Source organism: Camelus ferus, chromosome 6, assembly GCF_009834535.1.
Source record: "Camelus ferus isolate YT-003-E chromosome 6, BCGSAC_Cfer_1.0, whole genome shotgun sequence".
Taxonomy (NCBI): Eukaryota; Metazoa; Chordata; class Mammalia; order Artiodactyla; family Camelidae; genus Camelus; species Camelus ferus.
The window spans coordinates 48986168-49933435 of NC_045701.1; the positions used below are offsets into that span (position 1 = coordinate 48986168).

General features: G+C 35.1%; 1 protein-coding gene, 4 long non-coding RNA genes and 1 other non-coding gene across 7 annotated transcripts; 4 read left to right on the top strand and 2 right to left on the bottom strand.

Moving 5' to 3' along the window:
- The first annotated feature begins 25403 nt into the window (after positions 1-25403).
- On the top strand, positions 25404-25475 carry TRNAD-AUC. The gene has a single exon. It is a non-coding gene; the product is annotated as a tRNA-Asp (tRNA).
- Positions 25476-51666: 26191 nt separating this feature from the next.
- On the bottom strand, positions 51667-742625 carry MDGA2 (MAM domain containing glycosylphosphatidylinositol anchor 2). Of its 2 annotated transcripts, XM_006189475.3 has the most exons (17): positions 742029-742625; positions 445811-445950; positions 369498-369672; positions 310744-310940; positions 295766-295898; positions 268882-269151; positions 234090-234419; positions 209444-209737; positions 156973-157242; positions 122573-122721; positions 92669-92846; positions 88741-88761; positions 83516-83671; positions 82881-83039; positions 65149-65279; positions 54897-55002; positions 51667-52117 (listed from the first exon to the last, which is right to left on the bottom strand). In XM_006189475.3, exons 1-17 carry the CDS (start codon positions 742306-742308, stop codon positions 52029-52031), a joined length of 3078 nt encoding a protein of 1025 aa, XP_006189537.2. In that variant the 5' UTR covers positions 742309-742625; the 3' UTR covers positions 51667-52028. The 2 variants fall into 2 exon arrangements, with proteins under 2 accessions (XP_006189537.2, XP_014418826.1); XM_014563340.2 differs by lacking the exons at positions 445811-445950; positions 742029-742625 and adding an exon at positions 378982-379078.
- Positions 337565-339758, top strand: LOC116664266. Its single transcript, XR_004320687.1, has 3 exons — positions 337565-337748; positions 337803-337805; positions 339748-339758. It is a non-coding gene; the product is annotated as an uncharacterized LOC116664266 (long non-coding RNA).
- LOC116664264 lies at positions 364257-386652 on the top strand. The gene is made up of 4 exons (XR_004320685.1): positions 364257-364963; positions 365241-365248; positions 378543-378548; positions 386642-386652. It is a non-coding gene; the product is annotated as an uncharacterized LOC116664264 (long non-coding RNA).
- Positions 599025-610159, bottom strand: LOC116664262. Its single transcript, XR_004320683.1, has 3 exons — positions 610149-610159; positions 602220-602224; positions 599025-599784 (listed from the first exon to the last, which is right to left on the bottom strand). It is a non-coding gene; the product is annotated as an uncharacterized LOC116664262 (long non-coding RNA).
- A 41479-nt stretch (positions 742626-784104) lies between the features above and the next one.
- LOC116664268 lies at positions 784105-827374 on the top strand. Its single transcript, XR_004320689.1, has 3 exons — positions 784105-784227; positions 795193-795382; positions 827248-827374. It is a non-coding gene; the product is annotated as an uncharacterized LOC116664268 (long non-coding RNA).
- Positions 827375-947268: the final 119894 nt, after the last annotated feature.

Here is a 947268-nt window from a genome sequence, read left to right on the forward strand (position 1 = left end):
TTCAACTCATACATTCACGACATGAGTGCAGTCTTCAGTCATATATGCCCTATTGCAATAGGGGATCGGTACTTCTTTAAAACTACTTCCAGAGTTTCTGATTTTCCATTTGTATTCTGTGTTAGATATTTACAGCTTTTAATGTCTCTTTCTTCCCCTGTATGTTCTTGAGGGCCATCAGAGGAAGACATAATATTTATAGTCATTCTGTCACCATGGTGACTAACTGCCATAGCTACTTTACCTCCCAATACGTTGCCCTCTGTCTATATGCCATCTCACACACCATCATGATGATTTGAGCAATAATGATCTCACTATGTGGCATTGTTTACAAACAGATCAGTTACCCGGCTGAAAGGAGGCTCTCAATGTGCTTCTCAAAGAGCACTCTAGAATCTCCTTCTGAAAGGTTATCTTGGAGCCACTCTTGCTTCCCATCACTCTGTCAGTCAGGGCCCTGGCAGAAGTCCCGTGAACTTGATGCAGTATTAGTAAATCTCAAGAACTCACTCGTCTCCTGCCAGTCAGTCTTTTGCTGTGCTTCCTAATTGCCAAACCCAAGTGGGTATCAGGTAGTAGAGAGCTAGCTGATGCAGGTCGTCAGTGCCTCTGAGACACAAAGTGGAGGATGAATCTGGAGAAGAAAGAGGAAGACATCTAGCACACCCATATCTGAGCTCTAAATGCAGTATTTGGCTTTTGATGTTTCTCCTTGATAAGAAAATCATAACAATATTCCTTAGATGTTTAATATAGATGCTGACATCTGCTTTTTCTATTTCATCCAAGTACAGAAAACAACATAGCAGGACAGAGACTGCTATCCTTAGAAAGGTCTGCTAGTCAGTTTGGTTCTTGGCTGTAGTCTGGAAACTTGGCTGGGAAACAGTTTCTCACAATGATACAAAATCCTGCTAAATGTTAAGTGGCTCATCATGCCTAGCCTGTGCAGTGAGGTTCACGTTAAGCATTTGCTTTCCCTTGGAAGTGTGGAATTTCAGTGCTTATGGTCAGTCATGTGACCAACCACAGTAAAATTCCTGGACTCAAAAGCTCAAAAGAGCTACTCTCGTAGACTACACTTCACATGTGCTGTCACAGCTGATTGCTGGAGGAATTAGGCTCCACCTGTGTGAATCCCCTGGGAGAAGACTCTTGTAAGCTTGTGCCTGGTTTCCTCTGGACTTCACCCCATGCACCTTTTCCTTTTGCTGACTTAGCTTTGAATGCTTTCACTGTAATAACCCATAGCCATGAGTACTGCTCCACCACTCCAGGCCAAGTCCTGTGAGTCCTCTGAGTGAATCACTGAACTTGGGAGTAGTCTTGGGGATCCCCAACATAATACCGTGCGCTAATATTAGAAAATCATAGGCAGAATTTTTACTCATTCATTCAAACATTTTGACTGCCTTCTGTAAAGTAGGTACTCCGTGTGTTTAAAAATGCCTTTAAAAATCAAGCAATTTTCAAAACCTTTAGCTATTTTAATGAAGTCAAAAGTCATTTTCAAGTAAACATAAAACATTCGTGTTTTATCTTGCTATTATCCTACATTGCTATCCCAAACAGTCAAACAATATAAACCAAAATTCAAGCATTTGAATAAGATGCCATTGTCTATCAGTAGCATTACTTCTCTGGAAGACATGGAGCCTGAGATCAGAGAATGGCATTTATCTTATATTGAAATTTCTCCAGGTACTGAAACAAATATTAAGTTTTAAAGATTAAACTCAAATACCTTTCTTTCTTATTCATGATTATCAAGTGTCCTACTTAAACTTTTCTCCCTTTAACTTATTTTTAAATCTTTACACATTAACTGAAGAATTTAAAAATAATAGTTATAGATTTTGAGGTCTGTGCTTTGTTTTTATCTCAGCAACAGCTGTTTAACATAATAGAAATTTGAAAAATCTCAATGCTTTTTAATCAACTTTTTTGTATATTTAAAAGTTTATAACTGAGAGTTTTCCACCTCTTGTAACAATAAGATGGACAAAATTTTTTGAAGGGAGGGGATAATTTTAAAATTTATTTCTAGAGGAGGTACCAGGGACTGAACCCAGGACTTTGTGCATGCTGAGCATGCACTCTACCTCTTTAGCTATACCCTCCCCCAAAAAATGTTCTTAAAGTAAGAGAACAAAAATGAACTAAATTAACTGTGATCTTTTTAAAACTCAAAGTAGCCTTACAATTATTTTTATACTATAATTCTGTCAACTAAATCATTTTATTTATAAAACAGAAACAAATGTTTAGATATGTTAAAAGCTATCTATTTTATCATTTGGGGAATGGATATATTTATTTTGAACTGACCAAAAAACCAAACAATAATGGAACCTGTATGAGAGAGATGTGTATGTATTTTAGGGGAGGAAAAGTTTTTCCTCTATCCTCCTAGATTCTTCTGGGTGGTCTAATAATTAAGTTGGGATAAAGCAAACTAATTGGAGAAAAACAGATTTAATTAAGTAGATCTGGGGGCCCCATAGGATATGAAACCCCTAGGCAGTCAAGACTGAGACTTACATGCCTTTCAGAGCTAAGAAGGGGATAGGAATCTTATGTTTCCAAGGGGAGTGAAACCATTCACAGGAAGATAGAACAAATGTTTGATAAATAAATGGTTGCCATGCCATGCAGAGGCAGTGGAAGACAGAGGGGAATTTGAACCAACAGGCCCTACCCAGTTCCCTGCCCTCCCCACCCGTTCCCCAGTTCACCACATCTAGCCCAGATTCTTTGTAGTTATCTCTGGTGATAGCTCTCTTCCTGGACTAGGCCCTCTACCTGAATCTTTTAGGTCATTAAAGGGGAGGTAAAAGCTCTGCCTGAGTCTTTTAGGCCTTGATTGTCTTCAGCTCAAAATAGCCTGCATGCCAAGGTGACATGTTCTGGGGAGACGTGTTCTGAATCCCATCAGTATGTACATCTTTCTGCCAATGAGATTGCTGAGAGAGTCTTTCATCTTTTACCCCTTTTATCTTTAAAAATAATACAGTTTTTGTAAAACAAGAACAACATTTGTGGAAGAAATTATTTTTTCACTATGGAGTAAGGACAGTGGTATTTTAGTATGAAAACACTGGTGAGGGGAAAGGAAGAGATGTTAAGGTTATGGCAGTTTATTCATAGTTCAGTCTACTGTTTTTCAATGATATCTTTTCTCCTGAAATTTCATTTAAAGCAAAATGGAAGAAACTTGCTTTTTAAAAAATTCTGTTTATTTAGTGTCAGTTAAGGGACAAAAAAAATCTCTCATGTGAGAATAGTAGAGAAAGTTCATGCCAAGGGTTATCAATAGATATTCACTTTCTGTAAGGAGAGCATAGCCCAGTGGATTAGGTCTAGCTGTGACCACAGGAGTTTTCTAGATGGTTAGTTGTAACTAGAACATACATAAAACAGCTCCCCTCTCTAAAACCTCAGCAGTAATCCCATTTTATTTTCAGACTAGTTTTTATAAGCAATGTGTATCTAAAATATAAAGCAACACATATATACATAAAAAAACTAATTAAAAGAAAAATTGCTGCCTTTTTATCTAGGAGAAGCGAGGTCGTGCCTTACCCTGCAGCTGTCTTTTGGTGAGAATATTACAACTTAGCTGGATGACTTGGCTTACGCACTAAAATATCAAAACAAACCAACAACAGAGTTATTTAAACTCAAACATCTGAGGTAGTCTGTTGGTAAAATTTATACTTGAGGCATTTTTTTAAGTCAAAATGAATATATTCATAAGGAAACAAATACAAATTAGCTGCCTTAGTATAGAAATGGCTATCTGGTTGGCTATTGAGTGAAAACTGGAATGCATGTAACTAGAGTAGGCCATCATGAATTATTATCATAGTTTATTTTCTAGTGAATCATTTTACTTATAATAGATGCAGTCAAATTTCAGATGCATCACAGCTTTTCTTGGATTACTTCTTAATATAGAATTCAATGAGTCACTTGCTTATGTGGAAAGAAAATCAATACTGCAAATGAATTCATTTTTTCCATAGAAATCCCCAAGAGAAAGCATTCTTTGATCCAGTAAATTTCTTAGAAAAAATATATTCTATTACTGTAATAAATATGTACTTAGTCATTTTACCCTGTAATAATTATATTACAACTCTGTTTTAACAGTGTAAACCATTTTCTTTCCTCTTTATAGAGCGTAATTGTAAGTTATCATGCATTTGCAATTCTTAGGTATAAACTATAAAATCCAACACATAAAGAAGTACTCTCAAGATTTGCAGCATTATCACAGTCTAAGAGACAATCTTGAGATCGACTCTTACTGAGAATTTTTTGTCATCTCTGTTGAATCTGTAGATTTTCTGAAAACACCGTAAGCAGTAGAACTGCTGGCCACATAAGTTGTTATTTTGACAAAGCAAAGGACTACTAATCTGCATAAGGAGAATCTAGTTAGTTAGAGGTGTTATTATTTCTCCAGCAACACTCGAGGGAGAAAATACCTTGTCCAACTTACAAAGATTCTTATCCTCCTGACAAATTTAACCAGAGAGTTTATCAGACTTCTAGTATGATGACCTGTCATTATAACCTTGGTTATACCTCTTCGTAATACCCATGCTTGGCAAACAACATCTGGCCGTAATTTTATCTCATTTCTAGAGAGCTATAAAAGTGAAGAACATGGAGTGCGAAAAATGGAAAAGGATGTAAGATGGGGATAGGAACAGAATAGAATTGAAATGAATTGAAATAGGATTGAGAATATTTATTGTGTTACAGAAGAAAAGAAATCAAAAGCAATGTAAGATAGAAAAATTGGAGGAAATAGTAAGGAAAAACAGGAGAGAGAAGTGTTACATTGTCCTTCTCCTTGGATTCATAATTTGTTTTATTGCCACACCAATTATTTGTAATTGAGATGACAATACTTACAATCACTATACCTTTTTGATATCTGGAACTGTGCTCAGTGACCATTCATCTCCCCACGCACATATATACTGCAAATATGTTATTCATGAATTCTATGTAGACAGCCAATTGTATTGACTTTGTATTTAGCATGATGTTTCTAGCAGCCTGAGATATGTTGTATTATTTACTCATTATTTATTTGGCAGTTCTGTTCTTAAGGATTTGCACTGGAGGGCTTTTGCTCAGTTGTCTTCAATCCCTAAAAGTCAGAAGATACCGTTTGTAAAAGGTTTCAGCAATTACCTGGGGTTGCCTGTCACTTTTCTCCCATTCCCCTTATTTTGGAAGTACACTCAATCCACCATCCACAGAAGTGGACAAATTACTTCAGTTATTCTCCTCCTCCAGGGACAACACAGAGTGTTGTCGAAGAAATAATCAGAATCTTACCTTGAGATGCACCACACATGTAGGCATGAAAGCACTCGCGTGTGCACACACACACACAGAAAAATAATGTTTTCTACTGATATTGACTGATACTGTTTAACACCAATATTAACGGCCATTTTCCCATGCTAAATGAAGGAAAGAATGAGTCTAGAATCTTGGACAACCTTATACGTTTTTGTAGGTTGTGTACTTCACGACTTTAGGGATGAGCATTCGTATTATAGCCCATGTGAACTGTATCATCTAGAACTGGGCAGTGCCTATCCTGGGGGGACTTGCCTGTGTATCCAGGGAAAAAGAATCACAGAGAGTGAAAGCAAGCCCTGATCATCTTGTTTCAATTGGATCCAACTGTGCTGGAAAGGAGCGCCATCTTTTGACTTTCCACTAATAAATATCATCACATTCCTATGTCTTCTTAGCTTGGGCTAGTGAACTTTGTTGCATCGGCAAAGAATTCATTCAGAAAATGTATTTACCAAATATTTATTGAATAATTATTATGTGTAAGACTCTGTTCTTGGTGCAGGTTATAGAGCAGTAAACAAATATTCAAAACCCTTAACCTCTCATAGAGATCATTTTAGTTTTCCCAGTGCATCAAAACAGAAATAGCAAGCAAATTTCTAGCCTCCTAACTGAAGGCTAGAAACTGGGAATTCAGACATTATCTAGATTGATATGAAACCAATGGAGGAAGCATGCTACTGAGTCAAACTATTCTGGATATCAAGAGAGGATGTAAAATGATGAAAATCCAATTCTTCGGGAAAAGTTAGGAGATAATCTGGTGTAGACAGGGTTTTACCTGTATATGTTTTCACTTAAGGTGGGTTTCTTCTTGTTGATCTTAAAATATCCATTTTAAATGGAATGGTTTTGCAAAACTCAGTGACATGTATGTTTTGAAATATGGTAATATCAAGAATTCTTTCATTTTCCCATGCAAACTTATATACTCATTTTGCTACAATGCACATTCTTATCATATTGGTGACAGAAATATGTGTGTCTATCAGTCATAGGATATGGTTTAAAAAAATTCAAGGGGGAGAGTATAGCACAGTGGTAAACAAACAAACCTAATTATCCCCCCCCCCCAAAAAGGATTAAAAGAAAAAAAGAAAAAAATTCAATGCTATCTGAATACCTAAATGTTTAAATTTAAAATAAATAATAAATACTTAAATGAAAAAAGTGTTTTTTGAGACATGCAGTTCACATGCTTAACGTTTGCTTCAATTTTTAACATAGCTATCACTTTGTTAGAAATGTGAAATTGCTTAAGAATGCAGTAGCTCATTGATTATGTACCTTACTACCTTACTGTATAAATTTTCTCACCGTCTCATAAGAAGGGCAATAAAATTTAACTAGTAATAAAAACAGCAATGCCTCACAAGAAATTCTGCTAGCTTTCCCTTTAATTTTCATGTACAATTAACATGTGCTGTTAATTTACCATTTCATATCTTTTTTCAACTACAGATGATTCTTCTTAAGCAGTAAAAGCACTACTTTTTTTTCTTCTTTTTTGTTTGTTTGTTCAGGCACAAAATGTATCATATATTTGTGAATATCTAAGTGTCATGCTCATATTTCTAGTTTATTGTAAGAAAAGTTTTAAGTACATTGTAATATTATTGTACATGCACTATAGATAAGAATATTTCTAAGTTTCATTCTTTCAGAAACATAGTCAGGTAAGTGGATTTTGTATTAATGAAAGAGATCTACCTAGAGACATGTAGTCACTGAGCTGTAAATTTATACACAATGCATTTGAGCTACTCTTTTTTCACTGATAAAGCTACTTTCTTAGCTTGAAATAAACTATTGATAATCTGAACTAAAGCTCCAATCTCATTCAAATTTAGTAACCCCTACATGACTATGAGTGAGAAATTATTTTCCAGAAGAAACTTGTATGCATTGGTATTAGCTATGGCATTAAAGCTTAGCAGGATGAGTGAAGGAGTTCTGGCAAGAGCATAATTCAAATGTGATGGATGATTGCAGAGTTTTTGCCAGCCTTATACTACGTCATAGTATAAGAAATTTTACCAGAAATTTTACCATTTGCCATTGATATATATGAGATATTAGCCAATGTTGTTTATCCTATGGTCAAAGGTCACTAAGTAATGCTGCAAACCTTTTTCTTATCCTAGAGAAATTGATCAGTTTATCTTGAAGCCTCATCTGGCAGTCTTCATTCATTCATTCATTCATTTATTCATTCAGAAAACTCTTAGGAAACAAGATGCCAGTTATGCAGAAATGACTAAGAGAAGTGTCCTGATCTCAAGTAGTTCATTGTCTAGGAGAAAGGATAGATGTAAACAAATAACTGAAAAACAGTACATAAAGTATCATTAAGAAAATTAAGCTGGCACACTGCAAAAGGAGAAGGTCATGTGCAAAGCTAACTATCGAGGTGACATGCTTCCTTTTCATAGTGTCCAGCACAGAGAGGGGTGCCAGCAACAGCAACATTTCTTCACCTGCCCTGGTAGGAGTGACAGCATTGCTCTTCCTGAAGATAGTGCCTTTGGGAAAAGAAAGACCTTTCCTCCTCACAGAACAAGTGGGAGTCCTTGATCTACTGCTTATTCAGTATTAGGTGAGGCCTTGCCACCTCGGACAATAGATTTTCAATATACGAATTAGGGGGGAACACAAACTCAGACCACAGAATTCTGACCCTGGCCCCCCCAAATTCATGTCCTTCTCAAGTTATCAACTCAGAAATCTAAGTTGGAAGTCTTATCTAAATATTATCTAAATTACATATGGATGAGATTCAAACTGTGAACCCATGAAATAAAACATATTATGTGCTTCCAAAACATAATGGTAGAGCAGGCGTAAGATAGATATTCTCATTCCAAAAGAAGAAATAGGAAAAAAAAAAAAAAAAAAAGAGTAACAGAGCCAAGATAAGTTCCACACCTTACAGGGCAAACCACAGTAAACCCCAAGGCTTGAGAACGGTCTTCCTTAGCTGTGTGTCCCACTTTCCAAACCCACTGGGGCTGCAGTCACGCCTTCTAGATACACTGAGGCAAGAGGTGGGCCCTATAAGCTCCCGGTGCCCTGCCCAGCTGGAGTCTTCCCAACTGGAACTGCACTCTGGTGTGTGCAGGTGGGGCTACCTATCTGGGTTGCAGGAGTGGCCCCACCCCCCATGGTTCTGCTGGGCATTGCCCTGGTGAGGACATTATCGTGGCCTCTCCTGGAGTGGCCTCCTGCCCAGGTTACATGCCCGTGCCTCCAGGCTGCTCCATCCTTCAATATCTAGGTGGAGGCAGCTGGGCTGCTGGCGCTTTGCTGGATACCACAAAAGCTGCACCAGGGCCCACTGGGATGGTCCAGGAGCCTGGCACTGGAGTTCAGAGTGGAGCCCACAATTGAAGTGCTCAGGCACTGTAGGCCCTTGCACTCTCCACCTGTGATAGGAAGGGCAGCTCTGAGGATTCCAAAATGCCCTTGGGGTCCAGATAGCACCTAGCTTCTGTTGAGATGGCTAACCCAAGCTAATGCTCCTATCAGATTTGGCTGCCCTACTCATGTCTTCTCCCAAACGAGCTTTTTTACTTCTTTCAATGTGGGAGTCTGAGAATTTTTCAAAAGTTTAAGTTTTGCTTCCTTTTTAATTAATAATTCTACCTTTAAATCATTTTTCTCTTTTCCTAAATCTTGCTCTAAGCAGTCAGGAGGAACTGGGCTGCCCCTTCAACACTTTGTTTAGATATCTCTTCAGCCATATATCTAATTTCATTGTTCAATGTTCTGCCCCTTACAAAACACTGAACACATTTCAGTGAACACAATTCAGCAAAGCTCTTTGACACTTTATAGCAAGATCACCTTCCTTTCCTCCAGTTTCCAACAACTTGTTCCCCATCTCTACCTAAGACCTCATCAGAATGGCCTTTACCATCCATAGTGATACCAACATTCTGTTCACAACCATTTAGGTATTCTCTACGGTTCAGGCTTTCTCTACAGCTCTCTTCTCCTTCTGAGCCCACACCAGAACTGCTTTTAATTGTCCACTCACAGCAATGTGGGCTTTTTCTAGCATGCACCTCCAAACTCTTCCAACCTTTGCCTACTACCCAGTTCCCACACTGCTGTCACCGGTGTAGGTCTTTGTTACTGCAGCACCACCACCTCTTGGTACCAGTTTTCTGTCTCAGTCCATTGGGACACTATAACAAAATGCCTCAGACTGGTGGCTTCATAACAAAACTTTATTTCTTATAGTCTGGAGGCTGGAAGTGTGAGATCCAGGCGCCGGTACCATCAGATGAGGGCCCTCTTCCCAGTTGCATACTTCTGTTTGTATCCTCCCGTGGTAGAAGGGAGGCGCCAGCTCTCTGTGGCCTGTTTTTCGTTTTGTTTTGTTTTGTTTTCTTAATTTTACTGAAGTATAGTTGATTTGCAATGTTGTGTCTGTTCATAAGGGCTGTGTATGACCTAATGGTCTCCCATTGGCTCTACTTCCTGGTGCCAACGTTATTGGCCTTAGGTTTTCAACATAATTGTTGGTGCACACAGACATTCAGACCATAGCAGGCCTTGTGGTGTCTTGCCCCTGAAAAAAATAATACAAGTTTCAAATTCGCAAAATGGTCAAACATATAAAAGCAGATGATGACATAACCTGGAGCATTGTATTATTTTTTTTAAAAGTGATCTTACATAATTCAACCATTCAATAAATTATTGTGCATCCACCATAAATCACCAACAAGAAGAAAACAGTGAGCAAAGGCAGGGATGGCACCACCCTCACAGGTCTTTCAGCCTATTCTCTAAATGAGCCGAAGGTGGTCGCTGTGTATCGGCCCTTAGCTTATTTCTTCAAAGCAGGTGGAGACCCCTTAGCTCAAAACCCCGCTGACTCTAAACTCATATTCTTACACATTAAAAGAAAACTATTTCTCTACACACAGAGCACTTCTGACACTGAATGTGTGTGGTTTTTCTTCAGACAGACAACCAATCCTCCAGCTCCTCAGACACCAGCTGGGTCTCCTCTGATTTAATTCTGACAGTGACCGGAGTTAACGCTGAACCCACGAGTGAAGGGCTCAGTCTGACAAGTGTGCTCCCATTGCAGATGCGAGTCCTCAGTTTCAGGCTGTCGTCTATGTTTCTGACCAATCAGTTATGAATTGAGAGTTCCCATACACCTCTCCTCAGGTCTGACAATTTGCTATAATAGCTTGCAGGGAAACACTTTACTTTTGTTTACTGGCTTATACAGAGAATATTATAAAGAATACAAATGTCAGATGAAGAGTTGTGTAGGGCAAGAGCCCCAAGGCTCTCAAGCTCTCATCTTCTGTCCTCGTGGAGTTGGGGTGCGTGACCTCCTGATGCTGTATTTCTCCTGAAAATGTGTGTTAGTTTTATAACTACCCCGAAATTTCAAAGTGCCATATTTACATGGTATGAGAAGTAATTTTTTTTAAATATCCATGGGGGTTGCATACATTTTGTCTTATCGCTAGAAGCTAATACCCTACTAAATGATTCCTCTTTAGCATAGATCAAATTGAATACAGAATAGAAATTATATTTCCATTCCTTTAGGAAATATAACCACTTTCATTTTAAAATTTCAATCTTTTCAAGAGTATCAGCCGAAATCATCAAAAAACAGTTAGTATTTATGTCCTGTGGGATTTTATTACTATCCACCTAACCAATATAGAAAAGACTAATGGATTTTTCTGAGAAAGATTTATGCAGAGTCAACTGCTTTAAGAGGCACAGTACAATTATAGCTACTACAGGTCTCTTTTGAATATGTGTTACATATCTTGGGGAAAAACAACTTCAAATGTAAGTGTTCACATAAAATAAGATTATTGATTCACTCAGCAGCCAATCTACTAGTTCATAATTGCACTTCATGAAAACCATTGTGCTAAATATTTAAAGTCGTTCATGCCAATCTAAAACTATCAAAATGCACCTTGAAAGAATGACCAATTTAGAATCAATGGCAGGAATTGAAAACTTGGATATATTTGCAGTCCTTTTTGGAAAGCCCTGATCGTTTCTATTGCCATTGAGGATAAAGAGGTTCAGTAATCACCTAATTAATTCTGTGCAATAACAGTTGCCCAGCTTCCTGAAACTGAACTGCAAACACTTTAGGCTGATTTAAATGCATATGATTTTCCCCTTTAAATTAGAGTTAGTTCCCCTATTTTGTACGCAAATCAACAAAATCAGGTCAGATACATATCAGTTGTTAATCTGTTAGAAACTCCTGCTTTCAGCATTTCTCCTCTATGAAAACCTGTGTAGACCATTGCAATGAATGAGCTACTTTATCATTCTAATTCTCTGCATTTTTAAAAATTGGTAGTAATTATGGTTAAATATAACCACTATCTCAAGCATTTCCCTTCATACAACAGAAACAATTCCAGAGAGCACTATGCTGTTTTGCAACACAATAAAACTTTTCCTTCAGTTTTACTACATAACTAGGCTCCAAGTCAGTTCTGAAACCAACAGATTAGATCCATGTGCAGATATGAAAATATAGGGGACAGTGATGGTAACTTACCATTGTGTTACTTCTAGATAGTCTTTGGATGATGTATTTTTAATAAATACCTTGATGGGTGCTAACTGATAAAACCAATAGGAAATAGAGATCTAGCTATGATATCTACTAATGCATACATAAATACACAAATAATAAATGAAACAAACATAATTTCTTAAAACAGTTTTTCCTAACATACAAAAATTAATGAAAGAAATAGCTAATATTTTATATATGTGTTACTTATGCAAGCTGAATCTACACATTCATTCTAAAACACCTGGGAGAAAAATGGTTGAGTTGGTTATTTGAAGAGTCAGTATCGACCTACAGTAAAGCCTTCTTATTGGTTTGACCAGTTTTTATACTCAGATCTGAACTTCGCCATTGCCTAAGAATTGAAATCAATGAGAAGTTCTTTGAATCACACTGAAGTAGCTCTCCAAAAAAAAAAAAAAAAAGATAAATATAACACTTCATCTTTTTATTACCTTCCTTAAAAACAAAATACTTATTCAAATCCAAAAATATTACAGGTTCTTTGTGTCCAAGTCAAACAAGGCTAAAATACATAAAAATAAAAATGAAAAAAATACCACTTAATTCCCCTTCCAAGTTAATCAGTATTACATAATTTGCTGATTAATTTTTAGAACCTAAACTACATGTTCTGAATTAAGTACACTGAGATATCTTACTGAAACCCCACAGCCCCATTTAAGATACTTGGGAATAGAATCATTAATGAATATTAATCAACAAGGTCTGAGTTCTCATAGTAACTTCAAGATTAAAAAAAAGTTATAAAAACTTGTACTTTAAGTCTGTCTTAAGATAGTTGTGGCCTTGAACTAGGTGATCTTTAAATCTCTTTCAACTCTAAACTATTGATTCCACAGTAATTCCACAATAATCCCTATTCCTATAGGGATTACATTGAATCTATAAATCACTTTGGATGTTATAAACATTTTAAAATAATTCTTCCAATCTGTGAACACAGAATATCTTTTGAGTTTTTTGCATCTTTTTCAATTTCTTTGATCAATATCATATAGTTTCCATCTCCTTGGTTAAATTTATTCCTAACTATTTTATTCTTTTTAATGGTATCGTAAATTGGATTGTTTCCTTCATTTCTCTCTTGGATAATTTATTGTTAGTATATAGAAATGCAACTGATTTCTACATTGATTTTGTATCTTACAACTTTACCAAATTTGTGAATTAAATCTAACTTTTTTTGGTAGAGTGTTTACTGTTTTCTATATGTAAGATTATGTAATCTATGGAGATAGTTTTACTTCCTTCTTTCTGACATGTATAACTTTCATATCTTTTTCTTGTCTAATTTCTCCGGCTAAAACTTCTAGTACTATGTTAAATAGAAGTGGTGAGAGTGGGCATCTTTGTCTTATTCCTGATCTAAGAGGTAAAGCTTTCAATGTTTTGCTATTGAGTATGATGATAGCTGTAGACTTCTCATATTCGGTCTTTGTTACATTGAGGTACATTCTCTATACCTAATTTTCAAAATAAAAGGATGTCAAGTGCTTTTTTCTGCATTTTCTGAGATGATCATATGGTTTTTATGCTTTATTCTGTTAATGTGGTACATCACATTTATTGATTTGCATATGCTGAACCACTCTTGCATCTCAGCATTAAATTCCACCTGCTCATGGTGTGAGTTCCTTTTAGTGCATTGAATTCAGTTTGCAAATATTTTGTTGAGGAAATTTCCCTCTATGTTCATCAGGCATATTGGTCTATAATTTTCTTTTCTTATAGCCAATCATCACTTTATGAATAACAATTTGATTAGAATTAGGGAAGATATAAAAGCATTATTTCTTCCCACTAAGAATTTAGAATATGTAGGTAAATCGAAACATGCTATTAGTAAATTAAAATGATATATTCTGATAAAATGATGACTTATAATTATAAACAGCACAAATAATTAGAGTATTAGCTCAATTAATTCAGAAAAAACACTTGAAAAAAATCCCACATTCCTTCATGATAAGAATTCTAAGTAAATTAGGAATACAAGGAAATTTCCTCAAACCAAAAAAGAATATCCAGAATAAAACCCAAAGCTAATGTTATACTTAATTGTTAAAGACTGAATGTTTATACTCTCATCACTTCTATTCAACAGTGTTCTGGAGTTTCTAGTCAGTGCAATAAGTCAAAACAAACAAACAAAATTACCATGTCCAGATTAGAAAAAAAGTAAAATTATCTTTATTTTCAGATGACATGATTTGGTATGTTGAAAAATCCCAAAGAATCTCTCAAAGTCAACTAATAAGCAAGTTTAGATAGGTTTTTTTGACACAAGATCAACATACAAAAATCAGTTGTATTTTTATATGTTAGCAACAAATAATCTATCAGTGAAGTTAAGAAAGCAATTCCATTCATAATAGCATATAAAAATAAATTAGACATCAGTTCAACCAAAAAATTAAGTTTTAAGATTTGTACACTGAATACACATAACATTGCTGAGAAAAATTAAGATCTAAATAAAATGACATTTCATGTTTATAATTCAGAAATTCAGTATTGTCAAAATTGCAATCTCCCCAATTTATTTATAGATTCAGTGAAATTCCTGTCAAAATCCAGCAGAAATTAAAAATAGGGAAGCCTAAATGCAATAGCTAAAATATAAGACTTCCTGAAGAAAATATAGGAGAAAGTCCCCATGACTTTGGATTAGGAAAAGAGTTCTCAAATATGACAAAAATCACAAGTCATAAAAGAAAAAAAATTGCAAATTGGATTTTGCCATTTTTTAAATTGAATTTCAAAATTTAAATTACATTATGAAAATACTTGGGGGAATTTTTTTTAAATTATATATTCAGGATATGTAAAGACAAGCAACCATTAAAATGTGGACAAATATTTGAAAAGACATTGCACCAAAGAAGCTATATGAATGGCTAATAAGCATATTTAAAGATACTCAACATCAAGGGAAATATAAATTAAAACCCTCATAAGATACCACTGTGCATGCAATAGAATGGTTGTAATGAAAAAGGCAGGCAATACCAATTGTTGGCAAGAACATGTTGAAACTGGAACTCTCTTACATTGCTGAGGGATGTAAAATATTACAGTCACTTTAAAAAATAATTGTCAGATTCTTATAAAGTTAAACATGAATATAGCATACAAATCAGAAGTTCTGCTCCTAGGAATGTACCTGAGAGAAATAAAAACATACTTCTGTACAAAGACATGTATGTGGATGTTCATAGGAGCATTATTCTTAATAGCCAAATATCCACAACTGGTAAAGGGATGAGGAAAATGTGTGTCTCTAAAATGGAACATTAACCAGCAACAAAAAGATAAACTACTGATACGTACTACAACATGAATTAACCTCAAAATCATTGTGCTAAATGCACAAAGCCAAATGCAAAAAGAAGTACTTGTTATTCTCTTCATTTTATATGATACATCCAGAGGCCAACCCAGACAGAAAGCAGAAAGCAGATCAATGGTTGCCTAGGGTTGAGGGCGGGAGTAGAATTACTGCAAATGGACATGAAGGATATTCTGAGAGCAGTGGAAATATCCTTAACCTGGAACGTGGTACAGTACACAACTCTATAAATTCACTAACATTTATTGAATTGTACATTCACAGCCAGTGAATTTTACTGTGTTTGTTATCTCAATAAAGTTGTTTAAAAACTGCAACTAAAATAATATAGGATGGCAAGAAGTGATGGGAGGTATAGATGAAACAGATTTGTGATTAGCTTGGTAATTGTTAAAGCCATAAATGTACAGGATTTTATTTCACTCTTTTTATGGTTATCTAAAATTTCACAGTGCATTCTTGATTTAGTTCTATTTTAATTCATTTTCCTGAATCCTAGTTCTTTCGATCTGGATTGTGAAAAAAATTCACCTGTATTTACTTCTTTAATATGTCTCAATTCCTTTCCTTTGTTTCCCATTTCTGGAAACCCTATCATTGGATAGTTGGCCTCCTAGATTGGGGCTCTAATTGCCTTTTTGTTCTTTTCTATGTTTAATGTCTTTTTTTTTCTACTTTGGAAGAAACTTTATTAATTTACTCTGACCTTTCTATGGTCTATTTTCTGACTTTTTTAAACTCTCAATGGCTGTTTCCTATTCTCTGAAAATCTCTCTTCTCGTAGCATCCATTATTTTATCTCCCTAAGAACAATGACAAAAGTCTTGTGATTTTTGTCTGCTTCTTGCATTGTTGTTTGTCTCCTTGTCTTCTTTAAGCTGGCTTCTGTATTGGATGCTTTCTTTTAATATCTGGTGTTACTTGACATTCCTTCATATTTAGAGTGAGATTCTGAAAAAGATGATTGAAATAGAAGACTGTGTGTGTGTGTGTGTGTGTGTGTGCATGTGTGTGAGAGAGAGTGACAGCATGCTCATGGTGACTTGCTAGGGTTTCACTGGAACACCATGTTTCACTATACGCAGTTTTTTTTTTTCCTCTCCTAGGACCCTTCAGTTTTTCTAAAGATGACTCCTGTAATCTATTAGCTGAAGAAATACCTACCTAACTGCTATGTTGCATGGAACTTAGCCAGAGACAGTGCCAGAGGGAAGATGTCAACATTTAGTATATACTGTCTTTCATTTACTACCATTATTTGTGTAAAGTACCTCAACATTTCATGCTGTTGACTCTCAGCCTCAATATCTCCCGCGGAAGTGGGAGGTTGGTTGTTTCCACCTGCACAGAGTTGCAGAGAAACTGGAAGCTCCAGTTTTTTCTAACGTCTTAAACCATCATCCCAGGTTTTAGGTCCACTCTCACACTCATTTACTTTGACTCCTTTTGTATCAATTTCTAAGTCAAAGTTTCTATAGGATGAAGCAGCTGGCTACTCACTGACTTCTCTTCTGTAGGCATTTCCCCTTCACTGTTCTTTTCTCTGCTGTGTCAGTCATTATGACCACTCTCTGCTTTCCGTCTTCAAAAAAGTATTTTGAAATCTCTTGTTCTTGTCTACTTTTCTGTTCTCTTTGTGTCTGTAGATTAATAACTTTAAAAGAAATGCTCCTTTTGCTGTTACTGTAGCAATTTTTAGAAAGAACAAGTATGCCCATATATTTAGGTCTATGATGACTGAATAGAAATCTAAATGATATTTCAAAAATCGTCATTAAAAGAACCCCACAGATTCAGCTAAGAAATGGTAACTGTAGATGGGAGGAAGTAAGAGTTAACTCTTCTGAACCATTTAATGTTAATGGCTAGATACCTGTAAGAGATGACTGCTAGTGAGACCAGTGATTGACACTCAAGGTACATGCTCTACGCTTATAAAAAAAAAAATTATAGTATTAGTATTATCACAAAGATGTTAATTGCTTCACTGTTAAGTTAAAAAGTTACTGCAGCACTTTATTAGCTTTAAAAATAAGATAAAAATATCTGGAAATGCAGCCAAACAGCAAATATCATAAGCAGGCCTCCTTTGCACCAATAGCATCTCCCTGTTGATTTTACATGTTCTGTATAGACCCTTATCAAAACAAAAACAAAAACAAAAACAGTGAGCCAATACTTGAAAATAAAATTACAAAGAAATACATTTTTCTACTCTCTTAAAATATCAAAAGATCTGGCAAATTCCAGTTAATAATTAGCTGAATCTGAGAATTACATGCCTCTTCAGTTTGAACAAAGGCTCTCTTCTCTGCTCTTTCTGTTGCTGGAGAATAGGTTCTTCCCCCCACCCCACCAAATTATTTAAGTAAAGTCAGTTTATAATGTTGTGTCAATAAGATTTCAATCGTACGTATACATACTTGTCTCACGCAGGAAAAAATTCAAGAGAGAGGCATAGTAAAGTGAAAGTAAGTTTATTCAGGGAGATACACACTCCATAGACAGAGTGGGGTCTGTCTCACTCAGAAGAGAGAGTGGTTTAGGAGACAGACATCCCATGGGCAGAATCCAGGCCATCTCAAAGGCGAGAGGGAGAGAGGCCAAGAGGTGTGGGGTGTTTAGTTTAAAAGTAGATACACACTCCATAGACAGAGTCCAGGCTGTCTCAGAAGGCAAGAGAGAGTGACCCGGAGGTACTGAGTTGTTAGTTTTTATGGGCTTGACAATTTCATATGCTGATAAGTAGGAGGATTATTCCAACTACTTTGGGGAAGGGGCAGGGACTTCCAGGAACTGGGCCCCCCTGCACACTTACTGCCCTTTTATGGTCAGCCTAGGAACTGTCATGATGCCTGCTGTGATTGTGCCATGAGGCTCAAAGTCTACTAGCATTTGAATCTCCCAACATCTTGGGTCTAACCAGTTTGTCCTGTCCTCAACTGCTGTGTCATTCCCTCAGTGGTTGTGCCCTGCCCCTTTCCTCCTGTCTCATTTCTTCGCAATTCATGTGTTGATACTAGCAAGCTGAAATAGATCTACCCTGGGGCCAAGGGCAATAAGCATAAGAAACAATGTCTTGGCTCACAGGACTATGGTGGAAGATAATGCCCCTGCCCTCATGCTTGGGTAAGAAGGGGGAAAGGGTAAGAAACTTTCAAATGAATATTTAATAAAAATTGACTAAATTATAAATTTCAAATTGCTGAGTTTACTTAAGTCCAAAGTTCAGTTTTCTTTCAGTTGGCAGAAATAGGGCTTCACAGGCAAAGAGGAGTTTGGTTATAGACAAATTAAGAAAGTTACACCTTTTCTCCTCAGATCTGGATTGTAGATTTTATACTTAGTATAATTATATACAGTTACAATCATATTATCCTTATATTTGCTTCATTTATAAAGTTTTTCAAAGTAGCATTATTTACTTTCCTTTTATTTATTACAGTCTTTATTTTTCAAATTAACTTGCCCATATGGACCCAACTTCATATTCGGAAATCCTGTTTGAAAAAATAAAAAGATTGGACAACATAATTCCAGTAAAGATGCTTTTCCCCCATAAAAAAGTGTATAAATTTTAGGACAAAGAGTACTGTTTTCTTGGTTTTGAATCCTAGATCTACTAGGCTACAAGCAGACTGGACAAGTTACTCTGGGAGTTTTGAAGCCTGTCTATCCCCGTACGTACATGTTACAGTGACTATTCCAAATTGTGTAAGTGTGTATATAGTAAAGAACACAGGTTACAATTAGATGAAGGCACTTGAAAATGATAAAGTAACATGTAAGATATTACAATAGGAGTAATTATTTTTATTTTGAAGGAACCCCTGAAAGTTCTCAACAAAACTCTGTAATTTAATTTTTTCAAGGTTTTTTCACTGAAGATAGTGAGGTTATTTGAAATTGGAATGCAAGATATAACTAATGTTTATTTTCTTATTATTAAATTAGTTCATAGATATATAGATATAGACATAGATATTGTACATAAATTGACTTACTCAATATTCCATTTTAGAATGGAGACCCTGTTAGCTGGAAAACTAAAACATTGTATTTGCTCAGTGCCCTCTTGAGCATTAAATTATGGTCCTGGCCTGCAGATTAGGTGCATCTATGAGAGATTTTGGGTATAGAACACAGTCAGATGGGGAAAAAGGTAGACTTTATACAACTCCATCTGTAAATATTTTAATATCTAAATCTAAATTCTAAAAAAAAAATTAACACAATTTTAATATCTTTCTCACAGCTACCAAAATTAATAATTTCATCAGAGAGCCTGCTAGGGTTCAGATTTCCAAATATTGCACAAATGTCATATTATTTACAGTTTGTACATTTGAATCTTGGTCAATATAAAGCACATGGAATCTTTCTTTAATCTATTATTTCTATCCTCCTCTTTCTTTTATTCTGGCAAATTATTTGATGAAGAAACCCAGTTTTTGCCCAGGATCTTTTTCACAGTATGAGTTCTGTTGATTGCATCCCTGTGGTGTTATTCAGTAGACTTCCCTGTCTCTGTGTTTTCTATAAATCAATATTTTGGCAAAATTACTTCACAGGCAGTGTTGTTCTTCTATCAAGTAGTATATGATATCGAGTTGAATCTAATTTGCCTGTTTTAATTAAATAAAATGGAAAAATGTAATTAATATTCCATTATTTGAAAGCTTTCTAACTTTTGAGAGCCACAGGATGAGTTATTTTCCATGTGTTTAATTGTTTAAGAAACTTTGCAAATGCTACCTTTTTGGAGGACTCGTCATTTCTTTAAGCATATCAAGCATGAGAAAAACAAACAATATGTTGCATTTATGTGAACTAACTTCAGTTTGTAGATTCAAGGAAAATTACAATCAGTAAATCTATTTTCAAATGTATAGAAATTCTCTAGTATTTAATTTTAGAACACTCAATATACTATAAATGAACCTATAGAATTTTACAGAGATGCATAACTGAGAGTAAGAGAATAGAGTTTCATTCAAACTAGACTTTTAATGCCAATTTTCACTAGCAGAACTCCAAAGGAGTAAAAATTTATGCAAAAAATTTAATGCTTCTTCAAGTTTTATTTATAATTACCTTTAATAACTAAAACCAGAAACATAGGAGGAAATAAATGCACTAGTGTTATAGAGTTTCTAAATTACTGAACAAATAGTGGAATGTTTTTAATAATATATATTCCCTTTAAAATTACCACTTGAACTTGCTAAGCAGTTTAATGTATGCGATGGAGCATGATGGATTTGCAAGCAGTGCCCACTACTGTTCAGTTTGAAAAGGGGAATTCATAACAGATTGCTTCCTCAGAATGCGACTGTGAATACATTTTAAATCAAAAACAGATTTCTACTAAGACTTCCACAACACAGTTTCACAGAAAACAACAGTTTCCATTGAAACAAGGAAAGCATTGCTTGTTCTATACATTTTTTGCCTTAAAATATATAGAAAAGTTTTGAAGTTTTTATTATAATCACACCATTTTCAAGTATATTATCCACAAATATACCTTTCTTTTATTTTGTCCCTCTGTAAATTTTAAAGAACTTAAAAGGTATTACACTGCATTCCAGATGCAGAGTTAAAAAAGCAAAACAATAAACCGTGTTACTTGGATATAGACCTGTCTCTCATATAAACATCAAGGAGATAACAAAGACCCAGACAAGTAAAGTCCTAAACCGAACTACTACTTGATAAATATACCCCATAATGTACTTTCTTCAAATTTTGCTTAAAAATTATTCTTAGTCTTTCCCTCATCTTCTCTGCTTAAAATTGCAACCCTACCACCATTCCATCTCCCATCTCAATTCCTTCTTATTCTTTTTTTTTTCTAGAGCACTTATCACCTTATAAGCTAGTATATAATTTATTTACTATTTTTAATCTCCTTCTTCTCCCACTGAGGTGTCAGTTCCTGTGGACAGGGATTTCTTTCTTTCTGTTTTCTTTTCTTTTGTTTTTTAGTTGATTTATGCCCAGCACTAAAAGCAATGACTGATTCTTAGAATCTTTCAATAAATATAAATGAATATGTGAGTCCAATAAACAAAAGTTAGAACAATTCATGGTAACAATTTTTTACTTTCTGTATCTTGATCCTCTGACTGGTTTGGTCTAGTGACAAGTTTGGTGTCAATGTAGCTGATGCCAATATAGGACAGAACTTACCTATTATTAAAATAATTGCTTGTTAATAACCAGTATAGAAGTAATACCAGAATGGAGTCATTACTACAAATTCTATAGAAATTAAAAAGATCATACAAATATTTAAAATCTGTTTAATTCATCAATGAAAGAAACTTCAAAAAGTTTGATGGGAATGTGCCAACAAAGTGTTAAAAGCATTGTTTCATACCTGTAACTTACTAAGTAATGACAATCTTGTATATGTACTTGTATTTAAAAGTGGGCCCAGCATACAGTTTCCTTACAAAAGAAGATATTAAAATTCCAGTAAAAATAGAAATTTAGAAGTATTCATTAAATAATATTAAATTTCAAATACTTGATTGACAAAGATTAAAGGGACTTACCCAGTATCGTAAGAGATTTTGGAAAATGGCTACTTTAACTTTCTATTAATATATATTGGCATCTTTTGGGAGGAAAACCCAAAAATGTGTAAAAGTTTTCAATATGACTATCCTTCCACTCAGCAAGGCTACTTGTAGAAATGTATTCAAAGGAAGCAATAGGATGTGAGTACAAAGATGTATGTTCAAATATGTATGGTGAGCATGGTTCATAACAGAGGGGTTCATATTTATTTAGAAGCAATTTTAAAAATAAATCATATTAAAATGAACTACTTTAAAATCATCAAAAGTGATGCAAGATTATATTTATTATATATGATTAGAGGAAAAGCAGATTACACCACATATCTGCCGTAGTCTTAGTATAAGAGGTACTAAGGATTGTTGCTTTGCACAGTCCCAGAGTCACAATTTACGTACAGTCCAGTGTGAACAGTGTCCTGGTGCACATCTACAGTACAGGGTTGAGGGTCAGGGGCCTGGGCCACGCCTTCTTGGGCTCATTTATTTTCTATGCCTTGTCTCCATGTCTGAGTTGTGTAAACTTAGGCAAGTTATTTTTACTTCATGGGGTCGATGTGGAGATTCAATGAGCTAATTCAAGCAAAGGCACATCAAGTCTCATGCTTGACGCCCGTATGTGTAAGGCTTATTTTTACTCTTCATTGTAAGCCCCATGTAAATTCTGTTATGCTCTCTACTATATCCCTGTATGTAACTGATTCTTAATAACATTTTTGATAACTTTAATTAAAAATTAATTCAATTATCAGTGTTCATATATATTTAGAGAAGAAATTCTGAAAGACATACGTCAAAATGTTAACACTGGTTATGACTGTTACATATTTTATTTTTCTCTACCTGCATTTTATGAAGTTTTTTTCTTGAGCACATATTACACAAAATGCTCAGTAAAACAGTGAGATACCACTACACACCATCCAGCACATACATGCCCTTTAGCTCAGCAATTCTTCACAGGTGTCTGCCCAAAAGAAATGAAAACAGATAGTTATAAAACACTTGTAAAGCAGTATTCATAGCAGCCTGATTCACAACAGGCAAATGCTGGATATGGGCCAGTTGCTCATCAGTAAGACAATGAATGAACAAACTATGGTGTTTTATCCATACAATGAAGTTCTACTACTCAGCAATGAAAAGGAATGAACCACTCCATCTATTCATCCAACTGCTGAGCCAGACAAGTTATACATCCATATATGGTATGATATCCTTTATATCAAGATTTATAACAAAAGAAAAATCAGTGGCGAAAAAAAACAAAAAACAATGGTGGTTTCATGGAAAGTAGGGTAAGGATTCACTGGGAAGGGCAGGAGGGAATTTTCTGGAGTTATGATAAAGTTTTATACCTTGAATGGCTTCTGGATTACACAAGCATATAAATTCTTTAATTGTCACATGAGCAAATGCACATTTATGATTGTGTTTTTCATTTTATGTAAATGTTACCGCAAAAGAAAAAAACAGACTGTTAATGAGTATTGAATACAGGTTGATAGGCCTGCTGAAGTAATTATCAGAATGTACACTGATGAATTGATGGATGGATAGATATATGGTAGAGTTTTGAAAAAGCAAATACAGCAAATAAAGTAAAATGTTAAAGATAGAATCTAGGTAAGGTATAGGGGTAGTCTCTCTCAATTTCAATCTTGTATGTTTAAAAATATTACCATAATATAATGTTGTTTATAAACGTGCAGTAAATTCACAAAAAGAGACATGTGGATCCCTAATTCTAGACCCAAATTAAGTGTGTCCAAGTGGTTATAGTATTAGAGACATACATAGCCCTTTGCCCTAGAGGAAGTGTCTTAACGTAGAATTGGGGTGGTGGCAGACAGGGACCATCTCAGAGGAGGTGTAATGTTTAGAGGTATGGTTTTAATTTTTTGTTCTTTGACTGACATAACATAACTTTTAGTCAGCATAGTATATGAGCAACGTTAACAGCAGTTTACTCTTACAAATTTAGTTTTATGTAAAATTATACACATTTATTTTTCTTTTGCTTCAAATGAAATTCTGTTTGTCTGCATTATTTGGTGCTGTTCACCTCAGTCATATTAATACAATTTTATCATTTATTCACATGTAAGTGCTTAGAATTTGAGGGTTAATTCATTTCTAAGTAAGTGTAAGCTGCTTCTGTTTTCATTTAGAATTTGTGGTCTTCAAGGGCATTGAAGTGCTGGCTAGTCAGCTTTGGAGAAGACTGACGTGTTCTTTCAAGGGCAATTGATATTTAATAGCAAATATAAATTTGACCTTCACTAACATTACTTATTTCTAGGGTTATTAACTAGTGAATGGTTCGTCAGATAATAATGTAAACTGACGTTGTCATCTTTACAACTGCAGCGAGTAAATTAAATAATGTTTAGCTTTCTATATTAATTAGAATAAAGGAATGTCAGTTTTTTCCCCCTAAGTGGGGTTTTATTAGTATAAGCCTTTTTTTTGTTAATGAATTTTTTCACAGGTAATAGAGATATGTGATCACAGACCTGGAATATACTTTTGAAGATGATTAGACAAACAATATCTTATAATCATTTTTAATGGGTTACTTTTACATTTGGAATTCAGTTGACACTTTTTCTTTTCATTACTCACAAAGAGAAATTTAGTACTTCTCAGCACCAAGTGGTGTTTGGCAGAGAAAAGAAGTGATAGAGAAACTCACTCTCACAGTTCCCCAGTAGAGAGAATGGCAAAACTCTAACACATTTAGGACGTTGTGTTACACAGTTAAGGTAGGTTTAGTTGATACCTAATCCCAACCACCTTCTTCCTTTCCTTCTTTTACTACAAAGGTTGTATAACTAAACACTAGTCTCTTGACCAAGTGACTATTCTGGATAAATAGTAAAAGTGCTTTTACTTTTGGAAAGGGGCTTCTGGAGAAGCTATTCTTTGCTCATATATAGGGGTGTTTCTCTGTTCTGCTATCTGAGAAACCAACACAAACATTTTGGCTTAAAACAGGAATCTGCAAACTAAGACCTTACGATCTGTTGTAAATCAAGTTTACTGGTACACAACATATTGTTAACATTAAACTTTTAAAATCAAGCTGTTACATTGATTTTAAATATATTCAATGCATTTAATGCAATCTTAGTATAATAGCAATTTTATATCTGTTATCATTTATGTTTGGAAATCACAAAAAAGCATTTTTTAATAATTGGAATTTTACATGATTTTTTTTCTATACTTGTATTTCAATTGCATTTCTCCAGAGTACTTTATTTAAATATATTTTTATGCCTGAATATCTTTAACTGTTTATTTTATTATATATCTCTGACATAAAACTTTAGAAAAGAAAAGTATTTCTTATGACCGTATGGTTCTAGGAGTCACAAATATTTTTCTGGGTTATGTTAGCATTGCAGTTATAAATAAATTATGATCCAAGCAACAGAAGCATATTAAATTGTTTGAAAAATAATTACTGGGGGAGGGTATAGCTCAACGGTAGAGTGCATGCTTATCATACATGAAGTCCTGGGTTCAAGCCCCAGTACCTCCATTAAAAAATATAAACAAATGAATAAATAAACCTACTTACCACCCCCTAAAAAAGAAAAATAATTGCCAAACATAAAAAATACAGTAATATTTTAAATACATATTTTAATAAAATGAACGAGACTGTGCTATTTTTCCCCAAATAATTCATTATGTTGTTATATTACTTGTTGCTAGTATGCATTATGAGAAGTTTCTCACTACTTATAATTGGGCAAAAGCGATTACCAGGTGTAGTTTCAGTGGAAATCCACAGATCATTTGATTCTATAGTGGTGCACAGATTTGCATAGCTTCCTATTAACTAGGCTATTTCATAACTCTGTAGGGTCAAAAGTAAAATTACAGAAGACTAATTTCAATCCAAACAATTCCCATTCATGGCAACGAAAAAGACTTTTATCTGGTGAAGAATACAAATCTTAAGTCAAATTCTCACGTGAACACTGTTACTGAGTTCCTTATAAATTGATGAATTGGAAAAATCTTTGGCAGGTGTCCATTTTATGTTTGAGAGTAATGATTTTATGTTTTAAAAATTATAATTGAGCAAATGAGACAACACTCATCATCAATTCTACTTACTTTTATAGATGTAAGAACTGAGAAAACTCATTAACGTTAAAAAGAGAGATTTGCTTTTAACAGCTTCTGTTTTTTAACTCCTTCAGACTTACATGTCAGGTATCACATAGCAACTTATTAATATACTCATAAAATTAATAAATTTCATTTCTTATTAAATTATTGTTAGTGGTTGACTAGCCAACAAAATTGGTTCTTCCATATTGCTAAAAGCAAAGATTGAGAAACTGCCACACTTGAAAAAAGGTTTGTCACCCAGTCATTTGGCCATCACAGAAGTTTCTACACGTGGAGACAATTTACTACAGTAAGAATAGGAGAATATGGGCTCATTCCTCTTTTGCCTTACCCTTACTTTGTAGGCATATAATTCCAGAAAATGGTATTTACACAATCTGAGAATCTGAAAACTAATTCCCTTTCTATCATTAAGAAAAATTTCTTGCAAATTTAGTTATCAGCATGTATTTTGTTTTTCAATTTTACATTCAAGGGATAGAGTCCCTACAAGGACAATTCAAAAATCTATTTAATTTCTTCCTCTGTGTATTTCATGTTTTGACTTTTGATATAGGAAAAATAGTTTTCTTTTACTCTTTAGAATGATTTTGAAATAAATGTTATATTTTAAGCATCTCATGACTAAAGTTCTGCAAAGAGTATTAAAATGTGTCCCTAGAAAGGCCACAAATTAAGTATACATAAAGCATAGCGGGTTTTTTTAAGCATGGGTATTTGTGTGTGTGTGTGTGCTTGTGCTGATTCTAATTTCTAATTTACTCACCAAAAGAAGCATGAGGACATTTAGATCAAGCACCCACCATGCAGTGTTTTAAATACAAGCTATTTTATAGGAACAAAGCCATTCATAACAGGGCGTGGTCCTCAAGGTGTTTGATAGTCAACCTTATACAAATTTTGACTTTTAACTCATGACTGTTTTAAAGGGAACTCTCTTTTATAATACATAGCATTTTGACTTAATAATTCTTTTTTTTTATTCATGATGAATTTGAAAGTGAGACTTTAATAGATGTGGTGTTCTTTGGGACTGAAAAAGTTGCTCACATGCAGGAGTGAGTGAAATTTCTTTTCCTGATGCCGGCTTCATAAGGAAGCGACTTGTGGGGTGACCATGAAGGTCTTAGAATCTCTACAAATGGGGACCTTTAGCAATAAAACTGCTTATAACTTGGAAAAAAAACACCTCTAAGTTCATATATGACTGGAGCACAAAACTGACCCATTTGAAACTATCCTGATTTCTGATGTCTCGGACAAAGAAAAGACCGACAATATTTTCCATGTAGTTAGTGCTTACTAGATGTTTGCTAACATGAATTGAATTTTATCTAGATGGTATCCCAGTGTTGTTTTCTCATAGTTACTTTACCCAAGATAATTAGGAAGGTGAAGGACCTAAAGTTGTAGATTTTAACACAAACAGAGGATGGTTTGATAATTTTAGAAAGAGGTTTGGCTTTAAAGAAAGTCAAGATAATAGGAGAAGCAGCTTCTGCTAAGAGGCAGCAGGTGAGTTCCCAGATGCCATTAAGAAAATCATTGAGGGGAAAGAATATCTGCCTGAACAGGTTTTTAATGCAGATGAAGGTGCCCTATTCTGGAAGCAAATGCCACAAAGGAAGAGAAGCAAGCACCAGGATTTAAGGCAGGATGGAATAGGCTAACTCTACTGTTTTGTGCAAATGCAGGTGGGTTTGTGAGCAGGACTGCCCTATCTATAAAGCTGTTTGTTAACCCCTGAGACTTAAAAGGAGAAGATAAACACTAACTGCCAATCTTTTGGACAACAAGAATGCTTTTCTGAGTTAGTTCCATCAATGTTTTGTCCCTGAAATCTGGAAGTACCTTGCCAGTAAGTGATTGCATTTTAAAGTTCTTTTGATATTAATAACGCCCCTGGCCACCCAGAACCCCCTGAATGTGTTGAAGTGATCTACTTGCCCCCAAACACATCTCTAATTCAACCTCTAGGTCAGGGGGTTATAAAGGACCTGTCAATCTCATTACACGTGGTTCTATATTGAAAGGATTGTCAACACTATGGAAGAGAACCCCTTTAGAAAGAATATTATGGAAATCTGGCACCATGGAAAATGTCATTGTTGTTACAGAAAAATTCATGAAAGCCATCGAGCCCAGAACAACAGATTCCTACTGGAGAAAACTGTGTTCAGACGTGCATGACCTTACAGGATTTACAACAGATCCAATCAAGAAAACCATGAGAGATTATGGATGTGGCAAAAAAAAGGTGGCGGGTAAAGGGTTTCAAGATATCGATCTTGGAGAAATTCAAGAGTCAACAGACACCACATGAGAGGAATTAACAGAAGACGAGTGCTTCCAAATCAGTGCTAGACAATAAGGAGGAAGACGTAGAGGAAGCTGTGCCAACAAACCAAATTGGTCCTGGACACTCTAGCAGAGAGATTATGATTGTTCAAGATCACTTAGACTTCTTTTACAACATGGACTTTCTATGATATGGGCACTGACACGAAAGTAAAAGGTGGAAGGGTTTGTAAGGTATAGAAGTATTTTTAGAAAAATGAAAAAGCAAAACGTCAGACAGAAATTACAAAGTATTTCTGTAAAGTTACACCGCATGTGGCTGCCTTTCCTGCCTCTCCTCTGCCTCCTGCACCTCTTCTGCCGCTGCCACCCTTCAAAAAGCAGGACCGCCCCGCCTCTTCCAGCTCCTCCTCAGCCTGCTCAACGTGAAGATGACGAGGGTGAAGACTTTTATGATAACTTACTTCCACTTAATGAATGCTAAATAATCATCATGATGTATGCAGTTAATAAACTTGTCCATTGTGTGTGTCTTTGTGTGAAAATCTAATAACTGTACGGCAAGAGCTGCATGAGATGTTTTATGTCATCATCATCATCATCACCTAAACATTCATTGGGTAGGACATCCTGTGCAAGACTTGTGGCTAGCCTCTCCTTACATAGGCATAATGTGATTGATGTTTAATATAAAATTAATAATGTGTTATTTTTCTTACTGTTTTATATTGCTTTCAAAGAATTACATTACCATACAGTATGCCTTTATCTCTCTCATAACTGGAGAACTGTAGCACAGGAACTTTATGACTAACCTGTTTAAGGTAACATGACTGATAACAAACCAGAACTAAAATCAGGGTCTTTTGACATTTGTCTCAAACCTATTAAGGCCAAATAATATCACAGCCTGGTACAATCCCAACACTGCATTCTCCCCTGCTGAATTTTCTTCCATAGCACTGTCACCGTTCAACATTTAACAGAGTTTATTTATTTAGTTGTGGTTATATTCCTTGTTTGTGGTAGTAGTGATGATGCTTGTAGTTCTACTTCCACTGGAATATAAGCTCTATAAGAGTGGTTATTTTTATCTGTTTACATAGTTGTGTTATTAGTAACAGTCTATCATAGGTAAGTGGCTTTTTTTAAACGTATAACAGGGTTTCTAATACTTTCTTATGAATACAGCTGTAATACTGTATACCACAAAAATGTATAACAGTTTATTCGCTAGTGTCCAGGCTAGGCTACCATAGAGCAATCATAGGGCTGCTGCTTTGTTATCATGCATGAGTTGTTATATTGTAAATAAGTATGAATTTCTTTTCACATTATCTTTTCACTTTTGATGTCTAGTGTTAGTAATATGTATAGCATCCATAGTGCTTTGTATCACATAAGACAGTATTTATGCAGGTACTGACAGACAGACAATTCATCTTGTAAGCCAACAATGTAAACTTGCAGTAATGATACACTGCAGTACTGTAAATGTGTTTTCTCTTCCTTGTGATTTTCTTAGTATTTTCTTTTTTCTAGCTTGGTTTATTGTAAGCATACAGTATATGATACATATAACACATAAGATATGTGTGAATTGACTATTTATTGGTAAGTAAGTTATTTGTACTGACAGTTTGGTAGAATCAAAAGTTATGTGTGGATTTTTGACTACACAGGGATTCAGTGCTGCTAACCCCCGTGTTGTTCAAGGCTCAAGTTGGGAGCAGTTTCCACTGCCGGTTCTCCATTGTTTAGCACACTCTGCAGTCCTCTCTAAAGAAGTTGGTTTGATAACATTATCAAATATAATCTGAGGTGGTTCAAAGAGTAGAAGATAGCTTCTACCAGGATATAGTGCTGTTGTAAAATGTAATCAAAGTGATGTCCCAATCATGTTCAGTGGTCTAGAGGAAATGCTACAGTCACAGATATCCAGATAAAGACAGACACACAGAGAACCACTGAGCTACTGTAAACGGAGAGCACTACCACACACATCCTTGCAGTCCTGCACTCAGGTGCTTAGCAAAGTCTTGGATCTAGAAAGAATTCTAATCTCTAGACACATAAAATTTCCTCTTAAATGTATGTGACATTCAGGGTCTCTTAGACCCTTAATCTTACTCTTCACTACCTGAAATATCCTATGTGGGTCTTTATTTCCTGTGATCAACCGTGGATAGCAAAAACATAAGGAAATTTCCTAGACTATGAAATAAAGTATTTATAGAATCTACTTCAAAAGAATTTTGGATCTCACTTAATATTTGATGAACTTATAAAACTATAACTGAGGAATATTCATGCAAGAGACTTGATTATTAAATGTATTCATTGATATTCATCAATTATAACCACATTTCAAAATAGATTTGCATAATGATAGCTAGCTGCAAGATTCTGTATCAATAATTCTTAAGGTAAACTTATTTTCAGTTAGAAAGGCAAACTCAGGGGAGATTGTATGTGGTGCACTTTGAAGCCTGGATGGAAATATGAAATTACAACAAACCACATTAATCAAAGTATCTTTAAATATTCAATACATATAGTATATTTATACTCTTGTGCACATCTTTACAGAAGGTAACATTAGGTTTATAAGGAAGGTCAAGTGTATCTCTTGCTTGTTAACTGAATGACCTTGAATGTTCAGCTCTCTGCTCAGCAGTGGTTTATTTTCCCTTTTCTGTTGAGGAACATCACATTCCTCTGTTTATCAAGATCGTTCTTACTTTGGATCTTTATTATTCTAAAAAGCCTCACTTTGTGGACTACAATTTGTCACATCAAACTTAATGAATTTAATATTCTCAAAATAGGCCTTTTAAAATTTCTGACTTCTCAAAAAAAAGTAACTCCCGAATTGCTTATGTAATGGTGTATTTTTGTCTTTTTGTTTCACAATTATCATTTTTAACTCCCAGAATTCCGTTCTCCTTGAATATACAGATGAGATCCAGATGGAAATGAAGTGACTGAGTGCTTATCTTTGTGGGGTGCATTAGATCTTTCTGGCCACTTGAGTCCATTTAGTAAATTGCTACTTCAGTGCATTAAGTGGAACTCCAATAGCCTAAAATCATTAATGCACTTAATAATTTGGCACTTGCAAATGCATGGTAGTACATTTGCTTTCAGAGTCTCATAGTAATGATTATGAAGAAAAAATCTGTGCCCAAAGAATTACATGGTTACATATCAGAATTACATAGGCCCTCAAATTTATAATAAACCCCTTTGTCACCCAATATTAAATAAAAGATATTTCATGAGATGTTGGCCAAAGATTTTGTTTCTTCTCAAAATGCAAGGTTTCATCCTCTCTGCAGTAAGAGAAACCACGTACATGTATGGTAGTATTCCAATGCTTTACTTTCATTCCCTTCTCAGATTTAACCAAATTGCATTTTAAAAACCTCATGCAGTTTCCTCGAGCACTGGCACAGTGAGCTATTTAACAGTTCTGGTTAGCACGGGGCTGAGTTACTGTTCAATCCACGATGGCAAAGTAGGTATCAATTTTTTTTTTTAATAGAAAAACAATGGTTAGGTTTTTACCTACATGGAAGGCATAATCACATAATTCTAATTTTCTACGGTGTACTAAACGAGTACTCTGTTATCATAGTCAACCACTAGTGCAAAGTAATTAGTTTTAGTCAATAGACTGGCTTTACGGCTCATTTAAAGCCTCCCATTATCTCTCCCTCTAGCGTGACTCACCTTTGTTAATGTAACAGTCAAAGAAAAAGCATCTTTAAGATCTGCACTTCCCTATGCATCAGCGAATGGTATATAAAATCTAATTCATCCTCCAAGTTCCAGTTCTAAAAGCTCAGCAAAGTTCAGCTTGTATCTTTAGGCATCCTAATTTCCTGGTATTCACTTCTTAATTAGTCAGTGAGAGGGAAACTGAGCTCCATAATCCAAAGGGGAATTGATGTGAGGCCTGTGTTTAATTGGTGGCTTAGAATCGCTTGGAAATGGCCATTATCCTTAGAGATATGGTGTCGATCTATCTTACTGGTGTCATTAAGGGTAGCCTTTATGGATCATGAGTCATTAAGAAACACAAAAGTCTACTTTCAGGAGTTCACCTACCTTCCTAGGATGGCTTCTATACATTTAGACCACTGATTTTCCAGAATTGTTATATTTTATTTACTTTTGTGAACCAAGACTCAGTAAAGTCAAAATCAATAAAAAAAATAATCAGGAAGATGCACTAAGAAGGAGTCTGAGCTGATTGTCAGGTCATAAGTATGCAGAAGAGAAGATGGAAAAGCAGACATGGAGTTATGTGTTGTTCTTATATTCCTTTACTCCAATCACCCACTTTGAAGGTAGGAATGCTTGTCAGTAATGATAAGTCCTTGCTAATGTTTTCCTTTCATACAACCCCCATCACGAACTAGCACCAAAAATGATATCATGTAGTAAGAAAGGAAATTATATATTACACTATGTCAAGCCAGTTCTAGGGCCCAGGGTTTATTTCTAATTTATACACATGAAGAAACTGTATGAAATTGATTCAATATATATTGTGCTCTTTTTATTTTTATTTATTTTTTTCTAACGTTTGTGCTCTTTTTAATTTGTTGATTTTTTTCTATCAGAATATTACATCCTGAATCCATTTTCTTAAAGGTGATTGCACAACAATGTAACAAAGGCACAAGCATCTAAAACTGATGAAGTCTCAAATAATCATTTCAAAATTTAAAAAGCAAAAGATGAGAAAAATTCCAAGTAAAATTACATTTTGAAATACTTTTAAAATACAGATCTTTCTGATGACACACACACACATGTGATTTTTTTTTTCTGCATCTGAAGAAACAACTTTTCAATTATTCAAGCTGTAAAAGATCACATAGAATTATGGAAAGATACAAGATTTGAAGGTCAGAGGCTTGATTTTGTTCTTTTACTCAATTGTTTTCTATTTATCTCAGTTGTTTTCCAGTTACATCATATTAGCTTCTTTAAGCTTTAGATCCTACCTATGACACTACTACCACCACAGCAGTTAATGTACACTGGATGATAAATCTGTGACTACATTATTCTGAGAAATTTACGTTTTAGTTCATTTAATTCTCATATTAGTCTGTGAGTGGATACTATAATAATCCCCATTTTACAGATGGGAAAATTGAGGCATATAGAAGAGTAAATAAATAAGATGAAATAGCTTGTAAATGGTGGAGCTAAGACTCATACCCAGGGTGTTTGCCCTTACTTAACATAACAAATTTATTTTACATTGAGCATAGTAATAATATTTAGTTCATAGTGTTATCTTGTATGTCATATAAGGTAAAGTGTGTAAAATATTCATCATTTGCAAGAGGTTTCTTAAATATGTGTTACATTTATTAAAAATATTTGCACAAAAGATTGTCCAAATGAAATCTAATTTAAAGATTTATACATATTTGCATAAAGATTGTAAAAATCATCATATACTTAAATATGTGTTCCATTTCTGCCCATATGCAAAATTGTGACATGTCCTGCTCATTATAGGACAGTATAAAGTCATTAGACACCCAGTTGTGAATTGGTCTGCAATATGTAGTTAAGGCAACTAATTGAACTATAGTTGCAAGTAACTAACGCAGATTTGCCGACATCCAAACATTCTAAATGTGAGCTAACAATATAAATGTCAAATACAATATAAATACCAAATATTTTCATAAGTAGGCAGTAATTTGATTTTTGTATTTCTGATTTTCTTCTTTTTAAATGTATTTGACACAACAGAAGTTCCATATGGCTTAAATGTGTCTCTGAATTTTCTGTGGTCAAAAAGTGAGAGCTTATGTAAAAACGGTCACTTTCATCTATCTCCTAAAGAAAAATGTGACACCCAGCAGAAGGAAGATATGGACAACAATCATAAATGCACACATAATTTTCAATATCAAGATTTCCTATTTGAAATATGAATTTTAATATTTTATATTTTAAAATTCTATTTATTAACAATAAACTCCAGCTTTCTTTAATCATTTGAGAGCTACTTTGTTTCTAATCAGTTCTAGATAATATGCCATTCTTGGTTTTCATTTTTTTCTGCCCCATAACCCCTATTATGGGAAAAGGATAAAAAGATAAATTTTTAGGTAATTTTTATCATTTGGCAATTTGATAGAGAATGAATGTTTTCTCTTTATTGCTTTATCATGAATGGTTGTCAATTTATTTCCTAAATCATTCTCAAACCTCTTAAGGGCAAAAGATATCACAACACTGTACAATTCCCAGCACTGCCTTCTCCCCTGCTGTATTTTTTTCCATAGCACTGTCACAGTTTAACACATAATACAATTTATTTATTATGGTTATACTCCTTGTTTGTGGTGATAGTGGTGGTGCTTGTATTTCTACTTCCACTGGAATATAAGCTCTATAAGAGTAGTTATTTTTGTCTGTTTACATAGTTGCATTATTAGTACGTAAGACTTATGCCTAGCTCCTAGAAATCACTCATTTGTAGTTGTTGAATGAATGGATGGATAAATGGGTATATGAATAGAGGCATGAATGCATCCATCACCTGAAAGAAGCCCTTCCCATTAGTTGTGAATAGAAACATTCTATTGCAATTTAGTAATTGGTTAAATAAAAGTTAAATAACTTTAACAACTTTGACTATAATATCACCATGAAAACCGTTGCTTCACAAAGTCATTGAATTTGACAGCAATTTTTACAGTTTGGGGGCAGAATATAGTTAAAATAAAATGTGGCTTGTCCTCCAAATCCCATGATTTTATTTCTAGGTTACTCTTCCTTTATAGTTGCAACTCAATTTTGGAAGGTTTGCTTGCGATATCTAATGAGATAAGCATTACTTTACTTAAGGATAAGGAAAGTCAGGCTTGTAATAGCTTCTTTAGAAATGGGCGTATTTAACCACAGACTTTTTCAATATAGCTTCTTTCTCAATTGACTGCACAGCATCACAGATTTCTTTAAGCTCCTGGTAAGTATATTTCTTTTTTTTTTTTTTAATTAAATTTAAGTTGCAGTTCAGAGCTAACCTCACACACAAAAAATGGTTTGCTTATATTACATCTTCAGAATTTTTAATACATTTGCTTTATTACTTTTTACTAATAAGTTTGCAGAGTATCAGAACTGAGAAAAGAGAGGGCCCTTTGAGTAAGTATCCTTTGCAGAGCCTTTCAGTATCCTTTTGGCAGAGCTACTGCCTTGCTTCCATTTGTGATAACCGCGTGTTGGTGGTTGTAACAATTTCACATGATAAAGGGATGCTGGATTAATGAGCTAAATTCTTTGAGACTTTCTAAGAATGTTCTGTAGGAATAGACGCTATCCTGTTTTCAATATGATCCCTATGTAGGTTTTGCCATCAAAACGGGAGCGGAATCAACATGCAGAAATACTAAGGTGGGATATATTTAAGATGTACTAACTGAACATGGAATAGAGCTACTGAGAGGCACACACATAGATCTTTCACTCAAGGTTTGGTACTGTTTATTTCCCACCCAGAAGACTTAGACTAGATCACCTTAAAAATCAAAAAGTAAAAGCCCATTTAAACAGTTGATGCTAACTTGATAAGGGGCAGTGTTGTCCATCTTGTTCACATCACATTCCCAGTTCTTAGCACTTTGCCTGGCTCATAACAGCATGTTACATAGCTATGTTAAATTAATGCACTTGAAGGAATGAATTCCAAAGTGAAAAGGAAGCAGAAGCACAGTTGCAAACTCAGCATGACTGACTGGGGAAGCCTACATTCTCGTTAACAAAGGCACTCCGCCTGCATGACTCTCAACAGTAAAGACTCAACCAAATCAGAGCAATAGAGATATCCAAATGTAAAAAAAAAAATTCTGAAACGTGACAAATAAAATTGTATTAGTAAAACTATTTTAAAAGACTGAAATGTTCCCCTTGTCAACAATTTTTAAAACAAAACTTTCCCTTTTAACAGGAGAGATTACATTTCATATAGGGCACTGCTCTTAGCTTACCAAGTTGCAAAATCAATATTTTTCTAATCTAAAAGATAGAGATAAATTCATTTATAGAGATAGCAGTAGAAATAATAGGAAATCTTTTGCAAAGAGACATTACATTCTCCTTAGTCTATTCATCATAAATATAAACAGTAATCTCCTCTACATCTTTGACTTACTTAAATTCTACCTTTATGAAACCTTTTTCTGTCCATTTCAACACATAATTAACATTCTAGGAATTCACTCTGATATTTTTAGCCAGATGGAAATAGTCATGGAACTTCTCAACAAACTGTTTTTTGGAGATGTTGCATAGCTTTTCTTTCCAACTAAGCTCTGTCATTTCTTTGGCAACATCAGTACACTTGCCTGCACTTAAACCTCTTAGTCACACCAGGTTCTCAGTGTGAGTGTGTCAGAAAAAAATTTTTTAGATATTTTTTCAGTATCAGAACGTTTCATGTTACCACCATGGCATTTTCAATTCTTCTTTTGCACTTACATTCAGTGCTAAGGATGAATGGAGTTGACTGTTGAAGTTTAAACACTGTATCTTCCATGTGTAATTTCCAGTATGACTCTAGGTCCAAATTGCAAAGTGTCACAAAGAATATGAATCTGGCTTATTCATGTGCAGGCAGCTGTGTACAAACACTAGAATAATTGAACTGGTTGTAGTTACATGAGCTTTATTTTATGCTGATATGTTACATATAATTTCAAACTAACATAAGTGATTAATTTTTGAGGAGAACATAAATCTTTTTCAATGTTGTCTCCTTTGAGTTACTATATGATACAGGGATTAATGATTTATTGTCAAGAAAAGAGTATGGCCTTGGAGAGCGTCACTAAAAACCCTTATTCTAAAATCACCAAAAGGTTGGGAGAGACAGTTATGTGCCTAGAATTTTTATTCAGATGTATATACGTACACATGATGATATCCACCTATATACATATATACACAACTGATTATGCATGTGTATATATATAATTGCAAATAACTGATACATTCTAATTATTGGCATTTCTTCTTTTCGTATTAAAGAGTTCTTCCAATCTTCCATCATCTTTCAGAATATCCAGCAGAATACATTTAACATATAACTTTAGATAAAATAGAACTTATATCATTAAATTCCATTAATATATTAATTCACTGTATATCTCCAAACAAGCAATACTGGGACTAGGAGATAGTTTGTTATGGTGACAAATGTCAGAAGACCCTGATTTTAGTTCTGGTTTGTCATCAGTCATGTTACCTTAAGCAGGTTGGTTATCAAATCCCTGTGCTACAGTTTCTTAGTCTATGGAATGAGGATGCTATCATCTGTTCTGACCAACTCACAGAGCATTTGGGAACATCACATTAATGTTTTGTTATAAAATTTGAAGAAATTCTCTAAAAATAAATATTATTATTGAGTCTTGTAATAAAACAAACGATACAGCAGGAACAATGGATTCTTTATTCTATACATTCTGATGTACAGGCATCAGTGATTTATTGAATATTTTTTCTATATAGGTGTGTATACATTTTTATTAGTTTGGTTTCCTACATATTTACTGTAATTCGACAAACAGTAATTGAGCACCGAGTGTATGCCTCTCCCTGAAATTGGTATCTCAGGGAACATAAAATGAATAAGAAATAATGCCTGTTCTTAAGGAGTTTACAGTCCCTATTGAAGAAACAATACCAGGGCCCAATAGTTTTACATTATAAAGTAAAATATCTATTCCATAAAAGAGGTGCCAAAAGATGTTATGCATTTCAAGAAGGGTACCAGGTAAAAAGGTAGCATTTGACGTGAATATTCAAGAACTTGGACTTACCCCCCTCTACTCCACTACCCCTAGGACCGTAAGCTAGAAGTCACTTTAGTGAAGTGGAACAGTAAGATAAAGCTCAAAGAATCAAGGCAGGGTGAGTATGCTCTAGGAAAGGTCTGTTTTCCGTAAAAATGCAATGTATGGTAATCTGGCAAGATGTATTAGAAACCTTTAAGAAAAGTTGTGGGTATACACTTAGGCATTTGTACCTTAGTCAGTTTATAAAAGGAAGACACTAAGAATCCCTGAGCGGGGGACCAGTACGTTGAGGTTTCTAGGAGTTACTGATTTGGACTATAGAGAGTAGTAGTCAGCGTAAATCTTGAATCCACGTAAAAGATGCAGGCCTGGAGAATGAGGTCAGTTTAGATGTCACCCATTGAAGGGTTGTTCTGATTGTGGATGGGATGGGACTAAGAAACACAAACTTAGACCACTGGACGGTATTTACAGTTAAGCAAAGAAGAAGGAATGAGTGCCATGCAGGTGCTAGATGGTATCCAAAGCAATCAGGAAAAGCCAGCAAATACAATAACACACACCAATGTTGGTAATGTTAGAAAGTTGGTAATTTCAAAAAAGTGTGATGAATATTTATTGAAAATAATTTATCAAAAAGTAACTGAAGAGAATGAGCTTTGAACCTGGCTTATAAAGGATCAAAGTCGGGGGAAAGCAGTTATTCACTGTTGCTTCACAAATATTTGACATCCTACTCTCAATTTTAAAAAGATGGCAAGCAAAATAAGCATGTTTCTTCTGGCTTCATAGTGCTTACAGTGTAGTAAGGGGAACTCATAATCAAATACACAAATATTCAATTAAACATTTAAGAATGTTTTAAAAAGAAAATAAAAAGAATATATAATAGAAGAAACTGATTTGGTCTACATAATGAAGAAAGTATTCCCAGGGGAACACTTGTATAAGCTGAGATGAGGAATTAACTGGGCAAAGGAGAAGGCAGGCTTAGAGTGGTTGAGACATGGGAAAATCAGACAAAAGGCCCTGAGTATGGAGGCAACACTAGAGAAACTGAAGAAAAGCTCTGTGTCGAAGCAACAAGAGCAAAAATGAGAGTGAAGAATAATCATTTGTTCCCTCATATTAATTTGATAAGCACCAACTATAGATTACATAACATGATAGGTACGAGGAATACCCGTATCCAGCAGACAAGGGAGTGAGGCTGGATTGGCGAAAAGAAGCCAGATCATGCAGGTTTTCTCATGCTACTTCAAGAAGTTCTGTTTTTAATTGGCAAGCAATGGGAAGCCGTTAAAAGACTTTAAGGTGAGAGTGAACTTATATTTGTATTTTAAGACACAAAAAGGCGAAGAATGAGTGAGGGTGGCCATGTCAGATGTAGAAGTCTATGAGGAGAAGCTAACGCAGCACCCTAGCAAGAGTTCATGGTGACTTTGTCTAGGGTAGTGACATCAGAGACAGTGGCAAGAAGATAATTCAGAACCTAGTCAGAAGGCAAAAATCAATGGTGATGGATTGGATGTAAAGGATGAAGCATGGGGAGGCATCAAGGATGACTCCCAGGTTTCTGGCTTCCATTATAATGGCTGTTAGTGCTGTTCTAGACATAAAAAGTACTGGAGAAGTGGTAGCTATTAATACCCCAATGTAAAACAAGATTTTGAAAGTTTTATTCAGTTGTGATAATGAAAACCCATTAATTTAGCCACACAATCATAGCCCCATTTCTGACCAATAACCAAACCAGGCATTGGTTTGACTGGGACTGTCAGTGTGTGTGCATCCATACAGCTCATTTCTCTATGCACAGCTAATTAGGATGAGGTTGGAATCTTCAGGACTGGCCTCATTAGCACATGCCCAAATCAACAGAGCTAACCAGGCCAGGGAGATAAAAAGAAACGCCTTCTTTGTGATGAAGATTACTTTCATGTGCAGTGGACTGTTTTCCAGAGCACATAAATACAGTTGAGAGACTATAATTGAGATCAACAAATAATTAGCGTACAGGAAGGAAGAGATGAAAGTGGAAAAGTAGTCTTGAGGAGCATGCACATTCTATTCTAACACAGAGATTTTGCATATTTCTCTGGCAAGGAAACTCTTCATTGTTATTCATAATTAATGAACATGTTATTATTTTCATTCACTTACAAACAAGGTTTTCACTTTTTTTTTCAATTAGTATTTTCAATTTAAACTTTGAACTAAGTATGCCTCATTAAGTAGAGCATATTTTGACTCAGCAGTGTTACCTGAGTTTCTCTGCCAATGTGCAGCAACATTCAGTGATATTTTGCCTTGGTAACTGTCCTGTTTTCACTATCCCAGCACATCCCTAAGGCCTCAGCTCGCAGACATGCTGGTTCTCCACACTGTCTGTGCCTCCATGTACAATGCTTTAAGCTGTATTTTCTAGGCCACCTAAGTCTAGAAAAGATCCACTTCTGAACAAGGGGAAAAAAACAAAGAAAATCCTTCCCTACACTGACCGTTTCTTCCTTGTCTCTCCCCAAGATTTTTGGTTACATTTTGTTTTGTTTCTTCTGACTATAAAATTAATATATTTTTAATGTGAAAAAAAATTAAGAATCCAGGAATTAAATAGAAAGTCAAACTTACCTACCAGACAGGAAGAATGTTAGCAGTTTGGGGCGTATGTATTTTTATAAATGTATTAGGCTACATGTACTGTTATGTATGTTTTTAACCTAATAAGATATGGTAGACATATTTATGTGTTACATGAAGTTCAAGCTGATTTTTAAATAGAGATTCCCGGTTCCCTCTGCTATAAATAAACCATTGTCTTAGTTTGGTTCTCTCAGATGCAGTCTTTTAAGGCAAGATTTCAGTGCAGTATTGCATCTGGATGGTGAGTCCAGGAAATTCTAGTAGGAATATGAGGAAGTGATAAAAGGAAGGGCAGGTAACTAATAAAAATTTTCTCCTAATCCAAAGACCATCGTGGATAATGAACTCGGTCCCACTGGGGGAACTCTGGGAGTCTAGAGAACAGGCTTCTTGGAGTTACTCTCCCTCAGGGCTGGAAAGCTGGGGCGTTATGCACTGGTTGAGGACTACTGGTGCAGAGCGATGAAGGGGCTGGTTGCGGTGCTGTTAATTTCTGGCACTTCTGAACCATGGTGAGCAGGTAAGCTCCTGAAGAAATCTCACACAATTGGCAGGTTTCAGGCTACACTGTGACGTTAAAGCTGAAGTTGATATGGGAAGAATACAATCATGCTTTATTTAATCATTCCCTTACTGATGGGCATTTATATTTGTCTCCAGTTTTCTTACTATTATAAATGACCACAATATCCTTATCCAAGACTATTTGTATGGCTGGGTGATTTTCATTACACAATTCTTATAAGTAAAATTAAAGAAAAATTTAATTTAAGACTACTCTGCAATAGAAAGATACAAACTCCTGACACATGCCACAATTTGGATAAATCTCCAGGAAATTATGCTGGATGCAAAAAGCCAACTTCCAAATTTATGTAATGTATGATAGCATTTATATAACATTGTTGAAATGACAAAGTTGTAAAAATGGAGAATAGATTAGTTGTTGCCAAGATTATAGGTGGGTTTGGAGGAGGGGAGGCAGGAGGGAAGTCAATATGGTTATAAAAGTGGTTCCTTTGGTGACTGAACTATGTGTCTTGACTGTGGTGGTGAATACATGAGCCTACAGAAGTGATAATAAAACATACACAGAACTAAATACACACACGTATAAATACATGATATTATCATTGGGGGAACTGGGGAAAGTGTACACAGGATCTTTCTATATCATCTCTTACAATTGCACATGAATCTACAATTTTCTCAAAATAAAAGTTTATTTTAAAAAAGCAGCATTTCTGTCTAGAATATAAAACACATATGCAAATATCAATGGTAATTTTTGACGGCTATTTGTGGTTATTTACTAACAATTATCTCATTTTTCTAACAATTTTTTATATCCTAAAATAATCACGATGATTCAAAAAACCATTTACATTATAAGTAGTGCCAACGGGTTACTTCATTGGTGGGTGTTGCTAATGTATTTCATGCCAAATAAATAAGAACGTTAAAATACTATAGAAAGTTCTTCCTTATACATCTTCAGGATAAAACAAGGAAAAGGAAATGAGGGTCAGCCATGAAAAGAAGTTTTAAAGAAATTATTTTGAAAGATGTTACTTTATTAAGTCAGTAGCTAAACAAAACAAAACAAAAACATTTCTCTTTGCCAAATACTCAACATGCATTGCCTCATTGACTCATCATGGCGCTATGAGATCAGTACTTTTATTACTATCACATTTTTGCTGCCAAGCAAAAAATTCCGTGGTGCTTGTTACAGACCAGAGATGTTCGACGTGTTTTACATGTATTCGCACATTAATTAGATAGCCCCCTTTTACAGATAGGGAACTGAGGAAGATTCTGTAATGAAGAACCCTGCGATCTGACTCCAGAGTGCTCTGCAGTATCTCCGGGAGCCCTAAGGCATAGAGCTTTTCAACCATCTACGCAAGGGCACACAGCTACCAGTGGTAAAAACCAGAGTTTGAACTCATATTCTTTCCTCTACACCAATCTTTATCAAATTGTGGCTGTTTGGATCACAAATATCTGAATTAATTTAAGTGACCTGCTTAGAAACCTGTGTCTTCTCCCTTCTTCTCAGCTCTATTGGACAAAACCCTTAGGTACCAAGACTTTAGAATCTGTATTTTCAGCAACCATTCTAGATTTTGATTCACATTAAAGTCAGAGTCCAATGGCATTACAGTACACAAAACTGGTTTCCTGTAAGTTTCAAATGAAATTTCTAGTATATTATGAGGTCATATATCATTATTCTTAAGATTCAATTTTTTTTCACAATTTAATATCTCTGAAATGGGACCACTTGTTATAACTGATGGTATCTTGCAATCACAGTAAAAATGTATTTATTTTTCCTTCTCAGTTGTATATAAAATAATGTTGTTTAGATTTGATAGAGTACGGAGGTTCATTGGATAATAAAATACCAAAGACATTGCTTATTAAGCACAGTTCTTTTCAGTCCTGGGTGACTGAGAAAAGGTGCCTGCCTCCATGTTACAAAAGAGAGGGCTGGACAGCATCCATCATACTTCTATTCACACACACTGTGGGGAATTTGCTCATCACTGTGGCTTAGAACAGATGAAACAGTGTGTGTGAAAACACTTTGAAAATAAATCATCATATCAATGGTGTGTATGTATGAATGTGTGTATATGCATAAGCTTGAAGTAAGATTATTGGAGAAAGCGAAGATAATTTGAGAATGCTCATTTCCAAAATTGGTACATGAGCAATGTGATAGGTATTATGATTCTCAATGTTACTCTTCTTCTTTCTCTAATAGCAAATATATCAATAAAAAGTGCTCATTAATGTCTGCTGTGTTCTAGGAAATTATTTAAGTGTTTATGTAGTTTATGTCATTTGAGCATCTGAGCAATCCTATGAAGTACTGTATTATTACTGTTGCTATTACCCCTATTTTACGGGAGAAGAAACTGAGTTGTTACAGAGATTAAACAAGATAACAAACGATATAATGAGAAAGTGGTAGACAGAGTATGAACAGAGGCAATCTGAAACAGGAACTTGCTTGCTGAAGTACATCTCATATGAAAATTTACTCTAGACTAACCTACATACCGTGACTCCTCATAACCAGGAAGGAGAAAGAGAGCAGAGAAGCCATGTTGCAACCAGTCACTGCAAAGGAAAGAAAAGGCGAGAGGACCATGTGGTCAGTATTTGTGTATGTATTTATTGTAGGTCCTTTACAAAATTACTTGATCTAAATATCTTCTTTTTTCAATTATGTGACTCTTCAAAATGCATTTGGTTATGTAATTTTCCTTTTCTCTCCTTTCTCCTAATGTGAACGATCTAGTTTGATCAGTTTCATTTTAAAATGTGTTATTCGTATCTATTCGTATCACCCCCCACCACTGTGACCTCATTGTTTATGTTTCTGTCTTAGACACTCCATCACCCTGTTCTTTGAGCCTCAGCCTGCATCTGACAGCCTGACACACCTCTTATTCTATCTGCATCTTGTGTACTGGATATAGAATCTGGACCTGTCCTCAGAACTGTGACATGAATGCAGGATTTGCAGTCCCATATCTCTCCTCTCCGCGTGCCTCTCCTTGCTGTTCCTTAGCCCCTTCCGGTAGGTCCAGGGTTGCTCAGTCTATTTTGCTAGGTCTTTGAAGACTGTGAGCTGGTAAAATGTTACCCCCAACTGTTAGAGACTAGTATGTTTTCCCTATAAGAGTTTTCATAGTTTGAAAGAAGACTAAATCGAGAAAGCAACATGGAGCTGAAGGAACGGACTGCTGAGTGAGGAACCGCAGGCCCTGGTGTGTGTGCCGATTCGAATGGATACCCCTGTCCAGGACCCTCAGATCCTCCTGAATTGGAAAGGCCTCTTGAGTACAGGCAAAAATCCCAGTCTCGTACAAGATATTGTCAAAAACTAAATGCAAAAGACAAGATGCATGTTTATTTTATTTAAAAATTATAACTGACACTGTGCTACTTATCTTTTCATTTACTTAATAATTGTTGTGTGTTTGTCACATACTAGCACTGTACCATATTTCATTTTGGGCTCATTAGCCCATTGTATTAATTTTGGAAATTAAGACATACAATTCAAAGCAGAAACAAAATAAGATAATAAAAATCAATAGTCCTCTCTGTTCAACACTGTTTCCAATTTTGAAAATGAATTTTTTCTCATTATTTTGTTCCATGTGTAAGAAGATAGTTTTTGCTGCCTAAAGTATTACCCAGAACTAAATAAGTTGTTTTTTATTTTTATAATTGTGTTTTATAATTCAGATCATGGGACTCTTTTAAGAATTAGCTTATTTAAGTGTACTCCATTCATGTATAGTAGATGGTTGGATCCCCCAAAATATTTACTACAACAAACTCTAGAAAGGAGTTAAAGCTTTGAATTTAGCTAGAGCTCATGTGATCTCCCTAGTGTAAAATTAAGCATAGTTCTCTAAATTAATACAATGTGGCTTAAAGACGAGATCCTATGCAGAACTATTCTCATGTATAATGATGACAGCTACCACAAAACAGGCAGAATTAGTCTCCTTTTCCTTAGTTTAACCATATAATGATTTTGTTGGCAGAAACATTAACGTTTGCCCTTTTATTTGAGAGAATAATCATTTTCTGTTAAACTAAGAACTACCAGAAAATTCTGTTGCAAATGCTTAAACTGATGTTTCATTTGCCTCAACTCCTCTTTTTTCTCAGCACATAGGAGATACTGTCTGTCAGTGAAATGTCATTGGTTTTATAACTGAAAGGTGGCATGGCTGCTTATTTGCTATATGTTCATTGAGTAAGGTCCATGGTAAATAGAGCTCTAAATCATGGGTTAATTCAGTAATCATTAATTCAGTAATCTCTGTAGAACATAGGTGAGCTGGAAGTTCTTCAATTTGTAAAAAGACAGTCTTTGCCATGGAGGAGGTTACAATATCGGCTGGGAAACAGACATGCAGACACCTAACTAAGCAGTTTAAAGGAATGTAAGTAATACAGGAAATCAAATATGAGCAAAGTCCTTAATTCGACTATTAAACTAAACAGCTTATGAAGAATAAACAGTACTTTAATATGCAGTTCAGGAGCAGTCCAGGGAGTTGATTTGTAAGCACAGTTAATGGTTCTTTAATGGTAATTGTATCTGCATTTCCAAAATTCCAAGGATATATTTAGTGATATAATACCAAAGATGAAGAGAAAACTAAGCTAAATAGGCAATAGGGAAACAATAATAAGCAAGTTAAGTTTTAGGATTCCATTTATATTTTGGTTCACTCAAATTGTTGTCAAGCAGAATTATTTGTTTCTCTCAGAAGACCCACATTTAGCCTACAGCACCCCCGTGAAACAGGTGATTAAAACGTTCATCCTGGATAACAGTAGTGCTATTAATCTGCAATCATCAATTATTTCACATACCGTACAGAAGCCCACAGTTACTAAACTGAGCCATAATTCTTAAATCACAATTCATTCAGGAAGATTTTGGTGCCTACTTTTTTAACACAATCTTATAAATGATCTTTCACAAAGGATGTAAAAATCAACACATATCTTTAATGGGCTAATTGTGCCTCACTGTGGTATTGAGTCTTTAAAAGCTTTTTAATAGTGAGAGAAATGATGACATTTTCATCTTAATTTGCAAATATAATTTCCATTCTAAATATTTTTGTTTCTAGCTTAAGTGCTTATTGACAGCAGAAATGTCCCCAAAACACTAATAGAGTATTTAACATAACTTCATTTATTGAAAGAAAATCCAAGGGAAAATAACATACAGCTATCTGAAGCTATTTAGCAGAAGGAAAATATCAAAAGGAAAAGTACGTTAAATCTAAACTTTGAGATCTAATATGTAACTAATATTTGATATGAATTTAATACAACGTATATTTAATTTAACATATACATTTAAATATACTGATGAGATTCAAGAAATAAAAATGGTATCCTGGAAATCCAGGACAACAATTAAAAGCCATATGAAAACAAACTGAAACTAATAAGCTAATCCCTATTTCATAGAGTTTCCCATCACTTTATTGAAAAATAAGAATACATTTTAGCTCACCTCATGGAAAATTAGTACAATTGAAATTAAATTCAATCAGTTGTAAATATTCCCTTAAGAAAACTATTTCAGTTTCTACCCAGAGTTTAACCCTTGCCTTATTCAAAAGTTTTCATTCCAGTTCCTTAATTCCAGTATACTTCAATGTGGGTTCAGTGTAATGAAATCACCACTCATAATTTATTAAGCTTTATATTAATAATGTCAATAAAGTAGTCCATATACAAATATATGGAATATTTATCTCTCCCTAACGTTGTTTCCAGAGATAAACATATGATGGATTGATTCTGAATTGGCATATGCCACATTAAAATTTCAAGTCTTTTAAGTCTTATGTTTCTATGTAATAACATATATATTTACTTATAAATATTATGGATACTCAGCAGAGAACTTTTAATACCAGATTTGAAAAAAGTTCCGATCACTCTGTGGTAGTTTTTCTCCTAAGTCAAAGTAGAAAATGCCAGAGACATTGCTTTTTAAAAACAAGCACTAAGAAAACTAATTAAACTAGTTAGCCACAAAGGGAACATTGTAGGTAAGGAAATAGCTCGGGATTGAACCCTATGATTTTATTGTTTTCACAGAAAATGCAATAACTCCTCATTGACATCAACTACCCAGTTGCAAGAAGAGTGTACTTTCTGCTTTGTTGAGATGCAGACAAAGCAATTAGTAAGTAGTCATCAACTAAGAAGAAAATGAATTTAGAATAAAATTTTTCAGTTTAAATGTCTGTTGAGAGGCTCTGATCTTTGAAAGGCACATTAAAAAAAAGTTTTTGATAAAGAACATGCATTCAATAGAATCCTTTGAAATCATTCTATCAAACTCAGACTACGTAGTCTGTCTTCATTTTTCAAATCACTGATCAAGACAAACAAAAATAGATCATGAAAAACACCACAGCCAGTTTCATACAGTCATAAGTATAGAACTAAAGTAATTAACTGTTCATCAAATTATACATTTTGACAGATAAGTTTATTATAAAGTCTTTAAAATAAAAGTGCATGGTTGGTGAAAAGTTAGTACAGTTGTCATTCATAATTTTGTCATGTTTAAAATATAAAAGTAAAGAATGGGATTATTTTTACCATTGGTGACGTGATAGAACTGACTAGCTGGTTTGTAATTCTCATTATTGTAATCATCACAGTTCACTGCCGTGCCACAGTTGATGCTGTGGTGTAGGTGAAATGGAGTACCATTAGTGTAGCCTATTACATGATGTTGTGGTGCACCATGCATCCTTCAAATCTTTTAAAGAAAATTTAATGGCAGGCCAAACTTCTAACCTACTAAGTGCTATGAATCACATAAAACCAGAAAACATTTTGATCCAGGGATACATGGCATATTGTAATTCACGATGGAACTAAAAAATAGGTAGCAGGAAAAAAAACCAAAAAAACAAAACAAAGAAAGCAGGCCTAGGTATGTATATAATGCATGTAAAAGAAGACAGATTTTTAAAAAGTACAAAATAAAAGTTACGTTATTTTTAAATAACGTGTATTCAATGACTGTTTAATATAAATCCTACAAGTACAATGGGACTATTATTACTATTGAAAAGTAATAACATTGGGCATGATTTGACACTTCTGGAAACAGTGAATTTCAATAACAAAGATGCCATTGGTTTTAGGATGCATTATTATTTTATATATCACTACATAGAAATGCTGCTAATTGTAATTAAAATAGGCCTGATTGCAGGGATGTTAAAATGTGGAAAAACAACCATCTTTGAACTAATGAAACAGAGTAATGCTTCTAATTAATCAGGATCAACTACTGGCAATAGGAGATTACATGGTATAATCTTTCTCCCAGGAAATTAAAAGCTCCGTTGCCTGACGCTTTCCAATGAGAGAACAACAACCAAATATCGGCATCAACTACACTTAAAATGTGTTATCAAAAAGGAAAAGGGGAAATATTTTGGAGAGTTCAACTCATAAATACAAAAAATATTAGGAAAAGGAAGGCAGTTTGTAAACAGGTAAGTGCTTTAAAATAGTCATTATTGTCACTACTATTAAAGAAGAGAATACTTAACACAATTTACATTTCACTTATTGCGAACCTTTTAAAATTTCTGCATTTTTACCCATTGACTTTGAATTAAAGCAACTGAACAGTTGATCTGGAGTGAAAGAAAAACATTGATTCTGGTTTGTTGCTTTATGTAAGTGATTCAGAACCCACTTGAGTTATGTATTTTAATTCGTTATCATATCAATAAATCTGATTGCTTTGCAGTTCTTCTCGGGACCCTTTGTTCTCGGCACTTATCTGCAATTTCTCAAATATTTAACCAATATTACTGTTTGAAGTACCAGCCAGTTCTCACTAACTTCTGAAGCCTTGTGTATTCTTACTGTGTGAAAAATTATAGAAAGACTTTAGTATTTTATGAATGTTTAATGGTAGGATTGACTCTTTTGCTTACAATCATTTCTTTGTCCAGGGTAACTTAGGATAAAAGAAATCTTAATTATTTTCTCGGCAAGGACACATATATATCCAAATATTCTGAATGTAGCTTTTTTGGGGGGTTTTGTTTTTTGGAAAAGCCTCGTTCAAATAAAATTAAAGATCAAGGAAAGAAGGTGGCAATGAGTTAAGCCTCTCTTTTGATCTAGAACATTTTTATTGATATTATCAGAAATGAGTGTGCAGAAAATCAATTTAAAAAGATGATCCACTACTATGGGATAGTGGAGAGAAGTGGTTAGTTGTCACACAAATAGGAAGTCAGGATGAAGGGAGATTTAGCAAATATTAAGCTAAGTGCCTCAAATACTGTTTACTTAAATCTCTTTGGTTTGATAGGATAAATGGGTGATTGTAATTTTGAAAAGTTTTCAATATGCTTGACTTGTTCAGATAAGTTATAAAATTTATTTATTTACTCTGTTTAAATTTAAAGAACTTGGTTTAGCTCAATTCTATCACTACCTGGATATTCAGTCTGGTTCCTTCTTCAACTATGAAAATAAACATTAAATTCCAAGTTCCTATTTGTTTCATATGTTACTTTCAAAAGTTTGACTTTTTTTTTTAACATGTATTACAAATAAGAGAGAGTGCATCAGGGAGTTTCTATTAAAATTTCTTCCTGTAGACATTAAAGTATATGAAGCACTGAAGATTTATCCCATAATTGATAAATTGTATAACTAGTCTCATTTTGGTAGTAAGTGAACACTGTTCAACAAACACACATACCGCTTTTCATACCTTACCTGGAAAGAGGCTTTATTGAACATAGCTGTAAAATTACCTTTTAAGTTGAATTACTTAATTTGCACAAACATTTCTACAGAATTTTTTAAAAAAATCAAGCTTTGTCATTTTCTACTACATTTTGTTGTGCTTTTTATATTAATATTTGCAAATGTTATAATTTAATACTTATATCCCAATTACTTGCATAATCAGTTTTTTTTAATCCTGGGGTGTTGAAAGAACATATAATAATAATAATAATAATAATAATAATAATCTTCTTTAGACAAAAGTCTTGTTAAATGAAGTTAAAAGCTGAGATAATTTAAGGAAAAAGGTCTTCAAATTTTCATAACCAACAGGTTTAAGTGAAATTTACAATGCATTGGAAAACTGGCTGGTTAAAGGTATGATTTGTCCTCAGGTAGCTCAAAATCATTTTTACAGGTTTTTTTTTTTTTTTTTGTAAAAGTGTTTTTTAATCTTGGTAAAATAATAAAATAATATTTCACAACTTGCAGAGTCTGACTAAAGGGCAGAGGCATATTCCCCTCAGTGTTTAGAATAAAGCCAGATTTTTCAGGCCCAGTTCCGCTGTAGAGTTTGTATGCACTGCAATCAAACATATTTTCTTGTTCCCTCTAAAGCTAGGGCCAATTTCATTTCAAATGGAGGTTAGAGTGAAAAATCATTCTTCTGTTTTACCACCTTCTGCGCTAAGTATATCTTAACAACCTTTTGCTCTGGTTGACCCATTTAATAACCTGGAAGAATAAAAGTGTCGCTCCCATGTCTGGTCTCAATGGAAGTTATTTTCTAATGGACAATAAGCCGAAAGGCCATGGCTGTCTAGGAGGTCAAACAACAAATATCTCGTCTGCATGGGCTTACGCAGCAGCTTCTGTCCTTTCTTCTTCAGAAGCGGCTTTGTTGTCTTGCCTGTAATTTGCACATTTAGGCTCTGTAGTTTGTTTATAAAATAGTTTTACACAAACCACTCTTAGCAGTGCAAGCTTCTGAGCTGAAAATTATTCAGGCTTGTTTCATTGAAGGCACTTGGTTTCCATGGCAATTTATAAAAGATGGTGGTTTGGTTTCTTCGTTGGAACAGATGACTTAGTTTGGGTGTTCGAGTGGCCGCAAGCAAACTCCGATAAGCCTGTGTAATATGTAAGCCCAGGTATACCATCCTGGATAGCAGTGCATGCAAAAAGAGAGCATACAGTTATCTAGCTTAGCCGTGGGAGGAAAACAAATAATAATAATGAAGGCAGGGTGGGGATAAGGTGGGGAGGACCATGAGTGTTTTAAATAATTCTGAGTTCGGGTTATTGTCAAGGAAGGGTAACAACCAAAGGTAAAAGGGCCTACATTTATTTAATTCTCTATGCAAAACCTTCTCGAAAGGAAAATAAATGCCAGCTCTTCACGTACCCTGTTTACAGTGAGGTTTTTGTTGGCAGGCCATTAGGTTTCCATGGTAACAAGCAAACTATTCATTTGAAACAAAACCAGCCATGACTTTGTGCTTTGACAAGGATTTCTATAGCTCTTTTTTTTTTTTCCTCGAGTTCAACCAGATGACCAGATGACGCTGTAATCTTTTTAGCCACAAAAGCACCTGAAGGTCTCTTCTCTACTCAGGTCAAGATTTTCTTTTCTATGTAGTGCGGAATAAGTTATACTTCCATGATGTCTTTTTATCCCCAGTGCTTAAAAAAATTTGTTTTTATTATTTTATTTTTGAGTCAGTAGTCAGTGGAGGAATCTTTGGTAGTTTGTTTTTTCAGTGTCCATTTACAAAGACTCTTTTCTTCATGCCAGTGCCTGGTGAATCTTTATAGCCTCTGCCAGGGTAAGGTCACCTTCGAGGACTTAAAATAGAGATGAGGACGATAACCGGAAAAAGCCATATATGTACTAAAATTCCAACAGCACCATCAACGGAATCTAAAGACAAGGAAAGTGAATGCCAAGGGAAGGAAAAAAAGGGAGAATAAGTATTCCATGCAGCTACCAATACAACTTTGGTGAACTAATAAAACAATTTTAGTATATGGAAGACATTTTTGGAGAACATTTGTTTTTTGGTTTGTTTTATCAACTTCATTTCCAAGACAAGTGAAAAGAAAAATAACTTGAAGATATGGTGATGTATTTGATAAAATTAATAATATCTGCAGATTGATTATTAAACTGATATAATATGCTGTGAAAACTTGTTCGGAAGATACTTACGTGAGTTGGTGTCTAAGCTCAACCTCAGAGTTCTGCTAGTCACATGAAGGCATGCACACAGAGAAAATTCTCAGAAATCTAGAAGTTTAGCTTCTTTTATTTTTTAAAAATTTTTCTTAAGCTTTCAGAAATGTTCAAGCTTAAAGACCACCAAGAGAAAAACTACTCTTTATGAAAACTAGGAAAGGATTGTTATGTGTAGAGAAATTAACTGCTGCAAACAGAGGGTTATATATGTTTAGATCAGTCAACTATCTTTAAATTGGGTAAACAGTTTTCTCTGTAGTGTGATTTTTGGAAGTGCTATGAAGTCCATTTTAACTAAAAAATCTCTTCTACCAATCTGCCTTACGATTCCTACTACAGCTGGTACTTCCAGTGAAGCTTCACGTGCAGATGCTACCTCCTAGAGCCGATAGCTTACCGAGGAGGGCTAGTAACACAGGCAAGCCAGTAATTCCTTACCCTGGCTTAAATTACAAAATGGCTCTCAACTAGGACTGAGCTGGGTTTTGAAAATAAGAGACAAACAATCTCAGCTTTGGTAGTGTGGGCATGAGTACCACATTTACTGCCTGCAAGGGCTGGGAGCCTGAGCAGTTAGGATGAGGCTTCTGGCCTCCAGGATGGTTTGTACTTAGACATTAACATAAGTTTAATATTCATCAAAACGAACTTAATAAATGACAGTTAAATACATACAACTGTAACACAGTACTTTCTCATACCAACGAAAATATTTGTGTTCAGTTAGAGTTACTTGTTTCCTGTGATTTCCAGACGCTAAATAAAAATACCTCCAATAAGTATATATAGTATTTAAAACAGCCACACGGTTTTCTGGATTTAGTAGTTTAAGAGAAGAAAACTGATTATGAAACTGTTCTACTGTGTAATAATAAAGTGCCTAAGGGTTTTCACAGTCATTTTACTGTGACTACTCTTACCATTCTGCTTCCTCCCTTTCTTGGGAGTAAATTATGTTCTCTTGCTTTTCTCATTTTGAAAGTTTAATTCAATTTATAATAGTTTTCAGTGATTTAATTGTCAAAATGTAAGAAGACTGGTGAATAAGACAGTGACTATCTTCAGCTAACATAATGTTACTGTCACTAATTCACGTTGTGAAATTCAAAAGAAATCCCTTTCTCCTCTAAGGAGAATGCATGTTTTTCTGTGCATGAGACAAGCCTACTTCATTTGGGTATAGCCCCTGGTTTTCTACAGCAACATTAGCCAGACACAGGAGGATATTTTTCCTAAATTTGTTACTTGAAACGCTAAGTGTAATGACAACAAGGTGAAAACTATGAGCAAAATGGCTCATTGTTATACACAATCTTAGTTTTTGTCTTCTAACAATGTTAAAAAATGAAGTCAATTTTGTTCGTACGAGCAATCACTGGGTAGTTGAACAGATTTGAATTTCAGCATCCAGACTAATACGATTTCTCACTAAAAATACTGAATTACAAAAACTCTGATTTGCTCTAGCCTTATACACAATGGATTTTCATGCTCTTTTTATAAGTGATAAATAATTGATGAGTCTTTTGTGTAAATTTAGTTTGATTGATACCTCTTTCTATGACCACAAAATTAAAGATTCCAGATGGGCCTATGAAAGTCCTTCAATTGGAAGAATTTTTCATGGGAATGATTTTAGATTTCTTACCTTCACCTGAATAATATAGTGAGGATTTTAAGAAGCCCATCACATAATTCTGATGCTTTCTGCATTACTTATAATTTTTTTTATCTATACCCCTCTTCTATTAAAAAATGGATTTGTGGTGGAAAAAATGCAATGTGAAGATATCATTAAACCATAATATTCACACCAGAATAAAAAGTGAAACCAAATTATTAAACAAGATTGTGATGCAGGTAAAAGGAAATTAATTATACCAGAAAAAAAATATTAGGCTGCTCCATTACTTAACATATATGCTAAACTAAGACTTTTCACAATATTGAATCTATTAAAATGGTTGGCAGAAGTTAGACCTAGGAAACACAGTCATAAACTTGGGAGAATAAAAACAGCTATAGCTCTATAAATGTGCTGAGTATATAGATTAGCCAAAATTTTTTTAACACTACATTAAAAAATATATTTTTATTGAAGTATAGTCAGTTTACAATATTGTGTCCAAATATTTTAATAAAGTAAAAAATAATCCACTGAAATTAATAATATAAATTTAAAATATTTTAAAATCTTAATTAAAAATCAAAGTGTGCTTGCTTTACATAGACCTAAATCAAAATTACTTTTTTTAAATCTTAGGTCAAATAACTAAGGTCAAATGCCTACTATCAAACTTAATACTTTGATTTTAAAATACATTCAAAATGTTAGGGTCTCATGCACATGAGAAATTTCTAAATAAACAAACTAAAAATAAATTAGTTTTAAAAATTAGACCACATTAGTTTAATAGTCATTACATTAAACTCACATCAAACCAATCCAAGAAGAGACACTTACTCTTAGTCGTTAGGTCTTGTTTTGCACATTCTCCTTCTGCAATTGACACATCATCAATGGCAATGTCACCTTCTATGCCAGGACCTCGAATACCTTCAAAAATGAGCTACAAATATGAATGAAACAAACCTAAATGTAGAGCTTTGACTTGCAGATGAATTTTTATAGAGACTGAGGAGTCAAACCTAAAATTGACAATAATCCTGGCATCATTTATTACTGACAGTCTTCAGAACTGTTACCTACAAAAAACATAAACTCTCTTAACAAAACCAATAAAAGGATTTTTTATAGTTTTCCACCTCAGAATCTCTGTGTTGATTTTAAAACAAAACTAAGCCTAATTGTATAATAACAATAAAAACAACCACAGTTACAAATGCTATCACTTTTTGTTTTCAATATAAGGAAATTTTTTTCTCTGAAATATTTGCCTGCAGTAGATTCCCTCCAAAGTTCTCTAAACAGATCTCATAACACTGGTTTTCTAGTAATATTTTAGGGAATGAATCAGTGCTGGGATCTTTGCAATAGTCTTATGTTTATTGAAGCCCAGAACAAGGATTTACCATCTCTGTGAAATTGATCTCTTGTAAATACAGTGAATAAATTTATCACATATTCCCCCTATATGCTATGATTTACCTCTATTTTTTCACTTTTGACATTTTATTTTTAAACACTTGAAGATATTTCTGAGTTTACTTATGTTGAGTGTCTTGAGGCAGACCTTTGAATTTCCAATATCTAAAACAGTGTTTGACACTAAGGCTCAATACATTAGTGTTGAAAGAATAGATAAATGAAATCAATCTCCATTTATTATCTATTATTAAATTCTGGAATCAAGGGCAATATAAAGACAATTAGCAAATTTAACTTTCATTTTTGCAGAAATAAGACTCTTCTAAAATTTTCTGACTCACCACACAATTATTCTTTGCTTCTAGTAAAACTTTTTAATCCTAATACTAAAAAGTAACCTATGCGTTTAGTCATTATATTCCCAGAAAATTTTCTACATACCAAATGAAATACCTAGTTTGGTCTTCCCAAAGAAAAGATAGCTTAATAAAGAGCTGTTTTCAACATCAAGCTAATATGTGCACTTTAATACAATTTCTAGTTTTATTTTATTGCAACAAATTAGTGTAAAAGTTTACTTTTATCAATGCCAAAATTTTTGTTTGTTTTTGTCATGTCTTTATTAAAGTATCTGACTATGACTCCTTAAAGACAATTTTGTGGTGACTGTCAGAGAACTTAGGCTACCTTTGTGAAGCGGATCCAGTGTTCTCTGATACACTACCCTAATTTAATCAATTGAAATCTCTACATAGGAGAGTAGAGGCATTATTTACCAACTTTTGCATTGAGTCCTTTTCCCAACTTAAATATAGTCCTTAGGAATAAGAATAATTTTCATTATTTGATAAGAGAAAAAGGTTTGAGAAGCACTTATTATTATATTTAATTTGTGTAGAGGGTTTCCTGCTTACCTATGTTGAGATAAGTATGTTAATAGTCTCCAAATCCATATCTTTGAAAAGTATCCAGTATGTCTTATATCACTGAAGCCAAAATTAAATGGCAGGCCAGAGTTAAAACATTTAGAATCAAGTTGGCAGAATATGAATTCTCAATCCTCAGGCTCAGCAGTGAGGTGTCATTTTGGCTGCCTGTAAATAACAACTTGGATTTGACTTAGGGTGGTGTTTGGGAAGGTATCTGGGTAGCGGCTAAAAAGCTCTCCGAGGCCTATTTAAATTACAAGAGAGAGGATTTTTAAAAAATCAATAGTATAAAAATTTAAAAGCACTGAATACGGAAAAGGAGAACTCACTTTAATGCTGCAGAATATTCCATGTTATGGAAACTAGGTAATTTATTTAACTAGTACTATTGTTAGATATTAAAATTATTTTCAGCTATTCTTAACAAGGCTGAGATGAATACATTTCATATAACTATTATACACAATTATGTGGAGCACATAGTTCTTTTAAGGTCACCATCAATTGCTCCTATTAGCACCCTAGCTGTGAGAAGACATTGCCTTTTCCTAACCGTGGGTTTTTAAGTATTTTGGGTTTTTCCTTTCTTTGATATGTGCTGCTTACCTGGTAGAGAATCAATGTTAAGAGTAAATCAATGGTTATTCCCACCCCCTTCTTAGTTTCAGTCATGTGATGCTGAGTCTTCTCTCCTGAAGATAACAACATGAATGGAATGTTATCTTACGGAGAAAGTCAGAACTCAAAGAGTCATGCTGATATGAGTCTGATTCCATAAAATCAAGTATTTTCCACATTGCCCACAAGACTAATACTTTATTGAAGAAAAGTGGGGCACTGTCATCACAAGTTTTTTTTTTATGCAGGTATTTTAAAGGACTAAATGGAAGAAAATGTAGGTATCTGCCTCCCAGTCAAGTTTTGATTCTGGAGTGAAGGAGGAAGAAGAATGTATTAGTCAGGAAAATTTTGGTGTGGTAAAGCAGGAAGTTCCTCAGCCACCTAGGGTTTTAATTTTAAAAGACAGAGTGGAAAGAGAAAGAGAGCAGACACGGCAGGTACAGTAGGATACAGGGATTGCAACGTAGCTATGGCAAAGCTAAGGGGACTACACTCCAGTATGATCTGTGTGGGAAGTGAGATGTTGCTGAAAAGGCTAATAAAGGTAGATTAGAATGTTCTGCACCTGCTCACACTTGACATTTAAACAGATGAAGCTGAAGTCATAATCCTTGCCTTGGGAAGGATGCTGGAAACACAGGCTTGAGACATGGGTTTTTCCATCTTAGCTATGTAGAAGTGAGTAGATAATAAAGTTGTCCAGTTTTTCATATTAAAGTACACAATTATTTTCACTTACTAAGTTCCCGTTACCTGGAGGTAGGTGTCAATATAAAGTAATGGAATTATTTTTTAAAAATCAAAATTACAATGTATAAATCATCAAAATCATCCCTGAACTTTTCAAAGCTGCTTTCCCTGGAATGATCCCACCATTGCTCAAAGCATTTCAAAACTTCTGTTACTGACTTTAAAGTATTAAACACTCCTACTTCTCCTATGAATTTTCTTTTTCTTCCCTTCTTTCTCCCTGTGCAGCTTGATCAAAAACACAAGGTTGAACCTAGGCTTGCGCTAAAAACAAAAGTCCCAAAGCAGAGAGGTTGTGAACGATGCAACCATCCTTTTTCTGTGGTCAGATTGAGAGGGGATGTTGGGGAGCCTTTTGTGGTAAACATCAGAGAGCAGACTGACAGATGTCATTTAGTACATGTGCTGCCTGCCCACTGGCAATGGGTTGACTGTGTGTCATTGGCTGAACAGCAGAAATACAAATCAACAAAAGTTGAAATGTCTTATTTCCAGAGGGCTACCTCAATCTAGAACATTATTTTATATGAGTCCTTTATTCCTTGGGGATCCTGAATGAATTAAGTGTTACAGTAATAAAAGCTGGCTGACTTGAAAATATATTATTTACATTTATCAGCACACCTATAGATAATACAGTCTGTCACTGAATAAAGGAAGTTGATTTCTTTCCATGCAAGCATAGTAGTGTTTTAGTGACCGTGTGGAAGTAAATCAGAGAATTAGTAGTAGTTATTACTGGGCTGATAAAAGTAACTTCTGACAATCAAACTCTTGGTACAGTTATAATTGGTGCTTTTAATATTTATTAGTGGTTTTGTTCTGATCGTAGGGAATGCAATCCATAGGCTAGAGAAATACTGTTGTCTTCCTTAGGGTCCTGTCTGAACATAAAGAAAGAAAAAGGTACCGTGCAGTGTGTTTGTTTCCTTTCCGTTTCCATAGCAGTTTTGCTATTAAGAACATATATATTTTTTAAAACTGATTTGACTCTCACAAAGAAATATTTATTGCATTGTTCTGTTTATGCTCTGAACTCTCACTACAATGCCACCTGAATTATAGTAATACAATTTAATAGGTTCTAACAGAGTTATAAATGGCTTCTAGACTAAGATTGAGAAGGATACTTTCTCCTTCATATTGTTTTTCATTTTGAGGTAGATAAAAGAAATAAAATGCATAGGTATTAAATTAAATAATGTACACTGGCCAAACTTTCAACTGCTTTTAAAAATAAAACCCTTATGACAAGTATCTTTTTTCTCAAATATAAAGATGAGAAATTTTAACAGTCCATTATAATATGATGTATCTCAACTTGGAAGATGTGATCTGTACGCAGTGAAGAAAATCTGAGTTACAATCACTTAGAGAAGACATACTCTCTAGCTTAGTAGGTTAAATTATGTCCTTTTTATGAAGTAGCATCATGATTCTGGCTACTATTACATTACAAGGATAAGACTATGTTCCTTTTCCTCTTCAATACTTTTGAAATGCATTTGGTTTAATTGCCTTGAAGAAGGAATTAATGGCATGTAGATTCTGGGGGAGAAAATGTTGAAGCTTAGGTCTCCTAAAAGAGGGTTCAAATTAAGCAAAACCTGTTCTTCACACACAGTCACACTGGTCTTTTTTAAAACAGTTTTCCTTAACTGAAATGACAAGTTTAAAATTTTAGTGTTTTCACAATGTGTACATGCAATTCAGCAAACTTAATATGCAAGAAATACTGTATAATCAGAAAATTAATTCCTGGTGGGTAAATTCAAGTGGGAGTTTAAAAAAATGTATATAAAATTTCTGTATCAGAATTACACCACACAAAATCATTTAATTCGTCAATTGACTGTTACCTACATTTATTATAATGTTTTAAAGCATATAGATATAGATGCCAACATAGAGATACAGATGGTGCTATTAAAGCTTTTGTTTAGATATAATTTCTCAGGAAGGGAGGAAGAGCTACATGCAGCACTAATGAGTAAAACTAGACAGGGAGTCAGATTCTGCTGTTCTGATGATCTGACTTCAACATTAATGGTGCCTTCTGCAAACGTTTTTCCTGTGACAAGAGCTATATCGCTTCTAATCATTACTGCTAAGGCAAACTCAAAGCTTCAGAATGCTGTCTGAAAACTGACAGTGTACATCACTTGGAAAAACTTCAGGATGTGAATAAATTTAAAAATAGCTATCACCATTAATAATTTTACCTTTATTTTGTTACTGGTTCAGCAAATACCTGAACTATCCTTAACCAGCACAGAAGAGATCTGAGGAGAGGCAACATAATAAGCCAGGTTGGTAGCCCAGGTTTTTCCCTCTGGGGAAGCTATACAAATATTAACATTGAGTTTAACTTCATAAGACTCTGCCAGTCCAACTTGCTGAATAAATGTCAGTTGGTTGTCAAAGCTTCTAATCTGAAATAATAACATGAGATATTAACTGTTGGCAAAAACAGAAAGAAATAGATTGCATTGTGAACTGCAACTTGAAACTGTTTTTTAATAGTTATTTCAGCAGCCATCATTGTATCTATGTAATTACCTTGCAATTTGGCTTAAAATGCCAGACGTGTATCTACACGAGCATGCAATGTCTCCTAAGAAGGACAGTATTTTCCAGATTATTATTATTCTTAGATAGACATAAAGGCAGCATGATGAAATAAGAGCACTAGGATCTCTTTCGCAATCCCTATTTAATGTTAAGGATTTATGTGATTTAAAATGAATTGTCTTAAAACCTACTTCCAAATCTTTAAATGAGGATATAAGAACAGAAGATCTCTAGAATTCTTTTCACCTATAACTAAGAAAATGTAAAGACAGTCTCATAATATCTCCATACTTTTTCCCCAGAAAACATTTGGAATGTACTGTGAAAGAAGTAAAGCATTAAAAAGGATAGTTAAATATTTTCCTTGGTGTAAGATATAAAATAGAATTGACATTCTAAGACTATTACTATCTTCATTTTACTTTTTTGAAAAATTTTCTCTAATCCTTCCAAAGTCAACAAATATATTTTCATCACAAGTACTGATTATGCTAAATTAATTCTAGAAAAAGAGCCCCAAAAGAAATTTCAGCAGGAGAAAACTTCTATCTGCCTGGAAAAGTACTGCACATTAACTTTAGTTTCAGCTAAGCAAACTACTTGGACACACCTAGAAAAAGGACTTTACAAGTGGTTATTTTGTAAAGGTTTTATGGATCAAGCTAATTTAAGGGTATGCAACCCCAAACAAATAAAACAACATAAGTTGTGTCAATGTAACAGAAGCTCAAAATCACTTATATCTCGTTTAAAATTCCAAGAGGTAAGAGACATCCTTTCAACTTGATTGGAGATATCCTAGAATGCCACAAATCTACATCTGAGTCATATTAAAAGTTCTCACAACTTAATTTATATGGTAATATGTTCCATACAGTTTTTGCCGTGCTTTCCTGGCAGGCATCACATACCAAAGCAAGAGTTTTGAAAAGCTAGATGGGTTATAGATGATTTTTGAGGGAAAAATGCTTCGTTGGAAAAAAGTTCAAAACCACAAGAAACTTAAAAACAAATTCAAACTTAAAAAATATGGGGTAGGATGATGCAGTTATGTTTCGTGTTTCATGTTTCCTTGAACAATCAAGATTTATGATATAAGAGAAGGACCTTAGCCAGTGGACCCAGAAATACCTCAGAGAAAAAGAACCTAGAGAACCAAAATAAAAATATGATTTTATTTATCTTCATTTTCCACTGGTAATTTAAATAGCTCAGAAATGCACTGATTCAAAATCTTCATTTTTTTGATTGGCTTCCAGTCAACATAGAGGAACAGGAACCGGATTTATTGTACCATCTGAAACAACCAAATAACTGGACAAAGTATATAAAACAATGGTATTCCGGACACTAGACATCAGGTAATGTAGAACAGCAAATTCTGAGTAAAAGAAATCAAACAAGGTGAGTCCAACAACTGGCCTAAACAGAATTTATAGGCTGTGGTGCAAGCAGAACAAAGGTAGAGCCTGGCAGAAAATCCAGGTTGAAGACATGGAGCTGAAAGTCTGAGTCCACGGCAGTGAGAGGATGCAGATTACATACCAGCAAAGAGACTGGCTGCAGAGGGACCCCCTCAAGTAGTCAGCGAAGTCCTGTTCGGGACACAGATGTGAGCAAACTACTCAAGACTTGGGAAAGCCTCAGAATGATGCATTTAAGGTAACAGTGCTCACTGCACAGAGGACTTGGGAAACCTCCTAATTCATAGGGCACTGGGTCGAGTACTCAGAAGACTCTTGTCTCAGCATTAAGAAATTGGCCTGATACCAAACACTGTTCTAGTCTCACCTAACAAATCTTAAAAGCAAGAACAAAGATTATCAAACTGTTTCCAAATAACTGAACTACATCTACAATAAAGCTTATGAATATTTATAGAATACAAAAATATCTGGCACCTATCGAGCTACAATTCACAATCTCTGACACCCAGTCAAGACTACCGGACACGTAAAGAAGCAGGAAAGCAATGACTTGTCATGAGGAGAAAACATCAGGCGGTCAAAACCAACCAAGAACGGCACAGATGGCATCATTAGCAATGACACTAGACAGTTACTAGAACTATATTTCAAAACATGAAATTACGATGGAAAGTATTTTTTGAAGACTCAAATTGAACTTACAGAGATGGAAAGTATAATGGCTATAATGAGAAATACACTGAGTAGGACTGAAAGCAGACTAGACATTGCAAAAGAAATGATTAGTGAATGTGAAGACAGTAGGTTATTCTATTAATGGTGGTTCCCAATTTCCTTACCACTTTATGCAAATTTCTCAAGAGCGGGCATTCCACTGGACTTGACCTGCTTTCCAATTTGAGAATCACTGTCTTCAAATGCTGTGGGCACCAAACTTCCTTGGATCTCCTTCCTTATAACTCTAAAATGTACTATTTAGAACCAAGCTCCTCTTCCACAGTTCATGTTAATGACTGGTTAGTGTTCTGCGTGGTTCCAGTCTTTAATCACCATTCAGGTATGTATATTTTTCCTTGGAAATGCAATCACTCCCACAGTTTTAGGTAGCACGTACAGCCTGATGACTCACAAATATGTGTGTCCCTAAAGCTTCAGAAAAACATATACAACAACCTTCTGCACATCTTCAGAAGAATATCCCGTAGGCATTTTATATTAACATGTCCAAAACAGAAGTAACCGTAAGCATCCCTGAAGCTTGTCTCTTTTCCTCTTCCTGTTATTTAAGGTAATGGGTAAGGTAACAGGCATTACTCAAGACTCCCTAGTTAGAAACTTCTTAGTCATTATGGCTGCTTCCCAAATTCTCAACCTAAAAATGTTCTGCTAGTTTTTATACCTAAGTACATCTTGAGATCATCCTCTTATCTTTATACTGCATCCCTAGTTTGTCCCTTCAGTATCTTTTACGTGGATTTTTCGCCAGTGTCTTAACTGGTTTGCTGGCCCAATTCTACCTCCTTGAATCAGTCTTCTATACAACAACCCAAGGGATGTATCATGTCATCCCCTGGGTAAAATCTTCCGATGACTCCCCACTGCCTATGCTCTTGAGGCTCCTTAACCTCACCTCACACCAGTCTCTGGTTTATTGTCGTGTACCAAATTCCAGATAAGCGTCTTTCTACTTCTTTGACAAATCCTGTGATGTGTGACCTCCACGGCTTTGTTTACTCTGAACTCTGCTGCAATATTAATATTAGCCCTTTTCCTGTTTTGCAGTCCCTGTCTTCAGTTCATGTTTCACCCCATAGAATGAGCTTTTCTTGACTCCCCTTCATACTCTTCCTGTTGGTTAGGTGTGCTCAGAGAACCTTGTGCGTTTTTCTGTTACTGCAATTATTGCGTATGTGATGTATGTGTTCAGATGTGTATCCCCACCAATCTGAGGAAAACAATCACTATTAAGTCGTCACGCCTAGCAACGTACCTGGAACACAGTACTAGCTTAGTGGGTATTTACTGAACTGTTCGTGACAAGAAATGATTGTCCTGAAAGTACTCAATAAATATGTACTAAATAGATGTCTATGGCAATAAGAGATTATCCTGAAGGAAACATTAATATAACTGTTCCCTTAAATCCTTATTGTATATGTATTTGATTTAATAATTTTATGTTGGTGAGGCAGTGACACAGGAAGCAAAAATACGGCCAGAAGAGCATCACTTTTTTAGAAAGAAGGGCTCTTTGATGCCTACATATGTATGTACATTTTAATATTAAGGTCATTTTTTTTTCAGTAACGCTTTGGAGATCTGTTTTCCTAGTTTAATTTGGTTTAATGATATGTTGCCATAGATTCAACCTTCACTATTTTATTTTCCTTCATAAAAAAAAAAAAGATTCCTAAGGTCTATGATTTGAGTTGCTTTTCTGTGTAGATAATCAGCTAGACTTGCTCCATTATTCTTTACCATAGTGAACAACGGTGTGCATTTTTATCATCCTGGTTAGTTTTAAAAGTGCAATTTGTAAACCAAAGTCATTAGCATTTTATAGATTAGATTACAAGAAAAGAGCATTCCACCAATTAAAAATCAGCATAATTGGCTGTCTGAATTTCCATTCTCTTATTAAATGTCATGAAATGCAGTTAAGAAATCCCAAGTAGAAAAAGAAAAAACACTCAATCCGAGTATATAAAATACGTATATTATATATGGTTATTAAAATCACTAAAACTACATTATTTTCTCCACTAAAATAGCTTCATGAAAAATTGTCTCTAGCTGTGATGACCATTGCTATAATTATTAAAATTTCAACTATATATTTGAGGCTAATTCTCTTAATTCTATCTAAGCCTTACTTCTTTTCTGTATAAAAATAAATAAAACTAACTTGTGTAAAGTTCTCTGACTTTGATAATCAAAGTAATAAATTACTAAAATGACATTACCTTGGAGACATATTTTGCTAAAGTATACAGAATTCCATTAAGTAAAATTTAAACAAATCAATTGAGAATTGATTATCCAGCTTCCATTATTACAAGAACCTATATTGTTTGTCTTCAAGGAACAAAATATACATACATAATTTTATAGAAATGGATTGCATTTACTCCAGGCAAATCATTTGAATTTTGACAGGCCATTATTCAGACATGTTACTTGATAGATGTTAAATAATAAAAGGGCATTTTCTCTTGATAAAACAGCTGTGATTGATAAAATCATGTGATTCCTGTGATTCTCATATCACAGAATTTTTGAATATTCTCATGCTAATGTTTGCTCAAAGTTCCGCCTTTGATGTCAGGCTCATGCACAATCTATCCACAGGCATGACTGTCCTTTTCTTACCTGAAATGAAGTAATTGGATATATATTAACATGTGCCTCATTCCATCGTTGTCCTTTATTCCCACTTGAAGACCACAATGGATTCTCTATTGTTGTCTGCCCTTTCAAACGTAGGTAAACGTTTAAAACACCTAAAAATAACAATGGAATTTTAGTTTATATATTTGTTTTGACTTCATACATGTTTCCCCTTGACCCAACATTTGTAAACTTTTAAAAATGAAATTTCACAGAACTCTCTGATGGCTCCTCTTCTCTTCCTCTCTCATGTCCAGTCGTGCTTTTAGGACATTTGGCACATGGGGCAGGCCTCCAGCGATGATCACAGTCTAGTCCCTAGAACCTGTGTGTGGTATCTTATATGGCAAAAGAGACTTCACAGGTGTGATTACATTAAGAGTTTTGAAGTGGGAAGACTATCCTGAATTATCTGGGTGGGTCCTCAGTGTAATCATGTAGGTCTTTCTGGATAAGATGGAGGCAGAAGGAGACGATACAGGAAAGAAGGTCACGAGAAAGAAAAAATACTACACGGCTGGATTCGTTTGTTTGTTTTGGGTTTTTTTTTTTCTTTTCTTTTTCACTTTATTTACACTACTGGTTTTGAAGGAGGAGGAAGAAGCCACAAACTGAATACAGGCAGCCTCTAGAAGCTAAAAAAGTCAAGGAGACAGATTCTTCCCTCGAGCCTTCAGAAAGAACCAGCCCTGCTGATATATTGATTTTGCACTCATTTTGAATTTCTGTCCTCTAGAACTTTAAAATAATAAATTTACGTTGTTTTAAACCAGAAACTGTGTGGTAATTTTTGTTACAGTGGCAACAGAAAACTAATATAGCATGTAATCATGTACTTACTGTCTTGCTTAAAGTCTGACTCTTAATTCTGTTTTATTATCAGTTAGCGTCTCATTTTCAGGTTACTTTTCATCCAAATCTCATTTTTTTCTGAAAGAATTATTTTAGGATAAAATGAAAATAGCTTTTGCCTCATGATTTATCTTTCAACAGTTTCAGGTGCTATACATAGTACTAATAGTAATAATGCTAATAGCCATACAATATAACATGTTGAACACTTACTCCAGGTAAGAAATACTCAACAATCCTATGACGTTCTTAATATTATTATGCCCATGTTATAGATGAGAAAACTTAGAGTGACTAAGTAATTTGCCCTATACCATGCTGGAAGAAACTAGCAGAGGCAGGATTTGAACCCAGTAAGTTTTAAAGTTTGACATTTTAATTGCTAGGCAATCAGTATTTTAATAGATAATGTTTTTAAAAATCAACTTTATTGAGGTATAATTTACATGCAATACAACTCTCTCATGCTAATAACATTTGATTGATGTGTATAACAGTGTAAGTGTCAACTCAGTCAAGATGTGGAACATTGCCATCTCTCCAGAAGGCTCCCTCCCTTTCTCTGCAGTTAACCTTCACACCCTCCATTCTTGTGCCAGATGATTACTGACCTGACCTCCATCATTAACTGGTGACTTTTGCCTTTTCAAGCATTTCATATTAATGGAATTATGCAGTAAGTACTTTTTTTGTGCATCTGGCTACTTTCCCTCAGCATAATTTCTGTTACATTCATCTATGCTGTTGTACTAGTTCTTTTAATTTTGGTATTTAGTTGATTTATGTTTAGTGGCATTATCGATGTGTTTGTACTTAAAAATGCCACTTTGTTCTTTGTCTTCCACTTGTCTTCTGTTTTTCTTTCCTTTGTAGCTTCTTACCTTTCTTCTTCAGTTTATGAAAATGGTTTTTTTAGATTCAGTTTATTTCTTGTATTGATTTCTTAAGTCTTCCTCTTTTTATTCTGCTTAGGTGGTTGTTCTAGGGCTAACAAGAGGTATTCATAACCCTTCAGACTGTAATTATAGTCAGTATTTTATTCTTCGTACTCATGATGCATGTCATACCCCTTCACATGTTCCACCGTTACCTCCCCCCTTTCATTTCAAATCTGGTATTTCACAATCTATATTTCACTTCACAAATAATCTTACAACAGTATAATTCACTTACCTGCTCCTTTCTCGAATCAATAGTAATTATATCTTTCAGTTCTGTCTAAATTATAAACCAAACCCTACAGTGCTATTATAGTTGAATAGTCAGATGTATTTTATATAAATTATAAGAAAAAAGGAAATATAGTTTTAAAATTCCACTAATTTATCATTTCTGGTGGTCTTTGTTTCTACCTCTAGATCTAAGTTACAACTTAGCACCATTTGCCTGTGGCCTTAAAGATGTTCTTTAGTTCTTTATGTATGATGTGTAGTGGATACAAAATTTCTCAAATTTGTTGATATAAAAATATCCTCATTTCACTGTAATGTTTTTGTGAGATTTAGAATTCTGCCAGTTTTTTCCCACCCAGCACTTTAAAGGTGTCCTATTTTCTTCTATACATCTTTGTTTCTAATGTGAAGTCAATCATCTTTTTATCTTTGTTTCCTTAATACGTAATGCTTTCATTTCTCTCTTGGGCAGCTTTTGAGAATTTCTCCTTATGTTTAGTTTGCAGTAATTTGATCATAAAATGCCTAAATATGGTTCTTTTTTATATTTATCTTGCTATAGAGTTTGCTGAGCTTCTTTTAAGCTTTTCCTTTATTTCTGAAAATATGTTTCTGCCTTATTGTCTCTACCTTTAGTTTTCAGACTCCAATTATATATAGGTACATTATATAATTTGATATTCTACAGTTCACGGAAGCACTGCTTATTTTTCTTTAATCTTTCTCCCTCTTTTCCCAGATTGGAAAATTTTGTCTGTCTTCAAGATCGTTGGCTATGTTTTCTGCCATCTTCAGTCTCTCATTTAATCCTAGCTGGTGAATTTTTAATTTCTTTTATTGTACTTTCCACTGCAGTTCTTATTTAGTTATTTTATACAACATCTTCTTCTCTGCTAGACTTTATCTGTTCACTCAGTAAGATTTTATTTCTTTATAGTCTTTATCTGCTAAGTCCAATGTTTAACTTTCTTTGGTTTAGTCTGTATGGATTAACTTTCATTTTTTCATTGAATATGGATCACATTACCATTTCTTTGTCTAACTTGTGATTTCGTTGAATAATGGACATAGAAGTTTTAGTTCTGTAACCTTTCTCAGAAGGCAGCTTTGTTTTAACAGACTGTTCAATTACTGACAAATTATGTTGAACTTACATAGGCTTAGTTTTGCCGTATTAATGCAGATCTGTGAAAAGCCCAAATTGTTGTCCTAGACTCTCTAACTTTGTAGGAACCAACTTGCAAATCTGTCTCTACGGTGACTTTTCTTGCAGCTTAAATTTAGGCTCCTTAAGAAAAGGTCTAGAGAAGCTATTTCTTCAGGGCATAATTCTAACTAATAAGGAAGAGCCTGTCTGTTTTTTGTTTTTTGTTTTTTTTTTTAATGCTGCCAGGGGCTTTTATGAGCTCTCCTCACTCTATGATGGCTGAAACTTCAATATTTCCTGCTGTTCTCCCTGGACTTCTTGACATCCTCATCTGTGCTCTGCTGTCATCTCCATAAAAACTGCTCTACCGCTCTATTGTAAGCCTTGGGTTTTTCTAGACTTGCACAAGTATAGCGTAGCCTTCAGGCAAAGACTCAAGAGGAAAACCCCATACAGTCTTTTAAAGTCAACCCTGCACTCTTTTCCGTTACCCTGACTCACAGATTCTGTTTCAGTTACACAGTACCCTGATCTCTGCCTCCTGAATTCAGTGGGACTGCCACATTCCACCTGAACTTCAGGGCTCTGTGCCAGGGTCAGGAAATTGTCCTCAGAAAAAGAATTGGTTTCCTATGGAGATCGTCTTATTTGTTTCCCATTTCTTCATAGATCTGTCTTGCCCTGCCACTTTTCCATTCTATGAAAACAGTTACGTAAAATATTTTGCCAATTTTAATAGTTGTTTATGGCAGCAGAACTTATCAGTAGAATAGGAGTAGAACCAGTTACTACAGTAGGGCTCCAGGATACCCTCATTTTGATAAAAATAACAACATGATTGTTATTAAGATATACATATCAGATATCTTACATATCTTATATATATATTTGTTTATGTAAATATTGCACATAAATATTGAAAAGCTGAGAAGAATATCAAAATCACCATCAAATCAATAAATCAGAGGTAGCCTCCTTTTGGTGTTTGTTGCTTCAGTTTTTTTTAAAATGTATGTCCACATGTGTATAACTATTTGATATAAAGTTGTTTATCCTTTAGATTTTTAGGGCAATTTTGTCTAATTCTTTATACGTAAGACCACATGTGTTCATACTGTACACAAACGCACAAATATGAATATTCACTTTCTAAACAACAACAGCAACAAATCTACATTCTTCACATCACAGCTGTCACTTTCTAGCTGGATGACCCTAACTTGGTCTCTTAATCTCTCTGCCTCTATTTCCTCATCAGGTAAGTGATGATGATAACAGTAACCAGTATAAGCTTTTTATGAGAATTAAAATAAGTTACAGTATGTAAAACATACATTATGTCTCAAACATTGTCTTCACTATGTTTTATTACTATCCATCAATATATTTAAATAATATTTCTCTATTTCTCTCTCAGTGCAATAGATTACATTAGTACATTTCTTAATATTGAACTATGACCGTCCTACAGGGGAAAATTACCTGGTAATGAACTACTAGTTTCTTACTATGGTTGATTCAATTTCTTAGTATTGTATTTAGAAATAATGCATGTATACTTATGCATAACATTCTACAGGTTTTGCTTTCTCTTTCTATGTTACATGTTCACTTTTTGCTTCAGAATCTATTCTCCTCTATCTTTTTCTCCTTCAGTGTAAGAAATAATCTCAGGCTTGTCTTCCAAGTACTGGTTTTATTTTTCCATAGTGTAGATTCTGTTCTTTTGTTTCTAATGTCATCTTTATCCAGCTATTGTATTTTCTACGATGTCACATTCTTTTCTGATCTCATCAAGCTCAGTCTTTTGTCCAGTTCCTATCTTTTCTTGGTCCACTTTGCATCATTCTTACCTTTTTTTGTTTCATAAAGTTCAAATTCATATTTGTGCTTTATTGAAAATATGAAGCATATACTGTACAAATTTTACTTTCACCTGAATTGTCAGTAATTCTTTTTCAGTATGTACTTCTTTTACTGTGTGCACGTTAGCCTCTTTTTATACTGTGGAATCTTTATTGGAGCTTGATGTTTTTCTCTTTTTAATTTTTTTTCCCTCTTTTTTCATCTTTAAATAAGGCTAAGTAATCCTGTGGCATTTTTCCCAAAACCACTAATGGGACTTCTTTTATATGCACAGCAAGGGTGTGCATTTTGTTAGCTGCTCCTCTAAGATTTAAAGCTGTAGGACAGGTGAATATGAGGTTTCACTACTATATAAAAATTCAATAATCTGAAAATAGAAGAAAAACATTTGCATCTTTAGGCCATTTAAGAGTTTAACATCCCCCTGTGCTCAGTGAGCCACTGTGGCAGGAGTAACTTTCTGAATCTATCTTTCTGTTTTTCTTCCCAGCCACTCAAGGGGGCTGTTTTTCCTGCTTGTTGGTGCTGGTATTTGGTGCATCAAAAAAGCAGCCTTACGCCAAAAGGAAAAGTCACCACAGCACTTACTTCTTTGCTGTAACTGCATTATGTTTTTGAACATTAATCTACAACAGGGAGGTGTTCCAAGCAAATCAAACCAAATGAATAATAATTTGGGTTAAACATTAAATAAAGTGACAAGACTTTTTTGAACCTTTTAGCTGTCATTGGACTAACAAAGTATTATGCAGCATTTACCATTCAGAAATTATCTGAAGAAACACCGTGTGTGAATTAAATAGGGTAAGACTGCCTGCCTGTCCCGCGGCCACCTGCACACAGTCTGTGGCTGGGGCAGTGGTACTGACTGGGCTGAGCTGTGATATTTTCTACTGGTTTCTATTTAAACTGTACTGCTCTTGCAGAAAGAAAAGTGTCAGTTACCTTAAAACCCTTTTTTAAATTTCTTCAGTGTATAACCTTTGCTTCTCTACCTGGTAGAAGCCCTTCAATAGCTGGCATGTAAAAATGCAGGCCATTCTCTCTGAGCGACCCATGCGGTTCATGTTGTTCCACACTGTAAACATTACCAGTAGATACCTGAGTAAATGTGAGGTGTTAATGTAAACAGACGGCAGTGAATGAATTACCATTTTGCATGGAAGTCTTATTTCTCGTGGGTAGCATGGCTTGTCATTTTGGTTGAAGTGACAGGAATCAATCCTGTCATCAAATCAATACATGGAAATTTCTGTTAAATGTTAATGAAATGATAATACTTTTTTTAGACCTATTAGTTTTAATTAGGCTAACAAAGTAGGTTTACTATATGTCTTTCAGAATTTAGTTAAAGTAAAAAATATGTGCTTTAATAAAACACATGTTAATATATATGACTTACCGTTACTAAATATCAATAATGATAGGTAATTATATTAATATTGAATGTATCTTAAATCAGGGACTATGCTTTGTCTGTGAACATCTTTACTTTTTTTAATTAACATTTTTTTAATGTATCTAACAAAAATTCAAACTTGAATTATTTCTGTTTCTATTTATTGAATATATACTATGTGAAAAATATTTGTCTTAGGTCTAAAGAAGCCAGGTCTGAATTATCCCAGATTTTAATTAATTTTTGTTTTTGAATAGATTATGTAGCTAGATTTTATTTAAAAAGGCAAGTAGTCTTCTCTTACTTGTTTATAACAAAAAGATACTAGAAATATAACTGATTGAAATAAATTCTTTCAAAAATATTATAACTTAAATCCCTTATTCTTATGTACATAGTATTAATTATATTTCATTATCCAAATCAATGAATACAAATATTGATTCACTGGTCTAATTTAGAGCTGATGACAAAAACATTACTAATAGAAAAATTATTTTGGAACTTTTTCTTATCCAGCAAGTTTCCAGTTTTTAAGTATAAAAAAGAGAACTTAGTGCCAAAAATTATTTAAGCTTAAGTTCAGGTCATATTGGCCAACAAAATTGGAACCTATGAAACAGAATAAAGCTACTCAAGAGAAGTTAGATTCAGCAAAGCTGATTCGGCACATTACTATAGTATTAGAGCAAGAAAATTCACAGTGAATATGATGGATTGTATTAATACTCTTTAAAAGTAATTTTAAATCTTCAAAGGCACTGTGTTTATGCTTTGGTAAGCACCAGATATCAATAGGTATGACTTTAATCATCTACAAACATTTTCCAATGTTATGTAGTGCCATGACACACGTTTGAAGTTGGTAAGCAAAACTTGAGTATTTTTTTCTTCTTCTGGGTTTCCTAATTCTCATTTTTTGATCACCATTCTTTAAGAGTTAGGGGTAGACTAGAGAGGACTTTGTTCATCTCATGCTTAGGGATCTATAGTCAGAAAGGCTAAATGATCTAAGGGCTGTATTATCTCAGGAGCAGTGATATAAGTTTTGGGGTTATTCATAGCATTACACAATAAAATAATGTTTCCTTTAATATTATTTCATATAAATCACTGCAAAAATATAATTTGCTTAAATATTATTTATAATTACTATTACCTAGTTCTCTTTCCTCATTATGTCCTTAACATAATGTAACTGAGCAAGACTCTGTGGGGCCTCCCTGGGACCCCACCTTGTCCTCCCCCAGCCTCTTGTCTGTAGAAGAGTTTAGCCTCCTAGGCCTTCCCCAAGTTCCAAAGCATAAATTTAATCAGAGAAGTGAGAGAATACAGAAAGAGGAAAACAGTCAAGCAAGACAAAATAACAATGGTTTAGCTATTAAATAAAGTCAGTGACCTTTAGTTCCCCCTCAAGGGCTGTAGGTAATATTCTGAGCCATGTCCTTTAAGCTGTTTTGCAGATACTGAATCCCACACCCCCAACAAGTAGAAGAAGTTAACTGTATGCTGCCCACAAGCACACAGACCCCAACCAGCTGCAACCAGAAGGTTGATGATGTTGACCCCCAATTACCTCATCACCACTGGTCAGAAGAATGTCCATGAGCTGATCACACACCCCCGACCCTCCTTACTCTGTCTTTAAAAACCTTTCCCTGAAAACCATCAGGGAGTTCTGGCCCTTTGAACACTAACTACTGAACTCTTTGCTTGTTTCCCTGTGATAAATGCTGCACCTTGCTTCACCACAACCTGGTGTCGGTAGACTGGCTTTACTGCAGACACAAGTTTGGTTTGCTAACAATAACTTTACTTTTAACTATTTTACTATAAATATGTACTTTACATATTTTAGATAAATAACTGAAATATACATCCTAAAATGTGCATACAATTCTTTTATAAATACTTGATTTACCACGTTCATACAAATTAATTTGTAATTTGATTTACTCCAAAGCCTGGGGATCACTTGCATGTAAGTCACATTTTTATTGTCATCAGTAATACAGACTCATTAACTTGAGTTTCAAGAAAGATCAGGATGTTCCAAAATCATCTAGCTCCAGGCAAGAGCTATGTCTATCGACAGGTAGTTGGTAACATCATTTGTATTATACCCACAGACAAAATGGGAAATTATAAAGTCATTATTTCTTGCTTGAATAGAAACAGCTGCATGCATTCATTGTTGTTATTTTTTAATATATAATTGCAATGATATCTTAAATAAAAAAATGTTAGTTCACTTTCTCCAGTCATTACCATGCTCTCTTCGTATCCAGTTGACTCTTTACAATAGTGTCCAATAAGTTTACTAAAACATAGCTTTCATCAGGCTTTCTATTTCCCTGCTATCCATCAGAGACCTTGTGTAGACTTTGTCACTATTTGGTTCTAGCACTCCTTCGGTTGCTATAACAATATTCTCCATTCTCATATTGCAGCTCCTTCTATTTCTCACATTGTCTAACTTTTGCCTTTGGCTTATCACTTATGAAATTGAGCAGAACCTTGTGGGGCCCTCCTGGGTACAAAAGCCTTGCCATGTACCTCATTTCTTATTTGTAGGAAAAAGGCTTCAGTCTCCTAGACCGACCCTGACTTCCAAAGAGCAGATTCAGACAGTTTCTAATCAGGGATAGATGTGAGGGAAAGCAGAAACAAACAACCGGGGGGAAAAAAAAAAAGCCTCAAACAGCAATAGAGCAGGGTCCCGGTTCCTCCTCGAGGAATATACATGACAATATCTCTGCGTTCTCTACGGGAATTAAGGCCCCCAGCCAGGTGGAGGATGGTAACCTCAGGCTGAGCACAGGATTCCTGGAGCATTGCCCTGTTACCTCACCACCAAGCAATCAGAAGTCATACATTCTGCAGCCCTCACCCCAAATTTTGCCTGTTAAAAATTCTTCCCTTAAAACCATTGGGGAGCAAAGGTATTTTGAGTATAAGCCTCCCGTTCTCCGTGCTTGACCCTGCAATAAACCTTTCTCTGTTCCAAACTCCGATGTTTCTGTTTGTTTAGTCTCACTGTGTGTCAGGCACATGAACTTGTGTTTGGCAACACTTAACCTCTTTTAGAGGATGGTTTACATTTCTTTCCTTTCACAGGAACTTTAACTGTCCTGTTCCAGGTGCTCTCTCCCTTGTTCATTTATTTTTGGTGTATGTTACTTTCTGCCTTTTATTTTATTCAGTAATTTATTACTCCAAATAGATGACAAACTATTTGTTGGATAAGATCCTTTTACCATAATTCTCTTCTATCCTTTGTAGAAACCTAACCACCATTAGGCACATAGCATGTGCAACCTATTTGTGAATGAAAAATACTGCAAACCACATCAGTAAACAAAGAATCCTGAAGACATCAAGTCATCAGCAGCTGCCGCCACCCCACAGTGAGGACAAGCCTGCAGCCCGGCCTCTGCAGCCACTCACAATGGTGCACCCTGAGGGGACTCAGAATAAGAAAGGACAGGATACTGGCCCTAGATAGCTAGGTGCTTGTCAAATGAATGAACTCAATGAGCCCAAATGATTGCTTCCTCCCACACAAAGAAAAGGGCTAAATTCTTTAACTTGAGGTGCCTGGTTTTCTTTAAATAACAAGTAATCTTTTATTGATCCAACTACCTGGTCTTTGTTGTAAAACTCCTGTATATCCTTGTTCCTCCCCTACCTCTCGGAGCAGTCCCTCAGAGCGATCTGAGAGGCTGTCATCCCGGCTCCAGCCCTCCTGCCAAATAAAACATAGCTCAACTTTTAGGCTGTGCATTTATTTCAGTCGACACATTCTACTGAACAGAAATGAGTGCATTCAAGACCTAAACACACTCATCACAATAAATCTATACTTTAAATTAAGTTAGTTTAAAAAGTTTGGTACACTGGGTGAGAAACAAAAGCGGTTAACCTATTTGCTTACCATTAATTAAGTGGATGGAATAATACTGTATATTAACTACAATGAAAATGTGATGTATATTTGAAACATGTTTCTCAGTCATATCGTTAATTTTGTTTAAACATCCTAGCTTCTACCATACATTGTCTGAGGGAACGGAGAGGAGCAGAATTTTCCACCCTAACATATGTCTTTCTGGCATATTATTTGTTTTAAGCCGGCTATTTTCGGAGAAACAGCAGATGTGGGAAAGGCTCTGAAAGCACAGTAGGAGTTGCCCCTTTGTGAAAAACATTTAGATTTGTAAGGGAAACCTCCATTAGTAAGGGTGCCTCCCTCTTTGTACCTGGAAGGGGAGGATGACCAAATCTCTTGTAATGCATATCTGTAGAGAAGGCAAGGACTTGGATCTACATCACAATCACTCATTTACTGTGCTCTTCCAGATCACCTCCCACAGCTGACTCGCCCCATCTTCAACATCCTCTTTTTACCTGAGGAAGATATTTAAGTGAGGACTGGCTATTTTGGTGAGTTACTCAGTTTTTTTGGGTCTCTCCCACTTGCACACGTTATTAAACTTTTGTTTGATTTTTCTCCTGTTGATCTGTCTCTCGCCAGTTTAATGAGACCAACCAGAACTTAGAAAGGTAGAGGACAGTTTCTTCCTCTCCAAGAGGACCATTATCAATGAATAATTAAATAGGAAGAAAATAAATTTAGAATTAGTTGGTGAGTCATAACCAGAGACTTAAAAGGTAAATGCACTAGGTATTACATACGGTCTTATTAGAGAGTCTGTGATAAGAATCTGTAATGATATTTTGATTATAAATGGTAATAAATCATGGTTAGAGTCTATCTACTGCCCCTTTAAAAAAAATACGTCTTAATTTTAAAAAGCAGTTTACTAAATGAATGTCTTCCATCTACAGCATTATTTTCATACTGATGACACTGGCATTATCAGCATTAACTACAAACAAGACTTCAATGAAAGTATTACCTAATTCTTAACAGAAAGAGTAGCTTGATATCAATTATTAACAAGCAGCCCAGTCTTGATAGTTATTTTCTAATATTTAAATGGAGACTATTAAACAATCTTATCAATTCCCTCAGCCACACAGGAGTTGTTTTTGCAAGGGCCTTAATTCTGAGAATTTAATAAAATTCAAGTATTTTTTTTGCTGAGATTGTTCTACAGTCAACATAATCGAGGCTCTAAAATAATGGCACCTTATCTGAATATTTTTTTCAGCCTCAAACTGTCTCTCATGTGGTGTTTAACTCCAAGGGAGGAGCAGGAGAATTGTGAGCAGATTGTCTATCTAATAAATACAGTTGAAACATACACAAAAGTGTTGATGTTTTAAAATGCTAATCAGAAACAATGTGGTCTTTGACTAAAATAAGAATAAAATTCAAACTCCTAAAATCACGCAAAAGAATTGTCACCTTTGCCTTCTCTCTATCTTATGTAAAAACACTTAAGTCTCCATGTAAAAATCTTTGAATGTCAGCACTGAGAAAGCTTTAATCCAGATAAAGAAAGCTTTAAGTTATCTTGTCAAAGGATAACCTCAAATAATGTATCAAGGAAACTTAGAGGTTAATTTCAGATTCATTAAATTCCATTTCTATATTTGTTAGATCATCATAAGGTGACATATCTGGACCATAATACTTTAGTTCAAAACACAAATTTTATTCTCTAATGTATTATGGCCTGTCAATATACACAGTATTTATTTGTACATGTTTTATGTTTTTTTCTAAAAGGACTAAGTGAACATACTGCTAAGAAGATAGCAATATATTGCTTGTAGATACTGAGTACTTTTACAAAATACTAAGAGTACTTAGAAGTCTTAAGTACTAAGAGTACTTTCATAAAGATACATTTCCCTTTGAATTAAGTGTTAAGAAATACGTGACACTTTTGCTTTCCTCTATGCTTTAGCTGCCAGACAACTTAAATTCAAATTTAGGTTAAGTCAAGGATAAACTTCAGTTTTTCCCCCCAACCTGCCCTGTTGGGTCTTGATGAAACTACCTTCTGTTTTCAGTTAAAACTTCATGTTTTCATTTCCTTCATTTTGTCATTCTTCTAGCACACTTGGAGCTAAAGTATCTAGTTTAGATTATTTTAAAAAAATCTATTGAGTATTTGTTTTTTTTTTCAGAGGATCAAATATAAATAAAGTGTGCTTATTGCTCTCAAGGAGCTTACAGTCTAGCAGAGGTCAGGGTGACAAACATTACGGCAAAGCTGTACACCAGATTTTATGAGAACAGAAGAATCATGGAGGATGGAGAAGAATTTTAGTTGGATTTTGAAGGAAGAACATAATGATTTCCCTAGATGATTAAAGAGGAGAAAAAGTATTTCTTTTACCACGTTTTAAAAAATATTCATTTACTTAATAAATATAGAGTGGTCAAATAAATATTTATGTTCGCAGGGCACCATGTGATAGGGAGAAACATTGTTTCTGCTCTTCCCAAGCATACAGGTCAAGAAGGACAAAAAGCAGAGCCTATAAAAAAGCCCCTGGCAACACAGATTGATTTGGAGAACTTCATGTATAAATGGAATAAACTATGGAACCCACCCCAAGGAGAAGCCAGAGGGGCATGTTATCTTGAGGTCCTAAAGGATGTTACTGGTTTAGAGAATGATCTTTACCCCCTAGAAACTATGGGCCAAAGAGACAGCAAGGAAAGCAGCTGTCAGTACTATTCACAAGAAGTGACAGAGAGTCAAACAGCATTACATCCTAGAACACATTTTGAAACGCAGAGGACCTCTAACCTCCAACTACTCATACTCTTTCTATATCCCTGATCAGTATTTGCTTCCATTTACTACTTTCCTAAAATGGTTTACTCTTCGAAAATGCAAACTTTGCATTTATTTTAAAGAGAAAATAGAGACTGTGATGAAGGCAAATTTCACATTTGTTTGCTTTTCTTGCATCTAAGAATGAATTAGAAGCCACATTCTTAAATATTCTCATCCCACCTCAGTGGAAGTGACATTAGTACCCCTCTTCAAGGCGAATCCCCCAGCCAGACCTCTAAATTCCCATCTCTTCAAGAAACTTGTTTCCCTCTGATTTTTGTGTCTCTGAACTTTCTCCTCTTATAATGGGCCCTTCTACAATCTCTCTCATTTATCATTTCTCCCTCACTCTCATGATTCATGAGAATAGACACCATTAATGAACAACTCCTTTTCCTTGTTTCCCATTTGTTCCACAGTGAAATTAGCTTTTCAGAGGTACAACTGTATTGAACAATTCTTTTGAAGTTCAGTGAATGTATTCATGTCTTCTGTATTTTAATCTTTAATTTCCTGGTATGATATGATGCTTGTATTTCACATTCTTCATTCCAGAAATAAGTGAAGTACATATTTTACTGATTTTTAATAAGATTTTTGTCATATCCAGTGGCTTCAAATGAGGTTCAATTTCTTCGCAAGAACATTAGAAATTTAGCAGATTAATCAAAAATCAAAATGCCTACTAGTAGCTATAGGATTGCTGAAATAATCTTATATTATTGTCAATGGCCAGATATTGCATCATGTACATATAAAACAACAGTTAGTTTATAGGTGACACATTATAGTTTCCATTTTTTTTTTCTTAAATCAATTTTGATGAAAATTTTAACTAACAAGAAATTGTACCAATATGGCAGATAACTTTTAAGATGCTTCCCAATGATTTCAACCTGCAAGGAGTAATGGTCTTATGTAATTTCCTTCCCCTGAGTATGGGTTGGAATGATCAACTCAGTAATAATAAACAGAATAAAGCAGAAGTTATGGAATATCACTTCAAAGATTAAGTTATAAAAAGTCTTGGGCATGTAGTTATTTCTCTCACAGATTGCTTGCTTTGGAGGAAGCCTGCTGCCATGCCTTGAAACAGTCCTATAGAGATGTCCACATGGCAAAATACTGAGAGATGCCTCTGGCCAACAGCCAGCAAGAAATCAATATCCTTAGTCCAACACCTGTGAGGGAGTGAGGTCTGCCAAAATCTAAGTGAGTGGGCTTAGAGGTGTATTGACCCCAAGTGAGGTCTTCAAATTAGACTGCAGTCCTACTTGGCAGCTGGTCTACAACCTCATGAGAGACCTTGAGCTATAGGCACTAGGCTAAGCTGTACCCATATGCCTGACTCCCAGAAAACGTGAGATAATAAATGTTTGTTAACAAAATGTTCCCAACAAAATGTTGGGGACATAGCTATACACAAGTAATACAATGTATTTGACTTTATTTCAAAAAGGATTTAATTTCTCAGTAGTGTATAACTGATTACCCATTTTTGCATTATTAATAAAAATTATGACTCTTCTCATTGACATAATGTCTGTTAGTCACAATAAAAAGAGCAAGGATTATGTATGGTTATTCAAGAAGTAATAACTGCAATTAGGTTATTAGAAATCCAGGACAAATCATTTCTGAATCTGTATTTCTGAAAAAAATGAATGACTAAAACAGAATGTAATTTGTGAAATCAGTGACTATAAATGCCCCTGGCTTTACAGATGAATGAGTGTCTTAGAATAATATTTGCCAAGAGGGAAGGTTTTAGCTACAGGCAGCATCTCCCTAATGAGGTAGCTCATCTCGTCCTAATTGATTAGTCAATGTCTGGAACAGATATTTTTGTAAGCAGTGTGATTGTGCCCTGTTGAGAGGGAATCCAAGTGACAGACCTAATACCTACAGTCTTCAACCATCTGATGAAGCAGTGAAATGGCACCAGTACCAAAGTCATAAATGTTTGAGAACATGAAGGAAAAAGAGAACTGCCTTCTCTGTGAAATAATCAGAATAAAACTAGCAGAAGTCAACTGGACGTTCATTGACAACAAAGAGCATAAGAATAACAATTGTGAAGGTAAAAGTGTATTAAAATTATCTTGGGACTCAGCATAAATATGCAGAAATTTTGAGAGGGGGCTTCTAATGGAAGCAGTCTCATAAATAAGGTAAATACATATTTTATTCACTAAAGTAATTCTAAATATTGATCTTGGAATTATTTATTTACAAACCAATGAAGAATATGCCTGTTCCAAGGTAAACTGGAAGAAAATTTTTAGAAGTCCATGAAATATATTCAAAATAGAGAGTAAGTAAAATCATACATCATCCACTAAATGGGAGAATTAGAGCTGAGCTAATCCTATCTTTATAATAAGGGGATAATCTTGCAATAAGTAAGATGGTTTGGCATTCACGTGGAGATTAATTTCATTTCACAGTTTAGGTTGTAGTGAACCCATGACTACTCTCATAGCTTTCTAACTGCTTTCTAGTCTATATTTTGTTTCTCAATAATTTTACCCACTCCTATAAGCTTTATTTTCCCAAATCAAAGATCTCACCATGCATGATGTTTGCACAAATCTGTAGTAACTCCCTCTTGACTACTAAATTAGCTAAGCTTTCATGACATTCCAGTAGATCTCCCTGCAGAGTGGTGAATCAGGCAAGCTACATGTCCAGCTTCCCAGATTCGTGTTAGGGCTCCACTACTTATCAGTTATGATATGATGGGCATGGTAATTAAAATTCTCTGTATTTTAGTTCCCTTATCTATTAAACAGGATGACAATTTTAATGAGCACAGATGTTTATTGTGAAAATTAAGATAAATAATCTGTCATGTATTAGGAATAGCGTCCTGGTCCATTATGAGTACTCTGTAAAATACTAGCTATTACTTGATTATTGCTATTTGAAATTCAAAGAACCCTAAGACTATGAGTGTATACCATCTGATAGAAGATTTTATGTATGGTATCTCATTTAACTTGAACTACACATTTCTGAAATAGGAATCATTATTCCCATTTTACAGATGAGGAGACCAAGATCTAGACATATTAAGTGATTTCTCTAAATTCTTACAGTGACTGAATGCTCTAGCCAATTTCCCAGCTAGGTTTCCTGACTTCACGTTGAGGGCACTTTTCACTACAGAAGAGTTATTCGTTCCAGGCTTGTCACCTATCGCTCCACTAGGAAGGATCCTGATTAATAGTGCTGGCTATGAGTTTGAATGCCAGCCTAAACAGTTATTTGCAATTCATACAAGCTCTCTGAAGTTCAGTATTCTTGACTGTAAAAGATAGATAAACTAATCAAGAGCATTACGTCACTTAAATAAGTACAATAGCTGGTATATATCATGTGTACAGTTTACTAGTTTATGTATGTATTTATATTTATTGTTATAGTTTTATTGATATTAAGTCACTTAACGTCATGCTAATATCCTTCATTTCACTTCCTCATTACTAGTGCCTTCATCTCCTCTGTGCTCATCTCTGTCTATTGAAAATGCACCCTTTTCCATAGAGAAACATATCCCTTTGTCCCAAAGCACTGTCCCTCATTCTCCAATAAAAAAGAAATCCAGAATCCCTTGGCAAACTCTGTGGATTTAGATATGCTTCACCTTTCAGAATTTTGTCTTATTTTAGAAAGTTTTTAAGAATGTTTGCCTTATATATTATGTAACATCCCCTGAAAAGATCTGGGGTAGAAACCCATAATTAAATATAGTAATATTTTTTCTGCAACTAGTACAAATGTTTCACACTCCTTTGGATAAATAAAGACTATACACTGGTTCATGTCAGTTCAGATCCTATATTCCAACACACGAGATAAGGCTAGCATGTGCTGCCAAATAATTAAATTTTAAAAATTTTGTGTTCTGTTGCTTTGATTTTAGAATTGAGCCTAAAGAATTGTAGACCTGTATGACCTCCTTGCACTCCCCCATCACAGTTTTGCTAGGTTCTTTCTTGAGGTTAGGAGGTAGTCTGCCTAGCGTGATTGTATGTTAAATCCTTCTCGGTGTGTTAGACATACTTTATAAACAAGAAAATATCATACCTATATTCCAAATGTGTAGACAGTGTTAAAAGTACTTGTCTTCTAAATATGGCAATACTTCTTTTCATGGTCATTAATGTACTTTGAGTCATTATTTAAGCAAATTTCTTTGGAAAGAAATAGCCTGAATTATATTGGTATTGATTCCCAAAAAGATCTCAAAAAGAACTTAACCTACTGATAGTCTGCTTGAATTAGGAAACCAGAAGAGGTAGTGAATGCCCCCCAAATTTCAAATTCTAATCGAAATTTGGAAAATTAGGAATGATGGGGAACATTCTTAGCATCTTACTTTGCAATTTGCAGGTGAGCCATTAAAAGTCAACGATGATACTCTGACTAAAACTGATTTCATGCTATGTGTTTGTGAGCCTTTTTCTTCTTAGTTGTGATTTACTTTAGAGGAAACATAGTAATTTCTGCCATCTCACCTATATGTTGTCCATACATGTGATAAAAGAAGCTGAAACAATATGCAGTGTTCGTGGGTCCATAAGGGTTTTTGGGAGCTATGCTGAAAACAGGGCTGAGAAGTCGAGCCTTTTCTCCTTCCAATCTGGGTCGAGATGTCTCAATGTACATATAAAAGCCTTTAAGAAGACAAAATGTTTGAATACATATTATTAGGTGACATGAAATTTAAAATCACTGAGAAATTTTAGAGTTTTCATACAAAGTAAAAATTGATGGGAAGATGTACATCTCATTTATAAAATCTATATATGCATAACATCAGATAAAGAATACAAAATCTACATAAAGATACAATTATTTAAAATGTATAAAAACCTGAGACAAAATCAAAATTTTAGACTTGAATTATTAAAAAAAAAAATCCTAATCTCTTAACTATATATGCCACTGAATTTTGAGAGAAAATCAATGATTATAAATTTTGGAACTGTCTGATTTATTGATATGGAACATAAAAATTTTTGAAAATTTTTTATTCCAGAATATTCAAATCTATAGCTAAACATTCTCTTGCATTTCATATTAATGGCATTTCTGAAAGTCCAGGGCTGAAGTATGATTGTTACGAACACAACATTTCATACCCTCATACCTTCTTTGGAGCCACTACGATCAGCATTAGGTCCAGTGTTTGGAGTATATTTAGTATTTCTTGTTGCAGTACTTTGCTTTGTCCAGTCAAAATTATCTGTATCATCTTGGGTGAACAAACAGATGTTACCATCTTCAAATCCACAGTGAAATTCTCCTGTTACCAAATTTTAATTAAAATAATTAAAATCAATGAAATAAATACAAACATGGCAATGTTCTTATAAGAAAAAATTAAAACATTATACAGCAATAATAAAGCAAGATTACAATAATGGCACCAGAGCCATAATAATGCACAAGATTATGACTAAACAAAAAACTATTTCAATTTTAATGAAAATGAAAAATAATCTTGATATGTAAATCAGTCTTTTATTTAATAACTTAAGCCCAAACCATTTTCCTCTGAAATTAAAGAATATAATTCACATTTGAATTGCAGCTGAAGAATTTGCCCAATTTTCATTTTTCAACTATAGGAACACTCCAAACAAAACTGTCAATTAGAAAAATATTTTTATTAATTTAACTGACAGCACTTTAAGACTGTATACTTTGAGGTTATAATTTTTCACACCATGTCTGAATATGCTTTCACATATACCTGTTTGAACAATGGAAGTTTACTTAGGGGAAGATAATGGCAAATTATTTTTAAAAAGAAGTTATCTTTCATACTTTATTTGAATGTAGATTTGCCAATATTTGAAATTCATTAGAAATAAGACAATGAAAAGTCATTATGAAGACCCTGTGGAAGGACTGGGATTTCTTGGATGCCTGCCACATGCTGAGTTCAGACCCAACAACAAGTTCAGAGAGCGTTTTCTTTAACTGTCTCTAAAATGAGGGTAGTAGTGATGTTTGCAGGTATCAAAGGGTTTTCTTACTGGGATACACCTTCCTTGAAATACAGGAGTAAATAATGGAGATTATAATCTCCACTAGATACAAAATTAAAATTATTCTTAATTGAAAAACAAAGTGAACACAGTTTACATCATTTTATTCAAATTTACAAGAACTCTATGAAATTACAGTAATACTAACTCATGAGGCTCACAGAGGAGCAAGTTTTGGCTAACTGCAGTTAGTAAACGATGAAGTCAAAACTGAGTACAGATTCCCTGGAATTCCATAAAGAAATAAACATCATAATAAGAGGCTCCCATTTTTTTTCCCCTGCAATGGGTCAGATTTATTAGATATCCTTGGGAGTGACGTCCTTGAAACTGGGATCATGACCCTGAATTAATCTGTGTTTCTATTCACTAACAATGAACTACCAGAACAGGGAATTAAGAAAATGATCTCATTTTGAGGAACATCAAAAAGAATAAAATACTTAGGAATAAACTTAGACAAAGAGATGAAAGACTTATACATTGAAATTACAAAATACTGACGAAAGGAATCAACAAAGACCCAAATAAATGGAAAGACATCTCATGTTCTTGTATTAGAAGAATTAATATTGTTAAAATGTCCATACTAACCAAAGTGATCTATAAATTCAATGCAATCGCTATGAAAATACCAATGGCATTTTTAAAAACAGAAATAGAAAAAAACATTCCTAAATATGGACTCACAAAAGACCCCAAACTGCCAACACAATTGTGAGCAAGAAGAACAATGCTGGAGCCATCACACGTACACACTTAAGTGTGCATGTTGCAAAGTTACCATACTCAACAGAGTATGGTACTCGTACACTACTGGTGGGAATGTACATTGGTACAGCTATTATGAAGAATGGTACAAAGATTCCTAAAAAAGCCTAAATACAGAACTACCATATTATCCAGCAATCTTTCTTATAAGTCAAAGAAATGAAATCAGCACCTCAAAGATATATGCGTTTCCATGTTCACTGCAGTATTACTTGCAATAGCAAAGATATGTGTCCACTGATGGATGAATGGGAAAAGAAACTGCCAGATATGTATAATGGGATATTATTAAGCTTTAAAAATGATTATCCTTCCATTTAAAATAACATGGAGGAAACTGGAAGCAGTATGTTTCTCTTGACAACTAACCATTTTCCTTTCAGTTAAAAAATGTTAATCGATTAAAAAAAAATTCTAAATAGGAAGCCTTCCTCTTTTCAATTGAAGAAATGCATTTTTTGATTCTAATGTAGAAGCAAATTACGACAAAATTTCATGGACTTTACTGTATATGTGTATTTTGGAAGTGGATATTTAGGATAAATAAATTCACTTAAAGATTATATAAGTTGATAAAATGCAAAAAAGCATTTAGGGGTAGTTTGATTTGTTGCCAATATATAAAGACTCATATCACATTTATTATCATGTTACATATAATATATATTCCTAAAATCATTTTATCCTATTAAGAAGATGTTTCAAGCAAACTATAATTTATATTTAAGTCAACATATAGTCAAACCATTGCAAAATTTTATTATCAAAACACTAATCTTTTTTGGAAGAAATACTGCTAAACAGTATTTTAAGAATTCATTACATATAATGATAAATAACATAATTATAAATAACATATAAGAAGTAAGATTCGGCAGTATTTTTTTCATTTTAAGAAATAACTTAGAATCACAATAGAAATACTTAATGTTTTTAATTATATTTTTTCTCAGTTAGATTTTTTTCCCTAAGTGCTTAATTTTCATTTTCTCTTCAACTTCATTAAAAATATCATTACCGGAAAGATATCTTTTAATGAACTGTGGAGAATAAGTAATAAGTATGTTATAACTAATTGGGTATTACAGAAAAATCACAGTAATAGAAAATAAGTTTGCCAGGGGCTGGGGTGCAGGGAGGCTTAAGTACAAAGTAATATAGGGAAATTTTAGAGGTGATGAAACTTTGTGGTGATGGTTACATGACTGTATAAATTGGTCAACACCTCTTATAGACATGTACTCAAAATAAGGTGAATTTTTGTGTGTGTAAATTATATTTTGAAGAAAATGTCAAAAAATTTAAAATATTATAGCATTTAAGAAAAAGATCTCAGGTAAAAGTAATCTGAAGGAAAGAAAAGTTAACTTTCCTTAGCAAAAATTTAAAATAAAACATGACCTTCTTTTACATGTTGTCCTATTTTCCTCTCTTACTGAATAATGTCTGGCTAGTTTATTAAGAGCCTGAATCTATAGCCGGGGGCTTCACTTGATAAAGCATTTTTCTTATATGTATTTGGGACCTGGAGGCAATAATGAGGGTTAAAGAAATCAATTAATAGGAAAAAAATGCATGTGACTATCAATAACATAAAAATAATTACTCTTGATAACTTAGAGAAATGATAATGTAATAATGACTAAGATGTCTTTTTTTCTAAACAACTCTCATTTTCTACCATGTTACCTATTCATTAAAAAATCAAAAACTACACAGCCAATGGAAAATTTTGGTATAGAGAGTTATGCTGGAAATTATTTTAAAAATAGAAAATCCAATGCATTGTTTAGATTTGCATTTTGCTACATATAAAATGCTTGCTGAGGAAGGTAAGTTGGTAAATTGACCTAATGGATTTAAGTTTTTAAAGGAAGGATTCAAATTCCAATTAAGGCTGTCCATCTTTAGGGCACACTTCTGGCTTCTGTAACTTTTAAACATTGTACACCAGACACACTGAGCTTTGCTAAGTTATTATGCGAACATGGCCTTCTTTTCAATGACAGGCAAACCTTTCCTCACCTTCTTTACCTGAGGAGCCTCCCCAACTTTCAAGACCCAGCTTAAATATCATCTCTTCTGTAAAACTTTCTCAGTTGCCATAAAATAATGGTGCTTATTATATTGGACTAAAGTAATCAGTTAACAAACATTCCCTCTCTATAAATATGTATGTATTTTGTTCAAATTTTCTTTCCTTGAATTAGAATATTTCAACTTTCCTTGTATTTAGTTTTAATCTTCCCCAGACAACTGTTTTTAAATATTTTTACTGGAAGTGCAGTCAGAGAACTTACATTCAAAGGCATTATAATCAATATAGTAAGTAAACAGTAACATCACCCTGGGCAGAAGCCAGGGAAAACCTGATTTATGCAATTAATTAATCTTGAAACTGTTATGTATTTGTTCTTTTAACAAATGATCTTTGAAACCCCTGCTAAATATGAGTGCTGTGACAGATACAAATGAAATGAGATGAGGAGAGAAGTTAGAAACAGATTTAGTTCTTAAGTATCTTACAGTCTGCTGGAGAATATGACAAAATCAAAAATAGCTTCCACATAGATGAAGATAAATTGTTATGAAAAATCAAAATGAGGGAGTACTTGGAGGAAGAAGCATTTGGGCTAAACATTGTAAGAAAAATGAACCTCAAAGAGTTGATAATAATATCCACATTAAAGGGTTGTTACGATGACTAAATGAACTTTTATGCATTGAAGCAAGATATGAACAATAAAGATCTATAAAAAATATCTAGTGTTAGTATTTGGATATGCAGGAGGATCTTTGGTAGGAAACACAACAAGAACAGAGGTTATGTAGCTTAGTCTTTGTTATATAATCTGTTAAAGGCCATTGCAGGAAGAGAATACAGCAAAATGAGAAAAAAGACTTGGACATTTTCTTCACTAAGCATAGGAAAAACAAGAATGTTGAATGGACAGGAGAAAGAGTGCAAAGGTGGCTCTTCCTTCTTTGGTTAGACAAGAACAATGTATTGTTAGACACAAAATAGGAGACAAAAACCAATCCTTCTTTTTAAAATGAAATAGTATCAAGAAGATGGTGACCAGATTATCTTCTTCTGCAGATAAGATAGGAATGTTGAATAGTGATTCATGAAAAATCTTGATTAAACCATTCAAACAGCAACTTTTTAGGTAAATATATTTCCTAAGTGTAATGTAGAAATCAAACAATGGAAATTAAAGAAACAAATAAGAGCAATACACATAACATGCAATGCCATCAAATAAACAAATAGTCTCAGTTATATGAAAGAACTCATTAAGCAGGTTGGGGAAATGGCTCCATATTTGGGAAAACATAAAAAGTCAATTACCAATATTAAATAATGTGTTTTTATATCCATATCCTTTGAAATTTAAAATTCACATTTAATGCCAGTTCTACTGTTTCTAAGTCATTCTATTTTAAACCAAATATGAACAGTTGCTAAATAAGCTTTGTATGTTAACACATTTTTTATTTTTCTTAATTGTCAAATACAGTGCCACTTTTAAAGTGAAAATATACTTACTCAAATGAGGATTAACAGGAGCTAAAAGAAAGGCAAAAAATAATGTTAGCATGGCTTGAATGTCTTTTATAAATAAAAGTCTAATCAGTGTCTCATAGTTCTTTACCAAAACTTAATGATCTTCCCCACTGTGGCCACAGAGAATTACATCTGAAATCCATTTTGTTCTAAAGGATTGAACAGAATCTACTTTGGAGCTCAGCAATAAGAGCGTCAAAGTACCCAAAAGATCAATGCTAAATAGCATGTGGGATTTGTTCATTTCCCAAGGAATAGAGCTGCTGATCTTTTATATCTTAACTGGTGCTAAACAAAACCCAGAAATCAAAAATGAGGCTGACAGCAGGCCAACCTATAATCTAGATGTTTGAACAATGAATGCAATTATCCAACAGAGATTACACTTTCAGCTTTTTGGGGGGGTTATTGGTTTTGTTTTGTTTTTTTCTACTTCTGGTGAAAGAACATGTTCTATGAAAACAAAGCAATTCTCATATCATGTCATTATATGCATCCTAGAACAATAGCTACTTTGGTGAAGATTTTATTAATTATGATAACATACACACACAGACACACACACACACACACACTTTTCAAAAGATAAGCAACATATTTGCGTTTTTGTGTACCAGAAGAAATACTTATCTCAAAAAAACAGTCTTGTTTGCAATACAAATGCTGATTTATTTCTACCTGAAGAGGAATGAATGCTTTCAATTTTACTGAAACAGCAACAAAAATATATCTAACATAAGAGACAAAATGGTATCTCTATATATCAATTAGGCATTTATTACTCTGAGAGAAAGTTCCATTCTGGATGAAAAAAAGTATCGCTGCAGTCTCTCAGGATTACAATGGGCAGCTGACTCTAACAACGTCCAGAAGTCTGCCCATTTTGTTAATTCCTACTGTTTGCCATTAACCACTTTTGTTAAACTTGCTCTTACTAGTAAAGTAGGTTAGTCGAAAATGTACACATACGCACAAAACATGTTCATACATAATTGTTACATTTAGTACATTGAGATCAATTTTAACAAAATAATTTCTCAATTACTTTTTAATATTTCTGCATAGAAAAGGTAGACTATTCCTATTATTTTAGTTCTGATTCTGCATTTCCCTTTGCAAATTATGAAATGAATAACACAGAGAAGCAACTATACATTTACTAGTTCCATGGAAGTGGAGAAAAAATACTTCCCTTCCGTGCAAGATATCAGTATGTTTTAATTTGAAAATTAATTATTAAAATCAAAATTATTTTAAAATTAGAATAATGTAAAATTACAAATTTTTCTATATATTGTCTTTGAAAGAAATAGCATCTTTGAATTATAATTTAGTTCTAAGAAATGTGACATCTACATGTAACCTCTGACCAGACTAAATTTTGAGACTTCTACAATATTTTAGATACTAAATTCCTATAAATATCACAATTAACCTTCTGAAAATTTGCCATTTTAAATTCAAAATATTGAAGTGAGCCTATTTTTCTTCTTTAAATTCCATGTCTAATTTCTTATAGATGGCTATATACATTATATGCCTACATACACTAAAGTACATACACTTTACCCGTCTATATTATATAAAAGTAATTTTTATTAAAATGTTTAAGATTTTAATAAGCATGCCTAAGAATATAAAGGCAACTAAAGTTGCAACCAAACATAATATCTGTTTTCCAGATTTATTTTTCATTTCAGTTTGTTAGCTCATAATTTTCAGTAAGATCTACTGAGCTTATGAAGATTTTTTTTCTATGTCTCTGTAAGACAAATTCTAATAATTTCTAAACTGAGCAAATGGGTAAAGATTCTCTGTCAGGGTGGAATGAGCCCTAGTTCTAGCCAGAGTTAGTCATTTCATAGTTGTTAACGCCACAGGACACTGACATTTTCTGGGTCTTACTGCCTTCATTTTGTATAGGATGTTAACACATGGTTTTCAATGCCCCTCCATATTACGTAGTCTATAGTTTCACAAGTTACAGGCAGGGACCATAAATATTAGGAGGAGATCATTCATATTTTATAAAACAGATGACAATAAAAATTTAGAAAAATATACTAGGATGTTATTTATTTGTTGGCTTGATGGAATCACAGAAGTGATTACAGACTAACAATTGCTATTCTGCAATAAAATTTATATCACTAACATCAAAAGGTACATTTTTAAAAGAATCATATTTAAGAAAAGATATCCAGTGACTCTAATGCTTTTGCAAACATATATTTTTTAAAGGACCACATTCAAGAAAAAGATATGTAGTGATTCTAATGCTTTTACATGCTTGATCTTGTATGAATATTCTACTCTATATTATATACCTTAAATTTTTTAATGAAAATTGAATATATCATGCCCAATGTACTCTGATGAGAAGAGTGAAGAAAAATGACTTCAAATGAAAAACAACTCTAATGAGTTTTTGATAATTATACTTATTTTTTTTTTTTTGGGCACTATTCACTGTTTCTCTCTTAGGTAGGAAAACATAATGCTAAACAGAATAGAGAACTTCAACTGCAAAAAACCCCGCATTCCATTATCTTTTTAACTCAAGCCCTAATAATCAATAATAAAAGAATAATATTCCACTGAAGTAATGAAACACGTATGAAATATTGTGCCAGTGATTTTTTCGAACTTGAAAAATACATTGACAATTTAAGAATGAGTCTTTGAATATTCTAAACTTCAACTGGAAAAATGCACATGAATTTCAACTGATAAAATGTTAATCTGTGAGTTCTATATTAAAATATCATAGCTAATCAATGTTATTTCTGTTTGAACTATTATAAAGATTTTTATCAACTTTTTTTCACAGTTTTACACTATTTCCTACTTTTGTTCAAGTAGGACATTAAAATAGTAATTATTAAATACATGTAGTTTAAAAAGGGAAACTATCACTAACATGTACATATTAACATTAATGATATTAAAAAATGACCAAAAAAAATCAACTAAGATGTCTTTCAATAGGTTAGTGGATAAACAAACTGGTATACCGACACAATGCGATGTTAATCAACAATAAAAAGAAATGAGCTATCAAGCCACAAAAAGATATGAGAAAGCTTAAAATGTGTATTGCTAAGTAAAATAAAACAGTTCAAAAGGCTATATGTTGTATGATTCCAACTATACAACATTCTAGAAAAGGCAAAACCACAGACATAAAAAGATCAGAGGTTGTCAGGGTTGCAGGTGGGATGGAAGGATAAATAGGTGGAGCACAGCAGATTTTAGAGCAGTGAAATTAGTCTGTATGATAATGAAATGGTAGGTAAATAATACTACAGAGTTGTCAAAATCCATATCACTCTACAACACAAATAATGACCCCCTATGCAAACTATTGACTTTAATAATGTATCAGTATTTGTTAATCAATTGTAATAAATGAACTACACTAATATAAGATGTTTATAATAGGGGAAACTATTAGCGGGGGGGAGGGTGTAAATGGGAACTCTTTACACTTCCTACTCAATTTTCTGTAAACTAAAACTGCTCTAAAGAATGAAGTCTATTAATTAAAAAATATTTAAATTCAATCACATCCTAACTTCTTAATGATATAAATTTTAAAACCATCAAGAATTTGAAAAAAAAGTAGACATACTGCATCATAACTTATGGGATAAAAAAATAATGGGACATTGCCAACATTATCACTTGGGTTCAAAATTAATTAAGTATTTTTCTATATCTGTACATTTACAATCATGTATTATAATTTATGATGACTGATTATCGTGGTTTTTATTGTCACTTGGCTAATGTCCCAGAAAGTCAATATGCTAAATTTTATTTTGTGTCTAAACTTGGTATATAGTTACAACCTACATTTTCTAGATAGTTTAGTAGGCAAATAAATACTTTTAAATGAAAAGCCACTTACCACTATATTTGATGACACGAATTGTTGAATCTCCTTCGCCAAATTTGGTGAGAGGAGTCAGTCGGACTTCATAAGCTTCTGGTTTAATTAGCTCAGTCAAGTTATATGTAATTAATTCTCCCTTTTGAATATTCCCATTTATTTTAATCTCCTGTTCCCACCATCGCTGCTGTCCAGCCTGAAATTAAAAGAATTATATAATAATGTTCCTGGTATTTTTAACTGTGCATTGATCATTTAGCTAAAAATACTACTGCTGGGGGTTCTTTGGGGCCTAGGACAAAGTTATATTCCTTTAGAGATGTACCTTTGTTTCTGACATGCTCCAAAAGTTAGTATGGTTCACTTTTACTTTATAGATGATCCCTTGCTTTGGACAGACCTTGGATTTTCATTCCTGTCTGCCTCTTCAGTTTCAAACTATAAGAATCAAAGTTCAAATGTGTCTGTGTTGGTTAACAGGTGAGGTCAAAAGCAATCTGGGTGGGAAATATATATATATATATATATATTTGCTTGTTTTCTTAGGGTGGGTAAATCCTAGTTATACTGCCTAGCCTGCTATACGTCTGGAAATGAAAATCTCAAGTATGTACTATTAACACAGGACTAGACAAATGACAAATAAAATAATGAAATGGAGCAGAAAGCCCATATGAATATTTGTGGGGGCGTTCACACAGAAGACATGACAACATGTATCATCTGACTGGTTGTGTATATAAGAAATACACGAATGTGATCCTATCTCATATCTTTTAAAGAAAAGTCAGTCTCAGGAGGATCAAATGCTTAAATTTAAAAGGCAGAAGTTAAATCATTTAGAAAAAAATACAGAAAAATGCTATTATGACCTCAGGTAAGATATTACTTCCTTAAACAGAATAGAAAAGCACAATTAGTAAAGGAAAAGATTGATAGATTAGCCAATCTTAAATTTGAAATTAATATTAAATTTAAAATATTAGTGTAAAAATTTCTTTTCATCAGTGCTCTCCATTAAACAAGGATAATAAAGGCAGAAGTTTGGAAAAAGATATCTAGAACCAATACAATTAACTAGAAGATATTAAAAGCTCCTGTAACCAAATAATAAAAAGAATTCAATAGCAAAATGAGTCTAATAGGAACAGGTATTTCATAAATGAAGAAACCTAAATAACTAATCAGAGAAAAGGCTCAGCCTCCCTGTGAATCAAGGAAATGAAAATTAAAGCCACAATACTATTTCCCACCATCAAACAATGGCTTCTAAAAATTATAACACTGAGGTTTGATGTAGATATAAAACAATGAGAATTTTTATACCTGTCAAAACCTGGGGTAGGGGAGGAGGGTGGAAGGACAAGACTTTAATCTATTTACAAGCTGACAAGTTAGCCTGCAACAGTATCACAGACACCACCAGAAGAATCGAGACTGCTGGGTCAGAGAAAAGGATTCATGACACAGCAGACAGCGTAAGTTCTACATTCAAACTGGTCCCCTTTGTCTCCTAATTCACGCAAGGTGAAGCAAAAGTGCCCGGTTGGATTTTGCATATTCCTCAGATTTGTATCCCATCTGTAGGACATTGAGCTTAACAGACCTTAGTATTTTATAACTGATGGTAACCAAACTTGTTCAACCATTGGCCAAAAGGGAGAAATTATATTTATTATAGTAAACATTAAATGGGCTTTCCTTTTGTTCCAGAGGAAGGCACAATCTCTACATTCTGAGGATGTTTACTCTGCAAATGACCTTGAAAAGATTAGCTGGAATTAAAAAAACAGTGCTCCTGTACATGTGATATGCAAAAAAGCAGGAGATTCATGGGAAACTGTCTTCTAAAAGCATATTCTTGATGAGTATGTAAATTGGTATAAGTATGGAGAGCAATTTGGCAATAAAAACAATATTACAATGAGAACAGATAAACCCTTGTACATAGGAAACAGGAATATTCATGGCATAGAAACACAGAAAATGATCTAAACATCAATAAGAGATAGAATAATCAAATTGTAGAGTCTTCATAAAATATAATTCAAAATATAGCATAAAAAATGAACCTAAGCCACAATACATCATCATGGATGAATTTCATGAAAGTAATACTGAGCTAAAATTTAATTTTAAAGCAGACATATTAAAAAATTTAAGTTCAAAATATGCATTTGGAAGAGGGATACATAGATATGTATGAGTATAACGAAATGCAGAAAATAGTAAATACTACATTTAACATGCTTGTCGCATGGGGTAGAAGAGCATCAAGAGGAGAAGATGCAATTGTGAGGAGGTAACAGAAGACTTAACTCCATGATTTTTGTTTCCTTAGATTGGTAGTAGAAATACAAATCATAATTATAACATTTTTGTGTTTGCCTGAAATATTTTTCTTTGTTTTTCAAAGAGAGAATTGTAGAATAAGAGTTAGAGACAGGCAATTGTGAATTTTGTTAACACGCTTTCTCCCTTGAATTTTAAGACACTGCTCCCTTGTACTGCTTCCTGCATCTATATCTGTGGCCACTCCTCACTCTCTTGCAGGGCTGCATTTCCTTTTCCTGAGTTCTAAATGTTGATGGTCTTTGCAGTTTTGTATGTGGTGTTTTGATACTTCATATGAGCGATTCTCACAGTTAGGCAAACATGAGAGTCGTAAGACAATTTTGTTAAAAACCAAAATTCCAAGTCTTTACCACCAGTATTTCTGCTTCAATGAAGTCCAGGATAAAAATCTGTCAGTCAGCTTAGAAATACATTTTTTAAAAGAGCACCTCCTCCTTTGCAAGGCAATTTGGATGCAGGAGATCCAGAGCCTATATTTGGTAAGGCACAGCCCAGTGGCACTAGACCACTGCATTAATACCAGTGTTTCTTCTAACACCTCTACACTGATTACTCCCTAACTTGTATTTTCAGATCAGATAGTGAAAAACAAAAAAAACAAAAACATCCTACTACATTTATTAGTCCTTACCAGGCAGGCACCATGTTAACTGTGTATATTACACCACTGTGTTTAATTTACCACAACCCTGAGCAGGCAGGAACTAATAGTGGCCCTATTTTACACACTGAGGAAACTGAGGCAGAAGTTACTGTGACTTTCCTTAGGTTGTGTATCTAGAGAGTAGCAACTGCAACATTTGATTACACCCAAAATGACTCTTTCTCGCATCATTTTCTCCTTTGCTCCCCCAGAATTTATTGCTCCCTTAATTATTTTAACCAATGCCTTTATATATTTAGTTATAAATACACTTAATAGTGTTTTTATTTTTTGGACATAGATTATAAGCCAGGAACAATTTCTTACCAACTTTTCTACCTATAGTGTCTGGTCATCAACTAATAAAGATGTGATGAGATTAAATTCCAAGATACAGCATATATTTAACTGACCCAAGGAATACAGCAAGAAATCTAACTTAGTGATAACTGTATACAGTAACTGAATTTACAAACTGATAAAAATGGACATAAAACCTAATTTTACAGAAAGTACTTTACTCATGCATAGTTGACACCAGACATTACAAGGTTTCTATAAGTTTTGGAAATTAAAAATTCTACAAAATAATATAAATGACAATTCCTTTAACTGTCTTTAGATTTTAGACTTTAAAAATTATATGTATGAACTAAAGGCAAAGTACTATTATTTCAGAAGATAAGCCAACAAAAATATATATAGAATAATTTGATGTTTTATTATTATCTAAAGATACACAAGTTTAATCAAGGTATAATTTTCTGGATGTTAAATATAAGCTTAATAGCACTCAATATTTGTAGTACATCCCAAGGGGAGACTGTAGGTATTCTGTCATTATAATGAGATGCTCTACTTAAGTAATTTTGGTTGGCAGAAACATTGATGTTGTTACTTATTACAAACCCTGGAGTACATAACTTCATATATGTATTAAAAAAGCAATAACTTTGATTCTAAATCTTTAATTTAAAGCTGTAATGAAAGTATATACTTCAGCAGTTAAGGAATAAGCAATTAAACACTTCATATTGCATCTCAGTGAGCTATGCAAAATGTAAAAATGGAAAACTAAATGCAATGTTTGCACATACACAAAAGGAAACGCAGTATTAGTCCATTGTTTGCAGATAATAATATAAAACCCTCAGAGAGTGTGGGACCCAAAGCATAACTACAGAAGACAGTTCCAGAGCACGCTCATAAGCATGCTAATATGAAAGCAATGTGGAAAGTATTTCTTATCATTTCAAATTTTAAAAACATTTTGTTTAACTTTTTCTTTTCCTAGGAAATACATTACCTTCATGTAATTTAGAAGACGATTTTCATGATTTGAAGAAGAAATAAGCCATAATTTTTCTGAACACTAAGACCTATAACTTGTACCATAAACGCTATCTGGAAATTCTCATTTCCAGAGATAAGGCTCAAAATAATTTTACAGCATGACATGGAGGAGGACTGGAAAGCTGTATTCAGTAACAACTGGAGAAAGTATGGATTCATAAGCACCAATGTGCTTCTCCTAAAAATCGAATATTCTTTATTTTTCTAAAATTGAATTTTGCTCACTTCATTTCTGGTGATGGAATGCTAATTTTTTCCAGTTCAAGTTAAACTCAATATGTTTAAGATTTGAACTTGATAAACTTAACCCAATCACTTTGCTTACTGGGCACTACACAGGGAGGTACTAAAGTTGCGGCAGGAGCAGAGGAAGCTCATTTCCCAGCTTTCCTGTTTGTGGCGTGGTGGGGGGATGGATGCCTATTGCCTGGATTATCCTGTTTGCTACTGATCTTATCTTGGATTTAGTCAACCTCATTGGGTCTCTCTGGTCCTGCACTAGCACTTTTTGCTTTGTTTTTGGAACTGCTTTGGCCCATGGTCAGCATTTCTATTCAATCTGCATTTTCTTAGGCAAATTACAGGTTCTTTCTGTCTAAAAGCACCATCTCTGCCCGTTTTCAGGGGTTGGGTGAATCCTGTTTGCTCTCTACCACAGTGATGCAAAAGACTTGCCAGGCCCTAGTCCCCGAGCACGGAACTCAGTCTGTGGGCTCCCTCAGGCAGCGCACGGAGCTTCAAGGCAACCTCTGTAGTTTTCCTGAGCTACCTGCGGGGAAGTGAGCCCATACTGTCCCCACTCAAGTGGGCTGCAGGTGCCTTTCTCAGGGAATTTCTAGCACTTACTGTACTGTTCTTTCACTTTTACTAAAATATTCCTCATACTTGGGGACTCTCTTTGCATTGGAACGTCTCCTGATAATTTGATTCCTGACATAAAGCCTTTTGAAACTCAGTACTTTTTCTCCCTCAGCCACCTCCTGCCCTTCTACCACCATGAACTCTCATCTGATTTAAAGCCCAGGATTTCAATGCTATCATTTTCCCTTAGATTTTATAAAATCTATTCAAAGTTCATTTGTTTTCTTTCTAATGTCTTAGTGTGTGTCTGTGGGTTTGTGTTCATGTTCTTGGACCATAAACCTCAACCTCCACTGTTGTGATTTTAAACAATGAGAGAGCAGATGATAAAAGAGACTTAAAGGATTAAAAAATGCATTTGTTAATATTTCAAATTCCCAACTGTCCTTTGCAATCAAAGTTTTTAACTTACATAGTAAATGCATGTCAATCTGCATTTAGCTTTGAACATCTTGAGAGTTATTCCCTGTAGTTTTTCTAATTTATATTCCTTATCATAATGAAACAAAACAAGAGAATACAACAACCTTCAGGTAAAGACAACATTGAGTGGGTCCACAGCTTCAGTGAATCTTTCAGTCTTTCATGCAGTTTTAAAGTTTTCCGTCCCTGCCTACCTTGATGAACCACTGCTGTCTGGAGGGATGCAAAGTGGATACGCAGGCAGAGTTTCTGGTAAACATCACTGGTGTATAAATGAAAGACCTTGCAAGTATATTTCAAGAATGATTTAAAAAGTGAGAACTAAGCATTAGGCACATAGAACAAAGTCTTCTGTGACAACCAAATGAAATATGCTTGCCTGGTGATAATAGAAATGGAAGAAATAGAAGTAGAAGAAAAATAGAGCCTAAAGCTTCCTAAATATATTGTGTGTTGTGGCTTAAAGTTAAAATATAATTGCAGAAAAATTAAGACAAATATTAGAACGTAACTTTGAATAAAAGGAGGTCCTTTAGCGCCCTGAAAATTTTTGTTTCTGCAATAGCTAGACATTAAGTAAAGGGGTTGAAAACAAAGATTAGTATTTTAAATAGTCAACTATTTAATACATATTTTTAACATGACAACTTTACAATTCTAATGCGACTACTTAAAATATATTAAGGGTTACATGATAATATTTTAAATATAGTTAATATTTATTGAGTGATTACTATATACTAGGATCTGTTCTAAGCATTTTAGTTATTTTATTTAAGCACAAACAATTCAATGTGGTAGCTAAAAACTTAACTTTAGATTGTATTATTATATTTCCACCTGTTCTATTAAAATGTGTAGAATTATTGTTTCTAAAAATAAAAACATCTGATAAAAGTAATGAAAAAGTAAAGAAGGAAAGAGTAAATATGGTACCACAGAAGACATCGAGAACAAACTGAATGCTCAATGAATCTTGCTAGTCTTCTTTTCCTGCCCCTTGCATGCACATTTTAGATCCTCCGTAACATGCACGACATTTGAAAGGCCACTGCTACCAAGGCTTAGGAAATGCTCCAGGAAATATTTTTTTTTGTAACTCTGCAGAACACATTTATCTTAAGTTATATGAATATGAGATTAAATTTTTTTTCTGTTTCATGAAGTTACTTAGTAATAAATTTAGTAATGAATTGTACTCATAATTGTGTAAACTATATTAGTAATATAGTTTAAACTCACAATTTGGTAGAATTTAAAAGATTTGATATTTCACAGGGCATATGGAGATCTTGACGTGATACTTAATTGATCTCTTTTTCAGTTTATAAAGAAGAATGTGTTTTTGTCTAGAGGATAGAATATAAAATTCTAATAACTACAATTCATCACCCAAAGCATTCTCTGATTATTGGACACTTTTTGATAGTGATTCATTTTATATACTCTGATTATAATAGAACATTTTAAGATTTAAAAAATAAAGCAAAATTTGAACATTTGAAGAAGTTCCTATATAAACTTATAGAAGTAGACGTGTTACCGTGCAGTTGAAATTAATATGGATGCTTACAAATGTGTAGAGATCTGCATCTCTTACTACATTTTGGATAAAGAATACCAATATTCTTTTTTCATGAAAAACATTGCACAGAAACATTGACTGATCCATTTATTTATTCATTCAAAATCATCTAACTGGATTGGCATGAAAAAACACAAATAATGAGAAACCAAGCAGAGTAAGCTCTTTTTATATTATATCTGTTAAACTGAGAATGGAAGGGTGAGTGAACAAGACAATGGGAATGTTATATAAAACATATTCAAACATGTTTTAAATGTAATTTCAAGCTCTTCATATATTTTCTTTGTACATTTTTTCCTAAGTCTTAGGAAGCAGATTTTAAAATATCATGAAATATAAAGTATTTTTAGTGACTTTATGGTTAATAAGAATATATAAGCAATATTTCTAAAATATATGACAGAAATTTTAATATATACAGAAGAGTTTGTATTATCAAAAAAGAAAAATATTAGCAATTAAAAATAAAATAGTTAATTATGGAAAACAACTTGAATGAGGCAATAGTGTACTCAGCATGAGGCTCCAGTAATTCCTCTGGCAAGAAATTGGATGTGGTAATGGTGGTAGAGATGGATAAAAATAAAAAGACTTGAGGACACTCAAGAGATAAAATTAGCAGAAATTAGTGATGAACTGGATATGGGGAATGAAACAGAAGCATGTGTCAAGAACTATTTCCAGTTTGTTTCTGGCTTGAGCAACGGGATGGATGATGGGACTAGTCAGTGTAATGGGGACACCAGAGGAAGACCATGCTTGAAATAGAATACGTTAGCATCTAGACATGCTTACACTTGAGGCAACTGATGCATCCAAGTACAGATGTATTAAGTAGGTAGGTCTAGTGAGTTAACACTAAAATTTTGAAGACATTATTCATGGACATGTTTTTTTGGTAGTGGACAAATAATATAATGTAATGGCAATCATAATTATTCTTGCAAAGAAAAAGAGAACGAAAATTGTGAAAGAAAGATTAATAGCAAATGCTCCACGGCAAGAAAATAATACCTCAAGGTCAGTCAAGTAACTAAGACAAAGGCTGTCAATCATTTCAGACAGATAGCATCAACAAAAATACTGGAACACGATATAAATTTTAGCACAGATTAAGCAAGGATAGTATTTAATAGTCAGTGCAGTGTTTAATAAAAAAGGAAATTAACAGGATTTTTGTTCCTCTCCAAAACTAACCCTTGAAACACCATGAAAGCAAGAGGGAGATTAATGGATCTGGGGAGTAGACTGTAAACCCCAATGGAAAAGGGCCATGTCACAAAAAGGAAATAGGTTAGCACACAATTTTTTTCTCCCCCGCTCCCTGTCATTGTTATGGGTTGAACTTTGCTCAGGCTTTTCCTGCTGAGAAGCCAAAAATTAATCGTACCAGGTAAAAGGCTGGGAAGTGACTAATACTAACTGTAGGCTAGATTAGTAACCTGATTATTTTCTTTCCTTCCCACTCTTCTTTCCTGAAGAAAAGTGGGGAAAAAAGAAATTTTTCCCAGAGGAAATGACTGCACATGATGAAGCATTTCCAAAATAGTAGTAAAAGAAGTTTCCCTGAGAGGCAAACGAGTGCCTGCACAGCTAGAGAATTCTCATTAAAATCTATAGAATATACTAATAGCAATTTCTTGGTTTTTATATTATACTCTGTGGGATTTTGAACTTCCCTGTACAATTTCTTTGTAACTTCTCATGAATCTATAATTATTTCAAAATAAAAGCATTTAAAAAATTTTTTAAATGACTTCATATTGAAAAGCCTTTTAAAGCACTAAAAGGTATACATAAAGGTGAGGGAAAGACACATACTTTAATTTGTTATAGTAAAATTTAAGAATATCACAAAAAGAAAATATTGGAAGCTTCTAGCAAAGACAGGTATTCAACAACAAAAGATGAAAACTCCGATTGGTATTATGCTTCTCAACACCATCAAAGCACGTAAAAGGCAATGGAGTAATATTTTCAAACTGTAAAGGAAAAGAAAATCAAACCTAGTACTAATGTCCAGCTAAATTATCACACATATATTCATTTACTCAGCAAATATTTATTGCACCACAACTATGTGCCAAACACAATAAATAACACAAGAATTAAATAGACCCAGATCTCTTATTCCGTACATCTATGCCATCGTTGATGCTGTTTCACTAACCTGTGATTGTCTCTAGCTTTCCCAGCCACTTGGGAAAGCCATGCTCACACCTTTCCTTTCCTTTCCCTAATGACCCCGGCTCACTGATAGAGCTTAAAAATGGTGAGCTAAGCCCATGGCCAAGACTGGAGCCTTCTCTGGACTATCTTGGCATGGCAATCTTAATTGAAGAACTATGGCCAAGCTTGGGAGTAAACCTAAAAAGAGATAACTGTAGTTTGTACAAGGATCTTAATTATTCATCACCACAGACAACGTTGCTTGGGCTTGTGGAGGAGTCTTTAGCAGTAACTTCATAAGACATATACAGATGCTACTGTGGTCCAAGCTCAGAGTCATTGATGAACCCCCTTCATTCCATTCCCCCTATTCATAGGATACAGAAGCACGACTTATTTTCTCCCACTTTCCTTCTGCTTTACAAGAAAGGGTTTATGTAAGCCATATGCAAGTGTAGAAACAGTATACGTCTTCATTTAAATAAATGTTTCTGTTTTCAATTAGTTTTAGTTCATTTATTCAACAGTGTCACCAAATCCTCAATTCTGAAAACATTTTAACATCTGAATTATCACTGTTTTTTTTAATTCTCATTATCCACATAACATAATTGATAATTAGTGGATTTTAAAAATCATATGCCATCATTAATTTACCAAGAAAGATTTACTGAGTGCTTACTATATGTCAGGCATTTAACTAGACTAAGAGATATATATTATCCCATTATCTAGATACTAGGAATGCACAGTGAAAAAAACTTTAAGAATAACAATAATAATAATGATAATAATAATAAAAGAAAAGCATCCAGCTTTCTCAAAACTAACATTTCAATTGTGGGAAACAACAGTAAATAATAATAATAATCACATACATAGTATGTCAGAGAGTAATAAGTGTGATGAGACAAATAAATCAGGAAAATTGGACAATGAACAAAGGATCTCACTAAAATTATGGTGAAAAGAAAAACTGCACATTCTTTAAAATACAATTCCTTAGCCTCTAAGCTGGATCTTGCAATATTAGAGTATATTTATGATCCCATATAAACCTTCCAGAATTGTGGGGACATGAAGTGCTTTTTTATGTTTTTTCTTCTATTTTAAGAGGGAATTTTTGTCATATTTGTTCTTTTATATCTTTATTTTAAATAGATAGCTGTAATGTGACTTGCATATTACTAAAATTTTATTATAAAAACCAAAAGACATAATCTAAAAAGATTTGTTAAACGGATTTAAAAGAGAAAAGGCCTATAGCTGAGTTGAAATGTTTTAAAAGCAAAAGGCCCCCAGAGGATTAAGGGCTAAATATAAGTTTGGTTACTTGGTTTTTATTTCTTTTTTTATAACTATTAGCTGTTTGTATTTGGACCCGTCAAGAAATTCAAGGGGCTGCAGCTTCCTCGTTAGTAATATAAGGGTGGTCTTTATAATTCATTTGAGTATTGAAATTGATGTATATTTGAACATTATGAAATATCTAATTCTGTAGATGAGATAACCATTAACACTGTATCTCTTATTCCATACATCCACTATTATATTTTCCTTTCTACTAATAACTGAGCTGGATGAATATTAGCTATAAGTACATGAAGATCATGTGACAAAGAAACCAAACATTTAAACTATGGAAACATTTCAACTTAAAAATAATTTTAAAGCTATGAAAAAGTTTAAAATGCAGAAATGTGCAGAGAATATTTAAGCAATTATCCATGTATTTATCAATAAAGTGAAGTCAACATTTTATCATATTTTGTTTATATGTCTTAAAAGAAGATACATTTTTACAGATTTATGGAACCCCACAATCTACCTCTTTCCAGATACATCTCCTTTTTCCCTTACTGCATGGAGGAACTATAGACAGGATGTGCTTTTTTATCTTTTCCCAAATATGGCTTTATATATTTTCAATATATATTTGAATATATATGTTATGCTGGTTAGAAAAGAAATACTATCTTCTTCCTCCTGGTTACTTGGTTTTTATTGAGCAAAAAATACTAGCTTTTTTGCTATTCTAAAAATAATTATTTTACATCTGGGTTTTTTTTTTTTCCAAAGCAATTGCCCCTCTGTGGTCCTGGCATTGTACTGATGTAGAATGTATATAATACAAGAATTAAAACAAGAATTTTTTCCCACTATTTGTTTATCTTTACTGCTTCATATATGGCCAGAATATCCTCATGCTATCAACTAATAATGACTAAGAATCTGCTTTATGCTCAAGGTAATGCTATCTAGCATTTTATAGTAGAGAATATGCATTTTCTCAAGACTTACACTGCTTTGTATGTCAATACTTCATTTGCTGTGAATTTCTAAGGTAATGAGAATCCACAGATCTGGTTAAATACACAGATTAATCAGTGTTTCTCTTTCTGGTTGTAGAACCTAATTTCCCATTTTTAATAGATTTCACCAGAAAATGAAATTATGTTTTTTTAATGTCAAGAAATACATTATTTTTTAAATTTATTTTTAATTGAATTATAGTCAGTTTACAATGTTGTGTCGATTTCTGGTGTACAGCATTGTTTCAGTCATGCATGTACATACACATATTCATTTTCATACTTTTTTTCATTTTAGGTTACAAGATATTGAATACGGTTTCCTATGCTATATGGTATAAATATGTTGTTTATCTGTTTCATATATAATAGTTAGTTTCTGCAAATCTCAAACTCCCAGTTCATCCCTTTCCACACCCTTTCCCCCTGGTAACTGTAAGTTTGTTTACTATGTTTTTTGAACCTGTTCCTATTTGGTAAATAAGTTCATTTGTGTCTTTTTCTTTTTTAGATTCCAATATGGTATCTTTCAAGAAATATATTAATTTAATTTTAGTTTTAGGATAATAGAGTTAGCTTAGCGTCACTTTTACATATAAAATCGATGGTTCTTTATATGCTTTGACTTTTTACAACGTTAAAACAATAAACTTTATTTGGGTGCTTCAAAAGTTTTATTTTCTAATCTTAACCAACGTGTCTGATTTTATACTTTACTTGGGGGAACTATATTCTGTTTCCAAAGAAATATTCCCCTTGCTCACTTCCATAGAGCCACTGTGTCACATAGCCAATATAACTTACTTTCCAACGACACCTATTTGAACTTATCGTTAAGTCTAATTTATGGGCCTGTCATGTTATTTTTATTACATGGCATAATGGAATACTCTTCTTACCTCTCCACAAAAAGTTCCTACTTTATCTTGGGTTGTGGTTTTCCTCATTAAATAAGCATTACTTGATTATTTATTATGATAGTCTCATTTCCGAGGAACAATTTTTTGAAGTTGAAGTGATATTAAATACCTTTGTATATAGCAATTTTTGACGGCTGGTTTTTTTTTTTTTTTTTTTGCATTCATCTGATTAGAATTGTCAAATCTAGAACACATTATAAAATAATTTTGTATCAACTAAAAAAAAAAGAATAAAATTTTAGGCAATTTTGAGTCAATTAGAGTCACTTAGTAAAAATGAATGGTTTCAAAATATACATTTGTTGAAAAAACTTTATAAAAAGAAAAAATGTATAAAATATTTCAAATTTTTTGAAATATTTTATTTTAAATCACAGCATTGCTATTCCTAACACTGCCATTAATAATGAAAGTGCTAATTTTAAGCATTTTAATCCATAAAAGAACATATAGACATCTACAGCATGTCAGTGAGGCAGACTAAGTGCTTTTCTGGGCATAATACAATTCTCAGATGAGCAGCCAAAAATAGAAGTGTTACTAAGTGTTCAAACTTACTAAGAATATTTGAGAAAATTCATGCCTAAGCTATTTTACTTTTATCAAATTTTTGATGTTTCTAATATACAAGTAAATATATTTCAGTGTTCACATCAGCATACTTCCTTTTAAAGAATTAAGAGTTCTTTAATAACGAATATCATATATTATTCTCAAAAAATCCATAAACTCATATGATGAAACTTGACTAAGAACTCCATACTTAAGTGAGTTCTCCTTCGAACATCCAACTTCAGGGTCTTAACATCCTTGCTTTTTAGAAAATTCACACTTGCAATCTGGAAAGTCTTTATCCTAGTCTCTGAAGTGGTACTACCAGAATAGACTATGTAGGACCACTGGAAGGAAATGTGAATTTCTAAAGACATGTAAAAATCACAGATCTATTAAAACAAAATTAATGGAACATGCAGGGGCAACCCTGTGCAAAACAGGCAATCAGAAAAAAATTTAATCTCCCAGCAGACTCTTCTCTATTCCTAGATGATTATCCTTTGTCTAATTTCATTGTCACAAGACCATTATCTATTAAGTTCTTCTGAGGTAAGTTGCCAAGGCTTTTAAGTTAGATGAAAAGTCCAAGATTTCACCTTGTCTGGATTACTCACTTTATACAAGAAGACTAACAATGACAGGAAACATTTCAGATGTTCAAAGCAATTCCCAGTGGTGCAATCTGAAGATTGGGAAAGTTATTTTTGAGCATGTAGGACTTTCTGAAATCCATGTCAAAATACTAAGTAACAACCTTTGTGTGGACACAAATAAAACCGTGTCTCTTTTTTTTCACTTGGCAAATGTACTCATTATCTTTCAAATTCCAATTTATATTTTTATTTATATTCTTTCAAGATTGCATGCAAACTCTCTCATACACAATTATTAATATCAAAAATTTGTGTCATTATGCACATGCAGACCACATCACACACAAACTGGAAACAGAAGCAAATGTAAGGAAATTAAAACAGAGGGGTGTATAATACTCCTGAAACATTAAAATTTGTCAAGTACTATCTGATTATACAAATGGTACTACGACTTAGTAAAGTACAATTATTTAATTGCCAGTTGCTTTTAACAGCAATATGACTGATCAACTAGTGACAGATAACAAATGAAGCACTCATAAGCATGAAGTATGATTTATTGTTAGAATTCACTGCTTTTTATACCTGTCTGACAATGGGTTAATTTATCCTCCATAAGGAAATCACATAGGGAAGGAGTTTTATTTTTTTTTAGTCACTGTAAAATTCCTCCAGTATAGATTAGTATTTGTTAAGTTGAGTCAGTTTCTCAGTAGAAAGAAATATCTTACTTTCTGGATCAGAAGAAAGACATTTGCCCACACTGACAAAATGTTGTGCCATTACTTAGATTTACTGACAGATAGCTTAATAAAAACTCAAGTCCAACACCAAAATTAATTACCAACTGTCTCTCATAGAGCAATCCTAATTAATAAGTTTCATTCTTTGCTTGTCTTAATTTCCATCAGATCAGCTGTGGAATCTGCATTTTCATCTCCCACATAATCAGTGTCCTATCAGTATGAAAATATCTATTAATCGTATTTCTAATTAGCAAAACACCCAATTCTCTTCTGTTGGCCATTATATTATTATAATAATCAGGTTCACACTAGAATTTTTGAATTTGAGCCTTCACTGTTTCTTGCAATAGAACTACACTAGTCCAATAGACATTTGAAGATATAATGCCTACAAAACTAAATATAAAAATATATAATTCACATATGCATTTATTTTCCTCATGTACTTGTATGTTGCTTTCGTCTCTAAGCTCAATTATTTTCTGACTCATATTTCTTGACTTCATTCATGTCTCTACTCAATGTCAACACCTAAGAAAGGGGTCCCTGACCACACTGTTTCATATAGTACAACTATCACTCTGCATTCCATGATCTTGCTTCGTTTTGTCCCCCGAAAACATTTTTTTACTATCTGAAACCATAATAGCTGTTTAAGTGTGGACAAAAATTCTTTCTAAGTAAACAGGAGAGTTTCACAAGGTAAGGAGCTTCTCCTGAATACACTGTTAGGACTGTGTTTGTCTTCTCAGTAGCTTGGAGGGGGCAGCACATTTGTCCTCAGCTGTAGAGCAACAGGCACCAGCTTAAAGGCAACAGGAAGAGGTCCAGGCAACATCATTGGTATAACGTCCCGCAAACAACCCACACACATAATAATCAAAGCACTATTAGCAATAAAACCAAATGTAAATAGAGTCACACATACCATCAAACCATTTATTAGTGATAAAACCAAAATGATATTTAACATTACTCTTTCTGGTGCTTAGTATAAAACATAAGCTAAAATTCAGAGAACATAAGACCTCATCCAAAATTTCAGAAACTAGAGGTTACTAAAAAAAGCAATTTACAATAAATAGAGCTGTCTGGAGGCGGGAATAGCTAAGGCCCTAGTTCTTGATTCCTTGGTATTATGCCTGCTGTCCCAGGGAACTCTTCCTTTCTCCATTTTATCTTTTGTCAGCTGTCTCTTAGCATCTTGATACTCTAAACCCTGACCAGTTTTGGGTTAACTGATTTTTGGAATACAACATTCAAAATAATCATTTAAATAAGCATGGAAATACAGTTAGGATATAAGCATTAGGAGTCTCAACCCTTGTGAAAGCAGGACTTCATGTCCCCACAGTTATGCCTCTTAGAACTCACATGTTCCTCTTAGTTAGCAGTTTGTTCTTATGCAAATGGTCTGTCTTGCAACTTGTCAATGGGTTTTTACATACTGAGTAGTCATAATATCTTCTCAAAATATATAAATTTAAACTGTATTTGAACTCAGATTCGTTCTCTTATTCCTGAACATAATTAATGATTATGAATGTAGCCACTGAATTTTCGGGTCATTTACTTTACTCATTTAGTTTTTAAGAATAACTAAAATGGCAAATGAATGCAGAAGTTATTATTACTTCATTTTAGCTAATCTACCTGATTATTCAAAATTAGATTCTTTCTTTCCTGCAGACTGTAGTGTAAGTCCAATTTCTATTCATTTATTATTATTGTTATTATTATTATTATATTACTCTGCTCTCTACCAGCATATAAAGTCCATGAGATCATAGACTTTTCCTGTCTAGTTTGTTTCTTATTCCATTTACAAATAACACTATGTGACATTTAATTACAAAATAAGAATTAAATAACACTAAGGCTTTGATGAATTATTTATAGGAGCATGTGTCAGGTTTTATTGATCTGATATAAACATAGGTCATATTTAAACAATGGCATTTATTTTATTACCTATTTATTACTGACTCAGTCACTCAAGACACTTAGTGAGCCCATTTGAGTTCTTTACCCTTTCATTATTTGAAATAAATAGTACAACTTCATAAATAAATCTTTACTCTTATTTCATATTTTAGAAGTAAGTTTAAGAAGTAGATCTTTCTGAGGTTATATTTTCAGCAGAAAATCAAATGGTATTACCAACATATTCAATCAAATACTGCTGACCAGAAAGGCAGCTCTAGGTAGTAATTTGAGCTCTTATCAAGCATTTGGTCCTTTTATTCCTTGCAGGTACATGAGGATAAAACTTGTTTGCACTGTTTGACCTCAGATCATGTCACATGTCACAGAGCTTACTTTGGTCAAGGAAATATGAACAGAATTGATATGTGCCCCTTCCGAGAAGAAGATTTTAAGAGCTGGTGCATGCTTCAACATGCTCCTGCCAGAAAACAATTTATACTGTAAAGAGTTTTGTATCAATATATAAGTACTTACTTCACCGATATTTGTGGGACATTAAGATACTTCAGGAAAGGACAATATAAAAACTAGAGGGGAGACAGTATATAGAACAAAAAACGCCCCAAATTATGTTTTAAGTGAAACTGCTCTTATCAAAATTCTTCTAGGTTTTTGGTTGGCTCTTTGTTAAATTTAGGATCCATTATTGCTGCACCATATACCATAAGCATAACAACATGTATATTCAAATTAGCTTCTCTAAGCAAAGGATCTGCTATTTAAGCATAAGAACACTTCCTATGAATGTTTTTACTGTGTCATTTTGCTGAGACACAGATCTTTGAGAATGAATTTCAGCTTAGTATCTTTAGAACATTAAAAGAAAAGAGTTGCATAGGATATATTTGTACATGAACATTATTTTACATTAGAACATGAAGCTTCCTTCAGATTTTGTTTTAAAATTTTATCATTTCACATTTCCTTGAAAATATTTCATTAAACATGTGTCTAAATATTCATCTCAGTAATAGTTCATTTTTCTTTTAATAAAAGCAATTATATTCAAGAATATTTTCTTTTTTAAATTATTCTTTATTAAAAATTGTTTTAAGTGTTATTATTATTACTTTTCATTTTGTTTGGGGGGAGGTAATTAAATTTCTTTTTACTTAATTATTATTATGTTTTTAATGGAGGTGCTGAGGATTGAACCCAGGACCTCATGCATGCTAAGCATATGTTTTACAGCTTGAGCTATACCCTCCCCACCAAGAATATTTTCTTAACATATAAAAATGAGAAAAACATTAATGTGTTTTGACAGAAGATCTTCTAAAGACAACAAGCACCTAGGTAGTGAACATTTTCTTCATCTCTGCCTTCCTGCTCCCTTCTTTCCCCGAACCTAAACTTAATCACCAAATCCTTCTGATTTTCCCACCTAAAATTCCCTCCAATTACTAATATAGCATTACTGATTCAGGTTGTTGTATTTCATTTGAAACAAAACAGCTGTTACTCTGTGCTGTCCTCTGTTTTGTCCTCTACCATGATAGTGATTATCTGACCCCTGTTTTGGCTCTGTATGCCTCCCCGCTTCTCTCCAGGGAGAGTCCAGTTTCTTTGGACTAGTTCATATGGCCCTTCATGATCACAGTCCCTCATATCTCCAGTTTGATCTCTTCCTTCTCTCCTGAGCTATGCTTCAGGAGAGGCCCAGACACACTGCACTATTTCAGTTCTCCAAATTTATTAAGCTGGCTTTGTATACAGGCTGTTAATCCCTCCATGCCCCTTGATCTGGGTGACTTCTATTCACTCCTCTGGTATCAGTTAGCTAGTATTTCTTCTGCTAGCATTCTTGACCTCCCAAAGCTTGTAACTGCCCGCTTGTTTCTCTATCTCCTAATATGTTTTAAACTTTCTGAGGACAAAAACTATCTTCCCACCCACCCATCCTTGCTCCATTCTCAACTCAAGTGCTTGACAGAATCTTTCCATATATAATATGAACATAGGGCATCTTTTGTTGATTACATGAAATAATCTTTCTTTCTTATTAATGACATAAGTTGACATGAAATATAGAATACAGATTTGAGCATTCTTTTAAAATAAAGCTCAATCCCATTTTGTCTAGTCTAATTTACTTAAGACAGAGCAAATCCTTATTCTTGTATTGACATTTTTAATTTATAAATTTATTGTATTTGTCTGGAGAGGGAGCAGTGAGAGGTGAGTAGCCATATACAGCCTTTCATGATAGAGCCCTGGGCTGCCTATCCAATCTCATCTCCAAGCAAACCCTATCTCTCTTTATGTTCTAATAATTTACAGAATTACATCTAGTTTTGTAGCAGTAAAGCATAAAAGTTAAGAAGAGAGCTTTTAGAATTAGACAAACAAGGCTAATAATCCAGGCCCCCAGTGACCTCTCTCTCTGCAGAACATGAGTATACAGTTTAACTTTTATAAGATTATTTCTGCATCTAAACAAGAGAGATTAACACCAATTTTACAGAATTTTTAGGTATTTAATATTATACTGAAATATTTTACTAACTTATATTTTTCTTTCTTATGAAAACAAATATTTTCTTTTTTTACCATTAAAAATAAAAAGGTATTAATATCATACTATAATCAAACAGTTTATGAAATTAAAAATTGAGGAAAAGATTTCCAGAAACAGAAAAGCTTGGGTAAAATATATACATGCATTGCAGGTGGAAAAGCCAATATATCGTCAAATATAGAAGAGATTAAAGGAATAAAAATATAATATTCAAACAAGTTCATACTGTATAGCACAAAGAACTATATTCAATATCTTGTAGTAACTTATGGTGGAAAAGAATATGAAAATGAATATATGTATGCTCATGTATGATTGAGGCATTATGCTGCACACCAGAAGTTGAGACAACATTGTAAACTGACTATACTTAAATAAAAAAAAAAAAAATATATATATATATATGCAAAAAATACAATATTCAACTATGTAGACATAAATTTCTAAATATAGGTGTGTATAATTTAAATTAAAATATGAATAGCAACTAAACAAATCAAAAAGAGTAATTTCAACAGGAAATTACTATAAGAGAAATTAGTAAAAAAGGTAAAGTCTATCAGAAAAAAGAGAAGAGGAAGAGGAGGAAGAGGAAGAAGAGGAGGAGAGAAGGGAGGGAAAGAAACAGAAGAAAAAGATAAAGATAAAGGCACATGGCTCAGACGGAGTTCAGCTGAATTACACTTGCCAAACTCCAAGCCAGATGGCTTGGGATCAAATCCAGTTTAGTCTCTGATTTAACTCTGTGATTGTGGATGAGTTACTAAACCCCATGGTTTCTTTATCCTTAAGATAGAAGTAGCAATAGTATCTACCTCATTGTGTTAAGAGTTAAATATGATAATATATGTATACATATATATATCAAGCAAAGCTATTAAAAATAGGTATTGTCTATGACAGGCAAACTATTACCTTCAAATTTCTACTCAACTTTTTGCTACCATCTTTTCAGAAATGGTTTCCATAACTTGATGTACACTAAAGCAACTTAAGCACTTTGTGATATTTTGCATTTCTTGCTTGAACTTTTTAAAACAGAACAGAAACTTAAAAAAATTAACAATCCATAATCAAGCAATCATACAGCAGTAGTTACTATGTAATGTTACTGAAATCTGTCATGTTTAACATTTATTATTCAAAGGTAAAAGTTGTTCCAGCCATTTTATTTAAAAGATGTTACCTACTGAAAAGTAGTCAGGTTTTTTGATATAAAAATAGTGTAAAAATAAGTATGACTCTACATTTTAAAACAACTTGAGAAACTTAAAGAAATAAACTTAGGGAAGTGATAAAACTAAACTATTTGTAAATAGTAATTTATATTTATGAATGAAAAGAAGCAATAGGGAATGTGTGTCAATTCAAGACAACTCTGATGATCATTCGTTCTTGAAATTTGAAAGAATGCTCACTGAGGAATTCTAACTGTTTCAAGGTAGTCATGCTCCTTTATAAAGCACTGAATCAGCCATGAGAACTACCAGATGCAAACTTTAGTTTACACATACCACAATTAGGTAACTTTTAATACATCATTAACAGGTTTCTTGTGGGAAAAAAAAAAGGCCCTTAGAAATATATGTAAATATATGCCTAAGGAACTGTGTATATTTTGCCCAGAAGAACTAAAGAAAATGTTTGCATTTGGGTTAGTTCTCAGTCTACCGAGTAAATCTTAAATTCAACAGTAGACTGAGAACAGTATTTTACTAATCACTGATCTTGGAAACGCATCATTCCAGAAATAACTAGAAGATGCATCTCTGGTTGGAACTTAATAGTTACCAATTTTAACATGTAAATTCCAAATTCATTCATTCCACAAATGGTATTGAGCACCATATGCCAAGCACTGTGCTTGAATTAGTATTTATAGTACTGTTTTTCATATTGAGATTATATAGGAATATTGATATAAAGATAAGCCAGAAGGTGAAAATGGAATCTATTCTTAGTCTCCTCATTATAGTATAGCAATATGAAACAGTAGTTCTCAGAGTTTGGCCCCAATAAACATCACACAGGAAGTAGTTAGAAATAAAAATTATTAGGCCACACCTCACACCCACTAAACCAGAAACTCTGGGAATGGGTCCAGCAACAGTTTTAACAAGCCCTATGGATGATTCTGATGCACACTCACATTTGAGAACCACTGATATAACACAAAGAAAATAGTGTTCAGTTTACTAATAAATACAGGGCATAAAGTACAAATATAGATTATAAATCTGTATATAAATTTATACTCATACAAGTAACTTGCATAATGTTGAAGCATAAATAAAGAAAATGACTGTTAACCCAAACTTCATTCTTCAAGTTTTGATCATTTTCTTTTTTATTTAAACATAGTTAAATGAATGTTTTCCATTGACACAGAATATGTACATTGAACTATTGGATAGTTTCTTTGAGTGGATCAAAGTCTTAGAATCCATAATAACCATGTATTTACAGACTAAAAAGGTACAATTTAAACATTTAAGAATTATTCTTTCCAAGGAAATATATCAGTCTTCTCTTTTTTTTTAATTTTTAAATATTTATTGTCCTTCTTTTAGTTAAGAAAAACTATGTTGTGGTTCTTTGATTTTCAATTCATATTATTCTGAATATCTCTTTTTTATTTGTATATATATTTTTATTAAAGTATGGTCAGTTTACAATGTTGTGCCAATTTCTAGTGTACAGCATAATGCTTCAATCATACATGAACATACTAAAACTCAAATGGCTTAAAGACTCAAACATAAGACAAGACACTATAAACTTCTTAGAAGAAAACATTGGCAAAACATTATCTGACTTAAATTTCAGCAATGTTTTCCTAGGGCAGTCTATACAGGCAATAGAAATAAAAGCAAAAATAAACAAATGGCACCTAATTAAACTTATAAGCTTATGCACAGCAAAGGAAACCATAAACAAAACAAAAAGACAACTTTTGTTGGGAGAAAATATTTGCATAAGATGAGACTGACAAGAGCTTTAAGAATATATAAATAGCTTATACAACTTAATAAGAAAAAAAAAAACAAACCCTAATCCAAAAATGGGCAGAAGACCTAAACAAGCAATTCTCCAATGAAGACATACAAATGGCCAAGAGGCACATGAAAAACTGCTCAATATTCCTAATTATTAGAGAAATGCAAATTCAAAACTTCAATGAGGCAGTTTGGTGAAGCCATTATGGAAAACAGTATGGAGATTCCCCAGAAGACTAAAGATAGACTTACCATATGATCCAGCAATCCCACTCCTGGGCATATATCCAGAGGGAACCTTAATTCAAAAATATACATGCACCCCAGGGTTCACTGTAGCACTATTTGCAATAGCCAGACATGGAAACAACCCAAATGTCTATTGACAGATGACTGGATAAGAAGTTGTGGTATATTTATACAATGGAATACTACTCTGCCATAAAAAAGAATAAAATAATGCCATTTGCAGCAATATGGATGGACATGGAGATTGTCATTCTAAGTGAAATAAGCCAGGAAGAGAAAGAAAAATACCATATGTATCACTTTTATGTGGAATCTAAAATAAATAACAAATGAACTTATTTATAAAATGGAAACAGACTCACAGACATAGAATACAAACTTATGGTTACCAGGGAGGAAAGGGGGTGGGAAGGGATGAATTAGGAGTTTGAGATTTGCAGATACTAACTAATATGTATAAATAGATAAACAACAAGTTCATACTGTATGGCACAGGGACCTGTATTCAATATCTTGTAGTAATTTACGGTGAAAAGTATTTGAAAACAGTCTTCTCTTCTTAATAAAATACTGATTCAAGTTGACAGCCAGGATAGGCTCAGGTCAATTTAATTAAATTTGTAATCAGTTGACCTTGGAATGATATTAAACCTAGCTACAATCTTTTATTCTTTTGCTGTTCTCCTCTTAATTACCTTAAAAAAGCAACACTGATTTGTCGATATCTGGTATTTACAAAATTTAGGGCTTTTTAACCTTCAAAGATTTTGTTTAAAAGTATAAATAACACCCCCCAACACACACACACACACACACGTTCTTCCCCCAGTTTTCATGACATTGGCAGATTTTTCTACCTTTCAGTTCTTTTCACTGGACCTTCTAATATTACTGTCTTCATACAATAAATATATGTCTACATTTCTGCTAGCTCCACTTCTCATGTTTAATGCTTCTGATCCATAAATTTACACTTTCAAAGGAAAGTGTTCACTCAAATTCTAGTAACATGTTTCTAAGTAGGGTACCTTTGTTTTATGTTCCTCTATCAACTCAAATTTAACAAGTCCAACTTTAAAACATAGGCATACTTGCAAACTCTGATTCAATATTTTATTTCTGGCAAGAATTTAGCGCTCTTTCACTCCAAAAGTCTCTTTGAGGTTACTCATTTTCCATCATGCTCAGGGTCAAGAAAAAGAAAAATTCTAATTAATTGTCTGCAGCTATTACTACACAAAATAAAATCTGTACAAAGGGCCAGAGGCTCAGAAAAAACTCCTCAGAAAGTACTTGGAATTATCCAAGACAAAGCACCCTTATTTCACAAAGCCTTCTATATCAAAGGTCCATAGCTCCTCCAGGTCTTTCAAATTTATCATATTTATTCATCATAACAGATACATTGTGATGTCAGTATTTATAGGAATAAAGGGGATATGTGCAGCATCTTTCATTTGGAAGACGGAGATAACATCACTTTTTATTAGCTGGCTCTTGGCTTATTTCTTTGCCGGAGCCAAAAAGACCATTTACCAAATGGCTTCTCTACGTTTCTCTGTATCCCTTGCTCTTTTATTCATCTGTGTATTTGATAATTTTCTGAACATTCACTAAAGAAATTAGAGTAAATGGCAGAACATAAAATTACTATACTTTTAAAAATGGTTTCTCAAAGTTAAATCAATGTTAAAGTTCTGTCCATTTCAACATTTTCTTAATTCATTTTTTCTTCCTCTCCCCCTTCACTACCCTAATTTAAATCTTCCTTAAACTTACTTCAAATATGCCTAATTGTGGCCTTACCTCAATTATAATATTATTCAGTATACTATGTATGATATGATCAGATTAATCTACATATAGATTTAGTCATTATTTAGTCATTATTTAAGACTATACAATGCTGGGTAGTGTATAGCTCAGTGGTAGAGTGCATACTTAGCATGCATGAGGTCCTGGGTTCACCCCCAGTACCTCCATTAAAAATAATAAATAAATAAATAAACCTAAATACCTCCCTCCCCCCAAAAAAGTTATCAAAAATAATTAAAAATAAAAAGACAATGCAACGAAGTCAGTTTATCCGTAAGTTCTCCACAGGTCTCTCTGGACTTGGCATTAAACGTGGTTTGTCAAATAGTTTCAACACTTGTCTCAACAATATCTGTCCCAATTGGCTTAAGTCAAACATGTACATTATTCTAATTTCACTTCTATCTTATCTTACCATTTTCCTTCAGCATCTGTACACTGTGCCATAGAAAATAACACTTCATACAGGATGCTAAAACATAAAGGCATCCCCCATAACCAGTCACGTATACTGCAAGCTGCTTCTAGCAGTACTTTAGATGCTTAGCTGTATCAATAACATGAACACATTAATAACAATTAACATGCATATGGCCATTTGTGTATACAATAAATTTATAAAATTTTAATTACTATGATCTATTACAATATCAGGCCTTTCATAAATAAGAGTAAGCAATGAATTATGTAGTAAAATAAGAAAAATGTTTTAAGTGGAAGGATAAATAAACTATAGCTCAGTTATTATAGTCTCATATATGAAGACCAAAATTAAATTTATAATAAACTCATCCAAAAATGAATTATGCCAGAAAAGCATATTCATGGTTAGTGATTTCTTGGTTAATCATTATGGAGTGATAACTATTTACAAAGAAAATTGGAGTGTAAACCTATAAAAACTAACCAGCCTCTCCTCTGGGGATCATGGCTCTGAACCACTACTTCACAGGACTCACCACTGCCACGCACGTTCCTGCAGCATTTGCTAATATGTTCCTATTATAGCGCTTACTTTAACAACACTGAGGACAATACTTCTTTTTTTAAAACTTGGCAAAAGTTTCAGTGACCAACTGGGTACGCATATGAACGTGAAATGATTCTATGCATTTTAACATATCATGATTTAAGAAGACTGGAACAGGGGGAATTAAGGTATTCTATTCAATAGAAGATCTCACTTCTCAAAGATGATAGTCAAAAAGTCACAATCATTTGCACCTCTTAGGCAGAGTATAAAAAGGAAACTGTATAAAAGTCTAAAATCCTTTATTATTGGAACCTATAGTGTGTATGTTGAGTGGAGTCAAATGACGTTTATGCTGCTTGCTATATTCAGATAACTTAGAAATAGTTTTGCTTGTTTCTTAATTCCTTGGATACTAAGAAAGGCAGACAATCATATAACCTTTTTCTTTTTCCTGTTAAGCAACAAATGAAGCAAATAATTGGGAGGCTAGTAGCTGTCTAAGGAGATTAAACAATTGCTTAGCTGAGCCTAAAAAGTATAACTTGAGTACATCAAAATTTTGAGAAAACTTTTTTCCACACATTAATTTTTTAACTTCACATGATGTATCTGTTCTCTTTTTAAGTTTCTTAAAGCAGGGATTCCCAAATTCCAGTGCTTTTTTATATACACTGCAGCAACCTTTAAGAATTGTGTATAAGCCAGTACTCAAATTCTGAGACAATTTTCTTCATTATATTTAAATATAGATCACACAGTTTACCTCAAAGAGTCAGTTAATTTTATCAGAAAACTGGAGGAATGCTGTGTTCAGCCTACCAACCCCATCCAGGTGGGGGTTTAGTAACGTTGTAGTGATTTTATACACTTATACTTATTTAAAAATCAGTAATAAGGTTTCTAATAGTTTCTGGATTAAAAACAAAGTGGGGCACTTTAGAACTGAATTTGCCATTAGATTTGAAGAATCAAAATTGCTTTTCAGACTTCATCAATTTGCATAATTAAGGCCATGTTTGATACTAAAAGGGGAGGTACTTTGCATTAGATAACCTAGATACTTTCTGGATAGAAGAAATTATTTAGATATATAGGCTCAAAATAAAAATATAGAGTAAAATAATGATTTTAAAATAATAAAATATGTAACGTAAGTTAACACTCTCTTGAAGAAAACTTGGTCTCACAATCAAAAATATAAATATTCATTATTAGGGAAAAAAAATCCCCTTTTTAAATTTAACCTGCTCAGGTTACATTCTAACATTGTTTATTTAAACATCATCCAAGTTATGCTGATTACATTCAAAAGCTCATTGATTTGAGATTCCAAGATAGCTTGAGACATGAAAAAAATGACAATCAGATCAGAATTCAAGAGTGATTCTCTAAAATGCTGATATCTGAGAGTGTCTTTAAACAATGTTGAAATCTAAATGTACATACCTGAGGAAGCAGGAATCTAAATTTTCTAATATAGAAAAATAACCTATTTCACTTAATGCCTTCGTTTCCTATTATTAAAACACAAGATATTCTTAAAGGATTATATCAATTTCATTGTATCTATGCCCTATCATCCTTGACTCTGGTGTACAAGGGGATCTTCAGTGGAAGTGTTGTCTGTTGAGGCCATTTGTGTGTTCAGATTTTTCACGTAAGGGGTAAATGTAAAGAATACGGTAGTGGGAAAAAGAGTGGTGTTTATACATGCTCCTTCTGTTTTTACACTATATCTACAAACATTATCTTCCGGTTCACATTGGCAGAACAGCAAAAGGCCATTACTCTTTACTGAAATATCCCCAAAAGATATATCAAAGCTTCTCTTCCATGAAGATATAGTATCCGAGTAAAATTACCAATTAAAAAATATTTTTACAAAAAAAGCCCCTAGAACAAAATAATACTTCTTTCTAAATAAAAGAAAATCCTAAGAACAAAGAAGCCCAGAAAATAACACTAAGGCAAACAGAGAGTTAGCTGCAGAAACTGTGTAAGAAAAAGGATTGTTTTCTGGACCATAGTTTATAACACCAGAAATATGTTTTCCTCTAGTGGATAGCATGAATCTCACAAACTTGGAAAGAATAGTATTAGCACCAGACTTACTGATCCGATCAAGAAGGCTTTAAACTAAGACTCAAAGTGGAAGAGAAAAATGTGATTCAGTAAAATGGATATTATAGAGGACAACAGGTTTGAAATAAAAATAAGACAGTGAAAAAATGTCTAGAAATTATTTTGCAAAAATCATGGCTTGGAATAATACTTAGGCCCAGGATATACAGTGTGCTCAACAAAACTGAAATAAAAACAGTAGATTTGTTAAGCTCTTAAAATGTACTTTAAAGAAATTCTTACACAATCCTGAAAGCTGAGTATAAGAATTGCCACAGATGTTTCTATAAGGACTGTCCTGCACAATCTGCACAAGGGAACCGGGCCTGTGGGACAAGTGGGGGACATATTTCACTCCGCACTCCAACTGCCTGATAGGTATCATTATCTTCAAGCTTCCAGGTAGGAGCCTAGGCTTAGGTGTGTTCAGAAAGCTGCTCAAGGTTATGTAGCTAAAAAGCAGTAAGGCTAGATTTTGGCTAGAATTGGAAGCCAGACGTGTCAGGGGTTCATAATTTTAGCAAAGCACAGTAGGGGGGAATTTATACACATATATGCATGCATACATACCTTATTCTAAAGCATCAGAGTGGGGGGAAATTACCTAACTAATTTGTTTACAAGGATGAACAGTGACTGGGAAATGTGTATCATTGCGTATCATGGAGTTATACACTAGTTTTATGAGGAGGAAACATAAAGACAGGAATTTAGAAGCCATGCTCATGTCAGGAAAGCAAAATTTAAGAAAGAACAGAAAATGTCATTGGAAATAGCATAGCAATCAAAAATATTTCAGGAGGTAGTTTATTAATAACTAGTACAGCTATAGATAGAAAGGATGGGCTTTAATTAGTTGGGTCCCTCTTTGGAGCAAGGGTAATTCTGCTAAAATCTGTCTGTTTAAGGAGGAGGCTCCGATGGGAACGATTCTTATGTTCAATTTGACCTACAGAAAAGGTGACTTGCAGACACAGCAGAGCCTGGGAACAAAGGGTTGCAGAATGTGAGAGTGAAAGAAGGGAATGATGAGCAGGGTTCGGTAAGTTCATTCTGCAGACTTAAAACAGGCAGCCTTCAGCATACAGGAAGCAATGGGCAGTTTCCCGGATACTCTAAGAAAATATAACTGAGGAAGTAAACGAGAAACCAAGCATGAAATTCTGACTCTATCGTTACAAAAAACAAAACAAAACAAAAAATCCCCCAAAACAACAACAAAAAAACCTAACCCAATAAGCCAGAAAAAAGGAAAAGACACCTAAAGAAAATGATTCAGTTTTACAAATAGCAATTTGGTGTTAGGTTCTTAGTTTTTTGAAAACATATGTAATAAAAGATGAATGTGAATAATCAAATCATGTGGTGGGGACCTGGACGTGAATATGAGGTCTCTAAAGTCAAGAACATGCAAAGATGCTCCAAATATAAAAGATCTAAAATATTAGTTGTGTTGAGAAAAGAAAAGGGGAAAGAAATTGATAAGCCCAGCAACCGAGGGAGAACCGAGGCTGATCTTTTCTGTTCATGTCTTCTCTATCAAGAAAAATTATCATTGAATTAAAACAAGTAAAACAAACAATTTTGATACGGATTTGGGATTTACTCAGATCTACTTAGGGACTGAAGTAAATGAGGAATATTAAGAGAGAAAGTTTCTGAATGATCCATTGTTGTCTGTTGTATCAGGGACCCATGAATATTTAGACAAGAAAGCAGTGATTATCAAATGCTAGGATGTATTCATTAGACAATGATTTTTTTTAGATTATTATACAGGTAGGATAAGAATACCTGACTCACAATATATCTTAATTTTAATGATTCATCTTGCATAATCTTTTATCATAACTTTGCTAACAAGATAAAGACATTGGTTTTATGATAGTAAAACCAAGTAGATTGCTGATGATCGATCAATCTTTCTCCGAGCAAATTCTGTCCTTTCTGCTATCCAAACTCAAAGTGCTATTCTATGATTTAGTTAAGGAGGTGGAAAACACATTTTACAAATCTCTTGATAATACTAAGATGTGAGGGAAAGCTAATAGATTCTGTAGTAGTCAAATAAATCTTTAAAAATGTTTTGTTATGCCAAAATAATCACTCCAGATAACTTACCATGTATCTGGACACAATGTAAAGACCTACTTTTAAATTTCAAAAATATCATTTATACCAAAAAAAGGAACATGGTTCATTTGAAAATATCTGTTTTTACATAGTCTATAATCTTCAGCTACCTTAGGAAAACGTAATATTTGATTGTTCCTTCTCATCTTGCGAAAATACTTCTATTCTTCAGACATATTAAATTAGCTTTTAAAAATCCTATACACAATTTGAACCCCTTAGAATAAAAGTATGTAAGACTTCTAGCTTCTTAGGAAATAAGACAAAGAATTATGCAGCATAGGTAAGTGTGAGTACATCTTAAATAAGTCTTTTTTTCACAGAAATTATACCATGTAATTTCTATATCATATCTAATGATGAAGGATTTCAGAAAGCTCACTTTAATATGTCTCCTGTCATAGTGGAAAATGCAAAAATTAATTTCAAAGATTTGTAAATAATTCAGAACAGTTCTAGGTAGCATAATACTATCTTTGATTAGAAAAATAAATTCTGGAATTCATGCAAAAATGATAAAATTTTATAGCAACAAATCATAGTAACAAAGTCTTCACGAAGGATCACACACACACACACACACACACACAAAGACAATTACATTTCTCACCTGCCTAATACCCAACCGGTATGCCACAATCCGATCTACTGCATCAGGATTCATCTGAGTCCACTGTAGACTGTAGGAATAAACACGGTGCCTGTTCTGCCACACAGGATTGTAGGTGTCGTAATAGAATTCTGGAGCATAGGCCTTTCCTAAAAACAGAAAGAGTGCTTCAATTTGAATGATGACATATCACAGTTAAACATACTTCTTCTTTTTGGCCCTTTTACTACTTTCTACTATGTGTCCCATAAAGTAATGCTCATATTTAAAAAGTCATATGATTAAAATCTAATTAATTCCTGGAGAATTTTGAGACTAGATGCAAGAGGATTTCCTGGTTGGTTAGATAAGTGATGTGAGAGGAAGAGAATAATCAAGGATGGCTACAAATGTTCTGCCCGAAGCAACTAGCAGAACAGAGTTTCCATCAACTGACACGAAAAGCTATGGAAGGATCAAATTTTGGGGGAGAAGATCAGGAAATTATTTTTGAACAATCTGAATAATCTAAGTGGAGACATCAAGTATGATATACTAGTTTAGAATTCCGAAGAGGTTGGAGATAAAATCTTGCTTAACCATAGGCCTGTTGATAGATTTTAAACGTAAGCCATAAGACTGATGGGATCATCAAGAGAGTATGTGTGGATAGAGAGGAAGGCTAAGGTCTGACCACTAAGGAAATCCGAAGTTAAGAGATAGGGGAGGAGATAAGAACCCTCACAAAGGCCTGAGATGAACAACCAGTGAATAGGAGGAACATAAGAAATGTGGCATCCTAGAAGTCAAAAGAAGTATACCAGTGAGATGGGGTTATGGGATTAAGAGACACAAACTACTATACATAAAATAAATAAGCAACAAGGATATGCTGTACAGCACAGGGAAATATAACCATTTTTGGCCATAACTTTAAATGGAGCATAATATATAAAAATATTGAACCACAATACTGTACATCTGAAGCCAATATAGTATTGTAAATCAACCATACATCAATAAAAAAGAATTTAAAATAAAGTCTATTCACAAGTGAATGATTAACTCTGACAAAAAATAATTCAGTAAGTATGACAGTTTGTGTTTATCATCCATGTCTTTGGTCAATAAATCTGAGATTAACCAAACACAAACTTAGTAACACAAGAACTTTGGTCAATTAACAAGGAAGCTTTCACTTAGATTTTAAGGATCTGTGAAGCACACATATATAACATACATAAGCCATCTCAGTTTTTTTTTGTTTTAATCACCAAATTGAAAAGTGCACAAACCATTTGGAATTATAGTTCCAACTTCCTCATATTCTGATATAAAGATTTTCTTCACATCCTGTATTTTTTAACCAATAATTTATTTATTTATTTATTAAATCAATAACATTTAGTGAGGGCCTATTAAATGCCAAGTAGTATTCTGGCTCTGAGGATACAAAGAGTGAGGAGGTATGGCCTCTGTCTTCCTAGAAATTGCTTACATTTCCCTAGACTTTTCAAATAGCTTTACAATGCTTACTGAATGCTGAGTTAATAAGTTGTACATTTATCATCCCTTATTCAACATCCCTATTCAATATTTTTTAAATATTAGATTGAATATTAAATGTCCTCCTGGGGTTTTCCTCCTGGGTACCTGTATGCAGGAATGTTTCTCACCTTTTTTTTTTTTTTTTCTTTATCATTAGTCACCTATCTTTAGGGATTGCAGAAGAGTTGATTCATAAAAACTTATCGCAGATAGTTAAAGGATGGATTTTGAACACTAAGAATGAAAGTGATACTCTCTATTATCCTGGAGAGGTTCACCAAGAAAAAAGTAACGCCAGATGAACTGAATTTAATTTTGGACTATTTTAATAACATTTGGAAATGTCTCCTATACCAACATTGTGTACATTAAAAACTGTTCTATGAATATTCATTCTGCTGAATTGAAAATGGATTATCGACTCTATACAAAGAATCTTGTGTAGAAGGGGATCTCTAGAAAAGAGCCATCACATTCATTTTATTCCTTCTTTACCTTGTGTGATACTTCTACTTATTACTAACTAAACGATAACACAAATTCATGTTCACAACACTTAGTGAAATCTAGATGAGAGGAACACAATAAATATACTGCATGAAGGACTCAATATCCAAATCATTGACAACAGATCAAAATTCCCAAAATGTTATTGAGGAGGTACATTTAGTAGTAACCTAGATAAAGAGTTAGAGATTTTGATTAAAAATAAGTATCCAAAACCTAGAAATGAATCAATGAGCTGCTAAAGTGGGTAATGTCAATTTACAGTGTTTTCATCAGAGAGCAGTGTCTAGATTGAATTGAGAGATAAGATTCTCAATGGTTTTGTTGCTTGTTTGTTTGTTTTGAGGGGATTGGGGAGAAGGGGGGCTTGCTTTTGTTTTTTAGCTGAGGGGTATTAGATTAAGTCTTAAGTATCACTTTTTTTCTATAAAATTAGTGATGCATTCAAATAGAAACAAGGAGAGAATAAAGGCACAACTGGAGGCTATTTAGCATAGAAAAGGAAAAAAAAATCTCTCAAAAACTGGCAAATGGAGTTTTATGAGAGTTGAAACTGTATCACAGAGAAAAAAAAAATCAGGCTAAATTTTAACAGATGTATGAAATAAAATGAATACCAGTGAGTGGTTATTAGAAGAATATGTATTTTGACTTAGAAATGTTCTACCAATCCTCTCTGAATATGGACTGGCCTACACCAATATTTCCCTTCACTAGAGGTACTTAGTCAAAACCAAAGGGCCACTTAGCAGGGCTGAGATAGGTAGGTGACTGTCCACAAAATGGCCATGAAGGTAACACTCAGTCTCAGATCTCTACAGGGTGCTCTGAAACACTTGCCTACTGTATATTGTACTACTTCAGCTCTTTTAAGTATGCTTCTATATAAATTCCATTTAATGTTTCTGTTATTTGTAGTCTAATCCTACTTTTTTGTTGACTGCCACGAGAGTAACTGGCTGCATGTCATAAATGCAAATTTCTAAAATTCTAGACCTGTTTATCTAAATAAATACTTTTGAGAGTACTGACGCAGTCTGATGCTAAAGTTAAAAAAAAAATCCTCATGACCTTGTGAATAATATGAATTTGTATATCACGATCTATTTTTAAGGTTGTGAAAAATTAAGCTACAATCTAACCCTCATTTCAATATTCCAGAAAGATCAAAATTTTCAGTAAAATTCCATCATCACCTTTATGTTTAATTGCACATTATTATAAAGGCTTTTCAATGTAGTTTTGAAAACACTTTATTCCATTTGCTTTGACAAGTCTGCATTACATATGAGTGATATCTATGTAATAAGTTTTTTCATGAAATATTAGTTTTGAAAAAGGAATAGAGATGACCAATTCCAATGTCTCATATGACAGATAAAGAAATTTTGAGACAATAGAAATGGTGATGATACATGGATGTTGGTATAAAGTTTTATTTTAGTTGAATAATTGTATGACCTTAGAATTAAAGATGAAAAAATATGTTTAGATGGTGCATAAATAATATTGATTAGTAACAAGTAATTACTGATAAATTATTTTGAGTAGTTACAGCTAAATATAGATATGCTTGTTATGTTTCAGAGCACACTGTATACAAATTTTTTTTGGATAAATTTTACAAAAGAAGAATTCTTTCTGGTTTTATGTGAGAAATTTATGTTAAAAGTAAAAAACAACAACAACAAAAAAAAAAACAAAACCCACACAAATTTGTCTTCTGATTTCAGAGGCAATCACATTTAATATTTTATACATTCATATTGTAAGACGCACTTAGAAATACTAAGAAAATGCCCTCAAAATAATCTTAGGTTCTGACAACCAAACATGACATCTGCTGGTTGAACAGGGAAAGAATTCTTAATTTTTTTTTTCCTTTTTATCCTTCAGGCATTTTTCCCTCCTTCCAGCAAGCATGCCAAAAAAATTTTCATTTTCTTTTATATTCCAGTTTTATTTTATGTAACATGTTCCAGTTTAAATCTTTTTAGACTAACTGACCTAAAAGTACATTCATTATCTAAACTAGCAGATAATTTTTAGACACATTATGTATGGTTATATATAGATTTTGGATTTTTAAATATTCTTGAAATATGTACAGAGAAAAAATCTAATTGCTCAAGTTTTAAAAATAGAATTTATATAAAAGTACATTTAGTCTATTTTGCAAATAGCTTCTCAAACGTTATTAAACTGAGGTTTTAAAATATGGTTTTATGCATGAAGCTCATAGTAGAAGAGATATTAAGAAGAAATGTTATGTCACTTTCTTAAAAATGTTAGATTAAAGTAAAACAATAATCTTTTTTAGGTGTATACCTAAGTTTGTAAGCAGAAAAGGAATTATTCCTTAAGGGTCAAAAAACAAAGTATTGAAAACCAGACACTGCATAGGAGTTTAGGGAAAAAAGGAGTGTTGTTGCCCTTTGTACATTTGGGAGCTGAAAACTTAAATCCATAGGCGATGAGGTTAAGGGGCCAGTTCAAGATGAGAAGTTGGAAATAGGCACATATGACCACATATGATCAAGACCAGTTTAAAAAAAAAAAAAAAAAGCAATCCCAGACATAGGGTATACTGGAAAAAAAATTGCCCCTTACTAGCATAGGAAAATGAGAAATATATTTATATTAACAAAAACTCATCCTTGGCTAATGATACCACTGGATTGCTTGAGTAGATCCAGTATCAATCGGTTCTTGAAAGACATACCCTCAACTGAGATCCACAGAGAATTTTTCCAACAAAACACATTACTAACACACGAAATAAATGTTCCACTATGAGTGGCTAAGAAGACTAGTAAACAACAGGATTAACTACAGATAACAGAAACATGGAATCGGAGTTTCAAATAAGTATGCTTAAAACAACTGAAGGAATTTACCAGAAAAAAGTAAGTAAACACTATGGGACCTTTTACAAAAGAATAATTAATAGTCTTTTATTGGGACCAAAAGTAGGTTTCATAGGGGACATATATGACATCTTTATTGATCTTAAAAAAGAAGAAATTCCTCAGACAGTAAAGAAGAACTCATGAAAGGATAAAGAAGAGAAGAAATAAACCACGGCCTTAGGTAGAGAAAAAATGAATGTCTTATAGGGAACATTTCAGGATTACCACATGTGGTATGGTTGTAACATGCAGTGCCCATCTTTCCAGTCACGCTAGGCAGTTTGAGAAAAGGGATGGTCTCATTAGCTCTTAATACTGTGGTTGACACAATGCACGGGCTTGAGTGAGGCAGGAAGAAGTTAAGTGCTAATTTATCAAGTGTTTTGTTTGATATAGGATACGTGATATTTACCTTACAGTTCATTTTGAAATTATTTTAACCAGTATTCACTTCAGTGGGAGAAAAGATTCTACAGTGAATCTACCGATTTTCATTCCCCAGTGTGAAAAGAACTCAGTGACATCAAAGAATTGAATGACAACTAAATTAATAATCAAAGTGGTAATAAAAAAGAAATTTCACAAAAACACACTTGCAAAGTATCAAAAAAAAGCAATTTAAAACTTTTCAAATGTGTATTTATTAGTACAAGAAGAGTAGACACAGAGATTTATAACAAACTTAAAACACTGATGATGCACTGATTAAAAAAAAAAGAGCTCTAAAATCACAGGAATCACAGCTCTGTGCCTGTATGCATTTTTAGCAGAAGCTAAGCAAAACAGTCAAGTGCTTTTGGAATCAGAGTCATATTGTGTTTAGACACACAGACTGGCTAAGGCAGTGGATTACTCATTACAATTTTTTAGGCATAATATACAATAAACATCTATGCAGCTCTTTGTCCTTCCTCCATAGGACAGAAGAAATAACATGCAGTTGTTGGAACCATAACTACTTTTTCTTCAAATTAGTTAATCTTAAATCATACTTAAATATTTCTACAGAAATGGGCCTTTTTTTTAAGTTTTTAATTAGGAATGTGTTATAAATCCATTTCATATTTTATAAATATAACTGGTGAGAAAGAAGAGAATGGATTGGATAAGAGAGAAACCTTCATCTAGAAACCAGAAAGAAGATGTGATTTGGGAAATGAAGATTTGGCTGATTAATTCAAAAATCACTGCAGACAAAAAACTGATCAGCACTTGTCCTTTGCATTTGCTGCATGGAGTCCTAAATTTTCAGTTTTCAGAGGCTGAATGGACACCAGAGTCCCTAGCTGAGATGGAAAATGACATTATGCATCTCATCCTGGATGAAGAATTACATTAATTCCTGGGATCCTATTCTTCTGAAAGATTATCAATGTGATTCAAAGCCATGTAAAAGTGTCATGAAAGTGGTGGCATAGGGAGCGCTCTGAGGACAAAAAAAAATTAAATTTTGTGAAGTCAAAGGAAATTTTTTTAAAAAGAATCAATGTATTATTCATCTTGTTACCTGTATTTGGTATTTAGTTACATGGTATTTCCTATTAGTTCTCATAAAATTAAAAGTAAGCAATAAAGGAATGATTCCTGAATTGATGGTTCTATCTATTCTAATTTGATAAGAAAGGTGGTAAATTAATATGAAGAAGGAATGAAAAAGTTGAAAGTATGAAATACTTAACAAAAGAAACAATCTGATAAAGAACAATTTATCTTAGAATCAAGGTGAATGTCACAGCAGCAGAAATACTGAACAGCATCGAGAGTTTGTTCAACTGTGATAACTTGTCAGTATGTGTGCAGCAAACAAAAACATAACAATGAAGATAGCTGTGAAGTCAATGGCAACATCTCTCAGTTAATGATTGTTTAGAGTGTGTAAAAAAAAAACACAAAACTTAAAGATGTGTAACAATCTATAGCCCTACTAAATCATTTAGTTGAAACGCTTTTGTACTTGAAACAAAGAAGTGTTTTTCCATACTTCATCTTCACATTCAGAGACAGCAATCTGTTTTCAAATATCCATTCATTAGGACACTGTTTTTAAACTGCAACATAACTGGTTTTATTCAGTCCTTACACAGTTCCATTTTTAGTTCTGCTGGAGTCAGAGCTGTGGATACCACCTCACTGAGGCAGACTGCCCGGAGACCACAATTTCACATTCAAGACTTCCTCAGAATTTAGAGGCCTGGAGAGCTTGTGTACTGGCAGGATAAATAAGAAAACTATTGACAATATTGTCAGTCTTTACAAATCACCTGGATCCCTATAGAAAGCTCTTAATTTTGACCAAGCATAAAGTATAGTTGCTTTGGTTCCATTGTGATTTCTTATGTAGGTTTTGACTTTTCAAAATAAAACTGCTAAAAAAAAATAGGTTTCTCACTCTCCAAAAATGGCTTTATGAAAAACAATCTGTATTAAGTTAGTGCTCCTATCTCCTACCTGGAAAAACTTCAAAATAATTTTTTAGCATTAGTTTCCTTTAAAAATTCAATCACTAGAACAGTATTTTCAATAAGTATGTTTATGAATTTACTTTATGAACTGATAAATTCCTAATAATACATATTAAGCATTTTTATGGAGGGAATAAAAGTGATAGAAACTGAGAACAAATTTTATGGGATTTATGGCTAAATGCCTTTATAAAAGGCAAATTTGCCCACTCATCTGTGTCTCTTTTCTCCCTTGCATCTGCAGATTCATTTTTTCAGTTGTCTCCTGTTTGTAACTATTACAGTTTATTCTGGTAACATCTAATTTCGCTCATCACTTCACATCAACAACAGACTTCTAACTCAGTGTTTGTTGTGTACATGAATCAGTGAACCTTCCTCCTGACTGTGTTTCTCTCGCCCACATCCTAGTGACTCAGTCTGCCCATGACTGAAAGTACCTAAAACTCTAGTTTTATCCTTCCATTTCTTGACTTCTTAAACCGAAATGTTGTGCTGGTATAATTTCTGCTTGCTTTTCAATTCTTATGTTTTGGTACCCAAATCATAGCTATCCTTCCTTTCTTTAATTACTCCTTCTTCTGTGACAATCATTTATACTACAATACTTAGCATTTAATTAAGAAAATACATTGTAATATTACATCAATATATAAAAATTCCTGAAAATACTTCCTGTATGATTTTTCATTTTCTGATTAGAGGCCCTTTCCTAGATTCATACATAATGTAATTGGGGCAGTAGAGTGAACTAAACAATGTAAAGCAACTACAGCCTTGTTGTTTTAGAATAATTCTAATGATTCAGTTCTCACACACATAATTTTAAAAAAATCAGAATTGTGGTATAATAGATAATATCTCCCAATAATATCATTTAAACTTAGGTATAGCCATTAAATAAATTTAATGTTACTGGCCAAGAACAACCTTCCTTTGACATGCCTGTGTTTTTAATATTAGCCCTTCAATGAAATATTTAGCATGATTTTTGCAAAGAGAAAATAAAATGGGATAATTACTATAAAATTAATATAGCATTTATATTTTTCAAGTTCTGATTGCAGTTTAAAACATTATTTGGAGAACTTTGATGAAGATATGTTAACATAAATATTTACAGGCTAGGGAGGAAACAGTTAGGGAACTCTGTAACTTGCTCCCTTTCTCCTCAAGGATGTCTAAGGTGCTTATGACTCTACCAGACCACCTTCTAAACCAGGCTTCAGTAAACTGTATCTGTAAGGGGTCAGATAGTAAATATTCCAGGCTTTAAATTGTGATCAAGTATATCTGTCACAATTATGCAACTATGATATTGTGGGGAGTAAGCAGCCACTGAAAATATTGAATGGAAGTGGCTGTATTCCAACAAAATGTTAATTTTGGACATTGAAATGTGAATTTTATGATATAAGTTTCAGATGTACCAAATAATTATTCCTCATTTGATTTTTTGCCAACAATTTTAAAATATTAAAAAATATATTTTTAGCTCATGAGCCATACAAAAGCGATGGTAGACTGGATTTGTCTCAAGGGACATATTAACCTCTGTTCTAAATCATAGGGGATGTTAGAGCTTATATATTTAGTTATTAAGTTCTTTTTTAGAATTAAGGATGTACTAAGTTAGTATCTAAAAATGCCTTGACTGGGATCGATGTGGTCTGCTAAATTGCTTACTTTTAGTAAGTATGTATTTATAAACTACAGGTGCAGCGAAGAGTGAACATTAGCCACATAGATACTCTCAAGATCCCAAACCTATATTCACTGGTGGATTCCCTGGGCTAATTTCAACTATGGATGTTTACCACTCATGTCACACCAAACTCCAAAAAAAGAAAAAGGAATACCAGGAAGCACCACCTGATGGATTTGGGGACACTTGTATATGAATGCCAAGTATATGCAAGGCTATGTCTTGTTTCTTGTTTGTATATTTGGCTAATTATTAGTAAAAAGTGAAGGCTGTGAAAGACCTATAATTTATATAAACTTGTCTTGACAATAGAACCCTTTTTGGTAGGGCAAATGTCTACTTAATTATAGAATACCTAAGAAGGTATGTATGACATTTTTAATTAGCAGATGGATTTGACAATTAAGTGAATAAAATGAATGCATGTTTCAAGAGTCTCTTTAAGTTTCAATTGGTATATTTTTAAATAATGTAAATATATAAATAGCATTTGACCTGACATATGCTGAAAATACATTTTATAAATTCATGTAGTCCAAGATGATATAATTTGAGAGGGTAATGTGATATGAATGGAAAATTCTTCTACTCATCCAATGAGTTAACAGGTTAAAAATATTCCAATTTTTATGATTTTCAGAGTTGGCTATGTCACTCCAATTAAACATATCATTTACAGCTGAAAATCTCTTTTTTTCATAAGTATTTAAATAACCAAAGAAGAAAAAATGTGCAAAAAATGAGAAGACTTCGAAGTTCACTATTTCTCACATGTAACAGCCAGATGTTAACAAAAAAGGTTAATAAACTTTAAGAGAATTTAGTTTAGCTCTTTTAGACATTTGATTAAAAGTCCCAATTACAGTTTACAGATGTATATAAGCAATACTTTTAAAAAGTTCTCTAGAGCAAATTGAAATAGATTTCATATATCATTAGTGTATTTTCTCCTCAAAATGGTCAATTACTATATCACATCCTTTGGGCATTTAATGTGTTATTCTCTGATATATCAACATTCATAAACAACCACATTTTGGTAGATAAAATAAATAAAATTTAGATAGAGATTTAATGAGCTTTCAAAAAGAACACAAATTTTAAAATCTTTAGAGGAAAATATTGACTAAAACAAAGCACTCATTTCTCCTGTGTAAGTCATTCTATATAAGACCTTGTTTACTGACAAATAATAAAGTTCAAGACTCCATTAGTCACACATATTTGAAATTGAAGACAGTTAATCTCACTGTATGTTCAGTAACCACCTGGGTAAATCTTTTATTTTTTCAGGATTATACATAATACCCTATTATTATATGCTGCATCATTTTGATAAGGTGGTGGCTATTATACACTGCACTAGCTCTATGCACTGCCCAAACTATAATATTTCCCCCTTTCTACGGTTGTTTTATCTTTGTTTTTATAGATTATAAATACCTTGATGGAAGATATCTTATCTTTTATATATTGTCACATCAGTTGCAGATATGAACGAAATCAATTCAACTCAATGAATATCTCTACTAAAATTTTTCATTTAAATGGTCATTTGCATCTATTTTAGGGGGCTGGAGTTGGAAGCAATTCAAGGATTTACTGCTTACAGAGTTGTCATCACAAGTACATTAACCAAAATTTCGTTGATTGGGAAAAATTTGTAAACTTGTTAATGTTATTGATGAAAATATCTCAACAGAAGAGACACTCAAATATGTACCACTAATTTCAGTAAGACCTTGAAAGACCACTTCATCACTTTCCCATTATAGTGCAGAAAAAATATTTTACCCCAATTTCTTTCAATTTATTTTCAGGGCTTTTTTTAGGATAAATAAAATAATGTTGTCAATTTAGTTGCAGTCACATCAATGAAAGCCTTTACACAAATTTATTTTAAAATGTTATTTAAATAAACTAAAGTTGCTGGAATCATCAATAGATTATTACTGAGATAACAAAAACTGATGTAGAGCAAAATGGAATAATGTGTTTGTACATTACCTAGAAGGTGACAAATCTCAAATATTAAGCATTAAATTTTGTTGCTTGATCCACATAGGTGGGAAGTTGATTAGGATTATTAATATAATCTTATACAATTCATATTGAGAAAATGCTACATAGCAAGACACTCATGATGTGCTCATGAAATAGCTTCATAAAATTCATACAATGTATTAAAATGTATTAGCATAAAGCAGAAGTTATTAAGTAATGAAAATTATGTAGATACCAAGGTTCTTTTCCTAATTACCAAAAAGCACTGAAGAAGACACTTACACTTGTGTGAAAAACTTCAACCTAATCTTCTTACAGTTTGCTTCTATAATTTAGGTTCACTTGAATATAATATCCTATCATACAATTCAATTTTCCCTTACAGATACTTCTTAAATGATTACGTATTTAGAAGAAGTATGTGTGTAGAAATATCTACTTGGGAAATTAAACTATAATGAGTTCAAATTATCTAAATTAAAATACCATTTTTACTTCAATTTCTGAAACTTGGAATGAACACAAGAGCCACTTTTATAAATGCTCCTGAAACCATCTTCATATTTTAATAATTTAGCCTTTTCCTTAATCTCTAGGAAGGCAGAGGCCATTAAAATAAGACCAAAGAGTATGACTTCCAGATCTATTTGTAGTAGAAACTATGAAAATAGTGATCAGGTGCAAAGACTATAACTTACCAAAAATCCTGTCCTTGGTTATTAGGAAACAAATCACTCAGACTGAAATAGGCAATCAAGCAGGGTTTTCAGAAGTAATATGGCTTAGTAGTTACTTCTTGCAAGAAAAGGGTCTGTTTTAACAAATCACTAAATGCTCAAGCCACACATATCTACATCAGTTGGAAGCTAGTGTGATATGTTTCCCCTTGTAAAAATTCTCCCCCAATTTAAGACACGTTTCAGAACAGTTCATGATTTTATTTGATTATTAATAAGTATAGTATAATCAGATAATAATAATAATAATAATAATAATATAATAATAATAATAATAGATTCATTTTGTCACTGGTTACTCTTTCAATTAGGTTTTTTGGCTCTCAAAAATAATAATTATTTTATGAACTAAGCTAGGTTACAAAGATATCTCTGCAGTCCAAGTGGAGAAAAATATAAAATTTAAATGAATTGATATTGTTTATGTAAAATACCTATCATAGCACTGGGGAAATATTGTTCAATAAACAATTTCCCACTGCACCCTCTCCCATAAAGAAAAAAAGAAGAAAGTGAAATAAAATTCTTCAGGAAGAGTCCATAGTTGGTTCCACTGCTATTGTTTAAAATTTAAAAGCATAGGAACTTGAAGCAATTTTAAAACTACACTAGACAAATTTAAATGAGTCCCTTTTTTCTTTTAAACTTTAGTGAAGCACTATTCCAACATAATTGTCACCTTTGGCCCTTTCTTGGCATCAGTCTAGAAAACAAAATATTTATACAAAATAGTTACTGGCTTCCACACCAAATAGATACAGTTGTCTTGGGCAATATAAAATAAATATATGCATTAACCATATAACATTTCAACTTAAATGAACAACCCTTTTACTCTAAAATCCTGAATGTACTTTGCCAAAAATGATGCTAAATATGAATAATGTGAGTTTTTTTTGTTTTTTTCAAAATAGGTTAGGTTAGGATCTGAAAATCTGAAAGATGATGTGGATTTGATGAAACAATTAGCTCTCATATTAGGTAAATAGGAAATTGCTAAGGGTTTAGAGAAAGTTTGGAAATAAAATTTATAAATCCTTTTGTATTTTACCTGGACATATCTAAGTGTTATATGTATTAAAAGGCACATATTCTACCATATTCCTTTTTCCATCTGACTATGCCTACAGGGCACAGCACAGGCAGACAATCTGAGCAAAGTGCCTTGAATGTTGGTTGCCAGGAACACATGAGGCAGCAGCAGAAGTCCCAGAGCCAGATACCATTTCCATCTTCTGGAGCACATGTTCCAGAACTTCCCAGGAACTCTGGAGACAGTCCAGATCCAGGCTAGAAAGGGACTGAGGCCTCTCTTGAATTCACAGCTTGAGGTTAGAGAAAAAGACCCAGCGATTCATGGACGGGTGGGGCCTGGGGACTAGAATCAGGAAGCCCCATAGGTTTGGGTTTTTTTTTGGGGGGGGGGTGGGGGGAGCACTGAAGGAGAAATGATAAAATGGCTAACTAATTCTTGGATTTTAGAACAATCAGCAAAGCTGACTGACCAGACACTGCTCCTCAGGCCCATTTTTAAAGCTAAAGTTGTTGATTCCCCTGTTTGTTTCACCTTACTCTGGCAACTGAAATTTAAAATCATGTTTGGATTCTGAGACATTCCCGCAGGAAGGGAGTCACGGGACGATGATCTCAGGAGAATGACCAGACCCTCCGAAGTCCTTCCTGGCACCTGATGAGTCTGATCAGATAAAGAAGGTCGCGGGCTGATGACCCTCCAGGCCACTGGATGGTCTCATGATGCCCAAGAGACTCGCCGAGATTCGGAAGGAAGCTTCAGCAGATACCCGTTTTATGCCCCAATTTGTTCACTGTATAATCACTAAGCCCCAACCCTAAGATGGGTTCACAGTTTTGAAGGCACAAGCCTGCTGTGAGTCCCCTTTGTCCGGCAAAGCAATAAAGCTGACTCTTTTCTTCTAAATTCTAAAAAAAATAAAATAAAATAAAAAATAAAGCCACATATTCTAAAGAAAAATAATCTGATAATCTGGAGAGCTCCTCTGGGAATAAAGATCGTTGACTATTGATGGAGGAGAGACGTGTATAAAGAGAAAGAAAGAAAGGCAGCTCTTGAATTTTGTACTTCAATTACCAACCCTATTCTATCAAGTATTTGAGACACATACCAGAATTATATGTCTGGAATCGCTGTTAAAAGTTATTCTATTATAATTGACCATTACAACCATGGACCCATGAAGCAAGAAAAATCTTGAGGGATGAAAACTGTATCTCAAATTTATATAAGAATTTGTAGTTTAAAAAGTATTTTCACAAATACTAACTTATTGAGTCTTCACAGAAGTTGGAAGAGCAAATATGCAGAGGGATATTACTTGGCTTGAACTGTAAATCTTGAAAGTTCATATGAATATCCCAATTACTGAAATAATGCAGGCTACTGTCCTTGTCTGGTCTGCAGAGCATCCCTCAAAAAGATCCAAATGACTATTTTGTGAGAGGGAAGAGAAGTTACACCATTTACCTCTATATGCAAAGGAAGTTGGCTTTCAAAATGAGAGGGTCTCTACCTTCCTCAGCGTATATTTTTTCAGAAACGTTGAAATGAAAAAAATTATTAGAAATATCTCTTTTTGGAAACACTGCAGCAATTAATCCCAAAGCAGACAGAATACAAAATTATTTTGCTTCACTTTATATTTTAGAAAGACACGTCAATAATACATCGTGCATGTCAACTGCCAATGGCTGGGGAAAGCACACACCAAACCTTCTTGTCATTGGTGAGGGAACCACAAAGTCAGAGTAGCTATCTGAGCACTACATTTGGCTCTGTCACAATCATGGCTCTAGGCTGATTTTATGATTCTCTTTTGCTGTCCCTTCAAGCATTATGCCATTTTTTTCAAGTATCACAACTATGTTTGTTAGTGAGCCAGCTCTAGGATGTATATGCCTGAGCTGGCATGGGGAGCAGAGGCAACTGAAGTTGCAGAAGAAATTCTATAGATTATTAAATTTCACGAGACAGAAGCAGATTTAGAAACAGAAAATGATTAAATATAAATGGTGTTCAATTCCTGGGCTAAGAACAAATCTCCTATTTTGTAGTGAGTGCATCATTTTGTGAAAATAGTGATTATATCCTTGTTCTCTGACCAACTCTATTTCCCCTAGCTAGTCCTATACATCCCACACCTAAAAACACCTGCTGCAGAATTAAATTACTGAAGTAATGAGCAACCACTTATTTAGAGGTGGAATTGCTAATTCTTAAAAGATCCAGAAAAAAACCCCCAGAAATTCTATTGGCATTTTCCTTAAATACAAAAGAATATTTATAAACCAAGATAAGGAATAAATAAAACTCTGCTTATTTTTTAGGGCCCATATTTTTATAAGGCTCCAAAACTTGTCCCTTGTTTGTTCTGGGAATCCCGAATGGACGTCTCATATGTAACCCAAAAGCCACTTTAGGTTTTCTTGCTCTTCCTTCCTTATTCCAGCTTCCATCAAAGGGACAGTTAGAGAAAAGACAACACACCTTTCCCTTGAGGTTGTGTGTAGTGTAGGGAAATTTTAATGTAAATCTGAACTATGTAGCAGAAACAGTGTGTGAAAAACATACCAATGTGCAAAATTTGAAATAGAACTAAACAAGGGAAAAATCCCACAGACAATGTCATATTAGAGATTCAATTTATTTTTGTTTAGTCTTGTAATATCGGATATGGAAGGAGTTTTCTTCTCTCTTCATATACTAAATGTCTATAGATGGACAACTTCTCATAAAAATCTCATGAAATACTTTCCTCAGGGGTCTTCCTATTCATGACTTTGTAAGTGTGCTTCTTCCAGTGTTCTACCTGTATACAGTAAACATTCTAATTGTGTCTTCTGAGCATCAGGAGAAAGCTTAATCTAGGGAATAAAACAGTTCTTTCTATGCTTAAGGAAGAATTGATGGTTGATCTCTCCCAGACAAAAATAAGACTGTTAAAGGCACTTACGTGGGTAGTTTTTGCTATTTGCCAGGCACCATGCTAATCACTTGCATATGTTATGTTTTTTAATATTCACAATCCCCTGCAGGATGAGGATATTCTTATCATCTTGCTTTCATGAAAGATGAAGTGAAGATTAGAGATCTTAAACAACTTGCCTTAAAAGCTGCATTCTGAACCCAAACTGTCCAAAGACCTTTTTATTCTAACATCCAACGTTTTTGGATATGGTTGCTCCCTATCAAGTGTGACGGGGTGAAGGGGTGAGTGGGGTTCAACCCCAGGATCTATTTCTCTTGCAACCACTTGTGCCTGGTATAGGAGTAACAACTGCTTCAAGAAGGGGCACTGTTTTCCTAACTCACAAAGACTGTACAGGCTGGTGGATTTCCTGATAAGATGCTACTTCCACTAATCTAAAAAGGATTCCTACTCCACCCATTATGAAAACAGAAACTTAAACTACAATTTACTCCAAGACTCAAATGGATTTGCCATATTATATCGTTATCTAAAAGTATTATCAATTTAGGAATTTATAAAGATTGACTAAATCTCCAGAATGAGAACTGTATTTCATTAAACATTGAATTCAGAGATAATGCATGTACAAGAATTTGCAAATAAAGTTGTTCAGTCTTTCCTAAAGCAATACATTCCCTACAAAGTTAACAGTTCCAAAGTATCTAAGAGCCTGGTGTTCACTTAAAGGACCACTGGTTGGGGTGTGTGCATGGAGAGGGAACAGAGGGATGAACTGCCCCAGTGGCTCGTAGGCTGAGAGGACTGAATGTTCAATGGTGTACTTATGAAGCACATTAACTTCTTGGCAAGAGCTGTTGCTGCACATGTGGGTGGTCCATTGCTGAATATGAATGTGCTGAATATCACTTAGGCAGGGAACAAGAGGTGTTCAAGTGAGTTGGAGAGGAGCCCAGAAGGTATGCTGTTTATCTTCTAGGAACATTTATTTTCTCCAAAACATATAACTTGAATTAATAAAGTGGATTTCGATGTGAGTTAAGGCAACCAGTTATGGAATCTGAACCACTGTGACTCCCTGAGAATAACCAAAAGATCTGTGAATGTGACTCCTGGTGCAAGACAAAGATTAGAGCACAAATAACTGTTCTTATCATATTACCAAGAAGCACTGGTCTGGATCTGACTCCAAAGCAGGTACCTGCCTACAGTTCGCTGCTGAGGCTACTAGTGACTCACTTTCATGAGCCCTTTAGAAAAAGACCAAGTGCAGTAAAATGATGGAGGGTGATTTCTTAAGTAATGCTCACGTAAGTAATGTAAAATTATAGGACTTCGGTTATATTCTATGGTCTGACATTTGAAAAGATTTAAAAAAAAAAGAAAACCTCTATTGACTTTCTCAGCTTATGGCTACAGCACAAAATACCCTTCAAGAAAAGACCATGGATCAGGCTGTGGGCAATCATCTGAGGACTTTCTCACCTGACCACTTCAAGTCTGGTTTCTGGCATGCCTCTGGAACAAGTTTTGCACTGCTCTCATCCATTAATCATCCCTTCAGGGTAATGGACAAAGGCCAGGACACTTGGAGGTTTGGGAGATGGTTTTGATGCTACTGAACTAAAATCCTTTGATTTTTTCACAGATTGGTTTTCTTACCTACCGCTTAATATCTACTGAAAAAAAAATCCAGCCATTCTAAGCACTAAACAGAGTCTTAAGAAGAGAAATACTGAACATATAATATTCATATAAATGTGTATGCATTTCTACATTCAGGTTTCTTTATTCTTTTCTGGTGTCAGTGAATATTATGAAGATTCTTTTCTCTCAGGGGAAACTATTTGTGATTTCAAACTTTTTCTTATCCTTTACAAACTGGATCTAATGCCTGCCCAAAATAATATAAGGAAGCTGTGAGAAATAGTTTTGGAATCCTGTATTCTACCCTGTTATGCTGATATCTCTGTCTTCCCCTTATTCCACACAGCAGTGATAGTCACACTTATAAAATGGTAATCCTCCAAAACCTGATTCATATCTCTCTGATTTAACACATGACTTTTGTTACCAACATATTGGGTCACTCAATATTCTTAATGTAGCAGTCACTGTCTCTTAAAGTAAGAGATATAGTTGGGAAGAGAATGGTAGTGGTTATCTTGGGGAGGGGAAATACTGTGAAGACAACCAGTTTACAACTCCTAAAGATCTCTAAAAGCAATTTAGAGGTTGGGGGGGAAAGGAACAAAGTATTCTTGAGGAACAATAAAAAATTTTTAAAAAGTAACACAATATGGATTAGAAAAAATATATACATGGTAACATTAAATAGAACAAATGTCATTCATATTATGAAACACCTCCTATTCCCAACCTTACTTTATTTGGCAAATACCATTCATTTTTTGGTAATACTTTATTGAAGTATAATTTACATATAATGAAATGCACACATTTTAAGTGCAGATTTTGTTGATCCTTGAGAAATATACATTACTATATAATCAACACCTCAATCAAGATATAGGAGATTTCCAGCACTGCAGAAAGCTACCTCCTATTCCTTTGTGATCAATCATTGCCACTTTCAGCTCCAGCCAAAGAATATAGTTGCTATTACTAAAGATTAGTTTTGTGTGTTGAGAAAAGTCATATAAATGGAATCATAAAGTCTGCAGTTGTGTTTACTCAATATATTGTTTTTAAAATCCATCCATTCATGTATTGTGTGTATTCGTAATTCTCTCCATTTTTATAACTGAGTAAAATTCCATTTCATGAGTAGATTAGATCACAAGTTGTTTATCCATTAACCTATTGATGGGTATTTGTGTTGCTTCTAGTTAGACACGATTACACATAAAGCTGCTGTTAGAGTTTGTGTATAAATCTTTGTATAGACATATGCTTTAATTTCTGTTAAGAGTAATCATCTTGGAGTGGAAGTGATTGATCACAGGGTAAGTGTATACTTAAGTTAATGAGAGACTGACAAGCTATTTTGAAAACAGAAATCCCATTTTACATTTCCAGCAATAATGTGTGGTCATTTCATCGACTCTATATCCTCACCTACAGTTGTTAGTCTTTTTAACTTTAGTCATTACAAGGTGTGTATCTCATTGTGGTTTAAATTTCATTTATCTGATGACAAATGATGCCTACCAGTTTTTATATGAACATTGGTCAACTGTATGCTCTTTCATGCAATGTATACTCAAGTCTTTTGCCAATTTTTAATTGGACTGTCTTGTTATTGAGTTTTTAGAATTATTTATATACTCTGGATACAAACCTTTTATCACATACATCTATTTCAAATACTTTCTTCCAGTTTGTGCTTTGCCTTTTCCTTTTTTAATGATGTCTTTCAAAGAGCAGAAAGATTGTAGTTTTTTTTTTGTATTATTTTTTAAAGAGTGGTGATGCTTTTGTTTACTAAGAAATTTTTGCCCATTCCAAATTTGCATAATTTTCTCCTGAGTTTTGTCTAGAATTTTATAGTTGTAGCTTTTTCTATTTACATCTAAAACCAATTTTAAATTAATCTTGTGGGTAGTGTGAAGTATTGTTTCAGGTTTAAGTTTTAATATGAATATCCAATTGTTCTAGTACAATTTATTCAGAAGACTATCATTTCCTAGTGGATTATGCTGGTGACTCTGAAAAACTCAGCTGACCACATGAGTCATATATGTTACCACAGAGGTCTATTCCTGATTCTTTATCCTGTCTCATTGATTCATGTGCTTATATTTACACAAAAACCAAACTACCTTGATTACTGTGGCTTTATACTGAGCCTTGAAATCGGGTAGTGTGAGTCTTCTAACTTTGTTCTTTTCCCCCTTCAACATAGGTATAGCTATTGTTAAACCTTACCTTTCCAAATAATACCTGAAGTAAGCTTTTCAATTTCTACAGAAAAAAAAAAAAGAAAAAAAAACAACATGCTCAGAATTTTGTTAGGATTGGAGGGAATCTATAGATCAATTTGGAGAGAGTAAGTATGAAAACAACATTGATTCTTCTAAAACATGAACATGGTATATTTCTTCATTTATTTACAGGTCTTGTTTCATTTTCCTCAGCATTTAAAAAATATTTTTCAGTGTATACCTTGTGCATATTTTATTAAATTTATTCACATTTTGATGTCACTGGAAATGGTATTTTTTTACATTTCAATTTCAAATCTTTGTACCCATTATGCAAAAATATGACTATTTTTACACACTAATTTTGTATCCTATGCTTTTGCTAAAACATCTCATTAATTCAAGTATACTTTCCTTTAGATACTTTAGGATTGTCTAGAAAAACAATATGATCTGTGGATAGAAGTAGCTTTATATCTTCCTTTCTGATTTTTTATTCATGTTTTTAAATTTTCTTATGCTATTATGGCAGTAAGGACTTGCAGTACAATCTTTGTGATGGATGACAGTGGGTATTTTTGTCTTGCTCCCAATCATAGAAGGAAAATGTTTGATCAGCATACTATCTCGGTGAATATTTCCTGTGCATGTGAAATGATGAGTAGTTTACAACTTTGGGCTTAATAATCTATAAATATAAATTAATTTAATTCACTTATAGTATAGTTCAGATCTTCTAAAACATTAGTGATTTTCTGGGTACATATTCTATCAATTGTTCATAGATGGGTGTTAAAACCTTTAGTATAGTTATGGAATAGCCTATTCCTCCTGGCAATTTTTAAACGAATTTTGAAGTTCTCTTATTAGGTGCTCACATATTTAGAGTTGTATATCTTCCCTATAAATTCCTCTTTTATTATTATTAAGTGTCCCTCTTTAACTCTTAAAATTTTTGTGTCTTTAAGTCTACTTTGTCTAGTAATAATACACTCATGTCACCCTTCTTATGTCTGCTGTTTGCATGTTTCGTATTCCTTCATCCTTTTGCTTCAAGCTTTTTTGTATTTAACATTGTGTTTCTTGTAGACAGTAGTGTGTGTACCTTGTAGGTAACTTTTTTTTTTAATCCAGCCCTATGATTTCTGACAACTGGAGTGTTAAGTTTGTTTATATTTCCTGTAATTATTGATATAATCAGGCTAAAGTTTACCATTTGCTTGTTACTTACATTGCCCATTCAATGTTTTGTTGTTGTTGTTGTTCATCTGTTGTTTTTTCCTATAATATTTTGAGTAAATTCAAATATATCTTAGTTTCTTTGATGCATCACTTAAAAAAAACCTTTTAGAACTTTCTGTATGGCAAAAACTATGCAACTTTAACTAATTGATTCTATTTAGAGGCAATATTGTACCACTTAATATATCATACATCACATTCCATGCTTCTCTAGGGTCCCAGTTCACTTCTCAGTTCCCATCTCACAAATGTTATAAATCTACAACAACATAATTCAAATTAATCTCATCATTTGTGCTACTGTAATATTTTAGTTCAAAATAAGTTATAAACCCTAACTTATAATGTTATTATTTTCACTTCAGTCCAAGGATTGGCAGACTTTTCCTCAAAGGGCTAGATAGTAAATATTTTAGGCTTATGAGCCATATGGCTCCTGTTACAACTACTCACCTCTCCTGTTGTGGCATGAAAGTAGCCACAGACAATGCATAAGCAAATGGAGAAAGCTATGTTCCAATTAACCTTCATTTGCAGAAACAGTTGGCTGGTCCCCAAGCTGTAATTTGCTGTCCATTGTTTGTACAGCCATTTATTAGGGATATTATAAGGAAAAAAACATAGTTTTTTTTTTTTTATCTTTACCCATCTTTTTACTGGATCTGATCATATTCATTTCATTATGTTCCCAGTTTTATTGAGATATAATTGGCATACAAAATACTGGATGTAACTAATGTATACCACTTGGTAAATTTAGACATAAGTATCTATTGTGTTACCATCCCTACAATCCAGGTAATAAATGTATCCATCACCTCTGAAATTTTCCTTGTGTTCGTGTTTGTGTTCATGTGTGTGTGTGTGTGTGTGTGTGTGTGAGAGAGAGAAATAACTCATTCATATATGATCAACTTATCTTCATCAATGATACTAATAATGCATAATGGGGAAAGACAGTCCCTTCAAAAAATGATGGTGAGGGGGTAAGGGTATAGCTCAAATGGCAGAGCACATGCTTATTATGCATGAGGTCCTGGGTTCAATCCCCAGTACCTCCTCTAAAAATAAAATAAATAAACCTAATTACCTACTCTAACAACAACAAAATAAGATGGTAAGAAATCTAGATATTCACATCAAAAAGAATGAAATTGGACTGATGTCTTTCATTATATGCAAAATTTTACTCATAATGGGTAAAGATTTGGACACAAGATGTGAAAACATAATATTCAAGGAAGAAAACATTAAAGATTATTTCTTTTTATTGATCTTGATTTCTATTGATAACCTTTCCCTTTAGGATGAAGAGTATTCTTTGGCATATTTTGAAGTGCAGTTTTACTGACTACTAATTCACCAGCTTTCATTTTCTAGGAAAACATATTTATTTGACTCTATTTTTAAAGTATATTTTCACTGTATATAAAATTACAGACTGACAGTATTTTAAAGATATTTGAAGATTTTAAAATGTTGTTTCATTGTCTTCTAGTCCACATTGTTTCTAATGAGAAGTTAACTGTCATTCACGCAGATCATCAAAATATCATTTTTATTCTGGCTGTTTTAAAAATTTTCTCTCTCCGTTTTTTTGCAATTGGATTATGATGTGCCTAGATATGATTTTATTATATCTTTTTCTGGCTTTGTGTTCCATGATATGCTTGGATTTGTGGGTTTGAATATCTTTTTTTTTTTTTTTTTGGATCTCATTCTCTTCTGGAACTTCTGGAACACCAATTGCATTACTTTAGAGCTTTTTTTTTTAATCATCCCCCACATCCTTATGCTTCTTTTGTTTAGTCTTCACTTTTTTTTTTTTAATCTATCAGATTGTATCAGCCCTTTCAGTTTGTCTTAGTTACACTGACCCTTCTACCTTTTCCAATATACCGTTAATTTCATCCAGGTAATTTTTCATTTCAGTGTTGTACAGTTTTAGTTATGGAATTTGCATCTGGTTCTTTTTTAGAGGATTTTTTGCCCTCTGCTGATATTTCTTATCCATTTGATCACAAATCCTGTATTTATCTTAAATCTTTGAACATATTTTCCTTTAATACTTAGAAATTATTATTTACTGAACAGTATTAGTAATAGTCATTATTATTACTCTATTATTACATTGTAATATATAATATATATTATATAACATATTGTAGATAAATGGATTATGCTTTCTTCCTCTAAAAAGGGTTGATCTTTATTCTAGTAGAACTGCTGATCACCTTACACTTCTGTATGCTATCTTTTCATATTTTATTAGGTGAGATGTATGGATACCCTCGAGTGTTGCTCTTCCAATTTGGTGGAACTCTACTTCCAAATTCTGCCTCTCCAAGACTCTTATCAGGGCTTGGTGTTAACCTTTGTTAGGAAGTGTCTAGAAAAACCCTTTACTCTCAATCATGGCTCTTATTCCTAAGGCTTAATCATTCTGGTATCTTAGAAGGATGTTTGGAATGTTAAGAAGGTATATCCTATCTTCCTGAGCAGAAAATTCTAGCTGTCTCCAGCACTGTTTGAATTCTGCTGTCACTCTTCTGCTATGAACCTGAAATAGCAGAAAATGCTAAGCCTCAAATAGTTTCCCCTTATCTATGCAGCCCAATCCTCAGGTAAGAACTAGAATGGGATCAACACAAACTCCTATGACCCTTCCTCTAATTAGTCCTTTCTGCACCAGTGCCTTGTCCTATAGACAGTCCCTTGTACTGCCTCAAACGTTAATATATATTCCTCAGTTCACTCTGAAGTTTATACTCTGCTTGGACCCCAGCTTGCTACGCTCATATGTGGCAAATATCTTCAGACAGAAGGTCAGACTGTTAATTGGGCTCACCCCACGAGTTTCCCTTCTCACAGGAATTGCAGTTTTATGTGATTTTCCATTCCTTGAAAACTGTCACCTCACAGAGTTTGTCTAATTTTATGGCTGTAAATAGTAGAAAGGTTTCTTCCATTCATTTTTACCAGATAACTTTCAAGAGTTTAGCAAAGCTAAATCACAATATTCAATGGCTTTTAAAAGTATGAATTTTTAAAGACATGGATTGTACAGTATGTGTATTTTAAATAGTTCCCTATTCCTCCTATCTAGTGTAGAATAGACTATTTTGTCTTCCTTCTTTCATTATAGTTTTGTTCTTGATTTTGCATATTTTATTCCTGTTCCTGATTTTGTATATTTTATTATTTTATTTTGCCACACCCAAACAATTAATTATCTAGAAGAGCTCCATCTGGCTCGTGAGACTTTGCGTTCTGTGCTCCTTGCTGTAATTTGATACTGTGATCTCCGACACGTTATTGCATTTATTATTATGACAGCCTGTGCTCGTCTGCCTGGGCTGCCACAGCTAAGCACCATAACCTGGGTGGCTTAAACAATAGCAATTTATTTTCCCATAGTTCGGGAGGAAGTCCGAGGTCAGCGTGCCTGCATAGTCAGTTTCTGGTGAGAGCTCTCTTCCTGACTTGCACATAGCTGCCTTCTCAATGTGTTTTCACATGGCATGGGGAGCAAGAGAACAAGGTTTCTGCTGTCTCTTCTTACAGGGGTGCTAATCCCATCATGAGGATTCTGCCCTCCGGACCTCGTCTAAACCTAATCATCTCATGGTTTCCACCTCCCAACGCTATCGCATGGAGAGGTGGGGGTTCAACATATGAATTTTTGAGCAGAACAATTCAGTCCATGGCACAGGTCATCTCTAGCTTTGAATCTTGTACCCTGCTTCTGGTTGTACCTAGATGTTTAATTCTTTCTTCTCCTGTTTCTAAGATGTGGTCACCCTAAACTCAACTTTATTCCCTGGGTCCAACTATCAGTTACTCTTCCCTCCCTGTCTGTGGGCCAAATATTCTAACTTTGATGTTTAATTCTTTCAAATCTATTTTAATGTACTAAATTCAATTAATTTTCATCCTTACCACATTTTTTAGACCCTAAAAGAGCATTTACACTTGAACATTCTCTTTGGTCTACTACAGCACTAGTAACTATAGTATGTTATTCAGAAATTAGGATATCAAATGAGAACTATGATTTTCTTAGTTCATCTACATTTTAAACTCTCTGTAGTTAATGAAATATAAGTGCCTGAAATCTACTTCAAACTGAGCTTTTACATTGCAATGCTTTATGTTTAAGAGTCCGATAATAGATTTTTGGTAGCCTCACTGCTCTAAATACTTCTTTGGAGGAATCACATGATGACGAAAATGAGTAATGCAGAGAATTTAAGGAAGCATCAAACTTTTGTGTCTACAATGGAAATTTTCATTGAAATTTTGTGTTAAGTACAATATAAAATATAGGTAACTCATGAAATGTTTACTAGAAAAAATAAAAATTGTCTAACATATTGTATGAATTAGATCCAATATTAAAGTAAATATTTCAGTAAAATTTTTCCTAAGTGATAGTATAAACTTCTTCAATTAATATCTATATTTTTATTTCTACTTTTTCAGATTCACCTACATTTTATCTAGCTTAATTATCCCACCTACATTTTAGCTTGCTTAATTATCCAAAAATTCCTTTAGCACCACTATAAGAGTCACTGAGTTGTGTCAAAAAGAGCTTGAATTTACAATCAGAAGATAGACATTTTATTTTTGGTTTCCTTACTCTCTGCTAACTTATCTGTCAAAGAAGGGAGATACTACCTCTTCGACACACATAGAAGAACTGTTTCAGAGTAAAAGAATATAAGTGCAATCCCTTTGTACACTATTAATACTACACATTAAGAGTCGTTAGGACATACATTTCCTTCTCTATAGTTTTTAATATAACTGCAAATGCCATGAGCTGGCTGAAACATTGGCATTCATTAGTCAATGTGTTATCATCATAACTAAAATTCTAATAAGTATAACAGAATTCTGGCCTGAAAAATACTTGATTTGAGATTGAACTTTTTCACCTTTTAGAGTTATCCCAGGGAATTTTACTAGATATTATTTTTCCATCAGTTCACTTGCTCTTACCTCTGATACTTCTAATGATTTTTTCACAATCTTAATGCTATTCATGTTTAGTCACTCATAGCAAAGAAGAATCCAGCTGAATAGCACAAACATATGCATTGCCAGAGAATAAGATATATTTTCTATTTGGTTACTATATAGTTCAATCTGACTTTAGAAAACAAGAATAAAACATTTTTTATTTGGAGTCAAATTTGAATTTGTTATTATTTCTTCTTTTTTGTTTTTTAGAACTAAGCAATGCTATAGTGGTCCAACATCCTGTCTCAGGCATATTACAGTTCACAGTCATTCTGAATTTCTCTGCATTCACTGGGTGATACCATGTACTCTCATAAAAATGCCTCACTCCTGCCTTATTTGTTCTCTAGGATCTATCTAATTTTGGTTATGTGTCTGATCTGCTGGTGCTGAACCTAGAGAAAAGAGTAGTTCCAAAATGTCCATCTGAATATTGTGATACATCAAAAGAAAAGTAGAGGATGCAAAATCCTAGCAGAAATATTTCCAAACCAGAGGTGAAAGCAACAGTGACAGGCCAGTTTTTGTGTGTGAAACCCTGCTTGCCACGTTTACTGAAAGGGATTAGACTACGAGGGGTTTCGTTACATACTGCCATGACAGAGCAGCTTCACGTGTAGGTTGTATGTAAAAAGCACTCTTACTGGCAGGAAATGCTGATACTTGCGGCAGACAGAACTGAAGGTAATTCCAAAAATTCCTACCTGTTTTTCATGTCTCTGTGTATAATTATCTCCCACTGAGGGAGGGAGAAAACTGTGATGGGATGTCATTTCAGAAACTAGATCATGTTATGTGAGATTCCATCTTAGCAGACTAGAGCTAGAGATTCTTCCTCTTGGTTTGACAAAGTAAGCAGCCACGTTGGAAGCCCACATAATGAGGGATTACAGGTGATCCCTAGCACCTGGAGACATCTTCTAAGACATAAGTGGCCCTCAGCCAACAACCAGCTTTCTATCATACAATCATAAGGACATTACATCTTCCATTAACCTTAATAAGCTTGGAAGTGATTCAACTTCCTATCTGAAGCTGAGCCTCCAGATAAGAACACCCCACAAACATTTGATTGCAGCTTTGTGACACCCAGAACAGAGGATCTAGCTAAGTCATGCCTGGACTCTCAACACACAGACATTGTAAGATAATAAATGTGCATTGTTTTAAGATACTAAGCTTGTAGTACTTGGTTATGCAGCAATCAGTAGCTAACATGGTACCTTCGATTCCATTGCTTATCAGTAAAATCTCTTAAGAGTCCATATTAAACCTATTCTTGCTTTTTAAAAAAAATTATTCTAAGACCTTAATGGCCATGGCTACTGAAAAGTGATTCTGATTATTAGTAATGGTAGCATTAAGTATTACAGAGATAAAACTACAGATCATAAATTTTCCTTGACAATCTCAATTTGATTTCTCTGCAATATTTTCAATAAAGGCAATTTAAAACACATATACAAGAAAGTGTGATTTAAACTTCCTGGAATAAAATCTATACCCATTGCTGTTATTGCAGGTACAACAACATGATTAAGTTGTCTCCAAGGAGATGCAATCAGAAAGGGTATCCAAAACTATTGGGCAGTATCCGTAAAATGAGGGAATATGTTGAAATGTAAAAGCAATGGCTGAAACTTAAGTAGCCGTTAGGGCTATAAGGTGTGCTATCTATTGATGATAGTTGAGTATTAAGATAGAAGAAACCCGAATCCCCGAGGACTTTTGTGAGGCCATTGTGTTAGTTCCTGAAGTAGTATTTCAAGGCTTTAACCTGAATAAAATAATTTTCTCTCTTGTTAAACCATGGTTGCTTGGAGTTACAGATACTTTTGGATGCTTAACAGATATTGGCATATACAATTAATTTATGAATCATAAAATCACATATTATCACAGCCTACACTTCTCTACTTGGTTGAAGAGCAAAGGTCAACATAATCCTGGTAAAGGCATACACAAAGGTCACCATAACTCTAGTAAAGGAATACACAAATGATTAGTATTTCAGAATAAAGTAACATGGGGACAAAGGCAGAGTCCTGAAATTGTGTAAGGATTTGGTGAATGGCAGCATAATTTACTTTGACTGGCGTTTAGAGTAACTGGTAGGATTGAAAGAGAGATGATGTTATATATTTTCTTTAGGATATTAATGAGTGGTTAGAAAATTCACAAAAATGAGTTTGCATATGACCTATAGGCCATGAAGAGCATCAACATTTCTCACTAAAAGTAAGGTATATTTTCTGGGAAAGTGAAGCCCAGCAGTATGGAAAACAGACTGAAAGGGGAAAGAGGTTGAAAATTCAGGTATCAGATATAATACAGACCAGTTATAATGTCCCAGATAAGAGAACATAATGCTAACAAGGCAATAGGGATAAAAACAAAATGATGGCTATGAGCACTTTGCAAATATTAAACTGACAAGACATGATACAAAAAGATTTTGGGGATAGACAGAAGTCAGTGGAAACAGTGGGTTACAGCAGCCCCACATCAGATGGTGGCTATGTAAAGATTCCAGCACATACCCTCGGCCTGTTACGGAAACGACAGGCCAGCCAAGAAACAAGCACCACTCGGAGGGCTGGAGTACTCAGATGTATTACACCGGCGGGCTCAGAGGGGATTCTGCTCCGAAGCTTGAGCACCTCCAAGACGTGCGCATGAGGCTTTATAGGGTAAAGTACAAGCTTAGGGTATTCGGCCAATAGGCATGGAACAGCTTTAGCAGCATCGTTATCACAAAAGTGGAGGCCGGGAGGCAGCAAACCAACATTCCAAAGCCAGATATATATCTTTGAAAATCCAGCTGGCTAGCAAAAAAACCACGAACAGCAAACCAACACTAATTAACTTAGATTTACAAGTTAGTCCAGCAGAACTCAGATCAGTATTCGGATACTTAGATTTGTGAGTTATCTTGTTAGCCCAGCCCAGACTCTCCTTCACATTCCTAGACTTGTGAGTTATCTTGTTAGACCAGCCTGGGTTTTCCTTTACAAGCCCTTGGATGCAAAAACAAAAGGCCGTCCTGCCCCTGGGGCCCCTAGATTATAGACATTCAGAGATTTTTACTTCCTGATAGGCAGGGTCAACACCCCTACTCAGCCTTGAAGCAGTTTCAGAAGACCTTCGCCTCTCTGCAACCCCATAAGAGTATGAGTAAAATCTCTGAGGGGGAAATGAGACAGGAAGAGGGCAGGGCACAGGCATTCAAGGAATGCTACAGCAGTTAACATCACCATGGTGAAAGATTCAATGCCCAGTAGGCCTAGAGGCTCAAGATGATGGGAGCTTTAACTTCTAGTAGGCCTTAAGCTTCATTGTATGCTTATTGTAATATGTTAGCATGATGAATAACATGCCTAAGGGGCCATGACAGTCCCAAGGCTAGCCACAAAAAGTCAAAGAGTGGGAAATAGCCAACTTCCTGGGAATCCCAGCCCTTTCCCCAAGCTAGTTAGACTGGTCTTTCCACTTATTAGCATGTGAAGCCACCAAGCCCATAAAAAGTGGCAACAGGGTGCCTCGAGAGGCCATCTCTCTCTGACGGCCCATTCTGTCTATGGAGTGTGTACCTACTTTTAATCTGAGAACCCAACCCCCACACCTCGTGGCCTTTCTCTTGCCTTTCAATGTATCTCTCTGAATAAAACAACCTTTACTCAAAAAAAAAAAAAAAAAAAAAAAAAGAAAAGAAAAGATTTGGGGGATTGGGTATTTATTCTGTTTCTGGTGTCTAATCTAGTACCTGGCAGTTATTAGATACACAGTAAATAATGGTTAAATATTTCCCAGATTGCAAAAAATTCATCAGTAAAGAGACAATAATGGTTGTTTCATGCTTGATTATAATTTGTAGTTATGCAATGAAACTTTTTATTGTATATATATCTGATGTTACCTGTTGAAAAAGACACTATTCCTTTAGTATTTTCACTTTAAAAGAATCTAAAATTGTCTTCATTGATTGAATTCTTAAATGATTTACAAGTCTTAAGTATATATACTGTGTATATATATAGTTTCCGGAAATTATAAGGGCATTCTACTTTTACTTCCTGGGCTGTTTAGGGAATACGGATCATCATTTTACTTTGCTCTTATTTTCTTGGATCTAAAACCTAGTGCAGTAAGAACCTGTGTATATATTGTTACATGACAGTTTCTACCTCATTTTATTCAAGCAACCAATCAAAAGAACTAAATAGAAAATTCTACTTTTTTCAAATTATTCATTTCCTCATCCAACTTTTTATTATGTCTTAATCTCCTGATACCCATAAACATTTCAACAGATATTTATGGTCAGAAACAAGTCTATTAAAGGAAAGAAATATGCTTATGGAATAACTTAGAACTAACATCGCAATCACTAAATCTTTGGGAATATCAATGAGAACAATTCAAAAGACACAGATAATTTAAAACTTTATAAATCAATGTTGCATTTTACTTCAGATAGCCTGGTTCTTCATGTTCAAGGAAGTAAAAGTGCATTCATCAAACCTGGGCACTTCAACTGAATCTGCCAACAGATTTTCTCTCATCTGTTTGCCTACGTAATCAAGACGCTGCAGACATCTTATTTCCACTTTCTTGTGGAATGGTTACAATATTTCAATGCCGCAGCATCCCTGGGGGTCTTTACCAACATAGAGTTTACACCAGCACAGGCGACAGATGCAGGAGGCGGTACAACCTCCCAGGTTGCTTTTCCTCTCACATGCTGTCCCTTGCAGCTGTAGCCTCCCTCAGGTTAGCTCTTCAGGAGGCAAAAGTAACCACTGCTTACAATTTTCCCGAGTTGTGAGAAGTTGCTGCGTCCATGGCTCAGGGGTTTAGCCTGCGCAGGGTAACAAAGCTGAGACCCTCCAGCAAAGCAGTTCTATTCAATGTGCAGCATTTTAAAGAAAGGAGTTTTTCAAACCACTGGGTTGTAATATGTGTTAATTATCTAAGGCTGCCATATCAAATTGCCACAAACTGGGTGGCTTAAAACAAAGAGTTTTATCCTCCTACAGCTCTGGAGCCTAGAAGTCTGATCCTGAAGTGTCAGTAGGGCCACACTTCCTACAAAAGTTCTGAAGAATAAGTTCCTTGCATTTTCCAGCTTCTCATGGTTCCTGGCTTTCTTTGGCTTGTGGCTACATCTCTGCCTCTGTTACTCATATTACTTCCTCCTCTCTCAAAATTCCCTCTGCCTTTCTTATGAGGATACACATTATTGCTTTTAGGGCCCACCTAGATGATCCAAGATAAGCTCTTTCTCCCCAAATCTTTAATTTAATGTTTTGCTACATAAAGTAATATTCACAGGTTCTGGGGATTAAGACATGGATTTATCTTTTGGGGGGACATTAGTCATCCACTTCATAATGTATTATTCATTTTCAATTTGAACCACTCTTTCACCCTCTCTCTAGTCACTTCTTTTTCCATTATAAAATAATTTTTGGTAAGTTTTCTTCCATTTAATCATTCATTCTTGGTCCATCCCTCAATCTATTCCATCATCCTAGATTTACTGGTTTTCTTTTCTGGATCAAGCTGTGTGCTAGGATCTAACCTTGCATGTTATTCGTTTATAATGTAAATGAATGAATGTGCCTAGACATTTTGAAGTATTTAAAAATATTTTTTCCAAAGTCAATATTGGAGCATCTTGAACCTGTGATAAAGTGAAATCCATCCTTTAATGTTGTGATCTGCTAAATGGCCCAGAACTATTTATTGATATAGAAATATTTATATCCCTGTATTTATACACACATACTTGGAATTTCACATTTACAAATGGGCATATTCTAATAAATTCATATGTCACATTTATTTTTAGAGCTTGCAAAAATTCTCTCATAGAAAAATATGATAAGTGGTGTTCGAGTTCCTGCCATAGTTCACAAGGGCTTAAACCACAAAAAAATTAGGCTTCACTGTAACAGTATTGCTAAATAAAATAAACAAAAGTACATAGTATTCTGTAGTATTGTAGTTAATATTCTTTAACATGGACAGTGCACTACAGGCTAGGCTGGTCACTGTTTCCATTATACCTTTGCTTACTTTCCTTTTTTTCCTTTCCAGGAGAATATTCTTATACCCTTTCTGTCTTCTCAGTAAATACAACCCTACTCTCCCACCTCCAAACCCCCAAGCACATCACAGACTCATGATATAAATGAAGAAAGCAGGTCTTAACTATTGAGCTTTCCTGGGAGCTAAAATGAATATAGACCCGAGGGCTCCAATGCTTTTTAGTTCAATTCTGTACATTTTGATGGGCAGTCAGATCAAGTCCACTTTCAGGTGACTAGTGACAGTCATGACAAGCAAGTTGGAAGAGTGTGCTTAAATTTGGTAGAACAGTTAGAACTATAAAAATTAAAATTTTCCTTAATTAACTTGGGTCTCAGGCAGTAAACAGAATTGTCTTCAAAGATCTGTTTTGTGGGCAAAGAATACATGCATAATGAATGCATGCATTCTTGCATATATTAGATTCCCTAGCTCTCCTCTGTGCAGCTTCAAAGGGTTCTGAATTGTGGGAAATTCATAAACAGTACAACTTCTGACATGTTTTAGTAGAAGAAGTAAAAGGCCTTTCAAAGCTTCTTCCAGACGTTTGATTCTATGGACTCAATGATTTCTTTATTTTCCTGAATTATACTGTCTTTGGAATTACATTTTCTTTTATCCTGTTCAAAACTGTATTAGATTGTATATGGAGATACTGAAACAATGAGGGGACCCGAAGATTGATAAATACACACTGGAAATAAATTGATGCCTGGGGTTCTTTCCTCTCCTTCTAGGGGGCAATCCACAACAGGTTTATTCCTCTCTGCAGCTGTTGAAATCCACTTATTACACCCCAAGGATTTGGAATGGGAGAATGGAGCTAGCGTTTCTTCTGATCTCAGCTTGTCTTCTAGTTCAAAAAATAGGATTTGGATCATATAATATAGAACAAATGAAAATCTTGCAGAGGGAGCATGGTTTAAACTAGTCAAAGTTAAAGTGTCAGCAAAGAAAGAATGTGTATAAGAACAAAAAGACTGAAGAACAGGGTGTAGTTAATTTTATGGAATATTTTTATTTTGGAGTGTTAATGAAAAAAGCAAGGTGCTTCACTTGTATCAATATGTGAAAAACACTTGTCTCTGAAGGATTCTTATTGCTTTGGCCTAATAATATATAAACAAGGAATGAAAGTACATCACAGCGCTTAAATTAACCCATAGTTTAATAGACTACATTCCCTTACCCTTGCAAATATTCCTAGGGATAAAAATTAGATCACCATGTAAGTAGTTTTCCTAGGGAGTTTTGATTTTTTTTTAATAGTTCACTTTAAGAATCAAAGTAGAAAAGCCTTAAATTCAACTGAAAGTTAATAACAGGGATTGCAAAACCAAGAGGTGGCAAGATCCAGCAGAGAGGATGTCTTCATATCCTTTGGTTAGTTAGTTATATTTTATCTACCTAATATTTCATTTCAGGAAGCAAAACCTTCTCAAGGCAATCCATATTAGAGAGCTCTCTTATGAGTAAGAACATATTAATAAGAATTTATATTACCAATGAGCAAGATTTAATTAAGTTGAAAACATTTTCATCATAAATTTTATAATTGCTTTCCATATAATATACAATGTCAGGTTTCTTCTTTTACAAGCATAAACAGTCTATTACAACTAACTTTATCTAGAACAAAATAATAATGAAGATGAGTATATCTTTTTAATGTATGCCTAAACCCTAGTTCAAAAATAACATAGATTTACTTTAGTATGTAGATGATAAAAATAGCTTAAATAAATACCTATGATTTAATAGATATTAATATTTATTTAAATACATTAAATAATGACATTAAAAAGTACTGGTCATTTTCTCTAATTAATTATATACTAGATACAATCTTATTGCTTTCCTTTTGAGTATTTGTGAACCTATGGTAAGTCAAGGATGAAATGGAGATTCATCACACATTAAGAGGTAATAAATAAACAAGAAAAAGAAAGAAAGCACTCTTTCTGCTATTAAGAAAACCAGAGCAGGTATTGGATCACAAGGGATTTTAGACTTGCAGAAGAAAATATGTATTAATATTTGCATTTTGATCTAAATAAAGCTGGTTAAGATTTGTCACTTTATTTCTGAAACGCTCAAAATAACCAATCTCATCACCAAGTCTACTTGAATTTACATAAACATCTAATTTCATAGGCACGTAAACTATCTTAACTACTAAAATAGACTTGCCTTGAAAATAAATGAGTAGACGCTCTAAATAGAGCAGTCAAGCTGTTCATAGTATGCTCCATGGAGCTGCAAAATGCTTTCATTCTTATATTGATATAAGCCTAAGCTTTCTTGATCTTAAAAAAGAAAAGGTAAATATTCAAAATATCTTACCTGTAACAAGAAAGCTGCATCTCCCTGCTCCAGCTTCATTTATGATGCTACAGTTATAAACCCCATAGTTTTCATTGGAAAGACTCTTCACCAGGTACTCTGTGTACTCTTGTGAGTCAAACTGGCCCATCCGTAATAATTTATTGCCCAAGCGCCACTCATAGGTCAGCACCCGTATTGGATAGGCTCTCAGGACCCTGCAGCTCATAGTGACACTTCGGTCTTGTCCTTGTCGGATTTCCAGAAACGCTGGTTCCACAGCAGGTGGATCTGTAGAAAGAGATATTAACATAGATAAAATATGTGGTTTGCAATAAGCCAGTGGCTACTCTTACCGTGAGGAGCTATTTTTAAGAACCCATCCAGGAGTATAAGAGGTGGGTGGAGAACATACTTAGGCCCTGGAATTTCAGCTTGGGTTGGGAAACGTGATTTCCTGAGTGTGGGCGGTGAAGGAGACTCATTGCTTTAACAAAGCATTTGCAGGTGAAACTAGCAAAGTTTATTTCTTCTTTCTAACTGCTTCCTCCCCGCCTCCCCCAAAATGTCATGAGCGTGTTTGGTTTATACTATCAACAATCAAATGATGTTCTGGGTATGAAAGCATAGTACCCATACTAGCATGACATTTTGAAGCAGTTCAAGTCAGTGCATTCATTCTAATTATCCCATATGAGGCTCAGTCCTTGGGCTTCTGGGTACCCACTACTTAATAAAATGGGCAACACAAGTATATAAACTTATTTTCTAAATTATTTGCTCTCAACATATTTGACTACAGGTCATAATTGTCATTTGTAAATCTTAAGCAACCTTTGCAAATTATACCACAGGTGGATATGGATTTCAATCTATTGCAATGGCTCATTTATCTGGCTTAATTATGATTTTTTTCCTATACAATTAAAACTTGTTACATTAGGGACCTAACCTTTATGGTTTTGATGGGAAGATTTCTAAAAAAGTGTTACATATTTTCTCATTATTAAGGGTAGGTAAAATACAGTCTTTTTCTTAATGATGACTCCCAATGGTCATAATAAATTACAGTTATTCCCTGGGCTCTAATAGCATGATTCATTTGATCAAGGAAACTGTGTGGAACCACTCAGGAAATTTTTGCTCTCAGAATTACTCAGCACAACACAATCACACCCTTCACTAGATGCATCCAGCACCCTCTTGAGTTGTGCAGTGTAAAAGTTGTAAAAGTCTACCTGGAAGCCCTTCCTTCAGGACACTAAAAGGTTTTAGGACTACCACACCAAATGAGCTGCCTGATATACTTTACATATTATTCTATTTACTTTCTATAGTATTGCCCTCCTTTCTCATGGCCAATCTGTTGACTGACCCTTCTTGCTTCTTTCAACAAATATGTTAAAGTTATCCTAAAATTCTAATTTTATTCATACATTTAATTTTAAGCCCTCTGTATGTAAGTGCTGAGAATAAAAAATAAATGAACAAGAAGAAAAATCCTGTCTGCATGTAGTTTTTGGTCTAACACAATAAATAGACATTTAAATAGCTAATTTACAAAACTGAAGTACAAAGAACAGTTCTAGGGCAGAAACTAAAGAAGTGAATAATACTCTGAATATTGGCCAGGCAAAAAAGATGATACTTGAGCTGTGTCTTCCAGAATATATAGCAAATGGTCAGGCAGGTAAGCCATAAGAGAGGACATTCCAGGGAGGAGAAGTAGGTGCAAAGGTAAGGAGGAGATAGTGAGGATAGGGTGTTCAGGGTAGTATAAGTGAATTACCATAACTGGTACACAAAACGTGCGTAAGAGCTGGGGAGGAAAAAGAGACGAAAAGCAGGGACTCTATCAAGGATCTTTGAATGTCATGTTATGAGGTATAATTTTATCCTGATGGTATTGAGGATCGTCTAAAAACTTTTAAATATAGGTTTTATATGATTAAACCAAACTTTTAGAAGGAATACTGTGACAGATAGGAGGAGCATGAACCTCAAAGAGAAGAAACCCAAAGAGAAGGCTTGAACTAAGGTAATGTCATGGGACCACAAATGATGCCTTAGACAATGAGGCAGATAATGGTGTCAGTGACAAAGACAGGGAAGAAAGGAGAGGTAGTTTGGAGTTTGGTGGACATGTGAAATTTGTGCACCTATTAATCACACAGTAGGGATACCTACTAAGAAAGTGTTTATTTTCAAACATGTGAGTTATGTTTTATTATTTCTTTGTTTTTTTTTTTTTTTTTTTTGCTTAACTGAATCATAGTCGGAAAAACTAGTCCATATGTTTTCAATCCTCGGAAATTTGTTAAACTTGTTTTATTGCCCAAAATATGATCAGTTTTTGTCCTATATGTCCTCGCAAAGAAAGAGTAGTTTGTAGTTTTGGGATGTGATGTAAATCTACTGGGTTAAGTCTGATAACTACATTGTCCAAATTATCTATATAGTTGTTAGGTTTTGTGGGCTTTTTTTTTTTTTTTTTTGCCTATTTATTTCTATTTGGGTTAATTTAGAAGACTTTTAAAATCTTCTAAAAGGGAAGTAGACTTTAAAAAATTTCTTCTTGTAGTTCTATCTCCTTTTTGGTTTATATATTTTGAGGCTATGCTACTGAATACATACAAATTTAAAACTGCTTTATGTTATCAATAATTTGAAGCTTTTATCATTATGAAATATAATCTCCTTTATCTCTATTAATATTTTATTATTTAAAACTCTGTTGTGTCTCATATTAATATAGTTACCTTGCCATTCATTTTGTCAATATTTACATGTTATGGCCTTCCCATCATCTTATACTTTCAGTAACCTTACATATTACAAACACCTCTTATAAATAGCAAGTGATTATATTCAATTTTTTTCAAAAAAGTTTGACAATCTTTTTCTTTCACCCAAAGCACTTAGCACATTATTCATTTAAGTTTACTCTAACTACTGATATATTTGGGCACAAATGTTCCTTCTTATTTTATATTTTCTGTATCGTTTGTGTTCTTTCTTTCTTTGTCTTCTTTAGATTAATAGATACATAATTATTTAACTCTTTTCCTGCTACTTGTTGGGAACTTAACTGATATGTTTCTATTATTTTATTGATTATCCTAAAGCATGTAATGCATACTTAAGTTATCCAAAAACATCAATTAGCACTTTTACTATCTTCCTAGACTAAGTAAGGATCTTGGAACACTTTGCTCCTTTTATTCCTATTCTGATGTATTACTGAGTCATGAATTTTAATTCTTTCTTGTTTTTTTAAAAACGTATTGGACATTATCACAATTTTATATTTGTGCTAATTTTTAAAAATTACCCAGACATATGCTAGCTTATTTGCCCTTAATTCCTTCTTTCATTATAGACCTTCCAAATATGTCTATGATCACTTGCCTTTAGCCTAAAGTACATCATACAGAATCATCTTTAGTAAACTTTCTGATCTTGATTTTCTAAAAATATATTTTTAACCTCTTAAAAGATACTTTCCTTGTACATAGGATTATAGGCTGGCAGTTATTTTCTTTCAGCACATCAGGATATAATTCTCTGGTTTCAGGTGGCCATTATTGCTGTAGAGAAGTAAGCTCCAAGTCTCACACTGTGAAGTGAATGTCTTTTTTTCCTCCAGCTACTTTTAAAATCTTTTTGTCTTTGATCTTCTACAGCTTCAATATGATGTTTTTAGGTACAGGTTTCTTTTTACTTACAGGTTGGGATTTGCTGGGCTTCTTAATCTCTTGATTCAGGCTTGGTATCTTTCATCTAGGAAATTTGTGGAACATTCTCATGATTAGCTTTTCAACTAACACCTGTGTTCTTTTCTTTCTATCTTCATCTGAGGATTCTTTTTATTCTGTTTTCCATGTCTCTTAACCTCTCTTCCAAATATTCCATTTCTCAGGGTTTCTGCCTTGTATTAGGAAAATATTCTTCTGAACTAATTTAGTTCATTAATTCTTTATTTAGCTCTGCTTAATCTGCTAAACTCATCCATTGTATTTTTAATTACAATAATGTAGTTTTCATTTATAAATATTTGGTGTAGTTCTTTGGTACACATTTTATAACATTGTTCTGATACTTTCCCATTACCTGCAGCAGTAGTAAGGATTATCTTTAATTTTTTTATACAAATTATTTTATATTTGATATTTCCAAGTATAGTGTTCAGAGTGTTTTTCCGTTGGTTTTTTCACAGAGTACCCTGTTTATGTATATTCTTGGTTAATTTTAACTTTGTGCTACACATTGTCCTTCAAAAAACTGTTTATGAGAAAACTTGATACCTAAGAAGATGGCTTCTTCCTCTAAAGATTTGTGTCCACAGGCAACTACTGGCATCAGTGTCTAGGATCACATCAATACAAGTTCATGGCTTGAGATTTTATTTTAATCATTGAGGTGATATGATTTTGAGTTAAAAATCCACATAAGAGCCAGCTTGTGATTATAACTTCAAGTATCATTCCCATGTCATCCCACCCTGCTTACTCCAAAGGCAAGTTACTTCGCACTCTGTTTGGAGGAGGAGTGTGAAGACTGGGTTTACTGCTGCTCTACTCCTACCCCGTAGATACAGTTCTTTGAGTTCCAATTTCTATTGGTAGACACTTCCCAGGGGACACTGTGGGTTTGGAGTTCTGCACCCTTTCCCCAGAGATGCCATCAAAACTGAAACTCAAATTTGCCCATATCAGCAAATGTCCTCAAGCCCTCCCTTGACTACCAGTGAGTAAAGTAGCTCATCTACTGTAATAACACAATGTTAGTTACCATTGTACTTGTTGCCTACATAGCAATCATATCTGTTTATATAAGCTCCATTACAAGGAGGCTTGCAACTCCCTAGTCATTGCATCATCCTCTGTATCCATCAAGTACCTAGTATTATAGTTAGTGACAAATCATTATTGATTGAATAAATGAATGCATAACTGAATGAATGAATGAATAACAGAAAAGAATAAAGACATCCACAATATCTTCAATATTCTTTTCATCAAGACCTGGATCTATGTTCACCTTGTTAAATCTGGAGGGGCTCTGTGATTATTTTGACCAATAGGATAGAGCAGAAATGATGCTGTGCTGATTTCTAGGCCCAGGGCACAGGAGACAGGGTTTTTCACCTCCTATCTCTTGAAATACTCACTCTGGGAGCCCTGACCCATGTAGTAAGTCCAACTACTCTGCTAAAATGATGATATGAAGGGGCAGATTATATAAAGGAGAGGGCAGAGTTAGGCCCAGCCTTCCAGCCATCCCCACCAAAATTTCAGGCATGTGAAGCCAACTTGGACCTTACAGACCAGACCAGCCACCCACAAAATACCACCAATTGATCCAGATACTAACACAATTCACATGAAACAAAAGAATAGTCTGGCAAATTGTTGATACACTAGAGATTAAATAGTTAGATATAACACAATGTTACTCTTTTGAGCTCCTAAGTATTAGAGCAGTTTTTTACACAGTAACAGATAACTGACACACATACCTTTTAGTCTTGAAAATTCAGTAATTTGATTTTATGAGTGAACACTCAGCAGAGTGAGGCAAAAGGATAAGGGGACAGGGCAATTGAGGAGACACACTTTAAACAATAGACCATGGAATCCAAGCTGGTTCAGGAAAGGAATTAGTTCAGAAGGAAACCACTGGGAGAAAACAGTCACTGGGTTGAATTACTAGGACAACTTGAAAACCTGAAAAGCAAGTACCCTGAGAACAACCGAGTCAAGAAGCCAAAAAGTTGCAGTCAACAAATTAAATTTTGTTGCAATGTAATATTTCAGTGGTAGAGAAATTTGAAGTGATTACAAGGTCAGAGATATGGACATTGAAATGAAATGCTGACATATAGTAGAGATTAATGATAGTAGAGTCAAATGAAAATAAGTTAAGGGAATATACATTTACTCTCAAGTTATATTTGCATTTGTCTAACAAAAACAAGTGTTTGCAACTGCTTATCTTTCTTCTTACAATTTTCTTTTAAATAGCATAAGTTATAAAAATAATTAATTGTACCTAACAGGGAAACATTCTAAAATACATACATATTTACTTCTTCTATAAATGATTTTATATGAAAATTCTTTGAATGTATCTAATCTATTAGATTATTTCAAGTAATGGATTTTTTAGATCCTCACTGTATATAAATGTGTCATTCATCTAAAACCTAGAAGATTTAGCCCACTCAATTATTAATGGCCTATAAAGACATCTGATAGTCTAGGGTTAAAACTCTTCAAGCACAGTGTTCTTTCATAAATTCAACAGAGTCTGAATTGGAAAGCATCCTTAAATGAAGGTAATCATTACTGCTATTTAAGATACTGCCCAAACTGCTTGGATTCCAAGGTGGTTCCTTAGCCTCAAAAAAGCTAAAGAATGTAAAACTGAGACCATTCATTATAGTCTAATCAGGTCTTCCAATTGAAAACTTCTCCTGTGATATAAGGTTCACTGCAAGCATACTGGCTATTAATGCGCTCAGTATTTCATTCTTTGGAATATCCAGTGAGAACAGACTTGTGCATACATGATTAAATGATGTGGTGTGAAGTCTTTGAATATGATGAGAACAAGCTTCAGGTGTCAAAAAATTAGAGTTCACTATTTTGACAGAATCAGTCTTTCATGGTGTAAGAGTTATTCAGTATATTTCCTTATGAAATATTTAATCTTAAGAAACTGAAATAAATAAAAAATATTGTGAGAAAAATGCTTACTTAGAAATGAAATGCTTAAAAGTAGGATTGCTTAGGAGAAATAAATAGGTGCTTGATTTTTGTAAAATTAAACAAAATGATTCTAAAAATACATCATTATATTATACTGAATGTATTCACTTACATCAAAAATTTCTGGTTCAAAGTTTTTCAAACTGTTGGCCTACAAGTATGCTGAAGGATGATGGTAATACAAATGATTTGTTGATATTTACTAAGTGCCAGTTTAGCTTTTTATAATAATAACTCATTTTATAGAAGACTCTGAGGCACAGAGAAGTTAAGGAAAGTCACCCAGTTAAAAAGTAGTAGAATAAAGATTCAAAGAAGGGAAGGCAATCTGATTCTGAATGTAGGCTATTAATAGCAACCTATGCTTCATTCTTTCCGACTACAAATATTACCATAGGAACTCCCAAATTTATAGCTGGTTGGTTAGAAGGACGGATGGCAACTGGGAATTCTGACTGGTGTCTGAAGTGGAGTTAGTATTGTGAGACTGAGACCTTTAACTTGTAGGATCTGCACTAACTCCAGGCAGCTAGTGTCAGAGTTGAACTGAATTTTGGACATCCAGGTGAAGTCAGAGAATCAGAGACTTGGTGTTGGAAAACACACCACTTACTTGGTGTCAGAAAGAACAATAGAATTGCTCATCAAGTCTTAAAGTAAGCCTAATTTATTCAATAAGGAATAAAATTTTTTAAAAGGATGGACTTGGGTAAAAGATAGAAGTTTGTAGGGGCTAGCTAAATGTATCTAGAAGAAATAAGGATTGAAACAGCTAACACTTTAAGCATTAATCCAGTCTGTATGACTGTGCTAGCACATTTTACATACTTATTACCTCATTCAGTCCTTACAACAACCTTGTAAAGTGTGTATTATTATCTCCATTTACATGTAAGGAAACTAAATCTGAGAAGTTACGTTCTCAAGCATCCCACACAGTCCAGGTGACAGACTTTAGAACCAAAACAACTTAACTTCAAAGTCTATGTTCTTTCCAACACAGCAGCTTGAGGAAGCAGTGTCAAAAGCAAACTGTAAATTAGTCTTTAACATAATGTTAGTCTAACTCAGAAGCTGGCAATATAAGGAGATGTGATTTGAAAATAAAATAATCTTTAGTATTTGTAAATACTTAAGCAGGAAAGCAACCCCAAAGGTTTGGTGACACACCTTACAAAACTGGTGTTCACCTCTCCCCACAAACATTTTGAGACTGTTAGTAATTGTTACTTCGGTATCTCTAATAGTTTCATCAGCAGGATAAAATTTTGGAGTTATAGCATAGAATTATTGTAATGGGATTGAAAATATTGGTACACTTGTGTTGCTGAAGTTAGGCACAATGTGATGGATAACATATAGAACCATTGTAATTTCTCCCTCATTACAAAAATGATAGTATACTCCATACTCTTAACCTTCTATGGAAGCTTTCCTTTACACGATTATTAGATACTGCTTATTACTTAGCTATACTGTTCCTAGGTCTAAAAGAAAGTGAAGAATAAAGCAACTCCAGATAATTCAAGAACATTTATAATGAGCTAGTTAATTCAATGATTTAGATTTTTTCTAGGATATTTATGAATAAAATTGATTCAGTTAGCACTTATTCAGTATAGGCAGTATCCACAGAGAGAACCTAAATGGAACTTAAAATGTTTTCCTTCTAACTCACTCAGCTAGATTCTTGATGTATGTATAAATAGATCTAGAAATATTGTTACTCACTATAATGATAAAAACCTCCTAAACCAGGACAAATATATTTCCAGTTTCAGTTTATTTTTTGTGTATGGTATAAGATAGGGATCCAATTCCATTGTTTTGCAAGTGGATATCCAGTTTTCCCAACTCCATTAGTGGAAAAATTACCATTTTTCCATTATATATTCTCAGTGCCTTTGTCAAAGATTAGTTGACCATATTAGCTTGGGTTCATTTCAGGCTCTCTCTTCTGTTTCATTGGACTATTGAAACTGAGTGCTCTCCCTCTGGTTTGTAGAAAAGGTCTAGCCTCCTGGGCCTTTCCCAAGTTCCAAAGAGCAAATTCAATCAGAAAAAAACAGATTTTGAAAGAAAATAGAGACAAAAGGAAGCAGTCAAGCAAGACAAAATAATAATAGTTTAGCCATAAAGCAAAGTCAAGGACCCTTAGCTCCTCCTCAAGGGCCATAGATAATATCCTGAGCCATATCTTTGAGCTTTTTTGCAGATATTAAAACCCCTACCAGGTAGAAAAAGTTAACTGCCTGCTGACCACCTGTAGGCAGACCCAACAGCAAATGGAGCCAGAAAACTGATCATTGAGATTCCCAAAAAACCATCCTGTTACCTCATCATCAACCAGAGAATTGTGCAAAGCTGATCACACACCCAGCAACCCTCTCCCTCACGCTCTCACACTATCTTTAAAAACTTTTTTCTGAAAGCCATTGAGGAATTAGGCTTTTGAGCACTAGCTATGCATTCTCCTTGCTTGGTGCCCTGTAATAAATGCTGTATTTTCCTTCACTACAACCCAATGTCAGTAGATTTGATGAGTAGACTCAAGTTTGGTAACACTATGGATCTTTTATGTCAATACCATGTTCTTTAGATTACTATAGCTTTTTTTAAAGAGTTTGAAATCAGGAAGTGTAATGACCTCAGCTTTGTTCTTGTTCCTCAAGATTCTTTGGCTATTCAGAGTCTTTGTGGTTCCACAACAATTTTAGGATTGATTTTCCTACTTCTGTTTAAAAGGCCATTGGAAATTTTGATCAGAATCACATTGAAGCTATAGATTGTTTTGGGCAATACAGACATTTTTAGTAGTATTTATTTTTCCAATCCATGAGCAAGAAATACCTTTTTTTTTTTTTTATGTCTTCTTCAATTTCTTTCACCAATATCTTATAGATTTCAGCATACAGATCCTTCAACTCCTTGGTTAAATTTATTCATGAGTATTTTATTCTTTTTAATGCTACTGTAAATTGGATTGATTTCTTAATTTCTCTTTTTGATAGTTCACCATTAGTGGATAGGAACACAACTACTTTTATATATTGATTTTGTGCCCTGCAACTTTACTCAATGGAAAAAAATCATCTCAAAATGGATTAAAGACTTAAACACAAGACCTGAAATCATAAATCTAGAAAAAAACTTAGAGAGGAAACTCCTTAACACTGGTCTTGGCAATGCTTTTTTTGCATCTGACACCAAAAGCTAAGACAATAAATGCAAAAATAAACAAGTGGGATTACATAAGACTTTAAAGCTTCTCCACAGAAAAAGAAGGAAGCAAGCAAATAAACAAAAACAAACCAACAAACTGAAAAGGTAACCTACAGAATGGGAGAAAATAGTTGCAAACCACGTACCTGATAAGCAGTTAATGTCCAAAATATATGAGCCATATTATTCAGCCATGAGAAGAAAAGGAAATCCTATCATTTCAACAAGATGGATGGACCTTAAGGGTATTATACTAAGTGAAATAAGTCTGATAAAGAAAGACAAAGGTGGCATATCATTTACATGTGGAATATATGTATATCTATGTCTATATCTATACCTATATCTATAATAAAAAGGTCTATTCATAGAAACAGGGAGCAGACAAGTAGTTGAAAGGGCCTAAGAACAGAGGAAATAGGGAGAGGTCAGTAAAAGGGTACAAACTTTCAGCTATAAGATGAATAAGTTCTGAAAATCTAACATGTAACATGATGGCTATAGTAGATGACACTATATTGTACAATTAAAATTTCCTGAGAGAAGAACTTAACTGTCCTCACATACAAACACACACACACACACACACACAAAGAAGGTAAATATGTGAAGAGAAGGGTGTGTTAATTCTTGATGGGGAGAATTCTTTCACACTCTACATGTATATCAAATCATCACGTTACACCTTAAATATCATAATTTTGTCAATTATACCCCAATAAAGCTGAAAAAATAGGTCTCTTATTTCTTGTTCCTGTCCCCTCCTCATTGTCATTTTAACATTTTTCCTACTGTTTAAAATGGTGATAATGGTAAATAAACTTAGTGCAAGGTGGTGCAATTAAGTTCTCATATGTGTGCTTTGGAAAAAAGTTGCTAATACTTATACAATTTCTATAAATGTATGAGCAATATGTCTTAATAACAAAAATGATATATTCCAAAAATAAACAGTCTCTTGTAATTATTTAAACATACATACACATGGGTATGTGTAAAAGATATTTTAGTGGAGTAGTATTATAAAATTACAAAGGATATCAAACTTGTTACACTAGCACTCAAGAGTCATGATTATAATCAGTGATTTGACTGGAACACCTTCTGTTTTGAGCATTCATCATAGCAAGTATCTGAGGCTTTCTCCTAAAGATTCATGAAATGACAAAAATTAAAATCTGTTCACTACTTTGCAGAGTTTCAGACTTGATCTTTTGTTTAAGTCTAATGAGGGTGAGACAATGTCAATTAATATAATTCATACATAATTAAATCACCCAGAGGTGATTTAAATTAAATCAGTAGCATCATGGTTTCACATTGTCATATGTCTAGAGACTTCTTTAAATATTTACTAAAAAATTGACTTATGGAAACAAACTAAACAAATAAACAAAAAAAACCAAGGAGGAGTTGTATCTTAAACAAATCACCTTGTTGAAACCGAAGTTTCTCTCCTACATTTCCTCAATCTGTACAAAATTCTTTTTCTCTCTTCTAACCATACAGTACACCTTAGCTCCTGCCACTCTATTCTCTACATTCTTATTATGACCATATGTCTCCGGCACATAACACTTTCACTATGTACGTCTCCCCTTTGGGAAGCTTCATTCTTCACCCTTTTCCATTGCTTTGCTCAGGAGAATCAGCACAAATGCTTCACTGTCCCCAAACCTACCTCAAATTCTAGTTAATAAAATTCTCTTGCTTGTTGCAAATATATGTGATACACTGGAGTTCAGAAGAAAAAATGTTGACTCAGAAGAAAACACTATTCAGACAACTTCCCTAATTTTTTAAATTAGTCAAAAAAGCAAACACAAAAAATTAAAGTATACTGTAATATCACTCTTTAAAAGGGGGCACAAGCCTAATTAGATTAAAATAGTGTATCCAAAGAAATATTCTTTGTGCTTTTTTTAATAATAGGCAATGAAACATAGGATTGAACATTTAAAATAGCTATTTCTACATCAAAAGTATTTACATGTGTCTACATTTGAAACAGTAGATGACCACTTTGAAATATTCTTACATTTTCATTAAAAAATTATAATTATATGTGGTGATGGATGTTAACTAGACTTATGGTGATCATTTCACAATATATACAAATATAAAATCATTATGTTGTATACCTGGCATGTAACTGATATATAACATTGTATTATTACATTAGTCATATATCTACTTATTTTATCTTTCTATATGCTAAGAGTTTAATGGCAAGGAACTCCTGGCAATGTAGATGTAGTAACAAGTTCAACGTAAAAGGAATTTTTAATAAAAGTAAATAATACTTATTCTTTCTGGGTGACTTTTTATGCTCTAGGGGTCTTTGTTAATTTGGGGGAAAAGTACATTTAACATGGACATAGTAGAAAACTTCAGTTAACTAGTTCCTTCATTTGTTTATGAGAAATAGGTGCAACACAGAAAATGTATTCATAATATTATTCAGAAAATATTTTAAGGTCAGTTGTCTAGACTCGCATTATTTAGTGTATAGTCTGAGGTCCAGGTCTGGTTCAAAAACAGTTACAGGCCTGTGACAAGATAAGGTTACACCAAAGTGTAAGCCAATTACATCACAGCACATGATTAAGTTCAGCTGTGGATCTGAGTGAGAAATTTAAGAAGCTAGTAAAAAGCTATTACACAATATATTTTTATTGGTGATTTCTGCTCAAAAATCTAGTCTCTTAGAGCTTACTTGTGTGTCTATATAACTCAAAAAGCTGGTTTCAAAGCTAAAATAAAGACTTAGATGAAAACTGGAAAACTGACTTGTTAGCAATAAAATCAAATAATATCTGAGATGGAGTTCTTACTGAAGAAGCAGAAGAACCAGGAAAAAAAAAAACCTTCAATCTTTTCAGTCTTTTGTATTCATCAGCGCAGGGAATATTTCAGAATCATTAGTAGTAAGGATCATTTCTATAAAACTGGCCTTTTAATTAACTCTAACTCCTCCTAAGTCAACTAGGAAGTTCAATTAAGCAGAGTAACTTCTTGGACAATGAAATTTCAATATCTACAATTTGACCTTGTGTTTGAGTTACAACACACAGTAAATGAAAAACAACATGCTGGAATTTACAGTAAATTTTGAATTTGGTCTATGGACTATGATGTCCTTGTGTTTTGGAAATTGATATGGTCTATAAAATTCCAGTTTCAAAATTAGTTCAATTGAAAATAAAACTTAAAATAAATAGAATTGATTCTTTATCTATTACCTTAGAATAGGTTTCAGGTCTGAACAAAGTGAGGTAACTATCTAGTTTACCACTTTATATAATGAAAGACTAATCTATAATACAGAAGAAGAATCTGCATTTAGAGATGCAGTAGCTTACCAATTATCACAGAACCAATTTTTGAAAATTTGGGACAAGAACTTACATTTTTATATTAAATTTTATGCTTAGAAAATGATTGTTTTGTGAAAAAAAGTTTCCCAAGAGAATATAGTTTCCAATGGAATTAAAGAGGAATTGAGAAATCTATGAGTGATTCTGACATACAAAGTTACATTTTGAATACGTTTAAAAAGGATTGTTGAATACTGTTGTGATCCAATATGCAAATAAGATATAGAAATAAGAGTGTGAATTTATAGGTGTGACTCAGAGATTCCTCTAGCAAATGCAATTCCTGTTGGGGATGTTTAGGAAAAAAGATGAGGCATTGGAAATAGGAAAGTGAAGTAAGCAGAAGGCACGGTAGGAGAACACGTTTTATGAAAATGTATTTTGGCAAAGATTTCAGAAATAAAGGGGGCAACTCAGCAAAAGCATTATTCTTGAAAATCTTGCTTTGAAATTGTGAAGCATAATCTTGGTTGGTGTTAGTGGACAATGTGTTGTTTTAGTCTTGGTAGAAGGAGCTATAAAATTGAACTCCATCATCAAAAGTAATTAGAGAGTAGAAGTCATATGGTTTTCAGTTTTTGCTCCTGAATTATGATTTCCTTCAAATAATTTTTTGTATTTAGTGGATACTTTTGGTATTTTATTTTCTTTGAAGGTTGAAGACTCTTCATGTACTATTTCTTTATACATGAAAGATATTCAACAAAAACAACAAACAAAACAAAGTAAGAAAACAAAACCAAAATGATTATAATAAGAGTGACTGCAAAATTGTATCATCAAATACAGTGATCACATTGTTTTAATTTACTTGTTTGACTTATCGTAAGAAAGATATTCTGGTGAAAAGCACTGTTGGGGCCAATCATATGGAGAAAATATTTAAATTAATGTATTACTTTAATTAATTTAGGCATAAAAATGGCTTCTCCATGTATAGTAATTTAATAAAAACATTTAGCATACATGCTAATAGTCAGGAAGTACATTAAATATGCTTGTGTAGAAACGAGGGTCATAGGTAGTGATTTAGACAGCCATGTGTTATGCTACTGATACTAATTATAGGGCCCTATAGTGGAGCTTTCAGGATATACTTCAAAACAGCCAATAACTTAAAAAAAAAAAAAGGTACTGTTTCACCATACTTCACTTAGTGGTAATTACAGAAGAAGTAAAACATTTTTAATCTGCTATAAATTCTTGTATATCAAGTTAACTATAAATCTGAAGTTTTGGCTTCTAGGAATTATTGCTGGTAACAGAGGAAGAAATGTTTTCATTGCCTCTGCCAAGTCATAGTTGCTATATTTGCAAACATTGGGAAAATATTACAGAAGCCTTATTAAAAAGTGCTAAATCTTTCCCGAAGAATGATTCAGAGAAGCAAGATAATATTTATATCTTCATTCACATATTTTGATATATTTTGGTAACTGTACATTTATATTAAATACTAAGCTTGCAAAATAAGCCCTTTCCTACACTTTCTGTATATAGATGCGTGGCTGAAAAACACAGTTGGGTTAGAATTCAACTTCGTAAAAATGTCTATGTTTAAAATTTTGAAAAGTTCTGACCATCTCTGATTTTAAAGTCTTCATTATATTTTTTTCCTTGAAAAACAGTACACATTTTATCAATAAAAGTATATTGAGATGAGGAATTATATGAAACATCATGTAAGACATTTGGTCTACCTCTCAAGAAACTTCAAGTCTGAACCAGTAGATAAGAAATAAAACAAGTAAGTTTAACAGAGGATAAGAAAGGTCAAGTGGTAGGTTTGAAGTGAATAGTACATAGTATTATAGCTGTAAGTGTTCACAGGAGGAAGGCATCATGCGGGAGGAGTCACCTAAATTTTCACGAACTGGTTTTTAAGCAATCATTTGAGCACACAGGAGAGAGCAGGGAAAATTATGGGAAAGTAACGTTAACTATGGAAAGCTGCTAGGACTGAAAACAGGGGCATTGCACTGTTCTCAAGTCTGCATTTTTACATAAAATATCTGGGCCTCAGTTAACTGAAAGATTTGGACTGACTACAGAAGTGAATGATTCTATAAACAAAAGTAGAGAGGTGGCAAACCAAAAAGCATGTTGACAATAGTGATGGAGAGGAGAATATGATTTTCAGAGGTTGAGTAACTTGCATATATGTAGAACCAGACTCAAGCATCCAGCCATTCAAAAGGTCCCCAAGTTATTAAAATTATATAATTTTTGAAATATTTATTGATATCCAAATGTTTTTCTATATTGATAACTTAAAATTAGATCCTTTTAAAACTACTTCAAAATATTTTTAAAAGCATAGCATATATCAACATATATTTGGATAGAAATATTTTTAAATGATCTTAATTAAAGGAATACTATAAATAAAACAAGCAGAATAATTATATTAAGGACATATTCATGTACCTTGTTCAATTTCTTAACTGAATATTTCTCTAATCCTATGTCATTAATATGTATCTAATAAATGTATTTTTCAATATGGTCATATTATTTTGAATTTTTCATAAAATTTCCTGTAATTTCTTCATTCTTATATTTTATGATTAATAAATTTGAATTACTGGACTCTTGAATTGGCTTTTCTCTGTCAACTAGACTGTCCATTAAGAAAACAATCTCTTTAAATATGCTTCTAGAACATATTTCCACCATCAAAAGATTCCTACCAAGAGTTGAGATATCCCAAAGTGCCAATGGAGATATAAAAATTAAATGTCATACATTAGTACTCATTGTTTAATTCTTTAGTCTCCCTTTCCTCCATAGGGATGGATTTCAATATTTTCCTGGTTGTGGGATTTATTTTCTGTAATATCAATGTGTTAAAAGGTTCAAAAGCTGAAGTTTCTGGTAGTCGATACATTGACAGAAATTAGTTTCAGCTGTGTGATAAATTTTCACTAACATTATATTTGTTATCTATAACATTGAAAACAGAAGTTTTATGATGAGAGTTCGGACTAATTTTCTTCTTCATCCAACAAAATGCAACTTAATACCAACTGTGGTGCCCAACAAAATGAGTTTGAATATTAATTTATTATTAATATAGAATTAATAGTATCACTAATATTAGTAAGTACAAACATAAGACTGTAAGTATATTAGCAACAATATGGCTATCTTATCCTAATAAAGATACATCAAAATATTTTGCATGATTCCAATGAACATCTCAGATTAGATCTCTAACTTTCACACTTCCAGGCATACCTACTAGCCTTGCAACCTCAGCATGTTTCTTTACTTACCTTATTAAAACAATTAACTATATGCAGTATTTAATTTTTCTTGGTGTTTCAGAAGAGTGTCTGACATGCATTTCTAATTCCTCAAACACTAGTAGGGAAATAAATCAGGAATTGTAGTATATAGAAAAGTGTTAATGTTCCTATTTCCATTTTTAACTTATAACTATTTTCTTTTTTTAATGAATTTTTATAAATCATTTCCCATGGTTTCCTCAAGATTCTTTGCTCATCTTTGTCTAAACATAATCTTCCAAAAATAACTTTGACCCAGGTTTTGCATTATCCTACAAGGAAAGGCCTCATTAAAGGCTTGTAGATGCAACATAGGCTATATCTTCTGCTAATTTTGCACCCATTTCCATAAGTATTCTATTCTTTAAGAATGTTGAGTAAAAGTGCTACTATTTATTATACAAATATGCAAAATATAATCAAAGCACCCATAAAATTTCCATATAGAGAATAAATAACTCCTGCTCACACATCTCTAGCCAGAAAATCAATGCCATTATGTCCAAATCAGGATGATGATTTCCAGTGGATACTTGTATCCAGTGATCTCCAACACATTTCTCAAGAATATTTACATAGTCCATCAGTCTCAGTTAAAATCTAATATAGCTGATTTATAACACTGCAGTTTCTCCTTAACTTTTGAGCTGGATCTGCTCTGGCAACCATTTCAAAATACTGTAATGGATAAATGGTTGCAATTGCCAACTTGCAAAAGAACTGAAAGTTATTTTTCATATTCCAATTTTCTGTTAACAAAAATACAACATTTATATATAACTGAAGTTTCTATTTTGTTCTTTCATCCCTAATACCCAAGTCATCAGCAGAACTTTGGCAGAGATTTAATGTCATTCTACATTATAGTTAGTACTGAAATCTGTAGTAGGCATTTGCTGAATTTCCCTACCAAACTTTATTTTAAATAGGAATTGTTCTTTAATATTCAGTAGTGTATTTTCTTTTCTTTTCTCATTTGTTTTCTCCTTTGGGGGCTTCTGAAGATAATTATAAAGAGATCAAGAAAGAATAGAAAGAGCTACAGACTAGGAACCAGAGGTCCCTTCTTGTTACTGAAGCTGATGGATTAGGTCACTGGGATCAAGCCACAGATCCTTCATCAGATTCAATTTCCTAATCTTTATTTTGTGAATTTTAGGTTTAGACTCCTTCCTGTCTTTATTGATAATTTCTCATGAAGATTAAATGAAGTAAGATATGAAAGTGATTTAAAAGAAGTAATTAAAAAATACACACTTTCTCTATAGATTAGCACATATGGGGGATGCATACTCACAAATATTTTACAGATAGAAACACTCAATAAAAAACTATGGAGATCACTGCTTGAAAGCATTAGAGATAATATTTTAGATATTGTTTGACTCATAATAAATGTTCAACAAATGATAATCATTGTTACTGTGCAAAATTAGTATTTACCACATTCTTCCTTGTTTAGGAATAGTTATCAGTCAGTATTAGCCAAAGAAGGCTATGTTTAGCTTATCTTTAAATTCCAGGGAGCATCTAGCTCAGGTCTATACATATAGTAGGATTTCAATAACAGTTTAATTTGTCTTGTTACATTCAGTTATATAATTAAATTTAGCTGTTTTAATAAAGAGTATTTTTATTTGAAAACTGAAAAAGCAATAAAAATATAAACTAATGCAATGGCAAGGAATAATTTATTTATCAACATTATTTTCTACTGATTGATTTGTTTGAGAAAGTCAGAATAATTTTTTGAATACAAGTGTTTCTCCTAGAAGTCTGTTGGAAAAAATTGGACCAACCCTAGAGGAGTATGCATTTATATGTAATTATACACTGAAGTATTTGGATGCCATAGAATACTAAGTTGAAAAGTCAGTACCTTGCTTTATCCTATTAAAGTCCCTGTTAATGTTTTACTTCTTTTTAAATTCTGCTAAGTATACATTACAATGATTTATAGTATGGTTAGGCCACATAATTTTTTGCAGAAGGGTGAATTGTCTTGAAGACATACTCATCCCCTCCCTGACATACTGCTACCCAAGACAGCATGTGCTGGCAACAAAATACTATGCACTTTTAAAGAAAAGCAGACCACAGAAGGAAAATCCACTCAATGTTAAGCAGTCAAATATGGCATGTCTCCTACATCTGAGCAAACCTTTGCTTGACGGGTTTACCCTGGAGGTGATAAAGAGCTGGGCATCAGTGGATCTGCTTTCAATTTTTCCAGGGTATATCATATATTGACCATGATATATGGTCCATCACACAGTCAAGGAACACCTTCCTAAATCCTACGTTATTTCAATAATCAGGTATTCAAGTGACAAAGGAGAAATTTGTAAGAATCACAGATCTCATCAACTTATTCTACAGGATTAATACTGGTGTCATCCACCTTATCATGTCACCATTAGCTATCTGCAACTGGGACACTTTTCAAGAAAAAAAAAATCAAGCTTTCTTGGGTTTTACAGATTGCTCCATAAATGTGATTCACTGAAAGGTAACATTCTGAGTACTATCTTTGCCTACTAAATGCATCACTGTATTTTGTTAGCTTTGACAGCCTGAGGAACCCTTGCTGGAATGTCAGGTTCCAAGTGAGTACGGCAGTGCTCACAAACCACTGTTGTTACCTTATCGTCCTGGCACTTGGCACAGACACAGAATAACAGATGGCACAGAGACATCAATTGTTTTCCATTCAAGAACAGTGTCATATACAGTACTCAATTATGCACAAATGAATACAGAAGCCTTTTGTACAAGAAGTTTTATCAGCTACCTCTACATCTGTGCCTTTATTATTTGTAGCAACAAAACCTCTTCAGGGATTCTTCCTGAGGTTAAGCTACTCCCTTTAATTATAAAGCACTGGGGTGCTTTGCTCAACACTAATGACCACATAAAAAGGAAGAACAATACTGAAGGCTGACAACCTGAGCATCTGCCAGCAGTGATCCCAGAATATCCCAACCACATACCCTGAAAATACTAATGTAAGACTTTCTTTCTGATTCTCATTTACAAGCTGATTAAATTCATGTTTAACTGTGCTGGATACGACTGAAGAAACAGGCTACTGAGGAAATTTACACAAGAGAAACTTCTTGAGAAAATTAAAGTTTCTACAGAAATCATCTACCCAAAAGGCACAAGTAGGTGTTTAGCATGCTATCTCAGTTTTCTTACCAACTCACTGGCACATTGTCCCTAAGCATCGGTAGTAAGCTATCGCTGATTACCTAGGACTGACTTAATTATTGAAGTCAGTAGAACTGAGCAACTTGTTGTACACTTCTTAGCATAACCAACCAACGGTGTCTGATTGTTCATTAGAAATTACTCAGAAACTCTGGTTAAGAATCCTTATTGATTTCTAGGACAATTCTAGGGGAAGAACTTTATGACTATTAAAGGCAACTTCTCACATTTAGTCAAAGTGGCCTTAGTTTGATTTCAAGCCATTATAGTGATGCTCACAACTCTATCCCAATCTGTCTGTCTGTCTGTCTATCTATCTATGGCATTTAACTTGCATTGAATGAAGTCAAAATACAGTAATATAATACCATTTCGGCCTCAAAAAAGGACATCCTCTTTACTAATAAATCATTATGTCTTGTAAGGTAAGGGAAATATATATGGAAAAGGATGTTGACATAGAATACTCTGGGGGTGGTGTGTGTTATAATTTACTGTAGAATTATGCTACAGTTATTTAGGGTGGAGATTAGAGTATGTGATGGTGAAATTAAATGTGAAAAATAGTGCTGAAATTAATATCATTAACATAATGCTATGTTATATATTATTAAAAAATAATCATAAAGAGTGGAGACCATCACTGAAAAACAACAAAGTAAAGACCAGAGTAGACAGAAACTGAACAGTTTTAATTCTGATGTTATGTAGGAGCTGGGGATAAGTCATGGAGATGGAGATGGATAAGAGAAGAAGCCTGAGAGGAAGGTCTCTGCTTTCAAAGTAGAAGTCAGACTGCATCTGTTCAGTAAACCATCTGTTGGATTTCTTGAAGACTCTCATAACATTCTAACCTACTCTCTGGAAAATATGACTAAGAATACATTTTAGAGCCCTTCAGAGCAAAAGCAAAATACTGTCAATACAATGTTATGGCCAATAACAAGATAATTATCAAGTTTCAGACATGGAAGGGAAGAGGTTATGAAAGGCACAAATAAAGACAAGTCTCATTTGTCCAAAACTAATTTTGAAAGGAAAAATAGAACATTAAATGTTTTAAAATAAGAACTATAGCCTAAATTGTCATCGAAGGATACAAGCACTCAAAGGATGCAAGTTGAGAATCACAATACCTCACATCAATAAGCTCATTCATTTTAACACTCCCAGTCTCCTGTCTTTGTCATCACTTACTCTAAACACTTGTTTTCTCTTTCATCTCCCTTCCTCTGACCATAATCATCAAAATAGGAAATGGAGGAGTGTGAGGGAGGACAATCTAGAAAAGTCGCTCCCAGTGGGGCATTCTGCTCTCTAACCTGCCACCACACCCTCCCCTTTCGCATAAACTTATATCCCTCCATCTGTACACCACCTTGGATTTTCTCATGCTTACTCAGCCCACTCATTTCCTGCTGTCCAATACATTTTCCTTCTTTTACTCTTATTCTTTCACTCACAACCCACCCCTTCCATTCCCTCCAATGTACAATTACAGCTTGAAGACAACATTAGCATAAGGAGGAGGAAATACAGGGTCACGGTTTCAAATAAGCATAAAAGGGGTAAAAATAAATCTTAGAAATGACATAACCAAGTTGTTATTCCATTACAAAGTATATATATTGACTTACTGTAGCTCCAATGAATTATAGTCCTAAATAGTATTTACTAGCTCTCTTCAAGAAAGAGTACATTTCAAATTCTTAGGGCATATTCTCACTACTATCATAGTAAAGGTGGCTTTTTAAGATGGTACTAGATAGCAAAGCCATATAGGAGTGTGGGAGAAGGGTTGTCTTTTGTCCTCCTTCTGTAGGGTTGATTACTGTGTCATTAGATTCATAATAGGAGAATTGTGCTGATTATTCCATAAATTATATAGAATAAGAATAGCAAATTAGGGTCAGATAAAAAGAAGCAGAATAACTGAGGATTTATATTTACCTTATGGAATGGATTGGAAGAAGGATTTGATGGAAAATATCAAGTAAAGTAGCATAATTCTAAGTCCAAAACTCAGACAGCTGCTGCCACAAAGCCAAATTTGAACATAAGCAACTTAACAGACATGGAGAAACCAGGGAAGCAAAGGTTTGATTCTGACATGTTGGCTGATAGAAAGGCTGCTGATGCTGCGTGTGATGACAGCTGTGTCTCAACTCTCAAAAGACTCAGGGTAGCAATTTGATACCAGGATAGGCATTTAATGGACGGGAAGAAGCTAAAGAGTGACAGAAAAGCTCCTAGAAAACTAAATGCTAATAATAAGAATGAACAGGTACAGCCTTCCTATATGCTAGCAAGGAAGCCATATGTAAGCTGGAAAGAGGGATGGGTGGAACAGAGCTTTAAGAAACCTCAGGAAGATATTATCTGCCAGTCCTTTCTCACATAGAATTGAAACTCATGTTTTATAATGATTTTGCCAATAGGAATGAGACCCATTTCCAAACAGACTCCTTTAGAAGAGTGATTTTCAACTCTTCCTCCACCACGACGCCTAGATAATGTGTCGTCAAGCACACAACAACCCACGTATTCTCAGATTAGGGGCAAGGATTGTAAAGCAGCACATGATAGTTCCTGGAATGCTAGCGTTACCTCCACCCTTCATTTAAAGAAAGCATATGCAAGGCATAATCTGAGATTTTCTCTGATTTCTTTTAATTTAAATTTAAAAAGCAAATCCAAGTCACAAATTTTAGTACCTGATACTAGCAGGGAATTATTCATCACATACACCTATAATTCTCCACCCAGTTTTCACCTTTCTTTGTGTCTGTCTATTCTGCTCCTCAAATTCCAACGTCATTACAATGCTCTCCAGTCTGTGTCCACGTAGTTTGCCCTAATTCCACCAGCAGCTCTTAGTGGCCTTTTTCATCTACATGGGTTAGAAATATTTCAGGAAATTGATGGGCAGATGGAACTTCTCTAAAATATCAGGACATGATCACTTTTATTTCACTAATAAAAGTGTACATGTAAAGACAATAAAATAGACATGCCTGGGGAAAACTATTCCTTACTGGGGAGTGAACTAAAGGTAAATACAAACACAAGGTGGCAAGCGTATATTTTTTAATCTTGGCAGTTGACAGTATGTGACTAATCTCTTTTTCAAAATGGCCTGAATTACATAATAATAGTGCTGTGATTGGAGAGAATAAATATAACATCAGCTTAAATAGGATGTTGGCAATAGCTACTCAAAACACATCCAGTTAACTCCCGAGTGACTGTACCAACGGGAGAGCCAAAGATAGAGATGATATAAATAATGGATTGCTTCTTCTTTCAAAATAGCCTCCATTTAGATTGTATTTATCAGATACACAACATACAGGCACTTACACATGCTTTATATGATTAGCTACCTAGCACCACACCAGCTGGCAGAGAAGAAAGGTAGCAGGAACCACAAAGAGTGACTCATCAAGTAGGTCATGAATATTTCATAAAAATCACAGAATTCTCAGAGTTGGAAGAAACATTAAAGTCAGAAGTTCAACAGCCCATTACTGCCCAAAATCCTACTATTGTCTACCATTCAGTTTATCTGTATTACATATTAAAATGACAGTTCCGGACTTCATTTTTATGACAAAATATTTGCCTTGTCATGTCTTATGCAGGGCAGGCTATGATAAAGGATCAGTCTTTTATGTAACGTAGGGTAGTTAAGAGCTCAGGTTTGAATCCAGACTTTATTCCTTGCTAGAATTTCTCCTAGGCTTCAATTTTCACACCTGTAGAATGAGAATGATTATAGCACTCAACTCACAGGTTTGTTTTGAAGATTAAATGAGGTAACATATATGAAGCATTTAATGTAGTCCTTTGCCCCCAGTTTGTTAGCTGTTGTAAAGGTTCTGTAGAACACTAGAACATAAACTCTGTGAGAGTAGGGACTTGTTCAGGCTTGTTTACTATGGTAATCCAAGTACTCATTAAATAGCTCTTGAATAAATTAAAAGATATTAAAAAATTCAAAGTAAAATTTGTTTGGAAAATGCTGCAGGTTCTGTCCTCCTCTTGGGAAGCCACAATATACTTCAACAAATAAAAGGGGTTGAGAAGTACTATAAACAGGTACAAGTAACAAAACCTGGTGACATTTGTTAAGCATTTTCCAAAAACGTTAACCACTCCTTTTATTTGTGAATTCCTGCTAATGTCTAGAGTTGCATGCAATACACATTAGAAATGGCATCTCTGAAATGTTACCTTTAAAAAATACCAAATATTTAAAATAATTTCTAGTAAGGATACTAGATACAGATAAATAGTAAAATATAATTTTTGTAAAATACATCAAATTTTACTTAGTTAAATATATGCTTAATAATCTACGTGCTAGAAAAGGTATAAAAAATCAAGATTCTATTTATTGACTTGTTTCCATATATGGACTCTCACACACACACACACACACACACACAAGACAGAGCCAGAAAATACAGGAGCAAGAGGTTGTTGATCACTTCTGAAAAGGCGTATAGGATTATGGCTACAAGTATCAGAGTGTACACACTGCATTAGGCTTTATGCTCAGTGATTATTTTTCCTGGCTACCATCTGGCCCTTCAGTATGAAATAAGTAGTGTTAATACATTTAACTTGTCTTATTGGGGTCATATAGCCAGGCACTTTTTATTATAATGAATGTACTTCCTGTTCTGTCCTTTAATATTTCTATTTAAAGTTCTGTGGAAATGTCACATACTTCAATAGAAACTTCAGGATACAGAATAATGAGGAGGACATCTTCTTCTTTAGAAAGGTCATCTCCTGAGGACTTTCTAAATCCTTCATGAAATGTGAAGAAGATTTTATAGTTTTTCAGTTATAAGAGAAACAATATTCTCATCTCAGTACTTAAAAAACATTTATTTTGTTAAGTAGTGAGTTGTTTAGACTACTAAGTAAACAGAACACTTGTCAAATAATAACACCAGCCATCACTCAGTAACGTACATTTATAGTTCCTAATACCTCCTTTCTTTTTTTCAGTTATGTCTTAAGATTCGAAGTCATAAGTGGCTTTTATATTTAAATTATTTGGCAATTTTATAGCCACTAAATGAAAATAACAATGTTTTTCATGAAAAAAGTTAATGATGTCTGCAAGGACATTTTCAAACATCAATAGTTAATCAACTTTTCTCCTCTTGGGCTTGAATGTTCCTAACTGGAAAAAAATATGAAATTCCTTTACCCACTGATACTAAAAGGCAGTTATTTCCCCCATGACTGAAGAAGAAGAAAATAGTTAATGCAACTCTCCTTTATAATAAACTCTTAAATTGAAAGTAAACTTTCAATTATCTTTGTTCATTCAAAATCCTCGAACTTTGCACTAGATTGCTCACCACACCACAGAGCTCAGAATGACTCTCCTGGACCCCATTCAAAGGTTGAAATACAAAAAGAGCCTTGTTATGCATCGGCTTTTTTTACATGGACTTAGAAAAATGCATGACTGTGTGACTAAACAGGAGGAGAATAATTGCTTTCAACTCATGATTCCATGATTTGGCGATAAACGCTAGTTTTAAATATAATGTTTTTCTCAAAAGAATAAAACTAGCAGTCGCTTTCAGTAGTTGGTGTAAACACCATAAGAACAAAACTACATCTAGTAACAGTGATTAAGAAACTCTCACACAGCTCAAATTCCTGCTGTGAGAGTAAGCAAAGAAAGGAAAGGAGAATGATACTCAATGGCAAATCCAACTTGAAGTTTCATATTTGGAGGTGACTGGAGCTATTAAAATGTCTACTGTGAAATTAAATCTGTATTTTTATTCAAAAGAAACAGATAAAAGATAGACAAGTTCTACCAAAATTACCAGAAGAAACTCATGGCAATTTTTTATTAAGCAAATGACCAAGAGTATTAAGCAACATTTAAAAAAATTGTACAGTTGTTTCCTTCCTTTGAGGGGATAATTTCTTGTAGTTCCATATTTGTTACAATGAAGTGCTACAGAACAATTTACTAATAATTTATATACTACAGGAGCTGACGGTAGTAATATATGCTCATATTTACTACACACTACAATAGTGCCGCATAGTGATTTTTATTTGTACAATGGCTTTCACTTTTGAAAGGAATATTCAGCCGTATCTTTCTCATCATTTATGGGTATATTTCTCATAGTAGCTGGACAGAGACCCAAGTTCTCCAGCAGTTATATACTTGTTTGTACTTTGCTAAAAGCTACTATGTAATGAGCATAACTATGTAAATCGTGTCACTTTTGATATGTCAGCGAAATTACATTTTGTGCTCAGCTCTAAGAAATGAATAGTGAGACAAAAATAGCTTCCAGAATTGTCTCAATGATTCCTGAGCCATGCATGACGTTGATTAATGACACAGCAATATGCCTTACTAACCTAATCAATTATATATTTAATACTGACAAGGGGAAATGAGTGATATGAAAACATGTTCAACCAAATGTCCTAAAATTGTTCACCTCTTTCCCCAGTAACTGAATTACTCCACCTTGAGCTCTATAGGTCTCTTTAGTTATTTATTATGGAAATACACATATGGTGTGTATACACACACCCACAATTTCTCATACAATAGGAAACAGTCATCTCTGATGAAAAAGAAGTTAACAGGTCGTTAGGAAAAAATTTTAAAAAAATGTTGCCTTAGCAATATGATGATGCGAAGTTCTCTTTTAATAAAATAGCATTGTTTATTAAGCATGTCTGTCAAATTGTATCCCAGTTATCCATAGATCAAAATGAATTATTTAAAAAAACACCTAAAACCTATTCCCTCTATCAACATTTTATTTCTAGAAGTTTCTTTTCTACCTCGCTAGACTCTCATCTTAAAACACTTCATATTGAGTAATCAAGTCCAAATCCTCTGCATTTAAGTCACTGTTAATAAATAGTATTTATAATGAATTTCACACAATTATCACTTTTTCCCCTAATGTTCTTTCTATATACTAGGGTCCATGTCGACTATTTATTTAATTCAGTCAAGTCTTTTATCCTTCTTCTTTAAGAAGTTGTGTAGTAAAATATTAAGCCTTGCCTAAATAGTGGTCAGGCTTCCACTCTCAGTTTGGGGGAGGTAATCTACATCATACCTGACAGAAATACCTTTGTCCAGGGATGGGCGCTGGTTACACCAAACAGTCAGGGGTTTGTCACACCGCAAAGGCCGTGTAATTTAGGGTGGGACCTTTGGGTCACACAGTATTAGGTGACCTGGAGATTGAGTTCAACTATGTGGGCAATCAATCGTTCTTGGTATATAAAATCTCTAAACACCGAAGCTTGGATAAATTTCCCTGGTTGGCAATACTCCATGCATATTGTCCCACATCAATGCTGAGAGGGTAATACATACGAGTTTTCTGGGCAAGGACACTTGAAGCTTCATATTTGAAACCCATGTGTCTCTTCCTCTGTCTTCTGCTTTAATCTGCCTCTTTTCCCTATGATAGACTGTAAATTTGAATACAGCAGCTTTCAATGAGTTCTATGAGTCCTTCTAGCAAATTATAGAATCTAAAGGTGGTTTAGGAGACCCCTTGAATTACCCCTTGCAATTGGTGTCAGAAATGAGGACAGTCTGCAGAGAACTGTGTCCTCAAACTTTACAGTTTGGCTAATTCCCAGACAGATGTGTTCAGATGACACATTAACTAAAAGCGATACACACACACACACACACACACACACACACACACACACACACACACTCTTTTATCCTCTAAGTTTTGCCATTGCTTTAGAAAAACACCAAATTTCTGCTGATAAAAAATTATTACATTATTGTATTATTGTTTTAAATCTATGTGGGCTCAACATTATTTATACTTAGAATGCAAAGGGAATTTAAAACATTTGTTGTGTTCACAAGTATTACTTGCAAAATTTCAACAATGGGAAGGAACTAATGTAGATAAGTTCTAGGTGTGACAAATATCAATATCATAAAAAATCAATCTTGCTATGAACACTCTAAATTCAGAGATCTATGAATGCAAATATTTTATGTATATCTCTTCTTTATCAGGAAAATGGTGGTTTTGTTATTTGAAGATTATGAATAATTCCTATTAAACATCATCAGAAAAAAAAAGAATGAAGAAAGAGAAATTTCGATAAAAAAAAAAATGGATGGCAGAATAGGAAAAAAGAGTTGTTTTAAAAAAGCCCTCGGGCAAAAAGGGAAATGAAGTGTATTATCATGAGACTTAGAAAATAATTTCTCTGTTTCTATAAAGAGTCACTTGTAATCCTCATAGAAAATCAAGCCACTTGTAAGAAGGGTGGAGCTCATGAAGCTATCTTGGGAGACCTGGGGCTATATAAACATATGTATTGGAGAAAAGTTTAGAAATACATTGCCTAACAAGTTTAGTAAAGAAGAGCAGGTTAAATACAGGTTATATACATGTTGTTCAGTCTTACAACTGCAAGATCAAGCTCTTCTGCATCCAACTGTGTTTCTGAATCCAGTAAGATCAGAAAGTGGAAACCATTAGCAGTGGGTCATCAAATGAGAAAGCCAGCCTCATGGAAGATCAGATACTTGTTCAAAATTCATATAGATATTCTCCAAAAAAATAAATATAGTTAAAGTAGTTTTTCAAATTCCCCAGAAAAAAGAGTTTGAAATTTATCTTATACATTGTGAATAATAAATAGGCACTAATTACATACTCTCCATGACTACTAATTAAATATATCTATAACATCATTTATATGATTTTAAGTAGTGGGTTGACTTTATATTATTTCAAGGCTTCTAAAATAGACAAAGGGTTTAATGCCTCCATTCATAATCTTGATCTCCCTTTTCCTGTTTTTCCCATGCATTTTTAAGTTTGTTCAACTACAGATTGTCCTAGCATGGGAGATTTCAGGAACCTGACCCTCCCAGTAGGAAACTGTTTATTAAATTACCTGTCAGTAAAATAATAAATAAATAAAATTTAAAAGTGGAAAAGAAATGCAGAATGGAGTGTAGTGGGGGGAAAAATACTATCTCAAGCATAAGTTAATTATCATTACTCTTTCCATTCAACAGCTTAAATAAAACTCTTGAGTTTTTTGGTCAAATTTAAAAAACGGCAACTTGAAATATGATTTAAGTATAAACTGCAGAATCAGAGGGCCAAAATTCTAAATTCTATTATTACCTCAGCAAGTAAAAAAAAAAAAAAAAATAGCTGTAGTGCAGTCTCCATCCACCTGTTTTGCACTACAGTGCTAACAAAGGTAATGGCCAATATTGCTGTCAGTATAAGAAATTTTTGATAATTGAAATCATAAACATTAGTGGAACATCAGTACTTAAAGACAGTTACATAACAGGTGGCTTGATTGAAAAAAAAACATTAAGTTCAAGTGTTTAGAAAAGTTTTACAAAATTACAGATGTGTCATTAATAGTCCAAACACGTGTAAAATTACTTGATCCTAAAGCTGGTGCAACATCTCAAAAAACATGTTTCTCAGTATAATTCAAGTCTAAAAAAATTTTTTTTTTTGCTATTCTACTTTGTAATCTATCATAGATGCATTTACAATGAGGTAAACTTATGAAAATTACTGAATAACAATAAATCCACCATTATTTAAATATTTATATTGTTGGCTATTGAAGAAGGGAGAAGGATGTGAAGGAAGCAAGGGAAGCCATATCTCTCCTTTTCTGCTAGCTTGGAAACCACAAAAATGGCACTCTTTCTCTCCCACTTCTGAAATATCCTGACAAATATTTAAATTTAATTTAAATTTATGAAGAGCACAAATATCTAACAAGCTAGGACATGGTAGATCATCTACTCTACTTACCTGCACACATTTCTAGGTAGTTGGGCTTCATAAGAATGATGCATGCTTATCAGATATAGTAAATGGGATTTAATCATGGTGAAGTTTAAAGTGAAACACCTGGGTTAGAATTCTAGCTAGCATTGCCCTTGTTACCTGCACAAATTTTACATGTCATTTATTCTTTACAACTTTTAGTTTTACTACTTAAAATAACTACAATTGTATGTATAAGAATGGCAAAATTATTACAGCTAAAAATCTATACTAATATTAATGGCTGCTATTTATTTGATACTTACTGCATGTCAAGCATATGTAATTCTCACAAAACTGAGTAAGAGATTCTGAAATCTATTTAGTATACAAGGAACCTGAAGGGTAGAAAGCTTGACATTTCAAAGTACATAACTGCTATTAAGGATAATGATACTGTCTTTGCCTAGGTTGCAGGCAGTTGTGAATATATAATAAGAAAAATGTATGCAGGATCTTTGCAAATTAATTTGTGAACTGTGAGGCATTGGCTATTATAGTATAGCTTTCAAAAATATATAAGCTTCTAAATGAAAAGTAGTTGTTCTAATTCCTAAATTCATGAAGAACTAGTATAGAATGATTATAGTTTTAGAATCAGAAGTAAAATGAAAGCCTTCAAGATCATCTATGCCTCTGTGTTCCATATGTTCAAAGATACGACGTAAAGTCATCAAATTGCCTGACATCATGCAGTAGACAGCAGCAGATCCGGGAAGTGAACTGAACATCTTAGATTCCTAATTCCATGTTTTGTTTTGTTTTGTTTTTTAATAGCCAGAGGAAGCTGCACTTTGGGCATTTGACTTTTCACGGATAATCTTCCTTCAAGTATCAACAGATGGAAGAAAATAACAATATTTAAATCCTAAGTAATCCTTTTATTATTAAACTAAACATACTTTGATTCTAAACAAAACACACTACACATTATTTCAATGTGATATCTAAAGAAAATAGTTTTTCAAAGTAGTTTAAGTGAGAACAAAATACCACTTATCAGCCCAGCTGCTCATGGTGTGGACAGAACATTAAATACTGAGATTTCAAACATTAGCCTAGGGTCAGAGACAGTGTATAGATAGTCTGAAAGCCAGTCACTCTATATCAGAATCAACTGCCTATTCTGAGCTGCCAAATGCAGAACAAGATGGAAAAAAGTTCAAGCCAGTTATGCAACCACATTAGGAGTACAAAATATGAGCAAAAATTTAAATATGAAAATAATAATGATGTGTAACATGGTGATGTGTAAACATGGACAAGAAACTCAGCTGAGTAAGGAAGCATAATCTCAGAAGAGAAGAAAAATTTATACGACCTAAGAGAGCTTACTAAGAAATTGAATTCTGTAAAACAGTGATTAAAGATGAGCAGTTCAACAACCAAACACAATTAAAAGAGAAATTGAACCTATATAAACAAAATGAGGTCCAAACAACCAATGAAAAGTAGATAAATCAGAAACAAGACAGAACAGGATACATGTGGCTGAAAGTTGAGTTACTAACATAGTGGAAAGACTAACATAACTCAGTTACATGTGTATAGGAAAAGAAAGAGACTTTACAAAGGACTACTTATTAGAAAGGAACTAATAAACTAATAAATAGGGAGGTTAAACACTATCCAATATGAAAATAAAGCATTCCTGAAGTAGTAATCTGAACAAATGAAACTGAAGATTACCCAAACTAAAAGAATTTTTTTCTTAAAATAAAGAACCCACTATATTCCAAGAAAAAAATTTTTGTAGGATGCACAATTGCTGGTACATATCTTGGTTAGGTTACTGAACATCTAGGATAAAGATATAGTTATTTAGTAAACCAGAAAGATTGAATAAATTTCCTGGGAGAAGTGTTGGTGGCAACAATGCTGATAAATGTATCCCAGGCATTTTTACAGTAACAATCAGTGGAGTAACACCTATATGCAGAGAAATATATCCAGTTAAAATGTCACTAAACTTTAAAAGCAAGAATAAAATGTTCCCAATTATTTATATTTAAAATCAAGATAAATAATACCTGTTATCTCCATATTATGAGGTGGTGGCAATTGATGAGAAAATCCAGTCAGCTGAGGGACAGATCAAAAATGAAGACACTGGGAATGGAGAAGCTAAGTGAAAAGGACTGGTGGTGGGCACAGAAATCATGTGATATGAATACATAAAAATAATGATTATAAATCAGAATGTAAAGTATATAACCTTTCATAAAGTAAAAATAATCTTAAAGCTTACATAAAGGTTTATGAAAGGAGACTGAAGAAAGATTTAGAAGGTTTTACATATTGTTAAAAATACATGTTTCTGACTTTTAATTTTTCTCATAATTAATTGCAGTAACTAATTCACTTTTTTTTTTTTTTTGAATAGAGAGACACTTTAAGAGAAAAAAAAAATCTGTTGTGGTGAAGAAATAATCCCTAGAAACTAAGCAATTCAATAACTTTTATTTTTACATTAAAATTTTTAACTTACTCAAACGTTAATTTAATATATCCGATGTAGCATATTTAATAACATCTTTTTTGAGATGAACATATGTATTACCTGTGTTAACGTATCAGCTTTATTGAGGTTTAACTGACAAAAAATATGCTGCACATTTTTAAAGTGTATAATTTGATATGTATTGACATACAGTTTGACAAACCTGTGAAACCATCACCAGAACCAAGGTAGAGAACATGTCCATCACACACATTTCTCCATGCTGCTTGTTGATTCCTTCCTCCCAATCCTCCTTCCTCATCTAATCCCCAGGTGATCTGCTTTCTCACTATAGTTTATATTTTCCAGAATTCAGCGTAACTGAAATCAAGCATTAATCATTCTTTTCTTGTCTGGTTTCATTCACTAAGAATAATTATTCTGAGGTTCATACACATTTTGTGAGTCTATAGTTCATTACTATAGTGTTTCTCTGTTCAGCAGTTTGTAGACATTTGACTTGTTTCTGGTTTTTGGCTATTATAACTGAAAATGAAGTGAATCTGTGTATCTTTGAATAGACTTAAAGACTTCATTTCTCACTGGTAAACATTTAAGAGTGGAATGACTGGATCATAATGATAGGTGGATTTTTAATGCTTTAAAAAATCTACCAAACTGTAATCCACGGTTGTTGTACCCTTTTACATTAGCAACAGCACAGTGTGTGAGTTCCGTCACCTATTCACATCTGCCAGCACTTGGTATGGTTAGTCATGTGAATATTAGCCATTAATAACAAATATGGTATCTCATTGTGGTTTTAATTTGCATTTCCCTGGTGAGTAATAATGTTGACTAAACATTCATGCAATTATTTGCATCCATATATTTTCTTTGGTGACGTGTCCATTTAAATTTTGCCCATATTTATTGTTGTTTTCTCATTACTGAGCTGAGAATTCTTCATATATCCTGTAATTGCAAATATTTTTTCAGTCTGTGGCTTGTCTTTTCATTGTTTTATCAGTGTCTTTCAAGGAACAGAAGTTTATTTTGTTTACTATAAAATGCAATTTATCCGTTTTTATGCAATTCGTTTTGGTTGCTACATCTAATAAATCATAGAACTATAGAGCCTGTAGAAGAAAACACAGGAGAATAATATTCGTGACCACGGATTAGGAAAAATTTCTTAAATACAACACCCGAAACACAATTCAGAAAAGAAAGAAATAATAAATTAAACATTATCAAAATTTTAAAAATTCTGTTGAAAGACACAAAAGAATGACAAGTCACAGACTAGGACAAAATATTTTAAAATCATATATTTGATAAAAGATGTGTATCTAGAATATGTAAAGAATTTTTAAAATAATGAGAAAAAACACAATAAAAACCTCATAAGATTTGAATAAACATTTCACGAAAAAAGACATAAGGATGGTAAATAATCATATGAAAAGATAGTCATTATTACTCATAAGGAAAATGCAAATTTATTATGCATTTGGTCTTAATTTTTGCTTATGGAGCAAACAAAGGGTAGATTGTAGATCATCTTTTGGCTTTGGGAATCTAGTCATTGTTGTACATTTTTTTGAAAAGACTACCTTTTCTCCACAGAATTTCTCCACAAAATCCTTTATACATTTGCCAATAATGAGATGTCCCATATACATGTGCATTTATCTATATTCTGCTTCACTGATCTATTAGTCTATTTTTACATGGCACCACACTGTCTTTATAATAAGCCTTAAGATCAGGTAGTGATAGTGATCCAACTTTGTTCTTTCTTCTCAAAGTTGTTCTGGCTATTCTAGTTCCTCTGTATTTCCATATAAATTTCAGAATCAGCTATTGATGTTTACTAAAAAAAATCTGTTATCTCAAATGAACTTGTTTGAATCTACAGATCAAATTGGTGGCAACTGAAAAGAACATTGAGTTTCATAATTCATGAACACCATTTATTGTTCCATTTATTTAGATCTTTAATTTCTCTCATCAGTATTTTAGTTTTCACTTTGCTGTTCTTTCTTATCTTTTTCAAATTTTCCTCTATTTCATATGATAGCATCACATTTTAAAATGTTATTGTAAGTGGATTCTTTTCTAATTTCACCTTCTGTGTATTTGTTGATCATATATAGAATTACAATTAATTTTGCATATTGACATTTTATCCTGTAACTTTACTAAACTCACTTATTTTATTTGTAGATTCCACTAAATTCTTTAGACAATCACATCATCTGTGAATAAAGTCAGTCAGATTTCTCTCTTTCCAATGCAGAGACAATTTACTTTTTTTCCTTCCCTGTTATACTAGTTAGAATCTCTAGTGTGATGATGAATAAACCTAGTAAGAAAAGACATCCTTGTCTCTTTTCTGTCTTAAGAGAGAAATCATTGTTTTTTTTCCCCCATTAAGTGTGATGCTAACTTTATTTTTTGTTTGCTTGTTTTGTTTTATCAGGCTTAGGAAGTTCCCTTCTATTGCTAATTTTCTAGTTTTTTTTTTAAGGAAAAGTTATTAGATTTCAACAAATGCTTTCTCTGCATTTATTGAAAGAAGCATATGGTTTTTCTTTAGTCTGTTAAGATGGTGAATATTATATTGATTGATTTTTCAGTGTTATACCAACTTTGCTTTTTCAGGATAAATCTGAATCATCATAATGTAATGTCATCCTTATATATTGCTGGATTCACTTACTTAAAATTTTGTTTAGAATTTTCATGTTCATATTCACGAGGGTATCAATCTGTAGTTTTTATTTTCTTGTATTGTTATAGTCTGCTTTTTGTATCAGAGTAATGATGGCATTGTAAAATGACTTGAAAATAATTCCTGTACTCTTAAGTTTTCCAAAAAAACTTGTGTATAATATGATCTAATACTTAAATTAAGGTTTAGCTGATTTACAATATTATATTAATTTCAGCTATATAAGTTAGTGATTCAAAATTTTTATAGATTATACTCCATTTAAAGTCTTATAAAATATTGGCTATATTCCCTGTGTTGTACAGTATATCATTGTAGCTTATTACCTTTATACATAATAGTTTGTACTTCATAGTCACCTACCTCTATTTTGCCCCTCCCCTTCTCTATCTTCCCGCTAGTAACCACTGGTTTGTTCTCTGTACCTGTGAGTCAAATCTCTAAGACTAGTAAATGAAAGAAGACAAATAGGGAAATATAATACAGGTTAAAGTCACTGATACTCTTCAGTGACTTCTAGGTCTTTCCTCTTGCTCCCAAATTATCATGTTGTTTGGGTAGAACTTTTATCGTTATAAATATGTACCAGATTGTCTTGTCTATTGTTTAAATGATGCTCATTTTAATGCTGTGGGTTGTTTTCTCTGATGGAAATTATATTAAGTTTGGGTGAATCAAATACTAAACATATTCAATTACATTCATTTCCAATATGATTTAAGGAAACAAAATAAGCACAGGGTAAATTGTACCATGATGACAATTGTTTTGGAAGACGTCCATTTTCCAAATGTGTTTGTTTTATTTGGGATCTTTATTTGTATCTACAATTCAAATTTCAAGTTTACTTATCATAAAATTGCAAATGTTAAACAATCACTGTATAATCATGCCTTTAAATATTCCATAATGTATAAATGTACAGAAACATCATCCTGTACATACTTTATGAAGGCAGGATGTATATTTTAGACACATGCATTAGCGGAACAAAAACAATTCAGAGGTCCTCTAGATAAAAATGAAGAAAAGAAAGATTATGAAAAAAGCAAAAACATAAAGATAAAGGTAGACCAAAAGATTCAAAGCTGAAGGTAGATCAAAAGATTCCAAATGGTAGTGTTGGAGGAATTAGCTAGAGTCTAACTGTTATTATTCTTGGAGTTGGCTCATGCAAGCAGCTAAACGGTGATAACTTTCCTCTAAATCTGGCATGTAGAAGTAAGTCTTTGAAACCAGATATTCCCTGGGCCACCATCATGAGATTAAGGTCACTATCATGAGAAAAAACCATAAATACAGTTGCCTTCAACTTGACCACTCTTTACACACGTCCTTTATGGATCAGATTACCTGACCCTTTTCTACCTCCTTTGGTTATCATGGAATCTTCACATGTTAACTGGCCCCTCTGGACCTCTGCTTCCCAGTTCTTAAAGCCTAATCAACATCCACTTTTCTCTAACCAAGCACATAGCAAACACTTTATGTTCTATCAGAAACACAAAATTAAAAAAAAAAAAATCAGACTGATGGTGACTAGGACTTCAGAATTATTTTGCTATGATCAATGTGATACAATGAATGAGTACTATTCGTACATTGAATTATGATTCCATCTTTTCCTGGTAAGACAGTGCATTTAATTTCCCCTGTTGGATATATTTACTGAATCCAATTAGGTAAGACAAGAATTTTGAACTCAGTCTCTCAGCGATAGTAAGAGACAGTGAACTCTAGCTAGCTACAAGAGGGAGCATACCATCCCCCCAACCCCCCGTATCTCTCTAGCCACACACAGCTGTGCCCCTCTGTGTCTTCAGTTTTCACTCCAGCAATAGGGACCTCCTCTTCTCACCCATAAAAAACACGAGATTTCTGGCCTTCCAAAACCTTTGCTCATGCTGGTTTCTCTGCCCTGCACACCTTTCGTAACCAACTAAGGCCTGGCCATCCTTCACATCTCAGCTTAGACATCATCTCATAAAAGATTTCTGATTCCGCCTCTTATTCAGTCCAGACAAGACCAAATCTCTCTTTATTGACATTCTCCTTTGACTATCAAGTCCCAGTAGAATCTCTTCCCTCATGTGGAAATGACGCATGGTTATTTCTGACTGCTAGGCGAAACTAGAAATTCTTAATAGGAGTTAGACCTTAATAACCTTTGTATCCTCAGTACTCAGCCCAATTGCTGACATGCAGATGCTCAATATATGCTTTTCAAACTTCTCTGAAGAAATAGCCTAGAGATAATCAAAGAAGCTTTTGAGAGCACATTAAAGCTGTGTGTATACACAACTCTGAGGTTGACTACTGAGGCACCTACCTGGTTAAAGTAAAGGTAGAATTGACCTTTCTAACAATTTTCAATAAACAAATCAAATTTTCTTTAAATCTACATATTATAGAACTAATTACCTCAATTCATAACTACATCTTTGTACAACAAAGTTCATATTTTATAGTAAAACAAAAACATTTAAACATAAAAAATTCTTCTTTGCCCTTTCACCTCCTCTCTCCCCAACTGTGCATTGTCTGTCTGCATTATGCATCGACCTAAACTCTCCCGTGGCAGGAATACCTGCTCAACCATAAGGAGCAACATTCTCCTAGCATCAACAAGACAACTCCTTAGAAGGTAACAACATTCCTTCTTGATCTTGTAAAGGGGCCACCAGACCCACCAGAATGATGCTTAGATCTGGACTATGTAAACTGCCAATACAACATCATTTCATGCACAGCCCTCTGTCTCAAAAAACTTACAAAACGGTGCCTTGATTTCTAATCAAATTTGGCCCAAATAAAGTTTTCCATTTCTTTCTTAGATCAAAAGGTTAATTTTTATTGACATCTTCATAACCCAGTTTTGCCCCCTCTGGCACTTTGAATAATTGGTAGGAATTAGTAGCCAGTGATTCTAATTATTTAATATAAAGAATTGCATAGAATTGTCTTCACTTAATTCACTCAGTGCTTAGAATGTCTAACTTCCTCTTGTTAACCAAGTCAATATTGTATTACTTAAGCTTGCTGTTTTGAAATGAACATTACATGTATCAGCAATCTGCCTTAAGAATGTACCTAGCATTTGTAGGGGAGCAAAATTCACCACCACAAAATATGTCTTTTTGACATAAGGATTAATAGAGGCTGATTATTTTTAAGAAACAGAAGACTCAGGAAGTTTTTCTTGTTACCTCTCCCTTAACTGTTTAAAATAATTTATATAAAGGGCCTGTTCCTGGAACAGTGCTATCAGACAGAAGAGCTTCATAGGGCAAGATATGGGGAAAGGGAATGGAGCTTCCATGCCCTCTCCGAGTGGTCCACTCTCCCAGCATCTCCATGGTTCACTAACTGGAAGTTCTCTGAACCCCATCCTTTCAGGGTTTTATGGAGGCTTAATTACATAATCATGGTTAACTAAATCAAATAAATCATTGACCACTGGTGATTAAACTACATCTCCAGCTCCTCTTCCCTGCCCAGGTCGGGGATAAGATTGTAAGTTCTAAAACTGTACAACAATTATAACAATCTACATTATGAGCTCTGAAGAAGAGCAAGGAATATCAACATTTGTATAACTCTGATTTTTGTTCAGGAAAACTAGAAAAAGTCAACCCAAACATAGATAATAACATTTACTAGTTTTAATGATGACAATTTAATCTTTGGATTAATTGCAATTAGTTATTTGTACAATCCAAATTGTATTGTTAATCATACCTAAAATATTATTTTCTCAAATACTGTAGTTTCCATCATTCTATAACATCCTTGTATCTGTTATGTTTTCAAGGTTTACCTAGCACACTAGGATACATAATTTCTCTATCATTCAAAATTTATCCTATACATTTCACTTTGTATAGTGAACACAGATTTACAATTTTATATGAAATTAGAAAAGAAATACACTGGAGAAAGTATGAGTACATGTATTTCAGTGACTATCCTCAGTATTTTTTAAAATTTCCACTGGGAATAGAAAAATAGTCTGAAACCTTCATTATTACTCTACTAATCTGGAATCTGCAATGATGCAACTTGGACTGGGCTTTTGGACCTGGAAAAAAATGTCTTACCAAACAAATTCATAGTGAACATAGCTAACTTGAGTACTTTTTAAATAAAGTTTTATCATAATTAATTATTTTGTAAGTATTAAAGTATGATCTAAACTTCTGATATATTTGCTAATACACGTAGGATATGTTCAAAATTAATAGGAAATTATGTAAATTTTACATAACTCACAGGCAAATGCCTCTAAAATACTTGCTTAAAATATCTTCACATTTCTCTTTCTTGGTAGTTTTTATTATTTTCTTCCACATTCTATCCTTTTTTTCTTTTTCTGTTTTCTTTTTTTTTTTTTAATGTTTCCATGTTGCAAAATATCTGTATTTTATGTGTTACCGCCCTCCTTATTTAGGAAAAGTAGGAGATATCACATATCTATTTATGTCCCTATTTCTCCTGGTTCCATTTGTGTTTATCTAGTCTGATTCACTTTTATCAAGGTACTTTATCCTTGAAATTGACTTTTCAAGCTTATCAAAGGAAACCATTTTTCTGACTTCATGCTCCCTTGCTGCCCATAGAGACAGGATTTATTTTAGATCCAGTTAGGAAAACCTAGTTCCATTAAAAGCCTCTACCCGAAGAGTCAAAAAGAATTAATCTAGACTCATAAATAAAAGAAATGAAATTCAAATCTAGTTTTTAATTTTGTATTGTTTTTGAGTAATAAATATAAAATATTCCACCAATTGATATTTTAAATCAAGCAGGGAAATATTTAAGAATTAAAATATACTCTAATTCTGTATTATGTCCAGCTACGAAAGATATACAAGCACAAAAAGAGAGAACTGAAGAGATGAGAGAAAGAAATGTGACAGTTTTAGGATTTAACCAAACCCTAAAATCAGAGTTCTAACACTTATACACATGCATGAAATCTTCAACATTTACAGGAAAAAAGTGTGAAAGGAAAAAAGTTTAAAATGGAATCAGAGGATATGCAATAGTGAATCTTGACAAAAGAAAAGACAAGAAAATATTCACATGGTTTCTTAAGAAAATGGTTTTAAAATTCCACATAAAGCTGAAAAATACAACTACTACAAATTTTTTCTTTCGTTTTCATTTAGTAGAAAGACAAGTCCTGCTTTCCTGTTCTGATAAGTGAGAAATATATGCTCTCAAATTTTAAGGGAAAGATTGCACCTAAATAGATTAACACTACCATCTTGTGTTTCTTTAGATTGCAATATTGCTTAGAACGACCTTTAAAACACATTGCATGAAATAGGACCCACATAGTGTTATCCTTTCTTGTCACTATGTTGAATTTTCAATTCCATACCTGTGGTATTTATTATTAGTCTGTTCTTTTCTCAGTGTGCTCTGCCTGCTCTATCTGTGATATGTGCTCCTGCAGACACAGATCCACACACATACACAAATGCATGAAGACAAACATACTGTACACACAGAAATACATACTCACACACTACACAGAGAAGCAAAGTAAAAAATGTACTGCTTTAAAGCCCCAAATGACTATATCCTGTGGAAATGTCTTTTTATTTTCCTTCTGGCGTGATTGGCCTCCTTTTCTTTTTTTAAAGACACATCTTTACTAGTCTAACTAGAATAGCCTAAATGGGAGAACATCAGCATGAAAAGAACCAAATTCCTATACATAAGCATATTTATGAGCTGTCCCTCCCATTGATGGTTCAGGGATGGGAAGTAAAGATGTCACCTAGAGGGAATTAAGGAAAGACCAACCAGAGAGCAACTGCTTACAGAGCAGAATGCCACTGATGGCTATCTGAGAGCTCTGATAATTCATTCTATCTTGGCCCCCAGTTTCTGGAAAACTTCAGTAATCTGTTCTGTTTCTCAACCTTAGACTAATGCTGATTTAAGGAAATTACTAAGAGAGATTATCTCCAATATATTAAATTACATGAGGGGAAAATTATAATTTGCTAAGAGAGGGATGATGGTGAAGGGGACACTGAGAACACAGAAGGAATTCAGAGTGAGAGATGCACAGAATGAAGAACCCCAGAAATTCTCAAAAATACTAGGGAGGAAGGCTAGGGAACATCCCATAATTAATAGTGGGGCTCAAGTCACTATATATAAAGTTCATGTTGAGAGAATCAAAATGAAGTGAGAGGATTGAAATAAATCTTTTTACACATTCATATCTATATCTATCAATATTGGTGAATTCAAATGCAAAAATATACACCGAACACCTGGCTGTCAGGACAAAGCATAATAAGTTACCACCACACTCTTCCGTAGTTGCATGGTACTTGTTATATAACTTAAGTTTTTGTCTGATTCCACATTATACTACTATTTTACCTGGCAAACAGACTACTTTTCTTATTTGAATTTCCCCTAGTCTAGCACAAAAATGGATAGGTTATCAGTAAATATCAGACTGAAATAGTTAAAGATTTCCCATATGAATATGGATTGAAATGAAAACAAGAAAAAAGAGAAATTGTTTCATCATCTTGGAAAAGAATGAAGCATTTAGCAGTAAATTAAGCATAACTAAACCAAGAGTCAAAACAATGCCAATTTTCTGAATTCATAATGTAAGAAGAATAATCAGTATTTTGAACAAAATAGAGGAAATAAGGAAGTATACAAAACAATCATGGTGAGGCATAGAAGATACACTGCAAGTAAATATTCTTCTGTAATTTAGTTTTATTTTTCAAGTTGGTTCATTGTTATTGTTACCTTGTTCTTTTTGTTTGTTTGTTTTAACAATGCATAAAGAGATTTGGAACAATCAATATTTTACGTGGAAAATGAAGTCAAATTATTTACTTGGCAAAAGAGATGAAATATTTTCAAAAACTGGCATATTATCTACACTGAATTTATGTAGCATTACTATTGCTAAAAGGGAGACAGCATGCATTTCTAATCCTATCAGTTTGAATATATTTGGTGGATACAGAAACTTTATTTGAATTTTCTGGACAGGTTGACCAGAATTTTCTAGGCCCCCACTCAACATTAAAGCTGAAAATTCAAGGCACTGATATTTTGAGATCAAGGCTCAACAAAGAGAATGCATATGCAGTTCATCAAATCTATTTTTTTTCACTTAAGGGAATCTAACCAACATGAATAAATGCATCAGTGTTAAGTAATTCTGTAGATGAACTAATTAAAATATGAAAATATTAAAATATCAGAGCCTAGAGTTGGGGGTTGTAAGGTCAAATATGATCTTAGGAAACACTGGTTTATTTCATCATCAATGTCAAAACCCAAGAATTAAGGTCGAGCTACAAATTGGGACCATGTATACACTATTACATGGGATGGCCTGGTATCATTTCAGGACTGTGAAAAAGGGAAGAAAAATCAAGAAATTCTCATGTAGAATTCTGGAGAAATCCAGTCTGATTATTTAAAACAGACAGTGGCAAGATATTTCCCATCTTCAAACAAGGACCAATAGGCTCAAATTATAATCATCTAAAAATGTGTGTGTGTAGGGAGAGGAGAAATAAAAAGATGGGAGCGTAGGGGAGCAAGAGATAGACTTTCTGAAGGTAAGACTCTTCCAAAACTGCCTAAGAAAATAATCATGCTTTCCCAAGACTGTTGGAGGAAATTTAACACATCTCTTGTAGTACTGTCACATGATTTATTAAATGTTAATTTGGGTGTTACCCAAGGTCAAAATGGCCATTTCAATTAAAATATTTTTCAACTCCAGACAAATACTAATGTGTATGCTGAACAAATTATTATTATTTTTTTTTTGCCCAAATGAACATATATATTTAAAACAGTGGAGGCAGAACTTCTTTTTAACAGATTGCTCAGTTAAAAAAGACTCAGGAACTTCTCAAAAAAATACACTTGCTAAAGCAAACAGGTAATCTAACTTCTAAATTAGGTACTTGACATCAAATGGCTTTTGAGAGAGAAGTACTAATCTTTTCATTGCTTTGTAAAATTATTTATCTTCTCTACTGATAAGCTGCAAAGGATATCTCCATAAAAATAAACATACACACAAAAATAAAATAATTTAAATTGATTTACCAGATATTCTGGTGTTATTTTTTTTTCAAGGAGGAACAAGACAATAGATCTATAGTCTTCAAAAATAAGTAATTGCAAAATAACACACATTTGTGTGGACTAGTATATGGATCCAGTATTGTACCTAGTGATCATTATTACTATAAAATAAAGTTAATTATAAATAAAAAAGGGAAAGGTCCATGTAAAATTCACAAGAGGACATCTTTAATAAACTTTTTAAGTTTTAATTAATCAGGCACTGAAATCTTGTCATTATGTGTACCAAAAATACTTTTTCAGTAAGATTTCAAATGCATTCTATTTTCTCCAGATACAATATATGCAAAACAGCCAAACACATATAATTATATGTGCCTTTACTCTTCAAGTTATCATTCCTTTTATTTTTTTACTCTCATATTTCACTTAGGAGAGACATTTGAGTTATTATAATACTGGGTACTTACACGATGATGTGTTTTCATCTATGTATCTTCTTTTTAATTCAAGTATGTAATTTTTAGGAGATTCCTGAAATGGTTACTAGAGTATGTGTTTTCTGTGATATATGCATTAAATGTAATGGTTTGTTGCTAACAATATCAAACTTCAAGATTACTTAGAGATCATCTTACTAAATTCTTCATTTGCATAAAGAAATTGGTGCTAGAGACTGAGACAATCACACAATTAAAAATGTCACTGATAGAATTAGAACCCAGTGTCAGTTTTACAATCCATCTTACAATTTATAGTCTTCTATTTCTCCCCTATTCTGGAGTGTACCCATATTCATAATGGTAAAAACTGTGTGTAGTTTTATATTTTCACTAATAAAACTGAAGCTGAAAAACATGATCAAAGCCAAGAGTATGTACTTCAAATATTCATTAATTAATGCATTTACTGATCTAGGCTATTTTAGAAGATGCAATTATGACTCATGAAGGGAAGAACTTATACTCTAAAGAGAAAGAGACAGAAAGAAAGGTAGAGAGAACAGAGATGAATATATATTTATATAGATAGATTTTATATTTATCTCTCTCTATATTTCTTAGGAATTAGAAAGTTGACATTACTAAGAACAGCAAAAATGTGCAGATTTAGAAGTTAAAAAGATTATACATAGCTGGAGGTTTCAGAGGACACCTTTAGAGAAATGGCATTTGTCCGTTGCTTTGAAGATCGTAAAGAGTGAGTTCACAGAGGTGCCTTTAAGGATATTTATGACAAAAGGAATGAAAGTACAAAAAGCACAGAGTTCAAAAATGCACAGCATAATGAACGGTTCACCTTGATTGGAATATGGTATATGATGTCAGAGAAAGGTGACGGATCTTGCTTTCCAGTTTAGGAGTCTGAGCTTTGAATTACAGGTAATGAGTAGCCATATAGAGTTACTGAACAGAGAGAACAATCAGTGCTTGCATTCATGCCTTTGCATGAATCCAGCTTGGTTATCCAAGCCAAGCAAATCATGTCTCACTGGAGTTAATCCCTGGAGAGAGACAAGAAAGGGTAAGTTTCTTTTCTTTTCTTTTCTTTTTTTTTTCAGGTAGACTTGGAAATAATGAGAACCATGAACCACTAATATAAAGCAAAAGAGAAATTTGAGCTGATGGTTGAGAAGGCAATGTTTAAGAACCTGGAACCCACTACACTTTCTTGCTCATAACATATAGACAATAATTTCCTGTCACTTTTATCTAAAAGTGTTCCTGCTTTCAGGAACATTCACCTGATAGCAATGTTCTGAGGGTAAAGGGAAGATCAGAGGTGGGGAAAAAATGTAGGAATTTCTTGCAGGAGATAAAGGGCCTCCATTTAAAATGACACTGGGACTGGAGAGGCAGAAATGAATTTAGACAAAATTTTGAGAAATAAGAGCTAATATTTAGGAAGTACTATTTAGGTGTCAAACACTGGGCTAAAAACTTTTCAGGTATCATCTAATTTAAGTCTCAGATAAATTTATGATATAATGAAAATAAATCTTTATGATGACAGATATGAAAAACAAATATTGACAGAAATTATGGTTAAAGTAACAAATCTGGAATTTAAACCATGTGTCTAATTTCAGAATCCAATATTCGAATTTTCAAATGAATGTTGGGAAAAGGGGAAGATAGAATGGTGACTAATCTTGGTAACAGAGACGAGAGAGATCCTTTTAGGTGGGACAGGGAACTCAAGAGAAGAAAAATTATTAAGTGGGATAATTATAAATTTAATTTCAGTCACATTCGATTTTAGAATTCATCAGGAAATTAAGTTGAAATTTCACAGAAGCTGGCTGAATATGTCAGATACAACTGTGGGGAAGATCTGCATAGCCGTGATAGTTTAAGTCATTATATTGCCAGGCAAGAAAGTGTAGAGTAAGAGAACAGTAGGACCAAAACCTGATTTGGAGAAAGGAAGAATAAATAGCAATAAAGACACGGCTGGAAGACAAAACAGAATTAGCCTGTACCCTATCACAGAAGACAAAGAAGAATGCACTAACAAGAATGAGTGTTCACTCAATAAACATGCCTTCTGCATGGAGCCAACATTGAGATATACAGATATGCATCATATGTATTTATATCTCTCAAAATATTTGCATAATCTGCATCTGTTTACCTATACCTGTGACTGACTGATTTATACATTTGTACCTTTGGGTTTCAAGTCAGCAATTGAAGCAAGAGCTTCATATACTCAGATTACTTATGTTTTTAACCAAGCAATAAAGTGTTATATTTATCATCCTATGTTGTACATAAATCAGTTAATGTTTAAGAACATATACTTCAAACATTAGGATCAACAGGCAAAATATTGACACTGACAAACAGAAAGACACTAAGAATAACTGAAGAAACGTTAGAATAATTTTCCCATTTCATCCATACATTTTAATGCCAATAATATAAATACTAAGAAACTGTCTTATTTTTCTTAAATATTTTTCAATTTCCTGCTTAATTTTTAACATTTTCTTCCCTTAATTAACTTGTATGTTTAAATCCCTCTTAAATTTAAAAAAGGATACTCAAGTTACATAAGCATCTTTCTCAAGAAAACTAGTTTATTTACTTAATTGAGAAACAATATTAAAGAATACAATTAACATATTCACTAATTTTCAAGAAAATTATTTGACTTCTTTCCCTTTGAAAATAGCTTATAATTAAGAAGAAAGAGTAATTTCCACATTTAAAATAAGTCTAGTAAGTGTGAAATCAAGGGAGACCTTCTTTCAAATTCACAATACATGGTCAACTTAAGTCTCAAAGTTTCCTTTTGAAAAACTTCTGCTTTGCCTACTAGAATCTTTAAGTCTTCAGGAAATACTCATTTGCTATATAAGACAGATCAAAATGATCCGATGGAACAGCATGAAATACAGCTACTCCTTTCCCAGATGCAAAGCCAAAAGACAGACAAAGAACGAACATAAGCATAGCAGTACACAGAAAATGAGTCAAAAAGCAAATCAAGGAAAAAAAAAGAAATAACATAGGCTGGAACTCTACTTGCTTAATATACAGAACTGTAATTACTACAACCAAATGGAGAAAAATACTAGAGCAAAACAATTACTAAGGAAGTTTAACATGGCAGATGAAAAGAGTAGATACATTTGAAAGAATGAAAATTAAAAAATCCCTTCTGAATGAGAATCTGGTCTTCTTTCAAAATCCTAGCTCTGCTCTCTATGACAAGAGAAGAATGTCAACTATGATTTTAGGCATCGTTTCCGTGTTAAATTGTTTCTGCATTGAGAGGAATGTTAACATCTGATAGGAAGACACAGTTTTGAGCTTAGTGTATGTAGTTAGTGACTCTTGTAGCTCTAGGGACTCTTACAAGAGACATTGGTTCCTGTGGGGCAGAGAATTCTGCCAGAGTTCCCATCACTAAATTATGTACATCTTGTCTCCTTATATATATAAGCCATCATCTAGGCAGTGGTTCTTAACCTGGAGTAATTTTGCCCATCAGAAGACATCTGGCAATATCTGGAGATTTTTTTTTTTTGCCATGATATCGGGGAGAAGTGTGCTCCTGGCATCTTAAGTTAAGAAGCCAGGAATACCTCCAAACACACTAAAATTAACAAAATAGTTCCTCCAACACACAACAAAAAATTACATTTTGGCAGAATAATTCATTGTTGGGAGCTCTACGCACTTGGGACATTTAGTGGCTTCCCTGGCCTCCATGCACTAGATGCCAGTTGCATCCCCCCTTCTCCAGCCATGACAATCAGAAATGTTCTCAGAATTTTCGAGTGTCCCCAGAAGTGGGGAGTGGGAGGTCATGTTAGCAAACTGTGGGTCCTGTCTTATATCGGCAAAGTGAATAAAACTTTTGATAGATAAGTTTTTTTCTAAATATTAAACTATGCTTGTATCTACATTAAGACAGCAGCAGAGATGGAACGAGGAAAAAAAAATCTGCATTTATTTTCTTTACATCATCCAGATACTTGCTGAACTGATCCTCTTTCTAGGTAATCTGCGCTCCATTCCTCAATAAAGACATCTTGTCTGTGCTCTACACTGAGAAGCTCTTTAGAATGGGAGAGTTCCTATTGTCTTTGACAGTTTCGTTAGATTGTTATCTACTCTGCTGTCTTCTCTGAAAGAGTGAGAAACAGGGAGCAAAGGGATAGCCCAGGATGACAGGAGCAGTTCAGCTACAGTAAACTCATCCTAAAGACTGCAGGTATTCAGCTTTCAAATATTCAGGAGTAACATAAAAATAAATGTTTAACTTCCAAATATCGGGAATAACATAAAAATAAAATGTTTAAACAAATCTGTTTTCAAGGCAGCTCCATTATAATTCCTCATTAAACCCATTGGGAAATATATTTATATGACATATTGACTTGAAATAAAAATTCTAGAGTTTACTATCTTATACATAAATATCTTTAATTGTAGGCGCAATAAATGTATACATACAGTAAAGCTTTAGTAATAAAAGTGACATCCAATGCAGTATATAGCTTTTCACTTGATTTTCAAGGAAAGTACCTCAAAATATAATCATGTCACTAGAAGTTTTTACCAGTGCTTTGAGATAAAATCACTTAAAGTATAGTTTTTATGAAAAATAAAATGTTATACTTTATGAAATTAAGATAATAGTGTATAATATGTATACTTCCATAATATAAGTATAAGAAAAAGCAGTAATTTCTTTTAGGAGGGCAATAGACATATCTCAGTTTCTTCATTTAATATACATATTTGAGTATATTCTTCCAATGGCATTTTTATTAATCAACATTCAAATAATCAGTATTCAACTGGATAAATTTAAAAGTCACTTTTATTACTGCTATTTTTATTTAGGGAATTGTTTTTGCTTCGTTCAAGAAGCTCTAAACATATTATAATTTTTAAAAGATATGAATCAACTAACCTACACAACATTTTTTACTTCCATGATTCCATTCTAATGCTGCTTCAAATAAATATAAGCAGGAAAGTTAAAAGAATTGTTATACAGTTTCAAAAACATGTGAACAAAATGAAATTAAGTAGTGGCTGAAAATTTAAAGTTCTGTTATTAAAAGCTTTAAAATTTACTTTGCAATTTCTCCAGCTTTTTTTTCTAAGTAAGGTGAATTCTGAACCATTATTTTTCAAAATCTTATATTTGCAACTTCTTATTCTGGTCCATGTTATTTGTAGTAACTGGCAATTGTAGAAGTTAAAAATATTATAAAATAAACCTTAAGCTTTCAAAAAATGAACACTGTGCACAAAAATTTCATAATTTAAACCACTTTATCATGGCAACTAAGCTACTCCTAATAAGATAGCTCTGTACTTCTGCCACTTGCTAAATCACTATCTACACATTGTAAGAAGTGAATTAATTGGAGATGGTAAATAAATACAAGCGTTTTAATAAAATGACTGGTCTATAATGTTAACACACTGGCTAAGAATAAATCTCACTTGGAGATTTAGAACATAAACTAAAGAGACTGTTCCATTTTTATGTAATATGAAAAATAGGCCCTTACAACCTATGCTCATCAAAGTCCTAATATAACTACTTCTTTGCTCTAAAGCTTTAATCATTTTGATTGATTATTGTTTAATTGGACGTGAGTAAAACTAAATGAGGAAAAAATGTACCTTAGGGACACATTTTTGTTTGTTTCTTACTTATTAAAACCATTTATTTTATATTCTTTTATATTTCAATACAGATAAAATTATATATAAATACATATGTGTGTATACATATTGTGTGTATGTGTAAAATGAACTCTCCTAGAATTTGACAAAGTAATGAACATTTTAAGAAAGGAGATCTTAATAAAGTGTAGAGTTCAAGTCCTGAAAAAGGTGTTTTGTAAGAGTTAGAATAATTGACATCACCTCCTTTCATACACTTGGACATTTTCAGCTATCAGACTGTTATGCAATAAATCCTCAGGTAGTCCTGAACCCTAAATAATACGAACTAGTTACATAAGAACCAAGACATATGCAATATATATGTATTTATTCCATATGTTATCATAATGTATATTCAATAGATTTGCTGACTAGCTATAATATAAAATATATTATTCTGGGAATACAAAATATATAAAGCATAGCTTGTTAGATGCAATGATGTAACTAATTGCTGAGGAAGATATAAACACATGCACATATATGTATATATGTGTATATGTGTGTGCATGTGTGTATGAAATAACAGTATTTTATATTCTATGTGAATTCCATTTGTATGGGCACGGTTATCCAAGTTAAGCACAAATACCATATTCTTTTCATACTTTTAAGAAATAGCTGTAAAAGTTAAAATGTTTATCATTTAAAAAATATAAATGAACTTATTTACAAAACAGAAACAGACTCACAAACGTAGAAAACAAACTTATGGTTACCAGCATGGGGAAGGGGATAGGAAGGGATAAATTGGGAGTTCGAGATTTGCAGATACTAACTACCATACGTAAAACAGATAAACAACAAGTTTATACTATATAGCACAGAGAACTATATTCAACATCTTGTAATGACCTATGGTGAAAAAGAATATGAAAACAAATATATGCATTTTCCTATATGACTGAAGTATTGTGCTGTATACCAGAAATTGACACATTGTAAACTGACTTTATTTCAATAAAAGTATATTTAAAAAATTAAAAAATATATTACCAGGATTCCTGCATGACTAGTTTTACAGAAATAAGCCTTAAGTAGACACAAGCTGGATCTGCTAACAAGGATTATATGCCTGGAAAATGAATGTTTGACACACTCAGAAATATTCTGGAGTTGTTACCAGTTATTTGTACCTGGCAAATGCTCAGACACATAACCAGATTCTTCAGAAGAGCTGGGAATACATGAAAAGGAGTTTCTTGAAAGACATGATGGCATCCTCACCTAAACTGGCAAGACTGCTGGCATCCAGCCGCCTTCCTGGATAGTCCAGGGAAACGTGCCTCTGAGAGGAAGTGCTGTTAGATTACACCCTCTGCTTTTCAAAGTCATCTTGCGATGCAGACCTTTTTACCTACACTGAATGAGCTAGGCTTTGCCTATGTCTGCTGGTGCCATTCAGTCAATTATATCCCTGTGACACTAGAGACAACTGTGCCAGTATTTATCTTCATCCTCTATTATAAGATTGAATTTTAAAATCTTGTGCTGAACTTAATATTATCTATAAAACTTACTAAGAGGCAAAAAAAAAAAAAAAGGGGGGGGGGAGTTTAGCTCATCAACAGAATCCTGGAGGTTAGTATATTCTATGGAGATTAGAGACCCTGGTTCTTGAAACTTTAATTCAAAATTCCCTAGAGCCAGTGGGTTCCACAGATTTTTCTTTGTATCACAGCTTTCCTAGAGAGGTGTGAGCAGAGTGAAAACGAATCGCCCTAATAGCTGTAGGCACACTGACGCTTCATGCGTAACTCCAGAGGAGGCGAACAGTCCTCTGATTACCAAGAATGAAGTGCTCCAAATTGTATCAACTTCCTCTGTGGTTACTTGAGGGTATCTCTTATTTTTTGGAGAACTGAGGAGAGGTTCTTTAGGTAATTTTTTTTTTCTTTTTGAAACCTGTTTTCATGTGACTACCCTGCCCATGAGCTTACTGTCATGAGTAAAAAGGCCACTGAGGAACAAGCATATTGAACTGTGGGATGGAACTTGCCATCTAGAAAGCTGCACTCTTCGAAGAAAAAAAAAAATACTAATCAGCTGGTTATCAGCCAAAACATCTGACAAATGTAAGTGTGCATATTTATTGGGCAAACAGCCTACTGAAATCTGAGTTTCTAAAGGGACAGGGAACTTTTAAGCAGCACCCAGAACCCTGCTCCTCCTACCAACTCACACTCCTCATACATAAATGCATTTGTTGTTATCAGTCCCAAACATAATCCTCTCATACCTAATTGTTCTTTCAAATTTAAAGTCAGATAAGTCAATCTGCCAACGTCCTTAAGTCTGATATAAAAATAGACATTTTTGAACTAATTTCCATTTTCCAATTTCTGACTTAACAGAAAAACCACAGAAAGGAAACATCATTGTTTACTGAAGTGTATAGTTTCATCCATTTCATTCATTTTCTTAAAGGCTTTGCCACTATGTATTTAACAAATAATACATCAAAATTTACAGCAGCACTCTGGAGTTTGAACAGATTGTGTTTAGTTTGCTGCTTCTCTTCAACAATATCTATTCCACCTGCTCTCCAAAATACCAGGGCATTATCCTCTAATCACCCGACACTAGTGATATTGTTAAACTTAACTTCATGAATTTAGGTATTTTTGATGCTAAAAGCAAATACAAAGCTCCCGATGTCTGCATTGTTTTGTTAGAACTGTAACAGTGATTTCAATGAAAATAGTTAAAAATCTATCATATTCAATTTTCATAATTAAACAATTTCATATTAAGAAAGTAAAGAAAAAAACCCAGCACCTAATATCTGCCTGAGTTATCTCAGTATCACTAGATAATAACGTAATCTACTCTTACCACTTCAGATAAGCAAACATACCATTGCAATGATTAGGTCTCTACAATTTGAGCAAAAGGATGCCTTTAAATAGATGGGTAATTTGGGCAAAGGGCACATAATTGCTGAAGTAGAAACATAAACTGAAGCAAAAGAGTTTTATAATCTGAATTACCAGTTACTTCCTGTCTCCATTTTGTTTCACTGCACATGGCCAGTTTTTAACCATTAGGCTTGTCAATTCTTTGGCATGAACCAACAACATAGCACCATCATAATCATCACACACACACACACACTGATTCTTTTCTATCAGTGTGTATTAGCTCAAGTACTATGCAGATTGAGGGAAATTATAGTTTAAATTAGGTAGCAGTAATGTAGAAATACTGTCTCCTAATCCAATTCCCCAAATCACCTCATTTTCTTCCCTTGTCCCCCCAACAGAAATACATAGAAAAAAAATTTACTCACACTGCACGATGAGCTGCACCAAGGCTTCTCTTGGTTTCACATTAAATCCGTTGTACTGGCTGGTCTGACATCTGTACATTCCTGACATTTCCCTAGATACATTCACAATCCTCAGTGTTCCATCATAACTCTCCATTTGCATTGACCCATCAGGCATTGCAACTTCTTTATCCGCTCTAGACCAAAGGATGATGGGTTTAGGTTTTCCAGTTACTTGACACTGCAGTTCTATTGTGTCTCCTTCTCTGGTGACCAAAGGTGATTTTTCCTGTGGAACAGTCAGATTGGGTGGAACTTGAAATGGGAAAAAGAAAATTTTTCAAGGTTAGTATAAACTGGTAAAACATATTCAAACACAGAAAATCATAAGGAAACAATTTCTGCTGGTTGAAGAAGTGTGACAATTCAGATGACAAAAATTATAGAGACCCTGAGAATAAATAGAACATAAACTCAAAGTGATTATGAATTGTTTTCATAGAACTTTCTTAAATGAGGTCTTCAAACATTTGCAAAATAAATAAGGCATTAAATTGAACCGTGAATGATGGGCATAAGAACGATCTACTCAGTGACTTATTATCAGCTGTTAACTGGGTCTTTAACGTCTGCATTTCACAGAAGAGTGATCCTACTTGTTGAAGTAGGATTTAGCTTTTTGGTCTTCTGCTTCCTATGCTGTTATCTCTCACTCAAGGATACTATAAGAAAGGGATAAGACACATTATAGACTTAGCAGGTAGAGTAAATGCAAGTAGTAGGAAAGGGAAAAAGAACCTTTGATATAAAATCAGAAGTTCTGACTTTGGAAACTGTGGCCAAATTGCTAGGGTTTAGGATTTGTTCTCTCCCTAGAGCAAATGAAATGGAACAACTGACTACAATGCCACACTCTGACAATCTACTATATTCTTCTCTTTTGGACTTCTAATATTTTTTGACACTGGAATTTTATGTAATTTCACTTTAAGACATTTTGAGATCATTGTAAATAAATTCTCATGATATTGCTATTTCTGTAAAAATAATTTTAAGTGAGTTTTCAAAGTTATATTTTAATAATGTAAGAATTTAATTTTCTCAAGTAAAGCTAATTTCTGATTTGACTGAAGATATTTATGAGAAAATTAGGTTGATTTTATGGGAACTTACTTTACTATGCTGGAATATATTTATGTTAGGGTTTGAATTCAAAAGCATCTATGTAATAGAACATCTATCAAAAAAGCATGAGCTAAATTAGATGGCAGAATAAGAAAAAAACAGAAATATATGAATAATTCTATCTTTGTAATAAATGTCACACGCTCCCCCCTTTGGAAATAATATTGCACATGGACGAAAAAGTAAAGTTTTATTCTCCCTTCTATCGTTTCTGTGCTCCAGTGCCCAGGAACAAAAATAAACATAATTAATTTTTAAATTATTTTTCAACTAATGTTGAAATGTTGTTTCTCTTATTTCGCATAGAGAAAACTAAATTCCAGTACAAAATATATGAAAATTATCTTTCTATTTAAGAATGTTCATGTCTATTTTTTCATTTAATTCCTTCATTTACTTCTAATTAAAAAAACAAGTTAAATAATACATAGCATCCTAGAAATTAAGACAATATGAAGCATTAAACACTACCTTCTTGAAGTAGATTTACATTCTGGGAACTGGCATTAACAAAAACTATTTTAAAATTGCTGCATTTAAAAAAAATCTGTATGTTAAGCAATTTACTCTTGTAAACATAAACAACTAAATGATTTAGTTAAGTAATTTGTTCTTTTTGAAGTGAACCACCAGGGAATGATGCAATTCTAAGCATCATCTTATAACAATAGGATCAGAAACAAGCTACAATATTTATTAATCCTCCATGAGAAAGAACACAGAGTAACGGCAGTAATCTCAGCATTCAACATTAATTATGCTACTATTGTGTGCCAGACATAGTTAGGGATTTTACATTTCCATTAATCCCCATAACAATCCTAGGATCAAATATTTAATACTAAAATTTAACAAATGAGAACACTGAGAATAAGAGAGGATAAATACTCTGATTTGAACAGAATTCAAACTGAGGCCAATTTATAGCAGGTGGTTAATGGAGAGCTTTGACCCCTGAAGCAGGCTCCAGCCAACTATGGTGTCTGGAATGAATAACTGGAGGTAGCACTGGACTCCTCTCCTCTTGTTCATGATCACTCTGCCCCTATGGACAAACTAGACCAGTTTCCCCTGCCCATCTCTTGGACACTGCCTCAGAGACAATTAAAAAGAGTCAAGGTAGAAATGTGAGGGGTAAATAATACATACATTGCAAATTACCTTATCTATCTATCATATATCTTAAATATCTATGTCAACCTATATCAGAATAATTCCCTTATAGAAGCCAAAACTGCTTATAAGATATGCCAATTCAAATAAATATCCAAATTATGATAAATTTATATAACATAAGTGAAAAGAAAATATTTATTAAAAGATTATTTAATAGAATGCTTTGGTTTGAAATCTTTCGTCCTCATCTCTACGTAAACAAACCACATGACTTGGCCAAGCTTAAACATTCTGAGTATTAATTTCTTCATTTTTGAAACTAAGAATTTGTACTTTACGAGCTTCAAGGTTATTAATATTTTGACTATAAAGTTAAAGATAGAAGTGGTCTAATAAAAGTATTTGTTTTCTGACTTAATAAGATGAATATTCAAAAATCTTATTATATTACCACAGTCTAGCAAAAATAGATCCTTGACTAGCTATATTTTTAAAGTTTATAATGTAAATAGTTCAAAAACTCCCTTGTAAATGTACGTTGAATTCATTTGTTTAGATAAACCTTTCTCCCTATGTAATCAAAATTATAGAAATGTAAACCTGTTTTAGTCTAGGCAAGTTAAAATCGATTTTTTAAAAAAGAAATTAGCCCAATTTTTGAAAGCTTTAAAACTTGTCAGGGTTTTTATAGACTTCTCTCTCTACATTAAAATTTCCATTCTCTATAACTCTCTTAATTGTTATTAATTTTTTTTTTCTGTTGGGATATCTTGTTTGTCATTATGAATATCTCTCTGTTTTGTACGTTCATAATACAAATTGTAACTTTAACCCAAGGCTCCTCCAAGTCTGTGACTGCAGCCTACTTCTATTTTCCAAAAGTCTTGCAAATCCCCAAATCTAAGCACTGTTTATTTCTTGACTTAGCTGACAGGTAATTATCAACACACTTAATCTGCTGATTAGGAATCACAGACTGTTCTTTGTACCATGACCTCTGACTCATCACTTCCAATCAGCTGCTTTGGTCTGTCTATCAAAAATATTTCTCATATTTGCTTATTTCTTTTCATGGCTACAGGTGGATTTCTTAGTACAGAACATCATTGTGTCTTCTTGTGACAGTGTCCTAAGCAATCTCTTGGTCACCAGTCTAATTCTTCAAGGTCTGCTTCCTTGTCATATTCTTTACCATCATAAATACAGTTATGTTCATGTCACTATGAAAACCACAATCTTTATTAAAAGTGGTCATCATAATACTGCTTTAATAAAAAAATGAAAATAGCCTGATAGATTTATTAAAAAATTACAGTGAAAAATGAATACCCAGTAGATTATGATGCAGCCTTTTAAAATGATGATGAAATAGACCTATTTGCTGATAAAGATATTTATATTTAATAAAGATATTTATTTAAGCAAGAAAAGCATGCTAGTGCGTAGTATGAATAGCTATAAGTACTAATAATAAGTGAGTAAAACATGTTATTGAGCAGTATGCACAATACCACATCTTTATAAAAAAAGGCATATGCCAATAAATGACAACAGAGAGCTTCTTACAGGGGAGAATATACATGATTCATCTTTATACTTGCATCATCCCACACTCTATTTTGCACAAAATAGGAACTCAGTAAAAATGTTTATACAAATATAAAAATTAAGACAGTCAGGCAGTTGGGCACTGATTTAGGGAAAGAACAAGACTTACATGGGAAAAAAGTAGCAGAAAAGGAAGCCCAGAAGGAAATATACCAAAGCATTAACAGTGGTTCTCTCTGTGTGGGATTATTGGTAAATTCTAATTTATTTGTGTATTCTCCTTCATTTTCACTCTTCTACAATATGTGCAGTGCATATTAGCATATTACAGGCTCCAGGAAGCCCAGAGAAACTTAAAATGTTAATGCAACCTATTTTCCAAAGCTCATTTTATGAAAATTCAACTTTTTTAATAACAACAAGTGTATCACTCTGGACATGGTGCTCTAGACAATGTCGTAGAAATGCTCCTCTAGAGTCACTCACGCCTATAACACTCATTCACTTACAGTTGCACTGACTAGTGGACCTCTGTGCCCTTGCACAAGCAGTTCTTTTCTATGCTCAGCAAGTCTGGCCCTTGTTGTCTTCCAGCAACTCCGGCAGCTCCACGTGTTAAAATTGAATTCAAATGTTACCACATATGTGATAACTTTGCCTACCCATGGGCTGAGTTGGTTGCTCACTCTTCTTGACATGTTATGTTGTTTACCCAGTTAACCTGTACTCGTGGCTTTGCCCTGTATTTCCCCAAGTCTAAATCCCTGACCACACAGCTCCCTGAAGGCACAGAGTGTCCTACTCTACCTCTAAAGCCTGGTGCCCTGCTTTCCTGCTTGGCACCGACCAGGAAGTCATGAAGTAATTGAGGATGGCAGAGAGGGAGAGAGGGCAAGAAGGGTAAGAAAGTAAAAAGATAAAAAGCTATGAATATAATTGAAATAAACATAATATATAAAAATCATAAACATTTTAAAACAAGAGTAATAAATAACAATAGAATGTTAATTCTACAATTAGTAACACATACAAGTAGCACAATCTGCTATAAACTCTATTGTTAGCATAGATTTCAGATAGAGCAGATCTTGAGATGTGTGGAGGTATGTGAGAGTTAAGAGAGTCATAAAAGGACTCATGGTTTTCTTTTTCTTTCTCCTTTCACTTAAGAATTGGATAGATAAGTTGTAAATTAAACAAAAAAGCCAATCTGACTAGATGCCATTTAATATTGTCATGTTTTTATTCCCTTTCTCTAAACAATTAAATTATTTTTTCTTAAAATATGAAGTTTCACAACAAAAACATCAAATTAAGTAGGAAAATTAGAAATGTCTGCACTTATGGTATCTATACATAATGTACTTGCCAGAGAAAAGTCATAAAGATAATGAAAACTCAAAGATACATTTTCTGATATACATTCTATATGTTGCCTTTACTTTGATTTTTATCTGAAATGCTGCTGTCGGAGTTGCCATAATCAGAGAATCTTAAAAAAACATGACATGGCATCTAAGCCTCTCATTCCAAAAATAAATAGACAAGTAATTTGAACAAACTGGTTTTCTGTCAACTCTTCCACTGTATCACAGTCTATAAAATAAAGCAAGTATAGAAAATAAAAAGAAGTTTTCATTTTTTCACTGGGAAGAAACTGAGGAAATTTAATTTTTGTTTTTTAACTCAGAAAATGACTAGCTTATTTTCCTTACTCAGAAGAATACGGGGTAAGGTTAGTTTCTCAACTATGAGAAAATATCATGCTGTTTGAAACAAAGACATCAAAATATCATTATTATGGACTTATTGTTTTAAAATATGTAAATATGTATAGTGTACTTTAATAGTAGATATTGACACAAAAGATAGATTTCTTTTAATATAAAACTTATAGTAAACTAAGCAGTAAACAGAATTGTGTCCAAAGAGACAATCAGACTCATGTTTTCAAGAATCCTAAAATATGTACGGCATTAAGTTAATTATATTTGAATTTCGGGAAGAAGTAGTTTACATATGTATGTCCTAAAGTAGAATGTATAATATATATTTAAAACATAAGTAAGATCTCAAGAATATTGTGTGTTTATGAAAGTGACCCCTAGAGATCAGAATTCAAGGATTCTCATGCTGACTAAATCTATATAAACACATGTTAAAAAAGTTAAGACTCAAGTAAATGTGGGTGGGGAGGGCTATGTGGGGACTCTATTTTCTGCTCAATTCTGCTGTAAACCTGAAACTGCTCTAAAAAAATAAAGTCTATTAAAAAAAAAGTAAATAATAAATTTGTAATTTATCTAATCCAAATGAGCCAAATTTTTGTATTTTTTTAACCTTCAAAAACAACAGATGAGGTAAAAAATTAACTGTAGACTTGATGTGAGTTTCATCCTTAGTGATCTACTGATTGAAACTCCAAAGTTAGCAACATCCTTATTTCAGACCACAATATTTTAAAGATTCCCTATCACTTGAGTGCTTTCTCAGTATCTGAGTCAGCAGTTCTCAAATTTTTTTTTTTTTTTTGCCAGCAAGCTCTGTAAGCATAAGACATGCACATGGATATAGTCAGATTTTGAGGTTTTGAGAAATCACAACATTTAACTTTACATGGAGGTAAAGAACTGAATAGTTTGCCACTGCAACAGGTATCAGTGGCACATCAGTAATGACTTCTCATAATGGACTGTGAGGTAAGTAAAACAAGCTACCGGTTTAGTGAAATTGTCAGCATCTTGTTGTAACTGTAATCAATTCTCTTCCACTCAAGAAAGTATGTTTAATGTAAGTGAGAATAATATCATTACTGCAATTTATATTTAAAAACCTCCATACACTAATAGTGTAAATACTCTAATCACCATACACCTCATAGCTGATTTGATGAGTACATGCAATTTATATTTAAAAACCTCCATACACTAATAGTGTAAATACTCTAATCACCATACACCTCATAGCTGATTTGATGAGTACACTGCTAAGATTTAGAGTAATTGCCTTAATACATGAACCTTATAAGAATAAGTGCCCATTGGGAAATACTCATATGATGATATAAGGCAAATTTGAGAATTCCCTTCAACTTAAAAATAATTCCAATCCAAATCTCTAAAATACTTTTTAAACTAATAAGCTAAGCTTGACCCATTTTCTTAATAATTATGTGTCAAAATACATAGTAAAATGTGTTTGAAAGATATTCAAGGTGACAAAAGAAATCCAACATGCTAAAGACTATTTATTTATTAATGGACTTGTTCATATATCTTCCTTTTTGAGACCATAATTGTTTGATGAAAGACAGCAACACTCTACAGCTCATTACTCATGAAAGGAATAAAGGTTGTCAATGGATACTCCCTGTTTTGTAAAAACATAGAGATAATATGATCACTTATATGATATGCAGCACAAAGAGTATTTTTGCAGTTGTTGTTTTAAAATATGCAGAACTTCCCTGAACTGTAGGTTAATATAATATCATAATATGCTGCATTGCTGCTCTTCCTTTGGAATTGTCTTCCCCCTTAAAAATGAATTACTAAAATCTAATTGATGAATGGCTCTTTCTCCTCCTGAAAAAATTTACCTTTTCTGAATTAATCTTTCTTAAAAATCCTATCATTCTACCATTCACATAGCTTCAGTAGCTCCCCATTTTCTAGAACAGCTCTAAATCTCACTGCTTGTTTTCTGTCTTACCTGCCAACCCTTAGTAAGCCATAGGGCTTCTGTAAAAAGCTCTCTATTCAACTTAGACAAGTCTTTTGATCTGTTTAACACTTGGCTCATTCCCTACTCCTTGCCTTCCCTCTTTCTCTTCAGGAATGACTTCCCCATTACAATACCCATTCAATAATGTCCCATTCTTCTAAGGTCCAATTTAGGTTTCCTGTTCTCTTAAGTCCTTCCTGATTTCTGTATCTTTTATCCATCCTCCATGTCTCTGAATTACAGTGTGTGATTTATTCTATTTATGTCACGACAAAAGGTCCACTCTCTTACGTATGTAGCTAAAACAGTTTGAGGTCAGTACCAGGTTTTATGTATTTCCTCAGTAGCTCCCACATCATGTGACATTTTAAAGTATTTTAGAGGTACTTAACGAATTCTTGATTGATTGATGGAGCACCAATCAAGGTTACTAGGCAACCAAAGTAAGAAAACTACTGATGAATAATCACCTCTTGATTATTCAAGGCTTAATTATAAAGTATATGAATTTAAAGATGATTTTTCAGGCATGAACTCTATTTCTAATTTAAAAAAACACACAAGAAACAATAGGTTTTTATAAAGTGAACACATACTGGTTACAGTAATGATACAGGCAGGTAAAATATTGGAAGCATCTGGAAGTCTCGAGTAATTTGTCCGTGCTATGGCTTTCCTCTATTATCAATAAAGAAAAGGCTAGTTGGCTCTATAACAGAATGTCCTTTTGGACCTATATTCTAACACTTGTACTCCTTATAGTCTTGTGGGTAAATCATATATGAAACAGGCACATATTTTTAAATATGTCATCATACCGTATAGTAAGCCCACTGTTTTTGTCCATGATATAAATAAGTATAAATTTATCTCTAATCGCACTCTGTTAAATAAAATGCTCTTTTTTGCACTGCACACTTGTTTTTACTGACTCACCTATAATAAATCAGGAGATGTTAATAAAACAGGACTGACAATGTTTTACAAATTTAGTAACAGAGTGGGAAGAAAGCATGTATTAAAAATAAACATGAGGTTAAAATACCACAGCATTTGCATTTGGAAATTCTAAGGGGAAATGTGCACGCACACACACACACACACACACACACACACAATGCTTTTTTTATAAAGAGTTACAGAAAATCTTATTACAATAGTATTGTGACTTATGTGAAACATATGGGGAGAGGCAGGGTTGCGAGGGGTAGCAGCTCTGGAGGGCTCAGTATTGGAAGATGGGGGGCATGCAGTGTCATTCAATCAGGAAAACAGGTCTGGCAGGCACAGCAGTGGCTGTTCCAACTGCCCTCTCCCAGCAGGTGTTGCTATGGCACAAGAATAGTCTCTGAGGGATTCAGGGGAACACAAAGTGTAAGATGAGAGAGCAACACAGAAAATCGTTCTCGGAGTGGCATTCATATTTTCCCTGTTCCACAAGCTCCAAGGCCAGTTGCAAATAAACACAGGTCTATTCTTGCAGCCTCATAAACAGATACGTGCCTGGGACCTGAAGCCACGATTGCTTACAGAGCCTTTGCTGACGTTTAATTTTCAAGTATCTTGAATTGTCACGATTTTCACATAATTTGGTTTTCTAACTTGAGCTTATGAGAAAATATTTTCTAGAATCATTAAAATAAATCTGCATTAACAAGAAAGTTCTCTACTAACATTTTTGGGAAAAGATACAAAAGCATACCCTTTCCCCTGTTCAATCTCCCTTTGCTGATTTATTGGATGTGTTTCTCATGCACTGAAATAGAGAGATGAATGGTGGTCACTGACTAAATATGTAAGTCTCACATGTGAAAACTTGTTTTCTTTGAGACAACTTAAACAAACAAACAGAACCAAGATACTTCTGCTTGCTAGTGACTCAAATTATGTTAACATTTTAGCAAGCTAGCAATCTGGACTAGACTGAAAAAATTGGAAGAAACATGAACTGCAAAAGAAGTGCTTTTTTCCCTTTAATAAGAAAGCGGATGTTATAGTAGTCAAAACATCAAATAAAGTGCCAAGATCTTTAATTACTAAGCTGTGACTAGATCATTTGATGAAAAGATAATCAATCTATAATCATTTCTGGGAAACAGGGGACCAATTCCTGAACTTAACTCTCTACTGATGATCAAATTCCATTTCATGTTTGGTAAGTTTTGCGTTGTTGTTGTTTTTTTTTTTTTTGAATAATGCAGAGTAAAGCTGGAAAACTATAGTTATTTGAGTATAAGCAATTGATTAAGAATGTCAACTTTAAAACTTGGATACCATATTCTAAATATGTATTATACAGAGGAAAAGCAACAAGCTGGAGAAAGTCCTATAGCTTAAAAGTTAGCTCAGAAATTCCCCAATGTCTGCAATTCTGATATTCCAAAACACATTTGTGTTCTTGCATACTCACTCTTAAAAATGGTGCCATGACTTATCCAAATACATTTAAATGTGCATATAAATTCACTATCCCTGAAATTAACATTTTGGGAGTAACAAAAGCAGGAATGCATATATGAAAACTTACAACCTACGCTGGAGCTATTACCAATTCATTTTAACACATATTTCTGAGCCCCTCAAATACGTAAATACGTTTAAGAGTGGGGGCAAGAGAGAAGACAGGCCATTCACTACTTACAAAAATTACATTATGCACTATGGAAACTGATAAACAGGGAGGATTCTTAGTAACTGATAACTACTCATAATCATTTTAGAATCAGAAGGTCTTTTTAAATTGACATGGAGCATTTGGAAGAGTTACACGTTTACAAATTTAGAAATCTGAGTTGCACTCAGGGCCTAACCACGTACTAGCTGTGCGATCTTGGGTTGTCTTAGTCTGTTTTCTCATCAGCAAATAAAGCTGATGAAAAGGAGGATTTAATGAGAATTTAAACGTAAAATGGCATAATGCATATTAGAGTGCCCTCTGAAGTGTAAAAGTACTTTAACTCGTGTAATATACTTGTAAAGAGCAAGGCTCAGGTCTGGCAGCTGAGATTCAGATCTTAGCTCCACCATCCACTAGCTGCAGAACCTTGGGAAGTTTATCTAACTGGTTATCTCTCAGGTTACTCGAAGTGAAGTGAGGTACATAACAGTACCTACTTCATATTTTTTTTAAGAATTAAACAATATAATATACATAAAGTCTTGAGCACAAAGTCTAGCATAAAGTAAACCCTCAGGATATGTCAGTTATTACATTTTCTCCTCAATGCTTTTTTTGGGGTGGTATCGATGACTCATTGTTCTGCATATATTTCTGTATTGAGAGCAAAGATTTTGTTTTAGTCACACCTATGATATCTCAAGTACTGAATGTGGAAACACATAGGGTCAACAAAATATTTTATAAATAATATACAGATATTTGCATATATATAAATACATCTCATTGTCAGCTGTCTTGGTGATATGTATGCATTTCAGATGAGAACACTATTTGATGAAGATAACCTTTTGAAAAGAATAGGAATGAACTTTCTTAATCTGAATAGTCAGAGGCATGCCCCAAAGCCATCCAAGGAAAGAAGGTTGCAGATTTCTGCCATTAGACATAATCTGATCTGTGTGTTTGGATACTGTCATACAATGACACATAATACAGATATCCTAGCTCTCATTCTGTTTCTATGAAGTAATGAGATTTGGACACTGCTAAGTACATCTACTCCTTCCTTATGAGGATGACAAAATGTCAGTGCTGTCCATTTTCACAAAGGTGAGGGTATTACCATGAAAGCCAGGGCCCAGTTAGTAAAAAAGGAGCTGTTTGATCATGTTAATTATGTGATTGCTTTCCTGTGGATAAAGGAATTCTAAATTAAAAGGAGGAAAAGCTATAAACTATATATCAAATATGCTTAACAGAAGCACAGCAAAAGAAAGATGCTTTAAAGAAAGCCACAATTTATTTTATTTTCTGGAGCAACTGTTGCTCACAGTGGTAAACTCTTCAGTGCCGAATGGCTAGAAAAATCAATTTGCTTCTATAATAAAAAGGCCATTTGTCTACCTGTAGAATCCATGTGACACTGTTTGGCTTTTTATAAATGATCACTCTGAACAATGCCTGTGGTTTACAAATTCCCTAATTACGCTACTGATTGTATGCCACTGAATATGCCTTATCCTGTGGAAATAGACACCACTGCTATTTTAATAAACATTTTTACAAAAAAATGAAGCTGGCTCTTTCATGCTTTGTCAAGAGCAAAATGAAACAACCAGTGAACACAATGTTCCATCAGCAGATCAGGACCGCATGTTCTTTAGAGCAAATGAGGTTTAATTAAGAGATTCATTAGAAGATAACTGGTCGATTAAAAAAACTGGAGGAGGGTTTTCTTATAACACATGGAGACTTTATTAACAAATATTCCACAAATGCATGATTGCATTTTATGATCCATTCTGCCAGTCTGCAGAAGCATTGAATGCTACGATAAAAATATGAGCCTAATTTTAAAATCACATTAAAACTTGTATAACGTCATTGATCAGAAAGATACATAATTCATTCTGAGCTAATAAGTGTGTGGATAGAGTTTAGCACTATTTTATTAATATGGTTTTACATTGCACTGTATTCCTAAGCAAGGGTATTTCTGTTTAAATGTCAACTAAATATATTTTGTTTACAAGTATTATTTAGACAGTCTTAGTAAAAGTGGACTACTTATGTTTCATTTATACTGGACTATTAAGTCACACTAAATGCTTTTCAGATGCAGAAGCTTGAACTGCTTGTCATTTTATTTCTACCTCACATATTTAAATTACCAATATATTTCATATTGAGCATAGAACATTTTTTAAAGTGCAATGATATGCTTCTCATTTCATATCCTTATAATCTCGTCATCATTACTGATAGAACATTCCTAAAATTGGGGAAATTCTGACCTATTTACCTGACTTGTTTATGTATTCAAGAGGAGTCTGGTGTCTTAGGTCTTCCCTTCCACTGCAAACCACTGTCTTGTCCCCTTTACTAAAGCTTTCAGTTCTAAGCCTAAGCTGTCTCTTAGGCTGACTTTCACCCAACAGGACTACCCAAGCTCCAATTCTTTCATCAAAAAGGTAAGAAGGCAGATACAGTATGATTTGAGGTTTCTGAGATGAATTTAGTTATCAAAAATACATTTCTCGCAGTTTATCTCTGGAGCTTGAAATCGCATTACTTGTGCTTATTCCGCTGAGAGGCTGTATGTTTTATATAAAGAATCCAGGTTCTGCAGTCAGAACTGACCTATGTTCAACACTGTGAAATGCTTCAGCACACGGTAATGCTTTGTTTCTTAAACTGGGTGTAGTTATTTATGTGTATACACTGTCTAACTTTCATACTTACAATTCATGCATTTTTCTGTGTTCTTGTTATGCTGCTATTAAGTTTTTTAAAAAATATACTTCACCATAGACAATGTAATCTATACTTGTGTGCTGTAAGTTTTAATGTATATTCTAGTAGTACTGTTAATAGGTAAATCACGCCACTCTGGAGTACATACCCCAGATGTGGTCAAGTAGCATTTTAAAGACACAAACTCTGGGTCCACGCTTCTCAGGAAGCTAAGACAAGTATCATCATGTTGAGTTGTACTACAGGATTTTTAATCTAGCATAATGTTGAAAGTGGTCTTCTTTAACAAAATGAATACTGCTCAAGGTATACGCCTAGGATAGAATGGGGAAAGACCTCACCCGATTTTAATGAGTGGGATGTGAGATGGGCAGATGGGACCGGACATCGTAATGCTCACTGAAGTGGTGTTCTTGGAGTAGGGGAGAATGTTGTGCCCCATCATCGACATAACACATGGTTACATGATCCAGTGAGAATGTTATCTGAATCCCTCAGAATATTTTAATGCCTGTCTACAGTGAACTTTTCACTCAATGCCCTTGTCAAAGGGAATAACTGAATATCAGAATCCCCTGAGATAGTAAAAGAAAATATCCATTTAATGTAAGATGCTGCATACTCTTATACTGAATTTGGAATCTGAGATTGTAAACTTAAAGCAGGATGTGGCTGTAGGAAGTGAACAAGTACCTAAGCTTCGAGGCCCCATTTCCCCTTCAATAAAATGAAAGATGGGGTAATCTATAAATAGCCTCAGTATTTAAAAACTATGTCAGTAACAGACATTTAGAAATATTATTTTAAAATTGTTTTACAAAATAGGTCTCTGGGGACCTGCACCAACAATCTTTTATTTTTATTTATAAATAGGTATTCTGAATTCATAAATATCCCAAAATTGTGCCACACCAATTCCAATTGGAAAGATATCATAAATTTATTTAATCTTTTTTTGTAATCTGATATCCTACAATGAAGGATAAAAAATTAAGACTGAAAATTAACGAGATCTTTTTATATTAAAATGTATTCATTCGTAAGCAGATATTGGGGGGAAGTTTTTTTGCATTCATGGTAGTTCTAACTTCTATTTTGGAGCTTTTAAAAGAAATAGCTTTGATTTAAAGCCATTCCAAACTGTAAAATGAAACCTAGACACAACAAACAAATTGAATCACTATAATAATTATTCTTTCTAATGCCAGAGATGTAGGATTCTAGATCTGTTGCTATCTCATAGAGTAAAATGGTGATCAAACTGTTAGTCTATGCATCTAGTCCCCATGGAAACTTCTGTTTATTTCAGTTGATAATGGAAGCTTGGTAGTGTCATCTATGGACATAAAAATCTTAAGTTTTATCGTAATTACATTAATAGTGAATCTATCGCCAATTCCCATGCCTCTATCTTCTCCTCTAGTCAAACGATCCAGAGTGAGCCTCGGTATTGTAGCTTTAAATAATATGCCCTGATTTAATTCCATTCTCAACTATAAATTTGATGGAGACATTTATTCATCAGTTAACGAATATAATTTTCATAATTCTTTCTTTAATGCTAGTAAATTATTGCTAGTTATTATAATTTTAAGCACAAATTATGGAATTAACTAAAGATGTTCAGTCCTCATTGGATTAGAAGAATATATATTCAATTATTTAAAATTCAAATAGTTTCCATGTCCCCATTGCTTGCATTTAGAAAAGTATGAAGGGTATAAGGAATCATAAATTGAGTATTCTTTCATATTTCTCTTTGATTTGCTCTTATCTTAATGCAATCTGGAAATTACAAAAAATGTTTAATTTTGTCAAGTGAAGGAAATCCTCAACACATGACACAATGTGTGTAAATAGACAACAGCTAATTAATCACTGTTAAACTATAACGTGTAGAACCTTTGTTCTGATATGTGGGGAAAAGGTGTTGGATATTTTAAGATAATAACTGGAGGAAAATTGTAAATCTGATGTCATATGGATAGATTCCACTTTATGTGAGAAAATTCTAATATAAAAACATGGTTAATGTTTATTGAACTATCACAGAAAATATAGAATTAATTTAATGCAGCCAGTCTTTACATTTATGCTCTCCCCCAAAATAAGCAGTAGAAATATTGATATAATTTATGCTTCTCAGAACAATTTATAACTTCCTGATAAGGAAGGCCAACGAAAATGTTTCAAATATTTCTTCTCACTTCTTTAAACAATCTCATTGAAAAGAGAATTAGTACAATCATTACTGTCTGTAAAATCTCTCTCTCATTCTCTGTCTCCTTATCACCATCCCTCCCTCCTTCAATTCTCAATCTTTCACTAGAAGAAAAATGAGTGCTCGCTTCCACTATCAAAATCCATGCATCACTATTAAAGTGCCTGAGACAAATATTCTCTTTCACATGACACTTCATGCTGTTGAAAATGTACCGAAGGCCCTAAAGATGCTGCAAATACAGGAAGTTTTCCACTGGATATTCCCCTCTTCCACACAAGCGGAGGAGCTTTTTCCTTGATTTCCTTTGACCGCTCTTCTTTTTTTAATTTTCTTCATGGTTTCTTCTTCGTCTCCCTTGCCGTTGGATGTTTTTTTATCTTTGCTTCATATTCTCTTGTTGAATATAAGCTCATCCACTTCATGCAACTGCTTGTGAAGTCTATGCTTACTTCTGAACTTTCTCAGTTATCAAACCCTGGTTTCTAAATGGCCACCAGAAACAAAAGCATGTCTTAGCAACTCTTCAGGTACAGCTAATCCCAAATCAATGTGGCCTTGCAAACCTCTCCTAAAAATCCCTCACTCAGAATTTGGCATTCCCATATTCTGAACAACCGAAGTATAGTATTTCGGAATCACAGAAGCATAACATACTTTGGAAAGGATGGAAGAACTCATCCAAACAAATAGTTTTCGATTACATGTGTTTAACACTGTGCGCATATGTGTACGTTTGCAAACTTGAGTCAGAACCTTTGTCCAAATATAATCTTAGAAGTCCTATATATAAAAGAGATCTATGTTTTGCTCAATTTGAATTTGGAAGGGGAGGAAAAAAGGGTCAAATTATCAGCTGCTTACTTCCCTTCCCCCTGTAGTTCAGTAGCCCTTGAGATCAGTTTTTAAAACTCTCTAGTTAGCATCGGAACACCATTTGGAAATCAGTTACTCAGCTGATCCCTTTATCCTACAGATGGAAAGCTTTGAGGTTCAGCCAGACCAAAGGTCATAATGCTTTTAAGTGTAAATTTGGGCCCGGACCCAAGTCCAGGGCTCTGCACTACAGTGAGCTGTCTGATGTCAGTCAGGCACACTCAAATTGACTTGAGAGCATTGGTCACTGACTTCACTGCCCATTAACAAGGTTGTGAGTGTTCTTCAGCACCTCATCTGATTCCTATCAATCTCTTCAGCTGAATAAATAGTGCCCTCCCCCATACTACACACACATTCCAACTGGCAGACTCTTTTATTTTCTTATGCTCCTTTTTCTCCCCCATTCTATGTCCTCAAACTCTTTCTTAAAAGTATTCTAAAGGTGTGGTGGAGGGAAAAGGAATCTAAGATGCAAAGAAGTTAACTGACATCCCAGATGTAGTTCACAAGTGAGTTTCGTGCTTTTTCTATGAGCTAAGCTTTCATATTATTTCATTTCTCACCTGACACATCCACAAGTAATGAGTATCTCCACTGCCTTAATTTATTTCCTAACAAAAATTATCTGCCTTCTCGCTCACATCATCTCTAAATGAGTTACTGAATACCTCCTAACAATGCAAAGGTAGTCTACACTGTTGGAGTAACAGAGGAAAAGTTTTCTTTCCCCAGCTAACTGATTGTGAAGCTTCTGGAATGTCTCCTGAAACACTCCTTTATTTCTCCACCATTCTTCCTCTAAAGGTCTCTTTTTGGAACTCGGCAGATTCATCCAATAAATAGCGCCCCCACCACCAACCAAACACCAATCTTACCCCTTGATAAAATTCTATGATCATTCTTGATCATGTGAAGGACATCTAATTACATTCATTTCCTTCTAAGATCCAGGGCCATATACTCGTCCTCCTTAACCTGTCTCAGATGTCAGCTGCTCTGTGGAGCTCTTCCTGACTGGACTCAATCATTTCATCCTGAATGCCCCTATCTCACTCTGACAGTTTATAAAGCAAATACTAGACTCTATCTGTTAATACAAAATTTTAAGTGTATGGGATATAATATTCGTTGTGAATAGGCTCCTATACATTTTTATTTCTCCCTATAGCCCTTTCCTATAGTGGTTGTTGGGCTGAAGGTATACTACATTTCACGAATTAATGTCAGAATTGTGGATGACAGCTCGACTTAATTTCTCTCTGCCCTGTTACCACAGTTGGCATTATTCTTACTTACATTGCCAGTTAACCTTGCCTCTCAAAGTTAAATTTCCAACTGCAATCTCCCTCCACCAAGAACGGATTATTTGACTGAGAACTTGTGAAAGAAAGGTCAGATATACCAAATGGAAAGAAAACTATACCAATGACTTAAGCTGTAAATACTGTGTTCATCTCTTGCGGTGGGTTTCCTATCTTCATGAAGAAAACTTCAGAAGTTTCAGCAAGTTTCTTTAAACTGCTCTCATTTGATCTCTCTCATTTTCATACTTTTATTTTATGTATTTTTCAGTCATTTCTCTCATAGGTCATTTAGCACATTCTAATATGGCACGTGGTAAGCCAGAATTCTGGAGGTATCTTTACTCTAAAAATATTCAAGCACGAATTTTTGACTGTTTTAATTCTTGATATCAAAAGGGAACCAGACTTCAGCTCCAAACACTGCAATCTTCATCAATACTACCTGAAGCTAAACAGTAACGACAATAATAATATAAACAATAATATTTGATGTGGACAACTGACATTTCTCAAACTTACTTTGGGGTGAGTATAACCATCTTTAGAAAATTTTGGTACTTTTAAAATTATTTTAAACACACAACCTGAATAAAAACCTGTACCACTTATTCAAATACAGATTCCAGACAAGTCCCCCAACCACTGCCAACACCCCGAGATTATTGTGTTTACAGGTCTCCTACGTAGAAAACCTGCATCAGCTACAGAACAACACAAGACTAATATAAATGAGCACAAGAAATAATTCCAAATTATTAATACATTTTTATATAAAACACATTTAATTTAATTAAAACCTATTTTCTAATAGGGATGTTAAGTATAAAATATTCTACTCGGTAAATTTTTATATACCTAAATATGAATTTTATAACCGTGCCTATCATGTAGGCTGACGATGCCATTCTTTACTGAAAAAGTATAAATGATAGAAATTAGGTATCTCTGTGAGTATGCTACAGCCTAATATTTCCTAAGGAATATTCTGTGTACATGGTCAGTAAAAACAGTATTTTGCAGTTCAATGTCTCTCTGAGAAGTTCACCAAGCACAATAGCAATTTAAGGATCTAAGAACCACAGTACAGATACCTGCTAGCCAGGTTTAGTTCCAGTCCCAATGCTATAGGTTAAGAGCCATTTTCAGTGTCTATGAAAAGAAAAGTGGGAAAAGCTTAGGAAGAGAGAATTCAATGCCTTTTAGGGGGATAGCTTCCCTACTGATGCCCTGCTCAAAACACTATGCTTCTTCCTGGCCCTTATCAGGGACAGGTACAATATGCCTTCTAATAAACACAAGAATCATCTGAGAGACAGGAACCTTCAATGCCTAAACTGTAAATTCAATCAGTATGAAGCCAGTCCTGCCTAAGGCCAGTGTAAAAAGTAGCCAGTCTTTCATTCAGAAAAGAGGAAACTGACCCCATAACCAGGACTCTAAAGTTCAGAGTATATCTCATTTTTTTACAGTTGTGCTTTTTTATTGCTTCTTCAACCATTCAAAATTTAAATATATGTATATAGAAACAGAGATAAAAGATAGATAAAAGAGTTCACAAACGGAATAGAGACATAAAATCTTGTATGGTAATAATGAGACTTGAGCAACTGCAAAGGAATCTCAGGAATTCTTACAGCATGATTCTAGAACTTGGATACCCTAGCCGAGAATGAGCCATTTAACAAGGCACCCAGTAAAAAAACAGTTGACCCTTGAACCATGTGGGTTTGAATTGCATGGATTTTCAATAAACACATACTGTAGTACTTACTACATGGTCCTCAGTTGGTTGAATCTGAGGATGTGGAATCTCAGATATGAAGAAACCTCAGATATGGAGGTCTCCCATTACAAAATTACACTTGGATTTTCCACTGCTCAGAGGTCAGTGCCTCTAGCCTCACGTTGTTCAAAGGTCAACTGTATATACATAAATGAGACATAAGGAAAAACTGAGACTTTAGAAAATATATTAATGTTTGCATAGACAACAGTTACATGTGGGTTTAACTTAATTTCTTAATAAGTTCATAGAGTTCAGCTTTGTTATGATTTTATTTCTTAATTAACAAGATTTCAGAAGTCTAGGTTAGAGGTCAGCACACTATGGCCTGTGGGAAAAATTTGGCCCACCATTTGTTTTTGTAAATAAAGTTTTATTGGAACAGAGCAGTGCCCATTCATTTTACTGTCTGTAGTAGCTTTCCTACTATAATAGTAGAGTAGAATATTTGCAACAGAAACCATACAGCTTGAAAAGCTGAAAACATTTACTATCAGACTCTTTACAGAAAAAGATTGCTGCCCTCTGTTCTCTGTAATTAATTTGGAGGTCATGGGCTGAACCTCACAATTTTGGAGTCAAGAAAGAAAATGATTTTTTTTGTGTCTAGTAACTCAGGAACCCATTATATAACTTTTGACTACATGGAAGCTTCCTATGATTAAATCATTGTCAGGTCTTACATATGTCAGTCTAACTTATGACCTCCTCCTACATAAAATGGCCATGACTCACTATATTCATTCCATAAAACTTCAGTTTTAATCAGCAGGATTTCATGGGTTTCTACTCCTCCCCCTTGACTTGAAAAGGGCAAAGAAGCAAATCCAATTAGAGACTTAATCATTTTTCTTTTGCTCTCATGCTAATTAACTATTCTTATTAGTTGTGTACCATACTCCTGTATTATCAAGAAGTTTCATTTCACAAATGTGAATACTTGTTCAGACACTTAACTGTCATAATTATAATAACTACATCAGATAGTTAGCGGCAAAGCCAGTATTTCAAGGTAATTTTCTAAATTCACCACCTCCTCTGTGCACCTATGTTTACGTTGCTGCCTCTGGTTTAATCCTTTAAACCTCATTCCATTTTCTGCTAAATAAAATGCTCCTATACTCAAACAGGGAAGGAAAAATATCAACAAATTTGTACTGAGTCTTCTGCTATATCTGCCCACCAGATGTCTCATCACGGAATTCCACAGATCACCAGGCTCACTGTTTATATTTTCTAGGCATGATGCAGATGCTTCTGAGTTTACTGTACACCTACAAGTTTTCAAGTCATGCAAAGGAATATATGCAAGCTAACGAGCACCAAAGGATTTTACGCAGAACAATACTGGAGGAAGCAATGGAATATTTTTCTGCAAGCCCTCTGAAAATTAAAAATATACTGTAACAGTTATACTTGTGTAAATGAATAATAAACAAGTAACAATATTTAAGGGTTGATTTTAACTGTTGCCAAAAATTTAGGCTAAAATATACATGCATTTGCCAGCAAGTATGTGAAGAATTTTCATTCATAAGATTTAATTGTACCAATTAAAATTTCAGTATATTTAATTTTTTAGTTGATAACTTACAACAATCGCTATAATGTTTTTTTTAAGTTACCTTCAGTCTAGCCATATAAAATGTAGCTTCATTAATGGTAATAATAAAATTGAAATAAACCAATAAATCCTGCTTATATTAATATCAGTCAATATTGATTCTACAGTAAAAGCAAGAAATAAAGTATCACATAGTATTTCTGGGACATTCTTCATCCTGTATGTTTTGCCAAATGTACCCTACCTTCACTGTCACTATCATAATGGCTCTTCTATCAATATTTCACTCAAAGGTCATTTTTTCTGTAGAATTTTCTTGTGCCCACATTGACAAAAGCATTCACAATTCTTACAGAAGGCTGATCAAACTTTAAGTACAGCATCCATCTCACTATATACTGTGCCTAACTTCTAAGTCATCTGAGAACTAAGTAACTGGACAACCTAGACTGAAAGCTCCCTAAGGGTGAGGTCCATTGCCTGTCACCATGTGACACAGAGTCAGACACAGAGCAACAACACAGTAAAAGAACTTCCAAGAAACATGAATTTTAAAATGACAGAACAACAAAAATCTCACAATAAAGCAATTTGCAGTTTTATAGAATCAGGAGGAAAAAATATTTCTAATGCCGAATTAATGTGAAAAGAAGACAATCTATTAATACATATATCATAGTTTTCATTATTCAATCAGACGCATGAGGCAAACTCCAAAATACATGCAGCCTCTCTTCAAAGTTTTTTTTTAAATCAAATTGTCTTTTACATATATTAATAATTCTATAAACTAAGATTTACCTTCCTGAGATATTTTATATTTCAATTTTAAAGCCCTCACAAACATATCCAGAGATGTAGTTCTGTCATTGAAAGAGAAGTTTTCCAACTTAATTAAGTCTCATGTATGTCTCTTAAAGGACAGTAACAACTACGATTCAATGTAAGATTCTGTATGAAAAACACAAGGCTCATTTTTTTTAAGTTTAAAATAGTCCCCTAAATTTGCTTACATTTAGCATACAGAAAATGTTTACCCCATAAGAAAACCACTGACCACTTGGTCAATTCTAAATTCCCAAACTAACTAGCAAAACTCAGAGTCTAAAAGAGCCCCACACATTTACTTATGTCTTAACAGTGGTTTCCTTCTCTTTGATTTCACTCACCCAATCTGTGGGAATTTCCTCTGAATCCCACCTATCTGGTTCACAGAATTAATATAGGTCAAGATTTTCCACCATGCTTTAGCTTGTTCAAACTCTATCCCTGGTAATATCTCTAAATTTCATATCAAAGAACTTGTTTAAGTGTAGCTTCTACTGTGCAGGGATAAAAATAATTTTTATTGATACCAATTGAATCACACAATCTCAGATCTACAGGTCTTTATGCTACATTCTGGTATTCCACTCTGCTGTAAGCAAAATAAAACATCAAATCCAGTTTCAGCATGACAACAGAATATGTAATCTCCTTTAGTGACTTATCCTTTGGGTTAAACATCACCTTCTGCAGGTCTCTCTATCAAAATACAGCCCCCTGTGCCAGCCAGTCCCACAAGCATGCCCTATGTAGCACTCTTAAAAGGGGCCCACACTCAGTTTAATGATCTGATACTGCCATTAGGAAATTTTTATTAAGTACTGAACAAGGGACATATGTTAAAAATTTTTCTCTCAATACCACAAATTATAGAGCCAGTTCTGCCCCTGAGAGTAATAACACATCCATTAAAACACAGTATAAATTGGTCTATTGAATGACTTTTCTTAAAGTCAGTAGGGAATTACAAGATTGGGCAGAGAGACACCAAATACCTATTTTGCAGAGATAATAATAGGAGGGGGAAAAAAAACCTAAAAGGAAAGCTATATGTACAAATTAGCTCACTTAAAAAAAATTAATAGTTGTTTATTGAGTGTCTTCTTAGTGTCATGTGTTGTTTCAGATGTTAAGATTAAAAACAATGAACAATACAGACAAGGTCCAGACTTCATGGATCGTCCACTTTAGGGAGGAGACAGACAATAACCAGGTCTGTCTGTGGTGGGTCAGAAAAGGGGAGTGTATTGGAAGAGGATTTAATACATCTCCTTTGTCTCAAGCACTGTAACCTCTGGTAACCAACGGTGGCAGTGATTTAAAAATGAGACATTTCTTATTTTCTGCTTTTCTAATCATCTTTTGACATTTTCCTTTAAAGATTTTTAGAAATTTTATGAATCAGTGCTAGTCATTTACATCACACAGTTTCAAACAGGCAATTTAACTAGTGTATATAATTAGGAACGCTGGGACTCATTTTGTGAATAATCATATAAGCTCCTTTCTCCTCTCTATTCTCTGCTCCCTTCTTTGTCTAAGTTTAATGGTATTTGAACTGTGCTCCCATCAGACAAGTCTGTTTAGATAGGAGCATTGATTCTTTGCAGATGAGTTTGTGTCACTGGTTCCAAAAAAGAAACAGGCAAACAAAATCAGGCAAACAACCAAACAAGCAAAGCAATGCTCATAATTAAGTGTAGACCAATTCTGGAAAATTGTCATAAATAAAGACATATGGTCATGGATCTTATAAAATTGTTCTTAATCTTATGGGAAATATCATATGTGGGATGTCTTCTACTACACTGATGTAAGCATTCAATGGATATTTGCTGACTGAACGAATACATAAATGAAGGATGACAGACTGAGCATATCAACAGGTTTCCTTGGATATCCTAAAATGAGTTCATCTCCTAGGGCAAGCACCAAGTTCAAAACACAGATTAGATAAAAAAAAAAATAGCTATTGTTGTGTTGTGTTGTTTGTTACCTAGAAAAGGACATCTGTAGAAATGCGTGTACCCTTTATCACCCTAAAATGGAACATCCCTTATAAATAATACAGAATGGTAAAAAGTAAGCACGTTTGGTCAGCCTGAAGTATGGACCTATATCCCTTAAGGAGTAAAATCAGTTCAGTGTTCACTGCAATTTGGTATCATGAGGACACAAAATCACAAGTCAACGTGTTAACACACAAAAGTTAAAATGCTGCCCGACTAGAAAGGAGAAGCCTACTGTTTAAATTCTCTCGAAACAGAGTGTGTCTGCTAGTCACGTTTGTGCTCTGTTTTTAACACATATTATTCACCCTAGAATTATATACAAATCCCAAATTAAAATTCAATCTGGGTACAAGCTGGCAAAATAAATAAAGCTACTTTGGAGTTCTCCAGATGCATACTGATTGTGATTCATAGAATCACAGGGCTTTAAAACATCCTAAGAGCTAATGTGTTCTCCCATACCAAAGCTCCAGAGTCGTCTTCATCTGTAGATGTACATTTAATTGAGAGAAAATTGGTAACATTTTTCATCTTAACCGTTAAAGAAATTTCACTCCAATATACTTCTATATTTAGTCATTTTCACTGTGAGTCTATCATAAGGTTCTTCAAAACATCACATCTGATCACAATTTTAACATCTTTATCATTGGTTCTTGTTGGTAGAAAATACATATTTTATATACCTTATCTTAAACTGTCTCTCAGTATTTTCTTTTTAGGACTAAACAGTTTGTTTGTTTCAAATTTCTGAAAATTGTTTTAACTCTTTAGATATCTTGTATTTAACTTTGTTAATCAATATATAATTTTAGACTTTACAGAGGGTTCCTAGTTAATAATAAGAAAACTTTGTACTATTTAATTCAAAAGCCTGTATCTATCATGGCCAATGCTACTAATTTTACTTGCACTATTTCTGTAAAACCTTGTGTAAATCTAAATAAAAATAAATAAAAGAAGTAGCAATATCTCTTAACGTGATATTTTTGGGAATCTGGAATGTTACGAATCTGGTATCCAGAAAGTTTTTGAAAATAAGAATGTTCTTAGCTTGACTGAAGAATATTTTGTTTGCTAAAAGTAAAGAAATTATTTGCAATGTGAATATATATCATAAATATGCTTCTTACCTGTGCTGCTGGATATATTAACATCAATACTGATATCAGATATTCCTCCTCCTTTCAGAGATGCTACACATGTGTATGTCCCAAAATCCGTGAATTTTAAATCAATGATGTCCAAGTTTGTTGTTCCCGGGGAGACATCTGGATCAGTCTGCGTAATAACCATCCGCTCAGAACTTCTTAATGGACGACCATTTTTAAACCAACTAAATGTTAACTCCTCAGAAGGAACAGCTTCTACTTGGCAAGATATTTTCACCTCACGCCCAATCTGGATGTTGTCATCTTTGTGATAAGGATCTGGTGTGATCCAAAATCGTCCTTTTTTTAGTGCTAAAACATAAAAATTCCATAAAAAGTTAGTGTTACTTTCATAATGTTAGGGATTCATTCATTCTAGGTAATCATCTCTGGGCTGAAATAAAGTAAAACAAAATAAAATAAAATGTATGTATGTTTCTACAATTTCCAAGTAGTGTGCATATTAATGAACCTCATTAAGGTAATCTAGAAATAATCTGAAGACCTAAATCACTTAGAGATTCTAACACTTATTTTTATAAATTGGATAATATTTTCCAGTAATATAACAAATACCAGCATATGATACTTAAGTCTATACATGATGCTTAAACATTGTTGCCAGTGAATTTTAAACAAGTGATTAAACAGGTTTACATAAAGTCATTAGGGAGTTAATAATATGGATCATTGTTCTTCACCTATGCCATACCTTAATTATGGCACAATTTCTGAAACAACTTAGATATTGTACAAATTTCGTTTTAAGGAAAATTCTTCTAAGGTTGTATCTACATGCTGACCAAAACTAGCTTGGTAAGAATTCAGTCAGTTCATATACATGAGATATTTTCATATAGTATTGAAGGAACCTGAATTGGAAAAAAAAATTTTTTTTTTCAAAAAATTTGCTATGGTGGCTCTATTCCACCACACATAGATATTTCCAGTACAAACTGTTTGCTGGCTGTCTCCTGCAGATGGCCCAAAGAACCTCCTGGCAGAGGGCTTGGGACACATGCTCGGTTAGTGTCCTAACAGTAGTGCTTTCTGGGTCTAAGGTCAGCACTGTTCTCACAACCTGTGTCAGTGATAAGGACGACCGGAAGCTGCTGGGGAAGCATCTCTTGGCTTCTTAAGGGCTCCAGTCCTGAACCGTGAATGATACCATGGTGCTCAGAACGGATGACAGTTTCCTCCAGTGTATGGCAGCAATACTCTCATACATACAGTTTTCTCTTTTTCCAACACCCTACATGTTTCCTTCTCCTTTAAAATCACCATCTTTATATGATGAAATGTAGCCTATGCAGTGAAACATAATTATCCAGAATAAAATATTGTTCATTCACTTTTACTATTAAACCTAAATATATGATAACACTGGCAAAAATGACATGAATTCAGAGAACCTGCATATATTGGAGATCTTCTAATTGCATTCTGGGTAAACTTTCTTGAATTTAATTTGATTTTCCTCAGTCCAATAAAGGCCGGGAAATACCATAGAAATCAGTTGAATTATTTAAGAATGCACTAGAGAGTAATATATTTTTAAATCTTAAATATATTTGCCATTGATTTTCTTTACTGTTCAGCTCCAAATATTTTAATCTGCTTTCTTGTTTGCATCTTAATGAGGAGAGATAAATGAATATCAAAAAAATGTTTACTTCTTCCTTTTTATTCAAGAAATATTTACAGGGTTTTTGTTCAGGACTCAGCACTAGGCAAGGACCTTATAACATGAGATGAACAAAACAGACAAACTTGACCCTCATGTATGGCAAACTGTGTACCCAGAGATTATAGTCCAATTTATCCACCCAATGTATATGATACTTATGACTAGAAAAACGACATACTGTATACGTGTGAAATGTTTTATAAATCTGAAGAAATCTGAATCTTAGAGGAGAATCCTCAAAAATATTGTTTAGAAAATTCACAAAGCTTTGGTCTTAATGAAAACACCAGAAGACAAATATTTAGATCACATTCTCATATTGTTGTTTGTTACATTTTCTACAGTAAAATGCAACTTATGAAACTTATTTATTCATAACCATAACTTTGTCAGTACATAACTCTAGGATGAATCAGGAGACATTATGGCATTTTATTACATAGCTGCATATTTGTATTTTAATATGGCACTGAAATATATGACTTTACATTATAGCTAGAAAGGGAAATGCACTGAAAATGTCCATATCTGGCTACTCTATTTGGTATATAATACTGTGCACCTGTAATTCAAATGTAAATGAAGTTCTATAGCACAAAGCAAATCATAAGATCATAGAATGTCCTTTTCTTTTTTTAATATGTTGAGGAACATTTACTTTTGTTAGCACTCACATTTAAATGACAGTTTCATCTCTTTTGGTAAGAATTTTCCTTATTCTGTTTCTATAGAAAAATAATAAACCTAAATTAAAAAATTTAAATAGGTAACTCATAATTCTGAAAGATCAAATGTATATATTAATTTATTAACAATTTCATATGAGGGAACATTTAGAATAAATTTCACTCTAAAGTTATATGTTGGTTGACACATACAAACAAGACAAAAGATCCTGATGTTTTGGTGAGTAACATTTATTGACTAGGCAGCTCATGTTGCCCAGCTCTGTTCTCTGCACAGTGGCATATCACAGTGATACTGACATTGAGAGAACTGCAAACTCATCACGAAAATTAGATTTAAACTACTTAACAATTCAAAAGCCACTGATAAAAAAAACCCCAAGAAATCAATATCTATGTTATACGTCATGGACTGTTTTATTCATGAGAAATAACTTTTAAAATCCAAAGTAAAAAATATTAAATATTATAAATCTAGTAGTCAATACATAAATAAGATTGAATATATGATACAGTTATATCTTTAATAGAAGCAATATAATCTAGTTCATTTTAAGAATGAACTCGTTGCCACAATTGTTTGTTAATCTCAGTAACAGACAATTCTACGATTTGGCCAAAGTCAATTATATTAGTTGTTCAAATGACAGATTCTGAAAACAAAAAGAGGGACAAAGTTTGGCAAGTGAGCTAAACATAAGGAATATCAGGACAAGTAGCGTGGATCATCTGACTGGAGAGCCATCTCTTTGAGTTTGTTTTATGTTAATCCATGACAAAATATCTGGTTTTGTGTACAGAACAGAAATGTTCTAAGGGGAACAACGTGTGTGCATGTGTGTATGTGTGTGTGTGCCCATCAATAGTAACAAAGGACAGTTATATTCATTTGATTTTCTAACTCTGGCTGCTCAGAAAACTAAGAGCATAGTTCTGTCATCTAGGCACAGGTACATTAAGAACTGGAAACCTAATTCTGTTTTTTCATTTCTATGTGGTCCAATATGGGCAATCTAATTTTTATGGGTCAAGTAAATCATCTATAAAAATAAGAGGTGATAGTATTAGGCTCCCTTTGAGACCCATTGTGAGAAATAGCTTTTTAACAATAGTGTAGAGCTTTGAAAATACAAAGTGTTTAATATAGTTAATCAACTGGGAAGCAGGTTTCTTCGTTTATAATTAAACACTCTCCTTCTCAGTGAACAATTTACAGTAGTTCATGCAATGCTAATTTAAAGTCATTTCCTGCTACCAGTTAAGATTTTAAATGCTTAAAAATCAATCTGTGATTCCTACCAGAGTATAACAGGGCTCCAATAGACATAACAAGACTCTATAGAACTAAAGAAATTCTATGGAAAAAAGAGAGGAGAAATCCCTTTCCCCAAATGCAATTTTTAGCCTGAATATAGAAAATCCCTTAACACCAGCCTGAGAGAATATTAGATTTAGCTTAATGTATCATAAATTGTGATGGATGAACCTCAAAAGGTACTTGTTTAGTCTGGCAATGCATGTAAAGAACTGGCATCATGCTGAGCCTCTGTTCTGGATAATCAGGTTAGAAACATTGCAATATAACCCACAGTTCCCTTTCACAGTATTGTGAGAGCTGAATGCAAACTTGGCCCACAATCACTTTCGACAGGTGACTTGCGAGGACATTGTAATTGCACTCACTGCAGTCCCTCTACTTTGAGACTTACAGAGGTGCTCTGCGAATAGAATAAAACCAGTGTACAAAAGCAAGGCCGTTGCAAAGAACTGGGTAGGGCTTGCTGCTGACCCTTCTCTAGAAAGAAAACTGGAGTTTTGCTTGTGAATATCTACAGTTCTGAAGAAGGCTTAAATTATTTAAAATTAGATAACTTCTTGAGTTTATCCTTGAGTGAAAGACCATTGACTCTGGAGAAGTGTGGGCTTGTGGTTTCCAGGAATACAAGATCATTGCAGATAAAGACAAAGAAGAGTCTGTGAGATTGTATCTTGCCTACAGCTACAGACTTAAAATTATAAAATGTACTGATTGTCGAATGTTCCATAAATTATGCAACACATAGTAGTTCAATGTTAAAATAAAATCTGTGGATAGAACAAAAAATAACTTTAAATTAAATAGCATTTTTAAATATTTTAAATTTTAATGAGAAAGCATCTCTTTGGAGATGGAATATCAGGTGTCAGCTTCTGAATCTCTGCCAAGAATCCATTTCACAAGTATGATGAGACACAGAGTGACCATTCCAAGTAGATAAATTAGTTAAAAATCTCCAGATATACCACTTCTTATAATCTCAGGAGGATTCCAGTCAACATGAAGCACTGGCAAAATGTTGCTGAGAGGAATCAATCTAGAAATGATTAATAGTGTAATCAGATAAATAAAAATTGATTTTCTATTCATTTATTCTCTGTTAAAAGACAAAAATATTTGAGTGGAAAAAAAAAGAGTATTTGCTAGTCCTACTGGATGTCAACTGAATAAAGAGGTGGAAATACATTATATCAGCCAAGCAACTTAAGAGATCGTAAATGACAGTAGATACAATTTGTTCCATTATAATTAGGTCAGGTCCCTGTATTTCTCCTCAAAGAGACTGTGAACACCCAGGGAGGGGGCCATGCCTTACTCCTCTTTATTGTCGCCAAAACCTGAACTCAGTTCCTTGTTATAGTTGGTATTCAATAGTTTTCATCAAAATTAATTAAATTTGACAATCCAAAGCGTTAACTTTACAGATTTCAAATGTTTCCATTCAGTCTGTCCTGTCTCTGTTAACTCTGTTTCTGTTTGGTAGTCTTGTGTCCTGACACGCATGGAGGGACATGGGATGAAGGAAAGAGTAAAGAATTGACGTCCTCTAGGATTCAGGGGTTTTGTTTTGGGAGCAGAATATATTTGATAAACAAACAATATTAATATAGTGTTACATGTGAGGAAGGGAATTCTGTACAGAAAAACTCAGGAAACCTTACACCACCACACCTACTGACTAGCTGTTCTTCTGTCCTGGTCATATAATGTGTTAGGGACATCAGCTTTCTAACGTGATTATCAGTTACTCATCCTTGCTTTGTAAAGAAAACTGAATTTCATGCAAAGGGCTTGTTTACATGCATTAGAGCTCAGTTGACAATTATTTCTAAGGAAATATTTTGGAAAAGAGAAGAAAACTGACATCTAAACACAGTTATATTATCTAAAATACTATTTGCCTAAACCTGTTTGATAAAAAGGTTAACAGGGATCATGTTAAAAGAAAGAAGAATGATAAAGTTTGAGGATTGACTAGATTAGTAAAATTTTGCTTTTCAGAGCTTTGAACATGCAAACATGCACAATGCAACATTCTTAGAGAGATCAATAGTACTTAAGAAAAAACCCTTATTTTGTGGAACATCTTTCAAGATTAGTATCTCACAGAATAAAGTAAGAATCTATTAGTTGATGTAAATCATTGAAAATACTCTAAAATTAAATTCCATTCTGATATTTTAGGCATTTCCATTATGAGCATCACAAAATGTTAGACAAGATTCAATTCTCCAGTGAAAATAAAATTTACAATTAAAAACTAAAGGACAGGGAAATATCTTGATTTTTTTTTAAGTTAAGATGTGTCTAATGGCACAATGAAGTTATAAAACATATTTCAGAGTCATGTAATACAGTGTGCCTTCTTCCTTTTCCAAAAAACCAGGGTTTCTTAAAATTGAATTATCAGTTTGTTCCTATCTTGTAAATGCACATTTTGAAATATGCAAATAGCATGAAAAACGAATTAAATGTATTAGCTTCTATGCAATTTGCAATTATGGGTATAAGCTAGAACAACTTAATTTAGCTCAGTTGCTTGAGGAAATAATAGTATTTATTTATTTACACTTTATGTTATTATAGAAAAAGTATTTAAAGTGTATGAGAAGTATTAAAACTTCTGGAAGATGGATACAGCAGTCTTTTTTCTTCTTCCATACTATTTGGTATTCTTATACTCACTTTCCTTTATCTAACAAGTCCAATTGCAAATCTATAATCAGAATGAAAATTCATTAATAATGCAACAACCAAAAAACAATCATTACACTCATTTCCTAAAAGTAGTTTGAAACACTACCCGTGACATTTTGAATGCAGAATTAAGTGCTGAAAGGAAGTTGGGGTCCTATTTAATTATGAAGTATCAAGGCTGTATGTATTTTGTGAATTTTCTGAAAGCTAATTACTGCAGTTAATCATTCAAATTGTTTAAGCAAGTTACGGTTGAATTTTTAACTGTCTTTTAAATGTCCTTGCTCAACAGAATAACTGAAGGTAAGTATTTTCAGTAGAAATTGAAGTGAGAAAAATCTTTTAGGGGGCATAAAGTTTGCTTTTTGATACAAGCACTTCCTTGAGAAGTGAGCTAAAATAATATTACTATTATCACCATTAGTATTTTGCACTATTTCAGCACTATCCTAAGTACGGAGAAAATATATATTGCATATAATTATCAAAGTGTCCATATGATGTCATAAACTGAAACAAACATTTTCATAATATGGCTATTACGTAAATGGTATCTGATGTAGCATGGTATCTTACCACCAGTTATTTGAATAGGAGACTATTAATCAGCACAATTTACTGACCCTATTTCATAAAAAATTAGTAGATATTTTGAGCTCACCTTTTCTATCAAATTAAATATACTTATTCACACTGAGAAATGAGAATGTATCCATAGTTAGTTGTAGTTTTTATCAATTTTTAAAGACTCAGGACTAGAATCAGTTCTTACATGAACTGCAGCTTAGCAAGCCTGTGCTAAATATAGCTCTTTTGAAGTCTTTTTGAAAACAGCACATCTTTAATATTTATGAAACTGATCATGTAGTAGTGAAAACTGGATGAAAAGAACAAGACCAACAAAGAAACAAAGTTGTTCTTTATTTTTCTTGCTTTCCTTATTTTCTGTCTCAAAAGCTGTGGACTTTCTCCTTTCCAAAATGGTATTTTTCCAACCTGTCTCACTGTACCATGATGCTATGCATTCTTTTTACCCAGTTTCTTTCATATGCTATTTATTCTCAGAGTAAAAACATGTTTAGGTCACATCTTAGAGCCCTTCTCTTAACCCTAAGAATCCTAAGAAATACTTGTAGCTTGTTTCTTAAAAAAAAAATAGTGAAACACCAGTTGCCTCCCTGTTTTCATGTACTCATTCACCGATGCTGTTCTGACACTGAAGTCTCAAAAGTTAGCAATAACCTCTTAATCAATTAACACAAAGATATTTTCCAGTTCTTGCCATTTTACATTATAGATTATTTCTCCCTCTTGAAAAATCTCTTTTCTACTGACTTCTATGACTTGTAAAATATAAGATAATATTAAAGAAAATAAATACATTAGTTGACTTTGCACATTTGTATCACAGTTGTCATGACACACTCTCTAGGTCTCTAGTTAATTTGAATTCCATCATTAAACAGAAGTTGTAAAGTCAGTCTTTGTTGAGAAAGGATTTTTATATATGATTTTTCCATAATTGCAGACCGTGGAATTTTTACTGAATCTTCTACGTTCCAGTTTGCGGCCCCTGTTTTGGGACATGAAATTGTTGTTTTGTTTATTGACACACAAAAGATTGCAACCAGTTCTACGCACATTTCAGTTTACAGTAACATAATGACTTAATCATTTAAATATATTCTTTCATTTTAACATTAAAGAGCAAGGAAAATAACCTAGATATACTGAACAACCAAATGAAAAACACCTGCCTTTACTAGGAATTTATAAAAATGATCTTAACTATCTTATTCTACTTTGTGAGAAGCTGAAGTGTCAATACCATTGACAAAACCAACTGAATATTCCCCTCAGTGTAACTAAACATTAGACAGGTTTCTTCCTGACTCTAAGCCCCTGGCATCCATTTCATTAGAGCATTTACTTTTAGAAAACTTGCACTTATAGATCCATTCTCTGCCCCTTTGAGATGTGAATCTTCTACAGCCAGAAATGGCTTTCTCAAGGACCTGGGAGCCATCCCTTTAAAATGTACAGTCATACCTCAGAGATACTGGGGGTTCAGCTCCATATTACCACAATAAAGTGAACATTGAAATCAACTGAGACATACATTTTGGAGTTTCCCAGTGGATATAAAAGTTATGTTTATACTATACTATATTCTCTTAAGTATGCAATACTTAATACTACATCTAAAAAAGCAATGTATGTACCTTAATTAGAAACTATTTTATTGCTAAAAAATGGTAATCATCTGAGCCATCAGCAAGTCGTAATCGTTTTGCAATGGTAACATCAAAGATCACTGATCACAGATCACCATAATAAATATAATAATAAGGAAACACCTGGAAATATTATGAGAATTACCAAAATGTGACACAGAGACACAAAGTGAGTAAATACTGTTGGAAAAATATGTCAATAGGCTTGTTCAGTGCAGGATTGCCACAAACCTTCAATTTGTAAAACAAAACAAAACAAAACAAAAACAAAAACCGCAGTATCTGAGAAGCACAATAAAGCAAAGTTCAATAACATTAAGTATGCCTGTACTCATCAGAGGAGATAGTGCTTCTATCTCCTAGTTTTTACAGGAGGGTAGGTGCCCAAGTTTGAAAAGTGAAAAGGCTATGTAGCAAGCACAGATGGCTTAATCACATTGATCAACTTCCACTCTAATGTTTTCCAGTTCTTTTCCGTTAGCTCACCTCAGCATTTAAAAATCTCCTGTCTTTTGTTTTAGCAGAGTTACATTTAATCTCTCTCCTCTAGTACAATAGTGTCTTGATGCCTATTGTAACCATCTTGTATACAGTCTTTCTTCCTGTTTTATAATATGTCTGATGTAATTTTTCATCATATTCTTGTGTATTATTGAAATAGATGAAAACCAAATCAGTCTAGAAAATTCACTACAACAAGGTTTCAAGCGCCAAAGAACATAATGTGTATGGTCACAACACACACACATATACATACACTACAGTATATTGTTCAAAGATGAAATGTCACATGAGTACAAGTGTATTTGAGAGTTAAAAGAGGTTAATTTAATCCCATTATAAAGTTATGCTTCCTCCAATGTGATAATCCCTATTTAATCTTTAATGCCCTGTAGGTCTAGAGTTTCTGATTAATAGGCCACAGGACAAGAATTGGGATTTGTGGGCTAACCAAAGGATGACAGGACTGCTAAAATGAAGTATGAAGAGACTGACTCTAAAACTAAATACTTTAAATATATATGTTATAATGAGAAATGTGTAACATTTCCTTTTACAAAAGTACCCTCTACCTTACTCTCGGAGTCTTTAAAGCAGATTTTATAAATATGTTACAGCTTTTCTTTTTCTCCTTTTAATGAGAAAATTGGGGAAAATAAGCAAATGAGAAGCATCAAAATGATGGGGATATAGAAATGTTTTTACATCTCATAAAATTGGTAGTTGGCCCATGAATTGGCTCTGATCTTTACATGAACAAAGTAAAGAGGGATATACTAATTTCACATTTCACAGTATCTGTGAGTTCAAAATACCCCAATTCTTCAAACAAACAACAAACAAAAAAATTATTCTTGGTCCAGAGATGTGAGTAGAATTTATTTTCTTAACTTGCATAAATAAGACACATGGCAAGCAGCATTTTAACCACATCCTTATGGGGATCATTACAATGTAATTTATAGAACTAGTTGTCAGTCTGTCCCTCAGTTACAGGATTGTTAATTACATCAGTTTTATTCTGGAGCCAAGGAGAATGGTCCAAGTGCACAGGTGTTCAGGCTCAACTCAAAGATAAATCGAAAGATAGTGTCTCAGTAAGTATTAAGCAGGAGGGAATACAATTTACAGTCTATGATGACGATCCAGGGAGGTTGACATCGGTGGTCGTGGTGGGAAGGTGGTGTTGCAGATATTAAAAGTTGAGGGTTATATGAAAATATATGCTTTAATTATTAACTGACCATAGAAGTAAGACTCACATACACTCAGAAAGGAGAAAAGCCATCTAGGACCCAGGCTCTGTAAAGAAACAGATAAAGGAATGCCTGTGGAAAGGGGCAAGATAGAGACATCTACATGGTACCAAAAGCCAATGAAAACACAACTTTAAGACAGAAAAATGTTGAGCACCTTAAGGAAAAAAAATGGTTTCCCAAGATAATCCCAACTTTGCATTACCTAGAGAGTTGCTGAATATAAGACAGTTCAGTGTTAGGACACATTTTCCAGAAACAATGACTTCTGTGTTGGAAGAGTTGCTCTGAACTCATTCTTAAAGGAAATGATTGGATAATAAGGCCAGTAATACATTAAATGTATGCTTACTATTTGAAATTAAAACTATGACATCTATAGCTTAGAGCAGTAGTTCTTCAAGTGTGGATCCCAGACCAATAGCAACAGCAAAACCTGGGAACCTGTTAGAAATGCAAGTTCTTGGATGTCCCCACACCAAAAGTACACTTCTTGGGGCAGGAACCAGCCATCTACATTTAAAAGATTCACTAGGTGATTTTTATGTACTCTCAAGTTTGAGAACCGCTGTCCTAGACAATAATTATCCTTCCATATTTTAGAAATGCAGAGCCAGGGAGAAGGAGGCAGGCCCTCTACATTTACATCTATAGTTTCTGTCTCTGCACAGATGTCACCTTAGTAAAACCCTCTGTACTGACCTCACTGAGTCATAGTTGCTTATTTCCAAATGCCTGCTAGGTTTCCATGTGATATAGCACTTCAGAGTTCATGTGCCTCAATTAAACCTTGTTGTACTGCCACTGCAAGGAGTATCTGGATCCCCCGCTCCTAGACCATTAATGCCACCATCTTCCATATAAGCTATTCTTCCCCCTTCAACATTTGCTGTGTGCAGGCTCCCAGAATTTGCTATTGCCATTGCATTCATCTGTATGGCATCTTCACACTGTGCATCCAAGTCGAACTCAGTCATCAAAGCCCAGACCCAACGTCATTTCTTCCATACCGTCCCTGATTCATGCAATTGCACAGAAGAATTTCCACTTTCTATATCTGTCAGAAAATCCTCTTCTACATAGCTGTTTTTCAAAATACTTTGTATTCTCTGGACTCACAAGCCTCCTAAACACAGAGATACTTCATATCACTGTCTTCCTAAACACACTACCCTTCACACATCTTACACTTAAGTTGTTGGTATGGAAGAATAAATAGAATAAACAAAGATGTAAAAATTTTCACCTACTCAAGACATATCTGAAGCTATTTCCAAGTAGTTATCATATTGATTATTGTTACCTAATCATTAACCTGAACAAGTATAGTCAATCTTGTCAATTATTGCTTCTCATTTTGAGAAGTTGTTTGATGAATTAATTTAAAAAGCAACTGGTTTATTGTTGTTATTTACAGCCAGAGATTTAAAACCTGCAGTTCCAATGATAACAGTGGAGTTTATGTTTTATATGTCTAAATCATTCTTCTCATATTACACTTAACTGAGCTTTTAGGACCCTCTGAAAATCATCAGCATAGAAAAATCATTATCAAATATCAATATATAATACAAAAAGCAAATTAGAAAATAAAACTAGGTAGAGAGACTGGCTTTTACTCAATAAAATATTTTCCAAGCAAATGCATTAATCATCCTTGGACAAGTGGGTACCGATTAGTGATGGTGCTCTGACGAATACCACATGCCTTTTCTAAAGTACTCCTCAAAATCTTATACAATCTTGTTGCAGAATATTTTTAATTGAATTATAACAAATGATTCACTCAGTAGAAGAAATAAAAACTATTACCACTCTTACTGGTAATTTTCTAGATATTCCAGAAAAATTAAACAGAAGTCTAAAACGTGAATCTAATATGTACTATGTATAATGTTTTTCACTGATATCCATAATTCCTTGTGATTTAAAATAAAACTGATACATTTTTTGTACATTTTTTCCATATATACGTGGTCACATCTAATTGTGAAATCTGTCAGGCCACATAAAGATGTGTAAATGGGACTGCTGGAAGTAGGATGCCATGTTTTATCAAAGTGGGACAAAGTTCAACACATATTTGTGTGTGTGTGTATGTTGTATAAGTGCATAGCAGTTAGTTCTTCTGGATTTGTAATGTAAGTGCCTGATGTTAAGCTTTTGACTGCTGAAGCATCCACTTCGAAGATATCCGTCTCTAGTAAACACACGGCGAAGCTAGACAACTAGAACAGAGCCAGGCCACCCCATCCAGGAAGTTCCCTTCTTTGGAAAGCTCTGGTTGACCCAGACAGCTGACCACTTGACTGCTTGCTTTTCCCTTCGCATACTTTAATTCTTGCTCTTAGGTTGTAAATTCACCACTGAAGAGTGAGCCCTCGAAACCTAGTCACCCCACTGTCATTCCCAATAAAGGCAGAACCCCAGGTCCCATCTTCTCTCTCTCCTCACCCCCTCCATATATATATCTTCTCTCTCTCCTCACCCCCTCCATATATATATATATATATGCACATATCTCCATGATCTCACTGTGAGGCTCTGAGCATACCACATACCCTCTAGAAATTATGAGTAATAAACCTTGTTTCTTTCAAAGTTCCCTGGTGGATATTGCTGAGGCACATTTTGCAGTCATAATAAGAACCACAAGGGATAGTCCAGCCATTCTGTTGGTTCCAAGAAGACAAATGTTTGGGGGCTCACCTCAAATATAGGGACCCAGGTGCATGCCCCCCAGGTATTTCTAGCTGATACCATCAATAAGCTGAGACCAACACAAGACAGTTTGTATAGATTTATATATATGTTGCCCAATGAGCACTAGTTTTCTTAACATCTTTAATTACTGACTCTCCTTTTATTCTTCCTATTTTTTTATGTAAGTATAATCTAATAAAAGAAATATATATTTGAGAGCATACTTTATGGACCAGGCATCTTTATTTGGAGGTCCACGCAAAACTTGGGAACAAATCAGTGACAATTTTATGAAGTTATTATTCTAAAGGTTGTCTGTCAAAATTAATTCTAAATCCATTGCTTTGACCTTGGTGATACTACAATACATTGGCTTCATATATTTTGTTTCATTACAAAGTAACAAAATAGAGGATTAATTGAAAGTTCGCTGATCCAGAAAATATTTCCTTACCTGAACATCTTGCACAATTCTACACTCTCCTTTCTTTCCTTTTCCTTTTAAAAAATAAATATTTTTGCTTACAGCAAAGTTAAAACTCATCCAGTTGGAAACTCATTTTGGATTTACAAAAAGGTCTTTCTGTATAATTGAAAAGACATAATTTTAAGGCCACAACTTTAAAAGATAACGCTTTTTAAAAGTGTTTAAAATATATTACATATGTCCCTGCTGTTTTTAGAAAAGAAATTAGAACATAGTATTGTATTTTCTTGAAAATTTGAGGATCTGCCATTATCGATTTTCTTTACTGAACTCATGCTAGGCACTCAGTATCTTCTGATTATGACAGAATTACTTTTTTCCTTCATAAAGGCTATAGGCAGGTAAGTATTTTTAGTTTGTGTCAGTTTCTTTTTGATTTTCTGCTATTTTCTTTGTTGCTAACTATCAGCTCTTATTTCAACTATGATCATAGGCTTAGTGTGATTTTATTCCTCCACTAATTTGCTACTTTATCTATTTTACAGATGTACGTGAGCTTTATCACATGCAGTTGTGGACTTTCTCTTCATAGTTACACTTTATGTTATTTTATGGTTTTCTTTTGTTGCATCCAATTCTTAGTTGTGTTCTCTGGGGCTGGCATGGCTGCTGTGTATGTGTGATGTCACTCTACACTCTCCACATAGTGGGACTTAACATAAGTCAGAGGCTGCTGCTTGCTTGTTTATACCTAGCCACATTGTAAGAAGGGTGTCAGGGGCTCTCAACATTTATTGTTAATATATTGTATCATGCAGTCAAAAAACCCCAAGGAAGTGATAATTACATCCAGTTAGGAAAATGGGACGAAGCCAGAAGTAAAGTTGATATGAAAAAATTAAATAAAATAAACCTCTATATTTATTCAATTGAGGCAAGCCAGGTATCATATACCAAACATTTGAGCAGCCAAAATAATGAGAAAAACATAGCCAATTATAAAACTGACAGTATCTGTAGAGTAAGAGCAAAGCAGTTATACAGGAGAAGTACAACCATTCCTCTGGTCCTCAGAACAAGGGTACAGGACAGAGGAATGAACATCTTTGAACAGCTTCTTATAATGAACAGGGAACAATTTTGGAAGGCTATTTATTTAAAAAAAAAAACTGCTCAGCATAGGCTTAAAACATCAGGCCAAGGGGAATTCAGCTAGGAAGATTTTAGTATGTGAGGATGAAGCAATATGATGAAATACGTGTCAATTTGGGGACCGATTCAGAGCACTGAGGCCAGTGGTTCTTAACTAAAAGTAAGCATAAGAATCACATGTCTGAGCCACGTCCCCTAGGGATTTCAAGTAAGCCACCTTAGGGTAGAGTTTGCGGTTCTGCATTTCTAGGCTACACCACACACTGATTCATGCCTCAGGACGAGAACTCCTGACCTAAACGAATGGTTGAAAACCAGTCTTAACTCCTCCATATATATTTGATATTCTTAATTAAGATTCTGAAAGATCTTGAACAGCAGTAACTTTGAGGTTATAATCCCTGACAAGTAACCACAGGGCAACCAATCTGTGCTGACAATTAACTACACGGCCATACGCTTCAAGAGTCAGGCAAGCCAAGACATGAAAACGGCGGCACTCCAAACTCACTGCTAAGTGGAAGCTGACCCTAAATTAGCTCAGGGTATTGATGACACAAACTCCTTAGAACGACAACATGAAATAAAGCATCCGTATCAATATTCAAAACATAAATCCAATTTAGATGTTAGTACAGCCCAACCTGTCTACCCTGTTTATTCCTTCACAAATTTGAGGGGAAGTTGCTAAGAGAAAACTTCAGATAACTTCTTTCACATTATTTTTCATGGGGGAAATAAAACAATCTTTCAAAACTGTATTTTTAAAAAATATTGCCAAATATGTGATATTTGCTTTCCTACTTCTTCATGTATCTATAATTATTATCATACATTAATCTTAACAGTCCTTCCTATCCAGACTGAACAACTCCTCAAAATCATTTAGGACATCACACTTTATAGGCTGTCACTAATATGTGGCATGCATGAAGAGACCTTTGTGAACGTCAGCACAGTTTCTTAATCTTCACTTGACATAAATCTTCCTTAATAAAGGACCCTCTATATGTTGTAGATTGGGTGATTTTTTAGCCATCTAAGGAGGGTACAAATTAGGATAATAAATGATTGAAAAATTGTGTTGATAATGTGTCTTTAATAGATTGAGGGATACACAGACTACGAACTGCTACAAAGAACTGAGCCACGTTTAATTCTGACCTTGATTCTAACCTTTCTGTTGGCTTAATTGAGAGTTGAAGCAATGATGAACTGTCATTTCTTCAACCTTTTTGACAGCAGAGTGGTTCAGCACGGGATTATGTATTTATTAAGTATGACTTCATTCTGAATGAAACTGGCACAAAATAATATTGGAATACAGGCAACTCAAATATGAAAAATGCAGATAATTTATGATAGCACTGTTTTAAATTTGGTAATAAAATTCAGTGACAAGGACAGCCAAATTATCTGTCCCTCAGTTTTACTAAAGAAAATATTTACTGAATCCAAATGTTACTACTAATGCTGATAAATAAGTAGTTTTAGGCTGTGTTGACAAAAATGAATGCTACTACATGTATTATGTTATTTGGGTCAGTTGTTCTTCTCCTAATTTCTATTTGCAATCCACCTGGAATTCAATAAAATAGAATGAAGGAGCTATAGGTAGGTGAAGGTTAATACTCTGTGTAAGTCAATTAAAAAGATACTTAACTCAGTATCAATTACATAATTCAGTCATTAGAGGGACATGGTCTCTGCCATCACATAAACGGGAAAAAAATACGACTCTAAAACACAGCTGAATGTGTTAGAGACTAACAGTAGTAAAAATAACTTAATTTATATTGCACCTATATTTAATTCAATGCTTTCTGCTTGAAGAGATGTCTGTACTATTTATATAAAGACCAGTTTATTTGGAGACACAGGATCAGGTTAATTTTCTCCCACAAAGGCTTTAGACAAGACTTCCTCCAATGAGAATGCAGTTTCTGAATATCATTTTAAAGTATTTTTCCTATAAATCTTGAGAGATATACAGCTTACTTTTACATTATCATTTATTTCCCCCCAGCCGTATTCTATATATATTATTGCAATTTGCCCTGATATTTTGAAAAAAAGAAGATACAAATACATTTAGTTAAAAGTTAAAGAGACTACTCCATTTTGAAGTCACCAACCACATGTCATTACATTGTAACAATCACAATAATCAATACCTTGGCTAAATTCAATCACTCAAGAAAAAAACCAGGTAGAATCAACAAGCACTGCCATCATATAATGATAATTAAGAACTAAGTTATGAGTGATATTGTGTTTGCTATTAATGAATATTAATTAAGAACATGGCTATTTAAAATGCTACAATCTCTGTTGCTCAGCAATGCTTTACCCATTGCTTTTCACGCCCTTATCCTTTCCTCCAAAATCTGTTTTTAATTATCCAACTTCCACCTGAGCACATTTCTCACAGTTTCAGCAAAAGCTATGACCTCTTACTTCAATGAGAAAAACAAATGCCCATCTAATATAAATGCCCAAAATGCATTCCAGGACCAAGTCCAGGACAAAGCTGATCTAGGGTTCCATTTCTTCTTACCATTTCCCCTTGTGTCTCAGAATGATTCCTTCTAAGTGCTACTACCTTTGGGCCTGGGCCTGGATTTATCTCTCTCTGGTACCCTCAGTTTTCTCTGATTTTCAATCTCCACCTTGACACTTGATCTAAGTCAAGCTTTTACAAATGCTTCTCTCTGTCTACAAACAATCTTTCCCTCATCCCTACTCTTCTTAGTCATTGTCAACTTCTTCAACTAGTCATCTTTACAATCTTTATTTCTCAACCCTACTTACTCCCATAATCTGCCAAAACCTGCCTTCTCTCTAGTGCACAGCACACCAGTGGCATCATCTTCACGTTTCCATCCTCATCTACCTTAACTCTTTTTGGCTTCTTACATTTACACTGCTGACCATAACTTCATTTGTAAAACCTGTTCTTTCTTTCTTTTTTTTTTCTTCTTTTTTTTTTTTTTTGGCCTCTGGAATAGCAAACATTTCTGGTTCTCATTTTACCTTGCAAACAATTCTTTTTCGATTAAAAAAAAATGCTGTATCTCTTAAATGTATACATTTCAAAAGGTTAATTTCTAGGTCATGAGTATTATATTGCCTTTAATCTATAGATGATGAAGCAGAGACATAGAATAATTTACTGAAAATATGTATTTAAGTATCAAATCTTTAAAAATGAAATATTTTAAGTCAAATGATATTTTAAATATTATTTACCAAAAACAATTTTATAAATGAATACATTACTCATGTACTAATGCAATCTTCAAGTTTATACATCATTTGGGCTTTTTCTGTAAGGTCAGGAAAATCAGGCAGGAAATTCAGATACAAAGCACTATTGAAAAAAGAAAATCACTAGAGTTTATTTGGCAAGAGAGTACCATAGTGAGCTTATTATTGGAAATGATGTGTTACTTAAATAAAATGGCTGAATTACACAAATTGCTGTATCACATTAACTGGTAACTATGAACAGTTCCTAAATTATCACTGGAAAAATACATATCCATTAACATATTTTCATTGCACAGTGCCTACAATTAAGACATTTCCAATTAAGAGAGAAAGAACTGTGAATTTATTGCTCAATTTAAATTTTTTCATTATTTGCTGATTGAGCCATTTGCCAATTATTGTTTCTGTGCTTGTGATCATTATATTGTGAAACTACGCTATTGTTAGCACCTTTACCATGTAAATACATCAGACTGCAAATCCTATCAGATTCTATTACATATTTTTGCTCCTCCAAAATGCAAAAGCTTCAAATAACTGTAGGAGTTTAAAGAGCATCACATTTATGGCAGAAAAATGAACAAACCTAAACTACTTGGTTATTTTCTATTTTGGTTGCTCATGTTTGAATTTTTTGTATTCTACCATCATTGTTCTTCAAATACAATGTTAATCTCTATTGCTACAAACATACTACTGTTGAAAGTATGCTGAATCAGATCTCTATTTCTGACTTTACTAGGGACACTTGTAACTGACCATCATACCTATGGAGAAAAATGAGAAATTCCAAGAAAAATTCTTATAAGTTTTTTATGAAAGCATCAAATATCAGTTCAGGCAATCTGAACTTGAAGGGTCAAAATCTCAGAGAAGGGAAACACAAAAAGGTGAGCTGACATATTGTAGCCACTTTTCCTTCAAGTAATTTGCCTGTAGCAGAAGGCTGAAGATCCAAGCAAAAAGTTCCAGTGAATAATAGCCCAGGATACTCCGGCTGGCATGTGAACAGCCACGCCCTAGTAGCAGAGCAAACAGAAGACAGAACACTACCAACCCAGCCTTGAATCTGCTCATCTTCTGACTGAACTGAGATAATAAAACTATATTCTCTCTGCCTAAAACAGATTTTAAAAAAAGAAATTTTTCTGAAGAAACAACATAATCCTGAGCCAATTTTTAATACAGAATAATGTGTATTCAGTAAGAAAATAAGGCTTATCAAGAAACAGGACAAAGTACAACAGAAGAATAACAATAAATCACAGGCTATCGAGATACCAGAGCTCTTAGATAAAAATACTAAAATCGTTATGATTGAAATGCTCAATAAAATAAGATAAAACATTAGGGAAAGCTAAATGAAAGATGGAAGGTTTCACCAGATAACTGGAGTCCATAAAACTAAATCATATGCAGATTTTACAACAAAAAAATACAATGAATAAAAGTAAGGACTCAGTAAATGTGTTTTATAATAGATTAGAAGTAATAAAATACAGCACTGGTGAACAAGAAGATGGGGCAATAAGAAATATAGAAACATAGAGAAGAAAAAAGGAGAAAAATAGGAAAGAGGTAGCATTACTACAGAATTTCCAAATTTAAAAGGACAGTAAAGAGGGTTTCTGAACAACTTTATGCAAATATATTGACATGCAAAATCAGTATATTTATTGAAAAGCACAACTCATCAAAACTAACATAAGAAAAAAATTTCAAAGATGAATACTTTAATATTCATTAAAGAAACTGAACTCACCATTTCAAAATTTCCAAAAGAGAACACATGCCAGGATGACTTCACTAGTGAACTCTATCAAACCTATAGGAACAAATAGTGCCAATCCTATATACAAAAACACAATTCATAAAATCAAAGAGTACAGAAAATTCCTCAATTCAATAATTATTATGAGGCCACTATAAACCTAGTAGCGGAAGAAAAACAATAATATATTACAAGAAATGAAAATCAAATACCAGTATCCTTCATAACCATAGACATAAAAATCCTAACAAATGTTATCAAGTCAATTACACTAGTATATAAAGATGATAACACAAAATTATCAAGTGGGTTGTATCCAATAAATATGTTGGTTTAATACTTACATAGCAATTAATGTAATTATTGCATTAACAGATTAAAAGAAAAATAATATTAATAATTCAAATAATACAGAAAAAAATTGTTAAAATGTAACATCGATTTTAGAAATAGAAGGGTATAGCCAACCTGATAAAGCACAATCACAAAAAACCTACAGCTAAGATAATACATAATAGTAAAATACTGAATGCTTTACGCTTTTCCTCCTAAGGCTGGAAATAAGAAAATGATGTATATTCTTACCAAAGCTATTCAAAATTATATCTCCTACAGTTTCCACCAATGAAATAAGGCAGGAAAATGAAAATCTTATGGATTATGAAGGAAAAAGCAAAACTGCCATTATTCTCTGATGACATATTTTTAACGAACCTATGAAAAGCAAAATTTACTATTAAAAATGGAAAAATTGAATTTCATAAAAATTAAAAAACAGGCTACAGATGAGGAGAGAATATTCTTATCACACATATATGACAAATGGTTTGTATTCTGATTATATAAATAATTATTGCAACTCAGTAATAAAACAATAAACAAACCAATTTTTGGGGGGGTGCATGTATCTTATTTATTTATTTATTTATTGACATACAGTACATTTACAATGTTGTCTTAGTTTCAAGTGTATAGCAAAGTGATTCAGTTATAAATATATACAAATCTATTATTTTTCAATTTTTTTCCATTATAGGTTATTGTAAGATACTGACTCTGGTTCCCTGTGCTATACAGTAAAGTCCTTGTTGGTTATCAGTTCTATATATGTAATCCCAAACTCCTAATTTACCTCTCCCTCCCCTTTTCTCTATGATGACCATAAGTTCAATAAACAAAACAATTTTTAAAAATAGGGAAAAGATTTGTACAGACATTTGTATTTGTATTTTATCTATTGTTCTCTTGGTCAGTCCTTTTAGGATTTGTCAACTTTGTTAAAGTTATCAAAGAACACGTTTTGGGCTCTTTAAATTCTCTTTGTTGTTTTTCTATATTTCATTGACATGTGCTCTCTTTTTTACTGTTTTCTTTCTCCTACTTTAGATTTGATTTCTATATGTGCCACATATTCTTTGCTCCCTTATTCTTCCTTTCTTATATTTTTCAGTATGGTTCAATTATTTGAAAGCATTTAGCACTCATTAATTTTTAGCTAATTATGAATAGAAGATTATCATTAAAATGCCAGCAGTAAGCATTGTATTTAATGGAGTAATACTGAAAACTTTCCCTTCAGGATTAGAAAAAAGAGAAGGATATATGATATTCTACTTACGTTAAACTTGTAATTTGGACATCTTTCACAATAAAAGAAGTCAAGAAACAGATATACATAAAACAAAGAAGTATATCTTTCATTATGTGAAGCCAACATGATGTGTACATAGGAAATTTTAAAAAATCTAAGACAAATTATAATCAATAAGTAAATTTATGAAAGCTGAGTAATACAATGTCTATATACAAAACCATTTGCATTGCTGTACACCAGCAAAAATAAATAGGAAATAAAGTTTTTTAAATGATATTATTTATAATGCCAAGAACAAGAACAAGAAAACACAAATAATAAGAATAAATCTAACAAAAGATTTTTAAGATCACTTCTTTGAAAACCATAAACTGCAGTGAAAGAAATGAAAGAAGACAAGCAAATGCAAGGATGTAAAATGTTAATAGATTGGAAGATGTGTAGATCCAATTCAGACCAAATAAAAATTTCAGGGATATTTTTGGTGGGGAGGGGGAGTGAAGTAAAATTAGTAAACTGCTTATAAAATATATACAGATACACATGGGGCCAAGACTAGCCAAGGCAATCTTGAAAAAAGGAAAAAGTCAGAATACCTGCACTGCCAGAGTTAATACAGTGTTACAGTAATTGAGACATAGCAGTTAGTAGCATAGGGATAAACAAAGATAAACAGAAAACAAATGGGTTGAGAAACAGATCCACATGCATTTGTTCTTTTGATTTATGACAAAGGTGACAGAGCAGTATAATGAGAAGTAATGGTCAGTTCTATAGGTGGTGATGTGTTATTCATATGTTCAAACTGAAAAAAAATACCTTCAGTCCTACCTCAAACCAGATAAGAAAAAAATTATAAATGAATTACACATCAAATATTTAGGTAACACAGTGAAACATTTAGCAGAAAACTTAAGTATATTTTTTTATTATCTGGGGTAAGAAAAAATTTCTTAAATAGAAATATTCTATATCTTAGATAGAATAAATAATATTTCTTAAATTCCTTAAATTTTTTAATAGTTTAGACTGCATCAAATTGAAGAATTTATAGTCACTATGGAATGGCATTAAAATTGTAAGAAGGCAAGCTACAAAGTAGAAGAAAATATTCTTTAATAAATATATTCAATCAATAACTTATATCCAATATATAAAGAACTCTACAAAAAAAGAAGAAAAAATAAAACCCCAAAAGGGGAAAAACAGGCCAAAGATTTGAAAAGGTGATCGCCAAAAAAAGATAATCAAATGGTTAAAAGCATTTGAAAAGTTACCCAACTAATCCATCACAAAACAAATGCAATTTAAAACCACAGTATTCCATGACACCAATTAGAGTGGTTAAAACGTAAACATAGACACTATCAAGTGTTAACAAGAATGTAGAACAAATGGAATGCTTGTAGAAGTCTAAACTGGAAAATTGTTTGGTATGAGATATTAACATTCTTTTATGGTATCCCTCTTAGGAAAATATCCAATAGAAATGCATTCATAGGTTCACCAAAAGATTGGTAGAAAAATATTCAGAGCATAATTATTCACAGAATGGTTTCAAACTGCTAATAACTCAGAATCTCATAAATATCAAATGCATAAATTCTGTTATATGCGTACAGTGGAATATTATAATTAATATAAAAGGTCATGCTACATATAGTAGCATATTAATCTCACAAACATAATACTGATACAGAAATATAGACATAAGTTGCATTGTACATAGTTCTATTTATAAAAAAAAAGTTTAAAACAGAAAAACTAATCTAAAACATTCAAAGACAGAATAGAAGTCACCTTTTAGTGAGGCTGTGAAAGAGGGACAAGAGGGGAGCTTCCTGAAGGCTATTACTTCTCTGCTTTGCAGTCTGGGTGCTGCTGACACGGATGTGTCCACTCAGTAAAACTTCACTAAGCTGTATACTTACAATGTCTACAATTTCTATTACACTTGAATAAGTTAAAATAAAGCCATATATTACACTGTATTTTTAAGATGGTGCTTTAATATGCCCAGGTTACATAATCAGCAAGCAAGAGGTCATTATATGATAATAAGGTCTTAAAACGAGTAAGAAGGCACACGGATATCAAGTCGAGACCTCCATTACTGTAAGAGGAAAAAAATTACTGAACCAGAACCTTTCTATCCAAGTGAATATCCTTTATTTCTCTGAGCACTCACACCAAATAAACTTCTAAATTAGTAGACCAACTGCAATCGGTTACATGCCTCCCTTTTTAGGTTTCTCTACTTCTGTCAGAATAAATTAATAGTCAATGTGAAATGAAATGAAATGTGCCATGCTAGACACAATCCTCAAAGGAAGTTTCTGTAAAGAAAGCCAGCATTTAGCCCATAGTGTAAGAAGAAGCTATAATAGGGCATTTTATATCCTCTTTAGACCACCCCCTGCCACACACAAACAGGATAGTTAGGAGAAAGTTTAAGCAGATTGGTAAGAGCAACATAAACGTCCTTTTTTTTTTTTTTTTTTTTGGTCATTTTCCATCATCTTGGTTTCATGTCTGGATAACCCTACAGGTCATCTAGTGCTACTAGAAATGTGGAGATTGTATGGGAGGCAGGAGGGCTGTAATAACAAAACTGCACTCATTTGACTGTGTTCACTGACTTCATAGCTCACTGACTGACCTTGGGGAGGGAGCATATCTTAGAATTCTAGAAAAAAACAACTCTTACCATTACAGTAAATAGTAGGTTTCAAAATTAGGAAGCATAATGAAAACCTTTAATAAGTAAGGTGAGAGATGTTAGCAAATGCGGTTCAGAGCTTCAGAGGAAAGAGTCTAAGACACTGACTAGGTGAACAACTGAGACTCGTGGAGAGAGATCATTATAACTCGGGAGACAGAAGCTCATAAACATAGACACAAAGAAGAGGCCTTGCTGTAAGTTCCTAATAAGCACATTCCAAACAGGGCCAGATGATATTTTCCCAAGATACAGAGAAGTATAAATGCTAGGTTAAGAACTACTGACATCTGAAACTCTTAGAAATATGTCAAAAACGGTTGTCATCTGACATCAATATTGTGTGAACATGTACAGGGTTTTTTGGAATTAATTGTGTGTGTGTGTGTGTGTGTGTTTGTGTGTGTTCATGCATCAATGTGTATAGTTTTGCATTTTTCAAGTTGGTTACAAGGGAAACCTTTACTTAGGCTAGGGTTTCTCAATAGCAGCGCTATTTACATTTTGGACCAGATATTTCCTTTTTGTGCAGGCTGTCCTGTGCACTGTAGGGTGTTTAGCAACATCTTTCTACCCTGTAGATGCCAGTTGCACACCACCTCCCCCAGTCGCAACAAGCAAAAATGTCTCAGTACACTGTCAAATGTCCTCTAAAAGGAAAAACTGCCCCCAATTAAGAACCATTGACCTAAGCAGATAAATAAAATGCCACTTTCCTATATATATATAGATTTTTTTTTTTTTGCAGTGGGTTCCTATCATCCACTCAATGATGAGTAAAACTTAAATGTAAATTGTATTATCTCTGTGCACGTTAACTAAATAAGGGTATATGGGGCACAAATCATAGAAAAAATCATGTAAAGACTAATCTTACTGATTATATGATTTAAAAAAAACTTATATAATTAACTTACATAATTAAAAATTGTAACTGTTTTTTTCAGTAAGTTTTAAACGTATTTTCCCAACTTTTGGATTTTGGAAACTGATTAAGCAGTTTTGTAATGAATTTATAGACTTCCCATGGATAAATTTTCTCTTATCAGTAAAAAATACTTGATTGATCTTAACAGATACATTTTGATTAAGATCGATTTGAATTACTGGGTTGATGATTTCCATGTACACACAATTTTCAGGTAAGTGTATTTGTTGAGATAATAATGTTAAAACAAAGAAAAGAGTCTTTGAAAGCAAAAATTCAGAAATCATCTTATGGAGTTTAGAAGAATAATAATTTAAAAATTAGGCTGATTGTCTCTATTTAGAAATTTCCGGAAGCATTTAGAAAGAGCATTCCAGGAATTCTGGAAGAATATTATACAGAATTCAAAGCAAACCAGAGAAACATAGTAACAGAAATTTTGGCAGGTTGAACAATTCAATTAAAAATTGTATATTAAATTTTGAGTGACTCAAGATTGCAAAGTATTAACATTTAAGCATTATTTTAAAATCACAAAACAAAATGTATAAATTAATTTCTGAAAATATTCACTATAAAAAGTGGAAGTTAAACACATGTTTCTCTTTAAAAGGCTATCAATAGTTTCTAATGTTTCATAAATAAGAAAATGGAGAAAGTTCAAAAAGCTAGTTAATATCACCATTCTGAGCAGCAAAGGAGACACTTTATTTCTAAACATGTAAGGATTCTCATTTTTCAAAGACCAGCTCAAATGTCGCCTTCCTCTTTGGAATGTTCCTAATCAAATTAATTGTTTCTTTATCTGAGCTTCCAACAGCATGTTGTCCATGCTTCTGTTGTGAAAATATGACCTTCATTACGATCTAGGGAGGAAGTTGCCCTAAAGTTTTTCTCCCTGTTTGTGTAAGAACTCCATGGACTCAGAGACCACACTCATCCTTTTTCTGTACCTAAACAACTGACACAAATTTAGTGTGGAATAGAAATTTTCTAAATACCCACTGAAAGCATCATTTGCATTTATCTTCCTATTTTGACATCCTTAAGTAAGTAATCTATATATATTTTTTAAAAAATAAATTTGAAAGTTTAGTGTTTTTTAATAATCGTAATGTTAATATGTGTAAATCTGTAGAGCCATGTATTTATATGGGTAACTCATAAACAAAAATAAAGAGTGATTCAGTCTACAAAGGGGCATAGAAAAAGGGCATTTTGATAGTACGGCACCATAGATGATTAGAGCAAAAGTATCTTAGAGATTATGTACTGCAGTCTCTTAGTTGTAGAGCAAAGTAAATAGAGGTCTCTTTGCATACTTGTGATCAGATGGCTAATTTAAAGGAAGCCAGAACCGTATCATAGATCTCTGTCCCTATTTCTTACTGCCTACAGAACATTCAACCCACACAAACAAGTGTGCTGAGCCAGTAGGTCTGGGAAATAAGTACCTACCATAACAATAGAATAAAAAAATTTGAATTAGGAGTTTTCAAATTAGTATCATTGTTTTGACCTCATTTTATAGCTGTAGGGTATCCAAAACCAAAAGACAAAACAAAACAAAAAAACTACAGAATGCCTTCAAAGAAACTTATAAAAGAAATTTTAAAATAATGTTATTTAAATAAGATTCTCCTTTTCTGGATATTAACAGGGATTGACTTTTAAAGCACTACTACCAATTGGTGCATCTCCTTTTGACTGGAGTGTGACAGAAATCCCATCTACCATGCAGGACAGTCTAAGTTTTAATAAAATGTATGGCTAAGCTGTCTGTATATAATTATGTAAAAGTAATTGTAAGATTATATAACATATCTGCAAACTTTTTTACTTGGCATTGTATTTTATGATAATTTCTCATATGGTATTTCAATGAACAAAGATGTTAGATTTATCTTTTTTGTAAGAGGAAAGTGAGTTATCTATATTCAGATGAGAACTCCTGAATTTGATAATCTTTTAGATTTTCTATAGCCCTGATTAATTTTTTAAAAGATAATAATGAAACAATTTCAGAGCTACAAAACATAATGTAATAAAATTCTCTCTGGTGTTTTGGGGAGATGTAATTACTACAGAATATTAAATTGGGAAAACAGAAATAGTCACTTAATCTACATGAGTAATTGGGACACCTGCACAGAGCAGACAGTTTTGCTCAGTTAAAGGATTAGTTTTCTATAATTTCAGCTATTATCATTATAGTTTTCTATTAATGAAAGGTCATGGAAGAAAATTATTGATGACTGGAAATTTAATTTGATGAATGTAACTGCTTGAGAAGAACTGCACTGACCATGTAGTTGGAAATTCACAAATAACTTACATTTAGAAATGCACTGTAAGCTAAAGTTGATCAATTCTTTCTAGAAAATTGACAACTCTGACTTTGTTATCAATAGCTTAAGATACATATCTTTCAACAAAAACAATGAATACACTTTGTAGGTCTTGTTTTGTTCCTTATTTATACTAGATGTTTTATTTGTCTAGTTATTTTGTATCTTTGTCTTGATTCAACTGAACTCTTCTAATTAATGGAAATTTTCTTTTAATTTTGTACAATAATTTGTAAGACTGCCAGTAAAAGTAAAATAGTCATGCTAAGTCCTTCAGTTGTAGTATTATTTAGAAAATCATAAACTAAACACTATGTTGGCTAGAACTTGGAACTGAAGTATGCCCCCCATTACTGGAGAAAAAAAATACTGATTAAAAAAACACAGAATTTTCTCCAGTCAAAGGTGACTATATATCTGGGAGAGAAACAGTGTAATTAGGAAGGACTCTAGTGTTGGGATATTTTTTAATAAGCATAAAAATGTGTTCAGTTTACAACCCAGAGAGAATCCTTAGTAAATTCTTGGCAAGGCAAGGACAGAGGAAATAGAAAAGGACATTAGTCAGTTCAATTGGGGGTGGGGTGGGGAAGGGGTTATAAATTTTTTAATACTTGGTTAAATTTTGAAAGGCATTATGGTAACCCTGGTTAAGATAGTGGCCCTGGAAACATACTATGTGGGTTTTGAATCCCAGCTTTGCTGCTTCAATAAGGCTTGTTTGTGAGAAATTAATAAATGCTCCCTCTTCAGTTTTACTTTTCTTTAAAATAGGAATAATATTTCTTACCTCATAATATTTGGAAATGATTAAAAAGTCCTTGTATATGGTGTGCCTGGTAGCCTAGTACATGGTAAGTCCTCAATCAACATTTATCATCATCGTCATCATCATCATCATCATCATTACCTAAACAGAACTGGCATACTCAAAGGTTCAAAATTCCTTCTCACTGAGCTTTATAATTATAAGATTTTTTTGTAATAAGCCCAAAGATCATTTGAAATGTTAGCAGTGTTAATATTCGATATAGCCCCATTAAATGAATTTCAAACAAGTATGCTGTTTAGATTTTTAAAGAACTCAATCTCTTCATGTGGATATACCAGATTTAGGTAAATCAACACTTTTCAGAACAGAGGGTTATGATATTCTTGGAGGTTACACTATATTCCTACACAGCTAGGAGAGTGTAAATTCAGACTCATTGAATACATATTGACTTCTTCCATAAAGGTTAAATCTATTTCAATATTGACAATTTTTTTTCCATATTAGGAATCTGAGATAGCCAACAAAAAAAGGCTAAAGAAATTCTAGAATTAGAATAAAAACTTGTTTAGGATATCACCTTTGCAGAGGCCACGGGTTCGAGACAAGGACCAGTGAAATTAAAGAGAAAGTGGGAAAAATACGGGCATAAATGATCACTGAGGAAGCTTGGGAGTAAAATGTGATGAAGATGGCTTATGGAGCACACTGAACATTGCAGTGGCTTTAAAACATGTCTGCAGATTATCTGACACTCACCTCTTCAAAAGGTGAAGAAGACATTTGTTCCGCTCTTGGAACCATGACAAACTTTGCCACTGCCTTGATGAACAGAATGCAGTAATGACACTGCACAACTTTAAAGGTTGGGTTAGAAGAACTCATGCCACTCCTGGGATCCTGGTTCTGAGAGCCTGTAGAAGTCTGGCTCCCTTGAAGCTGCCATGGGGTGAAACCAGGTAAAGAGGCTACTGAGAATGAATGAGAGAATGAGAGACAGACAGAGACAGAGAGACACTGACTTAAGGAGCTCAGCTTTTCAAACTTTCTGGTCCAGGAACTAGAAATGTGATTGAAAAAGCCTGGGAGATGATTCCAGCCCCAGCCATCTTCTGAGTACAATTACATGAGAGTCAGTTTTTTAGCTGAGTCTCTCATCCCCCAGATTTTAAGCAAACTAAATAAATAAATGCTATTTTTTAAGCTACTGTTTTGAAGTGGCTTGTCATACATTAATGAATAATTAGAACAATATGGCCTTTGAAATGAGCTAGTCACACCACACAAATGCTTAATATGATTAAACATGTATATATAGAATTTCCTAATTTTGCTTAATATCATTGATTATATACTTAGGGTATCAAAGGGCAACAGATATGTGGAAGAAATATCTAATGTAAGCCAGTAAACTTTTATAAAAGAGATTCATCCACTCTACATATATTTATTGAGATTCTACTATATGCTGAGTAATTTTCTAGACTCCAGAGGCATGACACTGAGTAACACAACAAACAGATTAAATTATTTGTCCTTATATACAGTGTCATGAAAAAGACAGATGGTAAATTTTAAAAAAGTATAAAATAACTCCAGGTAGTTATGTGACAAGGAAAACAATAGATCATTCAAGGGATTAGGGGTTGATTACCTAAGAAAGGGTAATCAGAAACGATCCTTCCCAGAAATGGTATTTGAAAATTAACATTCCAGGCTGAAAGAACAGCAGATGTTTAAGCCCTGAGTTGTGAAACAGTACAAGAAGAATGACATGCCATAAGTAGAGTGGGTAAAGAGGAGACACGGAATGACAGCTGGGGATTTGAATTCCATCGTAGGGGAGGTGGGAAGCCATGGGAAGAACTGGATCAGGAAAGGAGATGATTCAGACAGTCTAGCTCTTGCATGAATGTAACAGAGATGGCTAGATGTGGACCCAAATCCATGCCCTCTTATTCCTGGCACATAGTATGGTTACATTTCTCAGCCTTCACATTATTGGGTGTGACTTGAGCCTAAGGTCCAGCCAACAGAATGTGACAGAAACTAACACACATCTGGCCCATAAAAGTCGGCTGTGTGTGTTCACTTAAGCTCCTTCCCACTTCCAGCTGACAGGGATGGAGGTAACACTCGGAGCAACCTTAGTAGCCACAAACTGAAGACGGCAGAAGTATCATCACCCTGGGTGCCTGTGTGACGGCACGGAATAGACGCTCTACCCCTACACCACACTGCCGGCCCTCCCCAACACGTCACAGACACAAATACCACCACCAGCACGATCAACTAGGAAACACCCTAAACTCCTTCATGGAACAAAGCTTAAGTATCTTTGTCTTGAGTAATTACACGTATGGGTCTGTTCCTTCACTCAGCCTTGTCTACCTTATCTAATACAGTCGATAAACACCCCTTTCTAAAAGAGGGGCTGGAGTGGAAAGAAGGTTAATAAGAAGGCTATTTTAATCAAGCAGGATATATACACTGTTTGTTTACACAAGGGTGGTAACAGTGAAACTGGCAAGGTATGGTGAGATTCAGAGCATAGTTTAAAGATAGGACCAAGAAGACTTAACTGATGTTCACACTTAAGAATGTCAGCTACCAATTTTGAAATGTCTTATACCTTCTATACTCTCGTGAAACTAGATAATAGAACAGACTTTCCCTGATTCACTTTTGATGAAAACAAAATCCACAGGATTCCACAATGAGTGTGAAACAGATCTCCTTGTGTGGAATTTTCAGAGGAAGTGAAAGAAACTCCACTGCAAGATTCTTGGGCTTTATAGATAATTAAGCACAGAAAAAGGGTCAGAGATCAAATTTGATTGGAAGGATATCTTCAGATGAAATTGTGAGATGAAGCTACTTCCAGGCCAAAGGGGGCAGAACCTGTCTATTTCATCTCAATCCTACTGAGGGGCTTTTCATGGGACCTGCCAAAGCTCTGAAATATTCTCTCTGAAATGATGTCTGACATATCTGAGGAAAGCAAAACCCGTGTGACAACAGGATAGAGGTGGCTACACTGGAGTCTGTGTGCTCTCCAAGAATTTATTGGTCAGCATTTCTGCTTACAGCTATGAGTCGCACAGGGAAGGAGAGGTAGTGTGGGCTTCTTGTCTTGGGCTCTGTCGAGCTGGCTGCCTGGAGGAGAGAGGGGAGCCCTCAGCAGAAAGGTAAGGGTGCAGGAGTACGGCACAAGATGCTCGGGGACTGTGGCACATCGACAGACCAGGGAGAATCCGTGATGAGAGATCTTTCCCTGGTGCACCCAGATGTGCATCTCTTCTAGGTAGAGGAATCTCTCAAGAGCCCATTGATATGCTACAGAGAAAAAAATGTTTTATACAGAGACGACCTTCCTACCCTGTCCCAAGTCAGGGAGATCAGAACCCGGCTATCAAGTCAAGGGCTGGGTAGGAAAAAAGGGGGTGGTGAAAAGACAAACAAGAAGAAGCCAACCTTATCAGCTCCCATCCCCTCTCCCATTGCAGGCCTCCAGCCCAAAGTGGACCCAAGCTGGGCCGGGGAGAAAATTTTGCATTAAATCAGGTTTGTAGTTTTTTCACTATTTTGGATCATACATCCAAAACACTGACCTAATGCATGATTGTGATTTGAATGCACTGTAGGGATCTCTACTTTTAACAATGAGCAGAAGGATCATGGCTGACTTTTCTTCTGAAGCAGGGAAAGATAAAGCCACTGAATAAAATTTTGAAAGACCACAGGACACTAAAATACAGTAATGTCTTGATCATGTTATGAACCATGCTTGTTCAACACAGCAGCTCATTCAATTCACAGCAGAAGAGAAATGTGGGCATTTCTAAATACAGTGACTCACAACAACAGAGAACTTGAGGTGGGAATGACACACTATTTATAAGAAGTTTGGAAGTATCTTTGTCTTGAGTAATTACATGTATGGGTCTGTTCCTTCACTTAGCCTTGTATACTTAATCTAATACGGTCGATAAACACCCCTTTCTAAAAGAGGGGCTGGAGTGGAAAGAAGGTTAATAAGAAAGCTATTTTAATCAAGCAGGGTATATACACTGATTGTTTACACAAAGTTGGTAACAGTGAACTTGGCAAGGTATGGTGAAATTCAGAGTATAGTTTAAATAGGACCAAGAAGACTTACTGAGTATCACACTTAAGAATGTCAGCTAGCAATTTTGAAAATCAGGCTACCCAACATGTACCTAGGAAATCAACATAATTTTCTTATCAAATGTATTAAGCAACTGCTTCTCTCCTGACCTGGAAGAAATGTGGCTCAATCACTGCAATTTTTTTAAAGGATCATAAAAAAAGGCATTGCTGCTATATTTATGAATGTCTAACAAAATATTAAAATATGAGATTCCTCTTCAGTTTTGAGCTTGTTATCTGCATGGAGGGTTATCTACATTAGTTAACATGCTCTCTATTTTAAAAAATCAAATGATGTCTTCATAAATGTTTCCAGTTTTATTCGTGTCTGAACCTTACAATCTTATTTTTTTCCATGGATATTCTCAAATGCTAATGGGACTTCTATGCACAGAGTATCTTTGTGCTTGCTCAAAAAACCTGGTCTGTGGATCTTGATTTAATTACAGAAAGGAAATGGGGGGAAAATGAACCTAGAGTTCCATTTTTGCTGTATCCATGACACAGTTAATCCAAGACACTACAGAGGTCTAGAAATTCAGAAGACTTGAAAATAATTTCTTTGATATAATAAAAAGAAAGCCATTTTTCTTGAACTGAATTTCTTGGACTTTGTGGCAGAAATCAAATGCCTCATACTACTATAGCAGTTTTTCTCCCCACAGTTTAATCTAGGACCTGTTAACCAAGGCTATTTCTATACTCAGTGAGATTACATACAGACTTCGATTTTATGAATTACGCGAATGCCTCTGCTGAGAGGTTCCACTGGGAATACAACATGGCTATGCAAATGTACACTTCAGATAAATTAAAGGCACAAAAATAAATTGTAAATTGGCGAAACAGATTTTTAAGGCTTTATTTTAGGTCATTCATGTCAAAGTTGGAAGCTGTCTTTTTTAAGAAGGAAGATGAAACCGCTGAGACGGGGAGGAGAACATCACTCTGTGAGCACATTTGGTGTGGACTGAGTCGGTCCTTCGTGGATGGTGCCTGAACACCACCAGCATGTTGTGCTGGACCATTTGTCAGTTGTGCAGGCATTCAACATAGCTGCAGATGATCCTCTGAACAAACTAGATTTAGAAAACCAAAGTCATCAAGGACTGGGATGAAAACTGATTTAGAAGATGGACTGGTTCTGAGGGTGAAGTTTCAGGAATTATTTAATCAACTAATTTTTCTTTCATTTTCATTGTATGCTAATGAGTGATACATGGTTTCAAAGAAAGTCTAAGTATAAACAAGTCTGAAAGACTTCTGGTAACATTCGATCTCATGAGAAAACATTGGTAGCTCAACTGGCATGATGTTTTATTTTATAGTGATATATAAAAAATTGTATTTCTTGCATTTACTAAATACTGTATGGCTTACAATTTTGTAGCAAATAGTGCATATCCACAGTGTTTTTATTTCCACTATAACATCTTGTAATATTCTGAAGAGAGTGTATTTTGGGCCAAGTAGCATATTTCTGATAGTTTGGATGGTAAGAGATCACCATCCAAACTATCAGAAGTGTGGTCACTAAAACCACCACAATCAATGTCCACAAAATCACAAGTGTTTATCTCAATATATTCAATTATGTTTTGCTTTCATCAGAATCCTCCTTCAAGAGAAATTGTTATTTGTCTGCTGGGTCTGCTGGAGGAGTCCTCTTGGGCATATGCATGTCTATTTTAACCTTAGAGGCATCGGTGTCCATCCTCCATCCCCAGTCCAGGACCATGCCAGGTGAAGTGAGACCTAAAGACATATGCTCTCCTTGCACGGTGACTTTACATTCTCCAAAACAGAGGGACAGCATGTCCTCTACATGCACACCAGCAAACCAGCTGGAACATCACTGCCATTGACTTAGTGATCCACATTTTACGTCATTTCCTCATAGAAACTTTACCTTTTACTGTCTCTGACTTTTCCTAATTTCAATCTGTTAAAACTCTACCCAGCCTATAAGTCCTGATGCAAACGTCATTAGATAGTCTCCAGTAACCTCAGCCAGAAACTACTATAATTTTTATGTCTATAGCTTTTGCTTATGCTTGCCAAACACTGTGTCATATGGCTACACATGTATATTTTATTTTCATTGACAGTAGTTTACTTGAGTACAAGGTAATGTTTTATAGATCTCTATGCAATCCTACAATTTACAGTTCTGCTTGTGATAGGGATTCAATAAATGTTTATTAAACATTAAACTGATACATTTGTTGAATCTCTAAACTAATACACAACCTCCTCTATGCCACATTTGGATTTTAATCTTTTTTTTAACTAAGAACATACTATAAAACTATTCCATGGTATCACTAAGAATATATTATGAAAAATATTCAATGCAAATAAAAAGCATTGTTATGAAGTAGGAATCTTGGGTTCTAGTCATAATTAGACATCATTCATCACTTATAAACCATTTTCTATATATGTTGTATACATACAAAATTTGAGGAAACATGATTTGCCTTGTCATAGCCTGGCTAACTCTCAGGAATTTATGCTGTAACATTCTCTAGGCAAACTTACCTCTCACAATGATGTTGGTGGACTTTTTTGCAGGGTTTCCCACATTATTATTGGCAATACAGCTGTAAGTACCAGCATCTTCCGAGGTGATGGCAGGTATGGTCAAAGTTCCTCCATTCAGAACAGTCTTTTCAGGCAGAGTCCCAAAGGACCTGACCCAGGTGAGAGAGGGTACTGGCTCTCCTCCTGTCGTAACACATACTAACGTTATGGCCTCTCCAGGGTTTACAACTATAGGGTCATCCACCAAGAGTTTAATTGACGGAGATGCTAGAAGACATAAACAAAAGAACATGCACCTGTTTAGATCCACTACAACCAGAATTCAACAGTATGCCTTATATTTATTCACATAGTTAAAGTGAAATATTGTCCTCTTTCGCCAAAATCTCATTGTATTAATCAAATTTAAGCCACATATAATGGTTATTTATTTTAATAATGTGGTATAAACCCATAGAAATGTGTTTAGAATCTTACACGTAGAGAGGGGAATTAAAATTTACATATTCCTGGATTATTGTTTCAAAATTAGAATGACAAGAGGGATCAAAGTTTTAAAACAAAAATCTCTTTGTCTTTTAATGCTATCACCATTTGTTTTTGTCCTTCCAGCTTTAAATATTACAGCTACATAATAATCTCCCAGGTGAAAATGTTTGCAATTTTGGAGGGCTAAAAAATATGTAGATAAATATCCATTCAATAAAAAATGCTGTTTTACAGATTTTTCATCAAACATTCAAAACAGAAACTGCACAAAAACTATGTTCACATATAGCAATTTCCTCTGCTTACACTGCAGTGCCAGCCTATGTAATGTATCCGTAAATAAAAAACAGGGGCATGCATTGTGGTAATGTTTAAGTTCACAGATTCAGAAATATCTGATGTCAAAGTAAAAACTGTATTGCATGAAATCAACCCACATTAGGGCCACTTAAAGTGTTCAACTGTATTGTGTAGTTTTTTAAGATATTAATTACAGTTTAGAGATGAAGAATGCTTTTCTCAGAATAAAAGGTAAATGTGCGTGGTTCAATATTGTCTGCCATTTATATATGTATATATGTGCGTGTATATGTAGAAACACATACACACAAAATGCAATACTACTCAGCCACAAAAAAATGAAACCTTGATATTTGGGACAACATGGATGGACACTGAGGGTATTAGGCTAAGCGAAGTAAGTCAGAAGGAGAAAGACAAATACCATATAATTTCATTCATATAAGGAATATAAAAAAAGAACACAAAAAACCACAAATGTACGAAATAAACCAAACAAAAATAAACATGTAGAAAACAGAGTAGTGGTTACCAGGGAAAGGGGCAGAGGGAGGGTGAAATGGATAAAAGGGATCAACTGTACAGTGACTGATGGAAGTTGAACTGCTGGTGGTAAGCACACTGAAGGGTTTTCAGAAGTAAAAATATAATGTACATATGAAACTTAAATAATGTTACAAATCAATGTTGTCTAATAAAAATATTTTTTAAAAAGTCAGAGGAGAGCAAGAAAACAATTCTATATATTATCATGGTTTGGTGGGATAGGCATGAAATGCCTGGTGACCTTTTTAAACATCACTGTTACATGTTGGTACTTTCTAACATCATTTTAAGTACTGGAGAAGCTTCCAAAGTATCTTAATAGCCTTCCTGAGGTGTTGACTTTAAATTATAAAGCTTTATGATCAAAAACCTGTTGGGAAATGCACCTACTGAAAATAAGAGACAAAAGACACTGCAATTTGGTAGGAAAAAAAGCATCTCAAAGAGTTATTTAATGTTGAACTGAGAAAAAGATATTACTAATTAAATATTTTGAAAATAGATATTATACTTAATTATTGATATCGTATTATGAAAATAAAGGAAATCCGTATAGTTCAATTTGAGGTTAACAGTATAATCTTACAAAGGTATTTAGTTAAAAATATAATTCTAGAGAGTCCAACAGTTATATTAATAACTCATTTGGTTTACCTCACGTTTTAGTGAAAATGTCTCAAGGCCTAAGGGCCACTGATAGCATATATTTATTAGACTATGGAAACACACAATGGTGACATTAAGTCAAGAAATAGCTGCTCCTGAAATTGACTTGTATAAGGATGAGTTGTCTTTCTATTAGATACACAATATTTAAAGAAAAAAGCTCAAGACAATTTTAAAGCTCATAAAATAATACACATATAACAAACAAGATGACCACTGTTTTACGTACAGCACATTGTAGAAATATAGTGATAGTTTTATTAAAAATTCTCTTTTCCAAGTCAGAATTGAAAACTGAGCACTGTCCAACTTCGTTTTATTAACGATGGCATTATTTTCTCTGATAATCCTTGATACTAAAAATATCCCACACAGACCACAAAAATGGCTAATGATTTCAAGACTTTAAAAATGTCCACATGTATATAAGTATCAAAATTTTCTAGCTGTAAATCCTAAAAAGATAAAAGTGAATTTTTTATCATTTTGTTCTAGTGTCTTAGTTTTGATTCTATAAATACCAGCTTTTTTTGAAAGGCTTTGCTTAAGAACTATAGGAAAATTAGGATTCATCAAGCTTAAGTGTAAATCCTGCCATAGAGAAAAAAAAATTAAAGTAGGAAAAATATAAAAAATATTTTTGTCTCTTGATAAAAATATTTTTCAGAAGAGATGTCATCCTGAGCTGAGTACTCCCTTCTTACAGGCTCCCATAGCCCCCCCCCCCCCCCTTATTTTCCTTTTCACACCACATCTCATAATATTAGACGGGTGACCACTATAGCTCTCAGCCAGAAGTGTCATGACTGCATTCTCTGAAGTATGGCCTGATGGTTGGTTGAGAGGTAAGAGCACAAACTCTGGAGAACAACACCTGGGTTGACATCTTGACTCTGCTATTATTTAATAGTTTTGTGAGCTTGGGCAAGTTCTTTCACTCTTGAGTGCTTCAGTTTTACCATGTTGAAATGGAGGAAAATAACTGTCAACTATCTTACATCAGTGAGATGATTTAACATGTATAAATTGCTTATGACAGTGCCTAGTACAAAATATGCACTGAAAAAATATTTTCTTTTGTCACCACCCTCATAGCCTGGTCCTGTCCTTGGTACATAATGAGTCTTTAATAAATATTAGTAAGGCAAATCAATAAGTGGCCAAGTGAATAAATGAATGACTAGTATAAAAAAAATGGAGTTTTTTTTTTTAAAATGCGATTTTTCTATTTCACTCTGATGTATATGACAGAGATCTTTTAAAACTATTTTGCCTTTTGGAGGTCCTATGACATATCACATGGAATATATTTAAATATGTCCATACATTTTGAAGCCACATAATAAATCATTTATTAATTTTGTTTTACATTTTTAATTTGTAAGTTGAAACTATTGTTTTTCAAGATTCAACATTTTCTTAGGGCTTTTAAAAAAGCTCATAGGCAAAAGTGAATCATGTACGTGGCTGAGTATTAACTAAATGTCTACTGTATGTTTTGGCCGAATTACTCCATCACTATGTAAGAATAAACATGTAAAGCCATAGAGATTGTCAGTTTCCTTACAACGGTGAGACAAGGGCATTGTTCTAAAGCATACTGCAGGATCTAGACATCTATTCATTCTTCACAGCACCATGTGGGAGCCAGATTACTATTTGAAATTCATTTTTAACTAATGAAGAAATGAAACACAGGAGTTGAAAGAGGACAAGAGAAACGCTGAATGCAGAGTGTCTTACTTTTTACTTGGGATGTTCATTAAAGCAAAGAAAAAAGTAGAAAAAGATGAAATACATAAAGTAAACAAAGGAAATCTTTCAAGCTAAGTGAAGCACTTATATTTAACTAAACATACAATTATTTTAAACATGTTTTACAGTAATTGGCAAAACATGGCTCAAATTACATAAAAAATATTCCAACTAAGTCTGCTTTTCACATGACACACACATAGACACACACCACCAGCTATAAACATTCTCTGTATACACACTGCTTTTAAATTCATGTCCATCAGACTAGCAAAATAAGAATCTTGCCAGCACTGAATGATAGAAAGCATAGGTCACCAGAGCAACTGTCATGAGACTTGACTCTCCCCTTTAAGATCAGTATGACAACATCCTAGCATGCTTTATGTGTTCTGTAGTGGAAACGGATGGATAGATAGATACATAGACAGACAGAGAGACATATAGATCTATAGGTCCTGGGAAAGATGTGATCAAGTAGAATATAGATAAAGAAATAGAGAGAAAGAAAGGGAAAAGAAGGGGAGGAAAAAGAAAAAGAGGAGAGGCCAGCCGGTGGTTTTTATTTTCCAAAATCCTAAACCCTTCAATAACTGCAACATGGAAAGTATATGTTAGGAAATATTTCCAAGGAAGAGAATTCTTCAGCTCCTCCCCTCCTGGCAAACAAAAAGAAATGCTTTCTAGGGCTGAGCAACAGAGGCATCAGTGGGTCTGAGACAGAGAGAGAGGTGGCCTCTTGACTCCTACAACAAATCCCAAACGTCCGGATATTCAAGAGCAGAGGGGCATCTGTGTGTCCCTTCCTGGTTTGAGGTCACTGAGTGTGACTGGCTAGACAGATGGGACATAGTGAGGGTCATAGGAAAGGCTCCATGCCTCAGGGGAACAATCCCCTACCCTGCACAGTGGAGCAGAAGAAGCCTAGAGATGGGCCAGAACAGGATGTGGCAAGATGATGGAATGAGGGAGGACTCAGGCAATACATGCCTGTCAAAAGATTCAGCTCTCATGCCCCACACTTTGGTACAACACAGCACCCTCTAGAATTGAAACACAATCTGCTGTGGAAACAGGAACTCCACATTGACTGAGACACAGTTTCTGACATCATGGCAGAATAGGTGGTTGAGATAAAAATGAAGCTGACTTATAAAATAATAAAGGTATATTTCTTTCAAACCTGAGTTTGTAGACTGGGATTCAGGCCCACTAAGTTTAGTGAGTCAGTTCTGCATAAAGTCCTCTGGATGTGTGATACAAAGATTCAGTTTGAGGTTAATTAATAATACATTCTGTAGGAAGAAAATACTATTTTAGCCAAGGTCAGTGACTTCTTTGGTGTTTTATTTTGGCTGCTACCTGACATAATAGTTTGTTGAAGATAAATACAGTTTTAAAAAATTGAAAACAATGCAGTGCTAATCATCTTTATATTCCTAGAGACTTTGGCCCTCCAAAGATTCGGGCCTTTCAGTATTTAACAAGGAGCTTAGTTTTCCACTCCAGGCTCTTTGATTAAATGGATATGAAGCAGTTAACTACAGTATAAAACTGCCAGTTGCTTTGAGTTGGAGATAATCTAAGACATGATTCTTTGATTGGAAATAACTTGAGTATTGAGTTATAGGAAAATCACAAAGAATAGGAAACAAACAAACAAACCAGAATGATCTCCAACAAAAAATCCTCAACTAGGATGATATTTGTCTTAATTTGAATCCTCCCCAAAGCAGATCCTGATAGAAGTAGCTCATTTGGGTGGCGATTTCAGGAAGTGTACTGAAGGAGCAGAGAAGAGACAAGAAAGGGAGAAAACCAGTAAAGGAGCACCAATGAGTGCTTGTCACTGCGGGAAGCCTGGCTCCCTGATGCTGGGAACCCTCTGAGAAACCACTGAGAACACACCTCAGAACTCTCCCTCTGAAAAGTGAGGAGGCTGGCTGCGGTGTTTATCTACCAACTCCTGTTTTCATTAGTCGAGGATTATTCTATAGGTCTTAACTTCCCAAACTTATGCATTGGCTGAACACAGTAAGTTCCAGAGTAGATTCTGAACGTCGAATCTCTCAAGAGAAACTACAATAACCTCCAGAACAGGCAAAGAGGAGAAAGCAGGGCACTCATGGTGTCTGCTGGGCACCCGTTCCATGTAAATTCAATGATTGATAGTTGGGTATATGAAGATAATGTTGAAAGATAAAGGAAAAAGTGGATGGTGAGTAGGGGCATTTTTATCCATCAGGATGTAAGCACAAAATAAAATGAATAGGGGCATAGCATGAATAAAAGGAAGAGGAAGTAAAAATATATAGGATCAACTTTCTGCTTCTGTTCCGTGGCCCTACATTTTTTTAAACCAAAAAATGTACACATGATAGACAAACCAAGTCCAGCTTCTGTGTGGAGAGACATGCTTTGTTTATGGATTCAGGGAAGAGAAAAAAAAAGTTTGTTTTGCAAAAAGTAGTCATTTCACTGAGATACAAGAATCACTGTATTTTCATGCATTTCATTGAAATTCACTTTCAACACACATTTCATTGAAACACAGGTAACAATGAACATTTCACAAAATAAAAATGAGAGAATATATTAGAAGTTGATTAGAAAACTCAAAATAATCCACCCATGTAGTTAAGTTTTTATTCAGATATTATTATTGACAAACGGACTGATTCTCATGAAGCCCAGGAGGGATATAATATTGGGAAAGGCTGTTTAAAGCAATGCTCCAGGATATGGCAACACCTGAAAGAGCACTCATGAACAGTTTGCAATGCAAGAGAGAACGTTTGCTACAGACACTGAAGCCAACGAGCGTTCTTCATTTTTTTAATATTTAAAGAACAGATAGTTCTGGAAATGATTGAGAAGGCAGAGGAAATACGTTCTTTCATAGAAAATTACATAAGTCTCCTAGAAGAGACCTGCTGTTTAACACCATCAGTTCCAAAAAGAGGTTCTCTAGATGGGCTTTCTTTGGTTAGCACAATATTGTTTACTGTTTGTTTTTCTTGTTATCATTATTACGAGTGAATGTTTTTAGGTGTTGTTTGTTCTCCCTAGTACATTTCAACACATTCATTTAATAAGTATTTATTGAGCACCTACTGTGTATCAAGCTCTGTGGTAGGCACTTGGAATATAATGGTGAACAAAACACCCACAGAATTCCTGCACTCAGAGTCTGACAGCCTAACAGGACGAGAACTAGCCCTCTCCCCAGGACTCCCACTGTCTTAGGGGATTTCACTCATTTACATCACCTGCCTGTTCTCAGAAGTCATGCACATTTATGATCCCCGACCCGGATATTTATGGCACCACAGCACAATGAGTAAAGAAATATGTCATAAGATATTCTTCAAAGAAATGAGACCTTACAAATCATAACAAGTGTCATTTACCTCTGAATCTAGTCATTAAACAAGATCAACGGAAATACTAGAACTGGAACTTGTGTTCCAACGTGAGCAATGGACAATAAGGTTAAAAGCTTATTTCAGTCAATAAGTTATGCCAATAGTTGGGGTACTAATAGTTAATGGCCTGAAGTGTCTTTGTAAATATTGGGAAAACATGATGAAGAAGAACTTTAGCACCACGTATCCCCCTTCCATGGTCAACAATCCCTTACTGTTCTTCCCAACAGGTGAAATCTTGGCAAAATGTGGTCTCATTCAAGTTTATAAGAAATCGCGCATTCAGCTGCAGCTGCAGCAAATCCCAGAGGGGTTTCTTCACTCATGAAGAGAAAACCCAAGCTAAAACTAAGGAATCAAACTTCAAACTAAGGAATTTGTTGCCTGGGCAAATTTCCTGTTCTTTATAGAAGATACCAGGTTTTTAGGAATAGTGCCAGCTTGCAAATATGTCCTCCTCACGAAATGAACATGGCATGAACTAGCTATTCCTGCTGTCTAGAATCCTCTTACAGTGCTTTTCTACTTGGTAAACCACGTTACCATGCTCAGATGTCAACATCAATTCTCAATCAAATTTCTAGTCTTTGCCCAATTAAATTCCTTCCTCCTTTATATAAGCATAGCTGCTTATAATACCTCCTCCCACACACCCCAGCCACCATTAGAACATTTACCTTCCCCTTTCACTGTGCAATTTTTAGGGATAGGCTATCAGAGTGAAAAGGATGATGTTTTTCAAATTTGTACAAACAGCACTCAGAAAAGGATTTGGCAAAGAATTATATGTTCAGTAAAGTGTTTTTGAATAAAAGAATGATGAATTTAAAGGTCAGAGAACAGAAAATCCACCTAAGCCCCTATTTTGTCATAAACTTCACACAGACAAAAAAAAGACCAACGAGAAAGAATGTGACATGAACCCATGATTTCATGCACCTTTCACTGAAAAATACTGCTTATGAAGAAGACCTTGACCAATGAAAGGCCAGCTCTTTCACTGTTCAACCCATCTAAAATTAGCCATGTTTTTTAATCACTAACAAGGTGATAGCACAGAATTTCTCCATCAAAATTTAGTGCACCATTCACATAAAATAGTTATGGCAGATTATCTACACTTCTTTGTACTTAATTCTTTGCTCAGTTACAACACATACATTACTATTAATAGACCATGTGAGTAAGCCAAATTATGTCCCTGAAATGAAAACTAAAGGCATATGGCCTTTGTCATAAGAGCACCAGTATGTGGGTAATTCAGCATAGCCTAAAAAAAAAACAGTTAAGATTTAAGGCTCTTTTGTAAGAGTGACACAGCAGCAGCAGAACAGATAACAACATCGCCTCTAAGACCATCTGGCGTTGATCTCACAGCTATACTTCCTGAGGCCTCACCAGAGTAGCAAAAGAAACAATCATTCCCCTCTGGCCACCACAGCTGCGGAATGGAGGCAGCTGGCACTTCTGCAACCAATATTATGACATAGAGGGATTGTGCAAAAACGTTACTCTCTAATTGGTTACTCTCTTACTGGTCTGATAAGATTCATTTTTTTTTTCTTATTACCCATCCAGGTGACACTGTATCATAGTGTTATATTTTGAATTATTTTATGATTCTGTAACTTAATTTCATAGTAATTTGGCTAAGATTGGTTCATAGCTAATCTTAAAGAATAACGTTGAATAGATTTAACTCTGCTGGGCGTCTGTTTTCTCCTGTAAAGGGAATTCCATTAGATAGTTTCTAAAGGATTGCTCAGACCAAATTTCTACATTGATTAGGAAAACACCTTGGCATATCCTCTCCTAATCTTACATCATATCTAAACTCAGGTTACTCAAATATCTAAATTGGTTTCAAGATATAGTAAAGATTAAAAATCACATCAGGAGCTTAATTAGCCAGGCCATTGATAGCAACAACATAAACTGATTGCGAACAGAGGAATGTACCTATGTTTTGTTTAAAGAAAAACATCTTTAATTCAACTTATAGCTATTAAGTGCCAACTGTGTGTCAGACTCTTTCTAGGCATTGGAGACAATAGAACAAAACAGTCAAAAATCCTGGCCTTGAGGTGTTTGCAAGTAGATGGAGATGATTATAGCTCTTAATATGTTCCAGGTACTCTTCAAAAAGCTTTACATGCATTTCTCATGTAGTTGCATGAGATAGCTACTGGTATTACCTATTTTACTTATTACCAATCTGAGGAACAGTTTAAACAACTTTCCCAAGGCCACATACCTAGTGAATGGTGGAGCTGAGAGTATAATCTAGGCAGGCTGACTTGAGATGCATATAAAGCATTGTAGATAAACTCCAGAGTGAAATGAAGTTGATAATTTCCAAGCTGTAATTAAACCCTGATGATATTTAAGCCAGATGAAGAATTAATGCTGCCTCTCTAACAGAAAGAAAGGATAGCATTAATACCACCTATTATAATAAAAAGCTGGGAAAGGCAAAAATAAACATGGTTTGCTAGTCAAGTTTCCAGAAATCGCTACCATTTAGAATAGAAGGCAAAAAGACTTGCGAACCCCTCACCGCATAATCAAAATACCTAAGTTCTGAAGTGACTGTGGAAGAGACTCTTAGGTCATCGCTCAGAGTGTTTTCACTCTTAACTTATGCAAATTGTAATGGGCTCAGTTATTAACTTCTCAGACTGACTAAGGTCAGGAGGAGAAAGTTAAACAAGGAAAGGCTTCCTGAGACAGGAAAGTGGAGAACAACTGTGGCAACTGACAATATGCCATTAAGAAAAGAGTAAGAAAAACAAGTGTATTATCGCATGGAATCGTAAGCATGATCACAAAGATAAACTATTAACCAAGTCTTCATCTATTTCAACTGCCATCTCCCAAAATATCAGACTAGGCAGGTACAATTAAAAAAAAAAACAAGAAAAAAGTAATAAATTCATATATTTAGGCATTAATCATGGGATGAAGAGAGAAAGTTAGAGAGAGATTAGGGGAAGGGGACTTTCTGCTGGTGCTTCTAAAGTCTGCTATAAAATACTACTTTGCAAAGGACAAAAGTGGTCATATTTTGCTATATATATAAAAATACTGGACCAAAAGTCAAATTAAAGAAATCAAAGCATATAAAACATACATACATTCATACTTAACACACTAAAGCATTAAGTGGTTATTTATTTTGGATTCTAGGAGTAGTTTTATTAAACAGAATAAGAATATCATATCTTGATTGCCTGAACTGGGTCACAACCCAGACAATTGTGTTATGAACACCTGGGCCCTTACCACATATCTGTTACCACCTCCTAGCTGGGATTCCTGTCCTAGCCTCCAACTGACATGTAGGCATTTGAAAATGTTGGAATGAGGAGTCTCATTCTAAGAGGTGAGGTGTGCCTCAATAAATTAAGGCCTGCCAGGGGAAACCTGGGAACTGTGTAGATTTTATCTCATAAAGTGCTAAATATGTTTTTAGGAGATGTACTCCTTTCACATACAGATAATATTAACTATTATTTACTTTTATGCTTATATTGATACCCCTCCATGGCTGATTAAATGACAAAGAAAGGAAAAGAGAGGTATAATCAGAGCATAATTTGTTAAAAATAAATGTGCCAAAGCAGAGGGATTTGATTCCAAGTTTTTATGTGTGGTTAGGAACCAATTTATTGGACTAAATTACAAAGCCATAAAATTGTATTTACACTGGAGAAAATGACAATTTTAAACTACAGACCTTGTAGTAGGTGTCAATACAGTATCATGTTGACATACTGTAAATACTAGCTGCTGTTTAAGAATATCATTGCAGATCTAATTCCAGCAAGAGTCAATTCAAGCCTAACTATTAAGCTGCTACATTTCTTATCTTGGGGTTTCAGGCATTCAGAGTACATTTAAATATACTGCTACCTTGTTCTGGGACAATGCTGCTGTATGATAAGGGGGTATTCCTTTTTGAGTAAGATAATGCTGTAATGTAACATATGTGGAGGAACTAAGAAGCTGCACAAAATGGAATGTTGCTTAAGGAAAGATTAAAAGCCAATAAAGCCTTTTAAATACTATTTTAATATGAAAGATAAAACATTGACTGAGTCACCTCCAAATTCAGTTCTTCTCTACACATGAGAAAAGCACGTATAAAATGTCTTGCCAATATTTTATTTCTTAAAGCTACTGAAAATATAGCTTTCCCACTCTGGGTCTGATATTTTTAATATAGATTTTGTTAAATCCATATTTCTTATTCTACATGTTAATATGAATTGATGAAATATCCTTACAGAGGAAACAAATACCATTTGTTTGCAGTGTCAAATTACTTTTGTTTTTCTTCAAGTTCTTAATATTGATATGTATTGATTTGTCTACTTAACTCTCCAGTGACTTGAGAATTAAATCCATATTACATATTCTTGACTGTGGCTCTGTATATATATAATAATCCTTTTCTAAACCTGTATTCATATTTAACATTTTGCTTAAACACACAAAACAATATTTAGTATGCAGACCATTGCATGTTCACTGAATTTTCAGGTTCTTCGAAATGCAGTATCCTATATTTGTATAGCTCACGGTATCATGATTCTATATGGATATCACATGATTGCTTTTTACTTACGTTTCCAAAATGAAAAAAGACAGAAACATTACAATTTTCATCAGACTGAGCTACATTTAAAGCTGAAAAACAAAATGTAATGAGGCAGGACTTTAGCTATCAAGTATTCATGATCAAAACGAAGAGAATTAGAAAGATATAGTAAGACTAGAAGTTTAGCTTCCTTTCCCCGTTTTTGTTCCTTCTAGGCAATCATGTTAGTGGATTCAATCCCAGAGAAATTTATAAGAACCCATATTATACTGCTTGTTTTTCCAATAGCTTTGTTCATTTATTTCCTGTTGCATCCCTTTCTCTCTACTTTGAAAATACATATTTTAATTTGCATGTAGCATGTGATAATCATTTAGAAGAAATTTCTTATCTATTGTTAGTGTATGAAACTGCATATATTTTACCATTTTAGAACTATAAACTCTTTTCAGTAAAACAAAGCAAACTGGTGTTGCCAGATTTTGCTAGACAGGACTGCCTAGTAGTGCTTTACTTGGCTAACTAAAATTTCTGACTCTTACTTAGCTATGCACAGTGTTGCAATGCCAGATCAAAGTGAAACTTAAAGAGTAGCTTCATACAACTGTCACATCAATTTGTGCCCAACTTATCCCCCTGGTTGCTTTATAATTTCCTTTTTTGTCAAAGCAAGGTAACAGGTACCATTAATAGAACAAGACGACAAGGTTACCATCAATAAATTTCTTTTACACAGTATATCTATCAGAAATCAATACTGCTGACTGTACTGCACATTCACTGGGTAGTAGGCGATTGAAGGACACAGTCAAAAAAACGCTCAAGTAGGACAATATAGCAACTAAAGCAGTGACTTAGAGGAGCTGACGGAAGGAAATGCTGTTCAAAACATAAACTAAAACATACTACTAAACAATTGGACATACCTATTCTCTGTAGGAATAGAATAGTAGCAAGTAAATCAAGAAGAGTATGTTGTTATCAGAAAAAAAAAATGTGGCTCTTTGAACAGATGTTGCAGAAAATGAAAATTGAGGGGAAAGCCTAAATCTTTGTGATGCTTTGGAAAAAACTTCCACAACAGCAAACCAAAAGTATGTGCTGCATCTGGACTTACAGTCAAAAGTCTAATGTTAATTTATTGTGTACAGCATAATGCTTCAGTCATACATGAACATACATATATGCATTTTCATATTCTTTTTCACCATAAATTACTATAAGACATTGAATATAGTTCCCTGTGCTATACAGTATAAACTTGTTGTTTATCCATTTTATATATGTTAGTATCTGCAAATCTCAAACTTCCAATTTAGCCCTTCCAACACCCTTGCCCCACTGGTAACCACTGTAAACTGCCAAACTTCAATAAAATATACATAAAGAAAAAAGAAAAGAGAAAAAAATAGGTTGATGTGAATGCATTTCTGATACTCTGCCTGTCCTTTACCTTCTAGTCCACCTACCCACCTCTCTCTCCCTTCTCGTGTAACAATACACAAGATATCCTAACTCTGACTGTTTGGACTACTACACAGACTTTTTATTTAATTCAAAGCTCTCATGAACCAATGCGGATTTTTAAAATTACGACTAGTTGTGGCTCAGGTGACTTCATGACTCTATGATATTAACAGTGACCACAAGGCTAACCTTAGTCACCTCACAGGGTGTCACATCCTATGAATAGTGCAGCTAAGGTCGAGGACTCCTAGAAATACAAACATTTTAGCATGAAGTTTTAACAATAATATGTATACTTCATCATATCAGAATGTCAGAGAAAAAAGCAAATATTTATGGCTCACTCCCAGCCAAAAAACTGTTTGCATTTTGCTTGTCTTTTAAACAGAAAGTATATTCTATAAGTGTTCTTTGATGAGATAATAATCAATTTCTGCTTTCCTAATAATTTCTTAAATTTACTTTTACTTGGTATTGATTAGTACACTTGACTTTAAAAAAGGGTAAGAACGTAAATTATTTCAATTTCTTGATTATGGAAATAAGTATATTACAAAAAAGCCTTATGAAATCCAGTAGAACTAATGTAATAGACCTACTCACTATAAATATACATATTAGTAATATGATTATTTGCACTTAATCAGTACACAATATTTCATATTCATTTATTTCTCCAATCATTAAAAATAATTGGAATTTGGCTGTGATTTAATATTTCTGCTGCATAGTACAGACTAGGAGATTGTATCATTGATACTTCCAGTAAATAAAAAAGAAAACCAAGAGCTAAATGAGATTTTAGCTAAATGAAATCCTCAGATTGTTTCACTAAGGTAATTTTTTTTTTATCTGACAACCACACTACCATAAAACTGAAAGCCTACCATTTGCCAGGCAACTTAAATATAATCTCATTTAATCTTCACAGTATGTGTAACAAGGTAAGGTTCTACGAGAAAATAAATGTCTCACAGCTGGAGGGAGAGCAATGGCCAGGGATGCACCTTCTCTTGCATGATATAAAAGCACCCCCCACCCCAGCAGTGACTTTTTGTAAAAGAAGTATTGAGAGCTCAAGATTCACAAAGATTTCCTCAAATAGGTGCATCAGGTCCAGAGATGATTTGTTTGCTAATTTTTTTCTTGAATCGTAATGTAAGCCTTGTGTATAAAAGGACAACAGCATGATGAAGTCTTAATGTTCTCAAATTCTGCAAGCCCGAAACTTGCTTGCATGGATCTTGGGGTTCAAGGGTAGCTGTGTACTATAGGTTGCATCTACTTCTTTGTAGCCATCTTATTTCATCTAAGTTTTTGTTGTTGTTCATGTTGCCTTGGTAAATAAAAATGAAATCTGAGAGTAAATATTCTCCTCCTATCAGTCAGTAACCCACCTAGAGCACATTATCAACATGATTTAGCAAAAAAGTAGGTTTCAAAGAGTTGAAGGAATTGGTCACACCACTAGGGAGAGCCAGGATCTATATGCAAGTTTTCCTCACAAATGCTTCTTTATGTAGAGTTACTTAAGGCTGCACCTGTACTAGCATTAACAAATAACATCAAGACTAGTATCATATAAGGATATTCCACGCAAATGGAAAAGCCAAAAAGGCAGGTGTTTCAGTACTTATTTCAGACAAAACAGACTTTAAAACAAAGGCCATAAAGAAAGATAAAGAAGGACATTTTATAATGATTAAAGTAGTGATACAAGATGAGGATATTACACTCGTTAATATATATGCACCCAATATAGGAGCACCTAAGTATATAAAACAATTACTAACAGAGATAAAGGGGGATATTGATGGGAATACAATCATAGTTGGAGATTTTAACACTGCATTAACATCACTAGACAGATCTTCCAGACAGAAAATAAATAAGGCAACAGAAAAATTAAATAATACGATAGAAAAATTAGACTTGGTGGATATTTTCAGAGCATTACACCCCACAAAAAATAGGATATACATTCTTTTCAAGTGCACATGGAACATTTTCCAGGATTGATCATGTACTTGGGCACAAAAGAAACCTCAGCAATTTTAAGAAGATAGAAATTATCTCAAGCATCTTTATTGACTGCAATGCCATGAAACTAGAAATTAACAACACAAACAAAGGAGAACAAAAGGAAGGTATGGTGATTAAAAATGTTATTAGATATGTTATTAGATATGTTTTAATAACATAGATATGTTATTAAAAAACCAATGGGTCAATGAGGAAATCAAAGCTGAAATTAAAAAATACCTTGAGACAAATGAAAATGAAAGCACAACCACACAAAATTTATGGGACACAGCAAAGGCAGTGCTAAGAGGGACGTTTATAGCCATACAGGCCTTCCTCAAAAAAGAACAATCTCAAATAAACAATTTAACCCACCAGCTGAATGAACTAGAAAAAGAAGAACAAAAATCCCCAAAAGGCAGCAGAAGGAAGGAAATTATAAAGATTAGGGAGGAAATAAATAAAATACAGGTTAAAAAGACCATAGAAAAAAATCAATCAAACCAAAAGCTGGTTTTTTGAAAAAGTAAATAAAATCGACAAACCTCTGGCCAAACTCACAAAGTAAAAAGAGAGAGCACAAATTAGCAAAATAAGAAAGGATAATGGAGAAATTACAACAAATAAAATAGAAATATAGAATATCATATGAGAATATTATGAAAAACTATATGGAACCAAACTGGATAACCTAGAGGAGATGGACAAGTTTCTGGAAACATACTGTCCACCAAGAATGAATCAAGAAGAAACTGACCACTTGAACAAACCAATCACTAGAAATGAAATCGAAATAGCAATTAAAAAACCTCCCTACAAATAAAAGTCCAGGGCCAGATGGCTTCACTGGGGAATTCTACCAAACATACAAAGAAGAACTCATACCAGTCCTTCTCAAACTCTTCCAGAAGATTGAAAAGGAGGGAATACTCCCAAACTCATTCTATGAAGCCACTATCACCCTGATACCAAAACCAGGCAAAGACATTACCAAAAAAGAGAATTATAGGCCAATATCACTGATGAACATAGACGCCAAAATCCTCACCAAAATATTAGCAAATAGAATCCAACAACATATAAAAAAGATTATACATCATGACCAAGTGGGGTTTATTCCAGGGATACAAGGGTGGTTCAACACACACAAATCAATCAATGTAATACATCACATCAACAAGAGAAAGGACAAAAACCACATGACCGTCTCAACAGATGAAGAAAAAGCATTTGATAAAATTCAACACCCATTTATGATAAAAAACTCTCACCAAAGTGCGTATAGAGGGAACATATCTCAACATCATAAAAGCTATATATGACAAACCTACAGTCAGTATAGTACTCAATGGTGAAAAACTCAAAAGCTTCCCACTAAAATCTGGGACAAGACAAGGATGCCCACTATCACCACTCCTATTCAACATAGTCTTGGAAGTCCTAGCCACAGCAATCAGACAAGAGAGAGAAATAAAAGGGATCCAAGTTGGAAAAGTAGAGGTAAAAGTGTCACTATATGCTGATGACATGTTACTATATATAGAAAACCCTAAAAGGTCCACACAAAAACTACTAGAGCTGATCGAAGAATTCAGCAAGGTAGCAGGTTACAAGACTAACGTTCAAAAATCAGTGGCATTTCTTTACACTAATGATGAATCAACAGAAAAAGAAAGTAAAGAAACAATCCCCTCTAAAATAGCACCCAAAGTAAAAAAATACCTAGGAATAAATCTAACCAAGGAGGTGAAAGAATTATACACAGAAAAGTATAAACCATTGATGAAGGAAATTAAAGAAGACTTTAAAAAATGGAAAGATATCCCATGCTCTTGGATTGGAAGAATCAATACTGTTAAAATGGTCACACTGCCCAAGGCAATCTACAGATTTAATGCAATCCCTATCCAATTACCCAGGACATATTTCACAGAACTAGAACAAAACATAACAAAATTTATATGGAACCATCAAAGACCTAGAATTGCCAAAGCATTACTGAAGAGAAAGAAAGAGGCTGGAGGAATAACTCTCCCAGACTTCAGACAATACTATAGAGCTACAGTCATCAAGACAGCATGGTATTGGTACCAAAACAGACATATAGACCAATGGAACAGAATAGAGAGCCCAGAAATGAACCCACAAGCTTTTGGTCAACTAATCTTCGACAAAGGAGGCAAGAATATACAATGGAATAAAGACAGTCTCTTCAGCAAATGGTGCTGGGAAAACTGGACAGCAGCATGTAAAGCAATGAAGCTAGAACACTCCCTTACACCACACACAAAAATCAACTCAAAATGGATCAAAGACTTAAACATAAGACAGGATACAATAAACCTCCTAGAGGAAAATATAGGCAAAACATTATCTGACATACATCTCAAAAATTTTCTCCTAGAAGAAATGAAAGCAAGAATAAACAAATAGGACCTAATGAAACTTACAAGCTTCTGCACAGCAAAGGAAACCATAAGTAAAACAAAAAGACAACCTACGGAATGGGAAAAAATTTTTGCAAATGAAACCAACAAAGGCTTGATTTCCAGAATATATAAGCAGCTCATAAGACTCAATAAGAAAAAAATAAACAACCCAATCCAAAAGAGGGCAGAAGACCTAAACAAGCAATTCTCCAAGGAAGACATACAAATAATCAATAGGCACATGAAAAAATGCTCAATATCACTAATTATCAGAGAAATGCAAATCAAAACTATAATGAGGTATCACCTCACACCAATCAGAATGGCCATCATTCAAAAATCCACAAATGACAAATGCTGGAGAGGCTATGGAGAAAAGGGAACCCTCCTTCACTGCTGGTGGGAATGCAGTTTGGTGCAGCCACTGTGGAAAACAGTATGGAGATTCCTCAAAAGACTAGGAATAGACTTACCACATGACTGCTCCTGGGCATGTATCCAGAAGGAACCCTACTTCAGGATGACACCTGCACCCAAATGTTCATAGCAGCATTATTTACAATAGCCAAGGCATGGAAACAGCCTAAATGTCCATCAACAGATGACTGGATAAAGAAGAAGTGGTATATTTATACAATGGAATACTACTCAGCCATAAAAAACTGACAACATAATGCCATTTGCAGCAACATGGATGTCCCTGGAGAATGTCATTCTAAGCGAAGTAAGCCAGAAAGAGAAAGAAAAATATCATATGAGATCGCTCATATGTGGAATCTAAAAACAAACAAACGAACGAACAAGCAAACAAAGCACAAATACAAAACAGAAATAGACTCACAGATATAGAATATAAACTTGTGGTTGCCAAGGGGGTGGGTGGTGGGAAGAGATAGACTGGGATTTCAAAATTGTAGAATAGATAAACAAGATTATTCTGTATAGCACAGGAAAATATATACAAGATCTTATGTTAGCTCACAGAGAAAAAAATGTGACAATGAATATATATATATGTTCATGTATAACTGAAAAATTGTGTTCTACACTGGAATTTGACACAACATTGTAAAATGATTATAAATAAAAAAAATGTTAAAAAAATAAAAGTAATGGGGAAAAAAAAAGACTAGTATCATATATGAAGGTAAGCTGCATGGTGGATTAGATCATTAAGTGACCAATGGCACTGGTTTGCCTGAGATTACAGGATGTGAGACTTTCACTGAGTCCAGGAAAAGCTAGGATGGTTGGTAACCCAAAAGATGATCCCTTGATATAATCTATTCTAGGATTTTTCATAAATAAATTATGAGATTAGCTACAAGCCTTTATGAAAATTATTGTATCTTCATCCTGAGGTCCAATAATGTACAAACTCAAATTTGTCAATGAATAATCATGGAGGTATTCTAAACCACAAGTTCTAAGTGGCAAGCTCAAAAATCGTAAGAGAAGTCTAAAATGCATTTCCAGCAAACTGAATTATTATCCATAACAACTCAATTCTAAGCAGTTTCACTAGAACAATGGAACCTTAACAAGTACTAAGCCAAGTTCTACAAATCCGAAACCTAGAAGTAGTTTAAAATTAAAAGTAATCATTCAAGTGGTATACAAATTCTATTGCTTTATTTTAGCATATTCTCACTCAACCTGCTGAAAGAAGTATCACATGATTTAAACTTGCATATTCTTAGGAATAACATTTAAATTGTTTAATTATAATTATAGTCTAGTAGCATTTGAAGAATAACTACATAAAGTTGGGAAAATCTGATTCATGAATTATTCTAGGTGTTTGCTAAAACACATATGATTTGCTATGCTCCAAAGTATTTGGTTAAGTTGTGACATAGCATTTCAAAAATTTAAATCCTTTTTAATAAATATGATAGCACTGCCTTTCATTTGATTAATATTTTTTAATCTGTGCTTAGCTATCTACTGTATCTGGGTTATGATGTCTTCTGGGCAAGTTAATAGTTTATCAGGGACATTTTGTATAAGAACTCATAGTCTAAGAATAACCTTGGATATAATAAACCTGAAAAATTCATTGCTAGGACAACACAATGCACAGGTGTAGAGAGATCCCAGCAACATGCATACTTCCTGTTATTATGGTAATAGAATTTTGGAAAATCTGGGTCACCCTGTTGCTCTGAAAATAGTCTCAGGAAGACCAAAGTTGAAGACCCGTAATGACCACCGCTTCTGTCCCCAGATTCAATGTGTCCTCATCACCTATATTTTCACATTTAGGAAGCTACATTAGCGAGGATAGGGCATATATAAGCTCACTGACTGTAGGAATTTAGAGAGCACCCAGATGAAGAATATGTTACATATAAACAAAATCACAAGTTTCTTTAATTTTCATTTTATATCTTATCAATTTCACAGAATAATATTTTATATTTCTATTAAACATTTCCACCAGTCATAATTCAGTGATATGCCAGAATATGTATTCATTTCTATAAATTTTTCTGGAAAATATTAGTTTTTGATTTACCCACTGGTAGGAATAATTAATAAAAGGATGAATTTATTTTAAAATTAGTCAGCAGTGGCTGAAGCTATACCCCATATTCAAGCAAAAATCTAAGGTTCTTGTCATCATCTCAGCATGATTACTGATGATACCAATTTTATTATTTCTTTCTATCAACAAGGTTAACAGCCCAATGATGACTACTATTTATTTTATTTATTATGTGCTGGATACTTTTAAAAAAGTTTTTCATGTAATAGCATTTACAACTTAGAAAATAAATAATGTAGATCTCTGTGTTATCCTCATTTTAGAGAGGGGGGAAATAACTCCAATTTGAGAAAAATAAAATTTGAACCTTAGATTTTGAATTTCATATTTCATGCAAGGGGGTTATTTGGAACACCTACTTCTCTATGTGGCTTATCAACAATATTTTAATAATATCTTTTGTATTCTTTTGGTGTCTGTGGTAGTAAATACTGTTGTTTAGAAAATCTGAATTACCAATAATAAAAAAAAATCTACTAAGGGATTCCTATTCCCAATATTTTAGTACATGAACAGATAAAACATTTTTTTCTGTTTTCTTCCCCTTTTTTTCTTCTGTTTTTTTTCTTTTGTTTCACACACTAACTTTTCCATCATAAAAAAGAATATTTAGAAAAAAATCCACAGTTTCACTAATACATCATCTGTATCCATATTTTAATACTTTGTTGATCCTTTTAAAATTTTATGATGATATTATTACAAAAGTGATGACTGTCCCTCACTAAAGTTTCATTTTGCCTTATTCCTTTAGAACTACTTCCTTCCTAATTCCCCAAAGCTAAGAATACTGGGCCACAAATACTCTCAATAGAGTCCCTACGTTAGAGATTCTGCTGAAGAGTAGACTCTTTTCTTTAAATGGCTGATCCATTTCTTGCCTTGATTTAACATATATTATGAATTTATACCTGAAATTTTAAAAGAAAAGGACTCCTAAATGCAAAGGACACTTTTTAGTCATTTGAAAGTGTTATGACTGGAATGTGTCCCCCTAGCCCCCAAATCTATACATTGAAGCCCTAACTCCCAGGATGACTAAATTTGGAGACAGGGCCTTTAGGGAGGTTAAGTACATTTGAATGAGGTGATAAGGGTGGAACTTTGATATGCTAGAGTTGGTGTCCTTATTAGAGCTGGAAGAAACACCAGAGCTTACTCACTCTCTCCCCCCAAGAACCACAGAGGAAAGGCCACAATGTGAATGTGACTATCTGCATGCCAGGCAAGAGAGGCCTCACCAGAAAATCAACCCTGACTGCACCCTGATCTTGGACTTGTAGCTTTCAGGCTGTGAGAAAATACATTTCTGTTGTTTAAGCCCCCAGCCTGTGATACTCTGTTATGACAACCAAGCGGACTAATATAAAAAGTCATCCTGTTTACACTAAGTATTTTTCACAAATCTGGTCTTTCTTTAAAGCTGTGATTGTTGGCAAAAAATACATCTAGATTCTAATAAATGGTGGTACTGTTTCTCTAGATGCTGTAGAGTTCACCTAAGAGAAAGAAGTCCAAATATCCATATGGCTAAAGAAGATGCATGAGGTTGATACTCAGATGCACACAACAGCAGTTTCTACTGCCACTTCCTTTTGCACTTAAAACTATCTATGACAATGAACATACTATTTTACAGGAGGAAGTGTTTATGTCCACACTATTCCTATTATACACAGTTATTCCTATAAAACTCCTATAACTGAAACATTATTTTATTTCTCATAACAATTAGAAACTTTAATTCCATTCAACATAGAAGAGAACTACCATGGATGGATCACAGTATACAAAAAGTCTTAGACTGGGTCTCAAAGCAATTCCTGAGCATTTATATTTCAACTTCCCTATGGCTTATATAAAATAAGAACCAGATAATAGTTATCTAACACAGAGAACAGAGAAGTTTCATAACTTGTCTTTTTCTGTGGTAAGATTTATCAAGACAGATTGGAGGAAAAAGGAAGGAGAAAGAAGCAAGACTGAAAGAAAGGAGAGAGGGAGGGAGAGAAGGAAGGAGTATAGGTTTCCTGTATTTTTACAGCCAGTAATACTTTTGCAATGACTTGGTTCCTGGATATAAGGCACATTTAAGGAAGACATCTTAATTCTATAATTTTTATAAATGCTAAATTTGAGCAGACTGAATCAAAGCACCTATGTAATTAAGTAAACTTAGCCCCACTTGTCCCATTTCTTTACAGAATTCATCATAATCTCTCAAGCAGGTACAAAATATGTGTTTCATCTGCATATAAATAACATACTTAATTCTTATTTGCCTTTGAAACCATGAGTCATTAGCATATAAGCGACTGAAATGTATTAAAATAAATTTGTTTTATCATAATTTGTATGTGCCCTTATGTTAGAAAAATACATAATCTAAGAAATTTCAAATAATTTATAGTTACCATAATTATGATATTTTAAATATACCTATATTTATTAATATTCTAAATTGACACACTTTAACAGGTTTATTTTAATAAACTATGAAAAATACAGCTAACTTAAGAATTTGCCAATCAAGAGCTAATATTCTTCTTCCAAATGGAAGCAGAAAAACAATCCAAACAATTTTTAGACCCTGTTACAAGGTTATGCTAATTGGTTAGGGAATACGCATGACAAGAAATAAACAAACATTAATACTTTACGTTTTATAAAATTCTGTGAATTATTCATGATAAGGTCTAAGACTGCTAGGTTAGTGTGATAAATAATGACATTTCTGTCACAGATTTTTTTTTCATAGTATGTTAAGTAATCAACATGGGCCAACAAATGATTGGATTCTCCATGGCAGAGATGCAGTTATAAGCTCTACTATAATGCTAATTCATACTGGGAAAGTTAAGAAAACACATTATTGGTAAATCTATAGATGACACTGACTTTTAAAATGAGACCTGACATTTGCTTTTTCAAGCAGTTCTAGAAAATTGATTTTTATTAATGAAAGTTTCCTATTCACAAAAAGGAATGGGTTCCTGGAAAACTGATAACAGACATTTTTTTTTCCAAAGCAATTATTTACACTTGTTTAAAATATACACATTGCCAGGTCATTCCTCAGAAAGTCTAATTCAGTAGGTATGGAAAGGGCCCAGGAAACCGTCCTCCATGATGCAACTGTCCCACTGCATCATCTTTTAGAAATCCTTGGCCACAGCAGACATAGTTTCCATCTTCACATGCTGTATCATTTGGGCATTGTGTAAATCAGGTCAATAGATTGATGGAAATTTAAAAAGTTTATTTGACTATAGAGATGTTAAAATGAACTTCTGTCTGTACCCAAAATACATTTATTAGTCAGTTTTTGGTCTCCATTACAAAACTATTTCCAAAGTTATACTTTCCTAAATACAATAACAGAGGAGATTAATCAAACATATTACAGTATTTATAGTAGAATACCACCCCCCCATAAGTTATACATTTTCCTTGACAATTTGCAAACAAAGAGGTAAAGATATGGGAACTTCATCTCCGTCATTTAGGTTTACAAGAGAAAAAACTGAAAGTGCACCTGACTTTCATGTTGGTTTTGGCCACAGTGACTCATGATCTTCTTCTGATGTTAGAAAAGCAATGAACTCATTTGTCAGTTTGTAGACCTGTTTGCACGGAGATGCTGAAAGCTTAATTTATTCCTGGTATACTTTGAGAGCTACCTCAATGGCTTCACATATTTGAGATGCACGAACTCGTCCAACAACCAGATGGGAAAAGTGCTGAAGCAAACCTGCTTTGAGTATGTGAAGCATCAGGCACATGACATGCCATGTTATATTTTTAAACCCAGTTATTTATCGTAACGTTAAAGCTCATTTTGTAATGACTGTCGATCCAAAATTTTGTGGGATAATTTATAAATGAGAATAATAGGTTACTTTGTTTGCACAGCCTAGATATACAATATTTTTGCTTGAAAAATAATGGACCAGAAATCTGGAAGTGATCCCGTGCTCTCCACAAGACAGGTAGCCAAGTTTTTGTTTTCAGATCTGACAATTGTTAAAAATCATCTCAGAAACAAAGTCATCCAGGTGCTTTAAAGACTTCAGGAAGATGAAAGCCTATCACCTCTCACGGTAATCTTCTCCTTTAACGCTTAGCTGAGGAGTCATTATTTATTCTTAATAAAACTGTGGCTGAGATTTAAGTTCATTTTATTGAACTCCACAAAAAATTTTGAATAGATAGTCAGTCTCCTATTTTAAAATAACCTTTCAGACATTGGGATCAATTTTGTCCCCAACCCTTGTGAGCTGTGGGATATTGGACAACAATAAAACCATACTTTTTTTAGTATAAAAATATTAAATATAATTTCATTGTATCTCTTAGTCCTTAAAGAATTTTTATTTATGTTTATTTAGTTCATTCTCAAAACAAACCAGTGAGGATACTCTAATTTTGCTACAGGCCAGTTTGTCATGTGTCAGGTGACAGGAACACATATGACCAAAAAAAAAAAAAAAAAAAAAAAGAAGAAGAAGAAAGAAAACCATCTGTTTACATGTCAGCAGTTACAAAGATAAACTGAAATAATAAACATAAAATATTTTAAAATTAATAAAGCACTGCTCAAGTACAAGGCTGTAACATAAGTAGCAATATAAGCACTATTATGTTCTTCCTTATTCCACGGGACGGAAGAAATTTTCACACTTACTGAGGTATGGGAAATCAGTCTGGCTTGCATGTGACTTGGCTTGAAATGGAACTCCCTTTCTTATGGCCTGTCAACTTCCATCATACATCTGCTTTACCCATGAAAAGTAAAGAATGCATTTAAAAATCAACCACGGAGGGACCGTGGTTCAGGCATCCAAACTGGAGCCAGGTGGCCATTGTGGATGACATTTCAGACATGTTCCTACGTTACTGAGAACTTGAATTTCCTGAGCTGTATCAGACTCAAGGACACCTCTGGTTGTTCTCAAAACAACATTTGCAAGTAGCAGCCAGCTGCAGCCTTATGGTCGCAAGGTCTCCTCGTGTAACTATGCAACCAATTCAGATCCAAACTAACCCTTGCTTGGCAAACACCCTTACTTCTTGCCAGCTCCAATTCTAATTCTTGACATGTGTATTTCAAAAATACGTTAAGGAAACTAAGCAAAATAAAGTTAATTATAGTAATTCACAAAACAGTTCGTGCCATGAAGAACAACATAATCGCACCCAGTTCTTATATTAATCCTTGACTTTTATTTCTCAATATCCTATTTCCTCTTTAAGTGAAATGATATTACTAACTTTTATAAGTCGTAGGTCCAGTAAGACTATATATTTCTACGTTTTCTGCAACATAGTTTTTTTCAAGTCCTTCTTATCCTTCCTGATTAAGTCTCTGTTTGCCTGCCACATACTTCTTTTACTTTCCTCTAATGACTTTTATCGGGTGCTTGATAGAGCATTTCTCTAGTTCAAGGCAATTTACCTCTAGCCATAGCTCTATGCCTATCACTGCTGATCCATAATAGAAACACAGTAAGTTTCTGCTGAATAAATGAATGAATAAACAAACGAATGACCTTGCAAAATCTGAACAACTCATTGGAACATATGTTGGTGAATCAAGGTACAAGCACACAATTTTTCATCTTCCCATAAAGTCCTAGGTTTAATCTTTCCACCAGGTGAGCTGGATGGAGTCACTGACTATGAGTTCATTGTCAGAGGAACAAATAAAGTGTGTTCCACATGCTTTATAGACATCAACTTATTAATTCCTTTCTATAACTTTATGAGTTTATGAGGAAACTGAGGCAAAGAAGAGTGAAGTGACTTGCTCAACAAGATCTAAGTGCTAATAAGTGGCAGAACCAGGACCTAAACTAAGGAACACCCAAGTTCACACTCTTCATGGTTTTTGTTAAAGGGAAAAGTACTTTTAAACTCTTTATTTTAATATAATGATTTTAAAGTAAAAAACTCATATTAATTGCCACTGAAAGATTCTCTAAACCTGTTCAAATTCTAATTTATTAAGGTGATTCTTTATATACAATCATACAAAAGATTATGCACACACTCTCTTTGCTCTTACATTTAGACATTTCTTCTTAATAATGCAATTATTTTGATATTTATGTTACTAAACACAGGCTAACTTAAGTTGCAGGCTCGCTCATGTTTTCACATTTTCTACAAAAACACTTTCCTAAAAACCCCTACCTGAAATTACCAATTAGCTTTCTTGATTTGAAACAAGAGTAAAAGAAAGGTTCTTTGACTCAGTTTTAGAATCACAAAACACTTTTAGCAATTCAGATCACAAATTTTCATATGAAAAATCCTATATTCCTCAGAAATTTCTTTGAACAGAGTATAGACTGGCTTGTGGTATTTATGAACACATTATTTTAAGGAGCTAATTTTGTATGCTATGTAAACAAACATATTACATGGAGCATACTGTAATTAAATTTTACAGTGTCCACTTATCAAAAGTTTTTCAGGTATCACAGAATTTTCTGGAAAGAAAAGATGCCTTATTCCTACATATACTACAGAAATCATTTGACCTGTACAAAAGCTAAAGAGACATTTTAACCATTAGTAGTGGATAACAGAAATATTCTGAATATTCATAAAATATTCAGAGGTAGTTCCATACCTGTTTTATTGGAAAGTCTAAATGACACCATCTTATCAGGAATATTACACACATTCCTCACTGAAGCAATGCAGCTATAATTAGCATAGTCCTGAGGTCGAAGATTTTTTAGTTTTAAGATCTTTGTTTCACCCTGTAAACATAAAAAAGGTCATTAGAAAAAGCTAATGGTAACCAAAATGAATAAATGGATGAATCATGGCATTATATTTAAAATCATATTATCAGAAGATAGCTGATTTTCATTTTTAAGGAAAACATTCTAAATTTAAAGAAAAAGCTATTGCATTTAAAAATCATAATATAATGTGCTTGGACATAAAAACTAACAGACTACAATGAAAATTCATAACATTTTCTTTGCCAACTAGCCTCCTAAGTGGGAAAAATCTATTTCTGGTAGTAGTTATGCAAATTATTATGCAAAGATCAGAACAGTGTACTTAATAATGGAGTTTATTCAACAAACTCTGTAATCAATGCAGACTTCAACACGAAATGTTATGAAAGAAAGGATTCTGAAGAAGAGCCAATAAATGAAACACTGTTGGTAGAACAAAGTTAATGAAGTCAATCTAATGATAGATAATTAAATTTATATATATCAATATTTTGTGTATTTGGAGCAATGACAGAACATAGATCCAAAACTGCATTAAACAGCACCCAAGGGTGTTTCTATATTATTATTGTTCTTGTTATTTTATGTTCAGGAATTCAAGGTCTTTCTAGGTTTCCCAGGTAAATCTGCAAACTTGCAGACAGACTCAAATCAGGCTAGAAACAACTTACAAACTCTTGATGAGCCAAAAAAGACTGGGTAAAAATAATGAAATTGTTCAAAAGATAAAAAGAACAAACAACAATTAAAAAAAGAAAAAAACCTCCTGCCCAACTCAAATTAGGTCTCCTGGGATTTCTTTACCATCTAAAGTTACTAACATATCTCTTAAAGTAGTTCCTCTCACTGGTAACTTAACTACAGAGATGGTAAAAAGTACCCTAATGACATCATATTTGGTACAGCGATTTTCAAAATGCTAATTTTTTCCAGATAACATCTGTACAGAACCATGTCTTTCTTTTATATTACTTAAGTATCATCATTCAAGTCCTCAAAATTGCAATACTCTCATATATTCTTCAGAAGGATCAGAATACTTAGTGATTTAACACACAAAGACACTGCCTGTTCATTTGCAAAGAAAAGCTTGCCCACACATAGGCTGGCACACAGAGTCTTCCAAATGTTAAATGGATCTCTCTTTCAGTGTGCATGGGCATTTAGCCATAATTCCCTTCATTCTTTGTCAAAATTCATTCTTAAAACAGTCAACACCTTTAGCATTTTCCTCAATGAGATAAATAATAATCTTCTATCTTTTAACTTTTCTTTAGGAAAGACATTGTGTTTTTTCTATATAAACAATGCAAATACACCCCACAGAAATATACAGAGTCAGTGTGTGGTTCCCTAACTTATAGTTGAAACATGTTCTCAATGCATTACAGAGTTCTCATTTATATTTATATACTTATATGTTCATATTATCATCTATTATATATACTTATATACATTATATACATGTATATTCTATATACAATGCATAGAAAAGTGTGCTGAGAAAGCACAGTTGAAAGAACAAGAAAGAATCAGTTGACTCAGATAATTGTTAAATGAGATGATACATCTTACTCCTCCGATCTCTGTGACTGTCATTGCTTAGATTTCTTTACTTTCCTTTCTCCTCTCAACACTTAACTGTTGGCATTCTCTGGAATTCTGTTTGTTCCACAGTTACTCACACCTCATAAAATTCCCTTAAGTGATTTTATCCTTGCCGGTGAGTCTATACTACACACCCTATATTCCTGTCCTCTCCTCAAGTCTTTTTCCCTGTGCCAGAATTCTCCTTCAGGCTTCAAATGCATATGCCAAATTTTTACCTCAATCTGTCCATTTTGATGTCTCATAGATACCCAAAACTCAACATATCCTAAAATGAACTTCAAGTCTATTATTCTTAGTCTACTCTTCCTTCTTTAGTAACAGGAATCTTCGACTTTGAATTATTACCTCTTATTCATATATTCAGTATCTCCATTTCAGTTAGATTCTTTTATTGATCTTTCAACACGTTCACTCTTGAACATTCTTTTACTTCTTTCTAAATGTAATGCTCTAAATCTAACATCCAGCTGAGAAATTGCTGATTGTGCTAAGTATAGTTAAGAATCCAAGCAAGAATAATGATCTAGTCTAGAACCAGGACTTTTTTTAACATGCAAATCTGATCACGCCATTTCTCTGCTTAAATCAAATGAATGCCATACTATTGTTCTTGAAAATAAACATAACAGCCATTAGTATGACTATCAAATCTGTATGATAATGATCTGCATTCTCCTTGCTTCTCCAGTCTCCCCTCATTTTCTTAACGCCTTGCACACATCCAGCTTCCTTTGGCCACAGACCCTTTGCACATGCCTGGTTCTTCATCTCTCTAAGCCTAATCAGTTTCATTTCATTCTTAAATCTCAACACTCCTCACTTTCATATGTAAGTCCTTCCTTACTTTCTGGAAAAAGAGGAATCCCTTTTTGTAAGATCTGCTTATATCTTTTTATAACACAGTCTCATTTTTTCCCATTTATTTTAGTAATGGATTTATTTTCTGCCATACTCCTCCCCTTGCCAGTAAGACCCTAGAGGGCAGGGATTATGTTTGTCTTGCTCTCAGCAGTATGTTCTAAACACCTAGTGCAGGACCTAGCATAGAAGAGATACTTCTAAAATTAATACTTTTTCAATTAAAAATACTATAACTAGCTATCCTTCACTACTAAGGGCTTTTCTTTTTACACATTTATTTCTCCAGAATTTACGATCTGTTTGGCACCTGATATGAACTCAGTAGATGTTAATATATATTATATTATATCATATTATATATGTTATATATATTTTTAATATTATATGTTAATATATAACTCAATAGATGTCAATATTCTAAAAGCAATCATGCAGTGATATCAATTCTCAAATATACAAAGGATGAGCAGTGTCATTTAGATGCATATTTAATAAGAAAGTATCTTTATTCACATAGGATTAATTACATTCTGCCAGTATTTCTTGTTTCTGTTTCCAGTGATAAATTATTTTTTAACCCATATTTTCTGGATACTGTTTCAATATTCCACTGAAACTGTATCTACTAATGTTATTAACGATGCTCTTTTGCTAAAATTCAATAAATCTTAATTTCTATACTTCTCTGCTTATTTCTAACACTTTAGATCACCCTCGCTACTTTGACAGCTCCTCTCGTGTAGGTAAAGAATTATAAATGTAATAATTTAGACACTTCTTGATTATATTCTATTTCATTTTCTATGTACAAATTTTAGCCTGCAATCATCTACTAATATTATTTCCTAGTGCAATCTGATCTATTATCATGGCTTCAATTAGCATCTACGGACAGATACCTGACAAATTTCTAAGCAAAAAAAAAAAAAAAAAAAAAAAAAAAAAAAAAAAAAAAGGAAAAAAATCACACTTGAAAAAAATCACTAATAGTATTGCAATTAATGAAACCTTGCTTTTCTAAATTATTCCTGTCCTTTTAGTTGCAATGTTTGCTAACCATTACAGTCTTGCACTTGAATTTTTGCCCCCACCTGGATCTCTTAAGATAATCTATCCTGGTTTTCTAATTCATTTTGACCATTCTTTTTATTATTACTTTCATTTATTGACTTCTATTCTTCCTGCATTACAGCCCTCCTAACCCTCCAAAAAGCCACTTCATACTTGACCCACAAACAAATTAGAATCGTCTTTTCTGTTTCTAGATCATTTTTTTTTTCTCTTAGATTTCCCCTTGACTTCTCTGTGCAAATCCTCTCCCACCATCTCTTTCTGTAGTACCTCTGACCTCTAACCTCGTGTCGTGTTCTTTGATAACTGTCTGATGAAGATTTTCATCAGTAAGACGTACAATGCCGCATCAAACTCAATGAGTTCACTGCTCCACTGATACTGCACCACCTTATGTAAGTTATCTCTTCTGATGTTGTGCTACTTTTAATGATCACCACTATCATTCTCCCAATAATCCAGGCTCAGAACTCATTTCATCATTCACCGTTCCCTGTTTCTCATTATCCCACATTCAATGGCATCAAGTGCTTTAGATTATTCTTTAGTTTTTCTTTTACAAATGGCCTTTGCTTTTCTATCTGTAGGCATGATACTTGCTTTAGTTCCTCATCAAACATTCGTTTAATAAATATGGCTTGGTAATGTACTGCCTACTATCGAGGACTGCCACTCTCCTTCATCTCTAATCATTCTGCCTGCTGCCACCATACATGCCTTCACCATGTCATTTTCATGCCAGAAAACCCTGAACAGCTCTCCTACTCCAAAAGGCCACTTCAAAAACCTTTAGTGTGTCCTTTAAGACTCTATGCAGTCTAAGAAAAAATTCTTTTTTCTTATAACTCTCAGATTAGTTTATTTATTATTTTTTATTAATTTATTATTTATCCCTATCAAGTTAGTTTTATCACTATTTTGAGGTGTCTTTTTATCATTTCAAACTCTGCTGTTTTTTTTTTTTTTTAAAGAAAACTACCCTTTGATATGAATCGCTTCCTATTCCTATCTAAACTAAAGTGCAGTTCAAAAAAAAAAAAACCTGTCTTTCTTGACCTTTTCAGTTAGAAATAAATTCTCTTCCTTTGGAACTTTTACTGCATTTTTATATCAAGATATCTATTTATAACTCACTATTTAGTATTGGGTTATGAGTTATCATTCAGTGTATTAACCTATGTTCTTTAATTGAATCATAGACCCCTAGGCACAGAGTCATCTTATATCTCTCATAACACCTAATAGGGAGCCTTTTACATCCATTGCTTAATAAATATTTCTTGATTGACAGGATGTACTTAAATTTTGGCCTTCCCACTTATCATATTCTATAAGAAGTAATGTGGTCATAAAATGTAATCATAATGACTTTTAAAAATAAGAGGTACAAAAATATAAAATCTATAAAAATTAGACTTCATTCCACTGTGCACTCTGTCCTTCGCTTATGACACTATATTTCTTGTATCATTCTCATTACTTTCTCATTTCTCTGCCCTTTCTACGATACTTGCCACATTAATTATCAATTGGAAACTGGCTAATTCTTTCTCTGTAATTTTTCTACAGTTAAATATTTTCACTTGGACTACTAGAATAGATGCATGGTCAACTCTTCTGCTCCTCCCTATATTTTGTAAAAACAAATAAAAATTGTATCAGAGAAAGTCAATTCTTTCAAATTCTTTCAAATGTTATGCCACATTTCGTGTCTATCAAATTTTAAGAGATAGAAGCTGCTTGACTTAAAATTAACTACAACCATAGAGGAGGTGCTCAAGTTCTGTTTCTTGTGCTTCATACTGCTAAAAGGAACATGTCTGTGTAAAAACACATCAAGCTGTAAACTTATGTTTCATGTACTTTTCTGTATGTATTTAACATTTTAATGAAAAACGCTTATATAAAATTAACTGTTGCATTATTTCAATGAACAGATAATCATATAATGCATACTCTATTCAAAGCACTATCCAAATGTTGGGAATACAGTGAAAAATACATCAGAATTTACATGTTTGAAACAATAAATATTTAAATGAAGACAGAGAGTGATTTTTAAACTATTAAACACTGTCAAGTAAATCAAACAAGGTATATGACAGAGAGATGGAAATGTGGTAAGATATTTTGGATACGACATTCTGAGGGGCATCTCTAAGGCATCTGCGCTGAAACATGAATGACTAGAAGGATGTTTGAAAGATGAGTGATACATTATGATAACATGAATACAGGGAACCACAACTGACGAGACCCTGACTCGGTGGTAAGGTTGACCTGTTGGAGGGTTAGATAGGAACTCAATGTGGCTGGAGTGTAGAGCAGTGAAGAGCACTGAATAATAATATCAAGTTTCAGAGCTTGGAAGAGGCCAGACTAGAAGGGCTGTGAGAGTAGGTTTTGATTTATCCTAACATGACTTACTCTGTGTTTAATGTCACTTAACTCATCTACCTGATTTTTTTTTTTTTTTTACCAAAACTTGCCTTCTCTTGGAAGGCAAATATTTCTTGGAAATATTTTAAATATGATTTCTACCCACCATAATTGTTACCCATCAAAAAACAGATGCCCTTTCAGTTATTGTGACTATTTCCAGACAGCCATTATTTCAAGAAAGAGTTTTCAAGCTAAAAACTCCTCTCTGAGACAGTATCTAAAAGTGTGTTTCCCTATGTGCTTTCTGTTTTCTGGGTTAATATCTTCTGTCTATTTATATCGGTTGTATTTGTCGATATGTTTACAAATGTTTCCTGTCATTTACATCATATATTCATATTAATACTGCCTTTTCCATTATATAAAACACCACCATTTTAAATTTCATCCCTGCTATTACTGCAGTATTTTGCATGTTATCAACTCAGTCAAGGTTACTGACAAGAAAAGAACAGAGTTAACTCATTGTCCTGCACATAATAAGTTTTCAGTAAACATTTCTGAACCATATTGACACTAATAGTAGTAGTGTGAATAAAAAAATTCTTAACATTAATGTAAGCTGATAGATAGGTTTAAGAGGCTGAGTTAAGGGCCATCCACAAAAGAATAGAACAGCCAATTATCAACAAGGGACTGTCAATGGGAAGTAAATCCCAAGGGAATATATAAAACAACATCAAGTACATCTAAACCAATAGCAATGAAGCCAGAGCCATTAAAATACAGAGGTAATTTCTGAAACGAATGTGTTCTTGAAATATTTTATATACCTAAGTTTTTGTGGTTAGAAATGCTACTGATGTTTATGTTATCCAAAAGTAAAGAATTGGGTAGTGACTTTGAGATTTTAAGGCTTAAACAGCCTTATCTTTGAGATGATTCCCACTCTTTAAAAATCAGTAGCTATGGTCCAATAAATAGAATTGTTTTTCACAGCGTACCCTAGTTAATGCTAATGAAGAACAGAGCAGCAAGTGGGCACATGAGAAGAACAAAGAGAAGGAATAAATTTCACTGTGAATTCTAGATCCACAATTTCCCAAGGTTCAGCTGTTATATGATTGGAGAATTGTTTTGGATGAACTAAGATAATTTACAGGAATTATAGTCAAGAAACAAGTTTCCAAGATGTTTGAACCTATAGGACATCTAGGTTAATATGTAAGATTACTTTATGTAGCATGTCAAAGACAGACAGGGGCTAATACAGACAAAAATCTATAAAACGAATGTGGAAAATAACAGGCAGAATTAAGAAAGAAAATGAATCTTACTCACTTAATTCACCACATTCAGGAAAAATAAAAGCATTCAGGCAGACTCTTTTCCTCTCAGTAAACAACTCCCAAAGCTCAGAATATTAAAAAAAAATCATAATGTGTAACAAAATTGAGAGTATATAATATACATGTGTGCATATATTTATGCTATCAAATGGCACATATGTATACTTATGAATATATATCTATATTTTCAAAGATTTAGATTTACTACTCACTACTGTTTTATCACATAATGTTAATATTAATTTGTTGATCATATAACTTTGATATTCTGTGATGCTGGAAGGTTTTCTGCATGTGAATTTCCATGATTTTTGAAAAGGAATTTTCAGTTGATTATTGTCTAATTGCATAGTTAATCTAATTAGCCTAATTATAACTAATTATATAATTGATGTAAATATGTTAAGTCTTGTAATTAATTAGATGGTGTAATTACAATACACAAGATGATGTCATGAACATCTTTACAAAAATTCCAGAAAAATAGCAACAGTATGTGTAGCTTGTAAAATTTAAATACATATTTCTTTATTATTTATAAAATTACTTGAAACATCTATATTTAAACTTTAAAATATATGTATATATTTATTTTTAATTAAAAGAAATGAAGGGAAGGTATTCTATACATTAGTCAGTGGCCCTTACCAATGGTGACACTGTCTGGTGAAATAATACCCATAGCCTAAAGAAGTATTTCTATTTTACTTATAAAAGGAATTGGAACTTTAATATTTACTTTCAGATATAAGTAAAAAAAAAAAATAAAACCTTTCAATTAACACTCATTTTTGTAGCTCTAATGACTAATTTATTAAAAACTTATAAATAAATAATAATATATGCTAGCAGGCCTCTTTTCAGTATAAAATGAGTGGAAATATGAAAAGCATGATTATTCCTCATAGACTTATATGCTTATTAATTTATATCAGCCTCAGCAACATAGACCAACTTCATTCTGGAAACATGATCTATAAAAAGGTGTAAGCAAGATTTTGTCTTTCCACAAGATGGTGAAATAAATATTCAAATTGACATAGTTATTGACTTAGCATGAATGTGCATGTGGGATAAATATAACTCATTATCTTAGAAATCCTGTTTTATTAAAAATAAGACATTGTTATTGAATAGCAAAATATAACATCTTTAAAAGAAATTTAAATTTCTGATATTAAAAATAAGTAGACTTATGACTTGTCATTTGAATCCTTCCACAAGATAGTCTCAATAGACCTTCCCAGCATTACAGTTCACTGTTACCCACATACACCAATTATTATTCCAGCCAACCAGAGACACAGTCAATTCTTGAAGATACTGTCTTCCTTCTGTATAATGCACATGCTATGGCTTTCCATCTTAAATGCTCTCCCCACAGCAGTATTGTGTGCCTCTATTTTGACAACAATTTTTTTACTTTGTATCATAATCACTGTTACTTTGTCATCTCCCCATATATATATCAACAGACTTAGAGGAGGAGCCTTGCCTAGTAACCTCTATATCTCTGGCAGAGAGTTGCCCATATCTTGCACAAAACAGATCTCAGTCATTTTAACTGGATCTTATTTAAACTGTGAGGCCACAGAGGCCATAGGATCTATGGAAATAAATTAAAACATTATTGAAGTGCTCCAATATAAAAAAAAGCTAAAATGAACATTTTTTTCATTGTAAAGTACACATGACTGAGGGAGGGTGTAGCTCGGTGGTAGAGCGCATGTTTAGCATGCACGAGGTCCTGGGTTCAATCCCTGGTACCTCCTTTAAAAACTAAACTAAAATAAAATAAAGTACACATGACAATTGATGGGAAACAACAATCCAAGAAATCAATAACATCTAAGAAATACATATACATACACACTAGCACAATAAGCAAAAGAAAAAGTAAACATCATTCCTATCTCACTATAAATGGCAAAGCCATTACCGAAAGGAAAAAAAAATGGTCAACCTTAGAAAGCATTTCAAGGATACAAAACAAAATTAAATTTAAATCTAAAGCAAATATGACATTGCAACTGCTGGCCCTTCGATAATAAAAAATAAAAAAAAGCAAATATGAAATGTAGATCAAATAATTGATGCCTTTAATTCAATAACACAATTCTAAATAGCTACTTAGAAATGTTAGGGTTACCTTATAATATAGAGAAAAACAACTAGATACGATAACTTTGTAAATTAGAATCTACATAAAAATTATGTTTTATTATTGTAAAAATAAAGACCACAAGCTAAGTCCATTGTGTTTGCACTGCTGGGCAACCATATTCACAGTACTTACAAATTTCCAAGGCAGCTAGAAGCTACTAATGAGTAGCTGCCTTCAAGCAGGTTCATGGGTAAAAATATTCTTTACATTATATTTGTCAATATTATAAATTTGTGCCCTGGAGGCTGGAATCAGTCCTGGAATTCTCAAAATACTAATTCTAATTTTTTCAGAACTTTTAGAGAAATCTTGCTCATTCCATAACTTCCTATATTTGAAATTATATAAGACTAGTAATGTTATCATATATATCACCCCCTCCAAAATAAACTGTGGGTTTAAGTACAGTTTCAAAATGGCAGCCCAGGGGGCTAAACATAGAACTCTGGCAGCAACAGGTGGTGTATTGTTTTCTAAAAAGTGAGCATGAACAACAAGCCTCAATAGTTCTTGTTTTCACACTACCAGACAGACCACATATTTATGCTCTCATACTGTCTCAGTAGGCATTTGCACTTGTGTTTCCTGCACAAAAGTAAACTTACTATGGCCCATTGAAAAAGAAACTTGGATTCAGGTGGATATATACACCTAGCTACCTTGCTCTGAGAGTTAATTTATTTACGAGGAACTCCAGAGAATTTCTTTAGTATATGACTAGCTCCCTAGTATTTATGATAAACACACATATACACAAAAATACATAAAGCAGTATTTTAAAAGTTGCTAAACCTAAATAAAACTGTTATTGGAAAATCTTGCATATGTTCTCAAATTATTGATAAAGCTATACTACACATGACAGAGAGGTAAAATACAGATGGAGGGCATCAGATTTTTCTTTGATTATAACATATTGCCAATATCAATCGTCCTCAGTTCAATAATCTTAATATCAGTCCTCTCAAACTGATCTACAGATTGCACAAAACTTCACTCAAAATTTTATCAGACTTTCTACAAAAATCGATAAGATGATCCTAAAATTTAAGTGGAAATACAAAGAAGCTAAAACACTGAAAACAATTTTGAAAAAGATGAACACGGTTGAGGGACTTATTCTTTCTGATTTCACGACTTACTATAAAGCTACAGTAATTAAGTCAGTATGGTCTTGTCACAAAGACAGACATTTAAATCAGTGGGACAGAATAAACAGTTTAGAAATAGACTGTAATATATAGGACCAATTGATTTTCAATTTAAGTGCCAAGGAAATTCAGTGATGAAAGAATGATCTTTTCAATAAATGATGCCAGAACACATGTATATCCACCTGCAAAAAATGAACCTCAGATATTCCCACACACATAAGTTAACTCAAAATGGAAAAAGGATATATATTGGTAAATTTAAGTGGATAATGATTGTTTCAAAGAATAAAATAATATTGTGTTGATTTAAAAATATATGTAGATTAAAATATTAGAAAAAATAATATAAAGTACAAAAAAGGTAAACATTGCTGAAATATTCTAAGGTTCTATCATTACTGAGGAAGTGGTAAAGTAATAATCAAGGATGTGGGGTGTAATTTTTAAGGTAGTCAATAAAAGCTACTAAGATAACTTAAATCTAGTAGTTAAATAGATGATAAAATGGAATAATTAAAAATATCTCACAGATTCGAAAGAAGGCAAGAAAAGAAGTAAAATAAAACAAGTGGGTCATACAGTGAAAAATAAATAACAGTCATTGAATTAAATGTACTAAAACTTAAGATAGCCCCACTAGATTAAAACAACAAAAATCTATATTCTGGTTACAAGTGACATATTGTAAATATAAAGATACAGAAAGTTTGAGAATAAAAAAGATGAATATTTATCACTCTCCTCTACCCGTAAGAAATCCCACTAGCTGAAAGAAAGCCTTCAGTAGTTAAATGAATGACAGGCAAAACAGATTTAAGGAAAAAACACTGCCAGTGGTAAAAAAAGAACATCTGAATGATAACCTACCAGGAAGATACAGTATCAGAAAGACACACTCAGATAATCCACTAGGAAGACACAATGACTCTAAGTCTGTATATATTAATAATACACCTTCAAAATATATAAAGCAAAAATTGACAAAAATAAAGAAAAAAGAGACAAATTCACAGCCATAGTAAGAAACATTAAGTAACCATTCTCAATAGCTTTTAGAACAGCAGGTGCAAAAATTAGGGAATATATAGAATAACTGAACAACACAAGTAACAATTGTGACCTATTGAAACCCAACAATTTTGGAATGCACATTTTTTAGGGTGCTCAAGGATCATTCACGAAAGTACACCATAAGCAAGTACTCCATGCAAGCCTCAATTGCTAAAGATTGAAATTATTCAGATTGTAATGCTTTCTGACCCAGTGAAATCAGACTAGAAATCAATTTAAAATTATAACAAGAAAAGCATCTGTTATTATTTTAGGGAATTAAATACATTAAAAAGGATTTAATTATAATATTCTCATTCACATTTCACTAAGCTTTCTTTAGTATATAAAGAGGCATGAAGTTACATGAAGTGATTCTGGGGTTACTAATAAGTAAATTTTAACTATTCCATAGTTTCAAATACAGACATCTCCATGGGAATATTGACTCAACATACTTATTGAGAATATTCCATGTGTCTGGCACTTTTGAGCTGTTGAAAAGACTAAATCACTATAATTATTATGTCCACATACACAAAATAATTTGATAGTTTCAGTGTTATAAGGAAAAAACAAACAAACAAAAAAACACCCTGGGTATTAGGAAAGATAACTGTGGAAGGGAAGATATGTTACTTCAGATAGATCTGTCAGGGAAAGCCTTCCTCAGGTGATGAGTCCTCGGTGTAAGAAGACCTGGCCATATTATCTGAGTAAACAACATTCCATGTTGGAGGGAGCAACCACATGCAGACCCTAGGCATGTCTAGGGAGGGCATGACCAGGGCAGTGAATAAGGTACAGGAGATTTTAGATAAGGGAGAGCAGCACAAGGCAGAACAAGGTCAAACATGGTCTCGCAGGCCACGATACTCATTTCAACTTATTCTAAACATTGAGAAGCCACTGGAGGGATTAGAACAGGAAAAAACAATTTACACTTTTAAATGATCACTCAGAAGATTGGAGGTTTCTGTAATAAAGCATGACAGCCAGTTGGGAACTTATTGCTGTATTCCATGGAGAGATAACAGAAGTCATGTGACATGGCTGGACCTGTGGATATCAGGCCCATGTGCCGTATATTAACATGTGTGGTAGGAAGAAAAACCACTGATAACATTTTGTCTATGAGAAAGCCAACATTCTCTGTGGTTATGAGAACTGAACTTTCCATATGCTGCTGTTTGAGAGTTTCTATCAGTCTGGTCTACAAAATAGGTTTAATATGAACAAATTAAGTACATATATAACATAAAAGTACTGAAGTATTTCTTGCTTATACATATTTCTTAGGACAGATACAAACCCATAGCCATTTAAAAAGGAGCGATAAACAACATAATCAAGTAACCAAAGGCAGGAAAGGCATCTTTAAATAGGAACCATAACTACTTGTTATTGGCAATTATCAACTACAGCAGGTGAATCCAGAACACAGAATTGCAAGAAAAGTGTGTTTCTTAAACTTTTTAAAAGAATTAATTCAGAAGGTCCAAGCAGCAGTTAACAAGCATAGCAAAACGTAGAGGAAGCATGTGTTACAGCAACCTACAGGTTAATAGTCATATCAAAAGAAGTATCGGTATTGAAATGTTCAAATTGAAACGTTGTTGGTCTCATACAAGAATGGGGAAAGAAAAAAAAAGAGAAAATAAAAGCTACTTTTAAAAGGCAGAATCAACAGCTACTAGTTTGAGAGCTCTTGTAAGATGGATATTTTAAGAGCTGCTCACATAGAAACAGCCACAAATTCAAAAGAATGAATGAAAAGTTTGATCGTGCTTATTTAACAACTGTAAAACAAATTTCTAATTATTTTGAAAGTTGTATACTTGTACAGTTTCCTCCAAATTTGGACAAGGCCCATGTGTTCATTTCCAAGTGATGAGACAGTTCAGCAGGTAAAAAACTGCCTGCAGTGATGCCTCACCTAGTGAACAGGTGTTTAGAATTGCCTCAGTAACTGTAAACATATCATGTCAAACTAGAAATTATGTTTTTTACATTTTAACAATGTCTATATTTTAAAAGAAATTGACAATAGAAGAATAAAATAAATGATAGAAGATCATTTATCTGAAGTTCTAAACCTTAAAGACATCCAAGCAACTAAACACTGTTAACAAATTTTTTAAGTTATTTTGTAACTAAAAAAAAAAAAGATTTTAGAAAAATTAAAGAATGAATTGCTGTATTTATTAAGTTTTATATTTAATGATGAAAAATGGGATGCTGGGACATTTATAAATTCAGGATTACATTATATGATTAGAGAGTTAAGATGTGAAACTTGTAATAATCTTTAACATGCCAAATTAGAATATTTACAGTATTTAAATTTGGTTGTATAGTTCCCTAATTATGGGTAAACGATGTCTCAACACTTTAACAATGTAGTCAAATTCCTGTTTATCTTGCTGCCTATACAATTAAAAACAATTCATGCTCACAATTATTTTGAACATTTTTCTAAGTACAGTTTTTTATTTAAAACTTTTCCTTTGTTAATTAGGTTTGTGTTCCTTTTTGGTCATAAAAACACTTTATAATAACAGCATTCAAATATTCTTATAATTTCAATGTCTCAAGAATTATTAATTTTTCCTCTCAATACATTACAGAAGTATATCCCATATTATATTCACTCTATGTAAAATTAAATCAATTTTTCTTTTTAATAAATTTTAATGACTTAGATATTTCAGTTTTTACAAAATTAAGGTTTAATTCTTAAACTAAGTCAAAACCAAAAATGAACAAAGAAAATTAGATTTTTTTCCCCCAAACCAAAATCAAATAAATTTCAAGCAGATTTCTTCATTCCTTTATGTATTTAGCATTACAATGGGGAAATCAGAATCTCTTCTTTTAAGAAATACTTTCCACAAAAAAACAAAGCAGAGAGCAAATGTATAATTATGTAGCTTAGAGTGAAACGTAGACAAACCTATGGACAAAAAAATATGTTAGGATACATTAATTTAAATTATTTTTCAAGAGTTAACATTATAAATTTAACTACCCCATGAAAAATAAACAAACTGTTTATCATTACTTGAGTTCTCTGATCTTTCAGCCAAGCATGTATTGGTTTTTAAAAGGCCATATTTGGAGAAACTATATTTTCAAATATATACAGTATTGCGTGCTGCCTGAATTAGGAAAGTATCCAGCACAGCAGGGTGGAAATACTATACCTCAGTTCCTACCTGGGTGAAGAAGGGCTCATAAATCTCAACTCCTTTATCAGATCCTTGCAGTAACACCTCCTGGCCACGTCTCCAGCTGTACCGAACAGGTGGATTGGAATTGGCAACACACCGGAGGAACACTGTCCTCTCATAGTAAAATTGTTCTTTAGCTTCACCTATACTTTGATGAACAGTTACTACTGGGTCATCCAAATCTAGAAGAAAAAATAAAAACAATGTCATGAGCTACATGGCTTTTAAAGTACTGTACATACAAAATCTAACCAAAGATGAATTTTCCCAATTGATTATATGTTGCTTATCACTAGGCTCATTTTTTCACTGAGCTAATTGAACTCATTTGCAGAGAAATTTCCAATGATAGAAGGTAAAGACAAATAATAGTTATTTCTTAAGATCTCTATTTGCTGAAACAGTCCAAACGACTATACATATTTCCAACACTTTGTCAACAGCCACATAAAACAGCTCCATGAGAAAAATTAGAAAATTTAAGATGTTACCCAAAACTATGAAGCATAGTCACAGAGAAAAAAATATCAAGCAGTTCAACTGACTCTTAACCTTAACATACTTCTTTCCTCAATTATTTATAACACATATTAAAAACAAGGAAAAAATTTATGTCTATGAACTGTTATAATCTTTATAGTAAGAGAATATTATCTTATACTGGGTTAGATTTTTCCTTCATCTCAGATTTTATATCCCAGATCATGTTGCTAATGGAAAATGTATTAACAGAAGGTATTATTAAAAGGTATTAATATTTTTATTAATGAATACTGGAACTAAAATTTTGCTTCCTAAAGAAGACATATATATCAAGGGTTTAACAAACATTTTCTGGAAAGAAACAACTCATAAATATGCTGGGCTTTGTGGTTCACAGTCTTTATCCTAACTAGTCAACTCTACCATTGTAGTGTGAAAGACAATAGGTAAATGAATGAAACATGAATGTTGCTGAGTTCCAATAAGATTTTATTTACAAATACAGGTGCCTCAGCTAGATTTGGCTCATGGGCCATAGTCTGCCATAGATTGCCAATTCTTGATATATCATATCCCAGGGTTTTTTTTTAAGATAAAAATAAATTAAGAAGTGTGTTTGCTTTAAAAAAAAACTGTAGTGTATATTAGAAAACTTTCTAAGAGAGTAAATCTTAAAAGTTCGTATTATAAGGAAAAATGTGTAGCTTTGTATGGTGACAAATGATAATTAGAGTTACTGTGGTGATCATTCTGCAGTGTATACAAATATTGAACTGCTATGTTGAATACCTGAAACTAATATAATATTATATGTCAGTTACACATCAATTTAAAAAAATAAATACAAACAAAATTTTTAAAAGGACATGTTCAAATAATAAAAAGGCAACAAAAGTAGTGAAATAACAGCTTCCCTAAGGAATCAAAGTAAAGAAGAGAACTCCAGATTTCTCCAGTTTTCAAAAAAATCTTTTTTTCAAACGTGAATTACTTGACAGCCCTACTTAGATTTCCAGTTTTGCAACATTGAGGGTTTTTTCCCCCAACATTAGAATATTTTCACAGCTACCTCAAAGGCCTCTAATTTTAGCAGTGAAAACTTACAGAACAACTGTTGCCTTTTCGGTAAAATTTCAGTAACTTTCAGTTTAAATTCACCCTATTAACTGTGCAGGGATATAAGTCAGGTTTGTTGGAGTAGTTAGGGATACCAGCATTATTATCATGAAATGTTCAAAGGCCTTTAAAATCCATCGAGTAGTGTCTTATTTGATGATTAGGCTTTTACATACAAATCCAATCCTACAGAAAATGGATTAGCTGGATTCAGTCTTGGTGACTTGAAAAAAAGGTACTCTGAGTCAGTTGTAAACAACTTATTTTTTTCTTGTTCAAAACATAATTTCTTTTAGTCATGGTCTCCTTTTTAGAAAATATGAGCTGTGTTCTATTGTAAAAACAAAATTCCGAAGTGAGAAAGTTTAGAAACAAAACAGAATTGGATGGGAAACAGTGTAACAATGGTGACTCTCTTTGAGTTCCAAATAGCTGATAGTATTGCATTTTTCAACATCCATCTATTGATGTATCCCTAGCACTTTTCACATTAGGTGATGGTGTCGATAGGTGCAGTCAGGAATAGACCAAACCCAAATAATCACTTAAACATGCTCTTCCCTGACCCAGATGAGGTTCAGGTCACTGGCCTTCTGAGGCTCTTAATCTTGTGACAATGGCTTACTGAATATTGTATTGGCAGAATTATCTGTTAGATTCACTCACGTTTAGGAATTTCTATTTCATAAAACTTCTAGATGATTTATTTTTTACATTTAAAAACAAGCAAGGCATAAATGGTTACCTTTCTATACAGTATAAAACACTTCTGTTATTTTTATTACTCTTTTAAAAGATTAAAAACACATTTAAAAGTGAAACAAAGAAACAAAAAACCAAACATGCCAAAAACAAGATGTCTTTTAGACAAGTCAAATAATGGCATACTTTCAGTGAAATTACATGCTTGTGTGTGTGTGTGTGTGTGTGTGTGTGTGCGTAGACATACATATATACATACATAATATATAGTTTAAATGATATATAAACATATACCACTTAAAAGATATGTTTAAAATATACACTATCTATTACTGAATACATACTGAATATATACTAAATATGTCTTTACTTTACGTCAGGGTTCTTAGAAAAGAGACTCTAAGACAGAGGAATGTGTGCATGAAGTGTATTCAACACTTTTTGGGGAGTGAAGGAAATAGGATTGTGAAGGGGAGTCCAACTACAGCACATTTGCAGCAAAGGTCTCACTCAGTAGCTCCAGACACGTTTTGGAGCCCTTACGTCCCCTCAGAACTGTACTGCCTTAAAGCAAGGAAACAAGGAAGCTAAACCCTTATACTCCAACCCTCTTCGGCAGACATCAACCAGTTCTTACAAATGTGCTGCTCCCCACCAGGGAAAGCGACCTTGGGAGGGGCAGCTTTGTTTGGTTTAGGGCAATTTCTAGAGAAGGATTTAGCTTAGAGGCATCAATCAGTTCCTCCAACTCTCAACAGCTGGAAGAACGAGTGCTTCAGTCCCGAGAGAGGGATCTGTGGGTGCACTATGCATCCACCCACATCCACCTGCTAGGTATGAAAACTCGCTCTATCTAGGAAGAACTATTTCAGGATTCCAGTTAGTCATCTTTCCTGGGAAATCTTTCATAAGAAACTGTGGCAGGATGATAGTCATCATCTCCTTCTACTGTTACCATTCTAGATTGCTCTCATCCTGGGCTAGGACATCTTTTGGTGTAAGTCACTTATCTAGTGAGGTTATCAGACCTTTGTCACTAAGGATTTTGAGCCCCTTGGTAACCATGCTCTTCTCAAGCCATTACTGATACAGTTGTCTGTTTACCACCAAAACTGAACAACAGAATAGCAAGAAATGCCTCAGCGCATCAACTGAGTATCAAATATATTCTAACTGCCTCATTGTGTAACAACAGTCCTACCTCGAAGCTGACCATATGGGCCCACCAGGATGGTGACTCCTCTCATCTGTTGTTTCCTGACACAGGAGGCCTGAAGTAACCTAAAGCAGCCAAGGCTTGGAGATTAAGGGGACTCCTGCTGTGTCACTTAATAAAGGCTTTTTCCCTTTCTGAGAACTAAGACTTCTAAACTGGCAGAGCCCAGAGCTGTGGGAAGGGAAGCATGGATTCCCCAACTGGGTCACTGAACGTGATGGTAGTAAGCAGGGTCTCTGCTTGATTCTTGAACCAATGTATTTTACAAAAAAAAAAAAAAAAAAAAAAGTGCATCATACCATAAAATAATGGTCATTGATTTAGGATGTACACTGAATCTCGGAAGATGGCAGCCCCTCCCTACTGGATGTTGTCTCTCCAAAACTCAGCTGCCCCCTCCAAAGGCCATTCTATCACTTTAGTAAATTATTTTTTTTAGGTGGTATAGAATATGATATAACTAGAGAATCCCATATCAATGTTCCCACTGCCACATCTTCACTGCTGTAAAATGTGCTTTTGGTCCCATGAGTGGTTAGGTAGGATCCTGTATTAAAATAAAACATTCTAAAAGCCTTTGAATATGCTACCGCTGGCTGAGGTAAGCAGAAAAAAAATCTATCCCCAGAATACACGTCAGATTCAATCAAAACAACACACTGTCACTTTCAGGGTTAAAAAAAGAAGTCTAATATAATCAACTTGCTACTAAGGGATGGGCTGGCATTCTTGAAGGATAATGCTGTACCAAGAGGCCAGTGTTGGTGTCTGTTGCTGCCAAGTTAGATATTCAGTAGTGGCAGCAGACAGGCCAGCCTTTGTGAATGATAACCCACGTTTCAAGCTTATGCATGGCCACCATCCCTACCATTATGGCTGTTCTTTTCGCGAGGCTGTTGTAGCAGCTGTGGGTGGCCAATGACAGAAGCTGGCTGATATCAGCTATCTGCCTTACTCTGTCTACTTCATTGTTTTGTGCTTGTTCTGTGGTAGATACTTTTTGATGCTCATTAACATGCAATACAAATATTATCACACTTCCTGTCCCTCCCATAGGTCCATCCAAATACTTAAACAAATCTTCCCTTACCACACAAAGTGGTTGATCAGGTACACCCCCCAAATCAAAGTTAGGTTCATTAGGAATATTTCTCCTTACTCCCCTCTATTGAGGACATCATCGCAGAGTGGGATTCTAGGGAGGTGGTAGTCCAGTTTGGGGCTTTTCCACGTGGACCGAGCTGACTCGTCATCAAAGAAGCTTAGCCTTTTTCCTCTACCATCAGCTCATAAGAAACCCTCCACGGGGCTAGGTATGAGCTCCGAGAGAAGCACTAGTCAAACACTGACAGATGCACTTGCTTGTGTGGCTTACTTCAGCCCTCTGGCCCTGGCCATGCCTCATTTTAGATGTACCACCTCCATCTTATGATGGATGACTGACAGGGCTGCCCTATTTTATGCCTGAGTGTTGGCAGATATGACAAAACTCAATGCATGACTGACACTTCAGGCCTCATAGTCTGAAAATTACCTCAGGTTCAGCGATTGGGCAAGGAGTCCTGACTTTTTATTCTATGACCACATTCAGCCTCCCGATTATCCATCTGGTTTCTCTAATTGTGTAGATGAGGCAATACCCTTGATGCCTGTCCACTTATTTTGCCCCAAGGGATACTGAGCTCTAGTAACTATCCCCACGGCTCTCTGTGAGTCTGGAGCACTGGATGCGTTTGAACTGGCTGCTCACTGAGACGCCTGTGACAACTAAGCCCTGCCACCTAGCCTCTATTACTCTGAGATCCCAGCACCTCGTTGCCGTCAGGGAGACCAGTTCTATAAGAGCATCTCCTGCTATGCACATTTGCCTACAGAGAACAGTCACCTCTGAGTCTCAGTGATACCCATATCACTGTCATCAGCACATTCCTGCTGCTTTAATAAATGTGGTGTCCTCCAAGCCTTTACACAGATTATACCCAGTTGATGACTTTTTAAGGCTCTAACTGGTAAAAATTCGCGTTCGCATGCTTATATACCTGGGTCTTATGACCCCTTTTCCAATGGTCTACACAGCAGCTGTGGCACTTACACTTCCTTTTGTGGGGACCCCTGCTTTCCCTAGGCTTCCAAGAGCCATCTTAGCAGCAGCAACTATCTCCTGCTATCCTTGCCAGGGTCTGAACCTGAGTATCATGGGAGAATGCTCTCATATCAGTAAACTCTTATTCTTTATACCTATTTGATCTGATTCTCCGCCCCCAATTTTGTTCAATCTTATTCTCAATCTCACTTGATCCAGTAGCCAGAATCTTACTCCATACACACTCTCCTGACTCTTACCAATATATATTGGTTAGGTCTGTAGCTCATTTGAAGCATTGGCTCTTTGCTCCCTTAGAGACACACTTCCACGGTCAAGTTAAGTCATCTATTTACCCTATGTATTGATTTGCTGAGAAAGAATGGAGGTGAGAATATATCCAAAGAGGGGTATGTATGACCACAAAAGGAAGAAAATTCTGCAACATCTTTATGCAAGATGGAAGTGAAAGCCTCTTTTCAGAAGAAATGGTCCACCTCTGTAGCCCAGGAGGTTTAGGGAGATCTAGGTTTTCAAGGATTTTGAGATCATAAACCCAGATATACTCCACCCCTCAAGTCAGGTTTCCACTTATTCCCAACTGGGTTCAGATCCAGGCTTCGCTAGTTTGCTGGGGCTGAGGATTTAAGCTTCTCTGGAACTCTACTATACTTTTAAGTAAGTTCTAAGCCTTTTTATCAGCTTTTATAACCTCTGGCTAAAGAAGATAAGAATTTCTTTATACTCTGCTAAAGAGGCTTTCTTATCCTCACACATCACCTTCAACTCATGATTAATCACACTCAGTCTTTTATTCTTTTTCTCCGCCGCATTAATAGAACTCAGCAGAAACTGATCCATTGTCCTTATAATTATTACTTTCCAATGAATTCCTCAAAAGCCTGACATACTGAATTCAGAGAGTACAACCTTTCATTGATACCTATCCTTTTCTTACAGTCTGTGAAGGTTTTAACAATTTCAGCACTATAGTAGTCAAGGGCTATCAGGGGTTCACCTACCACTAGCAATGGGCTGATGGGTGATCCATCTATAACGCTGTATCTTAGACACTATTTTCTCAGACTATCTAGAATTATATCTTGAAAATACAAATCTTTGCTGAAGACATGCATTCAGGAGATTTACTGGGTAGGGAGTGCTTTCAGAATTCAATTTTGTGAGAGTGTGCCAAAAAAAAAAAAAAAAAAAAAGGTAGGATTAGGTATTGGGAGGAGTTAAATGCACAAAGTCTCTGGTAGATCCAGAAGGAGCTCCAGATTTGAGAAGGTCTTTCAGAGCTGTCCTACAAGACACAAAACTCAGTCACTAGACTAGGGCTGGTGATGAGGAGGCTTGACCTTGAATTAGGCGGCTCTTTCCAGCTGAGGACAACTTCATGAGAGGGATTCACTAAAGAGTCAACATCCTCTAACATTCCCAGGACATAGACAGAATACCTTGTATACTGTTTTATCTGAAGACGTTGGGGTTCATTTCTAATTTTCTTCAGTCTTTATTTATAGTTCAGGGACCATAAGGTCACTTTCTACATTTACCCAATAGTCAATTTTCATACTAAATGGGCTATTTTATATTATTACTGATATTTTATTTGAATTTATTTTTTCTCTTTCAAATAAATTTCTTTTAATTTTGTAGGCTAAATATGTAAAATTCAAATACCTAGAGATGATATCCATTAGTAAATGCAAAATGTTCTCTGAGATAATTTTTATAATTTAATGAAGGCCAAACTTCTTCACATTTATAAAATAATGTAAATCATTGAATATATTATTTGGCACATGAATATTTGTTTTAAACATATTTAAATAAAAACTAACATAGTTTTCTATAAAGTATACCCCTATGCTTATAAGATCTATACCTTAGTCATGTTTACATTCCTTGAATCTGACATAAGAGACATAAGTACTTGATAATGATCTAATAAATTAATGTAAATTAAGATTAATCTGTTGTAACTAATATGTTCAAAGTCAATTTTCAGCAAGGCTATCCATACATATAATAATGATAAACCTAAGAAAAATTCATTTTTTACCATAAATGCAATAGCTACTGACCTCTTTCTAACTGAAATAATTTTCTGGAAACTTTTTTTGGCTGATTAAATATGCCATAAAATGATAAATTAAAGTCATTTTAAGAAAAAAAATTATATATGATGATGTAAGTTATTTTTCTTAACCCTAGAAACTTACATGAACTGAATTGCATAACTGATTAGGGCTGAGGAAAGAAAGACCTGGTTGGGCAGTTGGGTAGACAGTGTATTAATTGAAATATGAAATGTAGAATGAGACCTAATCCTGGCCAGGGGAGGGGAAGGTGGAGGATGTAAAAGGGAAAGGAGTTATTTCTTTTTGGATCATGCTCAATGTCAAGCACCTACTTCTCTCCTAATCACAATGTTTATAAGCTGGCGCCTGAATGAGAAGTCTGGGCTACAGATATGGATTCAGGAGACACTGGTATTCTGTGTGAGGGAATGAAACCATGCAGGAGGTATGCAGAATGAAAAGAGGAAAGGCCCAAGGGAGAGCCCTGGTCTGCATCAAGTGGAGGCAAAAAGAAGGAAAATATCTGAAAAAGACAGGAAAAGTGATGAGAGAGGTAGAGACAAAACAAATCAGTGGGAGACAAAGTAAATTTTTAAAGTAATTCCATACCCATGGAGGGGTTGGAAAGCAGAATAAATGGTGAAAAGAAATCAAGGTAAGAATAGAGCTGGAAAGTGACTTTAAATGTGGCAAGAAAAATGCTACTGGTGAGCTTTATCGGACCTGTGCTAGTGGAGTAATGTGACAGGCAGTCATTTTCCTGTGCTTTAAGAAGTGAAAGACAGATAAAAACATAGAACAATTAATGGATATAATCCCTCCAAGATACTTGGCTCTGACAAGAAAGTGTTAGAGGAATAATTAGAGGACAACATGTGATCAAATTTTTCACTGTTTCATTTTCCTCTAAGCTGAGAGCTAAATATTTAAATCCAAATAGGGAAGTACAGGAGTTTATAAGTAAAAAATAAAGCAATAAGAGCTCTAGGAAAATGGCTGATGTTTAAACTAGCTGTTTTAATAAATAATTACCATTTTAATTATATAATTATGGTATGAATTTTTACAACTCAGCATTATTTAAAATTTTTTTTATCAGTAGCATGTCCCTGTTTTTAGGTGGTTTTCGTCTGAGCTTCCAGTCTTTTAGTCTAGAAAAGTTGGAATTACTTTTGATACCTTTTTACCAAGGCATAGATATTTCACCTTAAAAAAATCCAAAATTAGTTCTTATACATTAGATATCCCCATTTGAGATAAATCATGGAAGCATTTGTTTAGTCTCCTCTCCACTTAAAGTGAGATAGGATAGTGATATAAAGAGTTAACTCATCTCCCAGCATGCTCTGGCACAATTAATCTCTGTGCTTATGGTTAATCAGTTATTAACTGCAACTGAAGTCATGGGTGTAGTTACAAGTTAAAGAATCAATTAATCTCAAAAATAATCACAGCAGAAGCATGTTTCCACAGGGGTTTCTTCCACCATTTGGTCCAATTTTTCTGTCTTTAATCTTTGAATTAAACCAAATGAATCTGAAAACCCAGATGGCAAAGAAACACTAAATACTGTATTGGATGTCATCTTTCCCTCTGGGAAGTTCCAGAGATCTTAAAAATCTTACGCAAAAGAAATCCAAATGTGTTTTCTTAAGGAAAATAACCACCCAGTATACTTGGAGGTATTAAAGCTAGTCAAGTATATTACTTTTTCGTTTTATGGTAAGAATGTGTTACTGTTCTAACTACAGGATGGAAGTACATAACAATAGATAATGCTGACTAACTAACCTGAATAATACAGCTGCCTTGAAGTTATACAAAAGAGAAACTAATTAAATCATTGTTAGATGTATCAATAATCAAGAACAAGGCACTTTATTGTAAACAAAGATTCTATGTCAATGATTTGTAGCATTTTCTGCAGATACCAACAGGAAACCACTGTTTTTTGGATAAATCAGTGAGAAATTTTGTGCAAGGCTGAATATAAGAAATATTTCATATCTTTTTCTGCACAGAGATTTTTGAATGATGACTAATTTTATCTGATAACCCATATTCGAAAACAGATAAAATGAGTACTTACAGCCAAATTCTTAACATAGTACATTTATAAGAGTGAAGCTATCTATAAGATTTAGACCCATTCTCGTTTGAAATTGTATTCTTACTCATCTATTCACACCAGTTTAGAATACATTGTACCTTCTATAATTAAAAAAAAAAAACAAACATGTTACATATGTTTTAAATGGGACCTTATTAAACTTGAAAGTTTTTGCACAGCAAAGGAAATCATCAAGACACAAAGACAACCACTAAATGGGAGAAAATATTTACAAATGATAGGCCTGATAAGGGGTTAATATTCCAAATATAGAAACAGCTCACATAACTCAGTATCAAAAAACAAACAACACAATAAAAAATGGGCAGAAGACCTAAACAGACATTTTTCCAGAGAAGATTATACAGATGGTCAAAGGTACATAGAAAGATGCTCAACAACGTTAATTGTAAGGGAAATGCAAGTCAAAACCACAATGAGATACCACTCACCCCTGTCAGAATGGCTATCATCAGAAACACCACAAAATAATGCTGGCAAAAATATGGAGAAAAGGGACCCTTTATATACTATTGGTGGGAATGTAAATTGCTGTTGCAGCCACTGTGGAAAACAATATGGAGATTCCTCAAAAAGTTAAAAATAGAACTACTATATGATCTAGTAATTCCACTCCTGGGTATCCAAAGGAAAGGAAACACTAATTTGAAAAGACACATGCACCCCTCTGCAACATTACTTACAATAGCTATTTTAAGGAAGCAACCTCAGTGTCCACCAACAGCTGGATGTAGTGAAGTATGATTATCTTTTTTTGTGTAGCTTTGGTTGGTAATGAATGGTAAAGTATGCCTCATTTTCTCCTCAATTGGACATGAAGTCTTTACTCCAACAAGAACTGAATTTTGAATATCACATAATTTAGAGATCTAGTTTTATTTTCTTTCTGATGGAGGTTACAGTAAAACCAGCACCATTTAATATTTTATTTTCTCACAATGAATTGAACACCAATTTATACATACATTAAATTCGCATATGTATTAGGATCCATTTTTGGCATCTTCTCTGTTGTATGACTTTGTCTGTTCCTGTGCAAAACCATATCAGCATGGTCAGTAGATTTTTATCTTCTGAATTCTATTAGGAAAACTTTACTCTACCCTAGCCCCTTGCTGCTGTTTCATTTCACTTTCTAGGTCATTCCCAGGCTTCTGTCTTCCAGTCAATGTCTACATTATTTTATTTTACTAAAATTAAAATTTCATATAAATGCAAATTCTAGAAATGACTTGAGATTTCATTACATTCATTTGTTAATCTAGAATATTTTGTTTTATGTTAGATGTATCCATTCAAAAAGATGGTATTATTTTCATTAATTCAGAACCATATTATATTCTTAGATATAAAGTAATGCCTTCTCCTTAGGTTCTATATCATTTTTGAAAATTTTTCCTAAATTCTTCATAATTTTTTGAATTTTTGAATATTTTTAATATTGCCAGAGAGAAGTAATTTTGTTTAAATGGCTATATAGTGACGCAAATATTACTATAAACACAATGAAATTGTAAAATAATGCACAAACTTTTTAGAAGAAATTATATTGAGTTCATTACCTACAAATAACATTTTGAAGTTGATTTCATATGTCATCCAATCAATAGACAGTTTTTTTTAACTGTATGATCTAATACAGTTTGATGTTATTCTTTGAAGTGACCAATGCGAAAAGAGAGGATCTACAAATGACTAATACATAAGTCCTGACAGTCAAAAGGGCTGAGATGGGGCTAAAACTGGGAAAGAAGAGGACATAATTTTGAGGATCAATGTCTCAGAAATGTGACTTCTTATGATTCTCAGATTTGGGATCTACAAAGATTTTTTTTTCAAATAGGTAAATGGCTGGCTCACCAAGTACGAGGACTAACATTCAAACTCCATCCCTATACTTTGGGTATCACCCACTTCCAATCAAAAAAGATGAAAGTGATAGATACTCTCTTCCAGCCTACTTTGTAGCCAGAGTGTGGGGACGTGACACAGGCTCATCCAGCTGAATGCATCCACCATGAACTCTGAATTAGGAGCTACTGATTCAGTGGAAGGATCCATTCCAGTGGCATGTGGTGGAGATGGCAGCAACAAGATTCAGTTCCCTGGGAAGCAGGGAGAGCTGTGCTAGTGAGAGCAGCCAGTGTTTGATATGAGAGAAATTCAGTGTATTGTGCCTGCAGAAGGGGCAGCCCTGACCTCACTGACTTGTGAAGGGATTGGGGTGTGCTCCCTCACATTGTTTAGCTTCATTTGTCCCTTCAGAACTTCATTCTGAAGCCTGAAAGCAAGTCCACAAAATTTAATTTTCTTTATTTGTTCCTTCAGTTAGTTTATATCTGCTAGAGTTGAAGTCTCCTGCTTCTATGCAATGGTTTATTGCTATTCTTGCCTCCTTTGCTCCTTTTGGCCTCTGCTGTCTGTCTCTGGTGAGAAGCATGCTCACTGACACTGTTTTCCTTTTTCTCCCTTTGCTTACTCACTCTTTGACTCCTTCCTCTTACTCTCACGGCCATAGAGGCTAGCCCCTTCAAGAATGAGATGATGACTAAAGAAGGAGAGGTAAGGAACAACAGAGCCCCGTCCTGTGTAGATAAAAACGTCTGCAGATCTTAGAGCAGAACTCTTGAAATCCATCTCACTTGGCTGGAGAAAGAAAAGAAGCATCATCCTCTTAATCCACCTGAGAGTCACTCTCAACAAAGACTTTCTTGTCTTCCATCCACAGTCCCAAACTCAATTGCTGATAAAACTGAAGTGGGGGTTCTCCTACGCTGCTATGCAAGGTCTAGAAGCTCACTTTGCCTGAGGCAGATTTTCTTAACAAATGAGTGGTATACATGAACAAAATGGTATTTTACTCTGAATGAATTTGTTTTATCTAATAATCAAAATCTGGTAAAATCTGAGAATCTTGGTAGACCAGCTTTGGAATGATGGGTGACTGCTGCCTCTGTAATATCCCAGGCAAATAACTTAATGGCATTTCCAGCAGAGCTGCATTTATTTTTAGTGTATTTTTCAATTAGATAAAATGTACAACTCCACTGCACTTAGCCATATACATTGTTTATGAATAAATATATCTACTATTTCCCCATTCTCAACTGACCACTTTCAGTTTCTAGACATCTGGTAAGACCTTTGCATTGGTAAGGTGCCTGGATGCCATGGGATTAGGTCTGTATCTCTGTCAATTGTCTTCCCTCCTCTACCATTTCAGTTTGCTTTTCTTTTATGGGGGTCTCTAAGAATTAAAAACAAAACAAAACAAACAAAAAAAAAAAACAGCCTAATAGCAACCCCTTTCCCACTTAAACAAGAAAGATATAATAACCTGCATCAAAATGAGAATTTTAGCAAGAATACCATAAACACCACAGAGGTGGAACCAACTTAGGGGTGACAGTACAACATCAATGTCCCACCTCATACCATTCCTTTCTTTTATCTGCCAAAACATACAAGTAAAGGAAGTCAGGGACTGGTGTTCTGCTCCTGAGAATGATGAAAGAATCTAAGAATTGGGACCACAAGGAATCAAATATTGATTTTCTTCAGAATTGTTTCTGCAGTACTCAAGGTTAACAATCAAAATGATCAAATAGGGCTGGGATCTATCTATACTAGTTTATAAATAATTTCTAGCAAAGAAACAATAATAAAGTCAGCTATTTGTAAGACTTTAGGCAACAGGAAAAATTATGAAATTTAAAATTTCGATTTTCAACAGTGAATGACATCAGCAAATATAGAGGGTAAGGCCTTAAGTTACCCCCAAATAGGAGGATTTTGTTTTTTCACTTTTTTGTTTTGTCTAAGGAAAATACACATTTTCCCTCCTTTTTAAGGATATTCCACAATACTGCTTTAGACTAGAAATCAAGACCTTGATTCTGTTTACAAAGGCAAGATGGACATGCTCTCTTGGGTTCTGAGAATGAAACTGTCACCCATGTGCACACATCCATGTGTATGTGGGGTGTTCCAAATATTGAAGGAAGTTAGTTTTGTAGTCCACTCATTATATTAAGTTAGGGGAAATGTCACATCGTAAAAGCGTAATATCTTGGCTATGACTAACTATCCATTTAATTTTCAACAACTTCTCTACTCAGTATAATTTTTAATAATTTCCTTATCATAATTTGAGTAAAATGCTGCCAAATTAATACACAACTCTTTATATTCTTTTATGTTGGTTATTTCACTCAACTGGTATAAGTTATTCTTTTCCTTTTGCTTGAACTATTTTCCCAAACTACATGTCTTCTTATTAGATAATTAATAAAAATATTAATTAAAATTATTACTAAAAATATTTTTAAATAACACATGTTACATAGTTCAGAAAATAATGCAACTAAATAGCATGAACTGAGTTCTAGAAAAGGAGATAAGTTTAATAAATGTTTGTGTTCAATTCAATTGCTGATATTAAGCTATCAACCAAGTTCAATTTTAAGAAACTGCCTCAAACTCAAATTAATTCACCTAAAATTATATTTATACATTAAATTTAAGAAGCTGGAATTTCATAGCAAAGTAATAAAATGCTAATAAAGCTAACGGAAGAAATTCTGCCTTGAAGACACTAATCAATGAAAGTTAAATATACTTCAGAATAGTTTCCCTTTGACTGAGAACTGATTCACCTAAAGAATTTAATCTGTTAAACCTTAGCAACACTTAGTCCTGATTAATGTTTATGGATACAAGTAATATGAGACTTTAACACTAGTCTTTATTGTCTCATTAGTTATAAAATTAATTGATCTAATTTTGGCTCATTCAAAGCCATATTAAAGAAAAATTAACTAATTAATTAATTTTATGTGTTTATTTAGTCAGTCTTTCCTAGGCATTAAAATTTCACTTCCAAATGTGCATAGTAGGGTGATAGAAAACAACATAAAAGCTATTTTACTTTATTTACATAATTCAAAATAGGCATGTTGAGTATGTTGAAATTCAGCTTATCAGTCCAATAATATACCAAGAATAACATATGAGAACTTTAATAACTAGTTTCTTTTCAAAATATTTTCTTCCATTATTTGCTCTTAAAATACCTACAGATATTTATATAGCTACAATCAAAATCCATCTGCAGTTTATAAAAGTTATTCTGTTGCCTTCAACTACCTATAAATACTGATAAAATGATTCATGTTTATTGGTAACCAACAAATTTCCCTAAGAATTTCAAAACATTAACATGAAAATAAACTATTACTTAAATACATGAACAAAAAGTTTATTACAAAGATACAAACTATGGATCTAATTAGAAAAAATAGTAACATAATATATTTTAAAACTGACATATTTTACATTCACTAATAAAACATAATGTCTTTCTACTTGTCAGTTATGATAAAATGACATTAATTATAATCAGCAAGCATTTCTATAGTTTATTAAAACCAAAAGTTTCTATAGTTTTTCCCATCAACTTTAAGTAGATTCTATCTTGACGATACAACTTTTAAATGATGATTTCTCATAAAATATTAATCACTATAAAGCAAATATATTAAATGAAAAAAGTCATCCAGAAATTGAAAAAACTATATTGTTACAGAATCTCCCTCCCTCACTTTTGCACATTCACACTGTGCCAGTCAGGCCAAGGCAATACAGTGTATTATTAAATAAATATCAAATGGTAGATAAACAGAAAAACAGTTAAATTATCCCAACTTATCCTGACAGTATATTGCCTACCATCAAAACTAATCCTAGCACTTATACAAAAACACAAATGGCTTCAGATTGAACAAAAATAAGTTCACAAACTTTACTGATAGGGCCCAGCACTTTTTTTGGCCTCCAATCTGAGCTTTTAGATACAATAATAAATTGTTTCTTGCTTTAATTACTAAACCCTCAGTTAATAAGAAATAAATTGGAAGAGGAAAAATGACAGCAAGAGCAATGAGAAATGGTATTGAAAGACTGACAGGGAAGCAACCACAAACTACAGCAAATACTACTAAATTAGTGGCTATCATTCACCCGAATCTACCCTGTGCCAGACACCGCAAAGCCACTTGACAGTTTATCCAATTTTTACAAGTGCTTTTAAGTAGAAACTATCACCAACATTTTACAAGCAAGAAACTATCACTCATAGTTTCTCAGCAATGTTGAGTGACTTGATAAAGATGCCAGAACAAAGATTCAGGAACAAGGCTACTGAACTTGAAAGCTCTTTTTGCAAGAATTCAAAACTTGAGTACTATAGACACTTTGTCTAGGGGGAAATAGCCATACATATACTTCATTAGGACTTCAACGCATTACTACGAATTTGGACAACTGGATACAGAATTATCATGGTTTTTAAGATGACAAGTGGATAAACATTCTAGAAAGTTGTCTATACAAATTTCTGACAAGTCTATATAAGATTCACAATTCTTATAAATCAAAACAACATCGAGGTATCACCACACATCTGTCAGAATAGCTATCATCAGAAAGTCTACAAATAACAAGTGCTGAAGAGGATATGGAGAAAAGAGTACACTGTTGGTAGGAATGCAAATTAGTACAGCCACTATGGAAAACAGTATGCTGGTTCTTTAAAAAACTAAAAATAGAACTAAAATATAATTCAGTAATTCCATTTCTAGCTATGTATCTGGAAGAAATAAAAACACTACTTCAAAAAGATACATGCACCCCAATGTTCACTGCAGAACTATTTAAAATATCCAAGACATGGGAGTAACCTAAGTGCTCATCAACAGATGACTGGATTAAGATGATGTGGTATGTATGGTATATGGAATAATGGAATATTACTCAGACATAATAAAGAATGAAACACTGCCTTTGCAGCAACGTGGATGGATCCAGAGAATGTAATGTTTAGTTAAATAAGTCAGAGAGAGAGAGACAAATACTATATGATAACACTTATTTGTGGAATCTAAAAAATAATATAAAGGAATGTATATATAAAACAGAAATAGACTTACAGATAAAGAAAACAAACTTATGGTTACCAAAGGGGAGAGGGAAGGGGGGAGGGACAAATTAGGGGTATGGGATTAATAGATAACAAACTACTATATGTAAGATAAGCAGCAAGACTATGCTGTATAGTACAGAAAATTATACCCATTATTTTGTAATAACCTATAATGAAGTGTTATCTGCAAAAATAGTGAATCACTTTTCTGTATACCTGAAACTAATACAATATTGTAAATCAACTATACTTCAATAATAAAAATTTTAAAAGTAAAAGAAAATAGAGCAAAAAATTTAAAAATTAAATTGTGTACCAAAATCAGGCCACACGAGAATTATTCCACACTTTAGCATGTATTTAGCATAGTAAATAAACTAAATGTTCTTTGTAGCAAAGAAAAAAATAGATGCACATTTATACAGACTAGTTTCAAAATAAATTTTTTTTCTGTTGATTTTTGTCCTTCCAGATGACAGGTGAACAAAAGGATGCAAGTTTTTAACTGTCATGACCCTAAAACTATTTTGTTTTATGATTCATTGAGATTCTTCATATATTTCTTAATTCAAATATTGAAACATATGATGTCTGACACATTACAAATTGGCTTAATACATGCAGCTTAATTTAAATAAGTGTGTAAAAATCTAAAGCCATTGGCTCATGACCCTCACATAGTTAATAATGATAATTTCTTAAAACATCACAAATTATTAGAGAATTGCTCATTTTTATAAAAAAACATTTTGGTTTCATAATCTTGAAAGCCATAACTCCAAAGAAATTATGAGAAAAATACTAGAGGTTTTCAATATGGAATGTACAATAAAATAACTCTGCACAGAAATATATTTTCTTTACTTTAATACTATGGCCCAAAACTTAATGAATGTTATAAATCCCTTTAATTTCATATACTAGAAATTATAAATGAAAATAATAAGATATATGAAATAACATCACATTGCTTTCATTGAAATAATTGAGTAAATCCTTATGTTTAGCTGGAAGAAAAATTAAGCAGTTAACTTTTGTTCCTGGCCTGAGGCAAAGGTCTGATTACTTGGAACATGATATGACTTTTCTAGACTTCTCCTCTATTGTTTCTTATTGACAAATGATACAGAACACAGTCCGTGACTTCTTATTGTTCAAAGGGAGGTAGTTTCTTCAGTGACAATATCATTTTAGATAGGCGCTGTAATCAGTTCACGATCTGTCAAATTTCATGTCAATGTATGCTATATGCATATATTTTTAAATTTAATGCATATATTTTTATGCTTTACTAATTTTCCATCTGTGAATTGTTTAGGAACAAAGGTTAATAGAAATGCTTAGCAGATTAACTATAAATATAACATTTCATCATACCCAGTTTTGCTCCATAGCTAACAGTGTCACAGAGGAGATTCCCCTTCCCAATGCATCCCAGAGATACATGACATAAAACACATATTGAGGGGAGTAGGGGTTGTAGATGCTGTAATCCAAAAACATAGTCCAGAATAGCTCCATTTTGCCTAAAAGAAACTTTTAAAAAGACATTAAATACTACTAAAATTCATTACAAAACCACTCTGGCATTTTAAAGTAACTGACCCAATATTTTCATTTTCTGCTTTAACAAAGAAAATGCACCTTTGGCAACTCTTTGAATTCCATGCCTTCTTTAGAGCTATTATTTCCTTTCATAAGTAAAGAGCATTCAAAAGCATCTCTACTTGGTCAGGATGCACCAGAATGACTTCAACCTTTTTTCACTATTCAGAATGAGTAAATAAACCTGGTACTATGTCAGTAAACCTTAGGCTATATTGTCTTTTATTTGTTTCTAATTTTGGTATCTTGGAGATACTCAAAATATCTTCTTCCTAGTCTGTTCTTTAAGAAATTTTACAAAATGCATTGTTCAGTTAATTCATTTACTCTATAAAAAGTGTTTTATGTCTACGATTTGTGTACCAGGCATTGATTGAGCTAGCACAGAAATATAAAAAAATAACTAATAAAATTTATACCTTGGAAGATCTCTCAATTCAGTGAGGCAGAAAATACAGAAAACTAAACATTCTCATGTGGAAGGTGCTATGGGAACTACTGGAGACAGCTATACTATAGATATGTAATTATACAACCCATCCAAATTTATAAAGGGATCCAGGCAGAAACAGCAACAAATTCTGCCTGAAGAGGGAACACAGGGAAGGACACTTGAGCTGAGGTTAGAAAAGTGAACAGAGGCTAACCTTTTTAGGCGGAGGGAAGAGAAGTACTTGGAGGTAAAAGGGATCGTGGTATATTCAGGAAACTGCAAGGAGTTCAAAGTTGTTAGAGCAGCAGGAATGACTATTGTTCTTATAAGCAATGAAGATCACCAGAAACTTTTGCTAGATGATGAAAACAAGTCTATATTTTAGAATGTTAATTTGCTTGGTAAGCAATTTTAACTGAGAATCTGCTGTGCCTAGCCTTTTGCCAGATCATGGAGAAACAGTTGTGACCACAGCACAGTGACTGTCCTCATGAAGATGAATATTAAATAGTTATAAGTAAGCAATGATTACAAGTACACAATGTTATGTGGGGAAACCAAATCAACAAGAGTCATAAAAGTTTAATGTCTAATTTTAAAAATCAATATTTTCATTTACAGTTTCATTTTATGGTTTACAATCACATGAAATTTTTACTGTTTTTCCTCTATTACATCTGTATTACATAGTTCATTATTGTAGCTTAATAACATTTGAGGGCAAATGATACCGAGCAGGACCCTGAGAGCCCCTTCCAACCCCTGCCTCTTGTTTACAGAAACACTGAAGTCTCCCCATCCTCCCTGAGTCATAGAAGAACAGGCTCAAGCCTGCCATCCCCCTCCAGGCGTTGGGGGATGGCAGTGACTCAGACTGCCTATCTCAACGATTAACTGAGATTACTCCCCATTTCCCTTTAAAACTTTCATGGCTGAACAGAATCTCAGGTGGTGGTTTTTTGGGGGAGATGCCAGGTCCACCAAATTACAGGTATTCTGATTAAAAGCAGCTTTCGTTTTTGTTACCAAGGCTGTTGCTCCCAGGATCATAGCCCTGCCCCTCCCAATTACTCTTATCTAAGTCTCAGAAGGCAGCTGCAAAGAGAAGAAACAAGAACTGGTTAAAGGGGGTAGGGAGGGATAAATGGGGAGTTCAAAATTTGTGGATGCTAACTACTCTATATAAAATAACTACTCTATATCTATTTTATAACAAGGTCCTACTGTATAGCACATGGAACTATATTCAATACCTTGTAATGGCCTATAATGAAAAAGAATATAAAAGGGAATATATATATATATATAAACATATATATATATATATATAAACATATATATATAACATATATATATAAATATAAATGAATCACTATGCTATACTCCAGAAAGTAACACAACATTGTAAATCGACTGTACTTCAATAAAAATAAATAAAGAAACAAGGAAACAAACAGAGAAGTAGTGAGAACCAATGAAGCCCAAGATGGAGGAGGATTTGACTTCCAGTGGACCTTGAGCCTCATTATATGCTCACTATAATGTATTAGCATGCTAAATGACACACCCACCAGCACCTTGACAGTTGATGTTTGCCATGACAACAACCAGAAAAGCCCACCTGAACAAGGATTTAAAAACCGTACAAGGACTGACTGGCTCCATCACATCTGGAAGGAGGACATGATGGCAAAAGCCTCTCATAAAAATCCACGTGGCTGAACCGGGGCTGGAGATGTCTCCACTGGCTATCTTGGCTGCCAGCTGTCGGCTCGAATGTCTTTCTTTCCATTTCCCCCTGCTAGAGCACTTTCTTTCCTTTTCCTCTTCTGAGCAGTAAAGCAGCCATTCACTCTGTCCCTCTATCTCTGCTGCGAATTCTTTCACAGCCAGGGGCAAGGATCCACACTTTGGTGGGCCTTCTAATTTAGGGGTCTTACTATCTGCTAACACAAATATCCTCATTTTTTAAATAACATTTTCTTTGTTTTTTTTTAATCTGTTTATTATTCCAAATAAATTATTTGGGTATCTTTGAAGTGTGAACATCTCCATACTATTCAGACACCTAAACCATATTCATAATACATATCCACAATACATATCCACATCAAGTCTCGTTTACATATCATTGAAAGTTTGGAGTCTTCTTTATAAAATCAGATGTAATTTTTGTGATATATTCTAATTGACTACTGTTGATATGTAGCATTTTTAATATAAAAAGCACATAAAGCACAGCACTGTAGGTTTTATGGGAATACAAAGGGAGGGGAAGCATTTTAAATTAACAGTTATGAAAAAATTTAATTGTTAAACATCAGTATTTTAAACTCCTAAAATCTTCTTATCAAAATATTTTAGTAGAGTAGCTATACACAAATTCAAGATAATGCATTATTCTATTTTTATTCTATCTTAACCAGAAAAGCACCCTTTTTAATAACTTAATTTGGATATTTCCTAAATTTGTCAACATCTTCTTACTGACCACCTTGGGAGAAAGAGACACACTTTCATCAGTTAATAAGTTTTACTGTATTCTAATGAACTAGTCCTCTGTTTTTACTTAAGATAAGACTGTCATTCTATTCTTCATTCATTTATTTCATTTTGCTTTTCATTTAATCATAAATATATTAAGATAATCTTAACTGTTGAGTTTTATAAACTGTAGCTTACTACTTATCATTTTAGATTCATAACAGTCCATTTTCTGTTTTCAATAATTTCATTTTCTTTCCTGTTTAATAAGTAAATATTACTTCCTTTTGTCTTCCTTTTTCTCTTCCTTTTCTCTCTTATTTTCTATTTTCATACTTTGCTTTGCTAATCACGTTATACCCATCATCATATATCATGAACTAGTGCGAGCAAAATAAAAACTAGGACTAATTTCATACCCACTTTTCTATTAATTAAGAGAGTGATATTGTAAAAGGTATTTAGCTTGTCTGAATTTTAATTTTATCATATTTATACTAAGAAGTTGAAAGTAACTGATTTGCCAGTTCCCTCATATAAACCTCTAATTGTCCACATCTATTTTTGGTGAACTAATCAATTAGCCACTTTTTAATTCAACATAAATTCAAAACTTAACAATTTAACATTTAAATCTATGCCAGGAAGTGTACCAAGTACCTGTTGGTGGGGAAGGACATTCTCCATAATGCTTTGAGTCTTGTTTATCTGTGACATCAGGATTGTATCACAGATTGCCTTACCTCTTCAAATAGAGCTCTCTTAAAGGATTTATTATTTTCTTATAATTAACTTTTTTGATTGAGGCAGTTTTCATCACATAGCTTATTAGAATTCTCACCTCATTTTGATCCTGTAAATACTATGAAAAGAATTGTGTTTACCCCAAAAACAGTATGTTGAAGGCCTAAGCCCCCAATGTGACTGTATTTGGAGACAGGGCCTTTAAGGAGTTAATTCAGTTAAATGCAGTTATAAGAGTGGGTCCCTAATCCAAAAGGACCAATGTCCCTATAAAAAGAGGAAGAGCCATCGTGAGTGGAAGCATAGGAGAAAGGCTGTGTTGAGCACATACTGAGAGGCAGCTATCTGCAAGCCCAGAAGAGAGGTCTCACCAGAAACCAACCCTGCAAGCACCTTGATCTTAGAATTCCAGCCTCCAGAAGTGAGAGATAACAAATTTCTGTTGTTTAAGCAACCCAGTCTGCGGCTTTCTGTTATGGCAGCCTAAGTATGACTTAATTTTAATCTAAGTGTTGATAATTTCTAATTCTTTATCTTCAGCTAAGATATCTCCAGAACTAAAATCCAGTTTAGCAAAACACTTGCTAGACACATACAGTTTGTTGTTCTCTCAGCATTTGTACCTACATGTGTATAAAACTGGACCCATTATCTTCCTTTTACATTCTTCTGTGTTTATCGTCCCAGGGAATAGAGTCATCAGATATCTAATTTACCATGTTCAAGGTGTCTCTATCATCCTTGATTCAACTGCAAATTTAATAAATTTCTAAGCCAAGTAAGGTCTATCCCCTTCAAAATATCTTCAATTTTATCATGTCAATCTCTACTGCATCTACCACAATTTAGGAACACATCATTTCTAGCTTGCATTATAAGCATTTCTCCTTCCAGTTTCAATCCTCATGCTCCTACACCCATTCTGAAAAAGAGACTAAAGTTTCTTTCTGTATTCCAGATTAGACATCTACTTCAGTAGTTTCCTAATGTCACAAAATAATGCTCATGTGTTTTGATGAGGCATATAAGGTGGGTCAAAATCTGCCCTAGATCACTTCTTTCTTACTACTCAATTTTTAGGTGTGCTCAAGTTATGTTGAAATAATTAGAGTCTTAAATAAATGAGCAAGAATAATTATAGCAAAGATTATAATAGTAACAATAATAATAATAATGACTGATAGCATATTTATTGATCACTTGCTTTGGGCTAGTAACTGCACAAAACACATATACACATACACATAAACATATCAAACCTCCTAACATAATTTTGATATACATAATATTATCACTGGAACCCACTAGAGTTTTAGAAATTAAATGACCTCTAACAAAATAGCTCAGCATCAGAATTCAAATCCAAGTCTTCTGGACATCAAAATATATGAGCCTATGCGGACTCCCATGCATTCTCTTGTCTCTGTGCCTTACATGGTTGCTTCTGCCTAGAAATCTCCATTCCCTTTTTGCATCTCTAACTCTTATGTGATTGTTAAAGTCTCAGATATCAATTCTATGAACAAACCTACAATGGTAATGACTCTCCCCTTCAAATAATGGCTTAAAGTCCCCTGTTTTGAATTAGGGCAAAGACATTTTATTTATTATACAGCATATATATATATGAATTTTAATGATATGTATATATATATATATATAGATATATAGATATGTGTATGTAGGTATGTGTGTATCTAAATAAATAGATGGATAAATCTGTGTGTGTATTTATTTTGAACATGAAACAGAAACATTTATTCATAGGTTTAGAATTACTTACTATTGAAGTTTCAATCTCCTTAAACATTGTTTGTTGATTTAAATTCTTCTGCTTCAATATTCCTTAATTAAAATGTATTAGTGGTCAATATTTCCTTGAAAGCTAGTCAAGAAGTCTTTGTTCATGCATAATTGCTTTGCAGATAATAGTAGGGAAAAACAATTAAACAGCTGCAAATTAGACCTCTATTGGGATATTTTAGAACATTTTTTGTCCATGTAGTTAATCTGAAATCAACCCACATAGTGACAAATTTTACAAATTGATACTGGTATACATTTGGGCTACTTTATTAAAGAGCCATGTGGTCCAGATGCAGCTCTCTAATTAGTCTCTCTCAATTTCTGTCTGTCATTTCCTTCTTCCCTCCTTCCAAAGTTGCTGCAATATTTTCTAACATATTAGACTAGCAAAATTTGCATTTTCAAAGGAAGTTTAGATAATTAATATCAATATGAGCATTGTAGAATAAATGTCATTCTATCTTCCTCTTTCTTTGAAAATACCATTAAAATTAGACCATACTCAAGGTAAAAGACATGTTTTATGGAAACTAGAATATGGTACTCTCTTTTAAATCTCAGTACTAACAACACTATATAAAATTTTTAAATTATATTCTGTATAATTTAAATTGTGACCTGTAGCATAAGACTCAGATGCCAAGTTAAAGATACCTAAAACACATGCACTATGAAAAGAACAGAGATACCAATTAATGTTTAACTTAGGCTTAGCCATTAAAATATAAAAATAGAATGTGTGATTTTAAAATGCATCAAAAAAAAAGTAAAACTAGAACAGTCAAATAAAGATATGAAGGAAATAAAATGAAGCAAGAAAACCCTATAAAATAAAATTAATGAATAACACGCTAGAAAAATGCCAAATATATGTTGATCACACTCACGTAACTTGATAATAAAAGACAAGAATTTGCTTTTCAAAAAATCTAATGATATGCTCTTTACAGAAGATATACATAAACATAATATTATACAGTATTTGAATAAAAATGGTGAATGAGAGAAGGCAAGTACTAACTAGAAGAATATTATGGTAGCACTATTAATTAATATGAGTAAAATAAGGCAGAAGCATTGATAGTGATAAAGTGCATCATTATTTTATAATACAGAATAAGTTTTCAGGGAAACAATGAAGATTTAACTGCTAGGTAGTATTCTTAAGCATTTTACATGTATTATCCTAGTTAATTTATAAAACTCTCTCTCTCTTTCACTTTCTCTCTCTCTCTATATATAGCATCCAACTCAGAACAAAAGAGCAAAACTGTCTCTGTTTACAAACAACATGCTCTTACATATAGAAAACCTTAAAGACTCTTATTGAAAAATGTTTTAGGACCAATAAAGGAATTCCGTAAAGTTACAGTATACAAAATCAGCATACAAAAATCAATTGTATTTCTAGACACTAGCAACAAATCTGAAAAGAAACTTAGCAAAACAATCCCATTTCCAACAGTACCAAGAATAATAAAATACTTAGGAATAAACTAAGCAGATGAAAGACTGTAAACTGAAAACTAGAAAACACTAATGAAAGAAAATTAAAAAGACACAAACAAATGGAAAGATATCCAATGGTCATGAATTGCAAGAATTAATATTGTTAAATATCCATACTACCCCAAATGATATACAGATTCAATACAGCTTCTATCAAAATTCCAGTGCCACTTTTTAAAGAAATAGACGAAATAATTCTAAAATTCATACAGAACAGAATCACAAAAAACTATTAATAGTGAAGACAACCTTTAGAAAGTAAAAACAGAGCTGAAAGTATCACACTTCCCTGGTGTCAAAATACATTTCAAAACTACAGTAATTAAAACAGTATGGTAGTGTCATAATGATAGACATATAGATCAATGGAACAAAATAGAGGGCTCAGAAATCAATCCGCAAATATACAATCAATACCATACCAAGGGTATCAAGAACACACAAAGGGAAGAGGATGGTCTCTTAAACAAATAGTGCTGAGAAAACTGTTCATCCACATTCAAAAAAGTGAAATCGGATCCTTATCTTATACTATCCAGAAAAATCAACTCAAAATGGATCAGAGACTTAAATATAAGATCTGAAACTATAAAGATACTGGAACAACACATAAAGACAATGCTTCACGATATTGGTCTTGGCAATGATTTCACTGATATGACTCAAAAACACAGGCAAAAAATAAAGTGTACCTACATCAAGCTAAAAATACTCTGCACTAAAGAAAACAAATAACAAAGTGAAAAAGCAACCTATAAAATGGGAGAAAATATTTGCAAACCATATGTCAGATATGGAGTCAATTTCCAAAATATACACAGAACTCATATAATTCAACAGGAAAAAACAAACAAACAAAAAACTTGGCTTATTAAAAAATGGATTAACAAGTTGAATAGACATTTGTCAGAAGAAGATAAAAATGGCCAGGTATATGACAAGATGCTCAATGTAACTAATCATCACGGAAATGCAAATCAAAATCATAATGAGGTATCACCTCACACCTATTAGGATGGTTATTAAACAAAAAAGGACAACAGTGTTGCTGAGGATGTGGAGAATTTAAAACCCTTATAAACTATTAGTAGGAATGCCAAATAGTGCAACCACTATGGAAAACAGTATGGAGGTTCCTCAAAATATTAAAAATATAACCACCATGTGATCCAGCAATCCCATTTATGAGTATTCATCTAAAAGAATTAAAATCAGAATCTCAAAAAGATATTAGCCCTGCAATGTCACTGCAGCATTATTCACAATAACCAAGATGTGGATACAAATAAATTTCCATTGACAGATGAATGGCTACAGAAAATGTGGTATATACAAATAATGGAATATTATTCAGCCTTTAAAAAGAAGAAAATCCTGCAACATGCAACACACAATGTGGATGAACCCTCAAGGCATTATGTAAGTGAAGCAAGCCATAAAAAACAAACATTGTGTGATTCCATTTATATGAGGTATCTAAACTAGTCAAATCATTGAATCAGTGAGTAGAATGGTAGCTGCCAGGGGCTGAGAATAAGGGAAAATGAGGAATTACTAATCAAAAGGCATAAAGTCTCAATTATGCAAGCTAAATTAGTTTTAGAGATCTGCTGTAAAACATTGTCTCTATATTTAACAATTCTGTATTGCATAGTTAAAAATTAAGAGAGTAGATTTCATGTTAAGTAGTCTTACCACAATTAAAAAAAAAAAAAAGTTTGAAACTTCTCTTGAAGCCCTGTGGATGAGCTTATCTACGTTGCCCAGGGTTATGTAGAGTGATGGTTTCCATCTGGTTTAACTGATCACACAATTTAAGATATGATGCACACATAATCTGAAGAAAAGTACCTCCTATGCAGCCAATAAACAACCCTGGGGAGCTGCACTCTGTTTGTTGACCTCTCTATGCTGACCTATGCTTTCTTTATCCTGTTGTGTCATATTTTTACTCTTATTAAAGCTGTGGAATTTTGTGAGTACTTTCAGTTATGTGACCCTAGATAATCACTGCAAATCTTTACTGACATCGTACAAAATATAGACTCTTAATATAAAAGCCCTGAAAATGAACATCAAAATTTCAAAGCCTTTAGAAAATACATAGAATAATATTTTATAAGCTTATGGTGGAGAAAAGATGATTACAGAATAGAGCATAGTTTGTTACAGAAATATAGTTATTTTCATTAAGTGATACATTAGCCATTTTCCAATAATTGGAAAATCACACATTCTTTTCTTCTAATAATAAAAGCTAATATTTATAGGATGCTTATTATAGACTACTTACTATTCTACTAGTTTTATAAATAGTGTCACTTAATACTAACAGAAATCCCCTGAGGCTGTGAGGATTACACGTGAGGGAACAGTCTTGGAGCATTTAGGAAACTTTTCAAGGTTGCATAACTATTAAGTGATTTTCAAATCCAGACAGTCTAACCCATGCTATTAACATATACTCTTACTGATAATCTCGATGTGCCTTAAACATGAGTTGACTTTTGATTGTCACTCAAACCTTCTCAAATTATTCAGAATTTGTAAATCAACAGATGGAGCCCAAGCCTCTCTAAAGAAGTATCTTTACTGGATCATTTTGATTTTCTGGGATTATCATATATTGTTGATTACATTATTACCACCTTCTTTTGTTAATTTGTTCTCTTGTTTTGCTATGAGTTTATAATCATTTGTTTTATCTTATTCTCGATGTGGCTCTGTTTCCATAATGAGGCTGGGCCAATATTCTCACTTATTTCTGCTGCCAATAATGAAGAGTTAGAAAGATCCTATTTACGCATGTTATTATTTTCAACGTAAATAGTTAGCCACAGCTGCTGCAATTTTCCCAATTGTTAGATAGAAAAATGGGTTGGGGAGATGAGGGCACAAATGCGTCATCTATCAACTGTCTAAGCATTCAGAATAAAATATGAAAAAAAGACCAAGAAAGAATGGTTTGTTTCCAGAGCAACAAACTTCAAGTTGAATGGATATATAAATCCTGCCAATATCTAACATATACAATAAGCATAATCATAGGACAGGCTTGAATTTAGTCATTAAAAAGTTTGCACTCGCATGAGATTTTCAGAAATATTCTGTTTAATTACCTCAGATAACTCGTTGGTGACTTGAACAATAAAGTATTAGGTAACATAATATCTTTAGTTATCTAATAAAAATGGTTCTTTATACATATTTGAAACAGGTAACTAAGAATAACACTGAATCACTTTAAAAATAGTTCAGTGAAAACATGTATTATTTAAAACATTCTATCTTCAATTTAAGGCTTGTGAGATGAATCCATGTTAATATGTGACTCCAGTTCATTCTTTTTCACTGTGTATAATATTTAATTTTATGAATATACATCATTTTCATTTCCATTCTACTATTAATGAATATTTCGTGCTTCCTTTTCTTTATGGTTAATGCTTTTTCCAGAAACCTTTAACATATGTTGTTGGGAGCATACAAATAGATAAAATAGGGGGACCATTTATCAAGGTTTATAACAATCAAAATAATAGCATATTGTTAAATAATGCATATATATTATAAAATTATAAATAAATATACTAAAAAGAAGAACACCAAAGTCAGAAGAGCAATTATGCCTAAGAAAGCAAGGGTATGTAGGGGATTTTAGCTACGCTGGCCTCGTTATGTTATAAAGTAGGATGTAGATACGTGGGTATTTGTTCTATTATCTATAAATTTTTATGTTCCCAAATACTCCATCAAATTACAAAAAGATAATCACTTTAGGTGAAAATATGAAGGGAAAATAGATTTCCCACTTAGAAAAAATGACTTAGTAAACTGCCATTTTTTTGCACGAAAGCCATTGGTTACTAGTTCTCATTTGTAGTAAGTACCTTCAAAAGCGAATCTGGATAACCCCCTCTCTGGTTCTGTGGAAGCTTCTCCTTTTGAGTGTGGGCTGGACCTTGTGACTCACTTCTAGCAATACAGCAAAAGTAACAGGATTTCCTCTCGAAGATTATGTTACAGAGACACTGTGGCTCTCTTCTTGGGTGTCCATTCTTACTCTTTCACCTGCTTGTTCTATGGGAAACTGGTTATCACACTGTGAGCTGCCATGTGGCAAGGAACTTTTATCTCTGAGGAATAGCCGGTGGGAACGCGAAGCCTGCCAACAATCATGTGATTTAAGTTTGAAAGTGAATCTTCCCTCAGTCAAAGCTTGAGATGACGACAGTCCTCCTGGCTGAAAACTTGATTAGAGCCATTTGGGAGATCCTGAGCCTGAGACCTAGCTAAGCCACAATGAAATTCCTGACACACATAAACTGTGAGATAATAAATGTTTTAAGCCACTAAGTTTTTAAGTAATCTACTATGCAATAATAAATAAATATTTATTCTTAGGAAAAGAAAATAAACTGGACTATGGGAATGTAAAAATACTTCTTACAGTAAAGTTTAAAAGAAGAAAAATGAAATATTTTTGATATATTCAAAGAGATGATTAGAGGAGAAGAGCATGCCAGAGCAAGATCAACAAATCCTCTCCCAAAGAAGGCAACAAATATTTCAACACTGGAAACTGACTTAGGACATACAACATATTGAGAAACATTTACTCACAAAACTACTGAACTTCAGGTAAAAACAGCACAAGTCTGTGGTGGTTATATTTGTGGCGATTCCCCTACTTCAGCCAGACTCTGTGTTCAGGGCAGTGTAAGCAAGCCTTAGACATGAGAAGTTCTACTGCTGCTGCTGCCAAAGAAGGCTCACTTGATTGGGATGTTTTCAATTAAAGGCAAGTGAACAGGAGAGCCAGCAGCTCTGGTACCCTGAGTTTGCAACCCTGATCTCACTCTACCCTTCTGTGGTATGCATATTCTCTCTCTCTCTCTTTCATCCTCTCTCACACACACACAAACACATCCACACAAACACACACTAAAGTTTACCAACAATTGATTATCAGTTGCTGCTATTATTGTTCCCCAAGTGCAGGAGCAGTCTGAAGCCATCTTATTGCTCCTTAGTGAAAATGTTCCTTCCAGAATGACTTGACAAGAAAGCATGGGGATTACTACCTCACAGCCATGGAATATAGTTGACTCAACTACCTTTTTTTTAAGATTCACCAAAATCACAAAATATAGGCAAAAAAAATTCCTGGCAACCACAGCTGCTGATAGAGTCAGCTGTCATTTCTATTCTTCCAAGTAGAACAAGGAGATAGTCTGAACTCACCCACTTGTCCTCCTCCCAATTGCCTCTCAAATAAAAATGCCATCATTGTTTTGCAAGTTTAATGATGACTGAAAACATGCCCGTGCCATTAGGCAAAGAAGCATCATTTAATTTTAAGCCCGAAATTGTTTCCTAAATCATAAAAATGGCTACTGGATTTCAATTTATATTTAAACCCTTAATATGAGAGGCAGAGCTCAGATACATGGTTTTTGAAGAGTACAGACTTAAGTATGCAATAACTATGTCAGGTAGGAGATGGATTTAATACGTTTGAAATCATTTTTGGTGGTCTTTCTCACTGATGTGGTAATAATTAACACCTAAAAAGCACCTCAGTGTAGCAATAAAAAGAAATAATGAGGCTGTGCTCTAAGACCCTGGTAAAATGTCACTCTTTCGATTACTTCTCTGGAATTTCACTTGTCTGCCAAATCCCACTGCTTCTCTCATTTATCTGTAGTTTTCACTGTAGGGTGGCTGCAATGTCTTATAGAAGTGCTCAGGCTCCTGGCTTCCAAATTTACTAAACAAACAGGCAACAGTTAATTCAAATCAGTTTGACCTGCTATAACATCCAAAATGAGGCTACAGTTGATCCTGTGCAAATTGAAATACACAGCATCTTCTTTTTGTTTCCATGTAGTATCTGGAAATGGCCACCTGCTGATCCAGGAGTTGGAACCTAATGACCCTTTGCAACGTTACTGTGGTCAAATAGCATGCATGTGTAGTAAGTCTCTCTGACAGCAATATACACAGCCTCCCAGGACAGCAAGCCAAGTCAGAATCAATTACGTGGGTTGGAATGCCTGCCTGTCCTCTCAGCTGAAATATTAGGCAGTCAAGACATGTTGTACTATATTAATACATCTGCTTTCAAGGCGGGTATCCTTTGGAATTTTTCTCATAATCTCCGGTGGAAATGTATAAACATCAGCAAATTCAATAAATTGCTTCACAGATCAACTTGAATGTAAAGTCAAAGTTCTCAGACATGGCACAATCCTTTAAAGATTATCTTTGGCTATGTAAAAAAAAAAATTAATTCATCTCTATGGGATTGCCATATCTGTATGACATTATATAACATTTAGTCTCACAATGTTCAGAAGATCATGATGGCATAGAAACTACAGTGTTTTTCTTTTCTTTCCCCTCTTAATGAAATAAAATTTATCAACAGAAATCTTTCCAGTGGGAGGGGTAATGGCTCAGTACAGAACTACCTAAATCAATTTTCTCTTCACATCCACGGCAGAATACAACTATGACTTGCTGGGGTAATATAGTGGAAAATCCAATGTAGGAGACGTGTATGTACAATGGAGTTTCCAATTTTATTCAAAATCTTGTTTTAAACAATACAGTTAGGGGTCAGTTAGTGTAGTTCTTTCCCTGGTTTTTTAGGAGGCACTAATTCAGGCAACTGTTTCAAAATGCATCATATTGAGACTTGCCCTTCAAGCTGTTATATTTGATTTGGGGAAAGTGGATAGTATTTTAAATGAAATGTTAACAAGTGATATTTAAGTTTAAAAAATATTTGTAGTACTTGTATTTAGCTAAAGTCATATAGGTAGACATATACATTTTATATTACATATACCATATACATACATTATATATGTGTATACACACACATCTGTGCGTGTGTGTGTGTGTGTGTGTGTGTATGTGTGTGTTTGTTTCCTCCAGGACTAGAATTCCATGTATATTAGGACTTCAGAAATTTGAAAATAACACAAAGACCCTAGAAACCTGCCATAATGTTTTTTTCTTTTATGAAAGTATTTAAAGGTATTATTTGCCAACTTCACCCTAAATAAACTAGTACCATTTATTTCAAGAGAACAAAAAGTGCTTTCTATATAAAACCATTGATTTCTGAGTCTTAAAAAATTGAGACAATGCTAGAAACTTTAATTATAGTATCCACTATTTTAAAAAAGCTATTTTAGGGCCATTTTATCTTTTCAGAAGTGTTGATTGTCACATCTACAGTTTAACATATTCATTTGATTAAGTTGTCTATTACCTGCTTCTATTTCATCCAAAACATTTTACTAGAAAATGACTCTATGTCCACGAAAACAATAGGATACCATACTAAGAATAATAATGCTTTTTAAATTTTCCCATTAATAATGGGTTGCTAATTGTCTACTTGTTTTTTCATCTGCTGCTCAACTATTGTAATTAATAAACACACCATGGTTAAATGATAAACCTAATGCACTGCAGTCAGAAAATCCTTAGGAATGTCACATACTCATTTTAGCGTTCCTTTTCAAAGTTAAAACACAGTCAAATGGACCTACCTGTGGAGCACACAGTGAGTGAGTAGGAGGCAGAGAAACCTAGATGCTAATCAAAGGTGCAGAATGCCACAGTTGATGTAAATGAAAAAGCCACCCTAGATAATGAGTAACTGGCTGCCTGCATCTTACTGAGCATACTGAAGAAAGCAACCATCTTAGCTATGCAATAAATGAGGTCTCTTCATTTAAAATCTGAACTGCACGCAAATGCAGATATTGAGAACTTTTGAAATTAGTAGTTAATATTAAGGCAAAGCAATGATAATACCAATGCAGATAAGTGTAAGATAGACTGAGGGAAACGTGTGCATGCCTTTTTTTGAGTGCATCTTGGTGGCTCTTGTCCTGAAAATGACATTTTAATACTTTGCCACCTATTTTTTTATAAAATTACTTTTTTATTGAAGTATAACTGACATATAACATTATATTGGTTTCAAGTATACAACATAATGATTCAATATCTGTATACACTGTAAAATGACCACCACAGTAAGTCTATTTACCATCTGTCACCAAATAAAGTTATAACATTTTTTCTTGTGATGAGAACTTTTAAGATTTACTTTCATCACAACTTTTAAATATGCAATACAATATTATTAACTATAGTCATCATGCTGTATCTTAATCCCTATGACTTATTTATTTTATAACTAGAAGTTGTACCTACTGACCCCCTTCAGCCTAACATTACTTTAAACATACTATAAAAATAGGAGACCATAGTAAGAAGATAGGCTCCTAAGTAGTAGACTTCCATTCAATTATTCTTAGAGTATATTTGTCAAATAGTCATTTTAATAAGATGTAGAACATTGCTCCATTAACCACTAAGATAAACAGCAGAATATATTTTTTAACTCTCTTCAGAATAAGTAACTCGATAATCACTTGCCCAGAACACTGTATTTCAAAGAAATGTATAAAAAATTTTTTCTAGATATTTATTTGTGTTTGCATTATATACTATACTGTATCCTGGATAATAGAATTCTATTCCGTTTAATAGAGCTGAAATTTAAGTGAAAGAATTTCCACCCACAGAAACAATGCTTTTAAATATTTTGAGGTGAAATGCTGATTTAATTAAAAAACATATTCAGAAGGTCCAGGCTCAAGTTCACTCAGAAGAATGTGGATCATTAATTTTCCATTTTTTGGCTGAATAACCAATAATAAAGGCTTTTACATAAAGTGTTTTCAAAGCAGCTTTACTTTAAACATATATATTGCATCATCAGTCTAATCATCATCAAAATTTAATCATCAGTTGGTTTTTGATAAGAAATTTCAATTAATTCACCTAATTTGATATATTTTCCCCCTTTTACAGTATTGAGGCATGGACATTTTTGTGCTTTTTATAAAGACTTCTCTTGGAATCAAAGAGTTCTCATTCAGCTAGGTTAACTGGCCCCTTGGACTCTCTCTACGAAGCACAGTTTTAAGATAAAAACTTGGGTCTGATGAAGTAAAGCAATCAGCTCATAAGAAACCAGAAAATCACAATAAAACTATGGTATTGAACTGAAGATTCAGATAAAGGGATAGCACACAGATAAAGACGTTTTAAGTTGCCCTGGGATTGCAATTAGGAAATCAGATGAATCACTCAACCTCTCTCTCTCCTCCTCCCTCCCCTCCCTTCACAACAACTTTGTGAGGCCATTACTACTTTTTCAGCAAAAAAAAAAAAAAAAAAAAAAAATTGGACTTTAACGACACTATATGACCTTCCCACAGCCATTTAGCTATTAAATATAGAGACAGGACCAAATGCATTTCTCGTGTTTCCTATTACATTATATTACTTTCTTATTTATTTTATGTATTCTGGAATGATTGTGATATGAATGTGTTTGATATAAGACACAAACTCTCACATTTTCTCTCTTGTGCATTTAACTACAATCCTTGCATTTTAGCGCAAACCTCAGTATAATGGTTAAACAAAGGTAGTACATATTATATTTAAAACCAGTGGGGTGAGCATTTTCATTCTTTCAGCCTCAAGCTGTAATTTTTTCCATGCACACATTAACTTATATTTTAAAGTTCAATGATTGTATTTAGTTTTCACATTTCCATAAACGTTGTCAAGTTTTTACATTTATTGAACCACTACAAAAAGCATCTTCTTTTCAACAAAATTATGGCTTAACAGTCCAAAGATAATATTGCAATTTAACTAGAGAATAGAGGAAATATTCTTATGTTCCCTAGGAGTACTTTTAAATCCTACAATTAATTTAAAATTCCAGTCTCTGAAAACACCTATTACCAATATGTGAAGACATTAAGGCTCAGAATTTGTACTATGTTTCACTGCAGGGTGTGCTTGATGAACTAGTTTTATTGGGCCACGAGAAAATGATGAATACAGGCTTAACATGTACAAAGTTTACTCACAGTTCTGAGATGGGGACTTAAAATGCTATGACAACAAGGATTCAAAGTCAGCCAAAAAAAAAAAAAAAAAAAGGAAAAAAAAAAGTTCAGTCTGTAACTGACAATTAGAAGTTAGGAAGATAGCTAAGGAATGTGTTAAGTAAACTGTGTACTCTCTTCGCTCTGTGGATGGTATCTTAAATGCATGAGATCTATAGCAAATAGTTATAGATAGCCATCTGGAAACTCTGCCTAGTAAAGGAACATAATGAATTAAAAGCTGCACTTGAGATAAAAACCTACACAAATAGAAAAATCAGCAAATTATGATTTTTGAGCATTTTAATATCAAGACTAATTTTAATTTAATGACAGTTTTTATATATATTCTATTTGAGGACATTCTAGACATTTAGACTTCATAACTGTAACTATATATATATATATAGTTATATATATATATATATAGTTTTATATATATGACAAGTTAAGTATGCTTATACAAAGGTATTTCCAAAATAAGGAGATCTTTATGTAATGATTTTGTGAGCTACTTAATTTCTAAGAATATTGTGTTCATAAAAAGAAAATATGCTTCCTGCTTTTTGTTAATATTTAGACTGAACTAGAATATTGTAGGATATGGTAACTAATTTTCCCTTGGGTTGAGAAATTTATGTAAAGCACTAAGCACGTCATATGAAACAACCAATACTCACTGAATATATTACAAAAGATGTAGTAAGTACTTGTAGTAGGAACACTTTAATAGTAGTCGAAGTAGAAACAGCAATAGTAGTACCATTATTCTTTTTCTAAAATCTGCTCAACCCAGAACAATAATTCTAACTACCTTACTACTGTAACACAGCATTAACTAATCACTTCTATTCTACACACTGGCCAAGACTTGATTTGCATTTTCTTATCTAATCCTCACAAGAACCCTAAGATATAGGAATCATTATTCCTATTTATTATATAAGAGAACAGATGCTCAGAGGCTTTAAATACCTTATTTAAGATTAAACAGCTTCTAGGTGTTGGAGTCAGTATTTCTAAACATAATATCTGCTTTCTAAGCTTATATTTTTTGCAACTACATACTGTACATTGAACAGTAAATTTAGATAACATGCCTAACAATATAAGCAGAGAAACAGCAGCATAACCTTAAAAAGCTAGAGAAACTAAATGTAGTTGAGTTTATGAGAACTTCACATTTAAAAAAAAAACTAAAAATTATTTTCATACTCAGAAGTATCCTCTCAACTTTGGATTCATGTATCATAATCCACAATTTGGGCATTTTTATAATATATAAGGGTTCACTACTGCTATGGACTGAATGTGTCACCCCCCTACCAAATTCTCATGTGAAATCTGAACCCCTAAAGTGATGAGATTAGGAGGTAGAGTCTTTAGAGGGTAATTAGGTCATGCAGGTGGAGCCCTCGTGAACAGGACTGGTGATCTTATAAGAAAAGACACTAGAACTTGCTCTCAGTCTCTGATCTCTGCCATATGATGATACAGGGAGAAGATGGCCATCTGCAAACCAGGATGCGGGCTCCCACTAGACACCAGATCTGCCAGCACTTTGATCCTGGACTTCCCAGTCTCCAGAATTGTGAGAAATCAATGTTTGTTTTTTAAGTTACCCAATCTACAGTACTATTACAGCAGCCCCATCCAACTGACTGACACCTGCCCTTCAAAAAATTATTACATACTCTACCCTACAAGTTTCAGGGTAAAGAATATTATTATCAGGACCTTGATTTTTAGAGTAAACACAAGTTTTAAAAAATTAATTTTTAGTATTTGCATACCTAAGTAATCACTCACCATGACAACTGCCATGACTTAATAGTAACTGATTCCAAAGGAAATCTGTTCAAGGGCTACACTGAGTTATAGTATATAGTATTCAGCAGTCTCAAAGAATAGGGGTGATGGGAAAATTAGAGTCTCATAAAACTGCTGTTACTGTACTTATAAACAGGGGAAAACTGTTTATAGGAGAAAGGATAACAGTGAGAGGTGCTAGCAATAACCACTGGTAGTTAGAATCCATTCTACCATGGTGACCAAGCCAGACCCACAATGAAAGAATTCAAACATATAAACATCATACTGGAGGGCTGAGATTGTATAGCAACATCACACTAATTGGTTGAGATTTTTTTCAAGCTAACATAAAAACAATCACATTTGAATGTGTTGTCCATGATATGCTTTCAAGCAACAAGAATGATTTTCTTTTAAATGTAGGCATGTCTATATAAGTATCTTCTTGATGAATCTTAATGAGATTAGAGAAAAGTACCACAATGTCCAGCATATATGATTTTAGTATTGTACAATTATGATAACACATTCAGTCTTTAATTTCCCTGTTAAACAATACCATTAATCAAGGAATCAACAGGTATACACTTACACTGCAATTCTGTTTATTTAAAAAAAAACCAAAAACGTATCCATTGCTAGTAATTACACCTCTACCTATTGATATGTGCATGTGTGTAAAATGCACATTGTCTTCTGTGACAGTATAACTTTATGCTATACATAGAATGGATTTGTGACTTAATCCAAAACAGAATGGTTGAAATCATAATCTGTTTAAAATAGGCTGGATGGCTAGTTTTTACCTGTCGAACTTCAGTTAATGGTGCCTACTTTACCTTACCAAAAAAAAAAAAAAATTGGTAAACTGATGGGATGATTATCAACCCCCTATTAATATAATTATGATTAACAGTTTATGAGAATGCTGTTAATATAGCGCTGCATTTTTCAAGTGTTTGATTTATTTTATTATTTATTAATGGTTTTAAACTTTTATTTTATCTGTCTGTAATATTTAAAATGAACTGATGAGACATCTGGATGAAGAATGAATAAAATCCCAAAATGACTGAAATAACTTTGCTGGCTATTTTATGAGTCAACTTGGCTAGGCTATGATGCCCAGTTGTTTGGTCAAATATCAGTCGAGATATTTCTTGGATGGTGTATTTTAGATGTGACTAATACATAAATTAGTAGAGTCTGATAAAGGAGGCTACCCTCTATAATAAGAATGGATCTCATCCAATCAGTCAAAGGCCTTAAGAGCAAAGGACTGAGGTTTCACAAAGAAGAAGAAATTCTGAAGACTTCAACATAGAAGCCCTGCTTCAGTTTCCAACCTGCTACTCTGTGGAATTTGGGCTCCAAGACTGAAACATCAGCTTTCACCTGAATTTCCAGCTTGCAGGCCTGTCTTACAAATTTCAGCCTTCGTAGCTCCTACAATTATGGAAATCAATTCCTTAAGATAAATCTATCTCTCTTTCCTTCTCACCATTTCTCTCTCTCTCTCCCTCTTCCATACATATACATTTTTTTAATTTAAAATATTTGTACATTTTAACTGTAAAACAAAGAAAAAATTCATCTAGGCAATTTCTCCTTTCCTAATTTAACATTCGAATAATTCTGGCTATTTATCCCAAGAACACTATTACATAGTGCTGTTCTTTCAATTTGACAAAGCATTATAACAAAGTTAAAGTAAGCATCTCTGGTAGAAAAATAAAAGTTATTGAAGATATCCACTTTCTACTAATTTTTTGGATTCACTAATTTGTTGTTTTAACACCATGTGTTTTCATTATAAATGACTGGCTACAATAGAATGCCAGTGCTAGACTGGACCCAAGAAAACTATTTCTTTGAATTCTCTCATTTCACAGTTGACTGCTGATCTAAGGTCATACAAGTAATGACATCATTGGATGAAGCCTAGCTTCCTGATTCTTATTAGGGTACTACATTGATACCATGCAGATTGAAGAACAATCATAATATGCCAAATACATAATAATTGTACAGTATTTGTTGAATAACTGACAGTTACTTTGTCCTGTATTCTCAACTGGCTGATAATAATCCAGATCCATTTGCTAAGAACAGAAAGGTGAATTTGTTACTCAGAAGTTTTAGAAGACCAAAATGTGTAACAAATGTGTGCTTCATCAGCTTCTTGAGGAACTCTTTAATCTCTAGTTTACAACCTCTCTCCACCATGTTTCCTGACATCAAACTCAGTGATTTTAATATCCATATCAGCACTGCATTTATCATCACTAGCTCTGAATTCCTTAACTACCCTCTACTGAAAGGATAGTAATTCACTCCACCTCAGCCACCCTCTAACAAGATTATCACCTGGACCTTGAGATCACACAAAGGCATTCTATCTCTGCAATTGTAAACCCAGTTTGTTTCTTTTCCTGCGTGGGACTGCTCTTCTTTCCCTCTCTTGTGCCTGGTATACCTACAGATCAAACTAAGAATTCATGATGTTTCACAAGCTACCCTCCTCCAGATAAATGGCATTTCCCATGCCTCACAACTTCTCCAAATATTCAGAATTTCCTTCAGACCTCTCACCCAGCCTCTGCCCACATTCTCACCAAATAACTCATCTTCTATTTCAGTAGATTAAAACGGCTAACAGATATGAACTTCACCTTTCCAGCCACTGCCAGCCTACTTTATCTGTATCTTTTTCTATTTCCTTCTTGTCTGCCTTTGTATTACAAAGCAAGGAAGTTAATTCTTCCTCAAGTTACCTATCGGATTTTTTTTTATTCTATTCCCTCCTGACTCTCAATCCCATCAAATATCCTTGCTGTCTTATATCATTTTTCTTTCCTTCTACTCAATTTCATTATCTGTAAAATGGAAAGTGCATATATAATGAATTAACACACGATGTACTTGACACAGTGTGTAGTACATATTAAATGCTATGAAAGATTATATTTTATCATTGTTAATTGAGTAGTAATAGTATTAATAGTGATATAATTATTTTTATATGTCTGATTAAGTCTCTTATACTTACGCATAAACAAGTAAAATCAATATGATACATTCCACTGCCTCTTTGCATTCCTATGCTTTTTCTTCTATATATCCTTTATTGAGTTCTTATGTAGATCACCATTCTAAACCCTTATAACTGTAAAGAATAAAATAGCAAAATCTTCATAATGGGCTCAACACTTTGCCAAGCAAATAGTAGGCACCTATTAGTGTTAGTAAATGCAGTTGTGATAATTAGATAACAGCTATATGGATTAGATATCATTGTTACCCTTTAATAAGAAGTTAAGTAATTTGCCCAAGATCATAAAGCTGGTAATTATGGAGATGGACTTTTGAGATTAGATTAACTCACTGAACAATCTCTATCCTTGGAAGTGGTCCACTAACTTACTGATTTTTTTTTTTAAGTGCCTCTTTTCAGGCATCAATCCATGTAAAGTTTACAATGCTGACAATGATGACTTTTCTTCTTGAGACCAGTCCCTAGTCTCCTACATCCCTAGCATGCCACCTGTCAATAGCAATTAAGAGATGACCTTCTGAGCTTTGACTTTGTGTGAGCCAAGGACCTAAGAACTTTATATGCCCTAACTAATTTTGTCCTTACCACGACCATATAACTCTGGTATTGTTATCATTGTCATTGTCATTATTATTATTATCTCTATTTTAACAATGCTCAAATTAGTTACATGAGGTTCAGAGAGTGAAAATGTATGGATTATGTGGTTATACAATTCACAGAACTGACAAGGGTAAATCCAGAACTGGAATCCAGCAACTTAGTTCAATGTCTATACTTATAAGGATGACACTCTACTGATCTTAGTGCCAAGATTAGTGGCACATAATTGATTCTCAGTACATGATGGTTGAACAAATGCTTGCTACAAAATTACTGTAACAATAAATAACTAAATACAATATCAAGAGAAATCTTTGAAATACTTGAAAATAACTCTTTTCCTTCCAGTTCAGGTATTTTAGATACCTGAAAAGAGTTATCACTTGTCATGTTAGAGTTGAAGGTAAAGGTTTGCTTTTATAGTCATAACATATACATATTAATAAACAGTGTAAACAGCATCAGTCATGGACCAGGCACTATGCAGCTACAGAGATCCAGATACTTCTTATGTAACTGTGATGAGGTAGAGGGATTTTATTAATATACTGTCTGACACTGGTTCCCCTAATGAGATCACTCTTTTGAAAATACACTTATGTGTTCAAGGTGAATGTGAAACTAGAAGGACTGGATGGAGAGCCTACTAGGCTTCAGAGAAAGGTGACATTGTTTTCCACGAGGTAGGAGTTGGTAGCAATGGGGGAGAGACTGCTGTACTGGTCCTGAAAGAAAGAGGAGAAGAATATAGGGGAGAGAGGTACCAGGAAGACACAGGACATCTGAATACACTGAAGGAACACAAGACGATCAATGACTCCACCAGGCCCAGGTAAAGTTGTTGGTATTGCTGGGACCAACTCTGCCTCCATCGTGGACAAGTTTCAGTAAAGTCTGCTGTGTTCGTGGAAGCTTTGTGGTTGTGGAGTTTTGTGTGAAATCAAATGGCCCATGCTTCCTGACTGGGTGAAACAGGACTGTACTGTGACAGAGACAGAGAAGTGGAAGTCCGGGAGGCAGAAGGCTCTAGAAACTAGGGTGATTTTCAGAAACCCCGAGGAAGAGCTTTGGACTTTGACGGAGTGTCAAAAGGGCATAACTTTGAGGCAGATACCTAGTTTTGAAACCAGAGGTCTTGGGATTGGACTAAGGATCCTTAAATTTTTTCAAAGGTCCACAAGAGATTAAGATATGTAACCAGAGATAAGAACCACAATGTGACTTGAGGGCTGTGAGAAAGACAGAAGCTTCTCCAACAACACTTCCAGACACACTCTGGCTACAAAGAAGCAGATAAATATATGTGGGGCCTTTAGGCAAGGTGAGAGGTGTCAACAGGAAAAATTCAGATTGGCACAGTATAATATTTGGAAAAATATGGAGATATATATATTAAAAAAAAACTCCACAGAATTAGAAATGAGCTCATACATAGTGAACATTTTGAAAGAGCTATACAATCTTCCTTAAAAGGCTTACTAATTAATAACTTTTTATGCATATTGAGTAGGGTCATTTCACCTCATTTTTTCTTCTATCAGTTGTAGTTAAAATTACCAATTACAGTGATTTACTCCTGTTTTAGCACAACACCTCATGCTTACTTTGCAAGAAGAGACTATATAAAAGCCCAACTAAATGGCTATGAAATTTCTACAATGAGAAAATTCAGCAGCAACAATCCATTAAAATGACCTTTATCATAAAGTTTTGCAGAGGATATGTGGTCTGTGTCTACATGTCCTTCAAATAAAATAAAACAAATTCAGTGGGAAAGGAAATCATGAAATACAAAAGAAAAATTAAATCTTCTAATGTAAACTGGCAAATCATATCATAATCTGTTACTTCGTTTCAGGTAGATTTTGCATTCTTTTCCAAACTAGAGCAGAGAGACTATTATTTTTGGTTCTTTAAAAAGATACACTCTCACTCTTTTTTCTAATTCCTGTTAGTTGCAACACCCTCTCTACACTTAGTATTGTTTTATAAAGAATAGAGCCTCAAAAATGCATGCTCACTAAATAAATTGGTTTATTGACAGTAGTTTAAAACAGCTCACGCTCACAGTGCTTTGCTGAGTTGGTGAAAAATAACATGCTAAAAAAGAAAACTTACCAGAGTTTCTTTATTACCAACATTACTTCATTCTAAGAATATTTCATCATTGATACCCAACACAGTGAAAAGATTTAATTTCTAATTCCTGCTGTGCCACCGACATGCTGTGACAACTCAAACAAGCTATTTAAAATAATAGTAGCCCAAGTCATAAGTATAGAAAATGAGGCTTTTCTTGCTTTCTCTCTTCATCCATTACACTTTTACCAGAATTTTTTTTTTCCACAATACAAACTATCTACGTATCTTTGCTCAGCAAATCTTCCATGGCCCCTCATTGCCCACATGATGATAAACAAACTGTTTAAGTTGGCATTCCAGGCCACTGTTTAAATATTCAGAAAATATTTACCCTGTAACCTTTACCCAAATCAGTCTCTCCCGTCAATATAATAGAGTTATACTCCCCGAACAACACCACACATACTGCCACATCCACCCTTGGCCAGTCCCATTCTCCCAGTCAGATATGCTCTCCCTTCTCCACCTCAACTGGTCTAAGTCTTTTTTCTTCATAGCCTTCTTCCAAGCCTTTCCTTCAATCAAGATAATATTTAGTGGTTACTTCTTCCCCTGAATTTCTGTAATACATCTTTGTGTTTATGATCTTACATCTTACTTCAAAAAGAGGCTGTAACTTGTTAGTGGGCAGATAATATACTTTATGTATTTTAATATCCCCAAACCTAATAGGCATCCAGAAAATCTTTACTGAAATATCATTATAATGATTTAGAACTGTTCTTAGAGAAGGAAAATAAATATTTATGTATTAGAGCTTTTTCTTCTCTTCTAAGCCCCAGCACACATTCAAAGTCTTCACTCAGATGTTTTCTGTTTACTTTGAAGCATCCTCTCTATAAAACATTCATAATCAAACAATCCAAAAATTGTGATGATGATTAAGGATATTTTAGTCTATTCATTTAGAAAGGGGAAAAAAAAAAAACCCTGAGATCCAAAAACGTCATTTCTTTATTGAATTCATAATTTAGCAAGTCTTATGGCCAGCATAAGAAGACATGGAACCATGATTTCTCAATCTTATCTCAGCATTTCAGCTACTACAACAAGTATCTTAACTATAATATGTGGGATCATATTCTTTCTGATGATATGAATGGTGCTGGTTTTGTATAACAGTGTGTTCCCAACACAGAGTCACAAAGAATCTGCCATACCGACATCATTTAAGAATTGTTTGTTGAATGAATACTGAATGGGTCATTATATATAATACCACATGAAGTAGAATTTCACTCCCATAAAGCACACTATTCAAAGTCCCTGTTTTCCAGATGTCACCCTCTCATTGAAAACATTGCTTCATACTCAGAGAAAAAAGGGAAACAAATAGTGAATTTTCTAACTCAGAGTTTTCAAACTACAGCATACTGTCTCTCTCAGTGAATTGTCATTAAGATCACAAGCCATTTGTTCTTTTTTTCCCCAGTGGACATACGGACACATATCATCATTTCTTTGCCTGGATCTTTACTTTGAGGAAATTTACCAGAACACAATTATTAAGCAGTGAAAAACTGTAAGGACTTTAAATATTATTACTATTATTTGACAATGTTATGATTGGAAATGATGAATCACAGATTTTAAGTTATATAGGCTACTTCTAAGAATTTGGAGGGCATAAAAGAGGGGCCACAAGTCTAAGGAAAGATAAAGAGAAACATTTAAATGCACATTCTGAAAGAGGCAATATCAGGTAGTTTGATTTTACTTCTAGGTAAATCAGAAATCAATCTATCCCTCCACAAACATCTGTTTCTTATACTCTATTGTAAGTTCATCATTGGGATGGTCATTTGGACAGGAGTAAATTAAATAATGACATAAAGTGGTCCTTGCTCTCTAGAAGTTTACAAGACCTTTAGAAAAACAAAATTTATAGGCATGAATCATTATATAATACTTTTCAATGTACAAAATAACCATTAATACAGATTTATACTGCCTTATGCACAATTCAACAATTTCTTCTACACAATTCTGAAGAACAAAAAGCTCTCAAAAAGGAAAGATTTTCTATAATCAATTTGAAAACAGAATTTGACTCAATCCGAGCTATAATGATAACAAACATTGCCTGCAAATGATTTGAGGCTATTTATAAAGTTCTTTTGTCCCACTTCATATTTGACATAACTCAGGGTATCGAAAGAGCTACAGAATGTTAATATTTTTGACCACGGGGTCACTGGTGATGTTACAAAAAAAGGTCTATGTTCACCATAACCATTCCAAAACCTAAAAAAACCTGAGTCTTGAAATTGTTTGCAGGTTTCACAAAATATATTGTGGACATGTGACATAAAGAAGCAGGTAATTAATTACACTAAATATTTGAGGTATAAAATTCAGGAAACAAAGGTATAATTCCTAGGAGAGGAAATGAGGAAAGAGTTCAACCAGTCAGCAAGGAAGCTTGAAGGGTAGGCAAGGTTGGGAAATTGGACAAAACAGGAGATGAGGACAGAGACGAAGACACAGCAGGAACACAGCGCAGGGTGGAAGTAAGCCCAGGATCTTCTGCAGCAGGAGAGGCCAGGCCAGCTAGCATATGGGATCAGTATCGGTTTGGGAAGGTGGGGATTACATTTCAAAATGTAGGAGAAAAAACAAGCACAAGGAATTGGAGTTCTGTAAGTGAAAAAGCACAGAATGGATGTAGAATTTTCAGGGACAAATATTATAATGAGTCCTGCATGTAAGAGACTGATTTGGCAAGGATGTGCAGATAAATGCAAGGAGAGCAGTGCTGCTGCAGGAGAGGCCTGCAGGACCAGGTGTGAAGGGATGAGGGGCTGGAATAAAACAGTGGAGGTAGGAATACAAAACGGCATCTGCTACCCTTTCTCTATTTTAGCTTATTCTGAAAATTGGAAAAGATTTTTAAAGGCCTTTCTCTGTGTGTTCACTCCACGTGTCAAATATAATTCTTAGGGATGGATACCTAAAAATGTTCGAAATTGAACAAACCCTTCATTTACTTCATTCACTGCCATCTGGATGCTTGAATATATATCTGCTTCATAGTTGCCTCCTGATATGTGGATTTCTCTATTCTAAGCCTGGTGACAAACCCAAGGGACTATGAATTAAAAACAAAAAAAAAAAAAACAAAACAAAAGACCGCAGTCTTCTCCAGCGGGGTTCAAATGTTTTCATTTCACTTTCAATTTAAGAGCTTGAAAGTAAGTGTATTTTTCAGATACTTAAATATTTGGTGTTCAAGTATGAGACAGATGCTAAAAAAAGTTAATTAAATTTCTTTCTCTATCAAGAGAACAGACCTAAGTTTTTGAAAACATGAAGTATCCAAGCAAGGTTGGGTGTCTGTTTTATACCCTTGGCCAGGCTGACAAGAACCATTTTCTTTAACTGTCAAAGGATAAATAAACAAACAAACTAACTAACTCTTGCCTTAATTTAAAGTTGAAGGTAGAAAATCATTTTAATTTTAAAGATCTTCTTATCTTATAAATCTAATGGCTTTTTCACCCTCTATGAGAATCTTTCTACCTTGTACTAGAGAGCTAGCCAAGAACTGATATTCCAGATTATTTCATGTGACTCAAGGTTTAGACAGAGCTGCAGAAGCAGTTTACTACGTTTACTTGGGACTGTTATAAATTTAAATTAGATGCTATAATACATTCTGAATAAATTCAGAACAATTTATATGAATTAGTTTGTAATATAAAATTATATTAGTCATATAAGAGCCTCAAGTGCAATAACTGACTACTCAAATTTTTACTTTATCCTCTCAGTGAGACTCAGCACCGCTAGATTTAAAAACATGTGAAAGAAATCTAATTAAACATTCTCATACATATTTTTCAGATTCAAATCATCTTATTAGCTCACTTTATTTGTACAAATTATACTGCTTCTCTTAACTTTTTTTTTCTTTTTTTTTTAATGAAAAACATATGCAATGTAGAGTTGACAGTAGCAGACTTCATCCCTAGGGATGATCTGCCTGGAAATCAGAGCACCGAATGCCAATCTTGACTCTCTGGCTGAGTCAGCAGCAGCACCTGCCTGCCATGTAACTTCAGAATGAAGAACCTCACATCGCCAATGGTCTGCTTCCTCAAGGGCCTTTTACTTGTTTAATCAATGAATTTACCACTTTAAAATAACAGATACAGTTTATCAATAATTTTTAGGTATGAGTAAAAAACCTTATTGAATTTAGATACACACTTTCTTTTTTGACTTGCTGGTAACCATAAGCATAAAAATATCAACGTGGTTGCCCATTAGAGTAGTCATCAACTTTTGTGAAAAATATTGCTACTTTTCAGTAAATAAGTCTGCTCAAGAATTGATAGTCTTTTTCTCAACTAACAATCTAGCAATTAAATGAATGTTGATGTAATAATTTTGACTATTTTCTTGAATTCTTTAATATATTTAGTGGAAATACTTTTTAATTAATGTCATATTTTGTACCACTTTTCCTTTATTACTTTTAATATGCATAGATATCTTATCCACCAGCCTATTTTTCAACCAAGTTTTTTTTTTACGTCTATTTTTCAAATCTCCAACTAACTACAAACTTCTATAGGGCAAAGGCCTTGTATTTTTGTTTCATCTCTCAACATAGTTTCTAGGAGAATGTTTTGCATACAGCAGGTCCTCAATTAGCATTGCGAACTGACCAACTTTAATTGGAACTGGCCTTCTGGGATCTCCAGTCAGAAGGCTACGAATGCTTGGAATTTTCAGAATCAGGTTGAATAAGCACAAGAACCTAAAGGCAGCAGGAACAGGTGCAGAGCAACTGAGAGAAAGCTGCTAGTAGCTATTCTGGTTGTGTGCCTGTGGAATGAGGAAGGGATTCCAGTAGGTGCTCTGTGAATAGCTCTTAAGAGGGTGCGTTGGATCAGTAATGACTGAATAATAAGCAGGCTGGTAAAGATAGGGCTAAACTGATTTAAAAGCAACTCTCCCATTATGTTCTCTGAATAAGAAGCAGTGAACAGGTATGCAATAGGCAATGTTTATAGGGAGTTAAGAAGAGCTAAGTCTTCTACAGACTCAAGGAAATGCTTCAGAATCTGTTTCATTAAATTTGACAACTGTAACTGAAATTCACCAATAGAAGAGTATAAAAAAATGAATTCAAGACTGCCTCTTCTCTAGAGATGAAATAAAAAATTTTACCTTGAAATTGATGCTGGACAAAATCCTGAACTTATTATTAAAAAGATGCCTTATGATTATATAAAGATTATATTGCAAAATAGGTAAGTCAAAGTATGTGTTGGGAGGGGGCAGCATTAGAGTGCATGCTTAGCATGCACGAGGACCTGGGTTCAATCCCTAGTACCTTCATTAAAAATAAATAAATAAATAAACGTAATTACCTACCCACTTCCAATTTTTTTTTAATGCACTAATCAAGATTTTAATACTCACTATGTACAAAACTACTTTTTTCAAAATAATATTTGATAAAGGTTATGAAATTACAAAGAAGTCAGATGTATAGCTTGTTCTTAAAATAAAATCAAACTGTTAACATTCTATAATAATGTGTCATCATACTAAGTTAAACACACTTCCCTTTATCGATATGTGTTTTTTGAGTTTCCTCGGAAGCAAACTCTATAAAAATGACTCAAGTGCAAAAAGTGCATTTGAAAAGTGTTCCCAGAACCATCAGTAAGGTATTAACAAAGCATGGAAAAATAAATATATAAATGATTATTATTAAACTAGTGACAACTGTGAGGAATTAGAATTTAATTTTCCTAAGGAACTCTGGGAGACAGTGAAGCAGTCTCTCTCAGTCATTCTCTTCAAGAACCATGGCAGCAGGGGTATTTATAAACCAACTCTCACTAATAATTTTTGAAAGATACAAAGGTGGGCATTAATTTCTCAGAACTTCTGCCTGCTGAGAACATGGACAGAGTAGACTCTGGAAACCTAAGAAAACTTCTAGGAAAAGAATTTCAGGTACGTGCATTTGGAAGTAACTTCCAGTATACACAGAAATAAAGAATGAAAAGAAGATACCAGAAGGGCGCCAACACAATCTACTGCCATAGTTGACCAGGAAAATTCTGTATTTTTGGTACATCTTGACTGGGTGAGATCTTTTACATTCTTGGCTGCCTTATCTTTTTCTTTTTTCTTTTTCTGATGAGGGGGAGGTAATTAGGTATATTTATTTATATTTGCAGGACATACTGGGGATTGAACCCAGGACTTCGTGCATGATAACCAGACACTCTTCCACTTGAGCTATACCCTCCCCAGATCTTTTACATCCTCCATTTTTACAGATGAAGGAACTATTTTAAAATACTATCTTTGTGACTTTCTAACCATGGGGTTAGAATGAAAGTGGAAATCAGATATGTTTCTCTGTAGGAACCAACCTTCACAGATGAATATTACTTTCTTGTTAAAAAAAACTATACTAATATTTAGCTTTAGAAATTAAATCTTGCTTATCTAAAACATATTGCAAGTCAAAGTGTAAAATTGGACTGACTAAACTGGTCTGCTTAAGTAAATAAGAACTACTACTTCATACTTCAGTTGTTGTAACTTTGACACATAAAACTGGATTCGTTTCTGATGAACGAAATTTGAGTGAGACATAAAAACTAAGAATCAATCATAGACAGAAACTGACATATTGGCATTATATTCTTCCACTGAAACACAGACCTACCTTTCTCATTTAATGAAAGAATAATGAAAACAACAAACAAGAAAAAATTTAGCTTCAGAAGACATTAACATGGAGTTCCAAGGAGGAGAAGTCTCAGACCAGAAGTATTTCTGACACTGGGGGCAGGGATAGTAAAATTGGAATCTGAGAAATGATTTTCCTACTTTATCCATTTAGTACATATGATCAATAAGTAGATATCTTTTCTTTCATGAGTTTGTTTTTGTGAAAGTATATCTACTTCTAACCTTTAAAACGTGCCAAAAAAAAAAAAAAAAACAAGACGCTTACAGTTTTGAAGACACTCTGTAAGTTCTTTTATTAGTAACACTAACACTTTTAGGTAATTAGATTGGTCATGTGTCCATGAGTAAATAACTCTGGTAAACAAGAATTCTTCATCTGCAGCATACCCAAAATTGCAGCATTCTCTCTTGACATTTATTAACAGGGTAATTACCATGACAGCATTTAATTTTAATAAGCATTGTAATTACCACATCAAACATCATTAAGCTGATGTTTTGGGAGGAGGGGTGGTGGTGAAAAAAATTATGTTTAATGAGATTGACTTAAGGCATTAGTTTTCTTGCAGGGCTTGTCTTGCTACCAGAATTTCCATTAGTCATTCTAGTCTTTTTTCTAAAGTTTGTTGTCCAGAAGTCATGTTGATAGGTCCGATAAAAATAAACTCAAACAACGCACTGTTAATCATTTTTAACTGTGAAGTTCATAATTCTTTCTAACACAGGTAAATTGTATTTGAAGAATAAATGGATAACATGTCATCCTAATCTCCCACTAATTTCCCAAGTAAAAAAGTAATAAATAAATCTAACAGACAAGGACAAAAAAAATTCACTGCTTGTTCTGAATATAATGAAATGCAACAATCTACTTCAATGAAGTTAAATTGAGGAATATGTTTCAGAAATAAGAAGGCTTATAAAATGTTTAATGGATATTGGAAAAAATTTGTCTTATGTGTGAACAGTGTCTGCACACGTGAAACTTATTAAGCTAATGCCTCTGAATCTAATTTCTTTTTGAATTAAAAATAAGTTTTAATCAAATCCTAACCTGTAAAGTTGTATGACCTCTATTACCCTGTGAGCAATAGTTACGGTTGAGAATCAGTGAAAGAATTACAGAAACACATTCTCAGAAAATTGTTTAAATGCCCTCAAGAATCTCAAGTTAACAAATATATTTCAGTATGAGAGCGTCACAATTCTGCGAACCTACTTTTTCTTTACATAGAATATACTCTCTTCCTCCACAGGGAGATAGTGGGGTTCCTGATGAATGGCCATTGCTTCTTAGGGTAAATGAAGCACTATTAGTATTTAGGAGAATGCTGATTCTCAATGGTAATTTTGAAGTCCGAAAACTGTAATTCCTTTATCTTATATTCGACATAAATAGCAGATAATCATTCATATGGTCATGAAACACTAGCAATAAAATCTCAACACAACATAGCAGCCAATCTTTCAAATCAAGCTTTCATTTTTCCTCTAAACCCACCCTTTTAGTCACTATTCTCCCAAATACAGTTCACTTAATCTCTCTTCTGTGTCTTTAATCAAACTGCTCACTTATTGTTGAATACCTTTGCCTTCTCCCTCTACTTATTTAAACCTACTGTGCCAAGAACTCTGAAAGGTTGTATATTTTCCCTATTTGCTAGCTAACAAGTTAGCCTGCCAGTGTCATGGAAGCTCACAGAAGACATGAGACTCCTGGGTCAGAGGCAAATGGCTTTATTCCTCATCTCAGGTGGACGTAAGAGCCTCATGTTTTCATAGGTTCTCCTCCCTCAATTTCCACAGGGGCAAAGTTGGCGCAGCCCAGGCAAATGCTGTACACACAGTTTGCGACACAGGTAAGGAATCCTGAGATTAGGAAACTTCCGACCTTAAAAGGTCCTGCTAGCAAAGGTGCCTAATCTTTGCTCCCAAGGGAGACACTACCGTTATTATTCTGGTCAGGAAACAAATCTGCCTTCTGCCACAGAGGCAGATACTGACTCTAATATCTATGGCTGTTTGCTACACAAACATCCTTGAAAAAGAGAGTTCAGGACAAAAAACTGCCAAAGGACATGCAGAAATGCATGTTAAATCTCATCCTTCAAACTACAATGTCAATCCCACTTCTTTAACAGTAAGAGGCCACAGTAAACTCTCACTCTTGGCACTACAACTTTTGTGCCATCTGACACGTCATTCACATTGTGAGGCATCATTTACGTCATTTATCTTATTGCTTAACATTTGTATTCCATTTAAATAAATTACATATTTTATATTTTCTCTTTAGGTAATTTGAACTCAATGAAGGTACAAATTATGTAATAAATTCTTTTTAAGCCTCACAAAAATTTAATGAAACTATTTTCAGTAGCCACTCAAATATTTGCTGCATGAAGAAGGGTCAAAACTTATATTTTAAATGTTTCATCCTAAGCCACAGGTAAACAAATGGTAGTAGAAGAGTTTTACTCTGTCACATTTGAGGGGGAAATTAGTTAGAAATGGGCACCAACATTCCCTGTGCTATTGTCTGTCCTTTGCTCATAAAATATCTTTTCTGTCAACTTTAATTGGTGTCAAATATCAGAGAACATCAGTTCTTATAAAGAATTAAAGAAGAGTGTAAATATAATTAGAATTGACAACAATCATCTGACAAAATTTGGAATGAGATTAGTTTTAACTTCTAGGAGCTTAGTAACAAGAATCTCCAAGGCGAAATCTTCAAATCTACATTTTATGAATTAAAAATGATCAAATTATACATGCACATAATTTAGAAAGCCAAAAAATTATACAAAACATAACCTCAAGTATTTCCAATACCCAGAGGCAAATTTTTCTAATGCATCTCTTAACCATTCTTGGTTTTGCCTTCATGTTTTTAAATGTTTAACTGCTACTTACAGATTTTTTTTTCATTTGCACATTGTATTACTGATTTCTTCCTATTGAAGAGAAGCCTTTAGCTCTCTTACACTAACTCTCCCCCATTTCCACATTCCTTATATTTACATCATACTTATGGTGAAGTCAACTGTTGTTGTTCTTGTTGGTAATGCAGGTATGTCTTCACAGTTAAACCCTGTATAATATTTCAGTTACATTTCATTTCATACAACTTTTTCTTTGCATTCTGTAAATAATACCCACATTTTGTTTCTTCTATTTAGTATGCATCCATCATTACCATATTATGAAGCTTTCCATGGGAAGTGTTAAAAGTCACTCTCTAAAACATCAGATAACCCACCAGCTGAATCTCTTTCCTGAAGATATCCTTCATGGAGCCTCCTTCCAGCTTCAGCCTATCTTGGCTGCTCTTGAGGTCCAATGCACAGCTATCATCATGGAGTTTTGTTTCACTAACATCCTGGAATTTCCTTCCATATTCTCTATATACAATCTCCTATTTTTAAAATTAGTTATGGTAGAACATATATAAAAGGAGTGTAGTAGTGTGTTGAGAAAGGGAACATGGCAGATGAAATCTGGAAATCTTACAGATCTAAAAATGTCTTCCTTCTTCTCTAACTATCAAACTTAAGAAAGTCTGGCTGTGTAGAAAGCTGTAGTTTGAAAATAGTTTTCTTCAGAATTTCAGAAGCTCTACTCAATTTTCTTCTAGCTTCCTGATTTCTTTTCTTTTTTTCATCATTTGATTCCTGATTTCTATTTATAAGACCTGTGCCATTTTGATTCCTAATTCTTTATATGTGATTTTAGAAAAATAGAAAAACTCATTGGAAATGTTTAAGATCTTCACTTTTCTCCTAGTGTTTTGAATTGCATGTTGATATGTTTCGGTGTGGATCTTGTTTACTCCATGTTCTAGACACTTGGTGGACCCTTTTTAATTGAAAACATATGTCCAATTATGACAGAAATTTGTGTTAATTTTTTAGAAAATAACGTCTTCATCTCTATTTCCTCTTTTTGGAATTCCATTCAAATGCTAAGTTTGCTAGACCAATTATCTAATTTTCATACCTTCTCTTTCTTGTTTCAGTTCTTTGATTGTTAAATTTCATTTTACTCTCCTAAGATTTCTTCAACTTTACCCTTCATCTCTTTTATTGATTTTTATGTTATTACTTTTAATATTCTAAGAGTTCATTGATGTTTTCTGAAAATTCTTTGTTTCTATTTTCCTGTTCCTGTTATGTAAATGCAGTATTTCCCTTTTTTCCTGAGAATACTAATTTAAAAATCAACAACTGTGTTTTATTTTGTAGTTTGGCTCTTTGAAGTAGCCCTGTTTCCTGAATTCTTTTTCCCATTTCTTTTTCTTGGTTTCTCTGTTTTATTTTTTAGAAGATTGTCTCAAATGTTTGGTTATCTGGTATACTCACATCTAGGAATCACTTATAAAAGCTTATTGGTAGCTGTGTTGATCAACTATAGGCTTCACTGTGGGTAAATTAGCTGGGTTATTTCATCAAGGACCCTACTTGTCAGGATCCATAGCCTTTTCTCCGGAGTTCATCAGTGTTCCTAGACAGGAATTCTCCAAAATTCTGCCAGAAAGGCATTCTCAGAACCAAGTGTGAGAAGGGCTTATGATGAGTATGTAAACTTTCACTTAATAACCCTGATTTAAGAGTATGTTGTCTCTTGTTTTTGATGACTACAGGTTTCTTAGTTCAAAGTTTCTCTAGTTCAATATCTCACAAAAATAAAATTTTGTGTCTTCCATAGGAATTTGACTAGGAGGTTGGTGGGCAATGTGAGATAGGTAGGCATTAAATTCTGTGAAATGTAGAAGGAGATCTGGTTATGGAACTCTTCTTATATGGACTTTGAACCGATTCTTTTGTTTTTAGACTAAATTACACTGTAAAAGCTAAGTGGTATCCCCAACTTCTGAGCTTTTTGAGAATTCTGTAACATATGTTACATGCCTAGTTCTGTCCTCCATACTGACCGCTTTGATTCAAGTTTTCTTTAGTATGCTAAACAGTGGTTGTTCCCTGATCTGAGTCTTTTCCTTCAAAATTGTTTTTCTGTCATCTCCTTACCCATTCCCTCTATCCTTGTTGATATGTTTTGTTGATGTTGTTATTATTGTGGTTTTACTCCTTTACTGTAGTTTTAGTATAGTTTCAGGAAGAAGACAAAGAGAATGTGTATGTTTTAAAACAGCAGGTTTAAGTAGAACTAATTCTACATGTTTGTTTAATATACAGCTTTTAGTATTCAGACCCTCAGAAGCAATTTCCCAGCAAAAGAAGAATTGTAATTGATTAGCTTTTGGTCAGAAATATGTGTATAAATGAGTAGGTCAGATTTTACAAAAAAAAAAAAAAGTTATGCGGTTATGAAATCAGCTTGTTTATAAATATACTTTTTAAAGAATTATACTTCATAAAGCATCTTGGAATGTTTTTATAATTCTTAAAGATCAAAATGATACTCATAATAACCTGAGAAACATAGTTACATCTTCTCAAAATAACAACACAAAGCAAACCATATTCTTGGTTGAAATAGAAAAAAATACATTTGGTAGTTGTTTTATGAAAGCTACATGGTCCAATTTTTCTACTATAAGAAATCTTAGAAAGTTATGTGGGAAGAAATTGTTAATTTATTTAATAAATCTTCCCAAATTGATCAAAATGCTAATGTAGAATCACAAATATTTCAAAATATTTATCTAATAAAAATCACCTCATTTTAGATCAATCAGTACTGTAGCAGGCTCCTCTTCTGAAAATGAATTTTCCTCACCAAAATAATGAGGAATTAGCACTAAACTTTATTTTAGGTAGGTATTAGCTAAAAAGTCAAGAAACTTATGATCAGAATATGGGATTTAATGAAAGATATACGTTTTCACTATTAAAAAATCTCTCCAGAGTTACTGATGGCTATAAAATTAATAGTTTTATGGGGCACTTTTAAAAGACCATGTATCACAAGGGATTCAAGGCTAAATTCTAATACCATTTACTAGAATTTCTGTTAATTCCAAGCCATAGTCTGCCTCAGCTTGTTGTTGCAAATATGATCCTTACCCGCAGATTTTTTTTTTGTATTTTGTATTCTATACCCATTGTGTGTTCCAAGTTCTACCAACATTGATGAACCAGTTTAGAAAAAAGAGAAATAGAAATCTACAGTGCAGTCAATGAATCTAAAACTATGGCTTCAAACATAAAAAGAATAGTCCTATTGTTTTAACATCTCCAAAAATAGCTAACGCATAAATAAGTACCTGAAATAAAGCTGCTCACTTGTTTATGATTTATAAAAATGAGTATCTACTGAGTAAACCTGTCCAGCTTCAAATCAAAATCCTAAGTAACAGACGAATCTTTAGACTATAATCCAATTTTAGACCTCAAGGTTGCCAGGTTTTTAAAACTCAACACTAATATGCTAGTCATGTTCCTATTGACAATGACAGGACAGGTTTTAAATTATAAAGATTCATGTAGAGAAAACATACTTGAGTTTAAAAGCTGTGTTTTTCAGTCAAGGTTACTTTTGGAACACATGGATTCCCAAAAAGGCCTAGCTGTCTCTATTGTAAAGTGTTCTTATCAGTCAAAACATGTTTGAAAATTTACTATTTAAAGGAATTTATTTACCCCAAGCTTTCAAAATAGGCGTAACTACTTAAAACCCATGTCTTGATCACCATAAGATCTCTGGAGCTGAAGGTAAGGCATTCCCAGGAAAATTTCTATTAGTGAAATGCCAAATTTATTCATAGAGTCCATAATTTAATACATGTCATTCTCTCAAATAATTTCAGACAACTTTCTAATAAATCTTTGCCATCAAAAACATCCTGAAAGCAGTACTTCACTATGGTATGTACCACAGTGACATTTCACTTAACACAGAACAAAGTGTTTGCCAAGTTCAGGTTGTATGGAAGAAATCCCAACAAAGGCAAAAGGAGAATACAACAGAGCTGATGCCTTCAAGCATGGCTACTTGGAAGGTGACACAGACCTTAGAAGACCAACAGGACTTGGGAAAACCAGAGGGAGTGGCACTGCTCATCAGTTCCACCCAAGTGTGCAACGTGAACTAAGATACTGAGGCACCACTGAATCTGGACAGCAAGAGATGTGAACAAATAGAAAGAGTGGGAATAGTGCAGAATAGTACCTAAAAGGCTTTGTAGTAAGAGGACAAGAGAGGACTATTTTTAAGTCTTTAAAAACATCACTTCCTTCTTTGTATTAGATTTTTAAGCCAGCAACACAATATTGTTATTGCCAAACTTACTGTAGTGGCAATGCATGTCCCAATCTCTTATTCAAAACCTTAGGGGGATGTTCTCCAGAATATTTCAGATTTTAGGAAGATAATACAGTACATATTACTATGCATTATACAGTACACTCGGCAGGCTCTGTGGCAATACTGTATAATGAAAAACGTTATTTCTGGGGCAAAACATGATTATTCATACAAATTAGGGTAAATAAAGACCAGAAAGTCTTTTCTACTTTTGTATTCAAGTCATTTCTGGTTAGATGTTGCCATCAAACTGGTTCACATCAGGTTTTGCTGAGAAAAGTTACCAATAAAATAAAACAAAACACACCCATTCAATCTTCAGAACTTTTCACATTTTAGACTTGTGTCCAAGGAATGGAAGTGTATTTTAAAACTTCAGGATCAAAATTGTAACAAAAAAGCACAGATGTATACTTTGAAAAGATATGTTCTATAAGTATTTAATTCATTTATATTAAACTTAGTGTCATTTAAAATTATATACGAACAAAAATACTAAACGTAGTATTTTTTTATAAAGTATATGTTACTGAAAATATTTGTTCAGGGTGGGAGGGCCAGTGGCCATACTGTTGGGAAGCATGTGGGAAAGGCCAGTAAGGACAGGGGACGAGCAGCACGTGGGATACAGGTGCCTGAGTTACGCCAGGGGTGTCCAAGGGATCAGGAAATGCTAGAGAGAACGGGGCATGGGTGTCTTCTCTCTCATCCCTTCTAGGGACAGTGCAAGCACCTGAATGTGGAAGATGAATCCCAAATGCAGCCTTGTCACCCACTTCTCGGTCACACTGAATAATTAAATGAGATTAAGCACAGGATCTGATAAATAGATCATGTATAATTACAACTCCTTCCCTAACTGTGCAACACTTGCCCTGCACTGAAAGAAAAGAAAAAAGGGAAGAATGAAAGATAGGTAGTTAGAAAATCAGGAATTCCTCACTTGCTACTTACATCTGAATTACTTTAAAAATCCTTTTATTCTAATGGTAGAATTTTAACAAATAAAATGAAAGTTCTGATAATAAGACAACGGAGTGATAGGTACCTACGCACAAGACCGAACTGAATGTAGGCCCTTAATTCGTTTTGGTGTGGAAGAAAGTAAGGAGACCAAGAGGACTTTAAATGCATTTGCTAACAGCAAAAAAGTAGAAAAATGAGACCAGGAATGAAAATAAATCAACAGACACTTTTCAGGTGGCACAGCATCGCACTAGGTACTGATTACTTTCAACAGAGCTGGATCAAAACCAGAGTCTACACAAAGATTTTGGTCTTTCACAAGCCAGTTCAAATACCTTGCTCACATGATACGCATTTAAAAAAATGAGAATAGCTGAAATTACACATAGGTAAAATTGACAAAACCTGTTACAGTATGTATAGCATGATCCTTTTTTTATAGAAATATAAATATGCATTTACATACTTAATATAAAGGAAAGAAGTATATACATTCAACACTAACAGTCATTAGTGGGATTTTCAGTAATATTTACTGTTTTATTAATCTGGTTCTTAAGTGTTCTATAATTGATATATATTGTTCAATCATAAAAGTATTAAATTTTCTAATGGAGATTTTTCAGGAAATATGTTAATGAGCTATCATCACCTTATATACTTTTCATTCTCAACTAAATAGAATTCCATTGTTTGGAATATTTTTTCTCAATAGAGACAATAAAAAATAGATTTCAAGTTGTAGGGCAGAAAAAATGTGTAGTAGACTTAATTAGAGTTTTCTGGGAAATATACTTACAGTACACATCCACTCTGATTGACTTTATTGCTGGGGACCCCAAGCCATTCTCTGCTTTACAGTAATACCGGCCTCCTTGGTGTCGCTGAATATTTGTAATCCTCAAAGTCTCATTGAAGACACTTGAGTCTTGGAATCTGTCAGAGGCACTTCCTGCTGTTTTGGTCCACCTGATCTGAGCAAGCATCAACAAAGATTGTTACTTTAGGTTGGTTTTCTCACTGAAAAACTAAATATCAAATACTCATTTGAAGAGGTTGCTTTTAGAAGAACTACAAAGCCAATTTTGGCAAGTTATTGACAATTAAGAAGAAAAGTTTATACACATAATTGAATTATAAAATATTAAATGCAGTGTCATCATTGTGCAGTGAGTGTAATTCTAGTTCAATTGCACAGAGTTCATCAATAGTTTAATTAGTGTGAAGGATAATATAAAAATAATACAAAGAGAGTATATATATAAGTAGTACATTGGAAATATGAGTTTCTCTTTTTGTTGAGCACTTAGTGTTTTCTCTCATATTTTCTAAACCCTGCAAGGCACTTTTTATTTATTTAGTACAGGTCTACAGGCAGGCTCGCAATTTCTTTTTGGACATGCTTCAGTATTTTATTTAAATTTTTCTATTTGATTTGGATAATTTAAGCATATTACCACAATGGCTTATTGAGACTATGTGTAATTTTATACACCTGGTTGTTAAAACTGGTTTTTGTTTCTTTTTTATGCCTTTGCTTTAATAAGCCCACAAATGACTTGTCTGTTTTGGTAATTAGAATTCACTTTACATCAATAATTATTTTCAAAACATGTGCAAACTTTTCCAAAGAGAACATTTCTATTAAACTGCCAAAACACTCTGAATATCTAAAACATTCCATTATAAACAATACCATTCTTTTAAACACAGCTGTGTACAACAGACTTATTAGCTTTTACTAGAAATAAAGACTGGCATTCAACTCAAATTTTGTATATTTTAGCTTACAAAACCTGAACAAAAGCCACATGATGGTACAGTAAAGTGATACAAAATAGGAAAATTTGGGTTTATTTCTCTCGTTGTCCCTGATGTATAATATATTTTTGTTTGGTTGGTTTTTATATTCTGGTTGAAAAACTACTGATAGAAATCCTCTGGTCAAACGCAAATGAAGAAACATGGAAAAATGCAACTAGAGACTAGGTCATCAAAATTGAAATCTTATAATACTGCCATTATTTATACTATTTTCATATAATGTTAATTAAAATTTACAATCTAATTACATTAAACATATCTTTAAACAGTTCTCCAAAGCATTACAGTATAAGTATAACCACGTTTTCTCTTAATTGTGAATAAAATGAAAACGTTAGAGATTAATAAAATTCAGTAAATCACAAAGATATATATATGTTTATCCAAAAACTTTGTGCAGAAAATATACACAAAAAATAAATGGGATAATTCCTGATTTCCAGCAGTTTGTAAGCCGATTATTGATATGCTCATAAAAAGATAAAGTATAACAAAGACATTGGTCTGATGAGTACTATTTCCATGGGGAAATCTAAGATTCTATTTTAATTTAAATTTCAAAATCTACAGGTAACCAAATAAAGAAGATTTAAATAAACATATTAAATATTTTTGTTCTTGTATAGAGATATGTTAATTCTCTCTAAAATAGATATTTCTAACATACAAATGAAATACAATTCCAATTAAGATACCAAGTTTTCTTTGACTACCACAATATAGTACCAAAATTGCTTTTAAAAAGTATATATTTCAGAAAATAAAAAGTAAGTTCAAGATAAAAGATTTTTGGAAATGGCCCAGCACTTTCAGATAATAAAAATATGATATTAAGACAATAATTTAGTTGTATGGTACTGTTATAGTATGGGGAATTGGAGGAATTGTCCAGGAACAGGGTAGGGGGTGGGGGCAGGGGGAGAGAGAGCAAGAGTGTGTGTGTGCATGCGTGTGTGTGTGCATGCGTGTGTGTGTGTGTGTGTGTGTGTGTGTGAGAGAGAGAGAGAGACAGAGAGGGAGAGAGAGAAGGAGGGAGAATGAGAAGGAGAGGGGGAGAGAAACAGACAGAGACAGAAAAGAGAGAGCTAGAAAAGAAATTACTATATTGACTAGAAGTTATCAAACTTTTTCATCTCAGAGTACCTTTACACTATTAAAAATTATTAAGGACCCCAAATCCCTTTGTTTATTTGAATTACATCTATCCATAATTATTGTTTAGAAATTAAAACTGAGACAATGTTAAACTCTTTATTATTAACTCATTTTAAATTTTATTAATAAACTGATGACATTAACATAAGGAACATTGTTAATCAGGAAAATTCTTTTCAAAACAAAAAATTAATGAGTAAAATGAATGGCATTGTTTATAGTTCTGCAAATCTCTTCACTATCTGGTTTGGTAGAAAAGAGCTGGCCGGATAGTTGTATCAGCTTCTGCACGCAATCTGTGGCAAGATGTTATTTCGTTCGAAATATTTGTAGAGAAGTCTCACCTCATACTGATATCTGGTTGTAAAGGAAGGGGTATTACAATAGACTTTTTAGATAATTGTGGATGGTCTTCTCTGACACTACACTAAAACTTTTCAAGTGTTAGTTTCCTAACATTCGATTGCAAAATAGAATGGAAGCCATGTCAGTTTCCTTTTGGCACTGTTACACTAAAATCCATTGGTCTATCTTGCACTTTTAATGGATCTTTTGCTCATACATGATTTTGTAGCATCTTTTGAAAAATATGAATTCACTGAGTTATGCAGATCTTCCAAATGTTGACATATTTCACTGTATAATACAAATCACATATATTAATCTCATCAACAATCTTTTCAGAAGAGTCTTTCAGTGCTGGGATGCTGTCATGCTTATGTTGGCAGATTTTACAAAATTCTAATTTTTCTCTTAAAAATTAACATTTAATCATTAGTAAAAATATACCTAAGGTACCTCATTTGGGACCATAATTTCACTTCACTCATTTTTGAGAAAGTATCTGCTAAATACCCAAGTCTGAATAATCATTCTTTGTATAATAATCATCTTTTTAAGTAAAAACATATTCTATGAAAAAAGTGGCTAATTTACCACAAAACTCTATCACACAAGTCCTTTACCTTGAGAAAACCACTGTACTTTATTTAGTAAGTGGCAGAAATGCTTTATAGGTAACAATGTCAGAATTGAGGTTTAGTTTTCATAATGCATATATAATACAGTGCACTAAATGATGAATAAGCTAATGGATAAGAACATAAAATCAAGAGGAAGAAAAAGAACTACAAGCAGGCATTATGTTAGTAAAAAGATATCCAACCTCTATCATTTAAAAAATATAAATAAAAACATGAAAAACCAAATTTCATCTATCAAATAGCCACAAACACAGATAATATCTTGTATTGCTGAAGTTTCATAGTTGGGGTTGGAAAGGTCAACTGGTAGAACCTTCCTTTTTGGAGGAGAATCTTGTAAATTATGCCCCAAATGGAAACACACTCAGATCTTCGCTTAGCAATTATCTGGTAAAAAATTTACCTAACATTTGCACAAGAATTCAGAAGAATGTATGTATAATAGTACAACACTGGAAACAATGTAAGTGTCAAGGATACAGAAGTGGTTATAAAGTGATTGAACTCTAAAGTAGGACTGAATGTAACCACTGAAAGAATTAAAATAAAAATGTACTATTAAGTTAAAAAAGAAACCGAAGAGAATATTCTCATCTGTGTGAAAAGGGGTTATCTGTGTGTACGTATTTGTATATACATGCTAATATATTTATTAGAATACATGGAAATGCACAAATTTTAATGCTGATTAACTCTGGGTGGGGCTGGCAAAAGAAGAGGATAGTGAAAACATTCTTTTTTTTAAAATTCGTTATTTAAAAGTCTTATTTTACTATGAGCAAATACTCTATTATAAATAAATTTAAAAGAAAAAATACAAATCTGTAATCAAATATAGGAAATAGGAAAACTAGAAAAGATTAGAGAGAAGTGAAAATAATACTTATGGAAGGGTTTTTTGCCTCTACTTTTTAAAAACAATTACTAAAAGGAAATATTTCTGAGCTTTGGAAAGACTTAAGTTTACTCCTTGAGAGGGCTTACCAAGTTACATGTCTAATGAAAAAAACCCTAAACATACTTCTAAAAGCTGTGACCTCAAACTCTACAAAGAAAACTGTACAGGCTTCAGGCAGAAGGAACAAACTGTTATAATGTGTCAGAGCCTGCTCATGCCCTGATGTTGACTCTCTCCTTCTTCCACAGTAATTGAACCCCAAATTACTCATCAGGCACAAGGCCGCCCAAGAAAAAGACTACATTTCCCAGCAATCCATTCTGCTTGCCAGTGAATTTTAAGCATAAATGTCCTCATAAGGAAGCAGCACTCCACAGTTTGCTCATTTCAGCACATTTCTGCTGGTCTCATCTTGGACCATGAACTGTTGGAATGAAAGTGAAGCACAGAGAAACAATAGAACAGAAGAATCCAAATTTCTGATATCACAGAGTTGTGCCTACCTAACCTGAACTCTATAGTTCTGGACTTCTACATGGGAGAGAAATACATTTCTATCTTAGGTCTTACTGGAGGGGGCGGGGGTGATGGTTTCCTATGACTAAAAGCCAAATTTAATTCAAACTGATGAGCCTAGGGTGGTACTGAAGGTCAGCTGGTCTTCAGGATTCTCATCTCCAACACTGAAAGCTCTCGAAGACAGTGGAACAGCATCTGCATTTACTGGAAAAGGTGGGAGGAGGGCCTATATCCCAATAGCCAGCAGCCAATATCTGTTTCCTCTTAGTGTGAAAGAAAAACATACAGTGATATGCAAACATTCAGTCACCTCAGGGTTCAAGGAACCCCACCCGACAAAAATACTTGAGACAATATTCCAGCCACCCAAAAAATAAAATGGATCTGAAGCCTTGCATTTGGAGAAGAGAAAGAAAACCGTATGGTGGTGAGAAGTTAATATTAATATATGTTCATTTAAGGGTTACGTGTGGCTCACCTGGGTAGTATACAATTTAAGTTTACTAAAGTTTACTAAAACCAAAGGGACATACAATAAGGGGATTTGTAACATCCTAGCAAAACTTAGCAGTTTGCAGTGGGTGTAGGACACAAAGGGGAGATAAAATCCTTAACGGATCACGGGAATAAAAGGAAAGGGAAAGAGAAAAGTAAGCTGTCTAAAATCTTCAACTTTTGGAGGGTTGGAAGGGGGAAGAGTGTGTCTCTATGGGAGAAACAGTAGGTATTTTATTTACAAATACCAATAGAATCATAAAAGTCTGCTGAAAATAATAGAAAAATGGACAACTCCAGTAATGCAAGGAAAATGAGATAAAGGAAAGGAATAGAAAGGATAGAAATTTGATAAAATGAGCAAAAATGGAACAAAGGGAAAAGAGAAACATATAATTTTAAATAAAGAATATCCATAGAGTAAGATGGAAACAGTTGCATCAGTCATAGACTAAATGTGACTAAATTTAATTTGCCCATTACAAGAGTCTATTAGGCTGGATTTAAAAGTAACAACAAGTTATACACTATTTACCAAATATATATACATATATAATTATATATAATATATAATTATAATTGTATATAATAACTATATATAATGATATATAGTTATAAATATATTTTATGTATGTAAAATAACTGAATTTAAAAGTAACAAGTTTATTGCTATTTATCATATATATACATACACACACACACATATGTAAGCGTGTGTCTGTGCCTGTGTGTATATACATATATATAGTTAATATTGAAAAAGAACACAAGGACAAAGTGGTATCTGGAATGTGTAAACTATCAGAAGTGAATATACAGTAAGATTAAATTAATAGGAAGAAATTTATAATTTACAACACTAACAGGGAAAGAAAGTCATTACTATATGTAATGTTAAAAAGTATAACTGATGGAAAATACATTATTTTTAATTGGTATGCAGTCAAGTATGGAGCAGCTAAAATTATAAAACAAACAAAATTAGAAACAGAAGAATCTGAGAAACATGCAGTTGCAGTGGGAAATTCCAATACCTCTCTGAGAACTAGGCAGTTTCAGATAATATAATTTTTTGTATTAAGTTAAAAAAATAAATAAGACAAGGAGGAACTGAAAATATAACTAACATTTACGACTAATAAAAATATAGAATATCTTCCAGCCATACAATAATGGATTTTTTTCTCCTTATGCCCATTTAAACATTTACAAAATTGATCATGTACTTGGAAGCAAACAACAACCACCACTCTTATAATCACTAAAATTCTTTAATCACTTAAAAATTCAGAGGTAATACAGGCTATCATCTGGACTTAATTCAATACAGTTATAAATAAATAATCAAAAGACAAATGCATGGTTCAAAGGGAAAATTAAAAAGAAAACTGCTAACTGTCTAAAAATCAATGAATAGAAAACCATTTCATATACAATCCATGCATACAGCAAAAGGAGTACAAACAGGAAAATACAAACCTCAAGTACCTTCTGTATGAAGGAAGGAAGGAAGGAAGGAAAGAAGAAAGAAAAGAAAAGAAAAGAAAAGAAAAGAAAAGAAAAGAAAAGAAAGAGAACAAACTAGTACTCAACTAACTCACTTTAATTTAATGTAGGTTGCTGGGCTCCACCCTAGACTACTGATTGTTAATCAACAAAAGTAGAAACAATTCATCTTTATTTTTAATTCCCTCTCTTGAAGACTCTCCTGGGCTAGTCTGGCCTACGTATACAGAATGTCATTGGGGAAACAATAAAATAGACAAGAAGTACCATAGGAAGACTGTATGAATAATTCAACTCTGGATCCCAGCAATTAAATCAGTTCCATAGATGATTTATATGCATCTGTTAAATGAAAATAGAGGACTTAGGTTAAACTTGAAGGGTTGGTGGATATAATGGTGAGGATTAGATTCAGCTAACAGTAAGACAGACAAAATAACAGTGATTTAGACAAAGTAAAAGATTCTGTTGTGTTAAAGAAAAAAAAAAAATCTGGAGTGAGGCAGCCCAGTGCAAACTTAACGGCTCTGCTCAAGGACTCAGGCTTTTTAGAGGTGCCTTCCCCACCAAGTGCTGCTTCAGCTTAAGTTCCAAACAGCAGCTACAGACCCAGTTTTTACATCCCATTCCTAGCAGAAGGAAAGAGGGAAAGACAAAAAAAAAATGCCCGCTAGTTGTCTTTTACAGGAGGCTTTAGGATGTTGCTTCAGGACACTTCAGCTTGCCTCATATGGTTATAGACCCACCCCTAGCTACAAGGAAGGCTGGGAAATGTACTGTTTACCATGTACAGCACCTCCCTTCCAGCCTCCTGCTAAAATCTACTGGTTCAATAGCTCTGGAAAAAGAGAAGAGGCAATATTTGGGACAACTGGTAGTCCTACAATGAGGATAAAATATATCCAATATTCAGATATGCTGCATTATTAAATATGATTGTGTTTAAATCCTGTTACAACAATAATAAAAAATCATTTCCATACAAATAACATGAACAGCAAAAAAAGATACCAGAATTTATGAGATACTTTTTAATTGTTACACTCAACCTAAAAAAACAACTTGAAGATACTCCTAGGTGGCAGATCATAACATTTAGCTTACAGTTAACCCAACTCCTGACAGAGAATTTTATACTTTGCTTTTTGATATAACAATATTTCTGAAACAGCATTGCTTTTGTGTTGTCTTAAATGAAATCAGTGTTGACTGAAATAACTTAAGAAAATATTAAAAACCTGAAGCACAGATCAGATAGAGACCTGGCTGAATCCAAAAGAGTATATTGCATAGATCCTACGAACTCAATAAGGACTTAGCCCTTGATAATGCTCAGACTTCTAGGTTCTCCCCTGTAACTAACGTCTAGTAATTGAGGATTGTGAATTGAAGATACTGCCTATCAGTTGCCATGGAGTTAGGCTTTATAAACTCAGGTCAATCTGTAGAGACATATCTGAGCTTTGTCCCAGCATTGTTTGTACTCTGAAAGAGGATCCTTCATCAGTAAAAGAAAACCAGAGAAAAAGTAAGATAAACATCACCTGATCTTTTGTAATTATTAGGGTGATTTGCCACCAAAGTCTTTGGGAGCTAAACAAAGTATGTTTGGAAAGGTATAAAGGTATGATTTAAGTAAACAGTGCTGTTTACAGTTTTGGAAATAAAGGTTATCCTCTTATCCTGGACCAATATCAAAAAAAAAAAAAAAATAGAGAAAATATGTTCTTTTTGAATTACTTAATACAATAAGTAGAATTCACAGTGGCACAAGACAGGTTCAATTTTTAATAAACTGTATCAGTCTACCATAAATGATAGCAAAATGTCACACTTGTTTCTAAAGATAGTTTTATAAAAAAAGTTACCTGACAAAGCAACAAAATTTAACCTGAAAACTTGTATACTCTGCATAAAACACTGTATTTTTCTAGTATGCCCAGAGTATGAGATTATTACTACTACTAACATTACTAATATGACTACTACTAATAACACAATTTACAGCTTTAAAAGATTTCTACAAGTTAGACTTACTATCTGATATATGTCCACAGTGGGATAAGGAAGAATTTCTCAGTGTGCATAGTACAAATAAGAAGCTCAGAAATAAATAAAAAGAGAGTCTGAACATCAACCAGAAGTCTTCCCACCAGCCAAAGAAGGGAATGGTAAAGGAGAGGGAACCATCAAAGTAAATGCATTGGGAACAAAAGGAAATTGGTGAGGCGAGGGGGCATGGTTATTTCATTCTTAAAGCACAGAAGACTAAGTATTCTCATCCTTGTTTTGGCCATGGCTTTTTTTTTGAACCTAAACTTTGAAGAATTTACTCATCTCTTGTGGGAATAAACAGTGAGAGAAGCTAAATCAATTTTGTGCATATCTTTAACATCAAGCTTCCTATATGTATATGAGAACCACAACAGGACCTGCTAGCATTATTTCAAACCAAAGGTGACAGAAGAGGGTACATCTTGGTGCAAATGGTTATAAATACACGTTGAGGGTTTTTGTAGATTTCCTTGTTGAAGGATTTTCTTTCGTAGCATAACCAAGACATTAGTCATGGATTCCAAACAACCAGTAACAGGATGTTACTTCTTTAAAAGTTTACAAAGTTTTTATTTTGTCAGCCAATTGATTTTAATCTCATGACAAGCTTAAAAGGTAAGAATTTTTTTCTCCTATGTTACAGCTCCAGTTCTTCCATGACTGTGTAACTCTGTGCTCCTTCTGACCTGAAAGCTCTCCTCTTTTCTTTCACATTTTATCTATTTAACTCCCTCTGACCATCCAGAAATCATTTTATTGGAAAGCTTCCCGTCCCTCGTAAAGCTCTGTCTCATCCTGTGCTCTTTGCTGCCATAGCACCTTGCAGGTCCCTCTGTGGGAGTACTCACCGCGTGACAGAGATTAGCTGTTCGTACGCTGCCAGAGATCACTGGTGCTCTGCCCGATTCTGAGGCCCTTTGTGCTGCTTCTGTGTGCCTCCCTATGATGCCCTCTTGGCGCTATGGAGCCACTTTGTTCTCAGAGGCAGTCTTGGAAATGCTTCAGAATTCCGTCTCTATCCAGTGGCTCCCAGCCAATGACTGATTAGAGGGGATGTGAAAGCCCAGCTCCCTTGTTTCCCTTAGGACAGATTCTGAAGCATCATTTACACCCTAGAGCTCCTCTGCAGGATCAGGTTGAGGCTAATCTATTAAAATCACACTTGCTAGCTTCTCCTCTTTTTTGTCCTGCTTTCTTACTCTATTAACAGTTTCTCCAAAGAGCATTTCCCTAACAAATTACTAGCACTTGAATCCTCACCAAGTTCCATTGCTAAAAGACCAGACCTAACTCTTTTGCCTTTAATAAACTACAAGCCATTACAGCAAAGACTGTTCTTGATCTTGGGGTTTCCAGTCCGAAGCACCGAACCTAGGATATAGTAGTAATTAACAAAACCACTGTTGCTTGAATGGATTCCTAGCATGTAATTCTGCTGACCATGCAAACATAAATTAGACAAAATTCTATTCCACAAGGGACCCAAAATATAATAATGAATTTCAGCTGAGGTGTTGATCTTTTAATAAATATTTCGTCAAATGGAAGTTGAGTCTACTCATCCACTTTCATTTTGAAGTATACACAGAGATTTTATTTAAATTCTATATTTTAAAATAAATTTATATTAATATATCTAAATATTTTCCAATTCATCTTTATAAGCATAGAATTATACTTTGAATATGGATGGTTGAAGTTAGAGGAAGCTATCAAATGATACTTCTCTACCGTCAAATTTTAAATTGTTATTGAATTAGAAATTAGCAGTATTACACATGACAAAAATTAACTTTGATAAATGGAAAAAAATAATTTTATAAAGATAAATTCATTCAACAGAGCTGGCAATACTGGAGGAAAATAATATAAAAATAAAAACAGAAGAATAGGTGACGTGAGTTATGAATTAGTTTATCCGAAAACCACCCAAGTTTTAGAAAAGCCTGCTAAATGAATCAGCAGTGCAATACAGCTGGTATAAAAATATCAAATACAGTGCTAAATATAATCAAATATACTTGAAATGTAAAGATTTGACTTCATTTTTAATCATAATCTAAATATTTACATTACTACATTCCATATAAGCTATAGAAAAATAGGAAAAAGTGTAAAAGATATTCTGCAAGTTTTCCACAAGGTAACCGGAAAGAGATTTGTTTAGCTGCTTATTCACTGTCCACTCCTTCCTAGTGTCCTTTGCTGGCTCCTCTTCATCTCCCTGACCTCTGAATGGCTGACTGCCTTACAGCTTGATCCTCTTCCATCTACACTAACTGCCTTGGTCATCCCCTCAAGTACTTTAAATACCACTTACATGATGATAAGTCCTAACTTAATATTTGTTGGTTGGGCCTCTCTCCTGAACCTCAGCCTTCTAGCACCACCATCTGCCTTCCGTCTTCAATGTAACATCAGAAGTTGATCAAGATATGAACTCATAATCTCCTCCTCCCCCAAACCAGCTCTCACCATCTTTCCCACTTCAGTTAATGGCAACCCCATCCTTCCAGTATTTCAGACCCAAAACTTTGCAGTCACCTTGACGAAAAGAGAAGGCCAATAAAAACACAAAATCATATTATTAATCTTAGTGCCCAAAAATAGCACATCTGTGACAGATTTTTTTTTTAATGTGTTTTATGACTTGAGGAGTGGTGGCATAGTCATTTACTGAATTTTCATGTCTTTTCAGGGGTTCCCTAGACCGTACCTAGGTTTGATGGCTCACTAGGACTTAACCAGACTCATGATATGGTCGTACTCATAACTATGACATATTACAGTGAAGGGATACAAGCATAATTAACAAAAGGGACAGGTGCATGGGGTGAAGTTTGAAGGAAAAAAGAAACAAGCTTCCAAGAATCTCCTCCCCATGTTGTCACAAAGGGGGCACTTAATTCCCCCAGCATTAATTTATGACAACACTTGTGAAACATTCTACCAGGGAAGCTTACTAGAAGCTCAGTTTTTACTGAGGGCTGATTACATAGGCACTGTCTACCTTGCATATACCAAAATTCAGTCTGCAAAAGTAAAGCAAGCGTTCCACATCAATTGTACTGTTTGCAGAAGCAATTTAGGCACAACGAGCCACTCTAATCAGAGAGAGATGGTGCGACTCTTCCTGAAATCCAAATTCCCAGATGCCATCCAAGGACCAGCCTTTCAAACAGGCCGTTCTAAGCACAGTATTCTCAGGCCTGCCAGGTTAACTCTGCCTCCACACATGTACACCTTGTGGCAGAAGTATTGTGTAGGCCCTGTGAAGAAGCTCCTTACAAGAGAAGGGCCTAGACCATTTTATCCTTTTCCTTTTTCTTCCTTGCTGCCTGAAATTCAAATGTGATAGAAGGGACTCCAGGACCCATCTTTGATCATGAGCAAACTCCAAGGTAGAAGCATGCGCTAAGGATGGGTCCCTCCTGACACCATGAAGGCATCATACCATCTCTGTATTCTGGACATCTAGATTTATTTTCTAGACAGAATTGATGCTTACCTTGTTTAAGTGACTTTTATTTCTGCATTGAATAATTAGCAGCCAAGCACAATTTGTCATAAAAAATTAAATTAGACAAATATAAGAAATCCATTTTTAACATTTGCAGACCCTATAAATAAAAAATCTGCTCTGTTTTTCCAAATGGAAAATAATGAAAGTAATACCCTTGAAGAAACAACTAGAAGTACCCCCAAAATAAACTGCATGCATTGGAAATGTTATATTTAAAGCATCTAAAAGATCTGAGTGCCAGCTCATGAGAGAAATAAACCATTGGTTAAAAAATAAATGAAACATTAAACTGAGCCTTTACAACTTAACCATCTATATGTCATTTTTATGAAGAGGAAGCTGCTGTAATGGCATACAGTGTACTCCAAACACATTTTCTTTTGTGTAATTTGAGTGAATGAACACAGGAGAGTAGTCAAGTTTTGCTAGAGCATTTCTTCCAGAACTTTAAAAGGTTTATCTGATGTAAATTCAGCACTTTTCTATTTAATAATCAATATTTATTTTACCACAAATTTTAACAATTAAGGATTTTCTTATTTTTAATTGGTGCTACTGAACAGCTAGCTTTCCATCTTCTTCCCTATGGGTTTCTTATGGGACTTTTTCACCATCACTCTCCATCCTGTTGAAGGCAAAGCAGTAATTTCTTTAATGATTTTTATAATAGAATGTAATCTAAATTAAATACCAGTATTGCAGACACTGCAGAGTATTAGAAATGTAATAAAAAATAAATTGCTCTGCTCCACTCATTCCAAGACAGCACTTTACTAAAGCCATATTTAAATTTATTCATTAGATAACCAAATGAACTTTTGCCATTTGAGATACAAAAAAAAAACAAAAAACAAAAAACAAAAAACAAAACCCGCCAGCACACTAGTAGAAAAATGAGAATGTCTTTCGGCATGTAGGCTTGACAGAGATGTTTGTAATTATGGTATTCTGGTATTCTTCTAACAAACAAATTTAGCCAGATTGTGCCAAATAAATAATTCAGTAAACTTCTATTTCATGTTTTCTAATAATTTATCTAAAATACCAAAAAAGTTACATTAAATTGGCCTAAGAAAATATTTGAGAGCAAATTATCTGTCCTTCTGCATTTTTCTGGGCACCTGAAACTAGAAAGAGAAATTAACATCTCCAATTCTTATAGGTATATTTTCAATCTATGGTAAACACATTTTGCCCCTAAAATATTTGAGCAACTCCTAGAAAAACAAGAAAAAGAACAATAAGACATTTTATTGGCACCTTGCAAGATTCAGAGGTTCAAATGGTCTTTACTCACAGCTGTTGACTTGGAACTTAAATTCAATGCAAGAAAGCTATCAACAAGAAGACTTGTAAAACTAAACTGAGGTATCAAAAATAATACATTTATAAACTTATTTTAATGGATGTACTGGGGATTGAACCCAGGACCTTGTGCATGCTAGGCATGTGCTCTACCACTGAGCTATACCCTCCCCCTCAAAAATAACATAAATGAAAGACTACCATTTTAAATACCCATGCAAGTGGCCTAATTTCAGTGGTTACAGAATAACATTAATGGTATGTTAATCTCGAACATATCTGAAACATTTCAACCCACTAGAATAGTGTCACGGTAAAATGTTGTAAGAATTTATATTTAACTTGTTTCAATTTTGGAAAAAGCTTAGAAAGGGAAGATGTGGAAACTAATATTGTGTTAGATTCTACACTAGGCACTTTTGTGTCACTGTCTTCATAATAAACGTACAAGAAAATATGATTATCCTTGGTTTGCAGATGACTAAAGTGAGATTCATAAAGGTTAACTAACTTTCCTAAGGCCATACAATCAAGTAACAAGTGGTTCTAGGATTTTAACAGGCATCTGTATGACTCTGTGTTTCTACTAAAAATAGCCAGTATTTAATAAGAGCTTACTCTGGCAAACGCTTTATTATAATATCTCATTTAATCCTTGTGACAGTCATACCGAAGTACCTAATTGGTAGTACCCGTTTTATAGATTAGAAAACCGATGCCAAAGATAGTAAAATGATTTGCCCAAGGTCCTACAACTATATGCGGGAGTTAGGATGGCTCCATTCTATCTGAAATCAGTCTGTTTTCAGTCTTGGTCTGGTGTTACTAACAGAAACTCACTAAGGTGGCTTATTTCAAGTAGGCCAAAAAACTTTCTCCAAGAACAAGTGAAAATAAATGGTTGCTTTAACTCTTAATAAAGAGACAACACACCAAGTACCTTTACTGACCCATTGTAACATTTCTTGCACATACTTATATTTCTACCAGAATATTTTTCCCAATTGAAATGAAGAATAAAGCACAAAATTATTCTATAATTTTGGGGGTTGAATATTCCTGGGACAAGAAAAGAACTAAGAAAAGGAACTTGAGTCTGTATGCTGGGCAAAAAAGAGAGAAGATGAGGAATTTCAAAGTTAAAAGAGAAAAGTCTACAAAGAAGCCTGTCCTAAAACAAACAAAAAGAAATCGATAGAATATAATCTTCAACATTTCAGTAACTTCAAGAATTAAGTCTTCAATAGCAAATTAGAGATTTTTACTTTTATCCAAATATAGTGAAGGTCAAATTGTTTATGGAGAAAGATGGGTGGGAAATTGTCCCATCTAATTGTCTCCTATGACCATGGGATACAGTTCATGGGTTGCTTATCATCTCTTCCAACTTTTGACTAGGATGCCTTCTTATAATTCAGAGGCCAGAAAGCTAAAAACTACATTTACCAGACTCCTTTGCACTAAGGTTACAGACAGAATTTCAGTTTTATCAATAAGAATTCAAAAACAAATCAAGTGGGAAGAGAGATATTTTGTGAGAAATCAATCATAACTAAGTTACTTTTTTTTTTTTTTCTGTTAAGCCACTGGCTAGGAGAGCTACTTTGTGATTGACATAGAGGAAACAGTTCCCTTGGTGGGCAAATGCTGTGGTGTTATTCTGGAAGTCATTCCTGTAGGACCAGCCTTAGGGCCTTCTCCTGCTGCCCTTAAAATTAGTTCTGTAAGGAATTAATTACCTAGATTAATCCATTTATGCTTAAACTAACTAGAATAGATTCTGTTATCTGTAACTGAACCCTGACTGGCACATCCTCTTCCTCCTCACTCTTACCTGCTCTCAATCAGGTTCACCTTCAAAGCCAGGCCCAGCAGAGAAATGTCAGCACTACTCTGTCACCTCAGGGGCCTCCACCCTCCAAAAGCAGGCTCCTCTCCCTGGGACTACCTATGTTAGTATCTGCTAGGGATTAAAATATTTATTCCACAAATATAAATGAACATAAAATCCAGCTGCCCAGTGGGATTGATACATTGACAGAAACTCTTGACTGCCCAAGTATTATCAATACGCAAGTTTAAATGGTGATGTTTTTCAATCCTATAATTTTAATGAGTGGAAAAGGAATGATAGAAAATAGGTTGGCTCTGGTAACTAAAGAGAGAAGTCATACCTTCGACAGAGTGTAAACAATCAGGAGTCATATTCTTCTAAACAGAAACATTATCAGAAGCTGCATGAAATATGCACAAGCTACTCTGCATGATTCATAAAGACTTTAGCGTGTCTTTATCATAAAAGTGCTACATCATCAGTATTTAAAATATCAGAGTATTTACATTTCAACGAATTATTTTATGAAGTTTAAAAATAAATGGTTTCTGTTTGAAAGTATATTATGTTACAAGCTCATCTATCTGTGTAAAGTTAACACCAACATCTACACAAAAACTCATGAATACTTAGTGTTATCCTGACATATGTGAAGATTTATCTCACAATATTTAGAATCAACTGCATATGAAAAACTAAACTATATTTCAGGTAAAATATAACTGAAATACTTATTATAAAATTGATTCATCACAATATATGTCAAAAATACGTTTCCAATAAGTTTGTTCACCTCCCCAACTTAGCTTTCAAGCCAGCAACTTAGTTTTCGAGCCAGCAAATGTGAGGAAATATATTTAATTTGAATCAGTGTATTGCCCTTACTTTTAAAGGAAAAATGTCTGACCTCTCACTTTCAGTCCTCAATTTATTAAGTCCATCTCATAGTTTCAATATTCTTCACATAACATGTGATATGAGTTCATCTAAGGTGTAGGATGTGAGGTGGGGCCTTAAAGGAAGGATGGCAGGTGCAGAAAATAATTGGGAGATTGCCAGTCACATAGTACAAACGATGACAGGCTGCTCTACACAAACCATAGCTTTATACAAACTGTGCTTTATACAAACCATGGGAAAACTACACTTCCTTAAAGCTTACTAAAAGACCCATACAATGTTCCTTATCCAAGAGTCAGACTATCGATCCAACAGAATACATGACTTTTAGTTCAGACACACATTAAGAAACTTCTAAGAACATCTCGCTCCCACCCCTAGGGTTTGGAAGGAATTCACATCTTTGTAAAACCATGAAGTAAGGCCCATACCAATGGATCTCACCAATAGTCCTATACTTTGAGTTCAATTCCTTTAGGAAAATAAGTGACACAGATGAAAGTAGTTCAGCTTATTTTCTGCTGAGGTATGAAGGGTGACCCCTAAAATGTTTTATCTACCTGGCTGGTTCAAATTAAAACCAGTACACACAGCATTATAAAATATCTTATATAAGTATCTCATTTTCTTTTTACTATTTTATACGTAGATACCAAAACCAAAATCACATAGGATATGACAGAGATACAATAACCAGCCTCTCATAATGACTGAATAATGCCCAAATAATATGTATGTGTATAAATACTTACATATGACATAAGTATATATTCAATACATAAATTTGTTTATAGTCTATGTATTTTATATAAATGCATATTTACATTTTATGTTATATATGAAATTATATGAAAGTACAATCAAAAGTCCTCTAATATTGTAGTGAAAACATACAAAAATAACATGAGGCATAGGCACTATTTCTCAACTATCAATTAAGGTTTAGACACATCTGAAACTTCAGTTTTATCATCAGTTGTTTTCATATATTGTATCTCTTTAGTAAAGAAAATTACAAATACCTAAATTCTAATCATCCCAAATGTTCATCTACCAATGCTGCTTCTATGCCTGATGCCAAGAAGCCCTAGGATATCAAATATGCTCAAATAGTCAGTGCTTTCTGGTATGGTACATGTTGAGGATACAAAATCAAAAGGAGACAAATGTATGTTGAACTTATCAGATAATAGGAATCCATGCAATCCAAGATGTTACTATGACACTTTATGAAAAGGATTTTTGACTCTTTTAAAAAATTTATATATTCACTATTTTAAGTAAGATGCAATCTTACTGTCTCACTGTAAAATTAACACAGTTCACATCAAAATTCTAATAGAAAATGCTAGAGTTCACGGTAAACTATTTTCAATAAATACATATTTTTATGTTTCCCTGACAATTTTTGGTTAAAGTATTTATTTGATTTTGTGACTTCAGTCAATTGCTGTATATTTATATAGGTAACATAATTGTCTCTAATTAAGAAATTAGTGTTCATATGTGTAATCATTTGAACATGCAATTATGATATCTAATGATGTAATTATAGAATATATTTAAAGGATCAAAATTTTCATTATCTTATTGGTTTTAAAAGAGTACATGATATTTATTAAGTACCTAAAAGAGAAAAGTTTCAAGCATCACTTACAATACTGACTTTCAAATTGCTTACTTTTCAAAGTTAACTACTTTTAGATTTTAGAGGGAAATAAAGAGAAGATAATGATATAAGTCTTATGTATCCATTTCAGGCCACAGAATAATTTCTGCATTATTACATACTAGGACATGCCAAAATGCCTATTAGTGAAATCTCAGCATTCTTTGATTCACTCATTCAATGTATACATTGATGATGTATTTATTACTTGTAAGTTTGACCAGGGAAATTTTTTTTTATTATTCCTGGAATGACCATGGAAAAAAAAGATTCTATGACTTCTGAAAGAGGATTTTTTGTTTTGTTATTTCTTTCAGAACAAATCATAGAAAGAATAATATGAACAACTGATAGCAACTCAGAGGTAAGCAGAGGGGATTTTATAAACCTTTTTATTCTCTACAATCTTTGCTAATAGACTGATAATACCAACTATCTTAGTCTAGGTCCTTCATTAAAAAAAAAAAAAAAAAAAGCAGAGCCTGAAGCAAGAATTAGAGTGTTGACAGTTTCTTTGGGAGATGCAAGCCCAAGGAAATGAAGAGGGAAAAAAAAGTGGGAGTGTGACTGCGGCAAAGAAAGATGTAGGGCAACTCGAAGGATATGTTCCTCCTGGTGTGCCTGTTTCTGCATGCAGGATTATCTGGAAGATTTGCAAAGAGGAAACACACTTTCATTGGAGCTCTCTGGGGATGAAATAAAGAGAAATGTATCAGTCATCTCCCTCTGCCTCCTGATTCCTATTTGTCTAGATTCACATCAAAAAGCACCAACTCTCCCAACTGGTCCCATTTGGCTACTCAAGAAGCTAAATCTGAACACCCAGAAATGGCCTTGGGAATCAAAAACTTTACCAATGCCAAAGCCTGGGTTCAAGAGTCAAGAAAAAAGAGAGTGAAGAATCAATATCAGAGAAAATGGAGTTATAGGAGAAGAACCCATTTTGAGGAAACAATGATTTCATTACAAGATAAGTTTTATAAAGAACAAAGCTGAAGGATATGATTAACTTTAGTAGGAAATATTTAGGAGCAGTTAGTGCTTGAGGAAGTCATAAATGGATGACACGGATGAAAGTAGATTGAGAGTCATGTACTATTTTGGGGATGAAGGAATTCTAAGTAGGCAAGATGTTCTCTCCCACGGATTTATAAAAACACAGTGACTACTAACTTGGGTAATGATGTCTTCCCAAATGCCTCCCTATATTCTGGGTAAGGATTGGTGATGCAATGATTGCTGGCACCTTGTAGGACAGTATTGATGATGGTTAAATGAATGAACGGCCTCTTTCATGCCTTCAGGGAGGAGGTAAAAGTTATGGTGACTTCTCCTACATTAGCAAAGCATTAAAATATCCAATAATCAGCTTGTTTGAAATATTTAAAACAAATCAACAGGAAATATCAGCTTCAAGGGGGAAAAAAACTAGTATTTCAAGAAACTTTTTCCTTTCTGCCCTGAGCCAGGCCATAAAATATAAAGGAGAGTCTTTATGAAAATGTACTCTTTTTAACTTTGCTTGCAAAATAAGCCAAGCTGTTAGAAAAACTTACAAGGTACCAATTTAATATTTCTCTCTGACCCAGTTCTTAGAAATTTGTTATTGAGTTATCTATTAATATAACTTACTAGTGCTCACACCCTGAATATGCAGTACTTACAATATTCAGGTTCCTATAAAAATAGCTATCGCCTCCCCTAGAGTAAGGCAAGTTTTCTCTTTCCCACAACCTAAATCTAATTTAGATAGACTTATTATTAATTCAGAATGCCAGAGAATCTGGTGCATAAAAAGGAGAGATTTGCCAAAAAAAAAACCAAAAACAAAAAAACAAATTATTGGAGCCTGATCCAAGAAAGTAAGGTCCTTATATCTAAAACACCTGAGTTCCTGGATAAAAATTAAAATCAAATTAAGCAAATTGAAGAAGTCTAATTTCTGACATAATCAACTAACTTGCAAACATTTAAAATCTACATTTCACACCCAGGTCTCCCAGACCTTACCTTTAATGAAAGCTTTCCCTTACATGCTTCCAAACTTACCTGAAATGACGTAGTAGAAGTTACTCTGAATGAAGAGTAGGGTGTGTAAACATAATTTCACAGGTAAAAGTGATGTTTATGCTTGGTCATTACATTTTGGGATGAAATGGAACCAAGAATCAAGATCATCTTTCTGGAATGAGTCACAGATTTATCACTTTGTACAAAAATGTTAGAAACAAAAGACTTGCTATGCACATTTTTCTGTTGATAAAGAATGTAGATGTCCTTGAAGTTTACCATTAAAAAAAATTAGTAATCAAAACTTATCTGTGTATACGGACGGCACCCACCCTTCACCCAGTTCCTCAGACCAAAATTCTTGAATCACTCTTGACTACTCTCCTTCTCTCATCCTCATGTAAAAACCCACCAACAAAACCTTCACTCAAAATATATTTGATCTACTCTTTCCCACCACCTCCAAACATTAACTCCCTTGCCCATGTCACCAATATCTATCCCTGAACAACTTCTACTCTCAAACCTTTTAACCTATTCCCCAAATTGCGGCCAAAGTGATTCTGTTAAAACACAGGTCACGTTGTATCACTTTCTGCGTAAGCCCTCCTTTGACTTCTCAATTGCAAATAGGATGGAACCCAGCTACTCTCATCAGGCCATCTGTCCTTCTTTATCTCTTGTCAATCACCCCTCAGCCACAGACCTCCAGCCATTCTGACCTCCCTCCTCAGACACGCCAATATTCCTTCTGCTTCAGAGCCTGCGCCTTTGTTGTTCTCTTTTCTCTTAATTTCACTCAAGGCTCTGTTTACATGTCATTTCATCACTGTAGCCTTCCCTGATCTTTCTATATAACATAGTGATTTCTGTTATTCTCAACCACCTTATCTAGGTTAGTTTTCTTCAGGACACTTAATCAATACCAGAAATCAGAATATTTGCCTGTGTGTTTATTGCCTGTTTTTTCCTGTAAAAAAAAAAAAAAAAATCTAAGTTCCCAGAGGACTGGCTTTTGGTAGGTCTGTATCTCAGCACCAGAGTGCTTCATACTTTGTAGGTGCTTAAGTTCACCTCCTTACTTATGGCATCCAGATGCCTTTCTTTACAACTCCCTGGGTAGTCATTAGAAAGTATAAAGGATCTCATTTACACCTCATGTAATTCTGAGGGAAATCTGCACTCTGTTTAAGAGAATCTATTTCTTATATGCTCACAAAAACAGGTTACCCATTCAGCAATAATAAAAACATCAACATTATTAATTAAAATGTTTGTGCTTTAAGTTACCCTATAGACGTCTCCAAATAAATGTGAAAACACCGTGTTCCCAGAAGTGCATTTTATTCACAGAAGTTTTATGAAAAGACTTTAAAGCTCAGCAGTTTTAGAAAGAAAAAAAGTGAAAGCTCAGTAACAAAAAGGAAATATATTCCAGTAACTTCTCCACACCCAGTGATGTAAAAACAAAATAAAACTCAACAAAAACAAAACAAACTTGATTCTTTTTTAGTAAAATATGACTAATCCAGAGGACCCCAAATAATTCAAAAGAATTTAGATGAATATTTTTAAATTAATGGAAAGTAAAAATGAGCTAAGAACTAGAAAGCCCAAAATAGGAAAAAATGTTTAGATTGTTTGATGTAAATGATCTGTGATCAGCTCTGCAATTATCTGCTTATTCTTTACCAAAGATTCCATTATCAGAATTTATATAGCAAGGTTGGACTGTTCATGGAATACTATCAAAGAATTATCTTCCACAAACTTGAATGTGCTATTAACTACTGCCATCAACTCAAAGTCTCACTGAAGGCCTAATATGAGCTTTACACTGATTTGGGGAAATAAACCATATTCTGTGTGATACTGAAGACCACAATCAATAAGCAAATCCAAATTTATAAGAAAATTATGCTAAGTACTCAATTAAGTTATGGACAAGTTCTGCCACACAGCATTTTTTTTTCATGAACTAGTAACACTGAGCTGAGAAAAAGTATCATTATTCTAATCATAAATACTTCAGTATAGGGTTCTACCTTAACAGGTCTAATGTAAATTGCTACACAGTGTGTAAAGTGATTTATAAACTTTCTTACAGATGAGACAATCAGCCTCCTCAAAAAGATGTGTTTGCATAGAAAAAGGCAAGCAGTATGCTTAGATCAATTTAATGTGAAACGTAAAAGTCTTCTTACATATAAAAAAGATACTAAACTTTCAATTTTAATTAAGGAAGATTTTTTTGTTAATTTTTAACATTTCAAGGGAACACGGTCCTTGAAACATCTTGGGAACATTCAGTTATCCTAATCTTGTCACTCAAATATCTGATATCTGATAAAACACAAAGTGATTTTACCAAAAATAATGAGAGGACAGACACTATTCTTGGTAAGAAGCATTTTTCAAGAGAACAATATTGTGCTGGCAATGTTTCATTTCTTGAATTTGGGTGCAGGAGTATTTTAAGTTTATATATATATATATTTATATATATAAATATATATAATAACCATCATAATAATAAGTATATATATATATATAAAATAACCATCATAATAATAAAGGATAACTAGATAATCAAAAAGATTTAAGAAGCATAGTGCATCAACAATGTCAAGGAAAAGGCCATCAAATGTGCCTGTCTCTGTGATATCCCATGTATGAGAAGGTACAAATCGAAAATGAACATAGTATGCTAGTGGAGAGAAAAAAAAAATGAAAAGAAATTTTGGAAATAATGGACAGAAAAGAATCAATGATTATTTCTTTGGAGGTAGCAGATGTTTTAGAATACACATAACTAAAAAGTTTTAGATATGCATTACACAGAAAGGAAGGTGTGGAGCGAAGCAGCAAGCTACAACACTGCTGCTCCCAGCACCAATTAGTGAGCACTTAGCCTATCCTCTTGAAAGCAAATACCTCTAAGGAAGGTGGTTTCAGTTAATTGTTCATACTTTATTGTCAATTACTTTAATCAGATGTTTTCTTCATAGCATTCAGCTGAATTTAGGAAATTTTACACATAGAATATGAAAAGGTGTGTGTGTGTGTGTGATTTTGGAAAATGGGTTATGTAGAAGAAGCTTGATCTAGATAAATTTGCTGAAATCATTGGGGCTTTCAAATTCTACTCATCAAACTCTTATGATTGGAAACCCAAACCAGGAGACAAGGATTCAGACTCACTTGATGTTGCAAGGCTGAGTGTTTAAAATGCTACTTTAGTGTTTCCTGAAAATATGTGTAATTCAACTGTTACGAATCTTACTATGACTTGGGGGAGGGGCAGTGTATACAGCAATTATGACAAAAGTCAAGGGTGTGCTTTAAGACTGTACTGACAACAGGTAAAATGGTGAAACCACTGTTCTCATTTAGGTTCCCATCTCTTTTTTTGATACATACCCACCCAAATCTTCATATTGGCTCAACCTGTCTTCACAGGGACACTTCCACCTAGCTTCCAAAACATCCTGCTTCACCATTAAAATATCAATTATTTCTAGAGCAAAAAATTTTTTTTAAAAAGGAAATAGGTTTTTTTTTAAGTATTAATCTTGGTTAATGATGGATAAGATCATGGTTGTTAGTCTTAGGAATGATCTTTTAGTTAAAGATCACCCTTGAACCAAAGGATAAGGTATCCTGTGAATTATTTGCGGCCTAAAATATTTATATGAATTCTTATGGGGAAAGAGTATAATGGATTCCCAAACTCCTGCATCTTCTAGCCTTTTTCTCTGATTAATTGTCCTACCTTCTAGAACATTTGATTGTATCATGAAACCCTGCCATACCTTCTAAGATTCTCCCATTGGGGTAACAATAATGCTTAATATCCAAATTAACAAAGTGATGTTTACCTACCAAGAATTTCTTTTATGCAGAGGAATAATAAAACATTGCTTATACAGCATGCTAGATCAAGATCCCTTTTCTATCATGAAATTGCTTTGTGATTTTGGTGTAAAAATTAATGAACAGAAATTAAAATAGTCAGGAGGCCAGAAAGGGAAGCTCTCACTTCCTCAAAACACAATCCAGCCCAACAGGAAGAAGAAGGACTTGCCAGTCTTGCTCAACCAGTAAGAGACCATTACAACTTAACCAATGGAAAGTCACTACACTTCAAACTCTCAGTTCCACCAGTGGACTCTTTATTTACTACTGACCTCCCAACTTTCTTTTCCTTCTGGTAAAGTAGTTCTCTTCTTGTTGCACGCGGCTCACTATGGTTGCAAACACTGAATTGCAATTCTTTGTTGATCCCAAATAAACCCATTTTCACTGGAGAAATAACTGACAGTCTGTTTGTTTAACATCAATTCTGGTAAAATTGCTCTTTTTTTCTAGAATTTCACATTCCACACCAGTAAAATGGAAACAATTATACTCAACTCACAGAAGCACTGTGAAGGAAAAAAGTGAAATGAATTATGGTAAATGAGGACAAAGAACGTTTTTATTCACTTTAGTATCTTTACTGCTTTTTCTGGCAGTAAACCAAGTAAATCCTACTCCAGTGTCTTCTTCTAATAACCTATTACAATTGTTAATATTTCATTTAGAATAATTGTTAATTTAAACTGTAACACCCTGCATCACACACCTTTGCTGCTCTGTTTTTCAATAACTACATAATTATTGAGTGGCTTGATGAAATATTGCCTTGCATAGAGGATATTAAATTCTTGTGGAACCAAATACATCAACCATTTCAAGTGGTAACTGGATCCCATGCTCCAGTGGCATCAGAACATGCACATGATCAAACGTTTGCCTGTCTTTGGCTACACTGTTACTCTCTCTTGGTTTCACTTTACCAGTCTGTAGAAAATTAAATGACCCCAACAGTTCTTTCTACCTTCATAATTCTATAATTCTAAAATTTAAGGTCTATAAGAAATTCACCCTTGTCCTGATGACTTTCCCTGATGGCATTTACTACATTTTGATAAGCCCTTCTTTATTTATTCACCTGTCTCTTCCCTGACATTCTGCCTTTGAGGGCAGACTTTAATTATTTTATGCTCAGCAGGTAGCAGAATGCCTGACACATAGTAGGCTTTTACAAACTACCTGAAGAATTACCATGCATGAATTTAATGAATGAACAAATGCTCAACATATTGAAGTAGAAAAGATAATACAAGTTTATTAATTTAATGTGGTATTTCTTCTATTTGCCCTAATGCAATGTATTTTCAGTAGAAGTAATACACTTTCTGAAATTAAATAAGACTATAAAACTGTACACTTCACACTCTTGCAATTTTAAAATTTATATATCAGTCTTTCCTGGTAGACTTTCTTAGCTCTCTGAAGGCCTGTCTCTGACCTCCAGTATCTAACATATTTTTTGGTCACATACATTCTGATACTTGATACATGTTCATTAAAAGAATCTTATTTACATCTTTACAAATATAATTGTCTTAATTCTTTAAAATCATTTTCCTTCTATCCTTTCCATGAGATTCTTGTACCTATGTCAGTACTGTGTTTCAAAGCTCCTATGAAATGGTCAAGTCTTTACGGCAAACAGGTTGTCTAGTTTGCAGCACACAGACCAGCCAACATCTTGATGAAAGGGGTAGAAGATGCTATCTTGTGAAAAGACAATTGAAAATGTGGGCTCTGTGTCTGTGTATTTTTATATATACTTCCCAAACAGTATTTGGTTCTCTTGGCTTCTCATAAAAAATATCATATAGTGATAAACACATAATAAGCATGGTCTCCTCATCATTGAGGTGAGAATAGGAAACAGGAAAAATGACTGCAAGATATGAATAGGTATTTTGCAGCTAACTCCTACATGGAGACTTGCTATTGGCAGTCTCAGATTTAAAGATATGTTGACAGGTAAACTACTCCCACACCAGTGTCAGGGCTTCTACTATCCATTATAAAAAGATATTTGAATTTCTCACCCTCACTTCCTAAAGAAATTAGTTCTGGGACAGTGGTAAAGGTGATGATATAGAATTCTTGTCATCTTTTCTTGTAGCATTTCTTCAAATTCCTGAATAAGACAGCAGAAAATAAATGCCATCCCCCCCGCCTTTTCTTTTACAAGTAAAAGGGATTTTTGAAGGATTCCTCCCCTCCATGATTTTGTTCTTAAAATCTAGTTATAAAGAATCTGCAAGTATTTCAAAGTTGTAGGAAAACCATCCACTTTTCCCTTATAATTTTATTTTATCAAAATTTTATGTATAATTTAGCATCAAATGATTTTAAGAAATTTGTCTTCAAGACCCTGTGAACTCATTTCCTGCTCACCAGAGGGGATGATTTTCAAATCTTCCAGCATACTTTTAATGATATATATTTTCATAAATCTAAATTACATATTCATAGTTTTTCTTCTGTCTTTCTGTTTGAAGAACTCTGCGTTGGCTTTCTATTTTGGAAGATGGAGATTAAGTTCTCTTCCACTGCCCAGCCTGACCTACCCACACCACAAAAACACACAGATGCACAGACACACAACACACTTTGTATATACCCCCCTATAGTCCCAAACTCAGCTATACCACTAGTTTTAATCATTACTCAGTGTTTAAAGTATTATGATTGTGCGAATGATATTCACAGCTGGGCCACAGAGCACACTATGTAATTTTTCCTTTCTTACACCACTTTTGGTTTCCCTTGAAGTAAATAATAGTGATTTTGTTTGTCTGATCCCTTTTTTATACAGTTATCATCCATTCACTCTTAACTCTCATCAAAATGCTTACCTATCTCAGTATATACAAATACACTGACTACTTCATTCACTTCCTCTTACGGAAAAAATCCCTGCCACGAGCTTCTGCCTTTCCAATCTGGATAAATTGCTGTCTGAACCTCCTCAGCAGCTGCAATCTGAGGGTATCCCTTCATCATTATCAACTATAATTTGCTTCTCTTCTGTGTTCTCTCTTTACTTTCTGGGAAAGTTTCTTGTCCTGGTTCTTTGATAACTATTTTTTCTCCATTTTTACTCTTCACTTTTTTCTGGGACTCATACAATTTAAATGTTGGACCTCCTAGAATAATTCTCTATTTTTGTCTCCTGTTTCCATTTCATTATCTGTTTCGTTTACTTTCTGAGATTTCTTTAATCTCCAAATCTCCAATTGCAATTTCTCTCATAACTCGCTGATCTTTAATTTCCAAGAGCTCATTTATGTTTGATAACTACTTTTAACAGCAAACTATTCTTGTTTCAAGGATGTGATAGTATGTTTTATCACTTTAAGATTACTATAAACAGTTTGAAGATATATTCACTCCCTGTTTAGCATCTTTCTTTCCAGATGATTTTCCATTTGTTTTTCACCTCTATCTTTCATCTCCTATGCCTTTCATAAATAAGTAGTGACTGCTCATATTAAGAGTAAAATATCAAAGAAAAAAAAAACTGATTGGAAATTCCCTACTCGTGGGTGGGATTTTTTTTTACTGTGGTCTTCATTAGGTGATGTTCTCCTGGGCCACTGATATCAGTATTTTCAGGATTCTCTGCCCATACACCCCAGACTCCCTGTAAAAGTAGCTTCCATTTTCATGCCTGGAGGACATACACCATGTTTCCAGCACCCTGGGTGTGAGGTGGCATGAAGCTAGGCCAGGTTACTGGGCTTCTCAACTTTACCACTCAATGCTCACTTGCTCACCCTGATTTAATTTAGTGCCCTGTCTCATTTCTCCAAGGCAGAGAGCCTCTCCTTTGCCTTTTCCAGAATATAAAAACTTTATTCTCTGTCAGAGCACGAGAGGAGTGAGCACTCAACTATGCAGAGTTGAGGAGAGAGGATCAGGGTCTAATTGCTTTTCAAACAGATTTCAGCCAATCTTCCCATTTTTCAGTCTTGCCATCTCCTCCATTTCTACAGGACCTGATGTGGTAAGTTCATAAGCCCTCGATGGTGGAAAGGAAGGGTTTTGCGGGGTAAATCACATTTCTTGTCTGTTTTAGCAATGTTGGCTCAGAATTCCGATTTATTTTCCCCCTTTCTGCTCGTCAGCTGCTGTTGATATTCCAATAACTTGTTTGCTGAAGTCTTCTTCCTCATTCTAATTGTCATTTTTACGATTTTATAACAAAGCAGTCTTAATGCATGTGTTCAATCCATTATTTTAAACTAGGTTTTAAAATATTATGTTACTCCACATTTACTTTTGCCACTGCTCTGTATGCAGTATTTTTGGTGATTACACAGGTTTAGGCTTTGTTCACTACAAAGAACTCAGGGGTTTATTAATAGCAAGAGCTATTTTCTCTTTGGACAGTGGTGAATGGGGGAGTCACTCTACACAACAACAAAGGAACCAGATACTAAATATGACACACTGTATAGGATTGCAAACCACACACTGTAAGAAAGAATCTGAAAAACTGCAGTTCTCCCAACATGTACTATCAATCCATAATACAAAGGGAGAAGGGTAGAATAAATGATTCTGAAGTTCCTTCCTAACTCTAAACAACTATGAAAGCAGAGGAAATGTTGTATGTCCTGACATGGAAAAAATGTCCAAGATATATTTTAAGTGAAAAAAGCAAGTTTTAGAACTTTAGGTATAGGGTAGTCATATTTCTGTAAATAGGTAGGACTTTAAATTTATTCTTATTTCCAATATAAAAGAAAATACTGTTACAAAACATTAAAATAAAACTCATTAGCTAGTTAACAGTTCATCAAATATTTGAACAGTCTATGTTTATTTGCAACCATTTGCTTAAAGAGAGTAATAATAGCAGTCATTTACAATGTCTAACTCCACGAGTGTTTTTTAAAGGGCTTTATAAACAGTAACTCATTTAATACTCGTAACAACACTATGAAGTAGTTGCCACTATTAGCTCTATTTTGCAGATGATGAAATTAAGGCAAGGAGAGACCAAGAGTCTTGTTCAAGGTCACACAGAGCTAGTGACTAGTGAGGCTCGGCTTAAACCCAAGGCGCTTGGGTTCAGAGGCCAGGTCTGTCCAGGTCTAGCCAGCACACTCCGCTGCTCCATACTCTTCACTCCACAGCCTGCCCCAAACATTAACTGGATGCTCATGCTTGCTCATTGGCAACTGATTTTATATTTGCCTTATCCCCATATATTTTACAAATACACATTGAGCACCAATTGTGTACAAAGCACTGCTTGATAATGTCTGCATCCAGTAGCTGATGAGTCCAGTTTTTCAACCTGCTCCCTTTAACAGCGAGCCCCAAGTTTATAAGTCCCCCTCAAGGTCCAGATCCAGTCATTTCATACTTACTTCTAATATTAGCAGCAGCAGCAGAAAAACAGAGGTATTCAAAGGCCACTCTCAGAGATACAGAGATAATCCATCTCAACATATTCCAGAGGCCACAATTTCCCAAACTCCCTTCATGCAACTCAAAGTGCTCACGTATTAGAACAGATACTGTATACACACCTGCATGTCAGGAACTGCTGACAGGCATGGGAGGCTGAACTAGATAACTCCCAGGTAACTGTGGAATGATCACTTACTATTATCTGTGGCCCCAGAAAGAAAAATATTTTCTCCAGGAATGAGGTCTAATAATACAGTCAGCAAAATGGACAAACAAGTTATCCCTTTTATTTTAGTTTAGTTTAGTTTTTACATTTCAAGGTTTAGTAGGGTTTCCAAGAGAAACAAAAGACAGACAATAGAAAAGAATCAGAAAGTCATGGGTTCTGGGAGTAAACGATAAAGAAATTAAAAAGCACTCAAATATTTTTTAAAAGTCAGAGGATCCCTGGAAGTGTAATCCTTGGCCGAGGGCAGGGCCCAGTTCTGCACGGGGGAGATAGAAAGATTCCCAATCTCCTATCCGATGGCCATGGGCAACACTAGCAGAGGGTGCTGCTACTTTGTAGGCTCCTCAGTGAGCAGATACATAGTACAGATTTGTTGTTGCTGTTGATATATTTGCTGTTAATTAAGATTACTTTCTATTGCTAATGTTGAGACTATTATTCAGGCTGCATCTTAACTGATTTGCTGGTGCCAGGACCGTCTCAGTCATAAGGAAAATGAAAGTCTTGCAAGACAAAAGGTTCTGAGTCTGTACACCTTAGACCGGAGGGAGAAGGGGAGCATTTAAGCAAAGGAGCCAGCTGTGGAGCTCCTCGAGGAGGGAGGGGAGAGAACTAAGCATGCGTGAGTATTTTGTTGTGCCTAGCATAGTGTCAGATTGACAGAGTCAATATAATTTGCTAAATAAGTGAAAGTATAAATACATGAAAGAATAAATATAATATGCATTAGGCAAACAGTAGGAGAGAACAAACTGATGAATCCTCCTTAAAAAAAATAAGAATCATAAGACGGATAACAGCAATAATGAAACATCATGTAAAAAGCAAACCCTTTTCCACATCTTATGTAAGTTTCACAGAAGAGATAGAAGAAATGTCGTGTTTAAACGTTTAGGAAAATAATGAAAGAAGATCATTTTCTCCATGAATTTGCAGAAAAGCATAGCTAGACAGTAGCCACAAAGAAGTGATTCAGATGACAGTATTCAGAGCCAAAAATAAAATTATATTTAAAAAAATATACTACAAATCCCTAATGTCATGTTATACAGTTTTATAGTAATAAAACAAGCCTTAAAATTGGCAGATGGTTGGCATCAGGCAAACTATAGTGTCTTGGTTTTGTCTATTTTTGTTTGCTCTGCTTTTTTAAAAAAATACAATTTCTGAGCATCAGACTAATTGTAAATCTTGTTAGATGCTGGAAAAAATAGTTTGTATAAGAGCAACAAAGTATTAGGCTTGTCAAAGTAAATAATTTCAATTAATACAGGTAAAATCTGTTCAACATAAGATTCTGCCATTAGAACTTAGAAAAAATCTGTATATTTGATGTTAATATCATTGTCTGAAACTCAAGAGTTAATACATGTTTCATCTTTTCTACCAAAATCCTTATGGCCACTCTGCGTTCTTCAGAATTTGTTTGTTAAGACATGATGTGTATTAATCATAGGCTACCTTACGTTTTTGAAGAAACAGATTTAGATATTCCTATAGAAAGCAGGACAGGAATGAGCTCAAGGGCTGAAAAAGCTTTTAAAAGTCTGTTGTTTATATTTCCCTTTATGTAACAGATCTTGTTGCTGAAGAATTGATAACTAGAGAACTGAATGGGAGACCTTGCACCTGTACCCTGGCACTTCTATGGCAGGGAAACAGACCCTCATACTGGAAAAAGCTCTAAGAGAACACTCACAGTCCATTATGGTCGTATTCGGGGGGACTAAGGAATGCCTTAAAAAGTCTTAGGAGGAACTGTTAGAGATACAGGGCTATGAAGGGAAATTCTGGGGCAAAGGGAGAATGCCTCTGTGACCGCCGTATCTGTTGTGTCACATGCTTTCCATCAGATCAGACACTGAGTCAGTGCATACTGGATTCTGGGAGCAGGACTACCATGGGTGAATTCTGGACAGCACTGTATTTTAAAGTTTTATTATTTATTTATCTTCTTATCTGTCATTTATTACATTAAGACAGCCTTCACACAACTTTACCATGTATGTACATGGTAAAATTAAGATTTAAAATACTCTGGCAATTTTAAAACATAGCTATAAATTCCTTAGCCTTCCTCCCATTGAAAGTTGGGGTCTATGTCCTTGTCATCTGAGTTCAGGCAGCTTTGTAATTGCTTAATAGCAAAAGGGCACCATGTAAATTCAAGGTGAGGTCATAAAAGGCCATTCAGCTCCCATCTTCTCCTCTGAAACACCATTCTTGGAGACCCAAGCTACCCCGTAGGATGTGTAACTATCCTGTGGCCACCACACTACAGAGTCCATATGCAGGGACTGTGGTTTCCTTTCCAGCTCTGCTCAGTCTCTCAGCCATTTCTGACAAGGCGACACACATGTCAGTGAAGCAATATTGGAGGCTCTAGGAGATTCTAACTGCTAACTAAATGCCAGCAAGTAACTTTGGTCAAAAATCACACACACATACACACAAATACCCCTCCCAAAAAAACAGACAAATCCTTCAGCTGAACACTAACAAAATTCCTGACACACAAAAAACTGAGCTATAATAAAAAGATTATTTTAAGCCATTAAGTTTTGGGGTAGTTTTTATATCATAATAAACAATAGAAGCACACAAAAGATACACTAAATATGAACACACAAAATGTTGTAGGATAAAATAATATAACATAGAAGCAAGACGGACAGGAAAAACTAATGGTACAGGATATGTCACATTGAACTTTTCTAGGTCCTCTTTTATGCCAAGTTCTCTCTTTCTGTACTCTAAGTTGTCCCATGAGCTCTATATTCTGTCTGGAACCACTATGCCTCCAAGACCCTTTTGGTAAAATCATTCTTATAATCCTCATCCTTTATGTCTTAACTTTAACATTATCTCAAGAGTGCCTTTCCTGAACCTAGGTTTCCATGCTCTCTTTTGTAGAGCAAACTCTTCAATATAAGTCATGGCTGTCAAGATCTGAGAAGAAGCTGTTATTTTTACCCACTTGCAAACTTACACGCTGAAGTAGCCTGCCACAGTTAAAAGAACACTGGTAGAAGACAAGAGCCTCCTGGGTGAGAAATAAAAGACTATTTTATTCTTGGGTGAGAGACAAAGGAATTTGTTTTATAATACTGCTTTATGGCATTAGCAGTCACCAGAGTGCCAGCATTTGCTCCAGTTCCCTGAGTCTCTGTTCCAAAAGGGCAACATACAGAGGCCCATGTCACACCTGCCCATGTATCACTGGAAGGGAAACCTGAGCTTAGGGAAGTCTGATTTTTTATACTGGACAGTAAGCATGCCTTCCTGTTACTCCAGAGGAAATGCTATTTCTATCTTTCAGAATAGTTTATATACTTTTATACATGTAAGTATATATATTTATATACCTGGAAAGTTCCCCTTCAGCTTCTTGCCTCATATTCCCAACAAGATGGTCACATGCTCAGCTCTTTCTCATCATTTTGATCTCAGCTGGAAATCACTATCCTTGAAAGTCTTCTTTGACCATCCCTTCTAGGGTAGTACTGCTGTCCCTACCTAGTCTCTATTTCATTGGCCCTGATTTATCATTCCACTGCACTAGACACCATTAGAAGTTACACTGTTTATTTGTTCATTATGCATTGTCTCCTCCACTAAAATGTAAGCTTCTGTCTTATGCACTATTGCATTCCCAACAGTTAGAACAGTCATTGTAGGTACTCAATAATATTTATTAGATGAGTAAAAGGAATATAGAACTTTGTCAACTCTGACTCACGAGCCCTGAAGCATATATGCTGTATGTTATACTGAGGATGAAGAAACTATCATACAAGACTTCCACTGTTATTTTCTGTCAGGGAAAATATGGCTACCACAAGTAAACATTGCTTGTTCATTGTTGCACACCAAGACAGGAAGCGCACCAAGATATTAAGGTTCCCCATGAACCATTAAGACTTTCACACTTGCATAGAAGACAACTCGAAGATGTTTGGAAGTCAAACAATATTACTCAAGACAAAAGAACATCTACTAATTAAAAAAAAAAAAACAAAAAACCTACAGGCTAAAAAAAACACAATCAAAACAAAGAAAAAACAACTTGGGTTTAATTTTAGCTATCTCCTTTTATTAGCAGTGTGCTGGAACAAGCACTTGAACCTCTCTTTGAGTCAGTTCCACCTAGAACAGGGAAACTAACAGCTCCTGGCTCCTAGAGCAGAGCGGTTTCCTCTGCCGTTATTATATCATCACCATCATCACCATCATTATTATTTTATTCAATGTTGGTTGAATGTGAAGGGGCTATTGCAAACAAGGGGAATGCCAAAAGTCCCCATCCAGAGCCACTCCTGAGCCCTGCCACTTCCTTTCCCTCCTCCCAGCTATTCTTCCTTCTTCCTCTACCACTATGACCCCCATGATCCCATTCTTAATCTAAATGTTTAAGATGGGAAGAGGATGTCATTTTTCATTTGATCAGGTGCTTTTATACTTAAAGAGAAAGAGGAAAGGGAACATACTTTGATGAAAAGGATAGACAGAGTTTAGCAAATCTAAAATTTTAAACATAAGAATCTCAAGGAGTATAGAAACATTGTGAAAAATAAGATAGTCTTATAATCAACAACAAATAAATTGCCACAATTTTGTATATTTCTATTAATATGGTTTAGCTACTTATTCTTTTATAATCTAGTGGGCTAGTGATAGCACTAAAGATATAAATTATTTATGGAAGAAATATGCAGAATCAAGAAAATATAATCTGTTAACATACCGTGTTTTTCCTGCAAATTGAGACACAGCACCATTCCATTTTGGTGATAAAACATGAGTGTTAACAGGAGCATAGTTTGGGAGTCACAACCTGAATTCAAAGCTCAATGCATATCAAAATGTTAAACATATCTGCATGTTATAATAGAGAAGGAGTCAGCACAAAAGTTGAGGAGAAGGAGAAGGTGAGAATGATGTCTCAAAAAGGAAGAAAGTAACATTTATGTGTGACATACTGCATATTTTAATTTTGCAAGAAAAATTTTAAAAACCCACTTTTCTAACAGGAATATCTTATGAAAAACAGAAACGCCTGAAATAGGAATAGTCTAACATATGGTCAATATTTCATTCAATACTTCTCTGCCAGCTTTTCTTTACTTTACAAAGTTGAGAAAATAACTTGCTATTCAAGCTCAGCCAACTGTGAGTAATGTTCATAAAAATTAAAGTCTCTCCTATTTACAAAACAATTAATGGCTGGAAAACTCATACTGGCAATGGTAAGGCACTGCTATCCAAGGAATATGATGTCTGAGTACCTCGAGGTGGTTTGTTCCCCATTTTTTTTTTTAAAGCTGGGTTGAAATTGCTGGGTGATATAGCAAACAGCTGATGTTTTCATTCTTAACACATTCACTCATTTAATTGTGAACTCATTCAAGACGCTTTAGGTGTATGTTATGGGTTATTCACTACCAAGCTATAGAGATGCAAGGGAGACTAGGCTTGGACACCTTCAAGGAGCATATATTATTGTGGGAAAGACAAACAAGTGTATTATTATTATTATTATTATTATTATTATTATTATTATTATTATTATTATTATTATTATTATTATTATACAATGGTGCAATTGCTAATAGACATTGAGAGAAATTAGTAAAGGAGTAAGAAGAAAGAAAGCTGAGAGTAATGTCTCAATAAAAGAAAACTAACAATTGTTTTTTCTGACTTTTTAAACCATCTTAATTGTGCAACTTAATTGCACAGTTCAGTAGTGTTAAGTATATTTACATTATTGTGCAACAGATCTCCAGAACTTTTTCACCTTGCAAAACTGAAACTCCGTATCATTAAACAACTCCCCATTCCCCCTCCCACATGCCCTAGCAACCACCATTCTGTTCTGTTCCTATGAATTGAACTACTTTAGATATCTCATATAAGTGGAATCATACAGTATTCATCGTTTGTGATTTGCTTACCTCACTTAACATCCTCAAATTTCATGCATGTGGTAAAAATGACAAGCTTTCCTTCCTTCTTTTATGCTGGATAATATTCCATTGTATGTATATACCACATTTTGTTTATCTATTCATCTCTTGATGGACACTTGGGTTCTTCCACTTCTTGTCTATTATGCTGCTATGAACATGGATGTGCAAATATCTCTTTGAGATCCTGCTTTCAACTATTTTGAACATATATCTAGAAGTGGGACTGCTGGATCTGACAGTAATTTTATTTTTAATTTTTTGAGGAATCTCCATATAGTTTTTCTTAGCAGCTGCATCATCTAATATTCCTATCAACAGAGCACAAGTGTACCAATTTCTCCACATCCATGCTAATAATTACACTTGTTATTTTCTGATTTTTAAATATTAGCCATCCTAGGCCATGTGAGGTGGTATCTCATTGTGGTTTTTATTTATTTCTCAAGTGATTAGTGATAGGAAGCATCTTTTCATATGCTTATTGGCCATTTTAATATCATTTCTGGAAAATATCTATTAAGGTTTAAGTAAGTCTAAGAAAACTACCATTTATTTGGTAGGCATTATTTCTCAGCACTGTTCTATCTGGTTCTCAAATGTATTATCTCATTTAATCATCTCAACATTATAAATATGTAAAATTAAATTTGCTGGTGTGAGGATAAGGGTGAGATACATTTAGACAAGCTGAGGAATTTAGAAGAATTGAGTAATTCTGTAGATCTTCAGCTACTAAGTACTGGGGAAAAAAGTCAACCTCAGATATTGTCATTCTTCCAAATTACTGAATTATGGAAGCTACTGAAGTTTCTAAAGTATTAAAATGTCCAAAGATTCCAAAATGTTGAAACAACTAAATTGTTAAAGAGGTTGTACATTGACAAAAAAAGAATATATTCTGAATCCTAGCCAGATTATGGTAGTGGAAAGAAGAACCAAATGTCAGAGTCTGAAGAACGTGATAATGAGTCTGACTGAAGCATAAGAATACCTGCAAGGGAATCAGGGAGATGAAGGAAGAGGTAATGGACAATGGTCAGGCCATGTTTCTACAGGTAGTGGGATCCAACTGGTGCTTTTCAGCAAGAGGACAACAAGGAGACTGGTGTGTTTGTTGAGGGTATACCGTGTCTATCTAGGTCCAGGTGGTTCACCCTCAGCTTTGTCCATCTGGCTTATGCCTGCATCTACAGGAACTTTCTAAAACATATTTGCAGTACCTTCTCCTCAAAATTTTTCCAGACCCTACTCCCTTCCTCTTTTTTTCAACCCTTATTTCTTTTTGACTTCTCCAATTTCACAGGGTGAGATTTCACTGAAACTGAATTGTTCACCTTTCCTTGTTATTTGAAAATGGCAATTCAGTTCAATAGTTGCATGAGTTTGATTTTGGCATCTTCTATTTATACCACCTCCTATTATCACACTCCTTGGCTCCAGCCAATGCAGTTCTAACACAAATCAAGCTTTCAGGACATTCTACTTGGGTCTGAGCACTATATATGCATGTCAATCCTGCTTCTCTAGTATATGAGATTGGAGAGTAAGTGTTACCGGAAGCAACAGATGCTAATTGAAGAATCTTGTCTTTCGAGATTTTTACATAAAGTTAAATGGATCTTTTCCCTACTCTTCACTGTCCAACTGTCTGCTTGGTGGGAAGCTTGGTGCCCACTTCCAGATTCCTACAAATTCCTCAAGGCTTATGTTATTTCAGTTAGTTTTGTTTTAGAATTCAAATTTCCATGTTTTCTGAACCCTGATTCCACTTAAATCTCACTCCCATGGTTAATTTCCCCCCCTTATGACCTGTAGTAACCTGTAATACATTCCCTTTAACTTGATGTTAAGACATTTCACACAGAGCATGTGTAGGAGGAGACTACTGAATTTTGGGGCAACTGGGAAGAGAGGCTTTGATTATATCGTAAAACTACCAAGCAAGCAACTGTAAAATAGAATATTAAATACTCATGCCCCTACTAATCTTTCAGCCACTTTCTGTCCATTCCAGTCAGAAGTCTATCACCAGCTGACACTTACCAACAGCCTGATTACCAGTGATCTTGTTTCTTCGTTTTCTCTCTCCTTCTGTCTCATGATGTGACTCTCCTGCTCCCTTTCTCTGGCCCCCTGTGCTATCAAATTTCAGTGCATTTCCTAGTAGAACAGTTTCTCTATGTGCTTCTTTCTTTCCAACCAAACTGTACACTCACATGCTCATTTTATACATTTAAGAAAGGTATTATGCTAAAGTTCACTTCCCTGGAAAAAAAATTCTAATACTCCATTAGGGGAAGAAGTGATTCTACCTATTTGTGATTTTAAATAGAATCTTTTCTTTTCCTCACTAATAATTGGTGTGATCTTACCACAGGGACCTTGTCCTGGCTGTTCTCTCTCCTGGAAATGTTCACCTCACACTTATACTTCCTTTCAGGTGTTTGCTCAAATATCAGCGTCTTATTGAGGCTTTCCCAAAACACTTTAGGGGAACTTGAAATTGCCCTAACTACTTCTTCCAGCCTTCCCCGTCTCCTACTTTTATATTTTACACAGATCCGTCCATTTTCTCTGTCCCCTTAATAGAATGTCAATGAGAACAGGGCTTTGTGTTGTTTCATTCACTGCTGGTTTGTCCAGTGCCTAGAACTGAGCCAGGCATATATGTTGCTCATTAAAACTTTTGTAGTGGTTGAACCCTAAAGTTTTTACCAATGATCTAAACTAACTTCATAATTAATCACATTTATAGTCGTTCAAGATCTTTACCAAGATAAAGTCATTTAGCTTAGAGAGGCGGGGAGGTACGTGGGAAACTGGGAACCAGAACAAGAACCTTAAGTTTTAGATCAATGCTTCCCAAAAAGCTTTAAGTAGAATTGTGGCTTTCACACATTATTTTTGGCCTGCATTCCTCCTAAAAGACTTTTGAAAAACTAGGTACCCTTCACATATTTTCAGGTTAATATTTAAAATTATTTTCAAATGTTTAGTTGCAAAGATGCACTGTAGCTATTGAGATTTGAAAATAAGATGATTACACCACTCTTTTAAATAGATCCATGAGATATATAAAAATTTGACATCCCATATCACCTACTGAAAAATATGAAAACATGGTCTACTTTAATAGTCAGAAATTTTATAGCATTTTTCTCCCTGAGTCATGGTTCATTCCCCTTTTTCTCCACAGAATTTTACCTTGAGGAAATACATTTACATGCTTGAAAGTCATTCACTGATCAATTTTTCATATTACCTGTGGGGAAAATATGAGGATATTTTTTGAGGATGAGATTGAAGTTTTTCTCTGAGTCATCACTAAAATTGTATTAGTAAATAATTGACCTAAACAATACAAATATGTTGTGCTTTCAGAAAAATATTTATTGGAAATGTATCTCTTAATCAGATGGATGGGGCTATTTCTCCAATTAATTCATGTATAATGTGTGACCATCATTTATTGCTAGAATGAGACTAGACATTCAGCATCCCTCTTATTTTTACTTTTCATCTTCCTAATTAAAAACAGAGAAATTTGCTCATATAAATAAGAATATGAGAATTTAAATTCTTTGACATTCTTCCAAGCTCTGGGAAGAGTATCATCCAGTGCCATGCTACATCATCAAAAATTATTTCCAGTAAAGTGTCAGCTGACAACTCCAGTAGGTCCATTTTTAATTTTGTTGAAAGCAAAAAGAAGTAAAAACCACCTTAGTTGCAGAAAGATCTGTTATCCAAGCAGTTACTCAGTTTTTTGACACCAAGACTTATTTCCATTTGTTTGGTGTCCTGAAGGTTTTTTCAACCTCCAGAGATAACGTACCAATAATAAGATCAAGGTTGTGAACTATATAGCTTGTACTCTGCATAAAGGAATAAGAGTGATTATCATGGGTGGGGGAAAAGAATTTAAATCCCACCAACTTTTTCTCAAGCACATTAATTTTAGGAAAGTATACACAAAGAGGTTGGAAATATTAAGGTTAATTCGCTTAACTCACTGACCTTTGTTTAAAAGTTGCTGCTTAAAAAAAAAAAAAAAGTCTCCATAAATGAGAGTCCTAAAATGCTTACAAGGTAAAACGTGTTTCAGAATTGTTGCTTTTGTATATGTTTAACTGAGTCACTTAGCTGTACACCTGAAACATTGTAAATCAACTATTCTCTATACTCCAATAACAAAAACAAAAACAACAACAACAAAAAGGGAAATGCTGCTTTTGTTCTTCCCTTTTGAAGAGATTCACAATATTCATTGTTTTATGGGGAGGAAACCTGTTTGGCTTGTTTAACTTAGATTTTTTAAATCATATTTGAACAAAGAACCCTTTTCCTTGTAACATTTGACAACCCACAGAACTAATATTCCATTGGTACATGTTTAACACCGAAGCCAGATGTTGCTACTGAAAGGCATGGAGAGATTATCTCTCTATCTTTTTATCTTCTTTGAGTAGAAAACTGGCTTTGGAAAATAAGGGCTTGATGTCATAGAAAAGTGAATTCTGATAACTAAGGAATCTGAGAGAGTAGAGAGGGATTCAGGGGCTGAGCAGGATATTGCATATTCAGAACAGAACAGGGACTAGTTCAAGAAATACAGAGGAGGGGAGAGGACACAATGTCACCACCAGATTATTATGTAAGAGATTGGCAAGACTGTCCAACATTTAGGATACTTCATACATATTCAGCAGATATGCTGCTGCTGCTAATAGACTGTTCTTTCTTCTGGAAGCTGGGGGTGGGAGCCTAGACAGAAAATAACTCTGCATCTCCTGAGATCAAGGGAGAAATTTCATTCAGCTTCAAACTGGTGCTCATTGGAAAAATGGTGATTTAAGAGGAATAAAAGGATAGCATAGCCTAAAATATAATGCTATGTGGTAAACTGAACTACCTGGAGAAAAAGATTCAAAAGTCCAGATAAGAGCGATGAGTTTTGTAAACTAATGCAACACGAATTAACATATGAAATGAGAAAGAATCTATCTATCTATCTATCTATATATATTTGAGGGAGTTTCTGCTTTCTCTCAAAGATTGTCTAGAACTTTCATTAAGAATTTTGTGTGCTCAATGCAGTGCACATATTTTGCGGTGCATAAAAGAAATGAGAGAGGATGGTCAGGCTTTAAGCAGGAGGTGAAATCTTTACTGAGCCCCTAGATAGGAGGAACAGAAGTCACCCAAGACAGAGAGCACAACAGGATGTGTCTCAGAGTCTTCTCTTACAGAGCTTTCTTGAATGTGCCTTCTGTCTCCTCAGTTTGTAATTTTAAAAACAGTTTAGAAACATTAGAGAAATCATTGCAAAGTTAAGTAAAAGAGAAAAGCAGCATAGAAAATACCCACAGTGAATAGACACGGTTTGTAAAAGTAAAACTTTGTCCATAAAACACCTATAATATTTGGATGAGCATCCTTCTTGGTTTCTCTGAACATACATTTGATGGAACTGGACTGAGTCTGAACAAATCATAAACTCGGGGCTAAAAATAGATGCCACTGAATCTACTCCTCAATCAACCTATGTTTTCAAGGCCTCTTTTACACAAAGTCTATGGTCAGTCCCCAGAGTTCCTAAAGAATGAAAACACCAGCAATGATTTAAATGTGAAATACAAGAGGAAGACCTACATTTAGCTTTAATATCAGTTACTATGACAACCAACAGGCTATTTAAAGTTATTAGCATTCTGGCCCACTGAGTTAACAATATGGACAAAAATGGCATAAACGTTGAGAAAAAGCAAATTACTTCAATGTCATATCACATAGAAATGGCAGTGAAGGCCATATAGGCTTAAGGGCTCAGAGGGTTTGGAGAAACATACTTAAAAAGACAAGTCAGTCAACAATATTTAGAACTTGTAGTACATTATTGATGCCTCCTTCCTATCATGTTCTTCAGGCTTTTTTTAAATTCCAAGTTCAGGATTTAAACAAAACAAGACAAAAAAGTGAAACTGGAATGGACAAATTGATATTTAGCCCAAATCTTTGACAATCACATGGCCTCCATCTTATTATTCTGTTTCATCTCAAGCACACGGTGAAGAGTGGAATGAAAAGCTAGCTCTGAGATATCCAGGCCGTTGTATCAGGGAAAGAGGTGATGTAATAAGGAAGAAAGGACTGAGTTTCACACACTTTCCTCTGACAGATTCATCTGCTAAAAGCAGCAAAGGATGATATATCATAAGATGTTAAAACAGATGGCCTAAGTCACAGTGCTACATCACAAAAGCATGGAGACTAGGACCAAAATAACCAAAGTAATATTTTTATTAGCAAGATGCCAAGTACAGCAGCAAAAGCACCTTGAGGAAGAATCTGAGTTCAGAAGCAGGTCTCTCCTCCTTAGGGCTGATGCTGTTTTTTGAATCACTCTTGATGGGGCATATGTTTAAGCGTCTGGGTGCTTGCCAGGCTCAGAAGAAAGAAACTAACCTCCCTCCTTGAATGAGGTGCCCTCATCTTATAAGCCTATCTGTGTGATATAGACAAATGAGAGTAAACTAAACAGGCAGCCTAGGAGGAGAGTGCTCTACTGCATACTCTTACAGAGAATTATTTTTCCACATTAGACAAGCAGAGTAGGGAATTTCCGGGTCTTTGAATTAGGAATAAGGAAGGGAACACTCATTAACTCATGACAGTAAACCTTAAGATTATTAAAGGTGATGCCAGGAAATGCATGAAAAATTGTAAAGATACACGGTGGTAGGTGCAAACAGTGAGCTGTGATTACCCACAGACACTTCAACGACAAAACCAGCACACGACAGGCAGGGCAAATACATGTGAAAGACTCTCCCAAATCAGAAAGAACAGGTTGAGATTTACAGATGGATCCACTTGTATGGCCGCATCAACAAATACTGAACAATATTAATGTATGTGGACTCATTCATCTATTAATTATACCTAGAAATTACCTCGGGGATGTAACGGTAGAGAGCACAGAATCTGGAGCATGTGAATTTCAGGCCCCCTATTCTAGACAAATTATGTGACTGATCTAGGCTTCACCTGTATTTTTCTCACAAGGCTATTTTAAATATCAAACGAGCTAACGTGTTTAAAGCTTTCAGAACAGTGACCAAAACATAATTTGCACTATACACTGTTTCATATTATCATTATATATTATGTATAATACAAAGTATAAATAAAACAAAAATAATGTAAACATGCAAAAATAAAAAATTGTAATATTCTCCTCCCTTGCCTCATGAATTTGCTTGCACAACCCCCACTAGATCATCCATCTGAAAGACAGAAGTTGAGTTGGGAAAGATTTGAATAAAGTCAAGTCAAAAGAGAAAGACTGTAGTCCCTGCTCAAGTATGGACCAGGAAACATAAAACACAAAGGGCTTAATATTTGCTCTGACAGGACCTGATATCTTGGACTTCACTCTCACAGAGATGAAAAGAACAGATTTTTGAAACCCAATGCCATTTTATGTTGAACCATAAGCCTACCTCTCTCGATTAAAATCTGTCTCTCGTCATAGCTTTCTAACAAGGAAAGAATATTCCAGATATTCTTTCATTCACTTCAAAGAAGGGAATTGCCTCCTTAGTGGTTGAACGTCTCTAAATAAACAAACAAACAAACAAACAAACTAATAAATAATCTACTTGTAAACTTAAAATTCCTGTGGGTTTTGTTGTCATGAGTCAGCCTCCCAAGTTCACAGAAAGGTTTGAGCTGCACGGCCTGCGGGGCTGTGGGGCGGATCCCGAATGAAGGCATACTCCCCAGGGTAATTTCTCCCTGTACGACCTCTGCCCTCCTGCCAGCATGGCTGTTATCTTTCCAGAGACATCCTAGCTACTCAGATCCCACTGCTCTAAATTTCTCTCTGTTGAATCGTGGAGAACGGGCATTGCATGGTATTAATCTTAGGACTCAACTAAAGAATCTAGATTTGTTTAGGCACGTGCATCGAAATTACAAGCTGTTTTTTGCCTTTGTTTTTGTTTTCCCTACAGTTGTATGATTCCATTGTGGTAACTGCTAAAGAAATGTACTGGGCAAAATAGTGTTATGAAGCAATCTTTTTCAAGCCTGTCCCCCCAAAATAACTAATTTAAAGAAAATATCTTGCTAAGAGGTCATCACTTGTATTAGAAAGATCTCTGACCTACTACTGTTTTTCAGTATTTCAATGAGGTCCTCACTAAAAAACTTCTGTAGGAGAGGATGACTGGTAATGCCCTTTATTTGGGGACTATGATTGTGACTACCTTCACAGACAAAGGAGCTGGAAAGCTCCACCAGATTCACAGTACAGATTAGACTCTCTTAGGTCAACTCTCAGACGTCATGTCATTATACATGATCACATTTGCACAGCAAAAACAATCACATTTTCCTTGCAGTTGTCTGAAGGTGATTTGCCTTGACCAATATTCTCTCATAAGCCAATGTTGTGAGGGGGCAAGTGTAGCTCAGTGGTAGAGTGTGTGCTTAGCATGGGGGTCCTGGGTTCCATTCCCAGTACCTCTGCTAAAAAAATAAAAAAATAATAATAAATTACATAAATAAACCTAATTACCTCCCCCCTAAAAAAAATAAAATTTAAGCCAATGTTGTGAGCCATTCCTTATGAAAGACAATGAATTCATTAATCTTATCCTATCTTTCATGATTTCTCATACCCACAGTGTCTGTTTTTCTCCTTCATAAAGAAAAATAACAATTCAACCCTAAGTTCAAAAACCCTGAAAAGCAGTAACTGTGACAAAGCCAGCCTGCCTATGTGAAGTAGCATGAGTTCTCCAGGTCATGTTCCATTTTTGTAACAGATTTATTATCTAAAGTGATGGTACTCAAACCACTTTTTTATTTCACAAAATTTATTATGTTATTACTATTCCTTAAACCTATGAAGAAAATCAAGAAGCAAGCTCTTTAAGTCAAGATGTCCCTGGGGAATAATTTAAAAGCTTGAGTTGTTTTCAAGGAGCAGAGAGGTCCTATTTCTGAGTATCTCTCTTAAATTTGTGCTTCTGGACTTCATTTCTATTGTGGTCACCAAAATCTCATGTCTTGCTGAAAATTTCTTCACCAGGTTTTCTGTTCTCAAATCTCGGGCAAATTAACATATCTTTATAGACAACACCATTAAAAGGTAGGGAACAAAAAACAGTAAAACAGCCATTGCTAAAATTTGTAATCCCTTCCTCCAAGTAGGTTTAAAAAATGGGTAAACTATAGTTTGGAACATTTTTAAAAGCATGTTTTTAAACGCAATGAAAATTTCACTTCTCTGGCATTGCAGAAGGAGAGTACCTTTAAAAAAAAAGTCTGATATTCAATACATTCTCAGTCTTACCTACAATGCAGGACTTAACTAAGTTTTCTATGCTCCATATCTTCCCTGCCAAGGAAACTTCAAAGAATTTTTAAAACTTTCTTAGTAATTAGTGCTTTTATTTGTCTTGCCTCTAGTCAATAGCTTTCAGGATATCTTAAAAAAATAATTTAAACGTTCTCTCTAAAATTTTATAATTGTTTTCTTTCTAATGTTGCTGCAAGACCTTGATCCCTAACTCACACCTTTATTTGGTGGTGTGCTAGTAAATGTTTAACAACTAGCTCTCCAAACAGAACTAAACAAAAAGACCTGACTTGTGCTATTTGCTAATTTCTGTACTGTAAATGCTTCCAAAAGGGCTGATTTCAAGTTACCAATATAATGACATCGAGTGCAGAGTTAGGGAGAGATGCACAATACAGCATTATGTAACATTTCCAACATATAACAGGCATAAATATAACTTCAAGAGCATCACTGATAGTAAGATGCAGTAAAATAATTAGAAGTGATTAGTTTTGATGATTTATTACTTTTGGTTTTAATGTAACTTATTTAATGGTAAGGTCCTATCATTTAATATTTAATAATCAACATGTTTAACACTTCCTTCACAAGCCATTAAGAACTGACTCTAGCACATCACTGCCTGTGTTGTGACAATTAAGCAAGATTTAAATTTACATGTATCTTCATGATAGCAAAATCCACATTTTAAACATCTATTTAAATACATTCCATGGTATTTTGGGTTCTTTTTTATAATTTGTTTTAATTGGTTGCAAAATTTTCTACTCATGGTAGTTGGAGTACATGACTATCTCTTTACTTTTAAGTTCACGGAGAAAATATTAAATGCAGTGGCAAAACTTGACATTACTGTGGAAGCCAGTGTTTTATAAATTACATTCTTTCTAAATTTGCTGATTTATGATATGATAAAATTGCTTTTTTAAACTAGCTGGGAAAATTTCTGAAAACTAGTGAAATCACAACTCTACTGTAAGGACCAGTGATATTAATATAATCTTTTCTCACCTAAGAGTCCTTCCATGTTAATACCAATTAAATTAATGAGACCAAGCTCTTAATAACACATAAGGTCAACATTTTATAATCAAGCATTTTCTAGGCTTTTAAAAAGAAAATCAGAACTCAGAATGCCTTCTATACAAGGTACATAGAAATCATAGTCTCCACCCTCCAAAAATCTTTACTACTATTATTACAACTAATGCCATTAACAGCTAGCACTATTGCTTGGCACTGATCTAGTTGTTACATTTATTACCTCATTTGATCCTTATAATCATATGTGGGAGGTACCTCTGATATCTTCATTTTATCTGCGCAAACAGGTAAGGCTTAAATAGACTAAATAATTAGCCCAAATAATAAGAGGTAAAAAGCTGGAACCCAAACCCAGGTCAGCCTAGCACCCAAGACATTTCTTTACTCCACTATGCTTATTACACCTACGATTTCTGACTGACTTGTACTCCACCCACCCAGTGTTCAAACCAGAATCCCTAGACTTAAATGTTGTGCAATCCTTCACCCCTTACATTTCCTCAATCACTAAATTCTATAGGTAATACCTCCAAAATAGGTCTCACGTGTATTCCTCTCCACTGTCACTATCCTAGTCCAGATCACCACCATCTCTGGCCTGGGATCTATAAGAATCTCCTACTTGGTCTCCTTTCCTTCCGTTTTGCCACTATACATCCACATTCTCCATCATTCCTTAGTGTTTAGTGAGAATAATCTTTCTAAAATTAAAGTCTGATTCTATCCATATCTTAATTAAAACATTTCAGTGAAGGCACAAGTTAAGTTCAAAGTCCTTAAAAGGACTACCCCAAGCTGTTTGTAATTTGCTCCATGTAATCTCTTCAGGTGCTGGCACTGCAACTTCCCCTTTTACAGGGACCAACTTTTGGTTCCCCGAAGGTGCCAGGCTCTCAACGCTGGCTTCTGAACAAGCGCGCTCTTCTGCCTGAAGTCTAATCTTAAGCCCCTGCCCTTCTCCAACACTTCTAGTTTGCTCTGAGTAAGCATTCAACTTTCCACTTAAAAGTCACTTTCTCTGGGAAAATTTTAGACTGTCAAAGTCCAGAAGAGACATCTTGCCTTCCTGGTATCCACTACTTCTCCACTCAGGACACTTACCACACTGTATCATAATTGTCCTGTAATTCTGTGAGGTCAGAAACTATGTCTCTCCTATTTATCTCTATATATCCAATCCTGAGTATGGTGGCTTAAGTAGTAAAGGCAATCAATAAACATTTGCTGAATGAATTGATGCGTTTGTTCTGAGGATTAAAAGGGGATAATGATATAAAGTACTTGGTCACACTGTCCTTTTTAAGAACCTAAATATACAAGCGTAAACACAGATGGAGGGAAAATGACAGAGAACACAAGATATTTTGACCCCTCCACTTTCAATCCCAAAGGTGATTTTGATGAATACATACATTTTTATCATGATTATACCAATATGACTATATTTTAAGTGAGAAAATATACCTTAAAATCAAGATCATAAAGGCAGTTTAATTATTTGAAAAGAAAATTAAAGGATTTGAAATTCCACTTACATTCATTTGGTTGAATATTTTCACTTCAGCCCACCATTTCTAATGTCAATTACATAAAAAGCATTTGATTCATCCATTTGATTCTGCCCATATCAAAATTTAATTGTGATTTCTGCCATTTGTTGCTTTATGTGCTCATTGTGCCTACTGATTCTAAATTTCTCAGGTTAAATTTGGCAAATAGAAATTTTGTCAGGGTAATTTTATTTTATATAGATAATGTTTTTAAAATACACGTATCTGACCAGTATCAATGTTTTATAGATTATTTCCAAAACATGCATACACAATTTTGAAAATCACACAGAAAACATAATCCTCCCTCAGTTATGTTTTCTTTCACAAATTTTAAAGGTTCAATTTTATCCACTGTTGGTTTTATTTTGTGTTTTCTTTTAACCAATATTATTTATTATGAGTAGTACAGATGACTAATAATTTGGTTTATTTTTAAAGAACTTTAAAAAATTTAAAGGCCTTTACTAGGCCAGTGGTATACTTTTCAGGTGCTCAGCATTGGGGCCAAAATGTGCTTCGATTAAGAAATACTTATTGGTCATATTGAACAACCTTCTTTCAATTTTCCTTGAATTTTAAACATTATCTGTGTGCTTAAGTACTTTGCATAGTATGACCAAGGTTTCACCTATTCATGTGCACTCAAAAACACTTCACTTCCTTTTTATATATAGGAAAGGAATTTCCATCATGAAAGGAGTTTTGAAATATTTAATTAAAAAACAGTACTACAAAAGCAATGGCCAGAATATCTCAGATTTTTAAGTAAGGCTGGACTGCAGCAATAGTAATGAATAGAATTCTGAGATATTTCATCCTGAAACATGATAACCAATGAGAAGTCAAGATGGCAAGTGCTTCGAAATCCTCCATCTCTTAAAATATGAACGATTTTATTGTCAGAAGTCTAGGCACAATCCCGATCTCTTCAGTGCCAAAATTTTATAAAGTTACTTATTCTTTAGAAACAGCGATGCAAGTTAAGTTACACAGTTACATATTTACCCTGTGATGATCTGAGAATACTACCATAACTCACTTCAAACTATATCCAAAACATTCTCAGCACTCATGAAGCAGGAACTGTAGGAGTAAATAAGCTATTGGCAAGGTTAACAGGTATCAGGGAATCAGTGTGTAAGGATAAAAACTGCATAGGAAATGGCAATAACAGCAAAATCTGATTTAAATTAGTAAGTTTTAACTTTTAAAAAAAAGATTGTTAACGTGGTCTTGATTACAGGTTTCCCTCACTTTACCCCATTTTTGTTGTTGTGTTGTTTCATAAAAGCCACTTTGCTTTTATGAAGACCTACATCAGTAAGGTAACTGCTTTTTTGTAAAGGTGAACATCCTCTCTCAATTTCTTTAGGTTAATGAAAACAGGTACTAATGTAAGTCTTTCCTAAAAGCAAAGTGGCATATAGTGAACTTTCAGAGAGCAAAGGATACCTGTACATGGTTTTCACAGAGATACTTTGAAGCAAGGCTCATCCCTGTGAGCAAAGACCTCTTCCTTAATACCTGAGTAGAACCGAGGAAGAGAGAAGTCCTCGTAGGTCAGGGAAACACCGAATGGGAGGACAACTTCATGTAATTAAGCAGTTGGAACTGGCTGAATGGTATAATTAAGGAAAGTGTGTACCAGCCCTTAAGATCACTGCCTGGAACTATATAATAGGATTTCGTGGGCCCTGGTACTAACATTTTCTTCAGCTAGGATATGTCACATATTTGTTCTTATAAGAGAGAAGCTATAGGCCACCTGAAATGATACACTGTCACCATTAACCATACTCACTTGTATCACTCTTGCAAGTATAGAATAGAGAGAAAAAGTTAGTTAACTTCCCAGGGACCAGCTTCCTTATTGAAAAAATGAAAAGAGTGGACCAGATAGTTTTTACAGAATAGATGTATAATTTACATTTCTAAATTAGAGGACTTTGTACCTTAAATGAGACAATTTAGGGGACCATAATAGAAGAAGCAGTAGCAGTAACTTTTTCTAAGCAGTGAGTAGCATTTTTATGAACATTTCTGAAATATTATAATCAATCAGATTTTGAAAGAAGTCAGATAGTTGTACGATACAGAATGTAAGTGTTTTATTGATGTCGGCTTCATTAAAGTATCAGTTACATAAGTGAGCAACTCTGGAATCAACAATGCTCTGAGCAAGGGCCCAGAGCATACTGCTTTTTCTAATTTCAACATAAAATTCTGAAATTGATGGCTCTTTGTGAGTACCCAGATGAGAGAAATTCAGTAGGATTAAGCAAGTCTTGTCTTTGTAGGCACTTCTGAGGGGCTGTTTTCACCTATAAGCCTAGACTCTTTCAACACACAACAAAAAGACCGATGAAATGAAGTCTGGAAAAACACCAGTATGTTTTCCCCTTGCAACCTATTACATCAGCCAGCATTTCCCTGTACTTGTGATTATCACATTATGGCTTGATTGCCAACTATTACTGCCACAGTTGGAAAAGTGAAAGCACAGCATGGAGCCATTCCCACTAAAGGCATATGAAATTTCATAACAAGCTCCGAGGCTGGCATGGCTGCTGTGGGCTCAACTCAGAAGTGCGCAAGTGTCTGCTTAAGATGCTGCTTCAAGGGGCACCCTAACTCGCATCATTATTTCCTTTAGTTTGAACGGTACCATGGATTTTTCCATTAAGCAATATTAGACACAAACTGTACTGAGCTTATTTGTGCTCTAAAAAAAAGGCAATGTAGTTTTTTCTGAATCTTTCCAGAGTACCAGAATTTTCTATCCCCATGTATAAGCAGTCTTGATTTTGCCTAATAGTACAGACTAAGATTCACATAAACTAGAAAACGCCAGTTATCTTGAAGTGGTATAACTAGGGAGAAAAGCATCAATATTCATGTTGGTAATATGGGCGTGTGTCACTTAGGAAATCGCAGAGAAAAGGGCTTCAGTTGCTGTAATTTAACAGGTCTAGAAAATGCAAAATAAAAAAGTCAAATATATGCAAAGAATATTGATTAATGTTAATGGGGAAAAGGAAGGATGATAGTATTTCATATCTATTCTTGGTTTATGCGTCACTCAAACTACAAATTGGCCTGGGATGAGCAGTGGGAGACGATGGAGTTCTTTCACAGTGTTTTTGGAGCAAAATCTAGTGGTGGAACAACATTAAATGGCTCAAATAGTTTATAGAGGGATGATCATTGCTTCAAGAAAACTACAAATGATTATATATTTAATTTTGCTTGAGTATGTGTACGCATATGTGTGAATATATACCCCAAATAACAGAAATATCTGGAAAGATATCTTATTTGATTTTCAAAACCACAGAGATTTATTTACTCTCGTGGTTTCTTCTGCCATTATCTTGTGGAGAAAAATCTGTATTTAGCAGAATTAAAGCAGTCTCTAGAAGCTTTCTTGAAATGAAGAGAAATGTACTCCTCCTCTTCTGTCTTATTTGGCTGCTTTCCTTTCTGTGTGGGATTCCCCATTTTGACACGAAGGCACACCCTCTGACAGTAGCCAGGGCAAGTTTGGGGATCCTCACTATGAGAGAGAGGAACCCCAAATGGTTACAAACCTGAGTATCTGACCACTTACTTTCTTTCCCCTCAAAGGCTTGGATACTCCCCTTTCAATCATCACTCCCCTAATAGCAATAGCTTCACCCCGATTGCTTCCTTCCTTTTATTTTTAATGTTGTTAAACACACTTAAAGATCACTGCTGTAATTCTGCTTGCCACCCAGCCCCCACCACCAATTTTGAAAAGAAAATATCTACAAAATTGCAGGAAATTATGTAAGCAAGTTTGTTGGCGTAATATTCAAAAGTGTGTGTATTTTTTTAAAAGACGGAAAGATAGATGAAGTTTAAAAGTCTAAAATGTTATTCTAGGCCCTTATGCAAAGGGTCAATCTATAGAAGAGGATGAGAAATGAGTTTAAGTGGAACCTGAGAAAACACAGAGACTGTGATTTGCAAAAGCCCTGGAAGCCTGGGAAGAGGCATCAAAGAGCAGTAGGGATGAGAGAGTCAGAGCTCCCATCCCGGCCCTGTGGCTGGCTGCACACTTCTTGATCTTGAAAAAATCACTTACGTTGAAGAGACTATTAACTTTCTCTCTTTAGGTACCGCAACACCAATATTGTAAGAAAATAATTCTTTAAAACTTATTAAAATCATAAATAACGTTTTACCATTAATAAAATTTTGCTCATAAGTGATTCCCCTAAGGCAAATATTAGTTATTTCCCCTGGATTTCTTAAATAATTTTCATTCTCCATGAAGGGTGATGACTCCCACAAAAACTTAAATCTAGGTTTTCACACATAGTAAGTCAAAATGTACTGAATATCAGGTTTGCTAATTTAAGTGTTGATATTTTGCTATGTTGTGCACCTCAGTTTTTATAATCTAGGTATCCATGAGTAACAGTGCTTTGTTTTTCCCCTATGAAGTATTATTTCAAACAAAAATGCTTAGGATTTTTTTTTTCTTCAGTAAGTATTACATAAGAAATGCAGTAAATGTTAAAAAGAAATATAAGGAAGTAAGGGAGGAAAAAGGAAAGAAACAGCTAATTAAAAGATCAGTGGTTAATATTCATTGAACCCTTAATTATAAGCCAGACATTCTGCTAAATGCTTTACATGGACTGCATCATTTGGTCACCACACAACCCCACAAGGAAGGTGGCACAACATTATCTTTATTGCTTAGATGAGGAAACCAAAGTGAATGCTAAAGGTCCATCTGAAGATTCCACTGTGGGTGAACAGCAGAGTTGCAACAGATACCCAAACATGTGGTCCAGAAGGAAAAAGAGAGACAGACTGAGATCAAGATGAATATGAGAAGTGGATGGACACTGTTCACTCTTTGCCCACTCCCAAAGCCACCTTCAGGTTGTAAGCAATCCCTGTGCCAGCTGTTAATCCACTTTCTCTATTCTCTCCTTACTGCTTTTAATGAAGGAAAAAAAGAATAAAAATAATTTTAACATAAAAATAACCCTGAATTTTCTTTTTCATCAAGTGAACCATTTGCAAAAATTGACACTTTAAATATTTCTAGTAACAAATTACATGAAAGCCATTCATAGCTATTTTCATCACACCAGTGTGTCATCACTGAGTTAACCTATAAATGCCTTTCTATATAAAATAGTCTGTATAGAACAATGTGCATATGAGGTACATTCCAGTGTTTGCTAATCAGTTAGCAAAATGCCATTAACTTAGCTTAGTTCAAGGTAATTGGTTACTATAAAAAACGTCATTCCCCAGGTACAGGAAAATGCACAGACCTACTTTCCACCTAACTAAGGCTGTGATTTTTAACTTGAAGGAGGCCTTAAGCAATCTTTGGACATGGCCCAGGAGACTACTGTGGCTGGAGACTGGGTCTCTTGACCCTCTTTTTCAATTCCTAATAAGCAGACTAACTGTTCTTATATGATTTATATACTGGATTTTGAATAAGATTTTGGTTGTGTGAATGTAAATACTGCAATGCAAGTGAAAATACTGCAAACATATCAGTAAACAAAGAATGCTGAAACCAAGTCATCAGTGGTTGCAACCACCCCCCCAAGTGGGGACAGGCCTGCAGCCCAGCCTCTGCAGCCACTCACAATGGTGCACTCTGAGCAGACTCAGAATAAGAAAGGACAGGATACTGACCCTAGATAGCTAGGTGCTTGTCAAAGGAATGAACTCAGTGAGCCCAAATGTTTGCTTCCTCCCATACATAGAAAAGCACTAAATTCTTTAACTTGAGATGCCTGGTTTTCTTTAGATAACAAGCAATCTTTTATTGTTCCAACTACCTGGTCTTTGTTGTAAAGCTCCTATATATCCTAGCTCCTTCCCTACCTTTTCGGAGCAGTCCCTCAGAGCCATCTGAGAGGCTGTCATCCCGGCTCGAGTCCTCCCGTCAAATAAAACATAACTTTTAACTTTTAGGCTGCACATTTATTTCAGTCGACAGTCGGGAAAAAGAATTCAGTTCAAAAAGTCTTGAATATCACTGAGGTAAGAGACTTTCTATTTTCTTCAAGCATCATTGTGAATATAAAAACAATTTATGATAATTACTTAAAGCTGTCTTCAAAACTCGTATCAAATTATATTCTTGTGCTATTAATGAAACTAGGGTAACTACGGGATCTTTTAGTAAAATCACAAAATAGTATTTGAGTAACAAGGTTTCAGTGGTTCAGTCCATCTATTTCATTGAAGTACAATGAGGCGAGGAAAAGTCAGAGCAAATTAACAATGTCTGAAAAGCTTAAAGGTACTTTAACAAAAGATAAAATCATCATAAGGTTTTTTTTAATTGGTAAGTCTGTATTATGAGAAGAAAGTAAAATAAAATGAGTCTGATCTGATTTGTCTTTCATAAGATCATGACATTAATGGCCCAGTACATTCTGTCATTTTTTGCATGCACATACTGATTATCTGCTCTTGTAACCTGTCTTTATCATCCACAATTTCAAGGCAAAACCTTTCCTCCATTAAAAATAGAGTACTGCACATGGCATTTTGTAACATTTATGGAGGGACTGTTTACTGTCCGTAAGTATTTCAGAATTGGTTTTAATATTATAAAATTTTGAAATAGGCTCAAAAGCTGCAAGAACGTAAGGGATGATACAGTTAAGTCCAGCTGTTTCTTCCCTATACACGAGGAACTATGCTAGATGCCAGCAAAATAACAGTAATAGTGATGATGATGACAATGATGAAGAAGAGGAGGGAGAAGAGGGGAAGAAGAAAAATTATTATTATTATTCATCTCTGATTTTGAGGAAATTTTAGTTTAGTGGTAAAGACAGCCACATGAGGAATTTTAATGCAGTATGGCTGTTAACATAACTACACACACCAGCAACCCAAAGAAAGGGAAAAGAGCTCCAACTGAGGTTTCAGGACAGTTGTTCTACATGGCACATTTAAGCTTAGGGCTTTTTTTTTAAAAAAAAAAAAAAAAAAAGGAACACAGCTTTCTTGGGATATTATTGAGGTATAATTCATATACCATACTATCCACTCATTTAAATTTTATAATTCAGAATTTAATATATTCACATGGTTGTGTAACCATCCCCAAAATCTAATTTTAGAACATTTGGTCCCCTCTAAAAGAAATCTGGTAGCCACAGCTGTCACTCATCCTCTTCCTCCACCATCTGCTACTGCCACCCTACCAGCCCTAAGCACCCACTAATCTACTTTCTGTCTTGATGGATTTGTCTATCCTGGACAGTCCATGTAAATGGAAGTTTATGCTATGTGGTCTTTTGTGGCTGACTTTTTCAGTTAACATAGTGTTTTCAAGGTTCATCCTGTTGTAGCATGGACTATTATTTAATTTCTTTTCATTGCTGAATAACTTTCCATTGTGCAAATATGTTATGTTCTATTATCCACTCATCACCTGATGGGTATTTGGGTCGTTTCCACTTTGGGTCTACTGTAAGTAATGCTTGAAGAACATTTGTGTGTACAAGTTTTTGTGTGAACATGTTTTTATTTACCTAAAAATGAAATTGCTGGGTCATATGGTAACTCTGATTTTTTGAAAAATTGTTAAACTGCTTTCCAAGGTGGCTATACCATTTTACATCACCACTGGCAATGTAAGAGGGTTCCAGTTTCTTCACAACCTCACCAACTCTTATTGTCCTTCTTTTTGTTCATAGCCAATTTAGTGGTTGTGAAGTGTCATATTGCTAAGGCTTTGATTTGTATTTTCTTAATGACCAAAGATGTTGAGCATGTATTTCATGTACTTAATGGCCATTTATATATCTGCTTTGAAGGAATGTCTATTCAGATTTGTTGCCCATTTTTTATTTGAGGTTTTCATCTTTTTATAATTGAGTCATAAGAGTTACTTATATATAAATAAGTTCCTTGTCAGATACATGATTTGCAAACATTTCCTCCCATTCTGCAGGTTGTCATTTCACTTTCTTGGTCTTATGTTTGCAGCACAGACGTTTCTGACTTTGATATAGTCAAATTTATCTGTTTTATTGTTGTTATTGCTATCCTTGTACTTTTGTTATCATAGCTAAGAGAATATCTGAGCTCAGTCCTTGAATGAAGAGAAAGAAAGAACCAAATTAAGAACAGTGGAAGCTCATTCCAGGCAGAGGTAATAGAGCAAGCAATGTGCTCCGTGAAACCCTCTTCTGTTTGTTTAGAACAGGGGAGATTCCCACAGAGCCATACCTAGTAATTCTGGCACACCATCATACCAGTTTTATAATACACATTGTAGTTCCCAAAAGGGTATTAATAACACTAACCTATTGTTAGTTGCATGTTAAGCTCAGTTAAAGAATGCATGTTCTAAAGGAAGGTTCATGTAATGCAAAAATTAAAAAAACAGCTATATTCCACGATATAATTAAACAATTTGTGACCTCTAACTGGAAGGCCCCGAGGAAAGTCCAATTTACATATATATCCTAGTTATTATTCTGGATTCTAAACTATATCGAGAAGACTGTGAAGTATACCTTAAGACCTTTTTCCAGTATAATTCTATGAAAAAGTGGTATAAAAGAAAAAAATGTTCTTCCTCTGAGCCCAGCAGTAATTTATTTTTACTGCTCTTACAGCTGAGCAACTCCTCCTTAGCTTAAACTATGATTAGAGTCTAAGCTCCTTGATATTCCCTACCATGTCTATTTTCTTTTCATTTATCTAACAAATACATATTTATCAAGTCTCGGTCACTGTGTATAGGCAACAAGGTCAGACTGAAAGCTACAGGCCAGGAAAATTCTGTGTTGTAACTTACAGTGCAGAGCTCCTCTCCAAGGTCAGGCTGAAGCCACCCTCAAAGGGCCTTCGCCCGATATCACATCTTCTCATGTTATCTTCTTCTGCTCTGCCCTGCTCCCCCCACTCAATTACCAGACTCCCCTCTGAGCACTCCCTTAGCAAACCACTTACACATCAATCCTCATCTCAGGAGCTGCTTCCAGGAAACTTGATCTAAGATGCCAGGGCAGAAGATAAACAATGAAAAGGATATACAATGAGGGTAAACAACGAAAAAGATGGGTTTACAGCTCTCAAGGAAGCCAGATTTACATAACTAGTTGCACATTTAGATCATTATCATCTTGCTGTATCTAGCACTGCACCAGTAGAAGCTTCATAAATATGTGCTGGGTGAACAATTATGAATAATTAATTTAACCAACAAATACAGAACACATATACCCACTGACTAATTCCCATGCCATAGGTTGGGTAATATTGACCGGAGACGGATTTCAAAGGAAAAAATCTATTTAATTGCATATTACGCTTAATATTAATTAGTGGAAATTGAATGTATCAACTAGGGACAAGCATGTAAGTCACTTGGACCTAATCTGCCAGAATGATAAAATGTGTCTCCAAAAGAAATGAGAGGAGCAAGAAACACAGTGGGAACTACACTAGGATTAATTAAAAGCTCTGGAAGCCTAAAGTGTTCATGTACCACTTTTAATGTCTTGGCAACAAGAATTAGATATCCTTGAACATGCTGACAATCCTGTCCCCCCAGTTTTCCTGGAAATGTTGATAACTACAAAGCTCACCCTACGTAAGTAATTCCTGTGTATCGGTGGTGCTGTGTGATTAAGTGAGCAGAAGTTGCCCAGGGCTGGCCCAGAAATGGAGTGAACAGGAAGCAAAGGACAGGCAGGAGGATTACAGGCAGCAGCCCGAAGAGGAGGAAAACAAAGAATTAGGGAGGGGAAGCTCAAAAGAGTGGGTAAAGAATAGGGAAGGAAAAGAAAAATCCCTCAGATTTAAAATCTACATGGCTACAAGAATGAACATGGAAAACCAGAGAAGCAGCTACAATAATGGGAAGTGAATTTAATGTGTAAAATGATAGTAGTGATAAAGAAAACAGAACTCTTGGAGGGTATTTTGAAAAGGACCAGAACAGATACTGTAAGGCTGGCAGCAGCATTAGGAAACAATGACCCCTAGAGGTCCTCTGTGTACTCAGAGAAACCAGCTTCCATCACAAACTGATGGGTGCTTAGCCGACGACTCACATTTGCCAAGTATCCAAGATACTCAGTGAAATACCAAACTAGGCCCAAAACTCTGGCCTAGTAATCCAAAGACCTGCACCAAGCAGTGAGCTTGTTAAAAGAATCATATTAGAATTTTTTTCTCTTTTTCTAATCCTCGTTAATCCCTTGGGAATACTATTTGTTTTTTACTTTAAGTTATGCAATAGTTAACATATCCATATGTACACAATTCAAAGAAACAAGAAATATACACAGTTAAAAATAAGTATCTTTCCCCCTTGTCTTCTGTCCCCCTTGCTAAAGGTAGTACACATTATTATTAGTTTTTTGTATGCTCTTTCAGGGCTATTCCAGGGATTTTTCAGACAAATGGTAGCACTCTATTTTTCCACTTATCTTGGCCTCCTCCTCCCTCTCACCCATTTAACAATATATCTTGGGGACAGTTTGAAATCAGAACATATATGAAGACCTTATTCTTTTTAATAACTGCATAGTATTCCATCGTATAAATGTTGGGTTTGTGTGCATGCGTGTGTTTTAATGGATTTATTTCTCTTGTTCTCTACCATGTTCTCTACCACTCCACACTTAAATTGTCTTCATCTTTTTGCTAGTATAAAAATGTTGCAGTGAAAATCTTTGATACACATATATGCATGTAATGTTAGAGACATGTATGTCTATAGGATAAATATATTGAAATGAAATTACTGTCATAATCTAGATGCATTATTTCTAATTATACTTTCAAATTGATAACAAAGTTAATTTATGCTACCACCAGAAATATACAAGATTGTTCATTCTGTCACATACTTGAAGATAGTGTTGTATCAATTGCTTTTTATGTTGTACAATTTAACAGATTTTTTTAAAGGTCTCCATTTTCAATTTTATTAAACTTATTATATGTGTCAGACTAAGCTAATTTTGGTCTGTTTAAGAGACATTTGTGTTTCTATTTCTGCCTATTCACCTTCTTTTACCATACATCTCTTGAGTTGTATTACTTTCTCTTAGGTATTCTGTACTTCCCTTTTGCTGAAAACATAACCTTTGCAAGTATTAACGTAAATTGCAAGTATTTTAATTGTCTATTCCCATTTGACATTTTTCCTTAATTTAATTTAGGATTTTCCCCAAAGTTATTTTGTATTATTTAGTGTACTCAACATATTAGTCTTTTATTTATGGCTTCAGGGTTTCATGTCATCCTTAAATAGGCTTTCCTAATCTAAAATTAAAAAGAAATCACATTTTCCTCATCTTTTTCATGTTTAACTCTTAGATCCCTCCGGAATACACACACAAACTTACATGCATACCTTTTCCTTTTTTTTTTTTTAATTCAGATGATATGGTTTATGCTGCACCCTAGGTATAGCTGCACCAGATAGCTGGTCCTCATATTTAATTATTAGTATTAAAAAGGACTAGGGAATTATTATTTCTAAATCCAAAGCCCCAGTTCCTTTTTTTAATGTTATTTTCAGAAATTCATCTGTCTAGTTACCAAAACAAAAAGGTAAGGTTAATTCTTGTGTATAAATTATTAAGTATTATATAATCCATTTTGTGAAAGCTATAAGAGGAAGATTATGTTTAAGGTTTAAATTTTTCTGAATGCTTTACAGAAAATAAAAATAACATTTACTAAATAGGACATCAAAAAGATATCTGAACTCCTGTGTTACTGAAGCTTTATTCACAATAGCCAAGAAATGGAAAAAGATCTAAGTGTCTGACAATGAATGAACAGATTTAGAAGATGTGACATACACACACACACACACACACATATACATACAGGCTCAGTTACTCATCATTTGCGTGCTAGAGCCAATCCAGTATTACTTTTGATGCTTATCATAATACTCTGGAAAATTTTAAACCTACACAACAGTAATAGAATTGTTTAATGAGCCCATATATACCCTTCACACAGCTTCAATTTATCATTCATAGTTCCCCTATCCTTCCTCTTACCTTTTTAAAATACTCACTTATTTTTGTTTCCTTGAAGTGTCTTAAGCAAATTACAGACATTGTATCTTATCTTCTGTAAATACTTCATATTATCTCTATCAAACAGTACATTAAAATACATAACCAGAATAACATTTATTACACCTTGTAATATTAACAAGAATTCCTTACTATAATATAAAATAACCAGGTTGTGTTCAACATTCCTCGATTGTCTTGAAATGTCCTTTTAAATTTTTTCTTTTTTTTCAGTTAGAATCTGGAAAACAGTCTATCCATTGCATGAGAATGAGATGACACTTAGGTATCTTAATCTGCAACATCTCCTCCATCTCACATTACATACTAGGTGCTCTGTTCCATACATTACCCTATATTCTGTATTTAAGTGACTGCATTCTGGTGCTATTTAACATTGTTCTCTAACCCTGTATTTTCTAGAAATTGCTAGCTGGTTCTATAGGCTTCATTCTACTTAGGTCCATTTTTAAATCTATTTGGGAACAGAGCATGAGTAAGTAATGGATAGCACTGTGTACTTCCTAGTGCTTCTGATCAAGAGGCATAGACTATCTGCTTGTCCCACTGTCAGTTAGGTTAAGACTAATCAGAGGTTAAGACTAATCAGACTAATTTCCTCAACATACTTCACCTGATAATTTTAGGTGGAAAATAAGAGCCATTGATGATCTCTTTTCAGATCCATTATTTGGGGGGCAGGTTGCAAAATGGTGATTTTTCTAAACCTATAATTTTTTCAGTATGTGTTAGCTGAAATTCATCTCTAAAGAAGACATTTTCTTCAACAAGTATCTGTTTCCCTTGAAATGGCAAGGAATTTTAAGAAAAATGAAAATGCCAGCAAATTCTAATGTGACTATTAATTTTTCGTTTTAATTGTTGCATATTGTCGTTGTTTGGTTTTGGCCTGCTGGTATCACTATGTACTCAGATTTTGATATCTTCTTCTGCAGTTACACAGACATTTTGAGATTCAAATTGTTTCTTCTTTGACCAATGGAAGCCCTTTCCAGTTGGCTTTTCTGTCCTTTGGAAATTATTCTAAGTCATCGTTAATCCTTTCCTTGTTTTATGGCCAGAACAAAATTCTAGGCTCACGTCATATATTTCCTGCCCCAGTCCAGGAATGAGCCATTCTTCTACGGAGACCTTCTCCCACTTACTGGGAAATTTTACTTAGAGATCAAAATCTGGCTGCTATGAGTACTCTTTGCTATATTGTCTCTAGAACTTTTCATTAGACTATGCTAGGAAATGCATATATTTTAGAAAAAGAAAAATAAATTATGAGCTATATTGATATTTTCAACTAAAATTAGACTTACTATGTTTTCATTTAAATTGAATGCACACTTACACATCTATTCTATTACATTCTTCAACCTATTGTATTAGTTTCCTATTGCTGCTTTAACAAAACTGCACAAGCTTAGAGGCTAAAGAACCAAACAAATTTATTATCTTAACAGCTCTGGAGATAAAAAGTCCAAAGTGCGTCTGAACCTGAGTCTTTTGGAGTTTCAAGGAAAGAAACTGGGTTTTTGTTTATTTTTATTTGTTTGTTTTATTTGGGGTTTTTTTTTTGATGTTGTTTTGGGAGGGGTTGTTTGCTTTTTCTAGATTCCTACAATTGCCTACACCCTTTGGATCATGGTTACCTTCTTCCACCCTCAAAGCCAGTGGCATATCATCTCTCTTTTCTGACCTCGTGATTCCTTCTTATAAAGAATTCTTGTGACTACATGGAGCCTATCCAAATAATCCAGGGCCATTTGTCATCTCAAGATCCTTAGCATAATCACATCTGCAAAGCTCCTTTTGCCACATAAGGTAATATTCGCAGGTTCTAGTGATTAGGACATGGTCATCTTTTGGGGTCATTATTCAGCATCAAAGTAATAGCAACAAAAATAACAACAATAATTTAACTAAAAGAGCCAACAACTACTGAATGCAAATTAGTCTTTCCTTGCAGTTCTCCCTCCCTGCCCCCATTTAGGATATATCCCACTAGAATATAACTAAAAGACTATGGTTTAAAATCACTTGAGACCATTCTTCCTTGTGTGATCATTCTACCACTTTAATATTTGAGTTTGGTTAATTTGCTTTGATTTGTCTTCCATTTTCAGCAATTTTAAAATAATTTATAATTTTTGGAACTATATAAAAATGCATGGTTTCAACATCAAAAATATAAAATAATATACATTCAAAAATACCTAGCTTAAACTCTGTCCCATCATTCTTGTTCCTTTTTCCCCCAAAATCAGTTGTTTTCATTAGGCTTTTTTCTTCTATTATTTTTTTTTTAAATATCAAAATATTTGCATTGAGATAAATAAATATAGATGGTAGACAGACAGATAGACAGACAGACAGACCCATCTCAACCACAGAGATTATTCTATTGTGGTGTATGGAGATCTTCCTCATCTCTTTCACAGATACCTAGAGTTCCACTGAATATATGTACCATGTCTTTTCCAATAATATGAAATTTAGGTAAAAATTCAAATGTATTTTCTTTAAGAAAGCCATCCTGTGCCAAAATGACTTATCAAGCAATATGTTTTCTCTAGTGATTTAAAATACTGCCTTTATTTTACATTGTTTGTTTGTATATACATTTCTTTTCCAAGGCTTCATAATCTGTGTATTGGTCTGTCTATTCATGTAACAACTCGATCCTATTTTAACTACTTCTATGTTTTAAAATATGGTTGGGCAAATCTTTTCAAGTTAATTTTCTTTTCTAAAAATGTTTAGCTATTTTTGCTTTCTCATTTATTTCCATATAAATTTTAGAATAAGCTTGTCTAATTTCTAAAAATCCAGTTGATGCTTTAATGGAGATCATAGTATAAGAGAATAGGTTCTCAAGAGCATATGAGAAAAAAGGGGCCATAAGAAAAAAAGAACTTAGCTCTGTGATTCAGACAGAAGAGCAGGTGTAGGTGTCAAAGACAGCAGCAGTTTCAGGTAGCAGTGTGTGGTCTGTGTAATATCAGTAATACTGGCAGGGCTGATTTAGCACCTGTATTAATGCTAACACAAGCCAGGCACCTGTATTAGTGCTAACACATGCCATGCTCAAATTCCTCACATACCTTATGAAATTTAAGCCTCATAAAAACATTTTAAGGGGCAAAGTCAAAAATGAAACCTAAATCTATCTTTCCCTAAAGCTTGTAATGAACTACTATGTTCCACTATGTCCAAGGAAGTAAGTCAAAAACAATCTATTAAGTACCACCTTGTATTAAATAGTGCTTTGGACGAGAACTGCCTCCAAGGAACCAGTAAGTGTACTCAGTAGGAGGACCTCTGTGAAAGTGCTGGTCTCCAACAGCAGCAGAATTGTCCTTGTCTGCTGGAGAATGGCAAGTGTGTGGGAATGGGAAAAAAAAAAAAAAAAGGTGCAGGCAGTACCTCTTACAAGGTAAGTAGGGGTCATATATGAGCACCTTGGGGATTTTCGAGAATGCATCACTATATAAATCCATGAAATGAATGACCCTCAAACTTTAAAATGCATCAGAATCATCCAGAAGACTTATTAAAACATATTTTGCTGTACCCCACCCCTATAATTTCTGATTCAGTAAGTCTGGGCTGAGGTCTAAGAATGTGTATTTCTAACGAGTTCCCTGGTGATGTTGATCCTGTTGTTTCAGGGACCACAATTTAAATCAAATGGGCTATGCCTTTAGTAGGTAACAATAATAAAATCTGATCAAATTAATGATCAGGTAAGGTCATTATCAGGCTACCAGGCTAAAAAGTACAATTTCTAAAAAGGGAAGAGTAAAGGTTAAAATGTTTGGAAACAGAGAGTTGGCAGAGTAGAAGAGTGTGAGGTCAGCAGTCTGGCAGCCGTCACCTAGTCTCTACAGCCTAACAATCTGGTTGGTCTCGGCTTAGTCACTTGACTTCTCCAGCCTCAGTCTGCACATGCGTGAACTGCAGAAAAAAGGATGAGATATATTCAAAGTTTCATCAGAGTATTAGCATTCTAATAAAATATAATAAGGTGCACCCATCCCAAAGAAATTAGAAACAAGGAAACTAAGAACGTCCTCAGAGAGGGCAGTTATAATTAATTAAACACAATTCAGAATAGAGATATGCAAAGTCAGCATAATGAAGGCAAACTGTTAACACATCTCTGAGACTTAACTATAATTTGAGTGAATATATTAACATTAACATGTCTAAAAAAAGAATATGCCAATCAAAATAGAACTTGGTCAGCCTAGGAAACAAAAAAAAAAAGCTTTCAGGAGGACAAACTGGCAAATAGTACCTACTTGGGAATTGTCTATGAGAGAGGAAATCTTTACTATTGGACTCAAGCCTTATGGTCTCCTACCCCATAACAGATTAGACAGCATTCAGCTGCCTCAGCTGAAAGCCCTTGCTAACCAACATGATTTTTATTTGGCTTCTTGACTGGTTTGCCTACTGAAAGAGTGATCCCACTAGACAAGAGCAACATTCAATCAATTTGCCATTGCACATTAAAATTTGGCATTTTGATCAAAATGTGGCTTTATCTGTAGCCTACATACACTGATTTACAGGTGGAACAATCTGCTGCAATCTGCAATTTCATTTCTCATTTATAAATGCTAACCTAATTTTTGCATTGTTTGTTATGTGTATCAGTCTTTATGAGTTTGGAAAATGCAAACTCATCTCTAATCCACTTTCATTATACTAACAAAACCAGGTTTATGAACCTGCAGAATGAGTATTAGAACCTGAAGTGGCCTTATTTAACAAGGTAAATGTCCCTTTGTGGATGACTGCCTACAAGGCGAGCCAGCATTCCCCAGGTGGTTCCTCTCTCTATTGCTGTGAGGGATGCTTGTGGCCAGTTCCACAGAAATCCATTTTTTAAACCTTCCTCAGCTCTGCTCTTTACCACTGGGAGAGATAAACACCTGCAGATTATGTTTCTCAGACTCTCACTGGTTTCAACCAATGGATTGGCACCAGCATGAGGCTAAATGACAGAAGAAAAGGAAAGCCAAGTAAGTGTTTCTCCTTCTTCTTAGTCTCTTCCATTCCCAGTGTAATTCATTTCTTTCACTAAATTTCCTGTTTGAAACCTACAGGTTTTTTTTTTGAGGTATAGTTGATTTATAATATTGTGTTAGATTTAGGTGTACAGCATAGTGATTAGGGTTTTTTTGTAGATTATATTTTATTATAAGTTATTATAAGATATGGGATATAATTTCCTGTGCTATACAGTAATCTTTGTTGCTTTTCTAAACTCAAGAGTTTTAAGTAATCAGAATGGTTTCTATTTCCCTTCTCCAACACTAACTGATGACCATGCAACATAAGAGCCTACTAGTAATTGCAACCCTCTGTTCAAGTATTAAGTACGTGTCCATGAACACACACACACACACACACACATTCATAATAAAATTATATAAACCAACAAACTTTGATTAGTATCTTTTTTTAGTAAATTATACTAGGCAGCCACGTTAAACAGTCCCAAGCCAAGTGTGTAACTTACTGTGACTGCCAAAGAGCAGTCAGAGGGAATCAACATCTCAAGGAGACAAATGGTTGTGAGGGCAGTCGTAGAGTTAGATTACGTGTATGCCTAATAACAAAGCAAATGCAGTTTTCAATTTAATCTATGAACAAATCAAACCACTAGCAATTTTCAGACTGATGAATTATAAGATGTCATCACAATATTGGAGCATTTGCCATTTTTCTTAACTAAAATGTCGTCCAAGGCAGTGCATGCTCTCCAGGCAGGGTATTCACACATATGTGAGAAAAGGTACCTATGGATCACCCATCCTATATCTTGCATCCAAATTCCCCGTGCTTGTACTTGTGAAGGAACTAACTCTCCCTGTGGGCTTTCTGTTTCACACCATAGGAACAACAGAGGTTTTGTTCCCTCAAAGGCTTCTAGTAAAATTAGCTGGGACCAGTTGACAGTATGAAGCCGAATATGTGTTAGCATACACTCTTTCAAACTCTGTTCTACTTTCTACTAATATCAAATTTTTCCTTTTTCTGGTGAAATCCAGACTTCCATCATTTCTATATTATTTAGACATAGGGTTATGACTTTGAAGTTTTAAGCAACAAATTCCAGGCAAATAATTACCAGGTTTTTGTCTGATACTTTGTGAATATGCTTCAGTCACCTGAGATCCCAATGTTGCCGTGTTATATCTGTAATTAAAAATGTGTACCATTGTCAAAAGTGGCACGGAGGGTCTAGAGTCTTCTCCAACTAAATGGCTTTAATAGTTTCATATGATTGAGTCCCATTTCCCAAGTGCCTTTAAATCCTTGCTGGGTAGTAAAATAAGAAGACACATTAAGTGTCTTCAAGACCACCAAGGGAGCATTTAATGCATTTCTGCAGGCACTGAGGTATGCGGCCTCCAACAGTGCCTATACAAGTGAATCTAAGGTTTCCTTAAATGCTTAATTCTCAGAGGTAAATGATATAGGCACAGACAAAAATGATCTGGTACTCTGAAAAAGGAACAGAATTAAATAAAATGGTCAACAGTTAGTCCTAAGTGGTAATGCCTGCCACATTCACTCATTTAATAATTGAGACCATGTATGTGAAAGCTTTTATATTTATGGTCCCGTATATTTTATCCTCCAAAGCAGGATAGTTTTGGGGACTGAGAGACAATGACATTAACAAGTATACCAGAACAATAGCTGTAAACCAGGACTGTCCCAGGCAAATCATGACATATGTTCACTCCGCGATAGAAAATAAGAATATAAGACCCAGTTCTTTGTTTTCTAGGAGTTTACTATCCAGTGAGAGATAGGAAGTGAAAAAAAATATATATGATTATTCTATTTCTTTCATTACTTCTATCATCATTATCAATATTGTTACTCAATAATTTTTTTTTTGGTCTTCCCTTGTATGGATTTATTTGATTCTTAAGGAACCTATACCATTACTACTACTATTGTCATTTTGTACATGAGGAAAACAAGTGAAAGAGAGGTTAAATACATTACCCACATTCAGTGGCTAGAAAGTGGAGAAGGTGGAATGTGAAACTATGTAGTTTGGCTCTAGAGCCTAAAATCTCACTCACTCCCCAAAGCAAGATCCCATGATGTATCATGGTAAGAAATGACCAGGTATTCTGGGACCACAGAGGAAAGGCACTTAAACTAGCCTCTTTGACCAAGCAAGGCTTTTGGGAAGAAGTGATAAATAAGCCACCAATTCAGTTGGCCAAGGGGAAGGGGTGTGGACAAGTGGAAGGGACAACAAATATTAAATCAATAGGCACTGTAAATTCCTTTAAGATTAATGATGCACAACAATCATTATATGTATCATGTGCTCTTTTAAAGCAGCTCCAGACCATGCCCAGTGAAGGTATAAACTAATTTAAAAGAATCAATAACATATGTTATGAGTTGAATTGTGTGCCCCCAAAAGATAAGTTGTAGTCCTAATTCCCAGTCCCTCAGAATGAGACCTTATCTTTAAACAAGATAGTGGCAGATGCAATTACCCGAGATCATACTGGAGTGTGTGGGCCTGTAATCCAACATGACTAGTGTCCGTGCGGGAAGAAGAAAATGCCATTTACACACACATACACACACACACACACGGGGACAGAGGCACAGACTGGAATAATGCAGCTGAACCAAAGAACATCAGGGACTGATGGCTACGTCCAGAAGCTCAGAGGAGGCAAGGAAGGGTTCTGCCCAGAATCTTGGGGGGAGTATGGCCCTGCTGACACCTTGATTTCAGAATTCTAGCCTTCCAAACTGGGAGAGTATTTTCACTGAGAGCCTTTAAAACTGTTGTTTTAAGTCACCCAGTTTGTGGTACTTTACTACGGCAGCCCTAATAACAATATACAACCATACAATCAGGTACTTGTACAATTCTGCAATTAGGGAACTCTTTAGGCTACTATTAGATAGAAGCTGATGTAGAATTTATGCATGTCATGAAATGTATAGGAACACACTGTAAGTCATGCTTTTGTGCTGTTTCAGAAAACTCTTTCCAAAATGGCTGGCTACAGTCCATCTTCTTGATGGCACTATAAAGAGTAATTCAAAATGGTCAGCTGCTCTGATTATACATGCAATGTAAAAGTTCTCTTAGATTTGGTACCACACTGCACCCCTGGATGCCTAAAAGTTAATCTTAAAAAATACAGAATTCCTATGACACCCAACAGCGAAGACACTAATTAACTAAGGATTTTGTTTCTCCTCAAGCTTATCCAACACCATTTAATGATTTCTGCCAAAGGCAAGTAAGTAAACGAAAAGGGACCAGGTTGTACGGGATAATGTTTCCTCATGTACCACAAGAAGCAGAGAAAGGAAGAAATCAATTTTTGCTGATAGAAACAGATAAAACTGTCAGGAAAATAAATGTTGTTTTTACGTTTTTGTTAAGACTTTGGCACTAAGAGAAAATCAAAATAAAAGATTAACAATTCCTTAAAAAAATTGAGTTATTCTTAATACTTGTGTTCTCATTCTTCAGTCTTGGAAACACTTACACTTTACAAGCAGTTTGTTGTGTGTAGTGTATTTACTTTTTCAGGTCATAGAAAGGCTTTTATTTTTTATTGATTTTGTTTGAAGCATGTTTGAGCATTTCAGGAAAAGGCTATGATGAGCCTAATTTGGAATAAATGTGTCATGTTTACAACCAGCACTGGTATAGATTATTAATTACCACCAACAGGATATTGTTTAGCATAGAAGTGGACAGGCAGTATTTTCTACAATAGTAGCTGAAATTATTAAACTTAAGTTTCAAGCCTCAGTATTTCAAAGTCAGTCGAAGGAGTGGTCCATTATATTGGAGTTTGAAAACTCAAGTAAATCCAACTCTCTTAATGGGCAACTTTAAAGTACTAGCCATAAGCGAAGAGGATAAATTTGATTCAATGGGATCACAAGTAGATCACTACTATATTTATTTTCATGCTACCTTTTTAAAATAGTAGAGGTTTACATAACTATAAACGATTATTTACAATGCATTGAATGTGCCCAAATGATATGCTTTTTAACAAATTTATCTTTATATATACATATATGTAAGTATATGTAATACAGACTTGAAAATACATCAGCTAATTTGATTATCATTCCATCATGAAAAAATTCATTTCAGACTATGTTGAAATTGGTGCATTTCGATTTTGTGATAGCTCAGTCACTAATAGGGGAAAAAAGATTAAAAATCTAAGGGAAAAGACTATATTATAAGATATCTATCACTTAGAGATCCCCTCATATGTTAAATAATGCATTTCTGAAAATATGTCAATGGGAATATCCTTCTAATAATAAAAATTCAAAACTAAATCATGAATGTCTATGTAATTCGTGAGAATTTCTACATTAAAAGAATTGCAACTACTTACATTAAAATAACCCGTTTTAACTATGAACAATACAGCCAGTAGATTCTCAATTATATATTGATAGGTAGTACTAATTTCCTTCTGTCTTCTAGAAATGCCCTGATAATTTTTGAATGCTTATTTCATGTCAATTGCTGTAATAAAATAACAGTCATGGTCATATCACTCTTGTATATATTTTTCATTAAAATATGTAGATTTCAAAAGGAGAGATCTAATTTCAAACTTCCAGGTGATTTGTGTATCTAATTATTTTGGCTGTTTTGAGATCCATTTTCTTATCTCCGAAAAGATCCAATTTTGGCCATGAGAGGCAAAGCTATCACAACCAAACAAATCTTCAGTCTGTGTTTATATTGCAAATCTCTGTCACATGAACTTCCTTGTGTATGAACCTGCAAATTTGCAATGCTTAGATTTAATTCAAGTACAAGACATATTTTTTAAGAGATGAGAATAAATGAGGAAAATAAACTCTATACTCATGCTAATTATATAAAAGTCTTAAGAACTAAAAGCAAAATTTTATTGAACATTATACCTTGGCTAGTGACTTATGGTTTTCCTTTATAAGTCTTCAGGAAAAGTAGAAGTACAATAATTCTGAATCACAATTAAGCAACACAAGGTCAGCAGCAAGGAAGCAAAAACTAGGATTAAGTGTATAAACACATTCCTCATTAGGTTTGAGTCCAGGAGATGGGTACTGTCTTATCCTCGAATTGCCCCAGGAAAGAAAATCTAAGACAAGGTATTACAGTAGATAGTTTATTTTCAGTTTATTAATCCCAGGGAAACAGAGTAGAGGATTGTGAATAGTGACACAGAGAGGAAGGAAAAACCAATACAATGAAGCGTTATGCCAGTCATTGCTGAGAGTGACTGGCACTCCATTCTGCTGGGACCCTCCAAGGAGTCATGTAGGATATGTTACAGAATTGCCTAACCAAGGGGGCATGCATCGACTGGATTCTACTCCCTATTGACCAAAGAGCTGCTTTTCAAACAGCAACTTAATATTCTGCTGTAGAAAGTTTAGTCTTGTTCTAGAATCCAAAGTTTTGTGCTGTAACTCTATTCTTAGGACTTAACGAAAGAATCCACACAGGATTGTTATCCAATACCAAGTCTGCTAGATCATGCTGCCTGAGCAGCAAGGCAGTTTGCACTAAAACCTGGATTTGCTGCAGAGCCCACTCTTCTTCTGAGCCCTGCTTGAAACCGATAGCCTTTAAAGTTACCAGATAAAGTGACCTGGAGCAATACTTCCAAATGTATCATATGCAGCTCCTAAAATTCAGAAAAGTTTAGGATATACTGGACCTCTTAGTGGGCAGCTTGTGAGGAATAACAACTTTTTTTACAACCTTAGATGGAATGTCCTACCATGGCCCAGACCATCAGACTCCAAAAATCACCAATTTGACAGGCTGCTAAAATTTTGGATACTGTATTTCTCATCTTCTGGCATGTTTCTATCTTACTACAGCATTCAGAGTACTTGCTGCTTCCTGTTCAAAAGGTCAGAATGACATGATATAATCAATATAATGGACCAATATAATGTTCTGTAGATTACAAAGAAAATCAAGTTCCCTAGGCACTGTGATGCTACAGAGAGTAAGAGAGTAAATCTTTATCCAGGGCAGAGCAGTGCATGTGGATTGCTATCCATCTCATAAAAAAGCAAACTTTAAATTCTTTTTCTTGATGAGAACTGAAAAGCATTAAATTATCAGATGGCTAACTGCATACCAGCTAGTGTCAGAGGTGTGTCAGTTTGTACCAGTGCAGACAACACATCTGACCCAGCAGCACTGTTAGCTCGATCGTTAACCATAGTCTATCATAATCTGCCATAATCCACCTGGCTGTTTAGGTATCTCATGTGTAAAATAAATTGGAACATGATGGAGGCTACTGCTCCTTTAATGGCTCCTTTAAGTCTTTAATGGCAGCACCTAATCTCTGTAATTTCTCCTGAGATGCAGTATTACTTGTGATTTAATATTTTGGTCTGGGATAAACACAGTTTTACAGTATTCCACTGGGTCCTTCCTACCATATTAACTCTGAGTTACTCCACAGGTCTGGTTGCCAACATGAGGATCCTGCCAGCTGCTAAGTATGTCTGTCCCAATTATTCAATTGGGAGACTGGAGAAATAAACACAGACGCACTTATCTGGGCCAGGACTCCATTTATCACCGGCTGCCATAAGCCCCCACTCTGTGTTAGCATTACAAGTCCACTGCTATAGTGCCAGCTCGGACTCTATAACATGAAGAGCCCTCAGAAAGCCTTGGTATCCCTCTGTCTCCAATGCAAAGTACTATGACAAATACCACAGATTTTCGGGGGGACAGATTCAGATAGTATTTCTGGTATAAGCTTGTAGAGGTATTGCTAGACCTTTCCTCAAAGAAACCTGGTTTCCCTTTCAAACACTGAGTGTTGGCTCTGTGAAAAACTAGTTTAGACTTGGAAACTGAATGAGTGATTGTGATTTTTTTTATTACAGTGGAAAATGTCAACCTCTTCCTCACCAGGTGTCATTTTTGTCTGTTTATATGAGTCAAGTATCACTCTAGTCTAGTTTATCCCTAAAGACACCACAGTCTGTTATCCTTCACCACAAAGTCCTCTAGATAAAAGGCAACCTGGCTGCTACTCAGATCTGCTGCTCATTACACTGTTTATAGCTATACTGAGTCTGGTGGTGAAGGGTTACCAACCAACCTCTGTCATTACAGAATCCTATTATCCTGCTGACTTTAGAGATCCTAGTTTCACAGCCACATTCCCTACTGCAACCCAACTCTGCAGAGGACAGTCACCCTTGAGCTTCTCAAGGATGACAATGCCCATCTGATCAACGCATGTCTCATAGTAGCAGGAGCGTCCTTTGGGAACTCTCTAAAAACGAGTCTCATATAATAAACCTGTGCTAACTTTCCCACCTCCCCGAGCCTTCTGAACTCTCCTTCAATATTCTGTAATGGCAGTTCCTGGATCTCTATCTCACTTACTGTACATATGTCATCATGGTAGGAGTCTAAATTTCAAAGAACCATCGTAACAGCCTGCAGATATTCTTACAGATAACTAACCCAAGTCATGGAAGAGTGCTTCCACCTTAAATTCTCCCTGGTCCAATACTATCAAAATCCAGACCCAGATTACAGCTAACTCAAGATACATTAGCTAAAGCCAGGAACATGACCAAGACCAACTTTGATGGGAGAGTAAGCAATACTCTACCTACTCTACTGGGTTACCTTCAATTGTGATGTGGTGACAGTAATAGTTTAGAATCATTAAGTTTACGGAAGAAATTAGTATTTTGTATCAATGACTCAATTACAAATCCCGTGGTGAAGATTTATTAAGTAATTTACCTTTTACTAGGGACTCTGCTAAATGATCTCCATGTATTAACTCATTAAGTACATTGACAAATGTTGTTTTCACAAGTTTCTGGACTGTATGATAAATGTTTCTTCTAAGCATCAGTCAAGACTACATGAAATTAAACAAAAGATGAACTCTGAAGTAACTGTGAATAGATTCAGATGTCCTGAAGAATGAAAATGATCCTCTATATTCATGAGGATTTTTATTAAATTAATGAAAATATCCTTGGTTATTGATGATATGCTGGGAGTAAGAAGTGTCAGTAGTTTTGGAGCATATTAAAGTACTGAACACAAAAGAGACTTTCCATATTCTATGTAAAAAGCAACGGAGGCAAAACTGTTTGAAAGTATGGCATCAACCACAAGAAAGACTATAAATGCCTTCTCCTAAACAAACTAGGGTGAGTATATTACCCTATGCAACCACAAACTTAATAAAGATGTATATCACCAGGGGATGAGACTGTGTGTTTGAGGATACGTGGAGGGGAAGAAACTGTAAATGTAGCTATTGATATGGAATTTGTAATGAATAAATTTTTGGATACTTGTCCTAAACTACATCCTATTCAAAAATTCATCGAAAAAATATTGGTTGTTTTAGTTTGACATAAACACATATAATTATATTTCTAGAAATGCACTGAAAAGGACTATAAGGTGATACACCAAACTATTTAGCAGTCACCTCTGACAGGTGGGTGGGGGAGTGAAGAGGACCATTCATGTTAAATACCTTATTGCTTAAATAATTTACAAGAGGACTAAATTCATAATTCATTTGTTATGGGTCTGGAAATATTGAGAAAGAGGAGATAGAGGAAAGAAGGAAGGAAGGAAGGAAAATAGGAAGGAAGGAAGGAAAAGAGGAAGGAAGGAAGCAAAAAATAAGAAGGAAAGAGAAAAGAAAAGAAGGAATGAAGAGAGCAGGTAGCCAGCTCCTGAAATTATGAGTGTCTAGAGAGAATAGTATGTTGGCACATTTACTAAAAAACCCTTGCCTCCTTTCTTTCTTACCTCCCCCACGTACCTTTATGATAAACTCTCCTTAAATGAGGTAGTCTGAACATGGTTCTAGTCCATGTAAGCTAAAGAGAAAAGCAGCCGACATATATAAAGGTTCTGCAGTGCATTAAAACACAAAAATACTGAAGTTTGTTGAAATGTATCTAATTTAGGCTTAGAAATGCTAAGAATTATTTTTAAAAATTTCTTATTTCATACCTACACATTCAACTCTAGATTTTAGAGTCTAAGCATAAGTTGCTTAAGAATAATAAAAAGTCAATATATATTTTATGTATCAACATGTTTATCATGTGCTGCATGTATATATGTATATGTGTGTATATATATAATTTATGTACATATATTTATAACATATATTTAACCCTTGAAAGGAATCTATGATATAGGCATGATGGTTACCATCATTTCTAGTATATAAATAAGAAAATGAGGCATAGAGAAAAGAGAAGTTTAAGGAACTTTCCCAACATCACACTGATAGTCATGATGGATCCAGGGTTATAACCAGGCAGTCCCAGTGCCATGCTCTTAACTACTGACCTTCTTCACTTTTCTACTTCCCTTGGGTACATTAACACCCTGAGGCCACTACACATTGCCAAGCAAGATTATTTTTAAAGAAAATTTTACAAAATCTGGAAAAAATGTTGTCTTATAATACTTCTGGAAATAGAAATCTTTGTGATCCTTGTTGCCACAGGAGTAGGTACCAGATTAAGAAATCTTCTGAAGAGTAAATGAGGAACTTCTCTCTTGCACTGCATTTCCAACTATTATCATATTCAGAATATGATAAGGCAGCAAGAAAGTCATTCCAGCTTCATGGTATCAGCCAAGAAAAACCATCCTCAGGACCAGATGCCAACAGCATGCCCTGTAGTGTTTGGCCAGGATGCCAAGGCCCAGCTGTTCTGTCAGCCTTCTTTACACAGTTTACTGACAAAGAAGAAGCCCGGTTCATGTTTCAAACAGGCAACATAAACTGAAACTGATTCACCTGCAAACACCTGAATTACTTCTAGGAATAAAGAAATAATGAAACTGAAATGATAAAATTTTTGTAGGATCAGAACACACTGAAATGGTTCCAAAAATGAAACTTCTCAGGAAAAATAAATAAGGCAATAATCTACGCCCATCTTTCTTATTTTATTTTGGATTGGCCAGAGATCAAAGATTCCATTCCAGATTGCTGAATCATGAAAGGGAAGATGCATGGAGAAAATAAGAAATTGCTAATTAATATTAAGGTAACCTAAGGATGAAGACAGAGGGAGCATAACAGCTGGAATGACTTAATAACAAAGATAAGTTGCATTTTTAAGTAAAATTTGAAGTTCAGAAAGTGCAGAATTTGGTGCATTCATGGTAGGAATAATGGTATCATCAATGAGTCTGCTCTTGTGGCTTCTTTTACATTTACTCGGACCTCCCTACTTTGATCTCAGCTTTTTTATTCTGGAATTCTTACTCTATGTATATAAGTACAAAAATTAAAATCAAGTTATAACAAAAATTTTCTTTGGGATAGTATTCTTAAGTTAATGTTATCATTTTTTAACTTTAGTAAAATTATTTGCATTGGACTCCATTGTTTTCTGCATAAATTTTAAAATAAAAAAGTTTTCCATATCAGCTTCTTTGTCTATATCAAGTTTTAACAATTATTTCTTCTGTTTTATATATTTAGTTTTGCAATCATTTTTTTCTACCAAGTCTAATTATATTGGGTCAAGTTTTGCATTACAATTTTGTGAAGACAAGTTTATTATTTAATTAATTTTCAGTTCTTAGCAAAGGTCATAATTTGTAATTCATGTAGATTATGGATTTTAGCTATTGTGGTTTTTATTAGTTTTCAATAATTTTAATAATTATTTTTTAGATTACTTTTACCAATAGTAAGTTCAATAAAGCATATTTCACCATTTCACTTTATTCATGGCCTCATTAATCTATTGCTTCATTCTGTGAAGTTTACATGCTTATTTTCATTTGTTCTTCAGGGTTAAAATGGTAGTCAAAACATCCTTGAGGATCAAGGAGTTAAGGATGGCAGGACCAAAAGACAAGGTTAAAAGGAATCTTTGTTAAAAGATCTCCACATTGTTCTTTACTTTCCCCTATATAGTTCTGTTAGCTGGAATTTTTTTCCCGTAGTACAAATACTTAAAATACGTAACTGTGTCTACCAAATGAGACTTTTCTATCACAGTGTTGGTGTTGATTACAAATGCATATTTTGAACAAATCAGGTTAAATATATAACAATGTGAACTGGCAATTAATAAGTAAAACATCTGAATATTCTGTATCTGAATTACATTTTTATATCACAGATACATAATTTAACTATATTACCTTGTATCTTATCCTTTCTTTCACTCCTACAAGCATTTTCTTTGCTCATTGTTTATAATTTTAGAGCCCTTTGAAAGTCTCAATTTCTGTTCCTGCTATTAAATTAGCTTATGAAAGCCAGAGCTGATGACTCTGATAACCTGAATGCTTATAGCACCTGCAAAACATTTGTTTTTGAGGCTTTCTATGAATATAATGACTAGGAATAGGAAAAGTATATGACCTGGTGCATCACATTCTCAGAACAAATGCTTCCTCCACTGCAATTATGTCATCATGAAATCATGTTCTACATTCTAAAATAAACTCATTGCCATATGAATTGTTATCTTACTGTGATATTTTTGTAGTTGTCTTTTTTAACAGCTTCCTTCGAAGTGCCTTTAAAATATCTCACAATACCCTAACAAAAATTTCTTTTTTGTCTTACCTACATGAATAACTCAACCTTGAATGTTCAGCAATTACCACCCTTATCCTGGGTTGCACATGCATACCTGAATTTCACACACACACACACACACACACACACACACACATTTTTAGCTAAATCTAAAACATACTTTTTGACTTCCAAGAAAAGTCAAAGAGTTTTCCACAATGTCACAGTTCGGGACTCACCTGTGGACGTGGATGTCCTGTGACCAGACAGGTCAGTTCCAGGGTTTCTCCTTCCCGTATAGTGTAGACCCTTTCAGAGTAGCGCTCTTCCTCTATGTTACAGGCCAAGCCTGAGTGCACAATACGAACCGTGGGGGGAGCTGTCGAGTCAGGAAGAAGAGAGACAAGACACATAAAAAGATAAGTAAACTGTCTTCCCATGACTCATTGTGGTTGTAAGAGCAATTCTTATTAGACTTTTTACCATTGTCAGATCCATCAGTCTTAATACTTAGAGCATCCTCAAGGGATTAAAGATTTTGCTGGACAGAAAACTTCAACTTTATCTCACAGTCACCAACACATTCTGAAAATGACAAAGGGGAATAGGGTGGTGGAGGGAAAACTGGTGATTCAGGAAATCACCATCATTACAATCTCAATGATAAAATTTGATGGTTAAAATGTGAGAGTTTCCTTTCTGAAATCCAAAATTTAATATAGTAAAGGATGTTGTTCAAAAGCTAGATAATGCAAAAGAAAGACCATCAGAAAGGAAAAAGGAATTTGAATTAAAGACACTGTCATTTTTCTATTAATTTTATAAGCCACGTGGTACAAATAGGGAGCTACAGAATAGGAAGATTTGGTCATTACGAACTGAATGCCAACTTAGTTTTCAATATTTATAGACTCCTGTATTAATATGAGCAAAAGATGATCACTGAATTAAGCCACTGATGAAGGCTATAGATCATTGATGCCTAGGTATAAAATTCTGATTCAAGATACATATACTTTCATGAAACTGTCCAAATTCCTAAATACAATTTTCTCCTACTTCACTGCCACATGGGCCTTTAAAATCTGACTCACACTCACTGACTTATGTGTTATTGGAAACCCACTATACTCAAAAACTCTTCAGGTCATGAGAAATACTTAGATAATAAGACACGTTTTTTGTTATCAAGGAGATCACTTCAAATGACTAGCTTCAAACTGGAGGTCATCTCCATTTGTAGATTCAGCATTTTTGTTTGTAATATATTTGGCATGGAGAAGAAAGGGTTATTTTAATCAAAAGCAGGAGAAAAGCTGTATCTACATGTAAAGAACAGTAATCTCAAGAATTTCCTGGTAGCAATCTCAGCCTAAATGGTAGTATTATTAGCAGGGTCTGTGGTTGCTTAAAATTAATAAAAGGCACATTTAGAATTTTTTATTTAACATTTAAAAGACTATGAGTCCCATAAAATGTCAAGACAAATTTGGTGATTTTATAGAGGAAATAAAGTGATTATTAAGTCCCAACTTGCAGGAAAATTTCTTTTCAGAAACTGTGTGTTCTGAAAGTAAAAAAAGAATAGTTTCCAATATCTAATATTTTATTTTACATAACAAAATTGCACAGAATACTCGAGTTTAGCCTACTTATGGATAATAAAACAACGAGTTATTTCCATTTCTTCCAGGATACCCAAGCAGAGTACTGTTATTTAACCTTCATATTCAGGATCCCACTCTCCAATACCCAGTAACAAATGACATGTAAAAATTGCCAGCAGTTGGATGAAAATGAAGAATATATTTAGAAAAGTGGTTCTTACATTCAGTGTGCATAATATAAACTCCCCAGGAACTTGTTTAAAACATAGATGTCAGAGGTGTATACAGAGACTTGTTACATCTGCAGAAAATTCCAGAAATCTGCCTTTTTACCAAACACCCCAGGTGATGACAATGACAGTGCTACTTAGACCAGACCACTTGAAATAATTTTCTGGGGCTAAAAAAAATTTGTTTACTAAAGGAAAATACTCCATGGGATAATATGACATCTTTCCCCTTTTAATTTTTTTCAGGTAACTAAACGTCACGTTATGCAACCTTTCACTGAATTAAAAATTAAAAGATGCTTAAACAAATCAAATGTTTTGCTTGGTATATAAAACCAATTTATCAAAAAATGTCTACCATGTCTTTGGACTCTGTCTAGACACTGTAATAATTCGTTTAGTTTTATGACATTAGAAATTATCTGCAGTGTTTCTCTGGGTGTTCTGATACAGTTCACACATGGTTTCCTACAAATCATTTCCTATAGTGATCAAATTTAAACTTCAACTTAGATAAGTAATACGAGAAAGCTATTTCTTTTTGAACATCTATCATACAACTGTACACATATTATAGATGTTAATAAACTGATGACAATAAACATTTGTAAAATATAAATAGAAAATTGTTAAATAAAAAGTATAGACTCATTACGTTGACATAATTTCTATGCCAGATTTAGCCTAACGAGCAATAGCCCACATGTTTATTAATGCATCTAATTATATAGTAACATGACATTTTTTCCAGATTAATTTACACTTGTTATCTTTGTTTTAATTTCAAATCAGTGAATAGTATTGTTAATGTTAAGACCTATCTTTTCAAAGCATCATTATGCAAATAAGTAGCTTTATTTAAAACACTTAAATTATACAGTAAGCTCACTGTGTTCATTTACAAGGGTTAATTTTCTGCTATTTTCTTCTATATTTTAACACATTCTTGGAAAAGGTAACTGCCTATATACTGTAGTCATCATGAACCTACCACCTATTTCCACCAAGGAGAGTAAAATATTCTAACAGATTGTAAGTGTTGAAAATGTATTTTTCCTAGGATGCACTGAAATATGATTAGTACTTTATAAGCTCAATGATAAGGTGAACATTTTGGAAGCTTTCATTAATTCTTTTGGTCTCCAGAAAGCTCAACTGTAAAGGTCTTAGAGTTCATCCAGGTCAGTGTTCTTATTTTGAAATTAGAGAAAGAATACTCGAGGACATCCGGTGACCTGGCTACAAATGGCCTAAATGAGACCAGGACCATTTTTACTACTTCATACTAATAAAATTGTGTTTGATATAATTAGAGCTCTAAATAACTCCTAGCTTAGACCTAGACTAGACTAGAGGAATAAAACGATTGATAAACTGTTCTTGAAGTTAAGCACCATTAACTAGATCAACAATATAAATAATATAATTGTTCCAAACCTAATCAATGTAACTTTGTCCCAATTCACTATCCTGCCTCCAGTCCCTATCAAATCCATGCAATCTTACAACTGCCAAAATAATATATTGTAACTTCTATTTTCATCATGTTGTGTTCCTTTCTAAGTATCTATTAAGATCTCCCCATAACATGTCAGAGAGTCCAAATCCCCCCACGTAGCATTAGGTGCTCTGTACACGGTCCTTGTACTCACTTCCCAACCCAAAATCCCACTTCTCTGTAACATCCGCCCAAAGTCAGCGGGAAGTTAAAGAGCACTGAGAATTCAAGTGTCCTTGCTCATGATGCCGCACCCCCCAGCTAGAATCCCCACACTGATCTTTGGACCAGCGTTGCTGAAACCTTCGCGGACTACTTCACAGCGATTCTCTTCTCTTTTTTCCAGATGTGTATTTCCCAGTGATTCTCCTTTTTCTTAACATTCTAACTGGATATAAAGAACGTCATTATGAGGATAAACATCATTTGGGGCATCTGTCCCACATCACATAATTCAGAGCAAAGTAAGTATTTAATAATTAATTTACAATTATTTTTAGTATACATCACTAAAAGGACTCTAACCTCCTATTTTAACAAAATATAAACTATTATGGCACTGAATTTGCTTACTTTCAATATAAATGTAATTTGCAGTACTATAACTGAAGCCAGACAAGTTTTATCCTCTGCCTTGTTGGAAAAAAACCTCAATTTATCATCCTGAAATTGGACTAAGGGTTATGATCCCATTTGCCCTGTAGAGTCAGCAATGAATTAAAATGTTAAAATATTGCATGAGACTCATATTCATCCTAATTTGCTTGCAGTAAACTAAATCCCATTACATAAAAATCTTTCCTAACCCTAATTATATCAACTCCCTTAATCTGAGTAAGCTATTCAAGAGGTCAGCCTAAAAGGGCAAAAGAGAGGCATTCTTTTATCTTGTTACAGTACACTTTTGAAAATTCTGGACAGTACACAAACCTAATTCTGTCTGTATTCCATTGGAGAGAGAACACAAATAAATTATTCCCAATGGCAACAGCAGGATCGTTTTTTAGCCTTTTATCTCATATACAGACTTTCAAGCATATATTTACTGAGCAACTGCTACAGATTGGGCATCAGGCTATGGGCTGAGGATACGCAGATTAATGTTATGAGCTGTGCCCTCTATGAGTTTACAGCCTACTGGGGCTGCCCCATATACGTATATACAAAAATAATAAAACAATTACAGTTGAACAAAATAGGTACTCTAACAGAAGAAAGAGAAAGTACTGTAAGAGGACAAAGTAGAAGATAACTACAAAGCCCGGAGGACTCCACCAGGTTTCATAAAGCCAGTGACACTTAACTTAGGTTTGGAAAGATGCATGTGGTGGTAGCGAAAGGGGAAGAACATTCCAGAGAAAGGAAATGGTGTGTTCAAAGGCACATCTGAAAGAGACAGCCTGCAGAGTGTTTAGGAAATAACTGAATGAAAATGTGGTCCATGTAGTTTATCATTCACTCCAAATCTTGACACAGGTACCATTCTCTCAACTTGCCGTTATGTCTCCAGACAAAGGAAAGATATCGCATAGCCCTGGGAATGGAGAGGATGGGGGAGACCTACTTCAGAAGTCTTGGTAGAAGGACTCGAGGATTAACTGAACATGGTGGTGAGGGAGCAGGACTTAAGGTGACACTGAAGTTTATATTTTGGTTAAACAGGAGAAAGATAATATTTTTTTCATAGAAAATACTATCTTGATTACTAGAGACTCCACACTGTTCACAGCTGGGAGAGACTTCAAATGAAGGGCGCCAGCCCTCAATCATGGAGGTGCTGTTACAGGGAGGACTTGGGTGTGAAGTGTTCTGAGGGGGAAGCTTTCTTCATGTTCCTAAAGGGCATGCCGATCTTAGCCAGTAGTAAGCTAAGAGTATGACACTGGGAGTTTCCTCTCCTCTAAGAGCCCCAAGTGAGAGCACTGCTCTTTGGAAAATCCCTCAAACCCCTGGTCCAGCTGTCCTCTGGGAATCGAAGTTGCCAGTGAAATCTTGCTGCTCTGCTACATGAGGTCAAGGTAACTTATATTCTTGGTGCAGGTCACAGATCTCCTGGGATAGGTAGTGTGGAGAGAGGGAGGCCCACTGAGCCCCTCTTAGAAGCCCCAGTGAAGACATCAGTAAACCACCCTGCACCAGCATCCCTCACACACTCTAGATTCTGTTGGGGGGGAAGAGAGAGAGAGAGACAGAATGTCTCACAACTTACTGCTTTCATGTGGCCAGACAGAGATAACAGAGTTAACCCTATTACATACTCCATTCTTGTAGCAGTGATTAGCTTTGCTTGTAAAGCAAACAAAACAGTAATCAAATTCCCTTCCCTTTTTCTACTGATTTAAGTGATTACATGATTTCATAAAACATTTATCAGTTCTCTACAGTATCGTACACTTAGCTAATTGATAATTGCCAAGAATTGGTCTCTTCTGCTTATTTCACAATTCCCAATGTAGCACATGTACTTCTAAAGCATGGTATCTTCCATTCTTCTTACTTCTCTCTTTTCTGTCTGAGTTACTAGTTTAAAATACTACATGAGTCTTCTCCTCTCTCCCTTTTTCACAATAATCTCCCAATTCAACTTTTAAATGAAGTATTGTGCTTACAGATGTAGGCTATAATTATCCTCCTTCCTGTTGACAACTCTTTTGCCTAGTATCTTTCTCCTTAGGCTCATTATATTACATATTTTCATATCACAAATCTTAGAGAAGAGGAGAATATGAAAATTTGGGAGAGGAGGAGAAAATTTCACTTTTAGAAGCTGATGTTGACTGGTCACCAACTGAAAAATTGTTGCTGGATATAAAGATTTAGAGTTTTGAAATGGTAGTTGACAGTTGACAGTTGACAGCAACAGATGAGATGAAATGGCCAACACAGAGTATGTAGAGTGAGAAATTAAGAGGATAATGCTAGAACCATAAGGGATGTGAATTATTGATACAGAACTGATATAGATATGAATACGAATACAGACAGGAGAAGAAAAGAGACTCGGGTAGAAGGAAAATGAAGAAAATGAGGTGCGTTAACAGTTACACAGAGATGCTTGAGAATGGTGAACTGTCCAAAATTGTCACTTACAACAGAGTTTCTAGTTAGGAAGAGACCAGACAAAGGCCATTGTTTATGACAGTTAGGACGGCACTGGAGAATTTCAAGTGAGACTTGGCTGTAGAGCAGCACGGACAAAAGATGGAGGAGGTGAGATTTGACTGAGAAGGAGAAAAGTCTTGGGTCAAACCAAGCTTCAGGTCAAAAGTAAAACTGCTATTGAGGTTTATCCATATATAAAAAGGAATGATAAATATAAAACTGAATATTTTGATAATATTACACCACCGTCTCAGAATCGCAAAGACTATTTACATTGTAAGAAACAAGTATAATACTTGTATTCTCAGTATAAACTGTAGCTTTTACCATCACTATACTATTTTTATACTATCCTTCATACTTCTTTTACAATTAACTTTCCCTAAAACTCCCCTCTCTTTCTTTTCCTTCCTATCTTTCTGTCATTTTATACTTTTACAAATTTAAATCTGCTAACTTCTGTACCACATATGCATTAATCTCGCAAAGTGATCTAATTTCTTCTGTTAAAAAAAAAAATCAAGGTTAATCCTCACAGCATATAAGTATGCTTAATCTCTCCCATATTAAAATTATTAAATGTATGTTAGAAAGTGAAGACAAAATGACATGTATCCTTCCATCAACAGGCCTCCTCTTGTCTTTCCTTTACAGTCTGGTGATTAGAAATAACAGTACCCGCTCTGAGCTGTGCTTCTGCAACTGCTTTGCAATGCTCAGTCCACAGCAGTCTGGCTTCTGCCCTATCATCTGTGTTTGTAAAAGAATAAGGGAGGGAAATAGAAGACTACTTTGCTTAATTTCTAATTTTTTTGTCATTATTTTGATATTTTACCTCTCCTTCAGTCTTAGTTTACCCACCTTCACTTCTATGTAACTATAAGGATCTTTTCAAATTATACACTTGCTCAATACTTCAAAACAATGCAAACTATGAGTACATCCCATTAGTATTCTCAAAACCATAAATATAAACCTGTAGATAAGCAGAATGTTCTATTTATATGTCCATTCCAATAATTTCCTCAAAAAATAGTTAAAATCCTTCTGTCATTGTCATTTAAGTAATCCCAAGTAGGACAATATCTTGATACACAAACAACTTACAGCTTGTTTTTAATCAGCTTTTAGAACATTTGGGTTGTTTGATCCCATTGGTTATTTTGAGTTAACTACCACTTCAGCATCAATGTGAATTTATTTCCCTACCTCTTTCCCCCCAACCTTCATACCTTATTAACACTGTATTCCTGTCCCCTGGAGGAAAATACATTTTACCTTTTATTTGATGAGCTATAAAGTGAAAGTACTAAGATCCTATTGATCATATTCTGGATTTAAAAGATCATATCAACTTCAATATGACTTTGGTGAAAGGCTCTGAGAATGAAGGATTTTGGATATTTTGTATTATTTCCTCAGCACACATTGAGTAGCACTGTTATAAATTAATTGATCTTCCCTGAGAGACTCTGCAAAGCCCAAAGTAAGGCAAGAAAATTAAACCCTGAAGCCTCTAGAAAACAGCTATTAATTTTTCCTAAATAACAGAAGTTGATGTGATTTTTTTAGGTTAGTGTTAGCCAAGAATTTAAAGCAAAGAGTTTAAATTTTTAATTTAAACAAAAGTTATCTATTATATGCAATAGATACTATTTAAGAAGATGGAAGAAAGTCTGTTATCAAAAGAAAATGACATTAAATAACAATGTAATTATGTTCATGAAATTTTAAACAAAAAAGGCAATAATGCAATTTAAATTTTAATGTTAAAACGATAAAAGCAATCATGTTTTTGCGGAAAAGAATAATCTTTTAAGATCATCTTTCAACATTCTGAAATCAAGGTATTAGCTTTACAGAAAACTGAATACATAATGGCAAAATACTAATATGAATTATCTTTCACAAAATGACATACATGTGTCCTATGTTTCTCAAATGAAACACTAAAATATTTTAAAATATTATTAAGGTTCCCACATTTGCAACTTCAGATTTCATCAGAAATATCATTCTTTGTTTTCATCTTGAAATGTAACCTATTAATATCTAAGGCTAAAACTTTGAAGACTTTGGTATGTTTCATAGACGAAAAAAAATACAAGTTTCACTGAATCTAAGGTTCTTAACATTCTTTTCAAATACAGCGTTTGAAATCTCCGACATGTGTGCCAGAGTGTTACCAGGAGGAGGGGAGTAAAAGTTACACTCTTCCCCCTTAAATTTTTCTCTTTAACCACTTGGTAAAGTTTATGTCTTCCAGGTTATAACAGTCTCACATCAGATGATGGCCATGCGAGGATTCCAGCCCATGCTGCCCTCTGACTCAAAAACAAAAGGCTGTCCTGCCCCTGGGGCCCCTATATTCAGAGATTTTTACTCCCTGATAGGAAGGGTCAACGTCCCTACTCAGCCCTGAAGTAGTTTCTGAAGTCATACCATTTCCCCTCTACACCCCTATAAGATTATGGGAGTAAAATCTCTAAGGGGGATATGAGACAGGAAGGAAGAGGGCAGGGCACAGCCATTCAAGCAATGACACAGCAATAAACACCAAAATGGTGGAATATTCAATTTCCAGTAGGCCTTGAGCTTCATTATACGCTCATTGTAATATATTAACATGGTAAATGGTACTCTCACAGGCACCATGACAATTTCAAGGCTAATCATAAAAGCTCAAATAGTGGGCTGTGGCCCAGTTCCTGGGAATCCCAGCCCCTTCCCCAAAATAGTTGGAATAATCCTCCCCACTTGTTAGCATATGAAGCTACTGAGCCCATAAAAACTAACCACCCCCACACTTCACGGCTGCTCTCCCTTCTGAGTAAGACGGCCCACACTCTGGCTATGGAGTGTGTATCTATTTCTATTTTAATCTGAGCACCCAACCCCAACACCTCATGGCCTTTCTCTTGCCTTCTGAAACAGCCTGCACTCTATGGAGTATGTATCTCTGTTCATAAATCTACAATCACTCAACTGTGGCTAGCTCTTGAGTTATTTCCTGCATGTAGCCAAGGACCCACACTCGGCGGGGCACATCCCAGGGACTCATCTGAGTTTGATGTAACTAACCACGTCTCTACATGGATGTTCCCTTTACTATGTTCTTCCCAGTAAGTCCCAGGAGAAACGTTTGACCCTACAGAAGGAGTATTAGAAAATCTAGAAAATACTTTATTAATCTCATATTTTGCTCACAAAGGACTTATGTGAACTAAGCTGAGCTCCACAACTTAAAGGAAAGTACTGTGGAGAATTGTGCTTTCCCTGAGAGGGTAGGAATGTGAGATTCTATACACAAGTTCCTGTTTCTGTACTGGGTCCAGTGCCACATCCTGACTGTCTCCAACTGAAGGCTGAATCAGGTCTCTATTTACTCAGTAAATTTAGGAAAAACAAAACAACTACTCCAGAAATTTTGGAGACTAGGTCACAGACTACTAAAACAAAAACAGTTGACAAAAAGACAAGGGAGCTTCCTCTTGCTTCTGTATCATTCTTTATATGCCTTGAGTCAGCACAGAGGCATAGCGAAGTGGGCAGAGAAACTATCACAATGCCTCGAGAAGGGGTAGCATTTAGTCCTTAAAACCGTGGATTAGGTCTTGCTCTCTAAATCAAACTTGTGAAATGGGTTCCTTTTAATAATGTCAGAAGCTATATATCACATGGTCAGTGAACCCTCCAGGGTTCTTTGAACCAAATCTTCCTGACTCTTACGAATTATTACAGCATCTTACAAGATCAGCACTCCTGAACCCACAGGTACCAATTACATCATTTTAAATGCTGTGGACTGAAATGTATACCTAAATGTACTCATCCTTCTCTAAAATAAAGAGCTTTTCAGCTTTCTTGGGAAGAACTACAAAGCCCCAGAAATACTAACTAAAATGAAATTAGTGTCATCATTGTGCTCCAACCTTAATCACAAATTGGGTATTTAGAGACAGCTATTATTCCTTCCAGTCTAGCTCATCAACAAAACAAATGAGATTTACTACAGAATATGCCAAAAATGAAAACTTCAATTTGCTTCTCCAAGAGTGGCAATGGCAGGCAGAGGACTTAGAAGATCTGTCCTGCCAATTTTCCCATTGTTTCACCCCAGTGAGAAATCACTGTTGCTGCCTGTAGCCCCAAGAAGGACATGTCACAAAAATGCCTTTCAAACCCCATAATAGAGGAGTCAGTGTGATAATGACACAAATTCGAAGTCCCCGTCTGAGCAGGCAGAAGAACCATTATCACAAAGCAAGAATAATTCCAACTCTACCAACACTCATAGAATGAGAACTTAGCAAATGCCAGGCACCTGTGCAAGCATATTATTTTGACAATCTCTAGTTCTTTCCAAAACCCTAAAAAGTATATTTTTAATTTCCATTTGAGAAAATGAGAAGTGAAGGTTAGCAAATATTCAAAGCTTAGCTTTATCTGCAGTTCATTCTTATTCTAGAAACAAATTTTGTTGTATATATAAATATATATATTTCATTTTGCTATGCTGCATCTTCATTTTTAAAGGCCAGGCATTTCTTTATATCTTCAGAATTTAGGGGGAAAGAACAGAATACAAAACAGGAATTACCAATCATTTATATTCTCATAGACAAAGAATTTTTTTTTAAATTACTTAGTGCCATAAGAGTTCAAAGTAAAAACATTTGTCTAAACCATAAAATGTGAAACACAAGCAATTACTAGTAAAGATCATCACTCAACTTCCAATTTTTCAAATATTAGGTTTTGACAATTTCAAAGAAATATACCCAGGAGCTAAGGAATTGCCCTAAGTTTCTGATCAATTTAATTTCCATCTATTTGAGGATGAAGTTTTAAAATTGGCCCTGTCAGTATCTCAGTGGCTCACCTCTGTGGCAGTGAGACATGGCATCCCCTAGAAAGCCTCTTAGACCTGCCATCTCCCAGATCACCTATTACCTCAGGTCCCAGGGGCAGAACCTTCCACTCCCCTCCTTAATCACCTGTGCTCCTTTAGTTTGCCAGAGAGCAAGACTCTGCTCTCAACTTTAAACATTTTCCCCACTCTCCTAAAAAAACTCATAAATATCCTTTCTAAGAATTGTCATAATTGCTATTAATGCCAGAATCTGTTAATATGAGAAATCTGCAATGTCACAAAAATTTTAAAATCTTAACAGCAGTAGAAAGTCAAATGGGTGACCCACAGCATTTAACAAGAACACAAGAATTTTTTTACTTAATGTTATATCCTTAATCTACTTTTTTCTATTACAAACTTCTAATTAATAGTATTTCCTTGATTTTTCGAGCAAACAAGGGTATATATAAAAACATTTAAATAATTACTCCTAGCCATAGCTCCTTTTTGTTATTACAAAACTGTTATGCTTCAGTTCTCACAGAACCATCCACATCCACTTAACTTTAAATGTTGCTGTGGAAATTATTCTAATTTTCTCTGAAGAACTGATGAGATCATATCTGTTTGATGTTAGGACAAATAAGTTATTCAGATTTTAAGGACTCTGGGTTGTCACACAGCTAGGTCAGTGCCTTTTGAAATGTACTTTCAAAGACAAGTGGCCTATAAACGTGTTCAATGTTGTTCAACATAAATAATTTTTAAAGAAACCTGAACCATTAAAGTATTTGATTTTGCCAAAGATATTGATAAAGATAAATAAATAAACAAAACTTAATACTGGAGTAAGCATGAGGCAATATATACCTCCATATTTGTTTGATGGGAATCAGTACAGTTTTTTTTTTTTTTGAGGGAGCAGTTTCCAAATGTAAAATATACATAACTCTTGGGCCATCTCTTAAAAAAATTGACTAACAAGACAAATTGCCAAAAGGTGCATAAGCAAATCTTTCCAGTGTAATATTTACAGTGGAAAAACTGGAAGCAGCAGCGCATATTGAAAACTAGTAACTTATTAAACATAGTATAGCTCTAAATTTACTGATATACAAAAATGTTGATGTCATTTATTTTTAAAAATAAGGTTTGAGAAGACTGTGGGTCACATAGAGTAAGTGCTGTGGTTATAAGCAAGGGCTCTGAATCCAGGTACCAAGTTCAATTTCCCATTCTGACAGTAACTACGTGACACTGAGCAAATAACTTGATCTTTCTGTGCCTCTGATTTGGTATCTGTAAAACTGATTAAAAATCAAACCTCTCTCAAAGGATTTAGTGACAATGTGATAAATAATGCTCATTGGAACAATGTTTAGCTCATCACAAGCTGGCAGCAGGTGTGAACCATTAATATTTTTGAATTTATGTGTAATTTTTTTACACGTACAATTTAGATATACACATAAGGAAATCTCTAAAAGATGTTCTCTGAAATTTTTTCTAAGATAATTTACAGGTAATCGTACAAGAGGGAAAAGGTATGACCAAGTACAATCATTAAAGTAGTCCTTTTTTTTTTAATAATAAAGTTAGAGAAACAACATAAGCATCAAACAATGAAGTAATGGATTAATAACAAATTACTTTACTACCAGTATAAAATGATGCAATCTATGCTTATGGACATGGAAAGCAATCCATAATTATTGCTAAAAATAATGTTTATGTTATGACCCTCTTCATGTACTATGTGCAACTCTGTGCCTAGAGACATGTCTAGAAGGACGTTGACCAGAATGCTAACAATCATGATATCTAGGGCAGTAAGTTTTCTGCTATCTTTGCTTTTTTCTTAATATTATCTGTATTTTCCAATTTTTTACAGTAAGCACTTTTTTCCACTCAGAACTAATAAAATGACCTTGTAGTTCATCTCTAAGTTTCGGAGCCAAGCTCTACCTCTCTGACTGTAATACCTTCTCTACTTCTACTCCACAGTTGCCAACTGTCTTAATCTCAATGGATAAAGGAAACACTTGTTTATCTCAACCTACCAGATTTTTCCCTATAAACGTCAGGCCATTTTTTTTTTTTTTATTGACTTAGAATCTTTTGACTTTTTATAAATTGCATTTCTGGACTTCAACAATCCAATGCTCTTCTTTGCCCTGCCAAGATGGTCTGCAGCATAACCACCACCTCTGTTTGCAACTTTGAAGAAGCTTGAGTTTTCCAATTTATTGTGTAACTCTAAGCAACTGTCTCAGCAAAGTCTCAGCAACAATCATTGCTATTGAAAGTATTTATTTTCATCTTCCAAAGTGTTAATGTAGCCTTCTGCTCCTCCTCTTCCTAAGTTTCTTAATGAAACTCTTAATAGCTTATTGCCTTCTCCCAATTTCATTTTAACTTTTTTTCAATTTATTTGTATGATAAATAAGACAATACATGAAAATCCAATGAATGATCAAGCTCATTATGGTTCAGGTCACCAGCTTTGTCCATTTTGCCAGGTCGCCTGCAACAAGTCATCACTCACGTGTCATCTTACCAACCCCCACATTTACTGGCCCACTCTCCCAGGGATCTATCTCACAAACACCAACATTACAATTTTACAGTATCAACATAATTTAAAGCAATAACTAAAACAGTCACAATTTCAAGCAAAGAAAATACAGTTTTTTTTCTTTCAATGGTAATTTTCTCCCACACCTGCTCAAAGCTATTGGTAAATAATGAACAAAGGCATATGTGTATATATTCCTCTAATTAAAAAGTCTCTAACAAAGAAAGAGTTGAATCTTATGTTTCTAATTAGTATTGGGTTTGGAGTTGGATTTCCTGGGTTGGAAATACTAGCATATAATCTTTGATAATCTCAATTTCTTCATGTATAAAATGGAGATGATACGACTTTCTACTGCATACTGTTGTAGCAATCATATTAGATAGTCATATCCAGGGTTTACCACAGTTCCTGGCCCATAGCACTAAGAATTCAAAACTATAAGTTTTTGTGTCAGTCTGAAAACTCCATGTAAGGAGCAAACATTGAAGGAATAATATTATTGCTGATTAGTAAAATCATTACATTTTTATCCCAATAACTTACATAAAACAAAACAAAAAAAAACTAGAAAGGAAGAACAATTGTAAAAATCATGCTAACTTTATGTAAATTGCCCACATAATAAAATGATCAAATCTGTCAACAAATCTCAACTTCCCTTTCTGAGGACAGTTGATTAAGGAAATAAATAAAAACCACTGCTGAAAATTTCAACTGTAACTGATACTTTTCAAAAATAAACAAGAAAAAATAACTTCTTAACAAATAAATACTATTTCATTTACTTAATATCACAAATCACTTTTAAGTAAATAAAACTAAGAAAACACCTAATCCAAAACAAATATATTTATCAATAGAGAAGCATTTCAGAAAGACTTGTCTAATTAATCACTGTAATAAGCATTCTTCAAAATATTTTAATACTCAAAGCACAAAGCATGTAGTACCCTGCTTCCCTAATTACAAAATACTTTAATACTTACATAATCTAAAAAGAAGCCAAACACTTGCAGAAATTTCAAAGACATATCCAAACAAACAATTATTAAGTGACATTTTCAATACTGAAGTTTCAATACCCAAAATGAGTAGTGGAGGAATGACATAAGCCAAAAACATTAATATGCAGATGAAGCCTCCATTTTAATTAAGGACTGAAAATGAGACCTAAGGGTCCAATTCCAGAGCTATTTTGACATATATCAAATGTTCCTTAATTTCCACTAAAAGGCCTTTCTGACAAGTTCTCCTGTTAATATGTTCCTATTAGCTACCAGTACCTTTAAGTGGTGTTTTGTCACTGACCTACATTACTATATCAAATTATGACAGGAAATTAATGGCTTCAAACAATAATACTTCAGATTACATTCTCTAGCCAAATACTTAGAACAGTACCTCAACAGTAATGAAACATGAATATCTGCTGCTACTTTCTTTGATAAGAGACACTAAAGAAAAATTGAGTGTAATGGTAAATAGCTATCCAGGTTCTCAAAATCTTTTTTATTTAGGATTTAGTAAAGAGATTACATAATTCAACTCTGGAAATAAACTTCCTCTTTAAATGAACAGAACAAGAAATAATTTTGAGAAATCTAAGGACACTGACATGATATATGTATGTATGTATGTGTTCACAAAAACCTCAAATCAAAAACACTTAACTCATGTCGACATATTTGTCCCTATGTTTTCTTCATATAATGTAACAGGTTATAAAATATGTGAGTTTTTTTTTTATCATTCCTGAAGTGGAGACTGCTAACAGTGTGCTGTGGAGCTAAGGGCTTTTGAAAGAGTTTGCCTAAAGCTCTCAGTGATATTTTCTCAAGAAAAGCTTCCTGTAGTGTTTCCCAATACTGAAGAAGTCTTCCCTCAGAATGATCACATTTTCCCACCAGTCATTTACATGGGGAGAGGGGCTTATGGCCCATCCCAATTTGGTTATCTTTTTTAAAAGAGTCAAACAGGGCAAGGCTTCTGCCTCTGCTACTCAGGCCTCTTCTTATCCACTTGTATTCTAGAGGCCATGTACGTGAAGCTGTAGAATGGCCCATTAGGCTATACCTAATTCTTAAACTATGTACATAGTCTAGAATTGTAGTTTCACAGATTACTCACATGTCTATTCCCAAAAGTTCTCTCTTTTCCTAACTGATGATTATCATTGCATCAAATGAGACTAATCCAGTCCACGTGTCTTATGGCAAAAAAATTTACATTATAATTTCCTTTAGGAATATTATAATGTAATATATATATATATACACACACATACACACACACACACACTATGAGGGATAGCCTTTAGCCTACCTTTCCTGTGGTCTGTTTACTATGTGGCAATGTCTACATATAAAATATCTGAGGATGCGATGCTTATAATGCCTATTGTGAGTCTGTAATAATTCTCTTAAGTGTTTTATTGTATTAGTCTTCTCACTAGTTGGTAGATCTTTGGTCACCTCCTATTATTCTGGACTGGAACAACACCTGCTTTATGTAGGCAAATCACAGATACTTACATTTGAAAATAATATCTTTGGGTTCAACAAAATTCAAACAACCCATCTCTTTCCAGCAGGTTTCCTGACTCGCACACAAGCCATAAAACATCTATTATAACCTGCAAAAATTCTATTTCTCTTTCAAATAATGAAATTGTTTCCACCTATGTTTAGATTTTTGTTCACCAATTTTCCACCTTCTATTACACCAATGCTTTATACACTAAAAGATGAAATGCACACTCCATTTTCAGCCAATACATGCTACTAAACACCAACCTACTGAAAGAATGTGTCAAGGATATTTCACCTATTTCAGGCTCACCTACATATTCTCTGTAGACCTGCTAAAGTTAGTAAAGGTTTATTTTTAATGATAGAGATATTCACTGATAGATGTCTTTTCCTGGGGGGAAAAGGGCAACATTATACTCTATTGCCTTGAATTATTTTGATTTATGACAGCAGTAAAAGAAACATACCTCAAATGCTTTAACATCGTTGTATTGTAACAGAAAGGACACACTATTTGTTATAGATTAAATGCATACCCTCGGAAAAGATACGTTAGTGTCTTCATCCCTAGAATGTGACCTTACATTTATCGGGTCTTTACAGAGATAATCAAGTTGAAATGAAGTCATTAGAGTGAACCCTAATTCATAAGACTGATATCCTCATTAAAAAAGGGAAATTTGGACACAGACACGCACACAAGAACACCAAGTGAACTTCAAGCCAGAAATTAGGGGTGATGTCTCCAGCTAAGCCAAGAAACAACAAAGCTCACCAACAAAACCAGCGGAAGCTAGGAGAGACGCGTGGAACCCATGCTTCCTCACAGCGCTCAGAAGTGAAACCCTGCTCCACAGCGTGAACAGAAGCTCGTGACACAAATTCTTCAGCTCCTCTCACAAAACAACAAACACGGGACCAGCCTGTGAAGAACCCTCTACTTGTAAAATGCCTTCAATAACTAAGTTTGCTTTAGTTATTCTTTTTTTTTTTTCTTTGTAATTGCATACCTTCCCAGATTCACACAGCCACCCAGCTGACAGGAACTTGGACTCCGCTCTTATCCGGTACGAGCCGGCTGGAGCTGGTCGGTACCAGCGACCCTAAAACTGGGCTTGCGCAGGTGTCGGAGGCCCGGCCTGGTGACGTCAGAGGGCTGGAAAACCCCACCCTCCAATCACGTTCGTCGCCTCCTTGTTGAACGAGCAGACGCACGTAACCGAGATGCGCCTGCGCAGAACACCGAGTCCCTCGCTGTCTTCCCTGCTTCCGAGCACCTTTCATCGCGACCACCCTGCTATCCCATAAGTATCCCAAACCCCTCGTCTTCTGGGAGGCTGTTCGGAGGCTTGTTCTCAGGCTGCTCGCTTGGCTGCCTTGTGAATAGACGCTTTCTCGGCTGTAAACCTCAGCATCTCCGTGTTCGGCTTGCTGCACTTTGGACAGATGGACCTGGTTTGGTAACACAAGGAACCAATCCTGCCAATACCTTGGTCGTAAACTTCTAGCCTCTAGAACTATGGAACAATAAATTTATATTGTTTAAGTCACCCAGTTTGTACTTTGCTACAGCAGCCCTAGGAAACTGACACCTATTGCACAATTAGTGAGAAAGACGGGATGTTTACAGCTGGGCATTTCCCCTGATAATGTAATGATAGTCACCCAAACTGGTATGACTAGGAATGAAAGTCATGCACCTACCTACTTTCCCTTCCTTGCTGTCCCCTTCTATTCTCCTCTCTCTCTCTCCTACTCACCCTTTCACTGTTATTTTTTCTCTCTTCCCTCCCTCCCTTCCTTCTTTTTTTGGAGAGCACGACGAATAAGTTATCGTCCCTACCTCCAACAGTACTATTAAAAAGAAATGAGTTTTCTGAGCAAAGAAGTCCATTTTTTTTTTTACTTAAATACAGTAAGAGAAAAGGAGAGATGGTTATAACATCTAAAAATTTTATCAAAAACATAAATCCCACTCTATTTTTCCTGGAGGGGAATGGCCTCGACTAAAGAGATTTAAAGGCGTATTGAGCACCTGTGTTTACACTGAAGTTCGGAGAAAGCTATCTGTCTCTGCGATTTACCAGCGAAACACTGTAACCCATACAAAGTTGAACCAAAGCTTGTAAGAGAGAATGGCCAAAGCGGACACAAGGCAGGACTTCACTGACTGAGGAATATCGAGGGCAGCCTGTGGAATACTCTAGTAATCCTAGGAAACATAAAAACATGTGTGAGTAGAAATGATACGTTTGAAAATGAAAGAAGGCAGAGTAGATTGTGGCTCCTGAGTGATTAGTTGGCTACTCTTCCTTAGCTTGAGCGTGCAAACACACACACACACGCCCTGGAGTGACAGTACTGAGTCACCCTGCACATTTGCTCTTGACATCTCTTCTTGTGTGGCAGGCCTGAGCGAGGTCACTGCAATAAGGGAAACGTCTGTTGGTATTTTTACTTATCTTTCAATTGGTTGCTTGCTGACACAGCTGATATTACATAGAGCATTATTAACATCACATATAATAATTCCTGCAAAGTTTATTTATCAAATGGAATGACCTGACCGAGGGATATGTTGCATTACTAGCTGTTACACGCTGGTTGCCCTAAAGGTTGGCAATAGAATCCCAGCCTCTGGCTGCCAGGCTTCTCAGTGTTCAGAGCCAGTTTTTTCCACATAGGAATGAGGCTTCCCTTTTCCTATTCTGTGGTTTCTTCTGTGCTACGTACAAATCTAGTAAGAACTGCTAAAGCTAATGAACAGTCAGCCATTACTCTGTGAGACTCAACTTGCTGTGGTTTTATTTGAACCAGAGAAAAAATTAAAATTACAACACTGTTCAGATAGTTTTAGCTCTACAAGTTAAAGATGCTTACCAAGGAGATGCAATGGTATTTACAAGGATGTAGTCATATGGCATTACCAAAATAAATTTTCACAATCTTTTTGTCTGGAAAATTGACCCACCCTTACTTTCATCTCTCCCATTAACAACTACTGATCACATATATTCAGAAGAGAATAGCCATTAGTTAATAATGCATTCTGTAATAATTTATTTTAGCAAGGCCTCTTTCAGTTCTGGAGGTGACAGCTTTATAACTTCATGCAGCTTTCCAGTCAGGCAGAAATACCTAGGCTCTTTGTTATTAAAATGCTAAAAATGACTTTTCCCCCCCAAAATACTGCACTTCAAATGTAATAGTAAACTGAGGGCGACAGACAGACAGATAGATTCCAAGATATTCTATATAAAGAAAAGTGTTTTCCATCCACAGTGTTCTATTTGGATGGATTCCCTGTCATTGGAGACACTGGCTGACCAGACATGAGCCATATGTCACAGAGCACAGGTTTTTAAAACTTACGCAGCAGGGATTGCCATAAACAGCAGAGTAACTAGTTGTAAGGGGTGGAAGCTAAGGGTTCCTACTTGTAAAATAATGCTTCTTCTTCCTTAGATATTTTGCTGACATGTTTGAAAAAGTGTCAAAATTAAGTTACCCTCTGACAGTAAATTTGGGAGGTAGGTTGGCAATGTAATTTGTCTAGCCCTTTTATTTATTATTATTATTATTATTATTATTATTATTATTATTATTATTATTATTATTATTATTATTATTTTAATTTCAGTACCCTGTAGCAAGAAAATAACAGACTAAAAAAAAATAAAACCTATTGGTAAAACTTGATGAAATCAAGCAAACTGACAAAAAGATACAGCTTCTGGAGAAACAGAATTCAATCTGATTTTATCCTTCATGAACAGTGCTGGAATAGAGGAGGCAGGACTTTTAGTGGGACACCACCCAGAACACATGACCTGCATATAAAAAAAGTAATTTCTATGGTATATTCACATCTCAGATTGTATTTATCATCTGTGGGTACTCAGTTTCTCCATTTGGATTGAGACAGCACAATAATTCTAGGTTCTATGAAGAATAGACTGTTACTATTTTTAAAAGTCTGTTGTTCACCTAAAGTCTGAATATTTTTTCAGAACCAGGACCCACGATACAAACATGGGGAGTATTTATCAGCATTGGATTAAGTCAGGTAATGTATAATCACCCTGTCATGATTTCTACCACCACCACCACCACCACTCTCTCTCGTAAGCACATACATCCTCCTCCCTCTGGAGGCTGATTAATATTAATAAAAAGTTTGCAGTGGCCACGAATGATAAAGGAGAGAGGGGTCCTAAGTCTGTGACACAGAAAAAGAGGGAGAAATTTTGGGGTGGTAAAAGATTCTTCCCCTCCTTTAAAGACCGACTTCATCTACTGAACTGGGCTGAACTTTGTTAGGCGGTAGATAACTCTAGCCCCAGGGGAAAAATAGTCATGCATATGCACAGTATATAGTTCCAGGTGACAATTTTGACTGACTGCATGTAAGGATTCAGAATAAAGGGCTCGACCACAGTTACCTGTTAATGACTTGTGGCTGGACTTGATTAACAGATGTGATCAAATAAATGGTTCATTTCCCATGTAGGATAAAAAAGAAAAAAGACAGAGAAAACAAAGCTGTCTATAGCTATAAAAGAGCTACTAAACATTCCCAACTGGAATGACATCCTCAATTAGAACTAATCTGCAATACATCTTCAAACATGGAGGCTGGCAAAAGCACAAGAGGGATGAACTTAAACTAAAAAGGAAAGTGATAAGAATGAAAGTATGAAATAGTGTCAAAGAAATAGCTATGAGAAAAATCAAATCTTGAATAATTCCATCCAATTCATTTTAGGAAATGGTTAATTGCGTAGATTCAGTACATACATGTTGTGTTAAGATCTGTGAGTGGTACAAAAGTATACAAAACACTCTCTTTCTTCCAGAAGCCCAAAGTACAATGAGGAGAGTCAGATATTTTAATGCTGCAAATGGACCAGCTGTACCAGAATCACTGGGAATGCATGTTAAAAATGCACGTTCCATTAATCACTCAGAAAATGTCAAAGTTACCTTCCATCTAGAGAAGGTCAGAATATTTTCTTTCTTTGGTGCAAATTAGTCCAGTACCTGAAATTCTCTGTGGACCTTTCTAACCCAGAACCATTGAGCCAAATCATTATTGTATCAAAATTATCAAAAGAGAATTTTTTTTCTTTTTTTTTCTTTCTTAGTTTGCTTGAAAAATATGATAAAAATGCAAAGGAAACAAATTTATCCATGTTTTCTTTTTAACCAAGAACCTTGTCTCCATATTTCAGATTCTAATATAGGTTGTTTAAATTATCATCTTTTATAAATTGTTTGAAAGATGTGAGGTTTTCTTATTGATTTCTGTCAATGGTTATCTTAACTTGGAAAAAGAGAAACCGGTAAGTATTATAAATATTGTTGTTCAGTACTGTATGAGAGATAGAGACAGAGAGAGAGACAGAGACACAATTAAGCAGCCTTAGGAGTAACTAACTTGGGGAAGATGGGTCAAGAAGAAAACAGGCACAAGTATCTGAACAAAAAGCAGAAGAACAGTGCTGTAACACAGGTAAATAACAAGACATGACTATTGTACTGCAGCACAATTTTGAAAGTAAAGGTGGCAAAAGTAGGAGGGGAAATAAGAAAGAACTAGAATGTGAGAAAATGAAACCAGGAAGTAACATAGATATGGGTATGAGAGGTTACACATTCTGATTTTAGGGTTGGACATTCAACATTTGACTTGATTTCTCAACTTATCCTTAACTAAGTAACTGAAATTGAGAATTCAGCAATAAGTCAAGAATCACGTGTAACTGGGATGCCTGCATCCATCCACTCATCGCAGGGGCGAGCATCTCAATGATGAGAAAATAACGGCTTCACACCAAGAGGAGGTGCCGTGGGCTGGGTGATGGATTCTTTTCTCTTGGACCGTTTATCATCATAAAATAAGCATCTGTATTTAAACCTGCAGACCTCGTGAATCAGAATCTTTTGGATCAAGTGACCCAAGAAACTGTATTAATGACAATCCCGATAAAATCTGGGAACATTTTCTAATAGAAGAACACTCTGTAAAGTACCATAATAGATCTCTGCTTAGCATAACATGGGAAAGCGAAGGTGGGAGAGAACATAACTGAAAAGGGAGGAGGGAATCTGAAGATTCTCTCTTTGAGAAACTGGGACTGATTGATCTCGGCAGGATGGTTGGTACTTTACTGGGTATGTGTAAGAAAGGAGGATATAACTTGCCCAAGGTCACAGAGCCAGTAGGAAGCTAACCATTGTGCTGTAATACTCCCTAAATAACTTCCAAATTATTCCTCTCCAGGACATTTCCCTCTCACTGATCTAGTCAAAGTTACTCTCATCTCTTACCTAAACTACACGACATTCTCTGAATGAATGTTTCTGCCTTCAGTGTTATCCCTTCTTAAGTCACTAAACATTAAGCTGTCACACCAGTTCTAAAATGCAAGCCATGACATTACTCTGCCCCTAGGCGAACAGGATAGTATATACATAGACACAGTCATATAAACTCTTAATCACAGACAGAAAAATTCAGGCAAATTGTTTACGGCTTGTCTTTGCTTTATAAATAGAGATATTAAGTGTTATTGATCCCTGGAGTAGAATAATCTATTATTCCTTCCTCTCTACAGAGAAATCATTAATTTTGTTTCATTGAAGACATTTTTATCAGTCAAGGTCTTGTCAGGAATCAGATGCCATGCTCAGAAAGCATGCTTGAAGAGAGATTAAGGAAGAGACTATTTACCAAGAAGTGGATAGAGTTAAGGAAAACAGCAAGGGCAGTGAAAAACGTTGGGACCCCTGAGAGCAGGACACCACTCCCTTACCTGAGCCTGAAGGGACAAGAAACCTGGATCTGGCCAGACCTACGGGCGGAGAGGGCCACCAGACAGGAGCCACTGCTGAGGCAGAGAACCCAGCCACGGACAGGCTGTGGCCCCCTAAGATAGGAAGCTCGTGAAATAAACCCCACAACCTCTTCTATGAGCCAGTCTCTCCTCCGTGGTCCCACTGACTTAATCAAATCAGGACCTGGGAGGCTAAGGAGCCCAGCCGAGTCGGTCCATACAGGTCCTTTGTCAAGGAGCAGAGCAAGGTAGGCAAGAGAAGAGTCTTGTTTTTGACCTGGAATTATTTAAATGAAAGCTTATCTGAGTGTAAGAAATGAGCATGTCATCTGACACCCAGCAGCAGGGAGGCTTGCTGCCTTATTGCTGGAATAGTCTTGCCTCTTGCCTACCACAAAATCAAGGATTCTGGCAGGAAGAGACATGCATAAACCCTTACTGGCAACAAATAAATCCTAATGCAGAGCGAGACCAGATTACCGTACTCATCTTCCAGAAATGTCAGTTTCTTTACTTCTCGTGGCTCTTAGGATTGCTCACCATCATAGTTTATTTATAAGATATAATGTAAATTACTACCCAAAACATAAATATAACATACGTACACCTATGTGTGAATACTTTAATGTTTTTAATACACCTAGCTCTGTGAGATGTACTTCACATAAAGCTACTCACTGGACATTTACTAACCTTGAATAGTGTGTACCATGCTCATTTAGCATAGAAGAGTTCTGAAGATTGAAGAGGCTAAGTCAATAACAAAAGTTCACACATTAAGAAAACAGTGGGGAGGTGGGTATAGCTCAGTGGAGTGCATGCTTAGGATGTACAAGGTCCTGAATTCAGTACCCAGTACCTCCATTAAAAGAAAAGGAAAGAAAAGAAAACAGTGGAAGTTAGGATTCAAACCACAGGACTCTAATGCCATGTTACACTCTTAATCACAACTTTTACCTCCTACAATTGCCGAATCACGTGATGTACCATCATACATTTGTTTCCAGAAAATAAATAAACAAAATTACTGCTTACTCTATGATAACATTAACAAATTCAGTCTAGAAGCTTGTTCATGATATAGGATTGAGGTGATTAGTTAAGCATAACTTTACACGTATATCATTTTTCGGTCTCAAGCCCTCCACAGTAGCAGAAGGGGATAAACTAAATAACCGTCTGAAAGATACTATGGATTTAAACACAAATTCCTGAAGAAATATAAAGGGAAAGATTTTCTCAACACAGTGTTCATCACCCACTGTGAAGTCTTCTCTTTCCACCAACCCAGGGAAACTTTAATGATCGGCTGAGGGCAGAACAAAAACCACAAGTGTGCAGAGAACACTACGTATTAGAAGCTCTAGTGTTCGTTATTCAGAGGTACAGCCCAGATTTTTGCTAATATCGTGCTCCACTTTAAAGACTTTAAATAATACAAGCCAATGTTTACAATGTGTGTGTGTGTGTGTGTGTGCATGCATTTTAAGCACTATTGGAAGAGCGCTTCTTGTTTACACTCTCCATCCTCACTGCCTACACTCCTAGAACAAATTGGCAGGTGTGAATTCATGGGTCTGTCTGAAAGAACCGTGTCCCTGATGTGTATGTATCCTGCTGGTTTTGATTTTTATTGATTTTTTTTTGTTATTATTCTTCCAGGTATGGCTTGTGATAGGTAGTAATCATCAAAGAAGCAGCCTTGCACAAAATATTTTACTGATGTTAGTTCACCTTATATATATGAGACAAAAATAATACAAGCAAATAACCCCAGTGTTTTAAAAATGTAAGTTATGGATTCGTCTCAGAAACTGTTGCCCATCTAGCCAACTAGGATTATGAAGAATGCAAGTGTCTTGGAGGGTACTGCAGCCCCAAAGAAATGAGGCGAGGATCATGGCAACATCCGCTGTCACGTTTTGGATAACCTAAACAGAGCAAGTGTGACAAAATTCTTAACTGATGTTTGGTTTTTATCTTAACTGCTTACTTGATTAACACCATATATGTGACCCCATGTAACTACTCCGTATTTTTAAATGGTGTGTATGTAATAAATTAGGGGGAAAAATTTCACATCCTTAAGGAGAAGCATCAGATATCATCTGGAACAGACAAGAAGTTATGAACAATAGAGAGAGGTGGGTTCTACTGAAAACGAAAAGCAATTGGCCCAGTGAAGCTTGGAATGTGAGAGAGGAAGGCCAGCTCTTCCTCCATGCCAGCCAGGTGAGAATGTAGTCTCATTGCCATAAATCTCTGATTTATTTTTTTCAAGAAAATAGGAAAACGTATGCATATGTTTTTGTGCAAATGCCCCATTTTAGTGTTGACAACTGATGCAAAAACGTTTGAGACACTGTGCAGGCAGGCGGTCTGTGCCCCAGCCACGCACATCTGCAGGTGGGCCACTGCCCACAGGCCACCAACTATGCCCTCAATTACAGATAAAGGCCATCATCCTTATACATGGGGCTGTTTCTCTCTATCATCAAGTGTTCTGACAGGGTCTTGGTTATCATTAGCTATCAAACTCTTCACTGTTTGAGAACCACCTAAAGCCAAACCAGCACTTGTATGCCACACAGGTTCATTTTCTTAACAAAGAAAGAAAAGGAAAAAAAACACAGGAGTGGGTGTGACTCTGCTAGGGGACCGCTCCAGTGAACCTTCCTAATCCCTGAAACAGAAACATGTCTGCTTTTTCTGACTTTTTCAAGGTTGATAGTCTTCAAAAGTTTCTCACTTCCCACTAATGAACACAGTACTTTTCTATACCATTCAAAGGTGGATTACTTTCTTACAGAAACAAAAGTTGAGGTGTTTATGATCATTTAATAAGCTATTTTTTCCCTGTATCTTCCGACCTCTAAAGAATTCTGAATACTGTTAAGTCATAAATACCGGGTTGTAAAGCCTTGAATTTTCATAGTAAAAATGGCAAGTGGTGACGATGATAAAGTAATTGTTGTTTGTGAATATGTAAAATCTGATACCAAGGGAGAGTCAAAAACAAATATAAAATCAAGAATTGCAGAACTCTAAGTAATCTAGCAATTATTTTATAATATAACTGAAGCAAAGTGATTTTAAGTGATTTAACCCAAGTTGGAAGTCAAAGTGAGACTTTTAAAAAATTTAGTTCAAAACATTGAGTAGGATATTAAAAAAAGAAAACTCTATTATTTATAAAGAAAGAAAGAGAAAAAAAGATATGAGATACTTAGATGCAAATAATTTGAATGCACAAATGTTTCAGTAATATTCAAACTGACACTGTTCTATTTTATTTCCTTGAGATAGCTGCTGGGAAGCCATTTGGGCTAGAATTATTAAGGCACAGCAATTTAAAAGGAAGAATATTAAAATAAATGTAAGCACATCTACATGTATATTTCCTGAATAGCAGTTTTAAATGGTTTCCATTTCTTTTATTTTTATGAGTGAGTTTCAGATCACCTAATAATTTTTAAAATTTATATTAGATATTTTATATGTCAATTTGATTTATTTTTACATACCTAGACCTAAAATTGATATACATGTTGGGAATTATTCATCTCCTTCTATACATTTGTAGTACATTAGTCTATCATATAATTAGTACTTGAGAACATCAGCTGCCGTGGACTGGGGTATGTGTCTGTGCTTTCAGTAACTGGGATACACAAAGAAATGCAGAGACAGGAATATGTAGCTTTCATACAGTACTTATGTGATATGTAATTCAACACAACATCAAAAGGAATAATCTATAAACATTTGGTAAAGTTTAAGTTGGAAAAGCAAAACTCTGAGAGAAAAATTAAGTTATGACTGTGAAAAGAGAGGCTTAAGTGTCTACCGTGTATTTCTTCATCTTTGACAAGGTATAACCAGTATCACTTGTAGCCCCAACTCAATTTCAGTCATGACACAGAGTAACAGACCACAGTAAATACTGTTATATCATAACGATTCACATTCTTTTGCAGGCACCAGCAAAAAAAAAAAAAAAAAAGTAATATATGAGATAACTGACCCAAAAATCTATGTAAGTGATTTCTTAAAAAACTACACAGACTATATTTCCTTTCTGACATTTCAGATACATGTGAGTGAAATGAGGAAACATTTAAACAGTTCTACTGGGAAACACTTTTCGAGCTCCTTGCCTACCTAAATTTACATACCTTCAAAAAGCAAAGAAAGACAGAAGGGCAGTTTCCATGAAAGAATTCTGTATTTCTGGACTATGTAATCTCTCTAGGTTTATATAAGGTTTAGAGGTTCACTATTAATGAACTTCAGACTAGGCTAACTTTGATCTAGATTTGTTTTGTTTTAGTGAACTTATTTTTAACAGTTTTATTGAGGTATAATTGATATACACAGCACTACACATATTTAATGTGTACAATCTGATGAGTCTGGACATAGACAAACACCCATGATATCATTACCACACTCTGGAGAATAAACATACCCAACATTGGTTCACTTAACATTTGATTTTCTCTGTAACAAATTATGAAGTGTGCAACACAGTATTATTAGCTATAGTCACCAGTTGTAATGCAGAACTCCAGGGTAACTGATACTTTATACATATTGAATAACATCTCTCCGTTTCCACCACACTATCATACAATCCAGCATTCTTACTTCTGGATATATCTCCCAAAGTGTTGAGATCACAAACGCAGAGAGATACCTTTACTTTTGTGTTCATTGCATCATTATTCATAATAGTGGAGATATGGAAACTACAGATGAATAGATAAAGAAAATGCAGTACATACATACAGTGGAATATTATTCAGCCTTTAAAAAGGTGATCCTGTCATTTGCAACAACATGGATAAATGTGGAAGATATTATGCTGAATGAAATAAGCCAATCATAGAAGGAAAAAATATTGTATGATTCCACTCACATGAGGTACGTAAAATAGTCAAATTCACAGAAAAGGAAAATACCATAATAGTTGGCAGGGGCTGGGGATGTGAGGGAAATGGGTCAACTTTGGGTTGATTTTTTTTTTTTTTGATGTTAAAAATTGACTTCTTCATACAGGATAAGTTTACTAATCAGAAAGTTTTTACATGATGAAAGTTTAGCGAATTACAGTACTAATCCATGAAGAATTTCATTAAATATCAATGAAAAAGTGTTATGTTAATATTAAAGGTGAACATATATAGCTGCATAAACATATATAAATTTTAAAAATCAACAGTGCTTTCAAGATTAGAGAACATATTCTCATGAAGAAATTCTCTTCTTATAGGATGACATAATTCTTCAATCAAATGCTCCGATTAAAAAGAAAATATAATTTTCTGTATTTATCCCTGAGCAGTTTGGTGTGAAGCATGAAAGAAAAAGCAACAGGAAAATTACTCTACACGTCATTATGCCAAGTAATAAAAAGGTGCTGAAATAAAATTTATACTGTAGAAACCACTGTTCTGATCTACCCATAATGGGAATATTGGAAGGATTGAATTATTAGATTATAAAAGACCAATTGCTTTATTGTGTTTATGCTTAGTTATTTATCTAGATCAGTGACACCTTTGCCATTAATGATTAGTAAACTTTCTATTTCTATTAGTGAACTTTCAATTCTTAATCTCAAACACTTCAAAGAAGTACCTTCTCCCTTCTAACAATTGACCACAGATACTTGTTTCTAAAAAGGAAATCAAATAAACCTATTCTCATTTAGTACATAAGGATATTTCAGGAAAAATGAATAATAGAATTAGAGGAAATAAAATTCAGGTTTTCTCATGTATGGTCACAATAAAAATCTTTAAAATAACTTTGACCATGTCTCAAAACATAAAATAGCGATATTAAGTGTGACTACATGACCGTTTTGTTCATCCTGTAAATGCTGGAGTCACGTCACAACTCCTCCATTAATTTTCTGTGTGATCTTGTACAAGTTTGTCATATTCATTAAGCCTCCATTTTCTCATCTGGAAAACTGAAGCATAGACACTTCTGAAGTCTCCGTAAACTCTCAAATTCAGTTAATTAGCAACTGGTTTGCATTCAGAAATTGGCCAAGTGACCATACTGGCTTAACTCCAGTCAGTATTGGCAACATCATGTCAGCACTCCCTTAGCAAAATTCCAACATGCTGCTGAATCCAAACAACATTAAAACAATGATAGCAAAAGGAATTTAAATAGCCAATTTGTGTTAATACACAAAACTGTAAGCTCCTCAGAAAAAATAAAAGTGCATGTCTTACTATGCAGCTGAGAGAGAAGTTTGGTTATCACCAAGTCCTATTCAAAGAAAAAGGCAGAAAATCCTTTAAAAGGATTCAAGACTTAACACAAAGCCAGCTTACCATTAGTGTAGAACATTTCAAAAAACACTGCAAGTCTTAGATTTAAAAATCAAAATTAAATGAATAAACAATTTAAGTAAACAAGATGTCACAGAGTATCACAACAGGAAAGAATTCATTTTTGTCCAAATTATTTTGAATTCTATTGCATTCTAATACGCAGTCATAGTACATAACTTGAACTGAAAATGATATGCTTTATCTCAAATTACAGCAAGCATCAGAAGTCTTCACTTTAGTTAACATAACACTTATGGAATTAATTTCTGAAAGTTGCTGAATTTAATTGTAGTCTTCTATCAATGATAGATCAGACAACTCTCTCATTCCTCCCAATCTCCATCCTCAACCTTGATGCTCACACAGGCACAAATGTAATAAATCATTTATTTAACAAAACAAGAAAATGATTTCACAAAGCAATTTTAAATCTATTTTAATCAGCAATGTGTGTTAATATTAAATTCTATTTTGATTTGAAAAATGAATAAGAAACAAGAGAATCCTGAGCCCACATTTAAAAACACACTTTATATTATCAGTTGTAGTAGTTTGTATTTGAAGTGACTTCCGAGTTCCAGGTGACAAACGAGCAATATTTCTGGATCCCAATGTACTTTAAGTTCTGGTTAAGATAGTCCCTCTAGCAAAATGTTGATGTCCAGAATTTGGGAGAATCACAGCTCTCAACTGAGATGATAATGACAAGTTAAAAATAAGTCTGTAATGGAGTTGTGACTCACCACACTCAAAAGACGATAGCTAGACTGAAATCTTCAAATGACATATAAAAACAAAGCAAAAAAAAACTTCCTGGTTTTTTGAAGGAGAGCTCTAAAGCACAAACTCACTGGAGAAAAGTTTCTTTTTTTTTTTAAAGTCCAGATTTGAGATATAACAGGCATGTTTTCAAATCTTAGGTTACATGAATTTGACTCATCTCCACGATGAAACACAAATTATCCATACATGCAGTTTAAAAATCCTCTTAGGAAATCTGCATGTTTAAGTGGATCAAATCTGTTTTGTATTCTGTCATTTTTTAAATGCACGGTTCTAAAATAAGGTAGCATGATTTTAAGTTCAGATTTTATTCACCACTTGTATAATCACAGGAAAGTCACCGAATCTCCCTAAGTATGTTTCCTCACCTGCAGTAGGAGGATAATGACACCTCCTAGGGTTGTTAAGAGGATTAACAAGATAATCACTTCAAACTATGTAAGAGAAATAGTGGCTATTGTTTAAAACTTATTTAAATTAATTACTCAATATCATTCATTATTTCAAGGTTAAAGGCAAATGAACTTTAGGTTATCTGAATTACTTTTGCTGATAATTCTATAAGCAAAATAAACTGCTTATTGGTGGCTCTCTGGTCACATTTTAAGCGACAGAAGGACTCAGGCAATAGTATGATTGATAATTCAAGCAGAATCAAATGCAAGAGACTGTGGATGCTCAGAAAGCTAGTGTGACGTGGTAGCAAGTCAAGACCAGATCCGTCTTTACATTGAATGAGTAATGTCTCCTGAATAAGCACTTCAAATCTTTGAGACTTGGCTTTCCCACCTAAAACATTAAGGAGCTGGACTATATAATTGCTAAGACAGATCTTATTGAGCTTTGAACTGTGTGTGTGTGGTTTTTTTTTCCAAGAACATAGTATAATTATTATTTATTTCGGACTTATTATAAAGCAAACAGCATGCGCTTTATATATATTGTCTCACTTAACTTCATGTATTCAAAGCTATTAGTAAATACCTACTATGTGCTAGCCCCTTACTCTTTACAACGCTGGGATTCTGCAGTGAAAAAGCAGAAAAAAAAATACTGCCTTTATAACTCCTACATTGAAGTAGCAAAGACAGAGATAAATAAATGAATATGCTATGTTATTTGGTGGTCTATATTAAGGGAAAAAAAGATATAAGGTAATAAGGTAAAAAAAAAATTTCTAAAGTTGAAGAAATGCAATTTTAAATAGAGTGGTCCTGGAAGACTTTCCTGAAGAGAAGATACGTGAGCCAAGTTCTGATGTGGATGAGAGTGAATTATGGGGATATGCAGGGGAAGAGCCTTCCGGGCTGTGGAAACAGCAAAGCAAAGACCCTGAGGTGAAGAGTGTTCACAGAATAGGACAGACTGAGGGGAGAGGAATGGCAAATGGGGTCCTCAGCTTCCTCAGCTACAGCGGCTCCGATAAGGTAGGACTTTTTTGAAAACTGCATTTATGCTGAACAAGGCGGGAAGCCATCAGAGTCATTGGATGATTTTAAACCATGGAGGAATATAATCTGACATATAATGCACACATTAAAGGGGACCAAAAACTTGAAGAGGAAGATCAGTTAGGATGCCATCAGTTTAACCCAAGCAACAAGTGATAGTGGACGTACGGATAGATGAATACAGAGTGTAAGAGAGAGAGGACTAGGAGAGCTATGTCAATTGCAGGGCTCGGTGAAACTCAGTGAACTCAATGGAGTTCTCATTGAAATTAAAATAAAAAATTAATACAGGGAGAGCAGAACACTAAACCAAGCACAGGGCCCTCCTGAGTGTGGAGCCCCATGTGACTGCACACAGGGTTGCATTCTCGTGAGGCTGGTCCTGGAGAGAATTCAAGGATGACTCCAAGGTTTTCACCTGAGCAATGAAATGATGGAGCTTCTACTAAAACTGATTTTAAAATGTGCAGGAGAGGAAGGATGGGGGCCAGGGAAAAAATCAGGAATGGTCCATATCAACATGCATGAGATGGCTTTTAGACATCACAAAGAGATGCCAAGTAAATAGCTAGATCTATGGTTTGGGGACTCAGGGAGAAGTCTGGGCTGAAGACATGTATCTGGTGAAATTTATGTATAAATTCACATGAGACTGAGAGTAAACACAGACATTAGAGGGAAGAGGTCAAAGGACTGAGTCCTGGCAAAATGAGGAGGAACTATTAATGAAGTTCTGAGATAGGAGTAATGGAGAAATAGACTAACAGGGTTTGAAGGCCAAAGAGACTGAGCCAAAGGGAGAAGGGAAAGATGGACTCCATGATAACAGGTAGTTCTCACAGATTAATAAAATCATGACTAAGAATTTACTTCTACATTTAACAACACGGAAGTCATCACTGACCTCAACAACACAATTCTGGCGGAGAGAATGATGGAGTCTGACTGTTGTAGTTTTGAGAAGAATGAAAAGAGAGACATTAGCATCAGCAAGGACACAGCCACCAGGAATGTAGCTGAGAAAGGAAGTAGAAGATGGAGAGTGGCAATAAGGAGATGGGGGTAAAAAGGGATATATCTGAGAGGAAGAAATGATTGCATCCTCAAAATAATTCTTTGAAGTTGGCATTATTTTTCCTATTTTATAAAGTTTAAGTAACTTGCCCTAGATCACAAAACCAGTCATTTGTGAGAGTATATAATCACAAATTATTTTGTTTAAATTAATGCAGCACTGTAAATCACTGCCTTAGATCAATTACTTAGGGTGTTAGCATCTCTGTTCAAGGAGAGAGATTTAAAGTGAATGCAGTGGCTTAAAAATGGTAGGTGCTTAATATCTCAGCCTAAATGTGACCTCCTCAAGGAAGAGTAGGCCCCCTCAAGATCTCCACCACATCATATAGTATGTTTCTTTCCTAATACTCAACAAAATGTGTAGTGACTTCATTTATTTCTTTATTCTTTGCTTATTTACTTATTTCTTTTTTGTCTTCTAAGTGTAAATAAATTCAGGACTCTTCAGAATTGCTTTGAATTTTTTTCCACAGTACCCAGCACAGTGCTCAAACTGATATATGCTCAATAAACACCTGTTAAATGAAGAACTACTGTTATTTCATCCATCCCTTTCCCAATCATGCCAGTACAGAGAAAAGAAATAAGATAGATATCCCTATCTTCTTGGATATTCTTCTCTTTTACAAGAAGTAAAACTACAAACATTCATTCTTTTCTAAACCTTGATTCCATTTACATTTCGAACTCTAATGCTGGTTATGAATGTGACATTATATTAAATTATGGTGATAATGTCTTCATATAAATTATATTATTCACTCAGCTTCTCATAAAAAATAACCAGTTAAACAAATTTAAAAAGAAAAAAGGTAAAATGTGTGAAATGTCAATAAAAAATATTTAACCTAGGAAATCTAGATGTTCAAACTAGTTCATTTTTCTAGAGCTTCAGTAATAATAACACTTTAATGTATTCTATAGATGTAGCCTCAAAAAGTATTATTTACAGATACTGCTCTTGAAGCATCTGATTGAAGACTCATATTAGTTCCAAACAATTCATTTGCTATTTAGCATTTCTTGCCCACATTCTCTGCCTACAATATTCACTACCTAAAGAAACTTCGGTTACAACATGGCAGCTGAGATTTAATTCTGACATTATATCTAGTGGTTTGGGTGCCACTAACAGATTTAAAAAAAAAAAAAGTTGGCTCATTTCAAGAGAAAAAGAAGAAAAAAAGTAGGCACCACCTTGCCTTATTGGCCACTTTTCTTTCAGATCACTTTTGACACAAATCTGCTTCTACATGAAAGCTCCCATCTATCTGATTAATTTGTCAAGAAAAACAAGCTCTCATGCCAATTAAATTAAAGGAGAAACGATATAACAAAATAAAAGGAAAAGAAGAGAAGAGAAAAGGAAGGAAAGGAAGAAAGGAAAGAAGAAAGGAAGGAAGAAGGAAAGAAAGAAAGAAAGAAAGAAAGAAAGAAAGAAAGAAAGAAAGAAAGAAAGAAAGAAAGAAAGAAAGAAGGAAAGAAAGAAAGAAAGAAAGAAAGAAAGAAAGAAAGAAAGAAAGAAAGAAAGAAAGAAAGAAAGAAAGAAAGAAAGAAAAAGAAAGAAAAGAATGGAAAAGAGCAGAATCACTTTTAAGTCTCTCAAGATATGAAGACTAGCAACTGATAACACAGTACTGTTTATTGGGAAGGAAGCTGCAAAAATAAAGGAGAGAAATCAGAAAGAGCTTTGACGAAGTAGAAGAAAAAGAGATGATAAAGAAAAAAGGAGGGAAATAAGTTGTTCAGATGGTGACCACTGTCTGGGTACTATCAATAATTTTTTCCCTTAGGTTCATAATCTATGATATTAAATACTCTACATTTAGGATTAGATAGTATTCAATAGCACAGAATAAAATTTCGTATATTCTTGTAGGCGATACCAAGAAAAAAGCTACACATCCCCACATTCCCCACTTTCTTTGGAATAAGCTAGTCTATAAATACTCATTTTTAAAATGTCTCAGTCCCCGTGATATGATGTTATTAATTACATGCACACCAGAACACTACACTGTAGTTTGTATTACAGTGTAGTGTAAACTTTAGTTTGATTTTTCCTTTGAGAATTAGTTAAATAATTGTATGGTGCAACAGAACAATTTTATTCTAAAGGTATCTTAAAATAATCTGTATGTTTATTTTACTCTTTCTAATAATCTAGGAGAGACAAGCCTTGTTTTGAATAGCTGTTTTATCCTAATTGTGTATTTGTTCTTTTTAATTAGCATGTCATCGAACCAGATCATGAGGATTAACGTGAATGAGATTTTATTGTACTTGACATGGTCTGCTTTAAATAGACAGTTTGTGTAGGTTTATGGAAATGATTTTTTAGGATATATTAAAATGCAGCTTCTAAAGAACTCTACTGATGGCATCAGAGAAAGGAACACGTTGCTAAAAAGATGAAAGAAAAGAATATATATCTCGCTAGTAACTATATGTAAGTGGGCCATAATGTCTTCACGTGTGTATGTCCCTGATATTCATTCTTAAGCATAAAAGAATGATCACATCCTCACAGATTTATGCAAATTCACAATGCAATTAGAGAATAATAAAACAGTAAGTGCTTCATAACTTATAAAGCTTTCAAGCACTACAAGAGAGATGGTTTTGACATAGTTATTAGATTTTGGTTTTAAAAGACAATAAAAATCTTGATTGTATCCTAAATAGCTTATGCAAATCTTTAGGTTCTAAAACTAGTGCTAGCTATTGTTCAAAAGTCCACTGACTCATTGTTCACAGCAGAAAACCAAACTGTGTCCCCATAGCATTACCAAATTGGTTTTGTTCTATAGTAATGTGGTGTACCAAAACCCCAGTTCATTGTTTTCTGAGAGCCATAAATATTAGTCTCTGTCTTTAAGAAGGCATGTTATTAACCCAGTTTTATGTTTGGAATTATTACCTAAGGCAGTGTCCACATAATACCTAAACACACTATTTCTAGGAACATGTTGTTCAGGCCAGTGAGTTAACAGAAGTGACCATTTTAGTTAATCTGTCAAATCACAAATCCTGTGTAGGTGTAGCTGTAAGTTCATGCATCCCTCAAAATTCTACCCACAACACAACAGTTTCCTTGCTTAGAAATACGACGTATCTACTACTGACTCAAACGAGGATATTTCAAAGAAGCATTATAATTCAAGAGACAGATTTTTTTGATCTACAAGATCTACTATTATTCATTTTCTCAATCTGAAACATTTACAAATATATAAAAAGCCCAATAGTATTTTCATTCCTGAAGCCTGATGGTAAGCAGCATGTATTGTTGTTCATATGATGTACAGTCTTTTCTTCCTGGCTCACAAAATTCTAATTTCATTAACAGGGTGCAATTAGCCATTACCTTCACTGGGAATTTTACATTTTGAAAATTTCTAAAAGCCTATTAAGCATTAAGGGAGGAAAAAAAAATTGTGTCTGCTTTATTCTAGCTTAAATTAATCACTGGTAATAAATTTGTATCTTGTACAGGAACAGTCCTTTAAAATGGGCTATAGTGTCTTCCTTTGTCACCAACAGTCTTTCAAGTTCATAGGTATGTATGTCATCTTTAGGGAGTGTAACAGAATAGGGAACTGGCATAAGCAGTTAAAAAATGAAAACTATTTTTTGTACAGTTTAATTTTAGTAATTTTTTTACTAGATATTAAGTAAGTTATTATTGAAGGAGATTTCATGTTTCTCATGAAGAAGGAACATTATAGAAGTTTGAAAATAATACACTTTATAGTACATCTTAGAACCTTTATAACTAAGAAAGCAAAATTTCTAAGACCAATCTACATTTACATACACATACATAATAATGAGTTTGTATACATTAAGTGTTTCCCCAACTAATGCCAATATTCTGAATTTTCAACAAATATCATAACATGTAGTGTTGAAAAATAACAGAATTATCAAATATGTGTCTTCTGAAAATGGATATATACATAACAAATTGTTTTGGATTTTAGCATTTTCTTAGGAGAAAATAAAGATACAATTGCAGTGATGCTGGCTGGCCACCTGGGGCCTCCATTTTGACTGGATACACATAGCTTGGGGTCTTCAGTTTTACAGGCAATCATTTAACTTTGCACAACTAGAGACTGCAGCAGGTTATATTCAATTGGAAGGTTCTAGTTTACCAAACTCTCAAGAGATCAGTGCCTAAACTAGTTTATAAACAGCTTTCCTATCTGTTAATTTATAATGAGAACAATGAGTACTAAACAAACTAAATACTTAAATATGCTTGACTAGTGTGGTCTTTCCCATCAAGAAAACAACTATGGGAAATAAAGAATACCCATAATACTAATTTCAAACATGATTTCAGGATCCAAGGTGATTAGATAGATGACTTTAATAGCTAGTACCATCTAGTTATGCTACCCTCTGGAACTCATCTCAGTCATAAGGATATGCCTTCCACACGGGTTTTAAACAGTGATGGCACTCTCACTTTCTGACACTAGACCCAAACCAACAATTCATTTCCAGTCACCTTAAAAAATCTTCCGGGACTCGGGGATGAGAGAGGGTATAGCTAAGTGGCAGAGTATGCACTTAGCATGCAGAAGGTCTTGGGTTCAATCACCAGTACCTCCATTTTAAAAATTAAATAAAATAAACAAATAGATAAAAATAAAAAATCTTCCTGATCTCCTAGATTTTGTGAACATAGCCTTTACAAGAGCACATACCAAGAGAATCAGCAAATCATCTGCTGTCATTCCTTGATGCTACAGCATGGCAGATGCCAATTATGGTGTTCCTTCCTGATAAACCAGTCTTAGACTCAGTTTTAGACTCTCTCAGAGTAGCAAGCAGCTCACTGCAGTCACCATCAGTTGATTATAACTGTCATTTTAAATGAAATTCATTTGCCATCCCAGACACAATATCTATTCAAACAATCAAGTCTGAAGGCCATGGAATTCTCCCTGCTTGTGATATGTTGTTTCTCTGATGTCAGACTTATCACTCACAGAATATTGATTCAGGTGGGTTTCTTACACAGATGGCTGGTTTAGCTCACCTTCTATATTTAATACTTATAGATTCTTTTTCAATAGATGTCTTATCTTCAAATTTGGGAGGCAGCTTATTGCTGCTTTCCACGTACTAACTACACTTATAGCTCCATCTGCTATCGGATAATCTTGTACTTTACCCCACATTGATCTTATTCTAAATTTTCCTTTTAAGAAACTGCAGTTTAATGATATGCAAAGGAACAGCTGAATTCCACATAATAGGCTGGATTAGGAAACTATTTTTTAGGAAATTCAAGAGAAGTTAACAGTACCTATCATAATAAAAATTCAAGAATTCTGGGCTTATTGATACAATGATATATGACCAAGCAAACCGTTGTGATAGACATCAGAGAGTAGAGTGACTAAGGGTGACCATTTTTTTTCAAAACTGAAGATTATAAAATGGAAAAAAAATCATATTAAAGATATAAGAAATATCTGTTCTTTGGTAGGCAACTTCTTACTTTGGGGTAAATTCTAAGTTAATTTTATGGTGATTGTTTTAGTGCAAAGATAAAACATATCTTCCAAAAAGTCTGAAAATAGAGAAGTTATCTCAATGCATATAAGGTTAGGTTTGTAATATTATCACTAAGTTCTGAGGATAGATCAGACAAATCAGCTTTATCTTAAGACCTTTAAAATTTTATCTTGGCAAGCTTTGATGTTTCTTTGGGCAAAAGTGTTCCTTGCTTCCCTTCCCCTAGAAATAACGGACTGCTCTTGAGTAGTTACCTGTGTTATTCTTTGGGCAGCTATTTGCAGAAGATGGAGGGCTGTCGTGGAGAGAACAGTGACAAGACCCTGTGGAGAGGCAGTGACCAGGACCTGGACTGGTTTATTTAGAGATTCATAAACTGGCCTGTGAGCTCCCACACAGAGATTTTATTTATTTATATTTGCTGACAGTTAAAATGCATGCCCAGCTCAGACAAAATGTTATGTATGTATGTATTCTTTCTTATTCAAATATTCAATTCCTGTATGAAATGAGTAACAATGATTCCTGTTCTCCAAATGAGGAAACAGAGACTCACTGCGAGTGAACAGTGCAGCTGAGATGTAGATCTTGGTATCTCTTACGTTCCAGCCCCAATTCTCATATTTTCTACTGCCTCACCTGGAATAATCCAGAACTAGAGAAATGTACTCCGTTCAGACCATAGTTTTTTCAGTCTGTGAGTGAAGTTAGCAGTGGGTTTTCACTAAGCAGAGAATGCATTTCTCTGTTTCACTAGGAAGAACTCCATCATGAGATAGAAAATGCGGGGTCTTGGGAAGGTGCTGACCTGGGGAAAGGGAGAAATGTTTTTTTTCAGGAGGGCCTGCAGTTTAAAGACTGAATACTTGACCAAGGTGGGGATCTCCTTGTCCTAGACGTGGGCATGAAGTGGCCTGTGAGCGGAGTAAAAAGCAGTCTGTAAGAGACTTCATGAAAGGGGGTCTGGCTCCAGGTGGCCTGGGAAGGGTCACAGCAGTATCTGTAGGAGGTTCTTCTCCGTTTTGTACTTCTGTCCTCCACAGAAAGCTTCCTTAAAGACTTAAAGGTTAGGTCCTGCTATGAAGGAAACAAGACAGGATCATTTCATCCTTAGGATGCATGAATGAGAACCATATCCTCTCCTCTGCAGTCAGAGCAGTGGGAACAAAGAAAAGCAGCTTTGCCTGGCAGAGCACTACCCGCAGGGAGCCAGCCCCAGGGTGGGGAGAGAAGGCAGCCAGACAGGGAGGCCCCGATGCTTCTAAGGGATTCATATCTCCACAGGGAGGCCACACCCTGGAGGAAAGACGCTCAAGACATGGTTGATGGGTTAATGAAATAGCTGAGGTTACTCTGAGGACTAATTTCTGATAATTCCCTCTGGTAAGGTCTCAAGCCATTAAAAGGAACTCCGTCTAATTTTTAAGACTTGTTATTAAATCCTGGGCATTCCATTACATCCGGCAGGCAGTGTCACCTATGTTAAAACTAGTAATGAGATGTGGTGAATCTGTGATGAACTGAATGTTCCCACAGCTGAAAGATGGCCATAACCTAGAGTGGAAAAGCCTAACTTTGAACCCAAAATAAATATATCCATTCTTTGCACCAGCATCATTAAATTTCACTCATCTGCTTCATCTAGATACTGCCATTCCCTTTCTTTCCTTCTTTGTGCCATTTCCCCCGCTAGTTTTTCAAGACGGCTTCCTTTTAGCTTTATCTTGAATTGATACGGTGTAATTAACTGCCACAGAGTGAAAATATTTTCTCTAACAAAGAAGACAGACCCCAAGGAACAAAAATGCCGTTTTCATTATCTAAATATAATGACATACACACACAGCAAGAATGCTGTCTCTCCTCCTAAAAAAAGTTCTGCATTTAGGTTATGATAATTTCATATTGCTTTGCTAATTGATTTGTTAAAGCTTTCCCTGGTGCTTTGTGTCTTATTTTTTTTTCCTGCGTATTCCAGCACTGCACAATTATATGACCTGTTTGCATTTTAAAATGCATTAAATAAAACAGTTAAAGGAATATGCGATAATTCAGAATAAAATAGCCACATGTATCTAAAAATGCGACAAAGTAATTCAGTATTCAGTGCAAAAATGGAATTCACCACTTTATAGCTTATTCATTTACCCTGACTCTCAAAGAAATAAGAGTGTACACCTCTTCATACCTACAATGAACTTAACTGTCATTGCCGCCCCTCCTGGATGCACACAGCTGATCATTGTTTACCACACAATCAAGCTCAACTACAATTGTTTCCCTCATTTTCTTTCCAATTTCCTCCTGCCTTCTTTATCCTTGGCATTTATCAAAAACATATCTTCTGAGGGATAAGAGATTAATTTATTTCATAAAGAGGAAAGCATTTTTAGTTTTGGCATGTGTATAAGCCAAGTACTTTTCACTATGCCATATTGTCAGGACAAACGTTTTGCCTCTCATTCTATTGTTAATGATTGGCCAGGGTGGGGCTTATTGATATTCTTTTGTGTGAAGAACTTGCCCTCAATAATACGAGAATAAAATCTTGATGCAATGTTTTGCCAGGCAAAACCAGAGCCAATTATGAAACCAGTTTATTCTTTCCTTAACCACTAGTTTGCTGTCCCAGAAAGATGACTGAAGATAGTGAACCATTCCCTCTCTTCCAGTTTTGTGTCTTCAAAGCCCTAGTCAATATTAGGGAATCTGTTACAAGGTGTATGATGGCTAATAACAATAAGTTATATACAGTCTGGTATTTGAGTAGATTCTAAAAAAGGAAAATATAAATCTTTTGTGGTTCTTTACCACTTTTTACAAACTGGTCCCTTGGCTCCTCAAGAAAAGATAATTTCTATGAAATTTCTTAATATTGTCTTCATCATATAAGATTATACCCTGTAGAGAATGAATTTAATTAATATTCATTAGCCTATACAAAAATGTCTTAATTCAGATTGCCTCTTTTGCTTTTTATGTAACTTCAAATCTGGTGGGACACTTTTATTAATAGAGCACTATTTAATGTTTGATGGGGTCTGTCTAAGCTAGATGATAGTTAAGACACTGTACCAATGATCCTAAGTTAAATATGAAAAATCCTCTCCCAAGAGCCAGCAAAGTAGTCTAATTTGAAATTTGTATTGCCTTACCATAGAATTGCAGCTTAATATATGACTGCAGAAACTCTGTGTGTGTGTGTGTGTGTGTGTGTGTGTGTGTTTTAGGGAAGGGGGCGTGAGTTATACAATATCAACAGCTGATAATCATTACTTCATAACAACTCATAAAAACAAGGTGAGACAGAGAAATTAAAGCAGGAAAGTCTTGGCATATTTGATCTTAAAATTCAACCTAATGTTTTATGAATGAAAATGAAAATGAGAAAATGAAATGCCTATACTTCTTACCCTTGGGAATTTATAACCTCTTCTAGGAGAGTTCAAAACCAATGGAAAAATGAAGCAAATTCCACTTAATATTTATTTTTAGCTAGGACTGGGCAAATCCAGATGCCAGGGGTAGTTTTACTGTTCTGAATACTAAATATTCAACAGATGGCTCTTCTTAGATTTCATCCAATCTGGAAATGCCCCAACAGGAAACAAAGATGGTCTTCAGACGGTCCCTTTTCTAATAAAATATACTTCCCACACATGCTATGAATAGGAAGGTAAGAATTATAAGCTCATTCTATACAAGTTTAAGGACTGTACCAATATTTATTATGTAAATAAGTATCTCTCCAAAGGACAGTTTACATATTCATTTGTAAGTGAAGTATCAAGAGAAAAAAAGCTGAAAAAAAACCTCTCAAAGATGGTTTTGAATTCCTACTTCTAGTAATTTCTAGGTGACAACTCTTAACTACATAGTGCTTTTACAATTTGAAAATTGAGTCCTCCCCTCAACCACCAAATTCTCAAGTGAATCTTGGTTAAAACAGTAAAACCATATCGATCTGGCAATTTCCACAGCATGATTCTTCCACCGTAAGACTACAGATGAATTACAATGAGGCTCAAATAATAGTCACAAATTAGCTAACCCAAATACTAGATACTTTATATTCTGTAGAAGTGAAGTGTGTGTTGTCTGTTCTCTTTTCATTTTAAAGACAAATACATTTATTTGTGTTTTGTATCTTAGTCAGTTGAGTCAAAAGTAATTCTGTTCAAATAGTCAAGCTAACATCAACTAAAGGACAATTAGTAACACAGCGAACATTCAATAAATGGTAACTATTATTCTTGTTTTATTGTCAGTACTAATCAGTTAGCCATACTAGTTTTGTGGATTATATAAACTTGTCTAAAGGAACAATGTACACAAATTTTGTACTAACAGTACTAAAAGCTTCCAAATTTTAGCCAGTGAGGTACAGCAAAAGCAACACTGGACCAGAAGTCAGCAGCTCTAATTCTACATTTTTTAAACATTACTTTATTTTTTACTTTAGACAAGTCATTGAATCTTTTTATGTCTCAATCCTCTCATGTATAAAAGAACAGTCCCTCTACTCAGAGAGTTGTTCTTAGAACTGCATGTTATAATGTATATAAAACACTTTATACATTGGATATTAATCCTCCAACTAAAGTCAATGTTCCTTTTAATTATAATTTAATTATGGCACATTGTTTATTTTTATTAATTCATTCAAGAAATATTTATTAAGCATTTATTGAGACTGGCATTGTTCATTGTTTTGGGGTTTTAATGATGAACAAAAGTGACATACTTACCACACTTATAAGGCTTATAAATCCTTAAAGAATGTAATTCATATAAGGTAAAGACAGGAAAACAGGCCATTATAAAGCTGTAAGAGTTTAGATGGTGAAGTATACAAAGTAGGAGCAGTTCAACAACATATCTTGGAATTCAAGAAAGGCAGAAGAGAAATTGGTGGCTAATCTGAGAATAGAAAGATGAATCTGGTGGAGGGAGAACTGGGTTGGGAGGGGATGCACCACAAGCAGAGAGATCAGCCCATGAAAAGGCACAGACTCAGAGCATGAGTGTGTACTTGAAGAAATGACACTTCTGCCCAGCTGCTTCTGAAGTATGTAGAGAAAGGAGTGGGGAGTGATCAGATATAAGTGGGAAACCATTTCAGCAGAGCTTGGTAGCCACATTAAGGTGTAAGGACTTTTTTTTAAGAGCGATGGATTTTAAGCCTATAAGTGACATAGTCAGATTTTCATTTTTTAAAAGTCATTCTCAGAGCAATTGTGGGTAATAAGTTAAGCTAGTAAGAGTAGAGATCAGAATACTTTTTAGGAGACTGTGGCAATAATTCCAGTGAGGAATAAGGGTAGGATGTACTATAAGAAAAGGCAGGAAAAGTGGCAGTGAGAATGGATAAAAGTCGTAAGTATAATAGATGTTTAAATGGTAGAATTAAAGAACTTACATTTTATTGGCTTGTGAAGGGGGACAGGGCGACAGGCATTAATTAGGGAAAGGGGAAACTGACTGAGCCAAATGGACAAATGGTTCCACAGCGCCTGGTTTAGACTTCAAGGTGGTTGGTGTTGTCATTCACTGAACTAGAGAACACAAGAAAAAATATGGGTTTTTGTGTATTCTGACTTCAACATCTTGCATTTAAGATGTTTAGAGCACCTTGACATGAAGCACAGGATACAAATTTGGACTGGAATAAAGACTTGGGAATTGTTAGTATACAGTGGGAATTAGTCATGGGAGTCTGAGAGTTCATTGAAAGTACACGGAGCAAAGGAGCTAAGTGTTAAGGACGTCATTACAAATAACATCAACGTGCAAAGGTCAGACAGAGTAAAGAACCTACAAAAATGACTGAGAAGGAATGGTCTGACATACAGGTATATAATGGCGAAAGCACAATATTATAGAATCAAAGATATAAGGAAATGGTCAAAAGCATCAAATGCTAGGAAGAGGCCACGTAAGGAAAGACACTTGTTTCCGATCTTCTCTTGGTTTCTTCTTACGTAAAGTGGAGATAAGAAGTTATAAGGGTTAACTGAGATAACTTTATAAAATGCCCAGCACAATGCCTGACAAATGGTGGTTCCGAAAAATAAACATTACATGTTCTTACATTTATTGTAACTTAGATTACCTGTCCCTTAGAATTATTGTGAAGAATCAGTGAGATAATATATATGAAGGCTCTTTGTAAAATTGTAAATTACTAAACATATATTAATGAGCATTTTTAGTTAAGTAACTATTACTATAAATATTACTATAATAATAAAATTAAAAACATAAAAATTACTGTAAACAGTAAATATTACTGCCTACAGTTCAATATCACCCATTTTGTCATTAAACTTTCATACTTTGTGGTGAATATTCCCAAGCCCTTTCTGGAAAATGCTTTATTTCACAATGCTTAATGCTTTAGCAAAAAGTCACCTCCACCAGGTGTGATGGGCTGAATTCTTTTCCCTTCAAATTTATACTTTGAAGTTGTAGCCCCAAGTACTTTAAAATGTAATCATACCTAGAGATAAGGTCTTTCAAGAGGTGATTAAGTTAACATGAGACCATTATGGTGGGTCTTAATCCAATCTGACTAGTTACCCTAATAAGAGGAGGAAATTAGGACAAACTGATACCAGGAACTTGTGCACACAGAGAGACAACCATGTGAAAAGGGTAGCAAGAGGGCGGCCACCTGCAAGCCAAGAAAAGAGGCCTCAGAAGAAACCAACCCTGCCAACACCTTGATCATGGACTTACAGTCTTCAGAACTATAAGAAAGTAAGTTTCTGTTAAGTCCCCTAGTCTGTGGTATTGTGTTTCAGCTGCCCTACCAAACCAACATACCACGCCTAAATGCACAGCATGTTGTAGAATCACTTAAAACTCTTATTGTTGCCTCTGATTTTAGGTAAGAAAAGGTGCATTGTACTTCTGTTGCCCCTCGTACATCGGATTTATCACATCCAGAGTTAAAGCACACCTATTACCCAAAGCTTTCTAATGCACTACAGATTATGGTTTCTTCACTCTTAAAAATTGGGTAAGATTGGACCAGGTGAGTCTCTTAGACAGTTTACACAGGCTTCCATTCTTGAATTCTTTGATTTTGAACTAGAGAAGTGAGGGTTTGTCTGCATCACTGATCTGTGTATCTGGTCAATCTTTGAAAAAATTTTCCCCAGAACACAAGACATTAGAAAAAGAAAGGATACCGGAATGTGTTTTCAAGCACTCTTCTTCATTCTGAGACACTATGCTTCCCTTTGTTTTTAAATTCTGTTGCATTTGTTATTGATAAAATGTGTCCTTTCTTTGAAAGGAGATGGTTATGGGGCTTTGTTTTCAGAGGTTCAATATGCAACCTCAGATCAGACAGACTACATATATTTGCATATATTTCACTCATCATTAAATTCAACAGTCCTTAAACTTGAATCAGAAGTTGGCTGGCTTGGCCTTCTGTCCCAAGTGGCCTTAGATTTAATGTGTTCTCCTTCAAAAGTATTTGCATCATAAACTGAATCGCACAGAGGGACTATTGACACCTCCATGGATTTTGAAGTACTTAGTTTAGTTTCCCTTTCCAGGACTTCTTTCTACACATGTCTTAAAGTAACGTTATAAATAACCAGACTTTTTAAATAATAGAAGTCAATCAATTTTGATGATTTTGAGTGTATACATATATAGTAACACATTAATTCATTCCATGTTTAATTAATATAATCATTGATTAGTATGTATTTTCTTTACAATTCATGGATCGACTATACCAAATACACTGTAAAAAATGAAAATTTAATTATTGATATTCTTGGTTGCATTTACTTTTTACATAGATTTTCCCCTCCATTTTATTTTATTTTTTTCTGAATGATTTCTGTAAATGTATAAGGTTATAAAATTATTATGTAAAACTAAAAGTCATCAGCTTCAGGGTCTTCCCAAAATTTCTGGAGGAACATTTCATCATATTTAATAAAACTTTTCATATTTTGCTGTCGCTTATCAGTCTGATGTTTTGCTAGTTGTTATGATATTCAAAATTAAGGCTTTCTCAATGGTTTTGACAATAGGTGCTATTTTATTTTACTTATCCTGAATTACTTCAAAATAAATACATCAAAGACTATAGTACTAATGGGCTGAGCACTGTGAGTAAAATCTCATTCTGTAGGACCACTTAGGTCTAAAATTGCTTGATAATTTTTATTTTAAGTTGATATATACATTCTTACTGCAAAAGCAATTAGTAAACTTTTTAAAATAGTTACTTATTTGGTCAGAGTAGCACAATTTTATATGCTCCCAGAAACAGCATCCTTTCCTCTCCTTTAGGAAAAAGCTCTGTGGAAGCTAAAGATACAGAGTCTGTGTTTATCATCCTGGCAACATGAAAAGCTATGCAAGAATGTCTTCCTCCACCTGTATATACCTCATTCTCATATCTTTTCTATACACTTTAGATTTTCAAGTTTATTAAAAATGCTTGAATACCTGGTCTCTATCAAATTTGTATGCTTATATCAAATATTGACTATAGATCCAAGTTTCAAACAGCTTCTGTTCATTGAATTACAACAAAAAGTCACACAGCATCGCAGATAAATTGGTAAACATTTAAATTATTTTATAAACAAGAGCTAAAAGAAGAGACAAGAAGGAGGAGGAGCAAGAGGGCAAGGGAGGGAGGGAGGGAGAGGGAGGGAGAGAGATCTGAATCCAAAACAGATGAGTCACAGGAGTATTTATGGAGAGCAACTAATCCAATTTAGCATGTAAGTATATATTTTAACACTCAATGCATGTCTAACATGTATATTTTATTTGCTTTGCACCTCTTTTAAATTTAGACCATATACTTAAAAGTGTTAATACATTTCAAAATAGTAGCTGCCTGGATAAAAATGAATTTCTCAGAAATTTTGAGTTAAAGGGGAAAAAAATGACAGCTCACCTACACCAAATCACAGGACCATAGATGAAGCTCAGGTGGGATGCAGCCATTCCCAAATGTTTGACGTTGTCATCTTTATTTCAGATAACCATTGTGGTGATTGTCTCTGAGTTTTACTAATTCAAATTCAACAATACATATATAAGCTGTTTCTAAAGAATAGGTATATGTGTAATTCTTCAACACTGAATCCACCTATCTGCTAATCCTGAATTACATTAGACGATAAAGTATAGTTCTTCTGTTGAGTGACAACCAAATGAGGTCCTTTCTTAAAGCAAATGTGATTAATGCTAAACTGTGCTGCACAGATTTTTCACTGAGGACCCTCCAGAGAAATGTCCTTGTGGTATTCTAAGTTGGATCTCAGTGTTCATATCTTATATAAACAGTGTGAGGAGAGTTGCCTAGTAAAGTCAGAATGGAATTAGCAGTAGTTGACAGGTAAAACAGAATTTCACAGTCTCATCCAAAATTGAATCTCCAAGTACAATACCGCTTTCATGGCATAATGTGCATAAATTCTAAGAGAATTTGAACGAAACCCATCTGTAAACATAGTAAAGTTCCTTTGGGGGGAACTCATAGTTTGATCTCTGCACTATTCAGTGGGATCTCAACTAAACAGATGTTCAGGCATATTACCACAGCAATCAAATACAACCCAATCCCATCCCCTCTATCCTTTTCTCAGTAGTATATTCTATCTGAAAGAGTTAAGACGGAGTTCATGTTTTTCCTTCCAGATTAGAAGGAAGACATGCCTTTCTGAGCACAGCTGGAAAATGTGCCTCTTGGCATCCCAGCCCTGCCTCTCCTGTCTGTTCAGGTTTACCCACGGAAGCTGCGGCGAGCAGTGTGCACAGCTGCCGAGGCGGAGATAACTTTGCCCATAATAAATGAGCGAAGCTTTCTGCCCCATGGAACATAAAGAGCCGATTGTGTTGGAACGGGCAGAACCGGCACTGCTATGCGGCAGACAGCACTACCCCTTGCCACTCCTAAGCTACTTAGGACCATGACCGGTAAGTACTGGGAGCAGAACCTTGGGAAAGGCCAGGAAAGCCCAGGGACCCTGCGCATCACTTCTACTCAAAAAGAAATATTTCCCTCACTTTTATTCTCCTTCTTCTGCACATTGAGCAGCAGAAGGCAGTTGTTTCCGACAGGGAAAGGTAACTGATTCTGTTTCCAAATATAGATACAGCCAGAGTACACAGAGAGCAGACCCAGAGTGAAGGACATTAAATATAGTCTTAACCTTCTCTTTCTTGCATAACATATTGCTTCATGGGACCACTGGAAAGAATTCTTCCTCCTCCTTCTGTTTACAAATATTTATAGCTACAGTATGCCACCACATCCTAATTTGATGCCAAGCCAAAGCACATCCATTCTTTTAATATTTCCTCATAAATCAATACTTCCAACTCTTTCATCATTTTTGTGGCTTTTCTCGGAAGCTCTTTTAATTTATCTAAATCTTTCTTAGGACTGAGGTGCCAAGAACTCAATCACAAAGGCAATCTCAATAACCATGCATGAAGGAGTAAAGAAAAGGAGGGGAAAAAAACGCCAGCTCCAAAGTACTCTTGTAAGTCACACTTTTCAGCAACTGCAATCCTCACTACGGGACCTACTCTTCCTCCATCACTAGAAGCATTCAAGGGTTCTTTCAGGTAGCTCAAACTTCCCCCACTAGGGGCTATAGGGCTTTGGGTATTGAAAAGAAGTCTGGAAAACTATTGGAAGAATACTAGATTGAAGAGTCCCAAGCACCAATCCCTGTAACACAACACTGTCTTTTCTGTAGGAAGGGTGGGGAGAATTTTAAAATGTGGATGTCAAAGGGTATCTGGGTCTGATTTATTAGTCTGCAAAAAAAAAAATCCAAAACAAAAGGGGTCTGTTTTAGAGTTTCTCAAAATAGAGTGTGATTCCTTCTAATCCTGGGATTAGCCAGAATGAACCTACTCCCCATGGTTTTTTTCAGTGAAGGCTAAAATAACAGCAAAATAGGGGTTCATTCTTAATTTTTCTCTCCATCCTGGTTACTTTTACCAGGAAAGTTATATTGTAGTAAGTATTGTATTGATCAGCCAATAATATAGTCAATGTAACATGTTCATCTGTTACAAATAACGTGTAATATATTTTAAAAGTATATATTACTTAAATTTTGCCTTCTAGTTCTTTCATCATTAATCAGTATAAAGTTATTCACTTTTATTAACATTATCATTATCATTATTATTATTTATTTGCCTTTGCTCAAGTGACTATATTATTTCATCAGAAGCTTTTAAAAAAGTTATATATATACACTTCGATCAATATGATAGTACTTATATCTAAGCAAATTTGAACTCCTTAAACGTTACATGTGACACTGTTTTACCAAAATTTAAACATAATACAATCATTTCAGTTTGAGTTTGGTTCACAAGTTTTGTCTCTAACAGAAGTTAAAAAAACAAAAGAAAGAAAAACAGATTTATTTGTAAAAGTAAGAACTAATGAACAGACACTTTAATCTATATAGTTAGAACTGTTACAAATAAATGTGTTCCATATCCTAATCATGTGTCATCAAATAAAAGACTGGCAGTTGTGAATCAGAACTCAGTTGGAGTTTACTAGCTAATTACTGTTAACATGCACTGGAGAATACAAATATAACTGAGTTATCTTAATTGTTCTTTATAGTAAGCAGTTAAAACACATCGGTAGTAATTTACCCATTAACTCTTATATAAGAGTAATTTCACAGAAACTTGTATTTTGTGTCTTTGCAGTAACACTCATCCATCTTGATTTCAGAGTAAGATAAAGTCCTAGAATTGTCAAAATCATTTAAATCTTTCCTAGAAATATATATCTTTAAATAGGTCTGTCTTCAAGCCAGTAATATTATACTCAGTAATAGTCAATTAGCAACCCATTTAATCTGACTCATAAGTCATCTGCTTTTGACTCCCATTTAATTTAGGTACACAGATGTCAATTACTGAAGCAACTATTTTTATCTTACTTTTCTGAATAGCAGCAGTTACTATCCAACATACAGTCCGAAAATACCTTAAATCTTATCAACATTCAGAAAGGGCATAAAAGTGTTTAAAGTTTCTCATTTTGGAAAAAACAGACTTGGTTTCTGAACTAAGGTTAAGAGACAGAACAAAATCAAACAAACATCTTTATAAAATCCACCATTTTCCAGTAAATAATAGAAGGCAGATACTAGATATGTATTAATGTAATATGATTTCTGATCTGATAACTGAGTGCTGATAAGGATGATTGTATTCGATGCTTCTCTTTGGCTGTATCACAGAAGAGTAAGAAATCAATTAAGAGGTCATGGGACCAAAATGCTCATAAAGGTCTAATGTGTAGTAAACTTTTCACTAACCAGGAAATGCCTTTAAATTAAAGTTACAATTAGTTTCTATTTTCACATAGAATTAATTTGATTCTGTACTACCAAAAATACTCTTTCCCAGGTAACCAAATGTCAATTATCTAGTCGTGAGCACTACTTTCCCAAAGTAAAACTACAGAATGATAGGCCATTGACCACCACACTGTTACGGCGGAACTATTCTAAGAATTATTTTTCTTCTATAGTTTGTTAAAACCAACACAAATCTAATTTAAACAAGAGCAACTATTACAAGCCTGTGCATCTTGATTTTCTAATCCCCTTCTGAAATTCCATTTTCTCTGCTTTCGTTAATTCCCTTACTTGGCCAATGTTCCTTTTGGCATTTCTCCAGACTTGACTTAGGTGGCTCTAAATAAGTTTGTCAGTTACTAAAGCAATGTTCTTATTACCTGGGAAAGTAAAAATATATCTTTGCAAAGGCAAAGTGTTCTTGAAACATAAAACTTATTTCCCCTTGACAGTACCAAAGTATATTACCCTAAGTTAGTCAGACTCCTTAAAAAAAAGGAAGATGTACCATAATAATTTGAAACTGAAATAAATGATGCTATAGACAGAGTAAACACTAACTTTAGCAAGATACATTCACAAATTAAATATGTCTTCCATCGAGGTTAGATAGTGATACAAAGAAAAATAGAACTGAATAATCACATAGTTTAATACAATTGGATCTTTATTTTGTAAGTGTGTAGTTGAAAAACAAAGAGATTTAAAATTTTCTAAATTAGATCTATGCTCCCAATGCTACACTTGTGAAAGGGAACATAAAATACTACCCTTGAGTGGCAAATTCATGTCACTGTCTATTGAGTATCTAAGATACACAACTCCAGCTATCTTACTTCATTTTCGTAAATAGTATCTGTAATAACATCATCTATTCTAAAGAACACCACTATATTTTATATTCATTCAGGATTTACATTGCCCTTAATATAAAAAATTGAGTTCAAACTTAAATGAATTAAACAGTTTTATTATAAAGTGCACAGAGAGGTCATATAATAATATATACTTGGAAAAAGTCATTTTCTTGTCTTTTAACTTTAATAAATGAAGGCTAAATTTATAACTAAAAAAAGTTGGCAAGTGACTCCCACCATTTTTATGACATACATGCATTGCAATATAGTATATGAATTTTATATAACATTTATTACCTCTTTTCTAGGTTACAAACACAGTATGTACTCAATGTAAAACAATTTTGATACCACAAAAATTATAAAAATGAAAGTAAAAATCAATTTATGATAAAATTTATTCAGAGGTAATAACTACTATACAATTCAATGGTTTACATCAAGATATGTGACGGATGCATAGATAGATAGATAAACACACTGGGCATATAGGTTTTCATTACAGTTCTTTTCCTCACATAACATTATATCATGAAATACTTCCAATAACAGTAAAAGTCCTCTGATACGTTCATTTTAAACAACTGCATACTTACATAGTAATTATTTAATTTTTATCCTAATTTTCTATTTATTTATAATATTATAATCAAAAAGCAGTGCTGTGATAAAAATCTTGGTACATAATTTTTTATCCACTTCTCTTAAAATTCTCTTAAGCAGATTCTGGAGGTGGAAGTACATGGTCAAGGGTAAGAATGTTTTTAAGATTGACACCATTACCGAACTGCTTTCTAAAACTGTGGCAGTAACTTCTATCACTCCCTCTCACAAAGTGGGGTTTTTCACTTCTTTCCCCCTCACAAAAACAGCTGTCACAGGATAGATAAAAATGATGCTCACTAGGGTTTTATTATGCATTTCACCTGATTAAAAATAAGATATGGTATTTTTTAAAAATATAGTGGTCATTGGAATTTCTTTTAAAGATTTTAATCATTTTGACTAGCTTTTAGATGAGTCATTTAGAAAGGCTGAATTTTTTTCATCATGATTTGTACAAGCTCATTTTATATTCAGAATAATATTTATATATTTGTAGTAAATATTTCAACCAATTAGTCACTTAGTTTTTAATTGGATTACAATAATTTTGTGTATACTGATGTTTAGACATTAAGGTAATCCTATAAGTAACATTTTTCCTTTGTGATGTTTCTAGTTTTAATGTTTTAAAGATTATTCTTCATTCCATTTTCTGGCCATATTTTAAAAAAATAACTCTTTAATCATTCTGACATTTATTTTGAAATAAGAAGTAATATAAGAGACTTATTCCTTTTATGCTGTTGTTTTTTCCCAAATGGTAATCTTATTTTCTCAACATCATTCAATGAATAATGAACTCAATCATTCAATAATGCATTCAACAGTTATTTACTGAGATACCATGACCTTAGTATTGTTGTAGGTGATGGAATCCAGGGGTGAAACAAAGCTTTTGCTCTCACAGAATTTACATTCCCCAGGAAGAGAAAAATAACAAATAGTTATATAATGTAAAGGCATGTGTTGACAAATGCTTTGGAAAAAAAATCAAAACCAGGGTAATAGCACAGTAAGAGTATAAAGAAGGCTGAACACGTGTGTGTGGTGGGGTGATATTTAAGATAAGTGACACATCATCTCTGTTAGGAAAAGACAGTTGATCATTGATCTGATTTTGAATGAATATTTTGTAGATCTATTTATTGTTTGTGTGTGTATAAAGATGAGTAAGATTTTTGTTTTTGGACATTTAGGAAGAAATATATGTACAAGTTATAATATTCTATATTAAATATTCTCCTCAAATTAATTTAAAAATATGCAATTCACCTAAACAGTTTTGTTTTTATTATATACTATGTAAACTGATTAAAGTCATTGAAATACTCACCATGTTGCTAAATTCATAAAAGTCCATCAATAATTCTGCAAACTGTTACTCAGATATCCACCCCAACTTCTTCCAAGCACAGCAACTATTCGTTTCTACTTTATCCCTTTTGCTTGGGCAACAACCGCCGTGTAAACCACTCCTTACATAAATGATAACGCAAATCATATGCTTGCTTTAAGTTTCTAATGACTTTCAAACCTCAAATGGTACATTCTTTTCTGTATTTCTGTTTTACTAAGTTAATTTTATACTACCCTAAACACTTAGAAAATTTTGTCTCCTGTTTTTCCAGTTAACATCTTCCTGGGTATACCTTTTATATCTCCAACTTTATAACAAAATCAAGAGTTGGGGCTATATCTCATATCCCGTAGACAGCACAAAAGGAATGTAAAATACTTCTTGACTTGAAAAAGTTCATAAAAGACATCATAATAAAAAAATAAATAAAATAATAAAGAAAGAAAGAAAGGCACTAGAATAAAATAGGGAATGAGAAAGGAGGCACATAAAATAATGGTAATCTTACAATTTGAAATAAACTTCAGAAGTAGTAGATATTTTTATTCCTCAAACAAAATTGTAAGCCAAAATTCAGTGGTATGATGTTGGATTATTTATTTATTTATTTTTTGGCAGCACAGTTTAAGAGACTTTATTATTAGAATAACCATTATGACCTTTTAAAAAGTATGCATGGGCCATTTTCAAATACTGATCTTCCTAATTCAATGAAAGAATTACTAAATTTTAGTATAAAATGATAAAACCTAAAGTCACTACATGAAGTCTCAGATGCATATCCAAGTTACTTATTTGGAAGTATCAATCTCTCTTAGTCCTTTAAATTAATGTACTGACTCTCTCCAGCCATGGACTGTATTCAAGACAAGATTTAATGTATTTTTTCATAAAATATTAACAATATAGTAATTAATCATTTTAACCCCAGGCACATTTTTATATTCTGAATAGAACCAAGAGAAGCACAGAACCAGATAAATAGCTCAAGGATAATAATGCAAAAGAGTAGTTTGCTACGTGATGATATTCCTGCAGTTCCCTCATCCAAAAAAATGTACTCATAAAGAGGTCTCATATGACTTTTACATTCTCTGTAGTCTTAGTGGTTTTCCAACTGTAAGAATAATGAATTTTTATTTTCATTGAAAGGGTATGAGAAAATAGTATACATCAAAATAATCTCTAGGTCAACAACTTGACATTTTATATTACATCATCACATAAATCAGTATTTATCCTTTTTGGATAAAAATAGCTATTTGTATTATTTTACATCTTATATTTGGTAACATTTTAAGTAGCCTGTGATTTTGAAATTAAACATTTATAATATATACTGCCACTTTTCATTATTCACTTTGAAACATAATATAAAGACATAAAATATATATAATTTCATTTTATGAAATAGTCTGAGATTTTATAAAGCATCCAATATTTAGAAAAGGGACTGTGATAAAAATGTTGAATATTACATTAACTGCAGTTAATTACTGAATACCTTAGAAACTTTATGTTCTTTTGCTTAAATATAATATTATTTGAAATCCATTTAAGAAAAAAATGTATGAAAATACTTCTTTCACTAGTGGGTAAAAGAAACCTTCCTCAGTAAACTAAAATGACAGGAAAAAAAGAATAGAAATATTTGAGTACATTAAAAAGCTTTATATGGCAAAAGACAACAAAGTCAAAAAACAAATGATAAAATATTTGCAACACAAATGATAAGCAAATGTTAATATCCCTAATATATAAAGAGCTCCAATAAGTTGAAAGAAGAAAGCAAACAAACTGGATGAAAAAAGGGCAAAGGAAAAGAATTAGCAATTCATGGAGGAGGAAATTTAAATTGTTAATCAACATATGAAAAGATGTTCCCTCTCATTTGGAGTAAAAAATTTAAATTAAATCAACAATGAAATACACATAAAATTGGCAAATTTTAAAAGACTGACTAGATCCAGTGTTGGTGGAGAGGCTGTGAAACAGTTACTCTCATGAACTGTTGGTTGGGAGTGTGAATTGCTAACTATAGTTTTTGAAAATAAATTTAAGTATATATATTAAAATTAAGGATGACTGTTGACTCAGCCATCCTGCTTTACAGAATTAAGCCTATCAAAGTTAATATGCTACTTGTAAAAAGGATGATTATTATTGCTTTGTTTATAGTTGTGAAAAATTAAAAGGCAAAATAACTAAATTTGAATATTCAATGATAGGCAAATGTTTATATAGTTCTGCTATACCTGTTTTATGGAACACTGTGTCATTATTAAGAAGAAAGAGTTAGAGCTACATCTTCTTGCCTAGAGGAATACTCATGGTATATTTTTAAACAAGAAAAACAATTTGGATTGCAGAGTAATGGAAACACCAGTATTACTCCATTTTAAAAGGTCATACAACAAACCCTCGTATGTGTGCATGTATAATTTTGTATTTGTATAAGTTTGTAGGTATACTTTGTAAGTTTGCTAGCATATGAGAACAGTATGGGATATGGAATGACATACATTAAGCTATTGTCTTATTGGTTATTTGGAGTGTTTGATGAAAAGAAGAAAGCATGGGGGATATTATTAATGATTTTTTTCTTTATATATATATAATACTAATTCATTTAACTAATTTGGAAAAATATTGTGACATTTAAAAAGATTAATACTGGTAGGAGATAAAGTGTATAAAAACCATCATATCAGTTCAAAAATATCTATGATCCTATGTAATATACTCAAGAGAATATGTAAACAAACACACATGGCACCATTATTTATAACAGCCAGAATGTAGAAACAACCACATATTCATCAACTTGATGAATGGATAAATGAAATACAACATATCCATACAATGGAATAGTATTTAGTAATAAAAAGAAATGAAGTACTGATACTTGCTACACCATGGCTGAACCTTAAAAACATTATGCTCAGTGAAAGAAGCTAGTCACACAAAAACATACAGTGTATCACCCCCTTTATATGAATTGTTTAGAAAAGGCATGTCTAGAGGGACAGGAAGTAGATTAGTGGTTGGCTAGGACTGAGGGGGCTGACCAGAGGAGAAGGATGAGGACGAGTGTCTGCTAATGGGTAAAGGCTTTCTTTGGATGGGGACAAAAATTCTCGAAAATTAGATTGTAGAGATGGTTGCACAACCTAGTGAATATACTGAAAAACATTCAGGTGTATATTTTAAATGGGTGAATTGCATGGTATTTGAATGATAGCCTAACAAAGCTGAGAAAAAAAATCTAGGATGATTTTTTGGAACGTGTAAAATGTCTCCTAAAAATTAATGTTTAAATGTTATGCCCATTAAATTAAATACCTTATAGTCTGGCATAAAACATGAATAAGGTATTATATATCAGTAAAATTTCGTTTAGATATTTTGGTTAGAAAAACGTCTAAACTTTGTTATAAACCTACTTGACTTAAAACAGTGTCCAATAAAAATGTCATACTTTTCTCAAAAGTTGTAGTCAATAATATGAACATCATCTTTAATACTATGATCTAGTTTAATGTAACATTTACATAAATAAGGGTTAAGACAGAAGTTCCCTTAAGATCTCTCACTAATTTTCTTTGACAGTAAAGCTCATTAAAAATACCTAAATAGGAGTAAAAGAATAAATCTTATTTAAGAGCCTAATTTCATGAATAATATACCTCACCGTAAATGCTTACATATTGTGAGGTTAGTTTTGACTATTCAGATCTTTTTTGCCTCAATTTTTAGTTTTTCTCTCTGTTCTGCATAAATAAGGTTGTGTCTGTCAGACATAAGGCAAATGTGATATAATACCACAATTTTTCAGTCTGGGCAGGGCCCCTGTTAGTCTCTGATATTCAAATTAGTAAGATTTTCAGATCTCATTTTACTCCCTGGGGGATTATAATCATTGCATGAGTATCTATTTTCAGACTACAGTTTTCCAAACATGGTTTTGGGCAACGAATTCAGCCACTAACATTTTCAAGCTAAACATCAAAATGGTTTCAAAAATCTGTGACAGATCAATTCAGGGGTGTTACACAAGTGAAGAGAAAAGTCGCAGGTGCTGGAAAAAACACAGGCTGGATTTGCTTCTGTGGTTTTCTGCACATTTCATCCTCGAACTGGTAAAAGTTATTATTTGGAATTAGAAATATGTGACCCTTTCTGTTCCAATCTTGTATTTGTAATGGTATGTCTTCCAAAATGTATGCCCTTTCCTATATATTAGATGTCAGATTAAATATATAACCTATTACCTGTCCAAGGGTCCCCCTCCCAGGGACAGTCATCTTCAACTCAATCTTCTTTTAACCTGCCCTCACCCCCATAACAAATCATTTATCGACATTTCAAAGATTTTTTTTTTTTCAGTGTGGAATAATGGTAAGAGCTTGAATATCGAAGTCAAATAGAGCTTATCTTGAATTCTGGCTCAACTGGTTTCTAAGCTTCTATTTGGCCACTTTCTTAACCTTTCCAAATCTACTTTTTCACTTACAAATTGAGGAAGATAAAACCTACTTTGTAGTTCTGCAGAAGGGTTAAATTAGTCATCATTAATAAAAAGAAGTCCAATATAATGCCTCTTTAAAAAAATCACTTAGTAACAGTTAATTCTTTTTTTCTTAACTTTCTAGTCCACAATTTCCATCTTAATCAAAGCCCTTATCACTTTGTTTGATCTTTACCCCACATACTGCAGCCTGTTTTGGCTTTCTAAAATACACTTCATGTCTTCACTGCTCAGAAATCTTCAGTGCCAGGTTATGGGATTAATTTGCCAAATAAACTCAAAATGCTTTAACTTGACTTTTAAAGGTGTTCTTATTCAGGCTTCATCTTCCTGCTATTTCAGTAAAACCGATATATATTTCAAATAACTTGTTCTCTCCTAAATCTCCCTTTTTCCTACAGTCAGTGTTAAAAAAAAATTAACTTTTAATTTGTTTTTCTCTGATGCCATGACTATATATATTTGATAATTTTCTTTTTCCATTAAACAATATAATAACATTTTACTTGTCCCAATCCTCACAATTATTCAGATCTCAATTTTTACCTACTTTGTAAAACTGTTCCTGATTATTCTAACTAGAAGTATGTCTCTCCCTTTCTTTAATCTTTAAAATGACTGTTTGTAGAGCTTATAACATAATTAATTTTGTATTTTTATTAAATGTCCTGATGTTATTTCCTATGATTTATCTTCATTTTTGTGTGTCTTGTGTGTGCTTTTCACAAAAAAGCATAACACACAAACACAAAAAGTCCCTTGTGCCCAGTGGGTAGTCTATGACCATTTGGAAAACTTGATTTGCTCCTCTTTGGTCAGTTTCCTTTCAGTCCAATTTGCCATACACATGTCTAATAAGGTCTATGTGTTAACTCACCACTGTATGCAACCTGTGATTAATTAAGGAAACAATAAAGTTCTAAGTAGAAATTGATGAAAAATATCACATCCTTCCAAACACAGATTTATAAGAATTTTGGATGCACAAGACACCCCACATGGAATATTTGGTCAGCTGTTTATGATCATGCCCGAGACAAAATATTGTCATCTAAGAACTATCCAGTCCTTAGACGTAGTCCGCCATAAAGCCTCTATGTATGGTGTTCCATAGACAGATGCAGATAGAAGTGACCTAATGGTGTTCTGTATTTGTTAGTGACTAATCCCATGAAATATTCTCTCAGACATTTGATAATGAGATACATATCCGATGGCTTACAATGTACTGTAAAACAGAGGCTGAAAATCATATAGACAACATAAAAGCCCAGGAGGCTTTGAAGAAAGTCAGGATTCATTGGTGGCATTAATAGAGGCAGAGGGAATGAGTCAAGAAAATGGAACATTATGGAGGTTGCCGCCAAGCCGTGAGGGTCTCTAGAATCCAGACAACCTCAAAGTTCTGCTAAAACTAGACTCTACCAAGACTGAGAAGGTTCCCTAAACTTGTTTAATTCATTTGATGCAAGCTTATAATGATACTAAACTTCATAATAATCTTCAAATCTGGAAAAATGTGCAAGCTCTGTTTTTCTTCAAAATTAACTTTCTAGGATCATTTCTCATAGAATTATGACACTGTAATTACTCTTCCTTTCCTTCTCTGTTCTATTTTCCCCCACCGCTTGGCATTTTAGGGACCACACTCGGAACTACTACCAAGTTTACCATTATTTGTATCTCATCCTCTGTCATCTAGAACATTTCATATTTTTGTGTTCCACAGTATGGCTAAAAGGGCAACTTTACCCCATACTGGCATCAAAATCACTGCTCCTGGTTGCTGGGGTGGGTGTCACACAGCTCCCAGTGGCTCCTTCCTACCTGATATACCCACTTACAGACTCTCCAGTAGAGAAGAAAATATTGCAAAACAAATTGAAAGTCACTGAACAAATGGGGATGTTAAGCCCAGTGGGGTGAACCAGATGAACAGAACACTGCGGAGCTAATCACGAGACAGTGTAACCTGGGAGCACAAAGATAGCTGAGCCCACAACAATGGAGGAGCCGTACAATGAGTACTTCTGATGCCTTCAGCTATTTCAAATTTGTCTTGCTACGGCTTCCTAAAAGAGCAAACGCTGATCTTGATGTGAGCAGACATGATTTAAAGTCCCAGCTGTGCTATTAGCTGCTTGTGTAATCTTGGGCAAAGCAACTGGAAAGTCTGCAGAGCTCTAGCGGGAGAGAATACTGACCCATCTCATATAAATACTATACATGGAAAAATATATGTGAACTAATTAGAAGTATAAAATTAAAACTTTTTATTTCTAAGAGTTTTTAATACATGTTTTTAAGAAACTACATGTTAAAGCCTAAAGATTTCAACCATATAGATACAAATATCGACAGTGCCCCTGATATTTTCTGGATCCAGACAAAATTAATTGAGAATATCACCTTTACCAAGACTAGGAATTGACATTAATTCCTTTAAGACACAGTAAAATACTTTTAGTAAAATTTAAAAGGGAATTTCTAAATAAGTGACAAGTGTAATTTATTACTGAGTGATGTTAGCCAGCATGTATTTTGAGTGAAAGTACTTATCAGATTAAAAATTCAAATACAATCAGAAATATTTTTAAGAATAGCACATGCATAGGCTCTTGTTCCAAAGATGGAGTCGTACTAGTGTTATTTAAGAGATAGGCATGGATCATTAAAAAGCTAGACTTTCCTTCTAGTGTTTAATACAGTTCCAAAGAAAGCAAGTGACCATCCAGGACTCCTCCTTTTACTTTCTCTCCTTACTCAGCCAATAGCAATGCCCTCACTGTCTCTTTCCACATACCCAGAGCAGAGAAGTCACACATTTACTCTCTGTTGAAGAAGGAGTAGATAGCTTTAGTGTGACCACAATGAACAAATTTTCCCTAAGATGTCTAAAAAAATCAGTGATGATAGCAACTGAGGTAGCTGCTTCCTCATCTTTATAATGTCAATAAATCCCAGGGCTGTAACCATTAATATGCATGACAGAGGAAAACATAATAAATGCAGATGATCATTCAGAACAGTATAATGAAATAAAGGGCCCTGTATCATATCCACTGGAGTCATTTTTTAATTTTAAAAGTATAGAACTCATTTATAATCTTTTCAATGATTCTGATTTCACAGGAACTGATAACGATGGATTCTAGCAAAGGAAAAAGGCAACTATTGATTGATAATGTGTAGTTAACAAAGGGATAATCATCACCATTAGTTTCACAATAAAATGGCCACCAGTCGTCAAAGATGTGAACGGGGTAATCATTTCAGAAAAATAACAGTAACAAAAGTGACAATTACAAGGGGAAAGAGTCCTTAGGAAATGACAATATAAAATGTTAGCCTTGCTGAAAGGTACTGATTAGCTACAGAAGCAGAGTGAAAACACCTAAAGAGAAAAGAGACAAACGGAGAGACAAGTAACACTATCGATACCTGTTGAGGTTACCTTCCGACAATCTGTCAAACCGTAGAGAAGCAGCAGCAGCCACTTCCATAACCATGGCATCTGTTTCACTCAGAGATTATATATGGGCCATGGCCTGACTTGGTATGAAGGAGTGGTTGTGAACGTGAACTCACAAGGAAGACTGCCTGGCTTCAAAACTATTTCACTAGCTGTGTGATCTTGGAAAGTACCTTACTTTACCCATCTGCAAAATGGGGGCATTAATACTGACTTCACTGGGTTTTCAATGAGGAGTAAATGAAAGACAGCACACGGGCATATGGTAAGCACTCAGTAAATGTCATTTCTTAAAATACAGTAAATTCAAAATAACAACAACTATTTATGTATGTGTTATTCTTCAAAATCACCTTCAAAGGCATGACTATGGCACCTATAATGGCTCTGCCATTTCTTATACTATTCTTAGAATAATACATTTTTAGGAGCTGCTTACTGTACAACCTCAGAAGGGTTTCTCTAACACGTTATTTCAAAATTTTGTAGGCAAAATTGATGCTGTAGTTGGCTTCCTTTTTGCAAGTCATAAACAGGTATGTTGCGACCAAGACAGAGAACAGTGGGTTGCTCTGGTCCCACCATTGTTTTCCCCAACCCACGTGGAGGAAACGTTGGAGATTGGAAGTGGAAGCTACAGATGTTTGATTCTATTGTGTATTTGGATGTTTTGGTCAATACAACAGAATAGCTCTGTTTTTCTCTGTCTCTCATCATTGTCTACTAGGTACCTCTTATGCTCAACAACTCCTCTTTCTGTTAACTCTCTCTTACACTCTTTTGATGTAAATAATTTCAGCCAGAGAAAATATCAGGAGTTGCTCTAAATTGTGCCCTTTAGTAAATTAATCAAGGTGTTCAATTGTTTCAAAAACTTTTGCAAGAGAGAACTCTTCTTTGTTCACATGTCATCATGTGGGTATAATTTTCATTAACATATCTGTACTTTAGATATCTTTGTGTCAGTATAAACACACCCTGTACTCTTATCTGGTGTACTTCAGGCCCTCTGTACTTCTGTAGAAAGGATATGACAACTTTGAAAGTCACAGATCTCAGTACCCTTCTAGACTGAGGATATGTTTATATGGAAGCAGACCCCTTGTCTATTTCCAAACCAGTCTTTCTTTAGGGGCGGCCCAGACATAGTACAGCCTCCAATATCAGGGAAAATGATAATATGTTGATGGGAAATGCCTTTTGGTCAGTAAGTCACAGTTCTGAACATTCACCAAATCCTCTCTGCTTATTTCCCCTATTCTCAATGTCTGGTTATTGAGAGATCACAAAGTAGAGAGTAAGTGAGAACAAACCCTCATTCCATGTTGTCCTTTCTCTCTCATCCTAAGAACTCATCGGTAGAGGCTCTGAGGAGTCTATTGTTATTGCTCTTGGTTATGGTTTTGGTTTTGGTTTTGGGTTTTTGTTACCTTTCTTCTGTTAGGTATTCCTGGAATGCTAGCTGAAATTATACTGGATATGGAGATATAAGTAATGAGAAGTAGTGGTGCAAATCATTCCTTAGTTAGAATTTCGTCCCTGAATCTAGTCTGAAATTAAATACTATCCACCATTTTCCATGCTAAGGGTCGTCAATTAAAGTAAATTGAATCCTCGAATAATTCCTTAATGGTACTAAATCAAGGGTCTCAACTGTGTTCCAAATCCTCTAGAAATGGACAAAACGTATAGGTCTGTAATTCGACTCCTCTCTTTGAAGTTTCATCAGTAATGGGGAAATGGAGGTTATAAAGACCAGCAGACAAGCATTACAAAGGGGATGGGGAACTCACTGAACTGACAGTTCATTAGAGAACTCTACGAGACACAAGGACGAAGACTATGGAAAGCGGAGGCAGGTAAACACAACTTTCAAACATGGGTCTCCTTTAACTGAAAAACAAAAAAACAAAAAACAAAATTACTCACTATTTCTTTCCTTTCCAGACAAGCATCTGAAGCCATTGATCTATGTATGCTACCTTCAGCCGTTCAACATCTTAACCCCTTGAAACCTGGTTTCTGACCAAATCAACCTCCTGATTTTACTCCCTCAAAGGTCACTAATAGTCTCCATACTGTCAAATGCAAAGGCCTTTTCTCCAATCTTATTTTTCTTCATCTCTCTGCTACGTTTGACACATATCCTCCCCTTCCTTGAACTGCCTTCCCCCTCCCTTTCTTTGTGGCATTACAGATCCTGATTCTCCACTGACTTTTTGACAAATCAAATTTTTTTGTTGCAAGATTTGTGTCATTTCCCTATAACTATTCGTGTTCCTCAAGGCCAATCCTAGACCCTTTACTCCTTTTGCTCTGCATGCCCTCCTTCTTACTGTGCGTTTTATATCTCTGCATGATTTCAACCCTCTTCTCTATGCCACTGACTCTTAAATCTATTGAATGGCCACACTTTATCAACAGACAGGAAGTATCCTGCTCTCCATCCCTTCATCCCTTCTCCAGCCCAGAAAAACCATGAACCAATGATTCATTCATGCCAGAGATTGTCCCCCGTTCTTGACAGAGACCACTTGAGGGGCTGCTTAATGCTGACCTGGATTCCCTCCTTAATGGACAAAGCTCCTCATGTGGGTTTCTGATCCTTGTAGCGTGAAGTCCATTATTTTCACACACTGACTGACCTGCTTCATTGAATCCAATACTATCTTCAAGCCTTTTTGGTCTGCCCAAAACCCTGACTTAGACCCTGTTTTGTTTTGACACTCAGGAGAGCCCTAATCTCAAATGCCTGGTCTCTAGCCTCAAACTCAACATGATCTAGTATCTGCTGCTTTTGGACAGGACATGGGGGCAGGGTAAGAGGCCCTCAAGAGAGGAAATAAAGGAAGGATTCATACTACTTTGTCCCTTAATGATCTTTGTTACTTGTCTCTCCAATTTAAAACATTGTCAGATTCAACAGCCTTTCAATAAGATAGTCTTCTATAAATGGAACTCACCCTTCATAGGAAGGCACGCCCCATTTTACAACGCTGTTTTCACACTCATATACGCCCCTCCTGATTGTGTGTTTCTACCACTTCCACCTCCACCAGAATGCTCTGTCTCCTGCCTACCTTACTTCTTTTTTAAGAGATGCTCTAGTGCCAGCCATCCAACCCGGTTGCCCTTTTAACCTTGCTGAACCAAGTCAAACTCCTTTCCTTAGGCTATTGAAATCAGGAGTCTGAGATGCCAGTCACCATTTGCTAGGCATTTAAACTGAGGATACAAAAACTCAGAATTTTGGAGTGTGAGTTGTCATCTTTCCTCATGTGCAGAAAAGCAAACAAAACTGATTCCAGGAAAAAGGAGACAGTGATGCAGGTGTTCACAGAAAAGTCCAGGTGAGGGGAACAGGTGAGCTCAGATTAAAAGGGAAGGGCAGAACAGGGCCATTTTGGTTCTCAGCTCTGCATGGCTGAGTGCACCTTATGACCTAGTCAGCCTGCTCTCAGTACAGGCTGCTTTCTGCCTAAGCTGGCTGAGTGGATTTCCGGTAGTTACAACCATGGATCCCAACCAAGACACCGACTATCATTCAAACTAAAGGTCACATTTCACCTTCTGTGTGAAGTCTTCTAAGATTATTTCTTATTGATTCCTGAGTCTCAGAAATTCCACTCTAAAAAAAGCTGTTTCAGTCATAAAAGTCTGTACCAACGATAGAGAATTATGCATTGCCTTTGTGTGTTAGTCACATTTCACCACCAAGATTGCAAACTCTTGTGATTAGCATCAAGTCTTTACTTTTTCTTTATTTCCCAATATACACAGCATGGTACTAGCAGATATTTGGCGCTTCATAATACCTTTTAATTAGCAGGGTGTACATTTTGATCTATGATGTGGAAGCCTAAATGTTACATGAATTTTGCACAGAGAATACATATGTGTAAACATAACAATGCTGACTCCTAAAATAGAGTAGGTAATATGCACATAATTTTTTTAAATCCCCAAACTAACATATAATGACAAGAAAAGTATCAGTAATACATGGTTCATGTTTCTTAGGTTGAACTTACTAATTTCTGTGATTGTAAATGGTATGTGAAAATACTTATCTTAACCAATAGGGATTCATTGTGTTTTTCTTTTGTGAAATAAAATTCATATTTTATGGCAAGACAAGAAAAACTTAAACATAAAAAATTTGTCTCTGCCCTTTGACCTCCTCTTTCTCTCAGTTTGCACTGTGTTACCTGCATTTTACTTCAACCAAGCCTCCCCCATCGGCAGCAATACCTGCTCAACCATAAAAGCAATATTTTCCTAGCATCAACAAGACAACTCCTTGAAAGATAACATTCCTTCTTGATCTTGTAAGGGGTCACAACATCCACTAGGCTGCTACTTATATATCTGGATTATGTAAACTGTCAATAATATGTCATTTCATGTATAGCCTTCTGTCTCAAAAAACTTATAAAACTGTGCCTTGATTTCTAACAGGCAGAACAGTTCTCAGAGCTTTCTGAGATGCTCTTCCTGGGTTGTAATCCTCAAATTTGGCTCACATAAAATTTTCCATTTCTGTCTGAGACCGACTGATTAATTTTTGTCAACATTTTCTTTCTTTCTTTTCTTTTTCTTTGTTTCTTTGTTTCTTTTTTTTTTTTTTTTTGATCTTGCTGTTGCCAGCTAAAAATCGGCACTTGCCATCTGCCACTACAAGGACTGAATCACGTTGGCACTTGCCATCTACCTCTGCTTGGATTAAATCATGAGCCGCTGCAGCCGCTGACCTCCAGCACTCCCAGAAAGGAGTTCAGGGTGGAGACCAGGAATGAGGCACTCTGTGCTCTGGGAAAACTGGCAGACCAGTCCTTCAGATAGTTAGATATTTTCTGGAGAAGATTTTATGAGCACAATTCCTCCGTCTCCTCATATATAGGAAAGCACTAAAATCATTCATGGTGACATCTGTTCCTCGTGACTAGCAGTAAGCCTCTGCCTAAGTGCGTGCTTGACTGCAAGTACCCCCCTTCACTGAAATTATATATAATACTGACCTTCCCCACTGCTTCTTCAGAGCAGTTCCTCAGAGCTACCTGAGATGCTGTCTCCTGGGCTACTGTCTTCATTTTGCCCCAAATAAAACTGGACCCACAACTATCACGTTGTGTGATTTTATTTTGGTTGAGACTGTAATGCAGTCTTCAAAAATCTACTGTCTTGAAATGTATAGAAATATTGAATCACTATGTTGTGCACAGTGTTGTAGGTCAATTGTATTTAAAAAACAAAGTCATAGAAGAAGAGATCAATCACAGTTGTGGTTATCTAGATAGAGGCTGGGGGAAACAGAAACTGGATGAAGGCAGTCAAGGTACAAACTTTCGGTTATAAGATAAACAATACTAGGGATGTAATGATAAACATAATTAACACTGCTGTATGTCATACATGAAAGTTGCGGAGAGAGTAAATCCTAAGAGTTCGCATCTCAAGGAAAATTTTTTTCTTTTTCTTTTATTCTGTATCAACATGAGATGATGGATGTTCACTAAATTTACTGTAGTAATAATTTAATGATGTATGTAACTCAAATCAGTATGCTGTGCACCTTAAATTCATACAATGCTGTCTGTCAATGATAGCTCAATAAAACTGGAAGGGAAAAAAAGAAATGTAGGACTATTTAGAAGTAGAAAATAAACCTTGATAAAATTGCTATCTAGGAATGTGTTCAGAAAACAAAATAAATGAAAAATAAAACGCTGTGTGAACAATTACAAAGGACTTGACAATTTCCCTTCGGGGGAAAAAAAAAGCCTTAAGAGAGCAAAGCAGCCTTACTCACCTCCTGCAGCTGTAGAAATGAACAGGCAAAGCTCTGCCCCACTTTGCAATCCTTGGGCCTCAGGGTAAAAAAAAAGGTGGGGGGGGAATTTCAGAGAGCTGTGAATAAAAACTGTTGCCACAGTCTAGTACTTCAAAATGCCTAAGGGGAGAGGATTCCAACGTAATTTCCTCAAATACAAACAGCATTTTAAGAATTAAGCCAACTGACTTTAAAAAGATACCAGGAAAGAGGCCATTTAACTATTAGTCAATTTCCTGACTCTTAGAGACTGTTCCAAAAAGGCCAGGAGGAGCAGGATATATAGGAGTTTTTGCCTCAAAGACCAGTCAGTCAGAATATCAAAAGATTACCATTAATTAAAGAAAACCAGATGTCTCAAGTAAAGGAATTTAGCGTTTTTCTATATATGGGAAGATGCAAAGGTCTGGGCTCACCGAAATCATGCCTTTGATATGCACCTCACTATCTAGGGCCAGTATCCCGCCCTTTCCCATCAAGAGTTCCCTCAGGGGGCACCGCTGGGGGTGGCGGCAGAGGCTGGGCAGCCTGCTTGTCTGCATCTGGAGTTCCCTCCCCTCACTGTCAGGGTTGGTGGTGATGGCTGATGACTTGATCCTTTGTTTACTGATACGGCTGGAAACATTTTTCATGCACAGGAGAAAACAAAACTTAAGAACAACCAATCCCAAACCGCCAATTAGACATTGCCAAATAAGGCAAACACTTAGCCAATCAAATAACATTCTTGCTTTGCGTCTCTGTCTGCTCTATGAAAACCTCTTGCTTAGCTCCTGTCGATGGAGTGTCCTAATCACTTTCACTTTGGCACTGCCTGACTTGAATGGATGCTCAAATATGTTTCTGAAAATTTTAATGTGCCTCAGTTTACTTTTTAACAGTTTGGAGGTTGTCTGGGTCAGGAGAATATTTTGTTTTTAATTGTATTCCAACACCAGTTCTTGGCTTCCGGGACACCAGCTTCTCTTGGATTTTCTCCTATCAGTCTATCTGCCTTCTTGGTTTCCTTGGTTGAATTCTCTTTCCTGACATAGACTCGACCAGATTGTTAAAGATCTGGTCCCTTTCTATCTTTCTAAATCAAGTCTCTGCCATTTCTGGCCCTACCACCCTCCACCCACCCAGCCCCAGCACACTGTACAATCTAACATTACTACTAGAGACACACCATGTTAGTTTTGATTCTACACCTTTGAGGTGCTGTACCTTCTGGCTAGAGTCACCTCCTCCTCTGGTATAGAGACGGGAAGGAAGGGGGCAGGGCACAGTCATTCAAGGAATGACACAGTAATTAACACCAAAATGGTGGAAGATTCAACTCCCAGTAGGCCTTGAGGCCCAAGATGGCAGGAGATTTGAATTCTAGTAGACCTTGACCTTTATTATAAACCATTGTAATATATCAGCAAGGTGAGTAACATGCGCACAGGCGCCATGACAGCTGCGAGGCTAACCATAAAAGGTCAAAGAGTGGGCAGTGGCCAACTTCCTGGGAATCCCAGCCCCTTCGCCAGGGTAGCTGGAATGGTTTTCCCACTTGTTAGCATATGAAGCTACCAAGCCCATAAAAACTGGCAACACAGTGCCTCATGGCCATCTCTTGCTCCCTCACCTTTGTCTTCAGAGACACTATGGAGTGTGCCCCTACTTTTACTCTAGCCTGTGCACCCAACCCCCCTACCTTGTGGACTTGCTCCTGCCTTTTGAAACAGCCTACTCTCTGTTCAGTATGTATCTCTCTAAACAAATCTACCTTTACTCAATTGTGGCTCGCTCTTGAATTCTTTCCTGCACGAAGCCAAGGACCCACACTTAGTGGGGCACGTCCCAGGGATTCAACTGAGATCTGAGACACCACCCTCCTCTCGCCTCACATCCGTTTTTCCTGCATCAGTATGATCTTCTCTGTTAAGCTTTTCCTGCCCAGACTCTAGAACCAGTTAATTATTCCCTTCATTGCAAACTCTCCTCTGATTTTATGCCCACCCAAACAATTTTCTGATTGTAGCTGCATGCAGTGTAGATTTGCTGAAGGGAGAAAATGCACTAGTTTGCTCCAGAATTTCTGTTCAGGTGACAGTGATTTCTCATTATTATATTGGCTGGCATTGTCTTGCCATAGTTTTTACAAATCAGTTTCTGGGAGTAGGTGAGTGTGATACTGCTTTCAAGAAAAGGGATGATCCATACAGATAATTTCTGAATTTTTGAGGCTGTGAAGGTCAGACCCAAGGTGACGGCAACCTTTGGGACTCTGAGGATGCCATCTAGTTGGGCTTCACTGGTTATAAGTCAACCTCACCTCACTTTGAACATCTGGTTAAATTGCACTCATTTTAGTCACAAGCATGCATATAAACTTAACACATAAATCAAGACAAGTCATTTCTCTGATCTTGCTTTACTCAATTATAGAATGTCAGGTTGACTTTGAGTATCTCTAAAAGTAATTCCCACAGTAAAGTACAAGAATCTGAAAAATGTTTTCCTAATCTGCCATGTCAATATCAGAAAATACTAGGAAACCTCAGGTATATATAATTAGTGTCAGACATTCAATTTTCTCCTTGGTGGGCTGTTCTAGACTATAAACCCCCTTTAACACAAATATCTCAAAAATCTCATATAAGCAACTGAGAAGCATCAAATAAATTTTTTTCTATTTAATTTTTTTCCAAGCAAAGTTTCTGAATCTATTTTCATCATTTAAAAAATTAAAGTTTATTTATTTCCTTATTTTTGGTTAATATTTCTTCTCTTTTACTTACTTATTTTCATATGCATCACCTAAAAGGTTAGATTGCTTAGGACACGTTTGCATGCAAATCATCTATAAAAGAGTTACCTTAAGCTAAGTTCCCTTCCATCTTATCAAACTTTCAGAATGCCAGTCTTTTAACCCTGAGATCTCCTGAGGAGAGCATCAAATAGAATGTGTGTATAAATGAATGAATGAAAGGTGAATAAGTAAATAAGTAAATAATTAAATAAATGAATACATACAGACATATACACATATATAATTAGTGGAGGGTGAGGTTGAGGAGAAGAAACAGTATATTAAACAGTATATTAAACAGTCAATCATTAAAGTAAAAAGTGAAGAAAAAGGGAAGCTTAGAAAGGATTAAATGTTATCATTTCATGAAGCAAATGATCCAACATTTAAACTGATGGGAAATTATAACGTAAGTCCTAATTTTTGTTGATAGTTCATGCTGAGCCACATCAGAATGTTTATTATAATACAACAAGGTCTTTGAGTGCCAGGCCAAATTTCAGCAAAAGTTTTATTCATTCAACAAATATCTTTGAGTAGAAGATGTAATGATGAACAGAATAAATATAGACCCAAGTGGATTTGCGGGGATAAAGTCCAGAGAGGTCTTACTGAGACTTACAAACCAGGCAACGCCTTTTGGCATGCAGGAAGGGCAAGAGCAAAGATCTGTGAGCATCTCCTGGGAACAGAGGAAGAGCAGCTATGCATGATGACTTGGCCCAGCCTGTATTTCCATTTAAACGTGGGGTCCATAGGTAGATTTGTTTCTTGACAAACAAAAAAAAAGTAAGTATATTTAAGAAAAGTACCTGATAAGTGAGTCTAAACAAAAAGCACACAAGTCTGTTACCACCTGAATAAAGTAAAGATCACATTTAGAGAAAGGAAAAGGCTCAAGAGTGTGGGAATAATGTGAGCTTAGGGGTCTCTTTACTCTTATTTCTTTATCAGCCGAGGAGATTCTGTTGGGAAATATCAGATCAGCCCAGGATTTTCTGAGAAGACTTTATGGCTAAAAGAGAAGTTAGTCTTCTGAAGTCTTAAAAACTAAAGTGTTTGCTAGATGAACCTTAAATTGCTGCAAGCTAAATAGACCAGATAATAAAAAAAAGTATTGCAACAAGAGATACAAATAGCTGGCTGTGTCAAAATCTTTGTTCTCTAAGATTGACAGACTTGAGGGGAAAAAGCAACTTTAGAGTTGCTTCAATTGCAAAATCTAAAACATTCACTCTTTTTACATTCTTGGGAATCTGTATAATGCACTGCAGCAATGTAGCTCCAAGTAATAATGTTGAAATCTCCAGATCTAAAATAGATCTCTATTTTATGTTTTCAGGATTTTCTTTGTTTTTTTCAAAGCTTAAAAAAATTGTGGGTTTTTTTATTTTTAAAAAATATGAACTATAATTATGTATTTAATACATAAATGCATTTGCTATTTAAAAATTAAAAACCAGCTAAAAGCTATTTCTTTTTAGTCAGATGTACGGGTTACAAATAAGGTGAATTAGGTGGATTTATAATCAGCAGAAGCAAATTTCCCATGAAGCTTAATCTCAAGGCCCCTTACGTGTACAAGTACTTTCCAAGGCTCCACATCAGGTTTTGATTTGTCATTCTACATGTTATTTCTGTAGGAACTTTTCCCACCCAATTCAGAACTGTACAAGCTCTGGGGGCCAATGTAATCAGAATGTAATACTAATAATTAATTCACATCCTAGCTCTATATGATCCTCAGACTCTTGTCCATCTTTCAACAATGAGAATATCCTGTGATTTATGTCTGAACAGGAACTGAAAAAACATGTTTGCAACCTGACTATGGAGCCGTCATACTCATTTACCAAGGACTGAGAGTCTTCTCAGGAAATGAGACATTCGGTCCCAAAGCAAGGTCACTTGGTCATTAGAACCTGGGGTTAGACGGTAGTTTAGGAAACAGAAGGAGGAGTACTCAATGTGTTTAATCCTGTTCCCAAAAGACAGAATTGTTGTTAACCTGCCTTCTGCTGGCCCTCTCTTTTCCCTTCGTTAAAATGAAAATACAAATTGATAACTTCTTCCATCATAAAGATAATTAACATCACAAGGAAAAAAACTTCGATTGCTTTTGCATCTGTTCGTTCACTGCAACCTTAAAATAATTCATGAAGGTAGAAACAATACATTTTACTTGTTTTTAAAACTAAGGCAACTAGGCTATTAAGGTTTTGAATCACCAATTTAAGGACAGTAGTTTTTTAGAGATTGAACCAGAAGCAAAGCTTCTTGAATTAGCAAAACAGATCAGCAAGGGGTCATCTGAAATGCCCTGGAAAATGTCCCAGACTCCAAATTATTACCAATCCGAAGCCATCGTGAAGTTAATCTAAACCATGCTAGCAATTTAACCAAATCAGAAAGCATATCATATAGAACTAGTTATTTGCTTATAACTGAAAAAAAAAAGTCCTAATCCCAAACCAGAGATGCTACTATGCTGCCATTTGAGTGGATGCATCTAGTACAGAATGCAAAGAATGCATATTATTTCCCTTCATATGTTCTAATTTGCATGATTTTCTATTTGTAATTAGTGGTTCTTTTTAAAATTATAACAGTTTAATTTAACCACATAACTATTAAAATGTGTGGACTTTTTTCACAAGAGTAAAATATAAAGTGGCCAATTAGAATAAAAATACATTATGATCATGAATTATGCTCAGCACCACAACTGGTAAAAAAAGTTTTAAAATGAAACACTACTAATTACTAATGCAAAGTTATGTGTTAATGACTTAAAAAATAAAATTTTATTTTGAGCTCAAGTCCATTGAGACCCTGTGGTTTCAAGAGAAACTACTGCCCCTTCCTTAACTACCTAGAAAGAATTTAAATTGAGGATTTTTTCCCAGCAAAAGAGATACTACCTGAGATGAATTTTCTCTAAGTGGCCCCATTTAAATGGCAGGGCAAACATCTGAATACTAAACATCTGCCCTCCTATAAACCTGTCCTGGAATGACCCTCCTTCTCCTTGGAAGTCCCAAATTCCTATCCCATTTCTTAGCTCAGGATGGCATATATACCTCTTTCTACTTTTCTGTCTTTGAGACTCTCAGGTACATGGGGTCTCTGAACCGCTCATGTATGTGGGATTCCCGTGTGTACAAAATTAAATTTGATTTTTTCCTGTTAATCTGTCTCAAGTCAATTTAATTCTTAGACCAGCCAGAAAAGCTAGGAGGGTAGAGGAAAGCTTTCTTCCTCTCCAACACAGCAGATGTTTAGGTGTACATGAAGTTAGAAAATAAATAAGAGACGTCTTCTTTCAACTAGGAGGTAGCTAGCAATCTCTGCCACTAGTTGCCATATTTACTTTGTGTGTAGTAAGCAGGGGAAAAAAGTAATTAACCCAAAATCTGAGTATTTTCTGACTAGCAAGGAATTTTATATATTCCATTAAGTGCCGGTCTGGAGAAAATTGAGGTGAGGTAGTAAGCTGTGTGTTAAATATTCAGAAGGGAGTATACAAATCAATTTCCAGTAGCACACATAGCCTATAACTGTAAGTGAATAAACAACTTTTCCTAATAAGCATATTTTCAATGTTAAGAAACTTTTAAAGTATTTTTTTTCCTGTTAGTATTTTATGTAATGTGGATGGCTTTTACTATAGTAGTCACATTTGGACTTATAGAATCTTACATATACTCTGAGCCAAAACTAAGACCTAAAGAATTACAATGGGAAAATAACCTAGATAATTTTCAAGAGCCAAAATCAAATAGAAGGAAGGCAAATCTAGAGTGTTTCTTTTCTCTATAGATCAATAGATGGATAGAAATCTCTGTAAATACTCTCCCATATAAATACGTATTATATAGATACATATATATAAATACACACATACAAATATAGACAGAGATATTTTTATATTAATACATGGAAACACACACGCATGCATATTTGAAAAAGCCAATGCTGTATGTATAATTGAGTCCTAGATGCAATGAAGTAGCCTTGGGGGCTGGCTGAAGAGACCCAGATTAGAAGCGCTGTAATTCAGAAAATGCAGAGTTCCTATGTGTAACTCTCTCAATTATTTAGATGCTTCAACAATTAGCAATATCTAGTAACTAACACTTACATAGCACTTACTATGTGCTAGGCACTGTTCTAAGCACTGTTATATATTCTCACAGCACCCTTTTGGAAACTGGATGATTAATATCCTCATTTTATAAAAGAAGATCTTGAGGCACCATAAATTTTAATGACATGTCAGAGGTCATTTGTAAGTATCAGATCCAGGAATCGACCACTAGCGGTTTGGCTCCAGAGTCCATGCTGTCCACCATAATGCCCTTCCATTACTGTCCAGGCCCAAATTTTCCATGATATAAACTTACAGCTTAAACACAGTCTACCCAGTTTACTCACAACTCAGAAACTCTTGAAATTTATAATCAAGATTATTTTTAAAGTTGCAATTTCACCTGCATTCATTTTCTCAAGAGTCTTGTAAGAGGCAGCTTCGGGCCAGGCAGACCTGACTCCTGGTCCAACTCTACTAACTCTTGCCTGTGAGAGCTCAGGAAAACGTTTTACTTTTCTTCAGCCTCATTTTACTATTGTATGTGGGGGAAATGCATTCTTAAAAGAGTTGTTATGAAGATTATAGAAACTATATATACACTCTGTGGCACATTAACAAGTACTTTGTAAATGATAACTGTTATTAAACTATTATTATTCCCATTACAGTTGTGAAAATTGAGGATCAAAGTATATACGAGATTTCCCTAAGAGCTTACAGTTCTTAAGTAGCAGAGGTGTGTCTTGCACTCAAGTTCTCTGATGCTATGTGCCATGCAATTTGTAGGGCACCACACTGCTTCAAAAATCCCCTCAGTGCACAACACAAACTTCATCTCTTCCATTTTTCCCCCCTTGTAATTTAATTCCACACCACATTTTCTTCATTTTGAATCTTTATGTAGTACATCATTTGTAAGATACAATTCAGTTCTTAATTATTTCTAGATTTGTATATTGTTGCTTCTGTAAGAAAACTGCAAATTACCTGAGGTAAGAATATCTGATATTTATATACGTCTGCATTCACATGTATCTGTGTACTCAAGAGTAAAACTTACTTAATTTCACTATAGAACTAAGTTTACTCTTTCAGAAGATAGGTCTACTTGAATTCATCTGATGGGACCTTTGACTCCCTAGGAATTCTTTCATCTTCAGCCAAGAAAAAAATATGAGGTTTTGTCCAAAACTTTGTTATTGAAAATAATTTCAGAGGTCAGGGACAACATGTAAGGGAAATGTGCAAAAGAAAGTTACAGCCAAATATGCAGAAGAAAAAGATCCAAGCAGGGAGGGAGGTAATTAGGTTTATTCATTTATTTGTTTTTAGAGGAGGTACGGATTGAACCCAGGAATGAGTGCATGTGCACTCTACCACTTGAGCTATACCTTCCCCCCAAGAAGCATCCATCCTAAAGAGTAGCAAAAATAAGGACCAAGACAAAGGAAGGAGGAGGGACGGGAAGAGGAATCGGTCTGACATGGAGTTTTATTGTGCACGATCACGTGGGGATGAGAATACGGAAGACCAACAGAGCCCACAAAGCAGGAAAAGCAGGTAAAGAAACTTGGGATTCAGAATGTCTATTTGCATAGTAGGAAGAGGGAGAATGAGGAATAATAATTAGTCCAATCTTTGCTTCTTTGTTCTCAAAATAAGTAGCCACTTCCCCATTACCTTAGAAGTAGATTGATTTTCATCTGCTTTAAGATCTTAGAAAACTCTTAATACCACTGAACAAGATTCTAAAGCACTCTGAATACCAAGGCCGACTAGGTGTCCAGTTCTAGGGACAAAGACTTTCTCTAGGGCACATGTAACCCATGGAGCAGATGGACGAAGCCAGTACCGTATAGAGAAGCACCCAGCAAAGACTGGATCTTCCATCCATGTTTCTTTATTCCTGCAAAGAGTTTATAAAAAGTTCAGGAAACATCATGTCTGATTTAAAAGAGAAGCAGTGCTACTTAACAATACACGGTAACTATCAAATTTGAGATATAAAAATAGCAAGCTTTAGGATTTCAGAGGAAAGGAAAATCACCGTGGGTCAGCTGCTGTGGTCAAAGAAGGCATCCATAAGGAGGTGGGTCTGGTCATCATCTAAGTCTCTCACTGTGGTACCAAGAATGTATAATCAGCACTGACACCTAGAGGTCTGACCCACAGCACAGGAATAGCCCGTATCTCCAATTTACTTCCTTTTTTTTTTTTTTTTTTTCCTGACAGTGTTTTGTCATTTGGATGCATAATGTCCTGGTAAAAATAATCTTGTTGACAGAACAATCATATACAGAAAAAAAAAATTCAAAGTGTAGGACAGTTAAAAATACATGTTTATCATAAAAAGAAAACTATTGAAACTCTCATATTCCTATATTGTGGATAGTTTTCTTCTTCCCTTCAAAATTTAATATTAAAAATCTTTAATGTTAAAAATCTAATGTTAAAAATCCAACATATATACTCCTGGCCCCTGGTCATTTAACGTGAATTCCCCCTCAAACTCACCCAACTTTATACTCGATATTTATTTCTCTTGTCGTAACTATCATTTAAAAAAATTATTTTCTGGAACTCATCTTCCTTCACTTGCTATTTATGCAGAATAGATTTTTAGATTGTCTTTTCTATCCTCCTGTATTTGTACATTTATACCTGGCTCTAACTGGCATTTAGCCAACGATAAAATGCACTTTGTAGAATTTATATTGGTAACACCTACAATGAACAAAATGTTGGAAGGGAAACAACACATAAGTTTTAAAATTGTTGATGACAAGGCAAATACTTTTCCCTCTATGTTTCAAGTACTGTTCTAGGTGCTTTCCTTGTCTAACAGTAGAACCTTGATAATAACATGCTAAGTAAATGAAGAAACTACTGAATACAATAATGAAACAAGTGCTCATCTATTTCATCTATTCAGTTAACCATTAATTCTTATATCCAATGACTCCAGCAGGCACTATGGGATAAAAAGATAGAATGGAACTCTACCCTCTGAAACTGTACAAGGGGAAAGGAAAGACGGTAGAAGTATGTGTAATTAAAATAGACACTGAAAGCGTAGGGTGCTGTAAGATAAGACTGAGAGCCATAAAAATATATGGGAATTACAGAGGGGGAGAAAGTAAACCAAGTTTTGTTCTGCATGCAGGAGAAAAGCAATAATGCAGCCTAATTATGCACAACCAGTATGATTAACCCTAGCATTAGGTACTCAATAAAATGCTTGAACGTTTACCCATAAATTCCTACACAGTTTGGTTATGTTTGCATGTCAACAGCAAATGACTGAATGTAATCAAACTGTGAATTGGGGTCATGATCATGTTTGGTACCAGGCAACCCGGCAGCAAATGACAGGCCAGGCCACAAGTCACAGCTGTTGTGCGGCCCTCTCTCTGCACCCAATCAGATCAATTCACTCAGAAGGCTGGTGTCCTTCTCCAGCCACAACTAGAGCACAGTCACCTGAGAGCTCTTTCTCTGGAAACCCATGACAGCCAATGTCAGGTCTGGCTGGGCCACTGACGGCCTACCTTTTCCTGATTTAATTAAGTGATAAATTATAATGTCTGCTGAGAGGTAAAGTTCCTTTATAGTAAAACCAACTTAATGTGATAGATCTCCAGGGAGTGACAGGTGAAAGACAGTAAATAAGCAAAATTAGAAAAAGCTCTTAACAAGTGAAGACCTGATTTTGGACATGGTCTACAGGCATGAAAAATCAGTGGCCATCAAATTCCAAAAGTGATCACAGACAGGCAGTTTATCAATGTCTATATCATAGGGGCTAGGAGACGGACTTAGGAGTTTTTCATGGTTTGTTTCTCATTCAGCCAATTATGTTTTGCTTCTATGCTGTGTTCCTGGGTCTCCCACAGGTAGCATCAGCACATCTTTAAAAGGCATTAAAGACAGAGTTCCAGACCTCAAGGAGCGTCCAGCGTATTTGGAAGGAGAAAAGGTAGTTAAATTACAAACTAGGCAGTATTGTTGTCACCATGTTTCCACAAATCCAATTTAGGTTTTCCACAAACCCCAAAATAAATGACTAGTTTATGCTAGAACAAAAACCCTACAGACCAAAAAAAAAAAAAAATCCTACCCTAACAAACCCTTTTTATTTGCTACAAGCAGGAGTAAATTTATCGTTGGGTGCCACATTTCCATCTCATCAAGGAGTACATTATCCCTCCAATGCAATTCTATAAATGATACAGAAGTTCTTTTTCTAGCCTACAAAGTATATTTATTCTATAAGGTTGAAACAATATGGGAAAAGGAAGCGGCAGAGGAGAAGGTGAAAAAGGAAGGAGAACAAACAGAAGGATAAGAAAGAATATGCACTGTTTCACTTCAAAAAATAGTACTTTGCATTTGTACAGCATCATGTAGTTTACAAAATATTATGTATACATGTTACATTTTCACCTTAAAAACTGTATGTCATAGGGAAATTACAAACGGGGAGACTGGGATATAAAGAATGTTTAAAAAATGGCCAATGAGAATGGGAGCTAATTTTAAAATCCTCTTCTATTCCATTAACAAGGAATTTCTACTCTTATAGATGAATATTCTTCACCTTTTCTTCATTTTCACTATTTGGCACCATCATTTAACTCTCTTCCATAACTTCTCTTTCTTGACTTGCTTTTTCTCCTTCAATAGGAAATCATTCTTGAAATTCTTCTCATGTTAAAAAACAACGGCTGTTCTCTCAACACTGTCTCTCTGGCTACCATGCTAAGCTCTCTTCTTTTTGAGATTCACAACTTTTTGAGATTCATCTCCAGCCACCATCCTCCAGCAACATTCAGCGTCATTTTATCCTTCCCAATCTTATAAAAGCACTCTTGCTAAGTCCAGAGACTCCCTCACTGCCAATTCAATCTGGCATTTTTCATTTCTTATCCAAGTTGCTATCTCTGCTTCATTTAACACCGTCTTCCTCCTCCTTCAAACTCTTTTTCATTTGCCATTACAGAATCTGGAAACTATTCTCTTCACCTTTCCCCTCTGGACATTCTCTATCAGTCCCTTTTGCAAACCCTTTTCTCTGCTGTCTAGATGAATGTTAGTCAATCACATTCATGGTCAATATCGCAGTCTTCCTGGATTTTTCCTTCTCCCTTTCTCCACCGCATTGAACCGAACACAAGGGACTATCCATTCAACCAGCTAATCACTTGAAATTCCAACTTGCCCTCTCCATTTCTACTGCCAGGGCCTTAACTCAGCTCCTCACCCTCAAGCAGGTGGACCATTATATAGCCTGCTAACTGTTCTTCCTGCCTTTTCTTAACCATCTCTATCACCATCACCAGCAACCACTTACTAATTGTCTATGCAGATCCAAATAAAATGATTACTTTTCAACTTTATTTGGCAATCAAGATGCATCTTTTCAAAACAGCAAGAACATTTTCTAAGGTCTTATTCTTTCCTTCCTTTGTACTTTCATCCATTGCTAATCTTCAATATGGATTCTGAATCCATTCATGCAACTGTCTTGCTCCTCCCTGAGGTCATGCGGCCCTCTCATGCCTTCAGTCCTGTGGAGGTACCATTTCTTCTACCTAGAAATGTTTTCTCCGCTGTTTATCTTTGAAGGCTTGTGCTTAACTCTCATCTCCTTATTAAAACCTTCCCAAGACTTCCTAAACTGTGTTTGAATTTGGATCTTCTAGCTTTCTATACCTACCGTTTTTAAGCTGTTATGGGATTGTTGGTTTAACTTTCTTATAAATTATTATGCAAGTGATTATGACATACACCTTTTAAGGATTTTAAGCAAACTTCTTATCTTACCCCAAAATGAATCTTAGATTATCTGTTTGTATAATAAAGCCTCTATCCAAGAAAGCAATAATAAAAAAAACCCACAGCTTAGTTTCTGTACACATGACTCCTGAATTTTGGAATCAATGAATGAATGATGTTTATAGTGATCATTAATTAATCAGTACTTTCTAAGTAATATCTCACCAAACATTTTCTTTTATATATTTCTTCTCAGGTATATACATGTATTATTACATTTATGTAAAAATGATTAATAACAAGTGTGCCTCGATGCAGCTTTATCAAAATACAAAGTAATTAAACTTCTTTTTCAGTCAAGGAACTGTAACATGTCCTTCATCTTACAGTTCTTAACTGAATTCCTACATAAAATTTAATGTGTATCCTCCTCTTGTGTTTTCCACTTGGCTCTCCCCTGATGAATATGAACTCTGATGCATTACTGCTAGAGTGCAATATTCTGTCATATCTATAAATTCCACAAAATCTTAAGCCATAAAAAAGATGGTTACATGCTGTTTTTTAAAAATGTCTCAGAATTAATCATTTATTTCCCTTTCCCCACATGTCTTTTATGCTTTGCATGTTTTTCAGAGATAAGGGGGGTAGTCATGTTAAGCAATATTCCTATCCTCACCGGTGGAAGAAAATGAAACTATCAATCCGCAAACAAAGCTACACACTTCACTTTGAAGGTGCAACGATTTGTCCAATTTCAGAGCCTTTTCCAAACACCTTTCTTGAATTAAGAACTGCAAAATCACTTTGACAGTTACAGATTCTATTTTTGGAATTTGTGCCTTTCGTCACATAATTTTGCATAATCTTCTAAGCACTTGGAGCATGAAGACAATAAGAGGGAGAATTAAAGCGCTCGAATAGCTGGAGTATAAATGACACATGAAGCAATCACATAAATTCAATCAACAGATTTACCTCCACAAAGAATCTTTCCAAAAAGTTATCTCTGTTCGCGCATGACTCAATGTAATAGTACCTATACAGTCACTATTTGAATAAAAGGGAAACAGTTAAAGATTTCAAACTTCAAAATGTACAACTAACATTTTTCTATATAGTATGAATTTCCAAGTCTGGGTAATGGTCCATAGAGAAACTGAAATTCACTGATCTCTTTATGTGGAAATTCTATGCAGTGGTTTAATACAAGACAAGACCAAGAGCAGGAAGGATGTGATCCTTGCTGTGAGAATTAACATATATAAAAAAAGCAATATTCTCCCAATGCTGGAAGGAGAAACTTGGAAATAATTTTCAATAAACCTAATAAATTTTGTATAGTTAACTCAGAAATTTGTCCCAGGGAAATAATCAGAAACTCATATATAAATTAAGTAGTTCCTTGTTGCATCCTTTAAAATAGCAAAGTAATGAAAACACAAAATTTTGAAATTATGACAAGTGTAAATATGGGGCAAATAATTGACAATATGGTAACTAACTAATTGTGGTACAAATTAAGAATGGCTTATTAGGTAACCACTAAAATAGTAGTAAGTATGAAAAGAAAAAATTAAAAGTCTGAGGAGCAGAATTTACCTGGGAAAGTTTGGAACAAAGAGAAAACATGATGTATTCTAGTCTTCATATCCAGTTACATTTATATTTTCTCTGCTTCCATGCATCAAAGAGAATAGATAAGATACAGCTATGAAATACCTCTAGTAATAATTGAGTTGTTTTGTCTTCATTTCTGTCTATTCTTTGCACTTAGTGAATAATGACAAAACAAGTTGTGTTTATTCTGTGATTGTTTATTCATATGTGTTACCTTTTCCTTAAACTGGAATTTTTATGACTTCTTTATAGATTACCATGAAATCTTCAAATGTTACCCTCCAAAACATTTTTTACCCCTGAAAATACAGTTTCTAGTTGGTCCTTGTTCTTTCAGTAGATTTTCTATATTGTATATTCTTAGAGAAAGATACAAGGATGCATTTATATAATCAGATTCTAACCTAAAAAACATAGTCAAAGCAGGAGTAGATTCTCTATATGCTCATTGAAATTTCCTTTTCACCATGAATCTGGTTCACCACCAATCAACTGTGCAATAGTTAAGCATTAAGGTGAACATGAGAGTTATTGTTCATTCACACAAGCATTCAGTAATATTTATTGAGCAGCAACTAGCAGAAAGGTCTCCTTCCAGGCACTTTGAAGGCATCAGGAAACAAAACAGATGGAGATTCTTATCTGCATGATGTTTGCTTAATTCTAGCAGGGAGAAAGAGACGACAAACAACACGTGTGAGGCAGAACAATGGCCCCGCAAAGACGTCCATCCCCTAATCCCCTGAACCTGTGAATATGTTACTCTACGTGGCAAAAAGGACTATGCAGATATAACTAAGGTTGTGGACTTCAAAACAGGGGTTAGCAGAAGGGGAGGTGAGAGATAGTAGAAGTATGTTATGAGCAACTGCTGGCTCTGAGATGTTGAGAACCACAGGCAAGACCTAGGCAATGACTCTAGGAGCTAAGAGTGGCCCCAGACAGCAAGGTCAATGAGAACTCATTTCCACCAGCATTTGGAACTGGATTCTGCCAAGACCCTGAGTGAACTTGGAAGTCCTCCCAGAGCCTCCTGAGCAAAGCCCAGGTGACAAACACTTGGATCTCAGCCTTGTGGAATCCAGAGCAGAGAAACCAGCAAGCCAATCTAGACTTCTGACCTACAAAATGGTAAGATAATAAATGTATATTGTTTGATGCAGCTGCTACATCTGTGGTAATTTGTCCTGACAGCAAGAGAAAACTGATACAAAATACATAATGAATAAGTAAATTAGATACTAGATTAGAAGCTATTAAATGCTCCTGGAAAAATTAAAATTAACGCAAGGTCAGAGGCATCAGGAATTTTTGTGTGAGGAAGGAGACTGGGCAGATGGAGCATGAAATAGGTGGCCAGGTCAGGTGGCATCAAGAAGGTAAGATTCGAAAAAAGGAGGTAAGAATGTTGGCCAAGTGGACATAATGAGAGAATTCTTTCCAGACAGAGTAACGGCAGGAGGAGACTCTAATGCAGAACAGGAGTCTCTGGGGAACAGTCAGGGGCCTTGCGTGGCTGGAATGGAGTGAGCTGGGGCTGGAGACTTGGTCAGAGAGGTGTGGGGACACAGACATATGCCATCCAAGCCCTGGGAAACATTAGCTTTCACTCTGAGTGAAATGGAAAGCCACTGAAAGTTCTGGAGTGAATGATGGATTATGACCTGATTTAAAAGTTTCTAGACCAATGTGGCTGCTATACTGGGAAAAGGCTGTTAGGGGAGGGGGAATGCAAGCCAAGAGATTTGTTCAGAAGCTACTTCATTCACCCACACAAAAGATGATAATGGCTTAAATTAAGGTAGTGAAAATAAAGATGATGAGAAGAGACCCTATGCTAGAAACAAATTTTCTGAATTTACATACAACCATTTAAGGAATTCCTTTTCCAGGAAACCTTCCTAGATAGCTTTACTTAATTATCATAGCACGTCACACTATTATCATAGCACTTTTCACAATGCGCTGAAATTACCTGTTTCCTCTTTCTCTCCTTCTTGACGTCGTTGGACCCTTAGAAAGGCAAATGTGTATTTTCGGGTACACTAATAAAAAGCTACACTCTGCCAGCCCTATTTCTAATTTGTACTTCAGGTTCAGTCCAGGTTTCTGAGACGAGTCATCTTTTCTGACACATCAGAAATCCTCCAGGCTACTTCTCTCAGAAGCTGTATCATTTCAAACACCTTAGATGACACCTAGATGTGAAAATCAGGTTCATATTATCTTGACTTGTTTTTCAATAGAAAGAAAAATCTCAGAAACAGTATAATCATCAGTAGAAAGACAGCCCAAAAGGAGTATCGTTTCTTGGATTTTAATTCACTGTTTCCCCCTCCTTGGATGAGAGCGTCCTAAAGAAAAAGCCTAGAACAATCGACCTAGAACAATCCAACGAAAGAAAAGTGGGCAGTGGCACAATATTTAAATACCACTGAGGAGCAAGGTGCAAAAACTTTCCAACGTTATGAAGTACGTTTAACAACTGATTTCTGCTCACTAATAAGCAACACAGTCATTACAGGCTATGAGTTTGATTCTGTTTAACAAACTACCTTTTTTTTTTCTGCCTTGCCCATATTCTAACAAGAACAAAAGCCAACTAATATTTGTTATCTTCAGACAGAAAGCTTCTTGTCAGGATGTGAGCCAGGACCATTATGCATTCTAATCACTGGTTAGAAGACATACCTATAAATTACTCTCCAGCACAATTTAACCAGTTACTACCCAGAGAAACATAAATAATCCAGGGTAAACCTTCGTTTGTTGTAGTTTACTTAGGAGGAAGATCAAAGATTAAAAAAAGAAAAATGGTGACAAAGTCATCATTACTTTCTAGTCTTTGCAGATTTTATGAGCAAAAATGTTAAAGATCATTCAAAAAAAAAAAAAGATTATTTATAGCCTTTCCCTTCTTTTTGTTGTACTAATTTGATACTGGAATTTACCAGTTTTCCTTTTGTTTTTATATATTTGCAGTTCACTTCCTCACTCTTTTTAAAGTTTATCTTTGTAATATAAGAAGTGATTTCAGACAACAAATGATGTACCAACTATAATCACAAGAGGTATCTGATTACAGTTTATGAGGGAGGAAAGGTGAATCTCTTCCAGGAGTGGAAGTAATCAGAAAAGAGACATTTGTGAGCTGCATAGAGAAAGATAAGATAATATGGATTCATCTGCATATAATTATAAAAAGACTACATAGACATTTGTTTCTTTTTTCCCCCATAGGGGAGGAGTTAGCAGTTAGATGAAGAGAACTCAAAAATACGCCCAACCCTTGAAAGGACAGTATTGAGAATATTATTGAGTATTATTATCCAGAATACAGTATTATTGAGAAAAAAAAAAAAAAACAAGGCATATATGAAAGTGGCTTGTGTGGTTGAGCTGGAACATTCTAGAATATCTTGGAATTAAGGCCATTTTCTTTTAAGTCCAGGTAGGAAGACAGTAGCCAAACTTCATATGCCCTAAAATGATTAAGTACAAGTTTATCCAAACTTTTGATCTCCATCATTTAAATTTCATTACATCTTTGGGATCTTAAGAATTGGTCTTGGGAAACAAAAAACAACTATAAACTGAAAAACTCATGTAAGACCAGAATATAGGAATATAAAGTTTGTGGAAGTGAAAAATGTTAACTGGTAGCAGGCTCTTGAAGGACTAGGCAAGAAAAATGTTCGCAGTAACCAACATGAAAAGCAGGAAGATCACAGCCACCTGCTCTACCGATCTGTGGAATTCATGCTTTCTGTCAATCAATGCATATTCTATGGTGGATCATTATGCATAGGTTCTTATCTTTGAATCAGAGCCCTGACTACACTAGGGCATTTGATAAAAGCCCAATGGACAGGCAGGTTGCCTATGGAGTCCAAGGTACCAGGCACCGTTGCATGTATTAACGTCTCCTCCCAACAACACTAAGAAGTTAGTACTCTTATTAGGGGTATTACCATTTTACAGATTATAGAAACTCAAAGCTAAATTACAAAGCCTACCTAAAGTCCTACACCTAGTAGCCCAATGCAGTCTAGTTTCCATTTTGTTTGGTAACATTTTCTTGAAGGAAGAAGGAAAATGCAACCATCAAAGTGCTCACAACTGTCTTCAGTTTGTCTGATATGAAGTGTCTGTCCATCTCCACAGGAAAGGAAAAGGATGAGTAACACGAGGCAGGGAAGGCATGAAATAGGAAGCTCTACCAACAACCATTTAGAAGAAAAATAAAATAGAAATGAAAATAGTTCAAGGTGTAGAAATACTTTCAAAATATTGTAGATTGCTGATAATGTATAAATTATGCAGTAAAATCAACTATTTTGACAGTAGATTCGCTGAGGAAGAGATAGACTGAGTGAAAGTAGGCTGTCATCAATGGCAGTTTCCTGAATTTCCCTGGGATAGAGAGTCCTTGAGGTTCACAGATCCTACAGGTGTGCACACACAAACCAAACCACAGTTGCTCATACAATTTTAAGGTGAGATTTGGGGAAAAGGCCTTTTCAGCTAAACAGTTTTGCATTGATCTGTTGGAGGAAATAATAGAGAAGACATGACACTGGTTGATCTGCGAGCTGGCCAGAAATCAGAGACACCTCATCCTCTCCCCTCTCCTTGGACTGTACACTGTGTCTACCGGCCCCACAGTGGGAGCTGCTCCAAAGACATAGCTTTGAGAGAGTAATGTGTTGTTGCGACCATCTAGACCATACACAGTGACTGAACCCAGTTAAGGCCTCTATGTAAACCTTTAAGATTCTGGCACGCAGCTATGAAGATCTATTTGTCTTGCAGCCGCCCAAGACAATCCTTATGAGTAAGTTCTCTTGCTTATTAAACCTGACACCTCCCCATCTGGCATGGTCTGCCTCTTCCTTCAGACTCTCCCTGCCCTCGGTGTATAGGGGCCAGTCTGCAAACCAACATCACCATGTATCGCAAGTCAAAGATGTTAATCCATGGGTTCTTTGAAAGATGGATATATTACAAATAAAAGAAACTGATGTCTCTTAGAGATCCATTAACATGCTTTTTTTAAAACTATCAACATCTCATGAAAATTCTGTTTGGTTTTCTTCAGAACCATTCGTTAGTCCAGAAAATTGTATAGTGACAAAACATTTTTATTCCATGTGAATAATATCATTCCATCAAGCTGATTGAGCATTTGAACTCTATTTCGGTGTTTCAAGCTGATATTAAGCGTGGCCTATCAATATTAAACATCTATCAAATGACAAAAGATTTCACTAGACTGTGAAACATTTGACTGAAAGTAAGCGTTAGACATCAAGGAAAGCACACGCTTAAATTCCTGGTACACAGGCTAAAACCTGTGTCTGCCTAATTTTTGAGGTTGTGATCATGTCCTTTAACAAAATTAAGCTCAGAAAATTATTATGAAGCCTCTACTGTGTTTTATGTATTGCATTAAGTGACCGAGTTTCTAAAGATGGAAACAACTTCATCTCTGCTTCTAAGGTGATGGGTAGTGAGAACGATAGAAGTTACATGGAAAAGGAAAATGAAAAAGATCAAGGCACTGCTTATGTCCTGAATGATTCTATGAGACAAAGATTACAAAATGTCTACAGAATAAACAGAGTGATTCACCACTTACAAGGAAAACACAAATACAAGGTAATACAGATTGGCCAGCCTGTTTGATGGTCTATTCATTACAAGCAATAATAAACCAAAATGACTTGTCCTATATGCAAAGAAACATAAGTTCCAAAGGACATTAAGCAAGCAAGAGAAGAGAGTTGGGAGTAAGAGAATCAGCTATGGCCACGGCCAGTCTAGATATGTATTAGAATTTGGGAACAGAGAGAAGGGAAGCTTCAGTTCTGCCATCAGTGTCATCACCAATACACAGTGCCTATGTCACAGACTCTTTTAAGTTCCAAGAAAAGAAAAGAAATAGATGCATGCTCTCTAGAACTTGCAAGTCTATTCAGAAGATGACATTTATAAAATAAGTAGCATTTCTTAAGGCCAAAAGAAAACAATAAACTATCCTATAGGACTTAAGGGAAGAGTGAAATTTCAGTGATATAAGGTCACGTGGAAAGACTTTCTGTGAAATGGACTTACAGTCCTGGGTACTATTAATTGCCTTATCCTTAATCAAATTTCTTCATCTCAATAAGCTCTATGAACATGGTAGTCCAGACCACTGACTAGAAATAAACAGCACCTTGTTATAACCCAAGAGCCAATCCCTTATGAGTTTTGTGTCCTTGGTCATGTAACAACCTTTCTGAGACTAAGTATCCTCAACGTAGTATGAGAATGATAAAATGCACAATGCATAGATTAGTTTTTAAAATTAAATTACATAATTCATTAAAAATCTCTAGCATATACCAAAGTGTTCACTAAATATTAGCTACTAATGGCCAGAATAATACTCTTTGCTAAATTACAAATCAGTGCTTAGAAATAAATTTCCAGATACATATATACACACACAGAGATAGAAGAAAATGGAAATAAATAGGTAGATCCAGATTAAACACTTGCTGATTCATTAATTCAAGTAAAAATTAAAAAATAGCATTGCTAGATCCCTACAAAAATGTCAATGCACACTGCACCTGTGGGTGTAAAACTTGCAGAGCTTGTGGTTTTCAAAATTACTTTCTTTGATTCATATTTCATTGTGTACATCACTACCATATTGAACATTTCACCATTATTAAGATTTATGAAGTTCTGCTCTAATTTTAATTCATACCACGTAACCAAGAGCCCAATAAAAATTTAGATGCAACAAAACAGATACTGAAAAAGAGCTAAAAGCAAGTCAAAAGAACAATTATTAACATTAATGCAATGGTCATTTTTACTAACATTGTAAGGATTCAAATTAAATTCTATGACAAATAAAAAAAACATAAAAGAAAAATTCATTCTTTGAAGAATTTTTAGCTAAAGATGTAAATGTTTGTGTCTATTTGCATGCAAATTTGGATATTTTCATTAGGGTTACTTGTTTATTTCACTCATTCCCTTTAAAACTAATGAACCAATGTCACTATTTTGACATGTTAAAACCTATTTTGGAAAATCTTCATTGAATAAAACCAAGTGGATTCAAACGCAGAGCAACCTCCACACTAATAGCTCTTTAAGGGTATACATGATTTTGGTTGTTAACGTGCAAAGAAGAAGCCTGGACTAATCAATAGTGTTGTTTTCTGAGTAAAAAACTCGAAGATCTATCTTTGTCTCCTAATCACAGAGAGTAAACACCTTCATACGTTCTATAATTAAAACAACATTAGTCATTCTACCTTGTTTGAAATGTGTTCTATATACATACTATATAGAATTTAGGTATTTACATTTATACGTATATTCATACTTAATATAAAGTATTATGTTCTTCAAGATTTATTTTCCACTTTTATTCTAATGCAGTAAGGCTAGTTTCATTGCAGATGTGCCAATCCCACTAGCTTATAAGAATCACTGTATAATCTAACAGAATATACACAAGGCATTGTACAGAAAGTATTTCCTTCATAAATTGCAAAGTCCAAAAAGTACCGCACATGAATAAAGTAAGCAGTCCCCACCATGGTTGAATGTGAGGGAAAATGAGAGGATTTCCAGGTTGAAGGACTCATTTAATCAAAATATCTTCATAACCAGTTGATCAGACTATCTAAAATTTCACCAGTAGAGATTTACTCCCTTGTAATTATATAACCCAGTTCCTATCTGACTTACTAAAAGTAAAACAAACAATTACAGTTTTAATAAGAAAAGCATATACAGACATCAGTTATTAACATCTTAACTGCAATTTGCTTTCTTACCACAATTTCCAAGCATTGTATCTAGCTGGTTTGAAGGAATAGAACCCAGTTCCGGAGGAGTAGGAAAAATATTAGATCTGAAATGCTGTCAAAGAAATCAGCTCACTGGGGAAGGTTTATTTGTCCAAAAAACATCATGCTACTCCAATCTAAGCACTCTATGACATCTGGGGACAGAAAGTGGAATAATATTCAGCTCCTGCCCTATAGAGAGACTGTAGATTAAAGAAGGATTAAAGACATGTTAAAGGAAAATTAAAGAGGGATTCAGACACATAGCTAAATAGTTCCAATTTATTTTTAAGAAGTGCAACTTTGAGCAAGTCATTCATTTTATACGGGTATATCAATTACCCATCTGCCAGTGTTGGAATTGGTTTTTATACTGATACTTACATGTTATGAAAGACTATTGGGATTGGCAAATGGGTATCAGCAAGGGAAAGAGGAATCCAGGCTGAACTGATATTAAATGCAAAGGCACAGGCACATAATACACAGCCCTTGTGTTATCAGTACTGCTCACTCGAGAGAAGAATTTAGCAAAAGGGGGCTTTCTCTTGGTCCTATCAAGGATTTAGATATTGAAATACCAAATAAGAAGTCAAAGTGTATGACTCAAAAAATGTAAGATGGTCAAGATCCTTAAGCATGTTTCCAGTAATCATAAGAAAAATATATAAAATATTTCTTAAAATAGTCTTCTTCTCAATAACGTATCTGAGCACAGAAGAATGAATTTCATTAACTGAATTTAGAACTCTTGTATTCTTATTCCCACCAGTCAAGGCCTTTCTTGACACATAGTCATTTATAAATGCTTAGTATAATTTTAGCATTAAGTGAATGTGTTTGATTAAACAGTTTTTGAAATCATGTAAATAAAATGTGCCGTATTTTCTCAGTACACACAAGAACAATCAAGTCTATTATTGAGAAAAGCATACTGAATATTTAAATTTAAAATTTAAATTGATAGTTGTAGAATTTGTTTGATAAATCAATAAGGAATAAGAAATATTTTTCTATAAGGACCACTTCTGAAGGGCAAGGGGGACTTTTTTCTGGGGTTGGTCATACTTATTGAAGCTGAGACTTTTTTAAGGGAATGCAAGGGACATGCATATAAGAAGAATAATCCAAATATCATACAAAAGGATAAGATATAAGTGAATAAAACCTAGAAATAAGAAACGATTTAAGTGTTAAAAGATTGATGGGTTCTGAATATAGGAAAGATTACTGGGCAAATTGTATGAGTGAAGTTTGAATGGAAAGAAGAACAAAATAGGATATGTGATCAAATAATCTAAAATTTGCCCATATATATGCATACACTTGTATACAACATATGTGGTAACAATTTATAACCATTTTTAAAAATAACATTCAGAATAATTATTTTGCATTTAGAGTCATATGAACAATTCAAGTTTATAGTTGATATGACATCAATTTGCATGAATCTTTTCAGAAATAAATCTGGTAAAGTAAGATGTCCATGTAATAAGATAAAGATAAATGATAAAGCATTCAAAACTAGGTCTGGGATAGCTCCTGGTAGTCTGTTATTTTAAGCATGACAGTATCTATTATGATTTCAAGAAAATCTACATTTGGGACAATTTATATAATGAATTAGTATGAAATGTGATTTAGATCTTTAAACTAACCTTAGGGATAGTAGAAGCAAGAAAAAAGGAGGAGAGGAGATGGGAGGGAAGAGGATGGGAAAGGAGTCATTCAAATACATGCAGGCTTTTTTTTTTTTTTTTTTTTTTGGTGCTGTAAAACACAGACACTAAAATTTTAAGCAGATGAGAAGGTAAACATTTGGCCAGATGTGATCATTCGTACGCAAGTCTCCAACCATTGTAAGAATCTTTTTTTCATTACAATTTTTTTTTTTTCATGAAGCCATGGGTACTACAGGCTTTGAGAAATAAAAAAACCCTTACTTTTAACATCAGGCACTAATTTTATAAGGACTTCTGCTTTCCTTGGATATAAAAGCAAAGTCTCTACACACATATGGCATGTACATATATATGTATGCATGCATGTGTGCATTTTTTTAAAGCCACAAATAGCACAGACTCTATTTCTTCTATCAGGAAGAAGAAATATGTATGGTGCATTTTCTCTGGAGGCCATTTTCAGTACTGTTGTTTTACATTCATTTAAGTGCAAGGAAAACACATCCTTTAAAAGAGTAAGACTAACTGAGAAATGTGGTGGATCAAACAGACTGCAGACCAGAGAACAAGACAGGAAGAGAGCCCCTCTGTTTTTCCTAGAGAGAATTCACTTCAGAGCAAAATCTTACATTTTACTTAGATGTTCAACAATTCCTAATGCAATCTGTTAAAAAATAAAGTATAGACCCAAAATGGAGTCAATTGTGCTAAGCCCCACATCAGTAAACCAAGACTTAATACCTAACTTAATTTCAGTGACAACCTGCCCTAGGAATGTAGTCTTAACTGGTCTGTCTAAAATGTTCTGGTCAGCACCAGTGAGGTAATCTCCCACACAGCCCCCTTCTATCCTCCACGGGTAGGTTACCCAAACCTGAAACAATCTACACTTTTTCCTTTCTGCCTTTAAAGCCCTCCATCTTGTACAGCTCCTCAGAACTCTCTCTACTTGCTAGATAGGATGCTCTTCAATTAAAAATTTACTCAATAAAGCCAATCAGATCTTCAAATTAACTCAGTTGAAATACTGAACAAATGTGAACACCTATCTTTGAAACTATATACAAGCCCCTCTGTCCCTGTCTTTTGAAATAAAAGGCTTTTGCTTTAGTCTTCCAGGCCTCCCATGAGTCTTAAAAAGATAGTTCAAGAGTTAATGATTAGGAAATATGAACTACCAGTGGATATCAAATGTATATTAATTAACATTTGTGATGAGGTTGTCAGATTTTAAGAGAAATATCTCTCTCATGATGCTTAAAACTGTTTACTTAGTATTAACAGACAAATCTTAATAGAATTAGACAATTCTTCCATTATAAAAAACAGGTTGTATTTCCTAAATGTTCTTAATTTTTTCAAATATTGAAGAGTTTGAATTTTGTTTTGTTTTGTGTTTGCATTGGTGTTAAATTGCTAATTGTGTTGACTTTTAAATTCATTTTTCCAAGTCAAAAGAAATCATGTACTTGACAATTTTGGAGGTGTGATGACTGTAATAAAGAAAGTTGTACTTTACAACTTTAACATTATTCTCTGAAGTTGTAGTGCCACTAAACAATTTTCTTCTCTTCCTAAAACCTAAAAGGTGCCCTCTATGTGCTATGACACAGACATACACCCTCACTTCTGTTTACTAAATTGCCAGACTTGCATTTTCTGATTTTTATCTCTAAACTCATAAATTTTCTGCTCTCTCTCTGTTAAGCATTCTCAGCCCTCTGTAATAGCAATAAATTAAATATTTGGGTTCACTGGTGAACAAAATTACTACAGACTAAAAGGGAAATATAAGTGCTGATGCTGACCTTCCAGTGACCTTTATCCTAGCGAGGTGTGGGTTTTCTTCTGGTTTTGATTAACAAGGTCAATGTGGCAGACCTTTCCTCTCTCCCAGCCACCCCAGGCCCCTCCTCCAGATTGTAGGTTAACAAAAGTAAACTGAAGTTAACCAAAAATGTCTCCCAAAGAATGACAGAACTGCCAGGATATATCTGAAGTTCATCTTAAGAATTTCAAAAAGCAAGGCTCAAGTGGAAAGGTAGCTTAAATTAAAGGCATATTTACATTGAGTGGAGTTTTGTTTCAAATATTACATCTGAAGTTTGCTAATGTTTTACATTATAACTTCAATGAAGTGAATTTTTGCCGTTCCTGTCTCTGTTTTTTCTGATATTCCTAAATATCCATTCAGCTGGCTAAAACACAAAGTTAAAAAAAATACATTTGGCTAAAATTTTGCATGAAAAGTGAGTTTGATTTTTTTTTCAAACACTACCAACAGGAAAGCCAAAATGCATGTCTCTTCTACACACCTGGCCATGTACAAGGACTAAATTAGAATGGACATGAGGGAAGAACTAGAAGGCAGAAACAGCATCAGCCCATTCAACACAGTGGCTGTATCTCCATTCCCCACAGATCTTTGGGGTGTGCTCAGCATCCCAGCCTTGCCATCCTTAGAGGTCCCTGTCACTACCTGTGAAATACATTGTTCTGGGAAATAAATATAAAAATCCAGATTGGCACAATGAGAATATAGGCTACCTTCTTTGACCTCACAGAAATAGTTCAGCATTAGTAAAAAAGAAAAAAAAAAAAGTTGATCAAAGCATAAACCATATGTTAAATTTCTAACTGAAAAATCAATTGATAAGCTATGAACTCAAAAGACAAGAGTTTCAAGAAGCTATAAATAATCCCAGTTCTATAAACTGTGTTGTTTGCAGTCTGTTTCTGAAACAAATAAAAGGGCAATATTGATAGTCCCAGTAGCACAAAACATCTACAATTGGCAAATTACTGGACAGTGTTTAAGCAACATTTTCAAGGCAGCCTGTACCTGACAGCTGAACTTTGGTTAAAATTGAAAATAGCACAGAGAAATGGAGTCTCTGGGCAGGAATAATAATGGTCATCTATTCAATAATTAATAAGCTGTTTTTAAATGATTACTTCCTAAAATGCAAGAGCTTAACAGTACTCTCACAGGTAAAGGTCTAGCTTATTGCCAGCGAAGTGACATTTTTATGCCACGATTCTCTTCAGACGCCAAGGGCCTTCTGTTTATTTTTTAAGAAATACGCTTACCTACCATTGTCTTTATTTAGTAATGGTACAAAATTAATCTGAGAGTAATAATCATGTCTATGCATGCTAATTTAAGATCACGTCCACCATGATTCACAACCACATGCAGAACTTCAGCAACGCATGCTACTTGCTTCACTGACCACACCTCAGGCTGTGCTCTGCGAAGCTTCAGCACATTCCTGAATTAGCACATGCATTTGTTCCCTGCACAACTAGATGAGATGCTTAAATAGCAGAGAATGCTCTGTCTGCTTTGAATAACACAAAGATGATTTCATTTTTCTCAGTGTGCTTACAATTCAAGTCTGCAGCTTCATTCTATTTTCATAGAATAACAATGTGAATGGCAGCACCAGCCCCACAGCACTTGAGTTCCCTGACGTCCTGAATCCAGACTCTCTAATTTCCTTTAGTGAGCAGCTTTCCAAATGTCTCTTCAGTCCTGAGTTAGGTTTTATAAAGCTTTAGGGAGTGTTCCCGTTAACATATCAGGCTACTTACGTCAAGACTGGCAATAGACATGTTGATTCTTTTATAAGGTATAAACATTTTTCAAAGTGATTCTAAATTATTTCTGTCTTTTTGTCTTCTCTGTTTTCCTATGCATGTAGTTTGGGGAATCAAAGAGCAGACTTCCTTAAAAAATTCAGTCAGGTGGAATGCCACTTGCTTTCTTAATCAGTACTTAGTGTTTCCAGAAGACAGTCCTGGCCAAGACACCAAGTGCCCTTTGTTTCCCACAAGGGCAACTCTGCTGCTTCTAAAGTTCTAATGTCTAATATTATCAGAACGATTTTAAAGAAAAACTTTATAATTACCCAGATTAATATTTCTCCTCAAACACTTTTGATCTACAAGTTCCTATGCTGTGTTTACACCCTGCCCTTTTTCTTTTGAAAAGACCATTCTATCTATAATAACTGGTTTAGTACATGCCTCCCTCATGTGACCATGACAGCACCTCCCTGAGGGCATGAAAAATCGACCATTCCTTTCATCTCTGTATCCCGGTACCTGGCACAGCTTCTGACACATGGTAGGTACCCAATAAGTATGGAAGAAATGGATGAATGAAATTCCATTAATACCTGGATCCTGATCTGCAAACAACCTCTATGATAATCATTAATCTTCAAAAGTTTTATCTGCATTTACCTAGGTCATCAAAAAAAAAAAAAAATAAGGGCAATAGTTTTAAACTAGACCCTCTACAATGTCTTTCTTCAAAACTCATTATTTAGAATATGACTTATGTAAACTACACTGCATGTATTAGTGATGTGGAGACTGAGAGGGCAATTTGCAAAGTGTTCACATTAGCATTTTCTTTCTCTTCAAGTTCCATATTTGAGACAGCATTCCTTTTTTATTCAAAAGGACACAGAGAGTATCAGGAGTCTGTCAGGTCTTTGTTCAAACAAGTGAGAACAGAAATATATTTAGATTGAGATCCTATCATTCTTTTGACATACATTTTCAGCTAAAAACACCATGGAGAAATCCCTCCCACCTGTAATGAAGACAGAAGAGGAGCCAGAGAGTACATATAAAATAACTTGATTCTTATTCTGGGGACTTATAAATCTAACTTGCACATACAGGTGAGACAACATAATACGAGACATTTCAACTGCTGGACAAAATTTGAGCAGAGCTCTGACGTCACACAGAAGTGTGCGCTTTCCTCAATCACAAGTGGAAGTTAATTCAAGAATATCAGTCTAACTCTGAAGATAAAATTGACTTTTCTCTTGTGTCATAGATTTATAATAATTTTTAACCACAAAATCATGAAGTAAAAAATATCCATATGAAACCCAATTATCCCACAACATCTTTTTTTTAAAAGTCAGAGATAGACATGTCCACAAACACGGATAAGTTGGCCAAATTATTTAGAGTATTTAGACCCAAAGGACATCCTTTACCAAGAACTGATGGTTTATGGCACTCTTCACTGGATAAAAAAGTTCATGTAAATAATGTACTATCTACATTATCTCCCTAGCGTTTTTCCTTGAATAGTAATGCTTAAAGAGGTTAACAAGGGCATTTGAAATAAAGTTTAGTCAAATACGTAGTGGAAAGCCGCATTAGGCAAATTTAAAGACTTCCTTTACTGCAGGACTTTCCAGAGCTGTTAGTTCACCAGCTCGTATCACAAAGTGCCATTCTAAAAAGACAGAATGTAGACAAATCCTAATTTTTCAGTGACTAATTCTCTTCCTATTTTTAACTTTCCTAGTGTTTTTACCACAAAGTTTCAAAAATGTATGTAGTGAAGTAAACTTATTTTTCTGATAAAATGATATTATTACTCTAGAAATCCTCAACTATGAAGAGAAAAACTCCACCCCAGGCAACATTTGAAATACGATCAAATTTCTTCAGAAGATAATTTGTAGTAAAGCCATGACTTGAACTTACCACTAATGTTATGCTTTTCCCATTATAACAATATAAAAAACATAATATTTAATGAGGTATTTCTATGTGCTAGGCACAAGGATTGACATTTTATATATACTGCCACATAAATTTCTCACAATACTCATATGTTATGGGTACCATAATTCCAAGTTATTTCAGGATCTTTGACTAAGGAGTTAAATATAAATGCCTTTAAGCAATTTTTATCATTAAATTTAGAAAACTGTACATGATACTTCCCCCTACTTTTTAAAACAGTTGATTAAAATTTACATTCTATACTTTCCACTCAATTTTGCTGTGAGCCTAAAATTTACTCTAAAAAATACAGCCTGTTAACAACAACTTACATTGTGAATCAGTACCCAAAGCTGAGTGAGTTGTCATTGTCTACAGTGGTATTTGTAATTTCTGATTAACTTTTTCATGATTACCCATTCCTGCTAGAGATTCTTGGTGTGTATGTGCACGTATGTGTATAATCTATGCATGCATGTATAAACATATAGACAGTTGTAAACCAAGACAGATAATAACATAAAAACAATAATAGCAGAAAATGCTTGATGAGTTCCCACTCTGAACAGTTGTAAGCCTCTGACACGCGTGCACTCATTCAATCTTCAGCATGAGATAGATAACGCTTTACAACTGATGAAACTGAGACAGAATTAACTTGTTCAAGGTCAAACAGCTAGAATGGTGGTACCAGGATTTGAACATAAATAATCTCACGCTTGATCATTTTGTGTACTGTCAACATCTGAATAAATGGGATACCATCATTTGACTAAGTAAGACTTTAAACTTCAACAAAGAAGTATCATTCACAGTGCTTATTTGATGTAGGATTTTACATGTTTAAATAGAAATGACTTTTGAATTGCTCTACTGTGGGCAGGTTGGAGGAGGATTTTCAATCATGATTCCATCTAATAATGATACCCTTGCTTCCTTTTTTCCCCATGGAAAAGAAATTTTCCTTATTTAGATATTTAAAATTTCTAACCCCCATAAAATGTTTATTCCCACTGAAATTAATTAAGTACACACTTTCTTCCATCTAACATAAGGAACACAGATCATGGCAAAGGGATCATGTACAAGATGATGACAAAGCTGGTCACAGAAAGCCACCTGGCTAAGAACAGGAATGGAAGTTTGATAATCGGTCTTCATCAGCTCAGTAAGTGGCACTGCCATCTCCTCATTTGCTTAAGCAAAAAAGGTAGAAATTATTTTCAATTCCTTTCTTAGGTTATGATTGCTGATCAATTAATCACTATGTTTTAATGGCTTTAGTACCAAGCATATTCTGAATCTCTCTCTCTGAAAATCTCCTCAACCACTGCAACAGTGCACTTTTTCTCAGTGTATGATGATCTTTTCAAATACCCAAAATAGGTTTATTTTACAAACAGATCATGTCATTGCCTTGCTTAAAACTATTCTCTATATTTCAAATGCAAACCACTTAGTAGAGCCAACAAGACACTAGAGGGTCTGGACCCTGACTACCTCTCTGAGTTCAACTCTATTCACCCACTTTTTCCCTACATTCTAGATATACTGTCCTTCTCATTTGCCCACCTCAGGGACTTTGCACGTACGTTTCCTTCCCTCTAGAATGTTCTTTATTGTCATTATAATCTAGTCCTCATTTTCAGTCAATCTTTAGACCTCAGATTATCTAATGCCATGATATTACCACCTTTGTTCCCCTCTTAGCCAGTCATTCTATGACATTTTTATTTTCTTCCTAGGATGCATCATACATGAAATTACCTGTTAATGCTCCATCTTTCCAACCAGATATAAATATTGTTTCTCTTGTTCACTCATCTATCTTCAATACCAAGAATGGCTCCTAGGATGTTGAGGATCTTGAGAAAAATTCTTACAATGAATGAATAAATACATCATACCATAGATAATAAATGAAGCTGGCATTAATCATTTCTCAAGGAAGAGTAAGTCTGCATAAACTAATTTATAAAGACTGTACATAAAATGAATTTTGAGCATTTGATAATTCACAATGCAGAGATGCAGATGATGATGCATGTGTTACAAGAAGAAAAAGGCCATACCAGTGCAGAACACTTTGAGATAAGACCGCCATATAAAAGACTGCCTGAACATGAATAAAATAAAGGAGAAATCCAGAAAATGCAAGACATATATTTGCAAAGAATTATTATAATTTCCTTAGTGAGAAAGAACTGGAACTGAATATCAAAACCCTCTATATTATTTTTACATACATACACATGTGTACATATAGGTAAATTTATACGTATAGGTATATATGTAAATACATGTATATACATATATCTATCCTTATTTTTAAGGTTATATGGTTTCCTTAATTTTATTATAAGGTAATATATGGATGGTCTTATTCTTAGTCTGTGATTTGAATTATATAAATGAAGCCTTTATTCTTTTCTTATATATAAATCATTATTCCATGTAACATTTTATGAAAATGTTATTAAGTCAAGAATTTAGTATATATATATATATATATATATATATGCATATATATGAGAAAGAACAATAATAGGGCAAAATTCCATATAGATTGAACAGCTTCATACATATAAAGTTCTCTATATAAAACAATGATAGGGAAATGCTCCACTCAGAGAAGGCTGTCCCAGCAGGGTCTAATATTTGGGTTTGACTGTTTATAATTAAGTATCAGAGTGCAAAACATGTATGTATGTATGTATGAGAGTTTGGGAAGCAGATTCTTGAAAACTCTTTTCTTTTTAAGGAGACCTTTTTCATTTAGAAATAGTAGCCACATTCCAACTATTATGAATCAAATATAAACTTGAATCTGAATATTAGTCTTTATATAGACTAACTAGGATTTTGTTATTTTCTAGGGAGACTGAATAATAACTTATCATGAGAACTCTTGTACTTCTCTAATGTAAGAAGAAATTACTTCGTTGAAACTGTGAAACAATTCATAACAACATTTTCAGGGAAACATAATTAAACTTCAGAGTTGCACATTAATCTTTTAACTATGAGAATGACTGAATGATAGTGATATGGTGTTCTCCAGATTAACTATCCTTACTCAAAGTTATATGACAACAAAGTGAGGAAACAAATTTTTCTCCTCAGTTTCCAATTATGTATGGCGTTTGAAGTGGCACACAAAATAGAATGATGTATTTTCAACGCAATTCATCCCTAGAAAAGTTTCTCTGTGAACTGATCATCAAATTAAAATAGCAATTCAAAAAAAGGAAAGAAAAATCTGGCAAGATCAATAACTGTGCTTTAGCGAAATCAAGGAATAATTTATCTTTCTTAGGAGTTTGGCACCAGTTTCTTTCTTTCTTAGGTGCAGCTAATCCGTAGATCTAGACTAACAGCATGATAAATTTTAATCTTGGCATGTTCCAACGATAGATCTCTTCATCATGAGAAGCACATCTCTCATGGAGTCAGCGCTGAATCAAACATTCAGCAGAAACATGTGAAGCTTCCCCTACCTAACTCACTGCCCATTGGCACTTTCTAAGAGATAAAGAATTGCTAGACAATTGAAACAAATTCACCACTTGAGGAAGTATCTGGCATCACATCCAGTCTCAGGAAAGAGAAAAATGGTTCTGCTTTTCTAACTGTCTTGGTTCCCACCACCTAGCCTAGTGACAATTACTCAATTGCAATGAAGACTTCCTTCCCCTGAGAATGCTGCAAAAAAAGGAGAGGACTTCAGAGAGTGGGGAGACTGTGTTTGTGATTTATGTTAGATGAATAATGACCAAATGACGTAGAGAACCTGATCCAAAGACTTCTTTTTCCTCATTACCTTGGTCAAGTTGGTGCGTGCCAAGAGTATTTACAGCAATGCTGAAAACACAGTACATGCAAACCCTACCATCTAAAAAATCGTAATAATCCTACCTCTTCCTTCACCTACCACCCCTTAATTCTCCCTAATATTCCGTAATCAAAAATTCTACCATTTTCCTTAAATATTTCTTTGTATTCCCATCAATTTCAGGCTGTTTTTGGAGGGGGGGACTAGCAGGTTTTGTTTTTGGTTTTTGGTTTTTGGTTTTTGTCTTCAGAGAGCACATTTAAGACATTTTTTAAAATACAAAAAAGTGCTTTTTTTTTTTTAACATTTTACTATATTGACAATAGTGACATATAGCTGCTTATGGGAAGTTTATTAAAACTAAGCAGACTTATTTCAATATTGCCAATCTAAAAGCAATCAAATTCAGTAACATTTTTATTTAAATTATCACACAGTTTTAAGAGCACCTGACATTCACCAGCCATAGCCTATTATTACTTTAGTGCATTTACTTTCAGACATTTTTTCTATAGTTACAAAAATGACTCAGAAAAACTCAAACAGGTAGAGAATTCCAAAGCTTGCTATTCATCTCCAAGTGTTACATTATAAAAGTTCTTCCTCCTCCTAAAAAAGGAATCTTTATCACATTTTAAAGGTTACATGTATCAAATACTATAATTTAGTCAATCCCTTATTGTTGGACATCTAATTGTTCAAATCATTTTGTTATATATAAATGTATATATGTGTATATATACACACACACATATATACATATACACACATATGTATATATACATATTTAATTCACACACAGATATTCACAACACATACATGCAGAGTGGCTCAGAATAGTATATCAACGTTGTACTAAAATGAACATTTTTTTCCTAAACTCTCTAGGAAAGTGAGCTTTTAAATTATACTTTAGTGAAAAATAACTTAACACCCTTCAATAGCCCTGTACAGAAAATTTTACTTCCTGTTTCTGAAAGTGGCCTCCTTGGGGTGTGTGTGTGTGTGTGTGTGTGTGTGTGTGTTCAGTATTCCCTTTACTTCTAGACATTTTAATGACATGATACTGACTAGTTCTTAATGGTTTCCATTAGAAAGTGTTCACAGGATTTGATAGTGATGGATATTATTATCTTATACTTTCAGGAGACTTTTTTCTGCATTTATTTCCTACTGATATTAAGTGAGGGTTTATTTATCTGGTTTCATTTTATTGTCTAGACGGATGTATGCACTATTTGAAACCAGTTTTGCCAGGTAGTACTAAAAATTGATATCCCCAAGTCTGAAGTTTGTAATACGAATGTCAATGTTGCTGCAGCTTCTCCCAATAAGGCATTAACATTGAACCATATTTTTCAAGGACAAGGATTTTGTAAATTTATGGAAATACACAAGGGATTAAGAGATTTATCAGATAAGCTAAATTTAAACTGCATGATAACTTTAGATGAGAATTTCTGTTTGAAGATCTACCTTGGGAGCTGCTGCAATTCCCATCACACTTGGGCTACTTCTTTGCTGGATCCTCCTCACTACCTTTATCCTTATACTCTGCCTCTCTCTCCACACTCCAGGGTGCCTTTTCTTGCAATTTCCCAACACAAGATACCGTTTTATCATGTTTCCTTTAAAATTATGAAAATTAAAACTATGAGATTATTAGCTGCTGTTTGCTTTGGATTGTTGATAACTGGGTGATGGGGAGACAGGTGGAGAATGTAAGCTTTTGTATTAGTCTGTGAAATTGTAAAATTAATGAAATTAATTTATGAAAGCAGAAACATGAAGAGACCAGTTACCCAAGTCACATAAGTATGTACTGCTCTTCTAAGACCCTCTAGCTCCACACTGCGTTGACTACACAATTTCATAATTTCAGGGTGACATCTAGAGTTTCACCATTTGTTTGAGTAATAATTGGAATCACCTCCACCATAATTATACATGCTTAAGAATGATACACTTCTAATGTACATATTCGATTGGGTTTAAGTGATGACAAAGTCCTGACACACATGGGAAGATGTGGGATATCAGAAAGAGCACAGAAGTCAAGAGACTTTGGTTCAAATGCCCACCTATGTCCTTTACTTACTTGATGAAGTGGAAAAATGAATCATCTCTCTGAACTTCAATTATACTCTTTCAGAAACTAAATAAGGATTTAAATAATTGATTAAAGGAGAAAAATGTGTGTTAGTTCTTGGAACACTGTGTGTGTGTATACATGTACACACGCGTATACAAGCAGATACACACTTATTTTTTGGTTTAACAGTCTCAGTCACTGGAAGAATTCAGAAGCAAATTATATATTGAGTTCTACCATGTAATTCTTCAAAAACCGAGTTAAAGAAAATAAAGCATCGTAATACATAAGAACACATCCTTAAATTTCAGTTTCCATCTAATGACCATATCAAAGTGGAACAGCAGTGAGAAAGACAGATACACACACACACGGAGATCCACAGAAAGAGAGAATGAGCAAGCCCTGAGTTCAAATCTAGACTCTGACAATCAATTAGTAGCTCTGCGCTCTTAGTTAAATCACTTAAAGTATGGAGCTTCACTTTCCTCACCTGTCCAATATTCGCTCTGATGACTAAACGAGAGGAACACTGCACAGAAAGAACCTAATAGAGTATCTGGTACATGGATACAAGAATTTAGTAAAGGTTAGTTTCCGTCATCACTGACAGAAACTTAAGTTAGTGCAGAGAAGAGAAGAAAATGACTCACAGAAATGAAGTACTTAGGGATTTAAAGACTTCTGATTTTTTTCATCTGATTTTTTTCTAATCTACAATAGTAGGAAAATAGTTAATTTCAAATTTAGTTCATGGTTCTATCAATGGGGTAAAATTTATTTCATACATAAAGACAGACAAATATATGTGTGATATATTTAGGAGTCATTTGAAAGAAAAAAGCAGAGAAAACAAGGATTTACATATCTAAACATTGGAAAAGAAATTGCCTAATCATAAAAATACCCTCTTCATACATAAAAGAGAGAACAACTAGCTATTTATGAGTGGTGAGTAGACAAGATAATCACAAATTACAGGTAAATTAAGTTTATGAGTATCATCCATCTATCTATGATGTACACACAGATGATATTATCTGAAGAGTAACATCTGAGTGTGGGTACATAACTTCGGGCATGGTTACTCTGGGCTCCAGTACTTCAAGAGCTAGTAAGAGAGAGAATATAATGCTTTTATTAAAATCAATCCTGCAACATAAAATTGTATTTTACGTGGGCAATGTCAGTCAGTTACTATACTTAGCTCTAGTGGGAGTGTCACTCATGAGAAAGAGCGGCTGCACTTCCTAAAAATATCAGAATCCCTTAATTTTTAGCTAAGCCAAGATTTCCTTTGTGTTTTGCCAGACATTTCTTAAATGCATTTCTGCAACGCAAGTACTTCTGACTGCTGTGTATTTTTCTCCAGATTTTCCATCATTTCCTGAACGGGGAATTATGCACATTTTCACCTCACTAGACTCAAGTATTATAAAGAGTCTGGTCTCTGAAATGTGGACCAGAGCAACACACCTTAGTGCAACCTGGAAGTCAGAGTCCTGAAAGTCAGTTGTTTTCACTCCACAACACTGTTTTCTCACAGCTTAAGAACCTGGCTTGCATTTCCTATGACCTATGAAGTCTGGCTACTGTTGCCTTCAAAATAATTAACTTGTTTTGTAAAACTTCCTAAAGTCACCAAAAATTGTCATCTACATTCATGATAACATTGGGAAATACCAAAGGCTTATTAAAAAATACTTATCCCGTAAGGCTTTCTTGGACTGAGGAGCAGACCAGTGCAGTGATGGAGGACCTCATGACCAAGTTACCGAAAAAGCCTTCCTGGATTTCATGTTTTGGGACTCACCCCTCTCAAATTCATTCCTTTTGAATTTGGCAGAACACAACCTATCAAACAGTATCTGCATCATTCAGTTTCTTCTAGAAAATCTGCAGTGGCTCCCCTTACCCCCGACCTATCTAGAAGGTTCAGACTTTTTCTAGCGCTCTTTTCCTTCTTCCTTCTTTCCCAAAAGCTGGTCACTTCTTGTCAGAGAGCCTTCCCTTGTCAGAAAAGCCCTCGTCAAGCTCCACGCTGCCTTCTGTGCACCCAGAACTTCAACAGTTAAGTCCATAGATCATCATTATCTTCAAACAGGGCCATCTCACAGGAAACTCATCCATGAATACACCACTAATACCCCCAGCTCTCTCTTGCCACTACTTGAGAAGCTGCTCTTCTCACAGAGGTAAAGAGAAGCCGATATGAGATTCAGGTTTCAAAAGATGGCTGAAGCTTTTAGTCCTGGATGAATGCACCAGGCATTCTAGTGGAACAGGGGCTAGAAATAGTCTCAACGTTAAGTTATATATTGTTCATGCTTGTGTATAAACTGAGTTGCATGCATGTTACATTTCTGTTAGTCCAGATAAGTAAAGCAAATGGCATTTCCTTATAAATATATATAATATTATTTATAATCTAATGCATTGCTATGTATGTAGTATATAGTATATTTAATGCTATACATAATCTATTTATATATATTTATAAGTAATATCTATGAAGAGGAGATCCCAAGTAGAGTCCATAGGTTGGGTGAAAAGAAGAAAGAAAAATGAGCTCATTCACCTGTTACAGTGTTCCACACTTCCTGGGTCAATCCAACATATTTCCCTATGATGCCCCAGGTTTCCAGGGAGACCACAGAAAGTGTCCTCTAGCCAGCTGGTTTCTTCGGGAAAGCACTAGCTCAGGATCTCAGTTCTTGACACAAGCTCACTGCACCTGCACCTGCAGGGAGGAGAGCGGGATCTACTCTGGGATTTGCTTGCTCCTCTGTGTTCATCATAGTTGCACGCAGACCCCACCAAGGCACTTCTCCCTCTGTGTAATGTTCATTACAGAGCGTAACATTGCTCGATTTGTGTCTTTACCACCACACAGAAAGCTGCTTATGATTGGGTGCGTTACTTAATCATTTTTCTATCTTTAGTGCCTAGCAGTGTGCCTTTTTTCAGTTCTTCTATACTTACCTCCATTAAAAAAAAATAACCTCAGATGAATTCCTCTTCATTCCAAAGTAGTTATATAGGAACATGACCATAATGAGTAATGGATAACTCTGAGGAATCTTAAAGCAAGATATGTAACCCCTTTGTGCTTCCGCCAGCTCAACTAGGTTGAGAGGATTAAATATGATAACGCACCAAACCTGAGCCTATTCCAGAGCATATGGTAAATCTCAATAAACATTAGCTATTGTTGATACTCTATTTTACAGGTTTCACAGGTTTCCAATTGTTTGAACCATATTCAAACCATATATATTATATGTTGCCACTATGGAAAAATGGCAAGTTGATAGGAGACAATTATGTCTCCATTTCTTTAGTGGCTATACTGTTTCTTTATGACTCATACTCAAATTCACCCACAGTTTGTACAGAGAATGGGTTCTCCAAATTTCACACGGAGTACTGGGCAAAGTGGAGGCAACATGTCACACGAAGTTACCGTGTGAAACAAACCAGTCTTCACATGTGATCCGGGAATTGGGGTCATTCTTGTCCTTTAAGAATATGATCAGTTTTGCAGCTGATCTTTTAAATTAAACAAACAAGCACAGCTGGAAAAACACATGCAAATTTTGATATTTCAGTCCAGTAATATGAAAGCAGATCCACAGTAGGAGTAATTTGCAGAAGAAGCCTCATTAATGAGCTCCAGCACTGGTTTATTCTGAGAAGTCATGCTACACTCTAATAAAGGCAACACTTTCCTGAGGACAACATAAGGTCATGTATTATGTATAGTGTCTTTCCCCATAAAATACCAGTCTTTTTGGTCAAGAACCTTTTTCCATTATAGATAGCTTGTCAAATACACATGGGGCCTGTATTTCTTAGCACCTCCTTCTCAAGTATCTCTAGACTGAATTATTACATCCTGTCCTACTTTAGGATGTGATTCAGAAACACCAGTGGACAGACTGGATACAATATGCCCATTTACTAACTGTACTGTTATTAGCTGTTTGTGTACTGATATAACTTCTTACTACATTTGCAAACTTAAAGCCTAAATAATCTAAAGGGAAGCATGCTAGCTCAGCTCCAAGATAAGAGGAAGGTAAGATTCTGCAGTGATGCAATAAGAGGAGAGCCAAGAGCAAATGTCTCTCTATAAAGAATGTTTGGTACATATGTTCATCAAGCTTTAGATTTACCTTGCAACCATGAAAGAGGTATCATTGGAAATATCTTATGGGGGACACTGTTCCGACCTCATTACCTTTGTACAAAGGATTTCAAGTATCTCTAATTAGGCTGTAAATACCTTCCACTCCTCATATATGTAAGCCAGTAAGGGACTTTACTCGTCTAGCTCCATGATGCCATTTTCAAGAGACAGGAGTCAAAAATATGCTGCAGCTCTAGCCGTGCAGCTGCAACTCCCAAGCTGGAAGGAGGAAATGTCAGCAATGCAAAAAGCAAAAGAAGAACCAGACCAATTGGTACTGTTGGTTCCTGATTCATTAGCATGGGCCAGGGGTTATTTTCCCGCGTAGAAAAAAAGCTGGGACAAATGCTTGGCGATGCTTTCCAAGCTCTATTAGGAAAAAGGATTGATCATTTGGATAAGTTAAAAAAAAAAAAGCCCCTCGCTGCCTCACTGTGTCTCTTATGTGTGGTGCTACTGTACTGCTTTAGGAACAAGCATAGTGTGTCTATTTTTAGGGCAAATGTGCCTACTCTCTCCTCGCCAACTAAATCTTTCTACATGACTAATTTGCAAGTTGAATTATCTTGGTAAATAGGCTGACTCACTAGCAAATAATCTGCAGAATTTAACTATGCATTAGGCTTCTGCAGTGAATTAGGTCTTTTTGTCTTGCTCAGGATGCTGACATGAACTGCAGGAGTGCTTTGGTTAATAAAAAAAAAAAAAAAAAAAAGAGGGAAAGAAAAAGAAGAAGAAGAAAAGTTATTCCAAAGGCAAAAAGAGTCTTTCTTTAGAAGAGCTTGGTATGACAGAGATAAATATAGCAGGCTACATTGAGAGACATGGCAGTGACTTAACGCAAATAAGGAAATTAACCACAGTCAGATAGATGTGTACATAGTTGGTGCGCATATATAAGATATGTTTTATGTATGTGTGTGTTTCCTCTACAAATTTACACAATAATTTATACTTACATAATCATTTATCACAAGATGTGCACAGCAATCAGTACCCAGCACCCAGCAGTTGTGCAAAAGACATTTGTAAAATGGATGAATTAAAATGTTAGGTTAACATTCCCACCTTGTCAAATGGCCCTGCCTCTCTGCTGCTCTACCCCGGCTATGCCTGTGATGATTCAGTAGGAGAAAGACACATCTATAGTTCATAGATAAAGAAAAACATTTTCTTGGTTTTTTGTTTGTTTTGTTTTGTTTCCCTGTGGCTTAAAAAGGACACCAAATAATTTGTAATTAGAGGGATAATGACTGACACTTATAAAAAGACGTATCTTGTCCAAGTGTTATTTTTTAAAGCATGGCAGGGATTAAATGTTTATATACTTGAGCACCTAAGAGTGGACCAGGACGGTGGCACATGAAGAAAATGTCTGGGAAGAAAGGGGTTTGGAAGGATTTTATCAGTCATGGTATTCAGAATTGCTGGTACAGGGTGATAATAAAAAGCAGACTGACTCCTAGCCAGTTTTATTTGCTTTTGTTTGTAAACTCTCCACAGTCAATGCACATCCTTACTGCCTGCACTTGGAGTGCACCGTTCCTATCAGCTCTCCCTCTTGGGCCAGGATTCTTGGCAGAAACCCATGGCGGAGTGCAGGCTGGGTCTCAGCAATGTGAATGCTCCATCCACCTCCATGCTGATGTCCTCATCCCCTTCACCAGTGCATGCGCACTGGCTCCCGCTTGCCCTCACTCCCAGCACCACGCCCCTGCAGTTCCCTGCAGGATTGCTGCCCTCAAGCTTCTGGACTCAGCTTTGCCTGCAGAGGAAGAGATGCACCCTTGGGGGCAGACTTTAGTGAGGACGTGTAGATATTGTGCCCTCGGAAGACAGTTCTGAAGTGTGATGCCCACCAGCACGAGACCCCTAGAGGGACTGAGTCCCCAGCACTTCCCACAGGACTTTGATCTCCATCCTCATTGCCCTGTCCCTTCTCTGTGTCCTTCCTCACTCCTGAGAATACTTTCTAAGAAACCATTTTTTCATAAAACCTTGTCTCGAAGTCTGCTTCTGGGGAGAGGGCGGGCGACCTTCGATACAAGTGATTGTTTAACCTAGAACTGGCAGAATTGTGAGTCACTGGACAATTTTATACATCCTCTCTTTAGGGAAGAGTGAAAAAAAAATAGACTCTTCTAGTTTGTATCTCAGTAGCTCCAATTTCATAAAAGAAAAGCTAATATAAACTCCATGGTCTTATCCAGCATGATTCTACCCTTTCTGTAGGCTTCCACAGGTTCCCTGGGAAGAGAAATGTCAAAAAAATAAAATATAAAATGACCTTCTTCCCAGTCTAAGGGTGCTCTTTGCCTCCACCGTTATACATAGATGAGGGAAAGATGTGATTGTTTTCAAGGCATTAATGCATAGAAATTTTTTTCACTTCTCCTATCTCAGTAACTTACCCCATACAAAAGCAGAATTAAATTCAAGGTTGTAGCTAAGGACTGAATACATGGCGAGCCCTGATTCCACTTGGGGACTACACATTCATATTCTAAAACATTCCCTACCTTTAGTATTACAGTGGAATCAGAAGGCAGCTCTGTACACAGCGACTATAAAGCAAGGAAAAAAGCACATGCCTCAAAAAGAACTATAAATAAAGGTAAATGGGAGCTGAAAGGAAAGGTGGATGAACTCTGGACTGGGTCAGAGCCACGCTGAGCAGCACACCCAAGATGGCTCTTAAGGAGATCCTTAATATGAGAGATTTGGTCATGTGGAGCCAAGAAGTAGGCCTTCCAAGTTGAGCACAATGTCCCACCCAGGTTGTGATGTGCAGAGACCTGGCAGCAGCAGGTCAAGGAGACAAATACGGAGAGCAGGACAGAATGGGCACGCAGTGCGGATAGCAATAGCTTAAAGTGTTCAAGCAAGACTGGAGTAGGGGCGGGAGGCACGGTCGGGATGCACTGAAGACTCAGTGGCTAAATTTCATCATGATTGAAATTCCACTGACCTTAGTTCATTAAAAATGCAAATTTGCAAAGAAGTGTAATTTTAGCAGAGCTGTCATTTTTATCTCAGAGTGAGTGGTTTCTGAAATATTTTGATTCACAGGAGGAAAGGTAAGGTGAAGTTACTACTTCCTTAAGGCCAGGATGAAGCAACAAAAGAGTGAAGAGAGACCCTAAAACACACTTTGTCCATGTAAAACTTTGAAAGTTTCATCCAGCTTTTTTAGTATCTGCAGACTAACCAAATAACAAAGCAAAACATGGATAAAACTCTCTTCTTCACAGTGAAGGAAAGAGGCATAGTCAACATCAGCAATTTATATTAACAATTTTTTTCAGACTGAAAATGCTTGGATACAGCACAATAATTTACCAGTTATAAATTATGGCAATTTTAAACAATTGAAATTTGATGAGAAATCATAACTAGAAACAATACCACAGTAGGTTAGGAGTTAATCCAGACACAAGGTAAATAAAGTTGCATAAATCCCATAAAATCCTTTGATCCTTGGCAGGGGAGGGTATAGCTCAAGTGACAGAGTGCATGCTTAGCATGCACAAGATCCTGGGTTCAATCCCCAGTACCCCCTCCAAAAAATAAATAAATAATAAATAAACCTAATTACTGCTCCCCCCCACCAAATGCTTTGATCATGTAAAATTCTTAAAAAGTCAAATAAGTGACTGAAGCAAGGCATTCTGGGGTCATATTGAAGGGCCTGTTGGGAAAACAAAAGGGTAATCTAGTTTTAACTACCAAAATAAGTATATAAATAAGTATTTTGTCAACGAACACACACTGAACACCAACAACACAAGTGCTAGGGCTGCACTGCTGAAGCAGACAGATGCCGTTTCCTCCTGGAGTTTACAGTGTTGTGAAAATTGGGTGAATGATGGGCACAACATATAACACCAAGCAGAGCAGCAGAACAAATAACCGGCAGATAAACTACACAAACACACACAGGCTATTGTGCCAACGGGCAGAGGAGTGTCAATAGAAATATAAACCAGTAGCTGAAGTTTGAGTGAAACTTACCAATTAGACACAATATCATGAGTGCAAAGCTGAGAATGATGAAAACAGCTGCCACAGTATATCCCGAGATCGAACCACAGCATCAGATGCACATGTTCTGTGCAACAGAACAAGTATTTTCCTATTTGATTTCAGAAAACAGGTAAACCAGTCCAATATACTGATTCAAGGTTCTATTTAGGAAAAAAAAAAACAACTCAGAACAAAGCTGAAAAGATAAACAGGACCGTGGTATAGAAATTGTTCTACACACATTGTTTATCGTGTGATTTATCATAGGTGGACATCAATGTATAACCATCAAATTGATAATAAAGGTCATGGATAAGATAACTTGAGTTCTTATTATATGACGCACAGTCTGCCAAGGGAGTGAATAAGCATTTATTCATGTGTTTCTGTATTCACTGAAAGTATTTGTTTGGTTCTACTTAGCGCCGGGCACTGTCCCACATATTACAGACGTCACGGTGAACAAACAGCGAAAGTTCCTGCCCTTGTGGAGCTTACTTCCTAGTGATGGAGACACAGCAATAAATACACATAGAGAAGAATGTAATCTAATGCCAGTGAAAAGGACACAAAAGTAAAATCTACAGGATAAGAAGGAAATGAGTTCACCGTTAGCTGAGCCGGCCCCTCTGATGGTTCGAGGAGAGATGGAAATGAGAGGCAGTCAGGCGGCTGTCTGGAGGCTCAGCCTTCCTGACTGAGGCAATGGGACAGGGACAGGCAGGAGTGAGGGGCACACCTGACCTGTGCAGAGACCCCCCAGAAGCCGGTGCACAGGGCTGGTGTGAGCAAGAAGAGAGGCTCTTGAGGCAGGTGGTGAAGACAGGAGCTGAGCATCCAACATGTTTATCCTCACAAGGGTTCTGCGCGGTAGGCTTTATTCCATCCCACGTTCTCCACTTGGGCAAAAAAAGCTTAAAGACATTTTAAAAGCAGGGCTTGGTGAATGGCACGCAGAGCGCGTGCCCTAACCCTAGTCTCACAACCTCCCTGTAGAAATCATGTCTGTGTATAAATGAAGGGATCTCCAGCCTCAAAATAGATAAGGCATGACAATCATGTCTGCAAGCTCATAAAATTAGAAGAATTACCTTTCTATGTATCTGCATGTGTCTCTTTCTCTATGTTACATAAATATTCATTGTTCTGAACTCCACTATCTCACAGTTTGGTAATTCTATAGAAACTATCAACTTGGTACAACGATGTTTCAATGAAGAATAAGTCAAAACTGAGATGCCAGTAAACTACCCCCAGCAGGAGAAGACACCTTTCACTGACTGGGGTGCCCTTAAGGAAGAGGTCTATTGGGTAGGAATGAGACCCTGAGTGTCTTAATTCAGGCATCCACATGGTGAGAGAGACAGATGGTCCAAGACCTTCTGCCATGGGCCCCGCTGAGGACACCCTCCCATCCCAGATCTTCCCTAGCAGTTTTACTTCTCCTTCTTACATAGGTCTGGGGTTACCCTTTTTGCCCCATTTCTATTCCATATCCACTAGATCACACCCTTACTGAGGGCACGTTTTGTTAAGCGTGGCTTGGTTTGGTTTTGGCTTGTCTGTTGTTTGTTTTCCCCACAGCACAGGCCCTAGCACATAAGAGACACTCAAAAAGTACTTGTTTAGGGAGTGAGGGCGTATCAGGGTCAGAGCGTGTGTTTAGCATGCGCGAGGTCCGGGTTCAATCCCCAGTACCTCCTACTAAAGAAAAAAAAAGAAGTGGCCGTTGAAGTGAGAGATCGCCTTGTTTACAGTGGTGGTTTCCCTGCCTGTAGACTCCTTGCTGAAGATGAAAACTTCTCTTCAGGTTATTGCCCATAAAGCACACACGTAAGAATTCCGAGGTTTTTCTAAAGAGTCATCCTGCACTGGAGCCTGGGTTATGTACCTGACTTGTTAGAGAAGAGGAAAGGCCTATGTGGGGACAGCAAATGTGTAGACACACTGGGTATGTAGCCTTACAGTCTTCTTAGCTCCTAACAGAAGTGCAATCAGGCACTGCGTGAGCGGTCAATAGACTGGATTTATTAGCTAAACTTATTTTCTCAGATTTAAAGTAGGAGTCCTCCATTGAAATCATTATATATAATAATTTCATTGAATATTGTCATAATACCTAGTTTTCATACTAAATGAAAAATACTTAGAGGAATAAAAACAGCCTTTGTCACAGTATCTGCTCTATAGTGAGGCCCCTGGGGTAGGCATGGAGAAGGTGGGAAAGACGGGGAGTGCTGAGTCTAAGGTGCAGATGGCCAAAATTGAGGAGAGGAGGCACAGATCTGGTTACCTCTTCATTCTACTGCTACACTTTTGCCCTTTGTGAAAATAAACGAAGTGTGGAATTGGGCATTTGGTACCCATAATGAAGTTCAGTATTGATGGGGAGGAGAACAGGGGAAAAACAGATGGAGGGAATAAAACACTTGAAACAGCAGCAAAGTCATGGAAGAATATCTGTCTTTAGCCACCTTCACCACTTGACTGTAGCTACATTTTCTGTTTATACATATCATTCAGGGAATAAATGTCTGTATGTTCTGAAAGTAAATGTTTTCCCCTCATATATCACCCAAAATCTGAAAGAGTAACAAGCGCAACTATTGAACTTGCAAATCATCCCTTATATCCCAATTATATTTAAATTATAACAAGAAGGCTTTTTTTCTCCTTTTTAATTAGTTAAGTTATTTTCATCAACTTCAATTATTTTTTTTAGTAGATAGTAGAGAAAGACTTCATGGAAAATATTTTAAAAAGAACTTAAAAAAATGTTTCTTCTATATGGCACAGGAAACTACATTCAATAACCTTTAACAAAAAAGAATATGTAAACAAATATATGTATGTATATGCATGACTGGGACACTGTGCTGTACACCAGAAATTGACAAATTGTAACTGACTGTACTTCAAAAAAAACCCTTTAATTTCTCAGTTTGCATTCTTACCCATTCTTTCTCAACTACTGAGATCACAAAATATAAAACAAAATAAAAATGTTCCAGAGGGAGATGGCAATAAGAAATAGAAAAACAAAGAAAATGAAGAAGATATTGGGGAGTCAGGGGAAGGGGAGGCAAGAGAGAGCAAAATCACTGTACACCAGCTTCACTGCCATGTGCTGCCTTTGTAAATGGTCTGGGACAATGACAAGCACAAAAAAGGAAAGTCAAAGCAATGAGTCAGAAATGGAATTCAATTTATTGATACCACAATAGTAGAGGGTACGATGGCTGACAAATAGGATAGAAAGGAACACAACAAAACAAAATATAATTTATTCCCATAACTCTCCTAAGGCCACAGAAAGCAATCTGGGTCAATGCTTTGTTCATGTGACAAGCACATAGCTTTGTAGTATTAGCCTACAAATCATTTAGTTATTTTTTTCAAGAAACTGTCATAAGCCAACCCCCTCACCACCTTAGAGCTATTTCCATGTGCCAGCAGAAGGGGAAGTGAGTACTTATGACTTAAACAAAAAAACTTTGTTAGTAGTAATATATATATAAATAACTGTCCACAATTTTATACTTACTACCTTAAGGGAAAAAAAAAAGAGAACTTGTACCCTAGAGTCAGCCTAATGTGGAATTTTTAAGAAAAACACTCTCCCAACAGAGAAATTTTACATGAAGATATATACGAGCACTTAGTTTGCTGTAACAAAGCAAAAACACCTTAGTAATTATGTGTGAGCAGATAACACAAGAAATCTGAGCAAAAGATTAGGCAGTAAGTGGCTACCAGCAAAAGTGATAACGTGTTTGTGATCCAGAATTTATACTGGTTCCACGAGGCTTAAACCATAGAAAGAAGGCTGCTCCTTAAGTGGACATATTACCAGTTTAGCCTCCCTTTGGGGGTGTGGCTCATTGTGAAAGAAGTGGAAACATAAACACTTTGGAGTTTCTCCTAAGAAATCCTTTGTAAAAAGAAAAGGATGGAGTATGATTGGGTGATGGGAAAAAAAGAGAAAGATAGGATTTTCACTTCACAAAGACTTGAAGAACTGAGGGGAAGTTTATACAACTCTTAACATTCAAAAAGACAGTCTCTCTCCACTTATCAATGAGATCATTCACTCCACTCTTTTGCATCTCTTTATCTTTGTCCTGGTATTAAGTTAAATTAAAAAGCCTGAGCCGGGATATGTGGGTTTACAAAAGAAGAACAGAAGAAACTGGGGGGAGGTCAGATTGGAGGGCAGGCATTTTTCCAAAGTCAAATTTAAATACAGGATGCTGATATCCACCATGTTTACTTTATCCGCCTATGTTGTAGACCTCAGTGTGGTAGACCAGAATTCTGTTCACACACTGTGAATGCATCTCCTGCACCTTTGTAGTGACTTTAATCCTTATAGTGAATGGGCTGAACTCCATGGCATGTAATAATCAGAAAACAGTTAATTTTTTTTCCCTACAATGTTCTCTTAAACCTGACCCATGGACTCATTCTTCCCTAACCCATGGATGAAGTATTTTCCCAATACTTCTACATAATAAAATATCTTCATGTTGCTCTCACATATTAAACATTACCATGTTAGCAATAAGAATGTCCAGTCTGGGAGCTCCTAACTTCATAGAATTTAATGCTTTCCTCCATTCCTTACCTCCACTTAGCTTGGTGTTGCTTAGCCTGGGAAGGTTTTTGGTGAAGACAAGAGGAAGGGTCAGAATCTTTGCTCATTCCTATCCCCGCTGCCTCCCTCTGCCTCCTGGTGACAGTTGGGAATCCATTTAGGGAGTTAGATCAGGGAAGGAAGGCCAAGGGAAGGGAAGGGAGAGGCCTCCCTTGATTGCCTCAGATGCCATCTGGCTATGGGGATTCCTCATATGGTAGTTTCTCAGTACAAATGCATCTCTGGATGCTTCTGTGGGTGACCTGGGAATTCCCCACAGTGCCTGGAGCTGTGGCAATGCAATTCTCCAGTTGGCTGCTTCTGATGTCAGTCCTCGGCCCTCTACCTTGGCACTGCATACAGCAGTCCACTCCAGACTCCGTGCTTCCAGACAGCACTCCTAGGAAAGCTCCCAAATTTACTCTGGACTGGCTCTCTCCCCTGTAATTCACTGTGGTTCATGGGAGTTTTGCTCCTACCATCAGTATACATGATTTCATTCTCAACATTTAACTGCTTTGGTAGACAGTCAAGCCAGCAGCTCCAGCCAAAGCCTACTGCCTCTCAACTGCTCAGGAGAAGCAGAATTCCAGAGCTTTGGGCTCTTCCAAACTCCAGGTGACCTATGACAAGATGTCTGAGTGACATCTGAAAGAAATACCATCTCATTTGACTGGAGGGGAAAAGGAGGCATTTCCTCAACTCTTTCCAGAGGAGTCTTAACTCCGTTTGATTCTTCAATTTCTTATGTACCCGGGAAGTAAATGAACAGCTAAGAGTCACCAGACAGGTATTTTGCCATTGCCTTTGCCTGTCCTGGAACAGCAGACCAGCACACTTTAAAATGTGCAGATACTTACCACTTACTCTGCTCTTTACCTTTGGATCCCCAGCCCTGTGTCCAAAAGAGTTTATTTTCATTTGAACACTCTATTATATCCGCAAAAGGCTATTTCATATTTTAAATTCAGGTTGTATATGGTCTTAAGAAGGAATAAATGAAGGTTTTGTTATAGAAACACAGTAAAATTCATCCCTATTATACATTAATTTATGACAGGCTTTTAACTAATTTTTGTGTGTAGCACAGTCCTATCATACATTAGGGACCAGTGAGAACTGGACATGGTGGAAGTGTTAGTTCAAAGGAGCATAACTTGTTGTTTAGAAATAGAAGTGAATTTAGAAGTCATCTAGTTTACTTTCTTCAGTAATTTAGATTTAGCTGATGAAGTTAAACACACGTGAAAGGTCACTAACATTATTTTGTAATTAACAATTATGACAGATAACAAAGAAGATAGAAAAAAATTAAGTTTCAGGATTTCTAAATATATGTAACTCTAAAGAGCAAAAACAAAATTGTCTAGGCTGACATTGCAAATTCCTTTATTCTTTGTAAAAAGTATAAGATCTCCATCAGAATGTTTCTCTAAACACTGGTTTTCTTATGCCAAAAAAAAAAAGAAAAAAAGAAAAAAGAAAAAATGGTGGCTTAAAAACAATTTCTACCTAAAAAAATGTAAAAAACTATTTACTTAGTCTCAACAGGATTTCATAAATTCAAATTGTTTCATTTTTTTTCTTGCAACCCTTATTGGCTGGTAAACAACTCTTATGTTCTTAATTCATATCTTCTTGTGAAAATCTTCTGAGAGCAAATAGCTCTCTGTACTTTTGAAGTTCACTCCCACCTGACTTAAATATAGGCTTCTTAATATTTGGTAGCAAATATTAGATCCCCAATGTGTTTAAACCCAGCTTTGTGGATCTGTCACTTTTCCCTTTTTACTTTCTCTGAGCAAAGTCCTTTGAAACACACATTAACTTCCCCTATGCTGAGGCAGTTAGAGAAAAGGTGTATCTCACAGATCAGACCTGAAGGAGCAGCATCTATTTCCAGCTTAAAGTAAGTTGCAGAGGGGAGCTGCTAAGTCAGAAATTGGGAAATAACTTCCCAGCAGTGCTGTATTCACACTGACATTAACACAGTTGACAAGAACCTCCAGAATATATCAAAGGGTAAAATTTTAAACTATCCATGTCAAATGGATACTGCTATCTGTTTTTTATCACCTGTCATTTGAGATTATCCTTATTTTGTATACCAGAAATTTAAGACATTCTAATCTTAACCTAAAACTAAACCTAAAATACCCTTTATGACAATGGAAGAAATGCTGCATGAGTGAATATGAATAAGGACTGCTTATTTTCAAGCTGAAGGGAAGCACAACTGTTGCACGAAATTGTGAATAGTGTAATTTTTTCAAGTGATTGCTCTTGGAATTCATAATAAAGGTTAATGGGATAGAGAACTGAAGGTCTTGCTTTTCAAATAAACTTAAGAATTCAAATTCAGAATTCTTAGTTAGCTAGGGCACTACTGAATTAACATTTGGATAGGACAGGTGCTCTCAGCTTCTTTTGCTCTCTGACTCATCAGAGGGATGTGCGAGAGACACACATATGTTAATAACCATAGCTTACCACAGTGTGATGCTAAGATGGCAGCCACTCTAGAAAAAGCACCTCAGGAGACTCTTCACTACATCTCTCCATTGCTGCACCACTCCAAACTCCCCTTCCATGATCACTGGAATAAGGCTTACTATCTGTAAATTCTGAAGACTTACTAGAACAGCACACTTTATAACCTTAAGCTCAAACTCTCCAACTCAGGGAAATTCGGACCAAGTCCATCAAGAATTCTTTAAGAATATCCAAAGGAGGTCATTGTGATAAATGGAGAAGCTTTAGTGGTTTTGTGGGAGCAATAGAGTGATCATATGGATCTGAGCTGGGGCAAATATCATTTTTTGGTTTTTGGTCTCTTTTCTGATTGCTCTGTTAATTTCTGTCTTAGGTACCTGGCATTAAAATGGAGCCTGTGAACGTGTTCACCTGGATTCCATTCCTTTGGAAGGCTAGGGAGATAGCAAGGTATGGTTCTGGGAAAAGGCAACATGGAAATTCCTATTGAAACCTCCTTCTAATTTTAACCTAAACTAAAGGATCCTTTGAGGCTAACATATATGTTAACCAGTCTACCAGGATGGAGAAATGGATGCAGGTAACAGGCTAAAAACCCATCCTTTGTTAACTACATAGAATTGGCTGTGGATACGCTAGGTGGCCAGTTGTTCCATGTAATGAGATTTTTGATCCTGGCCAATAGATCTTATTTACCTTCCCCTATGTAACTGAAAACCCAGTAACATATATTATAATAAAATATTTGACATTTTCACACCCACACAAAACTAGACAAATGGAAACACATAGAGATAGCAGAAGACCTTGGCAAGATTCAGCAGTGTTCAGAGAATAATGAGACTAGTCAGGTGGTATATTGTGTACAAGTTTGAAGGCACATGGAGATACAAGTTCTTTGTATTTGGAGAATATCTGACAAATGCCAATTCAGAAAAGTATTAGATTTGCTCAATAAGGTACACATTTAGAAGCCATGGGCTCTAAGAAGACGTGTTTTTTAGTTGCTAAAAAGAAAACTTTCTAAGAGAACTCTTTAAAGTTGGAAAAAAGTAGTCTTGAGTGGTAGTAAGTATGCTATCATGTGTAGTGTTCATGCATAGCAAGACTGAAAGTTTCAAGGTTGGGTTTTTCTCCCCCAACACATACACACACCCCATCAATGGAAGATGTCTATACAGATTAGACGCCTTATAAATGATGTTAAATTTCCACCATACTATTTATGCTCTCTGTCCAGAAATAGAATTGTTGCTACAAATCACCAGCTCAGCCAAGGGTGTATTTCTCAGATCCACTGCATCTAGATGGGGCCACATAACTAACTCTCTTTAATGGAATGTTCACAGAAGTGACACAGGTCAGTTCTAAGATGTAATGGTTAAGAAACTGGTATATCTTCACCATGCTCTTATTTATTGTCTTCTAGCTAAAGGACAAAAATGTGGTTAAAAAAAAATGCATCTCCAATGTTGTAGAGGGTGGTAGAGACATAAGATTAAAGGCATCTAACTCCATGAATCACAGTGTGGAAGGCCACCAACTTTACAAGCACATTATAATAACTGTTAACATTAATGAGAAATATGGTTCTATTATGTTATGTCACTAACATTCTAGGGTTAATTTGTTATAACAGTCAGTCTACTGTAAGTAATAAAAATTATGATAATTTCCCTTTCTCTAATAAAGTTTAAAGTAGTTCACACATTCTCACTCTATAATAATATTATTACAATTTATTGGGCACTCTATGACTCGGTACATTTATAGCTATGGAAGAAATGTCAAAAGAATAATTTTAAGTAAAAGCTACCAATGCTTTTCAAGTATGATCAACTGTTGACCGGGCCTGAGTTTAGCTTTTGATTATTCCAACCTTCTCATGTGTCTTAAATCCTCTTGTCTTTGTCCTCTCATCTTAAAATACATCTTCCTTACAAATCCTCCTTACAAAAGGGTGCTATAGAATTTCAACTCATATTAAGGTCTTTTGTTTTTGACAAATTCAAGATCTGAACTGCACAATTCTGAAAAATAGTAACTTTGTGTAAGGCACAACATTTGGGGGTAGTTTGGTTACTCAGCAAAAGATAACTCCCTCACACAGTAAATACCAAGTAAGTCTTAAATTTTCTAGACGTTTTTAACTCCTCTTTCACTATAATTACTACTCTCTTCCCTCCTTATTGGGCCTCCCTCCAACTCCAACCCTCATCTATGGGCCAATTTGAAAAGCACAAAGTTTGAAACCCCATACAATTTCAAGACAAAAGAGTAAAGCTCTTCCAAATACTAGCTAACTAAGTTTTAGAACGGTCATTTTGATAAGAGTTGCTTCAGTCAAAGAATTACAGTATATGTGAAATACTCCGGTAACTACTAAGTAATTGACTAATCCCTAGCTAGTTTATAAAAGGAGCTAAAGAGCTGGAAAGAGTTGGAAATGTCTGACAAGAGCTGCCCGTGGGTGCAAGTTGACCCCATCAGGCACAGTGAGTTCCACGAACCAGTTTATTCGCTAATGGTACAATTAGGGCTATCTCTGCTTCTGCAAGGCTTGTGATCTCATAGAAAATTCAAGCCACATAGATGAACAGTTAAAAAGATGAGGCAACAGATGCTAAATGTCATGCTAAAATTACTACATACAGTACTTGAAAAATCTTTGATTTGTTATAATATAGCTATGTACACCCTCTGCTGCTGGAATTGCGAAATAGGCCCCAATAGGAAGACTTCGCGTAATAAATGTAGCTGCTCTGTTCTTCAGACTGATGGTCCATGTGATTGACTGAAGCTTCTATTTCATGCAGGGAGGTGGGAGAATGTAGCAGGCAGCAGACTGTGTAATTCTTGATGTCTGACAGAGCAAATGAAATTCATGTGACAGACTTTCTTTTCCTCTCCAAACCGCATCAACATTTATTTATGACAAAGTGGGAAGTTAGGTGAAAAAAACTAGTACTGTTTACCATAAATCATGAAGTTTTACATTTTGCTTTTTAGAAAGAAAAACGACTGGTCTGCGGTATGCTTACAACCTCAATATCTCTTTAATACTTTAAATATATAAATTGTAGGACCAAAACTATCCAAAAGCTAGCTCTATAATACTTAATGTCCTTAAAGAATCAAGGAAAATTATTATTCATCATCCCATTGTTGTTGTTGTTGTTTTTTTAACTCTGTGTAGATTTCACACTCAGTAAGAACAAGCTTTTACATATGTACCTGATTCTCTGAATCATTTCTCAATTTCAGGAGCGGGGTCTACATAAAAAGATTCCAATTGAGAAGCTCGCTAGCGGGCATCTATTACGATAGCTGAAATTAAAGGCCCTGAAAGTGTGTTGAATGACTTCCTGAAGTAATGAATGATAAGAAATGGTATCTTTCAGGATCTCAGACTTGGGATTCACTCTTCTGGCCAAGATAATTTCACACTCCTCCAAACAAAGATGATTTCAATAGATAAAATGTGAAGAATAAGGAGACATTAACACCTGGCAATGGGGGATGTTGAGAAGATAGGACTGACAAACGAACACTAGTAACAACAGTGGATGTAATAATGTGATTGGAAAAGCACACATCCATCTTCTCCTTCAGCTTTGTTCAGTAGTCTAAAAAGATGAGGAAACCACGATCATGAGACAACTTTTAAAAATACGAACATTAGGTCATACAGAGTGTGGATATTATGTAAAAACAAGGATGATGAAGCAAGTTGTAACATTCCTGTTGTGTAAAATAATGAACCAAAAATTAAAATAAGGTGTTTAGGAATATATATTCTCTAGCATTTGAGAACGTATAAAAATAGACATAGGCTAAAGAGGAGTACATTATATAGATTGATCTAAAAGGATGTGAGGAAATGTTGAATACAAGTTACTGAAGAACATTTGAAAGAGTAGGAAACTAACAAAATGGCTCCCCTGACGCTAACGCTGTTTGCTGATTCATTCTGACCTAAAATTCTTGCAGCTTGTTTTTCTCTTTTCTCTGACAAACCCTCAACTTTGCTTCACTTGCTCAACTATTTTTGTGCTAAACAGCCCCAACCTTTCCATTACTCTCTGCACTCCCTATACATTCTTTACCCAGAATAGCTTGTTCTTTAAACCTAGAAGCTGTGCTTCAGGAGGTGGTCATGGGCTGATAGCCTCAGAGGAATAAACAGACCCTCTGGAGTTTCTCCATGATGCCAGGTGGATTCATCAAGACTAAGAAGAATATAGCACCCTGGAAAAATGTCCTGTTTGTCATCACCTTTCTGTTCCACCCAGCTTTTCTATAAAACGTCAGGGCACCAACCCCAAGATGGACTCATGGTTGTTAAGGGATTAGAGCCTGCTGTAACTCCCCTTTACCTGGCAAAGCAATAAAGCTGTCCTTTTCTAAATATCCCAAAATTCTGTCTCCAAGTCTCAATTTGGCCATTGGAGTACAGAGACTGGTTTTTCAGCAACGCTTTGATGCACAAAGTTAGGACCCTGAATATGAGCCACAGAAACATAATAGTGTTTGTTTTGTTTTTAACATTTATGGATGAAAGTGAATCGCAGGTAAATATTGGAATATGAGTGAAAATGGGCTGTGGAAGAGAAAACATGAAGTTGCTTAAAAGGATTTGCATCAAATGTTGTAAGTAAAAGGAAAATGAGGAGGGAAGGAGAGGGCTTTTTGTAAGGCTTTAGAGGGCACAATATTTTAGAAGATTAAGAGATCATGAAAAAGGTTTTTAAGAACAGATTATAACATTTATACTAAAATAGACAGTTGAGTCAGTGTTAGCAAGAAAGTTGTGTAGATTTTTTAATGAGTCAGAGAGATGTGAAACCGTAGGTTAAGGGATGAATCAGAAGACAAATGGCGAGCGAGAATGTCCGTATGTGAGAGATAAATAAATGTAAATAATGAAATGGAGTGACCTCTTTTAAGAAAGAAATACGATGTCTGAAAATTCCAAGGGCATTCTTTCCCTAATATTTTACAGAGGAGCAACAGAAATATGGTGACTCTCAGTTTGTGAATGTGTTCTGGTTAAACACAGCACTAGACCTTACTGAGCAAGTACACTTAAAGAAAAGCACTTGAAACATACTAAACAATATCATGTTATCTGTAGACTCTGGATAAAAATATGTTCTAGATTAGTCAGAATAACAAGATATTTAGAATCAAATTTGAGATACTCAACAACTGGCTGAATCCAATTGTTGGCGCGTTGAATGAAGGAATGTTCTGATAAAACACTTGTGAATGAACAAAGGGGTATATAGTCAAAGGGACTGGATTACTTAGTAGAGTTGGATAAATTGTACTCACAGTAACTGTTTTAACATGTATATTATCAGTTTGGAGTGAAAAAGATTTAATATTTCTTGTTTGTATGTGGTTTCCCAGAGGAGGAAATATTAATCATATATTAGCAATCAGCATGTATTTTAGAAGGCAGGCTTTCTGCAAATATTTGATGAATGTACTGAGGACTCCCTATGCAAACTCATTACCTTCCATAAATTAAAATACAATTGAGAATTAACACACGAAGACAAGTAATTCCAAATCAAGGTGCTACGTGGTAAGTGGTTTGGGAATGGTGTAAACAATAATTTAGAAAAAAAAATTGGAGAGAGAGGAGATAATACATTTTATCCAAAGAAGACTGAGATAGTGTCTAACAATATTCCTCTATATTACCAATCTGGTTTTCTGTACTAACTCTACTGTACATTGCCTTCTATTTGGAGTTGGTTATGCTATTCCATTTTTGTTTTTATGCTAATGAAAAAAATTAGCATTTCCTTTTTTCTTATTACCTTGAGTTAGTCTATATTTTTAAAATACCTAGTCTCAAGTCATATAGTCATTTTTTGTAGTCTTATTTTGCTTTTTATTTAATTTTTATTGTTTTCTAATGATAATATTTAGTAGATACTTTCTAAAATCATCCACTGTTACTATAGTAAATTATTGTCACAATTGCACTCTTTTTCCAATTGGTTAAGAAGATACTACCTACTTTTATGCAATTATTTTTTTAAGTGTTCTATCTTCCCGTAAGACCCTCCCCTCCTCCAATTCTGTTATTCTGCTCTGATATCCTGGGTTAATAACATATGCAGAAAAGTCTTCTAACAGAAGGGTATGTGTAAATTAATCTTTGCATTCCCATTATCCTCTGGAAGTGAAAGAATATTCTACTTTTTGGCAGGACAGATATGCAGAGCTTCCAGTTCAATTTTCAGTAATGGCCAGAAATGTATCAAGTATGGTTTGGTGGGATGAGGGTTTATTTTATTCTACCCTCCCATGGTTCTTTAACCAGGAGAAGTATTTATGTCCTAGAGAAGTTGAAGGAGTCTATATTCTTTGACCAGAAATAGCTCTAAATTATCATGGCTCAGCCTATTTCTGTTGTTCTGCAGAACATTATGTGCTGGAAATACACCTCCAGCAGGCATTGTGATGCCATCAACCCCCACTCTATATTCTTGATATCTCTGAATTGTTGACTGACTGATGAGGGGTAAAAGGGAAAGGACTCTGACTTTTCCGAAAAGAAAACATACAGAAAGCTGGCAGAGGCTGGGAGCTGGACGTGTGAGACAACGCCCTGATTTTCTCCACAGTCCAGGTCATGCATCTCTAAGAATAAATGTGGGTGGGCTGTGCCATTTCAAAGGGTAAAGAATTCTCCTAGATTGTGGCACTATTTAATGCTTAGTTTCATTTTTTTTCAGAGCTGTGTTACACATCTACCTACCTATCTATCCATCTATCACCTTCCTTTCTTTCCCATTTTCTTTGTTTTCAGCTTTCTGTGCGTGTGTGTGTGTTTCAATAGGAGAAAACTGTTAGAAGGGGTATATATCAAACCCTTAAAGTGAAATAATATGCTGAAAAAACATTCCAAGATATCTAAGTGCATATTATTTCTTATCTTTATAAATCTCAAATACAATTGCTCTTATTAAAAAATTTATGAGAATTAATTAAAACTAAAATGAACTAATTTAACTCTTACAGTAGCTACTTCTGTCCAGGTATGTTAAAGATGCTTTGAAGCAGAATTATTTTCAGAGTAGTCAGAAGAGGTAGGAAAAGAAGAGTATGTTTATAATTTGCAAACCAAGTAATTCATTATTGTATGATCTAGAGTGGATTTTTCAATATAGTGGTAACTGTGTATATTCATTTGACTCTTTATTTTGAACTTTGAAATTACAAAATATTTTCATTTAATCTGATTCTGATTTTTTATGATAAAAAAGGTAATTTTCTTCATTCTCACTCACAGTCAGTATTAAACTGGCTCCCAAGAGATTTTTAATACGCTTTTTGAGATATGCCTAATACGTAAAATGTTCTGAGGGCATCTCATTCCTGTTTTGGATATTATAACCTTTAATTCTGTAAATGATCCTAAATCATATGTAATAAATACTGTTTCTGTTCTGCCTACAAATATGAATACTACAGAAAGAAAAATAGTAATTGGGAGTTTGGAGATAATTTTGAAATAGTTTGCCAATAAAACAGGAACAAAGAAAATGTGTTAAAACTAAAAGGAGATATGGGGGAAAATGAGCACACTGTATTGCAATTTTACAATTTCATATATTTCACCTACTTTTAAGAAACTAATACATTAGAGTTGTTCATTAAGATGAGATAAAAAGAGAGGAGAAAGGGAAGAATTATTCCAAAAGAGGAAAGAGCTATAAATTCATGCAAGATGCATAATGAAAGACAAAACAGAAAGTTGTGTACAGGTAGCGGAAGACAGTAAGTCGAACTTTATGTAGCAATCAGAGTTGGGTAATCCAGGACTCACCACGCAGCTGTGCAACTCACCCAAGGGTGTGCCCTCTTCAGAAGATAAGCTATTACTTGATGGCATACCTCAGTGCTCTGAAAACAGAACCCAGGAGGCCAGCGGGATCCTCTGTAGGGACTGTTAAACAGACTAGGACAAAGGATAACACGAGGGTCCTGATCCATACCTGCTCACCTTGAAACATCTCCCAAGCTAACTACAGAGGTCGCCAAGTCCCATCAGTAATAAATGCAGGCAGCTCGAGAAAGTCAACTGTGTTCCACTTGTTTGACTGAGAGCATATATCCATTATATGCATAGTTGTCTAAACATGAATCATTGATATTTAAATAAGAAAGGTGTACACAGCTCATTTCACACAACTTCACATCGTATAAGGGAAATGCCTCTCATCTGACTTTAAAAGCAAACAAAGAAAGGAAAATCTTCAAAATGCACTTTCCAAATCTGAGAAAATAAACTTGGGTCAGGCAAGTATAAAACAGCTTATCAGTTACAACTCTGTGTTTTAAGAACTCTCCGATGGCTCAGATGGCTATGCTGCACCAATTACCAACCAAGAGGATGGCAGGAGGAGTATAACTATGGAGTCTAATCAGAATAACCCCAGAGTTCCTTATTTATTTCACGAAAAAGTCAAAATTAAGTACTTTCATAGTTGCCTGCAGCTCAAGATAAAAAAACATATACACTCTGGGATGGAAGGAAAACCAGCAGCATCCAGGCACTTGGACCAGAACGTCTGGTCAAATTCCTGACCCAAAATAGAAATAAGAAAAAGCATTATGAAGATCTTAGAACAGAGGGAATTCAGACTTGGAAATAAAAACAAAGAGTGTGTGTTAGTTTTATAAACAGAACAGCACTGTAAAAAAAAAAGTAGAAGCAATTTACATTTTCTCTGGTACATATATTTCTCAGGAAAGTGGCTTCCAACTGTGAGCATTCGCTCCTTCACAGACTCTGTGTTCAGTGGCTCAAATATATTTGAGCCCACAAATACCTGTAATGATTGCAGACTACAGACTGAACTACAATAAGGCATCAAAAAAGAAAGAAAAAAAAAGACCAAAGGGAGAAACTTAATGAAAAAGATTTGAACAACATATGATCCTGGATTTCTTATTTTCATGTGAAGTCAATGATACCACTGAAGTTCAAAGCTTTTCTCAGAAACCCAATTTCAAATTATTTCAAAGAGGAACACTTTGAAAGAACTGAAACAACAAGAACAAAAGAAACTCATAGATGAATAATGTGCTTTCAGTAACGCTCCCTAAGCTGAAATCTGTGGGCTCCCTACATATTTTTATTGAGGACAGTAAATTGTTCTAATTAGAAATATCTTCTAAGTGATGAAGACAGTTCACCAGCTAACAGCACTCTTAGGTCTTCACCATTAAAAGAAGCTTAATAAACTCTAATCACTTGGCCACCTTTAAATCCAACTCACAAGCGATATTCTCAATAAAACTGGTGACTGTGGTAGGTGATGCCCACAAGGATTTGTAGCCAGGAATAAAGGGAGCAGACAAGAAGGATAACTACTTCAGACTGATGTTTTCTAAACTTCCTGGGTTAAGAATTGTCTGGGGTAATTTTTTAAAATATAAAATTCTAACAGAAGAGAAGTTATGGATAAAAATACAAATTCTTGTCAAAATGACAACTTCAGCCTAAGAGCCACTGACTCATAATCCCCCAAGAAGGAACAGGAAGCTCTCTGCTCAGGGCCGCAAGGGATTATTACCAACATGGAAGTTTGGGAAATACGTGATACCAATAACGGAGCATTTTTTAAAATGGAAATAATTGACTAAAGTAAGTTACAATTTTGCCTAGATGATTTCAGTCTTGAACATTCGTTTTGGCTCCTCTCCTTACCATCTCTCATACTAAAATGATTGACTACATTAGCAACATATCAACATCAGATGCTCAGACATACAGAGCAAAGTTATAAAATGGGGTTTTACTAGCGAAACTGAAGCATTTATATATAGTTGAGGTTTACTACCAAAAAAATTGAAGAAGTTAATGACAGGTTTAGAAAAGAAATCTTGTGTGTGTCTGTGTATGTGTGTTTGTGTGTGTGTATTGAAGAAATAAGTTAAACTCTAAGCCATGGAAAAGAACAGGGATATTCAGTAATCCTCCAATTCCTGAAAAGGTAAATACAGAACTGAGAAAAATAAACATTATGTCATAGAAAATAGTTTTCAGCAAATTTGAATCTTAAACTTAATTTCAATTAAAATTTCTTCCATACTTCCTTGTCTCATTTCACTGAAAAAACATTCCTTTGAGAATTATTTATGTACAGATTCCTGAAACAAAAACACATGAATATTTGCCCAAGCATTTGGTATAATGGTAGATATTTTCAGACTATAATCTTAGTGATTGTTTTTAGGATGTTCATAACTTAAGTCGAAAAAGAGGGGGCACAGATGTCCAAAAACTAAAGTAACGGTTAATAATATACACAAGTACAAATAACTGCATGTGATCCAATATACAGATACATATTACCCACATGAGATGCCTAATGAAAAATAAAGTGAATAGGGTTTTATGTACATGAGCCTAACTGATAGCTAAGTCTTCGCATAGTGATGGAGGTGAACTTGAAAAACAGGGAAATTTATTTTAGCAAGGAGATGTAAAGGGTATACTCTGGAAGTAAGAGCTCTTACTTTGCAAGTAAACTTCTGAGGACAGGAATATACAGTATTGTTAAATAATAACTGTATTATGATCATAAAAGTATTATGATCACCAGTTATATGCAATGCATTGTGTTAAGTACTTTTCATCTCATTTCATCCTCATATTATTGTTTTCCGCTCCTGTAATAGCACAGAAATTCTAGTGTTCTTCTGATCACTTCTTATTTAATGACATTCCTTTAGCCTCTAATGGGTATAACTTAAAGTGTAATATTGTACTTGGTTGTTCAATTTAATGGCCAAACGCATGTTGAGAAGGCTGCTTAGGACAGACTCCCAATATGCATAACCTAAGACTTTTATAACATCAGTCACAAGTTCTCCCTAGAACAACTACTGCAAGATAAGCTGGGTGGTTTAGTTTTAAAGCTCATTTCTAATGTACTACGTACATACACGCACGCACGGCCTCTGTTGCTCTGTCAGGGCCAGCAGACACAAACCACAGCTGACCGGACCGCAGATGGGCCAGAGGATATGAAATCCAAGAGAAAACAACCTATTGGCTAAGAAAAACCAATCCACTTCTCGTTTTTGCAAGTATTAAGTGATACAGTAAGTCTTGTTAGATAACACAGGCTGAGGTTTACATAGTCATTTGGGACTAGCAGAGATGGAAGGATGAAGAGAGATGAGACGCAGACAAGGAAATGAGAGAGACAGAGGGAGAATGTGTCTCTGTGCGTGCTGGTAGCATCCTGGGGAGGTGAGGACAGGAGTCTGCTTTTCTGTTTTTCAACTTCAATCTCAGTCTCTCTACAACAAGGCTCTGCCTCGTTTACAGGAGTTGGATGTCCATGAGATAATGCTGTCACCTTTCAACTTATATTAGAACAAGTATGTTCCTATTATTAGAATAACAGGGGTAACATTCAAGGGGAACGTATTTCAAAGTGAAGTCTTCAAAATCTTCCTTTGATACATTAGATATACTCTATAATAATATATCACTAATACCATATATTAATACCATATTATAGCATAAAATTATATATCTACACATATACATGCCTTCATTCTATAGATATCATTAATTTCACTTTCTGAAGCTTCTGTTTTCCTGTGCACAACATAAGTAATAGACAGAACTGCAGAGAAGGGAATGGGGCAACTGAGTCACTTGTAGAAGGAACAAGGCCAAGTGCCTGGGACACACCACCAACTCAGAGACTGTGAACTGGAGCCATTACAACCAAAGATGGAGTGTGACGGTGCCACTAAGGAGGCAACGCCATTCTTCAAAATGGCACCAAGATCATAAATTACTACTTTCTCAACAAAAAGCCACAAAGATTTATGATAAATGCCTGCCAAAATGGTAAAAGGAAAAGCCAAAACAAGGCTTGTAGTTAAAGAGAAGGTGAAAAAAACAGAGCTTAGAGAAAGGTTTCCTTTACCCTCCTCAAAGACTAAGCCTTATTATGTATCAATAGCAGACTATCTGGGTAGCTGAATGATCAAAATAATGACTTAGGAAGTATGCGCACTGCAGGAATGCAAAACAACACAAGAAAGTTCCAAGCAATAGGAAATCTGGGAGTGGAGAGACATGAATCTTGCAGCATGTCATGCAATAAAGGTTCTGGATAAGCTCTCTGGGGAAAGAGACTGTCAACTTTCATCCTCCTCCCTCCATTAACATGCCCTACAGTGGCATGAATGAGGGCATCATTTAAAGGTTTTTGATAGCCTGGCATAATTTCTAATATTCTGAAGTAGCTGGAGAGGCAGCATAATGCAGTGGGTAAGTGGATAATCTGTTAGAGCCAACTGCTTGGGGATGCCTTTTCACCCTCCCACTTACCAACTCTTTGACCTTGAGGAGGGCATGTAGCTCCTTGTGCCTCAGTTTCCTTATCTGTAAAATGAGGGATAAATGAGGTTGTGCTGATGACTAAATGTTTGTGTATGTGTGTATTTAGAATGAGGTTGTGCTGATGACTAAATGTTTGTGTATGTGTGTATTTAGAACACCATATATATCATTCAATGTTATTTAATATGTTTAACCTCGTTAACTGGCTATAACAAGCCAGATGAAATAAGTGTTAACTCCATACTTAAAATGTGATTAAAGTAAAAATTCTTAATTATCAACTGTCTGTCACATAATAAAATGTTCATATAAAGAGGGAGCAGAAAGTTAGAAACACCAGATAACAGACTAAGGAAACTGGACCTGATCCTATAATAATGGTTAGTGGTGGAGGGTAGAGGTCTCAGTGGTGGCCCAGTGAAAGCAATGTTGGTTTTGCATTGCTATCAGGTTGGTGCAGGAGAAAAGATCTGAGGAGTGAGGACAATCAGGAGAATGCTGCAAAAAACCCAATAATCCAAGGATTTCTAGGTGAGTTACAGTGACAAAAGCAGTCTTGGGATGGCTTCAAACCAACTTCATGACCTGGTTAAATTTTCTGAGGTCTTGCCTGTCCATAATCTTCAAAAACGTCTCAAGGAAAGAAGAGAAAAAGAGACGAGTAAATTTATTCTTTATGGGAATTGCAAACTGAATATAATTATGGCAGCTTCCAAGCTGGTGGGCACTCATGTTTCACCTTATACCTAAGTTGAAAAGCTGGGCACCAATTATTTGTCCCTCTGCGATTGAAAACTCTTAATCACAGCTGAGTGGAATGAGTAGTTTTTCTTTCTGAAGCCTCTTCAAGGAAAGACTTATGTAGAGAGCAACTCTGATTGTGACGAGGGTTGGCAGCTGAGGCCAAAATTAATCCAATTCTAAATGATACTTAATAAATCAGCTAAAACAAAGGCAGACTGGAGTCCTTAGCCATGCCCAGCAGAGCTTCACCCGACCTCATAAATTGAATTTCTCGTGGTTAGTTCTTCTTTTAACTAAGGAGTTAAAATAGCATTAAAATCTAGCTTAAGCCAGTGGGGAAATCTTTTAAAGTATATTTTAGTTAAACTTGGCACCTCTTTTGGATAAAAATGCCAGGTGCATTGCTTTTCAGATGACTTCAGCTCATTGCAAAATGTCTGCGCATATAGGGAATCTTGAGAATTTACTATGCAAATAATAATCACTTAAAATTGCCTTTGAAATGTCAAATCTGCTTCACACTGAGGACTGGAAATTTGGGGGAAAAAAGATTTTTTTTTCATGGTTTACATCCAGAGGAAGACTCTGGAAATAACTATGACTCTGTTCTATTTGACTGCTACATATAAAATACTCCAGAGAAATACAAAAATCACAAAGCAACCACCTATATGATATACTCAAAAACTGCTATCTCAACAGGCTTATTTAACTTCTTTTTTTTTTTTTTGACTAGAACTGGAAAAAAATTAGCACCTTCTTATTACATTAAATGGGCAACCTAAAAGCTAGTGTCTGTAAAGGTAGATGGAGTGAGTCTTCCCTCCTACTTCCCTCGTCTCTCCTCTGTAGGAAAAAAATTAAAACCGCCAGTGACACTGCAGCCAGGCTCACTGTGAAGGTTCACCTCTACTAGCGTGTAAGCTAGCAGATGTTGTGAGGCTTCCCATGGGACTGGTTTCTCCAGTTTAATGGGACTTCCATTGAAGAATTACCCACCAGATCTATCAAGATGAAGTGCAAAAAATTCTTCCAGGAGTAGCTATTTCCGGTGCCAAACTGGCATCAATTAATGAAAGCGTGGAAGCAAGGCTGATTTTATCCTCAGCTAAGAGGACAGCATTTTTTCCTAAAGCTTGTAATAGAAATTTTTAGGAAGTAAATTCATTTATTCTGACTTACCAGCAATAGTAGATTTGTTTACAAATCTCATCTCACAGTGGCAGGGGAGGGAGTGGTAAGGGAAGATGACTGTTCTCCACCTGGGGTGGAACTGGGGAGGCGATTCTAAATCACTCTTAACACAGTTTTCATATCCTAAAATGTCATGGATTGGTAGTGCAAGAAAACAAGTGAGTTCTGTTGTTGTTGTTGTTTTTTATCTTGCTAGGTAAAAGCTAGATGGCTCTCAGAATAGAAACTAGAGGGGAAGGGTAGATATTCTTGAGCATTCTTCTATTTCCCATGACTAATGGCATTAATGGAGGGTTTTGTTTTGTTTTGTTTTGTCTTTTTTTTTTTTTTAGTAACAGACTCTGGATGTTGTCACATTATCATTGTAACAAAGTCTGTGCCAAATTACCTAAGCAATGATAAAGTTATAAAATTGTCTTGACATTTAAAAAGGCATCCCCTCATTTCTACTCTAGATTAAACTAGCTAAACATATTTTAAAATCAACTAAAGCTAGACAAGGAAGAAAAATTATTGTATGAACAAGTCTAAGAAATATAATTCAGCAAAAGATTATTTAATAAACAACCAAGGTAGCCTTTTCCCCATTTTTAGAACTAATCTTCTCTGGCAAAATGTTTTCAACTTTTCACTTAGAAACACCTATTCTTGGTTAAACTGATTTATCCAAATCAAATAAAATAGCTAATAGTAGATAATTTTGCTCAGTTAATGTTCACATAATTCCAAATTTTAAAAATGCCTCAATCTTTTTAGTAGCGTATTTATTCTTTGGGAAATAACATAGTAGTAAACTCTATGAATGTGGAAAACATTAAACTCTTGACAAGTCAAATAATTCTTGCACTCCAGAAGACTTCCAATTTTGTCTTAGAGTAATAATTTCCTAAATTAGAAGATGATAGCTGAAAAATCATTTACATCTCTTTCCAAATAACCTTCAGGCTGTTACAAGACCAGGTTTCCACAAATAAAATGTTTATGATCTTATTATATTTTCAGGGACTATTGAATGATATGCTTTTTATTCAAGGTAATGTAGTAAGCTCTACTGGGGAACAGGATATAAATAAAAATGTTACTGTTTTTTTCCTTTAAGTTGTAAAAGTAACATATCAAAATGAATGATAATCCAGAAAAGGAGGAAAAAAAATGTGACCCCATTATTCCAACACGATGATATTATTATTGCTTATTCAGCTTTGTTAGACCTCTCTGTGTACTTCAGCTATAAAATATCTAGCCGTAGTAATAGCACATATATAATTTTAGAGTTTTGCATTTTTTTCGCTAACATTTATCTCATATGTTTATCCACGTTTTAATGCCAGTAGTAATTACTGCACACTATCCTATCAAACAGCTACTAAGATATCTAAGATTTTTATAAAGCAGAATGATGACTTAAAGCAGTATTTATGTGACTGCATTTCCTTGATAAGCTGTAACTATAAGTCACAATATTGGTATCATTCACATTTTGGGGGCTGTCAGTTGCTCAGATTTTTATTCTTTTTTTTTTTTAATGGAGGTACTGGAAATTGAACCCAGGACCTCGTGCACACTAAGCATGTGCTCTTCCATTGAGCAATACCCCCACCCCTAGATTTTTATTCTTTTTTCTTGATGCATATACTATGGCCCACTAAAATCACAAAGTTTAAACGATTTCTTAAGTCTTCTAGGAAACAAAAGGTAGAGCTACAGTTTAGAACATAGAATGCTTAATTCTTATCATTGTACATGTCTCATTTCTGCCATACAGTTACCCAGAGCTTACTTTGTGAGACTCACTGTGGTATTCACTGGATGACAAAATAATTTGTCAGACAAAACCCCTCTCAATACATCAAAGTGGTTCATTCGACAAAAGTAAGGCAGGGGACTGTTAGTCCTGCAGCCATGACAAAGCATGCTAGGTTCAGTTAATGCAGGCGGTGGTTAGGGATGGGCTGGTTAGAGTGACTGGGACATTAGCAGGTCATGGGCTAGAAATGGTGGCAGCAAAGGGTAAGGCGAGCCTTGGAGAACCTGAGAAGCAGAGAGAGATGGGGGCTGGGGGTTTTCCTTATCTCACCAGCCGGGCAACTTTAAAAGCCTGCGTCTCCATTTCCTCATCTGGAAATTATAATATCTACTTTGTTGACTGGTTATGAGATTCAATAAGTTTGGAAATGAAGGGTGCTTACTGGAATCTCTAGCACATTAAAAAAAAAAACAAAACAAAACCTCAAAACTGCTCATTTTTGTTGTTGATAGCATTCTTCAGCCAGTTTAAGAGCCAAGTCTAGGGTTATATAACTGAAGGTGAGAAGCCTGGAGGTTCACTTAGGGCACTGTGAGGAGAAGCACTCTCCAGCCCAAGGGAGGAAAAGCCACTTACAACAAAGGACTCCTGGAAGCAGTGTGTGATGCCAAAGCAGTGACAAATAGGGAGAGTCACTGATCAGAGCAAGGAAGGGATCACAGCGGGCAAAGACCCGCTCAGCTCTGCCAGGTGGCAGCCCTGCTCTGTGCTTCCAATTCCATTCATTTTGAGATAAGGCACCAGAGGTCTCTCTCCAAGGCATGGAGTAAGACAGATTGCAATCGACCATGGATGTAACAATGCTCTCTTGTTTTGTAGACAATTTTTTTTTTAATGTTGGATTTAGACTTTGCGAGTGCCTATAGAAAATATAAATGCACTCCAAAACAATTCTTGTGAGAGCAAGGTCTTTCATATTTTAAAATAAAGGTCTTTGAAACCAAAGGCAGAAATCTAAAAGAAAAGCACTAATAGGCTTGTCTACATTGATATTCACCTCTTTCAAATGTGAAAAAGCATCATGAAGATCGTTAAAAGGCAAAGGACAAACTGCAGGGAGAACTGTGATACAAAGGGTCAAAGGGTTAATGTCATTATATGTAGGAGGACTTACAAAGCAGATTTCTAAAAGGAATACTCCAACAGAAAAAAATGGATATGATTCAAAGACAGAATTAAGTTTTAAAAAGTCTGAGTGGCTAAAAAGCAAAGACAAAAATGCTCAATCTTACTGATAAAGATCCGTGAATACAAAAACTTGCAGTTTGCCAAAAGTATAAAAATATGCACGTGTATATAAAGTCCAGTGTGGGACGCTGGGGAAAGGGGCAGTTATACTTGCTAGAAGCATAAAATGTTTAAAAAAATTATCTGGAGTACAATTTGACAAACTCTAACAAAGCTCTTAAAAATATCTACCCAACTTTTCTTGAATATACGAAACAACAAAATAAAGATGCTCACAATGGTTTAAATACAAAGGTAATATACTTAGAATTTTTTGTTTTAGAAACATTTAAAGGTATTATTAATGCTTACTGATAAGGAATTGCTTAATAAAATAGCATACATATTCACTGAATTTGATTGTATAAACACTTACTGACATACAAAGATATAAAGATATTCTCAAGTGAAGAAAAGAAATGAGAAATACACACAATAGGACTTGATTTTTTTTAATGGATAAATTCTATATAAATGTGGGCCTAGAAGAGATCTGAAGGACGTGGAATTTATCACTTAGCATGAGATTACGTCTTTTTAAATTAGCCTTCTTTTCCCTAAGTCATGTTTTGTAAATTTTCAGTAACAAATGTGGACATCTGTATACAGTTTCGTAATGGAGGAAATGTAACTGAAGGTGTAATAACATGACTTTGGATACAGTCAGATCAGGTATGGAAAGCCAGTTCTGCCAACAGTCATCTTCATCTCTTTAATGTTCAGTTTTTTAAGTCTAATAGCATCATCCACATTATCAAGTCACAAATATTAAATGAAACAACACACATAAAGTGTTTCATACAATGGCACGTGGTGACTGTTCAGTAAATATTTGCTCAGGTTTTCAACATTTGATCTGTAAGCACTCTAAGCTTCTGGATGTTAGGAAACATGCTTTTGCATTTGACTATCCCTGGAACCTAAAGTAGCATCAAGTACGAAGTGAAATTTTGTGGAAGTTGTGAAATGAAGGACGAATGAATGCAGAATATGGAAAGCATGCTCCTGCTATGTTTAGTATCTTAGCCAGAGTCATACTCTGCTTCTTTTGATTTTTGCAGGTCCTTACTCAAGTTTTTACTTTTGACCCGAGCTCTGATTTTGTTGTTGTTGTTCCATGGGGGTTTTTGTCTTTACCTGATTTAAGTAATTAAGTAAATTATTTAAGTAATTTACCTGATTTAAGTAGCTCTGATTTCTACCTTGGACTCTTATTTTTGTACACCGAATTGCATGTGATATTTGATGAATACCCCTCCACTGTAGCAACTTTTGCTTTTCTGTACTAGTCCTTTGTCTGAGATATGAGAATGATATCCATTCATTTATAAGTAGAGAGAGAGAAATCCTGATACACTCCATGTATAAGCAGGCTCTTGCCTGGCTCTAGTCAAGAAGCTCTCCACGATATTCCACAGATACTCACACGTGTATTAGCACAACCCTGACACATCATCCAGCACAACCTCTTTCTTTTGAAGAGGACAAAACTTTGCCCCTGAATTTAAGGCGTCTGACCATGGTTAAACAGCTAAACAGTATGAGAACTGAGTTCAGGCCTTCTTATTCCCAGGTCACTGCCCTTCCCACAATATCCTGGGGCTTTTAAGGTACTTAAAAATAAACTCAGTGCTGCTGAAACATATTGCTTTTCTTTTTAAAATGGACAACACTTCTGGTATTTTAGTTCACGCTGCCTAAGGCAAAACTGAACCCTACATAGTTTTTCTGAACAACTAAAACTTAGTTCAGCTTTAAACAGTTGCAGTTGACTGGGTAGGAATTTTGTCTTCCATATGCTAAATCAACCCAACTGCAGTGCTGAACTTTCTATCTTTCAAAACACAGACATATTGCATGTATTCACATGGTGGGCAAAACAAAGATAGCTATGCAGTATCAAATATTGCTTCTGTGATGCTTTTACTGAAATGCAGTTATATTTACAAATATTATTTTACGTATGTTTTCAAATTCAAGAGCAGTACCTCTTTAGCAACAATGAATTCAAACGGCCCTTCTCTGATAGAGATTACCCTGAGAAAAATCTCCTGCCAGATAGGAAATCATCAGAGACTATTTCACCAGTGGATGACGGATCATGCTAAATAGATGAAGAAAAGACATGGCTTTGAAGTGTTAGAGCTCTTTTGACATCCTGAAGCCTTTGAAATAGCACCTAATTTCTAGAGAACTTTACCCTTGGCTCTTTCTATGCAAGTCAGATTTGGCTGTAGTTCCCTGTACTAGGCTCCATCAAAAGGAAATATCCACAATGCTCACTTTGAAACACTTTATTTTTGAGAGTAACAGTTGTAGCCTCTTTACGGTAGCAATCGGATAAACATGGCAATTTTTTTTCTTAGTTAAACCGCATTTGCAATATGCGGTGCATACAGACCTAATCATTATCATCTTCATTTTAAGTCAAATAGGTAAATAGTAGGTCTTGATTAAAAAAAAAAAACTCAGGAATAGTTCATAATCAATAACAGTTCCCCTACTGACATATAGAGTGGAATGATGATGACTCAAATGATAATCTGCAATGCTAAACACAATTCTTTATTTTTCAAATGAGGCTTACACACTGACAACACTTTTAGTATTGGAGTCTATAGACTCGAAGCTGCAAACTGTGCAACCTATTGAAGGATCTCCTGCCTCCTTCTGACATCTAATTTTAATTACAGGATTATTACCTACAAGCAATTACTGTCCTATGCATAGAACATGAAAATTTAATGATGTAAACATTACCTCTGGTGAAATGTTTTTCTGAATAACACTGGTAAAATCTATCTCACATGTAAGGAAAAAAAATTCACACAGGACCAGAAACAAGTTATTCCGGATATTATTTGTAACGTGCAAATATTCCTTCCCCCAGTGATGTACCCATGCCCCCAGCTAACCACGCAAAAATCTCAGCCATCTTTACACCACCAGTTTATAGCTTCCAGTTTCTACAGTACTCTTCAAATCAAATCACGTCTGCTCCATTTCCACTGCCTTTGCCAATGTTCAGGTTCACATCTTATCTTCCAAAGGTTATGCAATAACATCCTTTCTGTTCTCTCTCCCTCCAGGTTCATCCCTTTCAAATTACTTATGCTAAACAAGGCATACATTTTTTAAAAATATGGTTCCTTTACATAAAAAGCATAAATTTTAAATTATTTAGAAATTATTTCATACCTAATAAATTACTCTCCTTAATATTTATTTAAAAGCTTCTAATGGACAGCTTTTTAAAAATTAGCCAAACTTTAGCACATGTAAAATTAATGCATAAATATACGTATGAAACCAAACATTTAAAGAGAGAAGAATATACTGAGGTTTACAGTTAAGCTAAGAACTGCATGAATTCAAATAAAATCATTTCTAGTGGTATTTAACTTAAATATTGGGTGATTATTTTAATATATCAAATGAATTTTTCCCATCACACATCTTTTAAGTCTAAGAAGTAATAGTTCTAAGAAAATAACACCTTTAATTTACCTACAATAAAGTAATATTTGACAATAGCAGTAACATTTAGTTACTAATTTCTTTTATCACTCGGTGAAAATGATTATAAGGATTAACATTCCAAGCAACAAGTACTAATAATCCAAATTTTTTAACAAAAGAATATAGTCTGGGTGATTTAGTATGACATTTATATTATGAAAAGGAAAAAAAAAGTATTGTTTTCTCACCTTTTTAAAAAAATGATGAAGATGCAACTTATTTTTTAACTATCATTCACAGAACAGGAAGGAATAGATAAACTTAGTCCAGCAAAACCAGTTCCTGAACAGCCACTGTGGCTTCTGAAATCTAGTACTGAAGACAAACTAGGAAAGGGAGGATTTTATTTTTTTGCCCAAATAGGAATCTTTGAGAAAAATCAGATATTGTGCATTCTTCTGTAGTAATCAGGACAACGTGGTAATGTAAAAATTCTCACACCATAGGATGATTCTATGATTCATTTGTACATTGATAGGGAGAAGCACCCTAGAGAATTGCTGCAATAGTAATAATTATCTCGCTATTATAATGGTAATCTCATATTGTTTGAGAATACAAATGGATAAAGAAAGGAGAAGAAGAAGATATCAGAAGTCTTTATATAAGAACATTCTAGCACTTGAGAACTACTAATCTCCCTAAAAGGCATATAAGTATTGGCACTGCCATTGCAAATATGAGTTAAGGAGGTCCAATTCTTTGCCTAAGTTAACGTGATACTAAGAAAAGATACTGGCCTTATTCCTCCCACTCTTTTACTCCCTTTGCCACACAGAAAGTGATAAGCATAGGAGGAAATCTGACTTGGCAAAGAACCAGTACTATTTCCAGTGTGCATAATACACTTTCCATTTAGAAACTTTAAAATCAACAGCTAACTGAATAGACTATCAGAGTTTTTTAGACAACATGATGCACCAGTTTACAGGAGATGAAATTTGCTAATGATATGGCAGCCTATAATGCAAAATAAGGTTTATAGATGCGAGGTATTTTATCCAATATATTAATAGCCAAGAGGAAGGAGTTCTAACAGACACTAATATCCTGAACGGCCACTATAATGTTTCCTCTGTGCCTTGAGTATAAAATAGCTCTGCTTCAAAAATACCCAGTCTTTACCTACAGACAAAAGCAATCAAATTATCCCAAAGCCATATAATCACTTAAGTCCTTTTTATTGTCAGATAAAGCTTCTAAAAGAGAAGTGATATTTTGCTTAGTTTCTCCATCTTTCGGTAAAAGGCCTTCAAAGACAGAAATATATTTATGGCTCTAAAATTGTATTTGACTTGGACATTTTGCTAAAAAAATATCACATCAGGCTTCTTCACTGCTGAAAATTAAGACACCACAAATAATTCAGCTTTGACTAGAAGTAGTATAGATTATTTATGAAAAATAGAAAGGGAAAATACCTAACGTGTACTGTGTATGAGGAATATGTAAACCGTCTGAAATAAAGTTAAAAACATATAACATGGTTACCCTGCATTTTCATAATGTTAAAGATACCCGAGGATTATAATACAGACGTAGGCCTCATCTGACATAAGTTTAGCAATATATTGTAGTGAGTTAACAAACTCTGTAGGCTGAACTTAGATTTTCCAGTTAGAATTCATCATAGGGTTGTAATAGTGAGTGAAGTGTAGCTCCACGGGTAGCTCTTAGAAGCATCATAATTTCCAGGTGAAAAGCAAAAAGGGAAGATTGAGTTCTGGAAGCTTTGACTCCCATGTGTGGAAGAAAATCATATCGTCTCAGGAATAACACTGGTTGAGAAAGAGGGGAATAGAGGAAAGTTTCCCTAAGATACAACAGGCTCTGAAGAATTACAAAGTTCCTGCTATAAGACCGTATGCAAAACCGCATTTTGAATGACACAGAACACCAATCGATTTCTCACCAGCAGCTTCCTCCTCATATTGGGAGTAGTATGGTATATCGGGAGGAACATTGGACTGGAAATTAGCCCCAGGTCTAAATAAAACCATAACTGGACCTCAGCTTCCTCACTTGGCACAGAGACCATTGGACTACCATTCATTGCAATTCTAAAAACTCTAGACATCTCTAATTATTAAATGTCAAATAATGCTAATTGGTTTTACAAAACTTAAGTTTCTAGATTGTGAAACAGGAGAAACGTATCATTTCATGGTATCTTTCTCTTCATTCTCCTTTCCTTCATCATTCATTCCTTCAATACTATTGGCCATTTGCTAAAGATCATTCTGACTTCTGTGCTGATAAACTGTAGGCAGCAAGGTGGGATCAACGGACCTATTAGGAGACCATAGTGATGCTCTGGGCTTGTACCAGGATGTTAGTAGCAGAGCTAGTGAGAAAGCGGTGAGATCCAAGATCTATTCTCAAGGTACAGCCAAGAAGGATGGCTGCAGGACTGGATATGGGATAAGGAAAGAAAGACAGAAAGAAAGAGAGGGTATTACCACAATTTCCCTTTCTGCAATCCCAAACCTTCCTATCCTAAAGACATTTGTTTTTCCTTTCCAAATTTACAATATGATGACAGCATTTTTTGCAATATTGAACTGATGCTTCATGGAATACTTTCACGTTTCAAAAAATAAAAAAAAAAAAACATTTTATAAACCCTTTCACTGATATACCTTTCAGATCACGGCAATTACAACCATGAGGACGTCATTTTGAGCACTTTTATTGGCCCCATCTTTCCCTCTCCACAAGTCTAAAACACCTCTTCCTGCCCCATCATCCTCACGTCCAAAGCCAATCTTCAAGGTTGAGATGCTCCAATTTTAAGCATCATTCTAATTATCTGAGACCTCACATTTCAAACATTTACTGCAGAGAACTGCTCTAAATCTTGTCTCACAGAGCATAGAGGTCCACCATGTATGTACAGAGAAATACAGATGGTGACAGACAAAGCTGAAAGCTCGTGAGTGCATCACAGAAGTCAAAATAACAGTGGCTTTCCATCTGTTAACATATTCATATTTACTTCGTTTTCCCACAAGTACTCCTCTTTACTTTCCACTCACACTGGCAAATCTCAGCAGGCAGTGAGTGGTTGGCATCTATTTTCATCTTGTAGTAGTTCTTGAGTCTCCGTTTTCTAAACAGTGTGATATTATAAAGACAAGTGCCAAGGACATATTCTAGCCCCAAAGAAGCGTTTGAGTGTTCCCATCCCTTAGCAATTTTTAGTTTCACTGTTCAGTATCAGTGACAAATGCACCTGTCCATTGGTGTGGAAACCCTTGAGATAACAAATTTTCTCGAACCAGCAGCTGTATCATCCTCATTTTCATAGTTTAAAAAAACGGAGGCCATTATGCTAAGTGAAATGAGTCAGAGAAAGAAAAATATTGTATGATCTCACCTATATGTGGAACCTAAAAAATACAACAAACTAGTGACTATAACAAAAAAGAAGCAGACTCACAGATACAGAGAACAAACTAGTGGTTACCAGAGTGGAGAGGGAAGGGGCAGGGGCAATATAGGGAAAGAGGATTAAGAGGTACAAACTATTAGTATAAAATAGGCTTCAAGGATCTATTGTAGAACACGGGGAATATAGCCAATATTTTATAATAGCTGTAAATGGAGTATAACATTTAAAAATTGTGAATCACTGTATTGTACACCTATAACATATAATATTGTACATCAACTCCACTTCATAAAAAACCTAATGGTTACAAATGGAAATACTTGGGAAACATAGTAATTTCATTTATGAAACAGTGCTATGCAAAACATGCCAAATATAGAATTGGGTGTTACGTGATTATAATTATGTGAATGGTAAAAAATAACCTACCAAAGACAGTGGGCGGATACATAAAATTAACTATTAGAATAACATAACTGATTGATTTTTAATAAAATGTTCACAAACTTTCAAAAATACATGCATACATAAATACATACATATATACATTTTGTCTAACTGCTTTAATAAAATATATTTAAGGATAAATGAGTGGGAAAAACCTCAAAATGAAGAGTATATGGCTACATAGATCTACAACTTTTCAATAGTTTTTGAGTTAGCTATTGCTTTTTTTAAATTTTATTTGTTATTGAAGTCTAGTCGATTTACAATGTTAGTTTCAGGTGCACAGCAAAGCAATTCAGTTGTACATATACAGATATTTTTTTTTTCAGATTTTTCTCCATTATAGTCCACTACAAGAAACTGAGTATAGCTCTCTGTGCTATACAGTAGGTCCTCATTGTTTATCCTCTTTATACATAGTAATGGGTATCTGTCAATCCCAAACTCCTAATTTATCCCTCCCTCCTCCCCCTTTGGCAATCAGTTGGCGAGTGAACTATTGTTTTTAACAAAAGTTTCAGATGAAACTTCTCATAATTATGATACAGTAATTATGGGATTACAAATAAATATATATTTCCAAAAAATTATTTTCAAAAACACAATGAATATTGGTTTTCAGTTTTCATATTATACAGCTTATACAATTCCATACAATTATACAGGGTTACTTTATATGGTTGCAAAATAAGGTACAACATTTAAGTTCACCCAATAGAGTAGCTTTTGATAGCAACTGGTTAATTTATAAAACATGATCCATAAATTAATGCTTTAAGATGGATTCATCCAAAACTTGCAGAGATGTTTGTTCATTTTAGGGAGTGTTTGATAACAAAGCTTTCTTCAAATTGCCAATAGATGCAGTGCTATCTGTTAACTTTGTTCTCCTGCTTGGTGTTAAATTCATGGAGATTTCTGCAGTCCACGACAGCTCTTCAGATTTGACGTGTGGATGCCAAATTAGCACTGAAGTTTTTTTTTCCCCCTTTATCACGTTTATATGTAAATGTATTTGAGAAGATTTACATATTCATCATCAATTCACTACATGAAAAACAAAAATCTCTGCATTTACAATATGCTATGAAAAAGAACTGCTGTTTGAATGATGGCTAATTTCATCTCTGTCATCTCTTCCTAGGCCAAACCTTGAGAAAGCAAACAGTATCGCAGACCCTGCTCAGAACGAAGGACATAGTGCAACACTGCATTATTCAAATCTCTCTGATAGATGCTCAGCAACATTACTGTGCGTGATATCAAAGAGATACAGTAGGTCACATTCCATCAGATACAAGGCTAGACCATCTAGATCTGACTCTAAGGAGATTTAGCGTTTTTCCATGACACGGAATATAAGCAGTCCTTATCAAAACTTACACCTTGCGCAGGTTACTAAATATTTCTGAGCCTTAATTTCCTTATCTATGAAGCAAAATTTACAAAATGTAATACACAGAGTAGTATGGGTTGAAGGAAATAGGGTAAGTGAAAGAGTGTAGTATGGAGAAGGCTCACAGTAAAAAAAAATAAAACATTTTATTACAACTCTCTTAGTTAAATATTCATGGTTATTCATATTTAAATGTTCCTAGCACTTTGACTCCATTATTATGTCATCTAAATGCCCTCTTCACAGAATAAAGAATATCAGATAATTGTTTGAGCTTAATATTGCTTAATGTCACTTTTTAAATATGTTTGCTAGCTTATTTCTAAATTTAGAAGCTGTACCATAAATAGAAAATGTACCCTTCTCTTGTTATTTCATAAATCTAGATTGATGGATGATTAACCTTTTCTCCTAGCATTTCCAAGATTTCTTCTGTCATTTAGTTTTGGCAATACCTCAAAAATGTCCATTATAAAAGTCTAATTTGAAGGATATTTTGAAAAATGAATTAGATTTTAAATTATTGCCTAATTTCATATATCAAACAAGGATTTTCTTATCCATGAAGCTTTGCTGCAGTAGGAAAGTAAAATTATTGGTGACTTAAGAATGTCTCAATGCAGGCTGCCTCTATCACCTTGCAGGAATTATTTAATTCTATGGAGCCCTGGGGGCTCTCTGGGCTGTCTTCCTGCTCCAGGCCACTCATTCCCCACCCTGGTTGGATCCTTGTGCATTCTAAGCAGAAATGCATATTTTAGAGAATCCAGTCACCCTATGAGCTGTCTTGTCAATCAGATGTATGTATTGATTGATGTGAGATTTCAAACCTAGACAGAGGGTACTTAGGCCAGAGAAGGAATAGAACTCTTACATTGCAAAACATCAGTAAGAAAATCTCTTTTCAGACCCAACTTTTGCAAAGCAAGAGCAATAATGGATCCCCTCTCCCAATGAAGCAACTGGCCTGTGCATTTTGTTCACGGATCAAATTCAAGGAAATCACGATGCTCTTAATATGCTGCCTCCACAGTTTCTATGACTTTACATGTGTGCTTTGTGATGGATTTAAAGACTTAACAATGCATCATGAAAAATCATGCTACTCCTTCTATAAGGTTAAAGCAATGAACATAAATAGACTTTTTAGGCATATATGTTAATAAATGAAAACTATGTGAAAGAGAGCAAGAGAAAAATAAAGGTAGGGAAGGAATGGGATGAGGGAGAAGCACATAATTAAAGGGAGGTCATGGTCAAGGTCCCAGTTTTCATTTTAAGTATGGCTAGTCAGTACTTACTAGAGATTTACAAGTAAATAAGGTTAGTAAGCAATAAATAAGTAAACTCATGGAACAGTAGTGAAAGTACATAATGAATAAAGGATAATAAGGAATCCACTTCTGCACAACACAGGTTGACTAGGAAAAAATTAAGAAAAAAATGTGCTGTGAGAAACACACATCTCAATCAGCTGAAACGGACAAATGATGACAGCATTTTCTGTTCTCTGATAAGTGTCCCTCATAAAGCAGAGGACACAGTTATGATCTATTAAGTGACCAAACAATATAATTAGGAAATTTTGGTTCCTAGTATTTATTCTGATGTAGGTTTAGCCAAAATTATATCTAGCGATGTGGGCCACTTAAGTTCCTTGTTATGCTATAATGATTTTGAGGACTGATGGGATTTATCAATATAAATGGTTAAAGAGAAACTAGCGCTTCCGTGACATTAAAAAATTTAGGACTACAACCTTAAAAAGAACAGGCATTTAGAAAACTAAACCGCATTTTAAATGTTTTTCTTTCCAAATTTATAGATGGAATTCATTAGATTATGTTTTTATATTGAATTCATGTTAACTTTTTCTTGGTATGTCTTTAGGGATTTACCTATCTACTAAATTGAACAAGCCTTTTTCTTAGTTTTTGCTTCATCCTTGAACATCTTACCCAAAGAACTGACAGCTAACTAATTGTTGACAGGAATAGACATTCCCTAAATGCTACAATGTTTTTGGTTAGCATTTTAACTCTCTGCCCCCCTCTATTTGGTGAAGGTCACAGTAGTCCATGAAACACCTAAACCATCAGAACAAGAGAGTCAAACAATACTGATAATTCAAACGGTGTTTTACATATGTAACATTTGCTTAGGATAATTTTTAAATTTTCAAGTTTTTTTAATGTCATTAATGCAGTAACAATTCTGTAAATGTTCAGCACAGCTACAGTCTCCGCCTTAGAAAGGGAAAACTGAGGCAGCAAACGCCACGCTGCCAAACTCATACAAATGCTCCGTGAAATAGCGGGGTAGCACTTGTCAGTCTCCACATCTTACCAAGTTTCAATATGTCCTCAGCTCTTTTTTTCTTAACGAGGTAGGCTTTTCTTTCTTACATAACTCAAGCTAATCATCAGCATTCCTTTACAACTTAGTGGGTTGCTTCCTGAAAACTATGCAACCTTCAAGGTCGGAAATTACTTAGCAGTTTTCACACTCTTACACCCTTTTGTGGTAGGTTGTTTCCTAAAGGGAGTCTAACAAAGAACGACTGTGTGCACTTACTTTCAGTTTGAAAAATGAAAATGTTGACAGTGATGTCTACTTTAATGAGAGATGGTATTGTCCATATCAAGATAAAATCTATTCCCCAAACATGCTGACAACAATGGCACCAGTGAGCCCTTTTGCTCATAAACTGTATACAAATTGCAGCTCTTGGTGTTAGCGCATATGAAATGTTTCTGAATTTTAGTTTTCTGTATTTGTTGTTATTGAAACAAAATCACTTTCCTACCTGCAGAAAAGTTGAACTCTACTGACTATCCTAACAATAGCATGCATATATAGAGGGATCATCTTTGGTAATTTGAAAACATTTCACTTAAAGCAAATACTACTGGCAGCTAAAGAAATGAAAAAGCTGTGAAAAATAATCTTATTCTGTATACATTTCAAGAAAATAAGCTGTTCTTCAATAATCAGTGATGGACAGCTTCACATAATACATTTTTGAGAACTAAATGAAGATTCATTTCGAAACCAAATCAGATGGTGTAGTCTGTCTCCTCTTCGCAGATCACATGACCTCAATATTGGCTGAATCTCACTTTCACAATCTTCTATATATTTGTGGGAAGTAAAAAAGAGATGCTAAAAAGCCATATTAGAAGCAACACTGGCAGCATTAAGCTGTAGAATTTTAAGCAAAAGGGAATATGGAATAATTTACAAAGGAGAAAACTCTGAAAATCTAAAAATATTAACTAAGTGATAACGAATAATATTAGATTAGATGTAATAAGCAAAATGATCACGTTATGGTGGACTCTGGAGAATCCCCTCCAAGGGTCCTCTGATTCACTGCTCTTGTGAAAAGAACATTCCCCCTTCTTACAGGAATCAGATGATTAGGATGTGTGCAGGTACCTCTTCCAGAGATAAGCTGCATATATGCATTAGAGAAGCAGAACCTTTCACAGGATCTGTGACAAGAATCCTGTTAGAAGTCCTTTTGTTTCAGAAACTCTTCATCCCCTGTATTTTACCTGCCTGTTAAAGAACTAGGAGATTGGCCCTAGGTATTCTGACAGTAGGTAGATGTATAGACACATGGAAAACTAAATAAACAAATGTAATCACTGTCTAAAGTGGATTTTTAGGAAATAATTATAGAAGGGTATTCAGTGAAATTCTTTTTGTCATCTGAGAATTATGACTAAGGTCCACAGCTGAAGATAAAATTCACTCACTAGCCTGCATTCTAAAGAGATGTGCAATAACTCCAAGAGTCAGAACCGAAGGCCACATGGAGTTTACTGAGCAAGGCACAGTCGGCCCCATTACCACCAAACACCAATTCACCAGCTGCTCCCCAGAGCTCCCTTGAAAGTCTTGTGAGTTGTGCAGATTTCACAGTAAGAAAGATTCCTTTTTCTCGCTGGGAAGAAAGGGAAAGAGGAGCAGTCCCCTACGTGAAGCCAAGTGGGAAAGGGCACCAGTATATCAATCATGAAGATTAAGGATGCTGACAGGAAGGAGAGGCGAGCACTTCAGCTCCCAGAATCTCTGCTTAAACACAGGACTTGCAGATCAGCCTAAATAAGCAGCCCTAATGACAACAAACACGGAGATTAAAATGGAGGCTCAGAAGGTGTAGCTGTTTTGGGTTTGGGTTTTTTTTGTGTTGAATTTTTCACCTGGATGTACAGCCATGGTCAATGGTGACCTATTTTCTCTCCAAGAATACCACTAGGATAATAAGTATCTGTTGGACAATTACTGTTTTATGTGTATACCATAGTTGTGCTATTAACAAGTCTGATTTAAAGAGAAAGATATTAAAACTATTATTGATTTTCAAAGTAGACAATAGTCTCTCTTTAAGAAATTCCTTAACAAAAAGTTACCATGTTTGACCAGAGAACTATGGTAGTATTTTCAAACGTTCCTGGTAATATCCATTTTCCATTCAATAAAAACATAAATTGTTCTTCTATCTATGGCAATGGCATTGTTTAGAGGCTGAGTTAGACCAGCAAGTATGTTTGTCTACAGAGTCCCCCACAATCTGTGACCATCTGAGAACATCTGTCCTTTTTGAAACGGGAACCACAAATACAAATCCTCTTTCCTTCCAATGTTTCCTCATGATGAAAGAACCCCCAAGTGAATCTGAGTAATTGCACACTTATTTCTTTTATTTAATCTTTAATTTCTCAGTATTAATATATTAATAAATATTGATTTGATTGTAATGAATCCAAGATTCCAATCAAATTTGGTATGGTTTCTGGTCTCAAAGCTAGTACTACAGAGACAATCAGAAGGTAGAGATCATTTCTTCATTCATTCATCTATTTTAAAAATTTTTTATAAAATCTCTACCTCTGTAGTATTTTCATTTACAAGAAATACACATATTTGGTCTTTATCCACGGTTCCTGGCTCACAGCTTCCAAAACCCTTGAAATTTCCAGAACAATAAGAAAAATCAGAACATCTTTTGTTAGAATATTTGGTGTCTGGTTCTTGATATAGCTTCAGAGCCATAAAGATGAAATGCTATCCACCATTTCATATTCCACCATAACTGGGTTTATATCAACAAGGTAACTTTAGGATAAAGCATTTAAGGATGCGTGTTAGTTGTCAGGGGAACAAACCATGACAGAAGGGACTGAGTCCCTGATTTCCAGGGAGGAGACGGGGGCTGGAGATTGAATCAATCACCAATGTTCAATGATTTAATTAATAATGCTTATGTAATGAAGCCTCCATAAAACCCCAAAAGGATGCGGTTTGGAGAGCTTCCAGGTTGGCGAACATACAGAGATTCAGAGAGAATGGCACAAACAGGGGAGTACTGAAACTCTGAACCCCATCCCACGTACCTTGCCCTACGCATCTCTTCCATCTTGTTGTTCCTGACTTATATACCCTTTTATAATAAACTGGTAACAGAAAGAAAATGTTTCTATGAGTTCTGTGAGCCGATCTAGCAAATGAATTGAATCCAAGGAGGAGACTGTGAGACTGTCTGATTTATAGGTCAGAAGTAAAGGTAACAACTCACTTGCAACTGGCGTCTGACGTAGGGGTCAGTCTTCTAAGACTAACCCCTTAACCTGTGGGTTCAGGCTTGGTTCTTCGGACAATATAAACATAATAAGACAGAGATCATGCTCTCAAATGAGCTTACAATAAGAATGGTCACAATATATATGCCCAAAATTATGATTCAGGATAGAAATGGAAAAATGGCAAAAGAGATTCAGAGAACTGTTTTGGTACTTTAATGAAAGGAAAGATCATTTATGTCTGGCTGGGCTCATTCATTCATTTCAATAAAGGCTGGCTTATAACTGATTTTTTTCATTCCTGTTGTTAAGTTAAAATATGATCAATTTCAGATCATGTTATCTGAGTTTATTTTTAATAAACATTGAATATAATTTTGTCTATAAATAAAATGATCAAAAACATACAGGAAACTTTTAGAAAAAAGTCCTAAACCCCATCCAAGACCCTACTGAATTATATTAGCAATAATAAAATTATTATCTTCATGATTCTAGACTTTATTCAGTACATATAGTCTTTTTGTTCGTAATTCAAGGTGAGTCAGCTGCTTCGTACAAGAATCAGACCAAAAACTTGGATACTTACTTTATATGAATCTAGAGAAACTGTGTTTCACTTTCCCATGTTCTCCAAAACTGCAGACATTTACCTTTTGTTTTTTACACGCTTTATGTGTTTTTGAAAAAGCTATACCTCTTCTAATAATATTTTATCACTAGAATCAAGGTAATACAGAGATAGTGCTCACGAATGTGACTTACTAACATTTGTTAAATCTATATTTTAAACTACCTATGAAATATTTAATATAATTATCTCAATATTTTCAGGTAAGACTTCTAATGGGAAGCCAAATATAGAGTACTTATGACATCCAATTATTTCTCCATCCTGAAAAGATTTTAATAGACATGTACAATTTTTTTACATTAAAATGTGTTTGGAATGCTGATATATTAAAAGCATCTAAAGTAGATTTTAAATACCTATTTGTTTAATATTATATCTCAAAAAGGAATTCAAATATGTTTGAAGTTCCACTTTGGAGTATTTTCCTATCCCATAGATAATTACTAGTAATACTTAAATTATTGGCTCTTTTGTTATTATCAACACACATGATAAATCCAGGGGAATTTATGATTTAAATTTTTGAAATATAATCTGCAAGGCTCTGGAAAGAAGGCACCAAGAAGCCATTCAAAAGAAAGAGAGATTCCAATCACATAAAATTAAATTGTATATAAATCTGTGTAACCAGTTAGTGTTGCATAAACTTAGTTTTTCCTGAAACTCATTCCATAATGACCATTGTTTGGTGACCAGCCTATTGTTTTGAAACTGTAGCTGATGGCCAAAGCTACATTCCCTCAGAGGATCCATAACAAAGCCTTTAGAAAGACACTTAGCAATACTGCCATGCCATTTTGACTTCGTCTTTAAATCCTCTACAGATAATTGCCTGGTAAATCAAATCAACCAGGTTTGGAGTCAGACGATTCTATTTTCAAGTCATGAGTCCCCTCTTTACCATCTTTACAGTTTTGAGAAATTTTATTTACTCCTCATAGCCTCATTTTTCAATCTCCAAAATGGAACAGAACTACTGTTCCTACTATCCTGGAATGACATTTGTGATGATTAAATGTCTAATGTAGTTGAGTTACTATTTGAGTACTGTTACAGTATATGTGAGAAGAAGGATGGTGATCATTGATTAGAAGGACACAGAAATTATCATCATTTTAGATTCCACGTCTAAATGCTTTTCAAAGAGAGTTAGATAAATTTGCCATCTCAGTCAGTGTAAGTGTCCACTTCATTGTTCTTGCATAATCATTGGGTTACTTCATTTTTCAAATATTTGTTAATTTGGTCGTTGAAAATTTATTTCATTCTGATTTTAATCTTAATCTCTTTGAAAATTATTGAGATGGTATTTTTTTCAAAATTTATTTGATATTTGTATTTTTTGGTAAATTGTCTCTTCATATACTTAGTATATTTATTAATTGGGATACTTTTTTGTGTTTATTTACTAAATGTACTCACAATTTGTTTGTCATATTTTTTTACAACTGTGCCAAAAAATTTTTAACCAAATGAATGAATGAATGGATGCCCAAGAGGAATTTTTAGTATCACAGATAGAACAAGCAATATCCTTAGAACTTAACTTACTTTTTTACAAAATTTTAACTTTTAGTTTTGGAAAAATGGAGACAAAATTTATCTAAGGAATTTTAAAAGGAAGACTGATTTGCTAATCTAGTTAGAAATTAAATACAAGGACATATTGTCTTTGATTTTATTAATCTCCGTAGCATGAAAGGCTTGAAGTTTGCATCATCTTTTTCACAGGTCATTTTTGTTTCATAAATTTAACAACCCTAAAAGTTGTTCAATAAGGACAAGATTTGACTTATCTTGAGATTTTCAACATTAAGTCTTTCAATTCAGAGATTCAGTTCATTAAGACATTTGGTATCATTTGTTGACTTGGTGAGGGATTTCGATAATTCATCAAATCTACCTGTGCTTCAGTTTAACAGCAGGTTTAAAACTGACTTTATATTCTATGAATAGAGTATGTTCCATTTAAAACAACAAGATATTAAAATCGAAATTTAAAAATAAAGAAATTAGTGTAAAATTACTAATGTTGTTAGGATATTTTTCCTTTTATAACTACTTTATCAGAACATTCTCTTCGAATTGCAATTATTGAGAAGTATCTGATACCAACCATTTCTGATGTATGCAAATTTGGGAAAGCTAAAAAAAGTTACAGGGTCAGAGAGTACTGAAACTGAAGATAAATCACAACTGTTGATAAGTACGTCTGGTGTTTGTGTAAATGAAAAGAAAAATACAATGTAATTCACAGTAACTCATTCTGTATTTAACCATTCTGATAAATATTACTTTAATTAAAAAGAAGTTATAATTTTTTTGTGGGTGCTCTTTCCAAAATTTAAGTAATTATTCAGCAAGCTTCACTTGGGAGACAGAAAGCAAACAGCAGAAGGAGCAGGTAAAAACAGGACTATTGACCAAGAAACCTGATAAAGTAGCTGACCCTCAAACAAGGCAGGTTTGAACTGCCCAGGTCCACTTACATGTGGGTATTTTATTTTATTGAAGTACAGTTGAGTTGACAATGCTGTGGTAGTTTCAGGTGTACAGCAAAGTGATTCAGTTATACAAATACATATATATTCTTTTTCAGATTCCTTTTGATTATAGGTTACTACAAGATATTTAATATAGTTTCTTGTGCTATACAGTAGGTCCTTATTGTTCATCTATTTTTTATATAGTAGTGTTTATATGTTAATCCCAAACTCCTAATTAATCCTCCCCACTTTCCCTTTTGGTAACCATAGTTTGTTTTCTATGTCTGTGAGTCTATTTCTGGTTTGTAAATATGGGGTTAATTTCCAAAATATACAAACAGCTCATACAGCTCAGTATCAAACAAACAAACAAACAACCCAATCAAAAAACAGGCAGAAGACCTGAATAGACATTTCTCCAAAGAAGACATACAGATGGCCAACAGGCACATGAAAAGATGCTCAATATCACTAATTATTAGAGAAATGCAAATCTAAACTACCATAAGATATCACCTCACACCAGTGAGAATGGCCATCATTAAAAAAGTCTACAAATAATAAATGCTGGAGAGGGTCTAGAGAAAAAGGAACCCTCCTACACTGTTTTGATGGGAACACATGAGTATTTTTCAATAGCAAATACTGCAGTTCCATGTGGTTCATGGCTGGTTGAATGCAAGGATGCACAGGAACCACGGATACGGAGGTCTGACTATAAGTTATATTTGGATTAACCCCTGAAGTTGTTCAAGGGTTAACTGTAATTGTAAATCTCTGACCTTTTAAAAAATCAGTATCCAGACACCAGCATCTCCTGCATGTACCTTTCTTTGCTACATATAATTCTCTTCACTTCCATGGAGTATTCTGAAGCAGTTACCACCTCTTATCAACTCTAATTATATGTGCTGCTAACTTGTTAACTGAGCTACTATTCCTACAATAAAATGCTGAGCAAAGGGCAAACAAATTCTTTTTATCAGGAAGCTGTTACTGAAACAACACAGATGCAGAAGACCTTGATGCCCAAAGTCACACTGGTTCTATTATGAAGGAATCCACATTCTTATATTCTGGTGTTAGTTATCACGTGTGCTCACAATGCCTTTCCCACCACAGCAGGTACAAGAGAAACAGGACTTCACAAAGGAAACATAAGAAAACTTCCCTTCAGGAATTTGCCCACAAAGGGTCTGTTTAAGATACCACTCTTAAATCAGGGGTGGGGGGGAAGGCATTATTTAAATAACTATTAAATGCATTGGAATTAGTATTTCCCAGTAGCAAAGCATATGAAATAAATGCACTCGATGCTTGGCAAAATAAAAATATCAAGAAACAAACATGTCAAGATTTGAGTTGAAGGATGGAAAAATGTAGTCACAACAGGAAGGATTTCAGCATAGTTTTCAGCATATAAACATCCTGTGTTTCATTACATATTTTGGCCTGAAAACTTGAAAGAAAAGAAGAAAGTTTTCTTAATCTTGTCATGACATCACCATTCACAGCTTATGAAACCACAGTTTACGAATCATGTAGCAGGGGGTTTGTCATCCAGGATTTTAATACTCAACCATTTGGCACTTTTCCTTTTCTGTAGGATTTCTTTTCATTGTGTCATGTACCAATTGCTCATATTTCTCCAGCATGGCAAATCCTAGTCCATTTTTAAAACCAAAGGTGTGTGTTCATTATTTAGGCATATTTCTTCCTAATCATTCCAGCTGGAGCTGGTCCATAATGTAATGGAACAAAGTTGCATAAAATGTACCTGGCTCTTTGCCCACAGATTGGTCTTTGCTAGATTGAGATATCTTAGGTCCACAGCAAATCCTAGTGTATTGGAGGTATCAAGGGGAGCTTTGTCTTTTTATACAGATCTTTCCTATTTCTTACTGTTGGAAAAATCATTGAAAAATATATAAATACAGTCTTGACATCTCCTGTTTATGCAGAATGATAACCATTCAATCAGATGAATGCCCTTCTACTTAGAGCCATATATATATATATAATTTTATATACATATATAAAATTATATATATATATATAAAATTCTATTATCTCCTATTCTTCTAGAACAAGAGAGTATTTTACAAATTGGAAGGAGGCAATTAATCTATTTCAAAGTGCACTGCTGGAATATGAACAGTGTGGTTCTACTACCACTATCAGCCTATACCCCTGTAGCTTCCAGCAGCAGAGATGAGCTTAGATTGGCTCGTCCAAAGATAATGAGAGGAATAAAAGGCACAACAGGAGCAGAACCCACACTTATCTTTTGATGAGTTGTTGTACTTACTAAATCAGGACAGCCAAGCTCTGCCTTCTGAGAAAGACAGTTTATGGGCACCACAAATTCCATGCTTGAGAATTTACAAATAGATTTTCTTTTTCAATCAGATCTAATTTAGTCTTAAACTATGCATTCTCTAATTTTGTGTCCTGGCATTTATCTTTGCCCAGATAACCACTGGGAGATATGTGCCTATATTTAACTTGAAGAAGAAAGAAAGTGTGAAAGTTAGTGGTATACATCGCTGGAAAATATACCAACGCTAAAAGTGATTAAGGTTGGTTTGTTTGTTTTTATCTGCAACTCTGCTTCCACTGAAAAATCATTTACAGATGTCCACAAAAGAACATGAGAAAACATACATGAAAACATGTAAAACCCCCACACATAAATCTGAAGCTTATACCATTTTGAATTTAGGGCAAAACTGTGTTGCACAAATTTCCTCATATTTCCCTACTGACAACACCTTGGTTATGCTAAAAGTTTTTACAAAAGTTAAATTAATCCTGTGACTGCAGGATGATTTAAAGGCCTAAACCAGTGACAGAAATTCCTTCTTAACTGAAATTATTTTGTATACATAACATACAAATGTACGTGTGTGTGTGTGTGTGTGTGTGTGTGTGTGTGTGTAGAGAGAGAGAAAGAGAGAGAGAGAGTGAGACTATTACAATTGTAACTAGGAGTCTTCCCTATTGCTGAGATAAGAAAATTAGGACTAAAAGAGAAGATCAGAACTAGTAGCTGAGAAAATAGACAGATTTAGATATCTGAGCCAGAAAATAGGAAATAAGACTTCATCAAAAATCAAAACTCGACATCTGGCACCAAGTTTGTGTTATCCAAATTCTAATTCCCATTGAAGGAACCAGACCTTCTTGGAGAAACAACTGACTTCTGGGTAAGGGAAGGATACATAAAAGATGGGCCTGGGACATGTGCTGAGAAGGACAGAAGTTGCCAGAGCCAAGAAAGAGTGATGCAATTGGTCAAAGAGAGGATATTTGCAGCAGCAAAAGGAATCAAGACTACAATTGACCAAAACATATCAAATATTTTAAAATCCATATATTCAAATAATTCTAATAAAAGTTACTAAACCCAACTCAGTATAACTCAAGTTTACTGGAACCAAATTATTATATTGAAAGTCAGTAAATAATATCTAGTATTTATCATGTTTTCCTGCATGATGAGGGAGAGTTCATCTTTATTAAGGATACCAGCTAAAAATACTAAAGGCGTACTTAGAATCAGAAAATTGCTATTTTGTAATCCTAATAAAATAATAGATCTAGGTAATGATCATCAGTAAATTTTACTAAATTAAATATTGATGGGGAATTTATAATGGAGAAATAAAAGTCATAACTCCTGAAACTCCCTACAAGTGGCTTTATGATGTGCCCAATATCAAAAAATCAGAACTTGAATGTGACTGATCCTCTGGATATAACTACCAGGTAATATGTAACAGGTGATAGCAGAATAAGTTACATGACACCATGAGAAATGAGTCAATCAAGTCTGAAAATGAATAGCATTCTGCAGGACAAATGAATCACTTTCTTGATAAATCAACGACATTTACAACAAAGAGGACAGATAGGGTCCCTTACAAAATAAAAAAGGACACCACAAATAAGTGTAATGTGTGGACATTGTTTGGCTCCTGATTTGAGCAAGTCAGCTACACAAAGATATTTTAGAGTTAATGATGGGAAACGTGACTAGGAACTGGGTATTAGATACTATAAGGATTTTGTCAGTATAAATGACTGCTTATTATGATTGAATTGTGTTCCCCAAAATGGTATGTTAGAGTCCTAATCTCCAACAGCTCAGGATTTGCCCTTACTTGGAGAAGGTCCTTACAGAGGTAATCAAGTTAAAATGAGGGCACTAGTGGGGGCCCTAATTCAATATGACTGATTGTCAGAAAGGGGAAAATTTGGACACTGAGACTGACACACATAGAATGTGATGTAAAGAGACACAGGGAGAAGATGGGCATCTCCAAGCCACAAGGGATTTCAGACTTCCAGCCTCCAGAACTGGGAGACAACAAGTTTCTGCTAAGTCACCCCATCTAGGGTTCTTTGTTACAGCAGCCCTAGTAAATTAATACACACTTAAATTTCTGAATTAGTTGGATATACATTGTGAAATACGAAATACGTGCACATGCAATGGCATGATGTGTGAGGTTTTCACTAAAATTACCCATCAAAAATGTATGTATGCTGAAAGAAGGAATGAAATAAGATTAGAAAATTATTCATAATTATTGAAGCTCAGTTATAGATATGTAGGGTTAATCATATTATATTGCTCTACTTGGTGTGACTGAAAAGGTCCATAAGAAAGATTTTTTAGAAGAAAAATAAAAATATAAAATCAACATTTGAGGTTGAATATGAACACACAGCTGAAATTAAGGCTGCCTTCCAGAACTACTTTTGGACTTCTGCATAGAACCAAAGTATAAAACCAAAGAATCTAGCCAGAGAATTGCCATTCGTTAGTTTTATGATGATGATTTGTATTTATATCCATACTTATTCTAGTATTGATAAGCTCACTCTAACAACTCACTTTCTGAAGACGTTTTTTATAAATACCATGCAAAAAATATAAATTTTTATAAATCCAGTATAAAACATTAAATATCAAAGACTCTTTTCTAAATAGATGCTATTTTATTAAGAACATTCCCGGTGCTTTGGGGGAAAAACACCAAAAACATAAGCCCATTTTAAGGTATAGAGATTCAAATTCATCCTCCAAACTGACAGTTGACTACCTGACATTTCTCCACGTTATAGCATGGGCTACAATGGGAAGAGGTTGACTGTTTACTCTTTTTCTTAATATATGAAATATAAAGCTGTTCTAAAACTTATGGATAATCAATATAGTAGACAGGAGGGTTCCATGTCTAAAATTAGTTTCAGGAAAAAACTAATGAAGGGAAAAATACGCCCTACTTTTTTTTTTAAAGCCGCATTTGCATAGCTTAGTAAAAACATGATTAGCAAAATTAATTCAGTCATCACTCTCCCACTACACTATCCTCTACTCTCTCAAATCTATCCTCGATCCTTAAACCTTTATTTTGTTCCCCTCTGGCTGCCACTCTCTAGGAAATGGCTGAGCGGCCCTGACATTTAATGCCCCATTTACTGTCTTCCTTTTCGCACCTACCTTGACTCTCTTTTGGAATGTGGTGAGCCTGTATCCAGTTTCTGAATATTTAGTTCTAGGTTTTGTTTCCAAATAAGGGTTTCCAACCTTTAGAGAGCCTAGCACTAAAATATGATGTATACAATGTGTAACCCTAAGGCCTTCATCAAACTTAGTGTACTTGGCAGCTTTATGATGCTCTTTCATACAGCTGAGTGACAGAGTATCTAATGGTAAACGATAGAATGAATATGGAATATATCTGAGGTTAAAAGTTAAGAAAGGCCAAGGACCAAATTACTCAAAAAAAAAAAATCTAAAGGAAGTCTTGCAACACTTTGGTGTTTTAACTGGCTAATGATTCATTTTTTCACATTTTCATTTTGAAAATTCTTTTTTTAATAGGTAGTCCCAAATTTACTCTTTGGACATGGAAATCATTTTTGAGTACTGAATTACAGGCTGGGAAAGTGCTACTGCTCATTGATTCTGATCATATTCACAACAAAAGATGGGAAGATATATATGTGTGTGTGTGTGTGTGTATATATATATATATATATATATATATAAAACCATCTTCTTCATCCTCCATCATGCTGTATCATATCATATTATATATCATATCATGTTATAATCTGAAGTTGAGAGTAAGGATAGCATCTGTCTTGTTTATGCTTTATTTGCAGACCTAGAATAACACTTGTTGCATCATTAGGCACTCTGTTGAATGAATAAATAAATTCATATATAAGTGAATTATCTAGGTTATTATAATCCATTCTAGTAAATTAAAAAAGTGCTAGCAATTTTTGCCTATGAATTTTTGCTAGGAATTTTTGCCACTATTTGCTAAGTGAAGACTAATCCTGCCCTTATCTTCAATTAAACTCCAAATTTCAACTTGCATTGCAGTCTTTTGTAACATTAGTACAAAATTAATGGAGGAATATAATTTGAATTAAAATCCAGAGTCATCTACCTATTGGATAATTCTTAATCCTGGTCAAGGCCTTCATTTATCCTATATATTTCCATTATGTGTCTTGTTTACTTATTTTTCATTATTTTGAATCCAAGTTTGAAAAACAGTCACAATATTCTTGTACTCATTGAATGAATACTGAGCAGAAATGATAAACAAAGCACAGTCTTCTCAGTGGAATGGGAGAAAATTATTAATAGGGCAACGGTACTATTATCTTTGAACAAGTAGCTTGTAGGAGAGATAAGGCATGCACATAAACAACTAATAAAATGCAGTGATAAGAGAGTACAAACGAAAAACTATGAGAGTTCAGTAGATAATTTTCAGCTGGAGTGATCAACATACTCTCCACGGGGAAATCGCATTTCAGCATGAAGCATTTGGGCAGATGGAGTCTAGACGTCAGAAGAGACATCCAACTAGATCGACCAGGAAAAGCAAAGGCACAGAACTGGGGCTGATGCATAAGATATAGAATAAAGAGATATACAGAAAATAGAATTGATGAAGGACATCGCTAAGTGTCCTCTCAAAAATCTATTTTTCCCTTGGCCGTCCACCTAGAAACTATATTTCCCACCCTTGCTTGCAACTAGATGTGGCCTTGTGACCAACTTCTTGTCATGACACACTAATGCAAATCCCTTTTTTCTGCTTTAAATGAAAACTCTTGCCCTTGATTTTCTTGTTTCTCTCACTTTCCCACTCATGGGCTGAATGTTTCTGCATTTGAATAGGGTTCAAGAGCACATGTAAAAAAATTTAAAAAGTTCTAAAATACGGAGCCATGCGAAGAACGGAATCACGGTCCCCGAATGATTTTCTGGAGCACAGCCTGTCTAGACCTCTAACATTCACACTTTATGTTATGTCCTTGAAAGCCAGGATGAGTTTAGATGTTTTTCCTGTTTTTATGGTCTTTAGTAGGTGAAGGAAGAAGAGAGAAGAAGCAAGTTAACTTATTTGTTTACACTTACCATGGTGCTATCAGTGTGCTCTTCCAAAGCATTTCATTACAATTGGATGAGATGCATTTGTTGGAAGTAGTGCATTTAATGGATTGAAATAAGAATAGATGGCAAGATCAAATCACTTAATATCATAAATAAGAATGTAAAAGATGGGACAGAAAGGTAAACCGTAGAGAATGCAGAGTTGCCATTAGAAGGAAAGATTATCTAGCTGCGATATTAGCCTAGGAGGCAGTGGAGACAGGACTGCTTTCAAATGAGGTAACACAGAATAAGAAAAATGATTCAAAAGGGGGAATTATGAATACAGTTTATGAAAAACATTTATTTAATGATGACTTAAAAATTGCGAAGAATTAGCAAGAAAGCAGAACTGAAACTTCAGTTTAGAAATCATTTGCACAAAAATAAGTTGAGAAAATAAGCTCATTATAACACCAAATGTAAAGAGTGTACAAAACAGGCCAGCTCCGAAAAGGGGAGGGGACAGGATTTCACAGAGCCACGTTTGGTCCGAAGTAAGACAGAGCTGATAAACCTCTCCCTTTAAGTTCTTTTCAGGTAGTTATAACATGTTAGCCATAGATTATCAGACAGTAGAAGAAAGGTTTTAAATAGTGATTTCAAGTTTTCCCTAGTGATAAAGGCAATGCATTATTCTCTGAGTGTTTTTCTCTATACCTAAAGGATCCTTTCTAGATAATACTCACATGGGTCTTACCTTCATTGTCAGAACTGCCGAAATAATTCATATAAAAATTGTGTTGCTTGCCAAGATGACATCAGTAGCTGAAGAAAACTGAATTTCGGCTGAAGATCCCTAAGTTTATTGCTTAGGTTGCTCTTCACTCCATTCCAAGACAGAATCTGAGAACAGCAACACAACTGAAACAGGGATCACAAGTCTAGTGTAGTCCGACTCATCCTCACGCTTGAATCCTGCTACACCTCTCTTGACAAGTCTTGCCTCAATCTAAAGGCCACCAGGTACTTCCTGACATAAACATAGTGGTGACCCAAGAGAGTGGGTCAGCTCATTCAGGAAAGTAGTGAAAGCAGAGAAGAGGAAATTCAGGGAGCCCCTTCCCATCAAGAGTGCGGGAGGCGATGAAATACTGGAGGGAGGTATAGGGAGGAAAAGACAGAAGAGGCAGAGTAGTCCTTGTTTAATTTGTTGCTCTAAATAAGACCCTTAAAAAGCCCTTTGTGTTAGCAATTTTATAAACCTCCTCTTATTTTTGGTCTTTAGCCTTTCTGATATTAGCTCGAGAGTTCTGTGCAATTGTCATTTATTTTCATTTTTTATTGCAATGTCTCTTTTAAAAATATGACATAATCAGCACAGCCTCAAATAATCATGCTTCCTTTAGTTATTCCTCCTCCCTCTTTTCTTTGTGGAACAAAAGACTGATGTCACCAAGTGAAGCAAGGACAAACGGGAAGCCCTCCAATCACTTCCCCTTGGGATTGCAATAAAACCTGCCCTCTTTGCGGCTGTCAGTAAGTCCTGACATGAGCTGGCTCCTGCCTCTCTGACCTCATCACATTTTACCTGCCATAAAAGATGCCTTCTTTCTGTCCTAGCATCCTCCAACATGTTCCTGCCTGGGGGGCTCTGCAGTTGCCATTTACTTAGTCTGGAACGTGAGTGCTTTGTTCCCACAGTTTGGATCTCAGCTCAAATGTTATTTTCTTGGTACAGACTTCCCTAACTAGCTTAGCTAAAGCAGACATTTCTATTCCATTGTCATCTTAATTCCTTTACGGCAAATATTGTTACCTACACTGTTCTTACTTTTATTGGTTTGATCTGTGTGTGCCAACCCACCTATACACATTAACTCCACAAAGGCAAGGACTATATTTCATTCAGTAGTGTATCTTCAGATTTTGGAGTAATAACAGAGAAGGAAGAAGGTCCTCAGTACACCAAGCTCACTACAATGAATGATGAATGAATAAAGAACTTATACTGCAGTCCAAAGGAAACCTCACTACTAGTGGAAAAGAAGATGAATTTTGAAAGACTGTATCATAGAATGAACATCAGTTATGTTTATAGAAAAAATATAACCATTTATAATATAGAAATTATCTCATAAATATTTAAATATTTAAAACATTTTATGTGCAAACAGTTAACATGTAAGATGCTTGGTTGGTTGGTTATTTGGGGGGGGCTTTTTTGATTGTTTCAACACTTCAACGCTAATGTACCTAAATATGACATATATTTTCTTAGAACAAAAGTTTCCACTAACTTATTAAGTTGTTGGGTACTGTACACATGGAAAAGAAAGAGGAAAGATGTAGGAAATAATCACAGAATACAGACACACAAGCACACTTTTAAACTAGAAATATAAATGCAGCTCCTGGAGCAGCCAGTTCAAGTGGGAAGTCTGTCTTCGTTGTACTGGGTATGCAGGAGGGGTGTCAAGAGAGTGAAAAAGGAATGATGGTAAGTCTGCATAGACACATATCAGCATAGACACAATCAGGTCTACTCAAAGAAACAGGTTTTTGTTTTGTTTTGTTTTAATTGTGAACACTTGTAGGCCTGCAAACCCCTATTTGTTATGGCCATCTTGAACACATAAGCACAACAACTCACATGTAATAAAACTCTGTCTCAGTAAAGATCTTGCCAAGGGCCATAGAGCTGGTATGTGCTCCTGGGACATCATGAGAGCTACTGAAAACTGCTCAGTGAACTCAGGCATATCAATTGTTTTAATATTTTATTTTCCTTCTAAATTCAGTAATATATTTGGACACATAAAAATATTAATGTGTAAAATATCTTCTGACTTTGACCTCCACCACCGAGTCAGAATTGAGTAAGTATCAGATGGAAAAAAAAAAAAAAAGTTGGCTTGTAAATTCACCCACTGTAAAATTTTTCTTCCAGTTTTTCTGCATGAGAAAAGTCACTGAAATTTTTGGTACATATAGTAACTCATGGGATATAAACATTTAATATGATCTCAATCTAACTACAGTTCAAAATTGCTCATAAAGATTCAAAGAGATCCCAAATTTAGAGGACTATAAAAAGCATAAATCAAATTCTCCACTCCACTTACTGAAATGGTATCAACCTTTCAAGTGCCAAAGATTTGAATGACTTATGAAGAGATGCCCTGTTCTCTCGACATCATAAATCTATCGTAATCCATGCCAAGGTCCATACTTAACAGTACTTCAACTGTGAAATGCTAATTTAAATCCACAGTTCAATGGTTTTCTTAAGAGATGACAGCATAATGTTGAAATTATTGATGTCAGTCTCTGCTACAGCAGATTTCCTGTAGAGCCACTCAAAATCCATGGTTTTCTCTCACTGTGAGGGCGTCAACCATCTCTGAGGTGAATGAAAGAATGGGAAGGAAACATGACCCATGTTACAACCATCCCTGCACATCTCTTCTTTTCTAAATCACACCACAATTCGGAGCTGACCTCTGAAACCTTGCTATGCTTCTCCACACCACCATACAAAATTTAACCAAATGACATTCAAGAAAAAATTTAATAATATTGTATATTTCCAAATTTAATTATTATATAATTTATTTCACGTACATTTTGCTAAGAATTGGTCTATCTTGTTCTACTGTATCTTGTCATTCAATGTTTATGGTATATGTATTTCCTTCAAACAAATCTAATACATTGCAAGAATTTTACAAAAACAATACTTCTTAGATAGCTGTGTGACTTAAGTAAAGCTTGTAGTAAGAGGATGTGCTTAGCTAATTGAAAATTGGAAATTTAACAAATTATATAAGGGAAGTGCTCACTCACATTCTTCAGATATGTAGTGAGAATGTCACTATGCCCAAAGAGCAATGAACAATACAGTAACAGTACAGTTTATATCCTATTAGAGCTTACAATGAAGGAAATATTCTAAAACAATTACTATGATAAACTCATGGGATAATTTAATATTTTTGTGTTAGGGCTCCTGATATAAAAAATGTTGGACCATTAAATCTGTTCCTACTTAATATTTAGTGATCCTTTTTCTACCCACATAGAGAAATAGAATGATAATTTGGAGTTTAAAAAATGAATGGGTAAATGAGCACTTTATGGCAGTAATAGAAAGCTGAATCAATTGCAGTAGAAGCATTGCCTAGCATTTAAGTTCTGATACATATTGTCCCTAAGGCTAATAACCATATAAGTGATTGCTGCAGAGTGTTTAAAATTCGAAGGACGGAAAAGCACATGAAGTTAGCATCTCCTGTGTCTTGAGTTACAAACAAATTGAACTCCATTTCTAGTGTTGTAAAAATTAGTATAAAACGATTTGTCCAAAATAAGACAGTCAGTGACTCATAAAGCACTTTAACATTCATTTATTTTGCACCTTCCCTCTTTTTTAAGCACTTTTCAATGCTATTGGGATATACTGAGATAATGTGTAACATCTGAACTAAAGTAAATTCTCAACAGATCTTGCTGATTACTCGGAATAGTCTACCGGGCTAAAACATCATGGAGAGTGTACTAACACTGAAGGGAAGAGGTACATCTCAGAAGCTAACAACAAAGCAATAAACAGCCCACTTAACAAGGAGTTCTGATTTCAGCGAGGGCACCTTAACAGAGTCTTGGTACGTTCTTATTTTGTTTGTTTTGCTTTCAGAAAGGTGGAGGGGTATCTGTTATAATTACTAGCCTCAGACTAAGAGAGCAAGAAAACTGCACCTGGCACAAGTTTTCCGCTTCAAACAATGTTCCTCCTTACTCAAAGTCTAAAAAGAGAGTTAGATAATACCCCCAAGTTAGTGAAAAACATGCTATGTACAAGCTGTCCTTCATTTGGGAGCTCCTAGGAAGCAATTAAAGTTAGATCGAAATTAGATTTCAGGCTAAAATTAACTGCTGAAATTCTGTCTTCCTTGTGAGTTTTCCAGGATGGTTGGAGAAAGAGGAATCTCAGAGTGCCTCTAATCTTTATTTTACAAGTGAGAACCTTGAAAAGCCTTGAGATTTTTCCATAAGATCACAAACCTATTAACACTAATTCTGGGTCTTAAAGAATACCTTGTAATTTTATCATCAAATACTTCTGTTATATCCCAGGCCCTGCAGTACATTTGATACAGGTGGTACTTAATCTATACTTGTATAAGGTAAATTTTGCTTTACAACCGAATGACCACCTGTGATTAATAGTCCCAACTGAAAGATCTTTTTCTCCCTCCTCTTACGTCATCTTTCCTTTCTCCATTCCTTTCTTTGCTACTCCCAGATACTCCTGAGCTACCAGACTCTTGATTACAAGAGGGTCACAGCAATGTTAAAAAATTCTCCCCGAGTTCTTTCTTTTTCTCCCCTCTCTAGTTATTCTGATATCAGCAAGAGACCAGCAGCCCCATTTCATCTGAGATAAAATTCTCTAGATAACCTTAGCATAGTTATCTCTGCAATAAAGATTAACTTTAGCTGTTCATATATGCAAAGTTCCACCTTTGTTTCTATGCCTATTTTGTATTTTGTCACAAAGTTTACTGAATAAGCAGAAGGTTAGCTGAAGAACAAGGAGTAGAAAAAGTGGTTCTGCAAGTCGGAATTAGAAAGTCATGGGGAACAGGTTGAGCAGGAAAGGTATTTATTTCAGGATTAAGGGTGGCTTTTAGACTTGCATAGAAGAGAATTAGGCCTGGATGAGGGGCTAGACTGTTGATTATATAGAAAGGTGATGCCACAGGAATGGATGTTTAGGATGCTGCCTCTGACATCATCACAGTAATTTTCAGCAGTGCTGTCAAACTCTCAATTTGGTTACCACCACTGTGAATCACCTGTGAATACCCTGCATACATCAAGGTACAAAGTTCACATCTGATGGGCCTAGTCTGGGTCACATGAAGACACCACTGCAGACTAAGAGCAGGGAGATGGAACACCTTCTGTTTGTTGTTTGCATAGAGATCAGAGGGGCACTGCTTCCTGACTCTGGAATCTCCCACACACCAATGATGGAACACATATTCAGTGGTTGGGTAGCAAACATCAGCAAGTACTTAAGATGAGGACAGAGATGGGAATCTCTGATTTGAGGAGTTAACTTCAAGTCTTATGAAAACTGTGCTTCAGCAGTATGAAGAAACAAATAAGCCATAGTGGGCAAGTCTGGAAACATGAATGAATCATCAAGTACCATAATATTTTTGAGCAGAAAAGTGGCAAAGTTTGAAGGGCAGTGTGTGTAGTGATTAAGAGCACAGACTGATTAGGTATAAATATGGTTTCTGCCACTTAATTATCACTTATTGTGATCCTGGGCAAATTCACTCAATTTTCTGTTCCTCAGTCTTCTCATCTGAAAATAGTACAGAATCAATATTTACGTGTTCATTCCAAGTCCTGAACCACCAAATAAATTTTGGAACTGCAACCAGATGCTAAGTTGAAGGCTGCTTAAATTCCACTGTTAGGAACTTAAATCAAAGAAAATTTTCTGAAATGCAAAATAGAGACCCTTCATTCCTAGAGATAATGGAAAATAAGCACAGTTCAATCATTCACCCCGATTCAAAACAGCCAGTACATTTTCTTAGGCACTGCCTGCACTGATGCAAAGTTTTCTATAGGTGATGCTTATGGCTCTAGTGGACACCAATTTCCATTTTCATCAATTCTTCATACCTGTCACTGATACCTCCCTCTGCATATTACACTTTACCAAGTGAAACCATTAGTGCATAGAAGATGAAAAACAAATCAATGATTGTTTTTCATAAGCAGTGTTGTAAAATGGTCTTTTATGCATGGAACTGAAGCAGACATATGTTGACTGCCTCCTTCCTATCTAATCTCCACTAACCTCTCATCAACAGCACCAGACTCTCCTCTGCCTAATCCCAATGACGTCATTCCTAGCCTCTTGAGCCTCAAGTTCAGAAAGCCATACTGCTTAAACCGGGTGGTAATTTCCATACTCTGAGCTGCAGACTGGTTCAGGGCTGATCAAGCCAATGAACTGTAAGGAGGTAATAGCTGGAGCTTCTGAGAGAGCAGCTTCTTTTTCAGGGGAGCTATCAGAACAGATGTCTTCTCTTTCCCTGGACTTCATGGTGTGATGCTATGAAGCTTGACCTCTCCGTGGCCACCATGTGCCAAACTGGATATTATGCCTACACACAGGGTATGCACAGCTAGAGGATTACAGAGCAAAAAGCCAAAATCTGGATGACATAATGAACATTTAGTTCAAACTGGGCCTCAAGTCAGTAAAATCCCTTATTTTGTGAATATATAAATCAAATTATTTTTTTAATTTTTGAAGCCAGTTTTGGTTAGGTTTTCCACCACATGCAGGCAAAAGATTCCTAATTCAAAAGCAAACTAGAAAATGATCAGAAAATATGTTCTTACACATAAGAACAAAAATAATGGTTATTATAGTTCCCCCAAAATTGCCTACTGCAATACATGCATCAAAGAAACAATCAGAAGTTGAATCAGAAGGAGTTGCTGATTGAGACTCAGGGTAGCTGTGATAGTAACAAATCGTTTATAAACATCAACAAATGTTTTCGCATACGACTGTTTATCCTCCTTTTGGACTGAAAATGTTAGTCAGATAAAAGGCACGTTAGATTAAATTTTTTTTTCACAAGTACATGGGAAAAAATCATGCCTGCCAAAAGTGCTTACACCTGACTTTTACAGTTTAACTCTGACTACAAGTGGGAGTCTTTCAGTGACTAAAATGGATAGAAGTCAAGCTTACAACACCCCAGAGCTCTGAAGGGAAATTACAATGTCAAAATACAACCCTCAGCAAAAGTAAATGCAGAGACATTAGTGTGCCATTGTGTGTATACTTCTCCCAACAGTACAAAAAGAGAGAAGAAAACAGGACATTTAGAGCAAAATATTTACAAAGCAGGTTATAACTTACAAAAATATTAACTTTTCTTAACTCCTTCATTTTAAACAAGCAACATGCAAATCAGAGAGAATCAAAAAATCACACATATGTGAATTTTATATTATGTGCAAAACACTATGTTAGATTATTCAGTATAAAATTAGCCATTCCAGAAAGACAGAGGTAATGAACTTTAATTTGGTTTCTGCCATGCAATAAGCTCAATGAACTTGAACAGTGCACAGACACCTTCTGACCATCAGTTATTGCACACATTTATACATGTAATAGAAAAGAACAAATCTGTTCCTTTGGCTTTAACCCTGTGCTCTATTTCTTGCATTCAATCTTGCTGCTTCTGCATCTTTTGTAAAAGAATATTGCCTACAGCCTGAAATGTACAGGATAGCCTGTTCTCAAGGCTCTGACCTTTAAAGGGATTTAACACCTTTCCATTCATATGAAGATAAAAAGTTGCAGAATAGAAAATAACTTTTTTTTTTTGAGGTTTACAGGGACACTATAACCTGACCCACGTGGACAGCTGCAAGAACAAAGGATTCCAACGCCAAGAAGTTTGTAACAACCATACCCCCTCCCCTTTTTAGTACAAAAGGAGCCTAAATTCTGACTTGGGGAAGATGGTTCTCCAGGACATTAGTCTGCCATCTTCTCCATCTGCCGGCTTTCCGAATAAAGTCGCTATTCCTTGCCTCAACACCTTGTCTCCCAATTTATTGGCCTGTCGTGCGGTGAGCAGAACAAGTTTGGATTCGGTTAATATAGGTAAGGGTATAGAATGACATGATATCACTCAGATATCATGAAGAATAACTTATACTTAAATACATGAAAATTACAAAAATGTCTAATTAACTATGCGAGTTCATTGATCCCTATTTACTCAACCATCAACTCTCAACCAGGAAACTGGAAATTTTGGGTGTAAAAAAAAGATGCCCTCGACATACTGAATGTCTTAAATTGCCTCATTTTTTCTTTTCTTTCTTTTCATTTATTATTATTTTGTAAATCTAACAGTATAAAAAATTAAAGTGATAAATGCCCATGATGAAAAGAGGGAATTCATTTGTGTGTGTGTGTGTGCATGGTAGACATCAGGGGAGCTATGTAGTTCAACTAAGGAGATATTTTGGAAGTGGCTGGACCAGTAAACACTGAGGAGATATTGTGTACATGCATATGCATATTATCAAGGTGGGTTAAATGACTAAATGATACTTCAGAATTCTACAGGCAGAATATTCTACCCACAAAAACACAAAATTTGTGGGGGTGGGGGATGGGCAGGTGTTGGTGAGGTCAAGACTTCACAGATATTGAAGGAAAAGAGATTTACCAAATTTCCTTTGAATAAAAAGAAAACCGTCATACAATGTTTACCATATCTACACATACATAAATAATTTCTGGAGGAAATACATCCTAAAATTACATATATACGCACTGATGTATGTTTATATATGCATAAAAATTGGCACAAACTGTTACATGACACTAATTAATTATTTAGCACAAAACAAAATACTATTTAGGCTTTCTATTACTGATGTACACATCTACACTAGAATAAATAATTTGCAACAGTGTACTTGCCAAGAAAAGGTATTGTTGTTTTATACCTGCTTCACACTGTTTTTTCTATTTGATATTCTGTTACATTAGGTATCCCTATAGAGGAGCTTTAAAAAAAAAAAACAAAGTTGAGGACTAACATGTTAAAAGCACTTACAGGAATCTGACAAATGGCTACCTAAGTGCCCTACGCCATCTACAGCAGCAGTCTGCTTTATATGAGATCTGGTGACCCTGGGAGCTGTCAAACACATCCTCAGGAGACACACAGAACCAGGTAAGTGCTAGGCCATTATTAGTTTTACTGTTTTTACTTTCTAACTGTTGCCAATTTTGGCAGCAACATGTCCTCTTTTTATTAAAAAAAGCTATTAAACTCATGTTTTATCTCTATTTTGCTTCCTATTTTAGCAAGTACTGGTGGGTACCTTCTTTTAGTTCTTAACCTATTTTGTATTTCATGCACAGCTACATTCTAATTTAAGGAAGTGATGTAGTTTTTTTGACTCAGACTTTGCAAGTTTTCATTAGATTAAAGTTGACATACTTTTGGCCACCTGTTTGAGGGGACTTTTTTCTTTTCTCATATAATTTTTTTTTAATTGCAACTTCATGTACAGTGTGTGACTTTAAAAATAATTCTCATTCGGGGAGAAAAAAATTCTCCCAAGATTTCATTTGATTTTTTTTTTTCATCAGAAGAGCAATGGAAGAATTCTATCCCTGATTATTCTTCCTGATTGCTTTCCAAGTCCTTCTGTCTCAATCTTCTTCAAAGTCATCCTGTCAGCTGGAAACAAATCATGAGTTTACACTATCCACAGGGATTCTTACCTTCAGGTAACTATAGTTGTGAGATAATGATTTTCAACTCAGTGAGAAATTTTCCCCTCTTTTCTGAAATTAAAGGAGAAACAAGAGTCTAACAAATTTTTCCCCCTCTCTCCAATATGTATCTCAGGTAAATTAGTACCCTGCATTGGAAGGCCATTACTATTCTTGACAATAAACCCTCTCTCTCCATGAAGCCAGATACTAAATCAGTTAATTCACTGCTTAAGAACAAGGAGCACATCACTGGAACTAATTCAGATTTTTTTTTTTTAAATTGATTTCTGATTTGGCAAAGGCTAGCTTCATGTCTATGCACCTGGCTTGGGAGACAGTCTAATTCCAGATCTCAGGTACTATGAGGTGTAGACCTCTAAACCATGTTCCCTGTGAAGCACCACAACATTAAATCACCTTACTTCATTTATTCTCGGTAGTAACTAAGAGCTTTCTAAGGATCCGCATTCACGGTGGACTATTCTCTCTTTAACGCTCTTTTCCTTTCCTTTCCATACAGTCACAGTATGTTTCGAACTCAATGAGTTTGCTTTTTTAGAAATCAGCTAAACACAATGCACTCCAGGGTATATGCAAAAAGCACTGTCTAAAATCTTAAAACACTGAAAATGATTGTCCAAAAGCACAGTGGCTGCTATTAGTACACTAGAAGCAACTCATGGGATTAATTTCCCAGAAGAGGCTGATGTCAATGATAAAGTAAAGCTGCATAGTATGAACCCATGTGAACTTTCTAATGCAAAAATCTATAAGATGGACATTAAAGTGTAAGTAGTTTGCAAGCCCTGGAAATTATATCAGTCATTTTTTTTTTTCCTAGGACAGATCACAAGTAAGTGTAGTCAGAAAATAGATACAGAACACAGAACAGGAGAAAATTGACATTTTATTAACAACTCCATTAAAATACAAGAGTTCACAGCCAAGCAAAAATCAAGAATCAATAAGTGTTTTAAATTAAGCACCTGATTCATTGGAAATGAATGTACAGTTTAGAACACTAAAGGAATCAGTGACTACTCCTTGAAATACGATTCTGAACTATAGGATTCATTACATGGATGCCTCAAATAAATTTTTTTCAAGTTAAAAGATGAATCCAAACTCAAACTAATTACTGACCATTCCTAAAGTATAAGAACTGTGTCATCCAGAATTAAGAAAAAAGAATTTGCAAAACAATTTGAATACAGAATGAACTTCAACTCACATCAGAATTTTACCCCTTTTCTAACGCTTATTGACGAGCATTGACACTTTGTCACTAATTTAAACTTGAAGGTAACAAAATCTGTCATGGATATAACAATTAACAAAAATAGCTTCCACTTTAGGCACAACATACACAGAAACTAAAATTGATTTTCCACCTCCCTCAAATCCAATCTCAATTTTTTCATGAAAAGACTTGCTTCCCCCTTCCAGGGCATCTTAATCATTGGTTCAATGACTGTCATTCTCAATATTCGATTATGGAATAAGGCAACAGAAACTGAATTTGGAGAAATTTTTTCTTGGATGCTCTCTTTTCAGCCTTACTCAGTGTACTCTGCAAAGTTCCCTGACTCATCATCCATGCATTTAAGGGCAGTTATAACAAGGACATCTACCAGGTGCAATGCTCAGTTCTTTACATATATTATATTAAATCTTGATCTTCCCACTACCCTTTCTCTTACAAAAAGAAAAAAGAAAACACACACACACACAAAAGGAGAAAACTATACAGCAACTAGTCTCATTCTATAGATGAAAAAATGAAGCTCAGAGGGTTGAATAATTTGACTCAATGACCAAGGACAGTAATGAAGGGAGCTTAAGTTAGAAATGGAATCTCACAACCTCCAACATGCTCTAACCACTCTTCAGAATGACTTCATGTTTTAAAAAATATTGGGTCTCTATCTCCTTAGGTATGTTTATACTCCCATTTGGGATAAATAAAACCTCACCTTCCACTTTCTTATATCTCAGCCCATGAATGAATTGTCAGGGGAACGCACTTTCCCTTTCTATTTCTCTATTACTTTAAATACCCCATTGAACTAAAACACATAAACTAATACAAATCTATGGTTAGAAGCCTTTGCATTTCAGTTTCTTTCTATAGGCAATCCAGTGATTTTCTCTCACAGTATAAATGTTTACCTTTAATGTATTACATAGGTTAATAAAAATGGTGTAATGTTGTCTTCCCATATTTGACTATATAAAATGTTAATATATTTGTGTACATGTATGTACATATGTATACTTAATTACATATAATTATAAATCCTATATTCAGTTGGATATGTTCACTAAAGAAATTATCTTCTCTTTCTGCTTTAAATAATTTTATATGTGCAGTTTTGAGCAGTGTCATTGCCATTTGATTAGGGAGAATATCCAAAATTGTAATGTTTGAACATTCCAGAAGAAGTGATTGAGGTCATAAATAAATAATGAGATGGTATTTTTAAATTTCAAACTTATCAGTTGGAAGGAATAAGATCTACAATAATGTCACAGGAATTTCCTCCAATTGGAATGAAATTGACACAATAATTCTAGTGCTAAGTTAACTTAAAAATAACTATTATGTTCAGAAATTCATCCCTAGCTTATAGGATTTCCAAAACCCATTATTTTTCTACAGTACTTCCAGAACTAGGTTATATTCATTAAGATGCCATCATTTCAATTTCCCAAAGAGATTGACACTTTCAGGCAATCTTCACAATTTCAGAGGCAATGCAATCTATTTTGATTTAATATTGATTAGCAGCTTTGGAAATAACGTGCAGCGAATTGATGAGCTAATCAAGGTAAATGGAGCCCTGTATTAAACATTCAAGAATGTTATTCAATCACAAAATAACCCACATTTTCAAGCTCCAAATCAACAAAATAAAGCTGCCCTTTGAAAAGTTTAATTTCATTGTTTCATCAGTAATGTTGTCTATATTTATATAGTTACCAAACACTAACAACATGCTCCTGAAATAAGAAACAGCCTATCCGCCCTATCTGGGCTTGCCAGTTAAGCAAAGGCCAAGCAGGACCAAAGAAAAAAAATAAGGAAAATACAATCAAGTCCATTTATCTTGCTCATTCAGTTTTGAATGACAAAGCAATCCATAGCACATGATTTTATTAATGGAAAATTTACATTAATCAGAACCAACAAAACAATTAGGGATATAGCGTAGGGGTTTAACACAAACAGTAGGTGTTGAATATAATTTAATGGATAGTGACTCTAAGTTATTGGCTTTTTTTTTTTTAAGTTTTAAAGCAATTTAGAGAAGGTCCTTAGATCAGTAAGTACTCTTAACATAATCTCCTAGGTGAAGTGGAAAATAGAAATAACAGGGATGGAAATGTGGGACACAGGGAGGTAACATCCCTAAATGGTCAATAAAATCTTCAGATTCTGTGGACCTAAATTCACATGAAACTTGGAGGGGTGACTACAAGGAAGGACCAATCAGGGAGAAGGAAAGGCTCCTGCTCTGACCTCCAGACACCCTGCCCCACAGAGACTCCAGGCTTGCGTGCCTGCGTGCACGTGGGCTCACAGCTCGACTGTGCCTAGGTTCATTAAGCCTTCAGCTCATAGTTCCAACGAAGGGACATCTCCATTTTTATTTTGCTATCCATCATGTTAGAAGCTGCTTTTGCCTTAGTTTGTGATTGAAACAAAATATCCCTATTTCCTTCTTCAGCAGCTTACAAGTTGAAAGGTGTATCAAATGGGAACACAATGTCACAGCTGAAACATTTATTTTCCCCAGAAAACAATCTTCAAGCAGTGAAACTGACAATATTTTTCAGTAATGCTTGAGGGCAAATCAAGGACAGATAAAAAAGACCTGAGGTATGTGGTATTTCCTTCTTTTTTTCCCCAACTCCAGTTAAAAAAAGGCGCTTTTAAAATGTAAAACATCTTTTCTACTACAAAGATAGTTTTTTAAAACTGCATTTGGTATGAAAAGTATGTTTTTGAAGCTATGTGTCATTATTATTATAGACTACAGTGTAAGCCAAGCCCTCTGCCTGGGTTATTAAAATGATGGAATTAAAGATTCTCAATCCCATCAGATTTAAGTAGGAGAAAATGTTTGGGGTAGAAAATAATTGCAGAGGATTTTGATTTAATGGCCCAGAAAATGCATTTAAAAGTTACTATTAATAACATCTTTCTTCTGTCATCACATACTTTTTTGATTGCTTCATGACAGAGAATCGGAATCATACATTAACAACCAACACAGAAATGAGGGATAATGGAAGAAATACAAGCCTGTTTAAACTAACAACGCTGAGGCACCAAGCATGCCTTCCGGGGCACTGAAGCAACAGTATGCTAAGATCATCGGGTTGTCCTGAAAAGGGTTATATTTATAGCCGTTGTGTTCAATTTGACAAACAGCGTGTAATCTCCTCCGTAAAAAGAAATAAAATGCCCATTTAGTGGAGATGAATTATTCTTTTACACTCTTCAGCTGCATTTTAATAATATATGTCCTGTCTTCTCTTGTACTAAGTTATATTATAGTGACCTGAATAAGAGATAATCTTTCCTGAAAAGGCTTTTCTCGTGTACACCATCCAGATGATGTCAGGGACTGTGTCCTCTGTCTCCCAGCAGCACCCCTGCCTGTGATGGTGCCTGACATGACGTGGGTACTTACTAACATTTGCTGAGTTAAAGATTAAATGAACAGCTTCTTAAATCAGTTGTCATCATGAAAATACAACAATCATTCACTGGAATGCGCATTATAGAATTATTTAACCTTGGAGTTACAAGGGGTCTTAACAGGAGAGCTCATTAAACTCACATTCAAGAATATCTTCTACTTCCCTGAAGCTCAGTCATCTAAATCTCAGTTTTTAAAAATCCCCAAAGTTCGGGAGTTCACTGTTCCATTTTCATTCAGGCCTATTTATTAAAATTTTCCCAGGTTGAGTCACAAATTGCTTCCTTTCAAGTTGCATCCTAGCTCTGTCCCCTGGATAACACAGAACAAGTAAATTGACTTTTCATCCTGACAACACTTCACATTTTTTAAGACTGCCATAATGGTCTCACTTACTTTTTTCTGGTTCAACATTTCCACTTCTCTCACCTTTTTATTATTTTCTGGTTTCTAGGTCCTGTCTCTAGGTGTTTTATGATCTCTGGACACTTGCCACTGCATATGTGCTAGCCTATCAATCACCTTCTATACATGTGGAACTCAAAAATGAACAAAATTAAAATTAAAATGTAGTTTCACCGCTTTTAAGATTTTCCCTTCCCTCCTTTTTTTTTTTTTTGCAAGTTTACAGTGCACCTGGGTATGGTCTGCTGTTGTATTTTCCTCCTTGGAGTTTGAACATTTTTGAATAATTGCCAGTTTTTTTGAAAATTTTCATTGATTCTGTCCCATTCTCTTGCTCTTCGCTTTCTAGAACTCTAAACTATAAGTATGTTAGGCACATGTCACACATTTTTTTAAATACTCTTTCTCATTTTCCAGCCTTCTCCGTCTCTGGGCTTTCATCTAGATATTTTTAGTAATTTATCTCCCAGGTCACTAATCCTCTCCTCTGACATGTCAAATCTGTTATTAACCTATCTGTTAGATCTTTAATTCTCAGTCACTGCATTTTTCAGATTCCAGTTCTCTGGGAAAATTCTCCATGTTTTCTTCTATTTTCTTGAAAACAGTGATCATAGTTATTTAGCAGTTCCTACCTGATAACTCTAATATCTAAATCATCCTTTGAGTCTCTGTCTACAGAATTTTGTTTTCATTGTTAGTCATGTGGACTTGTTTCTGTGCGCAGTAGGTGATTTTAAATGACTATCAGATACCATGTATAAAATGCCATTTCAAAGGCTTTGGTTGATGTTGTTTTAAACTAAATTCTATTTTATTCTGGAAGGCAGGTAGAATATTGACACAGTCAGTTAAGCATGGGTTTTGGATTTTGTTAGGACTGGTCTTTCCCCCAGTTTTCCCTTATTCCTAGGTCATAGGACTTCTGGGACTTCTGGGATCAAGACTGAAAGCCTGTGAAACCAACAAGGGCCACTCCACTCTCCTCGGCCCTAAACTCTAACTTCTCTCTCACTAGGACCACCGGGCTATTGATGTTTTTGCTCAGCTCTTTGGTCTCCTGAGAACAGGTTTCTACTTGATTTCTAGGAGTTTAATCCTACACATGCATAGCTTAAGAAATGGAAAATGCTTTCAGAAGAAACCACATGTATTATTTCTGGTTTGGTTGACAGAGATTTCCTCATGTCCTTGATTGACTTGGTAGCCTGAGTGCTAAATTCTCTCTCTCCAGCCCATCAAGTCTGTTGCAAGCCCCTGGCTGACACTTTCGCCCACTCACTCTTCCCTTTGCTGAAAACTGACAGGTTCTGTGAGGGAAAAGTAAAACAATTGTCGGGGTTACCACGATTGTCTCTTTTCTCCAGGATGTTGGCTCAAGTCATGTCTGCTTTGGGTTTTCACCCCTGTCATCAAGATTTGAATGTGTGATTTTAATTGTGCAGGATGCAGTGAGGTTATCATAGTTCAAAAATGTTTCTTGAATATTTATTAAATTTACCTAAGCACTGTGCTAAACAACTTACGACGATAATTAAGATATGGCCCCCACCCTTAACTTTACTTAACACGGACAGTAAAATTAAGTATGTGAAGCGACAATGGGTGTGTCAAGAAAAGCATTTATTCTTGAGCAGATTCACTATTCATTTATTTGTTTCTAGTTAGAAATATATATATTTTACTTCTGATTAAAATAGTAATTCACTTTCATTGTAAAATAAAAATTCAGAAAAGGAATAAAACTATGAAGAATAAACTAGGAACTACCTCTTGATTCCCACAAGGAGACAGTCACTATTTTATTGTCTATCCATTAAGATTTTTATGGATGAACATGTGAAAGGAATAAAAGAAGGAGGGATGGAAGGAAGAGAGAAAAGAATGGTAGGAGGTATGAAAGAAAGAGAAAGGCAGCCATCAGCATATAGATCTGTTAAAAATACTAACAATGGAAAGAATGATCTCTGGAGCTGGTGTCTGTGAGACACTCAGTGGACCAAAAACTGAGGTAAGAACCTTGGAAAAAGATGAAGTATAAACCTGGAGAAACATGAGATTGGGGTGGTTAGAGAAGAGGATACCATGATGATTCTCCATGAGCCAGAGAACAGAGTTTCAAGGAGGACGAGGTGGGCAGAAGAATCAAGTGTAGCAAATATTTCTTACAAATACCCTCTTCATTGCGCCCTCATAATACCAGCATTGATGGCTTAAATGGAGTTATTTTTAGCAGAGCAGTGGTAGCCAAGCCAGATTGCAGAGAGGTAAGAGGCAATGAAAGAGTAAAAATGGAAGACATCAACTATCAATTATTCTTCTTAATCCCTGGTCATGACAGAAAGGAAAGCGATAAAGCAGTGGGTAAGGTATTTAGTTTTAACTCTGGACAAACATGGGCATGTTCAGAGACTAAAGGCAAGAAACAATCAAAGGGCAGAAACTGAAAATGCAGGCAAGAGAACATGAAGCTAACAAAATAAGATCCCTTCCTTGGATTTTATGATAAAGAATATGATTATCCCTGACATTTTTGGTACCCACATCTCACAGCAGGTGCACATTAAACTTAAGGCCAAATAAAAGCAGCACATCTTTCCACAAGAACTGCTGCCAAGTCAGGCCTTTTCTTATCTGTTTATGCCCAACTGACCTAGTGTTTTGTCTCCTATATCCAAACAGCATTGCAAAATTCCATCTCCGCCCTCCAATGCTTTCACTCAGTAAATGTTTAATCAGTGCTTACTGTGGGCAGAACGTGAAGCTTAGCAAGCTTAATACAGTAATCATACAGACACTGTTCCTGCCCTCCCAGAGCTGATATTCTAGCTGTTTGCAGAATGATTATGCTCCCGTCAAATAACCATATTGATGGAGGTCCCAAATATGGAAGTCTTTCAATCAGTGGCTGGCTGTGGAAACTTGTGACAACTTTCCATCTTCCAATTAAAGACAAAAATCATGGTCTCTTCTGTCATGGCCTGAGAGTAGGTTTCCAATAGATTTTCAGATAAGATTAGAAAATACACTATTGGTGGGAATGTAATTTGGTGCAATCAATATGGAAAACAGTATAGAGATTCTGTAAAAAACTAAGAGTTACCATATGATCCAGCAATCCCACTCCTAGGCATGTATCAAGAGAAAACTCTTAACTTGATAAGATACATGCACCCTAATGTTCATAGCAGCACTAATTACAATAGTCAAGATATGGAAACAACCTAAATGTTCATTGACAGATGACTGGATAAAGAAGATGTGGTATATATACACAGTGGAATATTATTCGGCCATAAAAAAGAAGGAAATAATGCTGTTTGCAGCAACAAGAACAGACCTGGAGATTATTGTACTAAGTGAAATAAATCAGACAGAGAAAGACAAATATCATATCACTTATATATGGAATCTAAAAAATGATATGAATGAACTTATTTATAAAACAGAAACAGACTCACAGACATAGAAAACAAACTTATGGTTACCAAAGGAGAAAGGGAGGAGGGATAAATTAGGAGTTTGGGATTAGCAGATCCAACAACAAGGTTCTATTGTATAGCAAAGGGAACTATATCCATTATCTTATAATAACCTGTAATGAAAAAGAATATATATATAATATGTATAACTGAATCACTGTACTATACACCAGAAACTAGCATAGCATTGAAATTAATTAAACTTCAAGAACATAAATAAATAAGTAATAAAATTTTAAAAGACAATAAATATTCACTGAAAATATAGATACATTATGCCAACAAAATTGACTTAAACAAATGTTTAAAGGTCACCTTTAACTGGGTTATTTTTTTAAATGATCTGTGTGATCTAACCACTGATTAGATTAAGACATATTTTCTCAGATGTATTAGCTTTTAGAATGAGTTGATCAAATCAAATAGTTGTTATGATTTTACTTAGCCTAAAATAAGTGTTCTTTTTGCATCAAACTGGGAAGCTCACCAATAAGGATTATCAATACATTTTATTTTGTAAAACAATCCATCTGCTACACAGAGAAAATTATCTATCTAAACATCCACTCTTGGGTAAGATGATATATATTCCATGAAACAGTTTCCTGAAGTTTTCTGGACAAGAGGCAGGTATCACTACCTCCTATAGTATCAATAAGAAAGATTTTAAAGACTTTTTCATAACAAATACATCTGCAATACAGCTCATTTCTCAGTGGCCTTAATGAGCTTCTTTTTGTATAATCATCCTAGAAAAACTTCTACAATCAGGGACACATATGAACTCCACTGTTAGATAATTGACCATAAACATTTATTAGTTGCCTTTTTATAGAGAATATTTCAATAAGTAATAAAAAAGAAAAAAAGCAGTATTTTTGTAAAGGTAAAATGGACAATTCTTCCCTGTTTTTTCATTATTTCCACACTGTCAGTGACCTTTCACAGAGCGCTCTGTGCCAGCATTCTGAATTCCTGGCCTGAATTTCTGAATTCTTTCCTTTCACGGAACATATTGAGAATGCTCAACCAGAACTGTACTTGGGGGGAGCGTCCTTTTCGGCAGGCAAGAAATAAGCCTGCATGTTTGCCTAAGAGTCGTTATGCATGTAACAGCTGGAGGCTTTTCTATTTTGGAAACCCTGTCATTCAAAGCAGTTGCACAGTGGCAAAGAAGAGGTGGCAGGGCATGTATGGCAATGCCATTTATACAACTGCAAGCATTTTCTGTACAGGAATCATATTTTCACTAGTTTGAATTATTGCTACTTGGAAACATGAGGGAGCAGCAGTCAAAATGATAGGTAAAATGAAGCAAAGAATAATTTCCTTCTAGCACTCACCTTGAAGGTTCTTTCTTACCCATATTATAAGTTAATTAAACCCATATAATCTACATTCTATTAAGTTTCCAGGCTAAAATTGATTTTCAAGGAGGTTAAAAACTGCCTAGGAAATTGGCACTGCATTTCAGGGTAGAAGATGCAATACATTGGGGTTTGGTATCTCTCTTTCAGCAACACTTCAAATACTACCACTCTCAAAATGAGGACACAAGATGTACAATCACAAAATGCACATGGCACACAGTCCTTCAAAAGCCAGTATTAACAAAGACCCATATTAAAAGGGAAAGGGAAGTATTTGAACTATCTTACGGCGCCATCAGATAAATACAATATTACCAGGTGTGTAACTTAACGTAGTCCCTTGCTTGTAACATGTGGATAATAATAATACCACCTTATAAAACTGCTGTGAGGATTAAATGCATTGATTCACAGAAAGTCTTTATCACAGTGCTGTGGACATAGGATGCCTCTTGTTATGCTGAAGCATTAAACTAAAGCAGCGTTACTTTATCTTATTGATGAGGGGAGCTCTTCCTTAAATATGTAAGACATGTTGGCAAAGACCTGTCAAACGCTGGTGGCAACACTGAGTGTATTTACCCTTTGAAATTCAGGAAATACTGGTTTCCTGCCTGTGGCACTTATCTCTATCTCAGTAAAAGCCACCTAAGTCTGAAATTCAATACCCAATTGTGTGCATTTATAGTCAGAAGTCTGCAAAATCAAGGGAGATACATCCTGAAAAAGATTTAATGAAGAAAAAGCCAAGAAACATACTTCTTGACCAAAATAAATGCAGAAAATAGACCCTCTTAAGGGTTGTTCAGTACAAACCACACTTTCCAGCATCTGTAGCACATGAGGTGGGGCGGGGGGAGGCTGGCGGTCCCAAGACTGCAGGGCCTTTCATGTAATTTGAGTTTGACAGCATCCGGTGGTGAAAGAGCTGTAGAAGCACTTAGCTGTGCACTGAACAGCAGCCTCTGCCCTCTACACACTTAGGACTGATTACCAAGCCCTATGCACTAATTTAAAGGCATGGAGAAAATTGTCCAGTTTTTTAATTGAACACGCTAATTACTGTTACAGTTGTTGCTACTAAAGACATGCATTCGTTCTACTCCTTTTAAGCGTCATCAAATGTTAGGTTTTACCAGGAAATAGAAACCTCCTTCCTTCCATTTTCTGACCTTGACAGTTCCTGACTTTGTCCTTTCCTTCTTTCTCATTGCTGTCCAGGTCTTCTCACCCTCCAATGTTACCTTAGCAGTGTTTCTTCTCTAAGTCCACTGCATTTTACTATGTTTATTTCCTGGGCGCCCATCTCTAATGAATTTAACTAGCATCCTAATTGTTGCCCACCAACCCTTATCTCCAGCCCCATGTTCGCCCCTATTTCAGTTCTATGTTTCCAGGGCTCCACCGAGCAGAGCTGCTTTAGGATGCTTCCATCAGATCGTGTACCTTCGCAGTAAAATTAATTTGTATTCACCAGTGGTACTCTCATCTTCTCCTTTCCCACCATGGAGCTCCTTCCCACTACTTACACCTCCGAATGTGTTTCCTTTGTGTCAGTTGCCTTTTTATGCTGCAAATAACAGAAGAACCAACCCAAATTCCTTTTTTAAGGGGATTCACTGGCTCAGGCAAATTAAAATCCAGACCTTGTTTGAGCTGATTTGACTTGAGGATTTGTCCAGTGCCTCAAGCAACGTTATCAAGCAAGGATATCATTTCACTGTGCTTCCCTGTTCCACCTTCTACAGGATGAGCTCCAGCTTAGCCTTCACACTGCGGCCACTAAGACAGCATCATGCCCTTCCCTCCTGGAAGCAGCATGGCTGCATCAGCTCCAGTCCTCACATCACACTCTCCGTGGGAAGAGAGCATCTTTTCCGACAGCCTCCACACCAATCCTGGGACTATTTCTCTCTTGGTCTGACTTAGATCAGATGTTCACCCCTAAACCAGTCACTGAGATCAGAGACAGATCTACTGAATTGGAGGTAGCTTCAGGTCTTCTCACAATACAAGGCTTAGCATGGGGGCAAATGAATCCTTCAAGGGAAAATCCGGGTACTATGTCGAGAGAAGGAGAAATAGGTTCTGGGAAGGAAAGTAGACATATCTGAGGCAAGGCCCCCCAGGTTGCAGACTCTGAGCATAGCTCACGTTGTATAGATTTCAGTCTTCCCATCTGTCCTCTCTCCTCATTCTCACAATACCCAGCGCTGGGGAAAATCCATCAGTTGATTTTTCATACATATGTTGGGATTTATTGATTGATCACTAATAATTCCAACCTGACATACATGTTTGGGTCAGATGGTTTATATAAGTCATCTAGGACCAGGTTAGATGCTTGGAGGAATAAAGTAATAAGAGAGTATGTGTCTGCCACCCATTTTTCCCACCTCTACAAACACAGGGAGGATGCTCAAAACACAACTGTATATCTAGAATATAATTTGAAAAACATATACTATCATGCCTATGTTCTAATTTGCAAATTTGAGAATTACAACCTCACTGCACTGCGTAAGCCCTGACATCCTCCTGCCTGTCACCTGCATATATTTTTAATTAAAATACACGTCCTTAGTAGACTGTACACTTATTTAGAAGAATGACACGTTTGTTATTGTTTTATTAGCTCTAGAGTTCAGCAAAAGACATGATGCAGAGAAGGTCCCAAATATCTGCTTGTTAAATAGCATTAATTATTATACTCTTTGATTAGTGAAGACAGAAAGCAAAAAATACAACCTGACATTCCTTTAGTCACAGTAAATACATCTGAAGTGGTCAAATTCATCCCTGGGAGAAAGTCTTCATATTTTACATGAGGTCCTAGTTTAAGCAGCCTAAACCTTTTTCACATTAGTATTCAAATGGGTCTGGATGTGCCTAAGAAAACTAGGGAAAAATATCTTACGGATGAGAAGTGAGGCTCAATAGAGGCTCAAGGGCAGTGAGCGAGCACTGAAGAGGTGAGAGGGCTTGAAGTTGGGGGAAACATCTGTCACTGATTGATCTACAGCCCAGGCTTCATGTACCCATACGTAAACCCCAGGGTGGAGGTGCGGGTGAGTGGGAGGCTGGCAGCTTCTATTAAAAAAAAAGTAACAGTGAGCAGTGCTGGCTTTGAATTTGACAGCTTTGGCACCATAAACACAGTAGCTTCATGGGCACAGGTTGTTTTGATAAGAACGCTGGCTCCCGGAACCAGGTCCGAGGACTTCTGGAGAGTGGATTGGGTACCAACAGCAGGAAAGGTGGAAAATGTCAGACAGCAGGTGACAGGTGAGAGGACCACACTGAAGCATATAATGGAGACCCTCCCCACGAGCTCCCAGACTACCTGGAGACAGGCTGAAGGGCCTGAACGTCTCACCGATCAGTCTGGACAGAACTCAGGGAACCCAACACCCCTGCTCTTCTTTGGTGAATGCCACTCCGGTAAAGCCGAGGGAAACACAGACTGTGTCTCAAAATTAGAAACTGAACTGTGAAAAGTTGTGTGCCTGGTAACCACATGCATGAATATGACCACACGTTTCCCTTTTTGTTTCTTCAGAATCTATCTGTCATCACTAGGATTGCCTGGCGTTGAGTACTGATTCAGGCCAAATTCTAGTTCCCATCTGGCAAAATGAAAAAAAAAAATTTAAAAAGCAGTAATTGAAATTCCATTTAGGTCACTTACACAATTTCTTTCATGTAATAGGATGTGCTAACATTGGACCTTCTTATTCCTGAAGACCTGACGGCTAGTGTCTTGTGGGCCTATGTGTGTGCATTTAAAAAAAATTTCTGTATAACATGAAGTTGACATTTTTTAACATCTTTCTGGCTGGAAGAGACTGCCCTCTGTCAGTGGATACTTCTAGAAAACAGCAAAGGGCCCAGTCAGGAGGAGGCCTTCGACAGGCAAGTGCATCTCCTCTGTCTGGCCTGTGCACCCCTGGGGACAGCACTCCTTCACCTTACTCATCCCAGGGCCAGCACCAGCTAGAGATCAGCCTTACAGCCCAAAGCCCACCAAAATTACTCAAACCAGCCGATCCTAAACTGGCTTGCCTTTCCTGCAGAAACCCAATAAAGGCCATTTAAATGCTCCCACAGTCCAGTCTTCTGACTTCTGACCACACTGGTGTTTGTCCACGTGGCACTGTACGCTGTGTCCTTCCTCCTGTCTCTAAGACTTGTGACTGCAACAAACCTAGCTTGTCCTGAGCCTCTCCTCTGCCCCCTGTTGCAGCCACACCTGACTGACCAACTCAGTAAGAGTACACAACATCTAAAACTATGGTAGACCTTTGATTTCTAGAACTGACAGTTAGTTGCTGTTAGTGGTTCTAATAATAAAAACCGAATGTCCTTATTAGGGAAGATTCTTCGCTCTGGAAGGAGCCACCTTGTTTTCCTCTCTTGGGTATGCAGATGGAAGTCAGGAACTTACTAGTTTCTACAGGTTAACGCCTAACTTTTGGAGAGTTCAGTCGAGTGCAAACAGTTTAACTGGAATGGAAGTAATGTCCTGTCTTACATCAACAGGCAGGGGAAGGGGCTGTTCTTCTGAAAGATTTTGTAGGGAACTGGCAGTCATTGTGAGGAGTCTGCCATTATCCCTGGAGGACAGGACAGGGTGGAGTCAGCTCTGGGTTCCAAAGGGAGCAGCAGCAGTGGCTCTGAGTTGGGAAGGAGTGGGTTTCAGTATGATAATGACCAAGTAACAGAGACAGATAATGGGTTTTAGGGATGGTGATGTCTTACATAAATAACCCACAGACAAAAAGAAGGGCAGAATAAACATAAAATAGATACAGAATGAAATTTTTCTTCTTCCTTAACTCCTAGTACAATAGACCTTCCTAAGGGCTTGGAAATAGGGCATGGTGAAGAATTAGAGCCAATAATACAATCTATCACAAAAACAGTCAAGCAAATGAAATTACCTAATTAAATACGTACAAATCCATTATTAAAAACAAACCTAAATGTTTCTATAGTTTGAATGCCTGTGTTCGCCCAAAAGTCACAGGTTGAAACCCAACCTCAAATGTCTAGGTATTGAGCGGTGTGGCCTTTGAGAGGTGATAAGGTTAGTAGAGTGGAGTTCTCATGAATGGGATCAGTGCCCTTATGAAAGAGACCCTAGAGAGCTTCCTTGCTCCTTCCACCTTGGGAGGAAACAGTGAAAAGACAGCTGTCTTTGAACCAGGAAGCAAGTCCTCACCAGTTACCAAATCTGCTGGGACCTTGATCTTGGACTTCCTGGCCTTCAGAACTGTGAGAAACACATTTCGTTTGTTTATAATTCACTCAATCTACGGGGTTTTGTCATAGCAGCCTGAGTGAACTAAGCCGTATGCTACCCCTCCAGTTGTTGGTCCAAGATTTATGGATCGCGTCTGTAACCTTGAGCATTGTGTGTACAGATGCGATGTTAACATTAGCACCTACAAAAAAGGTAATGATTGTCTATACTGAAGTACGAGGGTTCTTGGGAGTTTCACATGGCTAAAGCAAATGGGACGTTCCAAGTGTTCTATTGCTCAAAGGGAGCGTTCACAAGGACTCTGCTGACTAGTTAATCACACTAGTCAACAATCATTCCAGTTGAAACGGTGGTGAAGAATACATACCAGAATATACTCATACCATTGTGAGTCAGTTGAGAGTTTGGAATAATGTGAAAAATTTCCTGCAAGACAATCCAGAACCACTAATAACTTCTTTGTAAGAAGTTAAGACTTTTCTTTAAATCACCAACAGGAGTGACAGCTCAGCATGAATATTCCATATAGCATGGCCATCGAAGCACTTCAGTGGTCTAATTCCCCTAAATGTTTGATCTTGCCCCAAAGTTAGTCATGTAACAAAAGAAGGAGACACCTTCTGCTGACTATTCACAAGTTAAATATGGCACTAACTCTTAAGTGGGTAGTTAAAGCTTACAAAACCACTCCATGGAAGACTGGTAGACTATGTTGGTTAATCCACAAAGAAAAAGGACATTGAAAAGAGGTCAAGTGTCTGTAGAAGAATTTAAGGAATAATTTAAGAACTTTAGAACTTAGAAATGAAAGTTCCATGAATGTACATCTGTAGCAAACGGCACCAGCTGTTGACATGGAAGAGGGATGCTACCATGCAATTCAAGACTTAATCTGAAGAGGAAACCTGGGGCCTATGATTATCCACTGATACGATACCTTCTCCCTGTAAAAACTTAAAAACAAGCAAAAGCTTGTTACGGTACTAAAATGTGTCACATTACTGTTTAAATTCATCAGAGACAGATGGCTAATTTGACTAAACTAACCTTTGTTTGCAGTGGAACAGATCCATTGATCCTGTGCCAAAGAACTGTGGTTTAAACTTCCCCTATTTCAGCTACCACAGTAATTCCAAGGTTCACTGAGTCTCAAAAGAACAGGATTAAGATTTCAACATATTCCTCAAGGATAAAACAACTCAATGAGTTCATACTAATAAATATTTAGGAACCAGACTTCCCAAAGACACCATAATGAATGATAACCATGTACAGCACAGGTGGGCAGTTTTATATCCTAATGTATTATTTATACGATAGGAAAAAAAAATATTGTTAAATGAAACGCACTGTTACCAGCGTTGATGTTTAAGACCAGACAGATTCAGATAAATAGATCCTCTGTGTTACTCTATTTGCAATTTAAATTACAATGTTAGGTTAGTTTAAGTCCTAATTATTTAAAAGAGGCAGCAGTTAAACAAAGGTATGTTGTTTTGAATCTGTGCTAACACATTTTAACCATATGTAAACATATGTCCTGGCTATACACGGCTTATTGATGAAATAAAATTATCGGGAGTTTATCTTGCACTAATTTATTTTTAAGTTTGATTGATTGTGATTGGCATGGCAATTCAAATCTGGGAATTAATTTTTTTCCCTCTAATTAGCAGAATCTGGCCAGTAAATTATTTTTGAGTGTTGAGTAGCATCTAAGAAGTTGATTGTTCAACTACCAGATGCTTCAGTAAGTTATTAATTCAAGAACAGTAAGTGGTACGTCAAAGTGTCTAAGTCGTGTAGTGAGACTAAGTGGCCTCAGAAATTACCTTTCTTATTGAGGTTTAGTATTATACATAAAGACAACAGTGTGGTATCAATAGACTGGGTCCTTAATGGAAAGGTTGCACACACCCAAAGCATCTCTACTGTCCAGGACTGACATACTTGACCTTTCTATTACATCTCTACTCTGTCATTTCCATCATAGTCTTATTACAACATGATATGACTCTGTGTGTGTGTGTGTTTTTCCCCCTTCCCCACCTCCACACTCTCTCTCTGTCCCCCACAGGACTCAACCTTGAAAGGTAGAAATTCCCTGTCTACTCTATGTGGTTACTGTGGGAATTACCCAATATTTACCCAGTGCCAACACTTAACTGCTGCTCAATAAATATATATATTGAATAAAAACTGAGTAAATAAAAATATTTAACAGCAATATATATATATATATATATATATATATATATATATATATATATATATATATATATACACACATAGAATAAAACCACTGTAAGTTTCAGAGAAAGTGTTATAGTTGCTTTGCATGTAAAAATTGCTCAATAAATATGCATGGCTCTGAATTAAACCATACCTTTCTATTCCCTATTAAGTCCACTTTGCTAGTCAAGAGTTCTTTGCACATATATCAGTTGCCTCTCTTACCCCACCTGTCATGCCTGTCTCACTCTTGAGCTCTCTGATGACTGCAACTCAATTTAACACTTTGGCTGACTTTTTAAACTAGATGTGTCCTTGAGAGTACTGAAAAAATAAACGTGTCTGTAAATTTCAGAATTAATTTTTGGAGGAGGGGTACAGCTCAGTGGTAGAGAACATGCTTAGCATGGACAAGGTCCTGGGTTCAATCCCAGTACCTCCATTAAAAAAGCAACCAAAAACAAAAACAAAAAAATTTTATAGAATTGATTTTTTGCTCTACCACCTGTATTATTCAGGGTCCAATCAGGGGTCAGAAACAGCACCATGATTTTAACAGGCAAAGTTGAATACCAGAAATTATCATACAGAGCAAATAAAAATGAAATGAAACTTAAATTATTAAGTAACAAAGAATTCTTAGGAAGTGAAACTATAAAGTGTTAATGAGAACTCTAGAGAAAACTCTAGAGCTGACAGAGTACCTGAGGAAGGAACAGCTTGGACAGGCAAGAAGACCTCTCCAGGTTTGCAGCTCAGATCTCACTGGAGAAGGCTACTGAGCTGTCTAGTTCAGAACTGGTCTACAGTTGCCAGGCAAGCAGGAAATGTCCTTTGGGGTACACGCTGGTCAAGGCTGGCAGGTGGGCACACAGGAGTCAGGGCATTAGAGCCTACTTACCAGCAGAGCAGCAGGAGAACTACTGTGTGTGCTATCCTACTGGGAGAGCCACAGCAAGGTGCTGCATCAGACTGCATGCTCTGGGTGTGGAGCTGAAGCAGGGCACCACCAGATGCTGCCACACCAGCATTCTTGTAATAGAAGCAAGAAGCAAAACAGATTCACACCTGAACCAGTAAAGGAAACACTCTTCCGCCTACAATGTTGCTTTAGTGCCCTCTACTGACGAAGCTAAATCTTACTGCAGGGGAAAAATGCTTGAAGGATCTAACTCCACTATAGCAGAGCAGGTAATGAAGGGTGGATTTGGAGCTAAGAGGCAATGAATGAGTAACTGGAATATCGCTCAAAAATCAAGAGGATCAGGATGAGCATCTAATCATTCTGATTCTCCTATCTTTTTGGTCTCTTATCTTTTGGTACCTGCACCCTTTCTTCCAACTAATCTATTGCAATGGAGTATCTAGGTAGTTTAAAGGGCGCATGTTACCGCTACTTGTATTTCAGAGAATTTGTAGCTTAGAGCAAGTTTGGCATAAACTCACCTCCTTTAGGGCCTAATATTTATGGTCATACAGTTCATACTCAGAGTGAAAGTTGGGAGTGCTAATAATCTATAAGGCATTTCACATCCAAACCCTTGTAACTCCCACTGGTTCACTCCATGCAACACTGCTCCCACCACCACCACACACACACTAGCCCTTTTGATACTCCTTTAACATTCTAATAAATCCATTCAGGGCATCTGTCCTTAGTTGTTTTTGTTTGTTTGTTTATCTGCCTGGAACACTCTACCCTGAAAGACCAGGGATTGTTCATTTGGTTTTTTTAGGTTCTTACACAAATGTCACCTTCTCTATAAGACTTTCTCTAACTAACCTGTCTAAAATAGCAGCCCAGAGATACTTCCTGTCTCCTTTCCAGCTTTATTTTGCTCCTGAGCCCTTATCACTAACACACTATATATTTCAGTTGATCATATTAACTATTGCCTCTCAGTCACATTAGAATTAGAATCTCCATGGAGGAACTTTTCTGGTTTCTCCACCACACTATATTTTAGGTCCTAGATCAATATCTGACACATGCCTGGTGATCAAGAAATACATGTGGAATGACTTGTATTCCACAACCTAAGTTGAGATGATTGTTCACTCCTTAGAAGTTAAAAAATTCAAATGCCTACCTATGCCAAGCAGGCACTATAAATGATGGAAGCAAGCTGAGGTGAGTCCCTGGGTGACGTGAAGAATGCGTGTCTTGTTTTGAAGGCAGTTAGCTATTCATCACCTCTGTGGAAAACTGTGGCCACTCAGGAGTAAGAACCAAGCCTTGCCATTTTCAGAGTTTTCAAAAGAGGGAGGAAATAAAGACTTTTGGGTATATATAACCTCCTAGTTTATAAATGTAGGCACTAATTCAATTTAAGAACAAAAATAAACCAAAGAGAAAACCCAAACACTTTTGCAAAAAAAACCAAAATATGTCTGGAGGCAGAATGCAGCCCCAGAAGCCGGGAACCATGTTTTCCCTGACTGGTATATTGTAGAAATTCCATGTTTGATTTCCAAACTCATGTTTTCTGCTCTTATGCTCTAACTTGTAATGTTCCAATCCTCTCTCTTATCAAATAAACTTTGCTCCCATAAAAACAACACTGCCTCATCCCTCTGTCCTCTTTACATCTTTTATTCTTTCAGTCCTTTCTGCAGATAGTATAGACACGGTAAATTTTCAGAAGAAACATTTGTTTTGGAATTTTTTTCAAGTGAATTATAGCTCTACTTCTTGATTGTTACGAGAACTTGGATAAATTTCTAAAATTCCAACCTCTAATTTCCTCGTCATGTTGGAGTTTCCTTGGAAACCACACCACTTTTTCTCCAGCCTTTCTATCACTTTCCAATACCGAGCTATCCCCAGGCCTCCGGCTGCTCTTCTCCTAAGCAGCCTGAATCCATCTCTGCTTAACAGGGAGAATCACACAAGGCTTATCTTCTAAAAGCACGATAACCTCCTTTTACTATGTAATATTTTGGTTGAGTGAGCTATTCTCTCAACTCCGTATTGTCTACTTTGCCTCAGTCAAGCAAGAGAGCAAGACAGAGGGAATGGAGAAGAAGGAGGAGGAGGAAGAAAACTAAGAAAAGAGCAATTATTTGGTTACAAAGTACCCCTGTGAGGAAAAGAAACAAATTATATAGTCTTAAAGCACTACTTGCATCCCATGGTTCTGTGACTCCATGATCATAAGAAATAATTGAGAGGAAAGAGCATCTTATAGAGACAAAGTATTATCAACAGTCCTTATTTCTCCCTAATAGTTCATGAAAGGATGTTCTACTCAGAATCTCTTTTTCATGATTCCTTTGACAGACATTTAAAAACTCATGTTTACTTCTGAAAAAATACATAGGTAGCAAACTTCCCATCGGTTTGGTAAAGACCTCTGGGAAGCACATTTGATTAGTCCTCTAGCACACAAGGGAAGTTGGAGGCTGACTATAACTGGTCTAGGTGGTGTTCTCTCAGCCTCCCTTTAACCTTGGCAATGTTTCACGTTCTTACCGGTAAATTCGGCATCAACACTTACTTTAGCCTTTAGACTACAGCATACTTTAAAGAGAAGCAGCATTTACAGTCATTCATGGCTAAGGACATAATAACATCATTTAGGTTTTAAAACAGTAAATTTACGTTGCTAAAAAAATGTAAGAAAAACTATCTGCAAGTCAATTGGAATGACAATAAATCAACTAAATTAGATTAAAAAGAACTTTCGACACAATTTCTAAAATGTTGTCTTAAATATGTTAATTTATTTCTCTCATTTTATATTATCAAGTAATTTCTAATGGTTAATGTAAAGATGTGGCATAGTTTGTGTTGAATTATAAGATAGATTTATGAACATGTTTTGTTTCTCAGGTGATAAAATGTGATGCGTGCACACTTTTAACAAGCACGGGAAGTAGAAAAGCATAAGATGCAGAAAATGATATAATTTCATACAATTAATCATTTCAATTATGAAAGTAACAAATCATCTCAGGCACAAAGCTTACAGTGTCATGGGTGATTATAATTAACCCTTAATGCCTAAAGATGGTAGAGCAGGGGTAAGCACTAACTCTGAAACAAGGGGAAGCTGCTTAAAGTGTTAATACTCTAATTAAGAGGAGTTACGGACATGGGCATGGTCCCAAACACTGAATAGAATGTAGCTTCTGAGCAGGTGACACCAATTTTCCAGTTTTTCCCCATGGTTAATAAGCTAATGATCCTTATTCTTGACACTTCAAATGAATTTACTCAGATAATTCAAAAATATCTTGAGTTTGCTCATGCACACTGCCAGAGTTATAGTCATAAATCATCTAATCCAGCCACCAGACTCCATAAAAATCTATAAATCATCAAGAGAGATGTATCTGAAAGATGCTACGTAAGATTTTAAGCACTAAAATATCATTCGGCAAAGTGAATACTGCACTAGTCCAGTAGATTTCCTAAGATAAAAAGGGGGGAGTATGGCTCATGAACTCTCCCTGCAGGTGTCTCAGAGAGTATTAACATATAAAGGCTCTGAGAAAACTTGTGGTGGTGAATGCACCTGATTAGTTTCATTTAACCCAGTGTCTTTCCATTATATTTACCATAAAACATTTAGCCAAACTTCTTCACTACTCCTCAGGAGTATGTTGAAGGTTTGAGACTGGTTCACATAAAGTTCTAATAACAAATATATTCAAAAGAACTGAAGATAATGTCCAGACATTTGCAATATAAAGATTAGAAAGTATGCCATGGACTAAATGCTGGGGTTAATAACATCAGTGAGAAAATAAGTTATCAAAAACGTAAATGTGTTCCGGCTTCAACAGTTGTAAGATTAAGTCATTTCAGCACTTTTGATTTTTGCAAAACCATTAACAGCCTAGAGTGGCCTTTAACTTGCTTCCCAGTATAAAATGTACTATCTGTATATTTTGAACTTATAGTCAATGGACTAACAACTGTAATAAAAAACATATGCTTCCTACATTGCACATTTTTTTAAAATTGTCCAAAAGATCAATGTGAAACAATCACCCACTTCAAATCCAGTTCTGAATGAATGGGTACACTGGATATGTCAATTATATGTCTGCCAAGCCTTTTATCTCACCAGCTAAGGTGTCTCCTTGTACACCCAGCACTGAGCTATCTGTTTCTTTGTGTTTGATTCATTGTTAATGATGTTTGTCTGTTGTGCAGAGGGATGGTCACTATAGGTCCAGAGTGTGCACTGAATCTCAAATCAGCAGGCTAATAACCTGTGAAGTATTAGGCTGTGAGGACACTTTCTTCCAACCAGAGGTGATGCTAATTAGCAAAGTCAATGAGACCAGTTCTCATAGCCAATCTATACTGGGGAATACAAAGATTATCTAATGGGATCAAATCTATAGAGAGAAATAAAGACACCACGAGAGACACATCACAGTGCAAGTACAAAAGAACCAGAACCGATTCCTATAACTATTTGTATCATCAGAGATATGCAGGTTCAGGCTGGGTTTATTTGTAAAGGTAAACCAATCATTTCTAAATTTAATCTAATTCAGCAACAGAATAGTACTAAGAAAAGTGGGTTTAAAATAATGATCTGTATGATCTGTGCCAACTAAAATTGATTATTTTTTTTCAGAAAAGAAGAATTATTTTTATTATTCAACTATGTAACGCCAAGTTCAGTATTCAAATGAAAAATCCTGACCTCATATTGGTATTGTAAAGATCTGTCAAATTCTGTGACAAATGAGTTTCATATGGATGAATTAATTCTAAGTCATTGTTGGCTGTGTTTAATAATATTTGCACTTAAAAGGACAAAACAGAAAGTCTGATGCCACTAAAAGCTGACAGCTAAGCTCTAAATGTATTTAAGTGTCCATATTTCAAGGTTGGGAAGCAGTTTAAGTGGCCCACCATAAAACCCATCAACACACACTTTTATTTAAAAGGGAAATCTCCATTTTGTGGTCAGATAGACTCAATATTTGGTTTGAAAACATCTGATGTTTTTACAGATTACAAAAGATTAGAGAGGAGGCTAGGATCATGTGCTAGCCACACTATTTTTCAAAAAGGAACATGTTCACGATATGGTATACAATGTAAACAAGAGTGAAAGCCATAGATCAAAGGTCTGTACACACCAAGAGCCAAGGAAAACTATGCAGGGTGCTACTTATCATGTATTCTTTACTCAGGTGAATTTCTGCCAACAAGGTTTTCTTCCTTTAAATACACTTCAAAACTGTGGTGTCAATCAATGACATTTAACAACTCTCTCACGGTCAAAGGAAAAAAGACAACCTGCTTGGATGCTTACACTGAGTACTTAACAATGATAGTAGGAAAACCCAGCAGCAGCCTCAAGAACAGCAGTGTGCTACAAACAGAGATCAAGAAGATGACAATGCGAAGGATGTGAAAGCCACGTCCATCAAGTGCACGGCGAGGGATTTAAGAATCGTGTGGGTCTACTGAGAATGTCGGGGAATAAAGCAGGCCAGTTTATGAACAGTCTGTGTTTCAAGTGTTCGCCCAAGTATGCAGTCTGTGCGAGGCACTTTGAGGGAACATTTGGATGTTTGAAACACAATCTCTGCCTTTAAATAACTGGTTTGATGGTGAAATGGAGAACATACTGGGTTTCAGAGAACAACAAAACTATGACTTCAAATGGTATAATTCCACCTTGAAATAAACGCAAACAGCATTTTATGATTATTCACAAGAGGAGAGGTTACAGATAATGAGGGAAAATACTTTACAAAGAAGATTCCTTTAAATATGGACTTGGAAAACATGGTTCACGCAAAATGATAGCACTTAACAGGGAAGACAGTCCAGCAAAGACAACAAATGGAAACAAACAAGGTACAGTCTGGGAGCAGCATGTAACTGGGTACACTGGGAAGAGTCCCGGCAGAAAGCACTACAGGACGTCAGATGGTCACAATGGGGAAGGCATCAAAAATGCAACTATTCATCAATTAATAATGTGGACTCATTTTATGTAATATTTGCTTCTGAACATAAGATCCCAAGAATAATAGGATATCTATACACTCATTTATTTGAGGTTGTGTCTGTACATGTAGGTGTAGATACACACATACACATCTCTGTTTACTTATGGAATCTACTTATAATAATTTTATTGAAGCTGGCCGCACTATGCATTGCATATGAGGAGAACCATCATATTTCTATGGGAAAACAAACTCAAGGCTCTTATTTGGACCGTGAAGAATTTATTCCATACAAATGAGGAATTTTTCCTCTGCCTCCAATTCTACCCAAAGGACATTAGAAATGGAAACTCATAAAAGTCACAAAGGGAAGCCCCTTTGGTTTCAACAAGGGGTCTGGACATCCCAGAAGACTAGTGGGAGGAGAGCTCCAGGACCTGGGCTGAGTGTCTGGGGCTTCAAGTCACTTTAAAACCTCAAAAGGGTTTCTTGGTTCCTCCAGTTTCTGGGTTAGCCTCTGTGTGTTCTTCAGTGAACCTCCATGAACCCAAGGCCTTTACTGTCCTCTTTAAAGCCTAAAGCTTAGAACAGTTATCTGGTTCATTTTAGGCTCACAGTAAACTGAGTGAATTAATGTTAAAGATCTCACTTGCATTTCAAAAAAGATTACATATCCTCTGTGACTCACAAAGGAACTCACAAAGGTGGTTTTCACAAATTCTCCCCAACATGTATTTTTTGAAAGCACGTAATTAGGCCCTTAAGTTTTTAACTACGGTGTCTCACACAAACCACTAAAAGGGATTCTAGAATAAAATAGCTCCCGTTTAGTTCTAAGTTATTTTTTTCTTTATTTATAAGACAGTGAAAGCTAAATAATGGACAGATTCTTGTAGTGGGCTTTTGTACGTTAGAGAATGAACAAAGACTCAGCTGAATTTTAGAAGAAAACTGGGTTCAGTGTATTTTAGGCATTTCGGGACAGCAGACAGGCAGCACTGGAACACAAGGCAGCGGTTAACAGGGACAGACCTGCAGTCAGCAATTGCTGGCATTCCTTGCAGATGTGAACCTCTGAACACTGGCCCTTTGCCTGTGCATCCTTGTACCTACACTTTGTATCACTTCGTTGGCGCTCAAAAGAAGCAAAGACCAAATGAGAAGACTCTAGGAATCTGCACTCCTCTCCTTCCTCATCCTCCCTCTTTTCTTTTCCCAGGTGCTTTTAGGAGTTTCCACCCAGGATCTGGTGAGAAGAGAATACAAAGAAACGAGAGCAGGAGCGAGAATCAGTGATGCCAAGTACGGGTGACAGTAGGAAATGGACCCGCTCTAGCTGAGAGAGATACGGTATTTTCACAACTACTTGATATGCCCGGGTTTATCCACATCAAAGTATGAAAGTTGGTTGCTGCTTTATGGAATTCTTTCAAAGTTTAAAATAGGTTAAATACAGAGGTTCTGGAGTAAGAAGTCTTCGATTTAAAATCTGACCCTGTGTTTATTCCTGGTATGCCCATGAGCAAGTTATTTATACTCTGTAAGTATCAGCTGAATATTTGTAAATGTATGTAAATTATATCCCTCACTTTACCTGTGGCTGTTCTTATTAAATATGATTAATCCAAAATACTCAGTACTCAAGAGAGGAGGCACTCACTACCGAGTGTCACATACTGTTGATATTATTGCCCATAAATACAAATATACAATCACACTGTGCTTTAAAATGAGAAAACACATTAACTTTGAACTTTTTAAAAGAAGATTTATGTCTGAAAATGAAAGTTTAGTTTATATGTTATAATATCTTGTGTATGGCAGATTCTTAGTAAAAATATATTTATATAATCATTTCAAAATAATTGAGAAAGCTAGTTCAATAATTAGATGTTTAGTTTTTTTGGTTGTAAACCACATTCCTAGTTCCAAGTTTAGAAATTTTTATTTGTCATAGAGCGAGTGTAACCAGGGCAAAAGCAGTGGGGTGAAAAAAAACAAGTAAAGAAAACAAAAACTCAATTCACTTACTATACTTATGGTACATATACGGATGGTATCAATAGCTCTAAAGATCTAAAAAAATGGTTATTCTTTTTGGAAAATTGCTCAATCTCCTTTCTGAATATATGGAATAAGAACTGTGAATTAGTAGTACACATTTTCTAAAGCAAAATAGCATATTTATAATCTTAGTAGTAATGTAAGAGGAATTTATATCCTACTGTTAACCATAATAATTGCTAAATAAATTTATTTAAATTAAATATACACACATTAATAGTCCTTAAAATGGGATAATAATGTATTACCAACAATATGCTTTCTTGTTCTCTGAAGAACAATGTCTTCAGTTTCAAAGGAGCAAGGTAATTTTTAAACAAGTTTTGAATAAGATTATTTTACACTTTAAAATTGTGGGATAGACTGGGATTTCAAAATTGTAGAATAGACTACACTGTATAGCACAGGGAAATATACACAAAATGTTATGATAACTCACAGAGAAAAAAAATGTGACAATGAGTGTGTATATGTCCATGAATAATTGAAAAATTGTGCTGAACACTGGAATTTGACACAACATTGTAAAATGATTATAAATCAATAAAAAATGTTAAAAAAAAAAGAAAAAAAATTGTGCCAAATGCAATTCTTTACAGAAGCTAAATGTAAAGTTACTGCTATAATGTAATGTCTTTTAAAATCAACTAGGGCTATCGCCATGCTAATAATGAGATTGATTTTCATGTGCAGAATGAGAAATTAGTCTTGTGACACTTGTGTCCCACTGTCATATAACATTTCTAAAAAAAAAAAAGTCTGAACTTGCTCATCTATCTGCATAATTTAAGCATTAAATACATGTCTGTTATACTAGACAGTACAAAAAATGGAATCGTGAATAACTCCCAACAGTTTTCATGCCACAAAATCTAGATATACTTCTCCTAAAAGAATACATAATCACATTTTTAACCTATCTTTAACGCATTTGACTTCGGGCTGTCAGTAAAGTTGAGAGGAAAGAGGAATGAGAGATGTTTTGTCTAAATGAAAGCAAAGAAAAAAATTCTGGTGTACTATAATGGTTTATGAGTGAAGGCACTGGAGCCTGGTTGTGTGGATTCAAATCCCAGCTCAGCCTTGCACTAGCTGTATGTTTCTGCATGTTCCTTTACCTCTTGATCCTTCGTGTCTCATTTGATAATAGAGTAGCTGTAACTCTTCTGAGTTCACAAGGAAAGAAACATGCTTAGAATGTTGTCTAGCATGTAGACTTTAACTCTCATCACCTCTAATGATTTTATTTTAAACTGGTATTACCTCTCTAGATTTGGGGAACTATTTTTGATATCTATTATCATTAGACATAGGCGGGCAAAAGCTACACCACAACTGGAAATCTTCACGTGCAAACTAAAAATATTAATTGAGATGTATTATTTAAACATTTGCTATGACACTCTAGAAACATTTAGCAAAACTCATCATGTCAAATACTTGCTAATTTTTAAAGTCTATGCCAATTATTCCTTTAAAAATAAAATTTGTTTCCCATATTGAAATATTTTTCCACATCTTCTCCAACCTACGGGCTAGGCACTACAATATCTGAAGCCTTTCATTCACAGCTTTATTGCTTTTTTAAAAGAGGTTTTCCTAAAAGAGATTTTTTTTACCAGCGTATTTGAATATGAAATAATATCAACTTCCCAATTTTAATATGTAGATACATAGAAAGACAGGTAGACAGTCAATCGGGGCAACGATTCTGGAGGATTTAGCTGCACCATTGTATTTCTGCATTACGTGGATATATTTTTAGCTTAAACAAATGATTTTGATTCCTTAGGTATTTTTGTAGCCTTATGGTAAGTAAATGTAGGCTTTTATTAGTCCTTCTGATGTACTGAAAATAAGCTAAGAAGCTCCCAATAATATTTCCCTGGATTTCTAGGAGTTTAACGTTTCTAGATACCAGGGAACAGAACATATAAAAGTCAAATTCTCTAATAAGGTAATAAATATTTAATACATTTCACGCCTAGAACTGACAAAAAAATAACAGCCTCGGATATGAGTTTTAGAGTCAACAATCAATTGTTGAAGCAGATGGATCAATTACACATAGTCACATATTTTCAATATTGTGGTAGTTGTTAACTATTCAACAAAGGCTGAAGAACTAGTATGGGCTGACAAACGACAAAACCTTGAACACCTAAGTCAGGCACAGCCAACTCTCAAGACTGAAAGGGTCAAAGCTGAGAAGATTCAGTTTTGACATTTTCTATTCACAGCATCAGCATAGACCTAACTCAGATCTGGCGTGGGTTAAAATGTCATGCAAACTTTGGAGGAGGAAAAGCACTTATGTACATAAATTGGATAATTAGGTAGTTGTAATTTGATAATACAGCAATCAATCATAATTTGAAGCAGCATATCTGTATTAAAAGAAAGTTGCAATTTTTTCACATGAAATAAAATGATTCAACTATGTTCCCTCACTTACAGTTTTCATTTCTCTTAGTTCCTTAGCTTCTATTTGCCAACATTTCCATCCTCAAAGGACTTATCTATGATTCTTTTACACCCTTAAATTTTACTACCCTTTCTCTCCTTTTGTTTACAGAGAAAATTCTTGAAAAGATAACAGTATATTTTATCCTGGTTCAGTCTCAACCTCTTTGTAATTTTCCTTTTGTCTTTACCATCCTTTTTAGCAAAATACCTAAAGACAACATGTTTTACATAAAAGCTTTATGAGATAGACAGTTGACCCTTGAATAACATGGGTTGAGCTGCGTGGGTCCACTTATACACAGATGTTTCTCAATAGTATATACTGTAGTACTACATGGTTCAGGGTTGACTGAACCCACGGATTCAGAGGAACCTTGGGCTGACTATAATTTATACATGGATTAACCCCCATGTTGTCCAGTGGTCACCTGCAATTTATATAGCATAAAATTCACCCTTTTATACTGTACAACTGATTTTAGCATATTAACAGAATTATGTAAACATCACCAAAATCTAATTTTAGAGTATTTTCATTTCCCTCCAAAACAAAATCCATACCTGTTCACAGTCATTCCCCATCCCCTCCTCACAGCTCCTGAGAAGCACTAATATAATTTCGATATCTATGGATTTGTATGTTTGGGACATTTAACATTAATGGAATCACAAAATATGTGGTCTCTTGTGACTGCCTTCACTCTTCCATCATATGTGCAAGATTCATCTATGTCATAGCAGGTATCAGTACTTCATCTTCTTTTTTGCTGAATAATATTCCATTGCATGGATATACCATATACAGTTGACCAATTCATCAGTTAACAGATATTTGGGTTGCTTCCAATTTGGGGTTATTATGAATATTGGTGCAAGGAATATATGTGTACAGAGTTTTCATATGGACATACACTTTAATTTCTCTGGGGTATACTCTTAGGAGCAGAATTGCTAGGTCATGTGGTAAATATATGATTAATATTTTGAGAGATTTCCAAAATATTTTCCATAGTGGCTGAAATATTGTACTTTCCCACTCAAAATATATGAGGGTTTGAATTTCTTCGTATTCTCAATAATGCTGTTTATTTTCTGTGTTTTGACTTTTAATTTTTAAGTCATCTCATCAGTTTTGAAGTGATACCACATTACGATTTTGACTTGAATTTCTCTGGTAACTTAATTAATCAGAGTCTTTTCATGTATTTATCAACCATAACTTATATAAATCTTCTTGGAAAAATACTTATTCAAGTCCTTTGCCCATTTGAAAATTGGATTATTTATCTTTTTATCATTGAATTGTAAGAGATGTATTTTTTTTTCTGGGTATAGTCCCTTACCAGACATTTGATTTGCAAATATTTTGTCCTACTCTGTGAGTTTTTCTCTTTTTTGATGATGTCCTTTAAAACACAATTTTTAAAAATTTAATGATGTTAAATGTTATCTTCTTTTATCTCTTATGCTTTGGTGTCATACACAAGAAACTAATGGCTAATTCAAGTCAGGAAGATTTACCTCTCTGTTTTCAAAGTTTTAAGGTTTTAGCTTTTACATTTAAGTCTCTGATTCATTTTGAGATCATTTTTGTATGTGGTATGAAGTAAGGGTCCAACTTCATTCATTTGATTAATGTAGCTTTATAGTAAGATTTTAAATCTTGAAATGTGAGTCTTCCAATATTATTATCTTTTTAAAAATTTTTTCTTGGGCAAATCTGGGTCCCTTCTATTCCTATATGAATTTTAGGATCAGCTCATCAATTTCTGAAAAAAAGATGAGATTTTGATAGAGACCAATTTGGGAAATACTAACATCTTAAAAAACAGTACATCTTCTGATCCATGAACGTGAAAATGTCTTTCCATTTTTTGAGTCTTTATTTAAAGAATATTCTGTAGTCTTCAGTGTACATGTCTTGTACCGATTTTAAGTTTACTAATAAATATTTACTTTATGCTACTGTAAATGGAAATGCTTTCTTAATTTCATTTTCAGTTTTTTTTTCACTGCTAGTGTGCAGAAATATGTTGGTTTTATACAGTGGTCTTAGTAACTTGCAATCTTGCTAAACACATTACTTCTATATTTTTGACAATGCCTCAGGATTGTCTATAAATAGGATAAGTTGTCTATAAATATAGTTTTACTTCTTCCTTTCCAATATGGATGCATTTTGTTTCTTTTTCTTGCCTAACTGCCCTGGCTAGAACCTCTAATAAAATGTTGAACACAAGTGGTAAAAACAAACAGTCTTGCTTCTGATCACAGGGGTAAAGTATTCAGTCTTCGATGATTAAGAATAATATTAGCTCTGGGGTTTTTGTAACGTTCTTTACCAGGTTGAAGAAGTTCATGTCTATCTGTGCTTCTTATTTCTACATGTAGGATTTGGGTTACTGTCTAATATGTTTTCATTTCAGTCCAAAGGACTTTGTATTTCTTGTAGGGCGTATCTACTATTGACAAATTCTTCCAATTTGTTTTTCTGGGAATGTCCTAATTTCTCCTTATTTTAAAAGGATAGTTCGAATGGATATGGAATTCTTGGTTGACAATCTTTTTCTTGCAGCACTCTGAATATGTCATTTCATTCTCTTCTGGCATCCATGGCTCCTAATTAAGACAGCTGTAAGTCCTATTGGGAATCCCTTCCAGTGTTAAGGGGTGCTATCTCTTGGTGCATTTAAGATTCCCTCTGTGTCTTTGTTCTTTTGACAGTTTAACTACAATGTATGTAGGTAGGGACTTCTTTGAGTTTATCCTATTTGGAGTTGGAATGTAGATGAACATTTTCAGTAGTTTGTATCTGATGATTCTCATAACTACTGTGAAGGTAGGGAGATGGAGATAAACACAGAGAAAGCAAAAAAAAAAAAAAATGCCACTAAGCTCTCTGTTCATATGGATATTCAAAAATCTTTCTCAAATAAATGCTCCCTGGATTGTTGCAACTGTTTGATTCATTTCCAGAGTTTTGAAACAGTTCATGTCGACAGGTTTTGCCAGCATTTGATTCATTCTCTCCTCTCTTCTCCTTTTTCTCTGTCTTCTCCTTCTTCTTTTCTTCTCCTCTCTTTTTCTTCTCTCTCTTCCCACCCCCTCTCTTTAAGGAAATAGTTAATTTTTTTGGAAGTCCTTGTTATTCTAGAAGTGCTTCTCTCATGATGACATCTTAATATCTAGAGTTAATGACTTTCTTTAGTCCTCATTATTCTTGACTGCCAGACTTTTCCTTTCAGTTTCATTTCTTTATACTAAAGTATCAGTGATTCGACTTCCTCCCTGGCTTTGGCTATTGTTATAGACTAAATTGTTTCCTCTCACAAAATTCATATATTGAAGCCCTAACCACAAATGTGACTGAATTTGGAGAGAGGGCCTATAAGGATATAATCAAGGTTAAATGAGAACATAGGTGTGGGGTTCTGATCTAACAGGATTAGTGTTCTTATAAGAAGAAACATCAGAGAGCTCTCTCTCCACCCATAAGTACTGAGGAAAGGCCGTGTCAGCACATAGTGAGAAGGGAGCCATCTATAAGCTAGGAAGAGAGCTCCCACCAGAAATTGAGTGTTGGCACCTTGATCTCAGACTTCCATCCTCCAGAACTGTGAGAAAATAAGCCACCATGACTGTGGTATTTTTTTATGGCAACCCAACCTGATGAATATAACTATTTCCCAAGTCTACTTCTCAGCTCTCAAACTCACTTGTGAATTATCAGTATGTGTCTTTAATTTATTACTTGTTATCACTTCCTTGATGTTCTTCTGGCCTCATAATCTCAACATATTCCAACTAGAACTCATAGATGCAAATTGGCAACTCTTCCTGCCTTACTAAATTTTACTGATTCCCACTCCCAGCCACTCATATCTATACCCTTGCAGAGCTGATTCTATAAAACATTTTCTAAAGCTATTTAGTGATCATTTCTAAATAAAGGATTAAAGCCTACACAGGCTTTCTTTTCCTGTGACTTCTTAGTTAAAAAAAAAAAGCTCCCCATATTAGTGGATGTGGCTGTAAGATACAGTACAGTGTGTTTGGCAAGCCAGTGCAATATGTTAATACTTTCATCAGAATTAATAGCATCAAGCATACAAAGGCTATGCTCTATAAATAGAAAACTGCTGTCACAGCCACTGATATCACAAGAAATATGGATTTGATGTTAACCTGTGTCTGTAGCACCTCCAAAAAACTTACCGGTAAAACTGACAATCTGGTAAAGAAAATGCAAAATGACAGCAATTCTTAGATATTGCATAAGTCTAACATGATTCATTGACTAATTTTTTTTTTCACTTTTTAATTCATTGTTCTGAAAACAAACAAATAGGACCAAATTTCTGCCTTACTGTAGTCTTCTGAGACTGTGTCTTTATAAATAGTCACTGTCTCTGCATTTAGCAGCAAAACAGAATGCCTGGAATTTTGTGAGCACTTCCAGAAGGGACAATGGTGTTTCTCTGTTACAAGTTATTTCCAATTCTGCCTAGAGGGATCTTATTTTTGATAACTAGATAGCATATCAAGAAAACACTCCCTCACTGAATGCAAAGCCCAGAGATTGGCCCAGGGTGCATACTGAGAGCATGGTAGAGTCTCTCTCAGAATCTTACCCTTTCCAAGTCAAGTCTTAGCCACCCAGCTGAATGGGTCCACCCTACAGAGCACAAGGAGGAAAATCAACCCAGTCTTTTCAATACACATCATCTCATTCATTTTTGCCCTTGGAGTGTTTTCATCATCTAAAGTATTGTTGAAATGAGAAACATGCGTGTTTAATATTAATTTATTAAACATATTTTAAATTTTAAGTAAAGATGCAAATCAAAAGAATTTTTTAAAGAAATTAAGCACAATACATCTAAGCTAAATAAAACTATAATTATTAATTATTTAACATAATTCTGAGGAGACTATTTGTTTTTGATTCAAAAAACATTTTAAAATATACATACCTCTAAATTCTGTCTCCAGACAGCTTACTTAGGTGGGTGGTTTTCCCTCTGCCTTTTATCACAGGCCAGGTTTTAACCTTTTAGAGGGATTTCCGATCACCAGCTCAGAAATCACTCAGCCTGCTCTTTTCCTGGGGATAAACATTTTTGCCTTCTATGCTTTTCTGTTTATCAAAATTTCTCTACTGTGTGCAGATGCAGTTCAGGCTAAATATTGTGATGTTCTCACTTCTTCACAACCCACTTAAGTATGTGCATATTGTTCCTCTGAGTCTCCATGAAATACTTTAATGCATTTTATTTAAATAAAGAGTATCTTTGGCATCCTGTTGTAATGATTCCAACCCTTTCCCCCAATATGATCTCTTATTAATCTCCAGTGAAGAGATTTCTGCATTATTAGACATCTTCTATTTTTCACAATCTAGTATTTCCCAAGAATTAAAACACAGAACTGAAAGCAACAGAAGCAGACTCAAAGCCAAGTCTTCCAAGACCTTAATACTACAACATGTTCATAACCATTTCTTGACAGACTGGAAAACAAAACAAACAAGATCAAAAGAAGTTGTAAGCATATTTCTAAAAACGTCTACTGATGTCTTTTTTTTTTTTAATGGAATACTTATGAGGTAAAAAATCAATTCCCATTTGCCCTTTTCCAATATATTCCATCTTTACTGAAGATATTATTATATGTGTAAGAGGAAAGGGAGAAGCAGCAGTGGAAATAACATCAACAATAGTAATTACTAAAGGACTCAAGTTATTTTTCTGTTTTCCAATAAGAAAGTATACTTCATTTTTGAAAGAGTTATGACCATTTTTAAATTAGTCTAAAAATAGTATTTCAAGATTTCAGCTCTCCTAGGTTTCTTCCCTCCTCCCTGACCATTCCATCTTAGTCTTTTGTCTCAGTTCAGTGACCCTATATATTCTACTGCTTCCATCTTCATCCCTCGATCTTCTTTCCTACTGGATAAGCATTCACTCTACCAGAGATCTAATCTAGATCCACAGTCTTAAATGCGACCCCTGACTGACCACTCCCAAAAGTATTTCTCCAGCCTAGATCTCTCCCCTGAATTCCAGACTTGACTACCCAACTGTCTACTCATTCATTCAACCTGGATACTAAATAGGCACTTCCAAGTCAATATGTTTAAAACTAGGTTCATGATATAACCCAACTGAAAAAAAAAAAAAAAAAGCTTCCCCACAGTCTCACCAGCCTCAACAAACTGCAATCACATCCATTCTGCTGAGACCAAATATACCAAGCATACTGGAGTAAACTTTGATAACTTTCTTTGTCTCATACCACAGTATCCAACCCTTGAGGCAATCCTATATGTTATGTCAAAATATATTCGGAATCTGATCACATCTCATAATGTTCCCCCCACTACACTGATCCAAGCCACCATCACACCTCCAGCCCCCCACCAACCATGTAATCGCAATAGCCTTCTAACTGGTCTTTGTTCTTTCTATCCTTTAAAAAATATAAGAAAGAAAGAAAAAAAATCAGATGCTAGGTATGCAATAATCTGTACCATTATTTGATATAAATAAATCAGTCATTTGTAAATTTATGATATTTTTATCATTTGTTAAATATTTAAATAGCTCCTTTTTGAAATAATTATGTGATCATTAGAAAGTTTTTGGAAAATACCAAAAGGTAAAAAGAAACTGTCACCTCTCTCTCAGTATTACTGATATTTTGAAATATCTCTGATATTTTCCTGTGCATATACATATATATAAAAGTAACTGTGTGTAGATATATATACACACACACTATAGCAATATTGTAGGATATGATTCATAATATAAGAAAAATATACTCGATTTAAGTACTTTATCATGCTATTAACAATCTGTTAAAACATTTTAACAGTGTCATTATAATCCATTGAATGCACGTAAGTTAATTTATTCAGGCTAGCTCATATCACTGAAATTTAACTTATCTGAAGGACCAGTTCAACACCAAAACATTCCACACAATTTTGCTAAGTGTGTCATTCCACGTTGATCTGAACTCACCCAAAATCATTCAACAAAGACTTCACAGAATTGTAGCTTACTCATTTATGACATATGAGGATATATGTTTTCTTAGACTTTATTGCATCTGTAGAATTTTCCATTGTTTTCTACATATTAGTTGTTCAATAAATATTTATTAATAATGAAGAAAACGTGCAAATACCCTATCCTTTCTTAATAGCAAAGTCACAGATAAAATGGCGTCAAGCATTCTGTTTATTATCAGGTGGGGGTACGGCAGTTCTATACACTTTACTTTGGATCTTGCTGTTTTAACCTTCCCCCTATTTTTTTTCCTGTTATCATTTAAGAAATCCATTTTCTTTCAATGGGTGCTCAGTTGCTGAAATCACTCTCCATTATGTAAGGGCATTTGAGTCCCTGGATGCCCATGTCCTGGGTTTCAGAGTAGGAGTTCCATTATAGGTGCTATTGATTTGGGCTGATTTTCTTCCCCTGAGCTGTGCCGTACATTTGCCATCTGACTGTCTGATGATGAGTATATCGCACACTAAGTAGTTTGTATTTTATTTCACAGGAAAATAGAGATATGGACGGAACCATTGCTGCCAGGAAAAAATAACTTTGAAGACTATTTTTTGAAATATGTTTGTTTTTTTAGTATGTTTGTGTATAAAAACAGTAACAGAAGCTCAAAGGAATGCAAAAAAATAAAAAATAAAAAAAATCATATGATCTTCATAAACCAATCCAGCAGGGTTAGCATTAAACTATTCCAGACAGATGAAGATGTGCATTTATAGGTACCCTAGATGGCTGAAAGATTAATGCTTCTTTGGCAAGGTTTCCAGGGAGCAAGCCAATTTTATTACCAGTACTTTAAAATAAACCTTTGTTCCTCAACTGTAATCATGATAAATAACTTTTTAAATATTAGTCATTTTAATATGAGCTGATCCAATCTTTTGATTTTAAAGGTAAAGAAATTAGTTTCCTGTTTCACCTAAAAGTCAGTGGTTGAAACTGGACTCTTTCTATCCTAAATCCATTACCTCAGGACACTATGGTTATACTTAAATACAGATTCTTAGTTCACATTTGGAAGTGACCTTAGTGGTCACTTCTTTCAGTTCTTTTCTTTCACTAATGTGGAAACTGAGGCCAAGAGTTATTTGCCACAAACTGCTACGGCCCTACCCATTTCACCTTTCTTTTCCTTTCCCTTGAATTTCTCTTTTCTAATTTTCCCCAGTAGAACTGCAGAATGAGGCCAGATCTATACAAATAAATTCAACTCAGCCCAAGCAACACTCTGAACGCTGAGTTATGTCCTGTAAGTGCTACAGGAAGGAGATTATCAGAACAGGGCTGTTGCCTTTGTCAGAGCACAGGCTGGCAACAAGAGACAGGCTTAATACTGTGAGTGTTCTCACTGACCAAGGAGGAAAAAAAAGGGTTGCCAATGCTTTCTCTGGCTTCCGTGGGCAAAAGGAAGGCACATCTCTCTCTAATATTTTAACCAAGGTCACAGCTGGCCAGCACTAGCACCAGAATTAGCACCCAAAAACCCCAATCCCCATTGCTTTTCAACCTCCCACGCCACAGCTTTCTTAGCTGCTGGGATCACATGGGGTGTCAATTGTGAAGCGTTTGTGAGTTGTATGCAAGAGAGACTACTGAAACTGGGCATGAAGTGGAGCTAAGAATATGTACCCCTAAGTCTGGGAAAGACACAGCACTTTTTATTTTGTCCAATATGTGTACTAGGGACACTTGACACTACATCCTCAGGAGAAGACTCGGAAGTAGGACTATAAGTAAGAATCCATCACAGTAATGTTTTAAGAAGTTTTTTTTAAAGTATTATTTCTACATTTCAAGAGACATGTTTTTCCAGAAAAATAAAGCAGAGCAATAGGGAGCCAGTGAAAATAAGAGTCACTGTCTCTTCACCTCCCACGGTAAAACAACTCAGTTGGCCCCAACTTGGCTAGATTTCTTTTTCGACTGCTCCTAACTCCAGTGTCTACCGGCCATCTCTTACCCCACGGTCGCATTAATTTTCCCATAAATACAACTCTATCATTTACCCTCCTTCCCATGTCTGCCCCATTTGTGAACCCCAGATCCCTTCCATTCCCCACCATCTCTGAGAGCAAGGAGTGGCTCCGCTGCAATGGGCTGCAACTTACAAAACTGCTGTTTGTGCTTGAAGGTTTCCTTTGCTTTGAATCTTGACATTTCTGAATTTAGAGCCTCTCTCAGGCTCAGGTGCCTGCGATGACTCTTGTTGAGTGACTTCCGTCCAGATACCTGCTTTCTGACGCCCAGTTCTGCTTTCACTCCGGCTGCGTCCCAGGTGGTAGGCTCACTGGTGTTTCTCAGGATTGGTCCCTAGGTTGTGACCCATCTCTGGTTTTGAAGTTGGTTCTATCATTGCAAGTGCCACACAGCACAGGTTACGGGACCCCGCTGCCCACTAAATCAAATGCAAATTCCATTCACTGACGTTTGAGACTCCAGAATCTGATCCAACCCAGCTCTCAGAACCTGTAATTCATTCCCGCCCCATTTCTCACCAGCCAACCGCACCAGTCATTCCAAACCCTGCCCAATGCTTTTCTATCACTGAAGCTTCCCTCACAAAATTCCTGGAGTTGGGAAAGCCTTGCCAGAATTCCATCTCCACTGTTAGAATGCTACACCGTGTCCAAAGCTGGATTTTAAAAGGCCACTTTTCCAGGGTACAGCCAGAAGTAAATGAATTTTGTAAAATTTCATCACTTTGAGTGGCACAGCAGTGAAGCTAGACTACCTAGCTTTGAATCTCTGCTTCTCCACTGGAACTCCAGCTGGAACACCCTGGTCAAGTGTTTTTAGCCTCCGTCTCCTAATCTGCAAAGTAGAGACATAATAATCCCACCCATAAAGTTTTAGGAATAATTACCTGAGTTTAAAACAAAATATGCCTGGTGTACAATACATACCCCATAAACACTTGCTTTTGTTAATATTATCTCTCTAAGATACTTCTACTACAATAAAAAGCAAAACACTTTATGGGCATATAATACTTTTCTGAGTGTTTCTGGGACACTTAATATTGTTATGTGGTATTTTATAGTTTGTTAAAATTTCTGTAAGAAAAGGTTTTTTCCACACAAGAACTCTGTGATCTGCAGCTCACCCCCACTGCATTAGTAAGGAAGACAGACACTGCAAGAGGCCACAGGCTGACACCAGCCCTACAACCTCTGCACGACGGTGCGACTACCTTGATTTTTTCCTTTGGTTTTCCAAATCTTCCTCTTCCCCAAAGTATGGAACTCACTGTTTTGTCCAAAGTAGGTACATAATACACATTTCACAAGTTATTATTCAGTGGTAAAACAGGAACAAAAAAGTCATCATGGCAGAGATAAGATTTACAAATTGAACAGAAGTAAAATTCACAAAACTTTTGAGGATGGACACATCTTAGTATTTAACTGATTATAAACATCCTAATTAGATTAGGGGCATCTTGGATTTTGGTTTGTCATATTATCCCTAGGGAAAATTCACATGAAGTGCATAATTTATTTTTAAGTCAAACTGATTTGGTTTTAACATCTCTCTTTGAAGTCTTAGGTCTATATAACTTTCTGATAGTCCAGGCTCACAAATCACTTGTGAGAAAAATCCCTTACACACTGACCGTTAGTAACCAGAGAACAACAATAAAAAAGAACCAGAGAAGAAGAAATGCCATTTACAGTATCTGGGCAGGCTGAGGTGGGGCAGGGAGGGAGGGAGAGCAGATTCAATGCTAGGAAGCTTGAGTTATCATTCAAAATTTCAAATCAGAGACAATTCTGCACAAATCTTATATTGTGTCCAACTAAATCCATCTATTAATTTATTCATTCATTCAACAAACTTTTACTAAGTACCTATTATGCGCCATGTTCTAGATCAGGCACTAGGGCTATAATGCTGAACGAAAGATCTGTCTGCTAGAAAGCAGTATATTTACCCTGGGTCAATTCTATAACTGGTGTGTGTGTGTGCGCATGTGTGTGTGTGTGATTAATTTGTGAGTGATCTTTAACACATTTTGATTTGGCATCCCTTTGTTAGCTTGCACATGTAAAACTCACTTCTCCACACTGTCATATAAAAAAGTTACATACAGACCTGTAAGCCAGGTATATTGATCTTGAGATTAGCCTCATTTTTCATTGAAATTATTTCACTTATAAAACTGAGATGTAAGTCTGAATGGTCTCATTTCTAAAAAAAGATGAGTCACCATGAATTTTTAAAAAATAGAACCCCGAGGGATAGCTGACAGTGAAAATGAAGGCAAGTGGAGAGCAGTGTCAGAAAGAAGGCTGATCACATATAAGAGTGTGACTTCAGCACCCCTAGAAAACAAGCTTTATCACTGGGTGAAGACTGACTACTCCAATGGGTAAAAATGTAATGCTTTCTAAAAATAATATTATTCTACAAAGAACTTCCGATCCTGGTTTTAAAAAATCTGTGGTAGGGGTGGTAGGGGTAAGAAAAAATAAGTCCAGTTTTTCCTCCTCAAGTTTTAGGCCTAGACTGGTATAATGCCAGTCTGGATTTTAGCCCAGCATCTGGAGGAAGTTATATTTTCAACAGAAAAGTAATGTTTACTGAAAATAACTGACTCATCATGCAGCTTTCTGGGGGAGCACATTATTTGTACCTAAACAAAATGAAGAACAACTGTCAAGATTCCAAAAGTAATGAGTAAACATCTCTGGATTTCAGGAAGAAACAATGTGAACTGACATAAGAAAGCAGGCCCTTAAGTAGTGAATTTTATAATTAGCCTCTGTCTTAGGGAGGACATATATATGCACATCTTTGTCCGTTTTAATGAGTTTTCTGCCTCTAGTACAGTAAGTGTTGTCTGCCAATGAAAATATGCTTGCACTTTAATAAGTGTATATAAATTTAACTCTTTCCCTTAGGGCAGATAGGGAATATACATTATATAATGACAGTTATAATCAAACCTACATGCAAATTTACGCTGATAAATGATTATTTTTAATACTAGAACTTCTCATAGAACCCTGATTAAAGATTTTCCTGGATGGAGTTATTTTTTTTAAGGGAGTAAAATAGACAGTTATAATCTTTACATTTTACTCCATTTTCTTAAAAATTATACATACCAGTATAGGTGTATGTGTGTATATATATAGAGAGAGAGAGTACATGGTTATGCAAAAGAGCTTTGCATGAAATTGTGCAAGTTTTTATGCAGTTGTCTCAATTAGGTACTTTAAAAAATATTAATGAACAAATGAATAGACAAAAGGTTAAAATAAAGTTCTATAATAAAATATTTTAAAAGATAATCTAAACAGCCATTATATACAAGTATTTGTAATGTATTCTTATTATAGAACCTGTCCCAAACAAGTGTCTATAACGGAATGAGATGGGACGACACTTTACCTGTGACTAGCTAAAATGAGGTCTGTCTCAACTGAGGAACAAGCACTTATAAATTATTACAGAGGAGCTAAATCTCATCTACTCTCTGAGCCCATCCCACCCCCTGCAGGGAGTATCTTTTTGGACAAAAGACCAATGGGTAAGGTGAAATTAAGTCTTGCTAGATGGGACCCAGTGCTCACTGCACTAGCATTAGTGGGATGGTAAGTGTCACATCCCCCTTTGAGGCAGCTGCTACCATCTTTATTTGCTTGACCAAGAGTCTGCCTGGGCTTCTGGGGCCACTTGCCTAACCCCTGTTTCTCACTGGGCCAGGAGGATGGATCTAAGAGCAGCTCCCTTCACTTGACACGAGGCCTGTATATTTTGTTTTTCGGTTTAGCTTTTGTGTGTACATATACAGATACATATATAAAGAGATAGATTATAAATATAGATTATACAAACATACAAAATTGTGTCCCTTTTGTTGGAAAAGAGTTATTTTATTTGTTTTACTCCCTGACCTGACTGGAATTCCAGTTTAAACTGTCAGATTCTATAAAACCTCCTGTCCTTCTGCATGCTGGCATGCTCCCAGGGTCTGGATGCTATTTTTGGATCTTCCTGGCCCCCATACTAGCCCCCCCCCCCCAATAAGGAGCCAGCCTTCAGTTTTCCTGGGCTCACTCCTACGCTTCCCCAGGATCCCAGTTTCCTTGTTTTCTCCATTTGTCAGGACTGCTGGGACCCTAACAGTATGGATTGTGTCCCAGCCTGCCTGAGTTATGACACAGGAAGGTCATTAAAAGTAAAAGTTTTAGAACCACATGTGGGGTTTATGGCCCTCATTCCATCTCTATAGACTAAAGTCATCAACCGACTGCTGTTCCAGGGAATTTTCCTCCTGCACTGCAGGTCAGCGTGCTGAGGCTACTCACCGTGCTGAGGCTGCTCACCTGCACTTACTGCTGCCCACTCAAAGCATTCACCAGCAGTCATTTTTTAAACTTTAAAATAAAACGTAAAACCAAATGAATCATTCCAATTTAACAAAACAGAACTATCTGTGACTCCCTTTTTGTGACAACCACATTTAAACACTAAACATGACAGTATGGGATAGGGATTAATAACCAATTTTTTTAGTAAAAAGAAGTCACCACCAAAAAAAGAGTATTTTCTCTGACTGGTAAAGAAAAACATCAAAATATGTCCTGGGATACGGGTAGCCAAATGATTCAGACCACTGAAAATGTATTTATATAGTCATTCATTCCAATTTCCATACCATGGAAATTGACCCAAAAACTGTTCAACTTACTTTCTCTGGGGACAATAAAAATCAAGAAGGTTTAGATAACTGCTGTTAAGAAATCTGTGTAGACTGATAAAATTATCTATCAGTGAGAACAGTATATAATAAAAGAAGCCTGGAATATTTGAAATTGTTACTGGAGTTAAAATATTTTTTTAAAATACAGAATTTTCATGTGATCAATTTTAGATGGCATTGATGTGGCTGGTTATAAAATATATACTTTCTTTTTTTTTTAAGTTAGCATGATACTCATGATCTAAGCCACTGTTTGTAAATTATTGCTTCCTTTTGGTACATACGTTTCTCCTGTCACATTTAACTAAAGCATAAAACTACTGCCATTCTAGATATAAACTTGAAAAACTACCAAAATAAATAATCAAATCTAAGTTTGTGTTCCTTTTGTTGTTAATGCCTTTATTTGCTTTACAAAATAACTCTCATAATAAAAAAATCCTATAAAAAAACTAGGATTGATATCAGAGTAACATTGATACAGGATTTTTTAGAAAAATGTATATATGCAGTGTTTAGGACCAAATCTAATAACTGTTTTTCTCTTTTCAATCCAGTTTTGCTCAGATATCTACCGCATCACTGCCTCCGGGGGAAGTCTTGATTACCCTGAGCTAACCCGTGTAGAGCATTTACATCACAACTGTTATTAGTTCAGACCAGTCAGACAAAAGAGAGGATTTACATGCCATCGCTGGGGAACAGGCTCTCTGTCTCACTAAATACGAACCAAAAACACACAGTCCTAGGTCAGATTTCAGCCATCTTGCAACCACCATGAGAAAGAGCTTGAGGAAAAGGCTCATACACCAAAGATGGCAGAGCAAAGAGGTAGAAAGGTCCCAGTGGTGTGGATCAGCCAACAATCCGTTCCTGAGCACTGACAAATTCTAGATTTAAGAAATATGCTTACTGCTTAGGCCATTTTTGTCAGAATTTCCGCCACTGACAGTTCACAGCATCCTAACTGATAATACAGAATTTAAGAATAATGCAGTTGAAAATTCAAACTTAAGTATATTTCAGATATTGATCCCTCTCTTGTGGTCTATTCTACTAAAGTACAAGTAATAACTTCAATGTCTTAGCTTCAAAAAGACTGAAGTTTTAAGAAAAGATTCAGGTTAAGTATGGGAAACAAGAGGTACTTTTAAAGATTTATGGTTATACTCACACAGCAAGCACTTTAATGAAGTGCTGAATAAACCATTTAGGCAAAACAAACCACATTATTGATGAAGATGGGAAAATGTTTAAAATGAAATTAAGTCTAACTCCATTCATGATCCAATTTAATGCAAAAGGAAAAGTTTGTTTTATCCACATATATTTTTAAATAGAAAGTGTCCAGTTATAAGTTGCTTTAAAATATTAACCTTAACATTTTTGCCTTATTTCTCAAATATGCCCCAGAATTAATGAAAAAATTAAAATTAAAATGCTTTCTTATGTTAAAAAGACAGTAGATACTAGCACATACTTAGTCTTCTGAATATTTCAAGTGTGAAATTTATCTAAACATAAGTTACTAATAAGAAATTCAACTAAGTACAGATTTGGGAGTTAGATAAATATGTTCAACCTTAGGAAAGTTCCTTAACCTCTCAAAGTCAGCACACTTGAGTGTAAAATAAGGTTAGTAACATCTCTTTTATGGTATTGTTAGATTAAACGATGTATCCCATTCTAAGGCACAAACTGTCTTTTTCTGCATTTCAATTTCAAATTTTCAAATGAAGACATACCTGCTCTTAAAAATATACAGCATTCATCAACACACACACACACACACACCCCTGCACAGTACTGTCTTGTGCACACACATATGTACTTTTCTTGTGTGTCCAATTTAAAAAACAAATGGAGCAATTATATAGGATTTGTGTTTTGGCCTCCACTGTTTATTCTTGTATTCCCTCTGAGCAGCACATCCTTCACTCTCGTCCTACTTTTGGAAGATGTTTTTGAATAGCATCCTAGATGACCCAATCCCATCCCTTGCTCCTCCAAATTTGTGCACTGCCCCTGTATTTATGATCCATTGTTTTGCTAATTTTCTTCTCTGTAAAATACAAGGTATGTGTATGGAGAGTGACCATGAACAATAATTCTGACCTCTATATGCCACTCTTCTTACCTCACAAAAATCACTCATATATTTCTAACATCCCCATATAAACTTTAAGCTATATAAATTACGAGCCATTTCTACGTATTAAAATCTTCACCATTCGTAGCCATCTAATACTTGAATTAGAAATATTTGTGATCATGTTATTAATTATAACAATCACTTAAATATGATTTAGGCTTTGGTTGGACATTTTTAAAAAAATTCTGACCTGGTTAAAACATTAGACTTAATCACTAAAGATGTCCACCTGGTGAACTGGTAGTATTCCTCAGTTAATACTCAGCTTTTTGGTGAGTTGCCTTAGAAACGAACCAATCACAAATCAATCCCTCAGACAAATTCCACAGAAACCTAGGAGAGGCAGCATAGAATCTCTGTCAGTCACTTGGCTGGGAGATCTCACCACCACATACTCAAGACAGGCAGCCTCACTTCTGGGAAGATGACAAGCTATGGTTAGGGATACAGACTACAGAAGCAGAGAAAGGTTTTTTGGGTTTTTTTGTTTGTTTGTTTGTTTTCCCTAGGTGGAAATGAACCAGCCCAGACAGAAGAGGAACTGAAACTTCTGGCCTGGGCAGCATCCTCCAACAAGTAAACTGGGGAGAGCATAATAGCTCAGTGGTGGAGCGCGTGCTTAGCATGCAGGAGGTCCTGGGCTCAATCCCCACTAACTTCTGTTAAAATGGAAGAAAAAAATATATAAACCAACCAGACCAGTAGACTCATCTACATTTCACATAAGAAACAGATTTACTCAACTTTGATTAGCATTTTCGTACAAACGTTCTTTACTTCCTGGTTATTGTCACATTTTCTTCAGTGCAAACCGACAGAGGCAGAAATTATCCTAGGAATCAAACAATATAATTAATTTTCCATGGTCTTGTGTTTCCTTGAAGAGATCCCTTAAAACGATGACCAGTGACCGATCCCTCTGCAACTGATTATTTCTCTAATTTAGCACTTAATTCTGTGACCGAATATATCCATTAAGGAGTTTTCATCTCTGCCTATTTTACATCTCTGGAAACATTAATAGACGTCAATTCCATAAAATTATCAATGATAGTCTGAAATACACTGAGACTTGATTAAGATAACAACATGAAGACATGAGCATTATTCTTTTGGGGAGTGTTTTCCAAGCAGTTAAGCATGAACTGTTGGGGAGAGAATCCAGCATAATAGACTGCTTCTAGCCCTGCAAAAGTAGCATGCTATTAATCACATTATAATCCTTGGATAATGCAGGCTGATATGTTATTATACTTCTCATTGCCAGAGCCCCGAGGACTTGCCACCTTACTGGATAGCATATTTTTCTACAAACCCAGAATTCGGCTTACATGCATCTTCATTTAACCGTTAGAATCTAGTAGAAAACAAATCTTTCTCATGCTCAGTTTCCTTATCTGTGAAATGGGGGAAAAGTAATAATTACCTAATGTGCTCGGGTGTTCTGTGGTTTAACTAATTAGGGGTTGTAAAGCCTGATAAAGCACTAAGTGGTATTAAATATCTATATAGCATGTATTTACTGGCCAACTTGTGTGCCAGCTGCTTAAACACAGCTGCTCTTAATAAGCAGTAGTAAATCAGCTAAAAGCACGTGAAGAGCCAATTGGAGGAAATGACATGGAAGGGGTGTTTTACACGTCAGGAATTAGTTAACACTGTTTTAAAAATTAAGAAGTGATTTCATTGTAGGATATTGCTGTCTTTAAAAATCTCAGAAAGGTGAAACTGCAGAGGGTAAAGCTTTGAGTCTGAGAGGAAGAAAATACTCCGAATTCGATGGACTGCGTCCAAAGTACTTCTGAACCCAAACTGACATTGTTCGCATTTTTGTTCACTGGTCTCTTTTCTCTTTGTTCTGCTGATGGTAAAACTCCGATGATGTATATACAAGCACAAGCAAAGACACTAGCTTATCAATGGCAAGTTTTTATGAAGAAGATGGGTTCTGTTTTTTTTGGGGGGGGGGGTTCGCAAGCAAAAGTCATCCAAGGAAGAGAGAGAATTAAACACAAGCAGGTATCAGGGGATTCAGGCACTGTTTTTCCTGCTGAAGACCAGCATCTGTGGTCCTACTCACATCGTGAGCCTAAGTTATGATGCTTCCCTGTTCCTTTATATTCTCACTTCCGAGGTTTCTGGCTAAGATGCCCATGCCCAAATCCCAAGCATATATAAATCAACTTTGTAAGTGCCTCTCTGCTCCCCTGGGTTCTTGTCCTTGGTTCAGCTGAGGCTTTGCTTTGTCCCTGACCCCTCAGCCTACTTCATCCACTCTAACACCCAACTCTATTTCTGACTCCTGTCTGATGACCTTATCACGATTTACAATTATTCTTTTTATTAAACAATTTACTCTGATTTTCCCAAACCCAGATTATAACCCAGTTCTAGTTAATCTAGGCACAGCAGCTCAACTATAGTATCTAAATTCTGCCCTGAAAATAAGGAAAGTTCTTTGCCTTCATTTCTAGTACTGCTACTATTACTACTCCTCCTAACATAAATAACTGCTAACATTTACTGAGTGCTTACCGTGGATCCAATACTTTAAAATAGTTTACATACACTATGTATTTAATCTGGACATCAATTATCTAAGGTAGTTGCTCTTGCTAGCTCCTTTTACAGATGAGGAAACTGAGACACTGAAGAGTGAATAAGCTGCCTACAGTCATGCAGCCAGTAAGTGGAGCTGAAACTGAACACAGCAAGTCTGGCCCAACAGTCTGCACATGTCACCACCCCACTTCAGCTGCTATCTGGCACTGGGCTGCCCACACCCTCTTTTCTAGTATGGCAGCTGAGACTGGGGGTTTGCCAGGCCACAGCAGGACAGAGGTGAGTGAAGGTATGCGTGTCTGTATGTATAAGACTAACAGTCTTCTATTGTTAGAACACTCATAGCTATTTATTTCAGTAAGAGTGGCTTCTGAGTTTACCATCCCAAGTCATTTTTTGGAGTAAACAGATTAAGATTATTTCTAATCATCGTGTCCATTGCACAAAACTGCAATTAATATATTTTAACTTTGCACAGGGAAGAGTGACACCTTTTAAATACAGATGATATGATTTTAATCATCATAATGGATAGCTTTCAAATAAAATAGCCAAAAAACAACATGGTCCTAATATCCAAACATGCAAAGAAATAAGAGCTCAATTTTAATTCCATCAAAAGTAAAAGCATTGTTTTTGGCAAATAACTAAACCCATTTGGTCTGTATTACACAGTACACAGACTTACAGAATAAGTGCACCATTGCCACTTAGAACCACTGATCACCTGGCTGAACATGGTGACTATTAATATAAGGCTTAAAACATTTCCAGGTAAAAATTAATTTTGTCATTCCAACATCATAAGTCATCATCAGAAAATAAAACCTTAGATGTTCTGCCATCTATTACCTTCCAAGGACAAAAAGCGATTTTTAGGGAAAATATGTGTAAGCCATCCTTTCCTCAGTACTTTACATTTTATTAGAAATCAAAATCAGCTACTATGAAAGGATATGTATTTGAATTACATGAGTTTTGCCCCTTGAAGAAATAACTTTATTGAAAGACATTTTAAAATTGTACCCTAACAGTTTTTTGAGAGTCATAAAAATATATATGAAATTTAATATAGAATATTATGTAAAATATAATTTAGGGCTCTTTCTATTATATAAATTCAGATCCAGCACATAAAAATCTACATGATACATTTTGGAATTCAGGGCTAAAGAAATCTGTGTTTCCTCTGAAGAACTGGTATATATATTCCAATTCAGTGTTATAAGCTACATAATTACACCATGTTTGTTTATTCCTAAACCCCAACTCCAGATTTCTGGAAGCTGAAAGCCAAACTTGAGTGTCAATTACAGAGTTTATCTGTATGCTTATAATTCAGCATATTTATATTTGAAACATTTTCTAATTCAATTTCTATTTTATTATTTCATTACAGATTCCTACTTTTTTAACCAGTCTCAAAGCTTTCATGAAACAGGTATGCTAGAAACATAAATAAATAAATGCAAAAATCAGCTTACCCTAAAAATAATTTCTCTTTCTAGAGTACAGATCAATATTTTAAAAAACTGCTGCTACAATGCATCCTGAATGTGAATAACTGGTATGATCTTAGAGCAACTAGAAATAAAGGGATTCCTTCTTCTTTGTAACTTTGGCTCCCTATCTATGTCTTATCACAAAATCAGTTATGCTTGATGGTACAAATATCATTTCAAGCAGTATAAAATTCAAAGAGCCGTATTTCCTATGTGTCAATCACCAGAGTAAACTTGCCAATAATGGGAAGATATTAATAATGAAGAGTAAACATGAGAACAGAGCTTTGCATAAAGGATATTGTGGAGGGGGGGAATAAAATGTTAATATTGAAAATAATAACAACAGTATCAACAGCTTACTATGAGACAAATACTCATTTAACTTCGTCTTACAGGCCACTCCAAAAAAATGCAAGATATCGTCTCTCCAACAGTATATTTCATCTTTTATTTCAGCTTTGGAGTCTTAGAAAAAAAAAGTATTCATGTCACAGAGATTCTGTCTCCCAGAAGCCCCATCTATGTCAACTCTGCAGAGGTTGGGAAACATTAAATTCAGCGGGAAAAGGGAAATAAGATTGAGTAAGGTCAGGAAGAAATCCCAGCCCACTAACTGAACTGGAGAATATTTCCTAGTCTTCAGTTGTTTCAAATCATAAATATTTTTCCTTTCCTTATAAATTAAATCCCACAAATGCACTCCCAATCCCCACCGCAAGGTCGATGTTTTTTGTAAATTCGTGCTTAGCTTCTCTGGAGTGCACACCATGAAAATGCTAACACAAACCCATGACCTGCTGTATCTTTTCCAAATAAAAATAGAAGGAAAAAAAAAAAGTCTGGAACATTTGTGGTAGTAACCTAGTTATAGCTCTATTTTCATTCCCACATATTTGCACTTTATCGCAGAGCAACATATGCCCATGGAGCTGCTACAACCAGCCAAACAGCTTCAAGTAATAACAGGCTGGCTCACTGTAAAGACGTTACACGAGCGTTTGTGTGTGTGCATTAAATAAGAGCAAACAGACTATTTTATAGGACACAAAACTGAGGATCAAAACCTGGTCAAAGCTCAATTCCTCTTTACCAAGTGGACTGTTGGACAACCTTGGACCAGTCACTTAATTAATTACACATTTTCTCTGTTTAGTCCTTAGTAAAAGATGGCAGCCGATTTAACAGATAATTGTATGTCTCCCCAATCTCTAAGAAAAGCCTATGCAGCAAACAGTATCTTTCTGTTTCCCTACTTTTTCACGATATGGAGCTGTGTATCGCACGCCCGCTATGTGTGGAGCATGTAGACCAGCACTGGGATTTTGGCTCAGAAACCTACCAGCGCTGTGAACTTGAACATAAAACATTTTTGACACTAAATTTCATCAACTATTAAAAATATGGATAACAATATGTATTTGCCAAATTTTAGTGAAAACTGCCATAAGAATAAATGCAGAATTTTCACCTTCATGACTGGCACATTAGAGTTCCCCAAGAAGTCTCAGTTATCTTCAGTCACTTCCCCTTATCTCAAGATGCACTGTTCTCATTGCACCAGGTTTATTCTCACTGAGCATTTAAATTCATTCAATCTAAGAAATATTTTTTGTGTCTTTACCACAGGTCCTATGTGAACTGGGAAACCATCCCTGCCTTCAGAAAGCTTACAACCTAATAATAAAGGGGGTAAAATAGGTCAGAATATATAATCGAAGATTACATGAAATTTGGAGGGTTCTCAAATTTAGAACAGAAGCCTTGTCTTTTTTTGAAAGTCTACCTTCTTGCCTAGCCAGAGTATTCTTGGAGGAAAATTGTAAAGTTACTCATGCTATTGTGGATATTTCTGGGGAGGAAGAAGTTAAATGAAACAAAAGACGTTAAGTGGAGAGTAGAAATTACCCATTTAAGCAAAATGACTTTAATATACCAAAGGCATCGTGAATTTCCATCTTACTCTGTGGAAATTATAAAAATCTGAGCTCATATCCCCAACCATGCAATGATAGTAAGATATGACTAAGGTAGGGCAAAATTAAGCTTAGCTAATTTTGATAATTTTTTTTCTTTTCTATAATTGAAGGACAGCATAATTAGTGGCTTTCTTTTTAATCCACCTATAATCATTATGAATCAATTAATATGCTACTGCTTTCACTCAGCATCATAAATGGTTTTCTAAACTTCCATGCTCTTCATAATTATACTTGCTAGAGGATAACATCATAACTTATTAAAGCATTTTACATATTACACATTTAGCTTGTTTCTATTTTGTGCTGCAATGAATTTCTTCTTCCTTGGGTTGAAGTATTTTCTTAGGACAAATTTCTGGGTGTACAATATTAGGTCAAAGGAAATGAATAGTTTACCCTCAACATAACTTGAAAAATAATCATCAGCATTTACCATCATCATCCAATTTTTAAAATGTAAATATAACTTAATATATACTTTAAGTTTCATGAATAAGTTACAGAAGTGTAAAGAGACAGTGAAATTTTTTATTATAATTTGTCATAAGAATTTAAACATATCGACCTCTTCTTTTAAAGAGAATTTTGGGACACAAATATTATAAAAGATAAAACTTTTATCTTTTATGGATATAATATGGGATGGATCAAACTTCTGCAGTAAAGTATTACATGATTAAGTCCTTCCAGTTGAATGACTAATCAAGTGAAAGTGCCATATTTATTTTTGTCCTTAAAAATGCATTATTCATCTACTTAGTCTCGATTTTGGGAAAATCATCTAGAATATCATCATCTGAAGATTTATGGACATCATAAACTCTGTCAACCTCATTAAAGTCTAGAGTGCTACTATCTGTTTTCATTCATCTTCTGATTCATTTCATATCTGTGAAAAAATTTCCCTTTTAATTTTATTTCTTTTTTAAAGTCTTTAAGAATAGTTAGGAATAAAAGACAAGAAATGACTAATTCCTAGGATGATGAAATAGCAAAATGTTTCAAAATATGGGAAAAATAATATCACTAAAATCCCATAATATAATTTAGATTTATAAAAGGCCCAATGGACCCATATGATAATTACAAGATATGGTGGATTTTATTCTAATTAAAAAATCAATTAAATGTTCTCTTTGTCCTTTGGAAGACCTCTAAGAAACAAGAAGACTCAAGATATATTCATCCTTACAAAGAGTCAGGATTGCTCTCAGGAGACACTAAAATCTAAAACTGGACCCAGTAGGCCCGGATGGTGTACAGGCAGTGGGTAGTTCTCTTCCGCATGTCCATTTTCTAGTTGAAAGGTTTTTTTAAAAAGAGACAGAAATCACTAAAAACAGTTGGGCACCTATTGCTATCTACAAGGCATTATACTATTATTTAATTTACAATGTAGGCCCAAGAGGGAGGAATTATAATTACAAGCCCCATATTACAGATGAGGAAGCAGATCCAGAGAGAGTGCTTGTCTTTGTTAAATTCACACCACAATTAAATGGTAGAGCAAGTATTTGAACCCAGTTCTATTTCATTTATGTTTATTTTACTCCATTTAATTTTTATTTATTTATTTTATGTCTATTCTATTCTCCAAACCTCAAGCTTTCTGAGTTAATTTTCACAAGATGTAATCATGTAAACCATATATACTGGTTTCCACTCAACCCATTGCTATAAACCATATGAGGACACATTATGAGATTACAGAAAAGGAATGGAGTGGGGAAATATACACCTGCAAGTCATCTCTGAAAGAGCAGAATATATGCGGTTTCTACGTATCTGAGAGGAGAACAATAAAAAGCCAGCACATCCCTTGGAAGTCAATTTTTTTCTTTGAAACAATATGGATTTCTATTTTTCTGACATTTTAAATCAGAACAAGGCACTAGCTTTCGCATCCCATGGTTTGCAATTATGAGAAATAATGCTTCCGCTACAAAACATGCTGCCTGTTGCCTCAGTCAACTTGGTGATAATGCCTCTCTCCACAGTTCACACATCACAGGGCACATCAACAGTGGTTGCCTGGCTTAGCAGACTTCTCTAACTCCTGTTGTTTCAGAAAATGACTGCTAATAAATTTAAAGGCACGACGGCTTAATCACTGGGTAAAACAGGATTTTAATCATCTGAAATAGGAGGCATATACCAGTTAATCACAATGCCTTACATTTCTTCAGCAATTTGCTTTTAAAAGGCTTTATCCCTTAATTCAGCTTTCAAGTTAATGAAAGTCCTAAATATGTATCTTCACAGACATAAAGGCGAAAAAATTCTCTCTCCAACCTATCCTATGTTACTCTCTTCACTGGGGCCTGCTTCCCGACCAGAGGAAAGCAACGATTTTAGGAAAGTAGTTCTCAAAAGGATGCAGCGATGGGAGTAGGGTGAGATTTCCACACTACCTCTGCCTGCTAATTTTGCTCAGTCCTCAAGTTCCCACGAACTCAGCCTTTAGTTAAGGACCACTATTTTGATTATATGCATGATATAAGAATTGGGGATTGTAAACAATCACGTTTTTATGGTAATATGTTCAAATAGAGTCTTCTAAAAAGAAATCAGAAAGTCAATGGGATTCACTTAGCTGATAAATGTGGGAAGAACACAGAAGGTTCCACCGTATGAAAACACATACAGGGCACAGTCCCACTCCCAGTTCTCACTCCGTCGGGAGGAGATCACTTTCTCACCTCTTTGATTTGGGGATTGGTCACATGACTTGTGATGATCATTGGAATCTGAGCAGAAGTGGCAGTTTGCCCACTCAAAGCATAGGCTATAGTTAGTATAAAACATATCTGCTCTTCTGTTCCTCCATGGGAAAAAGATGCCCCAGCAGCCTCAGTCAACTTGGTGATAATGCCTCTCTCCACAGTTCACAAAATGAAAACATGTGGAGGGACTTGAACCTAAGAGGTTCAATGTTTGCTTAGACTAAAAGTCTCTGAAATTTTGAAGTAGTTAGTTAGGGATGATTATTGAATAAACCTAACAAATGCACACTGTATTTCAATAATTATTTTCCATATTCATTCCCCTCATTCTGCCTAGAGCTGCATTCAATACTTAAGGCAAAACAGCGGCAGTAAAGAATGCAAGGTTTGGAACAAGATGGACCTTCGGTAAGCTAACTCCTGCAAACATAGTCGTTCAGTTGTAAAACTGGCATAACAGCAGTATGTAGCTCATAATGTTATCGTGGAAACTAAGTAAGACAAGAGACTTGAAGTCCATAGTACTATGCTTGGCATACAGCAATCATCCACTAAATGTTAGCTATGGCTTTTACTACTTTCTCATTACTCATGTCTTAGTTACTGACACAGCAGCATGCCACAGCTGCCATCAAAGGCCAGGTCGGAAATGGGAAGTGAGAAGTGGGAGCAAGGAAGATGATGGCCAGTCTTCCATGCTAGTGTGGTGAAACCGGACCTCAACACTTCAAGATTTCTCATTAAGAAAATGCAACAACAAAATGAGAATCATAGTAAATTCATGTTCAAAAAATGTGATGGTGAGAATAAATGACTTTTACACGTGACCGATTAGGAATTCTTTCACACTGAAATTATTTTAAATCCTTTAGATGGAAATATTTCTAAATTACATGTTAAATCTTCCTTCCTCTGTATACAGATTTCAAGTTTTAACCATTCTCCATGACTCTGTATTTGCTTTCTTATTTATTTTTAGTAATTATAACACTGTATTTTTAAGTTTGAGGTATCAGTACTGATTATAGGAAAAACACTACAAGTTACATACCTGAATACAATCTACATAGCATTTCTCCTTTCTTTAGTTTAAATAAAAGTAGAGTGCAGCAAGTGTGATTGCTTGGCTTTTGCTAGATGACCACTGTTCTACCCCAAACAGATTAGCAAATCAAAGGATGAACAAGCTTTCTTTGAAGTTCTTTATATTCTTAATAAAAATCATATTTTGTTTATCAGTAACCTTTAATAGTAAATTTTCTCCTAATTCAGAATTAGTCATCACTTCAATTGCTTGCCATGTTCCATTCAGTCTTTCACATTCATAAACTTTCCACTCTGGCAAGGGAGCAAATATGCATCTTACTGCATGCTACAGCACTCTTTGATGGGAAAATAACACCATCTTGTGAAAACTGAAGATATTTATTCTAAAGACAATCCATCCAAATTGTTGTTTTTATTCATAACTCATTAATGGGATAAACCTCTATCAAGAACCCACAATGTATTGTTTTGGGCACAAGAGAGAGAGAGAAGTAAGCAAGACAGCCTCACAGAGCTTAAGGGGAAACTAATAAATGTGCAAGTAAATAAGTGAATAAATGTAGTAAGATGCAGAGACTTCAGACAATGAAGCGAAAGAGTGCAGCAAGGTTAAGTCAGATGGAGGGAGAAAACATCCCTCTCTGGAGATGAGATTTACGCTGAGCTCCAAATGACAAAGAAGAGCTATCTACTGGGAACAGAGAGAGCTTTACAATTCCTGGCTTAAATGTGAATTACAGCCTTTGATTCATCTTCACAATTCACTTTAAAACTATGTAATTGATTCTTAATTTATTTTCAGAGACTTTAGGGTCCCAGACTTTGGGGTGTTGAGTAATCAAGATTTTCCTGAAATAGATGTTTCAAATACACATATTGAGCCCTCTCTACCTAGAAAAACTGATGAAAATTGTAGGTCCTAACAACAAGATCACCTGCCTGTAACTCTCAGGGGGACAGAGAAAATGACAGCTTTTAAATATATCTGTTTATTAATTATTGCCTATTCCTTAATTTAAACCTCTGCATTCGGATCCTGGATTAAACTAATATAAAACTGCATCTGTCTTCAAGCCAAAATATGATCCCCAGTTAACATGTTATTACTTTCTAAGACAAATTCTTTATTAGCCATCTTTAGACACTGAACACACAAGTGTAAATGAACCAAATGTGGCCTCTTCTGACATTCATTTTTAATGTAAAATATAAAACATGATCACATCTGTGAATAATCATCTAATTGTTTGTTATAGATTAACCTTGAATCTGGGCACATGATGGTTGTTCAATCAATACTTGCTAACTGATAACATTTTGCTGGGTAGATATAATCTTAATATCAAAACCATGAATCTTATTTATATAAGATACAGCTTTACTTACAAGTGTTATAGGGAGGAAAGCATTGTTCTATTGTTGTAGTCCAGAAAACTAAAAATCACATTTCAGAAATAAAAGCATACATTTCAATACTTTAACATGTCTCTTACCATCCATCCTCTCCCCTCCATTCCCTCTCCTACAGCCTTGGTTCAGAAACTTAAGAGATTCCTGTCTGGATGATCGCAAAGTCTCCTAAAGGACTTCCTGATCTCCCATCCTCCCTAAATTAAAATTGCTCTTCATTTTTAAAAGTCTATCTTCTTCTGTCATCCTTGTGAATACAAATTTTTAATGGTTCCTTCTTTTCTCCTGGACAGAGTTCACACTTCTTAGAACCTCACAAAAGTTCTTTCATGAATTAATCGTTGCCTGCATCCCATCACTACCTCACAGCTCAGCCAAGCAAGCTCCTTAAGGTTCCATTAACGTGCATTCTGTTTCATGGCTTTATGCCTCTGTCACTTTCTCCCTCCCTCTCCTTGGAATGCCTTCCCCTTCACCCTGAATGGCACACATTTATTCATATTAAGATTTCATTCTACAAAGCTTTTTCTGAGCCTTTTTCCCTACTCTAGTAAAAACATTATTTCCTCCTTAATGCCCCACATAATGGTTAATTTAGACTTAAATCATAATGCCCAGGATCTCACATACTTTTAAAAATATACATGTATACAGGGATAGCTCTTCCTGGTTGAACACAATCTATTGAAGTTCAGAACCTTTTCTTTCCAAATGGGTAATTTGGCATTCAATGAAAATATGCTTAAGAATAATAGACTTTTTGAAAGACAGCATGTAAGTACTGCAGGGAAAAAGAGTAAGTATGAAATGTGATGGCTGCTTTTCCTCCAACTCTGTCAACATCCTCTGTAAAGCATTGGCACCACTCAGCTTCCAGAACAAGGCTAGGTCATGACAGAATTTTCTCTTCATGTTTAAGATCCTGCCTCCACCACCACTAACAACTATCTGACCTTGAGCAAATTACTTACCTCTAAAGCTCAGTCTTTTGATCAATAAAATGGAGACGATAACAAAATATATCATACAAAGCTGCTGTAAGGATTAAATGAGAATATACACACAGTGCTTAGAATAGGGTCTGGCACACAGTAAGTGCTCAGGAAAGATGGCTATTTGATAGTCAGGACTCTTTGCAACTGATAGACCTAAGATAAGCCAAGTGAAGCCAAAAAAAAAAAAAAAAAAAAAAATCAAAAACAAACTGATGGATTGGCTCCGGTAACTAGGAAGTGCAGAATGTCTAATAGGTTGCCATGATTCATTAATTCCCTTTCACTTTCATAATCAATATCTCTCTCCCAACTCCTCTTTCACCATACCCTCTTATTATCCCTCTGCATGCTGTTCCAGTTCTTCCCCACTGTATATGGCCTTCATCAGCCCCATAGCTCCAGGCTTGCATCATTCAAGTTTGGGAAGCCACCAGCACAAGAGGCAAGAAAACAATTGCAAAAATCTATAGCAAACAATTTCTTAGCCTCAGTCTGGACAATCTCTGGGAGGCTTGATCAGTCAGTGTTAGACACTGTGTCCCCCCTAAAATTCATATTGAAACCATGATAGACCCATACAGTTGTTTCAAACAAACCATATAAATTAATGGAAACATTAAGGTTCAGGTTGAGTAAAAGTGGGTGTCTGTCATTTTTTTTTGAAATAGACTTTTTAGGTTCAGTGTTCCTGGGGGCTTAGAGGAGGAAGCACTGCCTCCCAAGGGGGTCTTTGTATTCTCAGGTGTCAGATGTAATCATGGACTTAGTCTTTTTTCTTAGCTGCAGGCATAGTAGAGATAGAGCCACTCCCCATTAGGCTCTGTGATCGCCATGAAATTCCAAATATCCCTTCATTATTTTTTAAAATTCTTTCCCTTTATTTTTTTCAACCAATATACACTGAGTACCTACTCTGTACCAAGCACTGTGCTAAATGCTGAGACTAGAGGAGAGCAAGGAAGCATCTCTGTTCTCAAGCTGCTCTGGTGCAATGGATAGGAGAGATTATATGGTGTACCTCACACTCACCTGTCTCATCAACTTCCTCCATATCCTTCCTACAATTTGGCCCTTATTGGTACCTTCCCCAAACCCCCATATGAGAATGCCACCTCACTCCTCACAATTAAAACATTACCCATTTTCAAGGTCTAGCTAAATCCCTAATTTCTTTCACAAATCCCACTCCAACACATATACCTGCTCTTCTAGATAGATACAAGGCCATAACTTAAGCTCCTCTCACACCCTCAAAATGCCTAACAAAAAATTATGCATACTATGTAGGTCCCTGATGATTTGGGACATAACTCAACAACAAGAAATAACTGGGAAGTTCAAAAGAAGATCCTTTAGACATTTTCAACCTTTTTTTTTTTTTTTTTTTTGCTGACTCCTAGCATTAAAGGAACATATAAAATCTTATATACTTGAAGAAAGTTTTTAAAAGGAGCAACCCACATAAACTCATCTACTATATTTTGAGTTGAATCCAAGTGAAGAATTCACTCAAGGGCATGACAGCCTAATAGAGTGAGAGGAATTAATTATACTCTCTGAAGGAGCCATCTACAGCCACGCATCTTAAATGTTCATTGCGTGGAATGAGTCACCGAGGCAGTGCCCACGCCCGGCAGAAGCATGCAGGCATACAGTGATCTCTGTCCCTTAACTCAATTTTCCTGGATGGTTTGGTGGTTTTCAAAGCCCTTACTAAAGAAATTGACCGTCTGCATGAGGTATAATCCCTTTTTTATAGGAACAAGTCTGACTTTATCGGACTCCTTTGCTGAACAAAATAATCCAAATATTAAAAAGTGTATTCTATATGATTCCATTTATATGAAATTCTAAAACAACAACAAAAATCCAACCAAATCTCCAACGCCAAAGAGTAGATCAGTTGGAGCCTGAAGCTAAAGTGGAGGAATTAGCCACAAAGAAAAACCAGGTAATTTGGAAGGATGGGTAATGAAACTACTCTATATCTTGATTGTAGGAGTGGCTACACACCTGTATATGTTTGTCAATACTCGTTGACCTGTAGACTCCAGATGGGTGCATTTTATTCTATGTTAATTACCCCTCAATAAAATTTGTTTAAAAGGAAAAAACAAAACAAAACAAAACAAAACAAAACAAAACAAAACGAAAAAAGGCATCCAGTGTTGTGCTAGTAATTCCAGAGTCAAGAAGTAGGACTTGCTGATAATTTTCTTTTTAATCATGCAATTCATTCATTCTAAGAACTAAAACCTAAAAACATGTGGACTCAGTTCTTCATGATCTTCCAAAAGCATTTCTGATTCATTCTTGAAAGTTGTTTTTGTGGCTTATTTTCTTATTTATATTCTTCCTTCTTGTCTCATATGTTCAGGTCCATGGTAAAATTATTAAGCAAGTAAAATTACTAAGCAGTTTGCTTCTGACCACCCTCCAGCCGCACTTTCAGCATCGCTTTCCCCATGCTGTCTCCTCCCAAGAAACACATTCTGACCTATGTTTGTCTGTAGGGTCCCACCTGGAATGGAGGAATAGCAAATGCCTAGGAATCGTACCTTTCTCCTTTTCTCTTCATCTCATGTCCTTATCAAAAATTATTAACAATATCATTAGTAGCTAATACTTTCTGAACACAATATTCCCCAGACATTCTGCTACTTGGATTCATTTATAATCTTCAGAGTATCTCCCTGAAGTCAGTATTTTGCTATAGCCATTTTTACAGATGAAGAAACAGTCCTGTAGTGATTAGGCAACTTTCTGGACTTCTGAAAATTAGGTTATGGAGTCTTGATTCAAGTCCCAAACAAGACCCTGCATCCATAACCAATGTGTTCTGGTGCCTAAGCCCATGCTATAAGAGCCCCACTCTGCATTACGTGGTAGCTACATCAAATGAAGGATTCCTGCTAACATGTTAGGGAGTCATTGTGTTACTACACAGAGGCCTCACATTTCAAGTCCCATCATGGTCTTCCTGTGCAAGCCTGAAATATTCTGTGAGAGATGAGTGTGCTCCAGTAATCAAGAGACCTTTCATTAAGAAGCTGAGGTCATGAAAATTCTCCCTTTGAGGTTAAATTTTCAAGGTAGAAAAATCATTTAGAAAAATATAAAGACGTCATTAAAATAAACAAACTTACTATGACTATTTCCGACAGATTTGCCAAGATTACCTGTTTCCACACTCAAGAAATGGCATCTATGTAGTAGTCTATTCATCTTCTTCTTCTTTTTTTTTTTTGCCGGGGTAGGTGAATAGGTTTATTTATTTATTTGGTTTTTCAGTGGAAGTACTGGAGATTGAACCCAGGACCTCACGCATGCTAAGCATGTGTTCTACCTCTTGAGCTATACTCTCTCCCCTAGTCTATCCATCTTTTAAACAAAAGTAATATTTTTTTAGTGAAATTTAAATCAATAGGGAAAATATCCTAGATAAAACTTTCTCTTTTTTTTCCCTAGCAAATTCACCAACACTCTTTTCCAACAATGAACTAAACATAATAATGTCAGTAAAATATTCCAAATACTATGTGACCAGCCTGTGGGACACCTTGGAACTCATTATGTCCCTTCTCCTTGTATTTATATATCTCAGAAATTGAAAATTTTGAAAAATTACTTTATCATGTTTCCCTTTCAAAGAGAGATGTTATAAGTATAAAATTGACAAGGTAATAGTCATTTGCATCAAAATGACCTTTGCTCAAAACCCTTCTCCTTAATCATCATTACTAACCACTTTAAAACACTTCTACATATCTTTAGCTGGGTTCAACAGCTGCTACCAATGGCTTTCTTTTTAGAAATACAGGAGACTGGAGTCAAAAAGAAAGTTAAATACATGGACGATTTATTTAAGAGAAAAAAAAATCATAGAGTCTGGACTTGCCACCTCCAGATATAATTGTCCAAGCCTTGGAAAAGGACAGATATTGATTAGAACACTGGATGTGTATAAAGCTTATTAAGTAAGGTATCCATTAGATACAGATGCAAAGTATGCTTTCATATATATTTTGCAAAAGAAAGCTTTGATGAGCACATGAAGAGGCATACAACATCATTAGTCATTGGGGAAATGTAAATCAAAACCACAATGAGATACCACATCACATCTACTAGGAAGGCAACAGTAAAACAAACAAACAAACAAACAAATAAAAGTGTTGGTGAGAATGTTGAGAAACTTCAATCCTCATGCATTGCTGGTAGGAATGTAAAATGGTGAAGCCCCTATGGAGAACAGGTTTATTGGTTTCTCAAAAAGTTAAACATATAAGAACTACTAATGCCCCAGAAGTTCCATGCCTAGGCATGTACCCAAAATAATTGAAAGCAGAACTCAAATAGATATTTGCACACCAATGTTCACAGCAGAGTTATTCATAAGAACCAAAAGGAAGTAACAACTCAAGTGTCAATCAACAGATGAATGGATAAACCAAATGTGGTATATATATATATATATATATATATATATATATATATATATATATACACACAGTGGAATATTTTTCACCCAGAAAAAGGAAATGAGATTCGATATATGCTATAGTATAGAAGGTCCTTGAAAACATGCTTAGTAAAATAAGCTAGACACGAAAGTGTAAATATTCTATGATTCCACTTATATGAAATACTTACAATAGACAAACTCATAAAGACAGAAAGTAGAAAATGAAAGGGAAGTTATTGTTTAATGGGTACAGAATTTAAGTTAGGGATGATAAAAAAGTTTTCAGTATACACAGTGTGATGGTTACAAAACATTATGAATGTATGTAAGGCCACTGAATTTGTACACTTACAATGGTTAAAGTTGTAACTAGTATACTATGTATATTTACCACAGTAACAATAATTTAAAAGAAAGCTGCAACCATCTCTAGACTCCTCCCTGCCAAATGTAGTTCAGTGCCTTTCTCCAAAGAAACAATTTACTAGGAGAATTAACTCCTGTTAGATATATTCTAAGAAAGGGTTATTTTTAATGTCTTGACAGAATACAGTTTAGTAGAAGGAACTGTGAAACTGGGATGTTACAACAAAAGTGTGTCATTCTCTATCTGTTTCCCATCAGTTTATTTCATCTCCTAAACTAGATAATAAGCTCATTTAGGGACGGCATCATTCCTGTCCTCCGCTAGGATGCTTCACAATATCATTGTGCACAAGGATGATATTCCATAATTGAGTCAATGATTTTAACTTAAAAGGAATCTGTCAAGTCATTCCATCTGAAACATAACTAGACAGAAAATCTGCTAGTAGGGAAGAATGAAGTCAGCTGGAAACTAAGACAAGTGCTGGGGTTCTTTTTTCCATTTTATTCAAATGGCAGCAAATCAAATTAAGATAATTACTGATGTATACTTAGGCACAAGAAGAAAAGGCAATACATGGAACTCAAATCACCGACACACAGCTGAGTGTTTTACTGCATGCAGTATTTCTTCGAAGAAGTAGTAGGAAGCGGCGCATGCTTAGGATAAGGACTCTTGAGTGTTTCATTTAACTCCATCAGTGAGTTTAACCCCATACAAAAGAATAGGCTCTAAGTAAATAACTGCTTTTGTTTGCCTTGATTTCCCCACCTGGAAAACACAACCTCCTTCATATACTTGACAAGCATGCATTCTAAAATTATACTCATTTATAATTGGAATGGATTTTTAAAATAAGCTTGCTCCTACCGTCTTCTTTCACGGATAAATCAGGCCAGGAGAGGGTTAATCTTATTCTCAAAAATCATCTACTTGATTTAAGGATAGAGTCAGGGCTGGGCATCCCGCTTACTAAAGAGTTGCTCTGTGACATTATAACCTCACCTCACTGTGTTTCGAAACAAATCATAAATCTGTTTGAAACGTATAAAATGCATACAAATGAAAGTGAAGATTTAATACAGACTTGAGTGAACAGCCTATTGTATGCTCTGTGTACCCTCAGTAGTATCACCACCACAGAAGGAAAGTAAGAACTGATTTGGTTTTTAGTTTAGACTGTACAGGATAAAGAACTGCAATTCAGATTCACAGGAAAACGAGATCTGTTCACTCTGCAGCTGTGTAGGCTACGTGGCTAAGGTGAGTTTGCTCCTCTTTAATACTGTACATAGTTGTCCCAGGAGGACAGTTTAGGAGTTTACCCAACTCTTGCTGAATTGACGACGACGTGGCTGCTTTTAGATGTAACAGAATTGTGCCTACACCTTCTCTAGGGCTCTCAGTAGTCTTGATTCATTACAGTCTCAGGCTGTTGGGACCAGAGAAATGCATCAGGACCCACAGGTGGGGGTGCTCACGGTCCACAGCCGCAGTCTCCATCACCCTCATCCTTGTAAACTACCTCCATGATGTGTGTCTGCACGCAAGGTCATGAAAAAGCAGGAAAGAGCTCACTCACATTGGTGTGAATTCATCATTGTTACTAAAAGGCAGCTTTCAATTAAACGTCTTTTTGATAGCTGAATAAAAGTCTTGGAAACTAAACATTGGAAAGTCTTGTTAGCCTTTTAAGTTTTCCCTGACTAGAGGGGCAACTTTAACAAGAAGTTATAATTTGGTGATACCAGAATCACATGCTGTTATTACCGGCACCTTCTTACAACATGCAGAGGGACGTGCACAAAATGCCCACCATCCACAAGACTGGATGACTGTGGAGAGAAACAGCACCAGGCTGTCTTCGCATGAGTTCCAAAGAGAGTAGAAACCAACAGAATGTCTGGTATCAACTCAGACAGAAATACCAAGCATTTAGTTGAACAAATATTTTTGAGCACCCACTAGGTTGCATGTTGATCACCTCCTTTCACTCTGCAGAATAAATGCTAGTTGATCCCATCAGCTAGATCTGAAGGGTCAGGCAGAGGGCATCAAGAAAACAGTGATGGTCTGTAAAAGCTGCAGGGAGTAACTAGGAGAGGCTGTCTGGAATTGCCTTGGTCACAGAGCAAGATCAAGGACCCATCTGAGGTGACAGGTCACAAGTCTACTGTGCTGCAAGTCAACACTTGTGACTTCCTCCAACAGTCCTCTGCACCTTGTACATAAAACCAGAAAGAAAAGGTGTCTTGATCCAAAGCAGTTATTTTTCTAGAAGATTGTAAAAGATTATGGAGCAAGAGTTTTAAGTATGGCCCTTAAATGATACAGGATGCTTACATATAAATCTGTATCCTATTAGTAGTCTACTAGCCTAGGATAAAACAGCTCTATTCATTTCCTTTTCCATTATGTAATACCGAAACCAAATGGGTTTATGAAAAATTCTTTCTTTTAAATAAGAAAGACAGTACTCTGTCAGAATTGCATGCATAGTTGAGATGAAACTCAAATTTTTGTTCTTAAAAATATGGGCAAAAGATTTTTTGTTCCAGTTTCAGTGGCATCTGACACAAGGTCAAGGGTCAGGATGTAGCTACATCAGTGAATAGTGCTTGGATGTGTTAGCCCCGTGCATATGTAGCTCTGGGAATGAAAGCAACCTTGTGTGTATCTGGGTCTGAACTAATAGATATGCTTTAATAAAACTTGAAAACGCTTTAGCTGCAAGGAAGTCTCATGAATCCATGCAAGTACAAAAATTACATTCTCCCTTCTAGCTTTGGAGTTCTGGTTTAGGTTTGTTTTCCTGGAGTCACTACGCACTGTTTCAGGTATGACCACTCTAGGGAATTCACTCATTTAGAAAGAATAGGAATGCACCAATCTATGCTACATGTTTAATCTAAGAAAGCTCCTCTCAGGACTGTGGATATCTGACTATTTTAAATCTAAACAGAAATTATTTTTTAAACAAATAGTATGTGTTTTGCTTCTTTCTTGTACCAGCAACTTAATGTTTTTATGAAATGACCATGTTGAACAACTAACCAACTAACTGACAGGCCCACTCACAAAGGTGTCCTGTGAGTACCAGTTATTCTAAATCCAAAGAGACAGTGGCAACCAAGAGGCCCAGCTCAGGGTGAGTGCAGTAAAAGCAGTAATTAGAGCCTGCTTTTAGATTAGACAGTGCCGAGAGGGATGAGCAGCATTAACTCCGATCAGATGAATCACTCATTAAAACAGTAGAATAATTCCACTTTATTTTTTGATGGTGTTTACAGAGCTCTGAAGCTCTGTAAAATACAATCACAATTCCTCTAAAAGCAGAAGGAAGAAGAGACCACTTATGTTTTCCTCTCTTACTAGGCTGAAATTTGCATATGCTTAGTTTCCTTGGTCTCTATGGAAAACTATTTCCTGTAAAGACTTTAAACAGGAATTTCTTTGTGGAGGGCATGGGGGAGTGACAAGGAACGCTCCTGGATTTTTTCCCTGAGGCTGCCAGTGGCAGGAAAATGTACCATCGTTTTGTCTGTAATATGCAGACTTGAAAGGCAGAGCTTGGGAAAAACTAGCCAACATCCATGCCTCCCCTTGTGCAAAGCTCAGGGACTCTGAAACGTGTTGTACTGAATAGAAGTGGCCTCAGAATGCAGCCGGTTGGTTTGAATGCTGCATATTTTTTACTTTGTTCTGATATATATGACTGGAGTCCAAGTGAGGTACTCAGTAAGTCTGAAAGCTTAAAGTTATCAATGAAAAAGGAATAAGAGACCGTAAGTCATACATTAAATAGAGCTTGCACAGGACTTCCATCCGGTTATTGCCCACACAAAGCCACAGGAGCCTGCTTGACCTTGCAAGTTCATCCAGTCAACTTAGGAGTTTAGATCAACGTGTCTACGTAAAATCTACCCCAACAAGAATTAGGACCGTGGCTCTCTAAGCAACAGCACAGTCTGTCTGCCAGGACGCAGAGACATGCGATATTTTTACTCTTTCCACCTGCAGTGATTTAAATAAAGGGATCTGAGATTTTCCCATCTCACCACTAATTGATTTTGCTTGTACAATCCTTTCCCAGCCATTAATGAAACTATCCGATTTCATCTGAATGCTTTATTAAACCAATACATCAGTCTGTACTAGTTCCATGTAGCGATTATTAGTCCAGAGCATTGGAGTACATCCTCAAATTAGGTACAGCGGACGTAAAACCATCACTGTTCAGAGAGGTGCTGCTTCAAGAACGGGTGTTTTTCGAAAGCTCACTAAAAATGTTCCTGTGTCAAGTTGCTCCTCTAAAGGAACAAGAGATCTATATTCTGCAAGACGCTGTTCAGCAAATGCTTTGATTTTGTCCAATGACCAAGCTAAAATTAGATGTGGATTTATTTCCCACCCCCACCCCACTCATCTCTCACAGTCCCTTTCCGTCTCTCCTTCTCTCTCTCTCTCTGCTCCCTTCCTTTCTCTTTTTCTTTCCCTGCTCCATGCCCACTGACTCCAAACCCTTGGAAAATTTTGCTGAACAACATACACGTAGTTGATTGGCAGTCCTTGAGCCAAATCGGGATAAAATGTGGAAGGAATACTTGTAACTTTGACTTTGATACTTCAGACGTCACTTTTCTCACTTCCTCTGCACCTACCTGCTTCTTCCTTTTTTTCCTCCTCTCCACATGCCCCCCACAACCACTCTCACCTCAGCTCCTCTGTCTTCCTGAACCTTGATCTCACTCTAGCCCTCTCAGATTCAAAATAGCCACATAGCCCTCGCAGCTCCATCCATCAAGAAGAGGAGTCTGTTTCTCCACCCTTTGAATCTGGGTGGGCCTTGGGATTTTCACAGAAACGATGCCCTGCAACTTCCAAGAAGGCCTCATTCTCATTCTCTTACAACCCTGAGACAGATCATCATGCTCCGAAAAAGCCCAGTCTGGCCTCCTCCTTCGAGGCTGACAGGTCACGTGAAGAGAGAGTTCCAGCTGCCCCAGCTCACCCACCTGCTGAAGCATTGGCACACTAGAGTGCAGGCAAGACCAGATTAAGTATTCTTCACAAAAAGTAAAATAGATTTTACAGGGGGTTCCCCAAACCTCTATTCCTATTTGATTGTATGGTACAAATGCATTTCATAATGTAAAACCCAACGTGATCTAGCTCCTGTCCTCTCCCTCCTCATTTCCTTCCACTCTCCTCTTCTTTACTGCGGTCTCGATTCTTCTCAAATGTGCTCAGCACACACAGGGCTGTCTCCTGACCATCATCCAAGTCTCCTCCTTCATGGTGCTGCCTCCACCAAGTTGTCTGTGATCACTTTCCCCAGCGGTGCCCCTCCCGTCCATTCATGTTCTACATATTAACCTGGCTATAAAATGTTACACAGCACAAATCACTAACTGATATTATTTTACATTTTGTTGCTTTCTATTTTCATCAAGTAAAGTCTAGGAGATCAAGGACCTTCCTTTTCTTGCTCACTACTATGTCCTTCGCACCAAGAATACATGAACACAAGGTGTGAATGGGTGAATGAACTATGAAGATGGGAAGTACAAGGCTGACTGCCTCACCAGGCTAAAATAATTCCCATGTAGCTCCTTCCTGCCACAGAACACAACGTGGCATCACTTCTCTCTTCTACCAGTACTCAGAAAAGAAAGGTGAATTTCAATATGGCCGTGAAACTATTTTCAAATGGTTATCTACTGAAAGGAAAAGAATGGAATCCAAAAGCGAAATACATATTCGATATCTTCATAATGCACTTTAGGAATCACCATGTCAGGGCATGAGACACTGCCACTCCCCACTAGTGGAGGTAATTGAGCCCTAACTGCCCAGCTGGCCCAGAATCACAGCCTCCAGCTCCAACCTTACATCTGAGGCTAAACACTAAAGGTGCAGCTTGCCTTGTGTCAGCAGATCCACCCACACCACTTTGAAAAGGTACCACCCTTCACCACAACACACAGTACATTTATAAAGATGTATGATTTGATTTGTGCCCCACTGGGAAGAAATGGTTTGTAGGACAGAAAGGGGTGCTGTGAGCGAGTCAGCATGCATCTCGTGCAAAACTGACTCACCTGCGAAACACAGAGAACTGGTGTTAGCTTTTGTTTTTATTTTTGTTTTTTTTAAAAGTAATTCACCAGTAATTTACTTAAACTTTAGAGTTTTATTAATAGTTTAATGAAAAGTAAGAAAGAATGTCATGTATTAGGAAAGGTTATAACACTAGGAAGCTTGAATTTAAAAAAAAAATGCATGCTCTAGGGTAACCAAATTGTTCTCAATTTTAATTGGCCCAGGAATTGTAGAATAATTTAAATTAAAAATTTTTTGTTATTGCTTGCTAAAGTTTATTTGGTAATAATCGGCAAGAGTCAAATTATTTTTAAAGTTAAGTTTTCTTATAAGAAATACATGCCCAAGAAAATAAACACATACTTCTCTATTACAATGCACATTTCAGTAGAAAACAAATTGCTTGACATTTGTCTGCAGATATATATTGCTTTGGCGTTTGTGAAGCTTCTTTACTCCCTTATAATAGAGATCAGAGCAGGAAAAAGGAGAAAATAAACACATAAAGAGCAGTATTTTCTCTTCATCTTTATCTTTCGTAAGACAGGTATTTCAGCGTTGTTTATGGAACAAGGGGACATCACAACTAATGATATACGAACTTGGTTCACCATTTATTTTTCACCTTTCTTCAGTTTTACTGCAGCTAAATAGGAAAAGCATGAAGTTCTCTTAGTTGCTATAGATCAAAAGAACTACTTAGTTCAGGCAAAATAAAAATTTGAATGTAATCTTCCATGCCCTTAATTTTAAGACCAACTTTTCAGCCTGGAAATGGTTCTGGTCATTGTGCAGTGGGGCAGCAAGGGTCAGTGGTGGCAGTGCTGGTCAGTAACAAGCACCTCAAGGAGCCAAATGGAGATGCCACAGAGGACGAGGATCCTTGCTAGTGACAGGCTGATGAGGACATCAAGGCCCACAGATGCAGAAGGAAGGGACTTGCATTCAGACCAAGCGGTTTTGACTGCATCACGTAGGCCTGGAGGGGTATGGGGTTTGCATTTTAGAAAACTGGTTAATAAGCAAACTTAATTCAGTATGTTCAAATAAGCAGTCAATAGTTACTCAATTACTTAAAAGAGGTTAATGGTCTTGTGTAGCTAGGAAATGGCCTGATCCAACCCAGGGGAAAATTGTGTTTATAATGTGGTAAGATCAAGGATTAAAGAACGATTTTGCATTGCAACACTGCCATGATTTTTTTTCTGATATACTTACTGCACTGATGGCTTTTCCCCAATGGGAGAAAAACGTAAAAGTCCAATTTGCCAAAAATCACCATGAGTTTCTTTTGCCATCCTATGTCCACACAACTGGTAATGGTTTGAGATAGGCAATGTAAGTCTGATAATATCAGTATTTAAGTGATCACTTCCACTGTGGGGAAGGCACCACTAAACCAGCACAGACTCTTCACTGCTCATGGACACTGGCTCAGGAACAGCTGATAGGTGCGAATAGTTTCTAGGGGGCCAGGTATATTGTAGTTCGTCCCCACCTTCTTCTCAACAGAACTGTGAGAAAACAGTCATCTTAATTCTATAGCATGATCCTCAGACAGCAGTAAAAGACAAGTTATATGTCAGCTTTTGTTTAGATCCCCCCAAATCCATATATTCTTACCAAAAAAAAAAAAAATTAACCAAGAGCATACAGTGCTCCAGAGGAAATTCTAGGCACTGTAGACAGTGAACAAAACAGACAAAAATATCAGCTGTCATGGACCTGAGATGAGTTGGGGGGGGGGATACAGAGAGAAATATATAAATGGGCTAAAATATAACATATCAGATGTTGATAAATAAAACAAGGTAAGAGGTACAAGGAGTATTACGTTGCTGCAAGAGGAGGAGCTGGCACTTGTAGCGTGGTCAGCAAAGCCCTCGACACACAGACTTGAACAGATGAGTGAATAAGCAGTGGGGCCACTAAGGAAGGAAAGAACTCCGAAGGGAAGAGCAGATACAAAGGCTATGAGGTGGGAGAAAGCATGTCCACGTATGAAGAACAGTGGTCGGGAAGTCCCTGCGGGAAGAGCGGTGGGGGGTCAGTTAAGAGAGGAAACAGAGCCCGGCTCAGGGAGAATCTGGAAGGCCCCTGTGAGGATTTCGGGCTTTCCTCTCAAATGAGATGGTAAGTCATGGAAAGTTCTCAGCAAGAGAAAGATGTCAAACATAACTTTTTAAAGAATCACTATGGGGAAAGTCAGGGCGGTGGGGTGAAGGGATGAAATGGGAGTTTGGGAAGAGCAGAAAACAAACTACTGCTATATATAAAATAGATAAACAAGTTCTTACTGTATAGAACAGGGAACTATATTCAATATCTTGTAATAGCCTATAATGAAAAAGAATATGAAAAGGAATATATATATGTGTGTATATATATATGTGTGTGTGTATATATATATATATATATACACATATAAAACTGAATCACTATGCTGTACACCAGAAACTAACACAACGTTGTAAATCAACTAACCTTCAATTAAAAAAAAAAAAAATCACTCTGGCGGCTGTATTGAAGGTAGGCTGTGGTGAACGAGGGCAGAACTGGGAGGCTAGATGGGAGCTGGTCTGTGATCCTGCTGGTTGACAGGTGAGACAGGTGATGACATAGGACTTGGGTGAGGGCAGCAGCATCCAAAGAGGCTGGATTCTGAATGCACGTCCAAGTAGAGCTATACTGACAGTTTGGAAATCAGTTTGGGAAGAGAAAGAAGAGTCCAAGTTTCTGCTCTGAGAGACTGGAAGCCATTTACCAAGAAGGAAAGGAACCCTAGAAGAGGAGGTCCAGTGAGAAAAACTAAGGATTCAGTTCTGATGTTAATTTTGAGATGTCCCAAAACTCAGATGCTTGGAAAGCCAAGTGCCAAACAACCCAAGCACAGCAGAACCGATAGAAACAACAAGATACTGGGGATGTAGTGCATAATGATCAAGCATATTGTTGGCCAACAACCCAACACAGCACATAGAAAAGGCTAGCTCTCAGCAGTCCTGGAGAGCAAGCCGGGACTCACCTGTGGGAAGCAGCGCTCGCCAGTACGGAGAGACATACCACAGCCTGCTACTTCCCCAAACTGCAAGGATGTGTTTAGAACAACACAGAGAGCAAAGAACTACAATATAAACAATCACTGGGGGATGCTGAGCTGAGAGGAAAACTCTGGCTCTTTTATTTGGAAACATTCATCAAGTTTCCAAATAAATACTTAATCCAAAAAATACGGTTCCCCAAGAAATCTGTACCCCAAAACTATTTTTGGCCTGCACTCATCACGTTCTATTTCACATTTAAAACAAACGCTTATGTACCTGTTTCCTGTGTTTTACCAAATGCCAGTCTCTGGAATGGAGTGTGACGTCTAGTAGGTGCAGGATAAAGACTTACTGCCTAGAAATCACCTAAGTAATTTACGAGGTTACACACCTTTGGAAAGACCCCAGATGTAAAAGAGCTACTTGTTATGTTACTACACCTTGAAGTGAAAGCATTTATAAATACAGGCTTTAAAACAACAACAAAAAATAGGTTCTATAACTTTCTTAAGCTGCTCAAAGTTCTCCCAAGGTTACATCCACTGGCACGTGAATTTTAAATTTCATTAACACCAAAAAGCGAACTGTCTCTTTCTTACACAGCCTTTATCATCTGATATTTTTCACTACTGGCTGTGCAGAACTATTGGAATGTGCTTCTATTTGAAAACTGTTAAACCCTCTTCAAGTAATTTGCCATTCTTTGTGCTCTTTAACCACTATTTGTATTGTTTGCCTTTTTTTTTCCCAAATAAAGTGCTGAAATATTTCTAATACAGGAAATATGTTATACACAGAAAATGAAGTGTACTTTAAATACATTCTACTTCCAGAAGTAAAAAACAGTGCAAAATAAAATCCGTATCTAGTTTTCAATATGGGGCGGGTTCACGACTTGTTAGGCAAGTGTGTTCCTGAACTCCAGTCTGACTGCACTGAAAGTGGGACAAGCTTATCTGGAGGAAGTCTCCTTCCTGGGCCTCGCTGACACCCCCTTCTCAGCATCCTCTGGAGACCTACTGACACTGTGCTTTCTTCCCTTTATTACTTAGTTTTGAAAACTGAAGTCAGGGAAGGATTTTGGACAGCCGTTCACATTGAGTTTTAAGCACCTTCCGTATGCCAGCTACTGTGATAATTGCTACAGTTTTCTCATTTCTTTTTCACACCAACTCTGAAGCAACTTATTTTCCTGAAGAGAAAACTGAGGATCTTAGAGTATAAATAACTTGCCTACGGCCACTCAGCCACCTACTGGCAAGGGTCAGTCCCAGCTCAGTCTGACCCTAATAGCCCTGTTTGTCATCAGATGGCAAACCTCCTGGAGCATCTCCTAAGGAAATGATCGTTGCAAGTTAACCATTAATGAAGTCTTAAACCAAAGAAATAAAGTAAGCTGCATGGTGCCATTTCAGACATTTACCAGACGATGGGAATGCATATTTTGAGGGAGAGGTTCTGAATTCACACCCTGCAGACAACTTTATTAAACATGCATGCACCACACACACACATACCCACAAAACAAATTCTAAACTTGCTACAATATTATTTATCATGAAGGAGGGATTCATTTCATACTAACATCACCCAAACATCCTAGGATATGGACTTACATGCTCTCTGTATGTACATTTCTGTATAGTTCTCCTGGTTTCTTTTGTGAATAATACACATCTGTCATGTCAACATTCATCACACAAGATGATAATATTCTTTCCTTTACTAGTAAAATATCTCAATCTCATACAGTCAACTTCCCACACCACACAAAACATAAACCTCCATGCCCTTATTAGGATATTTCACTTGTACTTTTATATGAAATATTTTTAATTTCTTTCATCAGATATGAATGCATTTAAAACATATATACTGGTGTTTTATATATATATATATATATATATATTTGGAGCTATATTTGGAGTTGTGTTAAATATAGCTTCTATAACCTCTATATTGCTTTCTGTAACTCCATTCAGGAAGAAATTCATATACATTATTTAAAAGTAATAAACTTGTTTATATAACATAAAGTATACAAGGTGTATAAAATACGTAAACAAAAGTGATGAAGTTTGACCTATAAAAAAGTCTTTTTCACTATTAACAACTTTGGTTAAATTATTCCAGGAACAGGTTGTTCATTTTTTAAACCAATGTCTTCCCTCAGATGCATTCCACTCAGTTTTGTAGAGCAGAAATCTTATTTATCTTAAGGGCACTACTGGCCCTGCAGTATGAAGTCATCTTACTTATGTTCATGTCTATTGTGCTAATCAATGGAGTGACTGCAGATTAATTCTAATATAACATTCTTTTATGAATCCATATTAATTAGAAGGATTCACCATTAAGTGATTCCCAGAAAAATAGTTACAGGTGAAAAACAGTCAAGCGTCCTAGTTTAGGACTCTCCAGTAGGGCAAGGTCTAAAATGCTCCCTGAGCAGATCAAATCTCTACTGGCTCACTGTTTTAACTGGGTAAAGTAAGACGACAAGGGTAAATAAGAAGGGTTGTAATTTTTTAATGTATCTCAAATATCAACTAGTTCATTCAGGACATTCAAAAGAGATTAAGATCCATGTTGCTAAGACTTAGCAGTGACCCTCTTCTTCTGTGTCTCTCATCTATAAAATGGTGCCAATAACAGTCATCACCTCAAGTGGGGCTTAGATTTTAAAAAGATTGTATCTATTAAGGATTTAGCTCTACATTTTGTAAGTGGTAGGTATTCCATAAATTTCATGTTAGTATTGTTATTATTATTACATTATTATTTGGCAGTCACAAAGTAGATTCTCCATTTGATGGGCTAATTAAAAATTATTTGGAAAAATATTTAAGTTTAAAGAAATCCTATAATAAGGTTAGTCCATCTTCCTGGTGTGTGGTTGTTTGTTTTATTTTTTAGATTTTCTTTCACACATCAGTGGCCACCGAAAAGGCAGGCATATTTATTTTGTCTTGACCTCCTCAGGACTAGATGCTGAATTAATATAAAAGGATACATTTCAGAATATTAAAAAAATAACATTTGATTTGGTGGTACTTTTAAACCTACCAAAATAATTATTTTAACCATTCTATAGCAATGTATTTTATTAAAAGTTAATGTAGCATTTGAAATTCATGAACATTTTAAGGATAATTCCCATTATCCAGATCAATGGCTACACTGAGCATTAAGAGACTGCCCAAGATAACCCTAAAGTGTATGACTCTAACATGAGCCAACAGACAGCACGTTCATAGTAGAGTAGCTGGAGTTTAGTCAGAGTTTGAAATGTGGGTTGGTGCAAGACTACACTAAGCAAAATTATAACTAGGTCTTCGGATATCCAGGCCAGTTCTCAGTGGGGGATATTCACAGGGGAGGTAGAGTGAGGTCACTCGGAGGAAAGAGAAGGAAGAGGACAATTTTGGAAAAGCTGCCCCAGTGATTCTAGTGGACAGTCTCAAACCCTCAGCCGCATCCCTCCCCTGTGCAGAGGAGAGCTGCTGGACCGCGAAGGAGCCTAAACAGGATCACCCCTCTCTCTCTTCAACCCGAGTTCTGAACTGGGAAGCAAGATCAAATCTCACCTTTACAAATGATAACACAGAAGCTGTAAAACGTGGCTGACACCTGGGAGCAAATAGGCTTCCTGACACTGACCCCCAGAACTGAGTGGACTAACCATCTCCGAAATCATAGCACTGAACAATCAGAGCAGCTGCCTTTTCTGCAGGGTTTTGGGCACACCCCTCAAGGGAATTGAAGAATAAACCTTGTTTTGCCTTCCAATCTCACCAAGCAGAAAAGACACTCCACCTCTCCCAGGAGGAGAGACAGAGAGGGAAAAGGACAGCTCAGGACCACTGAAACTTCAATAAGCACTATTAGGTTAAACTTTATAACTAAAATACCTTCGACTTCGATTTTCCAGCAGACAGTAAAATATGATGGAGCACTACTGTCAATGTGACAGAAACCAGAGTGAGGATCTGTCCCTTGGCTGATCCTCTTGTGACCTGCTGCTAAAATTCCCAGATTACCTTGTTCCCGGCAGTAAACTGAATTAGTCAGTTAGAGGGTTTATTTCGAGTGTCTGCTCACACGTTTATGCTATGCTATATATAACGTGTGAGATAACAGGAGATTTACTGTTGTTCTAGATACTGGACTAACATGACACAAACATTTAAATTTTATAATGTTGTTAAACTCTTGCTTCCTCTTTCCTCACCTGCCAGTGCAGTTTGGAGGCAAGTACTTCTTTAGTTGAGAAAACTTTTGCTTGAGGCACTTTTTAGTTTCCAAACACTGCCTCTATGTTTCTCCTGCTAAGTGCTAGGTCTGCTTTATATACCATGTAATGAGCCAAGCAGTGACTTCTGTTATTTTGGAGGCTGTCACACAACTAAGATAACTGAAACATCACTGATTTCTAAAATTTTCACTTTAATCACCATAAGGTAAAAAACCCAGCAATTTTTAAGAGAATGACTGCCAACACAAGTTTGTGTCCACATCTATATGAGCTCATATATGGAATGTTCACAAAACATACCTGTCCAAAAGCATTAATAATATGACCTGATCTATCATTTAGAGCTGCACTATCCACTTGGTAGCCACTAATTACACGTGATTATTTAAATTTATATTAATTAAAATTAAACAAAACTAAAATGTCACTTCCTCAGTTGCACCAGCCTCATTTCAAGTGCTCAAAAGCCAAGTGTGGATAACAACTCCCCCACTGAACAGCACAAATATAGAACATATCCACCATCAGAGTCAGTTCTGCTGGACAGCACTGACTGTTGAGCATCACTGTCGGAATCACCTCACTGTTAAACGACAGACTTCAAGGAGTTAAACTTATATGCCTCCAAATGATCTAACTTTTTCATATACAGTGAAGAGCAGATATAATCTGGTAAGTTAGGTGAATAATAAAGCATTTCTAAGATAATTTAAATTTTATCAGCCCCTTTTAAATGAGATATGGTGAACATGCATGCTGTTATCAGTAATCACTACAATCTTTAAAAAAAATTATTTCTGCACTAAATCTATCAGCTCACTGCAGTTTTTAGACTTTATAAAAATCAAGATACATATATATTTTATATTTGGTTTATAAACATATACTGAATTTATAAATATATATTCACATATATATTTAGTGTCTTTGTTGACATCCTCCAAGACTATTTCTTTTTGCCTGATTTGTAAACATGTAAATGTTACTGGGTTACTTGGTGCAAAGTAACTTATAGTTATTGTTTGTTTCTTAGATCAGATGCATATTACTTATATATTTGCATACAACATACTACATGCACACCAAATACCATACAGAGACAAAAGTGGAGCTAGAGACAGCTCAAAGAAAAACAATGTAATTGGAGGGTAGTGGGTAATTTCATACTCACTGTACACAAATCAGTAGATTAGTACAAGATTTCTATCAAAACAATGCCAGCATTTGGAAAGAGCCCAGAGAACATTAAATGTAAAAAGTTTCTAATACAGGTTGAATCTTAGATTTGAATTTAACTAAGAATTCAGACATTTTTCAATTTCTTAGCTAAATCTGATCAGTCTTCAGTTGGGGTGAAAATAGCAAAACCCAGAGCAATTATGACAAAACATAAACTAATTATTATTGTTACATTCAAAAGGATGACACAGACAAACACACATGTAAATACACATAACTACTAGGATGAGTGAAAATGCTCCATTCATATATATTATCACAGTAATTCTTAAATATCATCCTGATGCCTGTAAAGCAGTGGGGACCTGTTTTTGTGTTCTTTTGCAGATGCACAATTCAAAATGCAAGATAAGTGAATCCCACAAAAGTTACTAGGCATTCCCAGCTGAGTTCCTCCATTTGTGCCGCTCTGTTCCTTCTGCCAAACGTTCAACTCACTCTGTCAAAAGCCTACCCACCCATCCATGTATGTGTAAATATCTCTCGGGATGTTTCCACCAATCATCCCCTCCCCAAAAGTAACAGATCCTTTCTTAAGACTCTCTAAAACTCTCCATTTGTACCTCTTCTGCTACAATATAGTCTATATTAAAGCTCTAAGTCTGTTGAAAGTAAGCACTGTAACAATAATATTCTATTTTATCTACTTTGGATTTCTTCTTTTTATTTGCTTTGCTACAATTACTATTCTAGTACTTTTAAACAGCCACAAAATTAAAAAGAGCCCTTAAACTCAGAGGGTGAACAAAGTTAGCCTGAGTTAAAAATAAATAAATAAATAAAAGTAAAGAAGTCATGCCCTGAAAAAGGCAAAATAATACAGTTTTGAATTCAGGCAGGTTTGAGTTGAAATTGCAGTACCACAACTTAGGCTTTGGAGCTTTTCAAATTTTCTACTGATGGCACTCATAAAAAAGACATCTGTAAAGCACACTAAAAGGAACAAAAAAATCTTTTCATGGAGGTCAGATGGAACCTAACCAGGGGCTCTCACTTCCTGAGCCCCCTCTTTGTAGGTCCAAAGGCTCAAAGAATCAAAATCTTGGCACACAACTCTGGACTGGACATCTCCGGATTATAATGCTTTAGACACATTAGCACAGTAGCATCTCTGAGCCTCAGTTTCTTAATTTTAAATATATGTAGCAATACTTTCTCTGTTTGGAAACAATGTAAGTAAAACATCTAGCATGGTGTTAGACACACAAAAAAGACACAAATAGTACCTAATAATTTTAGTGCCTAATACTAATACTAAAAATATAAGTCATATGACCAGAAACAGTACCCTTCACGGAACAGTGTCAGGTGCATTATCCATACTATGAAGTTGGCTGCTAATAGAGGACTAGCAGATTGATTCTTTAAATGAGTAAGCAGAGCTTTAAGTACATTAAAGCTAAGATCAATAATTTCATAGGTAAATCAAAGGCTTCTCTAAAACCACACATCAAATGAAGGGTGGAAGCAGCCGTGAATCTGACTGTGTGTTCAGTCAGAATGACTGAGGAGGTGGATAAAGGGCGCAGTGAAACATCACTCTAGCTTTCCGCTGGCGGAGATGGAATCTCAGAATGACAGAGCCGGGAAGGCTCTCTAGAGACCATGCAGCACAACTCACAGGTGAACAGGCACTTCCCCGTGCTCACGGGTTGAGCACAGGGAGCTACGTTGCCCTTTTCAAGCCAATACTGACATTTAAAAGGCTGTTGCTTTTCTCTTTTGTTTCCTTTGACATATGCAGTCATCTGATTGGACACTTTCCCCTGCACAGTCAATATTTGAACAGGTTTTCAACACTGATCTCCAATGTGATTGTAATTTAGCTTATTATTCTGTTAGCCACAGCTGCTCCACTCTCAACAGTGGAGCACACAGCTGACCCCCAGACTGATCTGCTGCTGTCCTCAACACAGCACACAGCCGTCCCCTTGATTCTGCTGGCCCAAACCCTTCTTCATGGCTTGCCTGCAAAAGAGGCACTCCGGTGAGAGGTTCACAGGAAGCCAAACACTGATATTTGAGATCTAGAGTTAAATATTGAAGAAAAAAGTGAATTTAGATCTAACAGTACGTATATCAAGAAAATCAAGGCACCAAACAGATGCCAACTTTTAGAAATAAATGAATCATCAAGAAGCTAGTGGTTTACCAAGCCATATATCACTGCTTCTGATTCAAGTGATAAATATTAATAACTGAGTTTTTGAATTAGAACAATAACTAGCAGTCAAGACACTGTAGCCTATTCAAGGACATGTGGAACAAAATGGTATATAGTGGACTACACAGTGACATTAACATACATGAAGGTACTTTAAGAAAACGGTTCATTTCGAGGAAATCTTTGGCAAATGCAAATTAAGTTATTCTAGAAAATTAAAGTCTCTAAATTTTAAAGATAACACATTTAGTTCTTAGTTTCCAAATATGTCATACCAAATCAACACAGTGTATACTTCTCCCCTACAAGAAATAAAAAGCACTAATGATTCTACATGAGCAATAACTTTTTAAACTTTCTTCAAATTGACTTCTAAACTCTCAAACCATAATTCCATGTAAGTACATCTCATTTAATCATAGGTATATGTTATATGCTTACAAATGCATTTCTCCTGCTTCAACTAATGACAGGACAGAAGAACCTAATTACTTGCTGCCTAATTGTGCCATAAACTTTGTCCCCAAAATCTTGCATATTTTTATTTCTAATCTAGATGAGATTACCATACACACTTGACTCTTCCAAGTGTCTAAAATAATCTTACAAGAAAATAAGAATTTGGTTGTCAGGTCATGGTTTGCATGGAGGATGAAGCTTTGAGGAGAGAATGGAACAATTAAAGGCAGGGACTTTAGATCTTTTGGAACCACAAACATGAACTTTCCCTGGCAAGACAGCACTGGATATTTGTGTTCACTCTGGATCAGGCCGGCTGAGGTATCACCTTCTAACCACAACAATGTAAAGCACGTATAGGCAAAGTTGCCCACCATTTGTCACTTGAAGCCTAATTACAACTGTAATCACTGCATCCCCCATGCTGAAAATTAGTTGCTGTCATTTACCTCTAAAATAGTTTAATGTAACAAATATCTGAAGATTACTTAAACTGAGCAAATCCTTGGAAATTCCAGTCACCCTCCTACTACTTGACTGATGCAGTGATCCTTATATCTGAATACATAAAATTTGGCATCACTGACCACTCTCGTTAACTCCCAACCCCCTTTCCCACCACTCATACCCTCCCATTAGTAGAACTTAACTTTCCTTTTTTTTCACAGTCCCTAATCCCTTCACAAATCCCCAAACTCTTAATTAAATACATTAAAGATCTAGTTCTTAGGAATTATTATTCTCTCTACTTCCTTCTGTCTTACTTTTCACAATACTCAGACACCCATAGGAACTCCTGCCCACTCCCTATTAGTCACAAATTCTTGCCTCTTTTTATATAATTTTTTGACCATGTACACTTAGCAAATAACATTTATTTACACATAGAACATATCAAAACATGGGCATCAGGCTTGGCCACGGGGCTGGCCCTGGCCAGTAAAATATGAGCACAAGAACGGCACTTCCCAAGGAGGGTCTCCTGCTTAGTTCTCAAAGTGAGCAGGACACGGTGCAGGGTCGCAACAGAACCACACATGCATGTGAGAAATAAACTGATAGTTTTGTAAGCTTCTGACATTCTGGGATTATGTTACCCCAGCATAACCTAGAGAAAACTAGTCCAATACTACATAGGTTTACAGTGACAATTGAATGAGATAATGTGAATGGCAATTAGCAGTGTGCCGGTTACTCAGGAAATAGTCCATACATGTGAGCAATTGTCAAGTTGGCATCATTTACAGGTATCTCCGTCATTTTCTCACACTCTTCAAGGAACAGAACTCTGTGTTTTCTAAATAGTAATTCTTGATATGCCTAGAAAAGTGACAGGTACCTAATAAACATGTATTAAATAAAGTCAAAGGAAAAGGTAACAAAAAGGTAACCCAAAGAGAGCCATAGCTGGGAGAAGAATAAGATCGGGGGAGGGGGGGATGATGGCATCACTCTTTTTTAGTCAATAAATACTTATTGAACACAACTATGAGTCAGACATGGTGATACACATTAAGTAGACAACTGTGAATAAGGCAATTCTGCCTTTACTGAGATGGGGAAATAATAAAAAATAAGTAGCAACTACATGTCCTTCCATGTGGAAAAGCATAGTGATTCCGAAACACATTGAAGGGGTCAAGAAAGTTTTCTTCAGGTGAAAACAGGTAAAGCCATCTGTTGTCATTCGAAGGGGTGAAGGGGGTAGAGCTGATCTTTTGGAAGTCAGATAAGTTCTGATGTTGCCATTACAGATGACAGGTGAGGAAGCTGATCAGAGACTGAAAAGTTCTTCTAGGCACTATTGCTGGCTTATTGGAAAGCGTAGCAGTGGAGTGGCACTGATCATCAGGGGGGGGGTGAATTTCCACAGTGGCACTCAGACTGGTTATGCTCACAGGGAAGTAGGCAAGTGGCTTGTGCCAGAGCAGCTTCTGTTGCCAGATGGCTGAACTGAAGCCAACAAGGAATTGGAATTGTGGATATTGGAAAGGATGTGGCTGCAGTTATGGACTATGATGTCTGAATCAGGAAAACAATAGGATGGTGGTGGGTGCTTCCACTGATAGATATGGCAAAAGCTGAGGTTTTCAAGGGACTGGTGGTCTCAGTGAAGCCAAAGCTGAAATTTTTTTTTAATTTTGGTTCCATACAATACCTGATGGAGTTGCCATCTACTGGTACCATCAGGACGTACTAAATACTTCTCTCTGGAAACCATGAACACAGGCACGACTTAAGTGATCTAAGAATCTATTATTACTTTATTTGTAAACACTTCCCTTAAGTTCAAATGCCTCCATATTCATTGAAAACACCCCATTTGACTGATATTACAATGTGTGGCACTGGGAAACGAGTAGTAATATTTTCATTTCATAATTGGAAAAAATTGAGATTTGGGCAAATATGAAAACTTGCTTAAGGTTCCAAGGTGAGTTTATGGTGGATTCTAATAGAACTCAGCTCATTAGTCCTTTGATATATGCCTCTCAAAAAATCTATACAGAAAACTAAAAAGCAGAAGCAGATTACCCACACAGCAAAACCTTAGTGTATATACTGAAATTACCCATCATCTCACACAAGTTATTTTGTGTGACTCCCAAAAAATAGGCTGATGGCTGGGTTCTTCTGGTCATGCCAGGGAGAATTGTATCTTTAGTAAGTTATTAATGTCAGCCTTAACATCCTCCTTTCTGAGGCATTGTTTTTGCTTTATGCCTACCTTTATCAATATTAGTATTGTTTCAACTCAATCATCATAAACTTTAAAGGCTGTGCCTTCAACCTAGTAAGGCTGAAGTTCCTTGTTCCTTTCGTTGGGAGACCTTTTTATTCACCCTTGAGAAAAAAAAAAAATTAGACATTTTATCCAACTATAAGGATATAAACAGATCCAAAGGGTTGGTTCCAGGACCTGAAAATAAATGAATATTCTTATATCCAATCAGTTGAAAACAGCTTCAGGCTATGAAATAGATGGTAAACAATTTTCCTATGTGCTTCTAATTTTAAATTAAAATCAAGGTCACATTGAACTGGTGGAAGTCAAAACCAATTTAGTTCCTTTGATCTCAGACTGGGAAGTATACATTGCTGCTTATCTTCTTTATACCAAATAAATGCTTTTCAGATAAAACAAAGACTTTACCACATAGAAATAAGAGGATGGTATGGCAGGAACTATATAGAACTGCTTTCAAATGCAAGATAAATTGATTTTGTATTGATTTATTTTACCTTTGCCTGTATAGACATTTCTATCAGAATCACAATTAAACGGAGCCTCGTTTAGACTTGGTTTGACCACTTCCTTGACACGCGAAATTAAACAAATCACTCAAACTGTCATTTTTTTTTTTTTAGGTTTCCTTGTCTATTGCGTGAGTGTAATTTATTTGCCTTGATCAACTCACTGGTCCTAAAAATTAAATGATTCACTCAAGATTTTGTTGCAAGTGACAGCTAAAAACTTTAAGCCATAGTTCCTGAAATCTACGGTTCCTTCTTCAACAACAGATTACAATGTAGTTGTTTCTGTAATAGGCTTTTATTCTTCTTGGAATGATATATTTAAGAGCCCTATAGCAGTCTCCATTAAAGTCTGGTCAAGCTTCCTACATCTGCAGCTAGAGTCGAGATAAAGAACACAGATGATCCCAAATAACATCTAAACAACAAAAAAAAATTTCATTTAACTTCAGAGTGCAAGATTCTTTGTTGCATTGCATAAGAATGTTTTACTTAGTCTCCTATTAAGCTTAGATTGTTAACTCCTAATCACATTCCGATGCTAATGTTTATAAAATCCCCCTAAGGGCAATGTTACACAAAACTTTTATTGTATTTTCAGGTCTGAAATAGGACAATTGTGGTTTCTGACTATCAAAACTGCTCAGTGACTTTTGGCTATTAAATAAAACTGGTCATTGAAAAGAGTCATAAATACATTCATACTTAATATTTCTAGGTTCTATTCCTTCCTCTTTAGTTTCAATGCCTTACAATAAGTTGCCTTCACTTATTAACGTACTACTGAAATGTCTCTCTAACCATTTCCCTATTTCTAATCTCACCCCTCTCCAATCTGTACTCCACCTGACCATCAGAGTTGTCTTTCTAATATATTCATTAGACTGTCATTTTTCTGCTCTATAGATTTCACTAGTGCTTCACAGTTTTCAGAATAAAGGAAAAATTCCTACCTAAGCCTTAGCTTTTGCCCTTGCTTTAACCTCTGCTATCCTTATCAAGCTAATGATAGGAACCCAGGACCGGAGACAAGAGTTTCAAGTCTCTGTAAACTCCAATACACTGCTCCCTCACCCAGGATCCTTTCCTGCCCTCACTGGCAGAGCTGAGCTCACCGAGACTGCAAGGGTCACTCCAGCATTACCTCACTCTTCAGTCTGACTAGATGCTCTCCTGTGTGTTCTCACTACATGCTCTGAATTATCACACCCTATCAGTCAGTAATATGTTTAAATCTATTTTCTGCTTGGCAGTTCAGGTGTTTGTGCTTTTTTTTTTTTTTTTCCTAAATGTAAACCTAATCATATCATCAGAAACAGTCCAGTCTTATGCCCTGAAATCTAGGCAACAGCCCCCAAAGGCACCACCTGGCTTGCCCAGCCCAAGCCTACAGCCCCATCTTATTGCTCTGATTTCTTTTTTCTTTTTTAATATTAAAGATGTTAGTCTGTATTTGCCTGAAGAGAACAAATATATTTGTTGAAGATAGCTTTGTGTCAAAGAAGCAATGATAGAGGGTAAATATGCCATATTCCATGCCACATCACAGTGATTTCTGTTTGCCTTTCCAGAAAATGGGAGGTCATCCTTATAAAGACATTGGTTCAGATAGTAAATGGTGTAGAATAAAGATGTAACTAGCTTCTGAGTAAGAGGGGATGCTTTATACCAAAGGAAAAAGATATAAATATTAATTATTAGAACCAAAGGAACTATCCAGCTGACTTTGGCAATTGTCTTTCAGCACATTAGTAAGTTTACTTAAATTTAATCCTTATTACTTTCTCCCTTCTACCCTAATTATGCATATGGTGTAGGTAAACACACACTTTTCTAAAGGAACATACATTCTTCTCCCTCTGTAGCTTATCAGAAAATGTCTGCTTGGAAAGAACAGGTTTCTTTTGAGGCATTTGGGCTTCTCAAACTTCATTACAAACACAAATCACCCAAAGGATCTCATTAAAATGCATATTCAAATTCCCAGGGTCTGTGCTGAGACCTGAAAATACGCATTTCTAACAAGCACCCAGGTGATGCTCATGCTACTGGTCTATGGTTATCAAGATTATAAAAAAACCAAAAGAACATGTAACTAGGGCTCACAGAATGTGATCCAGATATAAGGCAGTATTTCTGATATATCACTCAGTGGGGAAAAAAAGGATATATGTCTTTTTTGAAGGAAAAAAATACACGTAAGTATATATTTAAAAAGTCACTTAGCCACTTAATTGTACTTTATAAAATGAGTACACAAAAAGCCTAGTGAACCTTACTGAGCAGCTGTGGGGAACAAATGAAAACCATTTCTGTAACATAAACCTCAAAATGTTATATGTCTCTGTAAATATTGATTACATGGTGCAATAAATAGTTTCAGTAGGTTATTTTCATTCTGCATAAGCTACGCACTCAGATGAAATTTGGATATACCTATGTTATGTGTGTGTGCACATCACACACACAGATCAAAGCTTGTGTATCAAATTTCATGTGATACAGTGACAGATAAATACAGGTAGACCCACGTACTATTCTTGTTTTACGTCTCTTTCTTTAGTAAAAGTCTTACTTTTTCTGTGCTTTTGGAATTAGCTAAATAGCACAGAAATTTTCTTTCTGCAAGGAAATTTATACTTTCAGGTGTCTGGATATTAAAACAAGCCACATGTGTATAAGTCTGAAAATGAATTACTACGATAACACTGAAAGAAAAAGGGACATTCAGAACAGCTACTCCCTCCATTCCAGTGAAGCCAGCAGCACTATCCCAATGTCCTGAGCACACAGAGCAGCCAGATATAAGAAACGAACTGCATTTCTAAGGTGCTTTTCTATTAGGGTACAAACAACACAACCGACGTTTACTGATATTTTGCCATGTTCCAGGGACTCTGCCACTTGCTTTGTCATTTGCCTACCTATTTCTAAAGGCAAACTTGTGAGGTAGGTCCCATTGTCCTCATTTTACAAATGAAACAGAAATGTTCCTGGTCACAGAGCAAAACAGCGCCTAATTTCTTTGTAAAAATACGTAAATTCTTTTATTGCTGCCAACCTCGGTTGTGCAATGGAATCACCTGGAGAGCTTCTGAAAATACTAACTCTTGGATCCCACCTCTTTGAGAGTCTAACTTAAATAGCCTTCAAAATGGTCCTTACAGACGGAGTGTAACAGCTCTCGGGCGATTCTGATGTGCGCCAGAGCTGAGAGCCACTGTTCTGGAACATCGGAATATCTGTGTTCTCAGCTGCCTACCCTCAGTCTGGGCAGATGACCTCATTTCTCGTTTCTTATTTCACAAGGGAAGTAGAAGCTATCAAATAGGCCCTTCCTGCACTTGTCACCACTGTAACCGAAACACTTAGCTCCAGTAATACCCTCTTCGCTTTTCCTCTCAATTTACACCAGCGATTATTCATTCTAATCCCTCTTCCTCCCCTTCCCCACTTCCCCCACCACATCCAATGCTGATTCTTTCTATCTGAGCTCTGGACACACCTTCTTCCCCCTCCCCTATCTCCAACTCCTTTCCTGGAACCTTCTTGAATATACTGCCCTCTCTTTACTCCCTAATTTCAACCTGTCCCTCCCTGTCAATTCACTCTTATTCTTATTTCAAAATGCTCAAGTTTCTGCTATCTTTTAAAACAAAGCCCCAAAACCCTCTCTTGGTCACCACACACCCTTTTAGCCCATTCCACCTATACCCATCACAGCCAAGCTTCTTCACCAAGTTACCCACAAGGGAGGGCAACATTTTCTACCCCAACGCTCAGAAAAATCCACTCCCACCAAAATCACAAATGCCACTTTTCATCCAATGCTTTACATCTCTTACCAGCATCTGACTCTTAATTTTTCCCTTTTCAGTTGACTGCTTTCCTTCTCTGCAACGCTGCACTTCCTGGGCCTTCCTCCTATGATTTGTAAGGCCCTTCTCAGTCACTCTGCGGGCTTCCTGTCTCCTATTCGGACGTTCCTCGGGCTCTGTTCAGGGCCCTGTACTTCTCTCACTCACAGACATGAATCCCACATGAACACTATTAGGAAAGTAAGTCACAAACCTTGATGCCCTGTTTTGATCTCTCTTGCTCCGTGGATTTATATGACTCGTGACATATTAGACAACTCCAAGCTATGCAAACTTAGTATGTCCAAAAATGAACTCATCATCTTCCCCATAAACTTTCTTATCATCCACCCTTCCCTTTGGCCATGAAGAGGGCCACGATTCAGCCCCATCCCAGAAACACAAGTGCATTCCTGAAGCCTCTCTTCCCCCACAAAAACACTAAACCAATCAACAAGCCCTCTTAATTCTCACATATATCCTCTTGACATCATCCTCTACTGCCACTCCCCTAGTCTGGTGACCACTACCCAGCACTTAGATTACGACTCCTAACCGACTCCTCTGTTTCAAATTCTGTTCCCTCTACTCTATAATTTGCACATAGCCATCATGGGAACCACTGTGACAGGCAGACTGGATCATGTCACTTTCCTTAAGGAATCCCTTCAATGGTCCTACATTCCCTCAGAATAAAGTTCAAACTTACTGATTTAGCTTTAAAAAGTCCTTCTTAAACAGATTACTTCTTTCCTCCCTAGCTTCATCTCCTGTTTTTCCTCCTTCACGTTCAAAGAAACACCTATAACGAATGATCTTCTTAACGTTCCTTCCATTTGTCATGCTTTTTGTGGCTTCTACATCTTGGCACAGGCTTGTTTCTCTGCCCAGAGCCCTCTTCTCCTTCTTCCTTGCCCCAAACTCTCTCCTCTTCTGGATTATACTTCACTCATCTTTCAGGTGTGTTAGTTCAACAGAAGGTGTTCACACTTTGGGCTCAGGCCGTGTTTGAACTGGGATTCTAGCGTTTTCTTACTGTATGTGCCTAAGACAGTCATTTAACCTCTCCAGTTCACCATCACCTCATCTTTAAGACGAGGAGAGAAATATTCATCTCATAGAGCTACGTAAAAGTTAAATGAAATAATGCTCTGTAAAAGGTTGGCACACTGCCTGACACACTGCCTGTCAATAAATATTAATCACATGCTCCTGGGAAGGCTGCACTGACCTCAGACACATCTTTGGTCAGTATCCTGTGCTCTCACCATGCCCTCTAGGGCTCCTGTCACTGTCCCCATTACATAGAATGACTAAGTCTTTTTTTCTGTATCTCCCACTACTTGGAAGCTCCTCGAGGGTCAGGACAGTGTCCATTCTATTTAATACTGAGTTCCTGACATCTGGCACAGATACAAGCCGATAATAGCCCCAGTTAAATATTAATTCAGTAAAAGAGCAGGGGCTTCAGAATTAAAAAGAAACCATTCCAACTGCATGGCTGTGCACTTTTCAAAGCATTATGCTGCTTCGTGAAGGAATAACCAGAGTGAGTGTGTGTGTGTGTGTGTGTGTTAATTAAATCATTCGGGGAATAATCTTTAAATTTTATCTTTAATTTGAGATGTCAGTTTATGTCATACAAATTTTAGAAAACGTAAAGTATAAACAATTGCATATATAAATCTTTGACAAAACACTAAATGGACATATTTAAAAATCAACATTTTAGTTTGAAGAAGAGAATTCTGATATATTCTGAAATATCAGTGTCATATCAACAATTTCAACAGTGAACTATGCAGCGTATTTTGCTTATTTCACAAACGCCATGTGAAAGCTGCAGAATCCTATTTGATGCTGCTGTAAAGACATTACATATTTCAGCTTGTAGCCCACCTTATACATCAGGCAGATCTTTGGATCTATTTCTTACACAAATCACCTTCAAAGTGTACCCTGTAGGTTAGATACAAGATCCCTGAACTTCTGTAACCTGAGGGTTGGTGCAAACTGTATCAACGGGGTAAAAGCTATTTAGATGAGAAACTCTGTATCTTAAAATACTGTGGAGGGGAAAGGCTTGAAGAACAGATTATTCTTCCTTTTCTAGGAGGAACTACAGAGCAATGCATACCTAACCCATAAATGGATTCTTTCAAAAAAGAAAATAAAGTACATGACTTTTGGAATGTAATTTGGAAAATGTTCGTACAGTTTGACCCAGTACTTCTCCCTCCGGGAATTTACTGTAAGAGATCTTCTGAAAGAAGAAAAATGCCAAATGCATCAAGATGTTTACTGCAGTATTTCTCTAAATAGAGATGAAAAACTAGAAACTATCTCTATTCAAAACAAGGGAACAGTTTAGTGTATTATGACAGATTGTATGCAGCCCTTAAAATTAAAATTAAAACTATGATCATATCTTAAGCATTTTTATGTTGCTATAGAACATCAAATAAAAGCATATTTTATATATATTGATTTCAACTCTGTGGAAGTGACACTTCCTTTTACTGCACTTCACAGATACTGTGTTTTTTATAAATTGAAGGCTCATGGCAACCCTATGTTGTCAGATAATGGTCAACATTCTTCAGTAATAAAGTATTTTTTAATTAAAGTATATACATTTTTTAGACATAATGCTATTGCACACTTACTACAGACTACAGTACAGTATAAACATACCTTTTATATGTGCTGGGAAATAAAAAAATTCATGTGACTCGCTTTATTGCCGTATTTGCTTTGTTACAGTAGTCTGGGACCAAACCCGTAATATCTCCAAGATATCCCTATATTTTCATACTGAGGAATAGATGAGAACATGGATAAGCAAAAATTTACAAAAGCTGTATAATTATGAAGTCACTTCTTAATAAATTCTGTGAAGCATGCATATTTGTTATAATATCTGTCCATTTCTAAAGTTCCCCAAAGGTAAAAACCAGTCATTAGAAGTTTATTAATATTATCGTTCTGAAAAAAGAAATTGCTTGTGAGGCTGGTCTCCAGTAGAAAAAAAGGGCTTTTTTTTTTAAACTATATTTTGGACTATATTTTGTAAAATAAAATGATTACTCCTATATCTCAAGTCTAAACCATAGGACTTTAACCAGAAAGACTGATTTTGATACCAGTTAATTTGACTCTGTGAGTTTCTCAGTCACAGTTTACACAGCATGGAAACTATTTCTACTTCTTGATTTGTAACAAACGAAGACTATGTAAGATGTGAGGTAAAAGGCACAATGTTCTTAGATTCTCCCACCTAAATCGCTACTAGGTGCCAGTCCTTTATCTGGATCATTTTAAGAGGCCATTAATGTGAAAGTGAATTTAAGGACAGTCTCTGAAACCGTACCACAGTGCTCAAGTACTGAATTGTGTGACTTCAGGCAAGTTTTTTAACACCTCTGTGCTTCAAATTGGTTATCTAGATCATTATTGTGGGTAATAATAATTCCAACTGAATGGAGTGGTTGTGAGCATTGACTATATTTACAGATGGAAAGCGCTTAAAACAGAAACAGACATATAGTAAGGAGCATATGAATGTTAGTATAATCATCACTCAACTTTAATCAGAGCTAGGTTTAACACATTAGTTCTTTTTTAAAGTACTCTGCAAAGTACACTGCTGGAAGTAAATTTTATTCTGTTTTCCTAAAAGAAAGTCCTAGAATTCCTTATCTTGAACTTGATCTTAGAGGAGTCACTTCTCTGAGCATCAGGTTCCTCACTAACAAAATGGGACGAATACCTACATTATATGTTGTAGAAAGGATTATATGAGACATACAACAGAAACCAATGCAATACAATCAACGCATTCTCTCCTAAATTTTACGTGGCCTGGCATAGTATCTAACACAGAACAGATGGTTTACAAATAATGGTAATTTTTTAAAGTAGGTATAATTGTGCAAAACATTCTCAAGGGGACATGAATTTAATTTATAAAAAATAACCTCAACAGGTCAAATGTCATGAGGTGTCATTATCCCTTACTTATCAAACATTATACTGTCACAGTGCAAACACTTTCCCACAAGAATATAAGAATTATCAATGGGTGGATAGATAAGACTACGGTCATTATTTAAAACTTATTTAAAACTGTCTCCACAGAAAATAATTAATCCCCCAAATTCAATGATTCTTGAAATCAGAAGCATTAATTTTTGTAATCTTGCAACTCTAACTCTCACAAACCATAAGGCCCTTAAGTGCTGATTTTCTGTCAAGAAAATCATCCATGCCTTGTTGTTACCTTCCAGAGAGCATAGGTTTCATCCAAAGCAGTGTAAGAGGTATCTAAGAAAACTGTGGAAAGGTATTAATTTAGAAATGGTAAAAACAGACACACCTCACAGAAGTCACAATTTAAGGGAATGAAGGACACTAAACTCACTGACAAAAAATACAGACCCTAGCAAATCTCGAAAAGTTGCCTACTTTATTCTCAATGAGCAACTAAGAGGAAGCAGCATAAATGGAAACATTTTTCAAAAAGCTGCTGAGGGAACAAGGCTTACCCGGAAAGGACAATAATTCCTTACAACAGGGACATCTTACTGCTACATTTGATCTTTCCATGGTAACACAGTACTTTCAAGCACTTTGTTCCCCTTAGACTCGAAAACTCCTTAAGCAAAGCTATTGCCCTAGAAGTATAACCTGAATTTAAGCAAAAAAGATAACATGGAATATTAATCTTATTATTAAAAGCCACAACTTCTAAGCATAACTGGAAAGAAAACATGAAACCACAATGCAGTCTCATCTGCCTCCACTGAATACAAATGAAAGAGACAGCTTTTGTTGGTTTCTAGGTTTGAAGCAATCATCAGAGCAAAACCTACTAAAACTGTCATAAGGCTGGAAACAGCTACATCAATTTAAAATAGCTGGTGTCCAGAAACTAGCATTAGTAAATAAACGTACACGTGTAAGCCCAACAACTTCAAGCAATTAAAAGGTGTTTCAGGACTTAAAAGGTGTCAAGCATCGTGAGATGTACTATACTTGCGTTTCCTCATCTTAACCTACAACTTTATGTAATCTGGTATTATATCCACATTTCACACATGAGGAAACAAAGTCTCATAAAACATACCTATCCACACAGATGTGCATACAGAGTTGAATGCCTTGCCCAAGACCACCCAGCTGGCTAGGGGTACAAACAGGATTCAAATCCAAGCAGAATAAATCTGGAACTTCAAACTCTATCCACTACGAGAATGTGTCTGTGCTTAAGATTCCATTAGTTAAAAATCTGGTACCAAAAATTGTAATTTTACTGAGAAACCATTTAACAATGTAGTAAATTATTTAAAGTAACTAGCTGGCATAAATGTCAATAAAAGAAAGTGAATTTGAGAGAAATATCAAAATATTCTGAAAGAAAATTACCTTTTTATGGTTTAGTCCCCTCTGGAATAACAGCCGTATGGCCACTCAAAATAACTTGTGTAAAGTATAATTTTAAAGACTTTTATGAGAATAATACCCCTATAAAGACGTTAAGAAAAGAATTTAAAGGTTAAAAAACTCCCAAGAAAAGTCACACCACTCCTACCTCTAAGAAATTAAAATTCTGTAGATTTTAAATGTGTGCAGCTCTCCATAAAAATGTCCTCATGTAGTATATTATATGAAATAAAAACCAGTGTGCAGTCGCCATCGAAAATGCTATCCAAATTTTCACTGCGAGATAGTTTTAGATAGGCCAAATTCAGATTTCAGATGTGATACATATAATCCGAAACTCTAGCCAGTCTCGCTTCATTGTTCTTCCTGAATGAAGTATCATGTTAATTGCATAGCTCTGTTTCCACACTGCCTCTGGCTAGGCAAACAGCAATACGCTCAGATTAAATGTCTATGCGGTCACCCAAGGAGATGAAATGACACAACTCTGATTCTTTTGCTTGCCGTCTCCTTTGTCATCATCATTCTCAATCAAGTCCTGCCAGGCTCTGAGCATGTGATTATGGTCTTCAAAGCCACAACAGAGTCAAAGAAATTGGCCTAATGATGCCTAACACAAAGAATTTAGATGAAGCCTCTGACATCCAGAGGCAGGAATATTCAGTAGCGAAGAAATTAGTACCAATAAATCTGGGCACCTCCACAAAAAATATGCCCTTGTGTACGGATGTGTGTACAGACACATAATTTCTAGATAGGAACATAAAAATCAATTTTGCACTTAAAATCATTCAAAATAAATGTAATGTGAGCAATAGGAGTGAGAGGCTGAGATGATTCATAGGAAAATGATAAATTTGAAATCTGGTTCTGCTATGAAAAGAACTTAGCAACAGACAGTACCTGGAGTGATTCTTAGCACCGTAAACAAAACTTTCCTCTGTGTTTCCTTGAGGGTAAACTGAGCCCAAGGCAAACATTCAGCAAGCGCCTATCTGCAATCCCCAGTAATAAGTAAAGGAGTAGCAACCGCAGATACTCCAAATGTCACCCTCAGATTTACACAATCTAATTCTGCAATAATTACTCAGGCTGAAATTCTCAAGGAGGTCTTGGTCTCCACTCCCTTTCTCCTACCCACGGCCAGTCCCATAACCAATGCTGTTAGCTCCTACTTTCAAAATAAAAAGTCAAATCATGAATCTTCACACCATCTCCTATTCTGGTCCAAACCACATCACCTTTCTCCTTAACTATGGCACATACATTCTAGTGAGCCTGTCTCAGTCAACATCAATCCTTTCCATTCTGTCCTACAATCCAGCAACCAGAGCAAGCCTTATAAAAATTATGACAGATAATCTCACATCACTATGCAGACCCTATGGTCCCCACTGCATTCAGTCAGAATATACTCAAATGTATTTAATGGTCTTCGTTACGTTTAATGCATTTAATGATGTTCAGTGCTTACATGATTGGCCCCTGGTTATCTATGGTCTTACCTTCTATTACTTTCTCCAGTTCTGTGCAGTCCCTTGGTAGTCCTTGAACATATGATGCACACTCCTGCATCGGGGTCTTGGCACTCAGAGTTCCCTCAGCCTGGAAAACTCCATCCTAGCTCCTCATGTAATTAAGACTTCTGATGAAGTGTCACCACAGGAAGTCTTCCCTGGTTACTGAACTTCAAATAGGAGCATCCTGCCATTGTTCTCCGTCTTTTTATCTTAATTCATATTCTTTGCAGCACTATTACCAGCTGATACAATATATATTTATGTAAATGTATGAGTACTGATAGATACATACAGGCACAAATATGTTGTCTGCATCACTCCACTGGCCTGTAGGGTCCATGAGAACTAGTCATGTCTTTTGAGGATATCACTCAATTAAAAATTTGATGAACAAACACACTATTAAGCACTACTGTTGCCCTCTCTGTGTGCCATTCCCCTCAATGTATTTCATTATCTGATCTTCCCTGCCCCCAGTTATGTCCTTTCTCTTTCCTCCACCTTTTCCCCCTTTGAATACAACTGAGATAATAATGTATTATTTCCAAGATTTTGTCTAAGTAATTAACTCTTTATCCTTTTACAATCACTCATGGTCTCCATTCTATTTCATATTTTCAACCCAAACCACTGCAAGGTTGAATTCTACTCAACTGTGCTGTGACTCCTTTTATTAGGGTCATATATAACAGCTCTTTAGTTCTGAATAAAAACGTTATTTTTTTATTCATCTTCTATTTAAAACTTTTATTGTATTTCACATAGTATACTGTTTTATTTTTCTATACTTTTCTCGGTTCAACTCCTACCATTTGGGTCTCTGCTTCTCAGTCACATTCAAGAACCTCTCCACCATCAGCAATCTACTAAGATGTTGGTGTTCCCTAGAACTCCATGTGACCTTTTTCTCAGTGGAAACACTGCCTGGACAATCTTAGATATCTACACAGCTTTTACTCCCAAACACCCTTATTGGCTCTTGCATTCTGAGCTCCCTGAGAAAAAGGGCCATATCCTACATATGACTGAATCACAAGCTTCAAGCATAGTACTTGGCAAAGAATGGATGATAGGAAATATATGCTAAATGAATGATGTCCCATATCAGTGCATAACTCTAAGCTGGACCTCTCCCCAGATTTTCAGAGCCAAAGATCTACCTACTTATTGGGTATGTTCACTTGACTTTGAGTTTCTTCGAACATGTAAGACACAACATGTTGAAAAATAAGTCAAATATTTCCCCATTTCTTCTTCCCTTTCCCCTTAAGTTTAACTCTAAATCATTCCCTTGTTCCGTATTCTACATCTTGAGAAATGAAACCCACACAAGCCAAGCATTTGCAAGTCGCTTCTCCATGTATAAACAGTTTTTAACTTCCAGAGGCTTCTTCTTCTAATTGCCTCTTCAGTAAGTCGGTCCTCATTTACCACTGACAGAAAATGTCAATTCAAGTCATTCCTTACCAAGTTTACTGCAATGAGTAAGCATCTTCCCTGCCCCCAGTTATGTCCTGATACTCTTCCACATGGCTGCCTTTATGTTGCTGTGGTTACTATTGTTTTTAAGATGAAGCTTTGTCATATTACTTGCTGAAAATCAGCGGAGGGATTCCTATATCCTTCTGGAATGCTTAAAAATCAAATTTTAGCAAATCATATAAAGCCCCACATTATACGGGCCCCACATCTTCTTTAGCCTCTTCCATGTCTCTCACCCACCGGTATCCATCCACTCTCCAGCAGTTTTCCCACTTACAGTCCTCCAAGGGCTGACTTATTGCACATGCTGGTCCCTCCACCTGAAATACTTTCTCTACCCTTAACACTATTAATACTTTTATAAAAAACCCACTCAAACATTTCTTCTCAGTCTCTCCTGTCTTGTGCTATCATCAGCCCTCCGTGCATCTCTCTCATTGCATATATCACGTAAGACAAGAGCATATGCCCAACAGACGTAGGAGCACCACCTCTCTGGTTTACAGCTATACAGATAGAACTTAGTATGATCCACAGCTAGAAAGTACATATCAAACATTTCTTGAATAAACAAATGTGCAATTATTTCTTTATTGTTCTGTCTTTCCCACCCAGGTAGATTCTCAATGGCAAGAAGAAATATTCATCTCATTATTCCCAGTGAATTAAACATAGCAGGTATTCAGCCCTTCCGTTTCATTCATTCAACTAAGAAACTGCAAAAATATATGCATGCACCTACATGTATGTATGTATCCAATACAAATTAAACATACTGTATTGGAGTCAAACCCAGAAGTCCAAATTCTAATCAGGGATACAAGATCACTACCATGATGCCTGTATTACCATGCTTGTTCTATAGAATAAAATCAGTCTCTTTCTGAAGTATATGCCTGTCTGATTGCAAAGCACAATCAATCAATCAACAATTGATTGATTCACTTATATTATCAACTCTGCTCACTCTGGGGAGTTGCAATCCCTGATTCAGTGAATGCTTCTAGAAATGTCTCACCATTTCTACTTACTTGATGCTAAATGCAAATGTGACTATAAAAGGCAGACTAATGAAAATACTATAGTGAGGGTCCAAGTATCAGCAAAAAAGGAAAGTGAGAGAGAAACTCCAGCAGAGAAAAGTGATGTCAAAAGGACGGAGAATTCAAATAGACAGCTGAATAATGACTAAGAGTTCAAAAGTCCAGACCATGGTCAATAAGAAATCAACAGAAAGATTGATAAGCAGTGGCAGTCTTCTAAAGAGTTATTTCTCATCACAGGGATTTAATCCCCTTGCAAAACAATTCACTGACTGAACACTGTGATAACCCTACAAACGGAAATGAAATAACCAGAAAACTTTACTGTAATACTTCATTCCTATCTAACAATTTTAGCTAAGATTCTCAGGTACTTTACCCAAAATGCTATTTTTAGACCTATATAAACTCACTTCCCAGTCCATGAGTCTATCCAACTTATCTGAAAGAGAGAAGGAGAAGCAAGGACAGGAGAGAAGCAGAGAGAACAGAAGAGAATTAGTACAATCTGCAGAGGAGAACAACCTAGAACCCAAGGGGGAGGGCTGGGGATAGGGCACCATAGTGGTTAGTCACCTCATTCCAGCTGTGACAGGAAAGTAGGAGAAAGTGTGAACTGCGCTAAAATTAAGAGGCAAGAGGTTCCTCTCCCAAGAGAAACTTGTTCTCACAGAGTGGACCACTTTATGCAAGAGAATGGACCCTGGAGACAGACTGCCTAGACTTGAATCCTGGGTCTGCCACTCATTACCTCGGTGACCTTGGGCAGTTTGTTAATTTCTCTCTACTTATTTCCCTCACCAGTAAAATGCGGGCTAACTGTGGTGCTTATCTCATTGGATTGTTACAAGAATTAAACAGATGAATATTCTCAAGGCACTTAGAACAGAGGCTGGTACAGCATTATGTCACCATGTGTGTTAAATAAACAGTACGCATTGTGACATAACAAAGTGAGCTCAAACATATGACTTTCCAACAAGTGAAAAACAAAGTATCTACACCCAGCAGCCATTCCAAAGGAGATCTGGAGAGAGCTTTAGCTCCCCACTCATTTTCCACCAGATACATCTGAGTCAAAAATCAACATTTTCTCAACTTCACACACATCGCTAGGCAAACACAGCTTTACATCCTTCCTTCCAAACAAACTGTGTTCAGAAACCGACATTGTACAGAAGCCCTGGAGCCCTCAAGGCCACAACTCCGACAAATCTACATTAAAACATAAACATGATAAATTCTAGATGCCAACCTCTGTTAACTGAGCAAAGTTAACTTTGTAAATTTAACCTCCAGAAGAGTTTTATGTGGGGTGAATTATCTGCATATACATCTGGATTAGTGCTTAATATTTTTTAAAAATACAATAATGATTTATTTTGTTATCAGTTCATACTCTTAAGACAGACTGACTGGGTTCAAACTCTAGCTGATATTTACTAGTTAAGGAACTCAGATTTAATTTGTCTTTGCCCATTTCCTTATATATAAAATGAGAATAACAACAATGCATAGCGCATGTATATGTGTTTATATGTGTGTGTGTGTGTGTGTGTTTATATACATAAAGCCCTTGGACTATCACCTGGCAAATTCTAAGCACTATGCAAGCTTTTGTTATCATTATTATTGTTATTCTGGATAAAGCACAATGACTATACTCCTTCCCTATGCTGATGAGAAATCATACTCTACTCTTAAAGAAATAGTCAAATAAATAATGGATTCTGTGCATGTTTATTTATTTCAAATTCTGTTCATGAAGCAAAGGAGAAAAAGAAAAATATGTTAAAGTATTACATTATACCATTTTAGTAAAATGTCTATCCAAAGTTGAAAAGATATTTAATGAGCAGAATGTTTTAGCATCTCTGGTACTTCTTGTCAATCATTATAAAAATGATGCAGAAATCACTAACATTCACCATTTCTGGACATGCATATGCAAATCACTGATTTCTCTAAGCCCATCAGGTTTGCTGTAGGGAGGCTAATGATGTAAATATGAAATGGCAATTTCTTCCCAATAATACCTCAAAACTCATCTCTTAGAAGTAGTTTAATATGCAAGGAAATAGCATCCTAGTTATTGAAATAAAACATTGCATCTTTTTATTGCCAATCATTCAAAATATGGGAAAGCAAGCAGACACCAACTGTTAACGTATCTGATGGAAGCTCTTAAGCACTCCTTAAAAGCTCTGTTGTGCACATAAAAAAATCAAGAAGTCATAATTTGACTGGCAGTTTCCTTATATAATAATCTTTTTTTTTACTAGAATAACAAAAATGTGTTTACTTTTTTGTTTTATCTGCAAAGATAAACTTGGGGATAACCAGTGCTAAAATAAAAATGGAATGGTTTAGATTTTCCCCTCTATTTAAGTAGGAAAGGAAAATTTCTGTGAGGGAAACTGATTAAATGAATCTTTTTTTTTCTTTTTTTAATGTAGTAACTACTAAAAGCTCATTACCAAGCACTCTTCTTGTTGAGTATAATTTACGTAGTGAAAAGGAGGAAATGAGCCATTAAAAGGTCATTCAGTGGATCAGAGTGTAGAGCAGGTGAGTTTTCTCATGGCTAATTTTAAATTACTTTATTAGAGCATCTATACACATGAAGTAAGAATTAGATATGCTTTTATATAAAAACAATAATTTAATCTATATTGTAGAATTTGATTGTGCAGACAGAATAATAACCCCCAAAGAAGTCCACATCCTAATCCTCAAAACCTGTGATTATGTTACCTTGTTAAGCAGTTAGGTAGACATGAGCACCAGGCGAGGGGAAAAGATGGGGGAGGAAGCAACCCAGAAAATAACAGTACACCTGTTCTCAGGATAAGGGGCTCCGAAAACTTTTTCTTTCTTTAAATGATGGTCAGCAAAGAAGCTGGCTAGAATGGAACAGTGCAGCTGCACAGTAGAGAGAAGGATCTGGCTTAACTTGACCCAATGTTCAATATAATGTAATTAACATTGCAGTTGGAGCCCACTCCTGTGGGTTTCTCTGTGTGCATCATGGGTAAGAACATGAGCAAAAGAAATGGGTGTGCCTGAGCAAAAGGAATATGAGCTGTCAATCAGCCTGAGCACTCAAAGAACATAAGCCATCAATCAATCAATCAATCAATCATGATAACACCCCCTAAGCCAGGATATAAGAACAGGAAAAACAAAGGAGCAGCGCCATTTTTCTTCTCTTGGATTGGCCCGCCCCAGTTCTCGGGGTGCACTATACTTTACTACCTTTTAATTTCACTAATAAAATCCTCTGTTGATATCACACTTTCTGTCTCCTGTTAGAAATTCACTTTGGGGGGTGACTAAGAACCAAGGTAACTTTTATCCCCCTCCTCCCACTAACAACCTTACATAGCACAAGGGACTTGAATATGTGATTACTTTAAAGATCCTGAGATGTGAAAATTATCCTGGATTATCTTCCAATGGAAAGGTCCAATGGAATCACAAGGGTTCTCACAAGGTTTAGGTAGGAGTGTCAGAGTAGGAGAAAGATTCGAAGATACTACTAAGCTTGCTTTGAAGATGGAGGAAGGGGCTGGGGACCACAGAACACTGGTAGCCTCCAGAAGCTGGAAAATGCAAGGGAAGATATTCTTCCCTCAAACCTCCAGAATGGGCCGAGCCCTGTGGAAATACTGATGTTAGCCCCGTTAGGCCCATTTCACATTTCTGGCCTCTAGAACTGTGAGATAGCAAATATGAGCTGCTTTAAGCCACTATGTATATAGTAATTTGTTATAGCAATAATAGGAAATAGATGCACTGCTTTTACAAAAATAATGTAGCCTCTGTCTTCACACACAATTCTTACAGCTATATTCCTTTTAGAACTATATTACTCTTGAAAGGAAATATCTTTTACCTCTATCTGCAAGAGTTTCTGAATGATCATCTTTATTTTTCTCTCACAAGTGAAATTCTAAACAGAAAAAAAATTGATTTTGAGGATTTAATTCAAGGTAGACATGTCTGTTTTATTATTACACAATTTTTTAAGTTCTCATAAATTCAGTACTGGAACAAAAAATCTGTAACCGATCAAAAACATATCTAATCGAAATGCAAGCATCAATTGTTTCAGGACATTAATACACAACATAAAAGAAGAAAATTTCCTCATTTTCATCAACTTCAATACAGAAACTTTTATTTCTGATTTTTTGCCCAATGTCAAATATCAAGATACACATAACAACAGTTGGGTTTTTTTCACTGCTAACAATGTGTCTAGGATAGATTACCAAACCAGTTTTCCGAAAACATGTATTTACTTCTTTCTAGATTTCCAGTTCACATTTTTACTCTGAGGATGGAAAGAGCAGCAAAGTGATAGATAATGATGCTTCAGAGTTGTTCTGCTTGGGTTTGAGTCCTACTAGCTGGATGAACTTCAAGCTTGTTTATCACTCCAAGCTTGGTATTAGTCAGTAAAATGGGGATAGCAATAATGCATTCTTCGCCATGGTATGTAAATGACAATACACATAAGTACCTAACCTACAGTGAGTGCAATTTCAATTATTATGAGCTATTACTATATATTGTTTTATGCTGTACAACCCTTAGCACAAAGTCTGCCACATGCTTAACAAATATTAGGTGACAGTTTGGTTCTAGGGGTGAATTTGAATCACAGAGAAGTTTTAGTTAAAATAAGATTGTTCATGAATCTGAAATTTGAAGCTTACATTTACTGGGTTCTTAAGTCCACATTCTCTAGTGTGTATACAGCTGATGAAGAATGTTTGAATTCTCTGCTTCCATTGGACCAAGTTTAACACAACTATTAAAGCATACTCTACTCCACTAGTACACATAAAGATGTAAAAGATGGTCTGCTAATAAAACATACTGCCCTCTCCCAGGAAGTTTGGCTGCCTATAGCAAATACTGTTTGGATTCATCTCTAGCTAGTATCACATATGGTGTTCTAACATATCAAATGAATATATAAATGTTTTATCCTTTTGCCAAAATGCATGCCACTCATAAGTTGGGAAGATTAAAAATACTCTACAGTTTTAATTGCTCAAGTATTTTGAATCTGCACATATACTCTGAAGCCTCACCTTATGAAATGTGCTCTTATTAATTTCAAAAGATCTCATTAATTTCAGTGTATTTTATTGGATGATCAGCAGTAACATATACAGCCTGTTTTAAGTGAATTATTTATTACACTGCATGATGTAATGTCATTTTTGGGAAGACTTTTCCCCGTAACAATATGTAATAAAATGAGATATAAGCTAATAAGGGGAAAAAAAGACATTCACGGTGCCTTTAAAATGTAATTCAACTTACACCATTTGGGACTTGGTATCATAAGATTTCTCATCCTGATAAGTAAAATCTAACTGGAGAAACAAACCTTAAGCTTTTATAAACAATGCATACAATATGATTCCCTTTTGTGGACAAGAGTACTCATATTACCCATTTGGACAATTTATACTATTCCATGCAGTAGAGTAATATTGGGGTTATATTACAAAGTAATATAGAAATTTAATATTCAGATGTCCCCAATATATGCTTTATAACTTTTTAAAATTCTAGACATTAAAAATGAAATATTGTGAAACATGAAATCAGCTTTATACATTACAGTACCTTGTTTTCATTTTATTTTCTCTTCAACTATAAAGTAATTATGATTAAAATAGACACATTTTTAACAGCTTACAAAACAACAATAAACTGGTTACCACTTCAATTGTGTCCTCAAATATCCACTCTCATACACATAACTTCAAACTATGTTTCAAGCAAATTCTCCAATTCTCTGCCCATGTAATGGTGTGCTATTTTGCATTGTTAAGAGACATGAATACAGATCATGGAGTTAGGCACTTCTGGCTTCTAATCTGGGCTTTGGCACTTATTGGCTACATAACTTTCCAATCTGCCTGAGACTCAGCTTCTTCCTCTGAATTTGAGATACTATTAAAAGAGCATTTTGAGAATTTATGAAAATAAGTTTCTAACATAGTTCATTCTCAGTAAATGATGGTATCATGTACGTGATTATGAAGTTCATCTCATCAACAATACTATATGTTATCTGAGGACAAAGACCACATTCATAGTTGTTTGAATGTTCTCCTGAATGTCTAGAAAGTACCATGCTACATACATAATGTCTAACAACGATTCACTCAATGAACAATTGTAATCAAAGATAAATAGAGAGCAATTAACCAAAGATAAATAGAGAACTAAACTATAAGGCATTGAAATACAAGTGCAAGAAGAGCTCAGCTTGACAGCATGAGATCTGAGTGGCTGGTGTAGTCAGGAAAGGATCAACGGCAGACAAGGGACCAGAAATGGGAAGTGAAAGCATTTCTAGATAGAACAAGACTAAATGAATAAAATCACACAAGTCTCAGCAGAATACATTTCAGAAGTATATTTTGACCTAAGTGAAGATGATATAAAATAAACTACATGATTTCCTGATTTCTTCATATAAGTTCAACTTCTTTATTAAACCATTTTAGACATACCTTCTTCAGAATGCAAACAAAATGGTAGAAAGGTCATGTATTTTTACCGAAAATTACATCAGTAACAACTGTTGTACCTGAAGCTGTCATGTTAACAGTGATGATGGTTTATCTATGTCTTCTGACCTCATGTCTTATACTTAGAGCACTTACTTACTTGGAAATAGCAATATAATAGAAAATTTCTAAAGTTAATTATGCAAAATATCTGTATTTTGACTGAAATGATTTAATCATTATTTCTATAGTCCCAGAGATTCAGAGTAACTTTGGATTTTCACCAAAAACTTATGGGGTAATTTTTAAGGGATGAGGGAGAAAATGGTAACTTAGCACGGGAAAACTTTCCTACTGTCTGTTATCTTGAGACTGTAATGACTACTTCTATGACAACTTAAAGAGTTCATTCATGGATCTATCCAATCATTCTCCAGCCCAATAAAATAACTGTTGTGTGAGGAAAACTGGGAAGTGCTCAATGAATAAGTGGCGAATAAGTTAGAGCAGTCCCTGTCCTTCTGGGTCATCCAATTTAGTGGGGAAGATACATTGCCAAGCACATTATTGCACAGGTAAATACAGAACAATAAATCATGATAAGCACTCAAAGATGAACTATATGAAGCTATGAGAGGCTTACTGGTGGACTTAAATTTAAGTCAAGGGAGTGATCATGAAGGGCTTTTTTTTTTTTTTTGAGTCTGAGAATTGAAAAATCAGGATGAATTAGGCAGAAAGGACTGCAAGACAGTAACAAAAATGTAATAGTCAATTTTATGCATTAAACTGACTGGGGTCACAGAGTGCCCAGATATTTGGTCAAACATTATTCTATATGTTTCTGTGAAGATGTTTTTGGATGAATTTATAATATTTAAATCAATAACATGAGTAAAGCAGATGGCCCTCCCTAATGTTGGCCCTCCCTAAATAAAACAAAAGGCTGACCCTCCCCAAGTAAGAGGGCACTCCTCCTGTCTGACCTCCTTTGAACTGGGACACTGTTTTTTTTCCTGCCTTCAGATTTGAAATGAAACATTTCCTGTCCCTGGGTCTCAAGCCTGATGGCCTTCATATGGGAACTGTATACCCTCTGTTCTCCTAGGCCTCCCAGCTTGCTGACTACCAAGCTTAGAACCTGTTGATCTCCACAATCATGAGTCAATTTCTTATAATAAATTTCTGACTATACATATATACACATCCTATTGGTTCTGTTTCTCCAGAGAACTTTGACTAACACAGGGGAGAAAATTTCAGAACAGGAGATAAGCATGTACAATGATTCTGAAGTAAGAAAGAGTCAGCAGGTTTGCAGGGTGAAATAAAAACAACTGTGTCTTCACCACCATGTTTAAAGAAAGCAGCAATCCAAGACAAAGCTAGAGGTGTGTGCTGGGACCACATCTTAAATGTTCAAGGATGGCAGCAGTTTCAAATTTATCTTCAGAGGAATGAGAAATGACTGAGTGACTTTTAAAATAGAGGAGTGCTATAACTCAATTTATGTCTTAAAAAATCACGCAGGCTTAATGTATGGATATATGTACAGAGATGTATGAAGTAGGTGTAGACGTTGTTTATAAAGGTTGGGGGAAGAAACTACTGCACCTACAGAAACAAAATATAAAAGTGGCATCGACCAGGGTGGTGGCAGCAGTACATCTGAGACCTGTTTGGGGCCTGATCCACAATAAAGGTGACAGACCGGTTGAGGGGACATTAAGGATAGGGCAGGGTCAAGTGTCATTCAGGCGGATGAGGGAACCACTGGGTAGACATGAGTGACCTTTAATGAAAAGGGAAAAGCTGAGGAGAAAGACTCAGGCAGCAATCAAGAGTCCAGCTTTTGACATATTAATTTTGATGCCTCTGAAGAATCAAAATGGAAATGTGAAAGAGGCAGCAACCTATATTGCTCTGGAGCACAGAACAAAGATCTGATACAGAGTACAAGTCTGCAACTCATCAGACAGAGATGGTATTTAAAACGCCTAAGGTAAGAAGGTGCAGAGTGAGGAAAAAAAGAAGAACAAGGATAGAACTCTGAGAATCTCTGATATCTGATAACTGAGAAGAGGGGGAACTAGCAAAGGATACAGACAAGTGCTATCTGTGAAACAGATTTCTTTGTAAGAAAATACTGTTTTCCTTTACTACACAGTACTATTGGAACATCTCAAGCTCTTTTGAATAAGAAAGGTTACTTACAGAAAACTTAAATATGACCAATATACCTCTCATCTATTATTTCTTAAAATAAAAGTTCTATATAGACATAATAAATTATTCACAGAGCAAGCTGAACTTTCATTATATATACATAACAACCAATAAAGGTATCAAATGATACACAAATGTTCTTAAATTTTGCATGAACACAGCTAACTCCAACGGTGGAAAACTCACCAAGTAATTTGCTTTCATCTGAAAACATTAATTTATACAACATTTACAATATGCATATATTTTAAATAGAATCAGGCTGTAATTAATAAATGTAAAACTTATGAAGATGCCATTAAAATTATTTCAAGTTTATACAATTAGTTCTTGAGGGAAAACAAGTCCTTGAAATATCAGCAAAGGAGGAAAACAAAGGTTGGGTAAGAAAATAGCACCTTCTAATTCTGCAATAATTTTTAAAATTTCGAAGTTCTTTTCCATATCATACACATACACAAACACACACATTTCTCCAGCAATACCCTGTGGTAACAGTGGAAAGAAAATATATCACTTTCAATTTTTTTCAAAAAAGTAAAAATGAATAAGGACTATAACTCAGACTCAGAAATCAGGAGCTCAAAACTCCTAAAGAGTTAGCATGTACGACTGAAATACTGACCACACCACAGAGAGTAGCTGGAAGTCCAAGCCAGATACAGGCTGACGAGGACGTACGTGTGGTAGACCATCTAATCACCATTTTCACCCCCCTCACTTCCAACAACAAATTCATGGGGCCCTGGTGGGTATGAGTGCTCTCCAGGCAGATCCTTATTATCCAGTAAAATTCTTAGATGGACAAGAAAAAATTCTCAACATAAGATCTGAAATTGCCACAGTTAAGGTTCTTATTTTTAAGGTCCTTATTTTTCATTTTTTAAAAACTCATTTTCTTTTTTTTTTTTCATTTTTAAATTTCTTTCTTTCTTTTTGTTTTTTTGTTTGTTTGTTTGTTTTTTGTGGGGAGGAGGTAATTAGGTTTGTTTGTTTGTTTGTTTGTTTGTTTTTAATGGAGGTACTGGGAACTGAACCCAAGACCTTGTGTATGCCACGCATGAACTCTACTACTGAGCTACACCCTCCTCCACACCAAAATTCATTTTCTACAGAACATAAGTAACACAAGACAGTAGTAACAAATTTTCCAGAAGAACAGAATTCATTCATCAGAGGAACATCGTGGAAGCAATAGTTCTTTGCTGAGATTTGCTGAGATCTATGATGAAGACTGCTTGAGATTTTTATAATTTTATCTATGTCTTACCTAGGTGGACTGAAACGATATACTGGAGGAAGGCATACGCAATGTCTCAGGTATTGAGAGGTTGGGGTAAGAACTAACTACAAGGAATACAGAATTAGATGCTTGTTGCTGGGGACTACCCAGGCATTTGAGAAGATAATGGTAGGTTAACAACAGTTTATTACTGTGGTTGGCAGAATACCGCCCCCTTCTCAAAGATTTCTACATCCTTATCTCCAGAAACTGTGATTATATTAGGTTGCACCGCAAAGAGATATCAAGGTTGCAAACAAAATTAATGTCGCTATCAGCTACTTTAAAATAGAGAGAACACCCTGGATTTTCAGGGTGGGTCCAATGTAATCAGAGGGAGATGTGAATTTTGGAAGAAGGCACAGAGAGATACAATGTTGTGAGCTTTGGAGATGGAAAAGTGGGCCATGAGCCAAGATATATGGGAGCCTCTAGAAGCTGGTAAGGACAAGGAAATGAATTCTCCCTTAGAGACTCTAAAAATGAATACAGCCCTGCTGACCCCTTGATTTTACCCCATTGAGACCCACGTCAGGCTTCTAACCTACACATCTGTAAGAGAATTTTTATTGCTTTAAACCACTAAGTTTGTGGTAGTTTGTTACAACAGCAATAGAAAACTAACACAATCATCAACTTAAGATCAAGTGTGAAAGCCGGAGAGAGTTTTCTTGTCAGTAAATGAAAACAATCTCATCTTACCTCCTTACAAATAAAAGGTTAAAAAAAAAAAAAAAGGAAACAAAAAAAAACCCTGACCCTGAAGATCAGGACCAGAACTTAATTACAAGGTTAGAGGCTTTTGATACAGATGAATTCATCTGAAAAGTCTGCTACTTCCAAATAAAGGACGCATGTGGGAAGACGTGAGCACTGAAGACTTAGGAAATGAAGCCAGGTTTGATACACGCAACAGTCTTGACATCAGTTCCTGGACTACGTGTGCCTAGAGAAGTGTCATATTCCTCCCCATTAGGGACTAGTGCTTCCTACATCCTCCTTACTCAAAGACAGTCCAAATGACAATTCTCTGCAACAGGGCACGAGCCCCACTCAGGATTTGCCACTATGTTCTCTCCTGCCTAACAGGTCAACAACTAGGGGTAAGTCGCAACTGGCTGGGGAACTGCTGAGCCTGCAGACAGAGGAAAGGGACAGTGGTCCACAAGAGCCACAGGACCTCACCAACACTGTCCCAGAGTCAGGCGAGTAACTCTGGGGCTGGGTCTGAGGTCTCAGGGAATGGAACAGAAAGTTGGATTACTAAGAGTACACTGATGCAGAGACCTCGGTCCAGCAAGACTACACATTTCTGCCTTAGAATCTATCTCTAACCCCTCTACTGGTAACCAATCCAATGACTAGGGTTAAGTGACAACATAGCTCAGCCATGGAAGTATTAACAAAAGACAGTATGCTCTGAAGGAAGTGGAAATTTAGGCAGTATGCTCTAGCAGGAGCTGGAGGAGCATGCAGGGGAACGGATTTGAAAGGTGCTGGATTAAGATGCAAAAGGACAAAAAGCTGGATAAGGGAGAGTTTGTTTGACATGGGAGCACCCTCCTATGATAAAGGATTATTAACACCCTAGGGAGGATCCCAAGAAATAGTGCAACAATACTGGTAGGACAGCTTTGCAAACTTGGCTGGCAAGTGGCACCTCTTACTAAGTGAAAGAGAAGTGCCAGAAACCTGGCATGTGGTGGAAAAGTAGACCAAAAGACAGAGTGCGCTTCATTCCTGGTGAGGGGGATAGATGAATGCTGTTGTAATCAGTTTCTTTTACTGACCCCTGTATTCACGAGCAAGAGCTGCCATTAGCAGATACCAAATACCGCAGACTGGGTGGCTTAAACAACAGAGATATTGTCCCTCGGTTCTGGAAGCTGGAAGTCCCAGTTCAAGGTGCTGGTAGCACTGTTTTCCCCAGGGGCCTCTCTCTGTGGTTTGCAGATGGCAACTTCCTTGCTGCGTTCACACCTCTGTGTGGGCGCTTCCTCGGGGTCTCTTCCTCCTCTTATAAGAACAGCAGTCCTTTTAGATTAGGGTCTCACCCTTACGACTTCATTTAATTTTAATTACCTTTTTAAAGGCCTGATCTCCAAATACAGTCACACTGCGGGTAGGGCTTCAACATATGAATTTGGGGGACACAATTTTGTCCATTACAACCCTCTTGGAAGCCAAATGTATAATTGGTCCAATGTCGAAATACAGTGTATGACAACAGAGTATTCTTAAATATTACCAAGAGTACTGGTTATCTGGGGGAAGAAGAGAGGGGTTTCATTATCTCTGGGCTCTCTAGAAAATGGGGCTAACCAGACCAAACAATATACTCTTACCACAGAATGACTAACAAAGAATATTTTTACAAGGGTCAGAGAGTGAGAAAGCTTGAGTACATATACTACTTAAGCCAGAAAACTCACCAACCAACTATGTCTGCACCAGTGAGAGGGGTCTTGACATTGCTGAGGTCAGGACTGACAGTAGGAGATGTCCTCATAGAACCGGGTTCCCTGACAGCCGTGGGATTGACAGGATCTCTAAATAACAGAGGCCAGGTTGAGGCATTTAGCATCAGAAGTGGTGTTGGCTCAATTAATCATAAGCAGCAGCAGAGTGGCAGCCAGGGTGAGGGGATTCTCTAAGATGTCTATTACCCCAACCCTAAACCAAGATAGCAAAGCACAAACAATATTGTTTTCTGGGAGGAATGAAAGCTATCAGTACCACTCCTAAACCCTAAAGGAAGCATCATGTCCTAATCTTACTCACTAGTCTGGTCAATGCAACAATGGATGATGGGAGATGAGAGTGGACTACCAGAAATTCAACCAAGGAGAGACACCAATTGCAGGTGCTTGGCTAGTTGTGGTATCTTTGCTAGAGCAAGACTGATACAACTTTGGGTCATAGCACTTGGCATTTGACCTAGTAAATGCATTCCTGTCCATCTCTATCCAGAAGGAGAACCAGAGTTCTCATTCACCTGGGGCAAACAGCAGCATATATCTACCACCCTGGCCCAGGCCTATAATAAGTTTTTTATCCTTTATCATAATATAGTCTAAAAGGATCTGAACTTAATGGACATTATGTAAAATGTTACATTGATCCCTTGTATCAAAAATATTCTATTAAGTGGGCCAGATAAGCAAAAAGAGGCAAGTACTTTAGAAGCCTCGGTAAAACACATGTGCTTAGAGGATGAAAATAAACACCCTATCAATGAAAGTTTTAGAGCTCAAAGGCCTGAGTAACGTGAGGATAACTCTTCATAAGCTAAGGACAAAATACTACATCTCAAATTGTTCATCACTAAGAAGGAAGCACAATCCCTAACAGGCTTCTTTCAATTCAGGAGGGAATATGTCCTATGCTAGGAATACTTCTCTGACCCATTTACCACGTGTGACAGAAGGATGCTGGATTGGCGTGGGGCATGGGGACGTCAAAGGCTTTGCTGGAAGTATAGGCAGCAATGAAGAAATCCCGAAGCTTGGGCCATATGATCCCACAGACTCTGTGATATTAGAAGAATCTCTGGTGGGAGAAAATACCATATAGATTTTATGGCAAGCCCCAATAAGAATTACAGTATAGACACCTAAGGTTTTTAAGAAAACCCATGGCATTTGCAATAGAGAATTATAAATCATTTGAAAGTAGTTTATGATGTACTACAGAGCCTTGTTTAGGCAGAGTGCCTGACCATAGGCTTTTAAGAGATCATTTTGCCATAAATGTCCATTATAAGCTGGATTCTGTCAGCCAAGTCATGCAAGATCAAGCAGGTCCAGAAGTAACCCATTATCAGATGAAAAAGGTATATTTGGGACTGAGCATTAGGAGACAGAGAATGCACAAGTAAGCTCCATGCAGAGGTCCAGACCCCTACATCTACCCTGGAGAGTGAGCACTTTCTCATTACCCTCAGCTCATACTCATGACTGCATGGGGAGTCCCTTAAAAACCACCAAGTCCAAGAATGGTCCACAGATTGGCTGGCTTGATATGTGATACAAATTAAGAAGGCACTGCACCTGCCCTGAAGCCCCACTAGGGAGTGCCTTCAAAGTCAGCAATGTGGGGAAATCCACCCAAAGGGCAGAGCTTCAGGGATCATACACTCTGTGTGGAAAGAGAAGTAGCTGAGGTAAGAATATATACTTACTTACTTACTTACTTAATTATTGGCAGTGAATAGCTTGGCTGGTTGGTTGGTTGGAGGCCTGGAGAGGGCACAAGATAGACAGGTCTTTGTCTGTCATGTCATTGCCCCCAAGGCAGCATCCACCAAGAGTCATGTGGCAGACTGTACTTTCTAAGGAAGGCTGCAACAATTTCTCCCATCACACAAATCCTTCTTCCAATATGAACCTGGCACTATTTCCATCAAGTAGTGGGACCTACAGTTCCTTCCTTTCAACCTGGGTGGACATTTGTCCCTGCCTCAGACAAAAGTATCACAGAATTGATGCGTGTGACTTCCAAAGCAAGATCCCAGGAGACCACTTCCATCCTCCTGGATAAACGCTTTTGGAATCCAGCCGCCATGCTGTGATGAAGCCCAGACTGTGAGGGCCCATATGGAGAGGCCACATGTGGGCCCTTCCACATGCCAACCCAGCTGAGGTCCCAGCTGTCAGCCATGATGAAGACACCCAGATGTCATCTTCCAGTCCCTAGAGGTCAGGTCACCCTCTTCGAGTCTTCCCAGGTAAGGGTCCAGAAATTATGGGGCAAAAAAAATAAGCCATTCTGATGGTCCCTTATATGAATTCCTGGCCCACAGAATCCATGAACATAATCAAATGCTCTGTATCACGCAGTTGGGATAGCTTTCTACAGAGCAATAGTAATTAGAGTAAAGCAATAAACAGCCAAACAGACAGAATGAGCTGACCAGCTGGCATCAGCAGGCTCGCCAGGAGTCACCTCAACGTGGTTCAACAGGTACAAAAGGAAAGTAGCCATAGTGAAAAGTGTGGACCCCATGCACGTACTGAGCAGCACAGGCTTATCCAGCTACTGCTGCTGTCCAACCTACCAGCTGGAGAGACCCCGATCCACACCACTCCTCAAGGAGACCAGCCAGCCATTTGGCGGTAACTGACTGCACTAGACTCCACTCAGACTACACAGGAACAGAAAGTCATCCTGATTAGAACTGACACAAATTCTGGGTATGGGTTTATATTAACTGCCTACAGGACCTCAGCAAGCACCTCAATCCAAGGGCTTTCAGAATATATAACCCACCCAAATAGGATTCCTCCTAACATTGCATTGAACACAGGGCTCCACTGATGAGAAAAAAAAGGTACAGAAATTAGTGTAATAAAATCTACTGGTTCTATCACATCACATACCACCCAAAAGCTGCTTATCTGACAGAATAATAGAATGGTCTTATATGGCAACTTGAAGATAAGACCCTGAGTGGATTAAGCACCACACTCCTAGGATGTAGTATAACCTAAGTTAATGACCACTGTGTGGAGCTGCGTCCTTCGTAAGTAAAACACAGAGGTCCAAGAGCCCCATTTACCTTCACACCTAGTAACCCACATGGGGTATCTGTGCTTCCAGTCCTCACAGTTCTAGGCTCTGGGTGGCTAAGATGTCTTGTCCTGGTTTCCAGAGGGGTAACATGTCCTCCAGGGTTAACAGAAGGAGTCTCAAACTCCAGTGTCAACTGCCACCTAGTCACTGTATGTTCTTTGTGTAAAAGAGAAGTAGGCCAAAAAAAAAACCCAAAAAAGTCACCTTTCAGGCATGGATAATTAACCCTGATCATTAAAAGAAGGCAAGACTGCTATAACTCAATGTGAGCACCCTGGTGACCCACTTAAGAATCTGCTGGGGCTCCCTCCCAATTCTGACAGCAAACGGACAAACGCAGCAGCTGGGGGAGACTCCTGGGCATAGGGCACAGGGACCAGGATCCTAGGCCCTTCAGCGTCACTTCACCAAGCTCACCATCCAGCCCATCAGAGCTGCTGGCTGGGGGTGAGGGAGATCTAGAGAAGGTGGTAGAAAGACAGGTGATGAGTATCAGACAGGGTTCTGAGATCAGGCACAGCAGCAGGGGATCAAGTTCCTCCCAAGAGGAACTTTTTCCTTCTATGTTTCCCTAAGAAATGAGGCCTGCTCCTAGAGGACCAGTTCCCAGCTGGGATGAACTTTCATAAGCAAGCAGACATGAACCCCATAAGGGGTGATGTCTAGAAGTGATGCCTTGTCTGAATCCCTTCCGCATGAAGACATCCATCCCCTCAACTTCCAAGAGTGTTACTTCCTGATGGCTCACGGTTGAGCTCCTCCTAGGATTTGCTTTCAACTGTAAGGAGCCACCTCATCCAGAGATATGTTGCCCCCTCCCCAGGGGCAGCCCACATCCAGTGGTTGGTAGATAAGGGGATGAAAAGGATTTTTTATTTATCTGGGATATCTCTGAAGGTCCACCTCAACTTCATAGTACCCCATCCGCTAAGTTTAGGACTCTGCTGCACCTGAATCATGGCTCCACTTCTCCCCTCTGCTTAATTCTGGCTCCCCCCCTCTCTTCCAGGTGTGGTTGCCAAGAGCACTCCCCACAAACAACCAGCACAGTAATCTTCCTCTCAGCCTCCCTTGGTTTCCAGGTTTCCAGGGAAGCCAACCTCTGACATGCAGACACCACATCCCGCCTTGATCCATTCTACTCACTCCCATGAAAGCCCAATGATCTCTGCAACAGCAGTAAATTGATTCCAGCAGATTCTGCCTATTTTTAGCCAGTCCCATGACCAGATTAACTCACCTGTTCCTCCACATGCAACCGTGAATCCAAACCCCACTAGAGTAGCACCCAATAGTATACTGGAAGTTTGCTTTACTGGTTTTCACTTATTTGCTTTATCAAACACTTCCCATCTGTAGAAATGCTGAGTTTTTCATTAATAATGAAAAAACCTCTGCCATGTCATAATAATTGTTGGGAGGAAGACAGCTATGAACAATGAATGAGAAGCAGTCAGTACTTAAGCCACTAGAGAAGATTCTTAGAGCAATTTTAGAATAATCTTTAAAAATATCTATACCATTTGTCACAACTAAAGATATTTTAATAGCATTTTCAGGTTTATAAGATATTTCGTCCTTTATTTTGTTTAAGAATCTCTATTCCAGCTTTTTCAGACACTCAGTTGAATTGTTAATATTTATCATATTCAATTAAATGATAAATCATAACAAACAGATGCACTTAAATCTTGGTATATAATTTTATACCTCAATCATTAAACACTATCCAGCTTCATCCAAAAATAATATATGCATCTAAGGTATCATAAAACACAAAAATTAGAAGTAGAGAAAGACATAAAAATAGGGTGCACTAGTTTTTGTAAGTACTCCCAAAGGTAGCGTTAAATATGGGAGGTAGTAAAAACATATAATCTATGATTAAACTCTTTTGAACTTTGATTTGACTCATCTTTTACTCTATTTCTCTACAAAGGCCTGCAGTTTAACCGGAGGCTCTTAGCAAAATACACGACGGTCCACTCCATTTAACAATATTATCACAATTTTCAGTGTGCAAAATGTCACAGCCCACCAGGTTCAAGTATCTGGTTCAAGTATGAAGAAGCACTGTTCAGAGAAAAATTCACATAATCAATGTTTCTCCATATTCTTAAAACAAGGAGGTCTAACTTTAAAATACAACAATAACAACACAGTTACACTACAGAATTAATGAATTCCCTACTGTGACATGTGAATGTGTAATGAATTTCAGGGCACTGCAGCCAGACTGAACTAAGAGTTAAAGTTTTAAAGCTTCAGTTGCCTCTGAAAATTTAGGGGGTGGTGATCAGTTAAAAGAAAACATCAGCTGTTTAGAAATGCATGGCACTACAGCTGAATATAATACCTTTCCTGTTCTCTCTTGAAATGGTTTCCTATCGAAGCAGTTTCTGTATTAATCACACAATAGCCAGAATGGTACAGGGTTACACCATACGACACAGTAACTGCATTCAAAAAGGACAGGGAAAAAATTACGTTTATAGTAGCAAATGCTGTGGCTAAAAGCCGAAAACAAATCACTAAACTGCACTAATTTGTAAGCTTTGAGGTTTGAGGAACTCCCTGGCAGCTAAGAGAAGGGCAGAGCTTGCAATCAACTGTCCCTCTTGAGCACAACAAGATTTTCAAGAAAAGAAACCCGCTGATATAGTCTCTTCAATTAACTCTGTGCAAAAAATGCCCAAGCAGTACCCAGAGGGAACTCTAGGCAAAAATCAGGCCAAACACCACATTTAACTATCAATCTTACCAAGGCCAGTGATTGTCAATCAGCCTGGGGGAAAATAAAGTAGTACACTTGACCGCAGTTATTTTTTTTTTATAAAGCACATGCTTCCTATTTCACATGGAGGAATTTAACTACTTCTGCAGAATATCTAGTAGAGCGACATCTTCATTTTTACAGGTCACTAATTATGAATGTGCTTAAAATACCCTACTAGTCCAAAAATAAGCCATACCAGAGAGAGCCTTTTAGTATGGGCATTTTGATTCTAAAAAGAAAGAAAAAGAAAAAACCCCAAAATTATAAATCATACTTTCCTTTTTCAAGAAAGAAAACTGATATAAAGCACTCACATTAGCTATATATATATTTCTCAGGTCAAAAGCTAGAAATTATCACCCAATTTTCATTTTAAATGTATACTGTTTGAGATGTCTCTTGTATGGCACAAAAGGAGCCAGGTATGTGCATGATTTAATCACAGTGGGTATAAACACATACATATATGAATATAATTTAATAATACATTTAAGAACATATACAAATAATTATTTTTATAGAGTTCACATTTGATTTCAAATTCAGCCCAGTAACTATATGATAGTTACTTAGACTTTATGAGTTTTAGAGTTCTCATCTATCTCATTCAAAGATTAGAGTATATAGCATAGTATATATAAAACTCCTAGTACAAGGTGTGACATATAGGAAGCACCTGAAAAATGGCAATTATTCTATGAAAAAATTACGATATCCTCTGTTTGATTATTTTTCAATGACAGATGGAAAAATAAGGCAGATAATTGAAGTTAATTAAATTTGGTTTATAGACGTATTTTCGAATCCACGCTTGAAGACAGGTATGACTGATGCTCTAAAATCCCACTTGAAAAACGAGAAAAGGCCAGTATAAAGAGTTGGCTAACAGAGCGGGAGGGAAGGTCTTCTGAGTATGCAGGTGACATTGGGCTTCAAGTATACACATTACTGTGTACTGTGTATATAAAACAAGCTGTACATATATTGCTGTTATGCAGCTGAGAAAACTTTCTCTTCTGTCAATTGAGAAAATATAGAAGATAAAAGAAGTAATGTGAGTTTCTGAAGGTAATGTTATAAACTGGTGAACAATATAAACACGAATTATCACAAAAGAGATTTAAAAACAAGATGTCAGGTGAGAGACTGCATGCCTGCGCTCAACACTGAATCAGTCAGCTCTGCAAGGGAAGCGAGAAAGCCATCCAGTTCCTCAGGCTGTCTTAAGTTCAGCTATGATTTCCTGAGACTCACTTCATGAATACAAAGACACACCCACACATACACACTTACTTAAATAGAAAGTTAATACATATATATACATATATATATGAATCTGTATTTTAATGTATATACATACAAACTGTATATACAAATATATACGTATGTAGTTTTTGTGTCTGTAGATAGATTTCTTCTTTAAACTTTCTCTGAAACTGGAGAGGTGATTAAACTCAAACGTTTCAGAGTACTTCTTTGCTTAAGTAAGTTTAGAGCGTTTAAGTATTAACGAGTGAGTTTTCAATGACGATGGAAAATTGAAAACTTCAGTACTTTTTGAAATATTAACCAAAATCATATAACTATAATAGAGTCCCACAGTAAATCACCAGATCACAGGGAGCAAGAAGAGGAACTCTTTCAACACCAGCTGCTGCAACTGGGAGGATGTTTGTTAGTGAGACACAGGAAATACTCAGGGAGTAAGTAGACTCTGAGTAAAAAAGGCTGCAGCCCACTGGGAGTTCTTCTGTCTTGGGTAAAGCAGGGGAGCTTTCTAAGCTCCACTCTTCACAGTGATGATGTCATTACACAGTTTACAACATTGCAGGGAATGGTCAGAATGGGAGAGGGACGCACCTCCTCAGACAATTATACTTAGACGAATCTACACATGACAAAATAGGGACAAAATCAGCCCAAGATGGAGCTTTGATTAACTGTGGACTAACACTGAAAATTTTAATATTAATATAGCAGCTCCATCAAGGAAAGGGTGCGGGCTGTATAGTCCGGTGTGAAACACGAATCAAATGAAAAATGTGAGTGAGTAAAAGACTGAGGGGAGAATCATAATAATGGTGTAGAATAAGCCATGAAAAAGGAAGGGTTCAGAACCAGGATAAAAATAATAACCACAGAACTTCTTGATAATAACTTTAGTAACTCTGAAATACCAAGACAAATACCAACTCCAAAACTACACATCAGTTAAATCTGTGCATGGCGTGTCACAGAGTCCACTGTGTGTACATGCTTAAAGGGACATGCTTAGCAAAGTCAGTATTGTTCATTCCCGATGATGGGGGAAATTATACTCAACCAATAATTCTGTTGTCTATCTAAAGTCCTAAGTAAAGATGACCTTTTGGTTTGGTTACAGAAGTACCTGACCAATAATCCCAACCTATATCTAGCTAATATTCTGACACTCAGAATACTAGCCTAATGAATTTCTCCCATCGAGTTAGGTATATGAACAGAGGTTACTGAGGTGAATTACCTTTCACCCTCAAAAATTAGAAACCAAGTGCTTGCCAAGGATCATCAACATAAATTGCATATAAAAATGCTATCTTATGTATGTAGCTGTTACAGTTTAATGTTGAATAAGGTTCCAGCCTTTACAGGTAATTCTAAAATTCTATTGTAAAAAATAGATTTTTTAAAAATGTTTAGGGGATTAGGTGAGAAACAGCAATTTTGGTCACTTTAGGACCAAATACATGATAAATTTGTGATAGTCCCATTTAATGATTTATCCTCATTTTTCTCTGCTTTTATTTTTAAATTATCAATTATTTGTATTCTTATAAATATATACCTATTTTTTCCATCTAGATGTATTATTTTTATATACCATTTTTCAGTTAGTCTCAAAATGGCAGGATATTGAGACTATTCACAATCCTTGATACAAAAGCAAGATTTATATGCATATTTGAACATATATAAATATACTCATAACCATAAGGTTTTAGGTGACAGTAATAGGGGGGTGCTAGCGCCCCACCATTAAGGAGCAAAAGGAGAAACTCCAGGGTCATGTGGATTGAGAGGAGACTAGTCTGCAAAGCAACACCAACCACACGTGCATGTGAGATGCCTGTCACGTAGCATTTCCATGTAATATTACATGCACTGTTTAAAAATATACCATTTGAGTTATTTTCTGCTAGACTGATAGACAGGAATTATTTTTTCCAGAAAACAATTACTTGCTCTTTGTTACTTCCTAGCCCCTTACTCTGTTCTAAGAACCAAATGGCACTCTTTCCATGAGGTCCAACTGCTGGACTACCTGAGTGCACTTTTTTTTAAGACACTATGAGTTCTTCCTCTACACATGGTATAAAAATGCAACCACACTTTCTTATTCTTGCTGTTATTTACATTTTCTCTGTGTAACAGCCCACTTTCCCAAGAGTTTATTAGATACAGAAACCAAGGGATAGAGAGATTAAGACTGTTTTTTGCCTATGGTTACACAGTAAAGTAGTAGGTGAACAAGGAGAAAGCCCAAGTTCCCCAACACTGTTCAACCACATCATGCTGCCTTGTGCAAGAATAAAACAAAAAATAAAAAAAACAATAATGAAAGCACATACCTCTCCTTTCATAAGGGCCATGCATTCATCTCAGTGGCTGTACATTTGTAAAGAACAACATGATGTTTTAAGTCATTCTGGACCCACAGTCCACCGCTTCTAAGTAGTAGGCACTCTAAAAAGGCTTTGAAAAGTCTTTGACTTTAACTCCCAAAGGAGCTGCTCTGTAGGTTCAAAGCTTCCCCAGTCTGCCTGGAATTCGGGAGGGCTCAGTATCCCACAGGAACTTTAGAGACAACTCTCTTATCTTCTGATGAGCAGGTCAGGTGGCTTCATGGTGCACACACACAAACCTGGGAACTTGGTAGACATAAATACCTGAGCAAGTTCCAGAGTATCACACAATAACATTTATTTCACAGACCTACAGACTTTGGACTTAGACAGAGTTGGCAGAAGTTAAGAGACAGATATATCTTTCTAGGTGGGATAAACTTTGGAGAAATTGCTTAGGCTTAATGCCAGATACTTATTGCACGGTTATTTTTCTTTCTGCCCCACCATTCCTGCAGCTGAGATCCAAGCTGTAGCAATGCCCTTTCCTCCCTCTTTACCTATATTACACCAACTCCCTTTCAAGACTCAAATCATGATGTACTAGCTTTTTCAAGTTTCCTCCAACTATGGCAGATATAAATGTTCTCTCTCGTCTAGGCATATATATTTATATATATATATCTCATAGTCTTATTTTGTTTGTTCTTCTATTTGGCTTTATCTCCCCAACTTGAAAACTCTTTTGATTTCACAGCCCTTACTACATAGCTACATGTTTTATCCACAGCAATTATATGTTACTTTGTTGACTGAAGTTCCAGAACTTAACTAAAATCTGCCCAGAATCTGTACAACTCCTACTGGTAACAGTTTCTGAGAAGTCAGGCATCTTCCTCAGAGTTTTTTATCCTTCGCAGGATACTCAGGGGAGCCTCCTCTTCTTCAGTAGGAAGTAGATCTGAGGTGAGGCTTGAATCCAGTTCACAGCCCCACTCAGAAATAACAGAGAGGATGCCCCAATGTTTAATCAGTGCCTATCTCTCCTTATGTATAGTCAATTAGCCGGTAGGATAATCTGGTCCACTGGGACCACAGGCTCTATTTAAGAATTTTTCATCTTTCCCTTCCAAAAGACTAGAAAAATCTCCCTGAAGATGTCTTTCAGTGGAACGACAGACATTTTTTTTCTTCCTCTGTCACACACAAACAAAGTATCACTTTCTTCAGGAAAAAAAAAAAAAACATTGCTGTTTTGCTACTACCTAAAGGGTAGATGCATTTTTCTAATAGCCTTTTCAGGCTAGCATCTGATTTTCTACTGACCTCTTTGAGATCTCAATGACCTTTGTGCTGTCCTTTAGGACTGTAAGAGACCTAGCTACAAACCAACTTTTCCTCTTTAAGACATACATGCTTCCCTTTCCACAGAATCACTCCATTATTTTTAGCCCTCCCATTCTCATTACATCAAAATAGGACAAGAAATATGCTGCTTGCAGATAAGGTAACATGTCACATATTTGACCCCATCTGCCAACCACACAACACTCCTTGGAATAGTTTTTATTGGGAACAGTAAGAAACCGGCGTCTCCTATTTGTATGCAAAGTTGTAGAGGCGGCATACTAAAAGACAGAAAGAATAAGTTACATCAGAATTTCTAATACCTTTGCTCCTACCATAATATGTCTTTAAATGATAAGTTTACAATAAATGTGTAATAGACCCCAAAAATTTTCCTAATATTTGAAATCCTTTTCTGTGAATTGCAAACTCCTGGGGAATGTATGCTTTGGATTATGAAATGGAAATCATCTTTCTTACTGAATTCAATCAATTACATCAACAGGATAGGAAATAAAGTGCTTTAAAACACAAGATTAGAAACAGCATAGTATCTTGGAAAAGTAGTAAGAAACCAATATAGAAGAACTTAACTGGGATCAGTTCAAGGTGGTATAGTTAAGAAAAAAATGGAATTGTATTGGAATAAAAAGGGAAATAACTAAGTGCATGCCCCAGTAATGGAGATGAGAGATTTTAGCAAGGTGACAAACAAACAAACAAACAAAACAAACAAAAAACATCCATCCAGTGAATGTGACTGGACTCTGGAAAAAAAGAGTTGTGAAATTTCTTTCTGTAAAGAAATCTCACAAACAGCATAGGACCATCAACTGACTAGCATAATGTAAAGCCATTGCGCCTGAAATTAGTGAGATGATTTAATGTCATCATAAAAGTCCCTTCCTATTTACAGCTTCATGATTTTACAGGGCCAAAAGTTTATTAATTGGATTTGAAAATAAAAATAGGATACAGTGTTCTATGAATGAAACCATTTATTCAGTCTGCTCTAAGTAATATATTTACATTGACAGTCACTGAAGCAAAGAAATGAAATTTCACTTTGAGGGACCATTCAGTTAATGGCAATTACAGTGAAGCTAAAAACGTTCACCCTATTCATACTTGAAATGCACTCAATATGATACGTTGCTTGTCCTTCCAAAACAGCCCAAAAGGAAACTACTATCTTTCCCAATTCAACTGGGAGCTGACAGCACATTCCCTTAGGCTCACTGCAGCTAACAAAGATCACCAAGCTCTAGAGCTCAGTTCCAGGACCAGGTGGCTCTCTGCCTTTGACTTTGTGGGTTGCAAGCCTTGAGCCCAACTCTTCCAAGACTCTTCCCAAAGCATGAGGACCAGGTTGGAGAACGTGAGTGGATTACCTCTACAGCTGGACAGCAACCCAAGATCACGATTCCTAACATCGTCTTAAAACATACACTGAACCCACAGGTTCATGCTATAGGTTGCATCCCCATGAGCCCTACCTCAATCACATTAAAACAATGAGTTTTAAAAGAATACAGAGCATGTGTTTTCAGAAAAGTCTGCTTGTATCCTGCTTCTCAAAAGAGGTTTAAAGTGGTTTGCCTTATAAAACAAGAACTAAAATATTCACAATATCCGTAAGAAGAGTCAGCACCGGAGTACTTAATAAAATTAAGCCACTATCATGAGAATCATGAAAAATGCCTTCCTTGCATTTCTTTTGTGACATCCATTCACCAGAACTGTTTCTAAACTTTTAACCTCTAATTCCTAATTGTCAGAACACTAGCACCCTCACTGATTTGTTCTCTAGAAAATGATTCCTTAGGCTTGATGTACAACTTGCTCAATCTTAAATAGTTAACAGTCCACTTAGGGGCTTCCCAGGGCACTGACAAGCCATGAGCAAGTAACACTGTATAAAATAATCTGTTCGTTTGGCATGCGAATTCTCAGCAACATGACAACTGTGAATGGACAAAAATAATCCCAAGATACAAAGGACAGCCCACTTTTCCTTGTAATGGTGACCAAAGTGGTGATGATTAAGGGTATGTGTGCATGTATGTATGTGTGTGAGTTTGTGTATGTGTGTGTGTGTGTATTCTCAAACACACATGGACAGTGGGGTGAGGAGTGGGAAGAGAGAAGGTTAGAGCTAATTGTATATGGTAGAGCTTCAGATACACTTTTTTTAAGTAATACTTATTAAAATCATCTCCTCTCTCCTCCCACAGGCTGACACCTTAAAAATGTGTTCAATCAAAAGCAGTATCTGATCACAGGGTTTCTCCAAACCACAATTCAATGCACTGTGGGGTAACTTTGCTGTGAGGATGGCAACATCCTGGGACTGGAGGTAATGATCAACTGACCTTCCAGAGCATCCTTATCCCTTTGGGTCAATCTGTGCATTTAGATTCAACCCACTAACAGTCTGAAATATCTTCCAGATCCTTCCTGTCTTATCCCCATGTTCTCAATTCCACCAAGTCTTTTCTGTTAGCTACTGCCTGAGGTGTCATTCTTAGATTTTATGAGGTTAGTTGTTATTATTAAATTGAGAGAATACAGCTTGTTAATTTGTTATACATATTTGTTGATAAACTTTTTCTATTTACTGCTTCTAGCACATTCTGCAAGCTATTTATGGGCAGTACATTAACTATTTTAGGATATCAAGTCATTGGTCAATTTGGCTCCTATTAAAAGCTATTCAGACACAGACATTTATTCTGTTTTTCAGCTGTAGTGGGGATCTGTCCCATGCTACAGCAGTTATAATCTTTCACTAGCCTCCTTGGAAATTAACAGTATAACAGAAGTAAAAATACAATGTGTGGCAAAGGAGCAGTTTTTCCTTTTTAAGCAAGAAAACTGTGAAGTTTACAGGAAATTTGATTCTCAGTATTACATATTATCAACAGGTTCTCTTAAAAAAAAATCCCAGTTAACATCCACAGAATAACTTACAAAGAAAACTTTCAAAACTAGGAAAATACTTTGGATCACTCAGCTCTAAGTATTCAGTAGTACACACCTAGCTGGGGTTTACACTGTGACCCTTGATGCTATGTTTAATCAGTTATCCTAAACCTAACGCAATGGGTTTAGTGCAACAAAATTAATAACACCAAAAATGGGTACCAGTTCATTGTTCTTTAATGACTTTTTGGTGTTCAGTGATGTTTAATATAGGAAAAAAGAAAATTAAAATAAAACTTTAAAACTCCAAAATTATTTTCAGGAAAAAGTTTGAGCACAAATAACTTTTTAAAATTCAAGAAGGGAGAATATATAACTTGAGAAAAATTGATTTTTAAAACTACACAAATATAGATATCTATAGGGGAAAATGCCAGTTTTTAAAAATGTTTTTTAATGACATCAGAATCATTGGTGGAGATTAGACAGGCAGGAATAAGTCAAAGGATAACCTACCTTACCAAATGTCACACATACACAAATCTCAGCTACTGTGCAGTAAGTCTGCTAAGCCATATTCCAAGATAAATGACAATAAGTTCCTAGGTCTATAGGAGAAACTTTAATACCTAAGTAGTGCACATGGTCCCAAGCTGATTGAGCACTACAGGATGAATATTATAGCAACTCTAGACAATATAATTTAGGCATTAAAACAAATATTTTCAGTTACTTAAAAAATTCTAAATTTCATGCTCAGAGTTCTCCAGACTAAAAGTAGAAGAGTGAAAGGCTGACTAGCTATTTCAAAGAAGAAAGGCTACAATGATACATTTCTAAATCATGGAATTAATTTTTGGCTATAGTGAAGTGATTTTGCCTGAATTACCCATAAAATCATTTTATTTCCTCTTGAACCTAGCTACAATATTAAGAAATAATATTTTGTGTGTAACATGAATGGTTTTACATCTGGCAAAAAAAAGGCAAATAAAGGGGTACATGGATATAGACTTTTATGCTAGCAAAGTCCCTATCTAGGTCTTTGAAGTCTCTGTTTATAATTGCCCTCCTTTTTTTAATTAATCATTTTCAAGGCTCTTCATGTAAAATGTTCAAAACACACTTTAGAATCTTACATTAACTCTTATACCTATGTCATTTTTATAGCTGATCAATATTTTATCCCTAAATAAAAAAACCATACTCTTCTCTACAAATGCTTCCACAAATAAAAATAAAATACTTCATGTTAAGAAAGGTCATGATTTACAAAGTCAAAGCAATGAAACGTGAAGTTTTATCAGTGGTTCTTGGACTTGAGCATATGCAGCACATGAGGTGGAGAACACAGAATGTGGGTCCCACCCCCTAAATTTCTGATTAAGAAAGTCTGGGAGAGCCCAAGAATCTGCATTCCTAACAAGTTCCCAGGTAATGCTGGTGTTGAAGGGTAAGGGTTCCCACTTTGAGAGTCTCACTTCTGTGATGTGGTAAGATATGTGAAAAGTAATATATAAATATATTTTTTCACCCACCTAATAGCTATGACATTTATAACGACTAGCGATGCTGACTAATTTTCACACAAAGCCAATTCTATTCCTAGCTAAGTGACTAATAACCACATCAATATTAAAAAAAAAAAAAAGACCACCAGCTTCATCACAATGATCAATTCAGTAACAGAAATGCATCCTTCTTCACTGTCAAGCAGCACAGGCACAGGACTGTTTTGATGCAATTGTTCCCTACTTGTCTCCACTCGTAGATCTTACACTTTTCCACTGCCCAACACGAGACTTGCCAGGACAAATAATCTGAATGACACAAAGTGACAGAAAAACGGAACTCTGCATTTCTAATCCAGACAGTTCCCATACATCCTCCCCTCCCCGGGTTCTCACTTCACATTATCTCCTACACACACATACACAAAATTAAAAAAAAAAAAACACTCCTTTTATTTGGGATGATCTGAACCAAAGAGAGAGAAATAAAGACTAGGACAAGCAGAATTCAGAATCTCTCATACCAAAGAACAGCTCCCTAAGAAGGCTCTGTCTGCAGCATTCCTCCATCCCCAGAATCCCATCCACTTGCAGCTGCTGGACATCAGAGTCCAGCTGAAGTCAAAAGAACACTAAATGAATTCCTGCTCTGCACAAGGCCCCACCTCCTGCTATTAGCCAAGACATCAGACCTTCGAGGAGTCTCAGCATCTCTCTCCTGCACACACCACTGCCAGCCGCAGCAGCAGCACCACCACCACCACGCAAGCTCCCCGTCTTTGGGGAAAGAAGAGAATGAAGAGAAAGGGGAAATTAACATGCTTAGAGGGAGAGAGTGAAGACTTCTTGGCGGGAGCCAAGTAGGGAAGTAGGAAGACGGGAAAGGGGAGTGCCAGATGAGGTGCAGCAGAGGCCAGTGCTGGCTGCTCGGGACCCTCTCCCCGCCACCAGCGCTGCTCAGCACTGGGCCAGACACAGTGGAAAGTAAAGGCTGGGTCGATCTCCCTCATGGGTTCCCAAACTCCCGCCCATTGCGCGCTCCAGGTTCCCAGAGAGTTTGAGGACTCAGGGTCCCCTTGCCTTCGTGCCCACTCCGCAGTCACTTCTAGGGTCTGCACTTCCACCAACACTCAGCCCTTTTCCCGGGGCAACCACTGGCTACCACTGCAGCGCTGGGGTCCAAACCCACGAGGGAGACCAAAGGCAGTGGGCCAAATTTCCAGCACACATTCTCTGGATATTGGCCCTGGGCTGGGAGCTGTAGGCGAGACTTGGCCTGCTGTCCCCCGAAGGGCTGTTCTAACCTTCTCACCACACCGTGAGAACACAAAGTTATTTTTCCTTTGAGGCACCGCCTGCTTGTCCCAGGAGAAGACGCGCGTTTCAGTCAGAGCCTGGAGGGGGTGTGTGAATGTATCTTTCAGTCCCGAAAGCCAAGGATGCCAACTGCTGACAGGCGAAGGAACCTGGATTTGCTCCTTAGGACTTAAAAACATCCGAATGAACACGCTTGCTTTTCTCTGGGTCCTAACTCTCTCGGTCCTGGGTTTTCCTGAGAACTGAGATTGTGTTCATGTTGCAGTGAACTAGTGTCCTGACCCGGAGCCGAGACGCGCGAACTTGGCGGTCCGTTCATTCATGCATTTGCTCATCCATTCACATAAACACGTCCCTTAATTGTGTCTGGCACAGAGAATCTTGCCTGCTATTTTCCCCTCCCCAAGTCAGTACTCATGGCAACGGCTGGTGCAGAACGCAACTCGACTGTCAACCCACTTCCTGAGCTAGAAAATCAAGTCAAGTAGGCATTCACTCCATCCCCCCAAAAAGGCGGGGGGTGGGCGGAGAGGAATGGGGAGCTCACTGGGGTCACATTCGAAGCTTTCCTTAGGGGGAAACCGGGGCACCGACACAAAAGCAAGTAAGGAGCCAAATCAGTATTAAATCAAAGACTGCTAGAGCTCGGGTCCCCAGAGGGGATAAATCAAGTGCAAAGCCACTCTTTCTCAGGAGCGCGGTGCTGCCGGCTCGACCCAACTCCGAGCCGGAGCCGAGGCGCTGGGGGAGCGGCTCGCAGCCCAATCCGCAGCGCGCGGCCGCCTCCTTATCGCTCCCAATAACGTGATGAAGTGTAAATCAAAAGCCACGTCGGGAGGGGCCCCGGAACGGCGCGAGTCGTGCTTTTTCGCTCACTAGCCTATCTTACCGAAGAATCACAAGGTCACGATAGCGTCGCGATTCCACTCACCGTACACTCCTTGGCCAGAGATCCCCTCCAGGAGGACTGTCAGCAGCCACACGAGACCGTACACTAAATCCATCTTCACGTGAACATGAACATATCCAGCCCAGGGAGGACGCAGCGGGACCTTCTGGAGGCCGGCGGCCAGCCGGGCGCGCTCCACTCGCGCCCCGGCCGAGCCGGGGTGCCCAGGAACCGCTCGCCGAAGCGGGAAGCGCCGTCCGTCCGTCCTTCCCCGGCGGCGACCGTGAGCGGAGCGCAGGAGCCCCGCACACTCCACACTCATGCACACACACACACACACACACACACACACACACACTCTCACAACACAATACCGGTCACAGACTCACACGCACACCGCACTCACACCAGGCTCCTGGGAAAATCGCAGACGCCAGGGAGGAGCAGGGGGCGTGATGGGAAGGGGAGCGGTAAGGCGAAGTGTTCTTCAGGGTAGCGGGCTCGAGTCTCCGCAGCGGCGGCGGCGGCGGCGGCGCGCTGGGCTGGCGGCGGCTGCGGGCAAGGGCCGGGTGTGCCGAGCGGTGCGAGCCTGGCGCGGGCAGCCACGGAGCAGGAAGTGGCCTCTGACTCGGGGCACCGAGCAGGGGCTTCCTCGCTTGGGTTCACCTTTACAAAGTAACTCGCGAAGGTCCCCGGAGGAGCGTCAAGCGGCGGCAGGGGCCCGCCCGCCCGCAGTCCGGAGCCCCCAGCCCTGCTGTCTTGCCTTCCCCCATTCCTTCAGTTGCCATTGCAACGCCAATCCTGTTACACGATACAGGCTCGCATCGCCGAGCGGGGAGAGGAGGGAGAGGAGGAAGAGGAGGAGGAGGAGGACTGAGGATAGGGGGACAGGGGTGGGGAGGAAGGGAAGGGAGGAGAGGGAAGGAGGAGAGGGACCGACAGGGCGCAGGGTGTGCGTCTGGAGCTCTCTCGAGCACCAGCCTCAGCCGCCGCCGCCGCCTCCACCGCCACGGTTCTCCAAAATAGCCTTTAGCGCCCCGCCAGCGAAGAGGGGGCTCAAGCCGGCCGCGCCAATTCCGGGAGCCGAAAGCAGAGTCCAGGCACCGCCACTTGCCAGAGAGAGAGAATGCCAAGCAGAGACCGGATCGCACACACGTCTACGCGTGCCCACCGGCTCCGCGCGCGTCCTCCTCGCTTCCGCGCTGCCCCCGTCAGGTGGAGGGGTGGGGGCGGTCGGGACAAGACGGGAGTTTAGAGGAGGGAGCAGCCGAAGGGGTTCCCTGCCTGGGCTAACGTAGTGCTGGCATCCAGAGGTGAACGCGGGAGCGGCCGCCTGAGGAGGACACCAACTGCGTGGTCGCCGCTCGGGCCCCCGCTGCGGCAGAGGTGCCCGGGCTGGGCGGCGGAGCGCCCAGGGTTCGACGCGGGCCGGAATCCCTGGGTGTGCGCGGGGGTGCGCGTCGCGGAGGCGAAAAGGAGGAGGAGGAGGACGAAGCCGAGAGCGGGCTGCCGGGCTGCCGGAACGGAAGGCTGTGTGTGGTCACGTTGTGCGCTACGTGCTGAGAGCGCGAGCTGCTAGCCGCAGCCGGGCGACGTCAAAGCCGGGTGCGCGGCTCAGTCGCCTTCCTCCGCGCCTCCTCGGCTCCTCCTAAGCTCTGCTTTCCTGTGTCAGCCGCGGAGCTCATCAGTATGGACAGCACCGAGAGGCTCCGCGAGGCCAGCAGCATCCGGCCTCCAGCCTTCTCCGCCGAGCCCCCCAACCCCCATCAGCCGGAGCCCGGCGCCGGCGGACGCCCGTGATTATTTCTGACGCCAATGTTTGTGTTTGCACGCGGAAGGGCCAGCTACCACCTTAGACCTGGGGTAATTACAGGACAGACTATCCCCTCCCTGCCGCCCAAGGTCTCCCAGGATCCGTTCTGCTTGACTAGAGGGCAGAACAGGCCACAGCACTTGGAAACGGCTTCATTTCTTCCCTATTTCTGTCCTTTTAAATGGAAATATGGTCATCACAGCAATGAAGGCTCTAGGGGAAAAACACGAAGAGTTCAGAGCATAGTATATTTAATATGTAATGTCTCCTACTAAAGTTAACTGCTTTGAAAACCTTTTTCTCTTTTGTGAAAGACGAGTCTCTCACTGGGGCAGACCTAGCTCTGATGTTTGAGGAGCTTAAGAAATTCATAGTTGCAAAAGGATTAGAAAAAGCAAAGCATCTATAATTTACATTGGAACTAGTCTAGAAACATTTCACCTAAAATTAATAGGGGAAAACTGGGAATGTTGTAGTGGTTTGTGATTTGTTTCTGTAGCCTCAATAATTAGTGCTTCCTGCGCACAATCTACTTTGTGGAATATATTCTTCACTATTCAAACAACATATGGATAAAGAAGTGATTAAAATAGCTAAAAACGTGCATTTATACATGTGTTAAAAAAGCAATTGCTGTGGAAAATCTGGAGCATAGTATTCATTTATCTGCTCTCATAATAGACTGGTATAACACACTGCAGGTCCACCTCCCTCTGGGGTGGGGGAGGGCCTCCAAGCTCTAGAAAATAAACAGTCCCCATTGTTTCCACCAAGGTCCTTTTCCTCACTTAAGTGAATTATGCATATTATTTTTATAGGGTGTGATCTGGTGCTTACCACCTGGGTATAAGGTAAGAAGAGCCAAGAATGTTTAGAAGGCCCCAAAAGATACCTCACAGTGTTGAGGACCCCTTCTTTATGAAATGCCACTTTCACATAGGTGGAATTAAGTATCACTCGAGAAGCAAAGCTCAATGTGTGGCATTTCTGAAGGAGAAGGAGTGAAGCTCACTCACTGGTCAGCTGGTGGTCGTGGTGGGGGGTTATGTTTCTGGAGATCAGTTTTTTAAAAGTAGGTAATTCTGGTCTACTGCAGCCCAGCAGCTTCAAGGGCCAGTATAGTGCAACTCCTCTCTCAGATGACAACTTAGAATGTGTCTCATCCATGAGGCATTTCCAGATTTTAGCTGCTCACATTCTGAAATAGTACTTCAGCTGTATATTTGTACTGTGCTTTTCCGACTCTTGTTTATGGAGTCATAGGCAATTTGAGTGATTGCAAGACTCTAGGTTGAAATATTTTATTACTCCCAGAAGTGTATCAGTGTATCACTTTAACAAAGGAACCCAGACTAAGTGTCCCTAATAGGGATTGCTTTTCTTAACCTTCGATATTAGGACATAAGATTTGGGAACTCAAGGCCTTTCTCTTCAAGTAATGCACACGTCTGCCTAGATAAGGACCAACCACTCATGGAGCCCCCAGAGTTCCTGAGTGAAATTTCTGGAGCTCATAGAGAGCTTAGAGAACCTATTTTACAATTTACTTCAATTGAGGAAATAGCCAGATGTATCTGCTCTGGGTCAGGTCTTATCCTGTGTGTTGACCATTCAAAGCTATATAGAACAGAATCCCTTCCTTTAAGAAACACACAATCTAGTGGACTGGGTGCATTGGTCAACACAAGACCGCTACTTCTGCTGACACTGTAAGTGCTATATAAAGAAAGTCCCAGGGCACATGGTGGCAGATTTCACATGCAACCATTAATTGGGTTATACAACAGTAAGAATAAAAATTGCACTGGATCCAATATGCTTTTTTTTCCTATGAAAATACTAGATAGATTACTTTTTTTTTAAATGGATCACTTTAATCAATGAAGGTTTTTATTTGTTTGTTTGTTTTCTTAAAATTCAACATTTTTTTAGACTGCCCTGACCAAATAGGCATGTTTCCAGCCATACCTTAGCACTAACTATTGAAGGCCTCCAGGTGGTGAGCCTGAGCTGAGTCCTAAGGACGGGCAGGGAGATGGTTTATCAGAGAGAAGGGGAGATGCTTTAGAAGGCAGGTCCAAAGGCTGTAATGAAATCAGACCCAGGACACTCTGGCCCAGTTAGGGCAGTTTCCTACAAGGACAGAGTAAATAACTTTAAAGATCATCAGCTTCTTGGATTTTTGCATAGTGAATATGGACATTGTATAGAATTCAAGGGAATCCCACCTGGCATTACTGCCAGGGCCCACTCAAGGGTCCTTTTCTGTCTCTAACAGGAGCAGCAGTGGACACTTTATCATTTGTGATGGCAAGGCCAGGAAAATGTAGGGGCTTTCCTCTGATAGCCCTAATTACCTTAATAACCCATTAGAGTTTTATTGACTATAGTTTCACTTTAAATTTCTACCTCTGTCCTCCAGTATGAACAGGATGTTCCAAACTAGGTAGAATGAGAGGCAGTGCCATGGAGAGAGTCACAGCTTGGCACAAAATTCACCCAAGGTGGTGGGACAGAAATGAGAAAACAAGTAACTCAGGAGATACAGCTGAGTAGGCAGAATCAGGATGTCGGTGGTAAAATTGTCCTTTCTTTCCAATCTAGCCTGCCCCCACAAAGCAGATACCAGGTCTTCTATATTATGTGTGGCTACTCTCTAATGGCCCTTTAAATCACACTGACTCCCATACACACTATTCTTGTCCTAGTTTGTAAAACCAAACAAGAATGTAAAAATTGTCAGTGGTAGGTAGTAAACCCTGACCGGTTGCACCATACTTCCTTGTGCTTGCTCTGTTCTTCATGGTCACAGATTCCTGGCTCATATCACAGCTAACAGAGACTATAACTCACCCTGCATCATACCTAAGTTAGCTGCGTCCTGGATCCCTGGTCTCATTCTTTTATCTTGAGGCTAAATCTACTTTTGATATTTCCAAAATCAGTTAAGGCAAGAATCATTGTTCTGAGGCCCAGATATGTTCCTGAGGCCACAGACCATCACACCCTGACCTCTGCCCAAATGGACCAGATCTCTAACACTAACCAAGTTACAACCAAGTTTAACCCTAAGTTGGAACCACTTCTGTAGGATACAAAATCTTCTGTCCTCATAAAAATTCTCTAACCAAATGCCTATTCATCTAGTTTTATCCCCCACCCCACTTAGTAATAGCTTCCAGCATGCACTCTTGGAAGTCTAAGCAGCATCCCATAGAATCGGCTGTTTCAGATGATAGATACGATTTCCTATGAGAGACACAGAGCGTCGCACTGGGGATTCCAGATGCTGGTCATTTCCAGGAGACAGGGTGGGGCAGTTGTTCATAAGCAGTAGAGCCCAGACACTGATGTTAAGTATGAAACAAGAATTTCACTTCGGAAAACAGTACTGTCCCTCAACAGGGCTTCAGTGAGAACGAAAAGGGCTGTGAGAACAGTAACTGCTAACATTAGAAATCAGGAAGCACGTCAGTCAGATCCCCTTTGTGTGGACTGAGCAGCCAGGGAGAGATGTGCGGCTGGAGGAAGCAACAAAGCACCCAAAGAATAAGCCCTGGAAGCAGCAGATCTAGAGTCCAGATTAAAAAGGAGGTACCCGGGAAAGGCTGAGTATATGGATAGTGTTTTGAGAAGATGCCAAGGTAATTTGTTACCAGATGATGGGGCTAAGGTCTCAGATATATTGTGGCTGCCAGTGAAGAGCATCTGACAAACAGAGGAAAGTAGAGGCAGAGCAGAAAACATGAAGCCAAGGCCTTGCTAGTCTTGATACTCTAATTTCAGCTTAAAAATAGCAAATTTCTGAGAGTTTTTATTCATTTGATACAGTATTCCCTCTTATAGGCCCTTGTTCTTGTAAGACGGTCATGCTAGTCTCTAGTTCTAGACTTCCAGGATTTTTGTGAACTGTTCATGTTTTCTGTACAGTTTGCATCTTGAACTCAGAATTATTTTTTAAAAGTCTACCCTCATACCACAGCCTAGGTGATTTTAGTAGCCCTGCCCTAGAATTATGCTTATTCTGACATGTCTCCCTTGCACTATTATAATTCTGACACTATTTTGGGAACAAACGCAATGCTGATTTGTTCCGGAGCAGATGCTTACTGCAGGCCTGTGTAACATGGTAGGTAAATGTCTTGAGTTTGACATCAGATTGCCTTGAGCTTGAATTTCCAATGTCAGTGTGACCTTGACATTTCCTATATCCCATAAAATGAAAAGAGGTTACTAAATTTTATATAAAGTAATACATGAACATTACAGAGCTCAGCACCCGGCTCAAATAACATATTGTTATCATTCTTATTATTACTGTTAATATTTTTCTTAATATTTGTTAGCTGTTAGAGAGCATTTGTGTATGGGGCTAATAACTGGAAAGATCTCCATTTTGAAGTTAGCTGACAGCTTGGAACCTTTAGTTTTATAAGGATGATGAAGTGTTTTTTCTCTAAAAGCATGACTTCACTTGCTTTCATTCAAAGTTCAGCTGTCCCATTTCTGTCCAGTCACATTGAACTCTGAAGTCTTACCACAGTTTATCTGTAACGGTTTGGCATTTCAGTACTTAGGAATAACTGAAAACTTGAAAATTTGAGAGTACAATTCTGCTTCAAGATTATTTTTGAAACTGCTGGATGTATCCTTGGAGAACTCAACAGCTTAAATATTAACACAGAGAAGCTTCTGCTTATCACTTTGCTTGGTTTACTATCTTTTTAAAAACAAATTAGTGTGAGGCGATGCTTACACATTTAGGTCACCAGTAGACCAGATTAAAGATCCACATAGACGTTGGATTAGAAAGTTTGTGATGGAAATATAAAGAAACCCACTGTTTCTGACAAAGAAGTGATTTGATTAAGCCACAGATAAGATATCAAAGACTATAAGAAAGTTGAACAAAAATTTCCCCCAAGAGTCTACAATGGGAGCAATTTACAGATATCTATGGAATAGGAAATAAAGGAAAGGAAATTTGGGTCATAATCAGGTGATGGTTTCAAAATTTATTATCACAACACTAAAATTAATATACTATAATGTAAGAGCAACTTTTAACATTCTCTGTAATTAAACTCAATCTGCAAACAAGCTACTCATGTGAGCTAGCTATTGGGAAAACTCAAGGAAGCACAGTCTCTTCTTGGTTTAAAACTTAGCCTCTCATATGTAATTACTCAGTTTTCCAGGGTTTCTCTCCTGTGCCCTCCTCCTTGTCTTTACCCAGCTAGTGGTTGGCTCATGATTTGTCCTGATAATAGGGAGAAGTGTCTTCTTTCCTTCGGCTTTGCTGTCCTCCACTTGATCTTTGGGTTTCTGCCATTTACCTGCTGTACCCATTGCTCCCAACTTCCCCCACTGACTTCCAGTCACAGGGACTCAGCTCCCACGTCATTCCAACCTCAGGTTTCTCCCAGACTGCTAGCCATGGACGCACCTTCCCATGCCCCTTCAGGGTCAGTGGGGAAGTCTGGGTCTCCTACACACTACTCACATTAGAAAACCAAATGGCACTATTCTTCATCCTCTGTTTACCTGACTATAACTTGTTGACACTTCTACTGCTTTGGAGAAATCCTGATTTTCACTCTATGAGGCATTTTCATCCAAAGGTCAAGGCAAGATTCAAAAAACAAGCTTTCTGTACCATGGAATTCTTAAAGAAGGTCGCTATTCCCTATGCATCCATGAGAGGACAGGGAGGTCCTCAGGGACATCCATATTCCTACCTTGCAGCTCTGCCTCTGTTTTTCCTTCCTCCTCTCAATCTCTCTCTAGCTTCCTTCACTCTCCCTCACCACAGGCTTCCCACCAGCCCAGAGGGGTGTTCACCTTCCTTCTGAAGGGAAAAATGGACCTCGCTGCAATCTTGCATTCTCCCTATTCTCTGGTTTATAGGAAAAACTGTTGTGGTCTGAATCCTCCAAGCTAGAGCTTAATAATTTAGAGCGTGGGTCTGGGAGTTCCCCCCAAAACCTTTTTTCTCTCAAATGTCTGACACTTCCTTTATCCCTGGCTCTGCCCTTTCCCTGAAGAGATGCTCAAATTCAGTATATATAGAGTCCTAGAGCAGCAAGAATTACAGGGCATCAGAAACAAATTGAACACAGGATACTATTTCAAAATATTAGTTATAGCTGCATGGCCCGGCCGTCTATGAATAAGTCACTAGGAGGCAGAACCTGGTTCCTGCCTACTTGGGGTGACCCAGCAAGGCAGAATATCATATGGAAGTTCAAGGATCCCAGCATGCCACCAAACTGGCAAAGAAAATAAGACCAGCTAAGCAAACAATGTGGCTGAGTCCCCTGATGGGGCTTAATAAACAAGAATACAAAACAGAGGGAAGAGCAGGGCACAGGGGGCTGTAGTAAATTGGATAGTGTCTCCATGAATGCATGTCCTTCTCGGAATCTCAGAACATGACTGTATTTGGAAATAAGGTTGTAGCAGATGTTATTAGTCAAGAAGGGATCATACTAGATTAGGGTGGGCCCTTAATCCAGTGAGACCAATGTCCTTGGAGAAAGAAGAGAAGGCACAGAAGCAGACATGCCTGGGGGAGAACACCATGTGACAACAGAGGTGGAGGCTGGAGTGATGCACCTACAAGCTAAGAAATCCAAGGGCTGCCAGCAACACCAAGGGCTGAGAGAAAGCAAGGAACAGACTCTCCCCTAGCATCAGAGAGAGCGTGGCCTGGCTGACACCTTGATTTCACACTTATAGCCTCCAGAAATATCAGAGAATAAATCTCTCTTGCTATAAACCATCCAGTTTGTGGTTCTCCGTCACAGCAGCCCTAGAAAACAAATGGAGGAGCTCACACTTGTCCCTCAGGCGACAGTCTACACCAAGACTGTTGGGCTGAAACCTCAGGAGCTTCCATCCTAAATCCTAGGAAGTTTTCTTCTAAATCATTGTGGAATCCCATTTTCCTAAAACTGGACAAATCAAGTGCCTCAGTAGTGCATGAATTTCCCCATTTGTAAACTATACGATCCACTCAGGAAAATCTCGTGAAAGTTAAATGGAATGACGTTTGTTAAAACATAGGTGATCAGGCCCTTTCCCAGGGAACCGGACAGAACTAGGAAAACTAGACTTGAAGGACTTCAAGTCAACTTTGCTGCAGCACTGCCCAGAAAGTGGTGGGAAGCTGGGGATGTCTGAGAGAAGAATGGAAGTACAAGTCTCTGTCCTCAGTGTTCCCCTGCATGTCTCTGATGAAAACTCCCTATTTAGCAAAAGTCTGGAAAGAGGAAACCTCTCATGTCTTCTCTTCCTTCTCTTTCTCTTGCTCTCCTGTGACCAGAAGAGGGGAATTTGCCCCTTCGTCCTGTCTATCCCCCTTAAATAAAACTCAGAGTAGCAGTTTTCAAACTTTCTTTTCTTGCCATTTTTTAAAACCTCAACCCATAATAATACATGTGTCTTATATCATGACTCAGTGTACACATACACACACACACACTTTTTCTGATAAAGAGATTGCCTTTACCACATGTAAAGTATTTTGATGTGTTCTTCTCTATTCCATTCCATTCCATTTTCTTCCACATTATTTTATTTTTTAAAAGTGTGGCCTGACTATATTAAATTTATTCCATAATGCCTTAATGTGTCAAGTATCATATTAAGTGCAAATGCTGAAGTGTTGCTAAAAAAAAAAAAAAAAAGCAAATTCTCTATTTTAAGGGCCTGAAAAGAGCATATACCCTAACTCCCTTGGCCTGAGACAATAAGTCTCTAGGTTAGGCCTTGGAGGAGGGATAATTGTTAAAGATATGTTTTGAATGACACACTCTACCTATTTTGTACTGCGTTCTTTCCCATTCAATACAGAGTGACATCTTGCCGTGGCAGTAAGTGATCATCTCCAGCAACTGTTTTAATGATTGAATAGCATCCCAATGTGTGAATGCAATGGAATCCTTTAACTAAACTCCCTTTGCTGAGCATTGGGTTTGTTTCAAAAGCTTAAGTTCTCATGGGAGGAGACAGATAATAAACAATAAACAAACAAGCAAACAATAAGGATAATTTCAGACTGCAGTAAGTACTTTAAAAATTAAAAACAGCATTATGTTAGACTGTGAAAGGGTTGAGGATTAGATTAGATAATATCAATAGGAAAGTGATTTTGAGATAGACCTGATAAAAGACTCACCATATAAAGAGTTGAGATCTACAGACAAAAGGGAAAATAAGACTTTGGGAGCTTAATATATTGAAGAAATAGGAGGAAGGCCTTTTGAGAAGTGGTTAGAGGTCAGCGCATGAAGAACCTCATGGGTCAGTGTGAAGAGGTTTTATTCTCAGTGTAAGTGGAAGCTTCTAAACAACTCAGAGAGAAGTAGAGATAGAGAGGCAGAGAGGAGAGAGAGAGGCTATCTCAAGAGACAAAATAACCCAGTCAGCAGATATACTGGGTATGGTTATGAATGAATCTGTCTGGGCACTGACCCTGTGAAACTTACAGTAAATTTCAGAGTTCTGAAACCTGTTTACATACACCCTGGAACATGGATAGTGTCTGAATTCGTTTAGACTTTTTCAAGTTCATAATATTCTGTAGTTTTGTTTGTGTATGTCTTGTACACTTTTGTAAAATTATACTTCCTTGTTATGAATGAGAAATTTTTAAAACTACATTTTCTAATTGGTTATTGTTGGTTTGTAGGAGAGTTATTTAAGTTTTGTATACTCATTTGATAACCAGCTGAAATTGCTTATTAGATCTATTTTTCTTTTTCTTTGATTATCTTCAGTTATCAGCTAGGGAGACAATCATATAATCTGGTAATAATAATAATTTTGATTCCTTCTTTCCAGTAGTAATGAGTCTCCACTTCTTCCTTTTTGTGAAATTCCATTGGCAGGGACTTCTGTTATAAAACTGGAAAATGTTAGTGTTAACATGTTTCAGATTTTAATTGGAACGCCTCTAGTGTTTCACAGTTCAGAATGCCATTGAGTGTGGATTTCAAATGGATGTATAGTTCTTCGTTTAATGAAAGGTTTGTTTGTGTTGTTGTCTCTGGTTGTTGATGCTGTTTTTTTCTCACCTAACCCACCCAATCTGCATGGCTAATGGATTTAACCAAACACATTTGGGGCATAAATTATAATCATTTTGTGATTATTTTAAACTTAGATTTATTATAATGATGTATTAGGGTTCTTCAGAGAAAGAACCAATAGGATATATATCGATAGACACAAAAAGAGATTTATTATAGGAAGTGGCTCATGAGATTATCGAGGACAAGAAGTCCCATGATCTGCTGTCTACAAGCTGCAGACCCAGGAAAGCCAGAGGTGTAATTCAGTCCAAGTCTACATACCTGAAAACCAGGGGAGTTGATGGTGTAAGTCCTACTCCCAGTCCTAAGGCCTTAAAACCAGAAAAGCTGGTATCAGAGAGCAGGAGAAGGTAGATGTCCCAGCTCAGAGAGCAAATTCACCATTCCTCTGCCTTTTTGTTCTATTCAGGCTTTCATCAAATTGGATGCACTGGGAAGCATTTTTTTTTTTTTACCAAGTCTACCCATTCAAGTGCTAATCTTACCCAGAAACATCCACAGAGACACACCCAGAAATAATGTCTTACCAGCTATCTAAGTAAATATCAGAGATTCAGCTAAGTATCTTAGCCTAGTCAAATGACACATTAAATTAACCATCACAAATGACAATGACAACTACCATGAAAATGTATAATGTAATAGGCAGCATGCTAAGTATTATGTCACTTAATCATCAGCTGGAAGAAATCCTGCATTTCCATCTGAGGAAACCTGACATGCAGACACGTTAAATTCTTTAGTAGGCACAGACTTCTAAATACAAACCTATTTGATCCAAAACTCCTTTGAAGGGTTTTGACATGTTTAATCAATTTTAATTGCAATTAATATTACAATGGATACTTGATATCTGTTGAGAAATTGTATAACAAAATATGTAAGTCATTTAGACTTATGAATACATTCAATCTTTGAAATCACCATATAATGTAGAACCTATCATTATTCAGTTTATCGATGAGGAGACTGAGGCACAGAGGGCTTATTATGTTGAAACAGCTTTGTGTTTCTGGAAAGAAAAATCCACACTTGTAAGAACGTATTATGGCTTTAATAAAGTTCTGGGTTTACTAATAATTTTATTTACAATTTTCTTGTATTTTTATTCTTATTTGAAACTGGCCTGAAATTTCTTTTTTGTGCCATCATCTTTAGGTTAACCGGGAAGCTTGTAATTTTTATGAGCTCAAAAACATCGTAAAAATTATTACAGAAGTCTATAATAGTAATCTGGACCTGCGTGTTTTTGAAGGTATTCCTGCTAGTCTGTTCAGTTTACAGCATAGTAACTCATGTATTTCTTAACATTTACGATAATATGGTTTTATGAGGTAGGCTTAAAATATAATGAACATCTCCTCTAGATCTGTGTTTACATCACTTTTTTTCATTCTCAAAACTTAATACTTTTATTTTCTTTTTGTGTGTGTATTTCAGAGTATATGTTTTGTGCGTTTTCAAGTTTCATCTTTTTTTGTGTGTCTTCAATCAACCAGCTTTCAAATTTACTTGTCAATTATACAGTTTCATGTTTCCTAATTAAGTTTTGTATTAGTTTTCATGTCTATTCCTATCTTTGTTTACTTGGGATAATACTGGCATTCCAGTTATAACTTCTTAGACTGAGTAATTCATTGATTTATTTTTATTCTTATGCATTTACTGATTAAAGTATTTAGATTTATATCTCTTGCCCTGTGTGTAGAATTTGCTGTTTCATTGTATTTTTGACATATCATGTTTTCTTTCTTGGTAGTTTGGATGAAGACTGTAATAACTGTAGTTTTGAAATTATTGGTTAACTAAGGATCTGTGAAGGAGAAATTATAAAATTTTTGCTGTGGTTATCTCCCATATTAATTATAGCATAATGAGAAAATGTAGACTATACAATTTCTAGTTTTTTATTTTTGTTGAAATTTTCCCTGTAGTCTTTTAGAAGGTTTTCTCTGGGTAAATATATCATGGACTCTGAAAATACTATGCAATCTTAAATTTAACATTCAAAGTTTTATATGTGAATGTAAATATATAAAATCAACCTTTCTGATTATTTGCATGATCTGTATCCTGACGATATTTTGATGCTTGTTGCACCAACGTAATTTGTCAATCATGACTACAGAGCAGAGGTCCGAGGTCAGCTTGATTCTTCATTCACTATAGATACTTGCTTTTTTTCCCTAGATGCTTTCAGTGTTTTTTCTTCATGTCTGTGATTCACATATTTTATCAAGATATATCTAGATAAGGATTTTTCCCAGCAACTACACCTTAAATGAAGGTAATCCTTTTCTCACCTTTGAAATATTTTCTCTTATGTATGTCTTTCCTCTGTTTATTCTGGTTATACTCTTGGGAACAACCACTCTTTGTGCTCTCTTTCTCTCTCTCTCTCTCTCTATATATAGATAGATGGATAGATAGATAGATAGATAGAGTTCATCTGTATGAGATATATAGCTTATGTGTGCTTTCATTTTCTCTTATTACTTTGTCATTTTCCTTTACATTTTTGGAAAGCTTCTCATGCTTCTGGTCGGTATCACTACTTTGATTGCTCACAGCAGTCAAGATCCACACCAGAGTCAAATGGATATTTTAACTTTATCACTACTTTATAATTGTCCTTGGAGTCTTTTGATAATTCACCTATTGTTTCCTTTATTTCATCCCATTTTCTTATGTCCTCCCCTGACACTCATGAAGCCACAAGCCTAGTGAAATAAGTAGTGTAATTTTCTTCTAGATGTTGCAGTAAATGATTGTTGAAGATGTACTCTTCTCCATGCCATTCCCTCTATCTTTCACTGCAATAATTTTTTATTGGCCCAATGCTGATTAATTTTCTCTTAAAGCAAGTTTGTATTTATCAGGATTTAATTTTTGTTAACAGAAAATGTGGATTGTCTTAGGTCCTGCTCTCTTTCTACTTGAGCAGTGGTGAAATTCTCCCCTGGGAGTCATAGCTAAGGGTAGGTTTATGTAGCCTTAACAAGGAACAGGCTATGCAATGCTCTATTCCTTCAAGGTATTGTTCCACTACTTGCATCATCTGATGTTCTGGTTCTAAACCAAGACAGTAGGGAAAGATTATAATTCCCAGCATGCCGCAACAGGACTTGTTACACCTGGCACCTCTGTCGTGCTCAGTTGTAGCAGCAATACTTCCCAGAATGTGTGTAATTGTGGTGCTTTCTCTGCAAATGGCACCTGAGATGTGCATTTAGTTGTGGAATGCACAAAGCATCTTTCTTAATTTTTTTTTTCAGTTAATCTCTTGACTTTAGTCAACGACTAAATCCAGAGTAGATTTCTTCCTTCCCTCACACCCCCAAACTACTTCTCTTTATGAGTATGTAAATTACTCCCAGATTCTAGCCTAAGGTTAAGTGTCTGTTTTACTTATCTATTAGTTTTTGTCTTTTCCCACATTTTTTCCAGAGATGGCTGCATTGGTGGTCTGTTAGCCACATATCATTTAAATGGGGGTTATCACATTTTATTTTCTAGACTTATTTCAGATTAAGTTGTTCTCTCTACTTCCATTCTGTAGCCAGCCCAGCATAAGTGGTATCATTCTTCAGACTGTTACTTGGTAGTTATGAAAAATTTTCCTTGGTTTTTATTCTTCAGGTTATTTTGAATTTCATTAAACTCTCTTTATGGTTTACAAGAGACCTATAAAGACAGTGATGGAATCACAGGTAGAATCTTTTATAATACAAATCTCACTCTAGAGCAACAGATGTGATACTGAGATGGGTTCAACACATGTCATCAGAGCTGAAAGTAGCAGAATTCTTGTTTCAAAATCTTGGAGAAAATGCTCAGAACTATGAAGGCGTATGAAATCTTTGTACCCAATATATTGTGCATTCCTATTTTGTCTATTACCAACTTTATATGAAAGGGAAGGGATCAAAATCACAAAGTATTCATTGTAAGTTATTAGGTGGGTAGTAATATTAGTTCATTTTAAGCATTTGTTCATTTTAAATATATGTTAAATCCATATATAGGAAAGTGAAGCATCTGTATAAGTCTCTGGCCTTATTCTCTTGGTCCACCCTGGAGGGCAGTTGCATTTTTAATGTAAGAATTCATGGGACAAATGAATGGCTTCCCACCTCAAACACTTCACCGTGAGGACTTTCTCAAGATGTATAAACATAGTAGGTCAAGGTGCAGGCCAGAGATGTGGGGGAGTTATTGCCCACAGAAGCAACCTTCCAACAATAAAGGACATTTGTTGGCAGATAAATGCCTTGGCTTCCTTTGTGGGAAAGATCTCTGAGCACATGGTCAGCAAGTCTGAGTCCCAGTTCCCCACAGCAGTGTCCATTCATTAATACATCTTTTATTGGTTTTCCTCCTTTTCTGGCCTCTTTTTCCTAATACTAGTTCTTTCTAGGACCTGGTTCTTCTTTTGGACCCCAATAAAGAAAGGAGGACAGTCCCAGAGACAAATGTAATAGCAAATAAATATTAGGAGGAAGAATCAACCAATGCATGTAGTGTAAGTGGCAGTTTTTAGAGATTGATTGTATCCAATCAAACATTTCTTTAAAATGTTTGTTCCAAGACATCGTTTCACTCAATTACAATAGTGCTAGTTTTCCATATAAAAGCTTCAAGTCAGGAGGTCAACAGCGGTTGCCGAATCAGTTATCTGCCTCATGTCATTTTACTTCATTTAAAAAACATTTTTATTTTGAAAATTTAAAAATATTTCAGAATTCTAAATGTAGAATATAAAACCCCACATAGCCTGTCATCCAATTTCCTTTTTTTTAGTCTTTTTTGCTTTTAACCTATTTAAAAATAGTAATTGCATGTGTTTAAAGTGTACAACATAATTATTTGATATACATATACACAGTGACATGATTACTACAGTCAAACTAACATATCACCTCCTCACATAGTTACCATTTTTTTGTGTAATGAGAGCACTTAAAATCTACTTTTAGCAAATTTCCAATATTTAATACAGTATCATTAGCTATAGTCATTACGCTATGACATTAGATCTCTAGACTTATTCATCCTACATAGGTACAATTTTGTACTCTGACAAATTTCTATTTCCCCAGCTCCTGCCCCCAGCCTTTGTTAACCACAGCTCTACTCTCTGCTTCTATGGATTTGACTTTTTTTTAGACTCCACATATAAGTGAGGTCATGCACTTTTTTTCTTTCTATATCTTGCTTATGTCACTTAGCATAATATCCTCCAGGTCTATCCATGTTGTTGTAAATGACAGGACCTGCTTCTTTTTTTTTTTTTTTACTACTGAATAATATTCCATAAATAAATAAATAAATAAATAAATACCACATTTTTTATCCATTCATCTCTTGATAGGCATTTAGGTTGTTTCCATATCTTGGCTATTGTGAATAATACTGTAACTGTCATCTAATTTCAATAAATATCAATATTTACTATACTTTTATATACCCTATCTTATTTATTTTTCATTTTAAAAAATCTTCTTGGAATTGTAATATAGACATAAAAAAGCACACATATTGTAAATTTATAGCCAAATGAATTTTCTCAAACTGAATACATTCATGTAACCAGCACCCATATAAAATGAATAAAATACTACCAGCACCCCCAAATTTCTTCCTCTCCACACGTACACTTTTTTTCCAGTTACTCACACTAACAAAAGTAAATACCATTCTAACTTTTAACTTTCATGAGTCTTTGAAGCAAATAGCACACATCCTATCATTTTATCCCTACATCTACCTTGCTATACTGTGTATCACTAAGTCTAACCTAAAGACAAAACTACTCCCTAACCCACCACACGCTACATATGAACACGCATATAATTTTTCCAAAATTTTTTGGAAAATGCTCTCCTCAAGGAGAAATGAATTAAAACTTGGGTTTAGTGAATTGAAGGGAGCTGTATAGTAAGGGAGGAAAAGGCCTATTTCTTTCTATAGGTTTGGAGTAAGTGGGGTAATGCCCTATGTTTAAAGGTCATGCAAGAAACACACTAACTTTTTGAGAATTGCTACCCTTTCCCAACTTGAATTGGATCATTTTGCTAAGAAACCCTGCAGTTACATTAATTATATCCCTAAATTGTAGTATTACATTCTGACTTTAACCCAGTTTGCAAGTAATTGTTTTATTTGGATTTAAGTCATAATCTATGTTGAAAGTTTAATTTTAGGATGACTAGAGGCATTTCAGGATGATAATTTTTTATTAGGATACATCTGTTGATTAAAAAACTATTTTTGCATTTTATAAAGTGCTCAAAGTAATTAATTTTAACAGTGACATAATGCAGTGTATTTCTGGAACAGCCTCTCACTACAATACAGAGTAATTCCATATTCATGAGATACTTCCTTATTTGACAGACAAATGCCCAAAGGAGACAATTATTGCACTGTCTGACTCAGTGTACTATCTTTTCAGCTAAAATGTAGTCCTCTTGTTAACACAGATAGAAAGAGCTGATAGTGAACTTCATCAAGCTACTTATTTGAATTTTAGAATAATGTCTGGCTTTTATGTTCATTTTCCATCTTGAATTAATAGTTTTCTAAAAAGAAAAATTAAATTTGTAGACAAGAAATTGACAAAGTGTATCTGGTTAATCATCACTCTTTGATGAATTCTAGGCCCATAATAAAATTTTAATGTTTTTCCTCCTTAAATGATATGGAGCAAATATATATATTCTGACAATTCAAATACTATCATAATCATATTTAGTTAACAGAACATTTCAGTAAACACAAATACTGATTTCTCATCAATTGTTAAAAAATTAAGTAAAAGTAAAGTTATATACAAGAATCTTAAAATTGTGACAATTTTTTGAAAATAATTGAAAGTAATTTATAGCTTCTATTATTTTGACCTTAATTTACAAACTACCCAGAGACTTTATCCTCAGAACCCTGATTTCAGCAAGCAGAATTGAAAATTCTCTCATCTCCCTTGTTTATTCCACAGATAGCATGTACTTGCCATTTGTTTTTCCAGTTTATCAAGCATTTAAAATATATGCATTTCTTTACCAGTTTCCCCTTCTCAAAGATGTCCAGTTTATCCATCTGAATCAATCTTTGAAGAAAATATTTAGGAGCATAAATGTCCCAAAAAAGGTAATACAATAAGTGTCTAGCATTAATCCTCTGGCTCTCAAATAATAAATCCAAGCATGTTAATTATATATCAGTGAAAAAATAAAACTAATTTTAAATGGATTTCCTCTTTCTCAAATATTATTGCTGTTACCATGGCCAGTTTGAGCCTGTTAAGAAATGTCAGGGAGGTACAGCCTTATTCCTGGTGTTGGCAAGTTAGGCAATATTGACCAACACTTCCACTGACAGCACAATCAGGAAGTTCAGACGTGAATTTCTGTATATCTATACCTTTATCTACATCTATCTATTTGTCCTTCTGTCTTCTGTCTATATAGACAAGAGAACTAACAGTACAGTGAGGATAGCAGGACCAAGATCTGAGAGAAGATAAAAACCCAGTGTAGTAACTTCAGAATTTGTAGCCACTTTTTCCCAAGAAGAGTTAACACATTCCTGAAAGGCTGAGAACCTGAAAAGGAAAGAAAAATTTTTTGACATATTCAAGGATCTAGAGGGGCATAAATTGTGATTCAGGGCCCACCAAAAAATAGAGTGGTAAAACACCACGATTGAGTTGGAATGCCAAAGAAATGCAAGTTAGGAGTAAGGGTTAAATTGAAATAGACCAGCCCTCATTAAGCCTGAATTATAGCATTGAATCAACTCCAGCTCATAGTGGATTAAAGTGATCCAGAATTACTGATGCGCAAACTGCACACCAGAAACAATCATAAAATAACCTTTTAAAAACCTCATGCTTAGTACACTCAAGGAAATAAAAGACATGATTGGCACAGAAATAGTAACTATTATAATAAACCAAATGTAATTTCTACAATTAAAAAATCAGAAATTGAAATCAAGAAGTCAAAGATGAGTTTCATAATATATTTGATACAGATGAAGAGAGAATTTTGAACTGGATGAAAAATGAGAAGAGAATTTCCAGAATGAATGTAAATATCTAAAAGAATGAAAAAATACAGAAGAGAACATATACAATAAGAGATTAAGATTTTAAAAAAGATCTATGCAAATATAATTGGATTCTAAAGGGGAAAAGGAAAAAAGTGAAGATTTAAAGATATAATAGCTCAGAATTTTAAAAACTGATGATGATATAAAGCCTCGTTAAAAAGCAAATGAAAAAAATGTACTTACAAATAATGCCGTAAATGTACTAAAAATAGCAAAAATGACAGAGAAATGACAAAAGCATTTAGGGAAAAAAGATGAATCACCTACTCAGAAGTCACAATAGGATTGAAGCCAGATTCCTCAAGCAGGAAAACAAAATTGAAGCCATATGACAATAGAATACTATCTTCAAAGTATTAAAAGAAGTTAAATAGTCTATACCCAGAAAATATTCTTCAAAAATGAAATGACAGTAGAACAAAATGCTTACTCTTACTCACAGTAACAACAAATACAAAATAAAATTGCACTAAAATGCCATTTCTCATCTATCAGAGTGGCAAATGTTGAATTTTCAAACTGCTGTCTTAGCAAGACTTGGGGAAAAGGCATTCTCAAATAGGACAAAAATCACTCAAACACTATAGAGAGAAATTAGGTAATTTGGCAAAACTACATATGCATTTTCCCCTTTATCCAGCAATTCTTCTTCTAGTACTCTATTTCAAATACATATTGACAAAAGATATATATAACCATATGTACAAGAAAATCTATTGCAGTACCATTTGCAATAGCAGAAGAACAGAATGCAACTCAAATATCCATTATTAGGGACTGGTTAAATAAACAATGGTATGATATTTGGCTGAGGAGCTTTCCAAGCTTAGTGTTGAAGATGTGGCTTGGTTAATTCTTGCTGCTCATTGTAAAAATTGAGAGGAAAGAGACGGATTGAGGGAAAAACTACTAAAGAGAAGAGAACCAGAACTGATGATATGGGAAACTGCCAGTCCACCCAGATGGCAAAAAATGCTGAAATTCAGAAATTCACTATCAGGAAAGCGCTCTAGAGAAAATGCTGAGAGTGTGACCTTAAAATCCTCCCTTGGAACTTTAGAAGATCAAAAGATCAGAGTATATAGTCACAAAAATGACTCTCTGAGAGATTAAGGGTATGGCTCAAAAATCCCCTCAATTGAACTAGGTGGCCTTTAGGAACCTTGAAAGCAATGTCCTTCAGCTATATCAGCAGAAGCAAAAATCAAGAAGGGATTATTTAGGTAAGATCTCTGGGGGGGGGGTCCTTTCACAATGTAAATGTACATCAAATCATCACATTGTACACTTTAAATATATTACAATTTAATTTGTCAATTATACCTTAAAAAACCTGAAAAATAGGCTCTTAACGAGACTGTTGTCTAACAGAGTGAATTTCTGGACATACACAGAGACAGAAAGTTCTCGAAATTTTTATACATCAGAAATACTGCCACTCTAATCATGAGAAAAACATCAGTGAGTTCTAAGAGAGGGGCATTCTACCAAATACTTGTCTAGTACTCCTCAAAACTGTCAAGGTCATAAAAAACAAGTCTGTGAAACTGTTACAGCCAAGAGAATCCTAAGGAAGCATCACAGCTAAATCTAATTTGGTAACTTGAATAGGTTCCTGAAGTAGGAAAAAGGCATTAGGTAAAAACTAAAGAAATCTGAATAAACTATGAACTTAAGTTAATGTATTGCTCTCATTTTTCATTGTAACAAATATACTATACTAATGCAGAATGTTCAAACTAGGAGAAACTAGATGTAGGGTATATGGGAACCCTTTGTAGTAGCTTCTTAATTGTTCTGTAAATGTAACTAATTTGCCTATTCTGGACATTTCATATAAATGGTATCGTACAGTATGTGGTCTTTTGTGTCTCACTTTCAGTTAGCATTATGTTTTCAAGACTTATCCATGTTGTAGCATGCATCAGTACTTCATTTTCATGGCTGAATAATATTCCATCATATAGATACACCACATCTTGATTATAAATTTATCAGTTGATGAACATTTGAATTGTTTCCACTTTGGGGTTATTATCAATGATGCTTTATTAACATCCATGTACCTGCTTTTGTGTGCATATTTCTGATTCTAGTTCTCTTACCTACATACCTAAGTGTGGAATTGCTGTGTCCTTTGGTAACTCTATTTAAATTGACTCTGAAGAGCTACCAAAACTCTTCCAACAGTTTTCCACAGAATCTGAACCATTTTACACTTCAATCACCTATACATGAGGGTTTCAATTTCTCCACATCTTGATCAATACTTGTTATTTTCCTTAAAAAAAAATTATAGCTAAGCTTTTGAGGGTAAATTGACATCTCATTATGCTTTTGATTTGAATTTCCCTGATGTTTAATGATGAGCATCTCTTCACGAGCTTGTTGACCATTTGTATATCTTCCTTGGAGAAATGTTTATTCAGACTCTTTGCCATCTTTTTCATTTGATCTTTTGTTACTTCATCTTTTGTTAAGTTGTAAGACTTCTTTATACATTCTGAATACTAAACACATAAGATACATGATTCACAAATATATTCTCTCATTCTAAGGGTTGTCTTTTCATTTTCTTGATAGTGTTCTTTAAGCACAAAATTTTAATTTTGGTGAAGCCTAATTTATCTGTTTTTTTCTTCTGTTATTTGTACTTTTGGTTTCATATTTAAAAACTATTGTCTAATTCAAGGTCATGAAGATTTACACCTATGTTTCCATCTAAGAGTTTCACAGTTTAAGCTCTTAAATTTTGGTCTTGGTTCCATCTTGAGTTAATTTTTTGTGTATGGTGTCAGGTAGGAATCCAAATTCATACTTTTGCATGTAGATAGCCAGTTGCCCTTTCACCATTTGCTGAAAAGAATATTCTTTCCTCATTGAATAATCTTTGCATCCTTCTAGAAAATAAATTAAGCATGGAGGTATGGGTATAGTTCTAGAATCTCAATTCTATTCCATTGACCTATATATCTATCTTTGTGTCAGAATCACAATTTTTTTTTATTACTGTAGCTTTGTAGTAAATTTTGAAATCAGAAGTATGAGTCTTTGTTCTTCTTTTTCAAGAGTGTTTTGACTGCTCAGTGTTTCTTGCAATTCCATATGCATTTTAGGATCAGCTTGTCCATTTCTCCAAAAAAATAAAAAGCAATTGAAATTTCGATTTTGATAGACATGAGACGTTGCACTGAATCTGCAGATCAATTTGGGGAATACTGTCAACTTACAATATTGTCTTTCAATCCAGGAATATGGATGTCTTTCCATTTATTTAAGTCTTCTTTACTTTCTTCCAACGTGTTTATAGTTTTTGGTGTACAAGTTTTGCACTTCCTTGGTTAATTCTTTTCCTGAGGTTTATTGTTTTTGATGCTGTTGTAAATAGAATTGTTTTCTTAATTTAATTTTGAGGTTGTTAACTGAAATTGTATAGAAATACAGTTAAATTTTGTATATTGATCTTGTGTCCTGAAAATTTCTGTGCTCATTTATTAGCCTTAATTTTGTGTGGTGAAGGTGGTGGTAGTGGTGGTGGTGGTGGTGGTGGTGGTGTGTGTGTGTGTGTGTGTGTGTGTGTGTGTGTGTGTGTGTGTGTGTGTGTGTGTGTGTGTGTGTGTGTGTGTGTGGTGTATGTGAATTCTTTAGAGTTATTTGAATATAAGATCATGGATCATGTCAAGTGCAAATAGGGATGGTTTTTCTTTCCTTTTATATTTGGGTGTCTTTTATTTCTTTTACTTGCTTAATTGCCCTGGCTAGAACTTTTACTACAATGTTGACCAGAAATGGTAAAAGCAGATGTGTCCTTGTCTTGTCACCAGTCTTAAGTGGAAAGCTTTTGGTTTTTCATTGTTATGAAAGATACTGATAACATTTTTATAGATGTCCTTTATCTGCTTGAAGAAGTTCCCTGCTATTTCTAGTTTGTTGAATGTTTTTATCACGAAAGAATGTTGGATTTTGTAAAATGCTTTCTCTGCGTCTATTGAGATAATCATGTGGAATTTTTTCTTCATTTTTTTAATACGGTTTATTTCATTGATTGATTTTCATATGCTGAACTACCCTAGCATTCCTGGGATAAATCCTACATGGTCATGGTGTATTCTTCTTTTAACATATTGCTGTTTTTGGTTTTATTGATGATTTTTGTACTATTATCATTAGAGTTATTTACTGTGGTCTTTCTCTTTCGTTGTCTGTCCGGCTTTGATATTAGGGTAATAATGGCCTCAAAGGTGAGTTAGGAAGCATTCACTTCTCTTCTTTTTTGGGGATAAATTGAGAAAGATTGGTGTTACTTCTTTAATCCTTATTATTTTCTTCTTTTTGCCTATTTTGGGTTTGGTTTGCTCTTTTTTAAATTTTAGGTTTTTAAGTTGAAAGTCCAGGTTATTGACTTGAGACCTTCTTTGCAATTCTACTGCTATGGATTTTCCTCCGAGTACTTTCATTGCATCCCATAAATTTTGGTTTGTTGTTTTGCTTTCAAGCACATAAAATAATTTTCTAGTTTTCCTTTTGATTTATTCTTTGACCCATTTTGTTGTTTAACTTCTACATATCTGTGAATTTTAAAAAATTTCCCTCTGTTATAAATTTTTATTGAAGTATAAGTGACTTACAATATTATATTAGTTTTAGGTGTATAGCATAGTAATTAGATATTTTTACAGATTACCCTCCACACAAAGTTATTAAAAATATTGAGCATATTCTTTGCACTGTACACTAAATCCTTATAACTTATTTCATACCTACTAGTTTGTACCTCTTAATCCTTTTCACCTATTTTGCCCCTCCCTCCCATCCCACTGCTCTCTAGTAACCTTGTTATTAATTGTGATCCCCAGGGAAACTACTAAGAAAATAACTAAAAAATAAGTGGTAAGAGAAATGTCAAAGGAATTAAAATAGTACACTAGAAGATATCAATTTAATCAAAAGAAAGCAGTAAAAGAGGAACTGAAAAACACAAAAACTATAAAGCTTATAGAAAACAGTTAGCTAAATGGCAGGAGTAAGTGTTTCTCTATCAGTAATAATAGTGTCTGTGAAGTAAATCCTCCAAAGTGAAAGCAGAGATGGATTTTAAAAACTATCCAACTATATACTGTCTACAAGTGACTCACTTTACATACAAGGCCAGAATTAGGTGCAAAGTTAAAGGATTGAAAAAGATATTCCATTTGTGTGTATTATACAAAAAGAACTTAAAATTTCATAAAATACCATATTGGCCGGGGAGAGAGATCAAATGACATCCACAGAGTGAAGTTTACATACTGTACTTAATGCAATGGGAGACTTTTGGTTATTTCTTACAAAGGATATAACTATTCTTACCCTCTAAAGTCTATCTTGAGAGATGTACTCACACACTGCTCATTTAGTTAACCTTGTCACCTTCCGGACGTTTCTCCTATGTTTGATGGTAGACTTCACCCAGAGGGCACTGGGAGGCCATTGCAAGATCAGAGCAGGAGGAAGGGACTTCTTTTTCTTTAAGGGTGTTCTGGGTTCAACATGGCAGCCAATGGATTGGTATGCAAAGGTCCTGGTACTCTTCACTACAGTACCAGGTTCCATGAATTAGAAACTCATGCCTTCTGGAAAGTTTCTCCATCCCATAGCAGCAACCCTCATGGCTTTCTTGAAGCCAGCATTCTCCAGATAATTTCTCTTCCACTTAAAGTGCCACTGTGGTTCACCAGTCAAAGAAGAAGCTAATGGTAATTAGGGAAAAGCTGTAGTCTTACCCCAAGTTTAACTCACTGCAGTTTTGATTATGTATTTGAAATAGATATACTTGGAAACTGGCAGAATCTCTACATTAACTTTGTGACCTATGGGTAAAGGCCATCTTGGTAGCAAGATATAAGTAAAAGTCCTTGGGCTTCTCTCTTCCTATCCAGATTTTAAGCCAGAAACAGTATTACATCTATTACATCCCTGAAGGAATTGCAAAGATTTATACTGTTATCAAAGGTTATAAAGATGCAGAGAGGCTATACTTATCATATCCTCATTTAACTTGACTATTTGGGCTGTGAAAAAGTTGGGTGGATCTTGGAAAATGACTTTGGTGGCTCTGTTTGTGACCAATAATACAATTATAGTATTTTTACTGGAGCAAATCAACACAGCTCTTGGAACTTGGTTCACAAATACTGATCTGGCTAATTTTTCCTCCATACAAAAAATTGCATGGACCATCAGAGAGCTTGCCTTTTCTGGCAGGCAGTGGCATATCCTCATGGTTATACCTTAGAGCTATGCCTACTCTCCAGCTATCTCTCTGCCATAACATGGTCTGCAAATACCTTAATCATCTTGACATTCTATGAAGCATCACACTATTTAAATACATTGATGCTATTCTGAGTAGACAGGAGGCAGAGGTAGTAGATAATTTAAATAACTTAGGAAGACATATGTAAGCCAGAGAGTAATAGGTAAACTCCCCAAAATTTCAGGACCTTATTACCTCAGTGAAGTTTCTGAGGGTTCAATAATCTGGAGCACAAGATATATTCTTCAGATGAAACACAGGTTACTGTATTTCACACCACTTACCCACCCCCCACACACACCAAGACATAATATCTGGAATTTAAAAGCAACATATATTATATTTGTGTATTCTACTTTAACCTACATACCAAATTACCAATACGTTTTCTCTCCCTGAGCAAAAGAATACTCTGAAGCAAGTTCAGCCTCCACTGCAACCTGCCTTTCCCCTTGGGCCTCATAATCTAGGAGATCCAATGATATTCAAACAATCTGTAGCAAATAAGAATGCTATATGGAGATTCTGGCAAGAACTTATAAGAACATTGCAGTATAAACTTCAAAAATTTGGGGGAAAACCCATACCTTCTTTAGCAGGTAACTATTAACCTTTTGAGAAACAGCTTCTGGCTTTCGCTACTTGGCCTTGGGAAAGACAATTGCTAACCATGGGATATCAGGTGACTGTGAAGTGTGAGCTTTCAATCATGTTGTTTCTGATCTATCAAACTGAAGATTGGGCATGAGCAAAAGCAATACAGCATCAACTGGAAATAGCGTATAAGGGACTGGGCTTGGGCAGATATCAAAGGTACGATTAAATTGTATAAGCAGGTGGCTCAGATTTATTTGAAACCAACTCTTACTTCACTGTTTCCTCTCTCAATCCAATCCAAACTTCTGGCCTCATGGGAAGTTCTTTATGATCCATGGACTAAGGGAAAAAAGAAGACTTTACACTGTCTCAATATGCTCATATCACCTGAAAGTGAACACTTCAGATTTACAGTCCCCACAGAGACGACGGCACTGAAGTGTAATCTACCACCAGGCAGAATTTCCAATAGTGTGTTTTCCTGTCTACTTTGGATGGACTGAGAGATACCCAGAAGTATAGATCGTATTAACTGAAGCAACAGTTGTTAAGGGTTTGATTGGATAGAGAGGGAGGGACTTGGAAGAAACAAGAATGGAATATCAGTGAGAAGGGGCTCTTGGGAAGAGGTATGTGGATGGATCTCTCTGAATGGGTACAGATTGTGACTTTTTTTTTCTATCTTTTAATCACTACTTAAAGGCATATACTTTGTAGGAGACTCAAAAATAATAAGGTTGACAAATGGCTCACATTATGGATATGAGTGCCTTCTTCCTCAGCCATCCCAGTGCTTAGTCAGTGGGCCCGTGAACAAAGAAGTTATGGCGGTTGGGATGAAATATGAACTTCAACAATGTGAACCTACTTTTACCAAGGTTGACATCGATAACACTTCTGCCGGGTGCCCAATCTGCCAGTAATGCAGGCCAACATTGAGTTTTCTATGTGGCACCATTCCTTGTGAGGACTTGCCAGTGGGAAGCAGGTTGATTTCACTGGGCCTTTGCCATGAGGAGGCAGATAGAGATTTAACCTCACTGGAATACAAATATATTCTGAATATGGAGTTGCATTCAATGTCCAGGAACACTACCATCTTCAGACTCACAGAGGACTTCAGTCTCTGTCATGAGGTTTTACACAGCATTGATTCTGATCAACAAGCTAATATCTCAGCATGACTTGCAATGGTCTTTCAGAGTTAACGGGTCCCACTACTTTTTTACCCTGAAGCAGCTGGCCTGTATTTAGTACAAAGATGAATGGCTTACTAAAGAGTCACTTATGATGGCAGTTGTAAGATGCATCCTGAAATGATGTGGTCTCACAGCATGTAGTATATACTTTGAATAAGAGAATATTATTATGAATATTACATGGTTGCATTTCCCCCATAGCCAGGATACATGGGTCCAAAAATCAAGGGTAGGGAGGGGCTCCTGTCACTACTTTACCTAATAACACAGTCACAGAATGTTTGCTTCCCGTCCTGAAAACCTTGAGGTCTGCAGGCCTAGAGATCCTAGTTCCCAAAAAAAGAACACAGCAGTGCTTCCATTCACTTTGAAGAGAAGAGTTGCCTGTACATTTTGAGGTTTCTTGTATCACTGAGTAGTTTTTGAATTGATCCAAATCATCAGGGGAAGTTGATTTGCTGCTACAATAGAGCAAGGAGACGTGTGTTTGGAACCCAGGGGATTCCTTAAGGTGCCTACAAGAACTTGCATGACTGCTGGAAAAGGGCAGCAATAATCACAACAACAAAACACAAAACCATTAAGGACTTAGACCCTTCATAAATGATGATTTGATTTACCCTACTGGATAAAGCACCATGACCACCCAAGGCTGGAAAGAAAATTTTAAATATAAAACAGTACTGGGAGAAGGAAGTCAGTTACCTCTTAATAACAATTGTAGAAATTGTAATATAATATACTATAATTATGCATAATATAATTATACATAATATAATCTTAAAGATTTATAAAGTTAGCCTGCAACAAACTTGGATGGAATAATAATAATAAGAAATCATATATATATATATATAAGCCTTTAATTAAATCTAAAGGGACTGTGAGTGAATTTTAGAATTAACATAACCAACTATAGATACAATGCTCTTGGGACTGCGTGTCTCCTTCTGTTGGAGAGAGAGTGAGAACTTCTTTCCTTGCATGAGGTATGACTGCATCTTGTTAGGTGGAAGTATAAGGTTGTTATGTTCATCCTCTTTCAGCCCTAGCATAGGAACAGGCTTCTATAGCTGCTACTTCTATACCCCTTTGAGTGCACGTTTACTTTTTGGCTACTAAGCACTTTTGACTAGTCAGCAGATCTTTAAAATACATTTTTCCTGTTCGACTTGCTGCTGTGGTGTCTATCTTCTGCTGAACCCCAGCTAATACATCACTTCTTCTACATATCTATTGCTATATACAATATACCTCAAAACTTAATAGCTAAAAATAATGATTTATTATTGCCTGCCATGGTTCAGTGGTTTGACAGGGATCAGCTGGGTGATTCTCTCTCGAGTGTGTCCTGCAGTTGTAGCAATATATCAGGTGGGGCTACAGTGATGTGAAGGTTTTACTGTTCTGGACCTCCAAGAGGGCTCACTCACATTGCTGGTAGTTGATGCTGGGAGCTCATCTGGGGCTCTTAACTGCAGCATTTACCTGCAACCTACCTAAGGGTCTTGGGTTTCTCCTAGCATGGAAAATGTGTTCCTAGAGGTATTATGCTAAAAGCAAACTTTCCAAAGGGAAGGAAATGAAAGTACCTAGTCAGTTAAAAGCTATGCCTGAAACAGTGTTACTTCTGCCATACTTTCCCTATAGTATTCCCAGATGCTCACCTTTCTGGAGTTCTGTTGACACTTTAGGCACTAATTTATCAGTTTCCTTACATACAAACATCACAATCTGATTTTGGCAAATCAAACAAACAAAGATCTCTATTGACAGGATATCAAGTTGCTCACAGAAATACCAGGAAAAGGGCAGCATCCACTCCTAAAACTGACGAGAAAGAAGAGAAGCTACACCCACAGCCTGAATTCTTTCTTAACAGAATTACTTTCACTGGTAAAAACACCATTCCACAATTCATGTTGCCAACAATAGATACACTGGGCACTGAACCCTGCTGCCCTTAGAACCTTAGACCTGCTGCCTCTGCTATAAAGAATTCTCTACTAGGCCAATGTCCTTGTATTATGAGTTCAAAACTCACACACCAAGGAGCTTCATAAAGTTGGACAAATCTAGATCACAGTCCTGAATCCAACCTGTCAGAAGAAATGGGTAAGTCAGAATCTGATGTCTTCAGTTTCCACAGTCGAAGTAGGAATTTGCTTCTAGTCAGAATCATCAAGTAGAGAAATCTTCAAACATAGGAAGAGGGCTCAGGTACTAGGTGGCTCCCCAAATATTAAAATGCCTGCTATGCACATAATATATTTATTTTGGAAAAGTTTTGCAGAAATGCTGAACAAATTCTATTCAGATCTCTAAGGTATAGCCTTATTAGTCAAATAACAAAGTATGGAAAACCCTTTAGCCACACTTATTATTAACAAGCATTAACTTAATCACTGCATAATATGGTTCCAGTGTACCTGTTCTGATTACCAAAGAGGTTAAATAGATGAGTAATTAATTAAGTAATATAATCCTGTATGATTTAGGGTGATATATGTTAATATATTTAGTTTTTAGGGATACTAATGTGAATCAGTGTAATTTTTTCTGTGAACCCTGTAAAATGATGGCTTATAATCCTCTTACTTTTCACACACTTTACCTATTACCAAGATGAAATACATTAGTGTTAGATCTAATTAGAAGAGATATAATGGTATCAGAGAAAATAATATCACAGTAGTGATAACAGATTCTATTATTTACTTACGACAATGAGTTTCCTATGATCCATGCTTTCTAATTTATGTTCCACTCTTTTCATTTTAAGATTTAGGGATTTAAGAGGAATCTCTACATTTCTCTCTCCAGTAGGAATGTAGACCTGCCAATGCCTTGAATTTAGCCCAGAGAAGCTGAATTTGGACTTTTGTTCTTAAGAATGGTAAGATACTATATTTGCATCGTTTTAAACTACTAAGTTTGTGGTAATTTGTTACAGCAGAAGTTGAAACTAATTAATTAATGTATTGTTTTACTACTATGCATTGGGTATGTAGAGGAAGGATACCTTGTCTTACTTCATAGTTCTCTGACCCTGAGGAATTGCGCTCATGTGTTTCTGCATCTGAGATAGATAATGAGAAACTGGATTTCACGTCTGAGCCTGATACCACAATGGGCTGAGGCTTCGGAGGTCTTAGAATATACGGTATAAGTACATACAAAGAATGTATTTTGTATATGGGAGGATCTTGAATTGCGCAGCCAGAGGGTGAACTGAAGTGGATATCCTCTGAAGATTGCCATCAGTTTCTTTCCTTTCTGCATGTACATGCCGCTCTTCACATCAGGAAGTGGAATTTAGTACTCTTCTCCTTGAATCTGATCTGGCTTTGTAGCTTTCTTTGACCAATAGAATTCAGTGAAAATGAAGTTGTATGTTCCAGATCTAGCCTTTAAGAGGACTGACAGCTTCTCCTTCCTGTACAAAATCTTTTGTGAAAACTATCATTGTGCGAAGAAGTTAGGCACAGTTAGAGGCCATATGCTAAAAGAGAGAAGCTCTGTCAATTTCCAAATGTCCCACCCATGCTAAATGATAAAACCACCTTGGATGAAGAGTACAAGGACCAAAAAAGAACAAGCAAATGAACAAAGAAACTGAATAACTAACAAAAAATCCAGATACACCTAGCCTTAGATGCAGAATCATGAGAAATAACATATACATGGCTATTGTTTTAAGCTATCAAGTTTTGGGTTGGTTTGCTGTGCAAAAATACACTCCTGAAATAGTTAATATGTCAGTACCAACAATTTTTCTAGTTTCAGGATTTGGTCGTCTGCACTTTTAACACTAATAAAACTAAAATGATCATTTTACATTGTCCAAATAGGGGAAGTTTTAATAAAATGTGATTTGGCTAAAGTGAAACCTCCTGTTTTAGCAAAATTCCCACAGTACATCTGCCTCAATAGAGATTGATTAGGCTGTATTTGCCATGTTTTTATTGTTTACTTAGATTTTTTTCTTGCCTTCAATTATGTTTTTTTAATTTTCCATACCTGAGATTGTATATTTTACTACTTAAAACTATCATTTACTATTTAAAAATATCTTGTATAATAAATAGCACAGTAAGAAATAAACTTTTGAAGGCAGAACCAGTCATGCAAGAATATTTTGCCCTCTCTAGACCCAATAATTTTGACTGTTAATATTCAGGTAGGGTTTGATTGGTCCAAATTTCCAAATAGAAGATTGGATCAATGGCTGGATAGATAGACACATAACTAATTAGACGGATAAACAACCAGATAAGGCCATGTTAACAGGGGATTTTATAGCAAAAATGGCAAAATAGCATACTGATAATGATGATCAGACCTAAAGTCTGAAATAAGCACTTCTTACCAATACCCAAACACCGTTGATTATACACGCTACAAAGTGAATTCTGCTGTCAGTCTTCAAATCCTTTTTTTTTATTTAACTAATATGGCCAAGGAAATAGGTTTTGTTCAGTCTGTACTTGTGTAAGTTATTTATTGCAGTATAACACATTCCTCAACACTTAGCAGCTTAATGTATTTATTATACAGTTTCTGAACTTCTAGTACCAGAGCAACAGAGCCAAACGATTCTGACTCAGGGTCTCTCAACAGTAAACCTGTCAGCCAGATCTCAAGGCTTTCCTAGGGCTGAAGACTGAGCTTTTAAGCTCACTCAAGTGGTTATCCGAAGGCCTCAGTTCCCTCAAACTACCATCTAATATTGCCATTATTAACATAAAATAGATCATGTTTGAGTATGTAACAGGAAAAATACAATCCCAGAATAAAGGAAAATTCGTCCTGATAGAGAGCTGTCAAACTTAAATAGATATAAGAAGGGATATCCTAAATGTGTGAAACACTTTTGCAGTCTGGTTAACACATAACATTTTTTCCTTTCTTTCTTTTTTTATTGTAGCATAGTCAGTTTACAATATTGTGTCAATTTCTGGTATAGAGCATAATGTTTCTTTCATACATACACATACATATATTCCTTTTCATATTGTTTTTCAGGGCAGGTAAACTTTAAATCTGTGATGCATTTCTGAGCTTCTGTATCTGTGTATATGCCTAGTTCTGCCTGAGAATCTGGTGATATAAACCTCTTAGGGAAAAGGGTGTGTCTTTTTGGCTTGAGTGCTTTCTCTTGTTCTTTTTATTGTCCTTAAAAGAAATCTCAATGATGGTACAGATGACTGAAGGCCATAGTGTTGAGTGATTCTGTGATGATAGCTTGAAAACTTCAGAGAGTATTTCAGGGGTAATAAGTACCAGGGAGAATGTCAGCGACAGCATTACATACAGTTCACATGCAACCAAGTCTCCAAATTTTGAAAAGTTTGCACTAAGAATATATTGTGCAACGAATTTTGCAGAAAGACAGAGTGAACCCTTTGTCTCTGATGATAAAGCAGTATACATAAAATGTACATCATTCAAAGTGAACTTCTTTTTAGCAAAACTATCATTTACAGTTATAGCAAGAGGCATTGTTTATTTTTTAAAAATTTTTTTGGCATGGTATTGATCTGAATATGGAAAAGAACAATTGTTTTATTGCTACATAATTATAATTAGTGCTGAATGGAAAATGTTCACATTATCTGTGAATAATAATAATAATAATAATAATCTGAAATTATTTTTGTTGGAATATTTCATTTTTTGCCCAGGGCATTTATGTTAATTTAGTCACACATAAAAATAGTTTTTGTGTAAGGACAACTTTCCATAGTCTCTATTCTAAAATTATAATCTATTTTTCCTCAGGAAGGACTATAGTAAGCTTGTATGTGAATTGAAGAGAAACTCGATGAATATAAAGAATTATTACAGTTAATTCACATTTGGTTATTTAGGACTTTTGCCCAGTAAAGCAAAGTTGGGCCATTCAGGGAGGCTCTCAGTTCTCCATAAGAGAAAGCTCAATTAAACATGACTTAAACATAAGGGCAATTAATTCAAGAATTATAACAAGAAGCCTGAATATCTGTTGTTCCAGAATTGTTGAATCCAACACCTCTAAGAGGCTCTTGGCTTTACCATCATGGTGATAACATCATTTACGCTGCTTCAAGTGTCTGCTTTTCCACATCAGTGCCCAAGGCAGGGAAGAAGAAAGGACATGGGTTCCCTTCAACTAACTATCTCTTTATCAGTGCAAAAGCTGTCTTCAAGGTGAATGTCAAGGGCAGTTCCTCTGGGAGGATCATCCCATGGACCACACCAATTAGGTCAAAGAGCCCATAGATTAGTTACCTTCTTAAGTACATGTCCAAAATCAACTTGTCTAATTGGCAGCTACGTCTTTTTTTATAAAATAGGACACAAGAGAAAACATTTAACTCTTTTTTTGTTCAGATTTCCAAAAACAGTTAACTTTAATATATTTTAACCCTGAACATTTTGAATAATCTCATTAACATACTTCTGCAGTTGGCTTCTCTGGATTCAATCTGAATATTATTAGCAACTGACAGTAACTATGCGGGGCCAAATTTCAGTGTCTAGAATTATAAAGGCCTAAGTTACAGGAAGTTTATGATGAGAAAATTGCTTTCCTTCACTTGTAAAATGTAGATAATGATAGTACCTACCCTACAAGGTGTGTGTGTGTGCATGTGTGTGTGTGTAGAGGGAGCATTAAATGAGATTATGCACATAACACTTTAAGCATATTGTCTCACAGAGTAAATTTTCAATCAATATAAATTCTAAAGTATTGCTAATGATGGTGAAGATGATGATGATTCATTCTGTTATGTCTCTTGCTGAGCTTGAACTAAATATGCACCAAATGAACCACGTATCCATAATCATATGTTAATGTGAGGTCATTGAAAATTTAGCAGTTTAATTTAGATCCTTCTTTTTGCTGTCTTTTATTGAATATTTACTGTTCTCTAGTCACTATGCAATGCTCTTTACTTACATTATTTCTTTTAATCTCCAATTATTATTCATTTTAAAGAAGAAGAAAGAGGTTCAGAAAGGTGAAATAACTCGTCCAAATCACAGCCAGGTATAGAGGGACAAGGATTCAGGCACAGGTCAGCTTTGCTTCCAGCCCTTTTTTTTTTAAACCACTGCAGGGTTCTGCTTCTCTTTTATAATGCTTTCATGGAAGTTTTTTACAGAACTCATCTATATAATTAAGTTCTGAACTGTAAGTGTTGCCCTTGGGTTTAGATACTCTAGAGTTTTGTTTTCACTTCTCTCATCTCTGGTACTTTCATTCTTCACACTTTCTCTCAGGATTATCTACTTAATATACTTGTAAAAGGTTCTTACGAGAACAGCTGCAAACTGTTAACTTGTTCCTTGTACAAACATTGACATATAAGTTAATTTCTTGATTGTTTCCATTAAAATTTATTATAGTTACAGAATTTTTTCTCTGTTAATAAAACATTTCTATTTCTTGTAGGATACGTAGGCATGCTGACTAAATAGATAGTAATAACATTTCACATAGAAGTAAGTTAACATTTGCTTCTCTTATTGCAATCTTGAATTTTAGACAGGTGGCATAAATGTTCATAGTTCATGTTATGGGCTGAACTATGTCCCCCTAAAATGCTTATGTTAAAGCCCTGACCTTCAGTACCTTAATATTGTATTTAAAGATAGGGCCTTTTAAAAGGTGATTAAGTTAAAATGAGGATGTTAGTGTGGGCCATATTCCAACATGTTGTCATAAGAAGAGGAAATTTGGATACACAAAAAATACCAGAGATACATGCACAGAGAAGAGACCATATGAGCACACAATGAGAAGGTGGCCATGTGCAAGTCAAGGAGAGAGATGGCATCAGAGACACCAAACCTGTCAACAACTTGATCTTGGACTTCTAGCCTCCAGAACCGTGAGAAAACCAATTTCTACTGATGAAGTGTCCCAGTTTTGGTATTTTGTTATGGCAAACTGATAGAGTCATTTACTTATTTATTCAATAAATATTTACTACAAATGTCCATTCTATTCCAGATATGCTCCTAGGGTCTGGGGATGGAATACTGAGTAAAGGAGAATACGCTGGCAAACATGAAACACATGTGAAACGTTAGTGTTGTGGAGGAAAAGAACAATGTACAAGGAAAGCCTGAGAAGTTGTTTTTCTTATTGATATTGTTGGAGAGGATGATCAAAGTCATGGTCATGGTAATGCACCATGGAAAATTTCTAGGTGAAGTTTGGAGAAAGACAAATATTTTCTTTCATAAGAGACTATAAAATTGTACATGTAACAACCTAAATTATGTTGAACAACCTTGTTAAGTTGCTTTCACTGATTTGTTTCTAATTATCTGTACATTGTAGCGACCAAGTTCTTTTATACTGGGGTAGTTCAATGTTAAACATGGCTTATAGAAACAGGTAATGCCTTGCTCTCTACTCCATCTTCCTGACAACTAGTTTATTTAGTTTATCTATATCTTTTGATTTACATGGGAGTCAACATGCCTCACAGGAGAGTGGCACACGTAGACTTATAAGGTGACTAGATTGAGGTATAAGAATGAAGACAATTGGCGGGACTGTAAATTTTCAGAGAGAGTTCTACCTTGATGAAGCATGGCATGATGAGGCAGCTTTCACAATGGGTCCTGAGGCTCCTTGTACTGTTTGGCAGCCTTGACCTAGACTTTCTGGAAGCAGTGTATGCTGTGGGGATGTACTGTGTGGAATTCTGAAAAAGCCATGTTCCTAAAGTCTGTATTAATTTGAGGCTCTGCTGTACAGCAGGAGAATAAAGACAAAGAAGGCACTTCACTGTTCTGTAGAGACAACAGAGATGACACCGTTGTCCAAGGCAATTCAGCAGCAGCACAGGCTTTAGCCTGAGTGGCGCTCCGAATAGTTACCTAATTGGGAAACAGAAGGAGATGAAGAATGGGCTAAGCAGAGAATGCAGCTGGCCTCGGTCCTGATGATTCTGTGTCTCACTAGGGATATGATCCAATGGTCTATAGACTCTGGAGTAGGGGAATCTTTTGGAAGAGCGCTGAAGTTCCGTGGTTACGAAAGTACAAAATGTGGAATTAATGGCTAGCTGGATTTATTTTGTATTCACAAGAGGATGATGTCTTGTGACTAGAGTTGATGGCTCTGAAATATATCCCCCAAACCTAGAGTGAGCTGATCAGATTGACTACTGAGAATCTTTATTGGAAATCTTCATAATCTGTGGGCCTGTAAGCCAAAGCAGAATTCTCATCCTGGGTATTTTTTGATAGACTTTAGAGCTTCTCAAAAACTGCTGTAGCACATGACTTTGGGAATCCATGTATCACATCTTTCTCATACCTAAGATTTTATAATTCAGAAAAAAAATTGATTTTTGCATTTTAATTAAATTATACCATTTCCAAATTTTGCCTCTTTTTAGAGATTTGTTTAAAAAAAAAACTTTGCTAGTAAAGACTATTCTATTCTTAGTCCCTTTACTGAATTTCTGAATGACTTCATTTTGCTCAATTATTTTCCTCAGTTTGCACAAACAAAAACAAAACCAAGCAAGGAACAGTGGTGAATTATAGTTAGGTGACAATTCTTTTACAGATCAGGTTCACGCATAGTAAATGTATATAATAAAGTAGCATTGTATAAAGATAAAATATACAATGTTATTATTTAATTAACCTCAATTTGTAAGAATTATTATCTGAGTCTTTTTTGTGGAGTTACCCATTTTGCTTTGAGGCAGATTGTTTCTGAATGCAATTTCTTGCTCCCTTTTTATATAATGCATGTTTTTCATTTCTTAATCTTTTATATAGTCTAAATTTAAAAGGTGAAATGAGTCCATTTTTACATTACCATTTGCCTTTTTTAAATGAAGGGCTCAAGTCATCCCAGGTTTATGAACTTCTTGTGACTGGCAAGTATTAGTTTTAACTACTGCATGTTATCAGGTCAGCTTCAAGACCTGCCAATTCACGTTAACAAAAAAGTCATTAAACATTTTTAATCTACCTAATTTATCTCAGTCAAGTCAAATCAAATGAATTTAAACCCATTTTTTTCATTTGCTCTGTGTTTTATGAAACTCTGAATCTCTGCTAGCAGTTATTTCTATATCCACCCAAAATATACCTAGTTACAAATAGAATAAACTTTGTGATGTTAAAATATTTAAAAGAAAATTTTAAAAGTTGCTCATTTAGGAGTATTGCATTGATAATTAACAGTGAATAGGCAAAAAGTTGGGTTCATATTTAAACGCGCAAAATAAAAAAAAATTGCATATGCTTATCAGCTGATAGGCATTAGTAGCTAGGACAGATATAAACATTCACATTTCTAATAATGTGAAATAAGTTGTGATTAAATATTATTTTGAGAAAATATTCGTAAAGATAATACATGTCGTGCTGTTATTAAGATTATATAATAGATTAGGTTCTCTCACGGATTAATTCATTAATCAAGTTAATTTAGAATATTCTCAGAGCTTAACTACGGAAGTAAGATAATGTTTTCCCTCTATGTCTGCTAGTAAATGCCCCTTTAAGAACCATTAAAATTCTTACAGTGATGGGGCAGATAGCCTGATTGTCTATTGCGAGCTTGAAACACTGAACTTTCAAACTTTTATTTCCTTGATAAAACTGCAGATTTCCTCAGCCTAATCTGTTAAAATTCTGATTCATGGGACTTGAGATGGGCCACAAAATGTGTGTGTGTGTGTGTGTGTGTGTGTTAGTGGTAATGGTAGGGGAGAAAAGAATATGTCCTTATTAAGCAATACAGAATAGTATAAAATACTGCCTTTGGGTAAAAAAAAAAAAAGCCTCTTTGTATTCCACCAGTACACCTTCTAAACACTCCACGGCCTAAACCCAGCAGTTGCGAAGCAGTGGAAGTGTGTCAGTGGATTTTTCAGAGAATGCTGTCAGCATGGATGTGTTTGACTGCACTCTGCTGGCTGAGAAGCTGAGAAATGAAGTAACCCCCAAGTCTGAGAAATGAGGCATCATATGCTTTGGCTCTGGCTCTCCTGCAGGGGAGCACGTGGAGCTTGGACCCTACAGAGAAGACCTTTGGCCAGTTGTTGCCCCCTGGCCTACAGATTCCACTACTAGCAGTTGTTAAGTACTGAGTCAAACACAACATTTTATTGTGACAGAAAATTAATTCATAATAAAGACTTTAGAAACACTACAAGATACCACCCCCAAATAAACCACATTGTCAGTTGATTTCCCTGAAGTCTTTTAAATGTAATAATCAATGATATAACAAAAACTGAAGACTATAGGAAACATATGAAACAATTATTCAACAAAAAACACTATCTTGCTTAATATTTTTGGCAAATTTATGTTTTTCTTAAAACTAGTTAGAAGGTTATTATTCATTAAGTGGGATTGAACGTCTGTTATTTTACTATTAAAAAAAAAAACAGAAAGTAAGTACAACAAGAAGATAGATCATAAACCCTAATCCAGGTTATTGTTCCTATAGATGTCTGGATAGACAATAAAATATGGACTCTCTGTAAAGGACAGTGATGTGGCTGGGTTACTGCAGCAACAGATCATTTCCTGATCTCCAAGAAAAACTGCCTTCTATTATTTTGTCCCTGGCAAAGACATTTAGGTATTTAGGTCCAGTCTTTACTGTGTACGCACTGTGTTAGGACTACAGGATGAAATTCAGGTTGTATTCCTTAGGGAGTGCTCAGGCATCCTGCGAAGATTTCTATCAAAGAACTTGATCTTGACAAGTAAAATCAATAATGTATAAATAATAGAAGTAAGTAAAAATAGATTAACTTTCAGAATCTGAATATCCTACCGAAGTCATAGGTCATCAAAGGTATACAATCATGTTCTGATGTCTTTCTTTCTAGCTTAAGGAAAGCAGACCCCAATTTGATAGATCATATGAGCACAAATAAATAAATGGGTAAAATATCCTTTGTTACCAGAGTTCTATCAATTAGAAGCTACTAAGAATATTGTCTTCTTAAAGATTTTTTCAACTTTGTCTTAATTTAGGTTGATAATGTCCAATTTTACTCTTTTGTTGTTGTTAGTCACTTTCTATGTCAGTTTTTCTTAGTATTTTACTTAAATTTCCTTTCTTTGATTGTATGTTCTTCTTGAATCATGTCTGAGGACTTACGGATTTTTATGGGACAATGGAATTTATAAATACATAGTTCTAATGCCATTTGATCAGGAACCAGCTCATACAAGATGCTCATACAAAGAACTTAAGATCTGCTGTGCAAAAAGAACTTCTTTGAATAAGGATGGCTTTGCAACACATACTTTATGTTTTCCTCCATCTGATGAATCCAGGAGATACTAAGCAAAGAGTGATGAAAAGAAACCAAGCCTGGTTTCAGACCAAACCAAAGTCTACGTACAAGTACAGCATTTTCAAACCTGAGCTCTAGTGCTGACCTTGCTATGAAATGCTGGTCACTTACTACACTTAATGGTATATACTTCGTCTCCTAAAGAAAAATTAAAAATGTTTGAGAGTCATAAGTATTTCGTAATGCTTAACTAGATATCAAAAATTGATAAACTTTCAGGGAATCTCTCAGTACTGTGAAATAGTGAATGAGGAAATGCATATAATACTAAGTAAACTATAAAACAAGAATGTCGCCTTTATCAGACTTAACAAAACATTAGATTGCTTTAATCTGGGACCATTAAATCAGTTTCCAAAATTTATCTAAATACCACTAAGTTAGAGGCATAAAAGAAACCAAAGTGGCCAAGGTTCAGATAGAGACTTTCAATAAACAGGTGATAAGCAAGTAAATGCAAGAAGAAGTGATTACAAAATGAGATATGTATTAATGTGAGAATTCTATAGGTTGCCGTAATGGAGAATAACATAAGGGAGATGTTATCACTTAAATATGTCTTTGAGGAGGTGATATATAAGCTGAGATGAAGGATAAGATTGACCGAATCATGGTGGAAACATGTGGGCAAATACAGAGCCAGGAAAAAGCCTGGAGTACTGGAGCACCTGAACAAAGGTTTGAACAACCGAGAAGCAGTGAACACCTAAAGGATGGATGCTAAAAAAGTGAGAAGCAAGTAGATAAAGCAGAGGATTGAGGGCCATGGTAAAGTGCTTGTGCTCCATACTCTAAACATTTTGATTTCCCAGAAGATGCCATGTTTTCCACTTTCACACTTCTTTACATGTGCTGTTCTTTCTAGCTGCCCGCTACCTGTAATGATATTCCTTCCTCCTCAGAGCGTTCCTTTCTCTTTTGAAACTAATTTTATGCTCCTCCTTTGTATTCTAGTGCCTCCCCCTTTTGGCCTCAGTGTGGCATTTATCACACTATATTGTAAATCACGTATTTGTCTGAATCCATAGGCTATGGTTTCTTTGGGCAAGGGAATTTCATATTAACCTTTCTATCTCCAGCCCTGAGCACAATGGATAGCACGTAAAAGATGCCTGGCAAATATTTGTAGAACGAATGTGTTCATTTCCTAGTGTCAGCTCTGCTTCAATGCATTTCATTCAATGTTAAGCTTGTTCAGTTCTTGAAATGTCAATCATCCCCAAAGCCAGGCAGCAGCGTTAGACATGGTGATTGCTCCCCTAAGTGCCTTCCCTTCCAGCTGGGATCCTGGACCTGGTACTGAAGCTGCAAGTGACCTAATTAGTCCTTTGGTTATTCCCAAAAAATTTGAGAATAATCATAAACTGGGATGGCCAAAAACTGGGACATGCAGAGTCTGATGAGAGCTGCAATGTTTTGGGTGCCAGATGCAAGTCTTTTAGACAGCATCAGTAGTTTCCAAAACAAAGCAGTTTGCATTTTAATTGTTTTCTGGAACTTTTATCAACAAAATATGTTCATTGACTAATCAGATCTTTGCACCAGATTAGAAATTAACAGTGTGATGGCCACAGAAATAAGACACAGAACCTCTCTTTCTGGCCCTGCTTTAAAGAATTTCTGTCAGAAATCCAGCCAGATGCTGTGTATCTCCTTCCAGAGTGCAATTCTGGGGCTAACTAACAGTGAGCTGCCCTTAGATCCCATGCTTCTAATCAATGTCAGGGAGAGGATGCTAAGAAGGCAGCCCTCCCAGAGGAATCAGTGCTTAATGGAACTCTGACAGGCTTTTAATGCTCTTTTCTAAAGGCTCATCTCTTGCTTCATTGTCACAGTTCGTTGGTGAGTTTGATGGCTGATGTCACAGATAAGTGTAACTAAAACCTTGTTGGTATCTTACTTACTCAGGGGAAAAAAAAAACAGGAACAAGACATTCTTTAAACCAGACAACATTCATGGAGTGGCTGATTTAAGTTTAGCGCCATGTATTTAAGATAATGAGTGACTGTTGCTAAGAAACTATACTCAGATCTTTTGAACACCCCTGCCGGCCGCTGATACACAACGTCATGTGAGAATTTTGGGGGATGGGGTGGGTTTACATGTCATTTTTAAGCACTGTAGTGGCTATTGACACTCAGAATATTTATGTACTTGTATGGAATACAGAAGTCTGTATACAAATAAACAACTGAAAAAAATCTACTACGTACCTATTTTTATAGGTCCCGTTGCTGTTTGTGACCCTCTGGAGTCGGTCCCCAACGAACGTCCTTCTGTCTGGTGTCGCTTGCGCCGACAGAACAAGACGAAGTTTTGTTCAGAAGCAAAGGAAAGGTAAGCTTATTCTTTGATAAAAGACTCGGAGAGGTGAGAGCTCTGGGCTCCAAAGCATGGGCCCTCCTGACAGGCTGTGGGTGGTGCTGCCCGGCACGCATCTCGCCTTCTGGGGCGAAGGTGGCGTTCTGGCGCGAAGGTGGCGTTCTGGCGCGAAGGTGGCGTTCTCGCGCGAAGGTGGAGTTCTCGCGCGAAGGTGGAGTTCTCGCGAGGCTGGCAAAGCCGGTGCCGCTCAGGCTCCAGATCGCTGGGCTCGCGCGGCTTCTCTCCACACGTCCCGCCGCCATCTTGAGTTGTGTCCTGGGCGGCACACGCACACGCCCCTGAGCTGAGGTGTTGGCGCAGCGGTTTTGCACTAGGAGCTGGGGTCTGAAGGGCCAGGCGTGAGGTCTCTGCATGCAGCCCCCTATGAGCAAGTGAAACTAGAGAAAGCACAAAGGAGAAAAAAAAGGTTAGACTTTGTTTTATTACCCGGATTCTCTTTTTACGTCCTGGGAATTGTTCATGGGCTTTGCCGTGAGTAATAAATAATGCCTGGTTTTGAGGACAACAGAACCAAGAAACAGCTTGAGTATCCCAAGGGACAAAATGTGACTGAGCAATATTAAAATCAAAAAGGTGAAAGACCCTGTGTGCTGATGTTTTAAAAAATAGCTGACATTTGAAGAAAGCCAGGTCTTCTCGTGATTACTTGTATAAAAGAGGAAACCTTACAGTGGTGCCCACTAAAGGGAACTTTTATTTTTTTAAACAATTAGGTGCCTAGATTTTTGCCTTGGGCCTGTATATTTAGATGCTCACATTGTCATCACAGAATTGCCTAAAACCAGATGAACAGGATGAAAAAGGAGCCTGGAAAATTAAATGCAAATATCTAGGGTAATCCAGCTTTACAGTTGTTCATTTTTAACTTCTGCGTTCCTTAAATTAGTTCTTCTCTGTCACAGTTGAAACAGTCCTATAGTCCTAAAGATTCATTCTGCTTCAGTGAAAAGGCCAGTCATACTGTAAAATTGCTTATAATTGTAATTAGATAGGCAAGGAAGTCTTTCTTGTACATGCACATTTACTGTGCATATTAACTGATCATTTAACGTGTATCGATCTTCAAGATTAGGATTTACATATATCCATCTGACAGTCTGGATCCACTTCAGCCAGAAGATACCTGCATATTTTGCATGAACACTTCTTTACCTGGGCTCATGCCTACCCTATAAAACCTTTTTCCTTTCACTTTCTTTTATTTCTTTTCTATGAGATTAAAACCTTGTGAGGCTTGAAGCACATACATAGGTGTCCCATAGAAGAAAAAGAATACAGTATTACGGAACAAAAAGCATGGCTAAGTATTTATCTAGAAATAAAAAGAAATGACAAACTACAGATTCTAAAATGTTGAAAAATATCAGGATCACGTAATCTAGAAAACTCCGGTGTTGTTATTTAACTTCCATGTAACAATCTGATACTGTTAGCGATTGTGTCCCTTTGGTTGCCTTTAATTTGGAACCGTTCCTCAGTCTATCCTTGTCTTTCACGGCCTGAACAATTTTGAGGAGTCTAGCTGTTTTGTAAACCCTCAGCCTTATTTGTTTGGCAATTTATTTTAAATGATCAGAACGCTTCTTGATTGTGACACTTCTGAAGTCTCCTAGTTGAGAAACGTCTTTGTTTTTTTCCCACCCTCTTATTGTTGCTACAATATTTGCCACCTTGGATGAGAGAACACAAGCAGAGTATCTAGCACAGAATTTGGCATAGAGATGTTACTCAATGAAGAGTAAGTCTCTCCATTTCTAAATTCCTTCAGTGTGTTGCTAAATTTCTTTCATAGTCATAGATTTGGTTCAGTTTGGCTACTTCTTGCATCACTGCAGAGGAATTATTATTGCTGAAGGAAGCTTCTGATGCCCTCTCAAAGTCTAGATTGAAAAATATTGTTCTCATTCTTGAACTCTTTGTCAGCTGAAAGACTTCACGGTGTTCTCAGGCCTTTGATCCTGTAAGAATATATACAGTCAGTATCCTATAAGATCTTACCTGGTTTTGGTATTTCCCCCTCATGCTCTTTTCTCCATGTGTCCTATAGGCATTTTCTTTCCCCCATTTTCTAACAACATGCTCTGTTATGGACTGAAAGTTTGTGTCCCCTCAAAATCCGTATGTTGAATCACCAGCTCCCCATGTAATGGTATTAGGCTGAGGGGCCTTTGAAAAGTATTTAGGTTTAGATGAGATCATGTAGGGAGAACCCCATCATGGAATTTGTGCCCTTATAAGGAAAGGAAGAGAGCTTCCTTTCTTCACCATGTGAGAATACAGTGAGAAGGTGACCTTCTGTAAGCCAGGAGGAGGGCCTTCACCAAGAACTGAACCTCTCGGTGCCTTGATCTTGGACTTCCCAACCTCCAGAACTATGAGAAATAAATATCTGTCATTTAAGTCACCCAGCCTAGAGTATTTTGTCATAGCAGTCTGAGCTAAGACACTTTATAATATTTTCAATTATTATTAATTTGTCTTCTTTTAACCCTGTGTTCTATCTCCAACCATTTAATTCAGTCTGTAGAAATAGAGATTTTAGTCTCTCTACTTGGTTTTTCTTTTTCTTTTTTTTTCTCTACTTATTCTAATTCTGTTCATCCATCTGGCCAGCAGTTTGGGAATCCCATTTTATATTTTTCTATATATTTCCTACATTGATGTCTCTCTTGTTAATTATTGTATGTCAACATTGTCTTCACTTTCTCTATGACCTACACTCCCATCCATACACTTACACTCAGCAGCAATGCTGCCATGTTCCCAGTGTGGAGACATTCCTCCTTAACTCATTTCATGTCTTCCAGCCCACATGAATTTGTTAACAACTGCTTTGAATGCATACCAAGGGACAATAATTACTTGGGTAAAGTACCAAAGATGTGTCAGATTAGACTTGCTACCGATTTGCTACTTTACTCTTAGCACACACGTGGGTATCTTTAACTTTCTCTGAGCTAACCTATGTATGTATCAAAGGCCTACTTATTTATATACTATCTTGTTCCAAAGATAACATAAAGGGAATTTACAATTTACAATAATACAGAAGATTTTCAATAGCATAAGTCAAAAATAGATGAGACAGGGAAAAAATACGAAAAAGCAAAGGCAGAAACATAAAATGAAACCTAAAATGAAGCTAATACAAAAAAATCATAAAACACATCACCTCATAATCTAATTATGATGTTCTTGGTGATTAAAGTTATTTCTCTTTATGGTAACTTAAATGGTCTTTAGATTTCTCTTTGGAAGTGTATTCTTTTAATATATTCCTTTTATTCATACTATAAGTGTGACACTAGCAGCAAGTGCAGGTTGGCTGCTTTTACCTTTCAAGTGATTCCCCCAACTGTTTCCTTGAGGTTGACCCTGGGAGTGAAAGAGGACAAACTTTTTGAGAGGAAATTCCTGAGATGCGTGTCTCATTCCCCTGGGATAAAGTGGGTGCTGAGTTAATGCAAAGGGAGATGATATACTGTAAATACTTGGGTCTTCACTTTTCTTTCTCTGTGCAATCAGAGATGCAACATCTGCAGGAGAGTAAAACTGTTATGGCAGAAATGCGACAAGAAAGATCCAGTCAATGTTTTGTTTCATAATTCCAAAAAGTCTCTGAAAGTCAGATCAGTACAGTCATCCTGAAAGTCAAAACTTTTTTCCAGCTTTATTGAGATATTATTGACATATTACATATAAGTTTAAGGTATACAACCATGATGATTTGATACACGTATATGTTGCAAAATGATTACCACAATAAGGTCAGTTATCACTCCGTCCCCTCACATAATTACTTTAAAAGTTTTTGTGGTGGTAACATTTCAGATCTACCCCCTTAACTTTCAATATATAATACAGTATTGGTAATTCTAGTCACCATGTGGTACATTAGATCCCCAGAACTTACGCATCTTATAGCTGGAAGTTTGTACCCTTTGACCAGCATTTCCCCCAGCTCCTGCAACCATCATTCTAAACTCCATTTCTGTGAGTTTGACTTTGTTTAGATATCATATATAGGTGAGAACATAAAATATTTGTCTTTCTCTCTCTGACTTATTTCACTTAGCATAAAGCTTTCAAGGTCCATTCATGTTGTTGCAAAAGGCAGAATTTCCGTCTTTCTTATGGCTGAATAGTATTCTATTGTATATGTCACCTCACCACATTTTCTTTATCCATTCATCCCTCCATGGACACTTAAGATTGTTTACGTATCTTGGCTGAAGCTGCATAGTAAATGATTTTTTTTAATTGAAAAAAGTTGTCTTTTCTTTTTTTAAAAAAAAAAAAGTAGTTTCATTTTGTTAATATTGTTGGGATAACTTTCTAGGGCTAAGATAGAGTCTCACCTATCTAGGATGCCATGTCAGCAAACTGAAATTTTGCTGACTTCTGTGTCCCTGTAAATGTTCTTTTTTTTTTTTAATTGAAGGATAGTCAGTTATAATGTGTCAATTTCTGGTGTATAGCATAATGTTTCAGTCATACATATACATACATATTTGTTTTCATATTCTTTTTCATTATAGGTTATTACAGGATATTGAATATAGTTCCCTGTGATATAAAGAAAAAAATTGTTTTTTAAATCTATTTTACATATAGTAGTTAGTATTTGCACATCTTGAACTCCCCATTTATCCCTTCCCACCCCCAAAACCATACATTTGAGTACTATATCTATGAGTCTGTGAAAGTCAAAACTTTTGACTAAGGCAAGTATTTGATTAGAGGAAATAATGCCCTGGAAATAAGGAAGTCAGAGTACTGATAGATTGGAAATTAGTATAGAAAAAGACCAGGACCACAGTGACCCCAAAGAGAGTAGGGGAGCGCCATCTAGCCTGGGAGGAAGCAAGAAGGAGTGCATGGTCAGTAGGACCGGCAATAAGGCTACTGAAAGTGAACGACTGTGTAGATGGACAGAGTTAGCACTGAGAGGTTTCTCTGCACACTTTTTCTCAAATCAGAGAATTAAGCAAAGTTAAGATGTCTGTAGACTGTCCAGTGTCATGGAAGCTAGTACTGTATTCTGCCTGTTCTGAGGCACCACGATAGCTGTTCTGGTTGCAGCCAGTGGACTGTCATCAAGAGCCACCTGCCTGTTGTTTATGAATTGTTCATTAGAGTGTTGCCTACCTAAATTTTAAGAATTGCTGAGCACGATTCAAATCACCCTATGTGGCTATCTAATTTTGAAAGGCTCAGGAAATATATAAATCTACAAAACAGGAAACAATGTTGTTTTTTTTTTTCACAGAGAGGAATAAAGGAAATCCACCAGTTTCTATGGGAATGAATTGTGCTGAAAACATCACTCTATGTGTAGCCCAGTTTCAAAGAGCGAAAATCTGTTTCATGCCAATACACTATTACAGTTGCTGTGAGGGCTAATACAAAGTAGTTTCCATGACATCTGCCCATAATTTAAGTAAAAATATTTGTAGGCAATGTTAGGGATTCATTGCTTAGATACACTCCAGAGGAGGTCTCTGCCCTTGTGGAGCTTACAGTCTGGTTCAGAAGGCACGTATTAAACTAATAATCACATTGGTGAACATATAATTTACACCTGCATAAGTGCTTCAGAGGAAAGTCATGTTGTCCTCTTAAAGTGTATGTTAAAGTGCTAGCTTAGAATGAAGGCTCAAGAGGTATTTTTCCTTATGCCAAGAGGAGTTAGGGTTAACTGGGAATAGGGGCATTGGAGGGGACAGGAGTGGGTTTGGGGAAGGGATGAGTGTTCCAAGCTGCAGAGGAGGCCTGAGCAAAGGTCCTGAAGTGAATAGAAAGTATTGAATTTAAGACTCTGAAAGAAACTAGAGTGTTTCAAGCTAAGATAATGAGGAAGTGATGGTAAGTCTTGAGAATTTGACAGGCAACAGAGAATGCAAGGCCTTGCACGCCAAGTTAAGGATTTTGGTCTTTATCCCAAAAGTGGTGTGAAGCTGTTGATGGTTTTCTAACTCCAAGTTGACATGATTATATCTGCATTTTGAAAATATCATTCTGCATCTTATAATTTGTGGAAAACAAAGCAGTGAGTGAGGCCAAAATGGATGGAGGGAGATGAATTAGGAGTCTGGAGAAAGATTCTTGGTGAGAGATGATGGTAGCTTTGGCTAAAGAGGTACTCATGACAACAGACTGATAGGTACTAGGAGACACCTTCATTATTTGACCAGTCATCTTAAGACACTTTTTAGATATCCAAGATATAAATATTTGGACATATGAATCTGGAACCCAGAGGAGAGGTTTGGAATGAAGATAGGCATTTTAAAGTCAGTACAGAGGGGAAATGAAGCAGGGACATGGAAGCATTTGCCTATGGAAAGAGTGACAAGTACAGAAAGAGGAGGCGAGAGCCTCAGGAATTCTAACCTTGATTGTAAAACTTGTCTGTTTAGGGGGAATAAAACCAGGTATCCATGAAATGCCACCACTCATTAATGCTTTATTGTTTACAAGTCGTTAACGAATTCTTTCCTATGTTCTATAAAGAAGGGTTAACAAAGGAGACTAACATCAAGTAGGTAGAAAAGAAGTGAAGAAGCATGAAGGAATTTGGTAAAGAAGTAGAGGCAAGAAAGGCTGCATCAAGAAGTTGGAGCTGTCAAGCAGCACCAACACGTCTGTCGTGTACAAGGAAGTTGACATTCACCTCCAGCCCATTTAACTAAACATGCACACTAGTATGTAAGATTGAAGACAAGAATGATTTAAAATGTTTTATTCACTTGGGTATCTCCCGATCCTAAATCATTGCCTGGCACTTAGTAGATAATAATAAGACTTGTTGAATGAATTAAAAATATAATCTTGTTGACTATTAAAATAAAACAATTAGCACAATAATGTGTGATTTCAAGACAAGTCAGCTGTGATATTCAAACACTTTTCTGTGTCCCATTCTACTATATGGTGACTTACATGGTTAAAAAAGAGAGACAAAAAAGTAGAGCAGTTTAAAACACTTTGGTTATAAAATAGTTTACTTGGAACTATTGCATAAAAATATCACATATTCAAGTCATAATGCTTTCTTCCTTAATCCACCCTATTTTCATGGAGATATACACATTTATTAATAAAACTCAATTTATCTGCCCTAATGTTAATAGCCTATCAGAATAAAATGGCCAGTTCCTATAAAATGGAATTTAAAATGAAATGCCAGATGAATAATTACTATGTTAAAATTTTTGTCTGTTTTGTGGGTTATTAAAAAATAAAATGGAAAATAAAACCCTTTTACTTATAGTTAAAAATAGATTATTAACAGCTAATTTTGCAGAAGTCCATTAAAATAGTTAATTCTATTTCAGGAATTATATAAATAAAGATGAACAGTTATTGAAGCCCCATAATTTTTAGGTGACATAAACACTTTTAAAATTTCATAATAATATAATAGCAAGCAAATTACTGAGAATGTTAATTAATCTATATAATAAGAAAAAAAGAGTGGGTACACATTAATTCAACCATAAAATTGTTTCTCTTTACGGCGTTTACTGTCTTAAAGTCATATTTAAAGTAATTCATATACATTTGAGAATTAATGCCAATAATTTTTAAAATAAACTGTCCAGACGCTTGTACAATGAAGAAATAACTGCTTTTTAAGGTACTAGTCTCTTTGAAAGGCTATCAACTTCTTCAAAATATGCTGCTCCTGCATTTAAAATCTTTTTGGAAAAGGAAACAAGAATAAATTAAATACATGTAGTTATGCATAAATGCATTTATGGAATAATGTTCTAAACATTTTAAATGTTTTCTCTGAAATTATATTCAAAGCCTCTGTCATAGTCTTTTAAAAATAGATTCAAAGATGGTAAAAATTATCATCCTGAATTTTAGAAATAATGGAGTTTCTACATAGTAAGCTTGATTGACATTTTGATCTTGTGAAATGAATTATGCATAAAGATCATCATTAATGCAGAGGAAATAAACTCTTTTGGCTTCACTTGTGATTTTAAAGCATATATCCTTTCAGGCATCAGACAACTTCAATTTTTCTCCTTGGATTTTGACATAGATTTTTGCATAAGTCCAGATACCTATGTTTTCATCCTGACAACTGTTTTCTTCAGAAATGCTTTGCTTTACTTCTCTTAAAGGAGGATGAATGAGTTTATCACTCAAAATGTGAAGCATGATGTTCTGTAGAAATACTCTACAAGCTCATGATGTTTTCAGAACTAGTCTGTTTATCTAAATTCAAATGTTAACCATTGTTCGCATGGCCTATTATCTTACTCGAGTGGACAGCTGACGTTCCCAGGATTTCCAATATCAGCGCTAGGGTTAACTTGTAGGCTGTTTTTTACACCATATGGACGGTCTTCTCTATAATTTTTAATCCTTTTGTGCTGGTGAAAACTTTTATTCTTGATATTATTTTATAGACATCTTTTAATACAAGTTAGTTGTCTTACATGAAGCTTTTATTACAGTTATACAAATGGCAAAACCATTCCCTTCATGATGAACAGCATCCTTTTCTCATAACTATTACTGTAAGAATAAGTGTTTAAACCAGAGCGTTGTGCTGAACTATGAAGTGTGCATTTGTAATCATTCAGTGATCATACCTCAAATTCTTTATCCAAAAGTTCAGCATCCTTACTTTTTACTCATATAACAAATATGCTCACTCTGTGCTAGCTCAAAATATGAATATTTAACAAATGGTTAGTAGATTTCACTCAAAGACATTTAATGAATCATTTTCAAATTGGAGAGAGGCTGCCACCATGAGCTTTGTGTTTACATGTATCTTGTTCAACACCTTTAATCAATAGTTTGGGTTAATAATTTATTTTATTTATTATGCTGGTTATAGATTTAACAAGATAAAATCAAATAAATTTGGGTTAAAAAAAAAAAACCTGCCTATGGAAGATGAGACAGCTGGATTTTAGCAGCAGAGAATATTTTAAAAGTCTTTGGAATTCTAGTTTGCAGAAATCTTAAAATTAGTCAATAATGGTACATGGTTTCTAAAAATATACACATTTATGTTATATTTTGAGCACAAGAGAAGACAGTCTTATTATATTTTATCCCAGAATAACCAGGGGCATTAGAGTGACAACATTAAGAAGAATAAAACAATAGTTTTGTAAAGAAAATTTAATCACTTGAAGGAGTGTTTGAAATAGGTGGCCTTTAAAGTCTTATCAAATACTTTTAACAGCATTTATAATGAAATTATAACACTGCCTACAAATAAAGTGTCTGAGAAGTTTATAAACTTTCTCTTTAACCTTCACTATAGCCTGAAAGAAAGCATTATTATTTTTACACATGAGAGTACTGAGGATAAGAAAAGGTAGCAAATTATGCAAGGGCCTATGGCATGTGGAAAGAGTTGGGTTTATAACCTTGGTTACGCTTTAACTATTGCACAATATTATAAAATCAGAGGGTTGGGAATTATCTTGGAGATAGTATCCTAAACCATGCCAGCTCTGATATCTGAAGACTCGCATATAGCATCACCATTCACTGACTGGCTTATCTGTATTTTAATACCTTTAAGCTCACTCACTTGTTCTTGAGTTAATCTCATTCCATTTGGAGTAGGTCTGGCTGTTAAAAAGTACCCTCTAATGTGAGCTGGAATTTGCTGTCCCATTTGACCCAATCCAGAACTATGTGCTTTTCATCCTTGTCTGCTATGGTCTCTTCCTTGAAGGTGGTTATATTTAAATTGGAGAAGTACAACATGGAGACAAAGCCCAACAATATACAAGTACTTTTCTGCAATAGGATGATACCTTCAAAACAGCTCTTTTTCCAAAATAAATTATAATTTAGAACCACAGGACTCACACACTCATTATTACTTGGTCTGCTCTGGCAAACAGCTTTGTAAAATAAGAGATTACAGTGACTGACATATCACAGTTCAACAAACAAACTAACTAACAAACATTCTTTCAGAATCAAGGCTCAATTGGCAAGAGAGTAAAAAGTATAGAGTAGAAGTCACTAAAACTGGTCTAGACAGAATTCTCACCACCTCCAGGGAAGTAAATTAGCAAATGTAATCTATCTCACAGAAATCTAGGGCATATCTCTGGGGGAAGAGAACCATAAGCTCTAGGTGGAACCTCAGCTGCTAGGGTTGGCCAGATCAATCCGTAGACAACAAGCATATCCCTAAAATAGGCAGAGGAAAATACAGCAGACCTGATAACAGAAAGGCATGTGTTAAACAAGGAGAGATTTTGCAGCAGGCACTGGGGCGAGCTTTCAAGACAGTAGTTAGTTCCTGGGACCAGATTTCACTCTGTGGGTACCAATTAGAAACAAAGCAGACATGGGCAAATAAAAGGTATCTGATTATTGAGTTACAGTTCATCTCAATATATCAGTCAATTATTTACAACCAGATGGAAAGTTACAAAGCATGTGTGGAGTGCCCACATTGAGACAGCTTAGTCATATGTGTATCTGTGTGTGCGTGTGTGTAGTGACATATTATTTTTTCTCCATTATTTTATGGAACTAAGTTGCTAAAGAACTAAGGAGACAAATTTTAGTTTTTTAGAAAGAAATATATCTTTGTGTGTCTGTGGTCTAAAATGGCAATTAAGCAAGCTACCTATGTATAAGAACATTCACAATATTTATAAGTTATGAGATACCATATGCACAAAAAGGGGTACTGCAATCTGAAATACAATAATAATTGCTGAGTTATATATACTTCATGCCCAAATGTGCCTAATATTTTTTATACTATCATTTGAGCACCAGTTGACCCAGAGATATGCTTCCCATTTTGGCTTTAGAATATCACTTAAGACAATAAGAGTTGAATACAAGTAAAATAACATTTAAGTCAAATTATTGTATATATTTACTCAAAAGAATATAATGAATCCTTAGAAAACACAACTATGATGGCTAAAGGTGAAATACAGTATACATATAGGACTTCAAAAGATCAAAATGAGAGCTACTGTTCCATCACTGTTATATGATGCTGTTATAGGTAATAAAGAGGAACTAAAGTGATTTTCTTCATTTCTTTTTTAGTTCTTCTAGCCTCTAATTTTATGAGTTCCTAGCAAACTATAGAGTCTTCTGGGAAAATACTTCATTTTAATGGAAATATGAAAATGAAATGAAAGCAAAGTTCTAAACAGTTTTATGTAACACACACACACACAGACTGAGCAATATCTCATAATTCTCCATTTTCCAGCAATCAATTTTAGACTTTTTTTAACCTAAGATTTCAGGTTCAGATTCTCAAAGGATATGTTTCTCAACTTTTCTATTTATCATTTTCTTAAAAAGAATTTTAAGGTAACTTTATCATTACGCTTTTATATTTTAGGAAAAAAATAAAGAATGGTATACATTCAAACCTCTGTGCCGTAATAAAGAAATACACCGAGTCACAATAACTGGAAAGGACTACTGAGAGTGTTGGAGAGCTCAGATAAAGTTTATAATGGGAACCATGAAAAGGATTGGAAAGCTGTCATCGTTTGCTAATACATTCTGCAATGACTGCTTAAAAGCAAGTAAGTTTTTTTTTTTTCTTAAATCATATCTCCATGTCACTCCTGTTACATCATTCTGGCTACCCTCTGTGGTTGTGCTTATTCTTACGATTGAATTGTATTTGCTTTCATTTTATGGAAGTATGACAGCTCTGGGGGAAAAAATACCAAGAATTCTAACAGAGTAGCAATCATGCAACAGGAAAAAGAAAGAAATTAGTACTTCAACTTCATTTTGTTTTGACTCTATATTTTGGAAATAGGTTCCTGCAACTTGAAAGCAGTTATGCTGCAGGGCAGAATCAATTCACTTTATAAATTATATTTAGTTATTAGCCTTCCCTGTTAGTTGGGAGGATAATGCACAATGTTGGCATTGGTTTTCTGTCTGAATTTAAATTTTCCAGAGAGGAAGAAAACCACATAATCTGCTTTCTCATCCTCTGTGATTAACGTCTGGAACAAGAGGCGTGAGGGAACTGAGTAATGCTGTGCCCACCAAGCTGTGGTGGACATCCGCTTCAAAGTAGGTAGTAACTTTGCAACCAGATCTCTGTAGGCATCACTTGTGTGCAGTGGTGCAGAGGGAAAATATGGGGAATATGAAAAAGAGATGATTAATGCAATGTGCGTTTCATATTCCATGCAAATTTAATAATGTGTATTGATAATATTTTGGCAATAAAGCCATTTAATGATCATTAAACAGAATTGCCATTCCATATTAACAGCAGACTATGTTATAACACATTGGCTAACTCCTCGTGAATTCAACATAAATTAAATAGCAGATTTTATGTGAATAGCTAAAGAGGAAGATCCCTTCAGTTTATTTCCTTAAGAAAATAAACATCCTTAGGGAAAATTGGCTTTCAGATTATAATTAGAGAACAAAACAGAAAGCTGCTTTTTTTGATGTTCAAAATTATTGTTCAGGAATGGTAAAAGAAAATGAATATTGTTCCACTGTGATGTTTTTTCAGGAAAATACTTGTTAAATGTAGGATTCAAATTTGCAACCGACAAATGTATTTGCTGTCAAAGTCATTAAAGATTCTCCAAGACACTTAAATTTAGAGATTGTTGGTAATGGAGGGAGATGGGCAGTGGAGGAGAGGACATTGATTCCAGTGCTGGCATGTCCCTGCGGTCCTCCTCACACTGCCCAGGCACAGTTTAGACATGCTCTGCATTGGTGGGATTAAATGACTGTGGTTCTGCCGAGTAAGTGTGGAGACCCCTCATCTGTCTCTGTGCTTCTGCAAAGGTCAGAAGACTTCTGGACCTGGGCACAGATACTCCTTTGCATCCCAATACATGTTCAAATGTATTAAATTATATTTGATATTTTGAATTGTAATGACATGTGCTTGACTGAAGGGAAATTCAAGAGGCTCTAAGGCCAAGTTATTCAAAAGGAGTTTGACTCTGAACAGTATATATGTATATATATATAGAGAGAGAGAGGGAAATTGTTAAAAACTTTGCTTCTGTCGTGTGAGGTTTTTGGTGATTTTAACATTATTTCTCATATTTATGTACTTAATATTCTTTCTTATATTTTTCAATATTGTTTACATTTCTATGTGACTTCAAATGAGAAAAACCATGTTGGGGGAAAAAGAATTATTACAGTTGAAATGGTTATATGGGATATGAAGACAAAGAAAAATTAAAGACAGGGAAAACTTTAATGGCATGAAATATGTTGAATATTTGCAGCATAAGAAGTTTTTAGTTATAATGGAGCAATCACATTATAGAGCCTCCTTTCCGTTTAATAGGAAATAATTGTAGTGGATATCAGATAATTATGCAGATGAAGAGGTTTTGTTTTATGAACCCATCAGCTCAGATTTGTTTAAATAAAAAATAACATTCTATTTCTAAAGTGTGTCTATGTAAGATTGAAACATAATAAAAGATGGTTATATGAATCTATAATTAATGCCATATTCATAATTTTTAATATTGCTAGTTCAAAATAATCTTGTTATGCCACACATGAAGTAAGGAAATACTACAATACTTTGCAAATTACTCATGGATTTGAACATGTCTGTGCAATTTTGTGAATATCATAGTTTAAACAACCAGACCACGAGGAACTTCTGAGGATTACTCAGTTTTTCCCTCCCCCTTTACTAGGGGAGGAGAGTAACAAAAATCTTACTGATCCTTTTAAAATACTATAATGTTCTTTCAAAGCTCCTTCTAAAATCCATGTCTGTCAGCCCTTCCACATTTCCTTGCCTTGCTTTCCCCAGAGTCTTCTCATAGATTAACCCAACATGGATGTTCCTAGATTTCTATCCAGCTATTAAATTAATACCTGTCGAGACACTAATGTACTAATACTATCAGCTTTCCCTCCACTGTCCCCCTTTCAAACTTATTAATGTGTATGTTTAAGTGAGATTTCCTGGTTTCTAGATCTGCATTTATTATATCTTTCTCTGAGGAGAATATAAATGTATTGAATCAATATGTTGTACACCTTAAACTTACATAGTATTGTATGTCAAATATATCTCAATTTTTAAGACATCCAATTTTAACTTTAAATACGTGCAGCTGATGTATAGCAATTGTATTAAAAGTGAAGGCAAAATATGTCACCTTTTAATTCTAAAATAATATACATAGATTGTGCTCACATACAAAACCAGTTTTCTCATACAAAAATGACTGGACATTCTACTGAATCTTTTACCCTGGGGAAGTATTTCCTTATACTTTTGTCTAATTTAAGATAATATTCTTACAGTCTTACCACTGTAGAAATAAATAAAACAGCAAATTAGCAACTCTGTCTAAAAATGCCCTATTTTCTTCTAAACAATCTATTTTTCTTTAATGATTGGACCCTTTTTGGGAACTAGTATTTTGATTTCTTTCCTCTAAACCATAGTTCCCTTGTTCATTCAAGAATACATTATACCAGCTGCTCTCCCTTCTGAGATGCACTGCATTCTGTCTATGGAATGCGTATCTTTCTAAATAAACTTGCTTTCACTCAAAAAGGAAAAAGAATACATTATACCAAGATACACGAAGCCCCCAGAAGGAGCTCTAATTTTAGAACATTTACCTGATTTTGTCTAAATCCTGGAGGACAAAAGACAATAGATCACCTATTCTAATTTAGTGATTCTCACTGCTAATCTGAGGATCAGGACTAAAATGAATTTATATGTAAAAGGTTTGTTAAAATTATCAGTACTTGAGCCACATCCTTGTAAACTCTTATTTCCTGTTAGGGGTGGAGAATCTGTTTTTTTAAAAGCTTTCCTGGGCTGATACTTAATGCACAATCAGTCTTGGGACCCACTAGCCGTTTTCGAACATTAGGGCTTCTTTAGAAGCAAGAGTAAGAACTAGAAAAATCTTGGTAAGTAGATTTGCATTAGTTTATAGAATCAAGGGGATGCAGAAAAATCTTTGTATGTCAATTTGCATCAGTTTATAGAATCAAGGGGATGCAGAAAAATCTTGGTATGTCGATTTGCATCAGCTTATAGGATCAAAGGAGAGCCTCAACTGTGATAACAATTTAGATGAGATAACCTGTTAGAGACAGTAAAGAGACCTAAGCTTCCTCAGCTCCAGAAGGAAAAGGGGAAGATGGACTCTTGCTGAGAAGCTTGGGCAAGTATAAAATGAAGTGGAGAAAGGTAGATGCTTTCTTAGCTTATCTCCTGATAGAAGGATGTAAAATAGAACAATATATTTAGACTACAATTTTAGAAATTTAGGGTGATGAGGCAATTTTAACCCCGTGCCAATACTCCCTAAAAATAAACAATATCCTGAAATAGCTACGTAATTTATGCAAAACATACTTATGTCTTATTTTGGCATGAATTATTTAGATGATCACTGTAATGCTCTACTTCTGTGTAGCCTAAAATTAAGTGTGGTTTCAATCTTAGGCTAAAGATTAGGGAATTACTCTTGCTGCCAAAACAAATGGCTTTGTCCTGTATGCCGCTCCCACCCACTCATCCTCCCCCCAGACTCATTATGTCCAAAATTATATTTTAAGGATACTATTAGGATCTTTCTACCCAAAATGCCTTCTTCATCATTGGAGAATGATTAGAATTTAATGTCAGGCAGGATAACATTTCTTTCCTCAGACAATTTCCATACTACAATCAAGCAGAGAAGACCAGGGGTTTCCATTTTGCTAACATGTTTAACTAGACATACTGTACCTTTCTATTGTAAAATACCTAAAATACTGGATAAAAACACTGAAAAGCAAATATTATAAATGTAGAGCTGAACTTTTAGTAAAGTAAAGGAAATTTCTATGGTTCAGATTGATGATGAGATGGAATATTAGAGTGGTAAATTTACAAGCTGATGCTGCAGCTTTACCGTCCGGGAATAAGGGAACATAATTTAGTAGTTTGGTTCTAGTGTTCATATCAGAATAGAAAATGAAGTAGGGATCCTGGTAATGAGTTGCAACGGACTCTTCCCTGTAAAGTTGGGGTCCACAGAATGATCAGTATTCAGTGAAGTGATGGAACTAAAAAACAATCTTCCCACTGGCACAGTAAGATAATCTAAAAACTTTTGTGCTGTGACTTGGCCTCTGGATGGAGAGTAAAAAATAGCCCCTTTAGAATTTGAAACCATATGTGCAGCAGATGCCACTGAGGCCCCAAATATATATCATCATCATATGCTTCTGGTCCATCTTCAGTTTCTGCTCCAGTGGTGGTGGACAGTCTCCATGAACTTAGCAGACTTCCCATCTCAAGTTACTGCCCTCCACCCTGAACCTTTTTTCTGAAGCCCATTAACACCTGCTGGACAATCCTCAGTGAATGGAAGATGGGAGCCAGGAAAAACATTTTTCAGCTCCATCCCTTCAAAAGTAAGATTCTGAGGAACATCCTACATTGTGTTGCAGGAAACCTCCAGGAAGGTTGAGCCCCACTTGCCTCCAAGCATGACTCTAGCTCGGGAGCATGCCCTTTATTGGCATTACATCCTTCCCTGCCTTACTGTCTTCACTTTCTCATTCTGACTTCTTGGGATCACCCCCCCCCCCACCAACAGTGACACTTATACACAAGTCATTGATTGTATCAAGTAATGCTTTCAGAGGAATAGCAACTAAGACAATGGATGGCTGACCTCATGTAAATTTGGGATTCAAATTTATAGAACCCATGTGATCTAGGAATCCTCAAGCTAGAAGTACCAATGCCAAATTTACTCAGATCAGTGAGTCCCGGCACTCACCCGACAGAAACAAATGCAAACTCTGGTGGTAAATTCTCAAACCAAACCATCTGGTGTCATTGCAGATCAAGCCCCTCTGAAATGAGTTCAAAATACAAAAATTGTAAAGCGTGAGAAGAAATAATCCATTCGAAGCAGTATGAAGAACTAAAGATTGTGTTCTTTAACTGTTGCCTAGTAGCTTAAACTACGTAAATCATATTATCTCATAGTTTCTATGGGTCACAAACTCAGTGTACAGAGCAGGTGGTTTGCTCTGCTTCCACATTGTTTGTAGTATCAGCTGGAAGACTTGAGGGCTGACTAGGTAGAACTAGCCGAAGACTTGTGTCTTAGTCTGTTCTGGCTACTGCAAAAAATGCCGTAGACTGAGTGGTTTATAAATAAAAGAATTTAGTTTTTACAGTTCTGGAGGCTAGGAAGTTCAACATTATGGTACCAGCATATATGGTGTTTGGTGAGGACCCACTTCCTATACTGCCTCTTCTCCCTGTATCCTCACACAGTGGAAAGGGCAAGGGATCCCTGTGAGGCCTCTTTATGAAGGCACTAGTCCCATTCATAAGGGTTCCATTGTCATGACCTAACCACCTCCCAAATGCTCCACCTCCTAATGTCATCACCTTAGGCACTAGGTTTTTAACATATGAGTATAGAGAGGACACAAATGTTTAGACCAAAGCAGTCTGATTGGGGCTATAGGAGCTGCTTTCAAGGTGGCTTACTCACACAGCTGGCAGGCTGGTGCTCCTGTTGGCAGGAAGCTTCAGCTCTTCTCGATATGTTCTTTTCTACAAGGCAGCTTGAGTCTCTTCACAAGGTGGTAGCCAGCTGCCCCCAGAAGGAGATGCTAAAATACCAAAGAGGAGGCTGTAATATCTTTAGTGACCTACGCTTGTAAATCACACACCATCACTTCTGCAACATCCTACTGGTTACATGGATTAGTTCTATTAGATGTGGGAGGGGGTTACACAGGGTGTGAATACCAGGAAGCAATGACTATTGGGGAAATCTTGGAGGTTGGCTACTTAGAATCTGTGGTAGATGTGTAATATTCCAAATTAACAAAGTTCAAATTATGTTTCCCAGAATCCCCTCCCAGCATAGTTCTGTGTTAGTGAGAGCCATGAGAGATATTTTGTATGGGATTTGGGAGGATAGAGTGAAGGAGTTGCATTCTTTTTCTCCTCAGAAAAGTCAGTGCTGGGCACAAGGCACTGCTGCCACTCATGCAGGTTGCTGTGACTCTGCTGTCTCGCCCGGTTGAGGTGGGATAGTAGCTGGGCCTAGACTAATGCCACATGTGCCAGATTCCCCTTTAAGCCTCTCTGACTTCTGAATAAGGTGTGTTTTGTTTGATATCAGCACTTTCTGCAGATTGGCCCACCTTTGTGTTTGGATACTTGGAAGTGGTGAAAGACTGACCTGAATTCCAGTCTGTCCTGATCGAGTCTGGCTTATTCTTGCAGGTACTAGGTAGTCCTTGCTTCTGCCATTTCACACCCATCTTTTCTTCCCCATCTCTTGTCCTGATGACTTCAGGTTCAGTACCAGACACAGAAACAGCCTCAGAATAATTGTTTAACCAGCTCTCACAAATATATAAGGGCAAATCCCTATAATAAATCCCCCATTATACACAAATCTGGTGATTTTGTTCTCAGATCAAAGTCTTGACTGACACAGAGACTATAAAATAAGTAGCTTAAAATTGAATGAAGTAGGAAAGAAGAAAGCAATTACTATAAAAGATAAGATGGCATAAAAAAGCAGATACATTTGGAAAGAGGCCAAGTAGAAGTTTGTAAAAGTGAACAATATATTAAATAAAGAAAAACCTTCTAATATATGGGTTTAATAGTTAGGTAAATTCTCTGAACAAGATATAGGATGCTGTAACGAAATTCCAAGTAAACAGTAGTTCAAATAAGATAGAAATTTATTTCTCTTTCTAAATGCAAGCAATTCAGGGCCCCTGTGACTGATAAGGCATTTCTACATTGTCAGCAAACCAGATTTCTTTTTGTAACATCCAGTAAGCTTTTATATGTGTGTCCAGAATGGCTGCTCCACATCTTGCCATCATGTCTGCACCCCACCATACCTGAGTGGTAAAGAAGAATGGGAGGCCTGCTCCTTTTAGTTTAAGACTGTGAAGTTGTAACACATCAATTAATTAATCTATTAAGAAATTGTACACATCAATTTTACTTATATCCCATTGATCTGGCCATAGGTAGTTGGAATGGAGCCTGGAAAATGTTGGGTAGGTGGATAGTTACCCATCTAAAAATTGCATTACGGCAAAGGAGAATGTAGATATTGAGGAAAAAATTTGTAGGCTCTGACACAATGCTTAAAAAGCAGGTAAAACACTTTCCAAGAGACCATTAACAAACAGAAAGACAGAGCTGAGGATTTTACATAGACTGGAGCTTAAGCTTTACATAGACTTAAGAGAGAAAAAAAGATGGGGAAAAGGTGATAGATTAAAATAGGATAGATACAGTAGGGGAAAGGATAAATAACTATGAATTTTTGAAAATTGATAAATAGCATGAATCCTAAGGTTTGAGAAGCACACATAATCTGGAACTAGATAAAATAAAATTACACATACATATATTGTAGTAAAACCAGACATAAAGAATATCTTTAAAATCAACATAAATAACCCAAGAGGGAAAAAAATCTATATAGATTCTTTGTAAAAACTACATTTCAATGCATTCTTGTGCTTACAGGGAAATGAGTAAATCTCTAAACACCTCTTGAATAAATAACCTAATAAACATGCAAAAAATGAACTGAGTCCTTAGAAGGAATCAAAGAATGGTGAGCTGCATTCCAGACACATAAGGGAAAGGTAGCTAGAGCTGGCCTGAGATGATACCAGCCTTGTGTTCTGAGACTAAGCCTGAGAGAGCTGACCTTGGGAACTGGGCATTATGTTAGTAAACCTGGTCCCAGTCCTTACACCACCAAACTCCTGGGAGACACCTCCTGGAGAAAAGTTCATACTAGAATACCCAAGGATTGAATTAAATAAATTAAGCTACAGTGAGAGAGACGCCAGAAACAACAAACATCTTATTTAGATTCCAAAGGGCTTCAGATACTGAAATGATCACAAATGGAATGTAAAATGACTGTATATAAAATGTTTAAGCAAATAATAGATGCGGCCACAAAATCAGTAAACTACAAAATGTTATCAAGAGTGAACAGATAAAGAATTCTGCTCTGGTCAGGATAAAGAACAAGGGCTGGAGTTTTCCTAATACTGTAAATGTCTAGAAAACTTGGAAAAGGTATGAGTCAAATGCTTTTGGATATAGAATTATAAGCAGCACAGGATTGTAGTCCAAAGGAAAAGGAGACAAGGTGAGCCCTATGATCTACCTGGAAGCATTTTCCATGCTGCTGCAGGAAGATGATCTCTCACATGATCTCACTGAGTTGCAGAGAAAGATCAAAGGGAAGGCTGAGGCATCTGAAATGCCTAATGTAAAGCAGATTACCAAAGAGAAGGAAATACCTGAAGGAGGAGCTCCAGGAACATACGCAGGGGCCCCCTTTAGTATGTTGCTAAACACTAAGTGCACTTGCATGGAGGAAACGCAACAAGCTGGGAGATTTCAGTGAACAATTCCTGTAGCTCAAACAGGACTTGGAAGTGTTTGCTTTCCCATCAGTCAGAGCATTCGGTGGAGACATCAGAGAGGTCATGCCTTAGTAGAGTTAAAGTAATCCTTAGGTAAAGAATCCTCTAAACCCACCCTAAAAAGCTTAAAAGTATCAAGCTGACCCTACACCTAACCCTAAACCTAACCTGGAAAAAAAAGGCAGCTAAAGAAAAATGATGCATTATACTAAGGAGTCAAAATAAGAATATTGGCACATTTCTCATCTGAAACATTATAACCCAGAAAAAAATGAGAGCATATTTTTAATAAATTAAAATCTCAGCAGGACTTTTGTAAAATTAGACAGGCTGCGTCTAAAATTTCTATGTACTGCAAACAACTTAGAATAGTCAAAGTGACTTTAAAAATGAAGAACAATGTTGAAGAACACACAGTTTCTGATTTTGAGACTTATGGTAGGTGACAGTGATGAAGGGAACAGAGTATTGGCAGAAGGACAAATATTTAAATTAATGGAATAGAATATAATCCAGAAATGTGTGCATAAATATGTAGCTGGTTGGTTTTTATCAAATTTGCCAGTATAGTGAGGATGGGTAAATAATGCTGGAACAACTGAATATCAGTAAAGTAAAAAATTAATCTCTCTGACACTACAGAAAATAAGGGCTGCCAAATTAGTGAAATTTAGTTCAATGGTTTGGGCATTATAGGACATCTATAAAGTAAAGGACAAATTATTACTTATTGCACTGCTTACCAACAGGAAGGAAGCACAACATTAGGTAGTCATTCTAGGGTACAGGAGATGGTGTATTCCACATCTGAGGATGCTGCTTCAACCCATATATTAGACACTATAAATTTTCACATTCATCAGTGCACACTAACTATAGAAGAAGTACTGAACCGTAGTTCATAGAATGACCTGCTTAACTGACAGCAACCTCAAAGTGCTGGCGTGAAGGGCATGTGAACATGGTAACCATGGTGGTATGAGGGAGTCTATGCATGATTTCAGTGGTATAGGCACCCTGTCTCCATCAGTAATGTATCTATCACCACTGCATGGCATCCAGACATATAGAGACAAACACTGAGCACCCTAACAGCACCATTCTGCATGGAGACCAGTCAGTCACTTGGTGCTGGCATGGTAGAACAGTGGTATGGCCAGTGCTTTAACTGTAAAGTTTCTAATGAGGTACACAGCTGAAACATGAGACCACACAAAGAAGCTATGTCATTTTCTAGGATTTGTAATTATTCTAAATGAACAATCATAATATGATTGTGTTCTTGAAAAGTAGAATACACAAGTCTGAAAAACAAGGTCTTAAAATAGGAATAACTCACTTAACATCACCTGAGTTACTTAATTGGGGGTATTTGGGCTTTCCAGACCCATAATTCTGGAATCTATGGGTGTGTAAGTTCTGACTGACAAAGGTAGAATGCACTGGCCCCAGGAAACTGCAAGAATGCCCATGAACTTAAGCTATGGCTTCTTCCTGAGTACTACAGGCGATTTTTCCCTAAGGGGCCAGGTGAGAAGTCACCACACTGAAGAGGCTAAATGATCTAAACTTCAGGAAAAGGTAGAGCTCTTGTACAAGATGATAGTAGAGAGGAATGTGTTTAACACTAGCTAATCCACTTTGGTGTGTCTCATTGCCCAGTGTTGAAAATAAATGTAATAACACAGCAGCCAAAGCTTGAGAAGGCATGGTGATCAGGGCTACAGAAAGCCTTATGAATGAAGGCCTGATTTATCTAAAGTTAGGTCATGCAGACCGATAGAGATGCTATTTAAGACTGAAGGGAATGGAAAGGAAGTGAAGAAGTGTCTGTCATCTTGGACTGCTATAATGCAATATCATAGACTGGCTTAAATAACAAACATTTATTTCTCACAGTTCTGGAGGCTGGAAAACCCAAGACCAAGGTGCTGGCAGATTCAGTTCCTGGTAAGGGCCCTCCTTGGTTTGCGGACAGCTGCCTTCTCACTATATCCTCACAAGACGAAGGTTGAACATAATGGAGAGCGAGAAACAAGGAGAAAGCACAAGAACACACTAGTCTCTCTTCCTCTTCTTATAAGGATATTAATCCCATCATGGGAGCACAACCCTAACTACCTTATCTAAACCTAATTGTCTCCCTAAAGCCCACCTCCAAATACCATCACACTGGGGTTAGAGCTTCAACGTATAAATTTTGGAGAGACACAGTTGTTTAGTCTGTAACAAGGAGGGTGGTGCTGAGTATGGGTTGCAGCCTCAGGATCTGCTGCATAGTTAGTAACTGTGGTTCCTTCATCTCCTGAGTTTCTAACAGAAAAAAAAAAAAAAAAAAGCAAGAAAAAGCACACCAGAATCAGGGAGAAGCCACTGCTGCCAACACATACATGGAAGTGGGTTCAAGTAGAATGAATTCTAAAAGTGAGGATTCTAATTTCTAAACTGGACTTGTCCTTCAATGACCATTTACTAAACTAGTTATTCTGTGGACTATTAGGGTGCTGGGACTGGGTAGAATTGCCACACTGGAAGTCCTTCCCCTTCCCTGAAGTATATGGTATCCAACAATGGTGGACACAAGGGTAAAAAGTCCTGGACCAGTCTCATCAACTCAGAAGAACTCTAAAATGCCATCCAGAACTCTGTGAGATTGACTGAAGCCTTTCTTGTGAAAGAATAAGAACCCAGTTTCTTGGTCTTTTAATCCTTTCCCTTCTCCTGCAGGAGTTAATTCCAAAAACACTGCCTAACCAAACTCCTGTGCTAAATTTCACCTGTAGTCTGCTTCCCAGGGAGTGTGACCTGCAACATCAAAAACTTAAGAACAAACATACAAAAGTGAGACTCAACAAAGCAACAAATTCTTTCTTTGAAATGATTCATCTAAGTGACAGACCTCAAGCAAGACTGATCAACAAATATAAAAAGCACAAACTTAAAATATGAGGAATGGAAAGGGGACATTACCAAAAGATGTAAAAATTCTAAAAGGATATTATCAACAACTTTATCCCAATAAAAATTTAAATTTCAATGACAAAGACACATTTCTTCAAGAGCACAATTTAGCAAAGCAGATATTTGAAGAAACAGCCCCATAAAAAAGTTCACTAAAAAATCGGGAAGCAGAAAAGAATGAAGAAAATATATAGACAAACATAACTTTCCAAATTTTACAAAGAATAATTGAAATGCCTTTCAGTATCAGAATTTAAAGTTCTTCCCATAAAAAAAATAAGAGGTTCAATGGTTTTATGGTGAAGCCTATCAAAACTTTATGGGATAAATCATTTAAATTCTAGACAGAACTTTAGAGGGTAAAAAATGAAAGAATGCTTTTCAACTCCTTTTTGAGTCCAGTGTAATATTGATATAAATATCCAGGTGATAATATGAGAAAAGAAAATGACAAGCTGATTAGAAGAGAAAATCCTAAAGATAATATAGAAAACATCCAATTAGCAGGGATTCAAAACAATGATTGGATAGTTTAATACTAGAAAATTAATTAACATAATTAATATTATAATAACAAATTATAGAGAAATCTCACTTCATAGCTGAAGAAAATGCAGTAACAACATTTGGTACTTTGATAAAAACTGTTCACCAAATTAGACTTACTTAACCTGATAATAACTGACAACTATAGCAATATGATTCCTAATGGTGAAATTAGAATTAGGAACATTTCCTTTAATACCACAAATATGACAAAGATGCAGAATATCACTACTTCTAATCAATATGGCAATAAGGGTCCCAATCTCTGTAAAAACATAATAAAAAGGAATAAAAAGCAAAAGTTTTGATGAGAAAGAAAACATGAACCACACATTACAAAATTCTCTCTGTATAACTGTTACATAACTGTTACAGTCATATAATTGCTTAGTCCTTCTCTGTTACCCTTACTGGAAAACTGTGTATGAGCAGCAGGGTCATGATTAGGGTAAGGCAAGTGAGACACTCATTTTGGCCCAAAATATAAGGGAGCACTGAAAAACTTGGCAGTTAAGATAAATATTATTTTAATGTAATGTTTTTAAAATAAAAAGTAAATGCCAAAAAAATCTGTGGTGAACACAATTATAAATAAAGACAGACTCTCATTTATTTTTAGACACTGTGTTGTGTAAGAGGAATGTCTCTAATGAGCCTCCGGGTTCCAGCCAGGGCTACAGTTCTATCACATCACGCGAGGTGGGTAAATGAGGGTGGACAATAGCCTAGAAACACATTAAGCAATGCAGGTCTTTACATCTAATTGTACGTTTTTTATTATAGAGCTTTTATTAAATTTTTTCCATTGTTTCAACAAATGGAATTTGTTTGATATTTTGGATAAGAGCATCTTGGGGAGCAAACTCGCCTTTTGCTTCCGGCTCAGACATGGCCTCACATGGCACTGGTGAAGAGCTTTATTCTTCTTGTCTCTGGGTTTTCCCAGTCCTGGTATACCTCCATTGTCCCTTCTTTAAGTTCTGATGGCCTAAATTTACTGGACTTCATTCTGTCCCCAACACTGTACCTCTGCAGCGACATCTGGGGTCTTCTTTCCCCACCCAGACTTAGCGAACAGAAGGGCAGACCCTAGGAAATTATAAAGTAGGCAAGGAAGTTTCTGTAGTACATCAGATTCCCATTTTATATCACTTTACTTCCTAATTATGTCCCTTTTCCACTCAAACACTCATTTTTTCATGGTATTTTTCCTTTTAATTATAAACATTCAAGGAGTTTGTGGAATAAACTCACTCACTCTGAAGTATAAAAAGACTGAAATTAGCTGAGCAAACCAGCCTCTGCATACTCTGCACAGAAATTAGCGTGAGTTTTACAAAAATCAAAGTTTTGCTAACTAAAAACACTAAATATTAAATCTCAAGTATCTAGCAGTAGGTGAGCAAATGGAACCTTACTATCACCCCTTAAATTTTTGTAAGTTACCCCCTTCTTGAACTATGCATAAAGCCATTTTAAAAAATACAACACACTAAAAACACATAAATTTTCCCAAAAGGCTGGAGAGGAGGAAAAATTCTTTTCCCTTCCACCTCCTAGTTTCTCCTGCTCAGGTCCAGTAATTAAACTGATCAAAGAGAGATTAACAAGAGAAAAAAAACAAGATTTTTAGCATGTGCATCATGCATACACATGAGAATACCCAGAGATGAGCAACTCCAAGGGATGGTTAGAACTTGGGCTTACTAACACCTTGACAAAAGAACAATAAACTTCTAGAGAAGAAAAAGGACAGAGGTAAAGGACTTTGAGTTTCTAGTGTGGCACATTATGGAAAGGCAAATAGAAAAGGAGGCTAATGATGGATAAGAGGTAGCTTTAGCATGCTCTGTTATGGAGGTGCTACAGGTGCTTTCTCCAGGCTGATAAGGTTCTAAAGTTGTCTCTGATAATTAACTTCTCTCCTTCCTGGTAGAGATGGGAAGCGGGGCACCCTTGCAAATTTATGTCCTCCTTTTAGGCATATAGGGGTAGGGCAGAGAGCTTTTCCTTTATCTGCTTCTTCTCAGTTGCCCTCTGCTCAAAATTGTCCTTATGCCAAAGTGGCATAATTTGGGGTGATATATTCTGCTATTCTACAAGGCCAAGAGTTTTTTTTTACAAAAATAACATATCTGGATAATGACATTAAGAAGACTACTCCTAAGAAAATTTAAATTTTTGAAGTCTTAATTAAACCCAAAATAGGCAATGTGTGCCAACACTACAAAAGACTTCAAAAGTCTCTTCATCTGCCAAATGTTTCCCAGTTTGAGCATGAATTTTATTTCCCTCATGAATGTTATGTTATACTTCCTGACACCTGCGTGATTGTCACTGAAAACTAAATGGACATAGAATGTTATGTATTACCTCCCAATTTTATGAATAACAATGTTATGTATTACCTGCCAATTTTATGAACAACACAAAGATAGACTTTATGGAAACATTTTCCAGTGACACAATTCCTAGAGTTGAATTACTGGATTTATAAATTAGAAAAGTTGATTTTTTTTATTTGGTAACTGGGGAAGGGAATATGGGTGGCAATAATAGCTAGCATTTTCTAAGCACTTACGGTGCACCAGGCATAATTCTAGGCTGTTAATATGGGTTATCTCATTTACTCCTCATAACAGTCTTATTTAATCTTCTTTCGTTTGAGGAAATTGGGAGATATGCAAAGATTATGGAACTTGCCCAAGTTCACAAGCTAGTACATGAAGGGAAGCCAGTGAAATATGCATGTTTAGCTGGGGGAAAGGTTTGACATAACACATTCTATAACATACTCTTCTAAATCCTTTACTGACCATCGCCAACTCATAGTTTACAATTATTTTCTCTCTCTTTCTCTCTTTCATTAATTCTTCAATTCTCCATGACTTGGAAAGAACTTTTGTTATCACATAGTAAAAATATGTACCCCTTTAAAAAGTATTGAATATATTTATATGTTCATAAAATCAGTAAAATGAGTACCTAAAAGAATTATGCAGACCCCTGATCAATCCCCAGGGATTCTATATTCTCTCCTTGTTCCAGCATAGATGCTGTATCAGGCTACTTAAATGTGAAGGAAAAAAATTCCTGCTCCTCTTTTCCATTAAGGAGAGCTAATGATAGGCCAAAACAAAATGAAACAAACAAACAAACAAAAAAACCCCAGCTCATTAAAGCAACAATAACAACTGAACATTTGAAAATTCTGAGTTCTTCCTACTACTTTTATGAAACTGTTCACCCAAACAACATACTTACAGAGGTCAAACTGTGCAAAATGTAATGCACTAAGTAACACAAGTATTGTCCATTATAATTAAATGAAACAAGCATCAAAGGCACAATTTTCATAAAACACTTGGAATCTGTATCCCACTCAAATTCAGCTACCAGCCAAATACTACTATACCTTCAACCATTAGGCAACTTCAGGTGTATGTTTTGGAACTGATAATGCATAATTTCCAAAGAGCTCTAGGTAGGTAAACAGTGGTGATGTCATGAGTTATTTGTGCCGGGTATTTATTTCTTTGCTGTCCGATTGTTCCAGCTCCCCAGAGGTTAAGAGTCTGTCACCTGCTGCTCCTCAGCTGCTAAAATCAGACTGTAACACAGATGAAGCCCTATGTTCTCAAGGCTGCTGCTTCACAGAGATAAGGCTGCACTGGAGAAGTGCTCAGCTTTGCCTCACTCTGAACGAGCCTGAACAACCATTAATAATAAACAGTTACTTCTCAACTGTTATGTTGAACAACACTGCCTTGCACACCCAGGTGAAATTTGATAAAAGGGAGTTATTTAAATCATTTGAAATGCCTATAGCTTCATTATTTCTAGTCCTTGTGTTATCTCTCTTTCCTTATTTTTTTCTTCTTTCTCTCTTCCTTCCCTCCGGTCTACTGCCAAAATGCAATGATTTAAGAACCCAGTGGAAATAATGGGTCACATTTCTCCACCAGTTGTTTGCCTTGAACGTTTTTGGTGAGCTATTCTTTAGCCACCTTGTCATTCTGCTGTCATTCACGGCATTATATCTCTAAGTATGAGGACATTGCAGTAATCTACTATGCCTACTCAGAAACCTGTATTATATCTGGTTATGACCTTGCAGTGAAAATAAGGCACCTTCTAGAAGCCAAAGAAAGATAGCTGCCATTCCTAGCATTATATGAATTTATATAATTCTTTTTTTGTATATATATATATATTTTTATTGAAGTATAGTCAGTTTACAATATTGTGTCAATTTCTGGTGTACAGCATAATGCTTCAGTCATGCATGTATTCCTTTTCACGTTCTTTTTTATATAGATTACTACAAGACATTGAACATAGTTCCCTGTGCTATACAGTGAGAACTTGTTGTTTATCTGTTTTATATATATTAGTTAGTATCTGCAAATCTCAAATTCCCAATTTATCCCTTACCACCCCTATGGTATATAGTTCTTAATGTTATCAAAAGACAGATCATTTTCCCTGAAAACTCCTAAATATTCAAGTAGAAACTCCTCACCCACCTCCCTGCTGAATGATAGGAAGAGCCAGATTGTGCCACTAAATAGTACTTCCTGTAATTCACCAGTAGGATCAAATATCATTATTGACAACAGCTGTTTTTTTCCTGTGACGCAGCACAAGGAATGTGGTTAGCTTACAATCAGAGATCAATTATCACTGAATGTAATGAATGTATTTTCAATTATTTCCCCCCTGACAGGTCCTTGAGAACCATGTTCAGTGGCTAATTCTCCCCCCTCATGCTAGGTACTCTGAGGATTCTTGGGCAATAAGTTGAGAAGACTTTCATCTGATGCCTCCACTTCTGTGGCTTATTGGGAACACTGGGCACAAATGTACCTCCTGATATATAGACAATGATTAGAAATTCATTGTCACAGAATTTTTATACAGTGAACTGATCAAATATGCATTGCCTGATTTAATGTTATGTAGCTTAAATCCACATATTTTATTTTCTATTGAAGTATAGTCATTTTACAATGTTGTGTTAATTTCTGCTGTACAGCATGATTCAATTGTACACGTAAATATATTCCTTTTCATATTCTTTTTTATTATAGGATATTGCAAGGTGTTGATTATAGTTCCCTGTGCTATATAGTAGGGCTTTGTTATCTGTTTTATATACAGTAGTTAGTACTTGCAAATCTACGTATTTTAATAAATTTCCCCGTTATTTCCTTAACTTCTCCTACAGTAGTGGAGCCCTGTCTTTTAGTGTTGATATGGCATTTTTTGATTCCTCCATTAAGCCCAAAGTAAACTGCTTCTTATGAAAAAACAAGCATTGGAGAAACAATTAAAAATGACCCACCAGAATGCAAATTGGTGCAACCACAACGGTGGACAGTACGATGGTTCCTTAAAAAACTAAAAATAGACTTACCATATGATCCAACAATCCCATTCCTGGGCATATGTCCATACAGGAGAAAACTATAATCCATAGACACCTGCACCCCAGTGTTCATAGAAGCACTATGTACAATAGCTAAGACATGGAAACAACCTAAATGTCCAACAACAGATGATTGGTTGTAGAAGATGCGGTATATATATGCAATGGCATATTACTTAGCCATAAAAAGGAATGAAATAATGCCATTTGCAGCAACATGGATGGATCTAGAGGTCATCATATTCAGTAAAGTAAGTCAGATGAAGATAAATATCATACAGTATCACTTATATGTGGAATCTAAAAAAATGATAAAATTCTATTTACAAACCAAAAACAGACTCATAAACATAGAAAACAAACTATGGTTACCAAAGGGAAAAGGGTAGAGAAGGATAAATTAGGGGTTGAGGATTAATAGACACACATTACTATATATAAAATAGGTAAACAACAAGGACCTGCTATATAGCACAGGGAACTATATTCAATTTCTTGTAATAACAGATAATGGAAAAGAATCTGAAAAGAAAAAATATGTATGTATGTATATGTATAGCTGAATCACTTTGCTGTACACCTGAAACTAACATTGTAAATAAACTACACTTCAATAAAAATTTTTTTAAAAATGACCCACGGAAGACTGAACTGTCTGTTCACATTGTCATGCAAGTGAGGTAATTTAAATAGAACTTTTTGTTTGTTAAACCTATATTGATTTATCTAGACTTTCAAGCCACTCTGCCAAATGTAAATTACAGTTTATATTTATTGTAACTTAAATAATATGATTAATTTATTAGAATTATTTAAAAATATTTGTGTATTCACATATGTATATTTATAGAATTTAAACTTCAGCTTAATTATAAGGTGTTAAGTACTTTGTAATTCTTATGAGGACATTATTTTCCAGGTGAAAATTTTATATAAAATCCAAGTAGAAAATAGCACTATGGGGCTCTTTTAGAAGACCGAATCTATTGGAAACCCAATGCTAGGCTACAACCTCAAATTTCCTGATTTTCTACAATCCTTCCAAGCCCATTAGTCTTTCTGGAGTCAGGTTTTCCTCTGTGAAGCAATATTTTACAGCCTAAGCACTTTTACCCTTTCCCAAAATGTTCATTGTTTCCTACCTTGGGAGGTTGGAGACCACCAGACTCCTCCAGTCCATAATGTCTCTCCAGTTTGGCATTCTCCCAGAGAAGGTCCCAGTTAATATACCTGCAGAGCAGGTTATGGCAGTAATTGCCAGCAGTATCCTCTCTGACCCAGAGTTTCCTCTTTCCTCTGTTAACTGGTACCTTTAGGAACAACAGCTCTAAGAAAATCTCCTTACCTTGTATGATTTCTTGATAGCTGGACAGTGCATAATTACTTACCTTCGTGTGAAAGATCGATGTCAAGCATGATTTTACATGCATGCAATGTCCTCCAGTACTGTGTTATCAAAGGGAGTATCTGTAAAAGGGGATATGTGAGATACTTTCTGTGAGGTTAGACAGCACAGTCCACAAGACTGTCCTCACTTCTAACGCCAGTTGCACATTTTATAACCTCCCTCAGATTTTATAAATCGCTAGAAGGACCCATAGTACTTATGGAAAGCTGTTATCTTTCACAGTATGGTTTATTGCAAGGGAAGAGTACAGATTAAAATCAGAGACACATAGGGAAGAATCAGGGAGGGTTCCAAAAGTGAAGCTTTTATTTTCTTCAGGATGCATTATCCTCCTGGCATCAACAAACTCACAGAACATTGCAAACTAGGGAAGCTCATCTGAGCTTTAGTGTCCAGAGTTGTTGCTGGGGCTCCATGTGTGACTTCTCACATGGCTCACCATTAGTCTCCAACTCGCTGGAGATAGAGTGCATGCCATATGGCCCAAAGTCCTTATTGTAATTCACATTGTTAGACCAGCAGCAAAAATCTCCAATTAAATAAAGACATTCTTACAATGGAAGATATTCTAAGGGCTTGGATATCACCTCCCACTGCTCAGGAGCTGAGGGTACAGGCTAGATATCTTTCTGGATAAGGTTAAATACTTTATTACACACTTTTCAAATCTATCTGGCTATATAGTTTTAAGAAAATTAACTTTTAGATACTGAGGCTTCTCTAACCGCAAAAATGCATTGTTTGACAACCTTCAGAACATCAAACAAAAGCAACTTCTTTTAAATATTTAATTAATGCACCTCAAACCCAAAAGGCTTAATGTCTGCTTCTGTCATAATTGTGCCTGTTAAGAGTGTTGTATGTGAAGCATACAAAACATGCTCATTGAAAGGGGACATTTGACCTCATACTGTATAATGAATCTGATATATGGTACAGTGAGGGTATTAGGTATGATGACAGATTTCTTTAATGACATGTCTTCTAACCTTTGGCTACTAGCAAGGAATACATCACACTTGAGGGAGAATTTTGTAAGTGCAAGAAAAAGCATAAAGATGTTATTGAGTGCTAACATCTTCCACCCTCTCTGATCTCAGGTATTTAAACATAAGCAATTCTTTTAAGCTATTCTCAGTACACTTCTCATAATGAAAGCATTTTCATAAAACTGCAGAATCAATGTAGTCCATTAATAAAAATATTTTAAATTGTATCTGGGATGTTGTACAGCAAATTTATCAACCCAAATGGCCTCAGTATATAATCTGTGTGTGTGTCTGTGTGTGTGTGTATTTGTGTGTGTGTTTGTGTGTGTGAAAGAGAAAGAGAAAGAGAGGAGAGAAATGTTTCCTTTTGATTTGTAGTTTCACTTATTTAATAAGGAAGTTAAAACCTATTTTATTAAATCATATCAAAAGCTATATAGATCTCTAATGGCAGTCAACGCACCTTATTTACAACTTAGAAGAAATTCATTCTTTTATCTCTGATTTTCTAATTGTATTCTGGCTATCAGAGTTAGTTTAGCCATAGATAATTGTTTCCTTGTTAAATATATAAGAAAATATTATCATGATGTGTAACAAACTAAATAAATTTATTTCTAATTTTTATTCTTGATGATTATTTAATTATTCTGAAAACCAAAAATATGTGCACCCACACAACTTTATCAAAGAAATATTATATATTTTATCATACTCTTTGCTTCATAGATGACAAATTCTAGCTACACACATTGCATAAACTTATTACAATTAAATAATGAAAAATAACATATTCATATATTGTCTAATTTTTATAATTTACAATAAAATGAATAAACTCATTATATCAGATGTACAACATTTCAATCTTGAGTACACAGCGTTTACTAATTTATCTTCCAAGATTGTCACTATTTGTTTTTCATTTTAAAAATATTGTTGAAATATATAACACAGTTATGTAAATTGATAAATGAAATCAGACTTCATGTGACAAAGAGAAAGAACTGAATGTTTGGAAAATGAGAATTGGCTCTGTTAATTCAGTTGTATTCTGGACATCTTTTTATGAATTGAATGAGCTTAATTTGCAGTTCCATAGTATCTGACAAACATATCTTTACAGTTCAAGCTAAGAACATTTAAAAACATTAAGTTAATAAAATTGTAAAAGGATTAAAGTATCTCCATCATTCTAACTCTGTATCAGTCAAGATTCAGTAGACGACACACTAAAATGACAGTTTTTGAAGATAATTTATTTAGAAGGGGCTAATTAAAAGGAAATGGTTGAGTTATAGAGGAATCACAAAACAAAATGAGAACTAAGGCCAAGCAGCAGTGAGGCTGTTACCACCAAGCAGTCACAGGGACAAAGGAAGGGAGACCTTACTGAAACCTGGAGGGAGAGTTAATCTTGTAGACAAGGCTGCTTGGAACTGAGCACTGACTTTTGTATAGGGACACAGCCAGTCTGGGCAGCTTTGAAGGGGAGGGATCCAGGAGAATAAATAAATACCCTGACTTCACTCACTTCTCTCCTTCAGATAATCTGCTAGACCTTCTTATAGCTGAAGCCAGAGAGAAATTAGAAGGCTTGGAAGCCCATTGACTGCTCCATACCAGTCAACATACCAGAGCAGAGGCCAGGGTAAAGAAGGAAGGAGAAAGTATTTGGAGGGCACAGAGAAGTTATCTAATACAAGTCTTTTTTTTTATTATCGAGTAAAACAAGATGCACCAAAGAGAAAGAATAACAGGTACAATAAATTGTAGTTTGTAAAGTTTGGATAAAAGATTTTTGGGTAGCCCTTCTGTATCCATGAGGGTTCTCCAGGGAAGCAACCAAGTATATATAGATGTATAGAAAGAGATTTCTTATGAGGGATTGCTTCCCATGGTTATGGAGGCTTAGAAGTCTTTTGATCTGCTGTCTGCAAGCTGGAGTTTCAGTAAAGCTCGTGGTGTAGTTCTAGTCCAAACCCTAAGGCCTGAGAATCAGAGGAGCCAATGGTTTAAGTCCCGGGTTGAGTCTGAATTCCTGAGAACTAGGAGCACCTGATGTCATAGGGCAAGACAAGGTGGATATCCAGCTCAAGCCAATAGCAAATCTGTCCTCCTTTCTGACTTTTTGGTTCTATCTAGGCCCTCATCAGATTGGATGATGTCCACCTGCATTAGTGAGGGCAGTCTTCTTTACTGACTCCATCAATTCAAATGCTAATAGCTTCATTTGACCAACGATATAATTGCTTAGGTCGATTTTTGTTTTTCTTTGATTGCCTTGAGTTTATTAGTAAGTAAGCAATAATACAATTTGCTAATAATGATGATTTTGATTGCTTCTTTCCAGAAGTAATGAGTCTCCCTTTCTCCCTTTTTGTGAAATTTCATTGGCAGGAACTTCTGTTATAAAACTGAAAAATATTAGTGATAACATGTTTAAGATTTTAATTGTAATGCTTCTAGTGTTTCATAGTTCAGCATGCCATTGAGTATTGGTTTCAAATCGATACATAATTCCTAATGTACTGAAAAGTTTGTGCTGTTGTACTTTTTTTTCCATTTCATTCTTTTTTTTTTAACATTTTTTATTGATTTATAATCACTTTACAATGTTGTGTCAAATTCCAGTGTTCAGCACAATTTTTCAGTCATTCATGGATGTATACACACTCATTGTCACATTTTTTTCTCTGTGAGTTATCATAACATTTTGTGTATATTTCCCTGTGCTATACAGTGTAATCTTGTTTATCTATTCTACAATTTTGAAATCCCAGTCTATCCCTTCCCACCCTCCACCCCCCTGGCAACCACAAGTCTGTATTCTCTGTGTATGAGTCTATTTCTATCCTGTATTTACACTTTGTTTTTGTTTGTTTGTTTGTTTTTGTTTTTTAAATTCCACATATGAGTGATCTCATATGGTATTTTTCTTTCTCTTTCTGGCTTACTTCACTTAGAATGACATTCTCCAGGAGCATCCATGTTGCTGCAACTGGCATTATGTTGTCGGTTTTTATGGCTGAGTAGTATTCCATTGTATAAATATACCACCTCTTCTTTATCCAGTCACCTGTTGATGGACATTTAGGCTGTTTCCATGTTTTGGCTATTGTAAATAGTGCTGCTATGAACATTGGGGTGCAGGTGTCATCCTGAAGTAGATTTCCTTCTGGATACAAGCCCAGGAGTGGGATTCCTGGGTCATATGGTAAGTCTATTCCTAGTCTTTTGAGGAATCTCCACACTGTTTTCCATAGTGGCTGCACCAAACTGCATTCCCACCAGCAGTGTAGGAGGGTTCCCCTTTCTCCACAGCCTCTCCAGCATTTGTCATTTGTGGATTTTTGAATGACGGCCATTCTGATTGGTGTGAGGTGATACCTCATTGTAGTTTTGATTTGCATTTCTCTGATAATTAGTGATACTGAGCATTTTTTCATGTGCCTTTTGATCATTTGTATGTCTTCCTTGGAGAATTGCTTGTTTAGGTCTTCTGCCCATTTTTGGATTGGGTTGTTTATTTTTTTCTTATTGAGTCGTATGAGCTGCTTATATATTCTGGAGATCAAGCCTTTGTCGGTTTCACTTGCAAAAATTTTCTCGCATCCTGTAGGTTGTCTTCTTGTTTTACTTCTGGTTTCCTTTGCTTTGCAGAAGCTTGTAAGTTTCATTAGGTCCCGTTTGTTTATTCTTGCTTTTATTTCTTCTAGGAGAAAATTTTTGAAATGTGTGTCAGATAATGTTTTGCCTATGTTTTCCTCTAGGAGGTTTATTGTATCTTGTCTTATGTTTAAGTCTTTGATCCATTTTGAGTTGATTTTTGTATATGGTGTAAGGGAGTGTTCTAGCTTCATTGTTTTACATGCTGCTGTCCAGTTTTCCCAACACCATTTGCTGAAGAGACTATCTTTATTCCATTGTATATTCTTGCCTCCTTTGTCGAAGATGAGTTGACCAAAAGTTTGTGGGTTCATTTCTGGGCTCTCCATTCTGTTCCATTGGTCTATATGTCTGTTTTTGTACCAATACCATGCTGTCTTGATGACTGTAGCTCTATAGTATTGTCTGAAGTCTGGGAGAGTTATTCCTCCAGCCTCTTTCTTTCTCTTCAGTAATGCTTTGGCAATTCTAGGTCTTTGATGGTTCCATATAAATTTTGTTATGTTTTGTTCTAGTTCTGTGAAATATGTCCTGGGTAATTTGATAGGGATTGCATTAAATCTGTAGATTGCCTTGGGCAGTGTGACTATTTTAACAATATTGATTCTTCCAATCCAAGAGCATGGAACATCTTTCCATTCTTTAAAGTCTTCTTTAATTTCCTTCATCAATGGTTTATAGTTTTCTGTGTATAATTCTTTCACCTCCTTGGTTAGATTTACTCCCAGATATTTTATTACTTTGGGTGCTATTTTAAAGGGGATTGTTTCTTTACTTTCTTTTTCTGTTGATTCATCGTTAGTGTAAAGAAATGCAACTGATTTTTGAACGTTAATTTTGTAACCTGCTACCTTGCTGAATTCTTCAATTATTTCTAGTAGCTTTTGTGTGGACCTTTTAGGGTTTTCTATATATAGTAACATGTCGTCAGCATATAGTGACACTTTTACCTCTTCTTTTCCAATTTGGATCCCTTTTATTTCTTTCTCTTGCCTGATTGCTGTGGCTAGGACTTCCAGGACTATGTTGAATAGGAGTGGTGATAGTGGGCATCCTTGTCTTCTCCCAGATTTTAGTGGGAAGCTTTCACCGTTGAGTACTATGCTGGCTGTAGGTTTGTCATATATAGCTTTTATTATGTTGAGATATGTTCCCTCTATACCCACTTTGGTGAGAGTTTTTATCATAAATGGGTGTTGAATTTTATCAAATGCTTTTTCTGCATCAATTGAGATGATCGTGTGGTTTTTGTCCTTCCTCTTGTTGATGTGATGTATTATTACATTGATTGACTTGCGTATGTTGAACCAGCCTTGTGTCCCTGGGATGAACCCCACTTGGTCATGATGTATAATCTTTTTTATGTGTTGTTGGATTCTATTTGCTAAAATTTTGGTGAGGATTTTGGCGTCTATGTTCATCAGTGATATTGGCCTATAATTCTCTTTTTTTGTAGTGTCTTTGCCTGGTTTTGGTATCAGAGTGATAGTGGCTTCATAGAATGAGTTTGGGAGTATTCCCTCCTTTTCAATCATCTGGAAGAGTTTGAGAAGGACTGGTATGTGTTCTTCTTTGTATGTTTGGTAGAATTCCCCGGTGAAGCCGTCCGGTCCTGGACTTTTATTTGTAGGGAGGTTTTTAATTGCTATTTCTATTTCCTTTCTAGTGATCGGATTGTTCAAGCGTTCAGATTCTTCTTGATTCAGTCTTGGTGGACAGTATGTTTCCAGAAACTTGTCCATCTCGTCTAGGTTATCCAGTTTGGTTCCATATAGTTTTTCATAATATTCTTGTATGATATTCTGTATTTCTATTTTATTTGTTGTAGTTTCTCCATTATCCTTTCTTATTTTGCTTATTTGTGCTCTCTCTTTTTTCTTCTTTGTGAGTTTGGCCAAAGGTTTGTCGATTTTATTTACTTTTTCAAAAAACCAGCTTTTGGTTTGGTTGATTTTTTCTATGGTCTTGTTAATCTCTATTGTATTTAATTCCTCTCTGATCTTTATTATTTCCTTCCTTCTGCTGCTTTTTGGGGCTTTTTGTTCTTCTTTTTCTAATTCATTCAGGTGGTGGGTTAAATTGTTTATTTGAGATTGTTCTTCTTTTTTGAGGAAGGCCTGTATCGCTATAAACTTCCCTCTTAGCACTGCCTTTGCTGTGTCCCATAGGTTTTGAGTGGTTGTGCTTTCATTATCATTTGTCTCAAGGTATTTTTTAATTTCAGCTTTGATTTCCTCATTGACCCATTGTTTTTTCAATAACATATTGTTTAATCTCCATGCTTTCCTTTTTGTGCTATTGTTTATGGTTGTCAATTTTGTTTTCCTGGTTATTCTTTTACCCCTAACTTACCCAATCTGCATGGCTAACGAATTTAACCAAACACCTTTTTGGCATAAATTATAATCATTTGACAATGATTTTAAAGTTAGGTTGATTGTAATGATGTATTAGGGATCTCCAGAGAAACACAACCAGTAGTATGTGTATAGATGTGTAGAAGAGGAGGTTTATTAAAGGGATTGGCGAATATAATTATGGAGGACAAGCAGTACCATGATCTGCCATTGAAAGCTTGTGGATCAAGAAATCCTGTGCTGTAATTCAATTGAAGTCTGAAGGTTTGAGAACCAGAAGAGGGATACTGGAGGACCGGTGAAGATGGATGTCCCAGCTCAAGGGAAAAGAGCAAATTCACCTTTCCTCTGCTTTTTGTTCTATTCAGGGCCTCATCAAATTGGATGATGCCCATCTGCTTTGGAGAGGGCAATCTTCTTTACTCAGTCTACCAATTCAAATGCTATTCGCACCGGAAATACCCTCACAGACACACCCAGAAATAGCGTTTTATCAGCTATCAGGTCATCCCCTGCCTCACTCAAGTTGATCATAAAATTAAGTATCGCACCTCCCCCAAATAAAGACAATAAATGATGCTAATTACTGGGTAAAAAAAAATTTGTAATTCAGGTTACTTCATGTTCCTTGCTTTCCACAAATCTGAAACATAACTTAATTAAGTGATTTATAATTAATAACTTTGATGATGCACCATTATGTTATTTTGGCATGTAATTCTAGAGGATTTCAAAGAATTGAGTGATGTTGTTAAAATATAGCCCCATTCATTCTTATCAACTTATACGTATAAACAAGTTTCTTTACTATTTCAAGTAATAAAATGAAAAATATCAGTAGGATTGACTGTAAACTGTCATATTCTAGCAATAATTTATCTGTGGATAAGATTAGTAATTGAAAAAAATAACTATTAATCTCATTGAGATAATGCATTTTGAATAAATCAATTTTATATTAAAATTAAAAATTTTTAATGTTTATGCTAAGATCAATCATGTACTAATGACAATTATAATGCAAGTCAATCTAGAGGAAAACAATTTAATAAAAATTTATATAACAAAATGTATATTTTTATTATATGTATATATTTTGTGACAGAATTGAGATGGTCTGTTTAATAAAAAAGCATTAAGCATAAACTGATACTATATTAACATGCAGTTTAGTGATGGAGTGAAATGGAAATATGAGTTCAAAATGAAAAAAAGATTTCTGAATGTTATAAAAGAGTTTATTTATGTATATTTTAAATGGTTGACAAGGATTTCAAGTTATTACACTCAGGTAAAAAGAAAAATAGGAGATGTCTCTCCTGCAAGGATTTATCCTGAGCGTTCTTACAGAGTGCTGGGGGTCTGGTAATTTATATCCATTTACTGCATTCACTTTCTTGTCTCTGATCACAAATACCTGTAAGAAAACTTCCATTAGAGTATCTGGCATACCTTCTGAAAATTTACCTGTGTTTTGTTTGTGTTTCTGAAATCTTTGGAGCTGATCACTTTAATCTTTTTGTGTTTGGTTATGTTATGAGAAACAGATACAAAGATGTTATTTTTCCAAATTGATAGTCACTTATCCCAACACTGTTTTATAAACAAATATTTTAACTGTCACTGCTTCATCAAATCCTATATTTCCTCAAGAATTTGTTTCTGTACTTTGTTTTGTTCCATTGATCTGTTTGTGTTGTGCTATGACTGAATGTTTTATTTATAATCTTTATAGAATATGTTCAAATTTAACTGGTAGAGCAACTACCCCATTATAATGTTTCTTCAAAATTTATGTATTTAATCTCCCAGATTAAATTTAGAATCATTTTTTCAACTTAAAAAAATTACCTTGGAATTGCAATTGGCATTGCATTAAATTTATGTCACTGGTATATCTCTCTTGGCTCAGTGGAACTGTTAACTACTACTGAAAATAAGTTCCTTGGCTTCTCAACTTGGAGCTGGCTACAAAGAGCAGCAACTATATCTCAAATTATTACAGGGAATATGGACCAGTTGGACTTGTGGTTTTCATTGCTTTGTGTGTTGGGGGAGGGATAATTGAAACCATGGGTTATTTTGTCTAACCATATGTTTTTATGTATATCTTTTGAGATTGGAAGTCTTGCAAACTTTTTTGTTGATTCTTAGATTAGCTGTTTATTGAGGTCTCTCCATCACCTCCAATTTGAATTTCAGGAACTCTGTAGTCTATATTCCAGGGAAAGCCATCAGTCAAGGTTTTATTGGGTGACAGAAACTTAACTGTACTGTATTTGTGTAGATTTGAAGAGAGGTGAGCTCTTTTACACAGTGATTCTTTTTTCTAGGAATATGATCTCTCTCTACTTATACAGGCCATGTTTTAGGTTTTTAAGTAGAAATTTATTATTTCTTCATAAAAGTCTTGCTGATTAACTTTAAGTTTATGTTATTCTTATTTATTTTATTTGTATTGTGAATAAAATACTTTTATATTACCTTTTTTCAAAAGCTAGTCATTTCTGATAATATTATAAACCAATGGGATAGAGCAGGGTGTGGTATAGAGTAGAATGTATTTTGTCTTGCATCTTGCTGAGTTTTCTAGTAAGTTTGACTACTATGTTAGTTAATGTACCTATATTTCCTATTTATTGTTAATGATAATAACTGATTATTATCATTTGTATTAACTTTCCTTATTCAAATGACTAAATTCTCTAATTTTATCACTATATTTATTAGAAGAATAATGTGAATAATAATTGGTGATTTGGGTTATTGATTCCTTGCTCACTCTTAATAAAGGGTTTCTTATTGATTCCTGACAGTCTGTAATGGATTAAAGGTATTTTCTCCTATTTTAGTTTGTCACATGATCTTTTTTTTTTTCTTAAAAACCAAGAATGCATACCTACTGTTTCCAATTCTTTTTTAGCATCTAAAGATATCTTTGTACATTTTTATCTTTTAACCTAATAATATATTAAATTAAGTTAATAGATGTTCTAAAACATTCTTGATTTTTATTTCATAAATAATTTTCACTTTCATCTTTGCATATTTCTTTTATTTTCATTTGATATATTGTTATTGTTTCTTCCAACATTGAATATTTAGTTTATCTTTTAATCTTTCTTATTTTCTCATAAAACATTAAGACCACTTTCTTCAGAAAAATTTCAGCTCCATCACATTTTATATGTTTTATTCCCATTTTCAGTCAATTCTAATAGTTTATAGTATGTTTTGATTTCCTATTTAGCCCAAACAATATTTAGAAACAAAAAATTTTTATTTTAAATCTGCCTTTTTTCATCCCTGCCTCATTCTCTTTCTCCCTTCCTTCTTTCTTTCCTTCGTTCCTTCCATCAATTCCACTAATTCCACAAGTACCTCTTTCCAAAACTGAAAGTGTGTGTGTGTTTCATATTTTTATTTTTGGCTTTATTATGTCATTGCATTTTTAACAGCATACCCCAAACATTGCTATAATGACAAATACTGTGGCTTACTCAGTCAATAGCTATACTGTAGTCTTGCTAACTAACAAAACATTAACTTTGTTTTGACTCCAATGTTCCTAGTCTAAGAAGATTAGTTATCATTGGTCTTGATCATTCAAGCCAATCTTCTTCTCTGAGACAGATTCTTGCTTTCACAACTGTCCTTATAGCTACAGGTGAGCATGTGACACAGTTCTGCCCAAAGAGCTATAATCAGAGGTCTCCTGAGGGAGCTCTGGGAAAGGGATTTCCTCTTAGATAATACTGGATAGGCAGGTGAAAATATCTCTTGCCTCTCCTAGATTGAATGAAATCTTCTGAATATGTGACTGCTGCAGCTGTAGCAATATCATTTGATATCTTAAGGAAAAACAAGAAAACTGAAGGAATATTGTAGAAGGAATTAGGTGTTCCACACTGTACAACAGGCTTTCTGAATTTTAGCTGTACTCATGGCTGCTTGAAATAAAGCTAATGTGTACCAGCTTTTCTTGATGCTGTCAAGTCATTAAGTTCTGACCAAAGATATGCAAATTCTGGTAGTTTCTTTCTCTGTCTTTTCTCTTCTTGTTGTCTAGAATACAGATAATATGGCTCTAGCTAAAGCAATCCTTCTATACTATAAGGTGAATTGGGAATGGAACTCATACAAAAATGGTGCAACAAGATAGAAAAAGGCCGTATCTCCAATTCTGTGGAGCATCTTTCTGGCCATGGATCTTGCACTTGAGTTTTCATGGAATAAATAAACTTCTGTGTTTTGACCATTATTTTAACTTGAAGTCTCTGTCCCTTAATTCCAAAACTAATCTTAACTAATACTGTTGCTAATCAGATTCCTGATCTTTTGAGTAACATAATGGAAAGAGTAACTGCTCAATTTCAGATTCTCATTAGGTAAAATAATAAATATTTTCTTGCTTCTTTGTTGGCTTCTCTGTGACTTGCAGACAAATCATTCACCATGATTAAAAACTAATATTCATAGATTTTGATAATTAGTACTGTCTGTACTAAGTTTTCTATGCGAGAAAAAGCACTATGCCAATAACTTAGATGTGATTCTGCTGGGATACATTCTAAAGCAACATCGTACTTATTGACCTACGTTGCTGATTTTCATAGGCAAAGCTTTCAAAGAGAATAATCCTCCTCACAGAATAGTATTTAAACTTCCATATTTTGTAGCAGTATTACACATTTTTCAGCATGATAGGATAATTTCCATTCAATTTCATACTTGACTTTATATGTGTATGTGTCTACTTATCTATGTGTTTGAATTCTAATATTCAAAATTCTATTTCCAGTCAGTTATGCCCTTCGTCACAATATAGCCCAGATGAAAAGCTGTTAATTTTTCTTGCTCAAGCAGCTATGTTTAAATGGCATAAATAAATGCTGTGATCCAAATGTAGAGCATTCTTTTGAGCCACTCTATATTATGAAGATTATGACTAAGTGGGTTGAGTTTAGAAAGTTAACATGCATAAATTTAATCCTTAATTAATCTCATAAAGAATATTCTGAGCACAATGAGTGGCGTGAGGAAGACAGTTATTCAGAAAAGAAAAAGGTTGTTTCCTTTTCAGCTGGTTTGTATTTCAGGGTCATTCTGTGTCTTTAAATTGCCAGCCTCACTACTACTTGAATATCTTGGAGCTGCGTTTGTGAACACAGTCAACTCTTTCATTGCCTTGAGCATTGCTGGAGGATATTCAAGCTATTTGCTGATCTCTAGCTCTGTTTTAACCAAACTATATTTTATAAAGCGTCCCTAGGCTCAACTATGAGGCATGTTTATGCCTCCTTTGATTGACGCTTCCAGCCTTAGCCCTTAGTGATTTGGTAACATTTTAAATCCCTGCCTAAGTTGTTTCACTACTAGATAACCAGTGTGGAGAGCTGCCAGAATATTTGTATTCCTTTCTTTGTGGCCAAGAATTGATTTAATGGTTCCTGAGAGAATTGTATTGTTTGATGGCTCTCCCCATTCTGATGCCTGCTTTCTGTGGTTTCACGGAAGACTTAGTATCTATGAAGTCAGGCCTCCTCTACCTATCCTTCTAATCCTACTACCTCCCTTTTTTTTTTTTTTTTTTCTTTCTCAGAACATGGAATTAAATGTCAACCACACTTGATTTGGAAACTAAGCCTTTCTCATATTTGACTTACGCTGGGATACTGACATCTGAGCCACGAGTTCCATGAAATGCACTTTGGGATAAGTAAATAAAGTTGTGATATAACAGTGCCAGCACATAGTGGTAAGTACATAAAGTTCAGGTTTTCCAATTCCCTTTTATGCACATTGCAGTTATAATTAGTCCTTTTGTATTGAAGGATTCATTCGTGAGAGATTTTTAATAACAAATGCAGTTTTTAGTCAACATTTATTTTCTATCTGTAGTCATATTTAATCAAGTATTTGTTTCTCTTCCCTTTATTTCTGAATTACCTGCTTGTTAACTCAGAACTTTCCAGATTATTTGGACAGTTATGTATTTTTTAAACTAATAATGCATTGCAGAAATAGAGTAATATCAATTTATTACATTGGGGTGGTTACATGCATTTTGGAATTTGTTGAATAATATCTATTTTGATGGTAAAACCAATTATCAGTACTTTTTAAAAATCAATTTGAAATTTTTAAGCTTGTATTCAAGGTGATTGTTTCTCAAAATGCAGATAATATTTTATGTTCAGATTGTGTCAAGAACATTTCTTTTGCTTCCCTTAAGCTTTAAACATTGCTTTATATAAAGCCTATGAGATGGGCCCTTTATTATTTCAATGAATTGCACTAGTTTTCTAATACTCTGAGGATTAAGCTTAAGCAATAAATCTTTGTATTTAACATGACTTTTTATGTCCCCACAATTACCTTAATCTCACCTGGACTTTTGTATTTGCACTTTAAAATTCAAAATCTTTTAGTTCCCTAACAATATTGTTCTAGTTTTACATGCAGGGAAGTATTTCTCTAAATTCTTGTGGGAACCAGAATATTCTCTTAGCAGTTAGCCGTGTATGCTATTTCAGCCACTGTACATTGGATTTGTGAGTTGAGACTTAATAAATCCAGAACCTAGAAATTGTCTGTCCTTCTGAGAAATCCCAATGGTAAGCATCTCAGTAGTTTTAGAGACAGTAAAAGTAATAAACTTCTAGGAATAAGAGAAATTAATTGTAAATGTTTTAAAAATTTAAAACATCGTTCATTAATCATTATTCAAAGAGACTATTGAAGGGTCTAGTCCACTGAAAATAAAAATGAGACTTCTGTTTCCACTTGGGATATAGAGAGAGTTGCAAGAGGACGTTCCTCCACTTTAGCAAGAAGAAACTGAAAGTCATAGTTTCGGAAGCTCCTCAGAGATATGAGCATGCAAAGAAACCTATATAACCACAAATAATTAGCTTGACTTAGAAGAGAATTGATCCATGGCTGCTTTTTTGTCTGGTGAAACAGCAGGAGGAGGAAGAAGTCATCATAGCTGTGACTCAGGAGAAAACAGATACTTTTTATAATAAGTTATTAAAGACTGATGGGCTGGTATGACAGTTTAGAATCCCAGGGAGGCAGAGACAAAGAAAATTTGCAACTACCTGCCAAATCTGTTCCACAAGCTTCGTTGAGCATTCAGGAGAAAATTGGGAGCTGCAAGGGAGAGCTGAGACAGATTGCACTAGAGATTCAGGTATGCAGGGAATGCTGAAGTTTGGGGGAAAGACAATGGAATTGAGGGAAGCCCCGAGGCACTTCAGATGCTCATTATGTGGTGATGTGATGGGCCTGCTAAATTGTGAAGGCAGGAAAGGAGAATTGAGAAAGCCCCTGACAGCTACCCTTAAGGCGCAGATCCACAGAGACTCCCCAGGTCTGAGAATCATGCAGAAGAATAGAGGGAATCCCCACAGACACTCTGGGTCTTATAATGACGGTGAGGCAGAAGTCATGTGTGGCTGGGTGTGGGAAAGAGATGAGATAAAACTCTCCAAGGTGCATGAGCACGGGACCTCTTGAAGTCTGAGGACAGGGAAACAGGATGGTGTAGGCATTCAGACCCCAAGTCTACTACAAGAAAGGATCTGAATTTACCCTCAGATAATGTGGAACCTCAGTGAACTAAATCTAACTAAAGAAACTACAGATTCTGCACAAGCTCAACCACAGACAAGTCTGACTCAGAAGAAGGGACATGCTTGTTTGTTTCTAGGTATAAATATTGTCTACTTCAGTCTCTTCTTTTTGTACAATTTTCTGGCATTTAAGATAAATTTATTAGACACAGAAGAAACAAGACCCGCAATCAACAATGAAGCAGTCAGGAGATGTTGGAATTATCAATCACTGATTTAAAAATAGCCATTATAAAAATGTTTAAAGATCTCATTGAAAAGACCAGCTATTTTAAAGTAACTATGACAGATACGTTAAAGGAACTGGGCCAAAAGGTAGATAACAGCAAGAATGAACAGATGAGATGTATTATAAGAAGGATAGATATTATAAAAGAATAGTGAAATATAAATACCTGAAATGAAAAATATGGTAACAAATGAAGAATTCTTCTGAGGAGCTTGTCAGCAGACTGGGCACAGCAGAGAATAGAATCAGTGTCCTTAAATATAGGTCAAAGAAAGTGTCCAAATTTAAATAGCAAAAGTCAAAACTAAATGAAAGAGAACAGAGCTTGCAAGATTTATGGGACAATATAAAATGGTCTAACACATCTATTTGGAGTCCAAGAAGAAGTAAGAATCTAGCAGAAGATCTACTTACTGCAATAATAGCAAAACTTTTTGCAAAATTGATACTAATTCAGAAGTTAACAGTCATATTTATGATGAAACTAGATACAGACTCATCATAGTCAAACTGTGGAAAACCAAAGAAGAAAACAGTGAAAACATCTAAAGAGAAAAAAAAAAACATTACATGCAGTGGAACAACATGAAGAGTACTGCTGATTTCTTACCAGAAATGATTGAACCCGGATGTTGGAATGGCATCCTTTTAGTGTTGGAAAATAAATATCACGCACCAAGTTTTCTGTATTTAAATGGTATATCCTTTCAAAACAAAGCTAAAATAAAGACATGATCAGATTAGCAAAAGCTTAAAGAATTCAAGTGATACAAACCTGCACAAGAAATGCTAAAAGTTCTTCAGCCTATAGAAAATAAATGAATACCAGAAGAAGAAAATATGTGAATAAATGTATTTCTATCTACATCTATTTCTGTGTTTTTATCTGTATCCATATCAATACCTGTCTGTTTAAATACTTTTTAGACACTATTGACTGAAGTAAAATAGCAACAGTGGATTGTGAGATCTATAGGATACGTAGAATTAAATATATGACGAGGACACAAAAAACATGAGGGTGGTAACTTGAAGTACACTGTTATAAGATTCTTGTGTTGTTTAAATAGTAGTAGATTGTTTTTAAAGGTAGACTTGATAAATTACAAATGCATTAGGGAAACCACAAAATAAATAACAGAGACATGACTAAAAAGTCAACGGAGGAAATAAATGGAATACTAAAAATGTCAGTTCACGCTAGTGATGCCAGGAAAAGATGAAGAGTGTAAGAAAGAGCAGACAGGCAAACAGAAAACAAATGCCATTTTCGTAGACTTAAACCCAAACATATCAATTATTACATTAAAAGTAAATGTCATTTGGTTCTTCCAGAAAATTTACCCAGGACAGAGTTAGAAGCTCAAAATATTTACTCTTTTGACACCTGTGAATGATAAAAGGGAGAGTTATCAGGAATAAGTAAGCAAAGGCTTCATATTGCCAATGTATATTCAATAAATTCAACACCAGTAAAGAAAATGGATTGTGTAAAAAGAGCTTCAGATTGTGAAGTATCATTTTCTTCACATTGTATTAAAAGCACATGCAACCATGGCTTATTGTTGGTGATGCAGAACTTTATCACCTGGCCAAAGTAACATTTGACAGATTTTTCCACCCAAAAGGCACTCCCCCACTCTTCCATACTTTACTTTTTTGAAAGCAAATCACTAGTTGGTACAATCCACATTCAAGGGTGTAGGCAAATTAAGCTCCATCTTCTTGAGGGAAGAATAGCTACATAAATTATTTGTAATTCTTAGGTAAAGTAGGTTTGTCTCTTCTTTCCCATTTATTTATTCGTTCAGTTATTTCTATTAATATGGACTCATGGATATTTATTTTATACTTTGTGTTATAATTTAATACTACGTTATTTTATTGCTCAAATTGTTCTAGCTTTGGCCCTGGAAGCTGTTTCAGTTAGGCTCCTGTGTCCCTTTGGACTTCACCAGTCCTTCTTTTGTTTGTTTGTTTGTTTTGTGTTTTAATAATTTACTCACTTTCTAGCACTACAAGATCTCCGGGTTCATTTTGTATATTCCCTGCCCCATCCCTAGATTAAGCCATTTCTCCCAGGAGCCATGATACCTTTTACTGGAGAATGGTCTTAGAAACAAAGATCTGAGAGCTGGATAGGCTCAACTTTCTGGCATTGTTGCCTCTAGGACCACTCACATGACAGCATGAGGGAATATAGGAATGTATACTAACTCATGTATACACAAACATCTATAATCACTTATCTATCTATACAGATAGATGTCTATATCTGTATCAGTATATCTCTGTTAAACTAAACATGAGTTCATATAGCTGTCTCTGACTCTAATCCATTACCACATTATTCACACTTGGCCCCCTTCTCCTTGCCTACATGTGAATTTCCCTTCTAATAGTAATAAACCTAGCTCACAGCATTCACCATCTATTTACTTATTTCTTTAATTGTACTATGCATATGCAGCTTTTTCAGACTAGTTAACCCACGACCCTGTGAGTAACAACTAGAGTACAGTGTTTAGTTCGGATGGAAGGACTTACCATTGAAAAAAATAGATGCTATGCTTTAAATAATTTTATCTGGACATATATTTAAAAAACAATGTTTCTAAAGTTGGAAACATTTTCAAACATTAAGTGAGATAAGTCACCCAATAAATCAAATAATCAAAAATTAAATCAGGAAGTAATTCACAATCTACTCTGTAAAGGCTTTGTCTTGCTGTACTATGAATAACAAAAGGCATAAAATATATCTCTGGTATCCAAAAGCTCATATTCTAACTGAGGAGATAAAAGATACATAAAAAGAAAGGTATTGTTGGTGGCACACAATTAGTAAGTACTCCATGATCTGTGTGCACAAGTGCTACAGAGATACGATAAGTATTTTGAACTATGGTGTCTGGGAGATCATTAGTTAAAAATAAATAGAATAATAATATAAGGGTAAGAGTTCACAGACTTCTTATCTTATTTCTTCCTCTTCTTTAAGCTTAGGAGCAAGGCTTACCATAATGGTATTCTTGATTTCTTATCGGTACCAGGTGGGCCTGAGATTGCCAACTGTAGCCCTGAAACAAATCCAGGGAGTGGCCAATGCATCCAGCTATTTACTCTCAACCATGGCAGTGAGCTGAGATTTTGAGATCCATTCCAACAAAGTAATCCAGGAATCAGGAAGCCAGCATGCCAAAATTTGTCTCATTATACAAAGATAATTTTCTTAGAGATTATAATGGAAATACAGGCTTTGTTTATTACAGACGTAACATATTCTTATTATAGATTGACTTTACTCTCTTCAATTTGCAATAGACTCATGGAAAATGCACTCTAACCGAAGCCAGAAGAACTGAATTACAATGTTAGCTCTTTCAGTGACTAGTTGTTTGAACTTTTGAAAGTCATTTTACCTCTGTGAGACTTAGTTTACAACAGAGAGTAACTTTCTTAGGGTGTTATAACTAAAATTTAAGTAAGATAAACAGGTGAAAACAAGCATGTGTTCAGATATTTTCAGTCTATGTCAAAAAAATATTTCTTCGCTGCAATTTAATTTAGGCGACTGTTATAGCTATAAGGCAAGGAAAATTTATATGTGTTGTGCTTGGCAGTTTCTGTTCATTCTACAATAAATATATATGCGATGCTATTTTATTGATACCATTTTTAATAGATCTTTTGTGTCAATAGTATCTATTTGTAAAATATACTGATAATGGTAATATAGTTTGCCATTAAAAAACAAAACTGTAACACTCTGTGTTTGGCACCACATTATTAGGGAAGGATAATGTTTTAGTTTACTCTAATATTTACTGTATCCAGGGAAAATTTTGATTTTATGGAGATAATGTCTTAAACCCAAAACAGTGTTTCTATTTATGATAACCTTGGTCATTATGGCAGACCAATATTAGGAGCTAGTATTTTCCGGAGAGAGATGCGTTTCTGTAAATCACATGAGGGATATAGCTTAGGATCAATACTGTATTAATCTTAGCTACATCATTAGAGGCATTGTCTTCAAATATACAGAATTTTTTAAAAGAAAGTTTAACATGTATCTTTTATTCCGTACAAAATCTGACACAAAAACCCAAAACAAATCACAAAAATAGAAAACAGAAAAATGGGAAATGGATTTCATTTTTCCATGCAGGCCAGTGCTATCCATGCATGTAAAATCAGAGTTGAATTTGCTTGGTTTGAAACAGCCCATCACCTCAGCCACGATAAGTCAAAACCTGCCTGCATTTGCAAGTCCAATGACTGTATGATCCTTTCAGCAGTGAACAAGGCTGATTAAGGAGCCATATGTCATTTAGCGATTATTTCATGACACAATGATCATTTCAAAGTTGTTAATCAACAAAAGAAGGATTTTCATAAAAATACATTTTGAATACTGTGTTATTCTCCAGTTGAGTTCCCATTTATTGTTTTCTCCTCAAATCCCATGGAACAAGTCAATATGTAAATAAGTCATTAGCCAAAGGGAAAAGGAAATAAAAAATCCCCACACTCGGTACTAATAAGATTTCAGATGGGTTCCTGGTAATAAGCATATGAAAATGATAGATATATTTCCTGCATCCTCCGGGGAGTTTCTATCTGACCTAGTTGCAATTGTTGAGTGTGTTTTCTACATATGAGTCTTGAAAAATTGTCAAGAGAGATTTGGAAAGCTTTGTGATTCCTAAATGTATCTGAAAAGAAGTGAACTAACTCAGGTTGAAGAGGGTCAATCAAAATAAAACATTGGTTTTAATGAGATAAGACCAAAAAAAAGTAAAACCTTTCTCTGTAATCATATAAACACGTGATAATTTAAATCCTTAACAAAATAAAATGTAAGTATATATATATTTCTTGTTCTCAGGAGTCAAAAGCAGATAGCAAAACTGGAAGATAGACAAAATAGACTAAAAACAGAAAAATATTTATCTCCAGAGCTACCCCACAGCTAAGGCCACTTGCAATCAAGGCCCTTCTTAAAATGACAGCCAGCAGGTGAGAACTGTGTGTTGGAGGACCAAGTGGAGTACAGATTCTCAAGCTAGATGATGCAGAAGTGATTGCCTTCCCAGAATGTTTCAGAACGATGTCTCATTCCAAACACCCAGCGTAGCCCAGGGAGGTGCCAGATTCTGTTGACAAAATCATCTGACATTAAACTCCTCCAATACAGAGCAGATTTTTGAAGAGACAACACACTGCCACCTAGAACTTGCATACTTTTAGAGTGAAACAAAAGGAAAAAATATGAATTTTGTGGTTCTTTCTCTCAAGGATCCCATTTGCAATATGAGAAGAGTTTTATGGAAGCAAAATAAGATCATTTAGAATAATATGAGAATTTAAACAGCTTTGTAGGAAAAAAAAAGGGCGCTAGTTTGTCACACATAGAGTACATGACATGGCTCATTGAAAATGCAGTTATAAACGAGAACAGTGTGGGAGGAAGACAAAAGTGAGTCGGATACAATCAGTTTGTTGTAAAGCGGGCCTTAGAAGAGAAGTGGGACTTACATTAGCTCAGTGGCAAGCTGTGAGAGAAGTTTGCTGGGAAAAACATGAAATGATTAGAGACTATAAATGCACTAATCAGGATGTCTTCAGCTACCTTTCATTTCTCAACAAGCACTCCTGCTTGGCTCCACCCTTACCCTGTAGAGTCCAGAAAGCAGTTGTTTAGCTTAATTGAGATTTTGAGGTCATGTTGAGTGATGAAAGAGAGGATTTGTGTCCATTTATTTGGTCAACCTATTAAAATTGCATGCTAAGTAAAATATTGACTGATTAATTACAATAAGTATAAAGCTGCCCTTTTTGAAACTATGGGCCAGGCACTCTATTAAGCCCATAACCTAAATAATGATTAATTTTTAAAAATCTTGATCAAATTAAATATTTAATCACAAATATGTTATATTCTGGTCAAACGTATATATTAAAATCATATGAAAAAATTAATATTCTCTCAGAATTTTAGGGAGAAGAAGAGAGACAAAGGTAGGATTAAAACAAAGATCCTTCCCAACATATAGACTCTGAGTTACAGAGCAGTATCACTGTAGGAGACTTAACGTAATGTTAATAACTTCTACTTATTGAGCACTTAGTAAGTTCTTACACACCAGATATTATCCCAAGTGCCTTCATACTGTATTTCATTCAATCCAAAAAATTGCTCTGGAAACAAATTTTCCAGAGAAGCAAAGCAAGGTCGCAGACATTTAATAGCTGATTCTTGTTCACACTGCCAGTGATTGGTGAGATAAGGGTTTGCATTAACATTTCCTTGACTCTAAAATTAATTTTTCTGTCTACTCAGCTATATTTTTCTTCAGTATTATACGTCATCTTCAGACTTGGAGAAAGTATGCACCTCTTGGGCTGTTGCTCCCTGATAATCAATTAAGTAGTAAATACTAAGACTTAAACCCAAAATTTATGTCAGACTCTAATCCCAATTCTTTGGAGATGTCAGTGGTCTCAATAAGCCATGCTCTTTCATGAAAGTGATGTGTTTTGAGACGAGAGGCCAGGATCTTCCGGTAGGAGAGGCTCATGAAGTAATACATGTCCGTGTATGCACTGAAACTCTCATCTTAACCTCAGAATTTCAGTGTCTCAGGACAACATTGAATTTTCTCTGCAGATGTACGTTCGGAATGGATCATCAGTGGGCTCTGATCCACAGCCGCTCAGACACCATCCAGAAGACATGGGCTCCTTGGGTCACTGGGTTAATATTTTCATTGGCACCAGTTTTGTAGGATCACACAAAAATTTTTTTTAAGTCTGATAATATAGACAGTTAAAATTTTTACTTTAATGGAATATATTTAAACATTTTTTAAATCATATAAAATGAATCATTTAAATAGTCTAAATAATTTATATTTTAAATTTCAATGATTTTATATAAAGATGCAGTGCTATCCCACTGTTTTAATGCACATTTTTATTTCTAATATTAAACATTTAGATCTTTATTGCTACATTAGTGTCTTTCAATCTTTTTCTATTTTTTAGTGAGATCAAACATTTGGAACACATTGTGTATGTGTGTTTGTTCGAGCACATTACTTTTCAGAAGTGACTATAATAAGGTGCACCTTAACAGGCAGACATGTGGTTTCTCTGTTCCATAGAAATCAATGAAAACTGCAGGGGGCCTGAATGCAAGAACTGGGAATGACCCAGTAGAAGTGTATTTGTGGAGGATCCCTACTGGAATGTTTGTTTCCCTATGGTCCTCTTCTTATCAACAGCCCTTTATAAGATGTTTTAGCATTGCTTCCAGTCATTATTTTTAATTATACAAAAGTAAGTATCCCAATGTAGATGTTTGCAAATATAAAGTGAATAACTCTTAAGGTCTTTCTTTTTTAAGAATTTTTTTCACTCTTGTACTACGTGCATAACTTGTTATTTTCTGGATTCTTGTTTTTAATTGCCTTACATTCGATTTTAATGATAAATGTGAGTTGAATTTTCAGAATTTTATACCTGTTTTCTGCTATATATCTTAAGTGCTTGAGACTCCTTGTTCCTATTAAAGAAGCTGATATTATTCTTCATTTATTGGTCAGCAATCTGATTTTCTTCTTACTCTATCCCTTTTAATCAAGCTACCTGCTGTATATTATGGTCAAAATAGGCAGTACCCATTATCTGTCCAGTTAGCTTCTCCTCTTATCTCTAAAAGTCATGGATACTGCCTTTTTCCTCTGCAGTTTCTACCTATCACTTTCTTTTCATCATAGTGAGCATCATGTAAACCAGAACATATATATAAGCATCCAATCTACAAGGATTTATTTATATTTAAGATAAAAAATAGCAGCTGTTTTCAACTTTTACCAGTATTTGTTCTGCAAATTAATTTCCTAATAAAAAGCAAACATTTATGGAGTATCCACTGTTGAACTTTACGAATATATCAACTAAAAGCAATTATCTGGCCTCATGATGTTCATACATACAGAGACTTGAAGCTTTTCAATACAAAGAATGAAGAAAAGAGACATTTTTATACAGCTTTCACCCATTAATATTAGGAACCTTTAATTCTACAGTGGATTTGAGAGATTAATACATTATTGAATTTATGGAGGAGAGGAAATGAGAAACTAGAGAACATGTAAATGAAGATAATCAAGTGTCTTGAAGACAATCTTCAACTCTTACAAACAGCAGATACTTACCCAGGCATGCCCAGGCGAGGGATTTTTCACCTTGTTTTGTTACCTCCGCAAATGGATCTATTTTTTAAAAGGGATATGAATTCTGCCTAGGAATATAATGAGATTATTTTAGGCACTGGGGGACCCAAAGCGGAATCAGGGGAAGGATTTGTTGATTATTTTCTAACACTAGAAAATTACACTGGGTGGGATACTTAAGGGAAGATGAGTGGAAAAACAGCTGTTGGAAGAAAGACTGGCTGTACCAATTAGCAAAGTAAAACTGCATAAGAAATTGTATAAATCATCACAGGAGCAAGTGGACTAAGCAAGAACCTAAGTTTATATCAAGGACAGATAAATATCCTGTTTGGGCTGAAACTGTCTCTTTAAAGGTGAGAAGAAATGCAGATGCAAGTAAGAGAGAGAGAAAAGTCTGAGTGACCACAGGAAGATGATAAATGGCTTTCCAAATTATTCCATCATAAATGCTACTTTTCAGAGAAACTAATGTGAGTGGAATAGATAATTTATGGGTAGTCAAAAGAAAATGTGACTACAGACAGAATCATAGGAAGATAAAATACTGTAAAGCTGTAGTCTAGAAAGAAGCAAATGGACTTAGTTCACACTGATAGCTCTGATGAGCCTTCAGAATGGGATTTTCCCACAGTTCTAATTATGAAGCCATTAAGATCCTTTACATCCTCCAACATAGTACAATTTTTAACTTTACGTGTTTAAGGAAAATAAGTATTTTCATGTAAATGTAAAACACAGGAAACTTGGCTTATTTGTTTTCAAAATCCATAGACTATGCCAAACATATTTTAGGGGGAGTATGCATATATCTCTTATTCCATAACCACAGTGCTTATCACATTGACAGGCACATAATCAAGAATGACAGAATGCTTCAACAGGGGATCAACTGAGTAGAGTAACAATAAGTAAAGGGGCAGACATTAAAATTATAATAATACTTAATAATAATAATAACAATGCACTGACAAACAACTTCCAAAATCATTTTGATATTCTGGGAAAAGATTTGTGGTTTTTATTATAAACAATAAGGTGCCATTTTGAAAGGATACATTTGGAGCACTCCATGAGCATACAAGCTAAAATGGAGGACAGGATGGTAGAAGAGAAAGGCTTAACTAAACTTGACTTTCATTATGCCTTGGTCAAAGTCGTTTAATCTTCTGAGATTTGTTTCTTCATTTTAAAATAGTTTTCTGTAATTGTTGTAAGAATTAAACAATTATTTTAACATTTTGCCAATATTAGGTACACATTAAATGTTAGTTTTCTTCTTCCATTTCAGACAAAGGCACACATATTTGCTGCCAAAGCAAGTCAGTGATCCCCTTTATATTTGTTTTTGGAGGAAGGCTATGTTGATTTCTTAATGGTAAAATAGATAGTAGTCACTGTAACCTTTGCTAAAAAGTATTTTTTTTGTATAATATGTAAAGATGAACCCATATATTATGTATTATAGTCTAAAATATGAAACTAGCATTAAAGAGATTCCATATAAAAATGTAAGAAAAATGATTCATTCTCATAAACTTGCTAAAAAGTTTCCTAGTATCATCCTTCTGTGACAAACCCAAAAGTCTCTTTCAAAGGCTAAATTTTTGATGACACCTGCTTTTACTCATTGAATAGAAAAAGACATTAAATAGCAGGTGAGAGGCAAATGAGGCAAAAGTTCTCACATGGATAGCAGAATACACTGTTTTATGTCTTATTCAGTGTTCTCTTTGGGGGCAGAAGCCTTCCCCTTCTGGTAATTTTTGGAGATTTATTGGAAGCATTTCTTTGATTGCTAAACTACTAAAGCTGCTGCTGCATTAGTAGATAGAGACAAAGAATGCTACGTACTGGGAAGCATGGAGAGGTACCACATAATATTAAAAACATTCTCCCAATATGGAGACGTATTTTGAATGTTCCTCCTTGTCACTTACCATTACCTGAGCCTAGAAACCAACTCATTGCAGGCATATGCAAAATATTTTTCATTGTTGTAATAAATACCAAATGTTCCTGAAATTCATCTATATATCAAAGGGACACTGCCTACTGTTTTGTTTGAATTTTGCCAAAAGTCACTTTGCATTTAGGGAAATTACATTGCAATGACAATGTTGCTTGTGGTATTTGAGTCACCAGTGTAACGTACTTGTTTCAGTTTGTATTTATAATTATTACATTTTTAGAGATTCTTTCTATAAGTATAAATATACTTTTAAAAATTCTTATTTAAAATATCAAATGTAAAGAAAATAGATCAATGTTACTCAGCTGTTAATTTAACGTTGGGTTTTGTGGTTTGTCCAATAATTGAACAGTTTCTCATATTTCTAATCTGTGAACACATTTTTAAATGAAACAATAAAACTTGTGAAATTTTAATGCAAACTTTACAAAGAAACACACTGATTGAATTAGGATATATCATTTTTCTGAAATTTACAGAAGTTTGAAAACTGTATTACTGTCACCAGACTGCTTTAAGTATATCCTAATCAGAGGACTAAAGGTTTCATTATTTCTTACAGAAGAGTACAATGTATTATAAGATATGTACAAACCAAAAATACTAAAGAAAATTAATCTTTCCATCTGTTTGAGAGATTGTTATTTTTACTTATAGAAAGAAGTTCAAATGAAAAAAATCTTGTTATTCACTGAGCAATGATTTTGTATCAAGAAGGCTTGATGAGATTGTGAAAAATGTCGAAGATCAGCTGAGTAATGAACTGCAGTCAAGCAGATTTCCATACAAGGGGTGAAATATCCTATGTGAAAATGAATCACTGCAGCTCATATGTATGTCAGGTTTGTAAAGATTAAGAAATCATGAAGGAAATGTTACTTTTAATGTTACTGAGAATGGATACAAAGAGATTGGCAGTTCACAGAGTCCTTAAAAATATCTCATGTGAAAACATATGCACTTTCCACATATCACTGCTTAGTAGCAGGTATGGGGGGTCTACAGAGTGGGTGGAGAGCTGATACTAAAAGCTCTAGTTATTTTAGTAATTTATTATGTCATTTGCTGACATCAGGGGTGATCAAGTAATATTTCAAAAATCAGTAAATGTTACGTTCGGTGTTACCAATAAAATTAAGAGTATACTATGCAATGGTAATAAAGAAAATTTAAAATTGGAAGTAAGGTGGCTTCAATATACAGTTTCAAATTTTTTTACTACTTAAAAGAACCGAAGGGTTTTTGATTCATTAAATGAAAAATTAAGCATCATAATTCAAATATCTCAAAAATGATATATATTGCAGATATATCTGTATGTTCACAAAGTTAAATGGGATCCTTTATAAGGTTCCAGAAATGAAGCTCAATCATATACTGGATGGAATTATCATAGGATGGTAATAAACAAACATGTATTATTTAAAATTAGCTTTTGCATCAAACATTTTTGTAGCTTTCATATTTGCAGAAGTTAGATAAGTGCAAATTGACTGCTTTCATTTGAATGGCTACTAGAAAGAGGATGATTAGATTTTTTAAACATTTGGTTTAAATTACAAAACTGTATTGGGTAGGTAATTAATCCATTTGAAACAGATGAAGAACATGTTAGCCAAAATTTTCAGAAAAAAATTTTTTTTCACTTTTTTTCACATTTTTTTGTTACAGTCATTTTACAATGTTGTGTCAAATTCCAGTGTAGAGTACAATTTTTCAGTTATACATGAACATACATATATTCATTGTCACATTTTTTTTCGCTGTGAGCTACCACAAGATCTTGTATATATTTCTCTATGCTATACAGTACAATCTTGTTTATCTGTTCTACATTTTGAAATCACAGTCTGTCCCTTCCCACCCTCCTCCCCCTTGCCAACCACAAGTTTGTATTCTATGTCTACGAGTCTGTTTCTGTTTTGTATTTATGTTTTGTTTTGTTTTGTTTTGTATTAGATTCCACATATAAGCGATCTCATATGGTATTTTTCTTTCTCTTTCTGGATTACTTCACCTAGAATGACATTCTCCAGGAATATCCATGTTGCTGCAAATGGCGTTATGTTGTCGGTTTTAATGGCTGAGTAGTATTCCATTGTGTAAATATACCACCTCTTCTTTATCCAGTCATCTGTTGATGGACATTTAGGCTGTTTCCATGTCTTGGCTATTGTAAATAGTGCTGCTATGAACATTGGGGTGCAGGTGTCATTTTGAAGTAGGGTTCCTTCTGAATAGATGCCCAGGAGCGGGATTCCTGGGACATATGTTAAGTCTATTCCTAGTCTTTTGAGGAATCTTTTCCACAGTGGCTGCACCAAACTGCATTCCCACCAGCAGTGAAGGAAGGTTCCCTTTTCTCCACAGCCTCTCCGGCATTTGTCATTTGTGGACTTTTGAATTATGGCCATTCTGACTGGTGTGAGGTGATAACTCATCGTAGTTTTGATTTCCATTTCTCTGATAATTAGTGATATTGAGCACTTTTTCATGTGCCTATTGATCATTTATATTTCTTTCTTGGAGAATTGCCCATTTTTGGGTGGGGTTGTTTGTTTCTTTCTTGTTAAATTGTATGAGCTGCTTATATGTTCTGGAGATCAAGCCTTTGTCAGTTTCATTTGCAAAAATTTTCTCCCATTCCATAGGTTGTTGTTTTGTTTTACTTCTGGTTTCCTTTGCTGTGCAGAAGCTTGTAAGTTTCACTAGGTCCCATTTGTTTATTCTTGCTTTTATTTGTATTGCTTGGGTAGACTGCCCTAGAAGAACATTTTTGAGATGTATGTCAGGTAATGTTTCGCCTATATTTTCTTCTAGGAGGTTTATTGTATCTTGTCTTATGTTTAAGTCTTTAATCCATTTTGAGTTTATTTTTGTGTATGGTGTAAGGGAGTGTTCTAGCTTCACTGATTTACATGCTGCTGTACAGTTTTTCCAACACCATTTGCCAAAGAGACTGTCTTTTTTCCATTGCATATTCTTGCCTCCTTTGTTGAAGATCAGTTGACTAAAAGTTTGTGGGTTCATTTCTGGGCTCTCTATTCTATTCCATTGGTCCATATGTCTGTTTTTGTACCAATAACATGCTGTTTTGATTACTGTAGCTCTGTATTATTGTCTGAAGTCTGGGAGAGTTATTCCTCCAGTCTCCTTCTTTTTCTTCAGTAACATTTTGGCAATTCTAGGTCTTTTGTGGCTCCATATAAATTTTATTATGATTTGTTCTAGTTCTATGAAATATGTCCTGGGTAATTTGATAGGGATTGCATTAAATCTGTAGATTGCCTTGGGCAATATGACCATTCTAACAATATTGATTCTTTCAATCCAGAAGCATGGGATCGCTTTCCATTTTTTTAAGTCTTCTTTAATTTCCTTAATCAGTGTTTTATAGTTTTCTGTGTATAAGTCTTTCACCTCCTTGGTTAGATTTATTCCTAGGTATTTTATTACTTTGGGTGCTATTTTAAAGGGGATTGTTTCTTTACTTTCTTTTTCTGTTGATTCATCATTAATGTAAAGAAATGCAACTGATTTTTGAACGTTAATCTTGTAACCTGCTACCTTGCTGAATTCTTCAATTATTTTTAGTAGTTTTTGTGTGGACCTTTTAGGGTTTTCTATATATAGTATCATGTCATTTGCATATGGTGACACTTTTAACCTCTTCTTTTCCAATTTGAATCTCCTTTATTTCTCTCTCTTGTCTGATTGCTGTGGCTAGGACTTCCAAGAGTATGTTGAATAGGAGTGGTGATAGTGGGCAGCCTTGTCTTGTCCCAGATTTTAGTGGGAAACTTTTGAGTTTTTCACTGTTGAGTACTATGCTGGCTGTAGGTTTGTCATATATAGCTTTTATTATGTTGAGATGTGTTCCCTCTGTATGCACTTTGGTAAGAGTTTTTATCATAAATGGGTGTTGAATTTTATCAAATGCTTTTTCTGCATCGATTGAGATGATCATGTGGTTTTTGTCCTTCCTCTTGTTGATGTGATGTATTACATTGATTGATTTGCATATGTTGAACCACTATTGTGTCCCTGGGATGAACTCCCCTTGATCATGATGTACAGAAAAGTTTAATTGAGCTGAAAACCAATGTTAAGGCCAAAGCACACTTCAGTCAATCTAGTTATAAGATGATTTTTGATACTGTTAAAACTTATATACACTTCTTGCAGAAAGAAACAAATTACTCTAGATTTCCAAGAACATATTTGGTTGAACTGGCTGTCAAGGATATAGGGCAATTCTGGCAAAAGTACCAACACCAATATATGTATTTGTAGCAGAGGAAACGTGAGATTCCTTTTGACATAGTTTGAGCAACTTTAATAGCATACATAAAATTCAGGTTTCTCGCTGAATTTCATTAATAAAGATTGTTTTGAAATTGTATATATGTAGTTTAATTTTTGTAATGCAGAAATAAATCTAGCTTGTAGAAATCACATATTGAAACAAATTGGGGGTACTCCTTATTGTTAATCAATTTTACCCTGCTACTATTCTCAGAGGTTTATCATTCATTTTGTCTATAGCAACACTGTGCTGTGGAAATACAATACAAGACAGAAATGAGAGCCACATAGATAATTTTAAAATTTTTAGTAGCTATATTATAAAAAGTAAAAAGAACAGGGGAAATTAATTTTAATTATATACTGGTATATAATTAATAGTGTAAACAGCGAGTTATTTTACACTGATTTAGTTTTTAATATAAACCTAATTTAGTTAAAATTGAATAACATTAAAAATTCAGTTCTTTAGTGTCACTGGCCGTATTTCAATAGTCACTTGGGGCTAGTAGTTACCATATTGGACATCACTGGCCTATAGTCTTAGTTAACACTGTTATTAGTTGTCTTATCAAGAATTAACTATTAGTTAGCCTACCATGTCTCTGTTCTTCCATTTCCCCACACTTATTATATTAAGCTCCTTTTAAATTCAAACTCACTAAAGGAGCTGCAAGAATCTAACTACTTCATTAGGTCTTTTATTGTAGCAGATTATTTTACTATAAATCATGCTTTCTTTCCTCAACAGTTAGGACATTATATTGATTCAAGATTTGCATCAACAATGTGTCATTTTGAATTATTCTAATATGCGGTTTCAGGTTATATTTTCTATAAATGTCTTTTTAGGCAGTAAAAAGAACTTTAGAAAATATTTGTTATAGGCTTTAGAACGACTGATGAATCTACATGAATGCAATAATGGTGATTTTCCTCTCTCTGTGACAATTGGAAAAAACCATGTTTTACTGGGGTTTAATGAGAGAATTGTGCTGTGATTTCTGGACTTACTAAGCTACTATACTGGCTCAACTCTCTGAACACAGCAAAACCTTATTGGCTATTACACTGACCTTTCTTCTTTATTGGATTCTTCTGTATCTCTCTCCTCTCCTCATTTCTGTCCATCTAACATTCTTAATAAGCACATTAGATAGATGTATGTCTTCTAATTAAGTGGTCTAAACCATGAAATGAGAAAAACATCAAATATGAAAAAAGCATAAGAAAATGGGTTAGTGATGATATTGGTAATAAAATAAGACAAAATATACTCAAGTATTTACCACATCTTATTTACTGTGTTAAGGACTTAACATATATTAGCTGACATATCTCAAAGCACCCTTTGAAGAATGTACAATGTTCTCTCTCCTTTTGCAGTTGAGAAGTTGATAGTTGCCTTTGGTCAGACCGGTAGTGAGTAGCTGAGTTGAGAATCACACTCAGATCTTTAATTCCCCCAGTCCTCAGCACTATAATATACTGACTCACAGGAAAATAGAAACAGGCTTTTAATGGATGAATGCTCCTCACTAACACACCCGTGTAGAGGGTAAGAGTATTACAATTGCGTGTTGTGTAGGTTTTAGTTTAGCCATTTTGTTTTAATCTGATAAACCATTGCTGGCAGCACTCAAATAAACAACACAGATGCATTTATGTAACAGTGCCCCATGACCAAAAGATTATGTGTTGTTTCGCTGTCTATCTAGTTCTACAATATTAGGTTTGTGCTAGTCATACAGCTGTTGCTAAATAGAGACTCCCCAGAACTGTCCGAGTTAATACTGGCTCCAATCATTTTGCTGCCTGTGGGGTATTAGAGCATGACAGGGCTGTAGTCACATTTCAAAGGCAAAGGACCTTACTCAGCTCACACACACCAATTACCCTGGTCCTACATAACTTTCCATTCTTGTTTTCCTTTGCTGTTACTTTGCTTTTAGTATATGGAGTAATTGCTTTTTAGGTTTTACACCTTGCTCTTAAACTGCTAAGTTTTTTTTTTCCCCACTTGGGTTAGCTTGCATTAAGAGAAGTAAAAATGTTAGCAGTATTTATTTCTTTAAAATATTCTATCCATTAGGGGATACTCATATTTTACAGAGTAGGACTCAAGCAAAAGAAAATTTATTTTTTTTCTCACTTTAGGTCTTGTGATTTCCACATATAGAAAAACTCTTTCCTGACTCTAGGTGAAACATCAGACATATCCCATATATTTTTGGTCAACCTGACATAATAAAATAGAAAACTTAAAACTTTATATAATTCAAATCTTTCCCCCTCCTTAGTGGGGAAAGCCTACCTTAGACTTAGAACTGTCTGCAAAAGGAGTTGATGTTTGACATCTCTTTTTCCTTCCACATTTGCTCTCTTACTTGCTAACTGCTTTTGTGGGGGGAGGGAGGAGGAGATAGGAGGTCTTTCAGAATTGATGAGAGTAGTGGAGGGGAAGTAAGAGGCCAGAAATCATCTTAAATGGCCAGCAGAGTAGTAACATGCATCAGATTGATTCTGAGGCGAATGGAGAATTTCCTGCTTTTTTTATTGTGAAGCATTTGGTGGGGACTTTTTTTCTGGAGAATTCTCTCCTTGTGACTTTGTATTTCTTCATTCCAGCTGCCAACAGCCCCTTCTTTGATAGGCATTTTTGGATTGGTTGATTCAACAACTATCCCCACTGCTTTCTAGTATGCTAAAACTAAAGAAGCTAGCACTACTTTCGCCCGGCTGTCTTGCTTCTCATGCTCTGGAAATCATTTAGGTTCTTGCAATCAGAAGCGCATCATGCAAACAACGAATAGAGTGGTAGGTCCAATGACATTAATGCAGTTTCTAACAGAGGCTGTTGAACAGGATTTTCTAATATTAGGTGATGGATCTGTTCCTCAAAATCCTTGGGTTATGCTATTTTACTGAGGTAGTAGCAACATACACAAAGATAGGAGAAAATGACACATTCAGCCCTTCCAATAATATCTGGCAAACTGAGCCCAGGAGAAAGGAGGTGGGGGTGAATGATATGTTCAGGGCACTAGTGTCACTCATTGGTGCTTGCTGCACCACACTACTCATATACTCTGCCTCCAGTTGCTATTTGGTATGAAGGGTTAACAAACTGGGAAAAATTCTTATAAACTAATGCAGTTTTGACACTTTACTCTTCTTAGTACCTTATTTAACACTCACATGTAAGCTAATTCACGTAATGTAAAACTGCATTGTAGCAGGGGATTCTGTAGTGGCAGCTTTCCAATTTGACAGACAGCCACCTGATCTTGGCTAGAGTAGCATTTGGAGGTCTAATTCTTTGGGGGTGACTTTTGGCCCATTCCTACCAGCTCAGGCTCGATTCTGTCTCACAAGCCCTTCCAAAAATTCTTTAAGCCACTTAATAGCCTGCAATAAATCCCTTTCTGTTTAATTAGCTAGGATGGATTCTGTTTTCTTGTAGTAAATACAGATTGCTAGAGTATTACCTGGAGATGTTGAGGGTCAGAAACTCTAAAGAAAATAGGAGGCTGAGGTTGCTACATTGATCTTGTAGTGCTTAAAAATAATACATTTCCCTCCAGGTACTCAAATTTAAGATCAGAGAATAATGCAATGGTAGTAAATGGTACACAGTTGTGAAAGATCTACTTATATTTTTGCCTGAAGTCTCTTAGAATGAAATGCTTATTAAGTAATATAAGGTTATGAAAGATTCACTTATATTATTGCTTGGACTCAATTAGAATGTATCACTTACTAAGTGATAAAAAGACTATGTCAGGCTGGATATTTTTAGCTTCCTTAGAGGTCCTATAGGAAAAATGTAAAGATAAGCTTGGACCTTTAAAATTCTTTCTCATTGAATTATCAGACAATAGGAGAGCTTGTATTGTGCCCCTGAGAGGATGTGATCCTTGAAAGCATATGTTAACATACGAAAACCAGAAACAGTCTGATCCTCTGAGTTGCCAAATTACAAGGTAAGTTGCATTCATAGCCTCCCTAAATGTCTTATTTAAGTTTAGGGCATCTGTTGGAAAACAGTGGGACTCAGAATTGAAACAGAGTATTTTGGTGGATTCAGGTATATTTTAGTGCCTGAAGTCTAAATTTCACTGAGCCTTTCTTGCCAGCAGAGGCACCCCCTGCCTGTCTGACAGTGTTGCCCGTACACTGTTTGAAGTTGCTGTCTCCTAAGGCAATTGACATAAAGAGATTTACATGTTACGTTGTTCATTGTATCTGACTTTTATTCAATATAATATTTTTGAGAATCATCTATATTGTTTCATTTATTGGTAATTTGTTCCATTTATAGCTTAATAATATTCCATTAAATGGATATATCACAGTTTGCTTATTTATTCTCCTATTGATGGACCTTTGGACTATTTTCAGTTTGGGAAAATACAAACATTTTTTGAAGTCTTCTTTTGACATATGCTTTTATTTCTTTTGTGTAAATATCTAGGTGTGGAATTGCTTGGTCTTACAATAGTTGCTTAACTGCCAAAGAGTTTTACAAAGTAGTTGTACAATTTGTACCAATTTAAGAGTCTGGTTGGTTTAAATCTTTGCCAATAGTTGGTGTTGTCAAGTTCTTAAAATTTTAGCCATTCTCCTGACTCTGAAGTAGCATCTCTTTGTGGTTTTAACTGATTTACCTGATTACTAATGATGTTGAGCATACTTCAAATGCTTACTGGCCATTTTTATGTATTCTTTTCTGAAATGTTCATTCAGGAATTTGCCTGTTTATTTTAATTGAGTTTGTCTTTTTATCAGTGAATTGCAAAAGTTCTTTATATATTCTAAATTTTAATTTAATGATTAGTGATTTTTTGTGGCTTGTCAAAGAAAACTGTGACCCCAAGTTTATAAATATTTTCTCCAATTTATTTATAGATGCTTTATTTTTAAGAGCTACTTATTCATATTTCGTGATGGTTTAGTATTAAAATTTCTACTCTTGCCTTCCTTTGGTTTATTTCTCCTTACATATCTTCTTCCATTCCTTTATTGTCAAGTTTTTTAAAATCCACCACTCACCTATTTCAAAATTTCTTGTTAACTATGTAAGGCTGGATCTTGGTTTTATAAATCCATTCTGAGAATTTCTATTTTGGTAAGTTACTTTATTTACATTTATTTTAATAAACAAATAGATACTGTTTTCTTCTATAGGTATGCAGAATTTATAGACTCTACTTTTTGTGCCGCACTTGATATCTAATTTATTAAAGTCATTTAAACTCTTTTTCTTTATCACTTTCTTGATATAATAAAATTTTCTTCCTTCTCCATATACCCAGCATGCATTTATTTTCTGATTGTTCATTCTCTACCCCCAACCTCCCAAAGTATAATTTTGGTATTATTTTGAGTTCAGTTATGTGTTCTTTTGAATATTTTTTCGTTATTTCACATTTAGACAATAGTCAATTCAGTAAGTTATTTATTGACCCTTACATTACTAATAATGTTAATAAACATTTATTTTTTAGCATCCTTTTAGATACGTTTCTGTCCTTATTTGCCTCTTTCCTTCATGTATAATTTCATATAGTTTTTTATTTAAAAATGTTTGAGGCTTTGTGTGATTAAAGATAGTTTTGTCTATTTCTTTAAATGGGAATCTACTAGTATAAAATTATGCCATTAATTTATTTTTATTTTTCTCCAGTAATTTGAATATGATGTAACACTGTTTTCTTGCCTATAGTGTCAATCATTCACCCTATCAATCTGATGCTTGCTTTAAGGCAGATACGCTTGCTCCCTAGGAGCTTGAGAACTGTCACATTATTTTAGATATTCTTGAATTTCATTTCACTACACTTTATCTAGGTGTGTATGTGGGTGTGGCTGAAATTCTTTTGAAGTTTTTATCTGTCCTTAATTCTTAGAAATTATGAATTTTTATTATCTAAAAGATTTCTTTCCTTTCATGTTTTTTCCTCACACACTGGGACATCTATCATTTCGATATTGCTGCATCTGCTTCTACCATTTATATCCTTAACTTTCTTTCACATTATTTACTTTATCTGTTTCTAATACTTTCTAGGAGAATTTCTTGACCTTATTTTTTTACCTTAGTAACTTGTTTTTTCTGCTATTAAATTCAAATTTGATTTTTTTTATTTCAAGTATTTTGTATTTTATATATAAAAATTGGACTGTCTCTTTTTATAAAGATCTGACTTTGCTCCATGTTACAGTAAACTTCCTGATCTCTTTGAGGAAGAGATTTGCTTTGCTTATTTTAAATTCTGATTCTCTCTGGTTCACTGATTTTTCTTCACCTTTTATTATTACTCAGTTTGTTGTCTTTCTTCTCTAGAGTTTGTATTCTTCAGAGATCCCATTAGTTTTTCTGGTTAGACTATATTACTTTTAGGAAAAGAGCACAAATGGATTAAAGTTTGATCTCTGGTGGGTGCATTTCTGCATAAGTTTAGAGTGGGGATCAATGAGGAAGGCATATGAGGGTGGTGAGCATCTGGAATACAAATACACACTTCCATTTTTGACAATCCGTCTGATCCTCTCTCTAATGGAATTTCCTCTTTGATCTCTGAAACTCCTTTTCTCTAAGGGTTAATTCCCGAGGTTTTAATTACTTAGATCTTAGAGTCTGGAGAGGGACTGTGGCGGGAACTTCAAAGGGAACTGGGTCTTCCTGCACCATTTTATCCATTTTCCATCCCAACTTGATTACAGTCTTGATTTTTGTCTACTGTAACAGTCAATGTTCTCCAGAAAAAAAAAAACAGAACAAATAGGATATAACTGTAATAACTCTGTCTACTCTATATCTGTATCCAATCAGCGACCTCTTTACCACTGTAAATACACTCATCAGTGCCTTTAAATTTTATCTGTTAAGAGAACCAATTCCAGAAGTCACAGAAACAGTTAAGACAAACTCATTCTTAAGATTCTGTTCCTCTAGAGTTGATACCAATTACTGTATCAGTCAGGGTTCTCTAGAGAAACAGAATCAGTAGGACACACACACACACACACACACACACACACACACACACACCCATGGCAGGAGAGAATTAGTTCACATGATTGTGGGTTGTGGGGTTGTAGCCACTGGCAAGTCTAAAATCTGTAGGGCAGGACAGCAGGCTGGAAACTCAGGCAGGAGTTGGTGCTGCAATCTTGAGGCAGAATCTCTTTTTCTCTAGGAAACCTCAATTTTTGCTCTTAAGGCTTTCAGCTGACTGGATGAGGCCTATCCATATGACTAAGGACAACTTTCTTAACTTAAAGTCAACTGATTGTAGGTATTAACCACACCTACAAAATGCCTTCACAGCAACACCTAGATTAGCGTTTGATTAAATAACAGGGTGCTATAGCCTAACCAAGTCGTCACATAAAATTAACCATTGCAGGCACCTTCTCAGTTTTAAGGAAGGCAGAGACTTATCTAGCAAATACAGCGAAGAGAAAAGACAACTAAGAATTTCCCCCAAGTGTGCCACATCTGGGATATTTAACCAGCTTTTTTTGTGTGTGTGCTGCCCATTTTTACACACGCTGAGAAATAATCACTTTCTTCTTTGCCAAAAGTGCCTCATAATTTTACATTTTATACTTTGATCCATCAATCTCTCTTTATACTGTACATCTAAGACTGATCTTGGGGAAGGAGCCAAGAGCCCACATCAGTTTCCCATATTTTCTGAAAACAGAAGACTTAAAAGAAATCTACATGTAAAGGATATATTATGACTCCTTCCAACTCACCTAGAGTAGACGTCCATGTCACAAATCTACTTGTAATGGTGTTACTCTCAATGAGACTATTTTAAGTAGAGAATAAAGAGATGGTAAACTATCAAGAGGCTCTCTTACTACCATATTTTACCATAGGAATTTCTTCATTTGCAGTGATTTGTTCTTTTGTACAGATGGAAGTAGGCATACAGAGCTTTTTAGTTTGAGGGTATCTTTCCAGAGTTAAAATTCAGTATTACCTGTATGCTGATTGATGCTCTGAATCCTAGAAAAGCTTCCAAAATAACCTCAAAACATCATCAAAAGGGCTGATGTTGGCAGCAAAATATACTTGAATTGTTATGATCTATATCTTTTCATGAGATTTGTCTTCAAGTCTGTTTGGAGGCCCTGTCAGGTGTTTTAAAGAATTCTAAAATGATTTTAGGACAATTGCATAAAACTAGAACCCCTTAGTATGCCTAGAGAGAGAGGCTTAGACCTTTGAAATCACTAAAGTCATGGTCTCCAAACAGCAGTGTTTATATGTAACTGTTGTCTGCACTCTAGGCAATTCTGAAGGAGTTGATATATAATAAAGCATTTTTTAGATATGATACTCAATTATTACTGTGTTTTCCTTGTGATCTTTCAGATGGAAGCCCTGTCTGGAGTCAGAAGAAATCTTCAAGGCAAATTCAGTTCAAGATTCAGACCTCAACATGGTTATAAGATTTTTGAGACCTTGAAACAGTGACACGGTTCAGTATATGATACAAATTACTAAGCTATCAAATCCTTCTTCCACAATCTTTTATGTGTAAGAAATCGTTTCTACCTTTTATCACTCTCCCCTTAACTGAGCACCTCACAACAAAGAATTATCTATCCAGTCCAAAATGTCCATATTGTCAGTGTTGAAAAACCCTGGTTGAAATTGATATTTGCAAATAGGTATAACTCTACTTATTTTAAAGCTAAGGGTGCAATATAAACTATAAAACACTACCAAATGAACCTGTATAAGCATATGATAGTTTAACAAACTATTATTAAATTCAATCTTCTTAATATATGATGAAATAATATGTTTTTCCATAAGAAATTTTAAATGTTGAAAATAGTAAATTTGAAACAAAGAATCCATCAGTTATCTGTATAGAAAGGGACCAGTAATGGTGAAAATATGTTATGACATGTCTAAGCTCATGTAAAATAGAAAATGCAGTTTATATTATGGGGTCTAACATTGCCAAATATTAACAAATAAAAAGTTGGGGCAAAATAACATGTAATTTGTTTCTTTCTAATTTTTTTAAACATTAACTAATGCTTTTCTACAAAACAAAATAGTGCCAGTGAATTTTAATTCCAAGAGATAACCATATAATTCTTTCTTTATATGCTTAGCCTTTTTTTAAAGGAGGAAAATAGCAAACGTGTCTTACCTGCCTCACCAGTTCATGTTATAAAAACAAAACTTGTCAGAAGCATAATTTGGAAAATACCAAAAATTTGAAGAAGACTACCACTAATCACATTATTCAGCTATGATAACCATTAATATTTTGGTGTGTATCTTTGCTGTTTTCCTTGTTTTATATGATAAATAAAATATTGATATCTATCTCTCTCTATATTGAACTATCTATAATCTCTGTATCTCTATATATTGAGCTATCTATCACATCTAGATATAATAGCTAATACCTATATATTGAGCTACCTATGATATCCAGACATATTTATATATATGAATTTTAATATCTATATAATGTAATATTTACATTAATTGCTATTTACATTATTTGCTATAATGGATATTTACATTAATTGCTATAACTAATGTTGATCTGTTATTTTATGTATCTCAATTTTTAATTTTCTTGCATTTCCTCTCTTTGACTATAAATACTAATTTTCTTTTCTATTTTACTCTCGAATGATCTGTAAGATATACTATTGGGGCTACATTATGCTATTTTTAGGTAGCATTATTTAAACTATTTTCCTAAATATTTTTCACCTTAAAATTGAAACTATATATTACTTTCTCCTTCCTAGCTTATTTCTAGAGAGTGAAATTATATAAATTTCATATATGAGACAAACTCATTCATGGACATTTTAGGAAAATAGAATTAATTGATGGATTTCCTTAAAACATTTATACTGGAAGATGGGAAATAAATGAATCTTTTCACCCTAAAATATCATACTCAAATCTCTCTTCTATGTAATAATGTGATCCCTTTTAATTTTTAAAGAATTTTAGTAAACTTTTTATATTCATAAATTTTTTTTACATACAGCCCCATGTTCTAGGATATATCGCTAGAAAATTAGAAATACAAAATATAACTTGTATACTGGTCTTGAAGGATCACTTTATTTTTATGTTTAGACTTTAACTACAGATGATTGTTCTATGTGTGTAAAATTCTGAGGAGAATGGTATTAGGTTCTACCCTAAACTATATTAACCTCTTTTAGGAAACATATTATTTTATTGTTTTTTCTTATATCTATACTGTTTAGATATAATTTTTATCTTCCTGTAAATTTGAAAATGATGAATGAAAATCTATGTAAAAATTATTATTCTTTCACGTCTATCATTTTAGCAGATACACCTCTTTTGGTGGGTAGAAACCTTTGCTTTGATCTTTCATTTCAAATGAGGACTACTCTTTGGCCCCAAATGAAGTATTTATTGGGACACATTATTTTCATCTGTCCTAATGTATGCAATTAAATTTTTATAATGGTGGTAATAATAAAATATTATTACAACTATTTTTTGAGGAATAAGTTCTTTAGCATGTTGTCTGAATTTTAAACTGTATTAAAACAATAACTCAGTTGGGAATTGTAAGACTTTTACTTAAGAATAAGAAATTATGTATAAAATAAGGGAAGTATTCTGATTGAATATTTCCACAATAAAGGAAAGCTAAATATTCTTGCATTATAAATGACTAATTAAAATAAATTGTTCAAGAAAAAAAAGCTTATTATGCATTTTTCAGAAATTTATTTTATACATTATATTCATTTTTTGTTATTGTTGATAACCAGCACCATGGTTTTTCATATTTATTTCCAAACTATTATAAACTAACTGTTCTAACAAATAAATAGCTAATACATCATATTACTATGAATATAAAGAAATGAGAACACAATTTTTATAAACATTAATATGCTGGGAGATTTTTAAAATTTGCATAGGAAGGTAAACAATAGCCCTGAAGCTTGGTGGATTTTTTCCTAAAGCAGGTTTTTAAACTCCCATTGCAAACTGCCCTCCTAAGAAATACAAACAGTTTGGACGCCAAGAATGCATTTGCTCGTCAACTATATACTAAATACTATTTTTATCTGCCCTCTGTATTTTAGGGGATGTGGGGTTCTTCTGCTCCAAGTATATTCAGACTTGTCTGGAACAAGGCATTCACTACCTGAACAATCTACTGGTATCATGAGAACCTGAACTCCTTACTTGCTGGAAGATAATGAATGTCTGGAAAAATCACTTTGGATGGGTACTGAGAGCAGGCTTACAGTAGCGAAGCCAGTGACAGGGCTCATGCAGAACATGTGTTTTGGGATCACTATGGTTGTCAAGAGGTGAGGGGCTAGTCCTACAGAAGCCAGTTGTCTGAGCTGCAACTTCCAAAGCTGCTGTGCTTTCAAGATCTGAAGGTGAGTTGGTGCCTGTAAATGCACAGCCCCTCCTGCAGCCTAGTCTTCGCTTCTTTGCAGGAAGCTCTTTAGTTCTTGGGTAAAGTTCATTACAATTCTTCTTTATAATAACTGCCCCTTTACATAAGCCTGTTGCCTTGTTCGCAAAACTCTGCTCTCCACTTTTTACTCTTACCTTAGTGAATACAAACTATTTACTCATAGCAATGGCTCTCAAATAGAAAGTAGAAAGTCATCTAGTCAAACAATACATTCTTTGTTGAGAGGACATTTGCTAGTCTAGTCTGTATGGTCTCTATGACAGTTTTGAACTGTACGTGCCAAGTGTCTCGTGTATTTCCCTTTCTTGAATTCACAAGGACATTATAAGATTTCAAATGCTCATCACTCCCTACACTGGCTGCTGCTATTGTTTTCCCACAGGTCTCTCTGCCACTATTTTCCCCTACCCTCAATTAATTCTACATACTGATGACATTATACATTTTCTAAAGCAGAAACACTTAACTTTTCAACAAGTACATCTAAACTCCTTGGGTAGCATTCAAGAATCTACACAGTTTGTCACCACCTTGCTGTTCATGACTTACTCTCCACTGTCGTACTTGGTGTGCGTGTTACCGTAAAGGAAGGTGGGCTTGGTTAGGCTGAACATGCCCTTCATTTCCTTGTCACTGTCCTTGAGGTTAAGCAGTTCTCTCCACTAGAAATGCTTCTCATATCACTCTCAAGCTCTCTCCTCTTTGGAATCTTTTTAAACTTTAAAGCATGGCTCAAATGATTAATTCTTCTTAAAACTTTCCAGGATAATTTTCAATCGCTGCCCATATCTCTCACTTTGGGGGATCCCTCAGAATGTCTCATCTTCCTTTACTGAAATGTTTTATTCTTGTATTTAATTTTCCCTACTGGGTGTTAAGTTTTGTGAAGCAGATCCTGAATCTTATTTTTCCTTCTTATTATAGTAACTAGCAAAATATCTGGCATAGAGTAGGTCTTTAATATTCATTGATTTTCATTGAAGAGTATAATGATATATATTTATATGTGTTGAATATTGAATTAAAATAAATATAATTAATTATATTTTGAGTAAACTGTTATTTCTTAAGGGCAGGTATTCCTTAATATCCAAACGTCAAGTTGTTTCCTCCTGAGAAAGATATAAAATGCACCATTCTAAGGGGACAAAATATAGTACAAATCAACATAGGAAGTAAAAGAATTGTATTTTTAAATTCATAACATGCTAAATATGTACTATAAACAATAGTAATAATAATAAATGTTATTGCTTGGTATTTATATCTCATTCAAACTAAATTCAGTAAAAATTAAAAGATATCCTTATTTCAAACAGTAAATAAGGTATTAATTAGAATTGAGTTTGGAGATTATGTCTACAAGTATGTTATTTTGTTTAATATTTTGAAATGGGGCAAGATGTGCTTTGTATTTAGAGATTTTTTTTCTCTAATACTTTTCTCTGAGATGCTTGATTTAACAGAGTAACTGTGCCTTTTTCTCTGTACTTAGCATCATTTAAGGTCATATAATTTTTTTGGTTCTTTTTTCAAGTTGCACCACTAAAACACGAGCATTTAAGGTCTTAATTTTGCTTCTACTCTTTGGTGCATTGTGCATTCATGTGAACTGATTTTTTAAAAGACAAGATAATCTAGTATTTGGTCCAGAAATTTTATATCAGCACAATAATCACCTATGAGAGTGGATGGAAACAAGCTAGATTTGAGTGTGTGTGTGTGTGTGTGTGTGTGTGTGTGTAGATAAATGAAGAGGGGAACAAACTTATATTGAAGTAAAGACAAGTCAGAGTGAAAATGGACTTCAAAGTGACTGGTTCAGAGGGGAGTGACATTGTCAACAAATAAGGTTCATTTTGCCCAGTGCTCGTTAACCCAAAAGTCTGAGACAGTGAGGTTTACAGCAGAGAGAGGGTTTATTCCTAAAGCAGCCAAGCAAGGAAACTGGAGAATAAGTCTCAAATCTGCCTCCCTGAAGGCAAAGGGCATGGTGTGTTTTGGGGATAAAGAATCAAGAATCAGGGTTATTTGAGGCATGGGGAGCACGGAGACAGATGATTGGAAAAAGGTGTGGTAATTGTGCAACTACTGTAGTCAGCTCTGTCTCATTCGTGTAGCTCAAACCAGGTGCAGCTGACTCCACTTTCCTGGAAAACAACTTGGGCAAATGTTTTATTGTGGGCTACACGCCGCTTGGAGGACAGGCAAGTTTTTTGTAGCAACGATTAAAAGGACTTTGGTTAGTGAAGGCAGGTTACAGGTAAAATGGAGTTAACTCGTGATTATCCATGGTTTCAACACCACCAAGATGGCAACGTGGGTCATTCCTGAATTTGCTCTCTTTCCAAGGAGAACAACTAACAACGAACTATTATTCATGGAGAAGACACCACTGAGAGAACCCTAGAACATAGGAGAGAGGCTGAAGCACACCCTGAACTATGGAGACCAAGGCAGACTGTATTATAAAGGTAAGAGCAGTGTCTACACACTGACCGCATGTGCCCCTGCCCCGGCTGGCACAACACTGTGATGAGAGGTTTCCCTCAAGCTTACAGCTCCTCCGGTGGGAAAAAACAGCCCAGGATGGACATCCGGCTCCCTCAGGGTTATGCGTCGCTTCTTGGGAGTCCCTGCTCACTCTGGCCCCACAGGAATCACAGAGGAATCTGCGGTGCTTGACCTCTGGGAAGGTGATCATGAAAGGGGAGAGGCTCACAGTAACCAGCACTGGGATCATGGCAGAATGACTGACTCAGTAGAGGACATAGATGAAACAACATAGGCAGTGTTAGGAGCAAATACTCTGGAATGTGACTGACAGGTTAAATTCTGGTTCTGCCACTTACTGGAGGTATGCTTAGTCACTTCGTATCTCGGTTACTCACTTTCCTCTTTGGCAAAGTGTAATAAAGAAGCTACCTCTTAGGGTTATGGTGTTAAACTGATCACTTTATATTAATCATCTAGAACTTATCAGTACTTATCAGCTATAATTATGCCATAGAAGCACTTCAGATGTTCAGGAGTATTAATAATAGCTAACACTTTTGGGGGAACTTACTCTGTGCCAGGCACTTGACATATATTATCTCATTTAACCCTTTCAATTACTCTCTGTGTGCCAACAGGAAAGTAATGGCATATTCAAAACAAGTAATTTAAGGAAAGCTGAAACTAAAGAAGGGGTATTGACAGCACAGGGCTAGCATAGCAGAGGGTCTTTAGCAACCCTGGGCTTGAAAGGGAAAATGGAGCTACTGGGACTTAGTGCATGTAACTGTATAAAGAGTTGCCAACCAGAAGCTGTGGTCTTTGATAGCAGGAGGTAGCCAATCTACAGTAACTTGGCAAGAAGAGAGAGTAAATACCCCTCACACCCCACCATCTCCTTCTCTGGTCCAATGTAATGGTAGAAGGCAAGAGTATGAATGGTTTGGTCCATATAAGTAGACCTCCCTAAGCAGAAAGTGGGCTAGGAAAAAGTGGAGGGGGGATCTTGTGGGCAAACATAAGGTGTACAGCACAGAACCTTACAGAATAAGAGCTATTGTTCATCAGGCACAGATGAAAAAAAAAAAAACTGAGACCCAGGATTAAATAATTCCTAGTCTCACAATGACTAAGCAAATGGTGAAATCAGAGTTTGAACCCAGGCATTCTGGCTCCCAAAGCAATGGTCTTAAACAATATGCCACACTACACAGTATGTTTCTACTGGAGTTTATATTTAGCAAAAGCAGAAATCAAATGAGGCCATGCTCATCATTCTGGGAAGAGTTTTCTTCTAGAAAATAGAGAAAGTCATGAGAAGGATATTGCTGCTATAGTTCATTTTAACTAATAAAGGGTAATTGAGGAAGTAGATGTGTTAGAAACTTGGGAAAAGTGAAGCTTTGGAGTTCATAAAAATCATTAAGTGGAATACAGAGCAGAGTTGATTGTATGCTCAAAACAGTAAAATGATTTGACTAGTGATAGAAAACTCAATTGAATTGTAAATTTACAATTAAAAATTATTAGACTCAACAGTTAAAAGGTGAAAGCTTTTCTTCTAAGATCAGGAGCAAGACAAGGATGCCTACTCGAGAGAAGGGAACCCTTGTACACTATTGGTGGGCATGTAAATTAGTGCAATTACTATGGAAGACAGTAAAGAGATTCCTCAAAAAATTAAAAATAGAACTACCATATGACCTAGTAAGCCCACTTCTGGGTGTATATCCAAAGAAATGAAAACAGGATATGGAAGAGATACCTGCACTCTCATGTTCATTGCACCATTATTCACAATAGTAAAGATAAGGAAGTGACTTAAATGTCGATCAATAGATAAATGGATAAAGAAGATATGGTATAAAAACGATGGGATACTATTCAGCCATGAAAAAGAAGAAAATCCTGCCATTCTGGACCCTGAGGCATTATGCTATGTGGAATAAACCAGACAGAGAAAGACAAGTACTGTATAGTATCACTTACATATGGAATCTTATTTTTATTGAAGTATAGTTGATTTACAATGTGTTAATTTCTGGTGTACAGCATAATGATTCATTTATACATATATGTATTCCTTTTCATATTCTTCTTCATTATTGTCCATTACAAGGTATTGAATGTAGTTCCCTGTGCTATACAGTAGGACCTTATTATTTATTTTATATATAGTAGTCAGTATCTACAAATCCCAAACTCCCAATTTGTAATCTTAAAAATAAACAAAACAGTCAAACTCTTAGAGTAGAGAAGTGATTGCCAGTGGGTGGAGAGTAGGGGAAAAAGGGAGAGGTCGGTGAAAGGATATAAAGTTTCAGCTATAAGATGAATATGGCCTGAAGATCTAATGTAAAACACTGTATTATATAATTGAAATTTGCTAAGAAAATAGAACTGAATGTTCTCATTATCATCAACAACAGAGATAAATATATGAGGTGATGGATATGTTAACTACACGGAGGGATTCCTTTCACAATATATATGTACATTAAATCACTATCATGTACACTTCAAATATCTTACAGTTTCATTAATTATACCTCAATAAAGCTGAAAATTATTGGAAAGAGGAAAAATGGGGGCAGTATTTATAGAAATAGACATAAATATTATTATACATATAAAATTGGAAAAAAGAGTGTTTGGCCAATATCAGGTATTCTGTGTTTGAATGAGACATTCACAGTGCTAAACTGAAAAAGAAAGTCATGTTTACAATTTACGTGGTTCAAGAATAAAACATAGAAGGGAAAATTATGTAACTTGAGACCATCCACATTATATTGTTTTAGAGGAAGTTCCCATTTTCCTTCCAGCTTCTCTGCTAAGAACTTCTAGTCTGAAACTAACCATGATAACAGGGAAACTAGTCCCAAGACAGCTGAGAAGACTGTTCAAGAGCATCAAGTCGTATTAAAGGAGCTTGTGTCAATAGTGGTAGATAAGTTAACTTTGCAAGGACGTTTCTGGGGTCCTAAACTTTTTCCAACTCCGTGCAGAACACTTTTGCCCAATGTCTTGACAGTGTCTCAAATTCAACCCATAAAAATAGTTCATCTTCCATCCCCAAACTTGCTCCTACTTCTTTGTTTTCAACCTCTTAATTCACTTGATTCTCCCAGTCCTATGTTCCTGAACCCTCATAGTGTTGTTTTTTTCCATTTGATGAATTTCTATAGCCAATCATTTTTCGGACGCTGCTGGCAAGCATTCAGTCATTTCTTAAATCTCCTACCAATCCCACTCAAGTCCTAGTTCACTCTTCTGTTACATTAATGCAAGAACTATTATATTAAGTGTGTATAGGGAAGTACAAGGCTGACTAAATGCTCCTCATGCTGTGAATGATCTCACAGTTTTGTCTGTCTCCCTCCTGGATTACTGTGTCTTCTCCTTTCTGGCCTCATTTTGCCCATTTTCACTCCAGTCTAATTAATCCTGAAGACTGCCAGCAGTTACAATCCAAAAATACAGATCTAATCAAGCTACATCCTAATAATCTTTACATGTGCCTTTCTTGAATTACCAGAGTTCCATTATAGATGGATAAACAGTATGAAAGTAGTTCTAAAGTTATTTTCTCAACTGCAAGTGCTGGAGAGTGGGTGGTGAATAAAGAAAAAACGAAGTATGTTCTCCTGGAGGAAAATCTCTGGGCTGTTTGATTACCCTATACTGATGAGTTAAAAGAAAAGCTAAGCTGTAAGAAACTCTTCATAAGTTTAACATCTGGTTTATGAATTTGGAAAAACATGCCTTTTTTCTAATTATTTTAAGGTGCTATGATTCTAAAAGTTTTTCAGTAGAAAGTGGGGCTATAACCTTCAAGAATTAATTATGCAACTATTTAATAGGATTTTTCATGCTCACTTGTCTTTTAAGAATACTGCATAAAACAGAGTGAAAATAAAATAGCAAATTGCTAAACTATAAAAGGAATAAAGACTTAGAGGAGTTTCTTGCCTAGCATTCCTAAAATCTCTTTTAAACTCCATAATAAAATTATCATTCTACAAATTTAAATACTCTAATGATGTTAATGATATTAGAGTCAGTCATTTCCATCACTTTCATTTAAACTTTCCTAATTTTAAGAAACAAGAGGGAAAAAGAGATCTACGGTGGTGGACACCACAGTACTGATTTAAAGGAATATTATAGTCCATCAAGAATAAGGGTTTCTCCTCCGAGCAATGCCCAGATAGGGCATTTCTAATTATTACAATTTATTAGACTTAATAATTTTACTCACAACAGAATGAGACAGTTAAAATGTCAGTTCACAGATAAGGAAATTGAGGTGCATACAATTGAAATAATTTGCCCAGGGTCACATTGCTATTAAGAGCTGGAGCTGGAATTTAAGCCCCAGGTTTTTGGTCACATTGACATTCTTAGATCTTTCCACTCTGCACTGTTCTTCCAATCAATATTTTTATTAGACTATTTATCACTGCAGATATTCCAAATCCAATTACAGAAGGACTCAGGGGTGAGTTCAGTTTTGGCCTCCAAATGCTGCTCACTGGGATTGTGGCAATGGGCCCTCCAAGATTGTCTTGATTTATCTATAGTCTTTCCTCTTGTCTTGTCTCAGAGTGCTGAAGTGCTGCTTGCACAAATACCTCACTGTTCTATTATTACAATTATTTATAAAGTTTTCTTGCAGTTGCCACATAGTTCTCCAGACTCACTTTTTTCCTGATTTTTATTTCTTCTGCATAATCTTTTCTTCCGTGTTGCTTTCTTTCTCTCCTACCCGAGTTTCATCCTTTCTTTTCCATTCTGTACTCATCTGCTCCTACTATAACTTTGACTCCTTTACTTGTATTTAATTTTTTGTTTCCATTTATCCTGTGAAAGATCCTTTCTTTTCCTTTAAGAACCTTGATTTTTAGAAGAAAATATTTAATTCCTGAGTAAGCCCAGCAGCAAGGGAAAACAAATTCTCTCAAAAACAACACAAATATCCATCTTCATGTGGCCTTTTTCTTTCTTAAATTTAAACCACTTTCTGCTCCAAAAACATTTACATAAGGAACATAGTTCAAAGGTTGTTAGACAGAATTGCCTACATGGTGAATCGCTGAGTTTGCTTTTTAATCCTCTGCTATCCACCTTCATTTACATTTGTTCACCTTCCTTATGTAAGACTGTATTACAATTCATGATATAAGTTATTTGTTTTTCCTCAGTGATGATGCTTGGAAAATAATACAAATCTGTTAAATAAATTTGTTTTCACTAACTAAAACCCATTTAAGACCTAACTATTGATAATTGACATTGATAATGGACCTAACTAATTGCTAACTATTGATAACTAAAGATAATTTGTAAATAGCTAGATTTCTTAACCTGGGTGTTTAAATGATTTGAATTGCTAGCTCTTTCATCCCTTTCCTCATTTGTTCTTTGTAAAGACGCTAGAATAGGTATTATTTGATAAGTATTCCCTAAATATTAAAAAATTCCCTTATCAATACAAATTATATTTAGAGAAATCTGACCCATATGTTTTCTATGAATTTTGAAAATACATATCTGATAAAATAAGAGTTACTGAAAACTGTAGGAATTCTAAACACTTTTCATAAAGTTCACCTTTTTGAATAAGCAAGTCCTGCTAAGTAAACACTCAAAGTAGAAAGTGCACTGTACCTTAGGAAATACCATAGCTGATTCGGAGTTAGAGTCATATGGCTTTTTTAGTTTCTTTTGCAAGACCCAGGTGCATTAGCCACACAGAATTTGGAGTTTATACCTTATCAGCTCCATATCACTTCTGGAAGGCAGATATAATAAGCCCTGGAAAAATTCTGATCATAAATAATTGAAAGGTGGTTTCTTCATGTTATAGAAACTTTTAGCTGCACCCTACCAACTTCACAATGTACACGACATTAGGATAGGAATTAGAGTGTCTGGTGGACTTTTATTGCTATTTAGAGACAATCTTTGTGTAGTTGACCCTATCCACCTAAAATAGATACAACAGATAAGTAGTAGAGCAGCGAGGTCAGCTGATTGTCCCTGATCCTCACAGTCCCTCTAATCCTTTCATCATAGGTCAACAGTGATAGACGGGTCATGTAGTGCAAGTGGAAGGGTCAGGAACAGGAAGGGAAGCTAGCAGATAAAATAGGATATCTTGGCTAGAGGTCAGATCTACATAACAAGAAGTGCTCAGGCACTCAGGTACACACAGATGAAGTGTGGAATTCAGCAAACCAAGTGATACAGAAATCTAATGCCTACGAAAGGCATTGGTGAGCCGACATTCCCTGTTCTGTCAAAGTCTCATGCCAGAGTCTAAGCTGTCAGCAGTTTATGGCTAGGCATAGAGTGCACTATTGTTGCATAGTAAAAATAGCTTAGACCTTTATATAATCACTTTATAAATAATAAAATGTGTTTGGAGCTATCATACACCTTGATTATTTCATATATTTAAAACCACCCAAGGAAAATGTCATTCTTACACTGAAGGAAGTAATAGGAAGTCACAACGAGAATGGAGCTTGACACTTGGCCATGTGTTCTGAGGGAAAAGCCTCACACTTGTCCTGTACTCATTACTAGAATTAAGTCAATGCCTGAACTCACACGTGGAGCTTAGGGACACTTGTGGGATAGGAAACCACATATTTCCAACCCTATAATTTCTTTCAGTCTCCAAACAGAATAGATGTGTTCTCCTTACATTGGCTTTTCTAGGTCTGATGAGGCAGAAAATTATATGGAAATCTTGGGATGGCCATGTTGTGATGAGAACTTTTTTTCAAAAACTAGGCAAACCAGACTCCTTATAACTGAATTTTAAAAGGAAAACTGGTGCTTTTGACCAGTAATTACTAAATATGGGTGCTGGGACTAGCGTTAGTTTTGTGTGTGTGTATGTGTGTGTGTGTGTGTGCATGTATGCATATAAATATGTACTTAATATCTTGTGTGAAATGTGAAATGAGATAAGAAAATATGCTATTTTTATTAAACTAAATTTATTAAATGTAAAGAATTACTCTATAATTCTATAAATTTTACATTTTTAAGAGACTTTTTTATAAAATAATAGTAAAGGAAATAATACATAGTGAAAATAGTTATTTTTTAATTGATGGAGACTATGTGCCAGGCACTGTTCTTTACTATTTGCAAATGCTACTCCTGTGGTGTATACCTTACAAAAGGGCCACATGTTATTTGTTGTTTCTCTCATTAATTGTGGGGTTAATTCCTTTTCCTTCCAATCCCTGTGATTTTCTATGACCAATAGAAAGTGGCAGAAGTAACATTTTTGTTACTTCCCAGACTCAACCTCAAGCTATTGTTGTAAATTTCACTCTCTTCCACTTGGAATGCTGCTTGCTTCAATGTAAGAAACCTCAGGCACCCAGCTAGCCCCAGACATATGAGAGTGGCCATCCTGAACTACCTGGATCTAGTGAAACTTCCAAATGAAAAATTCATGAATGATCCCAGGAGAGAGAGCAGAAGAAATAGTTCTGCTGACCCTCACCCAGATTGCAGAATTCTGAGCAAATTAAATGGTTAATATTTCAAGGCACTTAGTTGGGGGTTGGTTTGTTATGCAACAAGAGATATCTACTACACTTCATTACCTATTCTGCCACTATTATAACTTTCTAGTATGTTGTTATTATCCCCATTTTACAGATGAGGAAACTGAGATTCAGAGATGTTAACTTGCCAAAGTCATACCCCCAGCAAGTGAGATTTCTTAGATTCAGGTGTAGCCAACATTTTAGAACCTAGTATGTTAAGAAGATATTTGTTTTACTTTTAAATACCCATACCTATTTTAAAAAGTTGGCAATACAGTGTTAGTCCTTTACTTAAAAAATTACCATTCAGTGAAATTAAAAACTTAGAAACTACTCTCAGAATAATTTTCATATCATAAAACATGAGACAAATATATTTAATAAACACTGTCTGTATGTCCATTGCTCTATGTCTTGTCTAAAGTTCCTGAAACCCACAACTGAGGGGAAGCTTGGTATGTAGGTATTTTATTTGGAAAATTATCCCAGGGGGCAAGAGTAAAGAAATAAAACAGGGAAATGAGAAAAACATCCAAGGATGCAGTGTTAAGTTGGCATGTTACTGGCCACCTAAACTCTATCTGGTGGCCCTCCTGAGGAATCTTAGGAAATCAGCTCATGACTCCCTACACTTGGAAGAAAAGGAGAAGAATTTATCATTAGGAAGAGTGGTTTCTTAGATGTTAACTCCCCACACTTCTAGGTAACTCAGGCATCCTAGAGTAGGAAAAAAGAAACACAAGGCACTGTCATGAGGCAAGGCACTGTCAAGTGCATTTTCAGGAATCTGGTCAAAGTCTGTGAGGAAACAATGATCAGAACATTGACAGGAGAGGTGGGGCCAGGAGAATCTGAAGTGGCCTTAACATGCATCTTATAATTAAATGCATTTCTTTGGAAGACATGGCAAGAATATGCTTTGTGTAAATTCTCAGTAAGGTTAAATAACCATAGGTTGAAGGCTCTAAAACCAAAATTAGAAAGATTAGTACAGGGAAGAAAGCATAAGCACTTTTATTTATGACATCTGACTTCTAAAGACTTGCTTCCTGCCCAAAGTCAAGAGCAAACTAAGAGTGGCATTAAACTGCATTTGGTATTTGACCCCTTGCCTGAACTTTCACTAGTTTGCACCCCCTTCCCTCCACTTTCTTTTTTGCTTTTGAAAGCCAAGCATTAGTAATATATCCATGCAAGAGAAATGCTAAAATTCTCTTAATGAGCTACCCTTGCATTTGGTTATATAAGGTCAAAGGAACATGCACTTTATATTTGAGCCAAGCCAGCTACTCACAGCAATGTCAGTGTGAGAGAACCAATTTAAATTTAACATTAATTAGCTTTTTAGTGGACTGTAAAACTTGCTCAACGTATGAAGTACTTCATAATTATAGGAGATTATGGCTGTGTTCTGAAGAACTGAGGCAGAAAGACCCTGAATAAAGCAAATTGCATTTAAGTCTAAATTATAAGAAAGTTCAATGCGTTTCCTATCTTTGGGGATTTTTTTGATATAATTTTAATATTGCGAATTTTATAAACTTTCAAGAAACCCTAAATAATTGTGTTAGGCATACAGTGGGAAAAGTGCAAATTAATATATATTTACAACTCATAACAATTGTATGAAATAAAATTTCATATTACCTGGCACAGCTTTTCAAAGAAATCAACCCATTCACTACAGCTTTAGTATGTTATATTATATAACAAGGGCATACTGTTACATCTGTGACCAAGTAAATAATTCATGTTCCTTATTTGAAAGAGACAACTGCTTTGCTCTCAAAAAAAGCAGATTTGCTATAACTGAGACCTTTAAATATCCATACATCACATATATTAAGTGTTGCTTCCAGAACAGTGTCAATTTCCTTGCTTCTTAAAACATTTTGGATTGTTATTTAATGCCCAAGAGGCTAACTGTAATGGGGAGGCTGATAAGGACTTAACGGAATTTAAAAATTAAGGTATATAAGAATAGGTACAACCACTGCCTAAACCATTATTGAAAGTGTAAAGCACTTTTGTGAAATGCTTTTGAAATTAAATATTTTTGAACTTTTCTGAAGGATGTAGAGTAGGGATGTTCAAGTGTCATCCACCCAATAAATTTCCATTTTACCAATATTAATTTAATTTTAATTTCCCAACTAACATGAGTGGGACAGGAGGGAAGGAGGCAGGGCACAACCACTGAGGGAATGACACAGCAATTGAGGACAGGACAAACTGGTTAGAATCAAGATGGCAGAAGATTCAACTTCCAGTAGACCTTGAGCCTCATGGCACTCCCACAGGCACATGACAGTTCCTAGACTGAACATAAAGGTCAGAAGGTGGGCAGGAGCCCAATTCCTGGAAATCCCTGCCCTTTCCCCAAAATAGTTTGAATAAGCTTCCTACTCATGAGCATCTGAAATATGAAGCTCATAAAAACTAAGAATCCCCACACCTCGTGGTCGGTCTCTCTCTTGCCTTCCATCATGGCCCATACTCTGTCTATGGAGTGTATATCTCTGTAAATAAACTTGCTTTCACTTTACTATGTCTTGTTCTTGAAGTCTTTTCCTGTGCCAGGCAAGAACCTATTCTCTGGCAACATGAGGAAAAAAGTAAAGTCCAATATTTACTTTCCTTCATTTTCTAAGAAATTATAAATGAAATAACGAGTGAATGCAGTTTACAGAGAGTAACTTACCCCTAATTACTGAATGGCATTGTTTTAGAATGATGAAGTACCCCTCAGTTTTCAAATTAATATGGGTAACTTCAATGACTAGTATTAGTATATGAGGTACTAAAGACTCAATCTGGGGGCCTTTTAAATTCAAAGAACTTCTGAATAATTATTTAATAATTAATCAGGGCTTATAATCAGCATCCATCTTGGTTCTGCAGAGAAAAAATGGTGAACTGGGGATGAAAAGGAAAAGTAAAATGTCAAGAATTCACATATGATATTTACTCAAAATGAATATATTATAGCCGTGTTACAGAATTTGCAGTGGCTTGCTGGTGCTTCAATTTGAGCTACAAATTGATGCTAAATCTTTTCTTCTAGAGTTAAAAGCCATGTTAATTTTTTTTTAATCCTTTTTTATTACTGTTGTTAGTACATCTCTAAGTAGTAGAATCTGGTGTCAGATTTTATATCCTTATTATCAGCAATCCAGCACCATAGCCTCAAGAAAAATAATTGCTCTGGTCCCATGTTATCTTTGACCTGATTGAGACATTTGTCATATGACCTTTACTTACTTGTAAGGACAAAAGATCTCTTTTTATATACATATAGATATATAAATACATCTCTTTTAAAAAAATATAAAGTAATTTCTTGTTAGATAAAAAGATAATTTTGAATTTATAATAAATGTAAAGAGAACATTTAAAAATATAAATTACTGAAAGTTTAGATCCATTTAGTTTCTAAAACAGGAAAAAAGGAATAGATACTGAGGACAAATGTTAGTATTACAAAATCTCAAAATTAGAAGAACCCAAAGTTTATAGATTCATAAGATTTTATTCAATATTTTGAGTCAATAGTCAAATGGCATCTGTAAACTCACTAATAGAGGTATTCCACCTTTCCAAATATTTTGACAGTCTAATTATTAGAAATGTTCTCCCTAAAAACATAAATCTAATAGCACTCAAAGACTACCTTTTGAAATAGTTGTAAAAACTGAAAATTGGCAAATGCTGTATTTCAGTCTCACCCCATCTCAGGGAGCAGCTATTAACATTTACCAGCATCTTACTACTTTGTGTTACATTTGTGCATGTTGTGTGTTTATTAATAGTTTGTTCCTTTTTATTGCTGAGTTATATTCTACTGAAAAAATGTATATATATGATATTAATTTATTTCAGTAGTTCTCGATTAGGGATAACTTTCCTCCCTTAGGATATGTATGGCGATTTCTGAAGATATTTTTGATTGTCATAATTGTGTGTTTACTAATGACAACTTTTGGATAAAGGCCAAAGATGTTGCTAAACATCTTACACTGCATATGATAGTTCCCACAACAAATAATTATTTGGTCTAAAATGGCAATATTGCCACTCTTGAGAAAGTATGTTGTATTCTCTTGTGGCAGATACTTTCCTTGTTTCATGTTTATGTCAATTATAAATAGTTTGAGCATTTTTCATCCTGTTGGAGACATCTGAATTTATATTTCGTGGATAAATAATTAAGTGTGGAAATGCTAACTCATAGAGTGTGTATATTTAGTTTTAGTAGATACTCGCAAAGAGTGTCCCAAAGTAATTGTTGCATTTTATACTCTTATCAGGAATGTACAGAAGTACAGTTACTCTCCATCCTCACCAACACTGGGACTTTTACTATGATTTTTCTTTTTGAGGTGAGGTAATATTTATATATATACATTTATATACAGTGATAGCTCATATTTTAATTATATAATTTGATGAATATTACAAAATAGGATATTTACACCAACCCCAACATTTCCTTTTCTCTACAAATTAATCTCAACCTCTATAAACAATCACACTGGTTCTATTAAAATATATTAATTTTGCCAATTCTCAATATTCATATAAATGTAATCACACTGTATGTTTTTGTTGTTGTTGTTGTTGTTGTTGTTGAGCTTCTCCTGCTTAATATAATGTTAATATAATGCTAATATAATTCTGAGATTCAGGGATGTTGTTGCATGATTCAGCAGACCATTTGTTTTCTAAATAATATTCCCCTCTGAGCATATCAGAATTTTTTTATCCATTCTTATTGATTGATACTTGTTTTTATGCCAATTAATAATAATGCTACTAGAATATTTTATATGTAATTATTTTACTTATATTTGTTTTACTTTGGGTCAAGGATAAACCAAACAAATGAAATTGCTGGGTCAATATGTTAGGCTTAGTAAAGAAGTACCACTTTCCAACATGATTTTACTGTTTTACATTGCTCCAGCAATGTGTGGATGCTCTAGCTGCTGCACATCCCTGCCAGTACTGGTGTTGACATTTAATTTTAACTATCCTAGTAGGAGTGAAGTGGTATGTCATTGTATCTTTGATGTCATTTCACTGACGACTAAATATGTAGAGCGCATTTTCAGATACTTATTTCCCATTTAAGTATATTTCTTGTGAAATATCTTTTCCATTTTTTTGTCTAAAATTGTTTGATTTTAAAAAATGATTTGCTGGAGCCTTTTACATATGTTGGATAAAAGTATTTTGTCATATATATGTATTGTAAATATCTGTATGTCACTTATTTTTTAAAATTTCCTTTATAGTGACTTTTGATGAGCAGAAATTTATGATCTTGCACTTATGCAGGTGGTCCAGCAACATTTGTTGAAGAGAGTTTCTTTCTCCAGTTTCTCTAATCGCTTTGGAGTCTGTCAAAAATCTATTTACTTTATATGTGTAGGTCCATTTAGGGACTTAATGTTCTGTCCAATTGATATATTTATCTATTCTTACACCAATGTCACACTGTCTCGAGTATTATAGATTTAATTAAATTCTGAATTAAAGATAGTATAAGTCCTCCAACATTTTTATTTTGTAAGATTGTTTTGGCTATTCTAGGTCCTTTTCACAGACAAATAAATTTTAGAATCAGCTTGTCTATATAAATGCCTATTAATATTTTAATCAAGATTGCGTTGGAACTATGAAAGTATTTGCAAAGAATTTACATATTAATGATTGAGCCTTTCAATCCATGAACATAGTATAACCTTCTATTCATTTAAATGCTTTTTAATTTTTCATAGCAAAATTGTTTGTATTTTTAGTTTGGGGACTCACATTTTTGTTAAATTCATTCCAGTGCATCTTCTTGATATTACTGTTAAAGTGCTGCTTTTCCTTAAATATCATGTTTCAGTTTTCTGCTAGTATAAAAACACACACAGTGATCATGTACACTGAGATCTTCTTGAATTCATGCCTTAGTGGTGGAGATTGTCTTTGTAGATTCTTTGGAATTTTATAGTTAATCATTACCTGTGAAAATGTCAATTCAACTACTTATTTTCCATTCTGCATGCCTTTAATTTCCTTTATGTGCTTTATTGATTGCTTATATTGTCTACCATCTCTAGTATAATGCAGAATAGAAGTAGTATGAATAGACATCCATGCCTTGTTTGTGGGTAAAGTTTTAAATTATGTTTTCAGTATTTGTAATTGATAGAGTTATTTAGATTTTCTGATTCTGCTTAAACTACCATAGTTAATTTGTGCCTTTTAAGAAATTTGTCCAAATCATCAAAATTCTAAATTTATTGGCATAAAGTTGTTCATAATATTAACAAATTATTACTTGATGTCTAAAGAAACTGTAGTTAACTCTGAATCTTGATATTAGTAAAAAAAAAAACTGTTTTCTCTGTTTTTCCTTATTAGTATTGTTAATGACTTATCAATTTTATTAGGCTTTTCAAAGAGATAGCTTTTGTTTTTATTGCTTTTCTCTATTATTTGTTCTATTACCTTGATTTTTCACTCTCATCTTTATTCTTTTTTATTTCCACTTACTAATGTTGCTCATTTTAAAATAGCTGCTTAAAGTATATAATGGACTGAATGCTTGTGTCCCTTCAAAATTTGTATGTTGAAATCCTAACCCCAGTGTGATGGTATTAGCAGGTAGTAGGATGGTATTGGGAGAGCCTTTTGAAAGTAATTATGTCGTGAAGGTGGAACCCTCACATTTAGTGCCTTTATAAGAAGAGACATGAGAATGCACTTCTTTCTCTCTGCTCTGTCTCCACCATGTGAGGATAGGAGGAGAAGATGGCCATTTGCAACCCAGGAAGCATGTTCTCACCAGGAATATAATCTATTAATGCCTCAATTTTGGACTGATCAGCCTCCAGGACTGTGAGAAATAAATGTTGGTAATTTGGTGCAGCAGTCCAAACTGACTAAAACAAACTGGAAGTTTGGATACTCAATTTTAGTATTTTTGCTCTTCTAATTTGAGCATTTGAAGCTACAATTTAACTAGCAGAAATTCACAAATAGCCTGATATAGAACAACAGAGAAACTATGAATGGTTGAAGGACTCAATTTCAATTTCCAACAGAGCATAGGTTGTAGGATAATTTAACTGTATGTGGGAGTGAGGTGGAAGGCGTAATGAGGGCTGATGCAGTGATTCCTAATAGGGTCAGTTGTGCAAAGTACAGAAAGTACAATGCCTCAAGTAGTGTGAACCTACAGTAAAACAAACGAAAAAAAGCAAGCAAGCAAGCAAGTCAACGAAATATGGGTACCTTCATCATAGTCATGAGACTGCCGGCTGAAAGAAACCTCTAACTGTAGTTAATTCCTGTTTCCCACAGATAGCTATATTTCTTAGCTGGCAAGAAAATGATAGAAAATGAAGTCTTTCTCCTTTCCCACTTACTAGGACCTAGAAGTTTTTAACCTAAACCAAAACGACTTGGACAGAAACTATTTTACTCCCTCCAGACATTACACACATGCACAGGGAAAGAAAAATATATGAAGCTTGTTGAACTTGTGAAAAGACTTTTTAGTCTTTCTTTTTGGAAGCCTCTCTAAGGAATCAGACACAAGTTCTCTAAGTGAGCTTTAGCCCAATAAAATATTTCATTCACATTTAAAGTATTTTAAATGAGCTTATAGATATACATATTACAGAACTAAATAAGAATCTATTTCGAATTTTTGAAGGAAAAAAATACATTTTCCACTGATCCAGTGGAGGAGTGAGATATACTCCCAATAAAAATTCTTTTTTAGATATGTTGAAAAACATTTTAATGCAAAATCTAGGCCTGTGGGGGGAAAAGTGCAATTGAATGTCACAATAACAGCTGACATGATTAAGGAGAAAATTTAGATACCGCATCATAGTCAGAAAGCCTTTGAATCATTCTGTATCACTTGGAAGGGTTTTAAGGTGGCTAGTGTTCCCACAGATTTTTGAGATACATTTAAAAAAAATTATGGTGGTTTGCTTTTTATCCCCAAGATGGCATGGGCCAGGGAATATTTTATTAACATTCATTATATATTTCAGTAAGTTTTAATCTTTTTACCATTTCATTTTATCCATGTTTAGGAAATTAAAACCTTTTCAATATACATAAATGTTAATCTTCAAATGTGATAAACAGCAGTAATTTCGCATCTGCTATAACATTCCTCTAGGGAGAGCTAACTTAATTGTGGCTCCAGAACATGAAAACTGGAGTAAAGAGCAGGCTATCATGTCCTGTTTTACAGAAGGAGCAATCCATGTTTGTGCTGGCAGTAGTGCACCACCCTGAACAAAACTGGTGCTGCCTGATTTGCTTTTTTTTTTTTTAAGAAAAGTTTAATGCATTATATATTTAGAAGTCTATACAATAGAAAGTAACAGAATGATTACATTTTTAGGGAAGGCTGTGTGGTGACGTAGTAGTTAAGCTGGTTGGAAGAGGAATGATTTAATGAAATTGCAAGTTGTCCCAAAGAGTTCACTACACAAGCATCATGCTGAGAAAACTGCAGGTTCCCAGCTTAGCTTGTGACTGTTCCTATGAATCAAGGCTTACTCCCCACACTGTGTCGCTAATAAAGTCATCATTATTACTGGGTACTACCATTCCAAAGAAAACAAGTCTTTCCTTAAAAAAGGAACAAAACTGTGTAGAAAAACTTAGTAGATAGTAAATTGAATTTTTATTTTATTCACTCTCTATACTTTAAAATCATTGGCTTATCAGCTATTAAAATGATAATTTATAAATGTGCAATGTTTTCTCCAAAGGTGTGTATTTTGTCATCTTATCATTCCTCTTTTGAACTCTTCACAGTTTAGTGTATTATCAGCTCTAATTTGGCTCTTTGAACTCTTGACCCGAGGAGTAAAGAAGAAAGAAATTAACCCTTCATGAGGCTGATAGTTGGGCTATTCTTCATACCTTATTTCAAATTCTTCAATCCTCAAAACTACCGCAAACTTAATGATATAAAGCCACAACCATTATACTATGCTCACAAATTTTCTGGATCAAGAATTAAAACTGGGAGGTGGGGGCAACAGATGAGGACTTGTCTCTGTTCTATAATGTTTGAGTCTTGGATGGATGGCTTCCCATTTGAATAGCAGAAGTGATTTGAACTGTTGGGGTTTAAATCATTTAGGGACTTTTCTCAAATGTCTGGTGCCTGGGCTGAGGTGAGTTGAAGTGTAGGCTGGTTGGGGGTGTCAACTAGAGGTCTCATGTATGTCTTCTTCATGAGATTCAGGCTTCTCACAAGCATGGAACAGGCATTCCAAGGAACCTAGGCAGAAGCTGTAGGTAAGCCTCTTCATGACCTAGTCTCAAGAGTCATGTAGCATCACTTCTGCGGCATGCGAGCAAGTCACTAGGGCCAGCCCATCTTCATGGGAGAAGGATTGCACTCTACGTACTTCCTGAAGGTGGAATGGCAAAGTCACATTGCAAAAGAGCACATATGATGTGAGATTTGGTTGTGACTGAATTTGGAATGTAAAATTGGCTAAATAAAATATCATAATCTTAATTTTTAAAAATTAATTAAATGAGCTACTGAGTAATGAACTTGAGACTATCACCAGTGCTTTTTGCATCCAAAATCCCATGTTCTTTTACTTTATTAAATGCTTAATTTGTATTATACACACAGACCAATTTTCATATAAATTTTCAGCATTATAACTCTTGTCACTCTCTTTGTGAGATGGATAGTATTTCTTTATTGGCATTAGTTGTGTTGTATATAATTAGGTTCAAAAATGGAAAAACATTTTGCCTTATTTTATAAATTAGGATAAAACTAGAGTGCTAGAACTTCAATTTTGTAAAGTATTTTATTTTGAAAAATTGTTAGCCACTGGGATCCTTAACAGTAGCTTGGTTCAAGGACTATTGGATCTGGCACTGAAAATGAAAGATGCAGTATCGCAGGAAAGATTTCTACTAAGTTCCTATATCACACCTTCTAGCCTCTGTTCCCTAGTTTCACCAAAAAGAATAATCTGTATAATGTAAATCTATCTTATCATTTATATAATGTAGTCGCTTTCACTTTAGGTTGTGAATCACAACACTAGAGGGCTGTAGACAAGCTCTTTAATTCTTTGTCTCTCCCTATCTCCCCCACCCCCACTATCATTAAATAGCAGATTTTTCACTTGTCTATTCCAGTTCCCTAGTAACCCATTGCTCTGAGGGTGACAAGGAATATGATTAGTCTGTTGATTGTGTTATTTCTTATCCTATTGTTGTGCTGAGTAGGCAGTGAAGTAAGTGCCTTGATCTGATGAAATGCACCCAAGAGTTCTAAACTGGCACAAAATTTTTGGTTTTCATCCTTTATAGTATATGCAGCATTGACTTCAGTCACTTGATCTATAAAGCCAAACCCTGAATGTTCATAAATCCATTTAAATCCACTTGGAACTGTCAGTAAAAGGCCAGCATTATCTACTTGCCAGTTATGTGCTTGACATTCACCTCTGGGAATTTGTTCCAGGTTGAAGTGCAGATTCTATCTTTCCTGTTGGAAAACAGGGTTTCAGAGGAGTCAGCAATATATGTCACTTTTACCTGATTGTGTCTTTAAAGTGGTTTTTTTTTTCTCTCTCTCTAGACAGCATATAGATGGGTCTTGCTTTTTCATCTGATCTGGTCATATCTGCCTTTTAAATATGATGGTTTAATATTTTTTTCCTTTAAAGTAATTATCAATATAATTATATTTAAATCTATAATCTTCCTCTTTGTTTTCTATTTGCCCTATTTATTCTTTGTTTGCTTTTCTCTCTTCCTCTGCCCCCCCCCCCCTTTTTTTCCCTCTGGATCAGTTGAATTCATTTCATGATTCCATTTACCTCCTTTGGTGGCACATTAGCTGTAACTCTTGTTCTGTTATTTTAGTGGTTGTTTTAAGGTTTCCCCTTTGTATCTTAAACTTATTGCAGTCTACCTTCAAATGATACTATTCCACTTCATATATATTATAAATCCTTACAACAATGTGATTCCATTTCTTTCTCTGCCTTTTTGCTTTTGTCATACATTTTAATTCCACATCTGGCTAAGTCCTACAATACATTGTTACTATTTTTATTAAATAATCAAACATCTTTTAAAGATTTTTTTAAATAGTAGGGGAAAAACCTACATATTTATTCATATTTTTACCATTGCAGTGTTCTTTTGTCATTTGTGTTGATATATACGTCTCTCTGGTATAACTTTCTGCATGAAGGACTTCCTCTAATATTTCTTGTAGTGCAGACCTGCTAGAGATTAATTCTTTCAGCTATTGAATATCTAAAAAGGTTTATTCCACCTTTCTTTTTGAAAGATATTTTCACTGGTATGGAATTCTAGGTTTATGGGGATTGTTTGTTTCAGTACTTCAAAAATGCTGTTTCATTGTCTTACCACTTGCAGTGTTTCTCACCAGAAATCTGCTGTCGTCCTTATCTTTGTTTTTTTTTTTTTTATGTGTACTTTGTGTTTTTTCTCTCTTCTTGTTTTAAGATTTTCTCAAAATTACCTGTTTTGAGTAACTTGAGTATGATGTGCCTTGGTGTATAGTTTTCTTCCTATTTGTTGTGCTTGGGGATTTTTATCTCTAAATTTATAAATTTCTCCATATCAAAAGAATGTTCATCTATTTTTCTCTCTGACACTTGCCCCTTGCCCGAAGCTTCTCCCTCAGGGATTCCAATGACACAGTTTTTACATCATTTAAATTTGTCTCATGACTCACAAATGCTGTATTTTCTCTCAGTATTTTTTCTATCAGTGTTTCATTTTGGACTACTATGTCTTCAAGTTCATTCTTCTTTGTTTTCACAATGTCTAATCAACTGTGAATCCCATTTAGTAATTTGTTTTATAGCAGACATTGAAATTTTCATCTTCACACAATTATAAAAACATTTTCCATGTTTGTACTAAACTTCTGAAAATATAAAATAGAGTTATTATAACTGCTTTAATATCTGTCATTGATTTTTTAGATATGTGTCAATTTTGAGTCAGTTCATTTCAATTAACTCATTTGTTTTGGGGTTATAGTGTATGAATATAAGTATAGAATATATACAACCATAAAATTAACTTAGTGTACTGAAAGACATCATACTGACCATGTTGAAAAGAAAATGAGGTTACCCTGGTTACTTTTAGCAGATAGAAACATTCAGGGGGTGCTTTCTCCTATCACAAGGCTCAGCAATCTATATTGAATTCAACTACTTATTTGTCTTCCTCTTTATATTTTTAACTTTCTTATATAATAATCTACTGTGTGTGCATATATATATACATATATATATGCATGTGTTTATATCCCAGTACCTAGCATAATGTCTAGTAAGTAGCAGTTGAATAATTGAATGTATATGTAAATGAAGGAATGAGATGGTGAGCACTTGGTACACCTACTCAGTGCAGGAAAGTTCAGGGAAAAATAATGTCCTCCCTTGGATGCTGGTTGAGATTAAGTTGAATAATCAGATTATAGGGTATTCTTTTTTATTAGCCTCTATAAAAATAACTGATTAAAAATATTGTATCATTTAATAAAAGAACTCTACTATAGGAATTCATGTGATCTCTGGTATTTTAGGGGACTGTTTTATCTTTATAATTCATAAGAAATTATATTTTATGTGACTTGAACCTCATCTTGAATAAATGAACCTTGAAAATACATTACATTCAACACATTTTGAAAATCAATCATATATGAAATTGGTACTCAGACAATATCCATAAAAATATAATCATATACAGGCCATGGTCATCAAAATCTTATTATTCTATACACTTTGAGACTAGAAAGAAGTATTTATGTCATCATTCAGCATTCTTATGTTAATAAAAATATATTTACCTCATGAATAATCTCTAAGAAAATATTTTTTAAATTTTTGAGGAGTAACTCAATATCTGCTGGATTTTATGAGTCTTCTATTTTTGTACCTAAGACTTCATATAAAGTGTGATTTTTCCTCAGTGTCATTTACCATTTGGATCAAGATAATTTAATTTAGAATTTTAAACTGAAAAGTTTATAAAAAATTTATTTTAAATTATATTAGGCTCTTAAATATATTAACTATAATGAGATACATATATATTTATAATGATATATATGCTATGATACATGATTATACAAAATGAAAAAATAAGGAATAATTTTGTATTATTCATTTGATTGTCATCCATCCCCAGATAGAACGAGAGATTGGTAAATGATCCATTTTTGTCATTGTATTAGACCATGTGAATTGCCAATTCAGCTGACCCAGAATGGGAAAACAAGCTAAAATCAAGTACTTGGAACCAAATTATTTAAATTGGTTGTCAGTTAAGATGGTTTATTCTCAATATTTTTCTTCCTTTACCTGCTGTGTAAGTAATAAGGCTCATGTCCATTATTGAGATGCTTGTGTTATAGGGCCAGAGCACAGACAGAGGTTCACATAATATATTTATAAATATTTGAAAGTTACAAATTAAAGTAACAATATACAATATAAAATGTTTAATTCTTTTACTTTGATAAGTATCTTCATAAAAACCTAGAAGTTCAAATTTGAATTTACACTTCTTGGACTCCTCAGAGTTCGATGCCAAAAAGTGATGTTAAGGAAAGAACTGCTTTTGAATTTCCTCATCTTCTACCATGTCCCCACCACTTTTCTACCTTCCCAGGGCTTTACACTACCCCTCTGACCCCACAACACTTGCCTCTTAGCTACCCTCAAATTTAGAGGTGTGCAGACTTTCGCAGTAGTCAGAGTGCCCTGGCAACAGTCCTTTGGGACTGGAAATTTGAGGTTTCTGGATATCCACAGAGTGGATTTAAAACAGGACCAGGACCTTAGGTAGGAATATCATCTCCTTGGCACTCTCTTTACACTGTAGAGAGGGACAAGATGAGAGTCATGAGTGAAGGAGGGCCAGATCTGGGTTGTCTAAAGCACTGACCTCAGGGCAGCCAGCCACCTCTCTCCTCTGGGTCCTGATAAACCTAAAGATCTTAGACTTGACAATATTGTCAAGTCACCCTCAATCAAGTGATTGATTATATTTGTTCTAAGTCCAAATTACAACCATAATTAAGAGGAAAAATTTTTTCTGATTTCTTTCTGAATAATCAACATTGTTAGCTAAATATGTGCATTTATAGAGACAACACACTAAATTTTAAAGCTTTGTCAAATATAATAAGCAAGTGTCCAGGAAAGAAACATACAAAATATCATGAGTTGTAATAGAACATTTTTAGTTTGCCAAGTTTGCTGTATTTAACTTTCAAGTGAAAATTGAAACATACTTTTCAATAACTTAAATTTGCAAAGCTACATGATCCAGAACCACTGACATATTTTGATATGGGCTTTGAATATACGACTATTAACTATGTAATTTTACTTTTATATGAGAAAGAACTATATTTTTATATAATCCTATTATATAAATACATTTTCTGATTTAATTTTACTTTGATGAAGAATTAATTTCTTTTCCATATTTCTAGTTTCAAAAGATACTGAAGAAGTTCTCTCAAAAATGTCCTTTTCCTGCATGCTGAAGTCTTTATTTGGATTAGCTCAAGTATTAGCTTAAGATTTTCTAGCACAGCTACTTGAAACATGAAGAAAACAAATTTTGTTCACAAAGCATCTTAGAGTAACAGTTTATGCCAGTGATATATGAAATCTATTATCATGTCAAGCACATTAAATTCAATTGGAAAATAAATGCGACACAAAAATGATCCATATGTCATATGTAAACCACAATCTGAAATTAATTACAAATAGGCTTTATGAAAGAAGATTTTCAAGACTCCTTAGAAAAGTACATTTGGTACATCACAGCTAATAGAGTAGAATCTTCCACAGAAGCAGCTCTATATCTATAGGATACTTCCAGATTTTCAGAATAAACATGTGTGTACACATATCTAACAGTAACACTTGGCGTAGGCCATTCATCTGTCACTGACTGTGCTCTGTTAATCCACAGATCTCCATGCCCATTTTCACAAGGAACTAAATTGATTTTTTCACTATATTAGAGTTTTCTGGAGTTGCCTTTGGGCTTGAGAGTGCAAGAAGCCTGGAAGTCTGGAGAGGCAGATGGTGGGAGACCCCAAAACCTCATTTCCTTGAGTCTGTTTTACAGGGATGTTCAGTTTTTATCTGTTATACAGCTTGAGGTATACCTATGATTTCATTTGAGTAATGTGTTCTATGTCTTAAAAATAGTTGGCAGTGCCTGGGCTAATATCAGTAACTCAGATTTCAGGAATTGCTGTATAATTGTGAAGCAGTATTTTCATAAGATTGTATGCATTGTTATGCAAAACAGTTAATTATTTAACCAGTGTTTTCCTTCTCTTTGGTAATTTAAAGGAGAAACAGCTATCTGAAAACAAACAAAAAACAGACATTCATACAAATCATATCTCTAAAAAAGGGAAAGAAAGACCTACTTTTATAATTAACAAAACATCTTTGAGAAAAGAGATGTTTAGGGGGACACTGGGAAAAATTGTGTGAATTAAACAAAATTGTTTGACTTATAAACCTAGTGAATGTTGATTAAAGGCTGTAGGAAATGTCTAGAGGAAACTGACAATGCATTAATCATTAAACATTTACCCTCCTCTAAACTAAATGAGAGATCTCTCCTATGTTTCAAGTGCTCTGTCTCTATGAAATGAGCTGCACAATTTTTGTACACAGTTAGCAAATTTGCAAATATTTTGTATCAATTAAGCAATCATATTGAACTAGTTGGGGATAGTTCATAATTGGAACTCAAAAAAAGAGTCAGCTTTACATTCAAAAATAGGTACAAATAAATAAGAGTAAAGACTTTTCGTAAAATGATTTAAATGCTTGATGCAATTTACTGTCACATTCTGACTTATTTTATTATGTATCTATTAGAGCAGAAAATACTAAAATACATTAGATTAATAATTATGATTATAATCTCTTCTTATATTAATGATAAATAATTCTATAAATAACATAAACAATGGTAGAATTTTGCTTTAGGAGAATCCACTATCATAAGGCACTTAAAGTTGTTTTATATTTTTCATATAATCTTGCTTGGAAAATTAACTTTTACCTGCCCTATGAGGATTGTCAGCAAGATTGACAATATTTTGAAGGATAGTAAACAAAGAATAATGAAAAATAGCAGACTGTCAAGTTGAAGGGACCTGATATAGGGAGCAATCTTAACATTAGCTTTATTAATGATCTGGAAAGTGACATAAATGGAAATTAATTAAGCCTTCAGGTAATAAGTGATTCACTTTTAACGATATAAAAACAAGAGAAACATAAATCTTTGAGGGGTAAAAAAAGAATAAGGAAAGAAAAAAAAATGAAGAAGAAACATCACAAAGGAATGACTATCCATTGTTCATATTGAGAACATTGGAATATACTTCCACATTGTTTAAAATAAAATATAGACAGGCAGTGGTGTAAAGTAAGGAGAGATGAAAATAAACTATAGATGAGATATGTCATATTCCATTTGGTTCCACATATTGGTTATCACCTATTTATAGTGTATATACTCAGATAGTATTTTATTGGATGTGTAGGAAGTAATATTATTTCTAGAAAAACAGCTCCTTAGTAATGTGATATTCTTTTTAAACAATAAGAAATACCATTCCAAATAGAGAATAATTATTATCAAATAAAGAAATATTCATATAAATTTAAACTATTTCCTAACTATTTTCCCCCAAATCGTAAGATATGTACTGAAAGGTATAGAAATGTGTAACTCTATACTATTTCCTTCTATGATTATTACCTTTAAAATTTCGTATCTGGATTAATAAGCAATCAGATAATTTTTTCAGTGGAAGAAAACATAAATTGTGTCAGAAAACCCACACATGGGAACAAGCCTGTCACTACTATATAGCTACTGAATAATTTACATTTTTAATTAAGTATTAAGTTTTTACCTATTTATTGTGAGAATATATTGTAAATGTTACAGTGCAATTTATTTAAATTAAAATATTCATTTTACTCTTGATAGATAAGTTTAATCATATAATGTACTTATTAAATAGGTCAAAACTGAGAATGGATTGTCCTTTATAATGTGGAAGATTATTATCCAATAATTTCAAAATACATTTTGATACAGATGTTTTTTGAAATTCTCAGGGCAACAAATGGCCAATGATGTGCCCAAGGATAAGGAAAAAACTTTAGTATGCTTCTTACTAACCAATACCTCAACTCTCCTCTAGAAAACATATCACACAAAAATGTGTATTACTCAGATTGTTTCGATTAATGTGTCATCTCAAATCACTGTTAAAATATGAACAATTTAATAAATGATATTTTGGCAATTGACTTTCATATATATATAAAGTTATAATTTAATTTGCACAATGGAATTAGATTTCAAATCAAAACAAACTTTAAAAAGAACGTTGAAGACGTTTAGGTTATAGAAAGGGAAAAATCTTTATGAAATTCTGCTAAAAATCAATAAGAAAAATAGTGCACTAGACACATGATCAGGGAACACTCTTCTCTCTCTGTTCCCCTGGTTCTGCTTCATCTTTAGCTCTCTTTCTGAAGACCATCTCTGCTTCGCTTGTGGAGACCTGACTACTACATCTTCCAAGATAGAGCCCTTAAAATTCTAAGTACTCCATTAAATACTTCTCAAGTTCAAAAATCCCAGTGAAGTTTTCTGATTAATTCAGCTTGAGAGCAGGGAATCCCTCAAATAACTTATTACTTCTCTTCTTAAAAGGTCCCAGTGAGTAGACATTAATTTCAGCAGAGATATTCTAAGAGAATAGCTGTCTGGGGTTCAGAGTATTAAAGGAAATATATGAGTACTACATTGCTGGCCTAGAAACTCCCTGTGTACATTAGCTCACATTCTCCTGTTGGAAAACAAGGGCTGACTAAATCCTCTTTATCAGAAGTTTGAAGTGAGGTTTGGAGAGAGTATAGTCCAATGGTAAAATGAAAGGACAATGAGCTGTACTGTTTGGGGTATTAGTCCCGATTTCGGTTCTTATTTGCTGGTGAACCTGACAAAACTATTTACTTTGTTTTCCACGTCTGTAAAATATGTATTATAAAAATAATACTTTCAAGCATTACTAAGGCTTCTTTTCATTGAACAAATAGGGTTGGGTGTCTAAATTTCCCTGGCTCTATTTCTGTCATATGGGTACACTAGTTGCAATAAGATATATGTCAAATACCTACGTGAAACTAATTTTTCATTTGGGAAAAACAAATAAGAACAAAACAAGTAAAATCCATAGATTCTCAGATAATGGTAAGGGTTGTGGTCTAAATAAGACAGGGAAGAAAGACAGAGAGTGCTGGTTGTGACTGCTGTTAAAAATGGTGTGGTCAGGAGGCCTGACCAATAAGAAGATACTGAGAATAGATTTAAAGGAGATGAAGGAAGTGAAGCAGGTAGCTGTCATATACCTGGGGGAAGAGCATTCTAGGCTTAGGAAACAGTGTTGCAAAGGCTCTGAGTCAGGCATAGTGTTCCAGTTTTGAGAAAAAAGCAGGGAGGACATTGTGGTTAGAACAGTTAGCAAAAGACAGATACATTTTAAGATAGAGCCAGATAGGTAACAAGACAATAGGCATATTTGGGGGAACCTTGTATGATTTTGAAAAAATTTACTTCTCTTTCAAATGCAGTGGAAACTTACTGGAAGGCTTTAGCAGTGACAGGATCTGATTTAGGTTTGGGAAAAGATGTCTCTAGCTGTTGTTTTGAGAATAGATTATGTGTGGAGTGAAAGGAGAAGCAGGGACACCATTTAGGATGCTACTGGGATCATCCAAGGAAAAGATGGACCAGAATAGTCATAGTGGAGGTGGTGTGATTTGATTCTGGCAATAATGTAAAGATACAACTTGTTGAAAATTCGGATATATATGTGAAAGAAAAATTACCGGAGTAAAATTTGGCTCCAAGCTATCTCAGCTGAATAATTGGAAAGATGGAGTTCTCTTTTACCAATATTGACAACTATGGAGGAAGCAGCTGTTTTGGAGGGAAGACCATGATTTCTGTTGTGTACATACTAAGTTGGAGATGTGTAATAAACTTAAAACAGGAGATTTTGAGACAGAAGTTTGATGTATGGGAGGAGGAGATGTTCTATATATAAATAAATGTGACCAATACTTGCATATTGATTTTTTTTCTACATTTACTCACTTATCATTATTATGCTTTTCATTCCTTCCTTCATTTCCTTGTTTCTTTCAGAATCATTTTCTTCCTGCTTGTAGAACTCACTTTAGTGGGTTTTTTTGTTTGTTTTTCAGTGCAAGTTTTCTGGTAAAAAAAAATTCTTTCACCTTTTGCGTGTCTGAAAACATTTATTTCACCAATAGTTTTGATTATTTTATTTTGTTGATCATGGATTTTTTCAATTGGCAGTTATATTCTTTCTGCATTATAAAGTGTCATTCCATTATCTTTTGGCTATCATCATTTCTATTGAGAAACTTGCTATCTAATTGCTGCTCCTTTGAAGGTAATATATCCATTTTTTTCTTGTTGCCTTAACATTTTTCTTTTAGCTTTTGGTTTTCATCAGTTTTACTATGAAGCATCTTAGAGTGGTTTTCTTTTTATTTATCTTCTTGGGACTTTCAGAGATTCTTGAATCTGTGGCTGGTTGTCTTTCATGATTTGGGGAACATTTCAGACATTTTCTCTTCATATATTTCTTTTGATCCACTCTCATTCACTTCTCTGTCTATGTGTGCATGTGTGTGTTATAATATATATATATAACTTTTACTATGTCCTAGAAGCCCTTTATGACTTTTTCTATATTTTTCATTATTTTTTTCTCTCTTTTGCTGTTTCAGTATTTTCTATTGATCTGGCTTCTAGTTTAATAATGCACTACTTTGCTGTATTTAATTCACTATTGTTCTACCTGATGAGTTCCTAATTCTGAATATATGAATTTTAGTTTGAACATATTCACTTGACTTTTTATAAATTGCAGTTCTTTGGTGAAATTGGATGCCTAATGAAACTAGTTTTTATGTCTCAAGGCAGAATTTTGGTGCCAAGAATGAGAAATAAGAACAAGTATAAGGATCTTTCCAGGTGACTGGGGCATACAAAACTCTTAAGTTCCCCCCTCACTGCTGCCTGTGGTGGTGTAGACGTCCTGGGAGAGTTGGTGTTATTCTGAGTAAAAGAAATTCTAGACTTCTCTATAGAATTTTGAAGAGAAACAAATGACATAATAAAATTAAAGCACTTAGCACTGTACTTAACCCATGATTAAATACTTGATGAATGTTACTAGTACTAATATTACTGGACCAAGCTCCATGCTTTCACTTCCATGTTTTCTGTGTCATGATAGCCTCTGAATTTTGTGTCCTGGGTGCATGATTAGAAGTACTTAGCTACAACTTCTACTTTCAGCCAAGATAGAATGACAGGGACGGGATTTATCTACCTGCTTGTATTAATCTGTTTGTGCTGCTGTAACAAAATACCACAGATTGAGTGGTTTAAACACCATAAATTTATTTCCACCAACTATTGGAGGACAGAAGTTCAATATCAGGAGGCCAGCAGATTTGGTTTCTGGTGAAGTATCACTTTCTGGCTTGCTAATGGCCCCCTTCTTGCTGTGTCCTCATGTGGTGTCTACTCTGTGCACCTGTAGGGGGCTGGGCAGAGGAGGATATGGAGAGAGAGAGAAAGAGAGAGGAAACAGAAAGCACTTTGGTACTTCTTCTTATAAGGACACTAATCCTATTAGATCAGGGCCCCACACTCAAGACCTCATTTAATCTTTGATATTTCCTTAGAGATTTCCCATTTCCAAATACAGCCACATTTAGGCTTAGGTTTCAACTTATGAATTTGGAAGGACATTCAGTCTCTAACACTATCTAAAACAATTTAACAACAACAACAACAACAAAAATGAGACAGTGATTCTTGAGGCATTGAAAATAGGCAAAAAAAGAACCATAGTCTCTCAGAGATGGAAAATAAATGAGAAGAACCCTGCAATTGCTCTAGTTTACTTCTTGAAGACAGATATCAGATGTTGGCATAGAGAAAGTAGACAAGAAGAGGGCCTGCTAGTCTCAAGTATAAGAGATAGAACTGGGGGTCTGGGAAAGCCAAGATAGCTAGAGTTTCTTTCAGAGTACCAGAAATAAGAGAAAGGCACAGAGAGAGAACTTCAGAGATGTGAATACCCCATGAGTACCCAAATCTGGGAAAGAATTGCCAGAAAAGATTAGAAGAGTAATCCCCAGAGCTCACACATGGCCAGAAATAGTACCTTTGCTGTAAGTCAAAGTGGGAAACTTCATAATTCTTAGGGTATACTGTCGTCAGTAGTGAGAAGCAAGATCAAACCTCAAATAAATGCTGCTATATTCCCACCCAAAAATGTTTAAAAGCAAGCCTCCAAAAGATTATACTGTTTCCAAATAACAACTATATCACAGAATAAATCTCAAAAATATTGATAGAAATACAAAAATATTCAGCACTTAACAAAGCAAAATTTATGTCTAGCATCCAATGAAAAGTTCCAGGCACACAAAAAACAAGCCAAAACTTACAACCCTCACATGGAGAAAAATCTGTCAACTGACAGTGGTAACAATGATAGCATTAGTAGAAATAGTCTTTAAAAGAGTATGACTATATTTTATATATTCAAAAAAGTTGGGGAATGAACATGTTAAGTAGAGAAATGGACAATTTAAACGCTATCCAAATTGAACTTTTAAGGAGGAAAACTGCAATGGATGAGATGAAACATACCCTAGATATGAGTAATGGCCTGTTAGACATGGTAGAATAAATGGCTAGTGAAGTTGAAAACAGTGGTAGAACCTACCTAAAATGAAACACACAGAGAAAAAAGGACTTAAAAAATAAAATGACCAGTGCATCTGTGAGCTGTGAGGCAAACTGAAAATAAGTGTTTCAAGATGAGGCTCTGTAAGATGGTGCTTCAAGGAGGGGAGCTGGTTCAAAATTTATTGAGTAACAATCACAGAAGGTCAGCCTCTATTGGGCTTGCCAAGTTGCTGTTGGTGTGGATGAGTTAGAGGCAACAATCACAAGTTCACACGCATGCTGCTTTTCTGTTGGTTTCTGTGGTTACTCTATGTATGTTGTTTCTACTTCTGTGTTAAGAACTTTCAATTTCTCATACCCTCTTCATTTTGGGTTCTGCGAATCCTCATTTTCATTATGCTCATTTTTTCATAATATTTTAAAGCCATTAGAACAGTGCTTGACACATGCTTAAAAATTTGATGAATGACACTTTATTTCTTTAGTACAATCCCCTTGAAAAAAAAATCAATTTGTTAGGTAATTTGCATTGCATTATAACAATTTATAACACATGATTTGAATTGTTTTACTCATTCAAGAGTAAACATGTGTTTGGAAGATTTCTCTTTGAGTTAAATCAGTAGTCATAGCCAATGAAACTCAAATTTCACAAAGGTATTTGAATGGCGCATGCAGTGGGACACTTTGAATGAGACTGTAGTCTTTTATTTTTGATACAAAGGGTAGGAAAAATAAAAAAGTTGTATTTCCTTTTGTCTCTAGAGGTAGAGAGTTCAGTTTATACTTGGAGCAGGATGCTTCCTCAATTTAGGCAAATCACCCTAATGAGCTTTGGATTTAGGGAGACAGTTAACCAGGAGTTAATATGTATACCAAAGGTAATACATATTGTAGGTGTAGATGTACTAGACTTATATGTCTGAGGGAGTTTGCTTTAGTTGTTTGTGAGGTGAAATGAAGTGAAAAAATGGGAGAAACACATTTTTGTCTGTGCTTGAATGGAGAGTTTATTTCCTTAGTGAGGATATGAGTGGTTTGGGCTGTTGATTTTTATTCATAGGTGGTTTTTGTTGTTGTTCATTTTTACTTTTGATAGTTACTTGCAGGAGATGAACAATTGAGAGAAGAGGCAGAAAAACTGACTTTCACGAGAATTTTCTTGAAATTTTGGACCCAAATACTGTAGTTTGAGGTACATGTGAACAATTTTAGCTCAGAGTTGGAAAGATAGCCATTTTTTTTGCCCTCATTCAGAACCAAGCCCTATTCTTGTATCACAGAGAGTTGGACATTTTTGAAGTATCAGGAAAAACATCCCTGGCAAGGACATTACTTGTTTCTTAAGAAACTCCACTGGCAGATGGAAGTGGGCCATCCCTTTAGGATGATCTAAGAGGCAATGGCAAGGGGCAGAGGGACCTGGGGCAACAGCAAAGGAGGACCTTGATTTGCAATTACAGGGGACTCACTACATTATGCGAACAAGTGACACCCTCCTTTTTCAGACTCCCAGTAAATAACAAGAGAGCATTCTGTTTTGCTTAGTTTGAGATGAAGCATTATAAGGGGGAAACACAAGCTTTTATAAAATGGAAACATGACTTTGTATTTATTCATCTGTTAATGAGGCCTGAACATTTGGACTACTCGTGATTTGCATTTCATAGTAGAGAAGAACAAGGCTCAACCAGATTCTCATTCTTGATGTGTGGGATCAATAGATAACCTTTTGTAAATAATGGATTACCCTTAACAGTATAAACACAATTACAGCTCAGTTATTTGCTAACTGCCTTCTGCTAAAGGCATTTATGTTTTGGTATGAACCTGGTTAATATCAACAGAAGCAAAACCATTGGTTAGAGAGCAAAATAATATTGGAAATCTATCTGGCAGTGAGTGTCATCCTTGAAACATGACCCATTGATAGGCTACACCCGTGAATGTCCAAAAAGATGGCAGAACTGACTGCAGTTGGGATTTTAGCCCTAAAATGACATTGCTCTCACATATATAAATACAAAGCACTTTTTGAAACCTGCAGCGTTATAGATCCTGAGGAAAGCAAAATGGGTGCAAACAAACGATAACTTTGAAAAAGGGAAAACGCTATCCTAACTGTAGATTAATTAACCAGGTAATATGAGTGTACATGAGTTTTAAGTCTGAGGGTTTTTTTTTTTAATTTAGAGATATTCCAATAAGCAAAATCTTGAGAATAGATGGGCATTTAACTAAAGTCCCATAGTAATAAGAAAATAAGAGTTTTCCAGCAGTTTAACATTTTTCCTTGATGTGAATGTTGCACGGGGCATTTCAAGCATTTTCAAGGTGTTGCATTCTGTCAGGGCACAGGATACAGGTGGTGATGCCAGTTTCCTTTCATATCCTGGTTTAGGTGATGTCGCAGTTCACCACAGTGCCTCAAACAGAAGTACTCACATTTTGCATTTGACATGTCATTTAACTTGCTCCTCAATCTAACAAGCTTTTTTAAAAAGAGAGTGAAAAACATAGGAGGGCAAATACTTTTCCTTCACAGGATCTGACCTCAGTATTTGGAGTTAGTCCATGCTGCTCTCCCACGTGGTTCATTTCAAGGAATCAGTTCGTACTTAGCACTGCCTTTCAGATAAATACACAAGGGCTAGACGCATACTTAAGAATCTGGATTTTTCTTGATGCCTTTTTTTATACCATAAGATAAAATACAATAGTAAAAGAGAGCTGTAATAAGCCTTGCTAATCTAAAAATATGTAAGAGTTAAATGGCTTGTTTCAGCCAGAATTTCCTGGAGAGCACTTACAAAATTATTTAATATATTGCTATTTAAATTGGAAAAATGCCACAATATTAATCGTGGCCCACAGTATCTATTAGGCATAAAGAGGTGGTATAGATATATTTTTAGTAAAAATAAGTAATACTTGATAAAAATATATCTTAAGATGTATTGAATGTGTGTCTTATCCTAGAAACAAATATGTCACCTGAATGTATTTAAAACACAAACTAAAATATTTAGAAGGTAATATTCCTAAATATGTAAATTCAGTACATCAACATTACCTATAAGTGTATAGAAAACTAATTTCATACCTAAACTTAATAAACTCTTGCCTCTTCTGATAGAAATGATCTTGAAACAATAACATTGAAAATACATTCAACTTTGGAACTATTTTTTAAAATATTATGTCCGTGCTAGGAACCACTTTGAACTGTGAACAACAAATTTTCAGACTGTTAAGGTAAATGAAGGAGGAGGTAATTATAAAAAAAAATTTATTGATGAAAAACAATTCCTGAATTTCAAGCTAACTTCACTTTTGAGTTCTTTTTCAATTGTCTAAATAGTGATTCTAAAGAATGCTAGATAATTGGGGTATGTTTTACTTGCTTGGATGTAAGTGCATTTTCAATGCTGCTTCCTTCTTTTTTTTTCCAAAATGAGTGTTATTTGCTTATCCTTTTCTTTTGGTTTCTGAGATCCTCAGAGCACTTTATTATTTTATCAATCTCTTCATCTGTCTGTAGAATCCCCAGGGATCCCATTCCCATGCGGCAAGCAGACATTTTAAGAACTTGATCTGAATTTAAATCTGATTTACCAGACTGTGAAAGACAGAATTGCAAAAATACAATATTTTTTTTTGTTACACATATTTTGTTCAAAGAAATTAATATATATAAAATAATCATTATCAGCTAAAAGAAAAAATTATGAATTTCCTATATGTATTTTTAAGATTTTTGGTATAGCTTCTGAATAATTAACAAAAATGCTTTGGGTATAAATTACAATAAAAATTTAAAAATTATTTTACTCTATGAATTGATGATTAAGCCTCTAAATGTGATTCATCTATAAGTGATACTATCACTTCTGACATTTTTCTCAGTAATTGTGTATATGTATTACACTTCTAAAATCAGAAAACAAAATGTGTGTATTATTTTCAAATGTAGGCAACTGGGCATGAACTACTGACTGAAAAATTAAGGAATGCTATAGGAAATATAACCTATAGCAGTTCTATAAAAGGAATCCATAAACATGCCTACAATCGACAAACACTAGATCAATATCACATATATAATCAATTTTCATTAATGTTGTTGTCTACTTTTTATTTATATGGCACAAATAACCTAGTGCTTTGAGGCAGATGTGATGAAAGCAAAAAATTCCTGAAAGGATTTTTTTTAAAGTTAGTTTAAAACAAATTGTTTCATATTGTGGAAAAAATAAGTTTGTTGGTATAAGGAATGCTATATGATTATGATAATGTCCGTGAAAGAAATTGAGAAAATGAGGATACCAGAAGTAATATTTTGAAAATTAAGCATATCACTTGGATGTTAAATTTCAAGCAAGATATCGAGCCATCTGACAAAACAATGAAGATACGCAAAAATCATGCATGATCTTCTCTTACCGGAACTGGAAGCAAAGTATGACTAGATTAAAACATCAATATACAAGTGTTTTTTTGTTTGTTTGTTTTCTGTCTATCATCTCAGCGTCTAAAAGAAGTTTGCATCACAGTTATAGCTAGAATGTTTATTTGTGAAATGAAGACAAAATAGGTAGAACACGTCATGACATAGAATATGGACACATTCCTTGCCTTTGTGAGGATAACAGTTGAGGGCTGGTGAGACAGGAAGGAAGGGGGCAGGGCACAGCCATTCAAGGAATGACACAGCTGTTAACACCAAGATGGTGGAAGATTCAATCCCCAACAGGCCTTGAGGCCCAGGATGGCGGGAGATTTGACTTCCAGTAGACCTTGAGCTTCATTATATGCTCACTGTAATATTTTAACATGGTAAACGGCACTCCCATAGGTGTCATGACAGTTCGAAGGCTAACCATAAAGTGTCAAAAAGTGGACAGTGGCCCAAATCCTGGGAATCGCCACCCCTTCCCCAAAGTAGTTGGAGTAATTCTTAGCATATGAAGTTATCAAGCCCATAAAAACTAGCAACACTGCACCCCATAGCCACTCTCCCTTCCAAGTGAGACAGACTGCACTCTATCTATGGAGTGTGTAACTACTTTTACTTTAAACACTCACTCCCATGCCTCGTGGCCTCTCACTCCCTTGCCTTCAGAGACGGCCCACATTCTGTCTATGGAGTGTGTATCTCCTTTTACTTTAAACTGAGCACCTCACCTCCACACTTCATGGTCTTTCTCTTGCCTTATGAGATATACTCCACCCTGTCTATGGAATATGTATCTCTCTGAATAAATCTACCTTTACTCAACTGGCTTGCTCTTGAATTCTTTCCTGTGTGAAACCAAGGACCCACACTTGGCGGGGAACATCTCAGGGATTCAGCTGAGACCCAGGGCACGGCTACCTTCTACTTCCACATTTTTCTCCTGTATCACTGAGATATAAAGAAGTAGAATGAACAAGACAGCTTAATAAGCACTCAAATAAGGATAATAGAGAGGGTTATCAGAATGCCAAGAGGAACCTTGACCCAGAAGAAACGTAGGAAGGTACCAGTGAAAGTTTCCAGAGAGAAGCACTGAAACTGAGCCGTAAGTTAAATCAGAGTTAAATTGCAGGCATAGTAAAAGGCATAGGAGAAGATCCAGATGTGAGAGAGCATGAAGAGTTTCAGAAGTTAAAAAAACAAAACAAGACAAACAATGAGTTGAACTATAGGATTGTGTGTGGGAAGGTGGAGGCTTCTAGGATATGGGTCTGAAAAGGAAAACAATTCAAAATGGGTCTTGTATGTTTTGACATCTATGATATCTTTAGATGTTTTTATCCTCCTACCTTTTATATGTTTTGTTTGCTCTGGAATTTATGTGATGAACTTCTTGATGTAATCACATATGTTTCTTCTTATTTATGTTAACATTTTCAAATACCTATTCTATCTTTTGGGGGATTTTCAAGGTTTTATATCTTCTATCCTGTTAGGAGTATTCTCATATTTTTTTAATTTCCAAGAGTTCTTTTAAAATCTCTATGTTTATTTTTCATTAAATATGCTGTAAATTTTTAGACACTTTGTCTTATTTTTTATCAAAGTAACATGTAACATAGTTTTATAACTTAATAGAAACAAAAGACAGAACAGATTCTCCTTGTGACCATTCCCTATTTCCCCATATGTCTGGAACATTGACTCACTAATATTTTGTTATTTTTCTGTTTCTCTATATGAATAACATGCATACACTATTATCTTTTGATTCATACATTTTAGAAAAAAAAATATTGACTTCCTGTTACGGTACATGAAGATTTAGACCTTTGGTAGCGCTAGTCTTTTTGCTTTTATTTTCCCAATATGCTACTATGATTCTGTTAAGTTTCTATTAAGTCAGTTTTGAATGCTTATGTTATTATGCCCATTCAAATGTTATTCATGGCTAAACATTTCAGTATGCTGTGATTATAATTCTTTATTACATTCTTGTTGGTTTAGCTAATGTTTGCTTTATTTTTAAATTTATCCAATTTTCTTTGTGCCCTTTTTTCCCATAACTTCTAGTAGTTTCTTAGTATAATTTTTCTACACGGTCTATTCCAATCATGTAATTGATGGATGTATTAGTTTCCTACATCTACCATAACAAATGTCATAAACTGGTGTAAAACAGGAGAAATTTATTGTCTTAGGGTTCTTGAGTCTGGAAGTTAGAAATCAAGGTGTCAGCAGGGCCATGCTCCCTCCGAAACATGCAGGGGAGAATGTTCCTTGCCTCTACCTAGCTTTTGGTGGTTGATCGGCAGTTTTTGGTTTCTTGGCTCATTGCTGTAGCCCTTCAGTCTCTACCTCCTCCGTCACATGTGTTCACTGCCCTGCCCCCACCCCTTACTCTCTGCTGTGTGTCTGTGTCTCTACTCTTCTTCTTATAATAACACCTGTCATATTGGATTAAGTGCCTTCCTGGGGGAAGGGTATAGCTCAGTGATAGAGTGCATGTCTAGTTCAATCCCCAGTACCTCCATTAATAAACAAACAAATAAATCTAATTACTTCCCTCCCACCAAAATAAAACAAAAAAAACAAAAACAAAATAAGAGCCCATCCTACTTTGGTATGACCTCATCCTAACTAATTATGTCTGCAACAACTCTCTCTCCAATTAGGGTCACATTCTGAGGTTTTCGGGGTTAGAACTTTAATGTTATTTTTTTGGAGAGGTGTCACCATTCAACTTGTAACAGTGAATCTTTTTTTTTTTTATCCCTTCCTTGGAAACATTCCCTTTGAGAATCTCAATTTCCTTCTGTCTGAATTTCTTTCAGGTCTATTGTAGTTATCATCCTAGGAAATGTCTCCACTATCACCCTGGAGAATTCTCCTTTGTCCTTCTCCTGAGTGGGATCACAGAGCTCTCGTGACCGCTTCCAGTGGGTTCGTCAGGTCTGTCTCATGGTTTGCATTTCCTCTACTTAAGAAGCAGTAGCAGCAGCACAGATAGCTCAGTAACAACTGGCTCAGGTAAAAAGAAAATTAACAGTAATGTCAACAGGAAAAATTCTTCCCAGGAGTCAACAATGGGACAAATAGAACGCATGGGAGAAAAGTTAAGAACCTGAGAGATTTTTCCAGAAATGCCAACATCTAGTAAATAAAACTTTCAGAAAGACAGAATAGGAAATGAAGATGGGTAAAAACTCAGAGAAACAACTGAGGGAAAGTGTCTAAAACTGAACAAGACACATCCTCAAACTAGAAGAACTCTCCTAAGTTATAAGTAATATTAAAAAATTAATATATTCTCTGGTGAAATATCAGAACACCAGGTAGTAACGAGAATACCTAAAGTGTTCCAAACATTTGTATATTATGCGTTACTTATTTGAAGAATGAGAATTCTTCAAAGAATAAGAACAGAGTAAGGATTATCCTATAAGGTGTATAGGAAAGAGCATAGGAGAAGATCCAGATCCCCTATATACATCATAGTAGAGGAATTTAATATATCTCCCTCAGAAATTGAGAGCTCAAAATGACAAAAAGTAGCATATGGAAGAAATGAGTACTCATTAATAAAACTGATCTGACAATAGATATGTAATTTTGTGCCCCAAAGTAGAGAATGCATATCCTTTCCAAAGGCAGATGAAATATTTATTAAAAAGGACATATTAGATCACAAAGTTAGCATCAGTAAATATCAAACAAGCTTGAGTAATAAAGAATATATAATTTAAGAATTTAAGTTCTAATATTTTAGGTCTACTTTTCTATTAGAGTAACAAAAATTAAACTGCTAGTTTAAATTTTATGAATATTCTAGTTGTCTTTATTTGTTTTCAAAAGGAATATTTCGATCACATTTCCAGAAGTATCAACTAACGTACTTTTATCGTAAAATTTTTAAAATGTGGGTCTATCCTTTTCATGTTTGTTATACACTGTCAATATTGCTTCATTGTTCCTTTAATCGGTATGTGATATGGCTAGCACAATTTACAATTTTTAAGGTTTCTATTTCTTATTTTGTGGATTACTTTTCTTAAAATGTTTTTATATTATTTACATGGACATTATTTAATATTACTATCACACTGGAGAGGGAGAATATAGCTCAAGTGGTAGAGCACATACTGAGCATACATAAGGTCCTAGGTTCAATCCCCAGCACATCCTCTTAAATAAATAAATTAAATAAATAAATAAATAAATAAAACAAATAAGTAAACCTAATCACCCCTCCGAATTATTACTATCACATTTACTTGGCATAAGAGCAAGTATTTAATATGTCTTTATTTTCTTAATGTATTTTTGCTGTCATATTTACTATTTTTCATCTTTACAGTGTATACCTTCTAAACTTATAATTTAGTCCTTCCTTCTTAATGACTATTCAACTCAGTTGCCCTCAATCTTTTTCTGTGACTTAATCCATAAAAATATTATAAAATAGTCTAAAGTATAAGGTATCTAATTGATCTTTTCAAAAATGTTAAATAGTTAATACAAATCTTACTAATAAAAATTCTGCCAATTTAAAATGGGTCACTCATTCTACAATTCTCTTATGTTAATATCTATTTCTTGTTCATGTATTTAGTCAATTAATCTCTCTTATTTTTGTTAATTTACCACATTAAAATTTTATTAAGTTTTATGAGATTTTTGGAGTTTTGCAAGAGAAGAATGTGGTTTGACAGATTCTAGAATTAAATTTGTTGAGTTTTTAATAGTCATCTTTATTGTAATTTTTTTTATTTTAATTTTATCCTAAATGTGCACATGAGGTGTTCTGGGCAAGAGACTCATTGGTTATTATAATCATATAAATAATAATGTATCAGTTCTGTTTGCTCCAGTTCTTACCTTTAGGGTGACAATGAAAGCCAGATGGAACAATTCCCTACACAAGTGAAAGTCACTCCATAGGCAAAGAATGGAGAAAAATGGATTTTCTCTACTTAATTACCAGAGAGATAGGTAGCTATGTCCTCCTCCCCTTTCTTCCTTGGAGATAGGGTGGAAAACATCCTGGGTTTTCACTTTAACCTTTTGGAATGTACATCTGTCCTTCCAAGGTCCAGATGAGCTCTAGTGTCTCTGACTTTTATGACCTAGAGATGTCTCCTGGGTCCTGAACCTCATTCCCTTGTGGAATGTAAATAACTAAAGAGGTAGTGCTCCTGTGTTCCTGCACCTTGAGAGCTTAAGTTAAGAGTCTAGCCTAGGACGGAACCGTGCAGCCTTTTTGGGGAGATAATAGAAATTTTCCTATCCTTTTGAATCAATATAATTAACCAAACAAATGGCTACAGATCTAATTCTCATAGTATGTAAAAAATAAAATCTTTCTAGGTGAAGTATAGGCAACGATTCTCTGTATCATATACATTTCAGTGTCTCAGTAGGCTAGGACTTTTTATAGGAGCACTGAGAAACCAAGGAAAGATTTATTTCTCCACATTTTTAAAGTTCAGCTTTACCACTTGTGTAGACATTGGATAATTTCTCTCTATGCCTTAATTACTTCTTACAAAAAAAGAGAATGATTATAACAATACCTATCTGATAAGGACACTAAATATAAATTGATAAATATAGTTTGTCATCTAAGCTGTGACAGACTTGACAGTGTATGTGGGTACTATTATTCTTATGCTAGAGCAACACACAAAAGCCAGGAGTGTGCCTGGCATGCTACACGTATGATCCTACTAATTTCAATAAGATATCTTGTCACAGTTTCTGTTATACAGTAAGTAATCAACTCAATGATCTTTAACTTTTGGCTTACTTGCTTGCTTTTTTCATTGTTATTATTTTGTTACATTGGTTGCTTATTTTAGGTCATTTTATCTGTTCAAGTAAAATATTTTTAAGTTTTATTGGACTTTAGCAACTATTTTAAATCCTGATTTAAAAACATCTATGGTAAGCGTAGAAATATCTAACCCCCTTGAGTATACAGCAACACGTCCTTGTTATTGTTTTTTTTTAATTTTAGGTGTACTTTTTATTGAGGGAATGTTAATTTGTAACATAAAAGCTTTATGTGTACAACATTATATATCTACTTCTTTATACCCTACATGTGTTTACCACCAAAAATGTAGTTTCCGTCCATTACTATATAGTTGATCCTCTTTACCCATTTTGCTCTCCCTCCAACCCTGGTAACCACTACTCTGTTCTCTGTATCTACATGTTTGTTTTTGTTTCATTTGTTCATGTATTTCTTTTATTTTCTTATTTGTTTTTTATATTTCATAGAAGAGTGAAATCATACAGTATCTATCTTCCTCTGACTTATTTCACTTAGCACAATACCCTCAAGGTCATTCTGTGTTGTCTCAAATGGGAAGATTTCATCCTTGGTTATGGCTGAGTAGTGTTCTATTGTATATATACACCACATCATCTATTGATGGACGCTTAAATTGTTTCCGTATCTTGATATTGTAAATAATGCTGTGTGATTAACATAGGGGTACATGTACCTTTTCAAATTAGTGTTTTCATAGTCTTTGGATAAATACCCAAAAATGGGTTGGCTGGATCATGTGGCAGTTCTATTCCTAATTTTTTGAGGAATCTCCATACTGTTTTCCATAGTAGCTGCACCAATTTTACATTCTCACCAACTGTGTATGAATGTCCCCTTTTCTCTACATCCTCACCAACACGTGTTATTTCTTACTTTTTGGATAATATCCATTTCTAACAGGTATGACGTGTTATCTCACTGTGGTTTTGATTTGCATTTCCCCAGTAATTAATGATGTTGAACATCTTTTCATGTGCCTGTTGAAAAAAACGTCTATTCAGCTCCTCTGCCCATTTTTACTGGGTTGTTTGTTGATGTTGTTATTGAATTGCATGTCCTTTTTATATATTTTGAATATTATTACCCTCTTAGTAGATATATCATTTGCAAATATCTTTTCCCATTCAGTAGGTTGTCTTTTAGTTTTGTTGATGGTTTCTTTATTGTGCAGAAGCTTTTTAGTTTGATGTAGTACCATAACACATCCTGTTGTTATATTAATTCATGGATGTTTATATCACAGAGCACTGAAAAAGATTATTACACAGACATGCCCAGATCTTTCAAACATAATTTGAAAAAACATGCTTCCAAATTTGAATTATGAGTTGCAGAGTTAATACCAACCTATGCATGGTGCTCCTATCTGTTTCATAAACACTAATCAGAACATCTCTCAGTTGCGTGTGATCTGTAGGTGACCACAACTCACTGCTAATACACGCTGAATCAAACCTAACTCTGCCTCTTATTCTTTATCACTCTCATGGCTGGGAAGTGGCAGATGTTTCCTCTTCCCTTTGAGTATAGATATAGCATTTGTTCTCTTTCAACTACTTATGAGGTTCCAATTTGATCAACAGGAAATAAAACTGTAAATTTCTCATTAGGCAAATAAAAAGAACATTTTAAAAACAGATTCCTAACCACATTACTTAAATAGCTCCCTCCATGGGAATCCTCATCCATACATTATTCTCTTCATTTTTCATATTCTTTGTTTCTTCACATTTGGCATATTTTAAGTATTTTATTTGTTTATTGTTTTTAGCCTATGTATACTGCTTTACTGATCATGTTTTTATTTGTTCCCTAAATATCTGTTCCATCAATCTGTCAATTATTTCACAGCAATCATACCCTCTTTATTATTGCAGATATTTATGACACTTTTTTAGTACTGAAGGTTTTATGAGTGTTAGTGATTTAGGAAAGTAGACTGATGAGAATACCACATAACTCTTTCCCTTTAGGCTGTACAGACACTAAAGTGTATCTATCTTGTTTGTTCAGTTACTTGGTAATATGTTTGCCTGTGTCCAGAACAGTGCTTATATACATTAGATGCTCAGTAAATATTTGCTGAGTGAATGAATTAATCTTCTTATAAACAGAAGTCTTAGACACCCTTGAAGTCTCAGTTTAAAATAGATTTAATCAAAGATAGGAATGGAAATAGTTCACTTGAAGATAGTGCAGCTCAATGTTTTACAAATTTTGTCATATAAGAATTTCAATTATAATCTCTTTATCTTAAATCTAGCCCTAAAAATAATATTTGAAAGTAACATTTGTATAATAGCCTACCCAGAACCCTTATTACAAGAGGTAGAAATGTCTTTTAAAAAATCTTTCAAACAAAAACTTTCATGATCCTTTATACTCACCCATCTAATGTCACCTACCCTTCCCTTTAGAGAGAAAGAAATTTTAGAGAGTTATGCACAAATGCCTTCTTAAGAACCTCTATCTCCATGACCATTTCAACCCAGTCTATTGTTTGATAAAGCTTCCTTCTTCTTTCTTTGAGGAATACACAGTTGAAAAACCTTCCATGGGTGCTTTTGATCCTTTCTTACTCAATATTTAAGGAACATTTGACATATTATTAATTCCTTTGTGCTTGATATACTTTCCTCTCTGTTTCTGGAACACCTACATTCTAATTTTCTTCCATCTCACTGACTGTGTCCTCTCAATTTCTTCTCTTCTCCAGTCCCATGTGTCCTTTGAATGGAGTATGTCAAGTCTTATTTGTGGGCCCTCTTCTCTAACTCTTTTTTTCCAGGTAGCATCATCCATTCCCATGTGTTTAAGTGGTAATGACATGCTAATTATTTCAACTTAATATCTTCAGCTTTGATGTCTCCTTCAAACTGCAGGTGTTATGTACAATTGCCTGCTTGAATTCTCAGATCTTTCATAAACATTTTAAACATAATATCCTTAGACTGAAACTCTTGAGTCCCCTTTTTCTCACCTCCAAGCTTAGACTTTCCCCAAGATTTCATAGCTCAGTTAATGGAACTATCTCCTATCTAGTTATTAAAGCCAGAAACAGTGGAGTTTCCTCACATGCATTTAAAAATTCTTAGAATTATTTTCAGTCTCCATTAGTACCACTCAACTTCAAGGAACAATCATTTCTCACCAGGAGTATTTGGCTTTCTTCCATCCACTCTTCTCCTCACTACCTCCCTACGACCATCATTCTTCATTCATTTGTCAGAGAATATGGATAAGATTGTCATACTTTTGCTTAAACTCATTCAGTTCTTTTTTGCTCAGAATAAAGTCTAAACTCCTTGCCATGGCCTGTACTGCCTTCCATAATCTGAAGTTACTATACTTCTCTGACTGCATCTGCTACCGTTCTCCCTTTTGCTTTAATTTTTTTTTTGTTCTGGAAATGTATTAAGCTCTTTAATATGTTACACCATCTGTCTCAATGACAGGTTTATTCTCATTCTCCAAGTTTTCTGTTTAATATTCACGTCCATGGAGAAGCCTCAAACAACCACATATTCCTATCATTTTCAGTTATGGCCAAATATTTACTTCTTTCCACTAGTTCATCACCATCTATATCTATGTTATATATATATTTTAATATCTATGAAAATACAAAAATATCTCAAATACTTTTTCTATTTCTAAAGTTTATTTCTACTGTTTACCAATGTTCATTACATATAGTTCAAATGTTAAATATATAAAATTCAGTTCAGTTTAAGGGCCAAAACACTTGGCCCTTAAAAATATATGATGCATTATCTTCAGCCCTTAACAATAACATTCTTTTTCTGTAGAATTGGTCAATTTTGCCTTTCTAATAATGTAAATTATATAACTGGTTTTGGCTTCCATTTTGCATTAGCTAACAGAATTCAGAAAGGAAACTATGTTCATATATCTAGATTATGTATTCATGGAATTATTTTATCTTGCTACGTTAAAACATTTCTATGTAATTAAATAAGATCTAGTGGGATGGTAACATATCATTTTAATCTATATTGCCTTGCTGATATATAGTTTCTATTTCAGTGTAATATAATATAGTACATATATCTTCACTTTTGCAAATGAAAAGGAGATTTTTTTCATATGGTTTTTCTGTGACTTTTTTTTCACTTAGTCTCTATCTAGCATTAGGAATATTTTATAAAATGAAAGTCATATGTAGATGAGCTCTTATCTGCCTCTAAAAGCACTTAACTAATTTTAATTGCTTATTTCCTTTTTATGTATTTTCAACCTAGATTGTAAAATTTGAAGGAAGAGGTTATATTGGTTTTGACAAGCACTGTGTCCTCAATTTATATTACCTGATACTTACAAGATGATCAATATTTATTAAATGAAAGAACAAATGGTAAGGTTTTCACCTTAAAGCAATTATTGGGACAAATATAAAACCAGTAAAGTCTCCTGTTACACATATATTTTTAATACCACTGTTTTTGAAGCTGCTGTTAAGGTTTGAAATTTTTACTTTTTTTTTTTTAATTGAGGTATAGTCAGTTTACAATGTTGTGTCAATTTCTGGTGTACAGCACAGTGCTTCAGTCATACATGAATATACATATATTCGTTTTCATACTCTTTTTCACCGTGAACTACTATAAGATATCGAATATAGTTCCCTGGGCTATGTATAAACTTGTTTATCTATTTTATATATACCAGTCAGTATCTGCAAATCTCAAACTCCCAATTTATCCTTTCCCACCCCTTTCCCCCCGAGTCTGTTTCTGTTTTATAAATAAGTTCATTTGTAAAGGTTTGAAATTTTGGACAATCTCTACTTTCACAAAATCTCATATTGCTGCTTAGCTGAAGCAATGACAAACGGAACAGTAGTCTTTATTCAACAGACTCATTTGCTTCACTAAGGTTTAGAATAAAATGTTTTATTTGATTTATCTAAAGTCATTGCTATATTTTATGAATTCTAGACATACATTGGAGACATGGAAGTAATCTATTCCATAGTATGAAATCTAACTTTTCTCTGAGTGAAATTTTTTTGAATTATAGGCTGCATGACAAGATATAATACATACTTAGAAGGCTCATTGTGCTTATGACACATAATGACAAAACAAATGGTTGTTCATATTTTTCCACTCTGGTTCAAAGGAAGCCCTATAATGAATTAGTAACTGGGGAGTGTTGATGATCATATTATCACCTGTGGGAAGTAAGTAAAGAGAGTCATTAATTTAGTAAAAAGAGTCTCAAACAGCTAGTAAAGTCTGAAACCATGTATTCATATGGCAATGCCATGATCATATAAAAAAAATCTCCAAAGGTAATGGGAAAGGAAAAGAATGATAGAAGCCAAGATGAGCATCAGACTTCATAATATATATAGGCTAGTTTATAAGATTTCCACTTTCTGCTCAGTACTTCTGTATTTTCCGTTGTGTATTGGTTGGGTATGTATAATAACTTTGACCTCAGATTTATTTCCTGAAAAAAAAAATAGTTTAAAAAGAAACAAAATCTATGGATAAAACTGACTAATATTTTAACTGGGCAATAATGTGGTAAATTGTAGGAAAAAACTCAAAGGACACGTGTAATTGTCTCTATCTGAAAATAAGAGAGAAATTAAGGTGTAAAATCCCTTATTTTTATGTAAGAGATAAAAAGTTAAAACAGCTTACCTTTAAAATGTGTACTGTTATTTTTCATGTGTTAATTTGCTCCAAATACACTTTCCTGGTGATACTTTCATATTATATTGTTTTGATAAATGTGTACTATTTGCCCCATTATTGTGAATGCTTTTAGATGCTCAGTGAAGAAAATTGTGAATGTATTAAAACATGTATATAACCAAAAAGAAAACATCCATAAAGTCTATCACCAAAGAGCTACTTACTAGTTTGACACATTTATTTAATATAAAAAATTACAAATTCTAGCTTTAGTTCTGAAATGTAAAGAGTTTGGAAGTCATCATTCCTTTCCTTACATCAAGAAAAACCTGGACAACTGAAAAACAGTATTTTTTTGGACCCATAAGAGAACTTAGTTTGCAGGTAAGACTGCCATCCTAGAATCTGGAAAGACAGACACATCTGAAAAATCACAGTCAGTATCTGCTTACTTGAAACAAATGCCACTCATGCCATAAAATTTTATTAGAGCTTAAAGTAATTTTAATGACTTTCTGGAGACTGAAAGTAGACTATAAGGGGAGTGAGAAACCCCCATGGACTACAGTTTTGGGGTGGCCCCTACACCTTCATAGGTTTTCTCTCAAAGAACCTCACCAGATTGTCATGGTGAAGATTCACGAAAGATTTCAGAGAGGGAAAGAGATATTATTGTTAAATATCCTGGAGACATCTCCTTAACAGAAGACTGCTGTCCAGCAGAAAAGACTTTGATAGAGGCTCATCTCAGCTGGAGCAAGGGAATTCCTCTCACTTCAGCCTTCCCTAGACGTTTTGTCTTACTGAGCAGGTGTCAGGGGGAACAAAGTCAAGAGATATCAAGGCTTCAAAGAAATAGACAGGGAATGCTGCATTCATGAAAGGGAGTAGAGAGCAAAGGGAGCAAGCTATACCACTGGAGAAACCCTTTTCAATGTCAACAAAAAGCTCTAATGAAAAGACTGCACAATATGCAAGAAAAATTGCTAATATGAACAGAGATAGAAACTCTAACAAATAATCAAAATGAAATGTCAGAAATCAGAAGCATTGCAAGAGAAATGAAGAATATCTTTAATGGGCTTATCAGTAGACTTGACATAGATCTGAAAAGAATTTGTGAGCTTAAAGACAGGTCAGTAGAAAATTTTCAAACGAATTTAAAGAGAAAAAACAATGAAAAAAGAGAACACCAAAGAATTGTAAGATAATTTCAAAATATGTAACAGGCACATAATTAGAATACCGGGAAGACAATAGAGAATGAAGCAGAAGAAATATTCAAAGTAATAATGGCATAAAACTTTCCAAAAGTAATGAAATACATAAAACCACAGATCCAGGAAGCTCATAGTAGACCAAGTGGATTTAATACCTAAAAATCCAAACCTAGGCATATCATATTCCAACAGAAAATTCTTAGAAGAAGCAAGAAATGTGAGCGGTAGGGAACATTAACAATGAAGGAAAAAGAAGATACAGAGCAGATTTCTCATGAGAAATAATGCAAGAAAAAAAGTAATACATTTTAAATGTTTCTTTTAAAGATAACACTTATCTAGAATTCTGTATTTAGTAAAATTATTTTTAAATGTTAAAGAGAAATATATTTTTTTCGGGTAAACAAGAACTGATGGAAGGCACCCAACAGACTTTCCCTGAAAGGGAGTTTAAAGTAAGTTATTTAGGCAGAAGGAAAATGATATAGATCAGAATTTTGGATTTATATGGAGAGAAAATACATTAGACAAAGAATAAGTTAAGCTAAAATAAAATGTTTCCTTTTCCTTTTTTTGATCTAAAAGATAACTGTTTAATATAATGATGGTAAGATTTATTGAGTAATTATAGCATATGTAAGTGAAATAAATATAACCAATGTTACAATTGATTGGTGGGAAAAATTGCAAAAACTCTGTTATTAGGCACCTGTACAATGCTTGAAGTGGTATAATGTTAATTGAAGGTGGAGTTAGATTAAAATGTAATTGTAAACTCTAGGGAAACAACCAATTGTTCACCAAAAGAAGTATAATTTCTGTTATCAAAGAGGAGATAAAATAGAATCATATAAAATGCTCTATTAAAACTAGAGAGGGCAGAAAAAGAAAGATAAAGAAAGAAAAAATGAATGAAACAAATAGGAAAGCTACAACTATGGTAGATACTAATCAAAATATATATCAACAATCACTTTAAGTGTGAATGGTATAAATATACTCATTGAAAGACAGAGCTTGTCAGAGTAAAAAAAAGACAAGACCCAACAATTAAACATAAAAACAAAAACAAATTAAAAGTAGAGAGCTGCAGAAAGGTGTACCATGCTAGCACTAATCAAAAGAAGACTGGAGTATCTGTATTAATTTCAGACAAAGTAGATTTAAGAACAAGGAATATTATCAAAGATAACGAGGGGCATTACATAAAGGGGTCAATTCTCAAAAAAAGAAATAGCAACCCTTAAGGTACATAAGTATAATAACCTTACCTCAAAATAAATGAAGCAAACTTGATGGAACTAAAAGGAGAAACAGACAATCCCATTACTATAGCTGGAGATGCCAGTGCTCTTCTGGAGTCTCCAGTAATTGCCAGCTCAAGCAGGAATAAAATTAGTAAAGATATAAATGGTATTAACAGCACTGTCCATTAATGTGATCTAAGTGACACTTATAGAATACTCTGTCAAATAAGAGAATAATACAATAACATTAAGCTTACTTGGATAATTCACCATGACAGGCCACTTTCTGGGCCTATATAACACCTATTCAACACCCTATAACACCATGACATATTTAAAATAATAAAAATCATACAGAATATGTTCTTAAACCACAATGAAATTAGACTAGAAATCAGTAACAGTAAGATAACTGGAAAATCCTCAAGTATTTGGAAATTAATAATATATTTATAAACAACCCATGGGTCAAAGAAGACATTTCAAGGGAAATTTTTTAATTATTTGAAAATACAACTTGTTAAAATTTGTATTAACATTTGTGAGATGCAGAGAAAGCAGTGTTTAGAGAGAAGCTTATAGTGTTAAATGAATATATTATAAAGAGAAGCCTATAAAATAAATAACCTTACCATTCTTCCTAGGAAACTAAAGAAGAGAAATTTAAACTTAAATCAAGCAGAAGTAGAAAATAACAATTTGAACAAAAATCAGTTAAATTTACAGCAGAGAAATGAGAATACCAACAAAGCCAATAACTGATGTTTTAAAAGATAAATAAAACTGACAAACCTATAGCTAGACTAACCAATATAAAACACAAAGGGTGACATAAATTTCCAGTATCCTAAATGAAAGAAGGGTCATCACTACTTATCCCACAGATACTAAAAGGATGATAAAGGAAGAGTAGGAACACATCTATGCCCACAAATTGATAATGTAGATTTAATAGACCAACTTAAAAGACAGATACTAAAATTGACATAGGAGGAGTAGATAACATGATTGCCTTGTCTATTAAAAAATTGAATCAATAGTTAGTAACCTTCCAAAGAGGAATGTTCTAAGGTCCAGATGCTTTAACTTATGTATCCTAATAAACATTTAAAGAAGAAATATATTAGTTCTCTACAATCTCTAACAACTTATTTTATGGGATTAGTTTGTAATGTCAAAACCAGATAAAGGCATTATCAGAAAGGAAAACTATAGACTATATCTCTCAAGACCATAGATAGAACATTTCTCAGCAAAATATTGCCAAACTGAACCTGCCAATGTGTAAAAAGAATTATACACTGTGACTAAGTGGGTAATTCCACATATGTGAGGCTGGATGTGCAACATTTGAACATCAATCAATGTGATTTACCTTATGCAGAGGCTAAAGAAGAAAATCATATTATTTTATCAAGTGACAACGAAAAATCATTTGATAGTATCTAACACTAGTTCATGATAAAAAAGAAAAACCCTTTCAGTAAACTAGGAAAAGGAGAAACTTTCTCATCTTGATAAAGAACATGTAAAAAAGATTACAGTTGATATCATGTTTAATTGTGAGAGGCTGGATGCTTTCCCCCAAAGATCAAGAACAAGACCAGCATTTCCTCTCTAACCATTCCCATTAAACACCTTATGAAAAATCATAGCTAGTGTGCAAAGATAAGAAAAATAAATAAAAGCTGTGAAGATTGAAAAGGAATAAATAAAACTTTTTAATTCATTGTCTATCTAGAAATATCCGAAGATATACCAAAACCTCCTGGAACTAATAAATATTGCAAGCCTGAAGGATACAAAGATGATATACAACAGTCAATTGCTTTCCTATATACCAGCATTGATAATTATAATTTGAAATGAAATGTTAAAAATACCACATAATAACACCAAAAAATGAAACACTAAGGTGTAAACCTAACAAAGTATGTACAGGACTTGAACACAGAAAACTACAAAATGCTGATGGAAGAAATCAAAGACAATTCAAATAAATAATTCCAGTGAATTGGAAAACTCAATATAGTTGACATAAATTGTTCCCAATTTCATCTACAATATCAATACAGTTCTAATCAAAATCCCAGCAAGCTATGTTGTAAGTAATAGCACACTGACTTTAAACTTTATATGGAAGTCAAAAGATACAGTACTGAAAAAACAAAGTTGGAGGAGACATACTACCTGATCTCAAGACTTAAATGTAGTATTCAAGACGGTATGATATTGGCAAAAGAATTAATGCATTAGAGATCAGTGCACTAGAATAGAGAGCTCTGAAATAGACCTACACAAGTATATTCAGCTGATTTCCAAAAAAGTGTAAAATCATCTCAAGGATATTGAAACTTCCTTGAATATTGGAGAGAGAAAAATCTTTTCAACAAATGGTATTGAAGCAAGTGGACATCCACTTGCAAAATTTGAATCTAGACGCAGAGCTTACATCTTTCATAAAAATTAACTCAAAATAGATTATAAACCTAAGTATAAAATCAAAACTAGGAAACTTCTAGACTATGGGTTTGATTGATGAGGTTTTAGATACATTACCAAAAATAATGATTCATGAAAGAAAAAGCTGATGAATTGCACTTTATTAAAATGATAAATTCTTATGCCCTGAAAGACACTGAGAAGGGATAAATTGGGAGTTCAAGATTTGCAGATACTAACTACTATATATAAAATAGATAAACAACAAGTTTATGCTGTATTGCACAGGAAACTATATTCAATATCTTATAGTAACCTATAACAAAAAAGAATATGAAAAAGAATATAGGTATGTATATGTATGATTGAAATGTTATGCTGTACAGCAGAAATTGATGTGACATTGTAAACTGACTACACTTTAATGTTTAAAAAAAGGTTAAAATAAAAAATTCCTTTCTTATTATTGAATGTTAAGAGTTCTTTATATGTTTGGAGACAGGTCCTTTTTCAGATATGTATTTTGCAAGTAGTTTCTCCAAGCCTTTATTTTGTCTTTCAGTTCTCTTCACATTGTCACCATGAAATTAAGGATTTCTCTCTCTCTCTCTCTCTCTGTTTTTGTTTTCACTGCTCTATTCTCAAATTTAGGAAAGTGTCCGGCATATAGTAGTACTCAACAAACTTACTATATATGTGAATGAGTAATTAGTTAAACTAATATAGAGGCTTAGATCCACTATTGATATATCAGGCTTAGTTGGTCTGAGCCCATTTCCGGTAGCTGCTATAGGTTTTCCAAGCATTAGGCATGAGTTTTAAACAGGCAATTGGAGAGGCAGGTAACTTGATTGCTGAAGATGAACAGATTCATGCCATTTAAATATGACAGCACTTGTCCAAAGGAGATTGCCGAGAATTAGGGCAAATTTGGAGGCAAAGACAGAAGGGAAGTGGTGTTAGATGGTGTTGTGTAGTAGGTCACAAAGGATAAATGTTTAAACTCAGTGTATAACTGACAAATTGCTTATTTTGCATTGTAGACATAGAATAGCATGTTATTTTCTAGCATTACTGGAAAGATTTACCCAGATCTCAGTGTGTGGTTTAGAACCTGCCATTTTCTGAAAGTGATGTGGGAGTTCAGGAACAGGCTGACACAGATAAAGTTACATGCCAGGATCCAGGGAAAATGAGGGGGTGGCTGAATTGATAAATACCAGATTTAGTCTACTTAAACCTCTGTCCCAGTATTGTGGACAGAATCCTGGGCAGGGGGTCGTTAAATCTTTTGTATTCACATTTGATATACAATAGCTTATTACAAAAATATGAGTCTGAAAGAGTAAGGTTGCTAAGGTTAATCCAGAAGGGTTTAATATGGGGAATTTATAATGCCTATTAGAGTAGTTTGCAGCACTATTTCAACTTTATAAATAAGCATTCTACCATGAATGGAATGTAATCTATACATGGCACTGACAACTCAGTATGGAGCTGTGTATCACTAGACCATTTAGGTAGTGGTTTAAAAGGTTTATTATCGGTATGTAATTATTTTAGAGATCACCTAAATAGCTGAGTGGTGTGTGTATGTGTGTGTGTGTGTGTATGTATGTGTGTATGTATGTGTGTGTGTGTGTATATATATATATATATATATATAAAATATTCCTCTGTAATGGAAGCAAAAAAAAAAAGAAAAGAAAAAGGTCAGATGGGAATGCATGTGGGTCAGCATACCATAAATAAGTAGCAAATATATTAACTATAATCACATCTTACAAAATGCAGTTAATGTTTAGGTTTACATTTTGAAAGAAAATCCCCTTGTACTCTCTATATAGAGAAGACAGAATAGTGTAAATTCAGGTGAATTATGTAAGGAGAACAATTAGGTTATTGCAATTGTCCAAGTTAGAAATGTGGGATGCTTATATGAAGATGGAGTTGATAAGTATGAATGCAGTTAGATAGCTTTGATAATATTAAAAAGTAGAACCGATTATACTTTGTACTGGTTACCTTAGGCAAGGAGTAGAGAGATGGTGGTGCTATGGATGGCAGGCTTCTGATTTCAGCAATTGAATCAATAGTGGTGACTTTCACCAAGAAAGGGAACTAAAGAGGACAGGATTGTGTGTGTGTGTGTGTGTGTGTGTGTGTGTGTGTGTGTGTGTGTGTGTGTAAGATTATAAATTCAGTTTTGAATCTGAGTTTGAGATATTTGTGAAACATTTCATTAGAACTACTGAATATGCAGCTGGATATAAAGATTTGAAATGCTCAAGTGCTGTCTAGACTGAAGATACAAATTTGAAAGTCATCCTGTTTATAGGTACAAATTGGAGGCAGGGCAGGGGAGTCAATGTGATCTCATAAAAAATGATCAGAAAATGACCTAAGAGTGGGGTCAACAATGTTATTTTTGTGATGCACCATATATATAATAAATATTTTAGGCTTTGCAGGCCCTATGGTCTCTGTCACAACTACACACTTTGCCGTTGTTGTGCAAAACTGGCCATAGACAGTACATAAATGAATGAACATGTCTGTGATTAGATGACACTTTGTTTACAAAATCAGGAAACAAGCTGGACTTGAATCCTGGGCCATAATTTGTGGACCCATGAAGTAGGATCCTTAATCTAAATATAAGGTAAGTGAAAATGAATTGGTATAGTAGAAAAAGGATTGGGAATAGGTAGAAAAAAAGTCAGTTAAGGTTTGTATGTCTCAATTCTAAAATAAAGAAAAATTTATGAATTAAAAAAAAATCCCATCGGAATTAGCCACCTGGTAGTCATTGATTCACCTTATTAAAATTTATTTTAAAAGTATAATGGGGAATGAAAATTGGAATGAGTTGAAGAAAGAGTAGAAAAGGGAGAAATGGACACCATAAATACATATAAATCTTTTATGAAAATTAGATGTGAAAAGGGGGACAGAGATCAAATATACTCAGAAAAGGAAGAGGTTTCTGAAAGTGGATGTAAAATGGATATAAAATGAACAATCAGACACCTCATTTATGTCAAGATTCTATATAGTCCCATATTCTGTATAGTCCCTAGTTCAAGCTCCTTACCTCATTCTGTGCTCACTAGTTCAAGCTAGAGGCTTTGGCAACTGGTGATGTAGCATCTGCAGATTATGACATCAAGGTTCAACAAAACTCTCTTTTCCAAACCCTACTTATCATTAGGAAGTTAAGGTCATTTTATGAATACGCTTCTTTAGAACATGTGTGTGTGGAGAACTGTTTCTTTCAGTGACTGTATATTCTACCAATGACAGTGCTGTGTAACAAAACAGCTGAAGTAAAGGAATTTCATGAAGTCTAAAAGTTCTATGTTAATTTGTCAGTTAACCATTTGTAAGCTGATACCCTTTAAGATTCAGAAATCATCCATTTATTAAACTGTTTTTTGTAATCTTCAAGAATCTTGAGTTCTCCTTGTAATTTCTGGAAAACTGCCTATAGTTAACACGCCTATGTTGTCCACTATCACCACCCTACTCTCCACCAGTCTGTGGAAATAAGCAGCTGCTTCACTTTTTTCCATAAAAGATTCCTTACATAAAGGGACATTTATGAATGTAATAGTTTTATGGAAATAATGACCTCCCAGTCCCTTTGTTCAGCCTTCGTATGCTTCCTTTTTCTCTCCATAGATCCCTCACTCTCTGGGAGTATCAAGCCTACTTTTCCAATGGTCTCAAGACAAAAGTGCTTTTTCAGAACTCTTCTAACAAATGTGGGTTTGCTCTCCCTCGTAGAGAGGGTGTTCAAGGTACTACGAGTATAACAATTTACATGTTTCATTACATTTGAGTACATTCTGCTCTAGAAAATATTGGCACAGAATTTTTGATAAGGGCCTTTCTTGCAGCCATATGTTGACTTATTTAATAGGCAGCCCAAATATCTACTTGAAATGATCTCTTTAAATTAAAAATATACATAAAATAAAGGCTTAAATGCAAAACTGCAAAAGATTTTGATGCAAATTAAATTTTTAGAATCACTGTTCTACTTCCCTCTAATGTAAAACTCAGGATCTGTAAATGTTTATATGCCATTGTAAGCCAGGAGAGGGCAGCAGAAAGCTGGAATTTATGGGAAAGACATGAAGACTTGAGGGATCTAGGAAACCACATAGAATTTGGGAGAACACTACATTCAGGGAAGTAGATGAGAGTTTGTAATTCCAACTAAGAAGCAAATCTGTTGGTCTATCTGATTAGGTGCTTAAAAAGACTTTGTAGAGGTTGGAAGAGTTGATTCAAAAATGAATGTCAAAATGCAAGTCTACTGGAAAACATTCCCCAAAACCAGATTTTTAAGCCACGAGTAAGCCCAAAATAAAGAAGAGAGACACCAAATAAAGACAATAATAGTTGTAATACTTTGTAACACCTCTTGGGAAAATCTGTTTATGAAGGTGTCAGCACTAATATATTTCCCCAGTAACAGCAATTCAGTTGAAGTTGTTGGTATTTAAGATGTCTTTTAGTAGAAGGAAAAAAAGTTTTCCACCTGACTCAGCCTAAGCCGTCGGTGATTAAATGTTTCAGATGTTTGTTCTTGCCAAAGGACAATGACTAGCCAAGTTTGCTTCAGCATCTTTTTTGTTATGACTTATACTGTCACATTTTTATTCTCATATGTAATGTTAGATGTATTCTGTAGATACTTTAGATACATATTAATTGTATTCTTTTATTTCATATACTTAATTTCTTTAAACTGGTGGTAAGTAGTTTAACTTAGCATATTGCCAAATATAGAAACACAAAAATAGCTGTATGCAGAAAGTTGAACAATTTGTAAATAAATACCTTTTTATTATAAATACAACAAAGGAAAATACAATTACACGGTGATAACATATGGTCAAAAGGTATCATCTACTTTTAGAAATGACTTAAGAAGAAAAGATTGTTGTCTTGATGAAAAGGTAGACTTTTAAAAAAAATAAAGTAGCTGACACTAAACACTTAATTGGAAAGTTTTAAAATCATTATAAATATGCTGCTGCAAGGTACTTAGGAGAGAAAACACAAAGTATATTTTCAGAAAGCATTAATAGCCAATTGATTCTTAGGTTGAAGGAAAAGCATTTGATGAAATACTATGTATGATTTCAGAAAAATAATTTATAAGAAAAATTAAACAGTTGACAGTATATAATGCAAATAGAAGGTAGCCTAGAGATATAAAAGACTATGTCATGAAATTGAAACAGTTGAGATACTTCTACTAAAAGGCCAGAAAAAAAAAAAAAGAGATGTCTCAAAAGAAAAAAAAGAAAAAACTATTTTAAAATAAAAAATAAACTTCTATTTAATTGAGGAAAATGAAGAATTTAGAGGAATATAGGAAAGTATAAATAAATCATATCAAGTGAATAGTCAGAGTATCTGCCAAAAACATTCCACAATCCCAAGAACTCACTCAGGGTAGTGACAGAAGGATTGATGGGCTAGCATTCAGTATCTTTTCAATGCATTTTCATTACACAGAAGCTTAGGAAATCAAACAAAAAAAGCAAAGAGAGTTAAATAGGATTAGCCATATTCTATTCTTCAAAAAGTTGTTAAACATTCTTAAATGTAATAGCAATACAACTTCAAAAAGTGATATGTGATTTTATGGGTCTTGTCCTTACCACTGATCATTTTACTGTCTTCATAGTTGTGCCTTTTCTAGAATGTCATATATTTGGAATCATATAGTGTGCATAGTTTCAAATTGTCTTCTTTCATCTAGTAATACACATTTAAGATTCCTCCATGTCTTGTTATAGCTTGATAGATCATTTCTTTTTAGTGTTGAATAATGTTCCATTGTTTTCATGTACCATGGTTTATTTATCCATTCACCTATTGAAGTGTATCTTGGTTGCTTCCAAGTTTTGGCAATTATAGATAAAGCTGCTATAAACATTCATGTGCACATGTTTCCAACTCCTTTAGGTAAATACCATGGAGCATGATTGCTGGATCACATGGTAAGAGTATGTTTAGTTCTATAAGAAAGCACTAAACTGTTTTTCAAAGTGGCAAAACTAGTTTGCATTCCCACCAAGAATAAAAGAGATTTCCTGTTGCTCCCCATTCTCACCAACATTTGTTGTCAGTGTTGTGGATTCTCACAATTCTAACAGGTGTACAGTGGTGTCCCATTGTTTTAATTTACATTTCCCTGGTGACATATGATGTGGAACATCTTTTTCATATGCTTACTTGCCACCTGTATATCTTCTTTAGCGAGATGTCTATTAAGGTCTTTGGCCCATTTTTAAATCTGGCTTAAATTCTCATTGCTGAGTTTTAAGAGTTATTTGTGTATTTTGGAAAAAGTCCTTTATTAGATATGCCTTTTGCAAATATTTCCTCCTAGTCTGTGGCTTGTCTTCTTATTCACTTGACAGAATCTTTTGCAGGGCAGAAAGTTTAAATTTCAGTGAAATTCAGCTTATCAGTATTTTCATGGATTGTGCCTTTGGTGTTGTATCTAAAAAGTCATCACCAAGCCCAAGTTCATCTAGATTGTCTCCTATGTTATATTTAGAAGTTTTATAATTTTTCATTTTACATTTAGATCTATGATTCATTTTGGGTTAATTTTTGTGAAGGGTATAAGGTCCATGCTTAGGTTCATTTTTTGCATATGTACATCCAATTTGTCTAGCACCATTTGTTGAAGAGACTGTCTTTGCTCCTTGTATTACCTTTAGTCCTTTATCAAAGATTAGCTGACTGTATTTATTTGGGTCTATTTCTGGACTGTGTTTTGTTCCATTGATTTACTTATCTATTCTTTTACTAACACCACAGTCTTGATTACTGTAGCTTTACAGTAAGTCTTGAAGTTGGATAGTGTGAGTCCTCCAACTTTGTTCTCTTCCAGTATTCTATTGGCTTTTCAGGATCTTTTGCCTCCCCATATAAACTTTGGAATCAGTTTGTCTATATCCAGAAAATAACAAGCTGGGATTTTGATTGAGATTGCATTTAATGTATAAATAGTGTTGGAAAGAACCAATATCTTGACAAGATTGAGTTTTCCTATCCATGAACATTGAATATCTCTCCATTTATCTATTTATTCTTTGATTTAATTCATCAGAGTTTTATAGTTTTCCTCATTTGGGTCTTCTACATATTTTGTGAGATTTATACCTAAATATATCAGTTTGGAGGGTTAAAGTAAATAATATTATGTTTTTAATTCAAATTCCACCTGTTGAAATGCTGGTATATAAGGAAGCAATTGGCTTTTGTATATTAATCTTGTATCTTGCAATCTTGCTATAATTTCTTATTTATTCCAGAAGATTTTTATTGATTTTTTAGATTTTCTGTATAGACAATAATGTCATCTGCATAAAAAAGATGGTTTTATTTCTTCTTTTCCAATTAGTATATTTTAAATTTCCTTTTCTTGTCTTATTGTAATAGCTAGGACTTCCACAAATATGTTGAAAAGGAGCAGTGAGAGGGGACATCTATATCTTGCTCCTCTTCTTAGTGGGGAAACTTTGAGTTTCTTACCATTAAGTATGACATTAGCTGTAGGTTCATGTAGGTATTCTTTATCAAATTGAAGAAGTTTCTCTCTATTCCTAGTTAACTGAGAGGTTGTTTTTTGTTTGTTTGTTTGTTTGTTTTTAATGAATGGGTATTGAATATTATCAAATGCTTTTCTGCATCTGTTAATATTATCATGTGATGGATTATATTAATTGATTTATGAATTGAAGCATACCTGATGAAAATCCCACTTAGTCATGGTGTAGAATTCTTTTTATATGTTGTTAAATTCTATTTGCTATTATTTTGTTGAAGATTTTTTAATTTATATTAAAGAGATATATTGGTCTATATTTTTCTTCCTTGTAATCTTTGTGTGGTTTTGGTATTAAAATGATGTTGGTCTTGTAGAATGAGTTAGAAAATATTTCCTGTGCTTCTACCCTCTGAAAGAGATTGAAGAACACTGATACAATTTCTTGTTAAATGTTTGGTATAATTCACCAGTGAACCCTGGTGCTTTCTGTTTTGGAAGGTTATTAATTATTGATTAAATTTCTTTGATAGGCCTCTTCAAATTTTGTCTATTTCTGATTGTGTGGGCTTTGCCAAATCTTACCTTTCAAGGTAATTGGTCTTTTTATTCTGGGTAATCAAATTTAGGTGCATAGAGTTGTACATAGTGTTCCTTTATTATCCTTTTAATGTGTATAGGATCTGTAGAAATGTCCCTTTCATTAGTAATATTAGTAGTTTGTATCCTCTCTTTTTTTCTTAGTTAGCCTAGCTAGGGTGTTAACAATTTTATTGATCGTTTCAAAGTAACATGTTTTGGATTCCTTACTTTTCTCTTGCTTTCCAGTTTTCAATTTTGTTGATTTCTTCTTTAATTTTATTATTTCTTTTCTTCTGCTTACTTTAGGTTTAATTTGCTTGTCTTTTTCTAGTTTCCTAAGTTGGAAGTTTACATGATTGATTTTAGATCCTTCTTCTTTTCTAATATAATTAGATGTCATTTAATGTCATAAACTTTCCTCTTAGCATGACTTTTGCTCTTTCCTACATATTTTGAAAAGTTGTCTTTATTTTTATTTAATTCAGAATATTTTAAAATTTCTCTTGAGATTTGTTCTTTGACCCATGTGTTATTTAGAAGTCTGTTGTTTAATTTCTACTTATTTTAGTATTTTCCAGTTATTCTTTTGTTACTTACTTCTAGTTTAATGTTACTGTCATCTGAGAGCAGACATTAATATGATTTCTGTTCTTTTAAATTTGTTGAAATGTGTTGTATGGCCCAAAATGTGGTCTATCTTGTTCCATATGAGTTTGAGAACATTGTGTGTTCTGCTGTTGTTGGATGAAATAGTCATAGATGTCAGTTATACCCAGTTGATTGATGATTTTGTTAAGTTCAGCTCTGTCATCATCTACCTGCTGAATTTGTCCATTTCTGAGATAAGGGTGTTGAAGCCTTCAACTATAATAGCAGATTCATCAATTTCTCCTTGCAGTTCTATCAGTTTTTACTTCACATAGTTTGTTGCCCCATTGTTAGATGCATACATGTGAAGAATTATTATGTTTTCTTAGAGAATACTTCATCATCATTATGAGATATCTCTCATTATCTCTGATAAATTTCCTTGCTTTGAATTCTGCTCTGATATTAATATAGTTATTCCTGCTTTCTTTTGATTAGTGTTAACATGATATGTTTTCTCCATCTATTTAATTTTAATCTATATGTATATTTAAAGTGGATTTCTTGTACAAAATATCTAGTTAGGATCTTGTTTTTGATCCACTCTGATGATCTGTCTTTTAATTTGTGCATTTAGACTGTTGACATTCAGAGTGATTATTGATATAACTGGTTTAATATTTACCATATTTGTTACAATTTTCTGTTTATTACCTGTGTTCTTTGTATTTTTGTTTTCCACTCTTTTTCTCTCCTTTTCTCTGCCTTTTTGGTTTAATTGAGCATTTTATGTGATCCTATTTTCTCTCCTTTCTTAGGATATCAGTTATATTTTTTTTAAGTGTTTGCCCTTCAGTTTTCAATATACCCTTACAACTAATCCAAGTGTACTTTCAAATAACACTATACCACTTCACAGGTAGTGTGATTTCCTTATAATAACAAAATTATCCTAATATTATTTATAAATTATAATATATAACATGTATACATACACACATAAGCATACATAATATAATACATTGTTGCTATTCTAATTTTAAACAACCTGTTAACTGTTAGGTCAAATAAAAATAAGAAAAATGGAAGTTTTTATTTTACCTTCTCTTATTCCTTCTTTGATGCTTTTCCTTTCTTTGTGTAGATTTGAGTTTCTGACCTATATTATTTTCCTTTTCTCTAAAGACCGTAAGATTTCTTGATGGCAGATGTACTGGCCATAAATTCCTTCAACTTTTGTTCATCTGAGAAAGTCTTTATTTCTCCTTTAATTTTAAAAGATAATTTCCCAGCATACAGAATTTGAGGCTGGTGGGTTTTTTCCTCTCAGAAAATAGTAATTCGTTAACATTTATAAATATTAACCTAAATATTTCACTCTATTCCCTTTTGCCTGCATGGTTTCTAAGGATAAGTTTGATGTAATTCTTATCTTTGCTCCTCTGTGAGTAAGGTATTTTTCTTCCCCTGGCTTCTTTCAGGAGTCTTTCTTTATCTTTATTCTTTGTAATTTGAAAATGATAGGCGGAGGTATAGCTTTTTGTTTTGTTTTGTATGTGTGTTTCTTTTTTTTTAGTGGAGGAGGGGGCATTTATCCTGCTTGGTATTTTCTGAGCTTTCTAGATCTGTCTGATAGTAATTTGGGGAAAGTCTCAGTCATTATTCTGTTTCCTTCTCACTTGCTTCTCCTTCTGGTATTCTCATTACATATATGTTACACCTTTTGTAGCTTTCCCACAGTCCTTGGATATTCTGTTCTATTTTTTCAGTCTTTTTCTCTTTGCTTTTAAATTTTGGAGGTTTCTACTGATATATGTTTAAGCTCAGATTTTTCCTCAGCTACGTCCAGTCTACTAATTCGCCCATCAAAAGCATTCTTAATTTCTATTACTTTTTATTTTATCTGTAGCATTTGTTTTTGATTCTTTCTTAGGATTTCTATCTCTCTACTTATATTGCCCATCTGTTCTAGCATACTGTCTACTTTATCCATTAGAAGCCTTAGCATATTAGATATAATTGTGTTGAATGCCTTGTCTGATAATTCCAGCATATCTGCCATGTCTGGTTCTGATGCTTGCTCTTTTCTTCAAATTGTTTTTTTTTTTTTTTTTGGCTTTTCAGTATGCTTTGTAATTTTTTCTTGATAACTAAACATGATGTCCAAGTAAAGCAGACTGCTGTAAATAGGTCTTTAGTAATGTGGTGGTGAAATGTGTGGGGAGGGGAAGTATTCTATAGTCCTATGATAGATCTTGGTCTATTAGAGAGTCTGTGCCTTTGGGCTGTGAACTCCACAAGTGTTTCTCAGTTTTGTTTTTCTCTCCCCTAAGTGGAACAGGATGGTTAGAGTAGTCTGGAGTTAGATATTTCCCATCTCACATGGAAGGCTAGTGTGGGCTCAGTTGGGTATCTCCCTTCCCTAGGTCAATTAGGTTCTAACAGTATACCCCAGAAGCTTAAGCTCTGGTTAACTAGTTTTCCCTGAAGGTGGACTTTATGTCAAAATCATTTCTTTTCCTCTCCTCCTTCTAGAAGAAGATTTCTCCCTAATATTTACTGTGAAAACTAGTTTAATTCCCATAGATAAAACTCAAAAAAGCATGACATCCTCTCTACAAGTGGATCCCCCAGAGTTTTTAACTCTTAGACTTGTCCACACCTAGCCTCTGGCAATTCGTTAATTACTGTTCAAGTTTTCCTACCCTAGCACTAGTTCCTACAGGGGTTTTTCTGCATTCATAAATTGTTCTCTGTATCTGCCTATCCATCTCTAATTTTGCAGGCAGTGGTTTGCCCTGTGACCTCATTTCTCTTAGGAATCTAAGATTTGTTGGTCTTTTAATTTGTTGAGGTATTTATGTATTGCTAGCGTGGAGTGGCAAATTTCAAGTTTCCTACATGTAGAACTGGAAACCAGAAGTCCCAGTATATTCTGCAGCAGCTTCTTATCCTACATTAGTGCTTCAGGCTGATGTAGATCACTATATTTCCATAATATTCAAGTTTCAGCCTTTCAATTTTTATTCCTCCAGTCTCTCCCATATATGTACAAACTCCAATTCCTATAATAAAGCCCTTTGACTGTAGTAACATTGGTTGGCCCTATTTTACTATTCAGGATCATTAACAGTGCCTTGCCACACCATAATGGAGCATTAGTTACAAGAAAAAATCACTAGTACCAATCTTGCCTTTATTTAAAAGTTTAATATTTTTTATCATGGATTTAAAAAAGTCAATTTGGTTTCTTTAAATATTATTATAAAATATTCTATATCTCAATTAATGAGCATTTTTGGTGACCTCAAATTTTGCTCCTGAGGAGAGCCTCACTTGTCTCATCTTGGTACTTGCCCCGGCCTCTGGCATATGTGTGATGTGGAGCTGTATCAGAGTTCACTACTTCTTACTTACCTTGTACAGTCAGTATAATGATATCAATGAAGTGGATCAGAATAATGTGCAAAATCTATTCCTTCAGAGTAAATTATGACAAGGCTAGACATGAATTTATATAGCTCTGAGGAAAGATAATAAATACATATTGATGAATGTTGTTATCTTTGTCGGATGAAAGCAAACTTATTCTGGTTGTCTTTACTAATAGATTGTGTGTGTGTGTGTGTGTGTTTGCTCGATTAACAGCTGTATACCAGGTATCAGGGCTATGTTGATTTGGTCCAGTAAAGAAATTGTATCTGATAAAGGAACTGCAAATGGAGTCAAAACATGATTAAGTTTATGGTAATCTGCTGTCATTCTGCAACATCCATTTATCTTCTTCACAAATAGGCAAGTTAAGTGGGGCTGTGGCAGGAATCACCCTCCCTTTCTGCTTTATGTTTTTGATGGTGACACACAACTTTGCCAATTTCCTAGGGGGTTAGTTTTGGTATGGGTTTACTATTTTTATAAGGAAAGCAGTTACAGTGATTTTCCTGTGGCAAATTCTGCCATAATAGATCTTGTTTCATAAGTCAGGGAACCAGTAAGGGAATTGTTCTAGTTATTAAATATGTATATTGCAACTGTGTATTCTAGAACTAAGGAAATAACCACAAATGTATTTAGAAACTCACGGAGCCTACCATTGCTGCTGGTAGATGTAGCCAGTGTCCAGGTTCTTGTCTCATCCCAGAAAGAATTCAAAGAAAAAACACAGAGGTTAAAAAAGTAAAGTGAGGATTTATTAAGGGATGGATAGTACATTCTCAAGAGGAGAGCAGGCAGGCTCAGGTGAGTGTCTGTCCTGAGTCTTTCTGGCAAGTTGGTTACATAGAGTGTAAAACTGAATGGGTGGAATATTCGTTAGAGAGGGAAGGTTTTGGGGTTGTATTCCCTGATTTTCAACTTCTAGATTGTGCATTTTTTTCAGTTGACACTTTTCATTAGGCCAAATTCTTACTTCTCTCCTTGTCACTTTTCAAGGCATTATAGGCCCCAGAGTGAGCTAGAATCTTTATTCTGCCTCTGCTTCCCAGCAGTGAGTTTGGCCCAGGCAAAATCCAGATTCTCCAATTCTTGCCTACTGGGCAGAATTAGAAAATACCTCAACTGCCGAGTGTCAGTTCATCTCTTCATAGTTCTCCCCTGTGGAGAATCTCATTTCCTCTATTCCAGGTTGGTTTATTAGCTCTCCAGTGCCTATAAAGACATGCCTTTATATAGTTCCCCATTTTAGTTGCTCTCAAAAGGAGCATTGGTGTGCCACAAATGACTCCATCATACCTGTAAGCAAAAGTTATGCTTATTATTTAAAACAAATGAAATAGTTGTTATTGATGGATTAAATTTTAACTGGTGTGATTTTAAGATTAGCAGCTCCTATGCCCCAATCTTCTTCCCCTGTTGCTGGATAAGAAGTAATCTTATAGATGAAAATAAGGCCATCCCGCTTTATTTTGTAGTTGGATGCTTAAAGATTTTGTTTTCATTTTTGTAATTCACAAGGTTTTTTTCTATAAGGTTTTTTTTTTGTTTTTTTTTTTTCCTCCCCTAGAAATCACTAATGTCCTCTCAATATGCAGATTCAGGTCTCTTGCTTTGGGTATTTTAGAAGCTTTTACTTTTGCTTCTCTATTATTTTTTATTTCTGGTCTCTTATATTTAGGCAACATTATTAAATTTTGAATTTTTCTTATGTATCCCCTATATCTATCTTCTCCTTTTAAAGACAAAATTCATTTCTCTATTCCTTCACTTTGAATTTTGAAGAGAGTTTCTCAACTTTTCTTCTATGTCAAGTAATATACTTTACTGAAAGGTGAATTCCACAGTTGGGGTTTAATTTTCTTAAATTATTTTTTAATTTGAAAAACTTATTTGTCATATATATTCATATTTAAATCTCAGCTCACCTTTTGCTATGACTTTGATTATCTTTTGTGAATCCCATGTCTCCATGTTAAGAATTTCAAAGAGCTTTTGAAAAGTTATTCTTTTAGTTAACTGTTTTATCTCAGTTAAGATCTTCCTTTGAGGCATTAGGAAACTATTCCCTTTTCCATGCCTTTTAGTGAGTTTTTAACAACAAAATCTTAGATTCTTCTTTGACTTAATTATTCTGTAATGAAAAGAGATTTATTTAGACCAGGAATTTGCCAGTAGGTGATTTGCCTTGCCTATTGTCCATTTTTAAGGTAGATATAAAATGTTTGTTACAACTAAAATTAGAGTGTCGACTGATATTTCAGAGCCCTATCCAACGCCCCGCCCCGTACCTACCAGGCACTCATCTAGTATAGCTTTACTGAAATGAGTTGAAGTGGGCTATTCCTTAACCTTATTCCTGATTCTGTGACACTAACCTGGAAGAACATTGCAAAAATGAGTCATTAGCATAAATGCTACCAAGCCTCTTCCTATTTTTGTCCTATACTGAATCCTTAATTTATGTGAACTAAAAATTCCAGATAACTATTTGCTAGCAGGAGCAATTCCCTTTATCTCTAGTTACCCTGCATCAGGCATTCCCTGCCCTATCCCCACATTTTGTGTTCAGTTGTTTACCAGGAATCTATAAATATCTATTGGAAGTGGTAATATTGATGGACCACCTCAAAAGCCATTCTCATGCATAATGCAAAATTCTTAGGTTTACTGTCTAAACTTCTGGTTGTTATATAACTGTTTCTCTGAACAAACGTTAAAGCCACAGAGAAAGGAATAAGATGTCTTGCATTTCTTTTATCAAGAAGATTATATTTTAGAATGACTAGTATGTCAGCAATCAGATTGTAATTTTTCACTGTATTCTAGTGTTCTTGCTGTATTATGGTTTCCTTCAGCTATAAGGTGACTATCAGCATATGAATTTTTTATTTTTTCTATGTCTTTAAAACTATTTTAATTGGATCTTGGAACATCACAAGAAATGCTATGCTAGACATTTTAAATGAGAACATATTTCTACAATTTTAATAGAACTATAAAATTGTGTATAAATTTTTATTCTTAATATTTTACTCTTAGAAAGGCTATTTTAGAATTTTACATAGAAGAACCATTTGAGAAATTCAATGTCTTATTCTTTCCAGTTCGAGGCTCATCACAAGGAAAACAAAAATGTCCCCTTCCCAGGCAAGACATTACTTTGCTTGTTAATTACATGTCTTCCTGCTAGAGAATAAACTTGAGTAAACACCTTCTGGCTCAGCATTGAATTTTCTACATCTGAAGCAGTGCTTGACACCTATCAACCCACAAAAAGAAATTTGTTGAATAAATTATCTTTCCTTTCCTCTTTCAGGTCCATAAATCTGAGACCATTGGATGGAGAGTTGCCATTTAAGAATGAAGCCATGAATTTTATTAGTATACATGGGCATTAAGGAGACTTCTTTTATATATCTAAATTCATTGAGGAAATTAAATTGATTTTTTTTCCTTAGGGAGAAATGGTAATAGGCCAAGTTGCTTTGAGATTTGGAAGAAGGGAGGGTGCCGTGTTTACTCACAGGTTCCTTGAATTCTAGTAAGGCTTAGGGTAGAGGTGGTAGACGGGGATATGGGTGAGACAAGGATTGTAGGTTCTGTCCTTAGTTAGTACAGATTCCTTTGGGAAACTTTACTCAGGTCCTGAGAATCAAGTTTTATAAAGAGGAAAAAGGGCTATCAATGGAAGATGCCCATCTCTTGAGATCATGTGGGCACAGGAAAGGAGTAAGAGCAGCTTCACACACCAAGATTGGTGATTAGGTTAGATTAGATTAGGTTAGATTAGAAAGATCAGAATTTCTCCCTAGTTCTTGGTTGATATAAGTTTTTTAATTCTTATATTGTCAAACAAAAGAAAAAAGTAACTTCAACTCCTTCAGCATTTCTTCAACTGTTTAACAATTAGAGCTTTGTGCTTTTTAAGTATACATTTTTATGAAATTGAGCATCTCTGTGCATTAAACTTTGGGGAGGTAGTTACGTTTACTTTCTTAGGCTAGTTTTTCAGAATTGGTATTACTTGGTAAAGAACAAATGGTTTTAAGATTTAATTTAGAGTGCCAAGTGGTTTTCTCCAAAATTGTTCACTTTTATTCCTTTTAAAAAAAATCTTTTGAAACTTACTTTCCTTTTTACCTTTTGAGTTTTATTGAGATATAACTGACATACAGCATTGTATAAGTTTAAGGTGTACAGCATTATGATTTGACTTAAATATAGTATGAAACAATTACTACAATAAGTTCAGTGAATATCCATCATCTCATATAGATACACAATTAAAGAAAGAAAAAGAATTTTTCCTTGTGATGAGAACTCAGGATTTACTCTCTTAACAACCTTTATATATAACATATAGCAGTGTTAATTATACTTCCCATGTTGTACATTACCTCCTGAATACTTATTTATCTTACAACTAGAATTTTGTGCTTCTTGACTGCCTTCATCCAATTCTCCCTCCCTCCACCCCTATCTCTGATCTCTTTTTTTGTGAGTTTGTTTGTTTTGAAAGTATAATTGACCAACAATACTATGTTAGTTCCTGTTATAAAACAGTGATTCTGTATTTCTATACATTTTTAAATGATCACCATGATAAGTCTAGATACAAAGACATTATGGTTATTGATTCTATTTGCCACACTGTATAGTCTATACCCATGACTCATTTCTTTTGCAACTGGAATTTTGTTCCTCTTACTCTCCCTCACCTATTTCTTTCCTCTCCCTGCCACCCTCCTCTCTGGCAACCACCTATTTGTTCTCTGTATGTTTAACTCTGTTTCTCTTTTGTTATGTTTGTTCATTTTTGTTGTTATTTAGATTCCACATATAAGTGAAATCATATAGCATTTTGTCTAATTTCACTTAGCATGATACCCTCTTGGTCCATCAATGTTGTTGCAAATGGCAAATTTTCATTCTTTTTATGGCTGAGTAATATTCCATTGTGTGTGTGTGTATATAGACACACAAACAAATACACATGTCACATCTTTATCCATTTATTTATTGATGGGCACTTAGGTGATTTCCATATTTTGTCTATTGTAATTAATGATTCAGTGAACATAAGTGTGCATAATATTTGATAAATATTCAGGAGTGGAATTGCTGCATCCATAGTAGTTCTATTTTTAATTTTTTGAGGAATCTCTGTACTGTTTACCATAGTGGCTGCACCAATTTACATTCCCACCAATAGTGTATGAAGGTTTCCTTTTTTCCACTTCTTTACCAAAACTTTGTTATTTGTTGTCTCTTTGATACTAGCCATTCTGACAGTTATGAGCTGATAGCTCATAGTTTTGATTAGCATTTCTCTGATGATTAGTAATGTTGAACATGTTTTTGTGTGCCTGCCTGTTGGCCATCTATATGTCTTATTTGCAAACATATCTTTTCAGGTCCTCTGCCCATTTTTACCTGAGTTGTTTATTTGATGTAAAATTGTATGAATTCTTTGTATATTTTGGATATTAATCTCTTATTGAATATATCATTTGCAAATATCTTCCTCCATTCAGTAGGTGGCCTTTTCATTTTGTTGATAGTTTCCTTTGCTGTGCAAAAAAAAGCTTTTTAGTTTGACATAGTCCCATTCATTTATTTTTTGCTTTTGTATCCCTTGCCTGAGGAGACATATCCAAAAACAAAACAAAACAAACAAAAAAAATACTAAGATCAATGTCAAAGAGCATACTGCCTATGCTTTTTTCTAGAAGTTTTAGGGTTCCACATATTACCTTTAAATCTTTATTCCATTTTGAATTTATTTTTGTGTGCATAGTGTGAGACAGTAGTCTAGTTTGATTCTTTAACATGTAGCTGTACAGTTTTCTCAACACTGTTTATTGAAGTGTCTTTTCCCCATAATATTTTCAATTTTCACTATCATAAACTGTATATAACACCTATTGAAGCATAATTTGTCTGTCTTCCACAATTAACATTTAGAAATGACAAAGTTTGATATTTTACTTTATATTGTTTGCTTTAAAGTAAAGTTGACAAATTTCCTATATAAATCAGTTTTTAAACTAAGTTCATCTTTGTGTAATATTTCTTTAAGTGCTTTACTCACATATATTAGGGAATAGCATTTCTTAATGATTTATGGGAGAATTTGACTAATGAAATATTTTGATCATTTGCCTTTGATAGTTGTTATAGATATTATCCTGCTTTTTTGTTATTGGCAAACCTTTGAATATATATTTATTGCTCCTATTTTGTTTGTTTATTAAGAGTATTAGGCACCCTTAATTTTTTCCTGTTGTCACTAGGAATGTTAGATTTTTACTATTAAATTTGATCTTCATTTTCATAGGAGACAAAAATACATTAATATATTAAGCAAATATCCTGCAATTTTGACGTTTATAAAGAGCTTTTTTTTTTTTTAAGCTGTTGATTGTTGTATTCAGGTAAAGAATAGCCATTTTATTTTTTTATTAAAGGAAAAAAACCATGTGTAAATGTTAAATAGATGACATGAGAGATGATTAAAAGAATCATGAGAAAGGCAGCAATTCTAGATTTTATAGCTTATTTAGCAGTGTTTTTCTGATTTGCCATGTAACAACAAAGTCCTAAAGGTTTCTAAAATTAATTACTTTAAATACATGATTTATCTGACTCTCTATATCTTCATTAAATGTTTTAAAGAGCGTTTTTTGTTTATTTGTTTTGTTTTGACTCTGTGGACATAATGCTGAATCAATATAGTAGTTGATTCTGTGACAAGTGAACATAAAGTTATGTTTCCCTCTTGCTTTCTCAAATGAGTGCTTGCAGCGTATACACATTCTGTGACATGGTCCACGTGTGATAACAGATCATTACTCACTGACATCTCCACGTAACGTAAATGTAAAAAATCCACCGTGAAACAAAAGCCAAGCTGTGACATACCTGATGGGAACTGGATTTTTAAATATACGCTGCTGTTTCTTTTCAGATTTGGCTTAATAGTTTTATGTCATAAAAATTTGCAGAAAAATACTCAGACATTTAATTTTTGACAGAACAGTCAGAGACAGAGAGGGTTAACAACCTTAAATGCTTTGGTTATCAAATTATAACACACATTTCTTATTAAATGATCTTTATAGAACACTGATATTACATAAAATTTTCTCCTACGATTTCTTCTTAGTTACCTTATTTACTAGTGTTACAGATTATTGAATAGTCTTGTATCTATCATTTTAAATGATTTTCAATCCATCTATCCTCTCACTACCAAAACTTAAAATGTGTTGCATCATAACAATCTCTATTATGTTAGAAATTTGGTTAATTTGGAAATTGTGTTTACTTTTGATCTTTTACATGATGCCATATACTTGAATTAGTCATTTTATCACATGAACTGTCACCTAAAACCATTTCATTTGCATATTTTAAATCATAGAGTCTAAGTCTGAGATTGGAACCTTGAATGTGAGTCTTACTGAGAGGTAGATGCTACTGACGATGTTTATCCGTGCCCTCGCTGACTGATTCAATAGAATTGAACTCATGCCTCATAAAGCTGATTGTATTTTGGCCTTATTAGCATCAATCTTTTTTGCAATAGGAAATAATTACTGTTCCTCTTTTCTTCCTTAACATGATTTCATGCATAAACCATATAAAAACAAATCATTTTATTCTAAATGTAGCCATAGTTATAAGAACCAGTTGAAAGAAATAATGTAATTTTAATAACTTCTTATCTAACGCAATCAATTCATGAAAGGTAATCTTCTTATAAACTCAGAGTCATTGGGGATATGAAAAGCAGATGATTAAAATGATCTGAAAGTATCTCTTAGCCATCTGGGAGTGTGCAGATTGGTAAAGCTGCCATTGACATAGTGATGAAAGAAACTTCTTAAAGATATTTTGATTTGAAGTAGAGGGTAGGGGATAGTCCTGGATGGATTAGGGAAAGAAGAAAATGAGCAAGGATGGGGAATGTGCATTCAGACTAATGACAGGGACTAAGATCTAGGTGAAGATCTAAGATTAAGAGCACAATTTTAGATTTTGGCTGCTTCTAATTTTAAGAATAGCATAGAAAATTGAGGGGGCTATTCTTGGTAGAGAGATTCTATCATTTTTAAACATGACTTTGAGCTTATACCATAGTTTAACTCAATTTATCCCCCAGAAACAGTAGCCACTTTTAAAATAAATCAAGATAGTGATTCTGGTCCTGCTATTTCATTGACCCCTAATGGTCATCAGTACTGGGAGGGAAAAAAAAAAAGCCAAATGTAACTCGAGTTCATAAATAAGACATTTTTTGCACAACATATTGTCAGAACCAAGATTGTAAAGTGGTGAGTTAGGATTTATGACCCAGGGATGTTAAAAAATCACTTAGGGTGAGAACCCAATCACAAAAATGATTAAAAGTGATGAGATGGAGATTTGGAATCTAAAACAACTGGATTCAAATCATGTTTTCCAGCATTATTATCTGTTTGACCAAATTTAAACTACTACTCTCTGAAACTCAGGTTTCTCACAGAAAACGAGCATGAGAATACACACCTTACAGGCTTCTGAGGGTTAAATGAGATGAGGCACTCTGAGAACCCAGCACAGTGACTGGCACACAGCAGACACTGTAGATTCTAGTTATTATTATTGTCATGGTTATCAATAGAATAATTATGATGATGTCTTGTTATAGATGACAGCTTTCAAATCTGGAAACAGAAAAGGATCATGGTTTCGGGCTCAAGCAGGAACAATACACAGAAACCCAATCTAGCAATCAGCCTAGGTCAGGAAAGGCAGCTGTAGCTAAATGGAAATGACAGTGGAGAATGAAATTTGAGACTCAGTGAATCTTGGCAAAACTGTGGCCCTGAAAAAGACTGGGTATTCTCAGGTATTCTCAGCCTGATACAGCTATGCTGAGGATAGAGTGAGGGAGGGAAAGTAAAATCTAGACCATGGCTTTTTTTAATTAAGTGCAATTCAGAAGTATGAACACAATGAGCAAACAAAAAGAGTAGTTATGATGACATTAAAGTAGAATCGGGAATATTCTGATGCAGTACCCAAATATGATCTAGGACTTCTTAAGTGCCCCTTGACTAGGGACGTGACAGACTAAAACACTGATGCCTGCCATAGGTAATCACTAACTTTTGACAAGTTTTGAAATTACAGAAATATTACTCTAGGGAGCTGTGCAGATCACTATAGTGTGGGTCAGAAGTTTAGAGGAGTTTTATAATAGATTTACTTCTCTCTTCTGGAAATTTCTGGTGTTGACTTTAACCTACTCCAAAAAGTGATTGTGACTTTTGAAATGGCTTGCCTACTGCCTTGCTGATTTCTGTGAAAAAAAGTTTTTGCTAGCACAGGCAAGGTCCATGCAGACTGGTTTATCTTTCAGTCTTCCTAAGAATTTTTAAAGAATTATTGAGACAATAATTCCTACTATATGATAAAAATTTGGATTTAGTTTCAAATTCCTTAAAATTACTAATTATACCTGAGACAAGGGATAAACTGCTGTTTTATATAAATGTAAATGTTGGGGCTTCAGATTTGGTTTCATAGAATAAATGAGGATTGGGAGATTACTAATGCTACATCTGTAAATAAACACAGAAGTGAGATCGCAGAAGGAAGTGAGAAAATAGAGGTCAGAGACAATGATTTTAAGAACATTTTGGATATATTAAGTTTTGTCAATTTCTCTTATTTATTGTATTGCTATTCCTGTCCCCCACCCCCCACCCTTGGTAATAATAACTGGCAAGATTATTAAAATACAAAGGACTCATATGTTTGTCTTCATTATACCAAAGTAAAGATGAGGTAGAAAGAGTGTCCCATTTTGCATCTGGGCTTTACAAACATCTAAAAGAAATGAAGTAGGCATTGGTAGCTGTATAGTGAGAAATCAGCCCAATTAACCCATGCACACAATAGGAAAAAGGAAGATAGGAAGAAAGGATTTGATTTCAAGAAAATCCCTAAGGAGTCCATTCTTTAATCTTTCCTTCATCCAAATAAGAACAGGTAAATGTGATATAGTAGATAATAATGTGACTGCTTGGCAAGATGGTATCCTGGATGACATGAAATCCTCCACGATATCTAACATTATAAAATAGAAATATAATGGATCATGGTTTCAGAGTTAAGCTAGAGACAATACACAGAAGCCCAATTTATTAGTCAGCCCATGTAAGAAAATGTGGCTGTAGCTACAAATTAAACAGACAAACAGAAAAAGAGATGAATCTTTACACACACAAAAAAGGAGGGTATTTGATGTGTGTGCTTTATGCAGAAACAAATACAATGCTGGCTAATGATGGTGTGGGGAGAAAATCAGGATGTAAATTCTTAGAGCACGGAACTAGTGTTTAAATGCAACAATTAAATATCAGATATGGCTTTGCACCTAATCAAAGTGGGGCAAGAATTAGAAGTTTTCATAAATCAAGAATCTTCAAAGACTTTGAACATATGAAAATAAGTTGAAAACTTTTGCTTACTTGTTCAGGTATATTATAAAGTACGCTGTCTTCTTCCCCAAACTTTATGTGGAAAGAAAAATAAAAATTGCTTGCAAAAAGTAAAAAAAAAAAAAAGCGTCTGTCATCTTGAGGTGCAGATTCTGTACTTACATGGTTCATGTGGTATAGGAATATTACACTGAGAAATTAAATAGCAGCTTGTCCCAGACTTTGTAATATGCTAGAACCCTGGAAAAATCTACTGCAAAACTCTTCAGGAGAGAGAGTTTCACAGTTAAAAGCACATGAGTTTTCTCAAAAAATAATCATATAGCCCATGCTGTAGATAAGCTAAAAAAAGTGGAATTATGATGTACAGAAAGAAATGAATCTCTAAAAAGGAAAGTCACCTGTCACAACGAACAGAATAATTAGGAATATATAGCAGAGTCATCCAAAAGACTTAGAGAGCCCATTAAAAAACATTTTTTTGGAATCAAAGTTCAATGTTCACACATTCAAAGTAACTCTGTACGTTAAAACCATTTTCCCTGAGAAAGAAGGGTTAAACTTATGATGACATCTAATGTTTTTATAAGAATTTATAAATTACTGACACTTTAAACATGGATAGTCTATGGGATGAGTTTATTGATGTGAAGAACATGATTCAACAGCTGGTCCACAAAACAGCCTATAAATACAAAGTGCGTGGACAGTGTTCAAGAGCTGTAAATTAATTTCTACAAATCCAAAAACTTGCTGTTGCTACTAAGTAAAATCCTAAATGCCCCAAGCTCAGACACTTTTTATTGAGAGGATATTTAGTGTTAATGTCATCACATTGGACTGTCACCAAGAATCAGTGTAATGTGAGCTTGATAAAGGCAGAGCTGCAAGAAAATGTTACACTTGGCTGCTGCAGTTTTACCACTACCTAAAAACAAAGAAGGAAGTCATAATGGTTGCAGGCAACCAGAGAAATAATACTGGATTAAGAAACAGGAAAAATTAAAATATCTCATTGTGTCATGGGACTGAAAGAAATCTGTTATTGCTGTTTTTTTATAATACTAATACCTGTTTATAAATAGCAAGAGTTTATCAACAATTTATAATAGCAATGTATCTGTTTTTAAAAAGAACAGTATACTAAGAATAAACAGTGAACTTTAGAAAAATGACAATGAGAATTTCTAGAAAATATAGACATTGAAATGAATGTGCAGAGTACTAGACATTGTTTAAAAGAAAATTTGTTATTCAAAATATCAAGAACAGAGAGATGAAGAGAGAAAATATACTCATGAAAGATTAAAATATGGAAGACAATTGGAAGGCAGAACATGTCTCAATGGAAGGGCTTGACTGAGTGTTCTCCAACCTTAGATACGGAAGAAATTAGAAACAGAGGAGAAGGGAGAGGAGAGAGGGAACAAAACCATGAACAGCATTTCATTTTAAAGTTAAAACAAGATAGGGGAAATGAATATTTTTCAACTAATATTTATAAATTACCATAAGTATTTCCAGAATAAGACAAAGAAACTTTGTAAATCTATAATACTGAAATAAATTTGAAAGAAATTGGATGATTAGTACAAAAAATAAAAAAGAAAAAAGAAAGAAAAAGAAAAGAACCCCTTAAAATGCTTACAGATAAAGATCACCAAAATCCTCAGAAAACAAAAGCTCTCACATAGATATTCTTTCAGAGACTAGAAAAAAACAATGAAAGCCAAGGGTGGACCATCCAAATTATGATATACAGAAAATTATAGTCCTAAAGTATCAAATCTGAACCCTTTCAGGCCAGATATGGTTTAGAATTTACCATTTGCTTTGCTTTTGGAGTTGTAATGAGTATATATTTTCATATTATGCAATATTCTCAATAGTGTCTAGTCTAGCACTCAATAAGCAGCTTGTTTAAATGAATAAACATTAATATTTCTCAACAAAATATGTTAACTATTAACACTAAGTTGATAGTCTATTATATGTTGCTGTTTATTCAGATTATATTTTGCTAAATTGATAAATGAAAGAGTGTGATAAATGTAAGCCTTAAATACCAGAACTCTTATTTTTAAGAAGTATGTTTAGTAAAACTTCTAACATAGGTAGATCTAAACCACATTATACTGTACATATATGTGGAGTATACACTTGTTACCATTGTTTGAAGGAACTGGAAATGAAGCACTATTACTGCCATTTTCATCAGACTGGGGTTGGACATCTCATGATAATGATGGAACCAGATCCTTAGGGATAAAATAGCACTACAAGAGTTATTTTAAAAGGCTTTAAAAGACTATTCCATTGTTATCTGGCCCATTACCCCTGGTTTTCTGTCAAAGTAATCCCTCTTTAGTTGTGTAAATGGCCATGAATTTCCTGCTCACTGATAAATGCAGGTCGTTTGAGGGGAGCACTTAACAGAACACACATTTTCACCATATCACCAACAATCACTTTATCCCCCACACAATACCATCACTATCATCTTCACTAAGACCTTATGCTATGTGCCCTAACAATAGAATAACTTCCCCATCATACAAAGAAAACACAATAGATATATCATTATCAATGTTTATTGTTTTTCTATGTCAATTTCTAATTTATTTATATTTTTGTCTGACAAACATTTAAAGTAAGTAACATGGTTTAATATTCACTTTTCTTTAATGAGTTTCCATTTTCAGTTTCAATTTCAAATATCATTACTGGATAAATTTTGCACTAAGCATTTAATATTAGTTTATTGCCATTAGCATTTAGTTATTATAAATTTATAAAAATAGTATCTTCATACAGAATTATTTCAGGATATAATGATTTCTCATCTATAATAAGTACAGGAACTATACTGGGCAAAAAATATTTATAATATTATTTCATGGGGATTTTTGGCATTACTATTGTCTTTTACTTATTCACATGTTATAAACTCCATGGGACATTATTATTTTATTTAATCAATTATATTTAAAAAGATTTAATTAATAATAAAAATATCCTATATAAATTTACTCATAGTTATCCTTTTTTTTGTACTTTTATTTCATTGTAGAGATCTCTATTTCAATCTGCTCTCATTTCATTCTGCCTGGAAGACTTATTTTAACATTTTTTGTATTGCTGGTTTGCAGGTGATGAACTCTTTCAACTTTTGTATGTCAGAAAAAGTCTATTTTACCTCAAATTTTTGAAAGATATTTTCTCAGTATCTAGGATCCTAAGTTGAATTTCTTTGCAATCCTTTAAAGATGAGGCACTGCTATCTTCTCAGTTATACTGTTTCCAACACGCAGTCTGCTGTCATCCATATCTTTATTCCCTTGTAAATACATCTCTTGCTGCTTTACAGATTTTCTTGTTGTCTCTGGCTTGGAGCAATTTGACTATATCTTTCTTCATGTCACTCATGATTGATTTTTGAGCTTCTCGGGTTCATAGTTTTCATGAAATTTGGAAACATTTCAACCTTTATTTGTTCAAATATTTTTGCTCCTCCATCATATATTAGGGTGATTAAAATAGCTCTAAAACTTAATACTACTCATTTCACTTTTAAAATTTTCTCAGCATTTAATTTTTTGCTAGTTTGTATTACTGTTTTTAAAGTTACTAATTTTTTATCCAACAGTATCTAATTGTAATTAACCCCATCCAGTATATTTTATTTTTTTATTTCAGAGACTATAATTTTCAACTCTAAAAGTTTGATATGGGTCTTTTGTATATCTCTTTACCTAAGTTTTTGAACATATTGAAATTTAGTTCAATACTTTTTAAACATCCTTATTTGCTAAATTTGACATTTGAATCAATTCTCACCAATGTCAATCAATTAATTTTCTTTTCCTTTTGAAGATATTTTCCTGTTCTTTGCATTCCTGGTTATCTTTGATTTGATCCAGACTGTGAATTTTATATTGTATGCTGGATATTTTTGCATTTTAATAAAAAGTCTTGAGCTTTATTCTGGGATCAATTTGGTATTTGGAAATAGTATGGCCCTCTTGTTTAGTTTTTTTGTAAACAGTATTGTTAGCAGAGAGAGAAACTCCTAAATTAGGAGGCCTATCAAAGTGTGGGTCCTTGCCTCGGCTGTGAAAGATTTCATAGCCGAGGCAGAGGGACAAAGTGAAATGCCTGCTTTATTTCTCAAAAGAGGAAATGGAAGGAAAGTGCTTGAGCAAGGAGAAGGGAAGAAAAGCGCTCAACCAGGGAAATGAAGCGCTTGCGTGGGGATCTGTCAGCCACGATTGCTGTGGGAGAAACAGCTCCAGCTTATGCGAGGCTTCTACGATCATGTCCTTCCAGGTGTTCTGGAGCCAATTGCCTTGTCTTCCATCCTTGTATGGGCTTTTCTGGTTGCTGTCACAGCAATTGTCAACTGATGCAATTGTCAGGGTGGGTGTGACATTCAGCATGCTGATATGTTACAATGAGCATATAATGAGGCTTAAGGTCCACTGGAAGTCAAATCCTCAATCAGCTTGGGCTGAGTTGGTTCTAACCAGTTCTTCATTCTTTTCTCAGTTGCCTCCTGAGACTTAGATAAGAGTAATTTGTTTCTATTCGAGGGAGGGGGTTGAGGTATAAAGCTGGGGGCAGCAGCCTTGGTAACAAAAAGGAAAGTTGCTTTTAATAAGAATACCAGCAATCTGGTGGACTCAGTGTCCCCCAGGGGAAAACAAACAAACAAACAAACAAAACATCCAAGGCCTGGGAGACTTCAGATTTCTTATAAACAAGAAGCAGGCTAGATGGGGGGAGGGGCCTTAGTTCCTGCAGAAGAAAAGATGTTGTTATGTATGTTCCTTGAGAGAAAACCAGGACCCTGCCCCAAGGCTGCACTATAGTTCCTTCACTGCTCCTCTCTTGTTTCTGCATCCCCTCCCTTCCCTGATTAGCAACTGTCTGAATCTGCCCTTTGGAACTCAGGGAAGGTCAGGAAGGCTGAATGAAGCCTATTTCCTTCAGGAGGACTTCATAGGGTCCTGCTCCGTATCAGTAATGATGTTATTAAAATGTGTTAGACAGTACAGTACCAAAGGAGCGTTTAGTTTAAGTCCTCTACCCAACACTAGTTTTAGATTTTCTACTCTGGCTGGGAGAAATAGATACTATTCTTGTCTGTGTTTGATCCCTGAGTACTGTTCCCTCTAATCCTTTTGGGTGAGTCTCTCCCTGACCTTGAGTAATTTCTTCATATTCACATACTGGTCAATACTCTGCTGAATAATTAAAGGACACTCTCTGTAAGTATTAGACTCTCTGTGAAGTTCTCTCCTCTCCAGTATTCTGTCTTATAAATTCTGGCCATCTTGGTCTATGAGGACTCTAATTTCCAATTCCTCAACTCAAGGAGTGAGCTGAGCTCCACCCTGATTCCCCTACCCCTGGCCAGGACCTGTACAGTTTTCATGTCAGGAAGTTGGGGCATTCCTAGGGCTAACCCCATTTGTTTCTTACCTCTCAGTGATTGCTGTTCTTTGTTGCCTAATGTCCAGTGCCTTAAAAACCATTGTTTCATATATTTTGTTTTGTTTCTTTTTTTTTCAAGTGTGTGCCTGAAATTTCCACCTCCTCAATAAAAGAATGTATTTTTATTAAATAAAATATAATTGAGTTTAAGAGAACCCTATGTTAAGAACAAAACATTGAGATTATAAATTGCTTGTAAGCAATTAGATGCTCAGAATTAACCAAACAACTGTAGCAAATTTCTTTTCATATATATTACAATATGTGCATACATACACATATATGTATATATAATTAGACAATGAATATGCAATATGAGAAGATTTGTAAGTTAGTAATATGACTATAGAAAGCATTCAGCCTGGTTAACTTGTTAGAACCAATACATGGATTACAGAAGCAAAGTCAGAATTAATAATACTAATTCATGTTATTTATTGTTCACTGTTACTGGTCAAAATGAATAAGCAGGATATTTATTTTATAAGTTCAAATACAAACAATTAAAATCATTTACTTAAATCAGTGGGAAATCATTCTATTTACTGAAATTTAGATATTAATAGTCCCTTGATTTAATCCAAATAATTAGAATAAGAATGCAATTTATCTCATAACCAAATTTAAAATTTTTAGGAAAAAAGTTCAAAATATAAATTCCAACAAACTTCTGGTATCATGAGGTGTATTTACTTTAACAAAGCATGTTCCACACACATTTTGAAAGATAATACAATTACATATAATTCTTTTTCCATTTTTTTCTTTGCTTTAGTATTCTTCTCCCAATATATTGTTTTTTCACACTGTTACAACATTTTCCATCCTTGGAGTAAAGCCAACAATAAATAACCTGTCAGGATCAATTCTCCTATATAATATATGGGCTATTAACATAGAGAGCACAGCTGGCTTGCATGCATCTGTAGTTTTCTTTTATGGAAACGGTGGAAAATTATGGGGAAACAGGAGAGAAGTACATGATTTTAATATTAATTACTGGCAATCAGGTGAGATTGAGAAAGTAGGGAAAATATTTTAAAATATCAGGTCTCTGTTTTTAAGAATGTTCTAAAATAAGATTTCTTGTACTTTTTTTTTTTTAATATACAAAAGAGGACTAAAACGTAACATCCTGTTGAGCAATTTTTCAAAATTCAAGGTGTATGTTCTCCTTTAATCAGCTTCTAAAACCTGAAGCTGACATTTTCTCTCCCTGATACATGTTTTCCTTTCTTAATCAGACATACTTGGTGAGGAGATAACTTTCATTTTTCTCTTCTTCCTTCTTTCCCTCTCCTCCCACCAAATAGCTCCTCAAATAACGTAAAGCATTTTATCTTATGGTTATGTTAACTTGGAATGCAGTTTCAGTTAGCTTAAGTGATCACTAGATCTTAATTATTTTAAAACTTGAATATGAAAAACATTTAAAAGATATATCTCAACTGTGCGAATAGTTGAGATGTATATAATCAGTTACAGCTTTGCCTCCTTCAACTCACATCTTCCTGTGAGTGCTGTTTTCTTTCTTTCCAAGAATGTATGGGACTGTTACAATTTTTTTGTCATTAAGCTGGAAAAACCTTCATATGTCTGTGTCTTGCAGGCAATTAGTCTTTCAAGTAATGGTTATATATGGAGTGATGGTTGTGAAAATTACGACGTATATATTTTGAATTTTTTTTTTCCTACAACACTTGACCTCTACAGATATCAATTGTTGTTGCAATTATCTAGATCATTTAAAAATTCTACTTTTTAAAACAAACAATTCTAACACTTGCTCTTATGATCACATTGGGGATGTTATGTGAACATCAGGGTTTTTTACACACGTACGGGAGGAAACTTGACACTTGCTCTTAGGCAATACATACATACAGTCAGATGGAAAATTCCTAGATTTTACTTGAATGTGCATTCACAGAGGGAGGTGACAGGAGTTAGGAAGAAACACACCGAAACAATTATACTAAATTACTACAAAAGTATGTGTGTGTATGTGTGTGTGTGTGTGTCTATTTGTGTATTCTCATGTATAATCTCATTTCCCAGCCTGGTTGACTTCTGCCTTGGGCCAACCTATGTATTCAAGTAACTCAAGAAACTAGAACCTTCTGATAATAAGATAAGCCCATCTAAAGCAGTGACTGTTCGTCTCAGACACAAGAGATCTGCTAACATTCCTCAGTTCCTGTCTCTCAGGCTCTTGGCAGCTCTGAAAAATCTGCTGACTAATTGCTGTAAAATTTCCCTGAAAAAGGAAAATCAAGTTTCACATGTACAATTCAAACTTATTTTCTTGGTATTCTTTCCCCATGAATTTCTTCAGGATTCTAAAAAGAAAAATATTCTACATTTCCTTGGTGACAGTGTTTGAAAAAAATCTAAAACTAATTCTGGTACACATGGTCCAAATCTTAGATTGCAGTGTTTTTTAATACTCACTACAGGTTTGAATATTAATGACTTCTCTCACTGAGGAACCGCACATTTCCGTCTGCCCTGAACGCCAAGAATTCCAACTGCAACTCTCAGTGCCTGACAAACACGACAAAGAGGTTCCTCTGAGCTGCTCATATGTTCATATTCAATATGTGATTTTTTTTTTTAACATTAGCCATCAAAACGGCTGTTTTTCTAAAAGGAGTGTCAGGATAAGCTACTGAAATGAATAAAACTGTCTCTTGTGCAATGTGGTTACATGGCTATTATGTAAAATCGTTGTGTTACGTACAGGGGATGAACGAGTGAAAGCCAGAAGTACATTTTAAAGTCATATTTAAACAGACGAGACTTTACAGATGATTGCAACATTTGTTATTTTTTAGAGGGTCTATTTTCTCAGGTTGATGACTGCCATTTGAAGTAAGGTGGTGAGAGCTGAAGTTGGGCTACTTACTGCCACACTTTATCTAGGGTTAGATAAACAAATCAAGTGGGGACGGATCTGTTCTTAAATGTCCTTCGTGAACAGTGCTGATGGCATCAGTCTTTAATTTATTGAAATAATAGCCTCCTTAATATCACTTGCAGTTAGCATTTTACATCTCCCATCACATTTGGACACTTCAATTTGCATAGATTTGAGTGGCTGTTTAATTTTGAGAAATTAAGCTATCGCTTTTAACTTTCAGCTCACATAAATCACTTTTATGGCTAAATGTTGAAAAGGACAAATGTAATAAATGCTTGGAGAAAAGGCAGAAGTATCTTACTTCTGTTCTTTTACATTGCTATTTGGTAAGGGGACAAGCATTTTAAGAAAAAAGAAATCACTGTTTCAGTTATTTCTAAAATACGTACATATATAATACATAATTTTAAAGCTCATATTTAAAAAGAAAAGTGTCTTTATATTTCAGGTTGGTAGCTGAAATTAGGTGAATTAATAACATTCTAAAGGGATGATAAAAAGAATAAAAATAATGTTAGCAACCATTTATTGAACATTTACTAGATGCCAAGGTCTATGCTAGGCTTGATATGAATTATTCTTAATAATGAGAGGAATCATGCAAGATAGATGGATTTAGCTCCATTTAAATTGTAGAAGTTTAAACTTAAAATTTAAGTAATTTATATAAGGTTCACAGCAAAGCTGAATTCAAACTCAGGTCAGCCTTCTTCAAAGTCCTTGTTTTGTCATAGCATAATCTCAGATGACCTTAACACTTAAAGAGAATAGTCATACCGATCTCTTCCTTCCTCCCATATTCTTTGCATCCACATCAACTTAAATGATTGCCAAGACTGAGGTAAATCAGACTTTTTCTAACATGAGTACATTGGGTTTTAATGAGAAGCATGGGCAATGCTCTCAGGGCAACATTTCAATATGTTGTATATCTAGAAGGTATTCCAAATTCCTGAGGTTATACTGATTTGTGGCTTTAATGTTTGCTGAGATCTCTTTCTAGGAGAATTAAAGGTGCAAGTTACAGGGGTGAGGAGTAGAAGGTAATGGTAGTGATGACACTTCGAGAAGGATCTACTTGGACTTTTATAATTTGATCTTGTATGGGAACCTAAGTATTGGTCGCTACTGTAATTCGTCCAAAAACCAAGACAGGAAAAGTAGGTCCTTTATTTAACTTATCAGATTATTTGTTAGATTTAGGAAGCAAATTATGACTCTAAGGGCTCTAAGATGCTAAGATAAATAACGAGAAGAAATTACGAGTGTGCCTCAAATTGCTTCTTGTTTTTCAGAGCAAAAGTGGGTGGCTGTCTTCTCTCTCAGTAAGTTTTGAGCTCAGTCTTATTTTAAAATGAAGGCGTACATGAGCAATTTTTTTCATCTTTATTCTCAAAATTTCCTACTGTGTTTTTCCTTTTATCTCTTGATGAATAAAACATGACAAATAAAACATGAAAAGGTGAGTGGATGTTGGGTATAGTAAGAAAAACTGGCAAATACCGATGCTCCTTCTTTAAATTCTTCTCTAGTTATTTACTTTATTTTTATTTAATTGCTGGTGAACTTTGAGAGATATAAAATGTGGTGAATATGTCTTTTGTATACCGAGTTTAACACAGTAGAATATACTCTGATTAAGCCTGTACAAATTATGATCTCATTTTTTTTAGTCAGCAGAGTGATGATTAGAAAATATAAACCAGAGTTGAAACGCTCACCGACGAACCTGACACGCTCTTGCCAAACAGATTGCAAATGGAGCCCAGTCAATATAAACAGCGATTCCTTGTTGTAGTGCTATGAGCGAGGCGTTAAAAAACCAGTCTAGGGTTATATTGGTCACAAACCTGACTCCCCTGATTCAGACACATTTGTTGGCTTTGTTTTCAGCTGAGAGGACCGTTGCAGACAGCCCTCCCATCATTCCCCCGTCGCCAATTTCACAACCCAGGCGGTTGAAAAGATCAGTGTGGATCCCTGAGAGGTCCCCAGTTGTGGTTCTCAATACAACTTTAAAGCTAAAAGCTTATGGAACCCCAGGAGGGAGTTCAGGGAGCCCAGGGCTGCAGCACTGCACAAATGGAAAAAAAAAAATCCCTTTCGAAAAGTAATCTTGTGGCTTCCACGAATTCTCAGATCCTCGCTCCTGTGGGGTGTTGGCAAGCCCCGCAGTTAGCTGGTTACTTTCATTATTTATTGAAAAGAACTGTGGGGAGCAATGTGTTGCTCCCCGAGGTGTTATTCAGTAGATAATGAATTAATGAACAAAGGAGCAAAGAGATTTGTGCTTCAGGAGGAAAGAAAAAAATATTTATGTGGAGCAGAAGTGAGGAGAGGCAAAAAAAATAGAGAAAAATTTCCTGAATATAAGGAGAGGTGCACTTGTTCCAATACCTTTTTTCCTTCTCTCATATAACTGAAATAATGAGAAGAAAGCAAAACCAAATGTAAAATCCTAATGTCTGAGAGGCCATATGTGGAAGGGTAAATTGTCAGCTTTTGGGTCTCAACAATACTCTAGTAAATATATGTCAAAAGAAAAAACCAGGAGCTACCCATGGTTTTAGTTAAAAAAAAAAAAAAGTGAAAATAAACAGCTCAGGAACATCTAGTCATAATTTGAAAGCCCGTATGATGGCTCTAAGATAATCAGTGACCGTTCCAGAGACTTGATGACATTCAAAACAAAATCCAGATTTTCATTTCAGTCCAGCTCTGGGCTCCACATGAGGTTTTGCTGTTCTTCCCATGTGAAGATGTCTCCCCTGATCCACTGGACCTCTTTTCTTCCAGGAGCGATGAGATGTTAAGGTTGCTGGATACTCTCACAAACCTTTTTTGTGGCTTTCTTGGACATAAACAGATCTAGAGAACTGTTACTAAATAATCATTATTTTTATATTTCTGTTGTGGATTAATAGATAAAACTTCTTCAAATGGGGTCCAAAACCAGTCAGTCTCCAGTGAAAAGTGTCATTTTGTATTTCTAATGTCACTGTCACTGCTAAAATTATATGAAAAGTCTCAATTTAAATACTGATTATTCAAAAATTTTTACAAAATGGAATTCCATTCCAGATATTTGTTATGAAGCTGGTTATAAGATTGGTACTCTCTCATGCTACATTTTTCTGCTCCAGAACAGGAAAAACTTTTTCTCCTCACCAACTATAATTTGAAATGGCTTTAGATATAAAGGCAGAGGTGGATTCAATGGTTTGCCTTATGCATTTGCATAAACCTGTACAGGGACCCTCTGAGGGTTTATAAATATACATATAATGTGTACACATAGACACACATGTGAAGGGAATATGAAACTTGTTGAAGTCAGCTAAGACTAATTGTGGAATAAGCCTCAAGATAACTGTCAAATGTGTAGGAAATACGCATAAAAGAAAAGTGATTAAAAATGTTGAAAATATGCAGTTGAAATGAGGAGGTATGCTGAGAATGGACTGTGAATCCAGAAGGCAAATCAAGACTATCTTGAAGGAAGTAGGGCACCAAGACAGGGTCTGCAATGTCAAGGACACTGTTTTTGTTATACTGAAATTTCTAAGTGCTGTAAATTAAAGAAAATTGACTTACATGAGAATTCTTAACAACAAACTTAAGCTCATGTAAATAGCTAATCACCAATGTCATCCTATCTTCATTTAGTACGATTAATATGTATTATCAATGTTTTCTTTATAGCCAAGCGCCCTACCCCCACCTTTCTTTACCATACTGTCCTGAAGAGGCCATGTTGCAGAGGAGGAGAGGCTAGACTTTACTGGCTGTGCTATGTATTCACCTTGTGACCTTGGGTCACAGTCTATGAGTCTACTGCTAAATCTGAAAAAAAATGGGTAAAAAGTTCCAGCGTCATTAGGATTTTGTTAGCCAGAAGCTACATAAATTATGCAAAATGCTTATAACACCAGACACAAAGTGAGCACACAATAAATGTTAGCTAACATCATTTATTTTATATTTAAAAAATGCCTTCTTACTATCTTATAAGGTCACATGAGTTTAAGCTTACAGTATTTTTTCCCTAGCACTTGTTTAACGTTTATAAACTATTATATTCTTCCTTATTCTTCACTCATTAAGAATCACTTTTTAAATATTTTTAGTCTTAATTATTTTAGTTTCAATTCTTCCTAATATTTTAGTTTATTTTCTTTATTTTTAATTTTATTTCTTCTGTAACATTATTTCATTTTTTCATTTCTTTTAAAAAGTCCTCATGAACTATTTGACTATTTAGGATGAAAGCATAGATGTTCCTCTTTTTTGTACTGTTGTATTTTTTTTAACTCTTTACTTTTAGTTTCCAATCTTTGTTTGTTTTTTGCTTGTATTTCATTTGACTTTATTTTTCCCTATAAGTACTTTTGGATTTAATGTTTCTTCTTAAAATTTACAGAAATCTTGTCAGCAGAGAATTAGGGACAGTAGATTTAGGGGTGGTTAATTTTAAAAGACTATCTCTCCCATTCCATCTAATTCCTATAGCACTACGTCTAGGGCTGGGCAATAAATCTATTGTGCAAGCAAACAAAACAAAGTACTGTTTCCCCGGATTATATAGAAATTTGCTAGCTACTTCAAAGTCTTTCCTGAAGATTCACGATACACTCAGCAGAGACTGTCCACTTGAACCTCTACCGCATTGTCTTGAGAGCATGTTCCTTCCAATACCTTTACGAGTAGCTCTATCCTTTGAAATCCATCTGGTACATAAAGGTCTTAGTTTTGGAGCAAGCTCTACTCAATGTCTTCCCTCATTATAAAGCATATTTAGAATCCAGAAAAAAAAAAAAGTGGAACAGCTATGCTTTCCCAGATGATTCCCAGAATCACCGGGCTCGTGAGAATTCCACAACTAACGAGAAAGGGGTGTCCACTTCACCCCTTGACCACAGGCCCGTAACTATGACAGAGTTCTCAGAATGTGGCTAAAAGCAGATTCCAGGCTTCTTCTCTTGTCTCGCAAGGAGCTAGGGGAACACCTAGTCCTTCTACATCATAATCACTTCAGTGATATTTTCCTCCCAGACTTTAATTGGGAAACTTCCCACAGTTGAGCTCTGGCTGAGAGCCTGGCTCTTCTAATATTTTCCGTGCAACTCTTCTTACCGGTTTTTACTGTGATCTCTGGTAACCTAAGAGAAAGGACTGTTAAGTTGTCTTGCCTATGCATGGCTTTAATTCAGTTACCTTTTATGCTGAATGCAAAATTCTACCTTAGTAGTTATGAAGTGTCTTTCATGATATAACATAACTTTCAGGTTGTATAATTTACTCTATTTAAAAAAATTTCTCCCAAATGGTTTTCTTTTTGTCTCTAAGTATACAGATAAGAAAAATAATTTAAATGCACAGCCCAGCACGACATATAGAGATTGTAAACAGTTGGTGTATATCATTTCAGATTATTTTTCATGTCGTGTAAAACATAACTTTAAAGACATTAGTTTTTTAAAGGTCTCATATACAGTATAGGTTTCATATATTAAATAAATAACTGAGGTTCTTGTACTAGAATCTTGTATTTTTGGCCTTTGTCCTGTGTTTTCTGCTGGTCACATTGCTGTGGTTGCTTTCAATATAAGTGCTCAAACTCTACCTATTGGATGTTTAAATTCTCTCAAAGAAATGTCTAATATTTCTTTTATTTTTTTAAAAAATGTACCCCCTTATGCATATCTCCCATGCATATAATCAATACTTCAGTTTATAACTCCTGTTGAGCAAATTCTTAGAGTGAGGAAAATCAGGGATGACTCTACACATTATGATTTACTTCAGGCTTATATGATGTACAAGTCTTGTGCTTGTAGTTATTCGTGCACCTTTGAAAGGAAACTGGCTATATTCTACTCTTTTTGACATCTTTAAAACACTGCTCTGGTATAAAGATCACAAATGTCAAACTTGGTCTCTATTTTTTTCTAAAAGAAATTGAACTCCCCTTCCAACATTCAAAAATTGAAAGACATAACAGAAATATGGATTTCTGGTTTCTCCCACAAAACTTGGAGTTCTTGCAATATTTGCCCATGGGCTGTGACATCCACACTAATAAAGACACAACCTCTTCAGTTCATTACAGTCTTTGCCACTCCCTATTGTAGACTCAGTCCAGCCTGCTTTGATCTTTTATGATTGATAACCACTTGGCCTCTATATGCATTTAAAGGGGTAGTCTCAGACTTAATAGTTTTTTTCTGTGTTTCACCACCAGCATCCTTTCTGTGAGGCAGTCATGACTCCCTGAGGCTCACCAAATTTTGTTACACCTGGTTAAACAGGCTGCTTAACTGTAACATGCTCATTAGATCAGTGTTGCAAATGCATTTATAACAAATCTGATTTTCTTGGTAAAGATGCAGGAGTGTCTTTTATTTTCTAATTAGAAGCAACTAGTGGAGTATAATTGTGGTTATTATAATGGTATGTAGACCTGAAACATACTAGTTTATTGGTTGTATTAAATTATACACATACTGTAGTTTAGAGTAGTCCCATAGTCATGAATGCCTAGCTTTGGTTCGTGTTCCGAAATGTTCCATCAAATGCAAAAAGCAAGGACAAACCTCCGCAGTCTCTGTGCACACCTTGGAGCACACCTTGGCTTGACCTTGGAGCTGGTTTTGTGATACACAGCGGGGGCTAATGAGAAATGGCAGCTTTCCACTTGCATGAGGATCATCCCGGCCATCAGGGCCCAACAGCACCCAAAATGAAGCCAGGCAGTGAAAAGGGTTGAATTGATTCCAGACCAAGTCTGGGAGAATTAATAATTCAGGAAAGGCTAGAATGAGAAAAAAGTAATATATAGGAAAGAACAATTTTAATGAAATGTTGTAAGAAGTAGAATGCTAGGTAAAATAGTAAGTGGTGGACATAGTGGTGACTCTGGGGGAAGGAAAAATGTGGGTTTAAATCCTTAAGCTTTTGATATTGAGCTGTTAAATGGGTGGCTATTAGCCTAGGGAAATGAGCTAACCTCTCCGACCTGTAGTCTCCTCATCTTTCTAGTGACAACTGTATATGCATGGAGAAAAATGTCTGAGATGCATGCACACGTGTATGTACGTGTGTGTATGTTTAGTATACCTAGACACGTACAGTAGTCATACAATAAATAGTGTCAGGTGTTGTGGCTGCAACTGAAGCTGCTATTTTCACTACATTCCCCTTTACTAATCCTGTCACCGTAAACTGGTCTTCTACCTATCAGTTTCTGCCATGTGAAGTGAAGGTTGGGAAGGGGACTGAAGTATCCCATGTTCTTTATTGGAGACAACCCTCCACACTCTAGAATTTATGATCCATTATGATGTGTTATGTTTAATTATACCCACTAGAAGAAATTGCTCTCAAAAAATAAATAAATAAACAAACAAGGATGCTTTCTTCTAATTCCTGCTGAGATCTTAGGAATTAAGCCCCAGTCTTCACATTAGACTTATACTCCTTCACTCACCATCTGACCATGTGTACTAATTTTTTTCAAAATGCCAATATGAACAAAAATATTCACAATTGCTTGTAACTCCAATAAGACATTTGTTGAAAAAGGAATGCTACTTATGACAAAAAACAAAACAAAATTTGTGTGTTTACAAATTTAAGTGTCTCCAACACTTCACTCCATAGGTTCCCAATGTCTTGGCCCTTGAATTCATGAAATACATGGAATTTAAAAGCTGATGTTTGTGGATTGCAAGATTTAATATTGTTAAAATGTCCATACTCCCCAAGCAATCTGCAGGTTCAATGCAAATACCAATGACATTTTTC

What these genes read in the sequence shown, in the direction of transcription:
- MDGA2 (XM_006189475.3), bottom strand. Translation starts at nt 742,308, where the DNA reads ATGAGTGTGGAGTGTGCGGGGCTCCTGCGCTCCGCTCACGGTCGCCGC. An exon ending in CACCAACATCATTGTGAGAG is followed by an intron (nt 234,420 to 268,881) that starts GTAAGTTTGCCT and finishes TTTATGTTTTAG; the next exon opens with CACTAAAAAAAGGACGATTT. An exon ending in ATGCAGCTTTCTTGTTACAG is followed by an intron (nt 122,722 to 156,972) that starts GTAAGATATTTT and finishes TTCTGTTTTTAG; the next exon opens with GAAAGGCCTATGCTCCAGAA.